At 44.7% G+C, this 1,119,969-nt stretch overlaps 7 protein-coding genes, 5 long non-coding RNA genes and 4 other non-coding genes across 40 annotated transcripts; 9 read left to right on the top strand and 7 right to left on the bottom strand.

Moving 5' to 3' along the window:
* Positions 1-37,605: 37,605 nt before the first annotated feature.
* On the bottom strand, positions 37,606-41,650 carry LOC134810655 (uncharacterized). The gene is made up of 3 exons (XR_010159157.1): positions 41,387-41,650; positions 37,884-37,971; positions 37,606-37,730 (listed from the first exon to the last, which is right to left on the bottom strand). It is a non-coding gene; the product is annotated as an uncharacterized LOC134810655 (long non-coding RNA).
* Positions 41,651-47,727: 6,077 nt separating this feature from the next.
* LOC101059533 (uncharacterized) lies at positions 47,728-54,258 on the bottom strand. 2 transcript variants are annotated; one of them, XR_001720022.3, is made up of 4 exons: positions 54,170-54,258; positions 53,614-53,681; positions 52,508-52,609; positions 47,728-48,022 (listed from the first exon to the last, which is right to left on the bottom strand). It is a non-coding gene; the product is annotated as an uncharacterized LOC101059533 (long non-coding RNA). The 2 variants fall into 2 exon arrangements; XR_170897.5 differs by having other exon boundaries at positions 53,932-54,205.
* Positions 54,259-54,327: 69 nt separating this feature from the next.
* On the top strand, positions 54,328-193,595 carry PINX1 (PIN2 (TERF1) interacting telomerase inhibitor 1). Of its 6 annotated transcripts, none has more exons than XM_009440235.5 (7): positions 54,328-54,508; positions 59,462-59,571; positions 61,510-61,602; positions 62,747-62,825; positions 68,213-68,305; positions 74,231-74,307; positions 131,498-133,859. In XM_009440235.5, the coding sequence occupies exons 1-7, from the start codon at positions 54,490-54,492 to the stop codon at positions 132,029-132,031; spliced, it is 1,005 nt and encodes a 334-aa protein (XP_009438510.2). In that variant the 5' UTR covers positions 54,328-54,489; the 3' UTR covers positions 132,032-133,859. The 6 variants fall into 6 exon arrangements, with proteins under 6 accessions (XP_009438510.2, XP_016814577.1, XP_016814575.2 ...); XM_054656525.2 differs by lacking the exons at positions 54,328-54,508; positions 131,498-133,859 and adding exons at positions 54,547-54,867; positions 193,348-193,595; XM_016959085.4 differs by lacking the exon at positions 54,328-54,508 and adding an exon at positions 54,559-54,867 and having other exon boundaries at positions 131,498-132,475.
* MIR1322 (microRNA mir-1322) lies at positions 69,013-69,081 on the top strand. The gene has a single exon (NR_035662.1). It is a non-coding gene; the product is annotated as a microRNA mir-1322 (primary transcript).
* SOX7 (SRY-box transcription factor 7) lies at positions 166,287-173,669 on the top strand. Its single transcript, XM_009440237.5, has 2 exons — positions 166,287-167,234; positions 170,773-173,669. The coding sequence occupies exons 1-2, from the start codon at positions 166,472-166,474 to the stop codon at positions 171,699-171,701; spliced, it is 1,692 nt and encodes a 563-aa protein (XP_009438512.3). The 5' UTR covers positions 166,287-166,471; the 3' UTR covers positions 171,702-173,669.
* A 3,157-nt stretch (positions 193,596-196,752) lies between the features above and the next one.
* Positions 196,753-225,110, bottom strand: C8H8orf74 (chromosome 8 C8orf74 homolog). The gene is made up of 4 exons (XM_016959084.4): positions 225,008-225,110; positions 222,840-223,032; positions 199,333-199,739; positions 196,753-197,108 (listed from the first exon to the last, which is right to left on the bottom strand). Exons 1-4 carry the CDS (start codon positions 225,053-225,055, stop codon positions 196,872-196,874), a joined length of 885 nt encoding a protein of 294 aa, XP_016814573.4. The 5' UTR covers positions 225,056-225,110; the 3' UTR covers positions 196,753-196,871.
* Positions 225,111-277,352: 52,242 nt separating this feature from the next.
* On the top strand, positions 277,353-296,433 carry RP1L1 (RP1 like 1). The gene is made up of 3 exons (XM_016959005.4): positions 277,353-277,974; positions 284,316-284,457; positions 287,540-296,433. Exons 1-3 carry the CDS (start codon positions 277,366-277,368, stop codon positions 294,424-294,426), a joined length of 7,638 nt encoding a protein of 2,545 aa, XP_016814494.4. The 5' UTR covers positions 277,353-277,365; the 3' UTR covers positions 294,427-296,433.
* Positions 296,434-355,754: 59,321 nt separating this feature from the next.
* Positions 355,755-383,489, bottom strand: PRSS55 (serine protease 55). Of its 3 annotated transcripts, XM_063816127.1 has the most exons (7): positions 375,774-383,489; positions 371,805-371,997; positions 369,954-370,204; positions 368,451-368,593; positions 360,298-360,375; positions 359,924-360,167; positions 355,755-356,564 (listed from the first exon to the last, which is right to left on the bottom strand). In XM_063816127.1, the coding sequence occupies exons 1-6, from the start codon at positions 375,925-375,927 to the stop codon at positions 359,946-359,948; spliced, it is 1,041 nt and encodes a 346-aa protein (XP_063672197.1). In that variant the 5' UTR covers positions 375,928-383,489; the 3' UTR covers positions 355,755-356,564; positions 359,924-359,945. The 3 variants fall into 3 exon arrangements, with proteins under 3 accessions (XP_063672197.1, XP_016814568.1, XP_528278.1); XM_016959079.4 differs by lacking the exon at positions 360,298-360,375; XM_528278.8 differs by lacking the exons at positions 355,755-356,564; positions 359,924-360,167; positions 360,298-360,375 and adding an exon at positions 362,667-363,014.
* PRSS51 (serine protease 51) lies at positions 369,501-403,791 on the top strand. Of its 3 annotated transcripts, none has more exons than XM_063816131.1 (3): positions 369,501-369,621; positions 402,623-402,815; positions 403,479-403,791. In XM_063816131.1, the coding sequence occupies exons 1-3, from the start codon at positions 369,561-369,563 to the stop codon at positions 403,789-403,791; spliced, it is 567 nt and encodes a 188-aa protein (XP_063672201.1). In that variant the 5' UTR covers positions 369,501-369,560. The 3 variants fall into 3 exon arrangements, with proteins under 3 accessions (XP_063672201.1, XP_016814570.3, XP_054512495.1); XM_016959081.4 differs by lacking the exon at positions 369,501-369,621 and adding an exon at positions 383,502-383,656; XM_054656520.1 differs by lacking the exon at positions 369,501-369,621 and adding an exon at positions 383,509-383,656 and having other exon boundaries at positions 402,623-402,703; positions 403,479-403,610.
* MSRA (methionine sulfoxide reductase A) lies at positions 393,337-855,036 on the bottom strand. Of its 12 annotated transcripts, XR_010159154.1 has the most exons (12): positions 854,570-855,036; positions 700,926-700,994; positions 663,657-663,776; positions 605,769-605,873; positions 587,460-587,566; positions 479,369-479,515; positions 472,425-472,501; positions 433,117-433,398; positions 432,648-432,824; positions 429,381-430,156; positions 427,023-427,076; positions 393,337-426,815 (listed from the first exon to the last, which is right to left on the bottom strand). XR_010159154.1 is itself a non-coding variant. In XM_016959072.4 (7 exons), exons 1-7 carry the CDS (start codon positions 854,712-854,714, stop codon positions 443,406-443,408), a joined length of 720 nt encoding a protein of 239 aa, XP_016814561.1. In that variant the 5' UTR covers positions 854,715-855,036; the 3' UTR covers positions 441,985-443,405. The 12 variants fall into 12 exon arrangements, 10 of the variants coding, with proteins under 10 accessions (XP_016814561.1, XP_054512494.1, XP_016814566.1 ...); XR_010159155.1 differs by lacking the exons at positions 393,337-426,815; positions 427,023-427,076; positions 429,381-430,156; positions 432,648-432,824; positions 433,117-433,398 and adding an exon at positions 459,834-471,407; XM_016959072.4 differs by lacking the exons at positions 393,337-426,815; positions 427,023-427,076; positions 429,381-430,156; ... (1 more) ...; positions 433,117-433,398; positions 472,425-472,501 and adding an exon at positions 441,985-443,432.
* On the top strand, positions 427,774-430,199 carry LOC129135639 (uncharacterized). The gene is made up of 2 exons (XR_008536616.2): positions 427,774-428,037; positions 429,498-430,199. It is a non-coding gene; the product is annotated as an uncharacterized LOC129135639 (long non-coding RNA).
* On the bottom strand, positions 430,950-431,056 carry LOC112204219 (U6 spliceosomal RNA). The gene has a single exon (XR_002937798.1). It is a non-coding gene; the product is annotated as a U6 spliceosomal RNA (small nuclear RNA).
* An 83,440-nt stretch (positions 855,037-938,476) lies between the features above and the next one.
* LOC129135638 (uncharacterized) lies at positions 938,477-991,188 on the bottom strand. The gene is made up of 4 exons (XR_008536614.2): positions 989,546-991,188; positions 966,275-966,395; positions 940,087-940,228; positions 938,477-938,793 (listed from the first exon to the last, which is right to left on the bottom strand). It is a non-coding gene; the product is annotated as an uncharacterized LOC129135638 (long non-coding RNA).
* Positions 976,866-976,969, top strand: LOC112204305 (small nucleolar RNA U13). Its single transcript, XR_002937875.1, has one exon. It is a non-coding gene; the product is annotated as a small nucleolar RNA U13 (small nucleolar RNA).
* A 10,888-nt stretch (positions 991,189-1,002,076) lies between the features above and the next one.
* Positions 1,002,077-1,076,215, top strand: LOC112204172 (uncharacterized). Of its 4 annotated transcripts, none has more exons than XR_010159409.1 (7): positions 1,002,077-1,002,742; positions 1,003,308-1,003,513; positions 1,004,045-1,004,141; positions 1,004,483-1,011,838; positions 1,014,507-1,014,579; positions 1,019,815-1,025,417; positions 1,075,634-1,076,215. It is a non-coding gene; the product is annotated as an uncharacterized LOC112204172 (long non-coding RNA). The 4 variants fall into 4 exon arrangements; XR_010159410.1 differs by lacking the exon at positions 1,002,077-1,002,742 and having other exon boundaries at positions 1,002,873-1,003,513; positions 1,019,815-1,019,910; positions 1,020,461-1,025,417; positions 1,075,634-1,076,213; XR_010159408.1 differs by lacking the exon at positions 1,002,077-1,002,742 and having other exon boundaries at positions 1,002,874-1,003,513; positions 1,019,815-1,021,955; positions 1,022,824-1,025,417; positions 1,075,634-1,076,211.
* On the top strand, positions 1,042,107-1,042,210 carry LOC112204309 (small nucleolar RNA U13). Its single transcript, XR_002937879.2, has one exon. It is a non-coding gene; the product is annotated as a small nucleolar RNA U13 (small nucleolar RNA).
* Positions 1,076,216-1,119,969: the final 43,754 nt, after the last annotated feature.

The raw sequence follows: 1,119,969 nt of genomic DNA, 5'->3' as shown, positions 1-1,119,969 counted from the left end.
TAACCACATAGAACATTTGGCTCTACTTTTTCTTCCCAGAAATTTGGCAGTATCGCTAAACTATAACTAATGGTGTTAGAGTCGTTTCTGCAAACTCTGCTTCTCCCTTGCTCAGCAGGTCTGCCTCTTCTCCCAGCCTCTGTGTAAAAGGAAACTTCAGTCCCCTCAGATGACATTAGGATAATGTGCCCTGAGTTCACTGCCTGAAGCCTGTGACATCCGGAATGGGAGCTCCCTGTCTCTTAAGGCCATGATGAGGGGTGCTAGGGAGGCTTCAGTCCATCAGATCAACCCCCTCTGGCCTCACTCACCCTAAAGCTTCCCATGTCTCTAACACTCTCCTGCACTCTGCCTCTGGAAGGTGTCACCTGGTTCTGCAGGGTCGGGCTTGTCCCAGCAACATGGGTACCAGGATACTGGTAGGACACTCACCCAAGCAGATCTGCGGCCAGAACGAAAGAGGCGCCATCTCCCTTGCCCAGACATGCCGCCATCACAACACAGCCCTGGGCAGGGAAGACGACATTTCCCCATGGCCGGGGGATCCCCCACACCACACCTCCCCAGGCACAGAATCATTCAAGACCCGATGGTTCTCATGGCTCTAACCCAGTCCCTCCCCAGCCGTGGCCCCTCTGAGTCCCGTGATCCTGTCTGGCCCGTGGTCATGAAGGTGATTCCCCTGGCTCGGGGGCGTCTCATGCCACGGATGTCTGACGCTGTCCAGATATGAGCCTGATTCTCAGAATTTACAGGTTTTAGAAAAGCACCAAATTACATCATTTTCTCCATTCTTCTTCCAGTTTTATTCCCTCCCACTGCACAGTCATAGGGGCAGAAAAGAAGGTCTCTGATGTGGATCTCGTTTGAAGCTGCACTGGGTGGGCCACAGCCTTGCTTCTTCTTGCACATCTAAACCCCTTCGCAGTCTCCGCAAGCTAGATAGAGGAAACACCACCTTCCTTCTCCCATCTGGTCTGCTCCTAGCTCATGGGAGGGCTAGAACCAACCCCAAGCTTTGATGCCCCCAGACCTTAGCACAGGGTCCTCTCTCCATGATCCAGGGACAGAGCAAGAAGAGCAAGACAGTGTGCAGGCTCAGAGCCTTTGGCTTGGAGCAAAGGATATCAGCTCCCAGAAGAGAATGAGGCAGGCCATATTCTCATGCTCCTGGCTTGCTCGGATGAGCTGGGTTGGAGATGTCACCTAGCATTCGTTTGGCACAGATGGTAGCATTTTCTTTGCCAAGAAAAGTGGCTCCTTACTCAAAACGAGCCCTTCCAGGCCTTGTATGTGTGATGACAGCTGCTCTGGATGGTGGCTTCATGATTGAAGGAGGGGAATCTCCTTGTGTACCTTTAATTTGATTTTCTTACCAAGAAGCTAAAATCTATTTTTTCTTTGCCAAACTGAAAAATATTAACACAATCAGATTTGGTTGGGGAGGTTGAGATTTAAATTTGGATACTGTAAAAGGAAGAGAGCTTATTGCAATTAATTTCACCAAGATCCATGTGATACTGTCTTTGTTGACTAGGAAACCATCGGGGAAATCTGGAGGAGCTTAAAGGAGACCTGGGGAAGACCCTGCAGGAGTGAAATGGAAGGACCCAGAGGGGTGGGCTCACCCCAGGGGCTGGACCAGCCTTACAGGGAGCAGTTCTATTCATTTCTCTCTCAAATATTTATTCGTCACTAGACCCTGTTGGGCAGCCCCCATCATCAAGCACAACACAGTTACCCCTTAGGAAGTGAACATAAATCGATGTTGGTTCCTCTTATCAAGATCTGGCTGAGAACGAGATGAGCACAATGGGAACCTCTTTAAACTTCTGTCCCTTTCTCCTCAGCCCAAACTGCCCATTGTCATAGAAGCAACATTCCATTCTCACCCACAGTTCAACCTCCAGAACATGGAGATGGCAGGGGCCAGCGAATCACAGGTTACAAACCCATGAGCTTGCCAGAGGACTTCCCCTGGCATCCTCGATCAATGTGTGTCTGTTCCAATTTCAAAACATGTAAAAAGGCAAAAAGGCAACTCTACCCTCCCAGAGATTTTTTTCTATCCCTCTTCACTGGGGAAAAAAAAGATGATGCTTGATCTGAATTCTTGCAGTGGCAACACAAGCCCCTTTCTCGCCCATTCTTAGCTATTCTAAACATTTCACTTCTTGCTGAAACACTGCATCTTGTGCTGATGGCCAAATATCAGAAGACAAAGGTGCTGCCTTGATCCTGCTGCAGACTCCTTCCTTGGCTCGCCTGGTCCTGTCTGCCTTGTTCAGCTCTCCCTGGCACCATCTGCTCCTTACTCCTGTGGCTTTCCTTGCACTGGCTGGCAGGCCATGGCTGATATATCCTGGAGACAAAGGTCGTGAGTGCTATTAATGACAACTCCCGAGGGCAGCAGACGGACCACTGTGGGAGTTCCCCCTGCTCTTGGCCAACACCTTGTGTCAAGGGCTAAGAATAGACCACATCGGAAATGAGCAGGCAGGACCTAGGGACACCTGCCCCAGGCTGCCCCATCACATGCAGCACAGTGCACAGGTCCCAGGAGGAGATGCTGCCCTTGTGAATCCCTAACACAAATCCTAGGACCCCAACTACTGCTAAAAATCATTCTCAAACCAATGAGGACAAAGAAATAATTTCCCTTTAGTGTAGTGCCAATTGGTAACCCAGTGCACATCCCTCTATAAGCACATCTGGCCATCTGTCACGGCGGATACAGACAACCCATCATCTGTTAGATGAGCTCCCCTGGTCTGTTTGTCCATCTTCAACATAGCTCTGGGATCCTCGGGCTAGAGTGGGCCCGGGAGATTTGTTTTAGCTACAGACTTCCTAGGGGCTTTCCTTTAGACCCAGAAAGATCAGGAAATATCACAGGCTGATTCAGGGTCCCCACTGTGATCGTGGATAACTCACTTCACCTCTCGGTGCCTTGGTTTCTCCATCTGTAAAGTGGAGAGAAAGAAGGCCAACCTCTTTCTTCTCTCCTGCTCAGGGATGCTTGGAGGATTCGTCATTGTTGCCTGTAGCAAAGCCGTCATATGAGAGAAAGTGGTGACCTCATTTCTTGGGAAATGGAACCACAGGAGGAGAGAGTGTTTTCCAGGGGCAGTGGCACCTGGAAGCCACAGGATGAACAGGGAGCACAGCGGGACAGGGAGGAGTCTCACATACCTGTAGTTCTTAGAGACTTCATAGCACTGTGAACCCAGGTCAGTGGTACCCTGGTCAGGTGACCCTTGGTCACCTATCTTGAGCCGGCCACTTGTAATTCTAACACCAAATCTCCTGATGTTAATTCTTCCTAAGGTATCAGAGGATATATGGAAGGATGCATTTGAACACTGATATTCATTGCGCTTTGGGCAGACAAGAGGAGTGAATGGAGAGTATTTAGAGACTGTTTTTAAGGTGGTTGCAAGCTCTTCAGGAAATCTCTCTCACCTTTGTTCTTCCTTACAATCTTTTTCAATCTTGATGCTCACCTCATCAAATGGACTCACCTCTTTCCCTCTCTGCAGAGTACAGAAAAAGAAAAAATCGAATCTTTTTCTTTTTAAACAATTGTTCCATCTGCCAAAATGTGGGTCCCAATGGTGGGTTTTCTTCCCTCCCTTGTGTGCTTTGAGCGGAACCTGCAGGCAATGATTCAGAGACAAACAGGGCTGGAGAATAGCACTAATTTTTTTTTCTAAAACAAGGTATTTTTTTCTTATAATTCGAATTGGAAATGTCACATTGAATTTCTTTTTCTTTCCTTTTTTTTTTTTTTCTTTTGACTATGGTTTGACTGTTATCAATTCAAATACCAAGATACACTCTGAGCAAGAACACAGACCTGTCCTGAGAGCCTCTGCTTTTCTTAGGACCTAACCTGGAGTGAGGGCAGGTGGGAGCCCAGGAGGCACTGGGGTTCCAGGGGGGCCAGCCGTGAGGCTGATTTTCTATCAGCTCCGAGAACCTTCTTGGAAAGAAAAATTCCAGAAGCTTCAACTGTTCTGCATCAGTCAACCTGGCTCTGGCCTTTTCTTTGGAGTTCAGGTGTATTTTGATATAGAAATTCTCACCAAGAAAAAAATGCCCCTCCTGGAACTGTCCCTAAATGAGATGGAGCTCGCACGAGCAGGTCTCGGTGGCTGCTGCCAACGCCTCCTGCTCATTCCTAGCGGAGTCCTGACCAGAACTCCTTTCCCTCCTGCTCTGACCCTGCTCTCTGAGGTTAATATTATTGTTTTGACAGCACAAGGGACGAGATCATAGTCTGGAATTCGCGAATGACTTGTGCTTGACCATGCATCTGACTGTTCTGTGGATAGGTCAAGTCCTGCTGGGATGGTTTATTTCCACAAGGTATTTCTGATAGTAACAAAAGGAGAGAATACATGAGACCTCATACCTGATTCTCCGTTCTCATCAGCACCCGCTTTTGACTGGGATGGATGGTGAATGAACTGTCCCAAATTTGAGAACAAGAACTTTGAAGATGGACACATGGAGCCACGGGGAACAACAGGACTCAGTAGATGGGTAGGAAGAATGGTGACGAAGAGGAAGGCTTCCAGAAGTATGCGGGAGGAGAACATTAGCGGCCATCTAGGCATTCCTTCCTATACTCTCTGGGGCAGAAATAGAAAAACGTATTCTTTTCAAACAGAGGAAATTGATTTTACGGAGTGACGTGCTTAAGCATTTTTTTTAAACAAAAGGCTCAGAGAAAATATCTAAAGAAAGGAGAGGCACATTCTCAAGAACAGATCATGTTATTGGAAGTAAAAAATCCAGGACTATCCTTCTATAGACCTAAGTCAAGTCACTCTTAGGGCCAATTTCTCTTTCTGTAAAATGGGAAGAATATCGTTGACCTACCTCACAGGGGTGTTGTGAGGATTAAGTAATCACGGCTGGTAAAGCGCTTTGAAGATAAAAGTATTATGGTGATCAGGCTTGCTTCCTGTTTAAAAATCTAAACACCAATTGAGCATCTACTGTGTACAAGGTGCAGTGGAGGAAGGGAATATGATCCAGTTCCTCCACTCTCTTTTGATTAATGGATATATTTTAAAAGATTCCAAGAGGACAGAATAACAGAGTTGTCTCAATGTGGGTCAAGAAAGGAGTTCTCTTTCTGCCCCAGAAAAGCTACTCTCCTTTCCTTCTCAAATATTTAGACAAGAAGGAAGGGCTTTAAATTCTTTGGCTTCCATCAGAGAATGCTCCTGTGGGAAGCAAACAAATACTGGTTGTTCTGCTTCCTTTGTGGGAAAATGAAGGCAAATAGCAGTGAAAGTTCCTTGTGACCAGCACATATGGTTCTATTATTTCAGTTATTCCTTCTAGGCTCAGCTTCAGTTTTGCCATAGCCTTTTTCTTCTGTCTTCAGACCCAGAGAACAATTCACTTATGCTGTCCTGGAATAGCTGGGGATTTGGGGTTGATTGGTTTCCTTGGAGAGTCTGGTATACTGTTGTTTGCTGGAAAGTCTTGGCTTCCAAAGACAAGGGTCTTTACTCGAAAACAAATCAAAACATGCGACTGCCATTTTTTTTTTTTTTTTTTGGTGGGAGGAGTTTTCAATTTCTTAGCTGCCTCACATAAAGCAAAGCCTTTTAAAATGTCTCATTCATTTTTCCATGTGCAAAAAGTTCTTCCCTTCCCAAACATACTGAGTGAACCAAGTCTGGATTCTAAACTGTAGCACACGTCAAAGGGTTCAGATGATGTGTACAGTGCCATGCTGGAGGTTCACAAATTTCTACAAAGAGCCAAACCACCTGCTGCACTAAGCAGGTTGGAATTCCAGCCCCACATCGAAGCTTTCTGGAAATGCTCCCAGAGCCTTTTAGCTTTAGGAATGCCCTTTCAGTATTGCTAGGGCAGTCTCCCTGAATCCTCAGAAATCTTCCTGCTACAGAAGAACATCCTCAGAAGCCAGTGGGGGCTTCCTCTTTGTATTAGAACCAGAGAGAAGCCACTTGTTATTTTGAAAATCATTGTATGATGCCAGCCTTTAAGAAAAGAAGAGAGTTATTTTCTTTTCCTTTCAGAGGGAAGAAAGGACTGAGAGAAAGGGAAGGCGATTTGATTTGCTCTTTGGTTGCTAGAAGAGACGTGAGACTCAGAGGTCCATTGTGGCCTGTACCTTGGACGTGGGACTGCGGAGGCCCGTGGTGAGTTTCCTTAGGCAGCTGAGGTAGTGCTGAGGCGCTACGCTCCTTTCTTTTCAACCAACCCTGGGCTCAAGGAAAGGGGGGCCTCAGTTTGGTGCTGCCAACTTGCCCAGATCATCCTCAGCGTCTCAGCCACGTCTCTGCCCCTCTCCAGCCTGTGTTCACGAGTGGCCCCCAACGTTGATTCCAAAAGGCCTGCCTTCTTCGAGGCCTATGCTTCCACGCACATTGCTTCAGGTCAGAGCTGTCTGTCCAAATGCAACCGCTGCAGCCTTTTCACTTGCCTTGACACCACTGTTGCTGCATGCTTCCACCAAATATGCCCCCACCCCTGCAGGAGCTGTCATTTCACCCCCACTGAGAGGGCCTCCAGCATTGCCCTGGGCCTCCAGGATTGCCCTGGGCCTAGCCTGCCTAAAACCCAGGACAGGCTCTGCTTCTTCCTTTTTTTATATCCATGTGCCTTTAAAAGGCGTGGCCCTGGGTCCTAGTTGAGCCTTTACAGAAGTGGAGGGCTGGAGAGAACAGGTGATGTTACTTAGGCAGTTGGGACACTCACTGATAACCTGTGAAGCCAATGTGGGCCAGTAACTCAGAATGCTGTTTTCCCAGCGGCTGGGCTGTCTAGGGCATTCGCTCTTCAAAATAACAACAATCCCTGTGATGTGGTTGCTCACATCTCCCCCTGCTGACCGCTAACCTCATGGCACCTGCTCATTATTGATGGCTTCGTTTGTGTTTGAAATTACACTGATTTTTAAATGCCAGAGAGAGAGAGAGAGAGAGCTGAAAGCCATGCGAACTCTGAGATGATCTGAGATTATGAAATTGCTGTGAGTTATGCAGAACGGAGGAGTGCATGACCATATAACTACATCCAAAACTTATTGATCCATCGAGATACATAAATGTGCCGGTCTTGGGCATATTATTTGTATATATGCATATGTATCTTTTTCTTAAAGGGCTGAAACAGTTTGATGAAACAGAGTATTCTGATGTTTAGGGCTCTTGCCGGGCTTGAAATCGACCTAGTCTAGATGGCTTTTTCCTTTCTCCCAGGCACAGGGTCATAAAGAAACCCCTGAGCTGGCTTATGCCTTCATTTCCTCCGTAAGTGACAGAAAGCCAATAGCAGGGTTCTACGGGGTCTTGAGAGATTCTCCGGTTGCTACCAGTATTCTCAGCAGATTCACAGAACAACCTGGGATCCCCAGGAAGCAGCTATCTAAACAACTCCCCAGAAGTTCTGGAATTTGAATCACACTGAGTACATCTGATCCATTAGCGCAGCAGTCGCCCCAGTAGGGAAAGAGAGGGGAGTGTGCTGTGGACAAGTAAGCTTGGACGTTACCGCTCTGAGACCAGCCAGTGGTAGATGATCTTTGGCTGCCAGGATCTCTGGCCAGTAACAACCAAACCTGCTCTGTCCAGCTCCCCTGCACCACCAATCTCTGCAGGTGAGTTGGAGGCTGGCCCCTTGAAGCCATGAGGACTTGGGGAAAGAGTCTCCTCTGCCTAAATTTGAAGTCTTCCTGGCATCTCTAGTAGACGGGACACTGCAGGGAGTCCTGCTTTGCAGGAGGCAGAACGCATTTTTCGGCAGCTCTGGGTACCTCCCCAGAGCAGCGGCAGCGTTGACAACTCTGGAGTCCTCCAGACAGACTTCAGCAGAAACCCAGGTGCCCACAGCGTGCAAAGCCACCCAGAGCCCCTTCTGCCCTCGGACAGAATTGGCATGACCTGGAGCGACACGATACTTGGTTATGTGGGAAAATAGCGTTTCAGGTGAGCTGGAGGAAGCAGGTGCTCATGCAGCGGGGCACGCTGAACCCTAAGTTTCTTTCTGGAGCAGAGTGTGGTTCTGAGCCTCTTCTTCTGGCTGGAAGAGCAAGGGAGGCCACCTGCAGTGTTGGGATCCATGGTCTCTGGATGTTTCCGATCCAGGCAGGGGCTTCATAAGAGTCCACCTGGAAGACCTGGTGTCAGGTGTGAGGCAATCACAGGGTCTGTCCAAGCCTGAAGAAACCCTTTCAAGCCCAGATCCCCAAAGGTAGCTTTGGATCCCCTCCTCTAACTGTCACACGTGCACAGCCTGTGTTTCCTGACACTCAGGGTGTGGCGTGCGGCCAGTGGCTCCAGACGGTCATGCCAGCACCATCCATCCTGTCTCCTCCCCTCCATCTCTTCTCCCTTCCCCAGGCATGGTAGCCCCAGCAGTGAGGGCAGCAAATTGACTCTCTGCTTTCCCTACGATGGCCAAGTATATTCCAGCTTCCACAACCCCTTATCTCCAGCCCTGATCCCCGTTGTACACAGTTTTCATTATCTTTTTCCTTACATGGACTCGTTTGTGACAAGACATGTTTTTAAGAAAAATTTTTGTCTTGTTTTTCTGGTGTAACAGAAAATTGGCTTTTTGGGGTAGGAAGAAAGAATTAGGAAAAAGACATGGGAAGAGGACAGTGCCAAGCTGGAAGGGTTGATGATGCCACCCTGCCTTCTGTGTGGTGGTTTTCTTTTACTTTAAAAAAAATTACACATCTGTTGCGGAAAAAAAGTTGGGGGCTTGGGGAGTAGGGAAAGAAGGCAAGAAGGAAGCGAGGAAAGAGAGAGAGAAGGGGAAGAAAGAAAGGAGCCCCCTTGGGTGTCACTGTCATTTCCTGATGTCTGGGGCTGCCACAGTGGTTTGTTGTTTAAAGGAAATCCATTTTTCTCCCTGCAGCTGGGCTGAGCTTTCCAGCACTTTCCGGCTCTGTGTGTGCCTGAGAACGGGCCACGAGGTCCTGGCTCTGGCCTCACTGACTTCACCCCGCAGGGTCATTTTGGGCTTCTCTTGCGCCTGGTCATGGGCTCTCTCAACCCCTCCACCTGCCGCAGGGAGGCAGTCAGCAGAGGCCGGGAGACTGGAATCCAATCTCTCTTCTCATAACGACGGTGATTTTCATGGGCATTATTTTTGGGATTTGCTTAGCTTTTCTTGGATACTTTTCTCCCGAGAAGCTTTTCCATGTTCACTCCGTAAGGCTGAAGATGCTGCTAACTGATGTTCTCTAAAGGAAAACTAGTTGAACTTCTCAGGTAATTCAAAGCCTTGAGTACATACAATGTGTAATTTTCCCTAAACGGCTAGCAAAATAGTCTCACTGCTCCTGTCCACCCTGAGCATTGGCTGTCTGACAAACATGTTTGTGTATGTATTTGCGGGTTTTCAGGAAGCAGAGTCATAAACATCATTGCTTTTGAGATTCCAAATATTTCCCCCCACCACCATGCCGAAACTGTGCTTGAGCAAGCATCCGTCTATACAAGGAAATGTTGAGAACGTGGCATCTCCAAGCTAATGGCGGGTGCCCCTGTTCCTCTTCCACTTTCACTAGGACAGGAAGTTTGCTCACTGTGTGAAGTTTTAGTCACCGTATGAAACTCACCTTTTCCAGCTGGGATTCCTTCCTTCTTCCCTTTGCCTTCATGTATCTAATCCTCATGGTTAGTTCTTACATCCTGAGAAGAGCCGAGTGAGTAGAATACAGCTTCCAAAGCTCATACCATGTTTTCCTTTACTCTGGAGTTTGCTGGTGTTAAAAATAGTCTATAGTGAACTATAGGCTAAGGAGAAAGCCTGTGAGCTGGACCTTCCTAGATGCAGGTTCATGACCACCTCCTGTTAACCAAAGTCTCGACCTAAAAGAAGAGAAATGACCTGATTTCTAGCCCCCATCTCTCTGGGGAAGATCTCTGTGGAAGTGACTTAGCCAAAGTTTTGGGGGAGGGCTAGAAAGTACCTTGCCCTTGATCACCCTCAAACTACACAGGTATTGCTTATTGACACCCTGTGTGACAGGTCAGGGAGAGCCCTTATGCGTGTGATTGATGACACGCTATGTAATTAATGCACCCTTTGGTTGGGGGAAGAAGTCGTTATTCTTAATTAATTTAACTGAGCACCTCATACGTGCAAAACATCGTCTTTGCCCATAGATAAAGCTGAGAGGGGAGGAAAGTACTAAATGAAAATTCCCAAGGTGTAAAGGCTAAGAGCAAAATCTTCACTTCCCACTCCTAGCAGCTCAGAATGCACATTGCCATTTCAACTTCACCTAGCACGGTTGCTGGACTGGTTCTTGGAGCACTAAGAACCTTAGATCAATGGAAAGGCAGAGGCATGGAAGCCAGCAAAATGTGCAGAGACCACTGTCCTAGAACCACAGGAAAAGACTCCCAGACACTCCTGTCTGTTATTGTAGGTGTGTGGTGGAAAATAGTCTAAAAGGAGATCCAGGGAAAGGGAGGTGGTGGTGAGGTGGCTTTTCTGTTCCCATGAAGGGGCTAGGGAAGCCTCCTTGCAAATGGAGAACTCTTCTGGCAGAAATCTTTTGTTTGGCCCTGTTTTCCACACAGCAAAAGTAGACTTGGGTAAATAATTCAGATTGTTGGAAGGTGATAGGAATCATTTATTTTCCTTATACTGAACTTGGGAGCATCACTTTTGGTATAAACAAACATCAGAATTTGAAAACCTATTTTAGCTAAAACCTCCAGCTCAAGGAAGTAAGTATGTCACAGAGGCTATTGGGTGGGACCCCACCCAACCCAATAAGCAGCCTCTTGTCATTGAGAGAAGCATTGGTCCAGGTTTGGGAAGAAAGGTCCCAGCACAGGGAGCCATTTTGATCCTGGCCCCAGGTCTCCCTATCTTGTCACCATCAGCTTGGACAGTGGAAAGTAAGTCTTGGGAGCCTGAAGTTCACACCAGCATGGCCAGTTGACCTCCCTTGTCCAGCCCAGACCTAAAGTCAGGAAGGACAATGGCTGGAGAGAACGCTGTGCCCCTGTATCCCCCACACCATGTTCAGATCTTCCTGCCACAGATACAGGTTCCCCATTCCCACGTGGGACGTGGCTCCCTGCCTGGAAGGAGAAACCTAGGAAGGAGTATTTCAAGGCCGGCAAGTATGCTAATAAAAATTAAAATGCCATTTAATAGCCACTCTGCAGTCCTTCACTGCCTCCTCTCCTTTTCTGGTTCATCAGCGGCACATTTAACTCTTGGTGCTCCAGATGGCCAATGACTTCCATTTTCTTGGCCAGACTATGAGGATGGAGTAATGTTGACTCAAAGTCAACACCCATGGTTCTCAGCTATGTGGACAGATGTGGACATCTGTCTGTCCTCATTAATCTAGACCTGGTGCTATTTGTGGCAAACTGTGCCTATGGATGTAATTTCCTTCATTTTCTTTCTTTCTTTTTTTTTTTTTTCCCTAATGCATTGCAACTGAGTAATTATGCTAGAAAGACAGATTTCCATGTAGGACTTTCCTTAGCACATGACTTTTGTCCTTTTTTTTTTACTGTTTTAGGAGAGCTGGGTTTTCATTGTCTGAGACCCCTTATTTTTAAAAGAAAAAAAAAAGAAACTTTTTTCTTTTCTATTAGCCAAAAAGAAAATCGCATTAAAAAGAACAACGTCATGCTCTTTCTTCCCTCTCTCCCTGCTGAGTTGGAAGGGACAGATGCACATGGGCTGGGAGCTTTTGAATCAATTGCTCAAAAGACTTTTCTGTTCCCCCACCATGGCGAGGTCAGGGCAGTGACAACAAACAATTTAACTTCTCGAACCTTGTGGTGCCTTTTCTCGTGGTGCTTCTCTGTTGTGTAACTCCACTCAAGGCGGCCACTTGCAGCAAACAGCAACGCCAGCAAATGGTATTATGTGCCAGTGCAGTAAAAGACTTTAATGTATAAATATATACATAGATATAGATATATCACTATAGTTATATAACTATATAATTGAGGTTCTGATGCAGCTTTGGTGGGAGTTGATCATTCCTCTGCAAAAATATATACTACTCAACTGGAACTAATGGCTCTCTTGAGGGTATTGACATTTGGGAAAGGCACAACAGATGAGATGGGTTACTCTCCTGTGACAAGTTTTCTTCTTCCTTCTTGTGAAAGTTGCTGTCTCCGTAACACAGAATATTTGATAAGGGAGCAAAGTGCAGCTTCTTTTGAACTTCCTTTGGTGCTGATATATATTTCTTTTAATTCTTTTTTTGTTTTGCTTCCCCATTAGTGGCCAATAAGCTGCTTTCCCCAAAATCTTGACTCACCAATCAAAGGTGGCAGGGGACAGTTTGGAAATAAGAGGCTGGAAGTTGGGCATCCCTCACTTCGTGTCCTGACTCAGTTTCCCCTGTGACCTGCATACGTCCCACACATGGGTTCTCCATCTACAATGAGTATCATAATATTTACCTCATGGGGAAGAGTAACTTAAAAGGATTAACTGATGATACTGAATCACTAGATCATTATTAATTTGGAGACAGCAACTTGACATGTTAAGATTTTGTTTATATGTTGCTAAGACTTAAATCTTGGGGTTTTGTTTTGTTCGCCTCTTGTTTCTCCATCTCTGCTATGTTTTCTGTCCTGCCTTTGGCAATACCTTAAATATTCTGTAACTGATGGAGATTCACCTAGGGCGTTGGGTAGTGCTAATTTCTCCCAAGGGAACAACATCACTAATACTGTATAAGGTGCTAGAATCAAACCTCATTTTATATACTTTGGTTCTTAGAGAAAAACAAAACATGCAGAATTCTTTCTGTGAAGCCTTACTATAGACTGCTATAGCCAATTGTTTATCCAAAAAGTGAGACAGAGAGAATAGAAAATGAAGATAAGATGCAGAGATTCTGTATAAAGTGTAACAAAAAGACCTTTGCTATTTCTTATATTAAGGTAAACTATCATATATATATATTTATATACATATATATATATGTTTGAGGCAGATAGAATGGAAAAACGTACAGTGTGGTCATCTTTATTTTGTCAGTTAATTCACAACTTTTAGTATGTGTGCAAGAGAGGTTTAGAGTGGGGATGGGATAAGGGATGTCCAGTGTGATATGGGAAATCATTCATCTTTCTGTTCTGTTCCACATGTTAGTAGAAGGAGTAGGCTGAATGAGAGGAAAGGGGAATAAATCAAGACATAGATGTGATTTTTAAATGTTCTGAGCATTGATGTTATGCTTTCATGTTGTTTCTTCTTTATTCCAAGGTTTCTATACAGTGCTGTAAGAACGTCCCCTGCCTAGGGCGTTAACCAATAACGTTTACCTCAAGAAAGCTTAAAAAAAAAAGAGGCAGTTTTTTTCCCATCTGTTAAAAAATAGTGTCCCTCTAACCAAAAGGCGAGGCATTTCCACAGAAGTTCAGCAAGAGAAGAGAACCATTTCTGAGGCTTTCCTTCATGTCCCCATCCTTTTCCACCGCACCCCACCCCCTTTAGTTACTAATGAAAGAATCCAAGAGATGAGTTTTGACAAGAAGTGGGTTAGGATGTGATTAAAGTGTATTATTGGTGAATATAAACTTTGCCAGAACTAGCGGTGTGGGGTCCTTTCAAAGGATGGCTGTGTACTTCAGATGTTTCATGCTAGCATGTGTATGTGTGTGTGTGTGTGTGTGTGTATGTGTACTGTATATATGTTCCAGTGTGTGAAATGTCTGGTGGACAGAGAACAAAATACCGCAAACAGAAATGAACAGGAAAAGATATATATCAAATGCTATTTTATCAGATGATGCACTTGTTCACCTTGATGAGAAGCCACTGTTTCACAACTATGCAATCTTCCAGTTTTTCTCCCCACCGCTTCACCTTATATTTCCAAACTGTTTTCCATAATCCTCACAGATTTTTTCCTTTGTACAAGAAACACAATATCCAATCCCTGGTTCAAGGTGAGCATGCTACAGTGATTCTTTTCCTAAATTTAAGAGCTAAAGAAAAAAAATTTTCCTTTTCTTTAATTGGAAATGATTCAAGGTAACCTCGTTTGGTTCTGTAAGTGAACTGATGTGTATTTTCTGTTTCAGTTACATGTTTACAACTTGTTTTCATCCTCTTCTTGGTTCAAAATATTTATTTTCTTTACAGATTCTACTTTTTATATATGTTTTGGGGATGTGTTAACTTAAGGCAAGAAGAAAAATTTGGCTTAAGTGGAAAAATGAGCATGTGACCTCTGGGGCCGGGGGTGAGGAGATCATGTGTACCTGCAGCTGAATTAGTACTTACATCATGGTCCTGAGTCAAGACCATGGCAGGGAATCTGGTGGACTCTGGGGAGGACCTGACCTGGGTGTTTTTCTTTCCTTATTTGTGGTCATCTCTATGGAGTAACCTATCCCCAGAGGATGGACTAGTATTTTCTGCCTTAGCTTTAGGCCAACTGTGTCCTTCCTAGCTACTCCACCCAGTGCCAAATCCCATGTCCCTTCTGTTGCACCACGGACTCCTAATACCTCTCCTCCCCTGCCAGCCACTGATGGCAACTTGCCCAAGTGGGGTTAATGCATCTGCATTCATTTCGAAAGTTAGATATAAAGGGAATGTTTGAGAGCCCAGTGTCAAAAGTGCTCAGAAAATTGGCCCTAGACTGTGTGCCATTTGGAAACATTTGAAACATACTCATAGCTGCAGTGAGGGCAGCGGGTTCTAGCACATTTACAAACTACCATCAAGCCAGTTCGGCTGAGCAAGACTTTGAGAGGTTTTTAAAAAATAGTTGAGAGAAAGATGATAGGTCACATGGTTACACAAAGCACAAACTTGGCAGGGGAAGCCCTGTACGCAGAAGGCAGCTTTGCAACTTCTCTGGTTGTCTGCACAAGTCTGAGTTTTGCACACGGTTTACAAGTCTTGCACAAGGTGGCCGAGCCATCCAAGACAGTTTTTAAAAGAGAAATCCAGACACTGCCTAACTGCTCCAGCACAACATGCTTCCACTCGGCGGCAGGTGGGAGCTTAGATGAAATTCCTTTGGAATGAAGAAGGAAGTCGGTCCTTTAATGAAGTGCATCGTCTCTAGTGGCCTCATTCCTTGCCTTCCCCAGTCCTGCACATTCTCTTAGCTACTCAGGGGATCTGAACAAAGAGCTATTCATTTACTTTTGTCTTGTTCCATAGATCACATCTGCTGAGAACCAGCCTGGGAATTTCTCACCCGTTCTTTGGTCTTCTTTCTTATATATAATAGGAATAAAGGGTTCCTCTTCTCCTTCAAGTGAGTATTTTGGAGACTTTCAGAGCTGTCCTGGGACCTGGCCCTGCATAACCAGACCCCAAGAAGCTTCCCCAAAGCTGACTTGTCTTTAAGGCTCAGAAAGTCCACAGGGGATCTGTTCCAGGACACCATGAAATTTCCCAACTCCTGGCCCTCTCTAAAAATCAGCTGTACATTTGGAGGAGTCTCTTGGAGGTTGCCAAGGTCTGGACCTGTGACCCCAGTCCCCTCTAGCCTGCCCCATCGGCACTCAGGCCTCTGGGTCTTCACTCACCTTGGGCAGAATGAAGAGTGGCCAAAGGTTGAAAGTGGTGGAGATCCCTCACTCCTTGCTTGCCCAGGGCCAAATCAGAGTGTCCAATACCCATTTGGGGGCTGTGACAACCTGCCTCTCTGGGAAGGGTCATGCCCACCTCTGCAGTCTGTGGCATTGTTGGGTTTCTGCCCAAATCTAGACCCAGGAAACCTGTCTGTTCGGAAGCCTGACAATTCATTCCCAGTGTAAACAGAGCCTTTGCTGGAAAAATCTTCCCTATCAGAGTGGATGAGTCCGACCCTGTGCTTTGTGGGCTCTTGCCATCCACTGGACCCTGAGATCCTGAGTGGCCCATGGATGTACCGTCCTGAATGCCAGGCCAGAGAGGTCAGGGGCGGCCAAGAGCCCTGCAGGGCTGGCTGCTTCTGAAGAAGGAATCTGGTCAGAGATGTTGTGCTTCCCCTGATGGGAGTAGGAGACAGTTCCTTAGATGAAAGAAGCATTTAGAATTACTGGGGTCTCAGGAATGTCACATGTCAGAACCAGTCCAGTGTGGTCTGAGCGGGTGACATCAGTGATGCAGAGCAGAGCCCTTCTGGGGAGGATGAGAGGACCCAGATTCTGCTCACAGTAACCAAGGGCCACAGATGTGTCAGGCTCTGTGCCCAATGCCTCCATACAAATCATCTCCTCTAAATCCTGAGGATCACCTGGTGAGGTGAGAAATCCCCCCCCTTTTACACATGGGAAAACTGAGGCTCAGGGAGTCCTCACATTTGCACAGGGTCCCATGGTCAGTCGGGGGTTCAGCTGGGGGCAGACCTCAGTATCTCGGTTCTGCTTCATCCCTAGTGGTCCTGCTCCTCTTCCAGGTGGACTCCACCTTATCCCCCTCCTCACGGCTCACAAACACCAGGGAGCTCACAGTGCCTGGTGTGGAATGTTTGGGACTAAATCCAGGAAGCCTGAGCATTGTTGTTTGCATTCAGTTGGCCCAAGAAACTAGGATAAGAGTGGGGAAAATTCAGGGATGATTAATGAAATACAGCGTCACATGGAAAATGATGCCTGCTTTCCAGAGGTCACCCTGAGCCTTACCCCTTCAGTTATGTTCTGGAGGAGCTCCGTGGAACTGGAGCCCTCCCAGGTGCACTTTCAGTTGTCTGTTTGGGTTGTCCTGAGAACTTTAGTGTCTCCTATCTGTCTTGTTTTGTTTTTGTTCTCCATGACCTTGAGAGATGACTTTCAGATAAATGGATTATTTTCCTAAGGATATAGAGGGGATGAGAAGTCGGAGTTAGAACAAATTAAGAAATTTAAGCTTAACGGGGTCAGTTCTGAGGCAGTTTTTGCAGACAGTGGCTGTGACTCAGCAGCGAGAAGGAGCAGTCCCGAAAGGACCCTGTGCTGGGCTAGGGAGAAGGCAGGCTGAGGTTGGGGGTGACCATGCCAGGGCCTGGGAACTGGCATCTGCTCCTGTCCTCACTGCTCTTGGGCTGGCCATCGCCTTCCACGAGCCCCAGTGTCCCAATCTCTAAAATGCAGGCATGAACTTGGTAACCTCTGTGATTGATCCAAGCCAGAAAGGTATGAAAAAAGTGAGCCAGGCAAATACATTTGATAAAATGTCTTGAATGATGAATAGATACCTTCAGATTTGGGAACAGAAACCACTCTAGGACCCTAAGTCAACAAATGCAAATACCAACATCAAACTAGCAGGCTGAAGACGGTGATTTTCACTTCCGTGTGAACTGATTAAAAACTATAGAAATGAGAGAAGAGGCCGGGTGCAGTGGCTCACGCCTGTAATCCCAGCACTTTGGGATGCCAAGGCGGGAGGATCACCTGAGGTCAGAAGTTTGAGACCAGCCTGGTCAACATGGTGAAACCCTGTCTCTACTAAAAATACAAAAATTATCCAGGTGTGGTTACACCCACCTGTAATCGCAGCTACTCGGGAAGCTGAGGCAGGAGAATCGCTTGAACCTGGGAGGTGGAGGTTGCAGTGAGCAGAGATCGCACCACTGCACTCCAGCCTGGGTGACAGAGCAAGACTCCATCTCAAAAACAAAAACAAAAACAAAAGAGAGAAATGAGAGAAGAGCATAAGGGAGAGGGTGATGGGGAGAAGAGCAAAAATGGACAGGAAGAAAGAGATTAGAGAGATTGGTGCGAGGGGAATGATAAGACTGCCATGTTCTTCCTCCACCAGCAGTCTCGTGTTTTATGTTTGTTTACAACAATTACATCAGCTTAATGGCTACCGAGCACCCTCTGAGTGAGGACATGCACACACACACACACACACACACAAGTTATTCTAATCCTGCCAATGTCCAGTGGTTACCCATGGGGAAAATCCCTCAGTCCTTGAGCATAGCTGGGGCTTCTTCAGAGCACAAGGAACAGTGGAATCTCAGAGTTTGAAGGAGACTCAGACACCACCTAATTTTTGCTCATCCACGCAGTCACTGACAAAAGGCTATCATACTTATTGTCACAGGCCTCCAAGGACAGAAGCTCCTTGCCTCCATTCATGATTGAGTACCACGTAATTGGATAGTCTTCCCTTAGAACTGGCCTACTGCTGCCTGTTGTGATCCAGACTGGTTTCTTTTGCTTTGGGCTTCCAAGGGGACAAAGCCCCTGCCTCTGGATGAATGATCTCTGGGACACTTGGAAGTGCCCTTGGCCTTGTCTTGCCCAGAAACTTCTGAAGGCAAGAGTAGAAATTGTACCTCACCTTGTCTTTGCATCCTAAAGTTCAATGCTTAAGACAGACAGCAATCCTCCCACCAACCTCACAGCCCATCCACGCTGGAAGCAGCTGCTCATCTTTATTGTGTCCTGTTATTATACAGACTCAGATGAACTGTTTCTCATTCCTTTCCATTCATCAGGTCCAATGTTTTATGTTCAAAATTCAAATGTAAGTCTTCACTTGAAATGGATCGAGGAAGGCAGCAGGAGGCCCCTGGGTATTGCCTCCAAGGGGAATATGTATTTATAGGGTCTTCAAAGCCCTCAGAGCACTGCTGATACCGTCCCCTCTTCCCCAAACCAATCCTCTTGTTGCATTTCCCAAAAACCCAATTCAACCTGGATCATGGCCTCCACGCAGCAGGAGCTCTGCTCGACATTGGGAAGACAAAGAGGAAAGACTGTCTCTTAAGGCACTCACAGTCCAGCAGGGAGACAAAGCACAAACCTATGGGCACTACAGTCTCGCTTCTGGGAGGACAGGGTGGTCCTGCCCAGCAGAGCTGACTTCATGCCTCCCAAAGTTCACACGGCTTCTCATCAAGGGCCTCTCTCATCAGTTCCCTCTCCCAACCTACCATCATCCCCAAATGAACCAGGCATTACACTAGGACCCCCTCAGTCTTCCCCCTAACCCGGGATGCAACTGTTCCCAGCTATTTCTCAACAGAGCAAATCCTGCCAAAAGTAGGATCATGTCCAGAGTAAAAATAACCACTAAACAATCCAATGAGCTTGATTCAGTTCAGCATTTAGCCCAACAGATGCCCCTGAGCCCTGTATCTTCCACATTTTCTCTAGAGTCTCTAGAGCCTTCTAGCCACGTCCAACAAACCCAAAAGTTACTCCTTGGTTTTCTTGCTCAAGTCCCTTAGGTCCCTTTTGGCCGCCTGTACTGATCTGAGCTGACCCTTCTTTGGTTGGTGGTTTCATGGCTCTGTTCTCCAAGTCACTGCCTCAGCAAACCAATGTCCATGTCTGCTTTCTTCTTACCCCATCTTCCTTCCATCCAGGACAGAAATATGAGGACAAAGAGGTCTCTGCAGTAGCTATCACTGCCTGACAGCATTTTATAGTAAAATTGCATTCACAGTTAAGATCAAGGCTGATGGAAGCCTTCTTGGTGGCCTGTTGAGCTCTCCATTGGAAGAGTTGTTCTTGGAAGTGAGAAGGAGAAAGGGACCATCTCAATGTCCCCATCTGGTAGATCTTGCTTCAACCACTATGAATGCAGATGACCCAAGAGAGGAAAAGCTGGGCCAGATCCATTACAGCTAAATTGATTTCCAGCCAGCAGGTGCCAAGGGCGCTCACAGTGGTCCCTGACACAGTGGCTGTAGAAGTGAGCTCTAACTCTAGGGAAGATGAAGAAACCCTGACTCCCTTACTATCGATGTTGGGCTGCTGAGCTCACAAGGTGCTCCAACCCCACCTGGCAAGAATACATAGAACAACCCTATGGGATGGGTTACTCCTATTTAGATAAATTAAAATTACTTCTTTTTTTCCTGGGCACAAAAAGCAAAAACAAAGACTTTCTTAATTTCACCAGGGTTTGCAATTGAACACATCTGATTCCCTGACTTAAAGAAATATATATGTATATTTTTCATTTTTGAGCAGGTGTTTTTTTAATGGGGCTTATTTTTGGATTTGAGATCACTGAGCTTCTTGCCTTGTGAATCAATGCTTGCTGCTGTATTGCAAATGCATACATTGGTGACCGCAGTATTAAGCCAAATTTAAAATCTTAGTCTCCTCCATCTGTAAGTGTTATGTATCTACCTCATTATGATTTTTTTGGTTTCCTGTGCTTTCGTGTTGTGTACAATGTCAGAGGTGAAATGTAGATAAAAATATATATATATATAAATATATATTTTTTGCTTTGCAATAAAGTTCAAAGCTATAACACAGACTATTCCTGAAATATCATAGCCTTTTATTGTGCTCTATCTCCTTAGTTGTGAATTGTCTCGGGAACCTTTTTGCCTATTCACGAGAGTCAATATTGTTGTGTTTGTCATTTGATGAATTATTCTAATTATTTTAACTGTACTTTTTTGACACATTGAATAAGACACTAGGATTCTTGAACAACTCTTGGTTTCAAAGGTGCTTTATTTCTGTGGACTCAAGTGATCAAATGGAAGGGAAGTATCTCTGCAGACTTGAATCTTTCAGAAAAAATTATGGATCTCAATGCCATTGGGCTTTGGGTTTAGAACAAAAGGTTCGTGCGTAGGGGGAAAAAGGAAACATTGGTTTGGCTTTGACTTCTTGACGCTTTTGGTATTTATGGATGTCCAACCTTATTTCTTTTTAAAATTTCAATTTCTTGGCATGAAATTCGGTATTCATTGACTCCCTGGCATTCTTGTGTGACGTGGCTGCTTTTGACTTTTTGACTCCGCCATTTTCCCTAGGTTGATTTTATGTGTTGTGCTATTTGGTGGTGAACTATCCTGTGCCCAGCCCCCACCTCTTCTCTAAACGTTCTGGAACTCTGTTTCATACCACATGTTAAGAGGAACGGTGATTTGGAAACTTTTGTAGTCTACAAGCCAGCGATGCCATAAAGACTCAAGGTTTTCAGAAGAATCTTGGCCAGTTACAGTACAGGTTCAAGGGATTGTGAATAGAAGGTGGATTGTTTGCAATGGATTCCCTTTATTTATGTGCTTGAACAGAATTGCTATCCTTTAGCTAAGCACATGTAGGTTGCGAACCCTAAATAATTTGTATGGTCCAACCACCCTTGTTTTTCTGTGTCTTTGGCCAAAATATAAGGCTTTTCTTAAATTCCTTCAATATATTTTAAACGGTATAAAGAAAAGTCTATAAGTTAGAATAAAAGATCCTTAAAAATGATACTTCAACAAAACCCTTCAAGTATTTTATTATTCCCCAGTTCTAGGGGGCTACGGAAAAGTGATCATTGAAAGGGGGAATTATTTCCACAAATGGTGACATTGCCCATAAAATACATGCAATGCTATAGAAAAATGAATATTTCATAATATGTTTGTTTTTCTTTTTTGATTATCATAAGTAATTGCTGGTATGTATTAGTAATGGACATTTTAACTTGTATTTGGGGAGGTTTGCTTTCTTCTTTAATGATGCTGAGTAAGCATTTAAAACAACCTTGCTAGGTTAGACTTTGCCTGTTCTTGACTATTTCTCTCTTTTTATGATATAAAGGTCTGTCTATTAATTGAAACGCAGATAAAACATGTACTGAAGGTAGAACACACTGATGTTGATTTGAAGGGAAAAATACAATGATAAATATATATATTTATATATATACACACACATAAGTAGGTGAGTGGGAATATATGATATATTCACACACAGGCAAACACACACGTGGGCACAATGACAGTATGCTTTCAAAGTTGGTTTTTTGATTCTGAGGAATTTGCCACCTCACTGAGCTTCCCAAGATTCCAAAATTTCCTTTGAAATAATTACATGTTTAAGAAAGAAATGTTTTGCTTGTTTTCTGTAGGTACTAGAAAACACAATTCTTATGATTCCCTATTCTTTCATATCCATTGTGACATATCCATTGTGCACTCAGAGGAGCCTGTTTTTAGGGAGACTTTGGGAGGATCCTTTCTTGTATTACCACCTTTCACCCCACCCAATGCCTTGAGAAAATTAGCTACAGAGCCACCTACACCTGCTCATCTTGACTCTTGTCTTTCTGTTCATTTCAGTTCCCCAGTTTTTCCACAGGGGAGGCCTTGTTTCCTGGAGACCCTTCTGAAGTTTGAATACTGGAGTGAACTCTCTTTCCATGCTGGTTCTGGGCCCTCTCCACACCTGGTGCCACCCTCCCTGGACTCCCAGCCCCATTGCTCCCCAGGGCACAGATAACGGGAATTTCAGAGTTAGTAGAAGGAATTTTTTGCTGCATCTGTGATCGAGGCATTTTAGATATACATGTTGGTAGCCCTAAGCATGAGGTTTAATCTATTTCTTATAGAGGAAGGGTTCACAATGGACCAAACTCTAAGGGTAACCCAAGGAGATGGCATAACAGGACTTCTGACCCAGACCAGCCAGTTTTGTTCTCATAGTGACCTTCTGCTCACTCATGAGCAAAACTCCCTTAGTTGATAGGGAATCCCTGATATGTCAGAGCCAGTATGGGAATAGGGAAAAGGAACTGAACTTCAATTAACTGTAAAAAGCATTTTCTTCTTTCCCTTTCCTTTTCTGTTTGTAGACCATATTTCTGCAGAGTGGGCCGGTCCTTGGGGCATGACCATTGTTGGGTTATTGTGGGGAGTTTTCTGCACTGCTGGGAGGATGCTGTAGTTTTGTTTGCTTATTTTAAATCTCATTATTACACCTCTTTGTTGCCTGGAAAGGGAGAAGATGCTGTCCCCAGGATGTAATCATTCTAGATAGAGATGCTTTCAGTTCTGTTTATGGTTGCCAGTTGCTATTGAACTCCCAAGGAAATCTCCAATTTGGAAACCATTTCTGACTGCCTATTTGGGTTCTTGGTTTTCTGCTTCTGGGCAAGAACAGCTTCTATGCTTTAGGAGCTTTGAAATCACTGGACCAGAGGAAGCAGATGTATTACAATGGGATGTGGCAGATTATGCAAGAATTTCTTTTACCCTAAACTCAAGGTGTTGTACAGCTCTGGTAGAGGATTTTTGACATTTCGTATGTTCTCAGGCCACTGGGTCTTCCCAGTGACCTTCCCTGCAAGGACAACGTGACAGATAATGAATCTATTTTACCCCAGTCAAGTTTCCTTGCCAGAACAGTATTCTCACTTCAAATTCAATTAATCATTTGATTATCAAATATTTATTGAACACTTACTCTACCAAGCAAAGGGCTAGTAACATAGGGATATAAAGATGAAATAAACCTCAAGGAATGTAATACAAGATATGAGAAATATACATTAAAAACCATACTGCAATGGAAAATGGAACCTAAGGAGAAGTGCAAGATGCTTTGGACATCCAGAACAGGAAGAGATACTTCCAAGTGAAGGTAGAAGGGAAGGCTTTGAAACGATGGCATTTGAGTTGAATTTTGAGGGATTCATAGCCTGCATGCAAATGAGTGAATCTGGCTGGCCATGCCCATAGTCATGATGAATCCTTCATTCGCTTACCGTATTGATTTCTTTCTGATGAGAAAGCAACAGAATTTTCAGCAGCACATATTCAAGCCATGTGATGTCTTCCACTGTCTGTTAACATTCACCCAACCTTATTGAAAGAATAGCCCTTCAGCTGAAGCTAGGTTAAACCTTGGTTTCGAAATGTGATTCGGGGAATGGCTCTTCCTTGTGGATAACCACACTCCTTCTTCAAAGACTTCATGGGCACCCCAAGAGTTGGACTTGCAGTTGCTCAGATGTACCCATGTGCATGCCTTGGCTCAAAGCTAAGCCCCTACAGCTTTGGTGTATCTGAAAACCACTCTTCTAGTCCTCCACATGTGGTGGAAGACAGGAGGAATGAGGCTTCAAGTGGTGATTTGCATGTCTCCATCTGCAAGGCACATCAGAAGAGTGGAAGGTGTCAGTGGACCACTTTACATGTGATTTCTGGAACCACTGAGTTTTTGAGGCCAAAGGGAAGGAACTTGAATGAAAAATGGAATTTCTTAAAGCCCAAAGCTGCCCAAGACACAGAAGATTCCAGTCTCTGATTCTTAATAGGGTTTTAGTTCAACCCTGGTCAGGCAAGCTTCTGGATATTTGAGGCCAGCGCAATCTCCTAGAATTGGTTGAGCCATGCAGAACTTGGCTGGCCCTAGGCCCTCACGGTAGCAGCCAAGGAGCTGGTTACTGTGGTCACAGCATTTCCTAATGAGGAATTGAGTCTTCAGGATGTGGGGTAAGTCCCAGTTTCTCCTATAGTTTGTGTAGTGGTTCCAGGTGTTTCCAGATACCATGAGAAAAGGAAGCCAAGACAGTTTTTTTTTCCTGATCCTTTCCTCAATGGTCCCCAGTTCTCTCAGCACTACACACAGATTCTTCAACAGTTTGTGCACCTTATTTCATCTTCTGAGACTTTAAGAAACACAGAAACAAAACCATACAGACATTGAGACGAGAGCTGCAAAGGCACAGAGAATTGAGACAAGCGGGAGGGCCTCCCCACAGACAGATCTGCTCCTGAAACTGGTACTTAGCATTTAAAGTGTGGCCTGGCCTTTGACCTCGGATTTTCAGCATGTCTAAGTGGAAATGCAGGGGATGGCAATTCTGAACCTTAGAACTTATTAATAGGACAAGCAGGCTTGGGATCCCAACTGGAACTCCCCAATTTCCTTCAGTCTTGTTCCTTATAATTATTCTCTCTTTAACTTCCATAAAATAACTCTACTGTTGCTGATCCATGGCCTGGAATCTTTCCATAATGGGTGGGATGGTGACCACCTGCATCCCTGGAGCTGATAGACAAACCATGTCAGCCAAGCATACATTCAGAAAAGTTGGACTTCTATTTTACACAAATCATTTTTAACTCCCAGCTTCAAGATATTAAATTTTAATCATTCCCTTTACCACCCACCATCTGGGGCTCTACCAAGCCTGACCACCATGCACCACCGGCTGACGGTGATCCCAGACTCTCACTGGACTCCATATTCCCCACACCCATGATGTCTGCTCAAGGGTGTGTTGCCCAAACCATCATTCATCTCAGATTTAACTCATATTTACTGAGCACTTGCTTCATGCCAATTTGCTAAGTGCTTTTCTATATATTTTCTTAGTTTATTTTACTTATTCCTTGTGATGACCATTTTCAACTAGAGAAATATAACACATTAGTTTAATTTCCATGTGAGAAAAATGTGACCTAGGCACTTGAATGATTTGCTCAACTTGATTCAAAAGAAATAAAACCACGATGTGGGATCAAGTGTCTTGGCTGAAAGTCTTCTGGCTTTTCCACCACACCTCTGCCTACACACTCCCTTGCTTGACTGATGGGACATTCTACCTTTCTTTTCTTCCTGCTGCCTCACTGAACTTTGAGAGGCCACCTCCCAGTTTGGTACATTTTATCTCAGCCTGCAGGAGCCAAGGCTGGTTTGACCTGTGTCTAAACAACCCACCTTGAGATTGCCTAAGAGCAGGGGCCCTTGAGGCATCACTCTGAGACTGACATATGGAAAAGACATCTTTTTTTTCTCTGTTTCCAAAGATTTTTGCTGAAAATAATACATAAAATAGATCCTGTGAGAACCACTTTTAAAGCCAATTGGCATTCTTCTGATCTTTCCCAGGAAGATCTTTTGGCAGAATCTCTCTATGTTGTAGAGAAGAAATCAGGGCATTGGGTGGCATCATTATATTTTGAAGCCCAAACTGCTCAAAAGGAACTGAACAGCAAATCTCTGCCTCTAGCTAAAATTGCTGCCTCCAACACCACTGACCTGAAGTACTGGGCTCTAGCTTGGCTTCAGGAAGCTTGCAGAGACCTCGGTGTTGCCCCATGTCAGCTGTCAAAACTGGCAGCCACCTCCCTGAGGTTAACGGAAGAGACTTCTTCCCTTGAGAACTAAGGGCTCAGTGAGATTCCTGGACTCACGCGCAGTCAATTCATTCTGTTCATTAGTCTTCTAACTTACGCCCTCATTATTCATGTAGCAAAGATCCCAGACGTGTGACTAGACCCTGTCCATAAGTGATTCACAGTCTGGTAGGGAGCTAACCTCTGTACATCCAGGGCTGAAAAGTAAGATGAAATTAATGAATGCAGATAAAGCTCTCTCAAGTTCAAAGGAAAGGAAGGCATCTTAGCACCACCAAGCTCAAAGAAAGAGGAGATGACATGGGCATTAAGGACTGTTGAGCCTTCCTCATGAATGGCACATCCTGCGTTAAGGACATTAGGGAAGGTTATAAGGAAACAATTAAGACATATGCCCCCTTCTTTGCCTAAAAGTAACTCCCAGTGTGCACCAATATATTGGCTCCTTTGATAGCCATCATTAGAGGATGCTTCCTGCAATCATCTTCCTTCTTAATCAGTCACCAGGTGTCCTTCTCAAACAGGAAAAAATGGCTTAACCACAGCAAGAAGAGACAAGGGGAGGGGAGAGTAAGGAAAAGATTCCTCTACTTTTGAGACAGATTGCTTTAGAAAGAAAGCAAAACGTAATCATGTTATCCTTGGTCTGGAAACTGAAGAACGGGCCACCTTACTGCCTCACCCCAAGGAAAGAAGAAGGACCTGAAACTCAACATCCCTATGCCTTTCTAGCTATCATTCCTAGCCATTGTTTCTACATGTCCACAGACCCCATGCCTCCATCCTGAGCCTTTTGGACTTACAGAGTTTAGGATAAGCAATATACTATGAATAGGCACATGGGTTACAGAGAACAAGAGAAAAGGATATTCTCTTAGGAAGAGCCAAGAGAGAAATGGGACACAACAGCATGACACAGCAGTCAACACAGGCCTTGGATCAGTTGACTAACCTTGAAAGGTTCCCTGTGAAATAAGAAGCTCCAGGTTAATACCACATTGCCCCTTTAGGCCAATAATGAATTCTGATCAATTCCACTTAAGAATCGTTCATTGTTTCTTTGTCACTGTTCTAACCTCATGGCAAATGCTGAGATATGTCTTGAGGTGATTTATCACAAGGGTTTCTGAATCATGATATATCACATTCATTGCATCCATCACTTACCAGGCACCCATTTCCAAAATATTACATATTTATCTCCATTTTTAACACTACAGATTAGGTCAATGGTGAGTGCCTTTTTTAAAAAGTCCCTACTAATTAGCGGTGATGAGAAATAGTGTTGTTTATTTTTTAACCTTCAAGACATAGCTATTGTTTCTTCCTCAATTTCCTAGTTCAGTTTGGCAAACTGGACCACTAAAAGTCCACTAGGCGTTTATCTAGTGATTTCTCTAAGCATGGCTGGGTGAGAGCAAGTTGAAAATGACGTCTGTCAGCGGAAATTAGAGAGTTAGGAAGCTATGCTGTTGCATCCCAGGACCACAGAGAACTGTCATCCAGCCCTACCTCCCCTCCAAGCAGGGTCACCCATTTCTACATTCCAGTGCAGCAGCTGGAGTCCTGGATTTGCCACTAACACACCCCACGTGCCCAAGCACAGTTTCATCTTCTGCAAAATGGTGACACTCCTTAAAGTTCCTTCGCATCCTAAAGTTCTGTTATCAATACCCACTCATCCAACAAATGGCAAGAAAATTTAGCTTCTGCTTAAATCCATGCTAATGTTTATGAGCATAAGAACCCAAGGAGATCCTCCTTACGTAGAAGGCAAGCATCGAAATCAATTCAACTCTACTTTTCTCTTGCATTAAAAGATGAAGCCAATACAAAAATTAGCTGGGTGTGGTGGTGCACGCCTGTAATCCTGGCTACTCAGGGGGCTGAGGCAGGAGAATCACTTGAACCCAGGAGGCAGAGGTTGGAGTGAGCTGAGATCGTGCCACTGCACTCCAGCCTGGGCGATAGAGCGAGACTCCATCTCAAAAAAAAATAAAAATAAAAAGATGAAGCCAACTGCTCACCCTAATAAATATACTCACAATATATATCTTGAAGGTTAAAAACAAAAACAAAAACCACATTGCTTCCTCTAATCCCCTTTTTGTTATTGATGTCAAGGAGTTGAAATGTACTGGGGTGCAGACCGGAGCATTAGTTTGTCAGGAGATGAGAATCAGCCATATGGGATATACAGAGATTATTGACCAAACAAAATAAAGCCAAGCAAAACACTGCAAATTCTACTGTCCTTAGAATGCCACTTAGCAAACGACCGCCGCTCTAAGAAAATGCTTTGGGTATGGAAAAGTATCGAACTTTGAGGTTGTCCGGGGAAGGCTGTGATGCTTTTATCAGAGGTGAATAAGGTTTTCCAGCACAGTTCCTAAATGCCTGTGGGGCGCTTTCACATGCAGTATCTCATTTGATCTTCTCAACAACGCTGTAAGTAATAAAGTCACACCCAACATGCAAATGAGAACACTAAAGTTCAGAGAGGTTAGCCCACCTGAGGTCACACTACTATAAAGGGGTTAGGGTCCAATTTCGAATCCCATGCTGCTGTCTGTGATGTCCAAAGCCCCTTCTTTTGAGAGTTGGAGGAGCAGCAGACCACCTACCTCCCCACCAAGGCCCTGGACTGACAATGCCCGTTCTCCACCATGCCTAGGAATCTCTTTCAGCCAGGGTGGCTCCCAACAAATGGTAAATAGAACCAGATGGTCCTAGGTACCAAGAGTAGGACATCACAGCCTTGTCCTGGGGCATTTTCAGGATTCTTTAAGCATATCTTTACCCTTAAAGCCACACTACACATCATCTCATTTCCTAATTTTATTCTGTCCACTTCCTTGTGTAAATACATCTATGATCACAAATCCTCAAACACGGTTTCATCTACAAACTGCCAGGCCAGAGAAACACCATTTGGAAAGAGCTGATCTAGTAAAGCAGAGTTCTGGGGATTGATGTCAGAAGAACATCATGGTGTTTGCTAAGGCCATTCAGCCAAAGCAGCCTGCACCTCTTAAAAATCCTCCATTTGAGGGAAGACCCATGGTCAGCGGCTCCTTAGTTGGCTTTGCAGAACCACTCCCTTAGGGGGGCTCAGAGCAATGAGCAGAGGGTACCACTCTGAATCGCAGAGGACCAAGTGGTGGCTGTGTTTTGAGTCAGGGCTGGGTGAGGAGTACAGAGAAGGTTTCCAGGACAATTGCTTTACTATGATAGGTCATGGGTGGAAACTGAAGTCTGGGAAAGCTTAGTAAGAGATGGGATTCAGAAGGCAAGTAAGGTGGGATCTCCTCTGGCCCAGGAAATGAATAAGTGTGAGCACCTTACGCAAAAAGCAAAGGACAGGGGCACTGGTTCTGCCTGATTCTGTCACTCCTAAAACAAACCCCAATGTGCGTGCTGGAGGAGGCCATGTGCTGGACTGATCACAGCTGTCCACTTCTACCCATGAGAGTAGGAACCAGACTGGTGTGGACGCTGGTGGACACTGAGCCTGTAGGGTCAGGGGGATCATTTTTTTCTTATTGAGGAGTGTAGCAAAATGTTTAGAGGAAGTCTAAATTTCCTGCTATGGCCAGATTTTAACCAAATGATCGAGTGCTTCCTGAGCTCACACTAACATCTCACACTCTATTTCAAAGTAAGAAAAACTTCCTAATGTGGCAGAGGAATTTGCATTTCTTCCCTTTCTTGGGCCACGGGTGTGAGTAAAGGGTTCTCTTACCTGAATGCAGGTCACTAGTAGGAGGTAGGTGGATCAAAGCACAGGCTACATCCCAGGGGAGAAAAGAGAGGGTGCTGCCCACACCCTACACAGGGCTGGCCAGTCCCACTCCCCTACTGCCTCAACAGCAGCCTCTTTCTGTCTAAAACTGCCTCCTTTCCAACTCACTTAACCTAGGAAGAGTTGCCCTGTGCAATTAGGAGGGACTTAGACTGGGGTAGAAGGGGCCAATCCAAATGGCTCAAAGAGCTGCTATCTTGGGTTTAGGCCCCAGGATAAGGCTAGAGAGGGGCCACATGAGGAAGGCCAAAGACCAACAGGGATGATGTGTGGCTTCTGTGGGCTTCTAGCCTGCGGTCCGTGCCAAAGGGCCATCATCCGCCCTCGTCTTGGGCATGCAGGATTCCTGGAGGCATTCTGATGCATCCTGCCTTTCTCAACCTGTCCCAGAGTAGTTCTTGCTACAAATTTCAGAAGAGGATTCTCCCTCAGTCTCCCTTGCCTCTCCTCCTATCCTTTGGCATGAATGTGAAGACCATTGCCTGATCACTTCCTTTAGCCTCTCGCTGTCTGCCAGACACTTGCCCAAAGGTGAGGCTCTCGGTGAACAGCAACTCTTGTTCCCAGATGGCCTTTTGCGTTCTTGACTTTCCCTCTCTTCCCGTGCTGACCGTGAGACTCTGAGGCACAATGGCCTTGACAAGGGTCCCTCATTTATCAGCTGAAGGCTCCTCCCCAGCCTGGCCTCCCAGCTCTCATTTTATTCTATTTTTCTTTCCTCGGGGTGACCCCATTATGTTTTCCTTTCATTCCATGAGGTGGTGCCTCTTCCTCTCGCAACAGCCTGGGATGATGTGGGTGATTGGTGTTGAAGCACAAAGCAACATTGCCAAAGAGGCTTATGGTAGGAAATAATAATAATAATAATAAGTATAATGGGAAAAGCTCAGTGATGTGGGAAACTCCCTTCAGATCCTCCACTGGTCAGCCCCGGTTTTCCAGTCCTTTTCTTGTGAAATTTTAATACCATCTATTTGCTATGATTGTTTTTAATGGAAGAAGAACATCATGCTAATGAGTTGTGCAAAGGACATCATTCTTTTGTTACTATAATTTAAAGGGGTAAAGACTACAATGAACCGTGTTTATGTTCAGATATCCATTTATTGTGCTGGGTTGATTTCAGACTGGTGCATTCTCACTTATCAGGGACCTCTGATTCTAGCAGAACAAAATCAGCTATTTACTCTAGTTACTGTAAGCAGACACATAACTTTTACTGTAATTTGAAAAACCTTGCACTGTAATGGTTTTAAAAAAAAAGCAAATCTTATTGAAACTGATTTTGTATTTTTGATTACATCTGAATTTTCACATTTTTGTATCTAACCGTGACCACGGTAGCGCTTCCATAGCTTGTGTTCAAGGTCTCGTTTTCTTTCCAGATTGAATTCCTAAGATTGTGTTGATGCCAGATGTTTAAGGGGCAGGACTGGGGCCTGGCTAGCAGAACCTGTCATGGGGGTTGTGTCTTCGGCCAGATCATGAGCTGGCAACAGGAAATCTTGCCTAGATGGAGCAAGCTGTTGTTGCGTTTCATTGCGTGAATTCCCACAGACAGTTCATATCTCCAACTAATTTAAGGCCAACAGTTTTTGGCCAAACCTTTGCCAAGGACTCTCTCAACTGAGCTGCCCCCCACCCCTGCATTACCCAGCTTCCTGGGTAAGGGAGGACATTTTTGAAAACAAAACTTGTGAAATTAATTTGTGCTTATGATTTTTTTCTTCTTGCTGGAAACATGCTGGGAAGCAGACAGCATGATGTTATCGCTCTTTCTGCTTTTCCAAACCAATACACCTGTTGTACTCTTTTGTTTCTTAGTGAAGAAAATTCTAGACACAGACCTAAATATGAACTCTTTTCCTCCTGTATTTCAGATTAGCAATTCTCCCTATGTATTCCTAACTTGTTGAAGTGTTTTCCTTCTTAGCATTGCTTCTCACACTTTACTTTATTTTTTTTTACTGAACAACAACAACAAACCCACAAAGGAACAAATAATCTCTTTCTCTTTTTCTCTCTTTCTCTCTCTGATGTGTAATGTTGTGTTGTCCAGATTCTGTATAAAAATATGTATATGATGTATCTGATATTTGGCAGCCACTGGCTGTTACTTTAACCAATATAATTAACAAAATGCATAATGTTGGTGTTTGATTTTTTTTTACAAAACAAAAAAACAACCTAGTTAAGATGTTTGTGTATTTTTGCATGGTTAAAATGTACTTAGTGCATTGAGAAATGTCGTGGAGGCACTCAGTGAAAAGGCCGGTTTACTTTTTGATCTTAATGGTAATTGGTTGTTAACTAGACTAATCCCTATGATGTATGTCTTCTTTAAGTTAGCATATTTCTATTTATAACTTGTTTTAGTACTCAAGATTCAGCATAGCATATCTATCTATCTCTATTGTATTTACTGTTCCTTAAAACCAGGTTGTGGAAGTTCACTTCGTCTGGCTCAAATGTCTCCATTGCCGATTTCTGTTGAAATGTGTTCCATTTAATTTGCTGTACAGTCCAGATCTGAAGCACCCCCAGGGCCCATGGACAAGGGCTGTCATCTCTCCTTCCGGAAGCCTATTCCTTTGAGCAGTACTGTGGTTTTTCCCTTGTCATGGAACATCTTTTTTTTTTTTTTAACCTAGTTATATAAAGGAGGATAAAAGACAGGAAATTAAGCAGAAATATAAGAAGTATTTATATTTTATACAAATAGCGCATATAATATATTATAGAGAGATAGACAGGCAGACTTTAAATGTGAATTAAGCAAAAAGGCAATGAAAGATATTGAAGGACTCAGAGAGATCTTGGGTTTTCCTCCCAGGAGTGGCACCATTTCAATAGGAGAGCTGCAGAAAAATGGGCTGGCCTTCCTTGTGCCTCAGTTTCACTCTAGGTAAGATTAGGAAGGGCAGCGTTAGGTGAGAGAGGCATCTACATTTTCTTGGGCCTTCAGTGCATTTAAAGCAAAAGTGGATCTTCAACTGCTTAAGAGATTGGATCGCTGTATGTTTAGAGACAGTGCTCGCAGCATCCCCTCTCCCCCCTTGGACATCTGGACTTGCTCAGAGGAAATGCATGTCTTAAAAGGCGCAAACTATTCTGGTTCAAGATTACCCTGATTTTCTTCTTGCTGGGATCTCAAGTCATCTCTTCAGCTAGGTACTTCTGCACAGCTTTTGAAAGAAGGCAGATTTGGAAAGCAATATCTCTGGGAAATAGAGGTGAATCTCTGGCACAGGGTTCGTTTGTTCTCCCTAAAGGAGTCAGAATCATGGACTTCTTTTTTTCCCCTGGGCACACAGGACTTTGCCATTCTATATTTTTCCAACCCAGACTCAGAGAGACACATCTCCCCCACTCCCAATGCTAGGAACCAGCATACACAGAAGGTATTAGAAGCACCTAGACAGATTTTTCCAGTGTCTGTGTTTTGGCAGACATTTGCCTTTTGGCAGAATAGTGTACCTATCCACAGTGAGCCATTCCCCCCTCCGCAAATCTGGAGACACAGCCAGTCCTCTGAAGTCTTGGGCTTATTGGCTGTGCAGTGAAACATTAATCCTGATGGCCAGCCAGGTGGAAACCAGGACTGTGATGCCTCTGCCTCTCTGACTCTTCACAGTTAAGAGCTCAGAGTGCTTTACAAACAGCTTGTTTCTCGTGGCCACTGCACGCCTCCATGATATGCCTGGCCATGGGCACTGATCATGTCACTGTCTGCTGCTGGTGGGCATCTTTCAAGATCTTTTGAAATTTTCATTAGGTTCTAATGCACTTTTTACTTTCCCTGAGTTGAGGTTGACCGCAAAAGGGCAGGATTCCACAAAGATGTGGCAGACACTACTGCTCTCCTGTTTGGCTCTTTCAGGGCAGAATCTAGATGGGGCATTGTGGACATGCTGACATTGGTCAGGAGTCCCAAGGAACTTGCTAGAAAAGGTACTCACCATTCCCCCGGAAGAAGGTTGGCCCTCTTTGGATGAAAGGCTGGCAGAGCCCTTCATGATCCTAGAATTCAGCCCCAACCTCATGTCTTTTCCAGACTGATATCAATTCTCCAGGACCATAGACTACAAATGTCAGGAAGGTCTCAGAGCATGTGGAGTCCCATCTCCTCTCTGTACAGATGAGGAAACTGAAGCCCAGAGAGAGATGAAGTGATTTACCCAAAGAAACCCAGCTCAAAAGGAGCAGAGACCCCCTCAGACCCTGCTTCCTGATGCTCTTTTGTCCCCCTCCTTTCTTATAACCAGCAGCTCAGAATCCTTTTAATTTGTGAAATTCAGATATCATTCCCAAACTCTCATGTTTGATAGAAGTCCCTAAGTTTCTTTTCCCAATGATTATGGTCAGTGTGAACATCCCAACCCAGCCCCGTGTTAGCCAAGGGAAGAGGGTTTGGATTTAGGTTGTGAAATGAGCTAATGTCTCATTAACCTATATTTTTGAGGGGTAAGGAAGAACAATGAAAATAAGGAACAGCAGAATCTAAACCTATAAACTGCCCTTACTAAATCTCCTGTGAGAACAGCTTTTTTCTAAAAAATCTCAGTGGTCCATCCATCCACCCAGTGACCCTACCTGTTGTTCAGCCATCCCACCTTTCCTGGACGTCTTCCATTCCAGAGGCATCTGATTTCTCCAGGAAGTCCCTTTTAGCAGAGCCCGTTTCAGGAAACCCTCAACTTTTTAATCCAAGCAGGTGTTCATAATGTTTGTTATAAATTCCTTTTATCGTACCTCTCTCTGCTTTTATCTCAATTGAGCCACCAGAAGCCAAAGCGTGTTTTCCTCATGCGAAATAGTAGACCAGGAACGTCTTGCGGTGTCATTCTTCTAAAAAATGGCTGTTGGCCTCCTGGCCTCACCTTCCCCTTTATACGAGCCTGGAGGCACCTGGCTTAGCTGGTGCGTTTTCCTTTGGGAGGACTCTTTGAGGTTTGTCCCCCAAAGCTTACAAAGATATAGTCTAGAATGTGTTTTTATTTGAATTTTTGTGGTTTTATTTGAATTTTCAAAATAAAGTCTGTAATTTGCTACTGAGGCCCTTGATTCTTTGTTATCCCTGAGAAGGGCCCAGTGAGTCCCTACTCCTTTCCCCAGCTTCCAGTTCCTAACAGTCTCTTTCTAATTAAATAGATACTTTTTTTATTCCAATTAGATTATGGTGCTGTTTCTCAAAGAGACCAAGTCCCTGAGTTGAAGATCTTTAAAGGGCTTTATTCCTTTAAAAAGGTGCCATTCCAGCCCTTTCCAGCCCTCACCTCCCCACTCCCTTATAAGTGACACCGCCTTTCCCCACCAGGCCCTGACTCAGGCTCCAGAGAAGGCTGACCATGACCCTGTGCCACGCCAGGGGCCCAGGCAGGACCTTTAGTGACCTTTCCTGGTGGTGGGTGCTCCGTGAAGAGGTGAGCAGCTATAATAAGTGCTTTGTCTTGCCAGAAGTTAGGGTGGGTTTGGGTTCTCCCTTTGAAACACGGGGGCTGAAGAGCACTCTCTGGTGTCTTTATGGGAGAAGAGAGCGTCCAGAGTTGGCCAACGCTGGGGGCAGTTATCTGCGCAGCCAGCCAGGTCTGCAAGAAAGGGGACTGCAGCCGTGACCCCTAAGTTAGGGCCATACGTCCCAAAGCTAATTTGTTTGATATTAATAAAAATTATAATTATTATCTATTTTAAAATAGAGTGATAGGGTTGGAAACATGGTATTTCGTGACTGCATTGTCCTAACAACTCTTTCTCACGTGGTTCTGGAATTCCTTCCCACCGTGTAGCTATTCTGGTAGTGCACGCATGTGCACCTGCTCTATGTCCTTGCAGTCCATATCAAACCTTCCTTTTTGTATGTTACTATTTGTTTTCTAAACCTAGTCCATGTAATTCCTGTATTCCCCAATGTTCTTAAACATACCAACACAGGCACGGCCCATGGCTGCTGCCTGCAGACCAGCTCGTGGCTCAAAGCAACACACAGACCTGAGGCTGCTATCTTTACTGAGCTCTGTTCACACCCTAGAAGGGTGTCTGCAGCTCAGCGAAGCAATAAAGGGTGCTTGCCATTATTATTATGTTCCTAAGGCTAATAGGCAGGGTGTTTAAAAATGGCTGCCTGCCTTTCAATATGTAAGAGCAGAGTTGGAGAACATACATTGATGTAAGAATGCAAATCCAACCAAAATATCCGAATCCCTGCAGAAAGAGCACAGGGTTCCAGTACTGATTCTGCAGTAACTCCCTGTGTGTCTCTAGACCCTTAACCAGTGGCTCTGTCTGTAACGTGAGGGATTCCTCTAGATTACCTCTAAGGGGTCCTGTTTTGGGTTGTGGATAACTTAGAAAATATATTTCAACACATATCAAAGTCGAATTGTACGATAAAGTTCCACAGCCCTACCGACTGGTTTTGACAATGATCATTAAATCTTATGTTGTTCGTATCCTCATAGTTTGATTATCACATTCACTTTATTAATTTATTATTATAATTCTTAGATTCCTGGATAAAATGACACCCATTTTTCTTAGGATCAAAACAAGATGGCTTCCACCAGAGAAAGAAAGGCCAGGCAGGGAACTGGTCCCCACATGGCTGGCCATTACAACTGCTGCTTCTCCCTTCTCCCATCTCATCCCCACGAATGTCCCACTCATGGGTGGCCCTGAGTCATCGTAGAACAGTGTGTCCATGCCTCTGCCTCCTCAGGCCCCAGGCATCTCATGGAGAGTCCTTTCTAGACTGCCATCTCATGCCAGAGGGTGGAGGGATTTCCGCCTGGCTTACCACCGTTGTGTGTGGTTTGTTTGCTGGCATTCTTTAGCAGCAACTGCTTGAGAGCCAGTTCTTCAATTCCAGGCAGTCAATTCACCCAGCATCTTGCCAGAAGTTGGCTCAGAATAACAGGCAGCTCTCCATGCTCATCCTTCCCATAGCATTTCAAGGTAACTGTCCATCTCCTTCACTCTAGAGCAAGAAGAAAGGAGAAGCTTCTATCCATTCTGTTCTGTCTCCTGCACTTTGTCCTGTGAGTGGAGTCAAGTTAAAGGAGCTTCTTTCACTTCCCCAGAGACTCCACCAGGACCTCACATTCCCAAGGGCATTGTAGCTGCCATTCCATCTGTTCTAGGGAGAACATTCATGAACCCTGAAAGGCTGTCCTCTTCTCCAGCTGAGCATAGGTCTCGCTCGGGTGTACAGGCAGCAGACCTGGTTTTCCAGGACACATGCCATTCAAGGCCATTGGGATGGGCTGAAAGGTTGATAGCAAAGGTCTTGATCTATCTTTTGCAGGAACCTTGGTGCTTCCATCTTCCACTTGCCAGTTGGGTGACCACAGAAAAGAGATTCTGGAGAGTAGAAACTTCGGTCAAGTTGCCCCAAGTCAGGGATGAGCCTTCTTTCCATGGAGCCTTCCAAAGGGCAAGCCGTCTGCTACTGTGTACTGTAAATTCAGAGCTTCAGGAGCTGAGGCCTCCTGTGCTTGGGGGAAAGGTAGCTGAGGAGAAAGGGACTCCTTCTCACCTTTTGTTTACCTTTGATCTGGCTGAACTTAGCTGCCCTTAACTTCTAGTTTGCTTAAGTCCTTATTGCCTTAATAACCACCTAATAAGCAGTCAGAACCAGGAGAGAAGCCCCTCCCGTGGAATCCATTGCAAGCCTGTCCCCAGTCTCCCCACTGCTGCTATGCCTGAAAAGAGCCCCAGCCCCGTCTCCAAAGCCCAGGGTTCGCCTCTTGCTGAAAGAGCAACTTTCCCAGGCTGAGGACAAACCCAGGACTGCTCAGGCGGAGAGATCCCTGCCCCCACGTTCACCACTGACAACCCAACTCCATCCTCAGTCTCCATGGCTTCAGATCTGGACTCCGCACCCTCCTCCACCTCCACCTCTCTTCCCAGAGACCCTCCCCACATCATGCTCAGTGCTGTTCCTGAAGACCATCTAGACTTTTGTGTTCTCTGGAACATTCTACTCACCTTCAGCTGCAGCACATTTCTTCAGCCTCTCCACCAAGCTCTTTAAAATGAAAGGCAGTTACTGTCTTCCCTTGGACAATAATGAATGTATCTACTGTATGTGCAGACCATGTCGAGAAGTGGCTGGGTTAAGAAAAAAGAGGGTTTTTGTAAAGCCTGTTTATTTTTTTAAGTCAGTTTTGAGCATTTCTATTTTACCACCCTTCACATGGTTTTGGGGAACCCAAATTGTATCAAGGTCTCATGCCAAAACAAGCCAAAAGTTGTTTTCTTTACCTTTTTCCTCCATGCACCATGATTTCAATGATTGTTTCAGTGTCATTTTAAATGTTTTCTTGTGACATGTACTGATGATAAAAGTCATCTTGACAAAAAAAAAAAGATTTATACATGAATCAGAAAGTATTTATTTCAATTTTGTACCTTTCCATTTTAATACATTATAATGTATTGACTCAACGGAGATAATATAAACAGTTCATTTTAATAACACACGTGTGTGTGGCTATTCCTTTATGCATGGTGGGGGAGGGGCAAATCATCGTGGAGTGGAAAATTCTGGCAGCTGAGGGGCATCCATTGTGAGCAGAGGGTGGCCTCTGGCTGCACCAAATGCTTCCTGCACCTGGAAGTTAGAATCAGCTGGCACTGAGAGAAGAGGTGTTAAAGGGAAATTGAGAAGGTAAGTGGGTGGTGACGTCTCCAGGCACCAGCTGCCTCTCCGACGGACACACACCTTCCACCAGGTAGGAAAAGCCATGCACAGAGCAGAGCTACCCACTCCCGGAGCCTAAATGCAGGCTGGCAATTGGAGGTTCAGAGAAGGGCCAGGTAGGGGAAACCCCAAAGAAGCTAAGACGAGAAGAAGGTGGAGAGAAAACTCGGTGCTGAAAATGAGGGTCTGGAGGTGGGGAGAGGCAGAAAAGTCCTGGGTTGTATTTTCTCAATGTAACATTTTTCCCCCTAATGCCTTTGCTAGAAATTCTGCAAATAAATCCTTGGGGCAAACCGGCTTCAGACCAAGCCCCATGGACATCCAGCAGAGGTTTCTTATTGCCCCATTAGGAGTATTTCTCACTGCTCAATTAGGAGGAATACAGCATCGAATACAAGCATACTCATTCCAGACTCTCCCGGATGGTGCGTGGCAGGTGGGGATGGGGTGAGGCTGTGGCTGGTGCAGGGATAGAGCAGGGAGAGCCAGGAGGGAGGGAGGGCATGTCAAAAGCGACTGTATCCAGAGGGCTTGATTTAAACATTTTTCAAAACATATGTGGCAAACAGCGTGGTGAGTGTATCTCACGACGTTATTCTCCACTCTTCTCTGCATGCTTGGACCTGTTCCACTTTCAAAATGTGTCATTTTGGAAGGAAAGGGAGGAACAACTACTTGAAAGGAATACACGTCAGTATGAGCCCTTTCTCCTCAGCAGAAGGTTGCCCCAAAGTACCTCCTCTGAGGAGAGAGAAAGGAGAGAGGAGGAGAAACAGCTTTCATCAAATGGGGCACCCAGGACTCTGGGGGAGAGAAGGCACGTTCTCAACAAATGGCCCTTTGATCCATCTCCCTCAACGTCCCTGTTCTCTCCATTCCCTTTTCTCCTTCCCAATACTTTCAATTCCGAATCTTCTATACCCGCCTCCTGGGTACATCCCCTTCAGGGCAGGCACCCAGAGCTCAGGCTTGTCTTTGTCAGAAAAGAGAATGCCATGGAGCATAGAAACACTGAGGGGCAAGTAGAGGGGCCTCTTTCGCTTCCTCCATCACCCGCACCCCACCTTCAGTCTGTCCTGAGAACACGTGTGACTCCTGGGCAGGGGACTGTGACTAGATTATTTCAAGTCCTAATCCAAGATGTTAGAAAGGAATCAGTCACCAATTATACCAAATAAATGCCTCTTTGGGCCTAAGAAGGGGCCAGTTTGGGGACACGTCTACCAGGAAAGAAACAGAAAGCCCCCTCCCATCCACTCGTTTCCAAATCTCTTTTCCAAACCTCTTATTAAACTGATGAGGAACCTTCAGCTTGCAGAAGGTTCAGCTGTTTAGAGAGAATTTGGGTCCTGCGGAGAAGATATGGGAAGCTCCTACTGGTTAGTTTAAACTATTAATAGAATCCTTCCTAAATTGAATTCTCATCAAAGGCAATTAGAGAGGACTCTTTTGAATTCTGGCTCTTGGGGAATTTAGGTCTGGGATTTAAGATTCTGCCTCTGTGCCAGCATATAATTGTGCTTGTGAATCTGGACCCTGTCTTAGCCCGTCTGGGCTGCTGTCACAAAATACCATAGACTGGGGGGCTTATAAACAACAGAAATGTGTTTCTGACAGTTCCGGATGTGGGGAGGTCCAAGATAAAAGTGCTGCTGGATTCAGCCTCCTGTGAGGGCTTTCGAGTCACAGACGGTGCCCTCCAGCTGTGAAGAGGCTCTCTTGGGCCTTTTTCTAAGGGCACTAATTCCATTATAAGGAATCCACCCTCATGGATAATCACCTCCCAAAGGCCACACCTCCTAATCCCATCACCTTAGGGGCTGGGATTTCAATGCTTGAATTCTGAGGGTACACAAACCTTCAGATTATAGCCGACCCTCTTTTCTCTGTGGTAAATGGAGACACTTGGGCTTCCTTGCTCCCTGGTAGTTGGGGTTGCTGGGGGACTATTGTGAGCAAACCCTGTCACTGAGTGAACTGCTGTCCAGTTAGCACTTGCTGGCGCGCGCACGTGAACACACACACACACACACATCCACAGGGCTCCCCACTCCCAGGTGGCCCACCCATCTGCCCCTGGGCCTTTGGCCCCAGCCATCTAATCATGCAATATGGAGGCCTGTTTGGACACACTTCTAAAGCCAAGGCAAATGGAAGTTGAGCTACCCCTTCCTTTGTGCCCTCTCTTCTTCCTCATCCTGCTTCCTGCTTCCTGCTGGCTCCCTCTCCTGCTTACTCTCTCCCAGGCGGCCTGATCTCCTCTGTACCCAGGTGGAAGCCCATTGATTTGAATGATGGTCCCTTCTCAGAACCTCAATGCCACAGGCAGGTTGCGATTGCCCCTGGGCGTCAGGGGTTGTTCACCTCATCATCCCCGCCCTAAACTCAGGGAGAGGGGCAAAGAATTCCATGTGGCCTGGGGCCTGCCTGACACCCCCTTGGCTGCTAGAACTCTTAAGATTAAGTCTCCCTTTGCTTCATTGTCTAGTGGCTGTCTTCATCCTCAAAAGATGTCTTCCGTCTGGTGCAGTGAGCTGGCATTTCTTTTTTTTCTCAGAGTGGTGCTGGGGGCGCATGCACTCCTGTAAGTTCACACTCTTCTCCTAGCTTCCCAGCCCCTCACTTTACATCCATCAAGGCCTTTGCCTACATTGCTTCAGGGAAAGACCCACCTTCCCTGCCCTCCCACACACAGGCACCATGATTGCAAAACTGTGAGGCAGGAATGGTTGTAGGAGAGAGGCAGGGAGGGCAAGGGAAGCCCCGGAGCCTTGGGTCACCATCACCTGGCTACAGGAGACACCTTGTCCTTCAGAGCTGCTGCTCAGATCCCCTCCACACCCCTCCACCAATGCTGGAGAGGGAGCACTGATCTAGCCCAATGTTGAGTTTCCAGAAGAGGCTGCAGCGTGCACGGGACACAGAAAGTGGGAGCTGGTCTCACAAATGAAGAAGGGAAGAGGCTTCAGGGCCTCCTTCGACATGACGTCATACTTAGGAAAAATATACAGCACAAAGCAATATTTAAGGATTTTTATGTACTTTGAAAAAAACCCATTTCTACCTGAATTATACTCCCAGATGCGAACTCTCCCCATCCACCTCCTCCTGCACGGGAGATGTGGTCTCAGCATCTGGGGAGGAGCTTTCAAAACCGGCCTAGGAATATGGAAAATCGGATGGATCCTGTCCTTTGCCTGGGAATAACACAGAGACAGAAGCCAAGAGGAGGAAAGAGCACACTCGGAAAATGTTCTCTTTTCTGTTCGTTTTCTGGGAGTAGCTGGTCCTGTATAGGCCCCAATCAAGGGCCTAGAATCATAAAATACTGTTGGATAAGGTTAAGAAAAAATATATGTTCCTTTGGGAAATCAGGTCCGATTACAGCCTAGACTCCCTTATTCTCCTACTTGGTGAGGGATGATTTTATTCTCTCCCTTATTCTCCTACTTGGTGAGGGATGGTCCTGGATTTGCTGTTAATGTTTAGGTCTAATTATGGCTCCTCTCAGCAGAAAACATCCTCACTGTCAGCTGGGTTTTGGCTGGAGTGTGAATTTCCATGTGGGGCGAGCATTGCCCCTCCAAGGGTCACCTTCCCTGGAACCTCCGAGACCACCAATGTGGTCTTCCCTTCCGCGCGCTGTCCGTCCCTTCTCCGCGATCTGCTTCCCTTCCCCGCGCTGACCCTTCCCTTCCCCGCGCTCCCCTTCTCTTCCCCGTGCTGACCCTTCTCTTCCCTGCCCTCCCCTTCCCCTCCCTGCGCGGACCCTTCCCTTCCCCGCACTGACCCTTCCTTTCCCCGCCCTCTCCTTCCCTTCCCTCATGCTCCCCTTCCCTTCCCCGTGATCTCCTTCCCTTCCCCGCGCTCCCTTCCCTTCCCCGCGCTCCCTTCCCTTCCCCGAGCTAACGCTTCCCTTCCCCGCGCTCCCTTTCCCTTCCCCTTCCCCGCGCTCCCCTTCCCTTCCTCGCGCTCCTGTCTTTTAACCCCACAAGCACGCGTGAGGGGAGCTGGATCTTCCCAAGTGCCCTCACTGAGCATCAGGCAAGAGTCACAGGTGACAAGTAACCACTAGACAAGGAAATACAAAGAGCCGAGCCTCCAGGGGCCTTCCCCCTGCCGGCCTTCCCCCTGCCTGCCTTCCCCCTGCCTGCCTTCTCCCGCGTGTTCTGAGCTATTTCCGCCCTGGGCCGAGTGGGTTGGCACAGCCGCCAGACACCGTGCCCAAATCCTCCATTTCTCAGCCCCTTCCCTCAATAGCTTGCCGGCTTTTCCAACTAGGCCAAGAGAGACGAATCCCACCAGGCCGTTTCCCTGCCCCTTTCTGTTGCCTCCCAGAACCCTAATTCTTCTTCCCCTCGTGACTGATGCCACAAATAGTCTCGCCTTTTAGGGGAGACCACAACTCCACAGGGGCAGCCATATACTTTGTTGTACCAAAATAATCAGTTATTCAAAGAGTTCCAGCTCTGGGATCAGAATGCCTGATTATTATTATAACAATTCCTGATTATTATTGCTATTATTGGCTCTTACTCTCTGTAAACTTGTTAATATCTCCATGCCTCAGTGTTCTCATCTTTAAATGGGGACAATAGTACCACCCCCCTCACAGGGATTTTGTGAGGAATAAATAAAATTACATATATATAAAACATGTCAAACAAAAACGGTTAAATAAAACTCCATAAGGTAAAATAACTGATAACTTAGCAATACCCACCCCTCCCCCCAACCCCGGGGCCAGCCCACCTGGGTTTCCTAATCTGCCTGGCACCTCTCCCTACCCACTGACTACCGCCTCAGCCTTTACTCTGAAAACATCAGAGGAGAGTGCTCAGAATTATGCCAAAGGCAGTTCTTGTCCAAACAGAAAGCTCTCACACGGCTTCTTGTTTCAAAGCTCAGCATTCATCTGGGCTTTGTTATATGGACAGGGGTCCTAGGCCCAGGGAGAAAGAAAGCTTAGGATGGAAACTATTTGGGATGTGGCCACGGTGCTCTGGGGGCTGACTCGGTTAAACACATACTCATCATCACAACTGCCTGCTCCTTCCTTATCTTACAATCCACTTTCGTACGTTGTTCCCCGCCGCCCCCGCCCACCGCCTCCGCTCCATATTCTCTTTCTCTCCATATTACAGATACAGAAACTAAGCCTCACAGAGGCCGGGTTACCTCCTTCCCTGGGGAGTGGCAGGGTTGTGCCTGGCCTGCTGTGGGCCCCAGACTCATGCTCTTCCGGCCACAGCCCCTGGCCAGCCTGCTGCCTCCCGCTCCCAAACTCAACACGCCCCCTCCTGGAAAGCAAAACAGGTACTCACTGACTGCAGTCGGCCCTACATGGAGAACTATATGCAGCCCTGTGGGGTCTAGTGAACGGTGGATGGATGTGCCAGTCCTAGGAACAGCAAAGCAGGAGGAAGAGCTCCTGAGACAGAGAGGGCACTGAAGTGAGTGCTAATGGCAAGGCAGGCAGTGCAGCGTGCACAAAAGCTGGAAGGAAGTTCCCTGCCCAGAAGACCTACGGGGAGACATCAGAAAGGCAGGGTGGCTGAAATCATGAAAAAGCATGAGCCCTCGAAGGGAATGAGACTATAAGGAAGAGAGAAGACCAAACAAGTTCAGGTGATAGCTAAGGCTACATATCTGCAGGAGAAATAATAGCAAAGGGAGGGAAAAGAAAATGCAGGGAATCACCAGGCATGGTGGCTCACGCCTGTAATCCCAGTACTCTGGGAAGCCGAGGCGGGCAGATCACCTGAAGTCAGGAGTTCGAGACCAGCCTGGCCAACATGGTGAAACCCCGTCTCTACTAAAAATACAACAATTAGCCGGGCATGGTGGTGGGCGCCTGTAATCCCAGCTACTCTGGAGGCTGAGACAGGAGAATCATTTGAACCCAAGCGGTGGAGGTTGCAGTGAGCCAAGATCGCACCATGGCGCTCCAGCTTGGGTGACAGAGCGAGACTGTCTTAAAAAAAAAAAAAAGAAAGAAAGAAAGAAAGAAAAGAAAAATCCATGGAATGACTGGGTGCAGTGGCTCACACCTGTAATTCCACCACTTTAGAAGGCAGAGGCAGGAGGATTGCTTGAACCTAGGAATTCAAGATCAGCCAGGGCAATATAGTGAGACCATCTCCACAAAAAATAATTTTTTAAAAATTAGCCGGGCGTGGTGGTGCTAGCCTGTAGTCTCAGCTGCTCAGGAGGTTGAGGTGAGAGGATCACTTGAGCCCAGGAGTTCAAGCCTGCAGTAAGCTATGATCACACCACTGCAGTCCAGCCTGGGCGACCAAGTGAGATGCTGTCTTAAAAATTTTTTTTTAAATAAAAGAAAATGTAGGGCAAGCAGAATATGGCAATGAAAGCATTCAGGAAGGTCAGGCAGTGGCAGAGAATAAGTGCCATGAGGCTGGGAGAGATCTTTGGTATTGGAAGGGACCAGCACACTTTGGAAGGTGCCTGTATCATGACATGTTCACTCTGTGAACACTATGGAAAAGTGAGGACTTTCCCACCCTCGGTCGCAAAAAACAGCATTTTGTAAATCTCATCCTCCACTAGAAGTCAAATTTTGGAGTCAGGAGGCATCCCCGTCATCACTGGCTTTGGGTGCGCCACGTAGAGTTGGACTTCAAAGAATCATTTGTTCTGTGAAAAAGGAAGTGGCCCCAAGCAAGAGTTGACATCAGTGAATGAAGCTCTTCCCTTCACTGTACGTCACTGTTACCTGGACATGTGATGTTTACCCTGATGTACGGTTTCTGGTAAACCAAACTGGAGTCCATGACCAGACTCCGGGCCTAAGTGAGGCTGCTTCTCTGCCTTGAGTCTAACTCCTTCCCCAGCTGGCTGATCTATAAGCCTGCCACACTCGTACTCACAGAGAGGGAGAGAGGTGGAAAGCAAGATGGACAAGGCTTCCTGGAGAGACAACTCTGGCTCAGCCCATTCCTTTTGCCATCAGAGAGAAAGCCACATCTAAGTTTGTGGCTTGTGACTTTTGCCACCCACAGTGACTTTGACCAGTAGAAAATGTGGTCCAATTGGTGTCTTGGAATCTGACCCCATCAGTTCAGTACATTGTTAATTGTCTAATGGAGGAGTAAGCTGGAGGGTAGCCCACAGAATATGTCTTCTTAACTCCACCCCAACTTCTCCCAAGCTACTAACAGACATAAAATGTGGAGTCATGGCAGAGCAGAGCTGCTGCAGACACACTATGTGCACCAGAAGCCAGGGCGTCTACAGAGGACCCAACGGTGGCCAACTGAGTGACACTTTCAACAGCTCCGCATTCACATAGGCATCCTATAGGGGTCAAGTGGTTTCCAAAATGCTGACAGATTTCTGTCATGGGTGCCTATAATGGGTTTCCAGCATGCCTTGGAGTGAGTAGATGAGTTGGAATTGAATTTCCAGGCAAGACACTTATGTCCATTCCATGTGCGGACCACACTTTCCATAGTTGCATGCCCCTTTTCTCAAATTAATGAATAGTAGTATTTAAACTATTCTGATATCTTAAAGAAGTAACATGTATTTTTATTATTTATAAGTTCTGATAATATAGAAATGCATACTGTAGAAAATAAAAGTCTTCTGTAATGTCTTTCCCCCCTCTGCTGAAAATATCAGTATTAACAATTTAGAATAGTCTCCCCCAATTTTTCCATGCATATAATAACCATATATGTATGTATGTATATATAGACTATTATATATACCTTTTATGTATTTAAAAGTGTGATTTTAAAAAATGGGGTGCTACAGTTTTGCAAATGGTTTTGACTTAATATCTCTTGCAACAAAGTTTTTTTAAAGGGACTATGTATAAATTAACACTGTATAAATAAAAGTGTCCTAAAAGACTTAGAGATATTTCCTTAAAGTAATGCCTGATGCAAGTATTTGTACTCTATGGTCATGGCCTCCTCTTTATCACCCCCCTCAACCAGCAATAACCCCCGGCTAGTGATGTAACAGGTCACGATTCTGAAGGGTTCTATGTCCAAAGAAACTCCCCCCCACCACCCAGGAGTCTCTCATTTGTTACCTACATGGGCATCAGTTGTGGACAGATCAAGACAGTGGCCTTGGTGTATAGTTAAAAACAAAACAAAATTGTGTGCACTGAAAACAGGCACATCATATACTGAGTTCCTTCTCCGTGCCAGCTGCTGTCCTGAGTGGTATATATCACTTCATTGAATAGCAATGCATGTATTGTCTTAGTCAGTTCAGGATGCTATAACAAGATACCAGAGACTGGGTAACACAGTCTTATAAACAACAGAAATTTATTTCTCACAGTTCTAGAGGCCGGGAAGTCCAAGATCAAGGTGCTGGCAGAATTGGTGTCTGGTGAGGGGCCACTTCTCACCATGTCCTCACAGGGTGGAAGGGACAAGACTCTCCAGGATCTCTTTTATAAGGGCATTAATCCCATTCATGTGGGCTCCACCCTAGTGAACTAATCACCTCTCAAGGTCCCAACTGCAAATACTCTCACATTGGGGGTTAAGATTTCAATATGTAAATTTTAAGGAGGAAACCAATGTTCCATCTATAGCATCTACAGTACCTTTGAGGTAGGTATCATTGCTATTCTTACATAAATGGGGAAAAGAAAGCATAGGAAATTTAGTAACCTGCCCAAGGTCAACAGCTGGTAAGTGGCAGAGGAATACATACATAGAATATGAATAATAAGAGATGGAGCAGATTAGGCACCAAGAGTTGCTTGTAATTCTCAAGGCAACTGGCAGTGGCCACTTGCAGTATCATGAGGCATCCCATGTGCTCACAGCAACCCCATGGATTAGCAGGTGAGGAATCAGAGAGGGGACATAATTGCAGGTGTCACAGCTAGATTTGAACCCTTAACTTTGGAGGTCATTCTGTTAATTACTGCAGCAAGGCAAATCATTATGAGAAGGACAGACTATACCCACAGAGCTCCACAGGCTGTGGAGTGCTTACCTGGAGGGCAGCAGAAGCTAGAAAGAAAGCTTTAGAAGGGGTCAGGGAGAGGCAACAGTGAGACTCGGGAAGCCTCCTTAGATCACTCCAGAATGTCCACCCACAACCACCGGGATAGAGCCCCTGCCTGACATGATGCTTTCTCACTTAGGACAGGAGTCTTAAGCCAGCAGTGCAAGTGTGGAGACCCTCTCAAATGGGTGACTAAATTGGTCACCATCCCTCTCTCCTTTCATCATCTTGACTCCCCCCGCATCCCCATACCTTCCTTGTGCAGGTATCTGTCTCCCTGCCCTATCCCCACTGCCCTCTCCTCTGCCACCAGCTGCCCCTGAAAACATTTCAGAATATAAGACACTAAAGTGTCACTATCTCACTCAAAGGTTAGGGAATGCTAGTTTAGGACAATAAAGAAAGCAGTTATCAGACAGTGAGGAAATCAGGTTTTTCTTTTGACATAATAATGCTAATTTGGATTCCTGGGTGTGATTTTTGATAGTTGGGATTTACAGGTGTTCACAGTACTTTTGTGATGGCTACAGCTTGACATCACACAGTGTTGACAGGAAGTATGCACAGAGAAGGAATCTCAGGCCGGAATTGCTGCCAGGAAGCCAGAAGGCATCCCTGGACTGTGATTAATATAGCGTCTTCTTTTCTTCACACTGCTCTTGGCTAGAGTTTGTCTTCTTTGAATTTCTATAACATACAGAAACTGTAAGAGAAGGCAAGAAAAATGATTACAGGAGCCCTAGGGGATGAGAGCACTGAGTTGGCCTTAACTGGGCATAGGACTTTAACAAAAACATTATCACTGACAAATTCTTCTGACCCAGAGACACAAGCAACAGAAAGCTGAGTTTAAAGCACATTGCAGGGGCAACAACCTCACAAAATCTGAGACTTTCCCCCAGGGGATGGGTAAATAAACATGCTGTCAATCATCCATTTCCAGTGTGTTGGACTAAGTGGGGCAGGCCTTTTACGACATGATGATAGGACTGTCAGAGAAAGTGAGAAGGTCTTAGGTAGGGGCTGCAGGAAAAACCCTCCATGGAGTGATGAGCCTTCTGTTCCTTGGGCAATAGCAACTGGATTGATACGTTTGGGGAGTGTATGCATAAGCATAGGAGAGGTCTTCCAAAACTTCGTGGAAAGGTCATATTATGCATGGATTTCATTTTTTTTGCACCAAAATACACTTGTAATAACTTGTTATAACATGTTAGAACATGATCTAGTTTGAGGCACTAAGACATCAATTTGAAAGAGCCCCCTTTCAGAACAACATGAATTCTGCTAAAATTGAAGCAAGAACAAACACCAAATTTATGGTGAAGCTTGGGTGGAATGGTGAAATCACTGATGCTTTATAAAAAGTTTATGGGGACAATGCCCCAAAGAAATAAGCAGTTTACAAGTGGATAACTTACTTTAAGAAGGAATAAGATGATGTTAAAGATTACACCTATAGTGGTAGATCACCCACATTAATTTGCAAGGAAAAAACTAAGCTTGTTCATGCACTAATTGAAGAGGGCTAATGATTTACAGGAGAAACAATAGCCAAACCATAGATATCGCAATTGGTTCAGTGTATACAACTCTGACCGAAAAATTAGAGTTGAGCAATCTTTCCATTCAATGGGTGCCAAAACTATTGCACCCAGATCAGCTGCAGACAAGAGCAGAGCTTTCAGTGGAAATTCTAAACAATTGGAATTAAGATCCTGAAGCACTTCTTCGAAGAAGTGAAACAGGAAATAAACCACAGCTTCACCAGTACAACCCTGAAGACAAATCACAACCAAAGCAATGGCTACCAATAAATGGAAATGGTCCAGTCAAAGAAAAAGTGGACTGGTCAAAAGCCAAGGTCATGGCGACGGTTTTTTGGGATGCTCACACACAAAAAGATGCCATAGGCTGCATCAGTTGTCTTTAGGCAAATTAGAGAAATAACCCAAAATGTTGGTGAGGGAAGGGTGCAGGAGAGACCTACAGCAAATATCAATGGCAGAATTAGCTTGAAATACATGAAAAAAAAAATCTCCTCTTCCTTTACCCTGCCTCCCCCAATGTCTACAATATACACAAATCTACTAAAATTTAAGATGCTCTTTCAAATGTTTAGTTTTTTTTTTAAACAGCAGTTGTTCAGAGCACATGATATTTTATTTTTCTGCATCATGTCATTTCAGGTTTATCTGTCATCACTAAAGAAAAAAAAAAAACATTGATTCTGTAACTGCCTGATGGGTTTCTCTTGCAGGCTAACCAGATAGACCTGGTTTATGAAGACAGGGGAATTGCAATAGAAGGTTTAATACACATAGAGCCAGCTAAATGGGAGACTGGAGTTTTATTATTACTCAAATAAGCTGTCCCGAAAATTCAGAAACTGAAATTTTTATACAGTAGTTTGGCAGGCAGGAAGCTAGGGAATGGGGATTGCTGATTGGTTGGGTTGGAGATGAAATCATAGGTAGTCGAAGCTCTCCTCTTGCATGAGCCACTTCTTGGGTAGGGGCCACAAGACCAGACGAGCCAGTTTACTGGCCTGGATGGCTCCAGCAGATCCATCAGAATGCAGAATGTTATGGTCTATGATAAAACACCGATCTTAGGTTTTATAATAGTAATGTTATCTATAGGAGCAAATAGGGAGGTTAGCAGTCTTGTGGCCTCTGGCTGTATTACACCTGAGCCATGGTGGGGCTGTTTCAGGGAGGGGCTGTTATCATCCTTGTTTTAAAATTAAACTATAAACTAAATTCCTCCCAAAGTTAGTTCAGCCTATACCCCGGAATGAACAAGGGCAGCTTGGAGGTTAAAGGCAAGATGGAGTTGGTTAGGTCAGGTCTCTTCCATTGTCATAATTTTCTCACTGTCACAATTTTTGCAAAGGTGGTTTCAATTCAAAGGCAAAATTTGGTTTCTTGGCTTAAAACCTTTACAGTTCTAATTTGCCAGTTACCGACAGAATGATTCTACTTTTTAAATACTTGACTTTTGTAAGTACTCACAGCTAGTATACAAATTGTAGGTTATTTGAAATAGTCAGAGTATTAGCAATTTCTGCTTCCGGCCATGATGGAGTAAAGAAACTGGATTTACCCTTCCACCTTCACTACAAAGCTGGGAAAAATAGACAAAACAATGGTTTTGAGACATTGAGCAACAGGCAGTGAAAAACTGCAATCCTAACAATTTGTTAATGAAGGAGGTGAGCCCTTTGATAGCCCTCATTTCTGGCCTGAAGAGTTTCCAGGTTGCAGCATAGGGAGATGGAACTCAGACAGAACCTGGAGGTCTCGCTGAGCTAAGGTGACAACAATCAAGGAAGCTAGGATTCTTGGGGCCGAGTGTCAGAGAGAAGAGAATTATACCAAGGGAAACTCCAGATATTTGCAGAAGCGTCCCCTCAAGTCTTCAAATGAAGATTGAGCGGCACTTGCACTGGAGGAAACTACTGGGAAAGAACCACCAGAGACAAGAAGGCAGAAAAATCCCCAGAGCTCACACAGGGCCAAAAGCAACTTGCGTTTCCCCAGTGGAAATAATTTCTAAACGCATGGAGCACCAAGCAGAGTCCTTGACAGGCTGCTGCTTTAACAATGGGACCAGATCATAACTAAACTTAAAAACTATTGTGGGCCCATCTAGCAAAACTTACACAAAAGGCTTGCAAAGGCCACATTTTCCCCAAAGGACTTAACTATCCCAGAACAAAATATTTGAAGGAATACAAAAGCCTTCAGCCCCCAATAAAGTAACACTCACAATGTCGGATGTAAAATAAAAAGGTTACCAGGTGTGAAAGATGCAGGAAAATATGACTCACATCAAGAAGAAAAATGTACCAAAAAAAAAAAAAAAGCATTAGGAAGATCAAACAACAACCGATAACCTTACCAACTAGATATGGTTTTCAGTGAAGAATTAGAGTATTACCTTTTAGACTTTAATTTAATATGTATTTTTAAATTACTGATATTAAATGAACTATGAATGATCAAACCATTGGTATAACTTGGTGTCCTAGAGATTTTTTCCCCTTTACGTATCTTGAGCACTTTCTCATGTGTATTTCACTTTTCTACTTGTAAGAATCAACATTCACTTGGCTTACCTTATGTAATGGGAGGTATATTAGAAGCATGAAAAGGAAATAGGACTCTCAGCTAAATGAACCAAGGGAGGAAAAAAGACAAATAATTGGACCTCACAGGGAGTGAAGGACCAAGAGTGCAGCCAGGCTCTGCAAGCAAGTTCGCTGGGGCCCCAGGGCCTCTCCAGAGCCTCAGGAGAAGCTGTTAGTGAATGAGTGTTCCCTCTGATGCTCTGCCTTAGGGAGACCTAGCCCTTATTATCTCAGTCTTCCTTCTCTTCATACATCTTTTGGATTTTTTTGTTGTACAGAATGGCTTCTGGCCTGGATCATTCAAATCTGTCCTACATGCCTGATTAGTGTTGCCTATTCTAGAATTTCATATAAATGGAATCATATATCATGTACTTCTTCCACTGAGCATCATGTTTTTGAAATTAATTCAGGGGCCAGCGAAATTTTTCTTAAAGGATCAGACAGTAAACATATTAGGTTTTGGGGGCCACAGTCTCTCCCAACTGCTTAGTTCTGCTGGTGTGGCCAGAAAGCAGCCAAACAATAGATACATTAATGAGTGTTTATCTATTGTTTAGCTGCTTTCTGGCTACACTAGCAGAACTACGTACTTGGGAGAGCCAACTACCTGTATAGAAAAAAAAAAAAAGAGAAACTACTTTACCCTTGAGTCCATTCATACCTTGCTCATGTCATGGACTGTTATGCAAAGAAAGGTCTGTGGATCATTGGTATCCACATTTTTAGATCCTGTTATAAATGCAGAATCTGGCTCATGCCTGTAATCCTGAAACTTTGGGAGCTGAGGTGGGAGGATCACTTTAGCCCAGGAATTTGAGACCAGCCTGGGAAACATAGGGATATCCTGTCTCTACAAAAAATAAAAATAAAAAAATTTAGCTGGATGTTGTGGCACATGCCCGTAGTCATAGCTAAGGTGGGAGGACTGCTTAAGTCAGAGAGGCAGACGCTGCAGTGAGCCATGGTCACACTACTACGCTCCAGCACGGGCAACATAGTGAGGCCCTGTCTCAAAAAAAAAAAAAAAAAAAAAAGGCAGAATCTCAGACTCACCCTAGGCCTGCTGAACCAGATGTGCATTTTAACATGATCTCTGGGTGACTGGCGTGCACAGTCATGTCTGTGAAGTATTGCCCAAGGGAGTCTGCTGAGACACTGAAGGACAAGATGGAATGGGTTACATTGGATCACCTTCTTTTAACAAGTGCAATTTCCACTCCAGCTGGCCATTTAAAATACAAACAAGATTCTGTAATTTTTTTTAAATCCCAAACTTAATAATATTCTTTTTCAGTAGATGATCTCCATTAATATTTCATAGCCATATAGAATGCTGGGGTTGAAACAAAATAGGAAACCATCCTGCATTCACCAAAAGGCAGAGTCCCTTCTACAATATTCCTCTGTGGCCTCTAACTGAGCATTTCCAGGAGACACCTCATTGTAACAGAAGATCCAATGATAACTAACCATTTACCACCTGAACCATGGCAACAGGCCATAAATGTCTGCTTCGATCTTCTTGACCATCTTAGAGACAAAATTACCTTTCTGAAATCATATACCAACACAGGAGGTGCTTGAAAAACTCTGATTTCCGACTAATTCAGTATTCTCCATTCTATATAACTACCTTCCACGCTCTCTGGCATAATCAAATAGATCTGCTAATTATCCTAAGATTTTTGTGATCCTGCCTTCCTGAGTCCAGTGCCCTACTTTTAACCTTGTTCCCTATGTCACAATGTCACAGCTTTCCTGCCTTGGCTGGGAAAATTCCATTCACTTGCCTCCCCTCACCCCCTCAGTATTCACTGATAGCTATAAGCATCCTTTTGTGTTTCTTCTAACTTTTATGAAACTAGGGTTTACCTTTTTCATCCAGATTCCTAGTTAAAGGGAGAATTTCATTGTAAACAAGAATCTAGTCCTTCAATTGCTTTTCTTGGCACCTGAGTGGTGCTCTTTTTACCTTCCTTTTATGTAGGAAAGGCTTCTGTGTGCACTGTCACCTGAAGTTTACTGGAGAGTCACTCACCCAAAAACATGTCTTTACCATACTTAAAAGTGTTATAGCTAGGAGCTTATTAGAACTCCCCTGGAGACAGGGACACTTGAATTAAATTTTGCAAACATCTATGGAGCCTTACCATACTTACATTATTTTGCGAGGTGCTGGTACGAATACAGAAATGGATACAATAAAGGCATCCTTCCAGTGTGTGCACTGTGGTGGAGAAAATAAATAAAACCTTTGCCTTGATGAAGGCATCCCATTATTTAAAGAGGTAACATTTTCCCCACAACTATTTTGTGTGGGGTCCCACAAAAAAACCGATAGATAGCAGACCTATCTTCTGATATCTATCTACTATCTATCTATCATCTATCTATCTATCTATTTGTCTATCTATCATCCATTTGTTTATCTATCTCAGAAAGCAGAGGTAGGGTACGAGGAAGAGATGGGACATTACAATGCAAAGTCCTCCCCTCCAGCCAAGTTTTTCAAACTCCTTGTCCATACAACATCCATGACCCTAAGTTCAGCTCTTTACACATTTCTTTTCCCCGTGAGGCTGAGCTGCTTGAGGGCAGGTCACGTCTTTCCACTACCCTTCTTGCCGGCACCTAGGGCTTCCTGATGGAGACCCTACAGGTAATCCACGTGAGCTTATGCTCCGCGGCAGACACGCCCAGGCGGGCTTTACTCACATCAATCGCTTAGTACGCACACTCACTCTAGCCAATGAGCGAATACGTACTCCTTTCTCCACCTCCCGCAGGGCGGCCACCGCCCCCTCAGTCCCTCTTTGTCCCGTCACCTCCCCAGGTTGCCCCGCCCTGCTCCGCCCCCTCGCCGCCGCGTGCTCGAGGAGCGAGTCGCGCGCTACTGACGTCACCAGCACGCGCCCCGTCTGCTGCAGTCCGCCGGCGAGGGAGTTACGCACGTCCTGATTCTCCTGGAGTCTCCAGCCCGCCCAGTGGCCGCAGTCACCCAGGTCCAGAGGCGGCGGTATCACAGGCTCTCCGACATGTCTATGCTGGCTGAACGTGAGTGTCGGAAGCGGAGGCCCGACCCAGGCGCGGTGGTGAAGATGCCGGGTGACGCGCACGGCAGCCCGGAGTGGCTGGGAGCTCGGGTTGCCGGCGCGCCTGGCGCATGGGATCGGGGGACCGGGGAGCCGAGCCCGGCTCTGATTGTCCTGCTCGCCGCAGAGCTCCCCGAAAGTTGGCCGCAGGTCTGCTAGTGAGAGAGACCGCAAGTGTCTCCCGGAGACGCCGTCCTCAGAATCACCCTGGGGCGCGTGCGAAGTGGGTCAGAACACCGGGTCCCGGGACTGGCCCCGCCGCCGCCCTTTGTGGGGTCCCGGACTGGTTGCTTCTCCCCACCCGGACCTCAGCTTCCTCAGGTTAAAAAGAGAAGGTTGAGCAGAAGGATCACTTCAAACTGTAATCACATTGTCCAAGATGTCTTGGACCCAGAAAAAGAAAAAGCAAAGGAGTTAGAAGTCTCAAATATGGGACGTCAGCCACTTAGCGAGGGAGTGCAGGGCTAATGTGTAATTCTAAGTGAGACTGGCGTTTTTGACCTTATTAGTTGGCCACAGCGCCCCGTCCTGCCTGTTTACCTTTGACATTTATCTTCACTTGGTGGAGTCGGTGAAACCCCTGTCTCTGGAGAGGCTGCTGAACTTCTGAATTGTACCTGTAGCGAAGGTCGCTTGCCGCCAGATGGCAGTCATGCTTTGATCCTGAAAAGCGGGTCCTGCTTGGCGAGTTGTATAGTGAGCAAAGAACAGAAACAGCTTATTTAACAGATCAAGCAGACCAGCACAGGGATTTTGTGAAATAAGTGCTGTTAGCACTCTCTTTTCTAAGAGGGTGGAGGACTTAGGAGCACAAAACGAAATGGGTCAGGCACCATCCCGATTTTACAGGGGCAGAAATTGACGTTCAAAGGAAAATAATTTGCCCCTAGTCATTGAGCTAGAAAATGGCAAAATTGATCCAGTTATCTCTGTATCTTTATGTTCTTCCCCGTAAGACCAGCGGAGACCCATAGAAATGAGTATGTTTTAGACTGAACCCGTCGGTTCTATTTTTTCACCAGTAAAAAATGAGGAGTCAGGGTTAGAGCCTAGATAGCTAAGATCTCTTCTGGTTTTCGTATTCTTTGATGTTTGCTTAATTCAGCATGCACTTGGCGACTTTGGCCCTAGTTCTGCTATTCATTTATGTCTGTTCCTTTGATCAGTGTTTGTGAGGCCACAAAATCTTCTCTTAATATTTTTATCCCTAGGTGGCCTTAAATCAGTGAGATGGTGAACATGAACATAGTTTGAAAAGTCTGAAATATAGAGGTGTAAAATGCTATTTGTAGACATCAGTAATTCAGATTACATGATTTCAAGAGTGTTTTCAGTTCTCCTCTTCCCAACGTTATTCCAAATTGTCAAATCCTTGTCATTATAATATGTAATATTTTTGTGTTTTTTTTCATAATTTGCTAAATGGGTATAGCATCTTCTGTAATTAGATACTTAGGATTGGTGTTAAGAAGAAAAACCTTAGACAAATTATACAGAGTTTGATTGAGCAAAGAATGATTCAAGAATTGGGCAGCCTTCAGAACTAGAACGGGTTCTAAGAACTCCAGTCTGCTATGTCGTCAGGCAGTATTTATGGACAGTAAACGGAAGTGAGGTACAGCGACAACTTGGTTAGGGTTACCGCTCTGATTTGCCTTATTTGAATCAGCTGGCTGCCTGTGATTGAAGCCTAGCTGCTGTAATGGATTGAGGCTCACTTATATGTTATAAGAGTATACTCCTACGGTAGGCTTTCGCTTCCTTTAAGTTCTAACGTAGGTTGTAGTTCGTTATGTAAGGACTCAAGTACGGAGGCCTCCTCAGGCCAAATTTAATTTAGTGTAACAATACTCTCCTTCTGATCAACCTCTGAATTTTGAGAGATTGTTTAAAACTTCTGCCTCTGGCTCTTGGGACTCAACACTCCCTTTAGAGTAAATGGGATCCTCGCATAAGTCATGTGGTATTGAGCTGTTGTGTGGATGGTTTCTATTGGATTTGCCCCAAAAGTATCCCGACAGACCCATTTACAGTTAGATCTCCACATAGGAGTACTTGCTAGAGGATGGTTAAATACATCCCAAATAGTGATTCTGCAGATTCAGGGCATTCTACCTGAGGCCCAGCGCCATGCTGTAAACACTGCTGTTCCAGATCGTGTCAAGGGTCCCCAAGATCATCCCCAGATTCAATGATGTGCTGGGGGATTCAGGCACAGGACTCAGCATGTAGTCGCACTCACTGCTAAGATTTATTACAGCAAAAGGATGTAGAGCAAAGCCGGCAGAAGGAAAAGATGCACGGGGCAAAGTCCAGGCTAAGCCAGGCGTCAAGCTTCCAGAGCCCTCCCCCAGGGAGTCACACATAACACGCTTAATTCCTCCAGTAGTGAGTTCTGAGAGCAAATATGGAATGTTGCCCACCAGGGAAGCTAGTGAGAGACTCGGTGCCAGGGATTTCCTGGGGCCTGGTCACATAGACACCCTCTACCTGGGAGGCACCAAAATTCCAGGCTCGCAGAAGGAAAGCAGGTGCTCAGCATAAACTGTATCATTTGCATAAACAGGCATAATGAGCCACTCTTACCAGTTCTGCGAATGGTGGGAACCCTTGAGTTCCCTGTTATAAACAGGCCTTTCAAAGGATAGCAGTGAGGCCTTCTGTGTTAGTGAACAAAGCTGAGATCTGAGCACAGAACAGACTGTGGCATGAGAATTACAAAGGACATGTAAAAGGTGATCCAATTGAAACAGCTCAGAGGCAGTCTTTTCCTTACCATGATTTTCCACACCTGGAAGCTTGGGTGACATTAGAGCTGGGAAATGTTCCGGGGAAGCAGGGTTCTGGTCAAGTTGTCTGGGAAGCATGGCAGGCCTGCTCTGGCCTCCTCTAAGAGGATCTGCACATTTGCATAGTACAGTTTCCGGGAGATTCTTCAATATTAAATTTAGTTTAACCCAGTGTTACTCATTTTTAATGGGAAACTGCCACCCCCCGCCCCCCCAACATCCTTGTTTGGAAACACTGGTGTGATCCCATTGATTGAAGCTAACTGCCATTTCCCCAGGGGAGAGGAATTGACCTTGAATAGCTAATCTCTTGTGTAGGCATTATAGTTTGTTTTATATAAGTAGGTAATGTGAAGCGTGTGCAGTTCTTAACTGCAGAGCGTGAGCTTATTCTCAAAACTGTCTCCTTTGTACAAGCTCTAGTCAAAGACCCCTGGCAAGCACTGCATAGACACATGAACTCTGACACACTGATGCCAGCTTGCATACAGAATACTGGCTAACAGGCTTCTCTCTGGTGTGTTGTTCATTAGCAGAGGCGGTGTTATGCTGAGTATTTGCCAAGATAAGTAAAGTGGTAATTTAGATGGAACATTTTTGGGTCACCTTTTTTTTTCTGCAAAACACTACGAATTCGAGCCCAACTTGTTTTGCTTTGTTGAGGGCCTTTTTTTCTGCCTGTGTATTTGTAAAGGATTTCCTATTTTTGCTGGAGTGTGCATAGTTATGGGCCTCTATTGATTTTATGTGTGCCACAGTGAGCCCCTTTGACAGGGGGTCATGTTATTTTTTAATTATGTGATGAGATGGGCAAGGTAGGAGGGGTTGTGTTGATGGTGAGACAATGTGCTTATATTGATATGGCAGATAAATGATAATGACACCTCCAAATTTCTCATTTCGCCACAGTCTACTTTTCGGTTTCATATTCTTGTTCTTTGAACCTTTGGAGTTCTTTATTTTTGCCATAATTTTCCTTAAAACGACAGTGATAAACTGGAGTTCATAATGATTAGTAATTTATATGCATTAAAAAAAGTTGCTTTGATGAGATTCAAAGCAGTTCCCTTAATTCAGTTATACTCCTTCCTTCCTTTTTTCCTCTCCCTCTTCTTTCCTCCTTTCTTCCTCTTTCCATTCTTCATTTTTATCGTTTATTCCATTCACATATTTATTGAGTGCCTGCTGTGGGCACAGTGATTTTTTTACTTCTTGCAATGAAGCCTCAGAAAAAAGACATGAATATGAGCCCTAAGGAGATGATGGTCTAATGGGAAACTGGAAAGGTGGATATAAATAGCCCTAATACAGTGGATGTTAAGAAACAGATAAGTTATTCTAGAAGTTCAAAGAGGGGTCAGAGGGCTTCAGGGCATCTCAGTGAGAGGGACGGGATTGTTATTATCTGTAGGTCACATGTGTGGAGGGTACAGTTGACTCTCCCCAAGAGCGTAATGACTATTGTATGTTGTGAATTAAGAATATAAGCTTTGAAGTCAGTAGGACCAAGGTTGGTTTAAAGGATCTGGTTTTTGCTTGGGGATGTTGGGCAAATTTCTTTCTCTAAGCCTCAGATTTTCATATCTGCCAGTGACAATGGTACTATCCACACTCGTTGGGTTACTGTGAAAACTGTATATTATGTACAGCGTTTGGAGCAGGCCTCAGGTTGAATAATTGGCATTTACTATTTTAAGCGCATCCTTGGTATTGCATATTCTTTTGTATGTAGTAACGCATGGCAGTGGAAGCTGTAATGCTGCTGCTACTACTGCTGATGGTGATGAGGAGGCTGGTGTCCACAGGTGCTTTCAGTTGTGCTGATGGCGGAGTATGGAAGGCCCAGCTCTAGTATATTGAGCATTTGCTTTGCCACATTATGAGGGAACATTTCAGTTTTAATCTTAAGAGGTCAACTTATATGTCTAGAATATACATTTATTAGGGAAATCAGGATAAATGATCCAGTCTAACATGCTGTTGCGTGTTGAATTAATTTCTGTATTGTAATGTATGTCATATTTTACATACATACATAAAATACACAAAGTTATGTATGTGTATGTTTGTGTGGTATTTTCCAGGTATCATCTGCATTGCTGATGATAATGCTTTCTGATTTACAGGTCGGCGGAAGCAGAAGTGGGCTGTGGATCCTCAGAACACTGCCTGGAGTAATGACGATTCCAAGTTTGGCCAGCGGATGCTAGAGAAGATGGGGTGGTCTAAAGGAAAGGTATTTTGGAGAAAAGCAGAAAAAAATCTGAGTTATGAAAAGAGATTAGAAATTAGGGGAAAACTTCCTTCTTAGGAGACTGGAAGAAACTTATGCTTTGGATCAGTAAGTGATTTTGATCCCAAATCAAAAATTGTTGTGACCTTATGATGATAAATTAGGATTGGACATAAGTGTCAACTCTCTATCATTTAAGCTGCCATGCTTAGCATCTTTCATAGACACTGCAACTAGGCTACACGCTTTTTCCCTTTCCATTTATTCTTGACTCCAGTAGAGCTTCTGCTGATACCTCTACACTTAAATGGTTCTTGTTGAGGTCTTTAGCGATCTCTAAGTGCCAAATCAGTGGGCCGCTTGTTTTGTTCTCACATTACTTAACTCCTCAGCAGTGCTGGATGTAATTGACTGCTCTCTCCTTGAAATACTTCTGTCTTGGCCTCCACAGTACTGTTGTCTCTTCTGCTCTTCTTTTAACCTCACTTGCCACTCCTAAATTTGTTGCTGTCTCTTCTTTCTGTAGACTTTTGATTATTAGGGCTCCTTGAGGCTCAACCTCAGGCCCCTTTTTTGCACTTTGCTGCGGTGATCTCATTCATTCCCTTGCCACACTTTGAATTAGCTAAAGTCTGGGAACTGTCATTTTTCTATATTGAGTCCAGTTCTGTCCTCTGAGCTCTAGATCTGTAAATTCAATAGCCTACTTGATATTTCCACTTGAGTAAGCATTTCAAGGGTATCATTTCTATTATAAAACTCTTGATTCCCCCAAATATATTTTTACCAGGTTTTCCCCATTTTTCATACACGGTACCGTCTGCCACTCATACAAGCCAGAAACCTGAGAGTCACGCTTGGTTCCTCCGCCCTCTTGCCTCCCGCACCCCAGTCGTCATTCTTCTGCAGCCTCCCGCACCCCAGTCGTCATTCTTCTGCAGCCTCCCGCACCCCAGTCGTCATTCTTCTCCAGCCTCCCGCAGCCCCAGTCGTCATTCTTCTGCAGCCTCCCGCACCCCAGTCGTCATTCTTCTGCAGCCTCCCGCACCCCAGTCGTCATTCTTCTGCAGCCTCCCGCACCCCAGTCGTCATTCTTCTGCAGCCTCCCGCACCCCAGTCGTCATTCTTCTGCAGCCTCCCGCACCCCAGTCGTCATTCTTCTCCAGCCTCCCGCAGCCCCAGTCGTCATTCTTCTGCAGCCTCCCGCACCCCAGTCGTCATTCTTCTGCAGCCTCCCGCACCCCAGTCGTCATTCTTCTGCAGCCTCCCGCACCCCAGTCGTCATTCTTCTGCAGCCTCCCACACCCCAGTCGTCATTCTTCTCCAGCCTCCCGCACCCCAGTCTTCTCTTCTCCAGCCTCTGGCACCCCAGTCGTCTCTTCTCCATGCAGGGCAGAGCCCTGCTTCAGCCACTGTCATCACTTGAGCTCACTGACTAGTCAGACTCTCAGCTGTCTCCCTTCCTCCCTCCTTTTTCTCCTCTGGCCCATTTGCTGTACAGCAGCCAGAATGATCTTTTAAAATATGGAAATTAGATCATGTCATTCTTAAAAGACCAGTGGTTTTCCATTGTCTTTAAAATAAAATCCAAATTCCTCCCGTAGGTTATGTGAGATCTAGCCCCTCCGTCATCCTATTTCCTTCATTCCTTAATTTGCAGAAGCCACCCTGGGTGCCTCTGAGGTTTCCCAGTACACTGAGTTTTTTCCCACCTTCGGGTCTTTGCACTTGATCTTTCCTTACCTGGAAAATCTTACAGATGAGTGCTAATTGATGCAGAGGACTTAGAGTCCTCCCCCATGTTGCTTTGTGAAAGTATTTAATGGAGAGAATCATCAACTGAGAACACCTGCCGTAGGCATCTGTGAGTTTTGTAGCAGTGCTCTGCTTCTGAGTATCAGTGAGAGGAATGTTCTAACTCTCTGTGTTTAATCTCCACAGGGTTTAGGGGCTCAGGAGCAAGGAGCCACAGATCATATTAAAGTTCAAGTGAAAAATAACCACCTGGGACTCGGAGCTACCATCAATAATGAAGTGAGCAGCAGTGTGTGCCTCCTGGGTGTCTTTGCATAATTGGCTTCAGTCTTGTAAATCTGAAAGTTGATTGGTTCATCTGCTTCTGACCGTTGGTGCAGCACTTCTTTTTATTCACGTTTCCTCTTGAACACTGATGCTTTGAATGCGTGGCACTGTAACTCAGAGTCAGTGGCCTACCGCGCTTTTCATTTTTAGTATCATTGTTCCCTTTTGGAAAGGATCTAAACTGAAAAGTTTTGTTTCTAAGTTTTTGCAGCCAACATAATCTGGTAGGAAATCTGGGAAATTAGGTAAATTGAATTACTTTGGTTAGTTCAGTATCTCTGAGTAGTGGATTGGCGGAGCTAAAATTTTTAGCCACTAAAGAAAGAGTTTAGATAAAGTTGATTTCAAATGTAGTTCTTGAGGGATAGATAACACAGATATACTTATTTTCTTAGAAGAAGCGTTGCCCAGTAAACCTATTTCATATTCCTTTACCTTAAGCATTCTTAAAAATTGCTAAGAATGTGAGTAAGGCAGATTCGTACACTGAAACCCTGCTTCCCACTGGTTTGGGAGATCTTCATTCTCTTATAAAAGCCAGGTTCATTTTTTTTATAATAAACTTAATAGGTAACCACCTTACAAATGGGAACTCATCGATTCAGGGGACTTAAGGTTCTTCCTCCTCCCCTTCCTCAGAGTTTTGTAAAATTGGAGTTGATGCAAGTTATTAGAAGATTTTAATTCTACCTAGCAAAGAAGAGCATTCTTTTGTCCCGCATGGTTCTTGTCCTTTGAACTATGGAATTTCCCTTAGTGAGAAAAAAATAGTAATTTCATTATGTTTTACTTTAACATTTACCACACAGGTTGCCTGTTGATTATTTACTATAAATTGACTTGATCGATAAGTCATTCACATTTGAAATCAGGCCTTAAGCTTCCAGGAAGCCCCTTTTTAATACTGACCTGGATAAAGAGCATTTTAACTTTATATTATTTCTTGAATCCACTTAAATTTATCAAATAGTATTTTGATGGAACATTTAAAATTTCTTAATTAACCACTGGATTTCCTTGATTCCAAAATGTATCATCTCAGTTAGTGTAGGTAAACTACAGGCTTACCTCTCGTTCATTTCTTTGATATTTTCAGGACAACTGGATTGCCCATCAGGATGATTTTAACCAGCTTCTGGCCGAACTGAACACTTGCCACGGGCAGGAAACCGCAGGTAGGGAAATCAGATGACATAAGTTCTCAATGAAAATATGTTTATCTACTTTTTGTTTTTTGTTTTTATTATTTTTGACACATAATTATACATATTTATTGAGTATAGTGTCGTGTGCACAGTTTGTAATGTACACATGTGTTATGTTCATCAACATAATTGGCATATATATCACTTTAGACATTTATTATTTCTTTGTGTTGGGAGCATTTAAAATCTGTTCTTCTAGCTATTTGAAAATATAAAATAAAATATTTTTTATTATAGTCACCCTACAGTGCTATAGAACACTAGAGCTTTTTCCTCTTATCTAGTGGGACTTTTATATCCATTAGCCAATCTTTAGCTGTTCCTACATAGCTATTTTCCTTACACAGCTCTAATAACCACTATTCTGCTGTCTACTTTTATGAGCTCAACTCTTTTAGCTTTTCCATATGAACGAGAATATGTGATATTTATCTGTGCCTGGCTTATTTCACTTAATGTCCTCCAAGCTCACCCATGTTTCGTAAGGGTAAATAGTATTCCGTGGAGTGTATGCACCACATGTTTCCCCGTTCATGTGTTGGTGGACACTTAGGTTGATTCCATATCTTGGCTGTTGTGAATAGTGCTGCAGTGAACGTGGGTTTGCAGGTACCTCTGCAACATGCTGATTTCCTTTCCTTTGGGTAGTGCCTGGGAGTGGATTGCTGGATCATATAGTAGTTCTATTTTTAACTTTTTGAGGAGCTGCCATACTGGTTTCTGTAGTGGCTACATCAACAGTGCCTAAGAGTTCCAATTTCTCCGTATCCTAACCAGTAATTATCTTTTATATTTTTGATAATAGCCATCCTAATGGGTGTGAGATGATGTCTCACTGTGATTTGGATTTCCATTTCCCTAATGACTGATGTTAAGCATCTTTTCATCGCTTATTGGCCATTTTTATATCTTCTTTGAAGAAGTGTCTAAGTACTTTGCCCATTTTTTAATTGGATTTTGTTGTAATCTGCAAGCATTTTAATAAACATTCTTGTTTGTAAACAGTCTATTCCTTGTGTGTCATGTGTGAATAATCAAAAGATATTTGGTAGATTGAAAGAGAATTTTGTGGAGTGAAATAATGAATTAGACTTGAGTTCAGCAAACATTTATTGAGCTGTGTGCTGGGTACTAGTTTAGGTGTGAGGATCTGCAGAGGTATAAGACACAGTCCTGCTTGGACGTAGCTAGCAGAATATGCTGGTAATTACCTGGTAAAATCACAGCACACATCTAACCATAGGAAGGTTTATTGCAGTGCCGTGTGTGGAAGTGAGCCCAACAGTGTGAAGGGAAAGGTGCTTTGTTGGTATTTTTTCTAACCAGATTGGACTTTTTGTTGGAATGTATAACTTGGACAGTTTTCCTTATCCATAGGATCATGATTTTGAAATAACCTAACAGTTCTGTGTGTGGTTCTAATATGAAGGGCAATAATTTATTAGCAGAAGAAAAAGATAAGGAAAATGTTTTCTGAAAATACTGAATGACTCATATTAGGAAATGCAGGATCTATGAAGTAGTAAAGTTCAAGGACACTATTCCTTACTAATTATACACAGAAAACATCTTGATATTTACGATCACAGTTGAACTCAGTAGAAACACAGATAAGAATGTAAGCTTGGCTGGGCACGGTGTAATACCAGCACTTTGGGAGGCTGAGGCGGGCGGATCACCTGAGGTCGGGAGTTTGAGACCAGCCTGACCAACATGGAGAAACCCTGTCTCTATTAAAAATACAAAATTAGCTGGGCGTGGTGGCGCATGCCTGTAATCCCAGCTACTTGGAGGCTGAGGCAGGAGAATCGCTTAAACCCGGGAGGCGGAGGTTGTGGTGAGGCGAGATCACGCCATTGCACTGCAGCCTGGGCAACAAGAGTGAAACTCCATCTCCAAAAAAAAAAAGAATGTAAGAATGTAAGCATGAACATATAAGACTTGGAGATTAAATAGAATGCAGTGGTTTAGAGACAAACACCAGAGTCAGACTGCCTGGATTTTAATCCTGGTCTGACTTTTCATTTGTATGACATTCGGTAAATTGCTGAACATGGCTGTACCTCGATTTCCTCTTTGGTTAAATGGAAGCAGTAGTATCATCCTTGGAAGGTTGTTGTGAGGACTAAATGCATTATAACATCTAAGAAAAGCAAGCAGAGATACTCAGCACTGTAAGCCTCCTGATAGTGTGGCTGGCAAATCTAGAGACATAAACCACGATTAAGGCCAGAAAATTTACTTTACTCTGAAGGATTTCATAAAGAATCTAGGGTTTTATTTTCTCTCTCTTTTTTTTGTTTTTTGTTTGTTTGTTTTTTTTTTTTGAGATGGAGTCTCGCTCTGTGGCCCAGGCTGGAGTGCAGTGGCACAATCTTGGCTTACTGCCACCTCCGCCTCCCGGGTTCAAGCAATTCTCCTGCCTCAGCCTCCTGAGTAGCTGGGATTACAGGTGCACACCACCACGCCTGGCTAATTTTTGTATTTTTAATAGAGATGGGGTTTCACCATGTTGGTCAGGCTGGTCTCCAACTCCTGACCTTGTGATCCACCCACCTCAGCCTCTCAAGGTGCTGGGGTTACAGGCTTTAGCCACTGCACCTACCCTCATGATTAGTAGATCACAGTTAATAAAATTAGATCTGTTATACATTTTAATGAATGCTTATTAAACACATCTCTTTGGCAGTGCACCTCCTGATGAGCTGGGTTAGCGTAGGGGTGTGAGGGCTGGGCCAGCTGCTTTGATTGCTGCTTTGACAACAGTATTTTCCCTTGTCCCTCATTGATCCCAGTAAGAGGAAAGTTGTGCCTTTCCTTTGTAAAGTGGGAGGGGACACCCAGGAAAGGACGGCCAGATTGGTGCATAACTCAGACTCCGAGCAGTTTCAGGCATGAGTGTACGTGAACAAATAGATAGAAAGTGATTCCTGAAGGCCTGGTGGTGCTCATGCATCCTTCTTGATACTTGCATGCTGAGAAGGTAGAGACGCTCACCAGGTGATTCTTCTGCCCTCTCAAGGCTGAGAGAGCTGCTCTGTGAGGGCACGGTGTGGTGCTTCAGGATGTGGCCTCTCAGTCATGTCTGCCTGGGCTTCGGTCCCATCGCGGCGGCTTCGTGGGTGTGCCTTATCAGTGTCGTCCTCTGTAGTGAGTTCAGGCATCACAGCAGCTCTCTTATGGAATGGCTGTGGGAAGGAAATCCAAGAATTCATGGAAGGCCTCCAGTCCAGCGCCTCGTCCCTCACACACTTGCAGTCGATAGGAGCCGCTTTAAGCTGATGACTTCCTCTGTGATTTGTGATTGGAACATCAGTATTGAAAATGTTATGTGCCATATGAAGTGCAAAAGAGAAGAATTTACTAGTAGGATGTCTTTGCAAAAAATCCAAGGTGTCCCTGGGAAGTGGCTGCAGAAGAGAATGTTTCAGCTTGTGGAAATAATGAAGCCGTGCTGGGCTTTGCCTCAAGTGCGGAACATCTGCCTTCACGTTCTTCCGAGCCTGCTGTATAGTTCCCATAGGGAACTATACCTTTGAAATAAGTGACTCCTGGGAGGGGCTGCAGTGCAGTCACATGTTGTTGAATGGACACGTGCTTGTTTCGCTCCACTGTCAGGGTGAGAGTTTCTTTTTTTGCAATTTCTCTTATATCCTCTGAAGAAGGTTGGTTTGTTGGATTTTTTTTTTTTTTTTTTTTTGAGATGGAGTCTTGCTGTGTCACCCAGGCTGTAGTGCAGTGGTGTGATTTCGGCTCGCTGCAAGCTCCGCCTCCCAGGTTCACGCCATTCTCCTGCCTCAGCCTCCTGAGTAGCTGGGACTACAGGCACCCGCCACCACCCCCTGCTAATTTTTTTTTGTATTTTTAGTAGAGACGGGGTTTCACCATGTTAGCCAGGATGGTCTCGATCTCCTGACCTCATGATCTGCCTGCCACGGCCTCCAAAGTGCTGGGATTACAGGCAAGAGCCACTGCGCCCGGCCGGTTTTTTTCCAGTTTCTCTAACCTCATATCTGAATGTTCTTAAAACTAGGAAAATTTAGTTTCTCTTCTGCCTATGATCGTTTCTGTGGCACTCTTCTGTCTGAACTTGACAAGCAGATACAGGTGAGAGAATGCAGGGGGCTAGCTAATTTATAATTGACTCTAACCCCAGATCAACCTGCTCTGATATTTCAGGCAAGGACCTACTTTCTGGCTCACATTTTCCCTTCTGTCAAAGGCGTTACCACTCGGATGTCTTCCTCAATGGTGTGTTCCTGCTCCTTTTGCCCTTCCAGTTGTCCTTCCCGAAACCCTGAAAAGTGGCTTGGAGCCATTGCTGCTCCTCCATGCGTCACCCAATCGTCATCTCTGATCTGTATTTAGGTGATCATTTAACCGGTCTTACCTTTATTTACTTTTTAAAGGAAGTTTTTATTTTGAAATAATTACAGGCTTGTAGGAATTCGCAAAATAATTCAGAGAGTCCTGAACGTCTTTCCCCTTGCTCTCCCAGGGTGGAGAGACATTACATTGCTGTGGCTTTTCGCACCCGGGAAGTTGACATTTGGTGTTACTGTTAACTGCACCAAAAACCTTAGCCAGTTTTCTTCATTGTTTTTTGGTCTCCATTCATTTGTACATGGGCGGATGGTTCTGTGCAATTTTATCACAAGTGCAGATTCATGCAGCAACCACAATGGTGAAGATACAGGATTGGCCACCACGGCACAGCAACGTCATGCCTCATCTTTGTGTTTGTACCCACTGTACCTTCATCCTTGTCCCCTGGAAACCATTCATCTGTCCTCTCTCTCTGTAGTTTTGTCATGTCGAGAATGTTCTGTAGATGGAGTCATATGTTATGTTTGTAGATGGACCTCTCACTAAGCACAATGCCCTGGAGTTTGTTTTGGCCATTGTGGTGGCAGCGGCTGCCGCTCTTCACTGTGGAGTGGTATTCCACTGTAAGGATGGCCCAGGGGTTGCTCAGCTGTTCATGCATTCACACGTTGAAGGACTTGGGGGTGATTTTTGGTATTTTGCTATGATGAATAAGGCTAATGTGAACATTTGTGTCTAGGTTTTTGTGTGAACACAAGTTTTCATTTCTTCCTCAAGGATTTTCTAAATTTCTGGAGGGCAGCCTGGCCTGATCCATAGTATGCAAATTAAGGAAATATTTCTAATCATTTGACCCGTAGAAAGAAAACAGAGATCCAGCAGAAGGGTGCTGTTGCAGAGCAAATGAATGAAAGAGTTCAACCATTAATGATAGGGCTCCTAAAATTTTCTTTCAAGACTATCCACTGTTAGGAGAATAAATGAGATTGGATTACAAAGACTTTAATGTATTTTTTTCATCTTTTTTAAAGATTCCTCAGACAAGAAGGAAAAGAAATCTTTTAGCCTTGAGGAAAAGTCCAAAATCTCCAAAAACCGTGTTCACTATATGAAATTCACAAAAGGTAAGATTAAGCATTTCTTTACTTGTTATTGAAATCTATGTGTTTGTCCTGAGTTGCTTGAAGCATTTTAGCTCTGGGCCAATAGCGACTTCATGCCTTATGGACAGCTCCGACTGCATTGCTGTGAAACAGTGCTGGAGTCTTGGCATTGACTGTGGTATGCCTGAGGATCTTGTTAGAATTCAGATCTAGGAGATCTGAGATGGGACCCAGATTAGGTTTTAGACTGTGAACAAGTCCTGTGGTGGAGCTAAAAAATGGAATCAGCTTATATTTAGAGGAAAACGGGACTTTATGTAGCTAGGTCAGAAAATAATTTTAATTTCTTTTCCAACATTTTTAGCTGCATGGTGTTTTTTCACAGCTGAAGGTTGGTGTTAAATAGCTCTTAATACGCCAGGTTAGAGAATTATGCTCTATATTGATACCTCCAGTGTGATAAAGCACACTCCCTGGTTGACCCTTTATTCCACGTAATTTCTCCATTTCACAGCGTAGGCATTCCATAGTCATTGCCAAGTCAGGTAAAAAGCCGTTTGAGACCTGGGTGAGAATTCCTATTCCTTCATCACCACCTCCCCAGCCCCTTCCCGGTATGTGATATCATTTGTGCATGCGGTTGTCGTCTTCAGCCACTAGGTGGCGATCTTGCATTGGAAAGAAGAATTTAAGCTACTAGAACCAACTTCCTAGTTTGTCTGTAGAACAGTATCATGAATTAGAAACCTACTTATTACATAGTTTACATAAGAAGCGTGATGATGCTGCTGATGCTGTGATATCTAGTCTCTGTTGATGGTTCTTTCCTGGGAGGTTGGATGTGTTTCTACCTTGATATGCCAGGAACAGCACATCTCTGCTTTGGTCTTCTGGGAATGTCATGCGTATCAGGGCATTGCTGGGAAGCTCTTAACTTGTACAGCCAGCCTGGGTAGCAGTGGGAGCTGGAATCCCCACTACTCTGAAGTATTGATGATGCTTTTCATTTAGGGCCAGGAGCCCAAAAGTGAGGGCTGGGTTTGGTTGAGGTGAGAGGCCGTGGCAGAGCTGAGTGGATTGGGGATTGTGTGCAGGGAGAGGCTGGGCCTCCCTTCCCTCTCCAGCAGCCGTGGCTCTTCCGCTTCCTCCGTTCTTTCTCTCACGTGGAACTTTCTTGGCTGTCGCCCGTATCCCTTCTGACTGGGGTTCTTCTCCACCCCAGCCTGCTACGGAACAGAATACAGGCTTCCTTGGCCCTCAGTCCTTTTGAAGAGAGGGTACATGCTCACTTCATACCCAGTCCCTGAAATAGCATTTCTTTTTTCATTAGACTGTAGAGAAAAACTAGAGATCACAGAAGGTGCTGTTGCAGAGCAAATTAATAAAACTCAGTGACCTGTAACTTTCGGATGATGTGGCAGCCTTTTACGCTTTCACTTTTACAGGTAGAATCTTCTAATTTTCCTTTGGTGCCAGACTGCATGCATGATTTCATCTGAAGCATTTGCTGAGGCTGGGATAAGCCTCTGTAATCTGCTTTAATCTAATGGATGCCGGGAGCATCTGCTTTCTATTTCTAGTTAAGCCACTCCTTTGCTGGGTGACCCTGTGAGACTGCTGAGTGCCTCGTGCCTTCATTTTCTGTCTTCCAGCGAGGATTCTGTATCTATTAGCCTTGCCTGGGGAGAAGAGGGAGTCAGTATGCAGAATAGAAAGAGTCTCGGATCTATTGTCAGATTGCAGAGAAGAGCTGGAGTGGAGACGGGAAGGACATGCATACTGGGCCTACGTAGGAAAGGGAGAAGGAAGCAAAAGTCCAGGGAGTGAAGAAAAGAATGGATTATCAGCTAGCTTTCCAATCACGGTGCAAACTTATTTTAAAGTTTCCTCTAGGGTGGACTATCTTAGATCACAGAAAATCTCACTCTGGCCATTACTCGCTCAGACAAGTCACCTACCCATTTCCCTTCAGACTCAGTTTCCTCTTTTGTAAAATGTGGATACATTTGTAAGTGACTATTAAGTTCTAAGGTAGGTTCTGTTTTATGATTTATTAGAAATGACCCATTTCATGGAAGTTTTGCTTTTTCAGCATTGTAGATAATAAAGATTTTCACCAGTGGGTATGCTGATAATGACTGTAACTCATTCACGTAGTTGATGAGGATGATTCATATTGTAACTCATGTATGGTCCAGGAAATCAAACAGGAAGATGCAATTGTACATAGCTTGGTAAGAGTGAAGATAAAAATTTTACTCTACTAAGATTACAGTAGCAAATAGTGTTGTAAAATTTGCTACTGGCTAAATATCAGCTGTATCATTATTTTTATTTTTATTTTGAGACAGGATCTCACTCTGTTGCCCAGGCTGGAGCACAGAGGAACAATCTCAGCTCACTGCAGACTTGACCTTCTGGGCTCAAGTGATCCTCCTGCCTTAGCCTCCCAACGTGCTGGGACTACAGGTGTGAGCCACTGCACCTGGTTGGTTATATCGTTTTAGTTCTGATATATAATTATTCCTTTCCCTGGTCCTGAGTTTATAATTCTAACTTGAGCTAATTTATTGTATAATTTTAAAAGTCAGTTTTATCATACTTATTTAAAGGCTCAACTCCGGCTTGGTTTGTGGTTTTTTGTATTTTTTTTTAATGCAAAAGGTCTCTGCAGATAGAGGCTATATCTGCAGAGGGGAAAATGTCAATCGATACAAAGCCATTTCTGAGGTTTTCTGACTGGATGGTGAGACGTTGGCAGGAGAGCAGGAGAGCAGTGCTTCCTCCCCTCAGTTATGCAGTTGTTGGATGAAAGTTGCATAAACTGTAATTGTGCAGCTTTATCCTGGGAATCTTGCAGACTTCTTAATCCTTTGAGAGTTTGGGCTATTTTATGTGCTACTGAAACAAGGAAACTACATGCCTAACGCATGTGCAGGTGCTCGGCTTCCTGGTCGGGAAATACAGAATTGGTATTCACAGTGCAGTCAGCCCCGCCCCTCAGTCGCACACTGGTAGTGAGGAGCATTCAATCTCCTCTTCTGATTCTTTTGACATTTAAATAAATATCAGGTAGCACCTGGTAGGCTTTTTGAAAATTCTGACTCTTATTATTGGTTATTAGGGTCTGACCTGTGTCACTCACACTGACTCTTTCCACTTTCCTGGTTTATGGTGTCTTTTAGTGGAGTTACTCTTATCTTCTGCCCTGGGTTGACTGCCAGTTCTGTGTGTTTGCCATTTAAAAAAATAAAAATAAAAGTATGTCATTTTATTTGTCCTTCTTGATTGAATAATGCAAATGAATTTTCTAAACTATTGAAGCTACCTACATAAACCTTAAGTGTTTTTTTATTTTAGCAAACACATTCCTTGCCCTTCGCTTCTTTACTCTCGGCAGCTCAACTCTGCTTTTCCATAGAGTTGGTTTTTTGAGCCTCAGTTCTAATACAGCTTGTTGGGTTATTGCTAAACTGTTTCCAAACCATCTTGATTCCTAAGTTCTCGTGTCTGTGAAAGTTTTAATTGCCTCCCATGTGGATTTCTTGGTATTGTAAATGTGTCTGACTATAGCAGTAATGTTCCTCCCTTCCCAGTAGCTACTCTGATAGACTGGGAAACTGATAATCATGATTATTAGACAAACAGCTAAAGCAATCCTAAATAGAGTGTTCTTCCTTGAAAGCACCTGCTCATCCTTGCAGGAACTTTCAGTTTGACTCTTGGAGGCCTTTCTTACTGGTTCTGGAAATGTTACGCATTGAAGACTAATAGATGAACCAAATCCAGATAGATCTGTTTCCTATTCAGTTTTCTTCATTGTTGTTTTCTCTAAGTTTATCAACAGTATTTTGTATGATTTGACCATAATTCAGAACTGAAACAAATAAGCTTTTTAAATGCTTTTTAAATTTGTGGTATTTACTCAAAAGTGGCCATAATTTCCTGGTGTTTATAAGCTTTCCATCAGGACCGTTAATTAGTAACTATCTCAAGGTCACTTCCATCTTCACCTTTTTGTCCACCTTTTATGTTCCTTTCCACTGGTCTCTGACTCTTCTGTCTTCTCTGTGTTCTTGTTTTCCACATCAAATCCAGAGCAAGGCCTGTAACAATCCTGGTTTCTACATTTACTTAAGTGAACTTTGCTAAAGACTAAAAATTTCTGATACCAGAATCCATCATCAAAACTTTAGACACAGTTGCACCTTCATTGGTATAGCTTACTGTCTCTACCAGCTTGACAGTTTTCCCTTTGACTTTCAGATCTGTTTTGAATCTGTGTGTTCACATTTTGACATCGTGTTTTAAAACTGTGATCTCACATGTACCCTCTCTTCCTTCATCCCTCCAGCATTCCTTTTAGTCGAATTGCTGTAAAAGAGACCTGAATTTGCATTTTCTAGAGTGTTTCTATTCCAGAGGATAGGTTAGGGATAGATGGCCAGTACACATTTTGAATTAAGTACAGCTGCCTTTTCTGAAGTACAAATTGTGCTTTGCGTTGGAAAATGGGTTGTGCTGGCAGCAAAGCTGTGAGGACATCTCTACACCTCCGATGAGTTTGTCCACCTCTTCCCGCTACAACCAGTTTTCTTCCCCACTTTCCCGGTTCATTTTCTGCCCTATCTGTGATGTGCATCGTCTGTTCTTAAGTAGGTTTTCTTTTGGGTCTTTTTGTGTGGGTCCTATTTAATCATAAATGAGAAGCAGGAGGGCTTAGTGTCAAGCTCAGGTAGGAAGGAGAGCAGCAGGCAGAGCCCAGAGGAGCCTGCCCTCCTGGCAGGAACAGGTCATACCGCCTGGGCCACTTCATCTGGTACTGCTGCCTAGGAAACTGGTTTTGGCACCTGGTTTTGCATTAAATTGAAGGGTGTTTTGTTTTTTTAATTTCACGGAGTCACTGAGCAATATCATATTTAAGTGCCCCAGTGATAGTCAGTGAACTAGAACCTTCTGGGTCATGACATTACTTTGCCAAGTCAGTGTGCTACAGGAAACCAAGAAGACAAGTGAGTCTGTGACGGTGGAACTCGGCTTCCAGCGTGAGACTCACATTTCTGTGTCTGACCCAGAACCTCCCTCGCCCAGAGCCTCAAGCCTTTACATGGAGTAGTTACATTTTAAAATGCATTTACCATGCCGTTGACAAATGGGACTAGATTTGGCCGACTTCTCACAGAGGATTATTGGGTAGAAGTGGAAATTCCAAAGAAGTGAATTTTAAATTAGTTGATTTGTGGGTTTGAAATGAAAGAGTTTAGTGTTTTAAATAAGAACCATAGAGCCATTTAATTTCCTACTCTCCCTATGTAGCTTTTTATTTAGAGACAATATAGCTAGAGCAGTAAAGAACATTTTAAGAAGGAAAATCTGAAACCCTGTCACCCTTATACAATATTTTTGATTTACATATATTCTTTTAAAATTTTTATTTGTTGAGTTAATTATTAAGGTCCTGTGTGTCAAATATGATACGTTCTCATTCATGTGCATATGTGGAGTCTGGAGCTGTGTATCTAGTAATATTTTTTCATGTGTATTTTGTAATCTTCTAAGTAGGTAGCTCATGTCTCTGAAGCAAATGAGATCTATTTTTAAATGAGGAACCCAGAGACCCAGGAATTGCACCTTGAGGGCATAGCGGGAGTAGGGTGAGCTGTAGAATTTAGCTTTCCTTGCAGTCAGTATGCTCTAGGTTGTTTCTACAATTAAGAGAATGTCAAGAGTTCTGGTTCTAAAACATTTACTTGGTTTTAAAATTTAATTAATTTTGTTTACTAGTGAAAGAGTTGTAATGAAAAAGTGGGTAGAAAGTCAGTAGTTACAAAATTGTTTCTTTCTTTCCCAAAAGCCATTTTCCTTTGAGGTGCTGCATAGTTCATGTCTGCGCTCCTTCTTTTAGGAAGAACGGTCTTACTGAAAAGCATCACATTGTTTTTCTAGGGAAGGATCTGTCATCTCGGAGCAAAACAGATCTTGACTGCATTTTTGGGAAAAGACAGAGTAAGAAGACTCCCGAGGTATAAAGCCACATACAGTTTCCGTGTTCCGCTTTAATACTGTCTGATTTTCACCTGTGTATAGGACTGTTTCTATCTATGACTAGTACTTTTCTGACAAAGTTTCAAAAACACTTTGGAGGCTTCATGCACAGCCTAGATATGATCCTTTTAATAATATTAGTGGGTACATAATGTTTTATAAGGAATCTTTAAAAAAAAGAATAAGTGTTTTCTGGTGTTTGTCTTTTGTTCTTTTTGTTTTGGTGTGAGGACTAGATTAAACTTGGGGAAGAATACCCATTGCCGATACAATCAGAGGGGAAAATATCTCTTCCATGGCCGAGAAGGGGAGGGATTTTGTCTGTTCTGCTCAAACTGCGTTACTCCATTTGGAATGGAGGTGGGAGGAAGCATGTCATCTTCATTCTCTAGAACCAGCCTGTCCCATTCTAACAGCATTTGAGACAGCGCTAGATCAGCACCATCTATAAGGGGGTTTGATGGGTATTTCCTCTATTATACAATATTATTTGCCTTACAACTAGAAGAAAAGAATGGGGTGACTAAACTACACCCTCAATGGAATGAAATCCATAATTTATTCTAATTATTAAATTGGGCTGTATAATATTGCAAAGAATTTTTTGTGCCGTTTTGAAGTGTAAGAGACAGCCCTGGATATAGTTTGAGATATATTAGGATTATGGATTTCTAAAGATAACAGGCTAAAAATATTTAGAACTGGCATTGTCTGAGAAAATCTGGAATATATGGTTGTGACCACTATTACTCAGCTAATCTGGTATGTTGTACTGATGATCTTTTATTGGTTTGTAGCCAGGGCCCTTGGTGACCATAGAACAAAAAAGACGACTTGGTTTATTGATTCCTGGCATTTTTCCAGACTGACAGAAATCTTTATTTCTAGGGTGGTAATTTGTTTCTTAATAGTAATAATTTTTAGAGAGTCCAGAATTACCAGTGGTTAGAAGTCTCATTTGGTGATTCCCTGTGCAGATTGGGACTGAATTCCTGGGTCTTTTAGCCCCTGTGTGCCCCTGCACCCTCAGCAGATGGAAGCAGCAGGCTGGGAAAGGATACCTGGCTTTGGTGCCTGCGCGGACTATGCTGAGTCACGGGATAGGCAGTGGTCACTAGGGAGGAGCCGCTCTGACATCAGGCCGTGCCGGCTGCTCCTTCACAAGGGGCTGCTGGAAACAGCCATGGTCAGACAGGCTGGCTTCTGGTTGTACCTCTGCCCTCAGTGCTCACCGTGAGACCTGGACTACGCCACTCTTCCTTGTTCACCAAGGACATGGCCTCTGGCTTATCCCAGCCTCCTCTCCAACCCCTCTTCCTTGACTCTCTCAGTCGTCTCCGTGTCCTCAGGAAGAACTAGAATTCCAGTCTCGCGCCTCTTGCACTCCATCTCCTTTGCTCTGCCCAACAGCTGCCCCCACCCCACGATCACACCCTGAGCCTTTGTATCAACTCCACGTCCCTCCCATTCCTTGAGATCACCCCCATCTCCCCAGCCGCATGGGGCTCACGTGCCTTCTATACTGGCGTTTCCACATCCCTGCACGTTGATCCTCTCTTCTGCCTGCCGCTCACCCACCACCCCCAGCCTTTGCCTTCCCGGACACCCTCTATGAAAATGTACAGTTGAACAGATCAGGGAGGGAAATATTACTTGTGAGCTTTTGTAGAACTTTAAGAGAATTTATGTGTTTGGTGCAGAAAGCTCTTAGTTGTAAGAGATCAGAGGTTTCTGATCCTCTGGCAGATTTCTGTTTGAGAATTTATTGGTGTTGGGTGCCTTGAGGTTTTCAACACTGTGTGGTGTTACTTGACTCTTTGGTAGCTAAGTCATATTAAAGTGAGACACCCACCTGTGTTTGAGGAGCTTCAAAAGCAGTTCCCTAATGCTAGCCCCAGGAAAATCTCTTTTGGTCCAGTGTGTGTAGAGATGATCAACCTTGATGCAACATCGTGTTTTGTGTGAGATTTCCATTAGTGACATCTCTCTCTCTCTTCCAGTTCAGTGTTTTCTTCCAGTGATAAATTTAGGTCCTACCTTTTGGTGAGGTGGTCTTCTACCAGGCCCTGCTCTCCGTCTGTAGCCATAGTTCTCAACAAGGTCGTCCTGGCATTGCCTAATGAGCTTTAAACAAATGCTAATGCCAGGGTTCTGCCCAAGACCGATTAAATTGAATCTTGGGTCAGGGTCCAGGTATCTATATTACAAAAGGAGAAAAATTAAAAAAAAATTTTTTTAATTCCTCCCCAACTGTTGCAGCAGTTATTCTGACGTTCAGTAAGGAGCGAGGGTTGAGAACACGGGGATAGCCTGCCATGCAGCTGTACTGAGAGCTTCTGGCTTCCGGGTCGTGAGTAACACTGAGGACAGAGCTCCTCAAGTCCTGCCGTGTGTACAGGTCTTCCTTGTCAAACTGCAGATTCCAACTCAGGAAGCCTGGGCGGGGGCTGAGAGCGTGTATATCCCCATCCGAGGAGCCCCCAGGTGACGCTGCTGCTGGCCTGTGTGCCACACTGAGGAGGTCGCGTCTAGGCAGTATTTTCCATTTGACATGCCCGCATGTGTGCAGAAAACAGAATCTATTTAAATGTAATCACATTTAAGACAGACAGAGTATCTTTCTATAAAGCAAAATGACCTCTACATTTATCTTTGACATCCATGTGGATTTTCATATGTTAAGTTTGCTTTTATTGAGGTATACCGGTACCTTCCTTGAGTAGACTATTGCTAAGAAACCTTACCTTGTTAGTTACAACAGCCCTTATAGTCAAAGGCAGGAGGACTTTGATCAGATTTGTTTGAAAATACAACCTCTTTCGGCTCCCATCCTCAGTTGGCGGGTATGTTGCATGTTGTTGCTTCGCTTGACTCTCATAGCCCTGTCGGTCTGGATTTATATTTGGCATTGCAGAGGCCAAGGTGTTGCTGGAGGTCACCTACCTCCAGAGTCCTGGAAACCGTGGTAGTCGGGCCATTAAGGTAGCAGTAGCTCTGTGGGTGCTCTCGTTAGGTGCTGATGCTGATCTGTCTTCAGCATCCAGAGTTCCAGAACCTTGGCGTTAACTACGTTCTTGGCTTGGGTAACAGCATCACCCTTGCAATAAGGGAAGCCTACTGATTTTAATTTCTACAGCTCCTGACTGCCATCGTAGAATTCCAATTTTATTAAGCACCTGTATGCCAAACCCTGTGCTGGATTTTTCTCATTTCATCCTCACAGCAATCCCGTCATGTAAACATCAGTATCTCCTCTGTAGCAGTGAGGAAACTGAGGCACAGAGAGAATTATTAGAACGCTCCAAAATGGCACACGTGGGCTTTAAATCTGTGTCCCTCCAATTCCAAAATCAGCCTTTCTTCTATACAGCAGTCCTGCCGAAGTTAATGAACTCTTTCTCATTTAACAAAAAATCTACATCTAAGGGGGTTAGTTAGGCCTTAGCAGCTTCTGTTGAGCTTCACCGGAGACACCAGTGGTTGATGCTGTATCGTAACTTTGTGGGAAAATGATTGGCTGTTGCTATTTTGTGGAAAATAATGGTTTAAATTTCAAAACTTCTTTACCTTACCTCTAGTCAGAGGTGAGCTGTTAGGGGTTGACAAGCATGTGACCAGGTGTCCAGGCCAGCCTAAAGAACGACTTGACTTCCTTATTGGCTGGAGGCTGAATTAAGAAAGAGCTTGAGCATCTGGAGCATAGATGTTGTGTTGCTTGTGTATTTTTTCGTCTCTCTATTGAACTGGATGATCTGAATATATTTATATCTAAGAAACATCTGCAGCCCTTGATTAATAGTCATGAGGGTTTTTTCTTTAACTTTTTATAGATGAACAGGATGTTGCAAAGATAGTACAGGGGTTCTGTGTACCCTTCATCTGGTTTTCCCCAGTGGTTACATCTTACGTAACTACAGTACAGCATGATGAAACCAGGAAATTGGCATTGGTACCATCTGCTCATACAGCTCTATGCCCCTTTATCACATTTGTGGATTGTGTAACCATTATTATCTCAGTGAAGATCCTGAACTATTTCATTACCACCAAGGCCTCCCTCGTGCTAACCCCAATCATAGTTGCATACCCCTCCAACACCGCCCGTGACCCTGGCAATCACAGCTGCCGACAGAATTGTCTGATTAGGAGTGGAATATCGTGTGTACAGACCACATGGTCTCTCCGTTTGATGCTGAGGCTGCTCAGATCTGCAGGGGTCACTACCCAGTGCTAAAGGCCGGTTGTCGTTTCCGTGATCTACTTCCTGCACTTAGCCATGCTCAGTGTTATTTTCTATTTTATGAGTCTTTAGAGAACTCCTTGTAGAGATCAAATCATTTGATGTCTTTAAAGTTCACTCCAATTGGTTAAATCATCTACTTAATAACTTCAGGAGTATGTTAAACTGTGAAGTGATATGTAAGTACAAAGTGGTATCGTGACAAGTTTTGTCATCTGTAGCCTGCTGGTGTTGGAGAGCTCATGGTGTTGGCAGTATCTCAGGGTACACTCACTGTAGTGAGTTTGTGACCTCCTTTAAATTGCATGCAAAACGTGTGTGGGCCCACGTGCAGAGCTTTCATTGGATTTTGGCAGGTGTCCTTGGTCCAAAAAGAAGCTTTAAAATCTAAGACTATGCATTTAAAAGTCTTCATTCAAAAAAAAAAATTACTTAAAATGTAAATTTTCTTTGTGAGCATAGTAGGAATGAACTTTGTGTTGTGTAGTGGAACAAACTATGCCGAGTGAAGAATGTGCTCTCTTAATTATTTTGAATATAATGTATAGAAATTAAAAGAAAATTATATCAAAGCGAAACAACAATCCAAGCTAAATGCAAGATTTCTAGGACATGTTTATGAAACTTAAATCATGCTTTCTGTCCTCTCTCTGACCTTTTTGCGTCTAATAAAGAAATTGCTAGCTGGGCACAGTGGCTCGTGCCTATAATCCCAACATTTTGGGAGGCCGAGGCAGGAGGATTGCCTGAGCTCGAGTTTGAAACCAGCCTGGGCAACATAGTGAGACATCGTCTCTACCAAAAATTTAAAAAATTAGCCAGGCTCAGTGGCATCCACCTGTAGTCTCAGCTACTCAGGAGGCTGGAGATGGGAGGATTGCTTGAGTCTAGGAGATTGAGGCTGCAGTGAGCTATCATCACGCCACCGCACTCCAGCCTGGGTTACAGAGTGAGACCCTGTCTCAAAAAAACAAAAAAGAAAAAGAAGAAATTGCTTCACTGTGTTTTACATGTGGACTTTTTCATTTGTGGCATACACTGGCCAGCGAACACCTTAGAGAGGATTTGTGTTCTCATTCCTGGGTCCCCAGCATGTGACTGGCTCCAGTGCTTGGCACGTGGTAGAGATTCAGTCAGTTGAAGCCTCATCATTCTTCTCTTTTTAAAAAATGGACTTTGTTGCCATAAAAATCATGGTTTATATAGCATCATTGTTGATATTTGAAATGTCTTTTCCTTTTGAAACGTTCTAATAAATAAGTATTTCTTCTCTGAGAGTAGGAAGTACTCATAATCTACATTCTATGCCATGCACAATCTACTTGTGGATTCTTGAGAAAGGATTATTGAATAAATGTTTGCTCACACCATTTTATGTTTTTAAAAATCAATCCAATTTGCCAGAAACTGGCTTTCAGACCTTGCATTTCTCTCTAGAATAGTTTTTCACAGCTCTGGCTGTTTTTCATTGCTCAGAAGATAAAGCATTCCTACTGCTTGAAGGACTCTCCTCTGACTTTGTTGGTGCTTCGTGTTTCCTCCAGACACAGCAGCTGTCAGGAGGCGCTGTTTCCCTGCTGAATCCGGCTATTCAGAAGTACTTGTTTCAACGGTGAAAGACCATCACGAACTGCCAGTTGCTCTGAAAACTTCTCATAAAGTGTTCTGTGTGGGGACGGCTGGTTGCACATTTCTAATTTCCAAGTTCTTCCTTTTCCCACCATCTTTGTTGTATATTGATTTGGAAGATAATAACTGGTTTGGAGTGCACCTAAATTGGAGATGTATGCACTTTCTGTGGAGACAAAGAAATGATCGAAGATAATGAATTGAGATTCCCAGGGCCCCTTGAGACCTGCAGCTGGTACTTGTGCTGGCCGGTGCCTGCCGGGGCCTGTGTACATAAGCGTGTGTCTTCTCTCACTTGGTTTGCAATTTGAAGTTGGAGACACTGAAAAACAAATTCCATCAGTTCCTATCTGGTTGAACTTCCTGCTACTCTTTTTTTTTTTCCTCTCTCATTTTTTTCCCTCCCCCACCTTCCCAGTTTCCTTCCTCTCTCCAGCTTGTTTCCGGATTGAGCCTTATCACTAGAGAAAATACTCCGAAACCGGAGTGAGGATGGAGAATGTGTTACCAGCATTCTCACTTCGTTTCTCTGTTTAGCATGCTTCTGGCATGGGCTCCTGGCAAAATAATTCTCCGTTTCTTCACCTCTCTAACCTGATTGAATTAGAACCGTCATGAGAGTTTCACTCTCCCAGGATACCAGATCAATAATCGTTTTCCTTTCAATTCTTCTGCTGGCTTTTGCTTTTTGAGGCAAAGCATGACTTCTTTGCAGTTTGTGTTCCTTTCTCATCTCTGTCAGTCTCCTTTTTTTCCCCATTGCTTGCTGATTATCCAGTCTGAAAATGAATTCCAAGCAGACGCTTCTGCTTTGCTTGGTGGAATTCATGAGGTATTTTGGACCATTCATTTTTCTGGTTGGATTCAATGCCTTAAGTTCCTCATGGGGAAGATCAATGAGAAGAGTCTCTTTATTGCCTTAATTTTTCAAGTGCCTTTTAATTCAAGGGTGTTTCTCCTTTTCTGAATTTTCACACTGATACCCAACGTTTATGGTTAGGTGAGTTTCAAGAGGGGTTTATAGGAGGTGGACCCCCCTTCCTGCACCCATCGCTCCACCCTCCCCCCACTCCACATCTGGACACCAAAGTAATCTTCTAATTAAGAACCTTGTAGTTAGGGAGAACTATAAGCCCACAAACAAGCCAATTAATACACTTGAGTTCCAAAATTCATTTTTTCCCAACAGTGATGACTTCAGTAATTCTTGTCATCATTTTGACCATTGATAACAGAATCCTGATTCAAAATGATCTCTGTGAGCTGGGACAGTTGGCCAAAACATTTTCACTGCTTTAAGGTGAAAGCTTAGGAAGATACGTACAGTCATTTACTTCTAGAAAGATCTAATTTGCTAGCAGCTTGATGAAAATTAGTTAGAAGGTAGGACATGTATCCTGACCACAAGTTTAACCTAAGCCAAATTGTGTCTGGTCGCACCTGTCCTGAGCGCAGGCTGGGCGGTGTCAGAGAGGCTGGGCGGTGTCAGGGAGGCTGTGCCCACTTGGTGAAAGCAACAGACTTGTAGCTTGTGTTCCTCACAGGTGACTGTGCTTGAACGGCTCTGTGCGGGCCTGGGTGTCATGGGTGTCATGTTTTCAAGGAGTACGTTCAGGGATTTGCCTTCTGGGACAGTGGCGTCTGGAAAGCATGTCATGCACAGAAACAGATGGAAGAAATGGGTGTGGTTATCAGGGTGACAGTTTGGACAAAGGAAGAACTAGCACTGACCGATGAAATTCATTGAAAGGTAACAACTCAGGAAAAGGAAGCAGCCTGCATGGGCTGGCAGAGCTGCTGGCCACAGTGCACGTCTCCTGGGGAGTGCCCTGTGCAGGTTCTGGTACCAGGCAAGAGTCCCAGCTAAATGCATTCAAGCCCTTCCAGCTCTGACCTTCTCTCATTCTGGAGTAAAGAGAACACATGAAATGATCACATTTGAAACGGTGCTGGCAGGTTTAAGTCTTGACTTGAAGTTTTACGTTTTCCTCGACCACAAAGGAGAGGACATTACTTGGATTCTTCTTGATTCTTACATACTTGAGCAATTTTGGCTTTATCTACTTATGCGCTTTATTCAGTAGATGAATATGAAAGGCTCTTGATGTGTCCAAACAAGAGATGAAATAGACTTCAGGTAAAATAGCAAGTCATCTGTCTTAGCAGATTCAAGACTTAAAGAGTAACTGGAACTGTTGAGTGTCAAGGTGAAGTTACCTTCACCTTGGGTAGGGTGTTCCTATTTTATCTGTAAACTCAGTTATCTATAAATGAGTCTTGAGTTACTTGTTTGTGTAGCAGATTCTGTTTTCCAAAGATGGCCTCAGTGATACCTCTCATTCCACATGCTCTTCTAAGTGGGCCCTTACCACCTCCACACCAGGAGGTGGAGTCTGGCCCCCTCCCCTCTACCCAGGTGGGCCTGGAACTTGCTTGTAGCCAAGACAGTCTAGCAGTAGGGTTCCAGGTGACTTCTGAGGCCTGGTTGGCTGGAACACTTGCTCTTGAAGCTTTCATGTAAATAGTCCAGCTGCCCCGAGCCCCAAGCTGTGAGGAGGCCCAGTGCCCAGGCAAGCCCCCGTGGAGAGACCATGATCAGTGAGTTATGCAGGCACCCTGAGGTTGCCTGGGGAGCAGGTGCCTGGCCAGCTCCCCTTTTTGCTAGCTCTCCCCACCTTTTGACAATATCCGCGTGAGAGACCCTGAGCCAGGACTGCCCAGCCCAGCCCTTCCTGGAATTGCTAACCCACAGAAATAGGGTGAACAGGGAAATGGCTGATATGTTTGAAGCCACTGAGTGTCAGGATGGTTTATTGTGTAGATAAATGAAATGGCTGTCTCAGGATTTGTCTTCCTGTGGTTCTGTGATTAGACATTGATACCTGGTATCAAATATATATACCTGGTAGAACCATCTGAGCCAGTAGAATGAGGAAATCAGGTCATCTAATGAATGTTCTACTCTGGTTTCTTCTAAAGGGCAACTCGTTCAGGGCCATATAGTGTTGTGAATAGGCACTTGAGATCTCGTTTCATATGCCTGCATTTGAGCCCAAGAGTAGTTTGAAGACTGTGTGATTTGGGGCAAGTTATTTAACCTCTCTGAGCCCCAGCTTCTTCATTTGTAAATGGGGATAATAAAAGATCCAGGGAGGATTAAATAATAAGCCACGAAGAACTCTTAGCGAAGTGCCCAGCACATGGTAAATGCCCAGTGCAACTTAGCTGCTGCTGCTGTTGACACCACTGTCGTCACAGTCAGCACCAACACTCTCACAGTTTAAAATGGCCAATAATAACTTATAGGAAACATCCTTTAGAACTGAGAAAATTGTATCTGTGTGTGCGTAGTCACAATATTTAATATAAACCTACTGAGTGAACAGGGTCATTGCTGAGAAGCACGTCCTTCTCAAAGTCCTCTAGTGAAGTGACTCTTGTCTGCCATTTTGCCATTACAGCAGTGGTAGAGGACATCCTAATGCGTCAGTTTTGTTTAATTGATGTTGAAGATAAGTAATGACTAAGGCAATGACATTCTAATACCATGTTCTCTGCAGTTTTGGGTGGAAGTACAGACATTTGGTTACTTGTTTTCCTTCACAGTAGTGAGCACCTGCTGACATGCTCGGTAGTTCCCTTGTTGACTGCTTGCCTTCCCTTAGGAGACTGGGATCCCCGTGAAGGCAGGAATTTTTATATTTCCTCATATCTAGAATTATGCCTGGCATGGAGTGGGTTCTCAATAAGGTTCTTGCTGAATTGAATTCATCTGTTGAAATAGGCCTTAAACAATTTGGGGACACAGGCAGGGAGCTGCTCATGCTCACTGAGTCTGTCAGGAGGCACAGACACACAGAAGAATTGGAAGCTGAGCTAGGCCTGAAGGGTAGGAGTTCTCTGGCTGGACAAGGCATCAAAAGGCAAAAGCAGCATGAGCCACGACTCGTCCCGGCCTCCGACACAAATGCCAGTGGGGTCCAGGAATATAACTAGCAATGTGGAAGTCATCGTTAAATCAGTTGGGAAGGAAGGAAACAGTAGTGTCTTGTCTGAAGGCTTCTGATATGGTTTGGATGTGTGTCCCCTCCAAACCCCATGTTGAATTGTAATCCCCAGTGTCGGAGGTGTGGCTTGGTGGGAGGTGTTTGTGTTGTTGGGGCGGATCCCTTATGCATGACTTGATATCCTCATGGTAATGAATGAGTTCTCACTCTGAGTTCACACGAGATCTGGTTGTTTAAGAGCCTGGCACCTCCTCCTGCCATCTCGCCATGTGATGGACTGGCTCTCCCTTCTCCTTCCATCATGGTTGGAAGCTTCCCAAGGCCTCACCAGGAGCAGATGCCATCGGCACACCTCCTATGCAACCTGCAGAACTGTGAGCCAAAATCAAACCTCTTTACTTTATAAATTACCCAGCCTCACGTATTTCTTTATAGCAATACAAAAACAGACTAACACAGCTTCCAAGATTCATAAAATTAGAATGATGAACGAGGATGGTGATGATAAACTGTGTGATTGCATAGCAAAGACGAGCTCCTTAGACCTGCCTTGATGAGTGTGCTGTCAGTGGACATGTTGAAGATGTGCTTCTTGTCCTGGATGTGTGAATGTTCCTATCTGTCCTCCTCTTGAACTTCACTTCTTTGTGTTTTCAGTGCCCTCACAGCATAGGAACAGGTAAGAAGCTTAGATAACCCACAGTGCAGTGGGATATTGGCTGGCTGGAGTGACTTTGGTGTGAATAGTGCTTGAGATGGGTTACTCACAGCCTCTTCTAATTCAGAGTGCAGGGAAAATGAGCCCCGTGAGTAAGAAGCATTACAGAGCTATATTTTCTATTGAGCACAGCTTTTGATAAAAGGAAGAAGAGCTAAATATTGACTTTTGGGGCCTGTTCTATCAGTGGTCTGTAAATCAACAGATAAATTATTGCTCTTCAGAAACAGAAAGGCTACTCTTTCGCTTGAAGACATGTGTGCCTTTCTTTTATTTGTTCTTTCTCTTTATTGGTAGAGGATCTTCCCTCCAGCCACTTGCTCCTTAGGGGTTTTGTTAAGGACTGAAGGGGAACTGAAGGGAGCTCTTTTGATTTATCTTCTGTTCTTTCCTTTTGGTCACTCCACAGGGCTAAAATAGCCGAGTTGGCTTTAATGTGTCGCCATTAGAGACCAAACATTAGCTGAAATAAACCATCATACCTCACAATGAAAAATGTCCTCTGATTGGCTAATTAATCAGTCAAAGGGGAATGACATGGCTCTCGGCTTGAGGGACTCTGCTAGAGAGAAACAGGCTGTTGATAAATGGTTTTCCAACAAATTCATATATCAAGGAAACTTAGTCATTTTTTAACTACAGTTTGTGTGACTGCAGTTTTTTTTCCAACTTTTCCTTTTCTGCTGCTCTTGCTTTTTAGGCTGTGTTTTTGTGTTGTTGATAGAAAAATATAGGAGTTTAGATATGAGAAAATAAATGCTTCCTACTTATTCATGTCAGATAGGCTGATTGGTTTTGACTATCTAGGTTTACCAATAGGTGAAAATCAGATTGTTTTTCCCAAGATGAAATTATCTTTTCCTGGCTTCCTTCCGAGTTAAGATCTCCAGCTTCTGGTCCACATTGCGTGAGTTAAAATCTTGGCTCTATCAGTTGCTAGCACTGCGCTACTGGACACGCTATGTAACCTCTCTGTACTTTAATTTTTGTATCTTTAAACAGGGATAATAGTAACATCATCTATTAGGACTGTTGTCAGAATTAAATGAGATCACATAAAGCATTTGAACAATGACTCATAGATAGCGATTATGTGTTGCGATAATGCTTGTTATTTTTAGCGATAATAGATAGATAGTGATAATGCTTGTTATTTTTTAATCAAAGTAATATATGCACCTAGATGTAAAAAAGTTAAGCTCCGCCAAACAGCTTTTAAAGAAAGAGCATTCTGTAGTCATGCTTGCCACTCCACCTCACAAGCCTCCTCCCTACAGCACTTTCAATTCTTCTTCAGTTATTTGGTATTTACCTTCATATTTTACAATAATAACTTGCATTGACATTTTTCCATGTCATAATTTTTAAAATGTGGACTTCTGTTTTGGTAGATTAAGATCTGGGCCTTTACACCACTCAAACTACTGATTGTATTGTATAATAATTAGTGAATTTGTTATTTGGGGTTTATATTTTTATTGCTATGTAAATATCATACCCTGCTAAGCCAAATAGTGTACAATAATATTTCCTGTAACAATTTTTGGTTGTTTTCTGATGGGAAACAAAAGCATTCTGTATATCTGTGTGATTTTGTTTTTTCCCTCTAGACTCTTTGGTAGCCTCTTAATATAAAACTTTCAGTGTGTCAGCTGCATCAGATCATCTGTCAGCTGGATCTGTCTCCCAGGAGACCTCTCTCTTAAGATTTCCACCTCCCAGCTCCCTCAGGACTAGTTGCTGGCTCGGCCATTTCCCTGGCCTCCTGGACTTTTCCCCAGCCTTGCTCCTTTTAGCTCCTCTGTGTCCTCACTCATCTTCCACAGCTTTCTGAAAAGGGCACAGGTCTGAAAATCTCTATTAATACTGTGGCAGGTGGTCTGGGTATAGAATTCTGAGTTGAAAATCATTTTCCTTCAGCATTTTGAAGGTATTACTCTAGTGTCTTCTGATAGCCATTGTTGCAGTTCTTATTTTAGTCCTTAGCACAGACCTGTGTATCTCATTTTCAGAAGGTTTTAGAATCTTAACATGCTTAGATTCTAAAACCCCATGGGAATGAGTTGGTTGGGCGTTTTTATTCACCAGGCACTTGGTAGAACTTTCAGTATGAAGATTCATATCCTTCCATGAGTTCTGGAACATTACCTGTTTCATAATTTTTTCCCCTCTGTTTTGTCAGGAAGCCAGTAGTTGAAGCACTGACATCTTGAATTCCTCCTCAGATTTTTCTTTTGTCTCCAATTTTTCTGTATCTTTGTTCTACTTTGGTGGGGGTGGGGGGGTGGGGGGGATTTTCTTGATTTTTATTTTCCAAACTTCTTATTATAAGGTAAGTTTTGCTGTCATATTTTTAATTTTCAAGAGCTATGTCTTACTATTTCATTGTTTGTTATTTTTTAATAATGTCCCGTTCTTGTCTCATGGATACAACCGTATGTTCCTCGGCCTCTGGAGGCATTGTGTTTTTCACACATTCGCAGATTGTTTTCCTGTCTTGGTCCTCTGAGTTCCTCTTTTCTTTTGGTTTTGGTTTGCTCCCTTCATGAGGGAGGATTTCCCCCACATAGTCCGATGATCCTTTGCCGTCCGCTGTAATTTAACAGTCAATTAATGAAGAGCCATTTGAAAGCTGTTTGCAGAGGCAGCCTTCTCAGATGGGGAGTTTGCCATTTCCTTAGGGAGCCCCCAGATGTCAGAGTTGGCGGGTCTTTCTGTCACTGGGGCTTGGCTTCTCTAGAGAAGCCCTCTCACTGGGGCCATGGACGTGGGCTCTGGTGGACTAGTGGGGAGGTCCTCCTACATGCCCTGGCCTCCCTCCTGTCAGGAGCGCCTCCCCTGCCCTCCGCTGCATCCTAGGGCCTGCCGGCAGAGCCTCTGGGGGTCAGTTTTTCCAGGGGTTATACCTTCTGTTGCCTCACATGTTTCTCTTGTAGAGGAAACACTGGCTGCTGTTCCCCACTCTGGAAAGTGGTTGGGCCATTAGGCTCAGGGTATTCAGCAAATCGTTATTGAAGGAAAGGAGTGGAGAAAGACTAAGAGAAAACCCTTTCAATTCAAAAGGGTAACAAACCCTTTTCTCATCCATCAGTTCCACAATGTTATAAACTGTTTCCTCTCAATACATGTGAGAGGGGTGGGAATGGTTGCATTTTTCAAATCTTAGCCCTGGCATCATTCCCATTTTAAAACACAAACAGAAAACACAAAAACTTACTCTGTTTGCTCCTCAGATTTACTTCCTTATGAGTTGTATTTAAGTACGGCCGTGGTGTCATGGAGACCTCTCCCCCACACGTGCGTCCATGAGCTCCTACTGCAGCTTGTTGGATCCAAGCCTGCAGAAGGCTGAGAAAGCCCCCACTGTGCAGTGAAGGAGATGGTGCTCTGCCTCCTCCCTCAGCACTAGTGAGTGTGGCCCCTTCCTGTGCTCTGTCACTCACTCAGCACTAGTGTGGCCCCTTCCTGTGCTCTGCCTCCTCCCTCAGCACTAGTGTGGCCCCTTCCTGTGCTCTGTCACCCACTCAGCACTAGTGTGGCCCCTTCCTGTGCTCTGTCACCCACTCAGCACTAGTGTGGCCCCTTCCTGTGCTCTGCCTCCTCCCTTAGCACTAGTGTGGCCCCTTCCTGTGCTCTGCCTCCTCCCTCAGCACTAGTGTGGCCCCTTCCTGTGCTCTGTCACCCACTGAGCACTAGTGTGGCGCCTTCCTGTGCTCTGTCACCCACTCAGCACTAGTGTGGCCCCTTCCTGTGCTCTGCCACCCACTCAGCACTAGTGTGGCCCCTTCCTGTGCTCTGCCACCCACTCAGCACTAGTGTGGCCCCTTCCTGTGCTCTGTCACCTACTCAGCACTAGTGTGGCCCCTTCCTGTGCTCTGCCACCCACTCAGCACTAGTGTGGCCCCTTCCTGTGCTCTGTCACCCACTCAGCACTAGTGTGGCCCCTTCCTGTGGTCTGCCACCCACTCAGCACTAGTGTGGCCCCTTCCTGTGCTCTGCCACCCACTCAGCACTAGTGTGGCCCCTTCCTGTGCTCTGTCACCCACTCAGCACTAGTGTGGCCCCTTCCTGTGCTCTGCCACCCACTCAGCACTAGTGTGGCCCCTTCCTGTGCTCTGCCACCCACTCAGCACTAGTGTGGCCCCTTCCTGTGCTCTGTCACCCACTCAGCACTAGTGTGGCCCCTTCCTGTGCTCTGCCACCCACTCAGCACTAGTGTGGCCCCTTCCTGTGCTCTGCCACCCACTCAGCACTAGTGTGGCCCCTTCCTGTGCTCTGTCACCCACTCAGCACTAGTGTGGCCCCTTCCTGTGCTCTGTCACCCACTCAGCACTAGTGTGGCCCCTTCCTGTGCTCTGTCACCCACTGAGCACTAGTGTGGCCCCTTCCTGTGCTCTGCCTCCTCCCTCAGCACTAGTGTGGCCCCTTCCTGTGCTCTGTCACCCACTCAGCACTAGTGTGGCCCCTTCCTGTGCTTTGCCACCCACTCAGCACTAGTGTGGCCCCTTCCTGTGCTCGGCCACCCACTCAGCACTAGTGTGGCCCCTTCCTGTGCTCTGCCACCCACTCAGCACTAGTGTGGCCCCTTCCTGTGCTCTGTCACCCACTCAGCACTAGTGTGGCCCCTTCCTGTGCTCTGCCACCCACTCAGCACTAGTGTGGCCCCTTCCTGTGCTCTGCCACCCACTCAGCACTAGTGTGGCCCCTTCCTGTGCTCTGTCACCCACTCAGCACTAGTGTGGCCCCTTCCTGTGCTCTGCCACCCACTCAGCACTAGTGTGGCCCCTTCCTGTGCTCTGCCACCCACTCAGCACTAGTGTGGCCCCTTCCTGTGCTCTGTCACCCACTCAGCACTAGTGTGGCCCCTTCCTGTGCTCTGTCACCCACTCAGCACTAGTGTGGCCCCTTCCTGTGCTCTGTCACCCACTGAGCACTAGTGTGGCCCCTTCCTGTGCTCTGCCTCCTCCCTCAGCACTAGTGTGGCCCCTTCCTGTGCTCTGTCACCCACTCAGCACTAGTGTGGCCCCTTCCTGTGCTTTGCCACCCACTCAGCACTAGTGTGGCCCCTTCCTGTGCTCGGCCACCCACTCAGCACTAGTGTGGCCCCTTCCTGTGCTCTGCCACCCACTCAGCACTAGTGTGGCCCCTTCCTGTGCTCTGTCACCCACTCAGCACTAGTGTGGCCCCTTCCTGTGCTCTACCACCCACTCAGCACTAGTGTGGCCCCTTCTTGTGCTCCGTCACCCACTCAGCACTAGTGTGGCCCCTTCCTGTGCTCCGTCACCCACTCAGCACTAGTGTGGCCCCTTCTTGTGCTCTGTCACCCACTCAGCACTAGTGTGGCCCCTTCCTGTGCTCTGTCACCCACTGAGCACTAGTGTGGCCTCTTCCTGTGCTCTGCCTCCTCCCTCAGCACTAGTGTGGCCCCTTCCTGTGCTCTGTCACCCACTCAGCACTAGTGTGGCCCCTTCCTGTGCTCTGCCACCCACTCAGCACTAGTGTGGCACCTTCCTGTGCTCTGTCACCCACTCAGCACTAGTGTGGCCCCTTCCTGTGCTCTGTCACCCACTCAGCACTAGTGTGGCCCCTTCCTGTGCTCTGTCACCCACTGAGCACTAGTGTGGCCCCTTCCTGTGCTCTGCCTCCTCCCTCAGCACTAGTGTGGCCCCTTCCTGTGCTCTGTCACCCACTCAGCACTAGTGTGGCCCCTTCCTGTGCTCTGCCACCCACTCAGCACTAGTGTGGCCCCTTCCTGTGCTCTGCCACCCACTCAGCACTAGTGTGGCCCCTTCCTGTGCTCTGCCACCCACTCAGCACTAGTGTGGCCCCTTCCTGTGCTCTGTCACCCACTCAGCACTAGTGTGGCCCCTTCCTGTGCTCTACCACCCACTCAGCACTAGTGTGGCCCCTTCTTGTGCTCCGTCACCCACTCAGCACTAGTGTGGCCCCTTCCTGTGCTCCGTCACCCACTCAGCACTAGTGTGGCCCCTTCTTGTGCTCTGTCACCCACTCAGCACTAGTGTGGCCCCTTCCTGTGCTCTGTCACCCACTCAGCACTAGTGTGGCCCCTTCCTGTGCTCTGCCACCCACTCAGCACTAGTGTGGCCCCTTCCTGTGCTCTGTCACCCACTCAGCACTAGTGTGGCCCCTTCCTGTGGTCTGCCACCCACTCAGCACTAGTGTGGCCCCTTCCTGTGCTCTGCCACCCACTCAGCACTAGTGTGGCCCCTTCCTGTGCTCTGTCACCCACTCAGCACTAGTGTGGCCCCTTCCTGTGCTCTGCCACCCACTCAGCACTAGTGTGGCCCCTTCCTGTGCTCTGCCACCCACTCAGCACTAGTGTGGCCCCTTCCTGTGCTCTGTCACCCACTCAGCACTAGTGTGGCCCCTTCCTGTGCTCTGCCACCCACTCAGCACTAGTGTGGCCCCTTCCTGTGCTCTGCCACCCACTCAGCACTAGTGTGGCCCCTTCCTGTGCTCTGTCACCCACTCAGCACTAGTGTGGCCCCTTCCTGTGCTCTGTCACCCACTCAGCACTAGTGTGGCCCCTTCCTGTGCTCTGTCACCCACTGAGCACTAGTGTGGCCTCTTCCTGTGCTCTGCCTCCTCCCTCAGCACTAGTGTGGCCCCTTCCTGTGCTCTGTCACCCACTCAGCACTAGTGTGGCCCCTTCCTGTGCTCTGCCACCCAGTCAGCACTAGTGTGGCCCCTTCCTGTGCTCTGTCACCCACTCAGCACTAGTGTGGCCCCTTCCTGTGCTCTGTCACCCACTCAGCACTAGTGTGGCCCCTTCCTGTGCTCTGTCACCCACTCAGCACTAGTGTGGCCCCTTCCTGTGCTCTGCCTCCTCCCTCAGCACTAGTGTGGCCCCTTCCTGTGCTCTGTCACCCACTCAGCACTAGTGTGGCCCCTTCCTGTGCTCTGCCACCCACTCAGCACTAGTGTGGCCCCTTCCTGTGCTCTGCCACCCACTCAGCACTAGTGTGGCCCCTTCCTGTGCTCTGCCACCCACTCAGCACTAGTGTGGCCCCTTCCTGTGCTCTGTCACCCACTCAGCACTAGTGTGGCCCCTTCCTGTGCTCTACCACCCACTCAGCACTAGTGTGGCCCCTTCTTGTGCTCCGTCACCCACTCAGCACTAGTGTGGCCCCTTCCTGTGCTCCGTCACCCACTCAGCACTAGTGTGGCCCCTTCTTGTGCTCCGTCACCCACTCAGCACTAGTGTGGCCCCTTCCTGTGCTCCGTCACCCACTCAGCACTAGTGTGGCCCCTTCCTGTGCTCCGCCACCCACTCAGCGCTAGTGTGGCCCCTTCCTGTGCTCTGCCACCCACTCGGCGCTAGTGTGGCTTCTTCCTGTGCTCTGCCACCCACTCAGCACTAGTATGGCTTCTTCCTGCAAGTTAAGCATGAATCTTCGAGTACTCTGGTTGTCTAAAGTGTATCATGGAAATATGCCATTCCTAACTTATCTTACTGAAACATGGGGTGGGTTGCAGAAAGTGCTCTGAGCCTCCATAAATACATGCTGGTTGTTATTACCCTGACGTGGATGTCTTTTGCGTGTGCCTCCTGTAGCCAGCAGGCTGTCTGTGCTGGATGCTTCCTCCAAGCACGCCCTGCAGGAGGTCGCAGCAGGTCAGGTAACTTGCCCCTGGCTCCATTTTCCTTTCCCACAGAAAGAATGTAAGGTGTTCTGCCAGGAGAGACAGGCCTCACCTATTGCAGGTTTGCCTTTCTTAGTAATAATAATTGTCCTATTGGGAAAGATTAGTGGAAACTGTAGTTGTGATGTGGAAGAGAAAAGAGGAATGAGCTGAGTGCCACCAGTGTTCACTTCAGTCCGAGGTCTGAACTCCCTTTGTAGCGTCAAACCAAGTCTTCTCGGGGGTCCTTCTTGAGTTTTTGATTAAAGTATAGGCAGGGTCACTTCATATGAGAATGATGTTGAGTAGATTAAACCCATACCCAGGGTTGTGGGGGACAAAGTACAAGCACTAAGCACATTTTTAATAATTGGATATCTTACTTAGCTAGAGTTGTTGGATCTTGAGTGTGATCTGTGATTTCTTTTTTTTTTCTTTTGACATTACCAGGGCCTGCTGATTTTGTATTTTTAATCCTCCAGCATTCATCCTGCTTTTTCATTCCTTCCGATGAAACCATTCCTAATCATTATGACCCCTAAATTGTAATCCTAAGTAGCCTCCCCGGCCCCAGTGTTTCCTACTTGCAGGGCATCCTTTCAGAGCGTTTTGAGAGCTTATTCTCAAAATCGGCTCTTCTCCAATGCTGCTGTCCCATGTCAGCAGTGCCCAGCGTATGACAGATGCAGCTCCCTTAACACACACACCAGACCCTTGCCCAGCTCACGCTAATCTGCTTCCCTGATGCCGATGCTTGCTGGCTCCTGGTACGGACCTCCCGGGACTCTTCTCACCCAGCTCTGGGTCACCCACTCTGCTGCTGCCTCTTTCAGGCCCCTGAGCACGTTCTGGCTCATTGTTTTATTTGGCAGGTTTTTATTAAATTCTTCTGTGCTAGGTACTGTTCTAGGCTCTGGTGATGCGAGTCACTGCCCCCGGCGGCTAACAACGCAGTGACATCTTCATGGAAAGTTTCCTCATCTTCATCCTGCCTCTCACTGCGCTCTGCGTTGGTCTGAATTTGCTGATTACTGTCTGCTGCCTGGCATGCTGTCCTTTCACCAGTGTGTGTCTTCCTCTTCTGCCCATATGACAGAGGCCATGGCTTTGTCCTTTCATAGGCCCTGGCTCAGGGTCGTTAGTAGTTGCTCACTAGGTAACTACGAGTTCGGTGGTATAGTTAAAATGATAGCTAATTTGAACTTCTTTAATACTCATGGGAATCAAGGGTAGTTTTACATTGCAGGTTGATTTCCTTGCTTCTTAATTGATAGCCCTATGAAAGAATTATTAAGTTTCTCCTTCCTACTAAAATCCAGACACATTATCCACTATACTAAGAATTATACAAAATTCACTTTCATAGTAAATCTGTTTTCAACAGAAAAAGAGTATTTTTCAGTCTAATAAAGAACCTACTATTTATGGTTCAGCCTTAGTACCACGGAAGTAGAACAAGCAGACCTTGTGTGCTCCTGACATAATGCAGTATAAATCTGAACTCTTCCTGCCAAAAAGCTGAACCTAAATCTAATCAAATCTCTAGAAGGATTTTTCATTCACAGAAAATATAAGTTATAGAGATGCAATCTTAGAAGGAAACAAACAAAAATCCAGAATGTGGGACAGAGCTCGAAACAATTGACCCAATTTCTACAATAAGTCAGTGGAATGAAAAAAAATATGGGATTGTGGGAAAGAATAGGGTGTGGTAACTAGAAAAACCCTAAAAGATACAAGTATCATGCGCTAGTGTAGGCTTTATTTAAGAGCTGATTTGAACCATAAAAAGACATCCATGAGCTGGTGAGGAATCTGATGATAGATCGCATTAGATGCCAAGAAATTATTGTCTGTTTGATTAGATGTGCTAATGGCATTGTGATTGTGTAAGGAAATTTCCGTACTTTTTAGTGGTTTTTACTGCAGCATTCAGGATGAAATGACTTGATGTCTGGGATTCACCTTAAAATATTTCAGCAAAGAACAAAGCAATGATGTAACAATGTGGCAAACTTTGTTAATTGTTGATAGGAATATTAGGGTTCACTAATTTTTTTTGTATATTTGAAATTTTTTGCACAATAAAAAAGTTTTTTTAATCTACTAATAATATGTTCTTTAATATTTATTTAGTCCCACCACAGAATGGTTTAATTTTGTGTGACATTGAAGTTCACAATGTCATGGTCATCCTGCAAGTGTGAAGTTGCTAGTGTCCAATTTATTTTTGCCCTCATATGTCCTAGTTTATTTCTTCCTTAAATCCTTTCAATAAGTCTTCTTGCTGTGTATACTAATATTAGTAGAAGTCAGGGCTGGAAGCAAACAAAGAGAAGAAAGATAGTTGTCCCAGGAGAATCCATATCTTGGTTCTTTACTGGAATATAATTCCCCAGTCCTCTGAGCAGAGCACCCCATCCCCCACCCTGGAGGTCTGGTACATTCCCTTCACAGAGATCTTCGCCCAGATCCCATGGGACAGAAGCGAGGTGTAGAAGCAGTAGAGTGCCTGGTTCCTCCGGGCCCCTGCCCTCTGTGTACTCCTGGCTAGGGGGGAAATCAAGGTTGAGAGTAGCAAGCAGTTAGGAAGATTTAGGAATGCAGAGTAACCAATAGGTTTTTGTTGATACTGGATTCTGGCAAAGAGATAGGAGTTCCAGAATGGGAGCAAGCCCAAAGAGTAATTTTTAAATCATAAGATGATGGAGTGGAGTACAAAGCTATTCCAGGCCTGGGATATCCAAATTTGATTGATGTCTCCAGAGTGCAGGTTGTCTTCATACACGTCAACCTTGTTCTTGTCTGTGGGGTGAAGTGCTCCAAGGGAATGTCATGAGTGTATCAGTGTATGAGTGACCTGCTGTGTGTAAGTCACAGAAGTTTGTCTCCTTGGCAATGGTTCCCCAGGTGCGGTCAGCCTTGTGAGCTTCCCCCTAAAGCAATTCTGTGTTCCAGGGGAGGGAGTTCCCTGGCATTGAATGCTGCAGGCTTTTTGACTTATTCCAAGGAAGTTCTTGATTATGCTAAAGTTTTTTTTTTCCCACTACCTTTTTAACTTGTTCATTTCTTTGAATCATTTGGGCCCTTTGCTTTTTCTTCTTTGTACATCTTCCAGTTTGTCAGTAGGATGTAGCTGGCACTTGTACGGCACGCATCGCATCTTCTGCTTCTCCATTGCAGGGATGGGGCAGTACTGTGAGATTGCTGCATTCCAGTGGTGCTTGTGCATTTCATGTTTTCCTTGACACTTTCTGTGACAAGGTCTCTCATGGGGCCAGGACGATACCCGTGGTCAGCGATGGAGGTTCCTTTATCTTTTAGGCAAATCTGTTCTCCTAGCAGTCTGGATTCTTGAGATATTGCTCACAGGTTTAAAGCATGCAGGAGCCAGGTTAGAATGATACCACAAATTCTTTTTCATTAGAGGCGGTTTGCTGTAGTTCTGTAAGGACTGAATGCTTTAAAAGTCAGAAACTTAGGCTCAAGTCCCAGCTCTGTCACTGAGCCCTCAGTGTGACTTTGGATCACACTGGAAATTTTATAGCTGGAAAAGACCATCTAGGTCTTCCCTGGACTTCCAGAAAAGGAAACTGAGGTTTATAGAGGTTAAGCTTGCCCACTTCAGAGCTGGGCAGAGAGAATTCCAGCTTTTTGCTTCTAGGCGAGGGGACCACACCATACCTGCTCTGATCTTCTTCCTCCTCACTTGGGAAATGTGGATGACAGCCTATGCTCACTTTAGCAGTTGATGAAATTGTATGGATTGAAAGTACTTGGAGACTCTTTAAGGCATAAAGCAAATGTGCAGTCATCATTTTCTTGGAGGAAGTAAGTCTAAGCAGATAGCTGGGGCACCGTCATCCTCTCCTCCTTTAGCATATGGGAGGGGAGTTGGAAGCACGCTTTCGTAAGCCATCATTGGAAATCCATCCCTTTCCTCTATTCACTTCCCCCTTCCTTCCCTTTCTGCAGGATAGGCGTGATTAATCTGTGGTACTGGGAAGAAGAGTTCACTGAGGTTTTTGTGTTCTGGAATTCGGTTTTCTACTAGCAGTGTCTTCCTAAAATATATTCCTCTTTATCTTGCTGAGATCATGATAAAATATAGAGCTTCTACTCCATTATCCATCTATTAAGAAAATAGAGAGAGCTGAAGAGACTGATGCCAGGGACTCCCCCAGGGGCCGCCATCTCACACTGACTCAGTGTCCATCTTGCAGAAAGGAGAGTTGGGACAGATTTGTCATCTGCATGCTTCAGTATTTGGGTCCTGTAAGCTGAGCGCCTGGATCGAGTGGTATGGTCTGAGGTGGGAAAGGAAAGAGAAGAGAGTGCTGTCCTTTTTCATTTGGGGCTAGTGTAACATTAAGAAATTTTACTTTATTCTTGGCCGGGCATAGTGACTTAGGCCAGTAATCCCAGCACTTTGGGAGGCGGAGGCAGGCAGATCACTTGAGGTCAGGAGTTCAAGACCAGCGTGGCCAATGTGGTGAAACGCCATCTCTACTAAAAATACAAACATTAACTGGGTGTGGTGGTGTGCACCTGTAATCCCAGCTATTCAGGAGGCTGAGGTAGGAGAATTGCTTGAACCCAGAAGGCGGAGGCTGCAGTGAGCTGAGATCACGCCACTGCACTCCAGCCTGGGCAACAGAGTGAGACTTGCTCTCAAAAAAAAAAAAAAAAAAAAAGTTTATTCTCAGTCAGATCATGTAAATAAACTCCATTCTATTGTTTTAGAATGATCATGACCAAGAAAAACCCAAGTTACTTATAACAGCTCTTTCAGTAAAAGAATCGCAAAATAATTATCATTGACATTATTTAAAACTCTGCGGTAACATCTGATTGCATCAGTGTCGTTTAGCAACAGGTTGACTCTTAAGTCGGACAAGTTCATTTATACATACGCAGTGTTCTTGTTCATGAATCCTTAAGAATAATACCAAATGCTGTACATCAGACTCTTGTTAGGTAATATTCCTGCACCCAAGGTCTCACTTTGTGGAAGTGACAGTGGAGATAGAAAAAATGTTATTTCCATGAAAACTGAGAAGGGAAACAATCCTAAAGACTAGCAGTAACAGATGCAAGAATGGTGTGGTGTAGTAGAAAGAGTCCGGGCTGTGTCATCACGCAGACCTGGATCGCAGTCTCGGCTCTGCCCTTGTGAGTCATATGACCTTAGGCAGGAATTTAACCTTTCTGAGCCTTAGCAGTCAGCTAGTGGAATGACAAATAGTCCAGTAAGGACTAACTCAGACCCTGGTTGAGAACATGTTCCCTATTCAGCTTTATTGGAAGTGGCCCTAACTTGGAAAAAACCTACTTTGCCCAGTAAAATTCCCAGCATCCATGTTCTAGTCTGTAGTCCTTGGACATTGTCCTCCCTTGATCCCCTGCCAGCGGCTCCTCTTACCTAATGGCCCTGTGTCATGTCCCGTCACTCAGACATGCAGGGATTGTGGTTCTGTCTACTGCACCCCAGTTTAGAGAGGGACAGTAAGTGGGATTAGACTGCTGTGGGGTGGTCACCAACGTGGTCTGAGTGGCTCCGCTTTTGCCTGAATGCTTTCTCCCAGTCAGGCCGCTCACCTGTCCATTTCAAAGCGTATTGAAGGTGGACCTCCATAAGCCAAGCAGGTGTGTTGGGGAATGAACTGGAATCTTTGGTGGCAGGTCTAGAATGCAGAGTAAGAGAAATGGCAGAGCCAGGCAGAAGAAAGATGGAAACAGGAGCAGACACGTCTGTCCCATCATTTCCCCAGCAACTGTCAGGCCTCTGGGGGCCTCAAGGAGAACTGTTCGCTTGTAAAAGCAACAGCAAACACGTGAAGCATGAACACACCCTTTAAAGTCTCATCAGTTCTGTTGAGACCATCTTAAATTGATGATTGTATTCAAATATAGTTAACAGCATAAAACATAAGTTTAGGTTTATAATAAAATTATTTAAGTGAATCTGTTACTTTTTGCAGGTACTCTGTCCAGATATGGATTCCAAATGCACTGAAAAAAAAAAAATTGACAAAGTAGAAAACCTTTTTTAAAATACTGTGTTTTACTGAAATAAAATTTAAATATTATAATACAGATGATCAGTTTCCCAAGAAAGTAGGAAGGGTTCTTACCTCTAATTTCCTTGCTGTGAAAGTGTACGTGAGTACAAACTCATTTTTCTAATATCAAATCATTGCTGCTTGTGCACAATTTGGGAAAACTGATTATTTTCTGAAAAGCTAACACCAGGAGGAGCTACTAAGTAGTAACTGATTCACCGCCTCTAGTTCTAAGCTGGCAGAATCACCCGGTGGACTTATTAGAAATGCATATTGTAGACTCTGGCTCGACACTAGAAATCAGCATTCTTAACAAGCTCCCAGGTAATATGGTATGTAATTTCAGAAACACTGACCAGGCCATTAGACTGAAAATAATTCACCTTTTCTGAATTTAGAAAAGGTGTCTCTACCTTTTGAGAGAATTGCAAAAGTAATTGAGGAGGAGATGGAAAGAGTTTAGTTTTACCTGGCTTACTGCCAAGAGACTTTCCTAAACGGCCATCGGTGCAGCTTTTGAATTGCCTGGTTGGCTTTTTTTCCCCAGGAGTCCTGGCTACATGTTTGACTGATAAAAAGAAGTTATTTTTCTCTTGTTTAGTAATTTCTACTGTTATATTTTCTTTTATATATATCAAGTGGAAGTGTAACTTCATATTGACTTCTGAAATCATGTGCTAGTTAAAAACTGGTAAAAATAACATGTTGCCACAGTCTCATTCTGATTTGTTTCCAATTATGTTTGAGGGAAATGGATTTGGGAGGGGCTGGAAGTCCACTTGAAGTAATAATTTCTCAAGGCTGGAGCCTGTGCTGCTCTCATTATTTCAGCAGCACACATGTGAGTATGCACACACGCACACTTCAATGGGCATTTAATAAGCATTACCCAGGCCACATGGACTCTAAAAGAAATGCAGTTAAGTTTTCAAAAATGTTGGCTGAGCAGTTTATTCGAAGGCAGCCTACCCGTGTCCTACAAACATCCCAGAAACACGTGTGTGGATGGGGCAGTTCCAGGATGGAATCTGTCTCCCCGTCTATTCCTCACTTCTAGTGTAGCTGTTACTCCTGAAAAGTCAGTTCAGTACTTCATTATTTTCTTTAAGAACACTTGCTTTATTTCTGATAGAGTGAAGTAGTAAGCACTGTTTAGCTCATCATTTAGAATGTCCCACCTGCATGCATTGGTAGATGGCTGAGATTCTCCTGACATGGTTGTGTTAGTGTAGATTTCTTCTCTCCATCAGACAGTGGAGAGGTCACTAGTTCCTGCTGTACCATTTCCTAATTCAAATCTTTGAATAAATTATTATGAATTATGAGTTAATACATCTCTGTGACTGAAAATAAGCTGTTTTCTTTCTCTTCAAATTATATGAAGGTATGAAAAGGTGGTTTGAGGCATCTTTTGCTGTGATGATGAAGTGCTAGAAATAAAGTGAATTTCAGGCGCACCTGGTGGTCCTCAGTGCTTAGGTTTCTTCTGAATCTGATTCAGGGGTCCTCTTTTTATTTTGAATAAAATAGTGGCTTACATATATTCCTGAAGCTGCAGTAATCTACATGACTTAGGCCCTGTTTGTTTTTAGAAAGTTGTTTCTGTTTTTTTGTTTTAAACAACAATATTGTCTCCTATAACCATGTGTTCAAAAGTTTGAGATCAGGAGAGGCCACTGTTGACTGTTTGAGGCTCTGCTAGCAGGCTTGAGCTAAGTGCAGTAGAAGTGTCTTCCAGCACACCCTTTCTGTCACACAGTCAGTGGCTTACTAACAACAGTAATGCCTTCTATTTGAGGGAGCTTTTGGTTTTTAGAGTGCGGTTGAAACACTGTTTCCTTCTAGGTCCCTGAAACACCAACCCTGAGAGGTAGGAAGTACTCATGAGGAAGCTGACAAAGGTTAAAGTAACCTGGCTGAAGACTCAGACTAGTGAGCGTGAAGACCCCTGCTGAAAAACTAGGCCCTTCTCCCTCCACGGCAGCAACACTCTCTGTCACCCGCTTTACTGTACTGGAGGTTCACGTGTGTTACTGGGTAGGGGAGACAGAGAGTGGATCAGCTTCCATTCAAACTGTGGGGCTGTTTCTTCTGCTTGGTTCTTACTGTCAGCATTGCTGTAGGGCAGAGTTTCCCAAAATGTGTTCCTTGGAACCATCAGTGTTGCTGGTAGATGTTTGGGTTGGGAGGACGGGAGTGCTGATAGTTGTCATTGTCACATGCTCAGATACATTTGGGAAACACAGATTAAACATGTAGATATTTAACAATTTTTTTCATTGCATCCTTGTTAGAGCCTTTTATATGGTAATGAACATGGTTCATCTCTAAAACTTAATGTTACTTTTTTGACTGGAACCCTTTTTTTTTTAACAGCTCTTAGTATAAGTTGAGGAAAGCTACACAAGGTTAGTAAGGGAAAAAAATCACAGATAAAAAATGTGGGCAGAGTAATGGATTCTTATCACCTGTCTGGAGTGAGCAAGTTTGTTTTCTAGGACTTCCCATATTTTAAACATTGTATCTTTTAAAGGAAATCTATTATCAGAATAGAACTAAACAAAGAGAACAGCAGCCCGGAAGGCATGCCTGGCCAGCTGAGTCCTCCTCTCGTAGAGAGTTCTTCATTCCCTTTCCCAAGCTGCTCTCTGGAAGGGGGTGCTGATGGCTGAGTGAGTCTTAATGGTAAAGGCTGGATACGAGAGGTAGAAATGGAACTCATCGGATTCTTGCAGGTGTCTCTACTCTGGTTGAAATTAAATAAATCGCACCTCTTTTACTGTCCATTTCCCCCCGGGGATCCTGTGCCTTTCACATGCCTGGAGTCTTTGACTTCAGATGGAAGTTCTTTTCCCCCAAGCTGCCCTGTTTCTTGGGTTTTGCTCACAGTCCCTTGGAAGCCTCTCTTATCTGAGCCAATCAAGCTCCTTCCATGCACTCAGCAGATATTCTCTGTGCTCTTCTAAGTCATTATCTGCGCTTTTCAGAATCTCCCATCCCGTTATCATTTGAACTGACTGGTTCTCCAAATCTCTAAGCTCTTTCACCACTTGGCCTGCAAAGTCATCAGCCAGTTCGCTTTTTGAAACACCTGTACCTTTCTTCTGTGACGATAACAGTTTGTCTTAAACCACCTTTAGGCAACTAAAGCAATGGCTCTGTTTTATTCATCCATACAAAGCTTTGTTCAGTTGAATGGGACAGAAGCTTAGGCATCATGAAAAAAAAAATCAAATGGGATTTGTGAATAGGGCCTTTTTGTTGTTTTTTGCTAACTGTCATAATACTTGGCATTCCCTAACAGAGATTTTGGTTTAAAAAGTGAGATCACTTTACTTTTAACTTTACCTATTTAGGTAATACAGTATGCTTTGAGAGTCTTGGGATTTTTTCTTACAAGCAGTGACTATAAAAATAAGTCATAAAGTCACAAGTTAAAGACTTTTATTGGGCTGAGGCAGGTGGATCACGAGGTCAAGAGTTCGAGACCAGCCTGGCCAACATGGTGAAACCCCATCTTTACTAAGAATACAGAAATTAGCCAGCCATGGTAGTGTGTGCCTGTAGTCCCAGCTACTTGGGATGCTGAGGCAGGAGAATCACTTGAACCCGGGAGGCGGAGATTGCACTGAGCCGAGATCGCGCCACCACACTCCAGCCTGGGCGACAGAGCAACACTCCGTCTTGGTGTGGGGGAGAGAGACTTTTAATTTTTACTTAAGGTGACGTTGATTGTTAAAAATTTTGCTGGCATCTTTAGAAAGGACCCTTTCTGCTTCATTGATTAGAGCAGCTAAGAAAGACAGCCTGGGAGCAAGCCAAGCCCTCTGTTTGTAGCCAGGTCAAAGACATTGCTATGAACTGAACTTGGCAGAGGCAGAGGTTGGATAATCCTTAGCCCTGGAGATTTGGTGAATTTTCTTACTTTTGATATTAGGATTTTCACCCAACCAAGTGATTTGTTTTTTGAATGAATTAATCTTAGAATTTTGCATTTATAAAGTCAAGAAGCTTTTGGATTTTGTCTTCTGATTCTCTGAATGCATACCCACTTTCTAGATGAGTATAATATTTGTCCTTTTTAAAAATATTTGGAAACGTGAGGTGTTCATTTCTAGCATCACCCTCCTTTATCACCACCTGCATTCTTCAGCAATGTTAAATCTCTCAGTCTGACACAGATGGGAAGCTTGCCCTGAATAAATACAGTAGATAAATGGTCTTTCTGTTCCTGGGAGGAATTCAGAGCACTTGTTATATTGATGTCACTAAAAACAAAATGCAATCTTAAAAACATACATGCACTCGGATTTTAGTTTTAAACCCCTAAAAGTCTAATTTGAACGCATCTTCCCACTCATTTAAAAGTAGTAACAGCAGCTGAGCGCAGTGGCTCATGCCCGTAATCCCAGCACTTTGGGAAGCCTCGTGATCGGACGGATCACCAGGTCAGGAGTTCGAGATCAGCCTGGTCAACATGGTGAAACCCCGTCTCTACTAAAAATACAAAAATTAGCCAGACGTGGTGGCAGGCGCCTGTAATCCCAGCTACTTGGCAGGAGAATCACTTGAAACCAGAAGGCGGAGGTGTTGCAGTGAGCTGAGATTGCGCTAGTGCACTCCAGCCTGGGCAAGAAGAGCGAAACTCCGTCTCAAAAAAAAAAAGGTAGCAACAGGCGAAGGGTTTGCTCCTTTTTACTTTGTAATACTGTTCAGATATTTTAAGTCAATATATGATGAAGCTACTTTTTGTGAATAAACAAAAGTTACTTTTCTGTGTAGGTTAAAGGAAATATTTGAAATTTTAAGATCTGTATGTTTTAAAATGTAATTTAAAATTTTATTTTTAAAAAATTGTAATTTAAAATTTTAATCGTGATAGATTACCAGTGATTGAGCACTAATATTTTGGTTCATCTGAGCCCATTTCTAAAAATACCCCGTCACTGCCACTTCATAACGTTCTCACTTTTGAAGAGAAAAATTAATGAAGAGAGTTATTCTGGTGATGACACCTGCTTAGCAACTAGCAAGTCCACTTTTTAAAACAGTTTACATTTGTTCAAATTTAAAAACATTCCTGATCTTTGAATGTAGTTATCTTCTCACACAAATGCTATGTTGAGCAGCGTAGCTTTTACACACCCCAGTGGAATTATTTTGTCGCCTCTTTGAATCTGTTACTAGATACTCATTGCAATATTTGTTTGAAGTTTATCTTGAGTTAAATCTGTACAGGTCATAAGGAATATACTAAGAGGCTCCTCAGTGACTCATGTTGTCATGATTTGTTACAACAGCATTAAGTGTATTCATGTTGCTGCTTTGACAGAGATCCCTGAGGCAAAATGGTTTGTAAATTCACTATACTTTTGTTTTTCAAGTAAGGTCTTTTTTTTTTCTGGCTATTGAAATTAATGACCTTTAATAATTAAAATTAAAACAAATGCCCCCATTCCAGTGGACGTCTGTGTCCGTTCTTTAGCATTAATTCCTTAGAAGCTTTTTGGTAGAAAGGTAATGGTCTAGGTCAAGCTTGTCCAGCCCATGGCGGGTGGGCTGCATGCTGCCCAGGGCGGCTTTGAATGTGGCCCAACACAAATTCGTAAAGTCTCTTAAATGTTGTGAGATATTTTTGCAATTTTTTTTAAATAGCACATCAGCTGTCGTTAGTGTTAGTGCATTTTATGGATGGCCCAAGACCGTTCTTCTTCCAGTGTGGCCCTGGGAAGCCAAGAGATTGGACACCCCTGGTCTAGGTGAAAACATTTGGGCAAACTAAGCTCAGGAGCATAACTCTTGGCTCAGAAGAACTTGTCAATAATAATTTGGTTTGTAGACCAGTTAATTGAGCATTATGTAGATAATATGCTTGTTAAAATAGTTTAGAGGATGCAGATACTAGGAGTTACAGACTTGGGGGCAGGAGCTCTTCAAGCTTACACTTCTTGAAGCACCTCAAGCGGAAGATCATGCTTTCATCATCATGTGTATCTACCCCTAGCAGAGCGTTCGCGCATAGTAGGCACTCAGTAGATGTTAGTGAGGGTCAGAATGGCACGCCGGGAAACACGTTCATTTGGAGCAGGATCTAGCAAATCCATGGAAGTGGCAACAAGACAGTCTGGACAAGGGCTGAGGTGCAGTGTGCGGTCAGCTTCCACCTGGAAATGAAAGCTGCTTGACTGGGAGAGGTAAGGGGGCATCTCAGATAATGAGATGGTGTATTGTGTATACTCACACTAACTAACATAGTAAACATTATGAGCTAAGTAATTCACACAGGTGACAGCTATGCCATGAGGAATACAATGTAGACTGCTGTTTATTATGTCACAGCAATTAATCGTGTCCCTGAACTAGTTCTTTTTTTCCAATTACAGTCACGTATAGATACAACCATTTAATCTCAAGATGCTAAAAATACCTTTGCCAGAGTACCGGCGGCGTGTATATGGTGTACCATCTGCAAGCCTTTCATGAATTCCATTCCTGAGAGTATTTCTCTTTGTTGTAAACTGCTTCACTTCATCTGTTTCTCCCAGAACCACTCCTGAGTGATGCCGGGTGCCAGGCGCTCTTAACCATGGACTGTGAAGAAGAGGCACAGTCTGTCCCTTCAGGGAGCGCACAGCGTCACGGTGGGGGGGACGGTCAATGATTTTGATGCGGTTTGGTTAACTGTTGAGCTGGAGGCAAGGCGTGCACGTGGCCCCCCGGGGCATCTCCCTCTCAGGTGGGTTCCTGCCCTCCTGGAGGAGGTGTTGTCCTTGCTAGTCCATAAAGGACAAAAGGGTCAGTAAGAGAAGATGCAGGAGGATTTTCAAGCAGAAGTAGCAGTGGGTGTGGACGTGAAGTGGAAAGAGGGCGGACAGGAACCTGCAGCTGCAGGCCCATCCAGCGCGGAGAGTGCAGGGAGAGCGAGGCCAGCGCATCTGCGGGGCCTGCTGTCATCCAATGAGAGGATAATTCTCTAGGTCTCTAAATAGCTGGACCTTTATCCAGAGACTCAGACTCCAATAGCTGATCGTAATACAGACAAGCTCCAGCGCTACCCTTGCTGGTCCTGAGCGGGAGAGAGGGGGCGGTCCTGGCCAGCACGGAGAGTTACGAGTCTCATCACTGCCAGGTGTAACTGGCACCTCTGTGGAGAGACTGAGATGGGGCATGTTGTCCTGGGGGTCTCAGGGCCTTCAAAAGCTACACGCTTCTTGTCAACCTGGAAGAGGGCAGGATGTCTCCCCGCTCCCAGGCAGGAACCGCGGCAGCACCACAGGCCAAATGCGAGTCCTTTGCCTCGCGCAGTGCTGGAGAGAGGTCGCCGCCACCACCCTGGCGTCTCTTCCAGGGTTTACAGTTTGTAGTCAGACTCTCTCTAGAAAGCCAGGGGGCCAGCAGATCGCCCAAGCACATCAGCAGCTGCCACAAAGATGGGGGCTGGAGCTCCCCAAACCAAAATAACCCACCAGTCCTTTTAAAAGAATATAGCTATGTTTCCAACTTTGCACTGAAGCCTAAATTCTAATTGTAGCTTCACAAGCAGGTTTCAACAGTCCCCTTTATTCTCAGGTAGAGTTTACCAGCTGGCATGCCACAAGTGGATTGTTGGTGGTCCGAGGGGTTGATCCCCTCAGCCCTCGTCACGTCCAGGAGCCTGGAGCAGCTGCCATCCCTAAGCTGGTCACTTCATACTGTGCCTGCAGTGACCCAAGGATGTTGTGTACTGAGCATTTGCGATGTGTGCTTCCACCGAGGAGGGACGGGAGTCACTAGAGGCTTCAGATGCTTTAGCTGCAGCTGGATGTTGAAAAACAGAGTCTTGTTATGAATTAATTTTGACTTTTCTGGTGGGTGTTGAAAAATAAGCTGAGGATCTAAAAAGGGGGGATTTTGGCTGGGTGTGGTGGCTCATGCCTGTCATCCCAGCACTTTGGAAGGCCGAGGCAGGCAGATCACGAGGTCAGGAATTCGAGACCAGACTGGCCAACATAGTGAAACCCCATCTCTACTAAAAATACAAAAAATTAGCCAGGTGTGGTGGTGCGCACTTGTAATCCCAGTTACTCGGGAGGCTGAGGCAGGAGAATCACATGAACTTGGGAAGCGGAGGCCGCAGTGAGCCAAGATTGCGCCTTTGTACTCCAACCCAGGCAACGGTGGGTTACTCTGTCTCAATAAAAACTGGGGGAGGGAGGGGGATTTTTTTTTCCGTGAGAGCCCCCATTAGACATCTGCAGGGAGTATAGACTGTATGTTTTGCATGTACTTGAGAGCTCCTGGGGCTTTGAAGTATGGGACGGGGCTGGTTGCTTTTGCATTTTAGAAAGATCCCTTTAGCCGCAGAGATAAAGCACTAAGAATGAAGAGGGCAAGGAGGGGCCAGACTGAGGCAGGCAGGTAGAGGTTGCTGTTCCAGAGGATGCCAGAGCCCGAGCCTGAGCCTCAGCCTGAGCTGCTCAGTGGTGGCAAGACCCAAAGAGAAAGGGGCAGCTTGGTGGAGGCATGTTGGGAGGTCGAGGCCCTGGGATTGGGGGCCGACAGTATGGACGAGTTGAGGCTCCGACAGCTTGGATGGATGGTGACACGGCTCTTGGGAGAGGAGCGCACGGCAGGGCAGACGTGCAGATGGGAGCAGCTCTGGATGTAAAGCCTCTGCTGGCTCACCCTTGCTTCCTCCCCCTCGCTTGCCTGTCATCTCATCGCTCGTGCTGTTAACTTTTCCTCCACATCTGACCTGATGCTGTGAGGTCCTTCACTTCTTTCATGTACTCATCAATGCATGTCAGAGCCCTCTCTGCCATCGAGTTGTGACTTCCTGAAAAGCCTCCTTTGTTCTCATTTGAACACTTTTTCTGTCATTTGCTGTGCTGGAAGACTTTTTTATTCAGCCCCGTTAGATCCCTTACAGACACAAGCCGGTGGGGTGTAGTGGGGGAGGAACCTTGAGAGAAGCATGGGGCCCTTCTGGAAGGGAAAGGGATGAGGAGGGAACCTGAGTCCTGAGAGTGAGTGCAGATGGCGCCTCCACCTGTGTCTTGTCGAGATGAGGGTCAGGACCTGCCGCTTGGCTGTGACAGCATCCTGGCCTCCTGAATGCAGTTGTCCTCACAGAAAGAGCACTCTGCCCTAGGCCTGTAGGGTTTTTTCGGTGTGAGTTTTAATTTCAAATATTTTTAAATTATAAAAGCAGTACCTGTCCACTCTAGAGAAACCATGACCTGTACATAGTACATTAGGAAGAAGGGGGAAAAATCCATGATCCAAACAGCCAGAGATAACCACAGTGAAAAGCTGGGCACGTGGAGGTGTGTGTGTGTGGTCTCAGTGGTGTGTACCCTTCCTGTCTGTCTCAAAAGCAGGGTCATCGGATACGGACAATACTGAACTTGAAAAACAATTGAACACGTTTTGTCTCTTTAGCAGCTTGCGTTTTTGGCTCTGCCACTGGGCCTGTGACATGTGTTGTTTATGGTCCCTGTGCTATTTGAGGACATTCCTAAAATGCTACTCCTCTGACCACTGCCCTGTCTACATTGCAAGGGAGCTCCCTTCTGGACAGAGGCTAAGATGAGTAAGTTCTGGAGACCTAGCATACAGTATGTTGACCACAGTTAATAAGAACACACTGTGTACTCGAAATCTGCTAAGAAATTAGATCTTAGGTGTCCTCATCATTCCCAAAGGTAACTGTGAGAAGTGATGCATGTGTTAATTAGCTTGACTGTGGGGATCATTTCGCTATGTATATGTAGGTCAAAACATCACGTGACACACCTTAAACATAGAGTTTTCCTCTGTCACTTATAGCTTATTACATCTGGAAAAAAAGGATGCTCGTCCAGCATGGCTCCTCGTCTCGCTGGCCCATCTTCTGTCTATGCAGGGTCCCCTCAGTTACACTGTAGTTACATGGTCAGTTACCGTCAGCCTTGGAGAAGGTGGGATTCTTTTATTCCTGCTCCATGTTCTGTCTGCCTGTGAGATGCCTGCTCATCCCGTGAGGGAAGGCGCTGCAGCAGGAGGGAAGGGGAGGCTGGCAGGAAGCCGGTACTGGGCTTGTCCCTTTCACGCTCCCACAAAGGGCTCTGCTCTTCAATCCCCACCCCCACCCTCATCCTGCTTTTCCTGAGCTCCTCAGTTCTGGTATTACATAATATTCCTGTTAGGACCAGTTCCTGTTTTGCCAGGGAGAGGAATTGTGACTCTTTCAGGGAAAAACCCTGTTCTAACATTAGTAGCGGTCGCTGGCGGCCAATCCATGATCTCATAAGGGAAACCCACCGCTTTGCTGTCTGAGTCAGCGCACAGATGGGGTCACCTTTCTGCCTTGGTTGGCTTCCTCTCAGCCTTGTTTTTCTGCAAGAGTCCACGATGATTTCTCCTAGGATAATGGAACTGCCAGGCTTCAGGTAGGCCACTTTCTGTGACTACTTTCACTTAGACCCAGATGCCTTGGGTTACTTACTGTACTCCAGGAAGAACTCTAATGATATTATACCAATAGATATACATTCACTTTTTTTTCCTGTTTTTTTTGAGACAGTGTCTTGCTCTGTCTTCCAAGGTAGAGTGCAGTGGCACGATCTTGGCTCACTGCAACCTCCACCTCCCAGTTTCAAGCGATTCTCTTGCCTCAGCCTCCTGAACAGCTGGGATTGCAGGCACATGCCACCATGCCCAGCTGATTTTTTTTGTGTTTTTAATAGAGACAAAGTTTCACCATGTCTTCAACTGCTGGTCTCCAAGTCCTGGCCTCATGTGATCCGCCTGCCTTGGCCTCCCAGAGTGCTGGGATTACAGATGTGAGCCACTGTGTCTAGCCTACATTCACTTTTTAAAACTGTTGCTTATGGAGAACTTTACATGTGTATAAAAGTAGAGAGAATAATAAAGGAGTCTCTCTGTGCCCAGTACCCAGCTTAACAATGATCAATTCGTGGCCAGCCTCATTCCAGCTGTACTCCCACCCCTCTTTCCCATTACTGAAGCAATTCCTACACATCACATCATCCTATCTGTATGTATTATATATCTAAAAGATAAGGACTCCATAACACACAGTCACAGTACTGTTATCACACCAAAAAACATTAACCACAGTTTCTCAGTATCATCACATCCAGTCAATGTTCAAGTTTCCCCAGTTGTCTAATAACTTTTTACTTTGAATATGTATTTGAATCTAACAAGGTCTGCATATTATAGATTAATTGATAATGTCTTTCAGACTCTCTTAACCAATAGGTTCTCATTCCTTCTCTCTTTTTTCTTTGCAGTTTATTGTTGAAGTCACTTTGGATTCCTTGTCTTACAGAATTTCCCATGTCCTGAATTTTGTTGCTTTCACCTTCCCAGTGGGCTTTAATGTATTCACTTCGTAAAGAGACCGTACACTGACTCACTTTACCACATAGATTACCATCCCTGCTGAATCCACATTTATCCTTAATTTACCTTGTGTGGCTTTTTACCAAAAGGTAAATGGTTCTTGCCATCACATAGCTTACAGTGTAATCTGAAAGATAATAATATTGTAAACTCTTTCAAAATACTAATGTCAAATAGAAGATATGTCAGCCAAGCATGGTAGCTCACGCCTGTAATCCCAGCACTTTGGTAGGCTGAGGCGGGATTGCTTGAGCCCAGGAGTTGGAGACCAGCCCGGGCAACCTAGCAAGATCCCATTTCTACAAAAAATTTAAAAATTAGCTGAGTGTGGTAGTCCATGCACTTATACTCCCAGCTCCTTGGGGGGCTGTGGTGGGAGGATTGCTTGAGCCCAGGAATTCGAGGCTACAGTGAGCTGTGTTTGCGCCACTGCTCTCCAGCCTTGTGATAAAGCAAGACTCTGTCTCTTGAAAAAAAAAAAAAAAACGTGTGTGTGTGTTTGCATAAAATATGTGTATGTGTGTATATATATATAAATACATTTATATATATAATATATCAAATATAGACATTTCTGCTATTTATGCATTCATGAAAAATATTTTACAAAAATATAAAAATAACAGAGCTCATGGGAAAAATTGGGTAAGAGTCAAACTGTTAAAATGTATGTCGTTTTACAACCAGAATACTTGTTGCCTACCCCTCCACACACACAGTAATTGTTCCCTCATGAGATAATTCACTGAGATCGGGGGGCTACTTGGGAGTCTTAAAAATGTTCAAAGACAGTCGAATAGACATCTCCCCATTAGGGGTCCACAGTGGGGTGCAATCTGCCACTAGCTGAGGGCTGTCTGGGGAGAGGCGCTGAGTGCAAGTGCAGTTTGCAGGTTGGTTCCTGGGAGTTGGCCTGCAGAAAGTTCCTAGGAGTGCTTTCAGGACTGCTTTCTGGGGGAGCAAGAGGGAGGAAGCAAGATTACACAGGGAGAGGATTTGGCCTGCAGTATACACTGAAGTTTTCAGCTGACTCCACAGGGAGCTCTTCCCAACTGCCCCAGATCTTTGGAGGGGGCAGAGTCTTTGTGCCCCTGCATTGACCAGTCACAGGGTCCAACCCTGTGGGGTGAGCCCTTCTGGGGCATAGCTCACGCTTAATTTTCCTAAAGTAGGCTGGAGGGGTCCTGCCTATGCAGCAGCCACGCTGAGACTTGGGACTTTTTCTTTCTTTCTCAGGGTTATAGTTCTGCTCACACTGTCTTGGCTCCCCTTGCTTAGGAAATGTCACGTTTGAACCGTGCAACTCCCCACTTTTACTGGCACCATTCCCCTGTTTACCAAGACAGCCACGCTACTTGGTGTTGTAGAAAGAGCCAACCATGCAAGAGAATAGGAAGGCCTCTTCACTTTTGTATTGGCTTCAGGAAGGTATTGATGCCGTTTATAGACCTAACTCTGATGTTCAATTGTCAGGTTTGTCAGTGCCAAGAAATTCACCTAAAATGTAACGTCTCTTTAAATATATTGGCAAGGAAGTGAACAAATGATTAAGAATAATTTTTTAAGATAACAAGGCATTTTGAATCGATGAAAATGTGAAAAATGAAGGATTATAAACCAAAGGCACTAGTGGATCCACATACAACCTGGATGTCCTCAGTGAGGAAAGTGACTGCCTCCCTTTTACTCACCGTGGTCTAGCTCTGCGCTCGCCACATAAACTCCCTTAATCTGGTAGTGATATACGCAGTCCAGAATCTTTTCAGGTAGCTAATCCTTCCATCTTTAATTTGATTTTCAGGGTAACAAACCTAAACACTTGTCTAGCTAAAGAGAAAAGAACTATTCTTAGTACACTATTTGTGTTCCGTTATTATGTAGTGTTTGTTCCTTACATGGATTGGGGTCCTGTACACACGTATATGTTGGTATACATACACAAGCAACAGACCTCCACATACTGGGTACTTAAAAATCGGTCTTTCAACACAAGTTAGTTCAGTGTTGTGAAAAGCATTTGTATTTAAGATCTTTCTTATTTGAGTTTGGGGTTTAAGAACTTTTGTTCTAGAGGAAAAAACAGCTTCAACCCCAGCTTATTGTTCAAACTGTCCCAGTGGGATTGCTATAATAAGAACTAATTGTAATTAGTACAACAAATGTTTGTATAAGTGAGTGTTATCCTATTGCTTGAAGCTACCTGAAAGTGTTTTTTTATAGTAATTTAAATAAACATTTTCCTGTGCCTTAGGAGTGCTTTGTAATTCAAACTGTTTGTAATTAAGTCATTTGGATAATTTATCACTGAAGCATGATTGGATGGAGTCTAAGAATCTTATCTTTTCGTAGACTGGTTCTAAAGTAAAGTATTAAAATAAGATTCTGATGGGTTAACTTGCTAGGCCAATCCTTCCATAGAATAATGCAAGAAGCAGCTTAAACTTAGCTTGAAGTTAGTAGGATTTCCTTAATAGCTGTAAGTGTAGTTTAGAATATCTCTTGATGCTTATCTGTCTTTAAATTGTAATCTTATATAATTCCATTGGAACTACTTTGTAACAACCAGAAATTTCTGTTTAAAACACAATCTTGAACTAGCTTAAAACGTTATGGGAATTTTCTAAAAAGAAGTTTTTTTCCTTGGTAAGATTTAAATGATACGCTCTTTATGTTTATTAGGGATCAGAGTGCTGGTAGGTTTTTCTGTTTCTGAAGGTTCTGTTAATTCTTATCTGAAGCCACCTGAGCCTCTAGGAAGTTCACTCAGAGTTTGCATGTCTTCAAACAGCGGGCAGTCTCTGCCAGAGAGCACAAGGCTGAAATGCTTTAGTCTTTGATTTGTCATCTGTTGTTCTTTGACAAGTTTATCTTTTCTGCATCAAAAAGGCTTGCTTTAAGCAAAGTACTAGCATTAATGACATCCCCCCTTCAGTCACCTCTGTCCCCTAACTTTAGTCCAGGCTCCTTTAATTCACGTTCTGACTCTTAAAATCACATGGAGGTTTTAAATTTTACCTGACTGGTTTTGAAGCATTTTGTGGGCCTGAACTCCAAATAGCTTTTTAACAAGTGCTTAAACTTACTTTGTGCCTTTCAGTAAACTAGGTTTTGTGAGGTTTATTTTTCTGCAAGCAGAAAAGCTAACTTAGGAAAGCTACTTTACCTAAGTAAATCTGAACATTTCATGTCAGCACCCTTTCTAAAAGGAACATAGCTTTTATAGGAAATTGTTGAGTAGACTTTGGGAATCAGTGCAGTTAGTTTTCTTTTTTTCTAGGTAGCGCTGAAACTTGTAAGTAGAGTATCAGCTTTAAAATAATTTATCCAATTCCAATTCCCAAATTGTTAAAGTTTTAGATTGGATTTGTGTGCCTGCTTACTTTGTGATCCTAAGGAAAGCCACTTATAAGTCTTCTAAAATGTATGATGTGCTGTATAAAGTAAAACAGTGATAGTATTCATTTAGTTAAATCAGTCATTTCGTTTTAGATCAGCCTCCTCACTCTCATCCCCTGTGTCCTCCCTGCTATGGAGATCTGTGTGTTATTATACAGGCAGAAGCATGACTTTCACATTATTTTGTTTTTTAATGGACCTCAGATACTCTAAATTGGATTAATCATGATGCATGACACATTATCATCATTGGTCAGAGTTTATTTTAGACTCTTTATAGGGATTCTTACAAGGCTTTAACCACTGTTAGGCTCATACTGTGGAGGCACCTTCTTAACATTAGTGAATAAAATCAGCTGTCTTTGAGTTGAAGTTACAAGTGATTCATAAACAGAGCCTACTTTCTAGTCATCTATGTCTTAAAATGTTAGGATCAGGCTTGAATTGACTCAGTGTCTTTACACAAGGCTATAGTCTTAGAATGACTCCCTTCAGGGTAATATCTCATTATTTCATAGTTCTGAGTAATAGTACTTTAATCATTTTCTTCCTATCTGTTTCCCTCTCCCCTCCAATTCCTTTTCCTACTTAACTCAGATGTTTTTCTTGCTACCCAGTAGCATTATTGCATGACAGATGATTAAATGGGTAAGGTGTAATCCCTGTTCACAACCTCATCAGGAAGTCTGGGACATTCACAGTCAACTGGAGCAAAGGCCTTGAGTGCTGTGCCAGAGGACTGGGGGCAATTGTGATGCAGCGCTGGATTCAGCTTGCAGAGATCAAGGAAGATAACCTTTGTATGTGTCTTGAAGGAGCAGCAACTGGCAGGTTCAGAGGCTTTCCAGAGAGAAAAAAAGACCATATCTGCAAAGACACGGGTTCTTGAAAGCACAGGTCCTTTTGGGGAACAACAAACACACTGATGGCTAGTCTGTAAGTGCTCCAGACACTTCTCCTTTCTGTGTTACTTTGAAACAAATCCATCCCAGAAATCACTATTTCATCCACAGGTATTTTAGTACTTGAGTATTTATCTCTAAAGGTTAAGAGGTTCTTTTTTAAAATGTATAACTCCAATGCCATTATACTCTATAAAAATTTATAGTAATTGCATACTGTTAATAAGTGTTCAAAGCTCAATGTTCATAAATGTCATAAATTTGAGTTTTCTTTACATTTTCATCGAATTAAGATTCAAATAAGGGTCACACGTAACAATTGGTTGATATATCTTTTAAATTTCTTGCAATCTATGGAGTCTCCCTCCATATTTCTTTCTGTTCCTCTTTCATTTTTAGAATGAAATTTGGAATGTGTGTTTCCCCTTATTAGTAGATTACTCTGAGGAACAGTGCATATAGGAAAGACAGAATAAATATTTATATCCTTTATTTAGCAATTTCCAAATGAGGAGGTGCTCTAGCATTCTCCAAAGATGACTGGAGGGTTTTCCTTTTTTTATTGTTCGTGAATTGAAATGTTTGACGTTTCAATGCATGGCAGCTATTATCTTCATTGGTGATCAAATTTTCCATTTCTACCCAATGGGAGTCTGGCTCCTGAGTACTTTTTTTTATCTGGACAGATCTCGCTTTGTTGCCCAGGTTGAAGGGTAGTGGCACCATCTCGGCTCACTGCAACCTCCGCCTCCTGGATTCAAGTGATTCTGCTGCCTCAGCCTCCTGAGTGGCTGGGGTTACAGGCGTGAGCCACCACGCCTAGCTAATTTTTGTATTTTTAGTAGAGACGGGGTTTCACCATATTGGCCACGTTGGTCTTGAACTCCCGACCTCAGATGATCCGCCTGCCTTGGCCTCCCAAAGTGCTAGGATTACAGGCGTGAGCCACTGCGCCTGGCCTCTGAGTACTTAAAAAAAAAAAAAAAATTTTTTTTTTTAATCGAGTATATTTAAAGCTGTACATGTTATGAGTTACATATATGTAGTGACATAGTTACCCATTTTCCCTTCATGGCAAGAGCAGGTGTAATCTCATTTAGTGAACCTCCTGACAGAGTACAGTGTTGTTAGCCACAGTCCCCACACCATACCTTAGATCTGAAGTGCAGAGAGCTAAGGTACAGCGTGGGGACCTACACACCTGCTACTTTGCATCCTTTGACCTACATCTCCCCATTTCTATCCCCCACCCTGCTCCAGTAACCACATTTTATCTTACACTCTATTTCTATTCCATCTTATCAGTGAGATCATGCAACGTTTTTCTTTCCTGTCTGGTTTATTTCACTTACCATAGTGTCCTCTAGGTTCATCCATGTCGTGGCAAATGACTGGATCTCCTCCTTTTTAAAGTCTGAGTAATATTCCACTGTATACATACATACACACCACAGTTTCTTTATCCATTCACCTGTGGACAGACACTTAGGATGTTTCCATGTCTTGGCTATTATGCAAACTGCTGCGGTGAACATGGGAGTGCAGCCATCTTCACAAGGTGATTTGATTTGCTTTGGGTATATTTCCAGAAGAGGGGTTGCTGGGCTATACAGTAATTGTATTTTTAATTCCTTTGGGAACCTCCACACTGTTTTCTTTGAGGGTATGCCAATCTGCATTCCCATCAGCAGCGTACAGGGTTTCTGTTTCTCCACACTCTTGCCAACACTTATTATCTCTTATCTTTTTGATAATAACTCTCCTAATGGGTGTGGGATGATATCTCATGATGGTTCTGATTTACATTTCCTTGATGGTTAGTGATGTTGAGCATCTTTTGGTCATGTGTATGTCATCTTTTGAGAAATACCTGTCCAGCATCTTTGCCCATTTTTTAATCAGGTTATGTATTTTCTTGCTATTGAGTTGCATGAGTTCTTTTTAAGTTTCAGATATTAACTTTATATCAGATACATGGTCTACAAGTATTTTTCCCTAATTTGTAGGTTGCCTTTTCATTGTGTTGATTGTTTCCTCTGCTGTGCAGAAGCTTTTTAGTTTGATGTAGTCCTATTTACGTATTTTTGCTTTGGTAGCCTGAGCTTTTGGTGTGATATCCACATTATTGCCAAAAGCAGTGTCAAGAAACTTTTCTCCTGTGTTTTCTTCTGGGAGTTTTATGGTTTTAGGTCTTACGTTTAGATCTTTAATCCATTTTGAGTTGATTTTTGTATATGTTGTAAGATAAGGTCCAATTTCATTTTTTTACATGAGAAACCCAGTTTTTCCAGCACCATTTATGAAAGAGACTATCCTTTCCCCATTGTGTCTTCTTCATGCTCTTGTCAAAAATTAGTTGACTATAAATGTTTAGATTTATTTCAGTTCTCTAACCTGTTCCATTGGTCTGTGTGTCTGTTTTTTGTGCCAGTACGATACTGTTTTAATTACTATAGCTTGTAGTATAATTTTACATCAACAAGTGTGGTGTCTCCAGCTCTGTTTTTCTCTCTCAGAATTACTTCAGTTATTCGAGGTCTTTTGTGGTTCCATGTGGATTTTAGAATTGTTTTTTCTATTTCTATTAAGAATGCCATTGGGATTTTGGCAGATTACATTGAATCTGTATATTGCTTTGGGTCATGTGGACATTGTAATAATATTCTTTTAATTCATAAGCATGGAATATCTTTCCATTTATCTGTGTCCTTTTTCGTTCATCAGTGTTTTATAGTTTTCAGTGTACAGGTCTTTTACCTCCTATGTTAAATTTATCCCTAAGTATTTTGATTTTTTTTTTTGATGGTACCATAAATGGGATTGTTTTCTTGATTTCTTTTTCAGCTAGGTTTTCATTTGTTTGGGATTTATCCTTGGCGTGCAAGGCTGGTTTAACTGTGTAAGTCAGTCAATGTAATGCATTATATTAACAGATGGAAAGACAAAACCACATGATCATCTCAGTCAACACAGAAAAAGCATTCAGCATCCTTTATTGGTAAAAACTCTCAACAATTTAGGTACAGAAAGAAAATTTCTCAACAAAATAAAGGCCACTTATGAAAAACCCATAGTTAGTGTCATAACTGATGGGGGGAAGTGTGAAAGCTTTCCCTCTAAGATCTGGTACAAGACAGGGATGTCCATTCTTGCCATTTCTGTTCAACATAGTACTGGAAGTACTATCAAGAACAGTCAGATGAGAAAAAGAAATAAAAGATCTCTGAATTGGAAAGGGAAAATTAAAATTATCTCGTTTGCAGATGACCTGATCCTATATGTAGAAAACCCCAAAGGCTACCAGAAAACTGTTAGAACTAAATGAATGCAGTAAAGTTGCAGGATACATGATCAACATACAAAAATCTGTGGTATTTCTATACACAGATAATGACCTGAGTACTGTTGAGATGACCCTAAGTGGTATTTAATAGCTTCCTTCCAATCTAGTGTAAGAGTTTCCAGGTCCACTGTGTACATTTTCTGCCCCACACTTGGAGTCGTCCCTTTCTCCCTGATTCCTTTCTTTGTGGTAAGTGATATTTAGCGACACAGTCTAGGCGTTGGGGTTGTTCATTTCTTCCTAGATTGGTCTTCATTTGTAGGCCTTGTTACATGTATAAAACTATAATTTCTTTATGATAAAATATATCCTGAGTTTATAGTCATATTGCCAGATTAGATTTAGGACCACAAGTACTTAACCCCACTCATCTTTTATCTTTACTTACCCACAGTAAGTTTCCTGGAATCAACAGGTTCCAGAAATAAAAGCATTAAAATATCACAGTACTCATTTGCTTATTTCCCATTATACACACAATAGTTACAGAGTAATGCCAATAACTTGATCATTTAAAAAAAAGAGAGAGAGAGATTCAGAGGGTTTGTTTTGGGTGTGTGGCAGTTCTTTTTGTCTTTATGTATTTCCCATTCAGTCTATACAGTTAAATTATTATGTTTTCAGTCATCTGGAATTTCTTTTTGTGTGGCTCTTCACCAGCTAGTTGCGGAATCAAGTTTGTTTCATTTCACTTTTAGAAATTGCTTTTTTGAATTTGATTTTGTTATATGTCCATTGACTTCTGTGTTCCATATTTTATTCACTTCGTTATTTTATACATTTATTCTTGGTTCTGTGGTTTGAACTTTGTACAGCCTTTAAGTGGAACCTGACGCCCAGGATCTTTCTTCACAGTGGTCATCTCACTGTCAGACTCTCCAGGGCTTGCTGCTTACACATAACCCTTTAAAAAATACGGCTAGATTGTAGGCAGTCTTAAAAGTAAACAAAGAAAATACATCCATACTTGGCATCATTTAGGATATGTTATTTCTCCGCTACCCTCCATTCCAAAATGGAAGCGTAATTTTTCTAAACCTAGGAACAGACATTCCCATTTCAATCATGTGATAGCTGGGAAAGAGCTAACCTCTCCTCCCAGAGGCACTCTGCAAGCTAGCGTCCATAGTGGGATGCTTGCCAGGCCCTCTTTTCACTTCCCTGCTATGCTTTTGTCATTTTTGCAAAAACTTACATGGGTAAAAGCCCACCCTCTTGGACAATCTGGGACAAAACAAAGATTTAACTATGAGATTTAACAAGAGAACTACTCATTTTATCCAGATAATGGAACTATCTGTTTAAATAGCCCTTTCAAAGTAAGTTCAGCAGAGCACTAATTTCATGGGATGCCAGTGGGTGTTTACCAAAAAGGGTTCCAGGATCAAATAAATGTGGGCCATTCTGAAGTTTAACAGCGGCCACGTGTCTCAGATGGTGATATGCATTATGAATCAAAGGGAGGAATAGCACAGGCTTGTTTCCCAAACTTACTTAGACCATGAATCCAGCCCAGTTTTTCATAAAACAACATGCTGGCATTGGAAAAGTGCTCCGTTAGAAAGTAAGGCTGCCTCTCACTTGAACCCTACAGGAGATACATGAGACAGAGAAATGTGTTAACCTATCCCACGGGGATACATTCAGCAAAAATCTGATTATGAGAGAACTTTACAGGACAAATGATTTGGTTTCATCGACAACAATTTGCAAAAACGAGAGGGATGTTCAACCTGGAATATCAATTTAGCATATTTATATTGATATTCCAGGTTGAATATCCCTAAATCAAAAATCCGAAACTCTTCTGGTCCTAAGCATTTCAAATAAGGGATACTCAACGTGAACTTTCATGAGTTCATTATCAATAACTGAGTCCATAACTAAGTTAAAATTTCCCTGCTTAGTCTAGGTTTTTTTCCAAGAGTTATATTCACCCCCTCCCTAACCCAGCCCCCAAAGACCAGGGTTTCTAAAGAGTGTAATCCTTGGATTCACAGATGTTATTTGTTGCAGAACAAAGCAGCTCATCGATGCCATTCGTCTGTATTTGGTGGAGTGTCCCATAGCCTCCCTTGTTCCTTTGCACTGTGAGGCAGATTATCCCGTGTGAGCAAGTGTGTCCTGGCGCCAGGAGATTGCTGGGTGTGCAGATAGAGGCTTGCGTGCCTGTGGAAGGCACCCGCTCTGCAACCTGGACCCCGCAGTCTTTCCACGGAGCATCTGATAGCAGATCCATCCTGTGCTACGTGCCCAGGAGCCAGTCGCACAAGGCAGTGACGCGCAGGGTGCGAAGCAATGAAAGTGGTGGTTCATTCTAACCAGAACGGAAGTCCTTATAAAAACATCTCTCCTAGTTGCTGCAGTTCCAACAGAGATGCAAAATCCATGTGTTTTTTTAAAAAAAGGCAATTATGGGGGGGCCAAACCATTTTAAGATACATGAAGAACCTCTTCTCTTTCCTTTTCTCATTCTACACCCTGCCTACCTCACTCCCTGCAGTCCCCAAGCCACTTGCACACCCAGCCCCCCTTCAACTAGCTTCGTTCATTGCCAGCCATGGTGCTGTCTGCTCTGGAAAGTGGCAGGAAAAGCTGATAAGGTGCCGAGGACAGAATCTCTGGTCTTATCTCACTCTAGCACATGGTGCCGAGAGTGCATCCTTTTCCTGTCCTAGGACAAGAGACATAAACTGGCCATCTCCCGGCAGCAAGGACTTCAAACGGGGCTTGGGCCTGCCTCTGCTTTCTAGAGGAGCCAGAAAGGAGAAAGTGGGTCATGACTTTTTGAAAGTTGTTTTAGTACCAGTAAAAATTTATGTCGTCTTGTACATCAGCAAACATAACTTCATAATAAGACACTCATAAAGAAGAAATGAGAAAGCAGTGAGGGTGAGGGCAGGGCCTGCCAACACACCCAAGGGTTGGAAGTCGCTGGGCTGTTTTGTTTGGTTAGAGCTTCACCAGGACACACGTTCGGCCTGAAAGGATTAGATTTGGCTTTTTGTTTGTTGACAGATGAAGCAAGTGGTTTTAAGAGCTTTTGTGATAGTAAGAAACTGACATACATATGGTCTAGTGCAGGAGAAGAGGAGGAAAACACTGGCTTATTTTTCCTTCTGTCCTTCTCTCTTGCCAGGAAAGCAGAAATAACATTCCTCCCCAGATTTTCCTTCTGTGACATCATGAAAACAGGAAGAAGGGGGACCTTTCTTTGGGTTGCAGTGTGGGGGAAGGGTTGGCGGAGAAGGCAAAGCTCTGCGTCTCCAGCCGTAGTCTGAAGGGAGCAGGGTGGCGACTCTGGTGACAGGTCTGGGCAGCACCATCCCGTCCCTTGCTTCCCCTTCCTTGTGGTCCCTTCCTGACCTTACGACGCAGAGCTGGAAGAGTGGGCAGCCTGAGGTCATCATCAGCCGTTGTGAGCCTCAAGAGGACCCAGTTAGCAACTTGAGGCGGGAGTTCAGTTTTGATTCTGTGTTACCATTTTTGGAAGAAATTGGTTGGCTGTACAATTCTGACAGCCAATTGTTGACATTCCAAAGGTTAATGACAGTGTTAAGAATTATATATATTATATAATGTTAAAGACCAATTTTTATTTATTTATTTATTTATTTATTTATTTATTTATTTATTTATTTATTTTTTGAGCGGAGTCTCACTCTGTTACCCAGGCTGGAGTGCAGTGGCACGACTTTGGCTCACTGCAACCTCCGCTTCTCAGGTTCAAGAGATTCTCCTGTCTCAGCCTCCCAAGTAGCTGGGATTACAGGCTGCACCACCACACCTGGCTAATTTTTGTATTTTTAGTAGAGATGGGGTTTTGCCATGTTGGCCAGGCTGGTCTCGCACTCCTGACCTTAGGTGATCCACCTGCCTCGGCCTCCCAAAGTGCTGGGATTACACGTGTGAGCCAGCGCCCCCAGCCCAAGACCAATTTTATTCTTGAAAGCTTTTGCCTTCTCCTTTTACTGAGTGCTATGGACTTATCTAGGCTATAATGAATGCTAGAATTGTAATGGACCTTAAAAATGTAGCTGTTGATTTTCAAAGTGGATTCCATAGAGTTCTAGCATCCCCAGGGGCTTTTACAAGGGGATTCGAGGGGAGGGTTGGGACATGAGCTTTGGATTGCTCCCACCCCGCTGCAGCCAAAGCTTCCTGAGATGTTGTACAGATTGGCCTTCTGTTTAAGACTGTGTTTGAAGAAAGTCATGTGAAAAAACTATGTTGAAAAAAGTTACTGAGGAGCCCTATTTCCCTGTCTTGCAAATGATTGCATTTGAGGCCTGGAAAAGCCGGTGACTTGTCCTAGATCACATGTTCTGTCAGTTGTGCTTCCAATCTTCTGACAGCCAGGTCATTGCCACTTCTACTATCTTAAATTGAGTACCCGTTTTCTGTCCTTTGCTAGCTGATATTTTGTAGCAGTGCCACTCAAAGTACGGTCCATAGACAAGATAAAGACAGAAATTAAGAGTAAGCATTTAGAAGCTTTTCTAGTAGTTTGACAATAATTTAGGACTTGGGTTTTAGATGTCTTTTTTAAAACTTCATTTTTCTGCTAACTTTTTTAACTTTATAAAAATCTTGCCGTGTAATCCTGTAATGGATTCAAAATTTTTAAAGGCAAAAAAAAAAAACCAAAAAAAAAACCCACAAAACAGACAGAACTAATCCTTTACCCCTGATAGTTTGAGAAGCAGCATGCTGGAGGGCATTGAATTTCTGGTGGTTGGGGGCGTTCAGAACTATAAGCAATGCTTTGTTGCCAGCGAGGCAGGTCTTGCTGCAAGAACCTTTTTGGATTCTGAACATGCAGGGAGACAGTCTTTCTTGTACTTTTTCACTTAGGTTTTCAATATATTTTTTGTTTATAAAATAAAAACTTATAGCTTGTGTAAAACAAGAGAAGAGGTTATAGGATTATATGTTTAATAGCAGTAACAATTTTTATTTTTTATGAGCTCCTTGGAATTACAGTCTCAGTGTAACTGGTTAGGGTTTTTCTTGAGTAGAATTGGCTTTGTAGTTGGTTTGTTGTTGTTTAGTTTTTGTCTATGCTAAAAATAAGTTGTGCCGGTGTATTGCCTTTTTTTTATTGTGATAAGAACACTATCTGATGTATTATTTTATATCATTTACTTTTTTAACATGACTAATTTCGGAATTTTATTTATTCTTACTAATTTCGGTATCTTTTAAACATAGAATGACTTTGCTTTGCCAAATTTACTCCTAAAAATATTTCTCAAATCTTTTTATTTGCTACATTGATTTCTGGTGAAAGAAAGAGTATGTGAAAATATTAGCCTTATGTAGTTTACAAGAATTGAAAGAAGAGACTTTTTTTGTTAGTCAACTATATTCACCTAATTTACCTTTCTTTTATAAACAATCATGACTACTTAATTATTCCATGTAACTATGCATACCCTATTCCTAGTTTCAAAATAAATATTTTATTCTCTAAAAAGACCTTATTCGGCTGGGCACGGTGGCTCACGCCTGTAATCCCAGCACTTTGGGTGGCCGAGGCGGGTGGATCACCTGAGGTTGGGAGTTCGAGACCAGCCTGACCAACATGGAGAAACCCTGTCTCTACTAAAAATACAAAATTAGCTGGGCGTGGTGGCACATGCCTGTAATCCCAGCTACTCGGGAGGCTGAGGCAGGAGAATCACTTGAACCCTGGAGGTGGAGGTTGCGGTGAGCCGAGATTGTGCCATTGCATTCCAGCCTGGGCAACAAGAGTGAAACTCTGTCTCAAAAAAAAAAAAAGACCTTATTCTTTTTAGAAATTAGAAGATTTCACATTTAATAGAATCTTCAAGAACTGCTGTGCTTTCTATAGTAAGGAGCCTGCATTTGAGTTGTCATGGTTCTTCAGCAATTTTCACCTCTTCCTGTGGAATAAAGATGGAAGAGACAGAACCCTCTGGAAGCTTCTGCTCTGTTCTGTGAGAGGCCAGTGCTGGGTCTCAACTGTTTATCAAAGCTGTTTGTCCTGCCTCTGGAGAGCAGGGGAGAGAACCATTTGACCTGGAATTATAAAATGCAGTCAATTTGGAATATTTTTAGACATCATTCACAGAAGTTGAGGCCTGTGTCACATTGATCATTTCCAGCTCTGGAGGAGCCTCGTTTATCTTCCATGGCCAGTGTGTCGGGAAAGGTTGTCACTGCAGCTTTCCGAGCCTGAGGGCCTTTCAGGGAGGCAGGAAGCCTGCTCCTCTTTCTCTTTCCTCTTTTTCCACAGAGGCTGGATGACTCTTGTCAGTGATCCTGATGTTGGTTACTTGAGAAGCTGTTGCCATAGAGAACCATCCTTTTAAAACATGTTTATGTCGGCTTTTCCTAATAAGTGGCAATCGGAATAGCTGGTTAGGCATATGGGAAAAAATAAAAATAAAAAGACATAAAATTAACAGCTCTGTTACCATTGGCCTTCATATGAGGAATTTGGCATTCTGTGTATTTCTCTACTAAAGTCCAGCCAAGCTATTCTGTCCCTTCTAGTTCGTATTATCTTCTCCAATGTCCGGTGTGTCTGAGTTTGTAACTTCCAAGCGGAGTTCTGATGCCTGATATTAGAAAGGTATCTCTGCATACTTGCTGGGTTGCTGAGAGTGCTCTTTGATGTCACATCACTTTTTAAACAAATTTTTTCTTTACTGTCTTTTGCTACTCAAAAGCAGGCAGCAGTTAGCAGCCTCTCTGCTGCTTTCTGACACAGTTCAGAAAGGTAGGCATTCTGTCGCTGGCAGGAGACAGAGCTTGAGGACTTTGTCAAAGCCCAACGTCCTCCAGTTCCATAGGTGTATATATGTACATGCGTGTATATAAAGGTATATTGTGTGTGTGCACTGGAAAAGCACCTGCCACTTCCAAAAGTCAGCAGTATTGTATTCACAGTCACAAAGCCGATTTTATAATACATTTATTCAGTAAATATTTACTTAGCACCTATTGTATGTACTTGTATAATGAGAAAGAAAACAAATTTTCACAAGATTTTTACCAAGGAAATTCAAAACTTTAAGGACACTGGTATTTGAAATTCATGTAATTTTTACATGTCATAAAATAGTTTTTTGTTTCCTCCTAACCATTTAGAAATGGTAAAAAAAAAAAAAAAAATCATTAAAAACTAGGCCCACGGCCATAGTTCACCAGTCTCTGTTCTAGAGAGAACCCTCTGGAACCCCTGCAGAGTGGGCTTCTAATACATGCCACAGGTTCTTACACCTGTTTCACATGTGCACGCACACACAATTTCTGTGTTTTCCAATTGAGTTGCTGCATAATTCTCATTCTGTTATTATATCTTTGCTTTTTAATACAACTTCAAATCACAACTCTCTTCAGTCAATGGGGTTTTATATTTGTTTTTGACTCTTGTGATACTTGCTAATGCTAAAACTGATTGCGTCTCCCAGGCAAATTCCCCGAGGCTGCTCACTGCCGAGACTTGGTGTGTTTAGCCTAATTCCAGATGTGAGCGATGAATGTCTTGAAAAATGTACAAGATTTCACACTTGAAAAGCTTTTTGTGAGTGTAAAAATAGCTGTTCGTCAATAAAACACTGGATGTTTTCAGTTACGTGGAAACCACGAAGGAAAAGCATGAAACCACAGAGGTTCCATAGAGAGAAGAGCAGGGCCGCCCGCCATAGTGGCTCAGGGCAGGCTTTCCAACGAACGGCTGTGAATCACTGCCTAGCTCAGCCTTCAGTGGTAAACCCATTTCAATGACTCCCTAGAATCAGCTTGTCCAGGTTGTTTTCAGCTAAGATATAATGTAGGCTGTGCCTTCACAGCTTGCTACCAGAGGCTGCTGGTGGAACTTCCATCCCACTGCTGTTCTCCAAATGAGCTGCTTACCTTTGTATGTGATATGCCCGAGAACTCTCTTCTCCTTACCAAGAACAGTTCTCTTCTTTAGCAAGAACAGTTCAGTCTCTACTGGCATTGCTTGTGTTCAACTAATCCCACAAAAAGAACGTGGCAGTTCCCATACCACACAGTACCTTGCTTTTTTCCAATTGACTTATCCCCTCCAAGGCAACTATGGTAACATGTGGAATGATAGAGCAGAAGGAGAAATGGATGGATCACTGGACTGAGTTTCTGTTTATTGCTAAGGGCCAGGAAGGAACTGGCTGACAGCAGACGACACTCAGATGTACTCTGCAGTAGTTAGAGAAGCAGTTTGCATCATGAGGCAAGGGAAGGTGCTATCTGATGAGAAGGGGGTGGTTTCATGTGGATGGGAGGAATCTGCACTCAAAATGCTGATTCTCTTCTTACCCTCCCACGCCCCTTCTGGACATTAGACCTGCCTGATGTGCAGACAAGTTCGTGCTGACAAACACAAAGCATCTGGGGCCAGTGGGTGGTGGTGGGAGCTCTTCACAGCCTTGGTCCAGCTGGGTTTGGTGTCTTTGTGCCTTTGTTGAGCACTTACTGTACCTTGTTCCTCATTAGGGAGGTTGTGGATTGTATGAATACAAATGAAATATAAATGGCCCCTGTCCTCAAGAAACTTGTTTCCTTGGGAAGATGCTAGCAAAGCAAATTAAACAAATACAGAAAATAGAAGCAACAAGTTGCTATTATGGGGAATAAACAAGAAAGGATGTTCACGTGGGATTGGACTTGTGGAAGGAAGCAGTCACACACTTGATCTTCAAGAAAGTGATGCACGGGACTGTGTACAGGGGATGTGGAAGAACATCGTAGGCCAGCATAGGGAGTGACTGGGTCAGTTCATCCTGCCCCTTCTGTTGGAGGAGTTTAAAGTACACACACAGCTGACAGTGGGGTCTCCACAATCCCTTTGTTTTGAGGAGTCACACAGAGTCACTTCATACCTGAAGGGATACATGAAGACATAATTTGTGTTTGTCAGAACTGCCCCACTGAAAAGTTTGGAAAAGGTACAGAATGTTCTGTGAAACCACTCACTTGCCAAGCTTTCTTAACTTTTCACAGACTAACCCAGCACAGGCTGATGACAGACAGGCTGTGGTGGCAGTGAGCATTTGTTCATCACAGGCAATAGCCATCAGGGCTCACAACCCCAGTTGCTAAATACATTACCCTTGAGCTCTGGGTGTCTACTTTGTTAACAAAGTTCATTGAAGGATTACTGTTGCAGCATGACCTCCGTGTCTTAATGTGGAAATCAGAAAGCTTCCATCATCCTGTCACTTAAGATCAGTAGTGATGTATGAGCAAGGCTGGCGAGCTGAAAGACTTGCCTTTGAAGCCCATTCCCTGGACTGGCGTGTTGATCGTAAGTAGGGGGATTCTGTAGTAAGGTGCATCTGCTTCTGGCACTTCACTAAGGTCTCTGTGCAAACTGCTTCATTTCCTTGCCCCAAAAGATTCTTTTGAGAATAATGGAGAATCCTCTCTATTTGGGCATTGTACTAATAATCCATCTCAGTATACATGTTTGAATGACACAAGAGCAAAGTCCTCCATGAGCCCAGAGGAGCTTGCGCAGATACTCATGTAGCTGCAGAGTCTCCAGATGGAGGATCCTAAAAGAAGCAGAACAGACTCTAATTCTGTAGACATCCGAGAAGAGTTGATACATGTAGCTTCAGGCATCTTTCAGGGACCGGAGAGGACTGTGGTGTATTGTAATTGATACCCGCAGGGACTCTCTGCAGGGTCAGCTTGCCTTTGTGCCCACTCTTTGTTTTTTCCTCAGTGGTAATTCGGAATTGCCAGAGATGGCGTTAAGATTCTCCAGCTCTAATCGTGACGCACAGTGTACGCCCATGAACCACCTGAATTGACCTGTTGCTGATGAGGAAACTAAGTCAGAGAACCACAGCAGCCACCTTTCCATATTGGCAGTGTCCAGGCGGAAGCTGTCCAGCATCTGCCCAAGAGGGCTTCTTGCCTGGGTGGAAGGTTTGGACTTGGGTTTTACTCTGTGCTTTAAAACAGTCAAACTTTTTCAAGTGAATGTACATGCTACTTTGATAAATTATAAAACTCTTTTAAGCCTGGCTTCAGGCTGTTTTTTATTTATATGAATTGCAAACCAAAATGATGTAGTTTTTTTCTCTTTTGAAAGTACTATTTCTGTGGATATTTTTTCTGCATCAGTCAACTGAGGTGAGTGTAGACCTTAGTCTCTGGATTATGTGGTCAATTGATACATACTTTAGTTTTGGGGTGGCTTCTGAAGAGAGAGGAAAGGTGACAAGGCAGTCCATGAGGTGGGAGCTAGGAGTCGGGGTCCGGTGGTACAGGGAGCAAGGGCTTTGCACCTGGCAGCCTTAGGGTTGTCTCTCTCCTGCTGTGTTCCAGCTGTGAGACCTTCTGCGGATTAAGTGCTAGGAGTCTCACTCTCTGCCTGTGTCATGTGGAGAGGACGCCTCTCCTCAGGTTGCCGCAAGAGTTGGCTGAGATGCCACTTGATGTCAAGTGCCTGGCACGGTGGTGATAGCTGCCTTCCTCAGGACACCCAGGCCTGATCACTTTGGGTGAAGCTTCCTCACGTGATTGAGCAGGGTGATCCCATGGGCCTGGCTTTAAACTCTCAGGGCTCTGTGAACTGGGGAACAGGTGCTCCAGAGTCATCTCAGTTCAAAGCCACAAGTACTTATTGATTGACTAGAAATTAAGGCCCACTTACCATTTGGGAAAGTCAGTCATCAAATGTTTTTGACACATGTGATGCACTCATTAGCGCTGAAGGAAGGGAGAGGACTGTGAGGCTTGCTGTGAACAGACTAGGCCAGTCCTGCTTATTTTATTAGGTTGGTGCAAAAGTAATCACGGTTTTTGCCATTAGTGGCAAAACCTCCTTTAGCTGAACAGCAAGCATTGGAATTTGAAAAAGAGAGAGAGACATTTCCCGAATCCCTGAGCTTAAATCACATTTGGCAAGATGATTAACCATATTTCTTGGTAGTATTTTATATGGAACCAGAAGTTTTCAAGTTACTCTTAAATTTGTTTCATTAGGTTTTGGCACACAGTTAGCAAACGACATTCTCAACATTTATGAAGCAGTGAATGTCACATTTAAATTTTATTTTATTTTATTTTTTGAGGTTGTATTGTGTGTTTAATGGAAATGTGGGAAAATGCAAGTTATTGTCATTTCAAAATGCTTAAAAGTAACTTGTTTTCTCAATACTTGTTTACTTTGATAGAGACCAGATGTAAAAGCATTAGTTTTCCTGAAAAGATGTATATATTTTTATGTGATGCCATGGTCAAGAATGCAGAAGCAGGATTAGAATCTCTGCAGTGAAACTGAGTCTCCGACTTTGGTGTATAAAAGATGAGTCCTGGCCATTGCTCCTGCAGGAGTCAGATTTTCAATGTATTTTTCCTTTGAGTCCATGGTCTTGTAAAATAGGCACATTTCTGTGATGTGGGAGGGTGGCTACCCCTGCATTAAGCAGCTCTCTCTTGCCAGTCATTGTGTGGCCAGCACTTTGCTGGGAAGAAGTAGGACTTGGATGCTGGCCCCTCTCTAGCCTGTCTCCATGCCCTGCCAAGCCTGTGCAGTGACCCGTGCCTATTAAACTTACATCCCAGAAGTTGATGATGAGCATACTTACTTTCTGGAGTTACGAAGACCCGCCGAATTCAACAAGTGACTCAAAAATGGTCTTGTATTTCCTGATAATAAAAAATGTGATTAATACCGGCAATTAGTTCCGGTGATTAAAATCAGGAATTCACAAGGTAATAAATCGATGAGCAAGGTAAGGAGTCATAGGATTCGACTCAGATCTGAGTTCCAGCCTCAAAAATACATTCCAAAAGAGTGGCCCACAGACTGCAGGCTCCTGTAGTGCTGCGAAACTGTCAGTGAGACTTCTGTTGCATAAACGAGCCAGCCGTCGTCGCCGAGTCTGTCTCTGTGTGGCTGAGGGTGCCTGGTCACCGAGCCTGTCTCTCTGTGGCTGTGAGGGTGCCTGGTCACCGAGCCTGTCTCTGTGTGGCTGTGAGGGTGCCTGGTCACCGAGCCTGTCTCTGTGGCTGTGAGGGTGCCCGTCTGTGGGAGGCAGGATCTTTCTTGTTCATGAGCCTGGGATTGGCTCGTGCCCGGAGAGCCTTGAGAAGATCCTTCACTCTGCTGTGCAGCATTTCAGCTCTTTTTCAACGTTTGAAGAACAAAAAGACAAATCTCCTGAGGCAGATATTTTTTATTTTTCTCAAAATCACCCTATGGAATTCCAGCACAAATTGAATAGTAATAGATAAAATTAAAACTTCTTCCCAAAACTCAGTTGATTTATTCTTCATGTTCTGCCTATTTTGAAATTCCAGAATTGACCACATGATTTTTTTTTTAACGTACCCCTTGGTGAAAGCTGTCTGAGGCACTTGCCACTGAAGGCCCAATTGTCCATTGATATATAATAATATCGATTCTGCTGGAACTGCAACTGGGACATTATCTTGGATTCCACTGAGGTGGCTTTTGAGGACCACTGTGTCGAGACAATACAGGGTCTGTTTATAGGTGGTTTGTAATTCAGTTACCTGCACAAGCAGAACCTTGCCAGCCAAGTTTAGGATCATTAGTAGAATCCTGATTTGGAGATTTCTTTATTCAGGAGCCGTTTCCCACCCTCCCATCATGAAAGCGTAGAACACCCAGCCTCTTCTTGTGAGACAAATGAGTATGAAGGAAGAAGTTGGGTGACTATGAAAACCTAAGTTTAGCATGATTGCTTAATGACTTATTCCCAGAGTCTCTGTGGGCAGAGTTGCTGCAGACATTGATTTGACTCCGAGCATATTCCTTATAGTCTTCAACCCGAAAGCACTTCCTGCCTCACAGGCACGCCTCCTCACCTTACTGCCAGCCTCAGCCCAAATGGCGATTCCAGCATTTCATTCTTTATCCCAGCCTCTCCCCTTAGGAATTTTCTCTCGCTTCTCAAGCTTTACAGCAAAATGTACTTTTAGATATATACATTTTTCACATTTTTTTCTTATAGCAGATATTACCTGACAATGAGATATACTCATTTAAAATTAAAATCCTAATCCCAGCTGTTATTTGTGAGTAACTCACATTTAAAAACAGCCCAAACACAGTCCCGAGTATCCAGTTTTTGTTAGGGAAGGAGGGGGCATTTCCCTACTCCCCACCCCCAGCTGAGGGAAAGAAGCCCCCAAGCTGGCCCGTTCGTTCAGGGAGGAGGCTGAGACACGCGGAGTCTCCACTCTGCCCTCCCTTCAGGAGCAGCTGCCAGAGCGGCCACGCTCCACCTTTGGGGGAGAAAGGGTGCCCCCGGCAAGCCAGGTTCCAGGGTGGAATGCGGCTCCTGTCCTCATGGAAGGTTAACCTATCCAGATGGCGTCTAAGTTTCTAGATCAACACAGAGGCCCATGTAACCCATAATGAAGGTGAAATCGGTGTCTAACAAAATCACCAAGCTCTGGAACACCAGTGTCCCTGTTTCTGATGGGAGATTCTGGGAGCTTAGTCACCACAACACTTGTTTCTAGGGAGACATTTACTCAGAATTCCATCGAGGCGGCTTGCCTGCTCCCTTCTGACATTAGCTTCTGCCTGTCATCTACCACCCCACCTAGTACCCAGCCGGAGTGTGTGGCCGCCTTGCTCCAGGCCTGCAGTTCAGGCCAACCAGAAGGGAGAGAGGCCAAAGGGAGCGTGTCACTCAGCCTTGTCTCCTAAGTGCCGGGTGTGGGTGCCGGGTGTGAGCGCCGGGTGTGGGTGCCAGGTGTGAGCACCGGGTGTGAGCGCCGGGTGTGGGTGCCTCCTGGGTGCGGTGAGGGATGAACAGTTGATGCTTACCTGCCTTTTAACTCTTCTGCCCACCATAGGGCGATGCCAGTCCCTCCACTTCAGATGAGAACGAAACCACGACAACCAGTGCCTTCACCATCCAGGAGTACTTTGCCAAGCGGATGGCGGCACTGAAGAACAAGCCCCAGGTTCCAGTTCCAGGGTCTGACATTTCCGAGACGCAGGTGGAACGTAAAAGGGGGAAGAAAAGAAATAAAGAGTCCACAGGTAAAGATGTGGAAAGTTACCTCCAGCCTAAGGCCAAGAGGCACACGGAGGGAAAGCCCGAGAGGGCCGAGGCCCAGGAGCGAGTGGCCAAGAAGAAGAGCGTGCCAGCAGAAGAGCAGCTCAGAGGCCCCTGCTGGGACCAGAGTTCCAAGGCCTCTGCTCAGGATGCAGGGGACCATGTGCAGCCGCCTGAGGGCCGGGACTTCACCCTGAAGCCCAAAAAGAGGAGAGGGAAGAAAAAGCTGCAAAAACCAGTAGAGATAGCAGAGGATGCTACACTAGAAGAAACGCTAGTGAAAAACAAGAAGAAGAAGAAGAAGAAGAAGAAGAAAGATTCCAAATGAATCCTTCCCAGCCGGGGCCTTCCGACCACTCAGCTGTCAGGGCACTGCGGGGGCAGACACCTCTGGCCTGAAGTCACAGCAGAGTTCACCCCAGAGCGCCTGGGCGCATCTTGTGGCATGCCCATGGGCTGCCGAGTCCTGCCCTCTCGCCACATTTCCCCCAAGTTACATTCCCAGGAGGACCTTTTTAATGTTCTCAATCGTGGCTCTCAGACACAAATAAATTTTTTTGTAAAGTCTGAGCCCTTCAGCAAGAGAGTTTAATTATAATCATTACAAATACATGCATTCATGTAAGTGTGCACACGTGTGTGTGCATGCGCGCATCTGTGTGTGTGTGTGTGTGTGTGTCACTATCTCCGTTTGCTCTCGGTTCCCTTCAATAACAATGAATGGTGCTTTCTTCTGAAAGACTCAGCCTAATTAAAGGATTAAGAGGCAATAGCTTGGATTCAGATTGTTCTTTTTGTTCTGTAGCCAACCAACATTTTTGCCAAGTAGAAATTATATGATTACATTCCCAAATCAGAGAGGTTTTTTGTTGTGTTTTGGTTTTGATGGGGAAACGCGTTAACGCCCTCCCCCTCCACTAAGCAGTGGCAGCCGACTGTTCTGAGCGCTTCCCCCGCCTCTGCCAAGCTTCAGCAGTGGACAGACTCAGGGCCAGTGTCATCTCTCAGCTCTCACAGGAGGACTCTTGCCGTTCCTGTGCCGAGTGTGGGTTCTCTCATATGTTTCCTTTTGGGGGTCCTTCAGAACAAATCACCTAATACTGATTTATCTGTCACATGGCTGTAAATAGTGACTTATTTGTCATGATCAGGAGGTCCTCAGAAGGCTTAAGAAACTGAGAGGCTAAGGCCGTGAAATTAAAGTCAGTCTTTGGATTGGGACTGCCTTATGAAAGTCCTTAGAGCAAAAGACACCTTTCAGCCCTGCTCCCAGCAGTGGTGTCGCAGCACCATGCTTGTGCCGCCCTCGCCCGCCGCGCCTTGGCCCGTCTCCTTGTGTGCCAGCCGAACTCTCCCTGTGGGTTCACTCGGATGCCTGTAGACACTTCACACCATCCCTGGGACACAGGAGAAGAAAACGCTCAGCTGAGGTTCTGGAGTCCGGCCCTGCCACCTTCCCAGCCCTGTGTCTGCCGTTCTGCCCTCTGCGCCGCCTTCATCTCCTCCTGCTGTTCCTCTTCATCCGCGTACGCGTTTATTCCCTCTTTCTCACGCTCCCCTCCTAGTTCCCAGTTTCCCTGCACCCCCTTTCCCCACGTCCCCATGTCCCCAGCCTACCATGGAGGCCTTGAGGCTGCCTGGCCCTGCTTCAGGCAAACCTGGCTGAGGCCCAGGCGGTGTGTTGTCCTCCATTTGATATAGAGATTGTGGCTGGTGACGGGAACTCAAACTTGCCCCCAATTCGGTGACCTTTTCCCCTTGATTTTAACTCTCAAGGTCACACATTAGACAGGAAGCATGGTCCCGAGATTCTTGAAATGTAGAGAAAATACATGAAGGACATTTGGCTGTAGTCTCTAAGGATGCTGCGCAGTGCTATTTGTTTGAAAAGAGACACACACACACACAGAGAAGAGTCTTATGAATATAGAGCCTGATGACTCGTCTCTTGAGTTTTTCATGTCCCCCCGAGTTTAGAATCCCAGGCTAATAGAGCCTCAGCGGTTTCTGAAGTCACTTTCTCCACAGAGGGCACATGCCCAGGTTCTCTCTGCCTGTCCCATCTTGCCTGTGAAACCAGAGATCCAGAAAGAAGTGGAATGCATGGAACCTAAGGGGAGCTAACTTTCAAAAATAAATAGATGCTGATTGGTTGTTTTTTTGGCCTTTTGTTTTAACTTCCTTTACCAGTAAAAATGAGAGCCGGGAGAATATACCAAAATGTGTGCAGGCGCATTTAGGAGGCAGGTGGAATGCATTTAGGCCAGACATGGGTGCAGGGGCTGGGTGGGAAGACCAGAGGAGGGAGGTGCAGAAGGGAGCTGGTAGTTCCTGGAGTTAGGAATTCCAAGGCAGCTGGACTGGAAGATTGTTCACATGCAACTGTTGGGTTTTTTTTCTTTTTTTCTTTTTTTTTTTTTTCAGAGATAGGGTCTCTTTCTGTTGCCCAGGCTGGAATGCAGAGGCCTGGTCAAAGCTCACTGCAGCTTCGAACTCCTGGGCTCAAGCAGTCATCCTGTCTCAGCCTCCCCAGCAGCTGGGACTGCAGGCATGTGCCACCACACCTGGCTAATGTTTTTATTTTTTCTAGAGACATGGTCTTGCTATGTTGTCCAGGCTGGTATTGAACTCCTGGCCTCAAGTGATCCTCCCGCCTTGGCTTCCCTAAGTGCTGGGATTACAGGTGTGAGCCACTACACCTGGCCCACATGCAGCTTTTACTGAGAGAATGTAGAATGTGGTGATGACTGTTTTCATAGGCCGGAGAAAGGCCTCCTGAATATTTTGTTTGGTTTTTTTTGTTTTTGTTTTTGTTTTTAGGAGAGGGAGTCTCGTTCTATCACCCAGGAGGGAGTGCAGTGGTGCGACCTCAGCTCACTGCAACCTCCGCCTTCTGGATTCAAGTGATTCTCCTGCCTCAGCCTCCTGAGTAGCTGGGATTACAGGCACGGGCCACCACACCTGGCTAATTTTTGTATTCTTAGTACAGATGGGGTTTTGCCATGTTGCCTAGGCTGGTCTCAAACTCCTGAGCTCAAAGTGATCTGCCCACCTCAGGCTCCCAAAGTCCTGGGATTACAGGTGTGAGCCACTGCTCCTGGCCCCTCCTGAATTATTTTAATAATTGAGTGGGCAGCCGGAGAATGAGTCACATGCTCAGCAAAGAGCAGATTTGTTCCAAAGGAGGTGGAGACTATCTTTTCTCTAGATACCCTCAGCTTTCATTTTTCTGTGTCTGTTTTTCAGTCCACTTGGTTTTCTGGATCTAAGTGGAAATTAGAACAACAAGACAAATACTCTGCATTTTATGCTTGATACTTTAAAAATGAGTAGCATATGATCCCTGTTTTTGCCTTGAATTATTTCACCGGGTAAAAATACTTTAATTTTAGTATTATTCAGTGCTTTCCTTGGTTCTTTCAGTTTAAGGAGGAAAAGTAGACTCCCAAGAAAATATTTGTCCACTGAAGAGACTCTTCTGTGTTATCCTGCAGCAACCTTCTCTCCTTTTCTGTTAATTTTAATGGATGATTATTATTATTGTATGAGGTCTTGGATGCCTGGCCTTATTCCAAATACTTCAAATAAGCCAACTCATTTAGTCCTCAAACAACCCAGGAGGTAACCATTATCATCATTCCCCTTTTACGGAAGGGCCTCGCAGCCTTTTATTTTATTTATTTTTTATTATTATTATTATTATTATGTTTTTTTTTTTTTTTGAGATGGAGTCTCGCCCTGTCACCCAGGCTGGAGTGAAGTGGTGCGATCTTGGCTCACTGCAACCTCCACCTCCCAGGTTCAAGTGATCTCCTGCCTCAGCCTCCCAAGTATCTGGGACTACAGACGTGCACCACCACGCCCAGCTAATTTTTGTATTTTTAATAGAGACAGGGTTTCGCCACGTTGGCCAAGCTGGTCTCAAACTCCTGACCTCAGATGACCTGCCCGCCTCGGCCTCCCAAAGTGCTGGGATTACAGGCATGAGCCACTGCGCCCGGCTCTCAGCCTTTTTATAACTAGACTGATGCTGTTCCCAGAGGCCCCGCGATGCCCCAGCCCGCTGTCTACCGTAGTCACAAACCCGCGCCCCTTTTCCTCCATCCTTGCCACAGCCAGTTCCACCTGCAAGCCTCCCTATTGCAGATGCTCTTCACGTGTCATTGTTACTCTTAACTGGGAATGGATTTGAAAGCAGCAGGCAAACTGCAGTTTCACAATTAATTTGAGTTAGTTATGATTCGGATGAGCTATAGAAAATACTTTTGAGTTATGCTGCACATTAGACATTCTCAGTGGATTTTCTTTTCCAACTTGCTCAAGAGGTGGGTGGGAAATTGGGTGAGTTGGTTTCTTAAACCCTGTTTGCAAGTCTGAAAAAGAATGTTTTCAACTTGTAGAAAATACTGATGCTTTTGAGAGATGAAATGCCAGTGAGCATCTCTTTCCTAGCGGAGGTCATGCCTCTGCCTCCCTCCTCCTCCACCTGTTCACTGACTGGCGGGCACACGCTGAGACCTGTTTATTAAGAAACAGCATCAGAGAAGGCTTTCGGCACAGTCTGTCCGAGTGATCTCAGCCTTTGGGTCAGCAGGAAGCAGCTGTACGTTGATTGGAGTAAGAACCTCCTCGTCACCGCCCTGTTTATCTCGCTGGTTCTGCAGCTGCTGCGTTTCGGAGCCTGTTGTGCCGGCGGGCAGGGCAGGAGGTCAGGTCGGGTGCTCGGTGTGTGATTTTATAGTGCTTGGTTATTAATGAGCAAATTAGTACCGTGTCCTAGTAAAGTCGATGACTAAACTCCTTGCATAAAAGTGTCCGATCTATTTAGGAAATACTGAATATACTGCAATGACATACACAAAGCCTTCATGGAACCAGTAAAAGGGAGGAATAAGCCAGACAAAGATGGCAGGTAAAGAAGGGTGGGTGGGGCCGGGCCTTGCCTGCTGTGGACGAGTGGGTCGGGGGCTGGTGCAGGGTGCCTGAGGCGCACTTCCTCCCACCTCAGCTGCCTGTTGTGCAGGCATTAGCAGTGAACTTTTAAGGAAAGCAGCAGTGAAGTCTTTAGCTAGCGGGGAGAATTTTGTAATCAGTTATAGCTGAAATTTTCTGTTTGTATGTTCTGTGTTGAGTTTCCTTAGAAAAAGGTGCGTGGGTGCTGAAAGCAGTTATTTGTTCTGAAAACATTTATTGAACACCGACTCTGGGCTCCAGGCCAGTTGACAGCGGAGTGACTGACGCATTACAGAGCCTACCCACTTTCAAGTTCTACAAATGTGTGTCATTTAGAAGGTACTGCCGTGTCCTGGATTAATCTCAGTACATTTATGCCCGGGACGCAGCCTCCTCCACCGTGGCTAGCAAGTGTCCTCTCCCCTTTGGCATTCATGGATGAGCTGTGAGAAGCTCTTTGCCAGCTCATTTGACTTGAACCTGAGGAGGAACTGTCTACACTTAACAACATTTCTAACTCTGTGATGAATTCGCCAAATTATAGTATGTGCCTTCCTCCACATAGAATGCATTAGAAACGTGTTTTGCCTACGTGGAATGGCTCTTAACAGGTCAGTCTGAAGATAAAGCCCAGCTTCCACCCGCCTCTCCTGTCTCTAGAGGATCTACTGAGTGTGCAGATGGGGTGCATAGAGATGGGAGAGGAGAGGTGGCCTCCAGGTAGCCTCCACCCACTGACTGGGGATGCCCCTCGAACCTGGATGGAACAAAAACAGGTATCAACACACATTTGTTACATGGAAAACTGCCGAAGGCAAACTCCGACTCCGGCCTTCAAACCTTAGAGAATCAAGGTCTTGAGCAATCTAGAGTGACCCCAGCACCTTGACGAAGGAAGCACCCTCATCTTCACCTTTGTGAGGTACGTCGCTGCCCCGGTGAGTAACTGCATCTCAGACCGTTTAGTCTCCTTCTCCAACTATGTCGACTCCATGCAACTCCTAAGCCTCCGCCTTTTCTGAATACTCCTTGGCTCTTCCTCCTTCTGCGGTCAGCTAAGTGTGGGAAGATGGGACACCCTTGAGTGTTTCTGAGCCGTGGGTTCTGTCCTCTCACTATCCATTTTCTGTATACATCTGCATGGCCGGCATTTCTGCTGCTTTCTGTGTGATTCTCAGGTCAGCATCTCTGTCCCCACTAGTCTCAAGCTTTCGTCCTGCGTCTCCAGCCGACCGTCCAGAGGGCCTATCACATTCAGTGGGTCTAAGAGGAACCCATCCTCTCCAGGCTGCCTCCTGCCCCCCGTTATTATTATGGGCACCCCATGCTCTCGTTCAGTCTCACCCCAACATCAAGAGGCGTTATCAGCAGGCCAACCTAATCAAGTGTCTGCCACCACTGTACACTAGGTAGGTCCTCACCTTCAGGAAGCTCCCAGCTCGACACCCCTCTGTCTGACTCCTATCTGGACAGTGCTGCCCTGCACCTCCCATCGTTCCCTCGGTAATGCCGCTCCCCCGGACCTGCACTCCCGGCTCTGCCTCCTGCCTGCAGTCCCGCCCCTAGTGCATATCTGTGGCTCCGACCAGGCTTCCCTTCTCCACCCACTGGCTTCAAGACCCGCCACAGGTGTCATCCACTTCTCCAGCCTGTCCTGATCCGGCCCCCGGAAGCAATCTCTCCATTTTCTGAATTTTCGTAGCGTTCTCTGCGCTCATCAAAGTCTACTTGTGTTTTGGGGTATGTCACTTTCCCCATTCAACCCTAGGACCTCTGAAGGGAACCTTCATGTTTGTATTCCTATAGCACCAGGACAGTGCCAGGCACAAGGAAGGTACAGCCTGCTCGCTCTCTCTCTCTCTCTATTTCTATCCCCCTCTTTCTCTCCTCTTTTTAAAGTAGAGGCAGGGTGTTGCTTTGTCACCCAGGATGGAGTACAGTGGCACAATGAAAGCTCACTGCAGCCTTGACCTCCTGGGCTGAAGTGATCCTCCTGCCTCAGACGCCTGAATAGCTAGGACTGCAGGTCCATTATCACCATGCTCAGCTAACAGGATTCTTAAATGAATACAAATGAGCAGACCACACCCAGGCAAGAACCTGTGTTCTGAAGGCCTCGGGTATATCCCAGGACGAAGGTGTCTGAATAGGGATGCTCTCCTGTGGCTACACCCCACCCCCTGCACTTGTGGTTCCCTTGACTCCCAGCACTGCATTCAGTAGATGAGACCTCATCACCCACCTAGCTTGAAAGCTTGATTCTGAATTCGTCTGCATGTCTCCCTAGGTCTTCCTTGTAACTGTCCCCTGGCCACTGGGATCTCAGCAGACTCATTCCCAGGGCCTTGTTTTCAAGTCTTCCTTGACCAAAGGGTGGTTGTGGGATTAAATGAAATGTGGCTCAGCAAAATACCTGACAGCAGGCGTGCAATGCATTTTTCTTTTCTCCCTCCACACGTACAAGAGGAGAAAATGAAAAGGAAGTGCTGTGGAGGATTTTTAGGGCAAGGAACTTATGATCCTAGAATGCTGGACACATGGCGTCGTATATCTGTCCAAACCCATAGAATGTTCATGTGAACCGTAACATAACTGTGGCTGTGGGGATGATAATGTGGTGATGTAGCTTGATCCATTGTCACAAATGTACCACTCTGGTGGGGGGTGTTGGTAATGGAGGCGGCTGTGCCTGAGTGTAGGAGAGGTGGTACATGGGCATTCTCTGTACCTTTTAATTTTGCTGTGAACCTAAAGTGGTTCTAAGAAAATAAAGTCAATGCTGGATACATTGGCTCATATCTGTAATCCCAGCTGTATTCATTTTCACGCTGCTGATGAAGACATATCCGAGACTGGGAAATTTACTAGAGAAATTTAATTGGACTTACAGTTCCATGTGATTGGGAAAGCCTCACAATCATGGTGGAAGACAAGGAGGAGCAAGTCCTGTCTGACATGGGTGGCAGCAGGCAAAAAGAAAGCTTGTGCAGGGGAACTCCCCTTTTTAAAACCATCAGATCTTGTGAGATCCATTCACCATCACAAGAACAGCACAAGAAAGACCCGACCCCATGATTCAATCACCTCCCACCTGGCCCCCCCCCCCCCACAACACGTGGGAATTGTGAGAGTTACAAGATGAGATTTGAGTGGGGACACAGAACCAAACTATATCATCAGCACTTTGGGAGACCAAGGCAGGAGGATAGCTTGAGGCCAGGAGTTCAAGAGTGGCCTGGGCAATAAAGTGTGACCTCCAACCTGGGCAATGTGGTGAGAGCCCATCTGTTACAAAAAATAAAAATTAGCTAGGCATGGTGGCACACACCTGTGGTCTTAGCTACTTGGGAGGCTGAGGTGGGAGGATCACTTGAGCCCAGGAGGTCGAGACTGCAGTGAGCCATGTTTGTGCCATTGCACTCCAGCCTGGGTGACAGAGCAAGACCCTGCTTCAGAAAAAAGAAAGTCTTTTTCAAAAATGCCAAGTGCTCCTCACGTGATACTAGGGAACCCAGTCCTGGTCAGGAGGGAAGCTTCCATCCTCTCTCCGATGAGGGACTGGCACCAGCAGGCCCCGTCCTCTGCAGAGCCATCCCTAAGGCTCCTGAGCCACTTTTTACCTGCTCCTGTGACTGTCACCCAGGACCAACAGGCTCCAGGATGTGCCACAGGAAGGTGTGTCCAGGTCATCCTGGAGACAGCAGAGTCCCAGGGAGGTTCAGGGCTTGCCACTGGAGGTGGTAACCTGTGCAGGCCCTGGGGCAGGACTGAGGTGTGGGCACAGTGAGTCAGACTGCTCAGGTGACAGGCTTCAGGTCCTGCCCTTGCCCAGGACTCCTAGGCAGCCCCAATAGAGCAAGTTAATTGCAATTTAGCCTGGAGGGATTACAAAATCCTGCTGCGATGGGCAAGGCCCTTGCAATCTGCGATGAACAATTGATGTTAACTGAACTGGAAGAGGGACAATCGGAGTGTATTCGGGACACATGAGCCAGTAGGTCTTCCAAATCAGGGGACCCTTCCCAGCATTCATCCCTGAAACAAGCAGTCCTGCTTAGCACAGCCCTGTGAGAGCCGCATTCTTACGCTCCTCATTTTGTAGGTGGAGAGACAGACTCAGAGTCAGTAAGTACCTTGGCCAGGCTCACCAGTTCATAAAGGGGTGGCAGAAGGGTGTGACCTCCATCACCCCAGGCTGCCCCCCACCCCAGGACTAACCCCTTTTCATCCTAAAGATGTGATGGGGACTATGTTTGATTTTTGTTTTTAATAATTGAATTTCTTCTTCGTGTTATTTAGTCCATTTTGGCATGTAGTGTACCTTTGTGCCAACTGCGGTGTAATTCATGAGTTAGAGGAGAGATATAGAAAATGCTGCGGGAAAACACCATCAGATGTGTTCCTTCAGCCATTCGTTCCACAAGCTTCAGTGGTGAAGGCTGTGTGCTAGGGGCTGGGAATACAGGTGTGAAAAGACATGGTCCCAGTCCTCAAGAGCTCACCATTTAGCTAACTGTGTCGCTAAAGTTGGAAAAACAAAGCCATGTGCCTCCTTTGGATAGTCACAATTTTATGTATCCAAATTCAAAAGGACGCTCTCAGCCTTAAGAGGGTTTTCAAGCCAAGGAATGCTCATTTGGTGTCCAAGGGCAGTGAAACCTCTGTGCGTGGATGCTCGGGTGTGAAAGCTCGGAGTTAGAAGAAGCTTGTGCCCGAGTACATTTTTATCCTCACAGTGAAGTTCAGGAATGATGACTTTGAACCCCTTTGCTGGGGTTTGACTTTTGTGTTTTGTCTTTTGAGTTTTGCTTCATGGACCTTGGATTTTAGAACTGAAAGGAAGCTTAGAAATTTCACCAGAGAGGTGCAAAACAAGGCAATGATTTGATGCAGAACAACCGCAGACAGAAGAAAAGGGGTGGGTGGCATCTTGTGACCTCTCCCTGGGCTGGGGTCTTCTTCTGGCTCGTTCCTGAGGGGTGCCAGGCAGCAAAGACCACTTGGCTGCAACTCTACTGACTGTGACACTATTTGAGTCTTGAGTTTCAGGAACCCCAGTCCCTGCATTTTTCATTCCTGGTGTTTGACCAGGATGGTGGGAAGAGGTTATGGTAACCAAAGAGGCTACCTGATATGTATGTCTCGTTATCATTACTAATCCTTTATTGAGCTAGATGTTTTAGAAGTATTTTCTAGACCCGGTGCAGTGGCTCACACCTGTAATCCCAGCACTTTGGGAGGCTGAGGCGGGCAGATCACAAGGTCAAGAGATGAAGACCATCCTGGCCAACATGGTGAAACCCCATCTCTACTAAAAATACAAAAGTTAGCTGGGCATGGTGGTGCGTGCCTGTAATCCCACCTACTCAGGAGGCTAAGGCAGGAGGATTATGTGAACTGAGGAGGCGGAGGTTGCGGTGAGCTGAGATCACACCACTGCACTCCAGCCTGGTGACAGAGCAACACTCCATCTTAAAAAAAAAAAAAAAGAGAAATATTTTCTAATTTGTTTTCAGAGCAATGTATAGGTAATTATGATTACTCTGATTCTGGGTATGAAAAAAATGGGACTCTGGTTGATTGACATTTTCTCAAGGTTACACAGCTGGCAAACAGCCAGGTCAGGACTGGAGCCCACACCTGCGTGACTCTAAAGTGCCCACTCTTCTGTGCTGCAAGAGCCTCCCAACTATTCCTTAGGGTCATTATGTGAACATGTTGTGGGGGAAAGCACAACGTATTCATCATTCAGGGCTTAGTTCAGCAGCCACCCGCTTCCCTGACACCCTGGTCTGGGCTGGATGTCCCTCTTCTGCACTCCTGGAGTGCTGGGTGCATGCTTATCCCAGGAGCAGCTTTCCCCGCTCTGTGTCCCAACACCTGCTACTGTCTGTCCCCTAATTCATGTGTAAGAAATACTTTTAACAAATAAATTTGACAAATAAATGATGAAATGAATAAGTGAGTAAATGAAATTATTTCCTCTTATTTCTCTATTTTTAGGCAAGTGAGGCCTTTCAGGGTGGTAAGTGGGCACCTGCAGGCCATAGGAATCTGGCTACTGCTCAAGATTGCATTTATAAAATCAGACTTATTAAAGTATAATTTACAAACAATAAAATGCACCACTATTAAGTGTGCGATTTGATCACTTTTGAGAAGCATATGCAGGTCTGTAATGACCACAACTACTGCGATATAGAACATTTCCATCCACCAGTAGGTTTCCTCAAGCCCCTTTACAGTCAGTCCTCTCTCCCACATGCCCTTGCCCCTTGCAACCACTGATCTGCTCTTTACCATTATAACTTTATTGTTTCTAGAATCTCATATACATAGAATCACTCCCACTTAGCATAATGCTCTTGAGATTCAGCAATGTCCATGGTTTTTATTGCTAGCTAGCTTCCATTATATGGATAGATAACAGTTTATTTACCAGTTGATGAACTTTTGGATTTTTTTGCAGTTTTGGACTCTTGTGCATAAAACTTCTACGAACATTGAAATACAAGTCCTTCTTTGGGCATACACTTTCATTTCCCCTGGAAAATGCCTAGGAGTGAACAGGTTGGGTCATATGATAAACGTTTGTTTAATTTAGAAACTGTCAAACAGTTTTCTAAAAGGTACCACTTTCCATCCCTGCAAGAAGTTCGTGAAAGTTCTGTGTGCTCTGCAACCTCCCCAGCACTTGATATTCTCAATCTTTGAAGTTTTAGTCATTCTAAAGCATAGCGGTATCTCATTTTGCTTTTGGTTTGTATTTTCTTCTGGATAGCTAATGATGCTGAACACTTTTTAAATATGCTTATTGGCTATTCTTATATCTTCTTTTGTCAAGTGTCCAAATCTTCTGCCCACATTTCATTGCATTTTTCTCTTATTGAGTTTTAAGATGATTGTTCTATAAAGAAACCTCTAGAAATCTACCTAAACCACCTCCTTGAACTAATAATGGATTTAGCATGCTTACAAGATCCAAGAACAACACACAATTTTTTATACTTTAGTGAACTGTTGAAAATAAAAACTAAAAGCACAATTTTTGCCTGGCAAGGTAGCTCACTCCTGTAATCCCGGCACTTTGGGAGGCCAAAGGAGAAGGATCAGTTTGAGGCCATGGGTTTGAGACCAGCCTGAGCAACATAGTAACACGCCGTCTCTACAAAAAAGTTTTAAAAATAGCCAGGCAAAGTGGCATGCACCTGTACTCCTAGCTGCTCAGGAAGCTGAGGTGGGAGCATCACTTGTGTCCAGAAATTTGGGGTTACAGTGAGCTGATTGCACCACTGCACTCCAACGTAGACAAACAGAAAGAGACCCTGTCTCAAAAGAAAAAAAAGCACAATACCATGTACAGTCACTTTTTAAAAGATTAAAATACTGAGGACATCAACAAAATGGCAGACCAGGAAGCTCCAGGCCCTTATTCTCCCATAAAACGTCAAATAAACAACTACAGACTGACTAAAATCACTTTATAGGAGCTCTAGAAACCAACCAAAGATCTGTAGCAACCAAGCGAATGCCATTCAGGAAAAAGCCACACTCAGAATGGTAGGAAATTCAGTGTGGTTTTTACTTGCCCATGCCTCACCCATGCAGTGAAGGCCAGAGGAACAGGACCAATTTTTTGACTCTGTCCCTTGGGCCAGAAAGAGCAGGGTGGAAATTGTTTGTATAATTCTCGCCTATTTGTGGGATGTCCAAGAAACTAGCATCTGTCTCTCCTGCCTCAGATGGAAGGGTAGCATAGTTTGGAGCTTAGGCTGGAAGCATCAGAAGGAAGTGGGGTGTACCATGATGTGTGAAAACTGTAGGGGGACTGTAGATCTGAAGACAACTGTGAGCAAGAGATGATGGGCAGAGGAATACAATAGGCCATCTAAGGCTCTGAGAAGAAGCTGAGGTGGGATGCTTTGGAAAATTAAGACATTTGAAAGCAGCCAGAAGAAATGGGGAAATACACACACATAGGCCCAGGTAGGATGCATGCCCGGAAGACCTGAGCAGCCCTTAAGCCTTTACCCTGGGCTGATCTCTAGGTTCAGGGGCTTGATAATAAATAACTCTAGTCTTCAAAAATTGGAAGAGGTGTGCTTCAAACGTCCATCTGATTACAAGGCATACAGAGACACAGGCAAACATGGTCTATTCAAAGGAACAAAATAAACCTCTAGAAATTGTCACTGAGGAAACACACAGAGTACTTACTAGAAAAAGGCTTTAAATGACCATCTTAAATGTGCTGAAAGAGTTAAAGCATGGGCAAAAAACTAAAGGAAATCAGGAAAACTATATATATAGCTATATATATAGTTATATATATAGCTATATATATAGTTATGTATATATAGTGATATATAATATAGTGGTGAAAATAAAAATTAAAAAGCACAATACTTGCCAGGCAAGGTAGTGTATATATATATATAGAGAGAGAGAGAGAGAGAGAATATATATGTGTGTGTATATATATATACACACACACATATATATACACACACATATATATATACACACACACTATATAGAGAATATATATACACACACTATATATAGAGAGAATATATATATACTATATATATAAACAAAATTAGAATATAAACAGGGATATAGAAATTATATATTTAAAAAAGAATTAAACAAATTTAAGAGCTGAAAAATACTTAAGGGAATTCAAAAATTCACCAAAGAGGCTTAACTGTAGCCTAGAACAGAGGGGAAAGAAAGCAAACATTGAATTTGAACACCAGTCATTTGAAATTATCAAGTCTGAAAACAAAAAGGAAAGAAAAAAGATGATAAAAAATCAAAAAATGAGCCTAAGGGACTTATGGGACCTGAAGAAGTAGACCAATATACACATTATAGGAATTCAAAATGGAGAGGAGAGAAGGGGATAGATTATTTGAAGAAATAATGGCTGAAAACTTCCCAATTTTAAGGTAATACATGGAGATAAAAATCCAAGAAGCTCAAAGATTTTCAAGTAGGATAAACCCAAAGAGACCCACACCAGGATACATTATAATCAAACTGTTAAAAGTCAACAAATTTTGAAAGCAGCAAGAGAGCAACAACTTATAATGTACAAGGGATCCTCAATAAGACTACCTGTGGATTTCTTAGCGAAAAAAACCTTACAAGCCAAAAGGCAGTGGGATTATATATTTTAAGTTATGAAGTGGTGGGGGGAACTTATCAACTAAGAAATTAATCTCTGGCAAAACTATCCTTCAAAAATGCAGGTGAAATTAAAACATTTCTTGATAAACAAAAGCTGAGGGAGTTTATTACCACTAGACCTACTCTACAATAAACACTAAAGGGAGTCCTACAAGTTGAAATATAAGGATGCTAGACAGTAACTTGAAGCCATATGAAATATAAAGTATAAGGGTAATACATGGAAAAATATTGAAAAGTTTAAATTATTTTAATTTTGGTTTTAAATTCTTTTTATTTTCTACAGGAGTTGTAAGGCAAATTTATTAAAATAAATACAAATCTATAATAATGGATATAGACTGGCCACAGTGGCTCACACCTTTAATCCCAGCACTTTTGAAGGGCGAGGCAGGTAGATCACCTGAGGTCAGGAGTTTGAGACCAGCCTGTCCAATGTGGTGAAACCCCATCTCTACTAAAAATACAGAAATTAGCTGAGCATGGTGGTGTGCACCTGTAATCCCAGCTACTCAGGAAGCTGAGACAAGAGAATTGCTTGAACCCAGAAGGTGCAAGTTGCAGTAGGCTAAGATCGTGCCACTGCACTCCAGCCTGGGTGACAGAGTGAGACTTCATCTCAAAAAAAAATAAGTAAATAAAAGGGTATGTTGTATATACAAATGTAAGTTGTGACACCAGTAACACAAAGCGGGGAGTGGAGGGAGGATCTATAAAGGAGTAGAGTTTTTTAATATTACTGAAGTCAAGTTGGTATCAATTTAAGGTGCCATAACTCTAAATGTTATATTTAATGTCCACAATAACCACAAAGAAAATATCTAAGCTAGGTGCAGTAGTTCATTCCTGTAATTCCAACACTTAGGGAGGCTGAGGCAGGAGGATTGCTTGAGCCCAGAGTTCAAGATCAGTCTGTAGAAAAAAAAAATTACCCATGCATAGTGGTACATGCCTGTAGTCCCAGCTACTTGGGAGGCTGAGGTGAGAGGATTGCTTGAGCCCAGGAGGTTGAGGCTGCAGTGAGACATGACTGCACCACTGCACTATAGTCTGGGCAAAGAGTGAGACTCTGTGTATGCAAAAAAAGAAAATGAGAAGGGAATCAATATGTGCCACTACAAAAAGTCAACTAAACACAAAGTAAAGCAGTAATGGAAAAGTGAGGGGCAAGAAAGCTGTAAGATATACAGAAAACAACAAAATGGCAAAAGTAGTGCTTTCTTATCAGAAATTGCTCTAAATGTAAATGGATTAAATTCTCTAATCAAAAGACATAGAATGGCAGAATGGATGTTAAAAAATAGAATCCAACTATGTGCTGTCCTCAAGAGGCACACTTTAGATCTCATGACAGAGACTGAATGTGAAAGGATGGAAAATGATATTCCATGCAAATAGCCAAAAGAGGGGAAAAGTTGGCTATAATTTTAAATACAGTAGACCTTAAGTCAAGACACTGTTACATGAGACACATAAGGACATTAAATAATAAAAGGGTCAGTTCACTAAAAAGATAGCAAAAACATAAAAAGTTAAATTATGTTTTTGGTTTATGTTCTTAGATTATGTTCAGTTAGAACATAGGAAGTTCTAATGTTCGTACACAAACATTAGACCTCCAAATATATATGAAGCAAACATTGACAGAATTGAATGGAGAAATAGCCCTGCAATAATAGTAGGAAAATTCAGTACCCACTTTCAATAATGTATAGAATAACCAGACAGAAGATCAATAAGGAAACAGATGACTTGAACAACAGTATAGACCAATTAGACATGAAAGACATATACAGATCATTCCATCCAACAACAGCAAACAGATTTTCCTCAAGTATATATGGAGCATTCTCCAGGAAAGACCGTATTTTAAGCCACATAACAAGCCTTAATGAATTTTCAAAGATTGAAATTATACAAAGTATTTTTTCTGAACACAGTGGAGTGAAACTAGGCAAGAACTTCAAAAGGAAAACTGAAAAATTCACAAATTTGGGGAAATTAAACAACACATTCTTAAATGACTATTGGGTCAAAGAAGGAACACAAGGGAAACTATGAAAGATCTTAAGACAAATAAAGATGAAAATACAACAACAAAAACTTACACAGTAAAAACAGTATTAAGAGGGAAATTGATGGTATAAATGCTTACACTAAAAAAGAAGAAAGGTCTCAGATCAGCAACCTAATTCTACACCTTACAGATCTAGAAAAAGGAGAGCAAACAAAACCCAAAATAAGAAGAAAGAAGAAAATAAAAAAGACTGGAACAGATACAAATAAAATAGAGAATAGAAAAACAATAGATAAAATCAACAAAACCAGGTGTTGGTTCTTAGAAAAGGTCAATAAAATTGACAAACCTTTAGGTAGATTGACTAAGGAAAAAGAGAAAACACAAATCAGAAATGAAAGCAGGGACGTTCCACCAATTTTACAGAAATAAAAAAGGTTTATAAGAGAATAGTATGAACAAATGTATGGCAACAAAATGAATAACCAAGATGAAAAGGCCCAATTCCTAGAAATACACAGCCTACCAATACTGAATATGAAGAAATAGGAAATTTGAATAGAGCTACAACTAGTAAGGAGATTGATTTCATAACCAAACATCTCCCAATAAAGCCTGGGATCAGATGGCTTCACAGATGAATTCTGCAAGGTATTTAAAGAAGAATTAACACGAATTCTTCCTAAACTCCTCTGAAGGTTGAAAAGGGGGAAACGCTTCCAAATTCATTCTATGAGTTTGGCGTTGCCTGATACCCAAGCCAGATTAGAACACAAAAAACTACACAATTGCATCCCTTTTTAATATACATTTTTAAATGCTCAACTAGCAAACAAAATTCACCAGAATTTAAAATACTTCTGGGTATGATGTCACATGTCCGTAGTCCCTAGCTACTTGAGAGGCTGAGATGGGAGGTTTCCTTGAGTCTAGGAATTTGACACTGTAGTGTGCGATGATCACACCTGTGAATAGCCACCATACCCCAGCTTGGGCAACAACATAGTGAGACCTCATCTCTAAAAAATAAAAAATAAAATACTAGCAGACTGAATTCAACAGGCTATTACAAGGATTCTACACCATGATCAGGTATGATTTATTCCTGAAATACGAAGAAAGTTAAACATGTAAAATCAAGGTAATTCACACGTTAAAAGAATTAAGGAGGCCGGGCGCGGTGGCTCACTCCTGTAATCCCAGCACTTTGGGAGGCCGAGGTGGGCAGATCACGAGGTCAGGAGATCAAGACCATCCTGGCTAACACGGTGAAACCCCGTCTCTACTAAAAATACAAAAATTTAGCCGGGTGTAGTGGTGTGCGCCTGTAGTCCCAGCTACTCAGGAGGCTGAGGCAGGAGAATGGTGTGAACCCGGGAGGCTGAGCTTGCAGTGAGCCGAGATCACGCCACTGCACTCCAGCCTGGGCGACAGAGCGAGAGAGACTCTGTCTCAAAAAAAAAAAAAAAAAAGAAGGAGAAAAATGTAATCATCTCAACTGATGCAGAAAGAGCACCTGATACAAATCAACATTCTTGATTTAAAAACAATTAACTGGGAATAAAAGTAAACTACCTTAATATACTAAAAGCCAAATATTTATATAAGCCCCATAGGCAACATCATACTCAGTGGTAAGAGACTAAAAGCTTTTTCTCTAAAATCAGGAGCAAGACAAGGATGACCACACTCACCTCTTCTATTCAAGATAGTACTATAAGTTGTACCCAGAGCAATTAGGCAAGAATTGGGGGAATAAAAAGCATTCAAATAGGAAAGGAAGACATAAAGCTATCTCTATTCACAGGTGACATGACCTTATAGTGTAGAAACCCCTAAAGATTAAACACACACACACACAATAAGAAATCTTCTGCAACTAAGAATTCAGCAAAGTTGTAGGACACAAAATCGACATGCAGAAATCAGTTGCATTTCTATTCACTAACCAGCAACAACCTGGAGAAGAAATTTTAAAAATTTCCCTTTACAGTAGCATCAAAGAGGTAAAATACTTAGGAATAAACTTAACCATGTAGATGAAAGACTTGCACAATGGAATCTACAAAATGTTACTGGAAAAAATAAAACACACAAATGCATGGAAAGACATACCACATTCATGGCCTGGAAGACGATATTGTTAAGATGTCACTACTACCCAAAGCAATCTACAGATTCAATGCAGTCCCTGTCAAAATCCCAATGTCAGTTTTTTATAGAGATAGAAAAATCCATGCTGAAATTTTTATGGGACGTCAACAGTCCTTGAATAGCTAAAACAATCTTGAAAAAGGAGAACAAAATTAGAGGTCTTACACATTCTTTTCAAAATGTACTACAAGCTATGGTGATCAAAACAACGTGGAAATGGCTTGAAGAGAGACATAGAGCCCAATGGAATAGGAATAGTCCATAAAGAAATCCTTACATTTATGGTCAAATGATTTTCAACAAGGGTGCCAAGGTGGTTCTATGGAGAAAGGACAGTCTTTTCAACAAATGTTGGGAAAACTGGTGCTATGGTTTAAATGTGTCCCCAGAAGTTTATTTGTTGAGATTGTAATTGCCAATGTAACAATATTAAACGGTAGGACCTTTAAGAGGTGGTTGGGTTGTGAGGGTGGAGCCCTCAAGAATGAATTAATTCTTATGAGAGCAGATTCTTATAAAAGTAAGCTTAACTTGATCTTGTGATCTGTCTTGTGCTTGCTTTTGCCCTCTGCCTTTCTGCCATAAGATAACCCTCACCAGATGCCAGTGCAATGCTCTTGGATTTCCCAGCCTCTAGAACTGTAAGGAATAAAATTATTTTCTTTAAAAGTACCCAACATATGGTATTCTTTTATAGCAACAAAAAAATCAACTAAAACCCCTGATATCCACATGCAAAAAAATAAATCTGGACCTTTGCCTTACACCGTATACAAAAGTTAACTCAAAATGGATGAAAGATCTAAATGTAAGAGCTAAAACTACAATACTCTTAGAAGAAAACACAGGGGGAAAATTTATGACATCAGATCTGGCAATGTTTTATTGGACAGGACACCAAAAGCACAGGCAAAAAAAGAGAAAATACATAATAAGTTGGAGTTGTCAAAAGTAAGGATTTTTTTTTTTTTTTTTTTTGAGACAAGGTCTCGCTCTGTTGCCCAGACTGGAGTGCAGTGGCACAATCTCAACCTCCTGAGCCCAAGCAGTTCTCTCACCTCAGCCTCTGGAGTAGCTGGGACTGCAGGCACATGCCATCACACCCAGCTAGTTAAAATTAAGAACCTTTGTGTATCAAAGGGCATTATCAAGAGAGAGAAAAGACAACCCCTGGGATGGGGGGAACTATTTGTAAATCATATATCCAATAAGGTATTGATATTGAGAATATATAAAGAACTCCTACACCTCAACGACAACAACAAAAAATGATTTAAAAATGGGCAAAGTACTTTAATAGACATTTCTCTAGAGAAGATACACAAGACATTTCTCTAGAGAAGATGTGAAAGGATGTTCTACATCACTAGTCATTAAGTGCAAATCAAAAGATACCATTTCACACCTACTAGAATGGCTACTGTCAATAAAAGTGTTGCCAAGGATGTGGACAAATTGGAACCCTTGTGTATTACTGGTGGGAATGTAACATGGTGCAGCCACTATGTAAAACAGTATGACAGTTCCTCCCAAATTAATTACCATATGATTCCACTTTTAGGTATATGCACAAAAGAAGTGAATGCAGGGACTTGAATAGATATTTGTACGCCTATGTTCCATAGCAACATTTTTCACAATCGCCAAAAGGAGGAAGCAACGTATGCGTTTATGAACTGATGAATAAATTAACAGTGTGGCATATACACACAATAGAATATTATTCAGCCTTCAAAAGGAAGGAAATTCTGACAAGTCACACAAGAATGAGTCTTGAAGACACTATGTTAAATAAATAAACCAATTAAAAAAAACAAATCCTGTATGACTCCACATATATATATTCCGTAGAGTGGTCAAATTCATAGAGGCAGAAAGAATGATAGTTGCCAGGGCCTGGGAGGACAGAGAATTGAAGAATTATTCAATGGGTGCAGAGTTTCAGTTTGAGAAGATGAAAGAGTTCTGGAGGTAGATGGTGGTGATGGTTGCACAACAGTGTGATTGTACTTGATGCTACTGAACTGTACATTTTTTAATTGTTAAAATGATAAATTTTGTTTTGTGTATTTTGCCACAATAAAAAAATTAAATACTTAGGTTTACACCTAACACGACATGAATAGGATATGTATGTGGAAAACTAAACAATGCATTTCACATGCTTACCTGCCATCTATATATCTTCTTTGATGAGATGGCTTTTGACCATTTTAAAATCAGTAGTTTATTTTCTTATTGGATTTTAAGAGTTGAGTTTTAAGAGTTCTTTGTTTATTTTGGATAACAGTCCTTTATCAGCCATGTCTTTTGCAAATATTTCCTCCCAGTCTGTGGTTTGTCTTCTCGTGCTCTTGATGCTATTTTTCTCAGAAGTTTTTAATTTTAACGAAGCCCAGCTTATCAATTTGTTCATTTATGGATCATGCTTTTGGTGTTGTATCTAAAATGTCATTGCCAAACCCAAAGTCGTCTAGATTGTCTCCTATGTTATCTTCTACAAGTTTTATAATTTTGTGTTTTACATTTATGGTGGATCTTAGCTCACTGTAACCTCCACCTGCCAGACTCAAGCGATCCTCCCACCTCAGCCTCCAAATAGCTGGGACTACAAGCACAAGCCACCACATTCAGCTAATTTTTTGTAGAGACAGAGTTTCACCATGCTTGTGTTTTACATTTAGATCTATGATACGTTTTGTGTTAATTTTTGTGAAGGGTATAGGTGTCTGTGTCTGGATTCATTTTTTGATTGTTTGTTTGTTTTGCATGAAGAGGTTCACCTGTTTTAGAATTATTGAAAAATCTCTTCTTTCTGCATTAAATTGTCTTTACTTCTTTGTCAAAGATCAGTTGACTATATTTCCATAGGTCTGTTTCTGGGTTTCCTATTCCATTCCACAGATACATGTGTCTATTCTTTCACCAATACCACACTGTCCTGATTACTAAAGCTATGAAGTTAGTACGTCTTAAAGTTGGATAGTATCAGGCCTTCACTTTGTTCTTCTTCAATATTTTGTTGGCTATTCTAGATCTCTTGCCTCTTCAAATAAACTTTAGAATTAGTTTGTCAATATCCACAAAATAACTTACTAAGATTTTCATTGAGATTGCAGTGAATCTAAAAAACAAGTTGGAAGAAACTGACATCTTAATAATATCATCTTCCTATCCATGAAATGAGAATAACTCTCCATTTGCTGAGTTCTTCTTCGATTTCTTTCATTACAATGTTGTAATTTTCCTCGTATAAATCTTGTATAATTTATTTTGTTAGATTTATAATTAAGTATTATGGTGGGTTTTTTGGTGCTGATGTAAATAGTGTTGTGTTTTTAATATCAAATGCAAATTGTTTATTGCTGCATACGGGAATACAATGGAATTTTGTATATTAACCTTGTATCTTGCAATCTTGCTATAATTGCTTGTGAGTTCCAGGAGGTTTTGTTGTCGATTCTTTGGGATTTTCTACATAGGCGATCATGTCATTTATGAACAAAGACAATTTTATCTTTTACTTCTCAATCTGTATACCTTTTATTTTATTTTCTTGTTTTGTTGCATTAGCCATCTTCTAACACAATGTTGAAAGTAGTAGTGAAAAGGATTACCCTTGCCTTGTTTCTGATATTGACAGGAAGGCATCTAGGTTTTTGCCATTAAGTGTAATGTTAGCTGTATCATTTTTGTAGATGTTGTTTATCAAATTGTGAGTGTTCTTCTGTTTCTTGTTTCCTGAGATTTGTTATCATGAATGGGTACTGGATTTTGTCAAATGCTTTCTCTGTATCTATTGGTTCAGTTTATCTAGGTTATCAAATTTGGGGACATAGAGTTGTTTATAATTTTTTATTATGTTTTAATGTCTATGGAGTCAATAGCTATTTCTTCTTTTATTTCTGATATTAGCAATTTGTGCCTTCTCTCCCTCTTTCTTAGTTAGCCTGGGTAGAAATTTAACAATTTTATTGATCTTTTCAAAGAACCAGCTTTTCGTTTCAATGATTTTTTTCTATTGATATTTTGTGTTTAATTTTATTGACTTATGATCTAGTTTTTATTATTTTATTTTATTTTGCTTACTTTGAGTTTAATTCACTCCTCCTTTTCTCGTTTCCTAAGGTGTAGGCGTACACTATTGACTTTAGTTATTTCTTCTTTTCTAAAGTACGCATTTAATATTATAAATTTCCCTCTATGTACTGTTTTCTGTACTTTCCATGAACCTGGATAAGTTGCATTTTCGTTTTTGTTTAGTACAAAATATTTTAAAATTTTTCTTGAGATTTATTTTTTTGACCCATGTGTTATTTAGAAGCATGGTGTTTAATATCCAAGTGTTTGGGGGATTTTCCAGCTATCCTTTTGTTATTGGTTTCTAGTTTTACTTCATTGTAGTCTGAGAGCATACATTGCATGGCCTCTCTTCTCCTAAATTTGTTTAAGTGTATTTTATGGCCCAGAATGTAGTCTATCTTGGTGAATGTTCCATGTGAACTTGAGAAAAATGTGTATTCTTCTGTTTTTAGGTGAAGTCATAGATAGATGCCAAGTATAGCTAGTTGATTGAAGGTGCTATTGAGTTCAGCTATGTCCTTACTGATTTTCTGCCTGCTGAGTCTGTCCATTACGGAGAGAGAATGTTGAAGTCTTCAACAATAATCCTGGATTCATCTATTTCTCCTGGACATCTATCAGTTCACTGCATGTAGTTTGATACTTTGTTGTTAGGTATATATACATTAAGGATTGTTATGTCTATTTGGAGAAATGACCCATTCATTATTATGTAATACTTGTCTTTATAACTGGTAATTTTTCTTGCTCTGAAGTCCATCTGAAATTAATATAGCTACTCTAGATTTCTTTTGCTTAGTGTTAGCATAGTATGTCTTTCTGTTTTTACTCTATCTGTGTCTATATATTTAAAGTGGGTTTTTTCTAGACAAGTTATATTTAGGTCTCATTTTGTTTTGTGACAAGTCTCTTACAGTCTCTGTCTTCTAGTTGGTGTATTATATAGTTTGGATATTTATACCCACCCAAATCTCACATCGAAATGTAATCCCTAATGTTGGAGGTAGTGCCTGGTGGAAGGTGATTGGATCATGGGGGTAGATTTCTTGTGAATGGTTTAGCACCATCCACTTGGTGCTGTCCTCATAATAGTGAGTGAAGTCTCCTGAGACCTGGTTGTTTAAAAGTACGTGGCACTTCCCCTCCTTCTCTCTCTCTTGCTCCTGCTTTTGCCATGTAATGTGCCTATACCCACTTTGCCTTCCACCATGATTGGAAGCTTCTTGAAGCCTCCCCAGAAGCTGATGCTGCTATGCTTTCTGTACAGCTTGTAGAACCGTGAACCAAATGAACTTATTTTCTTATTAATTACCCAGTCTCAGGTATTTCTTTACAGCAATGTGAAAATGGCCTAATACAGTGTATTTGGAACATTGACACTTAATATGATTATTGATATAGGTGAATTAATATGTACTATACTTGTTACTGTTTTTCATTCGTTGCCCCTATTCTTTGTTTCTATTTTTGTCTTTCACTCTTTTTATGCCTTTTGGGCTTTTAATTAAGCGTTTTTTAGATTTCATTTTTCCTCCATCCTTAAATTACCTTTTTTTTTTTACTTTCTTAATGGTTGCCCTAGAGTTTGCAATATATATTTTACAGTTAATTCAAGTGTACCTTCAAGTAACACTGTACTGCTTCACAGATAGTGTAAGTACTTTATAATAAAGTATTTCTGACTTCTGCCTCCTGTCTATCATTGCTGTCATTCATTTCACTTATCCATAACCTATAATAATCACTGCAATACATTGTTACTTTCATTACTTTGAACGAACTGATTATCTGTTGGCCAGGTATGTTGGCTCTTGCCTGTAATCCCAGCACATTGGGAGGCTGAGATGGGAGGATCACTTGAGCCTAGCAGTTTAAGACCAGCCTGGGCAACATAATGAGACCCTGTCTTTGCAAAAAATAAAAAAATTAACCAGGCGTGGTATTGTACACTTGTGGCCCCAGCTACTTGGGCTGCTCAGGTAGGAAGATCACTTGAGCCCAAGAGATTGAGGGTGCAGTAAGTCATGAATGCACCACTGCACTCCAGACAGGGTGACAGAGTGAGACCCTGTCTCAAGGAAAAAAAAAACAAAAAAAGAAGAAGAAGAAGAAAGATAAAAATATGTTTTAATTTTGCCTTCACTTATTCCTTCTTTAATTGTCTTTCTCCATGCAGATCTGAGTTTCTAATCTATATAATTTTCCTTCACTTTGAAGAACTTCTTTTAACATTTCTTGCAGGGCATATCTACTAGTGACAAATTCCCCCAATGTTTTATTGATCTGAGAAAATTTTTATCCTCTACTTTTAAAGGATAATTTTGCTAGATACAGAATTCTAGGTTGGTGGGGTTTTCTTTGGACGCTTAAATTTTTTCATTCCACTCTCTTCTTGCTTGTATGGCTTTGAAGAGATCCAATGTAATGATTATCCTTATAGGATAGTTAGGAAGATGATTTTTTTCCTCTGGTTCCTTTCCAGATTTTTTTCTTTGTCTTTATTTTCCATGACTTGGATACAATATGCCTACATGTCATTTTTGGCATTTGTGCTACTTGGTGTTTTCTGACTTTCCTGAATATGTGGTTTGGGAAGTTCTCCGTCATTATTGCGTCAAATATTTCTTCTGTTCCTTGCTCTTTGGTCTCCTTCTGGTATTCCCATTGTGTGTATGTGATGTGTAATTGTCCCACAGTCGGTGGATATTCTGTTCCATTTTTTTCTCAGTCTTCTTTGTTTTTCAGTTTGTAAAGTTTCTACTGGCATATTTTAAAGATCATTGATTCTTTTTCAGCCATGTCTAGACTACTAATAAGCCCATCAATGGCATTCTTCATTTCTGTTACAGTGCTTTTTATTTCTAGCACATCTTTTGGATCCTTTCTTAGAATTCTCGTCTCTCTACTTGCATTACCAATATGTTATTGCATGTTGTCTACCTTTCCATTAGAACCCTTAGCATGTTAATCATAGTTATTTTAAATTTCCAGTCTAATAATTCCAACATCCCTGACATATCTGATTTTGATTCTCATTCTCTATTTCTCTAAACTGTGCTGTTAGCCATTTAATATGCCTTGTCATTTTTTGTCATAAGAGGAACCTGGTACTGACTCCTGTGGAGGTTTCTGCTCATGGGTTTCTGCCCTGGTAAGTTGTGATTCTCGGTATCCACCTTTTTGTCTCTTCAATCATAGGGTGGTGGCTTGCTTTATGACCTGAATTACTTGATGGAGCTAAGAAGACTTGTCAATTTTCAGTTTGTTTAAGTTTTTCTCTTGTTGTTAGGATGGGATTAACGATTTCCAGTCTCCGTACATGCTGGACTGGGTATAAAAAATCTCATCCTTTTACCTTTAGCTAATCTGTGTCTTGTATTTAAAGTGGATTTCTTTAAACCATCATATAACCGTATAGTTCTATCCTGCTTTTTCTTAAAATCCAATCTGACAATCCCTGCTTTTAAATGGAATATTTAGGCCATACACATTTAGTGTGGTCATAATTATGGTTGTGTTTTAATCCAACATCTTACTATTTGTTTTTTATTTGTCTCATCTATTCTTTGCTTCCTTTTCATCTTTTTCTGTCTTGGATAGATTTGATTAATTGAGAATTTTATTATTCCATTGTATATACCTCAATGGCATATTAGCTCTTTTTAAAAAGCGGTTGCTCTAACATTTACAGTATACATCTTAAATGGTCAATCTATCATCAAATTATGTTATACCACTTCACATATATATACAAGAACCTAACAAAAATATATTTTCATTTCCCTCCTCCTGATCTTTGTGCTATTGTTGTCATAAAATTTTACTTCTATATATGCTATAAATTCAATAATATATTATTTCTGCTTTAACAATCAATTATATTTTTAACAGATTTTAAAAATATATAAAAAGGATTTTATGTTCACCAATTCCCTTGTGTGTATCCAAATTTCCATCTATATTACTATCCTTTGCCTCAAGGAGTTCCTTCAACATTTTCCATGATGTTGGTCTGCTAATGAATTCACTCAGCTTTTGTGTGTTTGAAAAGTCCTATTTGGCTTTTATGTTATAAAATAATTTTGCTCGGTGTAGAATTCTAGGTTGAGTGGTTTTTAAAATTTTTTATTTCGGGACTTTAAAAAATGTTATTCCACTGTCTTCTGGATTGCATAGTTTCAAGCATGAAGTCTGCTTTAGTTTTTATTTTTTCCTTCTGTATGTAATGTGTCCTTTTCCCTCTAGTTGCTTTCAAGATTTTCAGCAATTTCATTATGATGTGCCTTAGTATGGTTTCCTTTCGTTTTTTGTTTTTTGTTTTTTGTTTTTTTTGGTGGGGGATTGTTGGGCTTTTTGAATCTGTGAATTTATAGTTTCCATTAAATTCAAAAAACATTAAGGCATTATTTTCCCAGATACGTTTTTCTAATCTCTCCCTTTTCTTCTGAGCCTAACTACTTTTATGTTAGGCCACTTCATATTGTCTCACAAGTTGTTACTTCTGTGTTAATTTTCAGTCTTTTTTCTGTTTTTCCTTTTGGATTGTTTATATTGGCATGTTTCTTGTTTACTAATATTTTATTTTGCAATGTCTTATCTACTATTAATCCTCTGTAGGGTATTTTGTATCTCAAATATTCTACCTTTCAAATTTTGATTTGGCTCTTTTTTTTTTAGATCTTTTACATCTTGTTTTCAAGAACTGTGATCTTGTTTTCCTCTTTAAATATACTCCTTCTTGAACACAAGGAGTATATTTAAAATAACTTTTTTAACATCCGTATCTGCCAATTCCATCATCTTTGTCATTTCTGGTGCTGTTTCTATTGACTGATTTTCATCCTGGTTGTGGATTGTATTTTCCTGTTTCTTTTTCCATCAGACAGTAGTCTTCTGAGGATACTACCTGATGTCCCATGTATTAGGAGGTCTTTCCACCTTGTCTTGTGGGAACAGAAACTCTTTCTGTCCTGGTATGAGCTCAGGAGATTATTCCACCTAATTTTTTTCCAGTGATTCTTTCCATAGCCTTCGGATTTTTTTCACATACATGTGCAGATCATTGTCAGGCAAAAATTCAAGGAGACCTCTCTTTAGATCTCTGAAGCCCTCTGTCTATGCAGACTCTTCTCTGCTTCATCCTCTCTCAGCTCAGAACTTTGACTTTTCAACTCAGCAACACCCTGGTTTCTGTTTTAGTTCCCCTTCCCTGCATCATGGCCTGGAGACCTTCTCCAGACAATGATCAAGGGCACGTATTGGGTTCACCTCATTTGTTTCTCTTTTCCAGAATTACTGTGTGCACTGTCTGTTGTGCAGTGTCTGAAAACTCAGACATTGTTTAGTTTTGTATTGGTTTAAGGTGGGGGGTTAATCTGATCCCTGTTACTCCATCATAAGCAGAAGTGGAAGTTTTTATAATTTAAAACTTACTTTCTTATATGTGATGTTGTTTGTTTGGACCCAACTTCATTTCAGTCAAGCCCTAAATCCCATGGATTAAGGGCTTAATTAAGCAATGAATGATATTTTGGAGAGAGCCTTGAATGGAGTCATTTTGCCAGGTCTGTCACTTGCCACCTGTCATTTCATTTCTATGAGCCTCAGTTTCTCATCTACACAATTAGGGTGATAATCAAATACCTTCCCAGCTTACCTTATAAGGTGTTTGAAAATGAAATGAGATGGTATGTGTAAGAGCACCTTAAAGCTTATATTTACACAGGTAAACATGACTGTGATTAGTACTTCTCCACATAATATGTGAACTAGATCCAGTGTCAGAAACGTAGGGGATGACGGCTATTAAGAAGCCAGTTGAAGAAGGGCTTAGAACCCATTTTCTCTACCTGCACTGAAATTCTTTTCAAAATATCCTTGACAAATCCCTCTGATCAAACCCTACAAATTCGAGTTCCAAATATAGACACATCACTCATTAAGCTTTTTTTCAAATAGAACCTCAATGCCCAGCTCCGGCTCTATCCTTTAAATTGCTTTATATTTCTAAGTACATCTTGTGCCTCAGCATTCTCCGTCTCAAAAATGAAATTACTATACTCCTATTTCTATTAGTTTCTTTTGAGGAACTTTGAAAAACCTTTCAAAGGTATGGCATTGTGTAAGGCTTCGTTTAAGTGTGTGGGAAAAGAAGGTGCACTTCTTTGCCCTGACATTGGCCTTGGGGTGAGAAACAGCGTTATGAGTTACAAAGGTAGCTACTTTGTCTGTTATAAACCTCTGGTGTTCTCACTTCCACCATCTCACACATACACATACCTCATGGTTTTAAAACACAGCCACAATTCTGTGACACTCCCCACTTTAAGAGGTGGAAGTCTATATTTCCTCTGATTAAATCCAGACATGCTTGTGACTGCTTTGAGCGACAAATATTGGTTAGAGGTGATGTTATGTGCCTTCTGAGCCTAAGTCTTAGAAGGCCATTTAGGCTTTGGCTTGTTTATGGGGACACTCATTCCTGGCGTCCCAAGTTGACATATCAGATTTACTCTGAGGCCACCATGCTAAAAAGGAAGCCAAAAACATAGGGAGAAGCCATGTGTAGACATGCCACAGCTTAGCCCAGCCTTTGAGTCACCCCTCCTCTGGTGCAAGACTTGTGGGTGAAGAAGCCTCCAGATAATTCTAGCTTCTGGCCATTCAGGTGACTTCTAGTTGTTCACATCTTTCCAGACTCAGACACAGTGAAGCAGACACAAGCCATACTCAAATTTTCCATTAATGTACTATATTTTAAACCAGAATGGTACTCAGTCCCTGCTCTTAGGGAGCTTACAACTTAGTGGTAGGGAGCCTTAGAAATATCAGGACTCACAAAACCTGTTACTCGATCTGAGTGCTGCTTATGTGGTGTGTTCACTTGGCTAAAACTCCGTGCACTTCTCTGTAGACACACATTTTATCTTACAAACAAAACATAGTAGTTTGAAATCCACACATTAAAGCAATCTCATAATCTAAACAAATACGAAGTATCTTCATCTTCTCACACTGGGATTGTTGGCTGATGACAGAATTCTCTGTCATGACATCTCTATCTAGGCTGTCTCATCATTAGCCTGATCCTATTTACCCAGAAGTCAGACGTATGTACAGATGTCCTAAGAAAAAGCTTATTTTCCATGTTGTATTATTATGGGTGGTTTCTAATCAGTTTCACTTCTTCATCTTAGACATTTGGAAAAGAAGAGGCAATAGGATAAAAAGAAATAAATATCCCCTGAAACCAACTGCTAATTTATCTTGTAGTTTGTTAATTTTTCTAGTGAAATTTGTCTGAAAGTCTAGCTTCTGACCCATTAAATAAAGATCATTTTTATGCAGTAATCTGACACACCTGCCCCCTTAAAGGAAAGCTGATAATTGTTCAGAGTGGAGTGGAAGAAAGTTAGTGTAGAAAAAGGGTGTTCTTGGCTTGGGACTCACGTCCCTCAGTGCTAGGGAGAAGCAAACACAAATCACAGACTGAGCATTAGATTATCTCGGTGCTATCCAAGTGGACAAAACGTGACAAGTCCTTCATCTCTCGGGGCCTCACTGAGGCTCCAGAGCCTGTGAGTTAACCAGTGAAGTGACTTGCTAAAATGTGCACAGACAGTAGTGGCAGGTTGGACTGGCCTTGTGGCTTCTGGTTCCAAGTCAGTGTTCTTCCCACCACGGAAGTTTTAGGTATTATCCGCTGGAAACATGATTCATCAGAGACAAGTGGTGGGTTAGGGGTGCTCACAAGCGTGTGTGTACAGGGGGGCCTCTGTAGTAACCAGGAATGCCTGATCCAGGGAAACTGTACCTTAGTAATTTAAGCAACTACAAAAAGGTTTTGATGTTGTAAGGGGTCTACACTACCCACATTCAGGAGCATTCTAGTCTGAAAACAATATTCCTTGTTCCCTAGGTTCATATGGAAAAGCTACTGGACCTTAGATTCTGTGAAACTGACCTAATGTCCTTGTGTTCTGCCTGCTTCAGTCAGCGCAGTGAAACTGCAGGTGTACATCTTAAATACCTGCTCGGTTTGTGTGTGTGTGTGTGTGTGACAGAGTTTTGCTCTTGTTGCCCAGGCTGGAGTGCAGTGACACGATCTTGGCTCACTGAAACCTCCGCCTCCCGGGTTCAAGCAGTTCTCCTCCCTAGCCTCCTGAGTAGCTGGGATTACATGCGCGCGCCACCACACCTGGCTAATTTTTGTATTTTTAGTAGAGACGGGGTTTTACCGTGTTGGCCAGGCTGGTCTCGGACTCCTGACCTCAGGTGATCCGACCGCCTCGGCCTCCCAAAGTGCTGGGATTACAGGCGTGAGCCACCGTGCCCGGCCAATCCCTGCTGTTTTAATCACAGACAGTTATTCTGAATTAGGAACTTGGTGGGTTTCTCTTCGATGACTATGGAGAGATTTCCGTGGGTTGAACAAGGAACTCCACTACAGCGTCTTGTAGAAAACCCGAGCTGCAGATTCCTGGACCCCGCACGGCGCGGGAGGCGGGGCTGGCAGGCCTGGCCGGGTCTCCCCTCTCTCCAGCCCGCACCTCGGCCGTGGCCAGCAGGGTTTGGCCCCTTGCTTTTCACGTTACCTTGTTCAGGACACGCCTTAAACTGAAGGCACCCTCTGGATGAGGAAAGGTGCAGTGGAACTTCCAGAGACCAGGCTAGAGGGGGCGCAAAGCCAGGAGGCGTCGCAGCGGCTGGTTAGAAGCACTTCCCTCGAGCTGGGGCACTACCGGGGCGCACAGGAACCTGGTAGTCCAGGCGTGAGGTCAGGAGCCGTGCGCTGGGGTCTGTGCTCTGGCATTTGTAGCCGCAGCCTCACCCGCCTTGTATGGGAAATGGCTCAGTCCTAAAACTCTGGGCCTTCTGCTTCGAGGGTTGTGTGGAGGCGGGGATGAGCCAGTGAATGGGAACCTGCTTTGCAAAGACTGCCAATCAAGTACAGACAAATCAGCGTGATCAAAGATGGTGATGATAATGACTTCAACCTCTAGCCTGGTGTGAGGAACTAAAAGCAACCACAGAACACTTGCACCCAACGCCTGCGGGCGCTGCCGCGGGCCTCCGGAGCATGCGCGGTGGCTCCGCCCAAGGCAGGCCGTGGGCCCGGGACGCGCCTGGTCCGGTTCAGAGCTCCGGGTTCGCGGCGGGTTCGGAGCAGGTGCCAGGGGTACCGTGGCGGGATTCCCCTCTCCCTCCCCCTCCTTCTCCCCCTCCCCCTCTTCCTCCCTCTTCTCCTCCCCCTCCCTCTCCCCTTCCCCCCAGGGCAGCTGAAATTCCTCCGTTTGGAATAGAATAAGAACAGCTCCTGGAGAGGAAAGTTGTGGAGGCCCGACTTTTTTTTTTTTTTTTTTTTTTTTTTTTTTTTTGGTTTTCGCCCACTCACGATTTCATATTTCACAACTCAGAAAAGTCTACGAGGAGCTTTTACAAACACTGTGTCAGCCACCTTGTATTATCCCCATTTTACCGGTGAAGAAACTGAGGCCGATAGTAGTTAAGTCAGTTATCAAAATACAAGTGAATTGCAGGAAATTGGAATTGGGGATTTCTGGCTTCGGGCCCTGTGTCCTTGGAAACCAGTGTTCACAGAACTACCGAGCTAAACGGACAAAGAAGGGGGTCGAGGAGAAAGGAGGGAAGGAGGGAGAAGGGAGGGAAGGAAAAGAAAAGAAAGAAGAAGGAAGAAAGAAAACATCTTTTAAGAGAGTGCAGTTCAGGTAACTCACGCGGGAGGAGTGAGCTGTGGTGGTGCCGCCAGGCCGGCTGCGTGGAGCACGCGCGGTGTCCAGTGTGCCCCGCGTCACCACACCCGGCCCTGCCTCTCCGCCTCTGCTTGGCGGCCCCTGCAGGAACCCCCAACCGGTCCTGCTGCGGGTCAGAGCCCCGCAAGATCCGGCCCGGTAGCCCTGGGCCTCGACCTTTCTCCTCCAGGTCTTCCAGGGTCCGCGCCGTGATGATTCGCCGCACCTAGCCTCGACCCAAGAGCCGCTGGACTCACCGCTGGCCGCGGCCCCGAACCCAGCGCTGGCGACAGCAAGTGTCGGGATGCCAGGGCTGGCGCCCTCCCCCTCTAGCTCAGCCCTCCGAACTCCAGGCTTTGGGGTCGCGTAGGGTCGGCGCGGAGCTCTAGGACTGAAGGTCGCAGTGACCAGAGAATCGGCGAGGTTATGGAGACCCCGCGTCCCTTGGCGTCGCCTGCACCAGGGCGCGCTCGCTTACAGTTGCCAAGGTGCATAAATGCGTCGACGCAAGGGAATGAAGGAATGGAGCGAGCGAGCCCGGCTACCGCGGTGCTGACAATTTCCAAGCCCCGGGCGGCGCCCGCGTCAGCGCTGGGAAGGTTAATGTTCACCTCCTGGACAGCCCAGGCTTGCAAGCTCGCTGCAGAGGAAAAGCAAGAAACTAAACAAGTGCAGACAATAATCACAACACGTATTCTCTGGCCCCGTCCCCGTTGTTTTCTCTGTTGTTGCCATCGGTGTCTGGGGTCTAACTTGACCATTCCGTGTTCCCTGGGGAGGTCGCATCTTCCTAACCTGGTGCCCGGGCGCGGCCCCACGGCTTTCGCGCTCTGCTCTGGGGCCATGCAGGGAGTGTGCTACGGGCTGCGGCCGGGAGTGGGGACGCCCGTCGTTGGGAAGGGGGCGCTGTCCCCTCGTGGCCTCCGACCCTGCAGAGCACTGCCACCGCCCTGGAGCTCAGTAGGGTCAGAAAGTGTCGGGGACGAGCTCTTCCCGGGATCCTCCGCCGCCGCTCAATCCCCCCGTGGGACCCTCTTTCTCCCCTTTCTCAAATAGCTCCCTTCTCCTTGCCGGGCGCGGCCCTGGATCCCACGAGGCGCACTCTGGCCTAAGGGTTTTGCTGGAGGCATATGCGGGAAAGGGCCACTGGAAATGGCCTGGGCTTTGCAGGGTTGGGAAGTCCGCCTAGATGGAGGACGCACTCTCTGCAAACGGCCCCAGGTGGGTCCCCCGCCGCTCCGCCTCTGGTTCCAGGATGCTGCCCCAGCGGTGGGCACCCTGTTCTCTGCCCGCGCTGCGCAGCGCGCGCCCCGCCCCACACCCTTAGATTCCCGGCCCACCAGTGCAGCGGTTGAGGCGCACCGGCCTAGGGTGCTGCTACTGAATCCTGGCTGGAAAAGAGGGGCAAACCCAGCCATCTCTTTTGTGCGGAAAGCTAATTCTCAGATGAAAATTGTCCCCGGCTCTAGAGGTAAAAATTAGGACGTGAACAGAGGCGCTGCAGTTCACCTTACACTTGCCGGGTCTTAGCCGTGGGGCCCGTTGCATGTTGCATGCAAGGCATCGGTCGCTGCGCGCGGGGACATTGAAATCCGGACTCAGGCTCACGGGCTTCATGCCTAGAGTTATATTAACATCAAGCATCACAGGCAGGGTTGGAGCTTTCTCTGCATCTATCTCACCGAATCTTCACAACAGCCCTGGAAAGTCAGTCTTATCATCGTCCCGTGTTAGGATTTGGAAAAGAGATCCAGAGAGATGTGACTTGTCCAGAGTCGCGCGTTCAGTCACCTGAACACTAAGGTTCTGACTCCGGACCCCACGGTACCCCCGCACCCCTACAACGCTGCCTCCTTCCAGGATCACCTCTGTGGAGCCCCGCACATGGGTGGCGCTCAGTAAATTTTAAATTCCAGGATCTAGTCAAACCTGCCGACTTTCATTCAGTAGGTGTCTGAGCTATATTTGCTCACTCATTCTGCAGGCCTTGAGCGCCTACTGTGTGCCGGCGCTTATATGAGAGCGCGGGAACAGCGCTCCTCACAGGGGGCCGGGTGACAGGGGAGCTGCGGTGAGCGCGGCCGAGAGACGGCCGTGAGCTCCCAGCCTGCAGTCCCCAGGCTGCACGTGGGCCCGGCACGCACGGTCGGTCTACACCAGGGTGTGCAGATGAGGGAAACTGGGGGAGTTCGCAGGTCGCAGCGCAGCCAGGGGGGACGCGAGAGGGCGGGAGCGACTCCCCTCGGAGAAGCGGGACTGCCAATCGGAGGAAGAAAGAAAAAATATAAGGAGAAAATTCAGGGTGAGAAGAGCCAGAAGTGAGGGAGCTGGAGGCCTGGACCCGGAGACGGGGTGCGGGTGGAGTGAGAGGAGAAATCAATCAGGTGGCTGAGAACCAGAACGACGGCCTCGCCCTCCTGAGAGCCAGGGGCGGCGGGGGCGTCGAGGGGTCTTGGGTGAGCACTGCACAGAACCCGAGGCGGGATGCGGCCCCCAGCCCCGGCTCCGGCCGGCCTCTGTGGCGGCCCAAGTTGACTGGGGCTGCGGTGGCCGAAGCCCGGTCATTTTCGAAAGGAATGGCAGTCGGAGTATTAAGAACGGCTGCTCTGAGGGGTTCATGGTCAATGTCTCTCACACCCAGGCGGGCTCGGCGAAACCTGGTTGGGTTGATTTTCCGAGGCTACACGCGCAGGGAGGGCGGTGGAGTCTGGCCGGGGCAGGCAGGGGCTGGAGCGGGCCTCCAGCGCCTGCCTTGCGTCTGTGCGGCACCTGCGGGTCCAGGGCAGGGGGCGGGAGGCGGCCCGGGGCAACCGGGCGCAGATCCCCGGGCGGGCCCTGGCGGCGGAGGGGCGGGCCGGGGGCAGGCGCGGGGAGGAGGCCCTCCCTCACTCCCTCCCTCCGTCCTCCTCCCGGCAGGTCGGAGCGGGGACCCGGCGGCGGCCCGGGACGCAGGGAGGGGACCCGCGCCGACACCGAGGGAGGGGCCGCGCCGCCTTGGAGAGTCATTGGAGGACGCGGCCGCCCGAAGCTGATAAATCAGGGGCCAGGTCGCGGCTGCGGGCCAAGTTGGACGCCCCGACCCGTGCGAGGGCCAGGTCCGCGCCTGCCCCGCCAGGCGAAGCGAGGCGACCCGCGTGCGGCCATGGCTTCGCTGCTGGGAGCCTACCCTTGGCCCGAGGGTCTCGAGTGCCCGGCCCTGGACCCCGAGCTGTCGGATGGACAATCGCCGCCGGCCGCCCCCCGGCCCCCGGGGGACAAGGGCTCCGAGAGCCGTATCCGGCGGCCCATGAACGCCTTCATGGTTTGGGCCAAGGACGAGAGGAAACGGCTGGCAGTGCAGAACCCGGACCTGCACAACGCCGAGCTCAGCAAGATGCTGGGTGAGTGAGCGCGCGGCCGAGCGGGCTGGGGGCCGGGGGCGGGCGGCGGGCGGCTGGCGGCACTGCAGGGCGGGTGCGAGCGCGGAGCCTGGGGAAGACCCGGCACGCGGGACGAGGGCCCTCTTCGTGCCCGCGTGGCTGGCCATCTGCGCGAGCGTGGGTGCTCGCGGTGCCCAGGATTCAGAGCGGGGGCACTTGGCGCGGTCCAAAGTGAAACCGCGCGGCGGGCAGGGAGGCTCCTTTGCTGGGACAGGAGCGGAGATCGGCGCCCCAGGGGGCGGGGAGACGGGGCAGCGGCCAGGCCAGGACGCCTGGCGACAGAGACCGGCGTGCATGGACAGGGCAGGGACGGAAACGTTTGAGGCTGGGTGGAACAAGCGTTTACTAGGAATACCGAAGCGGGAAAAGCCAGCATTCCCTGGACCTTACAATTGGGCCATCTCAGAGGAAGGCTGTCACAGATGAAATTATAATTAACGAATATTCCCGAAGAGAGACCCTGAGGAACGAATCCTTGCTTTAACTAAACAATTAAGAGGAAAACAAAACAAAAGAAAAAGCTTACCCAAATAGACTCGATTCGTTCATCTATTGCTCAGTCTCGAAGGTGTAGATAACTTGATTCGGATGCTTGGGCTGTCCTGGAACCCGGTCTCTTCCTGAGCTGTCCCCGCAGGGACTGGGGACACGGACCCACCAGGTCCAAGAGGTCCAGAGTGAGGCTGTTAGGACACACCCGAACAACCGGAGTTCCTATGGGGGTTTCTTTTTTCTCCGGTGTCGAGCTGAGTACTTTTCAAGCCTGCCTAACCCCTGACTTCTTTGCCTTTCGACGCGGTTTTTATTCTTTTTAATCGGCGAAAAACTTTCAAAGCACTTGGTGCACGCAGCGGGAGACAGGCCCTGTAAGAAGGGACGCGTGGGCACCCCAGGCCGGCTCTACCCTTCCCAAACCCCACCCGGTCCGGAACAGAGCCCTTCCTTTTTTCGTCGGAGTTCAGAGCTCAGGGCTCTTTCCCGAGGCGGAACTTTGGGGATAGGACTGACGCCCCTCTTTCTGCTGGATAAAGCCGCAGGCCCGCAGAGGGGGTCCCAGGCCGAGCCCTCCTGCGGTTTAGCTGCTGTGCAAAGCAGTTGATGGAGTGCTGGTTGCCAAGGGCCCAGCCTGGTGGCCGGCTGCACCAACTCGCCTTAGTGGTCTGGGGCCTTCTGGGGCCTTTTCCCTCAACAAAAATAGTAACATTTGTATTTTACACAGTGTTGGCATAAAGATAAATGTATTAATATGTACAATAATAAAACATTTTATTTAACCTGTAAGTTTATGTTTTTCTTCAGATTTTAAAAGAAATGAAAATATGTTTGTTGTGGATCCCCAAACTTTTTTTCCACGGACCGTGGGCACTGTGCCTGTTGACCCTGCCAACAGGGGGAAGCAAGCCCCTGCTGTGACCGTGACAGAGGAGGAATTCTGTGCAGGCCTGGGCCAGGGAATGGGGAGGAAAGAGGGGTGAGGAGCATGGTTCTGCAGAGTTGGGGAAGCCTGCTCCCAGGAAAGGGGCAGGGACAGGGACACAGGAGACAGATGCTTCCTGCGAGTTGGTCCCCGTCAGGGCCTGCACTTCAGCTTCAGGAGGTTACAGTTCATTCTGCAGAAAAGACACGGATTCCTTCCTGCTGAGCCATGTAGCTCCTGGCACTGGGTGAGGGAAACCGCAACACTGGTGCTTTTCACAATATGGACTTTGTGCACCTGTCAGTAGGGGGCAGCTGGATGATCCCTTCCACCTGTGTGACATTTCCTTCTCAGCTCTTTCCTTTCTGACCTGAGAGGAAAAGGCTGGATATAAGAGTCTCAACTTTTTCCACTATAAACCTTCCAAACCCTAACATTAAAAATGTGACCTAGTCACACTGGTATTTAAAATATATTATGAATGAGAAAGTGCATAAAGAGAAGTAGACCTTTGGTAGCATTTTTAAATGAACACGTATTTTATTAATTATATAACATCCAGGTACATTTAAAAGCTACGGCCACATTTTATACTGAGACCACAGACAGAGTATGGGGTGCACCTGGATCTTGGGCCACTTGCAACAGCTTTGTAGCCTCAGCCACAGGCTGGGAACTGATGACCAGCCCTGAATCTGCAGCTCCTAACACTTTCAAGTCGCCCTTGTAAGTGATAGCTAATGATGTTAATTGAAAGCTCCATGGAATTTCTATAAATTTTCTCCCAAGTGGTACAATGCCCTTAATCATTGCCCTCCCCTGGCTCTGAGCCCCTGGCACAAGGAGCCAGTCAACGGAGGCACTGAGGGCTGCTGTGTGCACGGCTCTGCACCTGGCCCAGTGCAGAATGTGCTGAGTGGAACACAGGGCCCTTTCCTTAGGCCTTAACCTCTATGCTAGCGGGTCTCAAACTTCAGGACACATTAGCATCATGGAAGAACATGTTAAAGTTGTAGAATCCTGAGCCCACCTTAGGAGGTAGCAAAGCAACCCAAGGGGTCCAGAAGCCCCCCACCCCTAGAAAACACTGCAGAAGGGTGTGCAGTGCACACTGATAGATGAGGGAAGATGCTCCGGGGACTTGAAAAGCAACAGACAAGCAAGCAATGGTGAATAGAAGATCAAGCGCAGCCACCATATTAGCACCAGTGGGTTGCAAGCATGGAATAATTTTTAAAGAGAGAGTTTGGAGCTGGAGAGTGTCACAATATCTTTATTTTATACTGAAGAAAATAGAAACTCTGGAAAGTGCAGGGAATGGCTTCTGCATGGAGATCTGTGGCTAAGCAGGTGCCCTGGCACCGTCAAGGGTCCCCAAAAGATGGCTGGCTGGAAGTGACCGTTTGCATGTATATGTGTGTGCATGCATGTGTCTGGGTGTGCATATATGTGTTGCAAGCAGATGCTAGCATTCTGGCCTCAGTCATCCAGCAGGGTTCTATTCGACCTTCAGAGGTAAGGAATAGGTATTTGTTAACCTAAGTGAGAATCTCTAATTTACTGACATCTGTGAAAGTATTGACTGAGCCTGGGTTCCCTCCCAGAAAGGGCTGTGAGATTTATGCCATAGGTAAATATGATAGTATCTCTTTAGCCTGCACTAATCAATGAAGGCAGAGATTTTCATGAGAATACACAAATGTTTAGAATGGACCCTGGAAGGGTAAAAAGAGCCCCAATCAATATCGTGATCATTAGATATTTTCTTCCCGTAGCTGACATATGGTCAGGTGGGCTTTTCACTGGGGACCCCGCATTGTAGCGTGGGCATTCTCTGGCGGCTTTTATATGAGAGGTGATGCTTTCTGTGTGCACCGTGCGCGATCTGGCTTTCTGGATGCAAGCAGAGGGGTTGATTTCGCTTCACTGTGCCTGCAGGATCTGGTCTGGGAAGAGGGTGCAAGAGATGCCCGTGTCCTCTGTGGCTGAGAGGGGGAAGGGAGGTGTGTGTGCACGCGTGTGCATGTGCGATGCCTGCGGGGCACAACACTGAGCATGGCCTCCTCTGCCTTGTGTGAGCAGGAAAGTCGTGGAAGGCGCTGACGCTGTCCCAGAAGAGGCCGTACGTGGACGAGGCGGAGCGGCTGCGCCTGCAGCACATGCAGGACTACCCCAACTACAAGTACCGGCCGCGCAGGAAGAAGCAGGCCAAGCGGCTGTGCAAGCGCGTGGACCCGGGCTTCCTCCTGAGCTCCCTCTCCCGGGACCAGAACGCCCTGCCGGAGAAGAGAAGCGGCAGCCGGGGGGCGCTGGGGGAGAAGGAGGACAGGGGTGAGTACTCCCCCGGCACTGCCCTGCCCAGCCTCCGGGGCTGCTACCACGAGGGGCCGGCTGGTGGTGGCGGCGGCGGCACCCCGAGCAGTGTGGACACGTACCCGTACGGGCTGCCCACACCTCCTGAAATGTCTCCCCTGGACGTGCTGGAGCCGGAGCAGACCTTCTTCTCCTCCCCCTGCCAGGAGGAGCATGGCCATCCCCGCCGCATCCCCCACCTGCCAGGGCATCCGTACTCACCGGAGTACGCCCCAAGCCCTCTCCACTGTAGCCACCCCCTGGGCTCCCTGGCCCTTGGCCAGTCCCCCGGCGTCTCCATGATGTCCCCTGTACCCGGCTGTCCCCCATCTCCTGCCTATTACTCCCCGGCCACCTACCACCCACTCCACTCCAACCTCCAAGCCCACCTGGGCCAGCTCTCCCCGCCTCCTGAGCACCCTGGCTTCGACGCCCTGGATCAACTGAGCCAGGTGGAACTCCTGGGGGACATGGATCGCAATGAATTCGACCAGTATTTGAACACTCCTGGCCACCCAGACTCCGCCACAGGGGCCATGGCCCTCAGTGGGCATGTTCCAGTCTCCCAGGTGACACCAACGGGTCCCACAGAGACCAGCCTCATCTCCGTCCTGGCTGATGCCACGGCCACGTACTACAACAGCTACAGTGTGTCATAGAGCTGGAGGCGCCCCGTCCGGTCAGCCCTCGCGCCCTCTCCTTCCTGTGCCTTGAGTGGCGGAGGAGCCGTCCAGCCACACCAGCTTTCCTCCCACCGCTCAGGGCAGGGAGGTCTGAACTGCGGCCCCAGAGCCTTTGGCCTAAGCTGGACTCTGCTTATCCGAGAGCCGCCTCTATCCCCTTCCCCACGTTCCAGCCCCTGCAGCCCACATTTTAAGTATATTCCTTCAAGTGAGTTTTCCTCCAGCCCCTGAGAGTTGCTGTCTCCCAGTGGAATGTTCACTGACGTCTTTTCTTTGTAGCCATCATCGAAACTAATGGGGGGACAGACTTGATAGCCAAGGTCCCTTCTGGTCCAGTTTTCTGATTTAGGGTTCTCTCAAGATTAATACAGGAAGATGGGGAAATTTGACTCATTAATGAGCTCGCTAACCTACGATCTGGTGATAATTTTGTGTGCACAGCCCAAGGACCACGAGGCTTTCTGCACTTTCTGCACTCCCTTCCAAAGTGACCACAAAATTTCAAAGGGACTCATACAATTTGAGAAAAAACAGTCAACCTGATTTGAGAAATTAACCAGTATGGCTAACTGTATCACAGAAAATGGGATTGAGTTAAAACTATTTTATTTTAAATATACATTTTAAAGCAGTTCTTTTTTTTGTTAATTTGTTTATTATACACACACTTCAAGAGAATATGCACGGTCTAGGCCGGGCACGGTGGCTCACACCTGTAATCCCAGCACTTTGGGAGGCCGAGGCATGTGGATCACCTGAGGTCAGGAGTTTGAGACCAGCCTAGACAACATGGTGAAACCTTGTCTCTATGAAAAATACAAAATTAGCTGGGAGTGGTGGTGCATGCCTGTAATCCCAGCTACTTGGAAGGCTAAGGCAGGAGAATGTCTTGAACCTGGGAGGTGGAGGTTGCAGTGAGCCGAGATTGCACCATTGCACTCCAGCCTGCGCAACAAGAGTGAAACTCCATTTCAAGAAAAAAAAAAAAAAAGAATATGCACAGTCTGAATGTATACCAGGAGTGTGAGAGACACATGCCCACTTCATGCAACTCCTAAACTCAAAAGTCTAAATCAGATATTTTTATTAACAATGACAACTTGTTGCCAACTCCCTGTTTCTAATGACCAAAGACCCAGGGTACCTAAAAGGACTTTGCAACCAAGCAAAGTCACTGTCTTCAAATCTGGATACACACTTTCCCCTCTGTAGATTCAAAAGGTGCTTCCTTCCCGGCTGTCTCCGGCTTCCTTACTCTCTTTTCTGGGATTTCTTTTTCTCTTCTTTCTGCTCTTCCTCCACTGCTGAACTGGTCCCTAACTGAAACAGCCCCTGACTTAGCCCAAGCACGCTTCCTTTAGCTGCTGTGAGAATTTGTCTTCCTCACCAGCCAGGTCCTCAGGCAAAGTCCTCAGCCAGTGCTTTAGAGCAGCTTCCCGCAAATCAGAAACTCACTGTGATTCCAAAAATGTTTCTGAGCCCTGGACCCTGCCCCCAAAATATGTTCCTCTTTCCCCCAAACCTCCTTTAAAGGAGCCTGCATGACAGTGTGCTGAAAGACAGTTGTTGGTTTTTTGATTTTAGCATATGATTTCCTGTATGAAATATGTTTTATATAATCTCCTATTATTTTTATCTTATGTTTTGTATTGTTGATAAATCCTTTTTGTCCTTCTAAGATGTCCTATTGTAAAATCACTTATAAGATATGATTACTCTTTATGCTATTACTTTATATGCCATTTGGTAATAAATAGTAAATTGTTGATGATATGATTGACTGATGCGCAGTCCAGAGCATGTATGAATAATCTCATAAGACAGTATCACAGACATTAAGCTAAACTGTTTCGTTTTTTTGAAAGAACAACTCATACTTTGGAACAGTTGTCAATATTAATTTGTTGAAAATATTTAATTTAAATAAACATTTTTGTACCATGACTGTTCTATCTTTTGAAATATAGTTTTGCAAAAAGAAAAGATTTCCAAGCAAGACATAAATGTTACATCGAGTGCTACTTGTGGTATTGATCAACATGTTTTCTACATCGACTTTTTTATTTTAAAAAGTTGTTACCTGGTAGGGATGGTTTATTTTATTTTATGAGTTATGCTAAAGAGATAAATCCAAATTTTACGCATCGGAACCTGCTGTTTTTATTGACAATGAAAGAAAATGTCAACTCATGACCTACATGTAGAACTATTTTCTCCTTGTGACGACTTTACACTCGTAAAGTGGAATGAGGTGACTATGAGGCTGTCTGAAGAAGGAAAGTAAGTTTTGTTTACTCGTTTGCTTACTTAAAACTGTCACAGCTATTTTTTGTTTTTTTTGGTATTTTTAGTAGAGATGGGGTTTCGCCATGTTGGCCAGCCTGGTCTCGAACTCCTGACCTCAGGTAATCCACCCGCCTCAGCCTCCCAAAGTGCTGGGATTATAGGCGTGAGTGTGGTGGCAGGTGCCTGTAATCTCAGCTACTTGGGAGGCTGAGGCAGGAGAATTGCTTGAACCCAGGAGGCGGAGATTGCAGTGAGCTGAGATGGCACCACTGCACTCCAGCCTGGGCGATGGAGTGAGACTCTCTCAAAAAAAAAAAAACTGTCACATTTTTTTTCTTCTTTTGGAAATAATCTCGAAACACACCTGTGTTTATGGATGTGCTGTGGAAATATGTCACAGGCTCTCAGAACTCACTGGGACATTGTGGAGAAGGCAGGAGAGCACACAGAGTAATAATGAAAGGATGCAAATCTAGTGAGGGTTAGGAGCAACATCCCAGCCAAAAAGCACTGGAAGAAACTGAGGATGACTCAGTCCCTGTGCAGGTCACCTCTGTCTGGCTTTTGTCCATGGGGAAGCAGTTGTAACTTGCTGGGGTTAAGGGCAGCTGTGTGTTTTCCCAGGCCCTCTGGGCCAAGGAGTGGGTCTTGGGAGAGCCCAAATGGGCATGCGTGTTCCCTTCAGTTCTGATCCTAATCTATAGTCATTACTTTAATAGCACTTTATAGGTGTGCAGAGCTTTACGGAAAGTTTTATGAGCTGTTTCTCATCCACAGCCCCAGGTGGGGCCCGTCATCCACCCACCACGTTGTGCAGCAGGGGACACAGAGGCCCAGGGTGGGCGTTGGCGAAGGGTGGCTGGCTTGTGTGCCATGTTACCTGTGTTTTAGCATCATCAGATGTGTGTTGGCAGCATTCGTCGGTCTCACTGCTGGAGTTGGTGCTGCCTGATTTTCTCCACTTTACTATGGCATGGAGTCATATGAGGTCCACTTCATACCCATCATGGCCCAGGGAAAGAAAGAAAGAGGAGAGGATATCATAGGCCAGAGTGAGATGACGCTGAAGACCTTGCTATCCAGGCCGGTGGCTGCGGCTACGGCCCGTGCATCTGCAGTGTCACCGGCTGCCTGGAGCTCCTGTCTACCAGTGCCTGCCTGGCACATCAGCCCGCCACTGCCTCATGGGCATGTTTCATTCCAGGACACACTGTGGGGGCATGGTTTCTGTCTCTGGGAGGGCAGGAAGCAGGCTGACAACCAGGCCGCTCTTCCACTGTGCTCAGCTACGGGTGAGACAGTCGTGTCCAGGAGCCAGGGGCATCTTTGAGTTTTAGTTGCCCATTCTGGCACATCACTGCCTCTGGTGCAAAGAACATGTCTTGCTTTAGCCAGTGGGAATCAATGGCAAGGCACAGTTAGAAGTTCCTTTTCTGAATCCTATGTGCTGCAGTTCCACACTTTTCCCTAAGGTCCCTCAGCGCTGGCTTGTTGCCCAGGGCACACAGGTAGCACCAGGGTGGGTTCACTGTGGCTCCCACTCTGGGCCCCTCGCTGTGCAGGGTCCTGGGAGGGGCCTAGTCATGTGTTCACATGGCCACCGGTTTGTAAAAACTTTGCAAAAAGGAAAATGCTTTTGTATTCTTTAGGAGTTCCCCACCCCCTGCCCCAATTGTGCAAGCCTTAAACCTCATAACACCGGGCTCAGCCCCCATGTGAGCACCCCTGTGGTTGACCCTGTTCTTTCCAGAAGCTTCTCACGCAACCCTTGCCTGTTGCAGTGTACCCTACCACAGGGAAGCCTATGGGGCCAGGGAAATTCTCGCCTTCTCTCTGTTCGTGTGTTTTCACCAATGCTAATCCTTGATTCCCTGACCTGGGCGACCCTCACTTCTGTCACCATCTGGTGACATCACACTCACTGTCCTAGTCCAGCTCAGACATGCCCAACCTCACTCAGCAGAGGGGCCAGTCACTCTCCTCCCCAGGCGTCCACAGGACTCGGGCAGACCTTGGTTACTTCGCTCACTGCTGGCCCTGGAACCATCCGCCCTGTGCACTCTCTCCCGCAGGTGACCCACAGAGGCTGCTGGACAAACAAATGAATAAACATATAAATTAAAAAATCACCTGGGATGCCTTGTAGGTATGCTGGTTAATCTTGGTGGTAAAGACCTGAATGAACCCTTCTGCATCTCTAACTTTAACTCCCATTTCCTTGGAAACCAAGACCTTGGGCTCTTTGTGTGTGTCCTTCTTGGGGCTCTGAGGCTGGGTCTGATGTGGCCATGACTATTCTCCTGCACCTGCTGGAGTGTAGCCTGGCAGAATTGGGGTGGGATATGGGCACAGAGACATAGGGAGAGCACTCCTCTCCTGCCCCAGCGTGGAGCAGCAGAAGAGGGCTGAGGGCAGAAGATTGCTGTCATCCATCTTGTCTGCCTTTCCTTTTGAGGAGACTGTGCTCCTGGTTTCATCCCAGTGAAAGGAATTTGGAAGGGATGGCGGGGCAGGGGGCGGGGGCGTTGGGGGTGCGGGGAGGGAGGAAGGAGGGAGGAAGGAAGGAGAAGAAGAGACATCTATATGAATCTACTTAGCTGTCTGTCTATATATCTATCATCTATCCATCCGTCCATTCACCCCATCTCTCTCTCTGTCTTTCCTTCTTTAATTATCGTTCCATACACTCCTTAATCCATATACACCCATCCGTCAATCCAGCCAGCCATTCAGCCATTCATCCTACCTTTTTCTTTCTCTTTATTTCTTTATTTCTTCCTTTCTCTCTTTTCTCTTTTCCTTTCTCTTTTTTCTTTTTCTTTCTCTTTCTTTTTTCTTTTTTCCTTTCTTTCTCTCCTTTCTTCCTTCCTCCCTCCTTCTCTCCCTCCTTCCTTCCTTTCTTCCTTTCTCTCTCTCTTCCTTTCTTTTTCTTTCTTTCTCTCTTTCTTTCTTCTCTATTCATCCATCAACCTACCCACTCATATATCCGTACATCCAGCCAGCCAGCCATACATCCTCCTACCCAGCCACACCTCCATTCATCCATCCCGTACCTTACCTGCCTTCTCACCCACCCATCTATTATCTATCCATCCATCCACTCTCCATCCATCCATTCGTCCATCCATCCATTTATTCACTGATATTTCAATTCTTAAAAGGGACATATAATGTTTGTCAGAAGTATGGAAAAAAATAGCATCATAAAGAAAAAAGTAAGTCATCTGTTGTCCACAACTTAGAGACACTAATGGTAATACTTTGGTTATATATCTATCAAGCCCCTTTTTCTTTTTTTGATGTAGATATAATGCATATATACATGTCTTTTGTAATAGACATTTTATCCATTAATATTAAATAAACTTTTTTCTATGCCATTAAATTTCATTTTTCTGCAAAAGATGTTCCCTTCCTAGTTGAAAGATTAATATAAAAAAACTGTGGGGGGGGTGCGGAAAGAAAAACCACCCACTCCATGACCTTTTTTCAACACACTCATGTTTGTACACTGAATTCCCTAGTCCCACATCCATGCACACGTAATTGTACATGCTGTGAACATTGTGTAGCTATAGAGGCCACTTGCATTCAGCTTTCTCTGTTCAACATTCTGTTGTAGAAATTTTACCACATTCATATCCATCTTCATATTTATCATTTTTGATGACGCAGAATACCGGACTGAATACAGGGACCTTATTTTACTCGACCATCCCTTTGCTATCAGATCACTAAATTGTTCCTTTTTTGCCATTATCAACAGCACCGCAGTGAACATCTATTGGTTTGCACCCACAGCTGGATTCCCAGCAGGGAATCACTGGGTCTAAGCCCATGAGCATATTTGCAAGCTTTGCTTCAAATGGTTCGTTGGTTTCCCAGAGTCTCAATTGATCGTCGAAGGAAAAATGACTCCCTTCCATTCCCAGAATGAATTCACTTTTTCTTAACGGGAAGAATTAAAGTCTGAAGACTATTTATAAGACTGCCTTCAATCTGACTGGGCTCCGTTGCGTCACTTGTCCTGGCACCTCTGCCTTCTCCTGTGCTTCCTGACGGCTTCCAATAGCAAATCGGGAACGTCCGTTTCCCCAGACACCACTGTGAATGACACACTCTTCCTTGGCTTCTGACCCATTTCTACTGCTCTCAGCCCAAGACATGTGAAAGTGGTTTTCATCCTGAGTTTAAGCGTCAACCACTTATATGGGGCAAAGTATTGCTCTATGAGTTACCAAGGCAACTGGATTGGTCCTCCCAGGTGTCCCAGGTGCATGCGCCCATGCTGCTGGCGGCATCCGCAGGTTGCTCGGAGCTCCTGATACAGGGGGAGGATGCCCGAAAACAGTCGGGACTTGGGGGCACGGTCTGGCCTTACCCATCACTGGATTTTAATTGGGACTTGGGTAAATCCCTGGACCGGTTCTGTCATCTAAGGAGGTTATGAGTGGATTCATACGCATTTTAGAAATGGCAGAGCTGTATGTGAATGCATAGGAGGGCTATTGCCTATTTTGGAGTTCTTGAGACCATTTGGATATTTTTAGGCCTGGAGGCGGATACTAGCTTGAAAAATCCAGAGCCACGTGTTCAGCGATGGTCAGATGGTATGGATTATGAGGGAGAAATGAGGGGAGAGGACCCCCTGAGTAAACTTAATGTGGACTATAGAAGAACTCTGTCAGTTTCCTTCTTTGGGCGCAAAACTGGGATTGAAAGAGACCATTTGGGTCCTTTTTTAGCCTATTCTCCTTCCTCTAGTGAGGATGTCCTCTTTGCCTTCTATTTGGCTGGAGAATCCTGAAAAGAAAGAGGAATTGCTTTCTATAAGTTAGTCTAACAAGCTTCATCATCCAAAAGTCCTTCCTTCCGTCTCACCTAAGTCCCTCCTGCTGCAGTCCAGGTCCATGTCTGCTGACGTCATCTGCAGAGGTTGGAGCAATCCTGGTCCCTGCAGGCTGGCTGTCACCCTTCTTTCCCCTGGGGACTGTGTTTGAGCCTCGGGTAGGGCCTGCGGTTTCCTCTAGACCCCCTCTGTGGTGTGCGTTCCCCTTACTTAGAGGCCGAGTGTCGCGTGGATGTGGGGGTGGGAGGGAGGAGATAAGGCTCATTATACAAAGACTGGGAGAGAAAAGTGGGGTTTCAGCAGGGGATGAGAGGGGGTGCTCTGCGGGCGCTTCTGGAATGTTCTGCATGTAGGTGTAGCGTGTAGTCGTTTCTCAGAGGCTCATGCTCATTCCTGGCTCAAATGGTGTTTGGTTTCCCATCCCTGGCCACTGTCCTTTCTTATGGTTACTCATCTCCATCTGTCTGAGTGGCTGTGGGGTGGCGTGGTTCTGGGACAAAGTTGGAGGGGGACGATAAAACGTGGACGATATTCCACCCAGAAAAGTCACTGGCTTCTGATGAATGAAAGGTCTGCAGCCTCCAGGGTCCTCAGGGAGGCTGGTCATTGGGTTTTAGATGTTCCGATGTCGACACCTGCGAGGTAAGGCTGTGACTTCCAGGCCTGAGAGGTTGTGCGAAGTGGGTGGGTGGCCAGAGGCATCCCTGGGTTTCTGCTGTCTCAGCACAGTAGCTGGTGTTCCCATCCTATCAGAGAACCCGAGAGGGCATCGTAGCTCCTCCATCCCCATCCCTGGGAGCCACAGAACTTTCTTTTTCTTTATTCCTTTCCCTGAAAAACAGCAGCATCGGCTCCCACAGCTCAGGGCACCATGAAAGTCACGGAAAGCATGAAATATCATAAGATCTGCAGGAGACAGGAGACTGTAAGGGATCCATCCTGTCCTCCCATCAGGCCATTCGGAGGCGTCCTGAGGTAAACAGCAGAGTTGCATTGGTGCCAAAAAGAACCGAGGCTTGAAATTAGAAGATTGTAATCCTTAATCAAGCTCTGTAAGCTTGAAAAATAAAATCACTGACTGTTTAGGCTGGCGGGAGTCACTGTCAAGCCCAGATTTGATGAAAGAGGAAGTGGAGGCCCAGAGAGCGAATGGTGTCCTCCCCAGGGCACGAAGCGGAGAGAAGTCGGTGAAGGATTGTGGGGGGAGCTTGGGTGGTGGGGGGAGCTTGGGTGGTAGGGGGAGAGCTGGGGAGGTGGGATCTCCCGGAGCCAGGGTTAGGGAGCACAGGGCTGCGGAGAGAAGCCCCCAAGGCCGAGCTTTTGGAAGGGCTCAGCTGCATCAGGGTCTCAGCAGGGGGCAGGGGCTGGCAACACAGCTCCCGAGGTGTAGGGTGAAGTGGGGAAGGGGCCGGGAGTGCAGGCGGGAGGGGATATTGAGGCTTAGGGCTTCCATGTATTTAGGAGTCTTCCCAAGGCCTTTGCTCTCATGCTGCTTGTCTCCGTGGGTGCTGGCCCAGGACAGCAGGGCTGAGAACAGGCTCCGGAGGAGGGGGCGTCCAGTGTGCACCTGCGGGCCCACCGTTGGAGGGAACAGGTGGTGGCTTCCCACAGCCCGGGCTGGCATAGATGGGTCCAAGGAGACCACCCCGACATCCCCAGCACCCTAGGCCCTTCTGTCGGGTTTCTGCCATACTGTGACCAGGCTGCAGGGCCCTAGTAGGCGGCGTGTGGCCCAGGGCGCCTGGCGAGACAGGCAGAGCTAGGGGCAGCAGACCCAGCACACAGCACTCCAGTCTCCAAGGAGGAGGAAGGCTCACAGGAGGGGCCAGAGAAGGCCGAGGAGCAGTGGCTGCTGAGTGTTTTCCTGCCCATGGGAGCTGCTGTGACCAGGAGCAGGAGGATGTGGCCGGAGCCCAGTGTTTCCTGCCTGATAAGCCGGCCCCTCCCTGCAGAGCCCTGGCCGCCCTACCTTCGCGCCTGCTGAGAGCCCTGCCCAGGGAAGGGCTGGCCCAGGAGGAAAATCACTTCTCCAGATTAGCTCGCTCCGGCCGGCCTTCCTTCCCCGCCCTGTCCCAGCAGCCGCAGGAAGCCAGCGGGGGCCCAGCAGCCAAGAGGTCCCTGCCTCGGAGCACTCAGCCTCTATGAGGGCCCCACCACCCCGGTCCCCCCAAGACTTTGGTCTTCTTGCTCCAAAGTCAACGATTTTCAAGGATAGTGACTGCACATCATTTGTCTTTATCAGACCCCCTGCCTAGCATTTGGACTTAGAAAATTGGTCACTTTATTCATGAAGAGTCCATGGACCAGCCTCTTTCCTCCTGGTCAGTTGCTGTCCCTGTGGCCACCTTGGAAGGACATCCTCTGAGCTGAGGCTGTGGGATTTGGATGCAGGCTGGCACAATGAAAAGGCAGGGGCTGGCATCCCAGGACCCCAACGCCACCCCGGCTCTGCCCTGAGCTGTGTGGCCTGGATGAGTTCCCACCCCTCCCTGAGCCTCGCTGCCCGTCTGTTACTGGAAGGGCTGAGCCACATGGGAGCTGAGGGTCTCCCTCCCTCCCAGAAGCATCAGGAATGACGAGGGGTGCTGGCCACTCCCAAGGGCAGCCCAGAGTCCCGATTCCCGCTGAGGAAGAGGGCGGCAGCTGGAGGGAGAACTCCCCCTTTTCAGTGTCATCTTGGGCTGACCCTCTGGTTTTTCCACTCTCTGTCCTGCCCCTCTAGGGCCAGTCTCCTGCCCTGGGGGATTGGGATGTGTGGCTCCAGCTTGGGAATGGGAGGTGCACAAGATGGAGGGACAAGAGAGGAGGTGGTCAGGAGGCCTGTGTCCGGGAGAGATGCCTGCAGCATCTGCCAAGTGCCCTAGCTGTGAAATAAGGACCGAGGTCCTGGGAGACTAGAAGCCTGCTCAGAGGCACAGTCGCAGATGTGAGCTTCCCCAGGCCTGCGCCAGCTCTCAGACAAGCCTCCTGCCGCAGCACAGCCTCCGATGGGCCCTGTGCCCAAGGGACTCCCCTCAACCTGTAGGTGGGCTCCACCTTCCCTACAGACCTGCCTCCCAAGCCCCACTGACACAGGCACTCCCGCCTTCCTCAGGGAGCTGGCTGTTGGTAACAAAAGTTTCATGAAGGGGGTGTTTACTGGCCAGAAAAGATGAACCTATGCTCGCCTTGGGGACAACACTGGCACGCGTGTCCCCGAGAGCTGACTGCACAGGCACGTTGGAGAACAGGCGGCAGCTCAGCCGTTCGAATCTGCAAGGTGCAGCGTCACTTCAGGATTTCATGCCACCCTCCCGGCAATCCTGACGCAGACATGCTTCTGTCCTTTCACAGGTGGCAAACCTGATGCTAAGGCCAGGTGAAGGGCCGAGGGAGGCCACACAGCTGGGTGGGCCGGGTCTCCACCGATGGAGCAGCACACACGGCTGGGGAGTGGGAGCCTGGCCCCCAGCTCCCCTAGCCTCCCCAACTCTCCTGCCCCGGTTCAGGCCCAGGAGGGGCGGCCATCACTCGGGCTGCTCCTGGACGTGAGCCTCCCCCATCCGCGGCTAAGCCTGGGGTCCTGAAACAGCTGGTGGGTGGCCCAGAGGCAGGTGGGGAGTTCTCTGTGCAGTGAGACCATCTGCACCCAGGCGTCTGGCACTGGGCTGCCCCTGCTGCCTGTGTCTCCCGAGCATGGAGGGGCGGGTGAAGGAAGGTTGGGGTCTATTTAGGCCTTTTCATCTAATGCTCTGTGGGGCTTTCCACTGTGTGACCTTGGGCAAGTTGCTTCCCCTCTCTGGGGCTCAGTAAATTAAAAGGCAGGACTCGACAGTTTCCAAGAGCTGGAATATTCCTGGTTCTCTGAGTCTGTGAAAAGGGAGAAAGGAAAAGGGGAGGGTCCCCTCCTCTCTGACCCTGGCCTTGGCATGGGGTGGTCTCTAGGGAGGTGGCAGCGGGGGAGTGACCTGGGTGGAGGTCCCACTGCACACAGCCGTCGCAGGGTGAGCCTCAGGTGCTGTGCATGGCTGGGCTGGAGTCACAGTTACTGCATCCAGGCAGGGAACACCTCCCACGACACCATCTCCATCCTGCCTCAGCTGCCCTGGGCTGCTGCCACACCTTCTGTCACCAGGCCATGGCAAGGGGCCCCCAGACACCTGGCCTGGCCTTGTTCCCATGCATAACCGGCCCTGGCCCCGCCTCCTGGGAACTCTGCCCTGCCTTGCCCACATCACCCGATCCCTCCACCCCTCCACCCCTCCACCCCTCCACCCTGGGTGTTGGACTGGACAGGATGGGGCAAGAGGCTGCTGTCATCTGAGCCCAACCTTGTGGATCCTCATGTAACCCTGGCACTCAGGAGCGCCCTCCCTGCCAGGCTGGGCCTGGTGTGAGGCTGCTGCTGGTCTCCTGTGGGAGGCAGGGGCTCAGTGCCCCATGGACTCCCAAATTCCATGCTTTGAATCCTAACATGACTGTCCGCCCCAGACTGTCACCCCATCACTCACTGGCTATGACCCTGAGTCTCCCCTGTCCCATCCGGCTAGAGAGACGATGCTTCCAGAAGATCTAACGACGTTTCCTTTTTACTTAAAAAGTTTTATCTGTCCAATTCTGCCAATAAGATAAAGCTTAAACGTCACAGGGGGACATTCAAGGCCTTTTATAATCCAGTCCCAACTTACCTGGCCCTCGTCACCTTATGCAGTCCCGATGACACACTGTGTGTTCCAGGCATGGCCAATTTCCAAATAGGATATGTTGCCTCATACCCCAGTGCTTTTGCATAAGCTGTTCCCTCTGGAATACCTTTCCCCACACCTTTTCTCCGTGGGTTCCTGCTCCGGTCTCAGGACCCAGCACAGTGTTCCCCCTCTCAAAGAGCCTTTGCAACAGCCTTCCACCCACTCAAGCCTACCCACGCCCAGTCCCCAGCCATGTAGTTTGCAGACCCATTTTCTGTACATTCTCACAAGCCTCTCACATAGCTCTCACAGTGTCATGATGCAAGCTCTGTTTTTAAGTCTGTCTCCTCCCACTAGTCTGGAAATGTATTTATCTGGGAAAGGCATTTTATATATCTTTCACGCCATGGGGCCTGCTTCATGCCAGGCACATAGTAGGTGTCCAATCAATGCTTGTTGGAGGGTTGAATAGCTACCCAGGGTGCAAACACTGACTGGTCCACCCTCTGCTCAGCCTGTGATCTTAGACCATTTGTTTCATTTCTCTGTGGCTCAATTTTTCTGTCTGTAAATTGGTCCTGCTTTTGGCCAAGAGGTTTCGGATTACGGTGATAGAAGCAACAGGAATGGCTTAGGAGAGGGCCGAGGGTGAGATGTTAATTCCTAATACAATCAGCTCTCGATGAACCCTGGAAAAGTTTAATTCTTCACTGGATCCCTGCCACTTCCTGGGCTGTGTCCGTACCCCACCCTTTCCATCAGTCAGGAATGCTATTTGTAACACTGTCCTCACCAAAGTGTGTAATTAGGAAGAAAATATGTGACACATATGGACACACACACACTTCACAAAATCTGGCTCTCCTGTTGACCCCATTGGGACAGATCCTGGTGGGGCTGACACTGGTGATTCATGTTAGGATTTATCTCAGTAAGGAGTAGGCTGCTCACTCTATAGTAATAAGGGTGCTAAGTTCTCTCTGGAAGTAAAGTGGCCCTTCAGTCAGTTATTCTTCCAAGCCCAATTACAAACCTTTTATTTTAAACATGTCATGTAGGTACACGTAGGAGACTTGGAAGTACAGAGACACAACTAAGAGAAAGCGTGCGGCGGGAGATTCCCCTATCGTCTCACCGTGCAAAGGCATCTTTTGTCAGTATCTTGTTGTACTGCTTCTAGATTTTTTTTTCCAGATGTGTGTGCTCATGTAAATAAGTTTCTTCTAGAATGTTGGGTTTGCATTGTTATGGAAACTTACTTGCTTTTTTTTTTTTTTTTTTGAGGTGAGAGGGTGTGATGGTTAATACTGAGTGTCAACTTGATTGGATTGAACGATACAAAGTATTGTTCCTGGGTGTGTCTGTGAGGGTGTTGCCAAAGGAGATGAACATTTGAGTCAGTGGGCTGGGGAAGGCAGATCCATCCTTAATCTGGTGGGCACCATCTAATCAGCTGCCAGCACATATAAAGCAGGCAGAGAAACGTGAAAAGGAGAGATGGGCCTAGCCTCCCAGCCTTCATCTTTCTCCTGTGCTGGATGCTTCCTGCCCTCAAACATCGGACTCCAAGTTCTTCAGTTTTGGGACTCGGACTGGCTCTCCTTACTCCTCAGCCTGCAGACAGCCTGTTGGGGACCTTGTGATTGTGTGAGTTAATACTTAATAAACTCATATATATAGAGAGAGAGAGAAAGAGAAAGAGAGAGAGAGGAGAGAGGGAGAACCCTGACCAATACAGAAGGTCTCGCTCTGTCACCCAGGCTGGAGTGCAGTGGCACCATCTTGGCTCACTGCAGCCTCGACCTCCCAGGCTCAAGTGATCTTTCTACCTCAGCCTCTTGAGTAGCTGGGACTACAGGTGTGTGCCACCATGCCTGGGTAATTTTTTAATTTTTTGTAGAGACGGAATCTTGCTATGTTGCTCAGGCCCAGGTCTTGAACTCCTGGGCTCAAGCAGCCTCCCAAAGTACTGGGATTACAGGCTTGAGCCACTGTGTTCTCACTTTCTAAATGTTAAGCTCTGTTATTCCATTGAATATCCGTTTCCAAAGAACGTGTTTCCCATTCTGCCCACAATCATCCGATCCCCTCCCCACCCAGCCAGTCAGCCCTGGTTGGAAAGGCCTCTCTGGCAGCCTGGGACATAGGGATGCCCACTTTCAATTCCATGCTGGGTACCCAGGAGGGAAGTGACTTGTCTGAGGGTTACAGGGTGAGTCAGCAGCTTGGCCCCAGCTACCCCGAGTGCTGGGAACTGGCCCCGGGTTGGCCTCAGCCTCTGACGTGTGCCGTCTTGCTCAGGGCGGAAACCTGTCTTCCTGGGGAGGAGGGGCAAAGGCCCCGGGGTGCCCCTGGCCTGGAGATGCCTCCCTTTGCTAGAAACTGCACAGGAGGCTTGTGGTGGGCATTTTCCTAAGTGTGTCTCTCCTGTCCAGCTGGATTGTGGCCCTGCAGGATGTGGTCTTCCTGGTTCCTATGCCCCAAGGTGGAGCCCCATCCAGCTCACTGCTGAGGGGAAGGGAAGTGCGGTTCAAAGGGGAGCGACCTAGGCCCAGTGCGCAGCTCCTCCACCTGCTAGCTGAGGCCCACATGAGTCACTGCATTCCCCTGAGCCCCGGCTTCCTCATTTGGAGGAATTGGGATCCTGAGACCCCCTCACCCAGTGGAGAGGTGCAATGACTTTCACACTGTGGTCAAATGACTCAAAGCAAGTGCTTGCTCCATAAATGGGCGCTTTTCCTCCTGCTTTGTCCTGTCATTGCCCATCTTGGAATCTCAGAGGCTTCCTACCAACAGGACCAGAGCTCGGAGTCTCAGCCTCACATTCAGGGCCCTTGGCCGCATTCCCCCATTAATGATTGTTGGCACCAAGACAGGCTTGGTAGAGGGCATGTGGCACCTTGGTAAGCACGTGGTGAAAAGACAGTAGGGCGCGCTGTGCAAAGGCAGCTTTGAGAAAGGTCTCTGAGTTCCGATTTTGAACTTGGTGCACAGAAGCTCCCCAATTGCCCCCTTACACAGAAATTCTGGAACCCATGGCTCCCCCTGGCTCCCCCAGGCAATGTGTCTCTGACCACTGCCTTTAACTACCTTCCAGTCTCCTTCTGCAGTCAGCCTCTGCTTAATTCAGGGTTGGCCCTGCCCAGCCTCCCTCCCAGGCCTCCTGTCCCCAAGTCCTGACTCTTCTGTGATGGGGTTCTGCCTCTGTGTTGCGGGGAATGGTCTCCTTATGGATTGAGTGTGGGATATTTTGGCCTCTGGACTTGATCAAACTCCTAGAAGAGTAGAACGTTGATCAGTGTGCAGGGTGATTTAGGGAAAGGAGTGGATGGTTAGGTCTGCCGGGCCTGGGGTAAACTCCAACCAGTTACTTAGTAGCTAGGGAACAACAGAAATTACCCAGTTCTTATGCATAAAATGAGGATAATGAAATGAAATGCCTGACCCATGGTAGATACTGAATATCAAGAGAGAGACTGCTTTCATTATATTATTTTGTATCCTCCTCTGTGCCTCACGCATTCCAGGGCTTCCACAAATGCTCATGAAATGTGGAAGCTGCCCGCTATCAATTTGACAGCCAATGTGACCAACTGGGTCACTGTGAAGGGCTGGACCATTGAAAATAACTGGATCAGTGTGAATGACCAGGTCAGTGTGATCATAGAGCAGTGTGATCAACCGGGTCAGTGTGATCGAATGGAACTGTGTGATTGACCAGGTCTGCATGATCGACTGGATTAGTGTGAATGACAAAGTCAGTGTGATCGACTGGATCAGTGTGATCGAATGGGTCTGCATGATCAACTAGATCAGTGTGATCAACCGGGTCAGTGTGATCGAATGGAACTGTGTGATTGACCAGGTCTGCATGATCGACTGGATTAGTGTGAATGACAAAGTCAGTGTGATCGAATGGAACTGTGTGATTGACCAGGTCTGCATGATCGACTGGATTAGTGTGAATGACAAAGTCAGTGTGATCGACTGGGTCTGCATGATCAACTGGAAGAGCACAATCAACTGGATCCATGTGATCAACTGGATCTGTGTGATTGACCAGGTCTGTGTGATCGACTGGATCAGTGTGAATGATGGGGCCAGTGTGATCAACTGGGCCAGTGTAATCGACTAGATCAGTATGATTGACTGGGTCAGTGTGATTGACTAGATCAATGTGATTGACTGGATCAGTGTGAATGACTGGATCAGTGCAACTGACCAGATCAGTGTGATCAACTGCATCAGTAAGATCGACCGGGTCAATGTGTTTGACTGTTAGTGTGATTGACTGGGTCAGTGTGATTGACTGGATCAGTGTGATTGACTGGGTCAGTGTGTTTGACTGCATGAGTGTGATTGACCAGGTCAGTGTGTTTGACTGAATGAGTGTGCTTGACTGGGTCAGTGTGATGACCTGGATCAATATGATTGACCAGGTCAGTGTGATTTACTAGATCAGTGTGATCGACTGGATTAGTGTGATCGACCAGGTCAGTGTGGTTGACTGGGTCAGTGTGATTGACTGGATCAGTGTGATTGGCCGGGTCAGTGTGGTCGACTGGCCCATGACTGGCACCAAAGCAGGCCAGCCTTTGGCCTGCATGAAGTGGGCAGTGCCACCCAGCGGCATTTTTGGATCCGAGTCTGAGCTCCTTTTCCACGTTGACAGCCTCAACCTGTTTATAGGGTCCCTTCTGTGCCCAGTTTCTGAAAAGTTTTCAAAAACTGCTTACAACAGTTTGGAGTGTGGCATTTTGGGGGATGAAGATTCACAAGGAACCCAGGAGGTGGAGTTTCCTATGGGAAAGGCCTCAGTCTTCACATCCCTTAAGCTTGCATTGAGGTGTGACATGGGGGACCTGGGTGGGAATCCAGACCCTGTGTTGCAATCTGCACTGCCAATAACCAAGACAGTGACTTTGGACAAATCCCCTTCTTCCCGTTTTCCTTTTCCTCATTCAGAGGTGGCTGAGGTGGGTTACCCCTAGGATTCCAAAGCTCTAATATTTTAGGACCCCGAGGTCACAAAACCTTCTAGTCTCAAATAAGTTATCAAATTAATATTTTATTCTAAAATTTCAGGGAGAGTAGTAGTGACTATGTGGGTTGAGGGAAGGTTACCGTTGAGTAATGGCTGGCTGCATTAATTAATTGATTTCTCTACTTAGTTGTTTATTCAAGTCTTCATTAATGTAGTGTTCTGTGCCAGTGTGGCAGGTTAAGAATGGCTGAAAATGGCTTGTCACTCCCTGAGCTGAGAGGTGTGTCTTATTTTCCTACTCTCTTTCCTCTGGGCCAGGCCTTAAACTGCTTTGAATTGATGCTCTGCCTGTTCTGACCCTTTTCAGGAAACTGTCAGCTTCCGTTTCCTCCTTCTTAGAACCCAACTGCCATGTTGTGAGGAAGCCCCAGGCAGCCACATGGAGAGGCCCATGTGGGAGGGAATCAAGGCTCCCCATCAACAGTGTCTGTCAACAACCAGCATCAACTTGCCACCACAGAGGCCAACTATCTTGGAAGTGGGTCTTTCAGCCCCCTTTGGGCTGCCCTAGCCGATGGCATGTAGAGCAGAAATGAGCTGTTCACATGAACCCTGCCCAAATTGCAAAATTGTGATTGTTGTTTTATTTATTATTATTATTTTTTGAGAAGGAGTTTCACTCTTGCTGCCCAGGCTGGAGTGCAGTAGCACCATCTTGCTCACTGCAACCTCTGCCTCCTGGGTTCAAGTGATTCTCCTGCCTCAGGCTCCTGAGTAGCTGGGATTACAGGCACATACCACCGCGCCCAGCAAATTCTTATATTTTTGGTAGAGACAGGGTTTCATCATGTTGACCAGGCTGGTCTCAAACTCCTGACCTCAGGTGTTCCCCCTGCCTTGGCCTCCCAAAGTGCTGGGATTGCAGGAATGAGCCACCATGTCTGACTGTGATTGTTGTTTTAAACCACCCAGTTCTAGGACAGTTTGGTATGCAGCAATAAGTAACTAACACAGACAGAGCTCATGCTGGCATATGGGAACACAAAGATGAAGTCCCGTGTCTTAGCCTAGGTTCCTCCTCAAAAACAGAACCCAAGACACAGGTTTACTTATAGTGTAGAGTTTCTTTGGGAAGTGATCCAGCAGTAGCAGGAATGAGGACCAAAGACAGAAAGACAGAGAAGAAGGAAAAGCTAATATAAGGTGTAGTATCCCTGAGTGGTCCACCACTGTGATTGACTGGGACTTGGTCTCTCTGGGACCTTTTGAGGAACATAGAGCTATAGCTCAGAATTGTCCCCCTAGTGGGGTGTGGTAGCTCACACTTGTAATCCCAGCACTCTAGAAGGCTGAGGCAGGAGGATCACTTGAGCCCAGGAACTTGAGACCAGCCTGGGCAACAAAGTGAGACCCTGTATTTACAAAAAAAAATGCAAAAAATTAGCTGGGAGGTGGGAACTCACTGTCCAGAAGGAACCCCTACCTTCAGACACAGTTCCCCTTTTCAGAGAACTGTCAGCTTTTGTTTCCTCCTTCTTAGAACCCAACTGCCATGTTGTAAGGAAGCCCAAGCAGCCACATGGAGAGGCACATTTGGAGGAAAATCAAGGCTGTAGTCCCAGCTACTTGGGAGGCTGAGCTGGGAGGATAGCTTAAGTCCTGGGAGGTCGAGGCTGCAGTGAGCTGTGATCTCGTGCCAGTGCACTCCAGCCTGGGCAATAGAGCAACACCTTGTATTAAAAAAAAAAAAAAAAAATGTCCCCCTGAGGGAGAAAGGGAGGAGCAGTTGGTCACGGGCTCCCACCTCCCATTGGCTGGGTCATTCTATGGAATGCTAAGCTCCCTGCACCCCCAGGATGTGCAGGAGAAGACGCCATGTTGGCTCCTGATGGTGCCCCATGCTATGACATCAAAGAAGTCACAGGAGAGGAAGCAGCAGACATTTGGCATAGACCTCAGATGAGTGCTGGCCATATGCAGTGGGAGGAACCTATGTGGAACAGTTTTCTCTGACCTTGGCTGGAATCAGAGGTGAGGCCAAGAAGGTAGGAGGTGACTCACAGAGGGGTTGGGGGTGACAGGGACCTTTGAAGAGCTTGCAGACTCAGGTTTCTGCTCTGCACATGAAGCCACCTGGCTATAACTGGCTGAGTCTGAAGGCAGGGGTTCCTTCTGGGCAGTGAGTTCCCACCACCACGTTCAGAGTCTGAATGTGAGTATCCCCAGGACACCCACGACGCCTGGCTGGTACTGTCCTGGAGGCAGTTGCCACTGGCCGGTTAGTGCTTCCTGCAGAGTCCTGGGCAGCGCCAGCCAACTTTTACCTAGAGCTCTGTTCTTTTCCTAGAAAAGTTCCAAAGCCTTTGTCTACCTGTCTAGTCTAAACCCATTCACATCAACATCTGAGGCATTTGGAGTCCTCGGGAAAAATACGCTCAGGCTGGCTGACTTGAGAAGCCCTGGGCAGCGCCACTTCCTCAACTTTGTGGGTCAAGGGAGGTGAATTTCCAGATTCTGCTGGAAACCTGAAACCCACAGCAAGGCCAGCCTCCTGAGAAACACTTCTGAAATTATGGGGCCTGGATAACACAGCCTCATGGTATTGGAGGTTTGGATTAGGTTTAGAAACCTGTTTCGGTTCCCAGGTGCTGGGAGCCATGTTCCTAGAATATTAAGCAGGAAGGACACAGGGTTACCTTGGTTCTCATTTCAAAAATCTGGGCCCTGGGAAAAACCTGTGTTCTCTCAGCCTTTTGAGTAGGTAGAAAAGCGCTTAACGGGAAGCGCCAGAAAGCCCTCTGAGTTCTCTGGGGGACACATCTTAAGCAACACCATGAGGCACGCGCATGATAAAATGTTCATGGGTGAGAGTCGGACTCAGTGCATTTTAGTAAGGCCGATGCCCTCCTGAGCCAAGTCAGAGGACACTGCTGTTGGGGCAGGCACTTTCTGAAGAGGGCACTATAAGGATGGTTAACTTCTGTTTTGTTTTGCTCAAATTCCTCATTTGACTTTTCGTGTGCAAGTTCTCAGAGAAGTTCTGCTTCTGAGTCCGGAATAGCTTTCCATCCAAGAGTGGACACTGTGGTCTCCCTCGGAGTCCAGAACAAAAGGGTAGCTCGTACCCAGGGGCCATTACACAGGTGGGCAGGGTGACGGACTTGCCCAGGGCCTGTGTCCTTGGAGGCAGTGGATGGGGCAAGAGCCCTCATCTGGGGGTAAAAGATGTGCTTCTGTCTGGGGTTCTCCCACTATTAGTCAAGTGACCTTGAGCAATCCTTCCACCTGTCTGAGCCTCAGTTTCCTTGTCTGTCATGGTTGAAGCATTCTCTGCCCTGCCTGTCTCACTGACCTCAGTCAAATACTGGGTATGTGCGCATCGGCTCCCACAACCAAACGCTGGAAGACGGGTGGAGCTGCCTCCAGGGCTACTGGATTAAGGAAGCAATCTCTCAATCAATCTCTCCTCTCTTTTGCTTCCCTTTGCCTGTTGGCTTCTTTCTCTCAATGCTGGTATCGCAGCTACAGGCTGCTCTGGCCTCCTGCACTCCTTAGAGCTTCACAACCAAAAGGAAGAGAACCCCAGCAGCTGTACAAAGAAACCCCCCAGAATCACTCATCCTGGCTGGGGGTGTGGTGGGTGGGTTGAGGATGGGATACTTTGATTGGTCCATTTTGGGCCATGTGCCCATGACTGCTCCAATCACTGTGGCCCAGGGCAGTGGAGCACGATGATTGGTCCACTTGGGGGAAGGCTCACCCTGTGGCCAGGGGACGCACTGTGGCCGGGAGCCCGCATCAGAAACACCAGGCTGCCCCTACTCCTCTAGGGCACTGATGTGTCTTTTCTGTGTCCTTACATATGTGACCCATCCCAGTATCTGACATGCAGTAGGCACTTTCTACATGTCTGTGGAATAGCGTTGACAGTGAGGTTTCTGACACTCCAGAGTTACTTGAGTTAGATACCTGCTTCTGGACTTCACAGCACCCATCCCTGTTCCCAAGTACTGCTTATGTTCAATTGCTTGTTAGCGTCCTGCATTAAAACGTGAGCTCCTCAAAAGCGAGGACCTTGTCTGGCTTGTTTACCGCCGGGTCCTCCGTGCCTGACAGCCTCTCGTACAGATAACTGGTCAATTAATGTTGGTGAAATGAACATCAACTGTCTGTGAGCCTCAGTGTCTTGACAGAAGGAGCCTGACTCTGCCCTTTCAGGTCGCCCAGCGCCTTCTCCATCCCTCTCCATCCTCACTTCCAGTTTCTGATACTCTGGGTGCAGTTATGACTTAATGTATGCCCAAGAGCCAATTCTAAATACATTTCTGTGCCTTAGGTTCTGTTGTTTATAAACACTAGTGAGACCATTGCTTTGACAAAGGTGCTAAGATCTACAAACATTTATATTTGTGTAATCATCTTAAAAATGAGTACTTTTTAATGTTGAACGTTTTAAGTGAAGTTCAAATAGTATTTGCAGTAGCGAGAGGTGTTTCATCTGCACCAGAATGAATTCTCAAAAGCTTTACTTTGCCAGAATTGGATGAATAAAGTGAACCATTATTGGAATTGTTTGATGTTTCAATTGATGCATCTGGTGACGCTAAAACTGGCATTGTTTCACCATATGTTATGTGAAATTCTACTGAGATGCTATCCAGTGAATGACCACTGCTTTATTTTCAGCTTGCATATAAGAAAACTTAGAATACAGAGCAAGCTCGATTTTAAACTGCCACCTGCTCAGTTGCCCCTGTGCATGTTAAATTGTGGATTCCAGATTCTGGACAGGCTTCTTCTTCTTAACTTTTTTTTTTTTTTTTTTTTTTTTTTTAGGTGGTGTCTTGCTCTGTCACCCAGGCACTGGAGTGCAATGGTGCAATCTTGGCTCACTGCAACCTCCACCTCCCGGCCTCAAGTGATTCTCCTGCCTCAGCCTCCTGAGAAGCTGGGACTACAGGCACGCTCCATCAAGCCTGGCTAATTTTTGTATTTTTAGTAGAGACAGGGTTTTGCCATGTTGGCCAGGTTGATCTCGAACTCCTGACCTCAGGTGATCCACCCGCCTCAGCCTCCCAAAGTGCTAGGATTACAGGCACAAGCCACCACGCCTGGCCTGGATAGGCTTCTTAAAGTTCCTATGAACCTTTGGGGTAGCTGCTGACGCTTTTTGAGCAGATTTCTTGGTAGTCGGTGGCATTGCTGTGGTTCCTGGCAGATGGTAGATGCAGAGAACAACTTTGTGCATGTTACAGTTTCGTCATTAACTTTCTTAAAAAAGAGAAAGTTAATATATTTACATTTTCATTACTCAGGCACTTTCCTTTTTTGTTGAGTTCATTGCTACCAAAAGGGTTTATTGAAAAATGAAAACGCAGTGGCAAACAATAAGATAACTAAATCGCTGTAGCTTTGTAGCGCGTGGTAAGTGGCAAAGTCAATGCAGCAAGGCCATGGGGACTCCCCTCCGTGAACTCTTCTTCCTCCCAGCTCCTGGACATACTGCCTATGTGCGTGGCTTGTCTCTCACTTTTCCCACTGACCCCAGAGCCTGGTGGCTTCATGCATCTTGCGGTTGTGCAAGTGGCTGAGGCACTGAGCAGTTGGTGGGAGCAGAGGTGCCGCGTCCTTCTCTCAGTACTACCATCACAGGAAGAGCTGGCTCTCCTCAGTTACTTGTGTCTGCCTGCATTTCAGTGCCTCAGGAATGGCCCGGGTGCTGTATTTGAAGGGTTCCACTGAGTCAGGAGAGTGTTGGGAGGGAGAGGCAGGTCAGCGCTCTGCCTCTTCCAGTTGCAGCCTCAAGTGTAGGTGAGAACTTGCTCACTGCACACCCCATGTTCCTACGCACCAGGAGAGTCCCACACCATAAGATGCAGTCATGGCAGGAGCTGAAGCACAGGTGGGGAGCTACCTGCCTCCCCCAGCTTCTTTTAGAGCAAGTCTTCAGTGAGCTCCACTAAACAATGCAAAGCTGGGGTGCACGCCAAAGCAGGCCCAACACTGGGATAACAGGAGTCACCCAGGACAGACCCAGACAATGCAGAACGTATGGTCCCTTTATCCACAGGCTCTAGCAGGTATTCCAGTTTCAGATGGATTTGAGGACAGTTTCTCAGTTTGGGGGTCTCCACTTCTGGGTGGTGTGAGAGTTTAGGCCTTGCATGAGTAGGGGGCATGGGTGGGAAGTCCCACAGTTGTCTCGGTGTCTAGCCAGTGTGTCTGCTGTAAGAGGGTGCTCCCTGCTGCTGCCTCAGGTGGGTGGGAAGGAGGAGTTTTCCCGTGGGACCACCCATTTGCTATTCTTAGCTTGAGACAGAAAGCCCAGTTTTGACTTCCATGGAGGATGAGGCTCGAGGCCCGAGACCTTTCTTCCACTCGCTGCTGTGGCTTCCCTCCACATTTCTGACCCTGTGACTCTCCCAACTCCTCCTGACCCCTTCATTAATACAGCTCAGCTACACAGAAAATATATGTCTATCATGCACCACACCCGGGACTCCTGCAGATGCCAGTGGGGGCTGAGGGAGGAGGGCGGCTTCTCACACTGGCTCAGGACTCCGTCACCTGAAATGCAATTCTTCCCAAGGCCACTTCGTTCACCTGTGGGTTTGGAAGGCCTCGAGATCCAGCTGGGCCTGTCCTCTCCTCCAACCTTGTCCCTCAGATGATGCCAGGCCCCCAGGCCTCCTCTGCTTATCCTTGAACAAATGCCACCAAATAGTCATGGAAGTCATGTGGAAGTCAGCCAGGAGTGGGTCTCTGGCACATGGCTTGGGTAGAAGCTGTACCCACTTGCCCCTCTACCGGCTCCCACACGCACATGTGAGTACACCCATCCACGCTGGCTGTGAGGGTTTCTGGGACCCTGGTGAGGCCCTAGACAGAATCCGATGGCAGCTCTCACACTTCCCTCAGGACCATAATGGCTTCATCCATACAGTAGATATAGTTGTTCAAATGTGTTTATGGAATGAAAGAGGAAGGAAGAAATAAAAAATTTAAGAAACTCCCAGAACCTCCTTCCTCTGTCCCAAGAGGTATTAGGCAGTTCATCAAGTTTCTTGGGGATCAACACACCTGGCCATGGCATCAGGGTGAGATGGGAGGAGAGTCTCAGGTGCAGCTCCCAGCAAGGCTGCCTCACCTACTGGGGGCTCCTGTGTCCTGGACTTCTCTGCCAGGGCTGCAGAGGGCTGCTCTGCTCCTTCTGCAGGGCACCCTCGCTAAGTACCCCCAGCCCCCTAAGGCAGCTGACTCTGCCTGGAAACACAGACACCAGGCACACCTCAGGTGGCACAAACTAGAAAGTAGGTGGCAAAGGAGAGCTAGGCGGGATGAGCTAATGACATGAGCCTGCCTTATTGGGCACAAGGGGTGCAGCAGGCAGGTGGCAGAGCAGGGCAGGGGCAGTCTCGGGCTTGGGAAGAGGCAGTACATGGTGACCCCCTCACTGTTCTGATTTTGAGAGCCACAGTCACCTGTCAAACCAACAGCTCCAGGACGTGTGCCACTGTTTGCATGAGAGGCATGACACCCCTGGGAAACAGCACGGAAGCAGGAGGCTTCTGCTCTCTGCTGTGTGACTTCGAGTAGGTTATTTTCCTCCTTGAACCTTGAAACCCTTGACACATGGGAATAGCAAACCTCACCTTGTCTTTCTCCTAGGACGTCTTAGTGAGAGAGGGACCAGAGACACCATCCCACAGCACCTCTACTTGACAAGATAGAGCTGGGGCCCAGAGATGAAAGGGACACAGGCAGCATCACACAGCAGATCCACGGCAAAGCGGGCTCCAGGCCAGGTCTCCGACCTCTGGGACAGCACCTGCCCCCTGCCTGAGTCCAGACAGTGCAGATGCTCCTGGGAGGAAGAGTTTTCTAGAGGGCACATGGCTCTGGGTCCTCTTGTGGGAGACCTGCGGGCTGGACTGCATGCAGTGAAGCCTGTGGTGGAAATGTCAGGAGGAAGAATCCTAGGATAGATTCTCCTTACATGGCATGGGATTCCGCAGAGGGCTTTGCTGGTGTGTGGGGCACCCTCACTCTTACTGGCTTGCCCCCATGGGTGGCTCCATCTTCAGCGGAGCTCAGGCTTGTCAGCATGTGAAAAGTACCCCCAGAGCAAAGCTCTGTGCTTAGCGGAGGTCCACAGCCATCTCTTGTCACTCAGAGGAAATAATTTGGATTGGATTTTAGGTGGTAGCAGGTGGTTTCCAAGACAGAGACCAGATGATGGCATGGGTTTGTTTCTTTTAATCACGAGAAGTCTCTCTGTGGGTGCTGAGCTCACCGTGCCGCAAGGCTCATGGCTATGGGTGGCTGGTTCCCAGTCAGTCTCATGTGGCAGTCGGGACCTTCTACTTCCTTGCCTTCGTTTTCTTTCCTTTGCTCGCTCTTTGGGGCTTCAGGGCTTCCTCCTGGCCTGTGTGGCTGGTGATGGGGGTCGGGATAGGGGTGGGGGCGTTGAGGTTCAGAGTCTTCTTCTGAAGCTTCAGGTCCAAGATGGCGAATGTGTTCTGGATCTGGCGCTGCAGCAGCTCCTGCAGGAGCTCCATCTGGGTGTGGACTGCCTGGCAGACGAGGCTCTCCAACTCCTGGAAGGAAAGGGGAAGGCCGATGAGCAGGGCTGGGGAGCCTCGCCGGATCCAGTTCTCAACTCAGTCCCTGTTGCAGGTACGAGAATGTGTCCACTGTCCACCCGTCTCACCCTGCCCACGGGCCGTGGTTGCCTTGATCTCTGGCTTCTGGTTGACTTCAGCCAACTAGGGGCAGGAGGTCTGAGGGTGGGGAGGTCCTCATCTTCTGACTGGCTGTGGCCTGGCCATGGCCACGGACTATGGGTAGTCACATTCCCTGTCCCTCAGCCCTTGCCTATAACTAAAGCTCTCTTTTTGGATTCCAATAGTCACTCCCTCCCTTTTCTTTTCTGGCCTAGAGTGACGGCCAGGCTGTTTGAGTGTGTCATTTGTTCTGGGCCCATCGGCCAGTGCCGTATTTCCTAAAGACCCTACTTCCTGGTCAATGCAGGCTCCATCTGGATACCCTGGGCCCCCACCATCCTCATTCTCACCTTTCAAAGTTCTAGTGGTAGCTTCATGGGAGGGGACAGGGGAAATTGCTTCAGAGAGTGGGTGTGTCCTCCACCCAGCCAGCCATAGGAAGAATGGAAATGCAGCCACTGTCCACCCATCATGTTAAACAGGAAACCCTGTTGGTCAACTCCATCAGAGTTATAGCCCACAGAGCCTGGATACATGGACCACATAACTGTGTTTCTCTAGGTTCCCTGCCCGAGCAACCACACAGCAGAGGAGCTATTGTCAGGGGACACACTGGAAGCAACTGGTTGGCTGTAGTGCATTTCTTTGAGATCTTGTATTCACTTAAAAGATATGCAAAATTGTGCATTTGCCCCAGAATATCCTCTTGTTGTTTTTGTAGAAAACAACATTATTGGGGAAGGTTGTGCTATAAGAGAATGCGTGGTGTTTTTTGTTCTATGCCCTTGAATGCCCCATCTCAGGTGCATAGCTGGGGCACACAGTGTAGGGGGCTCTGGCTCACCAGCTCCGCCAGGCAGGGGCCAGCAGTGCCATGCTGGAGGCTGGGCGGCGAGCTGGGAGGAGCAGGCAGGAACAGCTGTGGGAAGTGCAGGGCAGTAGGGGCCACTGTGGCCATGCCCCACCCTGCTCCGTGTGCTAGAGCAAGGTCCCTGCAGGGGGCCAGAGACATAGACTGTTGCATGGGTTTTGTTGGGTCTTTATTGAATGTCTTCGTGAACTAAGATCACATGGCCCCCTGATGTGCTATTTGTCTGGAGATTTATCCTTGGATGAGCACCATCCAGGCTGCTATGCTCATTGCTCTTTAGAGATTTTCCTGTGTGTGTGTGTGTGTGTGTGTGTGTGTGTGTGTGGTGTGTGTGTGTGTGTAACCCTAAAGGAATACTTCCCAGGGCCATTTGCTCTTCAGCTGATGATTCAGAAACCAAAATCCCTTGGAACTCACAGGCCCTGCAACTCCCCCACTCCAATGCCTGAAACAGAGGCACATACATACACACACACATGCACATACTTGTCTCTCAAAGTATGTTCAAAGATGATGCAACAATGATGACTTCAGTGCCTATGTATAGCTAAGAAACTAATGTAGGCTTGGCCAGGCCCTCAAGAAGTCAGCTACCCTGAGGCTGGGGTCGTCACGGTCATTGAAGAGCTGGTCGTGGGAAATGCTGGTAGCTAGAGCCCCGGTGGTCTGGCAGAACCTCCAAGAGGGCAGCCCAAAGTCTGAGATCCAGGCACCGGATCCTCCTAAGTCTTCCCTGGGCCCCAGCTCCAGCCTTTGTCTCCATGGTCACATGACCCTCCCCAAGCTGTCCCCATGTCCCTGCCTCCTCCATCTTCTCCCCCAGCCTAGGGGCATGCCAGCTCTGGATAATCTGCAGCAGTTCCAAAGCTGGAGTCTTTTTCCTGCCTCTCTTGGTGGAATCTGTCACTGAGCAATGACACAGAGGAAGGAACTTAGACTTCAGGGTCAGCCAGGCCTCAGTCCAAATGTGAACTCTACCACATGCTAGCTTGGTGACCTTGGCGAGTTGAAAAGTTCTCTGAGCCTCAGTCATCTCATCACTAAAATAGGGACATGAATATCTACCTTTAGTCTACCGCGAAGCCCGTGGTAGACTCTTGATTCCTCCCTGCATCTCTCCCCCTCCCCTGTGTGCCACTGAGGAGCTCCCATCTGCAGTGACTCCAACCCTGGCTGGTGTCTCTGCAGGCCCAGGTGCCCACCCACGGCAGGGGGGCAGAGCCTCACCTGTCTCTCCAGGACCTGGCCGGGCTGCGCAGGCGCGGCGGCAGCGAAGGCCTTCTGCAGCGAGTTCTCCCGCTCCAGGCGCAGCGCCTCTTTCAGGAGCAGCACGTCGGCGCGCTTCTGTGCCTCGGCCTCCGTCAGTGTGGCCACCTGCTGCTCGTGGATCCACAAGTCCCTGTCCATGCCCTCGGCCAGCGGGAGGGGCTGGGGTGGCATGCACACCTCCAGGTGGGCAACGGTCAGGTCGACCTGCTGGTCCTGGCCCAGGACATACTGGTAGAGTTTGTAGTGGCGGATGAAGGTGTGGTGGAAGTAGTCACAGAGGGCCAGCAGGTGGGTGGTGTTGAAATGGCCCCGGTAATCTCTAAGCTTGTTCCCCAGGATCGTCACAGCCTCAGTAATGGAGCAGCCTGTGGGCACAGGGGCCAAGAACAGAGTGGGAGTGGGACAGAGCTGCCCTGCCAGGCAGTGGATGTGGGCTCTGCACCCCGACAGCCTGGTCACAGAGCCCGTGTCCCCACGGCATTTTAAAAAATTATTTATTTCTATTTATTTTTTTGAGACGGGGTCTAACTCTCACCCAGGCTGGAGTGCAGTGGTGCAATCGTAGCTCACTGCAGCTGCAGCTCGCTGCAGCCGCCAACTTCCAGGCTCAAGAAATCCCCCTGCCTCAGCCTCCTGTGTAGCTGGGACTACAGGTACCTGCTACCAAACTTGACTAATTTTGTTTATGTTTTGTGGAGATGAGGTTATCACTATTTTGCCCAGGCTGAACTCCTGAGCTCAAGCGATCCTCCTGCCTCGGCCTCCTAAAGTACTGGAATTACAGATGTGAGCCACCATGCCGGCCCTAACTGCAATTCTTATTACCATGCATTAGCTTTTGAAAGGTATCGAGTGTACCACGTTTCTTTTTTTACTTGCAGTAACTTACACTTATCCCATTTTTTTCTTACATGATTACCCCAGTATAATCATGTAAATGTGATTATATGATCTCAGTATAATCACATTATCATTACCAGTGTTTTGTCTTTTTTTTTTTTTTTTTTCGAACTCCTGGGCATAAGCGATCCTCCCACCGTGGCCTCCCAAAGTGGTGGGATTACAAGAGTGAACCACCACACCTGGCCAGTATTGTGTCTTTTGATGCCTGTTTTAAAGAGTTACTTTTGCTGTGCTTTATCTTGTTTCTACTTCTAACTCTTTAGGAAGGAGATGAGAATGTAGAAAAGGAATTCCCGTAAGAGTGGAGTAGGAGGCAGTGGGGCGTGATGGCTCACACCTGTAATCCCACCACTTTGGGAGGCTGAGGCCTGTATATCACTTGAGGTGAGGAGTTCGAGACCAGCTTGGCCAACATGGCAAAACCCCGTCTCTACTAGAAATACAAATATTAGCTGAGTATAGTGGCAGGTGCCTGTAATCCCAGCTACTTGGGAGGCTGAGGCAGGAGAATTGCTTGAACCCAGGAGGTGGAGGTTGCAGTGAGCTGAGATCGTGCCACTGCACTTCAGCCTGGGAAACAGAGCAAGACTCCATCTCAAAAAAAAAAAAAAAGAAAAGAAAAAGAAAAGAAAAAAAAAGAGTGGAGCAGGCGGTGATTGATTGATGCCCAGGCAACTGCTGTGCTGGTGGCTCATGTTGCAGAGTTGGGAAAATATTATTTACCCCATGTAAAGGATTGGCTCTGAGGGCAGCACCAAGGGCAGTGCTCCTTGTGGGGGTGACCCATCTCCCCACTTCTCTCCTCCTCTCCCCTTCACTCCTCCTGCTCACGACTCTTTCAGGTGCTTAGCACAGTGGTCAGAGGCAGGGCTCTCCCATCATCTGCTTGGGTCTTGACAGAGGAGTTGGTTCATGAAGGGTCATGACTGAATTACATGCCTACCCTGGTGAGCAAATGAGCAGACACCAGGCAGAGAGATAGGCAAGTCAAGGGCAGCAGAAGAGCATGGCCCTGGCATGGAGACCTGGGTTCTCACAGACACAGTCCTAGAAGTGTACTGTGGACTTGGCCAAGCCTCTTCTGCTCCATGAATCAGTGTCCCCCTCTGAAGAATGAGGGCTTGGGCCAGGCACCCACCAGATCATGTGCTTTGGAGAATTCCACAGTTCCTTCTGTCGACAATGAAAGTAACATGCTGTAGGCAAGGAGCCGGGCTTTTCCCCGAAGTAGGGGACCTGGCTTGTCCACAGACTCCTTCCTTTTCTCTTCCTTCATGTGAGCCCTCCATGGGGCCCTATGCGGTTTCCCCACCCCCAGCTAGAGTGGTTCATGCCCCTTCAGCAGGGACTGTCTCAGTCTTGCCCACGAGGTTGTTTTGAAGTCTCCCCACCCCCCATTCCCTTCATGTTTCCTCTTGGCTGGTCACTGAGGCTGTCTTGCTCTGTATGGAAATATTCACCTTGAATCTCCCCAAAATACCCAGAGGGTGGAGACATCATGGTCTTGGGGAAATATTAGCAAAAGGGGCACCACTCCACTTGGAGCCATGTTAGGATGTGCTGGGAGTGACGCCTGGATTCTGGCAATCTCAGCCTCCTGGGGGAGGGAAGGAGGGACTGCTCCATTATGCAGAATCACAGACTGGAGGCTGTACTTCTCCTTTCTGTCATGGCAAACCAGCAGGCTTGGAGCCCAAGGGTTACACTCCTCTCGGGAGGGTACTGGGTTTGGAGGTCTGAGATACTCGGTCTCTCTTAGATATGACACGGGCCTTTTTCTCTCAAATGTAAAATTCAGAAGAGTGATACTGACTTCACAGGCTTGTTGGAAGGGTCAAATGGGGTAAGATGTCCAGCTTCGTACAGAGCCTAATACAAGCCAGCAATCAATAAATGCTGTAGAAAGAATTTATTTCTACCTTTGCAAGAAAAGTATCTCCCTTCCCCTTTCCGCTCCACCATCCAGCCTTCCCTCTATTCCTTCCTTCCTTCATCTCTGTCCATCTTTCCATTCATCCATTCTTTCACCCACCTATCCATCCATTCATCCATCATCCTTCCACTTATCCATCCATCCATCCATCCATCCATCCGTCCATCCTTCCACCCACCCATCCATCCACCCATCCATCCATCCATCCATCCGTCCATCCTTCCACCCACCCATCCATCCACCCATCCATCCATCCATCCATCTGTCCATCCTTCCACCCACCCATCCATCCACCCATCCATCCATCCATCCATCCATCCTTCCACCCACCCATCCATCCACCCACCCATCCATCCACCCATCCATCCATCCATCCATCCACCCACCCATCCATCCATCCATCCATCTGTCCACCCATCCATCCACCCATCCATCCGTCCATCCATCCATCCACCCACCCATCCATCCATCCATCCACCCATCCATCCACCCATCCATCCATCCATCCATCCGTCCACCCATCCATCCGTCCACCCATCCACCCACCCATCCATCCACCCATCCATCCATCCATCCATCCGTCCATCCTTCCACCCACCCATCCATCCACCCATCCATCCATCCGTCCACCCATCCATTTGTCCATCCATTCTTCCATCCATTCATTCATCCACTCTTCCATCCATCTATTTTTCCACCCATTTGTTTATCCATTCACCTATTCATCCATCCATTAATTCTTTGATCTATCCACCCATCCATTCGCCCATCCTTCCATCCGTTTGTGAAAGGAAAAGAAAAACTTGGGAACCCAATTCACTATGCCAAAAGAAAAAAATTAAGCTGAAAGTTGAGTAACACAAGAAACTGTCTTTCCTTTGATTCCTAAGCAGGTAGCTACAAATAAAAGGTTAAATATCTCCACAGGTAGCTACTCTATGTTTGCCTTATCTTATATAAAATGCCAATTTACTGAGCCAGGGAGGAATGCATAATTGATTATTCCCCACCTGCTCCTTTTCTCTTGCAACATGTGGATTACCATACCCTCCTTCTTTCCCCTCCAGCCCACTTTCCCCTTTAAATATTGAAGCCTTCAAAATTATCTTTGGAGAAAGGAACAGAACTTTCTCCCAGGTACATCACTAACCTTGGCAAAATAACCTTCTAAATTGATTGAGACCTGTCTCAGATACTTTTCAGTTTACATATTTATCCTTCCATTCATCCAAGATTAGTTTGTCAAATGGTGACTGAACCTATAAATTGTTACTGTCTATTAATTACTCGGCACTATGCAAGATTCTGGCAATACTATGACAACAAATAAGTCATATCCCCTGCTCTCAGTTGCTTGCAGGAGAGACACAAGCAGATAATGACAGTGCATAGTAAAGAGGAACAGAGTTGGGTGAAGAACAGCATGGGCTTCAGGACCGGGTCCTCTTAGAGAAGGCGATGTGTGAGCTGCATCCCAGAGTGAGGCTGAGCCAGGGCCAGAGGTGGGGCCACTTCACAGCCCAGCTGAGTGACAGCAGAGGAGCAGGCAGCAGCCTGGCCTGGGTGGGAGCAAGGTGAGGCTTGTTGTCGTTGGCACCTAAAGGTGGAGGCAGACGATGGCAAGAGCTGCATGGAGAGGTGGGTGGAAGACAGACCCAGGGGCCTTGGATGGATGCCACACTCAGAAGCCAGGGCTCTGTCTTCTGGGCAGTGCACAGAAGGAGCAGATCTGAGTGGCAGGACCTGGCCGTCCTCAGACGTAGGGTGTGCAAGACAGAAACTGGCACAACCCCCAGGTTCTTACAGAGGATGTTTGAGGGACAGTGGGCCTACCAACAGAGAGAATACCATATGATGAGACGCTGATGTCTGACATGACCCCTGCCCTCAGACAGCTTCCCGTCTTGAAGAGGAGGCAGTTGAACAAATGATGGCCACCTTTGTATTCTCAGCCCCCAGCACTGGGATTTGTGCACAGGAGGGGCCCAATCAAAGTCTAGAGAGTAAGTGAACCAGCTCTAATATGTCAAGGTGGAGGTGTTTATTCATTAGGTCAGCAAATACTTAGTGGGGGCTTTCCCTGTGCCAAGAATTCTTCCAGGTTCCAGGGAGGTGGTTGAGGAGTGGGGAGGAAACACACAGATATCTAGCTCTGCACAAGGCTGTGTGGGGTTGGCAGCACACATGACAGGAAGAAGGTCAGGAAGGGCTTCCCTGAGGAGGCAGTAAAGGAGCTGGGATGTACTGGGTCAGAGGGGTTTACTGGGCAAAGAGAGATGGTGAAGGGCAAGGCAAGAGGGGGAGTAGCTTGTGCAAAGTCCCTGTGGTTGAAGCAGGCATGGCCCACTGAGGGACTGAAAGTTGTGGGAGGAAGGCGGTGAGCAGGCTGGAGATCTGCAGGCAAGGAGCTGCCTGGCTGGAGATGAGGCTGGATCGGCCAGGCCCTGAAAGCCCCTAGCATGCCCTGCCCTACAGGGGTCCCACTCCCAGGACCACCATCTGGCAGAGGACCTCTCCACTGCCCATCTCCCTACCCCCGATGGAGTCTTTCTCCAGAGTACTCATCAAGATCTTTGATCTTGTGCATTTTACTGATGTGATTTGTTCTTGGTCATTTTCCCTCCACTATCACTCAAGCTGCGAGGGAGCGAGAGGCCATCTTTTCTGTTCACTGCTGGGTGCCAAGTGCCAGAGCAGTGCCCAGCTCCCAGGAGGTGCTCTGCAGAGAACGAGAGACTTGTTGAATGGACACAAGGGAATGGGCGGCCACAGCAATTTCAGAGGCCATGGCAGGGGGATCCCTTGAGCCTGGGAGTTGAAGACCAGCCTGGGCAACATAGAAAGACCCGAACACTATAAAAAAAAAAAAAAGCCAGCATGGTGGTGCATGCCTTTAGTCCCAGCTACTCAGGAGGTTGAGATAGGAGGATCACTTGAGCCCAGGAGGTCAAGGCTACTGATCGTGCCACTGCAGTCCAGTCTGGATGACAGGGTGAGACCTTGTCTCACACACACACAAAAGGATTTATTTAGGGAACATTCCCATGTGCCAGGCGCTGGGGGATGTTGCCTGTGGCCAAGGCTTTCACCATGGAGGCTGCTGGGCTGGCAGAACAGGCCCCAAAGGCCAGGCCCACCCAGACATGGTAGAAAGGTTTCCAGCAGGTAGTGGGTGAGCGGAGCCAGGTTCCAGGGAGCCAATTCTGGCAGCAGGAGGAACGAGCTGTGTCAGAAGGAAGGGCCAAGGCCTCGGCGGGGATCAGCCTAGGGCAGGGTCCAGGTCCTGCTTCACTGACCAGAAGCTCTTGGCTGCTGCTGCCCTCAGAACAGCAGAGACCCCCTGGCCCCACACGCCCTGTGTCCCTTCCTGTCCTTTCACTCAGAGCTGGGCATCAGAGCGTGCAGGCCTGCCATCAATTGGCAGGAGCTTCCCTGCAGGGATGCAGTGAGATAAGAAGGAGCTCTGAGAGGCCAGGGCATCTGCACATGCCCCGTGTCGGGGGCACTAGGCTGGAGTCCAGAGGCTGGTGGGAAAGGCCACCCCAAGCAGAGGGGCCAGGAGCAATGAAGGCCAGAGGTGAGCGGGGCACAGCATGGCTGTGTGCACAGGGCCACACCCAGCTGTCCGGGAGGCAAAGCTGGATACTGGGGACTGAGCTGGGGGACCCAGGGCTTGTGGTCAGTTTGGACAGGGTGGTTCATGACAGCCCTATGTGCCGTGTGAAAGAGTTGACTTCATCACGGAACACCAGGACCTCCAAGGATAGCGTACATAGGATTATCAAATTCCTCGTGGTTAAGAACCTGGTGGAGAGGTACTGAGGCCAGACGTGAGAGGTTGGGGCCATCCCAGAGGGAAGACGGTGGCCGCATGGAGGACAGCAGAGGCTGCCCATCGAGGGATCCCAGAGGGTGAGCAGGCGTGCGGCCATCATTTTTGATCAGCAAGCTGGACTCTGGGCCTGTGTGTGTGCGACAGTGTGTGAGCTTCATCAGATGACTCATCACACCTTCTCTGAACTTGCCAGAAGGTGCCCTGCTCCTCCTCCAGCCTGGCCTGGCCTGACGGAGATGGGGTGGGGTCACCTACATCCTGCAGCTGTGGGTGGCTGTGTCTGCCTCCTTGGCGAAGGCCAGCCCCTGAGCCCCTCTGTTCAGCCCCAGCAGCCGTACACAGAACCCAGATCTGAACAGAGAAGTCTGCCAGGCTCAGTAGTGTGAATGTGCTCAGCAGCCGTGCCTGGGTGTCCTGGCGGCTTATCATCCTGGCCGATGCCCTACTGTGGCCATGGGCTGTGGCCTGCTCCTAAGAGGTCATACAGACCAAGTGTAGACCTTGTCCTGGGTCAACAGGGAAGGAGTGCCTGGGCTGAATTCTAACTTTCGGCCCCCAGACACTCTTGGCTGGTTCTGGGTTTCAGCAAAGCTTGTTGGAAGCCGGCTTATGAGACACACTTTCTTGGCCTCGGACCACACTCCCTGGGCCTCGGGTTGAGAAGTTCCTGGTGACTCAGAAAGCGGAGGGATTAAGTCTCAGAGAGAAGCCGCTGGCTGCCGGGCGGACAGATCTGTGCCTGCAAGTTGCTCTTCAATAACAGGGAGTGGCCTTCATTTGCATTGGCTGCTGGGAACTTCCTGAAGATGGTCCCCAAGCCCCTGGAGGCCAGCACCTGCGAGGAGATGCAGCACGAGTGGAGGAGGAGAGGAATGAGGAGGGGAAGGGCGGGGGAGGCTTGCTAGGCAGATGTCAGCACGGGAAGCTCCGCGATCAGGGCAGAAACGGCTCGGACCAGGGGGCTCCGGTGGCCTCCTTGGCCCCTCACACCCGGAGTCTGGGCTGGGCGAGCCGGGGGGAGATGCGCCACATCCCTGCGGGGCTGGAAACGGGGAAGGCTGCTCCTTCTGGGTGTGCCTGAGCGGGAGGACCCAGGTACCCCGAAAAACCAGTTTGGTTCCCCCATCTTGCCTCCCAGGGGCAGGAACCAAGTCAGGCTACAGCGTGGCACTGCTCACCTTTCCCAATACCTGAGCGCCTACCAGGGCTGGCCCAGTGTGGTGGGAAGCAGACGAAAGCAAGGGCCCAGCATCTCCAACCAACAGCATCCTTCATCCCCCGCACCCCACATTGCCCCCTGCCCCCTTTGTGCTCCTGGGGAGACTACTAAACTCCTTCACCCCTGGGTGCCGGGGACTGTACCGCCCAGGTGAGCTCCCCTCAGTTAGGGAGCACCCACCGCCTTATGCCATGCATGCTCTGGGTCACTCGGTCTCCCAGCTCCCAGCACGGTGAGGCTGGCACAGGCACCAACCCCTCTCCTCCCGGGAGAGAAACTGAGGCTCAAAGAGGCTGAGGGATTTGCTCAGGGCCCCTCAGGTGGTATTCAAACTCCAGGCCATCCAGCTCCAAGCGGCTTTGGGGTCTTTTTGTAGATTCTTGGAGGTGGACACTGCAAGGGACCTCCAACCCCATTGGTCACATTTTCCAAAGAACGTTTTGCAGTAGCTGTTACAGTTGACCCTGGGACAACGTGGGTTGGAACTGCACGAGGAAGGAGTCCCTAGGCTGAATTCTGACTTTCGGCCTCTAGACACTCCTGTGGGTCCACTTACACATAGATTTTCTTCCTGTGCCACCCCGACAACGCTAAGACCAACCCCTCCTCTTCCCCCTCTTCCGCCTGTTCAACATGAAAATGACGAGAAGAGTGGCCTTGATGGTAATCCACTTCCGCTTAATGAAGGGTAAATGTACTTCCTCTTCCTTATGTTTTTCTTAATACTTTCTTTTCTTCAGCCTACTTTATGGTAAGAACACAGTACATAATACATATTACATACAAAATGTATGTGAATCGACTGTTTATATTATCAGTAAGCTTCTGGTCAACGGTAGGCTATGAGTAAGTAAATTCTGGAAGAGTCCAAAGTTACACATGGGTTTTCAACCGCACAGGAGGTTGGCGGCCCTAAATCTCGTGTTGTTCAAGAGTCACCTGTATATCAAAATGAATGTTTCACAGCCAGAGAGACCTTTAAGATATGTTGGATCCAAGGAGATTAAACAGAGCTTTAATATGCTAATGAGCTCAACAAAATATGCAAATGAGCTTAGCAGATCACCAAAAGGCATGGAGCGTTTGCAATGCTTCTCAAATCTATTCGGGGCAAATAGTCTCTCTGGACCAAGGAGCACATCTCTCTGGACCAAGGAGAAATGTTGAGCTTGTACAATCGTTTTTCTCTACAAATGGGGAAACTGAGGCCCAGAAAAAGGATGAGACTTGCCTAAAGCTAACCTGTGGCAAAGTCAGGACCTGAGCTTCAGCCCAGGTGTGAGGGGTCAGGAACCTGGTGGTAGAGCTGCCTTCCCCATCACCACTCCCTGTGTAGGGAAGGGGTTGGTGTCTATTTCTTTTCATTGCCCCAGCCCTGGTGCTTTTTGATACGTCAGAAATGTCTGTGAAAGCTTGGCTGGGGCACTGTCTGCCCAGGGAAGGGAACGGAGGAGCCAGGGAAGGAGACTGGGCCAGGTGCTGTTCTTGGAAGTTAGCTTCGTGGCTGCCCTGCTGTCCACGGCCTGGAGATAGGCAGGATTGTCAGGAATAGCCCCGAGAGCTTGCCACCTTTGCTTGAGACCTCTTCTGTGGCTCCTGCCTGTCCTGGGGTCCCTGGACTGCTGGTCTTCCCACCTCCTACTGCAGCACAAGTGGTCCCTTCAGGATGACCCCTTTCCAAAGCCACATGGTAAACTGCAAAGAGGAGAGAGGGCAGGCTGTTTGGGCCTGACACTCCCATGGGGGAAGAGGAGCAGCCACATCCCTCCTGACCTCATCAGGATGGGCCCGGACTGGCCAGAGGAGAACCACGCTGGCTGGAGATGCATCGTCCTCCTGCCCTGTGACTTTGGCACCAAGGATTCAATAGCTGTGTGTTCTGTTCTCAGCCACCATTCACGGTCACACAGCAGCCACCATTGAGCCTAGGGAACACCTGGACTGAAGATGGGACTGAAGGTGGCACTGATGCTGGGGCCATTCCTTGAAGCTCAGCTCCTCTGTCAGGGGCAGTAGGGTATGTATGGTATGAGCACAGACTGGGGATTCAGGCAGATGCGGCTAACCTCAGGCTGCACAACTTCATCACTTGCACAAGTTATTTTGCCTCTCTGGGCATCAGCATTCTTTTTCTTTGTCTTTTTTATTCCATTTATTAAAACTGGCCCAACTATGATGTTAGAAGTCAGTAGTAGTTTCTGGAAAGAGTCAGAAAGAGGCTTTTGGTTGCTGATAATTTTCTTTTTTCTTTTTTTTTCTGGAGATGGAGTCTTGCTCTGTTGACCAGGCTGGAGTGCAGTGGCGCGATCTTGGCTCACTGCAGCCTCCACCTCCCACGTTCAAGTGATCCTCCTGCCTCAGCCTCCCAAGTAGGTGGAACTACAGGTGTATACTACCACGCCTGGCTAATTTTTGTATTTTTAGTAGACACAGCCTTCACCTTATTGGCCAGGCTGGTCTTGAATTCCTCACCTCAGGTGATCCACCCACCTCGGCCTCCCAAAGTGCTGGGATTACAGGTGTGAGCCACTGCACCTGGCCTGGTTGCTGATAATGTTTTAATTCTACTTTCTAGTTCTGGATGCTGTTAAATGGGCACACTTTCTGAGAAGTATCAAGATGAAGATTTATAATTTATGCATTTTTCTGTGTGTATGCTATAATTAAATGAAAGATTTACTTTAAGAAGACGGTAACTCTGAAAAATAAGTTATTCCTAATTTGTGCAATGATGATAAAATCACAGAAATGTAAACAGATTTAAAAATAGTATTTAAAAGCAGAATCTTTTCACACTGGAAGCAGTTTTTCTAATGCAATGTATTTCTTTTCTTTTTTTTTTTTTTTTTGAGATGGAGTCTCACTGTGTCGCCCAGGCTGGATTGCAGTGGAGTGATCTTACTCAGCTGACTGCAACCTCCGCCTCCCAGATTCAAGCGATTCTCCTGTCTCAGCTTCCCAAGTAGCTGTATTTTTAGTAGAGATGGGGGTTTTGCCATGTTGGTCAGGCTGGTCTTGAACTCCTGATCTCAGGTGATACACCCGCCTTGGCCTCCCAAACTGCCGGGATTACATGTGTGAGCCATTGCGCCTAGCCGTAATGCAATCTATTTCTATTATGCAAGACTTTTAATAAAAACCATTGCATATATTGATTCCACGGTATAAGAGACATGGGCAGCAGTGTTCTTACCTGTAAAATAGAGGCAATAAAAATCTCTACCTCGTAAGATTAGGGGACAGCATGCATATATGGTGCTTTCCACAGTGCCTGGTACACAGTAAGCTCTCAATAAGTAATGCCATTGTCACCGTCATTGCCATCATCAGGCGTCTGCTGGCATTCCTACTCCCTGGTGGGCTGTGTGGGCTCCTGGACTGAACCTGGTTTGGCAGAGAATGAAGCATGGCTCTACGACTATAACCCCGGAGACTGGATTTCTTCAATCTAATGCCTTCTTGGCGGTTGCCTGGTGATTCTACTCATCTATGGTGGGATGGGCGGGCACGGGGCCCCACCCAAAGAGTAGTGGAGGCTCTTTCTTTCCTGGTCACTCAAACAGTGAAGGGGACAGGACAGCTGGGAGTGGGCTGGGTCCCCAGTTATGGGTAGGGGAATAGGACACCACTTATTGCATAACTCAAGAGGCCCTTGTGCTTTATCCTCTTTCTCCCCACTATTGTGGGTGCCTCCGTGGCAAGAACCTGCTAGATGGGCCAGACTTCCCAAATCCAAATTCTCTTTTTATTACTATTACTTTATTGAATTAATTAATTTTTTAATACCACCAGGTATTCCAGGGCGGTCTCCCATCGAAGTACTAACCATGTCCAACTCTGCTTAGCTTCCAAGACTAGACAAGATAGGCATGTTCAAGGTGGTGTGGCTGTAGACCCAAGTCTAGATTCTTGTACTGAAAAGCGTGTGGGTGCTTATGAGAACGACAGGGCAGATAATGGAAAATCTTCCCAGAAAGCTCTGGACGTGTGGTTGCTGCCCAGTGCTAAGCTCTCAGGAAATAATACTACCACTACATTAGTGTGTTATTTTACAGTTTTAAAGCATTTACATTATCCATCAACTCATTTGATTATCACAACCGACCTATGAAGTAGGTATTTGACACCATTTAACAGATGAAGAAACTGAGGTTTAAAGCATGCATGTGGCTTGTCTACTGCTATTCAGTAGCAAAATCAGGTCTCAGTCCAGATCTTCCAACTCCAAGGAGAGTACACCACAGCCATTTTTTAGGAGTGAATGGAAGATATATGAAATATACAGCACTACAATATGTCCACTAGCATTCTTAGATTTAAATTTAATTTTTCAGTTGTTGTAATATACATAACATAACATTGACCATTTTAACTACTTCCTTTCTTTTTCTTTTTGAGATGGAGTCTCGATCTGTTGCCCAGGCTAGAGTGCAGTGGTGCAATCTCGGCTCACTGCAACCTCCACCTCCCGGGCTCAAGTGATTCTCCTGGCTCAGCCTCCTGAGTAGTTGGGACTACAGGCACATGTCACCATGCCCAGCTAATTTTTTGTATTTTTAGTAGAGACGGGGTTTCACCGTGTTAGCCAGGATGGTCTCAATCTCCTTCTCTCGTGATCCACCTGCCTCAGCCTCCCAAAGTGCTGGGATTACAGGCGTGAGCCACTTTACCCGGCCGATTATAACTATTTTTAAGTTTATAGTCTATGGCATTAAGAACATTCACATTATTTTGCAGCCATCACTGCCATCCATCTCCAGAACTTTCTTATCATCCCAAACTAGAACTCCATATCCCTTAAACATTAACTCCCCACTCCCCCTCTTCCTGGCCCTTGGCAATCCCCATTCTACTTCCTGTCTCTATGAATTTGACTACTCTGGGTTCCTCATAGATGGACTCATACGATATTTATTCTTTTGCATCTAGATTATTTCACGTAACATAATGTCTTCAAGGTTCCTCCATGTCGTAGCATGGGACAGAATTGCCTTCCTTTGTAAGGCTGAATGATATTCCATTGTATGGATAGACCACATTCTGCTTATCCATTCATCTATCCATGCTCACTAGGGTGGCTTCCACTTTTGGCTATTGTGAGTAATGCTTCTATGAGCATGGATGTACAAACACCTCCCCAAGTTTCCACTTTCAATTCTTTTGGGTGTGTACCCAGAGAAGCCATTGTTGAATCATATGCCACTTCCATGGTTGCTTTTTTGAAGAACTGCCATATTGGTTTCCTATCCACTATGTCTTTCAACTTTGTTTGATAAGATACAGTAGTCCGCCCTTAACTGTAGCTCCAGTTTCCTTGGTTTTAGTAACCTGTGGTCAACCGTAGTCCAAAAAGATTAAGTAAAAATCTCCGGAAATAAATAGTTCATAAGTTTTAGATGTTGCACCGTTTTGAGTGGCACGATGGAATCTGCGTCATCTTGCTCCGTCCCATGTGGGGAGTGGATCACTCCTTCCTTCAGAGGACCCCCACTGTCAATGCTACCCTCCCATTGGTCACTTAGGAGCTATCTCCGTTATCAGATGGGCCGTCGACGTATCGCAGCGTTCATGCTCAAGTCACCCTTATATGACTTAATGATGGCCCCAAAGGGCAACAGTGGCGATGCTGGCAATTCGGATATGCCAAACAGAAGCCACCAAGTGCTTCCTTTCAGTGAAAAGGTGAAAGTTCTCGATTTTGTAAGGAAACAAAGAAAATCATATGCTGAGGTTTCTAAGAACTACGTAAGAACAAATCTTCTATCTGTGAAATTGTGAAGAGAGAAAAATAAATTTGTGAGTAGTGGATATAGGGTGTGGTACCATCCCCTGTTTCAGGCACCCCTTGGGGTTTTGAAATATATCTCTGATGGATTAGAGGGGACTACTATAAACCAATATCCATATTAAGGGGAAAATCTACTCAAACACTAGGATTAGAAATATTTCATTGTTCTTTTAAAGACATCTTTTTTGGTCACTTGCCTAGGGCTCAGAGGGCAAGCTCAGGACCACATGTTTTAAAGACTGTCATGGACTCTTGTCCACGCCCTTCTCTTTGTCCATAATGGTCCCCCTACCTGGTGTGCTTAGGAGACTTGGCCCCTCACCGATCCTTGCCCCCATTTCTCAAGGAGCTAGAATGATTCATGTGAAAGAGCTTTGGCAGAAGAGACAGGCTCTGCAGCCAGAAAGTCTCAAGGTTAATACTGGTTCTTCCCTCTATTGTGTGATGATTGGCAAGTTATCAAACCTCTCTGAACTTCAGTTGAGTTAGTGAAATGTGGACAACAGTACCCATCCACCCAAGACTGCCATGGGGATTAAATGAGATGATATGGGCAGAGGGCTCAGTGTGCCATGTGTATGGCTGAGATTATGATCATCATCCCCTTCCCTGGTCCTCCTGGAAGCACGGGGCTCCCGTCCTGCTGCAGTCACCTCCTGCCTAGCATCATGGGAAGGCCGGCTTCTTAGCGCGCAGGGATTTGGGCTCACTCTGGGCTTGCTGGAGAATGGGGCAGAACAGGGGCCAGCCGGCGGAAGGCTCAAAGAGGCAGCTTTCAGTGCAACAGCAGGAAGAATTGTCCAGAAGCACCAGCGGCTCACTGGCAGAGTAGGTCTCCTCTCCAGAAGTGAGGAGGCGTTCCCCATCAGTCTGACAGCTGAGGGCCTCAGATGCTCAGACACCGGAAAGACGGGATTCCTGGATGTCTGTCAGGTGGGGGTAGGATCCAGTGACCTCTGGGGCTCCTCTCCACTCTCATAAGCTGTGGGGATTTCCGTGGAGCTGACAGTCCCTGTAGCCACAGCTGGGTCACTGCCTGTGCATCTTGGCAAGCCCTGCAGCTGACTCGAGCTTGGTGAGGGGAGCCCTGACTTGGGGTCCTGGTCATTCTCATGGTCATCATCCCCCAGAGATGAAAGCGACTGGGCAGTCCCACAGTCTCAGGGACACAGTGCCATTCCCAGCCTGAGATGTGGCTACTCCATCCTCATAACTTGTCCCCTCTGATGCTGGGGGCTCCAAGGCTGACCAGTAAGTCCAGCTGATGGAGTAAGAACCTGAGAAGTCAGACGTGGGAAGGGGTCCTGAGAGAACGTGTACCATCTGCCCACACACAGGTGGCACATCCAGACCAGGACACCTTAGCCAAAGGGCACAACTCACCCTGCCAGCTAGGCCTGGGCCACTCACCATCCTGGAGCCTTCCTGCTGGGGCCAGGATCCCAGCCTCTCCTGTGAGCAGCTCTGGGTGACCCAGTTAGGAAGTCAGCAGGTGTCTGACCTGGCTCATCCAGGTGTTGCTCTGTCTGCACTCCACAGCCCTGGCCCACTCGCCATGGGGGCTCTCCTGGGCTGCCTGCTTCTCAGGCCTTCCTGCACCCCTGGATGAGTGGATAGGTCCCCGTTGTCCAAATGAAAAGTCACTCAGCTGGGTGGATGCTGACCTGGGTTCAAATCCCGACACCACTCACTCGAGGTGCGGCCTTGGGCAAGTTACCCAATCTCTCCAGACCTCAGTGTCTTCATCTTTCAAATGGCACCTCCTAAGCCAGGTTGCAGTGACAATTACAGAAGCTGTGTTAAAACGCCAAGCACATGACACACAAGGCCTCCCTCTGTGGGACGGATAGTCTCTTGCGGAAGGCAGGGAAAGGTTTCTATGGCCCCGTCTTGATTTCTGACCTACTTACTGACACCGGCTCACCCGAGGAGTGGTGACCTTGCTCAGTGTTACAGGCTGGACTGCTCACACCCTAGTTTACGTGTTGAGGTCCTAATCCCCAGTATGTCAGGACATACTTGGAAAGAGGGTCTTTATAGAGGCGATTAGGGTCAAATGAGATCATTAGGGCCAGCCTTCATCCAACAGGACTGCTGTCATCATAACAAGAGAAAATGTGGACACACACAGAGACGCCAGGGCACAGGTGCACAGAGGGAGACCACAAAAGGAAGTGGGGAGAAGGCGGATGTCCACAAGCCAAGGAGAGAGGCTTCGGGAGAAACCAGCCCTGCCAGGGCCTTGATCTTGGACTTCCAGCCTCCAGAACTATGAGGAAATAAATGTTTGTTGTTGAACCCACACAGTCCATGGTTCTGTGCAGCAACCCTGGTAAACTAATACTGCACGGAGGCATCTACAAAAGGAGAGCTGCTCGTTTGTCCCAAGAAATGCTCCTCTAAGATCTCAATCTAGGGCCGCTGTGGAGACTTCCACCATCCATCAATTACAAAGTCTCACTTAAAGGCCCCTCCAGGTCTCGCCTGAGGGGTGTCAGGTTCTGGTTGGGAAGGAGGGGTCCCTGGAGGCCTTTCCCAGGCTGCAGGGGCTGGCACCTTCTCTCTGCTTCAGGGGTCTTGAGAGGCTGGAGGCTCCCCGATGTGAGGGCGGGGTACTTCAGGGCTGCTGGGCAGACCGTGGGCATGGCCATGAGTGTCCCCACAAGAACTGTCATGCCAGGAGCTTGGAAGAGTCACTGCCTCCTGCCCGCCAAGGCTGCTGTGGGCAGGTGTCTGCCTTCCCATCCTAGGCTACCTGGGCAGCATTTCCTTTAGAACCAGGAGTGGCCATGGGTGGAACTGCAGATGCCAGGACCATGACGCTCTTCACCAGGCACTCACCCGGCTGCCCTGTGCCTCCACTGACCGGTCACAAGTCCCGCCTCCTGCCAGGCCTGGGATTGGCGGGCCTGGCCATATGCAAAGGTTCTTCCTGCTTCAGCTGTCTTGAAAGAGCGTCCAAGAGAGGCCGTGCCTGCCATGCGTGATGATGATGAAGGGCGGAGCAGCACAGAGGTCAGAGTGGTGGTGGGCTGGGGAGGTCGTGCAGGTGCCAGGTGGCCACAGGTGGGACACCTCCAGGCTCAGTTTCCTGCCAAGGGAAGCCTGAAGCAGGGGAGGCTGTCCCCACCTTCTCTGCCTCCTGTGCAGGCCTCCTGGGCACCCTAAATCTCTGTGGCTCCTCAAGGCCCCCACATCCCTCTCCTCTCCTGAGCCTCCCCAGGATTAGATAAGGCTGGCAAACTGTGCCCCCTTCCTGTGGTTTTCTCCCACCAGGACGTCCCAAGCTGGAAGACTCCCGCCCCTCTGTGCCACGGCTGGTGGCTTCACCCTTGACCCGGGGGAGATGGCTGGATGTGATCTGCCCAGAGCTTCCCAGAGGCTGGCCAAGAAGGCACAAGGAAAGGACTCCTTCTTCTGGCCTGGTGTGGAGAGCAGAACGTCCTGGAGAGGCGTTTGCCAGGCCAGAGCCAGCTGAAGCTTTTGAAGAAAGGGCCACCTTCCCTCCCTGCGCCAAGGCCTGATCGGACTGGGAGATAAACTGCACTGGCAGCTGTCCTGGCAGAGCTCTGAATCACTGCTGTGCAAACATGACCCTCCTTCACTGCGACTGCCAGCTTTGTTATCTAGAATGCAAACACAATGCAACCATCCTTAGCTCCAGATTAACAACAACAAAAACATCCCTGGAGAAGCCGCTTTCCAAGACGACTGAAAGCCCAGTGTGGATTTTAGCCAAAACAGACAGAGGACCCCCGTCCCTGCCCGGGCTGCCTGCACCCACATTCTGAGATGGGGACAATGCCAGGAGGCGGACAGGGTGGGATGCAAGGTGGAAAAGAGCTGGAATGTGCCAGGGACCTGACCTGCCACCTACGCCAGCTCTTTCTGCCCCTGGCCGCCTGGGCCCCCTCCTGAGGACAGCAAACAGCTTCCTGCTCTCTCGGTCTGGTAGGCAGCAAGGCTGGCACCCTTGTGTGCTCAGGGCCAAGCATGAGTGTGGGCAGCTGGTTAGAGTCCAGGTCAGAGGTGGTCTGGGCCTCGCTTCTGCTGGCCCATGCCTTGAAACTATCTGCAGGATGAAGGGAAGACAAGAAAGGGTGTAGACAGTGAGCACCCTGATGGCCCGCGTGCAGCTCCTTCTTGCCCTGAACCATGGCTGCAGAGGGTGGCACCTTCTGTCTGTTTGACGAGTCTTGGACATAGGTGGACGTGGATATGGGACCATCCTGTGTCCCCTCCAGGCATATGGTAGTGAACATTGATTAAGCACTTACTATGTGCTGGTCATCCTGCTGTGAGTGCTGCATGTCTGATTCATTTGCTCCTTCCTATAAGTAGGAACTGTTACTGCCCCCATTTGACAGAGGTGGAAATGGAGGCACAGAGAGGGAAACTATCGTTCTCAAGGCTATGCAGTGTAGTGACCGCAGTGGGATTTGAACTGAGACTTCTTGACTGCAGAGTTTGCTGTTTGCTGCCTCTCACATTGGCGGTGCTTGCAGTGTGGAAGGAGCGTCACTGGGGCAAGACCAGCCCCTCGCCGCCTCTGCACATCTTGAACTCTCTGTCTCCATGGGCATTGGGAATTGACTCATTTATTGGTTTATTCATTCACTGGTTTCTTCCTTCAACTCCTATTCTGTGCCATATGCATCGCTCAGCACTGGGGAGTCGGAGGGGACAAAGATGTACAGGGCGCAGACCCCTCTCTGGCAGCTCCAGCCTCTCCAGGCCAGGTCATCCTCACTCTCCAGCTGAGGACTCCAGGGAGGCCTGTGGTCTGAGTGGAGAGAGAAGGGGGACGGCCTGGTGAAGCAGGGCATGAGAAGGACGGACGAGGCAGTCATCACAGGAAAGGAGCCGGGCCAGGCACGCCTGCAGGGCCCAGAGAGGACGCAGCTGCAGAAACGCAGGTGTGAGGCACCCAGGCCGTGGCCGTGGCCATGGCCGTGGCCTGGAGAGAGAAGCTAAGCCCATGAGGCCCAACGCGGAGGGGCCAAGATCAGCTCTGGGTGATGCGATCCAAGGACGGGGAGAGGCTTAGTCAGGAGGGGAGTTTACCCAGGGCTGGAGGGCACAGGAGAGAATGGAGGATAGATAACAGCTGGTGACTCAGAGCCTATGGTCCAAACCTGCACAGTGCCACTTGGATGTCACCAGAGAAGATCAAGGTTAGGGCTGGGGTTGGGCAGAACTGGAGCAGAAACAACTGAGCAAAGCCGAGGGAGGAAAGGCTGTGATTTCCACGAGCGATACTGCAGGACTTCCTAGGCCGCTGCTGTCCGGGCGGGGCAGGCAGGAGACCTAAAGTTCCAGGTGGACAGTGGAACCCGGGAGGGTGCCTGAGACCCCTGCAAGCGGGTGTAACATAAAGGCCGACTCCAGTGCACGCTTTCAGGGCTTCCTCTATGCTGACCACCGTTCCAGGGCCATAAATGAACTCAACAAGCCTGTGAAGTGGATGCTGTTCTTGTCCCACATTTACAGACGAGTGACCTGAAGCACAGAGAGGTTGAGGGAATGGCCAAGGTCCCACAGCTAGGAAATGGCAAAACTGGGTCCCCAGAAACATGTAGGGCTTAGCCTGGGCCTGGAGGTGACGGCAGCGTTTGTCAGTGAGGAGAACCCGGGAAGGAGGTGCAGCTGGAATTCTACCCTCGGCATCTGGGGGACTGCAGGCCTTGTTCACGCTCTCACGAGTGTCCCTGTGCAAGGCAGTAAGAACACAGGTGCTGACTAGGACGCCACCTGGGCCAGCCTCCTGGCTCAGGGACAGCAGGCACCATCCTGAACGGCACCGTGGTGAGCCGAGGTGCAGGAGGCCTGGCTGTCGTGGGGCTCTGCACCCTGGGGTGCTGCGGCTGCACTCCGCTGCCTACTCTCTCCCCACTGCAGGCAGCCTGGCATGGCTGTCAGGAGCCAGCTCTCCTGGTGGGTCAGTCACCCACTGGGCAGAACTGGGACAGTCTCATTTGTCTCCCATCTTGCTCCTGACTTCTGAAACAAATCTGCAGTTTGCTTTTTTTTTTTAATTACTTCCTGGTCCTGCCTCTGGTCCTGCCCCATCTCCTGCAGTGCAGGGTCACTGGGGCAGTGCAGGGGCTGAGGAGAAAGGGCCCTGGCACGTGTCTACTGGGCCTCGTCCTTGCTAGGGCCCATCTGAAGTGGGTGACCCCGGACTGTGCCAGGTTTCTGGATCACATCCTGCTCCCTCGAGTTCCCAGGTCCTTGTGTCTCCTAAAAATAAAGGTGCCACTCACTGGGCGCTTCCCAGGCACCGAGCACCATGCTGTGGGCTTTAAGGCACAGCCTCATTTGATCCTTCTAACAATCCCAGGTGGAGAGTGATCCTGCATCCCCATTTTTCTAGATGTGTCCACAGAGGCTCAGAAGGATGAGACTTGCCCTAGACCACGCACTCAGTAAAGGGCCAGGTAGGACCTGAATTTTCCCTCTGGACCCCCAGCCTCCTGATGTCTATTTTCAGCCAGTTTAATTTCAGGCATGGGAAGCCCACCTAAGAGCTTGTTTCAAGTCCATGTTTGTATTAACCATGCCTCACACGCTTTCAGATGATAGGAAAATGAGAGGAGGAACTTGTAAGGTGGATGGCCCAGGATTAAGGCTGAGCAGATTTCAGGAGGAAGGAAAGGAAGGCCAGTCTGAACGAGGTGGTATCCGTGGGGGTGACTGTGAGATCCTGCAGGTGTATTCGAAATCGCCATTGCACAAGGGCAGGATGGGGAAATGGTTAGGGGCTTTAGTGGACTGCCAGCCTGATGCCAATCGGTGTACCTGATGCTGATAAAGCCAGTGCACCCATCGGCTATATAAACAGGAGCATCATGACCAACACAGGGGAGGTGGTACATCCCTGACCACCTCACTGATTGCTGTGTTTGAATCCAGATGCCGTATATTAAGAATAATACTGGCAAACACAAGTCTCCTTGGATGAGGGCAGCAAGAGAGGGGGCAGAGGTTAGTTAGGAGGTGGTGGGGGTAGGGTCTATGGGAATGATGTCATATTAAAATAAGGAAAGAGGTGGTGTGGTATGGGTGGTAGTAAACACAGGCGTATTTGACTCATTATATACAGCATCTGAAGACTAAAATATGGTAAATAATGAACATATGTTAAATAAATAAAATGACATATATATGATTTATGGAAGCTCTAGATAAATGTATGTAGCAGAAATTTAGCTAGCATTTCAGTAAGTATTTGAGTTTTTAAAAAGAATAATGAAAGGTACTAGGATTTCTAGTCCAAATGGAAAGATGTACTTAGTCGCATTATATGAAGCCCAATAAATATGCTCAGCGCCCACACGCTGCTACGAATCTGGAAGACAGATTTGGAGAGGGGCGGAAGGCAGCTGTAGGCTAGATACAAGAAAGGACTTCCTAATGATGAGTGTGGTCATGTAAGGAATGAAGTGCAGGAGGAGGAGGGGTTCCCTGTTCCTTAGGGGGTGTCAGTAGAAGCTGGAAGAGCTTACTTGGCATCCAGGGGCTCCCTGCAGTCAGGGAGAGGAGTTTTCTGTGCACTCAGTTGGTGAGTCCATGAGACATAGCTGTGCTGTGTTGATAAGGCATGCTCCAACCAGAAGTGCCGAAAGCTCCAGGGCGCCCTAATCTTGGGTTGAAGTTGGGTTTGCATCATCATCGACTGTTTTCCAAGGGCTTGGCCTGTGGAGGCTCTGATGGGGACTTGAAAGAGTTCGCTTCCCACCTGCTTGCGGCTGACATTCCCCTTCCTGGTTGTCAGTATTTGTTCTGGCCACGAGCCCCTCCAGAGCTCAGACACTGGGATTGAACTCTGGTACCCACATGTGGCTGTGAGCAGTGGGGAGGCGGGGCCTTGAGGGATACCCTGAAGGCTCCTGTCCATGGGGCTAGGGATGGCAGGAGGGGGATGAGATGTCCTGAGAATCTCTGAGTCCAGCCTGTGAGTGATGCCGTGTCTCGCTCTAGCCTTTAGGCTGGGACCACTGGGTGGGAACGCACGCTGGCAGGAGAGAATTGGAAGAGAACCTGGCAGCCGAAGAGATTAAAGAAAGGCTGACCCAGGTGTGCCTAAGGCTGGGAGCACTGGATGCCTTCAAACAGAGGTGCCGTGGGACGTTCTGTGTGTCTGAAAAAGCACTCGCTGTTTGGTAAATCGATTGCAGAATGCAAGATTTGAAAGCAGTGGACCAATCAAGAGAGGGGGGTGGAAATGGTGCTGGCCCTGGGGATGGTCAGAAGTGGTGAGGTTAGAGAAGGACATTGAGGTGTTGCCAGCAGGACTGAGTGATGAGTTCTGGGTGCCTTAAGGATGGCGCCTTGTGTGTGAGAGACACAGCATCGTGCAGCCTGTGTGATTGGCAGCTACTGAGATTATGACCAAAAAGCCAGGGAAGGCCTCTAATATACCTCACTTAAAAAAAATTATTATGCTTTTTTGGAAAATAATTTCAAAGCAAAATAAATTAAATGAAAAGTTGCAACAATAGTAGAAAGAAACTCTTCCCAGTCCACTTAAAAGAAGTGCCCCACCCTACACACCCCACCGAAGCATCCTTTCATGTGTATCTCCTAAAGCAAGAACATTCATCATCACGACCCATCCGATCCAGACCCTCACCCTGAACATGTCACTACCACCCGGTCCCCAGACCACACTCTGGTTTCCACAGTTCTCCCAATAACCTCATTCATAGCAAAAAGACCCAGACAGGCCACAGGTCACGTGTGAAGACATCCCTTCACCTCTTTCAGTTTGGAAAGGTTTATCAGTCTTTCCTGGGCTCTTATGGCCTTTGAGTATTTGGAGCTGGCAGGAGAGCTACTTTGAGCCATGCTCCTAATTTGCTGTTTTCTCTTGATTAGATTCAGGCCATGAGTCTTTGTTGGAACCATCACAGGAGAATGCTGGCTTCTCACTGCGTCTGACCAGGCACACGGGATTCTGTGTGTGGCCTTTTACTGACAATGTCCACTTGGATCATTTGACTAAGGAGGCAGCTGTCAGCTTCTTCCCTGTAAGAGCATCCCTTTCTCTTTGTCACTACGAAGGATGTTGTGGGACAGGTTCTTAGAAAGCATGGAAGTATCCCATTTCTCATCAAGCATCCGCCCACCACTTTCAGCACCCATGGATGGTTCTCAGTGGAATGAAGTATCACTGTGAGGGCAGCCCCAGAGAGCCTGCCCCATGTATTTGCTTAATGAATGAATCTGCACTTCATTGCCCAAGAGGTGGGTGGAGTGACCACAGCTCCTCATGCCACCAGGTCCTTTTCTCATGCAAGCCCTGCACAGGGCCAGGGAGTGGGCAATGCTGCCTCCATGCACCCACCTGACTGCATCCCCCATCTTTGCGTGAGCAAGCTCCAGGACTCCCCCGGCACCTGCAGCAAAGCCAGATCTCCTACCAGGAACAACGTGCAGCCCTTCAGGTCCATGAAGGGTTTTAAGTCAGGGAAGGTGACACATTTGATTTATGTTAAGCAAAACCAAACGAAAACAAAACAAAAGCAAACACCCTGGCTGTTGTGCAAACAGCTTGGAGTGGTTCAGATTTGCAGTCAGGCAGACCAGTGAAGACTCAGTGAGGATGTTTGGGAAGGCTGAGTGGAGACCTTATTTTCAAGCATGTGAGGAGGCCCAATGCCAGGGAAGGGCAGGAAGGGGCCCTGGCTCCTCCAAGGCTGCTGGGGCTGTGGACGGCAGGGGAGTCCTATGTGCACCCACCCCATCCCGCCAGCCCCTGCTGACTCCTGCCCTGGACACGCCATACCTTTGGTTTCCCTTAGCAGCTCTTCTGTGAACTTGACCACCTGGGCCACCTCCACCCATGGGAAGCCTTTGCCCACTGCAAAGATGATGCTCTCGTAGAGGGTGTCCAGCAGGATGCTCCTCCGGGAGTCTCTCTGTTCGTCAAACTCCTCCCAGTTCAGAAGCCTCCGCAGGCGCTCCCGACCTTGTGATCTCTGCAGGGAATGACATGGGAACTGCAGGGTATGATGTGGGGGTTGCAGGGCATGATACAGGGGCTACGGGGTGTGATATGGGGGCTATAGGACGTGATATGGGGGCTGTGGGGTGTGATATGGGGGTTGCAGGGCATGATATGGGGGCTACAGGGTGTGATATGGGGGCTGCGTGGTGTGATATGGGGGTTGCAGGGCATGATATGGGGGCTACAGGGTATGCTATGGGGGTTGCAGGGTATGATATGGGAGCTACAGGGTGTGATATGGGGGCTGCGGGGTGTGATATGGGGGTTGCAGAGCATGATATGGGGGCTACAGGGTGTGCTATGGGGGTTGCAGGATATGATATGGGGGCTACAGGGTGTGATATGGGGGCTGCAGGGTGTGATATGGGGGTTGCAGGGCATGATATGGGGGCTACAGGGTGTGATATGGGGGTTGCAGGGTGTGATATGGGGGCTGCAGGGTATGATATGAGGGTTGTGGGGTAAGATATGGGGTTGTGGGGCATGATATGAGGGCTGCAGGGTGTGATATGGGGGCTGCAGTGTGTGATATGGGGGCTGCAGGGTGTGATATGGGGGCTGCAGGGTGTGATGTGTGGGCTGTGGGATGTGATATGGGGGCTGCAGGGTATGATATGGGGGTTGCAGGATATGATATGGGGGTTGCAGGGTATGACATGATGGTTGTGGGGTATGATATGGGGGTTGTGGGATATGATATGGGGGTCGGAGGGTATGATATGGGGCTGCAGGGTATGATATCGAGGTTGCAGGGTATGATATGGAGGCTGGAGAGTATGATATGGGGGTTGCAGGGTATAATATGGGGTTGAGGAGTTGAGAAGCCATCTCTACGGGGTAAGACCCTTTTGGGGTCCCCACAATGGTGCTCCAGAGCCCTGAAGAGTAACTAGGTATGTGGGTACGCCTGGGAAGAGCTGTGCTTTGGTTTCTGGGCAGCACTCCCTCCTCCTGGGACTTGCTCTTGTTCTAGGACTTTCTTTCCTCTGAGAGTTCTCATGCTGGCCACTGCAGCCCAGGTTTTGTGTACCTCCAGCAGGCCTCAGGTTCTGAAATACCATCCCTATCCCCCTGCCTAAAATAAAATTTGACTTTCCTGAGTCTACTCTTAACTGGCTGCAGTAGAGGCATTGATCTGACAATGAAATTTATACTACAGTGTAAGTGACTGACCAAGAAGGGGCTTGGTGAGGTAATGCTTTAGCAGAAGGAATGAGTCTTGCTTGGTGAAAATTCAGACACACGGGCAGGCCAAGAGGAAAAGGTAAACTTTTTTCCCTGCCTAGAAGTAAAAACCCATTTTACTTGAGAGTTCAGCTGGCCCTTCTGGAAAGTTCTTATAGGCTCCCAGCAGATGTAGGAGAAGCAAGTGCCACTTAAAGGAAGTGGCAAAAAAATGTTTGGGGTGCAGCAGAGACCCACCCACCACACGCAAGAGTGTTGCTTTCCTGGGGCAAGGGATCCTCTGGCTGGGAGGACCCCAAGGGACCCTGGAGGACCAATGGTGGCCTTAGTGACAGAGGGAGGCCTAGAGTCCTGTCCTCGGCCCCCAGAGACTCCTCTTCCACTGCCACCACTCTTCTGCCTAATCTAGACAGCACCCCCTAGAAAGCAGCAGAGCCTCCCCCAACACAGTCCCTGCACACAGTGGCTCACAGGACCCTCAGGGACCCAGAGGAGGCAGGCACAGTCCCTCACTTCCCTTCAGGCAGGATCCGCCCCTTCTGGGCCTGCATGTGGGCTTGAAAAACAGCCCACAAGGTCCAGGGGCTGGTAAGCCCTGGCCTGAAGTTTGGGCCCCACATCTCGTCACAGCCTCAGAGGTGCTGTGCTGAGCCGGGGTGGCTGCCCCAGGGTCTCCTGAAGAGGCGCTTCCAGTGCCCACCTCCCTATGTGCCCAGGATGAGCCAGTTTCTGTTTAAAAGCCACATTTTCTCTTCCTTCACCTGAAATTGGAAGACTTCTTTCACTCCCTGGGGTGTTAAGAGTGCCATGGCCCCTGCATCTGGTTGCCAGGAGACGGAGCCAGACTGACTCAGAGTTTCCGGAACTCTGGGGGTGGCCAGTGCCAGCTTTGTTAGGTCACGAATGGCTTCTCCCAGGCTTCTCTCCTCCCGGCCCCTCCTGCGATGCTCTGGGCCTGGTCACCTGCACCTGCTCAGGGACAGGAACCCCCCTTGCCTCTCCCTCATAACCTGTTCTCCTTCAGGAAGTGAGCATTCTGAGGCTTCCCATAAACACACACACACACACTTGCACACACATAGACACATGCACACATGCAGGCACACACGTGTACTCACACGTGCACACACACATGCATGCGCGCACACACACATGCACACATGCTGCCCGTCATCCTCATGTTCTTCTGACTGTAGCCTCATGCCTCCTGCCTGCCGACAGGTCGGTGTGTCTGTCTCCACGGAAAGGACTGCCCGGACTTGCTGCCTCCACGTCCTCCCTGACTCCTCCTATTAGGGTCTGGCCTCCCCGACCTCCTCCACTGGCCAGTAGCATCCATGGCTCTGTTTCTGGTGTCATGACTTTGCTTTGGGGTAGAGCAAACAGTTCTTCAGGGGTGTCCCCAAGTGTAGTGCCCAAGCCCCTGAAGGCGGCGATTGGGAGGGGTTCGCTCCTTTTCCGGGCCAGCCTTGCTCTTCTCTGTCCTGGAAGTCACTGGCACCCACCGGTTGCCTGGGAGGCAAGTCCTTCCTTCCTCTGCCTCACTGCCCAGAGTCCCAGTGAGGAAAGCCTGGTCCTACTCGCCAGGGTTGGTGGGCAGCTGCCCAGGACCCCTGGCTCCCCAGGTCACCCCATTTCCCCAGGGGGTTGTCTTGCAAGAGGCTCTGGCCATCCTGAACCGTCATCCTCCTTCAGCCATGTGACTGCGTCAAGGCCCCGCCCACCTTCCTCCCGTCGTGATGGTGATATTTCAGGGCCCTCACTGCCCTTCCTGGCCACCTAGTCTTCAATGACTTTATCCAACCACGTGACTTCAATGTCCATCCACAGAAAATGACTCACACATTTACACAGTGGCGGTGTTCACCCCTCCCCATCTTGGAGTGTGCGACTCACCACACGTCTCCCCGAAGAACGGATACCTGCCGACCTGTGCCGCCTGTGGGGTGTCCAGGGGTCCTCGGGGGCTTCTGAGTGTTTGGGGTGTGTCGCTGGCAGGAGTCCTGATCCAGGGTCAGAAGGGGGTCTCCATGTCCAGGCTCCTCTGGCAGGGGCTGTCCTGAATGCAGTGCTAGGTGTGTCCCCCAGGCTGACACCATGCCTCGGCCCTCAGGTGGAGCCCCTCACTCGAGTCCTTCCCAAGTCTGTGGCCCCGGGACCTCCCCAGGATGCAGCTGGGATGGGGCTCCATACCCCAAGCCTAGAGCCCCTTCTCATCCCGTGTCCTATCCTGCTCCATTTTCTCAGAGTCAGTATTAGTACAGCGCTTTTTGCTGCAATTGTCAGAGACTCAGCCTGACCTTAGGCCAAATGCGAATGTGCTGTCTCACATGACTGAGAAATCTCAGGTCTGCTTAAGGCAGGCGGGGGCCAGGTGCTGGCACGGCGCTGTCAGGAACGCCTCCCTGACCCCTGGTTCTGCTTGCCTGTTCTTCATCCATTCTCAGGGTCCTCCCTAAATGCACTTCTAAATCCCCCCACCTGGCCGACTCTTAATTGACACCACCAAACTCAGCCTCTATGAAAATTAGTTCTTCTGGAAAACCCTCCAGATCCCTCTTCAACCCTGGCTCATCAGGTGCCCTCCACTGCTCAAGCCATGCAGCTGCATGATCATGGCTCACTGCAGCCTCCAACTCTTGGCCTCAAGTGATCCTCCTGCCTCAGCCTCCCGAGTGTCTGGGACTACCGGTGAACACCCACCACGCCTGGATAATTATTCTTAATTTTTTTTTGTAGAGATGGGGTCTCACTATGTTGCCCAGGCTGGTCCCAAACTCCTTGGCCTCCTGAAGCTCTTGGATTACAGGTATGAGCCACCACACCTGATGGACTGGACCTCATTCTTGACTCCTCACCCTCACTCCTTTCCAGCTGCCTTGAAGCTCTGGGAACTCTGCCTCCTAAACATTTATTGAGCCCATTCTCTTCTCTGAATCCCATTGCTACCCCAAGTAGAGTTCATTCCCATTTCTTGCCACCACTCCCCCACCCCCACACCTACACCATCCATTCTCCACACTGTTGCCAGAGGTAACTAAAAAAATAAATCTAATTATGGACTGGCATTGACAAGAGCACTTGCTAGGGTGCTGTTGTGCAGCATCGTTTTTCAGGAGGTGGTTACACTGGTGTATATATATGTCTCACTTAAGATCTCTGAATTTTATGTATATTACACCTTCTCCCCTTTCTCTACACACACAAATACATGCATATATGAAATTAGACTATGTCAGTTTCTTGCATCCAAATCTTCCATGGCTGCTCATTCATAAGCCCCAAGGCCTTCATGTGGCTGTCCAGCCTCATGTGACCTTTTCTTCTCCGGCCCACACTGGCCTTGGCTTCACCCACGCTCCCTCCAGGACTTTGCCTGCTGCCCTCTCTCCCTGGAATGCTCTTTCTTCCTCTGCTCTTCTAGATAACTCTTTCTGGCTTTTCATGTCTCAAGTTAATCATCCCTTTCTCAAGGAAACCTTTCCTGAGTCCCTGTCACATGCTCTTGTAGCATTAAATGCACCCCCAGTAGCACTTTGCAGGTTGTAATTTTTTCATTTCATGTAGATGATTGTTCTAATCCTGCTTTCTCCTAGATTGTAAGAGAAAGAGGGCATTTTGTTTCATTTATGACTGTGTTATTTGCCACTGTACATACCTGGCACATAGTAGGCACAATTGTGTGTTGCATGGCTGTGTTCATTTCTATCATGGCTCTTATGACATTGCACCTTGTGTATTGATTGAATGGTGGCTTCCCCCTCTAGCCTGCTGGTCCTGCAAGGGCATGGACAATGTCTTAGTCACCTCTGGAGCCCTGATGCCCACTGCAGGCCTGGATGGTGGCTGGGACTCAGTACAAGTTTACTGGTGAATAATCAAAAGAATCACAAAGTGACATTGATGGCAAAAACTGGTTACGGACAGAGCCCACCTATGTTCTTGACTCATTTTGGCCGCATCCAGTGTTCTCTTGCTAAAGAAACATGAACATTCTCAAATCTCTTCTGAGAGCCATGCAAAAGCCACATGGCATGGCAGGCTTGAGCTTAATGGCATTTGTGGTATCTCTTCCCATTTATTGTGTGTGGGACGAATATTTGGATCTCAGTTTACCTATCCTAAAGGCCTGTTTGGTAATAAAAATGAAATAAAAGCCTCACAGAGTTACCAAACAACAGTGAAGAGTGTTTTTCGTTAGTAGATAGTTCTATTTCAAGAGCTTCAAATTCATTATGTCTTTTAATCCTTGCAACAGTTCTATAAGATGGATATAATTATTAACATTCCCATTTGATATAAGATGAAATTGAGCATAGAGGGATTAAATATCTTGTGCAAAAATCACATAATCTTAATAATTGGCCATGCTATCAACACTGCTGCAGGATTCAGGAGTTTTCCAGGTAGAGCCTGACATTTAGGCTTCTAGTTAGTACTAAAGCAGAGTTTACTTCACCACTTGCTTCAAGCTACAAGAATCACCTATACAATAGAGATTTTGACTATTCTTGGTTGCATGCAAGATTTGACCATTATTTTTCCCTTTTTATTCTCTATCATCATTATCATCGTCAGTATGGTTTTTATCATCTTCATTGTCATCATCATTGACCCCCTGCTAAGACATGAGCTTGGATGCTGGAAATATAAGAAGGTATATTGGTATGGTCACATCATCTAAAAGTATTCCATCTGGAAGGGAGCACATAGATCCTTTCGCCCAAGCCCTCGACTTTTCTAGATAACAGAACGAGGTTCAGAGAAGAAAAGAGGGCATCAGTAGTCAGATATCAAGGTCAGGATTCGAACTGAAGCCTCTGATCTGATATTAGTGCCCCTTCATCTGCATCATGTTACCTGCCTGGGATGGTCAGTTGTATGTGTCAATTTGGCTAGGCTGTAGTACCCAGGAATTTAATTAAACATTAATAAAGATGTTGCTGTGAAGGTATTTTACAGATGTGGTAAACATCTATAATGAGTTGACTTTAAATTAAGGAAATTGCTCACAGTATTGTGAGTAAGGCTGAAGTCTTGAGGCAGAAATGTTTCCTTTTCAGGAAACCTCAATTTTTGCCAGCCCTTCAACAGATTGGAGACGTTACAAAAATTGAGATTTCCTGAAAAAAAATTTCTGCCTTTAAAGGAGGCCTTAAAAAATTGAGGTTTCCTGAAAAAGAAACATTTCTGCCTCAAGATTGTTGCATCGACTACTCCCTGAGCTTCCAGCCTGCAAGCCTGCCCTACAGATTTTGGACTTGCCAGCTAATGTGACCATATGAGCCAATTCAATTCCTTAAAATAAATCTCCTAATTATCTGTTGTCTATCTATCTACCTACCTATCTATCATTTATCATCTGTCTACCTATCCATCATCTATCATCCATCTATATATCTGTTATCTACTCATCATCTATTATCTATCTACAGCCTATCTACCTATCTATCCATCAATTATCTATTATCTATTAATCATCTATCTATCATCTATCTTTCATCTATGTATATCATCTATCTATCTAGCATCTAACGTTCAATTAACTATTATCTATCAATTATCCATCTATCTATCAATTATCTATCCCTCAATTAACTACTATCTATCAATCATCTATCTTTCTACAATCTATCAATCTATCCATCCCACTGGGCTTTCTTCTCTGGAGAACCCTAGTTGATATACTGCCCTAAGTGACTTATATGGCATAAGTAACTTTTTGTTTACAAGTAACATTTTGTTTATAAATACAACATATTTAAATTTAAAGGAAATACATAAAATAATTTAAAAAATCCAAAAAACTATTTCTACCTACTAAGAATGACCAAGGAAAAGGTGAAAGCAGTCTAATAGGACAGTGGACAGATCAGCTGGGAGATGTCAGCTTATGGTATCAAGAAAACTTGAGTTTCTTTAGTGAAGATACAAAGAATGCTTATGTTCTCAAATATTTATTCTCTACTTTTGTCTTCCTAATGGACCCTGATATTTTGTGGAGAAGGGGCAGGTACAGCAATAGGGTCAGCCAAAAGCTGTCTTCCTCAGCCTCTATTTTGGCTAGGAGTGGTCCAATGATAAAATTTCTCCCAATATAAGCAGAACTTCTTAGGTGGAATATCAGGAGAGATTTTTAGGAAGAGTATTCCCAGCTGGGACACACAGTTTTGCCTTTTTTTCTCCTTCTCTTCCTACCTAGGACATGGGCACTATGACTGAGGCCTCAGCAAACATTTAGGATCATAAGGGAAAAGACCAATCTAATCAGAGAGGACTTGCCCTTGACACCATGGGACACTGAGCCAATACCAGCAGTTACTATGCCTGGACTTCTCATCAGATGACAAAAACAAACCCTTTCATGTTTAAGTCACCACACTTAAGTCGTGGTACTCACAGCTCTAACATCTCCTAACTTATGACTATGGTACCAGGAGTGGGGTGCCATAAGTAAAAGAAGTTAATACTTGACAGGGACTGAATGAAGAAGGTAGGTAAAGAAAAATTAATATATCAAACATTACAGACTAAAAGCTAGTGACCTTGTGATGCATTTGAAAACATTCTTAAAAACTGTGTCACCTGCTGTACCTTGGATCATGTACCACACAGTAACCAAGGCTGTAGCATTGCAGAATATGGCAGGAAGAACTGAGATTGCTAGCAGTGAAGTTCAGAGACAGAGAAATAAATCTGAACTAGGGTGGGACAGTCTGCAAGCAGAAATAGATGGAAATACAGCCTTTCTTTCTTTCTTTCTTTCTCTCTTTCTTTCTCTTTCTCTCTTCTTTCTTTCTACAGGGTCTTGCTCTGTTGTCCAGGCTAGAGTGCAGTAGTGCAATTATAGCTTACTGCAGCCTGAACCTCCTGGGCTCAAGCAATTCTCCTGCCTCAGCCTTCCATGTACCTGGAACCACACAAGAATAACACCAAACCTGGCTGATATTTTTTAATTTTCTGTTTTTTGTAGAGATGAGGTCTCACTTTGTTGCTTAGGCTGGTCTGGAGCTCCTGGGCTCAAGTGATCCTCCCACCTCAGCCTCCCAAATTGTTGAAATTACAGGCATGAGCTACCACGCCTGGCCAAATACCACTTTTCTAGAAGACACATCCTCTACCTGTGATCTGTAATCTATATTGAATGAGATCACTGCAATTTTTGTTGTTCATATGTTAAAGATGATTTTTTAAAATTGTGACAAAATAAACATAGCATAAAATGTACCATTTAAACCATTTTACATGTACAGTATTATAGCATTAAATACATTCACATTGTTGTGCAACCATCACCATCACCCATCTTCAAAACTCTTTATTTTCCCAAACTGAAACTCTGTATGCATTGAACACTAACTCCCAGCTCTCTGGCAATCCCCATTTTACTTTTTGTCTGTATGAATTTGACTACACCAGGGACCTCATATAAGTGAGCGCTTGCAGTACTCACACATCATGCAGCATTTGTCCTTTTGTGACTGGCTTATTTCACTTAGTATAATGTCTTCAAGGTTCATCCATGCTGTGGCATGTGTCAGAATTGTCTCCTTTTTAAAGGTTGAATGATATTCCATTGTATGTATTTACCACATTATCCACCTCTCCATCAATGGACACTTGGGTTGCTTCCACCTTTTAGCTATTGTGCATAAGCTGCTATGAACCTAAGTGTACAGATGAGAACACTACAATATGGAGTCCTGCAGGATCGATGCAACCCAAGTGCTTCTATACCCCAAATTAAACAATTTATAAGTAGTGATTTCAAAATGGCAGCCACAGTGGGATAAACGGCCTGTCTCATCAGACAAAGCAAGGGTCTCTTGGCAAAGACAGGCTTTAACCTTCTAGCTGGAGCTTATTGGTTTAGAAATTACCTCAAGTTGGTAGCTATATTTTAAGTGCTAGGGAATGGGGGATTGCACAGTGGCTATGTCCAATAAGTAAAAGACAAGTAGCTTCAGCCCTAAAAATTATGCCTGGATAAGATCTTTGGTTCCATGTGTTACTTGCATGAAATCAACTGGAAGCAATTACAACTAAAGTGAACTAAGTTTTGAGAAAACCATTTCACTATAGAAAACCCAACATGACCTGCAACATCCTTTAACTCTTAAATCTCTGAAACTATTTGAAAACCTCGAAACCCAAATGAATAAGAGGTAAGCTTTAAAAGCTGTGCATTTATAAAGAAGATTATCCTCCCAAACACTCTTCTGAGACAAAGCTAGGCAGACCAAGCTAGCTTAATAATAGACCAAGAGGAACCTTCCAGAGAAAAAGCAATGGAGGACTAATGCTTAAGGGAGATTCACCCGGAAGCTGGAGCAAAATCGGCCAGGTTGGTTTTAACCAAAGAATGTAATCCATTGCCAAGACAGAGATCCCTCATTATTTTTGTTCAAGAGTATTTGACAATTGTCATGGCCCAGTGACTGCTGAGTGTTTCCCATTATTCTCTGTTGTTGTTGTTCTTTTGTTGTGTTTTGTTTTTTTGAAATGGAGTCTGGCTCTGTCACTCAGGCTGGAGTGCAGTTGTGCGATCTCCACTCACTGCAACTTCTGCCTCTCGGGTTTAAGTGATTCTCCTGCCTCAGCCTCCCAAGTAGCTGGGATTACAGGCACCTGCCACAACGCCCATCTAATTTTTGTAGTTTTAGTAGAGATGGGGTTTTCGCCAGGCTGGTTTCAAACTCCTGACCTCACTTGATCCACCTGCCTTGGCCTCCCAAAGTGCTGGGATTACAGGTGTGAGCCACCACGCCTGGCCAGTTCTCTTTTCTCGAAGGAAGTTTTTACTACAGTTCCCTTCCTTTTCTGCCATTATGTATGGGATGTGCTAGGGGCAAACTCTTCGAGTTTGACTGTTTATAACTTACAAGGACCACATCTAGACTTGATAGAGAGGACAGCCTTCCCAGAGACCCTGTCTATCCCTTAGTGGAAGGGCCAATTGTAGGTGAATATGAAAAAGATGTTTATGGCTGAATGGTCACTCCAGGGGGTGGATTGTGGTGGACATTGCTTGTGATCTGTCCAGTATTATTCTCTCCTAGTCCTTTTACAAGAGAATTCCCATTTTTGGGGGGTGCCAACAGCAATGTACACTGTTAAAAAAAATGACATTTTGGTGCCTCCCTTGCAGATTGGATGAGTCATGTGACATGATCCTTGACAGCTTTTCTGGGCTTTGGGAAGCCCATTTACCTTTTATGCCTTTCTTTCCTCCAGCAGGGAATGTTTATCCATCCAGCAGGGATGATTGCTGGAGCTCTGGCAGTCATGTTGCAAGCACATGAATGGGCATCCCATCCCGGGGTCCCTGGTGAGAGCCAACGCTTGCTGCACCAGTCACTGATTCCTAACTCTTGGACTTTCTGTGATGTATGAGAAGGAGACACCCACATTTGAGTTAAGCTGCTGTTGCTGGCGCTTAGAATTCCACATAGCTGCACTAGGTGCTATAGGCTTGAATTGCTGAGGCTCAGGTTGGGTCAAATGAGGTTGTGAGGTGGACCAGGCAGCGAGGGGCTGTCGTTCACAGAAGTAAAGTGATTTGCCAGAGCCAGGAAGTGGGGGTGTTGAGGCCTCAGGATGTCTCCTTTTGTCACCCATGTGAGCTGCACCTCCTACTTCCTCTCAGGTCCCTGAGAAAGGGACAGTCAGGCCGTCATCTTGGGAGACTTTTCCAGGACGGGGGGTGGGTGGGAGCATGGGGGTGGGGGCTGGGAAGCCTTCTCATCAACATAAAAGGAACTCCATCAAGAACAATTCATCGTGATGAAACTCGAGTCTACCCCATGGTGGACAGTTTCTCAGAACATCAATTTGGGCTTGTGAGCTCGCAGCCTGTTAGACAGATTGGCAACATTCATTTCCCTGGGGAAGTAGCAGCCAGAACATAGGCCTTGCTCCCAGGTTACCATAAGCCCAGGCCCCTGGAGGTGGCAAGGGGAAGATAAACCGTCCAGAAAGGCCATTTTCAGGACACAGTCAACCTAAGCATGCTTCAAAGCAGTCGTTCATTCATTCATTCACTCAACAAATGTTTACTGAGCCCTTAACAGTAGCCACATTGCTAAGAGCATGAGCTACAGAGATGGCCTGTGAGGGCTTATATGATGCTGCCGTGACTTCCGGCACCATCTGGCGAGATCTGCTTTGCTGAATCCCCACTGCTGGGCTTTCCATGCCTCGGGCATGCTCCTCCTCACGTATTTGTGCCTTTTTCTTCTGTCCAGAATGCTGGTGCCTGCTTGGCCAGCTCACTTTGGCCAGGCCTTCATCTAATGTCACATCCTCGGATTGCATCCTCTGAGCATGCCTCTGCAACAGCTCCCCCTCCTCTCACCTCCCCACCCAGCTTCATCCTCCTCCCCGGCAGGTTACCCCTTACCTTGGACTGGTTTACTATGTGTCTGTCTTCCCCACTAGGATGTTACTTAGGACAGCAGGGGCCTGGCTTTCTCCCTGTGGGGACCTGTGCCCAGAGCAGTGCCTGGCATGGAGTTGACCCTTCCAATGTATTTGTTGAATGAAAGCACGCAGGTGGGGTGTCCAGAGCTCCCAGGACAGGGGAGGAGTACACCATGCCACCAGCCTGCACCTGGAATGTGAAGACAGAACCCTCAGGGGACTGGGATGGAGGAGAGGCGGGCCCTGACCCAGATGCGACCACTGGCTGCAAAAGGTGACTGCACCGGAGATAGAGCAGGACTAACTGAGGATTGAGGGTCCGGCAGAGAGAGAGGAGATGAGCTGCCTGGGGCCGGCTGGGGATCACTCTGCCCCGAGTCAGGGGAAGCGGGAGGGTGATGGGAGCAACCATGGGGCGGGCGAAGACGTGGGCGGTGGGGGGAGGTTGAGAAGAGCCATCCCTAGCACCACCCTAACTTTAGTGTGGGAAAGTGCAATGTGGAAGTGAGCTTTAGCACTGGGGCATGCCCCCTGGGGAGAGTCTTTTGTTTTTAATAGTTTCTTTTTAATAGCTTGTTTTAATAGCTTTGGTTTTTAGTTTGTTTTTAATAGCTTCTTTGGTTGTGGAAGGATGGCTGTGTGCGATTCCTGGAGCCAGTGCTGGCTCAGGGCTCTATGTAAGAAGAGGCGAGGCTTCAATATCTGGACAAAAGTAGCTTCTCCAGCTAGGAAGGAGGTAGAGAAATCACATGGACAGCCAACACCGTCTGCCACAGTGGCATCGACCTTCTGCCTGGGGATAAGGAAACGTTGGCTGGAAAAGAGATGTGGCAGGACACTAGATGGGTAGGAAAGGTGGAGGATTAGGGCTCTTCGTGAAGAGGTTGGAGGCAAGAGTGAAGTGGGGGCAGTAGGGAGTTCCAGGGGAGATGCCACCGGGACACTCCTTCATGCAAGGAGGGTTGAGGCCGAGGGCTTGGTGTGCAGGGCTGCATACAGGTCACCCTCAAAAGTCCTCCCTTGCAGGCCTGTGAGCTAACCCCAGCTGCCTTTCCTAACCCCAACAGATGATAGATGAGAAATTGGCCGCAGTAAACCAGACTTGGGTCTCACTAGGTGAAAGCATTAACCCCCAAATGCCCCCATGGATCTGCGGAGAGATGCCAAGTTCCCTATCCAGTAAGACGGGGCTGGAGCCTGTTTACCTGAATCTCTGAAAAGAGAGAGACCTCAGTCTGATTTTCACTTTACAAAAGAGAGCAGAGATGATGTCATTGTGGAGGTGGGGGCAGGGGTGGGTCTGCAGAGGTTTGGAAGTGCATCTGTAGAGAACAGGAGACCCGTGATTCCAAGAGTGGTCCTGCAGTACTCAGACCCACGTGGAAACTTAATTTCATCAAAGCCTGTCCTCTGTCTGCCTGGGAGGGCTGGCACACTGGCTGGAGGAGTTCCGGTCAAGGCCTCTCCTGGAGGGGAGGCTGTGGCTGGGAGGTCAGAGGCTGGGGAGGGTTGGTCTGAAGCAGCCTTTGGAAAGGAGGGAGTGATCTTGGGAGCCTGAGAGGTGAAAGGAAGAATTGGAGACCCCAGAACTTCAGCCCGTGAGAGCACTGCATGTTTATTTGGTATCTCCTGTGCCTAGAACAGTGTCAGACACATAACCAAAAAGCAGATACATATTTGTTGAATTAATGAAGGAAAGAAGCCCCTGATGGTAGTAATTTGGCCAGCAGCAGCAGCCCTGGGGGTTTACCAGTTTACAACTGGTCGGGCACTTTGGAAATGAGCCCAGGTTCTCGAGTCCTCCCTTATCTGTGGTTCTGTTGAAAGGGGAGAGCTGAGCTGCTGGGGACTGTGGGAGTCGCACAGTGGGAGTCGCACAGTGGGAGTCGCACAAAAGCTGGGAGGACGGGGCCCTGAGTGTGTGAATTCATGGTGTGAAGGGGGAATCAGGTCCTCCCAAACTTACAAGTTGGAGTCCTAACTCCCCGTTCCTCGGAATGTGACTGTATTTGGAGATAGAGTCTTTAACGAAGTAAATAAGGTAAAATGAGGTCGTATGAGAAGGGCCCTAATCCCATAGGACTGATGTCCTTACAGAGAGAGGAGATTAGGAAACAGACACTCACAGGACAGCCATGTGAGGACGCAGGGTGAAGACGGCCATCTGCAGGCCAGGAGCGGGGTCCCCAGAGAAACCAGCCCTGCCAACACCCTACACTTGGACTTCCAGACTCCAGAACTGTGAGGAAATACGTTTGTGCAATCTAAGCCCCCGGTCTGTGGTCCTGTGTTATGGAAGCCGAAGCTGACTACAGTGTGGGTGCCAGCCTTGCATGGGTATGAGCCAGATCGGTGGCTCCCTCTAAAGAAAGGGGAAAGACATGATGGCTCCCAGGGGAGAGAAGTGCTTCTCCAGCAACGCCTGGGAAGGAAGAACCTATTTGTTTGGTTTAAAAAGTTTGAACCTATTGTCGGTCAGTACTTAAAAGAATACAATAAAAGGAATTATTAAAAAACGTATTAGACATACAAAATACGAGCCAAGCGTTCTTGCACCTGGATATCACCACAAAGTCAAATCGCTCTAAGTTTCTAAATGCATACCCACCATGTCTGCCCTTACCCCACTTTGTGTAAGTAACAAACTGCCCACAACTCACTGCTGGCTGCAATTCCTTTTAGAAGCACTGCTCTGAGGCCCTGCCACTCATTCCAGGATTGCTCTGGCCTTAGAGATCAGACACATGGGGAGCCGTGTCCAGCGGGGAGCACCGAGGGGTCCTGCGAGCCACAACCCCAGTGATGGCGCCCTGTAAAGACCACGCATGCATGGCCTGGCTGCCTGCAGCTGAGAGCCTTCTCAACAGTAAGGAGAAAAAACATGAGCATCTTTCCCACCCAGGAGTAAAGAGGCGTGCAGAGGGGAAGGAAAGAGAAGAATCCAAAGGGTAACGAGAAGACAAAACTCCTAATCCAACCACAGCAGCCACCTCAGCCCTGCAGTAAGGACTTGGTAGATTTCCTGCTGAAGTCCATTTGAGCTCATGTGACTGTAGAATGTCGCTTACTGTGGTGTCTGGGTAAAGACAATCATAGAGACAGAACTATAACAGGACACAGAGCAACTTCTTTCAGGGAGATTTGCTATTCCTCTGCAACGAGCAGAGGAACAATGTTAAGAATAGCTCACCTCCTATTATCCTGCCCAAAGGTCTGTGGAGATGGTGACTCAGGGAAGCTGGTGAAGATTTGGAGTAGCAACTGTGAGGGCTGGACCTGACCAGGGAATGAGAGAAACCTTGAAAAGAACATCAAAGACTGGACCAGGGAATGAGAAAAACATTGAGGAAATGAATCAAAGTCTCAGTTAATGCTGAGACTGTGAATTTGAAGTAACCTAAATCCACAGAAGTGAGCAAATTCTTCCAGAAACTTCCAATTGGTGCAGTGGAGGAGAGGAAGCTCGGTCGTTGCATTGATCTGCAAGAGAGTGTATGAAGTGTGTCCCATGAGAACGGGGCTAGGCAGTCAGCCACTGTAGAGCCAGGAAGCAGGAGAAGGCATGGGGGCAAAATGGCTGAAAGGCAACTGGGCAGTCCTGTGGTGAAAGCAGGAGAGGAGAGGAGAGAGCTGTAGGGATAGGAGACTGTGGCCTGAGACTGAATTCTTTGAGTTTAGGTTTCTAGAGCTGATCACATCTGGGCGATAAAGCCTGGGGAACAGATGGGGAGTGAGTTGGTGAGTTGGAGTGTGGATGGAGGGTGTTGAGTTGAGGGGATCTGAGGCCAGGTTGTGGGATGGGTGCCACACAGACATAGGGCTATCAGGGAACAGTGGCATTTCTCAAGTGGAGAGGGAGATTCTGCATGGCCAGGTGCCAAACTCCTCATGAACGAGGGAGCGAGTCCATGAGGTCCAAGGACGACAGCAGCAAGGAGCTGCCAATGCTGGTGGAAGCTGACAGTGGGCGTGCCCTTTGAAGGAAGGAGGGGCTGTGCCCATGTGTGAGAATGATGGCCCGGCAGCGGCAGCTTGTGGAAAACCAGCCCATCCCTAGGAAGGCCTGTGGTGGCAGAATTCCCTTGATAACAGCTAAGGAAGTGACGGTCCAGAGGCTGCACTGTCCTGGGCTGTGTCCAGGTGATGTGGAGCCCGCTGTAGTTCTTACTCAGTGCATAAATGCCCTGTGGCTGGGTTTACATACCGGTCCCAGGAACCAGGCCCCAGTAACAAGCTGTGGCTCCTCCTCTCACCTTTTTAGGACCTGCGTTGTCCCCTCCCTCCTGCATCCTCAGTCTCTGCCCATCATTGGCCACTTCCTGCTGCCTGCTCTGGGTACCATCTTGTTTCTTTCCTGCCTTGCACTGGCAAACTTCCCAAACAAACGATTTGTCATTCCTGCCTCTATTTCCCCACCACCTTCTCACCTATAGTCTCTCTCTCTTCTGCCCTCTCCTCTCGACTGAACAGCTCTCTTGAAGGCCACCAGGGCTCCCTGCACTGCCAAGAACTGGTGCCATTTCCCTTTTATTCTCCTGGGTGTCTCAGCAGCTATGGCTAGATTACCATTCCTGCACCCTGCAAACACAGTTAGCCTGTTTTCACACTGCTGTGCTTGACTCTTCTCTCTCCATTCCCTTTTTGATGCTTCATTCTCTTTCTTATATCTTTAATAAAATCCCCTCTTGGGGCTATGCTGTTCTCTCTACCCAAAGCACAGTGTATTGATGAGATGCATGGAGGCCAATGCCAAACTGCCTAGACCCAAATTCTGGCTCTGCCACATACCAGCCAAATGACCCTGGGAAATTAGTTCTCATTTCCATGACTCGGTTTCCTCATATGGGAAGTGGTATGATAATACCTACCTCCTAGGGTTTTTGATACTCTAGACAGTGGCTGCTATATGATAATTATGAAACCTCTCTCCTTCTGAGCTCTCCCGTCTATCCCTCTAGCTCCAGATAAGGCACATTTTAAGTCTTTGTCAGACCATCCCATGAAATTAGTTTCATTTGGAGTGAATTCATGTTCTCATTGCTGATTTTGTCAACTGTCTTTCTTTACATCATATTTGTCATGTGATTTTAAATGTTGGTTTCAGGCTCACCTATAGTAGCGGCTTTGCTTTTGTTCTGTTTTCTCTCCCTGTCTATCTGCTACCCTCCCTGCGTAGTAGTTTTGTGGTGGCCCTCATGCAGTTCCCTAGTCAGAACCGAATCTCCTAGTGACATTATGGGAGTTCTTCTTCTGCAAATATATTGGGGGATATTCTAGAGCTAGTCACCAGCCATGCGGCTGAATCTTTTTGGTTCCTCTTACTTATTATACCAATGGCTTCTTATAAACCAAATAATTTTTATAAGTTAGAATAAAGTTTATCAAACCCAGCGGTTATCAGCTGAAGTCCTGATTCTTCATGCAGAGCCCAGATTATGAGTAGCACAAATGTATTTCAGATACTTTATCTGTATTACACCAGTGGCTTCCTATAAACCAGGGTTTCTCAAACTCATCACTGCTGACATTTGGGGCTGGGTAATTCTTTGTCATGGAGAGGGCTGTCCTGTGTATTGCAGGGTATTTAGCAGTGTCCCTGGCCTCTATCACTGGATGTTAGTAGCACTCCCCCCTCCAGCTGACACAACCAAAAATGTCTTCAACCATTGCCACATGATCCTTGGGCAACCCCTGCTCCACCAGCAGAGATCTAGTATCATAAAGTCACACCCCCACACAGGGGTCAGCATTACCTTTTACAGCTTCTGTGTCTTAAAGGTGTGGAGGAGCCCAGCCAGCCTGTGGTCTCAGTCCTACTCACTGCTTTGTGTTTTTCTTCTAATTTTGGGCAATAGAGATGTTTGCCTTTTGGGGAGGGTAGGGGGAAACCCTAGTTATATCTTTTTATTGTTCCTTTGTTTCATTTGGTCCCTCATGGCTATGAAATCGGAGCAGAGGGTGTAAATTCATGCACAGATATTCTGCTTCATCTGGATCAAAATGCCCTCTCCTTTTCATCCTTCAGGAGTGATGTCCTCCTTCCAATCATGATAGTCTTTCTAGCTTTGGAATATTTATAGCACTTACTGTCAATAATAGTCACTTTGCATATTCTGCTTTCAGCCACTTGGAAGGGTTGTCAAAGTCTAGGATTGGTATTTTACTTTAACTGGCTTATCTTTTGTGGCTACAATTTGATGTTGGCTTCTCTGAGGTTTCTTTGCATATTCAGTGGTGGCTAAGAGGGCAGGTGGAACATAGTAGGTATTTGGGAAACATTGAGCCGTGAATCTCTTGTTGGTTGGTACAAAGACCTCTGAGGCTCAGGTTCAAAAGTTCTAGCTACCGTCTTGCAGCTTTGAATCATTGAAGTAGGTTTTCTGTAGTACAAAGGCTATTTGACTATGCAACTCACAAAATCAGAGATGTTACACTTGGTCATTCTTCGAGGTAAGGGAGCCCTGGGTGCTGATTGCCTGGGGACAGTTGCGGTTTACTCCTGTCTTCCAGATGAAATTGATAATGTCTTGTTTCACTCCCCAAAGTGCCTTGGTTTAGCTGATAAAATATGCGGTAACCCCACTTTGAGGCCACTAAGTATACTCTCCTTTATAAGTGTGGACATTGAACAAATTATATTTTCCCTTTACTTACAATGTTTCCCCACATTCCCCTGGGGAAAAGAAGCTAGTGAAATGTTTTATTGCAACTCTGTGCTTATTCATGAATTTGGATGAACTGGCATTTACTGAATAGCAATGACTGCTGTACACTTTGCAGGTAGGTGCTCACTACATGTGAACCAAACGTACATCATCTGAAATGCCTTTGCGGTACTCGTATTCTGTGCTCTGCATGAAGCATCTGGACTTTGGCTGATCACTACTGTGTTTGACGATGCTTATGCTAACTTATTAAAATTACCTGGGCAAGCCTATCTTTCACCTACAGTGTGATCTGCACCCCAGAGCCCACATCCACACACATCTGATCTGCTGACTGACCTGCTGTGTCTGTCAGCCAGAAGCAAGGCTTAAGTGATTTCATTTGTGGAACTGATCAGTTCAATGCGGACTACACATACACTAAATCTTCGCCTCTTGATGGCAACACACCCTGAGTCCCCATAACTTCCACAGGCTGCCCTTCCACCTAGTTAATTTCCAGGGAGGAAGCTGCCAGGCTGGAGGTCACAGTTTGTCCCCTGCCTCCGGGCAGCCCTGCACTTAAACATGTGTATTCTAAACAAACAAAAAACAAATTTCCAGCCCTCCGAGAGAGTTGATTTGAACATTCCAGGCTCCTGTGGCTCCCCATAGGCACTGCCAACCTAAAACCAAAATGATCCATTTTGTCTGAAATGAAGAAGGAGGACCCTCCGAGGGGAAGCTGCTGTTCGGCTTTGGCGGAGAAAACAGCTGAGGACGGGTTGACTTCTCAGCTGCTTCTTTCGGGCCTCCATGTGCTGCCTCCTGCCCGATGCAATATCATCATGTTTCCTTCTCTGCTTTCTTCCGGGAGATGGAAAACAGTTCCCCACCTTTCCCCTGGTGTCCCCCACTCAGGACCTGGTGTTCCTGCCCAGTACCACGGTGGGCGGGGCGCTCCCCCAATCCTGCAGGCCTGTCATGGCCCACCCAGACAGCTGGAACAGGGTGGGAGCTGCTGGTGCTCAGAGGGCTCCCCTGCAAGCCCCCAGGCTGTGTTTAACAGTCTTGACAAGTGTACCCTTGGGCAGAGGGCCAGGAACAATCCGCGTAACCCCATTAAGCTAATTATCCTCTCTGCAGATGGTCTCCCGCACTAATCCTCTTGGGTTTGCCATAATCCAGCTTCCTCTGGGGAGAGTGGCCAGGGTGGCAGGTCTCTGTGCAAATGGACCATCTGTTGGAGCTCAGGAGGCTGGGCTCCTGCCCAAGGGACCGGGGCCTCAGGCTCTCAGGCCAAGGAGAGTGGCCCCGAGGACTGTCCGGAGGAGGGTGGCCAGCCCTGCTGCCCAGGGGGACTGAGCCAGTGGCAGGGAAGGAGGCGGTGTTCCCCCTGGCCTGACTTTCCTCCAAAGGACGTCCCCCTGAGGCTTAGGGGCTGAGCCATGCCCTTGTGCTCCCTGGAGGACGGTGAGTCAGCAGCTGCCTATGTCCCGCAGGGTCAGCCAGCCACCTGAGGGGCAGAGAGTCTTGGCTCTGGGAAGTCACAGCAAGTGGGGAGGCGTTTCAGCCTGAGAGCCTGGGAGGGATGTCTTGAACAGGATGCTTGCGGTGACGCAGGATCGGGTCTCTTCTGCAAGGCCTGCTGGGCTGTTTGGGAGCCGATCATGTTTAAACACGATACAGTGGAGTTTCAGGTTTCTGCTCGTTGATTTACAGGATGTTAGTATCACAGCCTGTCTGTTTCTCCCACCTGGACCTGGAGGGTGAGCAATGCAGTCGCTGGAGCCAGAGAGGGAGAAATCCCTCCTGAGGATTTCTTGGGGCTCTTGGAGAGGAGGGAGAGGCGGGCAGCTGCCCCTTGATTCCTGCAGGGTGAGGTCAGCTGGGGTGGGAGCAGATTCTGGGGAGGTGTCCAATTTGCTTCTGAGAGGACCCAGACTTCAAGAATCTCTGAAGATCCAGGGCAAATAGAGAGAGTGGTAAGGAAGGGGCATAGAAGGTCCCTATAAATGAGGTCATTGAATTTTCTCTACCCAGCTTCAAGGCTGGCATCCTGGGCCCATTTCTGCAGAAGAGACTGAGGCCCGGACAGATGAAGTCATGGAAGGGCCACAAAATCAAACTGGGGTCTGCTCTTTTTGTGGTAATAACATACCCCCAGCGGCCGGTCAAGTGTCAGTCTCCCGTCCCAGTTTTCTGGTGGAGAAACTGAGGCTTAGGGGAGATCAGTGGTTCCAACGGCAAGTGAGCAGAGATCCATGGCCCAGACCGGGTCCCTCAGACGAGGTCCAGCGCGGCTGCAGCTAACTGTGCCTGTGCCTCAGATCTGTACTTCCCCATGGGGCCATGCCCCACAGCCAGCTCATCCCCCTGCCCCAGGCTCCCTCCCCAGCTGCTGCACAGTGAAGGGAAAAGGAGCAAAGACACTGCCTCAGGGTGGAAGCTTGGAGGAGGTCGCGGGAGGGCACCAGGACTCCTTCCCTGGGGGAGGTGCACAGCCCAGAAATGCATCTCAGACAGTGAGAACACACCTTCAAGATGTGCACTCCACATCATTCTTTATTTACCCTCTCGGTTATATAAACATCTTCCAGAAATCCTCTTACAAATTATAGTGACCTCAGACAGGCCTGCTGCTCTCTTCTAACAGGAGGGGACGAGGAGAGCTGGTTGCTGTTTTCTGAACCTCTGTGCTTAATGTGTGTGTGTGTGTGTATGCGTGTGTGGGTGTGCACATGAGTGTGTATGTTTGTACAGGTGTGTGTGTGCACATGCGATGTGGGTGTGGGTGTGTGCACATGAGTGTGCATGTGTATACAGGTGGGTGTGCATGTGTGCACCTGAGTGTGCATGTGTATACAGGTGGGTGTGCATGTGTGCACATGAGTGTGCATGCGTATACAGGTGGGTGTGCATGTGTGCACATGAATGCATGTGTATACAGGTGGGTGTGCATGTGACGTGTGTGTGCATGTGATGCATGTGTTAGTTTACGAGTGCACGTGTGTGTGTGTGTGTGTGTGTTTGTGTGTGTGTGTGTGTTGGAGGGAGACACCTGGTGTTTTGGAGGGATCCCTGGACCTGCAGTCACGAAGTGTAGACTGTGGCTGGCAATAGAGTTCTCTGCTCCTCTGCTCCTGGGTTTTGGTCTCTTAGGTGGAAATCAAGGGGTCTGGGCTAAACAAGCCTTCGGTTCTTTCCAGCTCGATGGCCTGTGCATGCAGTGCTCAACAGCTTTCTCAGCTCCAAGTTAAATAACCCGTCCCTGTAACCTTTCCCTGTAAAACGCATTTTCCAATCCTTTAATCATCTTGGTTACTTTCCTGTGAACTCCCTCCAAGAGACCTGTGTCATTGAATAAGTATGTCATATAAATTAGTCAGTAAATCAATGTGTCAACAATATCTCTTGAGCAACCACTCTGTGGCTTGCTGGAGGTGCTGGGCTGATACAACCCAGCCACACAGAAAGAGTTTTCACCCTGCCTCAGACCCGGAGTTCATTTGTCTAACAGTGGCCTGAGGCACTGGGCACCCACTGGGATGTCATCGATCCCGAAAGACCGAGCCTTCCTCCAACATTAATGTCTGAAAATACTTTAGGTAACATTAGCTGGGCACCTGCTCTGTTCAGAGCTCCGCTAGGCACTGTGATAGTTACAGAAGTGAGCATGATGACCTCCAGGAAGGGCAGGTACGCACAGAGGACGGGAGGAGATAGGGAATCAGGGGGGACGGGGGCTCAGAGTGGAGAGCCGGCCACCCTCAGGCTGCAGATGGAATCTTGGTGTTCAGATGTGGGCTACTTTGAGAGGTTTTTTTTTTTTCTTCAATACAGAAGGATCAATTGTAAAATGAAGTAGCCAAAAGCATTGAATTTGGAGGAAACAAGACTTTCGTTCAAAGAGTGATTTCACCACTCGCTAGCTACATGAACCTTGGGTGAGTCATTGAAGCTTTCCAAGCCCCAGATTCTTTAAGATACTGCGGGGCTGATTATACCCAGCAGGAAGGAATATTTGAGTTAGATGACATCGCATTCGTCAAATGTCTGGTGCATAGCAGGAGATCTACATGTATAATCTGCTTTCTCTCGATCATTCATGATGGATCAGTTTCTGAGGAGGCCCCCAACCCTTCTGGATGGATATCTATATTGTCAGCCTTACTGTTAGCTGGGGCCCTAAGTTCTATGAGTCTACTCTGTGACGTGTATCATATTACAGTCCCTGCTTCTTGATCCTAAAATCGTTTCCTTCAACCCTGAACGGCAGTCTTTTATTTATAGTGGAGTCATGCGTGGCTTCATGATGGGAATGCATTTTGAAAAGTGTGTTGTTAGACAGCTGTGTCATCATGCGATCGTAGAGTATACTTGCACGAAACTAGATGGTGTTGTCTACTACACACTCAGGCCTTATACTATAGCCTATTGCTCCAAGGTTACAAACCTGTACAGCATGGTACTATACTGAGTACTATAGGCAATTGCAGCACAATGTGAAATATTTGTGTATCTAAACATGGAAAACAAACAGTACAGATACAGTATAAAAGATTTTTTTAAATGGCACACCTGTATAGGCAGTGCCATGATCATCTCATGGGGCACTGTCATTGATGAGGTCTGTCATTGACAGAAATGCCATTGTGTGCTGCGTGACTGTGTACTGTAGGCTTTGGGATTTTACAGTCATGGAGCAACAGCTCTGAGCATAACTTTTTTTTTTTTTTTTTTTTTTTAAGACGGAGTCTCGCTCTGTTGCCAGGCTGGAGTGCAGAGGCGTGATCTCGGCTCACTGCAGCCTCCGCCTCCTGAGTTCAAGGGATTCTCCTGCCTCAGCCTCCTGTAGCTGGGACTACAGGCACGTGACACCATGCCCAGCTAATTTTTGTATTTTTAGTAGAGATGGGGTTTCACCATGTTGGCCAGGATGGTCTCAATCTCTTGACCCCGTGATCTGCCCACCTCAGCCTCCCAAAGTGCTGGGATTACAGACGTTAGCCACTGCGCCCGGCCCGAGCATAGCTTTTATTTCTATTTTTTAGTTTAGCATCAATTTGCTGTGCTAGAAAGAGCACTTGGTCCTTGACCAAGGCCCCAGATTCACCTGGCAAGGTCATTTCAGACAAATCAGAGAGAGAGCGCTGCAGCACTCCTCAAATGTGTGAGCAGAATCACCTGGAAGTTTTGGTAAAACACAGATTGCTGGGCTCCACCCCCAGGTAATTTGCATTTGTAAGACGTTCCCAGGCCAGGCTCAGACTGCAGGCCCAAGACCTACACTGTGGGAACCTCTGGTGTGGGAAGAACAGCCTTGGAGTTTAGTGGAGCTTGGCAGAGTCAGTTGCCCCTTCTGAGCCTGCTTCCTGATTTATCAACCTTTACCTTACAGACTAGATCTCAAGGTAATAATCAGACAAATTATCCCAGAGCACTTTGCAAACCATAAAACACTACAGCTATTAGCAGCTTAGTGTTTCCTTTTAGCTTTCACTTGCTCACTTATCAAACGGGGATAATAATGTCAATTTTAACAAAGATTAAGTAAGATGTTCTACATAAAAACACTTTGCAAAGTGTAAAGAACTACAGAGTCAGCTGAGTGTGGTGGCTCATGCCTGTAATCCCAGCACTTTCGGAGGCCAAGGCAGGTGGATCACCTGAGGTCAGGAGTTCGAGAATAGCCTGGCCAACATGGCAAAACCCTGTCTCCACTAAAAATACAAAAAAAAAATTAGCCAGTTGTGGTGGCACACACCTGTAGTTGCAGCTACTCGGGAGGCTGAGGCAGAAGAAGAATCACTTGAACCCTGGGTGGCAGAGGTTAGCAGTGAGCTGAGATCGCACCACTGCACTCCAGCCTGGATGACAGAGCGAGACTTCCTCTCAATTAAAAAAAAAAAAAAGAACTACGGAGTCTTGCTCTTATGACTTCCCTGAGCCTCAGTTTCTGCATCCCCAGTGTGACAGGATGGCCAGTGTACCAGCCTTGGTCACGTGACAGCTCATTATCATAGATGTGGATAACGCAAGTTTGCATTTAACACCCTGGCTGATGCCGCTCTGTGTCTTGTTGGCCCCTTTGGTCGAAGCTGTATTTTGGGAGACTATTACCAGCTAGGATGCTTCTGCCTATGGGAAACAAAATTCCCAGCTAAAAGTGGCTTGAAGAATGTGGGGTTTGTTTTCCTGTCTAACAAGAAGTCCAGAGGCAGGGAAATTTGGGGTTGATTAACTCACTGGCTTCATGAGTAGAGACTCTGGGATTCTCTTGGCTTTCTCCTCATGATCACGTGGTGGTTGCAGCAGCACCCAGCATTCCATACACACGTGACAATCCCCAGAAGCAAGAAGAGATGAGTCTCAAATTCGTGTTTCTCTTGGATGAAAACACTTTCTCAGAATTTTCTCATTGGCCAGGGTTGGATCACGTGCCCTACAACCAGGGAAATGGAACTGCATAATTGACTTAGGCCAGCTCATATTCAACCCCTGTGGCTGGGAGAGGCCCACCAACTGCAGGCCGCCCAAACAGACCTGTGACAGCAAGCAAGAGGTGGGGCAGGGGCGGCTGAAGGGGAGGCAGCCAACAGTATCGGCCGCATCCACTATCTCTTTCTAGGAAGACTCATGGGTTTCAGGGAATTGCTTGCACATCTGTAATCCCGTGTGTTGTCCTGGAGCCGGAAGCACAGCCAGAAAGGGGCCCCAGCAGAATTTCCAGCTAATTCTTTTGTGTTTTTAGTAGAGATGGGGTTTCACCATGTTGTCCAGGCTGGTCTCGTACTCCTGCTCTCAAGTGATCCGGCTGCCTTGGCCTCCCAAAGTGCTGGAATTACAGGCATGAGCCACCGCACCTGGCCAGAAGCTTCTTAAATAGGTATTTGTGAGCCTTCCCAAGAGAACACTGAGCTCTCTGGGAGCCAGGGACAGCAACCCACCATCGAGCAGCCTCCTGTCCTGGCTGGGGCAGGCTGTGGTCTACTGGGTCAGAGTGAGACCACAGCGGGTGGGACTCAGCTGGCCATGGGTATTTCTCAGGCAAAGCCCTTGATCCTGAGGATTCACAAATGAAGGTTGAAGGCTTGCTATCGTGTGCTGTGTTTCCTCCTAAATTGAACATAGTCCTAGTCCCTAGAGTAGGCTCCCGACACATGCCTGAGTGCCTAAGAAACTGTAATGGCCATGAGTACAAGAGTTTGGTCAGCAAGTGGATGAGGAGAATGAAGAAGGACTTGAGAGTAGAATCGGTTTTGCTGGAAGAAAGTTGTGTCTGTGGGTTGTTTGAATCTCACGCTTCCTCCTCTGTGAAAGCTTTGCGAATCCACTGGAGCGGTGAATCCGGGAATTTTCTAAGGAAGGGAAAACCCCTACAAGGCTTTTATTCCACAGAGACGGCTCCCGTCTCGGCTCAGGCATGGCGCTGCAGCTCCGCATGAAAGTAGGGCTGGGAGGGGAGGGCCTACACCCTAACTGCCCTGGCCCCTCCTGCCTGGGCAGTGGATGTCCTTGGCCCTGAAGCCTCTTCGCAGCTCCTGTGAAGCATCATGGGAAAGCCGTGAGGATGAGACCATCAGGGCTTCTCTAGTGATGGTATGTGCAGGATAGAGGAAGATAAATGCTGGGAACGGGGAACATTATGTCTGATTCCCCTGGGTGTGTGGTGTCTGTCAATCCAAGTGATTTGCCAGCCAAAGCGATTACTCTAAGTTCTCTCTCAGGGTCTTAAGCCCATATAAAAGTCAGAGAATGGCAAGGCCAAATGGATCTCATTGCCTTTTGGTTAGAAGCTCCCATTTTACTGGCAAAGACGTGGGGGTGACTTCGAAGGAGACAGAGAACCTAGGGCCTTGGATAGCACATTCCCAGACCTGCCCCATTGTTCCTCGTGATGTTTATTTTAAAAGCTTGGAAACGCATAACAGATCCGTGCTGGAACACACACAGCAAATGCTGGGTTTCAGAGCTGTGGGTCTCAAGCCTACTTGTGTGTCAGACTTGCCTAGGACACTTTATAAACAGAGCCGCTCTAGGGGGGCACTGGGAATCTAAACTGAAAAACAATAGCAGCCATTAGAATAGGTACTATTAAACAAACAAACAAACAAACAAACAAACCCAGAAAATTGGCCAGGTGCGGTGGCTCACACCTGTAATCCCAGTACTTTGGGGGGCCGAGGCAGGTGGATGACCTGAGGTCAGGAGTTCGAGACCAGCCTGGCTAACGTAGTGAAATCCCGTCTCTACTAAAAATATAAAAAATAGCCAGGCATGGTGGCACATGCCTATAGTCCCAGCTACTCAGGAGGCCAAGGCAGGAGAATCGCTTGAACCCAGGAGGTGGAGGTTGCAGTGAGCCGAGATGGCGCCACTGCACTCCAGCCTGGACAACGGAGTGAGACTCTGTCTAAAAAAAAAAAAAGAGAGAGAGAGAGAAACCAGAAAATAACAACAAATGCTAGTGAGGATGTGGAAAATCTGGATTCCTTGTGCACCATGGTGGGAATATAAAATGGTGCAGCCGCTGTGGACAGCCGAATGGAGTTTCCTCCAAGAAATTAAATGTACAATTGTCATAGGATCCAGCAATTCCTCTTCTAGGTATATACCCAGAAGAATTGAAAACAGGGTCTTGAAAAGCTGTTTGTACATCTTGTTCATGGCAGCATTATTCACAATAGCCAAAAGGTAGAAATAATCCATGGATTCATCAATAAGTGAATGGATAAACACGAACACTGGCATATACATGAGGTGGAATATTATTCAGCCCTAAAAAGGAGGGAAATGCTGACTCATGCTGCAACACGTTGAAATGTTGGAGACATGATGCTAAGTGAAATAAGCCAGTCACGAAAGGACAAGTACTGCACGATTCTGCTTCTGTAAAGTTCCTAGAGGCGTCAGATTTATAGAGACAGAAAGCAAAATGGTGGCTGTCAGGGGCTGGGGAGAGGAGAAATGAGGATCAAGTGTGCAAAGGGTCCAGGGCTTCAACCCAGGGTTATAGAAAGAGTTTTGGGACAGATGGGGGTGATGGTTGCATAACAAGAAATGTGCTTGATGCCACTGGGCTGTACACGTAAAAATGGCTGAGATGGTCAATGTTATGTGTACTTTACCACAATTAAAAAAATAAAAACACAAACAGTAGAGCGACAACCATAGCAGGCTCAGCTGTCACAGATATGTTCCCTGGGAAGGAGGTCAGAGGGCGGACATTCGTTAGGATTTGTACTTGGTTGCCTTGTAACCAGTCTCCGTTGTAGGGAGGCCCTGGAGCAGGCTGGACGGGCTAGAAGCTGGGCTGCTATGGCGCCTCAGTGGAAACGCAGCCACTTTTACAGGGAGTTCTGAAGGCGGGACAGCTCTTTCCTGCTGCCCCAGCCTGGGGCCCGGATGAGGATGCGTGGCCTTTACAGCCCCTCGTGGATCTCTCCTGGTCATGCACCGCCTTGCCAGGGGTTCCGCCTCGGGCGAGGCTTTCTTCCACTGGAGCGACACCCTAAGGAAGCTGACAACTGAGGGGGGGAGGTTGGCATTTGAGAAAAGTGACTGCAAGTGCCTAAGAGCTGGGGACACACAATAGGCCTTTAATACCCAACTTTGTTTAATCTTCACTGTGATCTTCATAGCCTCTCCGCGGAAAGCAGTATTATCCTTGTTTTGTAAGGAGGGCGTGGAGCAGATAAGTCAGTGGCCTAAAGTCACGTAGCTAGTAGGTGGTTGAGCTGGTTTACAGCTGTCCTCAGTGCTTGTGTGCCACCCGTGGGTGTGGGCAAGAGAGGCCCTTCCTAGGCCCTGGACTTTAGAGGGGCTGGCTCGGTCCCCTCCGTCCACACCACTTCCTAGGGGACAGGGAGTCCAGAGGGCCAAGCGGAAGTGTTATCCTCTGCTCTGTCTGGAGCCCACACTGGGGACCTGGAATTCCCTGGGTGTTTCTAGGGCCTGCGTCACCTTTTCTCTGGCTCCATCCTCTCATGGGCTCCAATAACGGGCAAAATCCTAAAGGCCCATTAGCATTTAGGATGCCTAAATGGCTCCTAAATGAAAGGCGAGTTCTTAGGAGAGCATACAAGGCTCCCAGCGATTCAGAAAACCAGCCCTGGTGTCTGCTTCTGGGTTGAAACTCCAGCTCCCTCCCTAGAGCTGCATGACTCTAGGTAGTTTAAACCTCTGAGCCTCCACGTCCTCCACCATAAAATGGAGATAGAATAGCGTCTTCTTCAGGAGTGTGTGGTGACGAAGTTGGCATGGGGATGCCAGGTCCTCGGCACAGCAGGCTCTCTCAGCAGCCTCGTGGGGGATGCCCTCCTGCGGGTCCTGCAGCACCTTCTGCCCTTCCCAGTGCAGCCTGATTCTTGCCTGTCCCCCGAGCTTAGACTCTAAGTTTGGAAGTGCAGGGACGGCTTCTATCTTGTTCTCTTGGTGACCAGCGGGAGGCTCAGTGTGCCCCTGCTGAGGGAAGGAATGGAGAGGGCAGGGCTGCCTGCAGCGGGTTGAAGGGATGAGGCTTTCTGTGTAGGGCCCAGACAAGAGGGAAGAGGAGAAAGGCCAGGTGCAGCAAGTGCTCCCAGCCGCCAGGGCCATGCTTGTCATGCCATGTGGAGCCTGGTGCAGGGTTCAGAGGTCCCTGGTGGCCAATAGCTGAGCGTGTCCTTCTGCCTGGTCTAATTGACTCTGGGGGGCTGGACTCGCTTGCACTGGTGCCATCACTCGCAGGTGTCCCTTTGCTTGGTTGAGGACCTGAAGGCCCAGGGAAGCCCAATGCTCACAGCCTCGCGACTCCTTCCCTTCCCAGAGGGCTTTGCTCCTGGCAGGACGTGCCCATGGCAGTGATTCCGCAGCCTGGCTGTGCTTCCGAGTTACCTGGGGTTCTTGCTAACAGACATCCTCCCTCCGAGGGCTGGACTTTGCTCTACAAAGTGATATTGGACATCTGTGATGTGGACCAAAGCCCCTGGTGAGTAGGATCTATTTGGTGTTGAAGACTGACGTCTGGACACCACTAATTTAGAAGGGAGTCATTAAAATTAATTTAAATTTTTACCTTTTCCTTATGTGTCCCTCATTCTTTCCAAAATTTGAAGCATTATAGACATTTTTGTTTGTTCTTTGGTTGTTTTTGTTACAGGGTCTCACTCTGTAGCCCAGTCTGGAGTGCAGTGGGGCAATCATAGCTCACTGAAGCCTCAACCTTCTGGGTTCAGGCGATCCTCCTGCCTCAGCCTCCCCAGTAGCTGGGACTACAGGTGTGCACCACCACGCCCAGCTAATGTTTTTATTTTTTGTAGAGATGGATCTGGCTATGTTGCTTGAACTGGTCTCGAACTCCTGGCCTTAAGTGACCCTCCTGCCTTAGACCCCAAAGTTCTGAAATTACAGGCATGAGCCACCATGCCCAATCCTACATTACAGAAACTTAAGAGGTCATTGAATGGGGTCACTGAAGTTGTGTCAAACAATGTTAAAATAAATGGTCATTAGCGCTAAAAATCAGTCAAACTGGTTGTTACTGTTGTATAAAGTAAATCACGTGACTGAATTTTTCACCGTTATTGTTAATAACAGCCCCTGTACTTGTGCAGAGTTGTAAAATGTGGTTCTCATCCCTGGCCGTACATTAGAGCCTCATAGGAAGCACCAGAAAGATATTAGAAAGGAGTTAAATAGGCCTCTCTGCGGGGCGAGCCCTGGCTGCATTCCTGGGGTGGCTGGTGTGAGAGCTGTGGGTGTGGCTTCAGGGCTCCTCCTGGTGCCAGCTTCACAGCATCGCCAGGGAAAGCCTGTGAGAGGTGCAGGGTTTTTGTTCTGGTTTTGTTGATGGAAAAGGATTAAAGAGCTGAGGTCCAGGGAGGTGAATGAATTAGCCAAAACTAGAGAGGGGAAGGACTGGTTCCTGGGTCTCTGTCCAGCGTCACCTTGTGATGGCATCAATTCTCAGCCATCACAATTCTCTGCACAGCTAAGGGCTGGGGGACTTACACCCATGTGGCCTGGTGTGACCCTTCAACGGTCAGGGTCAGGCATGGATAGACCAGCCCAGCCCAGAAGCTCAGCTGGGGCTGCTGTGTCCTGGAAGCCTTCCTGTAGGGTCACAGAATTTCAGGATGGGCAGATTCTCTAGAGACTGCCTTGTCTAGCCTCCCGATTTTGTTTTTTTTTTTTTGAGAAGAAATTCTGGAGGTGTGATGTGACATCCCTGAGTCCTTACTGCCCAGTGAGACCAGCATGCTGGTCACTCGGTCCCAGTACTGAGGGAGTAACCCTGTGATATCAGTTGCCCTGTCCCCGAACGGAGCTTGGGGCCCAGTTGCTTAAGATGGCAGGGGCAGAGCTCAAGCTTTCAAAAGAGGTAGAATTGAGCCAGATGCTCTTGGAACCCAACATAGCCTTCTTCACCTCCCAAACCACTCCCGGGCAATACAATCCCTTGCTGACAGGTGCGGGAAGGTTCTACTTCCCCCTTGACCACCTCCCAACTTCCTTCCACCAACCTGGCCATGTCTGCCTGCTTGATAGAGACCACAGCCAGTTTTGTTGCCCTGGTCTTGCAGATCAGTTTCTGGTAACACTCTGGTTGCCTCCATTCCCTGAATTTCCATGGCACTATCGACATGTTCCTGGAACTGGATGCTCTGCCCTGCACCACCACCTGCCCAGGTGAGAGGTAGCCAGCGAGGCCCCAGGCAAGGCTGCAGTGTTTTTCCAGCACCCACATTAGGTTTTTGGCAGCACCAGGATCTTCTCTTTCCTGGTGCACGGATTGGCTTTCATCTCCCAGGCAGGAAAGACCACATTCCAGCTTTTCCCAGACTCTTTGCTACTTGGCAAAAGAGCCAGGTGGAAAGACAGCTTTTTTTTTTTCCTTTTCCAGTACATTACCTTAAATGCTTTTCTCTCCTTTCTGAGAAGCTGACAGTGTATCTCTTATCCCTGATCCCTGAATCTTGAGGTAATTTATGGCAGATTGGCCATGCCATGGCAGATGCTGGATTAGGAGAGGTCCCAGGAGGGGAAGAACTAACATTGAGACCGACTGTGTACCAGGCACATCTCAGCCTGCAGTCAGAATCAGAGAGACACCATTCTGATACTAAAACAATTTTTTTTTCTAGGCAAGGTCTCACTCTGTCACCCAGGCTGGAGTGCAGTAGTGTGATCATGGCTCACCACAGCCTCCACCTCCCAGGCTCAAACCATCCTCCCACCTCAGCCTCCTGAGTAGCTGGGACTACAGGTACATGCCACCACACCCACCTAACTTTTGTGTTTTTTTGTAGAGACAGCGTCTTGCCATGCTTTCCCAGGCTGGTCTTGAACTCCTGGGATCAAGCAATCCTCCTGCCTTGGCCTCCCAAAGTGCTGGGATTACAGGTGTGAGCCAGCATGCCCTGCCTGAAAAAATTTTTTAACCCAAATCTTCACTGAAACCTTCCTAAGAGGCCTCAAGGAGATAATTCCACAGGAAAACATCCACAGCTATTCTTCGCCTGTCTTCTCTCTCCAAAATTTTTCAAAACACTTAAAATCTTCTTATGATCTTAGCTGGTACTGTGCATTGTTCTCTCCTCTCTTCCTTCACTTTCAACTTCCTAATCATTATTATTTTTTAAGTTTCTCCAGAGCTTTCTAATGTGAAAAAATCCACACATTCTCTGCTCTTTTGATTCTGCAGACTTACTTATTACCCTTAACCACAACTAAAACCCAGGCCAACAAATTTCCTTTGCTCTGTAAGGAGTGGGACTGGGCATGGGGAAATGAGGCAGAGAGCAATGTGGTGAATTATATGGTATACTAATTAGGATTAGATTTGATTGTATTTAATGGAAAATCAAATTTGAGTGGCTTAAACAAGAAATTCAGAGGCAGTCCAGGACTGCTATGATGTCTCTGTGATCATTGGCATCTGAGTGCCTTTTGTCTTTTGTCTTCAGTACTAGGTTTCACTATGGTCACAAAATGGCATCTGTAGCCCCAGCCATCGCATATGTGTTCCAGGCATCTGGAAGAAGCAAGGAGCAAGGGGGAAGGGTTTTAGCAACCTTTCAAGAGGTTTCCTGGAAGCTCTTCAAAATAACGTCTGGTTAATAATTATTGGCCATCCTCATCTGGAAAGGAATTTGGGACAGTAGTTTTATTAACTGTATCTATTGCAGTCCCCCAAAATAGGAACTCAGTGAGTAAGAAAAAAAGAAGAGTAGATATTAACAGTCTTTACCATACATCTCTGTCACTCTTTGGACTTTTTAAAAACCTCTTTGAAAAAAATTAAACCTTTCATTTTGAGATAATTAATTATAGATTTATATGCAGGTGTAGGAAATAATACAGAGGGATCACCTGTATAGTCTTCACCCAGTTTCCCCCAGTGGTAACATCTTGTAAAACTATAGTACAATCTCACCACCAAGACATTGACCATTGATCCGGTCAAGAGACAGGGCACGTCCATCATCACAGGGGTGCCTCCTGCTGCCTGTTATAGCCACATCCACTTCCCTCCCAGCTCCATTCCTCCTCAACCCTGGCAACTGTTAATCTATTCTCCATTTCTATAATGTTGTCATTTTCAGAATATTATGTAAAGTCAGACAAAGTGTAGGTAAACATTTGGGTTCAATTTTTTGTGTGTACCAATAGTTCATTCCTTTTCAATGCTGAATGGTAGCATTCCATGATATGAACGTGCCAGTTTGCTTAAGTCTTCATTCTTTGAAGGACATCTGAGTATTTCCAGTGTTTGGCATAAAAGCTGCTATGAATACTTTTGTACAAGTTTTTGTGTGAACTTAAGTTTTCATTTCTCTGGATAAATGTCCAAGACTGCAAGTGCTCGATCACATGGTCCATTTTACATTACGATGACATTGAAAACATGCAAAAAGGTTAAAAGCTATTTCTTTAACCTATAGGTGCCATCATCTAAAAATAGCACTGTAAAAATTCTGATGTGTTTTCTCCTCACATCTTTTTAAAATGTGTATTTCATTTTGTTCTCATGTTTGTGTGTGCATTTGTGTGGATAGGCAAGGTTATGCTGCTGTGACAAACGATTCCCAAATCTCAGTGGCTTAGTCCAACACGTTTATTTCTCATTGATACAAGATCACTGTCAGTCCAGACAACCCCCAGGGGTCGCTGTCTTGTAGATGGTGACTCCAGGATCCAAGCTGCTCTAGGATTTGGGCTCTCCTATTCTGACTGCAGCAACATGGTAGTGACACATGTCATGTCTGTTCACATTTCATTGGCAAGAACTTCTCATATGGCTCCATCTAACTGCGAGGGACAAGAAAACATGCAAAGAACATGGAAGAACATGGCCCATGATGGGATGAGCCGTGGCACTGCATCTGCCATGTAATGTATGAAAAACTTATTTTATTTTATGAGTTAATGTTATTTAGTCAGTTGTGGTGACATATGCCTGTAGTCCCAGCTACTTGGGAGGCTGAGGCGAGAGGATTGCTTGAACTTAAGAGTTTGCAACCTGCCTGTGCAACATGGAAAAACCTCCTCTCTAAAAAAATACAAAAATTAGCCAGGCATGGTGGCGTGCACCTATAGTCCCAGTTATTCAGCAGGCTGAGGTGAGAGGATCGCTTGAGCCTGGGAGGTCAAGGCTGCAGTGAGCTGTGTTTACGCCATTGTACTCCAGCTTGGGTGACAGACCCTGTTTCAAAGACCCTGTCTCCAAAAAAATATATAGCACAATCTTGGAATATTATAGCACAAAATATTACAATACAATCTCTTTCCTACACCTTATAGATGATAATAATAAAATATTAATAATAATTATTATTATTATTATTTTGAGATGGAGTCTCACTCTGTCACCTAGGCTGGAGTGCAGTGGCGTGATCTTGGCTCACAGCAATCTCCACCTCCTGGGTTCAAGTGATTCTCCTGCTTCAGCCTCCCGAGCAACTGAGATTACAGGCACCCACCACCATGCCCGGCTAATTTTTGTATTTTTAGTAGAGACCACCGTGTTGGCCAGGCTTGTCTTAAACTCTTGGCCTCAAGTGATCTGCCTTCCTCAGCCTCCCAGAGGGCTGGGATTACAGGCATGAGCCATCACGCCTAGCCACAAAGTATTAAAAAACAAAATTAGAATGATTTTCAGCATATAAAATAATCTTGATCTTTTCTTTGAAAATTTCTGTTACCTGCCTGGGAAATTCACTTATGTAAAATGGTTCATTCTCCAACTATGTGAGGTAGACGAGACCTGACTGTCAGAAGAGCATCATTGCGAAGACAAAGGAACAAACGAAGCCATTTGGATCATGCAGATTTACCCCTTGGGCCAGTGGAAGGCCGTTATCAATCTCACCCTTAAATCCTCCAGCCTGTTTTCATATTTTCTTTCCCATGATGGGTGTTATCCTGAGATAGCTTTATTTTTTAGTTTTGTTTTTAAAACAAAGTAGAACTAAAAGGCAAACAAACAAAACCCCTGACCATTTAGAACCCTGTAAATACAATAAATAAATTGCATATATCGTATTAAAATGTATTTAATAAATAAGTACACCCCATGTAACATTCTACCAACACCATCCCCTGAAAAAAGGGAAATAATGGAGGAACTTTGTCCTTTCTTCTGGAAATACTTTTCATTTCATTTTTGTTGAGTTAAACGGCATTCATCTTTCAAATTTGTTGTGTGGGGATTCCTTGAAATAAAGGTAGTCTATGTACGGTTCGGTCAAGCTTTCCCGGAGGTCATGAAACAGAAAGGCTTGCAATAAGATTCTCCAGTAAAGTGGTTTATTCAACAAATTTAAACTGGCCAGTCACAGTGGCTCACACTTGTAATCCCAGTGTTCTGGGAGGCTGAGGCAAGAGGACTGCTCAGGGTCAGGTGTTCAAGACCAGCCTGGGCAACATAATGAGACCCCCATATCTACAAAAAGTTCAAAAATTAGCCGGGTATGGTGGTGCACGCCTGTAGTCCCAGCTACTTAGGAGACTGAGACAGAAGGATCGCTTGAGCCCAGGAGTTTGAGGATGCAGTGAGCTATGATTGTGTCACTGCACTCCAGCCTGAGCAAGACCCTGTCTCTAAATAAATAAATAAATTCAAACAATCAGCAAGAAGCAAAGGAAAAGAGGCAGGACAGGTTAACACACGGAGGATAGAGCCACGCGGGCAGATTCCTCGGTTGTAGGCTGCTCGTTTGTCCTGTCTCTCTCTCTCTGATGTATGAGCCTTTCCCACTGTTGACGGGGTTTTGAAGAGCAGAATTGAGGGCAAGCAAAGGTCTCCACAGAGGCAATGCCTGCTCTCTTTTTTTCTTTTCTTTTTCTTTTCTTTTTTTTTTTTTTTTTTGAGACAGTCTCACCCTGTCATCCAGGCTAGATAGAGTGCATGGTCCGATCTTGGCTCACTGCAACCCATGCCTCCCAGGTTCAAGTGATTCCCCTGCCTCAGCCTCCCAAGTAGCTGAGATTACAGGCATGCACCACCACGCCCAGCTAATTTTTTATTTTTTAGTAAAGCCTGGGTTTCACTGTGTTGGCCAGGCTGGTCTCGAACTCGTGGCCGCAAGTGATGCGCTGGCTTCAACCTCCCAAAGTGCTGGGATTACAGGTGTGAGCCACCATGCCTGGCCGTGCTTGCTTGGTCTATCAGAGAGCAGAGGCAAGAATGTGGGTCCCACTGCCCAGCTGCAGCTTCTTAATGATCCACTGGGCAGCAAATGGGTTTTATCTGTGTCCCTCTGTCTGGAGAGCCCCCTTGTTTGTCCTCAGCCCTAGTCCCAGCTACGTTAACTCTTTCTTTGCAGGAAAAATCAGCTGAGCTATACTTACCTAGAGTGTCCAGTATATATCAAGTAGATCAAGTGACTATAAATGGGTGGTTTCTTAAATTTTTTATATATTTTATTTTTAGAGATGGGGTCTCACTGTGTTGCCCAGGCTACATTTGAACTGCTGGACTCAAGCAATCCTCCCACGTCAGCCTCCAGAGTAGCTGGGACTTCAAACAATTCAAGTAGAAATTTGTATCTAATTTCGTGGGGAAAAAAAATAGTCAAGGGAATTATTGCAATTCTTCCTTTGATTTTTTTTCCCCACATGAAACTGTCTCGAATTCCTCCTTGAGTCCCCAGCATTCAGGGGAAGTTTCTATTTCATGCTTCCATTTGTACTTTTATCATCAAGGCTACTCAAGCTCTTTTACTCGACCAGACCTCGGTGGGAATCACAAGTGCCTGTGGATACATGGAAATATGTTTGAATGTATGTTTCATTTGCATGGGCAAGCATATAGATATTTTTGGGTTCACATGTGTAATCGATGTTAAGCCCTACCTGAAACTAACATAATACTGCATTAAGCCTGACAAAGTGTAAACAAAGCAGGTATTTCCCAGTTGTTCCCACCATGAACTGAGGGCACGCTTCCCAAGATCAGTGGCTGTGCCTCCTAAGCTGCTCTGGTCTCGCAAGCCACCAGCTTCTGGGGTGGGCACCATCGCCTATTCTTGTTGCAAAGGGGACCCAGCCCTGGGGCTGCAGGCAGGAGGGTGGGGCTGTCCCAAGAACTAGCTCCTTATCAGGAGGATACAGAGTCCTGAAAATCCCCCCACCCCTGGAGTTTGTGTTTCCTTTCAGATCTCTGAGCATCTTTTGATCTTGAAGCTGATCCATTTTTCCTCTCTCTCTTCCTACTTCCCCCCTCTCTTTCCCCTCCTGTCTCAACCAACCTAGGGAAATAAACTCCTATGCAGGAGATAAGTTACCACAAATAACAGCTACGTTAACTCTTTCTTTGCAGGAAAACTCAGCTGAGCTATACTTAACTAGTGTGTCCAGCAAATATCAAGTAGATCTAGTGACTATAAACGGGGAGTTTTCTTAATTTTTTAATGTATTTTATTGTTTTTGGAGATGGGGTCTCACTCTGTTGCCCAGGCTACATTTGAACTGCTGGGCTCAAGTGATCCTCCCGCCTCAGCCTCCAGAGTAGGTGGGACTTTAGACATATGCCACTGTGGCTGGCTTTTATTTTTTATTGCTATGTTTATTCCTTCATTTAATGCCAAAAAAGGCTTAGAGGAGTTTTCTGGCCCCTGCATTGACATCACACACAGGAGGTTCTCATTAAGTCTTTTTGCCTAATTGGCTTAATTGTGGTGCATTTGATAAATACTGGAGGAAATCCTGTGCTCTGCTCTGGGGTGAGAGGACCTTGTCACTCTGCGCATTCCGCGGCCAAGCCTGGAAGGTTGGGGACTGTGAAGGGGACGCCCCTTACTACGTGGGGAGAGGCAGCCTTGCTGTGAGCATTGAGTTTGAGTCCGGGAACCTGAGCAGGAAAGCTCACCTGTCTCCTTGCCTGCTCTATGGCCCTGAGCGAACCTCGCATTCTTTTTTTCTAAATCTCAGCCTGTCTCTCTCCCTCACCAGCCTACTGCAAGGCCCACCTGCGAGAGTGAGTGAGGATGCTTTGTACACTGCAGAGTGGCCCCACATAGAGCCCTGCTGTCAGGGCCTCAGAGCAGGGAAGGTTCTAAGGCTGGGCCAGGCATGGGAGTTGTGTCAGGGAGCTGTGTGACAGACTGGCCACAGTCCTTGTCACTCCAGTTCCATCCAGGTGACCTGCAGCTTCCCAGGGCATCCGAGCCCAGCAGCCCCAGGGATAGCCAGGAGGGAGTCGGTTCTGATCTGCTGCTGGGTGGGGGAGAGGTCAGGCCAGGCTGGGAGTTACCTAATCCCAGCGAAGAGCATGTCTGATTGCTTGACCGCTGCCCTCCTGCAGCTGGATTAGCAGCTGTGGCTTGGGGGAATAGGCTTGTTTATCATGCCCGAGACAAAAGGAGGAAGCTGAGAGCAGTTAGAACAACAGTTCTTCCTGTTGCCCCCACGCCTTTCATCCGAGGAGGCCGTTGTGAAGGAGAGTCCTCTTGGTGGTCAGGCCAGGGCCTGGGTTGCCATTCGAGGGGGAAGGGAAGAAGGCGGGGCCTCAACTGCACAGGCGAGGCTCAGTCAATCCCACTACAGCCCCACAGGGCAGATGCGATGTCTCCATTTTACAGAGGATGGTGACTGGCTCAGAGAGGTTGATTCATTCCTCCAAGGCTTCACAGCTGCCAAAGGCTAGCCCTGGGATGCTGATGGGTCTGGCCGCCTGCAGACTGGCTCCTTTTCCCTTTGCCTCTTGTTGACGCCTTCATGCTGGACAAAGCAAGAGTCACCGGCCCCAGATGCCCCCAGAACCCTTATTTAAAGCCAAGATATTGGGTGTCCTGGAACTCTTGTTATAGACCCAGAAAGTCTGAGCAATGGCAAGGCCCATAAGCATTGTGGAGTCCAACTGCATTGCAGATAAGTCATTTGACAGATGAGGAAACTGAAGTCCAGAGAGGTGAAGCAACTCATCCACACCAAAATAGCATTTTAGCATCTTGCAGAAGGCAGGTGGTCAGCAGAGCTGTTGAATGATGGAATCTGTGGCAGGCAGCCAGACTCGCGTCCCCACCCCAGCTCCCTGTGCTCTCGGGCCTGTGCCAGTCTCTTCAATGGGGATGGTTTTGTCCGCGGGTTGATGCTACAGACTGACCCAGGGGATCTTCCAGTGTCTGCTGGCTCCAAGCATCCCACCTGGTGGCCTTCTGCTGATGCTGAGTCCCCACTCTCTGCGCTCCGTAAGTAAGTAATATTTATCTTGGATTAGTTCCAAATCTACTGCAAAGTTGCAAGAATGGTACAAAAGGCTCCCACATCCTCCACTGTCTCCACAAGCACTCGCTGCTCTTACCACTTACTTTCTTGGCCATCAGTAGCTCTGTGCCAGGAGGGAAGGAAAGAAAAGAGCAGAGAAAATGGAGGCTCTGGGCACTGTGTAGATCAGAGACTCGTCCCTTTCTCAATTCCACGGTCCCCTGGAGAGCAACAGAGTAAAGAAGTTACCTGGTCTTCTTTCGTGACCATGCCCAGGCTCAGTAGGTATTCAATAGGGATTTGTAGAGTGGAGGAATGGATTGATCTCATACAACCTGAATTGCGTTGGCTACATTCCTTCAGGACACCTGGGAGAGCAGAAAGTTCATGAGGCGTTGGATCTCTGGGGTGCGCTGGGAATAAGCCGGCATGGTAGGGTGAAGAAGACCAGGGATTAGCCTGGGGCAGGGGAGCATTTCTGGATGCCCAGAAGGGTCCCCTCTTAGAGAAGGTGACAGAATTATGGGCTGCTGAGGCTAACGGATCAGTTGGAGGGCAATTGAGCCTCCATTTCCTCCCCCAGCTTCCAGAGGGGAAAGCCAGGTCCCGGGGAGGTAAAGTGACTTCCTCAAGGACATGCCCTGGCCAGTGGCAAGATCAGATGAAGACCGCGTCACCCGAGTCCCCAGCGTCTGCCTGTTCCCTCCCCGGTTCCATTGCTCTGTGCGTTTATGAGGATTAGCCCATGTTAATGCGGCAAAGCTCAGAAACACTTTCATACATCCCAGGTGGCACTGCAGGGAAAAAGTGACTAAGAAGCCCCAGCACTCTCCTAGGGTTTTGGTGGATGCATTTCTGGGGGAGATGGGCCTCTTATTCCTGGTGAAGAGAGTCTTGGGGAGACTGGAGGGGCAAGGACCCTTGGTGTCCCTTGAGGAGAGGGAGTCCCAGTTGGGGTTGGGTGGACTCACACCAGGTGGAAGAGCCATAATGCCTGCAGGTGGACTTGCTCTACCTGAAGGTGGACCGGGGTCCCCGGGACTGGTGGGTTCTGTGTGGGGGCTCCTGAAATGCTAGGAATAGCAGCCACTGCAGCAGCTGTCCTTGGGCCTGTGGACTCATTCCTGGGGATGGCTCCTAATCCAGCAGGAGCCTGGGTGATTGGCACTCTTCTGCCAAACGTAGAGCCTTCTGCAGTTCCAGTAGGCAGTGCCTCAACAATGCCAGGAACGCTGGGGGTGGTCCCCGGATGGAAATGGAAACCCATTTCTCTCTACACAGCAACACCAGACCTGATCCTCGCTTTCTGCATGTCGGCTGTTTTGCATTCTTTGTGTTGATCTTCCCCACTTGTCACATCACCGAAAACCGGTCCATATGCCGGGAGAAGCCTCACAGATGCTGATGATGACCATGTGGTTGTCCTGGAGGGTGGGGCTCATCCTAGGGTCTGTGTTGAAGCCTCTTGCAGCTCTGCCCACAAGCATCGGTGCTGCTCCTTCTCGGGTCCTGGGAGAGCGCATATTCAGAACTGTTTGCAGAAGAGGGTGACAGGCACATGGTTCAGTTGATTTAGGAGGTGGATAAGTGGGGTGGTGTCAGAGATGAGCCAGGGCACTCTTTTTTCCTCTGGCAGGTGCTGTGTGGCCTGATAACTGTACCATGTTATGCTCCCATCACTTCTCTTCTTACTCAGACCGCTGTGGTATAGTCCAGCCTGGTCCTCTGAGCTCTATCTGCCTTGCTGTAGGAGCTGAGGCTGCCTCAGGCCTGCAGCTGGGGATCAGGGTGAGTTGAGCCTCCTGGTCAGGCCCTCGGGCACCCTTCTCCACAGGCAGAGAGAGAGGGAAGATAGTGTGTCAGCAGTCCTGAAGCCTGGGTTCCCCTCACATCGGTCAGTCGGTTTTCTCAGCTGAAAAACTTCAGGGAGGCTGAAAAGGGATATAATTCATGCGTCCCTCATGGAACTATGTGGAGATTAATTGGACATATACCATGTATTGTATACCTACAATAATTGGAATATGCCTTGCCATGAAGCAGTGGTTGCTGAAGCTCGTGTAGTCTGCACGTAGGTCTGGAGAACGTTCCAGGGCAGCTTGGGTCACGCCCTGGAGGTTTGCAGTCCTCCTGGTGCTCTGGGTGGATGGTGGACTCAAATGATGACCACAGAACAGCAGTTGTTCTGCCTCCTGTGCGGGACGGTGCGCTCCTCTGAGTGGGTTTGCAATTTCCCGGGCTTCCCCTGCGCCTAGCACATAGTAGAGCCATAGAGGGTGTTTGTGGGGCGAAGCATGCTCCAGGTTGCACGGATGGGAGTGGTGTCCTTGCCCGGGGTTTTGTTTGGCTGGAAGCTGATGCGATTTGGGGTTTGGGCTTATTACATCCCTGTATGCCCCGGTCCCCAGATCTACCCTTTGTCCTTTGAACTAAGGGTCTGGCCTTTCTGGGTTGCCTTGTCAGGCTTCTTGCCCTCTGATTTCGGGTTGGATTTGGTCAATGGGGGCACCAGTGGGAGATCAGAGAGTAGAGGGAGAGAGAGGTCAGCATCTCTGCTTCCCCATCCCTGACCTGGCTGCGGCTTTGTGAGGCCAGCATTCCTGGCTCACGGCCCTGGGGCAGCTGCTGTGCAGCTCTAGCTCCCACTGGCCAGCAGTCTCCCCTCATCCCTCCAGCCACAGATGCGGTCATCGCTGCTGCCGTCTCCTGGGAACGTCGCCGTGCTGTTGGATGCAGAGAATTGGACATTGCCCATGTCTCTTCCATAAACCCCATGGTGCAGATGCTCACTTTCAGAGTGACCCCCAAGGCACTGGTGCTCCTCTGCCCCCAGCAGTGAGTGAGGAAGCACACATCTCATTTTGCAGCCTCCGCCCAAGGAGAGGAGAGTGGACATGGATGGCCCTGAAGGATGGGCTGGGCATCCTTAAAGGGATAGCTCATTCTTGGCTCTGAGTTGTGTCAGAGCCATCAAGAGGTCTTCAAAGGCTTCCAACTCCTCATCTTGACCTCGTCCATCCTATATCAAGTCAACCTCAGACTGGGAATGAGGGGACCCCTGTGTTGGATGAATGTTGATCCGTTTACTCATTCAGTCTCTCAACAAATAGTTCCCGAGCACCTACAAGGTACTGTGCACTGTGCTGCCCACTGGGGAGCCAAAGTCAGCGGCCTCATCCTCACCCTTGGTCTAGAGGGAGAAATAAGGCGTGTACACACACGGGGATTCTACAGGCCGTGAATTGGCAGGAGAATGAGAGGAGCGGAGACAAGGAGCTGCAGGCATGCAGGGGGAAAGGAAAAAGTCGGGATGAGACGGGGGTCCCTCCCCAGGACTTTAGGTGGAGATATCCGTATACATCAATAAGTCAGATTGCATAGCCAGGAGCTGATTGTTACCAATGAGTTAAATGAAAACATGTGAAAGGTGCTTTATAACCACCATCTCAGACACGCCGCCTCCATTTCCAGAGGAGAAAAGGCTGAGGAAAAATGTTCTAGAACGTTCTAGATGGTGCCAACTCAACTCTAGGATCACAGAGTATAGCCCAGTTATAGGTAAATCTAAGCAGGGAAAATGGGGGATTTCCCACAATCAGACATTGGTGCCCCTGGTTGCTTCCCGTTGTTTGTTGGAAGCAGGGCAGGACTGCAAAACCACACTCCTGCCTTCACCCGAAGCCTCTTCCAGGCCAGGGTTGCCCCATCTTTGTGCTCTTTGCTTCCTCGACAGGACCTGTCCTCTGGTGGCCCCCGAAGTCTCCCTCCCCCACTGCCCACCGTGTGAAGCACGATGACAAAATGACAAAAACATTCTCAAGGAAATGAGCTGCTCTGTTCCTGGGGCCACCGCGAGTGTCAGAGAAAGCAGGTCTGGGAGTGATTCACTCACGTCCATGGCCTGACTCCAAATCCGCCCCGTGCTGGCTTCCCCCTTCCTGTTTTTGAATCCAGACCTTGCCTGGCAGTGTCTTCCCCGCCGTGGAGAGCCCCCCAGGACCCATCGCCCTTGGTCTTCGTCTGTTCAGGGGTGGGCTGCTTCCCTTCAGCCTCCAAGCAGCCCTTGTCCACAGGCTCGGGCGGCACTGGCAGAGAGAACCCAGCGTTTGCGGTCTGAGAGCCAGCTCCAGCCTTGCTGTGGTCGTCTCGGAAGTGGAGGAGGGGGGACAGGGACAAACCGTGGAACTTTGCCAAGCCTCGGATGTCTCCTTTGTTGGGTGGGATTTCCCGGCCATCTCTCTAGGTAACTGTAGGAACAGTTGAGATAATGTTTATGTGTATATATAATCCTGCTATACACGGAAAAGAGCTTCACACATGTCATTACGTATTTGAAGAAGTGCTCCCTACCCATAGTGTGTGTGTACGTGTGTGCGCGCGTGTGTGCATGTGTGTGCGTGTGTGTGTGTGCGCGCGCGTGTGCATGTGTGTGCGTGTGTGCGCGCGTGTGTGTGCATGTGTGTTTGTGTGCGTGTGTGTGCATGTGTGCATGTGTGTACATGTGTGCGTGTGTGTGTGTGTTTTTGCAGGTGCTGTTGCCATGACAACATTCTCGCCTGGGCCGTCCAAAATATCCTGCTGGTTGATCTTGGGTGATCACCGCTTTCACAACGTTAGGCCCTGTTGCGAAGTCGACCATGGGTCCCAACTGTGGCAGCCGTAAACAAACCTCCTCCCCACAAACCCGGCAAAGCCATTCCCCCTGAGAGCCAGGCATTCACTCCACTCGAGCAAGACTCCACCTGCAAAGGAGGCTCCCTTAGCCCCACTCTGCTGGTGCACACCTCCCAGCCCCCACAAGCCCAGCTGGGAAGTCTCATCCAAATTCTCCCGCTGCGATGACCAGTCTCTTATGAATCTCTGTTGTAGATTTAACATCACGTGTTGGCATGCAGTTGTCATTCAATCATGTCCAGTGTTTTAGCTCAGTGGATTTCAACACTGGCTGAGAATCACCTGGAGAGCTTTTTAAAATGAAAAAATTGACTTCTTTGTGCAAGAAGTGAATTTAGAGGTCACTTTACTGATGGGAACCTGAGTCCCAGCAATGGAGGGCAATTTGCCTATGGTTATCTAGGGAGGCAGAGCCCAGGCAGGAGGCTGCCTGCCCAGAGGTGCAAAGCTCCCTTCTCTGACCCCAGCTCCCCTACGGGCTGGGAAACAGAAAGTGAAAGTGAAACCCTCCGCTCTGCAGAATTTGTCTTGACATTTTCTTTCAACCTGTCCTTGACAACTCTCAAACTTTACCCCCCTTTCTCTTTTCTCCACTTGAAGGCCCAGGCTGGCTGAGAGTGACATCTCTGCCGTCCCTTCCTCCCAGCTCTCTGCGTGTGTAGGAACAGTCCTGGAACTCAGCTCTGCAGTGGGGCAGAGGCAGGACTTGTTAGATGGAGAGGTCAGGTCAACCTCACATGAGGCCAACTCAGTCTGTACCTTTGCCTCTGCCCATCCTCCTGCCTGGGGTGTGGATGGGGTGGCAGAGAGAAGAAAGGTCAGGGACTGAAGATGGCAAGATGGGGTCTGCTCCCCCCTCCACTGCACTCCCAGCTGGGGGTCAAGGGAGGACCATCTAGGTATAGAGATAGATGCTCTGGGGACAGAGGGCCTTTGCCCAGCTAAGCCCTCTTGACTTGACTAAGGCCTCATGACTGAGCTCTAAAGGAGACCCCCCACCAACCTGACTCCCACTCAGGATGGGGCCTCAGCAAGGCATGTTAAAGGCAAAACAGATTGGAGAAGACTCTGACCTTTGACTCCCTGAGCCACCTTGATGCCTATGTGGTGTGGACAGGGCCATGCGGGAGCAGGGGATAAGTGGTCTTGGTGAGCACAGAGACTTGGGGACAGACCGCTAATGCCAGGCAGAATGGGATATCAGTCAAACTCCAGGGCCCACAGCAGCCTTCCTCTGACTGTGAGGCATCTTGAGGAGGGAGTAAGTGGTAAGGATAGCAGGGTAGAAAGACAGGAGGAGCTGGGGACATGGGTGGCACCATGGAGCCCCCATGCCAGCGTGGGAGTGGCCATCTCTAGACTATTTCTATGTGAGAAGAAAATAAACCTCTACCTGGTTTAAGTCATTCATGGGGAGGGTCTCTGTTGCTGACAATAAAATGCAATTCCTGATTGCATTTGGTTGCACAGTAGCCCAAGCTGCCTTGGGACCACACCTGTGGTTTAAAGTTGTTTGCTAAGTTGAGCTGAGATCTGCCTCAGAATCCAAGGAAACCCTGGCCAATCCTAACTCCCAGTTCCACCAGGACCACCCCAAAGAAATCGAGTCAATTCCTCCTCTCCAGCTTCTCCCTATTCCTTCCCATTTACTTTTCGTCTTGATGTTCTTTGCTCCATCTATCTGTGACTATTCATTGGCTCCCTTAGTCACCTTCTCACTTGCTCAGGGCCATGGGTAGCCCCAGGCAGGGCCCATGCCCTGCCCATGCACTTTCCAGACCCTTGGCAGCTACCTCCAGCCCCAGCAGCTGCTGGATTTGCTTATTCCTTGGCTGTTTATATGTTTCCTCCATGCACTTGCTCCGTGACTGGGCAAGAGAGCTTTCTACCTGTCCTGTGTTTTATTATCATCCTGTTCTGTGCTTACCGTACTTCTCACTCCATTCTCTTCCCTACTCAGCTCTCTAAGCATTATTTATTCTTCAAACATTTGTCCAGCACTTGTGATGTGCCAAGCACAGGGCCAGAGGTGCACTAGACCCACTTCCTGCCTTCAAGGGAGCTCTGACGAGGCTGCACATCCCGCTTGGTGTTGTAAGCCCTGCAAATCCAGGCCATCTCATTAACCTACTTCTCTTGCTGATAAGTGGCCTAGAGACTATTAGCAAGTGTGTGTTTGTGGGGGATGGACAGGAAGATACTCTAGTACTTGTTTTTGTTTTGTTTTCTGACAGTTTCCAAGGATTCTACTTCCAGTGTCCATATGAGGCTTCTTCCAGTCCAAAGTCTTTTATCCTGAGTTGTCATGGATGTGTCCCTCTTTTCTTACCAGACAGAACGGGAATTATCATTGGGAAAATTTTCCCAGTGACTACAGTTTGGACAAGAAAGTCTATATTCAGGAACGTGATTTCTTTTCTTCTTTTGAAGTCATACCACCAGGGCTCCATGGCCAGCCCAGAGCTCCACTGTCACTCTCTCTGTTGTTTCTCCTCTCCTTGTTTTTTTCTCATCACCAAGGATTAGATCACAGGTTCTTAGCCTGGGCTTCCTGGATCTCTGGGGCTGGGGGTGGAGGGTGCATCTGTGATGAGCTGCAGGAGCCCATGCTCTTGCAATTGTGTGTAGTATTTTGTGTTTATGGGAATGTGCTTGTTTTTCAGGAGGGGCATTGGTGTTATTCATGGTTTTCACTATCATTTTGAAAGGGAGGGGGGCTATTACCTAGACAATTTTAAGAATGAACGCCTTTGGTAATTTCTCAAGAGGTCTCTCAGATTGAGGGACAGACAGCACAGCCTCACGTGCTAACTTTTCCTACAAACTCCTAGTGTAACCTCAGCGATCCTGTGGTTTAGCCTCTTTGTTTATGGCTCAGACAATGGAAGCACAGGCAATTCAAGTAGGTCACTCAAAGCCATCAGCTTGTTACTGGCAGAGCCTAGTTGGGCTCATGAACCTGGAGACCTCCAGAAGCAGCTGGGTTGCTCATCCATTAAAGAGTGAGGACCTTGGTGCTGTCTGTATTCTTTCCTGGATTATAAATTCCAGGAGGCATGAGCCTGCCTCCCCAAGCTGTGCCTCAGTCTCTGTGTCTAAGTAAAGGTCTGGCACACAGTAGGTGTTCATCATTTGCTGCTGGATTGCTTTGTGCCTGTTCATCAGAAGTACTAACTACCCTTGTGAAGCCCTCTTTCCCTGCTTGCTCTGTTACTCTCCGTCTGAATTTACTGCCCAGAACCTGGGGCGCCAGAGAGTTCTGTTGTGTGGAACGGTGTGATGTTTCCCTAAACTCTTAGTAGTTTAGGAATTGGCTTAGGGAAGATGACCTCTTCTTAAAGGGTAATTACCTTCTTAAAGGGTAATTCATCCCACCCCCTCCTTTTAAATTTTTTTACTTTTTTAAAATATTTCGTATTGTGATAAAATACACACAAGATAGAATTGGCCATCTTAACTGTTTGTAAGTGTACAGTCCTGTGCCGTTGGTGTGCGACCACCATCACCACCCATCCCCAGAACTCCCCAGGGTGAAACTCTGCACCTCTGAAACATTAACTCCCCTCTCCTACCTCCTCCCAGCCCTGATGTCCCCCATCCTACTTTCTGTCTCTATAAAATTGACTGCTTTAGGGACCTCATTACAAGTGGAGTTATACAGCACTTGTCTTTTGCAACCGGCTCATTTCTCTTCACTTAATGTCTTCAAGGTTCATCCACGTTGCAGCATGGGCCAGATTTTCCTACCTTTTTAAGGCTGAGTAAGTCTCCTTTGTTTGTCTATATCGCTTTTTGTTAATCTGTTCATCCACGGATGAATGTTTGGGTTGTTTCTACCCTATGACTACTGTGAATAAAGCTGCAATGAACGTGGGTGTACACATATCCCTTTTGAGCCCTGCTTTCAGTTCTTTTGGGGAGATACCCACAAATGGGATTTCTGGATCATGTGGCAATTCTATGGTTCCATTTGTGAGGACCCGCCATACTGTTTTCTACAGCAGCCACATCATTTGACCTTCCCACCAGCAATGTTCCAACTTCTCCCCATCCATGCCAACACGTGTTTTCTGGTTTTTACAGTAGCTGTTCTAATGGCGTGAAGTGGCATCTCACTGTGGTCTGTCCTTTTTTTTATGAGTCACGTTCACCCACCTGCTAGGCCTGACCTATCAGGTTGGAGCACACTGGCTCCTGCCGCTCTCAGCACCGAGAATCAATCGAAATCACACTTGATGACGTGCTGTGGCTTTCTCGTGGAAATGTGAGCAATTTGTGCTTGGCTTTTTGTCATTCTGTCTTTCCCAAACTTTGATACACACAGATTTGGGTTTTTTTCCATGTGTTAATATACCTGAAATCGGGATGCATCTTTGCAATGAATGGCGTGTCTTTGTCTTCATTTGCCACTGTTTCTTTTTTTCATTCTTCCTTTCTTAAATCGTTTGTAAAATACCAGTGCTCTTATGACCTGTGGCAAGTGCGAGCCACTGGAAGGTGGTGCTGAAAACGGCTGCCTGACGCCATGCAGCCCGTGTGGACCTGTGTCGTGGTGGAGAGCCTGCAAAGGACCCAGCTCCCTGCTGCGTGCCTGCAGCTCTTGTTCTCTCTGGGGGCTGCATGCCCCACGTGTTTTTCTCTGGGGACATGTGAGCTTCCCATCATGCTCGGCTTCTTTCGGTGATCCGCGTGTGATATTGATCAGCCCTTCAAGGTCTCGCAGCAGCCCTGTCCCTCTCCCTGCTCAGCCCCCTGGGGCCTAGCTTGGGTTCCTGCCACTTGCATTCTCTCCTGCAAAGCCCAGCCTCCCCCATCCTCCCGCTATTCACTCTGTTCCTGAATCCACTGCCCCTGCTGCCTGCGCCCGCTGCCAGCCCCCTACCCAGCCTAGCCCACTTCTGCTCCCAGGGCTGCCAACAAAACTGTTTCCTCCCTGCAGGTCCGCCCTGCCCATTCCTCCACAGGGGCTGTCAACTCTTGGAGCATTTCCTGTGACTTCTATTTTTTCTCCTTTTGCCCCGTAATCTGTTTTTCCTTGCTCCGTCTACCCCCTCCCACACACAGCTGGATGGCCTCTGCTTTCCTTCCCTGCTTCCTCCCAAAATCCCCGGCACCGCCCCCTCCTTTTCCATCCCACAATGCTGCCCTCGCTGCCTGCCCCCCACCTGCACTGAGTCAGCCTCCCCTGGCTCTGATCGGTAAAAGTGGACCCCGGGGTTTGCTGGGGCCTAATCAGCCCCAGGGGTGGATCCCTCGGTCTCTGTGCTCACTGAGACCACCCACCACAGCTCCCCGCTTCCTGCCAGGCCCTCTGCTCCTGCGTGGTCCTGTCCACAGCCTGGGGCACCTGGATGGTTCAGAAGCAAAATGTTGGAGCCTCCTCCAATGCATTCTACCTGCCCGCACCTGAAGAGGCCCTGCCCTGTGTGGGAGGTGGGTTGGGGGGGCGCCTTTATCGCTCAGTCATGAGGCTTAGCTGGGCAGAAGCCCCCTGCCTATGGAGCATCTCACAGCTCATCTAGATGCTTCCCCTCCCACTCCCCACCCCCACCCCATGGGCTCCCCACTTGACCCCCAGCTGGGCACAGAGTGGAGAGCAGGGACCACACCCCACACGCACCCTCCAGCCTGGCCCCCTCTTCCCTGTGTCTTTCCTCCCAGCATTTCCTCGCATCCCGAAGGCCCAGGTTCCTGGACTCACGCCCCAGGTGAGTGGCACTGGAGGAAGAGCCTTCTCCCTCCTGGGAGCTTCTGTGACCCTGTAGGTGGCCTGATTCCTGAGATGGTGGAGAGTTGCTTGGTGCAGGTAGGGTGTTCTCTCTCTGGGCCCGGCCTGGCGCCCATGCAGCATGTTTTATTAAGAGGTCAGGACTTCCCCTGCTCCTGCTTGGAGGAGAAACCTCATGATTTTGAAAGGAGGAAACCAGCAAGGGGAAAAGTGACTGATATGCGATTTTGCGTATCAGCTGATTGTTCACCCTCAGTCTAGCTTCTGAAGGCCGGTCTTGAATGTAGGAATGCAGTGATTGTCCCCTGTCATCCACTGGACAAATTGGGGGATCTGACAGGAGCCTCAGCTCCCAACCCCTCCCAGGCTTCTTCCTAATTCAGAAACCCAGCTTCAGAGTCACTGAAGGTGAGGTGCTTGCTGTTGTCACTCTCTGGGGCCCACATGTCAGTGGGGCTCTTCCTGCTCTACAAGACAGAAACCCCAACTCAAACCCACTCAGCCAAGGAGAGAATTGTCGGCTCGTGGAACTGAAAAGCCCAGTTTTCCAGGCCGGGTTTTGAACACGCCGACGCAGGGATGGCAGGTGTCCGGCACCCAGAATGGCTTTGCTCCACCCTGACTCTATGGCAGCTGATCCCAGCTTGCAAGAAGCCTCCGACCTTCTCCTCCCAGCCTTCCATCCCAGCTTGCAAAAAGCCTCCAACCTTCTCCTCCCAGCCTTCCAACACCACCCAGCTGGCCAGAGAAGACCCCAGGGCCATATCTATTTGCTGTGGTCCTAATTTCTTCCTAGAGCCAGAGAGGCTAATCCCTAAGTTGTTTTTAGGCTTCAGCTCAGGAGTCTCTGCATCACCTCCTCCAGGAGGCCTTCCTTGACCTGCACTGCCATTCCTTTTACTCTGCATTCAGTCACACCCAGTGTATATTGTGGTGTATGTGTGAGTGTGTGTGTATGTACACACATACACATCAGAACATTTGTTATTGTGTGTAGGAGCGTGTCTATTTGTCACACTGGAATGTGAAGTTTCTGAAGATCGGTGCCATGTCCTACTAATGGTTGCATCCCAGGATGCCACACAGAGCCTGATGCAATAGATGCTCAGAAATCTTTATTGGCTACATGAGAGGACTGGAAGGTGATGCCTCTTCCAAGAAGAAAACCTTCCATGTTTGCAACTTCCTTCCCCATGGCTGCAAGATAAGGTCATACTGGGGACAAGACAGTGCTGAAGACACAGTGATGCAGGGATATGGAGGTGCTGGGGACATGGTGATGCCGGGGACATGGAGGTGCTGGGGACATGGTGATGCCAGGGATGTGGAGGTGCTGGGGACATGGTGGTTCTGGGACATGGTGATGCTGAGGACATGGAGGTGCTGGGAACATAGTGATGCTGGGGATATACATGGTCATTTTAGTGGCATGATGATGCTGAGGGACAGGGTGACAATGAATCACAGCAATGTTGGGGACATGTGGTACTGTGCTGGGGACATAGTGATGTTGGGGACATGGTGACTGTAAATGCATATGATTCTAGGGACATGGTAATGCTGGAGACATGGAGGTCCTGGAAACATGGAGGTGCTACAGACGTGGCTTTGCTGGGGACATGGCAATGCTGGGGACATGATGATTCTTGGGACATGGAAGTGCTGGGGACGTGGAAGTTCTGGGGACATTGAAGTACTGGGGACATGGAGGTGCTGGGGACATGGTTGTGCTGGGGACGTAGTGGTCCTGGCTTCATGGTGGTTCTGGGGACATGGTGACTCTGAAGGCATGTGGTGGGAACACGGTAATGCTGGGGACATGGTAATGCTGGGTTCACGGAGGTATTGGGGACACGGAGGTGCTGGGGACATGGTAATGCTGGGTTCACAGAGGTATTGGGGACATGGAGGTGTGGCTTCATGGAGGTATTGGGGACATGGAGGTGTGGCTTCATGGAGGTATTGGGGACATGGAGGTGCTGGGGACATGGTAATGCTGGGTTCATGGAGGTATTGGGGACACGGAGGTGCTGGGGACATGGTAATGCTGGGTTCACGGAGGTATTGGGGACACGGAGATGCTGGCTTCATGGAGGTATTGGGGACATGGAGGTGCTGGGGACATGGTAATGCTGGGTTCATGGAGGTATTGGGGACATGGAGGTGCTGGGGACATGGTAATGCTAGAGGAGATGGTCATTTTGGGGACATGGTGATGCTGGGGGACATGGTGACACTGAAGACATGGTGGTGTTGGGCACATGGTAATGCTGGGCCATGGAAGTGCAGATGACATTGTGATGGTGAGAACATGGTGGTGCTGGGGACGTAATTGTGGTGCTGGGCACATGGCACATGGCGATGCTTGGAACATCGTAATGCTGGGAACACAGTGATGCTGAAGACATCATGGTGCTGAGGGACATGATGACACTAGGGACATGGCAGTGCTGGCAACATGGTGTTGCTGGGGATATAGTGATTCTAGGGGAAATGAAGCTGGATGATACAATAATGCTAGGACATGGTGCTGAGAGACACAGTGACACTGGGGACAAGGTGGGCTTCATTTCTTTGGCTCCCTCAGCGTGAGCCAGATGGATGCTCACAGTGGCAGGTGCAAATGAAAAGATGCTGGAAGAAGGGCTGTCCCACAGCAGCGTCTGGGGGAAGTGCTCCAGCCCCACAGGAAGGTGAGCCGAGGGCAGGGAAGAGCAGCTTCAGGGGATTAAATGTTGTGCAGGAGGAGGTGGCCCAGCTAATTATAAAGCTTGTGTCAGAGATGAGGGCAGATTATCAGGTCTTTTTCTGCACCACGATTTTGAAAAAGGTAGAAGAGTTCTTTCTCTTGGGACAGATGGGGCTACGTGGAGAGGAGGGTGAGAAGGGGAGATGGGGGCCCCAGCTACCCCAGAAATGGGCACAGTGGCCAGAGCCGGGGAGGACCACGGCTGCCCATGGCCTGTACACCAACGGGGGTCCTGGGCTGAGCCACCTGTAAGCTGGGACGACTCCTCGCCTCTGGTAAGTGCTCGGGGCCAGCTTCCAACAGGCCTGGCTCTAGGAAGCATCAGCTTGGCTCATCTGTGTGCATTTCTCAGCCCAACTCGGTGTAGAACACAGGACTGGAGCCCTGGGGAGCACAGGTTCTGCCTCCTGGGCCCTGGTGGAGTTGGCCAGAAAGGACGCAGGCCCAGATGTGGAAACTGTTGGAGAAGCCGCACTGAAGATGGGGTTCCCCAGGTTTTGGGGGCTGAATAAAACTCTGCAAAGGAGGAAAGCGAGGCAGGGGCCGCAGAACAGGGGCCATATTGCAGGAAGCCCTTTGAGCCAGGCAGCCCGGTGCGAATGGGGAATTCCCATGTGAGCAAGAAGCAGGAGGTGAGGTGCCCAGAGCAGGCGTGGCCTCCTGGGCTGGGAAGAGCACAGAAAAGCACAAACGGCCTGTGCAGCCCTATGTGAAGCTCCTCTCTGGGCGACAGTAGGAGCAGGAATGGACTGTGGGAGACTAGCCTTGACCTCCCACAGCAGCTCTGAGCCCCCATCTCCCATGATGGCAGCAGTGGCTGGGATATTCACCTGTAGGGTTTATCATGCACCTTGCACAGACTTCAGGGGAATGTGAGAGGCAGCATCGTGTTTATGTGAAAGCAAACCTCAATACGTAATGAAGACACACAGCTTCAAACAGTGGCACCCCCTCTGGGTTAAGGACACAGAGCTCCAAGTCTCCCTGTCTGTACCCCTGTCCCTGCGTGGCTTGAAACCCATGCCTTCCACTTCAGCCCTCTCACCCAACATCTGGAGAAGGGGGAGTCCGAGGAGGCGAGAACCCCCAGGGGCCACATAGGGAGACCTCATGAGCAGGGCTGTGCTGCCCGAGCCTCCCGAGTCTCCGTCCAGCCTTCGTACCTCTGTGTTTCGTGGTCCTCTCTTTACTTACCCACCTCCTTAGAGACAAACCGCTAAAATACTATTCAAAAAAGTTCAAGGTTGGTGGAAGTGGGCAAGAGAAACAAGAGGAAGGAAAGAAATAAAGATTTCTTGCTGGGCGTGGTGACTCCTGCCTGTAATCCCAGCACTTTGGGAGGCCGAGGTGGGTGGATCACCTGAGGTCAGGAGTGTGACCAGCCTGGCCAACATGGCAAAACCCCATCTCTGCAAAAATACAAAAATTAGCCGGGTGTGGTGGCGTACACCTGTGATCCCAGCTGCTCAGGAGACTGAGGCATGAAAATCGCTTGAACTCGGGAGGCAGAGGTTGCAGTGAGCTGAGATGGCACCACTGCATTCCAACCTGGGCAACAGAGCGAGACTCTGTCTCAAAAAAACAAAAAAAATTGATTCTTGCTCAGTGTCAGGTGCTTTCATGTCTAGACTCATCTAATGATCATAACCACTATGCAGTGTGGCTATGGCTGCATTTTACAGATGGGGGCCACCAAAGTCCAGATTGCATCTTCACTTTCTGGGCCACACAGGAATAAGTGGTGGGGCTGGGATTTTTTTTTTTTTTTTGAGACAGGGTCTTGCTGTATTGCCCAGGCTAGAGTGCAGTGGCATGATCGTGGCTCACTGCAGCCTTAACTTGCCAGGCTCCAACCATCCTCCCACCTCAGCTTCCCAAGTAGCTGGGACCACAGGTACACACCATCCAGCTAATTTTTGTATTTTTGGTAGAGATGGGGTTTTGCCATGTTGCCCAGGCCAGTCTCAAACTCCTGAGCTCAAGCAATTCACGGGGCTGGAATTTGAACTCAGATCTGTCCCATGCCCAACTTTTGTCCTTCCTTCTGTTCCATCCAAATAGATTCACTTGCCTCTCCATAGTGGAGTGGAGCACATTTGGGGTGGGCAGGAAGCACCTCTATAAAGAAGGGAAGAGACAGGAAATGCCAATCCCCCAAGCTGCCCTCTGACCCCTCTTCCTCTGCCCTGTTACAGCTGCCAGAGCCCCCACACCATGAACAGAACCCCGAGGGATGCCCAGGCCCCAAGCCACCGTGAGTGCTTCCTGCCCTCTGTGGCTCGCACCCCCTCGGTCACCAAGGTCACGCCAGCCAAGAAGATCACCTTCCTCAAGCGAGGGGATCCACAGTTTGCTGGGGTCCGCCTGGCCGTTCACCAGCGCGCCTTTAAGACCTTCAGCGCCCTCATGGACGAGCTCTCCCAGCGCATGCCTCTCTCCTTTGGGGTGCGCTCTGTCACCACACCCCGGGGCCTGCATAGCCTCAGCGCCCTGGAGCAGCTGGAAGATGGAGGCTGCTACCTCTGCTCTGATAAGAAGCCCCCCAAGACCCCCAGTGGACCAGGCCGGCCACAGGAGAGAAACCCCACTGCTCAGCAGTTGCGGGATGTCGAAGGCCAGCGTGAAGCCCCAGGAACCTCCTCCTCCAGGAAGAGTCTTAAAACCCCCCGGAGGATACTGCTGATGAAGAACACGGACCCTCACCTCCAGCAGACTGTGGTTCTCAGTCACAGGAATACTAGGAACCTGGCCGCCTTTCTCAGCAAAGCCTCAGATCTCCTGCGCTTTCCTGTGAAGCAGTTGTACACGACCAGCGGGAAAAAGGTAGGCTGTTGGGGTCTGACGGTTCCTTGAAAAGGTTCTTTAGATCTCAGGTCAAAATACTCACATGGAAGAGGGAGATTATTCCTTAAAAAGAGGCATTTGATTGCCCTGCTGCTAATTAAAGGTGAACAGCATGGAGACACTCAGTCAAGTCAATGAATCAACAAGCAGCTGTAATTCACGTTTTTAGGTATATTTAGAGAGCATGCAGTAAGTGGCAGGCATTGTGCCTTGTGTACTCTTTTTTTTTTTTTTTGCTTTGTTTTTTTTGAGGTGGAGTTTAACTTTTGTCACCCAGGCTGCAGTACAATGGCATGATCTCGGCTCACTGCAACCTCTGCCTTCTGGGTTCCAGTGATTCTCCTGTCTCAGCCTCTGAGTAGCTGGGATTACAGGCATGTGCCACCATGCCTAGCTAATTTTCTAGTTTTAGTATAGACAGGGTTTCTCCATGTTGGTCAGGCTGGTCTTGAACTCCCAACCTCAGGTGATCTGCCCGATTCGGCCTCCCAAAGTGCTGGGATTACAGGCATGAGCCACCATGCCCAGCAGCCTTGTGTACTCTTATTGTTGTCTTATCCAATAACCTATTATTGCAGGGGTTCAGTGCAGGAAACAAACTACTCAAGTTACCTTAAGCAGAAAGTGATTTAATACAAGGCATTGGAGGGCTTCATCTTTGGGCAGCCAGAGAGTGAATTGGAAGCTGGGTCTGCAGGAATGGCTCCCAGCACGTGCAGGAAGCTACTGCCTCTGCTGGAAGCCACTATGATTATTGAGTTCAAGGACACGCATGAATGTAATTTTTGCCTTTCCAGGTTCTGCCGGACATGAATTTCCACCAAAGGTGGGCAGAATGGAGGATGGAGGTTGACTGACTTAATTCACAGTCTCCTCAAGATTCAGTCCTGTTGCTACTTAACATCTGTATGCACCATTCCACCAATACTTCATAAATATCATATCACTGGGCACAGTGGCTCACGCCTGTAATCCCAGCACTTTGGGAGGCTGAGGCAGGTGGATCACCTGAGGTCAGGAGTTCGAGATCAGCCTGGCCAATAGGGCGAAACCCTATATCTACTAAAAATACAAAAATTAGCCAGGTGTGTTGGCGCACACCTGTAATCCCAGCTACTCGGGAGGCTGAGGCAGGAGAATTGCTGGAATCTGGGAGGCAGAGGCTGCAGTGAGCCAAGATCACACACTGTACTCCAGCCTGGGTGACAGAGCCAGACTCCATCTCAAAAAAAAATCATATGATAACATCATTACAAAAACTTGATTATAAACATCAGCTACAGCAGCCTGCACTCATGTAGTAACAGAGATCTCCCTCCTACAATCAAAAACACGTTCACCTTCTCCCCACAATCGCATTATCACTGGACCCTTCGTCTTCTATGCTGTGACAACCTCACCTTGATATCATCTATCTCAAGGTCTACTTAGGTAGTCCAGCACCATCAAAGTACCCTATGTTAAGTAGTATAGGAAATAAAGAACAAAGGAAAGGGAAATTGATTAATATGTATACCTAGCAGAGCTATGAAAAAAATTAGGCTATCTACTGCAAGGCCTTCATTGGTGTTTAAAGCTTCTTTCCACTCTCCACTCCCTGTTCCTCTGTCTCCCACCAGCACCTCAGCTGATTATGCTTATGTACTCAGCAGAGTGACCGAATCATATTCCTGAGGGGTCTGAGCCCTTGGGGTTCCTCACTACATGGGCCGTGGTATTGTGTTCATGTTTATCCCTGGACATGACAGCCAATGGGCTGCATGGGTAATAGATGTCTTCCTCCCTATCCCATTGTGTAATAGTAGCCCTATTTCCCCCTTAGACAATCAGAACCAGCCACCCCAGCCAACACAGAACTTCCTTGTTGCCTATTGGTTCATTGTCATGAGAAGCCTTGTATGGCCAAGGTGACCGTCTCAGCTTTCAGCTCCATGGGGCCACTGTTGTATCTTCCTTTTTTTTTTGAGACAGAGTCTCACTCTTGTCACCCAGTCTGGAGTGCAGTGGCGCGATCTCAGCTCACTGCAACCTCTGCCTCCTGGATTCAAGCAATTTTCCTGCCTCAGCCTCCCAAGTAGTTGGGATTACAGGCATTCACCACTATGCCCAGCTAATTTTTGTATTTTTAGTAGAGATGGAGTTTCACCATGTTGGCCAGGCTGGTCTCGAACTCCTGACCTCAGATGACCCATCTGCCTTGGCCTCCCAAAGTGCTGAGACTACTGGCGTGAGCCACCGCGCCCAGCCCACTGTTGTGTCTTCTAAGGGGGAACATTCTCCCTTGGGTCCTGAGACCTCCAAACCCATGCCATAACCCATGCAGCTTACTTCTATCCAAAGAACCAATTTTATAGTAAAAGAAGTGAGACCCTGGACTAACATCCGTGGAATTCACTGTATAGCTTGCAGACACCAAAACTGCTGGGATGGAAAGCAAAATGTTTCCAGTGAGGTCACAAGTGTAGTAGACTAAGATACAGGTATCTTAGTCGCCAGAGAAACAGCACTATGTTTCAGCTGCCATTTCAGAGCACATATCACTGTATCAGCCATACTTCAGTACAGGAAACAGAATCCTCTCTCAGCATCTTTTTTTTTTTTTTTTTTTTTTTTTTGAGATGGAGTCTCCCTCTGTCACCCAGGCTGGAGTGCAGTGGCATGATCTTGGCTCACTGCAACCTCTGCCCCCTAGGTTCAAGCGATTCTCCTGCCTCAGCCTCCCCGAGTAGCTGGGACTAAAGGCACCTGCCACCATGCCCAGCTAATGTTTTGTTGTTGTTGTTGTTTGTTTTGGGTTTTTTTTGGTATTTTTAGTAGAGATGAGGTTTCACCATGTTGGCCAGGCTGGTCTTGAACTCTTGACCTCAGGTGATCTGCCCACCTTGGCATTCTAAAGTGCTGGGATTACAGGTGTGAGCCACTGTGCCCAGTCCTCTCTCGGCATCTTAAGCAGGAAAGAATTACACTCAGAGGGTTTGATGCTTAGAGATTCAGTGAAAGGCTGGAGGAGCACAGGCTGGGTTCCTGGAAAAGATTCCCAGAATGTCACAAACCAACCTGTCAGGGATGTCTAGGAAATGAGGAAAGTGGGTTTTGGGGAGTTGCCTCTGGAATGACTGAGCTCTGAATTACTCCACCATTGCTGAGATCCCAAATGGGAAGATGATGGGTACTAGAACAACGAGGGCATCTTTTGATGTCTCAGTGGCACATGCTTCTCTGCATCTTTGACTTCCTTTTGCTTGTGGCAAGAGTCAGGAACAAAAGGAAGATGGCCTGTGCTTCGCTGCCACGTTCCATGCCCTGTTCAAGTGCATGTTATTAGTGGGACTTATTTCGCATTTAGATCCCAAGCTGCAAGGGAGTTCAGGAAATGGGCTGGGGCTGGCAGCTTTCTAAACTCTGCAGTACTGGGCCAGTTATGGTGGCTCACACCTGTAATCCCAGCACTTTGGGAGGCCGAGGCAGGTGGATCACTTGAGGTCAGGAGTTTGAGACCAGCCTGGGCAACATGGGGAAACCCCATCTCTACTAAAAATTTAAAATTAGCCAGGCATGGTGGTGCGTGCCTGCAGTCCCAGCTACTGGGAAGGCTGAGGCAGGAGAATCGCTTGAACCTGGGAGGTGGCAGTTGAACCTGAGAGGTGGAGGTTGCGCCACTGCACTACAGCCTGGGTGACACAGCGGGACTCCATCTCAGAAAACAAACAAAGAAACAAACAAAAAAACACGAAAACCAAAACAAACAAAGAAACCTCTGCAGTACTGGAAAGCATACCAGAAAGAGAGTGGGATAGAAGCAGCTGGTATGGGGCATAGCATTCACTACACAAACTCACAAGGTAGCTGATATTACTATTATTAATTTATTAATTACTATTATTAATATTTGAGACAGGGTCTGGTTCTGTTGCCCAGTTTGGAGTGCAGTGGCCCAATCTCAGCTCATTGCAGCCTCGACCTCCTGGGCTCAAGTGATCCTCCCATCTCAGCCTCCCAAGCAGCTGGGACTACAGGCACATGCCACTATGCCTGGCTAATTTTTTTGTTTGTTTGTTTGTTTGCTCTTTGTTTTTGAGATGGAGTTTCACTCTGTCGCCCAGGCTGGAGTGCAGCGGCACGATCTTGGCTCACTGCATCCTCCGCTTCCAGGGTTGAAGCAATTCTCTGCCTCAGCCTCCCAAGTAGCTAGGATTACAGGCGTCTACCACCACGCTCAGCTAATTTTTTTTTTCTTTGTATTTTTAGTAGAGATGGGGTTTCACCATGATACCCAGGCTGATCTCAAACTCCTGGGCTCCAGGGATCTACCCACCTCGGCCCCCCAAAGTGCTGAGATTACAGGCGTGAACCACTGCATCTGGCTGGTAGCTGATATTATTATCCCCTTGGGACAGATAAGAAAAGTAAGGCACAGAGGTTAAGTAATTTGCTTCTAGTTGCGTGGCTGGCCAATGAGAGAGCCAACATCAATGCTTGGAAAATGAAAAAGAACATGCTCTGTGCTTTAAAGATGGAAATACATCCCCAAGCATTGCTAATTACAACGTAATGCAAGGATGCTTTTGAGTTAGTGGCATTACCGTGGACTAGCATGTGCCACATAAACAGACAAATGAGACGAGGTCCCTACCTTCAGTTAGCTACAGTTTAGTGGGTGCGATGATGGGGAGAGAGCTGGCATAACATGAGTGAACTGGAGAAAAAGACTTAGGATATTTTCACCTAGACTTATTGTAGAGCTGTGAGAGTTTCTGTAAATATAACGACCTCATTTCTCCCCAAGAAGGACTGTGACATGATTATCAACTTTCAGATTCCCTCCTGGATAGTCATTCTTGAAAATGCTCCTTTTCCTGTAGATTTTAGACTTCTACCTCTCCCTAGGAATGGGAGCATCATTTAGTCTTCAATTTTTTTCTTCTTCCCTGGAGAGTTTGATTGCCTAGAAGCATGGCTACATCCATGAATTGATAGACTTGGGTCATGTTTGCAATTTTTGATGGACCAGGAGTCCAAATCAAAGAAGAAATGGACCTCGTCATTTAAAACAAACTTCTAGGCTGGGTGCGGTGGCTCACGCCTGTAATCCCAGCACTTTGGGAGGCCGAGGCCGGCGGATCACGAGGTCAGGAGATCGAGACCATCCTGGCTAACACGGTGAAACCCTGTCTCTACTAAAAATACAAAAAATTAGCTGAGTATGGTGGCGGGCACCTGTAGTCTCAGCTACTCCGGAGGCTGAGGCAGGAGAATGGCATGAACCCGGGAGGCAGAGCTTGCAGTGAGCCCAGATCGCGCCACTGCACTCCAGCCTGGGTGACAGAGCGAGACTGCATCTCAAAAAAAAAAAAAAAAAAAAAAAAAAAAAAAAAAAAAAAAAAAAAGAAACAGAAAAAAACAAAAACAAAAACAAACTTCTAATTACCTAGGCTGAAAGATCTGGTGCACAACAAACTTCTATGACATTTTTTGCGGAAGAGAATGTAATATTCCTTCTTTTTTCTTTTTTTTTGTTAATGAGCATACCCTTATAATTTTAGAGAATGAGAAAGAACATGCTCTGTGCTTTAAAGATGGAAATACATTCCCCAGCATTGCTCATTACAATGTAATCCCATCAATAGTGCAAACCCTCAGATCTGCAGGGGCTTCTCGGTCCAAGGACCGGTTTCCTGGAAAGGAATTCTGCAGTGACATGGCCTGCCCTGAGCCCAGGAGTGCATAGGGGACATTCTGATGGGTCTGGGGAGGGTCAGGAGCCCAGAGACCATTTTAGGAGTCTGGAAGGGAAGGCGTCCCTGCAGGAAGAGTGGTGCCTAGCCCCTCTCCCCTCCCCTTGGGCAGAGGCAACAGACTCAGATTGTACCAGAAAACACAGATCAGGCAGCACAGAGTCTCCTTCATTTGGGAAAAGAATGAGAGAGTGAATCGGGCCCCGCTGTGGGAGCTGGAGGGCGTGCTGCTCCAGCTGCTTCAGGGAATACATATTCTGGAGGGTGGACATGTGGGCAGAAATGCGGCCTACAGAAGTCTTTTGCAGCAGGGGCATCCAGAATGCCCTTTGATCACAGGCCTCACGCCTGGTGGAGGGAGGGGTATAGCTAGAGCGGGAGATCATGGTGGTGGGACCTCAGCCTCCAGCTAGTGATAGAGGCGTTATGGGGAGTGGATAAGACCCCTCCTTGGACCAGGAGTCTGGGGTGAGATGTGCAGAAATCAGGACAGGGCTGGTGAGACTTGATCCTTCCTTCCCCAGGCCTCAGGGTAGAGGGGTTTCTGCAGCCCAGGCCTCCTGACCCTGCCCGCTCCTCCCTCAGGTGGACTCGCTGCAGGCCCTGCTGCACAGCCCCTCTGTGCTGGTGTGTGCTGGGCATGAGGCCTTCAGAACCCCAGCCATGAAAAATGCCAGGAGAAGCGAGGCTGAAACTTTATCTGGGCTGACTTCAAGAAACAAAAACGGTGAGTTGGTTTTTGGGTTTCCCCCATCTGATTTGCACTGCATGGTGGTTCAGTAGGGCTGAGTGGATACCCTTCCAGGTAATTCAGGAAACTTCCCTTTGGCCCCAGATCTTGGGTATCCCAGTCATTTTGGGATCTCTCTTGCCTCTTCCTCCTTCTCAGTACTGTCAATCTTACTTGGGTTCAACATTTGACCAAGATAGGAGAGGGCAGTGCTTAGTATATAAAAGGAACAGAGGCTGGGCATGGTGGCTCATGTCTGTAATTCCAGCCGTTTGGGGGCCCAAAGCGAGAGGATAGCTTGTGTCTAGGAGTTGGACACCCGCCTGGGCAACATAATGAGACACTGTCTCTAAAAAAAAAATACAAAAAAATAAGCCAGGCATAATGGCACATGCCTACAGTTTCAGCTACTTGGGAGGCTGAGGTGGGAGCATCCCTTGAGCCTAGGAGGTTGAGGCTGCAGTGAGCCATGATCGCACCACTTCACTCCAGCCTGGGTGAAAGAGCAAAATCCTGTCTCAAAATTAATAAATAAATGGAACAGGGATTAAGAGATCTTGAACTTAAAGTTTCTAGAATCTAAAATAAATTTTATTAAGAGCCACAGGCACAGAGGCTCACACCTTTATTCCTAGCAACTTGGGAGGCCAGGACAGGAGGATCACTTGAGCCCAGGAGTTCAAGACAAGCCTAGACAACAGAGCAAGACCCTGCCTCTACCACAAACATCAATAAGTAATGAACAAATTAGCCAGGCATGGTGGCGCATACGTGTGGTCCCAGCTACTCAGGAGGCTGAGGCGGGAGGATGATTTGAGCCCAGGAGTTTGAGACTTGAGTGAGTCATGATCGTGCCACTGCTCTCCAGCCTGGGCAACAGAGACCCTGCCTCAAAAAAGAAACAACTACAGTGGCCATGACATCATGGCAGCAATGGGCCGTGTGCCTGGCGTTGCATCCTTTCAGGGTCACGATGGTGTCAGGCAACATTGGTGGCCTGCATGGGGGTCAAAAGGACTAAAACTAACCATGACCACAGATTATCCGTCCATACATACAAACAACCATATATCCAGCCAAAGAGCCACAGTCTGGACTATGTTATTTTTTTAAAACTACACACACTTATTTTTAAAAGCACAATTAACAAATGCAGTCTGATGATGGAAAAATTTGGTGAGTAAACAAAGTACTATCCTTTGTGAAAAGCTCAGAAACACCAACAAGCACAGGCTCGGTGATCACTGTAGGTCAGGTGCTGGAGGCCCAAGGGACAGGCTCGGTGATCACTGTGGGTCAGGCACTGGAGGCACAAGGACAGTTTACTCTGGGTCCCTCCCTGGAGGAGTGTCCAGTCTCATTTGGTCCCTGTGGAGGGCCAGGACTGGGCAAAGCCATCTTCTGCCCAGATGTGCACCTGGGGTTCTTTTGCTGGCCATATGCTCAGCCTCTGCTAGCCCTACCCTTTTGCCACATGTTGGCTCAGGAGATGGAATTTGTTTTTATTTATTTATTTTTATTATACTTTAAGTTTTAGGGTACATGTGCACAACATGCAGGTTTGTTACATATGTATACATGTGCCATGTTGGTGTGCTGCACCCATTAACTCGTCATTTACATTAGGTATATCTCCTAATGCTATCCCTTCCCCCTCCCCCCAGGAGATGGAATTTGAAAGCACTTGGGGGCTTCATTCATTTGTTCTTTCTTTCTTTTTTTTTCCTTCCTTCCTTCCTTTCTTTTTTCTTTCTTTTTTTTTTTTTTTTGACGACAGAATCTTACTCTGTCACCCAGGCTGGAGTGCAGTGATGCGATCTAGGCTCACTGCAACCTCCGCCTCTCGGGTTCAAGTGATTTTTGTGCCTCAGCCTCCCGAGTGGCTGGGATTACAGTCTCCCACAACCACGCCCAGCTATTTTTTTGTGCTTTTAGTAGAGATGGGGTTTCCCCATGTTGGCCAGGCTGGTCTTGAACTCCTGACCTCAGGTGATCCGCCTGCCTCGGCCTCCCAAAGTGCTGGGATTACAGGCGTGAGCTATCACGCCTGGCTCATTCTTTCTTAGAGCCACTCCTTTGCATCCTTAGCAGCCCTTTCTCTCTTCTTCATGGCTGGGGTGCAGGCTTGACTAGCAGGACCTGAGATGGTTCGCCCAGGTCCTTCCCTGCAGCCATTTATCAACCAGGAGCTTGATGAGGGTTAGGGTGATAAATCACCACTAATAATCACAGAGAATATAACAGTTTACAGTCAGGGTCATATGCAGCAGTTTATTGATTTCACCTGCTGTGCTGGGTGTGGGCATGAGGAGGGCCAGGAGCAAGCTCTGGGCACTGCCACTCTGCCTGCCAAGTCTGCCATCTCTCGAGAGCCTACTATGTGCTAGCAAATATAAAGGAAGTTTTATATGCACAGCCATGCATCAATACGAACCGAACCAATCAATATTATTATGCTTATTTTACGGTTCAGAAAACAGGCTCTGCCAAAAACTACGCAGCTAGTAAGCAGCAGAGTTGAGATTGAATTCAGACTGAAGTTCTCCTTGTTAGACAATGCCAGTTCACAGACTGGTAGCTCTGTGGATGGTCATTCTAGAATAGCTCTGCCCTTATCATGCTTTTTTTTTTCTTTTCTTTTTTTAATGGTCTTGCTCTGTCATCCAGGCTGGAGTGCAGTGGTGCATAGCTCACTGCAGCCTCCAACTCTGGGACTCAGGGGATTCTCCTGCCTCAGCCTTCCGAGTAGCTAGGAAGCTGGGACTGTAGGGGCATACTACCATGCTTAGGTAATTATTTTTTTACTTTTTTTTTTTTTTTTTTTTGTAGAGATGGTGTCTCACTAAGTTGTCCAGGCTGGTCTTGAAACCCTGAGCTCAAGCAGTCCTCCCGCCTCGGCCTCCCAAAGTGCTTAGATTACAGGCCTGAGCCACCGCGCACAGCTGTCACCATGCATTTTGGAGGCAGTGGTGATGTTGAGGTCGTGGGAGGCTCATGACTGTTTTATTCCTTTACCCTGATGCTGCCCCCATGGCTCACAGTCTTTTCTTCTTTTCTTTTCCTCTTCACTGCGTGCCAGGGAGCTGGGGGCCAAAGACCAAGCCGAGTGTGATCCATTCGCGGTCTCCACCAGGCAACAGGCAACGGCTGCCAGAAAGGCCTAGTCCTAGCAACCCCCCGGTGGGCCCTGCTCCCGACAGGCACCCTCAGGACACGCCAGCTCAGTCGGGCCCACTGGTGGCCGGCGATGACATGAAGAAGAAGGTCCGCATGAATGAGGACGGCAGCCTGTCCGTGGAGATGAAAGTCCGCTTCCACCTGGTCGGCGAGGACACGCTCCTATGGTCCCGGAGGATGGGCAGGGCCAGCGCCCTCACGGCAGCCAGTGGGGAAGACCCCGTTCTGAGGGAGGTAGACCCCCTCTGCTGTGTGTGGGAGGGCTACCCTTGGGGCTTCTCAGAGCCTGGGGTGTGGGGACCCCGGCCCTGCAGGGTGGGATGCAGGGAAGCCTTTGGCCGAGGCGGGCAGCCAGGGCCCAAGTATGAAATCTGGACGAATCCCCTGCATGCCTCCCAGGGAGAGAGAGTGGCAGCTCGGAAGAGGTGGGGACTGGCCCAGCACGTCCGCTGCAGTGGCCTGTGGGGCCACGGGACTGCCGGGAGGGAGAGATGCAGCCAGGACAGTGCCAGCCCAGCCTCCAGCACCGGCCTCCCCGAGGGCTCGGAGCCAGAGTCCTCCTGCTGCCCCAGGACCCCGGAGGACGGGGTGGACAGTGCCAGCCCCTCTGCCCAGATAGGGGCTGAGCGGAAAGCTGGAGGGAGCCTGGGTGAGGACCCCGGCCTATGCATAGATGGAGCAGGGCTGGGCGGCCCAGAGCAAGGCGGCCGCCTGACACCCAGGGCCCGGAGTGAGGAGGGGGCTTCTTCGGACTCGTCAGCCAGTACCGGCTCTCATGAGGGATCCAGCGAATGGGGTGGGCGGCCCCAGGGCTGTCCAGGCAAGGCAAGGGCCGAGACCTCTCAGCAGGAGGCCAGCGAGGGAGGCGACCCCGGTTCTCCAGCCCTGAGTCTTTCATCTTTAAGGAGTGACGACCTGCAGGCAGAGACGCAAGGACAGGGTACCGAGCAGGCCACGGGAGCGGCTGTGACAAGGGAGCCTCTGGTTCTGGGCCTTTCCGGCTCCTGGGACTCGGAAGGAGCCTCTTCCACCCCTTCCACCTGCACTTCATCCCAGCAGGGGCGGAGAAGGCACAGAAGCCGGGCCAGTGCAATGTCCTCACCCAGCAGCCCTGGCCTTGGCCGAGTGGCCCCGAGAGGCCATCCCAGGCATTCTCACTACCGCAAGGACACCCACAGCCCACTGGACTCCTCTGTAACCAAGCAAGTGCCGAGGCCTCCTGAGCAGCGAAGGGCCTGCCAGGATGGCTCAGTGCCACGATATTCTGGAAGCTCATCGAGCACCAGGACACAGGCCTCTGGGAACCTGAGACCTCCCTCCTCAGGATCTCTTCCTTCCCAGGACCTTCTTGGAACCAGCAGTGCCACTGTCACCCCTGCAGGCCACTCGGATTTTGCTTCTGGAGTCTCCCCGCACAATGCTCCCTCTGCCGGGTGGGCAGGGGACGCGGGGTCCAGGACATGCTCGCCGGCCCCCATACCACCCCACACATCCGACTCCTGCTCAAAATCTGGGGCTGCCAGCCTGGGGGAAGAGGCCAGGGACACGCCTCAGCCCTCCTCAGCCTTGGTTCTGCAGGTTGGACGGCCTGAGCAAGGGGCGGTGGGCCCCCACCAAAGCCGCTGCTGCTCACAGCCTGGGACGCAGCCGGCCCAAGAGGCCCAGCGGGGACCCTCCCCTGAGGCTAGCTGGCTGTGTGGCAGGTACTGTCCCACCCCACCCAGGGGGCGGCCCTGCCCCCAGAGGCGCTCTTCCAGCTGTGGGAGCACCGGCAGCAGCCACCAAAGCACTGCCCGGGGGCCAGGTGGGAACCCGCAGGAGGGGACATGCCAGCCAGGCCCCACGCCACCCCCAGGCCGCAATTCAGGGGCATCAAGGAGAAGCAGTGCCAGCCAGGGTGCGGGATCTGGGGGGCTGTCCCAGGAGAACACCTTGAGGAGTGGGGGAGGCCCCCAGGGGCAGGAGGAGGCCAGTGGTGTGTCACCCAGCTCTCTGCCCCGCTCGTCTCCAGAGGCTGTGGTCCGCGAATGGCTGGACAACATTCCAGAAGAGCCCATACTCATGACATATGAGATGGCGGACGAGACCACAGCTGCAGCTGGGGGTGGCCTGAGAGGCCCCGAGGTGGACCCTGGGGATGACCATTCTCTGGGAGGCCTGGGGGAGCCAGCTGAGGCGAGACAGCAGTCCCTGGAAGGGGACCCCGGCCAGGACCCAGAGCCAGAGGGAGCCCTCCTGGGGAGTAGTGACACTGGTCCCCAATCAGGAGAGGGTGTCCCCCAAGGGGCAGCTCCAGAGGGAGTTTCCGAGGCCCCTGCAGAGGCCAGAGCAGACAGAGAGGCCCCAGCTGGCTGCAGGGTGAGCCTGCGGGCACTTCCTGGCCGGGTGTCTGCCTCCACGCAGATCATGAGGGCGCTGATGGGCTCCAAGCAGGGCCGGCCCAGCAGCGTGCCCGAAGTGTCTAGGCCCATGGCCAGGAGGCTCAGCTGCTCAGCCGGGGCCCTCATTACTTGTCTGGCCAGTCTGCAGTTATTTGATGAAGACCTTGGGTCTCCTGCCAGCAAAGTGAGGTTCAAAGACTCCCCTCGGTACCAGGAGCTGCTCAGCATCTCGAAGGACCTGTGGCCAGGATGTGACGTTGGGGAGGACCAGCTGGACTCAGGCCTCTGGGAGCTCACATGGAGCCAGGCTCTGCCAGACCTTGGGTCCCATGCCATGACGGAGAACTTCACGCCCACGTCCTCCTCTGGTGTGGACATCAGCAGCGGCTCTGGAGGCTCAGGGGAGAGCAGCGTACCCTGTGCCATGGACAGCACCCTGGTGCCACAGGGGACAGAGCTGCCCCTGAAAACCTCCAACCAGAGGCCTGATTCCAGAACTTCTGAGAGCCCAGGGGATCTGGAAAACCAACAGCAGTGTTGTTTCCCAACCTTCTTGAACGCCCGAGCCTGCGCTTGTGCCACCAATGAGGATGAAGCAGAAAGAGACAGTGAGGAGCAGAGGGCGAGCTCGAACCTGGAGCAGTTAGCTGAAAACACAGTGCAAGAAGAAGAGGTGCAATTAGAGGAAACTAAAGGAACAGAAGGAGAAGGGCTGCAAGAAGAGGGGGTGCAGTTAGAGGAAACTAAAACAGAAGAAGGGCTGCAAGAAAAGGGGGTGCAGTTAGAGGGAACTAAAGAAACAGAAGAATGGCTGCAAGAAGAGGGGGTGCAGTTAGAGGAAACTAAAACAGAAGGGCTGCAAGAAGAGGGAGTGCAGTTAGAAGAAACTAAAACAGAAGGGCTGCAAGAAAAGGGGGTGCAATTAGAGGGAACTAAAATGGAAGAAGGGCTGCAAGAAGAGGGGGTACAGTTAGAGGGAACTAAAACAGAAGGTCTGCAAGAAGAGGGGGTGCAATTACAGAAAACTAAAGAAACAAAAGGGCTGCAAGAAGAGGGGGTGCAATTAGAGGGGACTAAAACAGAAGGGCTGCAAGAGGGGGTGCAATTAGAGAAAACTAAAACAAAAGGGCTGCAAGAAGAGGGGGTGCAGTTAGAGGGAACTAAAGACACAGAAGGGCTGCAAGAAGAGGGGGTGCAATTAGAGGGGACTAAAACAAAAGGGCTGCAAGGAGAGGGGGTGCAGTTAGAGGGAACTAAAGAAACAGAAGGGCTGCAAGAAGAGGGGGTGCAATTAGAGGGGACTAAAACGGAAGGGCTGCAAGAAGAGGGGGTGCAATTAGAGGGGACTAAAGAAACAGAAGGACTGCAAGAAGAGGAGGCGCAGTTAGAGGAAACTAAAGAAACAGAAGGAGAAGGACAGCAAGAAGAAGAGGCGCAGTTAGAGGAAACTGAAGAAACAGGAGGAGAAGGGCTGCAAGAAGAGGGGGTGCAGTTAGAGGAAGTTAAAGAAGGGCCAGAAGGAGGACTGCAAGGAGAGGCTCTTGAAGAGGGTCTCAAAGAGGAAGGACTTCCAGAAGAAGGAAGCGTCCACGGGCAGGAATTGTCAGAGGCCAGCTCTCCGGATGGGAAAGGCTCCCAGGAAGATGACCCAGTCCAGGAGGAGGAAGCAGGAAGAGCCTCTGCCTCTGCAGAGCCGTGCCCCCCAGAGGGCACAGAGGAACCCACAGAGCCCCCTAGTCATCCCAGCGAGACGGACCCAAGTGCCAGCGAGAGTCAGAGTGGCTCCCAGCTTGAGCCTGGCTTGGAAAAGCTGCCCGGAGCCACCGTGATGGGCCAAGAGCACACGCAGGCCCAACCCACCCAGGGGGCTGCAGAGAGGAGCTCTTCAGTGGCCTGCAGAGCAGCTCTGGACTGCGACCCCATCTGGGTGTCCGTGTTACTGAAGAAGACGGAGAAGGCCTTCCTGGCCCACCTTGCCAGTGCGGTGGCTGAGCTCCGAGCCCGCTGGGGCCTGCAGGACAATGATCTGCTGGACCAGATGGCGGCTGAGCTGCAGCAGGACGTGGCCCAACGCCTCCAGGACAGCACCAAGAGAGAGCTCCAGAAGCTCCAGGGCCGGGCGGGGCGGATGGTGCTGGAGCCTCCAAGGGAGGCCCTCACCGGGGAGCTGCTCCTGCAGACCCAGCAGCGCAGACACCGTCTCCGGGGCCTGCGAAACCTCTCTGCTTTCTCGGAGCGGACCCTGGGCCTGGGGCCCCTCTCCTTCACCCTGGAGGACGAGCCAGCCCTCGGCACAGCCCTGGGGAGCCAGCTGGGCGAGGAGGCGGAGGGGGAGGAGTTCTGTCCCTGCGAGGCCTGCGTGAGGAAGAAAGTGAGCCCTATGTCCCCCAAGGCCACAATGGGGGCAACCAGAGGTCCCATCAAAGAGGCCTTTGACCTGCAGCAGATTCTGCAGAGGAAGAGGGGAGAACACACTGATGGGGAGGCAGCAGAGGTGGCCCCTGGCAAGACCCACATGGACCCCACGAGCACTAGGACTGTCAAGGGAGCTGAGGGAGGGCTGGGGCCGGGGCTGAGCCAGGGGCCTGGAGTGGACAAGGGTGAAGATGGCGAGGGGAGCCAGAGACTCAACAGAGACAAAGATCCCAAACTCAGGGAGGCAGAGGGAGATGCAATGGCTCAGGGGAGAGAAGGGAAAACCCACAACAGTGAAACCAGTGCGGGCAGTGAGCTGGGGGAAGCCGAGCAGGAGGGAGAGGGCATAAGTGAAAGGGGAGAAACTGGGGGTCAAGGATCTGGGCATGAGGACAACTTGCAGGGTGAAGCTGCGGCAGGAGGTGACCAAGATCCAGGACAGAGTGATGGGGCCGAAGGCATAGAGGCCCCGGAGGCTGAAGGGGAGGCCCAGCCAGAGTCAGAAGGTGTAGAGGCCCAGGAGGCTGAAGAGGAGGCCCAGCCAGAGTCAGAAGGTGTAGAGGCCCCAGAGGCAGAAGGGGAGGCCCAGCCAGAGTCAGAAGGTGTAGAAGCCCCGGAGGCAGAAAAGGAGGCCCAGCCAGAGACAGAAAGTGTAGAGGCCCTGGAGACTGAAGGGGAGGACCAGCCAGAGTCAGAAGGTGCAGAGGCCCAAGAGGCAGAAGAGGAGGCCCAGGAGGCAGAAGGGGAGGCCCAGCCAGAGTCAGAAGTTATAGAGTCCCAGGAGGCAGAAGAGGAAGTCCAGCCAGAGTCAGAAGATGTAGAGGCCCTGGAGGTTGAAGTGGAGACCCAGGAGGCAGAAGGGGAGGCCCAGCCAGAGTCAGAAGGTGTAGAGGCCCAGGAAGCAGAAGAGGAGGCCCAGGAGGCAGAAGGGGAGGCCCAGCCAGAGTCAGAAGGTGTAGAGGCCCAGGAGGCAGAAGAGGAGGCCCAGGAGGCAGAAGGGGAGGCCCAGCCAGAGTCAGAAGTTATAGAGTCCCAGGAGGCAGAAGAGGAAGTCCAGCCAGAGTCAGAAGATGTAGAGGCCCTGGAGGTTGAAGTGGAGACCCAGGAGGCAGAAGGGGAGGCCCAGCCAGAGTCAGAAGGTGTAGAAGCCCAGGAGGCAGAAGAGGAGGCCCAGGAGGCAGAAGGGGAGGCCCAGCCAGAGTCAGACGGTGTAGAGGCCCAGGAGGCAGAAGGGGAGGCCCAGGAGGCAGAAGGGGAGGCCCAGCCAGAGTCAGAAGGTTTAGAGGCCCCAGAGGCAGAAGGGGAGGCCCAGCCAGAGTCAGAAGGTGTAAAGACCCCGAAGGCAGAAGGGGAGGCCCAGCCAGAGTCAGAAGGTATAGAGGCCCCGGAGGCGGAAGGAGAGGCCCAACCAGAGTTAGAAGGTGTAGAGGCCCCGGAGGCTGAAGAGGAGGCCCAGCCAGAGCCAGAAGGTGTAGAGACCCCAGAGGCTGAAGGGGAGGCCCCGCCAGAGTTGGAAGGAGAAACTCAAGGTGAGAAAAAGGGGAGCCCTCAGGTCAGTCTAGGAGATGGCCAATCTGAGGAGGCTTCTGAAGGCAGCAGCCCAGTCCCTGAGGACAGGCCCACTCCACCCCCTTCCCCAGGTGGAGACACTCCCCACCAAAGGCCAGGCTCCCAAACAGGCCCTTCCTCCTCCAAAGCATCCTCTCGGGGCAACTGCTGGCAGAAAGACTCAGAAAATGACCATGTACGTGGAGACACAAGGAGCCCTGATGCCAAGTCCATGGGGGCCCCTCATGCAGAGAGGAAGGCCACCAGGATGTATCCAGAAAGTTCTACTTCTGAGCAAGAAGAGGCCCCTTTGGGCTCAAGGACTCCAGAGCAGGGGGCCAGTGAAGGCTATGACGTACAAGAGGACCAGGCACTCGGAAGTCTCGCCCCCACCGTGGCAGTGGGCAGGGCAGACGGCTTTGGCCAAGATGACTTAGATTTCTAGACAAGATCAAGCTACAAAACAATCACGGGCTTCGGAGCTCTGTTTTTATTCATATTTTTTCTACAAAACTGAGCAACGTTCAGTCCACTGGAGACGTCCACAGTACATGGACAAAGACCAAGGACTTGCCAAGGACACAGCCCATGCCATGCTGTCCTGGGACTCTAAGTCCAGAAGCTTCAGAGAGCTCTGTGGCCCGTCCCACACGCAGTGTGAAGAAAGGGGGGTCTGCGGATCTGCCCGGTTATCGGAGGTCAGCCCGGCTCCCATTTATTTGTCTGCAGAGCCCGAAAGATGGAACTGATTGGAAAGGCTCCAGTTTAGCTTTTGTTTGTGGGTTTGTTTTCTGCTAGCAAGTGTTTCTCTCTGTCTTTTCCCTATTGATCTCCTGTTACTTTTCTCCTTGGCTTCTGCTGGCACTCACCTCATTTGACTTTGAGGTGCTTTTTTTCTAGTCTTGAATATATTTGATGACTCTGCAGAAATACTTGGGCAAAGCAGGTAACTTCAGAGTCATTGGATAAAGTTTGTTCTCAACCCCAAAGTCCAAGTTGTTTTTCCTTAATTGATACTTTTTGTAATGAAAAAATGGAAAATGCAAAAAAACGCAGAAAGGAAGAAATAATCCTGTCACTCAGAGACTTCTGTTTGCAGTTGAATGTATTTCCTTCTCCTCCTAACCATTTTACAGTTGAGATGATTCTTTATATATATATTTACATATGTTTTAAAAACTTAACAATGTAAGGATTTCCCCTGTTTATCTCAAAATCATCATAAACCTATCTCTTAACATTATTCATAAACCTGAATAATGTGCCGTTAACGAGTATATTGAATACTTTCTCATTTTCCTATTTTTGACCTTTTAGATGGTTTCCCTTATTTTGCTTTTAACACTTTTTTTTTTCTTGAACTTCTGATTAATTCCTTAGGGTAGACTCCCAGGCATGGAATTACCAGGCCAAAGGATATCAACATTTTTAAGGCTTTTGATATCCTGCAGCCAAACTGTTTTTTCTAAAGATCTGTACTCACGGTGAGAGTATGATCAGTGTTTGGTGTTGTCATTAAAACTGAAAAATCATTTGCAAATTTCATTGGCAAAAAAATAGTATCTTATTTTAATGCGGTACTATCTTAGATATATATTTGATAACTAATGAAATTAAAATTTTTTCTAGGTTTTAAAAAACTATTTGAATGTAAATGATGTGTGCATGCTTTTGACCCATTTTTCTACTGAGATCCCAGCTTTTTTTTATTTTAATGAATTGATTTGCCTGTGCCCTTTATAAATTTTTTTAAATTCTATTTCTCATTTGCAAGATTTTAAAAATGCCCTCTCTGCACACCCTTCAAAAGCAGGGCTTAGACTGAGCCACATGCAGGTAGAGAGCTCCTGGATGGGGTAGAATGTCTTTGACTGGTTCTCACTGGCTTTCCCGCATATACCAGAGCATTCATTTTGTGGCATCCAGATGTATTAAAATGGAGTCTGTGCTACAATGACAGGTACTGCCCCCAGTTATCTAAATGTATCCACACAAAGCAAAGGTTGGGTATCTGTTGTCTGTACATGTCTGCAGTCTTCTATCTACAAATGGAGATGTTATTTAAAAATTCTGACATGTGCCAGGCATAGTGGCTCACGGCTGTAATCCCAGCATTTTGGGAGGCCGAGGCGGGCAGATCACCTGAGGTCAGGAGTTTGAGACCAGCCTGGCCAACATGGTGAAACCCCATCTCTACTAAAAATACAAAAATTAGCAGGGCCTGGTGGTGCATGCCTGTAATCCCAGCTACTCGGGAGGCTGAGGCAGGAGAATCACTTGAACCCAGGAGGCGGAGGTTGCACTGAGCCAAGATTGTGCCACTGCATTCCAGCCTGGGTGACAGAGTGAGACTCTGTCTCAAAAAAAAAAAAAAAAAATTGACATGTTTTAAAAATGTTCTGCAAAGGTGATTCCTTAAGGTGTTTACAATAAAAGCATAATTTTATATAAATGTAAACTATGATATATTTGGGGGGTAGTGTTTCTTCATATTGGATGAAGGGCTGGTGAAGAATTACACTCACAAGTCACATGTCAATCAGAACTGGCATCTTAGCTAGAAGCCCCCAGTGGAACAGATTGCACTGTGAGCTTGTTCTGGAAATGGTGACATGCAGGGGCGTGCAGCACTTGTCACCACTACTGGCTGGCATGAAGCATCCACCGGGCACCTCTTCTGTGATTTGAAGTCCCCATTCTTTCTCTGAGAGATGCTCCAACCCCTTTGTTTCACTCCCTGCCCCCCCTGCCCCAATGCTAGTGACAGCCAGTCCTGTCCCTGTCACTTACTGACCTGGCACCTCATTAAAATGGCATTGTCCATCTCTAGTTAACAGCATGCAATGAAAAGAGCATGGGACCTGGAGCTGAAGGACCTGGGCTGAAGTCCCAGTGATCCCAACTCAGTTTCAGCATCTGCGAAATGGGCTAAATGATGTTTTCCTCACTGTAGTGTTGAGAAATAGATAATATGAAACTTTATTACACACATGGTGGGGATAGATGCATATTTTAATTATAACTGCTAAGTATTCAGTGCCTACAATGTGTCACGTATCATACTAGACTCTTGATATAAATGATCATTTGTGAGATTTAAACTTCTCAACACGTCTGTGAAATAGGCAAGTAGGTGTTCCATTTCACAAATGGAGAAACCGAGGCTTGGAAGAGAGACAGACTTGCCCAGACTCACACAGCTAGTTAGGAACAAAGCCAGGATTTAAACTCAGATATTTCAGACTCCAAATCCACATCTTCCATTGTATCATAATTTTTCTTTTTTGTTTTGATTTAGATCCTGTAAATAAACACCTTAGCTAGAGGTAGCCAACACCTTGTTGAATGACTTTACTGCAAGATAGTGACAACTTAGGGGAGTAAATTAAATGGGATTTTTGGTTCAGCTGATTCCATTCTGCCTCCAGCAATGTTCTCCTTCTGTACAGATAGCAGCAGCTGCAGATAACCTGGGTTTATAAAGCCGATCATTAAACTGAAAAGTTATCTGCATTAAAATGAAGTTATCTGCCCATGGGATTCTCCTTTTAGTTTACAAACACACCCGCTTTAAACCACCCCCGCCCCGTACGTCTGCAGTTTATATTTAAAAAATTTGTTGTTAATGGACAACTCTGTGTTTCCTTCTGACCTGGAGATAAAGAATTTCAGGGCCATCGGCTGAGAGGATTTTTGTGCCTTCTCCTTGATTCCTTTCTCTACAGCACTCTTTTAGCATCTCTTAAAATGCTGGCATTCCTATAGCCTCAGCCTGCCCCGAATCAAAACCCATGTCATGTGTCACTCAAATGCTGACGAAGGAACCATAGTATCAGCATAATGTGAAAGCTTTTGGCCAGGGGAGTTTCTCCTTGAAGGGGAAGGGGAGGGAACCACGCCCTTCTCTCCTGTCTATTGTCCAGCTGGTGGGGATCAGAGACTCCAGTTGAAAAGGATCACCATTTAGGGGTTAGAACCAAAGACCCATGTCCAGCCCCACACCTAGAGATGCTGACTTTATCAGTCTGGGGCAGGGCTTCAGCACAGTGCTCGTGGAGGGGTTTGATGTTCAGTGGAGGTAGGTGATGGCTGATTCAGTCCAAAACCCCACAGCTGTGTGAGTGGCTGAGCCCAGACCAGATTCCAGGCCTTTCTCCGTCTCTCACTCAATATCCCCCATCCCAGAACTAGGAGAGGCCCTGCAGAGAAACGCAGGCAGGCAGCAAAGCCACTCCCTTGTCATCCAGACTAGTTGTCCCCTCACCCACATGCCCCCATTCCTCTCCATTCAAACTCCCTGCGTCATTGGGGTCTCCACGCGAGGACAGGCTGTGTCTCCAGAAGGGCCCATCTAGCCCGGCCAGGGGAGAAGGAGACCCATCCTTAATCTTATGAAGCCTTCAACATAAGTGCATGCTTGGAACCGAGAGGTTCCTGAGGTTTCCAAAGATCTCACAGGCCCGTGGGTTTTTTTCCTTCACTTAAATGAACATGAAAACCACCTACGGGGCTTTAAGATGGACAGTTCCGCTTATGAAATTCTGATCCAGTGTGTCCGAGGCCTAGGAATGTGCATTTCACCAAGCTCCCGGAGGAAAGCGGGCACAAACCCCCGCCGCCTGCCTGCATTCTACATCCGGGCGCCCAGAGGAAAGCGGGCACAAATCCCCGCTGCCTGCCTGCATTCTACATCTGGGCGCCCAGAGGAAAGCGGGCACAAAACACCCCGCCGCCTGCCTGCATTCTATATCCGGGCCACCCTCCCACCAGGATGTGTGGTCCTCGGAGAGGCTGAGCACCTCTCACCAGCCCCGGCCCAGCAAACACACACACGGACACGCACACACACACGAACACACAGACAGCTGCTTCCTTGCTCTCATTATGTAGTCTCCCCAAGGGACAGTGGGGGTCAGCCAGAGTCAACCTCTCGCTCCGTCTTCCTCTCCGGAGAGGCAATTAGGGTGGATACGGAGCCATCTCCCTCCTCTGACCCTCCTGCCCCGGTGTCCACAGGCACAGCTGGCAGCCCAGGCCCCCATCTATGGAGACGGGACTCAGCCCGCACAGACACACGCCTGGGCTGCAGAGGCGCCGGGGCTCGCTCCCTCTCACTAACCAAGTACCCCGGGCAGAGGGACCCTGGCTTGTTTCGTGACTTCCGCTGGATCCAGCCAGGCCTGGCCTCCTGGGGTCATTGGCCTGGGGTCCAAGCTGAGCCTCCAGATCCAGGCGGCAGGCGGCAGCCTCATGGCGCTCGTCCAGGGACCAGGTCTCCAGCCTCCCATTGGTTCAACCCTCACCCTGAGAGGCTGACCGAGCCCACCTGTGCCCTCCTGGGTCCCACATTTTGAGACCTGGTTGGGGTGATCATGGCCCCAGGCACTCAGATTGTGGGTGAGGCCCCTGCAGCCCTGTGAGTGAGAAGCATACTCCCCCCCGGCCCTGCCTGCCTCCTCCATCACCTCTTTCTCTCCTCCCCTCTCCTCTCACCGCCCCCACCACCCGCTGGGCCCCGCATCACTGCTGGCTATGATCCTATTTTCCAAAGGCTGGGGTGTTCTCAGTCATCATGTCCCTAGACGGTGGTGGCCAGCACTCCTAAGACACTGACCCCAACTTGGTGACCATCTCTGGCCCTCTCTAGCCCAGCTCTGGAACCTCCGTGCCAGCAGAGCCCATCCGTGCTCTGCTGTTCCTTCTCCTGCTTTTGGGCAGAGGACTCCCAAGTCCATGGCTCAGGCCCAGGATCTCTCTCAGCTCCCTTCACCACATTGCCTGGGAGCCACACACCCAGCAGACGGCACCCTCTGTCCTCGTCCTCAGCCTGCTCTTGTCCCCATGGCTAGACCTGGCCCCCAGTCATCCCAGGCTTATCCACCCCCACCCCCAGCTCCCAGCCCTGAATCTACTAAAGCTGCCCCAGGCCCAGCAGTTCCTGCCTTCCCAACCCCTCCACCTGCCTCCTCAGGGTGTCCCCACATCTAGACTTGCCCACGCCACTCTGTCCTCACCACTTGCCACCACTTGCCTCTGGAAAAGAGAAAGCTCGCCATGCTGCCTCTGCCTGCAACTGCCCAAGGGCCTCTCACCACCCCCAGCCAGGGCCAGCCCCTCAGCCTGGGTTCTGCTTACCCCATTTCCCTACCTCCTTTCCTCCCCTCCTCCTCCTTCTCTCTCCTCCCGCCCCTCCCCTGTCCTAGCCTGCTGTCCCCTCCCCCTTCACCCATCTTCCTCTTGCCCCAGCCTAGCAGCTCCCAGTGTCCCGGAAGCCACCACTCCAGCACCAGATGCCTGGGCCTGCAGGGCCTTTGCTCTAGGGAGTACTCCATGCCCGTCCTGGGCACAGCACCCACAGGCTCACACCAGCCTGGGCTAAAGGGCCTTTGCCCTGTGGAGCACCCAGCCCCTTCCTGGGCTCAGAGTGTGCCCACAGGCCCACACCACTGCCTTGGAGGTCAGGGCTGCCCACGGCCCCTCCTGCTGCCGGCCTGCTGACAGTGACCTGCACGTCACAGATGCCTACCAAAAGCCTTATTGTTAATGACTTGGAAAAAAAATGTATTTTTACTAAGATATTTTACTGAAGCTCAGGGATGAGGAGGAGGTTTCCTCCTGACTACCTTTCCCAGGAGGGTGGCTCAGGTGCACCCTGCCCAGGCCCCGTCCTGGAGGCAGCACCGGGGAGGCGGAGGGCAGGCTCTGGGGTGCACCGAGGGGTTCCAGCCTGGCTGCACCAGGAGCTGCCGTTCACTGAATTGCCTACATCTGGAAAGGAGGAAATTAATAGTCCCCGCCCCCCTGAGGTGTTGAGATGCCTGAGACAAGGCTGCAAAGCCATCAGCTGCCCCTGGTCACCACGGAAGCTCCTTGTTGGCAAATGTCATCACTCTGTTCCTTTTTTTTTTCCTTTCTTTTTGAGACAGAGTCTAGCTCTGTCACCCAGGCTGGAGTGCAGTGACACGATCTCAGCTCACTGCAATCTCTGCCTCCCGGGTTCAAGCGATTCTCCTGCCTCAGCCTCCAGAGTAGCTGAGATTACAGGCATGCGCCACAACACCAGGCTAATTTTTGTATTTTTAGTAGAGACGGGGTTTCAACATGTTGGCCAGGCTGGTCTGAAACTCCTGACCTCAGGTGATCCGCCCACCTCGGCCTCCCAAAGTGCTGTAATTACAGGGGTGAGCCACTGTGCCCGGCCACTGTGTTCCTTTTATCTAGCAGAGTTGGGTATGTCAGTCCAAGAAAAGCAACTAGAGGCATTTTTATTTGGGGGTGAGGGAGTTTCCCCTAAGACCAAGGCTGATATGCTCTAGTGAGAGGGGAGCAGGATGTGGGTGGACGCTGTGGATGCTACAGGCAGCAGGGGCCTCCCCGAAAGCAGTGGGACAGTGACGCTTGGCCCAAGCTTGTGGAACGAGCTTTGATGCGGGAGATAAAGGTGGGGGACGTTCCAGATGGAGGTGGCCACAGGAGTGTGGAAACAGAGAGGCCAAGCATGGACTCGGATGGTGAACAGGGAATAGTCAGGGGCGCAGGTTAGAGAGTGCATGGATGTGTGCAGGGCCCCACTGCTGAGGACCTTGGGACCTCCGGACCCCAGGACAGCCCTGTCCTTGGGGCAGAGGTATAGACACAGCCCTGGGATCATCTGGGGTCTGACTGAGGTCTGCACTCCGGGAGCTGGACCACTGCCTTTTCCCCTGGGCTTGGGTCCTCACCTGGGGAACTCAGCTCTGCCTGGGAATTCCTTCCATGGGGGCTTTGCCTTGTTCTTAAAGATGCAATCTCCTCGCTCTCCCCAGTACAGCTTTCCTTCACTCATTGCACTCTTAATATCTATACCACAAAGGCTTTTGTCTGCAGAGTCACTTCTAATCCTGACAACATCCCTGCAAGTTTGTGTTGGATGAAGAGACAGGTTCAGAAGACACTCCTCCAAGGACATTCGGCAGGTGGATGCCAAAGGCAGGATTTGAACCAAACCCCACTTCCTCCAAGCAGGGGCTCCCTTTTCCATGCAGCCTGCCCTAACCCTATGGGCCGAGAGTCCTCTGGCCTGCACCCCCTGGGCTGGGCTTCACCCCCATCATCTCTCCTCGAAGCCCCATGGCCCCTGGCTGCTCTGGCGGAGCCTCGCTGGGCTGCACTCTGAGCCCTGCCCTCAGTCTGCAGGACAGAACCTCCCAGACTCTTCTAGGTTGTGTCTCAACCCCACCCCAGGACCGGACCTGACACCCTCCACTGGCCTGTCTTTTCTAAGGAACAGAGATTCTGCGGTTTTCCAACTGTGGGCAGCCTTGGAAAAGTGTCGAGTGTTTTTGCTCGTCCCAGGGATGGGGGACGCCCGTGCTGTTTTACCTGCAGGGGTCAGAATACCAAACATCCTGCAGTACATGGGCCTGTCCCACATGAGGAAAAATAGCCTTGCTCCCAATGCCCCAGTGACTGCTCCACTCTACAGCTGAAGAGACTGAAGTTCAGGGTCACGGTGCCTGGCCCAGAGCCCACAGCCAAGAGGGGATGAGCATTCCCCTCCTGATTCCTCAGTCTTCCCACTGCGTCCCAGAAGGAGCAAGACTGCCCCAACACTCCAGCCTGGCTCAGCACCACCCTGTCTCCAGGCAAAGCAACGGACTGGGTGACTTCCCAAAGCTCCACCAACCACAACAATTCCAAGAAAGGGCAAAGCCGGGGACAGGCACCCGCGGGGTTAAGCAGTGGAAAAGTGGGAAGGGCGAGAGCTGGAAAGTGACTCATCTCCCTGGAAAAGGCTGGGCCCCGCATTCTATTTGCCCCAACACCGTGAGATTGTAGTTGGCTTGTGAGAGACAGGCCCCGACAGGACAGGCAGCTTCCCAAAGTGTTGGGGACCCAGAGGTACAGAGAATGCTTTACAGCTCTTCTGTTCTGCCATCGAGTAGCAATGGGTCTTTTCTCATTTTTGACCTCAGCTTCCAAGTACACCTGAGCTCCCCAAATGCACATTGGAATTAAACCTGCAAAAAGTTCTGAATTCAAGAGATGAAGGTGAGGAAAGAAAACTATAGGATAAGATGAGTCCGTTCCTTCCTGGGTCAAGAACTCTTCACCCCTACTATGAAGCTAGATGGTGCCCACTGCATCCTGGTCTGAGCAGCTGTTCTGGGTCAGGCCATGTGGCAGCAGCTGAGGCCGCACAATTGGAAGCACTGCCCCTTCCTGTCCCCACTTCAGTGCACACCTGCCGTGTGCACCACCTCTTACTCCCTAGGGGTTCGTTGGTCACAGGTACTGTCCTCCTGATGGATAAGTGACAGAATAGAATAGCAGTCCTACTCCATGCACCCAGGGGTCACAGTGACAGCACCGAACCCAGAGGGTGGCTGAGGAAATGGAGAGATGCAGAGAAGTGGCCTGGACAGCAAGTGCCATGTGAGGTCCTAGGCCGGGGACAGTAGCACTGAGAGGCTTCTCCCGGAGGTAGGGCTTGGGCTAGGATGGCTAGTGGTCACGAGCTGGGGCTAGGGGGCTGAGGGGACCTTAGGATGGGGTGACCCCAATCACGAGAAACCACAGACAGGTTACACAGCATGCACATGTGTGCATGTGTGCACACGTGCATATGTGTTTATGTGCATGCACTGGGGGGACAGAAGGGTCTCTGGGTAGTCGGCGTGGGGCAGAGAGGGAGCTGAGAGTGACAGAAATGCTGCCCAGTTGAGGAGGGGACTCTGATGTCCCCCAGGCCGGAGACCTGAGAGGCGCGCATTTGGAAGGTGTGAGTGTGTTGTTAGAGTGGCCGACACTGGGAGGAGGAAGCGTGGGACCTCCTCAGAGTCTATCAGAAAAATAACGTGGAGCTTTGGCCCATGAGGGGCAGGCCCGCGAGGTCCTGCCTGTGGTCTTGGTGAAGATGGGGCTTCAGCCAGCCCAGCCGCCAGCTCAAGGCCTGTCCCTGGGTTGAAGGCCACGCAGCCACCAGGTCCCCCAAACACAGACCCAGAAAGGAGCGGCTGAGAGTTGGAGAGAGGTGAGGGTTGCTGTCGGTTGGGCTTGTTTCTTGTAGGGGACGTGGCTGTGTGTGTCAGAGAGAGCCCAGGACTATCAGGATGCCTGGGTTCCTGAGGGAGGGCATTCAGGCCAGCATGAGGGGTCTGGCCTTCTCTCTTCCAGATGTTTCTGCCTGAGGCCACACACTTCTCCAGCCAGAGTGGCCTTCCTTACTACGCCTGGCTTCTCATGCCAGCTCTGTCCGCAACCAGCATGGGGACCCAGGGTGCCTATGTCTCTGGAGGACTCAGCCGCCCCTTCTCCGCTCTGGGAGCCAAGGATATGAGAGGCCCATGCTGTGGTTAGCAGCCACAGCATCAGTGCCAAGATGAGAAAGGAGGACTTCTCACCATACCCAGAAAACCTCGGTGTCTAGGGCTGTGACAGTCAGCCACTGGAGCCCCGTCGCTGTTTCCCAATTCTCATGCCACAGAAGCACAGGACTTTGCCACCAGGAGGGCCACATGCCTGCTGCGTCTTAGCTATACCATGCTGTCTCTCCGTGTCACTGCAGCTTGTGTAGTGCAGCGCTCTCATTCGAGAGAGAACAGCATAGAGGCCCAGAGAGGTTCTGTCCCTGCCTAAGGTCACACAGCAAGTCAATGCCAAGCTAGGCGTAGGAACCGGGTTCTCTGATTTGCAGGCTCCATGGGCCTGAGAGAGTAAGCGTCAGATCGCCACCTTCCTGCACAGGGGTGGGCACAGGGCCGGGGTGGGGAGGGCAGCGTTCTGGCCTAATTAAGACACTGTCGAAGAGCGGGAATGTGAGAGGCCCTGCTCGGAGATTAGTGCCCCTCCATAGATCATAGGCACGCCAAGGACATAATAAATAATCTGTCCAAAGGTTTTAAAGGTAAAAATCAGCAAACCATTAATAACGTCCCCAGCACCATACATCACGCTGAAATCTTCCCATTACGCCGCTCCCTGAGCCGATGTGTGTTTTCTTTGCTGTCTTGTTTTTTGGGGGGGGAGGGGTGCGGGGGAATTACAGTTGATTTTATTCTTTTTAAAAAACATTTTGCTTTAAGTTTTGGGAAATGTGCAGAACGTGCCGGTTTGTTGCGTAAGTATACATGTGCCATGGTGGTTTGCTGCACCTGTCAACCGAGGTTTTAAGCCCCACATGCATTAGGCATTTGTCCTAATGCTCTCCCTCCCCTTGCTCCCAACTCCCCAACAGGCCCTGGTGTGTGATGTTCACTCCCTGTGCCTTTTTTCCCTCCCCTTTCTAGTGTGTTCCTCCGGAGCCTTGAAGCCCCTTCCACGCAGCCTGCTGAGCCCAGACGAGGATGCAAAGCCTTTCAGGGTTTACACCCCGTTTACACTCAGGCGTGGTGGCAGCCATGGGGTGAGACAGGGGAGCTGCCCACTCCCTCTCTCGGCACTCTGGGCTCTGCTTCCACATGTCCTTCCAGGGAACAGGATGGAATCTCAACCATCCCCTGCATCCCAGCTCTAAGCAGGCACAGCTCTGCCGCTTCTCAGAAACAGAAGACATTTAATTAATTAATGCAACAGGGCCCCGTTAAATAACAGAAGTGCTGATGGTGCATTTTCCATCCCTGGCTTGCCTGCCCTCAGTCAGGAGCCCCAAGGCAGGAGCCCCGAGGCAGCCAGCGGGCACTGGGGTCCTGGTTCCCCACATTTGGGGGTCTGGATACATTTATTTAGCATTTGCGGGTGAGCTGTGGTGTGCAGCAAATCAAGAGGTGGGGAAGGAGTGAGGAAGATCAAGGAGAGAGCAGCTAGAACAGTGGCCCAGTCTGGGCCAGTCCCGTCCTGGCAGGTAGCGCTATGTGCGGGTGACTTGCCCTGGGGTGCAGGGAGGCGCGGGGGTGTGGCAGCGCAGGAGCAGAACCAGGGGTTGTGCCGGGGTCTCCTCTCCAGCACAGGGGGTGAGACCTTGACCGAGTCACACCCTTTTGGCCTGAACCTCCTCAGCAGCACAGCAGGTGAGTTATTCGACCATTCTGTGAAGTTCTTTGCGGGTCCCGGGCCTCGCTCCTTCGTTAATTCTTTGAAGGAGACGTGGATTGAGAAGCTCCTAACCCTGCCGCGGTGAAAGTGGTCTCTGGAACGAAGAATCGAGACTGAAGACAGAAGAATTCCGTACTCACCAGTTGTTGGCTTCTGGGAAGACCCCCTAGGGGACCGTTATAGGGGGACCCTCCTGGCCACTTGGAGAGGCGTGTTCTGGTGTCAGCTCTTTTGTAATAAGCTGGATGACCTTGAACCTTGAACCAGCTCCTTCACTCTTCTGGGCCTGTTTCCTCACCTACGACATTGCTAAAGTCCTTTTCCACTCTGAAACACGGGGCTGAGTCACCCCTAAATTTCCATGACACTCCCTGGAGTAGAACCAAAGCCATGTGCTGGACTTGAGTAGTTCTGGTTTAGAGCCTGTGGTCCACCAGACTCAGCCTTTTTTTTTCTTTTTGTTTTTTGAGACAGGGTCTCACTCTGTCACCCAGACGAGTTCAGTGGCACGATCACAGCTCACTGCAGCCTTTACCTCCCAGGATCAGGTGATCCTCCCACTTTAGCCTCCCAAGTACCTGGGACTACAGGTGTGCACCAGCACTCCTGGCTAATTTTTTTTCTTTTTTTGGTAGAGATGCAGTCTCGCCATGTTGCTCAGGGTGGTCTTGAACCTCTGGGCTCAGGCCCTCCTCGGCCTCCCAAAGTTCTGGGATTACAGGTATGAGCCACTGGCACCCAGCCCCTGCCTCAGGCTTTTTCAACCATGGCTAAGACATGAACTTCTCCGCGGCTCAGGGTTCCATTGCCCTCCCCTCCCCAGCCCCACAGAGACAGATCAGAGGAACGCAGCAGACGACACCTCACGGGTGAGTTGCCCTGTACATTTTACAAAGCTCAGCTGGGTTTCCTCTGTCCCTCAGCATGACCCATGAAGAGTCAAGGCCAGGCTTGCTAGACCCATTGGACAGATGAGAAAACTGATGCAGAAAGAACAGCGGGAGACTTGGAGAGCTCCTCCAAGGGAAGGGTCTCTTGTGGGGAGAATCTGGAGACCGGCAGAGCACAAGTCAGCAGAGACGGGGGTGTGGGCTTCTCTCTCCCCTGGCAGGCACCCCTGAAAGCCCACATCCTCCTGAGGCTGGTGGAACTTCCAGAACCAGATCATCCAGCCAACCATTGTCCTGCCTCGATCTAGCCCGGGGTCCCCAGTAGCACAACTGTAGGTCCTGAAGGTGCAGCGGGTGGACCCCGTCACGCCTTCCTCTGTGCCTGCAGTTTGCCCCTCTGCCACTCTCTGCTCATGAAGAGCATGACTCAGGGCAAGTTCCCAATGTCTCTGCACCTCAGTTTACACGTTCACCTCCCACCTACCTTGGCGGTTGTGGGAATTCACGTGGTACAGACACATCATCGTGAATATTTAATAAGTTAGTTATTGCGACAGGCTGACATTGGCTTCAACGGTTTTGAAAGCTGCTGCTGCTCAGCCAGGAGCAAGAAAGCACATTCACACTGGGGTGGGGGTGGAGTAAATGGAGAAAGGCTCCTTGAAGAAAGAGGAGAGCTGGGGTGGGGGAGATTCCAGGGCAGGGAACAGAAGTGTCCACAGTGCAGAGGCCTGGAAGACGGCCAGGGTCCAGCTTGGCCAGAGCTCAGGGGTCGGAGGAGAGGGAGGCATTTTGGCTTATGCCTGGCTCCTGGAAGCCAGGCCTCATTCCCTGCCCAGACACTAATTCTGATGATGTAAACCACTTTGCCACCCTGCTGTCCTGAGATTCTCTGGCTTTACCACCTCCCTACTGCCACCCCGCTCCCTGTCACTGTGACAGGCCCTCGGTCCCTCTCATGACCTGATGGATGGCCCCCATGCTGGGTGTCATACATCTCCGTCTTCCCTAGAAGCTGTGACACAAGTAATTGGTGTCACCACTGTTGATTGCAAGCCAAGTGCTGACAAAACAGACCATAATAGGAGCTCTGGAGCAATGGCCTTGATTGTGTTGGGGAGGGGCCTGCTGGGGACACAGTCCAGTGTGGTCCCCCTGGGTACGTGAGGGAGAGGCAGTGGCCCGTTGGACCAGGGCAGCAAATGCAAAGGTCTCCTGGTCCCCACCCGGAGAAGGTGCTAGAATCCCTCTGAACTGCACAGCTCCATGCTGGGGACCCACGATTGGCCCCAGGGCAGCACCTGGCGTAGAACATGCACCTGCCCAACCTGGGCAGCGGCCTGTGGGCCCCCTAGGGGTGGAGTCGGAGGCCTCAAGAGCTGCCCTCCCTGGCTCCTACCAGCCGAGCCTGCTGTTCCCCGTCACAGCTGATGCTTTGAGGTGACTGCAGGTGTCCGCCAGGGGAGGTGCTGGGGGCTGGGCCCGGCGGGTGACCCACCACATGACAAGGTGCACTCTCATCAGGCCAGGTCTTGGCCTCCTGCCCTTCAGGGTGGAGAGAGGCTGGATGGCCTCTCAGATGTCTTGCCTTTCGCAAGAGGGCGGCAGCCCCACCCAGCGCACAGGGCTCAGCAGGGAGGTCTGCAAGGAACCAGGAGCACGCACGGCCAGAGGAACGGCTCCAGCTCTGACTACCTGACACCTAGCCAGGGCCCACTGAGGAATGGGCAGGCTGAGGACTGCGGGGGCCTCTCTATACGCAGGCAGTCTGCCCCTACCTGAAGCCACACAGCAGAGGGCTGGACACGTGGATGGTAGACAGTGGCCTCTGTCTCTGTTCCTGACCGGCCGTCCCTGTGCTGCCCCTGCCTATCATTGAGAGAAGCTCCCAGAGACAGCCCTGGGAGGGGCAGGCTGTGGTCACAGTGAGACCCCGGGGTAGGTGTCCATGGATTTACACCACGTCCTCTGCAGGAGGACCTTGCCTGAGAAGTTCCTTTGGTTTTAGTATCAGAAAAGAACACCTGGGCTTCCTCCTCCACGTGACGGGCCGTGGTGTTTCTTTCTTGCTATGTTAGCGGCTGACCTGGCCATACTGGCTTCATGGTGCGACCTTCGTGGATTTGGCCTCACTCCTGGCTCCATTTTACCTTTCTTCCGTGTTTCTTTTCCCCTCTATTTTGTTCCTTATTAATGTATTTTATCCCTTTATAGTGTTTGCATCTTATAGGTTGCTCTAAGGCCTTTTCAGTATAAGGTGGAGCTGGGGAGTGAACCCATAGACGTGGTCTCAACCCCAGCCCTGTGAATGCTGCAGAGGAAAGGGGCTTAGCCTTCGCTCCCTGGGCACCCCCGGTGAGGATTCCCACTCCGGCTGGGAGGGTGGGATTATAGATGCCACTCACAGGCAGAGGCAGCTGCTCTTGGGGACCAATTCAGTAGCTCCCACAAGGCACATGGCCATCTCCACAATATGGTCCGATGTTGGGCCAAGCCTCGAGGTATTTTGTTTCCCTGCTGCCCCAGTGGCCAGCCTACCTGAGTGACCGGCAGGCCCACCTGGGTGTCCTGTGCTGGACACAGATGCTCTTACGGGCTCGGGGTGAGAAGGCCTCCTGCTGGGTGTTGGAGGGACAGGAGAGCGACAGAGTGAGAGGTTCCTGGATCCCCTGCGGTCAGAACTGTGGCCATCCTTGGAGCCACTCGATCCTCACTCTGACAGGTGACCTGCCCTCCTGCACATGGAGGGCAGGAAGGACCCATCTCAGGGGCAGGAGTCCCTGTCTCCACCTGCCCCACCCACAGGGATGTGTGGCTGCCTCCCTGGGGAGTGGAGTCTGTGGCGTCCCCCAAGTGCCCGCCGCAGCGCAGTCTCCAGCCTGGCCCCTGGGACCCGTGAGTCCTTCCTCGCTCCCGCCGGCCTGGGAGAGTCCTGCCGCCGGCTCATTGTCCTCCTTCTGCCACTTTTCCTCTGCAGCATTGTTCCCGTTATCAGCATCCTACACCCTGCAGCGGCTGTACAGGAAAGCCAGGCTGCCGCTGAGGCTGTCGCCGAGGCTGCACGGACGGCCCAGGTGTCCTGCTGGCAGGGGCAGCCGCACAGGCGGTCTCACAGGCCTTTTCCCGAGTCCCGGCCGTCTGGTGTGCTGGGCAGAGGGGTACCGAACACATGTCTGTGCTCTCTGTGTGGAATCCTGGTCTCGGTGCTCAGGGTGGGGGAAAGGAGACTCCAGCTCAGGCACCCACTTTGCAGCTATGACGTTGGGAGGCATGTGCTGTGCCCCCAAGTGTGTCTGTTGAGTTGATGCCCTGCACAGGTTGGAATCTCTGTGCCTCGGTTTCCCTCTCTGTTAAGCACAGGCCTATTGCTTTATTGAAAGGACCAAAGAAAGTCGAGGAAATGCGAGTCTTTGTGGACTGTCCATCAGACAAGAAGAGGTTAGGGTGGCTCGGTTCAAGTGGCCTGTAGCATCCACTATTCCTTGCCCTTTCTGAAGTGAGGGGTTTAGCTTGGAGCAGGCCTGCTATGGAAGCTCCTCCAAGGAGTTTTGGGGAGAAGGGGCTGGTGTAAGGGAGAAGGAACCCCACTTTTGGTCTGTGCTGGACTAGAATATTCTAGGAGCCTCACTAAGAGAGTGGTAATGACTTAGCAGATAAAAAATACAAGACACCTAGTTAAATTTGAATTTCCAGATAAACAAAAGCCACTTTTAAAAATATATGCACATTCTGCACAATATTTGGTGCAGGCTTACTAACAAATTGTTCTTTATCTGGAATTCAAATTTAATTGGGAGTTCTATATTTTCTTGGGCAACCCTATTCTAAGACCCCCGTGTAGGGTCTGGAATGCTGCAGGGAGGTCTTTGGGATGTTCTGGCCGAAGGAGGTGGGCGGGGGGTCTGTTCCTCCCTGGAGTTTCTCCCCAGCATCCTTCCCTGAGCTTTTTAGGGGAGACCTGAGGGCCAGGCTGGCTCTCCAGGGCTCAGGGGATGATCCGAGTCTGACGCCCCCGGCGCAGCCTGGCTCAGACGTTCGGGCCCAGGAACCTCTGCTGTCTTCTTAGATGGGGCCACTTTGTCAGGGGGCGTGGGTGGAGTAGGGAAAGCCGCCTGGTGGCCCCGCTGGTCCGGGACAGATCCTTGGAGCCTTCTCCAGCTCTGTCCCTGCAGGCGGCTGTGTGTCGCCCTCTGCTGGCGAGTGCGGATACGACAGGGCTTTGTGCGCCCATGATAATCTGGACGGCAGCTTTTCTGGGAAGAAAAATTCACCCTCATGAATCTTGGTTACTGAAAAAACCCATTTCTTTCCCTCTAGCCAAGCAGGAACTCGGAGATATCAAAATATAAAACCCTTTCATTTTGTGTTGCAGAAGGAGGAAACTCAGAATCTTCTAGAAACAAAAACGTACCCAACAGGCTGGGAAGTAAGGCCTCCCAGCCATTAAAAGGATGGAAGCACCGGGCAGGGATGGCCACACTGAGGGAACCTTCTGGCTCCTGGCGACCCAGTTTGGCAGGGCAGGACGCCCTCTCCCGAGACCTTCAAGTGACCAGCGATCTCAGGACGAAGCTCCTCACACCCTGCCCGGCAGGCCCGACGGCACCATCCCTGCAAAGAAGTCGGGGGGTGAGTGTGGCATGCGAGGAGAGGGGCCGGCGACACCAGCCAGAGAACACGTTCCCCTCTTGCGCTGAACACCAGAATGGGAGACACTTCACCATCAAGCCAGCCACAGTCTGGATTTGGCGTGGTGGCTCACGCCTGTAATCCCAGCACTTTGGGAGGCCGAGGCGGGAGGATCCCCTGTGGTCAGGAGTTCGAGACCAGACTGGCCAACATGGGGAAACCCTGTCTCTACTAAAAATACAAAAATCAGCCGGTCGTGGTGGCAGGTGCCTGTAATCCCAGCTACTCAGGAGGCTGAGGCAGGAGAATCTCTCCAACCCGGGAGGCAGAGGTTGCAGTGAGCGGAGATTGCGCCACTGCACTCCAGCCTGGGTGACAAAGTTAAGACTCCATCTCAAAAAATAATCAAAACAAACAAACAAAAAGACAGCCGCAATCTGAATGGGAAAATGGGTCAGTTGTCAGCATGAGCCATGCAACTGAAAGGATGTGCTAGACACATAGGGCAGACCCAGGGTTTGTGGCGGCCAACAACCTCGACACTGGCAGAAGGAGAGTCCAAGACAGTGAATGCATAATTAGGCTCAGAAGTTCATATTGACTAGGCATGAGGAAGTTAATCACAACAAATAACAGATTTTAAAATAGGCTTTATATTTTAGAGCAGTTTAGGTTCACAGTAAAATTGAGCAGAAGGTACTGAGAATCTCCATATATGCCCCCATCTACACACACAGCCTCCGCTACTATCATCACCATCCCCCCACCCCAGAGTGGTGCATTTGTTACAATCGAGGAACCCACATTGACACGTCATCATCACCCAGAGTCCATATGTTATATTAGGGTTCACCCTTGGTGTTGAACATTCTGTGAATTTTGGCAAATGTGTAATAACCTGTACCCACAATTACATTGTCACACAGAGGAGTTTCACCGCCCTAAAAATCCTCTGTGCTCAGCGTGTTCATCCCTGCCTCCCCACAACCCCTGGCAACCACTGAGCTTTATACTGCCTCTATAGTTTTGCCCAAAGAGTGCACTTTTCAAAAGCTAAAAAACTCCACAAATATCACAAAACCAGAAAAATGATCCTTACAAGCTTCTGGGTCTGTACATTTCAAATCTTCTTTCTCTTCCACTGGATACACACGGAAGCCCTAAGACATGTTTCCGCAGAGGCCCCGTGACCAGCCTTGTATCTTCACCTTGTGGCATTGGTGGGTCCCCAGAGAGTGCCTGCAGGCCATGTCTACACCAGGACAGTTATCGACGCTTACATTCTACGGAAATGACTGAGATAGATTAGATAGCTAGATAGATGGTTAGATCGATAGATAGACGGATTGATGATGGATACATGAATAGATAGATGGATGGATGGATGGATGGATGGTCAGATTAGATCCCATTAAACCTGCCTAAATAAGTCTTCAACTCAGCATCCCCTTAGCCAGATTTCAAAAATGTCCTTGGCCACTCCAATGCCACCCAACAATAGGACAAGTACAATGTAAGGAAAGTCAGAGGGAAAACAAACAACAGTCTTCACCAATTTGTGATGAAATTTACTTTTGCAAATTTCATGAACAAATGGCTGTGGGAACACATTGCGAGGGTGCTTTGAGGCTTCACCTCTGCTAGCTTTACCCACAAACCTCCCACACTACACCTTACACTAAGGCCAAACCTCAACACAAATAATGTTAACATTAGCCACAAAAAAAACGGCTAATATTGAAAGAATTATCAGTATTTCAAGTGTTTTAGGGACATTTTTCCAAGAAGTATAGCCTGGTAAGAGTGACTCTGACTTTTGCATGTGTTTATAGAAACCAGGCTTCCTACTTGTACGCCCAATAAATAATCAAATGCTCTTTATTTACCATTTACAAGATCAAGCTTTATCCTGAACTCTCAGACAATGTTACATTGAATCTGCCAATGCTTAAGTTAGGCCCAATTTGTCCTGTTCCAACCCTACCCTGTCCTCCACCCTAGAGACATTAACGTGGTAGCGAATGCCCGGTAAACAAGAATAATAGAGGGAAGGCATTTTGGGGAAGTAATCTGATCTGCTGCAATGTGAACCTGAGGTTCAAAGTCAGTGGAACAGAACGGGAGGAAATGGAACACAATGGGTGCAGGTTGGCTGAAGGGTTTCTCGATAGGGAGGATCTGCTGTACCCACACCGAGTTCCTGAGTAAGGCAGGAGAGGTCTTTGCGAACGTACAGCCTTCTCATCTATTGGGCTGGGTGGACTTGGTTTGGGAGAGACTGGGCAGCTGGTCAGATGACCACTCTTAAGATGTCAGAATGCTAACTTTCTCTTGGCCTAGGTTCATGCCTGGATTTTAAGTAAACAATGCCCTCTACTGCTAAACAGCTAGCATGACAGCTGGGAGGGCTGCACTGCTTTCCCATGGGAGCTCTGTCTGCAGGGAACCCTCCAAGGCAAGTGGAGCAAGGTGCACATGAGAGTTCGATCCTTGACACGGACCACCTTCAGCAAAAGCAGAGATTTCCATCTCAGCAACGTATTTAGGGTGAAGCATCGGGGTGAGGTTTGACTACATGGCTCTTAGAACTGTGTCAGCACTAGGATACAAGACTATCTAGATTTGGTTGGATAATTTAAAAAGCAAAGCAAAACACTTTTTTTGCCTGTTTAGATCCAATGGATTGGCTGGCATATATATCTCCCCAGGTCAGGTCTTTGCAAACAGAATGGGAGGCTTTGTCAATTCGGAGCTTATTCTAAGAAACAAGATTTAAGCACACCTATCTCTCCAGGACCTCCAATTTTACCTAATTTAAGAGAGGTGAAGGCATGGACGTCTGTGCTTTATGTAACTTGAATGTTTCCCTGGGAAACCTGAATATTCTTTGAAAGACGCTTGGAGCTACAATGTACATGGTAATTTAAAATAACCCGGGCTCAGTCATTGGTGACAAAGGCCCTGTGTCCATGTTCTCTGGCTTCCTTGGTTCCCTGGGTGGCAGAGCTGTCACTCCCTTCTTAGCTGGGCTTTTCAGATGAATGCTACCTCTCTCTTTGGCCCCTCCCTGTAGGCCGAGGGAGGAGGCCAGCCTCCTTTGACCTCAAGGACTTTGCTTGACTTGCTCAACCTCACTCTTCCGTCCTGCAAAATGGATTGAACTAGATGATGGCTGTAGTATCTTCCAGCTCCCTCTGAGAACCAACAGTCCCACTTCTGTCACCCCCAGGCTTCCACTGGGCTCCTTCTGGGTAGACCAGTCACCTCACTGTGAAGGGGAGAAAGGGTCCTAGTAGTGGACATCTAATGCCAGGTAGCCTCTGCAGCCTGGGACCCTACTTCTCTCTGTATAATCTGTGTGTTAACATCCGAGTAGAGTAGCTCTCTCCTCCTCCCCATATGAGAATGAATGGTGTTAAGGAATGGCCTCCATGCTCTGTGGAAGGCAGGCACATCTCACACCTCCACTTAATCACTGTGGATGAGTTGACAAGTTGTTCCAGTGGCTTAAATGGTTACATCAGGCAAAAATGCCAAAACTCACCTGGGTTTATATTTTCAAGTCTTAAAAGTAGCAGGGAGTCATACCCCAAGAATTCAGGCTTATTGTCTTTTCTTTCTTTCTTTTTCTTTTTTTTTTTTTAGACGGAGTTTCGCTCTGTTGGCCAGGCTGGAGTGCAGTGGTGTGATCTCAGCTCACTGCAATCTCTGCCTTCCTAGGTTCAAGCAATTATCTGCCTCAGCCTCCCAAGTAGCTGGGATTACAGGTGCTTACCACCACACCTGGCTAATTTTTTATATGTTTAGTAGAGACAGGGTTTCACCATGTTGGCCAGGCTGATCTTGAACTCCTGACCTCATGATCCACCCGCCTCAGCCTCCCAAAGTGCTGGGATTACAGGCATGAGCCACTGCGCCCAGCCCAGGCTTATTTTCTATCTAGACTTGCACCCCAACGGACTGCACACTCAGAAGCATCTTTAGGCATTCAGGTTGTTAGGCAATTGGGTGCCTGCCCTGTGCCAGGTACTAGGCTGGGAGGCCTCTGCCCGCCAGGAGCGCCTGGCCAACTCTAGTTACCCACCCCCCGGGGGCACCAAGCCTCTGTCCTGAAGGAAACAGCTCCCCACAGAGATCAGACTCCTCCAGTCGTGCTCCATTTGTTTCTCCTCTAAGCTCCTTGGCAGCTGAGGATGGGAGGAGAGAGCCAGATAAAATCAAAAAGGAATCCATGCGATTTAACCAGGTGCCTGGAGAGCTTCTGGGAAACTCCCAGGGGCATGGAACCACCCAGAAGGTAATAAATAATAGTGACAGAAACCAGCGCTGAATGTCTCCCCTTTCATCTTCTGTTTCCTCCATAGGGTCTTGGCGCCTGGGTTCAACGCTGACTTGGGAGTTTTGTTCTACTGTTTGACTGTGCCTCTGTATGAAAACAAAAACTTTAACTTCCTCTGACTGCACGGCGACCCTGGGTCCGGCGACACTGGGAGGACTGAGGAGAGACTCCCCAGGGGCAGGGTCCTGCTCATCCCCACTCCCTCCCACCCTAGCAGGTCTCTGTCTGGGGAATCATGGCACCCTGATCTATGTTCAAGTTCAAGTGGAGAACTTGGAAGTTGACAAGCCAGGCTTCATATCTTGTTAAACCCACATGTGCATGCGCGAACACACACACACACACACACACACACACACATGCACACACAGCCACACACACCCCTCTCACTGTAAATACAGGATTCAGCCTATAAAAGAAACAATGAGAGCTGGATTCAATGAGGTTCCCCCAGCAAATGGAGTGTTTAGGGTTTTGTTGGAATTCTATTGTGTAGACCAGAGTTCCTTAATACAGTGAGACAGTGAGCAGCTTCCTGTTATGGAAACAGTGAAACCCTGACATTCAGCAAGTCAATCTATACAGCAACTGGATAAACAACCAAGATAATCATCAGCCATCATCGGCACAATAGCCAAAATGGCATTGCTTGGGGACAAGGGGCTGGCTCAGACCCAAACAATTCAGATGAATACAAGCCATCTCCTGGCCAACAGGACCATTCATTGTGCCCGGGATTGTGCACGCCGCCCTGTATGCCGGGCCGGGAGTGTGCATGCCCAGATCCAGATGCTGTTTATAGGTCTGCTCCCCGGGAGCCGTGTGTCTGGCTCTCTGGATGTCCTTCTGAAGGCCTGTGTAGGGCACTGGGTCGGGACAGGTGTCCCATCTTTGCCAGCACTGACATTGGAGACAAGACTCTAGATCCCATCAGCTGCAGGGTAAAAGCTTGGCCAAGCCAGGCCTTGAATGCAGTTCTTAGCTTCCCCGTCTGCAGAAGGAGCCTAACCATGTGTCCAACTCTTCTGCTTTCTTTCCTCTGAGGGCTGCACACGTAGCTGCGCCTTTGACTAGAGAAGAAGGGACGGTCAGGGCGGCTTTATTTTAGGAAGTGTCTGAACTCTGGACTTGGCCCTTTCACAGTTGCTAGGCTTGTTACTGGAAAGGGGTCTGGATCCAGACCCCAAGAGAGGGTTCTTGGATCTCACGCAAGAAAGAATTCAGGGCAAGTCCACACAGTGAAGTGAAAGCTAGTTGATTAAGAAAGTAAAGGAATAAAGGAATGGCTACTCCATAGACAGAGCAGCCCCCAGGACTTCTGGTTGCCCATTTTATGGTTATTTCTTGATGATATGCTAAACAAGGGGTGGATTATTCATGCCTCCCTTTTTTAGACCATGTAGGGTAACTTCCCAATGTTGCCATGGCATTTGTAAACTGTCTTGGAGCTGGTGGGAGTGTAGCAGTGAGGACGACCACAGGTCTCTCTCGTGGCCATCTTGGTTTTGGTGGGTTTTGGCCCACTTCTTCACTGCAACCTGTCTTATCAGCAAGGTCTTTGTGACCTGTATCTTGTGCCAACCGCCTATCTCATCCTGTGACTAAGAATGCCTTAACCTCCTGGGAATGCAGCCCGGTAGGTCTCAGCCTCATTTTACCCAGCCCCTATTCAAGATGGATTTGCTCTGGTTCAAATGCCTGTGACAGGCTGAGTGCAGTGAGATGCTGTCTGACACTGAGAGAGTCCTGGTGCCTGATAAGCCCTTACTCAACTCATGTCCAGCTGGTTAACCTGCCCTTGGCATCAGATTCACACCGAGAATGACACATGCCCTCTACCTCAGTGGCATCACTGATCACCCATGTGTTCTGGCCTGGAGGGTCCAAGAAGGTCTTACAACCCTCTAATCTTTTCTGTAGCTGCCAACGTCTGTCTGAAAGCAAGTGGCCAGCATTTGACTCTTTGGGTTACCAAAGGTTGGCGTGCATTGCAAGTTGGGGCGTAGTGTCAGGAAAGCCCTGTTGGGGTGGACGTAAGCCTGTGAGGGAGATGTAGGGCCTCAATCTCTTTGTTTGGGAAAACAGAGCAGGTGTCAGACAGGGCCTGGGGAGTCAGAGGGCCTGGATAGGACACTGTAGGGGCAGGAGGGACAGAGGAGGCTGGCCTGGGGTCTGGGGAACTCTTGGAATTATTCAGGGGACAGAGGGGAGAATCAATCTGTGAGTGCTTGTCTGTAACATTAAATTCTGAAATCTAACACAAAAGAGTGGACTAATATATTTTTTTTCCAGGTATAAACACTACTTTACTCAGTCTCTATTTTTCTTCTACACATGATGGATGCCATTCCAATTATGAAACAAACAAAACTGTCAATATATAAGGCAATCAACAGAAGCAGACTCAGAGATGGTCCAGATATTGCAGCTATTATACAGCAACTTTAAACATAACTATAATTACTATATTAAAAGATATACCAGAAAAGGTAAGCAACATATGTGACGGTGAATTTCAGCAGAGAGAAAGTACAAAAAGGAGTTAAATAAAATGCTTGAAATACAAACAAATCAGATACAAAGGATTAGTATTAGAAGCCCATGGATCCCTATCCAAAATTTAGTTCAGATGGGAGTGGACTAATAATACTTTATTTTGAGCACTCAAGGGGCAGGGATTCACTTTTCAGAGCTAGTGTGCATCTCAGAGACTACTCCCGGCTAAATGCTGAGGCTCAGAAGGAGGGTGTGACTTGGCCGTGGTCACAGCATGAGTGTGACGGGTCAGAGGTGGGAGCCTGGACTTTCCCAGTCTGGCCTTCCTCCCTACACACCTCACAGCTCCCACCCCGCAGAGCCTGAGATGGCAGCAGATGTCCTGAGAGCTTCCCAGCTTCTCAACCCCAGAGAGAGGCCTGACCCAGTGCCCTGCTCAGAGAGTACCTGCATTCATCGTTCCCCGAATCCCCAGCCTACCTGCCTCCTAGGAGCTCACAGCACAGGGCCTCCCCGGCAACCTCTCAGCAGGGAGGAGGAAAGCAGGCTTGCTGGGTGCAGCACCCTTTCATCCCTGCCTGAGAACTAGGCTTCACCCCGGCCAGGACAAGCCCGTGACCAGCCACCGGACCTCACCCGTGGCCACTCTGCCTTCCCTGACGTCCAAGGAGAGGAGGGAGACAATGGTGAATGCTAGCAAGGACGACACACACACAAAAGATCATATCCCAGGACACCAAACTCACTATGCCAAAGGGAAAAGTTCAGCTAGGAACTGAGTCACACAAAAACTACCCTCCTTTTGTTCCCAAACGCAAAGCTGTAATGGCACATTCTTACTTTACCTCATGTAAAATGTAGATTTACTTTCACATGTAAAATATGGATTGGCTGGGCACAGTGGCTCACTCTTGTAATCCTGGCACTTAGGGAGGCCGAGGTGGGTGGATCACTTGAGGTCAGGAGTTCGAGACCAGCCTGGCCAACATGAGAAAAACCCGTCTCTACCAAAAAAATACAAAAATTAGCCAGGCGTGGTGGTGCATGCCTGTAGTCCCAGCTATTTGGGAGGCTGAGGCATGAGAATAGCTTGAACCCAGGAGGCGGAGGTTGCAGTGAGCTGAGATCACACCTGGCTAATTTTTCTATTTTTTGTAGAGACAAGGTCTTACTATGTTGCCCAGGCTGGTCTTGAACTCCTGGGCTCAACTGATCCTCCCACCTTGGCCTCCCAAAGTGCTGGAATTACAGTCATGAGTCACCACGCCCGGCCTATTTTGTATGCTTTAACAAATCTCCCCTTATTTCTCCCTTCACCTGCCCTTCCCAGCGTCTAGTATACTCTATTCTACTTTTTGCTTGTATGAGATCATTTTTTTTTTTTTTTTAGCTTCCATATATGAGTGAGAACACGTGCTGTTTAGCTTTGTTCCTATCTCCAGCCTGGGTGACAGAGGGAGACCCTCTCTCAAAAAAAAAAACAACAAAAAAAATAGGATTCAGTGAGTGCTAACGAGAGCCTCAGGGGAAGGGAACCACTTGCTCATTTCCTACCCTGAGAATGTGCTTCTCCACCCCCTAGAACACTTTGAGGGTGCAGGCAGTCCCCCCTGGAAAGACCTCGGTATTAACTGATAACATCAGCTGCTGCTTGCCAAGTGCTAACTGCCTCGGAGCCCTCTGCTCACTCTAAGCACATCGCCCCACCTAATCCTCGCCCCTACCTCTCACATTAGGTCTCGTTATTTCCACTTTCAGAGGAAGATGCGGTGCTTAGAAAGGCCGCCGGAGCTCAGCATTTTCCCCACACTTCTGCCTCACAACCATGTGAGGTGTTATTTCTACAGGATGGTTGGCAAAACTGGGGTTCAAAAATCTTCAGCCACTCGCCCTTGCATGTGGTGGAGCTGGGATGAAAGTCCAGACCTGGGGACTTTGCTCCCTGGTTCCACTCTGTTGCTACTGACAGGGTGGAGGGAAGGCTCACCATGGGAGCCCTGCAATGGCCTGCGGGCACTCCCTTTGCTTCACTGAGTGGAGTAAAGGAGGTGAGGAGCTTGTCATTGCTTTCTAGGGACAATGAGGCACATCACATATGATGCATGAGACAATTAACTAGGGGGTCCCAAGACCTGGGAAGAGGTCTTGCTTCTGTTACTAGCTGTGTGTCATGGGCAAATAACTTAACCTCTCTTAGCCTCCTTTTCCTTTAACTCTAATTTGGTGTATTAGGCCATTCTTGCGTTGCTCTAAAGAAGTTTGGGAGACTGGATAATTTATAAGAGGTTTAATTGGCTCACGGTTCTGCAGGCTGTACATGACGCACGGTGGCATCTGCTTCTGGGGCAGCTTCAGGAAGCTTCCAGTCATGGTGGAAGGCAAAGGGGGAGCCGGTATGTCACATGGTGAGGGCGGGAGCAAGATCAAGGGAGGGGGTGCCATACACTTTTAAATGACCAGATCTCATGTGAACTCAGAGCCAGAGCTGACTTATCACCAAGGGGATGGCCTAAGCCGTTCATGGGCGATCTATCTCATGATGCAAATACCTCCCACCAGGCCCCACCTCCAGCACTGGAGACTACAATTCAACCTGAGATTTGGGCAGGGACATACATTCAAACTATATTACTTTCTTCCTGGCAAGAAGCAGAGCGGGAAATGGTGAGCAAGTAACAATCAAGATGCTTGCAGATAGTGATAATGTGATAACTGATATGGAGGAGAGGAACAGATTTGGTAGGGGGATGGGAGAGAGAGAGGGAGGGGATCGCATCAGCCTGTCCCTGCTGAATCTGTCCCTCACCCCCACTCCCGCCAAGCTGGACCCAGGACTGACCTTTCTCCCCTGTGCCTGAGTCATGGGTGATTTGCCTCCTCTGGTACCCTGGGCATGAAAATCTCCATCCTATGTTTCTTCCACCTGCCTCCCCCTTTCCCTGCCCGGAAGGCATGAAAGCAGTGGCCTTGCTGGTGGTCATATTCCAGTTCTCCTTCCAAGGGGATTCCTTTGCTACTGGGATAGAATTTTCAGCTCTGTGGACAGTTGTTTAGTGGCTGGCTCACTTACCTCACAGCCCTGGCTGTGACCGCAAGCAAAGTCCAGAAACCAGGTGCAAAAACACATCTGCATCAACACAAGGAAACGCCAGGCAGCCAGTTCTCCCCACCTCCCATTCCACACCCTTCCCGAAAATATGAAGATTAGAAAGCCATCTACAGCCAACACAGCCGTACCCAAAGTGTGAATTCTAGGCCATGGGGAGCCTGGGAGGGATGGGGGGTGGGGCTGTCCTGGTTTGCACCTTTGGAACATTCTGGAAAGTAAGACTCAGAGCTCAACTTGGAAATTGCAAAAGTGTGAGGGGTGTGGTTCGGCAGTGGAATCGGTGGGGAGGTGCTGACCTGGGGATAGAAGGTGCGCTGGGCCCAGGGGGGGGCCGGGTGGGGGAAGGCTGGGTTGCTGCTATGGGATCTGCTGTTTCAGAGCAGGGTCTTGACCTGGAAGATGGCTGGGGTTTGCACAGCTGGAGCAGATGAGGAGAACCTTCTCCCAGCGGTGGCACCTGCCTCCCGCTCTCAGTTCTCTCTTCTTCCAGGTAAGAAGTTGGTATTGTAGTAGCCTCCACTGGGTGGACTTCTGGAAGGCGCAAGCGGCCCCTGAAGGGCCCTGGAGCCATTTTAGAATCGCTCATAATAAAACTGGATGGATACACAACAGAGTATGTAATTGAATTCCTCGACTTCGCAGATGAGGAGACCGAGGGCCTCTCAACTAAGATCACGCGGGTAGAAAGTGGCTGTCTTGTGGCTGTCCCGTGATTCAACATAGATTTTTGGCATCTAGTTTGGTGGCTTTTTTTTCTACCACACTTCTCATCTGCCTTGCGCCAGGCAGCCCTGAGCCTGACACATCTACAGACTGAAGGATGGAGGAGAGACAGGCTTGCATCCTGCAGAGTCTAGCAGAGGCCCTGGGTCACTTTGCTTCCCAGAGGCACATCCGATTTCCCATACTTGTTGTAAGAGAAACTAAAGTCGTCCAGTTCCAGTGGTGTTTCAGAGCCCCACAGACTCCCCCAGCGTGGCCAATATTCAGCTGGCCTGGGATCTTCTGGGCGGTGCCACTGTGCTAGGCTGCAGACCTGACTTTTTGGCCGAAAAGACAAAAGATGGTCTCTTCCACTCATTAGTTATGAGACTTCTGACAACCCATGTAACTTCTATGAGCCCCCGTGTTCTTATCTGTACAATAATCTATACTCTTCTTACATCAATTAGTCGCTAGAACAAAAATAAAATGTCTGCTATGAAAAGTCCATAGCTCCGCATTGAGCCTGAACTGTTTATCTGTGTCTCCTCCTCCTGATCATGGCCTGGGGGAGCTGAACATGTGCATTATCTTGGATGTCATTATGCATAACTCTAATTAGTGATTACCAAAGGCCTCAGGGGACTAATAAGGATACCCATCAGATACTTGGACTGCCCAGAATTGGAACTTGTATTCCCAACAACTTCCTCTTTTTGAACCAGCCTTGTATACCTGGGATAAATTCCGCTTGGTCTTGGTATATAATTCTTTTTATCCAGTGTTGGATTTGATTTTCTGATATTTAATTAAGGATTTTTGCATCTATGTCCATGCAAATATTGGTCTGTAGTTTTCTTTTGTTTTGTAGTATCTGTCTGGTTTTGGTATTACGGTAACACTGATCTCATAGAATGCACCCAGGCTGGAGTGCAGTGGTATGATCTTGGCTCACTGCAACCTCCGCCCCCTAGCTTCAAGCAAATCTCTTGCCTCAACCTCCCAAGTAGCTGGAATTAAAGGCACATGCCACCATGCCTGGCTAATTTTTGTATTTTTTGTAGAGAAGGGGTTTGGTCATGTTGGCCAGGCTGGTCTTGAACTCCTGGCCTCAAGTGACCCACCCACCTTGGCCTACAGGCATGAGCCACTGCACCCGGCCTCAGAACAGTTTCAGTGAGAGGACTGCTCTGCTCCCAGTAGTTTCTGTAAATACTGATTTCTTGACTTACCAACCTCTCCTGTAGGTGGAACCCAGAGAAGCTGGGCATGGAGGTGGTTATATTTAGGGCTCACAACTGGAGTTTCTACCACCAGCCCTGGCGATGCTGCAACAGCTGGATCAGCACACTGATCCTTGTAGAGGCATGCCTCCCAGACACCGCAGGCTCTGTTCCAGGCTCTGTTCCAGGCAGAGGCACGCCTCAGAGATACTGCAGGCTCCATTCCAGACCATGGCAATAAAGTGACTACCGAGCTAAAGCTACTTACACTAATTTTTGGTTTGTTTGTTTCCCAGCACATATGAAAGTTATGTTTCCAGCCAGGCGCGGTGGCTCATACTGTAATCCCAGCACTTTGGGAGGGTAAGGCGGGCAGATCACCTGAGGTCAGGAGTTTGAAAGCAACCTGGCCAACATGGTGAAACCCGGTCGCTACTAAAAATACAAAAATTAGCTGGGCATGGTGGTGACACGCCTGTAATCCCAGGTACTCGGGAGGCTGAGGCTGGAGAATCACTTGAACCCAGGAGGCAGAGGTTGCAGTGAGCTGTGATCGCGCCATTGCACTCCAGCCTGGGTGACAAGGGCGAAACTCTGTCTCAAAAAAAAAAAAAAAAAAAAGTTATGTTCCATTGTAGTCTGTTAAGTGTGCAATAGTGTGCCAAAAAAAAGCCATGCATATACTTTCATGTGCGTCTATGTGAAGAGACCACCAAACAGGCTTTGTGTGAGCAATAAAGCTGTTTATTTCACCTGGGTGCAGGTGGGCTGAGTCCGAAAAGAGAGTCAGTGAAGGGAGGTAGGAGTGGGGCCGTTTTATAGGATTTGGGTAGGTAAAGGAAAAAGGGGGGTTGTTCTCTGGCAGGCAGGAGTGGGGGTCACAAGGTACTCAGTGTGGGAGCTTTTGAGCCAGGAGAAGGAATTTCACAAGATAATGTCATCAGTTAAGGCAGGAACAGGACATTTTCATTTATTTTGTGGAGGAATGTCATCAGTTAAGGCAGGAACCGGCCATCTGGATGTGTACGTGCAGGTCACAGGGGATATGATGGCTTAGCTTGGGCTCAGAGGCCTGACATTCCTGTCTTCTTATATTAATAAGAAAAATAAAACGAAATAGTGGTAAAGTGTTGGGGTGGTGAAAATTTTGGGGGGTGGTAGGGAGAGATAATAGGCGATGTTTCTCAGGGCTGCTTCGAGTGGGATTAGGGGTGGCGTGGGAACCTACAGTCGGAGAGATTAAGCTGAAGGAAGGTTTTGTGGTAAGGGGTGATATTGTGGGGTTGTTAGAAGAAACATTTGTCATTTAGAATTATTGATGATGGCCTGGATACAGTTTTGGATGAATTGAGAAACTAAATGGAATAAGAGAAGGAGAAAAACAGGTATTAAAGGACTAAGAATTGGGAGGACCTAGGACATCTAACTAGAGAGTGCCTAAGGAGCTTCAGCATAGCCTTGCCGGCAAAGATTATTTATTTACTTTAACAGTTAAGAGTGGTGGTTTGGGGATAGCACCAGGAGATATCAGCTGCGATGGCTTGGAGAAACAGTGCAAACCGGCAGTGTAAACAAGAGCAGGGCGTGTATGAGTAGTTGAGAATGGTGAATAGGAGTATGACTAGACAGAAGATAGTAGGGATGACAAGTTTTTTGGGGCACAGTCCAAGTTGTTCTGTTGTCTAGAATGAGACTGGGGCCTAATAAAAAGGAGCATCTATACGGGAGCTTAAATGGGCTGTACTTTGTAGCACTCTGAGGACAGGCCTGAATTCTGAGAAGGGAAAGTGGTAAAAGTATTGTCTATTCTTTTTTAAGTTGGTGGCTGAGCTTGGTGAAGTGTGTTTTTAAAAGACCTTTAGTCTGTTCTACTTTTCCTGAAGACTGAGGACTGTAAGGGATATAAAGGTTTCACTGAATACTAAGAGCCTGAAAAACTGTTGGGCTGATTGACTAATAAATGCTGGTCTGTTATCAGACTATATAGAGGTGGGAAGGCTAAACTGAGGAATTATGTCTGACAGAAGGGAAGAAATGACTGCGGTGGCCTTCTCAGACCCTATAGGAAAGGCCTCTACATATCTAGTGAAAGTGTCTACTTAGACTAAGAGGTATTTTAGTTTTTGTGTCTTGGGGCATGTTGAGTAAAGCTAATTTGCCAGTCCTGGGTGGGGGCAAATCCCTGAGCTTGATGTGTAGGGAAGGGAGGGGGCCTGAATAATCCCTGAGGAGTAGTAGAATAGCAGATGGAACACTGAGAAGTTATTTCCTAGAGGATAGATTTCCACGATGGAAAGGAAATGAGAGGTTCTAAGAGGCGGGTTAGTGGCTTATACTATAGCATAGCCTGCCTTTGCTGGTGTGTGGCGATTAGGCCTGGAGGAACTGCCATCAATAAACTAATTGTAGTCAGGGTGAGAAACAGGGAAGAAGGAAATATGGGGAAATGGGGTGAACGTCAGGTGGATCAGAGAGACGCAGTCATGAGGGCCAGGTGTGGTAGCAGGAATAATGTGGGAGGCCGGATTGAAGTCCTGGCCGGGAACAATGGTAACTGTGGGAGACTCAACAAGAGTGAGTACAGCTGAAGGAGCCAGGGAGCAGACAGTATATGCATCAGGTGTTTGGAAGAAAATAGATGTTGGAAATTATGAGAGCTGTAGAGAGTGAGGTGAGCATAGTTTGTGATTTTAACGGCCTCTAAAAGTATTATGGAGGCAGCAGCTGCTGCACGGAGACATGATGGCCAGCCTAAAACAGTAAGGTCAAGTTGTTTGGACAAAAAGGCTACAGGACGCGATCCTGGTCCTTCTGTAAGAATTCTGACTGCACAGCCCTGCACTTCAGCTGTATGTAATGAAAAGGGTTGGGATGAGTCAGGGAGAGCTAGAGTGGGGGCAGTCTCTAAAGCTGTCTTCAAGGAATGGAAAGAGGAGTGGGGAAAGGATTTAGGATCTATGGGGTCAGCTAGGTTTCCTTTTGTGAGTTTATATAATGGTTTCGTTAGGATGGCAAAACCAGGTATCTAAAGGCGAAAGTATCCAACTACGCCCAGGAAGGAAAGGAGTTGTTGTTTTGTAGAAGGGATTGGGGTTTGGGAGATTAGTCGGACATGATCGGCAGGGAGAGCACGTGTGTTTTTATGAAGAATTATGCTAAGGTAGGTAACGGATGGAGAAGAAATTTGAGCTTTGGAGGGGGATACCTGATATTCTTTGGAAAATAAATGCTGAAGGAGCAGAAGTGTGTCTTGTTGAGATGATTCAAAGGAGGGGCTACAAAGAAGAAGGTCATCAATATATTGAATAAGGTGAGAAGCGGAGGAGTGGAAAGAAAGTAAATCATGGGAAAGAGCTTGGCTGAAGTAATGAGGGCTGTCCCTGAAATCTTGCGGCAGTACAGCCCAGGTAAGCTGCTGGGACTGATGGGTGTCAGGGTCAGTGCAGGTGAAAGCAAAGAGAGGCTGGGACGAGGGGTGCAGAGGAATAGTAAAGAAAGCATGTTTGAGATCCAGAACAGAATAATGGATTGTGGAGGGAGGTATTGAGCATAGGAGAGTATATGGGTTTGGCACCATGGGGTGGATAGGCAAAACAATTTGGTTGATAAGGCATACATCCTGAACTAACTTGCAAGGCTTGTCTGGTTTTAGGACAGGTAAAATGGGGGAATTGTAAGGAGAGTTTATAGGCTTTGAAAGGCCATAGTGTAGCAGGCGAGTGATAACAGGCTTTAATCCTTTCAAAGCATGCTGTGGGATGGGATATTGGCATTGAGCGGGCTAAGGGTGATTAGGTTTAATGAGATGGTAAGGGGTGCATGATCAGTCGCCAAGGAGGGAGTAGAGGTATCTTATACTTGTGCGTTAAGGTGGGGGAATACAAGAGGAGGACGCAAAGGAGGTTTTGGATTGGGAAGAAGGGCGGCAATGAGATGCAGCTGTAGTCCAGGAATAGTCAGGGAAGCAGATAATTTAGTTAAAGTGTCTTGGCCTAATAAGGGAACTGGGCAGGTGGGGATAACTAAAAGGAGTGCTTAAAAGAGTATTGTCTAAGTTGGCACCAGAGTTGGGGAGTTTTAAGAGGTTTAGAAGCCTGGCTGTCAATACTTACAACGGTTACGGAGCCAAGGGAAACAGGCCTTTGAAAAGAAGCTAATGTGGAGTGGGTAGCCTCCGTATTGATTAAGAAGAGGACGGACTTATTTTCCACTGTGAGAGTTACTTAAAGCTTGGCATCCGTGATTGTCTACGGGACTTCCGAGGCGATCGTGCAGCGTCAGTCTTCAGCCGCTAAGCCGAGAAGATCTGGGAAGGAGTCAGTCAGAGAGCCTTGGGCCAGAGTTCCAGGGGCTCTGGGAGTGGCTGCCAGGTGAGTTGAACAGTCCTATTTCCAGTGGGGTCCTGCATAGATGGGACACGGCTTAGGAGGAATCCTAGGCTGCGGGCATTCCTTGGCCTGGTGGCCAGATTTCTGGCACTTGTAGCAAGCTCCTGGGGAAGGTGGTTCTGGAGGAATGCCTGGACACTGCAGTTTAGGCGTTTGGAAGTCCTCGTGTGCTGGAGACGTGGCTGGGGTTTGTCTCACAGTGGAGGCAAGGAATTGCAACTCAGAAATATGCTGCTACTTGGCTGCCTCTATTATTGTACACCTTGAAGGCGAGGTTAATTAAGTCCTGTTGTGGGGTTTGAGGGCCGGAATTTAATTTTTGGAGTTTTATTTAATGTCGGGAGTAGATTGGGTAATAAAATGTATATTGAGAATAAGACAGCCTTTTGACCTTTTAGGGTCTAGGGTTGTAAAGTGTCTCAGGGTTGCTGCCAAATGAGCCATGAACTGGGCTGGATTTTTGTATTTGATGAAAAAGAGCCTAAACACTATCTGATTTGGGATAAAGAAAAAAGAGCATTAACCTTGACTGTGGCTTTAGCTCCATCCACCTTTTTAGGAGGAAATTGCTGGGCAGGTGGGGGAGGGCTAGTCACGGAATGAACTTTTTAGGAGGAAATTGCTGGGCAGGTCAGGGAGGGCTAGTCATGGAATGAAACTGTAAGCCGGACTGGGTGTGTGGAGGGGAGGTGATAAAAGGATTATAGGGTGGAGGAGCGGAGGCTGAGGAAGAATTGGGACCTAGCTCAGCCTGGCAAGGAGGGGAGAGGTCAGATGGGTCTGTAGAAAAGGAAGATTAGAAAGACTTAGCGATGCTTGGGGTTGGGACTGAGGGGACAGGTGGGAGGGAAAGAAGGAAGATTTGGGAAGAGTTGCATGGGGAACAGAGACTAGGTAGCAACTGATGTGTTAAAGAATGCCTGAACGTCAGGCACTCCAGACCATTTTTCCATTTTACAGCAAGAATTATTTAGATCTTGTAGGATGGAAAAAATGGAAGTGCTGTTTTTTGGCTATTTGGAACTACTGTCAAGTTTGTATTGGGGTCAAGCGGCATTGTAGAAGAAAATAAGGCATTTAGGTTTTAGGTCAGGTGTGAGTTGAAGAGGTTTTAAGTTCTTGAGAACACAGGCTAAGGGAGAAGAAGGAGGAATGGAGGATGGAAGATTGCCTATAGTGAAGGAAGCAAGCCCAGAGAAAAGAGAGAGTAGAGACACGGAGGGAAGGGGTTCAGGGGTTCTTACCCTCCAGAAAAGTGGGAAAGGGGTCGGGTTGTGGAAATAAGGGGTTGGGGTGCAGAGATAAGACGTCAGGTTGCAGAAATAAGGGATGAGGGTGCAGAGATAAGAGGTCAGGGCATGGAAATAAGGGATCAGGGTGCAGAGATAAGAGGTCAGGGCATGGAAATAAGGGATTAATAAGGGATTAGGGCACAGAGGTAAGAGGTCGGGGCATGGAAATAAGGGATCGGGGTGCAGAGATAAGAGGTCAGGGCGTGGAAATAAGGGATCGGGGTGCAGAGATAAGAGGTTGGGGCGTGGAAATAAGGGATCAGGGTGCAGAGATAAGAGGTCAGGGCGTGGAAATAAGGGATCAGGGTGCAGAGATAAGAGGTCGGGGCGTGGAAATAAGGGATTAATAAGGGATTAGGGCACAGAGATAAGAGGTCGGGGCATGGAAATAAGGGATCGGGGTGCAGAGATAAGAGGTCAGGGTGTGGAAATAAGGGATTGGGGTGCAGAGATAAGAGGTTGGGGCACGGAAATAAGGGATTGGGGTTTCTTGCCCCCTAGAAAAGTGGGATTTGCCGCTAAGGGGTTGAGAAGGAGAAGGGGTTGAGGGGTTCTTGCCCCTCCCCCAGAAAAGTGGAGAAGTGGTAGAGACACAGAGGGAAGGGATTGGGGTACTTGCCCCTCCCCTAGAAAAGTGGGACTTGCTGCTAAGGGTGAAAGACCAAGGCAGGCATCCTTGCATGGTCTGACACCTCTGAAACCTGGGTGAATAATCAGAGAGGTGTCCCTGCAATGATTAAACACTAAGGGAAGGCTGCCTTCCGTAGTCCGTGAGCAGCGCTGGAGTTTTGGGTCCACGGATAAAATGTGTCTCCTTTGTCTCTACCAGAAAATGAAAGGAATTGAAATTAAGAGAAGGGAGAGATTGAAGTGTGGTGCCAAGATTGAAATGAGAAAGAGGTTGATGGATAGTGAGGGAGGTTGGAGAAGAGAGTAAAAAGAGGCTGCTTACTGGATTTGAAATTACTGGACTGAAATTAATGGATTTGAAATTGGTAAGATGTTTCTTGGGCTGGTCGGTCTGAGGACCTGAGGTCGTAGGTGGACTTTTCTCACAGAGCAAAGAGCAGGAGGACAGGGGATTGATCTCTCAAGGGAGGTCCCCTGATCCGAGTCACAGCACCAAATTACATGTGCGTCCATGTGAAGAGACCACAAAACAGGCTTTGTGTGAGCAATAAAGCTGTTTATTTCACCTGGGTGCAGGTGGGCTGAGTCTGAAAAGAGAGTCAGCGAAGGGAGATAGGGGTGGAGCCGTTTTATAGGATTTGGGTAGGTAAAGGAAAAAGGGGGGTGTTCTCTGGCAGGCAGGAGTGGGGGTCACAAGTTACTCAGTGGGGGAGCTTTTGAGCCAGGATGAGCCAGGAGAAGGAATTTCACAAGACAATGTCATCATTTAAGGTAGGAACAGGCCATTTTCACTTCTTTTGTGGTGGAATGTCATCAGTTAAGGCAGGAACCTGCCATCTGGATGTGTACGTGCAGGTCTCAGGGGATATGATGGTTTAGCTTGGGCTCAGAGGCCTGGCACATACCTTAATTTGAAAATACGTTATTGCTAAAAATGCTAATGAAGTAAGAACATGCTGTTGGAAAAATGGCACTGATAGACTTGTTTGATGCATGGTTGCCACAAACCTTCAATTTGTAAAAAAAATGAAATAGCTATGAAGTACATAAAGTGAAGAATAATAACACAAGTTGTGCCTATAAAATGTTCTTAGGGACTACGGGGTGAGCTATCCATATACACGAAGCAGGGTCCCCCAGGTGGGGCAGTCAAGGGAGGCTCTCTGGAGGTAAACCTTCTTACCTGGGCTGGGGGATGAATGACTGGTTCCCTGAGCAGGTCAGAACTATGGCTGTTCCAAGATCTCTTGTCCATTCAGCTAGTGTGTGTTGCAAACCATCTGCTGTGTAAAAAGCCAAGTCATTCATGAGATATTTCCTACCTCCAGAGAATGAACCCCCTCATTGAGAGTGACAGGGAAGCATGTCTGTGAATCTGCTCCCCTGAAACAGTTAAAGCACAGTGTGGACTTCACACCCCAGCAGCCTTCCCAGCATCCAGTGACAGGAAGGCTGTCTAAGTGGGCCCCTCACCTGGTAGCAGGTATATGTTCCGGGGCCTGCATGGTGTTGCAATACACAGACCGTGGACATCTGTAGGAGGGTGGTGGACCCATGCCCCATGGCCCTCATTCCTCCCTGAGGTCTTGTGCCAGGTCGACTTTGCTCATCTGTGTGTCCTGCCTGGTTCACGTGAACAAAGCCTCCCTTTCCCTCTGTGCAGTTCCACAGATGTGTGTGTGATTCTGCAGACGTGTGTGCGATTCTGCAGATGTGTGTGCGATTCTGCAGATGTGTGTGCGATTCTGCAGACGTGTGTGCGATTCTGCAGATGTGTGTGCGATTCTGCAGATGTGTGTGTGATTCCGCAGACGTGTGTGAGATTCTGCAGACGTGTGTGCGATTCTGCAGATGTGTGTGCGATTCTGCAGATGTGTGTGTGATTCCGCAGATGTGTATGTGATTCCGCAGATGTGTGTGCGATTCTGCAGATTGCGTCCTGTGTGGAATCTGGTTTGGGATCATTTCAGGTAGCACTGGGTGAGCAGGCCATCCCCACCTCCTTGTTTGGGAACTAAGGGCCAGCTTTGGCGAGGCAATTGATGAGCTCAAGGTCACAGGGCGAGTTGGAGGTGGCAGCCTCCAGGCTCCTAGCTCTGATTGCTGCAGTGTTCCCCTGGCGTGGCTATTCCTTAGCTCCTGCAGGCAGATGGATGCTCCTCCTCAGCTTCTAATCCAGTCCTCCCTGCTTTGCCAAGGCCCTCTTGACTCCAGTGTCTCTGCCCCCCATCACCTGTGGCCACCTGTCGCCATGTGCACCTGGATCCCCTCTCCTGAGTGTCTCCTATGGAGAATGAGGGGGCGACAGACCTGGGGGAGCTGTCATCTGGTGACCACCTTCTCTCTCCCACCCCTCACCATCTCCTTCAGAACAGATCTCACAGAGCTGGGGCCATAGGGATGAAGCCATGCTCATCACAGAGTCCCGGGAGCCCAGGCTCGAGGGGCATCTGGTGGACACGGTGAGGTCACGGGCACGGGGCAAGGGGCCGGGGCTGGGCGGGGGATGATTTGGCCCCAGCGGCCATCCCGAGCCTGAATGGATGGAAGTCCTGGCGGAAACACCTGGTGGGGACGGAAATCCAGGACAACTTTTATTATCCCTGTTCACAGGTCCATTCAGACTATATTGGGGGCTTCCTATTTCCTCTGCTGGCACCTCACACTCATTCATAACAAGAAAGGCCATTGTGCTCCTGAGTTATGGGCCCAGGAGCCCCATGGGGCGGGCATTAAACACATCAGCCCCAATTCTTATTTTTAAAATCGTATTCCCTGCTGAGTTGCGATTCTTATTTTTTCCTCCTCACACAAAGAAAACTTTGTGGGTAGTTTTGTCCCAACTTTGAGGGTGAAAAATAAGTGAAGTCCTTTTCAGGCACCCTGTGGGATCCCGCTGATTGGGAGGGGAGCTCCCCACAGCTCCACTCCGATTCCAATCCTGGCTGTGCCCGCATAGTCACTGCTTGGCGTTGAGTGAGGGATTTAACCCAGTGTTCAGTCCCTAACTGTCAAATGAGGGAGTGAGCAAGATCTCTAGTGTCTCTTTCAGTTCCTAAATGCTATAATTACATGGAGCGTGCAATGAAGAGTGAAATCTTCCGCTGGGATGTGGCCCGTGGAAAGGAGCCCCACTCAGAGAAAGCAAGGAACCAGGCCCGGTGGCTCTTGCCTGAAATCCCAGCACTTTGGGAGGCTGAGGCAGGTGGATCACTTGTGCCCAGGAGTTTGAGACCAGCCTGGGCAACATGGGGAGAACCTGTCTCTACAAAAAATAAAGTTAAAAAAATTAGGTACGCGCGGTGCTATGCACCTGTAGACCCAGCTACTCAGGAGGCTGAGGTGGGAGGATTGCTTGAGCCCAGGAGTTTGAGGCTGCAAGTGAGCTATGATCACCCGCCTGTACTCCAGCCTGAGCAAAAAAGCAAGACCCTGTCTCAATACACACACACACACACACACACACACACACACACACACACGGCAAGACGTGGCCACAAACCTGGTTGTTCATCTCCATGCAAGAGTCAGCCACAGCTCCAGGAATCACAGCTTCCAACACAGACCCTGGCCAGCACCCCATGATACTAGGAGACTGTCTCCAGGGGCGAGGGTGGCTTTCGGCAGAGGCTCCGTTTTCAAGTCAGACCCTCAATAAAGAGGCATCCAGCCTTGGTAACCACCTACAGAGCAGTGGCTGGCACTCTGCTAGGGCTCCCTTCCAGGGCTGCTGCCTACAGCTGCTCAGACTCTCCTCCCCACAAGGGAATTCCTGCACAACTGGGTCTTCCACCTGCCACAACTTGGTGTTGGTATAAGGCCCCATAATGGGGTCACCGGGTCAGCTCCATAGCTCATGCAACTCATAGTCAAGCGCGGTATTCAGCTGAGCACCCAAGCAGAGCAGATATGCATTTGTTTGTGTTTGCTCCTAATATTAGCTGTTAAAGGAAAAATTATTTTGATGCGTGTTTAAAGGGTAAGGAAGGCTTTACTCAGGACTATCTGGGCAGGTTTCAAGACTGTCACAATAGAGGAGAGAGATTGGCCCAACTTGGAACATAAGAATAAGTGGGGATTTATCACCAAAGAGCAGGTTAGGGGTTCAGTGGGTGGAAAATCACTGAGGGGAGGTATCAACGGGTGGGGATTCTGGCAAAACCGACCTACCAGATTCTCGCTGAAGGCAGAGGCCAGGGTGACCAGACACCACAGAGGGAATGGGGCAGAGGAGGAAATTGACCCGCCGTCAAGGGTGACTAGCGGGATTCTTAATTAAACGGAACTCTATAAGGACAGACAAGGAAGCCCAAGGAGGAGTCTGTGCTGAAAAGACAGCCCAGAGGAGCCTGTCTCATGTTTGACCGCGGCAAGTGACTTAGTCCTGCCCCTGCCCAAACATGGGAAATGGATTTTCCAGGGAAAAACCATGCCTTTCTCTTCTGGGTCTTGATGATCCTGCAATTGATGAGTTCTCTCCTTTCTTTTCCTGGCAGGGAGAGGGTCCTGGCTTTGGGGGGAGTTGTGTCTGGATCCTGACTCAGTTGCCTTTGGATTCCGAGTCCATGATGGGAGAAGTGCTTTGGGAATGACAGGGAGAGCCCAGGGCTACCGGGTGCACCAGTTCCTCCCCCAGTGCAAGTAGCCTGCAGGAAGCTGGCTTTCTTCTTTTTCTTTCTTTCTTTCTTTTTTTTTTTTTTTTTTTTTTGGAGTCTTGCACTGTCTCCCAGGCTGGAGTGCAATGGCATGATCTTAGCTCACTGTAATCTCTGCCTTACAGGTTCAAGTGATTCTCCTGCTTCAGCCTCACAAGTAGCTGGGATTACAGGCACCCGCCACTATGCTCAGCTAATTTTCAGTAGAGACGGGGTTTCAATATGTTGACCAGGCTGGTCTCAAACTCCTGGCTTCAAGTGATCCACCTGCCTTGGCCTCCCAAAGTTCTGGGATTATAGGCGTGAGCCACTGCTCCCAGCAAAGCTGGCATTTTTCTTTGTCTCTTTTTCTTCTTCCTTGCTTAGCTGCTTGTAGCCAAGGGGAGGTGCCACATGGATTGTCAAGCCTGGGAGGAAAGGGCTGGGGTAGGACCTGTTCCCTGTGCAGAGACTCCTCAAACAGTGCCTGCAGGAGTGAGCCAATGAAGAGCAGACGGGATGGGGGCAGAGACACAGGGTGGGCAGGTCCCTGGGATGTGAGGCTTTGTGAGGTTGTGGGACCCTCGGCCCACTGTGGCTTCTGAGAAAGGTCCAGGTTCCCCTTGTCTGCCTTCTTAGCTCTGATCTGGGGTTTTGCTAGTTTGGCAGCCGTTGGAAGTGAAAAATGGAAAAGACAAGACACTGATAACCATAATTACTCCTAGTCCCAGACCTCAGTGGGTCAGATTAGAGCCAGCCTTGTGGTGGGACAGCTGGGCAAAGAGGCCTCTGTAGACCAGCTCTGCTCTCCGCGGTCCTGGGCTGTCCCCCTGCCCTCTTGGAAGGTCAAGGAAGCAAGGAGGGGCTGCCACATCTATCTCCAGTTGTGCTTCATGGTTTACTTACTTTGTCTCATCAACCACTGCGAAAGTCCTTTGATAAATTCCAACATCCCCATTTTACATCTAAGGACATTGGGGTTCAGGGAGGTTAACCTTGCCCTAAGTCACACAACTGCAAAGAGGCTGAGCCAGGATCCCCGCCCTGATCCCCACCCATGCTGCCAAACCAGGCAGTACTACCCGCTCTGCCACAGCGCCACTGTGAGAACCCCTTGGGCGCGTCTTTGTTTGGTGTGGAAGGGCTTCCTAGGATGAGCTATGTCTCTCCCAGTCAGAAGATTCTTCTTCTCTCAAATTCCAATCACCTCTGTCTCTTTAAAATGGGGGGCTTCCTGGAGAAAAGCAAACAGACCAGCAATGAACCAAAGGAAACCTCTGAAGAAGGAACGGGCTGTAGGGGAGAAGCACATGCCTCCGTCTCTCTGGGGTGCAGCCAGTGCTTGCTGTGCTGGCCCCATTCACAAGGAACCCTGCAGCCCGAACTGCAGACTCCTTATTCCTCCTGGGCCCAAGGGCCTTTCATCACCTCATCCAGGGCACTCAGCCACTTGTAGTGCATGAGGGTGCGCACACACACATCCAAACCCATGCACGCACATGCATGCATGGGGACACATGCGCACACGTGCACACACATGCATGCCCACACATACAGGCACACGTGCACGCACACATGCATGCACATGCATGGCACACACATACATGACACACACATGCATGCACACACATGCACACACACACTACGGAGGAGAAGCCTAAATCTCAGGAGCCACTCAGGGACACCCAGGACACCACACATCTGCAAGGCAAATGACTCGTGCTAAGTGGAGCTGTGGCTGCTATGAGGACAGAGGCAAGCGCTCCTCGGAGCCTTCAGCACCCCTCAGAGAAGCTTCCTCAGGGCAAGTGAGCTGTAAAACGGTTACCAGGTGGACTCATGGGAACATGGGGTGTGTCGGGGGCGGGTGGGAGGTAGAAATCCCCAGGAAGAAGGAGCTAGTTCCAGAGAGGGGAGCTCCAGCAGCTCATGGATTTTCTGAGCTGGAGCCAGGTGGGCCAGAAGACAGGAGGTGAGAGGGATTAGTGAGGGATGAATCGGATTTAAATGCACGGGCACTAGTAATGGGGGAGTGGGAAGAGTGGGGTGGGGGCGCTGAACAGTTCTCAAAGACTGGCTCTGAGTTCGGAGGAGCCCTCGGCCCCCCTGGCCTCCCCTTCTTTCACAGATTTGACCTGGGGGGCTCCTTGACAGGGCAGCGGGCTCCGGTTGAACATGAGTGTGGGAGGGGACTCCCTGGGTTCTAGTTTTAGCTCTGTCCAGGCTCCCTGGGTGGCCTGGGGTGGTCCCAGGGTGAGCTGAGCCCCAGCTTCCTAGCCCCGTCTCAGTGGTCTGCAGACACCCTCTGGCTCCTAAATGCTGCTGCTCTGCTTCTCGGGGTGGGAGTTTACTGCCTTCCCGGGGTTGTATGTCCACCTCCAGCATAGGGGAGCATCCTTTATTGACAGGATCTAGGCTTCCAGGAGTTTCCACCCTGGTTCTAGGGTCTGCCCGTGAGTTACTCAGAGTAAATGTGCCCCTCTGCTCCATGGCAGCCCCTGATAGATCAGGAACCCCCATCCGCCACCGCCCCACCGGCATCACGGTGCCGTGGTCTTCTCCAGGCCTGGCCTCTGGAGTCCACTTGACTCCTTTGCCTTCCATGGAACTTCCAGGCCTTTCCAGGGCCTTCTCTCCCCTCTGCCTGGTCGGTCAATGTTCCTTTGAAGATGTGCGTGTCTCATCAGCTTGTGTCCCTGTGGCTGCAGAGAGTTGGCCCTTTCTCAGGACAGCCTCAATTTCTAAGATGTCACCCTCTTCCCCTCCAGCCTCTCCCATGTGCCACCAATCACCCAAACTGTTCTTTGCCCAGGCCCTTCCTGGAACCCCGTGTCACTGTCCCCAACCAATACCGGGAAGATGGGGCCGGGGTCTAGGCTGGCTGCACCTGTTGTTAGAGGAGCCCCATTCCTTCTCTTGCTCTTTGAAGGGTTAACAGAACCTTGAGACCAGAAGGCCAGGGTAGGAAGCTGGCTCCGGGGCTAAGAGAAACCCCCTGAGATCTGACTTTCTTATCCAGGCCACAATGCTGAAAGTGAGCCAGTGGGGGAAGGGCCACAGCCAAAACCCAGCCACCCCAAGCAAAATTCTGAATGGGCTGCTCCACAGTGTGCAAAATTTGGTGGGGGTGGGGGGCCAGCCTGTTGACAAGTAGCAAGGTCACGGCCCCCGTTAGCACTGTAAACAGGGGCGCACAATGCCCTCCCTTCCTCCGGAGAGGCAGCTCCTCTCCGGGCTGGTCCCCTGGGTCCAGGCCTCCCTGTCCCCCATCCTTGCGGGAGTCTGACACTGAAAAGCCGCTGCTGCTTCCTCAAGGAAAAGCCGAGCCTTTTGTGAGCTCTCACTTCCTCCTTCTGTGGGAACCACTCCTGGGCCTATGAACATCTGCCTGGGGCGTCTTTCTCAGAGGCCCGAGGTGGGAAAAGAGGAGGGGTGCTGATTGCCAGGGAGGGGGCTGCAACCCGCAGGGCTGGGATTGTCATCACCAGGCTGGGGAAGAGAACAATGGGGGACCCCCAGCCCCCCCTGGCTTGGCTTCCCTCTTCCCACAAGCCTGCTCTTTTGTGCTTAGAGGGAGGCCAGGGGAATTCTTTTGTTTGCTTTTGTTTCCCTTGTTTTGTTTTGTTTTTGTTTGGCATTTGGCTCGCCCCCCAAGGTGGGGGGTCGGGCGTGCAGAGGGGGTGGCCCAGGCAGAGGGGCAGCGATGGGGTTGGTGGGAAATCCCACAGCTCCTCTGGGAGGAAATGTTTTGGGGGCTTCACGAGGTGAGGAGAGTCAGATGCTGGGAGTCAGTGCCAGATGTTTCACTGCTGGGCAGACCTGGCCTCCGAGGCGTGTGCTCTCATCTGGGTAGCTCATGGAGACCCTACGCAAGTGCAGCGCGGGTGACAGGTGCCCCATGGTCATCCGAAGGGCCACTGGAGGTGTGGCCTAGAGCTGTCTCTGGAGGGGAAGCTGGAAGCAGCTCAGACTCAGGGACTCCGATCCTTGCTTTCAGGCTGCATTCCAGGAAATGTGTCCAAGGAAGTCCTGCCCATGCTCCCAGGGTGGCTGTCCCAGGGGTTCACCTTGCCCGCTGCCTGGACAGAGCTGATTTATCAAGACAGGAGAATTGCAAGGTAGAAATAGTAACTCACGCAGAGCCGGCTGTGTGGGGGATCGGAGTTTTATTATTACTTTCTTGACAAAGTGAGTCAAACTCTGTAAAATATTTGAAGAGATTTATTCTGAGCCAAATATGAGTGACCGTGGCCTGTGACCCAGCCCTCAGGAGGTTCTGAGAATATGTGCCCAAGGTGGTCGGGGCACAGCTTGGTTTTATATATTTTAGGGAGGCACGAGACATCAATCAAATATGTTTAAGAAATACATTGGTTTGCTTCAGAAAGGTGGGGCGATTCAAAGCTGGGGGCTTCCAGGCTATAGATAAATGTCAACATTTTCTGGTTGATAATTGGTTATCTGAGGACCTGAGACCAATGGAAAGGAATGCTTAGGTTGAGGGAAAGGATTGTGGAGACCACGTTTTATTGTGCAGAGGAATCTTTGAGGTTGCAGACTTCAGAGAGAGAGCAGGTTGTAAAATGTTTCTTATTAGACCTAAAAGGGTGCCTGGCTCTTAGTCAATTATCTACTGGATCTGGAAAGAAAGGAGGGAAGACAAAGGGGGAAGGGGATTCTCTATAGAATGTGGATTTTTCCCACAAAAGACTTTGCAGGGCAATTTCAAGGTATGAAAGGAAATGTATTTTGGGGTTAAATATATTTTCCTTGTCTCATAATGTTACGCCAGAATCAGACTGAAAAGTAAGTCACAATATATCGGGTCAAATAAAACCCATCTGATGAGAATGTATGGTTTGTAGGGCCTGACTCCCTAGCCCCCTTAGGTAGGAATTTGGCTAAGATAAAAAATCAGAGCTTAGTCCTCAACTTAAATCATTCTCCCCAGGCATTCAGGGATTTGCGTTCTTAAGGATAATTTGGTGGATAGGAGCTCAGAAGACGGGAGTGCTGATTGGTCATGTTGGAGATGGAATCAGAGGGGGTCCGAAGTGAGTTTTTCTTGCTGTCTTCTGTTCCTGGGTGGGACGGCAGAACTGGTTGAGCCAGATTACCGGTCTTGGTGGAGTGCAGGGTCTGCAAAATATCTCCAGCACTGATCTTAGGTTTTACAATAGTGATGTTATCCCCAGGAGAAATTTGGGGAGGTTCAGACTCTTGGAGTCAGAGGCTGCATGACCCCTGAACTGTAATTTCCAATCTTGTAGCTATTTCGTTAGTCCTGCAAAGGCAGACTGGTCCCCAGACAAGAAGGGGGTCTTTTTGGGAAAGGGCTGTTATCAGTTTTGTTTCACAGTCAAACCATGAACTGAATTCCTTCCCAAAGTTAGTTTGGCCTCTGCCCAGAAGTGAACAAGGACAGCTTAAAGGTTACAAGCAAGACGGTGTCGGTTAGGTCTGATTTCTTTCACTTTTGTGAGCTCTCGCAAGTTATAACTTCCTCAGTTATAATTTTGCAAAGGCGGTTTCACCAGCTACAAATGCTATTTGCTCCTCATGGCTGGAAAAGACATGGAACACTCATCCCAGAACACCCAAGGGTGCCCAGAGAAGTCACACCTCTTGGGAAAGAAACTTCCTTGACTTCGATTCTTTGCAAGCTCTAGCATGAGGCTCAGGGCACAGGAACACTGGGCTATGGCAAAAGAGCACTGTTCTGGAGAAAAACCCCTCAGCCTCCAAGACACAGTGCCAGCAGTCAGAAAAACAATTGCCCCCAGTCACAGAGCTCAACCAGACCCCCCAGTCAGCTGCATTTTAGGCCAGTTTGCTACCCCTGAGACCTGTGTAGGTGTCAATGTGGACACTGACATTCTCTTGAGCTCACACCCGAGTGGCCCACACATAAGTACATTAAGAAGACAGAGGAAAAGGCCCACTTCAGTAGCTCGGAGATGATTCAGAAAGATTTCCCAGGAACAATCCCTGAAAACAACTGAGTACCTTGCGTTATGTGTGGATGAAATGAAGACCTCAGCTTCATCAGCTGACATTCCTGCCACATCTGGGATGCCTCAGTTTGGCTTCCAGAGCAGCAATGCTCAGCCCTGACTACACAAGAGAGTCATAGGAGAGTTAAAACAACAACAACAACAAAACCCATCTCTACACAGAGAGAGAGAGAGAAAGAAATTAGCAGGGCACAGTGATGCAACCATGGTCCCAGCTACTTGGGAAGCTAAGGGGGAGGATTGCTTGAGTCCAGGAATTCGAGGCTGCAGTGAGCTATGATTGCACAACTACACTCCAGCCTGAGAGACAGAGCGAGACATTGTCTCAAAACATGCCCCCCAAAACCAAAAAGCGACAACATCAACATAGGCATGTATTGTAGACAAGAGTTAGGCTGTATCTTATAAAACTGAAATGCAATTATCACAGAACCCAGCATTTGCGCTCTTGGGCATTTATTCTAGAGAAATGAAAAGTTATGTTCACATGAAAACCTGTACCTGAACGTTCATGACAGCTTTCTTCGGGACAGCCCGAAACTGGAAACAATCTGGATGTTCCTTTATGGGTGAGGGTGAAACAAACTGTGCTCCGTCCATGCCGGGGAGGTTTGCTCAGCAGCAAAGACAATGAACTCTTGTTGCGCATGACAACTTGGGAGGATCTCAAGGGAATGATGCTGAGTGAAAGAAGCCAGTCTCAGAAATGTTCTTGGAGAATGTGTGATTCCATCTAAATAACATTCTTGAAATATCAACATTAGAGACGGAGAACATGAGTGGCTGTTCAGGGTTAGGAATGGGGATGGAGCCTGAGGGGTAATGAGGGATGTCATTGCCCTGTGGTCATAAAGCAGTTTTGGCTGTTGTCACTTGTGATGGTCACATGAATCTACACACATGAGGAAATTGCACAGAATGATACACACCCACACCCACAGGCATGTAAACCAGTGAAATCTGAAGAAGTTAGGCTGGGTGTGATGGTGCGTGCCTGTAGTCCCAGCTACTTGGGGGCTGAGACAGGAGGATCACTTGAGCCCACGAGGTTGAAGCTGCAGTGAGCCATGTTCCCAACACTGCACTCCAGGCTAGGTGGCCAAATGAGACCTTGTATCAAAAAGAAAAAGAAAAAAGAGAAAAAGAAATATGAAGAAGTTCTGTGGATGGTACCAAGGTCGCCCTCGTGGTTTTGACGCCATCCTGGAGTTCTGCACAGCGTTACCATTGGAGTTGAGGAAAAGACATACAAGCCCGCTGTTCATTGTTTCGCAAATTTCTGCGCATCCATAATTGCTTCTAAATAAAAAGTAAAAACCAAAACCTCAAACAAAGCATTCTAGCCTTCATCCCTACCTGCTGTTGCGTCCGATTCTTGTCAAGTACACCCATTGAACAAGGCCAAAGCCTCACATATGAGCCACTGTTAGAGCCTTTTATTACACACAGAGACGGAGAAAAGAGTTAGGCCAAAGGTGCCATCTCCCCCCGAGCCTCGTCCCACACACTGGAAACCCTGACCAGTACACCACCAAGACAATGGGCTGGATGGCTTGGATAGGAACTATGGGACACCCCATTGCTAGGGAGCTGGTTCTAGACTGCAGCAGAGTGGTTTTGTATCCTGCACCTGCACTCTAAGCACTGAGAGTGTGGGAGAAGACCTTTACTTCATTAGCCCTGAGGAGAAGGGAGGGGAGGTGGGGGTGGCTCCGGAGCAGCTCCTCATGGGCTTCCATCCTCTTGCATTCTGGGGAATCACAAACTGTTCTGTAGGATTTGGAACTTGCTCCCTGGCCACTCTGGCACCTGCTGCTATGAGCTGCGGCACAGCCTCCCTGTTGATAGAGAAATGGTCAGGACATGCAAAAGCCACAATCATCAACTATAGGCCCCAGTGAGGCTTTTTCCTGGCCATAAGCAGGACAGTGAGAAAGGCTGGAGAAAGAGTGCACCTGCTACCAAATGCCACAGCTGCATGCTGTGTCTAGAGCTTTCTAGAGCAACTCCTCCCTCAGACTGGGAGAGTCTTTTGCACACTCACATACATGCGTCTAAGAGGGGAATATGATGGTTTTCACCTACATATAAAAATACATTACAGCAATGTCCTAGATCCTAGCTTATTAGCTTTCTCATTCATTCAGCTAATCCACGTGTCCATTCAATCCCTCATTCATTCAGTCCACGCACACTAAAATATGACTCATCATCACCGAGCTCCGCTTACATCAGGTTTCAACTTCTCACTTGGGATTTCATGTTCAGGCTGGAACTCTGGGGCCTCTAGAAAAGTCCCAGCTCCTTGAGTGACAGAAGCAAATAAAAAGAAAAGAAAAGAAAGCCCCAGCTCCTTGCTATTAGATCAGGGCTTGAAATATAATGAAGTAACCAGGATAAAGACAAGGCTAGGGGCTTGGGGAAGAAGCAGGGAGCTGGGCTTGGGATACCTAGGAAGAAAAGGGCTGGTGCATGTGCTGGTAGCCAAATTATTGGTGCTTGGCTGGAGCAATCACACCTGCATGCCTGTGTCAAATGTCTGCGTCTGTCTGCATCATTCATGGCATGTTCACAAATGTTATGTGGACATGGGCGTCCAGGGTGATGAAGGTTTAGGGAAGGCCCCGTTCACCAGATGGAACAATAGCTTATACTGCAAAACTTTCCAGAAACTTTACTGTGCTAACACAGTGAATCTCCAACATGAAGATGGAGATGCAACCAGGAGAGTTTCCCAAACATGCATCGATAAGGTTTGGATCTGTGTCCCTGCCCAAATCCCATGTCAAATTGTAATCCCCAGTGTTGAAGGTGAGGTCTGGTGGGAGGTGATTGGATCATAGGGGTGGAAACTTCATGAATGGTTAAGCACCATCACCTTGGTGCTGTCTTGTGATAGAGTTCTCAGGAGATCTCATTATTTAAAAGTATGCGCCACCTCCCCCCTCCTGCTCTTTCTTGGTCCTGCTCCGGGCATACGAGATGTGCCTGCTTCCCCTTTGCCTTCTGCCATGATTCTAAGTTTCCTAAGGCCTCCCCAGAAGCAGAAGCCACTGTGCTTCCTGTACAGCCTGCAGAGCCATGAGCCAATGAAAGCTCTTTTCTTTATAAATTACCCAGTCTCAGGTATTTCTTTATAGCAGTGAGAGAATGGACGAACACAGCTATGAACACGAAGCATCTCATGGGACCCTTGGAAGTGTTACCTGAGGGCAATGACAAGATCTTTTGGAAGGGATGGCTGACTCTGGGTCCCCGGAGAGGCCAGGCTCATGCCAAGGGCCAGACACGCTGGTCAAGGGTGGGGACAGGAGGAAAAGGAGTCAGCTGGGATGGCAAGGATGTGAGCTGGGAGGTTTTTGTAGGATTTGGGACCAGGAGTGACCTGAAAGTGCCAGGAACACATTCTGTCGACTCTAGAGGAAGAGGCAGCTGCTTCTCCCTGGGTTCTGAAGGACTTGGGGCAACCCGACTTAGAGTGAAGGCCGACTCTAGAGAGCAGGAAGAAGAAGCCGGATATCTCATCTGCAGGGAACAAAGATCCTGGCAAGAGAAGGAGCAGCCCTGGGGGGTTGCAGAGGCTTCTGTAACAGAGGCTTCTTCTAGACTCACAGCCCAGGCAGGATGGGGCCTGGTTTTGTAGTCTGAACGAGAACCTTCCCTCCCATGGTTAATCCATCAGCTTAGCAGTCATAAGAAACCATAACTGGGGGAGCTGTTGGTAGAAGTCTCAGAATCCAAAGGCCCAAGAATCAGGATCTCCAATGTTCAAGGGCAAGAGAAGATGGATGTCCCAGCTTGAGAAGAGAGAGAACGAATGTACCCTTCCTCTGTCTTTTTGTTCTATCTGGGTCCTCAGTGGATTTGGTGATGCCCACCTACATGGGAGAAGGAGGATCTTTCTTACTCAGTCTTCATATTCAAATACTCATCTCTTCTGGAAGCAGCCTTGCAGATACACCCAGAAATAATGTGTTCCCAGCTATCTAGGCATCACTTAGCCTAGTCAAGCTGATACATGAAATTAACCATCACACCCTCTTTCAGCCTCTGAGATCCAGCATGTCCTCTCTTGCTACAAGGGTGTTGAGCACATAGTGCCCTTTGCCTGGAATGCTCTTTCCTTCATTGTTCTCCTACTTGTCACTTCCTATTTTGGTTTTAAAACTGAGTACTTCCATCTTTCTAAGAACAAGAGAATGAGTTTATTATTTGTTTTCGTCTTTTCTCTTTCCTGCTTTTCCTCTGCTCCCCACTTCCTACTTAACTCTTTAGAAGTGCACTTATAGCCTTTTACCTCCACTTCACCAGGTACTGTCTACAGGGCAAGTTCAGCTAACTAGGTGCTTAGTAGCTCCAGCGTGGAACTCTCTGTCACCTTGAGAGAGAGCAATCCATCTACAACTCAAAGTATCCCCAACATGAAACTCTCTCCCACCTGGAGATTGCCTCAAGACAGCAGTCTATCCAGAACTCAAAGTACGGCCAACATGAAACTCTCCCACCTTGAGATATTCAATCACTTTTACAACTTAGTTCTGCCCGTGAAGGTGCCAACTCGACCACCTAGTAGATAAAGCACCAAAGTGAGTTACACAGACCCCTACCTGCCTGCTTCCTCCACTGCATGCCATTTATGTCAATTTTCCTTTTTTTTTTTTTCGAGACAGAGTTTCGCTTTTGTTGCCCAGGCTGGAGTGCAGTGGCACGATCTCATCTCACTGCAACCTCCGCTTCCCAGGTTCAAGCGATTCTCCTGCCTCAGCCTCCCAAGTAGCTGGGATTACGGGCAGGCACCACCACGCCAGGCTATTTTTCTCGTATTTTTAGTAGAGATGGGGTGTTGCCATGTTGGCCAGGCTAGTCTTGAACTCCTGACCTCAGGTCATCCACCTGCCTCAGCCTCCCAAAGTGCTGGGATTACAGGCATGAGCCAGTGTGCCCAACATGTCAGTTTTCCTTTTAAAAGCACCTGCTTTCTGTTCCAAAAGGGAAGCAGCACCCTTAAGGCAGAAAGCCTGTACTTCTTCCCCTAAGCTAGCTCTGTCATAAAAAGTCACTTTCTTTATACTCTTGTTAATTAAACTCTGCCAGCAAAGAACAACCGAGCCTGTGTTTTGGTTACAGTTTCAATGTCATGTTCACAGGAAGACTTCTAGGAGACTGTCCAGAAACCAACTCCTCCTCTCATCTCCATTTTCTCTCTGCAAAGTCATGTTGACAAAAGGAGACAAACTAAAATATTTGAAGAGATTTATTCTGAGCCAAATATGGGTGACCATGGCAGATGGCACAGCCTAGGAGATCCTGAGAACATGTGCCCAAGGTGGTCGGGCTACAGCTTGGTTTTATACATTTTAGGGAGACAGAAGACATCAGTCAATACATATAAGATGTAAATTGGTTGGTCATGGGGCTTCCAGGTCATAGGTGGATTGAAAGATTTTCTAATTGGCAATTGGTTGAAATAATTAAATTGTTATCTAAAGACCTGGAATCAATAGAAGGGAGTGTCTGGATTATGATAAGGGGTTGTGGAGACCAAGGTTTTTATTATGTAGATGAAGCCTCCAGGTAGCAGGCTTCAGAGAGAATAGATTGTAAATGTTTCTTATCAGAGTTAAGAAGAGGCCAGACTCTCAGTTAATTCTCTCCTGGATCAGAGAAAGATCTGGAAAGGGAAGAAAATTATAGAATGTTGATTTTCCTCACAAGAGACAGCTTTGTGAGACCATTTCAAAATATGTCAAAGAAATACAGTTTAGGGTAAAAAGCTTCAATTTCTTTCAGGGCCTGCTATCTGTCATGTTGGTATCTTATTGCTACAAAGAGTCTGTTTCGTCAGTCTTAATGCCTCTGTTTTCATGTGAATGCTGGCCAGCTGTGCCTGAATTCCAAAGGGAGGAGGGCATAACGAGGCATGCCTGATCCCCTCTTCCCATGATGCCCTGAACTAGTGTTTCAGGTTAACTTTGGAATGCCCTTGGCCAAAAGGAGGGGGTCCATTCAGTTGGTTGGGGGGCTTAGAATTTTTGATTTGCATTCATGTTTATTGCAGATGCAAGTTACGTATATTTGTGTAGTGATTTCATAGATGCCAGGCTTCCCCATACTGTATATGCTCCACAGAGCAATGCCTGTTCCTTTTTGCTCACTGCTCCATTCCCAGCCCCACGCCCATGGATGGCTTCTCAGGAGGCATCTGTTAAATGGTTGTGAGACAAATGGAGGACGTCAGGACAAACAATAGGGGCAGGTTGGTGGGGCTAAGCATTCAGAGTGAAAGGGATTATAATTAAAACTTGTCTCACCATTGGATCCTTTACAAAATAATTGTTGGGTTATTTTCTTGGTGATGCAGTGATGCATACTGATTTTAGAAAATGCATGCATCTTGGCTGGGGGATCTGGAAGTCTGGAGGGTGGCCACAGGAGCAAAGACCATGCAGTGCAGGCAGAAGAAGTCCTTGGAGCCCTTTTCCCTAGCTTAGGAGACCACATGCCGCAAACCTGGCTGGCCACCAGGGCTTGCTCTTTTCCTGGGTGGTTCTCAGCAATTTCATGGAGGATGACCCAGAAGGCAGGAAGTCTACTGCCAGTTCCTGTGTGCCCTTGGGCAAGCTATCTAAACCCTTTTATGTCCCATTTTCTTAATCAGTCAATAGGTATAAATAGTAGGGCCTACTTCATTTGGCCATATTGAGGATTAAGTGAGATTTTACATACAGTGCTTAATAGTACACATAAAAAGTGTTAAATAAGTATCATTATGGAATCAGTCATCATTCAAAGGTCCACCAAAGCAAGCAGACTCCTGGCCCCCTCTCTTGCCATGAAATAAAACCAGTAGTCATAATCATGATGAGGCCTAGTTCTCCTACCAAGGCAACTTGTTCTCTTTGCTAGTAATTGCCTGGATTTTCATTATAGACAAGAAAAGGGAACCCTTTAGCAATACTTTGAGGCTACTCCCATCACAAAGCATGAGCATCATGAAAATGGGGAGGCTTTTGTTGATTTTTTCAGTCATTTGGACAGAAAACACCCTCAAAGATTTTCAACTCAAGGCTATGCCCAAGGGTATGTTTTCTGCCCCAAAATGGCTCCATGTAGAAGAAAGAGCAAAGCATCAATTTTGCAGATGAAAGGTGTGAGACCCAGGCGGCTTTGTTTGAGAGCTTCCAGTGTTCATTCTTTGTAAAGTGGGAAAATAGCTTTGCTTTTAAAAAAAAATTAAATTGACAAATCAAAAAAATTTTATGTATTTATTGTACAATGTGGTGCTTTGATTTATGTATACATTGTGAAATCATTACTCCAATTAAACTAATTAACATATCCATCACCTTACATATTGCTTTTTTGTGATGAGAACATTCAAGATCTCTTCTCTTAGCAATTTTCCAGTCTATAATACATTATTACTGTGTTAACAATAGTAACCATGCTGTACAATAGATCTTCAAAATTTATTTCTCCTGTCTAACTGAAATTTTGTGCCCTTTGACCATTTCCCCCTCCGGGTCTCATAACCACCATTGTACTCTGTGATTCTATGAGTTCAAATTTTTTAGATTCCATATGTAAGTGAGATAATGCAGTATTTGTCTTTCTGGGCCTGGTTTAATTCACTTAGTCTAATGTCCTCTAGGTTCATCTGTGTCATTGTCAATGACAGAATTTCCTTCTTGTTTAAGGTTGAGTAGTATTTTATTGTGTATATATATATCACATTCTCTTTATCATTCATCTGTTGATGGACACATAGGTTGTTTCTATGTTGTATTAGTCCATTCTCACACTGCCATAAAGACATACCCAAAACTAGGTAATTTATTAAAAAAAAAAGAGGTTTAATTAACTCACAGTTCCACATGACTGGAGAGGCCTCAGGAAACTTACGATCATGGCAGAAGATGAGAGAGAAGCAAAGGCATGTCTTACATGGCAGCAGGTGAGAAAGAGAGCAAGCAAAGGGGGAAGAGCCCCTTATGAAACCATCAGATCTCGTGAGAACTCACTCAGTATCATGAGAATAGCATATGGAAAACTGCCCGCATGATCCGATCACTTCCCACCAGGTCCCACCCTCTACACTTGAGAATTATGGGGATTACACTTCAAAATGAGATTTGGGTGGGGACACAGAACTAAACCACATCTCATGTCTTGGCTATTATGAATAATACAAGCATGAGAGTGCAAATATATTTTCAACATACTGATTTCATTTCCTTTGAATAGATACCCCGAAGTGGGATTGCTGGATGATATGGTAGTTCTATTTTTAGTTTTTGAGAAGCCTCCATGGTGTTCCCCATTTTGGTTGTATTAATTTACATTCCTACCAATGGAGTACAAATATTCCCCTTTCTCCACACCCTCACCAACACTCACTATCTTTTGTCTTTTTGACAACAGCCATTCTAACAGGTGTGAGGTCATGTGTCTTTGTGGTATTAATTTGCATTTCCTTGATGATTAGTGATGTTGAGAAGTTTTTCATTTAGCCACTTATGTGTCTTCTTTTGAGAAATGTCTATTCGGGTCCTTTGCCCATTTTTAAATTGGGTTATTTGTTTTCTTACTACTGAGTTGTTTGGGTTTTTTGTATATTTTGGGGATTAACCCCTTAAAAGATGCATGGTTTGCAAATGTTTTCTCCCATTCCAAAGGTTGTCTCTTTACTCTGCTCATTGTTTCCTTGGCTGTGTAGAAGCTTCTTAGTTTAGTGCAACCCCATTTGTCTAATTTTTTGCTTTTGCTGTCTGTGCTTTTGGGGTCATATGTAAGCTTTGCTTTTTCAACCCGGTGCTCAGTAGATTAAAGTAGGAAGATGTTTCCTGGAGGCCTCCAGCCATCCGTAGCTTTGCCATGATTAACACTCCCATGATTTCACTCTCTCAAAGAATGGGATTCTTTAAAAGTTCCAATCTTGAGGGCATCAGTAAGTTAGAAACGGGCTCTCTGCTTTCAGTCAAATGGATCCCAGCGTTTGTTCTAAGAGAAAGATGAGGAGGTTCCTCATAACCAGTAGCTTCCAGTATTCTTTATTCTAAGCATGAAGACATTTCCCTTTGCACAGAGCACATTAAGGCTCACTGAGGCAAGGCAGGAAACGGTGCCCTTTCCCCAGTAACTTCCAGCATGTTCTGCAGTGCATCTCAAAACCCGGCTGCTCTGTATAGCTATTAGCCAAACGGGCAATGTTTCTGTCGTTTAACTGCCTCTTTGGGCAGGAACATTTGAAAGCAGGGATTTTGCAAAGGTTCTGCTTTTGGAAGAATTTGTTGGTTCCTATTAAATGGGCAGATGGAAAGCACAGGGAATCTGGAGGTGCTTTGCAGTGAGGACAGCACGGGGCTTGACACAGGAGAGGGAGGAGTGCGATTTTTTGTGCCCCCCCAAAAAGGATGGGGTGGGAGCTTTTCCCCATCACCAAGTGCTCTCAGAGCCCGTGCAGATGGAGAGACATGGTTCCAATGTTCTCAGCTGTTCCCTTCAGCCGCTGTCATTGGCACATTGGTCAGCGTTGCCAGGGTTAGGAGGTGAAGCTCCTCTGTGGGGTGCCCCTACCTTGCACAAGATGACCTTGCAGGACATGCAGTCACAGGGAAGCTGGTCCTGGATCTGCTGGGATTTGTGGCCTCAGTTCATGCCTCCACCTGTGCTGCACGTCACAGCCTGCAGTGCTGCCAGTTACCCTGCCGTCCCCACCAGAGGTCGAGCTCCCTAAGACAGCCACCGGGCACTGCCTGTCTTTGTGTTTCCCAGCACAAAGAAAAGAACTGAACACTTATTCTGATTCAATAACAGGAAGAATAAGTGAATGAATGAGTGAGTGAGGGCATTTTAAAGCCAAGGGTGTTTCTGCCTCACAAGCTCATTGTCTTAGAAGAAAAGAAGGCAAATAAGGAGATCAGTAAGAAGTCCTGTGTGCCCGATTGCTTCCTGTGCCTTTCGACCTTCAGCCATGAAGCACGACCTTTATTGCTTGTTGAGCACAGACAGCTTTTAAAGGATATCCTTCCACTGCCCTCTCAGAAGGAAGGGGTCTTGGAAAGTGCTCAAAGCCCATCACTTGCAGGACCTTCTGAGTATGCTATGAATAAGAAGATAGTAAGAGAAGGTGGCGGCAACAGGGGATTTCAAAGTGTCCTGGAAGGCTGCGTCCGTGTCAGCTGTTGGGGCAGAAAAATGTTTTAGTGGGAGTAATTGATTTATTCAGTGTCATCTGAATGTGAAAGAAGACAGGATAGCTGAGCAAGCAATCCTCCCTCCAGCTTTCCATGCACTCCTACAGATGTGTTTGTGCTCATGCACAGACACGTGCACACACACGCATGCACACACACACCTGCCATGTCTTTTGCATGTACATCAGGTGATTAACACAGGTATCGAATGGAAAGCTACATCTTCAGGAGAAGCTGATACAGTAAAAACCAAGATAACACATCCCAGGGTAACACAGTTATCATCAAGCATTGTCTCGGGGCAGGCAGGCAGGAGAGGGGAAGGCTGGTTGGGAAACTTCAGGCAATCGGTCTCAGAAGTGGGGAGGCAGAGATTGGGTCCCTGTGCTCCAATTTTCTCCAGTCAACTCAACAAAACGGCATCAGCTGTGAGTGTTCTGGAGTTTGTATCTGTCTTGGAAGTCCCATCAAGAATCCCAGAAATTCTTGTTGTTTAAGGCACAGCAGCCAACTGCCACCAGGTGATGCTACACCAGAGCCAGGACTAGTATAGGCTTATGGGGCCAGGGACGTGAGGCCAGGCTGCTGACTCCATAGGCTCGGCCCCTTCCTTCATTGACTTGGCCATAACCAGCCTTGCATTTCAGGAGCTGGGAGTTCTAGACCCCCAGTTATGTGTTATGGGGCTCCCTAGGTAATTCTCTGTGGATAGTGATGACTTGGATAGCTAAAATGCCCTGTGGGCCGGGCGCAATGGCTCACACCTGTAATCCCAGCACTTTGGGAAGCCGAGGTGGGTGGATCACCTGAAATCAGGAGTTCGAGACCAACCAGCCTGGCCAACATGGAGAAACCCCATCTCCACTAAAAATACAAAAATTAGCAGGGCATGGTGGCGCGCACCTGTAATTCAGCTACTTGGGAGGCTGAGGCAGGAGAATCGCTGGAACCTGGGAGGCGGAGGCTGCAGTGAGCTGAGATCACAGCATGGCACTCCAGCCTGAGCAATAGAGTGAGACTGTGTCTCAAAAATTAAAAATAAAAGATAAAAATGACTTATGGGTTCTCAGTGCTTCTCTATGCATCATTTCACTACAGAAAGACTGAGAGCCAGGCCGGGAACAGGGCCTTACCTCCACCTTGCAGATAAGAAAATTGCAGTTTAGAGAAATGACGGAGCAGGGAGCTGCTGGCTGTGCCTGTGCTGTTTCATGGTCCCAAGCACTCCGTCTTTCTCCAAAGTCATGGGGAGAGACACAGCTGAAAAGGGGCACTGAGCGTTGGAACCGATGTCAGGAAGCCCCTGCCTGGTACCCCAACATGGCCACTGAACAGCAGGTGGGCTGAGCTCCTGGGGCCTTGTTTCGCATCTTAGAACCAGGGTCTTTTCTTGATGATCTGTGGGGTCTCATCACTGTCACATTTAGCAGGGCTTGGTGAGCCCCTGTGTGACCCCCAGTGTGCTGAACACAGGCTGGACGTGGGCTTAGCCCCATACCCAGCCCACATCCCAACATGCCGATGCCATCATCCACCCTCTGAAATGCCATCAACTCGGGCCATCCCTACGGGCCACCCGTCCTAGGCTCTTACAACCATCTCCCACCGGGGCACTGGCTCTGCAGCTGTCCCCTCACTCCCACTTCCCACACCAGAGTTTCTGGGATTTGATTACATCACTCTTGCTCAAGCCTCTTCAGTGGCTCTCCTCGGCCATGGCCTCTGCAGGGACCTTTCAGAGGCCTAAAGGACAGGACCCAGCTCCATCCTTCATCTGCCCCCGCCTCCATCCTAGCACTTATTATGATGAGGTGACTATCCGTTTACATCCATCTCCCCCTCTAGACCAGGGTAAGCGAATGTTTTCTGTCAAGCGTCAGGTAGTAAATGCTCCAGGCTCCAGGGGCCACCTAGCCTTGGTTGCATCTATTGAGCTTATTCCTATATATACAGCAGCACCCACAGACCAGATGCCAGGGAAGAGGCGTGGCTGCGTTCCGATAAGACACACAGTGGGCTTGATCCAACCCCAGCCTCAGTCGGACCCCGGGTTTTGACTTTGATCTCTGGGGCTGGCCATTCCTAGTCTGTCTCCCCCACCACCAGGTCCCCAGCACAGTGCCTAACACACAGGAGATGCTTTAATAAAAGGCTTTTGAGTGGATGTGTGACCAGGAGGGATGCCTGGAGGGGGCACGGGAGCCCTGTGGCTGCCCTGCGGATCCAAGTCTGAGGCTTTGGAGCCGTGGGTGCCTCATGCTGCCGGGTCCCACCTTGTGCCTGGGCTTCTGTCCCAACAGCTCCTCGTCTGCTTCCGGAGGAGACTTGCAGGCAGGGGGAATGGCCGGGGCTAAGGTGTTGGCCCAGATTCCTGGCTCACTGTGTCAGGAAGGAAAGGGTCCAAAGTGACCCCAGCCTCAGAGTGAGGGAAACCGTCTCCCAGCTCCCAGGACCCAGTGGAGCCCCGCGGTGCCACAGCCCATCGGATGCAATGCCTGGGCCCAAGGCCCCACCCGTGAGGGCCCGGCAGGGTGGCAGCCACCGGGAGGGTGGGGACAAGCCTCTCCTGGAAGGCTCCAGCCAGCTCTCAGGGAACCTCTGCTTCCCTCCCCCTCCAGGGCTGTGTCTGTCACCTGCCTGGCTGCCCCAGGTCTCCAGGCCTGACCAAGCACAGGGAGACACTGAAGCCCTCGTGCCTGGTCTGGAGTCACTCTGCCACCTTGAGGCGACATCTGGGAACTGCACCCCACTCCAGCCAGGCCCACCTGAGCGCTCGCTGCCTGAGCCCCCTCTCCAAAGCCCGCCCCAGCTGCCTAAGGAAGCCTGTTCATTCTGCAAAGCTCTGGGAATCTCTGTTCTGGAAAGGCCCAGAGATCCCCGAGACACGCTTTCACACGGAGCAGTCCTGTCCTGAGCCTCCTGTCCTCCAGGTCTCTGCTGTCATCCGGGCCTTCCCTGTGACCTGAGGTAGGAAGGACTCCCTCCTCCGCCCACACTCCTTCTTCCCTGTTCTCCTCTGTGCCTCTCCAGCAGTCATGTTCAGCAAAGCTGTATGTTTACGGTGTCTGTTCCCCTAGAGTGTCGGCTTCTGAGGGCGTGACATTTTGTTCCCTGCTCTTCCCCGTGACTGGAACAGCAACGGCACATAAAAGACTCTCAGCAAATGTTTGATGAGTGAATGAGCAACACCAGATCCGGAACAATCCACCAAGACTGGGGCGGGGCGGGGGGTGGGGGAAGGGGAGAGGAGCGAAGGAGAAGGGTATATAGGAGGGAAGGGGAGAGGGAGGAAGGAAGGGAAGGAAAGAAAAGGAGGAAAAAGGAGTGGGAAGGGAAGGGAAAAGGAGGGACGGGAAGGGGAAGGTGCCAGCTTGGGATTTCGAGCCTAAGTAGTGCCTGCTAACGGGGTTGGCCGGAGGAGCAGAGCACCGGGAGGCCCAGGGATGTGGCGAGGCAGCCGCGGTGTCAGAAAGAGGAAGGCAGGAGGCTGAGGCTGAGGGCCCTGGAATCTCGCACATTCCAGGGTTCAGAAAGATCACGGTGGGGTCCACCTGTGGAGTCCACAAAAGGTACGTGCGGGGTGGGGATAAGTCTAGAAGCAGCTCTGCAAAACAGTGCAGGTTTCCAGTCCACCGGAAGCTCAAAGAGGAGAGAAAAGACATGGGCTCTCGGGGAGGGAGGGGGCGTTGTTGGAGGCCCGGTCTTTGGGTGAGGGCTGATGCCCCTGTGTCAGAGGCCACAGGCTGGCGCACGCCTGGACCACTACGCTCACCCCTCGGCGGCTCACTCTGGGAAGAGTGTTGCAAGAGAGGTTATCGAGTGACAAGGATGGCGGGAATTGCGGAGCTATAAATAGGAGCGGTGACTGCAGTAGCTGAGATGTGTGGTTTGGGGATATCATGGCTCCATGAAGCCAGAGCCTGGTCTTCCAGCCTGCACACTGCCATCTGCTGGGCTACAGCGAGGCTGATGTGGCTCAGCATAGGATTCTGTACTCTTGGTCAAAGCTGAGGGATGCGTCGGACACCGGGGCTCACACCTGTAATCCCAGCACTTTGAGAGGCTTGAGGTGGGAGGATCATTTGAGCCCAGGAGTACAAGGTCAGCCTGGGAAACATAGGGGGAACTTGTATCTACAAAAAATAATTAGCTAGGTGTGATTGCACACTCCTGTGTGCAATCAGCTACTCAGGAGGTGGAGGTGGGAGGATCACTTGAGCCTGGAAGGGTGAGGCTTCAGTGAGCCTTGATTGGGCCACTGAACTTCTGCCTGGGCAACAGAGTGAGACCCTGTGTTTTTTGTTTGTTTGTTTGTTTCGTTTGTCAAGAGCAGGCAGCAGAGGGCTGCCTGTAGGTGGTGAGTTCTCCATGTGCGACCAGGAGGGCTTCCTGGAGGGGGCAACAGGAGCACCGTGGCTGCCCTGCAGAGCCAAGTCTAAGGCTTTGGAGCTGGCTGAGGCTGGGTTGACAGGGTGTGTGGTCAGTTTTCGGATGCTGGATGCCTTGTTACTGCAGAGGCATTCAAAAGTGCAACTAGCTGATGGGATTGATGTGAAGAGCATCAAGGGGACTCGATCCTGTTGCAGGGAGGGATTTAGGGGTGAGATAGGGAACTGGCTAGCCCCGAGGGTTATAAGGGTCTGTGGCAACCCTGGGGTCATGTGGCTAAGCTTTGTCTGGGGCTGTTTAGTTCCCTGAGTGTTCAGTGTGTGGCAGGCTTTGCTCTTGGCTTTTTCTGCATCGTCACAGCCTCAATAGCCTTACTCTATCCATGCAATGATTCTCATTTTACAGGCAAGGGACCTGGGACATAGAGGCTCACGTTCTTGGGGCTAAGCTTTGAGCCATGGCCAGCTTCATTCTGGAAGCTGGCTCAGCTCAGGGGAGCCTAGTTCCCCTGGGCATAAGTGACACCGAGCCCTGCCTTTGCTCCTTGGACCTCAGATGGGGGCTGTCTTCCTCTCCCCATCTGTGTCCAGCAGCTGCTCACGCAGCATCTGAGCCTCAGGGTAATCTGGGGACAGCGCTCTGGCAAGAAGCTCTGCAGGGAGGGGCCCAGCATTCACACACGCAAGCAAAGAGCAATAAGCCAGGACTAAAGATAGAAGATGCCTCTTACTGGGCCGGTTCTGATGTAAATAATGCAGAACTCAGAATTAAACAGGCACTTTGCATTGCAGAGCAACAGTGCCCAATTAAGCTATTCTGGGCTAGGACACTGAGAAGCTTTGTGAGTTTTTACTGCTCAAGACAATGAATAACACATGTCTCTACAGTCTCAATTCAAACGATGATTCACGAGCCACACCGAAAGCTTCATTCCAATCCAATCCATATTCTAATGTGATCCTCTTATACCTTAGAAAGGCTGGGCTTGGTAGCCAGGTGGCCTCTATTTCTTGGTGATTAAAGTCTGGGTCTTGTAGGGAAATGCTTCTGAAGTGTGGAACAGGGACTACTGCTGGTCTGAAAACTGCTTGTTACTGGCCCACGAAGAGATAAGCATAGAAATGGAGAGTAAATGCTTAGAAACCTTTACAGCAACTTTAAGTTAAGTGGATTATGTGGTTGACTGTAATAATAAACTTTGCAGCCTGGGCAACATGGTGAGACCCCATCTCTCCATAAAATAAAATTAGCCAGGCATGATGGTGCACACCTGTGGTCCCAGATACTTAGACGGCTGAGACAGTAGGATCACTTGAGCCTGGGAGGTTGAGGCTGCAGTGAGTCCTGATTGCACTGCTCCCCTCCAGCCTGGGTGATAGAGTGAGACACTCTCGGAAAAAAAAAAAAAAATAGTGTGGGCTTGCATTTTATTTGTTCATTTTCGATTTCATTTTTCGAGTAGTTCAATTTTATGTTTTATGGAAGTATTGGTTTGAAATAAGTTGGAAATTTGAAAGCAAAACCAAAAACCAAACGCCCTGGTCTTTTTCCTCACAGATGGTCTGAGAAGCACAGGTCCAGGCCACCATGTCCTGTTTGTTGAGGCTGGGTCAACAGAGCACACAGTCAGTTTTCTGTCCCTGTTAAGGTTAATATAAAAATTCTATAAATACATACTTTATCTCCTTTCTTCTCTTAAAATCTATGAGACATAAAGTTAAATAATGTAACAATTATAGTGAGGTATTTTTGGATTTATAACATATGTAGATGTAAATATACGAAAATAATAGCAAAAAAAGAGGAGGAGGAAATAGGACTACGTAGGAAGAAAGTTTTGATCTCTTACTAGAAATAAGTTAGTCTAAACCAGAAGTTAATTCTAATAAGTTGAGATGTGTATTATAAGTTCTAGTGCAACTACTAAGAAAACAACTCAAAAATATAATTAGCATCATTAAAACATTTAAATGCTACACCAGAAAATATTGACTTGACACAAAAGGCTATAAAGGAAGGTCAGAGGGACAAAAAGGAAAAGCATCATACAGGAAAACCAACCAAAATGGCATATGTAAATCAAACTATATCAGTGATCACATTAAATGTGAGTGGACTAAAAATGCAATTAAAAGACAGAGATTGTCAGACTGGATAAACAAGTTCTATGTGTTGTCTACAGGAAACACATTTAAATTCACATATATAAGTAGGTTAAAAATAAAAAGAAACAGATAAACTATGCAAATGATAATGATGAAAGAGCTGATATGGTGCCAATAATATCAACAAAATAGACTGTAAAACAAAAAATTCATTAGAGATAAAGAGGGACATTTTATAATGACTAAACGGTCAATGATTCAGAAAGCTATAACAACTGTAAACATACGTGCATCTAACAATAGAACATACAAATATTGGAAGCAAAAAATGACAATTGAAGGAAGAAAGAGACAATTTAATAACAGAAGTTGGAGACTTAAATCTCATGTTAAATAATGGATAGAACAACTATACAGAAGATTAACAAGGATTTAGAGGATTTTGGCAATGCTATAAACCAGCTAGACCTAACAAACATCTGTAGAACATGCTACCCAATAATAGCAGAATATACTTTTTAAAATAGAGTACATAAAATATTCTTTAGGATAGACCATATTCTAAGCCATAAAGCAATTCTCAAATTTTTAAAAGGATTGAAATAATACAAAGTATGTTCTCCAACCTCAGTGGAATTAAATTAGAAATAAATAACAGAAGAATAATTGCAAATATATGAAAATTAAACAGCACACTCTTAAATAATCAGTGAGTAAAAAGAGCTTACATGAGAAATTAGAAAATACTTTAAGGTCAATGAGAGTGAAAACAACACACAAAAACATATGTGATGCACTAAAGCAGCACTGAGATGGAAATGTACAGCTGTAAATGTTTATATGATGTGGAAACTAAAAGATGTTCATCTCATAAAAGTAAAAATTAGAACAGAGAATACTAGAAACCAGGAAGGATAAGGGAAAGGGTAAGATAGGGACAGATTTGTTAAAGGAAACAAAATTGTGCCGCTGCACTCAGCCTGGGTGACAGAGTGAAGACCTTGATAAAAAAAAAAGAGAGAAAAAAGAAAGAAAGAAAGAAATCTGTTGTTCAGGCATGCCTGGCTCTAGGGGCTATAAAAATGTCACCAGGATGTGATGTCTTCATGCTTTGACTTCACTCTCAGGGCAGTCACCTCCACATGGGGCCCCCAGAAGCTCCGGGCTTACATTCTCCAAGGGTCAGTCCTAGCAGACAGAGAGCTGCTAATCTCAAAGAGCCTGTGCATGTCCCAGGTGAAGTTCTGGAACTTGCCAAGATTGCCAAGCTTGGTTCTTAGGGCCATCCTGAAAGACATCCTGAGGCTCTGGGTTGAGGGCCTCTCATTGGCCAGGCCTGGTCCCATGCAACCTCTGGAGTCAGAGGTAGGGTCTACCTGTCCATAAGAAATGGATCTTGAGAAACGTGAGATCAGAAACTGGCAATAAGGAAGAGGGTTCCCCCAAATAAACTGGAGCCACTGGGTGCAGAGCAGACAAAACAGCCACAGACACCTGAGCCTTGATTCTTGATTTCATATCCCTGCAAGAGGTTGTCTTTTTTTTTTTTTTTTTTTTTTGAGACAAAGTTTTGCTCTTGTCACCTAGGCTGGAGTGCAATGGCATGATCTCGACTCACTGCAACCTCCGCCTCCCGGGTTCAAGCGATTCTCCTGCCTTAGCCTCTCAAGTAGCTGGGATTACAGGCACCCGCCACCACACCCAGCTAATTTTTTTTTGTATTTTTAGTTGAGATGGGGTTTCACCATGTTGGCCAGGCTGGTCTTGAACTCCTGAACTCAGGTGATCCACCTGCCTCAGCCTCCCAAAGTGCTGGGATTAGACATGAGCCACCATGCCTGTCCAGGTCATCTTTAAGGAGACGTTTGGGCTACTCTCAAATTACCCACCACAAAACTATTGTAAAAACTCACGCTTTATTCTTAAATACAAAACATTAACATCAGCAATTATCCTTTAGGCCAGAGGTTTTCAAACTTTCCCTTATTGTCTTAGCTTTTTTTTTTTTTTTTTTTTTCCCCGCATGGTGCTTCTAGGCCAAATGAAATACCTAACAATTGCATTTATTACATTGTAAAGTTTAAACACCTTAGCAGCAGTGGTCAACTCCAAGTCCAACAGACATTGTTGTTTCCCTTGATGTCCAACAGATGTCTCTGTGTGTCTGTTTTGTCCCCACACATCCTCACTGGGGCACCACAGTGCAGTTTAGACACTACACTGTGTGACTCTAGGTATGAAAACTCTCTTGGGACACACATGATAATCCTGTAGCCTAACTAATCACAATTGACTGGATAATGTTTAAACTGACAATTTCCATATCATGACAAAACGTTGCTTTCACGGGTGAAACAGGGCCAGGGGTGGTGACTTAATGCCTGTAATCACAGCACTTTGGGAGGCCATGGCAGGAGGATTGCTTGAGCCCAGGAGTTTGAGACCAGCCTGGGCAACATAGTGAAACTCCCATCTCTACAAAAAATTTTAAAAAATGAGCCAGGTGTAGTGATGTGCGCCTGTAGTCCCAGCTATTAGAGAGGCTGGGACTCAGCTATTAGAGAGGGTGAGTTGGGAGGATTGCCTGAGATGTAGGTGGCAGTGAGCTGTGATCATGCCACTGCACTCCAGCCTGGGCGACAGAGTGAGGCCATGTCTCAAAAAAAGAAAAGTGAAACAGCAACATTGCTTCCACCTCATTATCTAAGAAGCCCCTTCACAGTACAGAAGCTCTTCCCCCATATTAGTCAGGTTCTCCAGAAAAAAACAGAATAGGAGAGATAGATTAGATAGACAGATAGATAGATAGAGCTGATATAGAGATGAGATATAGATGATATAAATATAGATATAGGTACAGATATGAAGCTGTTTATTATAAGGAATTGGCTCACCTGATTACAGAGACTGGCAAGCTCAAACCTGGGGTGTGGACTGGCAGGCTCGAGTTGCAGGAGAGTCGGTGGTGCTGCTCTGGTTTAGAGACCGGCAGGCAGAGCCCCAGAAGAGCTGACAATGCAGATGAAGTCTGAAGGTGGGCGGCTGAGGAATTCCCTCTTGTGTGGGGAGGCCAATCATTTTTGTCCTACTGAGGCCTTCAGCGGATTGGATGAGGCTCACCCCATTATGGAGGGCAATCTGCTTCGTCAAAGTTTACCAATTTAAACATTGATCTCATCCAAAGATCCCCTCCAAGTTGACAGACAAAAGGAACCACCACACTCCCCAGCAGCCTTCACATGAGCAGTACCTTCAACATGCACCCTACCATGTTGGGAGTCCCAGGAGAGAGAGTCAGTCTTGTTCCTGATAACTCCAGGAGAAGTCTTGGTCTTGCTCTTGTGACCTATAAAGCCCACAGCCCATTGCTGCTCCCATCCCTGGGGCCAAAATCAATGTCCTTCTAGGCCAGGCTCGAGTTCTATGCCCACCCCAGCCCCCAGCAAAGGGCCAGCCATCCAGAACTATGCAAATTGGAGAGTGGGTGAAAAGGGAGGGCCCCCACACAGAAGTCAGAGGGTGGTGAGCAGGAAAGTGGAGTGGACAGTGGTGATGTCCTGAGATGGTGAACACTCCGGCTGGCCACCCTCCACTGGGCCTGCCTGAGTCCCAGGTTCTTAGGAGCTTCTGAAAAAATGGCTTCTAGACATTGTAGCTGTAGGACCTCCGGAGGAGTAGGGTTAGAGTGGGAAAAAGGAGAACTAGGAAGCTTTTTTTCTTTTTTCTTTTTTTTGGAGATGGAGTTCACTCTTGTTGCCCAGGCCGGAGTGCAATGGCGTGATCTCAGCTCATTGCAACCTCCACCTCCTGGGTTCAAGCCGTTATCCTGCCTCAGGATCCTGATTGGCTGGGATTACAGGTGCCCGCCACCACACCCGGCTAACTTTTGTATTTTTTAAAGTAGAGACGGGGTTTCACCGGGTGGCCAGACTGGTCTTGAACTCCTGGCCTTAGGTGATCCACCCACCTCAGCCTCCCAAAGTGCTGGGATTACAGGCATGAGCCACCTCGCCCAGCCAGGAAGCTTTTCTTCAGTCTCTTTCCGGAGAACACTCAGCCAGGCTGTAGGTCCCCAGGAAAAGCCCAAGCTTCCATTTAAGGATTTGCATTTCCTAAATTTGCCTTTGCATCTTTGGTGGTGGCCCAGGAAATTCGAATCCAGGGGAAGGAAGCACGCGGCAGCACTGGGTCTACATGACGGGAAGACAGGAACACGTTCTCAAGGGGCTTCTTGTGAATGGTGGTCCGCCCCACACCAGCCAGTGCAGTTGCATGCTGCAGGGTGGGGGAGTCCTGCCTGGTGCGGGTGGCGGGGGCATTCCACACGCTGGTGGAACACAGCAAGCAACTCGGAGGGGCTGAGCCATGGAGGGAGGTCAGCTGAAAGCAGAGGCGAGAGCCTCTGAACATGAAGGAGAGAGCAAGAGGGGAGCGCCATCAGCTTGGCTCCAGGATGAGCCAGAAGGGAGAACTGGTGACAGCTTGAGAGGCGAGGGAAAGGGGAGCCCAGGCCTGCCTGCCCCAAAAGAGAGAAGGCCCAAGGTAGGGAACGGAAAAAAGGTGATTTTGAAAAGTGGGTGCGTTACTCCGTTTTCACACAGCTGATAAAGATGTACCTGAGACTGGGTAATTTATAAAGAAAAAGAGGTTTATGGACTCAAAGTTCCATGTAGCTGGAGAGGCCTCACAATCATGGTGGAAGGCAAAAGGCACATCTTACATGGCAGCAGGCAAGAGAGAACAAGGGCCAAGCAAAAAGGGAAACCACTTATAAAACCATCAGATCTCGTGAGACTTACTCACTACCATGAGAACAGTATGGTGAAACCACTGCATGACTCAATTATCTCCCACTGGGTCCCTCCCACAACACGTGGGAATTATGGGAGCTATAATTCAAGATGAGATTTGAGTGGGGACATAGCCAAACCATATCAGTGGGGTCCTCAGGAAACATTAAGGTTGCTTGATAGAAGGCTTACAGTAAGCTGTTGTCTTTAAGGTAGGGTGAGCATAAGCACATCGTTCGTTCTGATGGACAGGAGTAATGTAAAACACCATGTGAAGGCTGCCTGGGCAGTGTGGTGGTTCATCTCATATGTCAACTTGGAGGGTATCTTTGGATGAGATTGACATTTAAATTGATAACTTTTGAATCAACAGATTGCCCACCATAATGTGGGTGGGCCTTGTCCAATCCACTGAAGGCCTGCGTAGAACTAAGAGACTAACTTCCTAGAACAACAGGGAATTCTTTGTTCTCATCATGGCCACCACTGAGAAGCCCTCTCGAGGGTAATGGCTGCAGACAACAGTCGCTGCCTTCACCTTTCAGCCCCTCGACTCAGCCACGCCTGAAGTCATCATGCCAGCCCTGGATATTTGTTTGTTGGCTTTTTTTTTTTTTCCTGTTAAATGTATCCATAAATGCCTCATTTTGGCTGAATTCAGTCAGAATTAGGTGACTGTCACCTAGAATGGAAAAAGTCCTGACTAATCCACAGACCCAAAGTGCAGTCCCCAAACCAGGGCCCCAGGGTGACTCTCTGGTCCTCCTGGTCCCAGTCTCAGTTTCCATCCTTGAGCCCTGAGCTGCAGACAGAGCCTCTGCTGGAGACATATTTGCATGCACCCTCCTTTGGTTAAAGAATACCCTCTACTTTATTATCAGTACAAAATAGCTCTGAACAACACATGGGACAGGGAACAGAGCAGGGGCCAGGATCTGGGGCTGCCTGGCTCTGGGACTCCTGAGACTCGGGAGCCCGTAGGTTTCTGTTTGACAGAGGTCCTCCTTTTCTCCGCATTGAAGGGCCTGCCCTCTAGCTGGGTCACTTTCTCAATCCAGAGCTTGTAGTTCACCAACGAGGTGTATATCCCTGGGGTGTTCTTCTCTCCACAGCTCTTTCCCCAGCTGATGATGCCCACCTGGTACCACTTCTTACCAGGCTCTGGGGTGCAGACCAGAGGCCCCCCACTGTCACCCTGTGGGCAGAGAACACAGCTCAGCAGGGAGTCTGGTTCTAAGCAGCCCATCTGAGGCTGGGCACAGCTCATCCACGGAAGAGGATTCCTCAGCCTCCCCAACTCTGGCTGCCAACCCACCCCATCCCTGCTCCACGGGAGAAGCATGTGGCTGCCAGGTTGGCTCTGGAGGTTGTAGGGGTGTAGAGCGTTGGGGGTGGGGTGCTGTGGATGAGACAGGACTGAAGATGGGGGAGGAAGGGGGAGGACTTGGTAAGAAAAGACCACTCCATCTGCAGCACAGAGAGATGCAGGCCAAGGGATGAGTGGAGACTTGTTTTGAGGGTCTTATCAAATGAGAGGCTCTTATCAAATGAGAGGCTCTTATCAAATGAGAGGCTCTGGAAAGGGCAGGAAAGGGAATGGGACATGTGAAGTGTTGCAGGGCTAAGAACTGGGTCTCCTTTGTGTTCTTGCAGAAGCACACAGAGAAGGACATTCCTTTTTAATTCAGCCATGCTTTTCAGAATGTGTGACCCTTCTAGGATGGAATCACATGGTCTGTGACTCGCATAGTTATCCATTTATGTTGAGCTTCTGAACCAAGTCCCTGCCATGCCCCACGTCTACATAAATCAAACAAATGCCCCACATCCTTCCGTCCACCTTCACACAAGGCAAATGAGCCTGCAGGAGGAGAAAGGGCTTGCTGAGGGTTCTATGGTAGACTGGCTGGGATTGGAACCCAGGATTTTCTTTTTATTAATTTTAAATTAATTATTTATGGGTACATAATAGTTTTATATGTTTATGGGGTACACGTTTTGATATAGGTATACAGTGTGCAGTAATCAAATCAGGGTAATTGGGGTATCCATCCCCTCAAGCATTTATCATTTCTTTGTATTAAGAACGTTTCAATTCCACTCTTCCAGTTATTTTGAAATATACACTTGTTGTCTATAATCACTTTATTTTGCTACCAAATACCAGACTTTATTCATTCTAACTAACTGTGTTTTTGTGCTCCTTAACTGGAGTCCCCACCTGCTTTTCTCCCCAGCCTCTGGTAACCATCATTCTTTATCTCGAAGAGTTTTTTTTTAAGCTTCCATTTATAAGTGAGAATATGCATTGTCTTTCTGTACCTGGCTTATTTTACTTGATGTAATGTCCTCCAGTTCTATCCATGCTATTGTAAAGGACAGGATTTCATTTTTTATGGCTGAATAATATTCCATCGTGTATACTGCCTAATTTTCTTTATCATTTCATCCATTCGTGGAAACTTAGGTTGGTTCCATATCTTGGCTATTGTGAATAGTGCTACTCTAAAAATGCAAGTGCAGATGTCTCTTCGATATACTGATTTCCTTTCTTTTGGACGTGTACCCAGAAGTGGGGTTGCTGGATCATGTGGTAGTTCTGTTTTTAATTTTTTTAGTACCCTCCATCCTGTAACCCAAGATTTTCTTATTTTCTTTTTCAACTTTTATTTTACGTTCATAGGGTACATGAGCAGATTTGTTATGTGAGTAAATTGCATGTCACTGGGGTTTGGTGTACAAATGATTTAATCACCCAGGTAGTAAGCAGAGTATCTCATGGGTAGTAAAAAACTACCTTACCCTCTTCATACCCTCTACCTTTAGGTAGGCCCTGGTGTCTATTGTTCCCCTCTTTGTGTCCATGTGTATTCAACATTTAGTTCCAACTTATAAGTGAGAACGTGCGATATTTGGTTTTCTGTTCCTGCACTAATTCACTTAGAATAATGGCCTCTAGCTGCATCCAAGTTGCTGCAAAGGATATGATTTTGTTTTTTTTTATGGCTTCGTAGTATTCCACAGTGTACATGTATCACAGTTTCTTTATCCAGTTCACCATCGATGGACATCTACTTTGATTCCATGTCTTTGCTACTGTGAATAGTGCTGTGATGAACATATGCATGCATGTGTCTTCTTGGTAGAATAATTTACATTCCTTTGGGTCTGTACCAGTATTGAGATTGCTGGGTTTAATGGTAGTTGTGTTTTAAGTTCTCTGAGAAATCTACGAACTGCTTTTTACAGTGGCTGAACTAATAATTTACATTCCCACCAGAAGTGTAGAAGCATTCTCTTTTCTCTGCAACCTCACCAACATTTGTTATTTTCTGACTTTAATAACAGCCATTCTGACTGGTATGGGTTGATATCTCATTGTGGCTTTGATTTGCATTTCTCTAATAATTCGTGATATTGAGCATTTTTTTTTCATATGCTTGTTGGCTGCATGTATGTCTTCTTTTGAGAAGTGTCTGTTCATGTCCTCTGCCTTTTGAGACAGAGTCTCGCTCTGTCGCCCAGGCTTGAGTGCAGTGGCAGCAGTCTGGGCTCACTGCAAGCTCCGCCTCCTGGCTTCATGCCGTTCTCCTGCCTCAGCCCCCCGAGTAGCTGGGACTACAGGTGCCCACCACCACGCCCAGCTAATTTTTTGTATTTTTAGTAGAGGCAGGGTTTCACCCTGTTAGCCAGGATGGTCTTGATCTCCTGACCTCGTGATCCGCCCGTCTTGGCCTCCCACAGTGCTGGGATTATAGGCGTGAACCACCGCGCCTGGCCCCTCTGCCCATTTTTTAATGAGGTTGTTTAGTTTTTGCTTGTTGAGTTGTTTAAGTTCCTTATAAATTCCGAATATTAGATCTTTATCAGATGCAGTTTGCAAATATTTTCTCCCATTGTATAGGTTGTCTGTTTACTCTGTTAATAGTTTCTTTAGCTGTGCAGATGCTCTTCAGTTTAATTGGGCCAACGTTTTATTTTGTTGCAATTGCTTTTGGAGACTTCCTCATGAAATCTTTGCTAAGGCCTATGTCAAGAATGGTGGTTTGTGGTGTGACTTTCTTTCAGTGTTTTCACAGTTTTAGGTTTTATATTTAAGTCTTTTATCCAACTCGCGTTGATTTCAGTTGATGGTGAAAGGAAAGGGTCCAGTTTCAATCTTCTGCATATGGCTAGCCAGTTATCCCAACACCATTTATTGAATAGGAAGTTCTTTCCCCATTGCTTGTTATTGTTGACTTTGATGAAGATCAGATGGTTGTAGGTGTACAGCTTTATTTCTGGTTTCTCTAACCTATTTCATTGGTCTATGTGTCAGTTTTTGTACCAGTACCATGCTGTTTTGGTTACCATAGCCCTGTAGTATAGCTTGAAGTTGGATAGCATGATGCCTCCAGCTTTGTTCTTTTTGCTTAGGATTGCCTTGGCTACTTGGGCTCTTTTCTGGTTTCATATGAATTTTAAAATAATTTTTTTCTAATTCTGTGAATAATGTCATTGGTAGTTTGATAGGGATAGTATTGAATCTGTAAATTGCTTTGGGTAGTATGGCCATTTTAATGATATTGATTCATCCTATCCATGAGCATGGAATGTCTTTCATTTGTTTATGTTGTCTCAGATTTCTTTCAGTAATGTTTTGTAATTCTCATTGTAGAGATCTTTCACCTCCCTGATTGTCTGTATTCCTAGATATTTTATTCTTTTGGCGGATATTGTGAATGGGATTGCATTCTTGATTTGGCTCTCAGCTTGTATGTTATCTGGTGTATATAAATGGCACAAATTTTTGTACATTGATTTTGTATCCTGAAACTTTGCTGAAGTTGCTTATCAGCTCTAGGAGACTTTGGGCAGAGACTATGGGGTTTTCCAGGTATAGAACCATATCATTTGCAAAGAGGGATAGTTTGACATCTTCTCTTCCGATTTGGATGCCTTTCATTTCTTTTTCTTGCCTGATTGCTCTGGCTAAGACTTCTAGTACTATGTTGAATAGGAGTGATGAAAGAGGGCATCCTTGTCTTGTTCTGATCCTGAGAGGGAGGCTTCCAGCTTTTGCTCATTCAGTATAATGTTGGCTGTGGGTTTGTCATAGATGGCTCTTATTATTTTGAGGTATGTGTAACCTAAGATTTGCTGATGCCAAAGTCCATGCCCTCTCTACCTTTGTTATATTACTCTCTTACCAAAGGAGCTGAGCAGCTACAACCTTGCAAGCAGTCTTCAGTGGAGAGATGATGTCTCATTCCATGATCCTTGAGAGGTGACTAGAATAAATGGAGTATTATAACAAACTCTATTCAGGGAGGACAATTAATGTTTTCTGGTCATGATGTGTGTAGTGCGTTCTTGCATTGCTATAAAGAAATACCTGAGGATCTCCAGCCAGGCCACTTTCTCTTCACCTTTCAGAGCCTTTTTGTGTTTATTTTACAAGATACTATCCCGTGCTTTCAGTTGTACTTAGTGGGAGGGGCTGGGAGAATTGTGTTTACTCCGTCTTGTCTGGAACCAGAAGTCTCAATTCTGTGTGCATGTTTTTTTGTTTTTTGTTTTGGTAATATTTTAAATTGCCCAGAAAGTGAAGAAAATACAAGGTTTATGTGTCTTTTTGGTCCCCACAGTATTCACCACATGGGGGGCTCCTAAACCTAGTGCTATGCTGCCAGGGTCTACTTCTTACCTCAGAATGCCTTCTTCTTTCTCTTTTCCCTTTCTGCCTCCAACCCCTGTTCCAGTACCCACCTCTCAAGGCTCTCATAGCCTATCAGGGAAAACTGCCAATTTTCTCACATTAAACCATAACAGATAGATAAATATCTTTCTTTTCCATGGGGCAGCCTCTCCATCACTGTTCAGAATATTTATCATCTTCATTTCTGGTTTTATACCAATGACAAGGTCCACTGCCTGGGCAACGAGCAGGTCCCTAGTCTTCAGCTGGGACTAAGCAGGTTCATCAGGATGGCCACTTTTAAGATGAAGGGAGCACCTCTGAGCATTAAAGACAAATTTCATCATTCGTCCTTTGAGCCAGAGGAAATTTATGATTTTTTTTCTATTTTTCTGGCTATCAATAATTTTTTAGAAAGAACGTGTGTTCATTTTATTAAAGAGAGGCAAAGAGACCAGTCTTTGGTTCAGTAAAACCCACATGCAACACCCAATATATTATCATTGTTTGTTTATCCAGTGCCTGTCCAGGAAACTGTAGGGTCCCTTAGGTAAGGAACCATATCTTATTTATGGGTCTCTAGGGCCTCGTATGCTCAACAAAGGTTTCTAAATTAATGAACTAAAATGACTTCTTATATAGATACCAAATCCTCCTTGGATTTTTTAAAAGAATTCCCAGAAATGAGAAAAGCCTTGGCATCCTTTTTACCTAGTGTACCTGAAGAAGATCAGAAATAGTTAAGCAGGGTTGCAGCATATTGACTCCCAGGGTGCTCATTCATAGCTCCAGAGGATCTGCAATCCACATACTCATTCTCATGGCTGCAGGCCCTAATTTCCATACATTTTCCAGACTCAGAATTGTCTATTTGCAGCAGAGAGAGAATACCCTTGCACTGGCAGTTCCCAGAGGGTGAGGACGTATAAGGTGAGGGAGGGTACCCCCAGTTACCTGGCAGGCATCATAGCTCTCATTCTTGTATCCGGCACACAGCATATTTTTGGTAAGTTTTGGAAACATCTTTGAACACTCCTCCCAGTCCATGATGACCACTGGCGCTTTCATCAGATCCGTTTTCACAGAGTTTTTGTCAGCTGGCCCAGAGAGAAAGCGCATTAGAGAAGCCACTGGGCCTCATGTCCCCACGTTCGTGATGCAGCTGACTGTGCCCTCGGCCCTGTGTCCCCCAGCCCCCATCCCCTGCCTTCACAGGCTCTGCAGCCCCTCACTTCTTTCAGGTTACCCCATGCCTGCAACTTACCCACTCCCCCAACAACTCCCACAGCTACTGGAATTATTCTTCTCATTCAAAACCAAATTTCTACTCCCAAGAAGACTTCCAACTTGACCCCAGTCAGCCCCACAGACTCAGCTTCTTGGAACTGGCTACTGACTGTTTCTCAGCATAATCCTGCCTTCTCAATACATTTGCCTATTGTGACATTTTATTACATGAGGATGGCATTTCCTTCACACAGGGCCTTGGAAAGTGGGTTTGCACTCCCGGTGAAAAAACTTTAGGTCCTCAGCAAGGGCAGGTTGGCAGAGTGTTTTGAGATGGGATTAGAGGGGATTTGCAGAGGCCCTTTCTGGGCCGCCAGATGCCGGGAATTCACCTGAATTCCTCTCCATCTCATTAACTCTGACCACAAAGAGATTTCACATTTCTTCCCCTGATTGAAGATTTTTAAACTTGTGCATGCCCATGTGCCTCCTCTCCTTCTTCTACCTTTCCAGGAGTGCCTGGAGCCCAGAACTAAGGTCCCACCACTTCCCCCCCTGGTTGCTAAACTCCTGAAACACCCCCGGTTGTCCAGGCCCAGGCTCGCTGCAAATCATCCCTGTGGATCGAGAGCCTCCTTCAGGCTGACGCAATGCTTTGCTGTTCTCATCCCCTCCCCTCCCCTATCTATTTGCTTTTGGTTTTGTTGGGTTTTTTTGGGGGACAGTCCAGCGGGCCCTTCGTCATATCTTTCTGTCCCAGTAGACTTTCTTCTATTTTGGCCAAGTAACAGCATAACAACAAGTTACAACAGATTCATTTCTAAGAAGAGGCAGGCAATGCTCCAGGACCATCAGAGCCTAGCCCAGGGTGGGCATCTCCAATGCCTGGAGGAGCCAGGTAGGAAACATACCTGTGGGAATCAGGGAAGATGTTTATGAATACAGAGTAGAGGGGCCTCTGGCTAACTGCAGAGTTTAAATTCGATTAAACACACAAACCACACTGCTCTGTGCTAGCTGGATCAGACTGCACTAGGGGACTGGCTCAGACCTGGTGTCTCACCTTGGGGTTTCGGCACCCAAAAGGAGCTAAACTTCGGGTACTGTGAGACTCCACTGAGCGGGAATCTGCTCCAATGCAAGTCTTGTCCTCACTCCTTCCTTAGCTTCCTCCCCTCTCCTTCACATTGCAGTGGCTTTTTCCCCAGGGGAAGCTGAGCAGTCACATACCAGCATTGGTCTGGCCCCAACCTGCCACCCAGCATTCGCGCCATGTGGCAGGGCCGGGCTGCGTGGGGAGGCAGATGGGCACCTTCAGGTCATCGAGCTTGATGGGCGAAGCCAGCAGCAGCAAGGCAATGTCATTGTCCATGTTGGCTCTCTTAAAGTCTTTGTGAAGAATGATGCTGGCGACCTCCTTTATTTCCATGGATGAGCTAGTTAAGTCGTTGGTCCCCAGCACGACACTCAGTTCTTCCGGACTGGTGGCAGAGAACCAGAGAGGGGCAAGTGGAAGGGGAAGGGAAGTCTCAGAAGTGGCAGAATTGGCTGTGCCCAGAAACCTAAATCCCATGTAGCTCTAGGACCTTTAAACCCTACTGGGGCTGTTGATCAGAAGGTGTGAGGATTGGAAAAAGGTAGGAAAAAACAAAACAAAACAAAACAAAACAAAACAGAATAGCTGGTGAGCAGACCACAGCCAGACCACTGCACCATCAGGGGCCCCAGAGATATGAATGAGGTGCTTCTGTCTAATACAGCAAAGGCCAAGCTGGGTTTAGAGCACTCTACAGAGCCCACAAAAAGCCACTTGGCACAGATCAAACTGACCTTCAGATAGATAAGGCATTCATTATTATATCTGTTTTGTATCAACTGGTCTACCAGCACTTTAGAAACTCAGGACCAGAAGTTAGTCTAGACCTGCCACTGACCAAGCAGACAGGATCTTCAGTAATAAGCCCACATTCCGAACCCCAGAGGATATTTGATATCCCACGACAGCGGGTGCCACAAAGGTCTGTGGTTATGCCATGAAGAAACTGTCCCCGGGTTTTTGATTAACCTTCTAAAATCAGTCTGTGTGTCTTCAAACTTCCTTGAGCTGGTGTGGCAGAAAGCACAAGTGCTAGAGCCAGAATTTGAATTCTGTCTCTATATACTAGATGGGTACTGTGGGTGAGCAGCCTCAATGTATTGGACCTCAGTTTCCTTATCTATAAACGAGGGCTATTCATTCTACCTGCTCCAGGGTTCACTGTGTGATTAAATGAGTTAATAGAGGAAAGTTTCTTTTTCTTTTTTTGAGACGGAGTTTCGCTCTGTCGCCCAGGCAGGAGTGCCAGTGGTGCGATCTTGGCTCACTGCAACATCTGCCTCCTGGGTTCAAGCAACTCTCCTGTCTCAGCCTCCTGAACAGCTGGGACTACAGGCGCACACCACCACGCCCAGCTAATTTTTGTATTTTTAGTATAGATGGCGTTTCACCATATTGGCCAGGCCAGTCTCGAACTCCTGACCACCGAACTCCTGATCCACCTGCCTCAGCCTCCCGAAGTGCTGGGATTACAGGCGTGAGCCACCGCGCCCGGCCAATAGGGGAAAGTTTCTTAGCAGGGTCCCCAGCACATAGTTAGTCCTTGGTAATGCCAGGCATCCATCCACATGCTGTCACACAGAGAACGCTCTACAAGGAGCAGGAGAGTAGGGGGTCAGGTGGCCCAGGAAGTCAGGCTTCCAGAATTACAAGGATTTCCCCCTAGATGGACTTGAATGCCCTAGGAGAGGCATTTGGACCAAGCCGCTTGGCTCCATCAAGCCACAGGTGTTCCGGGAGAGGGTAGGTGTGACCTCAGGGAGGTCGTAGTCACTGGCTCTGATGATGTGAGGAGGACACAGCCTCAGGCTGGCTACCTCCACATCCCCACAGGCTGGGGGCTGGGTGGATGGGTGGGAGCCATTCATGCCGACTGGATACCGAGCAGTCGCAGGTTCCTCTCAGCCACCAGGTGTGGGTGAGGGGGAGGGTGCCCCAGGGGTGGGCGCCCTGAGAGGTGGCAGTGGGAGGCCCATGGTACTTACAACAGCTCCTCGGAATATAAGCAGTGAGCCGCAGTGAGAATCCACCACTTGTTGAGGATGGAGCCGCCACAGAAAGGTTCACTTCTTGCCTGAATACTCACCTGCCACGGAAACTCACCCACCTCCGCCTCCATCCCCCCTGTGATTCTGGAATACCGAGTTCTTCCCTCGAAAATGGATCTGTCACCACATTCTGGTGGGAAAGAAAGAGAGTGGAAAGGAAAAGGGGAAACATTTAGTCAGCATCCAGTGTGAGCTGGGGACCGGGCTGGGAGGAGGTGGCTTCCAAGTGGATATCCCTATCCCCATTCTAGAGAGGAGCTCACTGAGGCTGGCGAGCGGGGCAGCCCTTGTGACATCAGCCGGCAGATGGTTTGTCTACACAGAGCTCAGCAGCAGATAGAGTCAGAAGCATTGGCTCTGACTCTATCCAGCATTCGTGACCTCAGGAGAGTCACTTCACTGAGCTTGTTTCTGCTCTCGTCCAGGAGAAATCGGAAGAAAACAGTGTCCAAGGCTAACCCCCCGTGGTGGGCAGGACAATAGCCCCCAAAGAGGTCCAAGTTCCAATGGGCCATGTCCCCAGAACCTGCGAATATTTTAGCTTGCAAGGAAAGGGGGGCTTTGGAGATGGAATTTGGGTTGCTAAGCACTGCCCTCAGAGTGGGAACGTGATGCTGGCTTTTCTGAGGGGCCAGTGGAATCACTGAGGTCCTTGAGAGGGGTGGAGGGAAGCAGGAAGTCAGGCAGAGGGAGAAGTGACTGCAGAGGAAAGGCAGAGAGATGCAACATAGCTGGCTTTGAAGATGAAGGCAGGGGCCCAGAGAAGCTTCTAGAAGCTGGAAGTGGAAAGGCAAATAATTTTCCCCTAGAGTGTCCAGTAGGAACGCAGACCTGCTACACCATGAATTCATCCCCAGAAGGCCTGTGCTGGAGCTCTGTCCCACAGTACTGTAGGATAAGACATTTGTGTTGTTTAAGCCGCCAGGTGTGTGGTCATTCATTTCAGCAGCCCTAAGAAACCACAAGGGGTGGGGCATAGAAAGTGCCAGAATCTACTGGAAAGCCCTGGCTGTTGTAGGCTAGTCAAGGCTGAGCAGCTCCTTTACTTGGGGGACTGAGAGCAAAGCTGTAGCGCCTGTGCTGAGGCAGGAAATGCCCCTTCCGGACAGAGGCCGGGTCCAGCTCCTCGCCCCAGGAAGAGGAGATGCTCCGTGAATATTTGCTGACTTGACTGTCTGCCTTGTGTTCTGGGACAAGGCATGAGTTTGACTCTAAAAAGCCCAAGACCCTAATCTTGTCTCTTTCTTGCTGCTTATTTTCCAACCATCAGCTCAACAGAAGCTGTGAGTGTTTTGTTGTTTGGGTGACCCTGTGGTGGTCATTTTTGGTTTAAAAAATACGGGAGTGAGAACTTAGCAATGTGCATCCAGAGCCTTCTGCTCTCAGCAATGCATAAAGGCTCTCTTCGGGACTTTTTTTTTTTTTTTTTTTTTTTTTTGAGAGACGAAGTCTTGCTCTATCGCCCAGGCTGGAGTGCAGTGGCACCATCTCGGCTCACTGCAACCTCTGCCTCCCAGGTTCAAGCAATCCTCCTGCCTCCTGCCTCCTGCCTCAGCTTCCCAAGTAGCTGGGACTACAGTTTTCGTATTTTTTAGTAGAGACAGGGTTTCACTGTATGTTGGTCAGGCTGGTCTAGAGTTCCTGACCTCAGATGATCTGCCCGCCTCGGCCTCCCAAAGTGCTGGGATTACAGGCGTGAGCCACCATGCCCGGCCTATTCGGTACTTGTGGATCCACACTTCCTCTCTGATTTTATTTACATATGATGCTTACTGTGCGTCAGGCACTGTTGCAAGCACTTTGCAAGCACCGATTCACTTGGTTATCATAACTGCCCTATTGAGGTAGGCCCTCTTATTTTCATCCTCACTTTGTAATTGAGACAACTGACGTACAGAGAGGTTAAGTAGTTTGCCCAGCGTCACACAACTAGTCAGTGACTGAACTATGATATGAGCCCCGGGCCGGCTGGCAACAGAGCTGGTGCTCTCACCACTGCGCCATGTGGCTCTCTGCCTGAAATATTCTTCCCCAGGCAGCTACCTGGCTCACTTCCTCCCTACGCCCAAGAATCCCTTCTTCAGAGTGGCCTTCCCTGACCTGTGTCTATAACAGCCCCTCCCATCCTGGTGACTCCTTATTTCCTGCCCTGCTTTATATTTCTTCATTGCATCCTCGTTACATCAACTCCTACATTATCAGTCCCTTTTGCCTGACCCTGGTACCAGAATGTAAGCTCCAGATGGAGAGGGCAACATGCTTGTGGGCTGATTCCCTGATTGAATGACTCCACTCCGGGTGTCTGGAAGGCAGCACATGTGTGCATCTGATGATGTTCACTGCAGCGATCTCTATCATCATGACAAATTGAAAACAAGCTAAACGCTAGGGGTGAATAAAGTACGCCACATCCATATCATCAACTACTTCTCAGCCACAAAATTAGGCTCATGGGGGATTTTTAACGACACAGGAAAATGTTTGTGACATAAAATTGAGTGAAAAAGTCAGGATGAAAATCATATTTAAAACTTGTGATTTTATTACGTTAAGAATGTGGGTTTATAAGTATGGAAGGAAGTACATGAACATGCCGAGTGTGTATGAGCTGGGTTGGATGGTGGGCAGCTATGATGGGCGCCCTCTGTCTCTCTGTCTGAGATGCAAAACATGGCACGTGCTCAGGGTAGGCTCTGGGTCAGACAGCCCAAGCTTGAATCCAGGCTCTGTTGCTTATTCACGAAACGACTTAGGGAAAGCTACTTATCTTTGGGTACCCACCCCCCTTTCTTCATTCCTAAAATAAGCATAAGATAATGCCAACTTTATAAGACTGATGTGTGGATGAAATGAGAGGATGGATGTTGAAGTGACCAACAAGTGCTTGGACCAAAGTCAACACTCCAGAATGAACTGGCAGAAGTTCTCATATCCATTTTGCATCAATGGGATCCATCCCCCACATTCTTGGTCCTGAGATCAACCCACAACATCTGTATGGATTTGTGTGGACTTTCAGGTTCATTCCAGAGCTGAGAGCCTGGAAGCAGTGATGGAAGCAGAAATGGCTGCTTCTGAGTGATCTGAGCGACCATGCATTAGAGGAGCATGTTGTGCTGATGCTCTCCCCTCATGCCTCCCACCCCTTGTTCACACACAGTGCGGTGGACCCTAGGCTGGACTGCAGGCGGCCAGGTGAACCTGCTGTGTTCTGGGTAACAGGCGGTGTGCACAGGGCAGGCAGCCTGGCGCTGCGGTCACCCAGTGCAGGCCAGGCAGACAGCTCTATCATTTCCCCCTGCGGCAACTTTGGGCAAATCCTCTTCCTCAGGCTTTGAGTTCCTCATCCACACATTGTCTGAGAGCAGATGCCCCACCGTGGTGGTGTGGGCGTTAAACATGGGGAAATGCTCGACCCCTAGCAGTTGCTAGGTACCCCAGCATCCCTGAAGTCTTGACCACCCCCTTGGAGAAGAAGTGAGCCATCAGGGAGCTCTGCGGGGCCGGGCACAAGGACAGAAGCACCCTTGAATTTCGCCTGCCTGAGCTAGGCATCCCTGGGTGTCTGTGGCTCCTGGAAGCCTGGTGCTGATGGGAGCCACAGAGGCCCAGGGTAGTGGTCCCCCTCCAAGTGGGAGGACTCAGTCTCAGCTAGTTCTAGGCAAGAGCTTCAGGGCAGCCTACTATTCCTTTGAGGATAAAGTGTCAGGTTTCAAAACCAAAACTCAGGGTTAGACAGGTCAAACACTGGGCCAGGGGAGAGAGGAGAAAAAGGACAAGTGGTTTGGAGAAGGGGTATGTGGGGACCCCTGGAGCTCTGGCCTTGTGCTCTGCGATCCACCCTCCTGGCAGCCAGTCAGCTGGACCATGAGCCCCCATCCATGCCCCTTCTGCCCCTGTACTCACCACTGACTGGGCTGGGGGGATGAGGGGGCTGAGGGCGGTGGGCTCCCCTAGCCCTGCCTAGGATAGCCACTCCAGCCTCTGGGAGAGGAGTCCGTGGACCGAGCTGAGTTCCTGTGACCAGGGACAGGAGCAGCAACACTGAGAACAGGAGCATGGCCCTGGGCTGTGCTGTGGGCCCGGGGGGTGACAGAGGCCAGGGCTGAGGGAGTGAGGCTGAGAGCCTCCAGCTCAGATCCAGAGCCCCCAAGTGATGTCACAATGGGCTGTGGAGCCAAGAACTCAGACTGTAGCCACGAAGCCTTCTTTTCTGGCTGCTTTATTTCCGGGACAGCTGCACAGAGGCACCTCATCTCAGAGCCTTTCTTATCCCAGGTTCCCTTCTCTCTGACCTGGGCACCACCCAGCTTCCTGAGTGTATTAGTCCATTTTCATGTTGCTGATAAAGCCATACCTGAGACTGGGTAATTTATAAAGAAAAAGAGGTTTAATGGACTCACAGTTCCAGGTGGCTGGGGAGGCCTCACAATCATGGTGGAGGGCAAAAGGCATGTCTTCCATGTCAGCAGATAAGAGAGAATGAGAGCCATGTGAAATGGGAAGCCCCTTATAAAACCATCAGATCTTGTGAGACTGATTCACTACCAAGAGAGCAGTATGCGGGAAACTGCCCCCATAATTCAAGCATCTCCTACCGGCTCCTTCCCACAACGCGTGGGAATTATGGGAGCTACAATTCAAGATGAGATTAGGGTGGGGACACAACCAAACCAAATCATTGAGCCCTTGGTGGGCCCAATGATGCTTTCAGCCATTGCCACCCCCAAACATTTTTTGAGGCTCAGTTCAGGCCACAGCTTCTCTGTGAATGTGGGAGTAAGATATGGGGGAAGGGCTTCCAGCCTGGACCCTCGGGAATGGGGTGGGGCCCGGGGACGCCTGGAGGCCTGTGCCAGCACCAGCACCCTGTGGGGTACAGCTGCCCGCTTAGTTCTCTGCCCAGGACTCTGACCCAGGGCCTCAGGTGTGGCTGCACAGGTCAGGTTGAGAGGTTCTGGCTTCCCCTCATGCCCAGCATGGCGGGTCCCAATCCCCCTCCTACCACCTTCTAGATGGATCCCATGTGGCCCCAAGTCTCCTGATGGGCCCCTGTGCATTCAAGATGAAATGACCAGCCTCGGATGGAGGTTGCTGATGTGTGCCCTCCCTGGATGTCAGTGACTCAGTCATGGGCTTTGGACCTTGTGTATTTTTAAAACTTCCACACCCCTTAGCGCGCTGACCCAAGTGGACTTACCCAAGCAGCCTGGGCACTGCCTTCCTGGCCACAGGCTGAGCCTCGTGGTTGGAAGTGACTTATGGGCTCAATCGCCAAAGTGCCCACGTGTCTACCTGCCCAGTCTTACCTCCTCGGTTTTCTCATCTGCAGCAGAGAAACACGATGCTCACTGGCGTGCAGGTTACTGTGAGGCTTAAAGTGAGATCACATGACTGTCGAGGTGGCCTCTCATGGGTGTAGCTCGAGCTACTGCCCAGGGAGGAGATTCCAGGACTTCTCTGCTCTTTCTCCCAAGGCAGCTCCCTGGCGAAGGTTGCTCCTCACTGCTCAGGCATCCCCTCCGAGGCTGAGCCACAGCCTGTTGAGTGGCCCTGGGTGGTGCCCTTCCCACCTGCTCTAAACCATGCCTCACCCGTCTTTTCAACAGGGGATGCCTGGCCCTGATGGAGGCCAGGACTTCCTGACTGGCATGTGGGACAGGAGCCCACAGCACACCCAGGCACCTGGCCCTGGTCTCACCACTTAGTCTCACTCCTTGGCCCTCAGGGTGGCTAATAGGGAGCTCCCTGGCTTTCCTCTTCCCCTCCTTTGGGCTCAGGTCCCCACTGGACCTGCTACTCATGCATCTGCTATATGCCAGTGCTTTCTCCTTCGCTCAGTTTCTATTGGTTCTGGGGGTAGGGTGTGGAGGGGAGGAGGAGTCTGGGCTCCAGGTCTGATGAGGGAATGGAAGATGACAGCTAATCTCACAGATGGAGAGACAAGGGGCACGGGCATATCCACTGCAAACTGCTGCTCATTTTCAATAGAAGTATCTGAACAAAATCATCCGTCACCTCCAGAAAGATTGATTTCCTGCTGAAGACCACCCTGTAGAGTCTACGTCCCTCCCAAGAACATGACTTAGGTCTATTCTTGTGAAATACTCATTCACTGTCCAGCATTGCTTTGCAAATCTTCACAGCGATGCTGGGTTGCACCATGTCCCATCTTCTGGATGGAGACATCCCAGCCTCACATGCTGAGCTCTGCACAACTCCAGAGAGCGCCATCCCCCATAGACTACAATGGGAAAGTCTCTCCCTTGGACTGGGCAAACTAGGGGGTCCAGGGTGAGGAGAGCAATGCCAGTGCTCTAGAAGGAATTTGATGAAATTCAAAGAGGAAAGGAGGCACATGATGATATAGGTCGGATATGGGTGGTGTGGGGACTGTTGCCTGGCTGATGCCTGAGAGGCCCCTGGATGGCATTGCCTTGGGGACTTTACCAAAGTCTTGGCCAGTGGTTCTCTGACTGTCTTAGACTGTTTGTGTTGCTATGACAGAATACCACAGATTGGGTAATTGTTTTTTTTTTTTTTTCTTTGAGATGGAGTCTCACTCTGTCACTCAGGCTGGAGTGCAGTGGTATGATCCTGGCTTACTGCTACCTCCACCTCCCGATTCAAGCGATTCTCGTGCCTCAGCCTCCTGAGTACCTGGGATTATAGGTGCACACCACCATGCCCGGTTAATTTTTGTATTTTTAGTAGAGACAGGGTTTCATCATGTTGGCCAGGCTGGTCCTGAATTCCTGACCTCAGGTGATCTGTCCTCCTTGACCTCCCAAAGTGCTGGAATTACAGGCGTGAGCCACCACTCCTGGCCAGATTGGGTAATTTATAAAGAATGCAAATTTATTCTTTCACAGTTCTGGAGGCTAGGAAGTCCAAGATCAAGGTGCCAGCAGGTTTGGTCTCTGGTTCCAAAATGGTGCCATATTTCTATGTCTTGTGGGGAAGAGGAATGTTGTGTCTTCAAGTTCTTCAGAGGAACAGAAGAGAGTGAACCCACTCCAGCAAGCCCTTTGTATAGTGGTGTTAATCTATTCATGAGGACAGAGCTTTCATCACCCAAACGCTTCCCAAAGGCCTCACCCCTCGACGCTGTTGCATTGGGGATTAAGTTTCCAATGCGTAACTTTTGGAGGAGACACATTCAAACTGTGGTCCTGACTTGGATGTGCAGCCTAGGGAGCTTGTTCAGTGCAGATAGGGTTGCCAGATTCAGCAAATAAAAATACAGGATGCCTTGTCAAATTTGAATTTGAGATAAACAAATATTTTTAGTATAAATATACTCCATACTGTTTTTAGGACATATTCATCCTAAAATAATTTGCTGTTTATTTGAAATTCAAACATAACTCATGTACTATATTTTATCTGTCAACTCTAGTACGTGTTTACAGGCTTAGTCCTTCAGATCCTGATCCAGTGGGATGGGGCGGGCCGGGGGTGGGGGAGAGGTCTGAGCATTTGTAACAGCAGAGCTTCTTCCAGATGAATCCAATGCAGATCATCTCTGGACATCTTTGAGAAGCATCAGTTAGGCTTCCTGTAGAGAGCTTTGCTGGGATCCCTGGGGTCTAACTCACACTTGGGAAATCTGGAGGTGAGAGAATGGTTCTGGGAGGGATGCTGCTGGGTAGGGACTGTCCTGAACCCACAGTTTTTCCTTGGAATCAGTGTGTGCTGCACAGAGAGAGAAATGCCTGAATTTCCCATGAGGCTTCCTGGAGGGGGCAAGGAAATCTGTTAGAAAGAGTCTGGGGTGTATCACCAGGTGCACACGGGATGACAAAGAGCAGAAAGCAGCACGGTACAGAGAGAGCCCCACCCTGGCCTGGGGACTTCAGGAGAAAGCCACCCAGCAGGGAACCATGGAAGAGCCCGTGAAGATACCACCGAAGAGCCAGTCTTCAATGTCTGCCAGGCCCAAGGAACAGTGAGCTGATGTGTGGGCTCACCTGGACCTGTGCCTTCCCCTCAACTTTCACCTGCTGGGGGCAGGTGAGCAGAGTGGGAGGTGAGAAAGGAACCTTGTTCCTAACCGGGCCCAGGTCTGGAGGAGGCTGAGCACTGAGTCAGATTCTGTGTGGAGAATGTGACAAGGGCTAGGGTATTCTAGTACATAAATCACCCTGAATTTGGACCCAGGTGACCGTAGGACTATTACCTAAGAATAATCAGAAAAGCTCCAAGTCTAAGTTTTATCTGGACAGAACATATCATGCCCTCTGAATGGCTTTTTTATTTTTTATTTTTATTTTTTTGAGACAGAATCTCGCTTTGTCCCCCTAGGCTGGAGTGCAGTGGCGTGATCTCAGCTCACTGCAACCTTCATCTCCTGGGTCCAAGCGATTCTCCTGCCTCAGCCTCCCAAGTGGCTGGCACTACAGGTGCCCACCACCATGTCTGGCTAATTTTTGTATTTTTAGTAGAGACCGGGTTTTACCATGTTGGCCAGGCTGGTCTGAAACTCTTGACCTCAGATGATCCACCCGCCTCATCCTCCCAAAATGCTGGGATTACAGGGTGTGAGCCACCATGCCCAGCCTCTGAATGGCTTTTAACAGGACCGTGGAAGACAACGAGCTGTGTTTTGATCACAAGCCACGTCGCAGTGCCCATTCCACCCCTCAGTGCCTTTGCTGCAGTGTTTTCCTTTCGGGCTGGTGGGAAAGGTCTGGCTGAAGCCTCACGATTCCTCCAAGTACAGCAGTTTGCTGAACAGCATGTGTGGAAACCTACAAAATCACACAAGCATGGGCAAGTCCCCTGGCACAGGCAGGCAGATGTCTGGAACAATGGCCACACTCTACCTCCTCCCCCTCCCCAGCTCTCATGTCGGTCTTGGCCGATGGGTCACAACTGAGCCAAAAATTGGCCTTGGAATCTCTTCCAATGTAGCAGTTTGGGCATCTGTCACCCGGTGAGCAGATGAAACCTGCAGCCATTGTTGGACTAGGACCTTACAGACATAAGGACCTCACAGGGATGAGGGATCTCCAGCAGAGATGAAGGTCAGAGGCTTTGGGAGTATGCTTCTTGTGTCCTCTCTGATATTTACACAGGCACTTGGTGTTCCTAGAAGCTGTTCTTCTATTTAGATTGCATGCATTGTTTAGGAGGTGGTCTGACTGTTGCTTTAGAGAGTGGGTTCTGGAATCAGACGTACCTTGTTTCTAATCCTGCTTCTGCCATCTCCACAAGGGGCTGTGGACAGGTTATCTAGCCTCACAGAACTTCACTTTCCTTATCACTACATGGGGGATAAGAATAGGCTGACCTCCGCAGTCACAGTGACGACAGCATAGTAAGGCGTTCATGACTAGTTTGCTGTGATGATGGCGTTGATGTTCTGCAGCCCAGGTTACAACTTTAACCACCAAGTTGGCATTTTCAGCTAGTGATAGATCACAGCGATAGACTTGGCTCAGGCACATGGGATCTCAGAGGGCATTCCCATCTAACCCTGTCTGATTCCAAGTGAGTCACTGGGGTGCCAGAGGGGCCGGGTGTTGATTGGTTCTGATGCTTTCCTGAGTGCTGATGGGTTTGCATTTCAGAACAATCCCGAGAACCAGATGAAGTCAGCCCCTGCCTCATTTCATGGAGAAGGATACAGCCAGCACCACGGGTCACTGAGCATCACACCTGGATTCCAATGCAGGTTGCCAGTCTCAGAGGCCATGCTGCTGTCACGTGTGCTTTTACACACAATCCTGTTGAATGCTCACATGATTTTCCTTAATCCTCTCAAAAAACCCACGAGGGGGAAGGAGACTCAGACTTTAAATGACTTGGTCAAGAGCATGCAACTCATCAGGGTGAAGCCAGGACCAGAACACCTCAGGGTCAACCCCTAGCTTGAGTGGGAGGCAAGGCCTTCTCTTCTCAGGGCCAGCCATGCATGCATGCATTCATTCATTCTGACTATTTATAAGTGCCTAATATGTTCCAAGCATCATTCTGAAAACTGGAGATAAGGGAGTACATATAAAGGAAAAAGCTCTCACCCTCATCCAGGTTATAGTCTAGTGAGACAGACAGAAAGTAAATACTGAAGGCATAGATGATGTCAGAGGGTGATAACTGCTAGGGGAAAAAATGAAGCAGAGAAGGGCATGGGGAGGGCAGGCTGGCAGGGGTGCGTGCTGTTTTCTGCAGGATGATCGGGCAGGTCTCACTGACAGGGCGACTGGGAAGACACCTGAAGGAAGGCGGGAGTGAGCCTTGGAGATAACTGGGGGCACTTCTGGATAACTTGTGAGCCTTGTAGATAGCTGCTGTTCCAGGCAGCAGGCACTTTATTCATTTCTTCTTTGAATGACAAGGACTGTGGTTGTAAATGAGAAGAGATGGGGAGGAGGCTGTAGGTAAGTCACTGACAGGGAGGGGATTGGGGAGCTGTTTATTTTGAAGGATTTAAGGTGGCATGACTAAAGCACCTTCAAAGGCTGATGAGAAGGATGTGGAAGAGTAGGAGAAGGGGACGATGAGGGAGGGTGCACATAACCGATGGTATCAGATCCCTGAGGCTGTGAGAGGAGCAGAGGGGAGGGATTATCTGTAATCAGAGGCACCTCTCCTTGGAGTGTTCTTGGCCCATTTTCCATTTTCCACAGCAACTCCCTCTCCTGGGTTTCCTCCAGCTCTTCCGGCAATTGCCAGCTTCCTTTTCCAGCTCTGCCTCCTCCCCGTGGATGCTGAGGGTCCTTCAGGGTCCAGCCCAGGCTCTCTGCGCTCCTCTGTGCAGATGCTCTCCCTGGGCGACCTCACCCACCCCCGGACTTCAATAGGCTGATGACTCCCCAGCTTATCCTTCCACCCTAGACTTTCAGATTGGGCTTGTGGCTGCCTGGTCATCCTGCCGAGCCCATCAACCACGGTGCCTCTCCACTCTGCCTTGTTGCCTGTGTTTCTCTCCAGGTCCACCATGTCTTTCCTACTTTAGGCCCCTGTCATGTCCCATCTGTATGACTGGAGCCACTTCCTACGTGATACTCTCTTCTAGTTTCATCCGCTCCAAAGTATTTTTTTTTTTTTTTTGACAGGATTTTGTTCTGTTGGCCAGGCTGGAGCAGTGGAGCAATGACAGCTCACTGCTGCTTCGACCTCCTGGGCTCAAGCATCCTCTTGCCTCGGCCTCCGGAGTAGCTGGAACCACACGCACGCACCACCATGCCTGGCTATTTTTTATTTTTATTTTTTTTAGTAGAGATCGGTCATCTTTTAATGCAAATGTTACCATATGACCCTCTTTAATTCTATTGTTTCCTCCCCAGCTGACCTCATGGGTAAGATCCAAATGTCTTAACAAGGCGTTTCAGGCTTTCTGTAACGTGGTTCCAGAGAACATAAAAAATCACCTAAAGACCTAGAGCTGTTTAACACCAAGGCAGACAAGGAGTAAAAGCACAGCGTCAAAGGTGGGAGGGGAGCAGGCCGACAGCCGCTCACCCAGCCTGGCCCTTCCAGGGTGCCCCATTAGCGCCTGCTGCAGAGGGGACGCGAGACAGGGAAGGACTGGACATGCGGACTCTGCTCACCCAGGCTGACCTGCATCCCCTGCCCCTCCCTGAGCCCAGGGCTCAATGTGAAGTCACTAGCCCCACTCTGCCCTGCATTGTGATGCCCCTGCCAGAAACCACTGTGGCTGGCATGTTGTCAGCTATGGCTGGAGGCAAAGGTTTGGCAATTTTGGACTGGAATTGACAAGAAGATGTTCCAGCTTCTAATTCCCCTGCTTTTGGCACTCAAGGGACATGCCCAGGACAATCCAGGTCTGTGCCAGGCCCGCTAGGAGCAGAGGTTGGGGGAAGGGATGCCACCTCTTACCTGGCTCCTGGAGAGTTGACTTAGAGGCCCCAGGGATGCTGAGTTAGGGCCAGTGACTCAGGAAATGAAGAGATTATAGTTGACCAGTCCAAGTCTGTGTATTGGTTCTGCAAAGATGCTGTCTAAAATGATTCCCCAGGGTCTGGACCCAGAGTTCTGGAAGCTCAGGGGAATTGGAGGAATGATTTAGCAACTGACTTTGCTTCTCATCTCCACCTTCCTCTTTGTAAAAACATTAACAATCTTTCCAGGCCCAACACCCTGGGGGAGGCAGCAAAGTAGTGGTGGAATAAGACCTTATTTAATTTAGAATGCCGGCATTAGATTATATAATCTCATAACATGGAGAACATGATAGGGCTATTATGTGGAGTAAATGAGTTAATGCAGAGTTTGTTCTGCAAAGCCTCAGTCCTGGGAAAAGCTCCGGAGGGAAAAGTTCTATGTTAGACATGATTTGGAAATGTTCCATTTGATAATTTTTCTGTAGTATCACTGTGGATAACCATATATAAAAGGCTCTGATATATTTTACAGTAAAGAAAGTGGCCTAAGTTTAATTTTATTGAATCTCGCATTTTTGAGATGTATCTATCCATAAGAACACTCTTGCCCCAACTCCCAGCCTGATTCAGAACATTTTATATTTATTCTTTTGAGAATTACCTGTTCCTAGAGTTTTCCCATTTTTCTTATCTGGGTGAGCTTGTAAAGTTGATTTGTAGGACCGTTTTGAATTTTAATGACATCAGACCTTTGTCTCTTATAAGTGCTGCAAAATCTTCCTAATTCTTCAGTTCTCTTGCAATTTTATTTTGGACGAAACAAATTTAAAACGTGTGTAAAAAACTTGTCGGTATTTTCACTTATGATTCTTGGCTTTTATTTCATGTTTTTGGAAGGGCTTTTTCATCCCAAGAATATAAACCCAGCATATTGGACAGCATAGAGTGAGCTCTGAAGTAAGCTTGTGTTCTAATTATATTTCCTCCATGTACCTGCTATGTGACCTTAGGATGAGTTACTTAACGTTTCTGCATTTCAGTTTCCTCATCTGCAAAATGGCTGTATTAAGGTTGTTGTGAAAATGAGATTTGCACAAAGCTCTGAGAACTGTGCTTGAAACTTTGTACATACTCAAAATTCGTTAGCTTTTATTATTCTAGAGCTTTCGTGACTTCACTTCTTAAATTAATTCTTCTGCATTCTGGATTAGTAAAGATATTTTCCTATGTTATTCTCTAGACGTTTCATACTTTCATCTTTTACATTTAGATTTTGAATCCATTTGGTATCAATTTTCATATACAATAAAAGGATCAGGATGAATTTTTTTCCACCTGGATATCCTACTGACCCAGCTCATGTGGGTACATTTGTTCCCCAGCTGCCACCTTTGTCAAAAATCAGGTCTCATTATATCTATCAGGCTGTCTGTAGATGCTGCTTATTTCATTGGCATATTTATTGATCTCTGTGTCGCACCACACAGTCTGAATTCACACAATTTTATAAAAGTCATTAACGGGCTATGCGCGGTGGTTCATGCCTGTAATCCCAGCATTTTGGGAGGCCGAGGTGGGTGGATCATGAGGTCAGGAGTTCGAGACCAGCCTGGCCAACTTGGTGAAACCCTGTCTCTAATAAAAATACCAAAAAAAAAAAAAAAAAAGAAAAAAAAATTAGCCAGGCGTGGTGGCGGGCGACTGTAATCCTAGCTACTCAGAAGGCTGAGACGGGAGAATTGCTTGAAGCCAGGAGGTGGAGGTTGCAGTGAGCCATGATCATGCCACTGCACTCCATCTGGGTGACAGAGTAAGACTCTGTCACAAAAAACAAAAACAAAAAATCAACAACACTGCACCAATGCTTGCTGCTTCACCTGTGCCCCCCTCTGCCCATCACATCCAAGGTGCTCAAGCTGTCATGTGCCATGTAGGTGAAGCTTCTGGGCCGTGTGTTGTTATTGCCTAGTATATTGCAGCAGCTCTTGAGGAGATGAAATATTATTCCATGTGTACACTTGTAGCCCAGTTTACTTGTGAAGTGCCCATACTCCTAGGGTGCAGACCATGAAGCTCCTAAACAAAGCCACAGGAACTTAGGCCCCTCCCCGTCGACTGGTCCTAGAGTCACAAACTGCCAAGTTGCCCCCAGGGCATTCCTATTGCCTGGCTCACCTCTTTGGATTTCCTTCTTTTGCTATAAACTGGCCCAGTAACTCTTCATTAACTTAACTCTCTAGTGCTTTTGAGCAAGGGATGTTACATATTTTACACTTTGTAGTTATTCTCAGCAACAAGGTTGTCCAAATTTCATATTCCATCTATTTTGGTTTTAATTTTTCTTTTCTTTTTCTTTTTCTTTTTTTTGAGATGGAGTCTCGCTGTGTCTCCCAGGCTGCAGTGCCGTGGCATGATCTTGGCTCACTGCAACCTCCGCCTCCTGGTTCAAGCGATTCTCCTGCCTCAACCTTCTGAGTATCTGGGATTACAGGCACCCGCCACCATGCCCGGCTAATTTTCCTATTTTCAGTAGAGTTGGGGTTTCACCATGTTGGCCAGGCTGGTCTCGAATTCCTGACCTCAAGTGATCTGCCCACTTCCACCTCCCAAAGTCCTGGGAATACAGGGTTGAGCCACTGTGCCCGGTCTAATTTTTCAATTCTGTTATTACCCCTTATTTTTTCTCTGTTCCTGCCAGCTCCTTTTTATTTTATTCTTTCCGCTTATGAGCTCCTGTTTTATAGTGTTTCATCTTTTCTTCAACATCCTTGCATAAAACAGCTCTAAACTATTTTTACCCCTGATACTAGCCAAACAAATGTATTATTCATGTGTATGTTGTACATTTTGTTTTTTTTTGTAATAGTTTTGCAAGATTTTCCTATTTTTCAGCTTGTTTGTTTTTAACTCGGGGCCAGTTCTAGGAGATCTGCCTTTTGGTCCACATGATCTAGATAGAAACCCACTGCTGTCTTTCCCTTCTGACATGAGCCTAGTCATGATCTTCTCTCTGTACCTGGAGGGCTGTATGCTGGCAATTTATCATCCTGTTCAGCCTGCCTGGGGACAGTGGCGAGGGAGTTGGGGTCAGGATCAGTCACAATCCAGGAATACTTTATTGGAATACTTTCTCTCAAAAGGGGGCCAGGAAACGAGTGAAGTTCTATCAGCTTGGATGGAATCTTTTCATGTGTAGGGGTATCCTTGGATTTTAGGAGTTTCTTCCCTCTTTGTGATGATTTTCTTGAAACTCAAAGCCTTTTTAATTTCCTGAGCCAGATACATATTTTTCTCTGCAAACATGGCTCTAGTAACGGCTGGGAAACTTAGTTGCCTCCTCATGATGCCCCCAGCCTTGTAGAAGCCGTGTCAAGGGTGGGAGGGGAGGCATCATACAGGCAGAGTGTTCTCTCCAGCCTGTCCCAACAGAGGTCAAGTGGCTTCCAAGGAGAGCTCCCTGTTCTTTCATTGTCTGCCTAGCCACAGGCTTTTGTCCTCTGAGCTGTAGGCGGTGGTGGGACTCTGTGGACTTTTCTTCATGTTGTTCCCAGGCCTCTGCATTTCAAGGAACTCTAGAATAGCAGTGCTACATGTCTATGTGTATTTTCTGGGTCTCCTTTCATCCTGGTAAAGTTATAATGAAAACATACAAAGTTTGCAGCAAGAGTTTGGTTCTTCTAATTTCAACACAGATACTTTTTTTTTCTTTTATAAAAATGCCTTTTGGCCGGGCGCGGTGACTCACGCCTGTAATCCCAGCACTTTGGGAGGCCGAGGCAGGTGGATCACCTAAGGTCAGGAGATCGAGACCAGCCTGACCAACATGGTGAAACCCTGTCTCTACTAAAAATATAAAAAGTTAGCTGGGCACAGTGGTGGGCACCTGTAATCCCAGCTACTTGGGAGGCTGAGGTAGGAGAATTGCTTGGACCTGGGAGGTGGAGGTTGCAGTGAGCCGAGATCGCACCATTTGCACCCCAGCCTGGGCAACAAGAGCTGAACTCAGTCTCAAAAAAAAAATATTAAAATATATTTGGTTAATTTCAGTATGCACCTAGGATAGGTGTAAATGTATATTGTGTGCATGATGTATTTATAAGCCATCTTTCCTCAAATGTCACTGTAAAGTTATTTTACAATTCAAACAAAAGATTATATATTAAAACTCAAACTACAGACCCAATTTTATTTTAAAACAACTGAGGCATATTGAAAATATCTAAATATATTAATAAAGGGTCCAAATCATCAAAAAGAATGGTGGTGGAACTATGGCCAAATATGGCCAATATCGTTTCATAAGGGCCATAGTGTAGAGAATGTATGTCAGGGCCTGGAAACTATTTTCCTGGTTCATCCATGGAAAATGTCCAGACGGTGGAAATCCTTGGTGGAAAAATCTCCAAGATTTTGCTATGCATAAGGCAAAAAAGTGATGATTTCCCATGGGGGCTAGTGAAAATAAGCATATAAAATGTAAGTTAGAATGGGGAGCTTGCTTCTTTCAGCTGTGTCCAGAGAAGCAACCCTAAAACATGAGTCTAGCGTTACAGTGGCCAGAAGGAGCAACGGCACGTGAGTAGGCAGAACTGTGCACTAAAGGCAGTATAGTGTTGTATTAGTCCATTCTCACATTGCTATGAAGAAGTCCCTGAGGCTGGACTGAGACTGGGTGATTTATAGGAAAGGAGGTTTCATGGTTCAGTACACTGCACAGGAAGCAAAGTGGCATCTGTTTCTGGGGAGGCCTCAAGAAGCTTACAATTATGGCAGAAAGCAAAAGGGAAACAGGCACTTCACATGGCCAGAGCAGGAGCAAGAGGGAGAGAAGGAGAAGGTGCTACACACTTTTAAACAACAAGATCTCGCGAGAACTCACTATCGCAAGAACACAACCAAGGGGATGATGCTAAACCACTCATGAGAAATCCACCCCATGATCAAATCCCCTCCCTTCAGGCCCCACCTCCAACTCTGGGATTACAGTTCAACATGAGATTTGAGTGGGGACACAGATCCAAACTACATCAAGTGTAGTGGTCAATTCCAGCGACTCTAGAACCAGACTGCCTGGCTTCTGTTCTGGGTTCCAGCACTTACTAACAGTATGCTCCCGAGGAAATTGCCTGCCTCTCTGGGCCTCCATTACTTCTGTGAAATAGATTTAATAATAGAATCCATCTTATAAGTGAAGATTAAAGGAGTTAATATGTATAAGATCAAGAACATAGCACAGTGGCTGGGCTACAATAGATATTAGCTGTTACTATTGTAATGTCCTGCCCTGTAGGATCCTTGAGGAAGGGGCTGGGTCTGATTGACAGATGGTCTTTGTGGAAGGAATAGCATTGAACTAGGATTGAGAAGACCTGGGTTTGAAGCTCAAATTTGCCACTAAGATAATATACAACCTTATGCCTGGTTGATTTTCAGTAAATATTTCTGAGATGAATAGATGAGTGAGTGAATAATGAATAATTAATAGCTCTTTATCGCTACCCAGATTCAACCAGTTCCTGAGACAGAATCAAGGTTTCCAAGGTTTTGTGCCAGCAGAACTAACACTTTCTGATTCAATCCCCTAAACGAGTTGTTCTGAGCACAGTTTGAAGATCTAAAAAGCTTAAAGTTGGGATAAATAGAAAGTGAAAATTATGGGTGGTAAACCTCTGTGAGTAATGACTCCAAAAGGCTGCATAAGCTGAAATTATAAAGTGCTCAAAACATCCAGGAAATGTATAGCTTTTTTGTTCACTCATTTATTCAATAAACATTTACTGAAACTTAACATATTCAAAGACTGTTAAATGTTAGCAACACAAAGAGGGCACAATGTGATTTACAGCCTCAAGACATTTATAGTCTAGTCACGGAGACAGACATGTCAACAGATAATTAATACAACATGGTGCGTGCCCTGTTGACATGTTTTCGAGATGCTTTGGGGTCTCAGAGGGGCTGAACGTTGAGTTGACCACAAATGGCCAATGATTTAATCAATCATGACTATGTCAAAAAGCCTCCACAAAACCCCCAAAGGCAAGAATTTGGAGCCATTCCAGGTTGTTGAACACGGGGAAGGTGGTGTGCCCAGAGAGGGCATGGAAGCACCACGTCCCTTCCCCCATACCTTGCCCTGGGCATCTCTTCATCTGGCTGTTCATCTGCACTATTTAAAATATCCTTTGTAATAAATGAGCAACAGTAAGTAAATGGTTTTTCCTGGGTTCTGTGAGCTGCTCTAGTGAATCATGAAACCTGAGGATGGGGTTGTGGGAATCCCCAATTTGTAGTCAAGTTAGAAGTTGTGACCTGGGAACCTACTATTTGTGATTGTCATCTGAAGTGGGGGGTTTGAAGCGTGAGACTGAGCCCGTACCTGTGGGGTCTGCGCTAACTCTAGTTTCTATCAGATTGAGTTGAATTGTAGGAGGCCCAGCTGGGGCCCCGTGGAAAATTGCTTAGTGTGGGGAAAACACCCAACCATCTGGCATCAGAAACGAACTATTGAGAGTGGGGGCGTATAGAGTAGGAGGAAACAGTTTGTTTTTTCCTACCCACTGAGCAATGTGACTTTGTCTTGTTTGTGGATGTGGGAAGGGACTGTGGAAGGGTTTAAGGAGAAAATCAGCAAGATCACTCTCACATGCTAGCCAGGGAACTGAGGTGGCCGTGTAGGAGGTGGGAGGAGGGGGTCGAGGGATCAGGGCTAACATGAGGTTGAGGAGACTGCCCCACAGTCCCAAGGAGAGATGCCGAGGGGGCTGACGGAGGGAGGGGCACAGGAAGAGGAAGGACAGGGTCCTCCTCTGCGTGTTGGAATCTGGGGGATTATTGGAGGTGCAGGGGCTTGAGGAAGAAGTGGCAGCTTCAATGGGGAAGAGAACAGCTCCAGGCGACATAGGTCAAAGCAATCTCTGATTCACGTGGGGTCAACCTGGGGAAACAGGAGGACTGACAACAACCAACTCAGAGTAAATTGCAATATCCTCGCAGGGTGGCAAGAGTAAAAAAAGACAGTGCCAGTTTCTGCAAAGTGACATCTTCTAACATAAATATTACTAATTTATTGCCATAAACTTGGTGTCCTGGGCAGTCTGTGTTTATTGAATTTTAAGCATTGTCAGCATTAAACATAAAGTGAATGTTTACTCTCTGTTTAAATGCTGCTAGCCGTAGGGTTTTCCTTAGTGCTGTGACCAAGACTGTTAAAAATTCTACCGCTGCAACCACGCGTTCTTAAACTTGGTGGCTGTGAGCTCTGAGAATTGAACAAACTCTTTGGTGAAGAATTTGGGCACTGAATTCAGATTTGGTTTAAATCTTCAATATAAAAACAAACATTTGTCTATTTTTGTATTGGTGGAGAATGACGACCACTCAGTTTCAGTGTAACAACCAAAACTGAAACCAGCCAGGCATCTGTAACAGCAGCTATTGCTACACATTCATGCTAAGCTGGGTTTAGAGCTCACCGTGGGCTTGCATCCTCCGTGGATATGTGTTCACTTGGGAATATGAGAAACTCTGCAGAGATGGGGAGGGAGCAATGCAGAGAGAATGGGGAGAAAATGAGGAGATCAAGAGTGGAACTGTGAGAAGTGTGGAAGACCTCTCCTACTCTGATTTAAATTTCAAGTCTGGAATTGCAAAACGTGAAATAAAAATCTGGGGCAAGAGATAGGATGAGAAATACCCACCCTGAATTAACAAGAGATGAGCCCTAAATAAATTCTCCCAATGATGTTAAAGCATTCTAATGCTGCAGAGTGACATCTTCTAACATAAATATCTACTAATTTATTGTCATAAACTTGGTGTCCTTGGCAACCTATGTTTATTGAATTTACATTCTAATGCTGTAACATCACTAATGCTGCTTCTCTTAAAGAGAAGATTATTAGAGCAAACGATGGCAATCATGACAGATGGACATGGACAGATTCATTCAAAAGAAGCTTCTTCAGTAATTTCTTATAAAAGAGAATGACTTTCTAAGCATTTAAACCATAAGAAGAAATGAAAAGGAAAAGATTTAATCAAGCAACAAATTTTAACTTCCAAACATCAAAACAGAAGAAATTGATACATTGGGTGAGCCGAGTGTTATTCACTGAAAAACAGTTTTTTGTTTTTTGTTTTTTTCAGAAAAAGGACGTTCAAATTTCCTTAAAATTTAAATAACTTTTTTACAAAAACAATTGGTAAATATTATACTTAAAATGAACTTTAAACAAGTTCACAGGTAAAGTCCTAGGAGCACAGAGGTAGAGAAATGACCTTTCAGAGCAGATTCTTGGCGGGGAAAACCAGGTGGGACCGCAAATAAGTATCCTGAAGGAGCCAGGGCAAGATCACATCCCTCAACTTTAAATACAGTCAGGGGGCCAGGCGCGGTGGTTCACGCCTATAATCCCAGCACTTTGGGAGGCCGAGGTGGGCAGATCACGAGGTCAGGAGATTGAGACCATCCTGCCTAACACAGTGAAACCCCTTCTCTATTAAAAATACAAAAAATTAGCCGGGCGTGGTGGCGGGCGCCTGTAGTCCCAGCTACTCAGGAGGCTGAGGCAGGAGAATGGCGTGAACCCGGGAGGCAGAGCTTGCAGTGAGCCGAGATCACACCACTGCACTCCAGCCTGGGCGACAGCGCGAGACTCTGTCTCAAAAAAAAAAAAAAAGAAAGAAAAAAAAAACAGGGGATGCATAACAACGTTTGGGGCAATGACAAACTGCATATATGACAGTGGTCGCACAAGACTACACTGGAGCTGAAAAATTCCTGTCCCCTAGTGACGTGGTAGCTGTCACCAGAGCACAACTCATCACTGATGTGTCGTGGTGCTGCTGGTTTTAGCAAACCTCCCATACTGTCAGTTGTATAAAAGTCCAGCATATACAATTATGCACATCAAATAATACTTGATAAAGATAAGCGATTATGGTACTGATTTATGTATTTATTACACTATATATATTTCATAATTTTAGAGTATACTCCTTCTTATTAAAAAATAATTAACTATAAAACAGCCTGAGACAGGTCCTTCGGGAGGTATCCAGAAGGTATTGTTATCATAGGAGATGACAGCTCCATGCATGTTCTTGGCCCTGAAGACCTCCCAGTGGGACAAGAGGTAGAGGTAGAAGACCGTGATATCGATGATCTTGACCCCTGTGTAGGTCTATGAAGGGCTAATGTGTGTGTTTGTGTCTTAATTTCTTTAAAAAATGTTTAAAAAGTAAAAAAAATTAATTTTTAAATCTTTTTAATTAAAGTTTTAGGGTACATGTGCACAATATGCAGGTTAGTTACATGTGTATACTAATGGGTGTGCTGCACCCATTAACTCGTCATTTAACATTAGGTATATCTCCTAATGCTATCCCTCCCCCATCCCCCCACCCCACAACAGGCCCCAGAGTGTGATGTTCCCCTTCCTGTGTCCATGTGTTCTCATTGTTCAATTCCCACCTGTGAGTGAGAACATGTGGTGTTTGGATTTTTGTCCTTGTGATAGTTTGCTCAGAATGATAGTTTCCAGCTTCATCCATGTCCCTACAAAGGACATGAACTCATCATTTTTTATGGCTGCATAGTATTCCATGGTGTATATGTGCCACATTTTCTTAATTCTGTCTATCGTTGTTGGACATTTGGGTTGGTTCCAAGTCTTTGCTATTGTGAATAGTGCCGCAATAAACATAGGTGTGCACGTGTCTTTATAGCAGTATGATTTATAATCCTTTGGGTATATACCCAGTAATGGGATTGCTGGGTCAAATGGTATTTCTAGTTCTAGATCCCTGAGGAATCACCACACTGACTTCCACAATGGTTGAACTAGTTTACAGTGCCACCAACAGTGTAAAAGTGTTCCTATTTCTCCACATCCTCTCCAGCACCTGTTGTTTCCTGACTTTTTAATGATCACCATTCTAACTGGTGTAAGATTGTATCTCATTGTGGTTTTGATTTGCATTTCTCTGATGGCCAGTGATGATGAGCATTTTTTCATGTGTCTTTTGGCTGCATAAATGTCTTCTTTTGAGAAAGGTCTGTTCATATCCTTTGCCCACTTTTTGATGGGGTTGTTTGTATTTTATTTCATAAAATAAGGATATAAAGAAAGAATTTTTTTCGTGTGTGACGGAGTGTCACTGTGGCTGGAGTGCAGTGGTGCAATCTTGATTCACTGCAACCTCTGCCTCCGGGTTCAAGTAATCTCCTGCCTCAGACTCCCAAGTAGCTGGGACTATAGGCACGCATCACCATACCCAGCTAATTTTTGTATTTTTAGTAGAGATGGGGTTTCACCATATTGGCCAGGCTGGTCTCGAACTACTGACCTCATGATCTGCCCGCCTCGGCCTCCCAAAGTGCTGGGGTTACAGGCGTGAGCCACTGTGCCCAGCCAGAAAGAAAATATTTTTACAGTGTTCAATGTGTATTTTAAGCTATGTTATGACCAAAGAATTTTAAGAGATTAAAAACATAAAAGTTTATAGGTAAAAAAGTTACAGAAGCTAAGATTAATTTATTAATGAAGAAAGAAAAACTATTCTTTATAAATATAATGTAGCCTAAGTGTACAGTGTTTACAAAGTCTACAACCATGTAGAGTCCTGTCCTAGGCCTTCACATTCACTCACTGCTAACTCACTGACTCACCCAGAGCAACTCCAGTCCTGCGAGCTCCATTCATGGTAAAATGCCCTGGACGAGGGCACTATAATATCTTTTATGTCATATTTTTACTGTACCTTCTCTATGTTTAGATACACAAATACCATCGTGTTACAGTTGCCTACAATATTCAGTACAGTAACTTGCTGTATGGTTTTGTAGCCTAGGAGCGATAGGCTATGCCATATAGCCTAGGCGTGAGCAGGCTACACCATCTAGCTGTATGTAAGTTCACTCTGTGATGCTTGCCTTTAACCCCACATTTCTCAGAATGTATCCCATTTTTTTTCTTTGCCATATTTGTGTTTATTGTGCAGTATCATTACGTTCAATGCGTAGGAGATACGAAAATATCACCTAGGTTATATTATCCTATAATTTTCTATATATGACTTCATAGATTTCTTCTGACAGAAGCATTTGTTGATGTGGTATTGTACAGAGTGAATAATGTTTGGAAGAAGATAAATTTGTGTTTAAACCCTGATACATCTTCCAGTTAGCAGTGTAATTTTTCCTGTTCCTTGAAATCTTCAAACCAAAATTTTCATATTTGTAAGATGGGCTAATAATACTTGTCTCAGTGAATGTTAGTTATCTTTTTTTTTATGCCAAATTCCTCCCTGCCCACCAGGATCAATAGACCTGGTTACTGTTTGAGGATTATTAAGTTTTGAAAACCTCTGTGACAATCACAGATGATCTGTTCCAAGAAAATATCACTTTTTGTTTAACTACATCAACCCTACAAAGGATCATGTATCTCCATACCCACTTTTCAGTGTCAGGAGCCACCATCATATTTTCATCCTCCTCTGGCTAATAATAGGAATCACCTGACCTTAAAAACTTCCTTTCTGTGAATGCCTCTTATTTTTCTATGTTAATGGAATTTGGTTTCAAACTTGAAAGACTTGCCTTTCCCTATGATTACTGTTTACTTGTCAACCAGCTGTTCTTATTAAAAAGATATAATATGCCTAAACATATTTAAGAGTCTTATATATTAAATTCATAATCAAGAGATTGCCTTACCTATTGAGAATATGAAAGTTGGAAGGTCTTTTTTTTCATAGGGAGAGGAAGAGGAGAGAGATGGTAACAATATTGACTTTGGACTAAAAAATATGAAATATGTTTATTTGATAGGGATTTCACTGATTAGATGTTATTTGAAATGAAGAATGTTTTCCTGATAAATTCATATTTTGAGGCTGTATTAGTCCATTCTTGCACTGCTATGAAGAAACACCCAGGACTGGTTAATTTATAAAGAAAAGAGGTTTAACTGATTCACAGTTGTGTGTGGCTGGGGAGGCCTCAAGAAACTTATAATCATGGTGAAAGGCACCTCTTCACAGGGCAGCAGGAGAGAGAATGAGTGCCAGCAGGGGAAATGCCAGATGCTTATGAAACCATCAGATCTTGGGAGAACTCACTCTGATTCAGTTACCTCTTACGGGGTTCCTCCCATGACACGTGGGGATTACGGTATTACAGTTCAAGATAAGATTTGGGTGGGTTCACAAAGCCAAACCATATCAGAGGCCAATATAAAATAGCATCTCATCTTTTCACTATTCAGCTTAATGAAAATTATACATGTTCTCTAAATAATGCCTTACTGAATTTAACATATTTCTACTGAAAATTTCCTCAGGCCATCGATTCACAAATTTTAATGAACAAAGTTGAAATTAAGATTCCTTTGAAAACACTGAATGTAGTCATAATGTCTTGGAGTTTGAAACTTAGGGTCACCAATTTTCATTTATGAATGAAACATTCTCATGTCATAATAGAGATGAGAGTTTTTCTATGAAGAACTAAGTATGTGTTAGTTAATGAAGAATGAGAATTAAAGTATATTTTGTCAGTGTGATTTTTGTCATTACTGAAAGTGTAAACTAACCTTAATTATAAGGGGAGTTACTTGAAAATCAGTAATATTTACATAGTAATTGGTAAGAAGAGAGTTTATGAAATCTGTACTTTTTAGTTGTGTGTTTCTTGTAAAATTCTCCTGTTACCACTTAACTTTTCTCATTACTTGGAAGAACCTTCCACCTTCTTGTGTTTAAAACGTCTTTCTTCTCATGGGGCTTTCTGTCAGCCTTGCCATAATTTAGTTCATTTTAGTAAATGCTTTTTGAGCTTAGTGTTAGACACTGTGCTAACCATGTGGGATATGCGTTATATTTAAATCTCAGAGCAGGTAAAGCAATTGAGAATTTTGTTATTAGAAAGAAATTAAGTGCCTAGCAGTTTGTTCCATCATATTGGTGCAACACAGAGTGTTAACAGGCAAATTCTCTTGTCAGTTATTCTTAATCTGATATAGACATTGCCCTTAGGATAGACAAAATGTGATTATATATAATAATATAAAGCTATTTTCAAGGAGACAACTCAGATTTGTGAGGAGGGAGATAATCTTTGATAAACGGTGTTTGGAATTTTTATTATTTTATTATTATAGTTTAAGTTTTAGGGTACATGTGCACTATGTGCAGGTTTGTTACATACGTATACATGTGCCATGCTGGTGTGCTGTACCCATTAACTCGTCATTTAGCATTAGGTATAGCTCCTAATGCTATCCCTCCCCCCAACCCACAACAGTCCCCGATGTGTGATGTTCCCCTTCCTGTGTCCATGTGTTCTCATTGTTCAATTCCCACCTATGAGTGAGAACATGTGGTGTTTGGTTTTTTGTCCTGGCGATAGTTTGCTGAGAATGATGGTTTCCATTTTCATCCATGTCCCTACAAAGGACATGAACTCATCATTTTTTATGGCTGCATAGTATTCCATGGTGTATATGTGCCACATTTTCTTAATCCGGTCTATCGTTGTTGGACATTTGGGTTGGTTCCAAGTCTTTGCTATTGTGAATAGTGCCGCAATAAACATACATGTGCATGTGTCTTTATAGCAGCATGATTTATAATCCTTTGGGTATATACCCAGTAATGGGATGGCTGGGTCAAATGGTATTTCTAGTTCTAGATCCCTGAGGAATCGCCACACTGACTTCCACAATGGTTGAACTAGTTTACAGTGCCACCAACAGTGTAAAAGTGTTCCTATTTCTCCACATCCTCTCCAGCACCTGTTGTTTCCTGACTTTTCAGTGATCGGCATTCTAACTGGTGTGAGATGGTATCTCACTGTGGTTTTGATTTGCATTTCTCTGATGGCCAGTGATGATGAGCATTTTTTCATGTGTGTTTTGGCTGCATAAATGTCTTCTTTTGAGAAGTGTCTGTTCATATCCTTTGCCCACTTTGTGATGGGGTTGTTTTTTTCTTGTAAATCTGTTTGAGTTCATTGTAGATTCTGGATATTAGCCCTTGGTCAGATGAGTAGGTTTTGAAAATTTTCTCCCATTTTGTAGGTTGCCTGTTCACTCTGATGGTAGTTTCTTTTGCTGTGCAGAAGCTCTTGAGTTTAATTAGATCCCATTTGTCAATTTTGGCTTTTGTTGCTTTAGACATGAAGTCCTTGCCCATGCCTATGTCCTGAATGGTATTGCCTAGGTTTTCTTCTAGGGTTTTTATGGTTTTAGGTCTAACATGTAAGTTTTTAATCCATCTTGAGTTAATTTTTGTATACGGTGTAAGGAAGGGATCCAATTTCAGCTTTCTACATATGGCTAGCCAGTTTTCCCAGCACCATTTATTAAATAGGGAATCCTTTCCCCATTGCTTGTTTTTATCAGGTTTGTCAAAGATCAGATGGTTGTAGATCTGCGGCATTATTTCTGAGGGCTGTGTTCTGTTCCATTGATCTATATCTCTGTTTTGGTACCAGTACCATGCTGTTTTGGTTACTGTAGCCTTGTAGTGTAGTTTGAAGTCAGGTAGTGTGATGCCTCCAGCTTTGTTCTTTTGGCTTAGGATTGACTTGGCAATGTGGGCTCTTTTTTGGTTCCATATGAACTTTAAAGTAGTTTTTTCCAATTTTATGAAGAAAGTCATTGGTAGCTTGATGGGGATGGCATTGAATCTATAAATTACCTTGGGCAGTATGGACATTTTCATGATATTGATTCTTCCTACCCATGAGCATGGAATGTTCTTCCATTTGTTTGTATCCTCTTTTATTTCATTAAGCAGTGGTTTCTAGTTCTCCTTGAAGAGGTCCTTCATGTCCCTTGTAAGTTGGATTCCTAGGTATTTTATTCTCTTTGAAGCAATTGTGAATGGGAGTTCATTCATGATTTGGCTCTCTGTCTGTTATTGGTGTATAAGAATGCTTGTGATTTTTGTACATTGATTTAGTATCCTGAGACTTTGCTGAAGTTGCTTATCAGCTTAAGGAGATTTTGGGCTGAGACAATGGAGTTTTCTAGATATACAATCATGTCATCTGCAAACAGGGACAATTTGACTTCCTCTTTTCCTAAGTGAATACCCTTTATTTCCTTCTCCTGCCTAATTGCCCTGGCCAGAACTTCCAACACTATTTTTAAGTGACCCATGACTATACCTCCAACTATCCCTGGCCCAGTCAGAGACTCTTTTTTTTTAAACAGAATCTTGCTGTGTCTCCCAGGCTAGAGTGCAGTGGCACGATCTCGGCTCACTGCAACCTCTTCCTCCCGGGTTCAAGCAATTCTCCTGCTTCAGTCTCTCAAGTAGCTGGGACTACAGGTGCCCACCACCATGACTGGCTAATTTTTGTATTTTCAGTAGAGATGGGGTTTCACCATGTTGGCCAGGCTGGTCTTGAACTCCTGGCCTCATGTGATCTGCCTGCCGGGCATCTCAAAAGTGCTGGGATGACAGGCGCAAGCCACCGTGCCCGGCCCCTCATAGACTCTTCTAGATGGAAGCCCTGTCTCACTCCCCTCCTGTGTGTGGAGGGATCCTCTGGGCTCCCTCTGCTCAAAATCTATCACCATCTCCTCCTAGCTGCCCGTACAATGGTAACAAGTAGCAGAGGTAGTGGACATCTGTGCCGTTCTTGACTCCGTGGGGAGGCTTCCAGCTTTTCCCCAGTCAGCATGCTACTCACTTTCGGGCCAAGATAGATACACTTTATCATGTTAGGGAAATGCTCATCTATTCCTATTTTTATGTGTCATTTAAAATTCAAGAACAATCATTGCCTATATTCTCTAGCTATCATTTTTTCTAATTATTTTTACAAAGATTCATGTTAACCTCACTTTTAGACAAGATATTGAAATTTTTAGTACTCCCAAGAATCCCCTCTATCTGCTCCTTTGTACTCACCCCTCCCCTACCCCCAACTCCTGGCAGCCACTGACCTGTTATCCACACCCAGAGTTTTGCCTTGTCCAGAATGCCATATAAATATAACCCTACACAGTATGTGACCTTCTCAGCCTGGGTTCTCTGACTTAGCATAATGCACTTGAGACTCCTCTGTTGTTGCATGCGCCAATAGTTCCTTTTTATTCCTGGGTGGTATTCCATCATGTGGATAGATTACAGTTCACTTATCCATTCACCCATTGAGGGATATTTGGGTATTTCCAATTTGGAGGATTGTGAACAATCCCACATTAAATATTCCTGTGTGTCTGCTACAGTGGCTAAAATAAAAACTTCTGATAGTACCAAGTGTTGGCAAGGATGTAAAGATGTAAAGTGATAGGAACTTTTATCCACTTTTTTTTTTTTTTTTTTTTTTTTTGAGACAGAGTCTTGCTCTGTCTCCCAGGCTGGAGTGCAGTGGTGTGATCTTGGCTCACTGCAACCTTTGCCTCCTGGGTTCAAGTGATTCTCCTGCCTCCTGCCTCAGCATCCCAAGCAGCTGGGACTACAGGCCCATGCTACCATGCCCAGCTAATTTTTGTATTTTTAGTAGAGACAGGGTTTCACCATGTTAGTCACCCTTGTCTCAAACTCCTGACCTCAGTTGATCCAACTGCCTCGGCCTCCCAAAGTGCTGGGATTATAGGCGTGAGCCACTGCACTCAGCCGGAGTTCTTATCCATTGTTGATGGGAATGCAAAATGGTGCAGCCATGTGGAAAGCAACTGGGCAGTTTTGTAAAAGGTTGAGCGTGCACTGACCACATGACCTAGCAGTCCCTATCTATCTAGGTATTTATCCCCCTAAAATTAAAAATTACATTCACACAAAAATCTCTCTTTTAAACTCTGCTTTGATTTTCATTGCTTCTCTAATTTACATACTCCTTATCCCTTACTATGCTGTCCAAAGAATTTTCTGTATTTTATTCTTCTGTTTCTAGCCCGACTTCTGCCTGCTCATGCCCCAACTCCTCCTTTTTCTCACTTTCTCCTCGTGTTTTCTTATAAAGTCTTCCTTGAGTTTCTAATTTATAATCTTCTTTCACATAGGTGATTGCTTTATAAGGTTTTATTTTTTATGATTTATGGCAAAATATACTACTCAGATTTTTTGTTCTGGGTAACATTTTCCTATTGAGAGTTTCATCTAGTAAATGTTGCTGTTTTTTTCCCATCCCTGTTCCTTTAAAAAAGAATACACATTTATTATGCCTGTGCCAAGTCTCTATTTGCTTCTCATTTTCCTGGGCTATTTCCAGGAGTCCTTCAGGGCATGGATATTTGCTGGAGACTGGTGGCCACAGTGACCATGTCCTTTACTCTGCATGTCTTTTTTGCCCCCCAACCCCCTACAGGCCTTCTTTGGATCCCTGTAAATTGGGTTGGCAGTAATGCAGCCGGACCGTGTAAGAAATTTTTCTTTGTAGCAAGCACAACATTAAGCATTCTCAGCAGTAGGTGCTGGAAGGATACTGCAGGTGGAAGGGGCCTTTCTTCCTGGTCCTCTCCAGCATGCTTCTGTTTGCTGCTTCTTGCTCCTATGGCATGGTTGCCACCAGCATGTGGGGAACACCTGGTGTTGCTCAGCTCTGCCATGCCTCTCTCAGTGAGCTCGAGCCCTGTCTTCTGTTCAGTGACCTGTTCTACAAATGAGCCAAGGATGGCCCTTAGCTTGTCAATTTCTTCACAGCAGGCTTCTCATTAGCTCAAAAGCCTGCTGGTCCCAAACTCAATGTTTTACACATCCAGCTGTTTTTGAACATAGTCTAAATAAACAGATACTTAGCCATCTAAAGCTTGTCTGCTTTGCATACCCTGTGAAACTGCACCCAACATCTGCTAGCTACAGGTAGTATGAAGCCTGTGGCTATAAAAGACCCCAAGCCATTGCTGCCCTTGGGAGCTCTCTGACCCAGAGACTCCCCACTGTGCCAGTGAACCACATCACCTAGACGAGTAACCCCCTGTCAGAGTCCTCTTTCCTCAGAAGTCCCCTTGTCCTCTTCCTCTTCTGGATGGTGTCTCCTTAACCTCCAGATAGTCTCAGGCTGTAAAGGGCTTCCCCCGCATGCAACCTCCCAAAGCATTTCTCAAATGAAACCTGTGTATGCTGCCACCACCTCGTGATCATATCTTTTTCTTGGATCAGCCTCGAAATCCCCCGAGCCCTCTACACGTTTTCAGTGCAGCTGTCCCAAGACAGACAGACACACACACACCCAGGTCTTGCACCCTCCCTAGCCAGTGGGCAGGCACCTGTGTGGTGCACCAGTCCACCTGCGCTCCAGAGGGGTGTTCCTTGTTGCCAGTCATGGCCACCATTTCCTGGCCACCTGAACTCCCGAGAGGTGCACTCTGCTTCTCTAGCAAAGGGGATCAGCTCTGGCCCCGGGCAACCAGGCAAATGTCTCTGCCTTCCGCTGGGCTGCAGACACCGTCTTCAATGTGTTGTGAATCCCACTCCTGGGGAGGGGGACAGGCTCCCCTGCCAAGTTCGGCTCCTCCTCAGATACTCTCCTGCCCTGCTGTATCTTAGAGTGCTCCTGATGCTTTGTAGTCGCTCCCCAGTTACAGTGTGTGATTCTTCCTGTTAAACTTTCCTTGTTCAAATCACTGCACAGTTTCCATCTCGTGAGTCGACCCTGTGTACCTTTGGTGCATCTCCATGGCCACTCTAACCCTATATGCCTCTGAAAGAGCCCTGCTCAGAGTTTACCAGGTCTCTCAGCTCTCTGCGGCTGTGAAGAATGAACACGGAAAAAGGTGCAGGTTGCTGGTGTTTTCTGAGCTCTCCCTCTCCTCGGCCTGTTTGCTGTTTGTGCTACCTTGCTCAGCTTTCAACACTGGTCTTACTTGGGAAGATTCTGGGATTAAGGGATAGGGATCTCTCCATGCTTCTCATGTACAAATGGCTCTTTCCTTTCTCTTTCAGAAAATGTACAATGTGGCCACAGGCCTGCTTTTCCAAACTCGTCATGGTTACCATTTCATGAACGGCTTCAAGTCCAGAATGGTGAGTGCCCGTGGCAAGTGAGTATCCAGATGTCACGGAAACACCTCTGTGGAGGCTCAATCATACATTGGTGGTGGGTTCTGACAGCCGCACGTTGCTTCCCAAGAACCCCGTAAGTGTCTTCATCTACATCCCGTCTTGTCAATGTATTGTCTGGGCTAGGCAGCTCAGTAGGCCAGTGCACAGGCCTATGAAGCCCTAGGTTCTATGTGCAAAATGTTGCATGGGCTTTGTACCCCAGGGTCTCTGCTGTACACCCACTCCCTCCCCTTCATTTAGCCAATCATATCCAAATGTGGGCTGTAGTTAGAGCTATGCACCCAGTACATCCAATACACTCTGTCCTCCCTGTCATCTGTGTATGAAGACAACACACTGGAGTCATTAATTGAACACCTTCCTGCTGAGCACCTACTATGTACTGTTCCACGTGCTGTGGACATAGGAGTTGACAAGACTGCCAAGGTCCCTGTCATCAACCAAGGTCCCTGTCATCAAGGAGCTTACAATCTCATCTCTCAGAGGGATTCATTCCTCTTCTTTTGGTCAGGAGAGTTTCCCTGGACTGTCAACCCATTGGTTCAGAGATTTGTCAGAGCTTGGGCCCCTGATTCCTACCTATCTGATCCTAGCCATGCTCCAGACCACTGTAGCTCACCCACTGCACTGGACTTCTCCTTAGTTGTCAACTCACTGTTTACAGATGTGTCTACGAATGTGAATTGCACTATCAATCACCCTTGTTAGCACTGGTGTTTTTATATTCGCTCTTTAGATTAGACATGGCCGTGGTAAATGTCACTGTGGTCATGGGAACGAGAACATTCAGCAACATCCACTCGGAGAGAAAGCAAGTGCAGAAGGTCATTATTCACAAAGATTACAAACTGCCCCAGCTCGACAGTGACCTCTCTCTGCTTCTACTTGCCACACCAGTGCAATTCAGCAATTTCAAAATGCCTGTCTGCCTGCAGGAGGAGGAGAGGACCTGGGACTGGTGTTGGATGGCAGAGTGGGTAACGACCAATGGGTATGGTACGTGCCCTCTTTTCAGAACTCATAGAAAGCCCCAATGTAGGGTACCCTAGGCTAGAGAGCATGATGCTTTGGGTGCGGTAATGCTTGGGTCTGAGTTGTGGTTTTAACTCTCTTGAGCTCCTTCACCTTCCTCACCTTCAGTTTTCTCATCTGCAGAATGCCAGGAACACCTCCTCAAAAAGGTATGGGGATTAAATTAAATGAGGTCCCCAGTAAAAGCCTAGGACGTAGAAGAATCTCAAAATATGAGAGTGATGATAATTTTTGTGGCGCCAAAAGCATGATAAGCCAGTTTGCATCTTCCCACCTGTGGCTCTTTCACGATGGCCATCTCCCCATCTATTGGCCACCCCATGTAAAACACCATCCCAAGATAGCTCTGAGCCGGTGATTCTCCAACCAAGCTCCATCCTTTTCCCTGCAAGGCACCAGGCTGCCTGGCCAGGGAAGATCTCTGGGAGGGTGGGAGTGTTGGGGGGAGAAGGCCAAGAGTGCCCCTGGCATTGTGGTCAGTTCCTTCCTACAAGGTGGCATGACCAGATGTGTCTTCTTCTTGGGTTCTCCATTTGGCTTGGTGAAGACACTGGACAACACCAATTCAAAGGTTGGGCTGCTCTGATCCTCTGCATGGGGCAAAGCCTGGCTGTGAAGAGATGGTGGGGCCAGGGAGGACCTTCATTCCAAATTCCCCTTGCAGGGGCTGAGACTGGGGCTTTTGTGGGCTGTTTCTGGAGAGAGTGAGCTTCCCACAGGAAGCACATTTAGTGGAGGAACTTCTTGTTGGGGCTGTTGGAGTGGAGACTGAAGTCATCCCAGGCCTCCACGCCCTGTGAATTTGTCATCTGCTGGACGTTGGTGGCCTCCCAGGCTTCCATGCTGATCGCGTGTGGGCTGTTCACTGTTGCCGGCTGATGCAGTGCTCACTCTCACACCAGCTTTCTCCCTTTGTCAGACCAATATGATGACTTAAACGTGCACCTGGAAAAGCTGAGAGTGGTGCAGATTAGCTGGAAAGAATGCGCCAAGAGGGTAAACCAGCTGTCCAGGAACATGATTTGTGCTTGGAATGAACCAGGCACCAATGGTATCTTCAAGGTACTCACCCCTGCCCAGCCTCCTCCTCCCTCCAGGTACCCCCTCACTTTCTAGGTTCCCAAATGGGGGGGCCCTAGCCTACACCACTAGGACCCTCCCATTTTCCCCTCCCTGTTCCTACTGGAGGTGCCATTGACTGCAGACTGTTCTTCCTTTCCTCATTCCCAGGGAGACAGTGGGGCACCTCTGGTTTGTGCTATTTATGGAACCCAGAGACTCTTCCAAGTGGGTGTGTTCAGTTGGGGCATAAGATCTGGCTCCAGGGGGAGACCTGGTATGTTTGTGTCTGTGGCTCAATTTATTCCATGGAGCCAGGAGGAGACAGAAAAGGAGGGGAAAGCCTACACCATAATCTCAGGATCCACGAGAAGCTCACTGGTGTACCCCTTCTTGCTAGGACTGGGGTCTCAAATGCTGCTGGCCACCATGTTTACCGGTGATAAACCTAACTGCTAAGCTTTGGACCCACCCTTTTTCCTTCTCTTTCTTCTCTCTCCTCTCTTCCTTTCCATTCTCACACAAGCATCTGTGGAGCATCTGCTATGGGGTAGCATCTACACCAGCCCCCAGAAGTTAGACATGGACTCAGTTCTCCCAAATCTCACAGTCTAATGAAGGAATGTTAAACACAGTGCTAAAAAGAGGCACGAGCAGTGCATGGGGACTCCTGGAGGAAAACAATAACCTCCAACAAAGAAGGACGGTTTCAGGAAAGCATTGGAAACTCAACCTTGGGAAATGACTTACGTTTCTTGATCTCAGTTTCCTTGTCTATGAAAAAGCAGATTCCATTAGATGAACTGTAAGGTCTTTCATCACACCAACATTCTGTGACGCTTAATAACTTATTTCTGTCATGGAAGGCAATATTACCTCGTCATCATTGCCCCACTCTAATTCCGTCAGTTCAGTGCATGATACGGACGCACACACAGGGAACCCCCATCTGAGGTGCAAATTCTTTCATCTCCTGGGCCATCCATGAAAGAAAGTCTCTGGTAGAGTTAGGATCAGGGGTCTTTTGTCCAGTTTGAACTTGAACATGGGGAGATTATGGCTTGCTACTTACAGACCACACCATCCTTTCTCTACCCTTAATTATTCAAATAAAAAGTTAGTATAATGAGGTGGACTGGAGGAAGTGGCAACATCTGCCCTCTCTACATATGTGGGTCACTGAGTGAGGCCCACTGCCAGTCGCCAAAGTCATCATCCAGCCAGTGAGAAAGGATAAAAATTCCAGATGAGAAAGCAAGCACATCTTTTCACTGAGTGGAAACAAAATAGCTTGTGTGGCCAGACTGAAATACAAATGGTAAGAATTTGTTTTTAGAAAACTAAGAGACCATGTTTATTTAAAGATCGGTGCCATGAAGGACAGTCAGGGACTGGTGGTAGTTTTCTGGGAGGTCCTTTCTTGGTTATGTCTACCTGGCATAGCTACAAAGGAGACAATCATAGGTGGCCCCATAAAAAAGAAAGACATTCATCTGCTCATTCATTCATTCACTTTGTGAAACAGGCACTGGAAAGATACAGGAATGTAGATGGTATGGGTGGTTCATGACGCCTAATGTATATGTCACAGCCAAATTTCTGCCTCTTCTCATAGGGTCTCCTCGCAATTAGTAATTAGTTTCATTATATAAATGCAGTTGTCCCTTGGTATCTGTGGGAAATTGGTTCCAGGACCCTTCTTGGATACGAAAATCCATGGATGCTCAAGTTCCTCATATAAAACAGTATTTGTATATACGCTATGCAATCCTTCCATATACTTTAAATCTTCTCTAGATTACTTATAGTGCCTAATACAATGTCAATGCTATGTAAACAGTTGTTACACTGTATTGTTTAAGGATAATAATTTTTAAAAAGTTCGTGCGTATTCAGTACAGATACAACCATCCATATTTTTTCCAAATATTTTCTATCTGAGGTTGGTTGAATCCACAGATACAGAAACCATGGATATGGAGGGCCAACTGAACTTGTATACATACATGTATACATATACTTATGTATGTACATGCGTCTGTATACTTACCTATGTATGTATGCACGTGTCTGTATACATAATTTTATATATATGTAAGTATATAAAAATATATATTGTTTTATTTCTAAATACATATCATTTATTTATGGATAGTTTCCTTTCATTACATATATGTAAAGAGACGGATTTATTTCAAAGAACTGGCCCATGTGATTGTGGGGGCTGGCAAGTCTAAATCTGTGGGGAAGGCAGGTAAACTGGAGACCCAAGGAAGAGGGGAAGAGGTGATGGTGCAGTATCAAGTCCGAAGGCCATCTAGGGGAAAAATTTCTTCTTTGGGGAACTTAAATCCTTTCTCCTAAGACCTTCATCTGATTGGATGAGGCCAACTCACAAATGGAGGGCAATCTGCTTTCCTCAAGGTCTACTGATTCAAATGTTAATCACGTCTAAAAATAGCCTTCAGAGCAACATCTACACTGCTGTTCAACCAAACAACTGGGCACCAGAGCATGGCCAAGTTGGACACATTAAATTAACCATCAACAGTGTCACAGTCCCATCTCTTGGACTACTGGGAACAACATGAAATACAGGACTTCCGTCTTTGAAGTTTAATGGCTTACCAACCAAAAAAAGTCCAGGACCATATGGATTCACAGCCGAATTCTACCAGAGGTACAAGGAGGAGCTGGTACCATTCCTTCTGAAACTATTCCAATCAATAGAAAAAGAGGGAATCCTCCCTAACTCATTTTATGAGGCCAGCATTATCCTGATACCAAAGCCTGGCAGATACGCAACAAAAAGAGAATTTTAGACCAATATCCTTGATGAACATTGATGCAAAAATCCTCAATAAAATAACGGCAAACCGAAACCAGCAGCACATCAAAAAGCTTATCCACCATGATCAGGTGGGCTTCATCCCTGGGATGCAAGGCTGGTTCAACATATGGAAATCAATAAACATAATCCAGCATATAAACAGAACCAATGACAAAACCACATGATTCTCTCAGTAGATGCAGAAAAGGCCTTTGACAAAATTCAACAACGCTTCATGCTACAAACTCTCAATAAATTAGGTATTGATGGGATGTATCTCAAAATAATAAGAGCTATCTATGACAAACCCACAGCCAATATCATACTGAATGGGCAAAAACTGGAAGCATTCCCTTTGAAAACTGGCACAAGACAGGGATGCCCTCTCTCACCACTCCTATTCAACATAGTGTTGGAAGTTCTGGCCAGGGCAATCAGGCAGGAAATAAAGGGTATTCAATTAGGAAAAGAGGAAGTCAAATTGTCCCTGTTTGCAGATGACATGATTGTATATCTAGAAAACCCCATTGTCTCAGCCCAAAATCTCCTTAAGATGATAAGCAACTTCAGCAAAGTCTCAGAATACAAAATCAATGTACAGAAATCATAAGCATTCTTATACACCAATAACAGACAAACAGCCAAATCATGAGGGAACTCCCATTCACAATTGCTTCAAAGAGAATAAAATACTTTTAGAAATCTAACTTACAAGAGATGTGAAGGACCTCTTCAAGGAGAACTACAAACCACTGCTTAATGAAATAAAAGAGGATACAAACAAATGGAAGAACATTCCATGCTCATGGGAAGGAAGAATCAATATGGTGAAAGTGTCCATAACTACCCAAGGTAATTTATAGATTCAATGCCATCCCCATCAAGCTGCCAATGACTTTCTTCACAGAATTGGAAAAAACTACTTTGAAGTTCATATGGAACCAAAAAAGAGCCCGCATTGCCAAGTCAATCCTAAGCCAAAAGAACAAAGCTGGAGGCATCACGCTACCTGACTTCAAACTATACTACAAGGCTACAGTAACCAAAACAGCATGGTACTGGTACCAAAACAGAGATATAGATCAATGGAACAGAACAGAGCCCTCAGAAATAATGCCGCATATCTACAACCATCTGATCTTTGACAAACCTGATAAAAACAAGCAATGGGGAAAGGATTCCCTATTTAATAAATGGTGCTGGGAAAACTGGCTAGTCATATGTAGAAAGCTGAAACTGGATCCCTTCCTTGCACCTTATACAAAAATTAACTCAAGATGGATTAAAGACTTACATGTTAGACCTAAAACCATAAAAACCCTAGAAGAAAACCTAGGCAATACCATTCAGGACATAGGCATGGGCAAGGACTTCATCTCTAAAACGCCAAAAGCAATGGCAACAAAAGCCAAAATTGACAAATGGAATCTAATTAAACTCAAGAGCTTCTGCACAGCAAAAGAAACTACCATCAGAGTGAACAGGCAACCTACAGAATGGGAGAAAATTTTCACAACCTACTCATCTGACAAAGGGCTAATATCCAGAATCTACAATGAACTCAAACAAATTTACAAGAAAAAAACAAACAATCCCATTACAAAGTGGGCGAAGGATATGAACAGACACTTCTCAAAAGAAGACATTTATGCAGCCAAAACACACATGAAAAAATGCTCATCATCACTGGCCATCAGAGGAATGCAAATCAAAACCACAGTGAGATACCATCTCACACCAGTTAGAATGGTGATCGTTAAAAAGTCAGGAAACAACAGGTGCTGGAGAGGATGTGGAGAAATAGGAAGACTTTTACACTGTTGGTGGGACTGTAAACTAGTTCAACCATTGTGGAAGTCAGTGTGGCGATTCTTTGACCCAGCCATCCCATTACTGGGTATATACCCAAAGGATTATAAAACATGCTGCCATAAAGACACATGCACACGTATGTTTATTGCGGCACTATTCACAATAGCAAAGACTTGGAACCAACCCAAATGTCCAACAATGATAGACTGGATTAAGAAAATGTGGTACATAGCGGGGAGGAGCCAAGATGGCCGAATAGGAACAGCTCCGGTCTACAGCTCCCAGCATGAGCAACGCAGAAGACGAGTGATTTCTGCATTTCCAACTGAGGTACCGGGTTCATCTCATTGGGGAGTGCCGGACAGTGGGTGCAACGCAACATGCGCGAGCCAAAGCAGGGCAAGGCATCGCCTCACCCGGGAAGCGCAAGGGGTCAGGGAATTCCCTTTCCTAGTCAAAGAAAGAGGTGACAGACGGCACCTGGAAAATCAGGTCACTCCCACCCTAATACTGTGCTTTTCCAACAGGCTTAAAAAACGGCACACCAGGAGATTATATCTTGCCCCTGGCTTGGAGGGTCCTATGCCCACGGAGTGTCGCTCATTGCTAGCACAGCAGTCTGAGATCAAACTGCAAGGCAGCAGCCAGGCTGTGGGAGGGGCGCCAGCCATTGCCCAGTTAGTTGTTTGATTAGGTGAACAAAGTGCTGGGAAGCTGGAACTGGGTGGAGCCCACTGCAGCTCAAGGAGGCCTGCCTGCCTCTGTAGGCTCCACCTCTGGGGGCAGGGCGCAGACAAACAAAAAGACAGCAGTAACCTCTGCAGACTTAAATGTCCCTCTCTGACAGCTTTGAAGAGAGTAGTGGTTCTCCCAGCACACAGCTTGAGATCTGAGAACGGACAGACCGCCTCCTCAAGTGGGTCCCTGACCCCCAAGTAGCCTAACTGGGAGGCACCCCTGAGTAGGGGCGGACTGACACCTCACACAGCCGGGTACTCCTCTGAGGCAAAACTTCCAGAGGAATGATCAGGCAGCAGCATTTGCGGTTCACCAATATCGCTGTTCTGCAGCCACTGCTGCTGATACCCAGGCAAACAGGATCTGGAGTGGACCTCTAGCAAACTCCAACAGCCCTGCAGCTGAGGACCCTGTCTGTTAGAAGGAAAACTAACAAACAGAAAGGACATGCACATCAAAAACCCATCTGTATGTCACCATCATCAAAGACCAAAGGTAGATAAAACCACAAAGATGGGAAAAAACAGAGCAGAAAAACTGGAAACTCTAAAAATCAGAGCGCCTCTCCTCCTCCAAAGGAATGCTGCTCCTCACCAGCAATGGAACAAAGCTGGACAGAGAATGACTTTGATGAGTTGAGAGAAGAAGGCTTCAGACCATCAAACTACTCCGAGCTACAGGAGGAAATTCAAACCAATGGCAAAGAAGTTAAAAGCTTTGAAAAAAAATTAGAGAAATCAATAACTAGAATAACCAATGCAGAGAAGTCCTTAAAGGACCTGATGGAGGTGAAAACGAAGGCACGAGAGCTACGTGAAGAATGCAGAAGCCTCAGTAGCCCATGCGATCAACTGGAAGAAAGGGTATCAGTGATGGAAGACGAAATGAATGAAATGAAGTGAGAAGAGAAGTTTAGAGAAAAAAGAATAAAAAGAAACGAACAAAGCCTCCAAGAAATATGGGACTATGTGAAAAGACCAAATCTGCGTCTGATTGGTGTACCTGAAAGTGACAGGGAGAATGGAACCAAGTTGGAAAACATTCTGCAGGATATTATCCAGGGGAACTTCCCCAATCTAGCAAGGCAGGCCAACATTCAAATTCAGGAAATACAGAGAACTCCACAAAGATACTCCTCAAGAAGAGCAACTCCAAGACACATAATTGTCAGATTCACCAAAGTTGAAATGATGGAAAAACTGTTAAGGGCAGCCAGACAGAAAGGTCGGGTTACCCACAAAGGGAAGCCCATCAGACTAAGAGCTGATCTCTCAGCAGAAACTCTACAAGCCAGAAGAGAGTGGGGACCAATATTCAACATTCTTAAAGAAAAGAATTTTCAACCCAGAATTTCATATCCAGCCAAGCTAAGCTTCATAAGTGAAGGAGAAATAAAATACTTTACAGACAAGCAAATGCTGAGACATTTTGTCACCACCAGGCCTGCCCTAAAAGAGCTCCTGAAGGAAGCCCTAAACATGGAAAGGAACAACTGGTACCAGTCACTGCAAAAACATGCCAAATTGTAAAGACCATCAAGGCTAGGAAGAAACTGCATCAACTAACGAGCAAAATAACCAGCTAACATCATAATGACAGGATCAAATTCACACATAACAATATTAACTTTAAATGTAAATGGGCTAAATGCTCCAATTAAAACACACAGACTGGCAAATTAGATAAAGAGTCAAGACCCATCAGTGTGCTGCATTCAGGAAACCCATCTCACATGCAGAGACACACATAGGCTCAAAATAAAGGGATGGAGGAAGATCTACCAAGCAAATGGAAAACAAAAAAAGGCAGGTGTTGCAATCCTAGTCTCTGATAAAACAGACTTTAAACCAACCAAGATCAAAAGAGGCAAAGAAGGCCATTACATAATGGTAAAGGGATCAATTCAACAAGAAGAGCTAACTATCCTAAATATACATGCACCCAATACAGGAGCACCCTGATTCATAAAGCAAGTCCTTAGTGACCTACAAAGAGACTTAGACTCTCACACAATAACAATGGGAGACTTTAACACCCCACTGTCAACATTAGACAGATCAATGAGACAGAAAGTTAACAAGGATACCCAGGAATTGAACTCAGCTCTGCACCAAGCGGACCTAATAGACACCTACAGAACTCTCCACCCCAAATCAACAGAATGTACATTCTTTTCAGCACCACACCACACCTACTCCAAAACTGACCACATAGTTGCAAGTAAAGCACTCCTCAGCAAATGTAAAAGAACAGAAATTATAACAAACTATCTCTCAGACCAAAGTGCAATCAAACTAGAACTCAGGATTAAGAAACTCACTCAAAACCGCTCAACTACATGGAAACTGAACAACCTGCTCCTGAATGACTACTGGGTAAACAATGAAATGAAGGCAGAAATAAAGATGTTCTTTGAAACCAACGGAACAAAGACACAACATACCAGAATCTCTGGGACGCATTCAAAGCAGTGTGTAGAGGGAAATTTACAGCACTAAATGCCCACAAGAGAAAGCAGGAAAGATCTAAAATTGACACCCTAACATCACAATTAAAAGAACTAGAAAAGCAAGAGCAAACACATTCAAAAGCTAGCAAAAGGCAAGAAATAACTAAGATCAGAACAGAACTGAAGGAAATTGAGACACAAAAAACCCTTCAAAAAATTAATGAATCCAGGAGCTGGTTTTTTGAAAATGTCAACAAAATTGATAGACCACTGGCAAGACTAATAAAAGAAGAATCAAATAGACACAATAAAAAATGATAAAGGGGATATCACCACCGATCCCACAGAAATACAAACTACCATCAGAGAATACTATAAACACCTCTATGCAAATAAACTAGAAAATCTATAAGAAATGGATAAATTCCTTGACATGTACATCCTCCCAAGACTAAACCGGGAAGAAGTTGAATCTCTGAATAGACTAATAACAGGCTCTGAAATTGAGGCAATAATCAATAGCTTACCAAACAAAAAAAGTCCAGGACCAGATGGATTCACAGCCGAATTCTACCAGAGGTACAAAAAGGAGCTGGTACCATTCCTTCTGAAACTATTCCAATCAATAGAAAAAGAGGGAATACTCCCTAACTTATTTATGAGGCCAGCATCATCCTGATACCAAAGCCTGGCAGACAAACAACAAAAAAAGATAATTTTAGATGAATATCCTTGATGAATATCAATGCAAAAATCCTCAATAAAATACTGGCAAACCGAATCCAGCAGCACATCAAAAAGCTTATCCACCATGATCAAGTGGGCTTCATCCCTGGGATGCAAGGCTGGTTTAACATACACAAATCAATAAACATAATCCAGCATATAAACCGAACCAAAGACAAAAACCACATGATTATCTCAGTAGATGCAGAAAAGACCTTTGACAAAATTCAACAACCCTTCATGCTAAAAACTCTTAATAAATTAGGTATTGATTGGATGTATCTCAAAATAATAAGAGCTATCTATGACAAACCCACAGCCAATATCATACTGAATGGGCAAAAACTGGAAGTATTCCCTTGGAAAACGGGCACAAGACAGGGATGCCCTCTCTCGCCACTCCTATTCAACATAGTGTTGGAAGTTCTGGCCAGGGAAATCAGGCAAGGCAATCAGGAAGAAAAAGGGTATTCAATTAGGAAAAGAGGAAGTCAAATTGTCCCTGTTTGCAGATGACATGATTGTATATCTGGAAAACCCCATCATCTCAGCCCAAAATCTCCTTAAGCTGATAAGCAACTTCAGCAAAGTCTCAGGATACAAAATCAATGTACAAAAATCACAAGCATTCTTATACACCAATAACAGACAAACAGAGAGCCAAATCATGAGTGAACTCCCATTCACAATTGCTTCAAAGAGAATAAAACACCTAGGAATCCAACTTACAAGGGATGTGAAGGACCTCTTCAAGGAGAACTACAAACCACTGCTTAATGAAATAAAAGAGGATACAAACAAATGGAAGAACATTCCATGCTCATGGGTAGGAAGAATCAATATCATGAAAATGTCCATACTGCCCAAGGTAATTTATAGATTCAATGCTGTCCCCATCAAGCTGCCAGTGACTTTCTTCACAGAATTGGAAAAAACTACTTTAAAGTTCATATGGAACCAAAAAAGAGCCCACATTGCCAAGTCAATCCTAAGCCAAAAGAACAAAGCTGGAGGCATCACCCTACCTGATTTCAAACTATACTACAAGGCTACAGTCACCAAAACAGCATGGTACTGTTACCAAAACAAACTGAGATATAGATCAATGGAACAGAACACAACCCTCAGAAATAATGCCACATATCTACAACCATCTGATCTTTGATAAACCTGAGAAAAATAAACAATGGGGAAAGGATTCCCTATTTAATAAATGGTGCTGGGAAAACTGGCTAGTCATATGTAGAAAGCTGAAACTGGATCCCTTCCTTACACCTTATACAAAAATTCACTCAAGATGGATTAAAGACTTACATTTTAGACCTAAAACCATAAAAACCCTAGAAGAAAACCTAGGCAATAGCATTCAGGACATAGGCATGGGCAAGGACTTCATGTCTAAAACACCAAAAGCAATGGCAACAAAAGCCAAAATTGACAAATGGGATCTGAGTAAACTAAAGAGCTTCTGCACAGCAACACAAACTACCATCAGAGTGAACAGGCAACCTACAGAATGGGAGAAAATTTTTGCAGCCTACTCATCTGACAAAGGGCTAATATCCAGAATCTATAATGAACTCAGACAAATTTACAATAAAAAATCAAACAACCCCATCAAAAAGTGGGTGAAGGATATTAACAGACCCTTCTCAAAAGAAGACATTTATGCAGCCAACAGACACATGAAAAATGCTCATCATCACTGGCCATCAGAGAAATGCAAATCAAAACCACAATGAGATACCATCTCACACCAGTTAGAATGCCAATCATTAAAAAGTCAGGAAACTACAGGTGCTGGAGAGGATGTGGAGAAATAGGAACACTTCTACACTGTTGGTGGCACTGTAAACTAGTTCAACCATTGTGGAAGTCAGTGTGGCGATTCCTCAGGGATCTAGAACTAGAAATACCATTTGACCCAGCCATCCCATTACTGGGTATATACCCAAAGGACTATAAATCATGCTGCTATAAAGACACATGCACATGTATGTTTACTGCGGCACTATTCACAATAGCAAAGACTTGGAACCAACCTAAATGTCCAACAATGATAGACTGGATTAAGAAAATGTGGCACATATACACCATGGAATACTATGCAGCCATAAAAAATGAGTTCATGTCCTTTGTGGGGACATTGATGAAAATGGAAACCATCATTCTCAGCAAACTATCACTAGGACAAAAAACCAAACACCGCATGTTCTCACTCATAGGTGGGAATTGAACAATGAGAACACATGGACACAGGAAGGGGAACATCACACACTGGGGACCGTTGTGGGGTAGGGGGAGAGGGGAGGGATACCATTAGGAGATATACCTAATGCTAAATGACGAGTTAATGGGTGCAGCACACCAACATGGCACATGTATACATATGTAACCTGCACATTGTGCACATGTACCCTAAAACTTGAAGTATAATAATAATAAAATTAAAAAAAAGAAAATGTGGTAATGTGGTACATATACACCATGAAATACGATGTAGCCATAAAAAATGATGAGTTCATGTCCTTTGTAGGGAGATGGATGAAGCTGGACACCATCATTCTCAGCAAACTATTGCAAGGACAAAAAACCAAACACCACATGTTCTCACTCATAGGTGGGAAATGAGCAATGAGATCACATGGACACAGGAAGGGGAACATCACACACCGGGGCCTGTTGTGGGGTTGGGGGAGGGATAGCATTAGGAGATAAACCTAATGTTAAATGAAGAGTTAATGGGTGCAGCACACCAACATGGCACATGTATACATATGTAACAAACCTGCACATTGTGCACATGTACCCTAAAACTTAAAGTATAATTTAAAAAAAGAACACAACACACACCCAGCATTAGATTGCAAAAGAAAGTGAATTCCCCTCTGCCACTAAAACGCCACTCTTCTTGATGCCCTTCAGTTCACAGAAGGAGACACTTGGTTCTTTTCTCTCATGACCCTGAGATAGGGTTCCCTGTTTAAGTCCAAATCACAAAGTTTACTTTTTTTTTTTTAGTTTTTTTATCTCTATATTTAAAAAAATGAATAGGCTTTTGACAGTTACAGGTTTATAAAAAAACTGAGCAGGAAGTATTATACAATGGATTCCCATATGCCCCATCTCCTCCCAATTTCTCCTATTTTAATATCTTGCATTAGTGTGGCACATTACAATTAATGAGCCAATATTGATGCATTATGATTAACTAGAATCTAGAGTTTACGTTAGGATTTGCTGCTTGCATTGCACATGCTATGGGTTTTGATGAGTGTATGATGACATGTGGCCACCATTGTAGTAATCACACAGAGTGGCTTCCCTGCCTAAAAATCCTCAGTGCTTCACTTGTTCATCTATACCCTGGCAACCACTGATATTTTTACAGTCTCCCACAGATTCCCACGAATTAAGTTTGGCCAAACGTGAGTACAAAACATACAACTGCTAAATTCATAAACAGAAAACAAACCACCATGAAAAAGAGCAGGAAAGAAGATTACACACCCAGAGTTCAGATATTTAAATTATTAGATAGTAAATATAATTATGTATAAAGTATTTTTTAAAAGGAAGAAACTTAAAATGAGACTGAAAACAAAATACCATCAAAAAATGGCCAGGCAGAATTGAAAAAGAATCCAGTGAAATTTATGGAAATAAAAATATAATCAGTAAACCAGGAGATGGATCTGAATATTACTCAGGATGCTAAAAAGCAATATGGGAAAACATGAGAGAGAAGTTACGAAACAAGGCAGATGGAGTTAAAAGGACTAACATATGACTACTGAAGTTTCAGAAGAAAAGAATAGAAATAATGGAGAAAAGGAAACATTCAATGAGTCCGTGACCGAGAATGTTCCATAATTAATGAAAGACATTGATCTTCCAATTCTGGAAGCACAATAGAGTCCAAGCAGAATTTATATATCTCTAAACATATTTTAGTGAAATGGCAGAACAATAAAGGCAGAGAAGATCTCAAAATTAGCATATGTGAGGAAAAAATGGATTACTTACAGCAGAGTATCAAATCAACAGACTTCTCAACGGCAGCAAGGGAAGCTAAAAGATGTTGGAATAATACCACCAATGTGCTGATAAAAAATAAGTGCCATATTTAAATTGTTGACACTAAAAACTATCATTCTTGTAAAACAGATTTTAAACAATCGTTTTCCACTAAAAAATTTTAATACAGATGTGCCGCAGAACGCCATTTTGGTCAATGATGAACTACATATATGATGGTGGTCAGAGCAACACACTACACCATATGGCCTAGGTGTGTAGTAGGCTATGCCATCTAGATTTGCATACATTGATGTGTGCCTAGCAATGAAATTGCCTAATGATACATTTCTCAGAACGTACCCTGACATGACTGTATTTTTAAAAACTTGAAATTTTAAAATTTTGAAGGTGGCATATACAGGAATATTCATAGCACCATAGTTTATAACAAAAAATTAGAAACACATAATTGCTAAATTCATAAATAGAAAACAAACCAATCTAAATGCTCATTATCAGAGACCTGAATAAATTTTGGTATAGTCAAACGACAGAATAATCATCAGGGATGATTACATACATCAGCTGGAGTTAAACAGATCAACATAGCTCAATCTCACAATGCAGTGCAAAGGCAAGTTACAGAAAAATGTATTCAGTGTGATATTTCTATAAATTTTAAAAACGTGTAAGGATATATTCAAATGTAGAAAAAATAAACAACCGCAAAAGGAAAAGAAACGCAAAGTTCAGGATATTCGTTATGGCTGGAAGAAATGGAGAGATCCTCAGAGGGTTTCAACTATGTAGTGTTTTCTTTTATGGTATTATTGTTTTGTATAAATACAAAAATATTTTGTATATTTAATATTTTACGGTAATTTTAGAAAGAAATGGAAAGAAGTGAAACAGAGGGAGAAAATTTGAAGTATTTATAAGCTCTTCTCATTTTGCAAAACAAAATGCGTATTTAATGGCAACATTAGTACTTGCGCGAGACAGTTGAAAGGGGAACAAGGATGAAAGAATAGAGTAGCTCTAGGTTAGTAAACAGAAACCCTTATCTTAGAGCAGGCTTGGTTGCAGGGCTGCTCCTCCAGCTTGCCAGGGATTTTAGGAGGTCACGTCATTGTGGCTGCGACCTAAGGCCAGGAGGCTGGTGCGCCAGCCAGTGGTTGGGAGGTAGGAGGAAACATGGCTACCCTGTCTCCCCCGGGCTGTCTCACAGCCTGTAGCTGATGACCAGGAGGAAATATCACACTGAAGAGGTAGGTCACTGTAAAAATCCAATCCAACTCTACCAGAGCTCAGCTTTAGCTGGCGCTGCTGCTGCCTGCATTGTACACTGCAGATATTAGTAAGTGCATCTCATTGCACCCAAAATCACATCCACAATACTAGAGTAAGGCAGCTGCAACATGACACAGAAAAATGGAATTAGGATTTAGGGGAATTGGATTTGAGTGCCTATTGAAACACGATCTAGCAAGCCTACCACTTTGGCTGCTCAGCGTATGCACACAACCTTCTTTATTAAAATTTCTAGAAAACAAGAATAGTAACAGCATGCTCCTAACACAATATGACTATTCTCTATGCAAACAGAACACTCTTTTCCTCTCTGAAAAGTCTCATAAAATCATCATATCCATCTTTGAGTGAGATTGTTTAATCACAATCTCAGCTTCACATCCCTGTCAGTTTGGGTCCTCCAAGAGCCGATGCCAAGACTGAATTATATGTGAAAGAGATTTATTGGTGGAAATGCCTGGCAAGGAAAAAGGATCTTGGGAACAGGAGGAGGCAGAGCATCTTCACACCCCATTGCAAGTCTGAGAAAGTCTGGACCAGGTTGATGAGAATTCCTGAGCAAAGGGTGCCAGGTTGAGCAGTAATGGTTCAAGAAAAGTTGGACCCTGCCACTGTCAGCCATTGGCTGGGTATACTCAGTAGAAATGCAGTGTTGGTGTGACAGCTATGATGGATCTGGAAGAGCAGTAGCTGAAGGCCGTCATCAACTATGCTTCCCACAGCAGGTTCTTTTGAAGTAGATCTGGGTGGTACACCTCCATGGCCACCACAATCTTATATCCTAAAGATCAGTGATAAATGTAACCAATGTGAACACTTGGGGAAAAGAAGGAAAAAAGGGAAATTGGGATATACAAATACATAAAACAACATGAAAATCCAGGCTGCTGCAATTGTTCTCAAGTCTGCAACTGATCCTGAGGCCACACTTGGCCTTCTTCCAATTTGAACCTCAGCTGATTGTTGTTCTTTATTTGTTGGGGTGACCAGACATTCATTTCTGAGCTCTTGATGGTTTTTCCTGTATGGCGTTGCTATAGTTTTCCACTGATTTCTCCCTTTGGACAATGAAATAGAAAGAGCATCTTCAAAGGATGTAATGGATTTCAGACATATTCCTCCTTGTCCCCATGTGTGGAGCAAATCTCTGTTCTTTGATATTAGGGGTCAGTCTTCTCAGCCAGGACACTAACCTTCCCCTTTGCCTATTGGCTTAGTGGTGTAATGAACTCCAAATGTCCAGGTGGCAGTCTCAACTCTCCATGCAATAAACCATCGTATTCCCTGGTAGAGACATTCTTCCCTTGGGAAATAAGGTCTCTAAACCTCCAGAGCTCAAAGTTGCAGTGGTAAGAAGCAGAACTTGACTGGGTGTGGATCATTACGTGCAATAGTAAATGAAGCCAGTCCCATTCTTATCCTTTGGTTCCCAAATCCAAGTATTCTGGCCATAAAATAATCAGCTCCTATTGAATGTGTTTCATAATAGACACAGTACTTTGTAAAAGAGCACTCCATTCTCACATGTCATGAGATCTCAACAGGCTCAGTTGCATAACCTTCATTGGGCCATTCCACTGTTCTATCAGGCATGCTGCTTCTGGGTGGTAGGACCTATGGGAAGATCCGTGAATCCCATGGGCACCAAGTGCATTGCTTCAGGTCTGTTGCATTTTAATCTGTTGCGTTTTAATCAGTTTGTAAGAAGTAATGCCAAATGCAAAACCATTGTGCTGAATAACCAGGCATTTGGGAAGTTTTGTGTGATAAGGCAGCAAAGGCCTTGTGGACCTGGGAGACACATCCATAGACAGAAGAAAGAAATATCTACTACTGTGATGGAAAATTGCTGACTACTCCATGAGGGAAGGGGTCAACTGTGATCAATTTTCCACCAGATGGGTATGTGCTACATCACCCCCAGCCTACAGAGTATGGCCACAGCAGGGCCTTCCAAGGATGCTGGTGCTCTCCTTGGAAATGTATTTTTCAATGCCTGATATAACAAAGCATCCTCAGGAATCTCATAAACTAGAGTTATAGGATGGGGGAGCAGGTCACAATAAATCCATTCTGGCATTCTTATCTAAGACTTTGGATTCCTTCCTTTATATACTGGAAAGCAACTCTGTTTAACGTAGGCCATTTTTTTGGTCCAAGGTTTTAGTCCTTCAACCAAATAGAGCCACTTCCAGCTGCTCTAGGTAAACCACTGAATTCAAAGTTTCTCTTAAGTGCACCTAGACTGATAAATTTGGCCCAGTCAAATCAAATTCTAAGTCCCTTAGAATCCATTCTTGGACATAATCATCAGATTTCTACAAATATACATTAGAAGAATGTTGCAGTTATTTTAATGTTTTCTATCTTCTCCTGGGTCATATTTGAACTCATTTCTATGAATTCTACTGGCATGACTCTAATGACTGCTGTGAGAGGTGATGGGGGGTAGTGGGCTATGGGAGAATCAGCATTCCCTGGGAAAGTATTTTCTTCAGGTGAGTCTTTACAAAGTCTTCAAGCAAGAAGGAACTAGGTTCCCAGAAAAGAAAGGAAGGGAAGCTCAGTGGACTTTAAGGTTGTGAAGTACGTTGATTCATCTTAACATACCCAAGTTTCCCAGTGCAATACTCCTGGTCACAGTCCTTCCCCATTAATCACCTTTCATGGAAGCACCTAAAGAGGCTGTGAATTCAAGTTAGGTTGTAATTCTGCCACCTTGTAGGAACAACCCTGGGTTCAATTTCTGCTACGATAAGAGATTCTTTCAGGGGCAGTTGTAGAAGCTTCTTTGATGCTTCTCCAGTGCTTTTGAGTTATACCTCTGAGTTGAAATTTTAAAGCCCTGAGATTGTTGGGGTATTTTGTTCTGTATTTTTTCTGTAAATTTTCCATTGCATTCAGTGACTTTAACCCTTGTACTTATCTCTTCCACCAGAGTATTCTATCAAAAAGGTGCTTGGTGTCTTTTAACAGGCAATTGATTCCATGAATGACAGGCCATAACTTAAGACATTGCATGCCATGGACTACCAGAAACCCATTTTCCACTAGCCAGGAGGTCATTATTGGCTTCAACCTAATCCATGCCTAACAACACATCTTAGATTTCCCTCCATCTTTGCAGTTGTATTTCCTGGAACCACTTTCAGTACCAAATACTGTATCAGTCAGGATTCTTTCAGGAAAATAGAAAACAATCATGTATCTCAAACAGAAAGGTATTTAATACCTGAAAATGGGTACTTCTAGAACCATCAAAAATGCTTGAGTGTCAAGGTCAGGAAAAACGGTTGCTTCTTTTCAAGAGCTCAGTAAACTACAGGAATCATTGGAACCCCCTGCAAATGATATAATTATCTTCAGTATCAGGATGATTTGCAGAAGACCCAAAGTTAATGGCAAAACCTCATGACTGCCATCTGCTGAAATCTGCATGCCTGCACACAGCTGCCATGGGAAAATGATTGCTCCCTTTCCTCTGCCTACTAAAACTTGGCTGAGAATCTAAATTGGAAGCCTGCTGGGATCCTGAGAAACATAGCTGTTAGGCTTTCAGCCTCTACATTACCTGAGAGATTTAGAAAGGCAGTGATGGTGCTAAAAATCAGTATATAATATCTGGCATATTGACCTGCTAAATGTGGAAAACAAGAAGAGTAATTCCCTCATGTGGTTGCTATGAGGATTAAGCAAGATAACACTTGCAAATCCTGGGCATAGTATATTGTACATGATAAGGCTTAATAATGGGTAGTGTGGTGTCTTTATCAGCCCTGAAATCAGAATAGCTCATAGCTGTCAACTCTGTCCTCTGTGAATATGTACTAGATGATGCTGAGCCATTATTTTCCATTTGTCTCCCATTTCCCCAATACAGATCCATGTGCTGTACTTCCCTGGGTCCTGGGAGGCTGGCTCCTAGGGACTGAGTTACCTGGGATCCTAAACGCCACTTAGCTTGACCTCAGCAAGTACCAACGGAAAGTACCAGGGCAGGAAGGGAGAGGGTTGGGGTATTTCTTCCCTGTCACTTTCCTGTGTGGGCCACTGTTCTGCCGTTGGCTGGGTCCCTTCTATACTCAGTCCCCACAGGGTAGTCCCTCCTTCACGCTTGCGGTCCTCACTGGATTCCAATGACAGTAGCTTCCCCTCTGGCTTACTGCTACTGTTCAACTCTGGACATCTTGTTCTCCTTCGCTGAATCCCTTTACAATGCCCACAACTTTCAGTGCCTTCATTAAAATGCCTTCATTTGCACTTTCAGAGTAGAATCCTGTTTCCTTCTGAAGCCCTTCCTAATTGATATACTTAGGGCCATCTTCCTTAACACCCCAGACCTGCTGGTTTCGGAGCCATCGACCTCCTCATTTCCACCGCAGAGGGCTGGAGGAGATTCAGAAAATCAGGGCAGGGCCCAGGAGAAGGTGAGGAGTCATGGCGAGTGGAGAAGTGGAGTGATGCTGAACTCTAAGTCAGCATCGCGTACCCCTCTTGGCTGGCATGGGGATTTCATCTCCAGGAGGCCGGTGGACTGTGGCACACAGACAGTGCCCTCCTGGACACAAGTCTGGGGCCCCCACCTGGCACCTCTGTCCAAAGTGGAATCACTACATCTGGAGTTGCACCTCTGTTGCACTGCCTGCAAAGATCCAGCTGTCCCCGTACAGGGAAGAATGAGGGCACAGCTGAAACCCAAAAGGGCTGAAATCCACGGGGAGCAATGTCTATTTCTTAGTCTGTCTCCTGCCCCAAATAGCTCCCCTCTCCTCCCGCAGCTCGTGTTGACGAGTGGCTTTCCCTGGCAGCAGATGCCACCGGAATGCAAACTAGGACGCAGAGGGTGGTGATGAGCCACAGGCCCTCAGGCCATGTCCTTTCCTGCCCTGACTCCCCAGGCTCCCTTGCCTGGAGTTCAGAGCACAGACCCTGAGTGACCCCCTGCTCACCAGGACGTCCCAGCAGGGCCCCTGCTCCCCAGAGCCACAGCAAATTAGGGGGACCCTCTGTTCAGCCTGGGAGGGGGCCGGGGTCACATTTGTGAACTGGTGGGCAGAGGGAGTAGTGCTGGGTGCAGCTGCAGACCTCCCTCCTATCCCTGCCCCATCCCTACCCTGTCCGCCCCTTTCATTCCCTCCCACTGCGGCCCTCATGAGGCCTCTCAGGGAAGCCCATTCTTCCCCTGGACCTTCAGGGAGCCAGGCTTACCTGCTCTTTCCCCTCGGAGAGCTTTCAGGTCGGTCTCAAACAGGTCTTTCTCTCCCTGCACAGGTTCTTTCAGAGCATGGCTTCAGCCTGGTTACTTCTGACACCAGCCAGGAGGAACAGACTTTTTCCCATACAGCAGGTACCAGCAGAAGTACCTGAGCAAGATCACCCTCAGCTCCTGCAGCCTCAGGGCACCCGAGTGTCCTGTCCACTGGGCATTTGTTACGGACAAAGATTTGTGTGGCCTTTCACTTTGCACGCTGAAGCTTAACCCTGGCTGCAACGGGACAGGGGGCCACCAAGGAAGTCATTAAGGTTGACTGAGGTATAGGGTGGTGCCCTGGTCGACAGGATGGTGGCCTTATGAGGACACTTATAAGATGGACGCCCACTTGTCCCCCGACCCCTCTGGCACAGGAACTGAGGAAGAGTCACAAGAGGACACAGCAGATGTTGGTCACCTGCAGGCTAGGAAGAAAGCCCTCCCCAGGAACCTGGGTCTTGGGGACTTCCAGCCTCCACTGTGGGAAAGAAATGTGTGTTGATCAATCCACCCAGTCTATGGTGTTTTGTAACGGTGGCCAGAGCAGACAAAGACAGTATGAAAACATAACTTCTCCCCACATGTTGAAGTTATAACAGCAATGCTTTCAACAAATTGGGCAACGCTTTTGTGGTTCCCACTGGGCAAGTGTTGAAGCTTACAAAACACAAAGGCATTTTTGAACGTCTGGTCTTTGAGGTATAATTTCTATGCAGCAAATTTACCACTTCAAGATGGATGGTTCTGTGAATTCTGATTAATGTAAATGGCTGTGACCAGACATAGAACTTTGGCCGAATGTGGTGCCTCATGCCTGTAATCCCAGCACTTTGGGAGGCTGAGGTGGGCGGATCACCTGAGGTCAGGAGTTCAAGACCAGCCTGACCAAAATGGTGAAAACCCGTCTCTACTAAAAATACAAAAATTAGCTGGGCGGGGAGCCATGTGCCTGTAATCTGTTATTCAAGAGGCTGAGGCTGGAGAATTGCTTGAACCTGGGAGGTGGAGGTTGCAGTAAGCCGAGATCACACCATTGCTCTCCAGCATGGGCGACAAGAGTGAAACTCCGTTTCACAAAAAGAAAAGAAAAAGACAAGACATAGAACATTTTCATCACCCCAAAACATTCCCCTGTGCTTCTTAGTAATCCATCCTCTTCCTGGAACCCCAAACCCGGGCAACAACTCATGCGTTCTCTGTGCTTGGAGTTTTGCCTTTCCCAGAATGCCATGGAATCATACGGTGTGCAGCGGCTCGTGTCTGGCTTCTCCAGCTCGGCGCGATGCTCCTGAGATCCGAGTTGTGCGTGTCAGTCGGCTGCTCCTCTTCGCTGCTGTGTAGCACCGCTATTGTGTGAATGCACCGCAGTTTGTTCATCGCTTCCTCTGACGATGGACATTTAGGTTGTTACCAGTTTTTAGCAATTAAAAAGAAAGCCACCATAAACATTGGGTACTGGTTTTCACGTGGACGTATGTTTCTATGCAATCCTGTTTTGATTAAAATGTGAACTCATCTACTGCTGTGGTAGGCAATTTTTGGATGACTTGGGGCCTAAATGAAGAGAATGCAGGCGCTTGCTGTGTTTTCCCTTTCTGTAGTCTGGGACTGCCATGGAAGTCGTGTGGTTTCTTTGGGCAGGATGGTGGGTAATGCAGGAATTCTTTTATCTATGCCCTGTTCCATCTCATATGCATGTCCCCTCCAGTGCCCAAAAGTTTGCAAACACTTAGAGCAGCGATCAGATGTTTTGCTCTACTGCCCCAAATACATGCTGTTTGCAAAGAACAGAGGCAAGGAGGCTTTCTCTCCCATTTCACGACCCCGCTTGGCAGAGAAAAGAAAAGCATTAGGTTGCTGAATTCTAATGCTTTGCTTACAGCTATGAGAAGTACAGTAAATGCTGGTTCTGACAAAACTCCACGTCCAATAAAATCAATAAACTGCCTAATGTTTTATCTGTCTTCCAGTTATTCCGATGGGATAGTTCCAAGAGGTTCTAAGATAAATTTTAAAGCCTCAAAACAGCTGGGGAAAGAAAGTCCCACAGTCATTTTTCCTAAAATAGAATATGGATAGAATTTTGGAAAATGTTTGCAAACTTCCCTTATGTATGGAATTTTGGAAAATGTTCACAACCAGAGCTCCTTGCCATTAATTAGTAATACTAGCCATTCTTCATACACCTGTCATATCCATGGTGATTTCTTATCAGAACGATTCATTGGCCGCATAGGAGGGAAGACGATTTATTCTGATTTGAGCTTTATTCAGTAAACTGACCCCCCCCCCCCATCTACCACTCAACCTGGTACATTATTCCAACTTGATAGCTTAACTTGAACCATGCAAATTTGTCAATGTTCTCCTATTTTTGAACCACCAAAACAACAATTCTGATTTAACTCAGAAGTTCCCACAGTTCCCGTACACCTCTGTACCTTTGCACATATTTTTTGCCCAGATAGAATGCTGCTTGAGTTTCAGAGTTGCTGTAACAAAGTTCCACAAACTGTGTGGCTTAGAACAACAGAAATATTGTCAGGAGCTCTGGAGGCCAGAAGTCCAAAATCCCAATGTTAGCAGGACCGGGCTCCCTCTGAAAGTGCTAGGAAGGATCTGTTCCACTTCGTCCTCCTGGCTTCTGATACATTCTTGGCTTGTGGCAGCACAACTCCAGTCTTCACATGGGGCTCTCCCTGTGTGGGTGAGTGTGTCCAAATGGCCCCTTTCTATAAGATCACCAGTCATATTGGATTGGGGGCCTGTCCTACTCTAGCATGGCCTCCTCTTCATCAATTACATCTGCAAGGACCCACTTCCAAATACAGTCACATCCTGAGGTCTGGGGGTTAGAACATCAACACAGGAATCTGGGGGACCATCACTTAAACCGTAACCAATGCATTCCTGCCCTCACCCCAGGGCTTTCCCTTTGGGAACTGGCTTAGCCCAGACAATCCTTATTTCCTCTAGACAATTTTCCCCCTCGCCTCTTCTCCCACCCACCACACACCCGTGCCCCTCCCCTGGCTGCCAGTGATACTCTTACCCCATTGTATTAAGGTAGTCTCTCTGCCAATGTGTCTCTCCAGATGATTATGACCTTCAAAGAGACAGAGAACATCTATTGTTCATCTTTGCATTGTCCTCCAAGCCCAGCAAGTAGAAAATGCTCCAAAGAGCTCTGGATGACCTCATGAACAAAGAAATGAAAGAATGGCACCACCAAAAGCCACCCTGCAGCTGATCCAGGCATGGATCTGTACTTTGGACGTGTCTTGTTCATAGAAACTGCTGGCCAAGGTGCCTTCTTTTGCAGGAAGACATTAGTAGAGATGAAATGGGAGAATTAAAATCGTGGGCTTGGTATTTGCCATGGCCTGTGCTTGGATACATGGATTAACTCATTACTCCTCTCAACCATATAGTGCTGTGCTATCATCACCCACATTTTACAGGGGAGTCATCAGAGGCACAAAGCTAAGGGACTCTGCTAAGTTCCCACAGCCAGTGCCCTCTCTGCTGTTTCACTTGAGCGGTTTGGAACAGCAGCCTGAGTCCTTCTCATTCCCCAAGGCTATTTCCAGAGTGCGCTTCTAGCTATTTTATCCTGACAGGTTCAGGAAGCTGAGACGCTGCCTCTTATAGGAGCACAGCTGGCTGGGGAGTCCTCCCACTCTGAGCCTCTCGCCCCCAGCTCCATCCTGACCTCCACACCCCACAAGGTTCAGGGTGACCCCGGCTTTATCTAGACTGTGGCAGCTCCACCCATTCCCTATTGTGACCCGGGCAGTCAGGCTGGGCTGTGAGCTAGTGAGGGTGGAGAGTGAAGCCCCGCCCGGCCCCCCTTCCACACCGGAAGCCTCTCTGTGGCTGATGGGAGGACCAGGGCTGATGAAAGGATGGAGCGATGAAGGGCAGCCCTCCTGCTGCGGGTCGCCCTGCTGCTGCCCTGGGCCTGCAGCTCCTGGCACGTGGGTCTCCGGGAGTCCTTGTGGATGTGCCTCTCCAGGGCCCTCCATCCTCGGTGGGCAGGATAATCCCCTAGGGAGCTTGCTCTCAAGGTCAGTTCCCAGGCTTGCTGACTCAGTAGTCACGGGGTGGGATCCACAGGGCATCACCTACCAGGTCTAAGGCAAAACCATGACATCATGCAGCTAGAGCAAGGGCGGCACATTAACATCTACCATGGATCCATCTTCTGGAGCCTGAGAATTTCTGTAGCCTTGTTCCATGTCCATGGTCAATGACTATCAAACCTCTGCCACATGCTGGGAGCTGTTTTATTTTTTTATTTTATTTTATTTTTGAGATGGAGTCTTGCTCTATTGACCAGGCTGGAGTGCAGTGGCATGATCTCGGCTCATTGCAACCTCTGCCTCCCAGGTTCAAGTGATCCTCCTGCCTCAGTCCCCCCAGTATCTGGGATTACAGGCACACGCCACCATGCCTGGCTAAATTTTTTTTGTTTTTATTTTTAGTAGAGACAGGGTTTCACCATGTTGGCCAGGCTGGTCTTGAACTCTTAACCTCAGGTGATCCACCCACCTCGGCCTCCCAAAGTGCGGAGATTACAGGTGTGAGCCACCACGCCTGGCCTGGGAGCTATTTTAAAAGCTTTTAAGCTTTTTAAGCTTAACATGGCTTTTATCATGCTTGAAGTTAAGGCATGTTCTATTTTTACAGTAAATTCACGGCCATCGGACGATATTAATTAGACATACACGGCATCAGGACCTTCACAGCCACCACAGGTTTTCCCCTCTCCATCCATTATGTTCTTAGGAAATTCTACTTGCTTCCCCCAAACTTTAGTAGTTTCCCATCAGCCCCACAACCACTGCAGCCACAACCACTGCAGCCACAACCATTGCAGCCTGACAACCACTGCAGCCTGACAACCACTGCAGCCACAACCACTGCAGCCTGACAACCACTGCAGCCAGGTGTACCACCACAGCCCCTATTCCAGGGCCGCCCCCACACCCCCAGCTGTCTGCCCCGATGGGTTCTGGGGCAGTCGGAGGAATTACTTCTGCTGGGTCACTGGATTAGGGTCTATTTCAATCCACTATGACCTCATCTTAATTTAACTAATTATATCTGTAAAGGATCTATTTCCAAATGAGGTCACACTCTGAGGTTCTGGGTGGACATGAATTTTGGGACGATACTATTCAACCCAGTGCAGATCGTCTGTAAGATCTTAAAAGAACAGGTCCTCTGTAACAAAAGGGAGGCAATGAGGGGCAGCGGTTAGGGGTGAAGGCTCTGAAGTCAGATGACCCAGTCTCCCTCCTAGCTCCCCTACCTGAACTGCCTGTGTGACCTTGGCAAGAGGTATCCCCCGTGCCTGTGCCTTTTCCGATTTCCTCACGTGTAACATGGGAATAGTAAGAGTTCCTACCTTTTTGGGCTGTTGCGAGAATTCAGTGAGGTAATGCACATGAAGCATTGAGCTAACAGGTAATAGGAGATGCTGTATAGACTGTTGTCTTCATCACTCTCTTTCACTCCCGTCCAGTTCTCAATAGCATACACACGGCTGCCACAAATACACAGAAGTTTTGGGAATTAGCTCTGTGAGACAGGCCTATTTCAGACAAGAAAAATGAGGATCAGAGAAGCTGAAAGTCTTGAGGAGGACACCCCAGCAAGGCGAATTAGAGGCCCAGAATTCTAACGAGGGCATCCGGACTCTGGGATTAGAACCGCCTTCTGCGTCCCAGGAAAAACCTCCTCTAGTCATGCCCAGATCTGCCTGGTCTAAAAACCACAAAAATAGCAGGAGTTTCCACTGAGTCAATGCTTGTCACGTCTAGAGACCTGGATTGAGCTGTTTCCTTCCATTCACAGAGCCGTCCTGCAGGAGAGATGTTACTTTTACCATCAATGTAAAAACTGGGCCTTAAACTGCTTCAGAAACTGTTTAGATTCATTCAACTGAATATTCACACTGGAGTTTGAATCAAGGCCTACGTGGCTTTAGAAATTTAAGATCCAAACCGTACCACTGTTGTACCTGACATCCTTCGTGCACCTCCCTCATCTTCAGAGAAACAATTCTAAGTCTTCACTTTAAAGCAAGGTCGTGTGACTTTCCAATGACTTCAGGGCATTTGGTAAAGAACAGCTTGGTTCAAAGTAACTTGATGAGCACAGCAATTTCTTCATAATGGCAACCTGGTTAAAAAAAATAAAATAAACCCATACCCGGCTTTGGGAAGGAAGTTGTTTGTTTTAATGTTTTGTATTTGGACTTGCATCACATAGAGTGGTGATTTTTTTCAACATTTTGTGTGTCACTTAACATTTTTAAAAATAAAGTCTTACAAGCTGTGAAACAATGTGAACATCCTGATCCTATCTCTGTAAAATATGATGGGTGCACAATGGCAGACGAGAGTGTGGAAAGTTACATCTGACGGTGGCAACAGGAGCGGCCTCTGCATGGGTGGAATTAGAAGGATTGTTGATTTCATTTATTTATTTGAATATACGATAAAGAAAGTTCAAGTAGCACAGATGGCTGCACAATGAAGAGGAATTTCACCTCTTACACTCATTCTCAGTCCACTCGCCGAAGGCAATTATATGGATATGTATTCTTCCTGAAATATTCTTTTCATACACAATCGTGTATAAAATCGTGTATGAAAAAAAGTCTGCTCATCATGTAGTGTGTGTTTATATATAAATGTACTTATTTATATAGTTATGGGTATTCTTCGTGGTCTTTTTCCATATCTGAGTTTTCCAACTTTTTATCATTATACATTTCTTTTTTTTTCTTTAAGTTCTGGGATACATGTGCAGAATGTGCAGGTTTGTTACATAGGTATACATGTGCCATGGTGGTTTGCTGCACCCATCAGCCTGTCATCTAGGTTTTAAGCCCAGCATGCATTAGGTATTTGTACTAACGTTCTCCTTCCCCTTGGCCCCCACCCCCCCGAGAGGCCCTGGTGTGTGGTGTAAACATATGGAACGCTTCACGAATGTGCATGCCATCCTTGCGCAGGAGCCATGCTAATCTTCTCTGTGTTGTTCCGGTTTTAGGATATGTGCTGCCGAAGTGAGCACTATACATTACTTTTTAATAGAAGTTTTTGAAAGGTCCAAAGGATTTGGGGAAACCTTGAAAACCATGAGAGTTACCATATTCCTCAATTTTCACATTAATTACGTCTGCTCCATTTATTTGTGCTATTTGGCCATCTTTTTCAGCATGTTTTAGAATCTGTAAGTTGTTTGTAATTCAGTGTTTTGAGCCACAAGATAACATTTTGATACAATATTTGTAATTTTTGCATTGGCATATGTCAGTTTGTGTATCTCCTGTATTCGTCCAGTGACCTATTATGAGGTGCAACGGGTTTTTGTTGGTGTTTTTTACTTTTTATTATTGTGAACAACACAGGAAGAGAAAAATGAGTTGGCTGAAAATGGATTTGGGGTGAAAAGGCAGGGGGAAAATGTGAAGAATTTTGAAAAAAACATACAAAAGTGCTTAGAGGTAAAATAGATTATAAAACCAGCCCTTGTTGTATTAAAACTAATGCACGAGCTGGGCGCGGTGGCTCACGCCTGTAATCCCAGCACTTTGGGAGGCCGAGGTGGGTAGATTACCTGCAGTCAGGAGTTCGAGACCAGCCTGGCCAATATGGTGAAACTCCATCTCTACTAAAAATACAAAAATTAGCCAGGCATGGTGGCATTTGCATGTAGTCCCAGCTAGTCGGGAGGGTGAGGCAGGAGAATCGCTTGAACCCAGGAGGTGGAGGTTGCAGTGAGCTGAGATTGCACCACTGCACTCCAGCCTGGGTGACAGAGTGAGACTCTGTCTCAAAAATAATAATAAAACTAATGCATGAGACCAGATGGTGATGACTGAGAGTCCTTGTTGACCAAATTGTTTGTTTTCTTCTCCAGAAGTCCCAGAGCATAGCTGTGTGGTTGGAGAGCCTAATCAAAACTACTGTCCCAAAGGCTGTAGTCCCAGCCCTTTCAGAGGCCAAGTCAGGAAGATTGCTTGAGCCCAGAAGTTCAAAATTGCAGTGAGCTACGATTGCACCACTGCACTTCAGCCTGGGCAACAGAGCAAGACCCTGACTCTTAAAAAAAAGAAGTCTGTTCATCAAAAGGTGCCATAAGTGCTTTTTGCCTAGTGCCAGCGGGCTGCACCTCAGTAAGCTATAGGAGTAACTTGTTCCTGCCCCTTCCCCTCCCAAACAACCTTTCTTTCCTAGGGTGACAGTAGGGGGGCCTCTGGTTTGCCAGAAAAAAAACAAAAGCACATGGTACCAGCTGGGTATTATCAGCTGGGGTGTGGGCTGTGGCCAGAAGAACATGCCTGGAGTGTACACCGAGTTGTCCAATTATCTGCTTTGGATCGAGAGGAAGACTGTGCTGGCAGGGAAGCCGTACAAGTATGAGCCAGACTCTGCATACGCTTTGCTTCTCTCACCCTGGGCCATCCTGTTACTGTATTTTGTGATGCTTCTATTATCCTGGTGATTAAACACCACGTTGTCTCAAAAGCCAAGCGTCCTTCTCAGTTTGTGCACTAAGGTAGAGAGCAACTCCACGTTGCAATGAGTGGCTCTCAGATGATGAGTTGTGCCTGAACTAATCATAGAACTATAGTAGTACTTAAAAGATAGCTAAGACTCACATCACAGCCTATGGGTCACCTGGAACTTGGAAGTAGCTTGCCACTTTTAGCCTGAGTCCTCTCCAAGAGTTTGGAGGGAGTGCCTTTCCACCAGGGGGAGCATGCCAGGGACCTGGGAAGCAGGAAGCTCGCTCTTTCCTCCTTGCAAACAGGCATCCTTCCACAGCAGCTTTTATCCTACAAAAGGGCAGACGGTTCACGAGATAGGAAACATGTTGAACTCCCTCCCCCTTCATTGGTAGTTCATCCCGGACACCTGCAGATTTGGTTTCCAGAAGGATCCTTGTCCTTCACCCTGCTTGCTCCCTCAGCCACCACCTGGTCCTGAGTCCCCAGTAAAAGTTGCTTTTGGCTCTCAGAGATGAGCAACAACGCTAAGATTCAGGATGAGAAGTCACTGAAGCAGAAATGTCCTAGTGTTGGGGTGGGAAAAAAACACACAGCTAATGAGATGTAGCAGTCAACATACCTTTGCTCGCAAGCATCAGGAGCTCCAATTGAAGCTTAAAAGGATGTCGGTGGTGCAGACTCAAAAGAAGAGCAGAGACCCTGGGAGCTGCCCCAGTAAACAGCAGTCTGACAGTCTGATGGACACCAAGGGCACCTTTCGGGCCATCTGGATGAGAGGGTGGACTGTCCATTCTTCATGCAATCATCGTTGAGCAGAATTTTTTCAATCAGGCATGATATACAAAACAGCATTCTTTACTGAGGCAACTTGGCATATTTTTGAAGACAGAGAATGAAAAAGCTGCAGAATATTTTTAAAAATTAGAGCATTTTATATGAGTTTCCCTTAAGTGGAATTCCATGAGCTGTGAACAACAACAACAACAACAACAACAAGAAAGGAAAAGCATCAACGTTTGTACATATACATTTGAGAAGAAAGAAAATATGATGTAAAGACAGTTCCTTTAGCCTGGCCTTCATTAGCTTTCTCAGAACAGGATAGCTTGTCCACCATCTGAGTCTAGAAAGCATTTAGGTGAGGAAGCACCTAAACGCTTTAGCAGGAAGAATCAGTATATACCTGCAGTCTGTTTTTATCTACAGCTGTAGTGGCCACAAGAATTTTGGCAGCTGGGAAGCAAAGAATGGTGGCTACACACAGATGGGGTAGTGTCCCCAAGAAAGCTGGGTTTAAAAAAGATTTCCTCTTGTCTATGAAGTAAGAGCAGTGACAATTCCCTGGGCTTAAAGTTCAGAAGGCTGAGGCTAGGAGAGGTTGCAGTCTTGTGACTTCAGCTTAGGCCAGTAGGCAGATAGAGAAGCTGAAATGAGCAGACCACTCCACCAAGCTCCTGTGAGAGGGTGTGTGTGTACATGTATGTGTATGTGTGTGCATGTACATGTGTATGTGTGCAGATGTAGTATGTGCATGTGTATGTGTGCAGATGTAGTATGTGCATGTACATGTGTGCACATGTACTGTTTGCATGTATGTGTCTACTTGTGTGTGTACTGTGTGTTTGGGTGCGTACTTGTGTGTGCGTGTATGTGTGTGTGTACGTGTGTGTGATGTGTGTTTAGTGGGGGTGCTTCTCTGCCTCCATCACAAAGTAGTTGTCAAACTTTCAGATTTTTGCTAATTCTATAAGAAAGAAATGATAACTCAAAGTCGGTTTTTTAAAAAAATTAAATTTGCGCAAAGAGAAATATTCTGATCTTAAGTATACAATGTGAAGAGTTCTTAAAAATGGTTTTAATTTTTATTAAACCCATTTTATCAATTATTTATTTCATGGTTAGTACATGCTGAATCCTAAAAAATTTTCACCTATTCCAATATTGAGAAGATATTGTATTATTTTCTTTTATAAGCTTCATCATTTTAGCTCTAACATTTAGGTCCATCATCTATCTTGAAATTACTTCTGTGTATGCTGTGATATGGGTCAGGATTCATTTGTTTCATATACACAGCCAATTGAAGTGAAAAGGCCTTACTTTTTCCATTGGATTGCCTTGGCATCTTGGTCTAAATCAGTTGGTCTAAATTAGTATAAGTACAGGTCTATTTCTGGAGTTATGTCATTTTTTTGCTGACCTGTGTATTCTAGGACTGGGTATCTGGTTTGGTTTTTATTTGATATCTGACCTAGATGTCTTTGTTTCCACTTGAAAGTGGCATACAGATAGTCAGTAAAAATAGCTATTTAAGGCAAGCTTTTGGTAGCCCAAGTGGTTGCTGCTATTGGCCATTATGATGGGAACGAGGAACGCAAGTGCTAGAATAGGTAGCGAGGCAGACACGAGCAGAGCAGGAGAGGGCCCCATCCCCCAACGAGGAGTGGCAGGTGACTGTCAGGTAGGCAGCAAGGCAGACAAGAGCAGAGCAGGAGAGAGCCCCATCCCCCAATGAGGAGTGGCAGGTGACTGTCAGGTAATGGTCAGCAGTTGTTAAGCTGTCTCTTTAAAACAATAATTGGTCACAGCTGGCACCAGGGAATGGCAGTCTCACAGTAGATACAAAACACCTAAAGCTGGTGACCAGCAGCTTCCCAGTAAGATCTCAGGAGCTGGGTTAGTGGGCCCAAGCATGTGCACTAAGAGACAAAATGGCATAGTTTAACTGGTATATGAACTTCCTCCAGAAATGTTCGACTGATAAGGGAAAAATGCCTCAAGTGAACACGCACACAACTTTAGTCAACACACTGCGCATCCTCACCTCCCAAGTGCTGGCAGGCCACTGGGCGTGTGGAGAGCCCACCCCAAGGGAAGAATCAGGGAAAAAGAGACGCAGACCCCTCAAGCCTGCCAACGTATAAAACCCCAAGTCAAAGGTCAAACAGCACACTTGAATCTCTCAAGTTGCCTGCTTGGCCCTCTTCCAAGTGTACTTTACTTCCTTTCTTTCCTGCTCTAAAACTTTTTGATAAACTTTCACTACTGCTCAAAAACTTGCCTTAGTTTCTCCCTCTGCCTTATGCCCCTCAGTCAAACTCTTTCTTCTGAGGAGGCAAGAAGTGAGGTTGCTGCAGACCCACATGGATTTGCTGCTGTTAACACAATAACTGTGGGGGTAAGCTAACTGTTTAGAAGAGCTGAATTTAAGAAAATAGCAGCTCAGGTTTTTATTTTATTTTATTTTTGGCTTAAGTCTCTCTTTTTTTTTTTTTTTTCTTAGAGTCTTGCTCTTTCACCCAGGCCAGAGTGCAGTGGCGCTATCTTGGCTCACTGCAAGCTCTGCCTCCTGGGTTCACGCCATTCTCCTGCCTCAGCCTCCCGGGTAGCTGGGACTACAGGTGCCTGCCACTGCACCCAGCTAATTTTTTGTATTTTTAGTAGAGATGGGGTTTCACCGTGTTAGCCAGGATGGGCTCAATCTCCTGACCTTGTAATCCACCCACCTTGGCCTCCCAAAGTACTGGGATTACAGGCAGGAGCCACCGCGCCCGGCCAAGCCTCTTCTCTCTTGTAGCTGTAGAACTGGTGTAGCAAACTCTTGGGCTCCAAATTTAATCCTATTGATTTCACGAATACAATATAAATAGAATTCACAGCCTTTCTAGGTCTCTCATGTGAAAGGTAGGGTTGGGGGAAAGATTAGACATCTGAGACTCAGAATAGGAGGATTTGGGTAGATTTTCATATATCTGTTATAAAATGGAAGCATTACTATTATTTATGTGTGGTAAAGCCAACAGATCACAAGACAACTGCCATTGAAAAGAGAGTTTGTTATTCACAGTTTCTGGGAGGAGGAGCATGCAGAACCACATGGGGAAGCACCAGAGGCAGAAGGAGCAGGGAAGAGCATGTAGGCAGAGTCTTTACTGTGGGCTTTGCAGGAAGGAATGGGTGAGGCAGGCTCCACAGGCTGAGGATTGGCTAGTGTGGATAATTCAGCAGGCTCTGGAGGATAGAGATGGCTGCCAGTTGCCTGGCACCTGGCTCTGGTGATTAGGGGAGAGACAGCACAACAAAGGAGGTATTTGGTGGGTAGTCGCTTTGCATTGGTTGGGTTGCATATGAAAAGTGCACTTGCAGATGGGTCTTTTACTCTGTCTAGGAATTGTCCAGCCCTGGGATAGTCAGACACTCTAGGATCAACAAGGTCCCAGATATCAAACATCAAAAATACACAACATTGAAAATACAAAAACTTCAAAAACACAAAAAGGCACGATTAATACAGTATTCAATTACCTTGAACACACAAATCCCACCGAGTCTCACTTACCAGCAAAAAAACCTTTCCTCTCTTCTGAAAACTCTGGCCATTTCCTGCTTGAGAGTCCTGGAATGATCTCATATGAAGCAGTTACTTTATAGAAGGATGCTAATTATCTTCAAAACTCAACCCACCAACTCCCATGGCCTCCAGGATTATAAATACAACTCAATTTCACAGTATCCCACAGGAAAAAAAGTACAAAAATTGGATCTGGAGGACATTTAACAACAAAAGGATGCTAAAATTTTGCTAAGACATCAGAATGCACCTGCAAAATATGGTTGAGATAAGGCTAAAAGTACTAAAACAAGGGGGAAAAAAGATAGCATTGGAGTGGACTGGATTAATCCATATAATTAGTTTATGGCATATTCTGAATTCAATAAACTAATGAACAGCTGGGAGTGGCTCTAATAGTTTGCTTGGTTGGTTAGTTAAACCTTGCATTTAAAAGTGGTCTACATTAAATGATGCAGTTATGTCAGATATTTCTAGTTACACTGAATAGAAAGGGATATAAATTCTTAGGGAGATGAGAAATTGGGGCAGATTCATTATGCTAATGAATCCCTCTCCATCCCTCTCTATGTCCCATAAGAAGGTCTAAAGATGCTTCTTTCACCAAAGCAGTAGGAATGCATCAGTGAAGGGTAAGGGGCAATATGCTGGAAGTGGTTAACTGTCTACAGAAATCATGCTTCTTTTCCATGTTGTAGAAGGACACTAGAAAGTGTGTCTGCCCAGCTGGGCGCAGTGGCTCACGCCTGTAATCCCAGCACTGTGGGAGACTGAGGCGGGCGGATCACGAGGTCAAGAGATTGAGACCATCCTGGCCAACATGGCGAAACCCTGTGTCTACTAAAAATACAAAAATTAGCTGGACATGGTGGCATGCACCTGTAATCCCAGCTACTTGGGAGGCTGAGGAAGGAGAATTGCCTGAACCCGGGAGGTGGAGGTTGCAGTGAGCGGAGATTGCGCCACTGCACTCCAGCCTGGTGATGGAGTGAGACTACGTCAAGGAAGGAAGGAAGGAAGGGAGGGAGGGGAAGGGGGGGAGGGAGGGAGGGGAGGGGCAGGGAGGGAGGGGAGGGGAACGGAGGGAGGGAGGGGGAAGGGAGGGGGAAGGGAGGGAGGGAGGGGAAGGGAGGGACGGAGGGGGAAGGGAGGCAGGGAGGGAGGGGGAAGGGAGGCAGGGAGGGAGGGGGAAGGGAGGCAGGGAGGGAGGGGGAAGGGAGGGAGGGAGGGAGGGGAAGGGAGGCAGGGAGGGACGGAGGGGGAAGGAGGGAGGGGATGGAGGGGGAAGGAGGGAGGGGAAGGGAGGGAGGGAGGGAGGTGAAGGGAGGGAGGGAGGGAGGGGAAGGGAGGGAGGGAGGGAGGGAGGGAGGGGGAGGGAGGGGAAGGGAGGGAGGGAGGGGAAGGGAGGAAGGGAGGAAGGGAGGGAGGGAGGGGAAGGGAGGGAGGGGGCGAGGGAGGGAGGGAAGGAGGGGGCGAGGGAGGGAGGGAAGGAGGGGGCGAGGGAGGGAGGGAGGGGAGGGGAAGGGAGGGGAAGGAAGGAAGGAAGGGAGTCTCTGCTCATCCATACATTGCATTTCATAATGTCCCCTTTGCATCTAGGCAAGACCATGGGACTAATTTTCAACACCGGAATTTAAGCATAAGTTAAAAAGTCTGCCGACTTCACTGTTATTCCTCTGATGATAGTATGTATTGTTTTGCTGTTTTTGAGATTTTTTTCCCTTCTACTTAGTTTTCAGCCGTTTGAACATGGTATTCCTAGGTGTGGGGTTCTCTTGTATTTACCTTGCTGGTGACACACAAAATTATTTCAGATGATGAGTTGATGTCTTTCATCAATTCTTGGAAGTTCTTGCCTGTCATATCTCCAAATACTGACTCGGCCTCAATTTCTGCTTTCTTCTCCTTTTAAAATTCCTAGGCTTGCTTTAGCAGGTCTTTATGCCCTTAAACATAAGGTTTCTGCATTTTATCTGAGTTTTCTAGTTATTTTTGGCAAGTGCTTTAATTTCCTGCAAAGTTTTCCATCCTGCCTGGAACAGTAAGTTCTTATATAAAACTCTTTTTCTCTGTAGTTTAAATCTTTCTTTCAAGAAAATTGTTTTTATTCCTTCTGTTATGGATTTCAAAGGCTTTTCAGTTCCAATTTTTTCCCTTTTCTTTACTTCAGGTATACTGGTTACTCACATGCCGGGTCTAAGTTGTCCATCTCCTGTGTCTTTCATCTTATTCCTGCAATTCCGCATTGAATCGTGCATGAAGGTCTGCTGCGTTCTTCTTCTTTTTTGTTGGTTTGTTTGTTTGAGATGGAGTCTTACTCTGTCTCCCAGGCTGGAGTGCAGTGGCATGATCTCAGCTCACTGAAACCTCCACGTCCTGGGTTCAGAATTGCTTGAACCTCCACTTCCGGGGTTCAAGTGATTCTGGTGCTTGAACTAGAGTAGCTGAGACTACAGGCATGCACCACCACGCTCGGCTAATTTTTGTATTTCTAGTAGAGACGGGGTTTCACCATGTTGGCCAGGCTGGTCTTGAACCCCCGACCTCAGGTTATCTGCCCGCCTCCGCCTCCCAAAGTGCTGGGATTAAAGGCATGAGTCACCATTCCTGGCCCATGTCTTCTGCATTCTGCATGAATAGCTTACATCAGCCCACATTGTCACTTACAAGGGATTGGGTTCTTGTCTTGCTGCTGCTTGTTTGGTTTTAACTTCACCAATTCTATTTTCTTACTTTTTATGTCTCTATCCATTTCATTTCTTTTTTTTTCTTTTATAAACTTATGTATTACAGGGGCAACTTTAATTTATTTGGGTAAAGATGATAAAGCAGCTAAAATTTTCTATTTCCTGGAGTACACCCAACAAAATTTTATTTATTTTTATATCTATATATATGTATTTTATCTATCTATATCTGTATCTACCTACTCATATGTAAAGAGATTTATAAATATTAATATATATAACCTAATGCTAAAGTGTATTCATGCTTTTTTGTTGTTTTCATAATTTTTGTTTTTGCAGTTGATTTATGACCTCGGGTTAGTTCTAACCAGCTCAGCCTTTAACTCCAAAATACAAAAGATAGAGTATCTTTTCCTATTTTTATTAGTTTTTATTTTTGAGGCAGGGTCTTGTTCTGTTGCCCAGGATTCAAGTGCAGTCATGTGATCATAGCTCACTGCAGCCTTGACCTCCTGGGCCCAAGTCATCCTCCTGCCTCAGCCTCCTGAGTACCTGGGAGCACAGGCATGCACCACCACGCCTGGCTAGTTTGTTGTATTTATTGTAGAGATGGAGTCCTGCCATGTTGCCCAGGCTGGTCTTGAACTCCTGGGCTCAAGTGATCTGCCTGCCTCAGCCTTGTGAAGTGCTGGGATTACAGGGGTAAGCCACCGCGCCTGGCCTTTTCCTATTTTTCTTGAGAATTAGCACGAGATCATCCTCTTTACCTACAGGGCTGGGTATTCACGATTTATGTTCTCGATTTCTCTATTAAGTTATTCTTCTGTTTGAGGAGAGGAAAGAGGAACTGGAGCTGGGGCTGGAGCCCAAAACAGTCACCATGTGGGGATGCTGTTGCTTTCTTTCTGAAGAGGGCCTGAGTCTGGGATTGAACTCCATCAGTTTGGGAACTCTCCTATTCTGGAAAAGCATCCAAGATTTTCAGCACCCCCACTCTTTGTGATTATCTCCCCAGAACTCAAAGTCTTCTTTTTATTCCTGAGCCAACGCATAATTTTCCACAAACAGCGCTAACATCATCCACAAAATCTCTGTGCCCTATGTTATACCGATGCCAGTTAAGCAGCTGTATAGCAGAAAGGCACCGTATTGCTATACTGTCCCCTACAGCCTGCTCCCTGGAAGTATGGGGCTGTGAAGGGGGTGCTCCCTGTCCTTCCCATAGTTTCCCAGGTTACCAGCCCTTGACTACCTGAGCTGTGAGTGCAGGTGGAGCTTCATAGAAGTTCCTCACTTTGTTTCACTGAACATCCCTGATAACGCCCCAGAACCGGGGAGCCACGTGTGGATTTCCAGCACTAACTAAACATGAAAATGAAGAATGTCTGAATCAGAAGGCACAGGTGCGACAATAGGAGAAGATATTTGCGACACCTGTAACTGAAAACCACATTGATCTGAGAACGTATTTAACACATCCACACATCAATAAGGAAAAGGAGAGACAATCAACCAAGAAATGAGCACAAGGGCTGAACAAACACCTCAAAGAAAGAGGATGTTCAGTGGCCAATAAAAATGTAAAAATGTGCTAGACTTGTTAATTATCTAGAAAATGCAAATTAAGACCACACTGAGATAACTCTGTAACCTTTCAGAAAAGATAACATTACAAATATTGATACATTGAGCATTGGCAGCATGTGAGCAAACAAGAACTTTCAAAGTCTGCTATTAAGAGGGCAAATAATTGGAAACCACATTCTCCGCATCTACTACAGATGGGAATATATTAGCCTGTGACAGGAGCTCTACTTGTAATTATCTACCTGTATGAGTTTCCCATGGCTGCTATAACAAATCGCCACAAATTTAGTGACATAAAACAACATAAATGTATTACTCTACGGTTGCGGTCAGAAGTCCAAAACACCTCTGACCAGGCTCAAATCAAAGTGCTGGCAGGAGTCAGTAAGGGATGTTCCATTTTCTTGTCTTTTCCAGATTTCAGAGATGTTCCACATTCCTTGGTCCATGATCCCTTCCTCCATCTTCAAAGTCAACATCAGGCCAAGTTCTTCTCATGCTGACCTCTCCCTGGTCCTCTTTTCTGCCTCCGTTTTTGACTTATAAGGAATTTTTGTAATTACATTGGTCCCCTTTAAATAATGCAGACACCCTCCCCATCTCAAAATCAACTGATGAGAAACCTAAATTTCATCTGCAAACTTAACTCCCCTTTGCCATGTAAGCTAACATATTCGCAGGTTCTAGGAATTAGACTGTGACCATCTTTGGGTCAGGCGACACTCTGCCTACCACAATACCCAAGAGAAACTCTTACACATGTAAACATATACATGTTTACAACATACACAAGGCAACATGTGCAAGAAAGCCTATAGCAGCGCTGTTCAGAGCAAGACTAAACAAAACAAATACCTAATAATTGAGTGCTAGAGGGCTCAAAGTGATGTTTATTCATATAATAACAAAAGAATCAGCCATATGCAACAATATGGATGAATTTTAGCAATGGAAGGTTAATTATAATTAAGACAAAAGATTACATATAGAATGATACCCATCTTATAATATTAAAAACATCTAAAATAGATTCCTATTTGTTCTAAAAATAGATACAGTCCTAGAAATATATGTATATTATATATAATTACTACATACAGATATCTATAGATACATGTTTCTAAATGCCTGTAGATATCTATAGTAATTAAATCACATAAAAGGATATCAAGGGCAAGCAAGTCATGAATATAAGACTCAAGATGATGTTTAATATGGGATAAAGATCGAGGATAGTTGTTGATGGTGATAATATTGTTAGATATTACATTTCAGCTATTGTTTAGGTAATTGGTTCATGGTTGCCTATTGAATTATTAAACATAAGGCTAGGTGGTGCAGTGGCTCATGTCTGTAATCCCAGCACTTTGGAAGGCCGAGGCAGGCGAATCCCTTGAGCCCAGGAGTTTGAGACTAGCCTGGGCAACATGGCGAAAACCCACCTCTACAAAAAATACAAAAAATTAGCCAGACATGGTGGTGTGTGCCTGTAATCCCAGCTACTCGGGAGGCTGCGGTGGAAGGATCACTCTAGCCCGAGAAGCAGAGGTTGCAGTGAGCCAAGATCGAGCCACAGCACTCCAGCCTGGGAGAAGAGTGAGACCCTGTCTCAAAAAAAAAAAAAAAATTAGAATAAAATAGAAAACACCTAATTTCTTTTTAAAACCATGTATGAACCAGTGACAAATGTTTATGAACAAAAGATAAGGATTAATATCATTCTGTGCAGCTGCATGCCAATACAAGACAGTCTCTGTTTTTGAGAATCTGATAGTTTAATGAGGGAGATAGTCATATAAACAAATATTTTCTTTTCACTGTGATTAGTGCTTTACAGGTGTGTGGTTTCAGGTGCTTGGACAGCACAGAGGACACACCAGTTGCCAGGTGTGGTCCAGGAGGGATTTACAAAAGATATCAAGGCTACACTTCATGAAGGGATGTGTCAAGGGCAGAGAACCAGAACTGCAAAGACATGGAGGCAAAGAAGGGTCCTGTGTTTTCATATCTGAAAAATAACCATGACTCATATTCTTTTGCTAGGGGTGCCATAACAAAATACCGCAGGTGGGCAGGCTTCAACAACAGAAATTTACATTCTCACAGTGCTGGAGACTGAAAGTCTGAGGTCAAGGTGTCAGCAGGGCTGGTTTCTACCCAGGCTTCTCCCCTTGGCTTGCAGATGGCCACCTTCTCTGCATCCTCACGTGGTTTTATGATGTGTACTTGCATTCCTGGTGTTTCTCTGTTTGTCCAACAGGTATCTGTTGTATCTAAGTGGTGTTATAATGTTGGGACAAGCCTGCGTGCCTGAAAGAAGAAACTTACATGTGGCTTAGTGAGGGCAGTGTGCAGGGTCTCAGCTCTACATAGAGTCCTTATTCTTTAGAAAATATGCTTCTCCTCTGGTTTTGTATCAATCCCTTGTCTGGAACTCCCTGGGGTGCCACCTGCCTCTCTGCTTTTTCTTGTTAAAGCATGAAGCTAACGCTGCCTCTTCTGCTGCAGGAAAGGACTTTGCCACCCCTTCCATTCCAAAGGATGCTTGTAAGTCTGCCTCCAGCCAAGTTTAAAATATGAGCATCAGAATGTTCTTCTGATGGATTCTTCTTGACCCCTTCCAAGATAACCTAGAAAGCAAGACATATTTGGGGCTAACACACCCTTTCTAACTAAACGCTGGCCTTGGCTTCTGACTTTTCCAAAGGGAGCAAAGCCATCTGCTCAGCAAGCTTCCAAAATACAGGCGGAGATCTCCTTAACTGAGATTTTTAAAATCTTAGTTGCTATGGTGGGACGATCACAAAGAGAATTGAAGGACAGATATTATTGCACAGGATCAAGGTCATGACCCTGACCAATGACAGAGAAGAAAGGAGGCAGAGCCCTGACCCCTGCATGCCTCATGCTCTGTATACTTGACTGATCCATGGACATAGCTGAGGCCAATACTGGTGCCAGGGCAGGAACTACTGGCTCTTATGTGAATCATTGCCCATGTCCCCAACACACATGATGAGAAAGACATTTGGTCTTGAGACAACAGACAGTGTAATCACTGGTGTCACTGAAGCAAGACAGAATGCTAAAGTAATAGAAGCAGACGGTGCTGGTGCCTGGCTGCAATTCATTCAGCAGGGATTAGTGCCTCACATGACACGCTGTCATTCTGGAGCAGAGATGGGTTTGCTATCTACCCACCCTGGCTGTTTCGTTTTAGCTCATTATTGACATTTCAAAGACATTCTGCAATTTGGATCTGTATTTTCACTCTGATCCAGTGGTGGTTTAATAAGATCCTTGTAAATTCACAGATTATTTTAAAAGTGTTTTATTTTTGTATTGTTATTGATTTCTAGCTTTATCCTATTGTGGTTGGAGAATGCTGTGGGTATTATTGCTAATTTTTTTAATTTAGTGAGATTTTCATTGTGGCCCAAAATATATTCATTTCATAACTGATATGCTTTGGCTGTGTCTCCACCCAAATCTCATCTTGAACTGTAGTTCCCATAATCTTCCCCATGCATCATGGAAGGGACCTGGTGGGAGGTAGCTGAATCATGGGGGAGGATCCCCCCATGCTATTCTCATAATAGTGAGTGAATTCTCACAAGATATGATGGTTTTATAAGGGGCTTTTCCCCCACTTCACTCTGCACTTCTCTCTCCTGCTGCCGTGTGAAGAAGGACCTGTTTGCTTCCCCTTCTGCCATGATTGCAAGTTTCCTGAGGCCTCCCCAGCAATGCAGAACTGTGAATCATTTAAACCTCTTTCTTTATAAATTACGCAGTCTTGAGCAGCTCTTTATAGCAGCGTGAGAATGGACTAAAACAATAATGCTCAATGTGCACTTGGAAAGAAGGCAAATTTTTCATTATTGGATTTTGCAACTTCGATATATATATTTATGTGTTCTAGCTTACTGATAATGCTAGTTTTTCCACATCCTTACTCAATTTTTTGGTCCACTTGATTTGTATAGGTATGGGAGAGATGTTTTAAAATTTCCAAAAATATTAATAACTTATATCTTCATTGCACATTGTAGCAGTAAACATGAACTCTCCTTTGTTCTTTCAATGACTTCCCATCTTCATTTAATTATGTTAAGATGTTGAATATCAATATATCATAAAACTTACCTCTTATGCATTTGCCTTGTATGTCTTTTATCTCAATCTGAAAGTTTGTTCTATTTTTTATATACTAGTCTTAGGGTTGTCCAGAGAAACAGAACCAGTAGGAGGACAGATGTAGATATAGATACAGACAGATAGATTTATTATAAGAATTTGTTCATGTGATTATAGGTGCCAAGAAATCTCACAATCTGCCATGTGCAAGGTGGAGAACCAGGAAAGCCAGTGGTGTAATTCAATCCAAGTCCAAAGGTCTAAGAAACTGGAGGGCAGGGAAAGGAAGGAAGGCAATAATAGTTTAAGTCCTAGTCTGAAGGTCTGAGAACCAGGAGTACTGATGTCTGAGGATGGATGTTCCAGTTCAAACAGGAAGCAAAGGTGTCCTTCCTCAACCTTTTTGTTCTATCTGTGCCCCCAACAGACTGGATGATGCCCACCCACATTGATGAGGGCTGGTCTTCTTTATTCAGTCTACAGATTCAAATGCTCATCTCCTCTGGAAACACCTTCTCAGACGTGCACCCAAATAATGTTTGAACAGCTATCTGGGCATCCTTTAGCCCAATCAAGTTGAGGCATAAAATTAAGCATCACAGTACTGTTCCTATTTCCTCTGAATTTTTTATCATCCTCCTATAGCTATATTGTCAAAACATTACACTATTATATACTATATTGCCTTCTTCACTCTATCTTAAGGTCTTAGTTCTACTGCAAGTATATTATATGCTCACTATCCACCCTTATATAATACCTCTCAAATTATTTTGGCAGGCTCAAGTTTGTTCTGTAGTAGATTCCTTAGAAAAGGTTTATGGCAACAAAATTTTCTGAGCTCTGGTATGTTCACAAAGTTGAATGTGGCCTTTATAATTTGAGGTCAGTTTGGCTGGATATAAAATGCTTGGCATAAATTTTCTTTTTATAAATATTAAGTATAGGATTCTGTTTTCTTCTAGCCTAAAGCACTTCTGTCAAAAAGTCTAAGGTCAAACTCATTTTCTTTTTCTTAGGAATGATATGACCTTTTAGCTTGGATGTTCAAAGGATTTTTTTCTTTTTCTTTAAGCCAAGTAGCTATATTGAAACAGTGGCTCTCAGAGTGTGAACCATGAACAACACATGGGGGTTCCTGAACCTTCCAGTGGACTCATTAGATTAAAAACTATCTTCATAATGATACATTTGCCCTTTTTAATTTTGTTGATATTTGCAATGACAGTCCAAAAGAAATAGTGTCTGATCATGAATCAAGGCTCTAGAAACAAATTATAGTATTAGTTACCAAATTCCTCACTACCAATCACTCACAGTACTAAAAAAATGCGTTTTACTTAAGAATATCCTTGATGAAGTACTAAAAATGATTAATTGTATTAAATGTCAATGCTTGAATATACATTTTTTGAATACTCTATGTGAAGAAATGAAAATTACACACCATGGATTTCTGCTCCACACCTGAAGTGTGATGATTAGCTCAAGGAGAAGTGTGTGTGAAATTGTTTGAGGTGCAAGTTGAACTTGGCACGTTTTTCAAAAAAAACCATTTTTTCTTCAAAGAACAACTTAAAGACAAACTATCATTATTTGGATGTGGATATTTGGCAAGCATTTCTTGAAAATTAATAAAAGTAATCCTGTCATTTAAAAATATTTACTGCCAATGATAACACTGAACTTTCAGGCACACTTCACAATTTCAGAAAACTCGGTATTCATAGCCAGCACCATGAGCTTGACAGCTTCCCAAACTTAAAGGTTTGTGTTTCAAAATTTTTCAATAGCTTTTGGGGAACAAGTGGTTTTTTGTTACATAAATTAATTATATATTCTGAGATTTTGGTGCATCCTCCATACTCTACAGTGTACCTAATGTCCAGTTTTGTATCCCTGGTCCCCCTCCCACCACCCCCTTAGTCTCTAAAGTTCATAATACTAATATCACTCCATACGCCTTTGCATACTCATAGCCTAGTCCTCACTTATAAGTGAGAACATACGGTTTTTGGTTTTCCACTCCTGTGTTACTTCATTTAGAATAATGGCCTCCAGCTCCATCCAAGTTGCTGCAAAATATATTGTTTCATTCCTTTTAATGGCTGATTACTATTCCATGGCGTATACATACCACATTTTCTTTATCCACGCATTAGTTCATGGGCACTTAGGGTTGGTTCCACATCTTTGCAATTGTGAAATGTGCTGTTATAAACATGCGTATACAAGTGTCTTTCATATAATGACTTCTTTTCCTCTGGGTAGATACCCAGTAGTGGGATTGCTGGATCAAATGGTAGAATCTACTTTTAGCTTTTTAAGGAATCTCCATACTGTTTTCTATAGCGGTTGTGCTAATTTACCCTCCCATCAGCAGTGTAGAACACTCCCTTTCCCTCACATCCACACCAACATCCACAAAACAATGCATGTTTTTAATAATGGCCATTTTTGGAGGAGTAAGGTGGCATCTTATTGCAGTTTTAATTTGCATTTCCTTGATGATTAGTAATGTTGAGCATTTTTTCATACATTTGTTGGCCATTTGTATATCATCTTTTGAGAAATGTCTATTCATGTCCTCTGCCCGCTTTTAAATTGGATTGTTTTTTTCTTGGTGATTTGTTTGAGTTCTTTGTAAATTCTGGATACTAGTCCTTTGTCAGATGTGTAGTTTGCAAATATTTTCTCCCATTCTGTGGGTTGTCTGTTTATTCTGCTGATTATTTCTTTTGCTGTGCAGAAGCTTTTTAGTTTAATTAGGTCCATTTATTTATTTTTGTTTCGTTGCATTTGCTGTTGGGGTCTTAATCATGAATTCTTTGCCTAGGCTGATTCTAGAAGATATTTTCCAATGTTGTCTTCTAAAATGTTTTTTAGTTTCAGAGCTTATATTTAAGTCTTTGATCTATCTTGAGTTGATTTTTGACTTAAAGGTTTTTATAATAAGATTGGTGATGATGCTGATGAATCTGATTTTTGAATATTGTATCACAAACTGTGTGAACATTTGGTAAATCTGCATAGCAGTGAACCAACATTTTCCAAATAATGCCTGTTTGATGCTATAAAATAATGCATAAGTAAAAGATCCACAAAAAGCCTGATAAATGTTAATATAACAGAGTATGGAAAGCTCACTGATTTGGCTATAGATTCCATACTGCAACTGACCTTTAAAAATGACCACTTTTCAAATTTTGGAATAGTATCAAGAAATATCCACAACTATCTAAAAAGGCTGTGAAAATAGTCTTCTCTTTCCGAACTACATATATGTGAAAGGCCAGATTTCCTTCATATACTTCAACCAAATGATATAATGCCACAGATTGAGTGCAGAAGCACACTGAAGAATCCAGCTGTCTTCTATTAAGCCAGTCTTTAAAATAATTTGAAAAAAGGTAAAACATGCCACAGTTCTTTTTTTGTGTGTTTTGGAAAATACAATTATTTTTATAAAGTATTTTATTTATATTATCAAAAATGGTTTATTATTTTAAAATCAATAAATACATTTTAACTTTCTCAGTGTTTTCTAATATGATAAATATTAATATATGTAACCCATGTAAATATGAGATCTTTGGGATTATCAAGAATTGTTAAGACTGTATAGACATCCTAAAAGGAAAATGTCTGAGAACTACTATATTTAAATATGTCTCAATTTTGAGCATTTTGGACTGATTTTTCCAGCTCAGTAGTGTGTCCTTTCAATATATAGGTTAAAGCTTTCCTTTATTTCAGGATATTTTTAACAAATATAACTTTCAGTAATAATCCTTTGCCCATCGCTTTTTTTCTTTAGGAAAATCTATTATACATATGTTAGATATTCATTATCTACTATATCAATCAATTACTTGGAAAAAATTAATCTGTTTTTCAAATTTTTTTCTGTTTCTATCTTTGTATTCCGTATTATCCGTATAGTACAATCCATAGAGGCATTTTGGTTACGTTAATTCTAGTTTAGTCCTCATTACTTTAGTGGCTTTTTCATTTGAAATATTTCCTTATCGCTGTTATATCTCTTTTCCATTTTTCCTTTTGGCATATTATCAATTTCTAACTCTGATTTGTGCTGTTCTTTAATAGCTTTTTTCATTTAAAAAATTTATTTGATATCATTTGTATATATTTGGTGATGGTTCCCATGTATTTTATAATCATATTTTCTGATGTGCCATGATTGTCAACAGAAATATTAGTCTGCTGATTTTTTCATTTTTAAAAATAAATGTGTGAGTTAAACTCAGTATTTTCCTTCTGCTCATGTTTTAATGAGATGGTACAGTAAGGAGCTTCTCAAATGGCTTCCAATTATGCCCACATGCTCGTATTGACTACCGTACACCCTTCTCTTCCCCTGAGTACCTTGCTTCTAATCAATAGCATACTCCACATGGAGGGGATCACACTTCTCAATGATTAAAATACTAAGGATTCTGGCTTCCATCTCGCTGGCAGACACACTCCCTTGCTGGCTGTTATTAAAGCAAGTTTCCATGTGGAGGAGGCCACTTGGCAAGAAACTGAGGGCAGCATCCAGCCCACGGCCACCTAGGAACTGAGTCCCTCGGTCCAAGAGCCCTTGAGAAACTGAAATTTGGCCAGCAACCTTATGAGTTTGGAAACAGATTCTTCCTCCAGTTAAGGATCCAGATGAGATCCCAGCCAGGATGAGGTGACACTTCGACTGCAGCCTGTGAGAGACCATGAAATCTGAGCTATGCCCAGATTTCTCACCTGCAGAAACTGAAGTAATAAACACGTGGCTTTTGTAAGGTGCTAAACTTACGGTAGTTTGTTACACAGCAATAAATAACACAGATGGGTTCTCCTATGCTCTTTGGAGAAGGGTAGCTTTTATAATTTCACAGCTCTGGCTCTCTGGAATTGTGACCACAAAATACCGAATAAAGTATTATATTGAATTAATCTCTCCTGTAAAGGCATTTAATGACTATGTCAACATTTCAAATGCTGTGTTGTAACTAGAGAGTGGAATCAGCTTCCAATGTCATTTCATTAAATAAAAGCCATGTGAAAATTGTGTGAAATTTGTTTAAAATTTAATTATACTAAAATCTTAAAGGAGAAGAACTTCTGGCTATGGCTTAGTGATGAAGTCAGCAAATTTTCTTCCTAAAAAGCAATTGTAAAGCTGGACAAAATTAACAAAACCATCTTAGCACTCTGGAAATCAAAGGCATATAATAATCTGAGAAGTAGCTTTGCTTGAAAATGTGCTGAGCTTCAGGTACGAACTGTGGGAATCTTGCCCTGTGGCTGTTTGCATACCTCCCAGCTTGGCTGACACAGAAGTTCTGCTGTGACAGAACTGTAAGAACTGGAAGATTCTCTGCCACAGTGGAAGGAGACTCAATAGATTCTTAGAGGAATGAATAATCTTGGTGGTAGATTAGCAGGGAAGTCCAAAGGCTCTACTAGCTTGAGTTCTGGTAATGGTTGAGACAAACATATTCTTGGATTAAGCTGCACATATGTACCCCAAAGACCAGAGAGGGGCTGAGCTATCCACACATTCCTGGCTGACCCTGGGGCTGTGTTTATGCACAGAGGAGACATGAGAGGGCTTGCTAGAAAGTAAACGCCAGGGAAGACTTTAAAATGGCTGAACTTTGAATGCACTTTGCTAATCAGACATAGATGAATTGGCAAATGATGGAAGCCTTACTGGATAAAGCTGTTTGAGCCCAACCTTATCTAATCAACTGCTTGGCCACCATGCTACACGGACACAAGATCAACCCAGAGGAAGTCAGACTGAAAAATGAAGAAGCAGAGACATCAGAGTCTATACATCATAAGGAAAATAGATTTCACCAATTGAGCCCAGGCAGATTACTAGACAAAAAATAAAGAAACATACAAAAGCTCCAAAATGACAACTGTAACAATTTTCTGGGGAAAAAACAAGCATCTAGAGTTGTTACAATAAACACATAGAGTATCCCTTATGTAAAATGCTTGAGACTAGAAGTGTTTCAGATTTTGGATTATTTTGGATTTTGGAATATTTGCACATGCAAAATGAAATATCGTGGAGATGGGACCCAAGTCAGTCTTAACACAAAATTTATGTATGTTTCTATATACCTCATATACATAGTCTGAAGGAAATTTTATATAATATTTTTAAAAATCTGGTGCATGAAACAAAGTTTTAACTGCATTTTTGATGGCAACTACGAGGTCAGGTGTGGAATTTTCTACTGTGGCATCATGTCAGCGCTCAGAAACTTTTGGATTTTGGAGAATTTCAGATTTCAGATTAGGGATATTCAACTTATATTTAAAATGTGTAGTTTTTATCCAAAAAATTTATAACATATGCAAAGAAACAGCAAAGTGTGATCCATACTCATGAAAAAAAGTTAATAGTCTCTTAGTATCTACAGATGTTGGATTTAGCAGACAAGAACTTAAAAGCAACTGTTATATTTAAATTACTAAAGGGGACCATTTTCAAAGAATTAAAGAAAAGTAGAACAAAAATGAATTAACATATAGAGAATTCCAGTAAGGAGATAGATGTTGTAGGAGAAAGATCCAAATGTAAATTCTGTACTTGAAAGCAACAAACGAAATAGAAATTCACCAGATGGGTTCAACAGCAAGTTCTAGATGGCAGAAGAAATAATGTGTGTGAAGATAGATCAACAGAAAGTATCCCATCTTAAAAACAAAGTAAATGCTATTGAATAAAATAAACAGAGATTCAGAGACCTGCGAGACAAAGCCACATATGTATAATGGAAGTCTCAGGAAAGGAGGAAAGAGAGAAAAGTACAGAGAAAATATTTTAATAAATATGGCCCCAAACTTCCCCATTTTGATGAAAAATACCAGAATACATGCAAAATAGCTCCAAAAACTCCATATAAAATAAATATAAAGATATTCACACCTAAACCCATTATATTTAAATGACTGAAAGTCAAAGAGAAAAAAAAATTCAAAAGAAACAAGAAAAAAAATGGACTCTATTTATATTTCTAGGGAGCTATCATCATGATTAATAGCTCACTTCTCACCTGAAACAATGGAGGCCACGCAGTAAAGAACATATTCAAAAGCACTGAAGGAAAAAACAATTATCAACCGAGAATTCTATACTCGCCCAAGCTACCCTTCAAAGATGGGGCAAAATAGAATTCTGGTGCTGGACAAAATGAAGTAGATACACTTCTCCCTGTTTTAGCTAAGTACAGCTAAAATCCCTGAACATTATAAACAAGACAAGTATAAAGAGACTCTGAAAGGTGGCGAGAAAAGGCAGATCACTTCGGTATCTCAGGACCTGAGGAATGAGAAAGTGATGAGTTCCATGAATTCCCCTGTTGTTTCCTGTATCCCAAACTGACTGCTGGAGACATCAGCAACCTGAGAACACCAACAAGAGCAGGCCAAAAAAGCCCCAAGAAAAGTCTTCTCTCTCTAGCCAAATTACAAGAAAACGAGCAATCTAAAAATATACAAAAGGAAAAGAGGAGAAGGCTGAAAAAGCGTTTAAAGAAATAACGGCTGAAAAAGTCCCAAATTTGCCAAAATACATAAATCTATATATTGAGAAACTGAATGAATGCCAAATAGTATAAATCCAAAGAAATCCATGCCAAACCACAACATAATAGAGCTTCTGGAAACTAAATTCAAAGAAAAAGTCTTTAAAGAGGCAAGAGAGGAATAGCACATTATCTATAGCAGAACAAAGATTCAAACACTGTAGATTTCTTACCAAAAATCATGGAAGCCAGAAGGAAGTAGCACAGTTTTCAAAAGCTGAAATAAAAATAGTGTCAATGTGAAATTCCACATCCAGCAAAAATATCCCTCAGGAATAAAAGAGAAATCAAGATATGTTCAAATAAAGGAAAACTAAAAGAATGTGTTACAACTAGACCTATCCAAAAAGAATGCCTAAGAAAACAGAAAGAAATAAAAAAATAATAATAAATTTTGTGAGACCAGTCTAGGCAACATGGTAAAATCCTATCTCTACTAAAAAAAATACATAAATTACGCTGGCATAATGGCATGTACCTGTGGTCCTAGCTACTTGTGAGGCTGAGGCAGGAGGATCACCGGAGCCTAGGAGGTCGAGGCTACAGTGAGGAGCCAAGATCACGCCACTACATTCCAGCCTGGGTGACAAAGCAAGACCTTATCTCAAAAATAAATAAATGAATACATTTTGTAACTTCAGGAAAAAAGGAAAAACAATGAAAAAAGTAAAAATAAGTATAAAGGCCAGATGTGATAACTCTCATCTATAATCTCACCACTGTGGGAGGCTGAGGAGGGAGGATTGCTTGAGCCCAGGAGTTTGAGACCAGCCCTAGCAACATAGTGTGACTCAAAAAAAAAATAAAATTAAAAAAAATTAGCCAGAAGAGGTGGTGCACACCTGTAGTCCTAGCTACTCAGGAGGCAGAGATGGGAGGGCTGCTTGCGCCTGGGAGGCTGAGGCTGCAGTGAGCCATGACGGTGTCCCTGTACCCCAGCCTGGGCAACAGAATGAGACCCTGTCTCCAAAAAATAAATAAATAAATAAAAGACTTTCCTCCTCCTGTTTTTCCTTCTTCTTTTCTTTCTATTTATTTATGTATTTATGTATTTATGTTTGACACAGAGTCTTGCTCTGTCACCAGGCTGGAGTGCAATGGTGCGATGTTGGCTCACTGCAACCTCCATCTCCGGGGTTAAAGTGATTCTCCTGCCTCAGTCTCCTGAGTAGCTGGGACTACAGGCACGTACCACCATGCCCAGCTAATTTTTGTATTTACTAGAGATGGGTTTCACTATGCTGGCCGGGCTGCTCTCGAATTCCTGATCTCAAGTGATCTACCCGCCTCAGCCTCCCAAAGTCCTGGGATTACCAGTGTGAGCCACTACACCCAGCCTCTGTTTTTCTAACTTGTGTTTCATCACTGATGACAAAGTTATAATATTGTCTGATGTTCCCAATGTATAAAGAGAAAATATTTAAGAGAATTATATTATAAATGGAGAGGGTAATGAATCTTAAATGGCGGGATGCTTTCTATACTTCACTTGAACTGGTAAAATGTCAAGATCACTACAGCATAAGGAATTATGTAACACTTACGAGTAACCCATTAAAAATCTACACTAAGATGTACTCAAAAACACTACAGACATCTAAAAAACATTCAAGTAACCCAAAAAGGACAGGAAAAAGAAACAGACAAAACAGAGAAACACAAAAGAAAACAAAAATGAAGCCAAAATAAAGACATTCCTAGATAAACAAAGACTAAAAAAAATTATTGGTAGCAATTCAGCCTTATAAGAAACACTAAATACTTTGGGAGGCTGAGGGGGAAGGATTGCTTAAGACCAGCAGTTTGAAGCCAGCCTGGGCAACATAGCAAGATAGCAAGACCCTATCTCTACAAAAAAAATTTTTAAAAGGAGAAATATTAAAGCATTTTCTTCAGATTGAAAAAAAAAGGCACAGAAAAAAAGTACCATAAACAATAAATAATTGAGTTACTACAAGGGACTCTCTAAATATACTTTATGTGTTGCCTTCTTTAAAATACAAAGAATTAGATAAAGAAATAATTATAACCTTGTATGGTTGTTACCATGACATATCTACAGGACCATCTATATGACAATAATGGCACAAAGAGTGGGGGATACAGCTATACTGGGGCAGTGTTTCTATCTTTTACCAGAACTCAGTTAGTATTAAGATAAAGCTGACTGTGGTTAAATATATGTATTGTAATCTCTACCACAACCACTAAGAAAATAACTTTAGGCTGGGTGCAGTGGCTCACGCCTGTAATCCCAGCACTTTGGGAGGCTGAGGTGGGTGGATCACTTGAGGTCAGGAGTTGGAGACCAGCCTGGCCAACATGGTGAAACCCCATCTCTATTGAAAAATACAAAAATCAGCTGGGTGTGGTGGCGGGTGCCTGTAGTCCCAGCTACTTGGGAGGCTGAGGCAGGAGAATTGTTTGAACCCGGGAGGCGGAGGTTGCAGTGAACCAAGATCGCACCATTGCACTCCAGCCTGGGAGACAGAGCAAGACTCCTGTCTCAAAAGAAAAAAAAGAAAGAAAGGAAAGAAAATAAATTATATAGCTAAAAAAAGCAAGAGATACTTTTCATTGGAATACTAAAATATGTATTTAACACAAAATAAAGCAGTAAAGGAGAAATAGGAGAACAAAAGAAAGACCTACAGACAAAAAATGGCAAAATAGCAAATGTAATCCAACCATATCAATAGTTATATTGAGTTAAGGGCCTATGCTCACTTTTTGTTTTTGTTTTTTGGTGATGTTGTTTGTTTGTTTTTTGCACGTGGCTATTCAATTATCCCAGAACCATTTGTTGAAAAGACTATCTTTTGCCCTATTGATTTGTTAGCATCTTTGTCAAAAATCGATTAACCATAAATTTCACAAATCTCAATTCTGTTCCATTGATCCATATTTCCATCCTTGTGCCAGCACTACACTGACTTGATTACTGTGGCTTTATAGTTATGTTTTAAAATTGGGTACAATTTCAGCCATTATTTTTCATTCTTGTAATATACTTGCCATATTTTGGAATCAAGATTATACTAGCCTCATAAGAAGTGTTTCCTCTTTTTCTATTTCCTGGAAGACTTTGCACAAGACTGTTGTTCTTTCTTCCCTAGGCATTTGGAAGAATTCACCAAAGAAACCATTTAAACTTAGAGGTTATTTCATGGGAAGGTCCTATTTATACTCAGAATCAATTTCTTTTTAAAAAATATATATATATATTTTTATTATACTTTAAGTTCTAGGGTACATGTGCACAATGTGCAGGTTTGTTACATATGTATACATGTGCCATGTTGGTGTGCTGCACGCATTAACTCGTCATTTACATTAGGTATATATCCTAATGCTATCCCTCTTGCCAATGACTTTCTTCAAAGAATTGGAAAAAACTACTTTAAAGTTCATATGGAACCAAAAAAGAGCCCGCATTGCCAAGTCAATCCTAAGCCAAAAGAACAAAGCTGGAGGCATCACGCTACCTGACTTCAAACTATAATACAAGGCTACAGTAACCAAAACAGCATGGTACTGGTACTGAAACAGAGATATAGACCAATGGAACAGAACAGAGCCCTCAGAAATAATACCACACATCTACAACTATCTGATCTTTGACAAACCTGACAAAAACAAGAAATGGGGAAAAGATTCCCTATTTAACAAATGGTGCTGGGAAAACTGGCTAGCCATATGCAGAAAGCTGAAACTGGATCCCTTCCTTACGCCTTAGACAAAAATTAATTCAAGATGGATTAAAGACTTAAATGTTAGACCTAAAACCATAAAAACCCTAGAAGAAAACCTAGGCAATAGCATTCAGGACATAGGCATGGGCAAGGACTTCACGTCTAGAATCAATTTCTTTAATAGCTATAGGTCATTTCAGGCTTTCTGTTTTTTTCTGCTGTCAGTTTTGGTAAATTGTCCTTTTCGAGATATTTGTCCATTTTTCCAGCTAATCAAATTTATTGTAATAAAATTGTTCATAAAATTATCTTATATTTCAATATCTGTAGGATCTATAGCTCTGTTCTTTCCATTCCTGTTATTGGTAAATTATTTTTCTTTATTTTATGATTGATCATATATGCAGCAAATAATTTTATAAATTTTTTGAACTTTTGACTCTTGATTTACTGTTTTACATTTTTAAAAAGATTTAACTGATTTCTGCTTTTATGGTCTTTTTTCTTCTTTCCTTATGTTAAATTCACTCTTCCTTTTCTAGCATTCTAAGATGGAAACTTACTCGAATATGTACACTTAAGGCTAGATCATTCCCTCTAAGCACCACTTTACCTCCATCCTACAAGTCTTGACATGTGTTAATAATATTACTCAATTATTTTCTAGTTTCTATTTTTATTTCATCTTAGACCTCTGAATTATGTTAAACTGCATTGTTAAATTTTTAGTGGGGGTGTTTTTCTTATCATTTTGTTATTAATTTCTACCTTAATTCCATTATAATCAGGTAACATACTCTGAACGATGTCAATCATTTGATATTTACTGATGCTTTTTTATGGCTCAGTATATGGTTATTTATGATACATGTTTTATGGCGTTGTTGGGTGTGATCACATGCCAATTACATCAAGCTTTTTAACTGTGTCGTTCAGGTCTCCTACGTGCTCACTGGTCCTCTGAATTTCATTGTTCTATCAGCTATTCAGAGAGTTGTATTAAAGCCTCCCACTATGATTGTGAAATTGACTATCTTTTGGTTCTTAATTTTTTTTTTTTTTTGAGACAGTCTCACTCTGTCACCCAGGCTGGAGTGCAATGGCACAATCTTGGCTCACTGTAAAACTTCCACCTCCCAGGTTCAAACGATTCTTCTGCCTCAGCCTCCTGCGTAGCTGGGATTACAGGCGCCCACCACTTTGCCCAGCTAGTTTTTGTATTTTTAATAAAAACGGGGTTTCACCATGTTGGCCAAGCTGGTCTTGAACTCCTGAACTCTGCCCATCTTGGCCTCCCAAAGTGCTGGGATCACAGGCGTGAACCACTGTGCCCGGCCTTGGTTCTTAAATTTTTTTGTTTTATATATTTTGAAGCTGTTGGTAAGAGCATACAGATTTAGTACTGTGATATTTGTAAGATAGGTACTTTTTATAATAAAAAGAATATCTTTATAATAAAGCAACGCATCTTGGCTTAAAAACAGTTTGTCTAATATTAGTATAGCTACATCAGCTTTTTTGGGTTAGCGTTCACGTGGTGTATATGTGTATGTATATGTGTGTGTATATATGTGTGTGTGTGTGTGTGTGTATCCTTTACTCTCTACCTTTCTGTGTTTCTATATTTTAATTATGACTCCTGTGAGAAGAAGAGATTTGAGTTTCTTTTTTATTTAGTCTGGAAATATCCTACTAATTATATTAGCAATATTGATATAATGTGGTTTATATATAAATGTACTATTCATTTTCTATTTGGCCCATATATTTTTTGTCCCTTTCTGCCTTTTCTTGACTTCTTTTGGAGTAGTCAAATAATTTTTATTAATCCATATTATCCATCTATCCACTTAGTTATACTTTACAATTATTTTAACCACTTCTCTGATATTGGCAAAAACTTACAATCTTTGGCTTCTATTAACCAACCCCCACCTTTTGTGTTTTTGCTGTTATGCATTTTAATTCTATATATATTTTAAATTTCATGAGACACAGTTATTGCCTTGTACAATAAATATTCATTTATATTTACCACACATTTTCTTTTTTTTCCTTTTCATCCTGCATATTATAGTTCCATCCTGGATCATTTTTCTTCTGCCAGAATAACTGTCTTTTATTATTCTTTTAACGCAGGCCTGTTGGCAACAAATACCCTCAGTTCTCATTTGCTTCAAAATGTTTTTATTTCACTATATTTTTTGAAGCATATTTTACTGAGTTAAGATTCTAGATTGTGTCTTATTTTTCTTTCATCATTTCAAAGTTGTTATTAAATTACTTCCAGCTTTCATCATTTCTGTTGAGAAGTCAGCTGTCATTTCTATTGTTGTTTTTTGGAAGGTAATGTGTCTTTTTTTTGCTTCTGGATGCTTTTAAGATTTTCTCTTCACTTTTCAACAGTTTTACTAGGATTTGCCTGCTTGTGGTTTTGCTTGTGTTTCTCTTGCTTGAGGTTCTGAGTTTTTTAAACATGGGGATCGATATTCACAAGTTTTGAAAAATACTAATTTGGTATTTCTAAAGTATTGATTTTGTCTTATGTTTCTCTTCTCTTTCTGAAACTATAATACTATATATAGAGTACATATACACACATATATAGTATCATGTGATACACATTATGAATGTGTCCCATGTGGCTCTTATGCCATGTATGTTTTCTTTTTTTGTCTCTGGGCACTTGACCTCTCTTCTAGTTTTAAAATTTTGTATTCTGCTGTGTCTAATCTGCTGTTGAAACTACCCATTTCATTATTAATTTCAAACTTTTTTTTTTGAATTCTACAAATTCTATTGACTCTTTGTAATTTACAATTTTCTTGAAGTTCTGAATCTTTTCATTCATTCTGTCCACCCTGCCTCCATTTGATTTAATTTATGGTTATTCTAAAGCTCCTGTCTGCTACCTCCAATATCTGAATCCTATGTGATTCTGGCTCCATTCATGACTTAAAGTCTACTTTGCTGCACCAGCTTTCTCTTGGTTAGTGTTTACACCATTTCTTTCCTATATTTTACTTTCAAACTTTTTGTGCTCTTATTTTTAGAATACACAAGTAACATATGGTTTTCTTTTTAAATCCATACAGGCATTGTTAATGTCTAGATCGTAAAGTTATATTTTTTCACTTCTTTGTATAGTAATTTTTAAATGTTTAATCTTAATGAGATTTAATACATTTAAGTACTTACCACTGTGTATTTAGAAAGAGAACAAGAATGGAGGTTCCACATGTTGCCTTCCACCATAGCAGAGCCCTCTGTGCTCTACTGTGTGGATAAATTCAAAGAATGATCATTTCAATTCAATCAGGGATTTAGCTGGGTTATGGCTGGTTTTGCAGTCAAACCTCAGATCAACTCAGTCTTCCTCTCACGATGCTTATTTTCTGGGCATGCCCTTGCAACCTCCTCACAGAGAAACTGGCAGGTGTCAAACACCTTCACCTTGAAGATCTGCAGGAGATTCGGGGTTCCCAGCCTTTTCCCCCAGGCAGCTTCATCCTGGTGCCTGTCTTGAGAAGCAGGTGACTGGTGATCCTAATGCAGATTCCTCCATTGATGGCTCTTTGTTCCCTCAGCATTGGAGGCTGCAAGGTTTTTCCGTTTGACATTTAGGTAACAGTCTAGCTGTCCAGACGCCCATACAGCTTGAAATTGGGCACTTGGGTCTCTCAAGTTTCTAGTTTCTCTTCCAGACCCACACAACTCCACTTCTAAAAGCCTTACTGGCTTCTCTCTGCCCCTGCAGGTGATCTCTTTCTTTCTGGACCAAGTCTGATTCTCAGCCCAGAGACATGATTGACAAATGTCCCCCAGGGGACAGGAGGGATGAAAACCTGTTAGCAGTGACAGCTCATTTCATAATAGTGATGATTCCTTGAAATTTCAGTTGATTTAGTCCTCATCGGTCCCACAGTTTTTCCTACGCTTTTAAAAAATTCCTATGATTAAAAAAAATTCATCCAGCTTTTTTTCTGGACGGGAGCGCTGGTACACCATAATTTACAGCATCCTACCCAGGAGTGAAAATCCAAACATTATTTTTAAAATACCAACTGGAAAAAAAAATCATCTACTCCCAAGTCTATAGTATCCATCGGGACTTTTGCTTCAACACTCATGACAGTAATCTTTTGTAAAATGCAACATTTTCCCTTTCAAATATTAGTTTTAAGTATGACCCATCTATTCTCTTAAAGGATATCCTGCGGAACAGAAAAAAACGGACGTCGGTTTTTGTTGTTGTTGCTGTGCACTGAAGGAGGAGGCAAGTGTAAGGCTGCAGTCTGACCCTTGTTAAAGCAAACTAAACATGGCCTGAGAAGGACTCTGTACTTCTGTATTCGAGTCCTTGTGGACAAACTAACCTAGGCAGACAAGATTGAAACCCTAACTTAGGAGTATGCACCTGTAACAATAGCTGAGTCTTGGTCAATCCCAGCAGCCACACTTCAACCATTCATTCACTGCTGAGTGTTCAAACTATGTTCAAACAAGGCAAACGCCAAACTTAACCCATCCAGTTGTTTCTGTACCTCACTGCAGATTCCTATAGGTCACTTCCCCCAACCTTTTTTTTTTTTTTTTTTTTTTTGGTCTATAAATTTGTTCTGACCATGAGACGTCCCTGGAACCTCTCTGTGACTCTAAGGCCTGCCCAATTCACGAATCTTTCATTGCTCAATTAAACTCCTTTAAATATAATTCACCTGAAGTTCTTCTTTTAACACCCTGGACTCTGTTCCTTCCTGTGTTACATTGGGCAAGTCGTGATTTCTCTTGGTCTCTGTGCCCTGGAATTTGAAATAAGGTTCCTTTGATCCTATTTCAAACAACAACAACAAAAAAACCTATTCTCTACCTGCTATATCAACGCTGTTACAACTGCACACAGGGGGGCCTTACTTGGATTCTCTTTGTTTGAAATGGGCCCCAACACAATGAAAGTTCTAGAAGAGAAGTGTGGTTTTCTGGCTGCTGTTTCAAGTGGCTAACTGTCCTCTGACATTATTCCATCAGTGCCAGAGTGGAATGAAAATGAGAGGACTCAGCACACGGGAGAGGCACAAAGGGCTGGGGACAGTTAAGCCCCACCTCCCTCCATCCTTCCAGCTATGAGGGCTGATGATTTGCAAATCAGGAATCCTGGAGCCGGACAGAGGACCCCCCTAGGCCTCTGTGGTTCTCGGAACAGGGGCCACCCTAAGATGCCAGGGAAAGCAGGCCAGGGAACTGGAGACGAAGTGAGGACGCGGATGATGTAGCCTGAGGGACTTTGTTAATTCATCACTCTCTCTGACCTAGTTTAGGGACTGTCGGTCTGGTGGCATCTGCTACAAGAGAAAGAAATTTAACACATAAACACGAGTTGAGGGAGGAGAGCTGAGCTATTTGGGACAGGAGACAGACTAGGAAATAGAAAGTCTTCCCCATGGATTATAGCCGTTTCTTTTTCCACTTTTGTATCTGAGCTATGCCCTAATTCTTTCTTGTTACAAGCCAGCCAGGGTATTTAAGCACAAGGTGACAAAGACTGAACTCCAGTTTTATTAACTCCATCTGGGATGGAGGGTTATAAGGGCAGGTCCTGGCCTTGAGCCTTCATACAGGAATTGGTTAGACTCTGATTCTGTTTAGACTGAAGAACTGCAGCCTTCTAAGAATGTGAACTCTAGTCTTGAATTGAGCTTGTTCTTGTAATTCACTGTTTTCTTTTTTTTCTGAGCAGGTGGATGAAATTCTGAGTCTCCATTCACCCTCTGAGCTGGAATAAAGGAGGCAGATGGTCCTGAGTCCAGATAATAGGACGAGGATCCTATCACGGCCCAAACTGTCCGATCAAATCAGACAGTTACCCAATTAGGGATTAGAAATGAGATTGAGGGTCAGGCACAGTTGCTCATGCTTGTAATTCCAGCACTCTGGGAGGCCGAGGCAGGAGGATCACTTGAGCCCAGGAGTTTAAGACCAGCCTGGGCAATATGGTGAAACTCCATCTCTGCAAAAATATACAAAAATTAGCCCGGTGTGGTGGTACGTGTCTGTAGTCCCAGCTACCTGGGAGGCTGAGGTGGGAGGATTGCTTGAGCATAGGTGGCAGAGGTTGCAGTGAGCCGAGATTGTGCCACTGTACTCCAGCCTGGGTGATAGAGTGAAATTCTGTCTCGAAAAAAAAAAAAAAAATGAGTCTGTCATTCTAACTAGGTTCTGAGAAAATTGACTTTGTGAGTTAGCAGATTCTGAGGGCTTATCACCTGCAGCACATTGGGCTCGGAACATCAAAGTGCTATCATTAACAACTGGATGGGAAGTCCCATTATTGTCATTCGTGTTTAATACCATGTGCTAGATACCGGACTGATACTCAGCAGCATCCTGGCCCTCTTCACCTCTCCCAGGATCATAGTGGCTGAAATCTTCGAAACATTGTTTTCCAGACTCTTCATGGCAGTATGGGTGGTGGCTAAGTTCCTATTTGTATTAGTCCATTCTCACCCCACTATGAAGAAATACCCCAAAATGAGTAATCAGTAAAGAAGAGAGGTTTAATTGACAATTCCACATGGCAGGGGAGGCTTGAGGAAACTTAACAATCATGGCGGAAGGCACCAGGGCAGCAGGAGAGACAATGGGTGCCAAGAGAAGGAGGAAGCCCCTATAAAACCATCAGATCTCCTTAGAACTCACTCACTATCACCACTATCAGGAGAACAGCATGGGGGAAACTGCCCTCATGATTCAATTGTCTCCACCTGGTCCTGTCCTTGACACATGGGGATTATTACAACACAAGGTGAGATTTGGATGGGGACACAGCCAAACCAAATCACTGTCCATGGTCTCCATCACTTCACAGTGCTTCTGATGCCTTTGACACCTTGATTTCTTCCTCTAGGAATGCTGGATTAAGTGGCCCCAAGGATGTATCCCAGTTCTATCCTTCTGTGACTCTAATACGCCCCTCTCTGTAATCTTGGTTTCCATTACTTGGATCCTTCTTGTTTCTCTAATAACAGACACTTGCAGAGAATGTTGTCCTCTCTGCAAAACTTTCACACGTATCCCCTTGAATTCTCACAGCCTTCCTGCAAGGCAGTTAGCACTAACTCCGTTGTAGAGACAAGGAAACTCAGGCTGAGAAATGCAAGTGAACTTGTCCTGGGTGTGCCGACTTTAAGTGCCCTGCTCTGCACTCCACCCACACGGCCTCGTTGACGGCCTTTCTCTCTTTGGCCACCCTGTTCCTCTTTTTTTTCTCTTGCCAATCCATTATGGGTCAAACCCAGAGCGCAAGCTTTGCTTTTGGCTTGTTTCCCAAGAAACCAGCTTTATTTGGAAGCTCACCCAATTACACCGTTTCATTACTATCTGTTGAGAGATGATGCTCACCCCCGGCTCATAGCCAATATGCTCACCCCCACCCACATGCAAGATTGCATTATGTTTCTGTGGGCCCCAGTCAACTTTGCCTTCCTGTACCACTTCCTCCACATAGCCACATTTTCCAATAATATTGTCATAAAGATGAATATCTTAGCATGTATTAAAACATTTTCTTAGACTTTTTTTCCAATCACAAAATAAATTAAAATATTTTCATGAGCCCCTGAAAGTATTGTAGGCCCTGGGCACTGTGCCTATCCTACCTAGTGGATACCTAGGCCTTCGCTACATGATTCTTCCATATTCCGAGACTAAGGAAATAGTCATCCAAAAGGGTTAAGGAACAAGCTAGGAATAGTTTCTAGCTTCCTGAGTGGAAATTTTCCACCACCCTGAGTGGAAACTTTCACAATTCACAGAGCATAGAGTGGAGTGCTTCTCAGTAGGCTGTTAGTCCTAGACTAAATGCTGCTCTGCTCCCATCTCAGAAAACTTAAAAACAAGTCCTGAAAGAACGAAATGGTTTCCAAGTAACTTAAATGTGTCACAGAGTAAAACTCAGGAATACTTAGAGGAATACAAAAATATCCAGCACCCCAAAAAGCAAAATTCACAATGTCTCTGTTATCCAATCAAAAATTACCAGGCATGCAAAGAAGTGATAAAATAAGCCCCATAATGAGAAAAATGAGTCACTCAAAGAAAGCCAGAAATAACACAGATAATAGAATTAAAAGACAAGGACACTTAAACAGTGATAATAAAGGCATTAAACACATTCAAGAAGCTACAGGAAAGATTGAACATTTTAGTAGATATAGACATGATGTATTAAAGCCTCCAATCAAACATCAAGAGAAGAAAAAATCAAGAGATGAAAACCACAATGTCTGAGATGAAAAATACGCTGGCTGGAATGAATAGCAGATTAAACATTGTGAAAGAAAGGGTTGGTGCACTTGAAAATACAGCAACAGAACAATTGAATAGATCCAAAATAAAACTTAGAGATGAGTTAGAAAAGCTTAAAAAATGATCAGAGTATTTGTGGGTCATTTCATCGGCGTTCCCAAAGAAGCTGGGGAGGGCTGAAAAATAGTTGAAGATTTCATGGAAGTTTCTAAGCTTGATGAGAATGACAAACCTGCAGATTCAAGAAGCTCAGTAAAATCCAAGCACAAGAAACACAAACACTACATCGGGGCACATCACAAATGTATTAGTTTCCTAGGTCTGCTGTAACAAAAACTATGTGGCTTAAAATAAATTTATTCTGTCAACAGTCCTGGAGGCCAGAGCCTGAAATCAGGATGTTGCCAGGGCCATGCTCTCTCTGAAGGTCCCAGGGGAGGAGGCTTCCTTGCCTCTTTGTAATTCTGGTGGCTGCCACCAATCCTTGGTGTTCCTTGGCTTGAAGCATCAGTCCCATCTTTACTTCCATCATCATGTGGCATTTTCTTTGTGTGTCTTTGTCTCCATACAACGTTCTCTTCTCTGTGTATCTATGTTCAAATTTCCCTCACCTTATAGAGACATCAGTCATTGGAATGGGGCCCATTCTAATCTGGTATAACTGCATCTAAACTTGATTACACCTGGAACAACCATATTTCTAATCAGGTCACATTCACAGGTACCAGGGGTTAGGACTTGAATGTATTATTTTGTGGTAACACAATTCTACCCACTTTAATAATCAAATTACTTAAAACCAGTGATTAAAAGAAAATAATTAAAGCAGCCAAATGGGTTAAAAAATTGTATGCACCATACACAGAGGAACAAAAGTAAGAATGATAGCAGATTTTTAACTAGGAACAATACAAGCCAAAAAAAAAAAAAAAGACAATGGAGCAACATCTTTAAATTACTGAAAGAAAAGAGACGTCAACATAGAATTTTATGTCCAACAAAACTGTGCCTTATAAACAAAGGCCAAATAAAGACTTTTTCAGACATACAAAAGCTGAAAGAACTAATCACCAGCAGAAATACACTCTAAGAAATCTTAAAGAAAGTCTTCCAAGTAGAAGGAAGATGATACCAGAAGGAAACATGAATCAACCAAGAGAAAACGAGCACTAGAAATAGCTGTGGGTAAATATAAAATAATTTTTATAATAATTTATATATATTTGATTTTATTATAATTATTTAATAATTATTGTTATTTAAATATATTTAAAAAGTAATTGGCCATTTAAAGCAAAAAATAATAAAATTGTATTCTGGAGTTTATACCATGTTTAGAATAATATATGATAACAACAGCATAATGACCAGGTGGAGAGAAATGGAAATATACTATTTTAAGGTATTTATAGTATACAATAAGTGATAACTGATAATTATGGTGATAAGTTGCACTGTAAATCTTAATGCAACCACTAAAATAACACAATAGATATAGCTAATATGCCAACAAAGGAGATAAAACAGAATCATTAAAAAATTCATTATCCTAAAAGCAGACAGAAAAACATTAAAAAAGGAATGAAGAATAAATAGGACAAGAAGAACACAAATAGATACATGGAAGATTTAAACCTAACCATATAAATCATCACACGAAATATAAATAGTCTAAAACACCACTTAAAGTCAGAGACTGTCAGATTGGCTAAAAAACAAACAAACAAAAAACCCACAACTCAACTATATGCTGTACAAACTCACCTTAAATAACGAGATACAAGTTGATTCAAAGTAAAAATAACGGAAAATTATATATCCTGTGTACACTCATCTAAAGAAAGTTGGAGTGGCTATATTAATATAAGACAGGGTGGATTTCAGAACAAAGAATATCACTAGCAATAAAGAGGGTCATTTTATAATACAAGAGGGTCAACTCATCAAGAGCATATAAAAATCTTAAACATTTCTGCATCTCGTGACAGAACTTCCAAATATATGAAGCAAAAACTAGCAAAACTATATGGAGAAACAGACACACCCACAATTAAAGTTGGAGATTTAAATACCTCTCTCTCATTGATAAAACCAGTAGAAAGAACATCAGTAAGGATACAGAAATCTTGAACAACACAATCAACCAACTTGACTTAGTTGACATTTACAGTATACTTCACCTAATGATGGCAAAATGTATGTTCTTCTCAAGCATACCTGAAACATTTACCATAATAGATCCTATTCTGGTTCATACAAGAATTCTCAATAAACTCAAAAGCATACAATGTTTTTTGACAACAATGGAATTAAATTAGAAATTGATAATAGATCTCTGGAAAATATTCCAATATTAGGAAACTAACACATTCTAAATAATCCATAAGTCAAAGAAGAACTCAAAAGAAAAATTTAAAAATATTTTGAACTAAGCAAAAATGAAAACACAATGTATCAAAATTTGTAAGATCCCATGTAAGGCAGGGAAATGTATAGCAGTAAATACCTGTATTATAAAAGAATAAAGGTCTCAAGCCAATGTCCTGAGCTTCCAAGTAGAAACTAGTAAAATGGAGAGAAAAGTAAAGCTAAAGTAAGCAGGAGAAACAAAATAATAAGATTAGGGCAGAAATCAATTAAATATAAAATTCAATAGAAAATTTTAGAGAAAAATCAATAAAATTTGGTTTATTCAAAAGGCAATAAAATTGATAAACCTGTAGAATGACTGATCAGGAAAAAAACGTAAACAAATTGCCAATGTCAGGAATGAGAGAGATAAGATCACTATGAATTTTATGGATATTAAGATAAGGAAATATTATGCAAATACATTACATAACTTAGATGAAAAGGAGAAATTACTTAAAAAAACCAAAATCTACCAAGGCTCATTTAGGAAGTAGATAATCCAAATGGCCCTGTATCTATTAAACAAATTAAATTTGCAATTAAAAATCTTCCTGCATAAAAAACTAAAGACCCAGAGGGCTTCACTGGCAAGTACTACCAAACATTTAAGGAAGAAATAATAACAGAATAATAACAATTCAAACTTTTCCATAAAACTGAAAGATACCTCCCGGCTGATTCTATTAAGCCAGCATTACCAAAACCAGGTAAAGACATTACAAGAAAACTCAGACAAATATTCTTCATGAAAAAAGATGCAAAAATAGTTAAGAAAATTTTAACAAGTCAAATCCAACATTGTATAAAAGGGATACAAATCATGATCAAGTAGGTTTATCCCAGGAATACAAGGATGAATTAAGACTCAAAAATCAGTCGAAATAATTCACAATATTTACAGACTAATAAGGAATGTCTGTATGATCATTTTCTGGATGCAAAAAAACAGTTGACAAAATCTGAATCCATTCCTGATAAAAACAAACTTTCTGCAGACTAGAAAGAGAAGGAAAACTGACAAACAGCTTCTATGAAAAATCTACCGTTAACATCATATTTAATGGTAAAAGACTGGCATAGTTTGGCTGTGTCCCCACCCAAATTTCATCTTGAATTGTAGCTCCCGTAATTCCCACATGTCGTGGGATGGACCCAGTGGGAGATAATTGAATCATGGGGGTGGTTTCTCCCATACTATTCTCATGGTAGTGAATAAGTCTCACGAGATCTGATGATTTTATAAGGAATTTCCCCTTTCACTTGGCTCTCATTCTCTCTTGCCTGCCGCCATGTAAGATGTGCCTTTTGCCCTCTGCCATGATTGTGAGGCCTCCCCAGCCACATGGAACTTGAGTCCATTAAACCTCTTTTTCTTTATAAATTACCCAGTCTCAGGTATGTCTTTATCAGCAGCGTGAAAACAGACTAATACAAGCCTAAGATCAGAACAGATGAGTATTTCCCCTCACCACTTATATTAAAATTGTACTGGAGATAAAGTGCGACAAGGTAAGGGGGAAGGGGAAAAAGGTACACAGATTGGAAACAAGAAGTAAAACTGTCTCTATTTGCAGACGTCATATCTACGTAGAAAATCCCATGGAATCTACCAAAAAAAGAAACCAGAATTGATAGGTGAGTTCAGCATTGCGGCAGTATACAGAATCAATGCACAAAAATCCATCAGATTTGCCTAAACTAGCAATGAACAATTGGAAACTGAAATTTTAAACACAATACTATAACAATGCCATACAAATGGGAAATACTGAGGGATATATCTAACAAAAGATGTGCAAGACCTGTATGCTGAAAACTATAAAGCATTATTAAGAGAAATCAAATAAATTAATTAAATTTAATTAATTAAATGGAGAGCCATATTGTGCCCATGAATTAGAAGACCTAAGACTGTTAAACTGTAAATTCTTTCCAAATTGATTCTGATTCAATGCAATCTCTTGAAATCCCAGCAGAATTTTTTTTGTAGAAAACTGACAAACTGATTATAAAATTCATACGGAAATGCAAAAGACCTTGGATAACCAAAAGCAACTTTATAAGAGAACAAAGTTTGAGAAGTTACACTATCTAATTTTATTAAGGGTTATAAAATGATTTCATAAGTGATTAAGTGAACATGTAAATTATTAAAGCTTATATTACCAGAGACAGACTTAAAATCAATTATATTTTAATTATATATTAAAATATACAGTTGTATAGAAAATTTATAGGAATTGGATCTTCAATTTGTATGCAGATCCTTCCCATGTCCCCTCCCAGACACTCATGTCAGTTCTGTTCCCAGAGCTGCTCACTATCAGGGGGTCACAAGGCCCCACCAATGGCTGCTGAGAAATCCACTTCCTGTGCAATGCTTTCAAGTGAACTTGTCAGGTTCAAGCTGTTCACAACGTTATTTTATTCTTAAAATAAAGAACAAAATCAACCTTCAGAGATACGTAGGGGATATTCATGCTGAATGATGAAAAAGGACCATTAAGTACCTTATTTGAAACCGCAGTACAACTTTAACTTCTGAACTCTCAGTGATTTTCACTGTTTACACTAGCTGATTCTAAAACTTATAATCTTTAGTAATCAAAACTGTATAGCATTGGCACAAAGATAGACTAGATCAATGAAACAGAATAGACAGTCCAGAAATAGATCTACACATATATGGACGATTGATTTTCAACAAATGTGCAACATCGATTCAGTTGAGAAAGGACGGTTGTCTGAGTCCACTCAGGCTGCTATGATCAAATACCATAATCTGTACGCTTCTAAACAACATAAATGTATTTCTCACAGTTCTGGAGGCTGAGAAGTCCAGGATCAAGGTGGCAGCAGATTCGGTGTCTGGCCAGGGCTCTGCTTCCTCATAGACTCACAGTCTTCTCACTGCATCCTCCCAATGTGGAACGGACAAGGCAGGTCTCTGAGGCTCTTTTATAAGGGCACTAATGGCATTCATGAAGGCTCTGCCCTCATGACTTAATAAGATCCCCAAACACCCTACCTCCTAATACAATCACCTCGGGGATTAGGATCTCTACATACAAATTTGCAGAGGATACAAACTTTTAGACCATACCAATAGCCTGTCAACAAATGGTGCTGGAATAATTGAATATCTATATGCAAAAAATAAACCAAACTTTAATTCATACTTTACACTGTGTACAAATGGACCAAAATGGACTCAAAATGGACCACAGGCCTAAGTGTAAAACCTTAAACCATACAACTTCTCATCTCAGGCAAAGATGTCTTAGACACAATACCAAAAACACAATACATAAAGGAAAAACTTGATAAACTGAGCTTCATCAACATTGAGAACTTCTGTTTTTGAAAGATACTGTTAAAAAAATAAAAAGACAAGTTACAGGCTTTGCAAAATGGATATCTAATAAAGGACTTGCATCTAGAATATAAAAAGGACTGTCAAAACTCAATACTAAGGTAACAACTCCCCAAAATGAGCAAAAGATTTTACTAGATGTGTCACCAAATAAGATATCCAGATGGCAAAGCAGCACATAAAAGAGGCTCAGGATCATTGGTTAGGGAAATGCAAACTGAAACCATAGTGAGATCCCACTGCACACCTGTTGGAATATCTAAACTCAAAACGATTGACCATGGCAAGCATCCAGGATGACGCAGCACACCTGGAACTCTCATAGCTGCTGGTGATAACAACGTAAAATGTTACAATCACTTTGGAAAACAGTCTGGCAGTTTCTTAAATAGTTAAACATGCACCTATCATATGACCTAGGCATTTGACAGCTGGGTATATACCCAGGAGAAATGAAATCATGTGTTCATACAAAGATTAAAACATGAACTCCATAGCACGTTTATGTGTTATAATCACAAACTGAAAAGAACCCAAATGTCCATCAGCAGATAAATGGATAAACCCACTGTGGTACATCCATGCGATGGAATACTACTTAGCAATCAAGAGGAATGAACCAATGAGACATGCAGCAACATGGATGAATCTCAAAATACTTACGTTGGGTAGGAAGCCAGATGATGGAAGAGTAAATGCTGAGTCCAATTTCAGAAATGCAAACTAGTCTTTAATGGCAGAAAGCGGATTGCCTTAGGACTGGGTCCTGAATATGGAGTAGGGGAAGCAGGCCCAGGAATAAGAGGTGTGAGGATATTTTTGGGGTGGTGGATATATTTGTTATCTTGATTGTGGCTATGATTTCATGGCTATATATGTATGTCAAAAATTTATCAAATTATATACTTTGTGTGTAGTTTTTTGTGTAAATTACATTTTTTTTTTTTTGAGACAGGGTCTCACTCTGTCACCCAGGCTGGAGTGCAGTGGTGCAATCTCAGCTCACTGCAAGCTCCACCTCCTGGGTTCAAGCGATTTTTGTGCTTCAGCCTCCTGAGTAGCTGGGATTACAGGCGTGTGCCACCACACTAATTTTTGTATTTTTATTAGAGGCAGGGTTTCGCCATGTTGGCCAAGCTAGTCTTAAAATCCTGGCCTCAAGTGATCTCCCTGCCTCAGCCTCCCAAAGTGCTGGGATTACAGGTGTGAGCCACCACCCCCAGCCCTTGTGTTTAAAAAAATTAAATGCAACAGTGAGGTCACTGCAGTTTTAAAGTAATTATCAACAGTAAAAACCAGGGGCCCCAACATTACCTCAGGATGTGACCCTGAAAGATGGCTGAAAAAGTGGGGAAAAAAAAAGCTACGAGTTTCATGCAGCCAGGTTGCCTAGTTCAAATGTGGATACTCAAAAAGACAGAAACTCACTTTGTGGGCTTCACCAACCTTCATCCCTAGCACCCCTCATCATACTGGTCAGCTATGAAAAATTAATCACTGGCCCAAATATTGTGATAGACACCTCACCAATGAAGATATATAGACACAAAGAAGCACATGAAAACATGCTCCACATCATGGGTCATCAGAGAAATGTGAACTAAAACAACAATGAGACATCACTACACACCTATTAACATGACCGAAATCCAGAACACCGACAACACCAAATGCTGGTGAAGATGTGGAGCCACTGGAATCCTCATTCATTGCTAGTGAGAATGCAAAATGGCACAGCCACTTTGGAAGACAGTTTGGCAACTTCTTACAAAACTAAACATACCTCTCACTGTGCAATGCAGCAATCACACTTCTTGGCATTTATCCAAAGAAGTTGAAAATTTATGTCCACATAAAAACCTGCACACAGATATGTATAGCAATGTTATTCATAATTACCAAAACCTAGATATGTATAGCAATGTAATTCATAATTACCAAAACCTAGAAACAACCAAGATACCCATCAGTAGGTGATTGGATAAATGAATGGCGGTACATCCAGACAATGGATGTATTCAGCACTGAAAAGAAATGTGCTATTGAGTCATGAAAAGACAAGACGGAAACTTAAAGGCATACTTACTAAGTGAAAAAAGCCAATTTGAAAAGGCTACTGTGTGATTTCAACTATCTGACTTTCTGGAAAAGGCAAAAGTATGAAGACATTTAAAAGATCAGTGGTTGCCAGGGGTCAGGAGGGAGACAGGAATGAACAGGTGGATGGAGCACAGAGGATTTTTTGGTCAGGGAAACTATTCTCTATGATACTCTAACAGTGGATAGAGTCCAAACCCACAGGCTGTATAACACCAAGAACAAACCCGCATGTAAACTGTGGACTCTGGGTGATAATGACGTGTCATTTTGGTTCATCATTTGTAACAAAGGCACCACTCTGGTGGGGGATGGTGATAGTTGGGGAGGTTGTGCATGTGAGGGCATGGGGGGCATATGGAAATTTCTGTATCTTCCTCTCAATTTTGCTGTGAACCTAAAACTGCCCTAAAAAGTTAAGTCTTTGTAAAAACAAAAGCAGCATGAACACATATGGCACTATCACCACAGCTCTTAGGCTCCTTCTTTCAAAGGCTCCACCCTGGGGCCTTGGCACATGCCTCTGCCTGGAACATGTCCCTCTCCCTGGAACGTGTCCCTCTCCCAACTGTACCTTCGCACCCGCTTTGCGTGTTACTTCTCATGGATCTTGCAGAATTCAGCCCAAATGCAGCTCCCTCAGCTTTGATCGGATCCCCTCATTTTTACTCTTTCACAGCACACTATGATTTTCCCTGAAAGCACGTCCACTGTTTGTAATTATGGAGTTGTGACACTGCTCGTTTAATATCTAATTTCCCCAGTAGAACAGTTTTATGGAGGCCGGCAACCATGTTTGGCTGACATGATGCCCCCGGCATCTAGCACAGACCCTGGCACACAGCCGGAACCGAATAGATTCATGTTGAGAGAATTAATTAACTAATGGCTGAATGAGTAAGAGAGCAATGAGAAGCAGCTCTTAATGTGAGCAATGAACTCCTCTGACTTGCCAGAGATTTTTACACGTTATCAAGGAGCTGGGGAACCTCCGTCCAGAGCTTTTCCTTTTGCTTCCACCTCCAAGGGGGCCACTTGGTCACAGAAGAGCCACTGTACAGCAGGGGAGGAGAGGGGCCCACAGAGATGTCATCTTCTGTGAAGATGCACCGACTAAGTGACTAGTGGGTGCTCAGGGACATTTGCCTCGAGCCCACTGCTGACATCAGGCAGACACGTTCTTGGCATCCCAGTGTCCCAATGTCCCAGTTGGAACTCAGAGTACATTCCAAAGAACGTGTAGCCTGTTCTCTGATGGAAATATTTAAAATTTGGGGGGCAGAAAGGACATCTCAGAGCCAACATGTCGTTAAAAAATGTTGTTCCCTGGAAATTTTATAAAGTATTCAGACAAACTAATAATGTTTGGAAAATGTCACTCATCATTCTGGGGACAGGGTGGACTCACAAAAGCGAATGAGATTTTTTTAAAGTTCTCAGCAAATAATCCCCTTTTCTCCTTTACAAGAAGACAATCATAATATCTACCATGTAGAGAACACTTACTGTATCTCAGGCTCTGTACAAAGTATATACATACATACATACATACATACACACACACACACACATATATATATGTGTGTGTATGCATAGTATTTAATCTTCCCCAAGTCCTGCAACATGGGTATGATTATCGCTGTTTTACACACAAAGAAACTGAGCCTCAGAATGATCATGTGACTTCTTCAGGGTCACTCAATCTATAAGAGGCAGACCTAGCATTTTCCCTCAGGTCTGTCTCACTTAACTCCAGCTGATCGCTCCACCAGCCTCTGTGGAATTTCGAGATTTCAGCAAAGCATCTGTCCCAGGCTCTCTGATCACCATGCTGTGGCTAACATCATGAGACGCTGTTCTTTAGATGACATCTCTTCGGTGAACTTACCCCCGGCTGAGACATTACATCCAAAGCTTTAGTCAGCAATTCTGGTTTCACCTGGAAGGAAAGCTCTGGGTTTCCTCTGGAAACCAAGTCTGATAGGTTGGCAGGGCCTTCCCAAGGTCCTTGGTGTAGAGGAATTCTGAAAGTGTGCCTGGGCTTGGCAGGAAAGAGCATGGCAATCTACCAGCACTTTCTGCTAGAAGTTGGGGGTGGTAGGGTCACCAGGGGCAGTAGAATGACACGTCATGGCCATCATAACAGAAGCTCTAAGACGTTAAACAAGCAACATGTCCCTAAGTGAACTGTCCAGTTCAATTTTTATTTATTTATTTTTCTTGAGATGGAGTCTCACTCTTGTTGCCCAGGCTGGAGTGCAGTGGTGCAATATTGGCTCACTGCAACCTCTGTCTCCCAGGTTCAAGTGATTCTCCTGCCTCAGCATCCTCAGTAGCTGGGATTACAGGTGCCAACCACCACACCTGGATAATTTTTTTGTATTTTTAGTAGAGACGGGGTTTCACCATGTTGGCCAGGCTGGTCTCGAACTCCTGACCTCAGGTGATCTGCCCGCCTCGGCCTCCCAAAGTGCTGGGATTACAGGTGCGAGCCACCGTGCCCAGGCCCGGCTCATTAAGTATTTTCCATAATGATTTTCAAGAAGACACTGAGAACATGTGAATGAAACCCACGCATGACACAACACTGGGAGACAGAAACAGTATTTCATCTGCCAAACAGGGTGACAACATAGGGTTAGGCAGCAATGCCCACCCCTGCATCATTTGAGTTTGCCACTGGTGCCACCAAAATTTGAAATTCCCCCAGAGAAGGTATTGTTTTATTCACCATATTGGGAGAGGGGGAGTACAGGAGACTTTACTCCATGGATCAGGGAGCTAAAATGGCGATTTTGTCAGTTATTAGGTATATCTATCTCATGATGTTTTAATAGGTTGTATTGTTATTTAGGTCTATTAAGGCCAACAGACCTAGAGATGGCTGCTATTAAGAGTTTGTTTTTCACAGGTCCCAAGAGAAGCAGAAGAACTGGAGCAGAGGGGGTGGAAACTGTGGACAGAGCCTCTACTGTGGTTTCCATGGGAAGGAATGGCAGAATGAACAGGCTCAGGACAGGCACGTGTGAATAATTTCAGCAGCTCTGGGGCACAGGGGCTGTCCCTAGTTGTCAAGCACTTGGCCTGGGGCAATTAGGAAAGCTGGAGAGTAGCCTGGAGTGTGAGAGCCAGACAGAGGAGGTGGTTGGGCTGTGAACTCTGGATCAATTGGTTTGTATTTAAAAAACTGCACCCTTGCCGGGTGCAGTGGCTCACACCTGTAATCCTAAAACTTTGGGAGGCCGAGGTGGGTGAATCACCTGAGGTTGGGAGTTCGAGACCAGCCTGACCAACATGGAGAAACCCTGTCTCTACCAAAAATACAAAATTAGCTGGACATGGTGGTGCATGCCTGTAATACCAGCTACTCGGGAGGCTGAGGCAGGAGAATCGCTTGAATCCGGGAAGCAGAGGTTGCAGTGAGCCGAAATCGCGCCACTGCACTCTAGCCTGGGCAACAAGAGCAAAATTCTATCTCAAAACAAAAACAAAAACAAAAACAAAAACAAAAATAAACCTGTACCCCTAAGAGAAAGACTCCTCCCAGTGAGAAGCGGGGGTGAGGGGGCAGGCAGGAGGTCAGGGGCATATGCGCGTGGGGTGAATGGATATTGACAGATCAAGCTGCAGAAGCTGGAATCATGGCTAATACACACTACGCATTCTGGGAGTGAGGAAATAACTTCAGGCTTGTTCTGACCCACCAGACCCACTGAGAGACAGACTTGGAGCAAGACCCCATCTGTCACCTGGTCTTCATAAACCCCACTCTGCAGTGGACCTTGGTCTTTCATGTTTAGCAGCAGTGGGTAATAACTCCTAGAAGGCCTGGGCTATTTCCATTTCACCAGTGCAGAGTCACCTTGGTAAAAGATCCCGGTGCCTTCTGGGGAAGGCTTAGGGCAAGATTCAAGGTATGTGCCACTTGAAACACTGCAAGATCCCTCCTCGAAGGGCTGGACGCCCCGTCAGTTTTAGTTCGCTCTGCTTTGAACATGGAAGTTGGCCTAAGCTTTTCCCCAGACTCTAGAAGCAACTTGCTTGTAGGACAGACACACTCGCTGCCTGTGCCTACCTCAGGGGTCACTCCTCCAATTCCTTTGCTCCTTCTTTCCCAGACCTCTGCATGTCAGAACACCCCGGCACTCAATGTTCAAACCCTTTCTCTCTCTCCGGTCTCTCCCTAAATGATATCAGCTGGTCCCGTGGCCTCAAATGCCATCTATATGCTGGGGATTCTGAAATTTCTCCTCCTCTGATCCCTTCCAAGATCCAGACCCATGCAACCAACTGCCCTGCTCCATATCCCCACCGGGACATCCGAGGAGCATCTCAAATTTGTGTGGCCAAAACTGCACAATTCATCCCATTACCTCCACCTCACATCCAACTTCCTACAAGCAAATCATACCCCCAGCCAACCAGTTGCTCCGGTTAAAAATAAATAAGGGAGAAAGTGTGTAAAAAGCTCCAGTGCTGCCCAATTAAATAGAATTAACTAAAAAGCCCATTATCTCATCCTGTAGAAGGCTCTCTGTGACCTGGTTCCACCTGCCTCACTGAGGGTTCTCTCTACTGATGGAATAGCTTCCACTTCCACTAGTGTATTCCCAACATGCTTCCTCCTTTAGGTCCTGCATCATTTAGTTCAGGAGTCCCCAACCACTGGGCCATGGACTGGTACTGGTCGGTGGCCTGATAGGAACCAGGCCTCACAGCAGGAGGTGAGTGGCAGGCAAGTAAGCGAAGCTTCATTTGTATTTACAACCGCTCCCTATTGCTCACATTACCTCCTGAGCTCCACCTCCTGTCAGATCAGCGGTGGCATTAGATTCTCATAGGAGTGTGAACCCTACTGTGAACAGTGCATGTGAGGGATCTGGGTTGCATGCTCCTTATGATAATCTAATGCCTGATGATCTGTCACTGTCTCCCACTGCCCCCAGATGGGACCATCTAGTTGCAGGAAAACAAGCTCAGGGCTCCCACTGTTTCTACATGATGATAAGTTGTATACTTATTTCATTATATATTACAATGTAATAATAATAAAGTGCACAATAAGTGTGATGTGCTGGAATCATTCCAAAAACATCCCCCTTCCTCCCACCACCCACTTGTGGAAAAATCGTCTTTCATGAGACTGGTCCCTGGTGCCAAAAAGGCTGGGGACTACTGATTTAGTTCATTTCCTTCTCAAGTGATATGGTTTGGATCTGTGTTCCCCCCTAAATCTCCTGTCGAATTGTAATCCCCAGTATTGGAGGTGGGGCCTGGTGGGAGGGGACTGGACCATGGGGGCGGCTTCTCAGGGTTTAGCACCATCCCTCAGTGCTGTTCTCCTGAAGGAGGTCTCCTGAGATTTCACAGTTTAAAAGTATGTGGCACCCCCACTTGTTCCCCCTCCCACTTCCATCATAATTCTAACTTTCCTGAGGCCTACCCAGAAACCAAGCAGATGCCAGAATCATGCTTCCTGTATAGCCTGTGGAACTGTGAACCAATCACACCTCTCTTCTTTATCAATTGCCCAGTCTCTAGCAACGCGAGAATGGACTAACACATCAAGTCTCACCACCTTGCAAAGGCCTCCCTGACCAACCTCGCTAAAACAGCCCTGAACACGATCTCACAGCCCCCAGACGCAACTGACTGCCCTATCCCATTCATCATCTTCGCATCCCTCATCAGAACCTGACATCATCTTATTTCATCATTTCTTTCCATGTTTATGACTCCTTGTCTGGAATGTAAAGGTTCTTAAGGGCAGGGATTGAAGGGGTCTGCTATAACTAGAACAACCTGTGACGTGAGGGATGTGACAGGCACCTGGAGAACAACTACTATTACTTAGGTTGCAAGGAGCTAGAGGTGTGCATGTTTACCAAAAATTTCATCCGAATTGTTCCCATTTGGGGGTAAACGGCTCTGAGGCTTTTTCCCTCCCAAGCTGTTTAGAGCTCTTAAATTCATCTTACAGCACTTAAAAATATCCTACCTAAGCAAGCCAAAGACAGAGAAGATGTCAGGCAGCTGGCATTATTGGACTGTAGGTTTTTATTAAAACAAACATTTCTCATAGCTCTAAGCAAAGCATTAGGATTCATCAAGCGGACTCACATCTTTTCTCTGCACAGAGAGGGCTGAAAAGGGAGAGAAAGCACCTTATGCATGTCTAGATTTGGTAAAGCCAAGGATTTCAGCAAATGAGTCATTGAGGCTATACACGTTTGCAAATTGTAAGGCACTGGCGGGCAGAGAGCACAGATAAAGGACTTCTGGGGTTCCCCATCCTGTCCAGCAACCTCCCAGCTCACGCCTTAGCTTCTACCAAGAAGGGTGAACACAGCATCCCTGCTATCTTCACTCAGACCCCAGAAGACACAGGAAACTGCACAGCTCCACTCCCACCATAACTTATTAGGAGATAGGTCACATTTTATCAACTTGCCATCGCGCCTCCTATAGATTATACTTCGGTAAACACAATCTGTATAAATTCCTTTGTACTTTGTGCACTTTAAATGCCACGATTGTGAATCACACAAGCATTGCCCAATTTGTTGAAAGCATTTTTACTGGAACCTCAAAGGCCCACCATGTGGGGAGAAATTATTTTTTAATACCCACTGGGCAGGACACGCCGGTGCCCCCAAGGCCGCAGTAGCCATTGGGGTTCTTGCTCAGGTACTGCTGGTGGTAGTCTTCCGCATAGTAGAAAGTCTGTCCCTCCCGGATGTCGGTAGTGATGGGGCCGAAGCCGTGCTCTGAAAGAACCTGTGGGGACACAGAAAGGCGCCATCAGCTCCCATGCTAGAGAGACAGCACCTGCGAGGGGTGGCACTGAGGGGCCAGGGCTGCAGTGAGCAGACGCGTGGCTTGGGATGTGCAGTGGGTCCCCTTTAGGCCGGGCTCTCCGCATTCCAAGTGGAGTGACGCTGGGCAGCGACTTACCTTGCTGTGCCTCAGCTGACTGGGAACTGAAATCAGGTTTATATCAGATTTTTAAATCAGTAACTTACACTCTACCCCCACACCCCTGCCGTCCCAAGTGCATGTTGGGGGCCCTGGTTTGGACGCTGTGGGTCTGTTTGAAACTGGCCCCAAAGCTCTCCCAGGGGAAACAGCAGGTAAGCATGGCTCCCTGGCTGTCCCCGAGGGTAAATGGATGTCCCTGAGAGGGCTCAACAGGGCCACAGTGGGAGGGAATGAAACGGGTGGACAGGGTAGGGATGGGGCAGGGATGGACAGAATGGCTGCAGCTCTACCTGGCACTATCCCATCTGCCCACCAGCTCAGGAACAGGACCCCAGCCCACTCCCAGGATAGACAGAGTGTCCCCTCACTCGCTGTGGCTCTGGGGAGAAGGACCCTGCTGGCACGTCCTGGTGAGCAGGTGGTCGCTTGGGGTCTGTACTCTGAACTCCAGGCCAGGGAGCCTGGGGAGTCAGGGCAGGGCAGGATGTGGCCTGTGGCTCATCACCACCCTCTGCGTCCTAGTTTACGTCCCGGTGACATCTGCTGCCAGGGAAAGACACGTATCAACACAAGCTGGGAAAGGAGAGAGGGGCTATTTGGGGCAGGAGACAGACTAAGAAATAGACATTGCTCCCCGTGGATTTCAGCCTGCTTCTTCTCCCCTTCGGATTTCAGCTGTGCCCTAATTCTTTCCTGTTGCAGGCTGCTTGAAGCATGTGAGCACACGGCCACAGAGGCTCAACCCACTCTCACTGCCTCCATTCAGTACAGAGCTGCAAAGCAGAGCCAGGACCCATGTTTTCACGAGGGGACCAACCACACTCTGACTGTCCACTGGTCCATGTGAGATGAAGTCTTCAAGTCTGCCAAGCACAGTGCATCCAATATTAATATTCAGCATGATTCACTGCTTCAGGTTTTTCTTGAGCAATGTCACTTATTTCCTGCAACTCTGTTTCGCCGTCTGAGCCAGCAGAAGGCCGATCGAGGATCTTGAGGCCCAGCAGGTCCGGAACGACAAGGGGCAGGGTCCCCGCCAAGACGGGTGGGTTAGACCAGCCAGCTCAGAGGCAGCCAGTTTTCTTGCAGGGGTTAGGAATGAGAATGAGGAGCCACTCTAATGTCAGTTTTGACAATTTTTTGTAAACTAGCAATTATTGAGGGTCTACCATATGCCATGATCTGTGCAAAGACTTCACACATGTTAATTTTAGCCTCACAACAGCCACGGGAAGGAAGTCCTATTATTATCACCCATATTTAAAAGTGTGTATCAGATACTGTGCCTTGGTCCCTGACATTCTCAGCTCACCCTCGTACCGCACAGGCGGAAAGCTCGCAGACTGCATTCCCCAGATTCTGCTGCCAGCAAGGCCCTGCTTCAGATTCCACCAATCAGAGAAACTCACACGAAATTTGGCAGGCTACGTAAAAGGAGAAGCTATTCTTTGCAGGGCGCAGCTGTGAGGATGAGCGCAGGACTCTGCAGGAAGCAGACCCAAGACTCTGCCAGCTCCTCCTGGCCCTCTCCACAGAGTCCGTGGAATGCCATCAGCAATGACTTTTGGCAATTTCAGTAATTTCTTGGTATCCTGAAATCTTGGGGTGCTTTTCCCTGACCTTCACGCGAACAGCCCTGCTAACGATTCTGTAAACACCGAATTCCTTCTGTAGAATCCATCCAGCTTCACGGAATGGAAGTTTTCTGTTTCCACGACTGGGCCCCAGCTCACACAGCATTTGGCTCCAGACTGTTTTCAGGGAACAGAACCTCTCTAAGAATGAGCATGTGGGGTTGGCTAAGTAACAGGGGTAGATTTAGAGTTAGCAATGACCTCCTTGGAAATGGAGTATGTGCCTGCCGTGTGACTTGAACCATCGCTAGCATTTGCCTGTGAAGAGGCTGCCCACTGAAGGAAGGCTTTGGGATGCCAGGTGGCTGTGGAAATGGAATATTCTGTGACAACAATAAGGACGACGTCTGTGGGGGGTGCCATCTGCTCCAGGCAGCACCAGAGAGTTTGGAGAAGAGAAAAAGGCAAGGTGAGGGCCTGACATTCCTGGTCCAAGGCAAGTTCGGAGAACTGAGGGATGTAAAATAATCTGTCATCTCTTGCAGCTGTATCCAAATAGCAAATAAAAAATCGGATCCCAAGGGCTCCGGGTTCACAACGCCAGTGGGATTCACAGGCTTACTTGGCCCAGAGCCCGGGTGTGCTCTTGCCCACAGGTGTGATCGTCCTCAGAGGACCTACCCACTCCGCGGCTGACACCGCCTGCTGAGAGGGGCCTCGCTCCCGGCCCTGAGCTGCCTGTGCCTGCCTACTGGAGGCGTCCGTGTTCTATGGCCACACCTGTGCAGACCTCCCAGCCTGCCTGTGTCTGAGATCCAGCCTCTTCCCGGTCCTCCTAGGCACAAGGATGGCCTTCCAGGCACAGCTGCTGTCTCCAGAAGATTCTCTGAGCACAGCGTGGGAGGAAGTGGGTCCACGCAGGGAGGCCAGCGCCACTGCCCACCTCCCCTCCTCCTCCTCCCTTCGCAGCCACCTGCAGGCCCAGGGACCCCCTTGGGGAGCCCGGAAGGGAGGTTTGCCGGTGGGCCTCGGCAGTACCAGCCTCAGCCACAAGATGGCAGACACTTCACTAAGAAAAACCTCCAAGGCGAGCAGGGAAACCGCAGCCCACCCAGGCCTCTGCACCGCCCTGGGCCTGGGACCTCATGGACGGGTCCTGTCGGGTGGCGGATAGAGGTGGCGGCCACCGGCCTGCGATGAGCGTGGCGTCAATCTGCAGGCTTCGGGTGTCCTTCCCAGCACTGCCCCCCATCCCATAACCCGCCGCCAAAACTGAGGGAAAGGACAAAATAGAGACTAGGTGCGAAAGAAGGGGAAAGGGACCACGGAAGGTCACATCTATTGTCTTCCTGGTCCCCTTTCGTCCGCTGCCTCACTTGCAAGTCACTCCCCTCGGACAACTCCATGCATTCTGCGAGGTCTCCCTCCGCCACTGTTCAGATTCACGTCTTGTTTTCAGTGGGCTTCGCAGCCGCCCTGCTCCTTCGCTGTCCCCCGGGGTGGGCCCCGCCGTGTGCGGCACAAGTGACAGCATTAAGTTAATCATGACATCTCCCTCCAGGGCCCTGCAGGCTTGGCGATCTTCAAAGAGTGCACTGCCCTGACTGTTCACCAGGGAGCCTGGGAGATCTGGGCCTGCCCCAGCACCTCCCCTAACCCAGGAGGGGGCCTCTCCCTGGCCCCGAATCAGAACACCCCAGGCCTTTCTCTCCGATCCAACCCACCCCGGGCCCTTCTCCCCGTCCAGTTTAGCTCCGCCGCAGACCCTTCTCCCTGATCCCACTCCACCCTGGCCCCTTCTCCCTGTCCCTCTCCACCCCAGGCCCTTCTCCCGAATCCCACTCTATCCCGAGTCCTTCTCCCCATCCCACTCCACCCCAGGCCCTTCTCCCCGATCCTATTCCATCCCGAGTCCTTCTTCCCGTCCCACTCCACCCCGGGCCTTCTCCCCATTCCTGCTCCACTCCAGGCCCTTCTCCCCGATCCTATTCCAGTCCGGGTCCTTCTCTCCATCCCACTCCACCCCGGACCTTCTCCCCATTCCCACTCCACCCCAGACCCTTCTCCCTGATTCACCCCTCAGCATCGTCTGCCTCACCATCTTCTACCTTTTCAGCCTTTCCTTCCCCTCTGCGCACTATTTTCTTTGGTGTTGTTCATTTTTACCTGTTTCCCGAATGTTCCATTCCCTTGCACACGATCTCCAAGGAATGTCCTTTCCTCTTTTCCATCGCAGGAACTCCTATCCATCTCTGAGGACCCAGGCCAAATGTCCCCACCTCTATGAAACTTGCCTGATTCTTGAAGGCAGAAGCTGCTCCACATACTATGTTCGCGTGGCATCACAATGCCCGACAGCGCTGATGACGCTGCATTACAAAAACCCTTCTGTTCTCCAAGTCACTTCCACTACCCAGGACTGTCTGTGTCTCTCCCTCATCTCGGGGCTTTGTGCACTGTGTGCAATGAATGAATGAATGAATGAATGAGAAAATGAACTATGGATTCTTGGGATCTCCTGGAGATTCTCTCTGCTTCTGGATTCCACCTGGGTCCCTGTGGCTACCTCAAGACCCAGCACCTCCTCTAGGGCCTGGGAAGGAATGGTGGGAGGGAGAAGGGGACGACGGACTCAGGCAGCCACTTTCCGTGTCACAGAGTCCTGGCCAGTTCCATGGGCAGGTTCAGTCTTTAGATGGTGGCCCTGTGGTGCTGTGTCCTTGCAGGGAGCACAGAAGGATGCCTCTCTGTCATCCACGGCTCCTGAAAAAGCCCACTTGCTCTTCTGCAGGGAGAGTGGGGTGGTGCAGGAGCAGGGGGAGGTAGGGGACGAAGACTGTCACCTCTGGGTTACAGATGGTTCCTCTACTGCCACCCCCCCCTCCCCGCCCCACCCCAAGTCCACTGGTCAACCTGGCACCGAGGCCAAGCTACGCAGGTGCTGGCATGGGTGCACGCCAGTCTCCTGAGCCCCCTTCCTGCACTATCAACACACACCAGGTGTCCCAGTCAGTGATGGGGCAGGGGTTCCTAGGTAGCGTGTTACTGATCATGGCTGACACACCAATGCTTGTGGTCATCTACTTTTCCTTAACGAATTGGAGCAGATGGAACGCCTTAGATCCTGATCTCGGTTTTACTGCCTCTCACTGGCCCTCAGGAGCAGGCAGGAGAGAACTGTCAGGAGAGCTGGAGAGGAGGAAGAGGGTGGGGACCCAGGTAATGCGCAGCCTGGTGGCCTCTCCCCTCTCCCGTCGTCCATGGGGAGGACCCATAAAAACGGCTGACCATTCGTGACTGCCGAGACAACTGCCCACATCACCTACTGAATCTTTAGGCGCCTTCCAATAAGGAGGCTGCACCCGTGACAGTGGGATGTCACCAGAAACACTGTGCTGGACGGAGGGAGGCAGGGCAGTGGCACTCCGGCCTCAAGACCCAGGTGCCCTCACGGGACTGTGCTCATCCTCCAGGCCCTATGGGGTCACTTTTGGGGATGGAGAATGAGTTCAGGTCATGACGGACTTGCCTGGTTGAAGTAACTGCCTAGATTGGTTCAAAAGCCTGGAAAGATGTGCTCTTGCTGCTCAACCCCAGGGCCTGCCTCTGCACAGGGTAGCCCCGGCCCAGCTCCCTACTCCAGCCTGTGGGGCCAGGTACCCCCAGGGCTGTACCGACAGCCAGTATCACATGCCCCTTCCACGTTCCACTTCAGGGGAGGAATGACCTGAGCCTAGCTCCCGGCAACTTTTCTCTCTCTTACTGACTCCAAGTATCTTCACTTTTGCTTGTGGCATTTTTTGTGTGTGTGTGTCTTGCTGACCTTTTAGAAAGAAGTCAGCAGGACTGCATACAGTAACACATGTGGGGCGACACCTGGCCCAGGGAATTTCTGGAAGGTCACCTAACAGAATTGGTCATTTGTGTTTTTCTCACAGACTCTTCCTCAATGACCCCAGGAAGCCTCCTGTGCCTTCCTTCTGTTGTCATTTTCTCCTTGGACTCAGCTTTTCTGCCTGTGAAATGGGTCCCTTACCTAGTTCACTGTGCTAGGATGAGGAATGCAGAGAGGGCACAGAAAGTGCACCATGCCCTGCCTGGCTTTTCTGTTGCTGAGACAGGGTCTTGCTCTGCCACCTAGGCTGGAGTACACTGGTGCAACCATGGTTCATGGCAGGCCCTACCTTCTGGGCTCAAGCGATCCTTGTACCTCAGCCCCTCCAGAAAAGCAGGGCCTACAAGTGCGTACACCACCATACCTGGCTAATTTTAATTTTTTTATAGAGACAGTGTCTCCCTATATGTTGTCCACGCTGGTCTCAAATTCCTGGCCTCAAACGATCCTCGCATCTTGGCCTCCCAAAGTGCTGGGATTACAGGTGTGAGCCACGACACAGCCTGCCTGGCGTGTTTTAACTACTGCAGAATACTGGCTCCATTTCCCAAAAATCCCCACCCAGGGGTGAAAGCTAGCCTGCCTGTCCTGCCCTCCTTAAGTAGCCCCCATTTCCACATTCCCCCATGGAGTCCCCATTTCTATGGCTGAGCAGCAGATCTCTGGGGCAGGAAGGTGGGTAGGCATCTGTAAGTTGTGATGGAGCCCCCAGCCCCCTAGGCCTCATCCACCTCAGCTCGGTCTCCAGCTCCAGCGACTCATAGGAATACCACAGATGCACAAAAAGCAGCCGGGTCACTCCTTACAGAAGGCCTGCCAGCTGGGCACAGCAGGTCCCATCCGTCCTTCTAGGGCGGCCAGTAAAGAGCCTTTCTGGTAATAAATGTAATGAACATGTGATCATTCTGCTGACTGCAGCCTGCTAACAAGCTTATGATTAGGATCACCGAGATTCTCCAAGTGCCTGAGTGTCTCAGCCTATTGCATGGAGGTGACACGCTCTCATACCACCCTGGGAAATGCAGGATGGCTCCTGGCAGCACAGGTGGCAGTGGGCACCAGTGGGCAAGGTTAGAAAGGCATTGAGACCCAGAGCCTAGAGTGGAGACCAGGACCCTGTGTTTGTCCAGAACAACAGTGTTTCCAAAGGGCTTCCACTCTCTATTCACGTGAACCTTCCATTGACTAAAATGTAGGCTTCTTATTCCTGTTTCTCAGCTGAGGACAGGGAAGCCTGGGGGAGAGGAGAGGCATGACCACAGCCACCGGTCAGCAGCCGAGGGCAGCCCTGAACCCTGGCTCCCGACTACTCCCACAGGTGGCTAGACAAGGATGCCGCCCTGCCCCAGCAGCCCAGTAGGTTATAAAATACCCAAAGGAGCTCTACACATGGATCAGCCTGTATGTGAGTCAGACTCTCCCCACCCAGCTCACATCCCCGGGACTCAAAACACGTGACGTTTATTTCACAGGCCATCTCTTTGGTTTTTGGTAGTGGTTTGTTTTTGGAGACAGGGTCTCACTCTGTCACCCAGGCTGGAGTGCAGTGGCGTGATCATGGCTCAGTGCAGCTTGGACCTCTCAGGCTCAAGTGATTCTCCTTTTCTTTTTTTAAGTTGTGGTAAAATACACACAACATAAAATGTACTATCTTAGCCATTTTTAAGTGTACAGTTGTGTTAAGTACATTCACATTGTTGTACAACTATCACTACTATCTCTAGAACTTTTTCATCTTTCTGAACTGAAACTCTGCATAAAACTTCCCTGTTCCCCGATAGCATATGTGATACTAACATAGGCATGAAAAGCACTTGTACATGGGGTGGGGGCTGCCCTCTCTTGCTGCCAGGATCACCTGTGCTACCACTGAACCTGGCTGGGTTAGTAACTCTGCAGATCCGAGACCATATGGAAAGAGGCCCGCATCATCCTAGCTGTGTAAGGTGAGACCCCAGCATGAAGGAAAGGCCACCTAAGACTATCCAGCCTCAGATGGGCTCTCCAGACCACAAGAACCACGTGTTGTCAGTCCACAGAACTGTAAGAAATAAGAAGTATTTGTTGTTTTATGTCATTAAGTTTTGGGGTAGTTTGTTATACAATACAAATGGATTCAAAGAGTCTCCCCATATTTTTAGATGAGAAGCCCCAATATTATCAATAGCACCTCTCCCGTCTCCTTCAATAATTCTAATAAAAACACAAATAGAAAAAAAAAAAAAAACTTCCCTGTTCCCCTACTCCCCAGACCCGGGCAACCCCCATTCTGCTTTCTGTCTCCTCTGAATTTGACTCCTCTAGCTCCCTCATATACATGGAATTCCACAGTATGTCTTTTTGTGACTGGCATATTTCACTTAATGTCTTCAAGCTTCCTCCAGGAGGTGGCATGCGTCAGAATACCCTTTCTTTTTAAGGCTGCATAGTATTCCACTCTACGTACATGCCATATTTTGTTGCTTTTGTTTCTTTAGCTGTCAAATAATACACAACTGGGAACATGACAAGCACACCCCACAAAGACACCTCGTTATGCTCCAGCCTGTTTTATCAGCAGCTTCCAGCGCTGACCCTGTGCTCCTCTACAGAACTGCAAAAGGAACATGACAGCAGAAGGACTTGCCCCAAGCATATGGCTTGGCCATTCTTTCTCCTGCCCAACCCAGCTGATCCCAGTGGCCATGACGCCATTATAAAGACAGAAAGCTAACAGAGAGCTTGTCCTGGGTCACCTGATGGCAAGAGAGCTAGACTTGCCCGCCTGCCCTCCACCCAAAGAGATATACGCTCTAAACACCAAGCGCCACCAACTTCCCAAGTAACCTCCTGATTCTAAGAGATGACAGGAGACATACTCAGAGTGCCAGGAAAGCAGCATTTGTGTTTTAAGCACCAGGTACAGTGTCAATTTTCTAATGGATGTCAGGAGGAGTTTGCAGGGCCCCTCTAATGGGGCAGAGACGGATTGCAGGGTGCCTCTCTTTCACCATCTCACGTCATCAGGCTAGTCATCCTGCAGGGTGGGGCCGTTATTCTACTTTACCCACTAGGAAACCCAAAGCAGTTAGGGACCTTACTTAAATTCACAGACCTTACTTGAATTCACTTTACCCACCAGGAAACCCAAAGCAGTTAGGGATCTTATTCAAATTCACATGCCTTACTCAAATTCACAAGGGTGAGGGGTAGGTCCGGGACAAGAATCCAGGTCTGGATTCCATGCCCCCTCCCACGTCCATGCTGTTCCCGGAATTTGGGGCTGTGGCATAAGGAAGCCGCCAGGATGCCGAGTGTTCTGTCCTGCGACACGTGAGAGGTGCAAGGGATGATACAAATCCACAAGAACCTTGTATAGGAATTCTACAGAGCAGGGTCGGGAGGGAGTGGAGGGGGCTGGCTCTAGAGATGCTGATGCCTATGCACCTGTGGGCACATGCGTGGGAGGGAGGGGCCTGCATGTGCACCCTGTGTTTGTGCGCACAAGGATGCCGTATGTATGTATTCACCCCTCGCCTTAGGAGGACTGACCTATAGACATATTTTTGTTTTGTTTTGTTTTTGGAGACAGGGTCTCACTCTGTCACCCAGGCTGGAGTGCAGTGGCGTGATCATGGCTCACTGTGACTTTGACCTCTCAGGCTCAAGTGGTTCTCCCTGTTGGTGTTTTTTTTGTTGTTGGTTTTTTTTTTGGTTTTTTTTTTTTTTTTTTTTACTCGTAGTAAAATACACATAACATAAAATGTACTATCTTAGCCATTTTTAAGTGTACAGTTAAGTACCTTCACATTGTTGTACCACTATCACTACTATCTCTAGAAGTCCTTAGAAGGACTTAGAAGAACTGACCTACAGACACTTTTTAGAAAAAAGTATTACTAGAAAGGAACCTGAATGTACAATAGTGTCTCTTGGGGACCATGGATTCCCTTGAGACTCCAGTGAATGCTTTGGACACTCTACCCAAATAAACTCACAATCAAATACTTGCTTATAATTTCAAAGGATCCTATGACCCTCTGGAGTCCATCCAACCATGATTAGATCCTATGAACTGAGCTGCCCCTCCAGAGTCACCACTGCAACTGCCCATCCCCCAGCAGTCGCCAGGCACAGGGCTCCGGAAATGGGCAGGCAGATCCACTCAGCGGTGCATATTTCCAAGACAGATGACCCTCATTTCCATCACAGTTTGAAGGCCCTTGTGGCAAGGAGGAATGGCTGTGCTTGCTAAAGGGAAAGTCACAGGAAAGAAAGACGGTACCTGCAGTTCAAACCTCATCAGACTGCAAGCCTCATTATGTCTTCTCCAAGCAATCCCCATCCCCTACACCCACCAAAGGAATTTAGCCTTCAGTATTAGGTTTTTCATGTAATTATTTGTAAAACGTATATGTGTATTTCATTTTGTGATCACTTTTTAAAGTATTGTGGTGGTATGAAATTAGTTTCCTAGAACAGAAATCTAATTTATGACCCTGAGCCCATCGGAAATGAGGGTCGGGATTCTAAGAGGTCAACTTGAAGCTGCTGTCCGGGAGCCAGCAGAGCTGCCTTAGGGGAAAACTCGCAGGCAGGACGCGGGCGTGTGGATTCTAGACTCACTTCGCCCTCTAGCGGCAGCAGGACGCCTGTACAAGGCACTTCACTTGGTTCCTACCTTCCCCTTCTGCACGGAGACCACTTCAATTCCCTCCACATCCACTCCATCAAATTCCATGCTATGCTTGTCCTGCGTGTGCACACGTGCGTGTACACAGACACGCGCGCGCGCACACACACACACACACCATGCAGGTTTAATAAGCCCACACAATGCCCCAGTCAGCTATTTTAGTCCATAGGGAGCACAGGTTGACCAGATAGATGTCAATCAAAACTTAAAAAAAAAAATGTGAAATGACGGGGCTGGCTTTTAAATAAAGCCACTAATAAGAAAACATCATCTGTTCTGAGCTGGGCAGAGGCTCCTGCATCTCTGGCTGAGTGGTGCAGAGCAGATGCACCCCCACCTCCTGCGGTTCAGCCACAAGGAAAGGGGACGGCTGACTGGGCACTGACTGGCTGGGCTTACTAAGCCTATATGGAGTGTGCGTGTGTGTGTGTGTGTGTCTTCTGATGAAGGGATGAGTGCTTCTCTTCAACACCAAAGAGGACCCTGGAGCAACAGGAGCTCCAGGCTCTGGGACAATGGAATTGCCCCTGTGAGTCATCAATCACTGCTGGCACATGCAAGGAGGACAAACCCAGGCCACCACAGTGTGACAATGACAAGGAGCGTGTTCAAAGGGGCTGAAGCCTTTACAAGCCCCCATCAGAGCTCACTGACCCTCCCAGCTTTGTGAACTCATTGGGAGGGAAAGGAGAGAAAGAGGTGACACAATTAGATCTAACTTGGTCCATTAAGAGACCTGCTTATGCAAATGCACGGCCTCTAGCTGGACGGATGGGGCTTCTTCGTACAGCTGCAGCGCTCCTGTTTTCCGTCCTTTCCCATACTCTGCAGGTTTGTCACACAGCTAATGGCTTTCATTATCTATTCCTCTGTCCTCCGCACCCTCGAGGTAAATCACAGTGTCTTCAGACTGCTAAGGATATTTCTCTTGGTTTGCAATGCAGAATGACACAGCTACAAGCTGAGTTGTGTCTCTGCAGAGGACGAGGAGGATGGAGAAGGAGAGGAAGGAATGAGTTTGTTTCAGCTTGTTGGCTCCACGGCTCTGCCCTTGCTCCTCAGACAGCCTGCAAAGTTTGCAAGAAATGCAAAGTCTGGGCCCTTCCCCAGACGTACCGAATCCCATGTGAGGTTAGAGTGTAAGCAGCTCTGCTCTTGCAGGCAAGTGTGGCCAACTGCACAAGTGGTCTCCAACTCCCTCACCCTCCTTTTGAAGTCAGGTCACCCACGGGACTTGCTTTGGCCAGTAAGCTGTGAGTGAAAGTCACATGGGTGGTCTCCAGGCAGACGCTATAAAGCACTAGCGGAAGCGTCCCTACTTGTCCACCCTTTGCCACAGTAACCAGCCATGCTCCAGCCAGTGATGGCTCCATCACCCTGGGCCCTCACATAAGGACACTGACAAACCCACGCTGGGAGCAGCACTGCCCGATGGAATCGTTTATTTCCTGCGTTGGTTTTCCTGAGCTTTCCCGGGCATGGGGTGTGATACCGAAGGGTTGGGAAGTCAGCACAGTTCAGCCGAAGCGAGCAGATTTCTCTGTGAAGAAGTTTTTAAACTCTCCAACTTCACTTCATGAATGAATCTTGACAATTGTTATTGCGCACTGGCTGTGTGTCAAGGACCGGGCTAGGCACGAGGAACACGGGGATGAACAGCACAAGCCCTGCCCGCGAGGTGCTCTCAGAAGAGTGTATGGGCAATTCCCACGACATGTCTGCAGTGCCCAGCGTGAGCAGGTGCCGTGCCAGGTGCTGGGGAAGCAGGCTCAGGCAGGAGAAGTTCCCTCACACCAACAGCCACACCCCAGGGAGTGATGAGGACTCCTGTCCCCCACCCAGAGGGTCAGAATTCCCTTGGTGGAGAGAGGACACACAGGACTGTGAATATCCACCACGCGAGGCAGAGGGGATGTGCGGAAATGGAGGTGCAAACAGTCCTTTGAGGGCATGGAGGAAGGAAAGGTTAATCCTGCTGGGAAAATGCAGGAGGAGGTGGGCACTGAACTGGGAATTTGACAGTAGGCAGCAGTAGGGTGTGAAGGGCATGCTGCAAGCAGAAGAAACTCCGTGACCAAACACATGGAGGCTGGGGGTGGGGGGTAATGAGGTGTATCTGAGGGTGCTGACAGGTCCGGAGGAGAGTGCAGGGAGGGCAAGTCAGGTGAAATCAAGGATAAACTGGAAAGGTGGGCTAGGCCAGGGCGAGGGCGACCCAGCAGATGGGACCCTGGGGCTCAACTACAGGAAAAGATGGAAGCAGAGGTTGATGGAGAGGCTGCTGGAGGCATCAAGCTGTGGCCTATTTCTGCGTACCCGTCTCTGGGGACCCAGCTGCACAACCCCTGATCTTCCATCGCCTGCAATCACAGTGGTACAAGGGGACACTTCAGGAGACTGAAGGAACCACGTGAACCCAGGCAAAGACAGCAGCTGCCTCTGAGGCTCACCTGCTTGCATGCAGCAAGGTCTGTAAGGCTGAGCTCAAGTGGGGACCCAGAGGAAGTGGGTGGCCGTCATTTGTTTTCCCATTACTTCCTTGTCATCCTTCACCTCCCCACACCTCACAAATTCCAAGCATAACTTCCTAGATGCAAGGGGAATGGGTCCTTCCTTCTCTACTGCACATCTTGAATGGTGGGGACCCACCAGGCTGGACAGGGCTGGCTGCAGGGCTAAGCTGCACCCTCCTGGGGCCAGAGCATGAAACTCAGGGCCCTATAGTTGAAATGTGCCACCACCCATTTGCTCTGGCTCAGACAGTGCACCCTCCACCCGCAGGATGGTTTCCCTCCATCATGCATTCAAGGACTGCTGCTTCCTCTTGATTTGGGCTTTCCTTTGAGGTCTGCTGGCTTTTAAAAATAATTCAAGTGACTTTTCCTCTACGAGTTTTCTTTTCATGGCTTTCAGTTTCAGGAGACATGGATCTTCTCCTTCTCTTTCCCTGTCCCTGTCTTTGTATAGATCTCTGAGGGGTTATAATCTGCTTTTTCATATCTGCAATCAATTAACTACAACTTCTGATTTTTGTTATATGCTTAGCATTTAGTACACAAAGAAAACCACTTTTCACTTTTCAGGGAAAGCCAAGGACAGCAGGTTTCACCTTGGGGATGAAATGCAGATTTTGTTAAAAGGAAAGAGCCTTCATTCCAAAAGGTTGAATAGAAAAGAACTTCAAGCATAGCAGCAGATGCTTAAGCTTAGAGCACTGAATTCAGTGGGCAATGGGACTCCTCTGAATGTCACCGTTTCTCATTCACAGAAGAACTGCAGCAATTCAGAGCCACTAGAAAGAATAGTCTCACTGCAGACGGTTGACAGAGTGGCCAAGTGTCTTGGCTGCCAGGGCTGGGGGTTTCTCAGGATGCATAACTTTCAGTGCCAATGCTAGGAAAGTCCTGGCAAACTGAGATGGTGGGTCACACCCACTGTAGAACGGTTGGAGGCATTTGTTTCTCTTAGGTAAGAAGCACTGGATAGTTTGTTTCACTCATCTGGGTCTGAGTTTCTTCAGCTGTAAAATGAGAAAGTTAAGTCAGCAGGATGCCTCCTGTTTACTTACACATGTCTCTTGGGACTGTGTCTTCCAGAGCCTTTTCTAAACTGTGCTCTTGCCCATCCCCCCAGATAATCATTTTATATTGAGAGGTAGTTCACATAAAATTCATTTTTTTTTTTCTTCAGAGACAGAGTCTCATTCTGCCACCCAGGCTGGAGTACAGTGGCACGATCATGGCTCACTGCAACCTCAAACTCCTAGGCTCAAGCGATCCTCTTGTCTCAACCTTGCAAGTAGCAGGGACTACAGGAGCACACCACCACACCTGGCTAGTTTTATTTTATTTTTTGTAGAGATGGGGTCTCGCTATGTTGCCTGGGTTTGTCTCAAACTCCTGGGCTCAAACAATCCTCCTGCCTCAGCCTCCCAAAGCACTATGATCGCAGGTATAAGTCACTGTGCCTGACCTATCCTTTCAAACTTTACAATTCAGTGGTTTTTAAAATATTTTCAAGGTTATGTAACCATCACCGTTTTTTTCCCCATTTTAAATTCTGTTCCTCAGAACGGATAATATCAATTGATTTATCTTCCAGTTTCATTCTTTCTTCCGCCAACTCAGCCCTTCTGGCGATTTTTTTAAAAGTTATTGTATCTTTGAATTTCTACTTAGTTTTTTTTTTTTAATATCTCTCTCCTTACTGATATTCTTTATTTGTTGAGGCATTACTCTAACATTTCCTTTTAATTTTTTCAGTTTCCTTTAGTTCTTGGTGCACATTTATAACAGCAGATTTAAAGTCTTTGTTTAGTAATGGATACCGTCATGTTTCTTTGTTACATATTTTTTTCTTGAAAATCAGACATTTTAAAAAATAATGTGGCAACTCTGGAAGTCAGATGTCCTGCCCCACAGTGTAGTATTGCTGCTGCTGTTCCTTTGTTCAGTGACTTTCTTGGACTAATTCTGTAAAGTTTGTCTTCTCTTTCAGGTGTGGCCATTGAAGTCTCAGCTTGGTTAGCTAATTATCACCGAATGGTTAGGCACAGGGTTCCTTACAGGCCTGGAAGCACCAGACTCCTACCTTTGCTGAGGGCTGTGTGTGTGCTAGAGCACAGGAAGCTTCAGGGCCCCCACGGTTCTCCACTTGGCCTTCTCTTCTTCTCTTCCCTTGTGCAGGGCCTCGTGGCAGCCACAGGCGAGATCAGGGCCTTCCTGGGCATACGCATTCCTCAATGTGCTGTTTCCATTTCCCAACTGAAGGCCACTTAGGTTGTTTCCTGTTTCTGGCTATTATGAACAAAGCTGCTGTAAACATTTGGGAATGGGTTTTTGTGTCGTCTCATTTCTCGTAGGTAAAAATCTAGGAGTGGGATTGCTGGGTCACAGTAGGTAGAAGTATATTAAATGATGGGAAATTTCCAATGGTTTTCCAAACTGATCATGCCACTTTGCGCTCCCCACCTCAGTCCCCTGCAATGCATGAGAGTTCCCATTGCTCTGTGTCATTCCCAGGACTTGGTATTGTCACGATTCTTTGATTTGCTTATTCTAACTGGTGTAGAGTAGCATCTCAACGTGCCTTTCATCTGCATTTCTCCAATGACTAATGATGCTGGGCACCTTTTAACGTTCCTATTTGCCTTCTGTATACGAAGGCATCCTGTAGGTGAAGGGACTTCTTTGTTGAAGTGTCTGTTCTAATCTCGTGTCCATTTTTTAATCAGTTGATTTGCTTTTATTGTTTAATTTTGAGGGTTCTCTAAATATTCCAAAGTTATGCTTTGGCTTCAAACGCGTAACCCCTGTCCCATGATTCTGGTATGCTCCCCTTGAGCATCTTCGTTCTACACCTGGAACATCATGTTCGATAGTTTATATCACATGTAATATCTCTACAGGTCCACATTCATACCCATGTAGCTCTGAAAGCAACTTTTTCAGTTGGTTCAGCACACATTTACTGTGTCCCTATTCGGGCATTACACAAAGTACCAGGGAACCAGAAGTGACTAGCCTGTGGCCCTTGTAATTGAGGAACTTTTAATTTAAAGAAACGTGGTTTAAATTTGGATTAAATTAAGAAACACTTAAGAACGACTAGCTGCAATACATCAGATTTTTTCATATGCAATTATTTGTTCAGACTAACAATGGAAACATTTTCCTTATGACTGTATAGAGGCTATTCACTATCATTCATCAATCCCTTCTTTATGAATGGTGAAAAAAATGTTAATACGGCCCTTGCCTAAAGTATCATATATTCTAAAAGAATGCAGTTTGCATCAGAAGATTTCTGCTGTAATTTTAAGTGAGTACTCCTGCATTCTGAGTTTATGAAATGTGATAAAAACCAAGTTCAAGGACAAAGTAAAACCACTCTGTGGACGACACACACCCTTTCCCTTCCCAGGGGTGGCGTCCACAGAACAGGGCTGCTCGACACCCCTGGGAAAGTTTTGCTTTACTGGAATATGACTACCTAGCTAGGAGCTGCTGGCAGAATCTTCCTGAACACAGAGAAAATTAACTTTCAACAGCAACTTAAAAAGCAATTGTAATTTCTTAAAATCCTCTTATGCCATGTTTAAAAAATGAGACTTAGCAACTTTATTTTTTTTAATTCACTGATTAAGACAATAAAGGTTGTGCTCATTTCAATATTAAGAAATTAAAAGCTCCCTTGAGACTTTCTCTTGCCCTAGGGCAGGTTACATCTGTCAACTGCAAACAGGCTGACCGGCTTGCAAGCAGAAATTCTCCCTTGGGCTGCAATATGTCTAACCTCACACTATATTGGCTGAGGCTAAGAATTCAATGATTGGGTTTTTTTATTATTATATTCAAAGGAAACTAAAAATAAGACTAAAAAATAAAATAGGGGCTATATAAGCAAATGCACTCCAGATACAGTTGGCTGTGATGCGTTAGCTCCCAGCTCCACATGGTTAAGAATACTCAGTGAAGCTCAAGACAGAGAGAAAAGCAGCTTTTGTCAGTTTCCTTTAAAGCTTAAAAACGACACGGTGTGAACACATAGAGGACGGCCCACAAAAGGCTGTTTTCCTGTGATACTGTCAGCGTGACGTCTCAAAGCTGCAGGTGATAGCATGCCTGGCATTCTAGCAGTTTCAGCAACAGCATCTCAACTTCCAAGCAGGCGTCATCGGAGGACTCTGGCCTCTTCGGTTCTTCTAATTGCCAAGAGAATAACAAAGAGGAAAAGTAAAACCTGCGTGGAGGTCAGATGGAGGGGTCTCATTCGGGCTGTTTAAGCTGCTTAGCAATGAAGTACAGTCAGGATTTTTTTTTGAAAGGAGGAAGGAAAGACGAGAAGGAGGGAGGGAGAAAGGAAAAATGGGTGTGGGGGAGGAGAATTCAAAATAGGCCATAGGTGTTCTTTGCCAAAGCATAATTTTCCTTTTCGTCAGGCTCAGAACCAGTGGAAGAACTGGAACTCCCTCAAGAACATAAGCTAATTATACAATTTAAATTTGCATATAATTGGCATGCTTTCCAGTTCAGACAATAAAAATCCATGTTAACTGGAGTTACAAAAATGGCACTCTACACTGAAAGCAGCACTGTGCATCTCTAAGTATCAAACACTCCTTAAAATATCTCCAGGAGTTCTCCAGGAGATCATGTTTGCATAGAGGTTGGGGACAAGAGGGGCCTGGGCTCTTCTCCTGGTTCTGCCAAACAGCATGACCTTCAGGAGCTGACCTTGAGGCTTGGCCTTCTCTTCTGTAAAAGGGGGATAAGATATCTACCTCTCAGTGCTGTTTTGAGGAAGAGGTGAAATCATATATTTGAGATAATACATCACATGGGTTCTATTTCAGGAGCACTGCTCTAAACTGTGTTGGTCATTTTTGCGATGTGACGGAATGTCACACTGTGGGAATTATGAGGTGACGGGGGTTATGCCCAAAGAAGTAGGAGCGTCAAGGGCCTGGCCACTTGCATCCTGTTCCACCCTTTCCTGTCCTCCACCGGCACCCCCCAAACAAGTGACTTGGGTTTTTCACAGGCCACCCAGATTTTTGGTCCTTGGAAGACTTAGCCTGTTGCCAGACTTTCCATACGAGAGTGTTGGTGGCTCCTGGCCAAGCATCCCCGCCACACATCAATACTCCATGTCACAATGTCACAAACCCACAGCAATGGATGGGACCATGGGAAGACCACTATGGGAAGACCCTGGACACAGGCTCGGAGGATCATCTTTTTCCTTTGACTTGCTCTATGAAGAAATATCTTTAAAAATAATAGACAAGGTCTTCCTCTGTAACCCAGGGTGGAGTGCAGTGGCACCACGATAGCTCACTGCTGCCTCAAACTCCTGGGCTCCAGCGATCCTCCTGCCTCAGCCTCCCAAGTAGCTGGGACTAGAGACATGTGCCACCCATGCCAGGCTAATTCTTTTTATTTTCTGTAGAGACAGGGTATATGTTGCCCAGGCTGGTCTTGAACTCCTAGCCTTAAGTGATCCTCCCACCTCAGCCTTCCAAAGTACTGACATTACAGGCATGGGCCGCTGTGCCCAGCTTCTATGAAGAAATATCTTGATTGAGTCTATTAAATCAACCCAAGTGAAAGTCCTGTGTTTCTGGGAGACAAGGACAAGCACGTGCATGTTGGTGGGGGCGAGGAGGGCCTAGGAGTGATGCTGTTTATGCATTCACCCTGTACCAGGCTGCCCTGCATGCTCTACACATGTTGTCTGATGTTATCCTCATCACGTCCCCTCTAGAGATCACAGTAGTATCTGCTGCATTTGGTAAGAAGCGTGCTTAGCAAAGGAGAGGAGAGGCAGTATTTCAACCCAGGCAGTCTGACTCTGGAGCCATGGTTCTCAACCACTCACCAAATCTGCCATCTTAACTAAAAAGAATTCCATGTCCCCGTGTGACAAGAGACCTTACATGATCTCCTTTCTCATGAGGGGAGAGATGAACTTCATTTAAAAACAAACGGCCCACAAGCATATGAAAAAGTGCTCATCATCACTAGTCATCGGAGAAATGCAAATCAAAGGCACAATGAGATATCATCTTACATCAGTCAGAATGGCTACTATTAAAAAGTCAAAAAAATAACAGATGCTGGCAAGGGTGCAGAAAAAAGGGAATGCTTACACACTGTTGGTGAGAATGTAAATGAGCACAACCTCTACGGAAAACAGTATGGAGATTTCTCAAAGAACTAAAAATAGAACTGCCATTCAATCCAGCAATCCCACTGCTGGGCATCTGCCCAAAGGAAAATAAATCATTACATGAAAAAGACACCTGCACTCAGATGTGTATTACAGCACTACACACTGCAGCAAGGATATGGAATCAACCTAAACATCCATCAACAGATGAACGGAAAAAGAAAATGTGGCGCATATGTACCATGGAATACTACTCAGCCATTAAAAAGAAGACAATCATGTCTTTTGCAGCAATGTGGAGAGAACTGGAGGCCATTATGCTAAGTGAAATAACTCAGACACAGAAGGTCAAATACTGCATGTTCTATCTTACGGATGGGAGCTAAATATGCAAGAACATAATAGTTACTGGAGACTTGGAAGGGTGGGAGGGTGGGGGAGTGAGGGACGAGAAATTACTTAATGGGTACAACGTACATTATTTGGGTGATATTAACACTAAAAAAGCTCAGACTTCGCCACTACACAATGTATGCATGCAACAGAACTGTACTTGTGCCCCTTACATTTAAACAAATTAAATTAAAACCTGGATTTTTTTATTACCTACTCCTCTATTACTTATTTATTTAGAAATACGGTGTTGCTCTGTTGCCCAGGCTGGATTGTAGTGGTATGCTCACAGCTCACTGCCGGCTTGATTCTGGGTTCCAGCGATCCCTCTGCCTCAGCCTCTTGGGTAGCTGGGGCTACAGGTATGTGCACCATGCCTGGCTAATTTTTAAAAAAAATTTTGGTAGAGACAGGGTTTCACCGCATTGCCCAGGGTGGTCTTAAACTCCTGGGCTGAAGTGATCTGCCCGTGTCAGCCTCCCGAAGTGCTGGGATTACAAGCATGAGCCACCACGCCCAGCCCATGTTCCTCTTTAAATGTCACTATGCAGATGTAAAGTCAGAGTGGTGCTAATGAATGATGCTGAGAAGCCCGATTTTTGCACATCTCGTCCCAGGGATGCGACCCTTTCTCCCTGGCCTCTGTTTCCAGACAGTGAGCCAGTTCTGTCTGTGGTGACACAGTTTTCCTGCTAGTGCTCCTGGTCTCGTGATTACCCTTGAAACAAAATTAGAATGTGGTGTCGAAGCTTGTCAATTTTTTAATAGAAATTCTAAGAAGTTTATACCTATTGGTTCTTCTTTGCAATCCTATTAACCTACTCAAAGATTCGGTGCATCTCCAGTGTAGCTTAAAGATTGATGTGATCCCTAATGAAATTCTCAGAATTGATACTTTATCAGGTTTCAGAATGTGATTACCAGGTAGAATAGGCATTACAATAAAAAAACAAGGAGCAAGCAAGAATTTTGATTAAAATGTAAGCTATCCTATACTTCAGGTGCTGGGGTGTTTAGACCAATGACAATTCCTGCTGTGTGCCTCACTCTGTGCCCCACCATTTCCTGGGATCCAGAGTCTTCTCTTCTCTTGCCTACAGAATCCTGCCACTCACAACCCCACCCCAGAAATTCAAACGCACCCCGTGCAAACCCGGAGACATTCTCCTTCCTTTCCCAAAGCGGTTGGTCTTCGCTGTCCCCTCTCTGGGCACACGGCATCATTTGCTACCTCTCCTCCAGGCTACACATTTCATTGCCATCATCAACTCTCCCCATCCAATGTCCATAGCAAGTCCTAATTGTAAAGCAAAGCTTGACAGTTCATCCAGAATGGTTCACAAATCCACCTCCACCCTCATCGCCACCTCTAAGGCTCAGCCATCACCCACCTTTGTCTGGACTGCTGCCACAACCCTCCACCTGCCCTTACTGACTCATGTCATGACCCTAAAATCTACCTCACCCTGCCCAGGACCCAGGGGAGCTGATGAAAGTCTGATGGTGAGAACGTGGGCGTTTCACATCCACCTCTGGTTGTGAGATGCCAGTTCTTGTTCATCACATTTGCAAGAACACAAAGAAAATGTCACATAGTCTAGGCTGGGCATGGTGGCTTCTGCCTACACTCCCAGCACTTTAGAAGGCCGAGGCGGGAAGATCACTTGAGTCCCGGAGTTCAAGATCAGCCTGGGTAACACAGTGAACCTCACCTCCACAAAAAATAAAAAAATTAGCCAAGTGTGGTGACACACACCTGTGGCCTCAGCTATTTGGGAGACTGAGATGGAAGGATTACATGAGCCCAGAAGGTTGAGGCCACAGGGAGCCCAGAAGATCAAGGCCACAGGCAGCTGAGATCATGCCACTGCACTCTAGCCTGGTTGACAGAGTGAGGCCTGTTTCAAAAAAGAGAAGATCACGTCTGACAAGGCAAGACTCAGGGCCATCCTACCATGGGCCTCATCTTGGTTCCTAGGGCCTAGAAAGTGGGCCAAACAACATGATTTTTCAGAAATATGGAAAATTGCACTTTTTGGAGAAATCAAAGGAACAAGCACAGAGCAAGGGAGATATGGCTTATCTGTGAAAACCCACCTTTTGCGTTTGAAAGTAGGTTGTCCGTTTAACTTATGCCAGGAGGGAAAAGACAGCAACAGACTGGCCAGCACCAAGGAGACGCCTCCAATACACCCAGGACTCTGTGGCCCCCATTCCTGTCTGCACCAACACCCTGGATGTAACCCCCAGCCTGCCTATTCTTGAACATCCCCAACACCCATCTCCCCTTCTTTGCTTTCATTACCTGAAAGGACGCCCCACTTTCCTGCATGACCTTGCTCAAGTCACTTAGCCTTTCTGTACTTGGATTTGCTCATCTCTAAAATGAAAGTGACAATATCATCTTGTAGAAGTAGCTGAAAGGTCACATTCTTCAAGAAGCGAATAGTCTCATTTTCCAGATGAAGAACACAGGTTCAGAGAGGTTAAGGAACTTGCCCAAGGTCACACAGCCCACAAGCTGCCGTGACTGCAAGGGACCTCCCTCAGCCCACCACGGTAGACTTTCTGCGAGACCATTGCTGTGAACACACACTCTCTCCCGCCACTGCCCGACACAAGTGTGTGAGCCTGGGAGTCGGATACAGGGAGAGTCACGCTTCTCCCCTTACTGGGAAAGAGCAGGAAATAAGCTCTTTAGTTCCCACTAATGGGTTCTGACCCCATCAGCTCATGGAAAGCACACTCACTGCAGGCAGCCCTACCCTGGAGGACAGATGGTGAATAGCCAGTCTCAGTCTCCTCTGCCCCTCGTGATCCATCACATGTGTGTGTGTGAGCATATGTGAGCATGTGTGTGTGCACTGTGAGTACAGCGTGTATGTGAACATGTGTGAATACTGTGTATGTGTGAGTACATGGGTGTGTGAGCATGTCTGTGATTACGTGTGAGCACATGGGTGTATGCGAGCATGTGTGTATGTGATTACGTGTGTGAGCACATAGGTGTGTGTGAGCACATGGGTGTGTGTGTACACACGTGTGTGACTGTGTGTGTGAGCACATGGTTGTGTATGCATTCTTCCTCCGAGGTCATCTCCAAGCCTCACCTCTCTGCTCCCACTCCCATCACTCACTCTGGCACTCTGATCAGCATCCAGTGGTAAAGGTCTACCCTAAATAGTTATGGATATGGGGTCCTTAGTAGTCCAAGTTCCAGAGAAAGGAAAGTGACAGCTGAGGTATCAGGGTAAAAAGAAGGAAAAAAAAATGCCGGGCATGTAACTCACATTTTATTCTCTCTCTCTCTTTAAGAATCTGGCAGAGAGCTCATCTTCCTTCTGCCATGATGGAACAGCAGTGACTTGGCGACCATCTCGCGCCAGATGTCCCCTCATCTGGCTGCCTTGGCTGGGTGGTGGTTGGGAATGAGATGCCCAAACATGGAGGGAGGGGCAGGTGCTCCGGCAGGGCGATGGGTGGCAGAGCTGGGTGGCCTGGCAATACTCTGATCCTGCAGCTGCAGCTCCCCACTTAGGCACAGAGTTGACAGAGGGGAGAGGCACTCTCTCCCAGAGGGAGGCTGAGCTCGGTGACCTGGCACATGGTCACTGTGGCATAGACATGTCTTGCTATTTTGTGAAGAGAACAGGCTTCCGGTGCACTTGGGCTCTCATGGACACTGGAGCGGTGGCCACGAGTCTCTCCTGTCCGACATCCACAAGACCACACTCCGGGAAACAGATGGGAGGGAGCACAGGGTGGCCCAGGCCCCACATCTGGAGCCTGTGACTGTGGCCTAATGCAGCTCGGCCTTCGTGGGTTCTGTCCAGGCCAAGCCCAAAGGCATCGTGGGGAGCAGTGGGTGCACAGCTGTGCCGCTTACCACACACACTAGCAAGGAGACTGGGGAGGGAAGTAGGACACGCCACATCCACGGTCTGGCGGCCAAAAATGGAAGGGTCCCAGTGAGGTGGGTGGCCTGGGGGAAATGGGCCTGCGACTCTGGAATAAGCCCTCTGGCTGCCCCTGAAACCCCAGGCAGGTGCCAAGAGAAGGCACGGAGGGCTGGGCTGTGTTTGTGTACACATCAGTGTGTGCGAGGGAGGGCGGCGCGGCAGCACAGCCTGCCAGCAAGCCCATTTTGGTCACCATCTGCCATGGAGAGCCCGCGCACCTGTCAGAAGCAGCTGCTGACGGCAGATCGTAGGTGAGGGAGGGAGCGGCCGCCCGGGATGGCCTATTGCAGGAGCGAGGGCCACCCTGCAGGAATGCCAACTGTTCACTTTGAAGCCATCCACGTGGGCGGGCGTGATGGATCCCACACCCGCCTGCCCCTCCCCACGGAGGGTTGGGGGGTGGTGACGGGATCGTCACTTCCCTGCCTCCCTGGCAGCAAGCTTGACTGTCGTTTGTCACGGGGCTGGGGAGAAAGGCATCTAGTGTTGTCAGGAAAAGAAAGATTCCAGGGGGACACTTCTCTGGAGGTGGGAGCCCAGATGCCCCTGGGGAAGGTCCCTGCCTTGCTATTTGTGGAGGAAGAGCAGCACCGTCTCACTTTCCCGGCATTGTGGGGAAATGAGGTGACCTCTCCACGTGGACCAGGGGCCGAGGTGATGCATTGTGACATGCGGAGGGCACCCCCTAGATCCTTTGAAGCATTTTCCGAAGTCTACTTCATCAACATAAAATAAAAGCCTTTTATGTTAATATGATATATAATGACATATAATGAGAAATCTTTCCTACAGTGAGCAACAGTCCCCCGCCCAACACATTTTAATTACGTCACTGTCATCTCTTAAATGCTCATGGGTCGCGGCTATTTTATTACTGTATTTCTTTAATCCTCATACAATCCTCTGTGAGTGCTGCGGTCTCATCCCTGTGCACCAGATGGGAAGCCTAGGTCCTGAAGAGGTGAGGCAACTCAGCAGGGACACACGGCCTGGGCATGCAGAGCCAGGACTCACGCCCCGCCCGTCTGCCTCAGCCTGAGCCTGGAAGCCACCGGCATCGCTGCTACATCTTCCCATGTGTGTCTCACACCAGTTTCAACTTTGTAAGGCCTCATTAGAGCCCACAGTTGTGCAAAGCACCCATGAGCCAGGCCTCTGTGGGCCACAGACAAACACGAGGCACAAGCTGGAGACTGTTGGGGAATGCTTTTCCCCACGGGACACCTGATGGCCTGCCTTCCTCTTCAGTGCCACGGACCACCTTCCCCAGCGAGCACCTCCAGAGCCCCAGTGGCAATCCTCTCGCCCAGGCTCTCTAGTCCCAGCCAGGGCCTAGCCATCCAGGACCCATGAACCCCTCCCTTCCTGTGGCCCTGGAGAAGGGATCCCATCATCCCAGCTTCCAGCAAGTATGGCATGAGCATGTGGAGCTAGGTAAGGCCCGGCACCTGCCTTCCCACACAGCACGACAGGGCTTTTTCTCGTTGGCTGGGTTGATGTCATTTTTCTCCGGGGACATCACTCAGGGAGGCACCTTGCTTCTGAAGCCTTCCCATCTGCCACCCACTCTGCTGAAAGCTGTTTCGTTAGTCTCAGGTGCCAAGTTTGCGGAAGCTTCTCTGGTGCATTTGGAGGGCCTTCTCCAAGCCAGCCCTGGGACATTTTAATCTGTGGCTTATAATTTGTGGGGACTGGTAAACAAGAATCTCAAGCTTCGTACGTGTGAGTGCCTAAAACCAGAGCCAAGACAGGTGTCAAGCATCCTGGCTTTTGTGCATGAACTTGGCTACATAACTTCTGGTTGCTTAGAAGCTGTCTTCTGTTCCAGTTTTCAGATACTCCTTTGGCCATGGGTTCAATGGTAGGCATGGTGTATGTTTCTCAGAAGTAAATGCCTCCAAATAGCAGGAGAATCAGGGTCATTACCCATGTTGGGACCCTTCAGTACAGGGAAAATACAATTTTGTGTTTAAATCTCAAGTCTGGAAAATTTCCTACTGATTCCACATTGCAAAGCAAATAACTGCAAATACTATGCAAAAGTATCACTGCACTATACTTTTGAGAAGAGCTTGGCCATCTGCAACTAAACCTTCCACCCAAAGGGCATTTCCCAACGCTACTGTGACTGTCTCTGTGTCGGGACAGTTTCTTTCCATTGTGGATACTCCTTCACCTCTCCCTATCCCTCTCCCCGAGCTAGTAGCCATTGTTGGAAATGTGTGCTATAGAGTGCCTGGGCTCCCAGCTGCCTCCAGTGGGCATCTTGGGCTATGGGGGCACTGGATGCTTGCGTCATTGGAATGATCATGCACAAAATGCAGCCTCAGGGCTCCCCTCTCCAGGGAAAACTGTGGGTGAGTGGGAGCTGCAAGTGGAGGAAAGACTTCCAGGCCAGAAAGCAGCTGCTGGCTGTCAAGGAAGAACCACATTTGGCATTCAACACCAGAGGCCTGTCATGGTTCTCTGTCCCCTGCCCAGGCAGGAGCTGGAATAGGAGGCCAGGGTCCCTCCAGGGGTAGGCTCAGCCCCCTAGAGAGCTTCTGTCCAGTTTGGGAGCAATACCTTCATAGCCAAATGTTTAGAGGTGGGAGGGGATGAATCCCTGGGTGACAGGCATCGCACAGGGAGTGGACAGGAACCCTCAGCAATGTTCACAATCGAAATGCACTAGGAGAGCTAAGGGAACCCAATGCTCAGGGTCTGCCTGCCTTCCTTTACATTTTTTTCTATTATGGTAAAATATATGTAACATAATATTTACTATTTTAGGCATTGTAAGTATACAATTAAATGCATTAAGTACATTTACAGTGTTGTGCAACCATCACCACTATCCATTTTCAAAAACTGTCATCATCCGACAGAAATTCTTTACCCATTAGATAATAACTCCCCCTTTCCTCAGCCACTGGGAACCTCTATTCCATTTTCTATCTATGAACTTGACTATTCTAGGTCCTCATATAAGAGGAATCATACAGTATTTGTCTTTTTGTAACTGGCTTATTTCATTTAGCTTGATGTCCTCAAGGTTTGCCCATCTGTAGCACATGTCAGAATTTTCTTCCCTTTTCAGGCTGTAGTCCATTGCGTATCTATAAGTCACATTTTTTTTACCCATTCATCTGGTGATGGGCACTTACGTTGCTTCCACTTTTTGGCTATTGTAAATAATACTGCTAAGAACACAGGTGTACAGGTTTGAATCCCTGCTTTCAGTTCTGGTGGATATATACATAGGCGTGAGATTGCTGTAGGATACAGCAATTCTACGTTTAACTTCTTGAGGAACTGTCTAACTGTTTCCACAGTGGCTGTACCATTTACCATTCCCAGTAGCAATGCACAAGGGTTCTAATTTCTCCACATCCTCACCAACACTTATTATTCTCTGTTTTGTTTTCTTTTGATAATAGCCGTCCTAATGGGTCTGAAGTGGTTTCTCACTGTAGTTTTGATTTGCATTGCCTCAGTGACTCATGATTCTGAGGATCCTTTCATGTGCTTATTAAGCATTTGCATTTCTTCTTTGGAGAAATGTCTATTCAAAGTCCCTTGCCCATTTTTCAAGGGGGTTACTTTCTTTGTGGTTGTTGAGTTGTATGGGTTTTAAAAATATTTTCTGGACATTAATCCCTTATCAGATATATGATTTGCTAACATTTTCTGTGACTCTGTGGGTTGTTTTTTTTTTTTATATTCTTGATAGTGTCCACTGATGTGTAAAAGTTTTTAAATTTGATGAAATCCAATTTCTTTTTTTCTTGTGTTGTCTGTGCTTTTGGTGTCATATCCAAGACACCAGTACCAACTCCATCAGAGATCTGCATTAAATCCATTGCAAATCCAGTGAAGATTTTCCTCTATGTTTTCCTGAGACGGATTTATCGTTTTAGCTCTTATATTTAGGTCTTTGATCCATTTTGAGTTAATTGTTGTGTATGGTGTGAGGTAAGGATCCAGCTTCATTCTTTTAGTTACATTCACTCACAAACCTGGAGATCCACTTGTCCCAGCACCATCTGTTGAAAAGTCTGTCCTATCCCCACTGAATGGCTTGGCACTCTTCTCAAAAATCAATTGACCACAGATGTGAGGGTTCAGCCTTCCTGTCTAACACTACCCATTATGCTTCTCCTCCTGCCACCACCTCAGCAACCAGACTCCCCTGAGAGGCTAACAGCCTCCATGCCCTACGTCTCTCGGTCAGCTTGTTACAGCCTCGAGGCAGCAGCCCCAGAAAGCAGGTGCACCATCCCAAGTCAGTATGGACCAATATCTGTCTTTGTCCTTTGTCATACCTGTTCTCACTCCTGCTTCTCCTCCCAGCAGGCACATGGGGAGTCAATAGGCTTGATATCCCCAGCCCCAGCTCTCATTCATCCACCGTGTATCTTTCCCTACACACTACACACTACACACACACACACACAGAGCCTGAATAGGTCATAGGCCATGGAGTCCTCCTTGACCTTCTCTCTGATTCATTTTTTTCTTGTCTCCTCCCCTCCACCCTCTCCACTGTAACCCAGGCCCTCATCATTTCCCACTCTTAGCCCCTCTCCCTGCCCCAGCCCGATCCTATTCCAGCCTGGCCTCCACAATTCCTCCAGAGTGATCACGTAACATGGAAGTCTGACTTTGTCTCTGCAGCTTAGAGCTTTTCAAAGATTCTCCATTTCTACGACAATGGTTTATCACCTACCTCCCACCTTCAAACACACACACCTTTAGAGACACTGAAATGGCTGCTAGTCCCTAAACAATCCATATTCATTTTAACATTCATGCCTTCCCACATTACCTGCCCCTTGTCAGGAAAGGCCTCACTCCCATGCCTCATCTTATTCTTCCAAAGCGGCTCCAACAGCTCTCCCTTTCTGACAAGTTCCATGCTGCCCCCAAGACCATCCATCTAAAGCAGAGCTGGTGTCCTTCACCTGTGCTGCAAATCCTTGCGGTTTGTTAGTGACAACAATAACAGCAATAACCAATGCTACAGCCGCCACCATAACCACCTCCACTGCCGTCCATTGCACCCTCCTATGTAGTGCTACCACCATCCATTGCACCCTCCTATATAGGGCTACAGGGAAGCCTATTGTGTTAGGCCATTTTTGTGTTGCTATAAATAAATATCAGAGGCTGGGTAATTTGTACAGAAAAGAGGTTGAATTGGCTTGTGGTTCTGCTGGCTATATAAGCATGGTGCTGGCATCTGCTCGGCTTCTGGTGAGGCCTCAGGGAGTTTTTACTTATGGCTGAAGGCAAAGTGGTAGCAGGTGCATGGCCAGAGCAGGAGCAAAAGAGACCGGAGAGGCACCACACCCTCATGTGAACTAACTGACTGGCAACTCACTCATCACCAAGGAGATGGCTCTAAGCCATTCAGGAGGGATCTGTCCCCTGATCCTATACCTGGCACCAGGCCCACCGCCAACACTGGAGGTCACATTTTAACATGAGTTTTGGAGGAGACAAACATCCAAACCATATCACCTATGGACAGTTACTACAGTAGACCATGCTCATTTGCTCTCTTGTCCATTTCTCCCCCTAGACATTGCCAGATCTGAGGATACAGATTGTCCTCTGTTCACCTTTGCACCGAACACGTACCTGGCACACAGCAGGTGCTGATAAATATTTGCTAAATAAAGGAATGAATAACTTCAAGTTCCATCTTTAAAGTTTTGCAGCCTTTGGAAAATTCCATGGTTGAGGCAGCTGCTCCTGTCCTCTGTGCAAATAGGCAGTTTATCAATCCAAAGGCTGGCAGATTTGCTGAGCCGAACCCAGTCCTCGGGCTTTTTCCCAGAGCCGTCCCTCCACTCAAGTGGAAGCTGCATCTGCCTCTCTCGATAGGGGCTTCTGCCAGGAAGCTGGGAGAGGCTCAATGCAGCCCCACCACTCCTAATGCTATTTTCAAAGCAAAATTCAGAAGCAATGGTGATATTTTTTGCTCTTAAGAACAAGACAACTCTTTTGACATAATAAGGTTAAAAAAGAAATGAAAAACCTCGTACTGTTTTTCCTTTCATCTGAATAGAAACAAATCCCCAACCTCCCAGTTCCAGCTGGCAGACCGCTGGACTTTCAGCTTCCAGAAGAAGGAGAGCGGAAAGATCAGGCCTTAGCAGCTGAGAACTTATTTTTGGCTAAGCAGCTGGTGCTAGAATTGCTGGCAGCAGGCAGCATCTCCCCAGCACAGAGCGTGGGGCACCTGCCACTGTCCAGTTCTGGGCACTCTGCTTTTCTGCTGGCACTGACAAGTCCATCTCAGGGCAAAGGCAATCCCAGTAGTCAAGCCTTCTGAGGGACCCCTGCAGGAGAAAACTGTGCTCAAACTTCCACAACGAAGGCTGCAGAACAACTTTGCTGCTGGCCTCAGAGAAGGTCTCTCTTGGCAAGGGACCAGAGGAGCCACCCTGACCTGCTCTAAAGCTGAGCTAGGACCAGTGGGTGGAATTACATAAAGGCAGAATCCAGCCCTTTCACTATGAAGAGAAGCTCCCCCAAATCAGAGGTCTCTCATAATGGAATGGCTTACCCCAGAACTGTTCAAACAGGGATTTTCTAAGAGGAATCCCTGGACTGAGCGAAAAGAACTTAACTTCTTAGAGTTGGAAAGGCTACTAGAGAGTCCTTGGGAGTTGATGAATGTTACCATTGTAATTAGTCAACTGGATAGTGGGGTCCCAAATTTTAATAGACTCCAAAGTAGATTTTTACAAAAATTTACAAATTTGTCAATATGCTCTAATTAAAGCCAATCTTCTTTACTTGTGCTGAATCAATGCCACCTTTTATATTGGTGATGTTATAGCCCAAGTTCAAGGCTTTTTACATTAACAAGAGAGGGAAGAGGGGCCTCCACCCACTTTTCCCTGCAACAAGCTGTTATAATGGGCTTACTTCCTTACTTCTCCTTTTTTTTGGTAATTTAGAATGACAGGAATAAAAAGTTCTAAAGACTATGAGACTATGAGAAAACAGAATGTTCTTCAAAGAAAGCTCCAATCCAGATATTGAATATTCCAAGAACATCTTCATGTTCCACGCAAAATATTTTTAAATGGAATTTGAGAGCATGAGAGCATGAATAAGGTAGAAGACGAAATGATTTTCACTTGCAGAGTCTTCCAATTCCAAAGCAGACATCACCTGTTAGGTGCCAGGCCCTCCCTTAGCAACCATCATGGATGAAGACCAATGAAAGATGTGGCCCCTGCCCTCCAAAGACCTCTGAGAAGCACCCTGAAGCCTGGACCAGTGAACACTCCCAAAAAAGAGCACAGGCTCTGCAAGGCTCATACCCCAGAGCTCTACTCATTCTGGGCTCTGCAGACCTCTTCCTCTGCCAGGGCCCCCATTTCGGCTCAATGAACTCCCTGCAGGATAACAGGTTCATTCTCTGGCTGCTTTCATTTCAAATGAGCTCAACTCAAGCAACATTTCCTGAGCTCCTACAAAGTACCAGGGTCAATACTAAGGCCTTTGAGGGGTATGATTCAAAGGGAGAAGCTTAAATATTTGCGCACTGGTTTGTTCATACCTCTACTTTGTTCCACAAACATTAGAGATGGCTCACGCAAATAAAACAGGACCAGGGAAATATACATTCTAGCAGAAGGTCAAGCCAGGAGACAAAGGTGAAGCCCACACCTGCAGATCATAGAGTCCTATATAGTTGCTAAAACAAAGGCACAAATTTCACTACAAGGATGAGCAGGACACAGTCTCTGCTCTAAGCTGTCTAGAGATGGAGAACAATCCTTATCCAGGTTCCTGGAGTACAAAAGCATAGAGTCTGGTACTCAGCGACACTCTGAATGTTCACCGTTTGGAAGCCGACTGATGGCATCGGCACCCAAGAGGTCATGCCTTGGAGCACAGATGTCAAACTGAATAATTCTGGCTGGGAGGCTCAGGGAAGGCTTTACTCAACAGATCTCGCGTAAGGGCCATACCCCAGACCATCGGCTTTACTGGGCTTGGGCAATTTCATTCACTTAACAATCTTGAGGTTCCAAATCAAGGTATGGTCTTACTGGGAGGAAAAACAGAAACAGAAGAGAAGGAAGTGGAAACATTTCTAAGGGCAGTTCCCTTGGGTAAAGAGACAAGATTATTCAACAGCCACACGTATGTCATCCTTCCAGAAAGTTCTGATTGAGAAACTGTCTTCAACCCACACTAGAAGTCCTTACATTTTAAGGCAATCTAAAACTTCAATCATTCCTAAGGGGTTTAATAGCCAGGACACACTTTCACAGGATCGCAATCCAAGTTCTCAGTGCAGAATCTTCAAAAATCCATTTTCTATCTCATTTTTGCCATAACATTTCTCTGGTTTTCTTCCCAGTGGCATTTTCCTTTGATGATATAGACTTTTATCATACCGAAGCCCCCCAAATGGAGGAAAATGAGACGTTATTAAAATGTTACATATTCCTTCATAGCTCTTGCCACTCAGTGTGTAAATAAAAAAGAAGTAAGGAGGGGAGAGGATGTTGGAGAGGAAGAGACAGTGCACCTGAGAACGGCAGCACTGGCTGAGTGCAGGAAACGCTTCTTCCTGGAGACCTGGCCTTGTACCAAGGACAAAGATCATCAATAACAGCAGCAGCACGGAAAGTGGCCCCAGTAAGCAAGAATAAACAACTCCACACAGGCAAAGAAGGAGGGGGATCAGGCCCGAGAGATGAAAAGGTGCCTCTAAGGGCCCTTGTGGGAAGGGGAGAAGGGAGGGAGCTGCCTTAGAGATGGGCAATTCCAACAGAAATGGAGCCATACCAAGTGTTAGACAAGAGACTGCCCACTTGAGCTTGACTGCACTTGTAGGGCCGTGCAAAGATTGGTAGAAACTGGAATCTTTGTGAATTGCCATTTCTGATTTCAGCTTTTGTACAGAAGGGGGATGTGTGCCTAAGAGCACCATTTTATATTTTTATGAAAGATATGTGCCTCTGAAACCCACAGAAGATGGGACATCTGTAGCTTTGAGGACGTACGCAGGTTTCATTGGACTTCAGGGAGGGTTTCCCAGTGTCTGGTGCTGAAAGGTACTTTCTGTAGCTAGGATGAACCCAGGGTCAATGGATGTGCAGACATTCTCAGCATTTCATTATAAACAGAGGAGTGATGACAAAAACTCTTCCCATGCCAAGCTGAGATGACTCATTCATGATGCTGCCTGGACTTCTGCAAGAGCCTTCAAACTCCTCGAACACCAGTGCCTGCTTCCTCAGCTCCATCCATCTGGCCTCTGCTAGACTGATTTTTCTAAAATACATCTGTGGCCATGTCATTCTCCTGCTCAAAAATACAGCTAAATGTTTCTTCCATATGTTGGCCTCAACCAAACTTTCCAGCCTCAGTACCTCCACTCCCTACCCTCTTTCTACACACATCCTATGATCCCCTTAGTGAACATGGTGGTTCACAGAATCATACGTATTTAGGTTATCCCTTCTCCCTATAAGGCATTGCCTCTCCCTTACCCACTGCAGCCCTTTGCAATGTGTGTGTGCACGTATGCACACACACATGCTTCCACTGCTTGTTAAAAACCCTACGCATCTTTCAAAGCACACTCTTAAATAGGATCATGCTCTGGAAAGTCTTCCCCCCGGCCACCAAAAGCTAGGCTCCAACGCTTCCTCCTGCGTGTTCCTAAACCATCCTGAGCTCATCTTGCCTGCTACGCTTACACACAGGTGACTGTGTGTGTTGGCTTCTGCCACTTGGTCAGAAGCCAACCAGAGGACAGGGACTGAGTTGAAATCATTTGTATAGGTCCCACTGCTCACATATCCAAGTGTCAAAGGCAATATCATCAACATCGTAGAGACTCAGTTCATATATGGATTGAACTAAACGGAAATATAACTGTAGGTCACTGATTTACAATCAATAAGCATGGACAATCTTGAAAGAAATCTGAATCCAAGGCAGACAAGTAGCCATCATGATATTGGGTGGAGGTGGGACAAGCCAACTCCTTCCCATTTGTGCCTCCTAGTGTCTTGCTAACCAAAGTGTTTAGAAAGCAGCTGATACAATCTGCTGGGGCAGAGTGCAGAAGGGAAGCAGGACCTGTTTCCTGAGCACAGCGGAAGCCTGGCTTTGGGTTTGGTGCCTTCTCTCAGCAGCTGTGACTGCAGGTAAGTTCCACAGCTGTTCTGAGCCTTGGTTTTCCCATCTTTGAAATGGATGTGAGAATTCTGTCAATCTGACAGAGCTGCTCAGGGAATCAAGTGAGATGATATAGAGAAAAGGGCTGTCAGAACTGAAAATGAGCTAGTCAAATGAGAAAACGTGTGCAATTATTTTGTAAATCCTATTGTGATAAGCAGATTTTCATCTTTGATACAACATTAATTCCCTTTATTGGACTATATAAAGAAAAGCTGGGGTGGGGTGGCTAGGGAACTCTGTTTATGGCTTGACACCCTGTGTGGTAGGATCTGGTACACTGCTACAGTGTATTTGAAAATACCAACTATCGTCGCTGGGGACTACAGGGTTCTGGCTGCCAAAAGTACAGATGCATAGTATTAACTTTGGTTTCGCTACAATAAAAACATTGAATGGCCCCTTTTGGTTTTGGAAAGATCAATGAGAAAAACTTGTCACAATGAGGACGACGAAGAGACTTGTAAAATATTTAAATGTCATGACAAATATACAAGATGCAGATGCCGTCTAGCTCATAGTTCCTGTCGCTCTCTAGAGACCCAAAGTTAACACTGGTCATGTTGTCTTAGGGTCTCTTCCATCTGCCCTCTAATTGGCCACAGATTGCAGAAAGCTTACAACACACAAGGCCTGGGGGATGGCTGTGTGATCACCAAATATCCCGTGCCTGCAGACCATACAGTTATACACATAGTATCTTCATGCCAACCCTATGCATGTACATGCACAAAGCCTGAATAGTGACCATGTAGGTGTGCACACACACGGTGCACAGGGGATAGTCACAAAACTGTCTCAACTCAATTCAATGCATGCTCACCTATTAGCCATGTAACTGTACCTGTATAACAACCACATGCTGACTCCATTACTTGGGACACAAGCTGCCCATGTGCAGGTCATAAACTATACAAGACATATGGATGCTAGGCAGTCCTGATTGCCCACATTTCCCGCGCTATAATCACATGCACAGAAGACTCCCAGGCTAGCCATACAACTAGGTATCCCATGTTGATATGGCTGCCAGGCAGCCGTCCAGCTGCAATACCTGGGCACCAGTCACAACACCATGCCTACACGGCGCCCAGCAAACACCGTCACATGCTGACGCTGTGTCAGCCATAGAATGTTTGTGCCAATTTCCTTCAAGATGGCATCCTTATTGCCTAGAATATAGGCCCGTTTTCCCTAAAAGTAAAAAAATCCCTCTCAGCCTCCCAGCAGGATTTGCCGTAATAACTTTGGATTTGAGTCTGAAGACTCTGTTATGGAAAATTCGATGGAAGAATAATGCAGTAAAACATGCCCAGCCAATGTCAGGGAAACAAACCCCCTGGCACCGCACCCACTCTGAAAGCAGAATGGGCTCGTCTCTTCTTCTTACACTGAATAGAAACACGGGGGGCGGGCGGCTGCTTTCTGTTCTCCCCACAATCTCCCCAAGCTCAAGGAGCAGCAGTGGACAAAGTGGTTCTTTTCTCGCAGCATAACTCAGGGATCAGGAACAACAGAACTTTTTTTTTTTTTTTTTGAGACGGAGTCTCGCTCAGTCATCCAGGCTGGAGTTCAGCGGCGCTATCTCGGCTCACTGCAAGCTCCGCCTCCCGGGTTCATGTCATTCTCCTGCCTCAGCCTGCCGAGTAGCTGGGACTATAGGCGCCCGCCATTACTGCCGGCTAATTTTTTTTTTTTTTTTTTTTTTTTTTTTTTGTATTTTTAGTAGAGATGGGGTTTCACCATGTTAGCCAGAATGGTCTTGATCTCCTGACCTGGTGATACGCCCGTCTCAGCCTCCCAAAGTGCTGGGATTACAGGCGTGAGCCACCACGCCCCGCTGAACATTTTTTTTAGTATCGGAATGCACCTTAGCGATCAGCTAATTTGACCTTCCCAATATCATAGATTTAAAAAAAAAAAAAAGGGCCGAGAGGCCAAGTGATGGTCACAGGCAGATGACAGGATGAGGTGTCTTCATAAAGACATCCTTACCACCAGATTCGGTTTAATGACAGGGTACGCTTGGCTGCTGGGCACATTTCCTGACAACACAAAGAGCATCATCGGCCAGATCCCCAGAGACAGAGGAAGGGGAGAAAGAGCGGAAGGAGCAGCTCTGGGCAGGAGCAGGTTGGAGGGAGGAACCCGCAGGGAGAGGGCTGCACTGGACTCAGTGCCCAGCCTTGACACTGACCAGCCACGTCGGCTCAGGGAAGTCACCTTCCCTCTCCTGGACTGAACATGGAGGGAGTCAGCCTCTATGACTCCTTCTAGCCATCACGATCCAAGCTGACTCAGAGCATGTAAGCACTGTTCAATGTTTAAGGAAGCCCTGGCATTTAAGTTCTTAAAATTTAAGACAGGAGACAGCTGTCCATCCACTGGAGTCTGGCCAGCCCAGATGCCTTCATATGCCCCTGACCTAGTCTAGCAGGTTTCAAGTCCATGTTCATTGTCACACAGAAAGCTCCATTCTCAAGGGCCCCTTCTCTTGTCAGAGGTGAGCCTTCCACTAAGAAGCCAGTGGGGGAGGCTGAGGTCCACCAAACCTTCCCACCTCGTTTTCTGAGCACTGGGTGGTCAGACAGTGACTTCTTTCAAATATAAGAGTCTGAAGTCTAGGCCTAAAATACCACCTTTTGGAAATTTAGAGACATGTTCCATCCAGAAATGTTTCTGACACTTCCATAGGTCAGGAAATGTTCACTGCATGATCAGCACCATGAAGAAATGTCCCTAGGAAGTGAAATGCGGTATTTAAAATACACCACCGTCTGCTCACTCATAATTCTGTCTCTGCCCTTCACGTGGGACAAATGAAGCCACAAACAAAGGACATGAATTGCTCTTCTTGGACCCTACGGCAGGGCAGACTGGGAAAGCAGGTGGCAGAGCTGTTAGGCGTGCTCCTGTAGAAGAACCGACTCCTAGCCCACGCTCAGCCTCGGGTCCGATGGCCAGTGTGTGGCCCAGGGAACTCACCCAGTATCCTCATCTTGTCACCTGACTGTTGGCTTTATGTGACCTCTGGCAAGTCCTCTTGGGTTCATCAGTAGTAAAATGCCCACAGTTATCCATAAGTGATGAACAATATTTTCATAGTTTTAATTGAAATTATGATTTTGGTTCAATCAGAGAATGCCACAGATACTCACCACAGCTTGCTAAGTCCCAGACAGTGTGCTAGACATTTCATACACATCACAGTGCCTCCCCTATCCAGGGCCAATCTGAAGACTTGTGCCCATTTTCAGATGAAGAAACTCTGACTTAAGTTGCCAAGAGCATTGAATATGTCAGGGGCCAGAGCAGACCTTGAGTCCGGGTCTTCGGCAGGTGTAGCAATGAGAAATAAACCTCTTTTCAAACCAGGTTCAGTTGGGGTGTGTGACCAATGACTTAAAGATTTAAGGGGAAGATACAAAAGCCAATGCCAATGAGGTTAACATTTCTATAAAAGTGTTCTTCCAATAGAGTGAGAATATTGACAAGTAAGTCTGGGAAATATTTCTCTCTCTTTTTACTTTTTGAAGTGCCAGAACATGAAGTACGTTTGAGAATAGGTAGGTTTCTCCCTAAAAACTCAGAGCACAGCACCTTGTGCAGTTTTTTTTTTTTTTCTTTTGAGACAGAGTCTCACTTATCGCCCAGGCTGGAGTGCAGTGGCGCGATCTCGGCTCACTGCAAACTCCACCTCCCGGGTTCACGTCATTCTCCTGCCTCAGCCTCCCGAGTAGGTGGGACTACAGGCGCCTGCCACCGCGCCCAGATAATTTTTTTTATTTTTAGTAGAGACAGGGTTTCCTTGTGCTGTTTTAACATGTAGTTTAACATCCTTAATGTCTTCGCCTTTGGAATGGAGTCAGTGCCCATCCCCTCATCAGGGTTAAATGAGGTAATACACACAGAAACAATGTGGCACCTGTGATCCAGCAGGCCAGTGCAAAGTCTCCTTTTACTGCTGTGATTTTTACTCTGCCTTGATAAACCTCGAAAAAATGCCCCAAATCATGTGACAATGGGCAGATGTACGACGATTTCACTGGAAGTCTTCATTTTGCTTCCTGTCCTGTCATAAATGTGCACAGGATGCCCCTGGCTTCCCGTGGTGGGCGGGGACACGGGTGGGAGTGGGGAGGAAGACTAAGAGGCAAGTGCCAGTGGCCCTCGCAGGGGAGCCTGGGCAGACATAGAGCCTAGGTCAGTGGTTCTCAACTGGCGACCACGCGACTCCAGTTTGGTCATCTGTCCTGGATGCACTCATTACCAGATAACTGCCAGGCTGCCCATTTTGCACAGGAAACACAAGGACACGCCCATGTGGCCACACAGGGACCCCCTCCTCTCAGGGCTGCCTGCCCCACGGAGGCCCCATCCCCTCAGAGCAGACCCTGTGCTGGGCCTGAACATATAGGTGCCGAGCACTCCCCAAGGTACAGAGACTGGCACAGCCTGGATCACCAGGAATACAGAGAGGGGATGTCAGATCTCACGGGGAATGTGGCACAGGTGGCAACAGTGCTGCACCTGCAGAAGGCAGGGCTCTGTGAGACACATGGGGAGTGGGCTCGGGTGAGGCAGAAGCAGAGTCTGACCTGGTGCCTGCAGAAGGCAGGGCTCTGTGAGCCATGCAGGGAGTGGGCTCAGGTGGGTCAAAAGCAGAATCTGACCGTTTGGGCCTGAGCGCAGCTCCGTGCACCATGGGCGATTCTGTGAATGAGCTTGCATTTCAGGCAACAGTGTGTGGTTGTATACAATGGGACCACTGAAGTCTTCTGAGACTTCTAAAAAAGAAAAAAAAAAAAAAAAAAAAGAGAAAGTTTCTGGGGGAAAAAAAAAGACTTAAAAAAAAAAAAAAAAGCAAGCTTCTGAAAAACAGTACAGCACCAGGGTGTGGAGGAAGGCCCATGAAGGCAGGACTGGAGAGAGGATGGCAGGGTTCCCTCCGCCCTCTAGGGCAAGGGCAGGAAGCAGGGCCTGCTCCCCGGTGGGTGGGCAGAAGAGAAAAGATGGCTCGGGAAGGAGACCTGTCAGTGGTTCTCGTAACAACTCCCCTGCCTCATTTTTTGTTAAAAGAATAATTTGATTACTGAAGTAGTAACAAGAAACTTGTAATTGGATGGCAGAACATAACAATGACAAATTAATTTCACAGGGCATTTAGAGCATAACAGCTACGTTTAAAAAATATTGCAAAGGGAAGCGAGTACTTTGGTTGAAGCCTCCCTCACACTATAACGGCAGTGTTTTATCAAAGCTTCTCACCATGCCTCAAAAATCATCTAAAATCCTTCCTCTAGAAGTCTATCACTCCTCCATTCGGAAGATGACTCCGGTGGTTCTCAAGCCTGGCTACAGCTTATTTCAAGTCACCCAGGAAACTTTTAAAAATACAAATGCCAGGGTCCTTTTCCGCAGAGAAACACTGATTGGATTGCCTGTGCTGGGGCCCAGGAGTGGGTGAGTGTTTTAACCCATTCATGCCGGAGGTTACGAATTTTTTTGTGAAAAATCAGACCTTGGTGATGACCTTGAGCAGTAGGATATAAATAACTCCCACAAGCTTAGCGTTCCAATAATGGAACACTAGGCATAAATATGTCAACAGGCGATTCTCCATACTTCCAGTGCCCTAGTTCAGTGATTCTCAACTGGAGACAAGCTCTTTCCAGGAGACATTCGGTAATGACCAGGGGACATCTTTAGTTGCCACAACCAGGGTAGCAGTGGCAGGGGTGGGTCGCAGGGGAGGCAGCAAGCTAATGGCATCTAGTAGGTAAAACCAGGGATGCCGCTCAACATCCCATCATGCGTAGAACAGCTTCCCCTCCCCCAACACGGAATTATCTGGCTCCAAACGTCAAAAGCCAATGAGAAACCCTGCTCTTATTAAATATGATATTAGCTCCACTTACAAAGAAGGGGTTGGACTGTGTGTGTTCTTTGGAGTCTGAGGTAATGGGAAGAAGCCAGGATTCTGAGCAGGTTCCTTGGCCTCCTGAAGCTTCAGGTTTAGCATCAGAAAAGTGAGAGATCGGATGTCTCCCATCTTGCAGGATTTTTCGAAGCTAATGTAGGAGACCAGAATATGCCACTCTGAAATATGCCTCTTTGGCATAAGGATTATTTTGAGCTGATTATTTTGAGAAACTGCAGACACAGGAGAAGCTCTGAAAACAGAGAAGTTACCCTTTCGTAAGGGAAATTTTACATCTACAGAGAAAATCTGCGCTTCTAAGAGCATCTCCCTCTCTGTACCAGGAAGACGGGGGTGACCTTAAATCACAAGACCCTTATCGAGGGAGAAGGCACAGCCTCAAGTCTGCAACACGAACCTTACACTTGCTTTCTGTAGTTTTCCTGGTCACCTTCCCATAAATTGCCTCCACCATAACCTTCTTTCTTCATTTCAGCTGAAGAGGGTATTGAAGCCCAAATTCCAGCCACCTCTTTGAATTACTTATCCCTGAGTTTCTCCCATGTACATATGAGATGCACATGTTAATAAACTTCTGTTTGTAAATTTACTTTGTTAATTGTCTTTTGTTACAAGGGCTCCATTGGAGAACCTAGAAGGTGGAAAACAAACTTTTTTTCCCCTCCCCTGTACTACTATGATGTTGGGGCTCAGAGAACAATACCCTAAAATAGGCGGCTTTGGCATGCCAAGCATTTTTGAATTACAGGAAATTGGAAGGCCCTAGAAGCTGCCTGAGAACCAAAGACTTTCTATACCACCTTGTTTCTCCCCAGAAGTGAAGAAGAAACAAACTTCTTCCCCCGAAAAAAGCAATTGTCTTAAGAGCCCCTCCCTAGGAATCTCACTGAATAACGAGGAAAGATTAACTACAGGAGAAAAGACTAAAAGTCATCACCATGCCCAGACAGGTTTTTTCTGTATTCTTCCAAGAGCAGCTCCCAGACATTACTTGGCAGACTTTATCTGCATGATGAGACAATCTTCGTCTGCAGTGAACTTGCACCCCTCACCTTCCCACAATCCACCAGCGCTAAGAGGAATTTTGACTCAGGCCACTGTCTGTTCTTTGGGCTCATTCATTTCTCCTAAGAATCATTTACCACCCCCTCAAAACTGCCTACATCTCTTTCCCCCATGAAAATGGTCTTTAAGCCTCAACTCCCTGACCCTTCTTAGAGTCTCCTATTTTGTATGGCTCCCGTGCACAATTGCACATTAATACATGTATATGCCTTTTCTCCTGTTGATTTCTGTTCAGTTTATTTCAGCAGATTCAAACCTTCAAGGGGGAAAAAAATTCCCTTCACCCCTAAAATGACAACTACTCACACATTTGCTCTGTTTTACCTGCTTCCTTGAACATTATAGAACTGTTCAAATAGAGATTTTGTGACATCGATCATGTTACTCAGGAGGTGGAGAGAGGTTAAATCTCAATGATCTGTCACATGTAGCAGTGCAGTCACGGATCCTCTAGCCTCACTACTGGAAGTGTGGTCGAGCCGTGCAGGCAGCAGGCAGCAGCAGCAGCCGCCTCTGGAGCTTGTCAGAAATGCAGAAGCTCAGGCCCCACCCCGGACCTGCTGAGTTGGAATCTGTACTTTAACATGACCCCAGGTGTTTTGCACACACATCAATATTTGACAGGCACTGCTCCACCTGCTGCAGTTCAGCCGATCCCATGCCTTTGGGGCTAATTTTTCTGAAGACTCTTGGAGACTATTTTTTTTTTTTTTTAAATAATCCACTCTGAAGAAGAGTCTCCTCAAAGGGTTCGAATCCCATTTTTCCCGGAGGAGGAATCCAACCTAGTTCAGCAATCTAAAGCCAATGCATTCATCTCTCATTTTTAGAAGTAGAACCCATCACCTGTGCAGGCTAAATTAGACCAGTGGTTTTCAAAGTGTGATCCTGGGATCAGCAGCATCACCTGGGAGCTTGTTAGACATGCCTATTTTGGGACCGCAGTCCTGCTGAATCAGAAGCTCCAGGTAAGGCCCAACAATTGTGTCTTGGCAAGCTCTGACGGCGCTTGCAACTCATGCTGAAGTTTGAGAACCACTGGAAAAGACCATATATAGCCTTTACAAACACAGATTTGAAGGTTCATGGCCTTGAAATACCTTTCCTTTGTTGTTAGACAGCTTTGTCTATGATGTCAATGATGCTCCAGTGAACATCATCATATAAAAACCTTCCCTTCCTTCCTGCTTCAGGTATATCTGTTCATCACCCCTGCCCCATTCCTTAGGTGTTTTCAACATCTTCCTAACGTCTGATCAGAGAAAATTATCTGGTGTGAACCTAATATGGGACAGTGGAAGAGTCTGGAATCAGACCTAGATTCCAATGTTTCTTCCACTTGGCTACACAATTTTGGGAGAATCATTTCCCCTCTCCGAGGTCCAGCTTCTGTTTGTAAACTGGAATACATATCTCACAGAACTGCATAAGAATTAAAAGAAATATATTTGTTCGTAATTCATTTTAATAAGCAGGCAATGGCACACAGGCACTTGAATGGCCCTTATGTTCTGAAATTTTAAGGTGTATTGACGAGACTGCCATCCATTCCTCCTGCCCTGAAATACTCACAGACAGGGTCTGAATGAATGGGTTATGATGAAGGAAGGGGCGCTATCTCCAGAAAGCCACCTTTTTCTTTCCTGGTGTCTGTGATCGCATATTATCCTCCTCTGTCACTACGTATTCTTTGTCACCCAGGCAGTTTCCTCTTCCTCCGCTCTCTCCACACTGTCTCTATTCTGTCCTTCACCTGCTTTTTTAGGAAGACCCCCCCACCCCCCACCAGGTGAGTGACAACATTCACAGTTCACTCCCACAGCTGCAGAAACCAGGTAAATGTGGCTATGACACCGGTAGCTCTTCCACCTCCGCCCTGGCCTTAGACCATGACTTCACTGCCTCTTGGAAATCTCCACCTGGACTGCCCAACCAGAACCTCAAATGCCACCTGTCCCTCACTGAACTCTGGGAGCCAGGCCCTCCTAATCTCCTTACAAAAGAGTAATCTTTTAAGACCACAGACCTGATCTTCTCACTCCTCTGCCCCTCCTGCCCCAATTGTCAAGGTCAAACCCATCCTGTCCCATCTTTCAGCCCTGCCCTCTGCCCCACATCTGCCACAGGCTTCCACCCGCAATGTACCACCCGTCATTCTGACAGAGTCTCACTTTGACTAAACTCTACTGAGATTCCTTCGAACTCTCTCCTCAACCAGGCCCTAATTTCTAGGCTTCTACCTTTGTCCCTGCGTTGTCCAATTTTAGTAAGAATCCTGTTAAGCTGGTTTAACCTGAACCCCCCCAACTTCAATATCGAATTGAGTTCCCCATCTGCTGCGATCCCCCAGGTGGTCTGATCACCCTGGCCTGCCATCAGCAGGAATCCTGTTAGGTCACTTTAGCCACAATCCCCCTTACTCCTGGTGTTTCCCCCATAATTTCCATTCACTGACCTCCATCTCCTGCTCCTTACCTATGAACTCCCACTTGTCCTTTGCATTCGAAGTTGAGCCTGAATTCTCTTCCCCACTGCAACACCCTATGCAGTAGCTCCCCTGAATCATTTTATTTTTCCTTTTTTTTTCAGAGACAGGGTTTTGCTCTGTCACCCAGGCTGGAGTGCAGTGGCCCAATCACGGCTTACTGTAGCCTCAACCTCCTCGGCTCAAGTGATCCTCCTGGCTCAGCTTCCTGAGCAACTGGGGCTGCAGGTATGCGCTACAACACCCAGCTAATTTTTTTTTGCAGACAAAGAGTTTTGCTCTGTTGTCCAAGCTGGTCTCAAACTCCTGTCCTCAAGGGATCTGCCCACCTCAGCCTCTCAAACTGCTAGGATTTCAGGCATGAACCACCATGCCTGGCCATTTTATTTTTTCTTTAACAGTTCTCCAAATAGGACTCCAATCTGAGTCCTTCCGCTAGTGCAACAGTTCTCAGCCCTGGCTGCATCCTGAAAACACCTGGAAGCTTCCAGAAATACCTACTCGTGCCTGTGTCCCTGTTGAGACCAGTTCAGTGTCAGAATGTGGGTGAAAGAGTTTTCAAAGCGCCACTGGTTATTCCAATGAGCAGCCAGAGTTGAGAACCTGTGACCTGGACATCGTCCTCGTTCTCCACCAGGAGACAGAAAGACATCCTGCCATCCTGCGGAGCCACCTCAAGAGGCTTCGTGTGGCCCAGACCACCATCAGGGCTTTACTGACACTGGTCTGTCGATATCTGCTCCAAAGGCAGGAGCTCTGGCTTTTCATTCTTTGCATTCCTAGCACAGGCAGAGTGTCTGACAGTATCTCTGAATGGATTTGACGGCGTCAGAGCAAGCAGGCTGGGGTACAGGGAGATGCTCCTATTTCAAGGCAGGTGGTTGCTATTTCTCCCCATCTCTAAGGGCGCAGGAGGAATCATGGCATAGTTGTCCAGGTGGCAAAGCCCTATACGTCACCCATCAGGCTCTTCTAATTTAAGGCACAAGCTCTGGGCACATAGCTGGCCTGAAACTGGCAGCTAAATGTCACAGTATTTTACTGTGTGGCTTCACAGAGCAAGGGGGCTCCAGAGTCATGGATTTCGGGGTGACTCTCAGCTCTGCAGGCATCAGAACGTGAATGTGGCTGCAGCCCTCACCCTCTGAGCCCCTGGGAAAGCAGCGGGGATGAGCGTATGAGGAATGTCCTGGATGTTCTTCCCATCCCTAACATCCTTTGACGCTCTCACAAACAAAATAAAAATGCTCTGTCTTTAGCTGTGCTCAAGTGAAGCAGAAGTCCCCAAAATGAAGGTGACAGCAAGCAGGAAGGAAATTCACAAAGGCCATGTGCTCAAAGCACCCTACAGTTTCCCAACGCAGCACTGGGCTTTGTCCATGCAGATTAAGGAAAGGAAAGCGATCCGATTTGGGGTAGGCAGAAGAATAATTCCAATCCCGCTTCCCGGAATAAGGTACTTTAAATTCCTTTTTATTTCAAGGTGTCTAATATGGTTTCCAAAACATTTTTACAAATGTCAAACTCACCGTCAACCTGAAACCACCTGGAAAAAAAAAATAACTGACAGGCAGCTAAATTAAGGAGCTACAATTTTGCTGAAGTGTTCCAGCAACCTTTTAAGCCGCAGGAACCAAATTGAAACTACTTCACTAGAGCCCAGAAGCTGCTTGAGTTAGAATAGGCCACAAAACCGTCTCTCCTTCACACGCAGAAACACACAACACACACACTTTGAAACTGACCCTGTGCGAGGTGAACCGGAACCTCTTCTCATTGCAGGACCCCATGCACCCCACTTTGCATGCTGACATTCAGATGCTTTGGCAGAGTCCTCTCCTGCCACCACCTGTGACCCCCATCTCACACAGGAGCTCCTGTGGAAGCCTGCACATTGCCCTCTGCCCCGGCAGCCTTCTTGCCCTTCCAGATGGCAGCAGAGTTGGCTGGCACCCTTCATGGGACAGTCCTGACTCTGCCATCAACTGGATCTATGATCCTGAGCCTCAGATGTTTACCCAAGGGTCAGGTGGGTGAACACAGCATTCTCTCATGCCTGTTTCCGATCTTTAGGGAAGCCCCTACCTCTTGCCCATTTCAAAAGTGATGGTCCAGGGATTCTCCTCTCACATCCAGCACTGCAGGAGAAGATGAAAGTTTCAAAGAGGAAACCACATTCAGGAAGATGAAGACCTGAAAGGGAGCTGGCGGGGGAGGGTGAAGAGTATTATCTAAGGTGGACCAGGAACCGTCAGGGGCAGAGACTGGGTGATTTCAAGCTGCAACACCAGCTAGTGAGTGGCAGAGTGGGACCTCTTCCCAGCACAGCCTTGTCCTTCCATGACTAAGGAGAAGAGTCCAGAAATGCCATTCTTGCCCCTGAATGACCTTTAGCCCATTCGAGTCCTTTGTCATCTGCTAACTCTGAATGCAGAGATGAGGTGTTTGCCTCAGTAACTGTAGTTGGTGGACCCTAAACACTTGTTGGCCAGGTTTTCATGAGATGCCTTGGCAAAGCCCTCTCCTGGCACCACCTTTACAACTCCAGTTCAGGTCTCCAAATGAGAGGCAGGTGTAGAATGACAGCCTCTAGACATTCTGCAAATAGGGCACTCAAAGCCTGCCTCCTTGCAGGTCAAGATGAGCCCCAACACCAGCTGCTAGAGGGACCTTTCCACCAAATGCAGTACAAGGGCGACTCTGGGTACAGGTGTCTCTTCCACCAGTGTGGGTCGGGAGATGAAGACCATGATCATGGCTAGGGCCTTTCCTCCTAAAGACTCAAGAGAGCCGCAGTGCAGGAGGGTATCTGAGGGTAGGGCCATCTTCAGGCCTGAAGGCTCCTGGGCTGCTGGGCCTGCTGGAGGCCTTGGAAGACCAGCCATAAGAGGGAAGCCAGCAGCCTCATCTGCTGAAACTAACACAAACAACTGCAGCTCAACCACAGCCAAAGGCCTGCAGCTGCAACAGCCTTGCCCAGTCCAGCAGTCACTGGGGGCAGTACAGCTTCTAGAAAGCCACTTAACTTCACTGGGACTCAGTTTCCCCACCTGTACTGGGCAGGAGAACCTTGTACCACCCAGAAAGAAATGGCTTAGCATTACTATTCTCCAATCACATATTACTTCTTCCAATACGTACTACTCATGATTTGTCCTCTAGAAGTCTGCTCTTGACATGCCTCTAATCCCCTGGGGTCCCAAGAGTGGCAGGTGCCTGAGGTGGGGCAGGGAACAGATCACCCAGGTTGATTTTTCCAGTCCCTAAAGATGGCAGTGACTTCAGGTGTCATTGTTATAGCTCCTTGATCTCCATAGAAGCAAAGGTCTCATCAGCTTCCTGAGGGTCTGCCCTGATTCTGCTTTAGCACTGTCAGTGGGGCAGCACCTATTACCCCTGACATTATGGGGCAGTAGAGAAAAGTGCTCCATCCTGTGGGTCAGTCTAGCAACTCCTGAAAGAATGCCAGAACCTAGAGCCCCACCCACAAGGTTTGAGGGCATGTGTGTTCTTTCCCACCTCCACCAGCCTAGTCTCCAGGACAGCAGATGGATTTGACTCCATTGTGAAGGGTGATGGAAACTCACTGGGGAGGGGCATGCAGGGCACACCCAGCTCCAGCATCTAGGCCTCATAAGTCCCTTCCTCTCAGCTCTTCCCCTGAAATGTTCTGGGGATTCTGCTCTTCAGGACATGTCCTTCCTGAGGTCCTGGGGATTAGCCCTAAACCAAAAACTTCCTGGCTAGTTACTCAGGGTGAAACAAGCAAGAGGAGGTACGGAATGGACTGGTTTATATTAGGAATAGGGTGGATCAAAGAGAAAAGAAAGGAGAGAAAAATACTGGGGTCAGGGTTAAAGCTAAAAAGAGGAACATGGGAGAGTGGGTGGTGGGAAGAAGAAAAAGGAGAAAATGCTGTGTTAGGTAGAGGGTCACAGAGGGGAAAGGTTTGGGAGAGACCACTGGGGAAGTCACTGCCCAGGCACCTCTTCAGAAGCCACAGAAGCATAGGAATAGATATTGGATATCCATCAATCCATCTCTCCACCCATCCATCCTTCCATTATTTATCCATCCATCCATTTTTTATCCATCATCCCATCCATCTATGCATCTCTTCATCCATCCATCCTTCTACCCATCCGTCCATCTATCCACGCCTCCCTCCCACCATCCATCCATCCATCTATCCCTCCCCCTCCCTCCAGCCTTCCATCCATCCATCTACCCACCCACCCATCCAGCCATCCATCCAGCCAGCCAGCATTCCATTCCATCCATCCATCTCTCCACCCATCCCTCCATCCATCCACCCATCTGTCTATTTATCCATCCGTCCATCCAGCCATCCATGTGTCCATGCATCTCCCTCCTTCCATCCATCTCTCCAGTCTTCTATCCATCCATTCAAAAATAATGTATTAAATACTTATTGTGCGCCAAGCATACTACTGGTTTCCAGAGACATAAAGATGAAAAAATGGCCCTCAGTCTAGAAAAGGAAAGAAATTACTAAATGTAACTGCATATTTCTATCTTGGACTGTCCCTAGAAGAGTCCAGAGTCTACTTTGGGCTAACCAGGGTAACTGCCCAGGAAAAGAGGCCACACCATCAGCATTTCTCATAGGTCCCTTGGAATAGCCTTAAAGAAAGAAATTTGAAAAGTGAATTGCAATGATGCTCTCAAAAACGATGAGCCTTCAGCGCCATGGCCCCATCCCACCAAACACAGTGCAGGGAAGGCCCTCTCCAGTTGTCTACCCAAACGCCAGGCCTCCTCCTAACATAGCAGAGCTTGTCCTAGAAAAAGCTTCCAAAGGAGGTGACCCTTCTGGCTGAATCTTAAATCATGACTAGGAATCATCCACAGAGATAAAAAGGAAATAAACATTTAGGCAGAGGAAACAGCACATGAAAAGGCAGACGAAACAAAAAACAGGCAAGAGAGAGCAGGGCCCATTCAGGTATGCCTGGGATGTGCAGGAGGAGATGTATAGTAGACAAAGCTGAGGCTAAAGACATAAACCAAGAACAAGATGGACATCAGCACTCTCCACCATTTCTCTTTCACTAGAACTTTCTGTTGTTGATTGTGATTAGGTTGGGTATTCTCTCTAGCTCACTGTAGGCCCACCCTCTCGTATCGTCTGGCCCAATCAGTACTTATGTCACTAATCTGCCCCTTCTAGGCATCTGGCCTGAGTTTGTGGTCCATGAGCCAACAGTGATGAACCTAGTTTGCTATGTCATGAAGTTCGAATTTTATCCCCAAAGCAACATGGACCCACTGATGGAGCACACCTGCAGACTGCCACTGGCAGAAGAGATCATCGCCTAAAAGAAACCCTGAGGGTTACCCTAGGCCTGGCCATCCCATACTTAGTAATTTATCCTAACAAAATAATCTTAGTGTTATTTATGTGGCCCCAGAACCATTATAGATCTTGTGAAAACAAAGGGGCTACCACTAGAGGGTGTGCTGGCCAAGCTGAGTGTCTGGGAGGAGACCAGGGTGCCAGAGGGGAAGAGGGGGGAAGGCGGAGGGGGCATGAGAGGAAGGACCGGCCTTCCTGCTGGGAGACCAGGATGCTCAGGAAATGACCAGACGGCGGGCCTGGCATGGGGCGAGGCCACAGGCTCCAGCCCAGCCTCAGCCCGGGCTCCCCCTCTGCTGACGCCACCTGCGAGTGAAATGAGAAGAGACTCGGGTTCAGAACACTCGGGAGGGCAGGGAACGTTCAGTGGTGATCCATCCCTGCAGATTCTGTATCTGTTCTGGGCAGGCTGGATTTTTTTTTTTTTTCTTCGTTAAGCAATCTTCTTTGGATCACTTCATGTTGAGGGCTTACAGGGAAGGTTAGGCATTGGGCAGTGGAATTCCCCAAAAGGTGACTTCCCCTGGGCAGACAGGTGACTTTTCCAAAAATGGAAAGTGGCAAGTCACCAAATGCTTATGGACAGGGCAGCCAGGCCATAAAGCAAGTACATTAGGGAGGTGTTCTGCAGTCAATGAAAATGACAAATATGAAGGTTATGAAGCAATGGAAAAGACGCACTAATAATGTTAAGTGAAAAAAAGTCCAACATAAGCATGTCTGTGTAAAAAAATATGCAGGCAAATGGACCAAGGCTGGAAGAGAGATGACAGCAGGTGCTGTGATGGGACAGTAGGGCTGTGGGTGATTTTTAAGGGCTCTTTTATTGCTAAGTTGGTGTTTTAATAAGGTATGATTTTAAATAAAAGAGGAACACACGTGGTTAGTCTGATGCAGTGGCTCTCACATCTTAGTGTGCCTCAGAACACTTGCAGGGATTTTTAAACATGAATTACTGGGCCTCACTCCCAGGGTATCTGAGCCAGAAGTTCTGGGGTGGAGCCCGAGAATCTGCATTTTTAACAAGTTCCCAGGTGGTGCCAATGGGAACCACATGTTGAGAATCACTGGCTGTTGAATGGCCTCTGTGAAGAAGGGACACGGAGCTGCTGAGGGGGATGTTAGGAGCCCACGTGGTGAGGCTCTCTCCTGGCCGGGAGATGAAGCCAGCTTGGGTTCTGATGGCCACAGTGAGCCCAGTCTCACCCAGCCTGTTCACCGTCAAAGTCACCAACTCAGCAAGGTCACTGGAGATGCCACCCTGATAGGAAATGCCTCAGTGGTTCACAGAGACTGAGAATTATCACCAGTGGATTAGCTGGCAGCCCTCCTAGTTTCTGGGGTGCCGTGGGGCCAGACTGCAGGGCTCCCTAAAGATGTTCCTTGAGGCAGCTGCCCACCCAATGAGTCTCTCACTGGGCAACAGCTTTTCCCTGTGGTCCCTTAGAATCCAGAAGGAACGCAGGCTGCTAGCACCACAGGGACCCAGAGGTGATCTAACTCTAATGTCAGCTTTCTGTGTCAAGGCCCAGAGGGGAGAAGCCACACAGCCAGCCTGTGGCAGAACTGAGACTAGAATCCAGGGTCCCTGATCTCCAACCACAGCCCTTTCTCCCTGCTTCCGCCCTGCGCTCTCAGGAGTCCACAGAGCTCCTCTGCCAATGTCGAGCCACTGATAAAGACATCTGCTGGCCTGGCCACCCGGGGCCTTTTGCCTTGAGCAGGTGTTGCTGATTAGAAGCTTCTGTTCTGGGGCCAGAACTCCCAGTGTGGGAGTCACACGCCTGCTGCCATCACCTAAGCTTAAGCACAGTCCCTCCTGGATCACGGGGGCCTGCAATGCCAGGGAGCTTCCTCCTGGTGAGGCGAGATCTGTGCAAAGTGGATCCCAGCCGGCTGCCCTGGAGACCCACTTGCCTCCACACCCAGAACGTGGCTGTTCACAACCCTCCTCTGAAAGAGTCACTTGCCAGAGGGTGTTTGCCCTGTGAACCCAGCAGAGGTTCCAATCTGATTTTTGAGTCTGAAATCGGGCAGCTGCAGTGCTGTGAAAGACACAGACTGCTTGCTCCCAAGCTCTGGACACTGGGTTCCAGCAGTCTCCATGAGCCATTTTGGTATTACATCTCACTAGGCAGAGACAAAACCAAAAGTGGAAATTGCAGAGTACACATCTGGGTAAAAATATGCATACTCCTTACCTCATCCCTCCTCGATGCCCCCGGCTCTCCCATCCACCCATCCACCCAAACGATATGGCTACAAGAGAAGCTCCGCCTTCTAGCAGAGTCAGTAAATGCTATGTAATACACTTTGGCTGATCTGCTAATGGAAAAAGACTGCTACTAGTAATATCAGAGAATCTGGTTCTTTATAAAGCAAACTGTGCCTCAAATCAGAGGTCCCACGTAGATGCTGGCAGAAATCTCCTTAAAGGGGATTCAGGCCACCTTCCAGTTTGGGATTTTGCCAGGCAAGAATGTCAAATGTAATTAACGTTAAGCCACGCAGGTGAACTGGCCTGGTTTTCACCCTCTGGTTAGTTCCACCTGTACAGCAGGCAAATCGTTCCAAGAAAAACTCGCGATCTACGTTCAGTGGGACAGAGCACTATCTCCTACCCAGCTGCATAACGTGAATTACTGCTAGAAGTTAGTGCATAACTTTGTAGCCCCATTTCTCAGATGAGGAACCTGAGTGAGATCTAGAAGGCTTCAGTGGCTTACCCGAGGTCACACAACAAAAGAATCTGGGCTAACATTCAGTCCTCTTGATCCCTTCCCCGCTTACACCCTTTTTTAAAACAGGGTTCACACAAGCTCTCTTGTTGCCTGACTTCAGTGCAATGATACAGTAAAGAAGGCACCTGCGTATTTATTGTGGCTATGCCCAGGAATACTTGCTTTCACTAGACAAAAATCTCTTTATGAAACCAAACTTTATATAGTTGTCTTTATATATTCAGCACCTAGCATATCTCAGTTCACTGCATGTGGTCACCGAACACTGGTAGTTGTAAGAGTTGAACTAGATCACTAAAACTGGTTCAAAAACTCCAAAAAAGTTAAAAATAGGATTCCCTTGGGGTTTAACATGCTTAAGAGAGGCTACTATTTATTAAGCACTTACTGTGTGTCAGGTACTATTCTAAGAGCTTTAACTGGAATAAGTTATTTATCATTTACCAAACCCCAGGAGGCAGGTCCTATCATTATCCTTACTGTAGAGATTGGGAAACTGAGGCAAGGCAGAACAGCAACGTGCCATGCCCAAGATCCAAGCCCAGATAATATCAAAGCAGAGCCCATGACCTTAAGATGGTGCTGTCCTGCTTCTAATTAGGTATTTTCTAAATCTGCACTTGATTAAAAATACAGGCGCAGTCCTACAGATGCCTTGCTATTAAGTGAGCCAAATGGCATTTGCTGTTCCTGGCTGCACTGTAGAAGCCAGGGATAGGAGAAGCCTCAAGAAACTTGTCGGAAATATCAATGCCCTAAGAGACATGTGATCGCCCATGTACAAGTGGTGCTAATGTTTCCCAAGTGACTTAGCTAAAGGAATGCATTATCCATCTCCTAAGCAACCATGAGCAGCTCAGACTGTCAGAAATGTGAGTCGGCCACCCAGAAAGGGAATTTGCTAAGAGAAGCCTGAACCAAATCAAGCTGCAGGAAGACGCAATCTTCCCCAGGCCCTTCAGAGGAAAGTCCTGAACCTGACCCGGGAGGGGAACAGAGTGATTAATAGGAACTCAAGTTAGTAATCACGCCTTCCTCCCCCATCAGAAAGCCCACACAGAAACCTCCAAAGTAGCACTGATTGAGTATTGACCTAATACTCAATTCCATTCCAGTGCAAAGAAGTGGGGTCGGGGGAATTCTCTCCTTCACAGCCACCTAGTCAGGGCAACCAAAGTTACAGAGAAAAGAAATGACCATGACCAGGCATTTGTGTAAAGTCTCGACCACTTGGTTTCAACCCTCGAAGCAAGATGTTGGTCTTTGAGGTGTTGCAGGCACCAGCATGGTGCACCTGTGGGTTTTCCCATTCCCACTGGTGATGCGGTCTCATTATTTACCCAGGAACGCCGTTCTGGACAAGACAATGCCCAGGAACTTGCTGCTGCTTAGCGAGCATCTCCCTCGAATCCTTGACTCCCTGGCTGGTTGACAGGTTGATAGCTATTGATCAGCTGTTGATAAGGTGCAGCCAGCCCTACCCCTGTTCTTCTCGAGGCACCCACAGACCACTGGCTCCACAAACATCATTCCACTAGGGGCATGAAGACAGAAGCGTAAGCATATTAATTCAGTTTTGCAAATAAAATTGTGGTCATGCCTCCGACATGAAGGTTCTTCATCTACCTTCAGGGCCAAAGATCCATACCAGCTGTCCTTATGTGGTGTGTAATGCCAGCAGCTCCTGATCAGGCTAAGCCTGATAATCAGTCAGACTGCTACCCAGCAGATGCCAGCCTTGTTTCTCCCTCAATGTTTTGGAGATGGGCAGGATGGAAGATGCAAAAAAGATAGGAATAAATAGGAAGAGGGGGAGCAGATTTGTGGCTGTACAAGTGTGTTATTCCATCTGCACTGCTATAAAGGAATACCTGAGGCTGGGTAATTTATAAAGAAAATAGGTTTATTTGGCTCATCGTTCTGCAGGCTGTACAAGCATAGCACTAGCATCTGTTTGGCTTCTGGTGATGCCTCAGGAAGCTTACAATCATGGCAGAAGGTAAAGGGGAAGCAGGCATATCGCATAGTGAGAGAGGGAGCAAGAGAGAGAGGAGGAGGTTCCAAGCTCTTTTAAGCAACCAGCTCTTGCATGAACTGGGTGAGAACTCCCTTATTACCGTGAGGACAGCACCAAGCCATTCATGAAGAATCTGCCTCCACGAGCCAATGTCTCCTACTAGGCTCCATCTCCAACATCAGAGGTCACATTTCAACATGAGATTTGGAGGGGACAAAACATCCAAACCATATCCAACAAGTCAATCCCAAAGTTTTTTCGTCTGTTCAAATGCACAAGAGATTTCAAAGGCAAAACTGAGGGGGAAATTCATGCTAAACTGTCAGACTCTGAATAGTTCGTAGCAAAGACCTGGACCACCTACCTCCTGCTAATATAGAGTGGGACACAGGGAAGGCCTACATTGTAATTTCACTTGTCATGTACTAGCTGTAAGACCTTGGGCAATTTGTAAAATATTTCTGAGACTTAATTTGTTGTTCTGCAATATTGGACTCATAAGACCTTCCTCATAGTGTTCTTGCAGGACTCATATGCACGGTACCCAGCCTAGGATCTAGCCAGCAGGATGTGCTAGGTTGGTGGCTATTCTTATCACCTCTCCCACACAACACCAAGGTCCACAAAGGGGTCTTCCCACTCCCGCTGGAGCAGCCAACCCATCCAATACCACCAGCCCTTGGATTTAGGAGAATCACAGTTTTCTCCTCTAATATCTCTGTCCATAGTCTCAAAATTACATTCTGTAAGTTTACTTCTGTACTTGCTTCTCATAAACTCCACAGGCAAAGTGTTCTGGGACCAAACGGATCGTAGGAATTTGGCCTGGAGAACAAAAGCCCATCAGCTCACTACACTGAACATAAGGCGGCTTGACTTCTCGATCAATCAGCCTAATGGCAGGGGACAATGTCTCCACTGGTGTTTCCTGAGTTTGCATGGAAGCCAGGAACTGGGTGTGCGGTGAGCTGGGGAGGGCGAGCATGGCAGTGAGACATGCATCCGCCCTTGGGTCCAGCCCACAGTCTTTTCATGGGTTCCGAAAGCCCATGGCCATGATACTGACCCCACAGCCAATGCTTCACTTCAGAGATCTGTACAGACACCTCACTTCTCACCTCCTGCACCTGCTCAGAGCTCTCCAGGGGCTCAACAGCCCAACCTACCAGGTCTAAGCTCCTCTGCTGGGCTCCAAAGTGCGGTCATAATCTGGCCCATTCTCACCTGTCCCACTTGATCTCCCCAGCCCCCCGGCATGTGCCCTCACTCCTGGTGTTGCCCCCTGTGCCTTCAGTCATGCTGGCTTCCTTCCCGGAATCCCCTGCCTCTAGCCCCCATGCAAGCCAATCCTGATCCCCTTCCAAGGCCACTTCCTGCCCTGCTTCCCCCATGGGGCCCACAAAGGCAGCAACTTAGTGCTGTGTCAAAAGTACCAGTCAGTAGCTGGGCAAGGTAGCTCATGCCTGTCATCCTAGCACTTTCGGAGGCCAAGGCAGGAGGATCACTTTAGCCCATGACTTCAAGGCTGCAGTGAGCAGGGATCATGCCACCGCACATGCCTGTGCACAACAGCAACACAGCAAGACCCTGTCTCTAAAAAGAGAAAAAAACCACTGGTCAGACAGTCCTGGGTTCAAGCCACATCTCTGAGCTACTGTGGACAATTTACCTAATCTTTCAGTCCTTGGTTGACTGTTTGGAAAAATGTCAGTAAAAACAATACCTATTTCACGAACTGGATGGGGGATTAGATAAGATTGTGCTGGTAAATAATCACTTAGCGGCTGGGCGCGGTGGCTCACGCTTGTAATCCCAACACTTTGGGAGGCCGAAGAGGGTAGATCACCTGAGGTCAGGAGTTTGAGACCAGCCTGGCCAACATGGCGAAACCTCGTCTCTACTAAAAATACAAAAATCAGCTGGTGTGGTAAATGCCATGCCTGTAATCCCAGCTACTAGGGAGGCTGAGGCAGGAGAATCTCTTGAACCTCAGAGGCGGAGGTTGCAATTGAGCCGAGATCGCACCACTGCACTCCATCCTGGGTGACAGAGCAAGATTCCGCCTCAAATAATAATAATATTAGTAATAACAACTTAGCAAAGTGCTTAGCACACCCTTAAACCTATATAGGAAATCCTATTTTTAGCTTTATTGGAGTTTCTAGACTGGTTTTAGTTGTCTACCTTGACTCTTAAACGTTCAAAAATGGTAGCTATTATTTAAATTATTATTCCCTAACCATTCCAACCTTCTGTTTCAAATGCCTCGGGGCACCTCTAGTCTGTTTCACATCACTGTTACTCATTATGGTTTTTTCATATCTTAGTTTTGTCTAATTGTAAGCTAACCCCCTTTGTTCAGAAAGAGAGAGGGAGGGAGGTGGGAGGAGATTCATTTCAATTGGATAGTTACCGTCGCTAGGAACACAGTGGTTGTATAAGTGAGACTCTCTGAGATTGAATTTATTTATCTAGAAATCGGGAAAACAGCACATGCCCTATTTACTCATAACATTACTGAATGGAAATAAAATAAACTCATATATGCACGAGCATTTTATAACGGCAACGCGCTTCACATGCAGAAGGAATCTGTTTCCCTTATTTGTGAGCATTCTGAAAGTAATCTCCATGGAGTTCCCCTGGAAAATGACTCTGAGCACTTTCCGCTCAATGAGGCCTGTGATTGCTATCGTTTATTTCTTAATTCCCAATTGGACCCCTCTGGCTCATATGGCAATGGCTGCCCAGCAGGGCCAATGACACCCAGCATGAAAGCCCCGAGTAGTGTAGAGGCAAAAGGTGGGAAGGCCCTGCCTGGTGAGAAGAGCTAACGATGCCCTTCCAGAGGCCCCAGTGCTGCCAACACTGCTCTATCATCCCAGACTCAATTGTCATGAGGTGGCAATGACAATCGCTGCAAATGCTTAAGATTATATGGCATCAACAAGCTCATTCTGCCTGGGGTTCTTTGATCTATCATTCAATCTCATGTGTAGGATGATAAGACTTCTCCTTCCCTACACTTTCTCATGTGTAGGGAAAGACTTCTGGAAATCCCACAGAATCACAGAATCATAGAGTCAGAGAACCAAACTTGGGCAAACCTTCAGCAAGTGTTGCCAAGTCAACCATGTCCCAAGTCCTGCAAGACATGGAGTCTAAGGACACAAAGATGGATGTGCCACAGTCCTTCCTCTTAGGCACAGTGGAGAAGGCAGACGTGGTTATGCTTGCATGGTAGGAACTGCAACACCACCGACCACAAAGAAGGCAGGCACAGAGGTATTGAGGCAAACAAAGGAGCTTCTGGTAGCTAACAGGCGGTAGGTGGAGGGAAAGGAGTCTGGAAAACTGTACAGCCTTGCGTGCCATGCTAAGGGATACAAACACTGTCTCTGCTTGATGACCAATCTCTCTTCTTCCTTCATAACTAGAAAGAATGTTTCTCTTTGCTGCTGTTTACTTTTATGCAGGCAAAAACCTGAGAACGAGAGGTAAACAATTATGTCACCCCCAAAGTGTGGGAACCCTGGAAAGAAGGCTTGTGTCAACCTTGCATGAGTTCTATGTGGGGTCAGGGAAGCCACGGAATGAGGCGCCGGCCGGCAGAGGTTTGGGGACTGAGGACACTCTCCCCATGTCCAGCATGAGAGCGCGCTCAGGAAGCAACTTCTCCCATAATATAGGGGTGTTCCTAGTCTTAAAACTGCACCATCTCTAGAGGCCGGGATGGCTCACTACTTCCCTTCTGGCTTTCAAATGCCTGTTGGTACTTACATCCTTCTCGATCTTGTTCCAAAATAACATATCCTAAAAATAACTAAAGAATTAAGCTTTTCCCTAATCATCTATCACGACACCGAGAGCTCTGCACCTTCATCGGGATTGCGGCAGGGGTGCAGTGGGTTAGCATGGTCTGAAAACATCTCCAGGGGATTCGGATGTGCCTAGGGTAAGAATCATTTGCAGAGGGTGGATTTCAATTGTGGCAAGAAGACTTGGATCACACTTCAGACACGTCTTCTCATGACCAGCCCACGAGTGTGTGTGACAGCACGTCCCAGAACAAAACGCTGGCGCCTTTTTTCTCCATGGCAACATTGGCACTTATCTGCTCAGATGAATATCCCCATGCTGACTCATCTGGAAGGAGGACAAATCCACATGGCCAGCCAGGAGCTGACCCACAGGACCTCTCCAGTGAATGCCATGGGGCATCTTTGACAAAGCAGGGCTTCCTCCTTGTCGTTCACTGTGACAGCCTGATATTCCAGGTACGTAACGTGGCCTGGAGGTGGCAAGTACAGGAGAGCAAAGTGGTTGGCCCGAGGGAGAGGTGTTTTACAATTCATCAAAAGGTGGCTCCTCAAGGCCATGACCAGGACTTTGCTCCCCGTACTCACAGTTCAAGGGATATGGCTGCTGCTCTGCCAGTAATTATTGTTGGATGAATAAATGATTAAATGACAACCAACATTACATTAAAGGACAAGTAGATTTCATAGTTTGTGTGAAATCGCTTTCCTTGGAAGCCTCAGGCACTGGGTCATTCTCTGCCTAACTTGCTATTTTTTCACTGGCCACCCGTATGCTATGCCACCATGTATAACAAGGATTGCCCTTTGGAGGGACCATTCTTCTCACAGGAAGCAGTACTCTGGTAGTGGGAGAAGCATGGAATAAAGAGGCTAAGGAAGGAATCTAAGTTCACATCCTTCCTTTGCCACTTATTGGTTATGTGATCTTGAGCAAGTCATTTCATTTCTTTGAACATAATGGCTTCCAAATCCATAAAACAAAGGAACTAATGAACCAGGGTTGAGGGAATGAAAATGACATGTGGAAGCATTTTGCAGCTGCAAAACACGAGACAAATGTTGGTTCTTATTAAACCAGAAAGCAAAAATGATGGCAAAACAAAAGTTTATAAAGGCAACACTACTACTGAAGATTCAGCATCTAGTTTCTTCTTCAATATGAACAGAACATGCATGCCAAGTGTTCATCAAGGATTTGATGTCAGAACCTTGACTTGTGGTTAGTTATGAACTCATGGTCTCATAACCACATAGGAGAATGAATGAATGATTGTTCCTCTTTTATCTGCTATAAGTTATATAATAGTGCTTTTAAACTTAGAAAACTGATGAATAATTCTCATATGTATTTTTGTTTCTGTGACTGTTTTTAAAGAGTATTTTTTTGATTAACTGGCCCTAATTAAGTTAAATAAATTCTTATGCTATCAATAATGCACAAATAGAATGACTATTAATGAACATTACCTATCCCGTATTAATAATTATTTTAACCTATGCCTCATTTTTAAGTTTTCATCCTAAAATCAAATTTTAATATATTATCAATTTCTATCCTCCTTTTATATTACCTTCTCTTAATCTCTGATGGGAGTTTTAATGCATGAAGCACCACAAGTCAAAAGACAAATAAAGGTCAGAAGATGACAAAGTCTTCACTGGGTGTGACAGTCAGTAACTTACTAAAATCAGTCTCTGTAGATGGCATTTTGTTTGCTCTAATTATATTTCCTTTTGAAATTTCAGTGTTTGATTTCGTTGGGTACTTTGTCTGCAATTAAAGCACTCAACCATTAGGGGGCAGTAGTGCCATGATCATGCTATGTTCAAATAAGCTGTCTAGAATGGATGAATAGATTATTTCTTAGCTGAGGAGACAGATAATTTTTTCTTCTTCTTTTTTCTAAAGAACTCTATGAAAGGAGGCATAATTCAACAGTATTTAAAAGGTCACTTTAGTTTTTAATACTTAATATAATATTGAACAGTTTTGAAACTTAATACTTCATCCTTAAATACTCAGTCACTACTTAATACAACTGTTTTTCTCCAAAAACTGAATGTAGAGTTCATCTCAAACTCATTGTGAATCCTGAGCTTGGATTCTAACACTTATTCTTTTAGCTTTTGGACTTCAGGCCTATTGTTTCAACACACGTGTGGGTGATGGTCCCTGGTTATCACAGCTGTGCCCTAGGACCACAAGAATTTCATTTTCTTGCTAAGCTCTTGGAGTTCAGTAGGGGAGAAGCCTTTGCTTGGTTTTCCGGCTGTTAGATCAGCAAAAGGCCCTTTGGAATTTACTGACCCATCTCCCAGGCAGAAGGGAAAAGTGACAGACAGGTACAAGCATGTGCGGGCAGCAAACACTATGAAACTTAATGGAAGAAGTGACATTCACTCTGTCCCTATGTGGTTCCCTTAGTAATGCCTTTAACTCAGGATCAGATACAAACTGTTTTACAACTGCTTTGTATTAATAAAAGAGGTTTTATCTTTCATTGTGGAACAGTGCATCTTGAAAACAGCATTTGGCCAGAGGGTTTTAAATTTGCATCTACAGATTCCTTCACTAGAGGCAAACAGGACTGGGACCAACCCACTCTGGTGTTGGCCATGAGTGTGGTTGCCTCCCGGCCCCTCTGCTGCCTGTGGCCAGCAACCTCGGCCCCAGGGCTTCTGCAGATCAACACTCACAGCCCCTGGAAGGAGTCACACTTTCATCTTCTGATTTTGCAAAGGAAGACATCTTTTAGCAAATCAAATGATAGTGCTGCACTCCATCTTACTTGCACATCTTATTCGTGTTTTGTTTCATTTTAAAATAAATTTGGATTCTCCTGATCAGATTTACAAGGCTGGGCAGGGGGAGGCCTTAAAATGACTCACTCTGTAAAAATGCGTTAAAAGTATTTTAAGCTTCAAAAATATATCATCACAGTATGGAATGAACCAAATTTGTAGTCAGAGTGGATGTGTGAAGGTACACTTGTCCCACGATCTGGATCAGCGAGGTACCCTTTCTTTCCATGGCTTCATGACTCATGGTCATTCTGCTGTGCCTGGTTCTGCTGTGGCGGGACACTCATTCCTTCGCGGGGCAGGGAATTCTACCGTCTGGCAGCTCCACTTGCTTGGAAACCCTTCCTGATGGGCTAGCATTGGCCCCATTGCCATCTTCACCCACAAGTCCCCTCCTGTCACCTGGAGTAAGTGAGCACACCCTCTCTCTACCACGGACAAACGAGCAGAGTCTTAAAAGCAGCTTTCCCCCTCACTTGGGCTTCTCAGGCAAACTAGAACGCCTTCCTCATGAGGCCTGCCTCATCCCATTCACCCTCTTCCAGGTGTGCTGTGGGTGAAGGCACTTCAGACTAGCTCCAGTGCTGAGCACAACACACCAGTGGGGTCCAGCCAGCACCGGAGACAGAGCAATGGGATGTCTGCGATCGGAGCCCTTGCAAGTTCCTATCTGCCTCTGCTGCTCACTCACAGTGTGACGTGGGGAAAGTCAACACCTCTGTGCCTTGGCTGGCTCATCACTTCACAGGGCCATTGCTAATAAACTGAATTAAGTGATCTGAGATAAGAACCTACAGTACATGCCTTGTACAGTGACTAGCGCACGAGGATGTTCTCCATAACCTGCTAATACAGAAGCCCACCTTATCCATGAGGGATATGTTCCAAGACCCCCGGTGGATGCTCAAAACCTCAGAGGATATGGGACCCTACATATACTATATTTTTTTGTATACATACCTACCTGTTAAAGTTTTATTTATAAATTATGCACAGTAAGAGATTATCGCAACAATAATAAAGCAGAAGAATTATCACAATATATTGTAATAAAAGTTATGTGACTGTGGTCTCTCTTTCTTTCTCAAAATATCTTATTGTTCTTACTTACCCATCTTCTTGTGATCTGTCGATCTGATCACCAAGATGTCTTTAAGTGACTAACAGGTAGGCAGTGTAGACAGCGTGGATCCACTAGACAAAGGGATGAGTCAGGTCTCAGGACAGATGGAGTGGGACAGTGTGCGATTTCATCAAGCTGCTCAGAACGGCATGCAATTTAAAATGTTCGCATTGTTTATTTCTGGAATTTTCCATTCAATATTTCTGGGCTACAGTTACCTGACCACAGGTAACTGAAACCACAGAAAGCGAAATGGCAGATAAGGGGAGACTACTTAATTATAAGGCCCAACCGGAACACAACAAAATCACAAGACCTCAGGTCAACCCAAGTGGCTTTCACAGAGGCAACAGCGTGGTCTGGCAGCCTTGGGTCTGGTGGTCAGCACAACCAGTTAACTCCTACGTCATCTCAGCAATTTACTGATTCACTCATGATATTAGCTGAGCACATACTAATGGTGCTCACAATGAAAAAGATCAGTTAAGACAGCTGCCGACCACGAGGAGTCTAGCAGGATGGACAGACGTCCCCAGCAACGAAGCCTGGCCAGTGTAGCAGGTACTGTTACAGGTACAAGCAGGGGATGTGGGAGCATGGATGGTGCTGGGGGTGAGAGAAGACTTCCAAAGGGAGATGCCACTGTCTGGCCAAAAACCAAACCAGACCAAAAGATAACCACAGCTCCCATCACTGACCCTCACATCAAGACCCAGCTGAGCAGGCAGCATGCCTTGACTCTGGAATGTCTGTCAGGGTAATGCTTGCCACTGTCCCCACTGCCGGCTCAAAGAAAATTCCAGAGAGGCTGCACAAGGCCTGGCTCAGGGCCACCCAGTGCCCTGCCCAGCCTGGGGCCCTCGCATCTTCCGAGCTCACACGGGCTTGCCTGTGGCACAGAGTTCCAAACTGTAGGCAGGTGTCTTTGGTATAAATTCAGAGCCCTCTGCTTCCTCTGCCCACTCATAACTTCACACTTTTCCCCAAGCTGCCTTTGCCTGGAACAGCTTCCCTAAACGAAACATGAAGCCTCTTCTCTTTTTCTCTTTCAAAAAATCAGTCTCCTCCGAGCCCATCTGCTCTAGAAAGCCATCCAGATAAAATGGCTGCTCTTCCCTTCCGACAGGCCACAAGACCAGTAAACATCACAGGCCCCCAGGTGTTCCCAGTCCTGCAGATGGACATCACTTCCTGCCTATCTGTCCTGAAGGAGCAGGGGAATGAGGCAGGCAAGGCTGCTCAGCTTGGCACTAAGGACTGAAGGGGAATGAAGGTCGTCCCGCAGCCCCATTGACTAGTCAAGGCAAGTGCACAGAGGTAGGAAGGGATGGAGAGCAGAAGGAGACGCCTGGAGCCAGGAGTCCTGGGTTGACAGCATCGTTCCTCCCTTACCCAGCATGTGACCTTGGCCAGGGTGTTCTACCTCCGAGTGCCTTCACTTTCTCACCTGAGCACCAGGAGGCCTGATGAGAGGAGGCAAAGACATATCTCCCTTCCCTATAGGCTGGGATTAGGAGGTGATCCCTTCTCCCTGAGACCGGGACAACTGCTCTTCCATCTAGAGTCAGGCAAGTAAAAAGTTAATGTTCTCAGTCTATAAGTAGTTCCTGCTGTTGCAGATAAAATTAAATGGCATGGCTATTTTGGTGGAGAATCAGGTAAAAATGCTGAAAAATAAACTCTCCATCAAATGCTAGTCACTTCCCCCAAACAACGTTCTTTTTTTATGCCCATTTGGTATTTGCTTTTAATTCTGGCTGATTGTCAATTTTAAAACCTGATGCATAGAGTGGCTTGCTATTCCGGAGGCGTTATTTTAAGATGAAACAATGTAAATTCTGACTTTGGATGGCAGATGGCTGGCAGTTCACTGTTTGGCAAACCAACTGGTATGGTATGTTGGAAGTTCAGAGCAGCAGGAATGCGGCTCCATTGGAAACCACCACAGATGCTCGGAGGGAGCGGGGGAGGGGTACAAGCTGGTCAGGAAATTAAGAACAGTACTCTGAGCTCAGAGGGGAAAAAAGATGATAATTAGCTGAAAGTTTGCTTCTTCCAGTCTCGACTTTTTTTTTTTTTTTTTTTTTGGTTGCTTCATAGAAAACCAGGAAGGCCCTTAGAAGTCAGCACAGAGAAAAGCTTCTAATTTTGCTTCCTATCTGTCTGTTTGGCAAAGCTCAGCCTCCATGAGATATTCAAAGGTGGGGACAAAGCAGATAAAGAGAATATCAAATGTGTTATATAAGCGAGAGGTGCAAATGGCAGTGTTAAATAAGGAGCCTAACTCCCAGCTGATTTTTAAGATCAATTAATGAATGATATTTTGGGGAGGAAGGATTCACAGTTTAGGGAAAGACCCACGCACATGAAATTGACAACTCCAATGGTTCTACATCCGGGGATTTCCCAAAACAAAGTCGGAGGGTGGTAATATCTACTGTGCATTTGGATTACAGGCCCAAGACAGTACACGTGATATCTGGCACGCCCATCTGCCGAGGGAATGAACTGTGCCCAAATTCACCCAGCAGTTAAGGTCTGTTCAAAGTCAATGAAGATACAGAATGTTTTTCAAGAAGGTCACTCACACTGCAAACCACAAATCGTCAGCCTCCTGTCAAGTGGAATGTGAAAACAACTCATTAGAACAGGAACTCTTGATATTTTTTGGTGTATGAGAATTAGGCTATTTTTCATTTCCTCCAACTTCTCACCATGGCTGGAAGGCAAGTGGGGAAGGTTTTGCTATTGGTCCCACAATTCTCTTCCTTGGGCACTGAAAGTGAACAGGAAGATAAAATGGCCAAGTGTGATGGAGATTCGCCAAGGATGATTTCGAGACACAACAGCATCTCCCAATCTACTCTTGCAGTCAGGGTGCTGTGACACCTTTGACGCCCCAGGAGCCCGTGTTGATGATTCTGCAAAACAGCAACAATTCTATCTGGGTGTTCATGGATGACAGTCTAACCAAATCCAAAGCACCACAGTCCGAAATGACTGAATAACTCATACGGGCAGGGACAATTCAGTTACTATATTGCAATCAGGTGTTCTGGCCAGAAGAAGCAGCTAATTCCAATTCTAATTCATAGCATAATTGCTCATCTGGACCTTGAGTAATGAGCAAAGGGTCTCTAGGTTTTTAAATAATCGTTTAAGTGTGTGTGGACCGTTTTCTCTGGCAGAGAACATGGTAAGGTCTAGAGAAAGGAAACACTTCTCTCTGCCCCCTACTCCCACCCTCAGTTAGGTAAATACACGTGTTCTTCTTTTGTTTTTTGTTTTGTTGTTTTTTTGTTACAGGGTCTTACTTTGTGGCCCAGGCTGGACTGCAGTGGTGCCATCAAGCTCACTGCAGCCTCAACCTCCCAGACTCAAGTCATCCTCCCACCTCAGCCTCCTGAGTAGCTGGGACTACAGGTGGGTGCACACCACAACAACCAGCTAGTGTGTGTGTGTGTGTGTGTGTGTGTGTGTGTGTGTGTGTGGTGACTGCATCTTGCTTTGTTGCCCAGGTTGGTCTCAAACTCCTGGGTTTCAGTGATCCTCCCACCCCTGTGTGTTCTTCCTTTCAGTAAACATTTAGCACCTGTGAGGCACAGTTCTCAGCACTGGGGGCCCTGAAGGTTATGCAGATGTAGATCCTGCCCTAAAGAGCTTTACAGGCTAAGGGGACTACTAAGGTGAGAATATACATCGTCATGCTACAAGACAGGCACGGTAGGGCCTGGAGGGAAGATATGGATCACGTGCTAAGGGAACTCCCACTTCCTAGCTCCTCCAAGAGGTGCTGTGTCTGCGCAGGTAAATTTGGACGGGAGGTCCCCACCCAGTCTGATGGGTTCCTTGCACATGCCAGGTTGGCCCTGTGAGTCACGGAAGGAACAGTGTTTCCAGCCATTCCTTTTATCTTATGGGCTGGAAAAGCACGCCTGACATGGCCATATTCCCTCCCTGGCCAGATGCCAAAGAACTTGGTTCAAAGGCCTAAGGAGCTGGATCAGGATGGCTCTCCCAGCTGGAAAATGAACTAGCAACTGCAGGGCTTCAAGTACCCAAGGACCTGAAGACAAAGGAACCTAAGGAGAAAGGCTGAAAGTGCTAGGAGAGTGGACATTTCTGGGGGGAAAATGTTTTGCTCACCAACCACCAAATGGGAACCACACCAGTGACTGAGGCTGGAGAGGGTCACTGAATACATTTCTTATGAGTGTTCTTAACATCAAATGAATCAAAAAAATTGTTCCCCAAGATGCTGCAAAAACAGCACGTCCTTCTGTTGTTTCACAAATGACATTTAAGCAGCTGAGTGTATTAGGGAGGGAGGCAGGGGCAGCAACAAGAGCAGGAGAGCTGGGGCCAGGAGGGAAGGAGGAAGTCAGGGGCAGCTCCCGGTGGCGCGGGCAGTTGCGTTTGAAAACCGACAAAGAGGAAAAAGGCAGGGACTAACGGCCAGGAAGGAAATCAGGACCAGCAGGCAGCTCCAACTTGGTTTTTCAGCCTCTAGAGCAACAATTTGCAAAAGGGTCCTCATCTGAGACCGCCTTTCTCTTGGGAGAAATTGGGGGAGCAGGGACAAGGGGTCTCCCTGTGGACCCTGGACTCTAGGGGGACTGCTTGGAGAGAAAACAGTGGAGGCCTAGGAAACTCAGAAAGGGCATGGAGCAAAGAGATGTCTCAGTGGCCTCCCCTCCCATGCCCAGTTCCACCACCCACAGCCTTAAATATACAAGCCCAATTTTTTTTTTTTTTTTGCTTATGGTATGACTTTGGGTGGGAATTTCTGATTTAGTGGCTGTAGTTAAATTTGTATCAAGAAACGTGTCCTCAACAATGCAGGACGAGAAAGGGAGGACACTTGCTCATGGGGGCAGTGACAGGAGCAAGCACTAATCACAAAATATTTCTCTTTGGCAAGAGGTCCTGTTTTCATTGACAGGAGTGCTCCTAAGTAAGGACGATATTTTCTGAGCATCTGCACTGGGGCAGGCACTAGGCATGCTGTATAAAGTATGACATTAATCCTGCTGCAACTCAGTGGTGCAGAGATTTTTATATCCATTTTACAAGGAGGAAAACTGAGGCTCAGAGAAGCCAACGAACTTGCCAAAGTCTCACAGCAAGTGAGGGCAAAGTTGGAATGGGAACCCGGGTCTCTCTCACTCCAGGATTTTTCGTCTGCTTCCTTGGGGCCAAAAGACGAAAACAAAATGAAACAACGACAAGAGAGAGGAGGGAAGGAAGCCTCGCAGATCATGAGAAGGAAACGATTTCCCTTTCCAGGAAATGAGGGGGAAGACAACGGTAAGGAAGAAAAAGTTCAAAACTAAGAAAACCCACAAAACTTTAAAGGATGACAGTACGATGTCAAAAAGTTGAAATTTTAAAACAAATAAGTTAGGAAGATATTTTTTACATTACAAAAGTCATATATATTTAACAAAGTCATTTTCTTAAGAGTTACTTTAAGTAGGTGGCACCTTACATTTAAATAAAAGTCTATCATTAGAAGTGCTTTGTGTGTTTTGCTTTGTTGTGTTGTGTTTTTGGGAGACAGGAGCTCCTGAGAAGGCAAGCATCTTAAGAGGCCTCCAATGTCTCAAGTATGCTCTCCCAGTAGTGGCTTGTGTTTACATCCCGAGTTTGCAGCCTTCAAGAATCCTGGTAAAATGCAAGGACTGGCTTGCACCCCTAAAACCCAGGACGTATGCGTCTTATAGTACTGGGAGAATGCAAAGGGAAGTTACCTATTTCAAAATTTTGCCCAGGGCCACAACCACGTAAAAGTGAGTTACAGCCAAAAATAATGAAAGAAAAGACTTAGAACCCTAAGTCCCAAGCACAAGTCTCCCAAGGAAGAGTTAATAAACTTCAGAGACAGACCCTAGAGCCTTTTGGTGGAGGCAGATGTGGCATTATTAATATGACTCATAACTGCTAAGGCAGTCACTGAGCTTGGCGAAATCTTCCCCAACACACTGCATTTCAAAAGACCTGTTATCTTGGGAAAGGTGGCATTAAGTGTCTCTGGTAATTATGTCTCCAAGAAACAATACTCCTCTCCTCATTAAATGTTTCAGTGGGTGGGCCCTGCTGAAGGCAGGAACTTAACCCTGGAGCTACAGAGCCTGAGAGGGCATGGAAACGGGCCACCAAGGAGTTGTCCAACTCTATCAGCCAAGGTGAGGCTGTTTATTGGGTTGAAACTGCTTTAATTAGGGACCTAGGCAAAGAAGCAGACAAGTGACTGCTGTATAAATCACTTTAAGAGATAAAGGTACTGGGAGTCACAGGCTTGCCCAAGTACGTTCCACTCTGGTCTTGCCTTTTTGGAGTGGCAGGCATGAACTCCAAAGCCAGTTCCACATTTGAAACTCATTATCTCCATACACAGGCAGCAGAGAGCCACTCTCCCCCACTAGAGGGTGGACTCCTCCCAGATCTGACCCAGACAGTACATCCCTGTCGCCCAAATGAATATCTTCCAAATAAACTGCAAAAAGGATGTCATACCAAAAGCCCAGAATTGTGCCTGCTTTGGGGCTGGAGTTCTAACCCAGAGGTAGACAGTTTCGTGTATGCCACAAACATTTATCGAATCCATGTTGCACACAGAACAATATGTGAAGTGCCGTCAGACGTTCGGCAAGGGGCCCTGTCTCCCATCAGCTTAAAATCTTGCTGGGGGGCTCTGGGATGATGGCAGCTACAATGAGATCCTTCCAATGACTCCCAGAAAAATCACACAGGTGCACTAAATGCATAAGCAACAACTCACAGACAACATTTACAACAAAACTAGGTGACAAGGTATCCCCAAGAACTCCAAATTACAAGTCCATGAATGAAACCACCAGCAACCACAAGGCATGTTTTTTGTTTGTTTTTTGTTCTTTTTTGAGGAAGGGGGCATCTCTGCTAGAGAAAACAGAGGGAAGCAATAGGGCATCTGGTGGACCTGGGCACAAAACACCAAAATATCCAACAAGCATTCCCTGGAAGACACAGACAGCCATTTTGAGAACAGTGGCTAACACTGAGAGCAGCTTGGCTCACTCAAGCAGCTTGGCTCACTCCAGCAGCAGCAGCACACGCAAGGGCCTGTGTTACGAGGCCTGGGTGAAGAGGCTGGAGCTGCACTGTCCCCAGGGACTCTCAATGAACATGTCCAGGGCCTCACTGCTGGGAGTGGAATCAAAATTGAGCAGATAGAAATAACAGAGATAAAGGAAGGAGGTTGGCCGGTAAAAGTGGAGGAGGGGAACAGAAACAGGACATCTCAGAGGGCCAGCTGCACAGTTTTAACACTGTGGGATGCAACAGAAGATGGAACAGTGCTGTAAGGTTAGAAAGTCCACATGACCTACTCCTCCTCCCCCAAACTCAAGACCACTGTTCACGAGAAAAGGCAAACTTTGCAAAAGGGCCTCTGAGACCGTCCTCCATCTGAGACCATCCTCCATCTGAGATCGTCCTCCATCTGAGACCATCCTCCATCTGAGATCGTCCTCCATCTGAGACCATCCTCCATCTGAGACCATCCTCCTCTTGGGGGACAAAAGCTTGGTGGCAGCAGTGGAAGGAGTGAAAAGAAGGAGCCTCTCTGTGGCAGTAGATACTCTGGTCAAATTTCATACAAAGCTGAAGAAGGATTAGAAAGAAAACGAAGAGGAGGAGAAGGAGGAAGAGGAGGAGGTGGAGAAGGAGAGGAACATCCCTACAGATAATGAATGCATGCCAAAAAGATGGACCAAAAAACTATAAAATATGCAGCATATTACTTTAAAATGAACTAAAGGCCTTTAAAAAATGATATAAGACCTGAAATAATATTAAAACATAATGTCAGAGATGAAAACTAAACTAGAAGGAACATAAAAACCAGTATATAAAACAAAAGCTGTGTAAAGGAAATGGGAGGTGCAAAAGGTATCTTTTTTAAAATCAAGAAGAAAAGAAAAAAGATAAGAAGGAACTCAGAGAAAGAGACAAATACTGAGGATGGGCAAAGAAGATCCAATCAATGGAGAAGAGGAGTCAGCTCCTGATAAAGAAAATCAAGTCAAGGGGATAGAACACTGTTAAAGTACATAACTGAAGACAACTTCCCTGAAATTAAAAGAAATCAAAACTACACGTTGAAAAAGCACATCACATGCTTCAGACTATCAACCCATGGACAATTTTTCCATAGACCAGGGGTGGGGATCGGGATGGGGGGATAAGGGAATGTTTTTGGGATCAAACTGTTTCACTTCAGATCATCAGGCGTCAGTTATATTCTCATAAGGAGTGTACAACCTAGATCCCTCACACGTGCAGTTCACAATAGGGTTCCTGCTCCTATAAGAATCTAATGCTGCCGCTGATCTGACACTAGGCGGCGCTCAGGTGGTAATGCCAGCTCACCTCCTTCTGTGCAACCAGGTTCCTAACAGGCCATAGGCCAGAACCGGGGGTTGGGGACCCCTAGGTTATATGATCTGATAATGCAAATATGACATAGCCACAAAAATTGGGGGGAAACAAGAGAATAGAGGGATTAAAGAATGTTTAACTGTTTTCAGTAATCATCACTGATGGTATAGCGCTCTTATTATTGTTATTGAGACTATTGTAATAATTACGGGATATTCTAATTCTGTATCTTTAAGAACCAAGATTTGCCAGGAGTGGTGGCTCACATCGCCAGGCATGGTGGCTCACACCTGCAATCCCAGCACTTTGGGAGGCCAAGGTGGACAGATCACCCAAGGGCAGGAATTTGAGACCAGCCTGGCCAACATGGTGAAACCCCGTCTCCACTAATGATAATAATACAAAAATTAGCTGGGCATGGTGGTGCACACCTGTAATCCCAGCTACTCAGGAGACTGAGGCAAGAGAATTGCTTGGACCCAGGAAGCAGAGGTTGCAGTGAGCCAAGATAGCACCACTGCAGTCTAGCCTGGACAACAAGAGTAAAACTCCGTTTCAAAAAAAAGAACCAAGATTCTTGGTTTGGAAGGAAGGAGATACAAATGCAATATAAAAGTAGTTGAGTGAAAACTATACAGTTCTGAATTTGAGTCTGAAATATCAGTTTGAACTCACAGTATTTGATAACACCCCTCCCTCCCCAACATACGCACTACACATTGTATGGTGTGTCCACTGAAAAAACTAGAAATAATGACCAAACCAATAGCAATAAGCATCCATGTTGCCCCAGCTGGTCTTGAAATACTTTTTTCTGATTAAAAGAAAGCAGATTTCTTGGAGAAATGGTGGAATCCAGGTCTGGGGCAGGAAATAGACAACGTGAGCCTATACCAGATGGTAAAGAAGATAGGAAAGCTCCTGAAGTCATGGTAAAAGGACCCCAGAGCCAATGTGAAGGAGCTCCAGCTGGTCAAAGATAGGAAAATATGAGTTTCAATAAAGATAGTAATTGCAGTGGATTGAAACCCATCAAATGTGTGTAAATCCATGAGTTCATAATATTATTGAAAACGACCTAATTGGTTCGGTCTTAAGGAAGACAGGAAACCAAGTCAATGTCCTGAAAAGTGGGTTGAGAGAAAGCATTAAGCATTTATTCTGACTTTCCTGTAAGATCTGTGCCACTGAGTACCCAAATGGAAAATGACATGGAAGCTCCTTCTTAGAAAATTATCCCAATTAATAAATGAAAACAAATTCATAGAGTTGAAATAATACGATTTTGCAACTCTCAGTAAAGCAATGGATTTGTGCCTTAAGCATCACTGGCTGTTAACGTGAAAAGGAGCAAAAACCACATGGTGTAGGTTTCCCGATGAAAAGCATCACTACTTTGTTAAAGAGATAGACTTGGGTCTGGTCCACCCCTCTGGATGCAGCTGCCAATGTTCAGGAAATACAAAAGACAGAGGAACTGCTGAAGGATGCCAGCTTATGGGGATCTGCAGATTAAAAACCCACAAGAAAAAAGAAGGAAGAGAGGGCAAGCTGCATGTTTTAAAGGAGACTTCAAAGACACATCTTTTTTTTTTTTTTTTTTTTAATGGGCAAGGCTCAAAAACAGCAGCAAGGAACATACACACTGTGTTGATCTGTTCGGGCTGCCGTAACAACATACCATGGACTGGGTGGCTTATAAACAACAGGAATTTATTTCTCACAGTTCTGGAGGCTAGCAAGTCCAGAATCAAGGTAGATTCTATGTCTGGTGAGGGACTGCCTCCTTTCTTACAGTGTCCTCACACAGCAGAATGGGCAAAGGGTCTCTTTACAAGGGCACTAGTCCTATTTATCAGGGCTCCACTCTCACGACCAAATCACCTTTCAAAGGTCATCATCATCACCTACTAATCCCATCATCTTGTGGGTGAAAATTTCAACAAAGGAATTTGAGTGGGACATAGCATTCAGTCCACAGCACACACCTGGGTGACCAATCCGTAAAGAAATGCATGGAAGTGGCTGTTACAAGAATTGGGAAGGGTGAGGAGCTGTAAAGCTGTAACTGGGGTGGGGCAGATGGAGGAGAGGCTCTTAGGGGGACTAGCAAAGTTATGCGGTTAACAAGGTTGTTTGGCTTACATAAAATCACAAAGCCACACATTTGCTTAATATTGCTTTCTGTATCTCTCTTTTTTTACAACAAAAAGAAAACAAACTTTTTTCAAGGTCTGCCTTTCCTGTAAGATCTGTGCCACTGAGTAACCATATGGAAAACAACATAGAATGCTCTAAGCTTGATCTAGACAAAAGACAAGAAAGAAGGCTGCCAACTACCGTTACCAGCAGTGAATGTCCAGACCCCTGGTGCTGTGGCCGCCCAACCCTCACAGCATAGACCACTTAGTCCCAGCTCCCCAGATACATGAAGGGCCTTCAGGTCAATGGCACAGCAGTCTGGGCTGCTGGTTCCACTCTGACTGTGGTACCACATAGGACCTGGGCTGCTACTGTATTCCTTGCGAACAGGCCCTTTCTTCAATCCTAGCTCTAGTATTGAATAACAGTTTCCTATGGCTGAGACTCCAGGAGCCCGGTGCCTATGGAACAAAGTCATTCCTTATCTCTAGACCTCCAAGGAATCTCCAAGGCTCCACCCTAAACCTCAATCCCCTGAGGGCTGGGCCTCCCTGATATGGCGTATCTTCCTGACTAGACCCCTGGCCACCACCTGCATCTGCAGACCCTCAACCAGGACCACCACCAATCCTCTGCTTTCCAAGGGCACCCAGGAAAGCTACTAGGATCCCAGCAGCCAGGACATTCAGAAGCTACCACTTTGCAAGAGCCACCCTGACTGCCTGACCCCACAGAGGGACAGTCCTTCTGCAGCCCAGGCCTTCCCCTGTCATGTATGTACTGAAGAAATGCATCCATCAGGTGAGCCCACTCCTCCAACCTCACTGCAGTTCTTTTCCTTTGACACAGCATGCCACCCAAGCCAGGTTTTCTGTTCCTTACACGTGTCTCAGAAATCTCCAGAATTTTGAAATGCCCTCCGACACATCATTCTTTTTAATGACTTCATTTGCTTTGGTTTGGAAATTGACAATCAAAGAAGTGATGGCCTACTCGGCAAATGTCATATCTATCGGCGATAAAGCTTCCATCAAAAATCCCGAGTCTCTGACAATGACTTTCTCCTATTTCCTCTCCATTCATCCACAGCTGTCCTCTCTTTGCAAACATGCAACAATACTCAGCAGTTCCATGCAAACTGCCATGGCCTCTGGGCCAGGAACCGGGCTGGGCAGGAAGAGGCGGCACTGGAAAGGCTGGGGGCATCGTAGTGTTGTAGGCTGATAAAGGAGGTGCACGGAACCCGGCCCTGACACAGTAAAGAGTTACGGGCTACCATAGGTTAACATTATGCTAAATGCCAGTGAAGAAAATACATTATGCTACTGACACAAATCAAAAGCCATAAAGTTTGCACATGTATATATGTAGCCATTCCTCTTCTGGGAACTTATTCTAGGGAATTAACCATGGGTGCAAGAAAAGATTCAGCTATAAGTATGCTCATCACGGCAGCATTTATGAGCAGGAAATGTTGGAAGCAACCCAAATGTCAAACAACACTAAAGCCGTTAAATAAGCTATGGTATATCCATTCAATGAGACTACATAGTGATAACAATAAAATAAAATAACATTTTATTATATAACTGGTATATATATATATATATACATATTACATAACTGGTATGAAAAGATATTCATGAAATGAATATGCAGTGAAAATGCAGGTTACAAATATTTTCACTGATAATATCTTCACCGATGCATTTGTAATCATTCTAATCTGATTTTACTGACCGATATTTCACGAATATACTGATTCTATTGTTTAAGGTATTTATTCCCATAGAGAAAGGAATAGAAGCATACATACCAAAATGTTTTAAAATATGATTAGCAAAGGTACTATTATTGTCTTACCTGTTTTCCACTATAAACATTAATTGCAGAATCAAAAAGTAAAACAAAGTTCTGTTCCTCCAGAAAGCTCCTTAGAAACTCACCTGATTCTCTCGCTTACTCATTCTTGCTGTTGTGTCCTCGCATTTGTGTGTTCAGGGTGTGTGCTACCCTTGAATCTTGCCAACAATGTGGATTCCATCAATTTACAGATCCAGGCTGTAGCAAATGCATTATAATTCAACTAATGGCTTGGTAAGACCTTCAGTGAGCTAACTTGTCTGCATACTGGACAATGGGCTTTCCTAAGTGCAAGTAAACCTTCATTCAGGGCTTACAAACAAAAAGCAAATGATAAACTCTAATGCTAACCAAAGATTCAAAAAACAAAGTGCTATTTCATGATTACCATATTAGCAAACAATGAAAACAGTGAAGGAGCTGGGGCTGGTAAGGTTATAATAAGATACACTGCAATGCAGGGCACTAAATAACATGCACTTTTAAAAGTTAACCCACTGGAAAAAGAAAAGTTCATTTTAGCTCTCTTGACAACACTACTTTCCTTCCATAATAAGGTCCTTTGTATCCTTAAAGCCCTTTCCTTCATCTTTTTTTCTTCATATTTTCTGAAATGTAAAGTTTCCTACATGACACAAGACATGGTAAAATGTCTTGTTGTTTCTCTCTCTCTGTTTATTATAGTCTTGTGTGAGATTCAAAAGAATTTTCCAAGTGGAACCCTGTCCTCTGCTGGGTATCTCAGGACGTAGACAGGTGGCAGTGGGCAGGTACAGGGACAGACAGGGAGAGTCCCTATACTCATCTTCCCTCCATCTGCAGCCCAGTCTGTGTTCTCTTCCTCCACTGAACATGCTTGGGTACCTAAAGGAAAAGGCATAGCTAGAAAGACGGTACAGAGGTACCCAGAAAATTGCATCTCATTACAGAAACGTCAGCTGTCGTGCTCTGCAGGGGACCGACTGCTAACACAGATACATGGGCCTCCGGTACCAAATACAGGACTCATGGATGCCGAAGTGGGAGGAACCTCCAAGGAGACTCCCAGACCCTCCTAGGTCCCTCCTCCGTACACGCCACGGAGGGCTCTGGTGGTCTTCAGTACCAGATCAGCGTAGCAATTTCTTTCATGTATATATATTTTGGTGAGTGCGCTAAACAGAAAGCTAGCTGCTGCTGAGTGGCTTTTTATTGGCAAGACTGCAAGAAGCACTGTCTCCTCAAGAAATTGGTTATTTGCAGAAGGCAGTTCTCCCAAGAATGTTCTGCAACATGTCAACTACCTTGAGCATTGCTTTGCCTCACAATTCTTTGTCTCACAGTGAGAATGTGTGTGTGTGCACACGCTTGTCTGTGGCTCAGGCCTGTGGTTACAGAAAAATGCAGAGAAAGGGACTGGAATGCTCTCTCCACCTCTCCCCCTACCCAAACCAAGATGGTATCAGGCAAGATGACTTCAACCACAGAGACACACCTCAAAAACAGTTCAGAGCACACCCCAAAGACAGTTCAGACGGGCAACGGAGAGACTGCAAGTGGGCTCATCAGCTGGGCAGCACGGGATGCTCTGATATGTTGCAAGGCAGAGCCGATTTTTTAAAAGAAAAATATAGCCGGGGCCTCTTTCTCCCCCGGTTGTTGTTGACTCTCCAAAACACTGGCTCTGGCACGCGTTCTGATCCCTGGAGTTTGATGCACGTTTGATTCACAGACGGCAGCGTGTCTGCACCAGATGGCCTCGAGTTAATGAACACAAACTCATCACTTTTGCTCACCAGGGAAATGTGCAGCTCAATCTGATTTGTACTCTACAACTAAAAATATTTGAGTATTTTTAGGGAGCATTTTACCGAGACAAAATGGCACTTCAGGAAAGCGTTAAAAGAACAGAGACTAACCAGCAAATTGCAGCTGCAATCTTCTCCACACTGATAAGCTGGCTCCTCGGATCATTCTTTCACCAACATAAAAGTAACACGCGATATGCTGCGCAGGGACGATGGCTTCATTCTGCCCTCCCTGCCTCCTCTTCAACTCTGCTGCCCTGCCCCAAGCTGAACTTGTAGTCCCAAAGCACAGTGGAGAACTCTTTCCAAACACTAGATTTTCCCCTTCACATACCAGCAAAAACATTTCTCATAGGGTACACATACACACATACATACACAGTCTTTTCTATATTATTGTAATGTCTTCATATCTATATGTTTTTATATATGAGAATTTAAGGATTCAGGAAAAATTCACTACACGAACTGAACCCTACAACATCTTCTCGTCCAACTATGACACAACTCTGTTCACGACGTGTTCTCCTGCTCATCGGCACCAGCACACAAAATAGCTGATGCCCAATGATGAATCAGGAGCTAGGAAGCTATTTCATCCAGCTCATTTTTCTCTTCTCCAAACTCCCATATTTTCTGCTGTTTTATATAGAAATCTTAGTGATTCGACTAAGGAACATTAAAGTCATAACTTTCTAAGTCAGTGCGATCCTCATCACAGTCAACAACCACACAGCTGGGTTCTCTTCTCATTAAATGTGGCCGTCGGACAGCCAGGGTCCAGAGAAGCACCTCATAGCCTTAAAACCTGCGCCTCTTCTGGGAGTTTATTAGGAAAAGCAGTCCGGGTTCATCCAGACCTGCTATATCCGAATCTGCATTTTACCAAGATCCCCAGGTGACTTTGGTGAACATGAAAGTTTGAGAAGTACTGCCTTCTATTCATCTCACTGTGGATAACCATCTTTGAATCCAGACCACAAGTCTTCTTACAGGTGGCACTGTCTAAATGAGGAAGTAGTTTAATCATCTCCCATCCTGCCCTACAAAGATATTTTATAAGTACCAGACGTTCACAGAGACCTTTCACTTTTTACAGAGATAATCTATGCAAATATAAGTCACTTTCGGCCGGGCACAGTGGCTCACGCCTATAATCCCAGCACTTTGGGAGGCTGAGGCGGGTGGATCATGAGGTCAAGAGACCGAGACCATCCTGGTCAACATGGTGAAACCCCATCTCTACCAAAAATACAAAAATTAGCTAGGCATGGTGGCGCATGCCTGTGGTCCCAGATGCCTGGAAGGCTGGAGCAGGAGAATCACTTGAATCCAAGAGGCAGAGGTTGCAGTGAGCCAAGATCACGCCACTGCACTCCAGCCCGGCAACAGAGCAAGACTCCGTCTTAAAAAAAAAAAAAAAAAAAAAGTCTCCTTCAGACCAAAAACAACCATCATTCATTACATGATGTTTTTGGGAGGGAAAGAGATGAATTTTCACTCCAATGGATGAGCGTGGAGACAAGGTGTCACCACCGAGGAACAAGCTTCCACTGAAGCATCTCAGGTTGCACTTGGCAGGACGTCGTCTGACTCACAGCATTCTGCTGCATAGGCAGCTTAACCGAGGTTCTCTTTCCAGTCAATTCTGGAGCAGCTGCAGAGAATTCATGGGGAATAAGAGTTTTGGAGGGTGGTTTAAAAACACACTCTTTGTCACCTTAAGAAATGCCACAGGCAGGGCGGGCAGTAGGAAGCCCTCTGGCTGCCTTGGACTTGCCACTTCCCCTCCCTGACAGCTGACTAGGCAGAGGGCTAGGTCAGCCTGAAGCGACCCTGGGAACTGGAAGAGGGAAGGAGCAATGCTGTGAAGGGGGAGGCGCAAGGCCTCGGGGGTAAGTCGGCTGGGGGCTCGGTCTGCTCCGTGCTGCCACCATCAAGGGTTGCCGGCCTTGGCAAGGAGCCACGGTGCCCAGGCCAGAGATACAGGGCCAACCAGCTATGAGCCCACTCAGCCTGAAGCCCGGCAAAGCTGACTCTGCAAATTTGAGAGCTATTTTCTGGTTCCAGTTCAAACATTACGGCTGCTGACCAGTGAGTTCCAATTCGGTGAGACAGCGATGGTCGTCCTGGACTCATTTAACTCTAAAATCCATCTTAATAGTAGATTCACTGGATGTCAGAGTAGGAAGGGCTTTATAGGGCCTTTTCATCCACAGTGTCAGATCTAAATGCCTTCTGAAGCCAGCAAGAACCGTCAATGAGCGAAGGCAGAAGCATCCGGCCGGCGCTGTCCAGTCCCGCACTCTAACTGCTGGCTGCATGCAGCGGCCGAAGACTTGGAACATGGCTAGTGCAAGCTGTGAAGCGCTGTGAGTATAAAACACAAGTTTCTCAAAGATGCAGTAACTGCGGGGATGGACGGTGGGGACCAGAGCTATCTGCAAAGCAGGTGTCTTTGTGAGAAGCATCAGAATTCAAACTTTAAAGAAAGAAACGAAGACTGCAGACCAAATTCCACTCGTAGGTCTCTGGATTGTGGCTAATGATTTCACACAAGAAGAGGAAGTGCCCCAAATGGCCCAGCTGGAGATTGGAAAGTTTCAAGTACAATCCGAGGTCTCTCAACTCAGAAGAGTCCATCATTTCTACTCAGGGAGGCCTGTTTAACGAAGCCACAAGCTTCAGCGGTAGCTGGAAGGGAACCTGTAACCTTCAGCGAGGGTTCACCTCTCTGGAATGTGTGTCTGTAACACAAGGGGGTGACAGGGGAAGGCCCCTCAATGCCCTTGGGCTCCAACATGCTAGCAGCAGTGAGCCTCACAGACAGAACTCAGAAGTGACCGGTCACAGACGTCAAGGACACAGGACTAGAGGGGCCAAAACAGCAACGGGGAGATGGCCGTTTTCTTAGAACTAAAAGAGCCTCAGCTTGTGTTAGTGACATTTCATTAAATAAATATTTCTTGCTTTCCAATCAAGGAGCGCCAGGCCCCGTACTAGGCATAGAGGGGATGAAGGCCACAAAAGTAACTCAGACAGGGTCTTCCTCATCATTGAGGCATGAGCCAGGGGAGGCTCCCAGAGGGGAACAGAGACCTGTGCTCAAGGGATGTTCAAGGTCATGAGTGCATGTTAGCAAATGTGCAAGATGCCATGCGGAAGCAGAGGAGAAAAGCAATACCAAAGGGAAGTGGGGTGGCCTCACAGAAGAGTCAGGGTTTTCATTAAACCCTGAAGAATAAACAAAAAAGGAAAAGATATTCTAGGCAAAGGGAACGGTACGTGTGCAGGCCGAGGATGATAAAACCACAGAGAACGGGAAAGAGCACGGCAGAGCAGAAACCCAGTTCACCGCATCGGAAGCACAGATTGCTATTAAAACTGTTTGAAATGCTTGGTTTGCACCTATGACAGCAAAGGTGAATCCTCCAGCAGAGTCAATGTTGATGCTACCCAGAGCAATTTCTAAATATAAACTTCAACAATTTAAACAATAAATGTATTCTGTCTTATTTATAATTGTTTTAATTTATGATTATCATGTATAATTTGCATTATCTAATCATGTTTTAGAACGAATAGATGTATCGCATATGATTATTCAAATTTTGTCGGCATTCTTTTTATTCCATTCTCTTAGGCTGGTGTTCTACACGGGGCTGGCATTCTCTGAATGTTTTATCTTCATCAGATACATAAATCCAGGGACCAAAATACCAAGCTGGCAGGCTTTTTTAGATCTCGTGAGCGATAGGGCGGTTGTTTCCCTCTTTTCCACCATGCTGGTCTATGAGATCGTTACGCACACTCCTGTGCCTTGTCCCCAGCAAGCCTTCTCCTGCCAAGACCCTGCAGATCCCAGATACCTGTTGATCCCCAATTCTGCCAACCTATCCCTCTTTCCAGTATGACGTGTAACTGCCGAGTTTTAATGAGTAAGGAGATAAATATTTTAGATGCCTTGGTAGTATGAACTGAACTTCTACTAAAGAAAAGCCAGGGCCAGGTATGGTGGCTCACACCTGTAATCCCAGCACTTTGGGAGGCCGAGGCAAGCAGATCACGACCTTTCACTTTTTACAGAGATAATCTATGCAAATATAAGTCACTTTCGGCCGGGCACAGTGGCTCACGCCTATAATCCCAGCACTTTGGGAGGCTGAGGCGGGTGGATCATGAGGTCAAGAGATCAAGACCATCCTGGCCAACATGGTGAAACCCCATCTCTACTAAAAATACAAAAATTAGCAGGGCGTGGTGGCGCATGCTTGTAGTCCCAGCTACTTGGAAGGCTGAGGCAGGAGAACTGCTTGAACACAGGAGGCAGAGGTTGCAGTGAGCCGAGATCACGCCACTGCACTCCAGCCTGGGCGACAGAGCAAGAGCAAGACTCTGTCAAAAAAAAAAAAAAAAAAAAAAAAAGGCAATAATTTCTGGATATAAGTTGGGAAATAGGCATTTGGCCATGCTGCTGGTGTAGGCCTCAAGAAAAAAAAATCTCCGTGGAGAAGGCCCTAGCACGGATTCAAATACAAAGCAATTTACTAGAACTACAAAAGGAAGGGCTGAGTAAACACTGACGGTTCAGACACACAATTATGCTGCTACTCTGTCTATATGGTCTCAGGATTTACAAGCAAACTCTTAACTGCACGTTTGAATTCATCAATCCCAAATCCATCTAAGGATGAACCCACCTTAACGTGAGGGTTATTCTAGAGGCAATGACCAGCTGCATCATTCATTTACTCAACAGATATTTACCATGTGCCTACTCTATAAATGGCAAAAACCAGCTAGGGTGGATGTTTCAATGAGCTTAGTTCAGTAAGGGAAAGAAGACATCCGCATCGATCACTACAGTACAGCGTAGTATCTATAACTGCCACTGGAGACAAGGGAATGTTCAGTCATTGTTTAAGCTGCGGAGGTGGTAAAGGCAGCAGAAAGGAAGGGAGGAACTGCCATGTCCTAGAAATAACTAGGGTAACGGGATTGAAAAGTCAAGCGTGTGGCAAGGAGTAATGAGCACTACGGACAGGATTATTTCATACGGTTGAGAGCTCTGAAGGCTAGGCTGAGACACGCGAGGCCACAGAAGGGTTTCCCGTAAGACAGAAGCATAAGCAAAGTGGAACTTTGGGATGGCGTGGAGGATGGATTCGAGAGGGTGACTGAGACTGGAACCCAGTGACCAGGCGGCAGGCTGAGGTCAGAGTCCAAACCAGAACAAAGGCTGAGGTGGGAATAAAAAGAAATGGGAAAGAAATGCAAGAGATGAAGATGATGGGGACCCAATGATAGCTGCAGGGGACAAGGCAGAGTGTTTGTGAGCATGGTGGGACTTTACAAATCAGGACATCACAAGAAGGAATGGCTTGGGAGAAAGATCAAATGTTTGGTTTTAGACATGTTAATTTTGAGATACAAGTGGGATATCCAGTTGCAGATATCCGTAAGGCAGGGAGAAATGCAGACCAGGGAGTGGAAAGAGGGAGATTTATCAGGCTGTATTTGGTATTCATCAATCATTTGTTTAATAGGTATTTACTATAAGCTGACTGGAGCCAGACACGGTGCAAGGGACTAGGGAAGATACAGTGATGAACAAGACAGAACCCCTGCCCTCAAGGAGTGTTTGGACCAAAAGGGAAAACGAACCAGTAATGACTAAAATAAAGAGGACATGTGTTGTGATCAAAGTGCAGGTGCTGTGAAAACACATCAGAGGGGGCTTCAGCCAGAATGATGGGGTGTGGAAAGAGGGTCTGTGAGGACAGGGAACAAGTAACAGCAGCACCTTCAGTTGGGGGAATGGTGAGAGGCTGAAGATACAAATGGACACTAGTCTGACTATATAAAAACAGAACCTTCACCCACAACCTGCAGCAACCAGCCCAGGAAGCCAACCTACTGTTTACAGTCACCAGTTCCGGAAGCCAAACAACAACCCCTTTAGCAATCAGCCCCAAATGGCAAGGACTTGATTAATTTCCCTGACAGTTTCCCTAACTTTTGTCCCGGCTTGAAATTCTAGGACTAACCCAAGAAAGCTAAATAGGTACCCCTAATCTATTACACAAGATTCCCCGCATCTTGTTAGCCTGTCTGCAACTTCCCCAGGCCAACAGCCTCCAATCAGGACATACTTGAAGCTTTCCCTCTTTTCCACTCTGGAGCTTTCTCTCTTTCGCTTGCCTTTCAGTCTCTGCCGAACGCAAGGGCTAGTGGCTGGCCCTCTGGCTGTAGCAAGCTCTGATTCAAGAGGCTTTGCTTGTTTCCATTTGGTGGTCTTCGTTTATTTCCATATCAGCATGTGAGTTATGAAGGCTGGGGTGCAGTGGATGCATGATGCGATGGACAGTCCCTAGAGTGGGGGAGGGTGTTTACACTTAGGAGAGTGGGGAACCAGCAGCCATGTTAGAGAGGACCTTATAAGCCATGAGCAGGGCTATGAAATGCATGCTGAGCGCAAAGTCATCCACACAGAGGTGAGAGCTGATTCTGAATCTATACTCCCATATTTTCAGGACTAGGTACAGTGAATAAGCAAAGCAATGGGTGAGGATAAGACTGCATTTACTGAGGTCAGGAACCCAAGTCACTCAGCCTTTGCCCATATACAAGAGAAAAGAGGGCCAGGGATGGCCTGGTATCCTTAGGGAACTTTGTAAATTTGGAACACTGCACAAGAGGTCACAGTTGAGCTGCCCTCACAAACATGTACACATAAACACAATACAATGAGCCAAGCAAATAAACAGAAACACTAGGAAGGTAGGAATGGATGGCTGAACTATGATTCTGTATGTAGGCTGTAGTTTTCCAAGTGGTTAGAGTAGGTTGCCAGGAGATTAAACTAAATAAAGTAGGTTGCCAAGTGGTTAGACTAAATAAAGACTTGAGTAAGCTGAAATGCCTCCATTTTGAATGCAGGCTGCACCTAAAAGGTAGATTTGACCTTTTAGTCTCCTCCTAGTGCCTTTGGTTTCATGCAAACACATCTTGATTTGCCAGGCCTTTTTAGAGCGAGCTTAAAACACCAGAAAAGAAACAGAAACCCGAATAACGCACTTCTCATAATGTAATTATTTTTAAATGTGCAATATGTAACAGAGATGTTTAGCATCTCATAAGTTTTTGGAAAATATATTAGAATTCTTCATAATTATTATTTGTAATAATATATCCCATTGGTATAGTCCTCTACCACTTTGAAGATTCTTCCAATCATATTTGATTTTTACATTGTGTGGAAGATGAAACAAAAGTGTGTGTCTGTGTATGTGTGTGCTGAAGTCAGGTGGTGATAATGGTGGACCCTTGGATCGCTTGGTACAAGACTTCTTCATTCATGAGGAATGTGAATCCTATGATCACACACTCAGTTAGAAATGGATGTGACATGGAAAATACCTCAACTCAGGCTGGCCCTCCTTACATGCTTAGTAACCTATTCCCATCTAACCGACATGGAAACTGAGGCTAAGGTGGGAAGACCATTACACTAACAGCCTCGATAAATCACACCTCCTGGTATCTACACTAAGAGGGGCAGTCCCCATCCCCACATTAACTTTGGGCTTGAACATATGACTTGTTTTAGCCAAGGAACATCAGCATAGGAAGCAGAGGCTTGATAAGCTCTTGGAATTGGGGCTCAGCGTGGCGTCACTATCTCTAGAGCCAACCCAGGCCAGGCTAACCTTGAGGGGGAAAGACCATGGAAAGAGAGAGAGATCCAGACAGCCCCATCTTCCCAACTGAGCCCTGCCTCCAGGTGACCCACCAACCGAATGCTGTCCCATGAATGAGTCCAGGCAAAATCGACAGAACAATGCAGCCAACCCACAGAATCATAAGAACAATTATTTTTGTCTTAAACCACCATGATTGGGGTAGTTTGTTATGCTGTGATAGACACCTGACACACTAAGGAAGAATAAATATGTCCACTGCAGTCATTCCCAGGCCCAAGAGTGAACCTGAGGTCTTGTACACCACCTCACACAGTAATGGAGAATGTGTTGGTGAACTGAGCTATCCCTGACATGCAAACCTGAGATCAAGCTCTAGATTCATTCAACCTCATGGTAGTTAGCTCATTCAGATCCTTACTGATCCTTACTTAATGCAACATAATCCTTATGTCAAGGCCATTGGAAATGGCTGGCTTTTTTTTTTTTTTTTTTTTTTTTTTTGAGACGGAGTCTCACTCTGTCACCCAGGCTGGAGTGCCAGTGGCGCAATCTCGGATTGATGCAACCTCCGCCTCCCAGGTTCAAGCGATTCTCCTGCCTCAGCCTCCCCAGTAGCTGGGACTTCAGGCGCCCACCACCACGCCTGTCTAATTTTTGTATTTTTAGTAGATATGGGGTTTCACCATCTTGGCCAGGCTGGTCTTCAACTCCTGACCTTGTGATGCACCTGCCTCGGTGGAAATGGCTGGCTTTGATTGCCTGATGGTGGAGGGATTCAGCCACCACTCTATAGTCCACCATTAGAGGTGAACAGCTGCTGAGAGATCACCGTACAGATGGGGTGAAGGAAGACCAGAGAGTCAAGGCACTTGCCTCGATCACACTGCTGTTAGTACAAGGGACGATATGAGAATCCAGGTCTTCTCACCTCAAAGCCAGTATCTTTTGGGTGATACATGCGACTTCCTTAGCAAGAGGGAGAAGCTCCAGTCCTGTGGCTTAGAGATATGGATCTTATGTCAGTTCCAGGCCAGAAGATGCTATCTGGGACTATAGAATGTTCTATCTTCAAAGTGATCTTTGGGTAAACAAGAGCCACAAGTGGTATCTCCCAGAGAGACACTCAGCAAGACTGAGGATGAATCAATTGATTCATTCATTATTGATACCCACATATGTCTGAACAGGATCTGAGGTAGCACACAGAGTGCAGATTATTTTATCTGGCTGGGGAGATAAAACTAGTTATTTATAAGAGATTATTTTAAAATCTCTGTCCTTTGTTACTTTTTGGTTTTGTTGCTGTTTGCATATGAAGTCTTCAAATTTATGTATGATGTTTTAATATTAAAATTTTTTCATCAGAAATCTATTGACTTGTGTGTGCAGGTCACCAGGGACCCCCCACCACCCTTTACAAATGTAAAGCGCTACGTTTACATTTATTGAATAAGGAGCACTGGGTTACCTACCCTCACTAAGCTCTCCCATGAACTGATGTAGGAGACAATTAAAGAGTGGTTTGGGAACGCAGTTTGCAAATGGATGGTGCTACAGAAGCAGACATTCCACTTTGGGGGAAAAACAAGAAAAAGAAAACCATATGCCAGAAACAAATTCTAATCACCATACATCATGCTGCAGGTTATTCAACTGCAATAATACTATTCACCGCTTCATTATGAGATTGCATTCCACCTTGAAAACACTGATCACTCCTGCATGACATACAGCATGGATTGTTGGGCCTGACATGTAAACTAATTACATCCGATCTTAGCTCTGCCTTCAGTCTGTTGTGAAGGCAGATAGAGACGGTGTTCTCACCATGGATTCTGAAATCCCTTTCCCCTGCAATGCTGCTGAGCAAGCCTGAAGGTTGTTGGGAAAAGGAACAATTGAGACCAAGAGATGGAGAAAAGCTGGTCATGATTTCTAGAAGTAGTGACTGCTATAATATTACAAATGTATCCCTCTAAGAATTAGCTGTGAAGCTAAAATGTGTGTGTGTGTCTGTGTGTGTGTGTGTGTGTAATGCTTATGCGAGATGCCAGTTCCTTTCCACACGTTATCTCATTTAATTTTCCCAGCAAGCCTATGAAGCAGCTATTTTTTATTATTCACATTTTATGTATGAGAACGCTCAGGCCAGAGAAGTTAAGACACTTGCCCGAAGTCACACAGTGGCAGAGCTGGGATTGGAACCAAGCTGTCTTTCACCGGAGCCTGGTCCCTAAGTCACTCAACTGGGATGCAGGGGCAAGCCCACTGGGCAGAAGCTCTGGGTTTTTAACTGAGCTTGGCACCCACGCTGTGTGAGCTTGGAAGCATTGTTTTACCTCTTTGGGGCTCAGGTTCCTCGTCTGTAAGGCCAGGGAACTGCGCTGGACTCGGAGGCCTTCCCTAAGATCCTGCCCCAGCTGTGCTGCTCAGTGATACAATGGCCTCAGATTTGACTTCTGCGCTTCTCTGTGAGGCAGACGAACAGGGTTGGGTAACCTGTGCAATCAAGATCAGCAGTTCCGTGCGGCTCAGAGGCCCCCAGGGACCTCCAGAATCTTTTCCAGGATCCACAAGGTCAAAATTATTCTTATCATCATGCTAAGATATATTTCCCTGTTCACTCTTATTCTCTCATGAGTGCAGGTGAAGTTTTCTGGAAGCTACACGGAGTGTGATGACATCAACACTCGATGGCTGATGGAATGAATGTGTGCTCGGGTTTTTTTAATTTCTCAGTTTTAATTTTTAATCTGGTAAATATCAAACAAAAGTTCGTTGGGGTCCTCAATAATTTTTGAGTGCAAAGAGGTCCCGAGGTCAAAAAGTCTGAGAACTGCTGCTCAAGGCCATGCTTGGGAGACCCATGGGAACAAATGAGCCGAAAAATCTCAACACACTGGAGAACAGAACTTAAGAATGAAAAGTGTTGCTTTTGCACAGCTGATTACTAACCAGATATTTTTAACTCTTTGAACCCAACTGACACACACAGCTTAGACGGCAGTGGAAAGACGCTCCTAGATGAGGACCTCACAGTTAAGCTTCCCCAAAGCCCCTAACCTTGGGCTGGGAGCCTAGCACACAAGAGGCACAGCTTATGTCACAGGAGGAAATGCACTGATGGAAAACGGGGTTCTAGATGTATCTTAGCTGGCACTGTCCCGAGCCATGCCTTCCTCATCAACAGCTGACTGTTTGATGTTCATATGCCTTGGGCAAATCATCTGCCCATTCATGCCCATTGCGGATACAGCTGCAGACAGAACACCGCGAGTTGGGAGCTTGGCACATGTCATCTCACTTACGTCACACCATCAACCTCTGAGGTTCCTATGATTAGCTACATTTTATAGATTAGGAAACAGGCTGAGAGGTTAAGTTACCTATCCAGGCTCAAACAGGTGCCTATGTCTGTCTGATGCCCAAGACTAAGTACTAATCTACTACCTTGAGAGGTGCAAGCCCAGGTCTGTATGAAAATCACTTAGAGAGTTGATATGGTTTAAATATATGTCCCTGCCCAAATCTCATGTTGAAATGTCATCTCCAGTCCTGGAGGTGGAGCCTAGTGGAAGGTGTTTGGATCATGAAGGCAGATGCTTCATGAATGGCTTGGGCCATTCTTTGGTGATAAGTCGGCTTTCACTCTGAGTGCACAGGAGATCTGGTCTTTCAAAACGTGTGGCACTTCCCCCTAACTCTCTCTCCCTTGCTCCTGCTTTCACCATGTGATGTGCCTGTTCCCCCTTCACCTTCCTCCATGATCAGAAACTTCCTGAGGCCTCCCTAGGAGCCGAGCAGATGCCAGCAGGCTTCCTGTAAAGCCTGCAGAATCATGAGCCAATTAAACCTCTTTTCTTTATAAATTACTCAGTCTCAGGTATTTATGGCAACGTGAGAACTGCCTAATACAGGAGTTTTAAACATTTCATATTTCCTGGCCCCACCCCTAAGGACCCTAACTCAGTAGGTCTGAGTGGAAGTCTGGAATCCACAGAGCCCTACAAATAGTCAACCTCTCACTTGGCATCTAAATTAAGGATCTGATCAGTTGGAAATCTTACTTCATGTTGGAGGCCGTTTCCGCATCAACGTATTTGTTGTCTTTCTTATCAGGGGCATCTTTTTTCTCAAAGAAATACCGTTTTGATTACCACACAAGAACTGTTCTTTCTGTGAAGACAAGTAGGGACCAAGGGAACAGAGAAGCTGATGTGAGATGCTCTTTGCTGATGCCTTTGCAGGTTTTAAGTTTGCATATAGGTTGCTTCCACATCCCCTCCCTTGAATACAGAGGTACTTGGTAAATACCTTTTGAATTGAATCAAAACATGCCACCCTCACCACTTTATAAAGTGGGTATAATAACTTCCAATCTGGTGGGACACAGTGGCTCATGCCTGGAATCCCAGCACTTTGGGAGGCTGAGGCAGGCGGATCACTTGAGGCCAGGAATTCAAAACAAGCCTGGCCAACATGGCGAGGCCCTGTCTCTACCAAAAATACAAAAACTAGCTGGGCGTGGTGGCACATGCCTATAATCCCAGCTATTCTGGAGGCTGAAGGACGAGAATCACTTGAACCCGGGAGGCAGAGGTTGCAGTGAGCCAAGATCACGCCACTGCACTCCAGCCTGGGTGACAGAGGAAAACTTTGTCTCAGATAGATAGATAGATAATAACTCCTAATTTGATGGCTCATAGGCTTGCCACCATACATGGAATTGGGATATACATTTTTTTTTTTGATTGTCAAAATCTAGTTCAATACCCTGGTGGTATTAACCCATAAAAGCATGGACACCTGGGGTCAGCTTGGGAGACCTGAGAATGGCACCAAGCTCTGCTGGGAATGGGCAGGTGTGGCACTGTGGTCTCCGAGCTCTGCTGGGAATGGGCGGCTGTGGCTCCGTGGTCTCAAGCGGCTGCCTGTTTCCCTTTGCCGTCTCTTTCCCAGGCTGTGACAGCATTATTGGCTACTCATATTCTCATACCACACGGGCCAGGAAATGGCAGTGCTGATAGCTCCATCATTGTAGACACACACAAGGCAGCTAGGGCAGCTGCCTTGGGGATCCATGAAGATTTTAAGAAGAGGGAGAGCAGAGGCCTGGGTGGGGTAGGGCCTGAGAACAGCCTAGAAGGGCAGACCATAGGGTCCTTATGTTCCCTCTCGTTAGTCATCAGACAGCCTGTATTGAAAACCCCTTGCTGCCGGGCGTGGTGGCTCACGCCTGTAATCTCAGCACTTTGGGAGGCCGAGGCGGGGGGATCACGAGGTCAGGAGATTGAGACCAGCCTGGCTAACATGGTGAAACCCCATCTCTACTAAAAATACAAAAAATTAGCCGGGCGTGGTGGCAGGCACCTGTAGCCCCAGCTACTCGGGAGGCTGAGGCAGGAGAATGGCGTGAACCTGGGAGGCGGAGCTTGCAGTGAGCCAAGATCACATCACTGCACTCCAGCCTGGGCGACAGAACGAGATTCCGTCTCCAAAAAAAAAAAAAAAAGAAAGAAAACCCCTTGCTTAACAGGGAATAAAACAAACACAAAAATCCTGACCACGAAGAACAGGACAGACACTGAATTCATTGTACTTGTGCTGTACATGTTGACATCTAAATAGATCCAATTCAAAAGCAGCCAATGTGGACCCGAATCATAAGTTTTGGAAACTCATGAAACAACGTCAAGTCTAATTTCAAAAATGAGTTGCCTTCTGAAGAAAAGTTATTTAGCCAGAAAAGTTACAGAAAGGGCCTGTCTCCATGCTCAGATAAAGAGATGGTAACGTAAGAGTTTTACAAACTGCAACTCCAACATCATCGCTTCGTGGGTGTCCCTGACTTACAGTTTTCATTCCAAAGCCAAGGGGCTGGGAAAGGCAGGCACCAGAGAGGAGATCAATGAAAATTTTCATCTGTCAGCCACTGTCAACTTATCTCTGCAGTCAAGGTTCATAAGAACAAGGGAACAAACCCAGTGAATTAAAAAATGGAAAAGAATAAAATGCCAGATCTTTCATCACTTAGAAAATGCAGTTTGGCAAGGACTGGAAACTTGCCTGGCACTTGCTCCCCACAACCCAATTCTGCCAAAACCTTACTTAAATTTGTAGAGCATTTTCTGGATTATAACCTTTGCCCGCACATCAGCTCCCTAGAGCCTCAAAAACACCCCCAAGGAGAGTGATCAGGGCAAGGGTTGCTACCTCAATTTTGCAGGTTAGGAAATTATTTGTCTGAAGTTGTATGAATCACCAAAGCACCACAAAAGTCCATTAAAGGGGCTTTCAGTACACAGGTGGCACTTCTTGGAGAATTTCTATGTGACTTCTTCACAGAATTTTCTCAATCCTGAAAGGTTTTTCTTTCTATACAATTCTTCTTTAAATCTTTTATTATTATTTTTGATTGACAAATCATAACTGTATATCTTTATGGGGTGCATGATGTTTTAATATATGCATACAATGTAGAATAATCAAATGAAGCCAGTTAGCATATCCAACCCCTCACTTACCTATTGTTTTTTTATGGTGAGACGTGTTAAATGTGCTCTTAGTTATTCTGAAATATACACTACATTATTGACTACAGTCACCCTGCTGTGCAATAGATCTCAAACCCTGTTCCTCCTGTGGATCTGAAACTCTGCACCCTTTGACCAACAACTCCTCCTCCCTTCCCCACTCCACCCCGGCCTCTGGCCTTTCTATTCCCTGCTTTAGGATTTCACCTTCTTCAGATTCCACATATAAGTGAGATCATGCGGTATTTTTCTTTCTGTGCCTGCCTTATTTCACTCAACATAAACAACACAATGATTCTTGAGCACCTTTTGCTTTCTGCTAGTATTGCTTTCTCGGGGCTCACTTTCCTAGGTTCCTCTTTCACACAAGTGTGCATACAGTGGTTCACAGTTTTCTTTCCTACTCCTGCCTAATTCCTCACACGTCCTATTTGCCTTTTTCTCCCACTTAAGGATATTTTTTTCTTTGGCTGCTCTTTGATCACCCCTTAGGTTCATTTCTCGTATCTTCTATCAACTCCCCTAACCCCTGCTTTCCTGGGCCACCCAGTTTACCTCCCTACTTCCAAGTCTTATTAGTCTTGCATCAGAAACACGAAGCCCTGCTGTCATAACAAAGAATGTGTGCATTTGTGAGGACCACTTTACAAACTGATTTAGCAGAAAGAAGGCACCTTGCTGCACACTAATAATATTGCTTTAATAATGTTTTCTTGAAGATGGCTGCACCCAGGCGAGTTGAGCAGAGGCGGCTGCAGTGAGCCCCAGCATGGCTGAGGAAGAACAGGGAAGCACCAGCTGCCGAGAGAGGGGGAGTATAAGGTTCAAGATGAAAAATCATTCACCGGATGACACTATCAAGGAAAATGTAACAATATCCAATATCAGGACCAGAAAAATTAACCAACTTCCAGAGACAGAGAGGAATCTGCTTGAACATGGATTGATGTATATCAGACTTAATGCTGCTTTCTGTAGCCAGTAGCACACAGTCTTTTTGGATTCATCTTAAAAGCGACATAGGCTTGGCCGGGCGTGGTGGCTCACGCCTGTAATCCCAGCACTTTGGGAGGCCGAGGCTGGTGGATCACGAGGTCAGGAGATCCAGATCATCCTGGCTAACACAGTGAAATGCCGTCTCTATTAAAAATAAAAAAAATTAGCCAGGCGTGGTGGCGGGCGCCTGTAGTCCCAGCTACTCGGGAGGCTGAGGCAGGAGAATGGCGTGAACCCACGAGGTGGAGCTTGCAGTGAGCCGAGATCGCACCACTGCACTCCAGCCTGGGTGACAGAGCGAGACTCCGTCTCAAAAAAAAAAAAAAAAAAAAAGTGACATAGGCTTCTAGAGCTGCTGGCCTAGGGACAGCAGTGATCCCATTTGACTGTACACATATCTCAGGAGGGGTTTGTGAGTTTACCTTTGCAGACAGGTGATGTGAATTGCGAAACCTGACTATTACAAGGCATGGATTAGCTGGTCTTATCTCTGGTGGTCTTTACCATTGTTTTCTGGGCTACACAGGTGAATGGCAGCCTTGCAGCCAGGTAGGACTCAGCCCTGCTACCAGAGGAAGGAAACAATTTGCTGGATTAGAATTTCTATGCCTGTCTTTGTAAAAATGTTAATTCCCATTTTGCTCCAGACTGTGTTTGCAGCAAACGTTGGGTCTAGACAATTAACTGCTTATAAAGGTCGTTCAATTGCCTAAATGTGGCCTAGAAATTCACTGATTCCAAGCAAATGTGTATACACACACACAAAGGTAAAAATAACCTATCTCTAATGTATGAATAAATACAGACTTGTAATTTATCATGTAAGTTACAACTCTGGAATCTACATCAAAAGGCTACACAGAGCAACAAAAAGCTGAATCTCAGTAAGGGCTACTCATGTAAACAAGAGCCTAATTTCACTGGTTTGCCCAATATTGTCTCTTTCCTGACTTATTCCACTGTACATCAGACACTGAGTTTGGTCTGTAACACAAGAGGGAAAAATAACCATACAGCAATTTTCAGTGACGACTTTGTAAAGAAGCCAAACAGAAATGAAAATGAAAAAAAAAAAAAGGATTAAAATTTTTTTTCCTATCACATGTGCTTGGGTGTTAGGCTCTGTGGATTCCTGAAACCACACAGCACCCTTTGTGTGAATATGTATAAAAATAATATATTAGTGTTTAAGTCAACCAAGTGTCTCTGGCATAATAATGTTCCTCAAATCAGATCCTATTTTTTTCTCACACTATTTTTCTTTCTTACTAAATCTTGCTATTTTATTAAAAGATTTTGTGTTTGCAAATGTGTTTCTGCCAGCAGAAGGAACCACAAAAAATCCTCAACCATTAGCCCCTGATCTTGACAAATTAAACACTAGTGACATATTCTTTTAATGTGATATTGGCAAGATACGGAATGAGAAGAAAGGGAGGAGTGATCTTCCTCCTAGAGCCCATTCCCTATTTATAAATCTGTGAGGGTGTGACATGTCCAGAGGGAATCTACCTGGCCCAGTGACAGAATGGAAAGAGCATGCACAGAGCTTGGAATCAGGGAGCGGGAGTGTGCATCCTGGGCTCCCCCATGTACGTATCATGTGGTCTCAAGTTACCAGCTGCTTCTCCTGGAGGGCAGCGATTAGAGTGACAGCCTCCCAGGCTCCTTATGAGAAGCAGAGGAGAGAATGTTTGTGAAAGTGCTTTCTGCATTCTCAAATCTGCTGACTGGTCCTATGTTGGGGAAGGCAGGTGACCAACCACAGCCAAATCGCAGTGGGTGCCCTCCCTCTGGGGATTGAAGGCTCTGGGTGTGGCTGGCTCTCTTTCTCACTTAGCAGGGAACCCAAGTCGCCAGCCGAAGAGAGCCCGAGGCAGGTAGCTGCAGTTCCCCTCCAAGACTTCTCCACACCTGTTTGACCAGGTACAAGATCAGGCGCCGGGGTCATCTGTTCACTAGGCCACGGGGTCAGGACAAGAGTCACCCGCAGCTCTGAGGCCAGATGGTGATTCCAATCGCCTCCCCAGTTCAGCAGCGAACCCAGCAGGACGAAGATAATTTTCGAAACAATCAGGCTCGGGAGTAGACGTCGCAATGGAGTGCTGTCCTCGCGGCTTTGGAGCCACGGGGCACGGCCAAGGTAAATGGAATCTGACAGCTAAACTTAGGCTCAGGCCTCACGTGCAGTGTCTGTGAGTAGAAAGGGTCACAGGGCCGGATTTCAAATTCCAACACTACAGAAAAAACAGAGCTGGGAGCTGTTAAGGGTGAAGGAAAAGGTGGCTCACTTTCCCTTATGAGCCTTGCTTTTGTCCTTCACCTGCTTCCCATTCCATGGAGAAGCTGATGACATTGACCCTGACCGTTTCTGGACAGCTGGGTGGGGCGCACGGTGCGGGGGGCGGTCCCTGCGCCCGGCCCGTCCTGCAACGCACCATGCCCAGGCCTCTGCCTGCACGGGGCCATGGCGCAGGGCACTAGACCTAGGACACGAGGGCCTTTTATTCCTCCTGGCTTGCAGCCAATGGGCGGGCTCGCCGCGCCGGCTGCCATAGCAACGGGAAGATGGCTCGGCGGGGCCTGAACAGCCATCACGTGGGCCGAGGCAGGGGGGCGGACGGGGGCGGCGAGAGCGGGGGAGGGGTGGCGCGCTGGAGTTAAATGGTCCCACCAGAGGGAGTAAGGCACATTTTGAAGTAAGTGCAAAGCGGGACCATCTATTTTCTTTCTTTTTCCTGCCCTTTAAGCGCTAAATACACATGCACAAACACAAATGGCCTTTCATCTCCGCTCCTGAGGTGCTCCCGGCTCTCTGGCTTTCGTGGCAAACATGAAAGCTCTGATCTCTGGAAGCGTTAAATGAACATTGCCTCGGTGGCGGAAATGCAAGCGGGCGTCCCGCGGCCGTGCAGGCGCAGGCCGGGGAGCTCGGGACCACGCGGGCTGCGACACAATCAACGGGAATTTGAAAGGCAAACGCACTGCCCCTGTAGGAAACGGCAAACCCTGCTTCACTCTTGGCACCACAGAAATAAAAGGGCCCCTGCACCCCCCCCATCCTCCTGGTACTTTCTCTGATCCTATCACTCCGGAGCCGCTTTATAGAGGCTGAACCAGGGCCAGGCTTATCCACCTACCTGCCAGAACACCAAAGGCCCTTTTGTTGTCTTTAAAGTAGACCCTACCCTAGCTGAAATGCTGTGTTTAAAATGTTTCTGCTGCCATCCCTTTCTTTTCCACGGAAATTAACGAATATAAATGTGTGTGCATATATATATATATATATATATATATATATATATATATATATATATACCCAGACACATACACACACACACACACCTATATGTTAGTTGGTAAGGTAAGAGATGATATTAACGCAGGCAGGAAGGCAGGCAGTAGGCGCTGGGGCCTTTTTTCCTCCCTGCTTGCAGCCAATGGACGGGAACTTAATGCTGCTGCTGTTATCAGACCACACGAATGGCGGGTAGGGGGAGAAAAACGTATAGGCCCTGTCCTAATCTGATAGGTGAAATTCTTTGAATGTGTTGGAGAATGGGAAAATGCTGCTTACAAGTATTTTGCACTTGGGTTTAATTCACCGGACATTCACAGAGTGCCTGCCTTGTGTGAAGTGCTCATGGAATGTTGCCACAGATGCAAAGCAAGGGAAGGTCCCACTCAGCATGGGGGTGGAGGTGGAGAAGAAACGTGGAAACTCTCATAAGGGTCGGAGGAAACGAGGTGCAAGCCAAGCATGATGCGAACATGGAGCGGGGCGGGCTCTGAGAAGTGTCCTGGGGGATGGGGAGCTGAAAAAGAAGAGTCTGGCATTGCCCAGGCCCCTGTTCTGTGACAGACACTTTACATATACACCATATCATCCTTATAACTGCCTAAGAAGTAGCCACTATTATCCTGTTTAGCAAATAAGAAAACCTAGGCTTAGACAGGTCAACAACCCAAGGTCATACACAAAGCAAGTACAGAGCCACTGCTACCCAAGTCATCGGGGACCTCCCTGTGGTTTTTCTCCGCCCAAAGACTTGCGGAAGAGGCATCTCTGCAAGGAATGCAGCTGTGTGTGTAGGTTCCATTTCCTGCTCTTCACCTCAGCCATCACCTTCAGGAAATTGTGGGCTTCAAACATTCACTGCAGTTTTCTTAATATATATTATAAACACATAACTGAGATTTAAAAGATTCATCTGGATACACTGTAAAATCATCTTGCATTCCACAAGGGGTCTGGACATCACATATGGGAGCCACTAAACATTCCCCTGTTGCCACTGAAAGATGAGTAGGAGTGTGGCCCGTGGAGAAATTTGAATTCATTCATTCAAACATCACCCTATGTTGGCCAGGATTATTTTGTGTCTATACTTCTACTGTACTTCTACTAAAATCAAAATGTCTCCTTGATCCTCACAAGAATGCTGTCTTCCACCATCAACCTGGGCAATAGGTATAATCTTAGGCTGTTTCTGATGTACTTGGATGGAACTCAGTGCAGGTGAATAAAAGACTGATACCGGCATCTGCACAGGGGCTCCACCCAGGGACTCATATCCTGCCACTGCAGCAAAGGCCTACAGCCAGCAGAGGGCAGTCATACAAACCAGATTTTCCATTTGGCCCAAATGTGGATGCACACAGTTTAATATGTAAAGCCCATTATTACAAGCTTTTCCTTTCCCCACCCCCTATTAATGAACAAATGCCCAAGGGTAATACAGAGATTTCTAAATACAGTGCAAGAAAGGGCAATCTGTACTCATACACAGGGAGTCTAGCACACAGTAATAAGTGGAAATGAAAATAATCACCCACATGCAACTAAACCATTATGCCTAAGATCTAGCTGTCTACGTGGCTGCATACACAGAAATATGGGTGCCTGCCTCCCAGAAATGGGCACTTTTAAAATATTTATTTCACAGGTTCTTATTTAGAGTTCATAATAACACCCGTAATTTTAACCTCAAAGCTACAGAAAGGGACTAAGAGGAATTTTATCCCTATTGCTAGGCATACGGTGGGGAGGGGGGATTTTTCTTTTTGACTAAGGTAAGTCAATGAATTATTCAGGGTTTTTCCATGGGCATTTTAAATCCTAACTTCATGCTTTAAACAAAAGCACAAATAAAAAAAAATTTTAAAGACAAAGAGCTATGTAATCCCCAAACCATAACATATCAACTGACATTTACCCATGTCTATTTAGGGTTTTCCAATGCAAATAAATGATGTTTCAGTGTTGGTGAAAACAACAGTCTTTCGGTACTCAGATGGGTTTTAAACATTGCAGCATAGAGATTACAACAGACCGAGAAGGGATGCTTCTAGCATGCAACTTACCCATTTCCCTGGGAACAAAGAAACAGAGATAACCATGACATTTTCTCAATTCATGACAGAAAGGAAGATATGCTGATCCTATATTGTAACTATGGTTGGAAATTTGAGGATCTCTAGAAAGGCAGGATGAAGTCACTGTAGACAGCCTTACGTCTGCAGTCACCCATTAAACCCTGATACAGTCGGCCCTCCGTATCCTTGCATTCTGCGTGCATGGATTCATTCAACCACAGATCAAAATTATTATAAATAAATGAATAAAAACAATACAACAATACAAACTTTAAGAATACAGCATAACTATTTTAATTTATTAATAGCATTTGCATTGTATTAGGTATAAGTAATCTAGAGATTATTTAAAGTACACAAGAGGTTGTGCATAGGTTATATGTAAATGTCATTTTATATAAGGGATTAAGCATCATCAGATTTTGGTATCTTCAGGGGGTCCTGGAAGCAAACCCCGTTGGATACCGAAGGATGACTGTATTCGTAAAATGCCTGACAGATTAGCATGTATCGCCACACAGCATGGGTGAAAAGCTTATGGAATTCAGTGTCAAATGACTCTAGCTCTCTACATTTACTATGGGGGTCATGTTGGGAATGTGAATGAACACTTCTGAGCTTCAGTTTCCTCATAGGCAAGTCAGAGAACAGATCCTGCCCTAGCCTGTGTGTGACTGTGAAGTTTACCCAGCAAAATACAGGAGAAAGCACTGAAAAGCCGTACAACATTCCACGGTTCTTATTTTCCCCATTTTACAAAAGAAGAATGGGCCATAGAGACCTCTCCAAGGTCACGGTCACTACAGGCAGAGCCAGGGCTCCAGCCAGTTGTTCTCCTCCAAGCCAGTGCCTCTGCCCCCGCTCCATGGAGTGCAGCACACAAAACAGGGCTCTCTTGTCAGCTCGGGCTGCCACAACAAAATAACACAGACTACGTGGCTTCAATAACAGGCTTCTATTTCTTACAGTTCTGGGGGCTGAGAAGTCCAAGATCAAGGTTCTGGCAAGGTAGGTTTATTCCAAGTCCTCTTCTCAGGGCTTGCAGGCAGTTCTATTTGTGTTCACATGACTTCTGTGTGCAGCAAGAAACACAGCAATAGAGGGCTCAAGAGCCTGCTCCCTGGTGTCTCTTCGTATAAGGACAGCAGTCCCACCATGGGAGCTCCAGCTCAGGACCTCATCTAACCCTGATCACCTCCCAAAGGCCCCGTGTCCAAACACCATCACACTGGGGGTAGAGGCTTCAACATATGAATTTGGGGGGACACAGATATTCGGTCCATAACAAGGGGCAACAAAATGGGCTTCTTTATATGCTGTATCACTTCAGTTCAGGTCAACAGATATTTGTTGACAATCACTAGGTACCAAGCACAGCACCAGGCACTGGGGACATACAGGTGAATGGAAGCCTCCTATAAGCTTACTTAATGTAGAAAACGGGAGAAGAGTTCCTAGGAGATTCTCTGCAGAAAAGAGCATTTGTCACATGTGAGCTTCTGTGACTGTATGTGGGACAGTTTATTACCACAAACTTCACAAGACTTTGCCTCAGATAGCTTTGTTTAAAGCAACTGTAATGCAAGTCTGGCAATGAATCTGTACATAATTAATATTTGATAAGGTAATTAATTTACTGAGGAACATGGGACGGGAGAATAAGGAGAAAAAGCCATTTTCAGCCTATAGATGTTGAAAAGAAAACACAAAGGATCTGTATATACCTCTTGCTGGGGAATTATCTGGTTCAGTTATCATGGTTATAGCATGGCTAAATATTCATTGAGTATATTTAATTTCTCTCATTTGGGTTGGTATAATTAAAACTATTTTCTGGATCATAAAACTGAAGGGGCTCAGCTTCAACAATGTATACTGGGTCACTACTGCATGCCAGCTTGTGTGTGTGTGTGTATATCACATTTAATTCTTATAATGAACCTATTGGGAAATTTTGTTATCCACACTTAGATCATTTAAAAATTGGTATCAGAGAAATTAAGTCAGGGCTCAAAGAGAGTAAGTGACTAAGAGAGTGCTAGACCACTCTTGCCAAACATCCAAATGCTTTTTGATCACACGCACACACACACACACACACACACACACACATTTTTTTCTCTCCCAAATATCCTTCTAGCTCTTAGGATTTATTTTTTTCTACTGTTATTTTTGGTATGCCACTTTATTTCAGAAGGAGTATAGCAGTAAAATTGGGTCTGTTTTGAAGGTAGAGATGTATGAAAGGGGATAAAGTTTTGCAAATTTTCACCTCTCTTCAAAACTAGATAAAGACCCCCAAGAGAGAGGAAATCAAATCCCATCTCGCTGGAAAACCTGAGTGTGTTCTGGGGTTCAGGGCAAGCGAGATGCGCTCCCACCTAGTGAACAATGCCCACCTCTCCTAAGCAGCCCGGGGAAGAGCCCCCAATTTCAGTCTCCCATTTTGGGGTGGACACATGACACTGGCAGGTTGGAGCCCAGATTATGGGGCCTGTGGTCATCTGAAAAATGGTCTCCCCAAAATGTCCATGTTCCAATCCCCTAAAACCTGTGAATGTTATTTTATATGGCACAGATTTCACAGATGTAACTAAATAAGGGGGGTTGAGATGGGGGATTATTCTGGATTGTTTGGGTGGGCCCTAAATGCAACTGTCAGTGTCCTTATTAGAGAGATGCAGGACGAGATCAGATGCCCAGAAGAGGATGAGGCAGGTGGTCACAGAGGCAGAGACTTGAGTGATGCAGCCACAGGCCATGGATGGTGGCACCCACCAGACGCTGGAAGATCCGGGGAGGGATTCTTCCCTGGAGCCCCTGAGGGAGCAGAGCCCAGCTAGTACCCTGATTTGGGTCCAGGGAAATTGACTTTGGGCTTCTGCCCTCTGGAACCATGAGAGAATAAATCCCTGTTGCTTTTAAGCCATCCAGTTTGTGGTAATTTGTTATAGTAGCTATAGGATATTAACACAGGGACAAAAAAGTCAGAGATTTGGCAAAGTAGTGAGAGGAAGGCAGTTTCATCTACCACCCACTGACTTAATCCTACCAAATAATGTTGTACGATCATAATAGCAACTTTGGTGTCAAGAGAGTTTGCAGGATAGGCTTTAGGGTCAAGAACACGATGGTTAATCCTTCCTTTTAATATACAGCATAGCCTCAACCAGGCAGCATGTCCACAGCCTCTGAATTTGGTCTCTCTGTGGTAACAGTGAGTCCATGAAGGGATCAACTTTGAAATACAAAGAAATATAAAACCATCCTTTATGAGGTTCGCTGCACAACAGTAAGATTTCCTAAGTCCCTGTGGTTCTCATAGTGAGTCACCAGTTCTCTGGAAAGTTCTTGAGCCTTATTCAAAGGTTCTGAACTTTAAGAATTATAGGCTACATCTTAGATATACTGTGATAATTAGGCTCTCTGATTAGAAGTTACAGATGTCTCATGGGAAGATGGTGACATGACTTTGAAGGACCTGGTAGACCATGCGAAGGAGTTCAGATTTCATTCCACATACAGTAGAGATGCCATGGAAGATGCTGACACAGGGAAGGGAAATGACCCGAGGTACACTGAGGAATGTCACTCTGCTGCCTGTGCGGGTGGTCATAATCATGGAGAGGTAAGAAGTTCAGTTGTCCAGGAACAGATAATGGTGGCTTAAATCATGAGAGTGAACGTGAGAGAAAATGAAAGAAGCAAGCACAGTGGGGATGTCTTTTGGAGGTAGAATCTATTAATCTGATTCATTGGAGGGAAAAGGCGAGGGAAAGGAATGAGGCAGGGATGACTTCTGAGGATCTTGCTTAGTTAGGTAAGTTAAATGATGACCCGATGGGGAAGGGTGTCAATGAGTGGGGAGGGAGGAGGGAGGAGGAAGCCATGGGACTTGTTTACAGGGGGTGGCAATAATCAAACTTTCATTTTAGAAAGCATTACATTGACAAACGAGTGGCGATAACAAGTAGACAGTTTGTTATGGGGATCTGGAGTCCAGAGGGTAGTTCTAGACCCTAAATTTGAGTGTCATTTACACTTACAGTGTCACTGATACTACAAAAAAAAAAAAAAATTACCATAGAGATGGCATTCAAACTATGCTAAAGAAGAGCAGCAATGACTGCATTGGTAGCGCAAGTGAGTAGGTTTTTTTTTTTTTGTTGTTGTTGTTGTTCTAGTTGTTGAGACGGAGCCCAGGCTGGAGTGCAGTGGCGCAATCTCAGCTCACTGCAAGCTCCGCCTCTCGGGTTCACGCCATTCTCCTGCCTCAGCCTCACGAGTAGCTGGGACTACAGGCGCCCACCACCACGCCTGACTAACTTTTTGTATTTTTAGTAGAGACCGGGTTTCACCTTGTTAGCCAAGATGGTCTCGATCTCCTGACCTTATGATCCACCTGCCTTGGCCTCCCAAAGTGCTGGGATTACAGGCGTGAGCCACCGCGCCCGGCCAAGTAGGTTATTTGGTAGTGACACTGTCTTCTTCCTCCCCGCCTCCCCGCAACAAAACACACACACCAGTCAAACCACAATTTGTCAGGGCTTAACTGAAGAGCATAGGGAGTCACTAAGTATCTGGCTGCAATCTAAGCAGGAAGAAAATTAAATAATCAAAACTGAACCTTTATTTTTGAAAATGCTAGCTGGAACCCATTTGTACATGCATACTGTTTTTTTACCTTTCACTTTGGGAACTTTTCTTTAAAATGACCCTGTATTAATTATAAACAAACACAGAGATGATAGATAATAAATTGCTAGATAGTTGAAGTTTAAGATAAAATTATGGCAAATATTTAAAGATTGTAGCTATATACTGATGATAGGGACAGGTGGGTGGATGGATGGATGGGTGGACAAACACTGAGAGACGGATAGATACAGCCTTTAAAACACTGTTTTATATTTGAAACACAGTGGGTAATTTAACAATGACTCCAGAAACATTTTATTCTTATTAGAACTTAATATATTGTAAAATATATACAAAAGAAAACGCTGCTTTTCTTCTCTCTTTTTCGCGAGAGAAATACCCAGAGAAAGCATTGTGCTTACTGTTCACAAGACTTGAAGAGCTGGCAGAAGGAGCCAGGTCATATGGCCAGGAGAATGCTCTTTAGATTTGCTGTCTTTCACATTTCAAAAAACATAATTTCTCAGTGGGAAAAGATTTAATTCCTAAATGAGCTGGAGTCACATTCTCAGGATGGAAGAATTACACGTGAACCACCCTCACTCTACCGGAGGCCACATTCAGTTTAGGAGACTGGGAAATGTTTCTCATGATGGGTTCACTTGGGAGATAAATTGTCCATATTTGACAATCCAAAAACAATAATACATTAGATGATGTCTTGCAATTAGTGCTATAAGCAAATAATTCCACCAAAGATTTGAGGAAAAAAATTTTTTTAATGAGGCTAAGAAAACATTATCAAGTCTTCTCCTTGAAGGCAAAAACATCCCCCTCCATTTTATGCAAAGTTGTATTAGCGTTAGGGTTAGGGTTAGGGTTGCTCACCAAAGATATGAAGCAGCTGTCAAATTCTGTAAGCAGAATCCAGCATGTTCAAGGTCAGCAAACCCAGCGTGAAGTTCAAGTTTCACTCCTTAAGACTCCATCCTCCTCCTTAAGTCTTTCCTGCCTCTTTTAATCTGATTAGAAATTAGCAAACTTCTTCAGCCAAAACTCTGACAGTTGTTGGTGAGGCTGGTATCCACAACTCAGCCAACTTTGCAGAAAACCACAGTTTCAATGGAAAATCACTTTTGGTTTCTGGCTCCTCAGCAGTACTGCACATCTAATTAGCTCAACAATTGCTCCCTGTGATAAAATCAGCTAATTTTATGTTCAAATGGCTGCTCTGTGGTAAGCAATACTGTCACTCCAAACTTCACATATAAAGAAGCTGCTGAAGAAGCTGGGTACTAGGGGGTCACTGGGGGCAGGCTAGTGAAGAAGACTATTAAATTAGTAACCTAAGTCAACATTACAGTTAGTGTATAGGGGTCCCATCAGCGCTCAAAGAAGACAAATGTCCCGAATGTAGTGATGGGGCCAGAAACACCAAGCCTTCTGAAGAGGAAAGCAGTGTATATAAAATGAACAGAATGAGTCATGGGCAGAATTTCCCCACTTTTAGAAATCACACTAAATGTTTCTGACTAGAGTACAGAGTTCTAGACCATAATCCAGGAGTGTTAAGAAATGACCCTCCCTACCTTAAACACCTCTGTGGTTTCAGGAGCTTGTTCAAGGCTACCCTAGATATAAAACACAGGAAAGCCCAGTTCGGGGGTCACCTCTTCAGCTCCCTGCTCTCCTTCCCTCAGTGGATAAAGCAGTTGGTTAGATCGGCAATTTTCCCCATTTTGTGAATGTATTAGAAACCACATAACTTTTTAAGGTAAAGGCTAAAGCACTGATCAACCTCTTTATGGTATCAAAGCTAATAACATCACCTCTCACAGGCATTGCAAATTGCTGATTTTGTAATGTTTGTATTATCAGTTATATCAACTGAATGAACAGTCAGAAATTCATTCAAGTTTCAAAACTTAAAAGGGCCTCATAAATACATGAATGCATTTAACTTTATATAAAGACATAGAGAGATACACATCTACAGCTAAACAAATATATGTATACAGATAAACATCTAAGATCTATACATGACTTAAAACTGGTTGATGAGCATTTAGTAAGTACTCTGTTGGTACTGTTGTTGCTGTTCTAATAGTATTACTATTATTATTATATAGCTATATATTATATAGATACACATATTATACATAATTATGGTATATAACCTATATAAAAGTACATATTATATCACCATATGACTGCAGCAGGATGCACTCTGCTAAAATTGAACTGTGTTTTTCTTTCTCACCTCTATCAGAGGTGCCAGAAAGTCACTCCATCGTGGCAAATCATTCCTGAGCCATTGCAGTCAGCTGCCTTCCCTGGATTGGAGTGAGAAGGACCCTTTGGAGACAGTGGACCCAGAGGACACTAATGCATCACTTTAGATCCCTGTGGCCCCATCTGCCTCTTGCTAGGCCAGCCACAGTACCCAGTTCTGCAAGGGCCCCCATTCGCTTTGTGCAGCTTTTATGCACCTGCATTGCCCAATCTTACACTCAACGCCATGTGCCTCTTGTCTCTTGCCTCCTGCCCTGGCACACAGTACCCTGAGCTCACACATGTGCAGCTCAGAAGTGCAGAATCAACCTATGACTGATGGCATTCAATGGAAACATGCTTCCTCATCTTCCCCCGAATGCCTAGTCATTTCATAAATTTCAAACAACCAGTTACCAGTGGCAGGGGCTAACTTATATGGGGTCTTCCTTCTTTTCCTCCCCAGTCTCTCTGCCCCTTATTCCTGCTCCCTGGAACCACACATCTCAGTGAATCCTCACACACAAGCCTCTGGCTTGGGCTCTGCTTTCTGTGGGACCCAGGCTAAGCTAAGCTAAGCTAAAAATCACAGTGGTCACCTAGGCATGGGTGTCCAGTTAGCTCTATTGCTCACCAGGATGGGGTACACAAAGAGACACTTTGGTTCCTGAAAAGGAAAAAACTTGACCCTCATGCTGTGGTCTCCAGGCAGGAAAAGGTGAGAGCAGCTCCCGGTGCAGCACTGTGATGGGCAGGAACCCACGTTCCATCGCCGTCCCATGTTCCATGGCCGTCCCGCTCTTGGGATAAGCCATAGTGAGAGCAGAGGGCCAGGGATCCAGACTGACATGCTCCACCCCTCTACAATGCACATGGGCATGCGCACACACGCACAAGCTCACCCCTTAATGAACTGCTATGCTCTCTAAATGGTAGCCACCAGCCACATGTGGCCACTTAAATATAAATTTAAATTAATTAAAAGATTCAGTTCCTCAGTCACACTAGCCACTGAGGAACGGAGCCAGTGAGCCACTATTTCAAGTGCTCAACAGCCACATGTGGCCAGAGGCCCTCCACTGGACAGTGCAAAAGAGACCACAGCATCATGGCGGAAAGGAGAGTGGTGTTGAAAGGAAGCACTGGTCTAGTCTGAAACTCTGGGTTTCAGTCAATTAGCTGGTACAAAAACATTGAACTTTCAACTCATCTCCCAGTGGAATCTAGGGTCAGTTTTATTTATGCAAAACCATAAAAGAGATATGACAGCACTTGTCCCCTGAGTTGGTGATTAAGCAGTTTATATGCAGTAATGTGAGCAGCAATGGCTATCCGGATACTAAAGGCACAGGAGTCCCAATCTTTATTTAAAAAATAGACCCTACTTTTAAAAGCCAAACAGACACATAGACATGCAGACATGCAGACAGACAGACACAGACACACACACACACACACACACACACACACACACACACACGTATTTAATTCCCATGTGCTTGGGTTCAGAACACCCAGAAAACATCTGGTCAGCACAACTGCCTACAAGATTAACCTTTCCAAAAACTACAAAAATAATGAAAGGATAATTATAGCAGCTCATTAATTAATTATATAATACCTAAATTTTACCTCCTATGGATATCATTTATCTAAAATCAACGTGGGTTCCCCTCAAAACTGAGGGTAGAAACTACATTGGGATAGAAACTGGAAAATTCGGTGATAAGCCTCTTCACCATCACATGGAAGGCACTGGCCTTGAACTGAAAATCTTCATTGCAAATACCAGGATATCATCATATTTCAGTATTCTAGAGGGCAGTTAATATGCTTCCAGAGTCGCTTGGTATTACTCTTGGTACCCTAGAGAACTACGAATCATTACATTAGGCAGTTTATAGATGGCATTATCATATGTGACTTTTAGTAGTAGTTATAAATACTGCCTTTATAATTAAATACAGTGGGATGAAACAATTGAACCACTTTTTAAGTTCTTGGTTGGGGTTGGTTCCTGTGGCGCCCAGTGTAGTGTCCTGCCTGGTTGGACATTTCCCCTCCCACCGCTCAAGTGGAGGAATTAGTTCCTCGGGTACTAAGCCCTCTCTTCTGCATTTTTTTTTTTTTTTTTGAGATGGAGTCTCACTCTGTTGCCCAGGCTGGAGTTTAGTAATGCAATCTCAGCTCAATGCAACCTCTGCTTCCTGGGTTCAAGCATTTCTCCTGCCTCAGCCTCCTCAGTAGCTCGGATTACAGGTGCATGTAACCACGCCTGGCTAATTTTTGTATTTTTAGTAGAGACCGAGTTTCACCATGTTAGTCAGGCTGGTCTCGAACTCCTGACCTCATGATCCGCCCACTTCAGCCTCCCAAAGTGCTGGGATTACAGGCGTGAGTCACTGCGCCCTGCCTCTTCTGCTTTTATCTCATTACTTTTCCCAAGTGATCTTATCAGCAACTGGGGTTTCATTTAGCAAATATAAGTTGATAACTCCCAATAATAATAAGGGTTCCTGTTTATGAGGTATTTACCATGTGCTAGGCCCTGTGTTTCACAAGCATTAGCCCAGTTAGCAGTCCTAACAATCTTCCCTGCAAGGCAGAAACAGCCCAAGGCTCCTCCAAACAGCCCCTTGGATGCCCACGTCATGGGCACCTTAGACTCTGCACTTTCACAACTTAACTTACCTTCCCCACAAATCTGCCTCTGCTTCTCTGTACACTTGTACAAAAAATCACCAGCCATGACCTGGAGCTGGACCTCTCCCTCTTAATGACTCTCCACTTCCAGTGAAGTTCCAAGGTCTGGTCTTTCTACTTCCTAAATATCCCTCCCTCCCACCCATACTTCCACCATCCTAGACAAAGCTTCCATTATTTCTGGCCCGGAATCCTATAAAAGCTGCCCAACTCATCTCCCTGCATCCAGTCTTACTTCTCTTTAATTTCATTTATTCTAAGGTCATTGCTCTCTGTCTTTGAGCATCTGGAAAATGGGGATAATGGGGTCTCCCTCATCCTCATAGGTCTGCTTGAGTCAAATAGAACATATGGCTTTCTAAGTGGCAGGTACTTGATAATAAATTGCACAGATGACATGTGAATTGAGAAAATTTCATGCTAGAGACTGCATGTGTAACCACCACCATAAATGCCCAGGTTAGCCCACCACTGTTACAAAAGCCATTACGAAAAAGGGATAAGAGAAAGAATATATAGGTAAAAGGTTTTTAGAATGGAAATACAAGTATACTTAAATTACTCTAAAACTTAGCAGCTTCAAAGTATATACATTTATTATCTCACAGCTTCTGTGGCACAGCTTGGCTGTGTGCCTCTGGCTTGAAGTCCTTCATGAGGCTGTAATCAAACTGTCAGGCAGGGCTGCAGTCTCATCTGAAGGCTTGACTGGGGTTGAGGGGATTCGAAGCTCACTCACATGGTTCTTGGCAGGCTTTTGTCCTTGTCATGTAAGCCTCTGCACAGGGCTGCTTCATGACGTGGCAACTGGCTTCCCCTACCATCTCTCACACAGTAAGAGAGAGTTTTCACAATAGGAGCCACAATCTTTTAATGACCTAGTCTCAGAGTGCTCCCATCACTGCTGTCATTCATTAGAAGTGAGTTGCTAAATGCAGCCCATATTCAAGGAGATGAATTACATATGGGCAGAGAGCACTGGGGGCCATCCCACAGGCTGCCTACCATGACCAGCCAAGCAGACATCACACCCTGGGAGGGAGGTGGGAGGGGCCAAGGAAGGAATGGGCTCTGTCAGCGCCTCCCTCAGGCCTCTCCGCTCATCATAGTCGAACTGACCGTGAGTCACCCGTCCTTCTACTTGCTCATCAGTGGACACTCTAGTTACAGCCTCCTCGTCTCTGCAATCTCTCTGTCCCCATGGAGGAGAAGGGGATAACTCACTCATTCCTGGGGGCTGTTGCATACCTGACTTTTTACATAATTCTAACATAGATTACCTTTATAGTAGCTTCTAGCTCTACTGTCAAATGCAAATCCACATCAGAAAATATAATGATAAATAAAATATAAGTACTATCACAAAGTTCTAAAAACTAAAGCAAGTCAACTTGTTTTTAAAACAACTAAATCTCTATTGGAGGATTTTAAAAAAGGGTACACAACTCTGAAAATCATTGTTTTGTGATATCATGTATATATTTCTGAGAACTACTTTTATCATAATTCAATTTACTGTTATGAAAAAGTGTTATGGGTTGAATCGTGTCTCCCTCCAAAAGATATGTTGGAGTCCTAAAACCTCAGAATGTGACCTTCCTTGGAGAATGGGTCTTTACAGAGGTAATTAAGTTAAACGAGGTCATGAGGGTTAGCACTAAGCCAATATGACTAGAGACTGTTTAAAAACAAGAAGCTTGGACAAAGAAACACACGCACATAAAACTAGGCTGATGTGAATACAAACATGGAGAAGTCAGCCATCTAGAAGCCAAGGAGAGAGGCCTGGAACAGATCCTTCCCTTCCCTCACAGCACTCAGAAGGAACCAGCCCTGCCGACACCTTGATCTTGGACTTCCAGCCTCCAGAATTGTGAGAAAATAAATATCTGCTGTTTAAACTAACCAGGCTGTGACTGTTTGTTACAATAGCCCTGTAAAACTAATACAGAAGGAAGAAAAAAAGAGAGAGTTTCAGACAGAGACAGAAATAAAGAGAGAAGGAAAAAGACTGATTTTAACAGGCTGTGTCTTCATCTAGATGAGTGATTCAAAGGCAAACACATAAGGGCCTACTCTTCATTTTTTTACATTGAGACAGGGTCTTGCTCTGTCACCCAGGCTGAAGTGCAGTGGTGCAATCACAGGTCACTGCAGCCTTGACCTCCCAGGTTCAAACGATCCTCCCACCTCAGCCTCCCAGGTAGCTGGGACCGTAGGTGCAGGCCACCATGCCTGGCTTATTTTTGTATTTTTTGTAGAGATGGGGTTTCTTCATGTTGCCCAGGCTGGTCTCGAACTCCTGGCCTCAAGCATCCTTCTGCTTCGGCCCCCCAAAGTACTGGGATTACAGGCAGGCGCCACTGGCCCTGGCCCAGGCCTACTCTTAAAACCCCATTTAGCACACGTATTGGACACAATGGCTCCACTCCTAGAGGCTGACACAAATTTCTAAGAGATGTGCAAATAAAACACAATTCCAGATGAAAAGCAGCAGACTGCCCTCTAAAATCAGAACCTGGCCCTAGTCATGGTGGCCTAAGCCAGGGGCTAGGAGCCCAGCAATCCCTACCTTTTGGTAGTTCTCTTTGGAGCTCAGGGCTGCCTCCATTTGCTTGGCAGAGGTCGGGTAGATGGCCGAGCGGTACTGAGTGCCATGGTCGTTCCCCTGGCGCATACCTAGGAAAGCAGAAAACAGGGAGGGTTACCCGGTCACTAGGCGACAGTGCCAGTCTCAAACTGGGCACAATGCTGAGACATTTTGACACTTTCCATATGGTCCCTGTGCCTGATGTGTTGCTAAGTGCTTGTTTTAATTTTCTGTTTACAGCATTTTCTTTAAACAAGCATGAAATGTATCTGTTTTGATTTGCCTGTTTTAATTACAACAAATATCTTTGAACTCAGGTAGATTTATCACAGGTCTTGGATCATACTAGATGTTCTATGAATACATAATTTTACATGAAATACTTAAACAACGATCTACTCCAATTGTCACATGTAATGCACTATGATACATATTATTTCCTTGGGTCCTAAGGAGATACCTGTACGGAAGGTTTCATCATCCCTCCCTTGGTGGGTGAGGAAATGAGACAATGTCTGTGTAAATTCCTGGCACGGTGCTTGGCACATAGCAGGAGTCCTGCACCTATGACTAAAGTCATCTACCCATCTAGCCTGCAACTTAAAGTCAGCAAAGAGCATTTTCTGCCAGTCTGAGCAGCTGAAGGGTGGATGATGGTCAGTTTCTGAGTGTGACAGTGCCCCAGAGTGAAACAGCCACAGGGTTGCCATAGATCCCCTGTAGGCCACCATGTTGTGGTAAAAATGAACCAGGCACTGGGATTCAGGAACTGGACCCAGTAGCATGTTTCAGCTAGTCACATTCCTAATATAGTCAGGGGAAACAGAGACCAGCAGGCATAAGCAAGAATTAGAGGTGTTAAGAGAAAATCTGTGCAGGTTAAAAAAATGCAAGGTTTCAGAAAGGGAGTGGGTAAGTTCATGTGATCAGTGGGGAAGGGGCCTATGTCTCAAAGGCTGGATCAAGGAAGTGACTTGTCTGGGCAGCAGGTGGGCGCCAAGGGTGAAGGTAGAACAAAGGTAAGGATTGCGGAGCAGTGCGGTGCCTTCAGGGACTTGGAAGGAACTGGTACTGCTTGCAAAAGCAGCTGTAACCCAGGAAGCATCTGTGTCAAAGCCCTGATGCCCGCTTCTCAAGAGGATGAGCATGTTACCCTCAAGCGTGAAGCCCAGATGAGAAAGATGCTTCACTGGGAAAGATGACTGGAAACTCAACAGACTGAAAACCTAGAAGAAAGAACCAACATCCAGGAGCGGCTGGGAATACAAGAAGTGGCCCTGCTTGTCTACCCATTGAATCACAAAACAAACGAAATATTTGACTGTCATAAATTGATCTAAACAGGCTTTATAATGCTGTTCTCCAGGGGGCAAAATTAACCAAAATTATATTTTGAGATAGGACAGAAAAATGTTATTGATGATAGAATAACTCCTATATGTCTTTCCTCTTTCTGCAAATAAATATGTTCTCTCCAGCAGAAAGAATTCATGTGTGTCAACTGTAGCCTCCACACTCTGGAGGCTACAGAAGAATTAGGTCATAATCCCTTGTCTCAAGGAATAACCAGGACGAGGGAGGGAGGGGTAAGAGTAGTCACGAGCCTGACACTGTACTTCCCTGTGCGAGGTCTTTGCCATCATTTCTTGTTTCATCCTCACATGAGCCCTGTGGAGAAGATATTCTTAACCCTCTTTGACAAAAAGGAAATTATGGATCAGAGACATTCAGTGACCCACCTGAGGTCACATAGCAGGTAAATGGCCATCCTGCGATTTAAACTTTGATGGCCCCGACACCAAAGCCCTTTCTCCTTCCAAAATGGATGCATGAGAAGTTACAGCAAAATAATCGAGGACAATGGAACAAAGTGCTTCTGGATGTAGGGTACCTGCTGGGGAGGGGGCATCCCAGCCCAAGGCCCAGAAATAAGAAGAAGCTTGGAACGTTCTGAGGACTGTGAAGAGGCAGGACAAGGTCTGACAAGGAGCCTGGTGGGTCCTGAAGCTGGTGGGTTGGGCGTGTAACCACATAGGTATCTTGACAAGTCATGGTGGGGACCAGAGATGCGTGGAAAGATCAGACTCCTATGAGCTACAGAATTTTCTGGAACCCTGAGTGAGCATAATCACCAAGCAATGACCCAGAGCCCCCTTTCCCACAGATGCAACTAGTGTTGCAAAGTTCACTGTGCCCTCCACTTGGCTTTTGAAAAACTATGAGGAAAAATTATTGACACTATTTGGCTGTCTTGATGTACCAGGAAAGCAAGCAGTGGACTTTCAGTGTTGAGTGGAAAGAGAATTACTGGCTCAGAAACAACACCTTGTGCTTAAAATTCTTCCATAGTACTCTATAAACTGATTAATGAGGACTGGGCTTTGGGGCATTCTTGATGAGAACTGACCTCCTGACATCTACCAACTGCTTGAGATTTCTCCATCCACTTTCTCCAAAGAAGATTTTTAAGGGACAAACAACCCTAAGACTGCTCTGAGGTTTCTCTCCCTCTCGGCAGAGCCAGAGGAAGCAGAGGAAAACAGAAACGCTTCATCTATAATGAAGCATAAGATGGTGACTTCTCCTGTGCTCAGAGGGCCTCCTAAGCCTCAGCTCATCTTTGGGTACCAACTCTGTTTTATCCATCCTGATTGCAGACGTGATAAATGTGTCTGAACATGAGAACTTTAAAGGGAAGTTTATGCTAAGAGTTTTTGCTAGGTGATCACTTTACGAGGTCCCAGGAGTTACCGGCTGATAGTGAACATCAGGACAAGTCAGGAACAACGCCTCAGGGTCTGAAACCGCTATCTCTATCTTAGGGAGCTTTGCGGGAGCAATCTCATTAGCAGGACTGTCCATGTTGGTTGAAAATAGAGTGACTCCTACTAGCATGACCTCCACATTCTTCTCTTCTATAGACTGCTGCTAAGAGAAAACGGATCCTGCCTTACAGTCTGCTGCACCAAAGGCTACCTGCATGCTGCAGTGGCACAGGAAGACCACCAGGGACGCTGGCATTGCTGGGAGAGCTCACCCAGGTGCTGCTTCGGGGTGGTCTCCTACCTTCTGCTGGAAAGTAGGGTCTCTGTGAAAAAACATGCCATGGTGTCCCGAAGTCCTCCCCTAGGTGGATGAGCCTCTATCCTTCACAGTGAAAGATGGCACTTCTTATTATCCAGGTGACACTTCCTGGTGCACCTTGCCTTTACCTTAGGTGTTTGAGACAAGCCCTATGAATATAACCATCTCACTTTATCTGAGAACTTAATCCTGTCCATTTTAACTGACAGCTCATTTTTAATTTAAAACACTGAATAAATGAATGGACAGCCCTCCTTTCATCAAAAGGGAGGAAGGGAGAGAGGGAGGGGCAGAAGAAGAGGAGGAAGGAGAGGGAGAGGGAGAGAGAGAGAGAGAGAGAGAGAGAGATCATCAAAGTAGCTAACAATCCTATAGTTCTCACTATGTCCAGGCACTGTGCTTTACTACGTTATTCACCCAATTCTGCAAATACTTGGAGGATATTAGTAAACCCATATCCCTGCCCTCTCCCACTGCCAAGGTGAAACTGACATTCAGAGAGAGGCTGGTTGCCTGCTGAAGGCCAGTGCTGCATCTGGAACCATCTAACTCCAAAGTCCGTGATCTTAACCACTATTATCCCGATTTGTAAATATATATAATTTAAGTAAAAAAAAAGGTGGAATATAGGGATCTATGAAAGATATTATGTGGCTCTCTTCTAAAAGGAAGACAGCCACACAATACGGTCACTATCTATCACCTGCACAATGTTCTTTGCATTTTTTCACGCAGTGCATCTCAAGGGAGATGAAATAGTGTTGCTTTATAAAAGAGGTGCCACATATTTATTCCATATCTAAAAGCAAAAAGAAAAATGAAAGATCCTGATTTTCAGTAAGGAGTACACATTACTTCTATAGTCATAAATTATTTTGAAAAGGTGGTGATTTCTTCATGAAAGGTCGAAAGTTATCATAGTGTGAATTTTGTTTGTGTAAAAGGGAAATTCTATTTATGGTGGCCAAAGAAAATCTTTTTACTTATTATGCGTCCTAGAATGTCTTTTGGGACTCCATGTCTGTTTATGTTCTAAAATCCCAAGTTTGGCCAAATAATGAAAATATTAGAAAACGTTCAAAATAGTAAAATTTTTAGGTCATCATTGCAAGTCCAAATCTTAAAGTTTTACAGCCAAAGTGCCCCACTATATGAGATTTACAACATGCTTACATTGAAATCAGTACCAAGCACACATGTGCACACACATTTACAAAGCTAGTCCATCATGGATAGTGTTCATATTAGCAGAAGTACCAATCGACATATTATACCTTTGTAGTTTCCAGATTTAATTACAGAAAAGTACATAAGACATAAATGTACAAAAGTACATAAAATAGATATGCACAGTTAAGTGTCTACTATTACTCTATTTATAATTATTGATTATAAAGTGAATACTCACATCACCACCACTAATGTCAAGAAAGAGAGTACAGCCAAGTACCCTTGAGAGTCTTCCATGTGTCTCTATTGATGACAATGCCTTCCCTCTCTCTAGTTGTACCACACCTGGTTTTTGCAATAATTTCTTTAGCACACGGACACATTCAGAATAAACCTAGTTTAGTTTGGCCTGTGATATGGTTTGACTGTGTCCCCTCCCAAATCTCATCTTGAGCTGTAGCTCCCATAATCCCCACGTGTCATGGGAAAGACCTGGTGGGAGGTAACTGAATCATGGGGGGCAGGTCTTTCCCATGCTGTTCTCATGACAGTGAATAAGTCTCATGAGATCTGATGGTTTTATAAAGGTCAGTTCTCCTACACACACTCTCTTGCCTGCTGCCATGTAATAAGATGTGCCTTTGCTCCTCCTTCGCCTTTGGTCATAATTGTGAAGGCTCCCCAGCCATGCGGAACTTGGGGTCCATTACACCTCTTTTTCTTTATATATTACCCAGTCTCCGGTATGTCTTTATTAGCAGCATGGGAATAGACTAATACAGCCTATTTTTAAAATTAATATAAATGGAATTATACTACAGTTTGAATCTTTCACTTACAATTATGATCATGAGGTCCTTCCATTTTCTTCATTTTCATGGCTTCATAATATCCCATTGTATGAATGCACCACAATGGATTTATACATTCTACCCTTAATGAACATTACCAGCCTGGGGCTGTAAAGAACATTCTTGACATGTATTCTCTTATACATATGCATGAGTTTCTCTTGAGTACATACCTAGAAATAGAATTGTTGGTGTATAGTGTTTGCATGTCTTCAACTTAACTACATGCTGAACTGTTTTTCCAGAGTAGTTGTACCAATTTACAAAACCACATGACTGCACAAGAATTCCTGGAGCTCTAAATGCTTGCCAATTCATTAAAGTCTGCTAATGTCAGATTTTCACTTTTTGTCAGTCTGCTTGGTGTGTAATGGAATCTCACTTGATCTTAATTTGCATTTTCCTGATTAATAACGTTAATTATCATTTTATGTTTCTTTGCCATAATTCAAGTCCTTTGCCCATTTTTTCTCTCAGCAGTCTGTCTTTTCTAAAAAAAAAAATACTGCACATACATTTAAGTCTACTTTTTATATATTCTGAATACTAATCCTTTATCAAATATAATCTCTCTGTTCTTGGCAATTTTGTATTTTTTATTTTTCTTTTTTTTTGTTCTTGGCATTTTCTTTATGATGCTTTTTGATGAACCAAAGTTGTCAGATTTTGATATAGTTAAATTTGTCAAATATTTTTCCTTTACGGTTAGTGCTTTTGTGTCTTGTTTAGGAAATGCTTCCGAAACCCAAGGTCATGAAAATTATCTACTTGAAGTTTCGTACATTTGCCTTTGACATTTATGTATTCAATCTACTTGGAATTGATTTTTGTGTATGGTGTGAGGCAGAAATCCAATTAACTTTCTTCCTATAAGAAAATTATCTTATCACTATTGATTAAGAAGCCATTAATTTCCCCAGTACTATGAAATGCCAACTGTGTCATGTGTCATACTTTGACATGAGTGGGTCTGTTTCTGAACTCTCTATTCATTTGTCCCTACATCAGATACACAATGTCTTAACAGCTGTAGCTTTATAATGACTCGATATCTGGAAGAATAAGTCCTCTCATCCTCTTGTTCTTATGCAAGTATCTTTGCTTTTCTTGGACTTTTGCATTTCCCTATAAATGTCGAGATTAGCTTTTAAGATCCACAAAAACAACAACAACACTGACAACAACAACAAAACTGTTGGGATCTCATTTGGATTTGCACTGAATTCATAAAACAATTTGGAGAGAATTGGTGTGTTTACCAACCATAAACAAGACCCAATATTAGATCTTCCAGCTGCCTAACTACTAAGCCATTGCCATGTTTTTTTTGTTTGTTTGTTTGTTTTTTGTTTGTTTTTTTTTTTTTAGATTTTTTGGTAGCACTCCACTTCAAGGTACCAGTTCCTGGTAAATAAGTAAACCCTGAAATTCCAGTGGGTGGACATAATAGAAGTTTCTTTCATAATCATGCAAAGCAGTTAATAAAAAGGAGATGGTAACAGTTCTACTTCATGAACTCTTCAGGGGCCTAGGCTGACAGAAGCTTCACCACCTTCAATATGTTGCTTCAAAGGTTTCCCTTGGCATTAGCATTCAGCAGGCAGACTGAATATAGAGAGAAAAGTTCACAGATCATGCAGGAGGTTTTTCTGAGCCAGGTCTGGAAGCAGCATATGTCACTTCTTCCTCATTCCACTGGCCAGAACTCAGTCACATGACCACTTCAAGGGAGAAGAGGAATGGTGTCCGGCTGGGGAAAGATAAATAGGTATCTAGTGGATTTTTCAATCAGCATACACGTATTCTTTCCTTGACTTATTGCATGAGCTAGGACCCCCACTCCAATGCTGATTAGAAATTGCAATGGCATTCTCTGTAGCTTCTCAACACGTCATTATTAAATACAATGCTTGCTATAGGCTTTTGCATGTACTCCTTATCAGAATAAGAAAGTCATCTTTTATATGTGTTTTTAAATCATTTATGAATACTGAATTGTATTCAATACTTTTTAAGCATCTATTTCAATAATCATACATGTTTTTAAAATACCTGCTAAGGTGGTTAATTACATGGGCTAATACTGAAGTGCTAAACTAAGCTTGTGTTCGTTGGAGGAAACTAAAATTGGTCATGATGTATTATTTTCTTATATACTATTAAATTCAGTTTGCTAATAGTTTGCGTAGGATTTCTGCAAATATAGTCATAAGTAAGATTGTCCTACAATTTTCTTTTCTTACATAGTTAAGTTTTGGTATCAAGACTATGCAAGGATCATAAGATGGACTGCATCTCTCTCTAATCTCTTGAAAACATTATGAAAAACTGCAATTATTTCTTCCTTAAATGTTGGGAGAACTCACTGATGAAGCCAGTGGTGTCTTTCTTCAGTTTTATTAAACTATATTTTTAAAGAATGTATCTAACTTTTCAAATTTATTGACACAAAGTTGCTTATCATATCTTCCTGGTTTCTGTAAAATCTCCCACATCTGTAGTGATATCCCACTTTTTATTCCTAATGTTGTATATTTGTGTCTTCTCACTTTTTCCTTGAACAACTTCCCAGAGCTTTATCAATTTTGTAGCCATTATGAAATACTGACTCTTGGCTTTTTTGATCTTCTGTTTGTTTGCTTCCCATTTCATTTCTTTCTGCCCTTCATTATTTATTTTATACTGTTTGGGTTGAATTTGTTGCTGATTTTCTAAGTTCTTGAGATGGACGCTTAGCTCAGCTTCTTTTCTCTTCTAATATATGAATTTAAGGCTCTATATGTCCCTCTGAGAACTGCTTTACCTATGCCCTATCAATTTTAACATACGGTATTTTAATTATCATTTGATTCAAAGTATTTTACAATTTCCATCATGATTTATCTTTGATAACTAGGATATTCAGATTTGTTTTTTTCAGGCAAGCTCTTGCTCTGTTGCTCAGGCTGGTGTGCAGTGGCACAATCATGGCTCAGTGCAGCCTCAACCTCCTGGGCACAAGCAACCCTCCCACCTCAAACTCCTGAGTAGCTGGGACTACAGGGATGTGCCACCATGCCCAGCTAGTTTTTTTGAAATTTCTTGTAGAGATGGAGACCTCACTATGTCACCCAGACTGGTCCTGAACTCCTGGATTCAAGTGATCCTCCTTGGCCTCCCAAAACGCTGGTATTACAGACGTGAGCCATAATGCCTGGCCAGAAATTTTTAAATTTTCTAACATAAGACGATTTTCTGAATACTTGCATTATGGTAAGAGAAAAAAAAAGCTACATGATTTTAATCCCTTTGAAACATACTGAGCCTTTTATGGCCTGGAATATGTTCCATGTGTGATTGAGAAGAAGGCGCCCCCCCCAGGTGTGGGGTACAGCATCTTACCATGTCCACTGGGTCAAGTGCTGGAATTGTGTCGGTCACTCCCTCTACGTCCTTAGTAAGGCTCTCAAAGCTCACATTTTCTGGGATTAACAAGTTTGCTCAGAATAAAGATATATCTAATCCTCTGCTTACCTGTCTGGGTTCCTGTGTTGCCTTCCATTTTAACCTGGTTAATTCCTCATAGTTCTGTCAGCCCTTTGATGTGATGCTTTATATATATAGTTGTATTTTATTCAACATTTGGAGCTGCTTTCAGTGGGCAATTTGGTCTGAATAACTCAGCCTGCCATTCCTGGAACCTAGACATCCTAGTTCCTGCCAGTGTTACCAGCTCGGATTTTTCTGTGACCTAATTCAGTACTCTTTTATGTGAAGTCTAGTAATTCTTCTGACTTCATTTCTTTTTAGTGATTTCATACCATTTCAGCAATTTATTCAAATTCTAAATGACCTAACCATTACTATCTAAGATATGTGAAACTCTTCCTGGCTAAAAGTTTTCAAAAGCCTGATTATTTGAGCTTCTTCATCTTGCAAATCCTTAATAGGATTATAAAATTGTAATGGACATCACAAAGAGTTTAAAATCATCGGATAATGTGCTGCTGTTTCCAGTGGGGCGTGTTTTCTGCTTTCTGATAGAACTGTGTAGCACTGTGGGGCCATGTGCTACCCAACAGAAAGAACATCAGGCTTCGATTTTAGCCCTGAAGTCCGAATTCCACCTCTGTCAAGCAATGTAGTAAGTGGCTTGTGCCAAATCACTTCACCTCTCTGGGCCTTTCTGTTGCTCTACAAAATGGGTCTAAGGTTCATAGGTTGCTTTAAGGATCAAATGGGATCACGTACACATGAGCACTTAGCATCGTGCACAGCTCAGGAAAGACCTTCAGTAAGAGTCTGTCACTCAGAGTGCAGCCACCAAACCCTTGTAACACTAGAAAGGCAAAGGAAAAATGGTAAATAGAAGCTTTATAGTATTATATGACAGAAGGATTTAAAAGTGCAAATAACACTTTTGCAAACAGCAAAGATACTATGAACACGTATGATAATGTGATAGAAGGGAAAGTGTGACTGAAAGAACAATTAATAAAAATATCAGTTAAATTCTTTTGTTTCATTTTTCTCTGTTTCTGAAATTCTTAGAAGAATGAAATCCCTTTCAGAATTCATAATGCTGGGTTTGGGTCGCTTTTGCATTTTATATGTGTGCAGCTGTTCTTCCACTCCGAGTCTGCACATCTGCTCATTAGCAATACAATATCATTCCCACTGTCTAATTATTTGCAGATGATAGATTCCTTGTATATGGTCTAAAAAAGGATAGTCCTTCAAAACTGGTGACTTATTTTAAAAAACTAACTTCAAGGGGTCAGCACAAGGAAGTTCAGATATTAATCTGGCAAGTTCAAATACACGAACGACAGTATTTTATTGCCAAGTTGATGGGGAACAGAAGGAAAATAGGATTTGTCTCCCTTCAACGAATGTTTCCCAGTAGACAGCACAGGGGACCTGCTTCTCCACAGAGCACCTGGAAAGAGGCTCGGGAGCCAACCTCCTGCACACGGAGTGGACCTATCCCACCCGATTCCCTAGGACCACCTGGAAAAAACTCGCCTGGAGCAGGGCTTCGTGGTGACTGCATACGTCTGGCAGGGAAGCCCATGCAGCCCAAGGACACCAAGTAGAGAAGAGTCCTTGCAGGCTCTCTAGTTCCAAGCACAGGCTGAGGAGCCCCACAAAATCCCCAGCTCACGGTAAGGCCAGGATGTGTGGCCCTGGGGCCCCAGGAAACCCAACAGCACAGACGGTGCAGCCCACGGGGGCAAACCAGACCAAGCCTTCTGAGGACAACTGGGAGCTGTGCTGCAGGTGGAAAGGGGTGAAGAGGAGCTGATTGAGGATAAAGGGTGTGAACCAAGAATAGGAAGCCATCAGGGGTAATCAGAACATGAGCTGAGGAAAAATGATAGAGAACAAGCAGAGAAATACTGGGATTCACGAAAGAACAAGACAAACAAACAGCAGCTGTTGATGGAAACGGCCCTTCCACAGGCGGCATGAGCACGACAGCTATTAGAGCCAGCGCTTATTCCGCACCAGGCGCCACGCTCTGCACAGCAGGCTCCGCTCCCGTGTGCGCCCCCACACTGAGAAGGCACAAACTATTACAGATGCAGAAACAGAGGTTCACTCACTAGTTCAATGAGAAAACATTTAATACAAAGCCCACCTTCTAGAGGAGTCAGAGAATAAGCAATAAACAATTAAACATGTGATTTTACCTCATGATGAGTTAGGAAGGAAGGAGAGAACGATGGTACAGAAGTTCATGGGGGTGAGGGCTGGGAGTGCTACTTTAATTATGGTGGGCAGGGAAGACCTTTCTGAGGATGACATCTTCAGCTGAGACTTAAAGGAGAAGGAGCCAGTCACATAGTTCTTGCTCTCCTCGATCCTGGAGCAAGGAAGAGCAACATTTACTAAGCACCCCTTAGGGGCCAGTCTTAGCGGTAGATGTTTTATAATCCTAATTGCATTTAATCCTGACTATAACCCTATGAAGTAGGCATCACTGACTTTGCTTAGCAGAAGAGAAGCAATGAGGTTCCAAAGACTTGCAGTCTTGCCTGATGTTGGTGGCAGACCAAGAGCTATGGACAGGCTAAGCAGTAGGCACACTGTGCGAGGCAAGAAAGAGCTCAAGTCTTCCAGGAATGGAACAGATGAAGGCCACAGTAACTGAAGCGCAGTGAGCATGGACGGGGCATAGTCTGGGGAGAACTGTGGTATGAGCCAAAGTTGGAAAGGCAAGTGCCAATCAGGTAATCCCAGGCCACACTGGCCACTGTAAAGAGTCTGGATCTCATCCCAAAGAAACCGGGCAACCAGCAAAGCGCTTTAAGCCAGAGGGGGCCACAGCTGGTTTTGTGTTTTTAACAGGGCATTATGGAGCAGGGAATGAGAAAGGGTGAGACAGGCCAGTTAGTAAACTACTGGAGGACCTACGTGGTCAAGTGGATAGAGAGAAATGAGGCCTGTCCGCACAGCGAGTGCCGGGCCGATCTGGTTCACAGCCATGACATCTCTGACCCCAGGGTCCACACTCTTAACAACAGGTTTGATTAAAGACGTTTTAATTAAGGGAACATTGTAATTAAGGCTTTCAGAAGGGTGACTGGGAGTTCATCACCAGCTTATAGTTGAAGGCTGTGCTAGTCAAGACATAGGTTCAGCTGCTGTAGAAAATGAGAATAAGAAGGCTTCAATGAACCACAATAGCAGTACTTTAAACAAGAGTTCTTGCCTAAAGATCCAGCCTGGGATGGTGACTCCGGCTCCTCCATCTTGCAGCTCTAGCAGGACAAGGGTCAGGCTCCATCCCTGGGCTTCGTGATGGTCCACCACTTCAGCCCCACACTGACTTGTGGGAAGGGAGGAAGCGGAAGAGAATGCCCCTTCCTCTAAGGCCACAAACCCAGAAGCTGCACGCTGTCACTTCTACTAAGGCCCCCACAGTCAGAATTTAGACATGTGGCCATACTTAGCTCTAATGTGTCTGAGGGATTTTGTCTTTATGGGTGGCTGCACACCAGCTAAAATTCTTAAACTACACAGGTGGGGGAAACCCTAATATTGGGGTCAACCAGCACTCTCAGCCAGAGGCCTCTGCAAAGGCCACTGCTCCCCAAGGAGTAAACCAGAGCAGTTTCCAGAGCACAGTCCTCTGGGAAGGCTTGGAGTTGCCACAAAAGGTCCACGCATCCACCTGTGCAGCAGGCAAGATCTAGAGCCTGGAGAATGCATTATGTGTACAATAGTTCGATTTTCCAGAAGTACATGACGTGGAAGTGGTGAATACAATAGGCATGCAATTTAAAGTATAATTAAATCCATAGTAGCATTTTAATACATTTGCTTTTTTAAATATACTAAAAGCACAATTGTTATCACTGGAGGATCCATAAAAATGTGCATCCCAGCTGGGTGCAGTGGCCACATCTGTCATCCCAGAACTTTGGAAGGCTGAGGCAGGTGGATTGCTTGAGCCCAGGAGTTCGAGACCAGCCTGAGCAACAGGGCAAAATCCATCTCTACCAAAAATACAAAAAATAAGTTGGGCATGGTGGCGTGCACCTGTCATCCTAGCTACTCAGGAGGCTGAGGTGGGAGGATGTCTTGAGCTTGGGAGGCAGAAGTTGCAGTAAGCCAATTGTGCCACTGCACTCCAGCCTAGGTGATAGAGCAAGATCATGTCTCAAAAAAAAAAAAAAAAAAAAAATTGTGCATCCTTCGAAGAGGTCTTCCTAGTCAGGAAGCTTAGATTCCTCTAGTGTAGGGAAAAGAAAATAGACCTGAGCTTTAGACAGAGCTGCATCCAAATACTGCCACTAACATTAAGCAAGATTGTGAGTCTTCTGGAACCTCATTGCTCCTCTTCTGCTAAGCAAAGACAATGATCCTTACTTCACAGGCTTATGGTCAGATTTAAATGAAATTAGGATTATAAAACATCTATCGCTAAGACTGGCCCCTAAGAGGTGCTTAGTAAATGTTGCTCTCCCTTGCTCCAGGAGTGAGGACAGCAAGATGGGTTGCAACTGAGAAATCAGATTTAGTGGGTGAAGTCACACAAAACTGAAGACTCTCTGCCTGGTGTACCTGTGGCTTGGCTCGAGGCACTCAGTCTGTGCCCCGTGTCCTACGCAGGACTAGGAGGTCTGAATTGTGTTATTCATGCACAGGTCATGCTAGTTAGGAGGATACAGACCAGCCATGAAATGCTGGGAACCTGATCCAGTTCTTTAGATTACTCTGTCAGAAGAAACCTTAAGGAGGCTTTTGAGCAAGGATCCACCAGCCTCATCACCACTGTCGGCACCAGCAAGGTCCCAGAAGACAACATAAACAATGCTGAACTCTTTCCAACCAATGCAGGAGACACAAGAATCTCGGTGGGTAGAAAACCCACACTTTAGTAGATGGAGGGTAAATACCCAGACAAAGAATCAAGGGCAACACAGATGTAAGAATAAATGTAAAATTAAAATCTGATGGAATTGTATTGTTGTGTTGAAAAAGACGTAACAACAATACCTGGCACTGGCATGGCACCTATACCATTTTCATGTTATTTTCACACTATTTTATTTAAATCCTACATCAGACCATGAAGTCGGCAGTATAGACATTATCATCCCTTTTTGTGTAGATGAGAAAAACGGAGGTTCAGGTTGGGTAAGTGTCCTGGCCAAAATCATGTGGTTGGGAAGGGGCCAACCAGGGACCAGAACTCAAATCTCCTAAATCTCAGGCACCTACCATGTTGCCTGGAGACAGTGGGAGTCTGGGTACCCCATGGCCAGAAATGTACACCTGCCAGTCTATCCTCAGGAGCCTAAAGGAACTGTCTTCATCCCATGAGTAAGAAAGAAGGCCAGAATAGCACCTATTGGCTTAAACAGTGGGATTCAAATGTTTCAGCAAAAGTAGAGGTTCTGTGGTAATTGGTAAATGAAAAGAAAAGACTATTCCACTTACGGACCACATGAGTAATGATGCTAGCATGTCTGTCATTCCTCCTTAGGCTAATCCGTGGAGTGGCATCCTCTTCAGACTCACTGTCTAGTGGCTGTGGAATAACAGGTCTCGGGCCTCACCTATACCTTAAAAAGCCTACACCTTCCAATCTCTCACTTACCAGCTTTGCTCCCTCCAAAATGGCAGAAGGCTAGGCACAGTGGTTCATGCCTCACGGCCTGTAATCCCAGCACTTGGGGAGGCCGAGGTGTGTGGATCACCTGAGGTCAGGAGTTTGAGACCAGCCTGACCAACATGGTGAAACCCCATCTCTAGGAAAAATACAAAAATTAGCTGGGTGTGGTGGCGGATGCCTGTAATCCAAGCTATTCAGGAGGCTGAGGCAGGAGAATCACTTGAACCTGGGAAGCAGAGGTTGCAGTGAGCCAAGATCGCACCACGGTACTCCAGCCTAGGCGACAGAGCAAGACTCCATCCAAAAAAAAAAAGGAAGAAAACATATGGGGACTTCATCTAGATGTCCATTAGGGCAGATACTATGAGAGCTACTTCAGCACCTTGAAGCAGGAAAGACATGCTGAATGTTCTCTGTTTAGCCTATGCCATGAAGATCTGATTTAACTGGAAGGGGACTCTAAGCTTACATTCTTGCTGTTTCTACTACAGTAAGACCATTGACATCAGCAAGAATCTCCACATTTGCAAATATCAGTGTAGATACTGCTTCTCCTATAAAATGCAGTGAATTATAACTAAAAAAATTTAAGGCCCCTTCAAGTCCTTAATGACTTTACAAAAAGGTACTAAAATCTTTCAACATGCTAATTAAAATACATTTCTTTTGAGTCACATTTCTGTGGAAATCATGTTTCCTGGGCACATCTTCACATCAAATGTCAATGCCTTTTCAACTTCTACACAAGTTTTGTCTTTTTGTTGATAAGCAATTCTGGCACAGGCAAGAGCATTGCTGGAGTAGTTTTAGTAATCACTTTTGTTTCTGAAAAGAACCTGGAGTGGACTACTGCCTCACAGATCAGAGTCACCACCAAATCCAACCTGCTGCTCTCTTTGAAAATGTCCATTTTCTGAGTAAGAACAGTCAGTCTTACATATCTTCACCACCCTCATCTTCTCTAGTGGCGGCTTTCTTTTCAAGACCAACTTTTACTGTGAAACGTGACAGGTTGCCATGTGACCTCAAGTAGAGATTTAAGCAGCTGTGGTCAGATGTGGTGAGTGAGTGATAGCCAAGTTCATTTGTAGCCTGGCTCTCCCCTGCCTCTGGTCCATCCTTCGAGGAGCAGGCTTCAAATTCTGACCTTGGAAAAATGACACTTGACACGTGTCATTGTTTTTGGACCTTCAGGGTTCCCCAGGAATATCAACTCCATTGATACCAGAGTTATTCTGAACTTAAGGGTTGGTTATTGTTTGTTTTTTGCCTTTAATGTTCAAGTGCTAACACATACTTGTTTTAATGATTTCATGTTAACATTTAGCCTGTGGTCTTATGCGCATTTATCTGTATGCTCACTTGATCTCAGCATATTGGAATTAATTATTTTCTTCCTGTAGGAATATATTTTCCATGTGCATTAACCAAGAGGCTGGATAGTCCTGCGTATCCCAGATGCCTTAGTGATTTAGTACACCTGGTGGCTAGGCGCAGTGGCTCACGCCTGTAATCCCAGCACTTTGGGAGGCCAAGGAGGGTGGATCACTTGAGGTCAAAAGTTCAAGACCAGCCTGGCCAACATGGTGAAACCCCAACTCTATTATAAACATGAAAAATTAGCCAGGTATGGTGGCACGCACCTGTAATCCCAGCTACTCAGGAGGCTGAGGCAGGGGAACTGCTTGCACCTGGGAGGTGGAGGGTGCAGTGAGACGCGATCACGCCACTGCACTCCAGCTTGAGCAACAGACTAAGACTCAGTCTCAAAAAAATAATAAAATAAAAAACAAAAACAAAAAATAAAAGGGCACCTGGCAAATATAATGGGCATAAGATTGTTTGGATTGAATGGGTGGATTGGTAAGGATTTTTGTTACTGTTACATGTAATAGAAACTAAAAAACTAGCTTAAGAAAAACAAAGCCAGTGGAGTAGAGGTTCCTGATGGAGGATCTCTCGCCCTACCCTTAACTAACCATCATCCCCTGCCCTTCCTTACCTCTTCCTCATCTCTGGGGACGCCACTGACCTATGGAAGGAGATGGTCCATAAGAGAGGCAGAAGGGTGGGGACCATAGATTGGAGGGGTCCTGGGGCAGTCAGGGTTGCTCTGGTGTTGAGGAGTGGTTCTCTGAATTCAGCTGGGGAGACTGGATCACGCTACAACCTTAGGCATGCCCTTGCCTTGTTTTGGTCTCCATATTACCACCTATGATGTGAAGATCTGGAAAATCTTTTTTAACCCCAGAGACGCCACCATTACAAACACAGAGCCCATGGAAGGCCAAATGATGAACAGAGAGGTGAGTTCTCCCAGCCCAAACCCTCATCACAGTAGTATTCCCCCTGAGGTTCAGGGGCCGGTATTAGCAACCCAATTAATCAATGAAGATGTGATCAAATGAAAGCATTTAAGAGCGGTATGGAGAGAGAAGCTGACGACAGACTTGGCCTTCTTTACAATTCTGCCAGGCCTAAGCCTAAGGAGATTCTATCAGGACGTGGCATTGCAGTTGGCCACATTAAAGGACACAGACCCGACCTGTCACCTACATGACCTCAGGCCTTGCCTGGGTCTCTGATACATGTCTTCATTGATAATTTTGGAACTCTTATCATCTTCCTCTGACCCTTGACTTTGACAGTCAAATGGCTGAACGTCTGCTCCATCTGGATTGATGACTTACGAGAACGAGCGACTGGCTGTCACCACCCTGATTTATGATCCTCGCTGCAGAGCTTCCTGCAGAACCAAAGCAATCTAGGCCCGCAGACCTGCCTTCCCACACGAAGTGATGTCCCATATCCCAAGTTAGGGTGACACGTGAACCTTCTGATTAGAGTGTTCTTGTCCTACCGGTTCTTTCCCTACACTGCCCCATACCTCATCCCTCTTCCACCAGGTACCCATTCCCCCATGTCAAACCAGACTTCGTTGTCATGGAAATCGTGCCACCGGCCTCCTTCCTAGGCCCAGACCTCTAGGCCCCCACCTGCCCTGATAGATCTGCGTGGATCCTGAACCTGCCTCACCCTGCTCGAGTTTGTCACTTTGCTGCTCTTGCCTCATCTCTGACCTTTGACCTCTGGCAAAAAGCCCTGGAATGGGATGGTTCTTAGAACCAGCACTCAGGACCCACCAACCTGTGCTGCTACAGGCATATGAAGATTCCACCATGAAGCAGAATTTACATTTGGAGAAAAACTTCACTCATCAAGAAATAACACTGCATACCCACTACACAAAAATCTGACACCAAAGGGAAAATACTTTCGTGAAACAGACTGACTGCCAAATGAAGAGGGTTTGTAAAAAACCACATCTATTGCATAGGACTTTTCAGTTCATAAGCTGCATAATATCAGATCATCACACTGGCAAAGCAGGGCCTGTAAGGCTGCTGGGATGCGATCTTGAAATTGCTTCATTATTGAATATTACAATGATATTTGCCAACATGGAATATTTCACTTGTGTATGCATTCAAATAAAATTTCCAACCACCATTGTTTATAGCCCAAATATATTAATATCTCCACATAACAAATTCCAAAGAGAACAAATGAAATATTTAAATGAGCAAGCTTTGTGGACCTAGTGAATACTGCATTTTACTTTATGTTCTTCTTTATCACCACATACATTTTTTTAAAAAAATCCAACCTGATAACGTCAAAAGACGAGAAAGGCTAAACTCAGAGAAATAAAGAAACCATAAATCAGGAAAACTTTGGAGCTGCTGGAAAGACACTTTAATTTTGTAGACAAAAGACTGCATTAAGGAGGAATAATGCAATAATCAAAGGTGAACGGATCGCTATTGTCTGGCGTCTTCCTCTGTGGGAATTTTCCCACCCCTGACAGCTGTAAGGGGGGCAGGGGCGCCGAATGTGGCTGTGCCTTTATTCTCTCACCCTTTTTCTCCCCAGCCCCTCCTCTCCTCCGTCAATAAATGTCTGCAATCATATTCTTGAGCTCCTGTGTGATTTCAAGGTTCATCTCTTCCATGCAGCTCAAACACTAATTATCCCAGCTGTAATTAGTAAGATAATTAAATACTGGCTCACTCATCACTCTACCTTGGGTCGGGTCGTGATTCTCCCAGAAGACCTTGAGCAGTTCCTCAAAACTGATGTGTTCTGGCTGGTACACCACTCGGACGACTTCTGCATGGCCAGTTTTTTCTTGGAAGAAACAAAACGTACAACCGAAATTTACTGACAACATCAATTTATTGCAAGTTTTTTGTTCACAAAAAAACAACAGACAAAAGCTGAAACTCTACCCTGTGAAGGAAGAATGGAAGGAGGATTAGACTTTAGCTAACAGTCTCTCTCAAGGCTCTGTTACTGGTTCTTTTTCCATAAAAGCATACAGTTCTCTTCTAGTGAGCTTGCTGCGATGACTTCTACATTGTGCTCTAATAAATTGTTTTAAGTTCATGAAAAAACAAACGTGGGTTTTCAGGTTTCTAAGCTCACTCAGGAAACCTTATGGATCCACCCTGACATAGCGCTCAAGAACTGAAACTCTGCAAAGGGAAAGAGCCAATTTATTTTTATCATCACTCCATGCTATATGTAGTGAGCTCAGCTGCACCACAGTGAGATGGTGCCAGGGAGAGAAACCTGTAAAAAACAGGCTGATCACTCGTTCACTTGAGATCAGTGAGTTAAGGAGGGACATACTTGCTGTGCTGTTAACACTGGGACAAAGGTCAGATTTAAATACCCAGCAGGGTTGGTAAGTGTTTTCTCAGCCTAATTCTTCTCTGTGGTAAACAATGATGGTGACATATGTCTATTTGCAGGATCCTCTGTTAAGTAGGCCTGTTCTCAGTGGTGGTCCTGGAGGTTTGGTGGATCAGGGGTGGTTATTTGCAGTACTGCTTGTACCTGTGAAATTCATGTCCTTCTTTATTTTATAGTCTTAGAGCATGGCAAATAAGAGATCCCTCCATACTAAGATCACTAGGCTATATAAATTTTTTATCCATCTGTTTTCAGTCACCTTATGTGTAGTAAAGAATTTGGCAAGCTGGGCACGGTAGTTCACTGTAATCCTAGAACTTTGGGAGGCCGAGTAGGGTGCATCACCTGAGGTCAGGAGTTAGAGACTAGCCTGGCCAATCTGGTGAAACCCCATCTCTACTAAACAAAAAATTAGCTGGGTGTGGTGGTGGATGCCTGTAATCCCAGCTACTCGGGAGGCTGAGGCACAAGAATTGCTTGAACCCGGGAGGGGGAGGTTGCAGTGAGCCACAATCGCGGCACTGCACTCCAGCCTGGGCAACAAGAGCAAAACTCTGCCTCAAAAAAAAAAAAAAAAAAAAAGAATAGAAAAGAAAAGAAAAGAACTTGGCCTTGCCCAAAGAGAGGTCTGGACTTTTGTCCTCAGCTTCTGGAAGATAATGTGTGTCACATCCAATGCTGGGCACACTAGGTCTCAGGATGGAACCAGCTACATCCAATTATCCTAGGGTGAGAGTTGGCCATGCTACAAAGACCAACCATGCGAATTCAGAAAGGGGCTTTGGATCATACAGTATCAGAACACCTGGAGACTGAGTTCAATCATGTGGGCAACCAATCAATCACTCGTATGCAATGGAGCAACAATAAAAACTCTGGACAGTGAAGCTCAGGCAAGCTTCTCTGGTTGGCAGTATTCTGCATATTGTTACACATAGACACCAAAAGCTCAGCACAACCTGACTCCAGGAGAGAAGACAACAGAAGCATTTGGAGCCCTCCCAGCCTCCACCTGATGCCTTTCTTTAGCTAATTGTGAGCTGCATCCTTTCCCTGTAAGACGCTGTAACCATAAGTATAACAGCATTCAGTGAGTTCTGCAAGTCCTTCTAGCAAATTATCAAACATGTGGGTGGTTTTGGGAATCCCCTGAACTGGCACCTTAATCTGCAAAAGTGTCTTCCAATATATTGGTCATCTCACTTTAATTCTCACAACTGTCCAATGGTGCAGGTAGGGAAAGTAGAAATCCTCATTTTACAAAATGAAAAACAATGACACATATAAGTTAGATTTGCCCAAGGTCACACAGCTAGTGAATTTCTGGGCCATAACCTGAAAAACAAAAACATACCTTCTGACTTCTGGTCCAGGGCTCTAACCAATACATCAAAGGAAAGAGCGCAAGGTGAACATTTGGAACATGAACCCAGAAAAGAAAAGAAATCTATTCATTATCTTTAATTTGATCTTTTTGTTAATATTTAAATTTCCTCTGATGGTAGAAACAGTATTTGCAGATAACATTGAAGCTTAGAAAATGTGAGGAAGTATAAAACAGAAAATACAGGCCAGGTGCAGTAGCTCAAGCCTGTAATCCCAGCACTTTGGGAGGCCAAGGCAGGTGGATCACTTGAAGTCAGGAGTTCAAGATCAGCCTGGCCAACATGGTGTAACCCCGTCTCCACTAAAAAGACAAAAATTAGCCAGGCGTGGTCATGGGTGTCTGTAATCCCAGCTACTAGGGAGGCTGAGGCAGGAGAATTGCTTGAACCTGAGAGGTGGAGGTTGCAGTAAGCCGAGATCGCACCACTGCACTCCAGCCTTGGCAACAGGGTGAGACTCCATCTCAAAAAAAAAAAAAAAGAAAAAAGAAAAAAGAAAATACAAATCACCTATACTCCTGCCACATAAGCACTATCAATAAATTTTATGAATCTCTTCCTGGGTGCCTACCAGATGTGTGCATGCACACGTGCACGCACACACACACACACACACACAAATTTCTTCCACTACATTCATTACAGCATGCTTTTCTCTCTTACCACTATATTGGGAATACTTCCCCATGTCACTAAAACTTTTAGAAAACACCATTTATAATGAATACACAACTCCCCATCAGATGGTTGTCCAACTACTTATTCAATCATTCCTTGTCATTGGGCAATTAGACTGAAATATATTTTTATCCATAAATGTAAATATTTTTCCATGCTTCTGAAGCTGCCTCAAGCCTTAGTTATATAAATGGAATTTCTAAATCAATGTTTCTAAACATTTTTAAATTTCTTGATGCCTAGTTCCAAACTGCTTTTCAGTAAAGTTGACCCAGTTTTCTCTTTCCATTGGCAGCATTTTTGAGGGCCAGTCTCAGTCACCATTACAACATTTTTTATCCTTGGCAATTCATAGCTGGAAGATAGGATTCTATTGTTTTATTTAGGATGAATTTATATTATTAGTGAAGTAAAACATAAATTTCATGGTTATTAGCAATTTTAATTTCTTCTTTGCTCTAATTGGCATGTCCTTTTATACTGGGTTATTATTATATTAATATTTTATTATTAATTGGCTAGTCCATATAATTTTAATTCAAATACTATAGTCATTCAAGTTAGCATCTAAACAGATTTTACGCTAAAAGATATGAAAAGAATGACAGTGGAGAGTTTGGGGAAAAGATACAGTAGGTATAATAATGTGATTGTAAAACCACTTTTGCTCTAGTTGAACATATTATTTTGTAATTTGAAATGTTTAAATAAGTGATTCAACTATATAAGCATTAAAAATCTCTGAATATTAAAAATGGTAATATGTTATCACCGTGACAGATATATTTGGCATGAAAAACATTGAAACCACACTAAAATATAAGTAAAAGACGTAAACAGGCTATTTCTTCTCAATTTACATGTATTTCTTCCTATGTGAAGAAATACATGTAAATTGAGACATGCAAAATGCCAACATTTTTAGTTATCAAAATGAAAGCAAATAAATGCATATTCAAACACTAACATATTATCTCTTATCACATTTAATAAAATTGCTTAGAAGCATCTTAGTGCTGTTGAGGATACAATGAAATGGTGCCCTTACTTGGCTAGTGACAGGGTAAAATCACTAAATCTGTTCTGAAACCCCACAGGTGTATGTAGCAAGAGCCACAAAGACGCTCATTTACCTTGATTAAGTGATCCAGGAAATCCATCTCAAAGGTATAACTTCAACTAATAGAAAAGATATATACATGCACAAAAAATTCACTCTGTCATTATTACAATGGTAGAATACTATAAGAAATACACAAGCCAAACAAAGGGAAACAAACATGGTATACTCATAAGATGAAGTTTCATAGAACCATTAAAATACCACATATTTTACTATCCTACACATGGTGAAAGCTGTTACTTTATGATTTAGTGAACAACAATGATATGGTAGCCACTTATCTACTTGATATCATTTAATGCTCATTTTTTTCCTATTTTGATAAAATGAACATAACATAAAATTTACCATCAGATTAAGTACATTCACAATGTTTTGCAATCATCACTAATCATCCAGCTCCAGAACTCTTTTCATCTCGCAAAACTGGTATTCTGTAACCATTAAACATCAACTCCCCTTTCCCGCTCCCACTGGACCCTGGCAACCCCCTTTCCACTTTCTTGTCTCTATGGATTTGACTTCTCTAGGGACTTCCTATAAGTGGAATCCACTATTTGTCTTTTTGTGACTGTCTTATTTAACTTGGCATAATGTCCACAAGGTTCATCCATGTTGTTGCATGTGTCTGCATTTTCTTCCTTTTTAGGGCTGAATAATATTCCATTGGGTGTATTTTGTTTGTTTATCCATTCATCCATCAATGAACATGTGGGTTGCCTCTACCTTTTTACCAATGCAAACAATGCTGCTGTGAACACAGACATACAAACATTGCTTACAACGATTTTGCCAGAGACATATGGTCCCCATTAAACAAATGAGGAAATCAAGGTCTCCCTATGAGTTTTTTCACACAACAGTGAGGAGGTAAGAGGATTCAGTCATAAGCGAACCAGGTTTCAACCGGAGATGAAGCTCAACCTCCTATTATGACCTGAGCTTCTGAATGGAGAAACCTGAAGCCATGAAGTGACAACAAATGTCACACAGGCTGTAGCCCAGATAAGAAATCACAGCTGTGTGGTAACTGACACGAGGCTGTCAAGAATATTTTATGGGATTAGGCTCTTCTTTCATGACAGCAATATGGGGTCAGGAAAGATTTCCACTCGCCAGCAAACACTTTCAGACATAATCTGCCACTGACATTATTTGTGGAGAGGTTTAAAGAAGCTTGGTTGTTTAAAAGAAACTACTACCATTCAAATTCAAGATTCATTTGCCTTGACAAACAGCACAGTGATGCCCTTGCCAAACTCACCTTTAAGTTTCTTTACTTTATTTCTCCAAAGTAAAAGAACCTGTGTAAAAATACACAGTGCAAATGATCAAAAGGATTAAGGGACTCAGAACCACTTACAGAAATGCCCACACTTTATAGGAACCGGCCAACGTGCTAGGCTAATTTCATTCCAGAGACCAATCTGCAAATACTTTCTTGTGCTTCCAGAGATGAAAGGCCAGATCTTAAAAATACTTCAAGCCGTGTCTTCACATAACATCGCGCACATAGCATGATAGATGTGACGTGCAAACATGCTTGTTAACAATTCACAGCAGCATTACGGGGGCTTTAACATTGCTGTTCAAAAATATCTTGAAAGAAAAAATGAAAAGGATGATGTCCTCTCTAAGCATCTCCCTCCACTGCCTTACCCCACAGCCCCAGAGGAAGATGAACAAATGCAGAGGGGTTGATTAAAGGCAGCCATTCCTTGGATTAGACGAAGCATCCAATCCAAGAAGAGACATACGAGCATGACCTGGGGCCAGGACAATCAGGCATTCTGGGGTCATCTAGCTACATGGAAGCTAAGTCATCCATGGAACCAGGTGCCTTCAAAGAGAACCCCGAGATAAGTCAACCAATGTTTACAGTCCTCCAGCACAGCTTCCTATCCACGGAGAAAATGTCACCTTTGATTCTTCCAGGGTAGGATAATTAGATTTTGCTACTGTTAGGCTGCTGGGACAAGAACAAGAGAGCAGGGAACTGGCCCACGCAGTAGATAAGAACAGAAGAGAGAGCCGGTGAGCTGTGGTGAGATGCCAGTAGGTAGTGGTGAGGACTCAGATTGTCAGGGTTGGCCTCCTGGCTCTGCTGCTGGGCAGGTGCATGACCTTGGCGGGGTCTGGGAGAGGAGGCAAAGCAGGTCCACACCACAGCTCCCTGGCAAATGAGCCATGCCTTTCCTCGGGACCCACACCCATGCTGGGGGGCCTTTATCTACCCAACCACTCTATGCACAGTTTCTTCATCTGCAAACTGGGTGATTAGTGCCTGGCACATGGGACGTAAGTCTCTACATCTTATATTATTCTCAGTTGTATTATCATAATTATTCTCTAATCAGCCGTGATGACATGGGGAAAATTGGAATAGAAGTCACAAGAAGTAGCTTAAACCATCATTCCAACACAGAGTTTAATACCTTTTTGACTGTGATCCCGGGTGTCCTACTTTTTTAGATGGGAATAAAATATCTCTGTGACAAAACAAAGATTAAATGAGGTCATCTGTGGGAAAGTATTTGGGAAGCGTAAGGCTCTCCATACACAAACACGAGGTTTCTATTGTTATTGCTATTAACCTTTTGTGTTTCCGTACAAGGATGCCGCCCCCATTAGGACTCAACTCTAGGAGAAAACACAAGATTTAAGGACGCCTCCTTCTTATCAAACTGAATTTTATCTCTGTAAGTGCCTCACTCCAATTTATCCATTCATTCATTCTTCATTCATTCTAGAAGTCTCAGTTGTGTATACTACTGGTCTGGGCACTGAGCTTCCTCTGTTGGAGACTGCGGCTCAGCCTTCATCCACACCCTAGAAAGGCCCAGATTCTCACTCTTTTGATGAAGTGGCAAAAGGGAAAAATCGCATTTCTCAAAGCGATTACCCAGTCTAGAATCAGAATTTTGCTAATTCTTTTTCTTTTCTAGTTTCTTATTAAGCCAGGTTTAATGAGCAAGTGTTTAATCCAGCCAGAAAGACACCTCCGAAAGAGGGGCTACAGGAGCAAGAGCTGAGGTTGGAATCTTGCCTCCCTGGAGAGGCTGTTTCCCATGGCACCCTGTCAACGATTTCCTCTGACAAGAACCTTTGTCCACCAGAGTCCATGAGACCTGGGAGAGGGCAGAGGCACCGGGGCTGAGCTGGAGGAGACGCTCCCACTGCTGCCTGGGCTGCAGATCCAGAGTACAAGTCCACCTCTCCAGGGGGTGCCAAGTGACCACAGGCTGGGACAGGCTGCCAGCATCATGGAACATGATGGCAACTCAGACTGGAGTTGAGAATGACACCCCAAGTTCTCCATAGAAATGGTGGTGCTTCGCCAGCAGGGAAGCAGGTCTTATGTAGACGAGATTTGGGAGGGAGGCCAAGCAGAGCCGTCAGAACCAAGAGCAGCTTGGCCTGCGTGGGGTCCCAGGTGGGGCTCATCTAGACGGACCAAGGGGGCCTCCAAGGGTGACTGGGCCAGCAGCCCAGGCCCACGTGGTCTGTGTAGATCCTCAGGTCCCTGTGTGAGAAGGAAGGAGTAAGAACGAGAGCAGAGCCTGTGCCTTCCGGAGAGGCTTCGTGGGGACAAGAAATGGGAAATGAGAGAGGCAGCGCAGTGCGACGGTCCCCCAGCAGGTTCCTTAAAGGGGTGTGTCCACTGCTTGAGCCTTGAAGTCAGGTGGAGCTGAGGCCATGGTGCCCAGCTGAGGAGCAGGCGTCCCTGAGAACCCAATGCCCCGGAACTTATCTGAGAATGTAGCAAGACAAGCAGTCTCATTGCCCAAACACAGTAGGCAAAGAGCCAGGAAATTAGCTTAAAGGCAGTTTAGAGACGGGAGCAGCAGGGATCTCTAGATCTGTCCTGCCGCCCAGGAGTGCCTGCTATGTAAGTCCTAATAAACTCATCTATCGCCAAGCTGGACTTGTCCAAGTCATTCTTTGGTCTCTCAGCAACCTCCCAGTTTCTGGGAAGGTCTTTCTATTCAATCCAGGTTTTTCTCATACCAGAGACACAGAAATGAGGCCCACAGGCAAGACCTGTGCACAAAGCCCCCGCCCCCACCCCTCCCAAGCCGGCCCTGGTCCCGGTGCTCAGGGTTCCTGGACTCCGTGCTGCTGTGGGGAAGGTTAGGGGAGGACAAACAACTGGTTCCTCAGAAAACAGCCCAGCTGAGTGGGTGCCCCTCCAATGTGAACGGGGCTCTGCTGTAGCCCGCAGTGCAATGACAGCCCTGTGCAAGGAGGTCGGTCACACTGTTCCCCCACGTCCCTACTAGCCATAGACTGCCACATTGCAGTCAGCAGGATACCTATCTAGACAGATGGCTGGGCACCACCCAGACCAAAGGAGCATGGAGAGGAGAGCTCAAGAACTCGGCTTGGGAGCCAGAGTGCCCGAGTTGCCACCCTGGTCACTTAGCAGCTGTGTGACTTTGGCAAAGCTTCTTCCTCTATGGGCTTTAACTTCCTTAACTGCAAAATGGGGACACTGATAGCACCCACCTCAGGGGACTGTCATGATGATTAGCTCAAAACTCCACGGGAGGCATTTGAACAGTCTCGCCCAGCACAGGCAGAATAACTCAGCCAGTATCCCCTTTCTTCATGGCAGCATCGCTAGTATCATTTGACTGCTACTGTGACTTGGTTCCCAATGTCCTTGGTCAGGGAATCTATGTCTAAAAGTTTCCCAAAATGATTCTTTTTAAAAATTATTTACTTATTTATTTACAGATAGAGGAGTCTCACTCTCTTGCCCAGGCTGGAGTGCAGTGGTGCAATCTCGGTTCACTGGAACCTCCACCTCCCAGGTTCAAGCAATTCTGCCTCAGCCTCCTAAGTAGCTGAGATTATAGGTGCATGCCACCATGCCTGGGTGATTTTTGTATTTTTAGTAGAGATGGGGTTTCGCCATGTTGGCCAGGCTGGTCTCAAACTCCTAACCTCAGGTGATCCTCCCACCTCGGCCTTTCGAAGTGTTGAGATTACAGGCATGAGCCACCATGCCTGGCCCAAGATGATTCTTAGTGGTAAGGAAGGGTTGTGAACCACTGGTCTAGAGCGCCACAGATCCTTGAGTAGCCAGCTCTCAGCCTGTGCTCTCCTGTGTCCCAGCACCTGCTGTCCCAGTCATCAGGAGACTCACAGGAACCCCAGAGGGCAAGGAGGAAGAGAAGGGGAAGGAAAGGGAGGGAGGAGAGGGAAGGGGAGGAAGCAGGAGGGGAGGAAGGAAACAGGAAAGGAACCCTTTACGGACACCTGCAGTACAGCTGAGGAAGAGGTTGGGGAACCAGAGACACGTCAGACCTTTCTTCGCTGTCCAGGAGATGATTCCCTAGTAACAGTCACCACAGTGCTATCCAAAACACAGTGCTCATACAAAATCATTCAAATATCAAGTGGGGGAGGCTGGACTGAGGCCCAGGCTAAGATGCTCAGAGATGCAGATGCCTGGAGGAGAGCACTGGTGGGCGCTAAGCAGTCACGCCTGAGCAGTCACACGCATACCGGGACGTCAGACGCACACAGAGGAAGCGGTCACGGTAGATGACTTGTGGGGCGGGGAGGGCATCCAAAGCAAGAGCAGGAATCCAAATGGAAGCAGTAGCTCATCTTTGTTGTTGCAAAGCCACAAAGTGGCTCATGAGCTTACCCACGCACCTGGCCACCATGGGAGCTGCTTAGCTGGCCCATGATAGGTATGGCACACCCCTGATGCAATCCTATAGGGACAGGAACCTCAGACTCTGCCTTCAGACAGTGTCCTGTGCCCTGCAAAGCCTCTAGATCCATAGACTCATGTCAGCATTGCAGCCACCCTTGGCCATTGGGGTAAATGCGCCTATGTCCATTTTACTGAGAGGAAAGCCAAGGCTCAGAGCTCACGAGGGACGGAGACAACCCCAAGCCTAGCCAGAGGCCAACAAGCCCTCCTCCTTGCTGCTTCTCCACACCTGTCATCTCTGTCCCCTTCCCTGGGGCCTACAGGAGCCCTTGGCTGGCCACTAGGGCCCTCCATCACTGGTATGACAGCAACCTGGTTTCCCCCACCCTCCCCAGGCCAGGCTAACCCCTCACACCCACCACCGGCTCCTGCTGTCCCCAGCCTGTAGGGCTCGCCCACCAAGCCCTCTCTGCCCTCAGGGTCACCCCAGCTCCTGCTGTCCCCAGTCCACAGTGCCCCAGGCTACCCACAGTCCAAGCCCTGCCTGCTTTCAGGGTCCCCTTGAGTCTTGCTTCCTCCAGGAGGCTTCTCTGAGCTGGGGACCCCAGGAAGAGGCGCTGTGCAGGGAGAGAGCCCGGCCAGTGCGATTCTGTGGGACTGACTTTGTCAGAGCAGGGCTCCTCCACTGAGTCACCTCCCCTGGGGTCCCCCACCGGGTGGCTGTGAAGAGGACCGACGGTGGAGGGAGCAGGCAGAGTTCAGCAAGGGCAGGGAGAGGAGATGCAAAAAGTGGTGTTTCCATCCATACCCGGCCCTGCTGCCCCGTCTTATTCTACTTGGGATCAGTCCCATGCGGTGCAACCTGTGAGTGCTCAGTGCTTACAAGTATGTGCTTAGTGACATTGGCTCTCCTCTGTACACCCCAGGACTGGGCATGTGATGTGATGTTAATAAAGACGTATGGGCCGGAGGAGCCCTCGTGCTGCATCTGCCCACCACTCACTTACCCTTCATCCGGACGGGGCATCTGTATGGACCCCAGCTCCATTCACCTGCCAATGACCAGTCCCTAGATGGAATCCCACATGCACACTGCACTCCAACCCTCTGTCCCTAACCACTGAATTCTACGGAAACCTCACTACAAATCCTAAAGTGGATGTGGCTACTATGCAGAGAAAGGTATTAGACACAGCTAATGCAACTAGAATACTTTACTATATGGGCCAGCACCATTTTATTTATTAATTAATAAATACTGATCAAATGCCTGCTAAGCTCCATGCACGGTACTGAGCACTGAGGATTCCACGGTGACTAATGTAACGATGGTGACAACAAACAACCCTTGTGCCACGGGAACTGCCTAGAGTCCGAGTCCAGGTAAGAAACTGATCTTTAAAATAAAAAGACTTGACTTAGTTTATTTATCCTATAAGCAAGATGGAGGGGAGAGGGAGACATAGTAATTTTTTTTCATTAAATAATAACCATTCTTCAACCTCCCTCATCCTTTCCCTGCCAACCAGACTTATCCAAACCGTTAAACCAAATCAAAGAGCACACAGAATGATCCAGGTGTTTGAAGGGAGAAAGGGGCGAGGGTGGGTGAATAATACCTCCCCTTTTCCCACACGAGATTCAAAACACTACTTTTCTCTTGCTAATTAACTACAAAGAGGTAAGATGTCAGCTCGGTTTCATCTCCAGCTCCTGCGGATAGAAAATGTGATTTCCAACAATGTACTCATTATAAAAAAAAAATCCTAATACATCAAAATTGGATGCCCTGTGGAGTTCATTATAGGATTTGAGGAGTGTCTATACTGTCATTTTATCTTGGCTTTTTTTTTCTTTTGTCTCATTCGTCACTTAAAGTGTCCGATGAGAAACATAAGCTTTAAAAAGCATCCTATTGATTGAAAAGTAGAAAAAAAATACTGGTGGAGCAATTGTGAATTTTTTTTTGTTGTTGGCCCGCCATGGGGAGACACGATGGAGAATTTATGATCCTCTGGTGTATATTTTATACAGACATATCCTTCAGAGATTATGCTCTCAGAGGAGTGCCATAAACACAGCTCAGTACTGGATCAAGAAAAGTCTTCAAGAAAGCAGTCAATGGCAACCGTTAATTCTTTGTGCACTGGAGGTTTCTAACTGGTACAAAGAAAACCAGTAGGTAGAAGTAGGTAACTAGGATAGCAGTGAGCCACTCCCTAGTTTCTGTATCCAACCTGCTCATTACAGAGGCTGGCCTTCACACCCAATGCTAACCCTTTGAGCTGGATTTTCCAGAATAAGAAGGGTACAAAAGGACCTGTGCCCATTTTCTAGACTGGCACCAAACTCCCACTCTGCTGCGAAACAGGCAGGGATGATAAGATATGGGCAAAACCAATCTGTCAAGCAGGGACCATGGTATCCTTGCAGCCAAGAGAACCAATGCAGTTTATTAAACGGCCTTTTAATATTAACAAGGGTATTGCACACTGAGAAACTATGATTCCTTGATGCTACTGAATTATACCACCAAGTTTAAAAAGAGGTCTGTGTGTGCCTTGTTGTCAGTGGGCTACAGAAGAAGAGTGGTTCACAATTTAACAACTTAGAATTCCTTGTGGAACTCTGAAACATACTCTCACGCCTCCCCCTCCACCCCACCAATGGAATTCCGATACAGGAGAGCTGGGGGCAGGCCTGGCATATGCATTCTCACAAAGCCCCATGGGTGCTTCTGATGCAAAGCTGGGAAAGGAACCACGAACTTGGGCATCTGATGTATGTGGCTAAACCACAAAGGAGGAAATGGACAGAAGATTTTTTTTTTTAACAAAGTCTCAGAATTGTAAGGGACGTGAAAGGTCATCTAGCCAAATGGCATACTATATAGTTTAGCCCACTCCGACCTCCAGATGACCATTTCAACACTGGGCACTCTCTAATTCTCAAAGTAGTTCATGCCACTATTGGGATGTCCTAATTGCTAGAAATCCATGCCTTTATTAAGTCAACTTCTGCCTCCTCCTACTCACAGTCCAGGCAGTGCTTCTTGGGACCTGCTCACTCCTCCACGATGGCTTTTAAGAAGGCTGAAGGCATTTACTATGGGCAAGTAAACGGCACTGACTTTGGAGTCTGAAGAACTACACTGAGTTTTTCTACATTTGAGGGCATAATCTGCTAGAGAGGCCACTTAACTTCTCTTAGCCACAGGCTGCTCATCTATAAAATGGGCATACTAATATCTGTCCTATCAATCTTAGAAGATGGTTAAGAGCAATAACAGACATAAAGGGGAAAGCACAAAGCACTTTGGGAACTTACCAGAGGTAATCAAATCTTATAACTCCATATACTAATAATGATCAACCATGGCATCGCAGAACTTCACTATGAGATGCCAGAAGATTTCAAATGTTTAGGATCTATGTTAGTACAAACGGAACAACATGGACGGCTCTCCAAGCAAAGATAGGTTTCTCTGGGTAAGTTGTCAAGGGTACGTTTTCCTAAAAGTGTCTGTGTTCCACCTCAGTTAAAAGACAACTAGAGAGGCCCTATGAGCATGATAATAGAAGGGGTCTTTGAAATCAAGTCCAATACTTTTTCATATTCTTCAGAAACTATTCTAAACTCTCCATGGGATGGATGAGAAAAGGCACTCCATACCATTTGATAGCACAACAGGGTGACTATAGTCAATAATTTAATTGTACATTTCAAAATAACTAAAAGAAAATAAATGGATTGTCTGTAACACAAAGGATAAATGCTCGAGGGGATGCAGACCCCATTCTCCATGATGTGATTCCTACACACTGAATCCTGTATCAAAACAGCTCATGTACCCCATAAATATATATACCCACTATCTTGATACACAAGATAATATGCCTATCATCTCGTATACCCCATAAATGTACCTACTATGTACACATAAAAATTAAAAAGAAGGCTGGGTGCAGTGGCTCATGCCTGTAATCCCAGCACTCTGGGAGACCGAGGTGGACAGATTATGAGGTCAAGATATCAAGACCATCCTGGCCAACATGGTGAAATCCCGTCTCTACTAGAAATACAAAAATTAGCCAGGCATGGTGGCAGGCACCTGTAAACCCAGCTACTCCAGAGACTGAGGCAGGAGAATGGCTTGAACCTGGGAGGCAGAGGTTGCAGTGAGCCGAGATCATGCCACTGCACTCCAGCCTGGCGACACAGCGAGACTCCATCTCAAAAAAATAAGATAAAGTAAAATAATTCAAAAAGAAAAAAGGAAAAAAAAAAAAAAAAAAAGAAATGGCACTCCTATTGAAGCTCACCACTTCAAACAACGTGGCTGCTTGCACCATTTTTGCCAGAGAGCTACTTCATGTCATCCAAAGAAAATGAAAATTGCCTATTCATTCTGCACATTAGCCACATTATAGTTGCTTTTTAAGTGTATATGGTAGTAACATATTCTCCCAACTTGGATAGTACATTATTTACAAACACCTCACATAGGAAGGATGTGGCAGGATCGCGCAGGAAGCATGGCTCTAACTATTAATAATAAATGTAAGTATATTTTTAGTCTAAATATTTTTTTTTAAAAATGGAACTAAGAACCAAGCCTTCAGATTTGTTTATAACTTGGACCCACACTGAAATACTGTTGGTGGTCTGAGGAAAGTCTTGGCCTTGCCTCCTAGACAGTGCCAAAAGCATCAGTTATTTTACACCCCCCCCCCAAAAAAAATCAGTCCAACAGCTTTATCTTAAAAGCATGCCAACAAAACAAGCAACTGAGGCTTAAGAACTTTATAAGTGACTATGTAAATATCAAATAGGAACTCTTTAGAATATCTGCACAGCACCAAACCACCTGATTCTATAAATTATGATTTCTCAATAAGGGTGGTGTCGCTTCAAGGGAGCAAAAATCGGTTCTTAGGGGACAAAAATATCTTACATATGAAAATGGCTATGGCTTCTAAAGGGCCACAGTAACTAGTGGTATATAGTATATCTGTGGTATTAAATTTAACAGAAGGGGATTGGGGGAGACAAGAGAGAAATGTCTAAAAAGGCCGCTTAAGGCGACTATAATTTTTTTAAAGCCTGAAAAACAGTAGTCTGATTGAATCAAATATCAGTACAATCAAAATGGTGACCAAACCAACTATAATTCCAGCCTCATTTTCACTTTTGTATGGGGCTCGTAATACAACATCACAACCACATCAGGGATTCATTCACTAAGTATTTACTAAACCCTACCATGAGCTCTGAGCACTCTCTGGGATGCAGCCAAAATGGGATTAAGACAGGTCCTGACCTCAAAGAGCTCACAGTCTAGGAGGGCAGAGAAACAAGCAAATGGCAACTCCAGGATGAAGCAATTACTGCTGGAGAAGGGTAGTCTCAGAGTTCAGTGACACACCTTGAGAACGCAGGGACGACTTTACAGAGGAAAGGGTGACTCTAGTGCTCTACCGTGGTCCCCTTGACCCCTGGGTCTCCCTTATTCTTGGCAACTTCACACCTGTAGGATATCCAGGTCTGAAACAAAAATGGAGAGCATTCAGCTAGACTACGTGCCTTTGCCTGTCATTATTTTAACTTATGAGGGAAACAAAGCCCTGAGCAAAAATTCACCAGACCAAGACACTAATAGTAAGTCCAACGCATGAGAACGGTGTGTGTCTCAATGGGGTTCTCTCAGTAACAAACACCAGAGGCCCCACTTCTGGACTTAGGTAGCTTGTTCTGTATTATTCCGAACTCTGCACTGGACTTTTCCTGACTTGAGATTCCTGGTTACTCTGTAAGCGTGGGATGATGATGATACCTTAGATTGCTGTAACACTTTTGTAGCTCATAAAATGCTTTCAGATGCATTAATTGCCTATTAAATCTTCATGGGAGCCCCATGTATTATGTTGTCTGTTTTACATTTCAAAGATGAGAAAACTAAGCCTCAATGAGGCCAAATTATTTGCTTAATTCAGGTCAATCAGGGCCCAGTAGGTTTGATTCCATAATTTCATGCTTTCTCCCCATAAACACTGGAGCTAATGGTAACTACTAAATTATTGCTACCAACGGCTTCGTATAGATGCAGATTCGGCTGTAATTCGATTGATATTGGGAATCTTTTAGCCTTGACTAGTAGATCTCTGATGATAGTCAGTAATTAACGTAGGAGCCCCAAGACATGCCCTCAGGAACACACCAAACGTTTCAACAATGAAGTGCTGGGAAACTGTGCCAAGGGCACTGGCACCGTAGCCAGAATATTTGATTTGGACAAATCGCTTAACCTCTCTGAGTCTCGACTTCCCTGTCAGCACAGCAGTTATAATAAAAACGCCAAAAAGGTATGCTATAAAGATTACATTATACACGTGTGTGCACACACATGTGCATACACACAGGCTTTAACTATAAAGTGTGCTGATACTTAGTTTCTCTACTCATTCTCTCTGTCCCAGCCGGACAGGCCAGGAATTCAATACATGTGAGCCTTCAATCTTGGCTTGAAGCCAATGATAGGAGAAATCCAAAGACATGTGATACACTGAGCCTGCTCTTGGGGAACTCACCCAAACACTGAAAACACAGGATAGAAAGTGTTAGGTGCCATGGTAGGGGCACAGACAAGTGCTTTGGTTTAATGGAGACAGTATATCTAACTGGATGTTTGTATTAGTCTGTTTTCATGCTGGTGGTAAAGACACACCCAAGATTGGGCAATTTACAAAATAAAGAGGTTTAATCCTACTTACAGTTCCACATGGCTGAGGAAGCCTCACAATCACAGTGGAAGGCAAGGAGGAGCAAGTCACATCTTACATGGATGGCGGCAGCAGCGGGCAAAGAGAGGAGTGCTTGTGCAGGGAAACTTCCCTTTTTATAACCATCAGATCTCATGAGACTTATTCACTATCATGAGAAAAGCACCAGAAAGACCTGCCCCCATGATTCGATTACCTCCCACCGGGTCCCTCCCACAACACATGGGAATTCAAGATGAGATCTGGGTGGGGAGACAGTCAAACCATATCAACGTTGAAAAACGGGAACTACTTAGACACACACAGGTAGAGGTAAGAGTGTTTCAGATGTTGAAAATGACGAGCACCGTAACACAGGAAGAAGATCCTAGAATGGAAAGGATGGCTTAGATTAACTGAGCCACACCATTCCTGCTGGCAGACACGGTGCCCAGTGGCCACAGTATCAGAACCTCGCAGCTCCCTCTGACATGCCTGCACCATGAAGCTCCCTCCAGCTAAGGGGTACCCTTACCCAATTAGTTGTGACTGTTCCCAAACTGGTTTAGGCCAATTGCACTTTATCTTCTAATTAGAAATTTTAATTAAATGTCACACATACAGAAATAAAAGCAGAAAAAGAAATACAGCTTTGTTTCTATTAAAATTAATTTTTAATTTTGTTTTAAAAAAAGAACAAAACTGTCATTTAAGATAACATAGATAAGCTTAGATGACATTTTATGAACTGAAACAAGCCAGACACAGGAAGATAAATACCACATGTTCTCTCTCATACGTGGAAGCTAAAAAAGTTGATCTTATAGAAGTAGAGTGGTTACCAGAGGCGGGGAAGGAGCGGGGGGAAGGGGATATAGGGAGAGACTGGTTAACAGGTACAAAATACATTGAGATGGGAGGAATAAGTTCCAGTATTCCAGAACCCTACTGACTGACTATAATTAACAATCATTTATTGTATATTTTCAGACAGCTAGAAGAGCAGCTTTTGAAGGTTCCCAACACAAAGAAATGATAAACGTCTGAGGTGATGGATATGCTAATTACTCTGATTTGATCATTACACATCGTATACATGTATGGAAACATCACCCTGTACTCCATAAATGGGTACCATTTTTATGTGTCAACTGAAAATAACAAAACCAAAAAATAAAAAATAAGGGAAATGCTTTAGAAAGCTCAATAAAAGAAAGTTGTTAAAAATACTGTCAAATTAAATGCAGGCAAGACTACTCCGTAAGATTGGGAAGGGTGGTTGTCAAGGGCTCGGAGAAGGGGGCATGCAGAATTGGTGTTGAATGGTCACAGAGTTTTGGTTTCACAAGATGAAGAGAGCTCTAGGAGTGGATGGTGGTGATGACTGCACGACGAAGTGAATGGGCTCCATACTAATGAACAATACACTTAAAAATGGCTGTTAGTAATTTTTATGTTACGTGTATTTTTCCAGCTTTTTTTTTTTTAAAGAAAAAAAGATTGGAGAGGAAGTCATGAAAATCTAGATAAATTCTCTGTTCAAGTTGCTATATGAATGTCTTTAAATTCTCACTAGATTTTGAAGATGCAAAACTAGAGATCATTTGATAATAATAGTGGCAAACAGTGCTTGTTCTAGATGAGGCACAACTATAAATGGTTTACATATACTAACTCAACTAATTCTCCCATCAAGCCAATAAGAGCTATTTTCATTATATCCATTTTACAGATGAGGACAATTAGGCACAGAGAGGTTACATGGCACAGCCACCATCACACCACCACTGAGGGGCAGAGTCAGAACCCAGACCTCCATAATGTAGCTCCAGAATCTTCACTCCTACCTCCACACTGTGCTAAAGAAGGAAGATGAGGAGCCACTCCAAGTAGGGAGGGGACTCTAGGTCAAAGGAGACATACTGGACATGAATCCAATCTTTGGCACAATAACGTACATTTATTTTTCTTTTTTAAAGGTTTCTGTAAACCTTTTCCAAAAATGATTCATTCTATGCTGGGCATGCTGGCTAATGCCTGTAATCCCAGCACTTTGGGAGGCCAAGGCAAGTGGTTCACTTGAGGTCAGGAGTTTGAGTCCAGCCTGGCTAACATGGTGAAACCCCGTATCTACTAAAAATACAAAAAAAAATTAGCTGGGTGTGGTGGCGGGCGCCTATAGTCCCAGCTATTCGGGAGGCTGAGGCAGGAGAATTGCTTGAACCTGGGAGGTGGAGGTTGTAGTGAGCCGAGATTGTGCCATTGCACTCCATCTTGGGAACAAGAGTAAAACTCTGTCTCAAAAAAAAAAAGTAATAATAATAATGATTCATTCTCTCTTCAGTCAGTTTTTCTAATTAACCAATTATCACTAAAGAAAAGCAGAAAAGCAGTGGCAGGAATGTAAACTAGTACAACCACTATGGAAAACAGTGTGGAGATTCCTTAACAAACTAAAAGTAGAACTACCATTTGATCCAGCAATCCCACTACTGGCTATCTACCCAGAGGAAAAGAAGTCATAATACAAAAAAGATACTTGCACATGCATGTTTACAGCAGCACAATTCACAATTGCAAAATGCAGAACCAATCCAAATGCCCATCAATCAATGAGTAAAGAAACTGTAATATATGTGTGTGTGTGTGTGTGTGTGTGTGTGTGTGTGTATATATATATATGTATATATATATGAGATAGAATACTACTCACCCAAAAAAGGAATCAATTAATGGCATTCACAGCAACCTGGATGAGACTGGAGACTTATTCTAAGTGAAGTAACTCAGGAATGGAAAACCAAACATTGTATGTTCTCACTCATAAGTGGGAGCTAAGCTATGAGGATGCAAAGGCGTAAGAATGACAAAATGGACTTTGGGGACTCAGGGGGAAAGAGGAGGAAGTGGGTGAGAGAGAAAACACTACAAATTGGGTTCAGTGTATAGTGCTTGTGTGATGGGTGCAACAAAATCTCACAAATCACCACTAAAGAACGCACTCATGTAACCAAATACCACCTGTTCCCCCAAAACTTAAGGAAATAAAAATTTTTTTAAAAAAGAAAAGCAGTAGATAGGACATTTCTTCTATAGTTCACCCTAACTGGACAACACGAAGCAGCTTTAGTTGCTGGACAGGAGCACAATACTCCTAATAAATATGAAGAGGGTTCTGAAGGCAGCTAAAAATGATGTGCAATTTTTATATGACAAAATGCAGGATCCACCGTGTGATACTGAAATCTAAGAGAACGTCTGAATGCATCTTGCATGGTGTATTGGAATGGTAACTTCTGCAACAAACCTTTCCCAGCAAAGAGAAGGGTGAGTGTGTGTGTGTGTGTGTGTGTGTGTGTAATGTGTATATATGCAATATGATGTGTCTGCACCTATCATCTGAACTGGCTGGGCTTTTAGGAAAGTCTTTTGGACCAGGTTTAAGGAAGCTCTTGAAGTTAAGAATGGAATTTTCGTCTCTTTCATCTTCAAAAGCAGTCTGCAACACTATGCATTTTCTAAGGGTTAGGACTGGTCTCTAAATTTGGGGGGTTTTTGTGGAGGGAGGTGGAAGGAGGCTAATTACATACAAATCTTTTCCGCAACACAGTATATAGAGGAGAGCTGATGAAGTAACCTGCTTTTCGATGTTTTTGATGGAGAATTCTGAATTCCAGGATCAAGAGTACAGATTTGGTGTCAAGAAGGTGCACTGATAAGAGTGGAAGGTATATTTTCAAGATTACTTAGCAGCCCTGTGTTGGACACTTGGTAGTGATAAGGTCTGGAGGTATACTGAATACAAGGGCATCCCCACTCTTCCTGCTTTATGCTCAGCTCATATCGCCACCACTCACTGATCAGAGAACAGACGAGAAGGTAATGGTATCTTTGCATCAAGCACAGTGCCACTATGGCTGCTCTGTCACCGGAGACTACAGAGACAATAGGGCTGGACACCAAGGGGACACAGAATGGACACCTGTCCCCACAGTGTCAACTATGCTGGCAAATATGGCTTTGCTAGGTTTGCAGATAACAGAAAACATCTGGATCAATGACTTTTGTAGCTTTCATCTTGGCAGATATCCATTATGGAAGTCAGTATAAATTATATTTCTGGGCGATCAAAATAGCTTGATGAAAATAAGTTCAAAGTGACTTTCAAAATATAAATTCCAAGCTGCAGATAAATTAGTAATGATTTCTGCACTGTGTTCTCTATCTTGGCCCTTCTGCAAATTATGGACAATCCTACTTGTCAGGCACTTACTGTAGAGGTTGCTGAGAGGAGTATGTTTATAAAACTTGTTGGCTTTTGTGGATGAAAGGTTTTTGATTAGTACAAATTATAAATTATTACTATTCATTAGAAAGGACAAATGAATTATTTCAGCTCCCAATGCATCTCTGCCATCCACACACTATTGTACATGGGGGGAGAGTCTGGAAGAACCCACCTTGTTCCCAGCACTGTTATTACACAAAACTATAACCCTCCACCTTCGAAAGAACACTTCAGAGCAGCCTGAAAAACCTGCAAAGTAAGCCCCGTATTTCTTTGTCCCTTTATCTAAAAAGCAGGAAAAAAAATATAATTAGAAACGTGGCTAAGAAGCCGTCACTATTGTGCTTGGTGATAAGCTTCAGATGTTTGGATCCCAGCTCGATAATAGCCTTCGTCTTGATCAGCGCCCCTTTACAAAGCAGGCTGCTACTTCACAGACAGGGTGGGGTCAAGGTTTCTGGCAAAGAGAATAAAGTAAAATTCCCCACAGAGGAGCCACTCCATAGAACCCGGTCATTGTGTAGATTTGATACCATTTTCCCCTGTAGCACATGCCGGAAATCGTCTCTGAAAGACCATTTCTTATCGATAGCATTTTTCTAACTTATGTTATATACGGTGTACTGGCTCCTATGTTCACTGCACTTGCATTGTTTCAGGATTCTGCTTTTGCAAAATCACACTGTCTAGGTCGGGTGTGCTTGTTAGTAAGCACCGCCGCATTGTCAAGGCTGTGCCATCCCAGTGGGTTTACAGATGATTACCTATGAGGGCGGGAACTGGAAAATTATGTTCATGTCAGCCTTCTCCATTCATTTTCATTAAATCAATCCTTTTTGATAAATAATCCAAACTTTGTTATTCGACATTTCCAACGATGGGGAGAAGTCCAGGAGAATGGCAGAGAGGGAGGGGTGAGAGAAAGAATCAGTACAAACAAATTTAAAGTAAGTAGTTTAGAGCTATCATAATTTATTGGTGATTTTGGTAGAAAATGCTTTTTTCTCTGGTAACAACCAGCTTTACTGAGATGAAATTCACATACTATACAATCCACCTATTTAAATATAACTCAGTGGTTTTTACTATATTCACAGTTGGGTAATCATTACCACAATCAATTTTAAAACATTTTATCACTCCAAAAAGAGACTCCATACACTTTAGCTATCATTCCCAAACCCACCATCTCCCCCGTCCAAGCTAATGACTAATGTGTCTTATTTCTGTCTCTACAGCTTTCCCTATTCTGGAAGTTTCAAATAAATAGAATCATACACTCTATGGTTTTTTGTGAGTGGATTCTTTCATGTAGCACATTTTCAATATCGACCATGTTGTTGTGTGCATTAGTAGTTCACGCTGTTGTACGTGTATACCTTATTTTATTTACCCATTCACATGCTGATGGGCGTTTGGGTTGTTTCCACTTTATGGCTATTATGAATAGTCAAATAATGCTGCTATAAATATTTGTGTACAGGCTTTTGTATGGACACAGGTTGTCATGACTCTTGGGTATATACCTAAGAGTAGAATTGCTGAGTCATAGACTAACCCTACGTTTAACCTTTTAAGAAACTGCCACACTGGTTTCCAAAGTGACTACACTATTTTCCCTTCATACCAGCAGTGTAGGAGGGTTACAAATATTTTTTAAGTTGTCCAGCTTAAGACTATTAGACATCACTATCAAAAAGGTAACTTTAAATAACTCAAACACGAAAAATCACAATTACAATGTTAAAATCTTTAAAATGAATTATACTGGAAATGCTACTATCAAAACGATTGGGCTACAGCAATAGAAATTTATAACTTTAATTGAATTAATTATTAGAAAGGAGCAAAAAGTAAAAAAAATCAACAAAATAAGTTAAAAAGAGAATGACAACAATACAAAGGTATTTGAACGATGGAACTAAAAGAGGGGGGGGCAAAAATTAATGAAGCATAAAACACTTTAAAGAAAGGTTCATGAAGCCAAAAAAATTGATCAGAAAAAAAAAAGCAAGCACAAATAAATTATATCACAAATAAAAGGGGGCCATAACTACAGATTCAGTAAAGCTTAAAAAGATAAGAAAAACACTGCAAAAACTTCACGTCAAAAATTTCTTAGAAAAATATAACTTCCCAAAGTTGGCCCAGAAAGAAGAAAAAGCAAGGCTGAATTATCTTTAATAACTATTTTAGAAAATGGATTGTAAGTTAAAAACATGTTTTCCAAAAGGAAAATATCAGGCCTAGTTGTCTTTAGAGGTAAATTCAACAGAATATCCAAGAAACAGATTTGCCACATTTAATGCAAACTGAGTCATAGATATTTGAAATAGCTCCAGAAGCACACTCAGGATTACATCATACATATATACATATTCATGGTCTATATGAAGTCAGTGATGGCATAATGGATGCTAAACATAGCACAGGACTCAAAAGAAGAGCAGCATGGACGCTACATTCAGGTGTCAGACGTTGCTCAATAGCTCAAAAAATATCTTGTGCCTTCTAGGTATTAGCTTCAACCATATGAAACTGTTAATACTCAACCATTTTTTAACTACTTAAATGGCAATTTTGTGCATTTCAACCTTGCTAGGTGTGGGGACGCATAAGGGGAAAAAAGTTTTTGATATAACGGGAGAGTCAGAGACGTAAACCAGTCATACAGAGAAGGCGTGTGGGGGGTAGGGTGGGAGGATGACAATCAAACTCAAACTTGTAGGATCAGAAAATGCTGCCCCAAAGATGAGATGCCAAAGGGAGTTGTTATCCCTTAGACAAAGTTGAGTTGTCAAAGGGAATTAGCTTTGATATTGCTGATTTCTTACAACTCTGAGAATGTGTTTCTAAAATGAATGTCCAAACTCCACCCTATTTTCACCCATTACATATGTCTGGAGAGTCAGCTACTCTGTATTAATTAATTTCCTTAACAAAGTTATGCTGAGTGGCTACATGGAAGACACGCAATGCACGCTTTAATCATCACCCCACCCATCAAGGTAAGAATTACATTCCCTACTTTTACTAATGAAGAGACAGAGGCTCCAGCAGATAAGCAAGATCATGCAGCCATTTAGTAGCAGAGCCTGGTAAAAATTATGGTAGGAAACAACAAGAAAACAACTGCATGATGCCCAGATAATCAATGACCTAAATGACCTTTGTAAAAATAACCACCATGGGGCAATTTTTTTTCAATTCTACTGTGAGGCAAAAATCTATTGCAGTTACTAGGCATGCTCAATGAGACTAGCAGAACTGTCCTGACTACCACCTACATGGTGCCAGTAAGACTTACAGCTCCAAAAATCTTTGAAAGACCAAGCCAGAAGTCAAATTAGTCTGACGGGAATGTAGAGATGCCCAGGTCCTTTGAAATCAACTTTAAAAGACTGTCTAAAACTTCTGAAGTTCAGTAAAGGGCTGTACTCACAAATACTAACCATTTCTGCCCTTTCTTCTAGGAGTTACCATGTCACCACAGGGAGGTAGAGCTCTATCTCTCATCTCTAAAAATTCCATTTCCTAGGTTCTCTCACAGTTAGTGTGGCCATGCAGGTGAGGTCTCCCAAGAATGTGAGCAGACGTGAGGTGCACCATAGCTGAGCCAAGGCCTACAGGCCATAGGTGTGCCCACTCCATGTGCTCTCCGTCCATCTGATGGGCTGGATGTAGATTTCAATGGGGTCATAGGAGATAGCAGAGCCACAGAAGGAAAGCTGTATGACCCCCTGAATTGCCACGTGAGGAAAGCCACCCACCGAAGTGTGTTTTTGGTTGTTACATGAACAAGAAGTCAACCTGTGCATGTGCGAGCCACGGTACATTTGCTGGATCTACTTGTGATGGCAGGTGGTCCAATTCCACAGTGACAGAACCAGGTCAAGAGCAAGTATGCTGCCTCTCGTGTTGTAAAGGGATTTATGCAGCAGATGGCCCAGACAGAGACCCGAAGGAACTCCAGAACTCCTTCTACTCAGACCAAGTGGCAACCCCACCCCTGCTGTACCCAGCTGTGAAACCCAGGCTCTTCTCAGTCCAGAAGAACCACCACAAATCATTTCTGTAAGTGATATCTGTAGAATAAATAAATAAATGCCTCAAGTGATAATAAAGTGTTTAACAAGACAGCGAGCATCGACATTACAGGAGATATCAAAATACTGGGCAAAATGAAGGGAAAAAATGGAAAGAGGTTTACAACTTGCCCCTGCTGTAATAACAGGTACTACTCCTACAATTCCTTCATAGGTATTTTTATTGCCTATGTAAAGAGTTGTTTTTCTTAATTTGTTTTTATTGATAAATAAAAATTGTATATATTTATGATGTACAACATGAACTTCTGAAATATGTATACATTGTTGAAGGGCTAAATCAAGCTAATGAGCATATGCATTACCTCACATACTTATTATAAAGAGATCTGAATACAAAAAATTATAAGCTAATAAGTAGCCAAAGAACCGTAAATTAGATAGCCATTTATTTTTAAGAAAGATGATAAGCAATTAAGTATATACAATGACATTGGGTTATTTGAGGCTCTTTGACTTCCAGAAATAATCTGATTTGACCCAAATATCAGTACATTTTGCCACTTATACAACCTACTCTATACAGAGAAAAAGCAAGACGACTGTATTGGAACCAGACCCAGTGAAACACACTTTGTAAATGGGGGTAGGAAACATCAGAAGTTGGAAATACAGAATAGAACTAGAAGGGATTTTAGAAAGTTTCCTCCTCAATTTCCTAATCTTAGAAATATGGAAAGAGGCATAAACAGGGTGAGTGACCTTCCCAAGAAAACACAGCGCTTTGCTGAGAAAAAGTGGAGTAGCTCCAGGGTTACTGACTCCTAGAGCTGTGTTCTTTGGCTCTGATAATAAAGAAGGAAGATCAGATTTAACCTCAGAAAAATACCTGGACATGTACTTTCATTAGCTAAATTATTGTAAGGAGAAAAAGATACGAGACTTAGATTATTACTGTCTTAAGTTTGCCAGGATAAATTTTATAAGAATAATGTCATTGAGCTTAAAAATTATTAAGGACATTTTTAAAACACGTCCTAATTCCTTCCACTATAATCCACTGCTGTTATTATTAAAATCTAGGTCTCAAGTAATGAGGTATATACTTTCTTATTTAGAAAAGCTAACAGATTATTTATAATTATCTTAATGGTAATACACATTCAATTACACAGAGAAAAAAATCAAATCCATTTAATTCTACCTTTCTTAACCCTGAAGGATATTTCTTCCAGATTTCACCAGCTGATACAATTCAGATGAAAAAAAGATCCTTTCTTTATTACTTAAAGGGAACGATAAATCATATGTAGACCTCGGGGAGGTGGGGTCAAAGTGGAGGAGAGAAGGAGGATTCATTTGCTTATTAGTTTTACATAAAAAATTAAGAATAACAAGCAGATCTAAATCTGCCCCCACAATTGAAGCCGCATATCAGTTGCTCCTGAAACATTAAAGACTTCTCTTACAAACTGCAATCAACCTAACTTTCTGTTGTCTTGCAGACACGCATGCTGCTCCAAATGATGAGATGTTATTAATAAAGGACGAGATGGCTACAAATTAAAGCAAGCCCTGCTTAATCACATTAATCCAGAGCAAGTCAAAGGCTTCAATTTTCGAAATAATTTTGGGCTTAATGCCTTGGAGATGGGCAGACTGCTCCATTGAGGCAGCAGCTGGTCCAATTTAAGCTGCATTGTGAGGCCGGAATTGTCAGGTCCTTACAGAAACAAGAAAGCCTGACAGTTTTCAGGATGCAACCAAAACTGCTGAGACAAAGGAAATTGCAAGAAACTGAAAGGGCCCTGTAACAATTACAAGGCAGCCCACTGTTGGGTGGATTATATATGATTAACCAACTCTTGCTGGGTGGCGTGCACTTACTGTGACCATGTGCTCGGCCACTGAGCCCCAAACAGCTGCTCCAGGAGGCACAGTCAGGGAGCCACTGCTGCGGACTGCTGATTAGAGAAAGGTAACTTGTCTATAAAGAAACAGAGTAGCCACCACCACGGAGGTCACCCTACATGTGTCGCCTGTTTCCCCCACAGTAACGACAGCTGCAGTGACCACCAGGAAGCCCAGACACGGAGCGAGAGGCCTGCCCAGGCACCGGTGTGTAAACACCAGCCAGTGTTGGAGCAACAGAAGGAACTTAAACCCCCAGTACCAGAGGACAGGTTTTCAGCAGTGCGATTTCACTTTTCATGAGCAATTAATGATTTTCTATGGAACAAAACTTAAAAAGTAGGTTAAAAACAAACGAGTTCCAGATTGTGGGTCAAGAGGCGTCATTTCCAACCCTAGATGTGCAACTCTTTGCCTGTGTGATGTTGAGGAATCCATGTTAATCTCTGGACCCTGCTTTTTTCATAGGTTGTACTGAGGTTTCCTGTTTTGTGTCACACAGCTTGTAAGTGACAGAGTCGACCGACTGCAAGTTTCTCATGGCATCTCCTTGTACTTACACATTTCCTAATCCATTGGGAGATGCCATTGCATAGTGGTGAAGGGCAGAGACTCAGGTTTGAATCCTAGTTCCATCTCTTGCTATTTACTATGACTGTTCCAATTACTTCAAGCAGAACCTGAGAAAGAGAATTGGACTCTTTGCTACTTATTTCACCAATGAACAATAAAGAGACTGTACAGAGGAAATGCTTCTTGTGCTTTCACTTCTGTTTCACAACTCCAATTCTTTAAAATTCCCATGTGTCAGAAAAGAAGATGCATCTAGCAAAATAGTAAAATCATACTGTTAACCCTTACACAAGGCTTGAACTAAGGAAATAAAACACGGGGAGTCATAAAAGACCCAGATAATCATTTAAGCTCTTCTGCTTAGAGAGCTGTTCCTTAAGACTTCCGAAACTTCAAACTTGATCGTATGGAATTATCTTGGAATCACGGGGATGAAAACATGTTCTGTTTTCTCATTTCAATGCTTTGGTCATATGTGGTTTTATTCAGTAACTTTGCTCACACTACTCTTATCTTCTTTGGCACATTATAAGAAATTTTCAGAAAAAAGGACACCTGGAATATGAAAGGCAGTAAATAAGAATTATTCTCATATCTAAACTGATGAAAATAATGCATTTGCACGTAATGTCCTTGATTAATTCCAATATTAATATCATATATAGTCCTTGGAAGCCAACCAATAAACACTGGTCCAAATAATATTAGTTTAATTGAGTGAAATAACTTTACTGAGTTGTAAAGCAACTCAAAAGAAGATAGATGAATGGTTGGATGGATGGATAGATGGTTGGTTGGCTGAAAGGGTGGGTGGATGGATGGTTGCTTGGTTGAACAGGTGAGTGGGTGGATGGGTGGATGGATGGATGAATGGTTAGATGAGTGGATGGATAGATGGCTGAATGGATGATGGTGGATGGGTGAGTGGGTGGGTGTACAGATGGATGAGTGGATACATGGATAAATGGGTGGATGAGTAGATACATGGATGGATGGGCAGACAGATGGATAATCAGGCATATGGATAACACATGGATACATAAATAAATGGGTAGGCTGACCTCTATATATACAGCACAACTCACTTTAGGTAACACAGGTATGTCTGAAAAGTCCATAACTTCTCCAGATTCGAATGGACCTTGGGAATCACCCACTTCTGCCTCCTATCCCAGCTGAACTTCCGCAAAATGACTGAGGATCACCCTAGCCTCAGCTTAATCACTCTTAGTGTCAGGATAATGGTGACATTTGGAGTGAAGCATCCGAAACCCTCATGGGATGCCAACATCTGCTTTCCCATAACTGTCCCTGGTCTTGTTCCCTCTGAGAAACACATACTAATGATGTCTTCCCTCCCTCAGGCAGCTGTTTTTCAAATATTTGAGAACAATGAACATGCTCCCCTGGCCCACCATACACACCCAAGCCTTTTACGTAGTGTCTGGAATTTAACTACACTAGCGTGTTAGAAGTTTGAATGTAACAGGAGTTCCAGTTATTAATTCTGCTCCAAACCTACCCTTCTTTCTCTGCTCTGTGATAATAGCACTGGGCCTTGTAAATTGTGTCCTTTGCCAGATGGCTTGATGCTAACCCCTGTCAGTAGAGGGTGCCGGAGGGACACATGAGGAAGAAGGGGCTTCTCCCTTCCTGGTTCCCAGAGGCTTCCTTCAACAGGCCCCTGCAGGGTACAACTCTCTCCTATCCTCACCTCCTATAAAGCAGCTGCCTCTCTCTAGGCTCAGGTAGACCTCTTAGGATAGCTGCTGCCTCATCCGCAGATAGGAAGCTGCCAAATCCCACTGTTGGCTCGAGGATCATAATGTAAGCCTCCAATTCTCTTTCTCAGGTTCTGCTTGAAGTAACTGCAATAGTTTGTGTTGCCTGAAAAGTAGCCCTAACGGTGTATTTATCGACTTCAGTTGAGAACACATTCACAGAGCCACAATAACATAACATAAACATAGCATAAGGTAAACATTGTTGATTTACTGAAAAGTTTTGATACAATTATACAGAAAGAATGAGAAGAAGTGAGATGGTGGGAGGTTGCATAAGAAAGCTAACTTTCTATCATTGATAATTGTGATATTAATAATTATCACCGTTCTCATGATTATAAAACTTACATGACTCTTATTACATACCAAGTACTTTACGAACAGTAATTCATTTAATCCTTACAAGAATATTGTGGGATAGAAAACTATTTTCCCCACTTTACAAAAGATGAAATTACAGCACAGCAAAATCAGATAACTTATCCATAGTTGCACAACTACTAGGGGGTAGAAGTAACTAATGTCTAAGTGAATAAAGTAAGGAATAGAGGTATAAATGTATTATTTCAAGATATGGATGCTACTAGAAGGAGCAGGTAAAATAATGTGGAATTCTGGGGAGCAGGTTTTAAGCTAGGGTAGAATAAGTAGGGAGAATACCATTTTTATTTTAAATGCTAATCGACTTAAATGCTAATAGATTAAACAACTCACTATAACTTAGACTAAAACAAAATTCAAATAGTTCCTACTGAATGTTAATTTTATCATATCTGTAGTCTCAAATCTGCATGTGAATAGCTTTTGTTTTCAGAATTATCTTACTAACTTTATTTTGCTGCTGTTACAGGGTCTACTTATTCATAGACCATCACTCTTCATGATTGCTTATAGCAGTCTTAAAACCCACCCTCTTACTAGTCATATTTAAATTTAGAATATTAAAACATGATACCTTCTAACTTGTGGAGTTTCTCCTAAATTTGCTACAGATGCTATCATTCGTCCATTCATTCATTCACTTAACAGATATTTACTTGATACCTGTTTTATGCCAGGTCCTAGGCTAGTGTCTAGTGATTGAAAGATGAATGTGACCAAAATTTCTCTGCCTCAAGAAATGTACAGCCTAGAATAAAAAAAATAAACACATAAATCTACATAGTATCGACATTTGGAGGCTTTCCTGTAGAATTCGTTTGAGGGTAGTCTTAAAGCGCGAGTAAGAGTGAGGGTTAATTTTATGTGTCAACTTGACTGTGCCAAGACATTTGGCTAAATATTATTCTGGGTGTCCCTGTGAGGGTGTTTCTGGATGACATTAGCATTTGAATCCGTAGACCCGGTAAAGCGGACAGCCCTCCTTGATGTGGATGGTCCTCACTCAGTAAGTTGAAGGCCTGAATAGAACAAAACACTTGAATAGAAAGGACTCCTCCGGCTTGAAGGATTGAGCTGAGACACTGATTTTTTTTCCTGCCTTTGAACTCTAACTAAAACATCAGCTCTTCCTGGATCTAAAGGCTGCTGGCATGTGGACTGGAACTATGCCATCAGCTCTCTTGTTCTCCAGCTTAGATCTTGGAACTCGCCAGCCTCCATAATCATATGAGCCAATCCTGAGCCAATTCTTTATAATACATCAACCTCTAGATCGATCAACTGATCAAATGATCAATAGATCATCCTATTGCTTCTGTTTTCCTAGAGAATATTGACTAATATAATAAGCTTTTACAAAGAACAAAGTGAAGGGAATAACTCCAGATAGAGGAAATAAGCTTTCATAAAGTTTTGGAGGCATGAAGGGAGCCAGCATCCCTGGTTTGGAGAATAGAAGAGACTGAAGAAAGAAAGGGGCTAAATTGGAGGATTTTTAAAAAAGAGTACCCGGCCGGGCACAGTGGCTCACGCCTGTAATCCCAGCACTTTGGGAGGTCGAGGTGTGCAGGTCACCTTAGGTTGGGAGTTCGAGACCAGCCTGACCAACTCTGTCTTTACTAAAAATACAAAATTAGCTGGGCGTGGTAGCACGTGCCTATAATCCCAGCTACTCGGGAGGCTGAGGCAGGACAGTCACTTGAACCCAGGAGGCCGAGGTTGCGGTGAGCCGAGATCGCGCCACTGCACTGCAGCCTGGGCAACAAGAGCAAAACTCCATCTCCAAAAAAAAAAAAAGACTACCCATGGAAATTACATAAATCATTTAATGGAATTCTACAGCAAACTATTTTATAAAAGAAACAGTCTCCTTTGTAATGCAAATTGACTGTCTGATAAATCTGAATTTTTTGTAGAGATAAAACAATTTTTAATTGAATTTATGGGCAGGTGTTTCTTGCATATAAGATGCATAGTAATCCATGCCTCAAATTATGTCACTATTTACTTATATTTTACAGTCTGCATAATTTCTAGGAAGATGGTTATGAAGAATTTTTACTACGAAAGTTTTCAAACATATACAAAAGCAAAAATAGTAAAATAAACCCCACTTATCCACCCGCTCTCCAGATGCAACAATTACTAACATTTCAACACATGTATGCCATCAATCTTTCTTCTTTCTTCCTTTTTCCTTTATTTTGTAGTATTTTAAAGCAAATCTCACATCATTTCAGCCCTCAATATTTTTATACATAATTGCTAAATGCTATTTTTATACATAACTGCAATACCATTATCTCATCCAACAAAATTAACAGTTACTCATTAGCACCATCTAATTCCCACTCCATATTCAAGTTCCCCTGATTATTGTCACCCTAAAAAAGTTTTTTAAAGTTATTTTTCCCCTAGTCAATTTCCATCCCTTGGTCCACACATCGTATTTGGTCATGTACTCTAAATGTAACATAAATGAGAAGGCCCTCTCCCCTTTTTTAAAAAACACACTCATATATTTAAGAAGCCAGATCAGCTGTCCTTAGTGTATCCCAAATTCTGGGTTTGCCTGCTTGCTTCCCCATGGTAGGTATCACAGAAAGCATTTCTCTATTCCCCTTGCTTCCTGTAAACTGGATGCTATATGCCATCTGTGTATCATTGATATAGTGACATGTCTTTTCAAATCTTTTGCCCACTTTTAAAAAGCTGTTTGTTTACTTCTTACTGAGTCTTAAAAATTATTCATATAAAAACTTTTATTTTTCTTCTATGGAATATTTAAAAAAAAAAGAAGAAGAAAGAACTCAAACATGAGCTTAAAGTTATTTATTGCCAGAACAAAAATGTGCACCAGGCAGCTGAGGGTTTGAAATAAAATAAAGCCCTCTTCCAGGAACAAAATGAGCTTCCTGCCAGCTCAGCATTTCTGCCGTGGCAAAGCCAAGCTGTGGGGAAGGCGCCTGGCTCCCATTGTGTCCGGGTGCCTCTCTCCTGCAGCACAAATTCCACACTGCAGTGCCTTCAGCCTGCTTCATAACTCTCTTCTTTTGAAGAAAAGCCCGAAGATCTTGGAATCACAGCTTTCCTAAATTCTTCATAGGGTCTGATGTGAATGAGCTAATGATGAATATTGTGTCAATACTCGTTATCAATGCTTATGAAATCACAGAACCTCAGGCACATCCACCTGGATAACACTTAATTCTCCTCTCCTTCATCCCTCACCAACGCCTGGAACTCCAGCTGCTCTGACGTGGTTTCAGTGGCCCTGTGCTGGCTCCTGGTGACCTCCCTCCTCTAGCAGTCCTTATGAGCATCCTGGGCATGACTGGTGTCAAGCTGTCAGTCTTTCATCTGCAAAACTCTCTTTCTTTTTATTACTAAACTTGGATTAGAATTTCTATTACACGAATAAGTCAACTAGTAGAGGATAGTTTTTTTTTTTCAGTATGTTTCTTCAAAAGCAGACACACATAATTTCTATGGAAAACGAATAGAAATGAAGCCTTCAGCCAAAGGACATCATGTTGCCTTTCTTTTGTATGGCATTTTGTGGCTCTGTGCATTAACTTGAAACAGAAATAACTACCAATAAGTAGAACTTTATTTTATTATTTGTAACAGAATCTGGTATATAAGTAAAACTTTCAAAGACAGATATATAAAACACATTTTTCTGATAATATTCCATTAAGGAAAGACCAAAGCTCCCATGTGAAACTTGACTCAAGTTTTTCAGTTCATACAAGAAAACATTTATTCTATAGCAACTAAAAAACTTTTTTCCTTCACTGTTCAAACCATGCTATCCATTGCATATTACCTTCTTTGACACTCATAACAAACCCTCAAGGTAGATGAGATCATTTTTCCACGGTCACATAGAGAGTAAGCAGTAGCAGGCCAGGCGCGGTGGCTCACGCCTGTAATCCCAGCACTTTGGGAGGCTGAGGCGGGCAGATCACGAGGTCAGGAGATCGAGACCTTCCTGGCTAACACGGTGAAACCTCGTCTCTACTAAAAACACAAAAAATTAGCCGGGCGTGGTGGCACTCACATGTGGTCCCAGCTACTCAGGAGGCTGAGGCAGGGGAATGGCGTGAACCCCGGGAGGTGGAGCTTGCAGTGAGCCGAGATCGAGTCACTGCACTCAAGGCTGGGAGACAGAGCCAAACTCTGTCTCAAAAAACAAAAAAACAAACAAACAACAACAACAAAAAAAAACCAAAAGAGAGACTAAGAGGTAGCAGCAAAGCTGATGTCCAAATTTTCTGCCTCTGAATCCCACGCGTTTGACACTCCGCCCTGCTGGCTCTCTGTAGGTAACACTTCCCTGTTGTTCACAGAAACCTATGCCTGGTGCAGCCAGAAAATTCAAAGAATTAACAGTGTTGCCTCAGCCCTACAGAAGTGATCGAGTAATCAGTGGTAACACGGGTTGTTTCTTCCATAAGTAGGCCTATATATCATGACATATTTCTGCTTCTGCTATAAGTTCTGTTTCTTTAAGAAAAGAAATTCCTTTAAGCCTTTATTTTCCCACTGAAGAATAGTTGACAAAGGGATGAGTTACAATGAAACCACTTAAATGATTCAGAAAACTGAGAATGGCCCACTCTGTGGTATCATTTCTTTGAACACAATTGTTGGAGCACAATTGTTTGGATGAATTCTACTCTTGCCCATTATCTGAGCACAACGTGCAGCAGCAAATTGCATTTTGTGGTAACAATCCATCGACATTGGCTAGAACTCTATTTTCAACTGCCAATAAAGGCGTTGGAGAAGCATTCAAACCTGGAGACAAACGACTGTGCAAGGAAACACAGCGCACCTGCAAATGGGTTTGCGGGCTATGCCTTATCTATCTGTAGTCATTGTGTTCCAATCTGCATCTTCTCCAAAAAACCAAAAATCAGCGTCCCAAGAGGTGGGAAAAGGTTACCACTATCAAGTTGTGTTTTAATGGCAAGAAGTTAAATTGTACCTGAATTCCAGGAGGATAACAGGAAATCATTCTCTTCAATAGGTTAGCTCCTCCAGGTGTGTGGAGATCCATTTAATGGTGTAATGTGTTCTACTAAGAAAATCAGACTGTAGCCCTGCTCAAAAGAAACCTGGGGCCACAGGCCCATATTCAAATCCCATGATGGGCAAAGAACTCGTTCCCCTCTTGAGAAAATTTCTGAAGCCAGGGTTATTTTTTAAGAAAGTCTTTATGGTGTGAACTTGTTTGATTGTATAGTTAGTCAATTAGCAGCAACTTATTGAGGTCTTACTATGTGCCAGGCGCTAGTCTAGATGATAGCGAGAGAAGAGGCAGATGGGAAACAAATCATTAGTGTCAGAAAAGAGAAGGATGGTGCTGTGAAAATATGTAATGAATGCCCCACCCTAACCTCGGGAGTAGAAGGTCAGGTGTCATGGTAAGTGAAAGCCTGCAGATGAGTAATGGCTGGAATAAAAGAGTGTAGTCTCCCCGTATCTCCTCTCCTCTTCTTAGAAATCATTTTTCAGCAACATACTTTCTACCCAAATGTCTGGAGTGCCAACAGAAGCAATTTTATTAGATGAGAAAGAAGCGTTCCCATTTTGTTTAAAGTGAATAAACTGCTTGTTATAGCTAGAACGGTGTGCTGCAATTATTCACACACGTGTCCATCTCCTCCACCAGGTTATGAATTCCTTCAACACCAGGACTGCTCTGCTCATCTTCATATGTATTCATTTAGTTGTTTATTCATCAAATGCTTATGAAATGGCACTAGAGTTATAAATAAAAATTACAGGTCTTGGCCCTGAAGAAATTCCTGCCCTCACAGCAGGGAGCAAAGCCATCACTGTGACGCAGGACATGCAATGAGGGAAATATGCAAGGGGAATGAATGTGGCAACCCCACCTCAGGGTCTGGGATGGGGTTAGGGAAGGTCCCTAGAGAAGGTAAAGCCAGTTTTCATGGTGCCTCCCAAACGAACACGTGCAAGTCATTTTTTCCACATAAAATGAAAAAATGCATGACCTTTGGCCCATTATGTACATGGAGAGCATGTCCTCTCACTGAATCCACTTGGGTACACCAAAAAGATACTCTTCCCCTTCCGGCAGATAGGGAAATTGGTGTTGGGAGAGACTAACTGACTCATTCCTGATCCCCCAGCAGGTGTAGGGGACTGTCAGACTCCAATTCCGGTGCTCCTTCCTGTATCTCTCTCCTGACTTTTGTAAAGCAAGCACACTTCTGGGCTAGAAGCACAATGGAAGGCTAAATACTAGGACCCATAGTAATTCCCCGGGACAAATCCACTAGCCCCAGCCCTGGATAACTGTGGTGTGGAGACTGAGCCATATACCACAGTCAATGCAGTGGTGCTAAGGACTCCTACTCCTGGAATAATTATAAGGACAAGAACTGCGAGGAAAAAAAAAGCCACATATCCCTACACAACCCCATTTTGTCTTCCCAAAATCAACTCCTTCCCTCCACGAGTTGCTCTCCCCAGCCACTGCAGCCTCCCCTCCCACTGTGTCTGCACAATAAGAACCCAAACAAACTTCACTCTTGGCTGTTGTCATGAACGGCAGAGCCGGTGCTCCACATTGTTTGGGATAGCCGTCCAGAGACGTAATTACATGATTAAGCGCTGCGTCCTCTCCAGGAAATCTAAAGTACCATAATTACTACAACCGGGAGCGGGTGGGGTAAACAATGTGCAATCACTGCTGTTGACAAGGTTTTAAACTGGAGTCTGAGACTATGTTGGTTCGCATTAAAGGGGGAAGAGGCATACTTCTTACTCCATCCATGTTCGTTCGAGAAATGCAACAAACTATAATCAAGAATATAATCAGGAATATAACAAAACACTGATTGCCCTTAATGACCTTATTATTCTTTCATTAAATGTATTATGAAAACTGGGCAATGTACTTTAGGGGTTTATTGAGTGATGTACATATATAATGTATGATTGACCTTTGCATTTAAATATGACAGTACTGGTAGAAGACTTCTGTCACCATCTGTGGATAAAGTGGCGTTAATCCACAGATCCAATATGTGCCTTTTGCTATATTACACACGTGTCAAATGACTTGCACTATATATAAAAATTAATCAAAATGGATTGCAGACTTAAATGTACATCTTAAACTATACAATTTCTGAAAAAATAAGAGAAAATATTTGTGTTAGACAAATACTTCTTAGATATGACACAAAAGTTTCATCCATAAAAAAAAAAAAACTGATAGACTGGATCTCATCAAAATTTAGAACTTCTACTTTTCAAAAAACACTGTTAAGAGAATGCTCAGACAAGCCACAGACTCAGATAAAATATTTGCAAATCATTATGTCTGATAAAGGACTTGTTTTCAGAATATATCAAGAGCTCTCAAAATTACAATGAGATAATAACCCAATAAAAAGCATACATAAGAGATGTGAACAGACAATTTATGAAAGACGTACACATGGCAAGTAAGTTCATGAAAAAATAATATAATTTGGTCATCAGGAAAATACAAGTGAAAACCACAGTAGGATACGGCTACACACCTGTTACAATCACTAGAAGTAAAAAGACTGGCCATACCAACTGCTAATGAGCAAGTGAAGAAAGTATAACTCTCGTACACTGCTGATGGGAATATAAAATGGTACAACTACTCCAGAAAACAGTTTGGAAATTTCTAAAAAGTTAAACATAAACCTGCCACATGTCCTGGTCATTCCATTTCTAGGTATTAATGTAAGAGAAATGAAATGACACACCCACACAAACACTGGTACATGAATATTTATGGCAGCATTATTTGTAACAGCCCCAAACTGAAAACAACCTCACTGTTCATCAACAGGTAAAAGGATGGTTCATCCATACGATAGAATATCATTCAGCAGGAAAAAGGAGTGAACTGCTGATCCGAGAACATGGATGCATCTCAAAACAGGTTGAATCAAAGAAGCCAGGCACAAAAAGAAATCTGTGTGATTCCAGAAAAAAATTCTACAAAATGCAGACACATCTGTCGTGACAGGAAGCAGATCAGACGTTGCCTGGGCACCAGGGCTGCGGGGTGAGGAAGGCAGGAGGGAGGAATGATGAAGGCGTGCGAGATAACTTTTTTGGGGGGATGGATCTGCTCATTATCCTTACTGTGGTGAGGGCTTTACAGTGTCTACCTATGTCAAAACGTATACTGTTCACTTTAAAATATGTACTTTAATATAGATCAATTACAGCTCAATTGAACTGTTTCTAAAAGAACTCTGAAAAGAGAAAAGGCCAGGGTTCTGGTCTAGTCCCTGCTATGGGCTAGCTGCCTGACAATGCTGAGTCATCAACTTTGTTGAGTTTCTATTTTCTACCCTGGGAGAAGACAAGATTCCAAAGGCCCTTTCAGCTGAAATACTCTAATGAGAGGCATAGGTCACTATTTCCAGCAGCCACCACACTTTGTGAGCACCCCGGAGCTGACTGCTGCCCAAAAGCCCCTGTGACACACCTGTCCTACCTCAATCTCCCCCCAGGATCTTCCAAGAGCCAAGATCAGCCTTTGACTCCAGGTCTGCTCCAGGCTGCACTGTGTCCTCTGCCTCCCTCTTCTCTCCCCATCACGTGGTATATGACCCAGCCCTCCTCCAGCCAGCTGCAGAGCATATTAGCATCTGGTCTAACTTCTGGAATATGGACTGGCCTCTTCCAGGACATAATTTGGTAAAACACCACCTGAAGAGTCAGACAGGATATTGAATCAGCTGCAGGTAAAATGTGAACAAGAGCTCTCAATGCTCTTGCTTCCTGAATTAAAGACAAATACCTCAGTTGGTTGTGACCTAATCTGAACAGTCACTTAGGACTCACCAAGACCCCAGCTGTACCCCAGCTCCAGTGGCTGCACATACTGAGAGATGGGTTTCAAGCTTCTCATCCCATAGAGGGCTCTAGGCCAACCTGACCCCCACCCTGCGATTTGGCCCTTGCTTCCATCTCCTCAGCAGGTGTGACTGTCTAACTGTTTAACTGACTTTCCAGTGCCCTCCACAATGGGCTCTCAGGTTAGTTCCTTGGACTTGATATAAAGGATTGTCTCCCTCGCCCATTCATCAAGACTCAAGGCTTCTCACTAGTCATCTCACCTTAATGACCACGTGCACCAGAAGGCCATTTGCTCTTTTCCTTCCTCACCTTGGGCCCCCCAGCATGTCCCTCATCATGCCCACCTGCTCACTCCTGCTCTCCCAGCAGCTCAGCCCTGCCCGACAGCCAGCTCCCTGCTGCACCCACCTGGGCTCCACTGGGAGCAGCTTTGCCTGGCAGCACTGGCTTTAGCCCAGGCAGCCATCGTTCTGATAAACAAGTTGAAACATAGCTGGAAATGTGGCAAAAAGAGAAAATTTTGAAAAAGATTCAAGGCTACACTTCTGAAAAGACCTAGAATCAAATATATCTCGCAATCATTTAAAACTATGTGCAAATAATTTATAATAGTTTCATCCAATGATAAGATTGTTCTGGGCAATCAAAGAAACGACCTAATAGTATAGGAGGTTAAATGCTACATGCTAATAGCTGGAGTTCTCATAAGCTACTGGAAATGAGGGGAAAACAATGATAGCAGTGACTTTATGACACACAGGTAGAGTTTGAGAAGGCAATCTAAAATTCACCTGAGTTTCACAAAAAGACTGGCTTCTACAAGAACAGGTCTCCAGTCAAAGCTTTGGAGTAATCAATCTCATATAAACTTGGAGGGCTCTGCTTCCTCTGTTGAAATAAATCATTAGCTTATTAAAGTAAAATATACTTTTCATGACAAGTAGACACACAGATCTGAAGTCTGTGAAAAAAATATTTTTAAGTAAAGAAAACTGTGGTCACATCATTATTTACTTGAGTGAATAGGAGGAAAGGAGAGGATGAAAAAGCAAATAACAAAGCTTTTAAAATGACCAAATCTTAGTTTTGCAATGTGTTCTGTAACTATATTTGATTTCTAAAAGCATCAGCTATTCTAGAATTCACTTCAAATAGAATAACGAAATCACACTGTGAAGATCTCACTATAAAGATGGGTTGAAAGGCTTTCTGGTTCTCTCCACCTTATTGTCCTACTCAGCTCTTTCCCTATTCCTGTCCCCAGCAGGCTTCCCTTCAGAAAGACCCAAGGTGTTGAGTCCAGCACGAAGCCTCAAGGGGCCAGCCATGAAGCCAGGGCCAGTTTCACATCAGTGGCAGTGGGAATAAAAAAGAGAGAAGACTGAAGAAGGATTTCAGTGTTTGAAAACAAAGCCAAAGAATGATTCCCGGTTTTGGTACCACAAAGGCTCTTAGGGGCTGCCATATAGGGACATACACGGTTTTCAGAAAAATGCATATGGCATTAACCTATTGTCTGAACGTGCACACATACGTTCCTGGAATGATGCGGCATTTTTTCCTATCATGGTAGAACTCAAGGCCTTTAATAGAATGAAAGGTAGGCACTGTAGCACTCTGAGAACAAGGCTACTGACTGTCTACAGGTGATGAAGGATAAATCAAAGATGGCCCTGTGACAGACAGTCTGAGTTACTGGGAGAATGGTGAGGCCATTAGGGAAGAAATGGGAAAGTCAGCAAGGGAACTTCGTTTGGGGGTGACAGCAATAAAGATTTTGAGTTTAACCATTAAACTGAGAAACACCCAACCTAATGCTGGTTTTATAATCAACCACTGAAAATATGATAATTTTTCTAGACACTAGGCCTCGGGCTGGGGTCAGGATAAACTGTCACTGGCAAAGGCCAAGCCGGTACACAAACAAGACAATCAGCACCCATGTGGGAGGGTGGATGGCCACAGTCAGGTAACAGAACTTGCAGGAAGTCAAAGGACCAGGGCCAGAGTCAGCTACTAAAGTCATCAGAAGCACAAAATGACCAACACGGCAAAAAATGAGAGGCCAAAACCATAGGTAGAACCCAGTAACAAGGTCAACAGAAGCAAGTGAACAAGAAAGGTGTGAGTGCCAGCATTCGGGCATGCAACAGTCCAACCTGACTTTCTGGAAGAATATTGGGACTAACAGAGCCTGGCTGTGGAGGCCTGCAATTCACCTTCCCAGAACTACTCTGGTCCACCAGTGCCCAACCCACACAGTTCACAAATAATAGATGCCTGGGGAAAGAAATTTTTCAGAGAATAAAAAGGCAAGCCACAGACTGGGAGGACACATTCTCAAGTCACATATCTGTTAAAGGCCAAAACAATCTTAACTCTCATCAATAAGAAAACAACAACCCAAATAAAAAATGGGCAAAAGATCTGAATAGCCACCTCACCAAGAAGATATAAAAATAGCAAATAAGCATATGAAAACATACTCCACATATGTCATTAAAGAATTGCAAATTAAAACAATAAGGAGATACCACTATACACCTATCAGAATGGCCAAAATCCAAAACACCAACACCACCAAATGCTGGCAAGGATGTAAAGTAACAGGAACTCCCACTCATTGCTGGTAGCAAAATGGTACAGTCACTTTGGAAGACAGTTTGACAATTTATTGCAAAGCTAAACATAGGCTAACCATATGATCCAGCAATCACATTCTTAAATATTTGTCCAAATGACTTAAAAACTTATGTGCACATAAAAACCTGTACACAAACGTTAATAGTAGCTTTGTTCATAATTGCCAAAAACTGGAAGCAACTGCAATTATTTCAAGAGCTGAATAGATAAAATAATCTATGGTACCTCCAAACAGTGGATTATTACTCAGTGATAAAAAGACATAAGCCATCAAGCCCCAGAAAGACATGGAGTACCGTTAAATACATATTGCTAAGTGAAAAAGGCTTATCTAAACATGCTACTTACTGTATGCTTCCACCCACTCTCGAATCACACAACCGCTTGACATTCTGGAAAAGGCGGAACTATCAAAGGTAAAAAGCTAGTGGTTGCCAGGGGTTTGTGGGGGTGGAGAGATGAACAGGTGGAGCGCAGGGAATCTTTAGGGAGTGAACTATTCTGCATGATTCTATAATGGTGGATACAAGTATTATACAATTGTCAAACCTACAGAATGTACAACACCAAAAGTGAACCCGAATGTAAACTATGGACTTTAGTTAATAATAACATATCAATATTGGCCCATCAATGATAACAAATGTACTACACTAAGATGTTAATAGCCGAGAAAATGGATGTATGTGTGGCAGGCGGTAACGTCGGAACTCTGTGTACTTCCTGCTTACTTTTTCTGCTTAAACCTAAAATTGCTCTAAAAATTAAAGTCCTTAAAAAAAAGTTTTTGTAGAAACGAATGTCTTGCTTTCTTGCCCAGCCCGGTCTCAAACTCCTGGCCTCAAGCAATCCTCCCATCTCAGCCTCCCAAAATGCTGGGATCACAGACATGAGCCACCACATCTGGCCTTACAGTCTATTTTTTTTTAAGTAATAGATTATATACCCTTCATGAACACAGAAACAATTTTATCCTGTTCACCACTGTATCTGGTCCCTAGCATAGTGACTTTCAAAGAATACGTGATTAATTTTTAAAGCTTTAAAAAAGAATTAACACAAATGTATATACTAAATGTATATTAAAATGTTGAGTAAATAGCAACTTAAAGACATGACAATTCATCCATTTTTACCATCAAATAAAAAGGTAATCAATACCATCACAGCAGACTATAGTTTTTTTTTGGGGGGTACGCTATTACAGCAACCTAAATATATCTAGCAAGAATTATTTTTGTTTTAGTTTAATACTATTTAGTTTTTAAATGACAACTCCATCTTGTATTTTACACTTCATTCTGAAAGCTGAACAACATTTTACAAGTAACTATTTCCATGAAAGTTATTGTTTTTCACTTTGTGCTTAGACTAAAAATTCAGTGTTTAGAAAATTTGTTTCAGCTATATTTTGAATATATATCAAATATCCAAATGTTATTTTCCTCTCCCACTGCTCTGAAAGTCATACAACATTCAGAAGTGACATAATTAAAGTCAGGTCTTACAAAGATGAATTAAAGATAAGTCCTCTTACAAAAGACATTAAACACACACACACGCACACAATGTAATTTCCTTCCTTTCCTTATTAATCTCATTTGCTTCCCCCCCCCCCCCCCACCAATGCAAACTGCTATTCATTTCCCTTTCAGATCAGGGGCACCTGTGTCTACCTCTGCCCAGGTATGTTGTCACTGGGTCAACATGATACGTCCTTGGATTTCCTAGCAGGCATTTGTGGTCCCTGGGTAGCCAATTTATGCAATGACTTGTCCATCTGTTGCCCTAACTCCAGGCTACGTGACCAGTCCATCTGTGCCTGTCAACTCTGCGTGCTGCCTCGCTTGTGTACATGTGCCGCTAGAGTCGAAGGGTGTTCTGTCCCCCGCTTCCTCTTCCTCTGTCTCTTCTGTGGAAACTTTGCTCCTTCCCTGTTCCATCCATCTCAGGCTCCTGCAGCTTTCTCACTCCACTTTCATTACTAACCAGGATGCCGTGCCCCTGTCACTGGCCAGGCGTGGTGGTATTAAACAGCTCTTGCATACCTGTCATGTGAGATCCCTCATCCAGAAGTGGAGCTTTTTTTATTCTGCTGCAACTGGACCAAATGGCAAGTAGAGCCTCCTGCATGAATGGCTCGCCCACACACAGCCGCTCATTTCTTCCCTTTCTTTGCCACTTCTTCTGACAGATCATATCGTTATTGTGAATCAATTTTTTCTTGCAGTGTTTATGTCCCGTCCAACCGAAATGACTTGGTTGTTTTCTCTTTCCCGGAACTGCTCCCTCTGATGCATTCTCAGGGACCCAGGTCCAGGCCTCTTCTCTGGAGCGTCTGTGTTGAGGTCCTCAGAGGGCCTGCGCCAAATCAGGACTGTGAACAGCAGAACACCCATCAGGGAGAGCCTACAGAGGGGGTGAGGCGGCCAGAGCCCGAGTCAGGAACACCAGCGAGCTGGGTGGCACCGACTGCCATGGAAGAAGCCGAGAGGAGCAGCAGCCCCAGCCTACAAAAGCAAAGCCAGGTGCAGGGAAGCTGAGGCCCGGGAGAGGGTGGAAAGCACCCTGAATCTCTCCCCCACACGCCTGGACTGCTTTCCCTTGTTTCCCCAGGAAACCCTAGTCCTGGGTTTCCCAGCACGGTCTACCTTCCTGGAGTGGAATATCAACATATTATTTTCTGAGCTTTCCCAAATGTCCAGAAAAATGTTTTGCACCTAGTAAGTACTCAAAAGAAATGGGAATGGGGAAAGGGAGGGAAAGTGACTTAGGAATCCCACCCCCACCCACGGGAGCAGGGAGAGAGAAGCAGACAACTCCAGATGGGAGAATGCCACGGGTCCTTACACACCTGCTTCACCAGGAAGTATGTCCTTTACCACCTGACTCTAATTATGAGCAGTGTTCCTTTCACCAACCTGTGAATTAACTCTTCTTCTTGTAACTGCATTCTGTTATATAGGCTCGATATTTACAGAACACTCCAGAAATGACAAAATTGCATTTACTTAGCCTCTGGGGCACTCTGATAAATTGTGTCACCTTGCTACAGCGCAAAAGATGCTAGAGTTTAAAATTCCCTCAGTTTTGCCAGAGAGTGGCCATAGATCTAAGTCCATTTGTTTTCAGGGCATTGAGAACTTCAACAGATTTGACAAGGTCAAAGGCAACAGATGAACATACATATCTGCCTCTTTTTTTTTTTTTTTTTTTTTTTTTTGACAGAGTCTCTGTCACCCAAGCTGGAGTGCAGTGGCAAGATCTCAGCTCACGGCAACCTCCACCTTCCAGGTTCAAGTGATTCTCCTGCCTCAGCCTCCCAAGTAGCTGGGATTACAGACTTGCACCACCACACCCGGCTAGTTTTTGTATTTTTAGTAGACACAGGGTTTCGCCATGTTGGCCAGGCTGGTCTCGAACTCCTGACCTCAAGCGATCTGCCCGCCTTGGCCTCCCAAAGTGCTGGGATTACAGGCATGAGCCTCCGCACCTGGCTGTGTATCTGCTTCTTAAAAAGGTCTTAGATAACTGACCGCCCTCTGCTGAACAATCCGAGGGAAAGCCTGGTTTTGCCAAGACCTCTGCTCTTTAAACCATCAGGGAAGAGGTGCCACGTGGGAGAAGGGAGCTATTGTTCAGAACTTAGGAGAGACTTTGGACTTTTCTCATGATATTCTCCAACTCTTCATATAATCAGGAAGCACCGTGCAGGGCTTACAAGAGTCCCAGAGTCTTCGAAGACCTTCCAGTGGGATCCCAAGACACGGCCTTATTTAACGCATGAGGGGATGTGACAACTCGGCATTGATCAGGAGCCTATTGAGAGCAAGGCCTGCTCCAGGTGTCACACGAGTAGGGAGATGAAAAGACATAGTCCCTACCCTCAAGGAAAATCTCACCTAGTAGGACAGGAGCCTTTACATAATAACAGGTCCTGCTTTCCAATTAGCCAGTGAGTCTTAGCTGGGTGTTTTGTCTTTCTCACTTTGGAAGGGTGTTGCATGTCTCACTGACAACGGAGCTCTTTTCATTGTAGTGACTTGTACTTTCTCGTTCTCTTTGAGAGAGACACAGCATAGGAGTTCAAAACAAGGACTCTAGACATAGACTGTCCCTGCGTCCATTCTGTCTCTGCCGCTTACTAATTATGGGGGTTTACACAAGTCAGATAATCTCCCTATGCCTGGATTTGTTCATTTTAAAAAGAGGGACACTAGCCTACCCCCTCCCTATCCCCCAACTGTTATGAAAATTGAAGAAGTGGTCACATGTAAAGAATTTAGAATTATGCCACGCACTTGGAAACGACTAAAACCTATTAGCCATTATTTTCTATCTCCAAGCCCATATGTAAAGGCCATCAACGTGTGTGTGTGGAAATCTCATTAACTCATCTCCTGCTTCTTAACAAGACATGCTGGTGTTCACCTCTCTGCTGCGCTGACCTGGCTGGAGACATCAGTCCCATCAAGCATGTCCTATCAGAAAAATAGAATTACATCCTAAGTAAGACAGTGAATTCTTGGACCAAGGCGAGTCCCCTTCTAAATGAGACTCTGCTGCTCATCAAAGCCTTGAGCAATTAGTCCAAACACTGAGAGAGAATTGTACTTATTTAACATCTATACTCAAATGGGAGGCCATTGAGGTGCCGTAATTGAAAATAAATGAATCACCTGGGATCAGGAGTTTGAGACCAGCCTGGCCAACATGATGAAACCCCATCTCTACTAAAAATACAAAAAACTACTTGGGCGCAGTGGTGCATGCCTATAATCCCAGCTACTCCAGAGGCTGAGGCAGGAGAATTGCTTGAACCAGGGAGGCGGGGGTTGCAGTGAGCCGAGGTCACGCCATTGCACTCCAGCCTGGGCAACAAGAGCGAAAGTCCATCTCAGAAAATAAATAAACTAAATGAAGAAGGTTTATGGACACAAACAGAATAGAATACATGGGCTGTCAGTGTCCAATGCATTGAGACCCAAGGTCTCTGAGGTCAAATGTTCCTGGGGTAAGGGTATTCCACATTTAATTACACTGTTTTTTGTGGAGCTGGAGAAGGCCTGTCATCTTCCTCTTACCTCCAGGCTGCCTAAGGATCCTCTCAAGTCACTTGAATGCTTCTGTCTGTTCGTGCCCATTCCTGGCCACCCCTGATGGAAATGGTGTCATCACCTCATAAAAAATCCTTGTTTGTCTACGAGCACTAACCCTGCCTTGCAATGCACTGGCCAAGAAAGGGCACATCAACATCTTAAGCAATCTTCCTGTCTGATATAACTAAAATGCTGGGTACAATATATTTTTAAAATATTTTAATGTTTTTCACTGAGCTGTTATGAAGGAAAGAAATGAATAAAAAGCCTAGAAGATAAACAAACTCCAGAGCTCTGAGAGTTTCTTCTGGACCCAACTTGGTAGCCATTTGGGGCAGGAGAAGGAGGGCAGGAGATGAAGCCCAAGGTCCTCCCAAACTGAGAAATCTCACAAGAAACACTCCCACTGGGCTGAAACTGGGGGGGTCAGAGACTATAGCTTCACCTCGGGGGGACAGAGAAATATATGTATCTCTGCCCCCACAGAAAGGGAAGAATGGACACATGCCTATCTGAACTCTTTCAACTCTGGAGAGAGAAAAGTACTGTTGGAAGTTTTCACCAGCCACCCACGTAGACAGAGGTGCCGTCTGAATTCTTGTTACTTATGTGGCTCAGAAAAGAAAAGTAAGTTTCAATGTTAAGTGCTTTTGATGGATGAAGCCCCCAGTTGCCTGATAACAGCTAGCAGAAATCCTCTCTGGCACAACTTCATTTCAACCCAGGCCTCCAGGCCTCCCCCACTCCAGAGTTCTTGCATTAATCTCTAATGAACGTTTAAAACCAGTTTCCTATGTTGACAGCAGCTTCATCCGTAATTGTCAAAACCTGGAGACATCCAAGATATTCTTCGGCAGGGGAACAGACAAGCAAACTGGGGTACATCCAGGCCATGGAATATTATTCAGTGCTAAAAAGAAATTACCTACCAAGCCGTGAAAAGACAGGGTGGAAACTTAAGTGCATATTACTGAAAGAAGCCAATCCGAAAAGGACATAGGCTGTGTGATTTCAACTCAATGACATTCTGAAAAAGGCAAACACATGAAGACTCCGAAAAGATCAGCAGTTGCCAGGGGTTGGCGGGGGAGGATGGGCTGAATAGGCTGAGCACAGAGAATTTTAGGGCAGCGAAATTACTCTGTACAATAACTTCATGGTGGACACAGGTCACTCATTATACATGTCAGAACATCAAGAGTGAACTCAACGCAAACTATGGCTGCTGAGGACGTGTCACTGTGGTTCCTGGGGTGTAACAAATGCACCACTCAGGTGGGGATGTTGATAGTGGGCATGGTGGGGGGATGGGATAGATGGGAATTCTCTTTACATTCTGCTCAGTTTTGCTGGGAACCTAAAACTGCTCTTTAAACAAAAAACAGTTTATTAGATGAAAAAATTAAAACTTGTTTTTTAAAAAAGAAACCAGCAGCCTCCCAATGCCCCCACACTGCCCACCACCCCCCACCGCCCCACTCCAGCTCCCAGTATGTGATTTCACCATTTTACAACCTGACTCTCAAAACCAGACAGATGATTGTTCCCCAGAGCATTTTCAAACTATCAAACGCAACCAAACACGCCTTAAACAAGGTGACAGATTATTTTTTCTTGTGCACAAAGACACACAAGTTCAGGCACCTATGGCTTTTTGTCAACCCATCCTTCCAGAGCCAAGCAGGTCTGCTGACAGGGGCACTGGTGTGACAGTCGCCAGCAGCTCCTTACCTGCCGGGACCGAGGGGGAAGGGACAGCTTTACATTAAATTCACTCAGGGAATCAGGCTGAAATTGAAAACGGAATTTCACTGGGAGAACAGGATGCTCTGGGACCTTGCTGCAAAACCTGGGACCTGTACAGAAACATCTCTGCCTGGGGCTCCTGGCCCGCCAGGGTGCACCCCTAAGGAGGCAGAGAATTAAAAGGCCCCTTCCCTCTGCACAGCCTCAATAATCCTGCGAGTTTCCATGAGCATGCAAAGTGCAGCCTTGCAGTGGGCTAGTGATGAGCGAGGTGTGGAAGGCCTTCTCATTTTACTGCGTGTTTCAGCCCAAAGTTAACTTGGCCCTAGTCCTCAACTGCTTTACAGACTAAGCTCCTGGTAGGTTTTGAGGCAGCACTCTAGGGCCAGAATACTGAGGACAGTGCTGGGGGAAGCCCCTCTCCCAATCAGAGCATCTTGCACACTGTTTTAATAGACTTCTGTGCAAAATTTTTGTCTGAAGAAAAGATTGTAATGCCTAATAAAAGTTTCAAACAAATCACCGGAACAGATGACCTCTAAAGTCCATCCGGCTAAAGAAAAGGAAATCCCGTGTTTCTGTAGATCACATCCATCTAAACGCTTCCAGATCTCTAGATTATTTTTTATAAGCCATTTTCAAAACTTTAGCACAGCTCTAGCATAGCTTAATATTTTTAAATTATCCTAAAATGCTCACAAAAGACATGTGAAAATGCATTTACTGGAAATGAGTGAAGGCTTAGAAGGAGACAGTCTTAAATATAAACCCTGTTTTATTTTCAATCCCACCAGCAGAGATTGTCAAAACCTCTAATGAGCCAGGTGGCACACTGACTAACTTTCCAAGTGTCCCTGACCCCTGGCACTTTTATAAGGGGTAGCACTGATGCTGCTCTATCTCACGGGCCTGTGACAGAGATTAGTAGGTAGAATGAGTTGTGGATTACAAAGTGGTCACGGATAGAAACTACTATTGTAATACCCATTGAGAACATTATATTTTCAATTGTTCTTCTAAACCTAAGATGTGTATTATGTGCTAAGTCACCAGTTTCTGTGACTTCTTTTAAGCCTTATAACAATAAACCAGAGTGGAAAAAACAACTTATCCTTCACTCAAGGAAAGAAGAAGCAAAAGAGAAGAGAGGGGAAGCAGGAGGAAGAGGAAACGTCAAGAAAGAAAGAGGAAGGCAACAACTGTAAATAACAGAGTTCAAAACACGTTGTGGGTAGGTAGTCACCCTCATCAGAACGCTCCAGTCGGAGACGTGATGCTACCTCCCATTCTCAAAGAACGAAGATGCCGAAATTAGTTCTGTCCCTCGGCATTCCCTGAGACTTCACAATTCCACGCCTCAGAGGCCAGGATTTATTAAGCAAAGCTTCTCCCGCAGCTGAGGGGCCTCGGTAATTTGTAAATGACTCCCAGGCTGAGGAGTCCCCGGCAGATCAGAGGCACGGCCCCAGCAAACAACAGTGACCTCTTCCCAAGCCGCTCCACTCACGTCTGGGTGCTTCACTCCCATGACGAGCGACCGTGTTTTTCTCTCTTGTTGCAATTTTCACTTGGCAGATGGGTGGGCCAGTAATTGACCCAGATATTTATTTTTAATGTAACTTAGAAAAAAAAAAAGAAACCTTTATTCTAAGGCTCTAAAAATTGTCAGTCATTATGAAGTAATTAAGACCCAGCATATCCCATAAAATTCCTGGAGAAGCTCAACCCCCTGACCCCCCATAAGGTTATTTTCTCATATTACATTATGGCTCCATTAGATGTGATTTGAAAACATCAGTGTGGGCACATTCATCAACTGCTTTTGCAATTACGTTTTCAGAACTGCTTGCTATAGCAAATTCCTCTTAATCTCCCTTCTAAGTCTTTGAGAATATAATCCTAAAACAATGAAAGAATAACCTATTTCTAGTGTTGAATGGGTAAAAGGATGTTTTTATTATTGTTCCTTTCCATTTGTTTTCTACTTAAATGCCCTATTTGAATTTTACCACCAAAATTGCTGAAATATTGACACATTTAACTACTTAAAGTCTGTCAGTCTGTTGACCTTTGACCGCTGCACCTGTTCCTCAGCAGTGATTTAAGCTGTTCAAGGAGAGAGGTGAGTTGAACAGCCAAACTATAGAATATTAAAATATCAAGGTCATATGAAGAACACGTAGCACATGCAATAGTCTTTAGAGAGTCCATAAACCGTCCAATTCACTCACCCCTTGCCCTTCAATGACAAAGAACAGGCCGTGACATTATTGGAGTCTTTAGCCAATGGCCTGAAGGGGAAGGAAAGGCACTAAATGCCTCTTTTTACCATTCGAGGACAGCAGGATTGTGGGGCCCCATGTTTTGCTGCTTGCCAGCCTTCAGTTATTTGAAGCTATAGAAAATCCTCATCCTCTCTGATGTCTAATGCTGGATTTAAATAACTGGGCAAACTTGGGATACCTCTAGCAAAATGTGCACATCTCTTTGGTTTCAACTTTGAACTACCCATCAGCATACAGGGTTCATACCTACGTGAGTATGAGAGACCACATGATTTCGCCTAGATACTGCCAGAGAACCCCCATAGAGTCACTCAAATTTTAGAACCGGTGGATGAAGGACCTATGTGATGGTGAAAAATTGCTCTGAATTCAATAGCACTTGCTGAGTGCATGTTTTACTTATTGCAATGCCATCACCCTTGTATACTGTAAACTGGAGCAGGTGCGTACCAGGTTATCATATGTAAGGTCTGCAGGCCATGCTTCGTGGACAAATCAATTTGCAGACCACTTGCCCTGATTCTGCAGGCCCAGGCAGTCCCCAGCCCGGGCCAGGAAGCCAATTTGCAGAAGCTTGAAAGGGAGGGAGGTGAGGGAGCAAGGATACCACTCCCCAATTCAATGATTTCCTTTCTTAGTCCTAAGTCCTGGGCTCCTGCAGGCGCTCTTTATTGTCACACCCTTAGATCTGCTACTGGCCATCGCAGACAGGACTTAAAGCATCTAGCAGACACAAGAACTATCTATCAGGAAACCCCAGGACTCAATACTGGTGAAAAAATCCAGCCTAACAGAAATGATAAACAGGAACCAAATGACAAAACTATGATCTCTTCAAATCTTAACATTTCCCACTCCAAAGCCACCCCTACTCTGAATCCTTGACTGTCCACCTCACTGAGAGGAGCAGAATGGGTGTACGATTCGAACTTCTTTTGGGTGTTCTAGTCACTCTGTGATCTGAGAAGACAAGCACATTTTCAACCCTTCCACTAAAATCTCTCAAATCACTTCATCTCTCTCGGCCTCAGTTCCCTTACTCGACAAAGAAAGCAGTCTTGGAGGTTTCCCAACATTTTTAATAACTTTTCAAAATAAGGTTATTAGTCAGGACATCAACATATAATACAGCTGAAAGCTGTGAATGGGCTCTCCAAGCAGCTTGAATCTTACCTAGTTCAAACATCATTACCTCTGGAGCTCCTGCAGAACCCTTCTGAAAGCCTGAGGGTTCCATGGTCACCCAGTTTGAAAGCTGTTGTATTGGAAGATGGTTAAGGCCCTTCTAGGTCTCAAATGCCTTGACGTCCCCATGACCTATGTCCCCCCTCCCCCCCATGTCAACCCTTCAGAGGGGTGCCGCTGGTAGAGAAGCCAAGCTTGCTATTTCTGGTGATTGAGGTTTACAATAAACAAAACCAGCTGTTTTCTCATTACCTATACTTTTTCTTCAGGCAATGGGTCCATTCACTGAACTAATCTGTCTTGCATAGCTGCTTGGATGTGGGTGTGGGGAAGATGGTTGGGTGAGCAGATATCTTTGGTCCTAAGGGTATGAGTCAAGGGTCTCTGCTCTTGAAGCCTGCTTTCTGCCTCTTGGTTTGAGAGAGATAAGCGTTTTTATCCTGCCTGCTACAAGTTTAAGGTCCAATTTTACGCCTAAAATAAGAGGAATAAAAAGCGATCAAATTGCTTGTAGCAAGAACTGAACACCAGAATTCTTGCATTTTCAGGAGTATGTCAATAACTTAGTAATTTACCTTGACTGACATTGAAATGAGTACAATAAGACTGACTATGCACTAAAAAGAGATTTAATGCAGTCTGCAAGGAATTTAGAATGAGTTTTACATTGCTTGATAAAATCTGTTAATAACAGAACTCATCCCTACTCTGAAGAATGGGATCATTCATCTCATGTAAGATACATAGACATGCGCTTCCACCCAAACACTTCAGAAATTAAGTCAAACTTAAAAAAAAAAAAGTATACTGAGTTGTCTTACATTAGTGGGGAAATTATTATTCCTTGCTCAGTTAGAGCTCTCAAGCATCAAGGAAAAAAATCACACTCATTTGGAAAAGGGGGTGACATGACCTGACCTCCTAAGAACACAGATGAAGAAGAGAAGAAAACGGGTTCCGTGTGCTGTGCCAGGCATACTTACCACAAGCTGGCCCCAGCCCTGCCAAGCAATGCTTCATGATCCATCATGTTCATCTTTAACGAGCCCAAGAGCTAGAAAGTGTGTATCCCAGATTTTCTCGAATACTCAGATTTGCAACAATTTTTTTTATTTTTATCACACTTTAAGTTTTAGGGTATATGTGCACAATGTGCAGGTTTATTACATATAAGAATCCAACCACAACTTGACTGGTTTCATCAAGCAGCATTGCTCCATTTTACAAGAGAGGAAACAGGCTCAGGACAGGACACATAAGCACCTGACAGTAAATATTTTAGGTTTTACAGACCATCACCACCCCCAGAGGGTCACACGAGGACTCCCACACTCCGCTCTTGCCACACCTGGGCTCCTGTGCTCGAAACCTCTGCTGAACAGCCCGCTTGAAAATCCACCGGAGTATTCTGTTGATAAGGAAATGTCTGGGCCTCAGATTTCCCGTGCTGCTTGTGTAAATCTTACGAGGAAAAGTTGTGCAGCTCCTTTCATGCTTCTGGATTCAGTGCCACTTGGCTGTGCAGATTTCTAAAAGCTTTTGAATAGACTAATAAACATGGAATTGTTCTGAACATCTGTAAGCAAAATATGAAAAGATATTACCCAGTGAATGAACATCCTGGGTTTTCTTGCCAGAAATGGGGTATTTGTATATTAGGCTAATGCACTGAAATTAACCCAGAATGCTTATCCATTGCAGAATGTCTTTTCATATTTTCATCTGTACAGTCGTTATTATAAAATGTAAGAATAATTCTCTATCAGAGTATTCAGGAATCTGAATAGCTCAATTACTTCTAAAATCAATGTAGTAAAGCAACAGCATGCCAGTTAATCAGTTGGTTTGCATAACAACTGTTTGAGGGTGTGTGTGCGTGTGTGTGTGTGTGCGCGCGCATGTGTAAAGAGAAAACCAGTGTCAGCCCAACTTCTTAAAACAAATGTGAAAGATCAAGCTTTCATTTGACTATAGAGAAAATTCTGGAAGACAGGAACTAGTATTCTTTACATCAAAACCAACCTTCCCCTAGGACCTGGTGCAATGCTTTGCATGTGGCACCTTTCCAATAAGTGGCATATTTAATTTATTCAAGTAAGGCCTATATACAAGTTAGGCTCCTCATGGCTATTCCAGTCCAGGTTCTGGGTTCTCTAGTGCCAGCCAGATGCTGAGCTTGTAGGAAACAGAAATGGATGGATGAATCTTTGGACATCATTTTAGGTACAAAACAGTGGCCACTAAGACATGAATTACTTCTCAGCACATCTCTTAGAGACAGATCAGAAATGCATCAGAACATGGCCCAACAGAGGTCTGCTGGCCATGAGAGATGCTACCCTGTGTCCCAGCCAAGACTGGGTGCCTGGTGCAGAAGCTGGTGGTGGGTGGCTTTCAGAGGGGTTAGAATTCAGGCCCAAAACATCTGGGTGAGGAAAGTTTCTCAGCCTGTGCGCTATTGGTTCAGTGCTTAATGAACCTGAGGAAGGGAAGATTATAGATTACTTAAAAGTTACATACACTTTTAAAACAGGTTTAAATGAAATTATGGGCACATGCAAGGGATAGGAAATCTCCAGGGAAATGCAGGAGGCAACTGAAGCCTTGGAAGATCATGGAGGTCCGACCAAAACTCTGTTTTTGTCATATAACTCAGCCCGAGGTTAACTCAATTTGGAGAGAATGACCTGTGCAGACTAAACTCACAATAGACTGAGATATATATCTCAGAGAGGCATTTTATTGAATTCTAAATAAGAATTAGAACTGTCTGCCTGACTAACCTGATTTCATTGCATTTTCTTTCTGTAAATAATCCCCACAGGAGGACAAAAGATTAGAAAGTTTTACAGAGTATGGATCAGAACACGAGGTTAGTGATACAACTTAAAAGTGCCAGGGTATCAGGCTCTGTGGGTCTGCCCAGAACACCCAAGAGAGTGGCCAGGACCTCCCCTCTCCTAGGCTGTTCTAGCTCACCAACCTCCTACTGAGGACCTATGCTCCTTTTACACAGTCAGGGCATTCCATTAGGTTACTCTGAAATCCTACAGACACAGAAACCAATCTCTCTTCCAAGTGACTGTCCATCTCCACTGTGATTCAGAGCAGGCTGATTTTATACTGCCATTCTCAATGGGCGACTTTATTCTAAATTCCTAAGAGACTGCCCCCTTGTATTCTCTCCGCATGTCAGGTGCAAGTGGCACCAAGCAATGGAGACTGCCCACCATGAACAGCCCCATTAGTGACCCCACGATGGGGACACCTCCTCTCTCAGCTACTATGAGAAGCCATGTTATCTTTTCTATATGCCTAGTCACAACTCCAATTTGGGGTTCAGAGTCACTGGCCTATCCATTACCACATAGAAATACCATTCGGACATGAATCCACACCCTCTCTGGACACACACTGCTTCTACACTCACATCCACACTCTCTCGCTCACTTCTCCCCTGTTGAGGCTGTGCAGACCCACTGGCACAGCAGGGGTAGCAAACTTGAGCCGATGGTTCCTTGGCCTGTGTTCACCCACCTGTGTGCTGAGATAATGCTTGTGGAAGCTCTGATGTGCGTCATCACATAAGAGGTTGCACAGAGCGGTGGTAAAGCTGGCCCTGTGGATTCTGCTAACCCCTCCTCCTATATTTCTGGCATCTGCCCCAAGAAACCACATGGTACCTAAGCTCAAGCATACTGCTTTATGAGAGAAGGAATCTGCACACAATCCAGGTCTCTATGCTTCTTTTCTTGACAAAATAAAAGTAAAAATCTTTACAAAATATTCACGGATTGTGATCAAAGTTTTACAAACTTAAATGCAAGCAGAAGACAAAGCAATTTTGAAATTAACGCAAATACTAGAGTACAGACTAGTATTTCTCCCACAATGGACCTCAGCAATTACTATGCATCTTACCAGAGCCTTGGGGTTTTTTGTTTTGTTTTGTTTTGTTTTTTCCTTCTTTTAAGTCAGACCACTCCAGGGCTGACTTGTTCAGCAAGGCTTTGAGCACCAGAGGCTTCAGAGGGGAGGCCCGCCAGTGTAACCTGCTTTATGTCTCCCCCATCCCTCTCCTTGGTCAAAAATCTTTAATTAGTTGGTTACCATAATTACTCTAGCTAGGGACCTTATTTGTTCTCCTTCCCTGTTATTCCCAGGGATCTGAAGGCTCTACCACTTCTGTGCCAGAGGGACCTTTCTATCATAGCTCCTCTCTGCCTTTTTGTTTTTCCCTTTTATGATCAGAACAACAACAACAAAAAAGCCTAGGGAAAGAAATCATCTCTCCTTCTGTGTATGGGTAAGACCCTATAACTATCCCTTTCCAATCAGGAACAAGTTTCCATGACAACCATGCTTCCCAATGCTACTGTTAACTTAGCAGGTAGTGTTCATATCAAATCGAGTTCTTTACCAGTCTCCGTGGTTTCCATACTTTACCACTTGCTAGAGGCCACTAACACACCAGCTGTTTGCATGAACTGGCTTTGCCCTTTTTCCTTCTAAACGTAAGAAAGACAAAAGAATTTCCTTGGCATTCTCCTTAATCATTTAAAAGCACAATGATATAATTAAAAATATACCAGAGGGACAGATATGAAAGAGAATTTGTGACTTGGTGGAAGAAAGTGCAAAGGGATGAATGGAGAATGGCTGGGATATGATGACAGCTGGGAGACTTACACCATGGTCAATGGCATAGACTTTGAGCTGAGAGCTAATGAGGTAGGGATTCCTGCTAGGTATGACCTTAGGTAAGTTATTTATCCTCTCTGAGCCTCTACACTCCCTCTGTAAAAGACAGAAGCTGACATACTTCATGGAACTGCTTAGAGAAAAGCAAAGACAGAAAAAGTGCTTATTACAGTGTCTGGCATATAGCATGAGTTTAACACGTGGCAATTATCATGTTGTTATTAAGGTAAACAGCTGAACTGAAAAGGGTTCGAGCAAACAAGGAATCACAATATTCTAACTGATTGTTAACATTTTGCTGCTTGAGGATAATAGGTATAAAGCAATAGATACTTGGAGGTTTTCTTAGCAACCTTTTTCTCTTAGGCCATTAAGTCACGTCTGGAATTACAGGAAGGAATCTACTCATTTCCATTCCTAAGACTTGAGAGGATACACCTGCGTGATCTCCAGGATTCATTTGAGTCTATTTATAGCTATGCATAAGCATTTAATTTTGAAACAGAAGTTAAAAAAAAATAGGATAACCATTAAAATATTTGTTTGTTACACCACATTCTCCATACGAATCAGAATATTTCAGTCCTTCTCTAGAGCAAGAAAAAATAAGAATATGCACATTTTTATAATATTTTCATTGTTGTACAGCTCAATTTTTATTTCAAAATAGAATTCATATTGTAGCAAACACAGCAACACGCTCACTATTCACCAAGCTCCCAAACTCCAGCTTTTCCCCTCCATCATTCATGGTGCCCTCGGAGGGCTGAGCACATCCTCCACAAACCACACTTATTTAAGACTTTATTTTAGAAAGATAAAACTGTTTACATTTTACACCCCATTTTCATCAATAATAGTGGACTATAACTCCAGATACTCCCTCCCTATTAAGACCTCTTAAAATGGTGAATATAATTTTTTTTTAGAAAAACATTTCAAATGCTATCTGAGCTGGCAGGAAAGGAAAGGAAATCCTTGAAGGTCAGAAACAAGTCCAGAGAGGTAATCTGGTATTCGAGACAGAATTTGCCATGAGGGCATCTGCCTACCCTGTTAGCCTAGAATAGAGGTCAGCAAATTTTTTTCCTGTAAAGCACCCAACGGTCAATATTTTAGGCTTTGCAGACCACATAGTTGGTTGCAAGCACTCAACTCTTGTAACTGTAGCATGAAAACACTCATAGATAATATATAATAATAACAATGAGACTAGCTGTGCTTCAACAAAAATTTACTTATATAGATAGGCAGCAAGTGGGATTTGGCCTATGAGTCAAGTCAATAGTTTGCTGATCCCTGCATTATAGCATGGCTTTCAATGTTTTTCCTTCCAGAAAACACAACCAGTATCTGAAATGTCTGTCTCATGTGGTAGATTGTTGCAATAATGGTCCTGATTCTTGATACCTCCTATATCCTTGCCTTTGGGGAGCCATCCCATATTGGCTCTGGTCTAGCTAGCGCATATGTCTTGCTTTGGCCAATGGTATAAAAGTGAACGTAACACAAACAGAGAATGGGCCTCATCCTCTCTTGCTGCTCTTAGGTTCTCTGCATCCACCACCATGTGAATTAGCTCAGGCCAGTGTGCTGAAGACATATGGTCCATCATCCCCATTACCCCAGCTGGCAGTTAGTGCTAACCAGCAGCCAGCACCAACTGCCAGGCCAAAGAGTAAAGCAGCCTAGGCCGACTAGCCCCCAGGCAACCCACAGGTTGACCTTAGCCACATGAGCAAATCCCAGGTGAGCCTAACAGAAGAACCATAAAGCTGAGCCCAGCCTCAACTGCTGATCATCAGAATTACAAGCTAATAAAATGACTGTTTTAAGCCACCATGTTTTAGAGTGGTTGTTCCACAGCAAAAGTAAACGGTGCACTCCACAGGAAGATTATCATCTTCTAAACTTATAAAGTGAGAAGCTCACAAGTATATATACACAAATAATAAAGATTGAAGAAACATTTTTAAAAAAACATATTTCCATTTTAAAGAGCCTGTCACCCAACAGTAGTGACAAGCCCTCCCTTGTTTCTCCTAGTAATACAATAAAGCAAATTCTTCCTACCTGAGCAGACTTCTTTATAAGTAGGATTTGAAGTATAGCCTCCTGCAAAACCAACTTGAGTTGAATACACTCCTTTCAAGACCCAGAATTTCCTTTCAGCTCCCCAGAAACATCCCATTCCTTAAAAAAGAAAAAAGAAAAAAAAAGGATACTGATTATTCAAAATAAAGTGGTCACTGCACATCCATATACACCTGTTACATGAAGAAAAAAAAAAGTTGCTCCTGTCATTTGATAACCAAAAACGACTAAGATTTTATCTTTTAAAGAAGGAGAGTTCTTCACATTGGTAAATAATTTTATTTACAATTATTTGCATAGAATATCTCTTTGCTTTAGCTGTGCAAAAACTTAGAAGGCCTCAAATTTAAAGGAGTTAGTAAATCTACACATTTCCAAATAACATAGTAAGGGGGTAACTATTTTCATATTTCCACATCTATTTCATAACTTGAATCAATAGAAAATTTACTGAATGATCCACTCCCTGGTCACATATTTTTAAAAAAATATTTTACCAAAGTATAGCACTAAGTTACTCATTTTAATGTGAAAACTTCCAAAATCAACATAAATTCATGCATATTTCCAATTAACAATGTCACATATGTGTTTAGTTTTCATTTTTTTAATCACTATAAACTTGCATGTGATAAATCACTGCTTACCCAAAAGTAAATTTTTCTGAGTTTTATTTCTGGATATAATGAACTCACGAGAAGGGTTTGGAAGGGAGGCAGGGAGAGAATGACAACAATAAACAAACTCACAAAAGCAGCATTCCATTCAACTAGCAAACATTGTGTGTATACCAGTGGGCACAGGATCTCTTTGAACATCTGATGAAAATCACAACCCATCTCCCAAGAGCACACACACTCACGCACATCGCAAATGTTGCCATGCACTTCCTTGGGCTCCAAATACAGAACCTTCATTTTCTACCATAAGTTTCTAAACTGTCCAGTACAATTGGTGTTCTATGGCCCACTTCTAGATGTAAAAAAGATTACTGCCTCACTCAAATTTTATATGGCTTTATGAAGTTACGTATAACTGAGATCCTGAGTGGAACAACAGTTGGCAAATTAATATACACTATACACCTCCCACTCCTACACTCACTTGATTTACCAGATTTCATGACAGAGCTGAAAGATAAATTAGAAGTTTACTGAAATTCTCGACACTCTTCAATATTCTACTCTAAAAATCCAAAGCAACAAAACCCAAAAAGCAATTTGAATAAAGTTATATATTATACAAAGATATTCTATTTGCTAAAATGTGTTAATCAAAAATAGGTTAAAATAAAAATATAAGGCCAAATAATAAAATTCAATGCAGTAAAAAATTATTGTTGTGATAATATTGCAACATGGAAATATGTTTGTGATATCATAATTACCTAAGGCTAAAGTAAAAAGGAAAAAACAGAATTACATGCACTTTTATTATAACTACTAAAGATTTTCACACCAAAATTAGACTGGAAGAAAATATACTAAGTATACTAAAGTGATAATAACCACTACTGTATTACAGTGGTGACAATTTAGGAATATTTTTTCATTCTTCAAATTTTTCTGTAATAAATTCCTATTACTTTAAGAATAAAAAAATTTACATTTTTAAAGAAAAGCAAAATATTCAAAGAAATAACATAAGAATCTGCTTATGCTTATGTTACCCGCCACTATACCAGTTTACAAGTGAATTGCTTGCTGCTAGTGAATATAAATAAATATTTACTGAGTATCTATAAAAATTAAGTATCCACAGGTCTCTGGCAAAAGCATTCACTATTAATTTTCCTTTGTTGCATTCCTTGGGATGAGGGGAGGATGATAGGGATTCTCTGGAAAAGGACAAGCTGTAGGTGAGTGGAGCAGCTTCACTGCACATAAATGACCACGAGAGCTCCAGGATCTGTGCAGAGCACCAGGCAGAAGGCAGCCCACCCCTGAAGTTCAGGAGTCTGCAGAGTTTGTTGAATAAAATATTTCTGTGCTGCACAACGACTAACAGCGATGGCACCAGAGAGCACCAGAATCCTTCAACCTTCACGTACAAGGTCCGTGGCAGGCCATTTTAGTAGCTAGCCTGTCCTGACCTTTGCCCATGGTCCCACTCCAATGGCCCCAGGTTTTTAAAACTTAAAGTGTTCTTGGCCAAACCAAGCAAAACATTAGCTGCAAGCAGAGAGATATTTAATCCCCTTTTAATGCTTAATAGGGATCAAGAAATGACCCCATGAGGAGGAGGATGAATGACCAGGATGCAGGTGGGCAAGGGTCTGGGGTGCCACGTGTGGCTGAAACAGCGTCTCAGGGACTGGAATATGGTCAATGTCCACATTTCTGGAGAGGAATGTGACTTAGGACACAGGTTGTTAGGAGGATAAAACTCCATGAAGCAACATTTCAACTAGCGGCTGCAGGTTTAACCTAAACATTCTATTATGTGGCTTTGAAGGTGTGAGTGTGAAAATGTGTGTGTGTGTGTTTAAACAAAGAAAACAGGCTTATTTATAGCAAAATTACTCATAAATTTCAATAATCTGGTAATCATTATGAATATCAGCAAATAAAATATAGTATGCACTATTTTCTTTAAATACTTATTTTTAGCCTTTTGTTATAAAACAAAACTGATGCAAAAAAACCACACAAAACAAACATATATTTCAATGCACTGTTATTAGGCAAACACCCTTACAACCACCACCTGGGTCAAGAACCAGAAGTTTGCCATCTACCCTAGACATGCCTCCACCATGTGTGCTACACTCCAATCCCAACAGAAACCTTATAGCCCAAAAAGCAACCGTTATCTGACTTTCACAGTAATCACTTCCTATGTTTCTTACACTTTATCATCTAAGTGTCCACCCCTAACATTATAGTCTTGCTCATTTTTTTAAATTTGATACGTCTTTAAGTTCTTTTTTTTTTTGAGATGGAGTCTCCGTCTGTCACCCAGGCTGGAGTTTAGTGGTGCAATCTCGGCTCACTGCAACCTCCACCTCCCAGGTTCAAGCAATTCTTCTGCCGCACCCTCCCTAGTAGCTGGGATTACAAGCGCGTACTACCATGCCCGGCTAATTTTGTGTTTTTAGTAGAGATGGGGTTTCGCCATGTTGGCCAGGCTGGTCTCGAACTCCTGACCTCAGGTGATCTGCCCCCCTCAGCCTCCCAAAGTGCTGGGATTACAGGCGTGAGCCACCACATCCGGCTGTCTTTAAGTCATTTTAATCAACGCATTGTCCCCATTCTTTTCCTTTGACCTTATCCCTTGAAGATCACAGTCTACTTGACCTGTTCAGTTTCTCACACTGTGGATTCTGAGGACTGTTCTCATGGTGCAATTCAATTCACACAACCGTCCTCAGAGGACAGCTTTCTGCAAGTTGACAATTGGATCCAGAGGCTTCATCAGACTCAGACTTGATCCTCTGGGCAAGACTAGAGGTGGGGCTATGGATGGTCTTTGATTAGAAAGCACAAAATGTCTAGTTGTCTCTTTCATGGCTAGTTAGCACTGATGGGTGCTCAATGCCTAGATGTATTAATTCCTGGAGAGTTGCAAAATAGTGATCTTCTAATTCTATCACTTCATTTTCGTACCTTATAATGAAAAGCTTCCCCTCAGCTACTACTTTGTTACTCAGTGGTACAATTCACAAGGGACAGGGAACATAAATGCTTGCTTAATCCATTTACATAGTGTCCTCAGGATGACGAACTTGCTATCTCCCAGGCTAATCGAAGAGTTTTTTAAACATCATCACAAACATATTCATTTAAACATATTTGATCGTTTCAATTACTGCTCTCATGTAAGCTTCAGCAGTCATATCTTTGGCCAGTGAGACCCTCTTCAAATTGGCTCCTTCTCCTCAGTTGTCTCATAGCTTCTTTGCTCTCTGGTTTGACAGGATGTCCCAGACTCACCTTGCACATTTCCTACCCCAGTCCCAGAATCGACCATTTCACCAAGAAGCCTAGTTTAATGGGAAAAAGCACTTCGAGATCATGACATGGGTGATAATGAAGCATACTGCACAGTGCACACCATGTCAGCCATGGAACACTAGGGGATGATGTGGCTGAAATTTCCCATCAAAAGGTAAGTCCCATCAGACCCACCAGATTATAAGGTCAAGGGGCTACAGCCACCGTCTATCATAAAGAGGAAGTTGTACATCGGGAATCATGCACAAGCAGGACCAGAGGGCACGCGTGAGCTGCACGAATAGGAAGCCAGACTCCCCCAGCACCCACCAGGCTGCACCAACTCCCTCCCTCACTTCGCACCTACGGCTGTGTGGCGATCCTGTAAAACCAGCTGGGGGCAGAGAGAAAGGCCGATTTGGGGGATGGGGGTGCGGGGGGGGGGTGTTGAATGGTTGGTTTGTTATATGGGTGCAGGCTGGAAATGCAGGGCAGCTCCACTGCAGCCTTACTCTAGAGTGGCCAGGAAAGACAGGGGTAAGGGAAAAATCCTCCCAACTGGTTCCTTCAGAGAGGGAAGAATAGCCCAAGTTCAGGACAGCTGTGGACTCAAGGGCAGCAGCAAGTGGCTTGGCTGCCTAGTCAGAGGCCAGAAACACAAAGACTGGAAGAGGAAGAATTAGGAAATCTGGGGTAGAGGGACATAGGTGGACATGTGGGAGTGAGTATGCAGCATGAAGATCTCTTTACCACATGATAATGCCAGCCAGAGGGCATCTACCATGAAAGAGGCACTCATCCACAAAGCATGGAAAGGGGCCCAGCCAGGGGATGCCAGCCAGTGTCTTCACTGGCTACCCTAGTACCTGCGTGATGGATGCAGGAACGAACTGGCCACAATGGCAGAGATAGGTTACACATGGCCCAACAGCATGCACACCCGCTCACCAAGGTCCACCTAGCTACTGCCACCACCAAATGTCCAAATGGCCAGCAACAGAGACTGTCACCAAGTGCCTCATACAGCACCACTCCTTGAGAGGACCAACCCACCATAAGGTGGCACAGGATTACACCGGGCCCCTTCCATGCTGAAAGGGCCAGTGATGTGTTCTTACACTCACGCACATGTATTCTTGGCATGTGTTTGACCTTCCTGCCTTCAGGGTCTTGGCCAACTTCTGTCCCATAAATAACATCCATCAGACCAAGCAACTCACTCTGCAGCAAGGAAAATGCAGCAGTGAGCCCACAGCCGGTTTCTACCTGTTTTATTTTACTGCACGTCACCAGGAACTGCCGTCCTGAAAAAGCACTGGAATAGCCCCAAGGCACAGCCACAGCACCAGTTCAGAGAACAAACTCTGTGCAGGTGGGTGCCGGACTCCAGGACACTGAATCAAACACTCCAAAGGTAGGGACACACCATGTTCCCCAAACGAATAATACACGTGTTTGGAAAGCAAAGGAGAGAAACAGGATTGACTTCATTTACTATCTCAGGGACCCATCGGGAGACTTTGTAGCTTTTGTTCCCACACTCTTGGCTCTGTAGAGTTAGAGGTCCTAGTCCCCAAAACAGTACACTTTTATCTGGGAATATAGCAAGACTCCATTGAGTTATAAGATACAGCCATTGCCTGGGCACTCTGGGATCACTGCTACAGGGACAAGTAGGCAAAAGGAGTTTGCCAGGTGCAATCGTCCTATAAGCAGTGTAGGAGAATCTCTGTTGTGCCACAGCCTTGCAAGCATTTGGTGTTACAAGGTATATAAATATTTGCCAACTGGATGGGCTTAAAATCATATTTCGAGCCAGGGGTGGTGGCTCATGCCTGTAATCCCGGCACTTTGGGAGGCCAAGGCAGGTGGATCACAAGGTCAAGAGATCGAGGCCATCCTGGCCAATATGGTGAAACCCCGTCTCTCCTAAAAACACAAAAATTAGCTGGGCATGGTGGTACATGCCTGTAGTCCCAGCTACTCATTAGGCTGAGGCAGAAGAATTGCTTGTACCTGGGAGGCAGAGGTTGCAATAAGCCGAGACTGCACTACTGCACTCCAGCCTGGCAACAGAGCAAAACTTCATCTTAAAAAAAAAAAATTATGTTATATACATAGCTAATCACCACTGAGGTTGAGCATCTCTTCACATAGTATATGGGCCACTCACGTACACTCGTTTATAAAGTGCCTCTGTTCATTTTTCTATTGGGTTCTTATATTTTTCTTGGTTTGTTGCAATTTTTATGTTTTGAATGCTATTTTTTGCCAGTTATATGATTACAGATATTATCTCATATCTGATTTGCTTTTCCCTTCACTTATGTCTATTGTCATACAGATGTTTTAAATTTGAATGTTCTTAAATTTCTCTATCTTTTCCTCTATCATTTATGTTTTCTGTACCTTGTATAAGAAGTCCATCCATATATAAAGATAAAGATAATATCCTATATTTTCAGAAGCTTTAAAATTTTAAGCTTAATTTTAGGTTGTTAGACCATATGGAAATAATTTTTGTGTAGGGGGTGAGGTGGGGATTCAGTTTACTTTTTTCCATATTCATAACCAAGAATCCCAAATAAATTGTTATTAAATAATCCATTATTTCTCCCACTTATCTCCAATGTTACCTTTATATGACATCGTTGTAAGTAGTCCCGTTTCTGGGCTTTCTGTTATGCTCCATTCATTTGTCTATTCCTGCACCAATCCTATACTGTTTTTTCATCATTTATTCAACAAATATTTTTTCAGTGCCTACTATATGCCAGGAAGTGCTCTAAGCACCCAGGATAAATGAGTGAACAAAGCAAACAAGATCCTACCCTGTTTAGTGTGTATACTCTAGTGGGAAAAAGATTAAAAACACCAAAAATCCTAGGTAGATGACATAGTTTGAAGGTAAAAAGAGCTATAAAAAATGAAAAGAAAAGCAGAGCAGGTCAGAGAGATCAGGTGGGCTGGGAAGGCACAATTTTAAATAGGGTGAGCCTCCAAGGGAAGGTGACTGCAAACAAAGCCATGGAGGCAGTGAGGCACTCACCCATTCAGATATCCCCAGCAAGGGGCAGAGAAAGCAGTCCTACAGGGGCAACAAGAATGTGCCTGCTATTTCTCAGGGGCAGGAAGGAAGCCAGTGTGGCTTGAGTGGAATAAACAAGGAGGAAGTAGCAGGACAAAGATCAGATAAGCCAGATAGTGTAGGACCTTGTGGGATCATTAAGGACTATGGATTTTACTCTGAGTAAAATGGGTAGCCACGTTGGAGTTTTGAGCGCGAGAGGAAATGATAAAACTTATGTTTTACAAAATCACTCTGGCTGTCCTCGGTTGAGAATAGACTAGAGTGAACCAAGCACAGATGCAGTGAATGGTTAAGAAACTATGGCTGTAATCCAGGTGAGAGATAATGGTGGTTTAGACCAAGTGGTGGTGGAGGAAGTCATGGGTCATGATTAGAATCTGGATATATTTTGAAGATAGAGCCAAAAGGATTTCCTGACAGATTTGACACAGAGTTTGAGAGAAAGAGAGGGTTATGGCTGACTCGAAGATTACTGGCTTAAGTGGGGAACCTTGTGGATGGAGCAGACGTGTAGGAAAAGATCAGGCGGTTGTAATCAGGCTAGTTTTAATGAGTCAAAATACCTGGTAGAGTAAGTCTTCTTACCTTATACTTCTTCAAATTTTTCTTTGTTACTCTTGGCCTATTACTATTCAGCTTTAATATCAGCTTGTCAAATTCCGTAACATATCCTTTAACATTTTTAAATAGAATTATATTGAACTTAGATGAATTTGGAAATATTTTGTCATATTAGTAATTTGGTTTGGACACACAAGTTTATTTGTAAATTTAGTCCACATATATAATTGACCTACAAATGTCAATAGAAAGATAAATTTTAAAACCACCTGGAAGCCCATCTCTATAAAAGTCATTTTCCCAGGACAGTAACCAGATATAACCTAACCCAACATCATCTTAACTGGCAGACATTCAGTGGGCTGGAGCTTTGCGCTCCACCCCTACACCAAGTTTTTATAATACAAATGCCACAAGAAAAACAACTTCAGTACTGTTTCCTCTTAGCAGAGGAGAAAAACTCAACCTAGTTATGAGACCAACCACAACACAATGAAAACCTGCATTAACTAGTTCAGAATATTACTTAACAGGTGATGTTAGTGTGAATAACTCATATTTTATTCTAGAGCCCTTATAAATAAAATCCTGCAGTGAGTGTTTGTATTATCAGCTAGAGGGTTAGTTAACATGTGGTAGAATGAGGACTTACGCAAGGTTTTATTTTACTACTATGAAAACAATAACATAGCTCTCCACTTATTCAAGTCTTCTTGGATGTCCTTCAATACCATGTTATAATTATAATTTTCTCCATAAAGATCTTAAGCATTTGGCCAGACATGGTGGCTCACGCCTGCAATCTCAGCATTCTGGAAGGCCGAGGCAGCCAGATCACCTGATGTCAGGAGTTCAAGACCAGCCTGGCCAACATAGTAAAACCCCATCTCTACTAAAAAATACAAAAATTAGCCAGGTGTGGTGGCGTGCACCTGTAGTCCCAGCTACTCAGGAGGCTGAGGCAGGAGAATCGCCTGAACTCAGGAGGCAGAGGTTGAAGCGAGCTGAGATACCACCACTGCACTCCAGCTTGAGTGAGCGAGTGAGACTCCATCGCAAAAAAATACAGATCTTAAATATGTGAATTACATATAGTTCTATGTACCCCATGATTTGTGGAGCTGTTATAAATACTGTTTTTTCTACTATACTTTTTGATTACTTAGTGCTGGTGTATAAAAACACCCTGATTTTAGTATGCCTTCCATACAGCCAGAAAGAGTATTCTATTAGTTCTAATGGTTTGACTCCACCTTCTCATTGATTTCCTATACAGAAAGTTATATTCTGTACAAATGAGTTTTCTGTCTCCCTCTCCCATTCTTATTCTCCTGCCTTTATCTCATTGTATTGCATTGGCCTAGGACCTTCCATACAATGCTGAATAATGACAATGCTAGGAATCCTTGTCTCATCTTAATATTAGTGCGAAGGATCCAATAAATATGAGATTTACTGTAGGTTTTTGCAAGATATCCTTTATCAGGTTGAGAAAGTTTCCTTCCATTCTTACTTTGAAAAGCTTTTTATCATGCATGAGTTCTGAATATTAACAATGCATGCTTTCTTCTGAGATGATCATATGTTCTCCCTCCTTTAATCTCTTAAGGTAGTATATTACATTAACAGATTTTTCTAAATCATCTTTCAGTAAATCTTCCCTACTGATAAAGCATTTTAACACTGAACTACCTGTACTATTTTATTTCAGATTTTGTCATTTACGTTCCTTATGAAGATTTATTATAACTTTATTTTCTTGTATTGTCCTTGTCCAGAATTGGTATCAAGGTTATACTGGCCTCAGAAAATTGGTTGGCTAGCCTTTCTTATTTTCTGTCCTATGTAACACCGCATTAGAAAAAAAATTATTTGTCCCTTGAAGTTACAATAAAATTTCCTGAAGCACCTGGACTTTGGAGAGAAGGAAGAGAGGCATTAGGGGATGCTTTGTTTCATTGTCATGTATTCGTATTTTTATATCTCTCTTTTTAGAGGTTTTCGTTGCAGAGCAAACCTTGGGTTTCACTGATCCTCTTTATCATCTTTCCTTTCTGTTTTCTATTTCTGCTCTTTCTTTACTATTATCTTGTTTTGCAGTTTACTTTTTAGTCTGTTAGTCTGCTCATTTCCTACCTTCTTGATATGAATTATTAGCTTATTTATTTTCAAGTGTTCTTTTCTAATACATGTTTTTAAACTCTAAGGTTTGTTCTAGATACATCTCACGTATAGGTATGTAGTACTTTCATTGCCATTCTCTTCTGATGTAATTTCCATTGCATTTCCTTCTTAATCCATGAATTACTTAAAAGTATACATTTTTGCTTTCAAACATATGGCCTGTTATACTACCTTCACAATTTTATTTCCAATTTGATTGCATCATGTTAGAGAATGTGGTCTTCATTATTTTGAAATTTGTTCAGACTTATTTTGTCACCTACAGCCTGGTGAATTTTTGTAAATATTCTATGTGTGCTTGAAAAGCATAAAATTTCTCTCTATGTATTTCTTAGGTACAGGGTTTTACAGACATTTATGTACAAGCTTATCAATTTGTTATGTAAATCATCTATATCTGTTTAATTTTCTGGCAAATTGAGACATCTGATTCTTAGAGATTCAATTAAAATTTCCTCCTATGATTGTGAATTTTTTGATTTCTCTTTTAGTTCTGTCAGTTTTTCTTTTACATAGTTTAGGCTATGCTATTAGCATACACAAGTCTATTATTATCTTCTTGCTACTATTCCTTTTGTTATTGTTTAGTATTTTTAATGCTATTAAAGTCTTTTGTTCTTAAAATTATTTTTCTAATATTAAGATACCTACATTACCTTTTTTGTATTCATTTACCAGGCGTATGTTTTCCCAGTCTTCTTTTTTAACCTTTCCATGTGTCTTTATTTTAGGTGCATTTCTTGTAAGCAGCATATAACAGGATTTTGGTTCTTAGCCAATTTGATAATCTCTTCCTTTAATTAGTAATTTTAATATATTTACTCTGGCTATTTAAACTTCTTTCCATAACCTCATTTTGTGTTTTCTACTTACCATCCTCTTCCTTTAATTTCTTTTCCCTCATTTTCTCACTCCTATTAGTCTTTTCTGACTGCCTTTGACCCTTGGCCAATTTGGAGGCAAAACAAAAAAAAAATCTGTTCTTCTAGTGTTTACCCTTACAATTGTTACATACCCACTTCACTATGTTTTCCTAACCAAGTCTAAAGTTAGTATTTCTAACCTTCTCCCAAACTCAAAACCCATCACACTGAACAATGTCTATCTCATTACTGCAGTGTAAAGATTTGCCTTTTTTATTTTCTTCTAACACACACACAGAGGGTTATTTTTTTACAATTGCTTCAGTGATCAACATTTTAATCATTTTTTAACTAATTACTGTTTCTTATGCTTCATGTCTCTCCTTTAATTCTTCATCTTACTGAAGTATATCTTTAAAAAGGTTTTATAGTAACTGTCTATGAGTTATAAAATCTCTTAAGTCTTTTTATATCTGAAATATTTCTATTATGTCTATACTATCGAATGTAAGTTTAGCTGGGTATACATTTCATCAATACTTTGAAGATGTTACTCCACTGTCTTCTCACGATCATTGGCACTCATAAGCCTGCTGTCAGTCTGATGGTCATTTCTTTGTAGGCAATGCCTTTTCTTTCTATAGTTATTAGTATTTTTTCATTATTCTTAATATTCTGGGGTTTATTATAAACCTAGATGTCATTAATTTTTATTTATCTTGCTTAGGGCTTAAAATATACTTTGAATATGATGATTCACATCTTCAATTCTAAAAAGTCTTCAGCTATTATATTCTCAAATATTGCTTCTCCACTATTCTTGCAATTCTATTTCTCCAGAACTCCCTTTAACATGTCAGTTGACACATCTCAACTTATCCTCTGTGTCATTTAACTGCTGATTAATTGACAGATACATTCTTCTTTTTCCTGCTCTATGTGCATCAGAACTATTCACTAAAACATTAACTAAGTTCCTCATCAACTGGGTTCAATCTAAGAGTTCCAGGTATGGAATTATTTCAGTAGCTATTTTTTATTCCAAGTTTTATATTTAGTTCTTTTGTTTTATTTTGCCTATTTTCTGTCATACTTTATTATTTCTTCACTGACCTCTTTGAACATCCTAAACACACATTTTAAAATGCTTTTGTTTGTTATAAAAAATTAACTCGAGTGAATTTATATTTCATTTCTTCATATTGTTGCCTCCTTTCTCTGTATTATTCATATTCTTTAGAATTTGAGTTTGCAGGCTCATTTTCACAGTTGCACACGCATGGGTGTGTCACCTTGGGCAGAAGGGAAGAAGAGAGAAGCACTTTCAAGTTGTACCTACACGAAGGTGATTAGAGTTTCCAGGGTTCCCTGCTGCAGCAGTGGCTACAACAAGAAACAGGTAAACCCCAGAGGACCTGGACTAAAGCATAAAAGGTACCTCTTCCAGAATATATCTGAATTGTTCCTTACAAAATATTTAACCTAAGGTGATACTGATGACAGTGGTCTGAAAACTGGCCTTTGGAAGTCATAGACACAATGAACTTACCTGTCACCACCACCACCTCCCCTAGGAACTTCTGAAGGACATCTACGTTCCGTAGAAATAAAGTTTTAAATTGAAGGAAAAAAATATTCAAACTTACATCATGACTTAAGCACCTAAGAGACTTAAAGAACATATCAAAATTACAACTGTGTCACTGAATCAAATTTACATTTTTGACACAATCATTACAAAATCATTACTTGGTAAGAATTTTCCAATAGTCCTACTGGATTGTTTTTATTTAGAATTACCTTAAGATTCCTGCATTTCTACTCACAATTTTAATCTGTCATTACTCATGAATATCTGTGTCTATGAGATTTTTTATTATGAGATTTTAGTTTGCCTTAAGATTTGGGTTCTCATATGAAATCTTCAGGAAGAACTTTAAAGAAAGTTCAAATTTTCATAAAGCCCTTTTCCAAACACATTGACACTGCAAATTTTGACCTGACTGGTAAAGATCTGTGATTGTGATTGTTCAAATGTGATTCTCTAAAAATACCTAAGAGGCCGACCACTACATCTTCCGCACTCTTGAAAGGCAGTTTTCCAGATCTGACATGTCCTATGGGTTCACTACATAAATTGGCTAGGGCAAGTTCTACTAACTAGTACACTCCATTCTCTTGCTAACTAGCACACTCCTGTTAACTAGAACGCCCCACTCTCCACCTCTGCCTACTAAGGGTACCACTGAATAACAAACCCTCCAACAACAGATGGGGTAGGAAGAGCAGTCTGTCTTGTCAGAGTGGAAACCAACAGGGAGGCTGGGCTCCCATTAGAACATGTGCAGTTACCGCATGTTCCTTCAGTGTCTTATCCAAATGCTCCCTCTCTTCCAGCTCTTTCCCCTGCTTTTAGACTTCACTCAGAACACAGCCACGTACACAACAATTTCCAGGGCAGCCTCCACCCCTGGGATCCTAGAAAGTTAGGCTGGATAGGAGAAGTGGCACAGCCATTCCACCCTGAGACTGTACACTTTCCCCAGTGCCGTCACAGCTGCTGACTGTTCAAAGTAACAAACTGGCTTTGCCTGTTTTAGCTTGCTGTAAAGTATACACTTCACGCTTTCCTGTTTACCCTTCTATTTTTATTTTTATTTTTATTTTATTTTGAGACAAAGTCTCGCTCTGTCACCCAGGCTGGAGTGCAGTGATGCAATCTTGGATCACTGCAACCTCTGCCTCCCAGGCTCAAGCAATTCTCCTGCCTCAGTCTCCCAAGTAGTTGGGACTATAGGCGCCCGCCACCACGCCCAGCTAATCTTTGTATTTTGAGTAGAGACGGGGTTTCACCATGTTGACCAGGCTGGTCTTGAACTCCTGACCTCAGGTAATCCGTCCACCTCAGCCTCCCAAAGTGTTGGGATTACAGGCGTGAGCCACTGCACCCGACCCTTTTTACATTCTTAGAGCAGCCTCTTTCTATATAGTTCAAACCACATATCATCCATCTGAAAATGACTTAAATCGAGATGTCAAACCCCCAACCACCCACCTGAGAAAGCTTAAAAAAGACAGGCATTTCCAACTCTTGCTGGGGATCCCCACCTGGAGGGCTCCCTGACACGTGAAATTCAATACAGCTACCACCAAGCTGACTACCAAGCCAGTATCTTCTGTCTCTGTTTTCACAGCATCACCATTTTCCTAGATCCTTCACAGAAAAGCTGGGAGTCCCCTCTGTGCTTCCCTCTTACTCATCTCAAATGAAACAGTTTCCAGTCTCTCAAATTTTATGTACTTTCTTTTCCCAGCTAGACGGTGACAGCAGCCTCCTCCCTGTCCGCCCGCCTCAGCTCCCTCACTGCAGCCCTCCTCCCTGTCTGCCCACCTCAGCTCCCTCCTTGCCACCTTTCTCATCCCTTCCAGTCAGTCTCCATCTCATGTACTTTCAAACCTGTCATCTTCCTTCTTTAAAACCACAAAACAGGCTGGGTGCGGTGTAATCCCAGCACTTTGGGAGGCCAAGGTGGGGGGAATCACCTGAGGTCAAGAGTTCGAGACTCGCCTGGCCAACATGGTGAAACCCTATCTCTACTAAAAATACAAAAATTAGCCAGGCGTGGTGGCACATACTGGTAATTCCAGCTACTTGGGAGGCTGAGGCAGGAGAAATGCTTGAACCTGGGAGGCGGAGGTTGCAGTGAGCCAAAATCATGCCATTATACTCCAGCCTGGGCAACGAGAGCAAAACTCCATCTCAATTAAAACCACAACAACAACAAACCCACAAATAGGTAAGATGCAAGAATCTTAAACAGTCTTAAGAATCTTACTGACTAAGATTACAGGTGATTTTTATGTTCTTCTTTTTGCTCTTCAATATATTCCAAATTTCTATAAGAAGTATGTATTCCAACTGTCAAAAGAAGTTTTTCAAAAATGTTTATACAGACTGACAGATAGTCTGGAAGAAAATACAATAAAATATTGGAGCAATGGTTGCCTCTGGTTTTCTTTTGTATTTTCATATATTTTCCATATTTTCTGTAATGAGCATGCATTACTTTTATAACCCACAAAATGAGGGCAGTTGTTGAAGTTCTAACATCCATACCCCACCCTCAGCCAACCTGAACCTTTGTCCTATGGCCACCCTCCTGATTGTGTGCATACTTCACTTCCTACACCCCCATCTCCACCTGAGGAAACCCTGCCCATCCACCCAGTGCCATTTCAGGTATAACCTTCTCCCTTAAGTCTTTCCAGAATGTCAATCAGATACAAAGCTCTCTTCTTAAAACCCCAAAGCATGTCCAAACCCCCTTAACTCAGGCATGTACATAGTCTACCCTATGGAATGCCTGCTGGCTTCCCTGTAACCTCCTCTCTGCAGAGAACTCTGAACATGGGGCCCACCTCCCTGGACACTGTATTCTGTCACATAGCACAGCATGCATTGCACCTTGCATGTATGAGGCTCCTCGGGTGGAAAAAATCTGCTGAATTAAACTGTAACACTTTGAAATTTTCACAGAGCATCTTTATCAATGTAGTGTAGTTCATAATGGAGGGATGCCTAAAAATAAGAATGCCAGGTTATGGAGAATTCAGCCCAACCATTGAGGCTTCGAAAGTGGAAATTCACTGATTATATGGGGAGGACAGGGAATGTAGAGTTAAACATAGAAAGAAAAACAGCTCCCATTTCACCTCTCCCTTTCCTCTTCCAAATTCCTAGATTATAGACGTGGATTCAGAAGTGTTGAATGGGGCATATTTCCATCAGACTTACGTGCTGAAACACTTACTGTGTGGCCTCAGGCAAGTTCTCTGCACTCTCTAACCCTTTTTTTTCTCATCTATAAACTAGGAGTAAAGAGAATATTATTCACAGTCACTGAGGGGATTTCATCTATGAGGTACTCAGTAAGCGTTCGTGTCCACTCTCTTCTCTCAGGCTCCATGCCTGCACCACCTCTGCCCTCCCCACATGTGCAGGCACACCCTCTAAATCCCCTCTCAGTCCACCCGAGGTCAGAGCTGCTCCTCTGGTCACCCTGATCTCTGAGAATCACAGCATGCTGTGGTACAGCCTCAGAGCCAGCCCCCAGTCCTCAGATGAAACGTACCATACTGCAGCCTCATAGCAGCCTCTCTGGACGCTGCCTACAGAATTCCTGAGCCAGTGTCTCCATTTCTCAAGCATAAAACTCTTTGGTTATCACCCAACTCAGATGATCCCTCTCTAATGGCTACTTCTGAACCCACAGCTTTGCAAAAGCTTAATGCTTCTTCATATATTGACCTTCACACCATCTCCTGCTCAATATCACCAGCCAGGTCTTTGTCACCCAAAACCTGCAAAGACACCTAGTCTCAACCAAGGGCAGGTGAGTGTGTGTCTCTGAGTCACACAGCAGGATGTCTGAAGCCTTAATCTGTCATGTAAAAAATGAGTAGAACTAAATTATTTATAACATCTCACTTGGTCATAGAATTATCTGATGGCTCTGTGGAAGGAAATGATACAGAGAATCAAAACCTTTTTTTGTCTTTTTTTCTTCTCCTCAACTTTAACTGTGACATTACAATTGTGATCAGTGGGTAAATAAAATTTTCCCTACAAACAGCAAGTAACTGAGTATCGTTTTCTAGGAAAGAGTATGAAGAAAAAGGAAGTTAAGGGAAAGGAATAAATGAGTTTGTATCCACCAAATGCCTGCTGTGAGCCACACACTGATATCTGTATGTGTGGAATCTGGTGATAACCCTATAAGGAAGATGCTACTAGCCCCCACTTAAGGATGAGAAAACAGAGATTCAGAGAGGTTAGGCCACTTGCCCAAAGACATAGATAGAACCAAGGCAGACTCTGGATTCCCATGAAGGAAGGCCTGGAATTCAAAGCCGACGTCCTTTCTGCTATACCTCCCTGGAAACAACGTCAGAAGCTGGTCTCTGTGGACCACTATGGATGCCTGCAAGCAAGCTGAATTAACAGCCTCCCCGTGCAGACACAGGGTTTGAAGGATGGTGCTGTGGGATCAAATTATTCATTACAGAGATTCAGTGGCACCTGATAAATGACATGCAGTTCACGTGGATCTCGGGAAGGGAGCATAATTTTATGGAGCACCCTATTAGAGCTGCATTTTCTGTACTGGGCATTTACTGGATATCAATAAAGTACATGTAGAGTCAGGGGCACAGACACAGCAAACCACATGCAGCGCATTTCCAAGGTGCTCCTCTCCACGGCTCCCTGGCCTCTTCAAAGGCAAAAGGGTGCACCTTGATGAAACCTGTGACCAGGGCAACAAAAGGACCCTCAATTCCGGCTACAGGTGGATAGCTGTGGGTCCTTGATCAGAAGGTGGAACATAGGCAGAGACCAGAAATATCCTGAGCTCAACTCTAGAAAGGTAGCTCAGTGGACGAGAGACAGCCAGACCCTGGCCACGGACACACATTCCCAGACACCATCTTGGTGGCCTGGAGTAAGTCTCTTCTGGTCAGCTATCCAGCAAAGAAGAGAGCAGGGGAGGGGGGATTCAAAGACAGATTTCAGCTCTACGATGCTAGGAACAAGGAAGATGAATACGTGGCAAAAAATGTAAACATTTCAATTTATCTTCTGTGCTCTTTATTTTTCTGAAAATCTACATCATGTTAAATAATTCAACAAGACACCTTCCTTATCCCTACTCGTGATTGAAATCTACAAAATTTGAAAATACCTTCTGCTAATAAAAGAAACCATATAGCAATTAGCGGTTGATTGATATTTTCAGTATTTGATGGCAACTAATTACCTTCTGTCCACATCATTTCTAATGCTGCTTTAATTTGATTAATTTTTCTTTTCAGCCCCTTCCCTAATTTAAAATGCGCTCATATGCACGTGTACACTCCACTGTACCTCTGCACTGTGATTAATGCAGCTCCAGGTTCTTTACACACATTGCTATATTTCAGCTTTAACCCCGGGAATATTCTCTGAAGAGTACCAGGTCTGTATTTACCAAGAGGGGTCAAGAATCAGAATTCCAAGGTTGGAAGGGACCTTCCTTCTCATCTAGCCTCAATGCCCTGGAAATCTTCATAACCCCTTTCATATTACAGCAAACAAGTGTTCAGTCAAACCCCAAATTACCCTCTGCCTCTTGAAGTAGCCCATTCCCCTTTACAGATCTAATGAGAGCTTGAAAGCTATTCCTACACTGAATCAAACCCCTGGTATGTTTCTTCCTTCACTCTAATTCTCTCCCTTGAGGTCACAAGGGACAAATTTAGCCCCTCTTCCTTATGACAACCTGCCAACACTCTGACCTCTTGAAGACAACTCTGGTAACTCCATGGGCCTCGTCGTCACCAAGCAGAATCCAAGCTCCTTCATCTGCTCCTCATTCAACACATTTTAGGATCTACTCACTATCTGCTCTCCTCAGAATGTGCCTCACTGTGTCTGTATCTCTGAAGGACAGTGGAGCCACAGCTGCTCCCCAGGGATGGACTGGTGAGCCATGGATCTCTAGACAGAATGACTTCTGCTCGTGGAAGCCCAGGCTTCTCAAAACCAGCTCCCTGGACCAGCACAGTTCTCCCAGCTGCTGGAAGGCAAGTGGTTGCTAGCTGGACATGGTGACGATAAAGGATTAAATAGCCAGTAGCATCACAGTCCAAAAGAATCAAACTCCTCCTGAGGACCTGAGAGCAAGGCTGAGATCAGGCAGGCTGAGAATGAGCTGTAGAGCTTTAACAGGACCTGACAAATATGCACACCAGCTGGCCTGGGGCAAAGTAAAGAAAGCCTTAACAAAAACAAAAAACAAACAAACAAACAAACAAAAATATATATATACTCATATATGCACACATATGGCACCCAGTTTGCCGAAGAGGCATCCTTTAGTAATTTTCTATTTCCTAAATGTGTCTGTTCATGGGCACTGACTTTTCTAAGGTTTCTGCAATTTGCTTTTCCCTACTAGAGTGGGTAGGAGATCTATGGAATTCCAATGAGCCAATGACCATGACACTGCAGTAGGTGTTGATTAATATAGTAGAATGATCTCAGCTCTAGCTCAATCCTAAGAGAAAATGTAGGACATATGGATGTGGGAAAGAGGTCCCAGATGAAGAAATCTTCATGAAAGGTCCCCAAAGCAATCTGCAGCCACAAGGGGACCCTCTTCTTAGCATTCTTGACAAGCAGTAAAACATCAGCAGATCAGCCTGGATCACTCCATTTCATCCCAGAAGGAACAGCAGAGCTGGGAGGGCTATTAGTGAAAAGTTAAACCTTTCATCTACCACATTCAAAACTGAGGCCTAGGCAAGACAGCTGGTTTGAGATACTCAGTGTTTTCATCACATGTGACCCCTCCCCTATAGTCACCTGAACAGTCACCTGCTGTAGAAATGGGGTGAAGAAAACACTAGAAGCCGTGGTTCCCTGCCACTAGCTTAGCCAAATCTCATAACAGGAACCATGAGGTCCAGAGGCTAAGAAATAACTTGACTAGCATCATGAGGTCTTCCCCAAGTTACTGTGCAATGAACCTGAGGAATTTCACACTTCCCATTTTTTCCTATGGCATGCCACACAGTCATTTACACCTTACGTCTTTCTGGCATGGATAGAATACTTCCTCTGCCACTTTCCTATCTCCCAACCATTTTCCTCCCTTGGAAATCTCTGCCTTTCAGCATGGCTTGGCACCCGGTAGATGGTCAGTAAACACTAGTTCCCTTCACCTAGCACCTGCACCCTGCATCCCTCCTCTCTGAGGCTCCGAGTGTCACTCATCCAACGAGTACCCAGAAAACTAGGCTCATGAGACACCTACATCAAAACGACAGCTGTCACCATAAAGAACATCGGCCCATCAACAGCTAAAGCCCAAAGAAGTTCTCAGAAGTTCCCTTGAGACTTCCTCTTTAAGTCCCTCTCTATGACTTTTTGCTCCTCTATTCAAACCTAAACTTTTAAAATTAGTTCTTACGCAACTCTGGGCAAATTAAATAAATGCATAAAAAGAATTTTTCCCACTTCTATCGACAATGTAAAGAACGTGATTCATCTAACAAGTATTTATATTCAGGGCTTATATTTGAGACTAGGCCCCAAGTAATCCAAGACCAGGCCCTGTCATCAAAAAGCTTAGAGCACAGGCACAGATGGGTAATCCATTCAATCTCTAATCATAATGCAAGGCGATAAACCTTATCCCATAAACAAAGGCACAAAGAAGGGTTGAGGGGGAAGGACTGAGGAAAGTCATAGAGACTTCAAGGAAGAGTAGGGTTTCAATTGAATACATGGGAGGGTGTGAAGTGGTTAGAGTAAGGGATGAGATGACAAGGCCTCAACACAGGTTGGGTGAGAAGTTGTATGTATGTATTTATTTATTTATTCTTGAGATGGAGTCTCACTCTGTCACCCAGGTTGGAGTGCAGTGATGCGATCTCGGCTCACTGCAACCTCTGCCTCTGGGTTCAAGCAATTCTACTCCCTCAGCCTCTGGAATAGCTGGGATTACAGGCATGCGCCACCACGGCCAGCTTATTTTTGTATTTTTAGTAGAGATGGGTTTTGCCATGCTGGCCAGGCTGGTCTTGAACTCCTGACCTCAGGTGATCCTCCCAAAGTACTGGCATTACAGGTGTGAGCCCACTGCGCCCGGCCCTAGTAGTAGTATTCATTTAAAAAAGGCTAGGAGAGTAGATTGAAATTAGGTTCTGCAGAACCTTAAATGTCAGACTAAGGAGTGCAGGAATCTTTCCAGTGACCAAGATTTCCCCAACAAAGGAATGATATGATCATAGCTGTACCACGAGGAGTGTCTCTCTCTGATGGGGAGGTAATAATCAGATTTCTTAGAAATGTGGTGGTGATGAATCCAGGGACTCTCAGTAGAGGGACTCTCAGCTCTGTCCACTGGACTCCATACACAAGACTACCAGCTGGTCCAGCCCCCATCTCTAACCCATTAAAGAGTGTGCCCTCTCTGCTCTTGAGAAAAGGGGACCCAGATAATTTTTATTTGGTCTTTTTTTTTTTTCTGGTAATAGTTGAGGCTGTGGTTTAAATAGGAAAATCAAGCTCTTTTGTAAAAAAGGAGAATACAGTTGTTTGTTTGGGAAGGGTATGAAGAGGTGTGTGGGCTGTGGCAAGAGACTTCAATCTGGTTTCTTCAAATCTTGTCTCACACCCTCATGCCATTCTTCACACTCAGGCTGGAGCAATCCTTCTAACATGCAAAGATGATCCTATCATTTCCATAGTTCTTCACGCCCTTTGTAAAAAGTGTAATTTTCTTAATCTGGTTTATAGCTAAGTGGGTGAACGGTGACACCAGATAACCACAAGAAGAACTGGTTTGGTGGGAGAAGGAAGCTACTATCTGTTAAGGGCCTAGCTATGATGTGCGCATCACCACCCTATAAAACGTACATATTCTACACCATTTAGACCTGCCTTGCCAAAGAGATATCATTATCTCCATTGAACAAATGATGATCCTAGGATGCAGACTATAGTGATTTGCCATGGACCTAGAACTAGTTAAAGGTAGAGCTGGGATTTGAACCCAGGTGTGAGTCCAAGTCTGTGAGTATTCCATCTCAACACACTGTCACCAAAACCCATTTGTTCTAAAAGAAATTCGGAGTGGGGAAATGAAACAGGGGCAGTCTTTGAGTAAGATGGGTCTTCACGTTTTATACTCATCTTTCTCCCGACCCAAAACCTTTTGTACCATGGTCTTGATTTGACCCCTGCCTTTAACCCTCTAGATTTGGCATTCATCTTAACTACACCTCTACAATTTTTCATCAAATTTATGGTCATTATTTCCTCAAATACATTTTCTGTCCCAGTATCTGTCTGGGCTTCTGGTGACACTCCAATTGCACATACATTACACCACCTACCATTCTCTCCCAATCACTGACGATCTGTTCATTCCATAACAATAGTTTTTCTCTATGTGCTACAGTTTGGAGAATTTCTACTGACCTGTCTTCAAATTCACTGACTGAAACCCAAATTTGGCTGATAACCAATATCTGACATTCTATCCCAGTGGTCTGTGGAGGTAAAAGAGTTAAGAGATAGATGCAAATGCTGATGTACTTCATCGATACATTATAGTCTTATTTCAAGCACTGATTTCATATTCTAAATCACATTACAATGTTCCTTTGCCCTGTGCTCCATTCCAAGTATACCAGAAGTACAATCTGAAGTGCTTCTCAACTTCAACTCTCATGAAATGACCCATTTTTTATGAGATCCAGTGCACACTTTCAACATGATTCTGAGTGGTTTAATTCAAACCATTCTATCTAAAAATGCAGGTAATATTGACCTGCAAGTAAAGCAATAGTAATACCTAAGTACTCTCTAGGAAGGATGTGTATCTGTGTTTTGCTAGTGTCACTTTTTATAAATTTACTTTTTAATTGACAAATACAATTTTATGGTGTAAAACGTGATGTCTTGATATATATACACACTGTGGAATAAGTAAATTATGCTAAGTAACATACCTATCACCTTACACACTTAACACTGTTATGTGGTGAGAACATTTACAATCTACTCTCTTAGCAATTTTCAAGTGTACAATGCATTATTATTAACTATAGTCACCAAGATCTCCAGAACTTATTCTTCAGGTCTAATTGAAACTTTGTACCCTTCGACCAACATCTCTCCAGCCCCTGGTAACCATCATTCTACTCTCTGCTTTGATGAGTTCGACTTTTCTAAAAATTCCACATACAAGTGAGATCGTGCACTATTTGTTTTTCTATGCCTGGCTTATTTCATTTAGCATAATGTTCTCCAGGTTAATCAATACTGTTGCCAACGACAGGATTTCCTTCTTTCTTAAGACTGAATCGTATTCCATTGTGTATATATGCTGCAGGTTTTAATCCATGCATCCACTGATGGACATTGTATCTTGTATGTTGTGAATAGTGCCTCAATGAACGTGAGAGTATGAATATCTCTGAGATAGTGATTTCATTGCCTTTAGATATGAAGAAGTAGAATTGTTGAATGATATAATAGTCTTGTTGTAAATTTTTTTACAAACCTCCACACTGTTTTCCATAATGGCTGTACCAATTTACAATCCCACCAACAGTGAGAGTCCTCACCAACACTTGCCATCTTTTGAATTTTTGATAATAGCCAAGCTAATGTGTCATTTAAAAGGGCTATTTAAATTCTCAAAACAGAGGGATAGAAACCCTTACAAAACTACGAAAATACGGCATTTGAGAAGGTCTATAAAGGCCTAAAGCTTTTTTTGTATTATTATTAAAAGTAGTTACGTTCAAAAGCCAAAAGTATTGAACTAGGAGGCAATAGCTTCCTAAGTGGTATTCCTGCTGCATCTCTCACCAACCTAAACATGCCATCTTCAACAGAGCAGTCAAAGTGGCTTAAAAAAAAAAAAAAGTCACGTCATACCTCTGCCTTAAACCCTCTAGACTTCCTATAGTGTGCAAAATAAATGTTAAAGTCCCCACAATTACCCACGAATTACCTGTGAATTGCCCTTCATGATCTAGTAGTCTCTGACCTCAGCTGCTCCTCCTCCTCCCTTGCTGATTACACGCCAGCCACACAGGCCTCCGCCACTCCTGCCTCAGGGCCTTTGTACTTGCATTCCTTCTGCCTGGGACACTTTTTCCTTAAATCTGTGCAAAACAACCTGTCTCAGGTATTTTTCCTTCATGACTTCTCTGAGTATGTTATTTTAAATTACAACCCCTCAACCTAGCCTAGCATTTCCTATTCTCTTTCCTTGCTTTTATTTAATCTGACATGCCATATGCTTTACATATTTATCTCATTTTCTGTCCCACCCTACTGGAGTATAAGCTGCTAGAGAGAGATTTTTGTTTGTCTCCTGTTGCAATAAATAAACCATCTGATGAACATGTGAATAAATAATCTCAGTGCCAGGCCATCAACTAGTTCTGCCATTAACTAGTAGCCTGACCCTGGGGAAGTCAATGTCTCTGAGCCTTAGTTTTCTCATCTCAGAGTTAAGTGTAAAGAACAAATATATATATATACACACATATATATATATTTATAATATGTAGCTTAATATAGACATGGAAAAGCTGGGTGGTGCTGGTAGAAGTGTTTAACAGCCTCTTCATTGCAAGGTAGATTAAAAATGTCTTACATGGGAGAAAAAATGGGGACAAAAACTTCTATACAGTTACCAAAACCTTCACAGCAATTGAAAAGCTGTTTGTCATTCAGTTGGTGCAGATGTCTGGTCATTTCTTATGCATCACTGCAGACCTATGTCTTGGCAGCAGGATTAAAGCATGCACTGGCTATTTGCTCAGGAAGGCGGCTCTCATTTTCTGCACGTGGGAAAGCAGAGCCCCACACAGACTCCATGCTATTGGGCTTTCCCCATCATGTGGCCACCCCACTGCATATCTGTACTGCAGAGCTGTCAACGTGAGGCCTGGCCAAAGACACACCCACCAGGCACAAGTTATTCAGCCAAGAGCAAGGAACGGGAAAGGGTTTCTGGGCTCATCTGTCCTCAGGTAGCTGTCACTTCCTGCTCCTAGTGTCATCACATTCCTAAAATGCCCCAGACGACCCTCCCCAGTCCTCCTCCCTTAATGTCCTTGTAAGATGAATCAAAACTCTTCCATGCTTCCCAATGTGAGTGTCACTGCCACCCTGACAAAGGTCATATGCTGAGGAAACAGAATGCTGGTAAAAGAAAGGGTAATAAGAATGTCACCAAGCACTGAATCCATATAAGGGTGCTGGAAGCAAGATGGATGCAGGCTCCCACTAGAAACAGCTCCATCGTGACCTGACAAGTGGCAGAATTATGGAAATTAGGAAACTGGAAAAGGGTCATCACATAAAAAGATGAATGAGATTCAAAGGACTTTTTAGGAGAGAACAGGCATATGGCAAAAAAAATAAAATAAAATTTCTTTTCCTAAGAAAACACAGTGCTGATTCACCCTGAGTAGGCTTGGTTCTGGAAGGCCACATCTGACTATGTGTTCACTCAGCTTATGCTAAGCGTATTTTTGAAAGATTGTTTTGAGTTTCTTCATGGTAATGTCTACCATGACGTATCACTGATTATTTCCATATTATCATGAATGTTGGAATCCCAGCTGAAATCTGGAAGGATATAGGGTAGGACCTCCATCAGAAAGACATCTATCTGCAGGCACCACTGTTGCTCCCAAGGTCAGTGAGCTCAGCAAGGAAACTTGGTCTTGGTCAACTATAATTCTTTGTTTAAGTCTGGGACACTGATGACCCAGGAAGATGAAAAGTGTTTTTCCTAATAACACCTAGTGGTTATGGACACATAATAATACAATGATAGTCGGCTTTTAAGACTCTGTACATAAGAATTTAGGAAAAGTTCACAGGTTCTTGCATCATTGTTCACACTATTTGGGCCTAAGGTATGCCAAGCTAAACGTCTGTTTCTCCACATGGTTCAACCATGTTGCTTCAACTGAATCCCACTTCTTAGGCTTTCAGTGGTAACATTCCCAGTTATTCCTGGAAAAATAGAACTGGCACTGTTTGATTTCGATTGCCTACCGGGGGAAAACAAAAAACAAACAAACAAAAAACCAAAAAGGTGTACAATGTACTGGCCCTAACAAATTTCTTTTTTTTTTTTTTTTTTTTGAGACAGAGTCTCGATCTGTCATCCATGCTGAAGTGCAGTGGCGCGATCTTGGCTCACTGCAAGTTCTGCCTCCTGGGTTCACGCCCTTCTCCTGCCTCAGCCTCCCAAGTAGCTGGGACTACAGGCACCTGCCATCACGCCCGGCTAATTTTTTGTATTTTTATTAGAGACGGGGTTTCACAGTGTTAGCCAGGATGGTCTCAGTCTGACCTCGTGATCCACCCACCTCGGCCTCCCAAAGTGCTGGGATTACAGGTGTGAGCCACCGCACCCAGCCAAATTTCATTCATGGGAATTATTTTATTTTTATTTACCTTATTCATACACAACACTGTTCCAAAAAAGAATTTGAGACCACTAACAAAAATACATACACGAGATGTGTATGAGATTAAAAAAGAAGTGGGTCAGTAAATACCCCCCTTCTTGAATCCCCAGAAATTTGGCAGTGATAACCACGAACAGTTTTACCTACACCTTCTGTGAGAACTGGAAGTATGGAAAATCCACTCTGGGGAGTGTCTTCTGCTACCCTCAAACTCATTCACGATATTAAGCAGAGGCGTGAAAAAGCGCTCCAGGTGAAATGGCCAAGCTGTTAATCTTCGCTATGGGCAGCATCCCTGAGCAGGCTTTGTAATTTCTTGACTGCTTCTCCATTTCTATCATTTCAACAGTTTGAAGGCATTGCACATCTAGAAGCAAGACCTCCTCCAACCCTCAGGCCCTCTCTGGAGTTGCTTTTTTAAACCTGAGCTACTGAGGGTCAGGACTCAAACCTGCACTGCAGTGCATCCCCTGGTCACAAGATCTGGGGAAAGAACGAGAGAGAAGATCGCTGCTCCGTGGAGAGAGCTTTGCCTGAGAACCTGCCTTCTGCCACCTGACAGTGTGCCTGCTTCTTGCTTTACTCAAATCTGTTGCAGCAATCTGTACTGTGGCTCTGTTTTCAAGTATTCACCCAACTGGTTACAAATTTCAATAATCTGGTTAAACACCCAAGTGAAAATGGTCATTCCGTCAAATTAAGGCAGTTTCTATCCCTTGTTAAATGGCTTTTGACTTAAACAACTATCCACATATACACTGAGACTTGGGAATACACGTTTAGAGCCATGCTCAGATACATGGAGCAAAATGGTAGATGAGGAAAATCACCACTTATCCTGCTTTCTTCAGCAAACTTGATCTCACAGTAACCATACAGTTGATAAAGAGAAGTCTCTATTTATAGAAATATTTCAGCTCACAAATTTAAAAAATGCTAGAATTAGAAAATCTTGCAGTTTCTAAGAAAATAATGGACTGAGGCAATGATCAGTAAGGGGCTGCTAACTTCACCAAAAGAAAAGGAACCAGGGCCGGGCGCAGTGGCTCACACCTGTAATCCCAGCATTTTGGGAGGCTGAGACGGGTGGATCGCCTGAGTTCAGGAGTTAGACACCAGCCTGGCAACATGGTGAAACCCCATCCCTACTAAAAATACAAAAATTGGCTGGGTGTGGTGGTGCACGCCTATAATCCCAGCTACTCAGGAGGCTGAGGAAAAGAATCGCTTGAACCTGGGAGGCAGAGGTTGCACTGAGCCGAGATCGCACCACTACACTCCAGCCTGGGCAACAGAGTGAGACTCTTTCTCTAAATAAATAAATAAATAAATAAATAAATAGAAAAGGAACCGGGTGTTAAATGCCTCCTGAATGAAACACACCACCACTTACGGATGCTGATCAGCCCTCTAACTCTCTGTTTGTAGAAAATACAAGAGGACAAATGAACATGATCGTTCGGTCAAGAGTAAAGGAAATAGGACAGGCTGAATTATTTAATTTCTTAAATAAATAGCAAGGGAAAGAGAGAAAGAAGGGTGAACTTACAGATGAAAAGAAACTATATCAACCAATTGCAATGTATACGCGATCTGGCTCATGATTCAGATAAACAGTTTTAAAAAACATTTATGAGGCAACAGGGGAAATGGACTCACTGGAGATTTGATGATATTTAAAAAGTATTATTTTAGGTGCAAAAAATCCATCTTATCTTTTAGAGATATATACCAAAATATTCATGATGAGTTGATAGGGTAGCTGAGATCTGCTTTAAATATGCTAGGATAGAAGAGGGGGAGGGAGTGGGGATGTAGACAAGGCACGTTTAGCCATAACTGAGACCTGCGGAAGCTGAGCGAGCAAGGCTTCATCATACTAAGCTCTCTATTTTTGTTTGAAATCTTTCACAATTGCTAAGTAAAAAACAAATACCTTTTAAAACTCAACTGAGATAAATGATATTGACAGAAAATCTTCTAAAAGATAGCTGGTCCATTGCTTGTTTTAGATACAACGCAATTAACTTCTGGGTTAAACCAGAGCCACCTGACAAGCACGCTAGCACCTGCAGAGATACAAGGACCAATTAGTCCCTTGTGGGGAGAGGGTCACGAGCCCAAAGAGAAGAGCAGTGTGGCAAACAGCCACGAGACTTGCGCGCCGCTCACTCCTAGGGTGCCATCAGCAGTGCTGCCTCAATGCCTTGCAGTACATATAGTGTACTCCTAAGTACCCTTGAAAGAAATTTCTTTCTGGTTCCAGAATCCAAAATATGTGTGATTCCCCCAAACGTGTACATTTTTAGAATCAGTAAGTAAAACTGAAATCCATCGCCATTTCACACCCATTAGGATGGCTATAATTTTTAAAAATAAATAAATAACAAGGGTTGGCAAGGATACAGAGAAATTGGAACCCTTGTGGTTCGCTGGTGGGAATGTAAAAGTAGAGCCGTTGTGGAAAATGATATGGCAGCTCCTGAAAACATTAAACATGGAATTACCATATGCTCCAGCAATTCCATCTCTGGGTATACACCCAAAAGAATGGAAAACAGGGACTTGAAGAGACATTTGTACACTCAGGTTCATCGCAGCCTTATCCACAACAGCCAAAAGGTGGAAGCAACGCAAGTACTGATTGACAGGTGAATGGATAAACCAAATGTGGTCTACAGATACAATGGGATAAGAAGGAAATTTTCATACACAGTACAACATGGATGAACTTTGAAGACATTATGCTAAGTAGAATAAGCCAATCACAAAAGGGTAAATACTGTACGATTCTATCTATAGGAGGTCCCTAGAGTAGTCAAATTTAGAGAGACAGGAAGTAGAATAGAGGTTACCAGGGGCTGGGGGAAGGAGGACTAGACGCTGTTTAGTGGCTGTGGAGCTTCCCTTTGGGAAGATAAAATAATTCTGGAGCTAGATGGTGGTGATGGGTACACAACAATGTGAAGGTACTTAACACCACTGGACCATACGCTTAAAAAATGGTGACAATGATAAATTTCATATTATGTATCTGTTACCACAATTTTTAAAAAATGAAGTCCATCATGCAACCAACTGATTTTTCTTCATGTTGCTGCTAGAAAACATAGAGTCAAATTTATGAGCAAGTTTTATAAATTATGTAAGATTATGACATGCATTCTTTGTGTCTTTCATTTCACTTTTCCTTTGGCCTAATATTTACCTAATTCTAATGCATGTTAGTTGGCTGTGTCTTGCATATATTTTAATTTTCCTTTAATCCATTTTATAACAAGTCCCAAGATAAATGGCTGGGGACAGTGAGAACAAGAAAAAGAATATTAGGTTTTATATTATCTGGATTTGATCCTTGATTGCTCCGTATTTTTCTTAAAAATGCTAGTTGGGTTAAATTTAATAATGAGTAACTTTTTTCGATTTAGTTGTTCTCTATACCTATGTTTCTCTTCTTAAAAAAGTTAATTAACAGAGAAGTAATAGAAAATATTTGATTGTTTCCCCTGAACATCCTGTTGAATGTATTTTCTCTGTAGAAATTTAAGAAATGTCCACCACATTTGTAAAATAAATCTTTCTCGTTGTCAAAACTTAAAGGAAAAAACGTCAGTCAAGTGGGTGGTTGCTGTACACTACTGCAAAAAGTGAAAAAATTAGCCACATCTGATCAGCTTTACAGTTGAGGCCAAAAGAGAAATATAATATTTTCTGAGAGCTCTGTATTGACACAGAAGCAAACAACCAGTCTCACTTGGACACATGGTGAGAGTGAGCCTGATAGAGAGTTTAATAACATGGGCTTCTCAGTACCCAGCCAATATTAGGTGAGTTCTCAACTAATGCTGTCTGTTATCCTTCAAAATCCCTGAGTTACGGGACTCGTCTGGTGTTATGAAGGAGAGGTGATGGATCCCATACAGCCTAGTGATGTTGGCGTCACTCTCCCGGGGACTTGATCACAGCTCACCCAGAGTGAGGAGAGCAGGTGGTCTGCCAGGGAGCACCTGTCCGGCTGGTCTGTCATCCCCATGCCAATGGCCTGATGCATCATTTCCTGACACTCTGCCAACAGTCCTAGGTGGCAAACAGTTTTCTTGTCATGTTATAGATGAGAGATGGGGCTTAAGAAGGCGGAAGAAACTTGTCTAGAGTCAACAAGGATTATAGGACTCCAGTGCCCTTTGGGAATTCTGAATTCTTTACAGACTCCTCCATAACCTTTTTGTGGGAGGAGGGCTTCACTTTCTGGTTCTTACTTACAACCCAAATGGGAGAAGTTCATGGATAAGTGATCTCTATACAAGTAAAGTGTTATTATATGAAACATTATCTAACTTACTCCCCTCTACAATGGATTCTGTGCCATCCTCCAACCTACAGTCCACCCTCCATACTCTAAACATATGAACCCACCCTCCTCTGTGACTCCATAACTTGTTCTTTTCTGGACCAGCCCAGGTCAACGTGGCTGCACCATCCCAGCCAATGCTTTCCAAACCAAAAGAGATTTTCAACACAGGTTTTCAAAGGTCTCTTTCTCCTTCTCTATATTATCTGACTTCTCTACACTCAAGAAGAAAACGAAAGTTGAAATCATGCACAAGATATATAAAATAAAATGCATCTTAAACTATGTCTCCAATGACCATTGCCCCCTCAAGGTGCTTCAAATTACCCAGGGAGGAAGGCCTATTTTTATCTCTCCAAGTGCTCTACCATTTAAGAAGTTTGTACCAGTTAGCAGCCTGCAGTTCTGACCATCTTGTGAATTTAGATTGTTTGGCTAATTATAAACACATTTCAATGTCACTCTTTCTGGCCTTTTTCCTGGAATGAGTGGCTGCCCCTCCAGAGTTCACAGAATGGGCTTCAGTAGTTTTCAGTCAAGATTCAGGGAGAAATACGCCACACCGGGACTCGGTTATTTACCAACATCATGCTGGATATGTGCCAATGAAACACCAAGACACTTCCCTTTGAAGTCTGGCATATTGCCGGCTGCTTCCGATGATGTTTTCTTGGCTGGCAGACAAATAACCGGGGCTGATTCAAAACTCACCTCCCATTCATGTCAGACAGGAAACGATTTCTTGTGATTGGTTCATCTTACACTGATCTCACTCTCCTTGGATGGGCCGAAGGTGAGTACCCCAGAGAGGGACAAGTCTCTGGGCTCCTGTCAGCAACGGGCCCCTGCTCCGGGACCTGTCCATCCACACAGCTGTTCAAAAAAAGGTCCCGCGAACACTCGGCACCTTAGCTGTCAACAGAGATGTGCCGTGCGACAAACAGCACATTTTCCTAAGGCCTCGGCTTGGCTTTTGCTCCCGACTCTTGTTTGAAGAATCTTCAGAGAATCTAACCCGGAAAACATGTTTTCCAGTGGTTTGAGGTCAGAGAGACATTGCCATCAGGCTACTAGGAGCCTAAAAACTCACGATAACCCAAAGAATTTGCAGAGGTACTTCTGCTGTTGCTGCTTGGTATCAATTTCTGAACATTAAGGTTTCTCACTGCAGAATCTTACCTTTCACCAAAAAGCCTGGACGTGAGTTCCCAAATGGTACGGGTTCCTACCTTCAGATCCAGCAATCCCACTGCTGAGTATGTACCCAAAAGAGAGGAAATCAGTGTATCGAAGAGACCTCTGCACTCCCAGGTTTGCTGCAGCAGTTATTCACAACAACCAAGATTTGGAAGCAACCTAAGTGTCCATCCACAGAAGAATGACAAAGAAAATGTGGTACCTGGGGAGGCCGAGGCAGGCAGATCAGGAAGTCAGGAGATCGAGACCATCCTGGCTAACATGGTGAAACCCCGTCTCTACTAAAAAGACAGAAAATTAGCCAGGCATGTTGGCATGCACCTGTCATCCCAGCTACTCGGGAAGCTGAGGCAGGAGAATTGCTTGAACTCAGGAGGCGGAGGTTGCAGTGAGCCGAGGTCGCGTCACTGCACTCCAGCCTGGGTGAGGGCAAGACTCTGTCTCAAAAAAAAAAAAAAAAAAAAAAAAAAAAAAGAAAAGAAAAGAAAAAAAAAGAAAATGTGGTACATGTACACAATGGAGTACTCCTCAGCCATAAAACAGAATGAGACCCTGTCATAGTGCATAGCGCAACATAGTGTTGCAACAACACTATGTTAAGTGAAATAAGTCCAGCACAAAAAGACAAACATCACATGTTCTCACTTATTTGTGGGATCTAAAAATCAAAACAAACTCATGGAGATGAGAGTAGAATGATGGTTACCAAAGGCTGGGAAGGGTAGGTAGTAGGGGTACAGGAGAAGGTGGCGATCGTTAATGGATGCAAAACATAATAGTGAGAAAGAATGAATGAGACCTAGCATTTGATAGTACAACAGGGTGACTATAGTTAGTAATAATTTAATTGTATATTTAAAAATAACTAAGAGTATAATTGGATTGTTTGTAACATAAAGGATAAATGTTTGAGGGGACAGACACCCCATTTCCATGATGTGATTATTACATACCGCATGCCTATATCAAAACATCTCACATGCCCCATAAATATATATACCTACTATGTACCCACAAAACTTTTAAATTAAAAAATAAATAATGATGGGTTCAAAGAATTTTGAGTTAGCAGAATTTTTTTTAAATGTTTCAATGTTCCAAAACAAAGTCAATTCTCAGTAATGGAGAACAAAGGGTCTTAAAGGCTACATAGCCCCACCTCCAGACTGGTTAAGGATGACCACTCTACCATCTGAATATCTCAAGTGATGGAGAATTCATTACCCTACATCCCTGGAAAGTATTAGTACAATATTAAAACTGCAACTGTAAAATCAGATCAATTCCCTCACTCTTATTGAAGTATCACAAACTAGGCTTTATGAATACGCATTAACTTTCAAACTGAAATTATTCAGGAAGAACACAACAATATTTATTGAATATAATTTCCAAAGTTAGCATAACTACTAGTGTGGATGTGACATTATATACAATCCAATCTATGTCATTGCAATTTTTTCCATTTGTTCACTTTGTCTATCCAAGTTCATTATTTTTCCATTTCTACTTAACTTGGTGTGTATTTATTATTCTTGGTGCAATATGTTATAATATACAACCTCGTTACAGGGGGACATTATATCCTAATTGCCTAAAACCCTCCAGGTTTATCCCTCATTATTTCATTATTTCAGTATAATTGATCATAGCACTCTTTTTACTCTCGAATGTATCCTAGTTTGGATGACAAATTTATGTTCAAAGATAGTAAAGTTTAAATTTTTTTTTTTTTTTTTAGACAGAGTCTCGCTCTGTTACCCAGGCTGGAGTGCAGTGGCGCGATCTCGGCTCACTGCAACCTCCACCTCCTGGGTTCAAGTAATTCTCCTGCCTCAGCCTTCCAAGTAGCTAGGATTAGAGGTGCATGCCACCATACCCAGCTAATATTTTATATAAAATATTTTTTAATTGTACCAAGAATCTTCACAAATTAAGCTTGGAATCCCCTGCCCTCCATTTTCCACCCTTTTAAATCAGTAAGCTTTGATTTTCTTGTGAAATTACCCATCTTCTTGACTATGGAGTATTTTTAAGGCAATGAGTAGCTGGTCTGTGCTGAGAACAACCACTTCTGGAGAGGCTGGAACCCGGCCCTCCAAGTGGACAGAGTGGACCGTGGCCAACGGAATGTCACTTTCATTAAGATACTGACGGCCAGAGAGAACCTTTCTAAGACAGGCCCAGCAGGGTGGCAAAAGATGTTCTCATACCTGAGGAAGCCTCAGCCATGTTTCTTTAATCTCTGGGTGCCTCAGTTTGTCTGCCTATAAAGGAGCACAATGATGCCCACTACACAGGGCGGGCGCTCTAAAGATCAAAGGGGTGAGAGCCAAGGGGGCACTCACAGCTACCAGGAACAAAGACAGGAAGTAATTGCAAAATGTGTGGCTCCACTTTTCCAGCTTGCAAGCAGAGGGCTCCCACTGACTTGAAAGACAGCATCACACACAGGTAGGAGAAGCCCCCCAGGAGGACCAAGCCTATTGCTTTCGTTCTCATTGTCCAAAAGGGCAGAGGAGAGGGAGAGCCACAGAGGAAGCTAAGAATGATGGGGGCAGAAAAACCAGAGAGAAAAGGAGACCAGGAGAAAAACTAACTGTTGGGCTACAAAAGAAAATCTGTAAAGACTGTATGCCAGAGACAGTTTTTAAGGAATCATCTGTCTATTCTCTGATCCCTTGATACGACCATTCACGCATTTTTCACACTGGAATGCCTTTATCCCACACTCTGTCTTTCCTGACATTTCACATTCTAATCTAAAAGCTTCATGGAAGTTCAATGGTCATCTGTAGAGTGGATTACATTTCAAAGTTCTTATTTCGGTAGCATTCTAAAGGTAAGGTATATTCAAATGATTAACCAATAGATAATGACATTGTGGCCGGGTGCGATGGCTCATGCCTGTAATCCCGGCATTTGGGGAGGCTAAAGTGGGCGGATCTCTTGAGGTTAGGAGTTCGAGACCAGCCTGGCCAACATGGAAAACCCCCATCTCTACAAAAAATACAGGAAAAAAAAAGGTGAGCGTGGTGATGCGCACCTGTAATCCCAGCTACTTGGGAGGCTGAGGCAGGAGAGTCGCTTGAACTCGGCAAGTGGAGGTTGCAGTGAGCTGAGATCCTGCCAGTGCACTCCAGCATGGGCAACAGAGTGAGACACCATCTCAAAAAAAAAATGACACTATAATTGGTGATACTATTTTATCACAAAATATGAAGACCTCCAAGGCTGAAGAATGGGTCTAAACAATTACAAGTGCCATCACTGTTTTGATGAACTCACAGTCAAGGGAATGTAAGACATCCTCCTGTGCATTAGTAATACATGCTACTGTGGTCAAATGGAAAAGCATGATAGCAGTAGGAGATCTTGCTCCAACCAGTATTCTCCCAGCAAAGGCTACTTCTCAAGACTCCTTCAGAGCACTCCAGGAAGGCATGCGAGTATACAAATCGATTTGCTAAATGGGCCTGGCTGCATATCATGCTTTTGTGTGTGGACCCAGCTGAAAGGTGTCTCTGAATCTATCAGGCCTTCCCATGGTTCCTTGAACCAGTGCAGAGAGAGTCAGGGAACATCACAACAAGAACATGGATTCCGGGTCAATTAGACTTGGGCTCAAACTATAGCTCCACCAACTACCTCCTTGGCCAAGTGGCTCTGGATAAGTCACATGGCCTCGCTAGGAAGAGGAGTATATGAGTCCATCAGCTTTGCAAGAGGCTGGCAGGATGAAATGCCCAATGTATCCCAAAGAGTCACGCACTGTGCTGAGGTGACCTTTCCATTGCAGTGATAAACAACCCAGAATGGCAGAAGCCCACCCTCAAAACCCCCAAATCCCCTACTCTACCCTAGCCCAGGGGGACAAGTGATAGAAAGTGAGAATCATCTTGAAGACATTAATATGAAATGCTTGCATATACTTAACCAAAATAAGGCCTTAATTTAAGCATCTGGAAGAGCTAAACTGCACTTCTAAAGTAAGAATTCTTAGATGTCAAACATATTCTATTTTATGATCTGTAGAATTCTGCTTCTTATATGTTGTTAACTTGTAGAAATTATGCACATGATTCATCTCTTCTAAAACCACACATGCTGGCCATGCACAGTGGGCCTCCCAGGGGCTGCCTCCTGCTCCAAGAGCTTTCAGTCCTGAAGGCTTAAGAGGTAAAGGCCAAGGGCCTAGAGCTGCGGAGGCCTTAGAGTTCACCTGTCAGCCTCCTCATCGAAAAGCGGAGGCTTAGAGAGGGGAAGTTGCTTGCTGAAAGTCAAACAATGAAGGCCTTGGGGAAGAATGTTGAGGAAGCCGCTATAAACCAAATCTTTCCACTGCAACCCCCCACTGCAAAATAAAATAAAATAAAATAAAAAATAAAAAGAAAAGAAAAGAAAGGCTTGCCACAGAGCCTTATTCCCTGTTATTTCCAATTCTCTACTCAAACAATGTCATCAGCCCATCTGGTACTGAATCTGCCCTTCAAGAAAGAAGTTTTACTTCAATATCACAACAGAGGGAAACCCACTAATAATAGGTTAGTGTCATTTACTATTTCCCAATATGACATAAGAACTAGTTTCTCATATGCCTGGGGTTGGCGAATCTGAGAGACTGGAAAATAAATAAATAAATCATCAAAAGACCCCTTTGAACATTGATATATGTGACATTTGCTGTCCCATGGTAACAGACACCATGCTGGGACAGGAAGTTAGCAAATCAAACATTTTAGCACATGGTTGAGAGAGGCCATTATGCCTTCTACAAAATCAACTTCTCCATTTAAATTTCTGGGCATAATGATTTCTCATCACTGATCAGTATATTTTAAAAGGTGATAGCCTACACAGAGCATGATTTACCAACACTGAGGTGGAACTGGGTCTCTGTTTATAACTCTCCAGCTGCTAATCCTCACTGATGCCTAATTCGGGTTCCATCTCTGGGAATAAGGGAACAATCTACCTTCAATGTGCTCATTTATAGACCAGGTTGTTCTGAGGCTAATTTCCAGTTCAAACGCAATTCAAGTCTTCAAAGCAGTTTTGTACCCTCAAAGGAGATTACCTTCAAGACCAGAGCAGGAGAGAAGCTACGGGAGGCGTGAAATCAGGGGACCTCACATTTTTAGGATGAGAGACATCACAGAACCTGTCTAAAGGTGGAGGGGAAGGAACCAAGGGAGGCAGCTGAATGTCCAGTTGAAATTCCAGAGGACAGAGGTCGTCATTTTCAGTGGGTAACACAGGGATGAACCCCAGAGCACTGCTAGAGAGAAGGGGAGGGGAGGTGGGAGAGCAGCCCAACAGAAGAAGAGGTAAGGAAGGAAAGAATGGAGAAAAGAAGGCAGGCAAAGAAAGGGCCATGTGCAGAGATATTCTGAAGGAAGTTTAGATGACATGAGGCATGGAGGGAAGGAAACACGGATTAAAAAGGACCTCTTCACCAAACACTTTGGAATTTTAACAGAGAAGTTCTGCTCAACCACATAATTGTACATTATAAGTATATCACTCAGGGATTGGCCTTTGCTGAAAACATTTTTAATTAATGTTTTCTCTTAAGGAGCGTGCTTAATTCATGATGGAGAAGAAAGAGATCATTCAATTAGATTAATCTCTGTGTAATAATAAGTCAAAACTATTTAAATTCCAGCCTTTAACAAAGTGATATATCTATGTGGGAAAAAAAAAAAAATCCGTGCTAGCAAAGAAAAACTCAAACCCTAAATTAGCAGGTTAATTCACAATGTGGACATAAGAAGTAGCAAATACTCAAGTTTGATAAGTGGTTGTCAACGTGAGAAAATAAAGCACACTAAATTCTATAGAATAAGCTTTTCCAACCCCAGAAATTACTAGGAACTCAATAGTTTTCTTGGCTGTAACAACTTGTAAATATCTAGAAGAGCCCAGATTTTGAAGCCCTGAGGACACTTGCTAAAACTAAGAAATTTGGCACTAGTCTTTGCACACAATTTGGGTTTTCTTTCAGAATTGATATCTTACCAAATACAGCCATCTGTGTTCCCTCTGGGAAAGGTTCGACTGTTCTGTTGCCATTGACATGATGTTTGGCTAGAAAAAAAAAAAAAGAAATGCAAGTTTAAGTGTAAAGTTCTAACACATACTAACACATGTCATTAAATGTGTCAATGAGCCTATTTCTCCTTTGAGTTAAAAATGCACCCAAGCTTACCCTCTGAAGAGAGCTTCGATTATTTTGTTTTTCATCTCCATTGCAGAAGGGCCTAGAGATCATCTAGTTCAGGTATGTCATTTTATAAATAAGTAGGCTGAGGTCTGAGCTTGTGCAGAGCTGGACAATGGGTGGCTACAGACCCAGCCGGGCCTGAAGGCTCCCGACACCCGGCCAGAGTCCCTCTTCTGCCACACCATCTCTAAAAAACAAGCAAAGCTCCAACTTCCAGGCTGAACTGGGTGTGAGTCCCCCTGCAGACTCCTAACAATCAGAACACTGATGCACTCAGTATTTAAAGTGAGAAGTAAAAAGGGCAAGGTTCCATTGGGACCAATTTTTCAAAAAACACAATAGCAGAACATGTCATTTCACTACAGTACAAGCACTATTCACCCAGGCCAAAGACACCAGCCTCCTTAAGAGTCAGACAGATATTCCAGTGCCTCCTACTGCTCCTTATCCCCCCACCCAGGTCCTCCTAACCAGTCACCCTTCCCACCCTAGTGGACACTGAGGACTCGGAAGTAACAAGTGACCAGGTTATTGTTTTCCAGCATTAACTTGATCTTACAACCCCCAAACTGTGATCAATAGACAATAAGAGTATTCCCCATCTATGAGCATTTTCTAAATAATATCCTCAGCAGGTTTTGAAAAGGAGCACTTATGTGGAAAATACAAAAGAAAAGGATAGCTAAGACGCTTCACACTGCATCATCGGCACAGACGCTTTGATGTAATGGGTCACACTGGATTGGCTGGGTTCAGGCAAAGGGCTCAGCACTGAAGCCACGCTTGGAGGGGTCTAGGGAAGGATAACACAGTTCCTGCCCTCAAGGAGAGTACAGTTATCTTCAAGAAATAACAATTGCAAAAACAAACATTAAAGAAGGCATATAATTATGTGCTAAGTCCTGCCATGTGGACGGAGGGTTCTGCAGGAGGGCAGGTAATTGTAGCAGGAGAGCTGGGTGGGAAGTCAGATGTGCTGCCTGAAGGCGCTGCCACTCCTGCAGTCCGAAGGAGAAGTCAGATTTGCAAAGGCAAAGGTGAGAGAGCAACTTCAGTGAGGGCCGGGAGTCATCTTCCCGGGCCAGAGAACCATCTGTCTTGGTGGAGTGGAGGTGCTATTTTGAGAAGCAATGGCAAGTAAATCTCTTAGACTGAGACTAGGTCACGGAAGATCTTGAGCACACATCCAAACCCATGGGAAGCTGCCTGTAGCCCTTAGGGATTCCATCAGTTCCCTTCTGGGGCTTCCACTGGTTGTAAAGTCATTGTGGCATTCCTACAAGCAGAAAGCCTGGGAAAAGGGAGAAGCCAGCCCAGGGTTCTGAGGGCAAGGTGGTGAGCTCAGTGGCCTTACAGAGGTCTGTAGCCACTAACTGGCACAATTAGCAGATGTGTGATGGAAGGTCCCAGCTGTGTGATGGAAGGACCCTGTCAAGCATTCACTGATCTGGTTAGGACCACTGGTTACTGAATTCAAATAAACATGCTGAGCTTCCGTGTGGAGATCAAAGATCTGCCCTTTCGTTCTTGCCTCACAGCCCTGTCAGTGGTTTGGAAAACATTTGCCTTGACCCATATCACAAGTCAGAAACCAAACTCTTTAAACCCATGAATCCCACTCGTAAGAATACACCTTAAGAAAAAAACACACGAGAAGAAAAGGTGATACACATAATATTTATGAAAGTATTACCTGTATTAACAAAATCTTAAAATCAACTAAATATCAAAAGTAGAGGAATTGCTTAGAAAATTACCATTTATGATTTATCAAATGAATGGAATATTACCCAACATGTTTTAAATGCAGCCTTGAGAGAGATACAGAAATGTGGGAAAATATTAGGGATAATGGTAAAGAAACATAATCCTATTACAACTTCTACATAGACTATAATGACAACTAATTAAAATATGAGTATTTACGGGAAAAGACTGGCAGAAGAACATAAAAATGATAACAGAAAGACTATGCAAGACATTTATTTTTATTAATTTCCTTTCTCATTGTTAGATTCTTTTCTTTTTCTCTAGGGTGAAAATGTTTGAATTCAAAAAAATCAAAATTATAGATTTTTCTATTTTTTCCACAGTAGTTGGTTTCCCAGGACAATCCATCAAGGTCTGTCGATGACCCAGCTGAAACCCACATGTTCCCAATCCAAAGTGCACCCTATCTGACATCTCCTCTGAACACCGCAAAACTACACAGGATGTCCTCCCATCCCAAACCAGCTTCTGTGCCAGCATCCCCTACCTTTGGGAATGGGCCTGCCATGCTCCTGCTTTCTAACTGTCCTTATCCTTTCTCTTCCATCACTCCCCACATCCAATCTGCCACCACAGCTAGCGACTGTCCCCCTCCAGACACCTGTAGCATCCCCCTCACTTCTTTTTTTCATTACCCAAGCCTCCCTAGCCCCAAATGTCATGACCCCTTTGTCTGGACTCCGACATCTGCCTTCTAACTCTTCTATATCCCTTGCCCAATTCATTCTTCCCAATGTAGCCACAATTATCTTTCCAAAGGGAAAAAAATCTAATCACGTGACACAAACTCCAAGACCCCTCCTCCCCTTCCATGGCATCCCATGACTCTCAGGCCACAGTCAAAGCTCTTTGGCATGGCCTGCAAGCACCTGCATGGTCACAACACTAGCATCCCTCATCCATCTACCACAGCCACCCTGATCCCTCAGGACCAAGGGCCTTTCCTCTGCAGCACTCACCGAAGTAGCACTTTGCACTTATGCCACTGTTTGCACAGGGACTGCATCTATCAGTAGACTGCAAGCTCAGGGAGGGCAGGGGTTGTAGCTCTCTGACTCCCCATTTCCATAATCCTCTCTCAGCTTATGGACACAGAACGGGCATTTGATGAGTATTTGTTAAATTAACGAATGAGGTAAATGGTACTAAAAAATCTCTCTTTAGCCATTATGAAAGATAACTTATTTGATCCATTAAAAATACATATACACAGTTATGCATCACTTAACAACAGAGATATATTCAGGGAAATCTATGTGTTGTCAGGTCATTTTGTCATTGGGCGACACAGAGTACACTTACACAAACCTAGATGGTAGAGCCAACTACACACCTAAGCTACGGCTATGTGGTATAGTCTATTGCCCCTAGGCTACGACCTGTACAGTATGTGACTATACTGAATACTGTAGTCGACTGTAATACAATGGTAAGTATTTGTGATCTAGATATCTATAAGCACAGAAAAGGTACGCTAAAAATACAGTATAAAAGATTTTTAAAAAAGGTACACCTGTCTAGGGTATTTATGAGAAATGGAGCTTGCAGGACTGGAAGCTGCTCTGGGTAAGTCAATGAGTGGTGAGAGGGTGTGAAGGCCTAGGCCATTACTGAACACTACCATGGACTTTATAAATATCACGCACTTAGGCTACACTAAATTGTTTTTTAAATTTTCTTTCTTCAGTACTAAATTAACCTCAGCTATTGTAATTTTTTACTTTATAAACTTTTAAACTATTTTTTACTTTTCGACTGTTGTAATAACATAGCTTAAAACACAAGCACATTGTACAATTATATGAAAATATTTTTATATTTATTCTATAAGCTCTTCCTGTTTTTAAAATTTTCATTTTTTACTTTTTATATTTTCTGTTGAAAACTTCTTCCTATTTTTAAAATTTTCGTTTACTTTTTAAATTTTGTTGAAAACTTCCTATTTTTAAAATTTTCATTTTTTACTTTTTAAATTTTCTGTTGAAAAGTAAGACACAAATGCACACATTCGCCTAAGCCTAAGCATGATCAGAATCATTAATATCACTGTCTTCCACCCTCCACATCTTGTCCCACTGGAAGGCCTTTAGAGGCAATAACACGCTTGGAGCTGTCATCTCCTATGGTAACAACGTCTCCTTCTGGACACCTCCTGAAGTACCTGCCTCAGGCTATTTTACAGTTTTTTATAACTGCAGGAGCACACTCTAAAATAAGGACAAAAAGTATAGTATAGCAAATACATAAGCCAGTAACATCGTTGTTTATGATGATTATCAAGTATTATGTACTATACATTATCGAATGTGCTGAACTTTTATATGACTAGCAGTGCAGTAGGTTTGTTTACAACAGTGTCACCAAAAATACATGAATAATGTGTTGTGCTATGATGTCACGATGGTTACAATGTCACTAGGTGATAAAAATCTTTCAGTTCCGTTATAATCTTAAGGGACCACCATCATATACATAATCCCTTGTTGGCCAAAACACTGTTATGTGGCACACGACTGTTACATATCTTCATGTGTACATGTGTGTGTTCCTTACATAAAATGATCATTGAAAATGGCCCCTCAGAAATAGTTCCCCCAGCCAGGTGGCCTGGATAGAAGGGAACTCCTCTATTCCACTCCTTAAACCTCGACCCCTCTTCCCTTTCCCATTTACCTAGTCTCATCTGAGAGGTGGGCAGTGCTGGCTGAGGTGGAAAGACCAGAAATGCTCCATGAACTGGAGAAGGTGGAGGAAGTTCACTTGCTATTCCCTCCTCACTGATGAGGTCCCTGGCGGCCTTGTCTTGTCTTTAATTCCAGAGCCTGAAGCCCAAAGATAACAGGTTCTTAAACATGATTTTGCACCTTCTTCTGAAATACGGCTGAGTCTTACATCAGTCCTGTGGACCGCAGGCACAACACTCACAAGCAGGAGACAGGACAGAACTGGTGGCTAAGAACAGAGGCTCCAGGACAAGACGGCAACTCTCAGCTCTCCCACTTCCTACCCATATGATCTTGGCTTAGTCACTCAACCTCTTCATGCCTCTGTGTCCTCATCTGTAAGAATTTCTTCATTGTAATTTTCCTCATTTGTACTTACTTCATGGGGTGTTTTGAGAATTAAATACAAAAAGCACTCAGAACAGTGTCCAGTACATAACAAACTCTATATAACAGTTAGGCTGGTATTATCACCTGTGTGAACTTTACTCTCCAACAGGTCTGTTTCAGGAATGGCAAATAAACATTAGTCACCTCCCCTCCACGACCATGCCCATGACAGACATCACTAATCAACCACAGCATACTTTCTTGATCCCTGAATGTGACCACAGAATCTTTTCTCAACACAGTACCCATAGAGTCTCATCGCTTAGAGGCATCATGTGTGATGAAATCATTTTGCCATTGCTGGTTTAAATGAATAAAACAAAGATGGCACAGGGTAAGAAGTCATTTTCCTTCTCATTTCTACACTGTGATAAAAAACCTCTGAAAATCCCCCACAGTATATATTGCTCTAGGGATAAAAGAATAAGGGGAAATCTGAGAGCTACTTTCCACTCCACAATGGGAAAATAGCAAGTTCTTTACAACCAAGAAATGACAGCTCTATTCCTAGAAACCAAGGTGGAGTTTTTAAAGACATTTTCTCATTGAAATTCTGCTAAGGCAAGTATTTGGGGGCCAAAGAACCAAAGATCCTTTAAACCCTTCGTATAAGTTCAGTAAGATATGGGGGAAGGGTGGGCTAACCTGGGAACCTAACCCACCATTTACAAATTTGTTTCAAAATCAATGGCATGTTTCACCACAGAAACAAATTTATTAAACAGAAAAGCCATTCATTGATTGAGCCCTAACTATTGATTACCAGTAGAGTGTGAAATGGAGACAGAAGAGTCTCCAACAGGGACATCTGTTGCCCAGCCATAGCACAGTGGGTGCCTCCCATCTGGTGGGTTGGGCACATGCCCCAGCCCCTTCTCTGCTACAAGGGGCACATGCCAAAGCCACACGCTCTGGGAGGACAACCTCTGCTGATGGCAGTGACGTGTCCTCCACCAAGAAGGTATGAGGACAAGAAACAGATTTTCATTTATCTTGAGAGCCCAGTGCTTGCAGAGTAGCAGTTAATTAGACCAAGACTGGGTCAAAGTCAACTTCTGGATGTTGAAGGGGATCGGGGGGACATGTTCAAAAGCTTAAGAAGATGATACTGACATTGCTTTTTATTTTGTTTTGTGAATGTCTCATGCACTTCAAATTGTATGACTTTCTTCCTTGAAAAGGGCACAGTAAAACTGCTTGATAACACATCTACAATAATGCAAAATCAGGCATAAACCAATCAGGGATGAGCTCCCTGTCCTGTGCTCAACTGGGAATACCTAAAATTCGTATCCTCTGGGTAAGGAGGGTGGGGAAAGCAGTGGGGACTGGGTGACCAGGGGACACCACCTAACTGGAGATTCCAGGAACAGCAGCTTCCATCTTGGGAGTCCTCGTTAGCCACTAGACACAAAATCATCTGAGGACTGGAAGAGTCTTGGATCAGACTAAACTCTCAGAACTACCGGTCATCAAGAAGTACAATCTCATCGGGTCATGTTATTAACCCCATGCCAACCCAACCCATACAGCATGCTCCTGAGGGGTCTGGACTGACTTATCAAGTGTTTCTACTGACTACTCCAGCTGCTACTACACTGATCAGCAGAGAGGAGGGTCACGGTGGGGCTGGAGTAAAGTGCATTTATCTCAGTAATATGGTAAAAATCTGTCAACACCCCAACAAAGTATGGTCTCACAGTCCCTCTTCTTATCTGTTTCTTTGTGGCTCCTTCTCCAGGTCACAAAGTCATGGTGGTTCAGCGTACAAGTCAGTCAGGAACTAAGTAAGGTTCCTATGTGGCCCACAAGCCCTGGCCTCAGACTAGCCACTCCCATCTCGGCAGCGGGCCCCTCAAGGACACTGACTGAGCGTTCTGGGCCCTGATCCTGCCCAGGTCCTCTCCGCAGATGCTAACGATGAGGTGGCTGTCACTCAAATCTGGAGCAGGGGCTCTGAGAGAGGATGGAGTCACGCCTCTAGTCATACGTGCCCAGGGGCACTGAGGTTCTGGTTGTGTTTGTCCCTCACAGCTCCTACAATGTGCGATAGGGTGTTTTAAGGTGCAAGTTAACCAAGAGTGGGTTTTGCCCCCAATAGCGGCATGTTCTATATGTCAGGAGAGGCTACATGGGGACGAACATGCTGCTGGGTGAGTCACTGGGAGGGGCTTCTCCCCTCCCTGCTGACCACTACCCCCACTCATCCTGTGTCCCAGCAATTCCCAGTGCTCCTCCCTGACCTGGAAGGCAAGCGACAACCAGCACCTGGGACCCGTGATGACGAGCAGCAAGGCAGGGATTCCCCCAGGAAGGCCATGGTGGGAATAAGGCAAATGTCCCCAGCTGCTGTGGGTACCCAGAAGGTGAGATTTACTCTCAAAGCTGGAGGAGAAGGGGAAGGCAGCTCACTGCTCTCCCCCATGGTGACCAGGGGCCATATGCAAGTGGGGGCTGCCCCCACAACAAAAGGTATGTGATGGAAAAACAGAGGACAATTGGACAACAGTGAAAAATCATAGCACCAAAAACAAATCAGGTGTCATTCAGGATTTTATCCTCTTGCTCTGACCACTGGCCTCCCCGCAGTCAACCCCGCCCTCCACTACCATCTGCCCCACTCCCTTTGCTCCAGACGCAGCAAACCGGAGATGCACCTCCCGGCTGGTAATGGAGCCGATGCCCAGCTCAGGCAACCCCCATACCTCCCCAGGCAACCCCCATACCTCCCAGCTCTTTCTGCAGAAGAACAAGCCTGAGCTTCAAGAGGTCAGAATAGGATGGGCAGAACAGGCCAGGCTGAAAGCCCAGCCAGCACAGTAACCCGCCTTGGTGAGGCATAAGCTGGTACCTAGAGGTGGGCCCTTTGGCTCATGTTCATTTCCTGGCAAGGACGTTCTCCACATTGATAAGTGCCAGGAGTTAGTGTTGTGGGGCAAAGATAAATTTCACAGATCCTATACTCAAGAACTCTATTTCATCAACCAGTTATTAAGAAAAATCCTAAGAGAGGATTTTTAGCCCAAAGAGTGAGGAAATAAGGATGAGGATACATTTTTAATAGAATAAAGCATTATGCAAATAGAGGGCATTCTTCCTTCTCATGATTTGCCTGCTGCATTTCCTGAAGTCTGCTCAGTGCACAAGCCCACTAGTGTGACCACAAGCCTAGGATGGCAAAGCTGAATGGAGATGCCCCAACCACAAGCCCTTTTTATTCATTAAAAAAAAAACTGGCGGGCAGATCACAAGGTCAAGAGAGCGATACCATCCTGGCCAACATGGTGAAACGCCATCTCTACTAAAAATACAAAAATTAGCATGGCATGGTGGCGCGCATTTGTAGTCCCAGCTACTCAGGAGGCTGAGGCAGGAGAATCACTTGAACCCGGGAGGTGGAGGTTGCAGTGGGCCAAGATCGCACCACTGCACTCCAGCCTGGCAACAGAGTGAGACTACGCCTCAAAAAACAAACAAACAAACAAAAAACCCAGCCTAGAGTGAGCCTACCGGCCTAGGGTGAGCCTACCATGCCCCCTATTCCCTGAGACTGCAGACTGTCTGGGGAGTGAAGAAAGGTGATCAGAGGGATCCCCCACTAGAGTGCAAGAGGAAGCCAGCGGCCCTAGAAGACAGCATGGAGACCATCTCTCCAGGCTCCCAAAGCAGGCATCCATGATTCTGCAAAAGACAGAGGTTGCATCACCAAAGACAAAGGGAGGAATGATGGGAACTGATATTATGCAGATAAATTGTTAATTATATAAATACACAATAGATGCTCAGTCACAAAAGAGAGACTAGCTTTGATTCGTGCAAATGGCAAACTTGCGAAAACAATGCTGAGCACTGACGAGGCTTCAGTGAGACAAGCTTTCTCCTACACTGCTCATGGAACATGAAACGCTACAATCTAATTGGAAAGCAGTCTGACAATAGGTACCAAGAATGCCAAAAGCCAACCTGGGCAACATAGCGAGACCCCCATCGCTACAAAAAATAAATAAATAAGTTAGCCAGGCATGGTGGTGTGCACCTGTGGTCCCAGCTACTAGGGAGGCTGAGCCAGGAGAAACATTTGAGCCCAGTAGTTAGAAGCTGCAGTGAACTATGACTGTCCCATTGCACTCCAGCCTGGGTGACAGAGGAGACCCTGCCACAACTACCAAAACCAACAAAGAATGTCAAAAGCATTTCCACCTTTCGACCTAGTCACTGCAATTATAAATAGCTACTGTAGGAGATAATCAGAATTGAGACAAAGATTTCCAGAGATGTTTACAACAGAACTGTTTAAAATACTGAAAAACTGTAAATAAGCTGAATGACCCCACACATGGAGAATAAATTTGTGACACAGTTCTAAAATACAGTATTATATGGTAACTTTTAAAGTATGACCATGAATACTTTTTTCCTGGCATCAGGAAATAATAATATATATGGAGATGAGTGGGGAAAAAATAAGATCCAAAAAAAAAAAAAATAAGGTATCCTCCTCAAGCAAAGAACAAAGTCAAGGAAAATGACAAGAAGGAAGCATGGTGATGCTGTAGTCGTGGCTGATTTAGATGCTGATTTATGGGTGATGTTTCTTCCTTCTTTATACTTTTATTTATTCCCAAATTTTTCTTAAGCAAATATCTCTTTGCTAATCAATAAATTATCAAAAGAAAAAAAAATTGAAAGCAATGCTTGAAAAAAGGAAAGTTAGCCCCTATCAGGTATATTTTGGAAGTTGTAAAATACTACGTGTTCTCTTCTAAGTCCCACTCCTTTGTTTTCTTTGAGTAGGAAAGAGAAAGCAGTCACCCTCTCTTCCATGACAATAACCCATGACCGGCTGCTTGCCTGCTTCATAACAGGAAGGTGCAGCAGAGCCCTTTTCTTCCCAGGGTTGTGGGCACCTTGAACTTTCCTGGCTTGCTAGCTAAGAAACTGCCCCAAGTGACGCACACTCAAGCTGTTCAGAGACTTCCAGAATAAACCAAACCAGCTGTATTACTGGTCGTTGACATCCTCTCTGGTGAGGGCCAAGTCACTGTCCCTGTCTTGGAGAGGGCTTCTGAGCAAGCTCATCAACTCCCAGGTGGGCATGTGTAGGAAGGGCCGATGGACATTGGCAGAGAGACCTGGGAACCCATAACTGCCCCATCAAGGCCTGGGGATCTGCATTTCAGCCAAACCCCATCACAGTTAGAATGTGGCTCCTGAACACCGGTATTTGCACAGTGCTTACTGGTGGTGATAGACAAAGACAACCCTGGCCCTCTCTCCAGCCTTCACCAGCCAGCAATGCCCCGACCCACTTCTTAGGGCTGCTGATCAGACACGTCAACACATGCCTCTGTGCTGACAGCACTGCCTGCAGCTCTCAAAGCATCCTGCACCTCCGGCAAGCACCAGACTAGCCTGAGTTCCCAACACAAGCACTCCATCATCATTAATTCCATTTTTAGAAGAAATCCATTTTCACCTTTGTAATACTTTTATTAATTGCCACATTTAAGTACCATGTCTAACTTAGGCATCTGTAATAAGCATATAATATTACATTAATTGATGGAAATTTTCCACCTGACTTTTATGAAATCTCACCACCACTATCAACCCAAGTAATTCCTAATGACTACCAAAATTAGATAATCTTGAGAATATAAATGACAATGAAAATAAGGTTATTTTAAGGATTAAAATCTGTATTTCAGCCTGATGCCTGTGACACCCTTGTGAATAACAACGTTGAAAGTCGGTGTACTGAAACACATGGCTACAGACCAAAAGGAATTTCTTTTATACTAAGACATGTGTTTCCTATTGAGTCTAAAACATATTCTACATTTTGAAGATGAATGTTAAACATATCTATAAAGAGTCATATACAAATCATACTTATTATTCTTGTTTATAAAGGTACTGTCCTGGCCAGGTACAGTGGCTCATGCCTGTAATCCCAGCACTTTGGGAGGCCAAGGTGAGCGAATTACTTGAGGTCAGGAGATCGAGACCAGCCTGGCCAACAAGGTGAAACCCCGTCTCTACTAAAAATAAAAAAAAAAATTAAAAATAAAAAAAAATTAGCCAGGCATGGTGGTGCATCCCTGTAATTCCAGCTACTCGGGAGGGTGAGGCAGGAGAATGGCTTAAACCCAGGAGGCAGAGGTTGCGGTAAGTGGAGATTGCACCACTGCACTCCAGCCTGGGTGACAGAGCGATACTCTGTCTCAAAAAATAAAAATAAATAAATACATTTTTTAGAAAAGGTACTGTCCTTCAAAGACGTGTAGGGGCCTCGCTTCCTGACCCACAGAAGCAGCAAAGTTATTTCCTTCCTCCCCAGCATCTGTCCATGCTGGTTTTGCCACATTAAAATCTCAGTGTTGTACAGAGTCCCCAGGTATTGTGGATGTAATTAAGGCATGAGGCCCACCGAGGAACTTGCTCATCCTATCACCCAAGTCATACTGTCACTCTGGAGCCCAACGTGTGCCTCCAAAACATCATTAAATGTTTCTACAAGCAGTTCTACACAACAGCAAGAAGAGAAGGTGGCACACGTTTCTAGAGAAGCTCCACAGTATACAGCACATCTCTCTTCCTTGTGAACATGTGAGCGGCCTTAAGCATGTACCACACTGTCCCTTGAAGGCACATCGTATGCCTGGAGGTTGCAAGGGGCACTGTCGGCTGTCAGAGAGCAGCTGAGCGGGGAGTGGTCCAGTGGCTCCCCCACCCCGCACCCCCTCCTCTCTGACAGTGATAAATGATCACAGGTAATGGTCAGCTCAGCCTGATGGGCCCACACCTCCCCTTCCAATCTGTTCCAGACCAACACCAACCTCTCACCCTTGAACACTGCTGTCAGCTTTACAAAGCAGGCCTGCTGCAGGGTAAGGTCAGGCCTATAGGCTTTCTTGCTGCTATTCGTTCGTGAAAACGAATTCTGGCTTTATTTCTTGATGGAAGCTCCCCATCAAAAATGGAACATGAACTGTGTCATTATAAACTTTACAGCAAACTTGTCTTGATTCTCTTTTTACATGAGAGATGAAGGAGATAGCTAAATATGTGACTTTAAGAAGAAAAGAGGAATCATTGTAGATATAAACATAGATATCAGTTTTGCTCAGGCCAGCTGGCCTCCATTAAAAACACAAGGCTTCCAATTTATTCAATTATTGTCTCTTGCTGAGGTTCAGAAGACAAAGAAGATTCTACAGGAAATAATATAGTGATAAAGAGATAGAAAATTAGGCCAGGCACAGTGGCTCACACCTGTAATCCTAGCACTTGGGGAGGCCAAGGTAGGCAAATTGCCTGAGCTGAGGAATTCAAGACCACCTTGGGCAACATGGGGAACCCCCATCTCTACTAAAATACAAAAAATTAGCCTGGCGTGGTGGCATGTGCCTGTAGTCCCAGCTACTCAGGAGGCTGAGGCAGAAGAACTGTCTGAACCCGGGAGGCAGAGGTTGCAATGAGCCGAGATTGTGCCACTGCACTGAAGCCTGGGCGACAGAGTGAGACTCAAAACACAAACAAACAAAAAAGATAGGAAATTAACATGGAACATTAACAAGGTTCATCCCAGTTGAGCTTCCATAGCACAGGCTTTCCTCACAGACAAAGACAGTCATCACAAGATTGCTTGTAAAAATACTGGTCCTAACTGTTTGCATAAAATAATCCATGCTATGCAATAATCTGCATTTTTATAAAGAATAGGGTAACCATAGTTACAGATATGAAACTATCTACCAGATACACAGTTAACTGAGGGAAAAATCAAAGTGCAGGAGAATAGTACTGCATTCTATAATTTCTTTTTAAAAACTCTTGGTACTTTTGAACTTCTGTGTGATGTATTCCTTTTTCAGAAACAGAAATAAAAAGTATTTTAAACATCTCCAGTCTTTGCTCCCCCAGTGAACAATGGAAGCCCAGGAGTCTCTTCCCAGGGCTGAGAGCCAGGCTGGGATGTAGGAGTGGCTGGCAGCTGCAGGTAAGCAGCCCCTGAGCTCTGATCAGCCTCATGCTTAAACTGCATCCAGTCCCAGGACAAATGTCAAAGATGATCCCATTTGTATCATATGGTAGCAAAACTGCAACCCAGCTTTAAAACTCCAAGTAACGTAAGTACCCTAGAAGGCCTCAAGATAGAGCTATCACTTCATTTCCTCTACAAAATTGGGCTGCAGCCCCCAGAGCAATATGTTAATTGTTTTTTGGTTTTTTTTCTCACTCTGTGGAAATGAGGAGGCAGAAGTGCAGTAGCATGATCTTGGCTCACTGCAACCTCTGCCTCCCAGGTTCAAGCCATTTTCCTGCCTCAGCCTCCCAAGTAGCTGGGATTACAGGTGGCTGCCACCACACCTGGCTAGTTTTTGTACTTTTAGTAGAGACAGGTTTCACCATGTTGACCAGGCTGGCCTCAAACTCCTGACCTCAACTGATCCACCTGTCTCGGCTTCCCAAAGTGCTGGGATTACAGGCAGGAGCCACGGAGGCTAGCCTTAATTATCTTCTTTTTAAGGGGGGAAGGATTTTAAGAGGATCAACCATGCAAAATTTTGGATAGAAATAAAAGATTATTCAAAAATGAAGTATTTGTGGGTTCACCCCTTTTTTACTTTGGAGGAGAGAGGGGGAGAGTGAGACTCGTACAGCAGCAAGTATTTTGCCTTTCTGGAACTTGGTGCTGTTTGAATTATTGCTCCGTCCCTCTTCCCTCTCATCCTTTCTGTTACTCTCTCTCTTGCAATTTTTCTTCCATAACAGAAGAGTATCTTAAAATCTATTTTAGATGTTCACATTCTGAATTCTAAAAGCAGTTGGAATGTTATATATTTCCCTTTAATTATCAAGTTTTCCTATGAAGCTCTCAATTGATTTTCAATAAGTGGCTAGAATTTTTTTAAAATTCCTGCCCTTACTAGAGATACAGCACATGTAAATCAGCTACTCTAACATTTTCTTCTAAGGACCTGTCATTCTGAGATAGCAGACTTGTTCCCATGGCTAATTAAGGGAAGTTGGATAACCCAGCGCATATTCATATTAAGAAACATAATGAACAAAATCTTCCACTTTGGTTCTACACACGACACAGACAGGCACTTGGTGGTGCTTTTTTACACTTGCCTTTCTACGAAAGATGGAGGTGAAATAGAACATCTTAACTCAGGGAAGTCAGTGGAGATGGTAGTGGCTCTTTAAACACACTGCTGGGTGCCTGACTTCACTAACAGATGGAGATTAGGGATAGCAGCACAGTCTGCTTGGTTATCGTCCCTGAATACATGCTCAATAAAAACTTGCACATTCTAGCAATGGACACTTACTTCTTTGATGGATTCTGTAACGACTGAATGGAGCTTTGCTGAATAAAATTACGGCAGTGTCTGAATATATCAAACACAGGGGAGACAAAGGAGGCGGCCTCACACTGAACCCACTCTGGAGCCTGCACAGTGTCTCTCTCAGAGGGAAGGCCATAGGCCTCCATAAAGCCATGCGCTGAATGGGGTCTAAGGCAGGCCCAAAATGTTTCTCATGTGCTAATTCTGATCAGATGTTTTTGGTAGCACCTGAGTAAGACCCTAGAATTCTAGAAATGCAGAAGATGAGTGTGACTTGGCATACCTCAGCTATAAGAAGACTTCAGCACAGGCCTTGCAGTAAATCTGATTTCGAGGAGAATTATGTCTTGATAGGTCTGCCAGGCTATTAGTGCCAAAACTAAATTATAGTAATCTCTATTTTCTGTCACTTTTTCTTCCCAAAAGGCTTATAGCTCAAAATGTAAACTATTGTTGAGAAGGTTTCTGGGGAGAACATAATATAATACGGGCAAACCCCCAACTTAAAAATGAGTCACATTTCAAAAGCATGTTTATGAAATGGGTGTCTGAGATTTAGAATCCATTTTCCCATGAACATGCAGTTATAAACGGTGGTAAGCTTGCCCAAAAGGGCCTCCTCAACCCATAATGAGTCTCAAATATAACTCCTTCCAAGGACCGTGAACACCATTTATAGAATACTGTTTCAGTGAGAAAAGCATTCTAATTTCTACCCTATAACATCAAGAACATACCCTTACATACTGGTCAAGCTGGTTGCAAGCTAGGATAGGGGAAAAGAATACATTTCCCATCCTTGCTTAAGCCTTTCAGCTACTAACTATAGACAGAAATCTCCACATTGTGCTACTCATCACTGAGGAATGAGTTTTCTTCCCATGGAGAGGAGGAAATCCCTCGTTGCACAACAACCACTGTTCAACTGCAAGGTACACTTTAAGTTAAGTGGTCTAATTTCATATTAGAATAGGAAGCTGGGTGGTTCTGGCTCAGGGTGTCCCACAAACATGCAATCAAGGTGTCAGCTGGGCTGCGGTCTCATCTGAAGGCTTGGTAGGGGGAGGATCCACTCTACAGCTCACTGGTTGGAAAGGCTCAGTGAACTTGACAGCAGATCTTCCCCTGGTTCTAAATGTATAGCCACAAATTCTGATATTCTTCTGTCAAGAAGTGGAGCTTAATGCCTTTCCTTTGAGTGTAGGCTGAACTCAGTGATTCACTGCTACTAAACAGAACACAACAGGAGTGATGGGGGGTTGATTCCATGAGTGAATGATAGACTATGACTTCCATCTTGGGTGCTCTCTTGTTCTCCTTAGATGGCTTGCTGTGGGGGAAACCAGCTGCTATATCATAAGGCAGCCCTATGAAGAGGCCCATGTGGCAGGAAAGGGAGGCTTGCCAACAGCCCTGTGAATGAGCCCCAGAAAACACAATGCAGCTGACACCTTGACTGGAGCCTCGTGAGGAACACTGATCCAGGGGCACCCAGCTGAGCCATGCCCACAATCGTGACCTAAGAAAACTATGGGATAGTACATGATTGTTGTTTTAAACTGCTAAGTTTTAGAATAATTGATTATACAGTGATAGAAAATTAATACAGTAATGTATTCTAATAAAAGAAAAATAATGCAATTTTTTTCCAAAGGAAAACTAATAACATAAGCCAAAAAAAAAAAAATCTATATAATGCCAATTTCCACAGGAACAATATATTTCCAGTCTAACTGATTTACAAATCAACCCCTAGAACATGACCCATTTCTAAGTTGGAGACTATCTCTATGTGGTTTATTTTCTCCACAAACTTTGTTCCCTCGTGTGCTGGCATTGCTAAAACAGGCATTTCTGAACCACTAAAGTCTAGGAATAGAGTGTAAGATATCAAAGTAGGGCTTTTAGCACTTTTGTAATAATTCTGGCAATTTTTATTCATTTGCATTATCCAGGGGATTGTTACTTGCTTTTCCTGCTGTTTTGTTTGGGGAAGTTATATCTCTGCCTCATAGGGCTTACAAAAACAATGAAGAAAAATGTTTTTCGAAAATTCCCAGGGAGGCTAAAATTAAATTAATGCCAAAGGCCTAACTGCAATGGGGAGAATATTCTGTATTTCGGTCGGGTTTTGTTTTGTTGATCAGTTAGTTAGGTGAGTCTGGGGTCTCTTTTCTCTGACTAGACAAAAGTAAAAAGATGGTGGGGTTATTCCTATTCATAATGATATCTATAGTAAAATATGTTTTTTCCCTTTTGCTATAAAAATAAAATAAAATCTAAACATTAAAATTGTTGCTGCTATTAAGCTAGGTGATTTATTAGCCTGGATACTTCATCCATAAGCAGCTTAAGGTTATAGGACCTCTAGTCTAAGCAGCAGAAGAATGGGACGCTATGCTTATAGTGTCTCATAAAATCCTAAACATCTCCGCTTATGGTCATGAGACACCAGAAAACTAATGCTGAAGCTGATCGATCAGTCATGGTCCTAGTTTACTGACTCCTGAACTTTAGTCTCACTACACTCTGGTCTCCCTCTTCCTCATTTTAGATTTTAGTTAAGTCCCTGGCAAAAACACATAAGGACGGGATGAGTAAAGAAAGGAGGAAAAAATACCAGTTGAACACATAGCAATGTCTCCTACCCTTCTTGAAAATGACAAAAACCATAGGTCACAAAAGTCTCAACTCAGATACTGCTTACAAGCAATTTTTGGATAACCATTCAGGAGACACAAACCACACAGTAGGTTAATGGAAAGTCTAATATAAAGAATACTATTATAAAATAGTAACTACGTGATCTAAACTCTCTCTGGCAACCACAGACTGACAGAAAGTGCCCAAGGAAGACAGACATGAAAGGACTCAGATGTCTTGGAGAAGGTGTGCTTCAGCCACTAGAAGGCTGAGAAGTTTGCTGGCTTGGCCAGGCCAGAGCTGATTTGGAGACACAGGACAGGCAACATCACCCTCTGGATTGCAGATTGTCAGGAACTAGCAGCATAATGTGCTGGGGGTGTCCAGGCACTGATGGGGGCAGGAGGCCTTGGAATCATCTGCAGGGATGCTGGGCACTGCCACGGACAGAAGCAGCACAGGCAGGGGCGGCCCAGGGGCTCTGGTCCCCTGTGGGGAGGGCTGCAGAAACATTACCACCAGGCTGAGGGTGTGAGGTCGCAGAGACTGAGTTCTGGGGCCATGACTGGGGCAGGCTCAACTGAAGGTCCTCATGCCCACAAAAGAAATCGCAAGAGAGACTTCCTCCAGCAATGACCCCCCTCCCCCAGAGTGCCCTCTACTGACAATGCTTAATGTCGTGCTCACATTAAACAAGAAACACCAAGGACATTCCTTGGCTTATCACAGAGCTTACACAGAAAGATGTATTTGGAGCTAGGAGGCAACAAATTAATAACAGACACACTTCAAAAGATACAAATCACCAAAAATAACACAAGAAATAGAAACTCTGAAATAGAAAACTCCATGCTCCCAGATTTTCACTGAGAAACTCTAGATACATTCAAGCAAGAGATAATATCAATCCTACGTAAACGCCCTGAAAAAACAGAGGAAGAGGGAACCATTCCCAGCTCATTTCATAAGACCCACATTACTCTGATGCCAAAACCAGACAAAGACACAAGAAAACTAGAGACAGATCCCCTTTATGAACACAGAATTTAAAATTCTTTAATAATACTGAATTCAGGAATATATAAAAAGTATAACAATCATGGCCAAGTGGGATTCATCCAAGGAATTCAAAGTTGTTTTAACATTGAAAAAATTCAATTAATGTCATTTACCATATTAACTGGCTAAAAAAGAAAAAAAATCTGATCAACTCAACAAATGCTACAAAAAAGCATTTGATACAATTCAATACCTACTTGTGTTTAAAAAACCTTTTTTAGTAAACAAGGGAGATAAGCTAATAAAAAATATCTACTAAAAAGCTACAGCTGCATCATACTTTATGGTAATAGACTGAATGTTCTCAGCCTTAAATTAGGAATGAAGCTAGGGTTTACACTCACTCTACTTCTATTTGACATTGTAGTGAGGTCCTAGTCAGTTCAAAAAAGGCAAGAAAAAGAAATAAAAATCATACAAAAATGAAAGAAGGAAAATACTTTATATGCAGGCAACATGATTGTGTAAGTAAAAAATCCTAAGGAAAAAAGCTATTTGTACTAATAAGTTTACCAAGCTCACCAAATGTAGGTCAATATGCAAAAATAAACTATAATTCTACATAGCAGCAACAAATGAAATGTTAATTTCTTTTTAAAAGAAGTACTTTACATAATAACATCATGTAACATGAAATACTAGGGAGATTTTTAACAAAATGTCAGTAAGGTCTGTACCCTGAAAACTATAAAACACTGTTGAGAGAAATTAAAGCATATAGAAATAAATGGAAAGATACATCATGTTCATAAACTGAAAGACTCTGTAAGATGTCAATTATCTTCCAAATTAATCTGTAGTTCAGCACAAAGCTGATGGAAACCTCAGAAAGGTTTTTGTAGATATTGATGAATTGACTCTAAAGTTTAAATGAAAAATTAAAATACCTAAAATAGCAAAAACAATTTGGAACTATCAGTTGGAATACTTCCACTACCTGATTTCAGGACTTACTGTAAGGTTACAGTAATCAAGACAGTGTGGTAATGGCATAAGTTCTACAAATGAGTGGAACAGAATAGAGAAGACAGGATTTAATTTTGACAACGGTGCTGAGATAATTCAATCAGGAAAGGACAGTCTTTTCAGCAAATGGTGCTGGAACAACTTGATATCTAAATGGGACAAAATAAACCCCAACTCTTACGTCAAACCTTATACGACAATTAACTTTAAATGGATCGTAGCTATAAATGTGAAAGTGCTCACAACCTGAATACAGTTCCCCATTCTTTTTCTTTCATTCACTCAAAATCCGTAATTGTGGAAATCAACTGAAAACTAAATACTTTCTCAAAATCTACCTCTGTTTTTGTTGCTATTTTGACATCCTAACGAAACAGTCTGAACACAACCTTATGAGAGGAATGTGACTGTTAAATGATAACATGAGGAAGTTTCTTTGGAGTGATGAACAGTTCTATAGATTTGTGGTTACACAAATCCACAAATGTGATAAAATTTCATAGAACTTACACTAAAAAAAGTGCATGCAATAACTGGTGAAATCCAAATAAGATCTGTATTTAAGAGTATTACACCAATGTGCATTTCCTGGCTTTGACAACACACTGATTATGTAAGATATTAACACTGGGGGAAGCTGGTGTAAAGGCACATTGGAACTATGTACGATTTTTGCAGCTTCTCTTCAGTCTTCAACTATTTCAAAAGAAGTATTTTTTTTAATCTTGTGAGAAAACCTCAACATGTAAATATTCCCTAATTGTTTAAAAGGTGAACTTACAAATACTCAAAGTCTGTAAAGCAAATTGAAAAGATTTTCCTTCCCAGAGCATAATGTTCAAAGCTCTGCGGCAGGAACCTGTTCATTAAATTAAATTCCATGAATTTATAGTCTACATGTATAATGACTGCAAGATCAAATAATTGATAGTTCTTTCTGTTATACAACAGAACTACTATAGAACTACCTCTGAAGACAGAAATATCCAGAGTACAATTCCTTGCTGGCAGGTAACATGATGTTTATCAAATACACTTAAAGGACCTTCTAGGATTAATTTAAAAACAATAATGGCAAATAACTATTGCCTGCCGGTAACGCTTAGTGTAATCAAAACAATTTGGGAAGAAATACAAACCAAGAAGTCATGCCTTGTCATTACAGTGGATAGTCCACCTATTTATTTCTCAGATTTCCAGGCCTCAGTTTGTTGAGAAATGTATTAAGTCAATGTTGCCTTGGGCTGTGGAATGATTTTTGAAAGGGTGGTTGTGTAAGTCAGGCATCTGCACAGTACTCTAGCTGCTGCAGTCCTAGTAAGCTTCCTAACATACAACATGCGGCAGAAGCTGGTGGTGGAAGGTAGCTTGGGTACCGGTGTAAATCAAGTTCCTCGTTAAATCTCCATTTCCTTTCCTGTGCTTCTTTCCAAATTCCACAAATAGTGGAATACAAAAATTTTTACTCCAGGACACATCCAAGAGTGAGTAAAAAGGAAACCCTTCAAGACACTCCAGGTATCACCGGCCAAGTTTCAAGCCATGCTCAGTCACTGTGGATCATGTGGAGACCAAATGTCAAAGGGGGCTCAATCAGCGGCTGGTCGTACCTTTTCCCGAAGTTCTCACACAGAGGAAAGATTCTAAAACAATCCTCTGTAGCATGTTGCCAGGTACCCATGTCTTTAAAATCTAGTTGAGATGAAAAGTATAGCTCCAGTTAAGCTCAAAGTAAGTCCCAATTGAAAGAAACACTTCATGAAATTGTACAGAAACAAAGGCAACCCTCTGCCAACACTAAAAAGCATGAATTTACAAGATCAACAATCGGAATGGCTGATGACAGCTCACACAAAAAGATCTAAGGCTGGTATTTTTACAAAAACCAAAGCAAGATCTTTTTCTCCATACAGAGCTCAAAGACAAATGACATATAGGTTTTAAATCTAACATTTCCACTGAAAAAAACAATAGCAGCACGGCAGGACTAACCTTATGTTAGGCAGAGGCAGCTATCTGCTTGGTGTGACCTCTCCCTGCCCCACCCATCACAGCCACTACTACCCCAAATCCCTTTAGGAGGCAACAAAGCCTTTCACCTGCAGTTAAAGGTTTAAATTGTACGCGCTTTCAGGAGAACTAACACAGTGATGATTTTACCCAAAGGTAAAGGATTACTACTCAATTAGTTATAGAACAGGGGATTGGCAAAACCATGGCCAGCTACCCATATCCAGCCTGCCTCCTGTTTTTGTACAGCCCATGAGCTAAGAGTGGTTTTCATATATTTTAGAAGTACTTCATGACACATGCAAATTCTATGAGATTCAAATTTGAGTGTCATTAAATAAAATTTAATGGGAACACAGCCACACTCATTCATTTATATACTGTCCATGGCTGCCTTCACTCTACAATGGCAGAGTGCAGTCGTCGTGACAGAAACCGTATGGCCTGCAAAGCCTAAAATATTTACCATCTGGCCCTTTATAGAAAATGTTTGCCAGCCCCTGTCCTAGAACAGGGATGAGAAGAGGATGGCAAAGGGAGGTTACAGGGAAGCATCTCTTTCAGTGAAGAGGTAAATACACGATAGGAAAAGGGACACATGAGGAAAGGCCAGGAGCACTGAAGGCCAACCTGGCTCACCTTGCCACTGTGTCCTGGTCCAACACGGTAATGATCAGTAAGAGGCACGCTGGTCCGATACGTATGCAGTATTGTGTGGAAAGTGCCATGGTCAGGGGGCAAAGGAACTGAGTGTGCAGCTCCCATGGGTTCCACTCCCCCCAACCCAGAACTCCTCCTTTGCACAGGTCAATAACCCCTCTGAGTTGTGCTTTCCTTCTCTGAAAAAAAAAATGAATGGAAATTACACCTATCTTATGGAGCTATTGTGAGAATCATAAGGGGTGATTCACACGAAAGCACTTGGTCCTGGCATTAGAGTTGAGCCTTGCAAGATGAGTGGGTTTCCGTAGGAACACAGGACTCAAAGGTCCAGAGGACTGAGTGAATGGTCAGTTCAGGCCTCATCCAGGATTCCACAAAAAGTGTCACAGTAGCTGAAACAGAAAATACCACCAGGGCCTGGCTCTTGAAGATCACAGAGAACCATCTGCAACTTTCTTCTCCATTACTCTCTCTTTGGTTCTTTCCCTTTTCTGTCATGGACCTTCTTGCAATGACTCACAAAGACACCCTTGAGCATGCTTTGGCCCACCAGAAGCACTAAGGATTAAGCTGTGCCGAGAGCTGATTCCCCCAGTGGCATCTTCAGGGCATTAACTATGAGGCAGAAAGGCAGAAACAGGGTTGTCCATCTTACCCCACCCAGTCATCATCAGATCGTTTTGCCTATTGGCCCCTACCCACAATGCTTAGGTAAAATCTTTGGGGGAAACCCTAGATCCACAGCTGGTAGCATCTTCCAGCTGCTGAGTGAGAACTAAATGAGATTCCTGGGACTCAGAGTAATTTATAATGAATTCTAATGACTGCCAAGCCCCAGTCGTGATGCATACTGATGAAATGCCCCTTGCAGCCAGCTGTCCCTCAGTCACCAATTGTCCACAGGGGGATTCGCATTCGCTAAGGGCACAGCCATCTCCAGAGATGAGAGATCAGCAGGGGCTCTGCAGAAGGAGCAGCAGCCCTTCAGCCTTGAGAGAGAGGATTTCATGGTAAATGTTGGGAATGTTTACCAAAAGCAGAAGGCATGAGGAAAGAACAGTTAAGAACCGGGTCTCAGCCCTGCAATAAAGATCAAAAGGCTACATATGCAAACTGTTTATTCTCATGTTTTATTCAACATCATTTACTTTCTCTCCCTTTGTTCACCCTTGATTTCCTTCCTTTCACAGGTCGAGTGATAAAATCAGGCTATTTTTCCGTACAATGTGAGTGCTGGATTTGGAGTGGGAAGACCTAGGTAGGAATCCTGGTTGCATACAGTTGTCAGTTATACGACTGTGTGTCCTTTGACATGTAAACTAACTTTTCTGAATCTAGATCTCTTCATCCACCAAATTTAGGTCATGCCTGCTCTACCTGTCTACACAAGTTGTTACCTAGATCAGTGAAAACAAATGGGGAGATGGACGAGGTAAGCTGAAAGCATCAGACAAGGCATCCTTAGAGTTGTTTTTAATATGCCTTCATCCTTAAAAATGTCTTGCTAGTTTCTAAAAAAACTGATCAGGGAAGTATTAAAAATAATAATAACCCTAGAATCCAATGTAAATCAAGCCATTTAATCCCAGTCTGGAAAGAGAAGGATTTTCTGCTATTTTCACCGAGAATAACACCAGCCAAACCTTTTACATCTAGAGAGAAAGGTTTACTGTTCCCAGGCAGGAAACTGATTCTTTCTGCTTCTTTGGAAGACGTTTAGAGTGTATAAGTGTCTAAGGTGGGGCTTAGAGGGTAAGAGTGGGGATTATTTAAGAGGCTGGCTGTGTAAGAGAGCAGTGAGGGAACTGCTCACTACCATCAACACCAAAATCATCAACACAACCACTACCACCCCGACCACCACCAATGGCAACAACAACACCTCCACCAACACCATCAACAATAACACCACTATCAAGTCTACCAACACACCATCACTATCAACACTAACAGCACCACCACCAAGACCGTCAACACTACCACTCACAATAACACCAACAAAAAACCACTACCGACACCAACAACATCACCAACACCACCATCAAGACCAACACCACCAACACCACCACCACCTATACCAACAAAACCAACAAGACTACTGTCAACACCATCACTACCAATACCACCAGCAGCAGCACCACCACCAAGACCACCAAGACCATCACCACCACCACCACCAGCACCATCACCAACACCAACACCACCAACACCAACAAAACCAACACTACTGTCAACATGATCACTACCAATACCACCAGCAGCACCACCACCAAGACCACCAAGACCATCACCACCACTACCACCACCAACACCAACACCACCAACACCACCTATAGCAACAAAACCAACAACACTACTGTCAACACGATCACTACCAATACCACCAGCAGCAGCACCACCACCACCACCACCACCAGCTCAGCTAGTCTCCCTCATGCCACACCGTCCTCTTTAGCTCGCAGAAAAAAACACTATGCCTCTGTATCTAGGCCTGGGCTTCCAGGGTAGAGTGGGAAAAAAGATTGAAAAAAGAAAGTGTAGGGACAAATAACCTAGCCAGAGATCAGCCTGTCTCCTTCTCTCTGCTTACTAATGTTGCTATTCTCCACAATCTGAACTTCTATATTTTGAACCATTTTTGCCTTGACCACCACTTCTTCAAGCTCCCAGACCCTTGCTCTGCCCCTGACTGTAGCTTCAATGGCCTTCCAAGCACTGTTATGACTTCCTAGTTGTAGGATTCTGCTCTGGCTTTTAATAGTAGGTCCCAGGTGGCATCTGAGCTACTTTGTAAACCTTGTACTTTCTGACCCATTATCACACTTAGCCCCTGGCAAACAGAGGCCATAAGTACCAGATGACACATTGCAAGTCTGTCTTCTGTTGGTTCTCACACAGCCTTGGTCCTAAGCATAACTAAGCTGTCTTTATCACCTCCTACATCCTAGTGCGACAATGGCCTAAAATGACACTCTCCTGGCTGGGACTGAGGGAGTCAAGGGAGTATCAAGTCTAGGAAGGCAAATAGTCCTCAAGAGCTAAGAGCAAACACAAAGTTAAGATTTAAGATAAACTAAGCTATAACATGAGGGTTCCTAACATGGTCGGCTACAGCATCAGTGGAGACTATAAAGGAAAATGTTACAGGCAGGTGAGGTGGCTGGTTGGCTCATGGAATGTGCTATTTTAAAGACTTGGTCTACACAATATTATCTGCTTCAAAGGCATGCTGATGTAAAGGGGTAAAACAGAAAATACAGGATTTCAGCTGGATACACTTAGAGACTTCTCCTTGAGTAACTTGCTTAGCACTAATAGAACATGGCAACACTGAGGAGAGCCACTTATGTGATTAAGTTACAAAGCACTGTGACTAGGAGACTCTCTCTGGTGCTTTGATGAAGCAGGCTGCCATGTTGGAAAGGCCCATGTGACAAAAAACTGGGTGTGGCCTCCAGGTGATGGCCAGCAAGGAAATGAGGCCCTGAGCCCAATAGCTCTTCGAAACCTGAATCTCCCCCATTCTCCATGATGTGATGATCACACACCACATGCCTGTATCATAACATCTCATGTAACCCATAAATACCTATTATGTGCCCACAAAAAATAAAAAATAAATAAATAAATAAATAAATAAATAAACTGAATCCTGCCAACAACCACACAAGTGAGCCTGGAAGCAGATCCTTCCCCAGTTGAGCCTTCAGATGAGTTCTCCACCTTAGCTAACATCTTGAGGGTAGCCTTGTGAGAGACTCTGAAGTAGAGGACCCAGCTGAGCTGTGTCCGGATTCCTGACCCACGGAAATTGTGAGAGAATAGATGTGTGTTGTTTTAAGGTGCTAGGTTTATGTGATGCATCACTCAGCAAGAGGTAACTGATACATACAGTTTAGTTTACACTCTTGGCCTTAACAGCCTGCACCTTCATCTCTCACTTTGCATATTCTTAGTCATTCTGTAAGTCAAATAAAGGAATATCTGGAATTGGGGTCAGGAATCAGGAAACCTGATATAGCTGCTGCAGCTTAGAGGATAAACCAAGCAAGTCCCTGAAGCCTTTCAATCACCTCCCTGTCTAGTCCCCAGCCTCAAAAAGTTAGGAGGTCAGAGCTAAGCCAAGAGATCCAGATAGGAGCTGTAGATGGGGTCATGTACCAAGAGAACTACATCCTCTCCCTGCCCCACCCTTGTATTTCACCCATATGTCTGTATTTTGAAGAGAAAAAAAAATTTCTTACATAATCTCCTGCTCACCCCCACTCACCCAAAATGCACACCAATCACGAAGTTGAGCCAAGGCACTTGGGGTCAGGAGAAAGGCTTTTCCCATGCAAGTACATGACCCAAGGGTAGAAGTGAGGTCTCCAGAGCACTAACACTGTTGGTGAGACTACCTCTATGTGACCCCAGGAAGTCCCACCAGCTTGACCTTCATAATATGTCTGGACCACGACCACTTCTCACCACCTCCATCATGACCCAGCAAGTTCATCTATTTCCTCTGCTAGTGAATTGCCTCCTGACTCTACTCTTGCCCTCTCTCTGGGCTCCTCTCCACCCATCTATTCTCCTCAGTAATTGTCTTAAATGTAAACACAATCATGTCATCCCCAGCTTCCATGCTTCCTGTGGTTGTCCATGACTTTTAGGATACATTTCAGTCTTCACTTTGGCCTACAGGGCCCCTAGAATCTATCCCTGATGTGTCTTCGGCCTCATTTCCTCTCCCATTGTTTTTTTTTTAATTGTATTATTATTATAGTTTAAGTTTTAGGGTACATGTGCACAAGCTATACTGCACGCTGTCTTTTGATCCTGTCAAGATTCTTACCCCCACAGGGTGTTTGCACTTGCTGGCCTACTGCCTGGAACATTTCTCCTGCAGATATTTCACTTTCTGACTTCATGCAGGTTTCTACTCAAACCCTTGCTCTCTAGATAATAGCATCCCCTTCTGCTCCCTGCCAGGCCTTCTGCTTTAAGTTTACTTTGAAACATTTAGCACTATCTGAAATTATAATATATCTGCTTACTGGTTATGTTCTGTCCCCTCCTCCCATCTGCGGACAAGTATTTACTGGGAGCTGTAGACGAATCTTTCTCATTCTCACCTATCTCCAGTTTCTAGGATAGTGCCTAGAGTTCAATAAATATTTGCTGGGTTAATGGTGGATTTGATAGGGAAGTCCAGAGAGGAAGACTAGCATGGAAAGTTATCAAGATTGAAGTCATACACAAGAGGTAAAGTCCAGGAAGTCAACTAAAACAGAATTTTCCAATTTCAAAAATGTGACAATATTTGGAAGTAGTGAAGAAATAGATGGAGCATTTTAGTACAGCTCTTAATCCAGTGTCTTCCAAAAACACCTGATTTCCTGTACATTTCTTCAATGCAACAACTGAAGTAAACTAAAACACAATTTCCAACAGTGTCTGATACCAGAGAAAAATACGTGAAATATATACAATTATGACACAAAAAGGAGTAAGTATTGCTCTCTGCCTCTGGTTCCTGGTACAGCGCTCCTAAAACCCTTGGTATTCGGAGTGATGGGGGTAAGGGGAGCATCTTGTTATTCATAGCAAACCCCTTTCAACCTTACCTGAGTTATGCTAATGAGGTAACTCCAGGTGGCTCGGGACTGGCTCCCAGAGGAACCAACTAGGTCATTAGAGGATTGGAAGCTTCAGCCCCACTCTCCAACCTCTGAGGAAGGAAGAGGCTAGTGATTTAATCAATCATTCCTACATAATGAAGCCTCCATAAAAACCCTAAACAATGGGTTCCTAGAGCTTCCAGGTTGGTAAACACATCAGGGTGCTGTGAGGGAGGGTAGCACCCCAAAGGGCCTGGAAGCTCTGCACCCCTTCCACATACCTGACCTATGCACCTCTTCCATTGGGTTGGTCCTGAGTTGTATCCTTTACAATAAACCAGTAAATATAATAAACTGTTATTCTGAGATCTGTGAGCCATTCCAGCGAATTATCAAACCTAAGGAGGGGGTTGTGTGGACTACTGAGTCATGTAGTCAAGTCAGAGAGAAGTGCAGGTGACAACCTGAGGACTTGCAATTGGCATCTGAAGTTGGGGGCAGCCTTGAAGGACTGAGTCCCTTAAGCTGTGGGGTCTAATTCCAGGTCGTTAATGCCAGAATTGAATTGAATTATTAGACACCCAGTTGGTGTCTGCAGAGAACTGGAGAATGGCTTGGTGTGGAAAATCTATACAGTTGGTGTCAGAAATGTTTTGTGAGGGTAGAGGAAACAGTTTTCCCACTTAGAACAACTTTGGGGTTGACATTTCTGCAAATAAAAACCTTTACATGGGGAGAGGTGTAGGAAACCAGGAAGGCACCGGAAGGTATCAGGCCCTGAGCTAAGCGCTTTACCTTCAACCTCTCATTGAATATCTTACCTCAACCCACAAAGTCAGCATCCTCTCCATTTTACACATGAGAAAGCTAGATCAACTGAGGTTTGGAACTGGAACATAAACCCAGGTCTGTTTAACTCCACAGCCCATGCTCCTAATTAATATGCCCCATCAGCTGGGTCGATTCAGGGCTGGACCAGAAACCAGGAAAGTCAACAAAGAAGAAAGCAAGACAAGACCTTGCCAGACATCAGGGAGAAAGCATCCATTCCACAAAAATATATACACCATTCCAAGACAAAACCTTGCCAAGACAAAAACCCTTCTGTTCAGAACGACTGAAATACACAGATGCAATATGCATTATAATTATAAATGATCGACTCTCAGAGCTGAAAGTAACCATGGAGATTGCTCAGTCCCACCCCTTTACTGGAAAGATGAAGACACCAACCCTTACAGCCCAAAGTCCCATGATTAGAAAGAGAAGATGAACCCTGTCTTCCTTCTGTCCTTGGTACCTATTTAGCATGCAGATCCAAGTATTTTCAGCTTCTTCAAAAAACTGGGTAATTTTGCTATATGTTAAAAAATAGATGATGATTCTGTCTTATCACATTACTATAGAGGCAAAAATAATTCAATTATTAAAAGATAATGTTGTCCTGTGGGATGCCATGACGTAGGATGGGGCACTGACTGATTCACCATAGTCATCAGTGAACTGAACTCTGCCAAGGGGGAGATTGTGAGAAATAGGGAGTTTTAACTCTTTCTAGTGCTCATGAATCAACAGAGCATCAGAAATTTGCACGCAGGTATGATTCCTAAGAGTCATATTCCTCTAGTAAAAACAGAAAACCAACAAAATTACCAAGAAAGAAATGAACAAGAGCCTTAATGAAGGAATCCCTTCACTGGGCTGCAGGTCTGAGATTCTGGTGCCATCCTGTAGTTCTCAAATCACAGGCAACAACAGTTATTTTATTTCCCTGCCTCTTTATCTAGTAAAACATTCCACAGTATCTCAACCTAGTTCCAATCTTCGACAAAATTGAGAGTTTCCAATCTTTCAACATCACAACCTACCTATGAACCTGGGTTACTTTGAATTTCAACTGAAGAAACAAAACCTGAGTTACTAAAATGACCATTATTGACACTGATGTCTATGCAAAGTCAATCTATGCTTTCAGTCACTAAAGTGCATTTTCATTTTTCTTACACAAAAATATGTCTATTATATCTTCATTGCTGCACTTATAACTCTGTGGTAGTTTCCGCGTTATAAAATTAGCAATATGGATGATAGCAGTTTTTTTTTCAATTACTTTCCTGCTTGGAATGTTATTGTGTTTTTGCTTTTATTTTAAATTTTTTTTCAAGTACAGACAGGGTCTCGCTGTCTTGCCCAGGCTGGTCTTGAACTCCTGGGCTCAAGCGATCTCCCCTCCTAGGCCTCCCGAAGTGCTGAGATTACACACATGAGCCACCGTGTCCGGCCTGGAATGTTAATGTTAAGCAGCTCAGATTCATTTGATTTTTACTGTCAGCGTACGGTAAACTAAGCGAAATCTATCAGGAAGTGAATACACCCCTGGGTCTCCTGATTTTCACACTCTTAGCTCAAGGACAATGCAGACATTTTAAATGTCATGGATAATTAGGCAGCCTCTTTACAAATAAGATTTCTTGCTCTGATAGAATCACAAAGTTTGCCATTCTCAGAAATAGATGTACTCATTAGGAAGTGATCAGATGTAAAATATTTGTCCTGGAAAAAAGAGGCAGGTGAAGCGGTAAGGAGGATATAAACCCCACAGTGAGATGACCAGGTTCCTGACCTGGTTCTAAGTAATTCTAGTGAAGTCACTTTATTTTTGTTTTCTTAACTTAGGACCAAGGAGACACTCCCTGGTCCCTAAAATCCCACTCTACATCAACTATAGATAGACAAATTCAATTGAAACAAATGTTTTGCAGGTAACTTGAACTTTCAACTAAGCATCCACAGCTTTTCTTCTTTCCAAGACTGGTTTTTAAAGAAATTTCAGGGCTGTCAGTAGACCTGCTGCTAGAAAAAGCTTGCCAATAAATAAAACATCAACAAATAACCAGATGTAAGCTGAGAACTTTGTGATCAAAAAGATCTTAAATTTCCTTAATGGTACACATCATGTCAGCAAAACATGTAGCAAATACCTACATATAATTTTTAAGTTAATTATGATATAGCATATGAAACAGTGACTTCTATAGCCATCAGGGTAAGTACTAAAACACAATCCTTTCCTCCCAAAAAAGAGGTGGGTAACAACACACTCATGTAGCCAGCTCGCTGAACTCAAAGAAAATGTACCAGCAAAAAGTTATCAAAGCTCAAGAATCTTTTAAAAAGCAATAGACTCTAGGATGCCATACCATAAGCATCTTGATTCAAATAATCATATTTTTTACCCTCCACCATATCCATCAGTGTGTTGTCAGTTACATCAGGTTTATTGAGTTGTCAAAGTGCATAATTTAGAACTACGGGAAATAAACCAATCCCTCACCAATGAATCAGCACCACCTGTCTGTCCTGAATTCTGTGAAGACTCTTCCAAGTCACAGGAGGTTCAAGGTTGGAACATTTCACCAGTACCAACTTTTTCAACACCATAATACTACTACTCAATACATCTACCATTTGCAAAGATACAAGAGACTCATTGAATCAAAGAGCAAACAGCATGTAATAAACTGAACAAGTCTTGAGAACCATTTCTCATTCTAAGGTCTCTATTGAGAAACAGGAGCTCCATCATGAACCTGCTTCATTTATGAAATTGGGTGAGGTTACAGCCCCCATCAATAAGTCTCCAGACAAGACTCTGTACTAAGAGGAAGCTAAATTATTTAGGGCCATTTCCCAGACAAGAAGAATGATACAGGTTATTGAAAATAACTCAAAAACACAACAATCCTGATGACCAGAAGTTCCAGTTGTAACACTTCTGAGAGTGATGGCAGGAGCCCTGGGTGGGGACTAGGTTCAGCTCTGAGCCCCCATTCCAGCATTGATTGACCTATGACCTGTGTAAACCAGTTCACTTCATAAGTCTGGTCTGGAATCTAAAGAGGATGGCCTTTGCACAGAAGTATCTTGGGTCAAATTTCTGTACCTTTATTCTTCACATGAAAAGGGCAAAGAAGAAAGCAGTATTTGGGGAAAAGTTAGTCTTCTGTTGCTGAAAGAGGAGATGAGCTAATGATACACAAGTGTGAGCATTCGGCCCTGGACCCTACCATGAAGAAGGAAACAAAGGAGCTCCTGACTTGAATGCATTCACTCGATCCATGGCCCAAGCCTCTGGGAAGCCTCCTGGCACCACACAAAGTCCACCATCCTCACATCCCCTCAGTCCCTTCTGTCCTAGATCCTTGTGAACTAAGCCCTATTCTTCTTCGTCTCACCCTGCCTGCACGGACTGCCCAGACAGAGCTGGCATCTCTGAGGAGGCTTGATTTGAGATGAACAAATGCTTCTGATTTTAAAAAGGACAGATTTGAGAACTTTTCCACAGGCAGGCTCTCCTGAAACTTCAGTTCTCATCCTGAATTTTAAAACCATAATGTGACATTTTAACATATGGCAAAGAGAGATGAATTTGAGATCGTTTCAAACTGCTTAAAAGATCTGCATTAAACACAGATTTCCATTATTACAGATCTAATAAGTCCTATTCTCATCTGGGCTATCAGCAACAGAGTAAGTAATTACCATTCAACTTGGGCCGTTCCAGTCCATTAGCCCAATACTGATGACTCAGGAAAAGCTATACATGAGAACTAAATGCTGATAAAAGATAAAATGGAATGGAAGAAAATGATGCTGCCTTATCCCACTCTGCTACATCTATTGTAAGGAATGAATAAAAAATAAACAACTTGATGGAGTGATAAAGCCAAAAGTAAATATTAAAAATGGTGAATAGAGTTGTGGCTACCCAGACAAAAGGAGAAAGTAAAATGCCTCCTTGGCATCACAGATTTTGAAGACCCTTTGGTCCTCAGTGACAATGCTTACCTATGTACAAGGACTGGATGGAAATGCTACCAAACATCTTCAAAGTAAAAAGCTTAAATAAGTCAGGTATTCATTCAACACACTAGCCAGTATGTAAGGCTCCATGCTAGGGGCTGTCAGTATAAATGTTAATGAGACATTATCCTCTTAATGAGATATTCAAGATAGTCATTTTAACCACACCCAAAGTGAGGATATTTTCCACCCAGCATAATTAGTTTTAAGATCATCAGACTAAAATTTGTCTTTATTCTAGAATCTCGGTTATCAATTAGCCAACACTTGTTGATCCTGTGTTACATTCTTGACACTTTGGGGAATGCAAAAATAATGATCGTTGTGACTTGATAACAGCGTATGTTCCAACAGTGTAAATATGTTCCAATTGCGGAGATAAGACCAATATACTTCAAAAAGGGAACACTGAGCATATATGGTTACATGCTAAATTGTGTAGCAGAGATTATCGATTCTAGAGGAAGTCAAATAAAACAATGGAATGACCGAGACAGGCTGCGAAAGTTTCAGGGATACAGTGTGACCATCGTGGCATCTCATGAGTGCCGGGTGCTCCAAGATGGTGAAGTGACCGGCACGGCCAGAGTAGAGGAGGGTGAGTGCAGAAAAGTTGTGGGAAAGGGGCTAGACAGGTAGAGTAGAACCAGAAATGTGGATGGTAAATCATGTTCGGGTAGATCACAAGGGACGGATGAGTCAGAGAAGGTCAGGGGCTATAGGAATTAAGTTCAGAAGTGATGGCTGTGTGGATTAAGAGGGAAAGGGGCAAGATCGGCAAGGCTGTGAAGGGAAGCTGAAGGCAGCCAGTTTGGGGAGATGAGATCTATTGACAGACACCAGAAGACAGAATAAAATGCCATTTGAAGAGATGAAAGTGAAGAGTTTGTTTTTTGACAAAGAAACTCAGCGTCGGAGGGCATCTCTGAGGTCAGCTCATGGACTCCTCCAGTTGGATGTCTGAGTGCAGCACGCTGAGCCGGAGGTGACAGAGACAGCAGTAGACACGTCTAACCAGCAATGAAAGATGGAGCAAGAGGGTGGATGGGGACAAGACTGCAGACAGGCTGGGGAGTCTGCTCCACAGGGGTGAAAACAGAGACTGGGGGCCTGGATGAGCTCAGGGGAGGAAGCTGAGAGAGTGCGAAGAATGTAGGACTGCAGGCTGGGGCCTGAGCTCACAGAGGGGAGGTGAGCTGGGAAGGGATGGGAGAAGAGGCCTCCAGTGGACGCAGCAAGAGAACCAAGACAGTGCAACAAGACCCAAGACGGAAGGGTTGTGGGAAAAGCATGGTTGTGTAACACCAAACACATAGACTTGCTCCCGGGAAGCCTCCTGGGCTCCTCCATCCCGAGTCCACCCCTAGCCATGCCTTCGCTCACCTGCACGCCATGTGCTCGGCTCACCTTCTCTTTTCTAGCTGTCAGCAAGCACCTCTATCTGTGTCCTTCATATCTTCTCTCTCTTTACAAAGTTGGAAGCAGGCTCCCCTCTCCTACCTCTCCACACCCTCACCAAAATATCCAGGAACAAATACTCAAATCCCTGTTTGGAATGTGCAGACAGCTAAGGCTGCTTCTAACCTCCTTCCCCGAAACCTTCCCTCCATTACTGGTCTAATTGGCACATTCCCTAACCTCTGCCCCTCCACTAATACTTTGCCATCAGCCAGAGTTCCAAGCTAGAAGATACCACGTAGACACGAGTCCTCACATCTTGTCTTGTCTTAGAAATCTGCCCAGGCCCACCCACCTCAATGTGGATGCTGACCTCAGCCAACCAAACCCACAGCACGCTGGGACCATTAGCCCAGGTCCTCAGTCTTCCGTGCAGTCCAGGTGTGTCTTTATGCAGCAGACAAATGCTGCCTGGTGTGAATTAAATGTTAATGTAGTCATTTGCAATTGCAAATGCCTAAGATGGGACAGACTAGGCACACAGATGACTGCAGGAGAAACCAAAAGAGTGACAAGAAAACAGTGACAAAGAAGGGGCTGCAGATTGAGTTAATCAAGGCAGGATTTGGAAGACAACATCTTGAAAAGTTGAGCCTGGCTGCAAGCCCGGAAAAGAGACAAGCGGAAAGATTCCTGGGCATGGGGCCCAAGGAGTGCTGAGCATACGTTTGAGGTGTCAGGGAGATGCCTGGAGAACAGTTGTAGCCTCGATTTATGGGCAATGCCTAAAACCAGCCAGAGGAGGCCGATTCTTTCAGGGTTCAGGATTCACGGAAAGAAGACTTGGCCCAGTATAGATACAAGGTGAGGCTAACTATTGAAACACGAGCCCTCTCTTTGGCTTGACAAAGTTAAATCATGACGCCAAACCGTTTCGATTTGTCTGGTCTTCACCCCCAGATTCTTCACCAGAGTGATTCCTTGATTTCACAGTAACTGGGTGTGATATTGCTGACACAATTTTTCATCTTTTACATGGCAGAGAACAAAGGCTGCAGGCAGACACGGAGAGCCTTCGGCTCAGAGGGGCCCTGGCATTTAACCGCCTTCTCACTGTAAAGCTAAAGATCACACAGTCGAACCAAAAGCACTAAGATTTTAAATAAAACAGTTTGTATTAAGGAAGACTTTGAACAGAAAAAGGGCTCTAAGAGCCACATTGCTGTGAGAAAAAGGTGGCCCTCCAGAAGTGTGCTATTTTAAATGGTCTTTATACATGCTTTCTCTTTCTCTCCACCTAGAATATTCTTCTTCCCTATCGTCTCCCTGCTTCACCTCCTCACTTTGCTCCAATCTGTGTCATGGTTATTTCCACTCGGTGTTATATTGAGAATGACTGGTCCCATCTGTCCCCTTCTCACACATAACCTCTTTAAGACTCACTTTCATCTTTGTAACACAGCACCTATGCATGGCACATAATCGGTTCTTGGTATGCATGGCCCAACACATGAATCAAGATCCGAGTAAGCGAAGGGGTGAGCTACAGGCAACTTGAGTCCCTGCTGCCCAGTGACCTGGCCTCCTTTCCCGTCTCTGGTGAGTCCACTCTCCCCATCATGGGAGACTTTGGGCCCTAGCTTCTTAGAAGTTCACTCCAACTTCCAATTGGTATTTACAATATCAAGTGGAGCCATTTCTTTTGCCCCCTTAAGACTGAGTTCTATCTTTTATTTTTAGGTCAAATATTCCCTCCATTACTGGTCTAATTGGCATATTCCCTAACCTCCGCCCCTCCGCTAATACTCTGCCATCAGCCAGAGTTCCAAGCTAGAAACCTGCGTCCCCTTTGCCTCCCCCTCCCCTGCCCCGCTACCTCCACTGACCACAGCTGGACTCTTCCACTCAAGCTTCAGAGACAGCCCCAGAATGAAGCCCAGGAGCCATGTCCTTCCTACCAGCCCCATCTCTTCTGGCTTTTGCCACCCCTCCAACCCCATCAGCACCTCCCAAGGCCTCCTAAATGGCATTCCTTTGCTGATCTGGAATCCATGAGCTCCTGTAGCAGCCCAGTATCATATCCCATGCAGCGTGATACACACCAACCCACACTCCCGTGCCCAGATCCCACTGCCTTTGTCCGTCACCCCCTTTCCACACATTGGCATGAAGGGAGCATGCATCTGTAGCTCTGCCACCCTGCCATTCCTGACCCCGGCTACAACGGAGGGTCCTCCTAGTCCCCATGGAAATCTGGGAGTGAGTATATTAGTTTCTATGTCTTGTTATTACTATGATATATGGGATATTACCTATATACCCCCATCTCATAACGTAAGTTCCTCTGGTTCCATTACCTACTTCAGATACTTCAGACTTCACATAGTGCATTCTCTCATCTATTAAGAGGCACATAAACAGCTTATAACATTACACAAGAAATGCTTGGGCAAATCTAAACAACAGAAATAATACTTTCTGATTTCAAGCAGTTGTTAACAGAATTATTAGAATGCTATTACAATGACTGATACTTTGTACAAATTCCACTACCACCTAAACAAACTGCAAAGACATTTTAAAGATGATGTTCAAAGTGTTTACACATGGTTGAGTTGATGATTTAGCTTTTTCCAGTAATATAATCTTTAGGTAATTAACTGGGTAAGTCCATATCAGTCGTTTGCTGTGGCTGCCTGTGCTATCAAATGTGCAGCAACTTGGCCACTGAGGGAAGGGCAATGCTGACAAATTAAAAAGTATATTTCTTCTTACATTTTACTCAGTAATAACAGTTACTTTATGTCTTATCAACAAAGGTGTAAGGCCCTTGTTTTCTCTCACGGAAACTAAAAGGTGAAAATTTGATCAGAATTCCTGCTACAAAGACAAGAAAATGTAGAGAGCTGTTCATTTCCTTAAAGCTCTGTTAAAAAAAAAAAAAGTGCAGTTTAAATTGGGATAGTGCTCTTAAAATGTAAGGTCTGTCACTACTTTCTTCAGGACTAGGGAGTGTACAGGAATAAGAACAGACTAAGAGGAATGGCACATAGAAGAGAAAGACAAAGTATTTCTAAAACATACTCAAACTCACTCCCAACCAGCAGCTTTCTAACCAGACTACATCTGGCCCAGCTTCTCTTTCTCTACCATTCAGCAAAATGTTAAAGGTATAGGAGGAAAGTCAGTTGCAAGGCTTTAGCCTTCCCATCCATGTGCCAAAAATAAAAGTAAAAATGACAGTGCTCTCGAAAGACCTACAGCTGGCATCATTCTTCATGGTGAAAAACTGACTGCTTTCCCCTAGGATCAAGAGCTAGGGGAGGATATCCACTCTCACCACGCCTACGCAACATCATGCTGGAGAGCCTAGCTAGCACAATAAGAAAAGGAAGTAAAATTCATTGAGATAGCAAAGGAAGAAATAAGCTATCATTATTCACAGAAGACATGATCATCTATGTCTTAGCCAACTTGGGCTGATTGGACAGAGTACCATAAAAATGGATGGCTCATAAACAACAGTATAGTTGTCCCTCAGTTCCTGCAAGGGGTTGGTTCCAAAATCCCATAGGTAGCAAAACCTGAAGATGCCCAAGTCCCTGACATAAAACGGCACAATATAAGCATGTAACCTACGCACATCCTCCCATATACTTTAAATCATCTCTAGATGACTTACAATACCTAATACAATGTAAGTGTTTTGCAAATGGTTGATACACTGTATTTTTGTGGGTTTTTTTTAAACATTTTTGATCCAAGTTTCGTTGAATCCACTGATGCAGAACTGACAGACGTGGAGGGCCAAGAGTCATTTATTTCTCATAATTCTGGAGGCTGGGAAGTCCAAAACCAAGGCACCAGCAGATTCAGTGTCTGCTGAGGACCTGCTTCCTAATTCATGGATGGCTATCTTCTCACTGTGTTCTCACATCACAGAAGGGGCAAGGCAGCTCTCTGGGGCCTTTTTTATAAGAGCACTAACTCCATGCCTAAGGGCTCCACCCTTATGACTTAATCATCTCCCAAGGCCCCACTTCCTGATATCATCACATTGGAGGTTAGGTTTCTACATATGAATTTGGAGTGAGACAAGCATTGTCTATATAGAAAATACCAAGGAAGGCCTGGCCCAGTGGCTCACGTCTGTAATCCCAGCACTTTATGAGGCCAAAGTGGGCAGATCACCTGAGGTCAGGAGTTCGAGACTAGCCTGACTAACATGGTGAAACCCTGTCTCCACTAAAAAAAAAAAAAAAAAAAAAAAATATTAGCCAGGCATAGTGGCAGACACTTGAGCCCAGGAGGTAGAAGTTGCAGTGAGCCAAGATTGCGTCATTGCACTCTAGCCTGGGTGACAGGAGTGAAACTCTATCTCAAAAAAAAAAGAAAGAAAATACCAAGGAATGGGCAAAAAAGTTACAAGAACAAATAAGTGAGCTTAATGGGTCTCAGAAGACAAGGTCAACATACAAAACTTATTAAAACAAATTATTAAAAAATAAAATTATTTAAAACAAATGTTATGTACTAATGATGAATGGTTAGGAATTTTTCAGTTTTTAAGGTATCATTTACAATAGCATCAGACAAAATGAAATGCTTGGGAATGAACATGGGCAAGATTTGTCTTTTCATTTTTCTGAACAATGTTTTTGAATAACATTTTCATTTTATGAAGTCCAATCTATCATTTTCTTTTATGGCTTCTGGTTTTTGTGTCTTATCTAAGAATCACTTGCCTAACACAAAGTCACAGAGATTTTTGCCAATGTTTTCTTCACGAAGTTTGATGGTTTTATGTTTTACACCTAGGTTTCTGATCCACTTTGAGTTAATTTCATACAGGGTGCAAGGTACATAGCTCTAAAATAAGCAAACAGTAATAAATGAAAGTGGCAGTAACACACAGGGAACTGAGAAACAGGCAAGAATCAGAGCACATACTCACACAGCTGAATACCCCTTCCTGCCAAACTTCCCTCAGTTAACGCAAGTATTGTGCTTTCTTCATGAAGAAATGCAGGTTGATAACAATGCTAAGGCTTTGGCCAATTTTCCTATTGTGTAAATTCTTCAGCTGGCCCATTAGACCAATGAAGGGGTGAGGGAGTACCAAGCACAGCCACAGATCAGGAGTCTGCCCATCTCTGCACATCATCACACTGATGTCCTACAAGGTTTTCATAACTGTGCCAACTTGAGAATTTGGAAAAGAGAGCTATCTCCTGCCAGCATGAGAGAAGGTTATGGGGAAAATCATACGAATGCAAAAGTACTTACAACATTCCCCTCATTAGGTTCTACCTCAAGTCCTGCCCGTGTCTCATAGTGATTAATAACAACTCAATCTTTATATCATGAGTATCTACACATGCCTGAAAATCAACTGGAATTATCTGTGACTGGAAACAACATATCAGGCGTATTGATACATATTTAGCATGTTCAAGATGTCCTAGACTTCCAAATTTATGATTTACTTTAGTGAAGCCTGCATGGTCAGTTTTTGGGAGTGTGGAAGAAAGGATTCCTGCATGGATGGGAGGCTGGGCTGTGAGAGCTCAAATCCCCGCAAGGGATAGGCACTTCTGAAAACAGAAGTGTGGTCGAATCCCAGCTGAGTCACTTACTAGGTATGTGACATTGGGCCAGTTGCTTCCCTTCTCTGAGCTTCATTTTCTTGATCTGTAAAATAGACTACAAGTCATTATCGTATAGGGGTTTTGCTACTAGGTTTAAACGGTACTATTTAAATATTAAATCAATGCTACTTCCCTCCTCCCTACTTTCCAAAAACCACATTTATACACTAAAATTTTATTAAAAATTATTTGGGTGCCAGGCTGCCACATTCTGCATGGAATGGAAGGAAGAACAGTGGCTGTGCTGGAGATGCCCAGTGACATCTGAGTTGGCCAGGGATGATAGCACACCAGCGACGTGGAAGACCAGGATAATACAGTCATCTATAGAGAGAGATACTGTTTACAAGACTGGGAATTCCACATATAAAACAACACAAGGTTTTAGAACCAAGATTATTAATAAAGTAATAGTAGTTAACATCTATGTGCCTGATGCTGTTTTAATGATTTTACATGTATTAACACACTCGATATGCTCACAATTATCCTACAAGGTAGATACTTTTATTATCTCCGTTTTACAGATAGGAAAACTAAGGCACACGGAGCATAGGGACTTGCCCAATGACACAAAGCTAGTAACATAGATGCAACCCAAACTGTTGGGCTCCAGAATCCCTACTGCCTCATAAAGATCAGAAACAGTCAAGAAGTGCCATGCCCAAGTCCTAACAGAGCTTCTCCATTCCTGGCCACCCATGTGCCTGTCTTCCACGGTCCGTTTTCTTAAATAACATCAGGGTATAGGGCCTTCTAGGGCAGTGGCAATGTTTTTTTCCTTAGGGGTGGGGGTAGTTACATGGGTTTCTATAATTATTAAGTTTTATGTACCCTTCTGTTTGTACATCTCACTATGAGAGAAAGTGGATCAGCATTCATGCATGGACCCAACTCTCCAAGCTTTTGACATAATGGCAGTTCCACGTTCAGCTGTCCCTAAGATGAACCTAAGACACAGCACAAAGGTTAGGATGTAGGGGAGCAAAAGATGCTAAGCACGCTCCTCCCCTGCCTCCTCTGCAGTCCTTTGAATTTGCATGCTAGAATTACTAGAGCAAAAGCTCAGCTAATCTCCTGGCTGGCGTGATTGTTATTATCATGCGGCGCACACATGCATATTCATCCAGATTTAAAGGGAAGAAATAAGCCTCCCTCATGGCACTGCTGATAAACAACCCCCCAAACTCTTTTCCCTATACTCAAACCAAACACATCTGAAGCCTTGTCATACTTAAAAGTGATTTGCCCTAAGTCTTTTACATGTTAATAACACTGTGCATTGAATACTTCATTCCCGAGATCATTATGTGATTGGTTTCCATGTGATTTTCGGCACAATAGAAATGGACAGAGCAGTATCGGCTGCCTTTGGACACCAATCTCCAGTTAAAGCTCACACCACTGACATCAGAACATGCAGAACTCAGCTGCAGTGGGAGCCCGGCCATGTTAGTCGAGCTCACTTGTTTCCAGACAAAACATTTTAATTCCTGGCATGGGAGAGGGGACCTGGGGAAGCAGTGTTGGAAGAGAATGGAGAAGAGGGAAGAAGAAGAGGGGAGAATGAAAAGGGCATAATTAGCCCAGCGCCAAGATATTTGGCTCTGCACTTTGCTCCAGCTCTTGTAAACTGACTTCTCCATGTCACCTCATCCTCTTCTCATAGGTTGGGTGAATACAGCCAGTTGTTTCTCAACCCTAGGAATACACTAGACCCATCCTGGCTCCCGAGCAGAGGGCCTGATTTAATTAGGGGTATGGGGGCATCAGTCCCAGATGATGCTAAGATGCTTCCAAGGTTGCAATTCTGGGGTAAGTCCATGGGCTTTGCTGACAGATGAGGGCCAGGGAGGCCACACACCTAGAAATGGGCAAAACCACCAACAAGCAAGGGCCCAGCTAAGATGGTTAAAATGTCACAGAGTTGTAAAAGTATGATCAAGTGAATGAGTGAGCTTGGGTAATACAAGAGGCTGGAGGAAAAAATACAGATCCCCAGCCCACAGAATGCAAAGCCGAAGAATGAGACAAAGTCGCTTGTTATATAATTCTCCAACACAAAAACACACACATGCATACACACACAACCCCATACAAATGCACATGCACACACACATATGCACACACATACAAATGCACATACACACATATGCATGCACACACATATGTAGTCATGTAAATATAACATACGTAGTCACACAAATGCACACACACGCACACACACATGCAAACACATACACACGAGCACACACTATCATACAAATGCATACACGTGCATGCAGTTATGCAAACACAAAAACACACATGCACATACACACCATTATGCCAAAATGCACTCCTGTACATTTATTTCAACCTTACAGATAATTTCATTAATAACATTCTGAGTTCATTCTCCCCTGCTACCTGAGAAACCAAAAGCTCCAAAACTTCTAAAGAAACCTGTCACCAACACCATCACCACTACCATACCCACCCACCCACCTCATACCCAGTGTGAGACTGCCCTGGCTCTCCAGAGTGAAGCTGGGATCACCGCTGCTCACACACCTTTGACCTTACCAGCCTCGGGTTTCATTCGCTGCCTGAGGGTCCATCCTGTGCCCACACGGTCTTGGGTACCTTGTGCACTGGACACAGATGTTTTACGCCCAGACTCTGGAATCACTGCCAGGTTCAAATCCCAGCTATTCCATGGACCAGGCCAGTTTGCTTGCCTTCTCTGTGCCTCGATTTCCTCCTCAGTAAAAGACAGGTGATAAGGTAACTGCTCACAGAGTTATTTAACACGTTTTAAAACTGAGAATGGTGTTTGACACATAGCAAGCATTTATTTGTCAGCAAGCTTTTCAGCCCTGCTGCAATCCTGAGGAGGACTCTGTAATGCCTCCAATTGGCAGATAGGGAAACTGAGGCTCAGATTCCAGCTACAATGTCCAAGTGTATACTCTCCCACTTACAAGACTGTGTGTCCTGATTTGGGGGTTAGGACGTAGACTCGGTCTACAGAGATATCATGGCCTTTTCATTTTATCAGGAAATTGAAGCCACCTGGGCACAGACTGCCACGCATTTCCTGGCAGGTGACCCAGGTACGAACGTGCTGCTGTCCCCTCTCCCCACCCAGCCTGGTCTTACCCCCTTGCCTGTCTTTAGTCTCCATTTGTCAGGAAGCCATTAGAAATCAATTATCTAAAATTTTGTTTGACTGCAGTTCAAAAGTTCTGTTCTGGCCTAAGCCTGGGTTTTTAATCGGAAACCCAGTTTTTTGTTTTTTTTTTTTTTTAAAGAATAGAAGCACTTAAGCCAGAGGAAGTAGCTATATTGTTGGAGAGCAGAGTAGTTGTTCTTATTAAATTTAATGTAAAACAAAGGCATTATATTGTAATGATATTAACTCTAATTAGAAGCCAGCAGCTCAAAACGTATAAAGCAAAAAGGCAGCCAGCTGTATTCTTCTAAGAGCTGATCTTCTCAACCTAGGCCGCACATTAGAATTACCTGGGGAGCCTTTTTAAAATATTAACACCTGGACTTCACTCTCCAAGAGTCTGATTTAATTGGTCTAGGATGCAGCCCAGACATCAGTACAGTTTTATGTTTTGTTTTTTCACTCTGTCGCCCAGGCTGGAGTGCAGTGGCATGATCGTGGCTCACTGCAACCTCCACCTCCCAGGTTCAAGTGATTCTCCTGCCTCAGCCTCCTGAGTAGCTGGGATTACAGGCGTCTGCGACCACACCAAGCTAATTTTTATATTTTTAGTAGAGACAGGGTTTCACTATGTTGGTCAGGCTGGTCTCGAACTCCTGACCTTGTGATCCACCGCCTAGGTCTCCCAAAGTGCTGGGATTACAGGCTTGAGCCACTGCTCAGGTGATTTTTAAGTGCAGCCCAGGGTTGAGGATGACTATTCTACAGGGAAAGGAAACTAACATTTTTTAGGCCTTCTACGTCCTAGGCATTATACTCTGCTTTCAAATATAGTATATTATTAACTGTAAGCATAAAAAGTCTATTAGGATTTGGGTACAAGTATGTAATCCCACGAGTTTTCCCATTCTCTGTGACATTGGGTTGCTTATTAAATATTTAATTTTTTCTTTGGCCTACTGAGGAGACCTAGAGAGAAAGGAAGGGGTCAAAACCAGCACAGCCTAAAACTTCTAAAAAGCTCAGGAAGCCAACGAGGGCCATTCCTTTGCACCAAACAGCATTAGCCTGGAGAAACCCAGCCAGCAGCCAAGGGAAGGGATCTGCTGCCAAAATACACGACAGCCCCAGGCCATACGCAGCCCACGGAGGGATTTTTCATCTAGGAAGGATTTACAGGAAATTTAACAGGAACATTTTAATCAAGAAATGAGGTCAGGACAGATAAGACTAGGATTACATTAAACTGTGAATGGCAATCGTTCACGACTGGTGAGAATGATACCTGCTAACACCTTAGACTTTTCTCTTTAGGTCCAGTTAAAAGTACTATTCTGTGATAAAACGCTAGCTGTGTAAGTATGTGGTTTTAAAAAAGAAAGACAGGATTTATTAACAGGAGAACAGAAAAGAAAAACTTAAGAGAAGGACCTAAAGAATCAAGTACAAGATAAGACAAGCTAAGAGAATTTCTTCTCACATTTCCAGGGGTGGGCCCGGCATTATTACTGTCCCTTGTGGGCTCAGAATATGGAGACAGAAAGGCTGGTTCCAGATGACACCTAGCATGCTCAGCTGTGGGCCAGCAACAGCTGACAACGCCGACTGGGGCAAAGGGCAGAGGGGCCACACTGGTCTGGGCCCTCGTCTGCCACACCAGCATGCGGTGTCCATCTGGGTAGGGCCTGTGGCCCCCTTGGAGGGTCTTACCCCAGCCACCCTCCCCTTTGATGACGCCTCTGGCTGCCATGTTATCCTTCCTTCACTCTTATTGATAAATAGACGGTCCTTTGATCTCGGCCGTCATTATCGTGCAGTAGAATTCTGTTTCCACCCAATGCCATACTGATTTCACATTTCATCTTCCATCTTCCAGACATCTGCTGGCTTTATCTGATTTTCCAGCGTGAGGCAGAAACAGGAATTTTTCTCTACGAAGGCACAAGGTGTGATGCCCTCCCAAGGTGAAGGGCAGAATGACTAGCTGACGTCAGTGAGGAACGGCCTCCGGGCAGATGAAACGGGCCAAGCACCAGCAGCTGATTAACAGTGGGTGCGCCAGTCTACACACTGGCCTCATTTCCTTCTCATAGCAGCCCATAAGGTGGGTGCCATTTAGAAAGAGAAGACAATGGAAGGTGACCGGCCACCATGACATGTCCACCCTACATTCTCAGCACACCTTCTTCCAATCCTACAGCGTGGTCTGAGTCGGCGGGGGCTGCTATAACGAATTGCCACAGACTGGGTGGCTTATGAACACCACAAGTGTATTTCTCATGGTTCTGAGGCTGGAAGTCCAAGATCAAGGTGCCAGCATGGTCAGGCTCTGGTGCAAGCCCGCTTCTGGACTACAGTCAGTCAACCTCCCATTGTGTCCTCCCATGGTGCAAAGAGGTCCCTTTCAGGCAGGCACTAAGGCTCTTGGTCCCATTCATGAGGGTCGCACTCTCATAACAAATCACCTCCCAGAGCCCCCTCTCCAAATACTAACTTAGGAATTTGTGGGCTAGGATTTCAACCTAGGAATTTGGAGAGGTGCAAACTTTAAGACCACAGGAGGCCCCATGATATTCCGTGAACCCACCTTTACACACGACTGTCGTGGCTGAGGCGGTGAGGGCTCCAGTGAGTTCTCCCACCTATGACCTGTGTGGCCTTGGGCAAGCCACTGTGACCCTTGGTTTCCCCATCTACAAATGGTAATGGTTTCAGTGCCTACCTCTTAGGGAATCATAAGCACTAAATGAGATGGTATAGTAAGGCACAGAGCTACAGGTTTCCCCTTCAGTGCCAACCTCTTAGGAAATCGTGGGCACTAAATGAGATGGTATAGTAAAATAGTAAGGTGCAGAGCTACAGGTTTCCCCTGTGCCACAGTTTGACAGGCCCCCTGGACCCCCATGGTAGCCCCCACTGACGGCCGCCAGTCCTCCACCCGTCACCTGCCCCACTCAACAGGGGGTGCCCATCAGTGCCATCAGAACAGGCACCCCCAGAAATCAAAGGCTTTGAATTAAAGGAGAAGCACAGTTGGCACTCAATGGAGGTTAAACACCCTTCGTGGTAGCAGTCAGGTTCTGGTGACAACATTTTTCTGGGCTACAGATGGCCAGACTCCCATTTCGTCCTCCCATGGTGCAAGGAGAGAAAGAGACATCTCTTGAGTCCCTTTTATAAGGCCACCAATCCCATTCATGAAGGGTCTGACCACTCACCAGACTCCCAAAGCCTTGATTCTGCAAGTACTCTGTCCAAAATAAAAATAAATAAGAGCCTTGGCTCAGAGTGGCAGGAGTGACTCCAGCACTGTTCCACCGCCGACCACTCCCGTCTCAGGCCCAACTCCGTCACTTTGTTTATTCTCTCAAATCACCTCCCATCGGAATTCCTACGGCCCTGCTTCAAAGTGTCACGGGCTGTGTCTCACAGAATCTAGGACATGAGGGAAGCGAGGGGCGGCGTCCTGTGGGCACCTGCTGCGAGCTGGGATCCGCACAGGACCATGCAGTGCGCTCTCGTGTTCAGACCTCCGGACCACCCTGTAACAAGTGGGCAAAACAAGTGGTGTATTCCCATTTTAAAGACAAAGTGTCAGAGGCGGGGAGAGATGGGGTGACTTGCCCAGGGCCCATGGCTATCAGGGGCGGGGCGGGATTCACGAAGGTCCCACTCCAAAGCTGAAGTGGCCTTGGAAAGCCACAGTCCTGTTCCATCGCTGCCCAGATGCAGACACCGAGACCCAAGGAAGGTCAGCCTGGCTTCAGCTCTGACCCCAGATGCAGAACCCGGGTCTCCTGCATTCTCTCCAGCTCACCACCTTCTCACTTCATCCGCCTCTTCTTACCAAAAAGGACTTTCAGTATCACCATTTGTTGAGATTGTATAAAAGGAGGCAAAGGAGGCTCTCCTAAGAGACCAAAGCATTTCCCAAAATTGTTTTCTAGAAGAACAACTTAATTTTTTTCTTCTTCTTCACACCAACCAATTCAAGCTGCATAAAACCTGCCCTACTTAGCGCTTCTGTGGAAGGCTGGGCCTTTGCACAGGGTAAATCAAATTCAGCAGTGCTTGGGGACTCATCACCCAAGTACCTAATGAAGATAATCCATCAGCACTGCAGCAACTTTATTGGGCCATTCCTGCCCAAGGAAACAGCAAAAACAGCCAGGGGGTTGAGGGATAGCCACCAGGAATTAAATGGGGAAACAGATGATATTTAATTATATAAATATTCTCAGCAATGCTCTGAGGAATGGAATTATTGGCTCGCTGGGCAGCCCCTCATTGAACCAGGCGGCAAAGGAGATTTATACCACAGAGTTCATGTTTTCATTAGAATTCACACAGACCGTATTTACAAAGTGGATGTCTGGAAGCTTGATGATATTGTGTGTTCATAATCTGACACTGTAATATAGTGGCTTTAAAAAGAGGAGGGGAGGCTCTCCCCTAATTCATTTGATCTTTACATTTTATTAGTGTTATTATTTGGCATAATTACAAAGAATTAGCAATGTTAATTAATGCTGCACTAATGCAGTCATAATTACTTGCATTTATTCTAGAACATAAGTAAATTTATAAATTTATTTATTTGGAACTCAAGTCACTTCTTGGATTCATGTTTTTTAAAAATGAAATCTCGGCCGGGTACGATGGCTCATGCCTGTAATCCCAGCACTTTGGGAGGCCAAGGGGTGTGGATCACGAGGTCAGGAGTTCAAGATCTGCCTGGCCAAGATGGTGAAATCCTGTCTCTACTAAAAATACAAACATTAGCCAGGTGTGGTGGCAGTCACCTGTAATCCCAGCTACTCGGGAGGCTGAGGCAGAATTGCTTGAACCTGGGTGGCCAAGGTTGCAGTGAGAATAGGATCCTCCTGCTAAATTCACGAAATGGAGAAAACAAAACTGTTTCAAGGATGTGTCATGGATTCATCCTATCTATATAGATCTATATAGGTTTTTTTTTTTTTTTTGAGACAGAGTCTCGCTCTGTTGCCCAGGCTAGAGTGCGGTGGCACCATCTCGGCTCACTGCAACCTCTGCCTCCTGGGTTCAAGGGATTCTCCGGCCTTAGCCTCCCAAGTAGCTGGGACTACAGGCGCCCACCACCACGCCCGGCTAATTTTTTGTGTTTTTAGTAGAGACGGAGTTTAACTGTGTTAGCCAGGATGGTCTTGATCTCCTGACCTCGTGATCCGCCCACCTCAGCCTCCCAAAGTGCTGAGCAGGTGTGAGCCACTGTGCCTGGCCCCATCCTATCTATATTTCTAATCACCTGTTGGGGCTGTATGATATCATTTTTAACCCACTTCCACTGTAATGAAGCTGAATTAAGTGGCCCGAGGGAAATTTCAAATGGACTTCTTTGCACATCTTCAATTGACAAAGTGCAAAAAATGAAAAGAAGAAAAGCGCTTGATCTCAACACCCTGCTAAGAATTATATAGACCACTTTTCTAAAGGGTTTTTTAAAGATTTCATGTTATAAAAGTATCTTCCTGGGGAAAACCAAAGGAAACTTTATAAGTCATTTCTTCCTAACTTAACAGACAAAATTCCAGTAAGAATTAATAATCCAAAATTAGGCATGTATCTCAAAAACATAAAAACCTGTAGGAACCGCTTAAATGGGTTAGGTATTTAGAGACTGTTTTCTATCACTGTACCTCTTCATGACATATGGTCCACCCACCATTTAAATCTAAACAGCATGTTAAGATTTTTGCTGGAAATGAAGACTTTTAAGAGATAATGCCAATCAAATTCTGCCTTACAAGAGGCAACCCCCTCCCCTCTCCCCACTGCAATACACAAAAAATTTACTTTACTAGAAAGCTTTGTAAAGTGCTTTGACAGAGATGTTATCCTGCAACAAATTTCAATAAAGTGAAGGAAATGTTGTTCTTTAACTGTATTCCATATTGAGTAAAAAACTGTACTTCTATGCATTTTTCTAAAAGGGAAAAAGCATCACAAAGCTCCAGAAGAAAGAGGTAAGCTCAAATATCCTGGTTTCCTCTCACTCTCCAACCTCAGCCATTCCCAGTTCTGGAGATACTGCTGATATATATTAACAATTTCCAAATGTCTGCCTCCAGCCCAGAGAGCACTCCTGATCTCCTCTCTTGATAGTAACTGCAAACTCACCCCCTCCAGATCTGCACACACCACTCTCCACTCCCCACCCTGCTCTGTCCCCTCTGTCAATGGATGGCCTCACGCAGGTGCCCAGGCAGGAAATGCAGTTTCAGCGCTCCCCAGTCCTCACATCTGACCAATCACAAATTCCTACGGACAGTATTTCTAGATTCCCCTGTAATCCACTCACTTCTCACCATTCTTACTACCACTGCCTTGGCCTCTCTGCTGCCATCCATCATCTGGTATCTGGTAATCTGCCTGCACCTCTCTCATCCATCCTCTTTGATATGGTGACAGTGATCTTCCTAAAATCTAAATGAGATCATGCCATTTCATCCCTAAAACCCTCCAATGGCTACTGGTGAAATACAAATCAAAATTACAATGAGATAACATTTCACACGCAGTAGAGTGGCTATAATCAAAAATACAGACAACAGCAAGCGTCGGAGAGGATGTGGATAAATTGGAATCCTCTGCAGGTGGGACTGTAAAATAGTGCACTTACTTTAGAAAACAGTGTGGAAGTTCCTCAAAATGTTAAATGCAGAGTCACCATATGACCCAGCAATTCCATTCCTAGATATATATCTAAGACAAAGGAAAACGTATCTACACAAAAAAAACTGTACACAAATATTCACAGCATCATTATTCACAATAGACAAAAAGTAGAAACAACCCAAATGTCCGTCAACTGATGAATACATAAAATGTGGTGTCTCCATACAATTATGGATACATCCATGCAATGGAAGATGACCAGCAATCAAAAGGGACTGAAGCACTGATGCATGCTACAACACAGATGAATCCTGAAAACTTATGCTAGTGAAAGAAGCCAATAGGCCACATATTATCTGATTCCACCTATGTAAAGTATCCAAAATTGACACATCTATAGACACAGAAAGTAGATTATTGTGCCGATAGCTGGGGGAGTGTTGGGAAGAAGTGAGGAATGTCTGCTGACAGCTATGGGGCCTCTTTTTGAGGTAATGCAAACGTTTTAAAATTGACTGTGGTGATGGTTGCACAACTGTCTGACTGCAGTTCATACCCATTTGCTACGGACTGAATGTTTACATCCTCTTGAAGTCCAGATGTCGACATCTTTCCTCACAATGTGACAGTATTAGGAGGTGGAGCCTTGGGGGTTATTAGTCAGTCATGAGGATGGGGCCCTAATGGATGGGATTAGTGCCCTTATAAAAGAGGCCCTTCCAGCATGTGAGGACACCGTAAGAAGGTGCCATCTATGAAGGAGGAAGTGGGCCCTCATCAGACACCGAATCTGCTGGCTCCTTGATCTTGGACTTTCCACCTCCAGAACTGTGAGAAATTTATCTCTGTTGCATATAAGCCACCCAGTATATGGTATTCTGTTATAGTAGCCCAATGGAATAAGACACCATTGAACTGTACACATTAAATAGATGAATTGTACAGTATGTGAGTTATATGTCAACACAGCTGTTATTAAAAGATAGAGGGATGGAGAGAGGGAAGGCAGGAGAGAGACATGGAGATGGGGAGAGAGAGAAAGAAGAAGAGGGCGGGCACAGAGAAGGGGAGAGGGACCTATCAACAATTGCAATGTGTGAACCTTCTTTAGGTCCTGATTTGAACAAAGTATAAATGAGGGAAATTTGACTCTGACTCTCATATTTGATATTAAAGAACTATTATTATTATTATTTTAGAGTGAAAAAAACCTATGAGAACTTTCATTGCCCCTTACAAAGTTGGAAGCCCTAACATTGCCTACAGACCCCTAATAACCCAGCCCCTACTCCAGCCACCTCCCACTATCCCAAGCCCTCCTCATGCATCTCCACCCCCAGAACTTGCTTCTGCCACAGTAATCTTTTTAAAAATTCTTTGAAAATGTCATTCTATTTTAGTTTCCCAAATTAACTGAGATATCAGCCAGACCAACCAATGATTATATTTGAGAAGACTAAGGCCCTCAAATCACACCATCAGACAGTGAGAGAACTGGAAGCAGAAGCCAGGGTTCCTGAATCTCAGTACAAGTCCATTGCTAGTGTCTTCTTTTCACACTGAAACTCAAATACCATACATCAAGGGAGTGTTAATGAGATCTTTACTACCATGAATTTCCTTTAAAAATGTAATCCCATTAGAAACTACGTAAAATGGTTTATTTCCAGGCATACAGGCAGCATGATACTGGACGATGAACATATAGGTAAACTAGAGTCAGAAAGAATTGGGTTTAAATTTCAAATCTACGATGTATTCACCACGCGGCCTTATGAAAGCCACTTGGCATCCTGAGCCTGTCTCCTCCTGGTAATGTGGGGATGATGAAGAATGGAGACGACTTAAATAAAAGCACAGCACAGTGCCAAGCACACAGTAGGTCTTCATAAATGACAGGTATTGTTATGCGCTCCCATGTTACTTTACTTACCATGGAAAGTCTATTTTGATTATAGACTTGACTAACTCAAGAATCCAATTTCTAAAGAATGAAGCTAAAAAAAAAAAAAAAAAGGAATGAAGCTTATCGATACAGAACCAGAAGGAAATAAATACAACTGCATGACTGCAAAATTCTATTCCATCACCACTGGTCAAAAGAAGTGAATCAGCATTCACATTTCTCTGGTAGGGGCAGTGGAGGACGAATATGCTCACCTTGCAGAAACTGTTTCCCAGAGGCCATCCTAGCACCATGTCTCTATGTGTCCATATGAAAAGAAGAGATTAATTTCTATGCCACTTAGTTTTATTTACTTATTGTTTATTTTCAAAAATATCAAACCTACAAACGATATAGCATTGAATACTGATAACTCTCCACCTACATTCACCAAGAATTAATATCTTCTCAAATCCCCGCTATCTCATACACACACACGTACACACACATGCTTTCCTTTTACCAAACTATCCAAAACTGGACTTACGACCTTGTGAAATTTCACCCTAAGTAATCCAACACGCATCTCTCAAGAATAAACACCTTCTCCTATCCAGTCACACCTTTAAAAAAGGAAAGGTTGATTCAATACCATCATCCAACATACAGTCCACACTCACATTTCCCCGATTGTCTCAAAAATGTCCTTTATAGCCATTTTGTTTGTTTCGATATGGAATCCGACCAAGTTTCATTCACTGCAATTGGCGGTTATTTCTGCTTGGTCTCCCTAATCTGAAACAGTTCCTGCACTTAGCTCTGTACTTCATGACATTCTCCTTGGCAGCATCGAAGCCACTCTTCCCAGGGGCTTCAGGTATCCCCCTACCGCATCACATCAGGACTCCCACCATTAGTGACGCCAAACCTGACCACTTCATTAAGGTCACGGCCACCTCACATTCCTCATATTTATGTCTCCTTCCACAGTGAAAATGTTGGTGTCCAACACATGAATTCACTTAGTTGCTCATTTACTCTCTCCTAAATAAACACAAAATAGTTTCAGAATGTCATCAATATCCCTACCGACACAAGCCTACTTAAAAAAGTTCAGTATTTCTTTATCCTTATTGTCGTCATTAGACTATATGTGGTGTGGGTATAACTTTTTAAATCTAGGACTCTGACAAGCTTACAATAAAAATTTTTTAAAGATTCTGTTAATCATAAAATAAGCTTGTTCTCTTAAAATGCGAATGCAAGGTAAAACCTATATATATATATATATATATATATATAAAATATATACACATATATCAAACTATTAAAAATTAGCTTTCCCATTAAATTTTACTGTACCTGTGGTATTTAAAAAGGTAATGTTAAGCTTCTGTAAATCAATATTAAAGAACATTTAAAAAACTACACTTCCTTTTTCCATTAAAACAATAGATCACTATTTCCAAGAAAAAAAATTAAAATCTTTTTCAATACACATGTGATTTTCTTTAAATGATCCTCATACAATTGATATATTTTATCTATACTTCAACATTATTTCACAAGAAAAAAGTAGAATTGTTTCATTTAAAATGGAAATTTATTCTTCCTATAAAACACAAACCTGGCTGGACGCGGTGGCTCATGCCTGTAATCCCAGCACTCTGGGAGGCCGAGGTGGGTGGATCACGAGGTCAGGTGATCAAGACCATCCTGACTAACACGGTGAAATCCTGTCTCTACTAAAAATACAAAAAATTAGTTGGGCGTGGTGGCGGATGCCTGTAGTACCAGCTACTCAGGAGGCTGAGGCAGGAGAATGGCATGAACCTGGAAGGCGGAGCTTGCAGTGAGCCGAGATTGTGCCACTGCACTCCAGCCTGGGCAACAGAGCAAGACTCAGTCTCAAAAAAAAAAAAAAAAAAAAAGAAAAGAAAAAAAAAACCCCAAGTGTGTCCTTGAGGCTTCCACCTTCCTGAAGCAGTGAAGCCGATTTGGGTGCTACCTTACTGGGTTGTCACCCCTGCCGTAACCTTGCTAAGAACTATAAGTATTTTTGATGGCTACTCTTCCGCAAGGTTTTCAAGCACGCGTGTCCACCACACAGATTCAGTGAGTGCGTTTGACAATTTCCCATCCCTCAACAAGATCAGGCCTTTGCCACCCTTGCATTCTACTTTCAACAAATATACAATCTATATTATGGGTTAAGGATACCAGACTATTATTTCCTCTCCTCCACTGCTATCTATGATGGTACAGATTCCTGAAGCCAAGACCACATGGGTTTTGATTTAAACTTTGACCACAAGGCATTGAATATCCACATGAAAATTGTCAAATTTTGTCAAATACACCATTATGTTTATTTCTATATAATGTTAAACATTTGGATAATTTTTATGTAGTGATATCAGAGAGAGAGACATCCTAAAGCCTGGATCCGAAATAAAAGGATTGAAATTAAGAATATGAGATTTGAAAACCAACTGCATGTTCTAGCTCTAGAATTTTTTTCTAAAGCTGTTGCACAGCTTCCTCCTCGGACATATTTCGTAACGTAATAGCGAACACTTCGTTATGAAAGGGGCAACAAGGAAGAGCAGCCAGCGTACTTCATGGGTTTCTCAGACGGTGGGCGACACCCTCACCTGTGCTACCACTGCTGTCGCTTTGGGAAGTGACCAATGTCAATATCCCTAACTGCCACCAAAAAAAGATCAGTATATCTCTACCTCACCCATTGACCTTATGTCACTGTCGGTCTTAAAATGGAAAAAAAAGAAGGTAGAAAGCTGTGCTGAAGAAAGACGCTGGTGTGAGCATTCTCCTCTGAGGATAAAGACAACCAAATGTGAGGGAGTAAAAATAGGTCGGGTGGACCAGCAGGGAAAAGGAAGAAAGTATGAAGCAGGCACGTGAGAGGGAGACAGGATGAGTCACCAGGAGGGAAAGGAAGGTGGAAGGCGAGGGGGAAAGAACAATTAACTGGAAGAAAGACAGGTGCCTTATTTCCCCACCTCATGCCTCATCCACATGCTCCCACCAGACAACGGTCCAGCCAGGCCAACTTCTCAGCCATCTGCTGTCTATCCTTAATAAGCTTCACTCATTCCACTTTTGTAATTGTGGTGGAAGACACCTCATATTAAATTTATCATTGTAACCATTTCTAAGTGTACCGCTCAGTAGCGGTAAGTACATTCACACTGATGTACGATCAATCTCCAGCACTTTTTCACCTTGCAAAACTGAAACTCTGCATCCTTTAAACAGCAGCTCTTCATCCCCTCTTGTCCTCAGCCCCTGGAAATCACCGTTCTACCTTCTGTCTCTATGAATTTCACTACTCTAGGAACCTCGACTCAGTGGAATTACATAGTATTTGTCTGTTTGTGGCTGGCTTATTTCTCATAGCATCATGTCCTCAAGGTTCATCCCTGTTGTAGCAAGTGACAGAATTTCCTTCCTTTTTAAGGCTGAATACTATTCCATTGCACAGACAGACCACATTCTGTCTACCTGTTCACCTGTCAACAGGCACGTGGAGCTATTGTGAATACTGCCGCTGTGAACATGAAGTGTGCGTTACTCATTTTTAACAACCTCCTTCTGAATGGGCAGCACTTCCTCTTTCTTCATATGATTTTTTGGGGGAAAAAAGTACTTCTGTACTGAGCAAGAGATCCACAGAATCTAAAAAAATGAAGAGAAATATTTGTTTCACTGATTCCCCAATCCACCTAGATACCCAAGACCTGATTTAGCTGAGGCTTCTAAATATCCATCCTGAAATCAGCCTTTCCTGGGGCTCTTAATCGCCTTGTGATTCAGATCTAGTGAGTCATCTTCCTGCCAAGGACATAAACAATGGGCTAAAAGAAGCTGACACACACTGGCTCTCGGTCTTAAAAATACCTCTTTATTACACATTCCCTCTGAGTCATAAAAACAAACTCCTTCTCTAGTAGATTTTACATTGGACATATTTATACTTTTATGACTCAATCCAATTTTATTTATATAGACATATGTATACATGTGTTTATATATGTTTTTAGATACACACATATACATGTATTTGCACACAGAGAGTTTTGTTCTCTGTCTATACTTTTCAAGCTGAAGTCCAATTTGCTGATTTTTCAAGGGGATTTTCCACTGCAATACACACACAAATATATGTTCACAAGTACGTCTGATAAATTTGCCTGTGCAGTTAAGGGAGCCATGTTTCAGAGTGGAGGTGTGTACACACTGAAATAAGAAACTATTTTAGAAGCACCCCCAGTTTTCTTTTGAATAAAACAGACACAATAAATTGGCCATTATAAACCAAGGAAATAAGGGTCAGGTGGTGAGACACTGACATTCTAAAACTGTGCTAAACATTTCAAGTCACTTAAAAAGGCCAGGTAACCTTTTAAATGACCTTGGCCTTTACTAAAGGGTGGAGACATGGCCTTCTCATCAAGTGACACATGCAGAATAAGAAATAAGATTGGCAGGTTCATCTTCCCAGTCTAAATAATCTCACCATTGCTTTCCTTCAAAGATTCTAAATTTCAGCCAAACTTGTGCCTTGACCCAACCCAAGCACTCAACGCCCTTTCTCCTGCTAGAATGTTCTCTTTTTTTGTTTTGTTTTGTTTTTGAGACAGAGTCTTACTCTGTCGCCCAGGCTGGAGTGCAGTGGCACGATCTGGGCTCACTGCAAGCTCCGCCTCCCGGGTTCACACCATTCTCCTGGCTCAGCCTCCCGAGTAGCTGGGACTACAGGCACCCACCAACACGCCCGGCTAATTTTTTATTTTTTGTATTTTTAGTAGAGACGGGGTCTCACCATGTTAGCCAGGATGGTCTCGATCTCCTGACCTCATGATCCGCCCACCTCGGCCTCCCAAAATGCTGGGATTACAGGCGTGAGCCACCACGCCCAGCCTGCTAGAATGTTCTCTATTCCCTGTCCCTTCCTCTCTAAATCCTTTCCACTGACTAAGCTTCCTACAGGAAGCCTTTTTTTTTTTTTTTTTTTGAGACAGAGTCTCGCTGTGTCACCCAGGCTGGAATGCAGTGGTGCAGTCTTGGCTCACTGCGCCTCCCCAGGAAGGTGAAGCTCCTGGTGAGCTCGGCTCACCTCCACCTCCCCAGGAAGCCCTTCTTGATACCCTCCACAAGTAGGCACGGATCCTCCCTCCCCTAACCTCCTCCTTTACGGATCCCAACTAGATAGAGGGTATGTTGTGAATTATCACCATGCCTCATCCCCACCCCCCCATCACTGCCCACCTGACACACACACGCGTGCACCAGCCTGGGCTCCATAAAATCAACACCACCAGTGGTGTCCAGGGAGCGACAAGGGTCTGTCCACGCCACACCTTACTGATATATAAAATGAGAGATCCCTGTCTTGCTTCCCACTCCAAAGGTTCAAGGGCAGCAGAAACGATGCTGGAAAGGGATGCAACTGGGCAGTGCAGGGAAGGGACATGCAGGAGCTGAAGAGAAAAGGCTGTGCTTTTAAATCCTGCGCACTTTTCACACACGGGAAAGAAGAGGCTTCAGAACACGGGACAGAACAGGCCGGTTGTTTTCATATAAGTTAAATTACTGAGTCAGACAGAAAAACAAACCCACAGATATCTGTCAATCAAACTAGGCCATAATTGCTATGTGAGGCTGCTTTTTTTTGTTGTTTGTTTCTGTAGATTTGAGGTCATATATTAACACATTAATTGGCATTTTGGTCATAATTATCATGTAGTAAGCCGTTGATTACATGGTTGCATTTTGAAATTTTTAATTGGTTTGTTTCAATTGATAAAAGGTAATTTGTTTGGGGATGATGTTTCGAGTTATGTATTTAATATCACTGAATAGATAATTAATATAATGTAGCAATAGTAAACAATGACTATGTTAATTATCATCGAAGTGCACATATTTGTACAAATATGACAGACTGATTTTCTCTCTCGAGTTGTGTTGGTCTCTGCTCAGAGCCGGTGCACTGTGTCACTTTATTCATAGATGTAATTAGCAGCATCTCTCTCACCCACTTCCTTCAATTTGAAAAGAGCCAAGAAGATAGGACAAAGGACATCCTAGAAACCACAAGGCACTGTACTTTTCCCTCACTGCAGATTATCCCCTTAGAACTTCTCTGCATTTTCAGTCAGCTCTCGGCATTCCTGTAGTTTCAACTGAACCTTTTTATTAAAGTGTTCCTGGGTCATTAGGACACTTTTTCCCCAACCCAGCAAAGCAACTGCAATCCCAGTGTAAGAAAGCCTCCCTTGGTGGTTTAACTAAATTCAGTAGGAAAAAACAGCACTTACCAGCAACTATTTGTAAATTGACAGATAAAGTTGGCAAAATAAAAAAAAAAACCACCTTAATGTTTATAAAATCTGCTCTCCTAACAACAACAAAAATTCTTACTCACAAGAAATAGCATGAACATTATGGGCTCCATTTTAAAAGTTCTGCCTCTTTGTCATCAACAAAGTTGCTATGTTACAGACTGAGGCTTCCCTTGTGGCGTGGGACCCTGTCACCATCAACCAGCGGGTCCCAGAAATACACAGAACATCCCAGAGAGGGATAGGGCAAGAGCAGACAGCAGCCTGGGGCCCCCTATTCGTGGGTGCTGAAGAGGTTATTCCTGTGCCTCAAATGCCCCTGCCCTAACCTTCTCTCTTCCTCCTCTTCCCCCTCTGGAGACAGGGTAGGAATTCAAAGGCAGCCGCACCACCAGAAGAAAGAAATGACTCCGTTACCTGGTGCCATCCCATCTTCCTCTCTCAGCCTCTCCAGAGCAGAGGAAAGGGTGGGCTGCCCCCTCCCCAGCACCCAGTCCCCAGAATAAAGTACACAACACTGGCACTGGCTTGCCAGGACACCCAAAACTGGGACTCACCTCACAAGATCAAAGTAAAACAGATGAGCCCACATGAGTCAATTCCTAGATTAATAAACCTAAAGACTGGGGCAAGGGAACACAACTGGGCAGATACAGAGGGAGCTGTGGAAAACCGAGGGGTTAATTTATATGAAAAGGTAGTCAGGCTTGGAGATCAACAGTATCATCTGAAAAGCGAGAAGACAAAACTAAAATATGGTTGGTTTCATCTTATTCTAAAAAGTATTTTTTAGTATTTGCTAAACTTCTAGAGAAATGTAAAATAGCTTATTGTCTTGCATATATGGAAATCCAATTTTTTTGGGGGGGAAGCTCAGTTGATAGAAGGGCATGTTAGCAGCCTTAAGTGACACAAGCTGCACAAACATAATCTCATTTAGGCCTCACAACAGTCCTGGCAAAGGTAAGAGGACGGGTGTTGTCGTTCCATTTTAGAGATGTAGAAACTGAGGCTGAATGATCTGCCAGGAGCCACATTTCTAGGATGTGATGGTACCCACCGTGGCACTACTGATGGGGAGCTCAGAGCGCTGTGCCCTACAGCACAAATATATCGTCCCATGTGCCACAAACTAGTGCTTCTCAAATATTAGTCATTTCCATACCACCTTTGTGGTTTCTGCCAACTGTGCTATTATTTACATTATTTCATGGAAACCACTATATGTACATGCATTTATTTTCTAAAGAGAACTCCATACCACCACTACAAATGGACAGCCTGTGACTGTCCACAGACAGAAGGTAGACACACAATTAATACAGTGAAAACCAAACAATGTTATTAAAACGTTAGCCTGCCCAATGTTTCCCTTCTCTCTCTGCAAAAAGGGGAAATTGGCAAGTATCACGAGGTGGCGATGTAAGTCGTGATAAGGTGAGACCTTCTCCCTTCAATCAGCACAGGCCCTGGAGGGGCCTGGGCAGGGAGGGCAGCAGGACAGAAGTTGCATAAAAAATTTATCAGCCCGCCACGGTGGCTCACGCCTGTAATCCCAGCACTTTGGGAGGCCGAGGCGGGCGGATCACCTGAGGTCGCGGAGTTTGAGACCAGCCTGGCCAACAAAGTGAAACCCCATCTCTACTAAAAATACAAAAACTTAGCTGGGCATGGTGGTGGGCACCTGTAATCCCAGATACTTGGGAGGCTGAGGCAGGAGAATTGCTTGAACCCGGGAGGCGGAAGTTGCAGTGAGCCGAGATTGTGCCATTGCACTCCAGCCCAGGCGACAAGAGCAAAACTCCGACTAAAAAAAAAAAAAAAAAAAGTTAGCCAGGCGTGGTGGCATGTGCCTATAATCCTACCTACTTGGGAGGCTGAGGCAAGACAATCACTTGAACCTGGGAGGCAGAGGTTACACTAAGCCAAGATTGAACCATTGCACCCCAGCCTGGGCGACAGAGTGAGACTCTGTCTCAAAAAAAAAAAAAAAAATTTACCACCGACACACACACTCGCCAGATCCTCCACCCCTCACTCGGACTCATCGGAGTTGTCCTACCTTCCCCAATTCTGCATGTCTTTAATTACTTCTCAACAAGTTATGATTTTTATTTTTGAGACAGAGTTTCCTTTTTTTTTTTTTTTTTGAGACAGGGTGTCACTCTTTCACCCAGGATAGAGTGCAGTAATGACATCTTGGCTCACTGCAGCCTTGACCTCCTGGGTTCAAGCAATCCTCCTGCCTCGGCCTCCCAAAATGATTACTTGTTAAATATAACTAAATTCCCTTTTTTTTTTTTTTTAAGATGAAGTCTCACTCTCTTGCCCAGGCTGAAGTACAATGGTGCCATCTCAGTTCACTGCAACCTCTGCCTCCCAGGTTCAAGAGATTCTCCTGCCTCAGACTCCCAAGCGGCTGGGATTACAGATGTGCACCACCATGCCTGGCTAATTTTTGTATTTTTAGTAGAGATGGGGTTTCATCATGTTGGCCAGGCTGGGCTGGAACTCTTGACCTCAAGTCATCTGCCTGCCTCAGCCTCCCAAGTGCTGGGATTACAGGCATGAGCCACCGTGCCTGGCCTAAATTCCTATTCCTAATTTTAAAAACAACATTTTCCCTTTCTCATAAAAAAAAAAAAAGAAAAACTCTTCAGCCCTGATCTAAACATTAAAACAGGGTGCGTTATATGAAGGGATATATTTTAACATACTTCTGAATGGATCACACTAGTTAAGAAGATTCATCCCATCCATCCTTGTGTTTCCAGAAATAGAATATTATCTGTAACTCTTATCTAAAAAGATGTCTCCTTTCCGGCTGCAGAGCCGAGAGGAGCCCTTTCTGCCCACTGCCTCCGAGTGCTCGCTTTGCCAGGCTGGGGTCTCACGTCAGCCCCACGGCTGTGCCTGCAATGGAGTCGCTTTTGACTGTGGCCAAGTGCACAGGTACTGGCAGCAACACCTCAAACCATGGGAGACTCGCTTCCCCTTCCGGTCCCTCTGAAGTCGCTTTCCCTCTCTTTGGAGTTTCGCATCACAGTCTGAGGAACACGGTTGTTGTGGTCCGGGGTCTCTGCACTGCTCAGAGTCGAAGGGCGGTGAATTCGCAGGAGTGACAGTCCAGAGAAACGGTGACCTGCTCATCTTGTCTCCCAGCCCCTGGCACGTGGGGGGTGCCCCAGATGCTAGGAGAATGCAGGAATCCTCCAGGCAGCATGGGCTTCCCTGCCTGTGAGCTGGTGGCTGAGCACCCTTCTCTTTACAGCCTTTCCATGCAGACGGCCATGCCAAGAGCAGTGCCAGCCATCAAGAGGTGGCAGACTGTCCCCAGAACAGCCCCCATGGCCCCTACCTCCTGTTCTCATGCCCTGTGTGACCCCTTCTACCCTGTACACGGTTGGTTGGCGTCACCCGTAGGAGACAGAGTGTGTCACTTCCCAGGCAGGGTTATATAAAGACACTGTGACTTTCACTCATTCCTGGACCACTCGCCTTGGGAGAAGTCAGCCACTGCGTTGTGAGGACATGGGGACAGAGGTGGTGAGGCCTACGTGGTGAAGGTCTGAGGCCTCCTGCCAACAGCTGATGACTGAGCTGCTGCGGAACCTGACCGTCCACACTCCCTAGGCTCGGTGGCCAGCCCCTTTGCTGGGGTCAGAGCCACATTCCCATCTTGCTCCAGGATGGATCGCCGGTTCCTTGAATCCAACATATGCAACACTGAGCATGTCACATCCTCCAGGCCTGCTCCTTCTCATCTACTCTGGCTCAAACCTGAGGACCCGTCAGACCCTCCCTCCCACTCGTGCCACATCCAGACAGCACCGGGCCCTGCTGGCATTCTGCTCTCTGTGTCCCTTACATTTGTCACCTGATTTCCACTCTCACTGCAACCGGCACTCATCTGCACCTGGGAAGGGACACCTTGCCTCTGCCGGTAACCGAACAAGGCCCCAGCTGGCGTCCCAGCTTCCAGAAACCATCTACCACACGTCTGTGAGTAGCTTTTTAAAGAACAGTGTGAATGTGCCAAGACCCTACTTTAAAACTTTCAATGGCTCCCTTTTGCAAATAGGTTTTGCAAACCTTTCAGCAAGCCCTTCCAGGCTAAGACAAAGCCCCACCTCTCCTTCCAGCTGAACGCTATGTCCAGCGTCTGCTCCAGCCCAGGGGTCCCAACGAGGCTCAGACCAGCGCCATATCCAGAAAGTGTGATTTCATCAGTATGCAGCAGTATTTTTTTTTAAAATAACACCTTCACTGAGATATAATTCACATACCATACAACTGACCCATTTAAAGTATACAATCCGACGGCTTTTAGTCTATTCAGAAAGTTGTACAACCGCCGCCACATTCCATTTCAGAACATTGTCATCACCCCCAAAATACCCCTGGTACCTGCATCCAGCCACTCCTAGTTTCCTCGAAACCCCCCAGCCCTCGGCCCTCAGCAGCCACTCACCTGCTTCCTGTGTCTGGATTTCAGGCAGCAGCTGTTTTACTCACAGTTCTCTACCGATGCAAGAGCATCCCACGGGGAGAACCTCTGGCCAGACGAGACCTCACCCTGCTTTTGCGCACAGTTTCACCCTTCTGGGGATGTCTTTCTTTTATTTCTGTGTTTAAAATTCTACCCACACTGCAAAGTACACTTCAAATACAACCTCCTCCATTAAACCTTCACTCTCTCTTCTCTTCCTCAGTTTACTCTAACATCACCCAAATAGTTAGGGGGAAAAAAACCCAAAGCAAATATGGGTTCTTCCTTTACGATCGCACCATTCCTTGCTGCTCTAGGGTTGTGTGGTCATGCTTGTTTTATTCTGGTCCAAACCACTCACTCCTGGACAGCAGGAACCATTTCTAACTCACCTCTGAATCTGCAGTGACTACAGCCCACTGTCTTGCATGTAGTAGGTACTGAAAATATATACTCCAAATACATAAATATATGGTCTGTTTACAAATTTTCTCCACTGTTACAGATTTCAAACTGGAGGACACGCCCCCCTCCTCTCCACCCACATCAAATCCTTATTTTTTTCCCTTAATAACAGTAATGATGAAACAATGATATTGAATAAGCTTTCAAGTTACAATGCCAAAATCATTAGACACACACGCGCGTGCAGATGCGGGTGTACGTATATCTGTGTGTGTATGTGTGTAATTTTAAAATTTTCACCGCAGTGAGCCAGGACAGTTATACAATAAGCCATGTATAATTATTAATCCACCATCATTTGGGAGGCACCATTTCTTACACATTTCAGGGAAACCACTTGCCAAGAATAATTTTTATATTGAAGGATTTTGAAAGTGAACAGGTCACATGGTCGCATCATCAGAATGTATAAACATCAAAAGTAGAAGAAGGCCACCCGCCCCGTGGATGGAGTGCTCACAAATACGCCTCTTCAGAGGATGCCTGCTTGCGGGGCCGGGCAGTAGAAAATGAATTATGCAGGCGGCAAGCAACCTAAAAAATCAGATGGTACACTCTTCAGGCTAAAACACAGGCTTAATCAACAACCGAGATGCTGCCTTAACATGGATTAAACACACTTGAAAATCATATACGGTCATTTCACAAACAGCCTTATCTAACCGAAATGTCTTATTCCATCCTTTATCAGTTGGCCTTTCTTTTCTAATGCAAAGCTATTCTTCGTATAAATTACTTTATTCCTATTGTTTGTCTTAAGGAAGGAAAAGCTGATCCCCACATAGAACAGGTGCTCCGATCGGACGGTTCTCGCCTCGCACTGCATAGGCCCTGCCTGTCCCTGGAGTTTGACTCAGCTCCGCCAGTGAAAAATTAGACTTCATTTCAGTATGCTAATAGCAATCTCTCCAAAACAATGTAATCAAGGCCTCATGTGCACCTATAATTTCATCCTTGACATAAGCCTGACAGCTATTTATTGTCTGAAAGGAAAAGCAGGGAGAGGCGGGGGGAGGGGAAAGGAGACTCTTACATGCCCCCTCCCCCAAAATGAGCCCAGCAGCTTTATGTTTGAAGGCAGAGTCTTTGCAAAGTCCAAAAAAATGGCAATAATCATGGGGTTTACATGTGTCTTGTCTTAAGCAATCAAGGCACAGAGTTAACAGAGAAGCACAGTCAGATGTGCCAATCCCCCAACTGCCCACCTCTGATGAGCCAGCTGTGAGCCGCAATTGTCACATTATAATTTAGGCAAAGAGAAAAAAAAAAGGCATCAGATACACACTGGATCAACATAATTATTCACAGCAGGATGCTGCAGAATTAATTTAGCCAATCAGAATTATACTTGGGGGTTGGGCACATTGCAGAGATCAAGGAAAAAAAGCAGGGAGAGGGAAGGGGGAGGAGGGGGGGAAGCGCTGTTTTCAACACCTTACTGGTATTTGGATAATCTGATCTTGAATATATTTTGAATACATGTACGTGCAATGTTGGTTCTGTTTCATCTATTTACAAACACCTATACAACACCGATGGCGTGCCAGTCACCAGTCTAAGCGCTTCACAAATATTAACTTACGTCATCCTCACGGACTCTGAGGTAGGTACTACTATTACGCTGGTTTTAGGCACTGAAACTCAGAGAGGTTCAAAAACTTGCCAAGGTCACACACCTAGGAGGTGGCAGAGCCAAACACTGAACCCAGGCAGACTGGCTCCAGAGGCTATTAACAAGCGGGGCTTAACAGTTCTCGCTCCTAAACAAAGCAATTTGCAATATGAAGACACACTACGACTAGCGATATGCACCTAACCTAGAACATGGCACCGCGAGACTTCACCGCTCCTATGCTCCTTTAACCTGACTTTCCTAAAGATGGTGGCGATCCGGCCCTGCTAAATCCGGTCACTATACTATAGGGTTGTTCACTTCCCTGTCTGGGTACTGTTACCACCAGACTTCACAAATGGGAAAAGCAAGCCACCATCCCACGAGCCTCACGGGGCTCTGTGATTCACCACAGAACATCCTCAACAGGAGTGGCGTCTTGGTCTCCCCTGCTTCTTGACACGGACTTCCTATAGAAAAGCAGCAGACAAGAATCTACAAAATCGATGAGAAAGAAAGAAAAAGTCGGCTGCTCCAAGAATAAGAATAAGGTTTGAGGAAGAGTTAGAGGTCACACTAAAACAACTTTTTGTCTGGATATGTATCTGAAGAGTTAGGTTTGCAGTGACGCAAAATGGTGCTTGCCCTTCCCATGGGCACAGGGTGATTGGAAACGAAAGTGGCCCTCTTGCTTGGAATTCTGTCATGAGGGTAGATATCAGAGGAGCCAGACGGAGCCCTGATTTGCTTGCAGAAGTTAGACTTCAGCTTGCATTTGCTGCTTCTGGTAACGGGGAAAATGACAGGGAGCGACCCGGGGTTTTATGTCTGGCAATAATGTTTGATCTATGCCATTGTCGATGAGAACTGCGATTTAATCCATAAGGATATAGAGCCTCGTGATGAAAGGGGAATAACGACAAATCCTGATTAACAATCGCTGCGACACTAAAGCAGGTTACCATAGTAACGGGGCTGAAATTATACAACAAACTGGGATGCCATACCAGGCAAATTACTCCGTGAAGGGACCCTTTTCTGAAAGCATTTGGCTTTCTGTGTTCTCTTAAAATTAAGATGCCAGCATTTTACTTTCAACGGGTATCAGCCTCCCTCTCTTTTTTCTAAACACTCCCTCTTCACTTGGTCTCGGGTGATGTGAGGGATAAGTACATGTGCACAGGAAACGCAGCAAACAATTAAGCACATTTCAGCTCCTCTTTCCCCATGAAAGAAGAGGACAAACCAAAATGACGGTGCAGGGAATCCTCCTTTCATCTCATTCTTTGGATAAAAATTATGCTTAATTCTTTGATGGAGGGAACTGGGGAAGTCAAAGCATGCCCCAGTGAAATCTTCTATTTCTTACTCCATATAACAAAGTTATCTGGATTTATGGGGAAATGGAGCAAAATAAAGGATCAGGGTGGGAACTGGGAAAGGGAAGGTGTTTTCTTTGTTCTGAAGAATGTTTAATTTTTAATTAGAGTTTTTGGAAATAAAAACATGGTTTAAAGTATTACTTTCTAATATTTACTCAAAATAATTTCAAAAACCAGGCAATAAGTGAATCTGCATTGGAAAACATCACTTTAAAACTATTATGGCTATTATCGCAACTGACTTTGGCAGTTCCTTTACAAAATAGATCTTATCAAATAGTCCAGGAAAAATCTACTACATTTAAGCATCATACTCACTGTCTTCTTTCAATTGCAGAGGACATTAAAAACAAACAGAAGTCAGAGTTGTAAATAACCTCCTAAAGAGACTAAAGATTGGAGGGAAGGTTAAAGAAATTCAGACACTGCAGATATTTAATATTCCTCCTTCCAGGAGAGGGGAAAAATCAGAGCTTCACCTTTGTCAGAAATGCTACTGCTCTGAAAACCACATTTCCCTAGAGATTGATCCATGGCTTTCCATTTAAACCACTGAAGGGCAGTGCAGCCTAGAGGACAGAACACGGATTTAGAAGCAGAAGCCCTCAGGTGCCATCTCCATCACTTGCCAGCTCTAAGACCTCAGTCCAGACAGTTAGTCCTCTGGGTCTTGGTTTCCTCTCCTGGAAAATGGGAATCCTATTACCTACCTCGTTGGCCTAGAGAAGTTTCTGAGATAACTAGGGAAACACTGTACATAAGGGCCAGGCACGGTGGCTCATGCCTGTAATCCCAGCAGTTTGGGAGGTCAAGGTGGGTGGATCACCTGAGGTCGGGAGTTGGAGACCAGCCTGACCAACAAGGAGAAACCCCGTCTCTACTAAAAACACAAAATTAGCTGGCCGTGGTGGCAAAGAAATGTAATCCCAGCTACTCGGCAGTCTGAGACAGGAGAATCGCTTGAACCCAGGAGGCGGAGGTTGCGGTGAGCCAAGATCGCGCCATTGCACTCCAGACTGGGAAACAAGTGCGAAACTCCATCTCCAAACAAACAAACAAAAAAAATCCTGAAAATTGGGAGAGTACTGATGGTTAAACAACTGCTAAATCTCGTGATCCAGTCATCAACATTGACTGAGTGCCTACTACCAGCTAGGCACAGTGCAACCACAGTAATCCTAGAACCCCATTTTCACCTGGCAAAAAACCTGCTGCCAAGTTTTGTCTCTAGCAAATTCTTATTGGCATTTTATGCCAGGTCAAAAGAAGAAAGCAAACTAAATTAAAATAAAAAAAAAAAAAGCAGGCATTTGTCAAGAGGTGAGTTCCTTCACTCTGGCCCCATTTATCTGTGTATCTTTCAGAGGTCTACAACAGCATTGACTGCATTAAAATTAGGATACAAATTATGTGCACAGCAGAAGTCAGAAGGTTGGGATGTGACTCCATGCATGCTTAGCTCTCAGGCTTCTGTGTGTTCTCTGAGTGTGTTTCTTTGTCTCTGCCATAACTATGCCTGCACTTCTAGTGGTTAGATGAAGCAGGAGGGGAGATGGCTGGGCCTGTGTGGGTGACAATGTATGTCTTGTGCATTGGAGTGCGTTTTCCTTTCTGGTGCCAGGCTTCTTGGGTTCAAACCTCAACTCATCCTTGATCAGTTGTGTGCTATCACGCAAGGCATGGCAACTTTTCTAGGTCTGCTTCCTCACCTCTGAAATGGGGGAATGGCAGTTGCACAGGCCTCCCGAGGATGGTGTGAGGATTATAAGGCGTGAAGGGCAAGGCACACAGAACCAGGCCTGGCACAGGGTAAGCACTCAATATAACGTCCACTCCCATTTCTGTGGGTGTTCAGAACCCAGGGTCTACACTGGTGGCCAGTGGATGACAGATGAATTTCCTTTGCTGAGCGCAGGGTTTGTTGGATTTGAGTGCCTTTGGACACAACAGGCCCTCTACAACTCACTGCATCTGCCCATCACCTTTTCTTATGTTACACCATTATCTGCACAGCCCCCAAAAAGGACTTCCGTTTGCCTGCCTTGCATATATTCATCTTTAGGTGTATGGCTCGTTTTGTCTGTGTCTCACTCTGAGTCCTTGATTTTTTTTCTTTATTACTGTGAAGTCTCCGTGTGTGTCTGTGTCTGTGATCTTTCTCCTTCCTTCTCTTTTTCATCCTCCATCACTCATTTCTATTTTTAGCCATTAGAAAGATTTATGTCCCTGTTCTTATTTTTTTAAAGCAAAGTAGAACGTACTTCTCTCTTAAAGGAATTAAGTTTCTTTTTACTCAGTTGATCTTGACTCATTTTTCCTGTGCACTGGTAACTTCTGATAGAAAATGTGCTCTCTCCATCCCTGCTGCAGAAAAATCCAAATTATAAAATAGAAAAACCGAGAAATTATGCATATTACACAACAGTTCATGTAGGGGTTGTATGTTTGTTCATTTGCTTGTAATATCAGGCCCTTGGTATGCTAAAACGTGAATTTATTATAGGCCATCAAATTCCAAATCTCGTAGATCAAGGTAAAGCTAAACATTTATGGCAAATGCCTGAAATGTGAAAACCAATCAAAAATAAAAATAGGAAATCTTTGTAAAGCTATGCAAATGATGGGGTTCAGGACATGCTACCCGAAAATATGGCACTGTGGCATTCAAGAAAGCAGCAGAAGCAGGAAGGCTACTCTATGCCCTTTTCCTGCCCTTCTCCCCTATGGCAGGTCATAAGATTCTCATTGGTGAAGTGCCCTCCCTATAACTGGAGGAAGGAACAACCTCATCTATGAATACACAAGGACACAGAGAAGAATCAGAACCAACAGGTCTTGCTGAGTATCCCTCTGTTTATCAGCATTAGCTCACTCCTCCTTTGTCTAATCACACCACACTTCTCCACATCTGTCCTCTCTTCATCAAACCTAAGCATACAATACACAGGTTTCCCTGTTTCCCTCGCTCTTCATTTCAGAAGGCTCCCGTGTCGCAGAAAACTTGCATCAGATAAATGTATACTTTTTTCCTGTTCATCTGTCTTTTGCTATAGATGCCTCAGCCAGAAACCCAGCGATGGGTAAGAACAGAAATCTTCTCTCCCCTACACAAATAAAATATGGGCACTTTACACACAACACTCAGGAAAACAATCCTTCTCTACTTCTTACACTCAGGACACTTTTAGCAACACCTGTGCCAATCACTATTCACAATAGCAAGGATATAGAAATAACCTCAATGTCCATCACCAGATGACTGGGTAAAGAAAATGTGGTGTATATACATATACATACATACAGTGGACTACTACTCAGCCAAGAAAAAGAATGAAATCAAGCAATATGAATAGAACTGGTGGCCATTATCTTAAGTGAAATAACTCAGAAACGAAGTCAAAGACTGTATGTTCTCACATGTAAGTGGCAGCCAAATAATGTGCATACATGGACATAGAGAGTGTAAAAACAGATATTGGGGACTTGGGAGGGTGGAAGCAGGATGAGGGATGAGAAATTGCTTAATGGATACAATGCACACTGTTTGGGTGACGTCTATAGTAAAGCCCAGGCTTCGCCACTATGCAACAGATCCATGTAACAAAACTGCACTTGTCCCCCGCCCCCGAATTTAGTATAAAAAATAAGTAAAAATAAAGATCATGAGAAGTGGTTTAAAACATGCTATTTTTAAAACAAGAATCATTTAAAATTAAGAATATTGCTTTATCATTCCAATATTCAAATCAGTGCTTTTATTATTCACAGATCACATGTTCTTAAAATGTATTAGCAAATCTGGCCCAATTTACATCATAACATTCTCAGATTCTTTCTGATGAAATATCAACAGTGAAAAATTCACAAAACATCAGAAACTCAAACCTCAGTATTCTTCGGCATTTTCCACTCAAATACAAGAAATTCAAATTGATCCTTCTAATGGGATAGTAATGAAAGCCTTTAAAATAACAGAATCTTAGATCTCAAAAGAACAGACTGGCCTAATGTAACACCCAACACAGAGGTCTACTCCTCAGGGACTGAGACTGACAGCACCCAGCCTCTACCTGTGTATTTCTGGGGACAAGGAGCTCTAGGGCCACCTGTTTCTGGTAGCTAGCTCTGCTGTTGTGAGTCTTGCTGCTGCTGCTGCTGCTATTATTTTAAGAGTGAATCCAAATCACTCTCACTGAATTTTCCACCCTTTGGCCTTAGTTCTGTACTAGCACAGTTGTACTAAGATAAGGGTAGTGTTTTTGCAAGTGGCTTTTACCCAGATAAAATTGTGAAATAAATCAATAGCAAGCAACCTCTTTTTCCAAGGATGATTCAGGAAGAAAAAAATAAATGTGTTTAGAGTCTTTTATTCCATTCAAAATGCAAATAACTTAATTTAGTCCCATGGGAAAATAGGAAATATTCTTGCAATTCAGATTACCCACTACATTGAATAAAAGAATGTCACTGAAAAGACTGACATATTTGAGAAGTAGAAACATGAAAGCAGCCGTCTGATTTCTTATCCTGGCAAAGGAACAAAGGCTGTATTTTGAAAACTGGTGGGCTGTGTGTGTCCCGTGGGCCAGAATGCTCAACATCGAAGTTGCAGCAAGATTCTGCCCTGCCTTGGGCCTCCCTTTCTTCTCCTTCTCCCTTCACTGTGACATCCACACCGTGTCCTGCGGCTCCCACACCCTCCCATCTTCAAGCTTTTCTGTAGATAGCACCTTTTTCTTTAGATAGCACCTTTATTGAAACCAGCTGACACCAATGAATTACCTCTCAAAGAGATATCCATTTTAAAATCTTTCACCTCTATCTGTACTGCACAGGGATACATCCCAGTCACGCCTCTCTCAACATTCTCCAATTTACCACCCATCACTGAACAAAACAATCCAGAAAGAGTTTGACCAGCTCCAAGAAGCCAAGGCTCTTATTTCATCTATATACGCCTGTGACCCAGTGAAATGAGCACTAAACTAAGTCACATTCCAATCCCTGCTGCCTTAGGCATTACCTGTGCGCTCTTGATCATGGTACTAATCTCCCTGATCTTCAGTTTCCTTCTATGAAAAATACAGACACTAGAGATAATGCCTTTGTGGTCTCTTCTTCAGGGTCAAATAAAACAATGTATAAAAACATGCCTCTACAGTAATAAAACTTTATATTTACTTAAGGGATCCCTATAGCTATATAATTAACGTATTAACATAAAGGTTTTCAAGTTTCAGGGGGTTACCTGGAAGGGGCAGGGCAGGCACCCATCCAGGCTCTAAGCTCCTTATACCTCCCCAGTCACCACTCCCACTGCCCACTTTGTGCACAAGGTCCCAAATCAGAACATTGTTAGGAAGTGGGTTCTCCCACTTTAGACAAGTTTGAAAACCACAGCATTCGCTATTTTAGCTGCAACATCACATGACTGCTTCCTACTAAGCTTATGGTCAGTTCTTTCTAATGGGTTAGTTCGTTTGTTATAGAAGCCCTTTTCATTGAATTCTCTTATTTCCCAGTATACCACAATCTTGGAATGAAACGGCACAGAATAAGGAAATAAATACTGATTCCAGGTGTATATTTGAGGCAGCCTATTTTGCTTGCTCTCAAAGAAGGCAGTTAACAACTTGTGAAAGTGGAAAGAACCTTTCAGATGATGGCCATGAAAAATGGCAGGCACCAAGACGTTCCTAAGTCAAACAAAACCATAAAACTATTCCTGTACTTGATTACACAAATGCGGAAAACCAATTTTTTAAAATATGCTTTTAAGTCGAGAAATAAAAGCAGAAATGCTATTTTTGAAAACTCACGTCAAAATAAAGAAGGCTCCAATGATGATTTGCTGGGCGAGCCACCCATCGTCCCAGCAAAGCAGACGAGCTTTGTTCTGTTAAATGTGTGCCCTCTTCAGAACACAACAAGGATCTGAGGATGGAAGCGAATTTTTGTCTCAGGCCAACGCACATCACAGGTTACTGCAAAATTCGACAAAAATATATATTTGATCTATCTATATGGTAAAGAGGCTAACAGTCTTTTTGGGCCCATGAGGACAATGACTACAGAGGTGTTTGACAGACTATTTGCCGTCCATGCTGGCCAGACAGCAGGGTGGACACTCAGTACAGGGATGTGGAGGGAAGAAGACACAAGTTCTAATTTTACAAAGACACACCAAGAATGGGGAAGGAGAGGGCAAGACACACAGTCACAGGTGAAACCCCCAACAGCAATGAAGTGTGTCCTGCAAGGAGGGGACCCGATATTGAACCCCTGACCCTGAGTGGGCTCCTGCCTTGCCTCTGGGCAGCTGTGATGATGCTACTGCAGAAGCTTCTGGAAGGGTGTGGGCCTGCATCTAACCAGTATCCCTTGACGTAAAGGCTCTCGTTCCCACTGTGTCAAAAGAGATATGCTACAATGTACAGGCCCACACTTGTGATTTTTAAAAGTGCTATAAATTTAAAAATGAGGACAAGTCCATAGCTCCTGTCAAGACATATGATTCCATACGGCTACTGGTTATCTGCACTTTTTAATCTTGTGGGCTCCCGAGCTGGGACTTGATTCTTGTGTATCAGAGAGGAATGGTGGCTACAAGGAGCTCAGAGATTGCTAGGCTCAGGGTGAACAAAGCTGTGTAACGTGAACGAGACCTTCTGAGAGGAAAGGCAATGTTAGGCCTTGAACACCAAACCCTTTCTCCCCAAAAGTCCGATAGCAGAAGCTAGTTGAGATAGATAAGGACGCCCTCCTTTACCATGTGGCTGAATGCCTGGCTCCCTTCACCAATGTGCCTCTCTGCACCGCAGAGCTCCTCTCTGCCCGGGGTCCCTGTGCCCAGCATGACTGCAAGCCCTTATCACTTAGTTGAATTCTAAGTTACAGCCCATGTGTTACTCACTTTCATGGCCTAAAATTTAAAACTGATAGAATACAGTGTTCTAGATGCCACACAGGCCTAAGTCCCAGCCTCACAGTCAGCCCTAACTCACCCGACATGCAGGTCCCCTCACCTCATGGGGCCTACTTCTATGAAACAACCACAGTGCAACACGCAGCCCCCAAGGATCCTTCTGGATCTTCAGTTCTGTGATTATTAGATAAAGCATCTGAGGATTCTACCTTTCTGCATGGTTCATTATGCCTCTGTGAAAAGACCCACGTGTCTGTAGGCCTGTGAAACACTTTGGGGATGTCTCAACAAAATTCCAGAACTGAGTCTGCCAGTTTGCGTATATGCAAACGTGTGCTGGGCTGAACCACTTGGAATTACCGATATTTGGCTCTCTTTGCCCATATAAATGGCAATTTCAGATGGGTCAACCTAAATATATTTAGCATAGGGGCACGTGAAAGCACAGAATGTTGCTTTCATCTTATATTCAGCTGGTGTGCATGTTATATGCTTGGGATCATGAACCATACCTTTGCCTGACCACAGTATAAATTTAAGTGTCATCATGTATATTAAATACCTAATATAATACCTGGCACATTAGTCATTATCCCAATATTATGAATTGAAGTCATTAATATTACTCGTTGGTAACATTACTTCCACTGTTTTTCAGCACAATAAAATGACTTCTTCCTCTCTTATATATAACAGAGCAAAAGAGCATTTTAGGTAGAATGGAACTGGCAAAAGTCTCTCATGCCAAGTAAACTGGGATTTCTTTTGTCACCTTAGAGATTTAGGTTTCAACGGCAAAAACACCGAATGACTTTCTCCTCACCACTCTGCCTCTCTATAAAATAGGCAACCCCCAATGTCACAGAGGGCATGGCCTGAAAAGTGGGGGACCATGGCAGGTATTGCTTATATAGGACTTTTCACAAAGAAATAAAGAATTGTGTATTACAAGAGTGAAATAGAAATGCTGATGACAAAGTGTCAAGTTCTAAAATGACAGTGCCTCTCTCATTGATCTTTGACCGGTATCATTCCTACACCAGCTTCCTCTTCACCTTAAAGTAAAGCTGAGGTCAGATATTACACAAAATGTTAATGTGATTGAGAGATTTACAAATTCACATTCCTCCGTTGGTTCCCTTAGCAACAGCTCTAACTTTTACAGCCCACCTAGGCTACACAACAAACACTCCGGGGCAAGAGCTCTTTGGGACTGATTTCTTAGAAAGCCTACCTTGCAGTCAGAACACAGCTTGTAAAACAACATTTAAACAGAAAATGCAATGGCATGTTTAATCAAAGACTTAAAGATATACTTCAACCAAGCATTTGGTCCAGTTGCTCTGTTCTGCCATAGGAGAAGACTGCCCTCCTAGACATTTCACTAATACCTCTCTAAAGCAGTCGGGCTGTTTCCTGTCACCACCAGGCTTCCGAGTTCTGACACGAGGCGTGCAGTCATGCCTGGTCTGCTGTCCACAGAATGACCACAGGTCACGGGTAAACTCAGACGCGAGCCTGTGCCGCAGGATGAATCCCTTGGCCGAAGGGTCCCGGAGCAGAAGCACATGCTGACAGTGCCTTGGTATGTGAGACAGGCATGGATGTGCCCCATGGTCACCGTGTTTGGGAGCAACACCGGCACAGGGATAAACTGAAACCCCCATTGCGAAGCAGCTAATGGGGCAGGACAGGCACGTATCTGCAGTCTGTCTGCTGCCTCCACATGAGCTCAGTACTGAGAATGTCAAGTGTTGTGCTGTGTTTCCAAACGGTAAACACCCAGAAGTCGGAGGCTTCTTTTTTCCCATTGTCTTACGTGGTAATAGCAACCAACGTGCTCATGGAATATCATGACACTTCCAGTGAAACAATAGAAAGGTGCAGAGAGTGAACACAGGAGGTCGGATGGCACGAGAAAGGCATTTCATAATTTATCACCACAGAAATTCCTTTAAGATAGGATCCAGGCCGGGCACAGTGGCTCACACCTGTAATCCCAGCACTTTGGAAGGCTGAGGTGGGCAGATCGCCTGAGGTCAGGAGTTGGGAGACCAGGCTGGCCAAGGTGGTGAAACCCCTTCTCTACTAAAAATACAAAAATTAGCCAGGCGTGGTGGCAGGTGCCTGTAATCCCAGCTACTCAGGAGGCTGAGAAATGAGAATCACTTGAACCCAGGAGACAGAGGTCACAGTGAGCCGAGATTGTGACACTGCACTCCAGCCTGGGCGACAGAGCGAGACTCCATCTCAAAAAACAAACAAAAGAACAACAACAAAAAAAACCATAGGATCCAAAGAGGTAAACTGACAGGTCAGGATAATATCCTGTTAAGGTTCAGCCTCCAAGTATCACAGTCCTAACAGTCACTACCATTTCCTGAGCACTTCCCCTGTGCCAGGCCACATGCTTAGTACTTTGCACCTGTCTCGTCCTTTAAGCCTAACAATAACCCTGTGATGTAGGTCTTTTTTCCCCACTGTAGGTATACTAAAACTCAGGTCTGGACAGGTTCACGCTGGAAGGGCCACACAGCTGGTAGGCAGCAAAGCCCAGATTTAAACCCAAGAGTGATGAAGCCAGTAGGAACTATCTCTAAAATCTCTCTCCTGGATGTGCAGAGAGGAGAGACCTAAGACCTTATTTGTGCCCACGGCCTGGTCCTTGTCGCTGAAGCACTGAGGCATTAGCCAAGCAGTGGCTGGCCCTGAACCAACAACCTTCCTGACGGAGGAGTCCAGGAGGCAGAGCACCCCACGGACTGTCCTCTTTCTAATGCGTATTAATAATATAAGTCTCAGAGTGGTCGTGAGGATTCACTGAGCCAGAATTTATAGCACGCAGCTCTGTGCAACTAATGTTCAACCAACAGCAGCCCCCTCTCCCCAACCAACCCTGTCTCCAGCCACCCTCACCGCCTTCCCCACAGTCCATGGGAAAACATGATAGAAATATATACCTCATCAACAACTGATCCAGGAACCAGACCACTTCCCAGAGCACCCAAGTCCAACGCGGACTCCCTTCCCTAAGAGTTGGATGGCTGTAGGCCTTTAAAAGGCACTCTAGGCACTCTTGTATGACTCAGCTCCAAGGCAGGACCCCATATGGTGCTTATTACAAGTGAAATACATTTGAGGCCAGGCCTATTGTAGAATCTTCTGGCCTGCTAGCCCAAGTGTCAGTAGGCAAATGGCCAAGACTCGTTCTTCTGCATTATGGGGTCCATCTAGATAAGTCAAAAGACATATCTTTGTGTACCTACTCTGCAACTATTTTAAACATCTATTTTATGACTCCGGGTAAACTGTTTAACCTTTCTGATCCTATCACAGTCCCTGGCACACAAGGCGCATTCGATAAACAGCAATTAGTATCTTATTACTATTACATGTCTCACAGGACTGTCATCGGGCTTTTAAATATACCAGGTGGATCCATCATGAATGGGATTAGTGCCCTTATAGGACAGCCTGCTTTCTCTCTCTCTGTTCAGCAAGAAGGTGACCATCTGTAAACCAGGAAGCAGAGCCCTCATCAGACACCAAATCTGCCAGTGCCTTGATCTTGGACTTCCCAAATCTGCCAGTGCCTTGATCTTGGACTTCCCCAGCCTCTAGAACTGTGAGGAAATAAATTTGTTGTTGAAGCCACCCAGCCTACGGTATGCTGCTATAGCAGCCAAACTGCCTAAGATCCATGGTAACCAGACCCCAGGCTTAGTGATGGGGGTCCCCTAAGCAGAGTCAAACACGCTTCAGAGAATTCAGTGACAAAAAGAACAGAGAGTGGCCAGGCAGAGCTGCAGTGGAGCAAGAACCTAACATTGCTAATGTCAAATAAGTCATCTGAAAGTCCAAACTTTTTTTGTGAAAGGGGAGAATTAACTTCCTCGGGCAAAATCTCCAATTTACAGAACGATCAGGACCAATATCACTTCATTGAAAAGCACGGTTCAGATAAATTAAAATTAGCAATCAACCTTGAGAATTGTATTGGCAAGGTGGGAGTCATTTCACTCTATCTGAACTGTGATAGAAGATAACACATGTCAGTCTTCTCTGTCTTTCCCTTTATTAATCAATTAGGAGACCAAAAACTCAATTTAAAAAATCGTATAAAAGGCTTATAAACATCATTCAGTTCTTCTTCAGTCATTTGTTTTCATGTGGTATAACTGGTTTTTCCATTAAAAGAAAATTAAATAAAATATGAGATGTTATTGTAATGGCTTAAGAGGAGATTTGGGGATTATACTTCTGAGAAAAGTGTTCTCCATTTCCCTCCTGTGTGTTTCTGGCATCTCAGCATCGCCTCCCAGCTCAGGAAGAGGCAGCGACAGAGTCCCCAGTGGCTGGCTGCAGGGTGGACACTGGCCATAGGGAATGAGAGACAGCAAGATCTCTGAGATCTTCTAACCACAGGGTATGGAGAGGTTCCCAGGGATAGAAATTTCTAACAAGCTCCATAGGGATTTCTGTAGCCCATCAATGTGTGAATACTAGGATTCCTAACCATTCATTAACGAGCAGTAAATCCAGGATCATTCTCTCAACGGTCAGGAGTGCACACCTACGAACCTGCTAACCTTAGCTATTCTCACTTCACACTCATAACCTTTGTGAACGCCACTCCCCGGCATGGACTGCCCTCCCCTACAATAAGTCTTCTTTTCTTCCTGAAAGCTAATTGCTACCTGCCCAAATCCTACATATCCTTGAAAATAGTTAAATACCATTTCCACTCTTTTGTCTATGTAGCTTTCTTTGATCCTATCAGCCAGAAGTAATTTCTTCTGTGGCGAAATTTCCATTTAATTTAGGCTTTATTTGCATTGTCATTGCCTTCTATACTTTGCACTGTGGATAGGAACGTGTACATTTCTCCTACATTGGAGGGCAAGCTTCCAGAGAGAAGAATCCACAGAGGATTCCCCTTTGTATCCACGGGACCCAGCACATGATCAGTGCCCTAACATTCCACAGAGAAGGAAATAAATAAGAAACAAAGGAACAAAGCAATGGGCAAGAATGTGTCCTTTCTGATAACTTTTATAGTTCTGTAGTTTGCAAAAACAAGCTGAGCTTGCTCCACAGACCATTAACATCTCTATATACACACTCAGCCTGCTAATAAAAGCACACTGAGGATTCTTAAAGGCCCTATAAGAAAGGTTTTATATCCTGGCTTTAGCATCTGTGGCATCTAAAACCTGAGAAGGCTTTTCCTCGGAGGTGTCATTAGCTTTCTGTGTGCCCTCAAAGGCTCAAAGACAATTTGCTGGACTCCTCTAAGAATGCCAGTTTCTTTCCAGCCACTGCAAAATACATCTTAGCGACCGCCAGAATTGTCATTTGCTTTCTATGCCTTCAAAAGCACTGTGAGAGAGAGAGCCCCGTGCTATTACTGGCACTGTTGGTTTCCCTATGTAATTTCAAAAGGGCCCTCCAAAATCGCTTTGTATGTGCAGTCTCTGTGTGTGTGCATAGCGACGCCAAGATTATTTTTTCCGTCGAAATGTCTTGTCCACAAAGCCCACACAATTTTTGTCTAATAGCTTCCCAGTGAAAGAATGTCGGAGGGGAAAATATCCAAGCAGCAACAACTCTTATTTCATCCACACCAACAGAAAGAGAACAATGATCACAATGCCCTAAGATCTGAAATAATATTCACATACATGTTAGAGCTTAACATGTCTAGAATCCCCCAGTGGGGATCAACATGCAGTCAACATTCTCACCGAGTAATACCATTAGTCGGGGCACAGGGAAGTTAAAGATAACTTCCCCTGAAAAGTTGTTATCCTGTATGATAGAATAATGAGCAGTCTCTAATTCACAAAGTTGCTGAGAAATGTTCCACACTGTCAATATACAGTGTTTCTCAATGGAAGTACTACTGGCATTTGGGGCAGAAAAATTCTCTATTGGTGGGGATAAGGGACTGCCTGACAGTCTGATGAATGTTTAGCATCCTTGATACATCCAATAGCACTCCCAGTCATTAAGATTACCAGAAATGCCCCTTCAACATCCCACCCATGTCTCCAATTATCCAGTTACTTCCAAGGGGATGTAGGTACTGCTAGCATATGGATGGACGGGGATAGGTGCACATACACTCACACGTTAATATCCAAGTTGCTTCTATATATTTTATGTCACAGGTTTTATATATAGATATGTATGTATTCATATTTATCATTACGGAGAGAGAGAGAAGAGAAATATGGGGAATGGAACTACTATTTGCTGAATGTCAACCCTGTGCAAGCCAGACACAGAGTTTGCACAAGTATAAGCTGGTTTGGACAGATTCAACTCAGCCACTTACAAACACAGAATGTCTTTATTTTTCCTAATAACTGGTATCTTTGCTTTTTTGAACCTCCAGTGGCTCAAGGATGGAGGAATAAAGAGAGAAAACCTAAGCCTGTAAGAACAGCATTCCCACCGCTTCTGATCTGCACAGTCCAACCCATGCATGCTGTGCTCTAAGCCTGCATGAGAATCAGGCCTCCTCCTGAGCTGGTCTTCCCCTTCTCTTCCTCAAGGTCCTGCTTGGTGCTCTCAGTTTCCCTGCATCAGAGGCTGCAGGGCAAGAGAACAGGTGTCTGCTCAAGGGTGAACCAAGGAAACTCATTATTCCAAGAAATTATTTCACCTCATCACTTTACATTTATTTTATTTCATTTAACTTTCTGAATAACCCTGAAAGATGTAGACTTTAATTCTCATTTTTCAGGTCAAGTCCATTTTCCAAGTAGAAGAGCCAAAGGTTTTCACCCTGAAGCCCGAGTTTGTTTCTCTTTACATCCTTGCCTTTACGATACCATGCTACCACTACCAGTGATAGTCATGCAGAATACCAATCATGTCCAGGGGTGTCCAAGACAGGAAAGAACCTACAGCAAACTCATTTCAGATCATCTGTTAAAAAACAGAGTCTCCGTCAGTCAGAAGCTAGAGGGATAAGATATTCTGGATGATGGAATCATCAATTAGCCACCACTGCCTCTATTTGCATAAAATAGAACTGCGAAGAGTTGAGATACCATCTTTACCCCTCAAGGGCCTTGCAAACTAGTGAGAACATTAAGAGAGAAAGCATATTATATAGCGTAAAGGCTTAAGTAAGGCTGACAGTAAAGGCCTGTACAAGTTTACCAAGGAGACTGAATGTCTTCCTAAACTCCTCTCCTGGAAAAAATCAACCTAATATATAATAACAAGCTTTTGATGATTCATTCTACTATGTCCATTGCATCGTAAACATTTAGTAAATATCTGTTGCATGAATGAATAGATGAGGTCATGAAGAGTACCTGTGATGAAGAGTTGAATAGAAAAGAAGTTTTAAGCAACTCTTCCGTGCTCTCTAAAAGATACACTACTGTAGCTGCTGTCCGTTCTGGAGACTCACCTACATCTGGAATATCACATGGGCAGCATCACCCTCATGAAGTGCACACACAACAAAGCCAAGCTAAGAGGAGTGTGCTGAGTAGCTTGTTTTCCAGGCTCGGCTACTAGTGAGCCTACACCAGCCTCAGCTGTGATGCCCCAGGAGAATGATACATTAATAGGAGTCACAGAATTTCGAATATCCTAGAAACAGACAAAATCAAATATGGCAAATCCAGCAATGTATATGATCCTGAATGTGTTTATGTTCACATCTGATCATCACTGGAATTTAGACAGATTTTTTTTTTTTTTAAGACAGAGTTTTGCTTTTGTCACCCAGGCTGGAGTGCAATGGTGCAATCTCGGCTCACAGCAACCTCCGCCTCCCAGGTTCAAGTGATTCTCCTGCCTCAGCCTCCTGAGTAGCTAGGATTACAGGCCTCCACCACCACGCCTGGCTAATGTTTTGAATTTTTAGTAGAGATGGGGTTTCATCATGTTGGCCAGGCTGGTCTCGAACTCCTGATCTCGGGTGATCCACCCACCTCGGCCTCCCAAAGTGCTGGGATTACAGGTGTGAGCCATCGCACCTGGCCTAGACAGAAACTTTTTAAAGGTCTCTTGAAAAATATAATGAGACACAGAGAATGCACAAGATCCGCAGTTCTCCTCTCTGGAAATGCACCACGGTCACAAGTGGGTCCACAACTTGCCCCAGTGTGAAACACTGCCCCAGGAGAAACACTGCCCTGGTGGCACATTCACGTACACAAAGAAACCATCCCATGTGAAGGCAATAAAAAATCCATTCTTCCTGGAGGTCTGAAAAAAAAATACTTGAAGTTTCACAACACCATCAAGATAAAAGGATGAGGTTTTTATATCTGCATGCCTTTACTTGTACTTATTCAAACTCTGGCATTTTAAAATTACCTATTTCTTCTACTCAACCACAACCATTTGAATTTTGATCAAGTTAGCTAAGGTAACCCAATTCTCTTTTATCCATAAATATAACTAGTACCTTAATCCCAATATCAAATATCCATTGATTGATTGGATGTTAAATAGTAAGCTACAGGAAGGATCTCTGGAAAACATTAATGAATCATCCTCCACTCATTTCATCTGGGTGACTCTAGTCCAGTGAGGCAAAGCTAACCAGTAAGATGACCACCAGCATGATCTCTGAACTGAATTCAATAATAAGTAGGTTATCCAAACAAGGATGGTTACAAACAGCTCAGAAGCTGTTTCTCCTTCATCCCTTTGTACTCCATATAGATTTAATTCATGTACTCATTTGTTTACAAAACAAGCCACACACTGTAAAAAGAAGAAACAAAATAGAACATAGTCCGTATCCATTTATGCCTGAGGTTGCAATTTTTTGAATTTTTGCAATCAGACCTTGGCGATGACCTTGAGTAGGATACAAATAACTCCCACATGCTTAGCGTTCCAATAATGGAACACTTGGCAAAAATTAAGAAACTTGAAGAGTAAAGAAAAAAAAATTCTAGGCAATCTCAACAGATACCCTACAGAGAGGACCAAGTACACCAGAGTTTGCAAGAAGGACTAAAAATACAAAGTTATGAATTCTAGAGAAATGTCTGGCAGTATATTCGCCAGAATGTCATCTGTAGTTAACTCTAGAGCAGGGGTCCCCAACCCCTAGCTAGTGGACCAGGCTGTGGCCTGTTGGGAACCAGGCCGCACAGCAGGAGGTGAGTGGCAGGTGAGCGAGCATTACTGCCTGAGCTCCGCCTCCTAACACAGGAGTAGCGGCATTACATTCTCATAGGAGTGCGAACCCTATTTTGAACTGCATGTGCAAGATATCTAAGCACGTGTGCATTCCTTATGAAAATCTAGGCTGGACATGGTGGCTCATGCCTGTAATCCCAGCACTTTGGGAGACCAAGGCGAGTGGATCACTTGAGCTCAGGAGTTCGAGACCAGCCTGGCCAACATGGCAAAATCCCACCTCTACTAAAAAATACAAAAATTAGCCAGGCATGGTGGCAGACGCCTATAATCCCATCTACTTGTGAGGCTGAGGAACGACAATTGCTTGAACCCAGGAGGCAGAAGTTGTGGTGAGCAGAGATCATGCCACTGCACTCTAGCCTGGGCGACAGAAGACTCCATCTCAAAAGAAAAAAGAAAGAAAGAAAGAAAATCTAACTAATGCCTGATGATGTTAAGTGGAACAGTCGCATCCTGAAACCATCGCCTCTGCCCCCAGTCTGTGGAAAAACTGTCTTCCATGAAACCAGTCCCTGGTGCCACAGAGGTTGGGAACTGCTGCTCTAGAGGATGAAATTTTGGGGTGATTTTTACTTCCTTTGCATTTCAGGTACTATTTTACTTCATTCATAGAAAGCTTGTATCATTTAACAAAAACAATATGGTATTTAAAAAAGAAGTAACTAAAACCATCCATTTTGCCCATCATCTTCTTTCACGTTGTCTGGCTTCAACAACTGTGACCTAAGATACAACTCATCTCACCAGGCTGTATTCATTAATGTGTTAGTTACAATGTATTAATTAGAAGAACCTTGAATTTTTACCCAGGGGATAGTCCTCCAAGAAGAGAATGAAAGTAGCATGATTTCCACGGTTTTCCTTGCTTTCCTTCTAAAGATGGAGAAGTACAGAGCCTTGCCCCAAAAGTTGGCTGAGTTCTGTAGGAAACTCTGACATTCGGTGCCTTTGATTAATCTCAAATCATAAAAGTTGTGACCAACGCCTTTTAAAGGAGTTAGTGGTTTTGTCTTAGTGTAAGATGACCAAAAGGCACTAGGAGCCTAATAAAGGATGATGCATTGTTGTGAGTAACAACAGGTATTGGTATGAATTTCTGTGATTGAACTTCTGGTCATCAACAAATGATAGCAATGGTTAAGATACTGCATCTTCTATTGTGCAATACCTTTGTGGACCAATTAAATTTTGAACTACCACCACAAACATTTAAGAGGGAAAACTTTCACGAGAGACTTTTGGCTGACTGTGGTACCAACACAGAACATCTCTGTCATCAGCGCTGCTCAGTAGTTCCCGCTATACCTGCAGGATCAGGTTCAAGCTCCTTAGCCCGGTTCAGGAGCCTGGCCTTGAATGTTCTCAGCCTCATCTCCCACCATAGTCCATGTGCTTCTTCCCTCCAGTTGCAGCCAGCAGGTCCAAACTGACTCCCTCTGGCCCTGGTACCACTGCACAGGTGATTCTCACTCCTGAGTGTCCCCCTTCTCTCCCCTCTTCTTCTGCGTAGCTAACTCCTGCTACTACTTCCAGGCTTGGGTCAAGCCTTTGACTACCTGGGCTCACTTTTCTACCAAAATTTTGATCTGCGCCACCACACCACTCTGCAAGAAACTCCCCAAGCCTTATTCATACGGATGTCCCAGTATGCTGGGCTACACACAGAGGAAGCAGACAGTACATGTTTTTGGAAAGAATGACCTAGCCAGAAAGTTGTCCCCTACTCCCCAAATGAGGCACCTGGCAGCCGTCACACCCACTAGAATGTTCAAGCACAATTACTGGACATATCCTCAAAATCTGGAAGTCTTATCACCACATGCCTTGCGGAATCGCTAATGACAGACACAGAGCAACTAGTGTTTCATCAAGAAGATGGAACAGGTGAATTGCATCAAAGCATCTTAGTTTGAATTCTGTACTTTCTTTCAGTCTTACTAATGTATCTAGTTAATCATAAAGTGAGTTATATTCCAAAATAATGTTCACTACCTTTCTAAATAATAAAATACATCTTCCCAGTACATAAAGCAATAGCTTTATTTTTAAGCTAGAACTGATGTGAGATTCCATGTCATGAATTATTCATATTACCCAATTTAATTCAATTATTTTTACTGAATTCATATCTAATCCATAAAAATGTTTAACTCAACCAAAAAAAATCATCTCTGCATCCTCAAATAATAGATTTCTTGCAAAATTTCAGGAAAGATAAGTGGATATTTGGTTTGAAATGGCAAGGCATATTATAATTGCAATGATGAAAATAATTTTAGCTATTTAACCATACATCCTGTTCTATTTACTGACTGGTGTCTCATAAAGGAAACTTATTTAATATCAAAGTAGAATCATAGGAGCAAGAAGTGAGTCCTAGCTCCAATTATGGCACCAGTCACTTTTAGAATTTTCCTTAAGAGTCACACGGATAGCAGACAGATGCCTCCTCAAATGGGAGCAGATATTCTGCCAATCAAAAGCACAAATTTTGTGCTTACAGAAAAACGGGTCTGGTTTGCCCCAAAGAAACCATACAGGGGAAAACCACCATTCCCCTCTCCTTAGTGAAAAGCCCTTTGAGGCCCATGCCATTATATCACACTCACTCCTCAGCCTCTCTCTCGCCTGCCAATCTTCTTGGAGCTGTCACCATATTTATCAATGGCTTTGCCAATGATCTCCCTGTCCACTTATCCATCACAAATCTTGGCAGTTTGGGGTGGTCTCAATGTCCCCAAAGAAGGTCTTGAAACCCCTTTGCCTCTATGTTTCTAGATGTCTTCTGATCCAGTGGTCTTTATCACTTCACTTACACCACCCAAGGCTGCAGCCCCACCCACACCAGAAGCCCCTCGACCTCTGCAATCCCAAGGTCAAAGGGCCATTCCCCAACCTCAGCCTCCCAGAACTTCTACTGTCTTCACACCTACTCCTCCCTGATTTCATCGAGACTTCCACTTGAGGCTGCAGTGAGCTGCGATTGCACCACTGCACTCTAGCCTGGGTGAAAGAGTGACACCCTGTCTCAAAAGAAGAAGAAAGAAAAAAAAATATAGACCAATGGATTGGAATAGAGAGCCCAGAAATAAGGTTGCACACCTACAACAATCTGATCTTCAACAAAACTGACAAAAACAAGCAATGAGGAAAGGACTCCCTATTCCATAAATGGTGCCGGGATAACTGGCTAACCACATGCAGAAGACTGAAACTGGACTCACTCCTTACACCACATAGAAAAAGTCAACTCAAATGTAAACCTCAAAACTATAAAAACTCTGGAAGACAACCTATACTGCCCTTAACATAGGAATGGGCAAAGATTTCATAATGAAGATGCCAAAAGCAATTGCAACAAAAGAAAAAAATTGACAAATGGGATCTAATTAAACTAAAGAGCTTCTGCACAGCAAAAGAAACTATCAACAGAGTAAACAGACAACCTACAGAATGGGAGAAAATTTTTGCAAACTATGCATTTGACAAAGGTCTAGTATCTAATAAGAAACTCAAACAAATTTATAAGAAAAAACAAAACCCCATTAAAGAGTGGACAAAGGGCATGAACAGACACTTTTCAATAGACAACATACATGCAGCCAACAATCATATAAAAAAAAAGCTCAACATCTCTGATCATTAGAGAAATGCAAATCAAAACCACAATGAGATACCACCTCACACCAGTCAGAATGGCTATTACTAAAAAGTCAAAACATAACAGATGCTGGTGAGACTGTGAAGAGAAGGAAACACTTACACACTGTTGGTGGGAATTAGTTCGACCATTGTGGAAAGCAGTGTGGCAATTCCTCGAAGAGCTAAAAACAGAACTGCTATTTGACAGAGCAGTCCCATTATTGGGTATATACTCCAAGGAATATAAATCATTCTCCTATAAAAACACATGCACATGTATGTTCGCTGCAGCACTATTCACAATAGCAAAGATGTAGAATCAACCTAACGACCAATGACAGAATGGAAAAAGAAAATGTGGTACATATACACCACGGAGTACTATGCCACCATAAAAAAGAACGAGATCACGCCTTTTGCAGCAACATGGATGGAGGTGGCGGACATTATCCTTAGCAAACTAACACAGGAACAGAAAACCAAATACCTCATGTTTTTACTTAGAAGTGGGAGCTAAATGATGCGAACACATGGACACAAAGACGGGAACAACAGACACTGGGGCCTCCTTGAGTGTAGAGGGCAGAAGGAAGGACAAGAGCAGAAAAAATAACTATTGGGGTGCTAGGCTTAGTATCTGGGTGACAAAATAATCTGTACAACGAACCCCCATGATACAAGTTTACCCATTAAACAAACATGCACACGTATCCCTGACCTAAAAGTTAAAAAAAAAAAATACTTCCATTGCCTCAGCCCCACTGTACTCTGGATCCACTTACATTCCTAATGAGACCACAGAGCACAATTCATCATTTACATCACAGTTTTGTTTTTTAAAAAACAATCCAGAAATCCTTTCTTTTGAATACTTTTATGCCATGACTTGGGGACAGCTTCCACACTCAGCTCCTTTCTGCTGATCCTCAAAAAGTATGCTTCTCCAGGCGGGTGTTCCCGCTGAGCCTGGTGCCTTTTTCTTTGGCTTCTTGCACTGAGCATTTTCCTCCACAGGTTTCAGGAAGCCACCTCAGCCCTTAGGATGCTTCACATGCTAGACACGTACATCAATTCTCATGGCGAGAATCTTGCCCTCTGCTTGGTTACAACAACACCAGCAGCATGCTGGGTAGCTCTGCAGACCCTTCCAGCTTTGCCATGGTGACAGGACAGATATGTGGTGCCCCTTCCCTGAAGACTTACAGGACCACTGTTCTTGTAGATCCATAAGCATGCGTGTGGCCAAAGGCATAACCCCATGTTTTCTAAAAGTCCTAGAAAACATTTACACAGTGGCTCATGCCTGTAACCCCAGTACTTTGGGAGCCCAAGGAAGGAGGATCACTTGAGGCCAAGAGTTTGAGACCAGCCTGGGCAACATAACAAGACCCTGTTTCTACCAAAAAAAAAAATTAAAAATTAGTTGGGTATGGTGGTGTGCACCTGTAGTTCCAGCTACTTGGGAGGGTGAGGTGGGAGGATCGCTTGAGCTTAGGAGTCTGAAGCTGTAGTAAGCTATGATCATACCGCTGCATGCCAGCCTAGGCAAACAGAGCAAGATCCTGTCTCCAAAAAAAAAAAAAAAGAGAGAGGGAGAGGGAGAAAGAAAGAAAGAAAACATAGCAGGTGCCGCTCTTCTTTCCCTTCATGTTCATCACATAGGCAAATTAATGAAAAATGGCAATTCTGGCCAAAAGGCTTAACTCACTTTTAAATCATTCTTGCCCAAACTCAACTCTCGTTTCCCCTTAAACCCCTGCCACACCTGCCCCCACAAAATCCCCATCCTGGATCGCTCTAAGCATCTATTTTTGCACTTCTAAGTCAGCCTGCCAAGCACTGCAAGAGAAAGTCGCACAGTTGTTTAGGTGGGTGGGGGCCATGACAAAAATCACAATCTCCAGCCTCAGGTGGATGCACGGTCAGTGCTGCCCCAAGTCCTTCTCCAGGCCCTAGCCAGCAACCTCCTGCTCCCCTGCCAAGTTATCTATTTCAAGCTGTCTTCACGGTCCTCAAGCTCCCACCCCATCATTTCACTGCTCATTCCTCCCTCACAGAAAAATTGAGAAACCATCAAGGTACAGTCTTAATTTTTTGCCTACCATCAACAAACTTATTGTTGTCAAGATCATCCTTACTGCCAGCTTCAAGGGATGAGGAGCTGTCTTATCTGTACCCATTTCAAATGGCATTTTTTTAAGTCACTGGCCTTTACTAACTTTTTCCGAAATGTCTGACTTAATTTTAATGCAAACGAAAGCTTTTTATTTTGCATCTGTATTTCACTGGTTCACTTAAAATGTAATTAAATTGTATAAATTTAATTACAAGCACAACTGACATAAAATGATTTGGGAACACACACAGGAGACTCTTGGTAAACATGCAAATCATGGACGTGTACAGGTGCACAGAGACACAGCCAAATAGCCGAAACCATGTAGGCTAGCCAGCCCAGCAGCCACAGCGTTTGGAGAGAGAACAAGGCTTCCCAATTAACACAGTGAGTCTGCAGGGGCAGGTCAGTTAAGAGCTTCTATTAGATTCACCAGGCTTCGCTTTAATTATACGATTTGTTTACATGATCATCTCCCCTACCATATTCTAACTCCATGCCTTCTCATCTGGGTATCCTGAGCACATCCAGCACAGTTCCAAGAAATTCTTGATGTTCAGCAAATATCCGAATTTTTTTGAACTGAACTGAATTGACGTGAGGTAACGCTGGATAAAACATAAGAATCCAAAACATTTTAGCTTAGTATTTTGGAAGTGACTGAGCCATACACAGAGAGCTGGTCCTTAAATCGTGGTGTCACTACCCTTTTGTAAATGTTCCGGGGTGCCAGTGTCAGAAACCAGACACGGATGGGCAAATTACAGGTCTTAGAGTGATACCTCTTCCAAATAACAGAAAAAGCACTCGTGCTCACCCAATGAGAATCCCATATCCTTCCTATTTGGTACAATCACAAAGTCATTGTTTCCAAGCTCAGCAGGGCTCTCAACATGGCTGAGTACGACTCTTGCCTGTGCCTAATCAGTCCTTCTGCAGGACAGTCTCTGTGTGCTCTGCTGGGACCACTCTCCATCCTGTTGCATGACCTGTATCAATGGGCTCCCTCGAACTCTGGTTTCTGTTGGACTTGGCCAATGGGACACACTGATGGGAGACTCGGTATTTCTTCCCCCAGCCCTCTTTCCACAGTTTGGCAGTGGCTGAGTTCCTCTACTGAAGGGCACAATTCCTACAGGGCGACCCTCTCCTATATCATGGTCCAATACTTGTCATTGCTTTCTTCTTGCCCCTTTTTGGGTCTAGGCATGGTAAAGCTTCAAAGCCCTCTGCCAGCTCTTGTTGGTTTCTCTTAATCCTGACCACACCTTTGTAAATAGTGTCTTCCTTCAGCTTTCTCCAATTATCCCTCTTAGGTACATTTCTGCCAGGACCCTGACCAAGGTACTCCCTTTGTACACCGCACAGAGAGATAACCCCAGCATTGTTCTCAGTACTCTACTCGATTATAAGACGTCTCCCCCGCCACCTCATCTCCTCTCCTCCCTTACGACTGTCTTCACTGACAACCTGGTGCTCTCCAATAATCATGCACATGCTGTACTTGATCACTCAATGCTTGTTTCTTTTGTCACAGCATTTCTTTGAATGGTTTTCTCTCCCAAAGGGCAAGGCTGTGCTTTAATCATCTTGGTAACCCAAGTGCTGATCAGCGAACCAAATACACACAGAAATACCTTGCGCCCTGGTTGCTTTTCTGTGCTAGAATCACTCCAGACTTCAATCGTCAGCCTGCTACAAGCCACTCCCAAGCCTGGGACTTAATCGCCAGCAGAAAGCACGTCCACATGTCCTCTGTTACCTCCTCTAGATGCTAACGAATGTGACTCCAAGAAGATTCAAATAGCAGGATCCTACAGCGTTCTGCCATCATCTTATTCAACAAAAGTCTTCTGTCTGACAAAGACCCATTCATATTTCATTATGAAGATAAGCATTTTATGGACAAATTATATAGCAATATTAAAATATACCTGAAACAATATCCAAGATAACGGAGTTAATGGCTTTAATTCACTACCACATGTTTAGAGAGTTCTTGTGTAGACACAAGCTATGAACTATGAGAAGGCAGAAGAAAAGTGTATGCAGATATACAGAAGGCTAAAAGACATACCCTAGATCCATCCTGCTCACAGGGGATTCCACGTCCTGGGGAGGCAGGGGAGGGGTCCCTCCTCCTGAGTCTCCAGAACCTGCCTTCATGAACGCTGAGATCATCTGGAGGGGACCAGACCAGCCCGGGCTGGACCAGGAAAGCCAAGAATTGTTGCCTTCCCATATTCCATATTCCCATATGCCTTCCCAATGTCCTCTTCCCAAAGAACCCCTGTATCCTAGATGTTCTAGCACAAGCCTAGAGACAAATTCTGCCTTGGGTGGGAATTGGGGTAGCTTAGAAAAGAGTGCCACATTGGAGGTAACAGAGGAGCTGGTTTTGAGGGATGTGTAGAAGTCCACCAGCTGTTGAAGATGAGGCCAGGCGACCTCAGAGAAGAGAACAGAAAGTGACAAGGCCAGGGGCAGGGGTAAGGAGCACACGGCACACTGGGGAAGAGTCAAATGCTGGAGCCCAGGGTGTGGGCGGGGCGGTGGGAGATGAGGACACCCAGATGGCTTGGGGTCAGGTTCTGAAGAATGTTGGGTACTAGGCTCGAGTTTGGACTCTATGGTGGGGGAAATAGAGAGCCCCTGACAGTCTCTAAAGAGGGGAGAGACGGATCAGGCCTCTAGCATTTCCTCAGGGAGGTTATAAAGCAGATACAGAGGTACAGACACATCTTCTGTGCTTATTTATGTCATGGGGCCTTTGCACATAGTTGAAGCCATGATTTACATAGCTGTGCTTCCCCATAGCACTTCCCATAGTTCACTGCACGCCGCTAACACTCAGCCTATGTTTGTGGAATAAATGAATGAAAGAGTCATTATTATCAAGTCTCTCCTACAATCAAGGATATACTCCAGTGACTGATTATAGCTGCCAAGGCTATATGGGCAATGAAGTAAAAACATTACTCCAACATGGGAAAGAGGAATCAGAAAAGCCACGGTGAATGCTCCACCTCTGCCAACCACCATCAGTCCAAGGGGAGAATGAACACCCAGGGAAAAGAAAATCGCCAAAAACTTACAGTGAAATCCTATCAACACCTTTGATTTGGTGTCTGTATCTTTCCTGACTGATGAAAATTAAACCTCTCTCACAGTGATGAACGGTTTCTTATGTTTTTGTTTATGTTCTACCTTCAGCATCTCCTGATCAAGATGAAAGGTTACATTTGTGTTAATTTGGGCAAGGAAGTTGGGACCCAGGATTTTTCTTCATCACAGTAATCAGGGATTCATTCACGACTGAAAATGAGGGTAAATTTAGGGTTTCTCTGACAATATTTCCTAACTGGTTCATCAAAGGAAACAGAGTCCAAGTTCTTGAAAATTAAAATATTTTAATACTAGCAAGTAATACTCACACCTATCAAAAAGACCCTGAAATGTATTTGCTTGATCTTTCAGTAAATGGGCAAGTCCATATATTGTTTTCACTCTCATCAGTACCATCAAATTACAGACTATCTATATCTATATATAAAAGATACTTAATTTGATTTGTAAAAGACATGGTCCCAACAGCTAAGATTCATTCTAATACCCCACATAGAAACTTACATGTATATCAAGTAACTATTTTTCTCTGCTCCCAAAAGACGAGCCCCACGTTCACACTTCCATGGGGACAAGACCAGCCCTGCTCCCCTTTCTATGCAGAATGCGGCTGACCAGAGAGCTGGATCAGGGCACCTGGCAGACCCAGTCTAGGGAAGAGCTGTGGATTTTTGAGGCTGTGTTTGTTGCCCCTTCTAGGAATTTTCCCTTCACGATTCTTTTCCCTAAATGCCCAGTGCTCTGCTCCAACCTCTCTCCTCCCCCATCCCATGTTCCATCCTTTGTGACTTCTGTTCCCTCAAAAATCAACCTAGGAATTCAACAAAGTAGGCATGCCTACTTAGAACAAGTCTAGGAATCTGACAGAGGCGTCTCTGTTTTAGGAGAGGACTCCTAGAAAGCATGAGGCCAAGAAATATGAGCTGCCATTTCAGGCACCCTCCTGCAGAGTCGCTCTGGACAGATGGATTTTCAGCTCCCCTCACATTATTCCATACAGTTAACCAACCATTTCACCTACATTTGAGCCTCTGCCTCAATATGGCCCAAATAAAACTCCATCTTGGAGTTTCGCTCTTGTTGCCCAGGCTAGAGTGCAATGGCGCAAACTTGGCTAACTGCAACCTCCACTTCCGAGGTTCAAGCGATGCTCCTGTCTCGCCCCCCAAGTAGCTGGGGTTACAGGCATGTGCCACCACGCCCGACTACTTTTGTATTTTTAGTAGAGACGGGGCTTCTCCATGTTGGTCAGGCTGGTCTCAAACTCCCAACCTCAGGTGATCCGCCTGCCTCAGCCTCCCAAAGTGCTGAGATTACAGGCATGAGCCTGTAATCTCAAAACTCCATCATATGTAAAATCTACAATGCCCAGTGTGTTGGCAGACCCTGCTCCGTGCTCCTGCGGCATCCTAGGTGTCTATCGATGGCATGTATGTTATCACATGACATCCAAGTGATTTGGCTACTTATCTAGACGGCTACCAGCCTACAACAATCTGTAGAAGCCTCAAGGGTAAGGACCACCTCTTTGTTCTCTGTACCGCAGAGCACAGCATGGCATTCAGCACACAGGAGGTACTCAAGAATTGCTTATCAAATGAATTACTTTTTACTCACTATGTGAAAAGAATGAACTATGTGATGCATTAATACTATAGTCCAGGGGGTGTCCAATCTTTGGGCTTCTCTGCGCCATATTGGAAGAAGAACTGTCTTGGGCCACATATAAAATACACTAACAATAGCTAATGAGCTTAAAATTTTAAAAAAATCAATGTTTTAAAAAAGTTTATGAATATGGGTTAGGATGCATTCAACGGCATCCTGGGCCACATGTGGCCCATGGGTTGGACAAGCTTGCCATAATCTAACTTGAGTTTTAGTGTCATTGGTTGCAAGGATGGTGCTTTCCTTTGACATGTAGCTTCAAGCCATGCACCATGAGGCCAGACCGCCAAGCTACCATTTCAGCAGCTCCAAGTCAGAGCAGTGGTTCCAGCCACGATCTCACATCTCTGTCCCCTCGAGCCACCATGCATGAATGAAGTGGGAGGTGAAGGGGACGTCAACTATTCTGGCCCTATGGTCCCCACCACAACCTCGTTTTATTCAAAAATTAGTATCTTGTTTTAAAAACAGACAGTGTTTACATTTTTGTGTGTTTTCTATTTATTAATTAATTCATTAAACGGTTATTGAGTATGGACTGTGTCCTCTTCTAACTCTTCTAAATGCTGGGGATTCAGCAGTGACTAAGATGACGTCCTTGCCCTTCGGGACCAGTGTACCCTCCTCAAATTCATCACGCAGATCCGTGGGCCCTCCTTAATCATGAATGGAAATCTCTTGTCTGCCCAGACTAGACAAACACAGCTCATGGCATCAATCTTTCAGAAAGCTCCACTGGTTCTGACCACTCTCTCCATCAAATCCTGTCTGAGAGTCACTGCATTGTTCCCTAGGGCTGCGTGGCAACAAATTACCACAAATCTGGGTCTTAGACACAGAAATTGATTTTCTCGTAGTTCTGGAGGCCAGAAGTCCAAACATCGAGGTGCTGGAGGGGCCCTGCTCCCCCTGAAGGTGCTAGGAGAGGATCTTTCCTTGCCTCCTCCAGCTTCTAGTGGCCCCTGCAATTCTTACTGTTCCTGGCTGTGGCTGCATCACTGCCAGCTCTGTCCAAGTCTTCAATGGCCTCTTCGCCGTGAGGCTGGTCTCTCTTCCATTCCACAAAATCTAACCCCATGACCGCAGTTACTCTTCTAGTGTTCTATGAATATATTTTTCTTCACAAATATTTAACTTCAAATTTATTGTGCTGTCAGCTGATGTGAGACAGGGATATAACTTTACATTTTTGACATAGTAAGCCAGTTGCCCAATGCCATTTATGAAATTATCCTTTCACTTCTGCCAAGGCAATGTCATCTCTATAATACATGTTCATGTTAACCTGGGACTTTTCTTTTGTTCCAGCAATCCACTGGTTTATTCCATTCCTAAAACTACACTGTTTAATAACTAATTTTATAGTATGTTTTAATATCTGGTAAATAAGTCCCTATCATTGTTATTCTTTTTCCCCCAAATATATCTTGAGTGTTTTCATGCATTTAAACATTCCAGTTGAACTTAATCATCATTTTAGCAAATCCTTCACAAATTTTTCACTGGGATTTCTGCTAGAATTATATTACATTTACATATGAGATTTTGAGAGAATTGACATCTTTACAATATTGAGTCTTTCATTAATTTAAGGCTTCCTTTCTTCCCTTTAGTAAATTTTTGCTGTTTGCTTTCCTTGGTCCTGCAAATTTCTTTAATTCAATCCCTGACCCGTCACTTCAATTATCCACCTGCCACCATCCTCAGCTACATAAGACCTCTCTTCTTCCATAGAGCCTTCTAGCAAAATCCCAACTGTGGATCAATCTAAGTGCATCTTCAATATGCACACACTTGGAATGAGATACCACTTCATACCCATTAGCATGGCTGTAATTAAAAAGAAAATAATAATAATAACAAGTGTTGGCAAGGATGTAGAGAAATTGGAATGCTCATACATTACTGGTGGCAATGTAAAACGATGCAGCTATTGTGAAAAACAGTTTGGACATTCTTCAAAAAGTTAAACATAGGTTGCCAAATGGCCCAAAAATTCCACTCTTACATCTAGTCCCCAGATAATTGAAAACATATATTCACACAAGAACTTGTCCACCAATGTTCACAGCAGCATTATTCGAGACAGCCAAATAGTAAAAACAACCCAATAGTAAAAAGAACCCAAATGTCCACCAACTGATGGATAAATAAAATGTCAAAATATGGTATGTCAATAAAACGGATTATTATTCAGCCATAAAAAGGAATGAAATACTGATACATGCTGCAACATAGATGAACCTTGAAAACACCATGCTAAGCAAAAGAAGCCAGATGCCAATGACCCGCACCACCTATTACATGATTCTATTTATGTGAAAGGTCCAGAATAGACAAATCCATAGACAAAAAGTGAACTAGTAATTGCCAAGGGCAGGGGGAAGAGGAGAATGAGGAGTGAGTGCTAAAGGGTATGGAGTTTCTTTTGGGGATAATAAAAATGTTCTGTAATTAGACAGTGGTGATGGCCACACAATTTTGTGAATATACTAATAACCACTGAATTGTATAATTATAAAATGGAGAACTCTACAGTATGTGAATTAGATCTCACTAAACAATAAATAATCTTTTTTTTAAAAAAAAAAAAAACATGCATATACCTGGGCTGCTTAAGGCTTCAATGGAGAATCTCCTGAACTCACAGATTGGTGTCACCATAAATTAACAGTCTTCCACCTTTAACTGGGTACCCAACAAGCCTCCCACATTTCCCAGTCTGCTCTGTCTCATCCTCTTTCTTAATGGCCAGTACCCATTTTATTACCTACTTTATTCAAATCTCCAAGCCCACCACTTCTCACTGTCAACAATAGCATCATTCAAAGAAGAAAACTTCCCCAACATCCCATGACCAAACCTATGAACGTCAGTTCTGCACAATCCCCTCCTCCTACCCTCCCATTACAGGGAAGAGCTGTTTCCCCTCCTCTTTCAGGCTAACCGCTGTGCCCTTTATCCCAGTCTGCCATAGACCATAGATCCTCCCTTCCCCCCTCTTTTAGATCTCCCAAATCAACTTTTCGCTCAGCATTTAAACACACACCTCAAAAAAAAAAAAAAAAAAAAAAAAAAAAAAAAAAAAGACCTGTCTTCATCAAAGCCATGCCTCCCCAGCCCAGGCCAGGCTCCACCCTCTGCTTCCTCCTGAAGGGGCAGCCTATAAGCACCATAACCTGTCTCCACCTCCTCTCTTCCACCACATTCACTCAACAAATTATTTAGTGAGCACCTACAGGGGGAAGACACAGTTCTCTACCCTGAGGATAAAACCGTGAACAAGACTGACAAGCCCTACGCTCTTGGAGGATACCTGTGAGGTGATGGAGCTGCAGACAGAGAATATGCAAGCAGCCAACAGAAGTCACTGCAGGGGTGACACTGTTATGGACCAACAGGGGTAAGGAGTCATGTTAGACGGGGTGGTCAGGAATGACCTCTCCTGAAAAGGAGACAACTGAGCCCAGACCCCCTGAGTCAAAGGAGGCAGCCATAAAAGTTCAAGGCTGAGAGCTCTTCAGACAAGCAATGGCTGCAACAATGGGCCTTGAGGTCACCATGAGCTTGGCAAGTTTGAGGAAGAGAAAAACTTCTCCAACCCCACCCCTGCAGGGCTCAGAAAGCCATGGCTATCATGTGCCCATAGGTCTCTGTGTTTTCCTCTGTCATGGAATTTGTATCACTACATTAGAGTTGCATATTTAATTGAATGTCTTCCCTAACATAAGTTTTACAAGACAGGGAGCTTAGCACATAGTAGGTGCTCAAGAAATATCCTTTCATGAGTATTCCAGGTAATCATAGCATCTGACCATACTGGCTCTTGCCTTTTTCCAGTATTTGTATTTCTTATTTCTTTATATTGTTTAATGGCATTAGCTACAATTTCCAAAACAAGGTTGAAGAACTGTGATTGTGGCAGGCATTTTTAACTGGCCATGACTTTAGTAAGAATGTTAACAGCTTTTCCTAGAAATTCTCTATTATGTCAGAGAGGTAGCCTTCTATATCTCATTTACCAACAGCTTTTATTTCTTTATTTTTACGAAAAAGAAGGTGTTGAATCAAATCAAATGGCTTTTGCATATCTATCAAGATGGTCAGTCTCTTTTCTAATGAATTCATAGGCTGTATTACACTACTAGCTTTCCTAAGAACTATTCTTTTGTTTCTGGAATAAACCCTACATGATTGTGGTGAGTTGCTCGTTTAAAATAAGGAGACAGCGCAGGACTATGGATAAAAGCTGGGACTTGGGTGTCAGAGGTGACTACAAAATTAGAGAACAAAGACATTATCTATTAGGGTTAACAAATGGAATTTAAAACTGAGTCAAAAAAAAAAAACTGAGTCTTAAAAAGAAAAATAAAGAAGACAAACTTCTGGTAAATAAATCTCACCAAGACCAGCCACAAAAACCCAACATTAGCAATAAGCGGCTATGACCTCAGCTGCTGCAAGGACCAGCTGGTCCCCACTTGAGTGTCACCATCCTCCTCCGTTAATGACAGAATGTAAGCCTCACAGGGCAGTTGTGTGAGACCTACATGAGACAGCGTGTGTGACCATCTCACACCACATAGCATGCTACCAGCTACCCAGGTGAACCAAAAGAAGTTCTCTCTAAAAACTGTTATTCAATCTGCTAATATTTCCTTTAGGCTTTTGACTGCTCTTCTCATGCAATACTAGCCCAATAACATGAACAAGAACATTTCCATGCCTTCTATTTTCTGAAAGATCTCAAAATACCTAGGCATTCATATATTTTGCCTTTAAACCACTTGGAAATAAATGTGTTAATGCTATATAAGAAAAAGCCCCCAAAAAGGCCTGTCTGATGGTCCCTCCCTATGATAATTCCCTTACTGCAGGAGTGAAGAAGGGAAAAGATCGACAAATCATAAATGGAGTTAACCTGGGAATCTATTTTATCTGCCTCAAGAACCTAGCATCCTATTGTTTTGGCTTTCACAAACAAGACAAGAATAAGTGGCCCCAAGAGAGAGAAGACGCAGTGGTGTAGCATCTCAATGAGGGAGAGGGCAAGGGTGGAGGTTTGACTGAATGGAATGATTTATGTTCACAGACCACATAAATGCTCTGGAGACCCGAACTTGTCATCCAGCACCCTGTTTGACATCATTCTCCACACATTCATGGACTGCCATCACCCAGCCATATAATGGGTACCAAGAAATGACCAAAGCCAGGTCCAAATGATCAAAGTTGATCCACACCGTCCCTGGATACCATGGAAACCCTTTTGTCCTACTGGGAGACTAAGATGCTACACTTGGTCAAATCAAGCACACAGGAATTTCTCACACTTGCTTGACCTCCAACTAGGTCAGTAATGGTTCCACACTTGTCAGACAGAACCTACATAAAAATGTGACTTTCCTTTTTGCATCCCACTCCACAATAAAGAAATTGCTAGACTGGAGATGGTTAGGAGAAAAACCATGTAACTGAACCATGTCCTGTCTGATTGGTGGAATACAGAAGGGTCATTTTTCAAATATGTGAAAGACTGCCACGTGTCGAAATTAGATTTTGTGCTGTATGACCCCAAAAGGTTAAAGGAGAAGCCACAGATGAAAGTAATGGATAGAAAGATTGCAGCACCACAACTCAACAGAATAACTTACCAAAGACAGCACAGGTCAGCCAGCCTGGGAGAAAGCGCGATCACTACTGTGAAAATCAAGACATTTGACACAGATCCTGCCAAGGAGATGAAGGATCAGAGAAGTGATTTTCTAGGTAATATTTAACTCATCCTCCAAATATCAGAGTCTGTGAAAAAGTACAGAAAACAATGAAAGAAAATCTTCAAAGGCACTTGCCAGACAATGACACAAATAGGAAGCAGTGGTCTTGTTTGCACTATTTCTCCTAACTTAAATCATGCACCCCACTTCCAGCCAGCAGTGAGGCTGACTCAGTGGAATCTCCTTTGGCCCCTGACAACCATGATATGGATCTTAGTGGGTAACAAAATGGGAGGGAGGCTGGAGAACAAGCCACAAATCTGGATAATCCACACTCTTGAAAATATCCAGAAATAATAAAGAATGGGGCAAAATAAAACCACCAAAGAAAACCTGCTCCGGTTATATGAACAAAACATCCACTGAAACAGTCCAAACCTTTCTTGTTTCAAACCCAGCTTCACAAAGATATTAATTAATTAAATGTGATGGTGTTAGCGTGGACAAAGAATCCAGATGTGGGCCTTGTGGAAGTCTGTGTCAGAACGCTGAGCCTCTGCTCAGTGAATGTCTGTGTGGGGCATGAACTGTGGCTGCAATCAGAGTGGCCTCCCATCCGAGAGCCAAGGACGGAATGAAATCTGGGATCTGGGGAACAAGAGGTGATACAGCCTACTAAGGGTGAACTTGCTAATTATAACGAATCTTTACATATGTGGAAACCAAAAACTGTGGCAACTGATCTTTCACAGACTAGCGGTGTTAAAACCCAGAGCCTAAGGCCATATTCAGACTGGTTTTGGACCAGTGCGTGGTATCACTTGATCACTGTCCTGGACAGTTCAACAAACTGTGAAAAAAAGACATCAAACAACCATCATGAAATGACTTCATCTCCTCATTAAAATGCTTCATCATATAAACTGAACTACTATCAGAAATAAAGTTTCTTCAAAAACAGTGTGATATAGTTTCAAAACACTTAAATTCCAATGCTAAAAATACATCATAAGAAAAAAGACTGGGCACAGTGGCATACACCTATAATTCCAGCACTTTGGGAGGCCAAGATGGGTGGATCACTTGAGTTCAGGAATTCGAGACCAGCCTGGGCAACATGGTAAAACCGTCTCTACCAAAAATACAAATAATTAGCTGAGTGTGGTAGGTGCATGCCTGTTGTCCCAGCTAATTGGGAGGCTGAGGTGGAAGGATCGTTTGAGCCCGGGAGATGGAGGTTGCAGTGAGCCAAGACTGCACCTCTGCACTCCAGCCTGGGTGACAGAGTAAGACCCCATCTCCAATTAAAAAATAAATACATAAAAGAAAAGTAAAAAAAGAAAGCATTTGTGCTCTTTAGCATCTTAGTACTCTAACATTGATTTAAAACAGATTAAAATTAAGCACTAGGTAAAAAAGGGTTAAAACAGATTTAGCATACGATATCAAATATGGTTCCTGAGCCAAAGTGCTTTTTTTAAAGGCAGGCACTATATGCATTTTATCTCCTGGACTTAATTTGTGTTTTGCTATGCTCAACAATTTTAATGCCAAGAGGAAGAAACTAAGTGAGAAAGGGAATGCGCTGGCCTGAACCTAGAGAGTTGATCTAATTGAACTGAAAAACTTAAAACCCTTCTCCATCTGTTCAGTACACCTGCTGATGGAGCACTAGCCCAGGTAGGGAGGAAATCCATCAGAGGCCAGTTATAAATAGACTTTTATTTCATCTGCTAAGAGCTTGGCAGCTGAGGTGGGAGGGCTGCCTACATTGGCAGCCAGGCAGAAGCTCTGGGCTGCTTTTATGTTGAGGTAAAAGGAGTGGAGAGACAGAGAACTAAAAAAAAAAAATTCCCAACAACTCATTTGACAACCAACCACCAGTCATTAGTTTGTTTAAAACGTGCCAGGCATTTCTGATAAGTGCTGGAGACCTGCAAAGATCCATCACACCCCCTCGTGAGGACTGCACAGAATCTAATGGGAAACAGCCTCGCCAATTGCTCACAGGCCAAAGTTTCTACGTGCAAACTTCCTCGGGGTGTTTATAAAATGAATCAAGAGAAGAGGGCATGAATAATATGATAGTGCCTTAACTTTCTGAGTATGGGGTCAATGTAAACTCTAAATGTACCAAAATATAAATCAGGAAAAAAAAGTCTTTGTGGAAGAGAGGAACCAGCAGTTCTAATCCACAGACTATCACAAGGACTGTAACTGGCAGGTGACATTCCGGCTCCTCCTTCTAGGTGCAAGTCAGTGGGAGTCACTACTCTTCACATCCCATCAGCCACTAGGGTGGTACCTCCCACCTAGTGAGGGCTCAACAAACAGGAGTTAATGTGAATGAATCAACAGCCAGGGAAATCATGAAAGGATCTTGCCCTGTGAGTGAAAATGGATCCAATGGGTATCTCCAGGAAGGCCTGATGTGAATGTTTGCAACAGAGACTTAAGAACAAACGTCAGAGATTATATGTCCAAATAGGACCACTGAGAACGGGGGTGTAAAGGAGAAAAAATTTATATTTCTCTCACTTGCAGAAGTCTGGGCTCAGGGAGGCCTTCCTCATACCCTTCAGGAACATGAAGTATATTATCAAGAAGACAACGACCCCTATATTCTGTCACCACCAAGGACAACAAAAGAAATGGGAGTGATTGGTGGGAAGGGACAGCTGGGTTAAATATGAGGAAGAATTTCCTGACAGCAAAGGTTATTAAACACTGTAAAGGCAAACTAAAGGAGATTAGGGATGCTCTCTCTGGAGGTCTTTAAAAACTAGAATCACTTAGCAATATCCGGGGATAATTTAGGTACAGTTCTGCCCACTCCTCTGGCCTTTTTCAGTGCTCTAATTCATCCCCTGGCCCGGACAAGACAAGCTCACCACGGTAAACTACTGTCACATTCTGTTCCATAAGAAGCTCTCAGAAGGAGAATAAGCATTAAGAAAATGACAAAAGCTCTCTTGGAAGTAAAACTCATTTTTCTTTATTTAAACAGCATGTTGGGTTTTTGTGGTTTTCTTTTGCTTCTTTTTCCTTTTTTAAAAATGCTTACATACAGAAATAGCTAAACAAAACTCAACTACACTGATCTGTTATTGAAAAGCATTAGAAGGAATCCAGGTGGAAGATGAAACAGGAATGTTCTGAGTCAGAGACGCACAGAATATCTCATTATGTACCTCTTTGCTAGGCACTGAGTACAAGTACCACAGGGACTGCTGCCCAGAGATTCTAGCATCTGTTTCTCAGGAGGTCAGAAAAGGAGATTTGCATCGGTTTGGTTACAAGGGGGCAAACTAAATGACCTCTAAGACACTAAAACTCTAGAGTGTTTATTTTTCAGAGTGCTATACTTAGTGTTAAATTAAAAAAAAAACACTCATGAAACTCTCATATTCTGAAAGATCCATGTTCTCTAAAAAATGTGAATTTTGACTCTCCCTCTAAGTTGCAGAGGGACAGGAAGGTGAGGAAAAGCAGGATCCTTTCTCCTCTCCTAACAGTCACTGCACTTGGCCACATTTACTGATCTGTAGTCCTTCACCACTGTATCATCAGCTGGGTGATGGCAGCGGTTATCTGTGTTCTATCCATGATGTGGCCTCATCACTCAGCACTGAGGGACTCACAGACTAAATGAATAATGGGCTGACAGCTGCATGGATGGAAGGATGGGGTAGATGGTTGCGTAGGTGGGTGGGAAGGTGGATAGATGGGGTAGGTGAATGGGTAGGTGGGTAGAGGGGTAGGTGGGTGGAGGGAAAGGGTAGGTGGGTAGAGGGGTAGGTGGGTGGAGGGGAGGGGTAGGTGGGTAGGTGGGTGGGTAGTTAGGTGGGTGGGTGTGTGAGTGGGTAGGTAGGTGGGTGGGTAGCAGACAGAAGGAATGACCTAAGGACACATTCCCAAGGGTGTATGGAGAGGCTACCATAAAAGCAGCAACTTAGTATATTCTCCTGGTGGTCCCATGACAGAGTGAACAAATGTGAAATCACGAGAAGCACAACAAATCTGGAAGCAGAGGACTTGATTTAAACTCTAGCATTGCTACTAACAAGGCCAGGCACTTCACTTCTCTGGGCCTCTATTTCCTCACCTGAAACGTGTGTGGTGTGTGTGTCTGCCAGTCTCTCTCACAGAGTTGCACTGACTTACATAACCTAGAGAAAACAGGGTTTGTAATTAAACAACAGTCATTATTTTCATATACTCTTTATTGAAGTTTTCCTTAAAACTTTTAAACAGTAGAGGAATGGTGCAGAGACGGTGACTGGAGCCAAATGCTGATTCCAGGTAAGAACTCAGTAAGTGGAGAAAGAAGGAAATATCAAAGCTAGCCAATGAGAGGACATTTCACTGGTTCCTATATGCTGAAGGGAGGCTCACTCCCTGCAGTAAATGGCAAACGAGTACAATAAGGCCAACTGGAATTGACTGAGCAAAGCGTATGGCCACTGTCCTTAAGAAAGGCAAGTCTGTGAGATCCAGACCTCAAGGTCTGACTTCCACGTTTGGGTTTGCAAGCCCACTCTTCCCTCACCTGTTAATATCTGCCCAGAACCTCACCTATGACTGTGGCAAACCATCAGCAGACACGCAGTGGTGCCAAATGTTTGAACAACCAAGGAGGGTTCCTATAGGATTGTGGAAAGAGTATCCTTTCCTATTCCAATTTTAAAACAGATGTATAATTACTAAAGCAGTTTCATATACACGGTTACTAGCAGGGAAAGAGGGAGTGCTGCCTAAAATACTCCACAACCGCCTGGTCCTCCTGGTTTCTGTATCTTCTGTGTGTTCTTTTGTTTTGCAAAGTGATTTGGAAGATTAGGTGGGTTTTGTTTAGACGGGACAGCATGAGCAAAGTCGGTGAATAAGTGCTACTTGATTGCACAACAAAAGATACACAAGGAGCCTCAGCCACAACTCAATCCACTTGCCCCAACAGTGTGCATTTCTCAATTAAGTTATTTTGTTAGCAAGACTACTGGTTAGGGGAAGGAGAAAGCGCTTATTGCACCGAGATTATTCACTGTATAGAAAGCACTATAATCAGATCAACAGAACATTCTTTCTAAGGGCCCTAGAACTCCTATTTGGTAACGTTGCAGATGCAATGGGAATGTGCCTACATTATCGGTGTGCTATAGCAGTCCCTGCAAATAATAGAGTAAAACTCCACAATACTCTTTAATTCAATGATGGATGCCTGGGAACTAAGAATCTGCCTGACATTTCAAGTTGACCAAAAGTTTACATGGAAAATAAGAAACTTTTTCCTCCAGATGTTAATTAAGGAGATAAAATTCTGATGCATTCTAAGAAATTAGTCCCATTAGCCCTCTCTGCCTCATCGGAAAGCATGGATTGTAAGCATGTATTATTACTAAAATCACTTCTGAAAATGAAAAATGAAAACATTCCAATTTTTCAAACATATTCCATAGTTAATTTCCAAAGTTGCCATAAGGAAAATGAGAAAAAAAAAGATTGAGAAGGTATCTTCGATGAGCATAACAAAGGATTAGTTAATATGATACAAATTAGTAAGAATAAAACAACTCAAAAGAATACTGTGCAAAGCATATGAATACAGAATGCACAGAAAAGGAAATCTAAATTACCAATATTAAAAGATGTTCAATCTCACTAAGTAATCAGCTATACCAATAAAAATAACAGCAAAATATTCCTTGCCCATGAGATTGACAAGAATTTTAAAGTCTGGTACTACCAACTGTTGGTGAAGATACAGTGAGACAAGAACATTGATACTCTAGCACAGGAATATAAATGGGTACTGGAAACCAAAAGTAAAATTCTAAGCCCCTCTCAACCATCTGAATGGACCTCTCCTCTTGGCCAAGGGCATTCCAAAGTCAACCTGAAAAACCAGTTCAGGCTATGATGTGAAGGGGGGTTGGACATGCCTCATTATATCCTTCTCCCTTTTGGAATTCAGGAAAAGCAGGCCAGCATTAATATCAACACAGACCTTAAGTCTGATAAGAAACATTTACAATCTATTCTCTCTGAAACCTGCTACCAGGAGGCTTCAACTGCATGATAAAACCTTGGTCTCCACAACCCCTTAGCATAACCCAGCCATTCCTTCTTACTGAGGATAATTCTTTCAACCAGTCGCCAATCAAAATTTTTGTTATCTACCTATGACCTAGAAGCCCCTGATTCAAGTTGTCCTACCCTTCCAGATCAAACCAGTGTACATCTTACAGGTATTGAATGATGTGTTTTACGTCTCCCTAAAAGGTATAAAACCAAGCTGTACCCCCATCACCCTGGGCACATGTCAGGACCTCCTGAGGCTGTGTCACAGACGCATCCTTAACCTTGGCAAAATAAACTTTCTAAACTGATTGAGACCTGTCTCAGATACTTTTGGGTTCACATTACAAATACTTGGGAGAATGGCGTGGCATTACTGAGTAAAGCTGAAATATTCAGAAACTGGGCTCCATTTCTAAGTCCTCCTCTAGAGATCACCCAGATGTGTAGGAGGGTCATGACAACATGGGTAGCACAAAGCAGATCCCTAAATGCCCATCCACAGAAGAATGGCTACACTAAAATGAGACACTCTACAGCCTTATACCCACATTAGCAATAGAGATAACGCTCAGAAATATCTAATTTCATTTGCAAAAGGATACCAACAGTGTAAAATATTTTATCTAAGTTTTTAAACATGTAAAATATATTGTTTATGGCTACATGTATACGCCGTAATTCCAGAAAAATGTGCATGAAAGTGTTCTACACCAATTTCAGACGTGAGAGAGTAAGGCTTTAGTTATATCCTTATTTTTTTTTTTTTAACATCTGAGGAAAATAAATATGGCATTTGTCACTTCTGAATAATGGGTATATGGGTATTCATTCTACTTTATTTAATACTTTGCTATCTATTTGAAGGTCTTCGATATTTAAACAATTTTAAAGCATTTTAAATATATATATATATAACACAGTCTATTGGAATGAACAGCTGAAAAGCATACAGAATTAGGTACATTATCTTTATCCATCATCCTCATGTGTCTGGAGAAACTAAACTAGACAATTGTCTCCCATGTTTGTGATACCTATCAGCTAAATTGCTTTCAGGCACATTATCTCACTTAATATTCTGAACAACCCTTTGATATAGGTATTATGACAGCCACTTCACTTATAGGAAAAGTCAACCTTTAGAGTTTTGGAGATTTTCCCAAGATTATCCAGTTAGTAAATGACGCAAAACTGGGATCTCACACTGTCAATGCTACAGCACAGATGACCCGTAAGAACCCTGACAATATATTATTCCAAAGTTACATGCATCATCTTTAAGATCTGTCCTGAAGCTACAGGTTTGAATTCACAAATGAAATAGAATACTTTATCACTGACATTTTTAAAGCCTTCAGTCAAATGTTTCTTCTGACTATTTTTAATATACTGACCTCTTCTAAAAATAAGTTGCACAAGTCTGATAAAACCTCGCATGTTAATAACAAAAAAAATGGAAATCTTACCCAGGTAGCGTATTCCCTCCTTTTAAAAATAATTTTTCTAAATTAATAAAGTAGAAACTATAATGTCATCTCTTATATTCTTTTATTCAATGTGCTAGTGGTAAACACATACTAATCTCTGGGTAGCTAGTGATTAAAGAAGGCTCAGTCCCTAATTTGAGAATGTAACTATCATTAAACAAGTTATCAAACACAAGTAGCACCAACAACATAAGCTAAATTTAAGGAATACAGAGCTGAGACACTGTCCAGGTTACTGCACCCAGTACAAAACTAACAATAAAACTAACAGTATCAACTATGGGTAGCCTGAATTTCACCCTCACCTACCAATAATAAGGTACCCTCCTATTCCCCCACCTCACAGAAATGAGGGAGTGCCCCCCTTTCCCCTGCTAGCACAGTGTCAGAGAAGGTTTGTTAACACAGAAGGCTTAAATAAAATCCAGTCTCATAGCATAGTACCCAACATGCCTGGATATAATCAAAATCATTTATCATACCAAGAACCAGGAAAACCTCAATTTAAATGAGAAAAGACAGTCAAGAGATGCCAACAATGAGATGGCACAGATGTTGGAATTATCTGACAAGGATTTGAAAGTAGCCATTATAAACATGTTTCCACAAACAACTAAAAATGGGCATGAAACAAATTTTAAAAACAGAAAGTCTCAGTAAAGACACAGCAGATAAAATAACTGAAATTAAAACTCACCCGGTGAGCTAAACAGCAGAATGAAGATGACAGAGAAAAGAATAGGTGAATCTGAAGGTAAGAACAATAGAAATTACCCAATCTGAACAGTAAAGAGAAAATAGACTTAAAAAATAATCAGTATCAAGCACTGGTAGAACTATAACAAAGTTTTAATATTCACATCCTCCAAGTCTTGGAAGGAAAGGAGAAAGAGGGCATACCTGGGGAAGTATTCAAAGAAATAATGCCTGACAACTTTCCCAATTTAGCAAAAGACATAAACCTACATATTCAAGAAGGTGAATGAGCCCCAAACAGGATACACCCAAAGAAATCCACAAAAAGGCACAACATAACACATTCCTTGAAAACTAAGGACACAGCAAGATTTTGAAAGTAGTGATAGAAAAAGGACATCTTAGCTGAAGGGCAAAACAATTCAAATGACAGCAGATTTCTCATCAGAAAACACAAAGGCAACAGAAGGGAGTACAACTGAAGTTGGGCTGAAAAAAAGAAATTGTCAACCCAGAATTCCACTTTTGGGGATATACTCAAAAGAACTGGAAACAGGAGCTCAAAGAGATATCTGTGCACTCATGTTCATAGCACCATTATTCACAACAGCCAAAAGGTAGAAGCAACCCAAGTTTCCACTGACAGATGAATGGAGAAAGAAAATGTGGTCTGTCCATACAATAGAGTATTATTCAGCCTCATAAAAGAAGGAAATTCTGACATATGCTAAAACATGTATGAATCCTGAGGACATTATGCTAAGTGAAAGAAGCCAGTCACAAAAGGACAAACACTGTATGATTCCACTTATATGAGGTAACTGAAGTAGTCAAATTCATAGAGACAGAAAACAGAATCATGGTTGCCACGATTCTGTTGCGGGGTTTGGGGAAGGGAAGAATAGAAAGTTATTGTTTATGGGTACAGAATTTTGGTTTTGCAAGATGAAAAGACTTCTGTGGCTTGATGACGGTGATGGCAGCATAACAATGTGAATGTACCTGATACCACTTAAAAATGGTTAAGACGGTAAAATATGTTATGCATATTTTATCACAATTTCTAAAAATTAAAAAAATAATTTTGTAAAAAATAAATAATATCTACCATTTATTAAGTATTTACTACATACCAGACACTATGCTAAGAGCTCTGCATGTATTTCCTTATTTCTCCTCCCAAAATCGTGTGAGGGAAATACCATGATCCCTGTTCTGCAGATGAAGAAATTAGGTTTACATAACTTGGCCAAAGTCCCACAACCAAAAAATTGAGTCAAAATTCAAACTCAGTTTGGGGAGATGCTGAGGAACATTATCTCTAATCCAAGATGGTAAAGGACTATTTGTTTCAAAGGCAGCTTTCCCATGAATACAGCTAAGGTGAAACACTCCTGGGTCTTTGAGAACAATTTGATCTTTTCAGATGAGGTACAATAACTTAGAAGGGCTAATAGGAAAAGAGATACAAATGGCATTGATAGACAAGGATAAAAGAATGGCATCACTCCAGAGGGACTAATTCTTCAGTATTTTGCACAAAACCTCCAGATCCACACATAAGCGGTATTCTAATTGTGTAAGACTGAGAGATTCTTAACTGTAAGAGAAGAAAATGTTCATCTCCACTGATAACGTGCAATACAGAACACACACAGGTAACATTTTTCACTTTCTGCTTGCTTTTGGAGAAATAAAATAACCTGAGCACAACTCACAGCCAAACTTTTAAGCCGAGCTTTGCAGAGGTGGTACAATTATTCAGAATCTGATGAGTTTCAGAATAAACTCCTAACTCCAGTACTCTCAAAACCTTTTCTTTCACTTGATCTAAATTTCTACTTACTCATCCTCCCCTGTTTCACCATGTTCTCTAGAACACTTCTGATCACATCCCCTAGCCCCCTAGACTCCATGGTCAGATACTGGAACACTGCCCTCCCTGGCCACAGACCTTTGACCTTCTCCCAATACCTGCTATTCCAGTTCCAAGCCTGTATGCACCCCAGGACCTCCACAAGCACAATGGGGACTTGGTACCTTCCTGCAGCAGATCAAGGCACAGGGCTTGGGCAGCAAAGCAGAGGCTAAATTCCAGCCCCTCACCGCCTTGGACACAGAACTATACACAATGCTCCTGACTCTGCCTCTCCCTCTCCTGGGCCTCAAAACCTCCCTGGAGAAAGACCCAGAAAGACGATGTTCAACATGAACTGGCCTCAGCAACCCATTTACATCCCCCCATGCAGCCCCTCAATAACACCTTATGCCCTCTCAACGCCTGCGGTTGCTGATATTGCAGTCTAACCCAGGATCCCACATTCACCCTTGCTCCCTCAAAGGCCCCTGGTGCTGCAGCTACAACAGGACTGAAGCTGCTTGCTGGGCAGCGCCCTCAACTCTGCACAACTGCCCTCACCACCTTCTCTGTCTCCATCCCCTCTGCCTTTGTCCTGCCCTCAAAGGAAACACTTTAAACTCACTGGGCACTCCACTGGCCTGCTGCATGCTCAGGCCACACCACCAAGTCCTAAGGTACAATATGGGATGCTTTGGGAAAATGAGGACAGAGGGAATGCAAGACAACAGAGGGCTGGCCAGAGAGAAAGCCGGTGTCCAGGGCCACCCCATACCAGGCAAGTCCTTGTTTCATATCATCTCCAATGGTCACCGCAAGAGAGCCTAATGTGGTCACAAATAATGTGGCCCTCTGCTGCACCCCTCTAAACCCATAACCAGCAACAGAGAAACAAGATAAAGAAAGCACAGTACTTTTTGTTTTTCTATCCATGAAGGAAAAAACACTCTCTTAGTCAAATAAGACTCAACAAGCTAATACTCTGGTTCGCCACTCAGTTTATTTCTTCCATGAATACTTATTAAGTGGCCATTGTGTACCAGTCCCTGTGCCCAGCATGGCTGCTTGGATTACATGGAATAACAGGCGAAGGTATTTGGTAACCTGAAAAGGTACCTACATTCATCAATTATTCCTATCCTCTCCTCTACCCAACTACACTAGGAATTCCTATGGGCAGCAATTATATCTTTTGCCTGGCACAGAGCAAGTCCACTGGGAGTATCTCCTGAATGACCTCAGCAGTGTATACCCACGGCTGAGACACTTCTCATCTCCATTCCATGGGCCACCAGCTCTGCCTCACGCCTGGGCCACCAAAGCAGCCTACAAGTACATCTCCTCAGATCACGTGACTTTTATCTCCTCTTCAAAGATGAACCTATGCCTTCTTTTTGTATCAGAGATCAACTGCATGGAATAAACTTAGGCCACTGAGTTAAATGCACTCTCTCTCTCTCTCTCACTCACAAATATACATACACACGAACCACTAGAATATAGAAAGTGAACTGATAGGTCCATTTAAAATACAGCACACCCCCTAGCAAATCTTCTTTCAAAGGGCCATGCTGGCCTCAGGATGTGGGATGGGCCTTATCTTCCTCCTTTGTCTCACAACAGAAAACAAAGGAAAGAAAAAAATCCCACATAAACAGGCCACTGTTGTTTACGTTGCAGCCACATCTTCGAAGGTTCAATTACACCTGCTTTGACATATGTAAGATCTAGCATGTGAGCAGTGGCTCAATCTCAGTTTCTTCCTCCCTGATTTGAATTGCTTATTTTACATGTCTGTCAGAAGACTTGAACAACTCAAGTTTTCTGGCCAATAAAATGTAACAACCAAAATAGTCATAAAACAAGATTCTTACAGCTACGTGTAATTCAACTAATCTCCTGATTTTTTATAATCACACTCTACAATACGTGTATTGTACAAGAAAAGTGAACATACTTTGTTGAAATTAATCTCATTATAGTACTGCCTTTTTCTATCTAGGCGTTTAAATTTTATTTTAAATCTATTCCCTCTTCCATCCCCCTTACCCAAAATAACTTTATCAATAAAATATTAGCATATTTAAGTGAGTGCTCAATAAACATTTGTTGAATAAATGAATAAATGAGCAAGTAATTATAAAATACTGGACTAACGCTTCCTGAGAAGTTCGCATTAATTTGTAGAATAATGTGCTTGTATGTTCAGGTACATACATCAAAATGGAATTTAATAACAGGTATCAAGTAGCAGTTAAATATTAACGCATTTCTGCCTTAATAATTTTACTTCGAAATATTATACAATTCAAACGACAATAAATATGAGGTGAGATAGGGTTCATTTACAATCAAACCAATAGTATTTATATACTTTAAAATAAGATTTGAAATACTAATATGGAAATAGTTAATAACCTAAATGTCAACGTGTTTGTAGTACAAAAGGTCTAAAAATAAAGAAGCATGCATTATGTTACAACTAAATGTCTTTTTAAAAAAATGTAATCAACGCAACATCTTAATCACACTTTTTTTTAAAAAAAAGCTTGCAAAAAGACGTGTCTATTCTACCCGTTTTACAAGGAACATCTTTATGGGAGATTTTCTTTCATTTTAAGCTATGTAATCAGTAGGCCAGAGAGAATTTCTATTGGTAAGAAACTTCAGTGACTATAATAGCTAATATTTATCAAATTTTAAGTTTAATATACACTGTAAAATGTAGTTTTACCAGTATCGAAAAATTTAATATTTCTTAAGGTATATTCTGACATATTTGTATTTTAATTCACCTACTTTTGATCATACTGTTGGAAATTAATTGGACATGAAATAGTTTGGATATAAGTTTGTTCTGAGTTCGCTGCAAAGAAGTTAAGAAATCAGCTAGCAAAAATTATTTTAACTTCAAGAAAAAATGGACTTAAAAATTAAATAAGTTATATATTTACCAAACCTAAATGGCAAGAAGTTATGTTAAATGTTTAAGAAGTAAATGGAAGTAAATATAAATCGGCAATAAGACGGTCAGTATTAAAATGAAGCTCAATTTAAACTTGTTTGCTGAACTCTCTTTTTGTTTCATATATTGTTGTTTTTTAGTATAAGCATGAATGATCCTGTAATCAATTCAAAAAGGAAGACTGCAGTCAGGCAAACATTGCCTTCCGAGTGCCTATCAGCATGTCTTTCATGTCTTGGCGTCCATTTTAGGAGTATCAGCGAGGTAGTGTATAAAGGAGCTTATTAAACAAAGGTTGTCATTTTGGCAACACACATAAATGTTAAGTGATTTCATTTTACAGAAAATCAAAATGTTGATTAATTAAAAAGTTGAAGAATATACTTAAGCTTAACTGTTCAAACACCTCTGTTAGATTTCATATATTTTTCAATCATATTTATATATTAAATGCCATTTTCAGGATTGCTGATGTGTCACTATAATTTTATAAAAAACATCTGAAACAATTAATCATTTAAGGCGCGCAATAATGGAAAGCTATAGACAGGTTTTTATTGTCGAAGGATTAACAAATCAATGATTACATACTCAAAACAAAAGCACAGATCCAGGGGCAGTCTTTTATACTGCCCAAAATGATGAGTACTTATGTGAATAGATACAATTTTCCTGTATTCTTTCAGCATATAAAATAAAAAGAAAATACATGATTATAGGAAGTCATAACCTAATCCTACAAGTCAAACTGTCTTTAAAAACAGAATACTTACAATGAGGGTGATCCACAGTAACACATGCCTTACAGTTAACCTCTCCTACAATAACGCTGATTTTTAAGAACAAAACTATCACAATCCAATCATAATCAGGCCTAATAGGAAAGATTTATTGTTCAGAAATTAGATATAAAGTATATATCTAAGTAAAACACCAGGTAGTATTAAAAAGAAAATCGGTAAACTTTCTAAATTTTCCTTCTACTTAAAACATTTTGAGAGAGCCAGGCTACAGTAATCGTTTAATTATAAAATCTAATCAACCAAAAATAAGGAATTTTTCTCCAAGTATTGCAAACACAGCTCACCACTTCTTCTCCAAAAGATTTAAATTTCTATTCTCTACCATTCCCAGCCATTTCTGCCAACATCATAAAAATCACCTTTCATCATTTCCTTCTCACAATGAGAATTCACTAATCGCATACATCTCTTAGACATAGACACCTCCCCACCCACCTCCCAAAAATGGTTCAGAGCAAAGACACACAAAAAAATAATGACCAAGCTCACATTTCTTGTTTGCCCTTCAAGCGAAGTCTGGTGTCTTCAGCTTGCCTTTCTGGTCTTCAGTGTTGTCACTAATTGCTGGGGGATGTAGTTTAGGACAGCATGAAGCAGCAGAAATAAAAGCTGTTGCTTTAAGAAAACGTTTTCTTAAACACATGGATAAAACAACTTTTACTCTGACTTCCTGGCTGGGCTGCATAAAATCTTAGAAAGGCTCCTTGAAAAGTTAATGTCTATAAATGTCTAAAAATAAAATAAAATAAAATCTAAAAACTTACGTTCTGAACACATTCCGAAGGATGTCTTTCTGATTTGATTTGAAAGCAGGTTTGTATTGATGAACAAACTTTATTTTGTAGAAAATTAATATTCCCTCTAATTAGAAATTTGCCTTGCCATCTTCTATATTAATCCTGTCTCTCATGGTATAATCATACATGCAAAAAATCGAATATAGTATTTCCCAAATGCATGGACACTATGGAAGCTTCGTTTTGAAAAAGGCTTTTATTTCCCTTAATACTGGTGACTAAACGTCATTGTATGTACCAACACTTTCAAATAGCCCAAGAGACTTAAAAAGCCTTCTAAGTTTGAAAACCAAAAAGTTCTGAGTTTTTCTGTACCCCAGGACGGTTTTCTTTCCTGAAGCTCAAGCCGAGAAAGCAGACAAAAGAAGCTGATTTGACTGAGCTGTGCCAAGTCTTGCCTTTTTTTCTTTCCTCAGCTCTCCCTCTGCCTCTCTCTCTCCCTCTTTCTCTCTCTCACTCTTTTGCTCCCAGTATGGCAACCTTCCGAGCAGTCTTGGCGGAGGTCCAGGCTGTGCCAGTCTGTCTGAATTCTTGTCTCCAAAAGATGTCCTTTGCGGATCAATTAATACATTTGAAAACAGGAAACCGTGGTACGGTACCCAAATCCTGGCACCAACAGCATCGACTTCTGCCAAATCACCTTACAGATTTCATGGTATCCTACCTTTCATAATTATTACTAACATGTTCCCGGAGCAATAATGGAGTACTAGAAGCCATTCACTGCTCAGCAATAAGGAATCTGTTCCCTAGAAATGTCCATATGCGACATATGCACAACCTGCAATAAATCAAATTTCTCCTGTGAGAAGAGATGTATGTAACTTTAATAAGCACCACATACTGTATTTCTTTTTATAAGACTTGCTTTTCCTTGTCCTGCCGCAAAGACTCATGGGAGAATAGAAACGGAGGCATGCAGATTAAAATTAAAACTGTATGCCCAGAAATGTCATGCTTTATCCTATGGAGAATGAATATAGTTTTGATTGATCTGCAACTTTATTTTTAAGGAGGCTCTAATACAAACTGTACCTATTCAAAATTTTACTACAGATGTACGGGGGAGAAGAGTTCTTTTGATAAAACAAATAACAATAAAAAGGAAAATAAAACATCTAACGTAAAATTAATAAGAGCAAGTATCTTTTCATATTTTGACACCTCAAGTTCCAGCATAGTCACTTGTTTACTTAATTCATATTAATACAATATAATAAGCATAAATAAGTACTGTTTGCTTTTATTTTTACCATAAACACCTTTTGAAGCAAAATAGCCAGTCTGTGCTTCACACACTTACCTGGTTTAAGAAATCATTTTTACCTATGATGCTTGAACATAGAAAAGAGCTACATTCTAGAATCGTCGTTTCATAGAAAGAACCCAGAAGAGTGACTTCTAGTCCTTGATTCTGTCACGTTCTAATTTAGGTAACTCAAGGTCTCAAATTGCTCATCTATCTAATCTCCTCAGTTTGCTCATTTACCACTTGTGAAAATCAGTGACTTCCTACTCTTTGCTTCCAAAGTACTACATTTATGCACATAGTATACCTTCATCCTAACTGCATAGTAATTAGTTAAGTTTGTGTGCTCTGCCAGTCAAATGTGTCATGTTCACAATTAGGATCATGTGTCATTTATCTAAGAAAACTGAAAGTCTTGCATACAGCCTTCCATATACAGCTGTCCAACAAATCTATTAAGTGAATAAGTTATGGGAACGGATCACATAAATATCAATCTGAAATTCTATTAAGTAATATAACAGTGAAAGACAAAACCACATATTACTAAACCATAAAGTTGATAGATCAACAAAATGCTACAGAGATATCACAAGCGTTGAATTAAAGCACTGACAAAAGTGTCCCATGCTGTCCCTTCAAATAGGGATGATGAAATGTGGGCAGACTAACAGTGAATTTGTAATTCAAAACCAATAACCTGTTAATAGCCAAAGACTAAAGAGAATCTTGAAAGCAGCATTGGAGAAGTGACTCATCATGTGCAAGGAATCCTCAGTAAGATTAACAGCCGATTTCTCATTGAAAATCATGGAGACCAGAAAGCGGTGGGATAACATAGTCAAAGAGCTCAAAGGAAAATAACTGTCAACCAAGAATTCTATGTCAGCAAAACTATTCTTTGAAAATGAAGGAGACATTAAGACATTCCAAATAAAAACAGAGTTCATTACTAGCAGACCTGCTCTACAAGAAATAAAGGAACTTTTCCACCAAGCTGAAAAGACACTAGACAGTAAATCAAATCAATGAAGAAATATAGGAGTAAGTATAAAGGTAACTGCAGAAGTGAATATTTTACAAATAGTATAAAAGTATTTTAAAATAAATGTAATATAGTTTAATTTTTTAAATATTCTTAAGCATTTCTAAAATATTTAAAATGGGATAAATGTACTTTTTTCTATCTGATTTAAATGACAAAAGCATAGAACTGTTGTTATAAACCTATGTTGAAAAGCACACAATCTATAAAGAGGTAACATGTGACAATAAGAGTAAAGGAATAGAACAGAGCTATATAGGAGCAAAGTTTTTGTATATTATTACATTGGTATTAATCTGAATTAGATTGTTATAAATTAAGATGTTAACTGTAATCCCCAGGGCAACCAATAAGCAAATAACTCAAAAACATAGAGGAAAATAAATGGCAAGGAAATTAAAATGTTACTTGAAAAAATATTTAACTTAAAATAAGGTAGTAACAGAAGAACAAAAAAGACAAAGATACGTAGAATATAGCCCAATAGCATAAATAAATCCTATCTCATCAGTAATTGCATTAAACTTAAATGAATTAAACACTTCAATTAAAAGACATAGATTGGCAGAATGGATTAAAATTTTAAAACAAAATTCAACTATATGCTGTCTACAAAAGACACACTTTATACTCAAAGACATAAAAAGGTTCAAAGTAAAACTATGTAAAATATATACACCATGCAAAAAGAAACCCCAAGAGAGCTAGAATGGTTATACTAACAAGCAAAACAGACTTTAAGAAAACGCTTGCTACTAGAGATAAAGAAGGACGTTTTATAATGCTAACAGGGTTAATTCATCAAGAAGAGACAACCAATATAAACATACGTAAGAACAGAGCCCCAAAATACACAAAGCAAAATCTAAAATAATTGAAGCGAAAAATGGTTAATTCAACAATGATAGTAGGAAACTTCAATACCTTTCATTCCACAACTGTTAGAACAACTAGACAAAAGATCAGCAAGGAAATAGAAAACTTGACCAACACTATAAATCAACTAGTACCAACAGACATCTACCAAACAATCTACCCAACAAGAGCAGAATTTCTTTTTTTTTTTTTTGAGACAGAATCTCACTCCGTCACCAGGCACAATCTCACCTCACTGCAACCTCCACTTCCTGGATTCAAGCGATTCTCCTGCCTCAGCCTCCCAAGTAGCTGGGACTAAAGGCGTGCACCACCATGCCCAGCTAATTTTTATATTTTTAGTAAAGATGGGGTTTCACACATGTTGGTCAGGATGGTCTCGATCTCTTGACCTCATGATCTGCCCACCTCGGCCTCCCAAAGTGCTGGGATTACAGGCATGAGCCACCGTGCCTGGCCAGAATGTACATACTTAAGGATATATGGAACATCCTCCAGCAGGCAATATGTTAGGCTATAAAATGAACCTCAGTGAATTTAAAATGATTAAGTCAAAGTGTGTTTTCCAACCACAATGGAATAAAAGTAGAACTCAATACAGACCAAAAAAAGAAATGAAAAATCACAAATATATGGAAATTAAATAACACTCCTAAATAATGAAGAAATAATAAAGACTAGAGTGGAAATAAATGAAATAAAGAACAGGAAAACAAACACAGAATATCAGCAAAGACACTGCAAGAGTACTACAGACCCTTTACCTCACACCTGTTAGAATGGCTATTATGAAAAAGATCAACAAAAACAAGTATTGGCAAGAACGTGGAGAAAAGGGAACCATCTACACACCATTGAAAGGAATATAAATTAATACAGCGATTATGGAAAACAGTATGGAGGTTCCTCAAAAATTAAAAATAGAACTACCGGCCGGACACAGTGGCTCAAACCTGTAATCCCAACACTCTGGGAGGCCAAGCCAAGCAGATTGCCTGAGGACAAGAGTTCGAGACCAGCCTGGCCAACATGGCAAAATCCCACCTCTACTAAAACTACAAAAATCAGCGGGGTGTGGTGGCACGCATCTTTAATCCCAGCTACTTGGGATGCTGAGGCAGGAGAATCACTTGAACCCGGGAGGCAGAGGTTGCAATGAGCCAAGATCGCACCATTGTCCTCCAGCCTGGGTGATAAGAGCAAAATTTCAACTCAAAAAAAAAAAACTACCATATGATCCAGCAATCTCACTTCTGAGTATATATCCAAAGAAAATGAAATCAGTATACTGAAGACAATGTGTACTCCCATGTTCACTGCCGCATTATTCATAATAGCCAAGACAGGAAATCAGCCTAAGTGTCCATCAAGAGATAAACGAGGTAAACGGAATACTATTTGGCCTTTAAAAATAAGATTCTGCAATATGTGACATCGCAAAAAATAATATGTGAGGCAATGCACATAATTAGCTTGATTTAGCTATTCTATAATGTATACATATTTGAAAATATGTTATACACCATAAATACAATTTTTGTCAGTTTTTAAATGTGAATAATGAACATAAGTAAAAATTTAAAGCACTACAGACCAATATCCTTATGAATATAGATGAAAAAATTCTGAACAAAATACTAGCAGACTGAACACAGCAAAATATAAAAAGGATTATAAGCCATGACCAAGTGGGATTTATCCTAGGAATAGAAGACCGGTCCAACATATAAAACTCAATCAATGTAAAATACCATATTAATAGAACCATGTACAGAACCCACATGATCATCTCTACACAGAAAAGGATTTGACAAAAATGCACACACAAATGCCCACAGAATCATTGTTCATAATAATCCAAAATGCAAACAATCCCCATGTTCAGCAGCTGATGAACTGATACAATGTTGTTGGGCTACAAATTGGAATATTACTCAGCAATACAAAGGAAGGAAGCACTGACGCATGCTACGGCATGGATGGGCCTTTGAAAAAAGTATGCTAAATGAAAAAGCCAGACACAGAAGTCCGCATATTGTATGATTCTATATATATGAAAGGTTCAGAAGAAGCAAATCCACAGACACAGAACATAGCTTATTGGTTGCTGGGACCTGGGCAGAGGGAAGAATTGGAAGTGACTACCAATGACTGTGGGGTTTCCTTTTGGAGTGAACCAAACATTTTCACGGTTTAATGGTGATGTCTGCACAACAAAGCAAATGTACGAAAAACCACTGGATTGTACATGATAAAATGACAAGTTTTATGGCATGTGAATTACATCAACTTTTTAAAAGTTGCAGTCCATCTCTCCAGTATTTACAGGTGTTACAACCCAAGATAAACTCACAAAAATCCTTTATAGCCTCTTACACAGAGGCAATACTATACATTAACTAAACTCTTATCCACCTGAATCTGCTTCAGGAATCTGCCCAGCTAATTCTAGTGCCTTACTGTTTTGACTTCTTGGTTCCATCCCAGCCAACTCCAGCATTCCTGATTCCATCCAAACATCGCTCCCTTCTGCCAGCTCTGTTGGTTCTGGCTCTGAGAGCTTCTGCTCTCCTGGACTGCTAGGCCCTCCCAGAGGCACCCAGTCATTTTTGTCTTCCAACTCACACTGCCAGGCCCTAGGGAATTCAAAATTTTAACAGCCAGCCCCCTCTGCATTAAGTCTCTGCTTCCCAGGACTCACTTTGCTCTCCATGTGCACCACGAATCCCAGCAGGCACACACAGCCCTTTTCAATAGTAACCCAAGATCTGACTCATCCCCTTTCATGCTGCTGTGGTTTGCATGTGGTTTGCCTGTCCCCACCAAGTCTCATGTTGAAATTTGATACCCACTGTGATGGTGTTGGGAGGTGGTGCCTCGTGGGAGGTGTTCGGCTCATGGGGGCATATCCCACATGAACGGATTGGTGCCATTCTCAAGGGATCAAGTGAGCTCTCACTCTCATGAAACGAGACTGTTTCTAAAGGAATAGATTCGTTCCCTGAGAGTGGGTTGTTATAAAGCCAGGACACCCCTTGGGTTTGGTCCTTCTTCGCAGGTGCCCGCTTCTCCTTTGACCTTCTCCACCAAGTTTTGATGCAGCACAAAGGTCCTCACCGGAGGCCAGCAGATGCTAGTGCCATATTTCTTATACAGCCTGCAGAACAGTGAAGGAAAAAGACCTCTTTTCTGTATAAATTATCCAGCCTCAAGTATTCCTTTATAGCAACACAAAATGACCTAAGACAAACACCTACCTCTCTTCGACCCGCTGTGGTTTTCCCTCCTAGCCATGTCCTTGGACAGGATGCTGCTTTCTATACCCACATCAGACACTGACCATGGGAATGTGCAATGGCAAATTCACAAATATGAGGCATTTTCCCTCCAGTTTTTACTGTTTACCTGATTTACTGGTGGCCTCAAAACCTTTTGATTCAAGCTCAAAGAGGTGGTGAAAATGAACACAAAAAGGGAAATAAAAAAGGAGGTAATTGTTAGGTTTGTTCTTTTGTTCTTTTAAGGTTTTGTTCTTTTTTAAAAAATAAATTTTACTGTGTATTTTTGAGTTTTACAACGTGATGTTATGGGATACATATAGACAGTAAAATGGTTACTACTGTGAAGCACACTAACATATCCATCATCTCAGAGTTACTGTGTGTGTGTATGTGTGTGTGTATGTGTGTGTGTGTGACGAAAGCAGCTAAAATTTACTTATTTAACAAAAATCCCTAATACAATTTTATTAACTTTAGTCATGATGTACATTAGATCTCTCATTTGTCCAATATATCTGTTTTTATTTATCCTTTGATCTACATCTCCCCAATTCCTCTCCCCACCCGCAACCCATGGAAACCACTGCTTTATTCTCTACGTGTGTATTAATATTTGAGATCTTTTTAAAAATATTTCATGTAAGTGAGATTATGTAATATTTCTCTCTCTGTGTCTGCACATTTCACTTAGCATAACGTCCTTTAGATCCGTCCGTGCTGTGGCAAATGGCAAGATCTTCTTTCTTAAGGCTAATACTCCATTGTATACATATATCACATGGTCCTTATTCCTCCCTTGATAGACTTTTTTTTTCTGAGATGAAGTCTCACTCTGGTGCCCATGCTGGAGCACAGTGGTGTGATCTCAGCTCACTGCAACCTCATCCTCCCGGGTTCAAACGATTCTCCTGCCCTAGCCTCCAGAGTAGCTGGGACTGCAAGCATGCAGCCACCACACTCAGCTAATTTTTGTATGTTTAGTAGAGATGGGGTTTCACCAAGTTGGCTGGGCTGGTCTCGAACTCCTGACCCCAAGTGATCCACCCACTTCAGCCTCCCGAAGTGCTAGGATTACAGGTGTGAGCCACCACGCCTGGCCAATTCCTCCCTTGATAGACATCTTAGTTTCCACATCTTAGCTATTGTCAATAATGCTGCAGCATACATTGGAGTGCAGACATCTTTACAAGGTAATGATTTCATCTCCTTTAGCTATATTCCCAGAAGAGGAATTACTGGGTCATATGGAAGTTCCATTTTTAACTTTAGGAACCTTCATCCTGTTTTCCATAATGGCTATACCAAAATACACTCCCACCAACAGTGAACTAGGGTTCCTGTAGTTGGTGGTTACAGATGGTAGCATGGGGAAGTCTTTCTACAGACTTAACAGAAGTCTCTTGAGAGTGGCAGAAGAAACAGGAAGTCAAAATGAACAGACTACCTCTATACCTGGGGTTTTTCAAACTTCCTTCCAGGAAGCCCTAAAGTCCCCCAGATGCTTCAGGGCTTTGACAAAGGACAAAGAAATGATAAGCAGGTGAGGTCCTAGATCACCCCTGCATTAACTGAAGTATTGGCCATTAAAAGTAATGGCAAAAACCGCAATTACTTTTGCACCTACCTAATTCTTCAATTTCTGTGATTTATATGTATAAGGTTTACCTGAGATTTTGCCAAAAAGTCTAATGCATTTGCAGAACCCATGAAAATTAAAATAAATTTAAAATGTCTCTCTTAGAAAAAGTTTAAAATCCTTTACTTTAAGCCAATCTCAGGAAACACTCCCTAATGAAATAACCTAACAAGAAACCTTGAGGGTATGGCACTCGCAGAATATTTACAATATGAGCTAATATTGTCATCTGAGATTGAACATTGAGACAGGCAGCCACTCTCCAAACCATATCAAGAACAGACCTACCTGGCCCACGGGACAGAAAATGGAAGACAAATGAGTTATGGACCATTTCCCTACTTTCTCTCCCTGTGGAAATTTAGATCCTTAGAGCTACAATCTGAAACTCCAAAGAGCACAGATCTGGTCTGCTTTCCCCGCTCTCCTTCAGTGTTAGACACATCCATTCACTCGAACAATTCTCTCCAGCACTCTCTGAACAACCACTACTTGCCAGGCATGAGCCAAGGGATATGGAGCACCTGCCATCATGGAGCTCAGGACAGACAGAGAGACATGCAAACAAATCATTATAAACACAAGCCATGCATAAGCTGTGGTAGAAGCACAGACATGCTCTCCCAGGGACACAGGAAGGAAACAACCTCTTCATGAGTCATCCACCAACATACTCATTTTATAGGTATTGGTTGTATTTATAGTATGCTGAAATTAGTAAGGCTCTGGGAAGTACAGAGGCACATCAGAAAGGCTCCAACCCTCAAGATGTTTAAGGTCTAGTAGGAAGATAAGACACTTTGCAAACACAACCATGCTTTACACGTGACAATTCTTATCATTGAAACGTCTCCCAAAATCGTGTCTTCCATGTTGCCTCCCTGGTGTCATAGACGATAAACTTCCTTTACACAAAGCTCCAGTGTGGAATTCTGAGGGCCCTCCTTCCTAAGGCCAATCCAAATTATATCCATCCTCTCTCTCTCTCCCTCCCCCTCTTCTCTCCTCTCCCTGGCCCACCCTCTCTTCGCCTCTCCTCTCCTTTCCCTCCCCCCTCCTTCCTTCTCCACTAGTATATACATAGTCATTACTTGCATTCATGGATTTATTAAGTATTTACTGAGTACCCGCTATGTGTAAAATATGAGGTTAGAAGCCACAATGGACATAAAAATGAAATAAATGAAAGGTGAAATCACGTATTAATAACAACCACCACAATAAGAAGCACTTTGCACTCTTTAACTCATTCACTCCTCACCTAAGCTTTGGAGGAAAATAGGTATTACTTTATGGATGAGGAAACTGACATCCGAAATTATGTGACTTGCCCAGACCATCAGATTCATACATAGGGTACAAAAATTTCAAGCAACCATCCCAGATTTCATTATTTAATGAATTCACAAAGATGGAATTAACATAGGTGCCCTCATACATCCAACTTCCTACTTAACGGTGCTTCTTCAAAGGCTAACTGGCACCTCAAACTCAACTTGGCCAAACCAGAATTCTTGACTTTTTCTCAAAAACCTTCATTCCTTTCTCAACCTCCATTAAATGGTAGCACCAGCATCCAACTGCTCAACCTGAAAACACAAGAGTCATCTTCAATTCATGCCTCATCACCCACTAGAAAGGCTATTAGGATAAAGACAGACAATACCAAGTGTTGGCAAGTATGTACAGAAATGAATCCTCATACATTGCTGCTGGGAATATAATATGGTAAACAGTTTAGCAGTTTCTTAAAAAGTTACACTGATCATAGGAACCAGTTATTTCTACTCCAAAATCTATCCATGAGAAATGAAGACATGTGCTCACAAAAAGACCTGTACATTCATGGAAGAATTATTCATAATACCTCAAAACTGGAAACAATCTGAACACCCAGCAGCAAGGTCTATCTGCTGCCACTAAGGAATAAAATGAAACAATTACTAGTAAGTGCAACAACATGGAAGAACCACAGGAACACTATGCGAGGTGGAAAAGTCCAAACAGAAAAGACTACATGTTGGATGATTCCTTTTCTATGAAATTTATCTTTAAAAAGATAACTATGGAGACAGAAAGCAGATCAATTGTTAGCTGGAGGCAGGTGAGCAGACTGACTGCAAAGAGGCAGGAGACAACTTTTGGGGGTGATGACAGTGTTCTAAAACTGGACAGCATTGATGGTTTCACAACTGTACAAACTTGTTAAAAAGCAAATTCCACTACTTTAGAAGAGGTGAATTTTGTGGTACATAAATGATACCTCAATATGGACACATAACAGAAAATATTAACATAGAAACCATCCAAGGTACTGTATCATGCCTTCAAGGGGCTATTGAGATGACTAAGACACCGTCCCCACCTAAAAGAGGTTCCGCTCATCTTCTTCCAGTTGCAGAAACAGGACAGATCCATGGAAGTTATTAGGTATCACGTGGCAAGAAATGACTGCCAAATACACACAACAGGCACTTTCTTGAGCACAACAAAGTTTGGAGGAAGAAGAGACGCCTGGAGCCAGTCACTGGGGAGGCCTTACAGATGATGTTCATCTCAAATGGGGCCATGAGGATGAGTGGAAATCAGAAACGTGGAATAGGGTGGGTATTCTCAAGAACAAACCCAAAGGCAGGAATGCTCAGGATGTGGCAGTCATCAGTGGGCTGTCTGGCTAAAACAGAGGCCCACAGGAGGGCAGGAAAAGCCCCAGGCTAGCTAACAGCTGCCAGATGCCCGAAGCACCCACCCCTCACAGATTTTCCTCAAACTTCAGGCATTTGAGCACTGTGTTCACGATTTTTGCCATATTTAAAACCATAGTACGATTTACTTATGATTTACTTGATATGTTTTAAACTCACTTCTTCTTAACCTAGATTTTTAAAGGAAATTTTGTATTAAATATAAAGGGGAACCAGCTTCATCTGAAAAAATAAATTTTTTAAAAAATAAAAGAATGTTACTCAATTAGCAAAGCCTATAACGACCTCTAAACTCGAGACTTATTTCTATTAAAAAAGACGATAGCGAGTATTGAAGATTAAAAACATTCTAAAATTCTAAAACAGAAAATTCTAAAAGGATAGGGCAATCTATGTAATAACTAATTTTATTAAGCACTTACTATAGCCACACAGTGTTCTAAACGCTTCTCCTTTTGTGTCATTTAATCTTCATAAAATAATAAGTACCTCTCATCAGGGTATCATCAACCCCATTTTTCACACTAGGAAACTAAGGCACAGAGACCTTAACTAGCTTGACCAAGGTCATGTAACTTGCCCAAGGTCATACAGTAATAAACTTCAGGGCTGGGACTAAACCCAGGTAGTCTGTCTCCAGTTTGTATACCCACCCGCTAAAATTGAGCCAATCCCCACATGAAATAATATTTACGAAGGTTTACATGGTTAAGATCTGTTTGATGAACTAAAAGAAAAAGAGACCAGAAGACTATTACAACGATCCAGGCATCAGATCCTATGAGTCAGTGGAGCCGGGCAGGGGTCACTGTCGTTAGCTGCAGGCAGCAGAGGGCCGCAAAGCAGGAGCTGGGCCCCTGCCCAGGGATCTGGCCAGAAGGCAAACCTTAAAGAAAGTGGCTAAGGCCCAGGTCAGAAATGCAAAACCTACTGTGAAAGAGAAGAGCTAGGAAAACCACCATCCTCAGGAGGCCAGAAATCAGAACTTGGAAGCGTGGACAAGTCAGAGAGTACTCCATAACCAGCATGTGGAGCAGCAGGGTCGCTGAAATGCCAGGCCCTGCGTCGACTCCCGATGGCACCCAACAGCCTCTTAAGATGTGACACTGCACAAGTCCTTGCACATTTCACTTCCAAAACATAATAATGATACGAAGACCTCAATTTTATTTGTAAATGGATTTCGGGTCTTTCAAGAGGACAAAATTTAGCTGTACCTTGGCCTAAATCCCCTCTTTGAAATTCAAAGTACTTACTTAGGACTGGGATCTAATTCTCAGAGAAAGTATTTTAAAATTAAAATTAAGCAATACATTTAAATGCTATTTCCAAGCTCTGACAGGTCTGAAACATCGTGAATACAGACACCATTAATCCACAGACATCAAAATTGTGTTATTACCTTAAATCTTCAAAAATCATTGTTTAGGGAAAAAAACAGGATAGCAGATAAAACTGTCAGAATAAGAAAAAAAAAACCTCTTTGAATAAAATTTCCTCTGCATAGTTTAAAAGACTAAAAAACTTAAAAACAAATGATCTGGAACTGCCCAATTTGATATTTAACTCAGGTTATGTTAAATAAGCAGAAAAATTAGACATTGTAGGTTTATGATTCACCCTTGAAAAAATGTGATTTCTTATTTCCCTGGAGAAAAACTTTAAGTGCATCAATAGATTTCTGTGGATATCAAATATTTCTCCATCATTGTGAGTAAATTATATTTGGATCAAAATCAGATGGATTAAATTTCTCTTAAGATACCCAAGAGATTTCTAAAATACAGGGAAATGTGTCACATATCTAAAAACAGTATTTTAACCTAATACCTCCATGGAAATGTCTCTCAATTAGAATATTAGCCAGAAAACAAATCTAAAGTGAGTTTTAGATTTGACTAATTCAAAGTAACTTGTTAAAACTAGATTGTCATCTGCTGATGTTAAGATCAAATTCATAATCTTTTGGGCCCTTTAAAAATCTCTGGAAATATGGCTTTATATTTTTAACACAGAAAAAAATGTATCTGAGTGATAAGTTGGATGAGAGTCACAATTTAAATGCTATGTATGCAACAAAGAATGTAAGTATGGTTACGTGCTTCCAAATTCTTGATAAATGCACCCCCAGTCAGTGCCATCAGATTGGAGGCTTAATTATTCTCATCTGTGTTATTTCTGGCTTCCTGACTAGACTATAAACTCCTTAAGAGCTGAGATTATTAACTTTTCTAATCATCCATTAGCACCGTGCTGAGCACATCTAGTCCTTTGGTAAATATTGATTGAATTCCTACTCTGTTCACGGCACTTTGGTGGGTGCTCCAGGGATAAGGTGATAGAGTGAACACAGTGCCCCCTTCACAGGAGGAGCGGGTGGAATAAAACACAACCACACAACCGTGTGATGGGCAAAGGGGGTCACAGCACACCGGAATGGAGATCACAGAGAGGGACCCCTCAAGCCCCGTCACCACTTCCTCTTGCCTGTTTGGTTCCACATGCAGTCCAACCTCCAAGGTTACACAATTTAATCCCAGGTCAGTGTTCAAAAAGTCCCATCTTTCCTTGAGAAAACAACTTGGTAGGATTTAGAAGTAACACATGAGACCCTTAGTGCACGGATGTTAGCCAGAACCCACGCCAAATAGAAGTGCTCCATCTGTTTTGTGGGAGAAAAGATGACGTATGTTTTCTTAGGAGGGCGAAAGGAAGGAGGGCTGGGAAGGAAGGTGGACAGCTTCGCCCTCAAGCAGGGAGAAGCTGTAAAATGAGGCTGTCTTGGCGGCAGGAGTAACCAGGGTTAGAGGTCCCCCTTCCGTGATGTCTGTAGTGTGGCCCCTCCCCCATCACTCCTTCCCCAGCCTTCAGGTAAGTCTAGGACATTCTCACCTGTGTTATGGGTCAGCTTTTGTAGGGTTTGTTTTGTTTCGTTTGTTTGGCTTTTTGATTTTTTAGCAGCAGGGTTTCACACTATCACCCAGACTGGAGTACAGTGGCGCCATCACAGCTCACTCAGTCTTGACCTCCTGTGCTCAAGCAATCTTCCTGCCTCAGCCTCCGAAGTAGCTGGGACTACGGGTGCACACCACCACACCAAGGAAATTCCTTAATATATTTTTGTACAGTTGGGGGTCTCACTTTGTTGTCCAGTCTAGTCTCAAAACTCTGAGCTTCAAGCAATCCTCTTGCCTTGGCCCTCACAGTGCTGGGACACAGGCATGAGCCACCAAAGCCATGGGTGAGGTTTTGATAGAAAATGAGACAAGAGTCAGCAGAGGGGGTAGAATTTGGGGTAGAACATTTGACTGCAGATCAAGAGGTCCCCGCTTCAAATCTGGGTACCCCCTCAATTTCCTTTACATTGGCCAGGCGTAGTGGCTCACACCTGTAATCCCAGCTCCCGGCACTTTTGGAGGCCGAGGCAGGCAGATCACCTGAGGTCAAGAGTTTGAGACCAGCCTGGCCAATATGGTGAAACCCCGTCTCTACTAAAAATACAAAGATTTGTCAGGCGTGGTTGTGGACGCCTATAAGTCCACCTACTCGGGAGACCAAGACAGGAGAACTGCTTCAACCCGGGAGGCGGAGGTTGCAGTGAACTGAGATCACGCCACTGCACTCCAGCCTGGGTGACAGAGTAAGACTCCAACTCAAAAAATAAAATAAATGAAAAGGAGTCAATTCAGTGTGAAAAAGAGGTAGCAACTGGAGATGCCTGAACCTTGAGGCGGAAGTAATCGTGAGAACACAAACTCCCCTAGTCACACATACACTCCAGAATTTAGAGAAATGTTAAGGATAGCTTCACGTTCCCATGGTAACGAACTAGGGACTAAGCCAACGAGCAGGAGGCCCAAATGGCACGTGGGTTATAGAAGTCAGCTATGGGATGCCAGGTTCAGACCACCAAAGGAACACCAGCAGCCTCAGAGCAGGCCCCTCCACGTGGAATCAGCCACTGCCCCGTCCGCCTAGTTCTCATATGATGCCTCCTGATCAACCCCTTCCTGCTGTTGCTGTGGACGGCCCTCCAACTGGACCACGTGTGCAGCCCAGACAGACCTGCTGTGTTGGCTTGGCCTGTGGCCCTGCCCTGCCCTGTCTCCATTTTAATCCATGTTGTGACATCCTGCCCAGACATCTCCCTAGCATCCAACCTCAGCCTGTTTCCCGTTTGCTACTTCTCTGTCAAGACAGTTTATCTGGACTATGCCTTGCCCAACAGCCTTATGCGGTACGGAAGACCTTGCACATGGTAATTAAGAAAGACTAGTCTTTAGCAAGAAAAGCTGTAAACAAATTTCACACTCAAGATGAAGCTGCCAAGGCCAGGCATGGTGGCTCACATCTATAATCCCAGCACTTTGGGAGGCCGAGGCAGGAGGATCGCTTGAGCCCAGGAACTCAAGACTAGCCTGGGCAACATAGCAAGACCTCATCTCTACTAGAAATTAAAAAAAAAAAAAAAAATTAGCCAGGCATGGTAACGCATGCCTGCAGTCCCACCCACTCAGGAGGCTGAGGTGGGAGGATTGCGTGAGCCCAGAAGTTCAAGGCTGCAGTAAGCTGGGACTGCGCTACTGCACTCTAGCCTCCACTCCAGAGTGAGACCTTCTCTAAAACACACAACAAAATAAGAAGAGACAGCTGCAGGCTGGCACAGAACTGACAGTCCACAAAGCACAAGGCCCATGTGCAGTCCTGTGGAAAGAACCTTGGCTCCTGGAGGAAACCACAGCATGGTTCTGCTTCCAAACTGCCTGAGTTTCAACTATACTTTCAAATATTCACATAGTGAAAACAAGGCTGGTCTCTGTAAGAAATTTCAGGAAAAAAAAAAAAAGATTTAAAAAAAATCTGCAAGAAGCCATCCCATAGAAATGAAATAATAATAAGGGGGGATAAAGTTAGTTCCTAGGCAGGGATATGCATTCATAATTGCCAGAGTAACTTCCCCTAGACTGAGAAAGAGAATGTCATAACTGTATTAGCAACCAGGCTGCTAGTCCTCCATCTTCTTTCTCTGCCTTTGCCTCAAGGGGAAAAAGAACAGAGAAAAAGAAGGGGGAAAAAAGCAAGTGAGACCATGCAAGAAAGAAGCGTGGCTTAGAGTTCTAATTCATCAGCTTCTGAGGAAAGGAGATTAATTCTGACGGGAAGAGAGAAAGTGCTAAGCGTAACACAAGAAAGCACTTAAAATTACCGCAAGTCAGGAGGAAAAAACAGCCTCTAGGAACTTCGCTTTCAAGCACTTTTCATAAGTAAGCAAATATGTGACCAGAGAAGTTAGGTAAATTACTCAAAGCTGCACAGCAAATTAAGAGCAAGCCAAAACCCAGAATTCCTGAGCCCACTCTCAGGGGCCACAGTGGCTTCTCACCTGGGCTCTGATGAGAGAAGAAGCCCAGTTGACAGGGAAACACTTTGTGGCTTATGGGCATGACTGGATAGCCAAGAGCGCTGTAATGCTTAGCACCCAAGCACCAAATATGAAGGACTAAGAAAGGTTTTCCTTATGTTGAGCAGGGAGGGACACTGCGGGGAAGGAAAGAGATCCAAAGCTTCATGATGTGACACTTAAGAACAGTCAGGTTTAATAAGGGAGCTATTCATTTCTACCAGGAGCTCACGTCATGGCTGCTAGTGAGAAAGGCAGTAAGCTGCGATGTTCCTGTAATTAATGAGCTTTATTTTTCTAGAACAAACATGGTCGGGTGTGGTGGCTCACACCTGTAAGTCCAGCACTTTGGGAGGCCTAGGAAGGCAGATTGCTTGAGCCCACGAGTTCCAGACAAGCCTGGGCAACATGGCGAAACCCTGTCTCTACAAAAAATACTTAGCCAGGCATGGTGGCACATGCCTGTTAGTCCCAGCTATTTGGAAGGCTGAGATGGGAGGATCACCTAAGCCCAGGATGTCGAGGCTGCAGTAAGCCAACATCCTGCCACTGCACTCCAGCCTGGCCCACAGAGTGAGACCCTGCCTAAAAAAAAGAAAAAAGTACCACATCATATGCTGAGCCAGGTGCTATCTCTCACGTGGTTCTTGAAACCTATGAGCCTGCGGGCAACGCTAAACTCTGCGGGATGGGGAAGCAGTCCCCAGAACCTCCAGGTAGGATCCTGCCAGTGGTAGAGTCTCAGCACACAGCGGTGAATACTGGAACAACACGAATGTCCAGCACGCCTGCGGCCCTAGCACGGCTTGTAAGTGTGGCTCACATGAAAAGCTAGCGAGGGACCACTGGCTCCAAATGTGATCCCCATTTATTTTCCATACAAGACAAACCTTGTTAAGGATAAGGAAGGCATCCATGTTAATTCAGCTGCAGGTGAAAATATTCCAACTTGGACTGCCTTAAGGAAAGAGAGGCAAAGAGAAACAGGGAGATAGACTGGTTGTTTTTGGTCAAAGAATCCAAGGAAACGCTGAAGAGTGAAGCCATGGGAAGGGCAGAAAAATGGTTATAGCTAAGGAGCTTGGGACCAGCTACCATTTCTGCCTCCTCCCGTGGGCCTCAGCCTCTCCTGCTGAAAGCAGATCTTCTGCAGGGTGCAGCACCGTGGCAGCTGCCAGCCCTAGACCTTCACAGTTCATAGCTCCCATGTCTGGAAAACAGGCACACAAGCTGCAGGAAGCAGACGCTGTCCAGAAAGGGTCAGATGACCCACCCCAGGGGTCACTGGTGCCTGAGGGCAGAGTCCCAGTGGCCAGTCCAGCACCACAGCAACCATGTGAAGGGGGCTGGGCCAAGGCTCCCCAGTGGGCCGAAAGGACCCACCTCCATCACACCGGGCTCCACACATGAATGTGAACACACACCCACACCAACCATTCATACACACCTCTCTCACGTTTCAGCTTCCATCCTGGTCTCTACCACGGGTATTACACTCGATGGCAAACTGGCTGAGTAGGGAAGGAGGAGAAGGGTAAAGAGGAGGAAGAGGGAAACAAAAAGCAGAAAAGGAAATTTCAGAACTGCAGAGACATCTTTATAGTACTCACCTCTCCCCATCCAAAACACCTGTTACTGTGTACTTACCGGAAAACAGTGACTAAATTTTCCCAATTTGGCTTTAGGGCAGTTCTAAATTAAACTTTTATTTTGTGTGTTTAATTTCCTATGCTACTGCTCTTCGCAGAAATTGGTTGGGCTTAAATCCCAAAACCTTCAAGGAATTAAGCACAAAACTGAAAATACTAGTGAATACTTTCACTAATATTAGGGTGAATAAGATGCCGTGAGATACACCTTGACATATATAAATATTGTAGCAACAACGTACAGAATTACAGAGGGCTAACACATGGCCGGGGATGAGTAAATGGGACCAATGGACACCAACAGTCTCCTCCTAAATGGATAGCAAGAAATTGCCAGGTCCAGATTCCATGTGGCACTGAGGGCTTCCAGAAGGACAGGACTGTAAGAAACTTATTAATAGATGAGTTGTCAGAAGCCTCAGAAAGCGAGCGAGGGAGGGAAGAGTGAGGGAGGCTGAGAGGAAAAAGAGCAGAAAAGTAACTATGAATAAAAAACAAAAGGGGTCCAGTCCTGGGGACTCATGGCTGTAATTCCAACACTCAGGGAGACTCAGGAGGGAGGATCACTTGAGCTCATGAGTCGAAGACCAGCCTGGGCAACATAGTGAGACTCTGTCTCATTTAAAAAAAAAAAAAAAAAAAGGAGAAGGTAGTCAAAAAGGTAAGAATCCATGTATAAAATGACAAATAGTAGTACAAAATTTAGATTTTCTTCAACATCTTCCCCTATCTTCCCCCTTTAGAATACACACATTTTTGAGTCTCTCCCATCTTTAAAAACCCTACCCCTTTTGAACCTGTTGCCTTATTTCCAGCCAAGCTGTTGAAAGAGAAGCCAGGATCTGCAGGTCTCCACACTTTCCCACCTGGACATGGTGCCTGGCTCTCGCCCTCCCTCTCTTTGCCCATCATTGTTGGCAAACGCTTTTGGTTGTCAAACGCAATGGCTGTGGCCAACCATCCATTTCTTCCTGATGTTCTCATTTCTCTTGGTTTCCTGAGTACTCTTTTTGCTTTTCTAACTACTTTTTCCACATAAACTTGGAGGCTCCTTGTCCTCTGCTCTTTTTTTTTTTTTTTTTTTAAGTTCTGAGGTACATGTGCAGGATGTGCAGGTTTATTACATAGGTGCAGCAAACCACCATGGCACACATTTACCTATCAACCCATTACCTACGTATTAAGCCCAGCAGGCATTAGCCTTTTTTTCTAATGTTCTCCCTCCTCACACCCGGCCCCAGTGTATGCTCTTCCCCAGCCCCCCATCCTCTGCTCTTAAATGTTGAGATGCCACAACACTCATCCCTGCCCTCCCTTCTCCTGATGCTACCCACTCTATCGGAGCTGGGTGGAGACACTTGCGGAAAGGCAGGAGACTAGGAAAGTAGAACCCAGAGCTGGGAGGCACTACAGAGCCAGCCACCACTGTGGATAAGGGAACCTCCCAGCCACTGCTTGACTCTTTCTTCTACCAAAAGGGAGCTCACTGCCCCGCAAAGCAACTCCCTTGCGATAAACTAGACTGGGGCAATCAGGAACAACACTGCCTGCAAGAAGCGATGGGAATGGAAGCTGCGTAAATTCACACCCATGCTGACCATCAAGAGTCATTTTGAGAGAATCTTTTCCCAAGAGGTTATAAGACTATGGGTTTAAGTAATAATCAACCTTCCTGCTTCATAGGTGGACCCAGAGGCCAGTTCTCCCAAAAAGAAGGCTGGAGCTCAGGTGGAGTTGAAGGCCATGTGCACCTACAGCTTAGCCACGTGCCATACACCGCAGCTCTTGCAGGGAGTGTGGTGATGTCACATAGCCATCAGTCACTCTTACAAAACAGGGCAACAGCATGACAGTACACTGTCCCCTAAGTGTCCCTACTGGACGCATCACACTGCAAAACAAACATTCTGTGCAACTGGAAGGAGCCAGGTACCATTCTAGGTTCTTTCCTTATTATCTCATCTATTCCCAGAAATAGCGACTGTCTGTTTTACAAATGAGAAAACTGAGGCAAATTTATCCAAGGTCACACAACCAGTAAGCACATGACGCACAGCTCTGACTCGCAGTCCAGACGTGAAGTCCCTGTGCTTTCCACCAAGCCAACATGTCCTTCACTAGAGAACACATTTCTGAATGTGCCTATTTATACTGAGGCGGCAGACATCGACGTATGGTCATGAAAGGTCCTGTGGAGAGAGGTAATAAGCAAGCATTCATTTCCCAGCATCACACTCCACGGCATAAATGAGTTTCCATATCTTGGTATTAGGAAAAGAGAGGAAAGTGGTACCCATGGGAGAAAAATATGAAGGATGCTAACAGAATGCAGCAAACCCAATAAATCCAGAGAAGAATATTGCTCTGTGATCTCCGTAGCAGTTATGCCGGGACTGAGAACCACCTTACGAGAGTTCTTTGTGGAACTTGTTATATCATAAAATCATCTCTTGATGCTAGAACATAAAACAATGTCTTTTTTATGTAAACACAACCTTGGGGAAACTGCAGATAACTGTGGATCTCTTTAGGATATTTTCTTCTGTCATACTGGGAGCCATTTCTTTCACTCACCAATATTTTTACATATTTGTAGAAACACTTCTCTTCCATAAATATTCAACATGAATCACAACGCGGAAGCTAAAAACTCAGATCTCCTCTAATAACTGCTTGGAAAGTCAGCCACTGGACACACATACACAGTCGTAATAAAATTTCTAAAGATGTTTGTGCTAGAAGGTAAAAACATAGCTTCCATTTATTGACATTCATTAATATTAATACCTATTGGCCTGAATTATACTAAAAGAGTTTTATTGAACACACAACTTCCAAATACAATACTACAGAATATAAGCTCAATCATTCTTTAGTTCATTTAACTAATGGTCATCATGTAACAGACATGCCTAGGTGTGGGAGGCATCCACATAAGTAAATAAGCTCTCATTAAATTTGCAATGCCATTATAGAGAAAACAGAAATACAAGAATCACTATTATAAACTTAAATAAAAAGACAATATATGAAGTCTTCAAATAATATGAATGCATACCAAATGAGTAGTAACGAAAATAAATGCTAGCAATTCCTAAGCAAGGAGGGTCAAATGGGTTGGCAGTAATGGGTAAACAGAAGCTTGGCAAAGAGAAAAAAGAAGTACAGGGGGCCGGGCGTGGTGGCTCACACCTGTAATCCCAGCACTTCGGGAGGCCGAGACAGGCAGATCACTTGAGGTCAGGAGTTCAAGACCAGCCTGGCCAACACGGTGAACCCCCGTCTCTGGGTAATCTCTAAAAATTAGCCAGGCATGGTGGTAGGTGCCTGTAACCTCAGCTACTTGGGAGGCTGAGGCAGAAGAATCACTTGAACCCAGGAGGCAGAGGTTGCTGTGAGGAGGCGTCTTACTACTGCACTCCAGCCTCAGCAACAGAGCAAGACTGTCTCAAAAAAAAAAAAAAGAAAAGAAAAGAAGAAGAAGGTGTGTATTATCAATAAAGCCATGTTCTGGGGAGAGATCAAGCAAGGTGGAAAATAATCAAATGTGAATGTAGAGATGCAGGACATAATATCTCTATCAATTAATAATCAATAAACACAATACCACAGTGGTTTACCTTTCAGTGATCAAAAAAACTTATTCACTTATTTCCTAACTTAGAGACTCAGGTCATACTTTATCCCACTCTTTTCAGCAAAAGCAACAAACTTTTCAAAGCTAAACATTTTAAAACTCCCTTAGACAGGCTGGGTGCGGCAGCTCAAACCTGTAATCCCAGCACTTTGGGAGGCTGAGGCAGGCAGATCACGAGGACAGGAGATCAAGACCATCCTGGCTAACACGGTGAAACCCCATCTCTACTAAAAATACAAAAAATTAGCTGGGCATGGTGGCGGGTGCATGTAGTCCCAGGTACTCGGGAGGATAAGGCAGGAGAATGGTATGAACCCTGGAGGCAGAGCTTGCAGTGAGCCCAGATCGCACCACTGCACTCCAGCATGGGGGACAGAGAGAGACTCCATTTAAAAAAAATAAAAAAATAAAAAAAAAAACAAAAAACACCTCCCTTAGACAAAACAAAATGGAACTACATAACTCAAAAGTGAAGAAATGTCACGTATAGAAGGCAACACTCCCCTGGATCCCTTAGAGATCAGTGAAGTCATGTATCTTTCCATCATAAGGAAACACAGCAATACAAACTATAGGAAGAGTCAGGGAATCAAGGTAGGAAAGAAGGTTGAGGTCAAGAAGAAGTGAAATTAAAGTAATTTGTTCAGGGTAACTGTCAAGCTACAGAATTAATAGAAGTTATCAAAAGAACATGTTAGAACTACCCCAAATGCTACCGTTGATAGAAATACAGACAAAGAGTAGAAAGTGCCTTTAGAAGGCAACTAGATCTACATCTATCCATCCTCCCTGCTTTCTTCTGAGGCTGGCCCCAGCCAATGGCTCAAGCTCTAGGTCTTAGCCAATTAGAGTAAGAGTGTGTGGAGTAAGAGTTTGCAACCATGGTAGGATATCAAGAGATAGGAAGAACTTGGAAAAAAAAAGAAAGAAAAAAGGACAATTCAAAAGAAAAAGTTGGTGAAACTATAGTAAGACTCAGAAAACCTTTTCTGTAAAATTCCAGATAATAAATATTTTAGGTTTTGAGGGTCATATGGTCACTATCACAACTACTCGATTCTGGTGTTACACTGAGAATGCAGACACAGAAAACAGCTAAAGCAATAAGCATGCCTGTGTTCCAATAAAACTTTATTTAAACAGGTGGTAGAAGACCCTTTTCCTGATAAAAACACTGAGGAAGTTAGGAATAAAGAGGAACTACCGTAACTCAATAAACAGCATCTGCAAAAAAGCCTACAGCTAACATCATATGTGATAGTTTAGTGAAAGGCTGAATGCTTTTCGCCTAAGATAGATACAAAGTAAGCATGTGTGCTCTCAATACTTTTTTTTTTAAGGCTAGGGAAATATCCACAGATCACTACTTTTATTTAACATAATACTGGAAGTTCTAGCCACTGAAATAAGGCAAGAAAAACAAAACGCACACAGATTAAAACTCTACTTCCAGGTGATAGGGTTATCTATGTAGAATATCTGAAAAAGTCTATGAGAAAACTTCTACTAAAGTGAATTCAGCAAGGTTGAAAGAAGTAAGATCAACATCCCAAAATCAATTGCATTTTTATATACTATCAATGAACAGGTGGAAACCAAAATTAAAGATACCATATCATTTACAATCACTCCAAAGAAAATGAAAACCTTAGGTTAGGTATGAACATAGCAAACATGCACAAGATCTATACACTGAGAATTACAAAACGCTGATGAAAGAAGTTGAAGGCAACTTAAATAAATGGAAAGACATGCTGTGCTCATGGATTGAAAGACTCAGCATAATAAAAGACATCAATTGTCCCTAAATGCAATTCCTATCAAAATCCTAGCAAGGTTTTTCTGTTGACAGAGAGTTTATTCTGATGTTTATTTGGATGTTTATATGGAGTGGGACAGACCTTAGAACAGCTAAAACAATCTTGAAAGGGAAGAATAAGGTGGGAGGGATGACTCTAATATTAAGGCCTGTGATATAACCATCATAACCAAGACAGCATGACAATGTCATAGAGGGAGACCCATAGATCAACGGGAGGGAGTAAGGACCCAGAAACAGACCCACACAAATATGGCCAACTAATTTTGGACAAAAATGCAGAAGCAAATCAATGGAGAAAGGATTTCAACAAATTATTCTGTAGTAACTGAATATCCATAGACAAAAAAAAAAAAAAATGTTGCAAAAGGGAGTCTTGTGTGCACAGCCTTTCAGCCCCCACTCAGTGGCCTAAGAATGGGCCCTGGGCCTGAAACACATCTCACCAACAGATGAAGAGCCCTCATCACCTGTGGCAGGCTTATGCCTTGTGTGTGAATAGGTATCTCTCACTGCTGCAAGCTCATGTGTGCGCCTTTGTTCTGCTTAAGGGTGTGTGTCACATGGCACCTGGCCAACCTCACTGCTCTATCTGTTCCCCACCCAGGAAACAGGGTCCCTTAGTTGCAGTACAAGAGGGGTGCTCGTAGGCAGACCACCCCGTACGGGCAGCCACGAGGGACCCCTGGCCACAGGGGACCCATACGCACTACTGAAACTGATCTTGCTCTGTCTCTTCTCTGTGTAACTATTGCTCCCTCGACTGCCTGACTGTGTTGTGTTTTCCTTGGAGACTCTCGTACTGAGATACAGCGGGCACAAGTGTCTGGATCATATTCCTGATGGTTGGCATAATGATGGTTTTTGCTATCCTCCATGGAGTGCCAGCCTTCCCTTGGAACTGAACACCAGTACACAGAGTTCTGTTTGACACAAATGAACCTCAAACTAAACATCAACCTCAACCTGAAACAAAAATTATCTCAAAATGGATCACAGACTTAAATATAAAATGTAAAACTACAGAACTTTAAGGAAAACAAAAAGCGTAGGAAAAAATCTCCAGGATCAACGCAAGGCAAAGAGTTCTTAGACTTAACATGAAAACATGATCCATCAAGGGAAAAATGAGGAAGCTGGAACTCATCAGAATTAAAAACTTTTACTCTGTACAAGTCTTAAGAAAATTAAAAGGCAAGCCACAGCCTAGAAGAAAATATTTACAAACCACGTATCTAACAGAAAACTAGTAATGAGAATATATAGAAGACTCCACTGAAGAGTAAAGCAATAATTCAATTAGAAATGTTTAACATCTACCAAAGACATTTAACGAAAGAGGATATACAAATGACAAACAAGCACATTAAAAGATCTTCAACATCCTTATCCACCAACGAAATAAAAAGTAAAACCATGATGAGATATCACTACATAGCTATCAGAATGGCTAAAATAAAACAGTGACACTACCACCAAATGCTAGAGAGAATGCAGAGAAATCAGATCCTTCATATGTTGCTGGTGGGAATATCAAACTGAAGAACTCTGGAAAACAGTTTGGCAGTTTGTTATGAAACTAAACATGCAATTATCACATGTAAGTGCCCAGCAATTGCACTCCTGGGCACTTACTCCAGATAAATGAAAACTTATGTTCACGCAAAAACCTGGACATGAATGTTCATAGCAGCTTCACTCGTAACAGCCAAAGACTGGAAACAATCTAGATATCCTTCAATGTGTGAATGGTTAAACTGTGGTACATCCACACCAAGTAATAATACTCTGTAATGAAAAAGAACAAAGCACTGGTACATTAACCAACTGGGATGAATCTCAGGGAATTGTGCTGACTGAAAAAAACCAATCCCAAGAGGTTACATACTATATGACATCATTTATGTAAAATCCTTGAAATGATGAAATAACAGCAATGGAGAACAGGAGTGGTCGCCAGAGGTTGCACATGGGCAGGGGGTGAGGAAGAAGGTCAATGTGGCTATAAAAATGCAGCACAAGGAATCTCTGGTGGCAGAACTGTTCTGTATATTGACTCTGTCATTGTCAATATCCTCGTATTAATGACGTACTATAGTTTTGCAAGATGTACCACTGAGGAAACCAGGCAAAGAGTACAACAGATCCACAGAGTACAACAGTTTGTATTACTTCTAACTACTGCATGTAAATTTAAAATTATCTCAAACTTTAAAACTTAATTGAAAAAATAGCAGGTCACACTTGGCCTGTGGGCTATTATTTGCCAACTCCTGGTTTACAGAAAGGTGCTAAAACTTTGTAACCCATTTCATCAAATGTGACTAGGTGACTCCAGATGCAAATTGACTAAGTTTCCAGCACTAACAATACCATAACCTGGCTGCCACGCTGTACTTAGAAACCAATCCAAATGCATTGGCAAAAATCAAAGGCCCATAGGACATTTTTGCTCCCTTGATAGAAAGGTGGGCATCAGCTACCTAATCCTCTTATTTTCCCCAAAGTATTCATCATCACAGAATCTACATTCTTTCCATTTTCCAGTCTGATCCAAGACTCCTTAAGTTGGCTTCAAAAGCATTACATAACCTGGCACCAATTTTACATCCTTGGCAAGATTTAACAGGGAGGTACCCATAAGCACTTACCATATACATACCACATGCTGTGATTAACAAACATATCAATATTTCAACTGTTAAAGAGGGTGTGGTTTTGTCATGTTTCATTTTAATAAACTATGTGCATATATACCATGGAACTTCATGCAGCCATTAAAAAGAACATATTAACTCTCAGCAGACTAAGAGTAGAGAACTTCTTTAACCTGATAAAGAACATCGCTTTGGTTTGAATGTGTCCCCTCCAAAATTCAGGTGTTGAAATTGAATTCCCAGTGTGATGGTACTAAGAGGAGGTACCCTTAAGAGGTGATTAGGTCATGAGGGCTCATCCCTCATGGATGAGAATAAAGCCCTTATAAAGGAGGCTTCACAGAGCATTCAGCTAGCTCACTTTTCTGTTCTTCTGCCATGTGAGGACACAGTGTTTCTCCAATCCAGAGGAACCATCTTTGAAGCAGAGAACAGCCTTCAGCAGACAACTGAACTTGCTGACATGTTGACGGTGATCATGGACTTGCCAGCCTCCGGAGCTGTGAGAAAATACGTTTCTTTATAAATTACCCAGTTCTGTGGTATTCTGTTATCACAACACGAATGGACTAGGACAAACATCTATTTTTAAAAATCCAGAGCTAATATCATACCTAAAAGTAGAAACTAGATGCTTTCCCACTAAGTTCTGGAACAAGGCAAAGATGTCCACTATTACTACTCCTATTCAGCATCATACTAGAAGTCCTAGCTAATGTGGTAAGACAAGAAAAAGCAATAAAAGGTGTACAGATTGGGAAGGAAGAAATAAAACTGTTCATTCACAGATGACATGACTGTCTATGTAGAAAATCCAGAAAACATCCTGGAACTAATAAGAAATTACGGCAAGGGTGCAGGTTACAAGATTAATATATGAAAGTCAATTATTGCCTTCCTATACCAGCAACGAACAACTGGAATTTGAAATCACAAACAAGACCATTTACATCAGCATCAAAAAAACACGAAATATTTTGGTATTAACAAAATATGTGCAAGATCCCTAAGAACAAGACTAAAAATCTGATGAAAGAAATATATCTAAATAAATGGAGAGATAGTCCATGTGCACAAATAGGTAGATTCAATATTTTCAAGATGTCAGTTCTTCCCAACTTGATCTGGAGATTCAGTGCAACCCTATCATTGCAATCAAAATCCCAGCAAGTTATTCGTGAATATTAACAAACTGATTCTAAACTTTATATGGAAAGGGGAAAAAAAGAATAGCTAACTCAATATTAAAGGAGAAGAACAAAGTCAGAGAACCAATGCTACTCAACTTCAACAATCAGCAAAAGAAAAGACATTTGTCTATTCTGACAAATGGATCATAATAAGGAGCCCAGAAATAGACCAACATAAATATGGTCAACTCATCTTTGACAAATGAGCAAAGGCAATACGATGGAGAAAAGACAGTCATTTCAACTAATGGGCTTGACCAACTGGACACCCACAGGCAAAAATAAATCTAGACACAGACCTTACAACCTTCACAAAAATCAACTTGGAATGGATCACATAGCTAAATGCAAAGCTATACAAATCCTAGAAGATAACACAGGAGAAAATCTAGGTGACCTTGGGTTTGGCAATAACTTTTTAGATACACGAAAGGCACAATCCATGAAAGAAATGGTCCATAAGCTGGATGTCATTTAAATTAAAAACTTCTCCTCTCCCAAAGTACTATCAAGAAGATAAGAAGACAAGCCACAGGCTGGGGAAAAAATTGGAAAAGACACATCTGATAAAGGATATCCAAAATATACAAAGAGCTCTTAAAACTCAACAACAGGCCACTCATGGTGGCTCACACCTGTAATCTCAGCACTTTGAGAGACCAAGGCGGGCAGTCTGCTTGAGGTCAAAAGTTCGACATCAGCCTGGCAAACACAGCGAAACCCCATGTCTACTAAAAATCCAAAAATCAGTCAGGCATGGTGGCACATGCCTGTAGTCCCAGCTACCCAGGAAGCTGACGCATGAGTATCACTCGGGCCTGGGAGGCAGAGGTTGTGGTGAGCCAAGATCGCACCACTGCACTCCAGCCTGGGCAATAGTGTAAGACTGTCTCCAAAAAAAAAAAACTCAATAAGAAAACAACCCAACTGAAATATGGGCAAAAGATTTGAACAGACACATCACCAAAGAAAACATAATATGATAATATGGCAAATAAGCACAGGAAAGATCTTCATCAGCATATATCATTTGGGAATTGCAAATTAAAACAATGAGATCCCACTCAATGTCTGTGGAATAGCTAAAATCCAAAGCACTGATAACAACAACTGCTGGGAAGGATGTGGAGCAACCGGAACCCTCATTTATTGCTGGTGGCAATGCAAAATGGTACAGAAGACAATTTGGCAGTTTGTCATGGAACTACATATACCATACAACCCAGAAATCACACTTTTGGGCATTTACCCAAATGAGTTGAAAACTTATGACCACACAAAAACTTGAATAAAAATTTTAATAGAGGCTTTATTCATAACTGCCAAAACAATTATAGATCCTCATGTAAGTGATGCACATATTTATTCAGTAGGTGAATGGATCAACTGTGGTACATCCATACAATGGAATATTATTGATAATAAAAAGAAATTTGGCTATCCAACCAGGAAAAGACATGAAGGTTCCTCAAATCATATTGTTAAGTGAAAGAAGCCAACTGAAAAGGCTATATACTATATAATTCCAAATATACGACATTCTGGAAAAAGCAAAGACTACGGAGACAATTAAAAAAGTTCAGTGGTTCCAAGGGGTTCTTGGGAAGGGGGAGATGGACAAATAGGTAAAGCACAGAGGACTTTTAAGGCAGTGAAGGTATTCTGTTCTGATACTGCAATGGTAGGTACATATCACCATGCATCTGTCAAAACCCACAGACTGGATGATAGCAAAAATGAACTCTAATGTAAACTACAGACTTTAGTTAATAATAATGTATCTATATTGGCTCATCAATTGTAACTAAAGCAAGACGTTAACAGGGGAAACTCAGGGAGGAGTGTGTATGGGAACTCTGTACTTTCCACTCAATTTTTCTGTAAACCTAAAACTGCTCAAAAAAAAAAGTCATTTAAGATAAAAGAACATACTAAAGATATACCAGCTGGGCCAGGTGCAGCAGCTCACACCTGTAATCCCAGCACTTTGGGAGGGTGAGGTAGGCGGATCACCGGAGGTCAGGAGTTCGAGACCAGCCCGGCCAACATGGTAGAAACCAGTCTCTACTAAAAATACAAAAAAAATAGCTAGGTCTGGTGACGGATGCCTGTAATCTCAGCTACTCGGAAGGCTGAGACAGAACAATCACTTGAAGCTGGGAGGCAGAGGTTGCAGTGAGCAGAGAGCGCGCCACTGCACTCCAGCATGGGTAACAACAGTGAAATTCCGTCTCAAAAAAAGAAAAACAGATATATCAGCTGAACTGGAGATATTATGATGTACTATTAAGCAAGAAAAGCAAGATACAGAAAATACCATCTGGTCCATTTTTATAAAAAACCAACAATTGTGCATGTGTGTGTATGATTTTATGATCACAGAGAAAGGTTTTGGAGAATGCTTTCTTGGGTCTGAACATTGGTTAGTTGGGAAATTGGAAAAAGGATAAAAATGATTCAAAATGTACAGCTCAAACTTTGAGCAAAAATACAAAGTTGGCCGGGCAGAGGGGCTCACGCCTGTAATCCCAGCACTCTGGGAGGCCAAGGCAGGTGGATCTCCTGAGGTCAGGAGTTCGAGACCAGCCTGGCCAACATGGGGAAACCCTGCTGGGCGCCTGTAATCCCAGCTACTCAAGAGGCTGAGGTATGGAGAATCGCTTGAACCCGGGAGACGGAGGGTGCAGTGAGCCGAGATATGCCACTGCACTCCAGCCTGGCCGACAGAGCAAGACTCTGTCTCAAAAAAGTTATTATATATTATTATATTAAGTTATATTAATAATTATTTTATATATTTCATATATATAATTGAAGTTTCAGCCATAAAGGCCCTGAAGCCAGGAGGAGCTATCTCAGCACAGGCACGGTAGGAGCAGGCACTGTCAGGCAGAAGAGGTGACTCCCAGCGCCACTGGGACAAGAAACCAGAGGCTGATAGTAGGGCGACTGTGTTCCTTCCTACTTTAAAACAACTCATAGAGTAAACAATACAGTCCTCACTTTAAAAACTGTATCAGTTTCCTTTACCAACCATCCGGCAACAGCGGAAGCAAATGTACACACAAAATGAAGCCCAGACTTCAGCTCTTTCATAAATCTCCTTATTCTGAAAAAATAACTGCCAGGTTGTTAATGAACAAAAATAGTTCAGGCTTGAGTTCCATCGTTACGTTAAGAGAAATCCTTTGGTTCATATCTTACACCTGGAACTTCATATCCAAATTCACATAGCTTAAGTCAGGTGTGTGTTTCCCCAAAACTACTGCAGCAAACAGCTGCATAACCCTACTCATCCAAGGTGTAACCTGCACCAGAAAATAATTCTTGCCTTTTATTCCGCACATTGAAATAAATCCACAGAGCTTGTTAGTATGAGCATAAGCCTGAAGAAAAAAAAAATTTTTAAGTTATCTAGAGTGGGCTCCTGAAACCCCTCTTACATTCTGAGGATGGGCCACCAGGTGAAGTTTGTACTCCTGGTGTCAGGTGCTTTCCCAGCAACCTGCATGGGGCTAGCAGGGACAGACTACCTGAGTGCCCTCTGTTATCAGGACCACCTGGACACCCTGGGGCTCTGAGAAGCACTCCTTCATGCTGATGCACACATCTCGGGGTGTGAGGAATGCTGAATGGTAAGCCAGACACCCCAGGGACCAGCAGAAGTCCCTGCAGAGGGCTCACTGGTAGATGAGGTGGCTCTTTGTAAACTGCCTCTCGGGAAGAGGTAAGGCAATGGAGTTTTCAGCAATGCAATGCTTTCTCGGGGGCTCTGTGACAGCCAACTATTCCATTCTGCAAACTCTTACGCGGTTTTCATCTGCTAACAGCAATGCATTCAAAATTTTTTTACTTCGGGTCTCATTTTCCCCACCTGGAAAGCTATGAATTCCCTCAAAGTATATCATTTTCATGACTCTTCCCTTTTGAGTACAATCTGTTAAAATATCAGATCTTTTCAGCAGGCCAAAGAATAATTTGTGGCCTCATCTGAACAATGCTTTTTAATTTTGCACATGACTTTTGACCTATGCAAAGTATAAAATACCTAATGGTAAACTAATTTTTTTAAATCAAAGGTAAAATACGAAAACTTTTTAAAGGAAAATTCAACACCAATATTACTTTCCTATGGTAACATCTTTGAAAGAATTCATTTTATAAACATGCTCTGGGAAGACATCCGATGTTCCTAAATTTTGTATTTTAATGTATTTATAATCATCTAAATATATTGTCACCACATTTCTTCCTGTTTCATTATCACTAGCCTTCGCTGTATTATGATGCAAATTTAATATACTTGTTCAACAAGTTAGTGGATTAGGAATATACCCTGCTGAGAAACACTACAGATGCACTTCCATGAAAGGATACAAAATTCCTACAGAAATACAAGAAACCATGCCTTTAAAAAAAAAAAAAAAAATTGGGCAAAAGCCTATGTTCCCTTTCATAAGAGCCCAAGCTTACAGAAGAGGTACCAGCTGACCCAGAGGACACGCAGGTCTCTGGTGAAGGAAAAATCAATCATTTGGCATCATGAGTCAAAGTCATCGAGTATCTCACTGAACGGAGAGGGCATTTTGATAGGATATCCAGGAGAAAGCAGCTGGAATCTGAGAACTCTGATCATGCCAGCAGCTTCTATAACCAGGCTAGGAGTTCCGAAAACACAGGGGGGAAAATGACTACCACCAAGCACCAAATATAGGAAAGGGATTCTACCTTCATCTCCCCAAGGAGAGACACTGGAATGAAAGCACAAAACAGAGCCCCAAAGCCCTAGTTCCAGCTCCAACTCTAAGAGCAATCTAAGCTGAAACAGCCCCAAGGGGCGGCAGAGAAGTGGAAGAAGCCAAGTTTAGCCTTGAAAGCCCCAAGATGTTTTAGACAGGGCTGCAAGAAAAAAACATCCTGTGTCTCAGTCCGCCAAACTGCTAAAACAATTTACCATAACCTGGCAGCTTATCAATAATAGGAGCTTCTTTCTCACAATACTGGAGACTGGAAGTCCAAAATCAAAGCGCTAGCAGGTTCAGTGTCTGGTGAGAGCCCAAATTCTGGTTCACAGACAGTGCCTTCTCACCGTGTCCTCACATGGCCGAAGAGACTAGCTAGTTATCTGGGGTCTCTTTTATAAGGGCACTAATCCCACTCATGCGTGTTCCACCCTCATGACTAATGACCTCCCAAGCCCCCACCTCCTAATCCCCCATCACCTGGCGGGGTAAGGATTTCAACATGAATTCAGTAGGGGCACATAGGCATTCAGACCATAGCAACCTGCGAGGAAGGAGCTCAGAGCAGGAGCCAGCCTCGGGGTGGAAGTGGAGATCTCAAACACTGAGGCCAGCAGCAAATTACAAGTGTCCAGCATTGAAGAGTGTCATTGGACAGGTCCGAGTCGCTGCTGTTCCCTAAACAGTGAGAGAATGAAATTCAAATTTTAGGTAGATGTTGACAATGCTCTGAACAGCTCAGGCAGGGGAGAGTGAAGACAGATCAGAGGCCAATGAAGGAAAGAAGTCATCGGGGCTCATGGGAGGAAGGACAACTCAAATGCAGAGGTAAGGCTCAAAGATGACCCTGACTGCGGCTTCTGGGATTTGACAGGAGAGCAGTGCCACTGAGAGAGGTTGGGAAATTAAAATATGTAGTCAATCTTTTGGAAGCAAAATGCTAAGTTTGCTTTTAGATCTGAGTTCAGGGTTACAGCATCTCGTATTTGGAAACAGAAGGGCAGAACTTTCACAAGGTGCAATGTAGCTTTCAGACGAGGGTGGTTGGAGGCGTGAGAGAAGAAAGCAAAGCTATGGCCAGACTCTTACCCTTCTGACTTCTTACCTCTTTTAGCTTAAAATGTGCTAAGGAGACAAACACCAGTGGAAATGGTGGAATTGCTACCTGATGACAACTCAGTGCCTCACTAGAAATCTCACGCGGCTAACACGATCCACTTCTATCACACGATCCACTCCTATCACATACATTTTCATCTGGCTGCAGAAATTCCATCTAGCTAATAGGTTTCTGATGCGATAGGAAAAACCAGTAACATAACCACAAATGCAGGCCGGAGCCCCCAAACCCCGATGCTTCCTGTACCCTTCAGTGCACTGTGCTCGTCCCCATTACTCCAACAGTTATGGACTTACCGATTATGAGCCATAATACATAACATGCGTGTGTCTGTTGGCATGATACTGCTCAGAGGAACCCTGGCCTCTCAAACAACTCAACAGGTTATATGCTACAGTCTTTCAACAAGTATTTATCATCAGCTTACTGTGTTCCAGGTACAAAGAGTAAGTCAATTCCTGCCCTCAGTTCATTGTGTAGTGCTACATATCGATGAATATTGTGATGCTCTCAAACTTGGAGTTTATGATGTGAGAAAGATAAGAGCAGCATGTAGAAGATCCACAACTTTCATTCATCATGCACTGACATCCTGAAAGCATCTCTTGCAGAATTCAGTCTTCCATACATCCCCAGAGGGTTTGCGATGTCAGCTGTAACAGGAGGGCAGGGCCAACCAGCTGCTGCTGCTGCTGCTGCATGGGAAGGAGCCTGGCCAACTGCCAAGGAGGAATGGATGATTGATGGCACGCTGCTGGGACCCATGCAGGAGCCAGACCAAGCTTAGCAAAGAGGCTTCCACTCTGGCCCTTGCTGAGGGCCTGGCGGCCACTCACCCTCATAAGACCCATGCCCCAGGCTGATGTCTCCTCACCCAACCAGGCTCCCACTCCTTGCCTCAGCTGTCCTCCTTTCCTCCCTTCCCCCACCCAACGCAAGGGCTCACAGTAACTCCTGAGCCTGAAGATTGCAAGCCAAGGCCCCACGTGGACTGCACTGAGCTTAATGACCTCTTCCCCACCACTGCTGCAGATCCCTAGCAAGTCTCTGCTCAGAGATTTAAAGATGAGGGGTTCCCCACCCTTCATCCTGGCCAAAGTCACAAAAATAACTCAGGGAAAAGTTCAGAGAAATCAGCCAAAATCTATCACCACTACTGGGAAAAACTCGGAACATGCCCCATGGACAATGGGGCAGCTCTGTTAACTTCTCTGTATCATGATGGTCAGATGAAAAGATGACATTTCTGGTCTTTGTTCTCAGGCATTAACCATATTCTTCCCAACGTTCATAAAACACTATTGACTGCACTCTTGGTGAAGTGCTGTGAGCTCTTGGTGGGCAGCACTCTTGGTGAAGTGCTGTGAGCTCACTACGTGGGGAGGTGAGACAGACTGTGCAAGTTCCGTGCAATAAAACATCTAATTAGCAACGCAAGATGCCATAGAAAGGATTCATAAAGTAGTACATAGCTATTTGTCCAGTAGAGAAGAAAGAGATCACTTAGGTTGGAGAGAAAAGGGATGGGTTTCCGGGAGAAGGGGAATTAGAGCAGGGCAAATTTCAAGGATGCTTCCTTGAAGATAAGGATATATGGACAACACAGGTCTTTCCTAAGCAGGCCTTTAATAGACATTTAATGAATGAGTAAGTAAAAAGATCCGAGTGTGCAATCCACGCTATGGGTATGGTCGTGTGAGCAATACAGAGGCAGAACAGTGAAACACGTTAGGCAGAAGATGGGGTTCTACAGGGACACAGTGGAGAAAAAGACTGGGAAAGCAGGTAAGGATCACACTGTGGGAGGTACGGAATACCCTCATCCCAGGGACTTCAGGGAAACACTAAACGTTCTGGAACAGGTTGTAAAATCAAAGAGCTCTGGGCAGGATGCAAAGAGGGGAAATAACAATTCTGTATCCTACAATTTAGAAATTAATCACACATTGGGGAAAACTTTTCTAAAAGGAAAACTGTTTTCTATCATTTTCTTTCAAAAATCAACGTACATCACTCACAATACAAGAAATACACATAATGCCTTTTACATAATAGTGGAAGGAATTTGTCCCCAAAGATCTGTTCTTTGTATAAATGATGCCACCACAATTGATGCTTCAATAAAAATGAATATTTATGAAATGCAAAATGACTTGGATTAACTTATTCCGATTTCACTCTCTAAATTTAGATTTTTAAATCACGCCAAAATGTAGATTTTGATTACAAAAGCAAGTTGCAGAAAAAAGATGTACTTGACAAGAAAAAGAGCAAAACTGAAAAAAAAAAACTTCAAATAAGTATGACAAAAGATGACAGAAAGGTGGTCAATTAGACTAAAAACAGCGAGACAGATCATCTTCAAAGTGGAGTTATTTAATTCACAAATGCAGTCACATTACAAGAAGCAAGTTACAAAAAAGCATCAAAAGTCTATGTCTTCCATCCATCCTCATTACACAGCCCCCTCCTCAGCCATTAATTTCTTAGCTATCCTTTCAAAGTTTCTCTATACATATTATTTTCCCTTCTGTTCACAGAAAAGTTAGCATACTATATATATACACTGTTCAGACCTTGCTTTTTTCACTTAATGCTACTTCTTGGCAATCCCTCCATACCCATTCACACAGATGTTCCACATTCTTTTTTACAGCTGCATATCCATTGTGACAATGAACCATAATTTATTTAACTAGCCACTACTGATAGGCACCTGGGTTGTTTCCAGTCTTGTGCTATTGCAAACAAAGCTGCAGTGAATAACCTGGTGCAGTCATCATTTGGCATGCATAGCAGTTACGTCCAGAGGAAAAATTCCCATAAACTGAATTCCTGGGTCAAAAGGTATATGCATTTAAATTTTTGATAGATACAACCAAATTGCCTTCCATAAGAGTTGAGCCAATTTATACTCTTGCCAGCCATGTACAAGAGTGTATTTTTCCTTAAGAATTTACCAACACAGTGTATCGTCAAAGTTCTGGATTTCTGCCAGTCTGAAACATGAAAAATGGTATTTGCATTCTCATTATAAGTGAAGTTGAGCATCTTTTTATATGCTTAAAAGCCAATTGTACTTTTCTGTAAACGGTCTGTTCATAACCTAACGTCTATCTTTCCAATGGATGTTGGTGTTTTTATTTCTAGAAGCTTCTTATATAATTAAAAAGATTGGTCCTTCATCTATCATATGAATTACAACTATTTACCACAGTTTGTCTTTTGGCTTTGCTTATGGTGATTTTTGCCATGCAGAACAATTTTACTGTGATATGATCTAATTTATCAGTCTTTTTACTGTGATATAATCTAATTTATCAGTCTTACGTTTTCTGATTTTCAAGTCATGGTTAAGTCATGGCTTTCCTCACACCCAGATTATAAAAACATTCTGTTCTCATACTGTTTCATTTTTAACAATTACCTAAATGGAAAAAGAGTATAGGAATTAAGGCCAGAAACTCTATAGCCAAACTGACTAGGTTCATATCCCAGATCCACTACTTATTAGCAATGTATGCTGTTTAAACTGCCTAACATCTATGGGCCTCAGTTTCCACATCTATAAGTGGTGATAACAGTTACTACTTCTTTGGGTTACGGTAAGGATTAAATGCATTAGTAAATTACTACAGTGCCTGGCATACAAGACACTTAACAAGTGTGAGCTATTATCATCATATATCTGGAATTTATTCCATCAAACACTGAAATTTATCCTGGCTTACGGTGTACAGATCCAACCTTTTTTTCCATGTGGCTACCCAGTTGTCCCAATACCATTTATTAAATATTTCACCTTTTCCCCACTGACTTGAGATACCACCTTTATCAAATGCTGCATTCCCTTACGTATTTAAGAACTTCTGATCTTTTTTCCTCTTTTGTACTTCTCTAATTGCTTTGTCTGACCACACTGGCTGTACCTACAATGTAAAATAATAATCTATCATTCAAAGTAGGCCAATTCATGTTATAATCCAATTTAGGTGGCCTGGGAGAAATTAAACATTAAGAAGTTTAAAGGTTTGAATCTTACCTTCTTACGAAATATAAATCAACGACTAGATCACACTTAATAAAAAGGTGGAAGTTTCCTTAATACAAAAAAGGTAGAATTTATTTTTAAAGGTGGGATTAAAACTAAGATAACACCAAAATTTTGCTAACAGTGCACACTGTAAAAGGTACCAGGCTGTTCTCACTCCTCGTCTTGGTCTGAACATCAGTGGAAATCTCAACGTTTCTTCATTAAGCCTAAAATGGGCTTTGGGGTTCAAATAGATATGCTATGTCAAGGAAATAGCCATTTATTCCTGCTCTGGAATTATCTGCTCTTTAAATATTTGGTAGATAATCTTGGTGAAACTAGACATAATGCTTTGAGAGGAGGTAACTCTTTCATAGCTTTATTTCTTCTATAAAAATCAACCTGCTTAAATTTTCTACCTCTTCTGGGGTCAATCTGGATTACATTTTCCTAAAAATTATCATTTTCATCAAAGTTTTAAAGTTTATTTTAAAAGAGTTCAGTAGTCTCCTAATGTTCTTTAAATTATGTTTTTATGATCTCCTCGTCTCAGGACTTATTTTGTATATTTGTACTTTCATCTTTTTCTTGAGACTACCTCATTGTTTATACATGTCATTAGTGTAGTTCAATTTTTTTTCAAAGAGCCACCTTTTGGATTAATACATTGTTCTACTGTTTTTTTCTATTTAAAGTTCTTAAAAGAGAATACCTTCTGATGGTGCTCTACATCTGTTTTTAACATGTTAGTGCCCAAAAAAAGCACTGTAACAAAAAAATACAATGAACACTAAGAATGTAAATCCAAGAAAGCCAAGACAGAATCAAACTTGTCAAAGTTATTTTAAAGGACAGCTCCAAATCCCAAACACCTGATCCCACTGATACTCTATAAGAAGGTAAGATTCATTCCCAAACACAGATTAGCAATGTTTCCAATAAGCAAAAACAAGTTCCACAGGAAAGATGGGCTTTGTGTTAGTCTGTTTTCACACTGCTACAAAGAACTACCTGAGACAAGGTAACTTAAAAAGAAGAGAGGTTTAATTAGCTCACAGTTTCACAGCCTGTACAGTAAGCATGGCCAGGGAGGCCTCATGAAACTTACAATCATGGCAGAAGAGGAAGCTAGCACATCTCCACACAAGGGAGCAGGAGAGAACGAGAGAGCGCAAAGGAGGAAGCTACACACTTTTAAATAATCAGATCTCGTGAGAACTCATTCACTCTCACGAGAACAGCAAGGGGAAAGTCCACCCCCGCCATGTTTCAATCACCTCTCACCAGGCCCCTCCTCCAACAGGTGGGAATTACAATTCGAAATGAGATTTAGGTGAGGACACAAAACCAAACCATATTGGACTTTTACAATAATTACAATAATTCACCGGAAATAAGATCAGTTCTGACTGTAAGGAACCCACATCTTAACAAAATGTAAGGAACTCTGAGGTTTTAATTTTGAGCCTTCTACCTGCAGCCTATTTTGAACAATACAATACCAATACAGTTCAACAAGTATGAATTCCCCTTGTCCCTCAGTCCCAAGTTCTCAGAGTATTGCTTGGTGGTCAGGCACTGAAGCACAATGAGACCATCTCCACATACAGGGCAGACACATTGCCGTGTGCCCTACCAGCCAGCCAGCGCTGCCCAGATGCCCCCTAACCTGAACACAGCAGGCTGCAAATGAGGCAGTCCAGGGCAGGTTCAGTTTTCACCACTCACCCAAGTAGGCCTGTTCATGTTTTGATCCATTTTAGGTAGCCTGGGATAAATTAAACACTGAAAAACTTTGAAGGTTTGACTCTTTCCTTCTTGCAAGGTGGAAATCTTGGTCACAGTTTGTAAAAGGGTGGAATTGTCCTTAAGAATATAAAAATGGTAGGATGAACGCTAAGATGGTAATCCTTAACACCACAAGTATTTGGTAATGGTACACACCTGATACTAGGCTTATCTAAAGGCACTAAAGAAACAGGCCTTCTGCAGTCAAAAGGTGATGCTTTTGTCACGCAACTTTTGAGAGTCGGTACAAATAAGAACAGACAAGGATGGAGGTAATATAGAGAAGGGAGGAGTTGTTAAACAGGATCCAAGTTGCCGTGGAGGTGAATTCCACATTCAGAACAATACTAAATCCTTAAGTTTCAAGTTTACAGCTACAGAAACCCACTGAAGAGATAACACTGCCCATTTCTGGAGCCAGTCAGGACTTTCAGCAACCTGTCAAGGCTCAGAAGTGGAGACTGGAACGTCCACAATCTAAATTTCAAACACTTTTTGTGGAAAAAGTTACAACAGATGAACAATAAGGACATATGCATTGTAGGCTTGGCCCTACACCAAAAAAAAAAAAAAAAGTTTACTGGCCCAGATACAGAGATGTGTTGGTGTACCAAAAACACTCACAGCTATATGGAGACAGCAGAGCCTGGAAAGGAACCAGGTCCTGAGGTTTTGCAGTTAAAAGTTATGATGGGGATAAGAAAAAAATTGTTGGCTCATTTCTGAAATGTTTGCTAATCTTTTACCAAAAATGTCATTTACATATTGGGAAACTGATTGGGAAGACTTTGGTTAAGATAAAGCCAAAGTAAATTTTGGTCCATCTTGACCGTGAACCAGTTTGGAAATCTGAACAAGAGTTTTTGGATTATTTGGGGTTTTTTTTTTTGTTTTTTTTTTTGGGGGGTGTATGGGAGGGCATAGCAAAGATACGGTAGTGTGTGAAGGGGAAGTATAGCACAAGCTGAGGAAGTCTGGCATTTGAAAAGTATCGCCTTTAAACATGCACGTATAAATACCTGCCTGTAAAACAAAGAAAAAATTTTAAGATGCATTTATAAGGTTTAGATAATCTGGTTATATTTTATAAATCTATATATAAGTATAGATGTTTACTAATCTAGATTTGTTTCAAAACTCAATCTCTGCATTTGAATCAAAAATAAACTTTTACGGCTGAGTAGGAGATGAAATGATGGGGAAACCAGGAAACAGAAACTGCTAATTCGATTAATAATAAGCCAGTCACACAATTTCTAAACTGCCTCTAATCCAAAAAACCTCTACCTTTTCTAATCTCATACTGATTATTCTACGAGATGACAAACTCTCAATATGACCTCCTATCCTCAACAATTCTTGAAGGAAAAGAAAAAGAAACTTCTAAGGAAATTTTTTAAATGCTGAATTTCTCTGGCATTGAGCCACGTGTAGATTAAACATCACTTAATCCTCCAACAGTTCTAAGGCAGTGGTTTACAAGCTACAGCGTACATTACAATCACCTGGAGGACTTGCGTTAGAGATTGTTGGGCTCCACCCCCAGAGTCTCCGATTCAGTAATGGGGGAACGCCAACCCAGGTGGTGATGCTGCTGCTGCTGCGGCAGGTGGGGGCACTCTGAGAAGCGCTGCACTAAGGTAATATTAACGTGTGGCCCTCGTTCTGGGAAACCCGTGCTGTCTGCAGCAGAAATTGCCAAGATTTTGAAAACTTTTATAGCAGTTTACCATTACATGGCATCGAAGCACGTGAACATTTTTCTAGTATTTCACCCTTATTGTATTTTCCCAAAGTACTGATGTGAGAACGACTAGAAAGTTTTCCAAGTTTGTGGAGCATCGCTTTAAGCTGACCCAGCATACGGCAGCCCCTGCCCCCTGGGGACAGCGGGGCCGACCTAGGGCACGAGGGGGGACTAGGGGTGACTCTTTCAGCCAGAACACTGGCCTGAGACGCAGTTCCACACTTAAGGTTTTCATCGTCTCGTCTCATTCTGGCATTTCCCGGGACAACACTCGCACCAGCCCCGCTGCAGGTGCCCTGGGTCCCGGCGGCCGGCGCAGAGGAGACAAGAAAGGAGGGCGCAGGCACAGCGCCGCGGGCGCCCGCGAGCAAGGGCAGACCCCAGCGGCACATTTCCTGCCCCAAACTTGGGGCCGCCACGGTATGCACTCCGGGTAAGTGAGACCGATGCACTAGACTCCTTCAAAATGCCCAGTTTGGCTCCAGAAGATGACGAGCCAAACAAAGACAAAGGGACGTCAGTGGACCCCAGCGTCTCCCCGGCCACTGCCGGCGTCCCTTCGCGCCTGCGCAGACCCCACCCCGCGACCCGCCCGAGGCCAGCCCACCGCTTCCTTCCGGGCAGCGGGCGCGCTGCCGCCGGGCTCAGGCGCGCGTGCGCAGCGCCGCCGCCCGCGCCCTCCGTGTGGCCAGTGCTTACCCGCTACAGGGGTCTGTTCCTTCCGGCCCGGCAAGGCCTCCTGGGGGCTGACGATGTTCGAGGCCGAGTTGCCCATCCTCTGGACGGGAAAGAGGCTGTGGAGGAGGAGGTGGAGCTGCCAAGCCCTCCGGGTGGCCGAAAGCATGGGAGGGCGCCAGCCGAAGGGTGGTCCCGGGGGACGGCGCTACCGGCAGCGGAGCCGCAGCCGGAACGGCAGAGAGTGGGGTCCGCGGCCGGAACCGGGGGGCGGCAGGGGCGCCGGCGGGCGGGCGCGGGGCGCTGCTGGCGGGGCTGGCGGCCGCCCGTAATCGAGGTTGCCCAAGGCCGGGGCCGTACCGGCTTTCACCGGGGGCGTGTTCCTTCCCTGGACAGGGGGTGTGGCCCGGCGAGTTCCTCAGGTTCTCTCGGGACGAAGTTCTCGGGCAGAGAACAAGTGCGCTCCTGTCGTACGAAGTACGTGAAGCGGCAGAGGCCAAAAAACACGCCGAGCCCTTGGGGATGGGGTTTGATTTTAAAGTTGCTGCCGTATCGCCCCGACTTCGCAGTTTAGCAGTGCCCAGTAAGATAGAAGAGGACCTGCCTTGCAGCCAGCTAGACTGTCAGTTTTTATTGGAGACATTGTCATGACGGCCATCAGAAGGGTTCCTATTCGTCCAAAGTGAAAACTAAGCACAGTTCTCAAAATGCGCGAAATAGGGAAGATGAATTCAATATTAAGTTATGTATTTACAAACATATTTAAGCCCATTTTGCAGCGGCCAAAATACGGGAGCAAGGCACCAACAGCACCATTAAGGCAGTGTAGGTGGACTTAATGGTGGTGGTGTATTATTCTTGTTTCTCAAATCATAGGAGATGACATTTGTTCTGTGACATTCTCAAACTAAATGTAAAGTGGTTGGAGCGAGGTGAGTGACTTGGGAGTTAATCTGTGTGAGATTTTGGCTTAACACATGTTCTGCCAAAATGGGCAGGTCGTCTCAGATGAGGGAGGGAACTTCAGATTAGCACCCACAGAAAGGAGGCTTTCACCCAGCTTCCTGCATGGATTTAGTTACCACTTTGTTTTCATGTGGTCTGGACTGTAAGGAGGGCAGGAGGCTTAGCAGTGCTATAGTGTAAAATGCGGTGTGTTGCCAGGCATACAACACTAAAAAGGCTCTAGCTTTGATTTTGTAATTTGTATTTCCCCTGGGCAAAATGATGCCTAAACTGTTTGTTATTGCTATGAGGCTATACCAAGTCGGTTCCACAGGCCTTTCATGAAAACACCCCAAGGAGTCCCTTCTAGGCTTGCGAAGGCCTGGTCACTATTAAGGGTCTGAAAAAATAGTCATTCTGTCAAAGACAATATTTTGTGTTTTTCAGTAACTTCTTTTTGATACATACTGGTTTGTCTGTGTTTTGTGGTTGATTGTATGAAGTTTCACATGCTAGAAATACTCTGCAACTAAGAGCTGAAGAATGTTTAGTGTGAAGAAATAACTTACTTGGCATGATGGCTCACTCCTGTAATCCCAACACTTTGAGAGGCTGAGGCAGGAGGATTGCTGGAGGCCAGGAGTTTGAGACGCCATCTTTACCAAAAAAATAAAAATAAAAAAATAAGGTATTTAAGTAGTTGGGCATGGTGGTGTGGTAGCGCACGCCTGTGGTCCCAGCTACTTGGGAGGCTGCAGCAGGAGGAGCGCTGGAGCCAGAGAGGTAGAGGCTGCAGTGAGCTATGATCACACTGCTGTGCTCCAGCCCGGGCAACAGAGCAAGACCCTGTCTCAAAAAAAAAAAAAATTAATTTTGATGTTAAATGAAAAAGTAAAACAAATGCAGTATGCGTGTATACGTGTAGTATATATGAAAATGCATGTACTCCCAGTTGCACACCCACTGAACAATTCGAAAAAAATGCAGTTTGTTGTGTTGTTCAGAATAGTGGGATTCTACTGCTTTTCCTTGTCTTTAAACTGTATTGTTACAACGTTCTCGAGTATTCCAATGGCTGTTACTTTTATAATTATAAAAGAATAAGCATTTTTAAAGAACAGATATATCTTATTTCAAAAACAAGGGTTTTTCGTTTACCAGAATAGCTGCAAGAGAAGTTACATTGAGTTTCTTTGGTGTTTTGAGGAAAGAATTGAACATTTTTGCCTTCAGTGGTGCCTTTTTCACCACTAGGACTTCCTTTTCTTCACACATTCCCCCTAATCCAGCGGTCCCCCACCTTTTTGGCACCGTGGATGAGTTTCGTGGAAGACAGTTTTTTTCCACAGATGGGGAAGGGGAGATGGGGGATGGTTTCGGGGTGAAACTGTTCCACCTCAGATCATCAGGCATTAGTTAGCTTCTCATGAGGTGTGTGCAGCCTAGATCCCTCACATGCACAGTTCACGATAGGGTTTGTCCTCTGATGAGGATCTAGTGTCGCTGCTGATCTGACAGCCACATCTAACTTGGGAAGGTGGGAGATGAGGTTCTCTTGCGGAGTGACTATACATCCAACTAATACTTGGATATTTGGCAGTTCTAATAATAAAACAAGAATGTTCTTTGGACAACTGTGTCACAATCTACTCCTCTGGCCCCTCAAATATCCATGGATACCCTTGTGACACATAGAACACACCCTGTTTGAAGAGAGAAAACCCAGCATTCTAAGCAGTTACTGCATCCAGCTCAGCGTCCATGATCTAAAGATGTAACAGTCCCTTACAAGTCTGATACAACTCCTCATGGTCCAATGACCTACAGAGTAAATTATGTTATTTATTCCCCTTTCCCTTCCCCACACAGCCAGTATGCAGTGGTGAAGTAGGACACGAAAACTAATTTGGAAGAAGAGTGAGGAGAAAATAGTAGTTCTTTGTCTAAGCAAATGTGAAGAGCAGATTAGACTACAAAGGTAATGAAGTAAATTCTTGGTTAGACCCCAGTTCTGTTTTCCAGGAGGAACTCTGGTTTGTTGCATCCGAAGGTACTGTCTTTACCCATTGGGAGGTTCTTACCCATGATCTATGATTCCATCTGAAGGGCATGCTAAAGAGTGTGCTCCATGAGAGGCTACACATCTTTTTATATCCAGTTTCTTACTGGTGCGCTTTTGAGGGACTGTGGGTTACTTTAGTAGGGTCAGATAGACACAGGCATTGGCAAGCTAGGCTTAATAGCTTCTTTGTCAAGTCAATTTTTAAAAGATACTGAATGGATTTCTTATTTATTTGTTCCTTGTATAGTTCCTTTTACAAATAACCACAGATAGAGATGTCAATTAGTCATATTTCTTATGCCTAACTACTCTTCATTTTTATTTACGAGACTCTCTCATATCTCCTGTACCTACTAACTTAGTGGCTATATGCTTGCACCCAGCAAAAACAGCAGTCATGGTTAGGAAGGCAGTGCCCTTAATATGACCTCTATTGCTTGTCTGGGTTCCACTGTCCAGCAGAGAACACTTTGCTGATGGCCTTTGAGAAGTGCCTTGGGTCACAGTTTTATCTTACACTGTCAGAAATGTAATAGCTCTTGGCTTTATCAGAACTAGAAGGCTTGAAATCACCACTCAGTCAATTTGTATTGCAGACTACAGGCAGAGAACTCCATCTTAGTATGACTTTATTTCCTTCCAGCTCTGTTAACAAAATGACTAGTTTTTACCTGAGTTCATCTTTCTCAAAGTACTTTGCTAAAGAGACAGGAAGAAGTCAGTACTGTCTCACTGACCCAGAGATTCATTCCCAGCCATTTTTCCTGCTACTACAGATTCAAAGAGCAGGTAGTCTGCCTGCTAAGGTACTGAGTTGACAATTTTATCAAATGTCTTGTGGCGGGGGGGGGGGAAAAAAGGAGGGGCTTGGTCACCAGCTTTTCAGCTATGATACCTGTGCTGCCTGTCAGTTAATTAATACCACATAATTTAGGTTAATGTCATGGTCTCTAGAGAAAATCTGGAGCTAATACTGGTTTAGCAACATTGCAGCTACAAAATCTATATGCAAAAATCGTATTTCTATAAGACAAAATAATGTAAATCAAAATTTTAAAAATACTATTTATTAACATCAAAAATATTTAAAATTTGTATCTGACTGAAGATATGTTAGACCTGCACATCAAAACCGCAAAACATTGCTAAGAGAAATGTAAAAGACCTAAATAAATGTGGAGCTATACCATGTTGGTGGATCCGAAGCCTCAGTATTGTTAAATGCCAGTGCTCTCCAAAATGACCTATAGATTCAACACTGTCTCAAAGAAAATTCCAGCAGGTTTTTTAGTAGAAATTGGCAAGCTTATTCTAAAACTCAGGTGCAAATGCAGAGGACCTACTACAGCCAAAAACTGAGAAGTCCAGTTCCAGTCCAAAATCAGGCCTGACCATGGCAACTGTAAAGGCTTTGCCTAGCAGACCTTAGAGGGGAAAGCTGCCCTACTCACACCAGATGTAGAGCACAGGCAGTGAACTGCAGTCTCTGAAGGAAGTTGCAGTCAAGGACTCAGGCCTTACCCCAGGCCAGCCATGCTTATCATTATATCTGCATTTTGAGCCCAGAAACCTCCATTTGGAGGCCTCTGTATTGGGGGAGAGGGAGCAGGAGAGTTAAGACATTTCTCCAATTTGAGTCGGTACTCATAGGTCTTCCCATCCTCCCTCCCTCCACCTCCATAGGACAGCAGGAGGCTACCTGAGTTCAAGATTTGCTATAAAGCTACGATATCCAGGAAAGTGTGGTGTTGACCACAAGAGACACAGGTTAATGGAACAAAACAGTTAAAAAAAAAAAAAAAAAAAAAAACACCTTGCACACACATGGTCAGTTTATTTTCAACCAAGGTGCAAAGGCAGTTCAGTGGCTTCTAAACTTGAAAACTCTTCTGTTGTTTCTAAACTGCCCAGTCTATGGGAGTCTATTATAGCAGCCTGATAGACTGAGACAGTGAGAAATGGAGCTTTTATTGTGTGTAAGCCACTATGGTTTTGAGTGGCTCAATGGTTCTTAGACATCGGCATACACCAGAATCACATGGAGGGTTTATGAAAACAGATTGCCCGGTCCCAACCTACAGTTTCTGATCCAGTAGTTTCAGTTAGCCCTGAAACTTTGCATTTCTGACAAATTCCTAGGTGATGCTGACACTGCTGGTCCAGGCAGCAAACTTTGAGATTTATTGTTCTGGTGGAACCCACACCCAATATACTGGCCTTCAATAAACATGCCTCTAGAGCCCCAGAATCTGTAATTGTTCTCAGCTGCCTTCACCCATTCCGGATTGCACACTGAATCCAAAACTAAAACTTAGCTCAGTGTTGAAGCTATCATTGCTGAATATAAAGAAGTTTGGAACATAACCAGAAACCATGGGAAGAGCTAGGAAATACAGGATATTCAACAGCACCTGATAGAATCTGTTGGACCCTCAAAATCTAAATTCCAGAACCTAAATAAAAACTTCTCTTTGCAATAGTCTATGATTTTCAGAAATTACAACTAAAACCTTTAACATTTTTCTTGAAATTTACATCACATTAAGCTCTGATTATTATTTTTTTTTTTTTTAGTCATTCCTCTTCATAGACCAACCATGTTACTGAATCAGATCAAAAGCTGTGGAGAGGGTAAAGCAGAAACAAAAACCCTCATAAGGAAATCTTAACAGTTTGAGGGGTAGCGGTGCTCCACAGTCAGTACACACAGGTGGTGACAAGCAGACTATTTGGAAACCAAAAAATATCATAGATGCTGTAGGAGAATGTACAGGAAAACTTTCAAGTGTATAAGTTGAAAATGATGATGCAGAAATGTAGAGGCTATATGACATGTCTTTGCATATTTAGCACCATTAACAATTTGAAAATTTAGCACATTCCAAGAGAATGTGTTCTTAATCGAACTTCAAAACTGACCCATCAAAGTCAACAGTGCAAAGCACCAAATACCTGTGGATGTACTCCTGGGAACTAGAACCAAAATACTTTTGGAGGTTGCAAAGCTGCTGTACTGTGCCAATGTCCTTTCTTATACATGTACATATGTGATGACGGCTTGAGTCAGCTGCAGGGCAGGGGGCTCAATGAGAGCTTTGTAAAGACAGCTCTTCACTTCAGCTCATTAGCTTTGGTAATAGGCAAGTTTGTTTCCCATTATAATTTGATCATTCTTGTGATTAATTCAATGCCAGTTCTTAAAGAACTCTTTTATTTATGTATATGAAGGTAATGTTTACCTTAGAAATGTTGCAAAATACATGTAAGAAAGAAATAAAATATATTTTGAAAATTAGAAAAAAAAAGCCTAAGTCCTTTGGAGGTGTCCAGTGAGAGACAGCTCTGCGCTTGTTTCTTGTGTGCCTGGTGAGCTTGCCTCAGCTGTCACCAGTGTCCCTGCACTGCCCCCATCAGAGCACCTGGCACTGCTGACTCCATGCTGTGGCCATTCCCTGGGGTTCAGGGTCCCCCTGCTTTAATCAGACTCCCCCACAGGTAGCCTGGTGCATTTTCTCTCAGAGCCTCTCCCCCTGCCCCGAGGAATTCAGGATCAGAACCCCCAAACTGGGTGAGAAAATAATTTAGGGACAGGGTTCAGCACTGCACAGACTGGCATGGAGGTAGTAGTAAGTACTTAATTCCTTTTTCACTCCCTTGCCTACTACTAATGACTCCCCAATACCCCAATCAATACACTTTCAGCACTTCCCTGCTGTTTGGTGAGTACCCTGCCCACCTCGGAAGATGGGGCAGCCCTTGACAACCTTCCTCACCCTTGTTAGAGAGGGTGTCTCTTTCTTTGTCTTCCTCCACCGCAGGCCGGATTAGGCTCCCCCATCAAATGACTTCCTATCACCATGCATCTTTCCCTCAGAGCTCTCATCAGAAACATCACTGGGGGGCCAGGCGCAGTGGCTCACACCTGTAATCCCAACACTTTGTGAGGCCGAGGCAGGTGGGTCACAAGATCAAGAGACAGAGACCATGCTGGCCCACATGGTGAAACCCCGTCTCTACTAAAAATACAAAAACTAGCTGGGTGTGGTGGTGTGCACCTGTGGTCCCAGCTACTTGGAAGGCTGAGGCAGGAGAATCGCTTGAACCCGGGAGGCGGAGGTTGCAGTGAGCCAAGATTGTGCCACTGCACTCCAGCCTGGCAACAGAGTAAGACTCGGTCTCAAAAAAAAAAAGGAAAAAAAAAGAAAAGAAAAAAGAAACATCACTGGGGGTAATAATATCAGCACCAACCTCACAGGTTTTTTCTTTTTGTTTTTTTATTGGCGAGGATTAAATAACATGGGGTAAGTGCCTGGAATAGTGCTGGACACATAGGAAGCCCTCAGTGCATGTTAGCTAGGATTATAATACACAATTATTTGTGTGATTGTTTGAAATCAATCTCCTCCTCTGGACAGTAAGCTCCATGCCAGAAGGAAGTGTGTCCATATTTTGCTTATTATTATATCCCAGTAGTAAGCATTCATTCACTGCTGGCTGAGTGGGTGCATGAATCACTAAAGGCCCTAAGTCTTCCTCATCCATTCTCCAGGATGTCTAGTGGCCTTTATGCAAATTGGGTTCCTAGTCTCTTATTTTGTTATCTAAGTGTTCTCTGGTTAGTATATGAATTAAACTCCTTCATACATACACACCTTTCAGACTTACATCACAGAGACCTCCCCCCTCTACACCCCCACAAAGGACACAGGTAGAATTCAGTTTTGTAAATACTGTTATTTGTCAACATTATCTTTTCTAACTACTTACTAAAACTGTATGACCATGAAACATGGTAATCCAAGTGAATACACTTAACATACTGCCTAATAACAGTTACGGTGATGATGATTGTCTTTATTATAAAGACATGACAAGCCAAGAGCACTGGACTTCCAGTGTAGGACATAAAAAACATTTGTTGAGTAAATGAACAAATGGTGAGGTGAATGAGTATCCAAGAGGTGGCCTGGATTGTAATCTAGTTTTAGATTAACCAGTTCTGTGACCTTTGACAAGTTATTTTCTGTCTCTTTATTTTTCTCTTCTGTGAAATTGAGGGGGCAGCGAGGAAAAAATCAGAAATTCTCTAAATTCCTTGGTTCACCAGCTATTTTATTTTATTTTATTTTATTTTATTTTAGAGAAAGAGTCTCACTACATTGCCCAGGCTGGTCTCAAACTCCAGGCCTCAAGCAACCCTCCCGCCTTGGCCTCCCAAAGTGCTGACATTTCAGATATGGGCCACCGTGCCTGGCGTGAATCACCAACTTTTTAAGCTGAGAGGGCATTTGGCAGATCTGTCAGTTAATAGGTTGTTCATCAACTTCACCCAGAGTCTAAAGGTGTATTGCAAAGTCATCCAGCTTTGATAGATTAGACTGATTCTTAATGCAGAAAACAGTACCCCTAGGCACATAGTAGACTCTCAGTAAGCTGTGGGTTGAATGAATGAAGTAGTGAATCGTATGGGATTATCTCATTTAAAACTGGTTTATGTTGATTCGTTTAAAACTTAATTATCAGATAACTTATTTCACTAATATTTATCAATGATAATTCTATTAACTACCTGTACAAAAATAACTCAATCCCTTAATCTTATCTTTCTTGGGGACATGTTTGCCTCCAGAGTACATGGACAGTAAACTTTTTTCCTTCAACATTTAACTTTAACAAAATGCAGTTATTTTAGGATCTTATTAAGTGTGCATGCACACACGTGTGTGTGTGTGAGTGTGTAAAAGAGAATAGAAAAAGCCTGAAAGAATATATCTAGGCTGTTAACAGCAGTTGTCTCTGATGGTAGAAATATAGATAACTTTCACTTTTTTCTTAATTTTTTCTTTTATAATAAGCATTTATTTTTCAATTCAGAAAAAAATAATAGTTTCATAATTCACTTGTGAAATAGCCTGGACTCAGGACATATAAGCCAGCTAATTAAATTTTTTGCTTTCTAATTTTAAAAATAGTATCATTCTTTGAGAACACTAAGTATAAAGAAGAAAACATCAACGACCTTCTACTGCAGTAGATCAGATCTCCCGTCCCACCCCTTCCAGATGTATGGAGGGTACCCCTAGCTTCCTGCTCATTTCCAGTGATGAAAAGCGCGGTCCAGTTTGGTCTATACTTAGAGACTTCACTCGGGTCTACTTTAATACTCACTCCGTTCCCCACTCCCAGCCCAGCATGGATCCAGCTTCCCTCCTGAAAGACACAAATTGGGAGGAGATCTACTTTTCCTTCTTTCTTCTCCCTGGGATTAAGCTCTTTTAGGATTGCAGCCTGGGAAAGGGGGTGGAAGAATTGGAACAGGCTTTTCCTTAACTGGCCCGCCAGCGTGCTTCCTTGTGCGTTGCTCTGCTGGCTTCTCAGGTTCACAGCCACTGGCATGGGAGCCCTGCATATGGGGTGTGTGAACACTCAAGCGAGCCTCCCCATGCATGGCACCTGGACATGGGACCTCCACCACCAGGAAACCTCCTCCAAAGGTTCTGCAGCTTCTGCTGCAGAGGCACAGTCCACAGTGTCTGGCTGCTCGGAACCCTTGCCCCAGGAATCCTGAGCTCATGAGCATTACAGAGGCAAGGTAAATTGAGCTAAGCTACTGTAGCTTCCAGTCTTTTAGTTCCAGGGGAGCTTATACCTGCTGACCTTGCCAAGCAGTGGGACCACTCCTCCTTCGTCTCCATTCTCCTTTTCCCTGCTAAGAAAAGCACAGAGCAGACCTACAGGGTACGGGGTTTCAGTAGAAATTTACCCTGGGGAATAATGCTGATTCCTCATTCTTGCAGACCTACCCCATCTGTGGGCAATTCTAGTCCCTTTAGCTTTGGAGGAGTGGGCAGACCATTTGAGATTCCAGTGCATCTCCTGCTCCCCAGCCATCAGCCTTTTCCTTATACACACTGGAGAGATTTGACTTCTTGATAGACTCTGAGCAGTTAGACCCCAGTTGTTTGAAGATCTGTTTTGACTTGGGGTAGCTGATGTCTCTCTGCCCTAAGCTTTGGGTCCTTTTTGCCAACTTTAGGGAAACAGGTGAAATTTCCCTCAACATAGTTATATAAATATCATATTCAGATTGATGGGCAACAAAATGAAAGCAAATAATCCAGCTAAGCATGGTGACTCATGCCTGTAATGCAATGATTTGGGAAGCTGAGATGGGAGGATTGCTTGAGGCCAGGAGTTCAAGATCAACCAGAGCAACATAGCAAGATTCCACCTCTACAAAAGATAAAGTTGGCCAGGCATGGTGGTGCACACTTGTAGTCCCAGCTACTCAGGACGCTGAGGTGGGAGGGTTGCTTGAGCCAGAAGTTTGAGGCTACAGTGACCCATGATTGTGCCACTGCATGCCAGCCTAGGCAACAAAGCGAAACCCTTGTCTCTAAAAAAAAAAAAAAAAAACCAAATTGTCAACAGTGGTTATCTAATGAGATTGAGAGTAATTTTTATTTTTCCCATTTTTTTTTACTTTCAAATTTTCTCTTTTTTAAAATTATTTATATATAATAGTTGTACATATTTTGGGGGTACACGTGTATTTTGATACTTGTATACAATCAAATCAGGGTATTACTTTGTAATAATCAAATCAGGGCAATTGGGCTATCTATCACCTCAAACATTTTTCTTTGTGTTGGAAATGTTAAAATTATTCTCTTCTATTTTAAAATATATTCTAAAATTTTCTAGAGTGAACATGTAATCAGAAAGTAAACAATTTTTTTTTTGAAACAGAGTCTTGCTCTGTTGCCCAGACTGAACTGCATTGATCCAGTTTCAGCTTATTGCAATCTCTGCCTCCAGGACTCAAGTGATCCTCCCACCTCATCTCCCCGAGTAGCTGAGACTACAAGTGTGTGCCACCATGCCCAGATAATTTTATTTTTTGTAGAGATGAGGGTCTCTCTATGTTGTCCAGGCTGGTCTCAAACTCCTGGGGTCAAGTGATCCTCCCCCCTCAGCCTCCCAAAGTACTGGGATTATAGGCATGAGCCACAGTGCCCAGATGTAAACAGTTTTATTTAACAAAAAATAATTAGTGTAAACATGAGCTGCAGGTTGGTAAAAAGAAAAAACAATTAGGCTATCTTAACCTGTACAACTTTTTAATTATAATCTTAAATACTGGGTTACTCCATTAAGCTAGATTTTGTCTCCTTTAATTTATTCATGCCTCGAAAAGAAAGATAAAATTTCTGCTTTATCAAAGAAAACTTTTTTTTTACACCTTCAGAAGAAATTAGTGCTTTTAAAAGTTAATTATCCAATTTTAGTTTATGTTGAAAAGAGGGCTGGTACTCAATTATTGAGTTTCTTTTCTTAAATTCTCATTAGCAAATAAATATTTTTGAATTGCTAGCTAGTAATTATAAAAAGTGTTATGCCCTCCACATTGTGGAGGAAGCTTTTCTGCATTCATTTATACTGACTTCAACTTGTTTTTTTCTTTGTTTGGTTGGTTTTTTTTTTTTTTTTTTTTTTTTTTTTTTTGGAGATGGAGTCTGGCTCTGTAGCCCAGGCTAGACTGCAGTGGTATGATCCCACCTGTCTGCAACCTCCACCTTCTGGGATCAAGCAATTCTCCTGCCTCAGCCCGGCAAGTAGCTGGGATTACAGGCAAGTGACACCATGCCCGGCTAATTTTTGTATTTTTAGTAGAGATGGGGTTTCACCATTTTGGTCAGGCTGGTCTCGAACTCCTGACCTCAAGTGATCCACCCGCCTCAGCCTCCCAAAGTGCTGGGCCTACAGGCATGAGCTACCATGCCCAGCCTACTTCAGTCTTTATTCAGAGGTTTAAAAATGATCTGATATTGAATATTTCTAAAGGCCTCTTTAGTATATATTTTTTAAAGCAAGCACTACAGCTTGACCTAATTTTTTAATTTACTAAAAAGGCTAACAAGGTTTGCTATCTCAATGTTAACAGAATTCAAAATCAGGATCTCTAAATCATGGCTATATCTTTGAGCTAGGGTACCCACCCCTAGTATATGTGTCAAATAAATGAGTGCAAATACCTTTAACTAGGTTTACATTTCACTCTTTACATTCCAAAATAATAAACATAGGCATATTCCAAAAATTTCTCCCAGTACAGAGCATCTAGAGTAAAAAAAACAAAAGAGCCACTTGAACATATCCTGCCAGTGGGGTATATCCTTCCCATCTTTTTCTACATAGGTTTATTTTTAAATCACCTCATTAAAACTTTCAAATCTAATCTGATAATTTCGACTCTGGTTTTCATATGTAAATGCCATCTAAAATACATTTTGATTCATAAACGCTGTAGCTGTTTAGGTTTGCTTTGTTTTATTTCACCTTTTACCCGTTCTGCCTGCAGATAATATGCAGACATTTTCTAGGTCACAATTATTTTTTCATCAGAACTTCTCCTTGAAATGGTAACCAGCGCCAGTGCACACAAAGAGGAAAGAAATTCATCTTTACTTCCAGGCTACCATACGTTTTTCTGTGCTTAGTAAGCGGTGTTTCGTGCCTCATATGCTTCTGTAAGCCTCTCATAAGGTTTAATTTAACTCAATAAATATTTGTGGAATTGAATTGAATTTCAGTAATTATTCCATAATCTTAAAGCATGTAGATACGGGAAGGTAGAAGGATAATACACCGTTTAGTGTTTGCCCTTTGAAGGTTGCCAAACCTCTACAAGCCTATTGCTGAAGTCAGATGATACTGATAAGTGGGTTTTGTTATTTTTGTGGGGCTCACTAGAGAGCCGTTTAGTTCCTTTCCAATCACTGCTTTTTTTGGTCCCAGATTTCCAAGCTAAAAACCTCAATTGGAAATAAATTCATTTCCTTAAGCCATCTGGTGGCTTTTACTTGTAACTACAACATCAACTAGTGGCCAAGCATAGAATTATCATATATGCCCAATACGCGTGGGTTCTGTCATTTTCTCACCGTGTCTCCTACAAGATGTGTTGCGATGAAGTGATACCCAAGTAATGTGTAGATATTAGAAATCCAAGAGAAATCTTGATGGTTCTAACCTTGGGGCTACTTTAATATCAAGAGCAACATAGTAAAGGCTGTCAATGATGGGGTAAGAAAAATCACATTAATTTATTATAATTATAAAATACAATTCTTGTTAAACATCCTTTAACATGCCAGGCAGTGTACCTAGATTTGGGGGCTATAAAAATTAATATGCAAGAGCCCGTGTTCTCAGGGAATACCGGCAAAGTGATAACAGGGTAAGTATTATAATAGACCTGTCAAGGTAGAGATGGGGAAACCCTTGACTTTTACCCCAGATTGAGAACCAGAGAATGGCCACTAGTTCCTAGTGAGGTTTGCAACATACCCAAAAATAAAGTCAAAATTCTTCTTTGGAATCAGCTCACATGATGATGCAGCTGTAAGTGGTAGGTAAGTCGGTGTCCTACCTTCTGCAAAAGCCAGGAATAGTCACATCTTTGTGTGATGCGTAATCCTCAAGGCCATGTTACTCCAAGTTGGATCACAGCTGGGGAACCGGGGACCCCAAGGTCAGTAGAGAAGCTCCCAGGTGCCTATCCAACTTAGCCAAAGGCTACCTCCAGCCTGGCTGTTGGAAGAAGTAGGACAGCAAAGAAGATAAAGAGCCTGCTTGCTTGCCTGGCTGCACATGTGCCCATTCTACATCTACCAGCACGCTGAATGACAAAGTGTTAGTAGACAAAGAGAAGGAAGAGTGCATTTTGTCTTGGAAGAGCAGAGAAGGCTCCTGAGAGGCTGTGATGTTTGAGCTGAAGGTGAAGAATGGACAGGAATTCACCGGATAGTTGAGGGCAAGGGCATTCTATTTAACGGAGACACATGCAAGTGTAAAGTATAAAAAAAGCAAGGCTGATTTGGGGACCTATGGGTAATTCTGCATGTACAGAAAGGATGTTGTGAATGCAAAGTGATGGAAGCTACAGCTGAGAAGGTGGGCAAGAGCCCGCTCAGGATGAGATGTGCGTGGCAAGCCCAGGGGATGGGCCTTTTGCCCTGCTGATAACGGGGCCACTGAAGGATTTTAAATAGGGCAATGATATAAAATCACTTACATTTTAGGGGAACTGTCCTGGAAGCAAGATTGATATCAGGGCTGAGCGCAGTGGCTCACATCTGTAATCCCAGAACTTTGGGAGACCGAGGAGGCCAGATCATTTGAGGTCAGGAGTTCAAGACCAGCCTAACCAACATGGTGAAACCCCGTGTCTACTAAAAATACAAAAAAAAAAATTAGCGGGGCACAGTGGCACATGCCTGTGATCCCAGCTACTTGGGAGGCCGAGGCATGAGAAATGCTTGAACCCAGAAGGCGGAGGTTGCAGTGAGCACTCCAGCCTGGGCAATAGAGTGAGACTCCATCTCAAAACAAAACAAAACAAAAAGATATCAGGTTAAAAGGATGGACAACAAGAACTAGAAGGTCAGTTAGGTGGCTAGTAATATATTCCAGACAAGACATTACAAGGGTTTGCAGATGAAACTAGTGGTAATAAAGACGGAGAAGTGGGCATGGGATTGAGCAATATTGAGCAAGTATGATACACAGGTCCTTGTGACTTGGATATAAAAGCTTATACACACAGAGGAGTTTAGGATAAGTCACAGGTTTCTGGCTTATAAAGGTGGGGGCAGGTGTCCCTGAGATTTGCTGAGTGTCTCACTGAGATAAACCACAGAGGAGGGAAAGCAGCTAGGAAGCAGCAAACACAACAAATTTGGTTTTGGAAGCATTCACGTTTGGGTTCCTAGGGGGTGGGATTGATATTCGTTAGGCAGCAGGCTGTTCAGGTCTGAAACACAGTGAGAGGTCAGGGCAGAAGATGTAAATTTGAAATCCATCAGCATCAATGCTATGGCGAGGAAGAGATCATTCCTGACCAAGATGTTACGATACCCACACTTGGAAGCCATGTGTTAAATAAATGTCAAATGGATAAATATGCATTCTTATATACACCCAAGAATATACAGATAAACTGGCTGGAGGGCCAGGAAGAAACCTGCCTAGCATTTTCTGTAGAGCCTGGAAATGAAGTTGGGGTGGGGTGAGTGGAGGCCCAGAGAGGGTAAAGATCTGGTGTCACAAAGATATTATGGATAGTTATAAAAATAAGTATTTTCTGAGTGTGTATCTAGCTGCATTTATTTCTCGTAACTGGAGGTATAGTGCTGTGTCATCCTTGTCCAGAGTTAGGCATCACTCCTTATCTTCAGCCTTGATTGAAGCACAGAGCCCTGGACCCGACCATGTCAATGGGATAGAAAGTGAAGCGAGACAAGGGCGCCCGCAGGTGTGGAGCTATGAAAAATGTGATCTCAGACAGGGTGGAAATTCCAATCACAGTCACCCTGGGGAAATACCAACATTATTCATCTACTGGAACTTTAAATTAAAAGGCTACCTAATTCTTCAGGGAAGGGGATTGTTTCCCCTTACGTCAATAAGTCCATTTTCCCCTTCTCCTTTCCTATTATATTTTAGAAGAAATTCATTCCAGTTAATATGAAAATGAGAAGCCACAAATTAGGAAGGATGTGTATGGGAGCAGCTCTAATGATTAACCGAGTCTGTCTGTTACTCTGGGTATCAATAATACACTTATTTTTCTGTCATTTAAATGCTCGGTATCCATCTGCTCTTGGAACCAATCTGAACATCCTAGCATTATAAAGCATGCACTAATGGAAAGATAGTGAGCTCCTTTATTAATGTTAGAATCTCCGTGTCACTTTCATGGAATCGGTAAGGACCATTCTGAAGGACAGTATGACGTCCACAAAGGAAAAGTATTCGAATGAAACTTACCCTTGTAGGAAAAAAATCTCAGCCCAATCAGAAGCCAGCTATGGTTCACTTTTTCTTATTGAGATGTCCAAAAGTAAAATAAAGATATTCCTATTTCACCTCATTTCTGCTCAAATATTATTGTCTTTACCTAAATAAAAGATGGGATTTCCCTAAATGAAACCGAGCGCTTTCTGTAAAATATTTTGACATCTAATGAAGTAAACATTCCTTTGTTAATATTCTTTTTCAAAATTATTTTGGTCCTTCCTCCCTGTTCATTCTTGTTGATAGATTTTTGAGTGAGTTTGTCAATTTCCCCCCAAAATCCTTTGGGGTTTTGATTGGAATCATCTTGTAGCTATGTCATAAGCTGGAGAAAATGGACATCTTTAGTCTTCCTATTGGTGAATGTGCTATGTGTCTCTACTTGTTCAAGTCTTTTTTTTCCCCTGCCTCAATGAATTTTAGCATTTTGTTTATGTAGGTCTGCATGTTTCTTAAGTTCACTCTGTTATTTTTTAACAGCTTGCTGTACTTACAATGTGTCCAAAAGTACAAGCCAGAGTGTCATATTTATCAGGACACTGAAGGAATGCAAATTGTTCCACTATGGTCTTTTGAGAGATCACATAAAACAGAGGAAAATGTAGTCATCGTCTATTGTTATGAAGAAATGGCTCATCTTATAAATTATATTTTGGTTGCTTTATGGAAATACCTACCAAATCACAGTGTGACTGCAGCAAATGTGGTTTTTTGGAAGAGCACAGCCTGTCCAATCAATCTAATTTCCTCAAGAGCAGGATAGCTGACTTTTAGATAAAGGCAGAGAATTATATGTGAAATATCTGAGTTTCAGCAAGTCTTTATTCTAATGAATACGATTCTGCCACAAAGAATGGAGTCAACATAGTCTGGTGCTGACTGCATTGTTGATGGAGAAGTTGCACTTGAAAAGAGGCTGTCTTTTCAACTCTGTGTTTATTTGTATTAAATTAAAAGAAAACCAGCCTTTAGGGCAAACACACATCTTACAGGAGAACTCAAGTAGCTTTTTTTTCTAGAGTTGCTGTTGGTCATAGCAAAAAGTAGTTTAATTCTCTCCATCTTTTAGCTTGGAAAACATTTGCCTGAATTCCCAACCTACAATCGTAGAGACTAGACACAACAATATTGCTTGAGAACAAAGAGGGAACCATTATTGTATCACTTCATGATCCTCTGAATTTTGCTATTCCCGTTCCTACCTGTTTATTTAGCATTTTATTAACACAGGGCAACCAACGCCCAAAGAAGTGATGAGGAAAGGAACAGGGGCCAAGAAGGTTATTAACGGATAAGATGAAGACCCTCACAACATACTAATCCTCCCTCTAGTTTTAAAAGATTTGAAGATATAACCAATGTAGAAAGGAACAGAAACTGTTGAGGATGTAGAACAACTGGAATTCTCATACATTGTTGGGAATGCAAAATAGTACAACCACTTTGGAAAACAGTTTGCAATTATCTTATAAAGTTAAATATCATTCATCATACCACCCAGCAATCCCACTGGTGGGTATTTACCCAGGACTGGCTGTATAATTTGTGTGCCCAGTGTAAAATGAAAATGAGGGGCTCCTTATTCAACAATTACTAAGAATTTCAAGACAGTGATATTAAACCAAGGGTCTTTCTGAGTTGAGCCCTATGTGTAATGCACACATTACACACTCAAGAAGCCAGTCCTATATCTACCCAACAGAAATGATAACATTTACCCACACAAAGATATTTTTTTCGCAACAGGACTTCACTCTGTTGCCCAGGCTGGAAAGCACTGGTGCAATCATGGCTCACTGCAGCCTCGACCTCCCTGGGCTCAAGTGATCCTCCCGCCTCAACCTCCTGAGTAACTGGGACAACAGGCACACACTACAATGACCTGCTAATTTTTGTATTTTTTGTAGAAACGGGGTTTTGCCATGTTGCCCAGGCTGGTCTCAAACTCCTGGACTCAAGTGATCCTCCCGCCTCGGCCTCGCAAAGTGCTGGGGTTACAGGCATGAGCCACCATGCCCAGCAACACAAAGATTTTTATGTGAATGTATGTTATGGTCTGAATGTTTGTGTCCCCTCAAAATTCATGTATTGAAATCCTAACCCAAAAGGTGATGGCATTAGCAGGTGGGGACTTTGGGAGGTGATTGGGTCATGTGGATAGGGTTCTCATGAATAGAACTCTTAAAAGAGATCCCTCGCCTCTTCTGCCATGAGAAGTTACAGTCAGAAGATGGCTATCTGTGAGGAAGCAGGCTTTCCCCAGACACCACATCTGCTGGCACGTTGATCTCGGACTTTCCAGCCTCTGGAACTGTGAGAAATACATTTCTGTTATTTATAAGCCACCCAGTCTATGGTATTTTGTTATAGCAGCTTGAACAGACTGAGACAGAAATTGGTACTGAGAAATGCGGTACTATTGTAACAAATTCCTAGAAATGTAGAAGTAGCTTTGGAACTGGAGAATGGGAGAGTTTTTAGGTACATGCTAGAAAAAGCCCACATTGCCATGAGGAGACCTTTAAATGTGATTTTGGTAAAGCTTTGGAAGAGGAGAGCTGTAGGGAGAGCCTCAATCTTCATAGAGGCACCTGAGTAATCCTAGGCAGAATGTTGGTAGAAATGTGGACACTAAAGTCCATTCTGATGAGATCTGTATTAGTAAGTCTTCATGTTGCCGATAAAGACATACCCAAGTCTGGGAAGAAAAAGAGGTTTAATGGACTCACAGTTCCATGTGGCTAGGGAGGACTCACAATCATGGCAGGAGGCAAAAGGCACTTCTTACATGGTGGCAGTAAGAAAGAGAATCATGGTGGAAGGCAAAAGGCATAACTCTTCCATGGCAGCACAAGAGAGAGAATGACGGCCAAGCGAAATGGGTTTCCCCTTATTAAACCATTAGATCTCACGAGACTTATTCACTACCACGAGAACAGTATGCGAGAAACCACCCCATGATTCAATTGTCTCCCACCGGGTCTCTCCCACAAGACATGGAAATTATGGAAGCACAATTCAAGATGAGATTTGGGTGGAGACACAGAGCCAAACCATATCAAGGTCTCAGATGGAAACGAAGAACATGTTATTGGAAACTAGAGGAAAAGCAATCTTTGTTATAAAGAGGTAAGGAATTTGGTGGAATTGTGTTCATGTCCTAGTGTTTTGTGGAAGGTGGAACTTGTGAGCAATAAAATTGGATATTTGGCTGATGAAATTTCTTTTTGGGATGGAGGTGGTGATGGAAATGTTCTATATCTTTATTGTGGTGGTGATTACATGGGTTTATACATTTTTCAAAACTTAAGAGTATAATACAACTTCCAAGCTTACAATCAGCTAAAAAGGAAAGAAAAAAAAGTACTAAGCCAGCAAAAGTAAAAACATGGAGAGGGAAAAAAATGAATGGTAAATTTCAAAGAAGGTATGAAGTCATGTACATCATGTGATCTGACTCTTTTATTTAAATTTCGTTCTTTCAATATCTTTAGGAGTACACGTGGTTTCTAGTTAAATGGATGAATCATACAGTGGTGAAGTCTGGGGTTTTAGTGAACTCATCACCCAAGTCATGTAAGTTATATCCAATAGGTAGTTTTTTCATTCTCATCTCCACTTCTACCCTTCCCCCTTCTGAGTCTCCAGTGTCCATTATACCACTGTCTGGCTTTGTATACCCATAGCTTAACTCCCACTTACAAGTGAGAACATACAATATTTGGTTTTCCATTCCTGAGTTATTTCACTTAGAATAATGGTCTCTAGTTCCGTCCAAGTGACTGCAGAAGACATTATTTCGCCTTTTTTTTTATAGCTGGGTAGTATTCTATGGAATATATACCACATTTTATTTACTTATAGGTTGATGGGCACTTAGGCTGATTCCATATTTTTGCAATTGTGAATTGTGCTGCAATAAACATAAACACGCTAGTGTCTTTTTGATATAATGATTTTTTTCCCTTTGAGTACTTACCCTGTAGTGGGATTGCTGGATTGAATAGTTCTTTGAGAAACCTCCATACTGTTTTCCATAGAGGTTGTACTAATTTACATTCCCACCAGCAGTGTATAAGTGTTCGATTTTCACCACATCCATGCCATCTATTGTTTTTTGACTTTTCAATAATGGCCATTCTGGCTGGGGCAAGGTAGTATCTCACTGTGGTTCTAACTAGCATTTCCCTAGTGATTCGTGATGTTGAACATTTTAAAAACGTTTTTTGTCCATTTGTACATCTTCTTTTGAGAAATGCCTATTCATGTCATTTGCCCACTCTCACCTCACCCCCCTTTTTTTTTGACACAGGGTCTTACTCTGTTACTCAGGCTGTAGTGCAGTGGCACAATCATGGCTCATTGCAACCTTGACCTCCTGGGCTCAAGTGACCCTCACACTTCAGCCTCCCAAGTCACTGGGACCACAAGCACATGCCAGCATGTCCAGTCATTTTTAATTTTTTTGTAGAGATAGTGTCTGCCTGTATTCCGCAGGCTGGCCTTGAATTCCTGGGCTAAAGCAATCCTCCCACCTTGGCCTCCCGAACTGCTGGGATTACAGGCATGAGCCACTGTACCCAGCCTGCCTACTTTTTAACAAGATTATTTGTTTTATTCTTTCTGATCTGAGTTCCTTGTAGATTCTGGATACTAGTCCTTCATTGGTTGCATAGTTTGCAAATACTTTCTCCAACTGTATAGGTTGTCTGTTTACTCTGATTATTTCTTTTGGCTGTGTAGAAGCTTTTTAGTTTAATTAGGACCTATTTGTCTATTTTTGTTTTTGTTGCATTTGCTTTTGGGGTCTTCGTCATAAATTATTTGCCTGCCAATGTCTAGAAGAGCTTTTTTCCTATGTTTTCTTCTAGAATTTTAAAATAATTTCAGGTCTTAGATTTAAGTCTTTAGTCCATCTTGGGTTGATTTTTTTTATATAATGAGAGATAGGAATCCATTTTTATTCTTCTACATGTGGCTATACAATTTTCCCAGCGGCGTCATTGAATACAGTCCTCTCCCCAGGTTTTTTTTATTTTTATTTTTTATGCTTTGTCAAAGATCACTTGGTTGTAAACATTTGGCTTTATTTCTGGTTCTCTATTCTGTTCCATTGGTCTATGTATCAACTTTTATACCAGTACCATGCTCTTAGGTTGCTATAGCCTTATAGTATAATTTAAAGTTCAGCAATGTGATGCCTCCGGACTTGTTCTTTTTGCTTAGGATTGCTTTGGCTATTTGGGCACTTTCTTGGTATCATATGAATTTTAGCATTGTTTTTCTCTAATTCCATGAGGAATGACATTGGTATTTTGATAGAAATTGCATTGAATGTGTAGACTGCTTTGGGTAGCATGGTCATTTTCACAATATGAACATGTGATCTCTTTCAGCAGTGTTTTGTAGTTCTCCTTGTAGAAATCCTTTACCTCACCAGGTGGAGTGGCTCATGCCTGTAATCCCAGTCTTTGGGGGGCCTAGGGGGCAGATTGCTTGAGCCTAGGAGTTCTAGATCAGCCTGGGAAACATGGCAAAACCCTGTCTCTACAAAAAATACAAAAATTATCCAGGTGTGGTGGTGCACGCCTATAGTCCCAGCTACTCAGGAGGCTGAGGTGGGAGGATAGCTTGAGCCGAGGAGGTGGAGGTTGCAGTCAGCTGAAATCATGCCATTGCACTCCAGCCTGGGTGACAGAGCCAGACACTGTCTCAGAAAGAAAGAAAAAGAGAGAACTGAAGGGAAGGGGAAGGGAAGAAGGAAGAAAAGAAGGAAGGAAGGGAAGGAAGGAAGGAAGGAAGGGAGGGAAGAAGGGAAGGAAGGGAGGGAAGGAGAGAGGGACAGAGGGAAGAAAAATGAAATAAATCCTTCACCTCCTTGGTTAAATATGCTTTTAAGTATTTTATTTTATTTTTGCAGCTATTGTAAAAGGGATTGAGTTCTTGATTTGATTATCAGCTTGGTGGTTTTAGTAGTGCTACTGATTTGTGTATACTGATTTTATAATCTGAGACTTTACTGAATTTGTTTATCAAATGTAGGAGTCTTTTGGAGGAGCCTTGAGGATTTTCTAAGATTATGTCATCGGCAAGCAGAGACAGTATGAATTCGTCTTTTCCAATTTGGATGCCCTTTATTTCTTTCTCTTGCCTGATTGCTCTGGCTGGGTCTTCCCTCATGAAATTTCTAGGTAAAATGTTGAAAATGCTGCTTGGTTTCTCTTAATTGCTTATAGTAAAATACAACAAGAGATAAACTATGTAAAGATGGATTTTTTTTAATCAAAAGGAGAGCAAAACATGAAATTTTGGAAAATTCTCAGCCTATTCATATTGAAAGGAATGAGAAAGCATGTTCAAGAGAGAGCAAGAGTGTAGCCAAGTGACTATTTGATGAGGAGATTAGTATCGATCTGGTATCCCAAAGGAAACCAAGTGCTATTCATGAAGACAATGAATGAATGACCCAAAAAGTATTTTGGAGATTATTGGTGCTGCCCCTCTCATCACAGGCCCAGAACACAAGTGCCTGGGGTTCAGAACAATTTCAAGGCTCTGCTACCTGCATACTACTCAGCATTCCTTGGCTGCCCCAGGTTTGGCTCCAGTGGGCCCAAGTGTGGCTTAGGCTGTGGTAGCTATCCCTGCAGAAAGTACAGACAGGAAATCATGGCAGCCTCAGTGAGGCACCATCTCTACCAGAACACAGGGTGCATGAGGCATGGGTCATGGCTATTTTCACCTAGATTTTGAAAGAAAAAGCCATTCAGAGTATTGAGTACCCAACCCAGGCCACCATGAGGGTGGGCCACATCAGAGTCCCCACTAAGGCAATGCTCTGCAGGTGGGGAGGGGGGCATCCCTGTGACCCCAGACTGGTTGAGTTACTAGCATACAATTCCAGCCCAGGAGAGCCACAGACGGGAGGCTTCAACTCCTAACAGCTGTGGCCGGAGCTGTGTCCAGCAAAGCCATGGGGACAGGGCCTCCAGGAGACTTGGTGGCCCACCCCCTGCCCAGCAAACCTCCAGAGATGGAACCCTTCAACCCAGTGGGCCTAGACGGCAGACGCTTGAGTCAAAGAAGGTTGTTTCTGAGCCTTAAGGTTTTGAACTTGCTTAGAACATATTAGCCCTTCTTTTCTGTTTCTCCCTTTTGGGATGAGAATGTCTATCCTGTGCCTGTCCCACTGTTGTGTTTTGGAAGCACATAACATGTTTGCTTTCGTGGGTTCACAACTGCAGAGCAGCTTGCCTGTAAATGAGTTGTACCTTGAGTCCTACCTATATCTGGTTTAGACGATGTTTAAATGAGACTCTGGACTTCAGAGTTTTCAGTTGATGCTGGAATGAGTTAAGACTTTGGAGGCTATTAGGGTGAATGTATTGTGCATGTGAGAAGAGTGTGAATTTTGGTGGGCCAGGGATGGAATGCTATGGTCTATGGTTCCCTGAGTAATGCAGATATGTGTCTGCATTACTTGTTTGTGTTTCCCCAAAATTGATATGTTGAAATCCTAACCACCAAGGTGATGGCATTAGGAAATGGGGGGCTACTGAGAGGTGAATAGGTCACGAGGGCAGAACTCTCATGAGGGAGATCAATGCTCTTGTGAAATAGATCCAAGGTGGCACTCCCACCTTGTGAGGATATAGTGAGAAGGCACCATCTATGAATCAGAAAGTGGCTCCTCACCAGACAGCAAATCTGCTAGCACCTTGATCTTGGACTTTCCAGCCTCCAGAACTGTGAGAAATAAATGTCTGCTGTTGATAAGCCACCCAGTCTCTGGCATTTGTTATAGAAGCCCAAATAAACTGAGACAATATGTACATCTGCATTACTCGTAGAACTGAAAACTGGAAGCAACCCAAATATGCATCAACTGATAAATGGATTAATACATTGTGTTACATTTGTAAAACGAACTACTACTTAGCAATAAAAAGGAACAAAATATTAAATCATACAGCAGGGATGAGTCTCAAACCCTTCTACTAAATAAGTGGGACATGAAGACTCAATACTGTATTATTCTAATTATATGATATTCTAGAAACAGCAAAACTTTAAGTAACAGAAAGCAGGTCAGTGGTTGCCTTGAGCCAGAGGTTAGGGAAGGAGCTTGGAGAAAACATTTTTGAGTAATAAAAATGCTCAATATCTTGGGGAATGTTATTGTATGGAAATTACACTTCAATGAACCTAGAAAAAAATTAAATAGAAACAGAAAGCTAAGTAGACATATATATAATATAAGTCACATTAATCCAAAACACTTAAAAATAGGTGTATTATGTTGTATGGCATTTTGGCGTAACTAGAGCAATAGGAACATACACATCTGTGAATTGGATTATTTTTCCAGTCAGCACATATTTTTATCATTGTCGTCTCCTCACTTTATTGCAAGTACAGTCAGCATCAATGTTGAGAACTTTTTCTCCTAGGAGGTACGGGATTTGGCTCTGATACGGTGTTGCCTCCACAGTTGCTCAGAATCTAGGCTCTATCTGCTACAGGAAAGGGGTCCTAATCCAGACCCCAAGAGAAAGTTCTTGGATCTTGCGCAAGAAAGAATTTAGGGCAAGTCCACTGTGCAAAGCAAAAGCAAGTTTATTAAGAAGGTAAGGGAATAAAAGAATGGCTATTCCATAGACAGAGCAGCCCTGAGGACTGCTGTTTGCCCATTTCTATGGTTATTTCTTAATAATATGCTAATCAAGGGGTGGATTATTCATGCCTCCCCTTTTTAGACCATATAGGGTAACTTCCCGACGTTGCCATGGCATTTGTAAACTGTCATGGCACTGCTGGGAATGTAGCAGTGAGGACGACCAGAGGTCACTCTCATCACCGTCTTGATTTTGGTGGGTTTTGGCCGGCTTCTTTACTGCAACCTGTTTTATCAGCAAGGTCTTTATGACCTGCATTTTGTGCCGACCTCCTATCTCATCCTGTGACTTAGAATGCTTTAACCGTCTGGGAATGCAGCCCAGTAGGTCTCAGCCTCGTTTTACTCAGTTCCTGTTCAGGATGGAGTTGCTCTGGTTCAAATGCCTCTGACACTTCTGCAACTGCCTAGGCTGCCTTCTTTCCTGAGATGTCCACAGCAGCAGAGTCAGCTTCTCCCTGCTTCCTGTCCGTGGTATCCTGAGTGTCCGGGGACTTGAGACCCCAGAAACTTGGGACCAGGACGCTGCATGAGTGGTCTCCCCAGAAATTGCAAGTACCATTATCCAGCTTCAGTGGCATGGGGTAGGGGAAGAGGGAACTTCCAGGAAGGGCCCCGTCTGCATTCCTGGAATCAGAGAATCTAGAGATGTTGAAAAAGGAGCAACTGTTCCGAAGCTCAGACAGGAACAGGGAATGAGGCAGGGGAGGCTTTAGACAGAGAGGGCTGTGCAGCCATCCTGAGCCCAAGTGAGAGGGGCTCTGGGCCCTAGAGTTGTCACACTTGCTTGCCCCTCTCCCCGACAGCAGGTGTCTGGGCTCCAGGCACTGAAGGTGCAGAAACTCACAGCCTCCACACAGGCAATGGGTGGAGACCATCCCTCCTCACCTAACTCCATGCATCCCAGTAGGCTTAAGTCAGGAGTAACTTCATGCTTTTCTGATGATCATCAAAGTGTGACTTTAGAAATAATGACCAATCTCCTGAATTAAAATAAAGGACATTCTTCTTTGCTTGCAGATGCTTTAAATTCCTTCAAGAGAGTTTTACTTTCAAATGTCTGGAATGAATAATTAAGCTAAATTCCTTTACCCTAAAGAGTAATCAACAGTTCTAAATGATTCTTCCTGGTTCCAATTGGAAGAGGAGGTACTAAAATGTGTGTGTGGTGTGGGGAAAATGAGAGAGAGATAAGGCTGGAAGACAAACTTGATAAACACCATAACTTTTCAAAAGTAGCACAATTTGCTGTCCACCAGACAAAAAGACTGCTCAATGCAATATTTCTGCTGCATGTGCCAAGGCCAGGTTCAAATGTGGGATCAGAGTTCATCAAGAGTGTCAGAACACGATAGAAGGCAAGAAATCCTGAGCACCTGATTTCACTGGTGCAAACACAGGCCCAAGAGTGAGGAAGGATCCCAGGCTTTGCCATCTCAACCTCCAGCCTCTTTTCACCACATGCCATCATTACCAGAAACAATCCTGATCTAGACCCCAAGAGAGGGTTCTTAGATTTCACGCAAGAAAGAATTTGCGGTAAGTCCATAAAGTAAAGTGAAAGCAAGTTTACTAGAAACGTAAAGAAACGAGATTGGCTACTCCATAGGCAGAGAGCAGCAGCATGGGCTGCTTGATTGAGCATACTTATGGTTATTTCCTGATTATATGCTAAACAAGGGGTGGATTATTCATGAGTTTTCTGGGAAAGGGGCAGGGATTTCCTGGAACTGAGGGTTCTTCCCCCTTTTAGATCATATAAGGGTAATTTCCAGGCATTGCTATGGCATTTGTAAACTGTCACGGTACTGGTGGGAGTGTCTTTTAGCAGCTAGTGCATTATAATTAATGTATAAAGAGCAATGAGGACGACCAGAGGTCACCTTTGTCACCATCTTGGTTTTGGTGGGGTTTTGCCGGCTTCTTTATCGCATCCTGTTTTGTCAGCAGGGTCTTTATGACCTGTTTCTTGTGCTGACCTCCTATCTCATCCTGTGACTAAGAATGCCTAACCTCCCAGGAATGCAGCCCAGCAGGTCTCAGCCTTATATTACCCAGCCCCTATTCAAGATGGAGTTGCTCTGGTTCAAATGCCTCTGACAGTACGATGGATTCCAGTAGTGCTGTTCGGCTCAGCAAACAATATCCCAAAATGAAGGCCTCAGAAGCAGCCTCAGGAATAAAAGTTTTTCTGACTTTGTCCTCTCCTGTCTCTCAGTCCCACTCTCCCTCAAGGCTAGCCACAGAAACTAGAATCCCTCCTCCCCAAGGCAAGTCTTAGAAATTAGAAACCCTTTTCCCCAAAGCCAGCTATAAAACCTAAAAGTATTACTCTGCCTTTCCATGTAAAAACTGGCCATAAAGAAATGATCTGACCTACACTGTTTGACAGTAGGTCATAAGGCCCCTGTTGCAGAAAGGGTCTCGCCTCATACCCAGAAGGAAGGATCGCTGTGCAGAGGGGCCAGGGAGAATCCAGACAGACACAGCTGTCCATACTTTGTTGAACCTGAGAATAAAAATGGACAATCTCCTCTGTACCTCTGGGTCTTCAGTCTGGAGGCTCCATTTATACACGTTAAATAAATTTGTGTGCATTTTCTCCAGTTAATCTGTCTTTTACATGCTGATTCTTCAGTGAACCTTCCAAGGCCCCAGGGGAACTTTCCCATTGGGCCGTGCAGTCCATGCTTAGGGGACTGAAGGCGCTGTAGATAACTGCCTCATCTCCCTGTTACGGCTCGAACTGTGTTCTCCAAAAGGATATGCGGGAGTCCTCATCCCAAGTGCCTCAGAACGTGGCCTTGTTTGGCAATAAGGTTGCTGCAAACATAATTAGTCAAGATAAGGTCACACTGGAGCAGGGTGGGCCTTTTTACCGGTATGAGTGGTAACCTCCTAGGAGGACGATGTGAGGAAATGGCGGGGAGAAGGCCATGTGAGGAGGGAGGCAGAGACTGGAGTTGTACAGCTGCAAGCCAACGAGTGTTGAGGATTGCTGGTTACCCCTGAAGTAGGAGAGAGGCAAGAAGGATTCTACCGACTCTAAGGTTCTGGAAGACAGAGGCAGTGCCTGGCTCATTTTTCCCCTACAGTGTCTGTCTTATAGAGTAAGGGACCAGAGGAAGCCAGCCCTTTCTTTAGTCATAAGAGCCCCAGACAAAGTGAAGCACTTTCTTTAGTCACTGACAGAGCAGGAGCATTGCCATCTTGGACAAGCACCGCCATTCTAAAGTTCACCTTGATCAAAAACCGCCTAAATCCAAAGGGCATCAGCCTAATGGCTAAGGTCAGCATTACCATAAACCACAAATAACATCTCCAACCAAAAACATTCCAAACTCCTCCCCGATCAGAAACATGTCAGCCCCAAGATAACCTCCCCTCTGACCAGAGACATTACAACGACATCATAAACTTCTCCACACACAGAAACATTCCAAGCTTGTGGTAAGCCCCCTCACCATAAAACCAATATATACTCTTAGTCTGTAAGAGAACATGCTCGTGACTGAGATGGGCCAGAAGCCCCTCTCAGGTTTCTTTTGGAGAAATAAACCTGTTCTTTAACTGTTGAGCTGCTTTTCGTGTTTCTTTCCTCTTTCTTTAACTCTTACAGTCACAAGGGACGCAGAGCTGTCCCCTAGCCCTGTGTTGGCTGGGCAACTCCTTTGACGCACAAATGGGAGATGGGAAATGGGGCTAATACCCTGGAGACATAAGGACTCTTTTGCTCCCCATCCTGTCTGCATGGTATTCTTGAAGCCTGCTTGGGAGCTTCACTGGGGCCTGTGTTGCTGTTGACAGCCTTGACGTTTCTCAGCCCCACTCTTCTGTATGGGAATCCTCTGAGCAAACCTCTACCCTGTCTCTGCCACAGACTATTAGAGGGAGCTTCCTGTGCTTCTATCAACCCCTGAGACTACCCAGACAGAGGAGAGTCTTATTTATTTATCTATCTCACTTATTTCCAAACCCCCAATACCCAGTGTTTGTCACATAACAGGATTCTGTGCAAGTGCTAAATTGAACAGACCTGGCATTTTTTTTTTTTTTGAGACAGAGTCTTGCTCTGTTGCCCAGGCTGGAGATCAGTGGTGTGATCTCGGCTCACTGCAACCGCTACCTCCTGGGCTCAGGTGATTCTCCTGCCTCAGGCTCCTGAGTAGCTGGGATTACAGGCGTGCGCCACCATGCCTGGCTAATTTTTGTATTTTTAGTAGAGACAGGGTTTCACCATGTTGGCCAGGCTGGTCTCAAACTCCTGACCTCAGGTGATCCACCCGCCTCACCCTCCCAAAGTGCTGGAATTACAGGCATGAGCCACCCCGCCCAGCCAAGACCTGGCTATTTTAAAGTTTAGTTACAGGCTAAGAAAAAAAAATTTTTTTAACTCTATCAAACAGGTTCAAGAAAATTCCTGAATAATCGTTAGCATTCCATTTCTTAGCCAGAGCAACACAGTGGCTCAGAGAAGATGTGTGTGTACATTTTGTGTTTTATAGGCACACAGCTCTAATAGAGAGGCTGGAAAGCTTGCCCTACTCATTTCTTCACAGTTTATTATGCGGAAAAACATAAGCCTTCTGTTGTCCTGGGTTGTTAACTTGGCACCTCATTTCATGTAGAGAACTTGCATTAAAAGACACTACCTCTGTGAGTTAATCAGCCATTTAAAGAACAAAACTACTTGACAGGATGAGGGACTCTCAGGGCTCATCTTCCATGAAGAATGGTGTCAGAGGCCAGGGGAGCGGAGAGATTTATGACCTGGGTGCCCAATCACTGAATCATCAAAACGATCTAATAAAGTTGGTCTAAGACCCACTCCAGAGACGATGGAATTGAGACTTTAAGAGGTTAAGTAATGAGTCCAACATCATGGAGCCCAATGGATCTGATTCAAAAGAGGGGATTTTTTTTTCCGAAGTAATTTATTTTATTTTGACACGTAAAAATTTTTATATATTTATTGCGTACATATTCTGACATGTAAACATTGTGTAATGGCTAAATGGAGCTACTTAACATATGCATTGCCTCACATACTTATCTTTTTGTAGTGAGGACCTTTAAAAAGCCAGAGATTTTTACTTATTTATTTATTTAGGAGAGATCTCCATCCAGCCCAGGCTGGAGTGCAATGGCACAATCATGGCTCACTGTAGCCTCAACCTCCCAGGCTCAAGCAATCCTCCCACCTCAGCCTCCCGAGTAGCTGGGACCACAGGTGTGCCACTACGCCTGGCTAATTTTATTTGTTTATTTATTTATTTGAGACAGATTCTCGCTCTGTCACCCAGGCTGAAGTACAGTGGCAAAATCTCAGCTCACTGCAACCTCCACCTCCTGGGTTCATGCAATTCTCCTGTCTCAGCCTCCCAAGTAGCTGGGACTACAGGCACCCACCACCACACCCAGCTAAGTTTTTGTATTTTTAGTAGAGATGGGGTTTCACTATGTTGGTCAGGTTGGTCTCTAACTCCTGACCTCAAGTGATCTGCCCACTTCGGCCTCCCAAATTGCAGGGATTACAGGCCTGAGCCACCACACCCGGCCTAATTAAAAAAAAAAAAATTTTTTTTTTAAGAGATGGGGGACTCTGTATGTTATGTACTTGGCTGGTCTCGAACTCCTGAGCTCAAGCAATTTTCCCTTCTCAGCCTCCCAAAGTGCTGAGATTACAGGCATGAGCCACTGCACCTGGCTTGGTTGGGTATTTATTGCAGAGTTGTACACAGTCAACTGGCTGACTGGGATCCATATCCTAAGAGAAACTTTTTTCTTATGACCTGTGTTTTTTTCACTACACTAAAAATACGTGTTTGTTGTAGAAAAACTAGAAATTGCTGACAAACAGAAATAATGCTTAAATCACACAGAATTCCAACACCTAGAGATAAATACTGTTAATATTTGGAATGAACATTCATTCAGATGTCACTATGTATTTATCTATTTTTCACACAAATAGGATCACATTATACATGCAACGTTATAACATGGTTTATTAACTAAGCAGTATCATGAACATCTTTATGTCAACAAATGTACAGTGCAATTTTCATCAAATGATGCATAGTAGGCCATTAAAAAAAAAACATATTTAACCAATCCTGCACTGTTGAACCTTCAAGTTGCTTCAAAATTGTCTTTGCTGTTAGAAACAATACTATGACAAGCTTACCCAGGAGGAATGTGTTCACAGAGAAGAGGACAAGCAGGGACACAGTGGCCCTGTAGACAAGGACAGGCCCCCTGGGGACGAAATGAAGCCCAAAGGACAAATCGAAAGTAGGATGGTGACTGTCAGGGGCTGGGAAAGGCAGAAATGGGGATTGCTGTTCAGTAGGTATGGAGCTTCAGTCCTGCGAAATGCAGATGTTCTAGAGATCTGCTGTGCAACACTGTGTATAAATTATAGTTACCAATACCATACTGTATACTTAAAAGATTGTTGAGAGGACATCTCATGTGATGTGTTTCTCAGCACAACAACATGCATATAATCAAAAACAAAAACAAAAAAGACCAAAACAACAACAACAAAAAACAAAAACAGAAAAAACCAAGCAACCAGAGAAGGAGAGCTACCACCAGGAAGGAAGGAGGGGTGTTAACAGAAGTCCGTGGAAGAGAGAATTTCACAAAGGGGACAGAACACCGAGCGCTGCAGGATTTGCTACCACACTAATAAATGGTCATCCATGGAGTCAGTTGGATGCTCTACAAAATCCATAAATGCAACGTCATGAAATTGTCTCCCAAAGGCCTTGGATTTTCCCACCACAAAATGCAGCCCAATGGAGTTGGCAGGCAGGAGGTCAACTCTGGAGCCTGAAGCTGCTTTCTGGAAACAAGTCATTACTGACTCCTTGGTGCATGTTGGCACATGCCAATGAGCGTAAGTGCTGTGTGTCACGAGCAATCTGGTGTTAGAGATGGGGTTGGCCCCTAGATAACAGAGACCTGTGTCCTGCCCAGAGCATGCACAACTACAGGACCAGCCACACACAAATTGGCCAAAACCTTCTCTGCCCTGTGGCTGTCCTTTATCCTTTATTTATTATTGGCTGCATTTCTGCATTTCTTTTTTTAGGTAAGTTTTTACTTCTCCTCTGACATATTTAATGTTATCCATTAAAAACTATTGATTGATTCAGTCCATCACCTACAAATATTAGCAGATACAATTTTAAAAATTCCTTCAAAATGTGCACAGGCACAAACCTGATATTACCCACTGTGAACTTAGGCCTCTTAAAATTAGCCTGCATCTTTGACAACGTCACTGATTCTGTGTAAAATTAATGTGCTTATGTAAGGGTATATCCTGTTCCATATCAGGTGAGACCTTCCAGACTTCTTAGGTGGGGCCCAAGATGGTGACTGCAAATGTTATTTGGCTAGGGTAACCAACTTAGCCCCAGGTTTGCCCAGGAGTTGCCTGGTTTTAGCACTGAAAGTCCCTTGTCCCGGGAAACCCCTCAGTCCTGGACAAACCAGAAAGTCGGATGGTCTGTCAGTCACCACGCACTTGGCACCAGTCAGTTCAGGTAGCTCTCTCTATCCAACTCTATCTTGAGGCCTTATTTTTGTTCTAGAGTTCATAATTCATTGATTGTGAATGAGTCTCTACCTCTGAAGAAATTACATGCACTTTGTTAACAGTTAATATTGGGCCAGGCACAGTGGCTTATGCCTGTAATCCTAGCACTTTGAGGGGCCAAGGCAGGAGAATCACTTGAGCCCAGGAGTTCAAGACCATCCTGGGCAACAATATAAAGACCCTGTCTCTACAAAAATACAAAAGTAGCTGAATGTGGCGGTACATGCCTACAGTCCCAGATACTCAGGAGGTTGAGGCAGGAGGATCACTTGAGCCTGGGAGTTCAAGGCTGCAGTGAGCTAATTTTGTGCCACCACAGTCCAACCTGGAGGACAGAGCAAAATCCTGTCCATAAAAAATAAACAAATAAAGTAAAGATGCTTGTGGATATTAGAAGGCAGGAGAAGAGGAAAGCTTTCTGCTGCTGTCTCTGACTCTTGGTGGTAGTTACTGACGAAGCTGGCAATGGAAAGGGGCAGCTGGGAGCCAGCAGCCTGAGCAGACAGCACCTCTTTCAGCAGTCCCTGCCCAGACTAAGGCAGTACCTCTTCCATGGATCTGGAACCAACGGCAGCAAGCACAGGCTCGGGGACTGAGCTCAAGGGCACTAACAGCTTCTGATTTTCAAGGATCACAGCTTCTTCCTTTTGGATCATCCAGTCCCATTTCCTTCCTTTTACTCTTCCAACCTTCTTAATATCTTTGTTTATTTTTACTTTTTATGTATGTGTATATGTATTTATTTTTGAGATGGAGTCTCGCTCTGTCGCCCAGACTGCAGTGCACAACTGTGCGATCTTGGCTTACTGCAACATCTGCCTCTCAGGTTTAAGTGGTTGTTATGCCTCAGCCTCCCGAGTAGCTGGGACTACAGGCAGGTGCCAGCAAGCCTGGCTAACTGTTGTATTTTTAGTAGAGATGGGGTTTCGCCATGTTGGCCAGGCTGGTCTCAAACTCCTGACCTCAAGTGATCTGCCTGCCTGAGCCTCCAAAGTGCTGGGATTACAGGCATGAGCCACCACACCCAGCCAATATCTTTGAAACCAATTTCTTGTATTAAAGACCCTCTGTTTGAAATACCTAGAGTGGTTTCAGTTTTCCTAACTAGACCCTTAGTGGTTCAACCATTTTTTTCTTTTCTTTTCACAATTTTCCATCCTGAAAAAAATTTAAACATATATTTTCCACCAACGTTTTGTCACATTTGTGATCTCTCTCTTTCTCTCTCTCTCTCCTTTCTCTCTTTAGCTGTTTCTCCATATAGTCACAGTTTTGCTGAGCCATTTGAAAGTGAACTGTAGATATCTTGGCACTTCCCTCCTAAATTACTCTTAAGAGAATAAGAATATAAAATAATTCATACTAACTCTAACACCATTCACATATTTAAAATGAACAATAATCAGATAGTATTACCCAATATTCATTTTGTATTCCAACTTATCCAATTTTTCCAAATATGTCTCTTACAGTTTTTTTCCTAATGCAAGATTCATGCATTGTGTCAGGTTATGTTGGTTCAACCAATTTTGAATACAATTTGGCATTATCTTATGAAATTCTTGCTCATATGCACCAGGAAACATGTAGAAAATGTTCACAGCAACATTGTTCTTAAGAGAAAAAACTCTGGAAGTGCGTGTAGGAAATGGAAAGAGTCAAGGATGCTTTCTCTGGGTCTGGCTTGGCGGCTGGGAGGACAGCGGTGCTTTTCCTGCCGGCCCTACAGTGGTGCACTAGCTTTCTGCTTTCCTAATGCTCCCAGATGCTGTCTGCACCTGCTCAAAATTCTCTCTACCTGCTTTCTTCCTCAAAAACATTAAGAGCATTTTTATTGCTCAGTGATTTCTGACTCTGCCTTTCACAAAACCATGAAATGTAGGAAATGCTGTGGAAGTAATTCCCCTCCAACACCAAAGGACTCTATTACTGGTCCTCATTCTGCACAATCTCTGAGCGTCCTCAGATGGTGTAATGGCTTTTAATTCCAAATGCTGCCTGAAAGACTCTGCCATCATACAGAAGTCATTTTTCCTATAATTATGCCCTGTCTCCTACTATGAAACTTCCCTCACTCCCTGTCCCTAGCCCCTTCCCTTGCTGCAGTGAGAGTTAAAAGCAGCCACCTGTTTTTAACTACTTTCCTTTCTGTGGGGTTTAACTACTTTCCTTTCTGCCTTCTTACATATGTGGGTTGCATGTGCAGTGGTGAGATATTTGCTCAGTAGTTAGTTCTCTCTGCTTGCCTACAGTATCATGCATTTGAATGGCTTGGGCCATCTACTACTGAATACCCTGGCTTATCATGTATCACCTCTGCAGATTATTTTACTCTTCAGGTTGATGAAGCCTGAAGGATGGGAGGGTGACGAATAATGTAATGATGAATGCCTTATGAGGAATTGCTTAAGGAAATTATACCAGAGGCAAGCTTTCCACATGACATCTCAACCATTGTCTGAGGTGATCACACTGTCATTCCTGAAACAGTTCTCCATTATCTTGTTTACATTATGTACAGCATATCTGATAGTAGTTCTAATGAAGTCAGAGGCTAGACACTATGTCAACTGCCCTGAAACTGACTCTTATAACCAAAAGACTAAACAAAGCTGTAGAATGTGGTAGACTGTTTGACATAATCCTTGATGGGCAGTAATGCTTTCTTAAGAAGTTACATGAAAATCTTGATCAAGTGTCTTCAAGTATTTTACAGTCTTATCCTAAAAGTCTTTCCAGACTATCATAGACTTCTTGTAATGATGCAAAGTGCTGCTAGTCTCATCACAAATCTTTGAAGGAAGCAGTAAATCCTTCTCTGGACATGGAGGACGTAAAAATGGAATCTTCTAGCATTTCTATACCTACCACATTTGAAACCACAGAGATGGTCTCCAAAAGTGATAGCCACTTGCTGAATAAATTCTTCCGTTAGCACACGGAGAAAAGAGCTAAGGATCACACTTATTCATTATGTGTGATATGTTCTTTTCAGCTTCCTGAGTCTCATTTTGCTATGGGGACACCTGTTTCCTCAAGCTAAATCGGACTGGGGATGATGAGTGACCACATTCATAGTAATATTATTTTCATCACCTCTTTCTCTCACCGTCTACTATAAAACCTCAAATTCCTTTCAAAACGTCCTCAGCTATTTCTAGGAATTGCCAGAAGACACTTCATATATGCTAATGAATAAATTCTCCATGCTATGGTCTGAACATTTGTATTCCTCCAAAATGTAGATGTTGAAATCCTAACCTGAAAGGTAATAACAGTAGGAAGTGGGGCCTTTGGGAGGTAACCAGTTCATTAGGGTAGAGTCCTCATGAAAGATTAGTGCCCTTATAAGAAGAGACCCCAGGACTGGGCATGGTGGCTCATGCCTGTAATCCCAGCACTTTGGGAGGCCGAGGCAGGTGTTCAAGGAGTCCTGAGCTCAGGAGTTCAAGACCAGCCTGGCCAACATGGTGAAACCCCATCTCTACTAAAAATACAAAAATTAGCTGGATGTGGTGGTGGGCACCTGTAGTCCAAGCTACTCAGGAGGCTAAGGCAGGAGAATTGCTTGAACCTGGGAGGCAAAGGTTGCAGTGAGCTAAGATCATGCCACTGTACTTCCAACCTGGGTGACAGAGCAAGACTCTGTCAAAAAAACAAAAACAAAAACAAAGAAACAAACAAACCTCCAGAGACATCTCTCTCAACTTCTGCCCCATGTGAGGTTACAGTGAGAAAACAGCCATCTCTAATGAACCAGGTCCTCACCAGACACCAAATCCACTGATGCCTTGATCTTGGACTTCCCAGCCTCTAGAACTGTAAGAAAGAAATGTCTGTTGTTTATAAGCCACCTAGTCTCTGGTATTTTTTTTATAGCAGCCTGAATAGACTAAGACAATGTGTATATATGCTTGCCAGGGGCTGGCTGGGAGAGTTGGGAGGATGAGAAGTTGTTATTTAGTAGTTCTAATGGGTACAGAGTTTCAGTATTGCAAATGAAAAGAGTTCTGGAAATGATGGTGGTGATGGTTGTACAATGGTGTGAGTATACTTAATGTCACCAAACACTTAAAAGTTGTTTAAGTGGTATATTTTAGGTTATGTATATTTAATTACAGTAAAAAATATTTAAATAAAATAATAAAATATGTGTAACAAGGTTAGACCAACAACAAACAAAAAAAATCCTTGGGCCTCTGGATAGGTCTGCTTCCCAGAAAGGACTCAATTTAGGCTCAAGTTAGATCTCCAACAGCACCTGCATTCAAGATATTCAAGGTGGGACTAGCCATCACGGCAGTGATAAAGGGCTGTTTTATGGAAGGCCCATTTTCTTCTACCAGTATTTCCACACAGGGATTCCTTCCCAGCATTTCTCAGAAAATTTATATTTCTCTTAATCCCAAGAAAAATAATCAAGAAGGCAAGAAAATGGGAAAATATGATTCTCCTGTGAGAATTAATGCTTCACAATCATCAGACGGTGGTATCACAATCATCAGACGGTGCTATCAGTTTGAAGGAATTCATTGACACCAAGCTAAAAGCAATAGCAGGAAATGCTGGCAAGTGGAGCCCAGAACAAGGTGGGCACACGGGAGGTGGGTGGCCGCAGCATCATCCGTCTTGCTTACAGCTGCCCTGGCATAAGTGAGTGTTCATGGGACCAGTGTGCTGCTAACAGAAAATCATTGTACAAATAAAATAAATAGTACTAAGTTTTATGCACAGAATACATTATATGAGTCCCTAAGTGACGTTTCAAGAGGTAACAAGTTTTGAAAGTAAAATAGATACTTCAGTGCATCCTGCTGCATGCTAGTAAGATCAGGGTAAGATCTCCTTGCTAGTAAACTTACTAGTAAACTTGCTACTAAATTTACTAGTAACCAAATGTTACAGTATTTGAATACTACCTAGTAACATTTACTGGTGTTTTCCAGTATTTGAATATTCTCCGTAGACTATAATTTCTTGTAAATATTTTACCAGAAAAAAATGCAAAGAGAATATGACATGAATGCTGTCATGGAATGCTTCAATATAAAACTAGAAATTGATCTTAAAGCTGTCAGCATAAGCAGTATTGATTTCAATAGCAAAATCAAAGTCAGGAAAAGAAAACAAAATATTTTTATCTTAAAAAAAAGGAAATGAGGCTGAGCATGGTGGCTCACACTTGTAATGCCAGCACTTTGGGAGGCCGAGGCAGGCAGATCACTTGAGGTCAGGAGTTTGAGACCACCCGGCCAACATGGTGAAACCCCATCTCTACTAGAAATAAAAACATTAACTGGGCATGGTGGGGCACACTTGTAATCCCAGCTACCTGGGAGGCTGAGGCTTGAGAATCACTTGAACCCAGGAGGTGGATGTTGCTGTGCCAAGACTGCACCACTGCACTCCAGCCTGGGCAATGGAATGGGACTCCATCTCAAAAATAAAAAAATAAAAAAGGAAGTGAGCTTAAATGGAGCTGCATGAACCCTAAGATGCAACTTGAAACTGTTTTTGGGTGCACTTTTCACAATGCAACCCATGTCTACACAAAGTGAAAGAAATCTTTCTACATCTAAAATGTTTGTCAGGAAACAGAGATCCCAACTATTGGATGAGGCAGTGAATGTTTCGTGTTCTTTAAATTTTCCATTGGAGAATGGCAACTTTTAAATATTGAATATTGGTAGTATCTTTCCATTTTTAGAGTCATTTTTATTTGACATTTATTTGATGCTAATGGTCCCTTCTTTAGTAGTATTTCCTATTATCAAATGTTTTTATCAAGTAAACAACATTTTTACCTGTTATTTAAATATATAATATTTTCATGATGTATCAGTTAATATAAACTAAGCATATATTACATAGCATAGACTTCTCTATATGGAAAACCCTTGTATAACTGTATTGCAAGTAGAGTAACAATTTATTACTATTGTCAGTCATGATTTTTAAATTCATAAATAAAGTATTATAAAACTTACAGAATAAGTTATGATTTGAAGAATTCCTGGGGATTGCTAGGGATTCCAATTGCTCATTCTTGAATCCTGAATATTAATATCTGTCAGGAATTTGGAAATGCTATTTCCTGCCCATTTATTAATGACAATATGTCATAGAGCTTGCACAAAAGTCTAACTCAGTTCAGCTGAACTTCATTTGCCTATGGGTAAATAGGTAGACTCTGATCTTACTACACACTGCGTATCTAAGGGATTCACTGGATTGAGAAATTACTTGCTGGAAACTAGGCTTTGCAGAAAATTCTTTCAAGTGGTCAAATATTCGTACTACTTAGTAATTTTACAAAATAATTAGACATTGTATTTCAACATTTGAGATGTTGAAGATGATAAAAATTTTTTATGAATTTTTTCTGAATAGTTCAAGAAGTTTTATTGCTGGACCTCCTCCATTATGAAATGGCCTCATACATAACAACGTGGAATCTTCTAGAAGGACAAAATACATTCTTTGTGACAGATAAAGTTCACAGTTTAAGAAATAATCTCGTTTAACTTCTAAACACATTTGCTCATGAAAATTAAAATAAAAAGTTATTTGGGCCTGCAGATGAGTCCACTTGAATCCATATCAGTCTAGGAGTGCTACTGGGTTGATATTTATCAATGTTTACTGCAATTTGTCATGGCTTTATTGCCCTGCCCTTGCTAGTAATAACTTGAGAAAAATGATTGAATGCTCTATAATAAATATTGAAGAATAATACTTATCTATGTGCTATTATTCAAATTTATTGCCACCTCTATAATTAGGACAAAACTTCTATAATGGGTAAAATATTGTCTTATTCCTGATTCCCTAGAAAGCAGAGCCTGAGGCAAGGATTGAGTCTTGATGCTTCACTTGGCAGGTGCAGTCCCAGAGTAGAGGAAGGAAATGAATCCAGGAAGGAAGGAAAGCAATGCAAGCTCTTCCATGCTACAGTACTGGCCAGGCCTCACAGTGAGCTGTGATGACACTCATGGAGCCACATATGTCTAGACAGGCTATACAGAGAAGCTGTGGCTTGGGACCAGCTATGGGAGGAAGTAAGAAGCAAGAATTTCTTTACCCATCTCCTTCCCATATCCTAGTTCCATTTGCCAAAGTTTGCCCCATGGAGACATTTCTGGGTTGCATCATGTGGCTGCTCTAGAAATGTAGTCCCATGCATCACCCTGTGGCATCTCACCCAAGTTCTTAAAGAAGGGGAAAGGCCAGAAGCTTGGGGATAGAGACTGGTTTGTCTGGCTGCGCAATGCCCCCTCTGACTGGTGATCTCCAGGCAGTAGAGCTGTGCAATCCCAAGGAGAGGAGGAAGGCCAGAGCAGCAGCCAACACAGAACAGGCATCATCAGAATCCAGAAGACACATGTGATGTGCTGGCTCCAAGAATCTCATGTCAGAATGTCAAAGATTGTTTTCGGGTGTTATAGGATGAATAGGGTCCCCGTAAAATGCATGTGTTTAAGCCCTAACTCCCACTACCTTGGAATGGGACTGTATTTGGAGATAGGACCTTTAAAGAGGTAATTAAAGTGAAACAAAGTCATTCGGGTGGATCCAAACCAATATGACTGGGTCCTTATAAGAAGAGGCGATTAGGACACAGATACACACAGAGGGAGGATTGTGTGAGTAGGAAGAAGACAGCTATCTACATGGCAAAGACAGAGGCCTCGGGAGAAATTAACCCTGCCAACAGTCTGATCTTGGACTTCCAGCCTCCAGAACCGTAAGATAATAGATAGCTGTCGTTTAAACCAACCAAGCTGTTACCCTGTTATGGTAGTCTAGCAAACCAAAGTACTGTTTTATTTATGCATTTTATTAGAGGATTTACTAGTGCCCTACAAACACTCTTTAATTAGACTCATTTACATGATAGCAAGATAAATAAGTATTGTTCTATGCTGCTTTATGTTACTTCTTCTCCCCTTTCTCTGCCCATTAGCTGTCTATTTTTCCTCTGGAAAGTCCTGGGCTTTTTCTCATGCCTCATGTTTTACATTATCTTAATTGCATTTTATTGTTTCTCCATTTAGACAACCTATTTTGAATCATATCAACATTCCTTTGAGTGCCCTTGTAGGAGTCATGGAGTTAGTGGAGAAGGGAAAGAGAAAGCCAGCCCCTGTCCTCAAAGTATTTACTATCTAGAATGAACAAGCACTTAGAGGTTAGGGCCAAGTCTATTTAGTTTGCTTACAGTTTCTGCTTACAGAGTCCTGGTGCCAGGTATAAAATGTGAAGGCATTTGGCCCCTCCACTCTGCGCCTTTTCCCTATGCCCCCACCATGTCAATCTCCCCTTCAACTGTAAAATGAATAAGTAAATTGTGATATATTTATACAATGGGAAATCATAAAGGAATAAGAATGAAGAATTTACAACTACACTCAACAACACAGATGAATCTCACACACACAAAGTTGAACAAAAGATACCAGACATTAAAGGGTGCATATTGCGTAACTCATGCTTAATGCACAGAGTGCACAAAAGCAGGCAGGGCTAAGCTCTCTTGGTAGAAGTCAGCAAAGTGGCTACTGTGGGAGTGGAGTAGGGAGAAAAGTGCCGTTAGGAGCATGAGGTGAGCGGGCCCGAGGTGCTGGTGACATTTTCGTTCTTCATCTGAATGCTGGTTTAAATGGGTATGTTCAGTGTGTGAAAATTCATTGAACTGTACACTTATAATATATGCATGTGTCTCTATGTATATTATACTTCAACACAGAGTTTGTAAAAATGTGATCAAAAGGTGCCCACTAAAACAAAGTTTTTATAATATTGATAATAACCGGCCTCCCAGTTTTGCAGATTTTTCATAGAAACAGCTAAGAATAATACTTCTTCATGGCCAGCCTCGAAAGGAGACATTATTTTGTTCAAAATGCTTACCAGGATCTCCATAGCTAAGTTCCCCTGGCATCTTGGCTGACAGAGGAATCTGCAACATAACTGATTTGCTTTTGTATCCTGCACCACTCCCAATGATAGGCTAAAAGCCACAGAAAATTAGGCTAAAATGATGAAAACAGTTGAGCCCATTTTTAAAGGCAGCAAAGGATATGTGGCTAACAAGAACTCCAAGTAGGGTGCTAGCTGAATGAAGTAAATGTATTTTTAAATTATTTCTATTCGATGTTGGAGAAAAATGCAGTTTAAAAAACACATCTTGTAGTCTAGCACCCATAAAGCAAGAGAGAGCTAATGGATGCACGATCAGGTGGGAAATGAACAACTTGCAAATACAAAAGAGACTCTGAAAAACCCTGTGTAACACATCTACACAAAAGAAATATACATGGAATCAATTGTGGCAAATTAGCTTTTCTAAAAAAAAAAAAAAAAAAAAAAAAAAAATCTCCTTAAGGAGCAACACAACCAAAAGGGAGATCAATGGAATTTTACAAAATAGAAGATGGTGTTGTATAGTTTAAGATCTATATTTAATTGATATGATTGGAAGTGTTTGCACTTGCCTTCCACATATATCCAGAGCATGTAGTATTTTAAAACAATTCACAGGTACAAATTGCAAAATCACAATAATAATAATGTTGTATTGTATCAACCAAAGCTAAGCTTCTTAAAACCTGATTAGATACATGCTAAATCATGACATGACAGATACAGAATGAATCCATAATGTTGATTCAAACTAGGACTTAGGAAACTGGTTCAGAATATAAAATTATGGAAAACATTACAGTACATCAAAGCAAAGCAAGTTTAATTAGGCTTAGTTTGATAATTGCTGAAAACAAAGAACTTGCCTCACAGCAGGCTGGTGTAAAATCCAGCAGTAAGTCCAGTTGATTCAAATTAAAACTGCCCTATCTACCATCCCACATGAATCCTTTTATCTGAAGGCTACAGAGAACAAAGAATTACAATTCAGCTCAGAATTACAGAGGGTCGGTCGTTTTATCATCAGGGTTTGCTTTGGCTAAAACCTGACTCTGTGTGTTTCACGTCTTTATTTTTAAAATATGACATATAAGGACTTTAAGGTAAAAGCCAAGTTACTAACTAATACTAGCAAAAGCCAGCAGATAGGTGTATTTCTTCAGAATATTTACCTCCGAAGGATCCATTTCCACTTTTCCCCACACAGGAGTCATAGGGGAACAAAATTCATAGTCTTGCAGCCAGATTCTCCTCAGTAGTACTGATTTTCTAGATTGGAAATGTAGAAACTGACCTCTCTGAAGAATGATACAATCTCCTCCAAATTTAAATAGATTAGGAACATCCTAAGATTAATTGCGGCAAAGTGTTATTGCTATGCTAATTTTTCAAAGTAGAAAACTATAGGAGGAAATCTAGAAGCCAGGAAAAAAGAAGTGAAGAGAGAGTGTTATCAGATCTTACTCCCACCACCACCCCAACCCCATGCCCCTCTCCCCTACCCACCACTGCCTCCCACCCCCACCCCGCCCTGTCCAGACCCTCATCATACATCACCAAGACTGCCGCCAATGTCCCCTCAGTGCTTCCTGACTTTGGGCTCCCCCAGCCACCTACTTTCTTTTTTTTTTTTTTGAGACGGAGTCTTGCTCTGTTGCCCAGGCTGTAGTTTAGTGGCACAATCTCAGCTCACTGCAACCTCTGCCTCCCAGGTTCAAGCAATTCTCCTGTCTCAGCCTCCTGAGTAGCTGGGACTACAGGTGCCTGCCCACCACCAAACCTGGCTAATTTTTGTATTTTTAGTAGAGATGGGGTTTCATCGTATTGGTCAGCCTGGTCTTGAACTCCTGACCTCAGGCAGCCACCTACTTTCAACACTCTTGCCTGAACTGTAGTTCTGAAAAATAAATATGATCGTATCATCTGCTCACTTATAAAATGTCACTGAAATTTTTTAAATTCAATACTAATATGAAAAACATTCAACCTCACTAATAATAAAAATGCTAATTAGAATAGCAAGTATCATTTTTTGCTTATCAAATGGACACAAATGTCAAAAAAATGATTAGTGCTGACAAGGGAGTTATGGAAGAGGCACATTTATAAATATCTCTAGTGAAAGCACCAATTAGAACAGGCTTTTTGAAAATCAGTTTGACCATATAATATTATGAGCATTCAAAAGACTGTTATACGCTTTGACCCTACTTCTAAGAATTTATCCTAAAAAGTAATCAAAGATATGAACAAAGATTTATGTAGAAGAATAATCATGGCCGGTTAAAATTGTGACCATTAGATTCTGCTAAGGATGGCAGTTTTAACCTGCCATGATTCATTAAGAAAATGTGGCCATAAGGCCGCCCCAAGACAGACGGGGCATCCTAGGGCAGAACTCCAAGGACAAGAAGTTCGACAGCTAGCACTGTTTGTGCATATGTTCATTCACCGGTCTCCAGGGCAAGAGAGAAGATGAAGCTGAGGGTTAAGGTCAGGGTACAGGAGTAGATGAGAAGGAGCAAGTTGTCCTGATTTGTTGCTGACACTGCATTCAAAAATGTAGTGACTTTCAAATTATACATACCCATAATAAAGAATTGAAGTAATATAGAAAATACAAAATAAAGATGTAGAATTTAGCCTGAAGACCACCACATAAAGTTTTGTTTGTTTGTTTGTTTGAGACAGGGTCTAGCTCTTTCACCCAGGCTGGAGTGCAGTGGCACAATCTAAGCTCACCACAACCTCCACCTCCTGGGCTCAAGCAATCCTCTCACCTCAGCCTTCCAGGCTTCCAGATAGCTGGGACTACAAGCATGTGCCACCATGTCTGGCTAATTTTTGTATTTTTTTGTAGAGCCGGGGGTTTGCCATTTTGCCTAGGCTGGTCTCAAACTCTTGGGCTTAAGGGATCCTCTCTCCTTGACCTCCAAAAGTGTTGGGATTACAGGCGTGAGCCACCATGCTCAGTGAAATAAATTATTATTCATATTAAAGTGCACTTCATTCCAGGCAGTTCTCCATGCATATGTAGACTAGCTGGAGAAATACGTTTATAAAAATAGGATTATAATATGACTTCTATTTTTATTAAAAAGTATTACGTTTAATTTTACTTTAACAGAAGTAATAGCAAATAAAGTGAAACTAAAGAAATTGCTGAAGTCTAGATAAATATTTTTTCACCACCAGAGGTAATATTTAATAAAATATCTCTCCAAGGTTAAAGTAAAAAAATATTGGAGTCATTTAGTTTAAGATATGTACATGCTTTAATCTTAGACAGTATCAATACTGTCTGTAATTAAAGATAAGGAACTAGCAGTCTTATATTTCCTTTTACCTTCTCATTTTTGTAAGCTCTATTATTCTTCTTTTAATTGGAAGTGTATATAATAATATTGACGTTCTGCTCTATTATTGTAATTCTTACAATCGTTTGGTCTTAGTTCTGTGTTTAAATTTATTGTTTAGAGAAGCATATATATGTGGTAAGGCTTTTCTAAGAAGCAAGGGAATGCTAGACACAAGAGTCAAGAGAATCATGTTTTCCATTTGAGGATGTAAAGTGATGAGGGCAAGAAGGACAGATACTCCAAATGCACTGGGCAGAATGTTCACAGTCGTTCATGTGTTTATTTCCAATCTGTTTTTATACACACATTAGCAAAACTGGAAGTTTGGTAACTATTGATACCTTCAAAGTGCTGAGATTAAAACAACTGCCAACTTAGAATTATATACCCAGCAAAACTATCTTTCAAGAATGAGAGTACAATAAAGACACTTTCAAATAAACAAAAATGAGATACTTTATAGCAGCAGTCCTCTGTTAAAGAGACTTCTAAAATATAAACTTTAGGAATAAGGAAAATGACACTAGCGGGGAAGTCTGAGATGAAAGGAAAAAAGGAAAACAAAGAAATTGATATACACAGAGGTGAACCTAAGCTAATAATTTCTATTAAAAATGAGTGAACACTTCCACACTTATCTATGAGGTCTGGTATGACCTTGATATCTATGTCAGATAAGGGCAATATTAAAAAGAAAATTATATTCCTATCAATATCCCAATACCATTTTTGCAGAAATAGAAAAATCTATTCTAAAAGTGACACGAATCTCAAATGACCCTGAATAACCAAAGTAATTTTGAAAAAGAGCAAAGTTGAAGATCTCACTCTTCCTGATTCCAAAATAGAGCTACCATGATCAAAATAGTATGTTACTGGCATAAAGACAGGCATATAGAACAATGGAACAGAATCAAAAGACTTGAAATAAACCCTCATGTGTGTGGCCAAACAATTTTTGACAAGGGTGCCAAGACCACTCAGTGGGAAAAGAATAGTTTCTTCAACAAATGGCATTGGGAACCCTGGATATCCACATGCAATAGAATGAAGTTGGACCCTTACCTTACACCATGTACAAAAATCAACTCAAAATAGATTAAAAGTAAGATCTAAAACTATAAAACTCCCAGAAAAAAACATGGGAGAATAAAGAAAATAAAACATAAGGGAAAAGCTTCATGACATTGGATCTAGCAATGATTTATTGAATATGACACCAAAAGCACATGCAATAAAAGCAAATATAGACAAATGGGACTACCCCAAACTTAAAAGCTTCTACACATCACAGGAAACAATCAACAGAATATCTGTCTATATACAGAGTGAGAGAAAATATTTTCAAATCATATATCTGATAAGGGATTAATATCCAGAATATATGAAGAACTCCTACAACTGAACAACAAATAAATAATCCTATTTAAACATGGGCAAAGGATTTTAGTAGATAATTCTCCAAATGGCCAATGAGTAAATGAAAAGATGTTCAACATCACTAATCATTAGAGAAATGCAAATTAAAACCATAACGAGATATCATCTCACATTCATTAGGATGGTCACCATAAAAAAAAAAAACAGAAAATAATGAGTGTTGGTAAGGATGTGGAGAAATTGGAACACTCATGCAGTGTTGGTGAGAATGTAAAATGCTGTAGCCACTATGAAAAACAATATGGAGGCTCCTCAAAAAATAAAAAATAGAATTACCACATGATCCAGCAATCCCACTACTGGGTGCAAAGCCAAAATAACTGAAAGTATGATCTCAAAGAAGAATTTGCACACCTGTGTTCATTGCAGCATTAGTCACAGTAGCCAAAAGGTAGAAGCAACCCAAATATCCATTGGCAGATGAATGAACAAAGAAAATGTGGTCTAGCCATACAATAGAATATTATTCTGTCTTTAAAAGGACAGAAATCCTGACACATGCTATAACATGGATGAACCCTAGGACATTATGCTAAGTGAAACAAGCATAATATGAAGTATCTAAAGTAGTTGAATTCATGGAAACAGAAAATAGAATGGTTGTTTTCTAGGAACTAAGAGGAGGACAAAAAGGGAGTTGTTGTTCAATGGATAGAAAGTTTCAGTTTTGCAAGATGAAAACAGTTCTGGAGATCATTGCAAAAAATATGAATATACTTCATACTACTGAACTGTACACTTTAAAATGCTAAAATTTTTTGCGTGTGTGGTTTTTTTTGTTTGTTTGTTTATTTGTTTTTGAGATGGAGTCTTGCTCTGTCATCCAGGCTGGAGTGAAGTGGCATGATCTTGGCTCACTGCAAGCTCCACCTTCCAGGTTCACACCATTCTCCTGCCGCAGCCTCCCAAGTAGCTGGGACTACCGGCGCCTGCCACCACGCCCAGCTAATTTTTTTTGTATTTTTAGTAGAGACGGGGTTTCACCTTGTTAGCCAGGATGGTCTTGATCTCCTGACCTCGTGATCCACCCACCTCAGCCTCCCAAAATGTTGGGATTACAGGCGTGAGCCACCACGCCCGGCCTATGTGTTTTTTAAAATGAAAAAATTTTTAAAATAATTATAGGCCAAGCTCTCCTGAATACAGCTGCACACATCCCAAAGAAAATATTACCAAGCTAAATACAGTTTATAAAAAAGATCACATACCATGAGCAACTTTGGCTTCTCCCAGGAATACAAAGACACTTAACTTAGGAAATCTAAAAACATAATCCCCACGTTACAGAATTAAAGGGGAAAAGTCACATAATCACCTCGTAGATGTAAAAACAGAGTTTGATAAAATGTAACCTGCATCAGTCTGCTTATTACCTCTCTAACTCCATCTCCTGCTACTCTTTCCCTGATTTCTTCGGTTCCAGGCATGCTAGTCTCCTTGCTATTTCTTAAGTCATGCACATTCTCACCTCCATCTTTGCACCTGCTATCCCTCTGTCTGGAATGCTTTCCTGACACATATGTGCCTAGCCGGCTTCCCTGGCTACTTCAAGCATTTGCTCTAATAGTGCCTTCTCAAGGCCTTCCCTTGCCACCCTATTTGAAACTGCATCTCCCAGCCCCAGCACCTCCACCCCCTTCCCTTGCCTCAGTTTTCTCCATAGCATTTATCACCTGCTACTACACTACATTTATTTATTGTGTTTTCCTCCACTACACTGCAAGCTTCATGAGGGCAGGACTTTCTGTCTGTTTTGTTTGGAGAGGAATCGCTGGTGCTTAGACAGATGCACTAGATAAGTACTCAGTAAATATTTATTGCATGAATGCATAAAAGATAAATTCTTTTGGAAGAACAGAAACATAACAGACTTGATTTTCTGTATAAAGGATATCATTACTAAAATCCTTCAGCAAACATCATGGCTAATGATGAAATGTTAAATACTTTCTCTTGAAAATTATGAATAAGTTAAAAATGCCCAATATCCCTGCTTCTATTACAGGTTTTACTAGGGAGTTCTAGCCACTATAGGCAAATGAAGGAGAAAATGGGATTAGGGGAAACAAATTTCTCTTTATTCAGAGATATGATTATTCATATACAAAACCCTATAAAGTTACAGATTATTCAAATAAATTATTAGAATTAATAAGAGGGTAGAATAAAAGATGAATGTAAAAATCAATCATATTTTTATATATCAATAACAGAAAGATGATTTAAGAAAAAACACCATTCACGATGACAGAAGTGCATCTATGAAATCATCAAAAGGCAACAACTTTATAGAGAAAAATTTAATGAAAATTGCTCAACTAAATGTAGAGACATACCATGTTTATGATTAGGGAGACTCACTATTGCAAATTGACATATATATTTAATGCAATTCCAATCAAAATCCCAACAGTGCTTTTTGATATATTTGATAACCCAATTCTAAAATTTATATGGAAGAGCAGAATCCCAAAAATAACCAAGACACTCTTGAAGATGCTTAAGATACTGAGCTAGCCCAAACAATATTGTCACCAAGCACAAAGCTAAAGTAATGAAAACAGTGTGGTACTGGCATTGGTGTAGACAATTTAAAAATGAAATAGAAAAAATGTTAGCAGCAAAGCTTATCATAGGGTATGTAGATTCTTGAAATATAATAGCCATGGCATGGTGGATCAACCGGGTCTGGAAAAAAATATAATTGTATCTCAATCTCACATACTGTGTATGACATTCAATTCCTGATTATTTTATTTTTATTTTTTAATTTTTTTTTGGAGACAAGAGTCTCATTCTGTTGCCCAGGGTGAAGTGCAGTGGTGCAATCTTGGCTCACTGCAACCTCCACCTCCCAGGTTCAAACGTTTCTCCTGCCTTAGCCTCCTGAGTAGCTGGGATTACAGGCACCTGCCATCATACCCGGCTAATTTTTGTATTTTTAGTAGAGACAGGGTTTCACCATGTTGCCCAGGCTGGTCTTGGGCATAGTGGCAGGTGCCTATAATGCCAGCTACTCAGGAGCCTGAGGCACAAGAATTGCTTGAACCCAGGAGGCGGAGGTTGCAGTGAGCCAAGATTGCACTACTGCACTCCAGCCTGGGTCACACAGCAAGACTCTGTCTCAATAAATAAATAAAATGCTGATAGTAATAATTTTTGTTTGTTTGTTTCACTTATTTTTATTTTTTAGTGTTGTTAATTTCATTGGGTATTGTGGGAGGATGATTCTATGATCCAGTTTCACTTGGCCTTCTTTACTTAAATGTCTTCCATAGCCCCAGTATTAACATTCTGATGCTGGGTCACACATCTCTAGAACCTCCTAATACTTACTAGTGTTTTTAACCCAAGAAACTCTATTAGAGACAAATTTCTCTATCACATATTGTCAGGTTGAGACCAAAATAGAATGAATTGAGAAAAGAAATATATGCATTTACTTAAGTCTATTCTTAACAACAATATGGAACGTTGGAACGTTGCCTTTGGAGCTCCCCTGAGGAGTCCACACAATCCACTTTATAATAGCTCTTAAGGATCATTATTTAAAGTCCTCTGTTGATCTGGCCCAACCCTGAGTGTCCTTGTTTTATAAGCATCTGGAGTTATGAGATTTTGAATTAATCAATTAGTGTTCACTGGGTACCTACTATGTGCTCAACTCTGCACCCTGTGCTATGGGAGAGGCTCTGTTCTCAGTGCCGTGAGGGACTAGCTAAAAGTATTCGACAGTCTCTGACCTTCCAGAATCTACCAGTTGGGGAGATAAGATGTATTTGCCCAAAACATTGTATAACAGTTCAAAACAGGAGATAAATGCTCCACTCTGGGCTCAGACTCTGTCTAAAGGTTTGATTAGACTGATTAAATCCATTGGGAAGGCCCTGAGAGGTCATTTTGTCCAACTTCCCACATTGAAGCACTCATCATAAATGTCTATTTGTTGAGCAGCCATTGCCGGTCATTAACTGATAACTGCAACTGACACTTTAAAAATGGGAAATTATTGGGCTCTTTGTGTGTGAAAGGTTTTTGAACTACCTATTAAGCCAACCAGTTTTCCCTCAGAAGCTTATAAAACTGTCATTTTGAGTCACACTGAGCCAGCTACAGGGTCGTTGATTGCTACCCTGGTGCAGGGGGACAAAAGTTAACTTATGTTGAGCAAGAGGTTGGGCTGCAATGAGCCCCACTACCCTTCTAGCTTCCCTAAAACTTAACATGTACCTGTCTTCCATGAATCAAAGTCGATATTTTTCAACATAAGTTTCAGCGTATGTGACAATCCAGTGTAAAAAAAAGGGGGGAACCAGCCCTGGGTTCAGAATCTAGCTCTGCATTTTCTAGCTCTGTGGCCTTGTTCCTCAAGTTTCTTACATGCAAAATGGAGCTAGGAAGACCTGGAGGTTGTCCTGGGGATTCACGTAGTAGTGTGGGGAGACCACGGGGCACTGAGCAGTACTCGGTAACTATTAATGCTCTTGCCTTCTTTTGTTTTTGTTTGTTTGTTTGTTTTTAAAGACAGAGTCTTGCTCTATCTCCCAGACTGGAGTGCAGTGGTGCAATCATAATCATAATTCATTGCAGCCCTGAACTCCTGGGCTCAAGCGTTCCTCCTGCCTCAGCCTCCTGAGTGGCTAGGACTATAGGTGCACACCACCATGCCCAGCTAATTTGTTGCCCTGGCTCATCTTGAACTCCTGGATTCAAGCAATCCTCCCTACTCGACCTTCCAAAGCACTGGGATTCCAGGCAAGAGCCACTGCACCCCACTTACTCCCTTCTTTATGTGAGAATTTTTTTACATCTATAGGCATAATGGGGCCCACAAATTTTAGAATTCATTCATTCAGTATTCATTCTAGTATTTCATTTATTAAGTATTTCTAAAACCTTTGCTGAATCCACGATATTGTAGCGGTATAGAGGGTAGAGAGAGAGAGAGTGATGAGATTAATGAGGGCTTTATGAAGGATGTAAAAAACCAGAGCTGAAGCTTAACGAGTATTCAGGCTTTCAGTAGGCTGCAAAGAAAGGAGAGAACAAGGTTGAGCTGGGGCCTCCGTGAGCAAAGTTGAGAAGTGGGAATGAACGTGCCATTCCCTAGCGTATTAGTCTGTTTTCGTGCTGCTGATAAAGACATACCTGAGACTGGGTAATTTACAAAGAAAAAGAGGTTTAATAGACTCACAGTTCTACGTGGCTAGGGAGGCCTCACAATCATGGCAGAGGGCAGAAATCACATCTTACATGGTGGCAGGCAAGAGAGAATGAGAGCAAAGTGAAAGGGGAAACCCCTTATAAAACCATCAGATCTCATGAGACTTATTCATTACCACGAGAACAGTATGGGGGAAACCACACCCATGATTCAATGATCTCCCACTGCGTCCCTCCCACAACATTTGGGAATTATGGGAGTTACAATTTAAGGTGAGATTTGGGTGGGCACAGCCAAACCACATCACATGGTTTAAGGAGGTGGACAACCTTACTCTAGCAAGAAGCTATATGGCAGATGCACCTGACAGCAATAACTGAAGCACACCCTAAGTATGACCCTATGCTCTAAGAAGAGTGTGTGTTCAGATTTCCCAGCTAAGGAATCTGGCAGTGGCCAACCTGGAGATTCACTATCTCTATGAAAGGCATCCGAACCCCTGTTCCATCCCTTGGAAGGCAGGCCATGTAGGGGATGGAGGCCTTTTTTAGTGGGAGGTTAAATGTAGGTTGCTAGGTAAAACGTGCTGAGTTAAAATTGCTATATATACACTTTCTTTCTTTCTTTTTTTTTTTTTTTTTTTTTTGAGACGGAGTCTCGCTCTGTCGCCCAGGCTGGAGTGCAGTGGTGCCATCACCGCTCACTGCAAGCTCCGCCTCCCGGGTTCATGCCATTCTCCTGCCTCAGCCTCCGGAGTAGCTGGTACTACAGGCACCCGCCACCACGCCCGGCTAATTTTTTTTTTCGTATTTTTAGTAGAGACGGGGTTTCACCATATTAGCCAGGATTCTCATGATCTCCTGACCTCATGATCTGCCCATCTCGGCCTCCCAAAATGCTAGGATTTCAGGCATGAGCCACCGCGCCCGGCCTGTACATATGCTTTCCACAAGCAGTAGCACTTCTCCTGTCCAGCCTGCCACACTGGACAGGCTTTTGTGAGTCCTCAATAAACCTCATGTCTCATGCTGGCTCCAGGTCTCTTCTTCGGCCTATTGGAGTCAATAGGGGTTGACAGAAGCAAGGCAAAGGAATAATCATTTTTGAGAACGTGCTGTGTGCCAAGCACCTTTGCGGGCTCATTTAGGTAAATTATTGCACACAGTCCTCCCAACAAGTCTATGAAGTGGATATATGTATCCATTCCACAATTATTTATTGAGTGGCTATAAATTTATTTGCAAGAAATTAGAAGTTAAACTTGCTAGAGGCCATGCAGTCGACAAGTAGTAGAACTAGAATCCACACCCAGAGCTGCCTGCACCAAGCTTATGCTTCCTCCATCTACAAGTTGCCAACTCCATATGAGGAATAGTGTGTAGATAATTAAAGTGTATATTAGGGTTCTCCAGAGAGACAGAACCAACAGAACCAATAGGAGATACATATATCTAGAGAGAGAGAGAGAAAGAGAGATGAATAAGATATTGGCTCACATGATTATAGAGGCCAAGAAGTCCCATGATTTGCCATCTGCAGCTGGAGACCCAGCAAAGTCAGTGGTGCAGTTTGAAGCCCTCCTGAGAGCCAAAGACCTAATTCTGTAGACTCCAGTCCAAGTCTGAGGGCCTGAGAACTAGGAGTGCCAAAGGCAAGAAGAAATGAACATTCCAGCTCACGCAGTCAGAGAATGAATTTTACCTTCCTTATTCTTTTTGTTCCAAGCCTTCAACAAACTGGATGATGTTCATGCACTGGGAAGGGCTAACAGCTTTCCTCAGTCTACCAATTTAAATGCTGACCTCTTTTGGAAACACCCCCACAGACACACCCAGAAAGAATTTTAACCAGATGTTTGGGCATCCCATGGCCCACTAAAGGTGACACAGAAAATTAACCATCACAGGGTATATTACAGTGGACTAGAAACCCAGATAGATGAGTCTATAATTTTTGCTGCAGACAGAAGCCACTGAATGTCCAGGTAAATAGTAGGTGGTTATTCCAGTCCCCTCTTAGTTGAATTATAAGCACACTAGCTAGCCATGTACATGTACCTCATAGACCGATGATTATAAAAATGGTAAGATATAGTTTCCATTCATCCAGATTAAAGGTGACATGGCAGTGGAATGCCCAATCCTATACTGCATCCTGTATTGGCAGAAAGAGAAATGTTTTATAAAGCACATTATTGGGCTGATTGATGAAACTGGAATAAGGATAGAAATTTGATGAAAAATATTCTATCAATGTGAAATTTGCTGAACTTGATTACTACGTTATGGTAAAATAAGAGAATAGCCCTATTCTTAGGAAATAAACACTGAAATATTAATGGATAAGGGCTGAATTGAATGCCACTCATTCTCAAATGGTTCAGAAAAATTTTACGAATATATATATACATACATAGAGAGAGAGAGAGACTATTCCTATACTTGCAACTTCTCTACAAATTTTCAGTTATTTCCAAATAAAAAATTTCAAAAAGAATGGTATGATATTTATGGCCACTTTTATTTTTAAGATTTAGGAATTAGTGCCTTGGTCAAATATCTAAGGTCTAAGGATGAATTACTTTTTGAAATAAAAATCTAGTATAATACTTTTTTCTTCTTTAAAAAAAATCAAATGTGTTCTGGATGCAGAAAGAAAGAGGAATTTAATTAGCACCTAGTGTGTTCTAGGCCCTTTACAAAATGTTCTCAATCCTCCAAACATGCCTTCAAAGTGAATTTAATCCCCATTTTTGAAATCATGAAACTAGGTTCAAAGGACTCAAAGTTTCTAAGGTAAGTGGTGGAAACTGCATTTGAATCCAGGTTTATTTAACATTCATAATGTCAAATTGAATGCTTATCACTAAATATTTATAAGGTATGAGAATATCCCAATCATCTGATTATTCATATGTAAAGTGAAAGTGCATTTGTATAAAACATATTACCTTTGATATTGAACAAATGTTGGACAATATCCACCCTTTTCCTGGATTATTCTAAAGTCATAGTTAGGATTATTTGCCGTTGTTTTACAAGTGTCCCTTCTGAAGCTTTGATGAATGAGGTAAATCACCAACTGAAGAAGCTGAGTCGCAAAGCCAAGGGAGTTCTAGCTCCAGCAGAAACTCCCAGCGGGAACCTCACCTGCTAACGGGTGGCTCACCCACCCATTAGATCCCAACCATCACTCTGCATCACACACACGTGCACATGCACACGTATGCACATGCACGCATACACAACACCCTCCATGTGTACTGCACTTAGTCCCTTACTCCCTGTATTCATCAGGGCTTTCCAGAAAACTGAACCAATAGAATATCTATAGATCTATAGAAAGATTTATTATGAGGGCTTGGCTCACACAATCACCGAAGCCAAAAAGTGTCATAATTTGCCATCTGCAAGCTGGAGGCCCAAGAAAGCCAGTGGTGTCCTTCCAGTCCAAGCCCAAAGGCTGAGAACCAGGAAGCTGACAGTGTGAGTCCCAGTCTGAGGTGAAAACCCCCAAACCAGGAGTGCTGATGGCCAGGGGCAGGAGGAGATGGACGTCCCAGGTCCAGAAGAGAAAGTGATTTCCTCCTTCCTCTGCCTTTTTGTTCTATTTGAGCCCACAACAGACTGGATGCTGCCCACCCATATTGGTGAGGGTGGGTCTTCTTTACTGCATCTACTGAGTAAAATGGTAATCTCTTGCAGAAGTACCCTCAACAGACATGCCTAGAAACAATGTGTTACCAGCTATCTAGGCATCCCTTGGCCCAGTCGACTTGACACATAGAAGTCAACCAACACACACCCTACCCACCCAAACCTATACACTCCCAGCTGGAGACATTGTCCTTCCCACCCCATCAGCACCTGTTATCGAGGGCCACAGGAGCTCAGTCCATAGTGACTCAGGACCACCCAGTGTCCCATCTCCACAGGTAATTTCACCCAACAATGCACTTCACCGATTCCATTTCCTTTGTCGCTTTCTCCACTGTGATTCCAAACAGACTTAAATGATGTTAAACCAGGCTAAGAGTGTGTTTGGAGGGAAGATAGAATAGAATTGAATGTAAGAAGTGTCAATTATCACAGACTTGAGTTCATCTTTTCCCTGCCACGGTGGCATTTGAAATTTTTCTGTTACTCATTTAGATTCCAATCTCTGAGCTTCCCTCTTCTTTCTTCCAGCTTCTAAGTCAAAGAGATTTTTCTCAGCAAAATAACCCTTCAGTTACTACCAGGGACAGACTGGTATGTGGGCTAGAACAGATGTACAAGACAAGCTTTACAGGCATTTTAAAGGGTTGGGTGTCAAGATAAAATTTATCTAATATGGCATTTCCTCTGAAGTGCAATTTATTATCCCTTAGATGTTGAACCCCTTATAAATATTAGATTTCCTTTTTTCACAAACCCTGTGTGTTATTTTACCCTTGGTTCAGGACGGGCTTTGAAATTAGATTGACTTGTTTCATTTCTGTCTGTCAATTCCCTTTCTTTACTTCCAATTCTATTTTTTTCCCCTTTGCCTTGAAATGCAATGTATCTTCTAACACTTTGAAAAACAACGTTGATTAGAATTTGGCACTTTTGTGGAAGCTGTTTGTTCCAAAGTGCCTTTCAGCCCATCCACATTCATGAAGTGCCTCCTGGTGAACCCACATCCTAGGAAAACTGATGGTGACCGCAGAGTCACCGTGTGTGTGCCTGCGTGTGACAGTATCTCTGATATCATGAGGCCTTTGCTGTGGCTAAGCGAAGAAACCCAGTTGCTTCTAAAGTTACGAAGACCAACGATCATAGAATATTAGAGCTCAAAGCTGTCATCCGTGTCAGCTGATTCTACGGTAGCAACACCAAGGAAAAGAGTCGTGGTCACAGAGCGTGATCACAGAAAAGGATGATGGGGTCTTGACCCACAGAGGACGCCAGGTCATATCACAGTAGCATTTCCAAACAGGTTGACCCAGCCAGAGCCTCCTGTGGTAGGAATTAGAAACCCCAGCGCATTACCCACGGATGTCAGAGATCAGCGGGAGATGCATGAAGGCGCAGTGGCTGAGAAAAGCACACCAGAGGGTAGTTGAAGCAAATGCTGGAAATGTGCGCATGGCCTCCGCTGCTTGTGTTCTCTTTACAATGCCTTGGAAGGGGCAGAATTCAGAGAACTTCAGCCTGATTCGCGTGCTGAACGAGGCCCCCCGACACGCAGCTCCTCGTGAGGCATTCTGTGGCTTCCCCAAATGAAATTAATCACTGGCTCCCGATACTCCGGCAGCACTTTGTTGCCTTATTTACAGCCCTTGAAATAATGGATGTGGAAGTGCTTTGTAAACTGAAAAGCACTGTACAAATGTCAGATGTTGGGAGTTTGGCAGGGGAGCAATAGATAATGCATCTCTTCCATTCCTGACTCAGGGAGCGATTGAGAGCGAGGCACCGGAGCTAGCCAGACGGAGGGCGACAGTCAGGCTGATGACGGATAGCAGCTGGCTCAGATCACAGCCCCCCTGAACTCGCCCACACTTCGCCCAGAATTCAACGGATCCACCCAGCCAAGGCCAATTGCACGCACACTGGAGACAGGCTGACGAAGGAGTCCAAGCCCCTGGGGGTCCTGGGCGGGGAAGCAGAGCAAAGCCAGAAAGACAGAGGGAAACAGGAAGGATGAGCACAGAGGGCTTCCTGTGCTTCATGCTGTACACATAGTGGGCCTGGGCTGATGCCGAGGACATAGAGATAAATGAGGCCTCAGGGAGCTTATCGTCTAGTAGACATTGTTAACAGTCTAAATGGGATAGCCGTAGAAGCATGAGGAAGGGTGAAATTCATCCAGCCTGGGTGAGCTGGGGAAGGTTTCGCAGAGCGGCTGATAATTGAATTGGCTTTTGGAGTATGAGTAAAAGCTCACCCGATGGAGAAGAGAAGGGAAAGGAAGCAGCAGGACAGACATAGGAAAGCTCACACCCTTGTTGGAATGAAATAGACACCAATAAATGAACACACAAAGGCATGTGAATATACAAAAATATATACCATCCTATCTGAGTTTTCTATACACCAATATTGAAGGTCAAATTCAGAGTAATATCCGTACTTTTGGGGCCTGGCGTGGTGGCTCATGCCTGTAATTCTAGCGCTTTGGGAGGCTGAGGCAGGAGGATTATTTGAGGCCAGGAGTTGGAGGCTGTAGTAAGCTGTGATCGAACCACTACACACTCCAGCCTGGGTGAAAAAGCAAGACTCTGTGTCAAAAAAAAAAAAAAAAAAAGGAAGAAACAGAAAGAAAGCCGTGCTTTTTATCTTAAGAGACAGCCGAACAGTTTTGTTTTCTAATCCTACTTTACCGTATTTCATGAGACTTTTGGAATTTGCTTTACTGCACAACTCAATCGGCAATAGAAAATAAGAGGAGATACTGTTCCTACTCATGTTTCTTGGAACATTAGACAGACATAATAAACAGTAACACTTACTAAAATCTCCTTTCATCTCCTTTCTGTCCTGTTTACTTCTCTCACAGTCTAAATCTGATCAGAACCTCCCTCCTTAACAGCCCCCTCCGAAACAAATAAAACCTTCTTCAGGTAGGAGAGGGTAATGCCTCCACCTTAGTCACTGTGTCCTAACTTAGATGGTTGCAACACATCTGAGATATGTGATATAGATGAGCTATGTAGATGAGAATATGAATTCCCATTCAATACATAGAAAATTTGTGGTTATTCTAGAATAAAATCCACATCCAAACATATTTCCCCCAGGTGTCGGATATTGAAAAGCAAAACATTTGGGCTGCTTTCCTCCAAGTTTAAGTTTTTAGAATCCTCTTACATGCATTTGTCAGAGTTATATTTTTGAGCATCTTCCTTGGTCCTAGGGAATGGAATTGCATCCATCTGTTAACTTGAGCTTTCCCAAAGCCTAAGGACGGTCCTTGCCTACAAACTCCAAGATGTCATTTTCTCTTTTTCCATCACACCCACTTCATCAGTCGCTTTCCCTAATTCTCGGAGAGCCCCAGAGCATGTGCCCTTCCCCACCTGGCCTTACTCAGCCGCTCCTGGACTATCTGTTCAACCTCATGACTCAGCCGGGCTTCACACCAGCGCCCTCAGCAAACAAACACCAATTGGAACTCTTGACCAGAATATTTCTAAATGTCAGCTTGTCCTCACCCTCCATGCAGCTGTTGCTTCTATTCCCAGGAGCCCATTATTCCACATGGTTATGACTCAGGGCGCTGAATCGCTTAAGAAAAAGAAGTATCTGTAACAAAATGACAAGGAATTGATATATTTAACATAGTGAAAGATAACACACAAAAAAACCATGAAGACCCTCCATCAATAAGTGGATAAACGATTCCCCAAAATTAACTATAAATGATTAACAAACTCCGGTGAAATGTTCACCCTTCCAAGTAATCAAAGCAATATAAATGGAAACAATGATAAGATAAAATTTGATAACAGAGATATTTAAAAGATAATAAACAATGCTGTCAAGGCTTAGGAAGACAGATATTCTCACACACTTCTGCTAAAGTGGAATAATCTTTGATGAAAGCAATTTCAGTGTATACACTTCCAATTTTAAGAGTCTAACGTAAGGATAAAATAAGAATAAAAATATATACACAAGGATACTCATCGTTATTTGTATTAGCAAAAAAAAAAAAGTGATAGCCTTAACATCTATTTTTAGACAAATGGTTGAATAAGTTCTTACTGATTATGCTGATAAAGATTTTAATGCATAAGAAAATACATATGTATGCATGTGTCATATAATTATGGAAATACAGGTAGATAAGCAGAGAAAAAAATGAAAGGGAATACACTAACATATTAACAATGATTTGAGTTTAAATGACGAAACTATGGGTGATCTTTTACCTTAAGTTTCTTATGTTGTTCAAATTTTCTCTAATAAGAATGTGTTATGTCTATAGTAAAGTGCAGACTTTTTTTAAAATTATACTTTAAGTTTTAGGGTACATGTGCACAATGTGCAGGTTAGTTACATATGTATACATGTGACATGTTGGTGTGCTGAACCCAGTAACTCGTCATTTAACATTAGGTATATCTCCGAATGCTATCCCTGCCCCCTCCCCCACCCCACAACAGGCCCAGTTGTGTGATGTTCGCCTTCCTGTGTCCATGTGTTCTCATTGTTCAATTCCCACCTATGAGTGAGAACATGCGGTGTTTGGTTTTTTGTCCTTGCGATAGTTTGCTGAGAATGATGGTTTCCAGCTTCATCCATGTCCCTACAAAGGACATGAGCTCATCCTTTTTTATGGCTGCATAGTATTCCATGGTGTATATGTGCCACATTTTCTTAATCCAGTCTATCATTGTTGGACATTTGGGTTGGTTCCAAGTCTTTGCTATTGTGAATAGTGCCACAATAAACATACATGTGCATGTGTCTTTATAGCAGCATGATTTATAATCCTCTGGGTATATACCCAGTAATGGGATGGCTGGGTCAAATGGTATTTCTAGTTCTAGATCCCTGAGGAATCGCCACACAGACTTCCACAATGGTTGAACTAGTTTACAGTCCCACCAACAGTGTAAAAATATTCCTATTTCTCCACATCCTCTCCAACACCTGTTGTTTCCTGACTTTTTAATGATCGCCATTCTAACTGGTGTGAGATGGTATCTCATTGTGGTTTTGATTTGCATTTCTCTGATGGCCAGTGATGATGAGCATTTTTTCGTGTGTCTTTTGGCTGCATAAATGTCTTCTTGTGAGAAGTGTCTGTTCATATCCTTTGCCCACTTTTTGATGGGGTTGTTTGGTTTTTTCTTGTAAATTTGTTTGAGTTCATTGTAGATTCTGGATATTAGCCCTTTGTCACGTGAGTACATTGCAAAAATTTTCTCCCATTCTGTAGGTTGCCTGTTCACTCTGATGGTAGTTTCTTTTGCTGTGCAGAAGCTCTTGAGTTTAATTAGATCCCATTTGTCAATTTTGGCTTTTGTTGCCGTTGCTTTTGGTGTTTTAGACATGAAGTCCTTGCCCATGCCTATGTCCTGAATGGTATTGCCTAGGTTTTCTTCTATAGTTTTTATGGTTTTTATTCTATGGTTTTTATGGTTTTAGGTCTAACATTTAAGTCTTTAATCCATCTTGAATTAATTTTTGTATAAGGTGTAAGGAAGGGATCCAGTTTCAGCTTCCTACATATGACTAGCCAGTTTTCCCAGCACCATTTATTAAATAGGGAATCCTTTCCCCATTTCTTGTTTTTGTCAGATGTGTCAAAGATCAGATGGTTGTAGATATGCGGCATTATTTCTGAGGGCTCTGTTCTGTTCCATTGGTCTCTATCTGTGTTTTGGTACCAATACCATACTGTTTTGGTTACTGTAGCCTTGTAGTATAGTTTGAATTCAGGTAGCGTGATGCCTCCAGCTTTGTTCTTTTGGCTTAGGATTGACTTGGCAATGCAGGCTCTTTTTTGGTTCCATATGAACTTTAAAGTAGTTGTTTCCAATTCTGTGAAAAAAGTCATTGGTAGCTTGTTGGGGATCGCATTGAATCTATCAATTACCTTAGGCAGTATGGCCATTTTCATGATATTGATTCTTCCTAGCCATGCACGTGGAATGTTCTTCCATTTGTTTGTATCCTCTTTTATTTCATTGAGCAGTGGTTTGTAGTTCTCCTTGAAGAGGTCCTTCACGTCCCTTATAAGTTGGATTCCTAGGTATTTTATTCTCTTTGAAGCAATTGTGAATGGGAATTCACTCATGATTTGGCTCTCTGTTTGTCTGTTATTGGTGTATAAGAATGCTTGTGATTTTTGCACATTGGTTTTGTATCCAGATACTTTGCTGAAGTTGCCTATCAGCTTAAGGAGATTTTGGGCTGAGACAATGGGGTTTTCTAGATATACAATCTTGCCATCTGAAAACAGGGACAATTTGACTTCCTCTTTTCCTAATTGAATACCTTTATTTCCTTCTCCTGCCTGATTGCCCTGGCCAGAACTTCCAACACTATGTTGAATAGGAGTGGTGACAGAGGGCATCCCTGTCTTGTGCCAGTTTTCAAAGGGAATGCTTCCAGTTTTTGTCCATTCAGTATGATATTGGCTGTGGGTTTGTCACAGATAGCTCTGATTATTTTGAGATACGTCCCATCAATACCTAATTTATTGAGAGTTTTTAGCGTGAAGCATTGTTGAATTTTGTCAAAGGCCTTTTCTGCATCTATTGAGATAATCATATGGTTTTTGTAGTTGTTTCTGTTTATATGTTGGATTACGTTTATTGATTTTCATATGCTGAATCAGCCTTGCATCCCAGGGATGAAGCCCACTTGATCATGGTGGATAAGCTTTTTGATGTGCTGCTGGATTCGGTTTGCCAGTATTTTATTGAGGATTTTTGCATCGATGTTCATCAGGGATATTGGTCTAAAATTCTCTTTTTTCGTTGTGTCTCTGCCAGGCTTTGGTATCAGGATGATGCTGGCCTCATAAAATGAGTTAGGGAGGATTCCCTCTTTTTCTATTGATTGGAATAGTTTCAGAAGGAATGGTACCAACTCCTCCTTATACCTCTGGTAGAATTCGGCTGTGAATCCATCTGGTCCTCTACTTGCTTTGGTTGGTAAGCTATTAATTATTCCTCAATTTCAGAGCCTGTTATTGGTCTATTCAGAGATTCAACTTCTTCCTGTTTTAGACTTGGGAGGGTGTATGTGTCGAGGAATTTATCCATTTCTTGTAGATTTTCTAGTTTATTTGCATAGAGGTGTTTATAGTATTCTCTGATAGTAGTTTTTATTTCTGTGAGATTGGTGGTGATATCCCCTTTATCATTTTTTATTGTGTCTATTTGATTCTTCTCTCTTTTCTTCTTTATTAGTCTTGCTAGTAGTCTGTCAATTTTGTTGATCTTTTCAAAAAACCAGCTCCTGGATTCATTGATTTTTTTGAAGAGTTTTTTGTGTCTCTGTCTCCTTCAGTTCTGCTCTGATCTTAGTTATTTCTTGCCTTCTGCTAGTTTTTGAATGTGTTTGCTCTTGCTTATCTAGTTCTTTTAATTGTGATGTTAGGGTGTCAATTTTAGATCTTTCCTGCTTTCTCTTGTGGGCATTTAGTGCTATAAATTTCCCTCTACATGTTGCTTTGAATGTGTCCCAGAGATTCTGGTATGTTGTGTCTTTGTTCTTGTTGGTTTCAAAGAACATCTTTATTTCTGCCTTCATTTCATTATGTACCCAGTAGTCATTCAGGAACAGGTTGTTCACTTTCCACATAGTTGAGTGGTTTTGAGTGAGTTTCTTAATCCTGAGTTCTAGTTTGACTGCACTGTGGTCTGAGAGACAGTTTGTTATAATTTCTGTTCTTTTACATTTGCTGAGGAGTGTTTTACTTCCAACTATGTGGTCAATTTTGGAATAAGTGCAGTGTGGAGCTGAGAAGAATGTATGTTCTGTTGATTTGGGGTGGAGAGTTCTGTAGATGTCTATTAGGTCGGCTTGGTGCAGAGCTGAGTTCAATTCCTGGGTATCCTTGTTAACTTTCTGTCTCATTGATCTGTCTAATGTTGACAGTGGGGTGTTAAAGTATCGCATTATTGTGTGGGAGTCTAAGTCTCTTTGTAGGTCTCTAAGGACTTGCTTTATGAATCTGGGTGCTCCTGTATTGGGTGCATATATATTTAGGATAGTTACCTCCTCTCATTGAATTGATCCCTGACATTTTTTAAAGGGATTTGTATTGGAAATCAAAAGTCCTGGTTACTAGTCCAAGTTTTAAAAGAGTTATCAAGCTTTGTGTAATTCATGTAATCTCTCTGAGCCTAATTTTTCTATTCCAAAAGTGTGGTGGCTTTGTAATGTGTCAACTTGAGAAGAGGGAACTGGTTCCTAAAATTCATTTCCTTGTAAATTCCCAGCAGGGGCAGGTCTCGGAGATAGGGAGGGTAGAGGTAAGGCTGCAGCCATGTGGTTCTCACTCTCAGCAGGCAGGTGCAGGGGATTAGGCAGCTCCCACACGTTGTCATTCACCTGCTGGCTCAGTTGGATCCGGTGAGACAGCGATCAGTCCTCAAGCTGCTTCCCCTTCTCTCACATCCCCATTCGTCTTCTCCAAGTCCTGAACCAAGTGTATATTTACTTCTGTGATCAAGGGTGCCAGCTCCTCCTGCAGGGCACCCACACCATCAAGGCCAAGGGCAACAAGAACTGACACAGGTTCAATCCATCCTTAAGGACTCCAACTCGTACCTCTGTTTCCATCTCATCCTGACTCTCCCCCACTTTACATATATCTTCCTTGTCCACCCTGCAGGACTCAAACCCCAGGATCAAGCACTAAGAAAACAGCCATAGAGAGACTTATCCAATCACCTCCCACAACTGGGTAAGGTCAAATCCTTATAATACAGAATAAATAAGTGCATACCTAGCGGCCATGCTTCTCCAATTGAACCATGACTGACATAAGAAAGACGTGGGACTTATTTATTCAAGTCCATGTTTCCATCCAGCCCTGAATTAAGACATGGGGATTTATTTATTAAAGTGTAAGTTTCCTTCCAACCCTAAACTAGAGCATTTTAAAGTAAATTCAAAGTCTCTCTACATCCGTAATCAATAGAAAATCCAGAGACACATCCACTCTACACATAATTAACAACTGCTGGTTGGACAGTTCAGGGGGAGGTGCCAAGCACACATGGGTATCACCCCTCCTCCCGAAATCCCATGAAAAAGATGACAAAAAGAATTTGAAAGGTATAAACACATAAGAGTCAAGAGAATGGCAGGAGAGCTAACAGTAGGTGAAGAGTTTTAATGGACTGCTAGAAGACATAAAGCAGATGGAAGAATGATGACAAATAAAGGGAAAAGAAGGAAAGTCAGCCTGGAATATAAACGAAGGGGCTGCAGGACCTGAAAAAACTCTACTCTATACTCTGAGACAGCAGGTGACATGAGGCACTGGTGTGGGAAGTGGTGCTGAGGAGTAATTGAAGGCCTGCAGATGGAGCATGTAGACAGCCCAACCCCTAACTCTTCCCTACCACAGCGCACAAATCTGCCGTAACCGGGAACTTCTCCTACCAAAAACTGAGGACAGTTGATTTTCTCTTTCACTTCCTTTTATTGTGATAAAATACACATAACATAAAATTTATATTCTTGACTATTTTTAAATGTGCAGTTCAGTCGTGCAGGTCAGTGTTTTGGGGTTTTTGTTGTTGTTGTTTTTGAGACAGGGCCTTGCTCTGTCTCACAGTGCACTGGCACAATCATAGCTCACTGTAGCTTCCACCTCCCAGCTAAAGCAATCCTCCCATCTCAGCCTCCCAAGTAGCTGGGACTCCAGGTGTGCATCACCACGCCTGACTAATTTTTTTTTTCTTTTTTTTGGAGATGGGATCTCACTATGTTGTCCAAGCTGGTCTCAAACTCCTGGTCTCAAGCAATCTCCCCTCCTCAGCCTCCCAAAGTGCTGGGATTGCATGAGTCCCTGTACCTGACCCCAGTTCAGTGTTTTAAAATATACTCATAATGGCTTTTTGCAGGTTTTTTTCTTTTTCTTTTATTTTTATTTATTATTTATTTTTTCTTTTGAGATGGGGTCTCTCTGTCACCCAGGCTGAAGTGCACTGGCAGGATTACAACTCACTATAGCCTCAAGTGATCCTCCCATCTCAGCGTCCCAAGTAGCTAGGACTACAAATGCATGCCACCACACCCAGACAATATGTTCATAATGTTGCGGCAACCGTCACCACCATCCATTTCCTTAACTCGTTTAGTCTTGTAAGACCAAAACTCTATATCCTTTAAACAATAACTTCCCATTCCCCCCTCTCTCCAGCCCCTAGCAACCACCATGCTACTTTCTGTCTCTGTGATTTGGACCACTCTAAGTAATCTCATCTATGTGGAATCATACAGTATTTGTCTTTTTGTGACTGGCTTCTTTCACTGAGCATCAGGTTCTTAAGATTCATCCATGTTATAGCATATTGCAGAAGTTTCTTCCTTTTTAAGGCTGAATAATATTTCATTGTATGTATAGCTCACACTTTGCTTATTCATTCATTCATCGATGGACAGTTGGGTTGCTCCCACATTTTAGCTACTACGAATAATGCTGTTATTAACATGCATATGCAAATATCTCTTCAAGATCCTGCTTTCAATTCTTTTGAGTATATACCCAGTGGTGGAATTGCAGGATCATATGGTAATTCTATGTTTAGCTTTTTGAGGAACCACAATGCTGATTTTCATCATGGCTGCACCATTTCATATTCCCACCAACAGTACACAAGCATTCCAATTTCTTCACATCCTTGCTGACATTTATTATTTTTTATAGTAACCATCATAATGGATGGAGATGTTCTTAATTTTTTAAAAAATAAAGATATTTAAGAATTTTTTTTAAAAGTTATTCTCAACTTTAAAAACCATCTGGGGAAAATTAGAGGACCTAATAAGGAGTGTCACCAGAGTCAAGTGCTGCATCCAATTCCATGTAGAGGTGCCCCAGCATAACAGCCTGTTCCCCACCTGTCCCATTAAAAAGCCTGACAGTCAGCAACCCAGGTTCTAGACACAGAGCTCTCAATTCAGTCTCTTTATTGCTTTGGTTTTACACATAAACAATGCACCTAATATTTGCAATGTAAAATTAAAAATCAAGCAGTAACCCCCTCCCCCAAAAAACAGAGCACAGATAATTCAGGATACAGAAGATTACTGAAAACACAAGCAAAACAAAATCTGTAAAACCCAGAATTATATTCTATGTATAAATGAGCCATGAGGGAATAAGAAAGAGCTCTTTGAGTTAAAAAATGTGGCTATACAATTGCAGAAATTTAAAGAATGCAATGGAAGGATTGAAAGATAAATTTGGGAGTATCTCTTAGTGTATAAGAAAAAAAGATTTTAAAAATATGAAAGAAACTTTAAGAGCAAGGGATCAATCCATGTAGTCCAACATCAGATTAACAAGGATTTTGGAAAGAGATGCAGAGAGGAAGAAACTAGCAAGAAAATAATAAGAGAGAATATACCAGAGTTGAAGAAGGACACAAGTTATTAGATTAAACAGAGATTCCTGTAAGTAAAGGCTCGAAGGATGAAAAAAGACTTCTACCTAGATATGGCATTATGAAATTTCAGAACACTAGGGATAAAGAGATAGTAAACATATGCAGAAAAAAAGAAAAGAAAAAAAAAACAGGTTTCTTCCTAAAAGAGAACAGAAGTTAGCTTGGCATCAGACTTATCAGCATCAGTGAATCAGGAACGCAAGGGAGCAAGCTCTAAAGGAAAATTATTTCCAACTTAGAATTCTATATACAGGACGAAGGTAAAATGGACACTTCAAAGTAGGCAAGGAGTCCAAAGTTTACCTCTCATAATCCCTTTCTTAGGGAGCTACTTGAAATTAGAGCCCAGATAAAATAAGAGTATAAAACAAGAAATAAGTCATGGATTCAGGAGACCAACCAAATTCAACCCCAGAGAGCAGCTAGTAGAGATCTAGGTTAGAATAGAAAGACAGAGGGTTCTGGGAATTAACAGCAACAAGAAAAGTATGATTTAAAGTTAGAAAATTTGAGACTTTGATAAAGGCAAGTACTAGAGTATTAAAAATATGTATTTGAACTAAATGTTAGTCACAATCTCCACTGAAAGGCAGAGTAGTGATAACATTAGACCTAAAGAGAATAAACCCTAGTGTAGTAATGTGCATATCAGTAAACAACATTTACATGCTTAGAGTAATATAAATAACACTTCCTTTTTTTTTTTTTTGAGGCGGAGTCTGACTCTGTTGCCCAGGCTGGAGTGCAGTGGCACGATCTCGGTTCACTGCAACCTCCGTCACCCGGGTTCAAGCAATTCTCCTGCCTCAGCCTCCCAAGTAGCTGGGACTACAGGCACGCACCACCACGCCCGGCTAATGTTAGTATTTTTAGTAGAAATGGGGTTTTACCATATTGGTCAGGCTGTTCTCGAACTCCTGACCTCAGGTGATCCACCTGCTTCAGTCTCCCAAAGTGCTGGGATTACAGGTGTGAGCCACCTCACCTGGCCTAACACTTGCTTATTGTTTATAAAATCCACATACAGAGAAATCCTGGGCAAATCTATGATGGCTACAGAATACAATGAAGCAAGTACCAACCCTGAAGTGGCAGGAAGTGGGGCAAGGCAGAAGGAAGGATGTGAGCAGAAGTTTCCTTGCCTTACAGAGTGAAGAATCAGGATACAGTGGACAAAATAAGACATGAAGTGTAAGGATGTTGTTTCAGGCTGCACAAGTGTCCCAGAGAAGAAGAAACCAAGCATCATGATAGAACTCTGTTGAGCCAGGCAAAGTATGAATGGTCTGATCTTCCTCCATCATGGAAAGAAACTTATACTGATTCATCAAGAAGCAGGGATAGAAGCCTGTTTATATTGTTATTTATTTTAGAGACTATGAAAGTGACTAACCAAAAGAACCAAAACAGGGATGGTTGGGAAAAACATGGTTATCTTTGGACAGTGAGGCCACCTTGATTGGAGGACTGCCCAAGAGTGAAGGTGACAAAGGAACCAAGATCAGGAGACCAAGAAAAGAGGACAATCCAGATCCAACAATATCGCTAGAGTCCCTTGGTCAAGCTGAATATGGAAATGAACTTTTTGCTATGTAAGCCAATAGAGTCTGCTTTTGAGTTGGGTTTCTGGAACTTGCCATTAAGAATGCCCAATACATGCCAACTACTCCTCCCCTTTCCCTCCCACCTCACCTCCAGTTAAGGTCTTTGCCTTCTCATCTTTATAAACTTGCATTGCCAGATGCCTTGTGTATATATTTACATGAGAAGTTCAAAGTTCCTAGGTATGTGAGTTAATAGTGGAATTATTTAATTGATAAGTCCAAGTTTATCTAGCAATGCTGTAAGGAAGTCCAGGTGCAGTGGCTTATGCCTGTAACCCCAACACCTTGGGAGGCCGAGGCAGGAGGATCGCTTGAGTCCAGAAGCTCAAGACCAGCCTGAGCAACATAGTGGAGACCCCATCTTTAAAATTTTTTGTTTAATTAGCTGGGCATGATGGCAGATGCCTGCAGTTCCAACTACTCTGAAGTCTGAGACAGGAGGATCACTTGAGGCCAGGAAATGGAGGCTGTAGTAAGCTATGATTTCACCACTGCATTCTAGCCTGGATGATGGAGCAAGACCCTGTTTCTAAACAAGAATAAAAATAAACAATGATTTTTTTTTTTTTTTTTTTTGAGACTGAGTCTCTCTTTGCTGCCTATGCTGGATTGCAGTGCTGCGATCTCGGCTCACTGCAACCTCCGCCTCCCAGGCTCAAGCAATTCTCCTGCCTTAGCCTCCTGGGTAGCTGGGATTAGAGACACCCACCACCACTCCTGGCTATTTTTTATTTTTTTAATTTTTTTATTGTTAGTAGAGATGGGGTTTCACCGTGTTGGGCCAGGCTGGTCTCGAACTCCTGACATCAAGTGATCTGCCTGCCTCAGCCTCCCAAAGTGCTGGGATTACAGGTATAAAAGATTTTTAAAAGTAAGGAGAAGGCCGAGTTGGGAGGATGGCTTGAGCCCAGGAGTTCAAGTTAGGCAACATGACAAAATCCTGTCTCTGCAAAAAATATAAAAATTAGTCGGGCATGGTGGCATGTGCCGGTAATCCCAGCTACTTGGAGGTTGAGGTGAGAGAATCACCTGAGCCCAGAAGGCCAAGGCTGCATTGAGCCATGATGAAGCCACTGTACTCCAGCCTGGGCATCGGAGTGAGACCATGTCTCAAAAAAAAAAAAAAAAAAAAGGAGGCAATGATGATTTGAAGCGACCAGATTGTCTGCCTCAGTTGAGTTTCTGGGTTTGGAGCCTCTCTGGTAGCCACAACAAGAATATTCTTGGATTGAGCCCTGAAGTTCTGCTGGTTGAACAAAATGCATGGCTGTCTTCTTCCATTTTTAGAATCATAGAGTCCTGGAATACCAGAAATGAAAGGGTTTTAGAGATCACCTAATGTAACACCCCCATTTTTACATATGAGAAACTGGGACCCTGGGAGCTTCCATGGTTTGCTCAGAGGACACTCTGAGGGTGAGTGGCAGAACCAAGACTGGAAGCTGGGTTTCTCCAGGCTCACAGTCCCTGGCTCCTTGTGTTGAGTCTTTAGGGAGGAGGAAGAAAAATGAGAGCAAAATGATAGGGTCGGGACTGCAGAATCAAATGAGAAGCACCAACAGTGATAGGAAGGTTTCTTGAACGACAATGACTGACACCTGGGTCTCCACAGGGGGCCTCCCTGCCCAGGACTTTCTCTGAGTGTGGCCCAGGCTAAGGAATTCTGAGGCCCTTCTGATGCTAAGACCTTGGATCTGGGAGACTAAGACAAGTGGACTGGTAAATCCTTCCTGTCTTCTAGGTGTGCAGAGGCGCCCAAGGACACCTCCCAGCTGGCGTCATTGAGGCCGGCAGCATTTTGACATGTGGGTCAGGGTTCTCTGGGTCATACTGTCATGTTTTGAACTCTTTTCTGTTGGAGAAACATTTTACTATTTTTTCAAACCCAATCAATAGTATGGTATAGTCTTGTTTAAATGTCACATGATCACACTGAAGAAACATCTAAAGGAGAAAAAAAGAACTACCTTTAGCCTCACAACCTTCACCCAATAACTGACTTCCCTTTTGTTTTTTCTCTTCTGGCCCTTGTCCATGTGCACACATAATTTTGCTTGGTTGTAATGAGAAGACACATACAATTTTGTATTAAAGCAATAAAGTTTTAATGATGTATAGATATACAAAGAAAACAGCTATAAAGCAATATTTATGCAGGTTTGTAGGGGAAAAATCCATTTTAAAGGAGAGAGTATGGAATAATAGAACATCTTAGAGTAGTCCATTTGGGATAGTGCTTATAAGACTTTAATAACATTTCTTCTCTTTCCTTTTTATATTGTTCCTTAACCAAGTCATGATGAAATAAATGTTGTATATGTTCAGCTTATATTTGTGCCATTTGATTTTTAAAACAATCATGGTGCTTCACAAGAAAAAAAAAATCATAGATCTTGCTGACTTCCACCCCAGTGAGAGGCCAGTTTTCCATAGCATTTGGTTTTGTGTAAGCAAAGCCTAATTTTTGTATCCCTCTGTCTTCCCATTGAAAATCAGCCAACCTCAAGTAATAAGCAAACAAGCATGGACCTATTATTTACTGTGCATCTAGTGCTGGTCATTATAAGGTTCACAAAATGGTAGACCTTTGCCCACAAGGTCCTTTCAAACTCCTTGAAAAATGGAGGCAAAAGTACATTATTGAGCTCTCAGTGAATTGACCTGATGTATTATATATTTAATTGTCTGTTTGTTTTCTGTCTATATTCTTCTTATACTGTAAGAAACATTTGCTATTCCTAATTCTGGAGGCTGGGAAGTCCAAGATCAAGGTGCCCACAGATCCAGTGTCTGGTGAGGGTTGCTTCCTGGCTTGTAGACGGTTGTCTTTTCTCTGTATCCTCACAGAGCAGAGGCAGTGAGTGAGCTCTGGTTAGATCATCTCTTTATAAGGACACCGGTTCCACCATGGGGGCTCAACCCTGTGACCTCCTCCATACCCAATTACCTCCTAGAGGCCCCAATTTCAAACACCACCACACTGGGAACTAGGGTGTCAACATGTGAATTTGGGAGGGAACATTCAGTCCAAACCACCCTCCTGCATGCCTGCCCACTGTGGCTCCCACTGTGTGGCTGACTGCCATTTTCTGTTGCACTCATGATGGGGCTGCATCCTAGCTGCTAGCTTTCTTGCTGTCTCTCCAAAAAAAAAAAAAAATTCCAGACTTTAAACGAACTGGTCTTTCTCATTGATATACCTGCAATAGCATAAGGCAGATTGTATTATGTGAGAAGAGGGGTGGTCTTTGTACCTCTTATAACTCTTCCACATGGACACACTAATGAGAAGGCTAATGGATACATGAACACTCTGGCTTCCCTAAAATGCAGGCACTGATGGCACCTGTCCCTGTGATTGTGTATTCATCAGGATAATTCGTAAAAAGCACAATCTACTTTCCCCAGTTTTAACAGGAAGGGATTTACAACAAGGAATCATATGCCTGGCTCACTGTATCAAAGATAGACTCTACACTGAGTGTATCAGTCCGTTCTTACACTGCTAATAAAACTTACCTGAGACTGGGTAATTTATAAAGGCAAGAGGTTTCATTGACTCAACAGTTCAGCACGGTTGGGGAGGCCTCAAGAAACTTACAATCATGGTGGAAGGTGAAGCAAACACATCCCTCTTCACATGATGGCAGGAAGGAGAAGTGCAGAGTGAAGTGTTGGGGGAAGCCACTTATAAAACCATCAGATCTCATGAGATGTCACTCACTATCATAAGAACAACATGGAGGTAACTGCCCCCATGCTTAAATTACCTCCCACCAGGTCCCTCTCATGACACATGGGGATTATGCGAACAACAATTCAAGACAAGATTTGGGTGGGGACACAGTCAAACCACATCACTAAGCTACCAGAAGCAACTCCCAAAGTCACAGCACAGAACTGTACCACCAAGTTTCCTGCCACAATCAAGAAATTCCTGGTCAAATCTGGAAGCTACTACTACAACCAATGAATCCAAAGCCGCACCACAATGCTGCAGTCCAGTCCCCTGCCCTTCTCGGCTGCAAATTCAAGTCTCACCCTAGTGTAGCTGGTTGATATCATCTACATTACAACCAGAGATGTAGCTGCAAGGGAGTTCAGAAGTGTCATTCTTAGCTTCCCAGACTCTAGAATATTAGGAACTCTAGACAACCAGTGGTTGAAATAAATGCTAAGGGATCCCAGCCATGCTATCTTCCACATTGAGAGAGAGAGGGAGATACGGTTTGGAAATTTCTCCCTTTCAAATCTCATGTCATAATTTGGTTTCTACTATTGGAGGTGGGGCCTAGTGGGAAGTGTTTGGGTCATGGGGGCAGATGCTACATGTACATCTTAGTGTCATCCTCAGAGAAATGAATGAGTTCTCACTCTATTAGATCACATGAGAGCTGGTTGTTTAACAGAGCATGACACCTCCCCCCGCCTCCTGTGCCCTCTCTTGCCATGTGACACGCTGGCTCCCTTTGCCTTCTGCCATGAGTAAAAGCTTCCCAAGGTCCTCACCAGAGGCCAAGCATATGCCTGCAGCCTGCAGAACCATGAGTCAAACAAACCATTTTTCTTTATATATACCTCAGTTATTCCTTTATAGTAGTGCGAAACAGACTAACACAGAGGGAAATGCACCGAAATTAAGGACTGGCCTTGTGTGCTCCCTGTCTACTCATTTTAGTTAGAGCAATTAATCCTCTATAGGTCAAGAGACATTTACTGAACCTCTACTATCAGGAACTGCGCTCGGGGCTGAGAACATCAAGATGACTCCCACACTGAGGTTGCCTCTAAGGAGCTTGCAGTCTAGTGGGAAAATCAATTTGATGAACCAGTGGTTACAACACAGAGAAGGGTTTCTAGCAGAGATTTGCACAAAGCGCCAAGGGACCCCAGATGAAGCCATGCACTCTGGATTCCTCTCCTCTGAGAGGATCAACCAGGTGTCTACTGCTTCTTTTGATGTCCCCTGCTTTTCCCCAAGTGTTTTCTCTGAATGAGCTCTGGGGTCAGAGTCAAGGCAATCAGAGTTATAAATCACTTGAAAGCTGGCCGAGCTGCCTCAAGTGTGTTTTGTTGTCATTGTTTTGACAAAGCACTGAAATGACTTTCCTCAAGCCAAAACTCTTTCAGCACGTATTGATACAGCTTTTCTCATACATGCATTTACATGTGTGTTTATGTAGTTCTGCTCATATCTATGTGCAAGCATCACTTGCGTACATATCCAGACCATCCTTTGTGTACATCTGTACCCTTGAATGTTTGTGGGGTCACATATATTTGCATGGGGCTGTGATTCCACATGGGAGTGTCTGTGTGCATGGTCTTTCAGCTTGCTTGTTGTTTGTAAAAACACATGAATGTAGATGAAAGTTTGAGGAAGGTCAAATAAAAATAAATAAATTCAGGGAGGCATCAACGAAGAGAGGTGCAGGCACCATATGTAAGTAGTTCTCACAGTGAATGGTGAAAGTGGCCTTAAGGGCATCTTGTTTTCTTTCTAGAGCTATCTTAGAAATTCTCTTGTATTATTTCCATGTAAAGAGACCCTTGAGTACAAGACTAGTCCGCGAACAGCACCCAACCCCCTGCTCATCTCCTACCTTCTATACTGTGTGTTCCTGGAGAACAGAAACGGATCTTTTTCAACTCTGGAGCCACAGTGCACAATGTCTACCACAAAAGTGGTGTTCAAGAAAGAAGCCAGGAGGGAGGCAGAGAGGAAGGGAGAAAACAAGGGAGGGAGGAGGGATTGAGGGAGGAGGGAAGGGGCAGGCAGAGGAGAGGAGGAAATCAGCCCTATTCATCATGGGTGGACAATTAGCCCATGGTAATAGAACTGAGCTAATAAAGTGCTGGATAAGATAGATGAGCACTAACCCACTGGAGCAAAGGGTGACCCCCTCTCCCACCCACCCTCATGTCTTCTTGGTCCAAGTAAGCTGCTCCCCTGACCCATCCGTGGACTCTTGGCCCTCGGGATAGGGGAGGCCCTTGAGTTGACCTCCGTGAAGTGCATTTGTCTACACAGATGCCTGGGCTGCAGTAGTGTGGGCAAAGCTCAAGCTGTGGGCTGAGCCTGGGTCTTTTCTTGAGGTCCTGCTTCTCTGAATGACTTTGGGTAAATCACTTAATCTCTCCGGGCCTCACCTGCAACGATCCTTATCCCTTAAATGATGTATTGTGTGAGCTCTAAGGTTCCTTCCTGCCCCAGAATGCTGTGATGCCCTGCAGTGCCAGCCAATTCCTGCCTCCCCTGCCATCATGGAGGCTCTGGGTTCTGTTTGTGACAAAGGCCTTGGGAATGTGGCCCTTCCCCTCCAGCCACTGCCTCCTCCCTGGACAGTCACCAGTTCTTGGTAGCCACACAGGCCTAATATTTGAGGAAAACAGTACCACCTCCTGACAAGCAGACAGGATCAAAAACCAAGGTATCCATACTTAAGCACAGGCAAGCACCAAATCTCAGGCCAGATACAGAGGTCGGCATTGGAGGTTGCTCCAGCAAGTCTATGCCCAATATAATTAAATCCACCCAATCCCAGGCCCAGTCCTTTCTTAGTCAAGCGTGCTTCCGGGGCTGCACAGACACCAGCAAATCCTTCCTCGGTTCCCTTGGCTACTCTGGAAGTCCTCTCTTCAATACAGCCCCCTTTCTCTTCTCTGTCCTACTTCTCCCACTGGGTTCCCAGTTTCTCCACATCCTTTTTACTAAGAGAGCATGAGCATGAAGGCCTCTCTTCAGGGAAGCGAAGACAGTTCTCACATTTATCCATTGCATGGACACATTAGCTGCCAGTGATTAAAGAGATCACAGGATCCACTCTCATTTTCAACTTCCCAGGGCACAGGAGAATGGAACAGAGGATGCTGGCTGCTTCATCTGAGACTGGAAGGGGAGAAGGTGAGTGCAGATGAAGATATTTGCCTTGGGGAGGGAAGAGGGCAGGAAGTCAACTAATACTAATGTTCAAAGCACTTAAGAGCGTTCTGAGAAGGGTCCCCAGGATTAATGCGTCCCATCCCTCTCCTAAAGGACTTTCCTGTCTAGTGAGGGAGACTGGCACATGAGATATAAATGGTAATTTGCATAAAGCATCCTGGAAAAAGCTGCCTAATGCAGCCTACTGAGGGAGTTCCAATAACGGAGTCATTGATTCTGTCTGGAGAAGAATCAAGATAGGCATCCAAGAGGAAGTAGACCTTGAAGACTTTCAGAGGTTTCTGTCTTGTTGACTAGCAATAATAATAACATGCTGCACCTTTGCTGCACCTTGTGGTTCACAAAGCACCCTTGTGGCCTTTGTTCCATTTGATTCCATTTGTTTACGGGTATCCATGCACTTCCACAGCCATTGAGCCTGCTACGCAGCAGGCACAGCTATGGCTCCTAAGATGAAAAAGCGTAGTCTTGGCTCTCCAAGGTTTCAGAAGGGAAGCAAACAATAAGAACGAGGCTAAGTATGAGTTCTGAAGAGATGCATCAAGTTCTTGTGGTGACAAAAGGGAGTGTGGAGCTTAACCCAGGGTTGAGCGTGGAGAGAAAGTTTGGAGATGGAATTAAGATTAGAACGCTTTCGTGGATGCTAGGAATGAGCAGGATGCATAGGGTAACCAGAGGGGCAAGATGGAAGAGAACATTCTGAAACAGCACAAGCAAAGGCAGTGACTGAGCATAGTTAGATGAGTATAGGGAGGAGATGGGGACAGAAGAGCTAAAGATACAAGCAGGCGGGGCACAGTGGCTCACACCTGTAATGCCAACACTTTGGGAGACTGAGGCAGCCAAATTGCTGAGCCCAGGAGTTTGAGACCGGCCTGGGCGACACATCAAAACTCCATCTCTACAAAAAATACAAAAAATTAGCCAGGCATGGTAGCTCACACCTATAGTCCCAGCTATTTGGAAGGCTGAAGTAGGAGAATCACCTAAGACCAGTTGAGGCTACTGTGAGCCAAGATCATGCCATTGCACTCCAGCATGAGTGACAGAGTGAGACCCTGTCTCAAAAAAATAAATAAAAATAAAAATAAAAAAGATACAAGCAGATGCAAGATCACCCCCCAGGGCAACCCTGGAGCACAAAGGGCAGTAGAGACAACATCAGAATTACTTGAAGAGCTTTTTTAAAATATACACATCCTGGCCAGGCATGGTGGCACACACCTGTAATCCCAGCACTTCGGGGGCTGAGGTGGGAGGATCCCTTCAGGCCCAGAGTTCGAGAACATCCTGGGCAACATAGCAAGATGCTGTGTCTACAAAAAATTTAAAAATTTCCCAGACATTGGCAGGGCATGGTGGCTCACGCCTATAATCCCAGCACTTCGGGAGGCTGAGGTGGGTGGATCACGAGGTCAAAAGATTGAGACCTTCCTGGCTAACATGGTGAAACCCAGTCTCTACTAAAAATACAAAAAATTAGCTGGGTGTGGTGGCAGGCACGTGTAGTCCCAGCTACTTGGGAGGCTGAGGCAGGAGAATCACTTGAACCCGGGAGGCAGAGGTTGCAGTGAGCCGAGATCGTTCCACTGCACTCCAACCTGGGTGACAGAGTGAAACTCTGTCTCAAAACTAAACAAAACAAAAAAATTTCCCGGTCATGGTGGTGTGTGCCTGCAATCCCAGCTACTTGGGGCGCTGAGGTGGGAGGACTGCTTGAGCCTAGGAGTTCGAGGTTACAGTGAGCTATGATTATACCATTGCACTCCAGTCCAGGCCACAGAACCAGAACCCAAGAACCTGTCTTTGAAAAAAGAAAAAAACAAAACAAAACCACACATCCCACATCCCCATCTCCCCTTCCCTAGATCCTAGGATTCCTTGGAAGGAGGTACCTGCAGTGGTCTCACAAACTCCTTTTGAAAATAAGAAATAAAACTGAGCAGTATTCTCCATGCAATTCTGATTTCTAAGCCATCCCCTTCATCCCCTGGGTTAAGATGACTGCTGAAATGAATTTCAGCATCTCCCTATCACTCCCTAAATCAAGAAGAGGATTCTCTTCCTGTCTCCTGGCCTTCTGGTTAGAATTAACTATGCTGGGCCCAGTGCTACCCACCTGTAGCCTGAAATTTTGGGATTCATGCTCTGTTTTACATCTCCTCTACAGCAGCACCATTAACCAGGCCTCTGTTGAATGACTTCTGTTGACTCTGTGTATTAGTCTGTTTTTACATTGCTGATAAAGACATACCCAATACAAGAAAATTTACAAAAGACACAGGTTTAATGGACTCACAGTTCCATGTGGCTGGGGAGGCCTCACAATCATGGTGGAAGGTGAAATGCACTACTTACATGGTGGCAGACAAGAGAACAGAACTTGTGCAGGGAAACTCCCCTTTATAAAACCATCAGATCTCGTAAGACTTATTCACTATCATGAGACTAGCATGGGAAAAACCCGCCTCCATGATTCAATTACCTCCCACTGGGTCCGTCCCACAACACATGGGAATTGTGGGAGCTACAGTTCAAGATGACATTTGGGTGGGAACACAGCCAAACCGTGTCACTCTGCTAGACCCTCTGGCTGTGACCCCTGGCCTGTCTAGATTTCTGGTAGCTCCCAAGCCCTGTCTACACCTGTCTATCAGTCTGTGCACTGACTCAACAGCTTGGGTTAGGGTTAGGGTCAGCTTAGTCTCATCCCTGGTCCTAGTCAGCCCTATCAATTGCATCACCTGTCCCAAGATGGCAGATTGAAGCTTCCCAGGTTTCACAGGGACTGCAGGATGACTGGCAAGTCTTTTCAGTGGAAGAGGGAGGGACTTCTTTCCAAACACGAGAATGAGAATATACAAAGGAATAAAAAACATAACAAGTCTTAAAACAATTTGGGACTTGAGAAACTGCAAAAAAACACAGTGTGGCTGCAGCATGTGGCACGAAGCAAGGGGCAGGGAGGATGACGCTGGGAAGCCAGCACAGAATGAGCCCTGGAAGGGCCTCATTGACAGAAGACCTGCCCGTGGGGTATAAAACACTTCCATATGTGATCATTTGGGGGTTGTCAGTCAGCTTTCTAATCTCTGAATTATTGGGCTTCTGTTTTCTTAGAAAGTTTCTCAATGGTAAAGTTGTCATTTAAAATTAAGCTGGGTCCCAATAAATAATATAGTGAGTATCTAGTGACACTAAGGATAGTAGAGAGAGGTTGAACTTGAGATTTATGAAAGAAGCAAAATCAGGAGGCTGTTGTGAATCATTGAGGGGATATATTAGCCAAGGATACTTTTGATTACCAGAACATTCAACACAAACTGGCATAAGCGAAAAGGAAACTGGTTTGCTCATGTAATGGGAAAAGTGCAGCAGTAAAGTGGGCTTCAGATGTGCTTCACTGAGAGGGACCCTGGGCCCCGACTCTTTCTCTGTGATCCACTGGGCTCTGCCTCCCTCGGTGATGGGCTGTGTCCTCCTGCCGGGTTTCTTCATGGTAGTCAAAAGGCTGAACTTGTTTCAACCTCATAGTTGTGCACCACCTTCTTCAAAGCAAAAAAGAGGTTTTCCTTTCTTCAGCTATCACACAAAAGCCATTCATTTACTCTGTTTGGACCAGTCAGAACCAATCTCAGGGCCAGGGGAGGGCCACACAATGAATGATGTGGGCCAACCTCTAAGCCAATTTCTATGGCAAGAGAGATGAAAACATTCAAGGATTTGTTCAAGGGCCTTGGACTAATCAGGGCCCACCATGTGGGTTAGGGGTGGAGTAAATTCTGCTGCAACTGCATAGCAAATACCCAGGGAGGCAGGTGGGAATGGAGTAATTCCACAAATTAAAATCTGGGCACTGTGAGCAATAGGAGCGAGAAGGAATGGATATTGGGTAAGAAGCCAACCCTTGCCCATGCTAGAGGGTGAGGAAGGAGAGACTAGGGACTCTCTGACTCTGAGACTATGGATGTTAAACAACCTTAACAAAGCCTGGAGATACAGAAGATTAAGTTTGGGGGCAGGCAGAGAGTTGAGGGAGAATAATAAATTTGTTATTGAATTTTAAGTGACTAAAGGACACAGATATAAGTGGTGATGTTTGATGATCAATTCTGGATCTTTCCAGGAACCCCACACCAGGGAAACCACCACTAAATGATCCCACTGTTTATCCCAACACTGTACTGAGTCTCTTTAGAGTTTTGAAAAACTCCACAGTTATTGATTAGCCATTAGTGATTCCCTCCGTCCCGGCATAAGTATTTCCTCTTCTTTAGTGCAACAATGTCCAAATAACTGGAAATGGGGCTGAGCAGGTGCAGATTGGAAGACAAAACACCCCTCTTAATGTGAAAAATTAATTTGTGGCTCTAATTGCTTCAAACTCCAAAGGAAAAAAGAAAATCTCCATTCTCCCAGCATTCAAAATAGAACACAGGCTTTATTTGAATAAAGAAAATAATCTGTCAAGGGAAAAATAAGGACTTATGCTGCTCAGATGTCAATCTTAACAACATTGTAAAGGAAAAGCAGGTTTAATTACAGTCAAATCTACATAGAATCACTTTTGAATGGTGTGCACAGGAGCCTAAAGGTCTAAGATTTAGACTTGACAAGATACTTCAACAAAGGCTGGTGGAAACAGCCAAGTGTCACGGGGTGGGGTGGGGGAGACTTGACTCTGGACTGGAGTTCCGTCATACAGAATAGAGGGGGCCAAAGAAAAATATTCTCAAGTTGCCTTTTGAATCTATTAAATCATCACAGAAAATTAAATCTAGACTCTCTTCCCCAAAGTATTTTATTTTCTAGAACACAGCCTTAATGGTTGTCCTATATCCTTGTGAAGAACACACAAAGAAATGGCCTGGAATTTTCCAGTTTACCAATGTTAAAACAGAGGCTAAGAGAAAGGGCCCATCTGAAGCGATCCAGAAAACCAGTGGTGACTCTGAACTTGAGGAAATAGAGCGATACTGCATCTCAGAAGCCAGGCCTCAGAGCCATCAACCAAAAATAAAAGGCAGTTAGCGTCACTCCACAGAACATAAGCCTACCCTTACCCATCTTTTCTAAGCCTTCCCCTCCCATTCCCCCAAAAAAAGAATTTGCAGAGAAAAGTAACCCATGTCCTCTTAGCGAAGCAATTTCTCTGCACCAGGGTCTGTAAACATTGGAGGGAGGATCTAGACAATTCAAAAGAATATATGCTTTACTAAGCTTCAAGGGACGTACCTCACAGGGCACCTGTGGGTCTGCAGCCAGATGGGTGCCCTCTGGCCCTGTGCCCAGGCCACTCTGCCCAGGCGGTGCAAATGGCCTCTCTTCAGCTCCCATCACTAGTCTAATCATGACTATCCTAGCTCCCTAAGGGGAAAAAAAAGTTTCTTTTTTTCCTTTCTCTCTGTCTCTCTCTCTCTCTTTTTTTTTTTTTAAGACAGAATCTTGCTCTGTTGCCCAGGCTGGAGTGCAGTGGTGCAATCTCGGCTCACTACTGCAACCTCTGCCTCCCAGGTTCAAGCGATTCTCCTGCCTCTGCCTCCTGAATAGCTGAGATTACAGGTGCCCACCACCACACCTGGCTAATTTTTGTATTTTTAGTAGAGATGGGGTTTCACCATCTTGGCCAGGCTGCTCTCGAACTCCTGACCTCATGATCCACCCCCCTCAACCTCCTAAAGTGCAGGGATTACAGGTGTGAGCCACTGCACCTGGCCAAAAAAACATGTTTCTATGCCTTCTCTCTTCTTGTTTTCTTTCCCTTCTCTTTCTATTCATAGAAAAGCCACTGGAGGAACTCAGTTCTTGGTACTGTGTTTGTCTCCGCACTCCTGTGTTACATCTCCTGAGATCTTTAGGAGCATCAAGAAAGCACTGGAAAAACCAAAAAGGATAATAGAACCTATAAATATATCAAGGCAGTAAACCGGGTCTATTATCAACTCCGAAAACAAGGGCTGAGTCACACGTAGCATACGCAGACAGGAGTACTTCATGCTAGGAATGTCTTCCCTTAGGACAATGTTCAGGGACCAGAATGGGGCCTGCAGAAGTCAGAACATTCCAGCTGCTTCACAGATCATTCTCCGGGAACCCCTGAAGAGGTTCCCTAACTGAGGGCAGTATGAAGACAACAGAAACATTGGTTGCGAATCAATGACTGTGCACCATAGAATGACAGTTACACACGCTTCGTTATGCAATTAACGTGAATATAATCCTACAAACAACAATAAGAAGTATGTACAGGCTTCTGATATTAACTTCCAGTCTCCCAGCATTAAGGAACTATTGAAACCCCTTAGTCAGACGTGACAAGGAGTTGCTTTTGTCTCATCCCGTAGAGACTCATTTTCTTCCCACATTATCCAGCCTCTGTGATCTCTGTGTCCCAGGCTGTTCTTGTTACCTGCCAGTCTGTGCCAGAATGGTTACTTCCTGATATCAGTGTCATTATTATTAATTGCAGAAAATACCTGCCTCTTGGCCTTGGATTTTAGAAACAGGCTGCATCTGCTGTGGTTACAGAAGAGTGCCTACTTTCCTTTCAGTGCTCTCCGCTGAATGCCCAGTTGTCAATAATTTACCATTTCAGGGCTGGCTTTTTCTTCTACATGATTGTGGCTTTGTGTCTCTCTCTGAGTACCTCTGCCTGTGAGCTCTGTGTTCCCCAAACTTCCTAAAAGAAGACTGGGGACGTTATCAGCTTGCTCCTTTTGACAGGAATAGCAATTTGCAAATCCAAATGGAAATTGTTTCTCTTCCCCAACACAGCGAAAACTCTCTCTGTAGTGTTAGAACACATTTGGTAAATGTGCCCCTGACCACAGTCAGTTCTTCTTGCAGCCTGACTCTGGTATAGCAGTGTAATTGTATGAAAGACTCAATTAAAACCATGCAAGTTTCAAGGATACATGATCCTAGATAATCAATCCTATTTTTGCCATAACATACCTTTTACTTTCTAGGAATTGGCAGAGGGTTGGTTACTGTAGGCAGAATCTGTAATTAGTAATCAAATATATTTAAATGACAGAATCTATTCCAGTAGAATGTTTTACCCCAACTTGCTTTAGATCTAGATATAATATCTAGATATGAGGAACCTGATTACAATCCTGTATGGGGTGTTTGGACCCTGGATCTATAAAACAGCACTTCTATCAAACTATATGTGACAGACCCTTATGTAAACTTAAAACAGTTGTTTCTATGAATCAGTAATTAGTATTTGTTCTCAGCTAAAACATTTTGAGGCTAGGTGCGGTGGCTCACGCCTGTAATCCCAGCACTTTGGGAGGCCAAGGCAGGCAGATCACGAGGTCAGGAGTTCGAGACCAGCCTGACCAACATGGTGAAACCCCGTCTCTACTAAAAATACAAAAATTAGCTGGGCTTGGTGGCGTGTGCCTGTAATCCCAGCTACTTAGGAGGCTGAGGCAGGAGAATCACTTGAACGTGGGAGGTGGAGGTTGCAGTGAGCCGAGATCCTGCCACTGCACTCCGGCCTGGGCGACAGAGCAAGACTCTGTCTCAAAAAAAAAAAAAAAAAAAAAAAATTGAAATGTATTTCCAGGTGGAAACAACCTAAATGTTCATATCATTGGAAAATTTTTGCATGAATGGATAAACAGAATGTGGTAGATACATATTGTGGAACATTATTCAACCTTAAAAAGGAAGGAAATTCTGAGCCATGCTATAACATGGGGAAACCTTAAGGACATTAAGTGAAATAAGCCAGTCACAAAATGACAACTACCATATGAGATACTTAGAGTAGTCAAATTTTTACATAGAGAAAGTAGGCCAGGCACAGTGGCTCAATACCTGTAATCCCAGCACTTTGGGAGGCTGAGGTGGACAGATTGCTTGAGCTCAGGAGTTCAAGGCCAGCCTGGGCAACATGGTAAAACCCCATCTTCACAAAAACACACAAAAATTAGCCAGGCATGGTGGCACATCCCTGTGGTCCCAGTTACTGAGGCTGAGGTGGGAGGATTGCTTGAGCCTGAGAGTCAGAGGTTGCAGTGAGCTGACATCCTGCCACTACACTCCAGCCTGGAGGCCAGAGCGAGACCCCGTCTCAAAAAAAAATTAAAAAAGAAAGAAAGTAGAATGGTGGTTGCCAAGGGCCAGGCACGGTGGCTCACACCTGTAATTCCATCACTTCGGGAGGCCGAGGGGGGTGGATCGCCTGGGGTCAGGAGTTCAAGACCAGCCTGGCCAACATAGTGAAACCCCATATCTACTAAGAAATTACAAAAATTAGCCAGGTTTGGTGGCGAGCACCTGTAATCCCCACTATTCAGGAGGCTGAGGCAGGAGACTCTCTTCAGTCTGGGAGGCAGAGATTGCAGTGAACCAAGACCATGCCACTAAACTTCAGCCTGGGTGACAGAGCAAGACTCCATCTCAAAAAAAAAAAAAAAAAAAAAAAAAAAGGAATGGTGGTTGTCAGGGGTTGTAGGGAAGGAAAGAAAATGAGTTATTGTTAAGAAATACCAAGTTTCAGTTTGGGTAGATGAAAAAAGTTCTAGAGACACTGGGGGGTGATGATTGCACAACCACATGAATGTACCTAGTGCCACTGAACTGTACGCTTAGAAATGGTTAAAATGGTGGATTTTATGTTATATGTATTTACCACAAGTTTTTAAACGTGATATAAAAAAGTTCATTTCCAAGTGAGGATTTTTAATATTTCCTAAAATATCTGACTCTGTGGTTAAAATGGCTTCCAAATGACACAGATTAGTTCTCCTGTGATCTTAACAATATATACAGAATACCCAGAATCTCACACACTTGAGAATATGGTGACATCCAGCTGCAAAGATTTCAAAGTTCAGAGCAACAAACCACTAGGGCTTTTTCTTGGTTTTCTGGACAACGCACCTAAAAGGCTTTTCTGTTCTTCAAAATCCTAAAAGGAATGTCTTGTAGTTCTACTCACAGGGGAAGTAGATAGGCTAAGAAGGCAAATGCACGGCAAATCATTCTCCATGACAAATCACAATGAACACTCTGCTTTGCTTTGCTGCTGCAGCCAATGACCCCGGAAGCAGTGTTGTTCACCATTGCGCCTCCCAGGGCTCCTCCACCTGGTGCCTCCCTCACCCTGTCTGTGGCTCTCCTGCCTAGACATGTCCTGTCCACTGAACTGAATTGGAGGAAGGAAATGTTTGTCATTAGGAACCAATTACTCAAAGATACAAAGTATATATGTACATACATTTTCCTTTTTTTTTTCATTTTTCTAACTTTTATTTTAAGTTCAGGGGTATATGTGCAGGTTTGTTACATAGGTAATAAATTTGTATCATGGGGGTTCATTGTGCAGATGATGTTGTCACCCAGGTATTAAGGCCAGTACCCATTAGTTATTTTTCCTGATCTTCTCCCTCCTCCCACCCTCCTCCCTCCTATAGGCCCCAGTGTGTGTCGTTTCTGTTCTCATTTTCAAAGAGAGATCTCTGAAGGCCTCACATTACCTGTTCCAGATAACTTTTGACAACAGCAGCTTCAAATAAGGTAAATATTCATCACCACATACAAGCTGAAACGAAAATAAGTCATCATTGGAATCCTAATGAAAATAAGTCCTTAAAACAATCCTTCTTTTCTTTTTTCGGGAACTCTGTGGATGGCTATGCATTTGGTTCCTTTTCTCATGTCTGACTCTGTTTCTGGGGGTGTCATGTGGCAAAAAATAAAATAAAACTAAAAATAAAAACATTTTAAAAAGGAGGAGGATGGGCTTTTAAGCCAGAGAGAGAGAGATCCCATTCCTGGCCCTCCCGTGTGCCAATTGAGCAGCTCTGGCTCTCCGGACGCCCCAAGCTGTCTATCTGAAGATGGTAACACAGGCATCCATGCTGCAAGATTGTAGCAAGGATTAGAAATTATGGATGAACAGCATTTGAAGCAGTGTGCAATAAATTATGTCAATGATCCTGATGTCTGCATCGCAAAGACAGTGGCGTATGTCTCACACCAATACCTTTACACTGCTCAGCGCAACCACACCTCCCTCACCATCCCCCAGGAAAAGGTGCTCTGCTCAGAGTCCCGGGAGACAGCACACCCAAGGTGGCCCAGATTCTTTCTCCTTAAACTATTGCCTGTTTTATCAGTGTGGAAAACTGGGCAAATAGCACAATCACAGTAAGAGTCTCCCCATCCGTAAATGTTGCATCAGGCCAGGTACAGTGGCTCACACCTGTAATCCCAGCACTTTGGGAGGCCGAGGCAAGTGGATTGCTTGAGCTCAGGAGTTCAAGACCAGCCTGGGCAATGTGGCAAAACTCTGCCTCTACTAAAACTACAAAAAATTAGCCGGGTGTGGTGGTGCATGCCTGTAGCCCCTGCTATTCAGGAGGCTGAGGTGGGAGAATAGCTTGAGCCTGGAAGGCTGAGATTGCAGTGAACTGAGGTTGTAGCAGTGCACTCCAGTCTTGCGACAGAGACCCTGTCTCTAAATAAATAAATAAATGCTGCATCAGGCCTCAATGCTTGAGACCTAAATCTGACTTATATCTGTTTTGGCCAAATTCCATGCTGATCCTCTAGAGACAGCACCCAAGCCACAGGACTGCTTAGTATTTTCTCCGCACCGCCATGGTTCCTCACTGCTGTGGTTCTCTTTCTTCTTCCCATTTCCCACTATTGTTCTGTTTCCTTTCATATAGACTATTCCAGAAATATGAACATTAAAGCTTAAGAACAGAGTTCAGCCTGTAATCTCAGCACTTTGGGAGGCCAAGGTGGGTGGATCACTTGAGGCCAGGAGTTTTAGGTGAGCCTGGACAACATGGAGAAACCTCGTCTCTACTAAAAATACAAAAATTACCCAGGCATGGTGGTGCAAGCCTGTAATCCCAGCTATTCAGGAGGCTGAGGCAGGAGAATTGCTTAAACTCAGGAGGCAGAGATTGCAGTGAGCTGAGATCGCGCCATTGCACTCCAGCCTGGGCAACAGAATGAGACTCCATCTAAAAAAAAAAAAAAAAAAGAACAGAGTTCAGTTCTTATTTAATACAACTCATTCTTCATCAAAGGAAATGCTTATGCATATTCAGAGAAGAATAACAAATATGGTCTGTCGTGTCTTCCAGAACTTGGTATCTTCCTCCTTTACCATTGGTGCTACCACCGAGGGACACGAATGCATGCTAATCACAGATACTTAGTCAACTCATCTTTCTGCCTCGCCTTGCCCTATCTCAGGGAGCCTTCTCTCAGTGTCCCTGCAAGTGACCTTATCCCCTCAACCACAGCTGGTTGGATCAGGGATGACTACCTGATCCAAGCTGGGCCAATCGGATTCTTTTTTAAGAAGTGATTATTGAAATACAGGAGTTCTAGCTGGCCTCCTGGGAGTACTTAAGCTGGAAACTGATCAAAACTGGGAAGACTACATCAGGTCCACATGGAAGTAGAACTGAGAAATGGAGTCTGCAGAAAGCAAAAATGAAGCAGATAGCCAGAGAGAAGCAGATGAGAATATGCACAGGTCAGAGAGAGAGGGAGAGAGAGAGTGGAGAGAAAGTCTTCCTGTCTGAGGGCTTTCTAATTGCTGGTTCCAGCCATTCCTAAGACCCAGAAATGTATCCTTGGGTTCTTTGAGAGACACTGGTATCCTTCTGATGTCTTTCTCTTTTTGCTTAAATTAATGTGAATGGAGTTAATTTAAGTTAACTCCGTTAACTTTGGAATTAATGTTCCTTGAAAGCAAAGAGTCCCTGTAACAATGCTTCTTATCTTAGCTACTCACCCAATTGGGTGATGCCATCACCATCGCCACCAGCAATCACAATGGAACCCATTCCTCTTGAGTGCAGGGAGTTGGGAGCCAGCACCCCTTAGACAGCAGAGCCAAATGCCAAAAGCGCATCATACTAGCTTGTAGTAGCATTTGTTAGCCAAATGGTGTGCTGGCAAATGTCTAACAACCAACTCACCTGGAGAAAAAAAAAACCGAGTTTGAAAGATTTGCCAATTTCCATGGTGTAAATAGCCCCACCATTGCCACTTCTAATGTTATATTGCTGAACACAGACTTTGGAAAAGATACTCACAGTGGACTCTTGGGGGTCAGGACAAGTGGCTATCTAGCCTACATTTTCTGATTTAGAAATACTTCCTGGCTCCCTTTTATGACTTGGTTCTTGTCATCTCACTCTTGGGTTAATGCTTTAGAGTGTTATTAGCTCTATGTCTTTTATTCTGAACCAATTTAAATCTCTTTTGGAGAAGGCATAGGAAAATCATTTTTAAAATACAGCCTCATTCTTCTCTGAGAACCATAGTTTTATGCCCTCTCAAACTCTAAGAGAATAATAATAATACTGAACACTCATATAGCAATTCACAGTGTCTAAATTATCTCAATGGCATGCTATGGTGGCTAGAACATAACTTTGCCATCACACTGACCTACTTTGAATCCCTGCATAAAGGATGCATTTGGTAAATGTTAGATTTCCTTTCACACATAACGACTCATTTGCTCCAAGTATTCATCCAGCCTCAGTGTTGATCTTGTGCATGACAGCCAAAATCAGAAAAGACTCCTAAACAAAGGCTACAACTTTCTCAAGGGATCAGTTGTCCCTTTTAGAAAGGCAGAGCTGACTCTTTAGCTGAGGCTGGAGGCAGAACACACCTGAGTCCAGTTTTAAGAAACCTCACACACTCCCTTTCAGAGACCAGAAGGAAAGCTGGACCCCAATGCTGCACTTCTTGTGTTCTACTTTGAACTGAGTTTTTGTCCTCTGGTTCTGCTTGCAAGAGACAAATGAGACAAGAATTCATGGGAATCATCTCCCTCTGTAGACTGCCAAAGATGCACATCACCCTAGCAACCGCAGAGGGAGAAATGCCCTTTGCTGGTGTGCAGTGGGGGTGTCTCAGTGGTTCTCCTGTTAGGTTTCAGCTTCAGCTCAAACCATTTCCAGTTTTACCTTTCCAGTGATTTGATAACAAACACTGGAGCATGAACCAACTTGACCCATCATTCCTTCAACTCCCCTCACTCTTGACTATCCGCTACCCCTGGTTTGGAAGAAACCTAAATGTCCCAGGCCCCATTAGTCTCTGGGTCTTTGAGAACCAAGGAGGTAACTTTCCCATGAGCAAATGGCTCCCCAAACCCTGCCTGGAGAGCTTTCAAGTCAAGACAAAGACTTTATCTCATAGCTTCTTCAGTAGGGTCTTGTGTTTTGGACAACAGTTTTGAAAATCCTTAGCAACACATTTCTTTAAGTGGAATCTCATATCAAAGTCCTAAAAGAGATTAAAAAAAAAAAAGTAGAGCTGTTTCTTTATGGCCTTTTAAGTCTTTTTTTCAGATCTCAAAAAAATTAGAAGTTGAATTAGAAATTGAAACTGGTTGAATTGCAGTGAGGGCCCCAAGAGACTCCTGCAGACCTGAGCCCTGGACTCTCGCTTATTGAAAAGCCCTTAACACATGGCAGGGAAACCCTAGGGCTCCTAGGGCTCAGTTTGAAAACCACTGCACTAGGAAGCTCTTTCTCTGCCTGTGTGCAGGATCAGGAGCATCCAAAGTGAGTTGACAGCTGGGGGCAAGGAAACCGGTTAGTAGTTTGCTACAGTTGATCAAATGAATGTTAAAAAGACCTGAACTACCTACAGGTCTTTTTAGGGGGAGACATTCCAGGGACAGAGTAACTAGGACTGGGCAACTAACTGGATGTGAGAGTCACAAGAGAGGACAAAGATGCCTCTGATTTTTCAAGCTTGTGTGACTGCGAAAATTATGGTAGAAATTCAGTAGAAATGGCACTCAGGAAGAGAAGGAAATAATCCATTTGGTTTGGGGCATGCCATGTATTTTGTCTGGACTAGTTTAGCTTCTCTCTTTGAAACATCCTGGGAGCACTTCTATCCTAGATTGAGAAGGTGACCGGTCCACAAGTTCCCGTAGGAAACCAGGAGGGAGCAATGGCCCCATCATGCCTCCTGGGCAAACATGCATAAGACACAAAGCACAAAAATATATGCCAGTTGCAAGGGAATAGGACTCCAGGCTGTGAAGTCTATTTACCCCAAAGTCATGGACAAATGGTCAAGATCAAGCTTCTAAATAAAAATGTGTTCTCTCTCCAGGCTCAGCCCTTCTGAGGACATGAGCTGGCAGCATTGCTCTCAGCCAGAATGCTGTCAGATCAGATAGTTGACAAATGTTTGCTCAGAGCCTGCTATGTTGGGGTTAGCCTAGAGAGGTGAGATTACTGGCTGTCCTCAGGATTCAAGCAGCCTAAGCACACAGATGGGGTCACCCAGACCACGGTTTATTCTCCAGAGTGAGTTCATTTGTTTATCTCAGAGTGATCCACAAATAGTGACTTCATGCAGTTATGACCAGGGCTTCTCTGTGCTCCATGACCCAGGCTGGATACACTTGGCTGTCACAGTTAGAAAGCTGTCACAGGAAGATCTTCTAGTGCCAATCTCCTTTCTCCCTCTGTTTGCCACTGGATCACCAGAGAAGGCAGATGGTGCCCTGCAAACACATCCAGAAACCAGGCAAATGTGACTCACGTTGATAATGGAAATCCAGCAGTGGGCACACCGTCGCATGGGAATAACCGCTGCAATGAGATCCCGCAGGGAGGTGGGAGAGGCAAACTTCAGGTCAACTCAAAGAAGAACGACCTTGATGGTTGAGAGCACAGCCTGCAGAGTCAGTCTGCCTGGGCTTGAGTCCTTCCTCCCTCCACCAGTTACTGGCTGTGAAACCTCTCTGTGCCTTAGTTTCTACGTCTTTCAGAAGGGAATAATGATTAATACCTCCTAAGCTGGATATAAGCATAAAGAGAGATAAGCCACATAGAGATTTCAGCACAGCAGTGTCCACATACCCAATACGTGGTGATCATTCTTAAGTCCCATTCCACAAAGGAGTGGGATGCACCAGGGGTAGGAGGTGCCCTATCATGTGGTTTTCCACCCAGCATTTGGACACCTTTGTCAATAAATGATGCAGAGAGATTTCAGTGTGGGTGGGGAGCTGACTCTTTTGCTTACTCTGAAGTCACTTTCACAGCTGAGACTGAAATATGGAGTCCAGACATAGCCTTTCTTCGTGAGCGCCTGCATCACCCCATGTTCATGCTGCCAGCATTCACAGGACACCTACTCCGCCCAAAGCATCATGCACTGTGTCAACAGTCGAGGAATTTTAACCCCAAAGACAAGGCAAGCTTGTGTACAGCCAGTCACTGTAGCCCTGGCTCTAAAGACCCCAGGAGAAGGACGCAGACCAGGCTACGTGCACTAATCAAACGAGGACTTGTTTTCTATTTCTGCCTTTGGGATTATCTAAGGGATTGGCAGGTCTGTAAATCGCTCCAAGCTGCTTGACCACGCAGACACCAGACCTGCTACCGAAAACACCCTGCCAAGCATGATGCTGTTTATCAAAACAAGGTCTTCAAAAATATTTTCTCTCAATTTCCACTCGATTTCCTAATCAAGAAATAGATAATCCCAGGAGAAAATCAGCTTGCATTTCTCTTCTTCTTTCTGTCTGTCTCTCAGCCTCTCTGTCTCACTCTGCCTCCTTCTCTCCCTCCTTTCTTTCCCTCTCTCCCCACCCCCTCTAGCTTTTATCATTTTAAGCTGTATGCGTGCCATTCTTCAGGGGATTAAAGTCAAATTTAGTCTTCTGCAATTGTTATTACCTACCCCTCGGCTTATGAGATGCATTTGCCTGCATTTGTAATGCATCAATAACTTCCACTCTCCTCCACTTGTAAACAATGCATTATATTAAATAGCCTGTGTGTAGCCTTGTATTGAAACAGACGATAAATTAGGACTTCCAGTTCTTGGTTTTTACTGATTCCTAAACCTGCCAGTTACGTGCCTGTCCGCCCCACTGAACATTCTCTCTAAAGCTGAGAATGCACAAAGCCCTTGTTCACCGTTCCTCCTGTCTCCATCACTGCTGCCGGCTGTCAGTTTCACACCACCAAGCAGATTGTAATTGGCAGGATGAGGTGCAGAAATAGTGAATGGTTTGAATACGTGGTTCTCACCATACACACATGCACACACTCACAAAATCCAAAATTTCCCTCTCTCTCTCTCTCTCTCTCACACACACACAGACGCACGTCTTTCTGACTTACAATGTTCTGCAAATTTAGCGACTTGATTTGTGAAGCTTCTAATCAGAATCCACAAGGGCTGCCCTCGTTTTCTAGCCCATGGATTGGAAGCAAGCAGAGAAAGGAAACACAATGCAATCAACACCCAGTCCCATTCTAACACAGCCAGGCCTTCCCGGTCCTGGACGGATGTTGCTTTGGGAATGTGCCCTGCTGGGAGCCAGCCCTTATGTTTTGTCAGGAAGCTTCTCTGGGATCTGAAATCTGCAAACTTCTCAAGAACTGTAATCACCCTGTCCAGCCTTGAGTGAGGTCCCGGAGCAAAGAGCAAAAACTCTGGAAAGAGGAATCTAGCTCAAAGAATCTTGCATCGTTTATACAGATCTTTCCCCTCAGAGCAATGAAAACTCAGCATCAATCTTTCCAGTCGGTGTATTCCATCATCTACCAGTCTTTTGCAAACTCAAATCTAGATGAATTGGATCATTTAAAGCAGCGTTTCTCAACCTGGGCACTATTGATGTTTTAATCCAGATCATTTAATTCTTCATCACAGGGGGGCTGCCCTGTGCACGGTAGGATGTTTGGCAGCATCCCTGGCCTCTATTTACTTAGATACCAGTAGTACCTCCTCCCAAGCGTGACAATCAAAAACATCTCCAGATATTGCCAAATGGTCCCCGCAGGGCAAAATCGCCTTGGTCGAGAACCACAGTGACAGTTATATTTAGTCTTGAAGTCTGCCCATCTTTACAGGATTTCACATCTAATAAAGGCCAGAGGGTTCCTCTAGTCCTGTGGTTCTCAGAATGTAGTCCCCAGACCAGCAGCATCAGCATCACCTAGGAACTTTTTGGAAATGCATTGAGCCCCACCCCAGATACATGTAGTCAGAAATTCCAGGGAGGGGGCCTGACAATCGGTGTTTTAATGAGCATCCTGGGTAATTCCAATGCAAGCTACAGTTCAAGAACCGCTTCGCTCCTCCAACCTCTCATTATTACAAATAGAAAAATCAAGACCCAGAGAGGTAAAGAGACTTCCCCAAAGTCACAGAGCTTTGTTTTTCTTTTCCTTTTCTTTTTTTTTTTTTATACACAGAGTCTTGCTCTGTAACCCAATGGCATGATCTCAGCTCACTGCAACCTCCACCTCCCAGGTTCAAGCTATTCTCCTGCCTCAGCCTCCTGGGTAACTGGGATTACAGGTGCATGCCACCACACCCAGCTAATTTTTTGTATTTTTTTAGTAGAGACAGGGTTTTACCGTGTTGGTCAGGCTGGTCTTGAACTCCTGACCTCAAGCGATCCACCTGTCTCAGCCTCCGAAAGTGCTGCGCTTACTGGCATGAGCCACCATGCCCAGCCTCCCAAAGTCACAGAGCTACTTTGAGAGGCAGACTGTCTACCACCTGAACCAAAGCACTTACCACTCAATCACTCTCCCGTGCACCACCCTGGACCACTTCCCCATCTCACGCTTCAGCCCTCTTGCCCCTTTTCTGAATTGCACTATTCTTTGTGCTTGTTTTCCTGATCTTTTACCCTTTGTGAGATATTGTGCACTAACTAGGCTGAGATTGAGTTTAGCAATCTCTGTTTATACTTCCTGCTAGCAGTGGAGCGCATGGCAGTGTGTACGGCAGTGAGCACAGGTCTGCGTGGCTGTTTTGTGGGTGATCTCTGTTTGTGTGTCTATGTGTGTGCCTTTATGGCTGTGGCCATATGCATGCATCCAAGCATGTGTGTGCATGTGTTAGTTTTCTTGGGCTGCCATAACAAAGTGCCACAGACTTACACAACAGAAAGGTATTGTCTCACAGTTCTGGAGGTTGGAGGTCTGAGATTAAAGTTTTGGGAGGTTTGGTTTCATCTGAGGCCCTCTTCTTGATGCCTCATCACGCACTCTGCCCTCTGTGCTGTGCCCCTGCCATCTCCTCTTCCCATAAGGTCACAGTCACATTGGAAGGGTCCATCCTAATGGTCTCATTTTGACTTTATCACCTCTTTAAAGTCCTTATTGCCAAATACAGTCACAGTACTGGGTGTTGGGAATTCAACATACAAATTCTAGGAGGACACAACCGAGCTCATAACAGTGCACAGAAAGGGGACATGAAAGTCAGAGGCTGTCTTTGAGCGGCCACGCTCCCCTCTCTGGCCCACATCTCCAAATGCAGGATCAGTAACCTGTGACCACCGCTGGCAGCTTGTCCCTTAATTTGAGGGCCAGTGGCAGGCATGAATCTTGTCAGGCAGATTTCAGGCAGGCAGAATCTGACATGTTCCTTCTTTCAGATCAAAAGACTATAAAACTCATCTCTTGGGGCTTTCTGGAAAACATAACATGTTAATCCAGGGTCACCAGACTGACTATTTTTGATGAAAATTCAAGCAGACTTTGTGATTATTTTCCCCCTACAGTTGTCAGAATTAAAAATAGTAATTTTCACATCAGGTGAGCAGAGCCTCTGACCCCCTAGTCTTGTATGAATATTACTAATTTAAAAACACATAGTAAAATAAATAGACTTTCTAATTCAGAAGCAGCTCTGAACTACTGGCTGATTTCAATCCTGATTTGAGTCCAATGTGGATGCATCTGAGTCACTGTAGAAATTGTGTATTTAGGAGGCAGAATGACCCAGGCTGCAAATGAATAACAGAGCTTAAGTAAGAACCCGGCAGTCCTGACTTCAACCCACAGGGTTATGTTCAGCCAGGTTTTGTCCATTTCAAATGGCACAACAGGATCTTCCTTGACAGATACCTTGGGGTCAGGGCAAGCCACTCCTCTGCCTTGGGTTCTAGTAGCAACTGAAAGCTAGGACACAGGCAGGAGGAGATCACCAGGCCATCCTTCCCCATCCAGCACTTGAGGTTCCATGAGCTCCTAGAAATGGGAGGACTTCAGTCCCTGATGAGGATTAGTCCACAGATCTGTGGGGAGAGTGCAATATACAGTCAGACCTGGAAACCTAAATAGCAGATTGGAACATATGAAATTGCCTTTTTTAAAGTCAAAATGGCCGGGTACAGTGGTTCACGCCTGTAATCCCAGCATTTTGGGAGGCTGAGGTGGGAGGATCGTCTGAGGAAAGGAGTTAGAGACCAGCCTGGCCAACATGGCGAAATCCCATCTCTACTGAAAATACAAAAATTGGCTGTGGTGGCGTGTGCCTATAATCTCAGCTACTCAGAAGGTTGAGGCAGGAGAATTGCTTGAACCCAGGAGGCGGAGGTTGCAGTGAGCCAAGATCACACCATTGCACTCCAGCCTGGGCAACAGAGCGAGTCTCCATCTCAAATACTACTACTACTGCTAATAATAATAATAATAAATAAAATAAAATAAATCAAAATGAGTAGAATGTTGGCAAGTTCATGTAGTTCAACTTATAACATTCATGGGTCTCCCTACAGCTGTCTTATGAACCCTCCATAGCCCCCGACACTTAGAGGACTCAAGGCACTGCTAAAGAGAGGAGAGGATGCAGGAGATAGCTTCAGAGAGCTCACAATCTAATTCAAGACTCAGAAAATCAGACCAGGCACCGTGGTTCACACCTGTAATCCCAACACTTTAGGAAGCCCAGGCAAGAGGATCACTTGAAGCCAAGAGTTCAAGACCAGCCTGGGCAAAATAGTAAGACCTCGTCTCTATAAAAAATAAAAAACTCATCAGGCATGGTGGTGCACACCTGTAGTCCCAGCTAGTTGGGAGGTTGAGGCAAGAGGATCAAATGCTTGAGCCCAGGAGTTTGAGGCTGCAGTGAGCTATGATTGCACCACTGCACTCCAGCCTGGGCGAAAGAGGAAGACCCTGTCTCTAAAAAACGAAAAAAAGACTCAGAAAATTAAGTTGGTTCTTGTGTTATTCCTGACTCAGAAAAATCAGAACTCAGTTCTGCAGTTCTCTAGTCTTTACACGGAAGATTCCTTAACACCAGAAACTACTGTATCTGTGAGCTGGTGGATGTCCACAAGCTGTTTGCTACCAGTTCATGAAAAGTAAGTCTAGAAATTGAAAATAATCATTGAAAAACACTTAAAACAATTTGACATCATAATTTTATTTCTGTTGGCTCTAACAGTAAAAAAACGGAGTTTGAATTCTGTATATCTGAGTTTTTATTGCGCTTTTCTTTCTTTTCTTTTCTTTTCTTTTTGGATGGAGTTTCACTCTTGTTACCCAGGCTGGAGTGCAGTGGTGTGATCTCTGCTCACTGCAACCTCTGCCTCCTGGGTTCAAGTGATTCTCGTGCTTCAGCCTCCCGAGTAGCTGATATTACAAGCACACGCCACCACACCTGGCTAATTTTTTGTATCTTTAGTAGAGACGGGGTTTCACCATGTTGGCCAGGCTGGTCCTGAACTCCCGACCTCATGTGCACCATCCGTCTCAGACTCCCAAAGTGCTGGGATTACAGGCGTGAGCCACTGCGCCCGGCCTATTTCACTTTTCTAATTATTCAATGTTATTCTACTTTAAAAATTATCAGTCCACAATGGATTAGAAATATTTTTTAAAGGTCTTTCACCACAGATACCTGAGAAGTAATGATCTGCAGGAAGGTAGATATCAGCTTAATATAAATAACAATAACTATTGTCATGATGTTTATTATGTACAGGTCCCATTATAAAGTCTTGCAACATAAACTCATTTACTTCTCACAGCAACTTTCAGGTAAGAACTATTATTACTCCAATCTCACAGATCAGGAAACTGAGTCACAGAGAGGAGAAATTACTTTGCTAGTATTGCACAACCAGTCAATCATAGGGCTGAGATGGGAATCCAGGCAGTTTGGCTCTTGAGTCCATGATGGTAACCTCTGCAATGAAACATATGCGATAACTTGATTCATATGTAAGTGGCAAAATATAAAGAAAATCAAGGAATGATTAACACCAGAACTTGGGAAGGGAGACATTTGTGGGAGGAAGGAAGGTAGGGGAGGTAACAGGAGGTGTGCGTGCCAGGCGTCAAAGGCCTGCTTGCATTCTATGCCTTAACATGGTGAGGAATATATACAGATGTTCGTTCTATAATGCTATCATCCTCCAACTGTACACACACATTTTACTCACTCTTTGATGTATATGATACGCCTCACAGTTTTAAAATTTTTTGGAAGGAGTAACTGGAGCTGTCAAACAATGGCAGCCACGGCCTCTGGAGAGGATGAGCGCCCCCTCATGGAGAGGACAAGAACAGCCATTCTCCTCCATCAGGCACAGGGCAGGTGCGAGGTAGAAGGACCTCAAAGTTTACTTCTATTCAGACTCTAAGCTTCTTCCTAAAGTCACATTCTAGAATTCACAGGAAGGAAGAAGTCCACATTACCTGAGACTTCGTAGCCACGCCTTTATAGAGTGATGCAGAATTAACATTTAAGGTTGACAGAAGTGCCCCACTTGAGAAAATATACCAGAGCACAGTTTACAGTGACAGAGGGTACTGAGGGAGTCCTTGGTATATTTCGAGAGCTTTCATTGTATGTGACTGGTACATTAATACTGATGCAGAAAAAAATGGGGGTCACTCCGGGAAACAGGTGATGCTACTTGCCTTGGAGGAGACTGCAGTAAAATGCATATTTGTGCCGCACAATAACTCTTTTTTTTTTTTTTTTTTTTTTGAGACTGGGTCTCACTCTGTCACCCAGGCTGGAGTGCAGTGGTGCGATCACAGCTCACTGCAGCTGCGACCTCCCTGGCTAATGCAATCCTCCCACCTCAGCCTCCCAAGTAGCTGGGACCCCAGGCCACCACACCAGGCTAATTTTTTAATTTTTTGTAGAGACAGGGTCTCACTATGTTGCCGAGGCTGGTCTTGAACTCCTTGGCTCAAGCAATCCTCCTGCCTCAGCCTCCCAAAGTGCTGGAATTATCGGCATGAGCCCCCATGCCTGGCCTAAGAGCTCCTCTTGATGTGTAGACAGCTAGTGTTGCTAAGGCAAGTCTGGGTGTGAAAGGTTCGAAGCATTTTGGGGTATCTCGACAACAGCTATGTGAGATGAAGACTTAGACCCCTAAACACGAAGAAAGCCAGGTTGATGCGCAAGGCAATTCAACAAGCATGTTCCTGAGAGGCTGTAGATCATTGGGTCCCACACCAAACCAGCTAAATCAGAATCTCTTCTGAGTCGAGCCTAGAAATCTGCATTTCTACAAATCGCATCGCCCACTCGCCCACTCTGTGCTTCTGATTGAGGTATTCTGGGACCATGGTAAGACAACCAGGTAAATTAGGAACAAAGATTTGTAATCACACAAACCTGGATCGAATATGGTTTCTGCACTTACTTGTTGCATGGTCTTGAACAAGTTATTTGACTTCACTGAGCCCTAGTAGTCCCATCTGTAAAACTGGGTGATGATATTACTTACTTCTCGGAATTACTGGGAAGATTTAATTAGAGATTGTATATAAAGTACAAGCACTTGGCTATAATAAGCACTCAAAATCTTTCACGATATTTATTTACTGTCATTTGTGAGTATCCATAATCTGGAAGACAACGTGGGGAAGAGGCAGAGGGAAGAATACCAAAAAAGAACAAACAGCCCCCTCCCTTCAAGGAAATTCTCTATAGTGGGGCTGCTTTTAAAGCTTTCCTAGGTCAGGAATGGTGGCTCACACCTGTAATCCCAAATTTTTGGGAGGCCAAGGTGGGAGCATCACTTGGGCCCTGGAATTCAAAACCAGCCTGGACAACATAGCAAGACCTGTCTCTCCAAAAAATAAAAAATGAACTGAGCGTAGTGGTGTGTGCTTGTAGTCCCAGCTACTTGGGAGGCTGAGGTAGGAGGATTGCTTGAGCCCAGGAGTTCAAGGCTGCAGTGAGCTATGCTCGTGCCACTGCAGCCTGGGTGACAGAGTAAGATCTTGTTGAACAAATAAAAATAAAAATAATAATAATAATAAAACTTTCTTATAAACTTATCAGGAAAATAAATTCTCAACTTTTTTCTAGGGTTATCAAGGCATTACCAGCCTGTGGTAAAGACATTTTAAACCTTTGATCTTATTTGGGAGACACCTTTATAGGTTGGAGGTGGGTGGGAAATCTACTGAGACCGTGTATAAGCCAGAAAACACCTCCTTTGAACCAGACTGGGGACTATGAGTGACATTAAACTATCGATTGACCATAAGTTTACCAGCCTATGCCCTGTTTATCCTACTGACCCCTTTGTGCCAATAGATTTAATGCCAGAAAGCACTACAGCCTTAGGTAATGTGCAACAGTGCTATTGGCCTCTGTTTGTCAAACTCCCTTTTATGGGACAGTGGCTCCCAGGAACCTATTCCCATCTATCTGCTCAGTAAGAGGAGAGCAGAGAAATCATGTCAGTCTCCTCTGACACACTTGGACCATGCTCTTGCAAAGCCCATCCCCTCTAAAGGGAAAATGAGCCCCCAGTGAAAGCACATCTGATTCTTCAAGTTTCTGTGAGCTAAGCATTTGTAAGTACTATTGATAATTCTCTGTGCCAATGAAGGAATATCAGTAGCAGCTTTATTTCAAAATGATAATTAATCCAGAAATTGCTACCTGGGGATAGCAAGTTCTAAGACTGCACAATTCTTCAAATAAATTACTCTATTCAAACTGACCCAGAGAAAGCTAAAAAGTTGTACACCTGCCCTAATCTGAACTCTTCCCACATCTGTGTCCATTCTAGAGCTAAGCAGCTGTGTCCATTCTAGAGATAAGCAGCAATCCAGGATTGATGGAAAGCCATCCAAAGCTGATTCTCCTTCTCTCTGATTTGAACCTGGTTGGGGTGATACACAAGGGTTTTAGTTCAAAAGACCTCTTAGTAAAATTAAACACTGCATAGAAGCATACCTGTACATAAGAGCTAGTGAATACATTGATGTAAGAATTTTATGACCTTGCTAATTATGTGGAGAAGAAATTTAAATCAAGATTTTTTAAGGAGGAACAATAGTTGGATAATCCATCATCAGATAAGTGGCAACTGATTAGTAGGAAAGAGTCATGATTGATAGTTATGATGCTTACCTTGGTAAGGTGGATCTCACTGGATCCTCTGGGTAGATATTTAAAATATTGATGCCAGATCCTATCCCCAGACCAATTACATCAGAATTCCTGGGGATAGGACCCAAGCACCAGTATTTTTAAAGATTCCCAAGTGGTTCTAATGGGCAGCTTGGTCTGAGAATGTTGCCTTTGCTAGCAGAGTTTACTTACCTGAAGCAGTAAATGCTGCTTTTAAAGTAGTTTGACTTTTTCCCTTTAGCACCAGGGGAATCAAGTTGATTAATTAACATTTTCCAAACAACAGCAATGAATTAACTGCTGCTAATGTTCAGGCCATGGAATTAGACGTGACTCCCATACATCAGACTCATCTCCCCAGATAGAAGCTTGAACATAGGTTTCCGAGAACGAGGGCTTAGCAAACAACAATCAGAGATAGATTGACCTTAGCTGAGCAAGCACTATGTAGGGAGCAAAAAGACAAAATTACAAGCTCATTTCCACACTCACTCAAATATGTATTCAGTGTATCAGGAACACGACTAGGAGCTGGAGGTCCTCAGATTATGAGAATATGACCAAGGCAGGAATTGAAAGTCTAATGGGGAGAACAAAAGGTAGACAAAACTTTCCAGCCATGCAACAGGTGATCAAGGTACACAGCAAGTACTTCCCTCCAAGGGGGAAGCACAGAGGCCTTGAGGTGACAGATGAGGCTTCCTGGAGGAGGAGATGTATGAGTCGATTCTAGCAGGGTGAGTGGAAATCTGCCAGGTCAATGGGGACTAACACACAGGCAAAGGCAGAGAAGAGCTTGAGCAGTTCTGGGAACAGCATGTGTCACAAATGACACTGGAAAGGCAGGCAGAGACTGATTATAAAGACCCTTGTATGTCACCGAAGGATTTTTACCTTAACCTTAAATGCAGATCATTTGAGTCCTGGAGTTCAAGACTAGCCTGGGCAACAAGGCAAATCCTCATCTCTAAAAAAAATACGAAATCATTAGCCAGATATGTTGGCACACACCTATAGTCCTAGCTACTCAGGAGGCTGAGGTGGGAGGATCACCAAGCCCAGAAGGTCGAGGATACAGTGAGCTGTGATTGTGCCACTGAATTCCAGCCTGGGTGATAGAGTAAGACCCTGTCTCATAAAATGTAAAATATAAATAAAGCAGGGAAGTGACATGATCAGATTCACATTTGGGATGACCACTCTCGCAATTTCGAGAGCCTTGCTACTCAAGGTGTGGTGCATAGACCAACATCATCGGTATCGCCCAGGAGCTTGTTGGAAATTCTAAAAACCTCAAGCCCTATTTCAAACATACTAAATCAGAATCTATATTTTAACAAGCTCCCCAGATGATTCACGTGCACATTAAAGTTTGAGACACACAGTTAAGAAAGGATAAATTTTCATGAGAAAGAGGTGAAACTTAAGGAAGATCATTAAGGAGACCATGGCAATAATTTGTTAAACCTTTTCTTTAAACAGTTCTTTAACAGTTACATATGGATGAGGACTCCATGTCCTCCAAAATACCCCATTGATAAGTGAAACATTTAAGCAATAATTGTACAGATAAGCTGAATTTTCTTCTTAAATTACCTTCATTTTCCACCAGATTAGCAAGAATCCCATAGACATAGCCATAGCGCGAGAACCACATGTCATGTGTACTGAACTATGCAATATGTATTGCAGAATTTCAGAGAGAGATTCAACAGAAGGGAGGGGAAGTCTCTTTGTCTAGTTTTAATGATAGGTTCAGGCATGAGGCCATAGTCTTTCCTTCTGTTATCCCAAAGCCCATGAGTGGTGTGGACACAGCCTTGATAATAGGGACCCAGAGACTGAGACTAAAGTCAAGTGTGAACTTTACAATTCCTGATTGTGTGTTCTGAGAGACAGAGAAAGAGATAGAGATCTGAAAAGAGAAATGGAAGAGGCTGTGTGTCTTGGGGTAGTCTTTAGTGAAGAAAATCCCCTCTCTCTGATCATGGACAATAGTATTGATGGGACCAAGCTGATTCTCTTTTTCATTAGAAAATAGGCTTCTCCTAGAAGTGAATCTTGAAGAATTTGAAAGAGGGAGTGTGGTCTACTAGGTAAGAAGTAGGAGGTTTAAAAAAACAAACAAGCAGTCTATAAATACATAGACTATAAATACATAGCACACATACACCTCATCTCCAACAATCAGCACGTTATTGAACAGGGTGTACAAATTGGACTTGGGTTAAATTAAATCTATTTTAAGCCCATTCTGGGAATTTGCTATTTAAAGAAATCCTTTGTAAAGTGGATAATCACCCACTAATGAAGCTTTTGTTAAATCTGGAGTTCTACGAAGCTAAAGTTCCCAAACTGACTGTGCTGGAAAGATCATCCCACAGATATCTGGTAGAGTACAACTTGTCTGTGTGCCAGAGAACCAACCTCTGCTGGGAAACCCACCTTCAAAAAGAAATGGAATCCTGTCCTTGCAGAAAATGAGTGATGGACAGGGAAAAGAACCCATAACGTGGTGACTAGAAGAGAGCCTGGGACCCAGGGGTCAAGTGGAGCAGTGGGAGCTGGTAAAGAAACAGCAGATGAGTTCGTTGGCAGCAAATGGGACAAAGACAGCAGAGAGAGTGAATGACCACAGAGGACAGGGAGATTATACTTGAATTATTACTAAAACCTTCTCTTATTTTCTTGTGACAGCATCTCTTACCAATACTAAATCCCTCTTGTCTCTAACCTCCGGATTTCTAAAGCCGATATCCAGAATGTTTCAAAATACATTAATCCAGTTGCCTTTGTGGCATCTGTGAGTTCTTAACTAACTAGAGAAACATTCTGGTTGGGTGCAATGTAATATACGAGTAATTTAGTGTTAATCGAGTGATCTTGCATATCTTGACTCTAAGCACCGAAAGGGGACAGCCTTCTCGCTGGCCTCCTTAGATCGCCCTCACAGAAAAGAGGGAGTTTAAATGAAAAACTGAAAGATGGGGGAAGTTTGGTAATTGGGAAAGGGAGATAGGAAAAGGCAATCAGAGTTAAAGCCAGAGGCATACCTACATAAGACCTTCTCTTTTAATTACCAAGCATAAGTCGTGGGCTCTCCAATGGAAAGACCTACCCAGACATAAGCCTGGAATGGGACCCCAAGAAAGGACCCAGGGTGAGGAGCTGAGGACTGAGCAGTTCCACTTCCCAATAGTGATCTAGGATCACCATATCCTCCTTAGCCACTCACACAGTCCATACACTGGACTCCCTCTGCCTACATCCCAAGACTGAATGAGAAGGAAATTGTTCATTCGTTCAATAAATATGTATTGAGCCCCAAATAATATTGGGGCAGGAGGTTTGAGAATTACTCCTTTGCCTTCACAAAGAGTTTGCATGGAATGAGAAGGAAATTGTTCATTCGTTCAATAAATATGTATTGAGCCCCAAATAATATTGGGGCAGGAGGTTTGAGAATTACTCCTTTGCCTTCATAAAGAGTTTGCATGGAGTGGGAAGATTATGAGAAAGGCTAAGAAATAGTTCTGTAGGTCAAAGAAAAGCAGGTCTCAATTTAAGTAAGTTGGATGTTAGAAAAAAGTTTAGTTGGGCCGGGCGCAGTGGCTCATGCCTGTAATCCCAACACTTTGGGAGGCCGAGGTGGGCAGATCACTTGAGGTCGGGAGTTCAAGACCAGCCTGGCCAACATGGTGAAACCCTGTCTCTACTAAAAGTACAAAAATTCGCTGGGTGTGGCGTACACGCCTGTAATGTGAGCTACTCAGGAGGCTGAGGCAGGAGAATTGCTTGAACCCGGAGGAGGAGGTTGCAGTGAGACGAAATTATGCCACTGCACTCCACCCTGGGCAACAGAGCTCACTCAATAAACAAAAAAAAAAAAAAAAATTTTGATCCCAGGGCTGTTAAACATTGCAGTGGGCTCCTTCTAAGGTCATAGAGATAGAGGGATTACCAAAGAAGCCTTCCTGAGTGATGTGTGATTTGGAGGACAGGATAAATACTTGGTAGCTTCCTCACAGGTGGAGGTGAACCAGATCAGAGCCCTTTTTCTGGGACTGTCATCTGCACAGCCCTCCTGCTGCATCTACCCCTCTTCACCTCACCAGGTCCTGCAGAAGAGAGAGGCTGGGAGGTCTCAGAAAGGTGGGAGATAGAGAAGCACTGGCCCAGGAAATCAAAAGAGAAATCAAGGGATCAAAAACTCCAGTAGATGGACCAGTGAAAGGGTCAGAAAGGGGTTAAGTAGAGTCGAAAGAAGCTCCATTTAGATTTCAACCAAGATCAGTACCAGCTATTTCTCAAAAGCTTTTAAGACAGCATGTAACTTAGCAACTGACCTATGTTTGTTTTTTGTTTTTGTTTTTACCCATGTCAGTTTCTCAGTAGTTACTATCAGCAACAACAACAACAAAAATGCTTGGAATTGTGCATTTACTGAGAGATGGGAAGCAAGGAATAAAAATTATGGGCTATGTCCTGTTTGGCAAGGTTGTGTCAAGACAGGACACCAAAAGAGATGAGCCAAACATCCAACCCTTGGGATTCTCAGAAGAAAAATTAAGGCCTGAAGTCTGCCCCTGAGTCCAGAAATGCTCTTAGGAGAGTACATCCCAGAAGAAGGCTCCGGTGGGACATTTCCTTGAGATGCTTCAGGAAAGAAGCACTTGCAGGTTTTACTTCTCACTTACCTAAAAATCAGCACCAAACTAGGCAAGTTGTCTACACAGACTCCTTTGTTGTATTCCACATTTCCCAGACAAGTCATCCCCCTGGACCAAAGAGACTAGGAGAGAGTTCAGACTCTTTTATAGCTCACTTGAACCGCAGCCCTCCATCCTCACCAGACTCAGCTCTCCCCTTAGTGAAGAATGTTTTGAAAGGCCATAGCCTATGAGCTCTCCCAATCGTCAGGGATGACTTTTCACTGGAATGATAGAAATAGCCACATTACTTGCAAATTACACACATGTACACACACACACACATACACACACACACACCCCTTGACCTCTTTGCTGTGCGGCAGGGTCAAGCAGCAGGAGTTCACTGTGGCTGTTGCAGGGACAGCTCCCCGGCTCCTCAATAGCTAGGTGGCATAATGTGCATATCAGCACCACACTGGCGGACAGCTCATAGCAGACCCATCCTTGCGCTTTTCCCAGAAATTTGTTCAAAACTCTCAGTCGGTCATGGGAGGGAAGCAAACTTCCTAATTGTCCGCTCAGCCACTCCTTTCACTATGCCTTGAGGCAGAGCAAAGAAGTTCTGTGACTCTAATCTTAAGGAGGGCTCTCACGCTTCCTTCCCCAAGGACAGCCACATACCTTTGAGAGAGTTAGGCGCCTCAAGGCGGGTGGTTACTGCACTGGTTTAGACCTCAGTGATGCCATGAGGAATTCAAGGCCTTTCTATCTTTCCACTGTGCCTTCATTTGCTAATGATTTTTGTCATCTAACAGTCTCAGGATAGCTGACCCTGCTCCAGATGCCACGTCCATATTTAGGAAAGACAGACAGATGGGAGAAGGGAAGTCATTCCAGCAACATCTGTCCATTTTATTAGTTCTTGAAATGCCCAGAGAGTTCCAATTGGGCCTCAGTGGTTAGTACTGTCAGAAGACCACTTCTAGCTGCAAAGGAAGCTGGGAGAGGGAATATTTAGTTTTCCCAGCTTTTGTAGTTAAAAGAGATGGCGGGGGCCTGGGGGTTTCATGTAATCATCTAATGCATCTGCCACAAACAAAAAACATCCCTGCTGTGAGGCTACTTCCTCACTGTAAAATGCAGTCATTCTAGCATTTATTTTGTAGGGATGGTGTGTTCTCTACACATGTGATTCTCATAGGATGCAGGACACACAGGCCCATAGATCCCAGGACAAGCGCTTAGAAGTCCCTAGGCACCTCAGGAGATGAGCAAACAAAACTCTGGGCCACAATGTGGTGCTAATGTCTATAAAGAACCTTTGAGGCTACAGCAAGGCACGTCAATATAAATGTCATCAAAAGTGTGAGTCCTTTCTATGGGCAGGAAGGAAGGAAGCAGGCAGGAAGCAGATCTGGGAAGGGCACCTTAGTGAAAAGGAATCAGGATCTTGCTTACCCACTAGGTATTATGAAGTATCCAAGTGAAATGCAGAGCCAATATTTTGGGGAGCAGACCATTAGGGGAGGAGGTTGGTGGGGGCAGATGCAATGCAGGGGGCTGTGATCTCACTGAGAAATCCAGGCATGGCCCATCCACCTGCATTTCACGGTGTGGAGAAAATGGCAGTCTGTCTTTGCAGACATCCAGCCCCAGTGCCCCTTTACATGGTGACATGCATAGCCACTGTGCCCTTTCCTGGCCAAAAAGTACTCTTCACTGAGAACCGTTTCTGAACAGCCTGCTTGTTGGTATAGCCAAAAAAATGAAGCTTCTTTATTCAGCCAACAGACTGAACTCACATCAACTTTCTACCAGGCACCGTGGGAGACACAGAGAAACCTGGAAGAACAGATACTGGCAGAAATGATAACTTTTGTTAAGTACCAACTTCCTGTCAAGCCCAGTGCTAGGAGCTTTGGGTCCGTCACCCTATTTGGATTTCAGAGATCACTGTCACAAAGTGAAAAGCAATAAATTGCCCTGAGAAATGCGGATGATAATGAGGATAGTAATGATCACAACAGCTAACAGATGTTGAGTGTTTACTGTGCACCAGCTACTGTCCTAAGCATTTTGCACGTATCACCTCCTTGAGCTAATGTACTATACATTAAGGTCTCTTAATGTTTCCCCCTCCCTTTCTCAGTTTCCCCCTAATCATCCCAGCTTCCCCTTCCTAAGTTTCCCTCCAGGGCCTCTGAGCCTGTCTTTGGTCTCAGTCCATAAAGTGATTCTGGGAAAGAGAAGAGGTTGGTGGAACTCCCAATAAGCTGAGAACCCCCCAGGGTGGTGTGGGTTGGTGCCTTGGCCCAAACGGAATTGTCCAAGGAGAAGAGCAGGGAAGAGCAGTTCCCCTAGAGAACAGAGAATGGATGCATTAAGGAAGAGGCAACCTCAGGAAGTGATCCATCACCCGTGTCATCTAAAATGGAGGTGGGAAGAATCAGAGGACAGCGACAGACAGAAAGCAGCCCCCTGATGAGTGCCCAGAAAAATGAAACGATGAGCTCTTCACAGTTCTCCCCCCTCTGACTCCCCGGGTTCCACCCACAGACTCAGAGCCCCTCCCAGGAGCCGGGTGGTGAGGTCAGCCTGGCTCAAGGCGAGGACTCCAAGTTGTAAGCCCAATTAGACTCTCTGTTTGCTACTTGACCCTTGCTCTCTTAAGTAGTGTCTACACAACCCCAAATCATCTTATCAGTCGAATCCGAAAATTCAGCCAGTCATTTACCTAGAGGTCTGGGCTCCAAATCTTTGGACCAGTTTGAAAGGATGCTTTTATTGGATTGATTAAATTGACCAGATGGTTTTTTCCTTCGTTTTGGCATGCCCTCAGGTCCATATCTGGTTACAGCATTTGAGCCTGAGGGTAGGGATGAATGAGGAGTGAATATGCATCTTTTAAACACAGGGTTCTGCTTACTGCACTTTGCTTTAATAAATTAGAGTAAGCCCACTAGGTTGCTGTGAACCACATCTATGGAAACAGACTCCTCCCTGTTGATGAGCCTTCTTTAGTAACAACTGCAATTTTTTTTTTTTTTTTTTTGAGAGGTAGTCTCACTCTATCACCCAGGCTGGAGTGCAATAGCCTGATCTTGGCTCACTGCAACCTCCGCCTCCCAGGTTCAAGCGATTCTCCTGCCTCAGCCTCTCAAGTAGCTAGGATTACAGGCATGCACCACCACGCCTGGCTAATTTTTGTATTTTTAGTAGAGACGGGGTTTCACCACATTGGCCAGGCTGGTCTTGAACTCCTGACCTCAGGTGATCCACCCGCCTCAGCCTCCCAAAATGCTGCGATTACAGGCATGAGCCACTGTGCCTGGCCAGTAACAACTACAATTTATAAAGTATTTTACAGTTTATAAGGCCCTTCCACTTATCTATTTCTGCTAAAGCAGAACAATTTCTGAAATATATGCAAGAGGATTGTGGGATGAAACAAGGGGATTTTTCCAAGACTAATAAGGGACTGTTGGTACAAGTTAGAATTGGAACAATATGCCAACTGTAGCAAGCAGCCTCTAAAACAGCCCCCAAATGTCCCCGCCTCCTGGTATTCACACCCTTGTGTAATTATCTCACTTTGAGTGTGGGCTAGGTTTAATGACTCACTTCTGAAGAACAGAATATGGCAGAAGTGATGGTATGTCACTTCCAAGAGTCAATTATAAAAAGTCCATGGCCAGGTAGAGTGGCTCACTCCTATAATCCCAACATTTTGGGAGGCAGAAGTGGGAGGATTACTTGAGTCCAGGAGTTCAAAACCAGGCCAGGGCAATATAATGAGAACCTTATCTCTCCAAAAAAATTAAAAATTAGCTGGGCACGTTGGTACATGACTGTAGTCCCAGCTACTCGGGAGGCTAGGGCGAGAAGATCCCTAGAGCCCAAGAAATCAAGGCTGCAGTGATCACACCCCTGCACTCCAGCCTGGTTGACAGAGTGCGATCTTGTCTCTAAAAATAAGTGTTTTAAAAATTTAGAAGTTAAAAAAAGCACTATTGGCTGGGCAGTGGCTCACACCTATAATTTCAGCACTTTGGGAGACTGAAGTGGGAGGACTGTTTGAGGCCAGGAGTTTGAGACCAGCCTGGTAACATAGCAAGACCCTGGCCCCAAAAAAAGGGCTGTTGTTTCCTTCTGGGGTTCATGCTTGCTCTCTCTAGAGCAAGGCAAGCACCACGTCACGAGGCAGCCCTATGGAGAGGCTCACGTGGCAACACCGTGAGGCTTGCCAACAGCCAGGAGAGTGAGCAGAAAAGCAGACCTACCCACTTTGGGCTGTGAGCCCTTGGCCAACACCGTGACCCCCTGACTGCAGCCCCATGGGGGACCTTGAGCCAGAATCACCAACTCAGCTGCCCCTGGCAACCTGACCCACTTATAAACTGTGAGATAATAAATGTTTGTTGTTTTCAGCTGCTATATTTTGGGTAATTTTTGATGCAGCAATAGATAGCTAATATCCTGATTTTCACATGTATCAACCCCCCAGCTATTAGATCTCTATTAGATCTCCCCACATTCACTTAGATGTTAGCACACACATTCATTCAGTTCAACAGACACACACATGTAGGTATTTCATACACATTAGGATGCTAAACATATCACTCAACGATAAAATGTTATTTAAATGTACACAAAGGTTCTCAGATGGCATCTTACCCCAGGCTCCCGAAAAAGCAGAGCTTGATGTCAACCTCTTTTGGTAGAGAGAGAGTCCCACTGTGTTGCCCAGGCTGGTCCTGAACTCTTGGCTTCAAGCTATCCTCCCTCCTCAGCCTCCCAAAGCACTGGGATTACAGGCCTGAGCCACCATGCCTGGCCTGAAGCAAGTCGTATACCAACTCATTGCTATGATTCATTCCCAGAACCACAGCAGTGAGGTGGGGGAAGGGAAGTGAGGCAGGGAAGACAGAAACAAATACAAAGTTGTGTGTTACCGATGTGGCTACAGGGTCACAAAAAAACACAGCCAGTTGTTTAGTCACACAGGAAGTCTCCAGAAAGACCATACTATGGTCTAAATGCTTGTGTCCCCCCAAAACATATGTGTTGACATCTTAAGCCCCAAGGTGATGGTGTGGAGAGGCCTTCTGGGAGGTGATTAGGTCATGAGGGAGGGGCCCTCATGAATGGGATTCGTGTCCTTATAAGATACCCCAGAGAGCTCATTGGCCCCTTCTGCCATGTGAGAACACAGTGACAGGACAACCATCTGTGAACCAGGAAGCAGGCTGTCACAAACGCTGGATCTGCCAGAACCTCAATCCTGGATTCTGGCCTCCAGAACTGAGAAATACATTTCCATTGTTTATGAGCCACCCAGACTATGGTATTTTGTTATAGCAGCCAAACCAACTCAGACAGTCCACATGCAGCCATGGCACCTTACACAGCCCAGGAGAGCCAGACAAAGTGAGTCATGTATTTCCGGGCTCTTTCCTGTCTCTTGTCCCTTCTTGGTCAAAGTTCACCCCATAGGATGTTAAAATTCCCTACACTTCCCAGTGGTGTTCCCCACCTCCTCCGGGCAGCCACTGGGGAAACCATGTCCTATGGCAAGTGGTCAGGTCGCCCAGCTCGGAGCTGTCGTGGCTATCCCTACAGCAGACATCACGGAGGCTTCACCAAGGTCTGGCCCTCGCTGGGGAGGCTGAGACAGATGGCAGTGTTAGGAGGCAAGGTGACAGAGAAAGCAGCTGGGGTTCTCTGCTGATCAGACAGCCAAGAACCAGAGGGAAGGTGAGACTAAGCAGATCAGGGCAGAATAGAAACTGGATCTGGGGAAGATGTACACATAGATGAAAACCTACTCATTGGGGTGCATGGTTATATTTGAATTGTGCATGGGTATGTATACATTTGATGTTACACGCATTGGCTCAGACTTTCTTATTTGTCCCTGAGCACAGAGCTGAGCCGCCCTGCACGGAGGCTTAGGAGAGGGGTTCTGAAGCTCTCAGCAGCCTTGTCTCGTGGAGCCACCCTTCTCCCTCGGGGGAATGCTACCTTCCTGGAAACTTAATATTGCTAATTCCATTGTCTGATTTCATATCATGATGTCACCAAGAAAACAGGAAAACGGGAGCTGACTCAGGATGCTGATACAACCTGGACCTGAACCACACCTACCATGCTCTGGTGCTGAGATAGCCCTCAGAGTTGCCGCAGATGGAGGCAAGGGGCCAGGCCTCTGTATTCCTGTATCAGCCGGTCACTGTCAAACCATCCCCTGAGAGGGATGTGAGGGAACAGCCTTGGAAGAAACAGTTCCCCATTGCCAAGAGCAAATCCCAGCTCTGAGCCACTTGCAGCCAATATTCCCAGGAGCCTGGGGATGGGTGCATCAAGCCCACAAACAGAATCTGGTGGAATGCCACAGTAGCCACTGCAGTTGGCCACCATCTTGGCTAAACATCCTATGTTAAGAATGACAACTTTGGGCCAGGCGCGGTGGCTCGTGCCTGTAACCCCAGCACTTTGGGAGGCCAAGGTGGGCGGATCACGAGGTCAGGAATTCAAGACCACCCTGGCCAACACAGTGAAACCCCGTCTCTACTAAAAACACACAAAAAAATTAGCTGGGTGTGGTGGCGGGCACCTGTAATCCCAGCTACTTGGGAGGCTGAGGCAGGAGAATCTGTTGAACCTGGGAGGCGGAGGTTGCAGTGAGCCAAGATCGTGCCACTGCACTCCAGCCTGGGCGACAGTGCAAGACTCTGTCTCAAAAAACAACAACAAAAAAGTGACAAATTCATCTAACTCTGGTTTACCTCCAAACTTGAACACGCTGGTTCAGCCTAGACTTTTACCTGAGGGTCAAAAAGTCTTCCAATTAGGCGTCACAGAAGATTCCCTAGAAGTGGTTTGATTGATCACATGAGGTTTCCCTCTGAGCTCAGTTGACTTCCTGATTCACTAGAGCTACAGGGACAGGAGCACAGATAACCCCAATTTCCAAAAACATTTTCTGTTACAAATAATCCAAAATACAGGTTGTACTTCTGTAGCCACTATTCCTGGATTTGGTTGTACCTCCCGGAGCAAAGGGACAAACCCAGCAATTTGCCCCAGGCCAAGAACACTCCGCTCCTCTCGTTTCCCTAAATCTGAAGGCACTAGTAAAATAAAATAAAATAAAACAACCATACTCCTAGGTCAGAAAATCTCACAAAATCCCCCAAATGTGGTCAATCTCCTCTCATCACTCTCCTTCACCTACCTTTTTTTTGTTGTTGTTGTTTTTAAGTAGACAGGGTCTCACTCTGTTGCCCAGGCTGGAATGCAGTGGTGCAATCACAGCTCACTGCATCCTCAACCTACAGAGCTCAACCCATCATCCCACCTCAGCCTCCAGAGTAGCTGGAACTACAGGCATGTACCATTGCACCCAGCGATTTTTTTAATTTTTTGTAGAGACAGGGTCTCACTATATTGCCCAGGCTGGTCTCAAATTCCTGGCCTTAAGTAATTCTCCTGCCTCTGCCTCCCAAAGCACTGGGATTACAGGCATGATCCACCATGCCAGGCCCCCACACCTACCCTTTATCCTTGCTCCTACAGTCCATGCTGGAACAAAGGCTGCAGGACCCTGTCACTGTGCTCATGAAACCCCAAACCTGCACGCTCACCAGGCCTCCAGGAGTCTCCTGCTGCCCTAAATCAGAGCTTCTCGAAGTGCAATCTGAGGGCTTTGGGGTCTGACATGGGAGGAAATAGATTCCCTATCCTGGATTTTTGCAGAGCAGCTGTTTTGGTGTTTGTCTTGCTGTTGGTTGGTAATCTATTTCACATACTGGTCTGTATGTGAAACATAAAATGTTTACTGAAGAAAGGTCAAGAAAATACATTTGAGAACTGTTCCCCTTATTCAATATTCAAGTGATCACCATCCACATCGCATCGCCCTCTGTTTCAGTAACTGGGCTTCCTTTCTATGGGCACAAGCTCATCTCTCTGATACTTGCTAATCACCCATTTTAACCCATTTAGACACTGCAAAGCCTCAGCAGTGTCTAGCCGGATTGCGTGGCTGTTTTTTTCATTGCATTCCTTTTACAGTTGCTTTCTAGCATGGCAAGCAGTATTTGCTCCCCATCAACATTTATGCCATAGTCTTCATTTCAAATAAATATATTTCAGATGTTTAAGTGAAGGAATTTAAAGAAAGCTATTAAGAAAATAATAGAGCAGGCTCACAGTTATAGCAAAAACCATGCAGGTGGTAGAGATGAATGCCATCCTCGGTGGAGGAGTTACTTCCTGCTGGGTGTTCCATCTGCGGTCCATCATCCAAGGACGCACTGTGACAGTTCTCCACCTGTTGTGCATAAGAACCAGAGACTTTAGTTCAACACGTTGGAAGTGAGGACCAGGAATCTGCATTCTTAACAGGTGCCTCTGGTTATTCTGATACTTGATTATCCTCTTCCCAGAATATCAATTCTCCAAGTCCACCAGACCAAGAGCTCCTTAAAAGCAAAGACCATGCCTTCCTCATACTTAGCTGTAGAATTTACACATGGCAGCTGTGTTAGCCTGTTTTCACGCTGCTGATAAAGACATACCCAAGACTGGGTAATTTCTTTTTTTTATTATTATTATACTTTAAGTTCTAGGGTACATGTCCACAAGGTGCAGGTTTGTTACATAGGTATACATGTGCCATGTTAGTGTGCTGCACCCATTAACTCATCATTTACGTTAGGTATATCTCCTAATGCTATCCCTCCCCGCTCCCGCCACCCCACGACAGGCCCTGATGTGTGATGTTCCCCTTCCTGTGTCCAAGTGTTCTCATTGTTCAATTCCCACCTATGAGTGAGAACACGCAGTGTTTGGTTTTTTGTCCCTGCGATAGTTTGCTGAGAATGATGGTTTCCACCTTCATCCATGTCCCTACAAAGGACATGATCTCATCCTTTTTTATGGCTGCATACTATTCCATGGTGTATATATTGCGGCACTGTTCACAATAGCAAAGACTTGGAACCAACCCAAATGTCCATCCATGATAGACTGGATTAAGACTGGGTAATTTCTAAAGAAAAAGAGGTTTAATGGACTCACAGTTCCATGTGGCTGAGGAGGCCTCACAATCACAGCAGAAGGCAAAAGGCAAGTCTTACATGGCAGCAGGCGAGAGAGAATGACAACCAAGCAAAGGGGTTTCCCCTTATAAAGCCATCAGATCTCGTGAGACTTATTCACTACCATGAGAACAATATGGGGGAACTGCCCCCATGATTCAATTGTCTCCCACCGGGTCCCTCCCACAACACTTGGGGATTATGGGAGCCATAATTCATGATGAGATTTGGGTAGGGACACAGCCAAACCATATCAGCAGTCCTCAAATAAATATTTATGAAATACAGTCAGGCATGTAAGACAGAATTTACGTGAATTGCAAATGTGAAGCTGGGAAAGGTCTTTCCAGTTTGCAAACAGAAAGTGAAACTCAAAGAGGTTAAATTCCTTTGGTATGGCCCTTGGCTGGTAAAAGGCAGAGCTGGAACTGAGGCTAAATATCTGAGCTGCAGGCCAGCATTCTTTCCCTTACGGTCCTAGAGCACTGCTTCTTGAGTCAGTGATCCTCCTAGGTTGGAGATGGAGTTGACAGGACCTTAGAAGATCATGGGCACATATTCAGTTAGCTTGGTCCACTCTATTCTATAGCATAATTTTAGCCCTGAATTTTGCATAAGTATAAGGGAGATAAAGTGAGGCCCCCTAGAGAGGTCTGCATGACTGGAGGATAAAGAACAAGCAAATCTACTCTAATGGGTCAGTAGCAAATTCAAAAAAGCATGTACCAGGCACTGAACACACCCTGGAACCAAATGAATGCAATACCTTAGTAACGTAAAGAAGCTGCATCCCTCCCCAGCTTAGAAAACGTGAGAACCTGTGTAGCCATCTTTATCCCCACCGATGTCCTGAGTTATTGCTGTAATTGCAGGGCCTCATAAAACACATCCCCAGGAGACAGCACAGTGCAGTAGTGAACATGTAGGCTCTAGAGCTAGATGCCTGGGTTCAAATCCTGACTCTGATTCTCACTATCTCAATAATCTTAGTCATTTTTTTTTTTTTTTGAGACAGAGTCTTGCTCTGTCACCCAGGCTGAAGTGCAGTGGCGCAATCTCGGCTCACTGCAACCTACGCCTCCCAGGTTCAAGAGATTCTCATGTCTCAGCCTCCTGAGGAGCTAGGATTATAGGCATGCGCCACCATACCCAGCTAATTTTTGTATTTTTAGTAGAGATGGGGTTTTGCTATGTTGGCCAGGCTGGTCTCGAGCTCCCAACCTCAGGTGATCCACCTGCCTTGGCCTCGCAAAGGTTTAGATTACAGGAGTGAGCCACCGCACCAGGCCAATCTTAATCAGTTTACTTAGCATTCTCTTTACCTCCATTCTCTCAAGTGTAAAAGTGGGTAAATAGGAGTTCCTACTTCATAAAGTTGTTCCTACATCAAGGGTCAGAACAGTGCCACCTAACATGCAGTAGGCATTTGGTCAGTGTTAGCAACTATAATCACCAATCAATCAATAATCAGCAATCACGCAACTATGTTAGGCACCATGAGAGATACAGAGCTGCCCTATAGGTACATGCAGTCTGAAGGAGGAGGTGCAAAGTCTACAAAAAATTACTGTAATTTAAGGGGAGACAGTAAGCATCCTAAGGTTGTGCATATAAACAGTTATCACGTAGGAGCATCTACTTTGAGGTAGATAGTCTAGGCATTCCCATTTGACAAGCCAAAGAACTAAGGCATAGTATGGTTACTTTACTTACCAACAATCACACAGATACTGAGTAGCACAGCCAGGCTTTGAAGATGGGCTTCTCTTACTGCAAAGCCTGTCCTCTTAACTGCAGTACAGGATACACATTGCCTGATAACATGCTATATGGTCAGTGCAGCTGTGACAGGTTCTAAATAAACTCCATCAATAGACCAACACTCCTCAGTGGTGACCTCACCAAACCCAATAAATCTCCAATGATGTGCTAAAAATTAGTAATTCAATCAACTACTTAATTAGCTAGCAGATACACTAATGCATTAAGAAGCCCATAATACCTAATTATACCTATTAGTACCAGCCTAATACTAATACCATTAGGCTGAGATTGGCCCAATGCATTCCTTGGTACCTAGAACAATGCCTGGTACATAGTATAGTATGCATTCAATAAATATCTGTTGACTAAACTTACTCCTGGTTTATGCTCATTTTTATGTTCAAATGTCTTTAACATTTTTATTATTAGAGTTAGTATTTTGTGTGTAATTAGGTGCCAGACCTTATAAGGACTACAAGCTTCCTAATATTAACACAACATCTGCCCTTTCCTAATTCTTCCATCAATTGATGAAAAACCAAGGATCAAAAGAAAAGTTTATATCTTGTGCAACTCTACCAGAAGCCTAAGAAAACACCTAGTCCAGGCAAGAACAAGGCAGAGACCCTTGGACGGGGCAGGGGCAGGGGCAGGGCCAGAGAGAAGGCTGATGGACTCTGAAAAGAACAAAACTTCCACAGCAAATAACATTTCAGCAGCCTAATTAAGAAAAGTGGACCGGGAATTAGAGATGGAGCCATCTGCCGAAAGATAAATTAGAACAGGTATGAAACCACTGACCCACTTTTCGTGTGCTATGATCTTTAGTAAACACAGCCACAATGCAACTTATGTTCCTATCAGCTGGTACGCAGGGAGAAGAAACCATAATAACAAACCATGCTCTAAAATATGTTCTGGTCTCTTCTACCTTGCAAGGATGTATCTAGTCTCTGCACAACATGAACAGTCAGAATCCTGGCAGGAAATGGATGACAGTGCAAGCCAGGTAAAAGAGGGGAGACAGCAAGAGATTATTCACAGAGGCGGCAGCAAGACTAGAAGAAACTAACAAGGGATGGTGCTGTACCTCGGGGCTAGCAACATGGACGGTGCCTTACCACTCCAGGATCCAAAGGCACAAGGGATGGTCTTGGTGTCCAGAACCTGGAGATAGTAGCTGTGTGGGGAGGGGCTCCTTAATAGGAGCTGTGACCTTTGGTTCTTGGCCATGGGGTGCAGCAGTACAGCAAGGATAAGCCAGAGGAATAAACACCCTGCCACATTCCTCCTGGTGGTGCCTCCTGTGGGCCAGACCTAACTAGAGGCCAGAGGCCAGGGTGACCCAGAAGCACAAAGCAAGGTGAAAGATGGAGCATGGTTTAGGGTGGGGGCAGGTGTAGATGTGACATGGGTCTTGGTGTTCACGCACCTCCCAGGTATGTTCTCACCTTCTCTGTCCTACTTTCTCCTTATATAAATCACAACAAGGAGAGACCCCATGATCTCTGGCTTCTAGTTGGGTTTAGACAACGGCAAAAATGAGAATGTGATCACGGTGTTGATTTTTCTGTTGTCTCTCTAGCTGCCGGTGCCCCTCCATGGAGAGAGGCTGACTACATAACTGTTTATTCAGGTCCCGGGAACCTCTCCCTACCCTAGTCCCTTCCAAGTATCACACAATGTCTTTTACACGGTGTATTAGTCTGTTTTCATACTGCTATAAAGAACTTCCTGCCTGGTCAACATGGTGAAACCCCATTTCCACTAAAAATACAAAAAATTAGCAGGGAGTAGTGGTGGGCGCCTGTAATCCCAGCTACTTGGGAGGTAGAGGCAGGAGAATCGCTTGAATCCGGGAGGCAGAGGTTGCAGTGAGCTGAGCTGAGATCATGCCACTGCACTCCAGCCCAGGCGACAGAGTGAGACGCCATCACACACACACACACACACACACACACACACACACACACACAAAGGAACTTCCCTGAGTGACATGGTTTGGCTGGGTCCCCACTCAAATCTCATCTTGAATTCCCACGTGTTGTGGGAGGGACTTAGTGGGAAGTAATTGAATCATGGGAATGGGTCTTTCTTATGCTGTTCTCATGATAGTGAATAAGCCTCATGAGATCTGATGGTTTTATAAACAGGAGTTCCCCTCCATAAGCTCTCTCTCTCTCTCTCTCTTTGCCTGCAGCCATCCACGTAAGATACGACTTGCTCCTCGCCTTCTGCCATAATTGTGAGGCCTCCTCAGCCATGTGGAAATGTAAGTTTATTTAACCTCTTTCTTTTGTAAACTGCCCAGTCTTGGGTATGTCTTTATCAGCAGTGTGAAAATGGACTAATACACTGAGACTGGGTAATTTATAAACAAAAGGGGTTGAATTCACTTACTCACAGTTCCACATGGCTGAGGAGGCCTCAGGAAACTTACAAGCATAACGGAAGGGGAAGCAGGCACCTTCTCCTTTAGGCGGCAGGAGGAGAGAGTGAGCAGGGCAAACTGCCCCTTATAAAATCATCAGATCTCGTGAGAACTCACTCACTATCATGAGAACAGCATATGAGAAAGTGCCCCCATGATCCAATCACTTCCCACCAGATTCCTCCCAGAATACGTGGGGATTGCATTTTGGATTACAATTCAAGATGAGATTTGAGTGGGGAAACAGCTAAACCATATCACAAGGTGATACTTTTCTGCAATAATACATTCTGATTTTCATATATCTTCCATTTTCAATGGAAGTTAGTGAGAAGCTAGAATTTATTTACCAGAACTCCATTTTTACATTTTACAAACCCTGTTGGAATACATACTTTCCAGTACCTAAATGATACCTGGGAAGGAGGAGAGTTCACAGTAATACATGTTTATGATATTATACAAATGGGGAAAGATGTGAGCCAGAGAGAGAGCTTCCTTTCTCCAAGAAAGGAACTCTGCCACGGGCTGGCTCCTGACTTAAAGCGTAAGTAAATGTTACCCAGTACAAACGGTAAAAGCAAACTGGTCATCAAGCTTAACTATTCAGTAAATACGGATAGAGGGAAAGTCAATCCAAACAGGGTTGAAATCTTATTGTTCTTTCCCACCTTAAAAAAGAAAATTTCCATGGCTCCCAATTGCACATTGGATGAAACAAAGTCTTAAGCATAAACTCTAAAGTCCTCTGAGATCTGAGTCCAACCTGCTCTTTCTTCTTCCCTTGCTCTCCAAATGAATATCCTAAACCCCAGCTACCTGGACCACTACAGCACTGTTCCCTGTCGGTATCCTGGGCTTTACCTCTCTATGGTCATGTAGTCCCCCTGCCTTAAATTATGCTTTCATCTTTGGCTGTCCAATTCCTACTTGACATCCAAAGACTTGTACAAAAATTTTCACAGCAGCTCAGTTTTTAGTAGTCACAACCTGGAAACAACCCAAATGTTTATCAGTGGATGCATGGATAAATCATGGCACATCCACACGAAGGAATTCTGCTCAGCAACAAGAATACACTTTTGATACGTGCAATAACATGGATGAAATCCAAAATCATGATGAGTGGAAGAAGTCGGATAAAAAAGAGTATAGACTGTATAATTCTGTGACCATACAACTCTAAAAAAATGTCAACTAATTTATGATGGCAGAAAGGAGCTCAGTTGTTGCCTGGAGATATCAGTAGAGAAAAGGATGGACTTCCAAGGGACTCAAAGACTCTTCTGGGGGGAGATGAAAATATATGTTATTCTGATTGTGATGATGATCTCAATGGTGTACACAAATTCCAAAACTGATAAAATCAAACACTTTAAATATGTGTGGTTTATCGTTTACCAATTATACCCCAATAAAGGTGTAAAAAAAATTATAAACAAAGTTAAACCACAAACTGCAAAAACCACTGCAGCGAACCAATAAAGGGGTATTATCTACAAGGTAATGAGGGCCCCAACAAATCAATTAAAAATACAGATGAAGCAATGGAAAATGGGTATAGAGCACATGCTCAAAAAAAACTGTTCTGTCTCAACAAAATGTAAAAATTCACCTTATTTACCGACGGCTTTGAAGGAACAGCAATATCTGTAAGGATCACCGGTGAGAATGTGGTCCTTCAGGTGGGAAGAGCACCCCTCACAGAGCATCCTAACCACACCTCCATCATCCTAATCACACCTCCATCATCCTAACCAGACCCCCAGCATCCTAACCAGACCCCCATCATCCTAACCACACCCCACATCCTAACCACACCTCCATCATCCTAATCACACCCCACATCCTAACCACACCTCCATCATCCTAATCACACCTCCATCATCCTAATCATACACCCAGCATCCTAACCACACCCTCAGCATTCTAATCACACCCCCAGCATCCTAACCACACCCCCAGCATCCTAATCACTTGCCCAGCATCCTGGCCACACCCCCAACCCTTCTAACTCATCCCTCCAAGCTCACCATCCTAGGTGCTACCTGGCCTGTCAGATCATCAAATTCCATATGTGAAACAGAAGTCCCACCCCACATGTACATATGTCCTTGAACTGTATTTTTTCAGTCCAGTCGTTTACCAACTTTCCATTTTGTTGAGTTGTTTTTTTTGTTTGTTGGTTTTTTGGGTTTTTTCTTTTTCTTTTTTTCTTTTTTTTGACAGGGTCTTGCTCTGTCATCCAGACTGGAGTGCAGTGGTGCAATCATGGCTCACTGCAGCTTCCAACTCCTGTGCTCAAGTGATCCTCCAGCCTCAGCCTCCCAAGTAGCTGGAACTACAGGAGTGCACACCAGGCCCAGCTAATTTTTAAATTTTTTGTAGAGGCAGGGTCTTGCTCTGTTGCCCAGTCTCATCTGGAACTCCTAGGCTCAAATGATCCACCTGCCTCAGCCTCCCAAAGTGCTGGGATTACAAGCATCGGCCACTGTACCCGGCTTCATTTACAGTTCCATTACTCAAACCCAATGCAGAGAAGGGATTATTATAACCCTCAGGCCAGGATAGAGCTCCACCGAGGTTTGGACCACAGTGTGCATTGCTATGGTGAAGGCATACCTATCCTCCCCGCTGTGGAAACACAAACTCCTTGAGGCCACAAGGGCATCTGTTCCTGCCTAGCCCCTCCAAACGGAGCACATGACTTCCTGCCCTGCATCCAGAATCATATCTTGAGTTTTATTACGGCACTTTGCAAAACACTTCCAAATACTTTTTTTTTTTTTCCTTTTTTTTTACTTTGTTGTTGCTGCTTTCTTTTCTTTTTGAGATAGGGTCTCCCTCTGTCACCCAGGCTGGAGTGCAGTGGTGCGATCATAACTCACTGCAGCCTAGAACGCCTAGGCTCAAGCGATTCTCCTGCCTCAGCCTCCCAAGTAGCTGGGACTACATGTGAGCACCACTACACCCAGCTAATTTGTTTTATTAGTATTATTATTGCTGTTGTTGTTGTAGAAATAGGGTCTTGCTAGTTTGCCCAGGCTGGCCTCGAACTCCTGGCCTCAAGTAATCCTTCCGCCTCCGCCTTCCAAAGTAGAGGGATTACAAGTTTGAGCCAACCCTCTGGCTCGAACATTTTTCTTATTCAAGTTTCACAAGAACCCGGATCTGGTATCACAGTTAATGTTATTATCACCCGTATTTCGAATTTGATGACTGCAAAGACTTGCAGTTGAGTGACTGTCCCCGAGGTTGTCCGGTTCATCGGGAAGGGGACCTGAGCCTCCCGCCTCCTGCCCCCATGTGCATCGTTTTCGCCAGAGCCCCGACCACTTTTGGAAACCAGAGCTGCAGGCGAGTGCCGCTTTGTGGAGGGAGCTGAGGCGAGGCGAGGCGAGGCGAGGCGAGGCGTGCCGGGGTGGGCGCGGCCGGATGCAGAGCTGCAGGGTTCCTTCTCCCTCTTCCGTCCCCCTCTGCCTGGCGGTTCCACTCCGCCTGCCCGCAGCGGACTGAAACTGACAGGCTCTCGGGAGAACTGGAGCAGAGGCGGGAGGGGGCGGGGACAGGAGGCAGAGCCCGCGTGGAAAAATCCCAGGTGGCCGTGGAAGGAATAAGGGGGGAAACAGGAACATCTATAGGAAAAGAGACATTATGTGCACATTTTGTGTCTCCTCGGCTCTCCACGTTTTCTCCCTTTAAGCCTTTATTAAAGGGAAAAAAATGAACAGATAAATAGTTCGTTTATTAATTATTAACAAACAAGTGGCACTAATGAATAGCATCATTAAAGGGCATTTTGTGAATATTAATGTGTAGTTATATTCTAAATAAGGTCAGCCAAGGTCTTTCCCATTCTTGTTCAAAAGTCATCTATGTTAATTACACCCCGCCCCTAGCCCCACAATCACAACCCCGATTCGGCATTTCCTGTAGTCCTTATCACATAGGACACTATTAACACATGATTTTGACATTTATTTTCATTGTCTGTCTCTGTGCACTAGAGCACACGTTTTATAAAGACACAGATTTTTGTGTTTTGCACACTGATGTGAACGAGTACCTGATGATGCCGTAGGTGGGCAATAATTATTTGTGGAAAAAATAAAATAGACCGGGTGCGGTGGCTCATGCCTGTAATTCCAGCACTTTGGGAGGCCGAAGCAGGTGGATCACCTGAGGTCAGGAGTTCAAGACCAGCCTGGACAACGAGGTGAAACCCTGTCTCTACTAAAAATACAAAAAATTAGCCGGGTGTTGTGGTGTGCTACTCAGGAGGCTGAGGCAGGAGAATTACGTGAATCTGGAAGGTGGAGGTGGCAGTGAGCCGAGATCGCGCCACTGCATTCCAGCCTGGGCGACAGAGCGAGACTCTGTCTCAAAAAAAAAAAAAAAAAAAAAAAAAAAAAAAAAAAGAAAGAAAGAAAGAAAAGAAAAGAAAAAGAAAAAATAAAATAATACTATAAGTGAGAGTGAGAGGGGTTCCCTCCATATGCCACCACCCACGTCCGGTATTCTTCCTTTCTATCATCAAGGGCTTGCGAGAGAGGCGAAGGGAACCTCGCCTCAGCCATGAGCTATGTCCTTCCCTCTGAGCAGGCTCTGAAAGTCTCCACTGCAGAGTTCCTGGCTGCTACCCCCTGGCTCTCTGATGCCTTGGGCAGCATCCTCCCATGCAGGTACATAGTCAGTTTCACAGTGGAAACAGCCCAGTACTCTTATTTCACAGGACTTGGTGAGACAGAGTGGCCTTCCCAAGGGTACACAGTGAGCTCCTGAGTTCCTCTCTCCCTCTCTACCAGTGCACAGACACTTTGTCGGTCGGTGGCCAATGGCCTGGCCCTTGGCAAATGCTGGAAGGTGGAAGCTGTATTGAGGCCTGGCAGCCTCCGCTGTCTGTGTTCTCTTCTCCTCTCACCCCAGTGCTGGTCTTTCCTCTTTGAGCCTTCCCAGAGCCATGATGTACTCAGTGATTCATCAGTGATTGCATTTGTCCAAGCAGACAAAACCCTTATTTGACTCCAGACTCCAGGGGAGGAGGCACTGGCATAGAATTGCAGTCATCAGGGAGCTAAGTAGAAAGATATTTTGCAGAGGAGGGTCATCTCATCCAAACTCTAATACGTGCTTTTTCTAAAGAGCTTTCAACTTTTTAAACCCACAGGACAGAGCAGAGTCCAAAGCCAGCGAGAGGAAACGACTGGCCCAGGATCTCTCTGGGAGTCAAGGCTGTAGGAATCCAGGTATTCTGATTCCCACTTCTCCATCTACAGATTTTCTCTTCCCTCCATTATCAATATATCTTGAGCAGAGAAGAGCCGCATAAACAAGGAAAATTTCCGGCAGGTTTCCCCTGGATCTTTCTAGCTCGAAGTAAGCCTGACATATGGATGCTTATTCTCACTCCTACCTCGAACCTCATCATCAGAGGCTGCCAGAGTGAACTTACAGCAAGAGATAAAAAAAAAAAAAAACAAAAAAACCAGTCCTTAAAACAGGCCAGATCCTTTTGTGGTTCATAAGCATGATGATTGGGTTTTCAGGCGATTGTGTGAGATGTGTCTCATTCAAACCTTGTTACGATGTCTGCCCATTACCCATCTGATGGGAAGAAAAAGAAAAAAGGCCAGGGACAGCAGCTCACGCCTGTAATCCCAGCATCTTGGGAGGGTGTGGCAGGAGGATCAGTTGAACCCAGGAGTTTGAGACCAGCCTGGGCAATATAGCGAGACCCCATCTTAAAAAAAAAAAATTAGCCTGGTGTGGCGCACACACCTGTAGGTGGGAGGATCACTTGAGCCTGGGAGGTTGAGAGTATAGTGAATTATATTTGTGCCACTGAACTGCAGCCTGGGCAACAAAGCTAGACCCTGTCTCAGAAAAAACAAACAAACAAACAAACAAAACAGGCCACAATGATTTCTATGTGTTGAGCATCTAATATGTGCCAAGCACTTCCAAGTATCCATCCTCTGGCATAATCTAGACAACAATCCTGCAACATCGGCTCAGAGACCACAAAGCCAGGAAGGATCAAAGCTGGCATTTACACTGAGCACTGCGTGACACCAGAGCCCACGTTTTTTGCTCCTTAAAATCTTAGCTGCAGTGGGCAATGTCAAAATGGAGAAAAAGGCCTTCAGGGAGATGACCCTCTTGTTCCTCAGAGGCTGCCAACTCCACAGGAGTCCCTTCCATCCCACATTTCTGGGTTAGGTTTTCCACAGCTTCTGTTGCCATGGCATTAGGGGCTCTTATCACCATTTGAAAGCCCAGAAGAGGAAAATAAGAGGTTCAGCTCTTTGATTCAAGAGCTGACCAGTTCAGTGGCTGAACATGGTGGCTCACACCTATAATCCCAGCGCTTTGGGAGGCCAAGGCAGGCAGATCACCTGGGGTCAGGAGTTCAAGACCAGCCTGGACAACATGGTGAAACCTTGTCTCTACTAAAAATACAAAAATTAGCCAGGCGAGGTGGTGGCCACCTATAATCCCAGCTATTGGGGAGGATGAGGCAGGAGAATAGCTTGAACCTGGGAGGCGGAGGTTGCAGTGAGCCGAGAGCCGAGACCACGCCACTGAATTCCAGCCTGGGTAACAGAGGGAAACTCTGTCTCAAAAAAAAAAAAAAAAAAAAGAGCTGACCCTGACCAGTTCTTTTAAAAGATCAACTCAATCTGGTCTTTGAATGAGGATTAGAAATTAGAGACAGATGATGGCATTTGCAGGCCTCGAAGTTATTCAGCTTCTTGCTCTAAGAAGTTCTGTTTACTTTTCAGACATGATCTCATTCTCCTCCCCAGGATCATAGTGGGAGAGCAGAGAGGGGATAGGGACAGTTCTCTGTAGGGTCAGACAAGGAGTGAGGCTGATGCCTCCACCCCTGTGGCAGAACCTGCTCCCTCTCTTCTCTTCTCCTGCCTGGCATGAAAGCTAAGGCTATCACACCACTGGCACTGTTACAGGTAAGTTGGAATTTACATGAGAGCCATGGTTTGCCCCATCAAGTTTAAAAGATCAAGAAACAGGGTTAGGTGTGGTAGCTCATGCCTGTAATCCCAACACTTTGGGAGGCAGAGGTAGGTAGATCACTTGAGGTTAGGAGTTCAAAACTAGCCTGGCCAACATGATGAAACCCCGTCTCTACTAAAAATACAAAAAAATTAGCCAAGTGTAGTGGCAGGCACCTGTAGTCCCAGCTACTTGGGAGATTGAGGTAAGAGAATCGCTTGAACCCAGGAGGCAGAGGTTGCAGTGAACTGGAATCTTTCCACTGCATTCTAGGTGAGGCAACAGAGTAAGACCTTGTCTAAAAAAATAAAGAAAGAAACAAATAAGCCCCCAGGTCTCTAGACTATTAGAGCTGAGAAGGACATCCCTGTTCTAAATTTATCCTCCTACCCAACACCCACCTGGCATCTTCCACAGGGGCAAACAGGAGCCCACAGAGATGAAGCGAATGTAAGGGAAGGAGTTTCTGTTCAAAACAGCCTCTAGGTATCATGTCCCCCTTTCCTGCTCCAGTGAGGAACATTTTCCATGCCCCTTATAAGATGCTCAGCGTATGCTTTGTTTCATCATTCTCTCATTTGATTTTCTCCATACTGTGGTCTGTGTCCCTCCAAAACTTCTGTTGAAATCGTAACCCCCACGGTGATGGCATTAGTAGGTGGGGTCTTTGGGAGGTGATTAGGTCACGAGGGTGGAGTCTTCAGAGTGGGATTAGTGTCCTTATAAAGGAAACTACAGAGAGCTCATTCACCCCTTTTGCCAGTAGGGATACAGCAAGAAGAAGTTGCCATCCATGAGCCAGAAAATGGGCCCTCACCAGACACCAAATCTATCTTGAGCTTGGACTTCACAGCCTCCAGAACTGTGAGAAATAAATTTCTGCTGTTCTTCAGCTAAGCTGCTTATGGTCTGTTCGTCAGTTTCCCCATCTGTCACATCTCCATTGGTTACAGCCGCCCAAATGGACTAAGACCCTGTGTGACGCTGCTTGCTCTTAGCACAATGATACAGTGAAAAGAAAACGCCCTTTGGAATCAGACAGACTTGGGTTTAAAGCTCAGCTCTCCTTGCATTGAATAGCTGTGTGATTTTAGCAAGTTATTTAATATTTCCTCAAACTCAGGGCTGAGAACAGTCTGGACAGGCCCATTTTAAATCCAACACTCTCTGGTTCTCTGTCCTAGATTACTTAAAATAAGGTACTGGAGGACTCCAACTCTTTGCTTTGTGTGTTGATATTCTAGTACTTGTATTTCAAATGTTTTTAACATTCAGCTTTGAATTCCATGTCTCAAATTTACCACGTTTTTATACTGAGAAACTATGGTTTACATCACATTGACCAGTTCTCAATACAGAGGGATCTGTTGGGAGTTCTGAAACAGAGACACGTACCAATTTCCAACTTGGCCAGACCACTCAAAGATGAAAGGAGAAGAGACAGAGCTCTTGCTTACGGAGCACGCTTTTTAGTAATCAGCTTCCCATTTTGTAGGTAAGGCCAAGGATGTCAAACGGTGTTTGTTTAGGCATCTGTGAATTAGCACTCCCAGCTCTTAGCCCAAACTGCAGAGGAAAATTCATTTGAAATTTCCAGTAGTCCCAGCCTTTGGCAGCATATAAATTAAAAAGAAAGAAATGGCCTGGGGGTGCAATTCTAGAACATCCTAGCACAATCAGTACACTCAAAAATTGAGCACATTAGACACTATTTATTTATTTATTTATTTATTTTCTTATTATTTTTTGAAACAGAGTCTTGCTCTGTCGCCCAGGCTGGAGGGAGGGGCACGATCTCAGCTCACTGCAACCTCTGCCTCCCAGGTTCAAGTGATTCTCCTGCCTTAGCCTCCTGAGTAGCTGGGATTACAGGCATGTGCCACAACGCCCAGCTAATTTTTGTATTTTAAGTAGAGATGGGGTCCACCATGTTGGCCAGGCTGGTTTCAAACCCCTGACATCAGGTGATCCATCCACCTCAGCCGCCCAAAGTGCTGGGATTACAGGCATAAGCCACCGCGCCCAGCCTAGACACTATTTAATAAGAATTCATCCAATACTTTATTCATATGTTTAGACTAAACGCTCTACTTACCTGTTGTCAGAATCACTCTGAAACTGGTAGGGCTTGGAGAGCTAAGTAACATTCTAATAATTCAGGAGCTGTAAGTTTTCACACTTAAATCCTTTGGTGCCCAACAGGCCTGAGTTAAAATCCCTGAGCAGGCCGGGCGTGGTAGTTTCATCGTTAAAAGTAACTTTGTTCTTGTTTATATCATGGACTTCCCCAACCCTGAAGGAGAAGGAAAGTATCTGTCCCACAAAAACTTGCACGTGGGAAGTGCTTCGCATTATTTCTGGGCTGTATGTTATTATTGGATCTATTTTAAATATGGAATTAATCTCCTTATAGCCTCTTTTGTTCCTCAGTTTCCCCATCTGTCATTTATTTTCTAGTTTCTATCTAGTTGTGTATCAATCACCTATCTACAGGTGTGAGGAATCAAGCAGTCTCTAAACATGGCTTCCTCCATTGTCTGTCACTCGTGTGAAGCAGGGAATACCCCAGAGTCAAGAGGAGGAAATTATTGTTCCAGCTGAGAGGTCATAAGTTAAAGAGCCTTGCATAGAACGGTAAACATGATATCCTCTCAAAATGCTCCTTGCAGGAAGACTAATAAATGTCGCCCCAAGGAACCCTTTATACACAGGATCTTGGGCTTCAAAACTGGATTCCAAGGAGTTTTGAGTCCTTCTATTAAGTTGGCGCAAACAATAATTGCTTTTAATGGCAAAAACCACAATTACTTTTTGCACCAACCTAATACTTGCCAAAGATCTCCTTCCCCGGTAGGACCTTTGTTCAACGGCACTACAGGACATCCTTCCTACCAAAGCAAAGAAAACAACACAAATCAAGCAATTAAGTTATAAAATGAGGCTTGGCACCTAGAGGAAATAGAACAATGATTAAGAAGGAATCCGAACACCTAATAGAATCCACAAACTGGCAGACTATGTCCTCAACCTACTGCCACCGAATGTCGTCTGACACAAGTGGCTAAGAATGGCAGGAGTGAGTTTTCAAAATGCTGTTGGTTGAAGAAGCACCATAGATTATTTTGGGGTACTACTTGTGGGGTTCAATAGCAGGTCAAATTTGCTTTGTATCTCTGACAAATGACCTAGACCCATCTCCTGACAAGCAACTGAGTCTATCAGAATGCTTTTAGCTGCAAGTAACAGAAACCCCTGTTCAATCAATAAAGAACTTTATTATCTCACATAACAGGAAGGCCAGTAGAAATGCAGGTTTTCAGAATTGATTGATTTGGTGGCTTGGCAGTGTCACCAAGGACTCGGGTTCTTTTCATCTCTCTTCCCTGTCATCCTCAGAGTTGGCTTTAATAATAGAATGGCAGGAATAATTCTTAGCATCTCATCCAGACCCTTCATCATCCTTTAGAGGCAAGAAAGCCTTTTCCTGAGACCTTGCAGTACTAACCACCAGCCAAGGGGAAATATACCCTTTCCCCAGTCAAAACCACTCTGGAGCTGAGGGTGAGGTCAGCTCTCCACAGGCAGATGGTTACATAGGGAATGGAGGATACATGAACAAGATTGGGGTAGTGTTAAAAAAAAAAAGAGGGGGGAAATAGAGTGATCATTGCACAAACCATGCTAGGACACAACGGAATGACTACTGAGCGATTAAAAGCCTGTAGGAGCATATAGGCAAGAATTGCATTGTCCTCAGACTGAGTAATGATATGGCTTACCCTCCTTTCGAGGCAACACAAGGCAGTCTGTCTTAAGAATGCTAAAGGAAAGTCAAATCATCCCAAAGATGTGACAGCAATGAGTGGAAGTGACATGAAGGGAGCTGGGGGATGGGTGGAAGCACATGACAATTACTCATACAGACCCACAGGCTTTCTGCAAGGTCCTGAGCTCTCTCCCTGCCCATGTGGAATGGCGAGGAGGGGATGTGTCACTGGCTGTTTCCAGCAACACTGTGACTGCCTGATAAACCAATGGTGTCAGTGTGAGTGTCTCTGGCTTATTAAGTTAATGGAGGAAGTAAACTTTTTTTCTGAATATGGAATGGACCAAAGCCAATCACAGACAGTAGCCAACTCAAAGTAGGATGACAAGTTTCCCTTGGAAGTGGCCTGACATCACTATCTGCAGACTCCGTGATGGGCATGATTTGACATTTTTCTAGCCCACAGTGATTAAAAGACAGAAATGCATATTCCTTCCCATCAAAGACTTTGTAGGAACGATTATTATTAATTATTATGGCTTACTTTACAGTTAACAAAACAACTTCCCATACATGATCCTATTAATTTCATATAACTTAGGTATTTGTTGTTATCCTCCTTTGTAGTTGAGGAAACTGACACTCAAGGAAGTTAAATAACACACTCAAGATTACACAGTTGGTGAATAACTCAACCTATACCCAGAATGGCCTTTCATAGAGGTAGAACATCAATTTGTCTTTCTTGCACAATGTGTGGCATCTCTGAGGTCCTGAAGGGTTGTAGAGGCTATCTTCCACCTTGATCTGAAATTGAGCTTGACTTTCCTACTAGGAGGAACATCCCATTGAGCTAAGGCACCACGTCTCCAAATGAGTCCTACCGAAAGGTCCACATACTGCCTGGAAAATGGAAAAGAAACTGGAATCCTATTCTCTGCCAATTATACTTTAGTGGGCTGCCATGCCTTCCCTTCAATCCAGAGCTATGTAGCCAGCTCTCACATGGAAATCAGAGGGCCAGGGGTCCATGGAAAGAAACAGTTACTTAGACGTAAGGGAATGAGATCAGTTATGAGGAGTAGAAAGAGATGCTACAGGATTTTATCCTCCTTCTTGTAGGAGTGACGCAGGCTGCTTGAAAAGGAAAAGGGAGCCTTAAAACCCAAAGGATACACAAAAGGGAAATGATTCCAAGCCTGGAGGAAAACCCACAGGAATCTGAATTACACCCCTGGGTGCTGAGCCTTCCTTAAGGCCCCGAGTTTCAATCATCAGCGCAGCTTGCCAAGGACATTGAATCAAACATTCAGAACTTCCCAGTCTAAACAGCGGCAGGCAGAGGTCCCAGCTTTGTCTCCAAGGGGACCCTCTGGGCGCTGTCTTCGGTACTGAAGCAGCACAGCCTGATGCCTGGAACACGCAGAGGCATCAAGGACCTTTCCAGGCTGCTCCATGCTCTGCCTCTGATTTAGCTTCAAGGTCATAGCAATCCCTAAGCCTGGAATTCAGCTGCTTAAAAGGCAGAATTGGGACAAAGTGCCTAAATCTCTACCTCTAGCTTTACTCCCACCACTGACACCAGCTTCTTGAAGGCGTAGAAAAATTTTTGAAGCTTCAAGAACTCTACCAGCCAAACTGCCAGGTCAGATAATTTGCCAATAACATTCCCAAAATCCACTTTTCTAGTCCCATTTTCCCTCTCAGTGGATCTTCCTTTCCCCATCTCAAATGCTGCTCTCTTACACTGGGCCTCTTCCACATCGCGCTTCCAACCTCCTCTTGGAAGAGGATCTGGGAGACATCTTTTATAAACCAGAGAGAATTTAAGTCAGTGTGGGCCTCTGTTTAAAACCTTACATTCAGCCAGGTGCAATGGGTCACGCCTGTAATTCCAGCACTTTGGGAGATCGAGGCGGGAGGATCACTTGAACTCAGGAGTTCAAGACCAGCCCAGGCAACATGGCAAAACCCCATCTCTACAAAAAAAAAAATAATAATACAAAAATTAGCCAGGCTTGGTGGTACATGCCTGTGGTCCTAGCTACTTGGGAGGATCAGATGGGAGAATCACTTGAGCCCAGGAGTTTGAGGCTGCAGTGAGCTATGATTACGCCTCACCACTCTAGCCTGGGTGACAGAGCAAGACCCTGTCTCTAGAAAAAAGAAAAGGAAAAAATGAAAACCCTTGTGTGCCATGGAATGAAAAGTTATACTGCCACTTGGGAAATGTATTTTGAAGGCAATAAAAAGATATTTCTCAAGGCTTATAATGCCACACCCATGGGCAGCTTCCTATTGTCCATACACATGACCAATGTTCATTACTCTCAACATTGCACAATGTAAAGGGTTTTGGTATTATAGGGAGAAAACACATTTAATTTACTGTCAACCAAGAATATTTAGTTATTCAAGTGAAACACAAGAATGACCAAGACACAATCTCTGTTCTCAAGGCATTCCCAACTTAGTTGGGGGAATGAATGGTGGATTGCAAACTAATAACTTACCCACCAAGACATAAGCCAAGTTTCATAGGAGTCCAGTGACCTGCCTAGAGGACCTAGGCACAAATCTTGAGAAGGAATTTACTAGGTTAGCAAAAGGGGAAAGGAAAAAAGTACAAGTTTTGAGGTTAGAAGACCTAGGTTCCAATCCTAATTCTGCCAACTAGGATGTGATCTTAGGACAGTCATTTTCACTTATTTTTCTTTATCTGTAAAATGAGAATAATAATAATATCGAGTTTCCATAGAGATGAATTGAGGTAATAAAAAAACATACTTTATAAACTGCAAAGCGCTATTAAATAAAAAGTTAACCATTTCTGACTGTTCAAGTGACAATGCCCAAGCTTGTATGTAAGTGCAGTGAAGGCAGGGCCAGGTCCCCCTAGCTAGTTACAGTGCCTGGCATAGCATCATGTTCTCAGGGACATGTATCAAGAGCCTTTTGATTGCAAAAGAGTTCTGACTTGGGGAAGAAAAAGTACAATGTTCATCCTCAGTGGCCAGTTCTGCCCTAGCAACCCTTGGGGTATGGGGCGGAGAGGTGCAATGGAAAAAGGGCAGCTTTCACAGGAGGAATTGGCCTACAACATTAGCTCCAGATGGAATTTCAGCTGGAAGCATACAGAAGCAGCTGAGCTCAAAGAAACGACTGAGGTTTTCTGGACCTCCTCTCTGGCTAGTGGACGAGATGCATCAGAGAGAAACAGAGGACAGGTGGTGCAGGCAGAAGGTAAGGAGAAGGGATGAGTAGAAGCAAAAGAGAGGTCACGATGGAGGGTCACATTCCAAATCTTTTGCTTGGGTGGAAATTTTTAAGGAATACAACTGTCACTGTGTATCTCTCCATCCTCATGAAGAAATACTTTTTAAAAAGAAGATAACCACAGATTATTAAAGTTGGATGAGACCTTTAAAATTATCTAATCCAACATCTTCATTTCACAAATAAGATTAAGGCCAAGAGAGGTGAAGTTCAAAGTGAAAAAAAAAATGAGTTCCTGATGAAACAGAACAAGGAGTCAAATCTGATCCACAGGTCACTTTGTTTCTCACTACTCAATAATTGAAAGAAGGTAAAGTTTGAGGTGCTGTAAGAAATAAACACAACACTGTGGAGACCTAATAAATAAATAAGGGTTTTTTTCCCACATTAATGTAACAATCACAATATGAGTAGCATATTGGTTTGGATTGTCCAGGAAATAAATTAATTAGGAGGCTTGCATGCTAGAGGTTTACTGGGGAGTACTCCCTGGAGCAGCAACTGGGCAGAGAGATTGTTGCAGTTGCAACAGAAGCTTCAGCCAATGCCCCATGGGGCTCTGATGTCCCTTTAGAGTTGTCTAAAACTGAGGCATGTCCAATTTAACTTAGCACTGTCCAATCATTGGATGTGGGATGCTCCTGGGGGAGGGAGTGCAAATTCTGGTGACGCAGCTCACTTTGGCCAAGAGCAATTCCTAAAGATGAATTCAAGTGTGACCCATCAGGTGCTAATGCTCCCAGAATCTGGGAGAATGAGTGCTTCAGGACTAAAGGGGAAGACCTGGGAAGCCCTACCACAGTATCAACTACAGTAGTCCAGGTTTGGGGTTGGAGATAGGACAGCAGCTTTGCTCCACATAGTGATTCAATGATCTAATCACTGTTCAACCATCCCTTAAGAATCATCATTATCCACATGTCCGAAGCTGGTCATCATCATGTCTAGGTTTATGCCATGGGAATGAGAAATACAGCACGATAAAAACACACTACTCTATTAATAAACAGACCTGGAAATGGTTTGGATTCCATTGACAAGAACTCAGTCACATGACTACACTTAATAGCAAGGTAAGCTGGGAACTGTAGTCTTGCTAGGCAGCATGCACCCAACAACAGTTCTGCTATTATCAGAGAACATACTAAGAAAGAAGGCCCTAAAGTGCCGTTTATTTTTCAGGGAATATATGGTTAAAATGATCTCTTCCTGTTTTAATTCCTCTTTTTGGAGGTGGAGAACACATACTCCTTGAGCTTCTTCTACCCTATTATTCTTTCTGGAGCCAAATTTACTCCAGAGATAATCACTACCTCCAGCGGTCAAGCCAGGCTGTTATCTGGATGGGGGTCTTTCTTGATTGCCCTTAGAGTGACCCAGAAAACTATCAAAGAGTCCTTTAGAGACTATCACTCTATTCCAGAGAAAGCTGGGGTTCTAGATTTCTCCAGGAAAATCTGCAGGGCACAATGACTTCAAGTCTGTGTCCCCACCACCCCCGTGAATGTCATCCCAGGGTGAGCTACAGAGACTCGCCCTAGGAAGCCTGGCCTAAGTCATAATTTATGAATATTCTGTCTCTCTCTCTCCCTAAGTCTGTCTGATCATAAGCAGCATCTCTTCTGCCTCAATACCCAATATGACTTGATCCGATTTATTTCATATCAGAACACTGTAACCTAAGTGCTGTTGAAGAAAGAACTGATGTTTTCAAGATCCAGAGAGGGACTTCTGAGTCTTCCATCTAAACTCCTAGAACTGTTTTGATAGTTCTGGCTCTCTGTAACTCAGCAAAGCCCTCTGAGAATACAATGTGGAAGCATTTTTCATTGTTCCTGTTTATAATCCTATGGTCATACTAAACCCCAGAAGGCATCCTTCTCCTGGGTCTCCAATCTGGAGAATGAGGAATGGGGATCTGCATTTGAGATGTTTCTAGCAGTCATGCAGGGGGCATCGCTGGAGTCAGAAATGTCTATATATGACCATGTGACCAGCCTACCCTGCCCAGGACTCCAATCACAAACTAGGAATAATCAGGCCTATTCTTTTGTGTTTTTTGGTTTTGTTTTGTAATGTTTTGTTTGGTTTTTGAGATGGAGTTTTGCTCTTTTTGCCCAGGTTGGAGTGCAATGGCACAGTCTCGACTCACTGCAACCTCCGTCTCCTGGGTTCAAGCGATTCTCCTTCCTCTGCCTCCTGGGTTCAAGTGATTCTCCTGCCTCGGCCTCCAGAGTAGCTGGGATTAGAGGCACGTGCCACCACGCCCGGTTAATTTTGTATTTTTAGTAGAGATGGGATTTTACCATTATAGGCTGGGCTGGTCTCGAACTCCTGACCTCACGTGATCTGCCCGCCTCAGCCTCCCAAAGTGCTGGGATTACAGGCATGAGCCACCGCACCTGGCCTATTGGGCCAATTCTTATTGTGAGCACCAATGAGATCTATCCTTCCTGAAAGTGTCTTTAGAGCTGTAGGTGAGTACAGCTCTACACATGAAGAAATTCTTCCAGATATCAGCATCCTCACTTTGGTTTAGTCCATTTTGGCAACTTACAAAGCATGTTTATATCCATTAACTCAGTGGTTTTGAAAAAAAACAAAAAAAAAAGGTGCAGCTACCCCAGGAGATATGCAGAACCATCCATGGAAACGCAGGAAGGAAAATATCAGAGCCTCCCTATAATCTAAAATATCAGAAAGGGAGTTTTATTAATATTCAATATGTGGGTTGACACTGATGACTTTTTTTGTCTGTGTGTCAGTAGCCCAAGTGTCACTTCCAGGAAACACATTATGCTGAGGGAAGAGCAAGAGTTCCACAATGTGAGAGGGGTAAACGAAGTTCCAGATTATACATACTGGTTTTAATTAAACTCACCCCCCACAAAGAGGATGCTTGGCTTAGAAAGATTCCCGCAAAGAAATCCCTAATGAAAGTGAATACTAATAACACGAGCAACCTGACAAGGTAGAACTGACAGGTCTACTCCTGGTTAGAGCTTTTTGCAACCACATTACAAGATTACAATGATGGCTTATTCAGATCCAATATGAAGTTGGCCAAAAATTTTTTAAATTATCACATGGTTAAAAATGTGATTTAATATCTACTATTATTAATAATGAACCTTACCCTAAATGTATATTAAGACTTGAGATAGTTGGCTAATGGTATAAGTGCATTATAATTTACAAATATATAAATATACATACATTGGGGGGCAGAGTAAAATTTTTACCAATGGGGATCATAAAAAGATTTAGAGAGCATTGTCATAAGTCATCTAAACAATTCTTTTTCTAATTTATATTTTTATTTTAAGTTCTGGGGTACATATGCAGGATGTCCGGGTTATAATCACACCGTGAGTCATATTATTTTGCAGATGAGAAAACTGAACCTAAGGGTGGCAAAAATGCCCGGAGACCATCGGCTACAGGATTTATGTGGAAGCGAAGACTAGCCAATAGAACTGGTACCCCAGAAGCTGAGTGAGCAATTCAGGGAGACATCGGTGGAAACTAAAACACAAACTCCTCCCCCAAAGCTAATGAGTCCTAGGCTCTGTCCTGTTCTACTCCAAATGGATTACGCCAGGAAAGCCAGCACCACAAAGAATAGCTCATTCTATCACCCCTGAATGATGTCGCTCTGAACCCTAGAAGCCTGCAGAAATGTCACCCTTTAAGAGAAAAGCAGGCATTTGCCCCAGGATGCTTTAAAGACCCTGTCATCATCACCATCAACAAACACTTAGAAATGTTGCCTTACTATGCAGGTCTGGAGCAGTAAGAGAGATCAGAATCCCAAGCGATTCAATCTGACTGCAAAAAGGGCTCTGATCTGGGCAAAAGCCAAGGTTTCTCACATTCATCCCTTTGGGGCTTGCAATGTTTAAAAGTAAATTTCCCCCCACCACTAGTACCCACTGTGTGGAACTAGTCATGAGAAGAATGGAAACCCATTTCCCTCTGCAGCAATCCGGTCTGCCTCCCAAAGCTCAGAAATGTGCTGTGCTCAGCATTTCTGTGCTGATGCAGCATCCATGGTAGAAAAGGCAGGGGCGGCCGCAGCGCCGCAGCAGCAGTTGCTCTAGGGGGTGGAAATCAGATTGCACCATTCCTACCTCATTTGGCAGCAGAAGCATCGAGTCACAAGGAGGATGAGGTTCTAGCCCAGAAGCAGCTGGGCTATGTCATTCTAAAGGTGGTGAGTAAAATGGCTATTCACTGGGGCATCAGGTTTTCTTTCATGCTATTTCCCTGAGTGGAGAATCTGGGTCTAGAAGGGTGTGTGTGTGTGTGTGTGTGTGTGTGTGTGTGTGATGGTACACATGTATGGCACTTACATTTTCACTGAGCAGCAATACTTGCAAAGCTGTGAGTGCAATAACTAAACAGATCATGGTGTTTTCAAGCGGGAAGGGGTCAGAAATCATGTATTCAACCCCCTTGTTTCACAGAAGAGGATTCTGAGGTTCAGAGAGGTAAAGCCGTGAGATTACAAAGCTTGTAAGGGGCCACCTCTAGAACCCAGTGCTCCGATTCCTGGTACAGGATTCTTCCTATTGCTCTACATGGGTGAGCAGTGACTGCCTGTGTGCCAAGTGACCTGTGTCCCCGTGTATGAGACTGAAACCTGCATTTGCAGCATTAGTGTCACTGAGACACGTCTCGACGTTTCCAGTAAACATGGGAAGCCATTTCTGACTAACTGCAACCTGGGGTGCCGCAGCAAAACAGCAGCACGTGTTTGCTATAAATTGCTCCATCCTAATGGCTACCTCCTCCCCCGAGGTTATTCTCCAGGTCACGTTGCAAACAAAGTGTATACGGCACCAGCAAGTCTTCCCAGCAGAGTCAAGTGGGCTGTTGATAGGGCTGGAGAGTGTGTTTCATCAATGATATCCTCCTTTTCTTGCAACAAGTATTTGCTGAACGCCACCCATATGCCAGGTTGTGTGCAAGCCACTGTCACGTTCTTTATGTTATTTAAAGCTCGCCATGCTTTGCGAGGTATTACTATGCATACCTGACCAGGAAGCAGACTGAGCCTAGGTAAGGTTAAACAGTGCAAGCTATTTGAGGTCTCTTAAAAATTTCTGGTTTCCCTAAGAATTATGGTTTTAAAACAGTTATTTTCCATGATCTTCCTTACTGGAATCACCATTGCTCCTAAACTAGAAGGGGATGTTCTTTCCTTAACAAAAAGCAATTATCTGCAACACTTTGGATCAGATGTGCAGTCAGAGAAGGGAAAATGACATTGAACATTGGAGACCTTGACTCTCAGTTAGCAGCTGCGTGAGCTTTTGAGGTTTTCTCCAGTTTTTCTCCCATTTCTCTGGGTTCTCTTTCAAGTTAAGATTGCACAATATGTTCAGGAATCTTGGCTTTTTAAACCAGCTCTACCCCTAATTATGTGATCTTGAATAAGTCACTCTACTTATTTGGGTCTCAGCCTTCTCACTGACAAACTGACGACTAAAAGAAAATGATCTCCATCCTCCCTTCAAGCACTGAAATGTATACGTAGGCATTCACTCATTCACTCACTCAAGCATTATCTTGCGTTTCCCTGACATGCTAGATGTGACACTGGTGGTGGAAGGATTTTAGAAATAACCTCCTCCAGCCCCACACCTTTCAGCTCTGGAGAGGTTATTTGCCAACAGTTAGAGTTCCAGTCAAGCCCCATCAAAACTGCCCAGCATGCGTTCCAGGAACTAATCATTAGTTCAAATCATTCAGAGTTGGGAAAAAATTTACTGTGTCCCTCTGCTGGCTCTAAATGATTTAAATTCTCGTTCCTCTTGCCATTTCCTATATTAACATTTATTCAGTGCATAGTCAATAAAACACAGTGCCAGGCACTATGTTAAGCAGTTTTCATGCATTACGTCATTTAATCCTGACAATAATCCTATTCAGTACATAATATGATTAGCCCTGATTTACAGATGAAGAAACTGGCAACTTGACCAAAGTTGCATAGTCAAAAAAAAAAAAAAAAAAAGAAAAAAAAAAGCAGTGGGGATAGGGTTTCTGTTTGGGATGATTAAAAAATGTTCTGGAAATGGATGGTGGTGGTGGTTGCACCACATGTGAGTATATTTAAGGCCACTGAATTATACAATTTAAAAAGGTTAGGATGGCAAATGTCATGTATATTTTACCACAAAAAAAGAAAAATGTAGTGGGGGAACTTCAGCCCAGATTAGCACCCAACTCCAAAATCACCTACCCTACCCCTAACCACACCTCAGCCAGGGCTACCAGACAGGACTCAGAACTCAGAAATAGAGTAGGTGCCTCTACAAAACCAGCAGCCGAAGGGATGTGTTTCCTCTCCAAAGAAGGGCTTAAGAAATTTTTCTTTCAGTTATTCTTTCTTTTTTCTTTAGTTTCTTAGCCACAAAATCATGGCCCACACATCAGGAAAGCCCTCCTTGCCGCTGAAGCTAGCTTATTCCGAACGAGCACCAGATTCCCAAGTCTGGGAGAGTCCGAAATCACTTCCACTCTCCTTCTCCCATGTCCTCCTCTGCCTATAAGCCGAAGCTCTGTCTACAAACTCAATTCCACTTCAAACACATCTAGATGCCAGGTCGCTATTTTGCATGAGGTCCTGGCTTACATGTTGTGGGGGAGCAGAGATGAGAAAGATACCGTTTCTACCTCAAAGACTTTACAATCTAGCATAAAGGGCAAAATACACAAATAGCTACGGAAGGAGAAAAGTCATTCAGTAAAATTGCAGAGCACCTGGGCTAGATGTGAAGGCTGCAGAGAGGAAGAACACACCAAGCTAGTCCCCTGCAAAGAGAACACAGAGTCAGTGAGAAGGGCCCTCAGAGGAAAGACGACAATCAGCTGAGAGGGAAAGATACTTGCAGTGGAGGATGTTTCTCCTCATCAATAAAGCAGCTATGGTCTTTTTCAGGTGGTATTAGGATCGAAATCTCACCATCTTTTCCCCTTTTTTTCTTCCTACCTTTCTATTTCTCCTTCTCTTTTTTTTTTTTTCTTTTTAGGCTTAACCTGTTTTTTTTTTTTTAACTTCTTTTGTTGAGCACTTAAATCTTCAATCTTTAGTCTTTCTTCTTTACTAATATAAGTATTTTAAGACTGTCAGTTCTCCTCTGAGTGTTACTATAACTCCATGACACAAAGTTTTAAAACGTAGTCATTAAATTAATTAATCAAGAATTTACAATATAATTTCTTTTTGGAATTATGAGTTATTTAGAAATGTCTTTCCCTCCACCCCCAGATTTATGGGGAGAAGTATGTGATTTGGCGGGAGGGTTAATTATTTCTAACAAAATTATATTGTAGTCAAGTGACACGGTTTGTATGATGTGACATCACAGATTTGTTGAGACTACTTTAGTGGGCTAGAACACGATCAAGTTTTATAAATGTCCCACATATGCTCAAAAAAATGTGATTGTTTTAATTATTGAGAAGAAAAATTCCAAATGTGTCTGTTAGAGTACGTTTGATAGTTGTGTTGTTCGAATCTTTTGTATCTTTTCCAATTTGTCATTTTCTCTCCAATGTTGCTTCTTTTTTTTGCTTTTCTATTTTGAAGCTATGTTTCTAGGGGCATACAAGTTTAGAGTTGTTCTCCTAAGTAGTTTTCCTTTTTCATTGTTTATTATATACAGCCCATCTTTGTCACCAATAATGTTTATTGTCTTCCAGTCTATTTTATCTAACATTAGCAAACTGTATCAGCTTTCTTTTGATTAGTGTTTACTTATCATTACTTTTCCATCATTTTTGTTTCATGTTTTTGATGAATCTCTTGTAAACAGCATATAGCTAGATTTTCTTTCTGACCTAGCTATATTTATTTCCTTTAAGCTCTATGAGGCAATTAAAATGATACTCTAATATCTTGTCTAAAATTTTTAGCTACTAATTTCCAGGAGGTTGTCAGGCTTCTTATTGCCAGAAATGAAGGGTTTTGGACCCTATTTTTCAGAAGCCTCATAAGTATTTTTTTGACATTCTGTCCCTTAGGATGTTAAAAACTGGAACTTTCTCTCATTCAGCCTGTGTTGTTCCATCACATCAAACAAGCTCTTAATTTCATCTTGTCTCTCCCAGACATCTCCAAAGAATTTCACATTTATATCTAAATTCTTCTCTTTTTCTTCTTGTAATGGTTCATGCTAATACATTGTACCAGCAATGGAATGATGATAAAGTGGCTACTGCGGGGAGTACTTCCTTGAAAACAGACATTAACTTTAAGGATCAGGTCCCCCAAAAGAAAGAGAGTTTCTTAGACCTTTGGAAAACATGATGACAATCAGCCTCTTCTGCTAAACCATCACCCACAAAACATCAGGGAACTTCTCTGGCTTTTATCAAGAATAAAGCCAATGATACTAACAGCCTTTATTTGCCAATGGCTGCCTTTTTCTTTTCTTTCTTTCTTTCTTTTTTTTTTTTAAGGTAAAAAATATCTTCAGCTAATATTTGTTGAGCACGTCCCAGGACATGGCACTGTGTTAAGTATTTCTTTATGCACTGTGTCATTGTATTCTGACAATGACTCTAACATAGGTGTAACTATTACCTCTCTTCAAGGGAAGCTCTAAACGTTTGGGGTTCTAGCAGGGCCGGGCTAAGGCTGGGTGAAAAAGAAAGGCAACAGACTCTCCAAGTTACCTCAGCATAAAACTCTACCTCTTCTCACCGGCCCCTTCCTCTGGCTTCCTGCGAGGTCGTGCAGTGCTTTTGTTTTTGATTTCTAGCTTCCTAATCAATAACTCTGCGGCCTTGGGCTAGGAAGATACTTCACTTCTCTGGACCTCAATTTCCTCACCTGCCAGCTCTAAGATTCTCTCTGGTCTCCCACCACCCCACACACAGTGGGGTCAAGACCGCCAATCAGCTGAGAAAGTCAATGTCCCCCGCTCCTGTTCAAGCTCCATTTCTGTAGGAGTTTCTAAAACCCTGCCTCAGGATTTTAAAAGCTCCTCCTGCAATTCTGAAAGGAGCGGTAGCAGTGCCTCCCCATTTCCTTATGTGCTGTTCTGACAATGCTTGTTCAGTCATATGGTGGGTCAAAGATGGGATCGATATGAAATAATCTTTCCCCGGGCTTCCTTCTGGCTCAGGCTGGGGCCAGCCATGGACCACACAGGCTGGAGAACGGCATGGAGCATGGCAGTTCACTGCTGGCTCCTGCCGGCTCTTCTTCTGGGGCCTGGGAACCACTGACAGGAGCTGCAGTCCTCAGGCTCACCTTGGTCCACCAATTTTTTTTTTTCTTTTTCTTTTTTTTGTTTGAGATGGAGTCTTGCTCTGTCGCCCAGGCTGGAGTGCAGTGGCGCGATCTCGGCTCATTGCAACCTCCGCCTCCCGGATTCAAGCAATTCTCCCTGCCTCAGCCTCTCGAGTAGCTCACTTTTGTCCATCCTTTAGAGAAGAGGCAGAAAGATGGAGAAACACAAAATTGGGATTCACTGGGTGTTCTCTCAGTAAACGACAGCCCTATGGTGTCGAGACTATCATTGTCCCCATACTGCACATGGAAAACTGGCCCAAATCACCGAGGAGGTAGGGCCTGGAGCTGGGATGTGGATTCTCATCTGTCTCGGCTCTGAGACCCATGCTTGTTCTCTCACAGGGTGTCCCGTCTACAGCAGAAGGGGCCAAGGAGCCACACAAAACCAGCACCGTTTCAGCATTGCCCAGAAGGCATCCGCTGTCTCCCCCAAACATCCATGGCTCATCTGCTTAGGGGTTCTCAAAATGTTAACTGATGGTCCGGCCTTTTAAAAATTCCCTTAAGAGAGTAAACATAGTCAGGTGCCAGTTGCTGAGTCGAGATCTTGCCCTACAAGCAGATTGGCTGAGGAGTCCGGAGGGATCCTCATGAAGGGGGAGCAGGAAACAGAACAAAGAGGAAGGTGGAGCAACAGGGTAGGCAGAAAGAACCCCTCCACTCTTCATTTACCTGGGAGGGAATAATTTAGCCCAAAGTTTCTGTCTGTGGCAAACCTAGAACTAGAATCCAGGCCTCCTGCCTCCCAGGCCAGCAGTCCCACACCACATAGCGTTTTGCCAGCGTGCTGGCTCCTTTACTGGACAGGGAACTCTCTTGCTAATCTTCTAGTTGTAGACAAATGACTAGTAAGGAATTTGTAATGAACGCCATCTTTTCCTGTCCCCCGGCAGCTCCATCATTTCAAAGAAAAAATATATATATTAAACAGAGAAGCAAATCCCACAAAAATGAAGTTCCCATCATTTAGAAAAAAATTTCTTCCTGCTTTTTCTATCCCTTGTGTTCTGTTGTTTACTATCAACTCAGGGTATCTGCCCAGGCACCAAAAACCAGGGAACATCTTTGCCAAGCAGGGCATCTTGCCTTACCAGCCCAGCTTTAGGGGAGACTGGAAACAGGATTATCATCCAGAAATACATTCATCCTGATTTACAGCCTGCCACCCCAAAAATTTCCCCGGGCAATGTGTCCCCAAACGGGCTGCTAAGTCCTCAATTTCCCAACCTCCCTTTTCCGCCCCAACCCAGGTGGCCAAACGCTGTGACTGTTAGGATGCTGTTTAAATGCAGAATGCTATTATCACTATATATCATTCCGATCGGCTTTCTAGGTCGTACTGAGGATATCAGAATGATGCAAGGCAACATTTTTATTATTTAGGATACAGTATACTAAGTTTATGTTGATTACTCTGAGTATCATCTTTGAAAGATAACTAGCATTAAAGTGTTGATAATGTTCCACTTTTGCAATCATATTTGCATAGTGTACAACAGAGTTTAGCAGGAAAAAAATGATCTTAAGTGATGTTTTTCATTTGCTCTGTCAGCCTCACCCTGCTTATTTCAACTTGGTACATGAGGCAGGACAAATGCTTAGCATCTTTTATATCAGCTTTACATTATATAATGTTATTCTTGTTCCTTCTGGGAAGACTTCAGCATGCAGTTGTAATGGAAAAAGGAGAGTCTTTGAGGCCAGTTATATCTGGATCCCAATGCCAGCTTCTGCACTTGAGAAAGTCACCTCTTTGTAACATGGGGTTAGTGTGGATCTGAGATTGTAGATAATATAAGAAAAACATCTAACTAGCCCTGTGGCTGGCATGGAGCTGCCATACAGTGGTCCTTTGTCTTACGTACAATGTTTTTAAATGCCTAGTTACCGTGTTTTGAAATTAAAGATTGAAAGTAAGCCAACGTTCCCCACACTGTACTTCCAGCTGACGACACTCTCGCCTCCCAGCAGAGTTATATATGCAGATAATCTGTTTGATGCTGCTGAACACAGGAGGGACACTGATTTTATTTTATGAACAATAGTTAAATGTCTCCTGAGTGTCGGCTACTGGGAAATAAATATTCTAGATTTCATCTCTTCATTCATTCATTACAAACAAGCTATCCTGCAAACGACCCCCTCATTCTTCCTTTTTCCTTTTTCCATCTCCTTTTTTTTTTCTGTTACAATCCCCCAGGCCTACCACAGTCTTTTTGCCCAATTAGATGCTATTTTTCATTTTTGTCTTGTCACCACCTAATGTCCAAATTTATTTAAATCATCCTCAGACACAAACCTACAAGATATGAGTCACATTTGAGGGGTTTTTTCCCCCTTCTAACTTGTCAGCTGCCTCATTTATGATTGACAAGATTTCCATTTCAGTCATCGCTACTAATTCTGCTTCAAATCTGTATATTTAATGAACACACCAATCGGCACTTCATTATTAGTCAAGGCCATTTTGTCAAGTGTAATCCTCTGATTTTATAATGTATAGTACATGGTAGCTGCTTCTAAATGAAATTCAAAGAAAGCCTTGTCCAGTTTGCATTATAACAATATCTGGCATCTGAATACGAGCACTCCATCGTCTGCATGGTCTCATGCTTTATGCATATAGAACATCTTTTTCATGCTCCCATCAGACTCAAACACAAGCAAGTCTTTTCTCCTTGTAAAGGTATGTTGAATTGTATATCTCTGCACAAAGAGGAAAAGAAAAAGTTTGCCTGCACCAAAACACAGTCCAAGTTCTCTAATGCAAACACAATCTGACACATGCTAAAAATTGCCTGAAGCACTGGTGAGTTATAGTTCGCCTCCCTGGGGCAGATAATTCATTAGGAAATAGCCTCATGCCCTATGTAGCAACTGAACAAAAATATTTACTTGTGGTAATATCAGATGATAAGGGTAACAGGGTTCCTTTCGGAACAAGAAGGGGAGAGGGAACCCCTGCAGTAGATGCCCATCATGACCATTGCAAATGAATCATTAGCCTTCATCCTGCAATCTAGGTCAGGATGGGCGCTAAAGAGGAGGGCTTTTAAATCTGCTGCAGGACTCAGGTTGAATCTGCTTAGGTGAAAACACAGAAAGCATTCAGTTATGCTGTGCCGGGCGCACTGAGGGGAATAGAAAAATGCTTTCACCTGATAGAAAGACCTTTTCCTGACCCAGAGGGTAATCAGAAATAAAGATGGCTATACTTTCAGATGAATGCCACTTAAATGCATGCGCCCACACACACACACACACACTCTCTCTCTCTCTCTCTCTGTCTCTACTTTTCTCAAAGCTTTCCATGTTCAACTTTTCAGGCCCTGAACACAATGTCTGCCAGATAGATTTTAAAAGGGAGACAATATCTTCCAGACTCAGAAACGTGGATTCTGTTGAAAAACAATAGAATCACACACTGTTCATGTTGAAAGGGACTTTAGAAATCATTTACTCATGTTGAGGAAGAGGATAGAAAACAAGGAAAGTGACTTACTTGCACAAGATCCCACACGTGTCCGAGACCACAGCTTATTTTTCTTTTGGGTCTTTTAAAAAACATATTCCTTTTTTGTGCAATATGAATAATTTATTAAGTAATCCAGAAACAAAACAAATTGACGTGGTGACTGTCACCTGATAGACTGAATTTGTGTCGCAGACTCTTGCCCCCAAAATGACTGTGAAAGAACACTATGTTTTCCATAGCTGTGTCTTGGGCTGGGGGAGTCCTTCCTCAGAACCCCAGTCCTAGCTTTAACGTGATTATTTTCTAGACACGTTGTGGCTCTTAATTCACTGGGTCAAAGGCTCTGACACTTCTGTGTGGCTCTTGCCCTATCCCTCCAGGGTCACAAGAGGTTGGCTGGGTGTGTTTTCCTAATTACCTCCTGAAATATTGCTAAAACTAGAGACATTTAAATAGAAAAAACTCAAATTTCAAAATTCAACCCAAGCTAAACACTACATGAACACACTAGGGTCCACTATTTGTTTTATTTGCCAAAATCTTTAGGAAGCTTTTCATGTTCAAATACATGAGGAAAAAATACATACTGGCAAGAAATGAAGAGACTCAGGTTTTGCTCTTAACTTCACCACTGAAATTGCTACAAACCACCCACATGATCTCTAGAAGCTCTTTTTCCATCTCTCTGGGCCCTGCTCTACTCTTTTATAGTAGTAAGGGGGGCACCAAATGATCTCCAGGGTTCCATCATTAGTTATGCTATGCAAATAATACCTCCAAAATAGTTTTTTTAAAGACACAGTAACTGCAGAACTCTCTGTAGCTATTTCCAAAAATGTGAAGTGATATTCAAGGAACACAAAAACACTTCAGTACCTGCTACTGTACATAAAGGTTTCAAATGAGGGAGTTTCACTATTGAAAGAATTTTCCAAAACAATGTTGACTGACTTGGACTAAAAGCTTATGTATCTAACCATCTAACCACTATTTTCCCCTCATTTCACTTTCCAGATGGATTTGTGAGAGTTTTTTTCTCTCTCTTTTTCTCTGTCTCCCTTATTTTTAAAACATTTGTTAAGGCCTGGAGAGACTGCAAGGGGCTATGCACAAACAGATAAGTAAGAACAAGCCGGGTCTTATCTAGACTGAGCATTTCACTAGGAACAGAGTTTTGTATTCCGCTTCTACAGCCACCACCACTGAAAGGTTATAGAATATTCTATTTCAGGACACCTTTAAAAACGAGAGGCGCATTTAAAAGTACTGCAGAATGTTATTTTGATTTCTGCCACAGAATGAATCACTCCTCCTGAATGCAAACACCAGCAAAGAATGCGTTCGAGGATCCGCCATCATATTAAAAATTAAATCCGGCTGCATTTCATAATGGGCTTTCCTTTTTCAAGCACGGTTTCATCTTCTCACCATGGAAATTACACTCTGATGGCTGTTCTTTATGGTTAACACAGGCATCGGCTGAGGTCAGAACCCTGCTTCTCTGAACAGGGAACCACAAATGTCACTGACACATGGTACGCTTGGCAAATAATATATTTCTTTCCTGTGTCTTCAGTTTGTCTAACGTCATGTTTGTGGTAAGCTAAAGAGAGTTTATTTCTCGGGTTGTCCTTCCTTCCTTTGGTGGGACCAGCAGGAGGCACGCAATATACAATGAATTCAAAAGTGCATCTCTTTTGATTTTTGTTGTTGTCTTTATTTTAACCTCCAAGAAGTGAGAGATTTAACTCAGTCTTCACCCCAGGCTAAGCTAATACTTAGGTCATGTCTGAGCTCTCTGGGGAACCCTCGCTTTATACCATCGGAAGGGCAATGATGTCTTTTCACGTGGAGCAGCACAGCTGTCCGGCCATATGGGCCCCAAACAGCCCAGTCAATCGGATTTGGGGAGGTTTTACAATATAATTTCTTAACATGTTAGTATTTGGGGTGAGTTTGACCAGGAGCATAGACAACTCTTAAGCCCAAAGGTTTAGGTTTTAAGAAGCCATCACAAATGTCCCAGCATCCGATCAGACTGGTTAAAAACAGATATGAAATCCGTGACTGGGGGAGGGGAAAGGACTTCTGACCCCCTGGTTGGAGCAAGCCCCAGGGGTATGCTCTAACTATTAATTCAGCATCAGCTGCTTTTTTTTTTTTTTTTTTTTTTGGCTTTTTCTTTTCTTTTTTAACCCGGGGCTCATCATTTAAGGCGTTCCCGCTCAGGCCTGCAGAGCCTGTTACAAAACCATTCTCTCCTCCCCTCCCCCCATGCCGCAAGATGAGCGGCAAATACCCTGCATTGCAGCAACGGCGAGGAGGGACTGCCAGAAACCGTCCTCAATCTAAACAAAACCAGGCCTTTAAGAAAAACTACGGAAAAGGGAGCAGCAGCGTGTCCTACTGTCCTTCAGTCCAGGCCAACTCGGGTCACGGCCCCATCCCTCCATATACAAGGAGTTCCGAAACTATCTGCGAAAGGAATTCTTAGTGAATAGGAAACAAATCGTCCTGAAGCTAAAAACCCTTATCAAAATGGTGGGAGTCTTGAACCAAGCCACTGCCAGTGTAGTTTTTCCACCACAAAAGTATTTTAGTTTGAGGGAAACGTTATCAGAATGGTAAGTTTTTCCCTGAAAGACAGCCCAAATGATGGCTTTTTCCAATCAGGCATGGTCTTCAGAAATTAAACATCAGTTGCAGGCAATGGTTTATTTCTTATTTTTCTTCTTCTTTTTTCTTCTTCTCCTCCTCTTCCCCCTCCTCCTCCTCTTCCTCTTTTCTCCTTCTCTCTCTGTTTAAACCAAAGCTTTCTGCTTCTTGAAATTTACAAAAACTGCTTCTTTTCTAAGCTTCTAGTGGTGCATTGTTGGAAGCAAAGGCTAGTGCTGAAAGGGTGTGAGATCGCCATTCTACTTATACTGGGACAAACACCCAATAATTGACAAGAGCCGAAATGGCCTCGAAGCGACAAGGGCCTCGCCCGGGTCACCCTTCGTGCAGCCACTCCTGCTGGGTGGGCGCCTCTGCTGCGACCCTCGCGGGCTATGTGGTTTCAGCAGGGCTGCTTTTAGCTGGCGGGGCTTGTTCTCCCCATCTCTAGTTGCCCTGAATCCAGCAGTGCCCAAGAAACACTTAGACCTCCCTCTCTCTCTCTCTCTCCCTCACTCACTCTCTTTTAAGTCAACAGAGAAGAAAAGCCGGAGTAGGGGAAGCAGATGGGCCCTGCGTGTGCGTGAACCGCGCGGGTCAGGGCTGCCCCTCGTGGCTGAGGCACTGACCCCTTGGAAAGTCCGAAGGTTTCTCATGGCAGGCGTTGGGTTATGGTTGGGGGGCTGGGGCGGGGGGTCGTCTTTAGTTTGGCTCTTATAGGCGGATTCATTCTGAGTCATTCCTGAAGGCCAAGCTCACCCTGTGCTCCCGGAAAGACACAAACACCGCCACGGCCACCACAACAAAAGGCGCCTCCCCGAAGTAGGTCTGATGTCCGCGGGACGGGTGGGCCCGTCGTGGAGCGCACTTCTGCGCCTCTAATCTCGGGCGTCCATCTGGCCCGGGCGCGCTGGAGGGCTCCGGGAGGGGCGGGGCCGCGCGCCTCCCAGGCGCGGGCACGCGCGCCGGCTCTCCTTCATGTTCACCTTGACTGCGGGGGGGGCGGGGGATGGGGCGATCGTCCCCCTCCCCCCGACTCCTCTCCCAACCCCCCGCAGCTGTCCTGCCCAGACGCCCGCCCAGGCGGGGTGGGGGAGGCTGCACCGGCGCTCAGGTCGCCGCAGCGGCCCGGCAGCCGCGCGCTCTCCGCAGTGATGTCAACCGCATCCGCCGCAGTCCCCGGCAGCCCTAAAACGCGCCGCGGCCCGCGGAAACCCCAGCCCGGCGCCTCCCGCCAGGGCCGAGGAGGAGAGGACGCGCGGGTCCCCGGAGTCCCCCACTCCGTCTGCCTAAGCCGTGGAGACCGGGAGTGGACGCACGGCGGTGCCTGGACCCCCGGGGAGGAGGAAGAAGAGGAGAGGGAAGGGGGCTGTGGAGTCAGGTGTCGATTTGACGCCCGCGGCCGCCGAGGGGACTCTGCCCGGGACTGGTGCCGCCTGGGGGGCGTTCAGGGAGCGTGGGGCGCCGACCGCTGCAGATGCGGCGGCGCGCGTGGGCTCGGGCAGGCGCCCCCTTTTCCCGGGATAGAAACGGATAAACGGAAGCGCGTGTGAGTGTGGGGGTGCGAATCGCCACCTCCGGCCTTGGCTTTCCCGCTCTTCCGAGCTCTCCCACTTCTCACTTTCCCCAAATCCGCATTTTCCTTGGCACAGCTCTCCCCGAGCACGAAGGAGAGGGAGGTACCCGGGGGCAGTGAGAATGACGTGTGCTGGTGCAGAGGGGGTGGGGGGTCTGCGGGCCTGGATCTGTGGACCGGCTCCTAATCCTCTTGTTTTCGGAACCGTCAGCAGATGCGGCTTCCTTTACCTGAATAATCCTTTAAAGGAGTAATAATTTTTAAAAAGGAGCTCGACCTCAGCCAAAGAGGACGGCGCACGAGATTAGGGCTTGGTAAGGAAAAATTAAAAGGCTCCCAATTCTCTCTGTCCCTCTCTGCCTTCCCCTCTGCCCCTCCCCCTCCCTCCTCCACCCTCCCCTCCCCTCCCCCTTCTTCCTCATCCCCTGCAATCCGCGCTCGACGCGAGTTCACGCGAAGGGCTGGATTTCCAGGCGGCTCCGCAACTTGCGCGGCGCGGTGTTATTATTCATCCGAGGGTGCTGCCTCCTCAACCTTTGCCTCCTGCGCCGCTCTCCTTCCCCCGGCCGCCGCCGCCAGCAGTGCAGTCCCTCCGGCACGCATGCTCTGGTTCACCAAGAGGGAGACTGATTTTTTTTAAATCATGCTCATCATCATCATCATCATCATCATCATCATCACGTTCCTTATCATGGTTATCATTTCCTCCTGCCAGGTGGAGCGACCACCAGCGCCGGCTCGCCTCCTGCGCCTTCCCCAGCGAAGGCAGCAAGCAGTTCGGGCTTGGCCCGGGCGGCCGCTCCCAGGATGCTTCCTGCACCTCCAGCATCCCCCCCTCATTCATCTGCCTGTGTATTATCTCGATCCTTTTCATTTCAGTAGATCCACTGCCTTTGGTTGGGCCGGCTGAATCGCTGGGGACTGCGGCCAGTCTCTTAAAAAGGAGAACAAAAAGCCGAAGACCTTGTGTGGCCGCCGGGACAAAGCACTTTGGGTTCGGCGAGAAGGGACGCGCAGGAGCGCTGAACCCAGAACACGCGTGGCCGCTGCGGAAGGGCGTCCGCCGGGCGTGCGGAACGCTGAGGGTATTCGGATTGTCTTTTATTTGTCCCTGTGGCTTGCTTTCACAGTGTCTACGTAGGAGAGGGGTCGGGGTTGTTGGGGTCTCTTTTTTTTTTCTGGGAGGGGTAGCTGAATTGTGGGAGACCTAGGTGGACTTGACTTGGCTTTCCTGCTACTCTGCCTCTCCTTCTCAAGATGCGGGGGTTGGGAAGGGGACAGGGGACTCAAGGCTTAGAAAAGAGAAGGAGCCCTCTGCTGCCTGGAGGGCTAAGGGAGTAGATAGTGGAGATGGAGGTGAGTAGGGATGGGCCAGCCCGAAGAGCACTGAGGAGGAGAAGGGGTCTTCTCCTCCCTCGGGTCCAGTGGATGAGTTTTGCTGGGAATGAGAATTCGGGTGTCTGTCGACAGGAGCGCTGAGAAATTGATGAGGAATTGACATGTCCGTGCACATGCATGAGGCGGCGACAGGATTTGTGTGTAAACAGTGTGGAGAGGTGGAGGAGGGCATGGGGGTGGGGGCTTAAAATGATGTCTTATTGTCCTTTTGGCTTTAGGGACTCTCGTCCTCTGTCTCGCCCCCTTTTTTTGACCCGGGGATCCAGCCGCATTATACATGAGTGATCTTTTAAATCTACGTCCACCCTTTACCTGGTAAAGCCCGCTGACAGTTGGGGGTGGGGTGGGGAGAGTGTAGGGGTGCTCTCTCCCTCTCTCCCTCCCTCCGCCTCTCCTCCCTCCCTCCCCCTTGCACTCCTCTCTCTTCCTCCCTCCCACCTCCCTCGCTCCCGCCCTCCCTGCTGCATTTTGCATGAGCTATCTAGGTCATTAGCATTTTAGCGTATGCAAGACTTGACAAAGCTGATGAGGGGCCAGATGGGCCTCGCTCTTATGGTTTTTTTTTCTTCTTCTTCTTCTTCCTCTCTCTCTCTCTCTCTCTCTGTCTCTCTCTCTCGTCTCTCTTCCTTTCCCCCCTCCACCACTTGGGACCTGAGCGAGAGGACTGCAGCAGGCGAGTTCCGGAAGGCTGAATCCCCAGGTCCCAGCCCCGGACCGCGGCAACTCGCCCCTGCGGCACGCCCGGCCCGGCTGCGCCCCCACTCAGCGATGGAGGTAAAGAGGCGGCGGCCGCGCGCCGTGCCCCGGCTGCCGCTGCCGAGCCCCCGCTGCTCTCCTTGTCCTTCGCTCTCTTCTTCCTCCTCCTAGCCCCCTTCAGTTTCCTGGGCAAAGCAGAGGGCGACATGGGTGGGTGGGTTTGCTGCGCTGGGGCGAGGTGGGGTCGATGTTGTTTTTTCATTGTCTGTAGCTGCAGGGGAGGCGAGGCGCGGGGAAAGGGGCGAGGGGAGCCGGGGTAATTAACACGGGGGAGGCACCCCTCCGTCTCCCACTTCCACCCACACCCCCATCCCTCCACCCCCTCCGCTTTGCAGGAAAAAGCCTGGATGCGAAAGGATGGGGGAGAACAAAGAGCCTTTGGAAGACGTCGCTGTTATCTCATTGTCTGTGTGATTGGGGGAGCTGCGGCGGGGAGGATGCTGTGGTCCCTTCCTCCGGCGCTCCCCACCCCCATCCCTCTCCCCGCTGTCAGTGCGCACGCACACGCGCCGCTTTTTATTTCTTTTTCCTGGTTTTCTTATTCCATCTTCTACCCACCCCTCTTCCTTTCTTTCACCTTTCCTTCCTTCCTTCCTCCTTTCCTTCCTCAGGAGAAAGGCCTCTCTCTCCGTGTTCACAGCGGACCTTGATTTAAATGTCCATACAATTAAGGCACGCGGTGAATGCCAAGAATGGGGCTGGCTGAGCACCGTGGGTCGGCGAGGGCCCGCCAAGGAAGGAGCGACCGACCGAGCCAGGCGCCCTCCGCAGACCTCCGCGCAGCGGCCGCGGGCGCGAGGGGAGGGGTCTGGAGCTCCCTCCGGCTGCCTGTCCCGCACCGGAGCCCGTGGGGTGGGGAGGTGTGCAGCCTGTGACAGACAGGGGCTTAGAGATGCAAACAGACTCAGGGAGAGAAACAGAAGCTGATTCTGTGACAGAAGCAGATCTGTGCAGCACAGACGCGGTGTGCGTGGGGAGGGGGTCGCCTGGGAGCGCATTGCGGAGTGCTTGTGTGTGCAGATTTTTCTCTGGGCTCAGGACACATTGTATGTGGGTCAACACCTTCCTCCGTGACTGTGTTTTTGTTCTGAGCTGAGTTTTTTGGTTTGCCCTTAAAAAAATAATAATTTGGCATCCAGAGACTGGCAGACTGCCTCAGGGCCTGGACTGCGGATATATTGTGTTCTGCTTGAGGTTTGGGGAGGAGGGCAGGCGGTAGGAAGGGAGAGGGGGAGCTGTTTGTCACCCTTTGCTGTAGAGCTGAGAGCACCTGACAAGCTTAAGGAAGTCGTTGGGCTATGTGGACAAGAAGTAGCCAGCTCCCAGCGGGTTCACAAGCTCTGTCGGAGCTGAAAGCGTGGTCATGGCTCTAAGGAGCACCTCACGCCCTCCCTGTAGCTGTTATTGCAGTTTCAGGCAGAGATCCAGGAGCTGCAGAGGAAGGGAGAGGCACAATAACCTACATGGACCCAAGGGAGACATGTGTTCCTTTAAAAATGTGAACAGAAGGAAAAACAGAATGTGTGCAACTGGGGGTCTGAGGAAAGACTGTTTTGAAAGAGGCTGTCAGGGAATGGAAAGGGTTAAGCTTTTCATCCTGAAGAACCTGCTTCCCAAATCAGGCCTTCCTCCCATCACTAGACCCTGAGCAGCAGCTGGTCCTAGAGACCCCCCTCGTACTGCGCTGCCACAATCTCACCCCATTTCCAGCTCTGTATTAACCACCAAGCTGCAGCGGATGGGGCAAGACCTAAGCTCATTAATTTCCAGGTGGAGGAAATGGAGGAGGGGCAGGTCCCTGCAGTAGAGGGAGGAGCAGAGAAAGGAGGCCAAGAGCTGGATCCTTCTGCCCAGGAAGCCTGCTGCATCCCTTCCCCCGAGCATGGCAGAGGCCTGGCTTTGCAAGGCCAAGGCCATAAGGGATGCTTAGGAGATTAATTTGATTCCTGACACAATAATCAAGGCCTAAGAGTCTCCGCTGAAGCTTACTGAGGACTTCTTTCCTCTCCAAAGCCTCAATCTAGCCTGCTAAATAAATTAGTAGTATTCAGTGATGCCTTGGATCAGGGCCCCTCCCCGGCCTCAGTTCCCCCAAATATTTATTAAGTACCTACTATGTGCAATCCTTGTGTAATTATTACCTCTTAGGCTCTTCATTTGCCCTCCTAAAGCAGTGTTTAGAGTCAGGCAGAGGTTAAGTGTGTTGCACCTCACCTAGATACTTCCAGAACCTTCTCTGGGTCTGCAGAATGTGGCACAACCTGCTTGCCCCCGCAGAGACAAAGCTGCAGTGCACATCCTGCAGACTGCAGGTGCTGGGCTGCCTCTGGAGTCCCAGAAGGCAAGCTTGGCTGCAGGACAGAAAGGGAGAACAGCTTCTCTCACCCCTGAGCCTTCACAAGCCCTTGTCTATTTGCCGTTGCCTTCAAAATATACCTCCCCCGAAACCAGTAGCTTTCTGAGTCCTGGTGTCCCCTCCGCCCTTTCTGGACAGATTTGGGAAGAAGAAAGCAGTCAGTGCTGGGCCTTATTGGGGTGTAAAGCGCCTTGCTCTGCCCCTTCTGCTCACTGTGAAGGCCGCTGGATGCTTCTCTTAGGCATGGTTTAAGCCTCCGATTACTAAACCCCTTGCCCCACAAACGTCCACATTGACGAGCCTCTTTTTAGTAACTGCTTCCCCGTAATTCCTTCAGAGGTTGCTGTACCCTTCGCTGATGTGCCCTCCTGTAAAACCTCCAGATGCCTTCCCACGTAATGCCCCTTTCAGATGCTTTAAGCCTAGAGCTTAAACCACAGGTACCATGGCTGACGCCTGCCAGGTTTCTGCTGCAAATAATCTATGATGGGAGGGGCATATTTTTTACTTCATTACTTATGTAAACTCTTGTTCCAGAAAGCTTTAATGTGTGTGGGAGTGTTCTGGCTCTATTAGGTCTGTGTGCATGGGTGTGGGCATTTGCCTGTGTCCACCGGGTGGGTCTCATTGTGAAATGTATGTTTATGTAGGGCTTTAATGGCTGAAAATGGCAAAGAGATGAATAGACCACTTGGCCCCATGTGTAATTGCCAGGCCCCTTCTGTGCTCAAATGAGGTGTCCGAGTGAAGGTCAGCCCTTCCCTTCTGTATTTGGGGCCTATTTATGCCACCAGTAATTTTACAAGAAATCTGAATAGTTCTCCCCTTTGAGTGCATTTAACTCTTTAGTATCTTCTCTCTTACCTATTTGAGCCCCTCTAGCTACAGTCTGGCTTAAATGAAAGGGGAATTATATGGTTAAGAAAAAGTAGGACACGGTTGAGGCAGTTTGCTGACTGAATACGCGAAGAAGGACCTGATGGGCTCATATGCACCACTGCCATCACAGTCCTCATCGTGATGCAAGCTTATATGATTCTTGAGGTAACTCTACCAGATACTTCCAGATTTAGAAATGTGTCAGAGGAAAAATTGGTGATACTCTTCTTTCCCCTGCCAGAAACAGCCCAGATCTCCGCTTAAGCGGAAAAGAGATTGACCTTCTAGCAGAGGCAAAGGTAAACTCCTGTAAGTTACTTCTGTTACCAAAGGGAGGGGGGCGGCTTTTGTGAATGTATGAGGAGCTTTTGCCAGAGAGATATTCGGAGGAGGGGTGTGCCCATATGCACACACACATTTTCCCGCATAACCGTATCCAATGCTAGCATTTAGAGGAAGGCATTTAGCCACCAAAAGTCCATCCATCGATGCTGCTTCCACAGAGAAAACATTTTCTCTTTCCTCCTCTTGAACTTACATAATATCCTCCTCCCATTCCAACCTTAGAATGGAGTCTTCTGGGGGCAGCTGCAAAGCGTTCTCCCTAGGACAGATGGAGCCTCCCTTTCCTCATCTACTCTGTGGGTGGTTTCAGGGCCCATGAGTCAACATGAGGAGTTGTGCTGGTGGTATGTGTGTTGGAGGCTGGGCTGGCTGATTCACAGTGACGAGGATGTCAATAACAACAAGTATGAGAATGATGGTACCTAATAAAGACTTTTTTTCCCAAGTCCCATCTACAATTCTTTCATTGGATGTTTTGCCAAGTCTTTCTCAATCTCATTTCAGCTTTTTTTTTTTTTTTAAAGAAAATGTATTCAATACTTAATTGCATCACAAATGTAGACATAGAAGAAAGGACTTCAAACGGAATTTATGGGAGGCAATGTGTGCGGCTTTTTGCCTTATAGAGCTGTGGAGAAGGTCTGGAATGATCTTCCAGCACCAAATTTAGATGGCCTCAAAAAAAAAAAAAAAAAAATCAGGCCTTATTGAGGGCAAGGAATGTTCCAGGTCAGAAATAAAAGTGTCAGCAACTCTCAATAGGTTCATCTTTTTATTTCCTGTCCTTCTCCCTTTTGTCTTAAAATAGAAACGCTACCAAGACCTGAGGGCCTGGGTCAGGGTCCGGGAAGCCCAGAAAACAAACTTCCAGAATCACTAAGGGCTTTCTCTCTCAAAATTACAGTGGGAGGGTTCTTTTGAAATTCAAATCCAACCTATTTGTTGCTTAAGCACACACAAAATACTGAGACCTGGGGTCCAAGAGGCAATACTTCCGCTGCAAGTGCATGTTGCAACTTCGCGTGATGTTCCCAGGGCGGTTCTGCGGCGAGTTGCGGCTCCGCGACTGTGGGCGCGGGCCCCATTTCGGGCCCGGTCGGCCGGGACCGCGCCCAGGGCTTCTCAGTGACTCGCTTCCCAGCACGCAAGAGGCATTCTCGTCTCTTTCTCTTCGAATGCACCCGAGACTTCTCCATGGAGCAAGGAGAAGATGAGCAGGCGCTGGTTTCCCTTTTCTTTTTTGCTCGCATTTCCCAGTCTTGATTTTTTTTTTTTCCTTTCTCTCTCTCTCCCGAATCATGCAGACCTGGAACTCCTGAGATTCGGGTCCTCCTGCAGTTCCCAAAGCTTTGGATCCATCCGAGTTGTGGGTAGACGCGGGTTAGTCTCAGGGTCTTTCTAGGATGAGCCCCAAGCCCAAGTTCTAAGGCGAGGGGGAGGCGAAGAGGTCAGGGCGACAAACGCCAGGGACTGTCCCCGGAGAGGTCATTTTTCCATTTTCCATGCACATCGATTTCACTCTAGCTGCCAGATGGACACTCGACGGTCAACGTTAGAGATTTTTACGGAGTCGGGGGCAGGAAGCGGGACGAATTGAGACGAGGGTACATCCTTTGCTTCCAAGGGTGGCCGAGCCAGACCGAAGGCCTGGGCGGGAGGTCACGTCCTCCCCTGGCCACCCACAGCGCTCCCCAGCCGCAGGCCTGGGCCTAGAAGCCGCGCCCTCCCGGCCGTGCAGCCGGTGAGCCTGTGCGCCCGGCGCCCGCAGTGCGGCTCCGGGCCTCTCTCTGATCCACTTCAGTACCTGCGGCCTCGAGGACCCCACCCTGCATCCCGGGAAGCCTCAGAACTTGCAAGAAAGAGGGGCTGGCAGGTGCAGCCTGGGAAGAGGACCCCGCCGCGAAAGCGCTTGGGGGTTGGGTTTTATTTGCTGGAGTGGGGGGTCCGTCTCAGTGCATCCTCCTGGATTCCCCATTAGGACGCCCCGCCCATACATCCAGCCTCCTCTCCCGCATACCCCCAGTGACCCGGCCAGGGAGCGGGCATCTTCCCCCAGGACCCAGAGACGTGTCCTCGCCATCCCCAAACACCGTCCTTCCCCACCCCCGCAACCCTCTCCACAGAAGCCAAAACCACAACAAAAATCTTCAACCCACAAAGAAAAAGACACATTCCTCCTTCGGCCTGAGTCAGCGTTAGTTCCAGATCCGAAGCCGGAGGGGACGGAGCCGCTCGAAGTCGGTTGGAAGGAAGGCGCAGAAGGCTCTTTCTGTCTCCATGAATCTGCTTGCAAATGCAACCGCTGCTGCCATTAGGACGCGGTCTCTGTTTGCAAAAAAACTCAATTCCTTCCATTTCCTCATCTGTTGGGTCCATCAGCGTGCAGTGAGTGATGCAAGGTCCCTTTGGGTCAACAGGCCGTCCCCTGAAATAACTTTCAGAGCCCTGGCCTCAAGGTCATGGGCCGGGTGGCCTCTACAGGCCACAGGTCAGGACCAGGATGTGCCTGACTGAGGCTGTGCCACCGAGAGCTTCGGACGTGCGGGAAGGTGCCCTGAGCTGCACGGGGGGCTTCTGTCAGCCCCCTCCCACTCTACACAGATTGATGTGGCAATATTTATTCCCATTTAATTGAGACACTGGTTTAATTTCAGATTGCTTCGGCTTAAGGCCCAATGGGGTTTTCTGCAGCTCTTTTCCCCAGTGCCTCTACAGAAATTAATTGCTGTTAATATCCAATTTTGGCTTTATTATTCGTTAGCCAATTATGTATCCCATAGCCCAGGCCCCTTGCTGCTCTCAGCCTCTGCTGGAATCAGCTCACACTATGCCGGGCTTCTGCTTTTCTGCCTTCCCCTGTATTCAAACTCTGTCCTCCCAAGATGATTTACCGGCCCGTCAGGCATTTTGCTTGTGTCCCAGCGCTAGCTGAGCTGGGGGAGGTGTCTTTAAGACGTTTTCCCCTTTTTGAGGGAAATGTCTTCTTTGCAGTGGAAATAATTTCCATTTAAAAAGGAATCTAAGCTTCTCCACTATCCCAAGACTTGCTTTCTCTGGAGCCATTTTTGGAGAGCAGTTTTCCATCAAAAGCAAGCAAGGTGCCCCGGCCTCAGGGCTCCCCTCCCCACCTCCCTAGGAGCCCCTCCGAGACTGTCTTAAAGCCACCACATAGACATAACACCATAGATTCAAACAGGGTGCTTGGAGGATGTCATTCCACATTTCAAGGAGGGAAACTTGAAAAAGCACTATTTTCAGAGATGAGGAGGGTAGCCCTCCTCCCCCACAGAGGCCCTGGAAACCATTCCAGCCTTGCACTGCGCAACCCTGCTTGATGGAGCTGATGCAACTGGGGGCAAGAGCCTTTAAAAAGTGTTCTTTTGCCTTGGTTTTTTGTGCCTTGAGTTCACTAATAGAAGCAAACACTTCCCATCACTGGTGCTCTGGAAACAGAAACATACAAGTGAGAATCCTAACGACAGCAGAGGCCCTTCTTTGTCTGCTTCCTCTCCTTCCCCCCTTGGAAAGAATGCCTCCCATGCCTTAATGTGCCCTCACACTTATCTCTAGCAGTTCCGTAACAACCTGCGCAGTGTCGGCATCAGAACCGAATGCAGAGAAAACAATACGTCAGAGCTGCTGGCTTGGACTGCGGCCCCTACAGATGAAGCCCGAGGTGGGAGTTTTTCTTCTCCGCCTGGAAATCCTATGGTCAGATTTGTCGTAGGGGGGAGGTGGGTGGTGACTGTGGTGGAGGGCTGGGACATTGTTAAGAAGGTGCCTTACGCAGAAGGCTCAATAAATACCACCCAAATTGGATGTAATTAAATTAGCAGCAGCTGTCCTGCTTTTCCTGTTGAAAAGCTACAATTAGGCATGAAGGCCTCTTGGGCAAAGGCTAGTTAGAGTGGCGTCCTAGGAAAGGAGGGGGCTAACAGTGTTTCTGGTTCATCTTCTATCCTCAGCCCCTGCCTAGCTTGTCCAGAGGCATGGACTTTTCTTTTCTTTTCTTTTCTTTTCTTTTTTTGTTTGCTCGTTTGTTTGTTTTTTAGATGGAGTCTGGCTCTGTCGCCCAGGCTGGAATGCAGTGGCATGATCTCGGCTCACTGCAACCTCGGTCTCCCAGGTTCAAGAGATTCTTCTGCCTCAGCCTCCCGAGGAGCTGGGATTACAGGCAGGCATCACCATGCCTGTCTCATTTTTTTGTATTTTCAATAGAGACAGGGTTTCACCATGTCGGCCAGGTGAATTGGTAATATTCGAAAAATATTACCAAAGGACTGCCTATGGTCTCGAAATCCCGACCTCAGGTGACCCACTCGCCTTGGCCTCCCACAGTGCTGGAATTACGGGCATGAGCCACCGCACCCAGCTGAGTTTTATTTTTAAAATAGTCCAAGCATAAAGACCCCACATACCGTGCCCAGTCCCAGACAGAATTTCTGGGAAAACAAGAGGGAAAAAAAAAAACAAAACTCTTTTTTAGAACCCTTCTATGGTCCTTCGAGAGCACTTTAACTTTCAAAGATCCTCATATTCAAATCTCTCTTGTCACCACTCCAATTCACATCTCAACCGAGGCCATTCCCACTGGGGTATGCCCTCTAAACAAGACTAATAACAACAACAACAACAACAACTATAATCAACTTCTATTTCCTTCTACTCTCCTTCCCCCAGCCCCTTGAAAATATCTATATTCTCAATGCTCAAGAGGTATTAGGATAAAGACAGTGAGGTTAAAGCATTTCATACTAACACGTGAGCCACTTGAACAAGTCTTTTAACTTCCCCAGAGATATTTAACATTTTAGAAGAGGTGGGCATGGTGGTTCATGACTGTAATCCCAGCATTTTGGGAGGCCAAGAAGGGAAGATCACTTGAGCCCAGGAGTTTGAGGCCAGCCTGGGCAATATGGCAAGACTCCATCTCTACAAAAAAAACAAAACAATTAACCGGGCGTGATGGGGCACAATCCCAGCTACAGTCCCAGCTACTCAGGAGGCTAAGTGTGGGAGGATCGCTGGAGCCCCAGAGGATGAGGCTGCAGTGAGCTGTGTCCGGGCCACTGTGCTCCAGCCAGGGAGACAATAGTGAGAAACTCTCAAAAAAAAAAAAAAGAAAGAAAGAAGGAAAGAAAGAGAAGAAAGAAAGAAAGAAAGAAAGAAAGAAAGAAAGAAAGAAAGAAAGAAAGAAAGAAAGAAAAAGAGGCACTTACCTACCGAGTCTAATTGTAGGAGTTTCTTGTAAAGGCACCCAAAAGCAGTAAGGAAGAATCACATCAGAGCCTCCACTTTCTGCTTGAGGATAACATCATTGTTCCTTTGTTCCAGACACATGGGTGCTCAACCTTTTAAACATAACACAACAGGAAAACACATGTAAAGAAGCCTAATGAATCCTCATGGCTTGCTCTGTCCTCTGCCTCCTCTATTAGTACCAACTGGTAGGAGCACCCCAAGCTTTTGGCAGGGACATCTGTGATGTCGATACCTGTGATGACAGGTAGATATCAGTCTAGGTCAAGGCTACTGCATCTTTGCAAATTTGAAGCCAGCCCTTTGCATAATCGTGAATTCTGATTTTGCTATTTCCAAGAGTTTTTTTTTTTTTTTTTTTTTTTTTTTTTTTAGACAGAGTCTCACTCTGTCACCCAGGCTAGAATGATGTAGTGGTGCAATCTCGGCTCACTGCAAGCTCCGCCTCCCATGTTCAAGTAATTCTCCTGCCTCAGCCTCCAGAGTAGCTGGGATTACAGGCGTGCACCACCACGCCCAGCTAATTTTTGTATTTTTTAGTAGAGATGGGGTTTTGCCACATTGGCCAGGCTGGTCTCGAACTCCTGACCTCAGGTGATCCACCTGCCTCGGCCTCCCAAAGTGCTGCGATTACAGGCATAAGCCACCGTGCTCGGCTTCCATGAATTATATTTAACGAATTATTTGATTAAATACCAGACTATGTGACACAGTAAGCCCACTTCAACCTGCTAACCCAAGGTAGATGCAAAGTGGCTCCAGGCAAAGCTGGAACTTGGGACTGGACACTTCCCTGGGTTGGTTTTGGTCACTCTCCCATCCTCAGCCAGCTCCTTCCCTTGCTTAACCGGAACTCTCTCATGTCCTTGCAGCCCCGGCTCTCCAAGCACCCTGTCCCATGTCCCATTCTCAGTGCATCTGAGCTTCCCGCAAATGGCAAAGCCGGCACCCAGGAGCAAGTTCTCGTGGGGCAAGAAGCAGATGTGTTAGGACTTTCAGGGAGAGTGAGAGCCTTCCCAGCCTCCAGCCAGCCTCTTAGAAAACTTTGCCTTTGGAAATGTCAATTATCTCTCCCTTCTTTCCAGCCTTCTACTCCTACCTCAGCATCTTGCCGCCTTCATGTGGACAATTAATCAACAGCAACAGCATAGTGTGAAGGTAGGTAGCCTTGCTCTTTTTTTTTTTTTTAGATGGAGTCTCGCTCTGTCACCCAGGCTAGAGTGCAGCAGCATGATCTTGGCTCACTGCGACTTCTGCCTCCCAGGTTCAAGGAATTCTCCTGCCTCAGCCTCCTGAGTAGCTGGGATTATAGGCGTGCGCCACCATGCTTGGCTAATTTTTGTATTTTTAGTACAGATGGTGTTTCACCATGTTGGCCAGGCTGGTCTCAAACCCCTGACCTCAGGTGATCTGCCCCACTCAGCCTTCCAAAGTGCTGGGATTACAGGCATGAGCCACTGTGCCTGGACTGGACTGCTTTTCTATTGTACTAAACCTGTCCTATCTGATTCCCGAATCACTCATCACACTATTGACCAAAACCTATCCAAGACAGCATGTGGGAGCAGCTAGGAAAATTATTTAATGTGATCCCAGGGCCTCTCAGAAGCCCAGACAGACTTGGTACCTTCCTTTTTTTTCTTTTTGAGGCTTCCAGTACATTCAGAAATGCCAAATCAGAGCTATAAAAATTGCTGTATGTATAGCATCTTCCAAAAATATTACCAAAAGGAATGCCTATGAGAGCCTTTGAGACTGTAACACTCTGTGTGATTCCGTGAAAAGCCCCTGGATGTTAAGGCCTCAGCCCCCAGAGAAAGCGAAGCCCGCTATGACCGCCAGCCTGGTTATCACATTACGTCTGCTTGGTCCCCGGCGCTACCACCAGGCTGTGTAACTGTGCGTCGGTTGTTAAACCTCTCTGAGCATCCTCTGTAAGAAGGTGATATAATGATGCTATCTAATTCAAAGGGTTATTGTCAGGAGGAGATGAGATAATGCATGTGAAAATCTTCAGCATATCACAGAGCTCTGTTCAATAGAAATATAACACAAGCCATATGTGGTGTTTAAAATTTTCTAGTAGCCACACATTTAAAAGTAAAAAAGAAACATATGACGTTAATTTTAATCATATATTTTATTTAACCCAATACATATAATCAAAAATGTCATGATGGTGCACACCTGTGGTCCCAGCAACTCAGGAGGCTGAGGGGGAAGGATCACTTGAGCCCAGGAGTTTGAGGCTGCAGTGAGCCATGATCACACCATTGCACTCCAGCCTGGGTGACAGAGCAAGACCCCATCTCAAAAAATAATACATATTAATGAGAAGTTTAACATTCTTTTATTCATACTAAATCTTCAAAATCTGATGTGTATTTTATACTCCCAATGCATCTCAATTCAGATGCTAAATTTTCATCAGAAATACTTGTTTCTTATTTAGATTTCATAAGATTTATATAATAGTTGAAAAAGTACATTCACATACCCATGTTAGTTCCAACCATTCTTAAATATTTCCTAATAACTGAATAGAGTATCTGTTTTTAAATTTAAATTTAAATTTAAATTTAACAATTAAATTAAATTTTAATTAATTTAAATTAAAATTTAATTTAAATTAAAAATTCAGCTCTTCAGTTGCACTGAGCATGTATATAATATATATATTTTATATATAATATATAATATATATCATATATTATATATTATATATTTTATATATAATATATAATATATATCATATATTATATATTATATATATTATATATAATATATAATATATATCATATATTATATATTATATATATTATATATAATATATTATATATTATATATTTTATATAATATATATTATATATATTTTATATATAATATATATTATATATATTTTATATATTATATATTATATATATTTTATATATAATATATATTATATTATATATATTTTATATATAATATATATTGTATATTTTATATATTTTATATATAATATATTATATATTATATATATTTTATATATAATATATAATATATATTATATAATATATTATATATAATATATAATATAATATATATTATATATAATATATATTATATATATTATATAATATATTTTATATATAATATATAAAATATATTATATATATATGTAATATATATATATATGTATTTTTTTTTTTTTTGAGCCGGAGCCTCACTCTGTCATCCAGGCTAAAGTGCAGTGGCACGATCTTGGCTCACTGCAACCTCCATCTCCTGGGTTCAAGCGATTCTCCTGCCTCAGCCTCCCAAGTAGCTGGAATTACAGGCATGTGCCACCACGGTCAGCTAATTTTTGTATTTTTAGTAGAGATGGGGTTTCGCCATATTGGTCAGGCTGGTCTCGAACTCCTGACCTCAGGTGATTCACCCACTTCGGCCTCCCAAAATGCTGGGATTACAGGCGTGAGCCACCGCCGCCAGCCCTGAGCATATTTCAAGTACTTAATAGCCACATGGTTAGTATCTACCACACAGTGCAGGTGGAGCATACTATTTGGTACATGGTAAGTGCTCAGTAAATACTCACTGCCATTACCCTTAGGCCCAAGGAGCAGCTCCTTCTCTTTTTTCAGATGCCAAATCTGAAGCCAGGCCTGTCATTTGTTCTGTGCGTGGCCTGTGAAATGGATGAGTCCAGGCTCCGCATGTTCAGGGCCTCTTTGGAATATGTCTTAGTCCTTTCTGGGTGCTGTAACAAAAGACCACAAACTGGGTGGCTTATAAACAACAGAGGGCTAGGCATGGTGCCTCATACTTGTCATCCCAGGACTTTGGGAGGCTGATGTGGGAGGATCACTTTATCCCAGGAGTCTGAGACAAGCCTGGGCAACATGGAGAGACCCCATCTCTACAAAAAAATAAAAATTAAAAAATAAGCCGGGTGCGGTGGTGCATGCCTGTGATCCTGGTTACTCCGGAGGCTGAGGCAGAAGGATTGCTTAAGCCCAGGAGGTCGAGGCTGCAGTGAGCCGTGATTATGCCACTGCACTTTAGCCTGGGCAACAGAGTGAAACCTTGTCTCAAAAATAAAATAAAATAACAGAAATAAATTTCTCACAATTCTGGAAGCTGGGAAGTCCAAGATGAAGGCACTGGCAGATTTGGGGTCTGATAGGGTCCACTCCCTTGTTCATAGATGGCGCCTTCTCACTGACCTCACATGGCAGAAGGGGCAAAAGAGCTCTCTTGGGCCTATTATAAGGGGACTAGTTCTATTCATGAGGGTTCCACTTTCACAACTTCATTGCCCCTCAAAAGCCTCCACCTCCTAACACCATCACCTCAAGGGGTCAGGATTTCAACATATGAATGGCGGGGGGACACAAACATTCAGACCGTAGCAGGGAACAATTTTATTTATGTTTTGAGATAGGGTCTCATTCTGTTGCTCAGGCTGGAGTACAGTGGCACAATCACAGTTCACGGCAGCCTCATACTCCTGGGCTCAAGGGATCCTCCCGCCTCAGCCTCCTGAGTAGCTGGGACTACGGACATGCACCATCACCCCTGGCTAATTTTTAAAATTTTTTTTGTAGACAGGGGATATTACCATCTTGCCCAGGCTGGTCGCAAACCCCTGCACTCACATGATCCTCCTACCTTGGCCCCTCAAAGTGCTGGGATTACAGACATGAGCCACCGCACCCATCCAGGGTAAAATTTCACAGTCCCTGAAGGGGCCATTTTCCAGGAACATCTTCCTGACCTTCCCCACTGGGATTCTAGGAAGGCTTTCAGGCTCTCCAGGATTGTCTTGCCATGCATGTGTGTGTAAGGAGCAGGGATAACAAGCCTTTGTGGAGGGTTATTCTTTGAAACAATAACCCAGTACATCTGTGCAGCAGAAATAACAAGACTAGCATGGTCACACTAGTGACTGATAGCTGTTCCTATTCACAAGCCAAATGAGGAGAAAATAGACATGGGTGTGGTACATGTTCCTAAATTTAATTCTGTGCTAATTTCTCATTCCATTAATAACCAGGGTTCTCATCCTCCCCTATAGTCATGTTTTTCAACTACTCTTTATTGAAATTGTGCTGCCTGTCAATCACCAATGTTAGCTAGGTGGAATTTGTGGATGAATAAGACTCACGCCCTTCCTGCCCTCAGCAAGCACGCAGTCCAGTAGATAAGACAAATACATTAGCAATTATGACAAAGCCAATATGAGCAGTCCCATACAAGACAGACAGTCAAAATGCCAGGAGAGTTCAAATGAAAGAGACATGTTTTCCAATGAGAGGGCTGGGGAAACCTCAAGAGGCAGGTGGGATCTGGGGTGGAGGGAACACCGTAAGTGGTAAGATTAGCATCCACTCCATCCCAGATGTGAGGAAGTTTTGCAGAATTAAGCATAGGTACAATGACAATATAGGAGAAGGAAAGTTTGGGGCTAGATTGCAGGTGGAAATGGCTGGGTCATATGGCAATTCTGTTTTGCTTTGTTTTATTTTGTTTTGTTTTTGAGACAGAGTCACTCTGTCACCCAGGCTGGAGCGCAGTGGCGCAATCTTGACTCACTGCAACCTCTGCCTCCCGGGTTCAAGTGATTCTCCTGCTTCAGCCTCCTGAGTGGCTGAGATTACAGACGCCCACCACAACGCCCAGCTGATTTTTGTATTTTTAGTAGAAATGGGGTTTCACCATGTCAGCCAGGCTGGTCTCGAACTTCTGACCTCAAGTGATCCACTAGCCTCCGCCTCCCAAAGTGCTGGGATTACAGGTGTGAGCCACAGTGCCTGGTAATTCTGTTTTTAATTTTTTGAAGACCTACCATACTACATCATTCCATATACCCACCAACACTGTACAAGGGCTCCAATTTCTCCACATCCTTGCCAATCTTTGTTATGGTGTGTGTGGGGTGTGTGTGTGTGTGTATAGTAGCCATCCTTAAAGGGTGTGAGGTGGTATCTCATTGTGGTTTTGATTTTCATTTCCCTAGTGATTAGTGATGTTGGGCATCTTTTCATGTCCTTCTTGACCATTTGTTTACCTTCTTTGAAAAAATGTCCAAGTCCTTTCTTTGCCCATGTCTTAATTGGGTTGTTGGTTTGGGTTTTTTGTTGTCGTTGATGCTATTGTCATGACAATCATTACTTTGGCAAATTCCAAGGCAGTTCTCTTGTTTGTTTGTTTTTGTTTTTTTGTTTTGTTTTGTTTTGAGACAAGGTCTCTCTCTGTCACCCAGGCTGGAGTGCAGTGGCAAAATAATGGCTCACTGCAGCCTTGACCTGTGGAGCTCAAGTGATCCTCTCACCTCAGCCTCTGAATTAGCTGGGACTACAGGGGCATGCCACCATGCCTGACTAATTTTATTTTATTTTTTATTTTTAGTAGAGATAGAGTCTTGCTATGTTCCCCAGGCTGCTCTGGAATTCCTGGGCTCAAGCAATCCTCCTGACTTGGCCTCCGAAAGTGCTGGGATTACAGGTAAGAGCCACCATGCCCAGACTCCAGTGCAGTTTTGACAAATGAGGTGGAGTCAGCAGCCCATTACCCACTGAATAAAGCCTAGCTCTCCTAAGTCCTGCACTGGGTGGTGCGCTGCTCACCTGAATGCCCAGTGATTGTCCTGTGCCTCCCCACCACCTGGTTTATTTGCTTAAATCCTCAAACCTCCCTCCTTGGTTGGGTTGCTGAAACCCTTCCTACACCTTTCCTGCCTCCGATTCCTGAGAGCTACATTTAACCTCCACAAGGCTCCTATTCCAAATCGGAGGAAGCACTGAAAACAAAGCACTTTCGCATCCTTCACCCTGATCTGTAGCATATTATTCAGAACTCTTATGATTTCAAGTGACAGAAACCCAAGCTGAACCAGCTGAAACACTCAGAGGTATTTAGTATCTCATGGAACCCAGTGCCCCAGGGACAGGCAGAAACGCTGACTTGAACATCTCTTTCTGAGTTTCTCATCTCAGCGCCTCTCTGCAGATGTTGAAATCTTCTTTTTTTCTGCTAACTGGCCTCTGCTTCCCAGGTTCACAGCAAGAAACATGGCCATTGGGATGTCCCAAGCTTTGCATTTTATAGCCCAGCTTAGGTCAGGTGGCCACCCCTGTGCCAGTCAACTTGACCGAATGGATGGAAAACCTCAACTGATCAAGCTGGAGTTAAGTGCATGCAGGGAGCACCTATGGTAACTGTGGATGGCAGGGAGGGCAGCCACCTAGAAAAAGGTACTGCTGGCCAGGTAAGACTACAGGTATCCACAACTACCACCAATCTGCTGTGAACAGTTCCTCTGAAGTTGTGCAATAAGCAAGCCGTGTGATGCTGGTCCTGGTAGAATATCTTATTTCTAAACTCCAAACCATCAGATTGGCCTCTACCTCCCCATTTGCCCTCCTCAGAAGATCTTGACACCCAAGTTCACCCGATCCTCTGGAGTCCTGTGGTTTGAAATACTGACCATTTGTCCCAATCCTGGAGCCAAGGTCCCAGCATGCTCTGTGTCCAAGTTCAGATTACCACAAAAGCTGGTTGCGAAGACCACAAGTTGTTACCGATTTGTTTTTTAACCAGTTGTATATACAACATTTGGTGCTTTTCACAACACCACACTACCTCTGTCTTACTGTACTGTTTCTCTCCCTAGCAAGCTACCAACATTTCCTCTCTCCTCTCTAAAACATGAAAAAAAGGAGAGAGAGAGAGAGAGAGAGAGAGAGATATGCAGGTAATGCCTATACTCTCATCTCCTATGGGGTCCTTGAGACAATGGATTCCAAAGAGCAGTTTGGAACATGAAGAAAACCCCAACGGGGAGGTCCTGCTCCCAAGTCTCACTAATTCTGGATTTAATTCTCCCCTGTGGGCCAGGTGTTGAATTAGTGGCCCTCCCACCCTACCTTCTGTTTTCTATGATCTCGTCTCATCTAATAAAGGCTCCAGATCTGAAAGTCTCTGAGACCAGAACCTTAATCCAATTAAAGCCTGGTAAAGCAAACAAACTTGGGAAAGACAAAGAGGTGAAGAGGTTAACAGCAGACAAAACCTCCACTGACAAGCTAAATTAGCCTTGCCCACCTCAGGAGAAGGTGTAAGGTGGACAGCGGGGACTGCTGGTAGTGATTAACATTTGCTCGAAATTCTAAGGAGCTAATTTTTTTTCCAAGTTAAATGTTAACCTGTGAAAAGAGGAACAGTAACTATGTGAAGAGGAATGTGAAGAAGAAAACAGAAAGACCAGCCTGCTGGGTGGATGTCTTCCTCCCAAAGTAGTCGAGACCAGGGATACTGAGGAACAGTTTTCCATTTATCCTTCATCATGTCCATTCAACAGGGCCACTGAGCTCCAGATGAGCATGGAAAGATGGAGGAGCTGCCAAACCTGACTTTGGAGGCCCTGGTCAGGAGCCCGATGGAGGTCTTCCAGTTTTACACCCTTTGTGAATTTGTCGGTGGGGTGGGTTTGTTCTGATGCCATGAGTAGCTTCCACTGGAAAAGGCACCATCTCCACCCAACATTTTAGGTATGCTGGTGCTTTGGGAGGACATTCTTGGTGCAAATAATCGTCTGAACATTCTTTGCTATCCTTTGGTAGAGGCTTTATTTACCACAATGAAGAGTAGAAAGATTATGATGTGAGTGTGTTTTGGTGTGTGTGTGTGTGTATGTGTGTGACTATTAGTGAAAACTGCTAGTAATATGTCAGTGTGGAGAGAAATTCAGTCCTCCCACAAGTGGTGAGGCCCAATATTAAGGGACAGAACATCAGTGAGCACCACATTAAGGCACTATTCTCGACATCTGGGAAGAAGCAAAGAAAAATGTGTCATGCCTCTTACCTTTTAGGGACTTATAATACAGGAAAGAGAAGACTTGTATAAATGGCTAAAAATATACTGAGGAGTATAACTAATAACTAATGCAGAGTGTGCTGGTAAAAGGTTGTGTGGGTTCAGGAATGTCAAAAGTTGCAGCTGCTGTGAAAGCCAATATGGCGGGTCCTCAAAAAATTAAATGTAGAATTACCATATGACTCGGCAACTCCACTTCCGGGTATGTTCTTAAAACGATTGAAAGCAGAGACTCAGACAGATAATTGCACACCCATGTTCACAGCAGCATTATTCACAATCGCCAAAATGTGGAAGCAACCCAAGTGTCCACTGGCCAATGAATGAATGAGTAAAACATGCTATGTATCAACAGTAGAATATTATCCAACCTTAAAAGGAAACAAATTCTGGTACGTGTTACAACATAGATGTACCTTGAGTGGAAGAAGAAAAAAGAAAGAGCAGTCCACTGGGTGTATGTCTTCTTCCCAAAGTAGTTGGGATCAGGAATGCTGAGAAACAATTCCCCATTCACCCTTCAACATCTCCATTCAACAGGGCCACTGAGCTCCAGGATGAGTATGGAAGGATGGAGGAGCTGCCAAGCTTGACCTTGGGGACCCAGGTCAGGAGCCTTCTGGAGACCTTCCAGTTTTATGCCCTTCGTGAATTTGTTTGTGCGATGAACTCTATGAAGTGAACTAAACCAATCACACACAAAAAATAAAACTGTATGATTCCACTTATATGAGGCACCTAGTCAAATTCAGAGACAGAAATAAAAATGGGGGTTGATAGGAGGGGGGAGGATGGAAGAGTGGGAAGTTACTGTCAATGGGAACAGATTTTCAGTTTTGCCAAAGAGTTCTGGGAATGAATGGGGTAATGACTGCACAACACTGTGAAGGTACTTAATGCCCCTGAACCACATACTTAAAAAATGATTAAGATGGTAAATTTTATGTAAGTGTATTTTACCACATTTTTTTTTCAAATTCATGTAGTTTCAGATGAGACTTTATAGAAATGTGGCATTGAGCTGCCTGAAAGAACAGATGAATTTCAGTATATAAAGAAGAGGAAGAAGGACATTAGAGACCAGGGGAAGGACACGAAAGGATCAAAGGCAGTGAAGTATCTATCCATGGGTACCCACAGTGAGTGGTTTAAGTTTCCTGGAACAAAGGGTTCCAGAAGGAAAACAAGGTCAGCCAGCCATTGAAACCCAGACAATGGCGAGCCTTGAAGGCTAGACTAGGGAGTTTGGATTTTATTCTCTAAGTCACCACATCCACCGTTTCCATAGTGTTCCACAGGACACTAATTCTATGAGATGCTCTGAAAAAAGCGGAGGAAGGGAGCCATGGACAAACAGGTCTCAGAAAGGCTGCATAGCCCTATGGCCAATTTGCCATGCACACTAGCTTACATTGGTAAATCCTGACGTAAAGATATCTGCCTCATTTTGCTAAAGTCAGTGTTGCCCAAACTTGTTGGATTATGCTGCCCTGGGATTCTCGTGACACCTATTAACATCCTCCAAAAGCATTCCACATGTTTAGGGAAACGTCTCCCTAGGAAAGGCAGCTATTGGAGCTTTTTAGCAGAGGCATTTACATGGTCAGAGTGCTGCTTTAGGAAGGCTAATCAGATGGCGGATTGCTGCTTGGTTTGAGGGGGATAGAGACAAATGACTAGAACGGTGGATATGTCATTAAGGACTGGCGCATGTCAGATTTCTAGTGTCCGAAACACCGAAGAGACATGTCAAGCACCGAGAAGACACCCTGTTACTGAGATCAAATGCTGGCAATCAGCAGACTCCTCCGCCTTCCCCAGATTTTGACTCACCCTACCCTGAAGCACATAGGATCCACCATGGGTTCACGCCCCTCCGTGTCTCTCAGCCCCCAGAGGCACATGAAGTGGTGCGTTGGAGTGACTGGTGCCAGCTCATGGAAGCCGCTACCTGGGAGTTTCCCAACAACCATTAGTAGAAGACTGCCATGGTGGGGCCACCTATACCGTGGAAATCAGCCAATGCTACAAATGAGAGCTTTTGTTTGAGGGGGATCCATTTACCAGCACACCACTGACCAGGTGCCAAGTCGGGATCAAATGTGTAAAGGTTATATTAGAGAAAGCACTTGTGTGAGGAAAAAAAAATGGGAAGGGAGGTAAGATAGGCTGCGATGGCGTGTCCAACAGCAAACCAGGGAAGGGAAGAGAGAGGAGAGAGGGAAAGGAGGTGGCGTGGACGTGTCCCAGACTGCATGCCCTCTAAGGAAGGGTCAGCGAGTCCTCCAGCCAGCCAAAGTCAGCTATCCGTGGATGTCTTCCAGGAACCGGCGTTAGATCCTTGCAGCAATCAGCCACTCACAGGGAGCTGCCCGCGGGGAGGGCAGCCCAGGGCACACACAGCCATGGATGTCTGCGCGCAGCCGCCTGGGCCCTTGATTTGTTGACGCTTCTCGTTGATGATGGTCCGTGAGACGCATGCTCATTACCACCACCGCCCACCCCTTGCCCCACACAGATCTGTTTCTCCAACCAGGAAAGTTCAGAAAGCAGCTCCTCCAAGGTTCCCAGGGGCCTTTCTTCCTGAGCGATAAACCACAGCCCCCGTGACGGCCGAGGGTCTTGGAGCATCCCTAACCCCTCCTCCGCCCGGCATTTAAATTCCCCTCACCCTCAGCTATCAGGTCAGCAGGTGTCGGTAGCTTACCTGATGGGATGACCCTCATTCCTGAAGGGTCTAAATTAGAATCATACCCTGCTCAGTCTGGAGTGACTGCACCTGCGTATTCACAGTTACAAGTGGGTGAGGGAGCCGCAGGAGGCACCTGAGCCCAGCCCCTGGGTTCTGCCCTTGTTCCTCCCCGCCCCCACTAGGTAAAAGAGCGCCTGCCTCCTGCTGCTGATTAGGTCAATAACGCATGCCAATAAGATGATTTCTCTTTTAACCTGCTGATCCTTGCGAACGAGGCATCCTGCGTGTCCAGGCAGCAGCTTCGACTTGCGGTTCAACAAGACCCTTACCGTGTCTCCTGGCCAGAGCGTGTCCTCTTTTGGATCCGGACCTCCAACCCTGCGTAACCCAGAGTCGCAGAGCAGGAAGCCCCAAATCCCCCAGTGGGTCTTAGAGACTGGTGGTAAGTCACCTCTGCTTCTACTCCTTAGTTTCCAGACTCATGGGTCTTTCCTTTTGGGGACACACTGACATATACAAGTCTTTGCACACTGAAGGATGGCACCTCGTCCTTGTGGGGGTCTCCTCTGAGTCAGCACTTCAGTTGCTCCTTGAAAAGGCCATGCCAGCATTCTATGAGGCCAGCTGCCCTAGGGGGTTGCAGTGTGTGATACAGTGAGTGAACCCCATGGTCGTGGGCTATGAGGTGTGTCTCTTAGTTGGCTGCTGTGCTGTGTGGGACTCATGGCTATGGCTCAGGCATTCTATAATCCCCCAGATGGTAGTGCTGGCTGAGATGCTCTGGGCAGGAAAGGCAGATCCATTCCCAAAGTATCTACACCTGTGAAGACAAACCACTGGCCCTTTTAGGTTGGTGTCCTAGGGTAATAGCGCCGTAGCAGGTGCAGCTCTGCTGCTGACATTCAGAGGCACAGTGGCTAGACTGGTCAGCCGGAGCCATGCCGTTGACCTCTTACAGCCTCCATCTCCACACCTCAGCCATCTATCTGTTCGTGTTCCTGTCATGCCAGTTCTGGGGTGGACACTGACAGCCGGCATCACTGGGCCAAGTCATCTTGTCTAATTGATTGTTCAGAGGCTCTTCCATGATGGATGTGTCCTAGTAGACATGAATATGTGCAACAGAATCCTTCACACTGTATGCCCACTCTCAAGTGTACATTCACACACCTCAGCCCCACACCTCCTTAGTCACTATCCAGGATTTGCACAAATTCTCATCTTGGGCTCTTTTATTTCCCTATGCAAAGGGTTGATGACAAGGTGCACTGTTCACAACCCTGTCTCCAGGGAAGAGCTCATCTCTCCACTGAGTTTCAGGGACACCCCTAAATCTGACTGTCATCTGTTATTTTTCATTTTTATTTATTTTTATTATTATACTTTAAGTTCTGGGGTACATGTGCAGAAAATGCAGGTTTGTTTCATAGGTATATCCGTGCCATGGTGGTTTGCTGCACCCATTAACCTGTCATCCACATTAGGTATTTCTCTTAATACTATACCTCCCCTAGCCCCCCCACCTGCCGATAGGCCCCAGTGAGTGATGTTCCCTTCCCTGTGTCCATGTGTTCTCATTGTTCACCTCCCACTTATGACTGAGAACATGCAGTGTTTGGTTTTCTGTTCTTGTGTTAGTTTGCTGAGAATGATGGTTTCCAGCTTCATCCATGTCCCTGCAAAGGACATAAACTCATTTTTTATGGCTGCGTAGCGTTCCATAGTGTATTTGTGCCACATTTTCTTTATCCATTCTATCATTGATGGGCATTTGGGTTGCTTCCAAGTCTTTCCTATTGTGAATAGTGCCTCAATAAACATATGTGTGCATGTGTCTTCTATAGCAGAATGATTTATAAATTTTGGGTATATACCCAGTAGTGGGATTGCTGGGTCAAATGGTATTTCTGGTTCTAAATCCTTGAGAAATCGCCACACTGTCTTCCACAATGGTTGAACTAATTTACACTCCCACCAAGAGTGTAAAAGCATTCCTATTTCTCGACATCTTGTCCAGCATCTGTTGTTTCCTGACTTTTTAATGATTGCCATTCTAACTGGCATGAGATGGTATCTCATTGTGGTTTTGATTTGCATTTCTCTAACAATGAGTGATGATCACTTTTTTTCATATGTTTGTTGTCTGCATCAATGTCTTCTTTTGAGAAGTGTCTGTTCATATCTTTCACCCACTTTTTGATGGGGTTGTTTATTTTCTTGTAAATTTGTTTAAGTTCTTTGTAAATTCTGGATATTAGCCCTTTGTCAGATGTACAGATTGCAAAAATTTCCTCCCATTCTGTAGATTGCCTGTTCACTGTGATAACAGTTTCTTTTGCTGTGCAGAAGCTCTTTACTTTAATTAGATCCCATTTGTCAATTTTGGCTTTTGTTGCCCTTGCTTTTGATGTTTTAGTCATGAAGTCTTTGCCCGGGCCTAGATCCTGAATGGTATTGCCTAGGTTTTCTTCTAGGGTTTTTATGGTTTTAGGTCTTATGTTTAAGTCTTTAATCCACTTTGGGTTAATTTTTGTAAGGTGTAAGGAAGGGGTCCAGTTTCAGTTTTCTGCATGTGGCTAGCCAGTTTTCTCAACACCATTTATTAAATAGGGAATCCTTTCCCCATTGCTTGTTTTTCTCAGGTTTGCCGAAGATCGGATGGTTATAGATGTGTGGTGTTATTTCTGAGGCCTCTGTTCTGTTTCTCTGGTCTATATATCTGTTTTGGTAACAGTACCATGTTCTTTTGGTTACTGTAGCCTTGTAGTATAGTTTGAAGTCAAGTAGCATGATGCCTCCAGCATTGTTCTTTTTGCTTAGGATTGTCTTGGCTATGTGGGCTCTTTTTTGGTTCCACATGAAATTTAAAGTAGTTTTTTTCTAATTCTGTGAAGAAAGTCGTTGGTAGGTTGATGGGGATAGCATTGAATCTATCCTATCCATGAGCATGGAATGTTGTTCCATTTATTTGTATCCTCTCTTATTTCCTTGAGCAGTGGTTTGTAGTTTTCCTTGAAGAGGTCCTTCACATCCCTTGTAAGTTGTATTCCTAGGTATTTTATTCTTTTAGTAGCAATTGTGACTGGGAGTTCATTCACGATTTGGCTCTCTATTTGTCTGTTATCGGTGTATAGGAATGCTTGTGATTTTCACACGTTGATTTTGTATCCTGAGACTTTGCTGAAGTTGCTTATCAGCTTAAGGAGATTTAGGGCTGAGACAATGGGGTTTTCTCAATATACAATCATGTCATCTGCAAACAGAGACAATTTAACTTCTTCTCTTCCTATTTGAATACCTTTCATTTCTTTCTCTTGCCTTATTGCCCTGGCCATAATTTCCTATTCAACATAGTATGTTGAATAGGAGTGGAGAGAGGGCATCCTTGTCTTGTGTCAGTTTTCAAAGGTAATGCTTCCAGTTTTTGCCCCTTCAGTAAGTCACTGGCTGTGGGTTTGTCATAAATCGCTCTTGTTATTTTGAGATACATTGCATCAATACCTAGTTTATTGAGAGTTTTTAGCATGAAGAGCTGTTGAATTTTGTGGAATGCCTTTTCTGCATCTATTGAGTTAATCATGTGGTTTTTATCACTGGTTCTGTTTATGTGATGTATTACGTTTAGTGATTTGCATATGTTGAACTAGCCTTGCATCCCAGGGATGAAGCCCACTTCATCATAGTAGATAAGCTTTTGGATGTGCTGCTGGATACCGTTTGCCAGTATTTTACTGAGGATTTTCATACTGATATTCATCAGGGATATTGGCCTGAAATTTTCTTTTTTTGTTGTGTTTCTGCCAGGTTTTAATATCAGAATGATGCTGGCCTCATAAAATGAGTTAGGGAGGATTCCCTCTTTTTCTATTGTTTGGAATAGTTTCAGAAGGAATGGTGCCAGCTCCTCTTTGTACCTCTGGTAGAATTCGGCTGTGAATCTATCTGGTCCTGGACTTTTTTTGGTTGGTAGGCTATTAATTACTGCCTTAGTTTCAGAACTTGTTATTGATCTATTCAGGGATTCAACTTCTTCCTGGTTTAGACTTGGGAGGGTGTATGTGTCCAGGAGTTTATGCATTTCTTCTGTATTTTCTAGTATATTTGCATAGAGGTGTTGATAGTATTCTCTGGTTGTAGTTTGTTTTTCTGTGGGATCACTGGTGATATCACCTTCATTGTTTTTTTTATTGCATCTATTTGATTCTTTTCTTGTATATTAGTCTGGCTAGCAGTCTATCTATTTTGTTGATCTTTTCAAAAAACCAGCTCCTGGATTCATTGATTTTTTGAAGGGTTTTTCATGTCTCTATCTCCTTCAGTTGTGCTCTGATCTTAGTTATTTCTTGTCTTTCGCTAGCTTTTGAATTTATTTGCTCTTGTTTCTCTAGTTCTTTTAATTGTGATGTTAGGGTGTCAATTTTAGATCTTTCCTGCTTTCTCTTGTGGGCATTTAGTGCTATAAATTACCCTCTACACACTGGGTAGAGGGAAATTTATTTAAATGTGTCCCAGAGATTCTGGTATGTTGTCTTGGTTCTCATTGGTTTCAAAGGCGTCTTTATTTCTGCCTTCATTTCGTCATTTACCCAGTAGTTATTCAAGAGCAGGTTGTTCAGTTTCTATGTAGTTGTATGGTTTTGCGTGAGTTTCTTAATTCTGAGTTTTAATTTGATTGCACTGTGGTCTGAGAGACTGTAATGATTTTCATTCTTTTGCATTTGGTGAAGAGTGTTTTACTATCAATTATGTGGTCAATTTTAGAATAAATGTGATATGGTGCCGAGAAGAATGTATATTTTGTTGATTTGGGGTGGAGAGTTCTGTAGAGGTCTATTAGGTCCACTTGGTCCAGAGCTGAATTGATGTCCTGAATATCCTTGTAAATTTTCTGTCTCATTGATCTGTCTAATATTGACAGTGGGGTGTTAAAGTCTCCCATTATTATTGTGTGGGAGTCTAAGTCTCTTTGTAGGTCTTTAAGAACTTGTTTTATGAATTTGGGTGCTCCTGTATTGGGTGCATATATATTTAGGATAGTTAGCTCTTCTTGTTGCATTGATTTCTATACCTTTATGTAATGCCCTTTTTTGTCTGTTTTGATCTTTGTTGGTTTAAAGTCTGTTTTATCAGAGATTAGGATTACAACCCCTGCTTTTTTTTGCTTTCCATTTTCTTGATAAATATTCCCCCATTCCTTTATTTTGAGCCTATGTGTGTCTTTGAACATGGGGTGGGTCTCCTGAATACAGCACACTGATGAGTCTTGACTCTTTATCCAATTTGCCAGTCTGTGTCTTTTAATTGGGGCATTTACCCCATTTACATTTAAGGTTAATATTTTTATGTGTGAATTCGATCCTGTCATTATGATACTAGCTGATTATTTTGCCCATTAGTTGATGAAGTTTCTTCATAGTGTTGATGGTCTTTAGAATTTGGTATGTTTTTACAGTGGCTGGTACCAGTTGTTCCTTTCCATGTTTACTGCTTCCTTCAGGAGCTCTTGTAAGGCAGGCCTGGTGGTGACAAAATCTCTCAGAATTTGCTTGTCTGTAAAGGATTTTATTTCTCCTTCATTTATGAAGCTTAGTTTGGCTGGATATGAAATTCTGGGTTGAAAATTCTTTTATTTAAGAATGTTGAGTATTGGCCCTCACTCTCTTCTGGCTTGTAGGGTTTCTGCAGAGAGATCCACTGTTTGTCTGATGGGCTTCGGCCTTTGTGGGTAACCCAACCTTTCTGGTTGCCCTTAACATTTTTTCCTTCATTTCAATCTTGATGAATCTAACAGTTATGCATCTTGGGGTTGGTCTTCTCGAGGAGTATCTTTGTGGTGTTCTCTGTATTTCCTGAATTTGAATGTTGACCTGCCTTGCTAGGTTGGGGAAGTACTCCTGGATAATATCCTGAAGAGTGTTTTCCAACTTGGTTCTATTCTCCTTTTCACTTTCAGGTACACCAATCAAATGTAGGTTTGGTCTTTTCACATAGTCCCATATTTCTTGGAAGCTTTGTTCATTCCTTTTCATTCTTTTTTCTCTAATCTTGTCTTCTCACTTTATTTCGTTAAGTTGATCTTCAGTGTCTGATATCTTTTCTTCGACCTGATCGGTTCGGCTATTGATACTTGTGTATGCTTCACGAAGTTCTCGTGCTGTGTTTTTCAGCTCCATCAGCTCATTTATGTTCTCTCTAAACTGGTTATTCTAGTTAGAAATTCGTCTAATCTTATTTCAAGGTTCTTAGCTTCCTTGCATTGGGTTAGAACATGCTCCTTTAGCTCAGAGGAATTTGTTATTACCCACTTTCTGAAGCCTACTTCTGTGATTTCGTCAAACTCGTTCTCTGTCCAGTTTTGTTCCCTTGCTGGCGAGGAGTTGTGATCCTTTGTAGAAGAAGAGGCATTGTGGTATTTGGAATTTTCAGGCTTTTTGTACTGGTTTCTCCCCATCTTCATGGATTTATTACCTTTGGTCTTTGACATTGGTGCCCTTCGGATGGGGTCTCTGAGTGGATGTCCTTTTTGTTGATGTTGATGCTCTTCCTTTCTGTTTGTTAGTTTTCCGTCTAACAATCAGGACCCTCTGCTGCAGGTCTGCTGGAGTTTGCTGGGAGTCCACTCTAGACCCTCTTTGCCTGGGAATCACCAGCAGAGGCTGTGGAATGCAAAGATTGCTGCCTGATCCTTCCTCTGGAAGCTTCGTTCCAGAGGTGCACCCACCAGATGCTAGCCAGAGCTCTCCTGCATGAGGTGTCTCTCGGCCCCTACTGGGAGGTGTCTCCCAGTCGGGATACAAAGGGGTCAGGGACCTACTTGAGAAGGCAGTTTGAACCTCAGCAGAGCTCAAATGCTGTGCTGGGAGGTCCACTGCTCTATTCAGAGCCACCAGGCAGGGACATTTAAGTCTGCTGAAGCTGTGCCCACAGTTGCCTCTTCCCCCAGGTGGTCTGTCCCAGGGAGATGGGAGTTTTCTGTGTAAGCCCCTGACTGGGGCTGCTGCCTTTTTATCAGAAATGTCCTGCCCAGAGAGGAGGAATCTAGAGAGGCAATCTGACCACAGTGGCCTTGCTGAACTGCAGTGGGCTCTGCCCAGTTTGAACTTCCTGGCAGCTTTGTTTACACTGTGAGGGTAAAACCGCTTACTCAAGCCTCAGCAGTGGCGGATGTCCCTCCCCACACCAAGCTTGAGCATCTCAGGTTGACCTTAGACTATTGTGCTGGCAGTGAGAACTTCAAACCCGTGGGTTTCAGCTTGCTGGGCTCCATGGGGTTGGGAACCGTTGAGCCAGACCACTTGGCTCCCTGGCTTCAGCCCCCTTTCTCTTCTGATCTCAGAAGCTAAGCAGGTCAGGCCTGGTTAGTACTTGGATGGAAGACTGTCATCTGTTTCTAGTTTGCTCCCCATATTTAGCCAACCCATTTGCAAAGGAAGCTTGGGATTTTCCTCCTCTTTCAGCCGATCATGCAGGATCTCACATACAGTCAGAGATGATGTGATGAATGACAAGGGAGTCTGCACTACTTGCTCATATAGCTTACTCATGCCCTCTGGGCCAGGTGAGCCCCAGCCTGGGATGGACCACGTCCATGGTATGATGGGACTGCAGCTGTCAGACTTATGGTTTTGCAGGTCAGACAGGACCCAACTCACCATGGGCAGTTCCCAATGCGTGATCACCAAGTACCCCATGGGCAAATTGGTCAAGTGTTCCATCTCCACTATAGCCTGGTAATATGCTGAAAGCTGATTCTCAAAGCCTGTATCAGTTTCAGAGGATGATGGCACAGCCTCACTCCAAAGTTCCAGCGGCCTCCATTGCAATTCTTCCAATGTACCTGCCGTAAGCTTTATATTGTGCTTTTTCTCACTACTGACACCTCCACCACCATAGGATCTGCCAGAATTCATGGCCTAAGCAGCAGGGCAATTGCACCTCAGTCTGGACTTGCTGAAGTACCCCTTTCTACTCTGAGCCTCCACTTGAAGATGGTCACCTTTAGTGTCCCTCAGTATATGGGCCAAAACAGTATTCCTAGTTGCAGAATGTGTTGCCTCTGGAACCCAAAAAGGCCTGTAAGGTGCTGGGCTTCCTTCAGTGGGATAGAGGATGCAAGATACACAAAGGTTTTTGTTTTGTTTTGTTTTGTTTTTTTTACTTTGTAGGCCCCTGACTCTACTGGATTCCTAAAATCTTCACTGAAGTGGCCAATCCCTGGCTCTTCACAGGGCTTACTCACCCCCAACTGGAGTGCATGTGTCTTACCCAAGCCTCTAGCATACCAGCCACCTCTTCCTCATTTTGACCAATCAGCAGGTTGGCACCCATGTAATGATATAATCTAGATGTCTTCAGACTACACGATGACCAAGAACAGAAGAGTTCCTGTAGATGTAAGACAAAACTGTGAATGCTTATTATTGTCCATCTCAGTAGAATACAGTGTTTCTGATCCTCTTTTCTGATTAGAATGGAAAAGAATGCATTCAGCAAATCAATGACCACCTATGAAGCTTTGCTAATCCATCCTAACAGTGATGCCATGTTCAATACAGTCACTGAAATCGAGGCTACTACTTGGCAAAAGTCCATAGTAGTCTATGGTCATTCTCCAGTATCCAACCAGCTTTTGCAGAGTCCAGACTGGCAAATAACCTGGGCCACCACTGTTATATCCTTAAGTTTTAATGACGGTATTAATCTTCCCTTCCCCAACCCCTGCTATGATATTGTTTTTTATTACTTTGGCTGGGTGTGGGGTGTGAGGAGTTCAGTTCAGAGATTCCATTTGGCCTCCTCGACTATGGTACCTTCATAATCCACAGACCAGGGCCTGATGTGGAGGTTACTCCAACTGCCAGGTACACCCATTTCAGTTGTGCACTTCAGGCCTGGAGAAATGACCACTGGTGGATCTGCAGACCCAGTGGGTCCACTGTGAGCTGGACTTTACTGGAACTCCATTTATCACCTGGCCCTCATAGACCTCCGCTCTTAGAAGGGGATATAATGACACCTTGGATCTCTGGCTATCAATGTCATTGCAAATCCTGGGTCCAATTGTTCTCAAAATATCTGGCTATTCCCTTTTTCCCAGTGTACAATCTCATCCAAATAAATTAAGTCCCTTTGGGGAAGGATTTGGGGGAATCCTCACAAATGCATACTTGCCTAGTATTATAGATTCCTTCTTTTCAGGGACTGTCTCTTCAGTCTGTGGGTTTCTGATGTTAAAATTGGCTCAGGCTTAGGAATTGAACAAGGGATCTTGAATTTTTATTCAAGCCCACTGGACCTCCATTCTTGCCTTATTTGTCTTGTCCTTTTCTTTTCTTTTCTTTCTTTTTCTCTCTCTCTCTCTTTCTCTCTCTCCCTCCCTCTTTTCTCTCTCCTTTCTTTCTTCCTTTCTTTTTCTGTCTTTATTTCTTTCTTTCTTTCTCTTTCTTTCTCTTTCTTTCTGTCTCTCTTCCTTCCTTCCTTCCTTCCTTTCTTTTCACTTTTTTTTTTTTAAGAGAGAGGGTCTTGCTTGGTTGCCCAGGCTGGAGTGCTGTGGCATAATCGTAACTCACTGAAGCCTTGAACTCCTGGGCTCAGGCAATCCTCCCACCTCAGCCCAGTAGCTAGGATAACAGGTGTGCACCATCAAGCCCAGCTAATTGCCTTATTTTTCATTAAAGATGTCATGCAGCACACTTTCTGGCTGCTTGTCTATCTTTTAGAGATGCCATGTTTCACAAACCACTTCCAAAACTCTCTGAGGGTAAAGCCCCATGGCTGTCACTCCAGCTTTGCCAGGTTTTACAGTTATTATGGCTTCATGGTTTTGGGGGCTTGCATGCTGCCCTGGACTCTGTTCCTCAGGGCCCCTTCATCCCCATGGAGGGTAGTGAGGCCCTCTCTGTGACCATCTCTCCTTCAGTTATTTCCGGCCTGATGAGCCACTGCTGAATGTCATTCATTCCTGGTGCCCTTGGTGGATGTGTCTTCTGGGCCCTCCATGGAACGTTCTCCTCTGGTGGGTCTCCCTCTAACACTGTGTTGCTTCTCCACCCCAGCACACCTGCTCCCTCAGCCTCATACACCTTCTGCCACCATCCTCCATAGCAGCTCAAGCATTTCCCACTCTGCTCTGTGTTAACAATTCCGTTGCTTTTCTCCAGGCATCTAAGTACCACCCTGGCCTAGCAGCTGAGTTTTTCCGTCCCTCAGGGTCCTCAATTGGGTGTTAACATCTCATGTTCTAAGAAAGAGTCTCCAAGTTAATCCATTCTTATTTATCCAACCTCCCACTCCAGCCCACCTGATCAAACACCCTAAAATCCAATCCCAGAAGCCCTTCCCTTGCTCTGGCTGTCTGTTTCCTACAATTCCTTAGGTGTGGATTCTCTTTTTCTCCCTCATCTGGCCCGGTTCATTTCCATCCATGGTGTGCTGGAACTTAACCCAGTTATCAGCCTGGCAGCGGAGATGAGGGTGTTCCTTAGGGGATCACCTAATGCCTCAACAAGGAGAAGTGTTGACAGCACCTTGAAGGCACAACAGACGAGCTGGCAGGGCAGACAACCTCTGCAAGGCCAGGGGGTCTACCGGCGTCTGTGGAATCAACGTCTTCAACATCCATCTAGATGTTCCCATCCATGCTTCAGAGTCACAGTCTGTCTTAGTCTACACCAGCTGCTGTAACAGAATACCATAGATGGCAGCTTCAACAGTAGACATTTATTTTCTCACAGTTATGGAGGCTGCAAAGTCTAAGATCAAGGTGTCAGCCAGTTCCATTTCTGGTGAGGGCCCTTGTCCTGGCTTGCAGATGGCTACCTCCTCACCGCGTCCTCACATGGCAGAGAGAGAGAAAGAGTCTCATGAGGCCACTCACTCTGCAGTGTTTCCAGTCTTCTCTGACTTGTTATCAGAGAGATAAAAATGTGACATTCAAAAAGAATTAGCCTATAACATTTTTAAATTCTTGGGTGTTGATCTAAATATCCACTTCTGCCAATAAATGACAGAGATCAACTTCCTTATGCCCATAGTTCCCACCGTACTGGTAGGTATTCATTATTTGCTCCTAGAAGTTAAAGATAAAACTACCTGCATGCCAGGCGCCATAGCTCACGCCTGTAATTCCAGCACTCTGGGAGGCCGAGGTGGGGTGGATCACTTGAGCCCAGGAGTTCAAGACCAGCCTGGCCAACATAGTGAAACCCTATCTCTACTAAAACTACACCGATTAGCTGGGCATGGTGGCGGGAGCCTGTAATCCCAGCTACTTGGGAGGCTGAGGCAGGAGAATCATTTGAACCCAGGAGGCAGAGGCTGCAGTGAGCCAAGATCATGCTACTGCACTCCAGCCTGGGTGACAGAGCAATACTCCATCTCAAAACAACAACAACAACAACCTGCCATTGATGGCAGGAAATGAGGCTGAGTATGCTAAATGCTGTCTTCATGTTTTGTACCACATCTCTTCCATAATTTTCTTCTGGGAAGCTTACCACCAAAAAGCAGTTGTAATGATTTGCCACTGTCGTTTCTATAACGTTCATGATGCTAAATGCATCTCTGTGAATGTTAAATGGCCAGTAAATGTGCATCCCCACACTACTTCTGAAAGAAAAGGGGTGAGTGGGTGGGATTTCATTCCTTTACCCAGGGGAGAAGCTCAAGTCCACAGTAGCAGAGCAGCCACTGTCTGGGAATGAGCTACTGCAGGCCAGAGAACCCCTGATCGCCAAAGGTGTTCCCAGGACAGCTCCAGGTCTATCCTGTGCCAACAGATCTTTACCTCTGTCCTCTGCTTTTTCTCTTTTATTTCATATCCTATCCCAGTACCTCCTGATCCTAGTCAAAATCAGTTTCCAGTTATCAGTGGTAGAGTCCCATAAGCTCCTTCTGGCCTAAACTTACATAAAATAAGAATAAAAAGATCGTGATTGTCAAGTCAGCATTTACTTATTGAGCTCCTGCTGCATACCAAGCATGCACTGTTAAGTCCTGGGCTGCGGAGATAATAAGATGCCAGCCTCACTTTCCCAAAGCTCCCAATCAGCTTGTTCACAGTCCTCATGCTCTCGCTGCCTTCGGAGCGCTGGTGTCTAAATTATTCACAGAGGATAACATAGTCTATTTTGGGGTAATTCCTATCACACTTCGTGGTGACTGCTTCCATTTTTAAAATAGCCTCAAGTATGACTATTAATCAGGATATCATTAAAAATAATATGTCAGGGTGACATTCATTTCCCTTCCACAAGTAATGTCACCAGCACTGAATTCCTGAACAATGGGACACTTACCAGGAGGGACAGGGTTGTGTCTTTTATGTTTTCCTTTCTTTTCTTTTCTTTCTTTCTTTCCTTTCTTTCTTTCTTTTTTCTTTTCTTTCTTTTCTTTTCTTTTCCTTCCTTCCTTCCTTCCTTCCTTCCTTCCTTCCTTCCTTCCTTCCTTCCTTCTCTTTCTCTCTCTTTCTCTCTTTCCTCTTTTTTTGAGACAGGGTCTTGTTCTGTCACCCAGGCTGGAGGGTAGTGATGCGATCATAGCTCACTGCAGCCTGGAACTCCTGGGTTCAAGCGATCGTCCTACCTCAGACTCCTGAGCAGCTGGGACCACAGGCATACACCAATGCATCTGGATAATTTTTTGACTTTTTGTGGATATGGGGTCTCACCATATTGCCCAGGCTGCTCTTGAACTCCTGGGCTCAAGTTTTCCTCCAGCCTTGGTCTCCCAAAATGCTGGGATTACAGGCGCGAGCCACTGCACCCAGCGTTTCTAACACTGAGCAACCAAGACATGCCTGACACTTCATAGGAACTCAGCAAATGTTCACTGAGCTCATTTTAAATTGACTTGGGACCTGATTGTAGATGCATGAGGCTCTTATTTGTGATGTCAAACTCCAAGGTCAGAAATGCTCCCAAAACTTCATGTGTCTTAGAAACCCAATGTTGCATATACATATATGGGCCAGGTACATTTGGGCCAGGTATAGTGGCTCAACATGCCTATAATCCAAACACTTCGGGAGGCCAAGGCAGGAGAATCACTTGAGCCCAGCAGTTTGAGGCTGCAGTGTGCTATGATTCCGCCACTGCCCTCTAGCAGCCTAGGTGACAGAGCGGAGATGCTGTCTTTAATTTATATATATATACACACATATATATATATACACACACACACACACACACACACACACACGTACACATTGTATAAATCTTCATCCTCTCATTTGTTAGGCTAATACATTTCATAAGTTTATTATTCAGTGTGTGAAAAGGTGCATAGTTTTCATTTGTTTAAAATCTGCCTCTATTAAAAGTCAAGAGCTGACCCCTTTTGAGTTGGGTAAAAGTCATTGTGGTCCATTTCCACTTTTCTCTAGCACTAACAGTCTAGGCTTATTTGATTTCTTAAATTAGATGTTTGAGATAATTGCAGATCTCAAATCTATCCATTGTGCCCTTCACCCAGTCTCTCACTAATGGTAGCATTTTGCGTAACTATAGTACCCAATGTCACAACTGGGAAATTGACGTTGGTGCAATCCACTGATCTTTTTCAGATTTCACTCGTTTTACATCAGATTTTCACTAGTTGTGTGTGCGTGTGTGTATTTAGTTCTACATAGTTTTATTGCATGGGTGGGTAAAACTAACACCACAGGCAAGCTATGTAAGAGTCTCATGACCACTATGGTCCCTGGTGCTTCACTTTTAACTTTTTTTTGGGATGGCGTCTCACTTTGTTGCCCAGGGTAGAGTGCAGTGGTGCAATCTCTGCTCACCGCAACCTCCGCCTACCAGGTTCACGCTATTCTCCTGCCTCAGCCTCCCAAGTTGCTGGGACTACAGGCAACAGCCACCATGCCTAGCTAATTTTTTGTATTTTTAGTAGAGATGGGGTTTCACCATGTTAGCCAGGATGGTCTCGATCTCCTGACCTCGTGATACACCCGCCTCGGCCTCCCAAAGTGCTGGTGTTGCAGGCATGAGCCACTGTGCCCGGCCCCCTGGTGCTTCACTTTTACAGTCATAGCCATCTCCCTTCCTCCCCACCTCCCTAACCCTGGCAATCACTTGTCTATTCTATTCTCCATCTCTATAATTTGGGTGTTTTGTTTTGTTTGGAGATAGGGTCTTGCTCTGTCACCCAGGCTCTGGAGTGCAGTGGTGCAATCACGTTCACTGCAGCCTCAATCTCAAGTGAGGTTGCAGGTGATCCTCTCACCTCAGAATCCCAGGTAGCTGGGACTACAAGCACACACCACCATACCCAGCTAATTTTTCTATTTTTTTATAGACACAAGATTTCTTTCTTTCTTTCTCTTTTCTTTCTTTCTTTATTTATTTCTTTCTTTCTTTCCTTCTTTCTTTCTTTCCTTCCTTCCTTCCTTCCTCTCTCTCTCTCTTTCTCTTTCTTTCTTTCTCTGTCTCTCTCTTTCTTTCTTTCCTTTTTTTGTCAGAGTCTCAGTCTGTCACCCAGGCTGGAGTGCAATGCCACCATATCGGCTCACTGCAACCTCCGCCTCCTGGGTTTAAGCTCTTCTCGTGTCTCAGCTTCCTGAGTAGCTGAGATTACAGGTGCATGCCACCATGCCTGGCTAATGTTTGTATTTTTAGAAGCGATGGGGTTTCACCACATTGGCCAGTCTGGTCTTGAACTCCCAACCTCAGGTGATCCACCCACCTCAGCCTCCCAAAGTGTTGGGATTATAGGCGTGAGCTACCACACCCAACCTAAAAATGGGGTTTCACCATGTTGGCCAGGCTGGTCTCAAACTCCTGGACTCAAGCGATCCACGTGCCTCGACCTCCCAAAGTGCTGGGATTACAGACATGAGCCACTGCACCTCGCAGTTTCATTTATAGAATGTTATCTAAGTGGAATCACACAGCATGTAAGCTTTTGAAATTTGCTTTTTTCACCCTACATAATTCCCTTGAGATTCATCCCAAGTACGTGCATGCATCTATAGCCATTTGCTTTTCTTGCTGAATAGTACTCCACAGCATGGCTGTAGCACAGTTTGTATAACCATTCACCTACTGAAGGACATTTTGGTTGTTTCCAGTTTGAGGTTAGGTCTATTTAATTTAATTTAATTTATTATTATTATTATTATTATTATTATTATTATTATTATTATTATTATTTGAGATGCAGTCTTGTTGTGTCACCCAGGCTGGAGTGCAGTGACGTGATCTTGGCTCACTGTAACCTCCATCTCCCGGGTTCAAGCAGTTCTCCTGCCTCAGCTTACCAAGTAGCTGGGATTACAGGCACCTGCCACCATGTCCAGCTAATTGTTTTGTATTTTTAGTAGAGATGGGGTTTCACCATGTTGGCCAAGCTGGTTTGAAACTCCTGATCTCAAGTGATCCACCCTCCTCGGCCTCCCAAACGGCTGATTACAGGCATAAGGCACCACACCTGGCCAGGTCTATTTAATTTTATAAAATAAAATCATTAGGCATATCATCTGTCGATTTTACCATATTAAAAAGTCCAAATGCTTCCAGTTTCCTTCCAAATCCCTGTTCTTACCTTTTCCTTTAACTTTTAAACTGCCCGCTCACGTCCTAAGCATATTTTTCTGAGGTTTATTGACCAAAATTCCATAAAATTCAGACTCAAAAATGCAATAATTTTGCCAGATGCAGTGGCTCACACCTGTAATCCCAGCCATAATCCCAGCCCTTAGGGAGGCTGAGGCGGTAGAATAGGGGTTAAAGAACAGACTGCGCAACATTGCAAGACCCTGTCTCTACAAAAAATTTAAAAAGTGGCCAGGCGTGGTGGCGTGCACCTGTAGTCCCAGTTACTTAGGAGGCTGAAGTGGGAGGATTGCTTGAGCTAAGGAGTTCCAGGCTGTAGTGAGCTATGATCACACCACTGCACTCCAGCCTGGGTGACAGAACAAGACCCTGTTTCTTTCTTAAAATGCAATACTTTTATATGATAGTATAATAATGTTTTATCTTATGTTTCTATTACTTCTCTTGATTCGGCCCAACATATAGCCAACTTTTTTGGCTGCCTAAAGTTGATGAGCTCAGAAAACAGTCTAATATTCCTCACAGACGTATGTTTAGCCCTAGGAGCTGTAAGTATAGTCTGCACTATTTTTGTCAACATTCCATGTTGGCCAGGCACCTATACTTCTCAGCTACTCGAGAGGCTGAGGCAGGAGGATCACTTGAGCCCAAGAGTTCATTTAAGGCTCAATGAGCTATGATCACGCCATTGCACTCCAGCCTGGGTGACATAGCGAGACCCTGTCTCTAAAAAATAAAAATAAAAATTCCATCTTTCATTGACCTGGGCTGAAACCCACCTACCACTTCTCTGTAGCTCAGAGAATCTGGCAAGAGTTTCATGTATCTTATGACTTTTTGTTTGTATCTCCACTACCTGTCAAGTCCTGTGCTATCTGCAAACCTAGGGACTGTGCCATGCAATCTCCTTCCCTACTCTTACATAAAGGACCAGGGCTTTGGGCCAGCTTTTCTCCATTTCTTGGTCTTGTGTCCATTGCAAATGAGAGTCTTATCTATGACTGCTCTCTGTTCATCAGAAAGAAGGAATTCATTTCACTTTCCAAAACCCTGAACCAGCTCTCTAAGTGCTAGGAAACCAGGACTGTTCCTACCATAGGCTGAGAAAGAAGGAGACCAGTGAGCCATGCCAGTGGTTCCCACACCTGCCTGCACCTCACACCCAGGCACATTAGAGCTGAGGAAGCCCCAGGGCATGAGTATCTTTAGAAAAACCCAGGGACTCAAATAAACGCTGGTAAACATAGACACTGGATTACTAGGCAACCATCAAAAAGACTGGGGCAGCTGTTTATTACCCTGGTAAGAAAAAAGTCTCAAGATCCAATATTATATGAATGAAGCTGGTATAAATCAGTATGCTTCCATTTGTATAGGGGATAATAATGTGTATTTGCCTTTGGTTATAGAAGCATAAAATCTCTGGAAGGATTCACAAGATCCTTGGGATGAGGGTTGCCTCTGAGGGAGTTATAGGAGGCTGGGAGACAGAGGGCAGAGAGCAACTTTTCCTACGGACCTTTTAAAATTAGTTGAATGTTAAATCACGTAAATAGATTACCTGTGTCAAAGATTAGACCCTTTTGTAGGTCATAAGTGCGATGATTGGGATGTTGTGCTCAAGTGTGAGATGTGCCTCCCTCAAACCTTGTTACAACATTGGCACATTACCTGTCTGACATGAAAAAAAAAAAAAAAAAAAGGAGACAGGCGTGGTGGCTTTCACCTGTAATCCCAGTACTTTGGCAAGGCCAAGGCGGGAGATCACATGAGCTAAGGAGTTTGATACCAACCTGGCCAACATGATGAAAGCCTGTCTCTACTAAAAATACAAAAATTAGCTGGGCATGGTGGTTTGCTCTTGTAATCCCAGCTACTTGGGAGGCTGAGGCAGGAGAATCACTTGAACCCAGGAGGCAGAGGTTGCAGTGAGCCGATATTGTGCCACTGCACTCCAGCCTGGGCGACAGAGTGTGACTGTGTCTCAAAAAAACAAAAAGAAAGAAAAGAAAATAAATAACAAAATTAAAACAAAAGTGATTCTAATGCACAGCCACAATTGAGAACTACTGTGCAACATAGCTGTGAGCCAACAGTGAAAACTACAAGGCCAATTACAAGCTTCAGGGACTATCTACATATCTATCTCTCTTTATTTATTTTGGAACAAGGTGCCTGTGGTCCCAGATACTCAGGAGGCTCAGGTGGGAGGATCGTTTGAGCCTGGGAGTTTGAGGCTGCAGTGAGCTGTGATTGCACCACTGCACTCCAGCCTGGGCAACAGAGTGAGACCCTGTCTCAAAAAAAAAAAAAAAAAAAATGTTGAAAATTCCCTTTTAGGTCCATATCCACTTACCTTTAAAAAATTGAGGGATAATGGGCCAGGTACGGTGTCTCGCACCTGTAATCTTAGCACTTTGGGAGACCACAGCAGGCAGGTCACTTGAGGCCAGAAGTTTGAGACCAGCCTGGCCACATGGTGAAACCCCATCTCTACTTTTAAAAAAGTAGTTGGATGTGGTGATGCGTGCCTGTAATCCCAGCTACTCGGGAGTCTGAGACAAGAGAATTTCTTAATCTGGGAGGCAGAGGCTGCAGTGAGCTGAGGTTGCTCTATTGCACTCCAGCCTGGGCAACAGAGCAAGACTCGGAAAAAAAAGGAAAGAAAACAAAAACTGAGGGATAATGTAAGTAGAGAAAACTGTACAAGTGCACACCTTGACAAATTTGCATATGTGTACAACTGCAAAATCACCATTCAGATCAAGATATAAACCATTTCCAGCCTGGGCAAATGGTGAAACCTTGTCTCTACTAAAAATACAAAATTTAGCTGGGCATGGTGGTGCCAGCCTGTAATCCCAACTACTCGGGAGGCTGAGGAAGGAGAATCACTTGTACCTGGGAGGCGGAGGTTGCATTACCTGAGATTGCACCACTGCCCTCTAGCCTGGGTGACAGAGCGAGACCCTGACTCAAAAAATACTAATATTAACTCCCCTTCGGAGGTAAACGCTCTTCTGTCTTCTCTGGCCTCTTCTTAGACTTCATATAAACAGAATGCAGCGTGTGCTCTTTTGTGTCTGCTTTCTCGCATGCAGCCCTACGCCTGTGAGAGTGATTCATGCTGTTGCATTCAGCAGCGGGTTGTTGCTGTTTTTGCTGAATAGTCTTCCATTGTATGAAATTTATTTATTCATTCTTCTGTTGTTGAGCGTTTGGGTTATTTGCCATTTGGGGCTATTATGCATGAAGCTATATGAACATTCTTACAGCTGCCTTTCGTAGGCGCTCATTTCTCTTGGGTACTCTTACGTCTTCTTAACGGCGTTCTTCAGTTGTGCAATTAACTGCTCCATGTTTATCTTCCCTGAGGGTTTAGAAGTTCCATGATGGTAAGGCAGGATCTGCCCCTGTGCACTGGAGGCAAAAAGACAGATTCTCCATTGCCCTTCACCTTTATCCCGTATTCTAGCCTGGAAGGAGAGGCAGGTTCCTGCAAAAATGGCAGCCATCTTCTGATAACAAGAGCAAAAGCAGAAGAAAGGCAGAGCGGGAAGCTGTGAGGACTCTAGGTCTTTGATGATGCCCTAGAGTCATGGACACCAGCTCTGGACTGCCCACCTTCAGACTGGTCTGCAGGAAAAGGGAGAAAAGAAATAGAAATAGGTGCATGGAGTAGAGCAGAGAGGAAGGATGGAGAAGGTCCCGATGGGTATGGGTCTGAGTCCCAGCTCATTCCTGAGACCCGGCTGCACCCTGCTCCTTCTCTCTTTGCTTAAGCATTACTTGATTTCCATCACTTCACCTGAGGATCCTGCCTGAGTCAGTCCTTTGGCACTGCGTTATCACTGATGTTCATAATTTTGTCGATAACTCATGAAGAAAAGGTTAAAAATATGCTTGATCACCTCTAATTTGAAAGAAATAAGTGAGGCGTCACAGCGTGGTGGCCATCCCATGGGCTGCAGGGTTGGACAAAATTGAATTCAAATCCCCACTCGGGCACTCGGTCACCCAGCGTATAATTTTGGCCATGTTAAGTAAGTTCTCTGGGCTTCTATTTTCCTCACTGGCTAAATGGCGAGAATAATACCGGCTTTTTGGGGTTTTTAAGGGCTAAATGCAACAATGTATGTAAAAGCCTGGAAGATCATTAGTATTTAGTAATGATATGAATTATTTTAAAAGGTGAACTATATATTCATCTATATATATGAAAGATTTACCTGGGAAGTGATTTTTCTATTTAATGGGCTTATCTTTATTTAGATAGAGAAAGAATTCCCTTATTTCCTAGTGATGCCATATGGTAGACTATCAATGTACACTAGTCCCAACTTGGAGTACGGCAAACATTATTTTTAAGTATCAATAAACTGCCAGAAAAAAATTATGTGTTAGCTAAATGATATCCTCAAAGTAAGATTTCTGAAATTTATAGGCACTGTGAAGAGGGATTGGCAGGCCAGGGCTGCTCTGAGCTTCACTTGCCAGAGCTTGGGGACAAATAGGATGTCTCAGAATACCGATGACTCTACAGACTGCACGCCTCCTGCAGTCGTTGAAGCCCCAGAGGCTTCGTGCAATCTCTGGGCTAGAAAACCACATGCCCAGGTCTGCGCTTCATCATGGATGGCCATAACTTTAAATACACGATGGTAATTTACAATCAAACACATCCAGATGGACGGCTCCCCCAAAGCCAAATCTATATCCAGGATGCAGATTTCTAGAGGAAAATGCAGCCAAGCCAGATACAAAAACATCTGAGGGAACAAAAAGTCCCCACCACTGTAAAGCGATGGTTCCCTCTGCTGCCCCAAATGGAGCACCACATGAAGGAGGTGAGGAGGACAGCTGCCAGGCGTCTGGGAGGACCTAGAGTCGGACACCAAGGCCCAGGAAATGGGCAAGGGGCATGCATGTGGAAGACAGAAGCGACAGTGGGGAGGGCAGACATACCCCTCTCTAGTCCTCGTTAAAGTGTGAGGGCCCAGCCTTGTACACCCGTGAGGCCACACTGCGTGGACAGTCCTGCAGCATGGGCCACCGTTACCTGTGTTAGGCCCAGCACCTCGAGAAGATGGACCACGGAGGATGCCCACTCTCCTGGAAGCCACTGCGGCTCCAGCTTCTCCCAGCATGGCAGACCAATATCACAACTGGTTAGGTTGCTCCAAAGTGGCCAGCCCGACGGGAACTGCCTTGTGCTAACTAGACTTGTAGGAGGCTTGTGGTTGGCCCAGATGCCTGTGGACTGGTCTTTTCTTTGTTTTTATTTGAGACAGTCTCACTCTGTCGCCCAGGCTGGAGTGCAGTGGTGCCATCATAGCTCACTGCAGCCGTGACCTCCTGGGTCCAAGCCATCCTACTGGCTCAGCCTCCCGAGTAGCTGGGAGTACAGGTATGCACCATCGTACCCAGCTAATTTTTCTTTTTTTTCTTTTTTGTAGAGACGAGGTCTCGCTAAGTTGCCCAAGCTGGTCTCAGACTCCTGGGCTTAAGCAGCCTTCCCATCTCGGCCTCCCAAAATCCTGGGCTATCAGGTGTGAACCACTGCAGCTGGCCCGGACTGATCTTTTATTAGAAGAATGCACCCTTTTGCAGGCTGCCCTTGTTTGGTAACATCCCTTCCTCCAAACCTTGTTCACTTCTGTCTTCCACCAGCCTTTATTCACCCTGTGTCCACATTTTCTGGAGCCTTCTCTTAGGGGCTAAACTACAGGATAAACTGTTAATGAATTATGATGGGGAGAGTCAAGGATAGGTTGTTTCTTTCCTAATAGCAATACCAATAGTTACCATTTATTAAGCAATTATGTACAAAGTTGGTAAGTGTTTTACATATATGACCTCATATAATTGTCAATCCTATGCAATGGACACCAAATTATTATCATCCTGATTTTTATAGATGAAGAAATGGAAGGTGGGCACAGTAGCATGTGCCTGTAATCCCAGCTACTTGGGAGGCTGAGGCACAAGGTTCACTTGAGCCCAGGAGTTCGAGCTGTAATGAGCCATGACTGCACCTGTGAATAACCACTGCACTCCAGCCTGGGCAACACAGCAAGACCCCATCTCTAAAACAAGAAAAGAAATGGAGGCTCGGAGTGATTAAGTAACTTAACTGTCCCAGGTTGGGCTCCTCAGCAAGGAGACTCCAGGGTTAGTATGCAGTGTGTTCCTCAGGGGGTGCCCTTGAGTTGATACCCTTGGAAGGGAGGGGAGCAGGAGTGGGCAGATAAAGAAGTGGAGCTCTGGTGCAACCACTGCCAGCCTCAGCCAGCACGCGGGAAGCTCTGGAGCCTGAATGGCACTTCATGGTTTTCTCTAAGTGGGCCGGGGTGGCCAGGACTTTATACGCCCTCTCGATCAGTCACTGGACGTGGGACAGCCCTGAAGGGTGTGGCTCTGGGCAAGGTGGCTCTGCAGCTGAGGCAAACCCTGAGGGTGCTGGCAGCTGGAGGTAGTCTATGACCACACTCCCAGCAGTTGGGGTAACAAGTCCCTCATTGGCATGAGAATTGAACGTGTCTGGAATGGTAAGAAGGTCCCACTTTGAGTTGTGGGGTGGGATGGGGATAGAAGCCTCTCTGATCCCAGATCCTCCTAATTACCCACCTTTTCATATTGCCTCCCACAACCCTCTAAATTGAATGCTGAATGTTCGCCTCTCAAAAGGTGCTTTTCTTCTATTTGCTTGGTCTACACATAGGTCCCCTCCTCCCAGGTAGCTGAGACTCTTGGCTACATTCATGATTCTTGCCTAAAGGAGATGGCCTGTGCCCCTCCGTGGAAGAACAGTGGCCTCAGCAGTGCCAACATTCTGAGTCCTTTGCCTGGGGTAAAATCGAATCTATGTGTCCCTCATAACATGCTCAGTGGTGACGACCACCCCAAGACCAAGCACACATGCCCCAGAACAAAGCCAAGCATTCCAGTAGCCCCACTTCATCCTGCTAACCATGCACACTCTCCATCCACTTTTTCTCTAAAAATTAATTTTTGAGAATTTTTTTTTCGAGATGGGATCTCACTGTGTTGCCCAGGCTGGAGTGCAGTGGCATGATCATAGCTCACTGTGGCCTCAAACTCCTGAGCTCCAGTGATCCTCCTGCCTCAGCCTCCCAAGTCACTAGGACTACAGGCATGCACCACGACACCCAGCTAGTTTTTAAATATTTTATAGAGATGGAGTCCCGCTATTGCCCCGGCTGGTCTCAAACTCCTGGTCTCAAGAGATCCTCCCACCTCAGCCTCCCAAAGTGCTGGGATTTCTGGCATAAGTCACAACCCTCGGCATTTTGATGTCTTATTTATTTATTTATTTGTTTGTTTTTTATTATTTTTTGAGATGGAGTCTCGCTTTGTTGCCTATGCTGGATGGAGTGCAGTGGCATGATCTCGGCTCACTGCTACCTCTACTTCCTGGGTTCAAGCAAGTCTCCTGTCTCAGCCTCTCGAGTTCCTGGGACTACAGTCGCATGCTACCACGCCCCGTTAATTTTTTTTTTTTTTTTTGGATTTTTAGTAGAGATGGGGTTTCACCATATTGGTCAGGCTGGTCTCAAACTCCTGACCTCAGGTGGTTACCCGCCTTGGCCTCCCAAAGTGCTGGGATTACAGGTGTGAACCACTGCGCCCGGCCTGAGATCATATTTCATTTGCTCTTTCCTATCAGAGCTCTTAAACAAAGAATGAGTCAAACAATCCAAGAGTCACAGATCAATTTTATAAAAATGACATTTTACCCCTGTAAAAATTTCAAACCATGTATTTTTAAAGTTGCTCACAATGATACCATCCATAGGTAACCACAGTGAATGTTTTGAGCATTTCCTTCCTGAAAGTTTTGTGCATGTATACAGATTAAACTATGGGTTCTCTGAATAGTCACTGTGTTCCAGCCTGGGCAGCATAGTAAGATCCCATCTCTTAAAAAAAAATTAATATTATATAAAATAGGTGTCTTCAATTTTACATAAACTAGGATATGCCAGACATGCTTTGTATGTAATCTGCTTTTTCCCTACCCAATGTGATAGGGGCACATGTCTGTGCCTTCAGATAGTCACGCAGGGGCATCAGAGTAGCTGGAGATCACGCTGGAGATATGGATACAGTTGAGGAGAAGGGGCAGGCTAAGGTGATGTCTTGGAATCTTATCTTTATAAGTCTTTATAAGAGACAACATTGAAGGACTGCAAAATACAATTTAGTTTTTTAAAGGCTTATTCCGGGCCAGGCACAGTGGCTCATGCCTGTAATCCCAGCACTTTCAGAGGCTGAGGCAAAAAGATCACTTGAGCTCAGGAGCTCAAGACCAGCCTGGATAATATATTGAGACTCCATCTCTACAAAAAAAATAAAAAACTAGCTGGGCATGGTGTTGCACACCAGCTACTCAGGAGACTGAGGCAGGAGGATGGCTTGAGCCCAGGAGGCAGAGGCTGCAGTGAGCCATGATCACACCATTGCACTCCTGCCTAGGAGACAGAGCAAGACCCTGTCTGAAAAGAAAATAGAAAAGAAGCCGGGTGCCATGGCTCACACCTGTAATCCCAGCACTTTGACAGGCTGAGGTGGAAGGATCGCTTGAGCTCAGCAGTTCGAAACCATCCTGGGCAACATAGCAAAGTTCCATGGAATTGAACAATGAGAACACATGGACACAGGAAGGGGAACATCACACACCGGGGACTGTTATGGGGTGGGGGGAGGGGGGAGGGATAGCATTAGGAGATATACCTAATGCCAAATGACGAGTTAATGGGTGCAGCACACCAACATGGCGCATGTATACACAAGTAACAAACCTGCACGTTGTGCACATGTACCCTAAAACTTGAAGTATAATAAAAAAAAATTTTTTTAAGAGAAAATAAAAGGCTTATTTTGACTACTGGTGGTGACATGAGTGTTGCTATTATGTAGTCAAAATCTCTGTCTAAATGGCATTTCTTTAAAAAAAAATTCTATAGGTTTTGGAGGAACAGGTGGTATTCGTTACATGAGTGAGTTCTTTAGTGGTGATTTGTGAGATTTTGGTGCACCCATCACCTGAGCAATATATACTACATCCAGTTTGTAGTCTTTTATCCCTCAACCCCCTCCCACCCTTTCCCCTTGGTCCCCAAAGTCCACTGTACCATTCTCATGCCTTTGCATCCTCATAGCTTAGCTTCCACCTATGAGTGAGAACATACTGTGTTTGGTTTTCCATTCCTGAGTTACTTCACTTAGAATAATGGTCTCCAGTTCCATCCTGGTTGCTGCAAATGCCATTAATTAATTCCTTGTTATAGCTGAGTAGTTTTCCATCACGTATATATGAATGATGTGGTATATATATATTGATGTGGTATATATATATGATGTGGTATATATATATATGATGTGATGTGTGTGTGTGTGTGTGTATATATATATACATATATATATCTATATGGTGTGGTATACACCACAATTTCTCTATCCACTCATGGATTAGCATTTGGGCTGGTTCCATATTTTTGCAATTGTGAATTGTACTGCTATAAGCACGTGTGTCTGAGTGTCTTTTTCCTATCCCGACTTCTTTTCCTCTGGGTAGATCCAGGGATTTCTGGATCAAATGGTAGTTCTATTTTTATAACATTTCAATGTGTTCAACCTCAAACTTGAGAAAGGCAGACGTCTGCTGACTCCACTCAGTCCAACCCTACATATAGCCTTCTTTGACTCGAACGTATTGATTATCAGGAAAAAAGTCATCCATTATGAAGTGTTTCCTATCTGTATAAAACATATCTGTCTGCTTTCCAGAAATAGTAAATACTCCTGGTAGAAGACACAGAGAATTATAAAAGAAAATAAAATGTAACTCACTTGTTATTGTACCACCCAGAGATAACCACTCATCGAGACCACACTGATGTACCTCTTGCCAGTCTTTTTCTCTGGAAATAGTTTTTCATTGTATAAACAAGGGCAATCATATTGCACAAACTGTTTTACATTTTAATACATCTCGAAGGTCTTTCTGATCAAATTAAATAATTTCCTATGACGACCTCATTTTCAGCAATTACCTCATATCTATTTTGTGGTACCATAATTTCTTAAAATAGTCTCTGATTGGTGTCAATATAGGTGATTTCAAATTATTTGCTATTTTTTTCAAGTTGTCATTGACTTGAACTTATTTGCTATTGTAAACCAAACTGTGATGAACATCCTTGCAGGCAGATATATGTGTGCATTGCCATTTTAAGATTCCATAGTCCCTCCGTGTTCACTTTGAGAAATTTCATCCTACCTAATATCAAGCATTCTCAAATGCACATGTGGCTCACGTTAAGTGCAATTGTTTTTGCTGTAAAAAATTAAAATAATTTTTATAATTTGGCTTCTGAAATTCTTTACCTCTGAGGAACACATTTAATTCCGCTACGACTTCTCTGCAATCAGATAGGCATATACCAGAATTCTTGTGAAGTGAGAAAAGCAAACCTATAGGTAGCTTTCAACTATACATGTAATGACATTTTATGAACACTAAATTTAATCAATCATAAAATTGATAGAAATTTACACTTTATATATATTTGTTCACATAGTTCACATGTTCATGTAGTTCAAACATATGTTTATTTCAATTTTTTCCATCTTAGAGTCATATGTTCTTTTTTCTAGACCTCAGATATTTTTTGTAGGCTCCTTAAAAGCTCATAGGCCTCAAGGCAATGCAACTATAGATCCTAACAAAGTGACACTGCTAGTATTCCTAAAAGGGACCAAGGATATAGAAAGATTTTAAAATAGAGCAGCGAGTGAAACAATCAACAAAGTGAAGGGACAACCCACAGAATGTGAGAAAATATTTGCAAACTACCCATCTGACAAAGGATTAATGACAGCACATATAAGGAGCTCAAAGAACTCTATAGAAAAAGAAATCTAACAATCTGATTTTAAAATGGGCAAAAGACCTGAATAGACATTTTTCAAAAGAAGACATAGCAAACAGGTGTATAAAAAGATGCTCGACATCATTGAGCATCAGAGAAATGTAAATCAAAACCACAATGGGATATCATCTCATTCCAGTTAAAATGGCTTTTATCCAAAAGTCAGGCAATAACAGGCCGGGCACTGTGGCTCACGCCTGTGATCTCAGCACTTTGGGAGGCCGAGGCAGGTGGAACATCTGAGGTCCGGAGTTCAAGACCAGCCTGGCCAACATGGTGAAACCCCAGCTCTACTAAAAATACAAAAAAATTAGCCAGGCGTGGTGGCATACACATGTAATCCCAACTACTCTGGAGGCTGAGGCAGGAGAATCAATTGAACCCGGGAGGCGGAGGTTGCAGTGAGCCGAGATCGCGTCACTGCACTCCAGCCTGGGTGACGGCGGTGGCTCACGCCCCTAATCCCAGCACTTTGGGAGGCCGAGGCGGGCAGATCACAAGGTTAGGAGATCGAGACCATCCTGACTAACACGGTGAAACCCCGTCTCTACTAAAAATACAAAAAAATTAGCCTGGCGTAGTGGCGGCCGCCTGTAGTCCCAGCTACTTGGGAGGCTGAGGCAGGAGAACGGCATGAACCTGGGAGGTGGAGCTTGCAGTGAGCCAAGATCACGCCACTGCTCTCCAGCCTGGGCGACAGAGTGAGAGTCCGTCTCAAAAAAATAAATAATAAAATAAAAAAATGTCAGGCAATTACAAATGCTGGCAGGGATGTGGAGAAAACAGAGCCCTTGTACACCGTTGGTGGGAATGTAAATTAGTACAACTGCTATGAAGAACAGTTGGAGGCTCCTCAAAAAACTAAAAATAGAATTACCATATGATCCAGCAATACAACAGCTGGATGTAAACCCAGAAGAAAGGAAATCAGTATATCAAAGAGATATCTGCAGTCGCATGTTTACTGAGGCACTGTTCACAATAGCCAAGATTTGGAAGCAACCCAAGTGTTCATCAACAGAAAGATGGATAAAGAAAATATGGTGCTTATACACAATGGAGTACTATTCAGCCATAAAAAAGAACATGATCCTGTCGTTTGCCACAACATGGATGGAACTGGAGGTTATTATGCTGAGTAAAATAAGTAAGGCACAGAAAGACAAGTGTTGTATTTTCTCACTTATTTGTGGGAACTAAAAATTAAAATGATTGAACTCATGGAGATAGTGGAATGATGGCTACTGGAGGCTGTGAAGGTTAGTGGGGGGTGGGGAGAAGTGGGGATAGTTAATCGGTACAAAAGTAGCTAGAAAGAATTCTAAGACCTAGTATTTTGTAGTACAACAGGCTGACTGTAGTCAATAATTTAATTGTACATTTAAAAATAACAAAGTATAATTGGATAGTTTGGAATACAAATGATAAATGCTTGATGTGATGGATACCCCATTTACCCTAATGTGATTATGAAGCTTTGCATACTTGTATCAAAACATCTCATGTAACCTGTAAATATAGATGCACCTCCTATGTACCCACAGAAATGAAAAATTAAATAAAATTAAATACAGCATGAGCCCTTCCACTCTTGATAAACTCGAAACTGCTTCTCCCTCCCTGCCTCTCGTCCTGCCACCCTCTTCCCTAAGTGTAACATTGACTACCTGAAGTCAGCGGGTGTCCCAGCAGAAACGAGAAAGAAAGACACCTTGCTTCTCAGGGGTTGATGTCACACAACAGCCTGCTTTCTGGTTTTGGTTCAGAGGGCATGTGGGCCAACCCATACACTGGCATATGAACTCATTCTTGCTGAATGGGTCTGTTGAGATGGACATACTAATCGATTTGCCTGGACACATGCAGCAGGGATCTGATGGTGATGGTAGTGGAGGCACAGGCCACCTGAGAAGCCTTGCCTCTGGGCCCCACACCCCTCTCTCCTCCCAGCCTTGCGTTTCTACATCCAAGGAAGCTCATTTTCCTCTCCTGTTCCTACAAGGCCAAGGCATCTTCATGCAAAAGGCATCTCTGGCACAGGAGACCGAAGGAAGGAACCCATCTTCTTCCCGCCATCTGGGATTAGGCAGGCATTAGCAGCAGCCCCGGCTACTCTACAGCAGGATTTCTCAAACCATCTCCAGATGTCAAGTGAAGGAATGAATTGCAGCTCATCAATAAATGCTTTCTCTTTGAAGAGGCATTCTAGGAAGAGGAAACGGTCACTGCCAGCCCTAGTTCTTCCCTTCTCACTCATTTCTTTTCTAATCCCCTTTATTCCTTCTTATGGATTTTTCTTTAAAAGCCTCAGACGCCCTTCTCTTCCCGTAGTGCGTCTCTGCATCTCACACACAAGGTAGCTTTGGCTTTAGCCCCGTAACTCTGCAATCAAACATCTTCGGCTTCTTCTTAGGCCTTCACTCCAGCTTTGTTTTCTCTACAAAACATTTCCCTCATTATTCTCTGACTTTATCAACAATGCATTTACTTCTTGTTTATTTCAGAGACAAGGTCTTGCTCTGTCACCCAGGCTGGAGAGCAGTGGAGAAATCATAGCTCACTAGCCTCAAACTTCTGAGGTCAAGCAATCCTGTCTCCTGAGTAACTAGAACTACAGGCACACGCTCCCATGCCCAGCTGATTTTTTTTTTTTTTTTTTTTTTTTTTTTTTTTTTGGTAGAGATGGGATCTTGGTTTGTTTCCCAGGCTGGTCTTGAACTCCTGGCTTCCAGTGATGCTCGCACCTCAGCCTTCCCAAGTAATGGGATTACAGGTGTGAACCACCACACTTGGCCCGTTTTCTTCTTATTGCAATTTTTTTTTTTTTTTTGAGATGGAGTCTCACTTTGTTGCCCAGGCTGGAGTGCAATGGCACGATCTTAGCTCATTGCAACCTCTGCCTCCTGGGTTCAAGCGATTCTCCTGCCTCAGCCTCCCGAGTAGCTGGGATTACAGGTGCCTGCCACCATGCCCAGCTAATTTTTGTATTTTTAGTAGAGACGGGGTTTCACCCTGTTGGCCAGGTTGGTCTCATTAAAAAAGTAAATATTTTTATTTATGTGAATGGCTTGCTATTTATATCTAATGACCATGTAGCACAGTAACAAACACATGTGTCACTATTGCAGATGTTATTACCAAACTCTGCATGTACATAGCCAGTCCTCACAGCCCAAGCAGCAGGGCTGCCTCCTCACAACTTAAAATGGCCTGGAGGAGCTTTGCTGATCAACACCTGAACTCCTTTCCCCATGATTTTTTTTTTTTTTTTGAGACAGGGTCTTACTCTGTCACCCTGGCTGGAGTGTAGTGGCATGATCATAGCTCACTGCAGCCTTGAACTCTTGAGCTCAAAGGATCTGCCCGCCTCAGCCTCTCAAGTAGCTGATACCACAGGCGTGTACCACCACTCTCAGCTAATGTTTTTAGTTTTATTTTTTGTAAAGACAGAGGTATCCCTATGTTGCTCCGGCTGGAGTTCAACACTCAAAGCGATCCTTCCACCTAGGCTTCCTAAAGCACTGGGGTTATGGGGCATGAGCCACCGTGCCTGGTCCCTCCCCCATGATTTTTATAAAATAATAGTAACAGTCACAGATCGCATTTGGTGAGCACTGCTACATGCCAAACGCTATGCTAAGTCTCTACATTCCTTACATCATTTACGTGTCATAAAGCCTGTGCTATCCTCATCCCCATTTTACAGATGAGGAAAGAGTGGTGGAAGCAGTGAGGTCACTTGCTCATGATCACGCAGCCATTGAGTGGCAGAGCCAGGCAGTGCAACCGTCGATCAGGGAAGGCGCTGGGTGCTGCTCTTCAACACATTGCAGCAGAGACGTTGAGTGGTTGTTGGCAAAAGGGCAGGTTTTAGTGAATTGAAGTGTCAGCTTAGACTAATGACAGGTAAAAGCCAGTATCATTTTTCTCACCAACCAGATTTAAGCCTCTCTGGGGGTGGGGACCTTCATATGCCTGCTGCATCCGAACACTGCAAAACAGTTTCTGCTGTTCTGAAAATAATACCAAATTCAGTTGATGTTCCTAACTCAATCACATAGAAATAGCTCTCTCCTTCACCTGCCCACAGCCCACTAATCACCTATCTTGAGTCGATTCTACTATAGAAAAGGTTTTTCAGTCCATCCCATTGCCAATGACCTGGGTCAGCTCCTGGTCATCTCTGCCTGGTTTAGGGCAGCACCCCTCTTTCTGCCTAGGAACTTTGAGAAATTTTTCCAAAACCCAAGTCTTCTGTGACCCCACCACACAGCATTAGTCTCTCTCTCTCAGTGGGGCTTTTTCCACTGTGCTGTAATTGTCTATAAATGGTCTTCAGTGAGACTGAGTTCTTCCAGCAAAGGTGCTATGTCTTTTTTATACTTTTTCTTCCCTTCTGTCTACCACAGAATCTGGAACACAACAAATTTCAGTAGGCATTTGCTAAATTAATGATCTCCAAAAATCTTTATTAAAATGTTTTAAAGTAAAAATTACGTATTTAAAAAGGAAAATGTAATATATTCAAACAATATAGACATTTCAAAATAAAGATAAATCTTCCTCCCTCCCCACTCCCAGTTCCCCCCTCAAAGATTATCTGCATGTATGTTTTTTAATTTACCAAAAAAAAACACAACTCCTTAGAATTCCTCTGTGGAGACATCTATAGCTTGCTTTTGTTGTATGTATCTAGGAGATATTCCCCCATGGAGTTTGTCCCACTCATTTCTGTCACCCAGGCTGAAGTGCAGTGGCACGAGCATAGCTCACTGCAGCTTCCGTGTCCTGGTCTCAAGTGATCCTCCCACCTCATTCTCCTGAGTGGCTGGAAATACAGGCAGGGCCACCACTTCTGGCTATTTTTTTTTTTTTTTTTTTAGAGGTAGGGTCTCACTATGTTGCCCAAGCTGGTCTTGAACTCCTAGCCTCAAGCGGTCCTCCCTACTCAGCTTCCCAAAGTGCTGGGATGACAGGCATGAGCCACCATGCCTGGCCTCATCTCACTCTTTTAAGCAGCTACATAGATTCCACTGTCTGTACATTTACTCAAGCAGTCACCTGTTGATGACCATCTGGGTATTTTTCAGTGATTTGCAATAGTAATGTTCCAATGAACGTATCTTGAAGTCCTTTTTTAAATTATGTTTTTTAATTGACAAATAATAATTACATATTTATGGGGTGCATAGTGATATTTTGATACATATAATGTATAGTGATCAAATGAGGGTAATTAGCATATCCATTATTTCAAACATTTATCATTCTCTTTTGTTGGGAACATTGATATCCCCCTTCTAGCTATTTGAAACCATATAATATTTATTGAGTTTTGTTAACTTTTAGGTTCAGGGATATATGTGCGGGTTTGTGTTTTAAGTAAACTTGGGTCACAGGGATTTGTTTTACAGATTATTTTGTCACCCAGCTACTAGGAATAATATTATTATACACACTCATCTTACAGTGGTGAGATCCTCTTTTTAAGTTTTTTTAAAATTATTTTTAACGTAAAACAAATTTGTTAATGATTTTATAAACTCATTTACAAAATTCAAAATTCAAATATCTAAGAGATTATAAAGCAAAAAGTCTCCCCTTCTTTCTCTGTAATCCCCATTGCATCCCTCCTAGACAGCCCCCAGCCACTATTTTCCCCTCCATGGGGGAAATTTATGTTACTTGTTTCTTATCTATCTCTACATTGGTACTTTTAGGTGAATATCCAAGGGCTGAATTCCTGGTACTCAAATTGCTGAGTCAAAGAGTATGTGTGTGTTTTTTTAAAGTTGATATTGGATACTTGTTCTTCAAAAAGGTTGTACGGATGTAATTAGTGATTACTAAATATTAATTTAGTAATTAGGAATTAATAAATAGCTATTTATGTTTCTACTAGTAGCAAACAATATTTATTTGCCCACACACTCACCGACACTGGCTCTTTTTAAACTCGTAAATATTTGCCAATGTAATAGGTGATGAATGGTTTGGCTCTGCATCCCCACCCAAATCTCATGTTGAATTGTAATCCCCAATGTTGGGGGAAGGATCTGTTGGGAAGTGATTGGATCATGGGGACAGATTTCTCCCCTGCTATTCTCATGACAATGAGTGAATTCTCACAAGATCTGGTTTTTTAAAAGCATGGACCATGTCCCCCTTCACTCTCTCCTCTGGCCATATGATGATGTGCCTGCTTCCCCTTTGCCTTCCACCATGTTGTAAGTTTCCTGAGGCCTCTCCAGCCATGCTTCCTGAACAACCTGCAGAATCATGAGCCACTTCACTTTCTTTTCTTTTTAAATTACCCAGTCTCAGGTAGTTATTTATAGCTATGTGAGAATGGACAATACAGGTGATAAAGAACACCTTATTGCTTTGATCTGCAGTTGTGCATTTTGAGTATGAAGGTAACCAACTTTTCATATGCTTGTTGGTGTCTCGATTTCTTTTTCTGTGATCTGCCCATCCAGTCCCTTTGCTCATTTTTCTTTGGGGTTGTTTATATTTTTCTTATTGATTTGTAAATTTTCCTAACTTAATATCTGCAAATATTTTTCCTGAGAATATATTTATTGTTAAAGCCACATAATTCAAAATTTGAAGCTTCTGGTCACGAGTGTCACTTTGTCTTCCCAGTCAGATTATCAATTCTTTGAAAACAGGGACCCAGAAACTACTCTAGTCTTAAGTTGCATGGTAAATACTGGTTGATGAGCCTTTTCCTTCATCCTGGGCACCTGCTGTGGAATGCGATCCTCTGGGGAAGAGTTGTATCTTCCGTAGTTACAGAAGAAGATGAGATTTGCCTTCCTGGGTCAGACCCTCCATCGATCCAGTCTTGCTTTCTATCTGACAGCAGCAACAGGAAACATGTTGAAGAGAATCCAATTACCCTCTTTGACATCCACTTCAAAAGGTTAGGAATTTATTGTACGTATCACTGTTTGAGATCTATCTTCCATCAATTCCTCCAAACCCTTCTTGAACCTACTTACATTTCAGCATACAGTCCCACTGAGGGCACTAGAGGTAATGAGTTCTTTTGTTTATAATGCAACATGTCAATTTCTGGGTCAGTAGGACAATATTATATATGAACATGTAGAATTCTTTCCAATTCGATTCAAACATCTACGAATAATATATTTAAAATAATTTTAAAATATTAATACGTTTTCTTTATTAATTCCAAACATTTTTCAGACTTTTCTTTGAGCTTTTTTATTGTGTATTACTACATATTTTAAAAAGACCAAAAAATATAAATATACAGTTTAATGAGTAATTTTAAAGGGAACAGCTGTGTACTCATACTGGGTCAAGGAAAGTCCTTGCCAAGGTCCCAAAACCCCTTAAGTGTCCCCTCCCCACCGAGGGTGAGTAAACACTATTCTGACTTTTTAGATAATTACTTTCTTTGTATTTCTTTATCTTTTACCATCTATGGATAGCCCCCCTAAATTCTGTGTTTTAGTTTCTGCTTTTTAGTTTCAGGTTTTTGAACTTTATGTAAATGAATTAATACTGTCTGTATTTCTGGTGTCATGTTTCTCTCCTTCAACATTAAGTTTTTAGGCTTCATCCACAATTGGTGAGAATACTTTTAGTTCATTCATTTTCTTCTCTCAAAAGTCTTCCATGATATTGCCATACTACAATTTCATTACACACTCTAATGATGGACATTTGGGTTGTTTCCCTTTTGGAGTCATTGCAATTAACGCTGCTATTCTCATAAATGTATCCTGCTACACACGTGTACAAGTTTCCCAAGGGGATATATTCAGGAATAAAATTGCTGAGTCATAGAGATACTATGTAGTCTTCAACGACTAGATATTGGCAAACATCTTTCCAAAGTGGTTATGCTAATTTTCATTCCCATCAACATCACTTGAGAGTTTCCACTGCTGCATACCCTTCTTTTTTTCAGTACAGAGAGTCCTGTACCATACCCATCTTATTGAGATATGATTCACATATCATACAATTCACACTTTCAAGTTATGCAAACCTGTGGTTTTTAGTATTTTCACAAAGTGCACTTCTAGGACCACAATTAATTGTAGAACATTTTAATTACCACAAAAACAAAACACAAAACCTATGCCCCTTAGACACCACTGCTGAAACACTTCATCCCACTGACCCCAGTCCTAGGCAGCAACTACTTTCTGTCTCTACAGATGTGCCTGTTCTGGGCATTTTATATAAATAAAATCATACAATATGATGTCTTTTGTAACTGTTTTCTTTTTCACTTAGCACAGTGTTTTCAAGATTCATGCATGTTGTAGTATGTATCAATATAGACATTCCCCAACTTAAAATGGCTCAACTAACAATTTTTTGACTTCATGATGGTGCAAAAACAACATGCATTCAGTAGGAACTGTGCTTCAAGAACCCATCCAAGCATTCTGGTTTTCACTTTCATTATAGTATTCAATAAATTATATGATATGTTCAACACTTTATTATAAAATAGGCTTTGTGTTAGCTGATTTTGCCCAACCGTAGGCTAATTTAAGTGTTCTGAACACGTTTAAGGTACGCTAGGCTGAGCTATGTTGTTTGGTAGATTAGGTGTATTCAATGCATTTTTCGACTTTTGACGTTTTCAACTTACAATGGTTTATTGGGATGTAACCTCACTGTGAGTTGAGGAGCATCAATACTTCATCTTATTGCCAAATATCGCATTCTATGGACATATCACATTTTATTTGTCCCTTCATCAGTTGATGGATAGACATTGGAGTTTTCCCTCTTTTTGACTTTTATGAACATGCTGCTAGGAATGTTCATGTACAAGTTTTTGTGTGGACATGTTCTTACTTCTCTTGAGGATCTTCCTAGGAGTGGAGTTGTTGGATAATATGGAAACTCTATGTTTAACACTTAGAAGAACTGCCAGACTATTTTCCAAAGCAGCTGCACCATTGTACATTCTCACCAGAAGAGTATCATGGTTTTGATTTCTCCAAATCCTCACCAACACTTGTTTTTTGGGTTTTTTATTTATTTTTTTTTTGGGCGGGGGTTTTTGTTTGTTTTTTGTTTTTGGGTTTTTGTTTTGTTTTGTTTTTTGAGACAGAGTTTTGCTCTGTTGCCCAGGCTGGAGTGCAGTGGCATGATCTCAGCTCAGTGCAACCTCTGCCTCCCAGGTTCAAGTGATTCTCCTACCTCAGCCTCCCGAGTAGCTGCTACTACAGGTGTGTGCCACCACGCCTGGCTAATTTTGTTTTTTTAGTAGAGACGGGGTTTTGCCATGTTGGCCAGGCTGATCTCTAACTGCTGAGCTCAGGCAGTCCACTCGCTTCACACTCCCAAAGTGCTAGTGAGAGGTGACAGCGTGCTGGCAGTCCTCACAGCCCTCGCTTGCTCTTGGCGCCTCCTCTGCCTGGGCTCCCACTTTGGCGACACTTGAGGAGCCCTTCAGCCCTCCGCTGCACTGTGAGAGCCCCTTTCTGGGCTGGCCTAGGCCGGAGCCGGCTCCCTCAGCTTGCGGGGTGGTGTGGAGGGAGAGGCGCGGGCGGGAACCAGGGCTGCGCGAGGTGCTTGCGGGCCCCCGCTGGCCCCGGGCAGTGAGGGGCTTAGCACCTGGGCCAGCAGCTGCTGTGCTCAATTTCTCGCAGGGCCTTAGGTGCCTTCCCGCAGGGCAGGGCTCGGGACCTGCAGCCTGCCATGCCTGAGCCTCCCCCACCCTCCGTGGGCTCCTGTGCGGCCCAAGCCTCCCCGACGAGCGCCGCCCCCTGCTCCATGGCGCCCAGTCCCATCGACCACCCAAGGGTGGGCGCAGGGCGCGGGACTGGCAGGCAGCTCCACCTGCAGTCCTGGTGCGGGATCCACTGGGTGAAGCCAGCTGGGCTCCTGACTCTGGTGGGGACTTGCAGAACCTTTATGTCTAGCTAGGGGATTGTAAATACACCAGTCAGCACTCTGTATCTAGCTCAAGGTTTGTAAACACACCAGTCAGCACTCTGTGTCTAGCTCAGGGTTTGTGAATGCACCAATCTACACTCTATATCTAGTTACTCTGGTGGGGACTTGGAGAACCTTTGTGTGGACACTCTGTATCTAGCTAATCTAGTGGGGAGGTGGAGAACCTTTGTGTCTAGCTCAGGGATTGCAAACGCACCAATCAGCGCCCTGTCATAACAGATCACTCCGCTCTCTGTAAAATGGACCAATCAGCAGGATGTGGGTAGGGCCAGATAAGAGAATAAAAGCAGGCTGCCGGAGCCAGCAGTGGCAACCCGCTTGGGTCCCCTTCCGCAATGTGGAAGCTTTGTTCTTTGGCTCTTTGCAATAAATCTTGCTGCTGCTCACTCTTTGGGTCCACACTGCCTTTATGAGCTGTAACACTCACCGAGAAGGTCTGCAGCTTCACTCCTGAAGCCAGTGAGACCATGAACCCACCAGGAGGAAAGAACAACTCCAGATGCACTGCCTTAAGAGCTATAACACTCATCACGAGGGTCCGCGGCTTCATTCTTGAAGCCAGTGAGACCAAGAACCCACCAATTCCGGACACACTAGGATTACAAATGTGAACCACCGTACCCAGTCAACACTTGTTATTATCTGTTTTTTTAAATTAGTTTTTTGTTCTTTGTTTTTATAATAGCCATTCTAGTGGTGTGAATTGGTATATCCCACTAGATACCAATAGTTTTGACTTTCTTTTCTCTGATGGCCAATAATGTTGACCAAATTTTCATGTGCTTATTCATCGTATGTGTTTCTTCTTTGGAGAAATGTCAGATCCTTTGGCCACTTTTTAATTGGGTTATTACCTTTTATTATTGAGTTGTAAAAGTTCTTTATACTAGATACAAATTTCTTATCAGATATGATTTGCAAAAATTTTCTCCCATGCTGTAGAGTGTCTTTTCACTCTCTTGGTCGTGTCCTTTGAGGCACAAAAATTTAAACTTCTGGTGATGTCCAGTTTATCTATGTTTTTCTTTTATTGCTTATGCTTTTGGTGTCATGTCTAAGAAACCATTGCCTAATCTAAGGACATGCAAGTTTATACCTGTGTTTTCTTCTGAGAGTTTTATAGTTTTAGCTCTTTAATTTAGGTTTTTAATCAATCTTTTAGTTAATTTTTGCATATGGTGTGAGATATGCATCCAGCTTTATTCCATGTAAATTTCTATTTGCATGTGGATATTCATTTGCATGTGGATAATCCATGTGACCCAATACCACTGGTTGAAATGACAGTTCTTTCTCCCACTGAATTGTCTTGGCACTCTAGTAAAAAAAAATCAATTAACTGTACATGCCAGGACCTATTTCTGGAATTTCAGTTCTATTCCATTGATCTATGTGTCTATTCTTATACCCGTTCCACACTGTCTTGATTTTCATATTTTTGTAGTTCTTTGAAATTAAGAAATGTGAACCTGGTCTTTTTTCTCAAAAGTGTTTTGTCTATTCTGAGTCCCTTGCATTTCCATATGAATTTTTGGATCAGCTTGTCAATTTCTGCAAAGAAGGCAGCTGGGATTTTGATAGTGATTGCATTAAACATCCATATCAATTTGGGGAGTATTGCCACTTTAACAATATTACATCTTTCCATTCATGAATGTAGGATGTCTTTCCATTTATTTAGCTCTTCTTTCACATTTTTCAATAATGTTTTGTAATTTTCATTTTATAAGTTTTGCGCTTCTTTTGTTAATTTATTCCTGAGCATTTGATATGGTTTGGATCTGTATGCCTACCCAAATCTCATGTTGAATTGTAATTCCCAGTGTTGGAGGTGGGGTCTGGTTAGGAGGTGATCGTATTAAAGGGGTAGTTTTCTCATAAATGGTTTAGCACCATCACCTTAGTGCTGTTCTCGTGATAGTGAGTCCTTGGGAAATCTAGTCGTTTAAAAGTGTGTAGCACCTCCCACCTCGTTCTTGTTTCTACTCTGACCATGAGATGCCTCACTCCCTCTTTGCTTTCCGCCATGATAGAAAGTTACCTGAGGCCTCTCTAGAAGCTGAGGCTGCCATGCTTCCTGTACATCCAGTAGAACTATGAGCCAATTAAACCTCTTCGTTTTGAATTACCCAGTCTCAGGTATTTCTTCATCGCAGTTGGGAATGGACAAATATAGTATTTTATTCTTTTTGGTGCTGTTCTAAATAAAACTACTCTCTTAATTTCATTTTTAGTTTGCTCGTTGCTACTGTACAAAAATACAATTGATTCCATCAGGACTTGGTGAAATGAAAAAGATAGGAAAACATAGAAATACAATGAAATATTGTTTATATTCATCTTGTATTCTGAAACTTGCAAGACTCATTTATTAGTTCTAAGAGATTTTTAGTGGATTTTCTTGTATTTTCTGTATACCAGCTCATGTCATCTGCAAATAGAGATAGTTTTACTTCTTCTTTTCCAATCTGTATCCATTTTTATTTCATTTTCTTACCTAATTGCCCTCACTACAACCTCTAAAACAATGTTCAATAGAAGTGGCAAGAGCAGATGTCAGTATCTTGTTCCTAATCTTAAAATTCAGTCTTTTACCTTTAAGTATGATGTTACTTGTTGGTTTCCCTAGATGTTCTTTATCAGGGTGAGGAATTTCCCTTCTATTCCTGGTTTGTTGGGTGGTTTTTTGTCATGACAGGGTGTTGGATTTTGTCAAATGCTTTTTCTGCAACTACTGAGATGATCATCTGGTTTTTTTGTCCTTCATTCTATTGATGAGTATATTATGTTAATCGATTTAGCTATGTTAAACACACTTGCATTCCTGGGATAGTCATAGTGTATATTCTTTCTATATATTGCCAGATTCTTTTTGCTAGTATTTTGCTGAGGATTTTTTTAACTGTACTTTAAGTTCTGGGGTATATGTGCAGAATGTGCAGTTTTGTTACATAGGTATACACGTGCCATGGTGGTTTGCTGCGCCCATCAACCTGTCATCTACATTAGGTATTTCTCCTAATGCTATCCCTCCCCTAGCCCCTCAACCCTGAACAGGCCACTGATGTGTGATGTTCCCCTCCCTGTGTCCATGTCTTCTCATTGTTCAACTCCCACTTATGACTGATAACATGTGGTGTTCGGTTTTCCGTTCTTGTGTTAGTTTGCTGAGAATGATGGTTTCCAGCTGCATCCATGTCACTGCAGGGGACATGAACTCATCTTTTTTTCTGGCTGCATAGTTTTCCATGGTGTATATGTGCCACATTTTCTTTGTCCAGTCTATTATTGATGGGCATTTGGGTTGGTTCCAAGTCTTTGCTATTTTGAACTGTGCCACAATAAACATTCATGTGCATGTGCCCCTATAATAGAATGATTTATAATCCTTTGGGTATATACCCAGTAATGGGATTACTGGGTCAAATGTTATTTCTTGTTCTAGATCCTTGAGGAATCGCCACACTGTCTTCCACAACAGTTGAACTAATTTACACTCCCACCAACAGTGTAAAAGTGTTCCTATTTCTCCACATCCTCTCCAGCATCTGTTGTTTCCTGACTTTTTAATGATCACCATTCTAACTGGCGTGAGATGGTATTTCACTGTGGTTTTGATTTGCATTTCTCTAATAACCAGTGATGATGAGCTTTTTTTCATGTTTGTTGGCTGCATCAGTGTCTTCTTTTGAGAAGTGTCTGTTCATATCCTTTGCCCACTTTTTGATGGGGTTCTTTTTTTTCGTGTAAATTTGTTTTAGTTCTTTGTAGATTCTGGATATTAGCCGTTTGTCAGACGTACAGATTGCAAAAAATTTTCCCCCATTCTGTAGGTTGCCTGTTCACTCTGATGATAGTTTCTTTTGCTGTGCAGAAGTTCTTTAGTTTAATTGGATCACATTTGTCAATTTTGGCTTTTGTTGCCTTTGCTTTTGATGTTTTAGTCATGAAGTCTTGGCCCGGGCCTAGATCCTGAATGGTATTGCCTAGGTTTTCTTCTAGGGTTTTTATGGTTTTGGGTCTTAGGTTTAAGTGTTTAATCCATCTTGAGTTAATTTTTGTGTAACGTTTAAGGAACAAATCCAGTTTCAGATTTCTGCATATGGCTAGCCAGTTTTCCCAACACCATTTATCAAATAGGGGATTCTTTCCCCATGGCTTGTTTTTGTCAGGTTTGTCAAAGATCAGATGGTTGTAGATGTGTGGTGTTATTTAAGAGGTCTCTGTTCTGTTTCATTGGTCTATATATCTGTTTTGGTACCAGTACCATGTTGTTTTGGTTACTGTAGCCTTGTAGTATAGTTTGAAGTCAGGTAGTGTGATGCTTCCAGCTTCGTTCTTTTTGCTTAGGATTGTCTTGGCTATGTGGGCTCTTTTGTGGTTCCATATGAAGTTTAAAGTAGTTTTTCCAATTTTGTGAAGAAAGGCAGGGGTAGCTTGATGGGGATAGCATTGAATCTATAAATTACTTTGGGCAGTATGGCTATTTTCACAGTATTGATTCTTCCTCTCCATGAGCATGGAATGTTTTTCAGTTTATTTGTGTCCTCTCTTATTTCCTTGAGCAGTGGTTTGCAGTTCTCCTTGAAGAGGTGCTTCACGTCCCTTGTAAGTTGGATTCCTAGGTATTTTATTCTCTTAGTAGCACTTGTGAATGGGAGTTCACTCATGATTTGGCTTTCTGTTTGTCTGTTTCTGGTGTATAGGCATGTGATTTTTGCACAATGATTTGGTATCCTGAGACTTTGCTGAAGTTGCTTATCAGCTTAAGGAGATTTAGGGCTGAGACAATGGGATTTTCTCAATATACAATCATGTCATCTGCAAATAGGGACAATTTGACTTCCTTTTTTCCTATTTGAATACCCTTTATTTTTTCTCTTGCCTTATTGTCCTGGCCAGAACTTCCAATACTATGTTGAATAGGAGTGGTGAGAGAGGGTGTCCTTGTCTTATGCTGGTTTTCAAAGGAAATGCTTCCAGCTTTTGCCCAGTCAGTAGGATATTGGCTGTGGGTTTGTCATAAATAGCTGTTATTATTTCAACACACGTTCCATCGATACCTAGTTTATTGAGAGTTTTTAGGTTAAAATGGTGTTGAGTTTTGTCAAAGGCCTTTTCTGTATCTACTGAGATAATCATGTGGTTTTTGTCATTGGTTCTGTTTATGTGATGAATTATGTTTATTGATTTGCATATGTTGAACCAGCCTTGCATCCCAGGGATGAAGCCAAGTTGATCTTGGTGGATAAGCTTTTTGATGTGCTCCTGGATTCGGTTTGCCAATATTTTATTGAGGATTTTCGCATTGATGTTCATCAAGGATATTGGCCTGAAATTTTGTCTTTTGGTTGTGTCTCTGCCAGGTTTTGGTGTCAGGATGATGCTGGCCTCATAAAATGAGTTACAGAGGATTCCCTCTTTTTCTATTGTTTGGAATAGTTTCAGAAGAAATTGTACCAGCTCTTCTTTGTACCTCTTTTAGAATTCTGCTGTGAATCATTCTGGTCTTGGACTTTTCTTGGTTGGTAGGCTATTAATTATTGCCTCAATTTCAGAACCTGTTATTGGTCTATTCAGGGAATCAACTTCTTCCTGGTTTAGGCTTGGAAGGGTGTATGTATCCAGAAATTTATCCATTTTCTTCTATATTTTCTAGTTTATTTGTGTAGAGGTGTTGATGGTATTCTCTTATGGTAGTTTGTATTTCTGTGGTATCAATGGTGATATCCCTTTTATCATTTTTTATTGCCTCTATTTGATTCTTCTCTCTTTTCTTCTATATTAGTTTGGCTAGTGGTCTGTTTTGTTGATCTTTTCAAAAAACCAGCTCCTGGATTCATTGATTTTTTTGAAGGGTTTTTTGTGTCTCTATCTCCTTCAGTTCTGCTCTCTTCTTAGTTTTTTTCTTGTCTTTTGCCAGCTTTTGAATTTGTTTGTTCTTGCTTCTCTAGTACTTCTAATTGTGATGTTAGGGTGTTGATTTTAGATCTTTCCTGCTTTCTCTTGTGGGCATTTAGTGGTATAAATTTGCCACTACATACTGCTTTAAATGTGTCCCAGAGATACTGGTACGTTGTGTCTTTGTGCTCATTGGTTTCAAAGAACATCTTTATTTCTGCATCAATTTCGTTATTTACCCAGTAGTCATTCAGGAGCAGGTTATTCAGTTTCCATGTAGTTGTGTGGTTTTCAGTGAGTTTCTTAATCCTGATTTCTAATTTGATTGCCCTGTAGTCTGAAAGACTGTTTGTTATGATTTCCATCCTTTAGCATTTGCTGAGGAGTGTTTTACTTCCAATTATGTGGTCAATTTTAGAATAAGTGCGATGTGGTGCTGAGAGGAATATTCTGTTGATTTTGGGTGGAGAGTTCTGTAGATGTTTATGAGGGCCGCTTGGTCCAGAGCTGAGTTCAAGTCCTGAATATCCTTGTTAATTTTCTGTCTTATTGATCTGTCTAATATTAACAGTGGGGTGTTAAAGTCTCCCAATAATATTGTGTGGGAGTGTAAGTTTCTTTGTAGGTCTCTAAGAACTTGCTTTATGGATCTGGGTGCTTCTGTATTGGCTACACATATATTTAGGATAGTTAGCTCTTCTTGTTGCATTGATCCCTTTACCATTATGTAATGCCCTCTTTGTCTCTTTTAATCTTTGTTGGTTTAAAGTCTCTTTTATCCGAGATTAAAACTGCAACTCCTGCTCTTTTTTGCTTTGCATTTGCTTGGTAAATATTCCTCCATCCCTTTATTTTGAGCCCATGTGTGTCTGCACATGAAATGGGTCTCCTGAATACAGCACACCGATGGGTCTTGACTGTTTGTCCAGTTTGCCAATCTGTGTCTTTTAATTGGGGCAATCAGCCCGTTTACATTTAAGTTTAACATTGTTATGTATGAAATGGATCTTGTCATTATGATGCTAGCTGGTTATTTTGCTCATTTGTTTATGTAGTTTCTTCATAGTGTCGATGTTCTTTACAATTTGGCATGTTTTTGCAGTGGCTGGTACCAGTTGTTCCTTTCCATGCTTAGTGCTTCCTTCAGGAGCTCTTGTAAGGCAGGCCTGGTGCTGACAAACTCTCTCAGCAATTGCTTGTCTATAAAGGATTTTATTTCTCCTTCACTTATGAAGCTTAGTTTGGCTGGATATGAAATTCTGGGTTGAAAATTCTTTTCTTTAAGAATGTTGAATACTGACCCCCACTCTCTTCTGGCTTGTAGGGTTTTGCCGAGAGATCCACTGTTAGTCTGATGGGCTTCCCACTGCGGGTAACCCAACCTTTCTCTCTGGCTACCCTTAACATTTTTTCTTCATTTCAACCTTGGTGAATCTAACAATTATGTGTCTTGGGGTTGCTCTTCTCAAGGAGTATCTTTGTGGTGTTCTCTGTATTTCCTGAATTTGAATGTTGGCCTGTCTTGTTAGGTTGGTGAAATTCTGCTGGATTGTATCCTGAAGAGTGTTTTCCAATTTGGTTTCATTCTCCCTCTCACTTTCATGTACACTAATCAAATGTAAGTTTGGTCTTTTCACATAGTCTCATATTTCTTGGATGCTTTGTTCGTTCCTTTTCATTCTTTTTTCTCTAATCTTGTCTTCATGCTTTATTTCATTAAGTTGATCTTCAATGTCTGATATCCTTTCTTCCACTTGATAGATTCAGCTATTGATACTTGCATATGCTTCACGGAGTTCTTGTCCTGTGTCTCCAGCTCCATCATGTCACTTACATTCTTTTCTAAACTGATTATTCTAGTTAGCAATTTGTCTAACCTGTTTTCAAGGTTCTTAGCTTCCTTGCATTGGGTTAGAACATGCTCTCTTAGCTTGGAGGAGTTTGTTTTCACCCACCTTCTGAAGCCTACTTCTGTCAATTCGTCAAACTCATTCTCCGTCCAGTTTTGTTCCCTTGCTGGCGAGGAGTTGTGATCCTTTGTGGGAGAAGTGGCGTTGTGGTTTTTGGAATTTTCAGGCTTTTTGTGCTGGTTTCTCCACATCTTTGTGGATTTATCTACCTTTGGTCTTTGATGTTGGTGGCCTTTGGATGTGATCTCTGAGTGGACGTGCTATTCATTTCTGTTTTTCAGTTTTCCTTCTAACAGTCAGGTCCCTCTGCCACACATCTGCTGTAGGTCCACTCCAGACCGTTTGCCTGGCTATTACCACGGAGGCTGCAGAACAGCAAAGATTACTGCCTATTATTTCCTCTGGAATCTTCATCCCAGAGGGGCACCTGCCAGATGCCAGCCAGAGTTCTGCTGTATGAGGTGTCTTTGGGCCTCTACTGAGAGGTGTCTCCCAGTCAGTGTATACGGCTGTCAGGGAGCTACTTGAGGAGGCAGTCTGACCCTTAGCAGAGCTCGAATGCTGTGCTTGGTGATTTGCTGCTCTCTTCGGAGCTGCTAGGCAGGGACGTTTAAATCTGCTGAAGCTGCGCCCACAGCCGCCTCTTCCCCCAGGTGCTCTGTCCAGGGAGATGGGGGTTTTATCTGTGAGTCTCTGACTAGGGCTGCTGCCTTTTTTTTCCAGAGATGCCCTGCCCAGCGAGGAGAAATCTAGAAAGGCAGTCTGGCCACAGTGGCCTTGCTGAGCTACAGTGGGATCCATCCCATTTGAACATTCTGGTGGCTTTGTTTACACTGTGAGGGTAAAACAACCTATTCAAGCCTCAGCAATGGCAGATGCCCCTGCCCCCCACCAAGCTCCAGCATCCCAGGTCCATCTCAGACTGCTGCTGTGCTGGCAGTGAGAATTTCAAGCCAGTGGATCTTTGTTTGCTGGGTTCTCTGGGGGTGGGACCCGCCGAGTCAGACCACTTGGCTCCCTGGCTTCAGCCCTCTTTTCAGAGGAGTAAACGGTTCTGTCTCGCTGGCGTTCCAGGTGCCAGTCGGGTATGGAAAAAGAACTCCAGCAGCTAACTCAGTGTCTGCCCAAACGGCCGCCCAGTTTTGTGCTTGAAACCCAGGGCCCTGGTGGCTTAGGCACTGGAGGGAATCTCCTGGTTTGCATGTTGCAAAGACCATGAGAAGAGCGCAGTATCTGGGCTGGAGGGCACAGTTCCTCAGGCTCAGTCCCTCCCGGCTTCCCTTGGGTAGGGGAGAAAATTCCCCAACCCCTTGCATTTTCTGGGTGAAGCAATGCCCCACTCTGCTTCGGCTCGCCCTCTGTGGGCTGCATCCACTGTCCAACCAGTCCCAGTGAGGTGAACCGGGTACTTCAGTTGGAAATGCAGAAATCACCAACCTTCTGCGTCGATTTTGCTGGGAGCTGCAGACCAGAGCTGTACCTATTTGGCCATCTTGCAGCAATCCCCTCTGCTTTTTAATATAAATTTTATGTTTAACTTTTCTGTCTACAAAAACTCCTGCTGAGATTTTGGTTGGGATTGCATCAAATTCACAGATTAAATTGGTGAAATTTGGTGTTTTAATGAAACTAAGACTTCCAATTGATGAATAGGGCATATGTATTTAGGTCTTTTTTCACTTTTTAAATTTTGTTGTGTCTAATATAAATATAGCTACACTGAAGCTGAGTGTGGTGTCACATGCCCACAGTCCCAGCTACTGGGGAGGCTAAGGCAAGAGGATTCCTTGAGCCCAGGAGTTTGAGGTGAGCCTCGGCAATATAGCAAGACATCTGTCTCTAAAACATAAACAAATATAGCTACCCTGGCTTTCTTTTTGATTAATACTTTCATGGTATATCTTTCCCTATCTATGGCCCTCATTGATGTCCACATTCTAATTCCTCAGAACCTGTCAAATATGTTATGTAGCCAAGGGGAATTAAGGTTGCAGATATGTGCTGATCACCTAACCTTAAAATAGGGAAAGTGTCCTGAATTAGCCAATTGGGCCCAATATAATCATCATTGTCCTTAAAAGTGAAAGAAAGAGGCAGAAGTAGTGACTGGGTCAGAATGATGCAATGTGAGAAAGACTTGGCTCAATATTGCTGGTTTTGAAGATGGAGGAGGAAGGCCATGAGCCAGGGAATGTAGGCAACTTCTAGAAGATTCCAGAAGCAGGAAAAGACCCCAAAATAGATTTCTTTTTATTTTTTTAAGACAGGGTCTCACTCTGTTGCCCAGGCTAGAGTACAGTGTCACAATCTCAGCTCACTGCAGCCTCTACCTCTCAGGCTCAAGCAGTCCTCCCACCTCAGCTTCCTGAGTAGCTGGGACTACAGGTACATGCCACTGAACCCATCTAATTTTGTTTATTTTATGTAGAGATAGGGCTTCCGTATGTTGCCCAGGCTGGTCTTGAACTCTTGGGCTAAAGTAATCCTCCTGCCTTGGCCTCTCAAAATGTTGGCATTACAGGCATGAACCACCACACCTGGCCAAAAATGTTTTTGTATCTAAAACCTGCAGGAAGAATACAGCCCTGAAAACATTTTGATTTTAGCTCAATAAAACCTTGTTTGTATCACGTAAGCCACTAAGTTTGTGATAAATTGTTACAGCAGAAATAGAAAGCTAATACACTATCCTCTTACTCATACTTTGATTATTTTATGCTCAAAACATCTCTTATTAAATAGCACATGATTTCGTTTTCCTTCTTTTTTAATAATCTGAGGATCTTTGTTAACTGGAGCATGTGATTCACTTACATCTAATGCAGTTGCTAATAGATTTAGTTTAAATCTAGCATCTTGTTTTGTGCTTTCTTTTTTGTTTTGTTTTGGGTTTTGTTATTAGTAGAGATAGGGTTTCATCATGTTGGCCAGGCTGGTCTCAAGCTCCTGGCCTCAAGTTATCCGCCTGCCTCAGTCTCCCAAAGTGCTGGGATTACGGGCATGAACCATCATGCTCAGCCTTATTTTGTGCTTTCTAATTGTCCTGTGTGTTCTGTTTTCCCCCTTCTTGCTACTTAATTATGTTTTATTATTCTGTTTTTCCTACTCCTGATTTATAAGTTATATATTCTATTTCCACTATTTTACTGGATACCTAGAAATTAAAACATGCATAATTAACATATCAGATTCTAAAGTTAGTCAATATTTTACTCTTTTCTTGGACAATTAAAAATCTTTAGAACACTTACATTTCATTTCTCCCTCTCCAACATATTTGCTGGCATTGTCATGTATTTTAATTTTATTTTAAACCTCGCAAGGTATTGTTATTGTTTTATCTAACCAATGTTAATATAGATTTTATCCAGATATTTACCACTTTTTTTTTTTTTAAGATGGAGTTTTGCTCTTGTCACCCAGGCTGTAGTGCAGCGGTGCAATCTCGGCTTACTGCAACATTTGTCTCCTGGGCTCAAGCAATTCTCCTGCCTGAGCCTCCCGAGTAGCTGTGATTACAGGTGCCTACCACCACACGCAGCTAATTTTTGTATTTTTAGTAGAGACGAGGTTTCATCATGTTGGCCAGGCTGGTCTCGAACTCCTGACTTCAGGTGATCCACCTACAGCTGTCTCCCAAAGTGCTGGGATTACAGGCTTGAGCCACCATGCCCAGCCAATGTTTACCACTTTTTGTTCTATATTCATTTCTTCCACTTAGTATCATATGAGGATTTCTGTTTGAAATATATCCTTTAGAATTTGCCTCATTGAGAATTTGATAATGAAAAAGCCTTCATTTTGTCTGTATGAAAAATATGTCTATTTCAAAATCATTCCTGAAATAGCTCTTTCTGGTATATAAAGTAGTAGTTATTTTCTTTTAATGCATTGACAATGCCATTCCATTGTCTTTGGTTTCCCATTGTTGCCATTGAGAAGTCAGCAGTTGGTCTCACTGCTGCTCCTTTGAAGATGTCTTTTTCCTCTGGTTGTTTTGTTTTGTTGTTTTGTTTTTGACACAGGGTCTCGCTCTGTCACCGAGGCCAGAGTGCAGTGGTACAATCACAGCTCACTGTGGCCTCAAACTCCTGGACCCAACAGTCCTCCCACCTCAGCCTCCCAAGTAGCTAGGGCTGTAGGTGTGCACCATGATGCCCAGCTAATTATTATCCTTTTTTTTTTTTTTTCAGAGATGGAGTATCAGTACGTTGCCCAGGCTCCTCTCAAACTCCTGGCCTCAGGCAATCCTCTTGCCTCAGCTTCTCAAAGTGCTGGGATTACAAACATGAGCCACCATGCCCAGCCTTTTCTGGGCATGGTTGTTTCTAAGATCTCCATTGTTTTGATCTTTTAAGCTTTATTGTAATCTCAGTGTAAATTTTTTTGTATTGAACCAGTTTGCGATTCACAGGAAGTCTGTGGTTTGCTCTCTCAGCACTTCTAAAAAATTATTCACCTTTCTCTGTTCATACGTTGCTGCTGCCCCATTCCCCCCTACTTATAGAACATCAATAAAATATATGTTAGACTTTTTCTCTCTGCCTATTTATCATTTTTCTATATATTTGATCTTTTGTTTCTCTGCGCTACTTTCTGGAAAATTTTTTGTGCCTATTTTCAAGGTGATTAATTATCTCCTCAGCTATGTCTAACATGATTGTGAACCAATCTGGTGAACTTTTAATTTCAGGATTGTGTGTTCTATTTCTAGAAGCTATATTTGTTTTTTCTATTATATTTGCTTTTTGTTGTTGTTTACTTCTATTTCCCCGTAGATGCATCCAAGCTTATGTTTTGTTCATTTAAATATAGTAAGAATGACAGTTGTTTAATTGTGTTCAACTCTTTCAATTCTTATTGGAATTTTAATATTCCAATGACATCTTTGTGGACTTTGTTCTGTTGTTTTTCTGGTTCTTAGTTATGTTTTGTTCTCCTTTTGCATTTATTATTTTTGTGTACTGCTATTATACTAACAATAATTATTGTCAGGCATGATACTTACACCTGTAATCCCAGCACTTTGGGAGGCTGAAGTGGGTGAATCACTTGTGCTCTGGAGTTCAAGACCAGCCTGACCAACATGGTGAAACTCCATCTCTACTAAAAATACAAAAAATTAGCCAAGCATGGTCGTGGGCCCCTGTAATCCCAGCTACTTGGGAGGATGAGGCAGGAGAATCACTTGAACCCAGGAGACAGATGTTGCAGTGAGCTGAGATTGTGCCACTGCACTCCAGCCTGGGAAACAAAGTGAGACTCTATCTCAAAAAAAAAAAATTATTTATAGGAAGCACTTAGACATTGGGTGAAGCTTCTTTTCCCCAGAGAGGATTTGCACATGCTCCTGCCTGCAGTAGAGGCACTACCCATCTAGGAACTGCTTGAGGTTTCCTGAACAAACCAGATATGAAAACCTGACGGCTAGTTCACCCTTATGCTGAAGATACAGGCCTTTGGATTTCTGATAATATTCATCATTCAAACTATGCTTTCTTGGGAGCTTCTTTTCTTAAAGTACCATAAATCATACAATATTCCACGTGGAAAAATTCATGACTTTAACAAAGGATAAGACAATGATGTCTGGGTTCTTTCTTTTCAGTAATATTTCCTGTGATATTAAGATTGCAGCCTCTTTAAGCCAAAACAATATGCTATTCCAGTTTCCTTGAGAAATAGTTTATAAAACAAAAACAGTGTACAATTCAGGAGATATTTATTAAGTGTCTGCCACAGACCAGGTGCTATGGTGCTAGGAATACCCTGGTGAGAAATACAGAAACCAGCCTTCCAATGACTACTGAACTTCTTTCCTGCATAGAATTGGTGGCTTAAAGATTATCTTATTATTGTGATTTGTAACTGTAAGAGTAAAATAAATAAATCATCACATTTTCATTATTTTCCATTTGCTACTATTCCTCAGGGAGCTCAAAGCCTATTTGGGGAGAAAACATAAAACAGCATGGATAATTCGATTATCCACTCGTGTATACGGAAGGCCTCCTACAGGGAGGATACGGGAAGTAATGATCACAGGGCTGTGAGGTAAAATGTCCCCAGTAATCTACATGTATTTCCTACCTCAAGTCTATGAGGTAGGCATTATTATCCCCATTTTACAATGAAAGAAACAGGTACATGGACATTCACTTTCCTGAAGTCACACAGCATGATAGGCAGCTTCTTAATAGCTCCCAAAGACCCCTTGCCTCCTAGTATTCCTACCACACAGTTCCTTGTATTATCACCTCTCCTTTAGTGGCTGAAATTAGTAACTCACTTCTAATCAATACAACGTGGCATAAGTGATGGGCCGTCACTTATTAGCTCCTAAGAGTGTGTAAATTCCATCTCCTCTTCTCTCTTTCTCCCCAGCTCTTCTTACTTGCTTATTCTGATGAAGCACACTGCCTTGTTATGAACTGCCCTATGGAGAAGCCCATGTACAAGAAACTGAAACCAGCCTGGCATGATGGCTTATTCCTGTACTCCCAGCACTTTTGGCAGCTGAGGTGAGCAGACTGCTTGAGTCCAAGAGTTCAAGACCAGCCTGGGTGACATGGTGAAACCCCATCTCTACAAAAACTACAAAAATCAGCTGGGTGTGGTGGTTTGCACCTGTAGTCCCAACTACTCAGAAGGCTGAGGTGGGAAGATTGCTTGAGCCTGGGAGGCAGAGGTTGCAGTGAGCTGACATTGTACCATTGTACTCCAGCCTGGGTGACAGAGTGAGACCCTGAAAAAAAAAAAAAGAAGGAAAGAAAGAAAAGAGAAGAGAAGAGAAACTGAAACCCTCAACTGAACAGTCCATAAGGAAATGAGGCCTGCTCGTAGCCACAGGAGTAAGCATTAAAATGAATCCTACTCCCAGTCAAGCCTTCAGGTGAGACCACAGCCCCAACTGACACCTTGATTGCAGCCACGTAAAAGGCTCTGAGACAGGAGACCCAGGTAAGCCACAGCCAGATTCCTGACCCACAGATGGGGTGAGATAATAAATGTTGTTGTTTTAAGCCACTAAGCATTATGGAGATGTGTTACACAACACTTGATAACTAATACATGCCTAATATGGGCCAATCTGATATCTGACAGGCCTGAAACCACCCTGTCTTCCCGGGCATGGCTATGCAGTAACAACCAAATTTTCAGGGGTGGGGCCTTTGAATAGAAATTTCAGTAAGAGTCCAGACAACATAAATCATGCAAAAGTAAAGCTAAATTTGTCTTTAAAGGTCACTTAATTAGACTCTCTCACTTTACATTTGAGAAAAATGAGGGCCAGGAGGGGTGGCTCATACCTGTAGCTTCAGCAGGTGGGAGGCTGAGGCAGGAGGCTTGCTTGACCCCAGGAGGTTGAGACGAGCCTGGGCAACACAAAAAGACCTCATCTCTACTAAAAAGAAAAAAAAAGTTAGCCAGGCATGGTGGTGTGTGCCTGTAATCCCAGCTACTGGGGAGGCTGAGGCAGGACAATCGCTTGAGCCCAGGAATTCAAGGCTGCAGTGAGCAGTGACCATGCCACTGCATTCCAGCCTGGTCAACAGAGTGAGAACCTGTCTTAAAAAAAAAAAAAAAAAAGGAACAAGAAAAAATAAAACTGAGGAACTGATAGACTTTCCTAGTGCCCTATGGTCATTTGAGCAGGGCCAGGACTAGAACCTTGTTTGTTTTCCCATCCAAAATTCTTTACGCTGTTTCTTCCTGGCTTTCCTTGGTGCTTAAAGAGAAAAAATACCCTCGCTAATGTGTTTTGCATAAATGGCATGCGTGTGTGTGTGTGTGTGTGTGTGTGTGTGTGTGTGTGTGTGTTTTAGCAATGAATACTTGCTGCTGGGTTAGAAGACCAAGGACAGTTTGCCCTAGCTGGTCACAATGAAGAGAAATTTCTCAATGTTCCCTCATTCCCTTTGTTCTCCACCTCCTGCCCCAGCAGCAAGAAACAAACACTGAATAGAATTAGTAAGAGCTCTGGATAATGGGTTACCTGGGTGCTTCATGAAGAGAAAGCATAGGTGCCAGGAGACAGGCCAGACATATGCAAAAGGGAGGAAGCTAGTTAGGTTAGCTATATTTGATAATTTATCAGCCAAAGAATTGCAGATGTGTGGCTCCTTGTCTTAGTCCATTTTATGTTGCTATAAAGGAATACCTAAGACTGGGTAATTTATAAAGAAGAGGTATTTAATTTGGTTCATGGTTCTGCAGGCTGTGCAAGGAGCGTGGTGCTAGCATCTGCTTTTGGTGAGGGCCTCTGGCTGCCTCCACTCAGGGCAGAGGTGAAAGGGAGCTGGTGTGTACAGAGACCACATGGAAAGAAAGGAAGCAAGGTGGGGGTGGAGGTGCCAGGGTCGTTCTGACAATCAGCCCTCCACAACTAACAGAGTAAGAGCTCGTTTTAACCCCCTGACCAGGGCATTAATCTATTCATAAGGTATCTGCCCCCATGACCAAACATCTGCCACTAGGCCCACCTCCAATGGTGGGGGCCAAATTTCAACATGAGATCTGGAGGGTCAGATACCCAAACTGTAGCACTCCCAAAATGTGGAAGGTACAGGAGAGATTTTCAGGATCCTGAGGGATCCGCAAAAGCAGAAAACAGAGCAATCTTTCTAGAGTGCATTTTTCAATAGTATTCTCCCTAAGCAACTTCTCTGCAGTGCTGTAGTGCTATATATCTCCACTAGAGGTCAGCACCTACTTCTGTGTAGAGCTGTATTGCTACACATGTCCACTAGAGGTCAGCACCTACTTCTATCTAAAGCAGGGGTTCCACCTGTTTCATCTGAAGATGAAAGATAAAATAAAAAATAAAGATCCTCCGCCTGGAGATATGTTGTCTGCCAAACAAACTGAATTTATTAAGAAACAGTCAACTTAGGTTTCCAATTTTTTTAATAAAAGACACTCATAATAGCCATTAGAGTTTTCTGAGTACCCTGAGATAATCCGTGTTGTAAAATTCCAGCATGACCACCACCACCACTACCCCAATTTTTTTTCCAGTTAGACTTTTCACCAGAAATGTATCCACTGAAGATTTGAAATGCTGAAAGTTAAAAAGAAAGATGGGAAGAAGGGAGGGAGGGAGGGAACAAAGGAAAAAAGAGAGAAAGGAAAAAAAGAAAAGACGAAGGGAACTCTCTCCTCAAGAAAAGATACTTCCATTTTCCTTCTCAGTGACAGACAGACATGCGCCATTGGCTGGAGCTTCCTAATCTGTCCTTGGGTGAGGGGAGGACTGAATGCATTGAAGGAATCTGCTAGCTCGAGTAAGCTCCTAATCACATTTTCTTGGCCAGTGACGAATGCTTTAGAGTTAGTGTGGTCGTGTTTGAAATCCACTTAATTTCATTGTCTACCTGCATTTGGGTGCTACAGGGTGTGGGGACACGGTATCAGGCCAATTCAAGGCAATTTGAGGGAACTTAATCATCTTGACCAGGTTGTCATCTGTCCGAAGTCAGGGACTCTGTGGTATGTATCATTTTTCTCTCTGATGTCACTACAGGGTTTGGGACACGGTATGAATGGGTTAATGACAATGCATTAAAACGCAAAACGTGTTCATAAGCCACCTAATGAATAAAGAGCACCCATTTTCCGGAGTCTACAACTCTTGAGGTACATGCAGAAACAGGCAATGCACTGTATATCCGTGATTTACATGTGTATGGTCCGTATTTAACGCTCAGGTTAAGACTTGAACAGCTGACAAGGCTGGACGCAGTGGCTCACGCCTGTAATCCCAACACTTTGGGAGGCTCTGTTGGGAGGACCGCTTGAGCCCAGGAAGTCAAGGCCGCAGTGAGCCATGACCGTAGCCACTGCATTCCAGCCTGGGTGACAACGCAAGACCCGTCTCTTAGAAATAAATATAATGGATGATTGGATGCAGAAAAATAAATAAAGAAGCATATATATATTTTAAAACAAATATGTATAAACATATATAAAAACAAATATATATTAAAACATAAAAACATTAAAACAAAATATATAAAAATATATTTATTAACACATATATAAACACATATATTAAAAAAAATATATATATATATATATATATATATAAAACAGCTGACAAAACCGAGAAGTTTCGGGAAGCAATCTTGTTCATATTTTACCGGCATCACCACCCTCTGAGGTCCGCGGCTGGAGCGCATTGACAGTAGTAAAAATATTGGTCACAAGGTGGCGCTGTTGCCTTAGCGTAAACCCTTTCCCCTCCCTCAGTACCAGCTTTAGTTCTAATTCATGAGGCCAAAAGGTCCACAGATTGGTTTACATTAATAAATCTAAGAAGGGCGAAGAGGGGGTTGACAGAAAGATAAAACCACCGCCAGTCTCTTCACCTTTGGGTTCATTTGAGACTCAATTTGATTTTCTCAGAGGAGGAAGAGAGAGAGCTTCACAGAAACTCATTTCCTATTTTTGACAGGCGTGCCCGGCTGGAAAGTTAAGTGTGCTTTGTCGGGGCTGGATTCTTTCTCTGTCCGTCTCTATCCTATTGGATCATCAGTGAGACACGGCCACGGTCTTACTCCTGGTAGAAGGGAGAGGAGGGCTGAATGTGTATATAAAGTGGCTTGGAGAGAGTGCCGCTCGGAGGGCGGAGGCCAGAGGTGACTTAAAAAGCCCTTTTGAGTTTACAATGTTTTCAAATAAAACAAAGCAGGAAAGGTTATCAGATATTCTTGATCAAGATTCAGGCAAAACCTAAACAGGCAGCAGCAATTGGCTAGATCCGTAGACGAAGGTGTATCCGGATCCCATTAAATGAATGGCCCCAACTGGGCTGAATGGCCCGACCCACCACCCTCTGCACACATGGCCTCTTTTGTATCTGCTCTGGGACATGCTTTATGTCACCCTCACAACAGCCCGGGGAAGAGGCTGTGAGCCCCATTGTTAAGGATGAGGAAAACAAATTAATGATCTTGGCTGAGGGTACATAGCTAGGAAGAGGCGGCTCTGGGATTTGAACTCTTCTCTGAGAGGATGCGTCATCTGCCTTGCCCGTGCAGCCTCCCCTGCAGGCTTCAGCAGAGCGGATGGGGCCAATGACTGCTGTACTGGAAGGGTGGCTCTTGCTGAGACCCTGTGAGGTGGCTTCACAATTGCATGGTTGTGGGTGGGGTTATTATTACTTACTGTGACTCTCAAGCAGTGTAACATAGTGGTTAAAAGCTCTGACTCTGGGCCAGATGTGGTGACTCACTTCTGTAATCACAACACTTTGGGAGGCTGAGGCAGGAGGATCACTTGAGGCTAGGAGTTAAAAATCCACCAGGACAAGATAGTGAGACCTCATCTGTACAAAAAGTAGAAAACCTGGCCAGGCACGGTGGCTCACGCCTGTAATCCCCACGCTTTGGGAGGCCCAGGTGGGTTGATGACGTGAGGTCATGAGTTCAAGGCCAACCTGGCCAATATGGTGAAACCCCATCTCTATTAAAAAAAAAAATACAAAAATTAGCCATGCATGGTGGCGGGTGCCTGTAATCCCAGCTACTCAGGAGGCTGAGGCAGGGAGAATTGCTTGAACCTGGGAGGTGGAGGTTGCAGTGAGCCGAGATCGTCCCACTGCACTCCAGCCTGGATGACAGAGCAAGACAGTCTCAAAAAAAAAAAAAAAAAAAATGTAGCCAGGCCATGGTGCTGCATGCCTGTAGTCCCAGCCATTCAGGAGCCTGAAGCAGGAGGGTCAGTTGAGCCTGGGAGGTGGAGGCTACAGTGAGCTGTGATTGCACCACTGCCCTCCAGCCTGGGCAACAGAGCAAGATCCTGCCACAGAAAGAGAGAGAAAAGAAAAAAAAAGCTTGGACTCTGGCCCCAGGCTGCCTGATTTGAGTCTCAGCTCTGTCACTTACTAGCTGTATATAACCTGGGCAAGTCGCTTACCCACTCTGTGCCTCAGTTTCCTCATCTGTACATCAGGAATAATAGTGCCCATCATAGGGTTGTTGTGAGAATTATGTGAATGATATACATGTAAAGCACTTTATATCATACTTAGCACATTATGAAAACTGTATTTTTGTTATTGTTTGCAAAAAAAACCTGTATTGTTTGCTGTTATTGTGATTCGATGAATGACAGTCATCAAATTCTTAGCAAAAGTGAAGTCAGAGAAAGCTTTAAATCAGCCAAACATTTTTTTAATCTCTCTAGTTTTCTCTGCACAAACCAAGACTCCTCTACTCATCCTATGAACAGTCAGCCTAGGCCTTTTTTTTTTTCTTTCTTTCTTTTGTTGAGACAAGGTCTTGCTCTGTTGCCCAGGATAGAGTAGAGTGGAACGATCACGGCTCACTGCAGCCTCAACCCACCACCTCAACCCCAGGTCTCAAGCCGTCCTCCTACCTCAGCCACCCCAGTAGCTGGGACTATAGGCAAGCACCACCGCATGTAGTGCTTTTTTTTTTTTCTTTTTCTTTTTCTTTTTTGTAGAGACGGGTTCTCACTAGGTTGCCCAGGCTGGTCTTGAACTCCTGGGCTCAGGCGATCTACCTGCCTCAGCCTCCCCAAGTGCTGGGATTACAGGCATGAGCCACAGCTCCCGGGCCAGCATAGGCTTTGATAAGGCTTTAGTGAAGATCATTCAACTAAACCACTGAGACAGCACATACCTTGAGCGCCTACTGTATGCCAGACCCTGGCTAGCTATGAGATTCACAGATGAAGCCCTGCTCCCTCCACCCTGCAGGCTCTCCCAGTTCTGCAAGAGAGGTAGGCCAGTCACAAACAAGGAGAACAGTGAGTTAAGGGGACCCAGGCCCTGTGAGGGCAAGAGGAGGTGCACCCCATTCTGCCCCAAACAACAGGGAGTGTCCCTAGAGCAGGTAACTGATCCAATACCCGTGAGGCAGGACCTGCAGCAGGAAGCGAACTCCAGAGACTTGCAGGACTTTTGGTCTTGGGCTGCAGCATGCAGGGGCTGGCAAACGTGTTCTGAAAAGGACGAGCTCATCAGTATTTTAGGCTTTGCAGACCCCGCAGTCCCAAATGAATCAGCGTCGGCTAGGGGCGAATGACACTTTATTTACAAAAGCATGCGGAGGGCGGAACTCCGTCCGTGGGTCGGAGCTGATCCCTATTGCAGGGTTGGCCGACCCCTCCACAGATCAGTGGCGTCCAGTCCTGGGGACGGCAGGAAGGCCGTGACGCCTGGAGGCAGGAGGCCTCGCTCATCACCCAGTGAAGGAACCGTGGCCTGAACCAGTGGTTCTCTGCTCAGGCTGTACCTGACAGTCACCCAGAGGGATCTGAAACTGCCTCATACCCCAGCCACCCCAGCCAATTACATGTGAATTTCTGGACATGGGACTCTGGCATTGGTGCTTTTTACAGTACCCCAGGGGTTTCCAATGTCAGCCCACACCGAGAACCACTGGCAAAATCTAAGGAAGTACAGGCAGGAATGTGGGAGGGAAACAAATTTAGACAGGACCATACTTGTGATGGCGCCGCTTAACAATTTATTATTATTATTGTTATTGTTTTGAGACAGGGTCTTATTGTGTCACCTGAGCTGGAGTGCAGTGGTACAATCTCGTCTCACTGCAACCTCCGTTTCCCGGGTTCAAGTGATTCTCCTGCCTCCGCCTCGGGAGTAGCTAGGATTTCAGGTGCCTGCCACCACACCCAGCTAATTATTGTATTTTCAGTAAAGAAGGGGTTTCACCATGTTGACCAGGCTGGTCTTGAACTCCTGGCCTCAAGTGATCTGCCTGCCTCGGCCTCCCGAAGTGCTGGGACAGCAGCCATAAGCCACTATGCCTGGCCCACTTAACAATTTTTTGACTTTACGATGGGTTAGCAGGCAGTGTAACCCCATTGTAAGCTGGGAGCATCTGTATTGGGAATTTTCGGGAAGTACACAGCCCTATGAAACTGCTGGTTTATGAATAAGTAGATTTGAGGAAAGAATTAACGACATCATGCCCCCTTAATTGGGGGGATTAAGTGTTCTCTCCCGCCTAGCTCTCAAAGGGCCTGGATCAGTGCCTACCATATGCTCATCCCCTGTTCTCCTTGTTCATAACTTGCCTCTCTCCTTCTCTCTCTCCTTCTCTCTCTCTCTCTCTCTTTCTCTTTCTAAAATTGTGGTAAAATATAATTATAAAATTGACCATTTTAGCCACTTTTTTTTTTTTTGAGATGGAGGCTCACTCTGTTGTCCAGGCTGGAGTGCAGTGGCACAGTCTTGGCTCACTGCAGCCTCCACCTCCCGGGTTCAAGCAATTCTCCTGCCTCAGCCTCCCCAGTAGCTGGGAGTACAGGTGCTCACCACCACACCCAGCTAATTTTTGTAATTTTGGTAGAGACGTGGTTTCACCATGTTGGCCAGGCCGGTCTCAAACTCTCAACCTCAGGTGATCCACCTGCATCAGCAGACTTTTTCTCTTTTTAGGCCGGGTCTCACTCTATCACCCAGGCTGGAGTGAAGTGGCACAATCTCGGCTCAGTGCAAAATCCCCCTCCCAGACTCAGGTGAGCCTCCCACCTCAGCCTCCTGAGTACCTGGGACTACAGGTGCACACCATGACACCTGGCTAAATTTCGTATTTTTTTTTTTTTGTAGTGACAGGGTTTTGCCATGTTGCCCAGGCTGGTCTTGAACTCCTGACCTCAGGTGATCCACCCAACTCAGCCTCCCAGAGTGCTGGGATTATAGGCGTGAGCCACCACGCCCAACATTTTAGCCACTTTTAAGTGTACAGTTCAGTGGCATTTAAGGATGTTCACATCGTGGTACAACCGTCATCACCATCCATCTCCAGAACTATTTCATTTTCTCCGACTGAATCTCTGCACTTATTAAACACTAACTCTCCCATCTTCCTCCCTCCAGCCCCTGCAACTCCCATTCTACTTTCTGTCTCTATAAATTTGATTCCCTAGGGACCCCAGATAAGCAGAATCATACACAATTTGTCCTTTTGTGTTTGTCTTATTTCACTGAACCTAATGTCGTCAAGATGCATCCATGTTGTAGCATGGGCCAGAATGTCCTTCCTTTTTCAGGCTGAATACTATTCCACTGTGTGGCTGGACCACATTTTGCCCATTCATCCATCTGTTGATGGGCACTTGGGTTGCTTCCACCTTTTGGCTATCGTAAATCACGCTGCTGTGAACATGGGTGTGCAAATCTCTCTTCAAGATTCTGTGGTCAATTCCTTTGATTATATACCCAGAAGTGGAATTGCTAGATTTCTATGCTTTTTCTTTTCTTTTTCTTTTTCTTTTTTTTTTTTTTGAGACAGGATATCACTCTGTCACCCAGGCTGGAATGCAGTGGGGCAGACAGGATTCACTGCAGCTTCCACCTCCTGGCTCAAGCGATCCTCCAGCTTCAGCCTTCCAAGTAACTGGGATCACAGGTGCACACCACCATGCCTGGCTAGTATATATTTTTTTAATTTTTGAAGAGACGGGGTCTCACCATGCTGCCCAGGCCAGTTTTGAACTCCTGGAATTAGGAAATCCTCCCATCTTGGCCTCCCAAAGTTGCTGGGATTACAGGCATGAGCCACCAAGCCCGGCTTATGTTTAATTTTTGAGAAACCAGCCAGGTGCAGTGGCTCACGCCTGTAATCCCAGTACTTTGGGAGACTGAGGCAGCCAGATCACTTAAGGCCAGGAGTTTGAGACCAGCCTGGCTGACATGCTGAAATCCCATCTCTACTAAAAATAAAAAAATTAGCCAGGCATGGTGGCGGGCATCTGTAGTTTCAGCGACTCGGGAGACTGACGCGGGAGGATTGCTTGAACCCGGTAGGCGGAGGTTGCAGTGAGCCGAGGTGGCACGGCTGTGCTACAGCCTGAGCAACAGAGCGAGACTCTGTCTAAAAACAAAATTTTTTTTTGAGGAAACTTGCCTGTCTTTCTTGCAGGAATGTGGCTTTATCTATGAATCCCTCCACAGCTGGTCATTGTCATGGCTCTTTCTGGCCTGTTTGGCGCGTGGATTGGTGAGACCCTGCATGAAATTCAATGGCAACAAGAGGGTCATTCAGTGAACTCTTTTCTAGCACACTTTCACTTGGTGGCAGAGGAGAGCTGCAATTTGTATGGAGAACAACCCCTCAAAACTGTAGCCAGTACAACTAAAGAAACTCCAGGGCAGGGGTCGCTGGGTGGAGGTGAGAAGTTAATAAGGAAATACATCTCAGGAGCAGAGGCGCCGGCAGGCCTGGAGCTTGTGTAAGACGGGTGCTGCTGCGGCCTAGGTGAGGAGAAGTTATGCCTGTCCGTACATGACCTACCTGCCCAAAGAAAAGAAAAGTATCTGGTCACGCACAGTGGCTCATGCCTGTAATCACAGCACTTTGGGCGGCGAAGACGGGTGGATCACTTGAGGTCAGGAGTATGAGATCTGCCTGACCAACATGGTGAAACCCAGTCTCTACTAAATACAAAAAATTAGCTAGGCATGGTGGTGGGCACCTGCAATCCCAGCTACTTGGGAGGCTGAGGTAGAAGAATCGCTTGAACCCGGGAGGCAGAGGTTGCAGTGAGTTGAGATTGTGCCATTGCACTCCAGCCTGGGCAACAAGAGCGAAACTCCATCTCAAAAAAAAAAAAAAGAAGAGGTTTTTTTATTTTTATGAAATCAGTTTCTGGGCTATATTATTTTTAAAAAAATTAAATAGGATGAGTGTCATTCCCACCAATAAACACAATCAAATGGCTATAGGAGAATAACTGGAATCTGTAGTAAAAATGAGGGACAGGGACAGGCACAGAGGGGCTTATGCCTGTAATCTTCGCACTTTGGGAGGCCGAGGCAGGAGGATTGCTTGAGGCCAGAATTTTGAAATCGGCCTGGTCAACATAGTGAGATGCCAACTATACAAAAGAAAAATTAAAAAATTAACTGGACATGGTGGCATGTGCCTGTAGTCCCAGCTACTGGAGAGGCTGAAGCAGGAGAATCACATGAGCCCAGGGGAAACCTGGGCAAGATGGTGAGATCCCATCTCTAAAAAGAAAAAAAAAAAAATGAGGGATGACAAAACTCTTGCTTTCGAATACATTTTGTGGTGAAATTGGGTTCCTGAAAGTGTGTGTTGAGCATCTCTGGGCCTGAAATGTGTGGATTCAAAGACCTTTATGAGCCCATCAGGCAAGAGGAGGAACAAAATGAGTACCAAGTAAGTTAGGGCAGATGGACTTCCTGGAACTGGGGTAAGCCTGACACCGCAGAAATGTGTGTGAGTTAAAATTAACGTTGGTAGTAAATGCCGATTCTGATAGCAAAAAAAAAAAAGTTAACTTTGGAATACAAAAGCATTTCAAAAGATTCAGAAGCCCACCCCGAAATATGCTGACAAAAATTAAAATATATGCATATTTAGCAAGGTATGAAATAGTTAAAAGAATAAATCAATAGAATATACACATATAGTAAAAAAAGCTTACAAAAGAGTATAAAATAGCCCTTGCTTCAGCAGCATGTATACTAAAATTGGAATGACACAGAGATTAGGATGACCTCTGTAAAAATATGTATTTTTTTCTTTTATAAATTTTTTTTAAAATTATACTTTCAGTTCTGGGGTACATGTGCAGAACGTGCAGTTTTGTTTCATAGGTATACATGTGCCATGGTGGTTTCCTGCACCCTTCAACCCAACACCTACATTGGGTATTTCTCCTAATGTTATCACTCCCCTGGCCCCCCACCCCCAGACAAGCCCCGGTGTGTGATGTTCCTCTTTCTGTGTCCATGTGTTCTCATTGTTCAACTCCCACTTATGAGTGAGGACATGCGGTGTTTGGTTTTCTGTCGTTGTGATACTTTGCTGAGAATGATGGTTTCCAGCTTCATCCATGTCCCTGCTAAAGACATGAACTCATCCTTTTTATGGCTGCATAGTATTCCATGGTGTATATGTGCCACATTTTCTTTATCCTGTCTATCATTGATGGGCATTTGGATTGGTTCCAAGTCTTTGCTATTGTGAATAGCACCTCAATAAACATAGTGTTCATGTATCTTTATAGTAGAATGATTTATAATCCTTTCAGTATACACCCAGCAGTAGGATTGCTGGGTCAAATCGTATTTCTGGTTCTAGATCCTTGAGGAATCGCCACACTGTCTCACAATGGTTGAACTAATTTACACTCCCACCAACGTAAAAGCGTTCTTATTTCTCCGCATCCTCTCCAGCATCTGTTGTTTCCTGACTTTTTAATGATTGCCATTCTTACTGACATGAGATGGTATCTCATTGTGGGTTTGATTTGCATTTCTCTAATGACCAGTGATGATGAACATTTTTTCATATGTCTGTTGGCTACATAAATATCTTCTTTTTAGAAGCATCTGTTCATAAACTTTGCCCACTTTTTGATGGGGTTCTTTTATTCTTGTAAATTTAAGTTTTTTGTAGATTCTGGGTATTAGCCCTTTGTCAGATGGATAGATTGCAAAAATTTTCTTCCACTCTGCAGGTTGCCTGTTCACTCTGGTGATAGTTTCTTTTGCTTGCAGAAGCTCTTTAGTTTAATTAGATCCCATTTGTCAAATTTGGCTTTTGTTGCCAATGCTTTTGGTGTTTTAGACATGAAGTCTTTGCCCATGACTATGTCCTGAATGGTATTGCCCGGGTTTTCTTTTAGGATTTTTATGGTCCTAGGTCGTACACTTAAGTCAAGATCTATCTTGAGTTGATTTTTGTATAAGGTGTAAGGAAGGGGTCCAGTTTCAGTTTTCTGCATATGGCTACCCAGTTTTCCCAGCACCGTTTATTAAATAGGGAATATTTTCCCCATTGATTGTTTGTGTCTGGTTTGTCAAAGATCAGATGGTTGTAGATGTGTGGTGTTGTTTCTGAGGCCTCTGTTCTGTTCCATTGGTCTATATATCTGTGTTGGTACCAGTACCATGCTGTTTTGGTTACTGTAGCCTTGTAGTATAGTTTGAAGTCAGATAGCGTGATGCCTCCAGCTTTGTTCTTCTTGCCCAGGATTGTCTTGGCTATGCAGGCTCTTTTTTGGTTCCATATGAAGTTTAAAGTAGTTTTTTCCAATTCTGTGAAGAAAGGCAGTGGTAGCTTGATGGGGATAGCATTGAATCTATAAATTACTTTGGGCAATATGGCCATTTTCACAATATTGATTCTTCCTCTCCATGAGCATGGAATGTTTTTTGATTCATTTGTGTCCTCTCTTATTTGCAGTTCTCCTTGAAGAGGTGCTTTACATCCCTTGTAAGTTGTATTCCTAGGTATTTTATTCTCTTTGTAGCAATTGTGAATGGGAGTTCACTCCTGATTTGGCTTTCTGTTTGTCTGTTATTGATGTATAGGAGTGCTTGTGATTTTTGCACATTGATTTTGTATCCTGAGACTTTGCTGAAGTTGCTTATCAGCTTAAAGAGATTTAGGGCTGAGACAATGGGGTTTTCTAAATATACAATCATGTCATCTGCAAACAGAGACAATTTGACTTCATCTTTTCCTATTTGAGTACCCTTTATTTCTTTCTCTTGCCTGATTGCCCTGGTGAGAACTTCCAATACTATGTTGAATAGGAGTGGTGAGAGAGGGCATGTCTTGTGCTGGTTTTCAAAGGGAATGCTTCTAGTTTTTGCCCATTCAGTATGGTATTCGCTGTGTGTTTGTCATACATAGCTCTTATTATTTTGAGATGTGTTTCATTGATATCTAGTTTATTGAGAGTTTTTAGCATGAAGAGGCGTTGAATTTTGTCGAAGGACTTTTCTGCATCTATTGAGATAATCACGTGGTTTTTGTCATTGCTTCCGTTTATGTGGTAGATTACTTTTATTAATTTGCATATGTTGAACCAGCCTTGCATCCAAGGTATGAAGCCAACTTGATCGTGGTGGATAAGCTTTTTGTTGTGCAGCTGGATTCAGTTTCCCAGTATTTTATTGAGGATTTTCGCATCAATGTTCATCAGGGATATTGGCCTGAAATTTTCATTTTTTGTTGTGTCTCTGCCAGGTTTTGGTATCAGGATGGTGCTGGCCTCATAAAATGAGTTAGGGAGGATTCCTCTTTTTCTGTTATTTGGAATAGTTTCAGAAGGAATGGTACCAGCTCCTCTTTATACCTCTGGTAGAATTGGGCTGTGAATCCATCTGGTGCTGGACTTTTTTTTGGTTGGTAGTTTATTAATTACTGCCTCAATTTCAGAATTTGTTATTGGTTTATTCAGGGATTCAACTTATTCCTAATTTAGACTTGGGAGGGTATGTGTGTCCATGAATTTATCAATTTCTTCTAGATTTTCTAGTTTACTATAAACTAGTTATTTCTAGTTTATAGTATTCTCTGATGGTAGTTTTTATTTCTGTGGGATCAGTGGTGATATCTCCTTTATCATTTTTTATTACATCTATTTGATTCTTCTCTCTTGTCTTCTTTATTATTCTGGCCAGTGGTCTATCTATTTTGTTGATCTTTTCTAAAAACCAGCTCCTGGATTCATTAATTTTTTGAAGGGTTTTTCTAGTCTCTATTTCCTTCAGTTCTGCTCTCTTCTTAGTTATTTCTTGTCTTCTGCTAGATTTTGAATTTATTTGCTGTTGCTTCTCTAGTTCTTGTAATTTTGATGTTAGGGTGTCAATTTTAGATCTTTCCTGCTTTCTCTTGTGGGCATTTAGTGCTATAAATTTCTCTCTACACACTGCTTTAAATGTGTCCCAGAGATTCTGGTATGTTGTGTCTTCATTCTCATTGGTTTCACAGAACATTTTTATTTTAGCATTAATTTTGTTATTTACCCAGTAGTCATTCAGGAGCAGGTTATTCAGTTTCCATGTAGTTGTGTGATTTTGAGTGAGTTTCTTAATCCTGAGTTCTAATTTGATTGCACTGTGGTCTGAGAGACTATTTGTTATGATTTCCATTATTTTGCATTTTCTTAGGAGTGTTTACTTCCAATTATGTGGTCAATTTTAGAATAAGTGCGATGTGGTGCTGAGAAGAATGTATATTCTGTTGATTTGGGGTGGAGAGTTCTGTAGATGTCTGTTAGGTCTGCTTGGTCCAGAGGTGAGTTAAAGTCCTGAATATCCTTGTTAATTTTCTGTCTCATTGATCTGCCTAATATTAACAGTGGGGTGTTAAAGTCTCCCACTATTATTGTGTGGGAGTCTAAGTCTCTTTGTCGGTCTCTAAGAACTTACTTTATGAATCTGGGTGCTCCTGTATGGGGTACATATATATTTAGGATAGTTAGCACTTCTTGCTGCATTGATCCATTTACCATTATGTAATGGTCTTCTTTGTCTCTTTTGATCTTTGTTGGTTTAAAATCTGTTTTATCAGAGATTAGGATTGCAACTCCTGCTTTTGTTTGCTTTCCATTTGCTTGGTAAATATTCCTCCATCCCTTTATTTTGAGCCTCTGTGTGTCTTTGCACATGAGATGGGTCTCCTGAATACAGCACACTGATGGGTCTATACTCTTGATCCAATTTGCCAGTCTGTGTCTTTTAATTGAGGCATTTAGCCCATTTACATTTAAGGTTAATATTGTTATGTGTTAATTTCATCCTGTCACAATGATGCTAGCTGGTTGTTTTGCCTGTTTGTTTTTTTTATTGTTTATTTTTTAAAATTATTATTATACTTTAAGTTTTAGGGCACATGTGCACAATGTGCAAGTTAGTTACATATGTATACATGTGCCATGCTGGTGCACTGCACCCACTAACTCATCATCTAGCATTAGGTATATATCCCAATGCTATCCCTTCCCCCTCCCCCCACCCCACAACAGTCCCCAGAGCCTGTTTGTTGATGCAGTTTCTTCATAGTGTCGATGGTCTTTACAATTTGGTATGTTTTTGCAGTGGCTGGTACCGGTTTTTCCTTTCCACGTTTACTGCTTCCTTCAGGAGCTCTTGTAAGGCAGGCCTTGTGGTGACAAAATCTCTCAGCATTTGCTTGTCTGTAAAGGATTTTATTTCTCCTTCACTTATGAAGCTTAGTTTGGCTGGATATGAAATTCTGGGTTAAAAATTATTTTCTTTAAGAATGTTGAATATTGGCCCCCACTCTCTTCTGGCTTGTAGGGTTTCTGCAGAGAGATCCACTGTTAGTCTGATGGGCTTCCCTTTGTGGGTAACCCAACCTTTCTCTCTGGCTGCCCTTAACATTTTTTCCTTCATTTCATCCTTGGTAAATCTGATGATTATGTGTCTTGGGGTTGCTCTTCTTGAGGAGTATCTTTGTGGTGTTCTCTATATTTCCTGAATTTGAATGTTGGCCTGTCTGGCTAGGTTGGGGAAGTTCTCCTGGATAATATCTTGAAGAGTGTTTTCCAACTTGGTTCCATTCTCCTCATAACTTTCAGGTACACCAATCAAACATAGATTTGGTTTTTTCACATAGTCCTGTGTTTCTTGGAGGCTTTGTTCATTTTTATTCCTTTTTCTCTAGTCTTGTCTTCTCTCTTTATTTCATTAAGTTGGTCTTCAATCACTGATATCCTTTTTTCTGCTTGATCGATTTGGCTATTGAAACTTGTGTATGCTTCATGAAGTTCTCGTGCTGTGTTTTTCAGCTCCATCAGGTCATCTATGTTCTTCTCTACACTGGTTATTCTAGCTAGCAATTCATCTTACCTTTTTTCAAGGTTCTTAGCTTCCTTGCATTGGGTTAGCACATGGTCCTTTAGCTCGGAGGAGTTTGTTATTACCCACCTTCTGAAGCCTCCTTCTGTCAATTCGTCTAACTCATTCTCCATCCAGTTTTGTTCCCTTGCTGGTGAGGAGCTGTGATCCTTTGGAGGAGAAAAGGCATTCTGGTTGTTGAATTTATCAGCTTTTTGCACTGGTTTCTCCCTGTCTTTGTGGATTTATCTACCTTTGGTCTTTGATGTTGGTGACCTTCGGATGGGGTCTCTGAGTGGACCTGCTGTTCCTTTTTGTTTGTTAGTTTTCCTTCTAACAGTCAGACCCCTCTGCAGCCAGTCTGCTGGAGTTTGCTGGATGTGCACTCCCGACCCTATTTGCCTGGCTATCACCAGTGGAGGCTGCAGAACAGTAAAGACTGCTGCCTGATCTTTCCTCTGGAAGATTCGTCCCAGATGATCACCTGCCAGATGCCAGCCAGAGCTCTTCTGTATGAGGTGTCTGTCGGCCCCTACTGGGAGGTGTCTCCCAGTCAGGATACACAGGGGTCAGGGACCCACTTGAGGAGGCAGTCTGACCCTTAGCAGCACTCAAACGCTGTGCTGGGAGGTCTGCTGCTCTCTTCAGAGCTGTCAGGCAGGGACCTTTAAGTCTGATGAAGCTGTGCTCACTGCCTCCCCTTTCCCCAGGTGCTTTGTCCCAGGGAAATGGGGGTTTATCTATATGTCCCTGCCTGGGGCTGCTGCCTTTTTTTCAGAGATGCCCTGACCAGAGAAGAGAAATCTGGGTCTGGCCACAGCAGTCTTGGTAAGCTGCAGTGGGTTCCACCCAGTTCTAACTTCCCAGCAGCTTTGTTCACACTGTGAGCGTAAAACCACCTACTGAAGCCTCAGTGATGGCAGATGCCCTGCCCCCTGCCAAGCTCAGATGTCCTGGGTCAATCTCAGACTGCTGCTGTGCTGGCAGCAAGAATTTCAAGCCAGTAGATCTTAGTTTGCTGGGTTCCTCAGGGTGTGGGACCCGCCGACCCAGACCACTTGGCTCCCTGGCTTCAGTACCCCTTTCTAGGGAAGTGAAGGGTTATGTCTCCCTGACGTTCCAGGAGCCACTGGGGTATGGGAAAAAAGAACTGCAGCTAGTGTCTGCCCAAATGGCCACCCAGTTTTGCGCTTGAAACCCAGGGCCCTGGTGGGGTAGGCACTGGAGGGAATCTCCTGGTTTGCAGGTTGCCAAGACCATGGGACAAGCTCAGTATCTGTGCTGGAGGTCCTCAGGCTCAGTCCCTCATGGCTTCTCTTGGGTAGGGGAGAAAATTCCCCGACCCCTTGTGCTTCCCAGGTGAGTCGACGCCCCACCCTGCTTCAACTCGCCCTCCATGCACTGCACCCACTGTCCAACTGGTTCCAGTAAGATGAACCAGGTACCTCAGTTGGAAATGCCCACCTTCTGCGTCAATCTCGCTGGGAGCTGCAGACCAGAGCTATTCTCATTGGACCATCTTGCCAGCAATTCTCATCAAAAATATCTTTTTAAGTTTAGAGTAAGAAGAGTTGTTTTCTTTGTCAAACTCTCCCTGGTATATCTTTCTAGAAAACACCATTTATGTATGCCAGTTTATTTACATGTACTATTTTTTGTATTTGCATAAAAATATTGTACACACTATTCTGTACCACCTTAGAGCTTTTTGTTAATTTGTGGGGTTTTTTGCTTTGTTTTTAACTCAAAAGAGAAAAAAAAGTAGCAAGAGAAGAACATGAACAATTAAGGCAGGAAAAGGGCAGAGTTCCACGAATTCAAATGCTGTTCATAGGATTCCACTAAACTTTTATTTTAACACAATTTTTTAATCGAAACATCCCTTGAGCAATTAAAAGTGTCAGCACCTACAGCTGGGGCAGAGGATGGCGAAGACAAAGCTCACCAGTAGCTTCAAATTTCTTACAAACACGTTAGATATGAACACAGTGTCAGCAGGCTCAAGCATCTCACCCATCACACGGGATGAGAAAAGAAAAAGTACTCATGAACTGTGTTTAAATGGCCTCTTGCCAGCATTCCCACTCTTCCTGTGACTAAAGGAGAGAAGAAATACCATTGAAATACTATCTGACAGGGTGTGGTGCCTCACACCTGTAATCCCAACACTTTCGGAGGCCAAGGCAGGAGGATTACTTGAGCCCAGGAATTGGAGACCAGCCTGGGCAACATGGCGAAACCCCATCTCTACAAAAAATATAAGAATCAACCAGGCATGGTGGCTCACACCTGTGGTCCTGGCTACTCAGGAGGCTGAAGTGGGAGAATTGTTTGAGCCCAGGAGGCAGAGGTTGCAGTGAGCCAAGATCATGCCACTGCACTCCAGCCTGGGTGACACATCCAGCCCCTGTCTTGAAAGAAGAAAGAGAAAAGGAAAAGAGGAAGGAGAGCAGAGGGGAGGGGAGAGGAGAGGGGAGGGGAGAGGAGAAGGAAGGGGAGAGGGGAGGGGAGAGGGGAGGGGAGAGGAGAGGGGAGGGGAGAGGAGAGGGGAGGGGAAAGGAGAAGGGAGAGGAGAGGAGAGGGGAGGGGAGAGGAGAGGAAGGGCATCTGTATTGCTAGTGTTTCCAGAAGAACATTGTCGAGCGTGCTCTGACTTTCCGCCTCTTTGGACAGCCATGCAGGGAGAAGCACAGATTCAACATGGCCTTCGTGGGGTTGTTCATGTCTTCCTAGCTTTTCACAGTACCTTTGTGAATGAAAACGTCCTCTTGCAGTGGGAATGGAAATATTTATAAAAGAAAATCGTCTAGAAAATGTGCGGTTACAGTTGCCAGGCATTTGCCTAAAGTACGTCTCCAAGTTCTCTATATTGGGACGGCCGCTGCAGGTGAAGGTATTAAATATACTGTATTTGTTTTTCAAGATTCCCCACAACCTTGAATTTCAGGAGAAGAAATTCTGCTCAATCCTTGTCAAAAGTATATCATTCTGTTTTTCTTCCTAGTTTTTTTTTTTTTTTTTTTTTGAGATGGAGTCTTGCTCTGTTGCCCAAGCTGGAGTGCAGTGGTACGATCTTAGCTCACTGCAACCTTTGTCTCCTGGGTTCAAGCGATTCTCCTGCCTCAGCCTCCCAAGTAGCTGGGATTATAGGCACATGCCACCACACCTGGCTAATTTTTGTATTTTTAGAAGAGGAGGTATTTTCACCATGTTGGACCAGGCTGGTCTCAAATTTCTGACCTCAGGTGATCTCCCTGCCTTGGCCTCCCAAAATGCTGGGATTACAGGTGTGAGCCACAGCTCCCGTAATCCCAGCCCAGCCTTAGTTTTTATTTTTATTTTTCCCTTGAGACAGGGTCTCACTCTGTTTTCCGGGTCAGAGTGCAGTGGTGAAATCTTGGCTCACTGTACCCTCAAACTTCTGGCCTCAAGCAGTGCTTCCATTCAGCCTCCCAAGTAGCTGGGACCACAGACACATGCCACCATGCCCAGTTAATTTTTTTTATTTTTTGTAGAGATGGAGACTCACCGTGTTGCCCAGGCTGGTCTCAAACTCCTGGACTCATATGATTCTACCTCCTTGGCCTCCCAAAGTGCTGAAATTACAGGCTTGAGCCACTGCACACAGCCAGTTTTTTTTTTAATTATTATTTTCCTTTTGGTTTTTTAAAATAGAGATGGGGCAGGGCACAATGGCTCACGCCTGTAATACTACCACTTTGGGAGGCCGAGGTGGGTGGATTGCTTGAGACCAGGAGTTTGAAACCAGCCTGGCCAACATGGTGAAACCCCATTTCCACTAAAATACAAAAATTAGCCAGGCATGTTGGTGGCACATGCCTGTAATCCCAGCTACTCAGGAGGCAGGAGAGTCGCTTGAGCCTGGGAGGTGGAAGTCACAGTGAGGCAAGATTGCTGCTGCACTCGAGCCTGGGCAATAGGGCGAGACTCTTTCTCAAAAATAAAATAAAATATAGACAAGGTATCACTATATTGCCCAGGCTGGTCTCGATCTCCTGACCTCAAGCATCCTCCTGTCTCAGCCTCCCAAAGTGCTAGGATTACAGGTGTGAGCCACCATGCCCAGCCCTTCCTTTCTTCCCAGTTTCTAGAACCATGCATTCAGGATCACCTTTGCCTACTTGGTTATAAAAGCTAAAATATAAGAAACTAGTACATTTTATTCAACAATCATTTTAGGAAGCACCTACTGGGAAAACAGATCTCTTGGAAATACAGGGATGTGATGTCTGCCTTTGCCCTCAAGGGAAGGCTCACCGCCAGCTGAGCCAAAAGACTTGTCCTGTCCTTGTCCTCAGCAAATGCCACCTCCAAGTTGCTCAAGCCCAAAACCTCGAGGCTACAACCTGGAGAAACCCTGAGGACATTATGTTAAGTGGAACAAGCCAGTCACAAAAGGACAAATGGACAAATGACTCCACTTATGTGAGGTCCCAAGAGAAGTCAAATTCCTGGAGACAGGAGTGGTGGCTCCCAGGGACTGGGATGGGGATGAGGAGGACAGAGCTTCAGTTGGGGAAGATGGGAAAGTTCTGGAGAGGGATGTGACACTGGCTGCACAGCAGCATGGATGCACTTACCGCCTCTGCTTTGCACACTTGAACACAGTTGAGCTGGTGAATTTTGCCTTTTCATCCAGAAATTGCCTCAGCATGAAGTTCCATCAGCTCTACCTTCAAAGCATGCCGAGTCTGTCCTGCAGACTCTGGTCGAGCAATGGATGAAAGGAGCATGCTGACACAGGTATTTTGTCTGGCAGCGTGGCGAGGGGACTGCACAGCTCAGCACTGCTGATGAGAGTCCTGTAGCTACCGAGAGAATGCAGCCCCCATAAGCTGGCCTTGCTCGCATTTATTTAGTACAGATTTAATGACAAAGGCTTGGAGCAAACAGAATTTGTGGATAATAAATATTGTTGACCCCCCAGGTAGAGAGCAGTCCTGCACACGAATGATCAAAGGTTGGTTTCTGGAGACAGGAGTAAACAAGTTTATCTAGATACGTTCCTTTACATTCCCTTGTTATCTACCCTTTGCTCTCAGGCTCCAGATAAGAGAATTTGGCTGCCTTCAGCCAAATTTTCTTTCAAAGCTTTTGCAAAACCTCCCAGCCTTCCAAGAAGGTTTGTGTCTTTCCCTACAACTTTTTCTTACAACTTTCCCCACCACCCTGACTAACACCTGCATCTCCCCCTTTTCTGTTTTTTGCATCAGGTTTTGTTGATTGGAGAGTACAGATGAGTGCAGCAAACCAGTTTGTCTGGCGTAGCAGTTACTGCTCATATTCCGGCTTTGCATCCTAGAATTAGTAAATAACATAAGACAAACATTAGCGTAATCTGTAACATTCTTTTCCAATCAAGGAGTGACCCCCAGGAGTGGGAGTCTATCCAGGAGAGATTTTCTTGCACGTCCTGCAATATGGCTGTTTGTTGGGCGTGTAGATCTATGGCATTTAGGGATTGTAGAATTTTAGTTTTAAGTTGACTTATGTCTGCTGTGAAATTATCATGTAAGATTCCCCGAGGGGTTGTTTCACCTCATCCCAACTATACATCAATTGATTCCAAGGTGACACAGATGTGCTTATGCTCCCAGTCCCAGTTTTATTGCTGTCGGAATGCCAGTGCATCTTGCCACTCCCCTACATATTCCGAGGCAGCATCAAGGGTTCGCAGGCATACGAGAGTCTTTTCATCTATACCCTGCTGTAAGAGAAGTTCATTAGACACATTTTTGGCCAAGTTATCTACAGAGGTAGCTGTTTGTATTGATTCAGTAATAGAGGCCACAGCAACACTAGCAGTTGCCAAGATGACTATGGCTGAGACTATAAAGGCTATAAGTGTGCCTATGAGTCTTTTGGGTGTGACCTGGGACAGGGCACATTCTAAGGTGGCAAAGGCAGAGAAGCCTTGCCAATTGCGTGTCAAATTCACAGGTAAGAATGCCTCAGATTTACTCCTTAATACCGTGACACTAGTGATATTTAAATTAGATATATTGTAATTAGTGTTACATGAGATGAACCAAGCCTGTCCCTGCACTCGGGTCAGAAACGTGGAGTTTAGGGGTGTAATGGAAATATTAGTTGCCATAAGGAAAACATATGGATGGGTAGTGCAAATCAGGCACTGATATGTGTGATCATGAATAACGGTCATGGTATAGTAGCAACTATACTATGGGAGGTACTAAGATGTCCCAGGAGCCATAAAGTGTCTTGGGGTGGCATGGGCTTTACTTGGGGCCTGGGATATCCCATCCCCCCATCAGTGCAAATCATAAAGGAATGGGACATGGCTATGAAACTGTGATTGATGCTGTGATAGATGTGGACATGAGTATGGTCGCCCCACAAATGGCAGTGGGGGCTCCAGTCTAAGATGTTATAATTGCCTAAATGGAGGCCACAGGCTTGTCCCCCATGACAGACCTCCCAGCCAAAGTGGAATCCATTACTTTGCCAGCTATGTTCTTTAGCACAGGAAGGAAGGTTGGGGAAAGTGGCATTGTTTGCATTGCCTGGTTTGAGGCTACCTGTAACCAAGAACCTTAAGGCATTTCCTTTGCCATGATGTAGCCACAATTGTGATTGTGCAGGTACACAGTAAGGGTTAGAAATTTTATAACTTACACACGGTGGGAGGATAGTGGAGTGATATATAGTGTTACTTGGCACCTTAGTCCAATATGTGCCATTAATGAGGGATCCCACTGGGGGTAAGTCAGTCCCTCCTAGCCAAGCAGTTACATTATTAGAGGCTGGGAAGGGGTGTCTGCCCAAGTAACAGGGAAGAACTTTTTCAGGTGCTATGATTTGCGGGTGCTAAGGATCTAAGAGATGTGTCCAATAGAGAGTAACAGGTGCAGATTGCAGGCAGAACAATGACATAAAAAGGATCAATACCCTATGTACAACAGAGAGCATAGCAAGGAATAAATTATCTGGAGTGACTGGTGTCTGTGTCCGGAGCAGGATTCACTCAGCCTCCTGAGTTGTCTTCTTTAGCATCCCCCAGGTAATGTCTGGGGCTTGTGTCATCCCAGGAAGCCGCATCGTCCAGTGTTGCGGGTCCTGCAGGGTCATTCCCTTCATTTCTTGTGCCAGGTTGGGTCCTAGCCACGCCATGGTAAGGTTTGATGCCTCATGCTGGAATCCAAAGAGGACCTGAGGAGGTGTGAACACAAGCATATCCTCTTCCCCACATTAACAAATCATTTGGACCACACCATACATTACTGTTTACATCTTTCCATAAAACTGCAGGTCTTACGTCTTGAGAGGTTTTAGCAAAGTGCTTTTCTATAGCTGATTGAAATTTATCATTTAAATTTAAGAAATTAAGGGTAAATAAGGCTTGTGCTAGTAGTGTTGCAGGGTTCTTACTCATATTCCCCTTTTTTGTTTTCTGAGCATATTTTTAAGAGTGGAATGGACATGTTCTACTATGGCCCGTCTTTGGGGGTTGTATGGGATGCCTGTGGAATGTTGGATGTTCCACATGTGACAAAATTGTTGAAATAGTGAGCTGGCATAAGCCAGACCATTATCAGTTTTAATTTTTGTGGGCTGCCTCATAAATGTAAAAGTTAAGGGAAGATGTTTAATAACATATTGGGTGGACTCTCCAGGAAGAGCATGTGTGCTAATTAGGTGAGAATTGGTATCAATGGATACATGTACATTGATAGGTTTTCAAATTCAGGGACGTGTGTAACATCTGTTTGCCATAACTGATTAGGTTCTAGTCTTCTAGGGTTAACGCCTGTTGAAGGAGGGTGTCACACGTATCCATGTGAAGAGACCACCAAACAGGCTTTGTGTGAGCAGTAAAGCTTTTTAATCACCTGGGTGCAGGTGGGCTGAGTCCGAAAAGAGAGTCAGCAAAGGGAGTTAGGGGTGGGGCAGTTTTATAGGATTTGGGTAGGTAGTGGAAAATTACAGTCCAAGGGAGTTGTTCTCTTGCAGGCAGGGGCAGGGGTCACAAGGTGCTCAGTGGGAGAGCTTCTGAGCCGGGAGAAGGAGTTTCACCAGGTAATGTCATCAGTTAAGTCAGGAACTGGCCATTTTTACTTCTTTTGTGATTCTTCAGTTGCTTTAGGCTATCTGGATGTATACATACAGGCTTGGGCTCAGAGGCCTGACATTCCTGTCTTCTTATATTAATAAAAAAAAATAATGTTGAAGTGTTGGGGTGGCAAAAATTTTTTGGGGGGTGGTATGGAGAGATAATGGGCGATGTTTCTCAGGGCTGTTTCAAGTGGGATTAGGGGCAGCATGGGAACCTAGAGTGGGAGAGATTAAGCTGAAGGAAGATTTTGTGGTAAGAGGTGATATTGTGAGGTTGTTAGAAGGAATATTTGTCATATAGAATGACAGGTGATGACCTGGATACAGCTTTGTATGAATTGACAAACTAAACAGAAGACACAAGGTCCCAGTAAGAGGAGAAAAACAGGTATTGAAGGACTAAGAATTGAGAGGACCAAGGATATCCAATCAGAGTGCCTAAAGGGGTTTAGTGTGATTATTTGCTTGGTTGGCAAGTTTTTGGGCTCTATCCTTGAGTTTTTTTATGTTGTCATATGTCAGGCCAGATTGATAAAATAAAAACAGCACTCTTCATTTAAAAATATACCGAGTCTCCTTTTTTTTTTTTTTTTTTTTTAGCAGTGAGTAAGTTGAGGCCTCGGCGATTTTGGAGGAAAGAGAAATGCAAAGCCAAGAATTGTTTGTTAAAGAAGGATTAGAAATGGCTAGGAGAGATTGAGAGAGATTGACAGTGTGGTGGAGATAGCTGGGGAGAGGTAGAGAGTGGTATAAGAACGGGAACGAGAGTAAGAGTGAGTATAAAAGTAAAGAATAGGAATTCATCAGGGTGAAAGTATTGGAGTACACTTTTTGGAGTATTGGTGAAGATTGCCAGTGAAGATCTTCTATCCACTTCAAAAGAGACTTAAGGGTGGTGGTTTGAGGTAAAACCAGGAGCCACTAAATACCAAGAGCCTGAGAAACTGCTTGGGTGACTTGATTAATAAAGGCCAGTCTGTTATCGGACTGTATAGAGGTGGGAAGTCCAAATTGAGGAATTATGTCTGACAGAAGAGAAGAAATGACCACAGTGGCCTTCTCAGACTCTGTGGGAAAGACCTGTACCCATCCAGTGAAAGTGCCTACCCAGACCAAGAGGTATTTTAGTTTCCTGACTCGGGGCATGTGAGTAAAGTTAATTTGCCAGTCCTGGGCAGGGGCAAATCTCTGAGCTTGATGTGTACGGAAGGGAAGGGGCCTGAACAATCCCTGAGGAGTAGGAGAACAACATATGGAACACTGAGAAGTGATTTTTTGAGGATAGATTTCCATGATGGAAATGAGAGGTTTTAAGAGGTGGGCCAGAGGCTTGTAACCTACATGGAAGAGGTTATGAAATGACAACAGAATAGAATGGGCCTGTGAGGCTGGAAGGAGATATTTTCCTTGGTCCAAGAACCATTTGCCTTGTGTGGGAAGAGATTGATAGGTGGAAGTTTCAGTGGGGGAGTGGGTGGAAGTGACTGATGAGAAGGAGAAAAACTTGCCATGAGGGAAAGAAGTTGAAATGCTAGCTGCTTCTTTAGCTACCTTATCAGCATAAGCGTTGCCCTGAGCGATGGGATCTGATGCCTTTTGATGGCCCTTGCAGTGAATGACTCCAGCTTCCTTTTGGAAGTAAAGCGGCCTTGAGAAGAGTTTTTATTAAAGAGACATTAATGAGGGAGGACCCTTACGTAGTGAGGAAACCTCTCAGCCCATATAATAGCACGGTGGTGCAGGATATGGAAGGCATATTTAGAATCAGTATAAATATTGACACATAGTCCTTTTGCAACAGTGAGGGCCTGAGTTAAGGCAATGAGTTTGGCTTGCTGAGAGGTAGTGGGGTGGGGCAGAGCGGTAGATGTGGAAGATACTATAGCATAGTCTGCCTTTGCTGGGGAGTGGCAATTAGGCCTGGTGGAACTGCCATCAATAAACCAAGTGTGATCAGGGTGAGGAACAGGGAAGAAGGAAATATGGGGAAATGGAGTGAATGTCAGGTGGATCAGAGACATATAGTCACGGGGGTCAGGTGTGGTATCAGGAACAATGTGGGGGGCCAGACTGAAACAGTAAAGTTAAGTTGTTTGGACAGAAAGGCTACAGGGTGCAGTCCTGGTTCTTGTGTAAGAATTGTGACCACACAGCCCTGTACTTCAGCTGTGTGTAATGAAAAAGGGTTGGGATGAGTTAGGGAGAGCTAGTGTGGGAGCAGCTTCTAGGGCTGTTTTTAAGGAACAGAAAGACAAGTGGGGAAAGGATTTAGGATCTATGGGGTCAGCTAGGTTTCCTTTTGTGAGTTTATATAATGGTTTTGTTAGCATGGCAAAACCAGGTATCCAAAGATGAAAGTATATCTGACCATGCCCAGGAAGGAAAGGAGTTGTTGCTTTGCAGAAGGGGTTGGGTTTGGGAAATTAGCCAGACATGATCAGCATGGAGAGTACGTGTGTTTTTATGAAGAATTATGCTGAGATAGGTAATGGATGTGGAAGAAATTTGGGCTTTGATGGGGGATACGTGATATCCTTTTGAGAACAGATGTTGGAGGAGCAGGAGGGTGTCCTGTTGGGAAGATTTGTAGGAGGGGTTCTAAAGTAGAAGGTTGTCAAAATATTCAATAAGGTGAGAAGCAGATGGACGGAAAGAAAGTAAATCACGAGGAAGTGCTTGACTGAAGTAATGGGGGCTGTCCCTGAAGGCTTGTGGCAGTACAGCCCAGGTAAGTTGCTGAGGCTGATGGGTGTCAGGGTCAGTCCAGGTAAAAGCAAAGAGAGGCTGGGATGAGGGGTGCAGGGGAATAGTGAAGAAAGCATCTTTAAGATCAAGAATGGAATAGTGAGTTGTGGAGGAAGGTATCGAGGACAGGAGAGCATATGGGTTTGGCACCATGGGGTGGATAGGTAAAACAATTTGGTTGGTAAGGCACAAATCCTGAACTAACCTGTAAGACTTGTCCGGTATTTGGATGGGGAAAATGGGGGAATTGTAAGGAGAGTTTATAGGGTTTAGAAGCCCATGCTGTAGCAGGGGAGTGATAACAGGCTTCAATCGCCTTAGAGCCTGTTGAGGGATGGGATACTGGTGTTGAGCAGGGTAAGGGTGATTAGGTTTTAATGGGATAGTAATGGGCGTATCATCGGTTGCCAGGGAGGGAGTAGAGGTGTCCCATACTTGTGGGTTAAGGTGGGGGGATACAAGAGGAAGACGCAAAGGAGGCTTTGGGTTGGGGAGAATGGTGGCAATGAGATGTGGCTGTAGTCCAGGAATAGTCAGGGAAGCAAATAATTTGGTTAATATGTCTCAGCCTAACAAGGGAACTGGGCAGATGGGGATAACTGAAAAGGAGTACGTAAAAGAATGTTGTCTAAGTTGGCACCAGAGTGAGGGAGTTTTAAGGGGTTTTGGAGCTTGGCCGTCAATACCCAAAACAGTTGTGGGGGCAAAGGAAACAGGCCCTTGAAAGGAAGGTAATGAAAAGTGGGTAGCCCCTGTATCGATTAAACAGGGGATGAACTTACCCTCCCCTGTAAGAGTTACCCGAAGCTTGGCGTCCATGATGGTCCACGGGGCTTCCGAGGCGATCGGCCAGCATCAGTCTTCAGCTGCTAAGCTGAGGAGATCTGGGAAGGAGTCGGCCAAGGAATGTTGGGTTTCAGCTCCAGAAGTTTTAGGAGTGGCGGTGATGTGAGTTGGACAGTCCAACCTCCAGTAGGGGCCCACACAGACAGGGCACAGCTTAGGAGGAATGCTGGGCTGTGGCATCCTGAGGCCCAGTGGCCAGGCTTTTGGCATTTGAAGCAAGGTCCACGAGGAAGTTTTGAAGGAGCCCCGGGAGCTGTGGCTTGGATGTTCTGAAGTTCTTGTATGCTGGAGACGTGGTTGTGGGTTGTCTTACAGGGGTGGCAAGTAGCTGTAACTCAGAGATGCGTTGTCATTTGGCTGCCTCCTCTCTATTCTTGAACACCTTGAAGGCGAGGTTGATTAATTCCTGTTGTGGGGTTTGAGGACTGGATTCCAATTTTTGATGCTTTTTTCTAATGTTAGGAGCTGACTGGGTGATAAAATGCATATGTAGAATGAGACGACCTTCTTACCCTTCAGAGTCTAGGGCTGTAAAGCATCTAAAGGTTGTTGCCAAACAGGCCATGAACTGTCCTGGGTTTTCATATTTGATGAAAAAGAGTCTAAATGCTAGCTGATATGGGAGAGGTCAGATAAAGAAAAAGGAACATTAACCTTGACTTATGCCTTTAGCTCCAGCAGGTGGGGGAGGGCTAGTTGTAGAAGAAAACTGTAAGCTGGACCAGGGGTGAGGAGGGGAGGTGATAAAAGGATTATAGGGTGGGGAGCAGAGGCTGAGGAAGAATTGGGACCTGGCTCAGCCTGGTGAGGAGCAGCCTGGGGAGGAAGGGAGAGGTCAGATGGGTCCATAGAAAAGGAGGATTCAAAGGACTCAGAGCTTGGGGTGGAGACTGAAGGAACAGACAGGAGAGAAAGAAGAAAGATTTGGGATGAGTCACATTGGGAGCACAGACTAGCGAGGAACCAATGTGTAAAAGAATGCCCGGACGTCAGGCACTTCAGACCCATTTGCCCATTTTTTTAGACAAAAACTATCCAGGTCTTGCAAAGTGGAGAAATCAAAAGTGCTCTTTTCTGGCTATTTAGAACCATTATCGAGTTTGTATTGGGGCCAAGCAGTGTTGCAGAAGAAAACAAGATGCTTAGGTTTTAGATCAGGTGAGAGTTGAAGAGGTTTTAAGTTTATGAGAACACAGGCTAAGGGAGAAGAACAGGGAATGGAGGGTGGAAGGTTGCCCATAGTGAAGGAGGCAAGCCCAGAGAAAAGAGAGGGTGGAGACACAGAGAAGGGGGATGGTGAGCAGCCCTGGGCTGCAATGTGGGTGAGCAGCCAAAGCAGGTGTCCCCACAATTGAGTTGCCACCAAGGGAATGTGGGTGAATGACCAAGACAGGCATCCCCATGATGATCAGACACCAATGGAATGTGGGTAAATAATCAGGCAGGCATCCCCGCACTGATTAAACACCAAGGGAAGACTGTCTTCCTGAATCCATGACTGGCACTGGAGTTTTTGATCCACAGATAAAATGTGTCTCCTTTGGGAGGCTGAGGCGGGTGGATCACGAGGTCAGGAGATCGAGACCATCCTGGCTAACATGGTGAAACCCCGTCTCTACTAAAAAATACAAAAAATTAGCCGGGCGCGGTGGCGGGCACCTATAGTCCCAGCTACTCAGGAGGCTGAGGCAGGAGAATGGTGTGAACCCGGGAGGCGGAGCTTGCAATGAGCCAAGATCGCGCCACTGCACTCCAGCCTGGGCGACAGAGGGACACTCCGTCTCAAAAAAAAAAAAAAAAAAGTGTCTCTTTTGTCTCTACTAGAGAGGAAAAAGAACTGGAATTGGAAGGACAAGGAGATTGAAGGGTAGTGAGAGAGGAAGAGTGAAGGGTAGTGAGAGAGGCTGGAAAAGAGTGAAAAGACTGCTTACCCGATTTGAAGTTGGTGAGATATTCCTTGGGCTGGTTGGTCTGAGGACCCAAGGTTGTAGGTGGATCTCCTCATGGAGTGACGGCGAGGACAGGTGACCAGTCTCCCAAAGGAGTCCTCTTGTCCCGGGTCTTCGGCACCAAATGTCACGCGTGTCCATATGAAGAGACCACCAAACAGGCTTTGTGTGAGCAGTAAAGCTTTTTAATCACCTGGGTGCAGGCGAGCTGAGTCCGAAAACAGTCAGCAAGGAAGATAGGGGTGGGGCAGTTTTATAGGATTTGGGTAGGTAGTGGAAAATTACAGTCCAAGGGAGTTGTTCTCTTGCAGGCAGGGGCGGGGGTCAGAAGGTGCTCAGTGGTAGAGCTTCTGAGCCAGGAGAAGGAATTTCACCAGGTAATGTCATCAGTTAAATCAGGAACCGGCCATTTTTACTTCTTTTGTGATTCTTCAGTTGCTTCAGGCCATCTGGATGTGTACCTGCAGGCTTGGGCTCAGAGGCCTGACAGAGGGGATGTGCCTGTGAGCTGGCAATCTGGGCATTGCAGGATAATTTGTTTAGCTCCTCTTTGGGTAAGATGAAATTGTTTAGACAAATTTCTCCAATTTTGGTGGAAAAATTGATGTGACGGGGTGACTTGGTCAATTAGTGACGTCATAACCTGCAGGTCTGCTTGATCATTGCCGTAAGCCAGGAGGCCAGGCAGTGAGCTGTGGGCTCGAATATGTGTGATAAAAATAGGATGTGTATGTTGATCTAGCAATTGCTGAAGTCAAAGAAAAAGTGCACACAGGGTGGGCCCGAGAGTGGACTTAATGAGGGCTGTCTCAAAGTTCTGCGATAAATAAACAGAGTGAGCAGAGTCACTAACAATATTGATGGGCTGAGTGGAAAAGGTCTCCAGGGCCAATATTAAGGCTCCAACCTCAGCTCTCTGAGTGCTAGTAACTCCAGAACGAGTGAGGGAATTATGCAGTCTCCACCATTTTCCATTTTTCCCAGAGCCGTCAGTAAAAAGCATTAAAGCGTTAGGTATGGGGGAGTGAACTACTTTTGTAGGCACAAGTTCAGGAGTATGAGATAAGAACTGAATTAGTTTGTCAGCAGGAAGGACATGCTCTGTATGGCCTGCATAATCAGAGAGTGCTATCTGAAGATTTAGAGATAGGGGCAGTACTGCTTCAAGTTGCGTTTTACTCAAAGAAATTCTTATGACATCAGGGTCATAACCTAGCAACTAATTGCATTGTCTACAGCCTGTATAGAGGACTTCACTAACCAGCTGGATATAGGGAGATAGTGTTTTAGTTCCTGTATGTGAGCAAAAAACCCATTCTAGAAAGTGCAGCCCTGGGGCCATCTGTCCTGGTAATCCTGTTGGGGAATGTTTAGTAGGAAAAACAAACAATTGAACTGAATATCGTGGATCTCTGTGATCTAGTTGCCTCTGAGAAATAGTTTGCTCTATTTCCTCAATTTCCCTTTTTGCCGCAGGAGTAAAATACCTGGGAGAGTTTAGGAGTGTATTGCCCTTTAGGATAGAAAACGGGTTTTGTAACTTATTAGTAGTTATGCCCAAGGTGGGGCAAAGGCAATTAATATCACCCAGTAATTTTTGATAGTCTTTAAACGTATGTAAGTTGCTTGTGTTTAATACAACCTTTTGAGGTCTTATTGACTGGGAAGTTAATATGTATCCAAGATATTTCCAAGGAGAAGACAATTGTACTTTTTCAGGTGCTATGATGATTAAACCTCTTAACTGTGTATTCTTTATGACAGACGCATATAAACTTAAAAGCACTGGCTCCGTTGGGGCTGCTAGTAAAATATCATCGACAAAATGAATAATCTTGCAATTAGGAAATTCTTTTCTACTGGGAAACAAAGCCTGATTTACATGATACTGACGCATGGTAGGACTGTTCAGCATTCCTTGAGGAAGTACTTTCCAATGAAATAGGCAAGCTGGCCTTTCATTATTGATGGCTGGTATTGTAAATGCAAATTGTTCTCTGTCCTGTTCTACTAGGGGAATAGTATAAAAGCCGTCTTTTAAGTCAATAATGACTATAGGCCAATCTTGAGGAATCGTTGCGGGGGAAGGGAGGCCCTGTTGAAGGGACTCCGTAGGTTGCAAACAAGCATTGATAGCCCATAAGTCATGCAAAAGTCTCCATTTGCCAGACTTTTTGGGAATGACAAAAATGAGTGACTTCCAAGGGCTGTTTGATGGTTCTGTATGGCCGGCTTTTAATTGCTCCTCAACGAATTCATGGGCTCGTTTTAATTTCTCTCCCTTTAAAGGCTCCTATTCTACCCAAATAGGATTTTGAGAAATCCACCTCAGGAGTAGGGGAGGAATAGCAGTGGCCATGATTAGAAAGCAGTCTGCAGAGTGACCTCAATTAACCCTTTTGTAAATGGGCTAGTGGCTCCGTTTTCTCTAATGCTTTTTCTTATCTCTTTATAAGTGTTGGAAATAATGGGGTCATATACCCGATTGCCTTCTCGATCTTGCATTACCAGGCAGACTAAGAGCTCCCCTTCTAATGCCGCTTGCCTGTGACAGGGTCCCATAGCTGTAGCATATCCCTTGTCTTTTTTCCAATTTATTGGGGGAGGGGGCTTAGGCAAAACCTCTGTTTCCTTTGGTATTTTTGCCTGGTAATGGCTGGGCTGAGGGAGAAGGAGGAGACGGTAAGGTAGGTGACAGTTCCTCCTCCCTTCCCTTTTTAGGCTCTTCTGTGTAGAGGGGGGCAAAAGCAGCCCTAACTAAGGCGCATAAATTAGAGATGCTACTGGGACCCGTTGCCCTTGTGCATGATGTTGTTTAAGATTTCTCCCCACTTGTTCCCAGAGCTCTACGTCTAGTGTCCCTTCTTCCGGGAACCATGGGTTATGGGAAACAACAGTTTGCATTAGGTCCCTTAATTGAGCCTGCAAAACCACTAGCTTTAAATAGCTGTTTCAATACTTTTATATATTGTTTCTGTTGAGCTGATAACTGTTGTCCCATGATGAAACTCCAGCCTGAACAATTCCCTTGAACTTGGAAATCCCGAATGGGCACCAATGACTTGCTGACTGTGCAGTCTCTTCACCTTTGTTTTTGAGGGTTCTGTCACGATCTGTTGCAGTGTGCATCACATGGGGCACCACCTGCTGAGTCTGTCCCACAGGCTCCAGCCAAGTCACAAATGAAAGGAGTACACTGACACAGATATTTTGCCTGACAGCTCGGCTAGGGTACCGCGTGGCTCAGCACCACCAACGAGAGTACCACAGTCGCCAAGAGAATGCGGCTCCCATAAGCCGGCCCCACTTGCATTTATTTAGTACCGATTTAGTGGCAAAGGCTTGGAGCAGACACAATTGGTGGGTAATAAATATTGTTGACCCTCCGAGTAGAGAGCAGTCCTGTGTGCAAATGATCATAGGTTGGTTTCTGGAGATAGAGTAACCAAATTTATCTAGATATGTTCCTTTACATTCCCTTGTTATCTACCCTTTGCTCTCAGGCTCCAGATAAGAGAATTTGGCTGCCTTCAGCCAAAATTTTTTTCGAAGCTTTTCAAAACTTCCCAGCCTTCCAAGAAGGTTTGTGTCTTTCCCTGTAACTTTTGCTTACAACTTTTCCCACCATCCTGACCGAACTCCCTACAAAAGCAGCTCCCAGGCATGACCTCTCCCCATCTTCTCCTTGTCATCCTAGGCTGGCCACAGGACCCTTGCCTGGCCCCCGCCCTGGCCTCCTTGTGGGGCTCACTGCTCAACACCCGTAAGAGCAGAATGACCTCCCTTTCCAGCACTCCAGCTGCGAGGGCCTCTCCCTTGTCCCCTGAGTGCCCTGAGCACATTCTTTCTCCAGCCCGTGCTGCTCCCCCATGCCTGGGACCCTCTCCCCAACTCTGCCCTGGCCCTCGCCTCACTTCGTCCACAGCTCACTCCAGCGCCTCTCCGAGTGCCTTTTCCTGGCTGTGTCCTCTGAAGTGAAGCATTACTCCCTCCTGCGCCACCTCCCCTTCCCCACACTCTGCTGCACTTTTCTTCATACCCGACATCCTGTTATATGTTGATTTGTTCCAGCCATATGTTCTTAGCCTTCAGATGAGCTTCAGGAGAGAGCTCACAGCGGCATTGCTAGCATTTAAAGAGTGCCTGCCACCTAATAGGCACATCCAGTATAGAAGAGCTTTTTGAATAAATGAATGAATGAATGAATGAATATGAATAAAACAGCCAGAGAGACTTCCTAGATTTCCACACAATTGCCCTTTCCTATCTCCATAGGTTATTATGAATAATATCAAAGGGTGTACACCCACTGTGATATAAGGAGTAATATCTCCTTAGGATATTACAAATACTATCACAGGGTGTACACCCACTGTTATATTAGGAGTAACATATTTCTTTGATATTACGAATAATATCACAGGGGAACACCCACTGTGATATTAGGAGTAATATCTCCCTTAGATACTATGAATTATATCACAGGGTATACAATCCTTGTGATATAATTAAATATTACGAATAGGCCGGGCGCGGTGGCTCATGCCTGTAATCCCAAAACTTTGGGAGGCCAAGGCCAGCAGATCATGAGGTCAGGAGATCAAGACCATCCTGGCTAACACAGTGAAACCCTGTCTCTACTAAAAATACAAAAAAAAAAAAAAAAAAAAAAAAAAAAAAATTAGCCTGGCGTGGTGGCGGGCGCCTGTATTCCCAGCTACCGGGAGACTGAGGCAGGAGAATGGCATGAACCCGGGGAGCGGAGCTTGCAGTGAGCCAAGATCGCGCCACTGCGCTCCAGCCTGGGCGACAGAGTGAGACTCCATCTCAAAAAAAAAGAAATTATGAATAATATCACAGGGTGTACACCCACTGTGATATTAGGAGTAATATCTCCTGTAAATATTTCGAATAATATCACAGTGTGTACAGCTACTGTGGTATTAGGGGTAATATCCTCCTTAGATATTATGAATAATATAATAGGGTGTATACCCACTGTGATATTAGGGGTAATATCTCCCTTAGATATCATCAGGAATAATATCACAGGGTGTACACCCACTTTGATATCAGGAGTAATATCTCCCTCAGATATTAGGAATTATATTACAAGGTGTACACACAGTGTGTACACCCTCTGTGATATTAGGAGCAGTGTCTTTTGGTAGATAGTATGAATAATATTACAGGGTATACACACAGGGTGTACACCCACTGTGTTATTAGGAGTAATGTCTTTCTTTAGATTTTGTGAATAATATCACAGAGTGTTCACCCACTGTGATATTAGAAGTAATATCTTCCCATAGATACTACAATTAATATCACAGCCTGTAAACCCACTCTGATATAGAAGTAACATCTTCTTGTAGATATTAAAAATAGTATCACAGGGTGTACACCCACTATGATATTAGGAGTGATGTCTTCCGTTAGATATTACTAATAATATTACAGGGTTTACACCCACTGTGATATTAGTAATAATATCTTCCCTTAAATATTATGAATAATATCACATGGTATACACCCACTGTGATATTAGGAGGAGTATCTTTCCTTAGATATTATGAATAATATCAAGGGTGTACACCCACTATGATATTAAGAGTCATTTCTTTCCTTAGATGTTATGAATAATATCACAGGGTGTACACCCACTGTGATAATAGGAGTAATATCTTCCCTTAGATATTGCAAATAATATCACAGTGTGTATCTAATATCAGAATATCTTACCAAAGATGTGTTATATCTTCCATATTACTGCTAATATCACAGTGGTTGTACACCCTGAGTGTACACCATGTGGTATTATTCATAATATCTTCGGTATTACTGCTAATATCACAGTGGGTGTACACCCTGTGATATTATTTATAATATTTTTGATATTACAGCTAATACCATAGTGTGTGTACACCCTGTGATGATATTCGTAAGATCTTCGGTATTGCTACTAATATCACAGTGGGTGTACACCCTGTTGTATTATTCATCATATCTTTGATATTACTTCTAATATTACAGTGGGCGTACACCCTGTTTTGTTACTCATAATATCTTCACTATTACTGCTAATATCACAGTGGGTGTACACCCCAACCCTGTTTTATTATTCATGATATCTTTGCTATTACTGCTAATATCACCTTGGGTGTACATCCTGGGTGTCCACCCTGTGATATCATTCATAATATCTTTGATGTTACTGCTAATATCACAGTGGGTATACATTCTGGATGTACACCCTGTGATATCATTCATAATATCTTTGATATTACTGCTAATATCACAGTGAGTGTACACCCTGTGATATTTGTAAAATCTTGGATATTCCTGCTAATTTCACAGTGGTCGTACACTGGGTGTGCACCCTGTCATATTATTCATAATATCGTCTCTATTAATGCTAATATTACAGGGGTATATACCCTGGGTGTGCACCTTGTGATATTATTCATAATATTTTTTATATTACCGCTAATATCACAGTGGTTGTACACTCTGTGATGTGATTCATATCTTCGATATTACTGCTATTATCACATTGGTGATTACCCTTTAATATTATTCATAATATCTTTGGTATTACTGTTTATATGACAGTGCGTGTGCACCCTGTAATACACCCTGTACACCCACTGTCATAAATTGAAATAAAATAAAATTGAAGATTACTTCTAGTATCACAGTGTGTGTACATCCTATGATATTGTTCATAATATCTTCAAGATGACTGCTAATATCACAGTGGGTGTACACCCTGTGAAATTATTAATAATAACTTTGATATTACTTGTGATATCACAGTGGGGTTCACCCTGTGATGTTATTCATAATATCTTTGATATTACTGCTAATGTCACAGTGAGTGTACACCTGGGATGTACACCTTGTGATATCATTCATAATATATTCGATATTACTGCTAATATCACTACTCGGGAGGCTGAGGCAGGTAACACTTATGGCTCAAACCCAGGAGGTGAAGGTTGCAGTGAGGTGAGATGGCGCCACTGTACTCCAACTTGGGCAACGGTATGACTCCGCCTCAAAAAAAAAAATTAAAAAACAAAATCCCAGGAAATCCTGTATCTCTGAAACAACTACCTTTAGCCTTCCATGAGCATCTTTATGTATGTGATTTTCTTATGTAAACCTGCTAGAAAAGGCAAATCTGTAGAGACAAAAAACGGATTAATAGTTGCCTGGGACTAGAGACACGTATGCGTAACACTCTTATTTGTACACATACATACAGGTGTATGTATATATGCTTGATGATCCGACAAAGAGTCAAGATTGCTGTCTTTTCTTATGGCTTGTCAATGATTCTGTTTCATATTTTATTTAGATGATAGGTAGATGTAACTATATATGTATAAGCATACATACATATGGTATTTTGTAAATATGTCAGGCACATGGTTAGAGAATACTTTCTTTTGACTTTCCTTCCTCCGCTTATACCCTGTAAACAAACAATTGTTAACAATTATGTGACCTTCCCTCTCTTTCTCCATGCTCATAGACTCATAGTCAATATAATGTAGCATTGGGTGTAATAGTATAATCCACCTACACCATTTCCTGTGTGTTTAGTTGTATGTGGGGTTTTACTCAGTATTGTTTGCTTCATAAAAACAGGACCGTGCAATACACAATTTTCTGTGTTTTGCTTCCCTCAATATATTGTGGAAATCCCTCCAAGTCAAGTGATAAATCACCTAATACAGTCTTAAGTTTTAGTTATTTAAATAATTTATTCACATAGCTCAAAATTCAAAAGGCACAGAATCGTGTATAATACAACCTCTCTCAGCCATGTTCCTTGGGGCACCCAGTTTATCCACTCGAAAACCTGCACATGGATGTTTATAGACGCTTTATTCATGAAAGCCTTTTCAGATTGGCTTCTTTAACTTAGTAATAAGCACTTAAGTTTCCTCCACGTCTTTTCATGGCTTGGTAGCTCATTTCTTTTTAGCACTGAATAAAATTCCATTGTTTGGATGGACCAGAGTTTATTTATCTCGGACATCTTAGAGCTTCCCAGTTTGGGCAATTATGAATAAAGCTTCTATAAATATCTGTGTGCAGGCTTTTGTGTGGACATAAATGTTATCAGTGTCACCATATTTTCCCAGACTCCTCTAGAAGATATTCTTTGCATATACAAGTCAGTACGTGAAGATATTTATGAATCTATATTTACGTAATCTCTTCCCCCATCCACTGTTTTTCACGTTTTTACACCAACATTTTTTACACCAACACATTTGTCATAAACATCCTGTATTTGCCAATCTAGTAGGTGTAGCTCGAATTATTACCTTGTTTTAAATTGCGTTTGTTTTCTTAGGAGACTGAGCATTTTATATATATTCAAGAACAATTTGTATTTTTTCTATGAACTGTGTGTTCATAAGTTTATAATTTTCACCTAATTTTTTTCTCTTAGATTTGCAAGAACTCTTTGTATATTAAGATTAGCCCCCTATCTATTGCAAAACATTTGTAACATTTTTGTCAGTTTGTCATTTGTCATTTGTCTTTTGGCTTCTCTTGCAATCATTTTTTAAAAACAAACATCTGTTTGAGTCCCTCTGTCAATTCTTTTTCTTTTCTTTTTTGAGACGGAGTTTCATTCTTGTTGCCCAGGCTGGAGTGCATTGGCGCGGTCTCAGCTCACTGCAACCTCTGCCTCCCCGGTTCAAGCGATTCTCCTGCCTCAGTCTCCCAAATAGCTGGGATAGGCACTCATGACCATGCCAGGCTAATTTTTGTATTTTTAGTAGAGACGGTGTTACACCATGTTGGCCAGGTTGATCTCGAACTCCTGACCTCAGGTGATCTGCCTGCCTCGGCCTCCCAAAATGCTGGGATTACAGGTGTGAGCTACTGCGCCCAGCTCCTGCTTTCAATTCTTTAGTGTATCTGCTATCCTGTCCTTTTTTTTTTTTTTTTTTTTTTTTTTAGAGATGGGTTCTTGCTCTGTTGCCCAGGCTGTGCAGTGGTGTGATCATAGCTCACTACGCTCTTGAACTCCTGGGCTCAAGCAATCCTCCTGAGTAGCTGGGACCACAGGTGTTCACCACCATGCCTGGTTATTTTTTGAAATTTTTTTGTAGAGATGGAGTCTTGCTCTGTTGCCTAGGCTGGAGTGCAGGGGCATGATCATGGCTCACTGCAGCCTCAAACGCCTGGCCTCAAGCAGTCCTTCCACCTTGGCCTCCCAAAGTGCTGGGATTACAGGCATAAGCCATCACATTTGGCCTATCCTGCCCTATTTTAAAGAATATTTAGACAAAGAAAGCTGCCTCTATCGTAGCTTGAGCCCCTTTCTGCAGATATCTGACCCGCAGACCTGACCCAGCAACAGATGAGAGATGTACACTAACACAGATATTCTGCCTGTCAGTCCCGCTAAGGGGTTCTGCTCTGAGTCTGGAGCATCCCGCTGATAAGCCAGTGCAGTTTGCATTTATTTAGTACAGATTAAATGATAAAGGCTTTGAGTCAACACATCTGTGGGTAATTGACCTGGCTGCCGACCCCTGAGTAGAGGGCAATTATGCACCTGCGGTTGATCAAAGGTTGGTCTTAGGACCACATGAGTAAACAAGCTATTTAGATAAACTTCCCCACATTTCCTTGTTATTTGCTTTTTTGCTATCAACTAAAGGTAAAGAGGATTAGACTGCCTTCAGCCAAATCTTTTACTGAAGCTATGCTATCCTTCTGGCTTTCCAAGAAGGTTTGTGTCTATATCCTATAACTTCATCTTACAATTTTTCTGGCCACACTGACTGATCCACTACACCTTTCTTCTGAAAAGAAGTCTTCAGATTGGCTTCTTTAACTTAGTAAAAAGCACTTAAGGTTCCTCTATGTCTTTTCATGGCTTGATAGCTCATTTCTTTTTAGCACTGAATAAAATTTCATTGTTTGGATGGACCAGAGTTTGTTTATCTATTCTCCTACTGTAGGATGTCTTGGTGGCTTCCTAGTTCTGACAATTACGTGTGCAGGTTCATGTGGACATAAGTTTTCAACTCATTTTGGTAAATACTAAGAAACGAATGAGAGTTCCTGTTGTTCCACATTCTGGTCAGCATTTGGTGTTGTCAATGTTTGGGATTTGGGCCACGTGAATAGGTGTGTGGTAGTATCTCATTGTTTTAATTTGCATTTCCCTGATGATTTATGAAGTTGGCCATCTTTTCACATTCTTATTTGCCATCTGTATATCTCCTTGCCCATTTTTTACTGAGGTTGTTAATTTTCTAATTGTTGAGTTTTATAACTTCTCTGTGTATTTTGGCTAACAGTGCTTCATCAGTTATAACTTTTGCAAACATTTTCTTCTACTCTATGAGTTGGCTTTTCATTCTCTTGACAGTGTCTTTCATAGAGCAGAAGTTTTTAATTTTAATGAAATTTAGCTTATCAATTATTTCTTTGATGGATCATGTCTTTGATGTATCTAAAAAAGTGATTGACCAACTCAGGGCATCGAGATTTTCTCCTATGTTATCTTCTAAGGGTTTCAATTTTGAGTTTTACATTCAAGACTATCATCCATGTTGAGTTAATTTTTGTGAAGTGTGTAAAGTCCGCATCTAGGTTCATTTTTTTTTATTTGCATGTTGGATGTCCACTTGCTGCAAAAACTCTTTTCTCCATTGTATTGCATTTGTTCTTTTGTGAAAGATCAGTTGATTATATTCATGTGGGTCTGTGTCTGGGCTCTCTATTCTGTCCCATTGATCAATTCACTGCCTCCCTCCTTTCCTTTCCTTTTTCCTTTCCTTTCCGTTCCTTTCCCTTCCCTCCCTTTCCCTTTCCCTTTTCCTTTTCCCTTCCCTTCCTTTCCCTTTCTCTTTCCTCTTCCCTTTCCCCTTCCCTTCCCTTCCTTTCCTTTCATTTTTTTTATTTTTCATTGAGGTGGAATCTCACTGTCACCCAGCCTGGAGTGCAGTGGTATAATCTTGGCTCACTGCAACCTCTGCCTCCCCAGCTCAGGGAAACCTCCTGCCTCAGCCTCCCTCAGCTGGAACCGTAGGCACACACCACGATGCCTGGCTGATTTTTTGTATTTTTGGCAGAGATGGGGTTTCGCCATGTTGCCCAGGCTGGTCTTGAACTTCTGAGCTCAAGCAATCCTCCCACCTCGGCCTCCCAAAGTGTTGGGATTACAGGTGCGAGCTACTGTGCTGAGCCATCGATTCACTGTTCTTTCACCAGTACCACACTGTCTTGATTACTGTAACATTATAGTAAGTCTTGAAGTCAGGTAGTGTCAGTCCTCCAGTCCTCCAACTGTGTTCTTCTCTGGGTCTTCTGCCTCTCCATATGAACTCTGGAATCCGTTCGTTGATATCTACAACATAGCTTGCCAAAATACATCAACAGCAGAACTTTTTCCTTGAACAGCCCACTTAGCTCAAAGCTGTCATGCCCCATGCACACATTTAGAGCTTTCAATCAACTTTTTAGTTTGTGAACCCACAATAACTAAGACAGATCTCAACCTGTTTATTTATTTATTTATTCATTTATTTAAGACAGAGTCTCATTCTGTCATCCAAGCTGGAGTGCAGTGGTGTGATCTTGGCTCACTGCAACCCTACCTCCTGGGTTCAAGTGATTCTCCTGCCTCAGGCTGCTGAGTAGCTGGGATTATAGGCACATGCCACCACACCTGGCTAATTTTTGTATTTTTAGTAGAGACAGGGTTCCAGTCATGTTGGCCAGGCTGGTCTCAAACTCCTGGCCTCAGGTGATCCTCCCTCCTCGGCCTCCCAAAGTGCTGGGATTATAGGCATGAGCCACCACGCCTGGCCAGGTCTCAACCAATTTAGGAAGTTTATTTTGCCAAGGTTAAGGACTCTCCCGTGGCACAACCTCAGGAGGCGTGATGACGTGTGCCAAAGGTGGTCAAGGAACAGCTTGCTTTGATACATTTTAGGGAGACATGAGACAACAATCAATACGTGTGAGATGGACATTGGTTACGTCCAGAAAGGTGGGACAACTACAGGTGGAGGAGGGGACTTCCAGGTCATAGGTAGATAAGAGACAATCTTTTGAGTTTCTAATTAGCCTTTCACTGAATACATGATTTATACGTGAGACAAGGGTAGAGGAACAGTCACTTATGCCTTTGTCTGGCTCAGTGAAACAATAGGGCAGAGGAAGCAACCAGATATGCATGAGCCTCAGGGATGACTTTGAGTTCTCTCTGTCCTTTGTCCACAAGGAATTTCCTTATGAGTCAATTGTGAAGGAGGTATGTAGCTTTTTCTTTTTTTTTATCTTTGTAGTTATCTTTTTTTTTTATTATTTTTTTAGAGACGGAGTCTTGGTCTGTTGTCCAGGCTGGAGTGCAGTGGTATGATCTTGTCTTACTGCAAACTCGGCCTCCCAGGTTCAAGTAATTCTCCTGCTTCAGCCTCCCGAGTAGCCCGGACTACAGGTGCCCGCCACTAAGCCTGGCTAATTTTTGTGTTTTTAGTAGAAACGAGGATTCACCATGCTGGCCAGGCTGATCTCAAACACCTAACTTCAGGTGATCCACCCTCCTTAGCCTCCCAAAGTGCTGGGATTACAGGCATGAGCCACCGTGTCTGCTGTAGCTATCTTATTTAGGGAAAAAATGGGAGGCAGGTTTGCCTGATGTAGTTCCCAGCTTGACTTTTCCCTTGGCTTAGTGATTTACGGGGTTGCAAGATTTGTTTTCCTTTCACAGGTTCCGTACCCTTTCTTTAGTTTTTAAAAATTTGAGGTACAACTTAAACGTACACAAATTATAAGCATAGAGCTCGGCCAGGCGCAGTGGCTCATGCCTGTAATCCCAACACTTTGGGAGGCTGAGGCGGGCCGATGAACTGAGGCCGAGAGTTCCAGACCAGCCTGGCCAACATGGGGAAACCCCATCTCTACTAAAAATATAGAAATTAGCTGGGTGTGGTGGCACACACCCATAATCCCAGGTACTTGGGAGGCCAAGGCAGGAGAATCACTTGAACCTGGGAGGTGGAGGTGGCAGTGAGTCGAGATTGCACCACTGCACTCCAGCCTGGGTGAGAGAGTGAGATTCAATCTCAAAAAAACAAAAAAAAAAGTGTAGAGCTGAGTGAATTATATGTATTTATACACCTGTGTTGTGTGTCTGTCACCCAGAACAAGATGTGGATTTTTTTTGCCCTTTCCTAGGCTACGTCGTCCCCATCTCTGTGGATACTCCACTCACTCCTCTTGTTCAGCTTCTTTTTCTTATGTTCTTGAATTTCAGTTGCAAATGTTCACATTGCACCTCTTCTAATTTCTGAAGTTTTAAATAGTGACTGTGGCAACTGTCAAAGCTGCATTATCAACAATGAGGGTGGATTGTGTTACCGTTCACAATACCCAGTAGCCCTCCATGTGGGAGAATCAGACTTCTTTCGCCTCCCCATTGAACTTAGACATGGCCATGTGACTGGTCTTGCCAATAAAATGTAAACAGAAGTGGTGTGTGTTGGTTCCAGGAAGAACCTTGAAGAGCATGTGTGTGCTTGGTCATACTTTTTCCCTCTCTGCCAGTTACCAGAAAATTCCAAGTCGTGGCTGCTTTCCCTGCTTGGATCCTACATGTGAACTACATCATGTGAACAGAGTACCCAGACACCTGTGATAGACATGTTGTATGAGATAGACACCTTTATTTTTATTTTTTCTCAATTGAGTGAACTCCTGGGCTCCAGCAATCTTCCTGTCTCATACTCCTGAGTAGATGAGTGTGCACCACCATGCCTGGCTATTTTTAAAAATTTTTTGTAGAGATGGAGTCTTGCTCTGTTGCCCAGGCTGGAGTGCAGTGGCATGATCATAGCTCACTGCAGCCTCAAACTCCTGACCTCAGGCAATCCTCCTGCCTTGGCCTCCCAAAGCCTGGGATTATAGGCATGAGCCACTGCACCCAGCCAAGAAAATTTTTTTTTTTCTGAGACAGGGTCTCACTCTGTCACCCAGGCTGGAGTGCGGTGGTAAAAACATGGCTCACTACAGCCTTGACCTCTTGGTCTCAGGTGATCCTCCCACCTCAGCCTCCCGAGTAGCTGCGACCACAGGTGTGCACCATCACACCCAGCTAGTTTTTAAATTTTATGTAGAGATGGGATTTTGCCATGTTGCCCAGACTGCCTCAGCCTTTCATAGTGCTGGGATTATAGGTGTGAGCCACTGTGCCTGGCCCAAAAATTTTAATTGTGATAAAATTCACATAAAATTTACCATCTTGCCATATGAACCATTTTTTTAATCATACTGTTCAGTAGTTTTAAAAACATTTAAATTGTGCAACCAATCTCCAAAACTCTTTTCATCTTGCAAAACTAAAACTCTATATTCATTAAATAATAACTCCACGTTCCCCCCTTCCCCAGCCCCTGGCAACCACCCATCTACTTTGAGTCTGAATT

Source organism: Pan troglodytes, chromosome 7, assembly GCF_028858775.2.
Source record: "Pan troglodytes isolate AG18354 chromosome 7, NHGRI_mPanTro3-v2.0_pri, whole genome shotgun sequence".
Lineage (NCBI taxonomy): Eukaryota > Metazoa > Chordata > Mammalia > Primates > Hominidae > Pan > Pan troglodytes.
This window is presented reverse-complemented; position numbering and strand designations above follow the sequence as displayed.

Bases quoted from the DNA above. Each gene is read 5' to 3' on its own strand.
- C8H8orf74 (XM_016959084.4), bottom strand. From the start codon at position 225,055: ATGGCACTCTTAACACCCCAGGGAGTGAAAGAAGTCTTCCAATTTCAG. The intron at 223,033-225,007 runs GTGAAGGAAGAG...CATTCCCTGCAG, and splicing joins AAGAAGTCTTCCAATTTCAG to AGATCACAAGGTCGGGAGCG. The intron at 199,740-222,839 runs GTATGGCGTGTC...CTGTGCCCACAG, and splicing joins GCTGCTAAGGGAAACCAAAG to GCTGCTCCATTACTGAGGCT.
- RP1L1 (XM_016959005.4), top strand. From the start codon at position 277,366: ATGAACAGAACCCCGAGGGATGCCCAGGCCCCAAGCCACCGTGAGTGC. The intron at 277,975-284,315 runs GTAGGCTGTTGG...CTCCTCCCTCAG, and splicing joins ACACGACCAGCGGGAAAAAG to GTGGACTCGCTGCAGGCCCT. The intron at 284,458-287,539 runs GTGAGTTGGTTT...ACTGCGTGCCAG, and splicing joins GACTTCAAGAAACAAAAACG to GGAGCTGGGGGCCAAAGACC.
- PINX1 (XM_016959085.4), top strand. From the start codon at position 54,618: ATGGGATCGGGGGACCGGGGAGCCGAGCCCGGCTCTGATTGTCCTGCT. The intron at 54,868-59,461 runs GTTAAAAAGAGA...TCTGATTTACAG, and splicing joins CCGGACCTCAGCTTCCTCAG to GTCGGCGGAAGCAGAAGTGG. The intron at 61,603-62,746 runs GTGAGCAGCAGT...TGATATTTTCAG, and splicing joins GAGCTACCATCAATAATGAA to GACAACTGGATTGCCCATCA.
- MSRA (XM_016959072.4), bottom strand. From the start codon at position 854,714: ATGCTTTCGGCCACCCGGAGGGCTTGGCAGCTCCACCTCCTCCTCCAC. The intron at 700,995-854,569 runs GTAAGCACTGGC...TTTTTTTTCTAG, and splicing joins GGAACAGACCCCTGTAGCGG to CCAAACATCATGTCAATGGC. The intron at 479,516-587,459 runs GTAGGGATTGCT...GTGTCCCCACAG, and splicing joins CCAAAGAGAACTACCAAAAG to GTTCTTTCAGAGCACGGCTT.
- SOX7 (XM_009440237.5), top strand. From the start codon at position 166,472: ATGGTCAATGTCTCTCACACCCAGGCGGGCTCGGCGAAACCTGGTTGG. The intron at 167,235-170,772 runs GTGAGTGAGCGC...TTGTGTGAGCAG, and splicing joins CGAGCTCAGCAAGATGCTGG to GAAAGTCGTGGAAGGCGCTG.
- PRSS51 (XM_063816131.1), top strand. From the start codon at position 369,561: ATGCTCCAGGACCATCAGAGCCTAGCCCAGGGTGGGCATCTCCAATGC. The intron at 369,622-402,622 runs GTAGGAAACATA...TTTCTCTTTCAG, and splicing joins CCAATGCCTGGAGGAGCCAG to AAAATGTACAATGTGGCCAC. The intron at 402,816-403,478 runs GTAAGTGTCTTC...TTCGCTCTTTAG, and splicing joins CGTTGCTTCCCAAGAACCCC to ATTAGACATGGCCGTGGTAA.
- PRSS55 (XM_528278.8), bottom strand. From the start codon at position 375,927: ATGCTCCTGTTCTCAGTGTTGCTGCTCCTGTCCCTGGTCACAGGAACT. The intron at 370,205-371,804 runs GTAAGTACCATG...CTCTGCCACCAG, and splicing joins TTATATTCCGAGGAGCTGTT to TCCGGAAGAACTGAGTGTCG. The intron at 368,594-369,953 runs GTATGTGACTGC...TCTCTGGGCCAG, and splicing joins TTGGGGCCAGACCAATGCTG to CTGACAAAAACTCTGTGAAA.